This window comes from Gopherus flavomarginatus, chromosome 1 (assembly GCF_025201925.1).
Source record: "Gopherus flavomarginatus isolate rGopFla2 chromosome 1, rGopFla2.mat.asm, whole genome shotgun sequence".
Taxonomy (NCBI): Eukaryota; Metazoa; Chordata; order Testudines; family Testudinidae; genus Gopherus; species Gopherus flavomarginatus.
In genome coordinates, this window is record NC_066617.1 from 30,008,146 (window position 1) to 30,999,399 (window position 991,254).

A 991,254-nucleotide genomic window follows, 5' to 3' on the forward strand; every position below is an offset into this window, starting at 1 on the left:
TGACACAGGGCCTCTGGGAGTTCCCTGGCCACCATTGCAGAGCAGGGGGACCCCCCTCTGCTCCCTGCCACGGGGCAGGCAAACCCTGGCAGCTCCCTGCCTGCCGTCACCACAGGGTGGGGGGACCCCAGCAGCTTCCCTCCTATTGCCACCAGGGGGACCCCAGCATCTCCTCGTCACCACTGCAAGACAGGGGGATCCCAGCAGCTTCCTGCATGCTGCTGTGGGATGAGGGGACCCCAGCATCTCTCCGCTGCAGGGCTGGGGGACCCCTGCAGCTTCCCACCCAGCAGGGCAACCCCAGTCACTCCCTGCCTCCGCCCCAGGGCAGGGGGACCCCTGCAGCTCCCCACTTCAGTAGCAGCAGGAGGCTTCCCACAGCTCCCTGCCACTGGGGAGGGGGCAGGAGGACCCTGGAGCTCTGAGTCCCCATGGGTGGTGGGGGTCCCAGAGCTCCCTGCCACTCCCACAGCTGCCCAGTCCCTTCCCATGTTGTCATGGATATTTTTAGTAAAAGTCAGGAACAGGTCACAGGCTTCGGTGAATTTTTCTTTATTGCCCATGACCTGTCCATGATTTTTACTAAAAATATCCATGATAAAATCTTAGCCCTAACCATAATTATTATTTACTTATATAGACCCATAGTTGAAAATACATTGTGGATGTACTTAGAAGAAGAAAAAGCAGGAGTTTTCACCTGGTCAAAAGCCATATTTTAGTAGAATTTCATCTGAAATATAAGAAATAGGAGAGGAGGTTGAGGCGCTGTGCTGATAAGACTATAAAGAGAAATAAATCACTAATTTAGGGTATTTTTCATGAGGTATATTGCAACTTGCATCGATTGGCTCACCGAGCTGTTAGGGGGCGGTGGGGAGCTACTGTCCCACTGGCCAGCCTGCGTCATGCCGTCTGTCACTAGGGAGCTAGTTGAGGGAGGGACACTGGCAAGGGTCCACAGCACACCCCTCAGGCAAGGGAGCGGCGGCGGCGAGAGTCCACAGCACGCCCCTCAGGCAAGGGAGCGGCGGTGGCAAGAGTCTACAGCACGCCCCTCAGGCAAGGGAGCGGCGGCGGCAAGAGTCTACAGCACGCCCCTCAGGCAAGGGAGCGGCGGCGGCGAGAGTCTACAGCACTATCAGGATTCTGCTACCCAAGGCGGGTTGGCCAGGGTAGAGGAACACAGGCCCAGCCAACTCCACTGCATTCCAGCCCTGACAGTGGCAGGACAAGGGTCCTGCCACTGGGTCAGCGGGTCTCTCCGCAACACTCTGACCAAATAGACTCACCACACTGTGCAGTTCTGTCCCTGGGCTACTTCCTACCCGGTCCCTTGAGCAAGTCCCTCCGGTCCTTCCAGCTCGTTCGGGTATTCAGCTGCTGGCAGCTCCAGCTCCACCTCCACCTCCTCCAGTTCCTCCAGGTACTTGGTGGCGGGCAGTCCTGGTATCCCCAGTCCTTCCTCCAGGGCAGGTTTCTCCTGGTCCAGGGTCTCCCTTGGACCACCAGCAGGGTCTGAAGGGAGTGGTCTGCATCTACCTCCCTCCCTGGTGCTGCCCTGACTGGGCTAAGGGCCCCACCTTTTGTACTTCCTGTTCCACCCCTCCCCTTCTAGGAGTTGGAGTAAGCTTGGTCTGGCTTGGGGCGGCTCCAGGCACCAGCACGCCAAGCACGTGCCTGGGGCGGCAAGCCACGGGGGGCGATCTGCCAGTCGCCACGAGGGCGGCAGGCAGGATGTCTTTGGCAGCATGCCTGCGGAGGGTCCACTGGTCCCGCAGCTTTGGCAGACCTCCCGCAGGCCTGTCGCCGAATCCACGAGACCAGGGACCTCCCACCGGCAAGCCGCCAAGGGCAGCCTGCCTGCCGTGCTTGGAGAGGCAAAATACCTAGAGCCGCCCCTGGGTCTGGCCCTGCCTCCTCAGTCTGAGAGAGTGGCTCTTTACCCTCAGGTTCGGAGAGAAGCCACCCTGGCTCCCTACATGTGTACTAAATTTACTGTCCAGTGGATGTATCTTGCAAATCCATACAAGTCCCTTTGACTTTAGATTGTGAATTCTTGGTAAACTGGTTCTTTCGCTGGGGCTTCTTGGTGCTATCACAATGTGAATACTAACAGTAATAATCAGGAGAGGTAAAGCTGCTTTCATGCTTAGGATATTTGCTGGAAGAGGTTCTTAGCACCAGCTGCTACAGAATTGGACAAAGAGAGCCAGCTAATATGTTAAAAACTTTGCTGCAGGTGTATGGAAACAAGGCTTGTGCTACAGATAAGAAGGTGTTTTTTCTAGGCTGACAGTGGCAGGAAAAATGTTGCCCAGAGATGAGAACAAACTGAAAATATGAACACAGTTGCTATTACCATCACATGTGCCTGAAGTGTGCATGCTGAGCTGTTAGAGGAAAGGGGTGTTAACTGACACTAAAAATAAATAAATAAACAAATAGTAATATATGTTTTTTTCTTGTTTTATAGCAAGAAATACCTTAAAGCCACCTCAGGAGCACTATCTATTTTATCCAGCTTAGTGCCTTGGAAAGAGAGAGGTGCTGATGGTGAGGAATTACACATTTGATAGGGAAAATTAGTTCTTTGTGTAAAGCCATCCTAACCCCAGGAAGGAGACCTTATCATTTCAAATAGTGTTATTTGAAGTGTCAGAGCCCTCCACAGGACTGTGAAGGGCAAGCGCAATACATCTATTTAATCCAGAGAAATTTAGAGAAAGCTGTAGCAGCTCTAGAGCAATCTCCTGGGGATACAAAAGACAAGGTTGCCACTCTGGACACAGCATGAGAACTGCCGGTCAATTTTAAGTAACAAAAGAGATTTGAGTGTGGCACAATGTGCTATCTAGTAAATACAATTGCACCCCAAACTCTGCTTTGAATTAAAGTTACAAAAAGGCCACAGATGCTTTTTAGCCTCTATGGTAACATCATAATTTACAAGTGCTGGTGGTGCTCCTAGAGCTGCCGTGTAAAAAGTATTGGCGAACTTCTTGACAACTTTATTTCACAAGTGTGTGAAGGGGCACACTGGAAACATGCCCATCTGCAGATACTTATCTGCATGTTTCCACAAAGTTTTGTTGTCAGCAGCTTAAGAGAAAACTAAACCTAATATTACTAGGTATGACCTGGGTAGATGAAGAGGACCCTTGAAGGGAGAGGGAAATGATTAAAGTCCAAATTTCAAAATAGGGTGATGTACTAATGTAGCTCCCAACAACTTGAACGTTATTCTTCAAATTTTGCACATTCTCCTTTGTCTTCTTTAGAGTGAATCTGGCTTTTTTCAGGTTGAACTAATTTTCAAGTACAAAGTTGTAAGGGGGGCTAAAAATAAGGTTTCAAAACAGAAACTGGTCACAACTTTGACTACGGACAAGTTACCATCTCTCCATAATGCAAAGAAATTATTGTTACTTTCTGTATAAATAGCTTGAAAATTCACTGCCACAAAATTATAGTGAGGCAAAGAGATTAATAATAGCATTCAAAACATGATCAGAAATTTGTTACTAATAAAAATATATGCAAGTACCTTAGCTATGATAAAAAAGATAAGGGAATATACAACTTCATGCTTCAGGATCTAGGCTAAGTACTAAGTGTCTGGGTATGACATTTCCAGGGTGTAACCCGAACCAGTGAGGGGCTGTCACTACCTGCCCTGCAACATTGCCTCACAATACTTTGCTGCTGTAGCTCCCACCTGGGCTGCTCATACACAGCATGCAGGTAACACCCTGTCTGTGTATAGCTGCAGCCTGCATAGCCACACATCAGTCACGCTCTGGCTTCCACCAGCCTTGGTAACTACTTGCAGGGTGACCCTAACACACTCCTGGTCCCGGATTTTCCCCAAATAATGTGTGTTCTGCAATGTCCAGCCCTCTCCTGTTTTTTAACCTATAAAGAGAGATGTCTTAAGTGAGTACAAGTATAAGGCATGAAAGGCAGAAATGGTTACAAGAGAAAGAAAGGGAAAACACTTTCTACATTTAATAAACTAGACTTGGTTCTAGGTAAAGTTCTTACCACATGCTTCCAGCAACAGGGCTGACCAACTTTCAGGTCAGGATCTGCTCCTAAAGTCCATAGGCTGTTTCTTTTGTCTTCTTAGGTGGAAAAGAGAGATGAGTAGAGAAAGAGCACTTGGGGTGTTTTTGCCTCTCACTTTTAAAGTTCAGTCACCCTTCAAAATGCATTTTCCTCAAGGTCACCCCTAGTTAAAGTTTATTCAAACAGTAAAGGAGGTGACATGGAGTCTGGTGGTAAAAGGGGCTGCATGCTGTTTCCTCTCACCTTTGTTTGGTGAAATACAGATTTTCCTTGTCTCCTGTTTTCTCCCTTTCTCTGTCTGAAGACCCAGTTTATAACTTAGATGTAAACAAACACTCCTTTGTTTAAGACCTGCTTGACTAGTTCTGCCTAATTGGTGCTATGTGGATTTGAACATGTGCCACCATCATCATTCAAGGGCATTCATAACTTTATATATAATGGTGCTACATACATTTTATCATGATATTATTGACAAGTGAATTATTAGTTTTCAAATGATACCTCACAAGGCATATTTTTACAGATTATTACAATGGTGTGTAGGGGGTATATATGGGGGTACATTCAGTCACACTGGGATTGGCAAGAAATTCTCCACATGGGCATGTTATTGTATTAATTCCCATTGTGGGGGGTATGTGTCTTCCTCTGAAATGTTTATGCTGGCCACTATGAGAGACAGGATACTGGACTAGATGGACCACTGGTCTAATGCAACATAACAATTTTTATGTTTGTCATAGCCCTCATCTGTGTCCCTGCAAGTCTCAATAAGATAACCAGGCCTCTTCAGGAAATACTTTTTCTCTACCCAAAGTTAGCCCTCATTCTGATGAATCTCATGACGGTTCGTCAGTTGTACAAACATCACTATTTCCTGCTGTATATGATATACCTCTCAGCATATCTTTTCATGTAGTTAATAAAATGTACATTCCAGCTCCCTGGGAGGAAAACACCCAGAAATCATAATAACATTAAAATATTTGCATTTGCTCAGAGTTGAAATATTCTAGACAGGGCCCCTTGTACTCTGTGGCACAATGGTCCCAGAATCTGTGGCAGGTCTCATTCAGTTTCAAGTCCGGGAACCCTCAATTCCTTGACTGTGTTAATTACATTAACTTGCTGATTTTGTATAGTACATTGCTGAGTCTTCTCTAGCAGTGCAATAACATCTTTATTGGAGACCGTGGGTAAGGGGGCAAAGTTACTACCAGTAAGGTTGGACGTTTGGGGTCCATGCAGGTAAAACACCTATCTACTCAGAGTAGTATGTGGCAAGTGGGTGAAGCTTCCCAGGCTGGTAGGCAAGGCTGATTGGGCCTGAAGAAAGAGGATTGTGACAGCCAAGGGCCAAGCAGATGGGCTGCAGATGCCAGGCTGAACGCCATCCTTCCTGAGCCTTGAAGTGTGTCAGGGGTTCTGGGAGAGGTAAGTAAGACAACTGAGTGGTACACATGTATCCATGGCCAGATTAAAACAAAAAGAACAGGAGTACTTGTGGCACCTTAGAGACTAACAAATTTATTTCAGCATGAGCTTTCATGAGCTACAGCCCACTTCTTCGGATGCATAGATTGGAACACACAGACAGGAGATATTTATACATACAGAGAACGTGAAAAGGTGGAAGTATGCATACCAAGAGGAAGAGTCTAATCAACTGCGGTGAGCTTTCATCAGCAGGAGAAAAAAAAACTTTTGAAGTGATAATTAAGATGACCCATAGAAGGTGTGAGGAGAACTTAACATAGGGAAATAGATACAATTAGTGTAATGACCCAACCATTCCCAGTCTCTGTTTAGGTCTGAGTTAATTGTATCTAATTTGCATATTAATTCAAGTTCAGCAGTCTCTCTTTGGAGTCTATTTTTGAAGTTTTTTTGTTGCAAAATTGCCACCTTCAAGTCTGTCACTGAGTGGTTAGAGAGGTTGAAGTGTTCTCCCACTGGTTTTTGAATGTTATGATTCCTGATGTCAGATTTATGTCCATTTATTATTTTGCGTAGAGACTGTCCAGTTTGGCCAATGTACATGGCAGAGGGGCATTGCTGGCACATGATGACATATATCACGTTGGTAGATGTGCAGGTGAACGAGCCCCTGATGGCGTGGCTGATGTGATTAGGTCCTATGATGGTATCACTTGAATAGATATGTGGACAGAGCTGGCATCGGGCTTTGTTGCAAGGATAGGTTCCTGGGTTAGTGTTTATGTTGTATGATGTGCGGTTGCTGGTGAGTATTTGCTTCAGGTTGGGAGGCTGTCTATAAGCAAGGACTGGCCTGTCTCCCAAGATCTGTGAGAGTGAGGGATCATCTTTAAGGATAGGTTGTAGATCTTTGATGATGCGCCGGAGAGGTTTTAGTTGGGGGCTGTAGGTGATGGCTAGTGGCATTCTGTTATTTTCTTTGTTGGGCATGTCCTGTAGTAGGTGGCTTCTGGGTACTCTTCTGGCTCTGTCAATCTGTTTTTTCACTTCATAAGTTGGGTATTGTAGTTTTAAGAATGCTTGATAGAGATCTTGTAGGTGTTTATCTCTGTCTGAGGGATTGGAGCAAATACGGTTGTATCTTAGAACTTGGCTGTAGACAATGGATTGTGTGATCTGTCCTGGATGGAAGCTGGAGGCATGTAGGTAAATATAGCAGTCAGTGGGTTTCTGGTATAGGGTGGTGTTTATGTGACCATCTCTTATTAGCACAGTAGTGTCTAGGAAATGGACCGCTTGTGTGGACTGGTCTAGGCTGAGGTTGATGGTGGGATGGAAATTGTTAAAATAACAGTGGAATTCCTCGAGGGCTTCTTTTCCATGAGTCCAGATGATGAATATGTCATCAATGTAGCACAAGTAGAGTAGGGGCGTTAGGGAACGAGAGCTGAGGAAGTGTTGTTCTAAGTCAGCCATAAAGATGTTGGCGTACTGTGGGGCCATCTGGGTACCCGTAGCAGTGCCACTGACTTGAAGGTATACGTTGTCCCCTAATGTGAAATAGTTGTGGGTGAGGACAAAGTCACAAAGTTCAGCCACCAGGTTAGCCGTGATATTATCAGGGATACTATTCCTAATGGCTTGTAGTCCATTTTTGTGTGGAACGTTGGTGTAGAGAGCTTCCACATCCATAGTGGCCAGGATGGTGTTTTCTGAAAGATCATCGATGGATTGTAGTTTCCTCAGGAAGTCAGTGGTGTCTCGAAGATAGCTGGGAGTGCTGGTAGCATAGGGTCTGAGGAGAGAGTTCACATAGCAACAAAGCCCGATGCCAGCTCTGTCCACATATCAATTCAAGTGATACCATCATAGGATCTAATCACATCAGCCACGCTATCGGGGCTCGTTCACCTGCACATCTACCAACGTGATATATGCCATCATGTGCCAGCAATGCCCCTCTGCCATGTACATTGGCCAAACTGGACAATCTCTACGCAAAATAATAAATGGACACAAATCTGACATCAGGAATCATAACATTCAAAAACCAGTGGGAGAACACTTCAACCTCTCTAACCACTCAGTGACAGACTTGAAGGTGGCAATTTTGCAACAAAAAAACTTCAAAAACAGATTCCAAAGAGAGACTGCTGAACTTGAATTAATATGCAAATTAGATACAATTAACTCAGACCTAAACAGAGACTGGGAATGGTTGGGTCATTACACTAATTGAATCTATTTCCCTATGTTAAGTTCTCCTCACACCTTCTATGGATCATCTTAATTATCACTTCAAAAGCTTTTTTTTTTTCTCCTGCTGATGAAAGCTCACCGCAGTTGATTAGACTCTTCCTATTGGTATGCATACTTCCACCTTTTCACGTTCTCTGTATGTATAAATATCTCCTGTCTGTGTGTTCCATTCTATGCATCTGAAGAAGTGAGCTGTAGCTCACAAAAGCTCATGCTGAAATAAATTTGTTAGTCTCTAAGGTGCCACAAGTACTCCTGTTCTTTTTGCAGATACAGACTAACACGGCTGCTACTCTGAAACCAGATTAAAACAGAAATACAGTATGTCTGTGCCCAGGACCCTGGAGCTATGTGATTACATCACACCATCGGCTTCCATTAAAAAGAAAAATAAGTTCCTAGCCCTCCTGGTTGTGGAGATTTTGAAAACATGACTAACCAATGCAGATCTTAGATTGAAGTAATTGCTCATGAGAGCTGTGATGCGGTCTACAGACCCCATCCTGAACCAAGGAAGGGAGTAGAGAAATACTGGGCTAGGGAGGCCCTGCCCCTCAACAAGTGGCAGGCATGTTCCCAGTGGTAAAATAGTTTAAAAGGGCACTGGTAGTGAGGAGACGGGGGAATGAGCTGAATGTAGCATTGGGAAGCGAGGCTGATGCTGAGAAGCGTGCCAGGAGTGGCAACAGCTTTGTGAAGGCTACTCTATTACCAGGGTCTTGGGATTCCCCTCTTCTTTAGGAGCTGAAAGTCCTAAAATAGAGTTACCAACTGAACAGAACACTAAGATACTGAGAAGAATCTGCTAAGCTAGTGACTACCCCACAAACTGAGGACCTCCAGTCTGGTAGGAAGTGACCTTGGGGAAAAATAATTTGGGGATAGCCCAGTAACGGGGCTGAACACTTTGAAAAACTCCTAGCATCCTGGCTTGGGGCCTGGTGAGTGGGTAGGCAGTCCTGGGTCCCCCTGCCTTGCTCCTTTGTAGTGACTGAACTCTGGGGGTTGATTGAGGCTGCAGCTGGGGGCCCCATTGGAACAGACTGGCAGAAACTGTAAGACTGTGAGTTGACCACTAAGCCATCTGGTCATCAGACATTCCTGCTCCAGAGGTGTAAATTGCTCTATTCATCTCAACGGGGTGTTAACTCTAAGACCCTCTGCTCTGGTGGGTATTACCAGTAGAGGATTGTGTATGCAGCAAAGGGGGAAGAGGGCAGCAGGCCAGGCCCACCCACCCACACAGGCAATACAATTATGATGCTGAAGTAATTATTGAGATACCTCTGCCCTTTAGTTGCTGCTGTACTTGTGGCTTCTGAGTAGAGAGTGTCCCCTGCTGCCACTCCTGTGCGGAAGGACAAAAGAAGGTCCTATGCTGCTGCTATTCCAAGTAGGGTTGCCAAACCTCTAGGATTGTCCTGGAGTCTCCAGGAATTAAAGATTAATCTTTAATTAAAGATTATGTCATAGAATCATAGACTATCAGGGTTAGAGGGGACCTCAGGAGATCATTTAGTCCAATCTCCTGCTCAAAGCAGGACCAATCCCCAGACAGATTTTTGCCTCAGATGGCCCCCTCAAGGACTGAACTCATAACCCTGGGTTTAGTCATGTGATGAAACCTCCAGGAATGTGCCTAGCCAAAATTGGCAACCCTAAGGGTATAGCTACACTTGCAACTTCAAAGTGCTGCCGCAGGAGCGCTCCCATGGCAGCGCTTTGAAGTATGAATGTGGTCATGGTGCCAGCACTGAGAGAGAGCTCTCCCAGCATTGCAGGTACTCCACCTCCCCGTGGGGATTAGCTTACAGTGCTGGGCACCGTGCTCCCATTGCTGGGGCACTGTTTACACTGGCGCTTTACAGCACTGTAACTTGATGCGCTCAGGGGTGTGTTTTTTCACACCCCTGAGCGAGAAAGTTGCAGCGCGGTAAAGCGCCAGTGTAGCCAAGGCCTAATTCCAAGTGATGCTACGTGGAGGTGGGGGCTGGGTAATGGTGTGTTTAAGGCCCCAGGCTGCCTTAAACCAGTCCAATTGAACTGAACTCTGCCTAGTGCTCATGACTCATTGCCTTGGCCCCTGGTTGCTATGTTCTCCTGTCAGGGGACACACCTTTAGAAATAGACAAGGAAGATCCTGATGAGTCAGGAGCATTGTTCTGCTTTCTAGGGCCCTGTTGGGGCAGCTGCTTGAGTCGCACACTCCTCTTTGCAGTGAAAGCAGCGCAGAAAGAGAAAGTTGTAGCCAAGTTCCACTGGAGCTGACAGAACAAAGTGTCAGACATCTGGCTGCTGCAAAATGAGAGATTCTGTGACCAGAATATAGAATCCTATAGAAATTTGGCAACATGACAAATTCTGTGAGGAAAAATGGCTTGAATAGGAATCAGAAAGTCTATGGGGCCGTGGTCATAAGAAGCATTTAATATTGAGCTCTTGTAGGTCTGTAATAAGTAAAGAACATACATGGGAGCAGGATATGCTGTGCCCAGAGGGAAACAACAAGATGCAAAGTCAGAATCTGAGAAAATCCACCTCAAGACTTCCTCAGGTCCTGGAAACCACCCTGGATAAATTTCCAGCCTCATCATTGTGGCCATTTTCCCAGCTTGTTGGCTATACAGATTGTCTTCTCAGTACTAAAAATAGTCCTTATTGGCATGCTAGCAGGATCTTGTCAAATGAGAAGGAAAGCAATGTGTCATTTCTAGGAGGTCGATGCAATGTTTAGGCATATGGCACCAAGCCAGAAACAATCCACCACATTATGACAAGCGTCCCACTATCTGCATCAATCCGATATTTAACTACACTGACATATCACAGTTGTAAGCTGGAGGATATCTAGGAAACTTATAATAATTCCTGTAGAAAAATAAAAAATGCTACCATGTGATATAATGTTGGGTATATATTGAAAGTTCACTTGGGACTTGCTGCGGTTACTTTTAGACCAGAGAGAAATAAGCTCAGCTAAACTGAGGAACCAATGTTGTCCAAAAGCATGGTATAAATATGGCAAGGATAGAACTCTTCCTGATCTCTTTAGGGAAAATGTTCTATAGCCCTCGACCTGTTGTTAAGAAAACTGTACATCCAGCTACTCTTAGAGTATATATGAGCTATTCTAGACATAGCATACCAGACAATCATAGCTGTAATGGTGAGTTAGTGTGAGCCTATCCCACAAACACTTTGTAAATCAATACCAGAAATTTGAGGAGATCTATGGTGAGCAAGACTAGGTTATAGAGCTCCAACAAGATATGCTTTGTATAGATCATCTTTCTTAGGAGATGGGCTTCCTCACTGTGAACAAATTAGATGTATCATGAATTTCTTGTCTTGGTGTAAGTACTTGTAAACTGAGTTACAATTGTCTGACCTAGAGGTAAGTTGGTCATTTACCAAGAAGAATGACCAGAGGATCTGGCCAAAGTCTTTAAAGTTCACTCAAGCACACACATTCTTTCTTTTCAGAGTCCTCCGATCTTCCCCCAAACCTAATTGGCTGCTGACTTATGCCAGAAACAGCTAGTTTAAACAAAAACATTTACTTTTAGAAATAATACCCTGATCCAGCAGGCAAATGCATGGACCTAACTGAAGGATCATGGCCTAGGACAGTAGAGAAAACAAATTAAATCAGGGGAGAGACTTTGCAGTGTAATCATAGAGATACAACAAATGTATGCACAGATATCCCCCCAAAAAGGCAGAATACCCTATTGATAAAAAGGGCTATGCATGCTTCCAGGAAGCTTGCACGTAAATTCTCATGAGGAAAGTGTTGTGGTTGCATTTGGAAAATGCTTTGTTCTTGTTCCAAAATAGGGAATTCAGCTGTATTCAAATAATTAGGACTCGGTTTTTGTATTGTTTGTTTGTAACCTTCTCTATGAAGAAGGTATCAAGATCCTTTTAAGATAAGCAACTGTATCTGGATTATGTTTCTTTTTCCAACATGCAGCTAGGAAGCATCTTGCTACAAATGAGATAAGAAATAAGTTTTTCAGTGGGCCAACCCCTTTCAAAGGAAGACCTAGAAATATCACTAAGGATCCAAGGGAAGTTTGCATCTAGTGATTTCAAAGATACCCATCAGGATTTTGAAAACCACTTTTTTATTGACAACCATCCTGTTTTGATGGATGCAGAATTATGGCTGTAGCAGTCTGCTAATGTAACACTGACAGACCCCCGTCATCACTGGGTGGGATCAAACCAGGGATCTCTAAAGCTTAGTGTATGAGCCTCTACTGTAGCAGACTCATCAAACTCTAGACCAGGTCTGTACAACAGGTCTGTGTGGCCCTTGGGCAAGTGGCGGGGTGGGGCTACTGGGTTTGCCCGCTGCCTGGGGGAGGGCCCCACCTCACAGCCCCACGCGCTCTGTGCTCCAACCACCTTGACTGCCAGAACCGCATGTGTCTCCATCTCCCACTCCCTCCGCCTGGCATACAGAGGGTGTGTCACTTCCGGGGCCTGCTGAGGCGGGAAGTGCTGGGCACGAGGCAGAGTCAATAGCGCCTGGCCTGGGTTCAAGTCGCAGCTCAGTGAGGGTGGGGGGGGACTGGCCTGAGACCCCCCCAAGCCCTCCCTTTTGGTTGGGGGCAGGGCAGGGTGGCTACTGTGCTGGTTGGTCCCAAGACGGCTTCCATAGTGATCGGGGGCGGGGGGGTTGAACTGTCTGTGGGCAGCCAGGAAATCCACGGGGGAGATGTGTGTGTGTCTCTGTGTGTGTGTGGGGGGGGTGTCTGCCCCGCCCCGACTGCTGCCCCCTTCCCTGGTCCAGGGACTTTCCCCCTCCCCAGCCCCTATCACACTACCCTCTCCCTGCGGCTCCTGTGTTTGTGTGTTGGACAGTCACATCCAATCCCTTCACACTGCCCCCCTTTCCCCTCCCCTTAGTTCATAGCCCCAGAAAATCCCTTCAAACTGTCCCCCTTTTCTCCTCCCCTTATTTCATGGGGCGATGATGAGCCGAGCGGGCGAGCAGGCCGTAGCAGCAAGGCTTTAGTCTGGGGGGGGGGTGAGGAGGGGAGCGGCAAGTCAGTGGCTGGAGGGAGTGTCAAGGTTTCTTTCCCCACTCTGAACTTTAGGGTACAGATGTGGGGACCTGCATGGCAATTCTAAGCCTAATTACTAGCTTAGCTCTGGAATACTGCCACCACTCAGAATTCCGGTGTCTGGGACCCTCTCTGGTCCCCCAAAACTTCATCCCCTCCCTGGGTTGCCTTGAGGGACTTCACCAATTCACTGGTGAACACAGATCCAAACCCCTTGGATCTTAAAACAAGGAGAAATTTACCATCCCCCTGCTTTCCCCCCACCAAGCCCTGGTGAGTCCAGATCCAATCCCCTTGGATCTTAAAACAAGGAAAAATCAATCAGGTTCTTAAAAAGAAAGCTTTTAATTAAAGAAAGAAAAGGTAAAAATTATCTCTGTAAAATCAGGATGGAAAATGCTTTACAGGGTAATCAGATTCCTATAGACCAGAGGGCCCCCCCCCAGCCTTAGGTTCAAAGTTACGGCAAACAGAGGTAAAATCCTTCCAGCAAAAAGAAACATTTACAAGCTGAGGAAACAAAAATAAGACTAATACGCCTTGCCTGGCTAATTACTTATAAGTTTGAAACATGAGAGACTGATTCAGAAAGATTTGGAGAGCCTGGATGGATGTCTGGTCCCTCTTAGTCCCAAGAGCGAACAACAACACCACAAAGAGCACAAACAAAAGACTTCCCTCCACCAAGATTTGAAAGTATCTTGTCCCCCTATTGGTCCTCTGGTCGGGTGTCAGCCAGGTTTACTGAGCTTCTTAACCCTTTACAGGTAAAAGAGACATTAACCCTTAACTATCTGTTTATGACAGGGGGGCATCCATTTTCAATATTTTAATTTTTGGTACTGCTGTGTACGGTAATATAGTGACCCCTAGGGGGTTGAAGAGGGGTGTGATGGTGGGGCCGAGTGAGGAGGGAGCGGATCCTATTTTACTGCTGTGATCTGGTCACCCTATGTGCGCTGTTTCTTTCCCCCTCTACAGGCTTCCACACACCATCAGTGCCTTCCTAGTGTGCCTTGCGCCATGAAACATCTCTTCTCTTTGTGTGTGACTGAGAGTGTTTCCTTTGTGTGTGAATTTATTCAACAAAATCTTGAGCTTCATAATGGTTACCATGAGCGAAAAGAAAAATAGAATCAGAGCACAGAGTTTTCAACACTGAATGGAAGAATAAATATTTATGTACTGTTTCCAAAGACAAAATACTGTTCCTCACGTGTCATGAAACGTTAGTGGTTCTGAAAGAATACAACCTTCAACAGCACTTTGAAACTAAACATCCCAATCTCACCAAATTGAACCCAGATGAAAAAATAATTAAAGCAGCCGGTTAAGCAAAAAACCTTAGTGGAGAACAGCAAATTTTCAAGAAAGTGAGCACTGAGAATGATATGGTTACTAAAGTAAGCTTTCAAATTTCTAAGGAAATTGCTGCTGCTGGGAAATGCTTCACAGAAAGTAAGTTTTTTTTAAAGTGTATGTTGATTGCTGTATCTGAGTTATGTCCAGAAAAGAGGGGAATATTTGAGAATGTCAGTCTATCATGCATGACTGTACAGAGAAGAATAGCTGACATTTCTGCCAATCTAAGTGATCAGTTAAAGCAAAGAGTCAGTGAATTCTGCTTTTACTCTCTAGCTATGGATGAAAGCACTGATTTAAAAGACACCGCCCAACTTCTTATTTTTATTAGAGGTATTGATAAAAACTTTGAAATTACTGAAGAAAACTTGTTGGCATGTGCCCCATGACAGGTCACACAACCGGAAAAGAAGTCTCCAGTGGAGTGATAAAGTGCATGAATGATAAGTCAGGATTAGATTTCACAAACTTGGTGGCCATTTGTACTGATGGTACTCCAGCTATGTGCGGAAAAAATGTTGGAGCAGTTACTCTTCTTGAAGAATTTATCAGGAGACAAATAACCAAACATCACTGCATTATACATCAGCAGGTTTTGTGTAGCAAAGTCTTAAAATTTGAGCATGTAATGTCAGTGGTAGTTTCCATTGTAAACTACATTTATTCTAGAGGACTAAAACATAGGACATTTCGAGCCTTTCTTGAAAGGGTAGAGGCCAAATGCAGCGACTCAATCTACCATATGGAAGTGAAGTGGTTGAGTCGAGGAAGAGTGCTCCAGCGTTTCGTTGCTTTGAAAAAGGAAGTAGCAAAATTCCTAGAAAATGGGCCAATAAAATTCCCAGAGCTTGAAAATGAGTCCTGGAATCAAAATCTCTTTTTCTTTTGTGCTGTTACAGCACACTTGAATGATCTCAACATTCAACTTCAGGGAAAAAATCAACTTATATTTCAAATGTGGGCAGCAGTGAAAGCTTTCAAAATGAAATTGAAACTTTTCAGAAGTCAGTTGTCAAAAGGTGAAATGTGTCACTTTCTCACTTGTGCACAGCATATCCCTCAGCACAAACATGCCAAGTTAGGAGAAAAATATGCAAAGCACATCAATCTTTTGACTGAAGAATTTGACAGAAGATTTACTTTGTCTAAAGAAGAAGATGTCCAGTTGAAGCTGATTGAAGATCCCTTTTCTGTGGATCCAGAGGAAGTGCCACTAGACTTCAAGTTGGAGGTTATTGAACTTCAATGTTCGACAGTTTACTGAAATAAGCACAGAGAAAGCAGCCTGCGGGACTTCTGCAAAAGTCTGGATGATGAAAAATACAAGAATCTTATCGAAGTTGCACTGAAAACGTTCAGCATTTTTGGAAGCACTTACATATATGAACAAACATTTTCCATCATGAACATGAATAAAAACAAGCAACGTTCTTCTCTGACTGATTACCATTTGGAAGACATTATGAAAATATCCACTTCAAATATGACCCCCGAATACGACAAGCTTGTTGCCAAAAAGAGATGTAATATCTCTCATTAAATTTGCAAGGTAATTATGAAAAGTACAAATATTTTCTTTCAAGGAACAGATGTTTTTCATTTTTCCATGATTAATAAAAAATTAAAATAATTTAAAAAATTGTTTGCTTTAATTGAAAAATTCTTAATAAAGTATCACCCACCCCCACCCCAAAACCTTACTTTTCAGCCCACGGCTGTTTCGGCAGGGCGGCACTGGGGAATGAGGGGCAGGCTACGCTGGGGGGGGTTGTTCCATGGGGCCGGGCAGTGCTGGGGCAGGGAATGTGTTTCGGAGGGGCTGGGTGGTGCTGGGGAGAGTGTTTCACCAAGGCCAGGGGGTTTTGGCTGTCAGCTGTTTTCTTTGGAGTAATATGGCCCTTAACGCTTTACGAGTTGTACAGCCCTGTGCTAGACGGTCTAGGTGCCTGTAGAGGGGGACAGAGTGCCACACCAAGCAGGCATGGGTTACAGTAGTTATCTTCTGCCTCTGTTATGAAGCTCAAATGTGGAAAAATAAGAACACCTTGGCATCCTTCAATTTTCTTTTTAGTATCTGAAAGGACTGTAGGCTGGCTCATCCCCTGTGCTGAGGCCACTTTGCCACAAAGTGACTCTAAAGCTGGTGTATCTGGCCACTGGCGAATTCCCAGGTGAGGTGGGAGGCTTAGGTGGAGATTGATCCCTGCTTCTGGAGTGCCCCTACATTCTAGAATAGCCCTTTGGAGCTGCATTTTATAGGAACCTCAAGCTGCAGATTGGCCCAGGATCAGAGAACGCAAAGGGATTAAAATCATGGAAGGCCCAGAGAGTAGGAAAATGCAACTCCTTCTCAGCTGGGGATGCTAAAAGAATAGGTAGAATTGCCCCTTCAGTTTCAGTAGTCTGCAGACACTATGAGAGATGTGGGTAATGTTTAACCTTAAAGCCTCCTTGGTACACCTCTTTGGCACACCAACTTGTGAGCTGAGCTAAGAGGAGCTCTCCTTGGGCTGCCATGCAGGAACTGGGCCCTTAGCCTTATCTCAAGAGCAAGACAATCAGGACTATGGCTTCTTAATGTATTAGTTGCAATTAGGCTTCATATAAGCAATCTGGAACATTTTGATGTAGAAATGGACTTTGTAAACCAGGTGTGTGATTGATTATGCATGTGTATGTGATTCCTACCATGCTACAGATTTTCTGCAAGGATAAATCATCTCTCCATGCCAGAGAGACTCTTTATTAAGGCAATGGAATAAAATAAACCCTTCAGCCCCACTGACTTTTATCTACACAACTTTTTAGCCTATCTACATTAGTCCATGATATTGTTAATTCTAACAGACATGGATTCAAACCTTGCTTCAAAACCACCATGTGTTTCTTGCAGTTTGTCTATTTCTATATGCAAGAACTCTAGTAACTCCAGTGTTAATTGAATACTACAGCCTAATCTCCCTGCAGGGGTGTTACATGCATTGAAAAACTCAGATTTCCACCAGGTTTCAGTTTTGGTCACTGTGACAAAGTGGGGATTTTCCCTTGTTATGTTGTATGTGAGTCTTACTGTTGAGCCTATGTGAGTTTTACTGTTTTGCCTGAATACTGTGTGTGCCTCAGTTTCCCTGTGTGCTGAACCAATACCTCAGTGGTGGGAATAGGCATGTGTGACTGTGGCTGAGACCTCTGGGGCAGGTGAGGCTGCTCCAGCTGCCTGCACATATGCTATGACTGGTGCCCTTCATAACCTGAAACCCAGAGGGGGATGCAATCAGGTGACAACCAGGTGACTCCTTGCCCAGGAAGCAAGACACAGAGAAGGATGAGGAGCAACGGGGGTGTCCAGGGTTTCTGGCTGAAAGTCACTGATTTCTGTGCTAACAAGTTCTGTTCTATGCTGTGTTCCTGTCGAACAATAAACCTTCTGTTTTACTGGCTGGCTAAGAGTCACTGCTGACTGCGGAGTTGGGGTGCAGGACCCTCTGGCTTCCCCAGGAGCCCCACCTGGGCGGACTTGCTGCAGGAAGTGCATGGTGTGGAAGGGGATGCTGAATGATCCAAGGTCAGACCCAGGAAAATCAAAACTGTGTAAGCTCCTTGCGCTGGAGACCGTTTGCTCAGAGAGAGGAGGCATGCTCCCCCAGAGTCCTGCCTGGCTTCGTATGGAGTAGTTCCAGATCATTGGCCTAGTGACTCCATGACAGTCATATATTTAAAAATACTGATTTTTAGATTCCTGCTGCCCTTTTTTCATCAGAAAGCAGATCATCTTGTTAGTGATATTGTCACTTTAGCAGAGAATTTGGGCTGATACTGTAATTCCTGTTTGCATTCTCATTTGATAGTCCCACTGATTTCAATGGGATTACTCATTTGAATAAGGATTGTTCATGAGTAAGGGCTTGTATATTTAGAGCCTGTCAGCCTTAACAATGCTCCTTTTAGTACAGTACCCGGGGGAGGGATAACTCAGTGGTTTGAGCATCAGCCTGCTAAACCCAGTGTTGTGAGTTTAATCCTTGAGGGGGACTTTTAGGGATCTGGGGCAAAAATCCATCTGGGGATTAGTCCTGCTTTGAGCAGTGGGTTGGACTAGATAATCTCCTGAGGGCCATTCCAACCATGATATTCTATGATATTATCAGGTATTGACATTAAGATTTGATTTGGTATATGCAGGTGATTGAAACACACAAAGTAAATTAAATATTCTAGATTGGATTAGGTCAGTTCCCATGCAAAAATCTGAGGAGGTATCCTCTTCATAACATGACAGAGAACTGTGGCATGGTTTATACAATGGGACATTATTTAAATGCTGTTTCATTAATTAGTATATTTGCACAGAAACAGTTTAATTTACATTAGTATTTATTAGTTTAAACTCATCAGCATTATATCATGTAAACTGATAAATAGGAACACTGCATGTGCCAGTGTAAAACACCACCCAAGCTTGAAGGTCTTTTCCTAAAATTTCCATGCACGTCATGAACAGAGATATTAAAATTCTTCCAGCCCCATTTTTATATTGGCCTGTGTCATAACTTAAACTTTGACCAGCTTCCTGAGATAATTGTATAGAAATTAATTTATACTCCTGTATAAATAGTTTACTTTTCTTTATCTACATTTTCCTATATTTCAAAGCCTCTGAAACATTGCCTTCTTTTTGTATTAAATTACCTTTTTATATGAGGAATCAACATGAATCCTGTAGAGCCTCACTCAACATCCACTGAAATGGATATCAAGAGTCCCAGTTACAACAGTGGGCAATGTATCAGACCTGTAAATTTCATTTATATGATGTATTGACAATTGTGTGATTTATTGATTTATTGCTATTTCTAAAATGCAGCAATAATCAAAGACCCCAACTCTCTAAGTACAAACCAGCAATATTAGATCAAATACTCATTCACACAGGGTCTGATTCTCATTTATACTAAAACCCCTGTACACCACTCTGGCATGGAAAGGGTCATTGGACCTGGTCTGCAAACAGATTTGTATTAATATAATTTTTTTTTAAATGCAGTGGGCTTTTTTAACAGAAATTGTTATTGTGGTGTAAGCCACAGTTATATTCATAAAAAGTGCCTAATACTGGTATGGTTTATTTCCAATCCCATAGGGAAATAGCTGTATCAGGATTGTCTTCATGGGGGAATAGCAGTTGCAGAATAATTCCCCCTGTGGACACTTATCCTCACTAAGAGTGCTTTTGTGCCATTTAGGTAAATTCACTTTGGAAGTTCATTAAGCAAAACCACACAAAGGCACAAGGGGAGTTAATGCAGAATATTGTGCTCTAAATTCACATCCTAGTTTAATTTGCAATTGCTTTCCCAAGTAGACAATCCCTCAAGCATCTTTATACTGATATAACTGTATCCACATGAGGGGGGTTCTACTGTTTTTAGTTGAAATGATTCATCAATTTTGTGTGTAGACAAGCCCTTAGTGTAAATGAAAATCATGTCCAAAGAGGGAAAGTCATCTCAGTGCCAAGGATGAATTTCACCCAACGGGCAATGATATTACAGATGAAATATTTAAGTGATTTTATCAGTTAAAGTCCCAATCCTTAATTATGCATGTTGTCCTATTGGGGCAGATGATCTTCTCCCTTGTTCACCAGATGCAGAGCCAGCTCATATGCATCCCTCCATCAACCACTTGACTTCCATTCAGGGGACATGTTGAGGGCAGGTCTGGAGCAGCCTGATGTGCTCTGACCAGCCCCAACTAATGGATGGTTCCTAGGGAATTGTACTCAGCTGGTGCAAGTCTGAGGAGTCACCAAACTACTCTAACCTGCACTCAGGGCAGTGACAGAAAATCATCCATGATCCCCCTCCCCAGCAACTCCCATAACTTGCTACGCTCAGCAGAATCTGGACACAGCAGAGATTCTACCCCACTGATGTCAATGGAACTACTTGTATCATAGTGTACAGGTGCTGTGTGTATGAGTGATGTTACTCTCTCATGACTAGTCCAGAGAAAGAAAAAGGGGCTTACCAGAGGTGACTCACATGCCCCCCGCCAGATTTCTGCCTCCCATTTAGCACAGAGGTTTTCAAAGTGGGGAATGTGCCCCCCCACCCCCAGGGGAGGCACACCCCACAGTTTGAAAACCATAGCCTTCTGCCAGGAGTCAATGGATTGGAAGCCAGTGGGAGCCACTCAGGCTCCTGGCCCTCCGCATTGTGGGAGCTGTGGCACTGGCTGGCTGCCCAGCAGCCCTCCCTGCCCTGCTCCTGAGCCAGGCCACCCCTGCACAGGCAGGCATTCCCCAGGGCAGGCAGCACAGCATGTGCTCTTGCTTCTCTCCTGAAGGAGCCCGGTGCCGGCCCACACCCCCTGGAGCCAGTCTCTACCTGCAGAGCCCAGCTGCTATGAGATGCTCCTTGAGGCACTCACTTGACACTGCCCTGGTGCTCCTGGCTCTGCTGTTGCTTCTCAGTCCAGATGTGATGCATGGTGTGGTCACATGTCCCCCTGCCCACCTTTAAATTGTGCCTCCCCACCATCAAGAATTATGCATCGTCTCTGGGGCCTACTGTTACTATCAGTAATGGGAGATTTTCTTCAGCTCAGGAAGTGGATGGGGGACTAGGCTGTAGCCCCAGCTCTGTATATGTGGCTGTTGTCCTCAAAATATGGATTAATTATGGCATGAATAAGGATTACTTACTGGATTAGGCACTAAAGTGTTCTTGCAAAGTACTCTGAAACTGGAAAAAACACTCTGTTGGAAATAAGCAGTGGGCACTGGGAAATAAATTTTGGGCAATTAAACAAAATATGTGTGTGTTTCCTATAGAACGGAATAAAAATAGATCTTAGAACATACAAATGGCCATACTGGATCAGACCAATGGTCCAGCTAGCCCAATATCCTGTCTTCCAACAGTGGCAGATGCTTCAGAAGGAATGAAAATTACAGGGTAATTTATTGAGTGATCCATCCCCTATCATCCAGTCCCAGCTTCTAGCATTCAGTGGCTTAGGGACACCCACAGCATGGGGTTGAGTCCCTGTCCATCTTGCTTAGTAGCTGTTGATGGAGCTGACCTCCATGAAGGTATCTAATTCTTTTTTTGAACCCTGTTATAGTTTTGGCCTTTGCAGCATCCGCTGGCAATGAGTTCCACAGATTGACTGTGCATTGTATAAAGTACTTCCTTATGTTTGTTTTAAACCTGCTACCTACTTATTTAATTGGGTGACCCCTGGTTCTTGTGTTTTGTGAAGATAGCTTTTCCTCATTCACTTTCTTTAAACACCTGAAAACAATAACAAAAAACTCCTGGGGCTGACATATAAAGCATGGCTGGCACTGATTATATTCTATTACAGTGGCTAAACTTAGAATTGAAAAGAATGCTAACATTACAGATGACATGAAAGAAAATGCTTTATAAAAAATTAAAATCTTCTGTTTCTTATCAAAGTGGTAAAGTAGACTTCTTTTCCATATGCATTATTTATATTAAGCAGGGAGACTTGACTTATTTCAAGATTTGAGGTATTTTATTACCAATATTTTCTAGATGTGTTTCTACAATATCAAGTACAACAGGGTTTCCAGATGCTGCCATTATAAAAATAAATAATAATTTCATATTTACCATATAATAATTGCTATATAGAGAGAAGAGTTTTTCTGTTCCAGAATCTGAAAAGGGTCACTAACTTTAGATGGCTTTTTTAAAATCAAATCCAGATTTACAAATAATCCACAATTCTGCATACTTGGCATTATAGTGTGTATCTCTGAACCATTTGTGTTTGGTCCCTTACAGTCTGCTGTGCTGAGTTGTATTGCACCATTTTATCAGGCTTAGCCTTTTGAAGCTCCAGGGACACAGCTTCCCTCATAGACAAAGGCCTAATATTAGATAGACATAGCAACAAAATTAGCAACATAGGTAGTCAACCTAACCCGCCCTGTGTGCTCAGCAAGATAGACAGAAGGATGCTTCCATTGACCTCACTACTGCTTCTTCGATAGATTGATTACCTACTGTGGTGGTTCTCTGGGTACTCAGGACTGTGAATCACCTTGCTACCTGCTGCCTCCAGCAAGAAAGAGACTTGCTGGTGCTTAACTGGTTGTCAGCTCCCTGACACTATCAATGTGTCAGTCACCCAACAATCTCCGTGTGCTATGCCAGCCCATGTAGTGTTCATTCCCTTATCCACTGAACAATCACAGTAATACCAGGTCTGCTATCTCCAAAGGAGCAGTACACCCACTAGCTTGTTTGATTCAACTGAGGATCAGCTCGCAACTTAACATCATTGCACTGAGATATAAACTTATGATAGTTTTCACTATAAATATATCAAAGGCTAAGACTTAAGAGATAGTAAGGATAATAGGAACCAGTTATACATAAAACAAAAGTATTACTCTCTTTCTGCAGACTAAACTTAAACAGGCTAGCCATCAGTCTAAAAGCAGTCTTATCTCACCTAAATGTCCTTTACAGTGCTTCCAGCCAGGGCAGGTTGAGATCACATGTTCAGTAATATAATTGCACTGCTCCATTACTTCCTCAGGTGCAGGATAAAGGGGTGTCCCTTTGCCTTCTCCTTATCTCTCAAAGTTCAGTGTTTTTTCCTCATTGTCAGGTTTATCCTGTGGTGTGCTGATACCATGATCATCTCATGTCTTCATGTTGTCTTTTGTATGTAAATGACATGTTGACTTACAGTGCTTAACTTACATGTGAGCTGAGGTAGACAGGGGAACATACATCCTTTGTTGGCAGAAACGTATTTATCAACATGGTCTTAATTCAGACTTTTAGAAACATATTTTTAATATTTAACTTTTACATAGTGTCTGTACATACATTTCACGGGATATTAATGGTCAGTGTGATCTTGGCTTTCATTTAAGACCTCACATGATATTCTTTATGGATAAATACTATGAAAGCAGTGTAGTGCTCGGTGTAGTGAGTTTGTCAGGCCTTCCAGGAATTGCTGCTACAAACTGTACACTTTGCCAGTTGGTACTGAGGGGTTCTTAGGGTCACATTTACATCAATGGAAAAACCGCTTCCACTGATGTAGGAAGTGTCTGTGCTACAGCAGCAGCACTGTAGCTATGCCACCATATTCGCTGTAGTGCAGACGTAACCAAAGATAAACATCTTAATTTCTGTTGTTTGGCATCCACATGTCTTTTCTTCTAAGTTGTATACTTAATGCACAAAAGCTGTGATATAGCTCAGCGTGTTAGTCTCAGAACAATCTAGCACAACATTTGTGTTAAACCAGTAGGGTGGATGCAAGTATGGAAGAAATGCATGCTTAATAACCTATAGACTTAGAACAGTGAAATGGTTCATTCCATTAATAAGGTTGACAATTTTCACAGCACAGAATTCTGCAGGTTTATGAGTGTCACACTTCATCACTGCCCGAGTTTGGGAAGCCACTTCAGAATGGGACTAAGGGTTCTGTTGAATTTAGACAGACACTTGAGTCATTTACTGAATCAGGGTCTAAGAAACCAAGTACAAGTATTAAGTTAAATTTCCACAGAAAAAATCTGTCTTCCCTAGGGGAGCATATCACTTAGAACAGCAAACACTTCAGCTCCCACTGGCAAGTTAGCTCCCAAGAAATCAAGAGCAATACCAGTAGTGCAATGGTTGTATGAAGGGAATGCTGGCAGCCAATGAGCAATTCAGAACATGCATTTCATGTTTCTCTCCAACAGCTGTTTCCTCTCCTTTGCTCCCCATATTTGCCACACAGCAGATGACAGCACGGGGTCCTTTAAAAATCTCAAAGCTAAACCTTGGGCTTTATGTAATACTAACAGACCAGAAGCTCAGTGGATCAGAGCACTAGATTTTCAGAGAGAGATTTAATTTTCCATTACTCATGAGATTGCATTCCTCTTCCCATGCAAAACAAAAACTTATTCAAGCAAAACTATTCTTATTTAATGTAGAGAGTTAACTTGGGTTTAAATAGTTCCTTAGGTATTTGAAAACAAGTCTGCTGGTGGTGCTGGTTTTGTTTTTTAAGCACCTTTTTACCAGCACTTTCCTCAAAATATTCCTTGATATTTCACAAACTTATAGACATATAACAAGGGGATTTTGCTGTCTTTCTGAAGCATCAGACTAGCTGGACCTGTAGTCTACGGCAAACTGTTATTGCAGCACACATACTATTGGAAAATCATGGACTTTTAAAAAACAATACTTGAGATTTTCAGCATAACTAGCAAAGTTAGCTGCCCAACTTAAAACACAAAAATGGTGTGATTTTTTTGTGAGAGAAGGTACCCAGCACTTTCTGAAAATCAAGAACTAGATTAATAGATTTTTAAGGCTTTCATTCAATCATCTAACTGTCTGACCTCCTTTATATCACAGACCACCGCTTTAGTGAGGGCAATAACTTGAGCTGTTGAAACCTTATCTTCCAGAAACGCATCTAATCTTAACTTGAAGACAGCAAGAGATGGAGAAATCACCATTTCCCTTGGAAATGTGTTCCAGTGGTTAATCACTCTCACTGTTAAAAATGTGTGCCTTATATCTAATTTGAATTTGTCTGGCTATTAGTTCCTATTATGCCCTTCTCTGATAAAAAGCCCTTTAATAGTGGTGTTTCCTGCTTCCAAAAGTACTTTGAGACTACAAACAAAATACCTCTGTCTTCTTTGGATAAGCTAAACAGATTGAGCTCTGAGTCTCTCACTGTAAGGCATTTTCTCCAGTCCTTGAATACTTTTTGTGACTCTTCTGCACACTCTCCAACTTTTCGGTGTCCTTTTTTTTTTAAATGTGGACATCAGAACAGTATGCAGTATTCCAGTATCAGTCTAATCAATGCTGTATTCTGGGGTAAAACCACTTCCCTCCTCCCATTCACCACTGCCCTGTTTATACACTCAAGATTTATATTAGCCCTTTTTGCCACACAGCAGCAATCTGGGAGTGCATGTTGCATTGTTTGTCCATTATGACCCCTAAATCCTTTCCAGACTCATTGCTTTCCAGGATACATTGCCCCATTCTGTAGGTACGGCTTGCATTCCTTGTTCCTAGATATATGACCTTGTATGTGACTATATTAAAATGCATTTGTTTGATTTGGGCCAGCTTACTAGGCAACCTGCATTGCTCTTTATGACTGCCCTGCTTCATTGTTATTTCCCACTCTACTAATCTTTATGTCATCCACAGATTTTTATCAGCAGTGATTTCATATTGACCTCTAGACTACTGATGAAAATTTTGAATAGTGGCAGGTCTGCTCCCTATCCCTGCAAAGCCCCACTAGAAACACCCCTATTCAATGATGATTCCGCAATGACAACTACATTCTGAGATCTATCAGTTAGCCAGTTTTTAATCCATTTAACCTGAGCTTTATTAATACTGTATGCTGCTAAATTTTTAATCAGAATGTCATGCAGTACTGAGTCAAATGCCTTACAAAAGTCTAAGGATATAACATCTACACAGTTACTTTATCTCATTTAAAATATAAAAGACTTTTTAATGGTAAATCCTATATATAACCCATCCTGCACTTTCTTGGCCACAGTGTGGTTCCTTGGTATAGGAAGGGGCAGGATTTGGGGAATTTGTGCATACCGATAGGTTATTAAGGAACCATACAGCCCAAAAGTGAAGTTTTGGATGTGGATGACGGGTGTGAACTGGGAGACAAGTGGGCTTGGTGATCAGTAAATCTACTACTATACAACTCTACTGATCATTTTCCCCCGGCAACCCAAAGCTGCTGGAGTGGCAGGGACTATTACATTCACAAGGCTTCACTGCTTCTGTTTTCTGAGGTGAATTCCTTCCATCCCAAACCTTGTGTCAAACCTGGTTATTCAGTCCTTGTTGCACAGGTGTATGGACTGGCTGTGATGCTTCCCAGGGTATCCAGGGTTGTGATGCACCTTGTCTTTAGCATGACAAATTCTTATCTGTGCCTGCTGTGGATTAACTCCCTGAAACCACCAACCTCTGGCAACACAAGAACTGCCTTCCAGGCCTCCACAGGTCTCACTGTCTCTGCACAGGTAAGTAGTAGGGACACACACCAATTCCCAAGTCCTCCGAGCATCCTTCTGGAATGCTTGACCCCTTTCCACTAAACGCTCACAAAACTCTTAGGTCCGCTATTCCCAAAGGAATAGTACATACCAATTTATAAAATTCAACTCAGATTACGGTGACCAGACGTCCCGATAAAATCGGGACTGTCCCGATATTTAGGCTTTTGACCCGTGTCCTGACCGATGTTTTATCGAGACGCAATTTGTCCCGATATTTCGCACTGGGGTTTTTTTTGTTTGTCTGGTGCTCCGCCAGTGACTCCCTTTCCCCCCTATGTGTCCCGATATGTTCTTCCTCTCTTCTGGTCACCCTAACTCAGATTATCACTCCATTTAACACCCAGCAATTTTATATTCTGTGAAAATAAGAATAAGTTTATTATCAAAGAACACAGATTTGAGTGAGAATATTGTTTCTAATATATAAAACCAAAATCCTAACCTGGTTTCTACAGCCTCCTAAACTTAACTACCAAAGCATTCTTTTATGTCCTACAAGAGGAGTTGGATCATGCTGGCATTGTAAAAGACATTGTCACGAGTGCAAGGAGACAAAGAGAATGGTAAGGCAAGAGAAGTGGGTAGAGCAAAGGGCACAAGATGGGAAATAGGAAGAATTAAGAGCAGAGACGTAAATAGAGACATAGCAATGTAGAACCTTGAAGCTGAGGACAAACAGTTTAAATGTGATCAATGAACTATATCTACAAGTTTTCGAGATTGTTGATAGAAGTGCAAACCAATGATAGATAAATTTGGGCTCTATAGGGCTTTTAATTGGCTTTAGTAAAATGAAAATATCTTATCACAAACTTTAGCAGACTAGGTGAATGACAGGATACCTGACTCTGTACAGTTGCTGATTTTGTTGTTTGCTCGAGAAGTATGTGGCTTGATGACTATCACTAGATCTGTGGATGAGTTTATTAGCTGACTCATTTGGAAGCCAGTGAGAGTTGCTTTGTACATCAAGAGAAAAAAAAACAAATGTGGTATTTTAAAGATGCTTCAGGAGGTCAAAAGTTACTAAGTGATTAAAAAATATCAGTCTATAAGGTGCCACAGGACTCTTTGCTGCTTTTAAGTGATTATTGTGCTCACTCCAGATTTGAGGTGCTTACAAACAATTGTTACATCATTAATAGATTGCAAATTTAAAATCTGCCATATCGGCGAAGAGATTTTGCAGTGCATGTAAAACATTCAGGAATGTCAAAGTTGGCCAGCAGTGCCTTGTACCCTTTCAGAATGTGAAATGCACCTATACTTAAACCTTTGACAACCAGGACATACAGAGTTAAGGTAAAAGGAATGTAAACCCCTCTGAAATATAGGAACTACAGCATTAAGGTAACATCCCCCAACCCCACGCCCAACCGCCTTGACTCTCCTCCCCATAGAGTTGGCAATAGGCATGGAGACCAAACAAATCCTGACCTGTGCCTAGCAAAATCTGCCAATTTCTGTGTGATGTCCAACATAATGGTATATTATCACTTCTCTTCAGACACTCTTATTGTGTTCGATGTCGACCTGGTGAGCCAGGGATTAGTTGCAGTAAATTGCCAGAACTCTCATTGACATATGAGGAAGTGGAGCTTCAGCTAGAGGGAACAGGGATTCCTTTTGTTATTCAAAGCTGGATGTGAAGTGGGTGATCACAATGGCCCCTCTGCTCTTAAATTCTCATACTTTGTAGAATTGCAAGGTTGCTAGTATGGCTGTCACCTAGTAGAAAGCCAGCATGTGCAGGTAGTACTATGTCAGGAAGAAAGGGGAATGAATAGAAATGTTTCACCAAGTTCTAACACTGACTTGGTCAGACACACTCAGTGCCCACCAGCAACCCACATCTGCACCGGTATGCACACAGTACCCTGCACCTTCTGTGCCCTGTGTGCTACACTATTGCTCTGGGGAGTTCTAGCCATCTGGTGGTTCACATCACAGTGTACCCACAGCTCAGTCAATGGTAACTGAAGGTGATGTCCCAGAGGGACTCTTCAGGACAAGGATAAAAGAGCATTAACATTTGGCAAATCCTTGGGAGAGCTGTTTGCCCAAAGCCAAGTTGTCAAGTGTAGGTCAGGCTTAGCTAGCTCATGTTTACTAAACTGTATGTCTTTCCTAGGATAGGTATACAGTTTAGTAAACAAGACCTAAAAGTTTCCCCCCACTCTTCATGCACTGTCTCCATGGTCCTCTACATGATCAAAAGAATACAATCCTCTGATCTCTGACAGGTACGGGTTGGAGCATTGTTCAAGGGGAGCAAAATTAAGACTGTGTGGCGTGAGAGATGTTTCCTTAATTTTCAGAGGGGTAGCCGTGTTAGTCTGGATCTGTAAAAAGCAACAGAGAACCCACGAAAGCTTATGCTTCAATACATCTGTTAGTCTTAAAGGTGCCACAGGACTCTCTGTTGCTTTTTTACCTTAATTTTGTATTTTCTCAGTTTTAGATGTTTAAGTATGGGTACATTTCATATTCTGAAACATTTCATACTGCTGGTCATCTTTAACTCCACATTAATGAAATTGTTGGACAGTGAATTTTACTTGTTTTCTGAGGAAGTAGTGTAATGATGGGGGCATTATTTGAAGGCAGAAAACAAAGGGTCTTCCTGGGAAATAACTCACTGCCACTCAGCCGCCCACTCTAGCCTCCTTGTGGTACCAGAAGGACTGGAGGGACTGTGTGGAGGAGGGAAGGTGGTAACTGATGGCCTGTGAGGAAAACATCTACCAAATGGAGGCAATAAGGGGAAGGGGAGACCTATATTCCCTACTCCACTCCAATGGCTAATGTATGGGAAAGGGCCCAAGCCCTCAAAGGTATATAGATGCCTAACTCCCATTTGATTTCTATGGGACTTGAATTCCTAAATACCATTAAGGATCAGGTACAAGGTGCTCTGATGAATAGACTTATCATAGAGGTTTGAAGTGGCCCATTCATTTCAATGGGATGTTCCCAGATAAATCAGAAAATGCCACAGAAATGAATGCAGCCTGCCAAAATAGCGTTGAGAAGTGTGAACTGACTCATTCATACATTGGCCAAACTGGACAGTCCCTATGTAAAAGGATAAATGGACACAAGTCAGATATTAGGAATGGTAATATACAAAAACCTGTAGGAGAACATTTAAACCTTCTTGGCCACACAATAGCAGATTTTAAGGTAGCCATCCTACAGCAAAAAAACTTTAGGGCCAGACTTCAAAGAGAAACTGCCGAGCTTCAGTTCATTTGCAAATTTGACACCATCAGCTCAGGATTAAACAAAGACTGTGAATGGCTAGCCAACTACAAAAGCAGTTTCTCCTCCCTGGGTGTTCACACCTCAACTGCTAGAAGAGGGCCTCATCCTGATTGAACTAACTTCGTTATCTCCAGACTGATTCTGACCTGTATATTTATACTTGCCTCTGGAAATTTCCATTACATGTGTCTGACAAAGTGGGTATTTATCCACGAAAGCTTATGCTCCAATACATCTGTTAGTCTATAAGGTGCCACAGGATCTTAACTGCACAGAAGCAGAATTTCAGACCTCTGGTATCCTAATGTTTGGACCTCATTGACAGTAAAAGCACCTCTGTTTAGAAATGCAACAATTCTGTTCAAGAGAATTGATTACTTTTAAACCAAATATCCCAAATAATAAGACTTGATCTACACTACAAAGTTACATCTATGCAAGGCAACTCACATCAACCTATTTGCGCACTCAAATTTGTTTCTGGCAATGCAGAAAAACCACATCCCCAAATGGCATTGGGCCATGATCTACCTACTGAGGTCAACGTGTAGACACTGAATGACCTGTGGAGATCCTAACAGGCAGCCAGCGGCTGTCCCACAATGCCTCATTCACTGTAACAGTGACAGGTCTAGTCACAATTGTAAATTCCACTGCCTGGGATCACAGAGCCCACAAAGCATTCTGCCCCTCCTTCACCCTGTTTAACCCCCCATGCCTGTTTTTGAAATGCCTTTTCCTGATTGCCCACCTTGGCAAGAACACCTAGCAACTCTCCCTTGTGTGCATCTGATCACATCAGCTCCATGCACTAGATATGCTTCTGCTTGGAGTAGACGGGAAGTATTATATCTCCTGGGTCTGGAGGGAAAAGAGTTATGATCCAGCCATAGAAACATGGACATCTATGGGCAGACTGCACAGGGAACGTAGTCAAAGGGGTATGCCAGGGATCCACAGCAGTGCCACATGAAAGTGAAGTAACTTTGTCGGGCATACTATAAAGCCAGGGAGGCTAGCAATAGTGTGCTTCCCTGCAGACCTGCTGCTTTTACAATGAGCTGCATGCCATAGAGGTAGAGGCCCCACCAACACCCACAGACCATTGTGAATACCTTGGAAAAGCCCAAGACAGCAACCCCCATCATGAATATGCAGGAGGCAGAGAGATAGGAAATGCAATGGGAAACTCCAGCCATGCTCCAGATCAGGACCTGTTTGAGATCCTGTTACAGTCTACCCAGTCCCTCTAGGCAAGCGTGGATGAGCCTGGTAAAGGGAAGGACCTCAGGTAAATGTGTGCATGCAATTTTCCTTACAACGTTTAACTTTGACAATGATACCCATCCCATCCCCAAGTTAACAAGAGAAAGGTATCAACTTTTCATTGTTTTACCGATAGGAAAAGAAATGCAACAACCAAGGGTAGTGCTGGGATCTGTTTTTTGTTTCCCTACTGGGTTAGGTGGAGGTGGCCATGCAGAGCACTTTTATGTATGAATAGGGGACTTCCTTTAAATCCTCCTGAGATCTTGATGAAACTTTCATGGAGACACTCTACAAGCCTCTCTCAAATGTTTCTGGGGAAGGCTGCCTTATTTCTTCCTCCATGGTAGGACAACTTCCCATGCCACTCTGCAATGAGTTCAGCTGGCACCAGTGCAGTAAACGTGGCATATGAGCCTGGACAGCTTTGTAATGCCTGTAGCAGCTGTGTTCTCTGCCATTGTAACTCTCAGAAGTGATAGAGCAGCTAAAATCTCCACTGCTGGTGGAAAGCAGTGTCACAATGAAGTGCCATTGTTCTATTATTGGTTTCTATGGAAGATGGACTGAAAAGCCTTCTCCTCCGTGGTCTGTACTCACTGTGGCTGGGACTGGACAGGTGTCTTGTGCAGAGGCGCTCCAAAGCTGTAGTGTCAATAAATATATCTTAGTAAAAGTGTTTATAGGACTAAGGAGGAGGAAGTTTTGAAACGTAACTTTCCCTTTCTGTTGTGATTGTAAATCCAGTGGCACATCTGTCTGTTCTTATCAACAGCTTCTGGTGTGATAGCCTTGAGGGATGCCACTTCCATACTTGCAGAATGTCTGACCCTGATGAGGTGGAAAAGTAGGGAACGAGGGAGGATATGTTCAGCAAGTCATTGCTGCATTAGACCATGAACAAAGAGCTCAAGGATACCAATAGCATGGAAAATGAAAAAGAGGACAGGGACTAAGTCCCAGCAGTACAAGGAGCAGGAAATGCACCAGGACATAATGGGTTTTCTCAGGCAGCAAACCCAAATGCTGCAGACTATCTGGTTGACCTATAGGTCCAAAAATCCTAGACGTCTCCCTTTGCAGTCCTCCATGGTCATTGCTCCCTGCACCTCCTAATGTACAACGTGGCATCACAGAGCACAACAGTACCTCTACCACAGCAAGGTACAGCAAGGAGAACCCAGCTTTACATATCCTGAGCTGTGAGAACAACTGGTGTATGGTTAGCCATAACAGACTACATTTGTTTACTCAAATGGACATAAAATGTTTACTTCTTAATTTTAATTTTTCACCCTATTACATTAAGGGATTGTCTACACTTACATTTTATAGTGCTCTATCTTGCTGGCTCAGGGGGGTGAAAATTCACTCCCCTCCCGAGCGCAGCAAGTCTGAGCGCTTTAAAGCGCTAGTGTAGACAGGCTCAGCCACACTCCCAGCGCTTGGAGCTAATCCCCTCGTGAGGTGGATTACCAGGAGTGCTGAGAGAGCTCTCTCCCAGCGCTCGCGCGCAACCACACTCGCACTTCAAAGCGCTGCTGCAGGAGCATTCCTGCAGCAGCGCTTTGAAGTTTCCAGTGTAGACATACTCTTAAAATGTGTAGGGATTTTTTTGCATAGTGATTTTCTGTATCGTTATTTTCCACTCAATGTTACATTTTTGAAAAATCAAATCATTTTATCAGTTTGCAACAATAAACCCTCTAATTACAGTACACCAAGCACCCTCTAATTAATATCTTCAGGAAACCCCCCAGCCATCTTAATAAATGTACAGCAATCACTACACAATCCTTAGCAGTGCCCCAACCTCCAGGCTCAGAGAACACTCCATTACAGAACTCTACTGTGGCTGACTGTTAAAAATGTTCTGTCAAAGCCTCCCCCCAGTGTATAAACTTTCATGGGGCTCTTGTAATAGTCTTTGGTGTCTGGCTATTCAAAGTCAACAGACAGCTGCTCACCCTCTATCCTCCATCCCACCAGCAGCTTTTGCCTTACAGATATTATGCAGGATACAGTAGGCACCTCTGCCCATGAGGATGTTTTTCTTACTACGATCCACTCCAGAAAGTAAACACTGCCAGTGTCCCCTCAATGTGCTGAAAGCACATTCAACAAGCTGCTGAGCTCACAGTTGGATCTCTCATTGGTGCTATCATGGTGGTCTGTGTATGACTTCATGAGCCAGGGGAAGGCTGTGTTCTCTAGAATTACTATTAGCATTTCAATATCACCAATAGTAGTCTACTGCTCAGGAAATGTTCCTGACTGCAGCTTTCATAACAGTCCTGTGTTCTTAGAGATGTGAGTGTCATGCACCTTCTCTGACCTGCCCATTGTGATACTTATGAAGCATCCTCTGTGATCCCCCAAAGCTTGCATAACCATGGAGAAGTAACCCTTTCTATTACTGTACTCTGTGGCAAGGTGAACTCATGCCAAAATAGGGCTATGCATGGCCTTGCCACAGTTTGGGAACCTTAGTGTGGCAAATCCATCTGCTAGGTCTTGCATAGCAGGAGACAATTAATGGCCCTACACACTTGCATGATAATGGCCCCTATTGTTTTTTTTCCACCCTTAAAATGATTTCCTGCTGACTGGTAGCAATCCTGTTTCAAGCTTCAAGAGTGTGATGGTAACTTGCTCCTCCACTGTCAATGCAGCTCTCTGGTGTCCCAATACTCGAGCACTCGGATAAGCTGGGCACACAGATCCAGGACTGTGGCCTTTCACAGCCACTGCTCATTTTCCCATACCTGCATTATGGTATGATGTCACCAGGCAGTGCTCATTTCTCAGGCCCAAAGGTGGTACTCCACAGTGTGTGTGTGTGGTCTGTGAATGCCACCAATAAACTTCAATTGTTCTTCACTATATCTCTCAGCAAGCTGTCCTTAAAGAAATCCTCATGTTCCCTGTTGTTTCAGTACTTCCCCATGGTCTGCAAATGGAGGCAGATCATGTGTGTTGGATTTGCACCATTCACATGAATAGTGTAGAGGTCTGCTGGCTTCATGCCTCTCTCAGAGCTGGCAGAAACCAAAAAGTGCTGCACTGGTTTGTGAAATTTTTAACAAATAGCATAAAAATTTGGGATGCAAATGGCATTATGAGATGGAAAAAGGAGTCAAGCTCTCAGCATGAAATTATCTTCCAGAGATCCCCGGGCAAGTCATTACTATCCACAAAACATTGCAAAAATTTCCCAAAATGCACTATGCTGGATGGTGGCACATAGCATGCTGGGATACCTACCCATGATGCACCACAATTTAAATTGAAACTATTAAAACAAGCACCCCAGTGAGTACTTGCTGCACCCCCACAAGCAGCCCAGTGTGCCTGGGCCATATACAAACTTCAGTGGCTACATGCTGACCTAACTTGCATGGACCAAAGCCTGGAGCCAGGGCTGTCCTTAGCCATAGGCAGAACAGGCAGCCGCCTAGGGCATCTCTCTGCCTGGGGGCACCACTCGCCCAGGAGCCTGGACAGATGGGAAGCAGTGGAGCATGTAAGAGCAGGGCTGCTGGGTCCTAGAGAGAGCTGAATGCAGCACAGTCTGAGGGAGGGGATTGTCTGCTGGGATCTCTGGGAAGGAACTCACCTGTGAGTGTGACTCTTTCCCCCGGTGTGAGGTGAGGCTGGCTCGGCGGCTCTGGCAGTATCCTTTGTTGTCCTCCATAACATCCATTCTTCTCCCCCCTGCCCCACAGAGTACCCCCCTTTCTCCCTCCCCCCCATGGAGCACCCCTCTCTCCCCCCCTCCCCTCTGTCAGAGCTGGGTTGGGTGAGGTGCTCTGAGGGGAGGGAAGGCTGGCTGCCTGCTGAGGAATGACAGTGAAAATAACTCATTTCCTCACAGCCAGCCAGGACTGGAAGGGTCGCACAAGACTGGGCTGTGGATAACCAGATAGCATGGGTGAAAAATCAGGACAGGGAGTTGGGGTAGGGTGAGCAGATGTCCCACTTTTATAGGGACAGTACCAATTTTTGGGTCTGTTTCTTATATAGGCTCCTATTCCTCCTCACCTCCCGTTCTGATTTTTCACACTTGCTGTCTGGCCACCCTAGGTGGGGGTAATTGGTGCCTATATAAGACAAAGCCCCAAATATCAGGACTGGCCCTATAAAATCAGGACATCTGGATCTGGTCACCCTAGCTGGAGAGCGCATCTCTCCCCCAGGCTGGCAGTGATCCATCTCATCCGGGGAGAGCTGCACAAGGCAGGATGAGCTGCTGTGGCTCCATGGGTGCCCTATCCCTGAAATCAGATGCTGTGCTAATTTCAGCATGATCCATTGGGCTGGCAGTGGTGCCAACTGGTGTGTGATAGAACCTGAGGGTTTGCTGCTACTGTTGTCACTCTGCTCCCCGAGAGGTGGATTTTGGGGTCCTGCAGTTTTCCACCTATCTCCTCCTCTACTGCAGCTGTTGGACCAGCAGGCTGGGGGGTGAGCCAAGCATGAAAGCAGTACTGTGTTGCCATTTAGATTGTCATTTAACAAATTTGTTCACCAAAAATGCTTGCTAACAATCCTGAATTCAATTTCAATTTTTTTTAAATCAATATCTTAGCCAAATACAGAAAATTAAGTTGTTGACAATTATTTGTGAAAAGTTTGGTATGGGGAAGGGAGTGGGTCAGTTTTCATCAGAGAAACAAAAAATGTTGACTGACTTTCCTATAACCCTGTTACTGCTAAATAGAGCCCTCCAACAACTGTAATATGCTCATCTCCTTATTCGTGTATAGAGCAGGGGTCAGCAAACTACGGCACACGTACCAAAGGTGGCAAGTGAGTTGATTTTTGATGGCACGCAGCGGCGGGCTGAGCGGCTCAGCCCGCTGCTGCTTTGGGGTTCCGGTTGCTGCCCCATTGCCACCCGGGGTCCTGGCGGCCGGCCCCACTCAGCCAGGGGCGGCTCTAGACATTTTGCCGCCCCAAGCACAGAGGGTCCACTGGTCCCGCGGCACCCTGCTGGAGGTCCATCGAAGCCACGGGACCAGCGGACACTCCGCAGGCATGGTGCCAAAGGCACCCTGCCTGCCACTGTCATGGCGCCGGCAAAGCGCCCCCCACAGCTTGCCGCCCCAGGCACCCGCTTGAAGCGCAGGTGCCTGGAGCCACCCCTGCACTTAGCACCCACTCTGGTCTGGGGACCCCCAAGGAACCCCAGGCCGGCAGCGGGCTGAGCAGGCCGGGGGCTGATACCCTGACTGAGCCACTCAACCCACTGTCGGCCTGGGGTTCCATTCACTCAGCTGGTAGCGGGCTGAGCAGGACTAAATTCAACGAAATAGGAAAAAAAGAGCAACTAATGACACAGTGCAAGAACCTAGAGCAGTGGTCCCCCAGGTGCCAGATGAAGGACCGTGGTGGCGGACGAGCATCTGCTGATATGCTGCTGAAATTCAGCGACGACACCTCTGGATGACGCTGCTTGTTGGCGGCAAGCAGCGTCTGTCACAGTATCTTTCCCCAATCTGAACCTTAGAGTCCAAAAGTTGGGGTACCGGCATGAATTCCCCTAAGCTTAATTACCAGCTTAGATCTGATACACTGCCACCACCCAAAAATATATAGTTTTGGGGCACTCTGGTCCCCCAAAAACCTTCCCTGGGGACCCCAAGACCCAAATTCCTTGAGTCTTACTACACAGAGGAATAAACCATTTCCCTTCCCTTCTCTTCCCCTCCAGGTGTTTCCTCCCTGGGCTCCTGGAGAGAGAGACAGATTCAAGCTCCGTGAATCTAAAACAAAGGGATTCCACCCTTCTCCCCTCCCTGTTAAGTACAGACTCAATTCCTTTGAGCCTCAAGAAGGGGAAAAAATCAAACAGGTCTTAAAAAGCAAAACTTTTAATAAAAAGAAAGAAAAAAAGTAAAAGTTATCTCTGCAATTTAGATGGTAAAAGTTACAGGGTCTTACAGCTTATAGACACTAGAAAGAAGCCTCCCTCCCAGCAAAAAATACAATTTAAAATACTTCCAGAAAACTACACATTTGCAAATACAGAAAACAATCAAAAGACTATAACTGCCTTCTCTACTAAATACTCACTATTCTGAATATGTAAGAGACTGTAGCAGGGAGATTGGCAAGAAACCTGGTTGCACGTCTAGTCCCTTCCAGGACCCAGAGAGAACAAAGCAAAAACCCAAAAAACACAAACAAAGGCTTCCTTTCACCGAGATTTGAAAGTATCTTGTTTCCTGATTGGTCCTCTGGTCAGGTGTCCGGTTCACTGTTTGTTAACCCTTTACAGGTAAAAGAGACATTAACCCTTAAACTATCTGTTTATGACAGTATCATCCAGAGGCGTTGCCGCCAAAATGCAGCTGAATTTCTGCGGCATTTTGGTGGATGCTCGTCAGCCGGTCAGTACGCAGGCGTACTGAGAGGCCCCTGCAGGCGCCATGGCATCCACTGGCACCGCGTTGGGGACCCCTGACCTACAGAGCCTCCTGACGCACGGCGATCATTTTGACTTAAATGGACTTGAACTGTATGAAGAATAGAGTATGCTGTCATCAATGTTGCCACATGCAAAATCGATGATGGACTTTGTACAGTTTAGTCATACCAGCAAACTTGTTGACATATATCCTAATGTGTACATTGCCACTCGTATTCTACTGACAATTCCTGTAACAGTAGCATCAGGAGAACGGAGTTTCTCAAAACTAAGGCTCATTAAAAACTATCTCCGCTCTACAAGGAGTCAGGAACACTTGACTGGTCTTGCTATTATTGCAATCAAACAAGATGTCACTTTGTCTTTGTCATACGATGACATTATTACTGATTTTGCAGCCAAAAAAGCCAGAAAGATTGCTTTTAATTAAAAACAAATCCTTGTTTCAATACCTCTTCATAGAAATTTCCAATAAAATGTTGACAAATTAAAAACATTATATTATTTGCATCATTCTGTCAAATCAGAATTTTTTCTATAGTGCTACTTCTTTAGCGCTAGTCCACCAGCATTACAGTGTGCTTCATTAAGTTAAAGTGGTTTTAATAACATGCATGCGGCAAATTTTCCAATAGTGTAAGCGTATGTTTGTGTTTCTAAGAGCAAGACAGGCACAGAGGCACCAGTTTAATAATCCCGCCTATGGCACCATAAATCCTAAGGACGGCTCTGCCTGGAGCATAGCCTTAGCTTTACTGTAAGAGGGCAGCTGGAAAGGCCACCTGCCCCCCTAGCTACAACCCCTCCCTTTCCGTGGTGCTTTGAGTTGAAGGTCAGACCCACCCCCCAAAGCGCCAAAGAGGAGGGCTCCCCCGTGGCTGTAAGACCCCTGCATCACTGTGTGCCATGCCCAGCCCCGGGGGAGAGCGCAGGTTGAGGCCCTACGTCCCAATCTGGGGGACTAGGTACCTTTCCAGCCTTGGCAAACCCTCACCTCCCGCCTCTGACCATCCCCGGCTGAGCCCCCTGCCCTGCCAGCGGCGAGGCACATCCCCGAGCCGCACCGTCCCGCAGCCCGATCGCTTCCCCTCTCTTGCACGCCGCTCCCGGGGGAAGCCCGAGCCCCGCCCCGCCCGGCGCAGCGCTCCACCGTCCCTGGCTGGAGGTTGTCATGGTTTCCCGGGTCACATGCGTGCGAGCCCCCCCCAGCGCTGGGGGAGGAGGCGGGGGCGGGGATGCTACAGTCACCGCCGGGGCTACCGCCGCCGCCGCGCCGAGAGGGAACCGAGAGCAGCCGGCGCCTCCCGGGCTCCCAGAGAGCCGCTCCCGGCACCCCCAGCGGCCAGGGCGGGCTCGGACCCCCGCGGCTCCCAGCTGCACCCGCTGCGGTTCCCCGCGCGCCCCGGCCCCCGTTCCCGCCGCCTTGCCCAGGCCGGCCCCGGCATGAGCATCTCCATCCCGGCGGGGCTGACGGAGCTGCTGCAGGGCTTCACCGTGGAGGTGCTGCGGAGCCAGCCCGGGGACCTGCTGGAGTTCGCCCTCCAGTACTTCGGGCGCCTCAAGGCGGAGGCGGCGGAGAGCGGCGCCGGTGGGGGCTCCCCCGCGCCGGGCCGTGAGAGGGGCAGCCTGGCGCCCCGCAGGGCCCCCACCAGGGGGGTCAGCTTCGCCGAGGAGCCCCTGCAGACCGACTCGGAGAGCGGGGACGAGGAGGAGGAGGAATTCGCCGGTAAGGGCGGGGTCCCTGGGAGCTCCGCGGTCGGGGGAGGGCCGGGCGCCCCCCCGAGACTAGGTGAGACGGGGAAGGGCTCAGTCCTCTCGATACCCCGGAGGGGAGGGGAGGGGAGGGGCTGCAGGGGGAAGCGCCGCTGGCGGCGGTAGTGTTTGAGGAGTGACCCGGAGACCCCTCACACCCCCGCTGTCCGGCCTGGGGGTGCCAGTAGTTCTGGCTTCACAGGACAGTGTATTGCTCAGCCTGCCTGACTTCCAGATTCATGTCCCCTTCTGAAGCGGGAGGGAGGGCGGGATGAAGCCCAGCATCCTTGCGCGCTTCTCCCTTGCTTGTTGTGAGGATGAGTGATGGGCAGAGCGAGGGGAAGGGCTCAGGACACAACTGTTACTGTGCTTTGAGCCTTGTGTGCTACCAGTAATGATGTGTGAGTGGAGAGAGAGCGAGAAGCTGCAGTAAGTGAATCCCAGCTCACTGGTGCAGCAGGACTGCATTTGAAATCATAGTTTGTGAACCCTGACATGATGTACGTTTTTCTTTTCTTTGTCAAAGCACATAAAGTTGTTGTGGCAGATGCCCTATCTGTCCCTTCTCGCTTCAGGCTGGTTGTATCTCTGGCACTTTCTGGGGCTGCAACCTGGTCACAATTGTATTTATTGCTGTTGAGTAGTACCATGTTAAAGACTGCAAAAAAATCCATTTTCTTAAAAGATTGGCTCAAAAAGGAAACTGGGCAAGCGAGTTGTAGGGAGTATGCTGGCCAGAAGGCTGGAGAATGAATGGGAAGAAGCATCCTGTCAAGTTACTGCTATTGGCAAGTTCCACTCCTTCTGTATTTAAACAAAATGACAGATGACTGAAGGTTAGCTTCCATTCTGTTTGTCAAACTGAACTTTAATAACATGGGTGTCTCCCAGCCACCAGATATGCTGCATGGTGTATGTAAGTGTAGCACTGCACCAGATTTTTATATTTGTGTTGTTTATTGTGTATAGGCCTGCATTATGCCTAAGAGATGACATGTAATTTAAAGAGGGACTAATGATCCCTTCTTTGTAGTAGGGATATTGGAAGGCAAAATCTGTATTTTTGTCGTTAATCAAATAGTATATTGCTATTTCTGTTTTATGAATAGGCAGCAAGATATAGAGTCATAGAATAGAAAGTCAATCTTTTGGTGCTTTCTGTGCTTTAATGCTCAAGGACATGTTGCTGTACAAATGCACTCAAATTAATTAAGCATTTTACTTAGATGTGCTCCTGGGTGTTCCATAAGGTAGACAACCAGAGGTTAAAATTTTTATTTCCTTTTAATAGTTATGTTCAAACTACCTGCACAGTAGGAAGGCCCAAGGAGTAAGCATAGCTGAGAGGACAGCAAAGAATGATTCAGTACTTCACTTCACTACAGGCTGATTCCTATCTGCCCACAGTTAAAAATTCTCTTTGTGTAACTGACAGGGTTTATTAGGAGACAAAGCATCTATCAAGGGGACAAACTGCAGCTGTCTCTGAAAAGGTGCAGAGCATTCAGACTACATACTGTGAACTAGCTAACTAAAGGGTAAATTGATAGTGGTGATTTGAGGAGGGGTGGAGGGGGACAGGGAAACAACATAAACATGTCTTTGATATCATTGACAGTTTTGTGAGAACAGTTTGAAAATGAAGAACCAGATTAGCTCATTGAAATATTGGTTCTTCCAGGTCAAGTTCAAGGTATATTTGCATAACCGTATCCAAAAGCTTGCTATTTGCCAGCTGAGCTGTGCTAGCTTTGTAAATGAATGAAATGTTTTTATATGCATTTTATCACTGAAAGTCAGATATTTAAGGAGGTGGAAAAAATAAATTAGCTATTTAAGGAGGGGGGTAAATAAATTAGCTTAAATAATATTTACATCTAAATTGGAAAGTTATGCTGCATATTAAGATATTCAACATCCTTGTAATCTTTGCCCCAACATAAATAGGGTTTGTAATTTATAAGAATTTGTAGCAATTAATTGGGTACTGTAGATTTATGTAATAGTTTTGAACTCTGCTGAAACCACGTCATCTATGAGGTGAGCAAAAATCCTAAGATCATTAGTGTATCTGCAAGCTTGAAACAGAATGATAATGGAGAAAAATTTAAATGTCTTCATTTCTTCATATTGAACATGACTGTCAAACCTGGCTCTTACTATGTTAAAAAGTCTGTTAGTTTAATCCATGGTATGTTGACTGCTTGTATGTTATATTTATGGTATAAATACAGCATTGTAGCTTGAATTTATTATGTGTTACACATGTAAATGTTTATAGGATATTTTAAGAAGCTTTCTAAGAATTGTAGTGAATATCCATAATCAACGATAAAACATTTTATTTATGTTCAATGTTTTGTGGTCTTAGGGGAAGAATGTAATTGTAAATAGTTTTGCTTAAAAAAGAGACTAACCAGGAATTATTTAACTAACTAATTATGTGTAAAAATAATTTTGTAAAACAAAGCATATATGATATTTTGGAGTCTTTTTAAAGCCTACTTTGTACTAAGGTTTATAATCTGTATCAGTATTCCAAGCCTGGAGCAATGAATGGTTCAGGATCACAGGATGTAAATATTTTGGGAACCACTAGGCAGGGATTAATGAATCAGTTCTAATAAATGGTTAGTGGCTGGTTATATGTAACTTTTTTTTCAAAAATTTTACTTTTAGCATAGATGTGTGTACCTTCAAAATAGCACACATGTATCTACACTTCTCATATTGATAACTGGATAGAGGGATTTGTAGTTTAATAACTGTTTTATGGTCTTAAACATAAACTTAAAATCAATTATTTTTAAATATTTTACACTTCTGTAAGTAGCACTTCTGATTATTAACACTGGAAGTGATTAGAATATGTTGTTTCAGTTTGTTTCCTTTGCCTTTTGCATCACTATTTGTATAGTTAGTTAGTTTCCCCTATTTGTGTGAGGCTTTTATACAGGAAGGAGGGAAGAAACATATTTAAACAACTGAGAACATTTGATTGCAAAATGACAAAAATTGCAGGGGACTCAAGAGTAGGTGTAACACCTGAAAGTTCTGCTTTAAAAAAAAAATCAAATAAATGTTAAGTTGACATGTGCCTTTTTTTCATTTGGGAATTCGAACTGAACATTGTTTCATTGTTGAGAACACGTAATTGCCATTGTCCCCCAATTCTTGTTTTGAATAAATGTTTCTATCTATCTAGATACTTGCGTGACTCTCATTCACTGTAGTATTTGAACACCTCACAGGCAATTAATTTTTCCCTCTTGGCACCTCTTGTGATGTCGGAAAGCACTGTCCCATGTTATAAATGGTGAACTGAGCAGTAGGATAGATTTGCCCACTGTCAGATACAAGTCTCTGGCTGATCCAGGAACTGAATCCAGGTCTCCTGAGTCCAAGTCCATTACCCTGTCCATTAGATCAGCCTTCTTAGTTACCGAAATTAAAAGAAATTTAAGGTCCTTACCTTTCAAGCTGTGGATCAGCTTGTGCCATAGGTATCTTTATTTTGAATGAATATCTGAGGTGTATGTGATTTCTTTAAAAAATAAATAATAAAAACATTAAACTGCATTCTCGTAACTTTAGTATACTTGAAGAATTGCTTGCTAAGCACACTGGCTGCTGTGCAAATTATTTTTAGATTTTATAGTAAATATCCATATAAATATAATTCCCATCAATGCATATGAGTAAGTCCCAGTAACAGTAGAAAGAATGATGTCCACATTTAAGAGAGAATTGAGCCTTTATTTTAATATGTTGCCCAGATTATTTAGAGACTGAAATTCATAGTAAATCATGTGTTATGATGTACCTATTGAAAAGTTAAAATTCTTCAGTAAATGTTGTTGGCTTTTAAATGTTACCAATTTTGTTTTCTTTAAATTGTTCTGAAGTGCCAATGCTATTATGAACCTTATTTTGGTGGAAAATGAGTTGCATCATTTATAGCAGCTGCTGTTAAATATTTACTTACAGCTATAGCGAAAGTTCATATTCAACCTAACCTTAATGTGATTTTCTACAGATATTTCTAGAGCTGCTGTTGTTGCTTTCTTAGTAACACAATTGACATGAGTTATATGTATGCCACTCAATATTATGTAGCCCTTTGGGATATTTACTGAGGTATTTTAACAGGAAAAATGCTTCGGTTTGGATATTTTTCTTTCGAGGCTGACTTTGCATCTGCATATCTCTTATTTACATATGTTGCTATGAATACTGTTCCTGAAAATGTGAACTATAAAATACATTTATATGTTTTAGTTATGTCCACCCTCTACATCCACACAATAACAAAATAAAACATTGCAAGTTAAACATTTCTACTGTATCTTGCAACGTCATATGAAAGACACTCCTTTTTGTTCTGGTCACTTTATCCATTGTAAATTCTTTTAAAAAATGCATTGTGTTCACAGAGATGCTATAGCACTGTTTTATCTGTAGAATTCTGAGTTTCAGACAGAACTTGGTATAAATCTTGAACATGTCCAAATATTAATATTGCCAAGTCATCTTGTATGACACAGTGTGATAAACTAGTTCTAAATCAGTAAAATTAATATCTGTTTCAGGTTTTCTCTTTTGACTATTTCTGAATATTTACACACGTGAAAAGTCTGAGAACTATAATAATAAATCCATTTTATTAGTTTTCAGGTCAGTGTTGAAAATGGGATGCCTGAAAATCAAATGTGATATTTTGTTTCCTCACACTATTACTGTTTGTAAAACTGACATCATAACACACTTAATTATGTCACCTTTTTGTTTAGCTTCTAGAAATGGTTCAGGAGGTATTTTCATGTTTACTAAAACTTCAAAACAGAGCAATTTGGTTGCAAAAATTACTTCAGGTCTGTTATGCAGATATAAACTAGTTGTTATATTAGTAGGCATGAGTCAGTATAATCAAGTGGGTAGTGTAAATAAAACAACAATCTTTATATAGATAATCATAATGATACTTAATTATTAAATTGAAGACCACATAGAAAGATTTCTGAATTTTGTTAGAGTAAACCATAAATCTAGGAAAATGCTAATACATACAAATGGTGAAATATGTATTTCTGTATATAGTTTAATTGAATTTAGTGCTTGTTAAAGCTTATTTCCTGAAGGCCATTGAACAAACTTCAGAAAGTAATGTCTTTCAGTCGTTGTCAATGAACAAAGTTTGAACTGGTGACCTAGAGGTGAAAAGCTCAGTAGCCTATTACCAATTTACTGAGCCACCTAGTCTGTTGAAATGGATTCTTTTTAAATAAACAGTTTCAGTTCCCAAAGTAGTTCCAGAATACTGGCGTAAACTTATATTTTTAACTTAAATAATTAAGTAATATCTACAGTCTCCATTCAGGCCAGGGTAGGACTCCACTTGTCTAAGCTCTGCCTGTACAAACCTTAAGGCACCTGCCTGGATGTTGTCATGGGCACAGGTGCTGACTTTTATTTTTCCAGGTCAGTGCTCAACTCCTGCTCCACCCTGCGGCCATGCCCCCACTCCACCCCTTCCCCCGAAGCTCCGCTGTTGCTCAACCACTTCCCACCCCCACTCTGGCCCATCTTCCGAGGCTCCGCCATTGCTCTGTCTCTTCCCGTCCCTGCTCCGCCTCCTCCCCCGAGGCCCTTGCCTGTCTGCCCCTCGCTGCTCTCTGCCCTCCCCTGAGTGCCTCCTCCAGCCTATGAACAGCTCATCGGTGGCCCTGCCAAACAGCTTTAGCTGGTGTGTGCTGAGTACCCCCTATTTTTTTTCCCATGTGTGCTTGAGCCTCCAAGTACCCATGGAATTGGTGTCAATGGACCTAGGGGATACTGAGAGAACAGGAAAGAAAAGATTCCTACTCTCTGTTCTGGTGCCTGGACATGCCATGGCTTGGAGCAGCTGGGAACTGCAATTGCATAAGACATCTTGCTCATTCCTAGGCTGGATCATGCTCAACATTGGAGGAATCTTTGGGGAATTAAACTCTGAATCTCTAGCAAGTCTCTGAGCAGGTGTGAATTGTGATTCCGTCTCTCCCCAAAGGCTTATAACTTGGTCAAATTTGGGTGGATTTTCATAGTGATAGCAAAAGGCACACCCCTGACATAACGGCTACCACCTTGCCAAATTTCAAGTCCCTGTTGCAAAGCATGAGGGTGGTGGAGCTTTTCAAATAAATGGTTATCAGAGTTTTTTAATATGGTCAAAACATATTATTCCTTAGCCTAGCTCTTAGAAAAAAATGATTTGTCATCACTGAAATTTTCCAGAAGAAATTCAGCCTGAGGCAGATACCTAGCATGGAAAATTTTAGCCCCAAAGGTTGAAGGTTAGCAAAGTTATAAGTAACTGAAAACAGGGTTTTACAATGGGAAGCGTCAGGTAACCTTACTAATAGGCAGTGCTATCAGGGCCATCTGTTGTGTGTGTATATATATGTATATGTGTGTGTGTGTGTGTGTGTGTGTATATGTGTGTATTTGTATATACTTACACTTATGGAATAAATGGTAATGTAGTAGATATTGGTGGCATAAGCATGGGGTGACTGTGCTATTCATGCCTGGCAATGAACAAGCAAGTGCCAGTACTAACATTTTATGTTACACCACACCACTAAGTATCTTGTACATAACAAATATATTACAGAGAAAATATATTTCTTTGTTAGGAAAGTTTTAGCAAGTCTTTTTTTTTTTTTTTTTTTAATTACTGGCTCTTGTACCACCCTTCTAAAGAAATTCTGCACTTGCTGGTTCCTGTGTTTTCACTCCACTGTGCATTTATATGAATGAACAACACAGTATCAGTTTTAATAACTAAACAAGATAACAATTTGTCCTGGAAAGCTAGGCAAGTCCCTATTTTCAGGACTTGTCCATGTTGTTTTTGCAGAAAGCAGTGTGTTGTCCTAGTTTTTGTAAGCCCCAGTAGACTGGATGCCTGAAGAAGCTGTCAGCCAGCAGTGCTCAGCCTCAGAGGCAAACCTCGTGTCTGTCATACAAAACCATTGCCATGCTCTATCCTATGAAGCCTCTCAGTGAGCATCCTCCTTAAGCCAGCTCCCTGCACACAGTCAAATCCTTGTGAAGCCTGAGATCTTAGGCACTGCTGCAAGTAGTGAGCCTAAAAGCATACAGCTGTACTGCACATACCTATTAACACAGATAGGGGCTTGTGTCTATGCTGCTTCTCATTTCCCCACGATCTCAGATTAGCACCGTATTGTAACAGCATTGTCTTGCTCTGTGGCTCCATCAATTATGTCTCATTAGTCAGGCATCCAAAACATCTATTCATTCAGTAATTCAAATGATGCTACATTGTGCAGGAAAGCATGAAATCTAAGATGAAATAGGATGTAGACTGAAATTACAAAGATGTCTGGAGACTGCAGGGATAAAATACAGGGCTCACTGCATAACACCTTCTTCTGCCAAGTGAATTGTACAGGAGCCATGATGATTTTGGGAATCTGTCTATGTACAACTTGTGAATTCTGGTTGATGTTATGACATTGCTGTATTTTTTCAACAGCAGAGTATGTGGGAATCCACCATTTGCTGTCAGAGGCTATATTATGTATCAGACCAGGTACTGTGGTTGGCCTTTAGACCTCAAGTGGTTACCTGTTCAGTTGGAAACATTTTGGGACAGTAGGTTGGCTTAAGCTAGGAGAAGCTAGGCCCTTCAGCTTCTCTATGGGGAGTGGAGATAAAAACTTCCTAGCAGCAGAACAAGGAAACCCTCTGTTGGAAGTGGAACATGCAAACTTGATGGACTCTTGGAGCAAGAGAGAGATTGCTTTGGGCATAAGAGAGGGGCATGCTTTCATAGCAGGGGGGCCCTGTTTAACTGCGGGACTGGCCAACCTGAAAGGGAAGCAAGCTAAATTGGAGCAGAGGGGGAGAGAGATGGCATGATTCTAAAGAGAAGTCATTTACAGAAAGGGAAACCTGAACTTTTCAGAGGACTCTTCCCTAAACTCAAAGAATGATCTATAGTAGTGAGGAAGCTGAGGCAGGTACTTGCATATAGGTGTTTATTATTTTGTCTATACCCGTGTATTTCATGTACTGCTAAGTAAAGAGTAACTTGATTTATAATCCTGTGCAATCTATTGGTGTGTTTGCTTTTGCTATCTTGTGTCTGAAGAGTGAACCCAGAGTACCCACAAGGTGGAACGCTTGGAAAAGTTGTGCATAAGCTACTGCGGAATCTGAGAGAGCCCGCACAAGTCACAGAGCCTAGGTAGTGGGACCACAGGGTATCCGCTCTCAGGAGAGGAGTAAGGGGGAGGCTGGTAGATAGAGGATCTGAACTCCGAGAGTGCCCCAGTGGCTAGTGCTGTGACTGTTCAGAGACAGAAGGCTTAAAAAGCACACATGACCCAGCGAGGTACGCTCCAAGTGCAACAGCCTGGTGAGTGCCAAGCCAGGGGGAGCTCTACCTGGACTGTGTGTATGTGACAGTAGACTCGCCTCCAGTCGGGGGGAAATAAATGTAACTCACCCCATTATCACTGCACCACAGAGGAATCTAGAGATTCCAGGTAGAAGGAGAAAATGATCAAGAATGAAAAATCAGAGAAATTCTGACTCTCTTTACTTGTTTTACTGTATTTTGGAAAACAGTAGGGCAAAAAGCCTATTGATTATTGGAGTGAAGTGTTCATAAACATGCATTAATAACATTAAGTACTTTTCACTTGTGTGTTTGCATCTTAGATTGCTGTACTTAATGATATTAATATTTACATAGTGGTCGAGACTAGAATTGGAGATGGAGTGCTTTTTGAAATAAATGTTAGTGATGAGTCTAGAGTTCTTACACTTATTTTGGCTAGCAATGCTGGCTTAAAAGGGCAATAGCATGTAAGTTACTGTAATCATAAAGACTTCATTAATTGAATGGACTAGAAAATTAGTGCATAAAATAGATTTTTTTCCTTTGGTTTTCAGAAAATAGCATGCTCCTTAATGGTTTATTTTTCTGTTTACAATTGTCCAAAATTTTTTGCTGATGCCTTATCCCTTCCTTTTGAGGTACAGCATTACTAACAGCATCAAACCATGCTACATCCCTACAACTCAGATGTAGATAAATACCTTTTTATTAATATTTATAGACTCTCTATAGTGTAACTTTTAATACGCACCAGACAGAAAGAAAACGTAACACGTTCCCTGCTCAAGAAACCAAACATTCCTGACCAAGTCTCAACATGGACTGTAAATAAAAGGTGCACAGAATACTCACTGTCAGCGTGGATACAGGCTGGAACCCAATATAGTCATCCAAAATTGTGAGCTTGAGTACACAGCCTGAGAGAAGGATAGGTGCTTGTATGGCTCTGTTCTAACTTGGGCTTTTGATATATTTTTTTTTTAAGGTAAAGCATTCAGATCCGATATTTGTATTTTGAATTACACTGATAGGATTAATCCAGGGTAAGTGCAGTAGTGTGAGCTTCCTCAAGAAGCCACTGGAATAGTACACATTCTGATTGCAGTGATCTTGCCCATTATATTTTACCCCGACTATCTTGACCCACCTTTGCCACTGCATGGGTGCCTTTGAGTTCTACCCGCTGCTAGTGGCATGGCTTTTCATTAGCACCCCCTGGTCCACAGGGACCTCTATCATATTTATGCTGGCATAAGGCTTTGGTGAAACTGCCCACTAACTTTTAAGTTTTGTGAACCTGATTAAATTTCACGTAGTTGATATTCAGTAACCTGATAGAAACTTTGGTGAAGAAATTGTTACATTTGGTAACAGTCATGCTTTTTAAAGTTTTGCCAAGGCTAGAGAAACTTGAGTGAGTACAAACGCTTTCAGGACTAGTAAGCTTTTTTTAAGCACCAGTGTTGGATTAATGATCATTCAAAATATTTTTGATTCCCTGTAAGCCAGAATTCAAAGGGACCAGAGCCAATGCTTTTTTTCAAATTATACACCACCATGTCTAAAATTAATGCAGGAAGAATTAATGCTCCTGTTGAACTTTTGCATGGACAAATGTGGCTTCAGTCTGCAGTATTTTATCCTAGTTTTTCTGTACTTGGAGTGGGGTATTTAGTTAATGTTGAAGTCAGGTAGTTTTTGTTGTAAACAAGAGATGCAAGTGAAAACATATATGTAGGAAGTTAAGAAAGTGAGTAACTTAATTTGTTTCACTTTGGTTTGCTAATCACCAGTTTTCTCTGTCTGTGCCAGTGGGCTGGTGGGTTTTTCTAAAACAGAGTTTGTATCGATAATGTCTCATGATTTCTTATGAGCAAGATTGAGTCCAAATATTGCTGATTCTGGGAGGTATTGGAGCTGTGCAAATGGAAAGTGCTAGCTGCTTCTTTCAATCAGCAGAGAGGGCAGAATCCATAAGTAGGCACCCAGGGTGGATAAAAACCAATGATTTAAAAAAAAATAGGATTTTTTAAATTTAAAATCTGATTTTTTTATTTAAATCGGATTTCTTTTTAATAAAATGCTTTCTGAGGAAAAAATCTATCTAAAGATAGTGTAATAAACTGAGGACAGACAGCTATAAGGGAGGCATAGAAACCAGTCTCAGAGGGTTAAAAAGCCCTCCCTATCAACTAGGGGGTAATTATGGGTCAATCAGGTTCAGCTGAGAAGGGGTTGCCAAGATATCAGTTAGAATCAGCTGAGAGGGAGCTACCTGAAGTTAATTAGGATCAGCTGGTTCCAACCAAGGGCTGCCTGAGACCTCTCCAAACTCTCCCCTGGGAAGGAGGAGGGGAGAGAGAGAAGGAGCCCTGCTGCTAGGAGGTGAGGAGTAGCAAGACAGCAAGCCTTGCCAGGAGGAGAGGCACTTTTCTCTCCCACAAGGGAGAAATATACTATAAAAAGGACTGGTGGAGGAAGGGAACAGACTTCCCCTGGGTTCCAAGGGGGACCAGATTACCCAAGCCTGTCTCACCAGGGCTAAAAGCAGTGGAGGCTGGGGAGACCGAGAAGGTGCCTTGCCACAATAGTTTTAATTAAGATACTTTATAGCACAAAGAGATCCCATCATGGAATAGTAATTATAAATTCTAATTCTATAGTATGAGACAATTTATTCATGTAATGTTTAAGAAAAGTATGTAAAATGAGTTCCAATATTCATGGATTAGGGACCCAATCTAATGGGGGTCCAGGAGCTTCTGTATAGATTACTTAGGTTAATCTTTCTATCTACCCAATGGAACTCAGTGCTCAGTCTAGAAGATACCATCAGAGATGCTTAGTTTTGCAGTTCTCAAACTGTGGATTTGTGTCTCCAGAGATAACATAGACTCATAGACTCTAGGACTGGAAGGGACCTCGAGAGGTCATCGAGTCCAGTCCCCTGCCATCATGGCAGGACCAAATACTGTCTAGACCATCCCTGATAGACATTTATCTAACCTACTCGTAAATATCTCCAGAGATGGAGATTCCACAACTTCCCTAGGCAATCTATTCCAGTGTTTAACTACCCTGACAGTTAGGAACTTTTTCCTAATGTCCAACCTAAATCTCCCTTGCTGCAGTTTAAGCCCATTGCTTCTTGTTCTATCATTGGAGGCTAAGGTGAACAAGTTTTCTCCCTCCTCCTGATGACACCCTTTTAGATACCTGAAAACTGCTATCATGTCCCCTCTCAGTCTTCTCTTTTCCAAACTAAACAAACCCAATTCCTTCAGCCTTCCTTCATAGGTCATGTTCTCAAGACCTTTAATCATTCTTGTTGCTCTTCTCTGGACCCTCTCCAATTTCTCCACATCTTTCTTGAAATGCGGTGCCCAGAACTGGACACAATACTCCAGTTGAGGCCTAACCAGCGCAGAGTAAAGCGGAAGAATGACTTCTCGTGTCTTGTTTACAACACACCTGTTAATGCATCCCAGAATCACGTTTGCTTTTTTTGCAACAGTATCACACTGTTGACTCATATTAAGCTTGTGGTCCACTACGACCCCTAGATCTCTTTCTGCCATACTCCTTCCTAGACAGTCTCTTCCCATTCTGTATGTGTGAAACTGATTGTTCCTTCCTAAGTGGAGCACTTTGCATTTATCTTTATTGAACTTCATCCTGTTTACCTCAGACCATTTCTCCAACTTGTCCAGATCATTTTGAATTTTGACCCTGTCCTCCAAAGCAGTTGCAATCCCTCCCAGTTTGGTATCGTCCGCAAACTTAATAAGCGTACTTTCTATGCCAACATCTAAATCGTTGATGAAGATATTGAACAGAACCGGTCCCAAAACAGAACCCTGCGGAACGCCACTTGTTATACCTTTCCAGCAGGATTGGGAGCCATTAACAACTACTCTCTGAGTACGGTTATCCAGCCAGTTATGCACCCACCTTATAGTAGCCCCATCTAAATTGTACTTTCCTAGCTTATCTGTAAGAATATCATGTGAGACTGTATCAAATGCCTTACTGAAGTCTAGATATATCACATCCACCGCTTCTCCCTTATCCACAAGGCTCGTTATCCTATCAAAGAATGTTATCAGATTAGTTTGACACGATTTGTTCTTTACAAATCCATGCTGGCTATTCCCTATCACCTTACCACCTTCCAAGTGTTTGCAGATGATTTCTTTGATTACCTGCTCCATTATCTTCCCTGGCACAGAAGTTAAACTAACTGGTCTGTAGTTTCCTGGGTTGTTTTTATTTCCCTTTTTATAGATGGGCACTATATTTGCCCCCTTCCAGTCTTCTGGAATCTCCCCCGTCTCCCATGATTTCCCAAAGATAATAGCTAGAGGCTCAGATACCTCTTCTATTAACTCCTTGAGTATTCTAGGATGCATTTCATCAGGCCCTGGTGACTTGCAGGCATCTAACTTTTCTAAGTGATATTTAACTTGCTCTTTCCTTATTTTCTCTTCTAAATCTACCCTCTTCCCGTAAGCATTAACTATACTAGACATTCCTTCAGACTTCTCAGTGAAGACCGAAACAAAGAAGTCATTAAGCATCTCTGCCATTTCCAAATCTCCCGTTACTGTTACCCCCTCCTCATTGAGCAGTGGGCCTACCCTGTCCTTCGTCTTCCTCTTGCTTCTAATGTATTGATATAAAGTCTTCTTGTTTCCCTTTATTCCCATAGCTAGTTTGAGTTCATTTTGTGCCTTTGCTTTTCGAATCTTGCCTCTGCATTCCTGTGTTATTTGCCTATATTCATCCTTCGTGATCTGACCTAGTTTCCATTTTTTATATGACGCCTTTTTATTTTGTAGGTCACGCAAGATCTCAAGGGTAAGCCAAGGTGGTCTTTTGCCACATTTTCTATCTTTCCTAACCATCGGAATAACTTGCTTTTGGGCCCTTAATAGCGTCCCTTTGAAAAACTGCCAACTTTCCTCAGTTGTTTTTCCGCTCAGTCTTAATTCCCATGGGACCTTGCCTATCAGCTCTCTGAGCTTACCAAAATCCGCCTTCCTGAAATCCATTGTCTCTATTCTGCTGTACTCCCTTCTACCCTTCCTTAGAATTGCAAATTCTATGATTTCATGATCACTTTCACCCAAGCTTCCTTCTACTTTCAAATTCTCAACAAGTTCCTCCCTATTTGTTAAAATCAAGTCTAGAACAGCTTCCCCCCTAGTAGCTTTTTCAACTTTCTGAAACAAAAAGTTGTCTGCAATGCAGTCCAGGAAGTTATTGGATAGTCTGTGCCCCGCGGTGTTATTGTCCCAACATATATCTGGATAGTTGAAGTCCCCCATCACCACCAAATCTTGGGCTTTGGATGATTTTGTTAGTTGTTTGAAAAAAGCCTCATCCACCTCTTCTGCCTGATTAGGTGGCCTGTAGTAGACTCCCAGCACGACATCACCTGTGTTTTTTACCCCTTTTAGCCTAACCCAGAGACTCTCCACCCTTCCGTCTCCTATGTCCATCTCCACCTCAGTCCAAGTGTGTACATTTTTAATATATAAGGCAACACCTCCTCCCTTTTTCCCCTGTCTATCCTTCCTGAGCAAACTATACCCATCCACACCAACATTCCAGTCGTGTGTATTATCCCACCAAGTTTCAGTAATGCCAATAATGTCATAGTTGTATTTATTTATTAGCACTTCCAGTTCTTCCTGCTTATTACCCATACTTCTTGCATTTGTCTAAAGGCATCTAAGATACTGGTTTGATTTTGCCTCCCAGCTTTGCCCTGACCCTTCTTCCTCTCTGCCATTATAGCCCATGCTCCCTCCTGTTTCCATCCCATCTCCCAGGTCTTGTTCCCCACTTACCTGTGGGCTTTGCTCACCTGTCCCCGTCGAACCTAGTTTAAAGCCCTCCTTACCAGGTTAGCCAGTCTGTGCGCAAATAATAATGTGCCCCATGCTTGTTATCAGCAAAAATGTTTTAAAATAAATAAATAATATATGGTGGTGAGAAATAACAGACCTCAACCCTATTGTCCCTCTGCAAATTTACCTCTCTCTAAAAGTGCAAAGTTTAAAAAAGTTCAATGAATAGAAAATTGTTGGGGGCAGAATAGATTTGGACAAGGAGGAGAAATCTGGAGATAAATGTGAGAAGGGAAGGACAGGCAGTAGAAACAAAAATGAAACTGTCTGAGCAGCATATTCCAGAAGTCTTGAGGTCTTTCTGAGTGTAGCCTTCATTGATTTGAGATCTACCATACCATTCTCTCACTAGAAGGGAAAACCTATAATGGCAGCAGGCCATAAAAGAGACCCAGTTTGGAAATAAGAACCATTCAAGAAATATATGTTTGCTGCTGATGTTTTAAAGAAAGTCACACCAGTGAAGTGGTGGAAGTCACTTAAGCACTTTGCCCTGGTCTACACTACGAGTTTAGGTCAAATTTAGCAGCATTAGATCGATTTAACCCTGCACCTGTCCACACGACGAAGCCATTTTTGTCAACTTAAAGGGCTCTTAAAATCTATTTCTGTACTCCTCCCCGATGAGGGGATTAGCGCTGAAATCGACCCTTCTTGGTCGAATTTGGGGTAGTGTGGACGCAATTCAACGGCATTGGCCTCTGGGAGCTATCCCAGAGTGCTCCATTGTGACCGCTCGGGACAGTACTCTCAACTCAGATGCAGTGGCCAGGTAGACAGGAAAAGCCCTGCAAACTTTTGAATTTCATTTCCAGTTTGGCTAGCGTAGCGAGCTGATCGGCACAGGTGACCCTGCAGAGTTCATCAACACAGGTGAGCATGAAGTCCCAGAATCTCAAAAGAGCTCCAGCATGGATCGAACGGGAGGTACTGCATCTGATTGCTGTATGGGGAGACGAATCCATGCTATCCAAACTCTGTTCCAAAAGATGAAATGCTGGAATATTTGAAAAAAATCTCCAAGGGCATGAAAGACAGAGGTTATAACAGGGACCCGCAGCAGTGCCATGTAAAGCCTACCAAAGAACCAGAGAAGCAAACGGCCACTCTGGGTCAGAGCCCCAGACATGCCGCTTCTGTGATGAGCTGCATGCCATTCTAGGGGGTGCCCCTACAACTACCCCATCCCTGTGCTTCCCTCCTTCCACACCCCTCCCGGGCCATGTTGGCAGATACCCCCCATTTGTGTGACGAATTAGTAAAGAATGCATGAATTTGAAACAACAATAACTCTATTGCCTCTGCAAGCAGAGATCAGAAGGGGGAAGGGAGGATGGTTAGCTTACAAGGAAGTAGAGTGAATCAAGGGGGCTGGTTTTCATCAAGGAGAAACAAACAGAACTTTCACACCATAGCCTGGTCAGTCATGAAACTGGTTTTCAAAGCTTCTCTGATGCACAGCGCGCCCTGCTGTGATCTTCTTACTGCCCTGGTGTTTGGCTGCACCTAATCAGCGGCTAGGCGATTTGCCTCAACCTCCCACCCCGCCATAAACATCTCCCCCTTACTCTCACAGATGTTGTGGAGCACACGGCAAGTAGTAATAACAATGGGAATATTAGTTTTGCTGAGGTCTAACTGAGTCAGTAAACTGTGCCAGAGAGCTTTTAAACGTCCAAAGGCACATTGTACCACCGTTATGCACTTGCATAGCCTATAGTTGAACTGTTCCTTACTACTGTCCAGGCTTCATGAGCCATGGGAGCAAGGGCTAGGCTGGAGTAGGTGCAACCATGTGGTGCTGCCGACTGGGAGAGGAGTCTGAGGCAGAAGCCTCCAGCTGGCATGATATTCCAGGAAGGACTGAATCTCTATTAGACGAAACTTAAAGAAGAGAATGACCTGGAGTCATTCCCATTTTTGTCCAGGCGCCCCCGACCGACCTTACCGAGGCCGGCCAGGAGCACCCAGAGGATGACGATGACAGCTAGCAGTCGTATTGCACTGTCTGCCATCCGCAAGGCAAGGCAAGGGAATGCTGCTGTGTAGGACTGTAGTACCACGTCTGCCAGCAGCACCCAGGAGACATATGGTGATAGTGAGCTTAGCGGGCTCCATGCTTGCCATGGTAGACATCTGCACGGGTAACCCAGGAAAAAAGGTGAGAAACTATTTTTTGCCATTGCTTTCACGGAGGGAGGGAGGGGGGCCTGACGACATGTACCCAGAACCACCCGCAACAATGTTTTTGCCCCATCAGGCATTGGGAGCTCAATCCAGAATTCCAATGGGCAGTGGAGACTGCGGGAACTGTGGGATAGCTACCATAGTGCAACGCTCCAAAAGTCAATACTAGCCTCAGTACTGTGAATGCACACTGCCAGCTTAATGTGCTTAGTGGGGACACACACAATCAACCGTATCAAATCGATTTCTAAAAAATTGACTTTTATTAAATCGACCTACTTTTATAGTTTAGACATACCCTTTGATTCAAAGACTGTTGAAGTGATAATCTCACTTTTAACAGCAGTAACTTCTTCTGCCAGTGTAGAAAGAATATTTTCTTTCTTTGGACTAGTTCATTCCAAATTGAGAAATTGTTTGGGACCTGAAAAAGCAGGAAAGCTTGTCTTTATTTTCCCAGTTATGAACAAACAGGAAAATGAAGGTGAAGATGACCGATTTAGCTGTAGAAACCAATATTTTAAGTTTCTCATGTTGACCTGGCTGACATAGTCGATTTAATTTTGGTTTTTAAAAAAATATATTCTATTTAACTATTTTGTTAAAAACAATTTTAACAAAAACAAACCTGATTTTAAAAAACTTGACTGTTTAACTAAATTAAAAAAATCATATGCTTGTTTTGTTTAAATATTATGTATTTGCTGTTGAAGAAAAAAATCCGGAATACACAATGTCATTGTTTTAGTTAAATAAAACAATGTAAATGTCTGTCTGGTGATGTTCTCCTCCGAAACTGCATGGCAAGGAAATCCTCCAAATATTAATGATTAACCTGTTGACTTGGAGATAGTTCACCTCCCAATGACTTCATAAATATCTGCTTCAGTTACCTTTGGTAAATGAAATAACCAATCAATCATTTATTTTCTGATATAGTTGTAAAACTAATCTGAAGAGTTTTCAAAATAAATCACTTAAAAATATAGTGTGTACCTTCTAAAAATGAAACCTACATCTATCTCTGAGTTGTGAAGAATATGTATTGAGGTTATAACAACCAATAAGAATGTACTTTTATGTAGAAATCGGCCTGTGCCCTCTCCCAGTGTTTATGTAGAGTGGCTCTGGCCAGACACGGATCAGGGGAAGGGCAGGCAACCTCCCTGTGTGCCTGCCCCTGCGCTGGCTGGAAGGTGAGGAAGGGAGGGGCATAGGGTTTGTGTATTGCTGTGGCTTCAGACACCGCCCCCAGCATCTCCCATTGGCCGCAGTTCCCCTTTCCCGGCCAATGGGAGCTGCTGGGGGTGGTGCCTGAAGCCACAGCAATACACAAACCCTGTGCCCCTCCCTTCCCCATGTTCACTTCTTGGAGCAGCGCGGAGGCAGGGCAGGGTGGGCGGGCAGGCAGGGAGTCTGCCCTGCCAGAGCTCGCCCCCCAAGGCCCTCGTGCACCCTGACCCTCTGCCCTGAACCCCCTGCCACACCCTGCACCTGTCCTGCACCCCAACCCCCTTCCCTGAATCACTTGCCACACTCTGTACCCCCGCCCCCTGCCCTGAACCCCCTGCCACACTCCTCTTGCACCCTGATCCCCTGCCCTGAGCCCCCTGTTGCACCCCCAACCCTCCTGCACCCCAACCCACTTCCCAGAGCCTCCTGCCGCACCCCACACACCAACCTCCTGCCCTGAAACCCCTGCCGCACCCTGCACCCCTCCTGCACCTCAACCCACTGCCCTGAGACCCCTGCCGCACCCCTCCTGCACCTTGAACCCCTACCATACCCCGCACCCCTCCTGCACCCTGACCCGAGCCCCCGCTGCACCCCCAACCCTCCTGCACCCCGACTCCCTGCCCTGAGCTCTTGTCACATCCCACACCCTTCCTGCACCCCCCTAGGGGCAGGGAGGGGGCGGAGTTTGGGTGGGGATTTTGGAGAAGGGGTTGGAATGGGGGCAGGGAAGGGGTGGGAAGAGGCAGGGCAGGGGCGGGGCCTCATGGAAGGGGTGGAGTGGGGACGGGGTCGAGGGCGGTGGGAGGAGGTGTCAATAATGCAGCCCTCGGGCCAATGTACTAGTCCTCATGTGGCCTTCCTGGTCATTTGAGTTTGAGATCCCTGCTCTGAGTATTGATTTTATTCCTTAAAACATGCTTTACTGGTTAAGAAAACATTATCATCGCTGGTTAGGGAAGAAATTAGTTATCTAGCTATTAATCATTCACCCAAAATGCCTTTTGGATTTAGGCTGAAATATCTTCATATTTTATGATCTCTGGACATTACGAAAATGTGTGTGTGCAGCTAACATGACTAAAACTTAAGAATACACAGCTACTGCATAGCACGTACAAATTGACACATATTGATATTCTTTTTAAAAACATTACAAGTTAAAAATCACACTGGCTCAGTGGAATGCTGTGATAACATCAATACAAACTGTGTACTGTGGCATAAATCAATAGATGCAGTGCTATAAACGGCAAATGCTACCAGTGCAAATAGCAGTAATATCCAGAAAAACACGGCTGCTTCAAGCAGCATTAATTTGTGACGTGCAAATATAGGAAAAAGGAGGTAGAAGAGGTTATGAGTACAGTAGAGAACCTCAGAGTTACGAACACCTTGGGAATGGAGGTTGTTCATAACTCTGAACAAAACATTACGGTTCTTTCAAAAGTTTACAACTGAGCATTCACTTAATACAGCTTTGAAACTTTATTATGCAGAAGAAAAATGCTGCTCTCCCTTTATTTTTTTAAATAGTTTACATTTAACACAATACTGAACTGTATTTGCATTTTTTTTCTTTTGTCTCTGCTGCTGCCTGATTGTGTACTTCTGGTTCCAAATGAGATGAGTGGTTGACTGGTCAGTTCATAACTCTGGTGTTGGTAAATTTGAGGTTCTACTGTATCAGAATCTTGGATCATCTGTTCCTGCTATGCAGGTGCAAGATGTATGGAATTCTATAACAACCATTTGATAGCTAACTGTAGAAGGACCTTTCTGTTCCAGAATCTGAGAGGGATCCTTAAAGGGAGACTGTCAATTTAAAATCACACTTCTGTCTGAAAATGTTTCTTTCATTATTACAGTAACACCTAAGAAGACTGTAGCTGAAACAAAATAGATAAGGCAGACAAACAGTTTTCTTGAAACCTGGTAGTTCATATTGACATTTTGTTAGATAACTACAAAACACTCTGTAGCTATTGGGAATTGCTCTGTTTTAGGAGTTTGTATAGCTTAAGTAATGTGAAATGAACTCACACTGTTTCCGTCTGACGAAGTGGGTATTCACCCACGAAAGTTTATTCTCCAATACTTCTGTTAGTCTGTACGGTGCCACAGGACTCTGTCGCTTTTTACAGATCCAGACTAACACGGCTACCCCACTGATACTTGACCGTTTCCGTTGCGTAACTATTTTGTTGTAAGAGTTTAAATTAAAATAGTCAGGTCAAAGTTTACGTGAAAACATGGCTCTTCTAAAAGTCAGGAGTATAAACATAATTGCTATAACATTTACAAAATGTTAACATTTACAAAATGCATTTCCATGTGTAACTAATATATTTGAGGACTCAAATCAGTCTGGTTGCTGCTGTATAAAAATATTTCTGTCTGATTTTTGGAAGATGCAATAGGTCACAATAGAAACACATGTTTCATTTCAAAAATTTAAAAGCAAAGCCAAGGACATATACGCACTTGTTCCGGAAACTGTACTTTTATATTTACTTTTTGCTGGGAAGTGACATGGTTTTACTTGTGTTAGATGTTCCAAGACAAAATAGTTTATAGACCTATTGAATGTCCTTTTTTTTTTTTTGGTGTGGTGTGGGAGGAGGAAGCTTGTTTTAAAAGTATTGGACTTATCAGTAGTGCATAGTAAAAGGTGACCTGAAGTTTTTCAGTTCACTTTAACTTCAATCTCATGCTCTTTCATGTACAATTAACACATTATTGACTTTACCACTACAAATTTGTCTTTAGGCAGTGTATCTTAACGTAGCTTAGGTTGGAGTTAAGGTTGTGTGTGTGAGCAATTGGATGAGTGTAATTGTAGATGACTACATGTTGGAGTTAAAAGGCTGTTTAAGTTGTCTGCAGTACATTACACACCACTGGTGGCAGCATGCAGTGCTTGTGGAGCTACACACTGCAGTGAGAAGCATATCACATCCACTCTGCAGTAGTCAGTGAAAGGCTCCAGCAGAGGGAAGGCAGCAGGGAAAGGCTTCAGGAGCTCCACACTGCTGGAGCCTTTGAATGCAGCAAGGAAAGGCTCTGGTGTGGGAGGGCGCAGTAAAGGGCTGAGCCTTTCCCTGTTGCCTCCCCGCCAGAGCCTTTCTTGCTGCTAGAGCCTCTCCCTGCTGAGGGGGAGGGCTCCAGCAGCAAGGAGCTGGGTGAGCCTTTCTCCACTGCTGAAGTATTCACTGCGGCAGGGAAGGGCTCAAACAGTGCAGAGCTGATGGAGCCTTTTCCCACTACCTCCCCCCTGCGAGAGGTTTCTCTGCTGCTGGAGTCTGTTCCTGTGGCAAGAAAGGGCTCCAGCAGTAGGGACGCAGTGGGACATGAAACTGCTAAAAATAGCGGTGTAGACAGGGAGGCACTGCTTGGGTGACTAGGGAGCTGTGTGAGTTTGTATTTGAGTACATACCCACACTTTTCAGGTGTGTCTTTACTCACCTAAGTCATGCCTCATGGTCTACACTGCTATGTATACACAAGCTAGGGGAGCTATAGGACTATGTATACCACATGCTGCCGAAAGAAGCATTCAGTGTAGATGTACCCTTAATGTGTTCAATTGATAACACATGAATTCTGGTTGGCCTCGATGTTAGTATTGTCTTTATTGTGTAACTTTCTTTCTAAGTTGATAAAGTTTTTTGTGTAGTGAGTAATAGCTTATATTTTAAAGTAAAATTTAGTGTGTCGTTATGCCATAATATGTTCTTGTAGGAAGGAGAGGGGTAGTTTTTAAATTGTGGTATATGAAGTAATTTTATTTTAAAAATTACTAACGATGTTTAAAGAAACAAGAAATGGTAGCCCAGCTGTTACTGAGGCTATGGCTACACTAGAGAGCTTACAGTAGTCTGTGCCGCTGTAAGCTCTGTAGTGTAACTGTCTAAGTTGACGGGAGAGAGCTCTCCCGTCACCTTAATTACTCCAGCCCCCGTGAGTGGCGATAGTTATGTCAGCAGGAGAAGCTCTCCCGCCAACATAGCACTGTCCACATCAGCACGTATGTCGGCATAAGTTATGTTGCGCAGGAGGGTGGCTAATTCACACCCCTGAGCAACATAACTTACATTGGCTTAAGCAGTAGTGTAGCCATAGCCAGTGTTTTTCTTAGTGCCAGCTCAAGGGTGTAGCTCCAACTATTTGGTGATGGGTTCTTTTACATACCTGAGGGACACCATGATCAAGACCAAGTAAAATAATCACAGTTATTAAACATGGCTATTTTATTGTTAAAGAAAGGAAAAGAGAACATTAATCAAAACAATACAAATGTCTGAACACAAACAATAAACTGGTTGCTTCTGTTACAATCTCTTCTGTATGTCTCCATGGAGAGCTTTTAACAGATTGCAATCCTGAGAGTGAATACTTCTGGGGGTGCTTTCATCTTGACAAGGAAAGACCAAAGTATGCTATTTTCCAAAATTGTTGTGAATTCAGTTTTAATATCTTATTAGATACTTAAAATTGTTTATATATATGGGAAAAATAATTTGTTTAAGGGCAGATGAAGACTATGTAGTTGTTAATAATAACCTAAACAGTTTATAGTTGGGCTAAGTAATCAATCTTAGTTACATTTTATGAAATCAAAGAAGGTATTTAAGTAAGTTACTTAAAGAAGACATTTAGGGAGCTGTCTTAATACATGCCAGTTATGAGTATTAGGAATCTTAAATTTAGTTACATCCCACTGTTTCTCTCCTTACCAGTGTTTAGCCCTCGTCTCCTCTCTAGGAATTCATGGTCTACATGGTGATCAACAGGAGAAACTATTAGTCTTAAATTACAAGAACATTTCAGTATTCCAGCAAAATCATTACAAGAGTTTTAAATCTAATCCTTTGGTAGTATCTCAGTTAACTTCCTCTCACTAATCCATATTGAAGTCTTAGGGAAGTTCTTGGATTGATTTCTTCTTGAGTTGTCTCTGTTTTTTTATCTGCTTGTGAAGTGCTGTTTTTGAGCAGGGTAGCAGAAGTTGTGTGTGAGGGGTGCTCACTTCTGAGTTTTTGTTCCCTTCTCTTTCCTATTTTAATGAAATTATAGGAAAACACACCTCTTTCAGGCTTGTTTAGATCCCAAGTTAGTTGCTGTCACCCTTTCATTGGCTTCATGCCTTTGGGGTTGGCTTATGTGATGTATTAAGCTCCTGAATAGCAGTCTGTTTGATAATATGCAACATTTCTTTATCTGCTTTATTCCTCTTGTGGCAGAAAAGATCCAGATAACTGATAAAGTTAAGTTTAAGTTTCTTTTTATTTAGTCCAGTTTCTGCAATATTCTCTCAATTTTTAATATTAGAGTCAAACAGGAAATGAAATTTTATTTTCAAAAAGTCTCAGTCCTCCTGTTCTTTGTACAAAAGTTTTTAGTTCTCAGAGTAGTCTTTTTAATTAAAGAACTCTTACAAAGTCTTTAGCTTAAATAATTAAAAATTATTGACTTTGGAGGAATTATTCTTGTCTTCTGGAGTTGGTTGAGGGTTTGCTTGTTAATTAATTCCCTATTAGTATACATAGTCTGTACTTAAATGGCTTCTCACACTAGTTTAGCAAAGTCATTAGATTCCATGTTGATCCATAAAGCATTTTATCATTTACATAACGATGTGAGGACCAATATTGGGAGCATTGCATTTAACTAACATATTTCCAAATACACCTCTACCCCGATGTAATGCAGTCATGAGGAGCCAAAAATCCCTACCACGTTATAGGTGAAATGCCGTTATATTGGAGTAGCAGTGGCAGGGCTCCGGCGGTGATTAAGGAGTTCCAGGCTCCAGCCGCTGCAGGGAGCCCCGGGCCCTTTAAACCGTTGGTGAGCCCTGCTGCTGCAGCTCTGGGGTAGCAGCAGCAGGGCTCCAGCGGTGATTTAAAGGGCCCGGGGCTCCCCACAGCAGACAGAGCCCCAGATCCTTTAAAGCGCTGCTCAAGCCCTGCTGCTGCAGCCCTGGGGTAGCACGCTATATCTGGAGCCCTGCTGCTAACACACTATGTGCGAACCTGTGTTATATTGGGTCATGTTATAGCGAGGTAGAGGTGTATGCATTTCACAAAGAGGTTTGCTATTTCAATATAACAAAATAAACAAAAGTTTAAAACATCTCTGTGACCCCATATCTTCATAGTTGTACGATTATGATATAATAATGATGCATTTTGTACAAGATGTGTCTTGTCAGGTGTCTATGGAAAAGTTATGATTTGCTGAATATGATTATCCTATTTGTGGGCATGTATCATTTTTGTATCTAAAGTTATGAATATTGACTATGTATCTATTTTAAATGTGGCTACACCTAGGTAACACCCACCAGGCAAAAGGCTTCCCAATCTAGACAGCTGGGTGTGAAGGGCCTATTCACTATAATGGGCCATTAGGGAACAGGGTTTTGGAGTGGAGCCTGGAGCTGGATCATGGAGCAGCTCTGGAACAGTGGAGCTGCAGGTTTTTGCCTGGAGCTGGAGCGGAGCTGGAGTACAGCTCCAAAGCCCTGTTAGGGAAAACAGTAGGCCTGAGGAGAAACTTATCCCCCACCTGGTGAGTCTTTCTGAGAAGTTCCAGAGAGCCTGTAAGTAATGGCTGCTATGACTCAGCAAAGGCGTGTGACCAGATCATATTACACTGATATCCATTTTGATACCTGTATTTTTCCACAAACTTGTCTGGGAACTGAGTTTGGAACAAAAGATTCCTGCTGTATGTTAAAGCTATACAAGATGGGGTGTGACATCATCTAGGTATTCACTCCCCACACCAAGACACTCCTGGAAACACCTGAGGAACAAAGACTAAACTGGAGGAAGTGCTGGTCCTGGGCTAAAAGGGTTTCTAGCCTGTGTATGGAAACCTGGCGAACTGTTTGTATCATCAGCCAGGGTGAGAAATTGCTAATTCATATCCAGTCTAGCTAGTATTTTAGGTTTAGTTTGTCGTTTTATTTATTTGCTAGTTAATCGGCTTTGATCTGTTTACCCTCACTTTTAATCACTTAAAATCTATCTCCTGTGTAGTTAATAAACTTGTTTTTTGCGTTATCTATACCACTGTGCCTTTAAGTGAAGTGTCTGGGGAAAAATCTCAGCTTAGTTAACACAGGTTTGTTGCACATTCCTCACCACATTGAGGGAGGGGTGAACCAAGTAATAAATTCATACTGATCAGGGTTTTGACCAGGGTAGGATGGTATAGCTCTGGGGTCTTAGGCTGGGGAGCTGGGGTTTATCTTGGCTGTAGCCTCTTTATTGTTGGTTCACGCAGTGGCTGATCGAAGCCTGTGTGAATGCTGGTTGGAGTGTAGGACCGAGGGGCTGTCTACAGTTTGTCACAGCAGCACAGTGGGAGAGGGAGCCCAGGCTGATGAGTCAGAGGACTTCATGGTACCCCAGTTCCAGGTGGCACCCCAGAAGGAACCCATCACAATATCTAGCTACTTCTCTTTCTTTAAAGTTTTAAAACACAAGCAGGTTTTCTTCCAAGAGGATGGCAGTTGGTAGAGAACCACTTTCCCTTGATTTATTGCTTTGATAACACACTCTACATTCCTTTTTACAATTAGGCCTCTACTTAAAATGTGAATATTTGTGGGGTTTGCCTACTTGAGGTTTGCTTGTCCTTGCAAGATAGAAGCAGAAAACATCTGAAATTTCTTTGATTAGCTTTAATATTTTTAAACATAACTAGCTGAACATATGTGCTGTTATTTCCAAACATCCTGGCTATAATGTTCTTCTAACTATATCTTAATATTCAGCAAAAGGGCAAACAAGTTATAGTGACTTATGTTATGATAATTTTATTAATATCATTTTGCATCAATTTGGAGGTCTCTCCTCCGCACTCGAGTGGTCAAATCCTGCTTGCCTTGCATGAGTAATTCCACTGTCTTCTAATGGACTACTTATTTAAATAAAATAAACAGGATCTGGCCTGAATGTCTTGTGGTATTTTAAAAAGAAAATTGAAAAGGCGGACACATTAATTCCAAATCACCCACACATCTGCAAAATTAGCTATAGTACATCTAAAATACTTTTTAAAATTAAATTTTAAGTTAATCTTATATGACCATCCACAAGTTCTCTGAAAATTATATGCATTTAAAAATATGAATATATTTTTACATGCCAGACTAATAAAGCTGTCATGGACTGTCAAATCAATGATGCATACATTTAAAAATGTGTTTTCATGATGCAGCATAATGACTTAGAGCAACTTTTTCCACGTTCATGTGATCATAAGAGATTTCAAAATGTGCAACAAAATTGTGATATGTGGGTCTGAATTAAATCCACAAAAGCAGTGAAGCACATAGTTAAGGTGCAGGTTTGGGCTGTAATGGAATGCAGGCCATATGGGGGCCGTGGTGCTGGAACAATTTTTATAGTGGGGAGTGCTGAAGGCGGAAATCATGTTTTTGAGTTGTTATTACTATTTCAAGTCTTGGGGTGTGGCAGCACCCCCAGCACCTCTAGTTCCAGCACCTGTGTATGGGAGATTCTTTCCTAGAAAGCAGTGACTCTCAATAAGATTTATGGGTCATGGTAGATAGTAGATGAACATGAGTTCCCAGTGTGATGCTTGACCAAAAGAGCTAATGCAATCCTGGGATGCATAAAGAGTGAATCTCAAGTAGGAGTAGAGGTTATTTTACATCTATATTTGGCACTGGTGTGACCACTGCTGAAATACTGTGTACAATTCTGGTGCTTACAATTCAAGAAGGATATTGATAAATTGGAGAGGGTTCAGAGAAGAGCTACGAGAATGATTTAAAAGATTGGAAAACATGCCTTATAGTGACTGACTCAAACAGCTCAATCTATTTAGCTTAGTAAAGAGAAGACTAAGGGAGGACTTGATTATACTATATAATATCACACTGATAAAATATTAAATAATGGGCTCTTAAGTCTAGCCAAGAATGGTATAACATGATCCAGTCTCTGGAAATTGAAGCTAGACAAATTAGACTGGAAATAAGATGTAAATTCTTAATGATGAGTAATTAACCATTGGAACAATTTACCAAGGGTCATGGTAGATTCTCTATCACTGACCATTTTAAAATCAAGATTGGATGTTTTTCTAAAAGATATCCTCTAGGAATTATTTTTGGGGAAGTTCTGTGTCCTGTGATATGCAGGAGGTCAGACTAGATGATCACCATGGTCCTTTCTGGCCTTGGAATCTATGAATCTGTTTTCTCCTTGATAGCCACCCTTAGAGAGAAGGATTCTCCAGCAGTTAGGGTGCTAGTCTGGGACTGCAGAGACTTGTTTTCAGTGCCCTGCTCTGCCACAGATTTCCTGTGAGAGTGTGGGCAAATTGCTTAATCTCTCTGGGCTAGATTCACAAAGGTAGTTAGGCAACTCACTGTCTTTTTAGGTGCCTGAGTCCAAAACTTAGGCACAACTGACATTCACAAAACTGCTGCCAGCTAACCCCACAAGTTCCCATGGGGATTTAGGCACCAGAATTTTTGCTGGTGGGTATGGTCAAAACTGCCTAAATCCTGACATTGCTCCACAGCTAATGAGCTGCTCAGAGCCCTTCATCATGCTTAAACCATGGCAGGATTCTCAAAGTAGGAATTCCCCCCCTCCTATTCTGCCTGTAGGGCCTGATCCAGTAGGCATGCTCCAAGCATGCATCGCCTGCACAAAAGACAGCTGGGGCAAATAGGTCAGAAGTGTATATGTGTCCCAGAACCCCAGTGGTGAAGACGCTTACCTGGGATGTAGGAGACCTGGTTTCAAGTCCCTGCTCTAAATCAGGCAGAGCAGGGATTTGAAAACAGATATCCCCCATGCAAAGTGAGTCTCTCTTTCTGTTTTTTCAGAAGGAAGGGCTGATCTGATTTAGGCGCTGAACTCCAGGAGAGGGTTTGTGGCTGATAATCCCAAGTGGAAATGGGCATCTCCCTCTGGCCCATCAGTCAGATGCCTAGGGCCCAGATCATTGTGAGTTGTGCACCTTAGGGCTGTGTATTTCACTGGACTGCAGGATAATTAGGAGTTGGGTGTTGCAACACTCAGCATTGCAACACCTAAATCCTCTTTGTAAATCTAACTATCTGTACTTCAGATCATCCTCTCTAAAAAGGGAAGTACTGTTATTCCTGATCTCAAAGGGGTGTATGAAGATAAATACATTAAAGATTGTATGCAGTATATGTATAGCCATGTTGGTCTCAGGATATTAAAGAGACAAGATGGGTGAGGTAATATCTTTTATTGGACCAGCTTCGACTGGTGAGAGAGACGAGCTTTGTGCAGCTCGAAAGCTTAACTTCAGTTCTGAGACTGAAAAAGATCTCTGTGAAGCTCGAAAGTTTCTCTCTCTTACCAACAAAAGTGGTCCAATAAAAAATATTACCTCACCCACCTTGTCTCTCTACATTAAAGATTGTGAGGTGCTCAGATATTACAGTAATCGGACCATATAAGTATCTTATCTAGATAGATGCTGCAGTGTGTTTGTAATATCATACTTGCCATGAGATCTCTGTAATAATTAACGTAGTCAAGCTCCTGTTGATACTTGACTTTTCTGAGAAATTTCTACCTATTGTACCCATCCTCCTGGCCAAGTGTAGATGGAAGATATGCTGTTAAGCACTACTTCTATATAGACATCCAGAAGTCTGAATATTCAGTGAGAATTATGAAACTTGTGAAAAATTTGTGAACCTGCATTGCAAAAAGTGGGCAAACTTCCTCAGTTGGTAGAGCTGATGTTAGCTTCATTTCTTTCAGTTATCTTTTCCCCAAATTTACTTAGGTCAATGTTTTAAAAAATTACTCACTAGTGGTTTTAGAGGGTCTGACTTAAGACATTCTAAAGCGTCTCAGTTTTCAAAAAGTGTCAAGCACCCAACCTCTGAAAATCATGTTCCTTTCAGGGATCTCAAATTAGGCAAAATCTTGGCCATCAGCCTTACTTGGATTAAATCTGAGCCAGCTCACCCTTATCCAGTTTTTGATCCTTGGAGAGCCCTAGCAAGATGGTTGGCAACCACATCATTAGTTTCTGATTGAACAGATATAGAATTGTCTTATCTGCACACTGGAGATTCTGCATGCTATATTTGCCATTTTATTTTCTGGTTATATTACTTCTCTTTGAATAGAAAAGACAATACATGGTTATTAATGAAAACTGATTTTTGTCCATGTTGCCATAATAGGAGACTTTACTGAACAGTATGCTCTATTGGTGGCACTTTATAATAAGGCCCCACTTGAAAATAATGTATACATAGAAAAGGGTTAATAAATTACTGTTCTATTGTCCAGAGTGCCTAGCACAATGGAGTCCTGATCCATGATTGAGGCCACACTATATGCTGCTACAATACAAATAATAGATGTGTATTAAATGGTTAATCAGCTGTTAGAGTTCAACAGATCAATAGCTTGTTTATAACACCCATAATACATACAAGTCATGTCTGTCACATTCTTGTAATATCTGTTTATGTAACCCTTTATAAATGTGCCCTTAATATAAAGGCTGATCTCTCTACCGTGGAGGGATTTTTGTATTGCTTACAGCAACAAATAGGCTTTCCATTGATGTTTAATTCTATTCAAGAGATAAAAATCCTTGTCTAGCTCAAGTATGGAATAAACTGTTTGTTTCTACCACCCTCCAATCTGCTATTCATGTACATAAACTATCAATGAAAGATGTTTTCAAATGGATTCCCCTAATTAAGCATGCTCAGAGAGTCAGCTCAATAGTGGGTCTTTAAATCTGCTTGATAGAAATCCCACTACTGGTGAGCCACACAGTTTTTTTTTCTTTTCTTAAGTATAACTTATTATTTAAAATGAAAATTAGCTATAAAAGACATCTGGCAGTTGACAGAGCAAAATGAACTTGACTGTCTGGTTAGGACACTGGCTAATTCATGGTTTCAACAGGAAGTTCTCTTTCTAAATACTCCTGTTGTGTGGTGGGCCAGGTTTTGGTCTTTGTAAATGAGGTGTAAAAGGAAGAAGGCTGAAGAGAATTCTTAACAAGAAATTTTTACCTTTGATGCTCTCAGTAGGCTGCTTGGCAGAATATGATCAATGTTGTTCTACTAGATGATCAGGGGAATGGAGAGCCTATCTTACAAGAAGAGACTACAAGAGTTTGGTTTGTTTGGCCTAGTAAAACATAGGCTGAGGAAGTATAGGACTGCTCTCTATACGTACACCAAGAGACGTAAACACCAAGGAGGTACAAGAGCTATTTCAGGGGTCGGCAACCTTTCAGAAGCAGTGTGCCGAGTCTTCATTTATTCACTCTGATTTAAGGTTTCGTGTGCCAGTAATACATTTTAATGTTTTTAGAAGATCTTTGTATAAGTTTATAATATATAACTAAACTATTGTTGTATGTAAAGCAAATACGTTTTTTAAAATGTTTAAGAAACTTCATTTAAAATTAAATTAAAATGCAGCACCTCCCCGGATTGGTGGCCAGGACCCAGGGCAGTGCGAATGCCAATGAAAATCAGCACGCGTGCCATAGATAGCCTAGACCAGGGTTAGGCAATGTTCAGGAAATGTGTTGCTTGTCAGTTAATTATGGTCACATAATATAGTGAATGCTTAAATGAGAAGATGGACCTAGAAAAGCTACTTGCTCCTCTTCTGTTTGTGTCTTTTTTTCTGTTAGGAATGGTTACTTGAATTGCAGTCAAATAAAACCTATTTTTCATAGTTGAGCTACAGTGTTTGGCAAAACAGTGCTGCAATAGCTTTAGCTGATTCTTAATACTGTATATTCTGCAAACACAAGAGGCAGCCACCTGCATTTTATCAACAGCATAGTCATAACTTAGACCAGTGGTGGGCAATCTGTGGCCTGGTAACATGACTGATCCTTTGGGATCAGAAAAACATTTTGCATATGTGAGCAGAGTTTTTTTAAATAACTTCTCACTCCACTGGAACTAAGTGCTGACTGGGAGCCAGAGAACTGGAATTCAATAAAGGAGGTTTCTTTATTTGCTTCTTGATAACCGGTGTGGGGAATCAGAAGTGCAGTTTGTGACTGGTTGAGGAGAATAACTTCAGTGTTACCCACAGTCTTGGGAGTGTCTGCTCTCCCTTTTTCAGCCTGCCCTGACCTTGGCATTTTCATTGAGGGCTGCCCTAGGCACCCCAGGTCACACAGCTTACCAAATGAAGGAAGGAAAAGCTCCAGGAAGAGACAGAATGACAACCAAAATGATGAGAGCAGGAGGCCAAGACCTCTGGAAAACCCTTGCTCAGAGGTTTATCTGTTAATTGGAAACGCAGAAGACAGCATCCAGCTGGAAGGAATCCATCTCCATTTTGCTGTACAAGAAGGACAATTATGAAGATCTAAAGAACTGTCGTCCAATATGCCTGCTCTCACATGTCTACAAGCTATTCACCAAAATAATAACAAACCAACTCTCAGAGTCTGGACTAGCACTATAAACTAGCTATTGAAGCACTCAAGGGAATACAAATTCCCTTTATGCATTGCCTTCGTTGACTATGAAAAAGCATTTGACAGCGTAGAGATCAATGCAGTGTTGAAAGCTCTTGCAGAGCCGGGCATCAGCACGAACTACCTCAAACTTCTAAAGGATGCTCTCTTGTCATACCATTAAAGGACGTAAATTCTGACTGCACTACGGATATAACTCTTTGACACTCCCCTTTGCATCCAAGTCAAAAAAGGTGTGACACAAGGAGACACGGTTCCACCAACACTCTTCACAGCCTGCCTCAAAATGGTAATGAGGCGGATGAACTGGAAGGGTGGAATCAGTGTCAACCAAGAGCAGTTAAGCTGCCTCAGATTTGTGAATGGTATGTTCATTGCTGAAAACACTATTAAACAGAAGGGGGAGGAAGGATAGCTCAATGGTTTGAGCATTGGCCTGCTAAACCCAGGGTTGTGAGTTCAGTTGTTGAGGGGGCTGCTTAGGGATCTGGGGCAAAAATCAGTACTTGGTCCTGCTAGTGAAGGCACGGGGCTGGACTCAATGACCTTTTAAGGTCCCTTCCAGTTCTAGGAGATAGGTATATCTCCAAATTTTTTTTTTTTTTATTACAGAAAATGCTGCAAGAACTTGACACAAAAAACAGCCACGTTGGACTGAAATGAACTGCTCTAAAATAAAATTTATTTGGTTTAATGTCTTCCCAAAAGCCCAAATAATAGTCAAAGGTGAACAAATAGAAGAAGTTGAACAGTACATATATTTGGGCCAAGAAATGAATATGCACCGCGATAAGGAAGGTGAAATTTCACAAAGAAAAAAAATCTGGTTGGCACGCATACAATTCTATCAAGGATGTCCTCCAAGGAAAAATCAACAAGGCAACATGCACCAACCTCTTCAACTCAACAGTACCGCCAGCAGTGTTGTACGGCAGCAACGAAAACGAGTGCTGATGAAGCTAGCGGAGCAACAACTGTCTGTAATGGAGAAGGTGATGGAAAGAAGAATTCTGGGGATTTCAATACATGACTGAGTCCCCATTGAAGTGATCAGACAGCAGAATGGAGTGCAGGATGTCCTTGTTGAAAGCAGGTACAGTAAAATGCAATGGGCCAGGCATATAGCTCGGCTCACTGACAATTGGCAGTATTTCAAACGGACACTATTAAGGGCCCAAAATCAAGCTAGTCCGCTGGGTAGGAAACATAGAAAATGTGGCAAAAGACTAGCTTGGCTTAACCATGAGATCTTGCATGATCTAAAGAATAAAAAGAAGTCATATAAAAAATGGAAACGAGGACAAATTACAAAGGAAGAATATAGGCAAACAACACAGTAATGCAGGGGCAAGATTGAGGCAAAGGCACAAAATGAGCTCAAACTAGCTACAGGAATAAAGGGAAATAAGAAGAATTTTTATCAATACATTAGAAGGAAGAGGAAGACCAAGGACAGGGTAGGCCCATTGCTCAGTGAGGAGGAAGAAACAGTAACAGGAAACTTGGAAATGGCAGAGATGCTCAATGACTTCTTTGTTTCGTTCTTCACCGAAACTCTGAAGGAATGCCTAACATAGTGAATGCTAAAGGGAAGGGGGTAGGTTTGGAAGATAAAATAAAAAAAAAAAAGTTAAAAATCACTTAGAAAAGTTAGATGCTTGAAAGTCACCAGGGTCTGATGAAATGCACCATAGAATACTCAAAGAGCTAATAGAGGAGGTAGCTGAGCCTCTAGCTATTATCTTTGGAAAATCATGGGAGACAGGAGAGCTTCCAGAAGACTGGAAAAGGGCAAATATAGTGCCCATCTACAAAAAGGGAAATAAAAACAACCTAGGGAACTACAGACCAGTTAGTTTAACTTCTGTGCCAGGCAAGATAATGGAGCAAGTAATTAAGGAAATTATCTGCAAACACTTGAAAGGTGGTAAAGTGATAGGGAATAGTCATCATAGATTTGTAAAGAACAAATCATGTCAAATCAATCTGATAGCTTTCTTTGATAGGATAACGAGTTTTGTGGATAAGGGAGAAGCGGTGGATGTGGTATACCTAGACTTTAGTAAGGCATTTGATAGAGTCTTACATGATATTCTTATAAATAAACTAGGCAAATACAACTTAGATGGGGCTACTATAAGGTGGGTGCATAACTGGCTGGATAACCGTACTTAGAGAGTAGTTATTAATGGTTCCCATTCCTGCTGGAAAGGTATAACAATTGGGGTTCTGCAGGGGTCTGTTTTGGGACTGGCTGTGTTCAATATCTTCGTCAACGACTTAGATATTGGCATAGAAAGTATGCTTATTAAGTTTGCAGATGATACCAAACTGGGAGGGATTGCAACTGCTTTGGAGGATAGGGTCATAATTCAAAATGATCTGGACAAATTGGAGAAATGGGCTGAGGTAAACAGGATGAAGTTTAATAAAGTGCTCCACTGAGGAAGGAACAATCAGTTTCACACATACAGAATGGGAAGAGACTGTCTAGGAAGGAGTACGGCAGAAAGGGATCTAGGGGTTATAGTGGACCACAAGCTAAATATGAGTCAACAGTGTGATGCTGTTGCAAAAAAAGCAAACATGATTCTCGGATGTATTAACAGGTGTGTTGTGAGCAAGACATGAGAAGTCATTCTTCCGCTCTACTCTGCGCTGGTTAGGCCTCAACTGGAATATTGTGTCCCGTTTTGGGCACTGCATTTCAAGAAGGATGTGGAGAAATTGGAGAGGGTCCAGAGAAGAGCAACAAGAATGATTAAAGGTCTTGAGAACATGACCTATGAAGGAAGGCTGAAAGAATTGGGTTTGTTTAGTTTGGAAAAGAGAAGACTGAGAGGGGACATGATAGCAGTTTTCAGGTATCTAAAATGGTGTCATAAGGAGGAAGGAGAAAACTTGTTCATCTTGGCCTCTAAGGATAGAACAAGAAGCAGTGGGCTTAAACTGCATCAAGGGAGGTTTAGGCTGGACATTAGGAAAAAGTTCTTAACTGTCAGGGTGGTTAAATGCTGGAATAAACTGCCTAGGGAGGTTGTGGAATCTCCATCTCTGGAGATATTTAAGAGTAGTTTAGATAAATGTCTATCCAGGATGGTCTAGATAGTATTTGTCCTGCCATGAGGGCAGGGGACTGGACTTGATGACCTCTCGAGGTCCCTTCCAGCCCTACAATCTGTGAATCGATGGACTACAGCTGTCGTTGAGTGGTTCCCATGGGAACTGAAACAACCACTCGGCCAACATCTAAAGAGATGGGAAAATTGTATCATGAAAAGGCATAGCTGCACATAGAGAAGGAAGACCAAGATAAGAGAAGAATGGAAGACATGTTGTGATCTGCACAGTCTACATGTGAGCTGAAGGACTAGGCATGTTGTTCCAGTGCTTAACTACTCTGACAGTTAGAAAGTTTTTCCCAATGTCCAGCCTAAACCTCCTTTGCTACAATTTAAGCCCATTGCTTCTTGTCTTGTCCTCAGAGGTTAAGGAGAACAATTTTTCACCCTCCTTCTTATAACAAGCTTTTATGTACTTGAAAGCTGTTACCGTCTTTCCGTTCAGTCTTCTCTTCTCCAGACTAAGCAAACACAGTTTTTTCAATCTTTTTGTCATAAGTCATGTTTTCTAAATCTTTAATAATTTTTGTTGGTCTTCTCTGGACTTCCTCCAATATGTCCACATCTTTTCTGAAATGTGGTGCCCAGAACTGGATACAATACTCCAGTTGAGGCCTTATCAGTGTGGAGTAAAGCAGAATATCTTCCATACACCACTCCTGCTAATGCATCACAGAATGATGTTTGCTTTTTGTTTGTTTGTTTGTTTGTTTTTTTGCAACAGTGTTACACTGTTGACTCATATTTATCTTGGGGTCTACTATGATTCCTTTCTGCAGTACTCCTTCTGAGGCAGACATTTCCCAGTTTGTATGTGTGCAAGTACTTTGCATTTGTCCATATTGAATTTCATCCTGTTTACTTCAGACTATTTCTCCAGATCATTTTGAATTTTAATCCTATGCTCCAGAGCACTTGCAACCCCTCCCAGCTTGGCATCATCCACAGACTTTTTAAGTGTACTCTCTATGTCATTATCTAACTCATGTGTCAATCATAAGTGACAGGACTTTGCCAGTTTCGAACCAATGTAATTATTGTTATGGAGGACATTAAGTGTTATGGGTTGGCCTTTGCTGCAGTTGAAGGTTGAAGCAATGCCATTTCCCTTCCCTTACTCCCCAACCCAGACATGTGTGATCCAAAATAGATTCCAAACAGGAATGGAGACTGTGTGTTTTAAACATGCAAGTACTGATTTATTCTAGTGACCACTGTTGCATGAGTGCAAAGCTGTGAAATTTAGTACAAGCTGAGCAATGTCTGTAGGTATAGGGATGCATGCAGCACGTGCATATCCATCGCAGTGGAGGAATCCTGTGATGTCAGAGACACAGGGCAGGTAGCGCTGTATGTCTGGTTTTTTTTAATGGAGAGAAATGTGTGTAGGGTTTGTTGTCGCTTATACTGCATAACAATCACACAACAGGTGAGGATTTGTTTAATTCTGTTCAAACTGTTTTGTCTAATGAAGGTTTTGATATGACTCAGATTGTGTCAATTACAACCGATGGCACTGCTGCCATGATCCATACTCACCAAGGGCTTTTGAAACATCTGCACGATCTGAAACCCATTTTCATTTCCTATCACTCTATAAACTGCCAAACCACACTTTGTGCAAAACTGAACGATGAGTATGCTAATGTAATGTTAACGGTGATTAACCTTGTCAGCTTCTTTCGGTCCAAGTCATCATTGCAACACAGACAGTTCAAAACCTTTCTTTCAGTAGTATCTGCAGATTATAATGACTTGTTGGTTCATAATGACATCCAGTAACTGAGCAGAGGGCAAGGCTAAGAAGGCTGTGGGAAATTTGAGTTCATGTACAAGAATATCTACATAACATGCCTGGGAAAAAGGCAGAAGAGCTACACACATTTTTGAGGGATGCCGCAATGCAAGTGTTATGCTTGGATTGCTCTACAGCTCACCAGCCTTAATTGGCTTTTAGCTCATGCGGTAGAGGCTCAGGCACTAAGCTCCAGAGATCCCAGGTTCAGTCCCACCTGCCGATGGCCGGGGTCTGTTGGTGTTACACGAGCATGAGCATCCTGAACTTCTTCGTTGATTTGACAGGCCACTGACATGATTTCAGCGTAAAGCTACAGGGGCGAAATCGCGCAGCAGTGTCGCTTCATTCCAAAACAAATGGAGTCTCTTCAAAAGTGATTTGGAAATTGGGGAGATGCTGCATTTTCCAACTTTGCTAAGCTGCCGGGATACTGCAGATGTAAATCAGATGGCATCATCTCTGGACAGCCTTCTTCAAAACTTCCAGCAGAGATTCCAAGAATTAGAAAGTGTTAAAGACATCTTCCTGTTTGTAATGAACCCATTTTTGGCACTTAGTGTAATCAAGTAAAAGCATCCTTTCCAGATGTTGAAAAAGCAAAACTACAGCTGGAAGTTACTGATTTACAAGCGGATGAAGTGCTTAAGGTGAGGCATACTGACACTACGTATGAAACTTTCTGGACAACTCTGGTGTTGCACTCCACACATGCACACTTGAGGACGTTGGCATTTAATATGTTGACTAGATTTGGCTAGACATATGTCTGTGAGACAGCATGCTCAAAAATGAACAATACTGAGCTGCATAATTTCTCCATTCCGACTGATAATCATATGTGCAATTGCCTCCATTTTGTCCTGACTGAACTCACTTCAAACTTTAAGGCCCTTTTCCAACAGAGGACCTATCACTTTTCCCACTGATCGCAAGTAGTATAATTATACATTATTCATGCATATTTTATTTTACATTTATATTGCCATATAAAATTACATTTTCAATAGTGATACTACAGTTTTAACAGGTATTTCAACAGTAAATATTCGTGAATCTTTTGCTTAATACATGTGTAAGTGGGTGTGTATTTGTTATTGGAAAGACTTGAATCATAAAAGATAAAGCATTCATATGTACTAAGTGTTATTTTCTTTCAAATTCTGATACTTATATTAAATAAACCACAAAAGGCTTTAAAGTTTTGAATGTTTATCTATCTATATACATATTGTCTACAATAATGTTATTTGATAAAACACATTCAAAACCTAAACCAGTTGTCTGAAAGTGTTTTAATGCTAATATTTGCATCTATTTGATATTTTATCTATGTACTTTCTCAAGGTTATTTTTAGATTTTACAGTGATTTGATTTTTCATTTAATGCACTAAAAATGTAAGCAATAGGCCCTGGGTGTATTATATAGCCTTGCATGTGTTCATTGAATAGGAGCACTTGCCATGTGAAAATTGTTTCTCTGGAATTCAGACGTTGACTATACCTTGACCAAGAAATTTGGTTCTTTACAAAAAATAATTTATTACCCATAGGTTAGATGTAACCCCATGAGTTGAGGTGCCTTTCTAATATGCAGCTCTGTCATAGTAATATATTGTTTCTCTGGCTCCATTTTGTTCTTTTTAAATATAAACTTGCCGTCAGATCCTCAGCTGGTGTAAATGAGTGAGGCTCTGTTGACTTCAGATTCTCAGTCTTAAACAGACTTATTTATACTAGCTGAGGAGCTGGTTCTGTATTTGTGTTGGCTGCAGGATCATTCAGAGATAAAAACTGGCAGGAAACTGAAGAGTGCTGCTGGCATCCTTTCTACTACAGTACATTCAACTCTTCTGAATTGGATAATGTAAACCCAATGTAAACCATCAGTTTTCTTAGTGATAGTTCAGACCTTTTTATTTCCAGGTCAACTAGTAGGGAAATGAAAGGACTGATTGTTCACTTCTACCTCCATGAATAATCATAATTATATTTTTAAGAAGTTTAACCACCATCTCCTCTTCTTTTCAGGTTATATACATTTGGGAGTGTTGTGGAAGATGGTACAGAATAAGCATAAAGATGCTAACTTAGAATTTATATTCTTTTGTGCCTGTCTAGGGAATATGTGGATGGAAGGGACTATAAAGGGGAAAAAGAAGGAGGTGGAGGGAGATAGAGGTAAGAGAGATTGACATTTGTAGAACAGAAATGCATTGTAGATTAAGTAAATTTAAGTTTAAATATTTGTAACTGTCATTGGTGATCTGTTTCAGGTTGTTTCATTTTGCACATGCTGGTCAATCCCATATTCATTCTGAGCTCTTATTTAGACTAAGTCAAATCAGAATGTAGCTGCTGTTATAAAAGGCATCAGATGGCATGTTAATGAAGCTAATTATGCAGCTGAGCACAAGGTGTTCATTCCATATGTAAGCATTCTAAATCCGGATAGAATTCTGTAGCAGGAAAACTGTTTACTGTAATTGGCTGAGATCATTTCAAGCCAAAGAAAGAATAGGGAGGACCAGTTACATCATGGCTGAGGAAGGTGTTGCTATTTTATTCTGCAGGAATTTTTCTGTGTAGCAAACATACATATACACACAGTGTCAACCATTATATCTTAACCTTTATACCCTGACAGTAATGAATCATTATTGATCTAATATTAGAGTGTATCCTTAGTTTACCTACTGATATAATTTTTGGGAAAGAACGTAAGTTTCCAGTATTCCACAAAATTTCTCCGCCTCCAAAATATACTTTTCTTTTCTTCCATGCCTTGTTTAAGGTCATCCTACTGTGACTAGTAACATACTTTACTCCAATTCAGGGATTTTACTCTCACTTCTCACTATAAGCCCATATTTATTGTGGTCTCATCTAGTTGTGAGTCACTTTTTAACTGAGTAAAGATGAATATGATAGATCACATAACGATGGTCATTTTTCTGCACCTTAGATAAGTGTATTTTGTAATATTTTTCATTGCGTACTTGTTAATTCTGTACTTATGATTCAGTATCTTTATTAACTTACACTTTTATATGCTTTTTCTTTAATTTATGTATTTTAATCCTATTATCAGCACTCAAGTACTGTACCTTTTTTCTTTTGACCTAGCAACATAGTCTTTCTTAGGTTCAGTCTAAGTTTAAGGAAAGTTCTAAGCCAATTTAGCTGTGCCTTCATGCTGGGTATAGGCTGTCGTAGGTGTCTTTTGCAGAATAAAGCAATGAAATGAGATGCTAATTTATGGAAGGAGCAATAACAATGCCTATAGCTAAGCATTTACAGTAACTCCTCATTTAACGTTGTCCCACTTAACGTTGTTTCAGGGTTACGTCCCTGCTCAATTAGGGAACATGCTTGTTTAAAGTTGTGCAATGCTTCCTTATAATGTCGTTTGGCTGCCTGCTTGTAAGATTCTGTGGAAGAGCAGTGATTTTACAAGGGAGCATTGCACAAATTCCATTTCTTCGCCTCCTCCCCCTCTCTCCCAGTGCTTCCCCCACCACCAAACAGCTGTTTGGCAGTGCTTAGGACTCTCTGGGAGGGAGGGGGAGGAGCAGGAAAGCCGTGTCTCTGATCCTCCCCCTCCCTCCCAGAAAGTCCTAAGTGCCACCAAACAGCTGTTTAGCGGCACTTAGGGATTTTCTGGGAGGGAGGGGCAGGAGTGAGGAAGCCCTGCGTCTCCTCTCCTCCCCTTCCCTCTTTCCCTCCTTCCCTCCCAGAAAGTCCTGAGCGCCGCCAAACAGCTGTTTGGCGGCTTAGAACCTTGGGGCGAGGGAGAGGGATATGGCATGCTCCGGAGAGGAGGTGGAGTGGGAGTAGGAGAGATGGGCCTGGAATGGAGCGGGGACAGGAAGAGGAAGGCCTGGAGCATTCCTGGCAAAATCTGAGCCTGTTATCCGGGAAAGCTGTCACTGCTGCTGCTGAAAGGTGCTTCCTAGCGTCCTTGCCTGCAGCGAGCTCTGCTTGTGTGGGGTAAGCCAGGGTCACTTCCTAACCACAGTGTACAGTATAATGCCTTTTGTCTGCTCCCCCAAAATTTCCTTGGAACCTAACCCCCCACATTTACATTCAATCTTTTGGGATAATTGGATTCGTTCAGCATTGTTTCACTTAAAGTTGCATTTTTCAGGAACAAAACTACGACATTAAGTGAGGAGTTACTGTACAAGTGTTAACATTCTAAGGGGTCTTTTTCAGTTTCTTGTAACTTTGTCACCCTTTTGGATGGAGATTTTTTTGGGGGCTGGCTCACTGGTGAATTTGATGGGAAGTTTGAGCAAAATCAGTTCAGCTGTTTTGAGAATGAATTAAGAGAACAGAAAAATACTTTTCTTACCACTTTAAAAAAAAAATCACAATTTTTTTTAACAGTTCTAGTGTCTCAGCAGTTGGTAACAATCCCTAAGTTGTAGATCTCCTTTCAGGGTATGGCTACACTGCAATTAAACACCTGTGGCTGGTCTGCATCAGCTAACTCAGGCTTGGGCTGTAGGGCTATAAAATTTCAGCGTAGACATTTGGGCTTGGGCTGGAGCCTGAGCTCTGGGACCCCAGTGTAGACATTACCTCACAAGGTTAGAGGGGCCCAGAGCTTGTGTTCCAGCCTAAGACCAAATGTCTACGCTGCAATTTTATAGCCCTGCAGCCTAAGCCTCATGAGCCCGAGTCAGCTGATACTGGCCAGGTGCAGGTGTTTAATTGCAGTGTAGACATACTCAGGGGTCTGGTGAAAGCTAATTGAAAATCATGGTAATTTTTAAAAAAAGTTACTTGCAAATGGATACTAGATTTTGTAAATCTTAAGTCTGTGAGAATTTTCTTGGCTCTGTATGTGTGCGCTGCTTGGGGAACTTCACAGGTAGTGTGTTACATTTTTATAAGCTCAGAAGAGTGATGACTACCAAGCAGCTAGCAAAAGGGAACCTCCCTTCCCATTTCCCTGCTATTGCTGTTAATCGTTCCCAATCAAAATGACCTGTAGCCTAGGGCAGTTGTTTCCCAAACTTACAACACTTGAGTACCCCTTTTGAGACATTTGTCTTACTGGCATACCTTTTTTCCGATGAAGATAATTTGGGTGAGGGACGATGGTAGCCACATTTTTGTAACTAACTCCTAATTCGTTTAATTCTGGATTAAACGTTTATTAGAAATAAATACAAAATTATATTACGTACAGTTGAAACAAAACTTTTAATAGAAATAATAGTTACATATAGAAATAGTACTAGAAATAGTTAAAATAACACTGCTCTACAGCCAAAATGCTTCTGAAATAAATGTAGTCCAACTTTACTAATTCTGGATCACTAAGAACGAAAATGATGCTTAAAATTGTTGATTGGCTCTAGTTTTCAAGATATGCTATTGGGTCAGTATATACGACCCTTGACTTGGGAATGGCAGAGGATAAGTGAGTTATAAAGGGAAGGGATCTCAATTTAAACCAGAAATGACTAAAATACATCTTTGACTGGATCTATGAATAAATCTATGACTGGGTTTGGACAGTACTTGCTTTTGAGGCAAAACAATGAATGATGCAATCTGAAGCTGGTATTGCGTCATACATGATATGAATTGCATCATGTTATTCCTAGAAGTCATGGATGATGCAATCATAACGAAGCTTACATCACTCTGCTGAACAAATTTGCCCAATATCAGCTCTAGAAATCATACAGTGTGTGCTCTCTTATTTGTCAGTGTTTGATTTTGCAAAGGAACACATTTCTGTTTAGCCAAAGTGAGCAGAGATGCCTCGTACTTGTGTGAACAGTGCAGATAACTTCTGCTATGTTTGTGGTGAAGTGACTTTTGCATGACAAAAGCACAGTATAACCACTATGGTTAAGAAAGCCTATCACCTTTATTTTGGCTGCCAACTTGGAGATCAGGACAAGAGGTGGGCCCCACACATATGTTGCAACACTTGTGCAACAAATCTTGGCCAGTGGTTGAACAGGAAAAGAAAATCTATGCCTTTTGCAGTGCCAATGATTTGGAGAGAGCCAACAGATCATACCAGCAATTGTTACTTCTGCATGGTGCCTCCAGTTGGGAAAGGTCAAAGAAGAAAAAGTGGACTGTGCATTATCCAAACATTCCATCAGCTATACGCCCAGTACCCCACGGAGAAGGACTGCCGGTTCCTGATGCACCAGAATCATTCTCACTTGAGTCAGAAGAGGAAGAGGATGAAACTTCTGATCCTGAGCCATCAATGTCACAGGACCCACAGTTTCTCCCATCCTCCTCCTCTGAACCACACCTCATAACACAAGGTGAACTGAATGACCTTGTCAGGGATTTGGAACTACCCAAGAGTAAGGCAGAGCTGTTGGGCTCCAGACTACAGCAGTGGAATCTTCTGGCAGGCTATCAGGGCGAATGGAGCCCGTCAATGCTTGCAGACTATTGCTGGACAGTGACAAGAGATGCTCCATTTAATGAATACAAGAGACAAGCCATGAAGCGCCGAGTAGACACTGAATAGGACTAAACTATGTACATAATAGTTTTTTGCCTTTTTGTTTCATAATAAATTTTATTTATATAACCCTTTTGCTGATTTTTAAAGTGTTACATAAACAGGACAGGTGAAATATTATCATGTAAACCAACCATAAACACATGAAAAGACCTAGGTTTACAATTTATGATTAAAACTCTACTCTCTACACAATATACATAGACATAAAACGTAAAAACTTAAATATCTTAGAAACAGTAGCCAATCAGTTGTTTTAATTGTCATATTTGAATTCAGCACATCAAAATACATAATAAATATCACATTTTATTTCTGAAGCAGACGACGTCTCAAAAATTGTAGACCAGTGTGTGTGTGTGTGTGTATGTGTACGTATATATATATATATGGTGAATTTGTATCATTCTGAAATTAAAATATGCTGGTTTGGTTAGGTTACTGAAGAAAGCACTAGTTTTAATATTTGCTATTTCGGTATTGAAAATTTTTTAGTACAAACAAAACTATTCAGTGCGAGGGATGGAGCTGCTTTTGACCAGACACTATCGCGGGGATATCTGGCTCAATGTTTGTGATCTTAAGATAAGAGGGGGGCTCCATGTCAGTAAGATTATTTCGTTTTTTTGTTTTGATGCCAACCAGCACAGACAATCTGATCTTGCACAAATACAAGGTGGGAAAAGGCAGAAGATACTTGAAGATACAGCTTTGTCTGATAGAGCTGTATATTCAGAGCTAACCCCCAACCAAAATTACATCAGTGTATTTTGCTCCTATTTTGTTTTCAGGAAGCTATCTGAAGCGAGCTCCAAGAGCTGTTCTTCTTCTAAAGCAGAGAGGTTATTTGGCAATGTTTGAACATTGATGATAAAAGAGTTCCTTATCCATTCAAAGGTGCCGTCCGGTTCAGGGAAATACTTACGAAGATCTTTCTGCAAGCTTTCCAAATGCTGCTTCATGGTTTGCAACACATCACTATCAAGTTCATTAGTCGAGTTTATTACTAAGTCATGAAGAGATGGAAAGGAATCCAGTTCACAACGACTAAGACGTTTATGGCACAGTTTCAATTTTGCGATCATGGTGCTCACTTTGTCTTGAACATGGAATATGGATATGAGTTTCCCTTGCAAGGATTGATTGAGGTTGTTTAAATGAGCAAAGATATCTGCAATATATGCTAGTTTGTGTAGCCATTTCCAGTCGTGTATATTGTCTCACAGGTTAAAAGTTTCATCTAAAAAAAACTTGCGGTTCTTCTCGCAGCTCAAACAGGCAATTCAGAACTTTTCCATGTGAAAACCAACACATTTCAGTGTGAAATAGGAGTTGTGTGTAATCACTGCCCATCTCATCACAAAGCTGAGAAAACAGCTGGGCGTTCAGAGGGCAGCCTTTCACAAAATTGATTATTTTCACAGCTTCATCCAGTACTTGCTTTAGATCTGCCCACATGTTCTGAGTGGCAAGTGCTTCCCTGTGAATGCAACAATGAGGGCTTGGCTACACTGGAGAGTTGCAGTGCTGGTAGTGGCTTTACAGTGCTGCAACTCACCGTCCACACTTGCAAGGCACATACAGCGCTGTATCTCCCTGGCTACAGCGCTGATTGTACTCCACCTTGGCCTGGGGAATAACGACTATAGCGCTGCTGATGCAGCGCTGCTCTGCCAGTATGGCCACCAAAAGTGCTGTTGTTGGCCTCCAGAGGTATTCAGAGGTATCCCAGAATGCCTGTTCAGCCACTCTGCTCATCAGTTCAAACTCTACTGCCCTGGCCTCAGGTGACCCGCCCTTTAAATGCCCCAGGAATTTTAAAAATCCCCTTCCTGTTTGCTCAGCCAGGTGTGGAGTGCAATCAGTGAATCTTTCCAGGTGACCATGGGTCCACGTGGCAGACGAGCCCCAGCATGGAGCAATGGCAAGTTGCTGGACCTCATCAGTGTTTGGGAGCAGGAAGCTGTGCAGTTCCAGCTGTGCTCCAGCCGTTGGAATTACGATACCTATGGGCAGATATCAAGGGCCATGTGGAAAGGGGCCATGACCGGGACGTGCTGCAGTGCAGAGTTAAAGTGAAGGAGCTGCGGAGTGCCTATTGCAAAGCCCATGAGGGAAACTGCCACCCCATCGCAGCCCCCACGATCTGCTGTTTTTACAAAGAGCTGGATGCAATACTTGGGGGTGACCCCACCACCAATCCGAGGACCACGATGGACACTTCAGAGTAGGGGGAGGAGGAGGAGGAGGAAAGCGAGAGTGAGGATACTGGGATGGGGGGAGACACTCCGGAGTCCCTGGAGGCATGCAGCCAGGAGCTCTTCTCAAGCCAGGAGGAAGATAGCCAGTCGCAGCAGCCGTTACTTGGTGGAGGACAAACAGAGGAGCGAGTTCCCGGTAAGCGGCTTTAATTTTCATGATGGAAATTTTTCGGGAGAGGAGGGAGGTTTAGGGCTGCATGCGTGCATGCCTAGATGCAGAATAGCGCATTGATGTGGTCTGTCGCATCGCGGTAATCTGCCTCGGTAATCTCTTCAAAAGTTTCAGCCACAGCATGGGCAATGCGCTTGCGCAAGTTTATTGGGAGAGCCACTGTGGTCCTTGTCCCAGTCAGGCTAACGCGTCCGTGCCACTGTGTCGCGAGGGGTGGGGGCACCATTGCTGCACGCAGGCAAGCTGCAAAGGGGCCAGGGCAGAATCCGCATTGCTGTAGAAGACCCTCTCGCGCTTCCCAGGTGACCCGCAGTAGCGAGATATCTTCCAGGATCAACTCCTGTGGAAAATGTTGGGATAATGTTCAGTGTAGGTGCCCCTTGCAGCTGTTTGCTTTCCCCAACGCACAGAAACCCCTAGGACAGTAGAGCCCTGAAGCAATCAGTCCCCCTTACTCACCATTCTGGGGCTCCCGTGGGTTATGTGCACTCTCTTTGGGATGGGAAAATCATGCTATTGTGAAGACTGTTACACTCTTTAACTGTGTGGGAATAAATGTCTGGTAAGTGTTGCATTTTTTGCCTTTACAGAAGCAACCTTGAGATCTCGGCTGCCTGTGTTATCAATGTCTCAAAGACTACAAAACGTCTGGAAGAAGCCGTGAAAAAGCAAAGAAGACATGCTGCAAGCAGTTATGAAGCACTCTGTCACAGAGAATCAAAAAGTGCAGGACTGGAGGGAAAGGGAAAGCAGGATCCGCCAGAAAAACACAGCGGACAGGAAGAAAAGCACAAAGCAGCTGATAAGCATCCTGGCATGGCAAGCGGACTCTATTCAGGCGCTCGTAGCTATGCAAGCAGAGCACTACCGTGCCCGCCCCCCCTGCCCCAAAACTCTTTCCCTTGTGTCCCAATGTCAGCTCAAAACCCCCTTCCCCAGCATCCAGGTTCTTACAACCATCAACTGCCTCCAACACCTGTACGTTCACCAACCAGCCCTGAGAACTATGACCCTTACTCTCTGCACTCAACCCCTATTGCCATGCAGTATAGCCATCCTGAAGTGCAGCAGTCATTGCACAGCACTCCAGACAGGACATATTCAAACCTGTGACTGTACAGTTCCCCACCCAACCCCCCTGCCCTTTTAGGTTCACAAAAAGTTGTGTGTCTGTCAATAAAGTAATTTTCTTTTCAATAAATGAATTCTTGGCTTTGAAAACAGTCTTTATTATTGCAGAAAGTCAAAGATACTTTAGCCCAGGAAAGAAACAGGCACTGCAAATCAGCTTAGGAAGCACAGATTCCTACTAACATTGTAACCACTGCAGTTCACTCCCGTGCAAGGCACCAAAAATTACTGTTGGTTTTCAGCCTCAAATTCCTCCCTCAAGGCATCCCTAATCCTTGCAACCCTGTGCTGGGCCTCTCTAGTAGCCCTGCTCTCTGGCTGTGCAAATTCAGCCTCCAGGCGTTGAACCTCGGAGGTCCATGCCTGACTGAATCTGTCACCCTTCCCTTCACAAATATTATGGAGGGCACAGCACATGGATATAACCACAGGGATGCTGCTTTCCCCCAAGTCTAGCTTCCCATACAGAGATCGCCAGCGCCCCTTTAAACGGCTAAAAGCACACTCCACAGTCATTCGGCACCGGCTCAGCCTGTAGTTGAACCGGTCCTTGCTCCTGTCAAGGTTCCTTGTATATGGTTTCATGAGCCACGGCATTAACAGGTAAGCGGGGTCTCCAAGGAACACAGTGGGCATTTCGACGTCCCCTACTATGATCTTCCGGTCTGGGAAAAAAGTCCCTGCCTGCAGCTTCCTGAAGAGGCCAGTGTTCTGAAAGATGCGTGCATCATGCACCTTTCCAGGCCAGCCTGTGTTAATGTCAATGAAACGCCCACGGTGATCCACAAGCGCCTGGAGAACCATAGAGAAATACCCCTTCCAATTAATGTACTTGGATGCTAGGTGGGGTGGTGCCAGAATAGAAATATGTGTCCCATCTATCACCCCCCTTAGGGAAACCCATTTGTGCAAACCCATCCAGAATGTCCTGCACGTTCCCCAGAGTCGCGGATCTTCTTAGCAGGATGCGATTAATGGCCCTGCAAACTTGCATCAACACAATTCCAATGGTTGACTTTCCCACTCCAAACTGGTTCCCAACCGATCAGTAGCTGTCTGGAGTCGCTAGCTTCCAGATTGCAATAGTCACCCGCTTCTCCATCGGCAGGGCAGCTCTCAATCTCGTGTCCTTGCGCCGCAGGGTGGGGGCGAGCTCAGCACACAGTCCCATGAAAGTGGCTTTTCTCATCTGAAAGTTCTGCAGCCACTGCTCGTCATCCCAGACTTCCATGACGATGTGATCCCACCACTCAGTGCTTGTTTCCCGAGCCCAAAAGTGGTGTTCCATGGTGCTGAGCATTTCCATGAATGCCACAAGCAATTTCATGTCGTACGCGTCACGCGACTCACTATCATCGTTGGACTCCTCATCACTTTGGATCTTAAGGAATAGCTCAACTGCCAAACATGATGTGCTTGTGAGACTCGTCAGCATATTCCTCAGCAGTTCGGGCTCCATTTCCCATAGAAATCGCGCTGCACAGAAACCGTTGAGAGAGTCAAGATGGCACCAAACGTGTACGGAAAAACAGTGGTTTCTGGGATGTGAAGCGAAGCTTCACGGAGCGTTGGGACAGGAAGCAGAATGACCTGCACCCTCCGCCCCCTTCCCACAACCCACGGCGCCAGAATGGGAAGAGGTGCTCTGTGGGATAGCTGCCCATAATGCACCACTCCCAACACCGCTGCAAATATGGCCACACTGCAGCGCTGGTAGCAGTCAGTGTGGCCACAGTGCAGTGCTTTCACTACATAGCTATATGAAGACAGCTTTAACTCTCAGCGCTGCACACCTGCAAGCGTAGCCAAACCCTGAGTCAATTTTACTTCTGGCGCAACAGCTTGAATACGTGCAACACCCCCTTTCTTCGAACCAATCATGACTTTGGCACCATCTGTGATTATTCCAACACAGCGACTCCAATCCAAGTCACTGTTTTTTATAAAGTCATCAATAACTTTAAAAATAGCTTCCTCAGTTGTATGTGTTGGCAGAGGTTGGCAGAACAAAATATCATTGTGGACTTCATTATTCAGCTCATAAATCTGACAAACAACAAAAGTTTAGCTAAATTCACAACATCAGTGGGTTCATCTGCATAGTAGCGACTCTTTTGTACTCTTGACAATAATTGCTGCTTTACGTTTTCGGCCATATCTGTGATTCTATGAAGAATAATGTTATTTGAGAGTGGAACACGATCTATAGCTTTGCTAACCCTGTCTCCAATCATCACTTGCACCATTAGTTTGGCTGCAGGTTTTACTAATGTCTCGCCAATCACTTCAGAAGCTCCGGACTTTGCAATTAAGTGTGCCACACTATATGAAGTTTCCAAAGCTTTCATATTTTCACCTCCCGTTACATTATGAATTGCTTTCTGGGACTTTTGGAGATCTTTGTGCCTATTTTCGAAGAATTCTACAGGTTTTCCCTCGTATTCTTTATGTTTGCTATCGAAATGGCGTTTTAGATTGGATGGTTTCATACTTTCATTTGTGAGAGTCTCGTAACAAATCACACATAGTGGAACAGGCTCCACCTCATCGCCAGTCCATGAAAATCCCAGTTTAAGATATTCTTCAAAATATTTGCGGGCTTTTTTCGTTTTCTTTGCAGCTGATACGCTCAGTAAACTTACAGATGGTTCACACGGTTCATTAATTTTGTCATCACAATTGTCTGATGTAGCTATATCACTGCATTTTTCAGCTTAATTATCACTAACATTTGTATTTCCTTCATAATTTTCTTTTGTACATTTCAAACTTCCCATTTTTAGCCAGCGATCTAAATGGATTTAACAAAAACAAAGAGAAATTTTGTATATTAATACACACAAAGTACGTAGTTGCCAGGAGTAGTTATTCACTTTTATCTTTTATCCGTCAGTACGACTGCACATGCCACAAAGGCACGTGTTTTGCCTGAGCCACGGTAACGCTGCACACGTGGTTTGCGTCGGCACACCAGCCAATTTTTACTGGTACACAGCTGCCAGCCAGGGTCCCGGCCACCGGCCCAGCTCAGCCCGCTGCTGGGCTGGGTGAACAGGACCATCCTCCAGCAGCGCGCTGAGTGGGACCGGCAGCCGGGACCCCGGCTGGCAGGAGCTGATGGACGGAACCTGGGCCAGCAGCAGGATGAGCCACTCAGCACACCATGGGTCTGGGGTTCTGTCCACCGGCTCCACTCAGCCTGCTGCTGGCCCCTTGCCACCTGGGGTCCTGGTTGCCGGCCTGGCTCAGCCCGCTGCCGGCCTGGCTGAACAGGACCCCCGGCCAGCAGCGGGCTGAGTGGGTCCAGCGGACGGAACCCTGGGCCGTCAGCAGGCTGAGCCGCTCAGCCCACCGTGGGTCTGGGGTCCGAGCCACCAGCCTTGCTCAGCCCACTGCTGGCCTGGGTGAACGGGACCCCTCACCAGCAGCAGCCTGAGCAGGGCCGGCGGCCGGGACCTGGCTGGCAGGAGCCGGCGGACAGAACTCCAGACTGGCAGCGGGCTGAGCCACTCAGCCCGCCGTGGGTCTGGGGTTCTGTCCACCAGCCTGCTCAGGCCACTGTTGGCCCCTTGCTAGCCGGTGTCCTGGCCACCGGTCCGGCTCAGCTTGCTGCCGGCCTGGGTGAACGGGATCCCGGGCTGGCAGTGGGCTGAGTGGGACTGGCGGACGGAACCCCAGGACGGCAGCAGGCTAAGCCGCTCAGCCCGCCACGGGTCTGGGGTTCTGTCTGTTGGCCTGGCTCAGCTCACTGCCGACCTGTGTGAACAGAACCCCTGGCTGGCAGCAGCCTGAGCAGGACCCAGATGGCTGGAGCTGGTGGACAGCACCCCAGACCGGCAGCGGGCTGAGCCACTCAGCCCGCTGCAGGTCTAGTTTTCTGTCCGCCGGCCTTGCTCAGCACACTGCCAGCCCCTTGCCACCCAGAGTCCCGGCCGCTGGCCTGGCTCAGCCTGCTGCTGGCCCCTTGCCAGCCGGGGTGAATGGGCAGCGACCCCTAGAAACCCTTTCATGTACCACCAGGGGTACATGTACCACACTTTGAAAAACACTGGCCTAGGGGAAGGACCACTTAGCTGTCTTTTGGGAGACTATGCATTCTAGTCCAGTATTTTCCACTGGCTGGCTTTAATGTTCTATGTTTCATAACCCGTACTTAACTTCAGTGTCCAGTCACTTCAACAAAACCATGGAAATTAGACAGTCCCCAGATTATATCTATTGGGAAAGTGGCCAGTTTCCTAGCATTGATTATTTGTTTTCAGTGAATATCAGAGCACCTATCCTAAGGATCTAGGGGCTTCATATAGTATTAGTAAATACAGCTCATATGAATTCTTAAATAGAAGTATGGACTTCTGGTTAAGGAACTGGAGTGGGACTCAGAAGAACCTGGCTCAGTTCCTGGTTTTCACACACACTCTAAGAGTATGTCTGTGATGTGCTAAAAAGCCTGTGTCACAGAATCTCAGCTGACTCAGGTTCACGGGGCTTGGGCTGCGGAGCTATAAAATTGCATTGTAGATGCTTGGGCTTGGACTGGAGTCCAGGGTCTGAGACCCTTTCCCCTTGACATACCCTAAGTCACCCTGGGGAAGTCAGTCTCTCTGTCTCAGTTTCCAATCTGTAAAATGGAGAAAATATTTTCCTGCCTCACAGAATGTTGTGAGGATAAATTCATTTTGTGGGCAAGGTGCTTGTATACTGTAAGTTTAGGGCCCATACAAGAGCCTAGATAGCCTCAAACAACCCCATCTTCCAGTTAAACAAAACAACCTTCAAACAATTATGTATGTTTGTTTGTTTAAAAAGACTCCATCCTCTCTAATGATCCCAGCCAACCCAGAATTCTCAGGCTTCCTCAGACACCTGAGAAAATTGATGGACCTTGTACATGTGCTGAACGTTTGGAAATGTGACTATATCAGATCTATTGAGAGTAAATATTAGGCGTACAAGAGGTACTCTTTGCTATGCAGATCCCAGGCCATTTAGCACTTTAAACCATAGGCCAAGACCAAAATCTTAAGTTCCACCCAAAAACTAATAGGTAGCTAATTCAAATTAAAAATCACCTGTGCATATACGTACTCTTTCTGATCTAATTTAGGTATTCGTATGTTATATATTTTTGCCAAGATACTCCTAACAACTGAAGAGCAGCTTTCTATATTTAGCTTCTGTTTTTGAAAGATTTTAAGGTGATAGCTATGTAGAATGCATTGTAGCATTCTGATGACAGGGTGACAAAGACATGAATAACAAAAGGGAAGCCTGCATTTGAAAGAAAGGGTTGCAGCCTTCTGACTAAACATAGATTGCAGGTGAGGGAGGAGCAGTTCTGGTCACTGCTCCTGTCTTGGGGCTAGTCTACACTTAGGGCATGGCTACACTTGCAGATGTAGAGCGCTTTGAGTTAAACCAGCCTTTGTAGAGCGCAGTAGGGAAAGTGCTGCGGTCTGTCCACACTGACATATTAAGTGCACTGATGTGCCACATTTGTGGCACTTGCAGCGGCAGCTATCCCAGCATGCAAGTGACTGCAATGTGCTTTTAAAATGGGAGGGGTGGGGTGAAGTGTGACAGGGAGTGTGTGGGGGGAGAAAGAGGATTTTTGGGAGTCTGACAGCATGTCAGCATGCTGTCTTCTAAGTTCAACAGCAGCAGACCTCCCCCTCCCCACCACCTCTCTCTCTCTCTCTCTCGCACACAGCATTCCTCAGTAATGGCTTGCATGCCGGCTGTCAGAAATGGAGCTTTGAAAGGGCATTTCCGCATTCCTACAGGAGTTCAGAACGATGACAAGAGTGGCCACTTGACCTAAGGGGATTATGGGACATTTCTGGAGGCCGATCAGAGCACAGTAATGCAACACCTCGTTTGCACTGATGCCCGGGCGTTGTAGCCAAGGTTCAACAAACATTATTCCTCTCACCAAGGTGGAGTACCAGCAGCACTGTAGCCGTGGAGTCAGAGCGCTCTACGTGCCTTGCCAGTGTGGACAGAGAGTGAGCTAGTGCGCCCGGGGCTCCTTTATTGCACTGTAACTGGCAAGTGTAGCCAAGCCCTTACAGTGCTGCAGCAGCATAGCTGCACTGCTGTAGTGCTTAGTGAAGACTCTACCTACACCCAAGTGAGAGTTTCCTCTGTAGTATAGGTACTCCAACTCCCTGAGAGGCGGTAGCTATGTTGATGGGAGAAGCCCTCTGTCAACACAGTGCTATTGACACTGGTAGTTATATCAACACAAGCCTTACAGAAGGGATAATAGAATATCAGGGTTGAAAGGGACCTCAGAAGGTCATCTAATCTAAACACCTGCTCAGAGCAGAGCCAATCTCCAATTTTTGCCCTGTATGGCCCCCTCAAGGATTGAACTCACACTTCTGAGTTTAGCAGGCTAATGATCAAACCACTGAGCTATGAGATGCTAATAAAATCGCCCGGCACTGGATGTGTGTAACAGCAGGTGCTGATGTAATAAACAAGGGACTCACATTTGGACCATCTCTTCCATTTACATGTCCCAACTAGGTCTCATTTGTATTCTCTTTAATGAATTGAACTTTGTGGCTACTACAGAGATTATCAACTGTGGCCTAAAGTATTTTTTAAAAATAGGCACCTAAAATTAGACTGTATACTCTTAAATGCTGAGCTCTCAGTAGCTTCCACTGAAATGAATGAGAGCGGCTGGGTGGTCAACATGTCTGTAAGTTAGGTCATTTTTTAGGCACCCATTTTCTAAAAATCTTGGCCTAAATATCTAGCTGTTAGGTTTGTGAAGGACCTTCCAAGTGTGGGTTTAAGCAATGTTGTTTCCTGGAGTCTGCAGATAGACAAACAATAGCTATAAGGCAGGGACCCCCTCAACCCTAGCCCTGCAGGGCGGCGGGAGACCCCTCTCAGCCGCTGGGAAATGGGGTCCCTGCAGCTCCCAGCCACTGCAGGGGAGATGAGGCAGGGTGCTGGATCCTCCTCCCTGCCTATTTTGTCAAGACTGTTTTTAGTAAAAATCAGGAACAGGTCATGGTTTCTGTGACTTTTTGTTTATTGCCCATGACCTGTCCCTGACTTTTACTAAAAATATCCATGGCAAAATCATAGCCTTAGTGCTAATACATGGTGAATTCTCATATACTTATTGAGCATGCTTGACAGCTCACACATGGCAACCTCAGGAATGGCTGGTGGATGTAGGGAGCACTAAGTTCACCAGACTAGGGTTTCCTTACAATTCAGGTTTCACAGCCTGTCTGTGAACAGTCATTGCACAGGTTAACCTGTTGCAGCCTCCGATATAATTTAAAATTGGAAGCAGAGATTTGAATAAAGTTTTTCCCCTTAGCTAAATGACTTTGAGCGGTTCTTATGAGACAAGGACTGAGTACATTGGTATAAGCAGTAATACCAGGATGAACTTATAAAGCAAAAATGTCTGACAGTGCTGTGCATCATAATGCATGCTTCAGATGACAAGAACAATTAAATATAACAGCAAGCATTTTATTTAACCTTCTTTTATATTCTGACACAGAAAATTAATCCATCAAACAAAATTTAAGTTTCTTGTTTTTAAAAAAGGAAAAAATTGTAAGAGCTGCTTATGTGGAAACAAATATGTTCCCCAAGAGCAGCATTCCCTTCCTATTGTTCTGTTGCTTCTACAGCCACTTTCCGCATGTTGGGTTATCAGTCTAATACAAATTGAAAGCTCCTTCAGGCAGAGCTCGTTTCTTTATTTGCATGTAAAGCATTATGCACAGCAACAGTTTTGAATAATAGCGGAAACTGTTTTTCACAGATAAGGGATGCAAGGTGTATGTGCCGTTTTTTTTCATTATAGTCAAGGTTAAATAACTAGCCAATTTGCAGCATAATGATTAGCTGCAAATATATGTCAAAAGAACACTACAATGGAGCTGCTTTGTAATAGTATTTTAAAAATACAAGAATTTTAAAGTCAATATAGAATTGACTTTAATGTAAAAATTTTAAAGCTGGAATAATACGTTGGAATCTTTGTATGGCTTAATGCAGGAGTGAGCAAACTTTTTGGGCCAAGGGCCACATCTGGGTGGGGAAATTGTATGCAGGGCTGGGACAGGGGGTTGGGGTATGGGAGGGAGTGCAGGGTGTGGGAGGGGGTGCAGTGTGCAGGAAGGGACTCAGGGCAAGGGATTGGGGAAGAGGGGTGTGTGGGCTGTATGAGGGGGCTAAGGGAAGGGCGTTGGGGTGCAGAGTGCAGGAGGGGGCTCAGGGCAGGGTTGCAGGAGGGGTGCGGATTTCGAGAGGGGGCTCAGGGCAGCGGATTGGGGTACGGGAGGGGTGCGAGGTGCAGGCAGGGGGCTTAGGGCAGGGAGTTTGGGGGTGGGGTGCAGGAGGGGTTCGGGCTCTGGCCCAGTGCTGCTGTTTACCTAAACCACCTATGGGGTGTCAGTGGCACGCACCAGGGCCAGGGCAGGGGGAGCGGAGAGCTACATGTGCGCTGCCCTTGCCGCTCCTCCAGGTACCTCCCGTGAAGCTCTCATTGGCCATGGTTCCCTATTCCCGGCTAATGGGAGCTGTGGGGGGCGGTGCCTGGAGCCAGAGCAACGCATGTGTCATGGTATAATTCCCCACTCTGAATCTTAGCGTCCAAAAGATGGGGTACTAGCATGAATTCCTCTAAGCTCAATTACCAGCTTAGTACTTGTAGCGCTGCCGCCAACCAGGAATTCAAGTGCCTGGTACACTCTGGTCCCCGCAAAACCTTGCCTGGGGACCTCCAAGACCCAGACCCTCTGGATCTTAACACAAGGAAAGTAAACCCTTTCCCTCACCGTTGCCCCTCCCTGGGTTACCCTGGAAGATCACTGTGATTCAAACTCCTTGAATCTTAAAACAGAGAGGAAAATTCACCTTTCCCCCTCCTTCTCTCTCCCCCTCCCAGACTATACCTGAGAGAGAAAGTAATCCTAACACAAGAGAGAAAATTAACCTTTCTCTCCCCCTTCCCTCCTTTCTCCCCATCGATTCCCTGGTGGATCCAGACCCATTTCCCTGGGGTCTCACCAGAATAAAAAAAAAAATCAGGTTCTTAAACAAGAAAAGCTTTTAATTAAAGAAAGAAAAAACAGTAAAAATTATCTTTGTAAATTTAAGATGGAATATGTTACAGGGTCTTTCAGCTATAGACACTGGGAATACCCTCCCAGCCTAAGTATACAAGTACAAATTAAAATCCTTTCAGCAAAATACAAATTTGAACTCCTCCCAGTCAAATACACATTTGCAAAAAAAGAAAACAAACATAAGCCTAACTCGCCTTATCACCTAGTACTTACTATTTTGAATCTATAAGAACCTGTATTAGGGAGATTGGAGAGAAACCTGGTTGCACGTCTGGTCACTCTCAGAACCCAGAGAGAACAACAACCAAAAACTAACAGCACACACAAAAACTTCCCTCCCTCAAGATTTGAAAGTATTCTGTCCCCTGATTGGTCCTCTGGTCAGGTGACAGCCAGGCTCACTGATCTTGTTAACCCTTTACAGGCAAAAGAGACATGAAGTACTTCTGTTCTATTAACTCTTAACTATCCGTTTATGACAGCATGGAGCCCTCTGCCCCCCCACCCGGGGGCTGCAGGAAAGTGGTGCCTGCTGCTTCTGAGATTGGTGTGGGGCCCCCGGCGCCACAGGGAGCGATTCCGCAGGCCAGATCCAAAGCCCTGAGGGGCCAGATCCGGCCCACGGGCCATAGTTTGCCCACCCCTGGCTTAATGTTTGCTGGGATGTCATGCTAGCATTTCTGTCCCCCTGATACCATAATAATGGGGTTAAACAAATAGACACAATAGGAGCTGGGACTTAAAAACCCAAGAAATAGACTGTTTATCAACAGCTCTGTTCTTCTTGCTGTTGTGTGATGATATTATATTAATAAATGATCACATTCTGAAATTATTTTTCAAGAAATTCTTATTGAGAAAATTTCAATACTTTTACTCCTGGAGGAATTCTGTTCCAAAAAATTAAAAATTCCATGCACAATATTTTAAAATTCTGCATATTTTGTCAAAATAACACAACATAATCACTCCAGTTTCAATTTTTTGGGTAATTTATTTCAAAATACCTGTCAGCAAGTATGTCAACAATACAGACAACAGCAAAAAAGGTTCCCTCAGGAATAGAGAGTTAAAGAAACCCCTACAACAACCCAGTTCTAGTTGGGGGAAGGGCTGTGGGGGGGGGACGACCCCAGAGCCCAGACATCTGCACTCCCATCCCTCCCATAGCCCAGCCCTGGGGAACCCCCTGGCCTAGACACCAGCACCCTCCTCCCTCCAGAGCCCATCCGCACGGCATCCCCTGGCCCAGACACTAGCACTCCCAGAGCCTTTACTCCTCCCAACTTCTTTACTGTCCTGCAGGGGGACATGGTGCGGTGTGGCCCTGCCCTTCCTCACCCTTTGCCAGAGCTGGCTGGGTCTCCTGGGCCCACTCCCCTCTCAGGAGAATGAGGATCAAAGAGCATGCAGCCTCCAGCTCCATCAGGCTGAGTGCTCTGCTCACTGCAAACTGTGCTCTTCAGAGTCCAGCAGCCAATAGTGGTGGCCAGCAATTCTGCAGGGGAAACAGGAAATTCTGCAAAATTCTGCATTTGCAGTAGTGCAGAATTCCCCTAGGATTATACTTTTGACAAAAGTCACTAGGTGTCATTGTCGCAGTCTTAAAAATTCTTTATCGTAGTCTGAAAGCAAGCTTTTAGTTTTTGAAGAAATAATTTCCGACTAGTTTTTTTATTCTGTGTTATGCAGTAGTTCTTTGAGAGAAGCTGTGACAGATAGCAGAGATAGCTGTCTTCTTTGTTCTCTATATTAAGAATGCCATTCTTGGAATAAAATAGCTTCCTGGGAAATGGGTGTTGGTGTGTGGACTGAGATTTCTGTAAGAGGGGATTGCGTGCATGCCTTTTCTGACTGCCTCTGTTTCAGGTCTGGTGTGTATATATATGTAAATAAAATAAGGTGCACACAGAACCCAGACTTGACATCATTGATTTTCTCTTTGACTGGAAAGCTACCCTGTAAGGTTGCAGAATTCTGCTACCACTCAGTAAATGGGAGATGCTGGTGTTAGAAAAATGGTTGACTGCTGTAGCAGTCATTTCAAGTAATCAGAGAAATTAGAGCTTGAGCTTTTAAGTAATTGTGGTTATGAGGCTTCTCTTGGAAGCCTATTCTGCAGTCTAATGGATTTCATTGTTAGGATTTTAAATGCCAAAAAGAAATGTAGTCTATACTACAAATTAATGGCTTATAAATTCATCTTAAACATATTGAGCTATAGGAGCACAAAAATTAACAACTCTTGGTTTTGCATGTTTACCTTATTTTTTGCTTATATTTGTGAAAATGCAGGGAGTTTGTTGATTTAGGACATTCAGGTGAATGAGGACAGACACAGATAGATTTAAGCAGCAGGCTGCAACTTTATTAACATAATACTGAGGAGGTATGATATCTGCCCTGTCTCTCCCGACTCTCACATACCAGGCCTTTAAATGTGTCCAGTATGGGAGTTTTATGGTAGGAGTCCTATAATCCATAACTCAGGGTAGACTCTCCTCAGCCTACCCCTATGTTTCAGCTCAATCATTTTGATCCTCTCACCCTGCTCCCTGCAAGGATACCAAAGAAGGTACCGAAGAGACTGTGAAGACTTCCTATCTCTCCTTCTCCCACAGTCACAAAGATCCATCAGTGAAATGGCAGGTCTCTAACTTCTGGGAGCTGGCTTTTTTGGCCTTTTCTCTGCACTGGACTGCAAATTGCAATGAACTAAACATTTATACAAATTACTAATATTTCATAGTCCTACTCCTATTTAACCTAACTGTGCCTCCATGCACCGGTGTGAGGAAAGTGAAAGAACCCACCAAGCCTCTGTCAGTTTGTCCCAAATGGGAAAAAAATTCTTCCTGACCCATACCTACAGCATCCTAAAAACACAGCTTCTATACCACAGCCACAGGAAGGGAGGGTGGGAAAGCTGAAATGGAGTGAGAGAGTCCAGAATACCCAGAAAAATGTTTAAATTAATGAGGGGAGGGAGTGAGGTGCCGATCTGCTCCTGTTTTCCTCTGTCCGGCTAATGAGAGGCAGAGAGTCTGTGGAGAAGAAGGGTCCACCATTGCATTTTCCCAGCATGTGCTCCCCCTTGCTTCCTTCTGTTCACTACAGCACTGGTCCTATCAAGTTACCCTCTTGTTGAGCAAGGTATCAGGTGTCTGTGCACCTTTGTTACTCTGCTTCTTGAAGGAGCAGCTGATGTGTTGGTATGATGTCTTTAGCAATGTGAATGTTAATAAACATGTGGTGGTGGTGGTAAGTGTTTTAAAGTTGTAGGTTGATACTGTTTTTTAAAATTTGTTATTACCCCAGAACATTCCACTTAGCAGAGTTTTCCCCAAGCAGCAACTGTTTCTCTTGCCACATCCTAATCAATTCCGTCTTGATTTAGTTTTCCTCCCTCACACCATGGCTCACAAAACCAGAGCTCCAGCATAGTCCTTACCTAAGGGGTGGCTCCCCAACCTTTTCCTGCTGAACTTTCTGAAATATTTTTTACAGCATCTCATACAGTACCACATCCATGCATGTGAATGCACATGCACATACTCTTCTTTGTCCCCAGCAGAATTAACTCTGTTGCTGCTCAATACCTCTTTAGCAATTAAGTCTTCTTGGGGAGCCTGCCCCAGCAGTGCTTCCTGTTGTTGTTGTGCCTTTCTTTGTAGGGAGCCATCTGGTGGCACTTTCTCATGGGTAGATCATATCATTTGGGGGAGATGTAGCCCCTTTCCACTCTAGCGGAGAAGTTCAAGGATTGTTTCCTTATCATAGAACCTGACAGGAGGACTGTTATCCAAACTTTTGTATTCAGTAGCAGAGTATTACATATCTGTGCACATCAGCAGGACTGTGTTTTGCCATTCAGGGTAAAGATTGCTCAGGGCCCAAGCAATTGTTTTGTTTGTTTTTTGGTTTTGTTGTTTTTAATAAAAAATGTAAGTTTAAAGAACAAGAATAGAATCATCATCATCATCATGGTAAATCCCATCCCAAAGGGATGGATCCTCTTGGCAGATCAAGTGCCACCTGGATCAATCTCTGGGTAAGTCCTTAAGATGATCTGACTGAATATTTAGTTTCTGTCCATCACTGGCAATCTTATCATGCCACCAAACCTTTTGCCACCCATATGATCACTGGCTGTGTAGCAGCATTCCTTGGTGTACATATTTTAAAATTTATTGGTATTCCATTTTAATAATATGTCCATACCAAGAAAGCCACCAGAACTGAACCAGTGCTAATGGAGAAATTTAGTGGGTTCAACTTAGAATATCTTCATTTTTGATCTTGTCCTGCCACTTAATGTGGAACAGCTGACAAAGATGACAAGAATTGATAATATCGATCCAGTGTTCTTCACCGTCCTCGGTGCCCCTGCTTCACTTTTATACAATAAAGTTAATATAACTGTGGTTCTGTAGTTCAGCAGCTTTGTGGCAAGCTTGAAATCATAGTGTCCACACTGAGGCTGCTGAAGGGCCTGAAACATGACCACAGCTTCTGATATCTGAATGTCCACATCTTTTGAGCATCCTCCAGCGCCGTCTTTGAAACTGCCCTGATATTTGAGAGTCACTCCCTGTTCAGTGTCCTGCCATTTGGTTGTAATCTGGAGTTGGAGGTTGTTTGATGATTTTAATAAAAAATGTAATCTTAAAGAACAGGATCAGAATGATAGAGAGGTAAAGTTGGTGAGGTGTACGTATGAAATTTAAGGGATATATTTTATATATGTAATATTACTGCTATAGGTTCCAAGTATCAGAGGGGTAGCCAATTCAGTCAGGGTGGATGTGGTCCACTCCCAATAATTGATGAGGTGATGTCAATACCCAGAGAGGGAAAATTGATTTTGTAGTGAGCCTGCCACTCCCAGTCCCTATTCAAGCCTAAATTAATGGTGTGAAGTTTGCAAATGAATTGTAGCTCTGCAGTTTCTCTTTGAAGTCTGTTTTTGAAGGTTTTTTGTTGAAGGATGGCTACTTTTAAATCTGTTATTGAATGTCCAGGGAGATTGAAGTGTCCTCCTACTGGCTTTTGTATGTTACCATTCCTGATATCTGATTTGTGTCCAATTATTCTTTTATGTAGAGACTGTCCGGTTTGGCCAATCTACATGGCAGAGGGACATTGCTAGCACATGATGGCGCATATCACATTGGTAGATGTGCAGGTGAATGAGCCCTTGATGATGTGACTGATGTGGTTGAGTCCTATGATGGTGTCGCTACAGTAGATATGGGGACAGAGTAGGCAAGGGGGTTTGTTACAGGGATTGGTTCCTGGGTTAGTGTTTCTGTGGTGCGGTGTGTATTTGCTGGTGAGTATTGGCTTCAGGTTGGGGGACTGTCTGTAAGCGAGGACTGGCCTGCTTCCCAAGGTCTGTAAGAGTGAGGGATCATTTTCCAGGATAGGTTGTAGATCACTGATGATGTGTTGGAGAGGTTTTAGCTGGGGGCTGTATGTGATGGCCAGTGGTGTTCTGTTGTTTTCCTTGTTGGGCCTGTCCTGTAGCAGGTGACTTCTGGGCACCCATCTGGTTCTGTCAATCTGTTTCCTCACTTCCCCAGGTGGGTATTGTAGTTATAAGAATTCTTGATAAAGATCTTGTAGGTGTTTGTCTCTGTCCGAGGGATTGGAGCAAATGTGGTTGTATCTTAGAGCTTGGCTGTAGACAATGGATCGTGTGATGTGTCCTGGATGGAAGCTGAGGCATGTAGGTAAGTATAGTGGTCAGTAGGTTTCCAGTATAGGGTGGTGTTTATGTGACCATCACTTATTTGCACTGTAGTGTCCAGGAAGTGGATCTCTTGTGTGGACTGGTCCAGGCTAATGTTGATGGTGGAGTGGAAATTGTTGAAATCCAAGTGGAATTCTTCAAGGACCTCCTCTCTATGGGTCCACATGATGAAGATGTCATCAATGTAGCGCAAATAGAGGAGGGGCGCTAGGGGATGAGAACTGAGGAAGCATTGTTCTAAGTCAGCCATAAAATTGTTGGCATACTGTAGGGCCATGCGAGTACCCAAAGCAGTGCTGCTGACTTGAAGGTATAAGTTGTCCCCAAATCTGAAATGGTTATGGGTGAGGACAAATTCACAAAGCTCAGCCACCAGGTGTGCTGTGGCCTCATCGGGAATACTGTTCCGACAGCTTGTAGTTCATCTTTGTGTAGAATATTGGTGTAAAGAGCTTCCACATCCACTTTGGCCAGGATGGTGTTTTCAGGAAGATCATCATTGAATTGTAGTTTCCTGAGGAAGTCGGTGGTGTCTCAAAGATGGCTAGGAGTGTTGGTAGTGTAGGGTCTGAGGAGAAAGTCCAAATAGCCAGATAATCCTGCTGTAAAAGTACCAATGCCTGAGATGATGAGGCTTCCATGATTTACAGGTTTATGGATCTTGGATAGCAGATAGAATACACCTGTTCGGGGCTTTAGGGGTGTGTCTGTGTAGATTTGTTCCCATGCTGTAGCAGGGAGTTTCTTGAGCAGATAGTGTAGTTTCTTTTGGTACTCCTCAGTGGGATTGGAGGATGGTGGCCTGTAGAATGTGGTGTTGCAGACTTGCCTGGCAGTCTCCTGTTCATAATCCGACCTGTTCATGATGACTACAGCACCTCCTTGTCAGCCCGTTTAATTATAATGCTAGAGTTGTTTCTGAGGCTATGGATGGTGTTGCGTTCTGTACGGCTGAGATTATGAGGCAAATGATGCTGCAAGTGGGGTTTTTTACCCATGAAAGCTTATACCCAAATAAATCTGGTAGTCTTTAAGGTGCCACCAGACTTCTCTTTTTTGTGTATCACTTGCCCCATCACTTAACCCATAACCTCACTTCAATCTCCCTGGACACTCAATAGCAGATTTAAAAGTAGCCATCCTTCAACAAAAAAAGCTTCAAAAACAGACTTCAAAGAGAAACTGCACAGCTACAATTCATTTGCAAACTTCACACCATTAATTTAGGCTTGAATAGGGACTGGGAGTGGCTGGCTCACTACAAAAGCAGTTTTCCCTCTCTTGGCATTGACACCTTCTCATCAGTTATTGGGAGTGGACCACATCCACCCTGACTGATTTGGCCTTGTCAATACTGGTTCTCCGCTTGTAAGGTAACTCCCTTCTCTTCATGTGCCAGTATATTTATGCCTGTATCTGAAATTTTAACTCCATGCTTCTGAAGAAGTGGGTTTTTTTTACCCACAAAAGCTTATGCCCAAATAAATCTGTTAGTCTTTAAGGTGCCACCAGACTGCTCATGGCTATAGTTTGTTTCCTGGACTTGTTAAGTGTATACATTTAGAAAGCCATGCCATAACTAAAAAGGAAGACATTTGGTTTTGTTTTGAAAGTTGGTTTTTTTATTCACTTGATTTCCCTTCCTGTCTCCATGTTCTGCTGTTTGTTGTCAGAGCCATCATAGTTCCTCACGGGGAAGACAGAAAGCAGCTCCCTCTAGACCTAACTATTCCCACGTTTGTCACGGAGTTGTTCTTTTTATACAGACTGTCATTGAATGCAACAGCCAGAATCTGATAACTAAAAGGAGGAAAAGCCCTTTACAGTGAAGTGACTTCTTAAAATTTTATTTCATATGAAGATCCGTATTGGAGTCTTGTAGCTTTTTTGTGTTAAACAGCTTTTTTACCATAGCAGCTAGATTCTATAATTGTCCTAGATGTGTGAGTTTCTTGTGATGGTTTAGTAGATTCTAAGGCCAGGAGGGATAATCTAATCTCACTTCCTGTATAACACAGGCCATATTTCACCCAGTTACCTCCATATTCAGCCAAAGAACTTCTGTTTACTTAACACACATTTTCCAGAGAAGCATCCAATTCTGATTTTGATTTGTTCTGATTAGTTTAGCTCATCCTAATTGTTAATCTATTTTTATGAGAATTAGAAGACAAGCTGGTGTTAAAGCGTATAATGTAAGAATTGTGATCAATGTAACTCAGTAGCTTTTCTGAAGGTTTGTGGAGCTCTGAGAAGTGAGCTGGGCTTAGAAACATAAAAGGTGCAGCCTTAAGCACAACTAAGCGTCACCTAAAAGTCTGGCTTCATTCTTGTTAATATGGAGTGAATTATCATGATGTAATGAAAAAACTTGAGTAACTATTTTTAAGTCAGTGGATTTAAACCAGTGTAAAATCATATAATGAGATCAGAAGCAGGTTCCTAAACTCTGGATAAAATTCTGGCCCTATTAAATGCACCAACCCCATTGAAATTGATGGGAATTTTGCCATTACTTCACTGCTTGAGTATTACACTAAAATATGTGAATTTGAACTGATGTTGTTGTATACATAAATAGTGCCTTCCATCCATAGATCTCACACCAATTTATAAATATTAAGCCCCTCAACACCCATGAAAGGGAGGTAAACAGTATTCCCATTTTACAAACAGAGACAGATTTGAGGGATCTAGAAATGTAAATGCTAATCTTTTAGTTTTCATTTAAAACAAAAAACCACCCTCATGAGGTTTTTTATTTAAAGTGTTCTAGCGCAGGGGTCGGCAACCTATGGCACGCGAACCCAGGCCAGCAGCGAGATGAGCGGGGCCGGCGGTTGGGACCTCGGCAGGCAGTAGTGTGCTATTAAAAATCCGGCCCGGCTCGGCCCGGCCCGCTCTTCTCGACCCTCTCGCCGGCATTTGCACATGCTTTCCTGACCTTTGTCACTTCCAGCAGGAGGTTGTGTTTCTGGGTTAGCGGGTCCATACCGCTACCTGCTGTCTGCGGAGTCTAAGTGGCCCCTCCGGCAGGGGCAGGAAGAGGGACCCGGCCCCACAGGAGTTGCAGCATTTGTGAGGCCTGTAAGTGGGGAAGGGTCCTGGGTCCCAGCTGTGCCATGTGCCCACCCACCCACTGCGAGCATGGCCGGCCCTGCTCCCTGGACTCAGGCAGGCTGCCCAGGGGCTGGAGTCCCGGTGCTGGGATGATCTTAGCTCTGTACTGGGGCAGGCTGCGTCCCACAGCCTGAACCCAAGCCCAGGGGCTGCGGCTCGCTGCCTGCTGGATCCTGGCAACAGCTGGGTCACGCCTCTTTCCCCACCCCAGGTCACTGGATCCTGCTCCCCTCCGGCATTGAGGGCAGAACCTAGAGGTCCAGAGCCCTAGTCTCTGTCTGCCCCCCACCCCTCAAATGACTAGAGCCCAGCTGGAAACCTAGGAATCCAGAGTCCTTGCTCCCAGCACTCCTCCCCCAAGCATCAGACACCAGCCCCTTCCTGGAGCCCAGGAGTCCCAACTCCCACCCCGTTCCCCGCCCTACCCCCCTACACACACCAAGTCCCTGCCCTGACCCCTGCACCCCTCACACACCCAGGCCTCTGCCCTGACCCCTGCACTCCCCACATCCCCCAGCCCTCTGCCCTGACCCCTGCACCCCCTCACACAGCCCCAGCCCCCTGCCCTGACCCTTGCACCCCCCATGGCCCTAGCCCTGACTCCAGCACCCCCATACATACCCAAACGGAAGCTCCTGCACCCACCCCTCACATTCCCACCTTCACCCCTTGCACCAAATGGGAGCTGCCCAGGTAAGCACTCCACACCCAAACCTTCTGCCCCAACCCTGAGCCCCCTCCTTCATTCTAGCTACTGGCCAGACCCTACACCCCAACCCCAGGGTGCTCCTTCACCCCCAGCCCTGTGCTCAGTGCACTCGCACCCTCAGCTCAGTGCAGAGAGAGAGGAAGAGAACCAGGGAGAAGGTAGGTACCCATTCTATGTGGGCAAGGCCGGGACCCCAGACCCTCAGCTGACTGAGCGGCAGTGGTCTGAGCTGCTCAGCCCACTGCCAGTCTGGGGTCCCGGCTGCTGGCCCCACTCAGCCCACTGCTGGCCCCAGGTTCTGGCTGCTGGCCCCTTGCCAGCTGGGGTCCCGGCCGTCGGTCCCACTCAGCCTGGTGCCAGCCTAGGCGAATGGAACTCCAGGCCGGCAGCGAACTGAGCGGGCCAGCAGCATAAGATGAGCATTTTAATTTAATTTTAAATGAAGCTTCTTAAACATTGTGAAACCCTTGTTTACTTTACATATGACAATAGTTTAGTTATATAATATAGACAGAGAGAGATCTTCTAAAAAACGTTAAAATGTATTACTGGCATGTGAAACCTTATATTAGAGTGAATAAATGAAGACTCAGCACACCACTTCTGAAATGTTGCTGGCCCCTCTTCTAGCGCTTTTTTTTTTGGAAGATATTCTTGGAACTGATTAGCTGAGGTTGGAAGTTTTGCCTCTTGACTGTTCCAAAACATCTTGGGTTATTCACTGTTCTCACCCAGGGCAGTCACCAAGAGAGGCATTTTGAGTTCATTAGATTAATAGTTCATTAACTTTTTTTGAGGACTCCAGACCAGTTCATATGTTTGTGTGGTTATTAACTGGCTACCTCAGCTGCCACTAATGACAGTAGCATCACTCTCAGCCAGTTGTCTGCCGCAAACTTGTCCCTTTTGATCAATTAAATTGAGGGGACCACAATGAGGGGCAGCTCAATAGTATAAGAACTAGTGAACTATATATAGGACTGGGAGCAAGGGATTCCTTCATCCTCTTATGATCTCTGACACTGACTTTCTGTAAAAAATCATTTAATTTTTTCCCCTTGGTTTCCCCTTCTGTACAATGATTATCTCACAGGAGTGTTGTGATAACCAGTCAATGTTCATAAAGCCGTGTGTAAGTGTTAAAATATAAGGAAGGGTACGGTATTGATAATCCCGCTTGGTTCATTGGGTGGTGGAAATGTTTTTACTTATTTTATATAATTTGCAGTTGTTTTTACAGTACATGATCCCACAGTTATGGACGGATAGATACATATTTAAGTTTAGCCTCATTTTCATCATTCCTATGGTATCAAATGTATCTGTGTATTTATTTTCATTTTTATCACCAAAATACATTTTAAAAAATTCTGTAGCTGTGCACAGTTGTCTGAACTGGGTTTTTCCAAGTGTGAACTTTGTATACAGGCAGATTTATTTCCACGGTTTGAAACATACAACCATTATGTAGTTTAACAAGAAAATGGTGTCCTTCAAAGCACAGTGCACTGTAAGCCAGACTGTCACATATCCCACACAGGAATTGATTTATTTCATAATTTAAAGTGAGAGACTTCAATAAAAACATGGTGTTGATAGCAAAATCTGCTTCTTTCCTGTCCTTTGCAGATAGTGTTCCTTTGTGAAAACTTACAACATATTTTCGTTGGAGTAAAGCAGAATCTGAAAAGTCACATTAGTATTTAAATGACATCATGCACTTAAATGAGATCCTCCTCTAATTGAAATATAATGTGCAGTTGTGGTAAGGAATTCAATCTGTTAATCAACAGGAAACATCAAGTGGCACTAAAAGCAAACTGGATGTATTTGCCTCCCAGGTTGCTCCTTTTGGAGAAAACTCATTAATCAGATTTTACAAACCTATCTTTGTCCCCTTTTTATAATTATGCAGAACTCAATATACTATTTTGCTACTGCAAATCAATAAATATGCAGCCTTTTCAAGCCAGTTTTTGGTGTACAGTCAATCTGAGCATATCTTAGGGCAATATCATTAGAACTGTTTGCTAGAACCAAGGGTGTGTCCTTACTGAGTTTGGTTTCAGATCAGGTATTATATTGGTAGTACAAGTGTCTCCCCAAAGTTCCTCTCCCTGACCTAGTGAAACTCTTTTAGTAATGTCAAGGGACACTGTTTTATGTCTTCTTAGCAGAAGGATGTCAGTTAGATTTCAAGTGTTTTTGTGATATAAAATTGATTTCACATACTGCAGCTACCCAAACAGTCATTAGATGATGGTTACTTTGGTGACTGAAATGGATTTGAACTGATAACTCTAGAGGCAAAAGGAAACAGATTCCATTTACAGATACTTTTTATAGATACTGTATTTTTAACCAGTAATGATCTGAAGTATATCACTTATAATTGCATTAGCATTTGGGTACATAAGAACATAAGAATGGCCATATTGGGTCAGACCAATGGTCCATCCAGCTCAGTATCCTGTCTACCGACAGTGGCCAATGCCAGGTGCCCCAAAGGGAGTGAACCTAACAGGTAATAATCATGTGATCTCTCTCCTGCCATCCATCTCCACCCTCAGACAAACAGAGGCTAGGGACATCATTCCTTACCCATCCTGGCTAATTCCTATTAATGGACTTAACCTCCATGAATTTATCTAGTTCTCTTTTAAACGCTGTTATAGTCCTAGACTTCACAATCTCCTCAGGCAAGGAGTTCCACAGGTTGGCCGTGTGCTGTGTGAAGAATTTCCTTTTATTTGTTTTAAACCTGCTGCCAACTGATTTGATTTGGTGGCCCCTAGTTCTTATATTATGGGAACAAGTAAATAACTTTTCCTTATTCACTTTCTCCACACTGCTCATGATTTTATATACCTCTATAAGATTCCCCATTAGTCTCCTCTTTTCCAGGCTGAAAAGACCTAGCCTCTTTAATCTCTCCTCATATGGGACCCATTCCAAACCCCTAATCATTTTAGTTGCCCTTCTCTGAACCTTTTCCAATGCCAGTATATCTTTTTTGAGATGAGGAGACCATATCTGTACGCAGTATTCAAGATATGGGCATACTATGGATTTATATAAGAGCAATAAGATATTCTCCGTCTTATTCTCTATCCCTTTTTGAACAATTCGTAAAATCCTGTTTGCCTTTTTGACTGCCACTGCACACTGTGTGGACGTCTTCAGAGAACTATCCACGATGACTCCAAGATCTCTTTCCTGATTAGTTATTGCTAAATTAGCCCCCATCATATTGTATGTATAGTTGGGGTTATTTTTTCCAATGTGCATTACTTTACATTTATCCACATTAAATTTCATTTGCATTTTGTTGTCCAATCACTTAGTTCTGTGAGATCTTTTTGAAGTTCTTCACAGTCTGCGTTGGTCTTAACTATCTTGAGCAGTTTAGTATCCTCTGCAAACTTTGCCACCTCACTGTTTACCCCTTTCTCCAGATCATTTATGAATAAGTTGAATAGGATTGGTCCTAGGACTGACCCTTGGGGAACCCCACTACTTACCCCTCTCCATTCTGAAAATTTACCATTTATTCCTACCCTTTGTTTTAACTAGGTCTCAGTCCATGAAAGGATCTTCCCTTTATCCCATGACAGCTTAATTTATGTAAGAGCCTTTGGTGAGGGACCTTGTCAAAAGCTTTCTGGAAATCTAAGTACACTATGTCCACTGGATCCCCCTTGTCCACATGTTTGTTGACCCCTTCAAAGAACTCTAATAGATTAGTAAGACATGATTTTCCCCTGAAGAAACGAAAGAGACACAGCACAAGCTGCTGGACCTCCTGCATACCTCAGCATCAGCTCATATTGTACTCCCCGTCAACGAGGCCTTGTTCGACCCAGCAAAACCCATATAACAGACACCAGCCACAATACCTTTCACATGTAAGAGAGCAGATAAAAAATATGTTCCCTCTAAAGATATGGATTTTTTATTTTCATACCAATCTTCAAATTCTCTTGATGTTGACACTGCAAATGAACATGGCAGACAGCACCACACTAAATCGACACCCTATGACCAAGGACTGGAAACAACTGAATTTATTTGAAGGAAAGTAATATTTGTCAGTGACCCTACAATTTAGGATCACTAATTATCAAGCCATTATGGCAAAATACAATCATATCAATTACCTTAAGTTAAACGCCTTCATTGAACATCTCTTAACTGATCAAATAATAGTTTCAATCGATCATTCCTGAGGGTCAGCTCCTTGTGAGAACATTGTTGCAGGCCTCTCTGGATGCTGCTGATAACAGCTGCTCGCTCCATCTCAACAGCAATTGTCATGCAAAGAACCTCATGGCTTCTCCTTTCTGGCTTTCAAAAGGATGTATGATCCACTGTGGAAGACCTTCCATTTGAAAGATCGAAGTTGTTTTTTAAAAAATGGACAAATCTCTCCACACATTAAAAGATTCTAGAGCCATGTTGCATTCCCTGGGAATTTACACATCTACTCAAAAAAGAAGATTTGATACGTCACAGGTGGCACAGAGATCTCAGCCTGTTCTGTTCCCTCCTCCCCAGAGCCATTATGAATCCCAACAGAAAGGACAACTACTACAGAAGTGAAGACCAGCTGCCCCACAATCTTCAAAATCAGAGCCATTTACATTTAAACATCAATTTTGATGTATTGGTCAAGGCCTCGCATTACCATCCTCAGCTTTATTTGCAGCAATGACCCAAACATCTCCACCCCTTCAGCGACCACTCTACAACTTTTTGTCAAAACTGGGTGTGTATAACCACAGACAAGTGGGTATTGGAAATCATTTCCACGGAATATTTGATCCACTTTACCTCCCTCCCTCCTACCTACCTTCCCTCCCTAACCTCCTTCAGGGATCCTTCTCACGAGCACCTTTTACATCAGAAAACAAACTATCTTCTGAACCTAGGTGCTATAGAATCAATTCCCACTTAACACAGAGGGAAGGGCTTTTATTCCAAATAATTTCTGATACCGAAAAAGAATGGTGGTTGAAGATCCATTCTGGATCTAAGGTCACTCAATAGATTTGGAAAGATACGCTTCAGGATGGGCAGCAATAATCCCATCTCTGAACCAGGGAGACTGGTTAAGAAGCTCAAATAACCTTGTTGGCACCTGACCAGAAGGACCAATGAGGGGAGAAGATACTTTCAAATCTGTGTGGGAAAGTTTTTGTTTTGTCTCTTTGTTGTTCTCTTCGGGTCAGCGAGGAACAGGGCAGGGAAAGTACATCTCCTAAAGCCATATCTGAACTAAGCATCTAAGATTACAAATTATAAAGTAATAGGAAGGAAATGCATTAGATTATCTTTTGTTTTAGCTTGTGAATTTTCCCTATGCTAAGAGGAAGGTTTATTCCAGTTTTTTTTGTAACTTAAAGTTTTGCCTAGAGGGGACTCCTCTGTGTTTTGAATCTTATTATCCTATAAAATTACCTTCCGTCCTGATTTTACAGAGGTGTTTCTTTTATTGTTTTCCTTTATAAGGAAGTTATGTTTTTAAGAATCTGATTGGGGTTTTAGTGTGCTAAAAACGCAAGGATCTGGTCTGTGCTCACCTTGGTTACCTATTTGGTTGGTATATTATTCTCAAGCCTCTCCAGGAAAGGGCATGAAGGGGCTAGGGAGGATATTTTGGGGAAACAGGAACTCCAAGTGGTCCTTTTCCTTATTCTTTGTCTAACTCACTTGGTGGTGGCAGCATACTGTCCAAGGGTAAGGAAGAATTTGTGCCTTGGGGAAGTTTTTAACTTAAGATGGTAGAATTAAGCTTAGGGCATCTTTCATACGGGTCCCCACATCTGTACCCTAGAGTTTAGAGTGGGAACGGAACCCAGACATATGCTTTTCCACCAATTCCTCTAATATCCAAGGTTCAGTTCAAAATAAGAAAAGAAAGGGCCAGGTTATTCTTATAGTTCCACTATGGCAAGACAGACATGATTTCCATATCTTATTCAATTGGTGATTTGTGTGAGGGACCTTGTCAAAGGCTTTCTTGAAATCTAAGTACACTATGTCCACTGGATCCTCCTTGTCCACATGTTTGTTGACCCCTTCAGAGAACTCTAATAGATTAGTAAGACATGACTTCCCTTTACAGAAACTATGTTGACTTTTGCCAAACAATTTATGTTCTATGTGTCTGACAATTTTATTCTTTATTATTCTTTCAACTAATTTGCCCAGTACTGATGTTAGACTTACCGGCCTGTAATTGCCGGGATGACCTCTAGAGTCCTTTTTAAATATTGGCGTTACATTAGCTATCTTCCAGTCATTGGGTACAGAAGCTGATTTAAAGGACAGGTTACAAACCATAGTTAATATTTCTGCAATTTCACATTGGAGTTCTTTCAGAACTCTAGGGTGAATGCAGTCTGGCCCCAGTGACTTGTTACTGTTAAGTTTATCAATCAGTTCCAAAACTTCCTCTAGTGACACTTCAGTCTGTGACAATTCCTCAGATTTGTCACCTACAAAGGACGGCTTGGTTTTGGGAATCTCCTCAACATCCTCAGCCGTGAAGACTGAAGCAAAGAATTCATTTAGTTTCTTTAGGGTAATGCTTCTGCCAGGTGGAGTTGGCAGCAACAAAGGCTGGATCCAATATCTAAGGGTTCCGTTTTAACAAAACAACACTGAACTGGCTCGAGCCCCTACCCATTAACCTGGGGAAATTACACACCACCCCGGGTGCCTGTAAGGGTAGGTCTACACTGCAAAATTAGGTTGATTTAATAGAAGTCTATTTTTTAGAAATCGATTTGATACAGTCGATTGTGTGTGTCCCCACTAAGCGCATTAAATTGGCAGTGTGCATCCACAGTAGCGTCGACTTTTGGAGAGTTGCACTGTGGTAGCTATCCCACAGTTCCCGCAGTGTCCGCTGCCCATTGGAATTCTTGGTTTAGCTCCCAATACCTGATGGGGCAAAAACATTGTCATGGGTGGTTCTGGGTACATGTTGTCAGGCCTCTCTCCCTCCCTCCCTCTGTGAAAATAACAGCAAAAAATCATTTCAAGCTTTTTTCCTGGGTTACCGGTGCAAACGACATACCACCGCAAGCATGGACCCCGCTCAGCTCACTATCACCGTATGCAGGGCCGGCTCCAGGGGTTTTGCTGCCCCAAGCAGCCAAAAAAAAAAAAAAGCTGCGATCGTGATCTACGGCAATTCAGCGGGAGGTCCTTTGCTCCGAGAGCAGTGAGGGACCCTCCGCCGAATTGCTGCCGAATACGTGAAAGTGCTGCCCCGCTTCAGAGTTGCCGCCCCAAGCACCTGCTTGATAAGCTGGTGCCTGGAGCTGGCCCTGACTGTATGTCTCCTGGGTGCTGCTGGCAGACTTGGTACTGCAGTGCTACAGTGCAACATCCCCTTGCCTTGCCTTGAAGATGGCAGACAGTGCAGTACAACTGTTAACCGTTGTCGTGGTCCCATGGGTGCTCCTGGCCGACCTTGATTAGGTTGGTCGAGGGCGCCTAGGCAGACGTGGTTGCTCCTGGACGGCCTCGGTGAGGTCGGTCAGGGGCGCCTGGACAAAAATGGGAATGACTCCAGGTCATTCTCTTTTTTAAGTTTAGTCTAATGGAGATTCAGTCCTGCCTGGAATATCATGCCAGCTGGAGGCTTCTGGCTCAGACTGCTCTCCCAGTCTGCAGCATTGCCTGGTCTCACCTACCCCAGCCTACCCCTTGCTCCCATGGCTCATGAAACCTGGACAGTATTAAGGAGCAGTTCAACTATAGGCTGAGCAAGTGCATAATGGTGGTAGAATGTGCCTTTGGAAGTTTAAAAGCTCTCTGGCACAGTTTACTGACTCAGTTAGACGTCAGCAAAACTAATATTCCCATCATTATTACTGCTTGCTGTGTGCTCCACAGTATCGGTGAGAGTAAGGGGGAGAAGTTTATGGCGGGGTGGGAGGTTGAGGCAAATCGCCAGACTGCTGATTATGTACAGCCAAACACCAGAGCGGTAAGAAGAGCACAGCAGGGCGCGCTGTGCATCAGAGAAGCTTTGAAAACCAGTTTCATGACTGGCCAGGCTACGGTGTGAAAGTTCTGTTTGTTTCTCCTTGATGAAAACCCACCCCCTTGATTCACTCTACTTCCTTGTAAGCCAACCATCCTCCCCTCCCCTCTTTGATCTCCGCTTGCAGAGGCAATAAAGTTATTGTCGTTTCAAATTCATGCATTCTTTACTAATTCATCACACAACTGGGGGGTAACTGCCAACGTAACCCAGGAGGGGTGTGGAAGGAGGGAAGCACAGGGGTGGGGTAGCTGTAGGGGCACCCCCTAGAATGGCATGCAGCTCATCATAGAAGCGGCATGTCTGGGGCTCTGACCCGGAGTGGCTGTTTGCCTCTCTGGTTCTTTGTTTAGTCTTGCCTGAGCTCCTTAAGTTTCACATGGTACTGCTGCAGGTCCCTGTTATAACCTCCGTCCCTGGAGATTTTTTCAAATATTCCGGTATTTCATCTTTTGGAACAGAGTTCGGATAGCACGGATTTGTCTCCCCACACAGCGATCAGATGCAGAACCTCCCATTCGGTCCATGCTGGAGCTCATTCAAAAGTTTGCAGGACTTTTCCTGTCTACCTGGCCAGGCATCTGAGTTGAGAGTGCTGTCCAGAGCGGTCACAATGGAGCACTCTGGGATAGCTCCCGGAGGGCAATACTGTCAAATTGCATCCACACTACCCCAAATTTGACCCAGCAGAGTCGATTTCAGCGCTAATCCCCTCATCGGGGAGGAGTACAGAAATAGATTTTAAGAGCCCTTTAAGTTGACAAAAATGGCTTCGTTCTGTGGACGGGTGCAGGATTAAGTTGATCTAATGCTGCTAAATTCGACCTAAACTCATGGTGTAGACCAGGGATAAGAGGCATTACTTCTCTTCTCAGAAGCATTGAGTCTATGTAGAAAAGAAACTTTTAATAAAAAGGGGAAAGTAACCGAGCATTAATTTGGGAAATGCTGCAAGCATGATTTAGAAGCATATGACCATGAGCAAAACACCCACTCCTGAGTACGTTGGGCAATGTCTTTTGCCACAGGTTCTCACCTCGTGGTGAGAGAGTCCAACAAACAAAAGTTCCTTTAGTGTGCTTTTAGGTTAAGTATAAAATTAAAAGATTAAAGTTAGCTTATTGGTTAAGGAAACGTATATGTGTTGTAAAGAAAGACCCTGACTAGCAAGTAGAAGAAAGGCCTTGAAAATAATGAGTTGTAGGGCCAAAAGAAATAATGTAGGGAGGATATCTGGTCCAAAGAATAACTAATGAAATACAGTAGAACCTCAAAGATACGAACACCAGAGTTACAGACTGACTGGTGAACTGGACACCATGTAAAACTGGAAGTAGCCAATCAGGCAGCAGCAGAGATTAAAAAGAAGCAGCAAGTACTATACTGTGCCTGTATTGCATCTTAAAGGTAGGCTCATCTGGGCTGCCTGCGCCCATCCCACCCCCATCTTGCGAGTGGGGTTGCCAGCTGTCTAATTGGACAAACCCAAACATCCTTGCCTCGCCTCTTCCACAAGGCCCTGCCCTGCCCATTCTCAGAGGCCACACTCCCCCGCTCACTCCAGCCTCCCTCCCTCCATTGCATGCTCTCTCCCACCCTCACTCACTTTCACCAGGCTGGGACAGGGGGTTGGGTGTGGGAGGGTGTTTGGGGTGCAAGAGGAAACTCAGGGCGGGGCAGAGGGTTGGTGTTTGGGAGGGGGCTTGGGGTGCGGGCTCTGGGAGGGAGTTTGTGTGCGGGAGGGGGTTCCAACCTGGGGCAGGGGGCTTGGGGTGAGGGCTCTGGCAGGGAGTTTGGGTGCAGGAGGAAATTCAGGGCTGGGATTGGGGTTGGGATGTGGGAGAGGGTTCAGGGTGCAGGCTCTCGCCCGGCGGCATTTACCTTAGGTGGCTCCCACAAGCCACCTAAGGCAAGCGGTGGCATGTCCAGCAGCAGCTCCTAGGCTCACAAGCGGCCAGGTAGCTCTGTGCGCTGCCCTTGCCTGCAAGCACCACCCCTGAAGCTCCCATTGGGCCGCTGTTCCCTGTTCTCGGCCAATGGGAGCTGCGGAGTCAGCGCTCGGGGTAGTGGCAGTGCGCAGAGACCCCTTGGCTGCACTTCCACCTAGGAGCCACTGCTGGACACGTCACAGCTTCCAGGAATGGCGTGGAGCCAGGGCAGGTAGAGACCTGCCTTAACTCTGCTATGCCGCCGGACTTTTAGCAGCCTAAAATCTCCTGAATTGGCTTCAGTAGCCTCCAGGAGATTGAGCCTGATTTCCTGGCCAAACCAGGAGGATTGGCAACCCTACTTATGGGGCAGCCACTTACAGGAAGACCCTGGGGCTGCCTGCTCAAGGCAGCTGGAGCCAGCAGAGCCGGAGCAGAGCTGGGGTCTTAGCAGCTTTCACCCTCCCCCACCCATTCCACTGGGAGAGGGGTGTGCTGTTTTTAGCCCCCCTCCCCTGGCTGGGAGGGGCACATGCTGGTCTCTCTCCCTCTTTCTTTCTCTCTCTCTTACACACACACACACACACACACACACACACACACACACACACACACACACACACGAGCAACCTCATGCCGGGGCTGACTAGGTTGCTCAGCTGTTGCTGAATTGTGGCCTGGAGTGTCATCTGCTGGATCTGGAGCCCCAACTGCACTTTGTTCAAAGTTACGAACATTTCAGAGTTACAGACAACCTCCATTCCCAAGGTGTCCATAGCTGTGAGGTTCTACTGTAAAGGGCAGTTTCTAAAAAATAGGCCTCTGACCGATAGGGGTAACTGCAGATGGTTTTAAATTAAACAAAGAGTATCTGTCTTAAAATGAGCCAATACAGCCCTTGCCCACCCACAGCTAGTGTTTATCTCCTGTGTGAACTCAGGTTCAATGAAAAAGTTGTTGGTCCTCAGAAAGGAGGGGAAGAGATACAGAGGAAAGGTCTTGAAAAGAAAGACGGTTGTAAATCTTATCTGGGTTAAGACTGGAAATAAGGATGAATTCTCTCATTGTTTTTAGCTGAAGTCAGTAATTGGAAATTACATCAGTTGTTTATTAAAGGGTATAAGAAGTCAGCTCTTAACAGGTTCATTGGTAATACCTGTCTGACCGAACTGGAGCCAACCAATATGGGTCGAAGCAGCCCTGGTTTAGTCTGTTTGCTAGAATCTTGATAAAATGCTTATAAACATTTTGTTACTGTTTGGGTGTAGTAAATTGCTTATTAGGTAAGCTTTTGAGGCAACTGCATGAAGTGCCATTTGGCCTTTGGATTTGATAAATTCCTTTATGGTTAAATTGGTGTTGGGTGATTTTCCATATTAATATTACTAATTTTATTAAGCCCCTACTTGAATCGCGAGATGATTGTCAAAAAAATAGCAGCTGAGTTGTGGACAAGCCATGGAAAAGTAATAATGGATGTTATTATTTGTGGTAATTTGGAAAAGGGTTAACAGCAACAGCCTGGGGCTGAGACCCAGGGAGGCTCCCGCTGTCGTCTGCCTGGGGCTGAGAGCTGGAGTGTTTCCGCCATCAAAATTGTGGTGGAAGCCTAATATTTCAGGAACTGCAGTTTCCTCAATGTCACAAATTAAGTAGGGCCTTAAATATTATTAATAATTCCAACAGTGCCCCTCCCCTCTCCCACTACTGCACCCCACTCACATTCGTTGTCCTTGGTTAACGAAGACTGAGTTCAGAGATGCATTCGTGTGACATCACTTCCTGCCCAGAGGATCCTGTCTTGGAGAAATGTACTGCTCTGGAAAGCGTGTGTCACCTTTCTGGAGGAGGACTTGTTATTATTTCACCTAGATGCCCCAGTCAGGATAAGAACCCCATTGTGCCAGCTGCTGTACAAACATGTAGTGATAGTTTGTCATGAGGAGCTGACAATCTAAATCAAGAAAAGGTATAACAAGTTAGTGTGACTAACAAAAGGAGGGAAGAAGGAAGGGAAGATAAGAGCAAGAAAAACACAAGCATGTGGTTTCATAGGTTAGCTATGACATAACTTGGAACCATTATGCCACTTCAACTTTATTTTTGCATTATTTTTTAAAACAGAGCCACAAAATTTTCTTTACATTGCGCAGGTGGAAGTCTGAACCTGGCCCAGTGATGCCTGCCAAATCCATTACACCCAAGATGAGATTCACCTCTGCAAAAAGCTGTCATTATTTCATCCTCTGCCCCCCACAAAGGTTTCTGCTGTTGTGGGGCTAGATTTACTGTTTGCCAGTGGGAATGACTGAGAGAAGGCTCTGAGACTATGGATATTGTATACACTCCCACCTGTGTTGGTTGGTTCCTGACAGGCTGTTTTTCCTTGTAATGGAATTGTGGTCCCTTTGCATCACTGCAGTCTAGTCTCCTGGTATGCTTCTGGCTATTAGGATCTTCCACTACCATCTGTGAATTTGAATCAGAATGTGTAACTCTGCTCTTGTTCCCTCTCATAACAGAGTTTGAGAGGCTGTTAGCAGCTTCATGGGATTCAGACTTTCCTATTTCTTAAGCAGTTCTTAGTTCTATGTGCATATGTCTACGTTCAAGAAATGCTATATAAGCCCAAGTGAAAATAAGTGAAGAAAAAAATTCAATATTTTCTTCATTTAATGTTCATACAGAATGATTGAGAGGGTTTTATACAGTTATAAATATTCCTTCTTATATTATTATTGTTATAAAAGTAGGTGACTCCCACACTTTAAAATACATCATTCTGATTATCATCTTCGTCTCTCTTTCAGTTCTATTAAGATTTTAACAATTGATCTCTTAACCTGCTAGGGTTAGAGATAATTTATTATCATTTGAAATCAGATTCTAGTATGCATTTTGATGGTATAATATATAGATCATTGGTTTCTAGCTCTAGCAGTACTTGAGTATGCTGGTAACACTAGGCAGGAATTGAAGTGGAGGGTACCCCCCTCCGCAAGAAAGTAGTCAAAATTGTATATATCTTGCAGTCCGTCAGGATTAGAAACAAGCTGGGAATCTCTGTTTTCTCAGTGTGTATAGGGCACATTTATAGGTAGTTTGTGAGTCACTGATGCCTTGGAGCTACACATGGAGGTTTTTTTGGCGTTGTTCTTGTCTTACGTGAACAGTTACTGACCTGTATAACTTTTGATTCCTCAAGTGGCATTTCAGGTTGGTCCTTTTTTATGCAAGAGTATCTTTAAGTTAACTGATATCTAGATCTATACATTTTGTAAAATTAAAATAAAATTCACTCTATTAAATGTTTGCATCCAAGTTTGCATCGTTTGTAGACGTTGGCTTCTTGCAGTCCTAATTATTTAAGTAACTGATGCAGATATAAACTATTTCATCATGAGACCTGGCAGTAAGTACATGCATATAGTAATACTTAAAAAGAGAGTGAAAATGATATTTTAAATCTTAATTTCTTTAAATGTAAGTGATAACTGACCATAACACCTTTTGCGACTTTGTGTTCAAATATTTAGATTTAGAGGACAACTAGCATGTTTCTCTGAAAATCTACAGAGAATTGTTAAACAAAATAATACTATTTTTATACAGTGTTATTTTTTAAAGTTCTGTCTTTAAACCATTAATAAAATCTAATTATGTCTTTCTATTTTTCTTTTAGCTCCAGTGATAAACCGGTTCACTAGACGGGCATCAGGTAGATTTAATAAAGTTGCATGTTTTCATTGGCCTATATAACTATTGAAACATAATGATGATTATGGCTATTATATTAAGTATGTTGTAACAATTATATGTGTTCACAGATAACTAACTTAAGTTTCTCTAAGTTAGTTATCTGGCTTGCTGAAAAAAAATACTGTATGTACAATGACTGTTGTTAAGACTTAAGGCATCCTGCAATTCCAGGGTCACAGAATTTGCCATAGAATTCTCCCATTGTTACAGAATTGGTCAAGAATCTAAGCTTACTTTAAAAAAAAAAAAAAGAAGGAAAAAAACGGAATGTTTCTGGTGGTGAAGGGTGCAAAGAAAATATCAAAGGATTGTAAACTAATGTCGTTTCTCTGAGTTGGCCTGCAAGCTTTGAGATGCAATATTGTCAAGCCCGAGCATTTAGAAATCATGAGTTGGCCTTCCCAAAATGATGACATTAAAAAAATTAACTTTGGGGTTATTTTTATTTGTTGTCTGGGTTCATAGTCTTTGGGTTTCCTGTTTTCAAACGTTTCTCCACAGCCATGAAGTTGAGAAACTTAGCTTTCATTAAAAAAAAAAAAAAAAAGTGAATTGACAAGCTGATGCTTTAAGAAAATCTCCAGTTATCATGAGACCTATAAAATTGTGAGCTGGCAACACTGGAGAGCTGAACTAGCTCCATTATCTCAGTGAGTTAAATTTGAAACCTAAAGAAAACAATACTGACACTTTCTGCTATGAACTATTTTACGATTGATCATTTTAACCGAAACAGATAATTTGGGAGTGTGGGATAAGCACACTGACACACATGTTGCCTATCCTGCTTCGAAAACCTCTAGGTTCTTCCCTGGCAACTTCAGCTATGCTATGGTCAGCACAAAAGTCTTTGCCATATTGGAAACTGAAATGTGGGAACGGCATAAAATAAATGCAAAGTCACATGCATGTATATTTGCAGGACTGGTGCCTGTGGTAAGTGACACACACATTAAAGAAGGATAATGCATCACAATACCTAGTTTATTTTATGTTTGCATTTGTAGTTTTAAATACGTGATAATATTTCATGTATTTCAATATTGTATATTTTATCAAGCTAATGAACTGTTAGCAAACAGGAGCATTCACTAAAAGTGAGGAAAGATATTTTTGGTGCTACCTGTAGTGTGTGATGGTTGGCAAGGGTATACTGTAACTTTTTTTATCAATAGTTGACTTTTTAATTAATGAAAGCTGACTAGCAAAGGAGTGACAGCTTTGTATTTTAATAGATGAGTTCAATTCAATAGAAAAGAGTGAGTTAATATTGTAGAGGGAAAAAATCAGCAATTACTTTTATATTATAACATTGGAAGGAAAACAATGGTTCAGGACACTTTTTTTTTCTACATGCCTATATCTGAAAAACAACATTTTAAAAAACCATACCAACTCTTGTGGGCCGTTAATGCATAGTGTGCTTTTGTCCATTATAAAGAGAAAATGGAGTTATATCATTTAGAAAAGTGATAACTGACAAAAACAGCTTTTTCTCTTTCTTAAACAAATGTGACATTTAGTGCACTTGCATAGAAGCCTGTGGACGGATTAGACTGTAAGGACTTCACAGGGCCCAGAATGGTTTATTGTGTTAATAATGTGTGCATTAACTGTCTCTAATATAATCCTGGGAGTTTTGACTAGGTAAGGAGTTGAGAAAAGAACTGGAAGGCTTCAAGAAAATTAGGCCCATTAAAAAAAATAAAAGAAGCACTAGTAAGGATTCCTGTTACAACCCATGTGGTTATTTTACAGTAACATGCAGTATATACCTAGAATTTGCAGGACCAGCCTTATTATAATAATCATGGAGTAGTTATTTTTGAAACAAAAAAAGTCATGAAGGGTGATATTTCTTATTTTTATTCTTAAATGCTCACTGGTGATAGAATTGGTATAGCATATTTTTAAACAGTGTATTTGTAAAATATAAGGAGACATTGTATGAGGGCTGTTGCTGACATCCATACACTTTACAAAGACATTTTAAAATAAGTGGAGTAATCTTGAAATGCAATTTTTTTTTGTTGAGGCATCTTTTGGTACATTGTGATATTCAAAATGCTCTTGCAGATGGAAAAGCGATATGAATATTCCACCTACTGCAACTTCATAGAATTCAATAATTTTAAGTTGATTAATACTTTTAGGAAATGCTAGCCCGCCCCAGTGGGAAAAAAATCATTATTTTTTAAAATATGGATTCCAATCACCTTGAGACATACTTTGCCAGGACTAACTAATCTTAAGGGTCTGAACTCTGCAGATTTAGTGACTTTTAAGAAAGTGCCACAGAAAGAAATCTACATCAGGCTTCTACTACTTCTTTTCAAAGCCTGGTACTCACCACTACAATGGACAAGTTGTTTGTGATGTTTCTCTCATAATTAAGAGATATTCCATACTATTTTAGTAGACTGCATATGTTTTAGTTCCTTTGCTTAGCAGAGCTAGAAATTAAACAGCCAGAGATTAATTGTTGAAGCACCTGCTGATAACAATATAAGGCATTTATTATTTAATAGCTGTTCTGTTAACATAATGTGAATATACTAATATGCTATCAGTGTTCCATTTGTTCATGGAGGGCAGTTATATAGGGGAAACAGGAAGATGTAATTATTCCTGAATTTTAATACTTAAAATTCAGTGAGATAAATAATGTATCTTTGTGCATACGCACATGCACACAGTATGTGTATAAATGTGATATAGTGGAATGCTAGTATGACTTAGCTTAGTTATGTTGCACAATGATTTACATTCTAAAGCCTGTTTTAGGTTGTTCATAACTTTCTGAAATTTTCGCTTCTTGGGCTGGAATTTTCTATTCTTGGTCTCTGCCAGAAAGTGAATTATTTTAAGGTTCAAGAGGAAAGTGATTTAGCTGCTTTTTTGAACAGGCGGAGAGTGAAAAATACATGTTTCATAGAATTGGAAGGGACCTCAGGAGGTCATCTAGTCCAACCTGCTGCTCAAAGCAGGACTAATCCCCAGATTTTTACTCCCTCAAGGATTGAACTCACAACCCTGGGTTTAGCAGGCCAATGCTCAAACCACTGAGCGCTTCCCATTCCCTCAAATTCTTGACTTTTTACAAAATGGGCCTACAACTGGAACATTTGGTTGGTATTTTTTATTACAATAGTGTCTAGTTACTGACCAAGAATGGACCCTCTTGTGCTGTGCACTGGGTAAACAGAGTAACAGACAGTCCTGGCCTTGAAGAGCTAACAGTCTAAAAATAGACAAGACAGACACGGTGGGGGAAAAGGATGGAACATACAAGTAGAGGGAGCAGTTTGATAGCAGTAAACATCATGACACTTCCACAATTTAAAAAAACATAATGGACTCGGGTTTTGTTAGGAGGGAATTAGAAGACAAAGATGAGGGAGTGGGGAATACTGAAAAGGGTAGAAGGACAAAGCAGGATTGAAGAGGGAGAAGGGGAGAAGGCAAGGAAGGTGAAATGAGGCTGTAAGGATGGGAGCTAGAGGAAGTTGGAGTAGTCAGTCAATCAGCAAGGGGAGAGACTATCCAGAGCAAAAACTGTAGAAAGCTATTTGATAGTGTCATCAGTGTCAGTCTGTCCCTACTGCAAAAGCTCTGAGGCTACTTGCATGTTTGCTCCTGCCACCTTCAATTTCATTGGTGCCTGGAGTTGGGTCTTACTTAGAATTTTTCTTTGCCAAACCCAAGTGACTTGTGAGGTGAAACGAGCAGTATGAGTCCAATGACCCTGAGGGGAGTCATCTCTGCACAGTTATGGTCTAGGCTGCTGGGAAGCGGGGTAGTCCTGTCTGGTCCATTTCTTGCCCTGTATCCCCTCAATGCTTCTGTGCCTGCTGAGGTTAATTCTGTGTCTGCTCTTGGAAGCTTCAATGTCTTTGGACCCTGGGATTGTTTTCTCTTAGGAGATTTGAAATGTGAAATTTAGCATGGAAATTGCCCTCACTGAGGAGCAATAGCTTTCCTTGTTATGGAGGTTTTGATTCATCTGGGTAGGAAACCTGGGACTGGAAAGGCTTCTGCAGGCCTTGTAAGATCTTGTGCATACCTCAGCAGATGCCTCAGGCTCTTGTGCTTCAGCAACTTGTAAAGCTAGATAAATAGGTCATCTATCGCTCTTATGTAACACATTTTTAATTCAGAAGTTGTAAAATTGGAAAATACTCTGTTTAGAATGAACCTGAACTATAGAGCTGTCAAGGTTAGGTGACTTGCAGTGCTAGCAGAAAGTTTGTTCTTTAAGATGACATATACTTGTAAGAGTACCGCACTCTGGCAGTCTCTGAGGCTCTATAAAGAAGAAAATAGGACAGCTGGACATGATATAAATATATGTGGCACCTCAGTGTGTCACTTGGACTGTGACTAACTGCAGTTGAAATACTAGAAAGGGAAAACCATGCTTTCACAGTGCTTTATTGAAAAGAAGCAGCTCTTTTGGAAAGTGCCTGTTTTATTCATCTGCTAATTACTTACCTGGCCTGTATCCTGCTTAGTCATTTACATATGATGGTGAAATAAATTTTAAAGTGTTTTTGTTTGTTTGTTTGTTTTTGCTAGCAAGGTAAAAAAAATGAAACCATTTTAGTTTAAAATTTGCAAAAATGAGTTGATAGTGATTATTTTCTCATTTTACTGAATTGAAAATCAGTTATAAAAAAACTAAACACATCAAGGTAGTTCAATTTTTATTAACATAATAGAATTAATGTTATATTGTTACGGTAGTTCTCAGCATTTTAATGATGTGATAATGTTTACATGTATTGCTGCTACCTTTCCTTCAATTATTTCCATGATAAGTATGCTAGATATCCTAAGAAGCAAAGAAGAATTCTTACTGAATTTAGTCTACTTAGAAAAATTTGATATTAATCGAGGAAGATTTAATATAATTCATTCCTTCATGGAACTGGACAGATGATTTAAGTTTGGAATAATACAAGTGGTATTAAACGTAGTTGCAGTGTTAAACCCAAGTGAATAATGGCAAAAACTGATACTGGAAACCAACAATGGAATATGTTATTGGGGAAGAGAAGAAACCTTTGAACTCACAAAAAGTTCAAATGTTCTCTGTGATGACAGCCTGTTGGAATTAGTTGTCCTCTACTTTTGCAGGCAGGCACTCACTTCTTATGATAGTTTCAAAATAGAGAAAGAAAAGAGGATAATTTAAATAAAATGGTCATGTATTTTCATTAAAGGCAGAAGATGAAAATATATTGGAACAAATGATGAATTAACATTGACATACTAAAGTATCTGTACACGCCATGCCTAGAGCGCAAATAGAAGGAAGAACGGTTGTATATTAAGCAAATCAAATTCTGATGTCTGGGGATGGAAAGTGAGGAGCTTATTAATGGGCCTGTGATGCCAATCTACTTCTTTCAGGGGGAATCATCGGATTCTTAAAGATTTGAATTTTTTGTACGGTAGTATTTTAACATGAGAACTCAAAGATGTCTGGATTCATCCATGCTTCTTATATGCCTTTAGACACTATCTGGCTTAAATGCCCAATTCTTCACAATTTTATTTTGAGAGAGAGAGAGAGAGAGAGAGAGAGAACCACTTCCCGCAGCCCCCATTGGCCTGGAGCACCGAACTGCAGCACGTGGGAGCTGCGATTGGCCAAACCTGTGGACGCAGCAGGTAAACAAACTTGCCCAGCCCATCAGGGTGCTTACCGTGGTGCGCCACGTGCCAGAGGTTGCCGATCCCTGCTGTAGAAGATTTTAATGAATGCTAAATTGTAGTGGATAGAACACATGACGTTATTTTTCTCTGATATATTCTCAGTTCTCTCAGTCTAACTATGCAATTTTCCATATTAGCAACCAATCAGTTTGGTCCCATTACATTTAACATCCAGGCCATCTCTTTGTGACAGAGACTCATTGGTGCCAACAGGCAAAGGTTTCAGTTTTCTTAACAAGCAACTTATGTCTCAACCTGGGCAAACTCACTACACCAAATACATTATTTTCATGGTACTTATCCATGAAGCGTAGCATGTGAGGTCTCTACTGAAAGCTTGTAACTTAATGATACTCATAAGCATTGTGAGATGTGTACGGGTACTAGTTAAGGAATAATGTAACTGTGTTGAAAATTATACCCTTACGGTCACCGTGAAAGACCAACTGTAAACATCAAAATTAATTGGAAGGGAAAAGGAATGATCTGACATCAAGGGGATCACCCTGTCTATGAATAAAGATAAAAGACTGATTCAGTATATCGCAGGGTCGAGAAAGACATTCTGGGTCTATTCATTGAAGAGACTCTTGTTGAGAGGGGTTGTTTCATGAAAGATTGGATCCTGGTTCCTGGGAAGCCACCCAGCTCTGCAACAGACTGAACTTTGTGGAGGTGGAAAACCTACTTCATTAGTAAGGAAAGATAGCTATTAATAAGTGTAGGCACTAGTTCGTGTTTTATATTTTAACCATTTTTTTCCATCACACTCTCGTTGCTAGTGAAATCTCTATTCTTTCTTAGAGAAACCTTCTTTTGTTTTATTATAAGTGCTCAAATGTGATTTAAGGTAAAACTGGTTGTCATGGTATAATTCCCCACTCTGAACCTTAGCGTCCAAAAGATGGGGTACCAGCATGAATTCCTCTAAGCTTAATTACCATCTTAGAACCTGTAGCGCTGCCACTAACCAGGAATTCCAGTGCCTGGTACACTCTGGTCCCCCCAAAACCTTGCCCGGGGACCCCCAAGACCCAGACCCTCTGGATCTTAACACAAGGAAAGTAAACTCTTCCTCTTACTGTTGCTTCTTCCAGGCTTCCCCTCCCTGGGTACCCTGGAAGATCACTGTGATTCAAACTCCTTGAATCTTAAAAAAGAGAGGAAAATTCACCTTCTCCCTTCCTTCTCTCTTCCCCTCCCAGATTCTCCCTGAGAGAGAAAGTAATCCTAATACAGAGAGAAATCAGCCTCTCTCTCCCTCTTCCCTCCTTTCTCCTCACCAATTCCCTGGTGAATCCAGACCCCGTCCCCTGGGGTCTCACACCAGAATAAAAAAACAATCAGGTTCTTAAACAAGAAACTTTTAATTAAAGAGAGAAAAACAGTAAAAATTCTTTGTAAATTTAAAATGGAATAGGTACAGGGTCTTTCAGCTATAGACACTGGGAATACCCTCCCAGCCTAAGTATTCAAGTACAAAGTAAAATCCTTTCAGCAAAATATAAATTTGAACTCCTTCCAGCCAAATACACATTTGCAAATAAAGAAAAGAAGCATAATCCTAACTCGCTTTATCTACCTAGTGCTTACTATTTTGAATCTATAAGAACCTGTATCAGGGAGATTGGAGAGAAACCTGGTTGCACGTCTGGTCCCTCTGAGCCCCTAGAGTGAACAACAACCAAATTCTAACAGCACACACAAAAACTTCCCTCCCTCAAGATTTGAAAGTATCCTGTCCTCTGATTGGTCCTCTGGTCAGGTGACAGCCAGGCTCACTGTTTTTGTTAACCCTTTCCAGGCAAAAGAGATATGACTTCTGTTCTATTAACTCTTAACTATCCGTTTATGACACTGGTAAACTGGGGTACACTGCTCCTTTGGCAGCAGAGGGTCTGGGATTTCTGTGAGTAGCCAGTGTCAAGAGCTGGAAACCATGGGGGGAAAGCTTCAAGGGGACTTGGACTGGGGTGTACCTTTTTACCCTGCAAGGCAAAGACTGGTCTGGCATAGCCCAGACGAGAGTGTTTTGTGTGGCTGAGGCTGGTGGTGTTAGGGAGCTAACCTTCAGCTCTTGCCTACCAGAGAAAAGACTCCCTCTTACTAGAAGCAAGAAGTAACAAGGTGACTCACAGTGCTTGAGTCACACTCTTGTACACCTAGCAATCATTGGCATATACTACTTTCCTCCCCAGATCCACCTTATGAATGTCACTTTTACCATTAACTGGCAATATACCAGAGAACACAATAGCATTGCAGCACAGAATAGAGAAGTGCTCAAAGAAGCTACAGTTTTAGGAAATAACCTTTAAATCCATTTATGCAAGTGCTTGTATTTTACCATTTGAGGCTAATGAAACAAAACAGTTAATATGGATTAAATAAAGTTTGTCTGTATAGCATTTTCATATGTGGACGGTTTTTAGAAAAACATTTTGGAGCAGATGGCTATTATCAGTTCTTGTTAAATATTTCTGATTTGCTTTCTTTAATTTATGTCAGCATCTGTAACTACTATGGTCTTAATCTCAATTTTTCTACTAACTTATTCTTTCACAAATATAGTTAACACTTGCTCCTTGATAACTAATTAGGGAGAACTATTATCTCTATTATAGTTACAGAATAAATGAACCACATCTTTTAAGCCTGTTTGTAACATCAATTTTGCCAAAGCGGATCCATTTTGTCTGCAATGTCACTTGGTGTGATTTTTATGCTTCGGGGAAATTCCATAAATGAGGCATTTCACTTTTTGAGTACTTTCTCTTTATTGTTGAACAATATAACTCAAATGGGTTGGCCCTTAAACCAAATCTGAATTTAAATTTGAAGTTTAAGCATCTGGACTTGGCAAATACTGATGTTTTGAGTAGTTCTGGGTAGGGGATGGGACATTAAGTTATTTAATATCATTCCTGCATATATTTTGAACACCGTATTTTAGGAAATGTACAGTGGCTTGATGTTTGCTTCCTAAACATAGTCAGTTCCATATGCCTTATGGGAAGCATGAAGCCTTGAGCTACATATTTCTTACAAATTGCACAGTGGTTTTATTAAATAACTGACGTCTCTGTGACAGGGAGCAACTCACCATGCTAGCGCCTCCTGCTGGCTGTCCCGAGGACTAGCTCTGCTAATCCGTGCGCCACCTTCTAGTGATGTCTCGCTGCCATCATTTCTGCTCCTGGACCCATGTCGTTCCAAAGACCACAGCATCCGCTCCCCACTTTCCAGGGGAAAGTACCGCAGTCCAACAGTTCAGCCACTTTCTCAGTGGCAAGTGGGGGATCCAGGCTGGCCCACTACTCCGAAGTTAGGCAAGAATCACCTGTAGTATCTGACCAACCCTCAGAATTGCATAACTTGTTATTTGGTTGTGGGTATTGGGTAGCTGACCAAAGCTTCTCCTTTTGTCCTGGTTACGTGGTCTTGCTATTCCCGAATCTGCATTTAGCTGGGTTGGCAGTCAAGCTGGCTTTGATGATCAATTTTAGTACCTCATGTGGCTGTCCCAATCTGGGCCATATAGTATATCATTTAGATAAGCTGTGGCATAGAGTCTGTGTGGAAGTAGCACTTGATCCACTGGCCTCTGAAAGGTTGCAGTCACCCCACGAAGTCTCAATGTCATGGTCAGAAAGTGGTAGAGTCCAAAGGACATGGCAAAGGCCGTCTTTTCCCTGGACTCTGGAGTCAGCTGGATCTGTTAGGTCATATGTGCACAGGTACCTGGCTACCCTGAGTCGTTTCAGTTGCTTGTGCACCTGTGGCATGGGGTATGGATCAAACTTGGAGATTATGGTGACCTTCTGGAAATCAATAGAAAACCTCATTGTGCCATTAGGCTTCAGGACAAGAACTATGGGGCTCTGCCATTCATTGTGGGATTCCTCTACTACGCCCAAAACTAGCATTGCATGGAGTTCAGTCTTGATGATGTCCCATATCATCTTGGGAGGGGGCCGATGGTCCTCCCTAACCATCTCTCCATGATTGGTCTCAATGCATTGATATGTCAGGTGGGTAAACCCAGGAAGGGCGGAGAATACCGGAGGGAATACTTGTACCAGCTGATCCATCTGGGCTTTTTGTTCAGCTCCAAGCACTTCCCCCAATTTGATAGCATTATCAGCCTCTCTTGTCAGAATCTTGGGTGCTAGTTCAGGGTCAGTGGTGACGGGAGTGATAAGGAAGGCTTCCCTGTCACACCAGGCCTTTAGTAGTTCAACATGGTAGACTGGGTGTCTTTTTTTTCTTTTTCCTGAATTTCGTATCTCATAGTTGACTGGGCCTACACATTGCAACTCCTCAAAAGGCTCCTGCTATTTGGCTAGTAGCTTGGACTCTGTGCTTGGCAACAGCAGAAGAACTCAGTCCCCTGGCTTGAACTCTTGTAACTAGGTTCCATAGTTGTGCATCACTGCCTAGCTTTGCCTGTAGGTTCATGGGCAAAGGCCCCCAATCTTTTAAACCATTTGTACAACTGAAGGCCATATGGGATTAGGTTTTCTGCTCATGGTCCCTAGCTTTTCCAGGACTCTTGTAATAAGTCGAGGCTGCCCCGGGAGTGTTGGCCATATAACAGCTTGAAGGGTGAGAAACCTGTGGATGTTTGGGGAACCTCCTGATTAGCAAATGGTAGTGGAGGCAACAATTGATCTCAGTGTTTGGGATTAGTGGAGGAAAACTTCTTCAACATCCCCTTAAGGGTCTTATTAAAATGTTCCAGCAAGCAGTCTGCGTATGGTAGGCCAATGGTTTTTAACTTGTCTATCTTAAGGAGACTACATGAGTCCTGCATCAGATTGGATGTAAAGTTGGGTCCCTGGTTGGTCAAGATTTCCTGTGGCAGGCCTACCCTGGCAAAGAGTTTCATTAACTTACTTGCTAGCACACTTGCGTTGATAGAGCACAGGGGACTGTCTTCTGGGTGACATGTCACATAATCCACTGTTACCAATATGTATTGATGGCCTGATGATCTGTTTTCTAAGGGGCCAACTAGATCCCACCCTGTCCTCCTCTCAAAACTGGTGCCTCAGGTGAGGGTATTTGTATGGTCATTATAGGTCTTAGCTTGGGCTGCAAACTTGGTTGGGATGAGGTTGGGTCCTTTGGTTTTATGGTCCCTGTCCAGGATTGTCGAGTTCGCTCACCTCCACCATGTAGGTTCTATGGTGGAGTGACTCTGGTCCTGCAGTTATGTGTTTGCTTGTTTCACCAGAACCTCACTGAAGCACTCCCAGTCTCTGCCCCGTATAACTGGTCAGGCCAGTATGGACGCTGTGTCCACCCATACAGTCACTGAATGTCCCCTCACTTGTACTTGTTGCGAGGGGTAGTGCCTTATGTACCCACGGACACACTGGTAGAGGATCCATTCCTCTAGTGTCCTTCTCTGGGTCTACAAGTTGCTGGCAGATCAGGGTCTGGTTACATCCTGAGCACGCCAACCTTACTACTTTCTTACCCAAACCAGGACTACTTGCAGTTCTTCTTACGGTCTCTAGAGTCTGCGGGCCACACTCACCCATAGTCACATTCCATATAGGGGCAATCTCTAAAGAAGTGGCCCATCTGTCCACAGGAGAAGCACTTCTCAACGGACGGTGCAGATGTCAGGTGGTGGCATAGCCTGCCATTACCCGGCCTATCTAGTTTCTCTGGGGTTGTGCAAGAGGTACTATTGTGGGAGACTGGGGGGTCCTTTATGTGTGGTAGAGGGTTCTGCCAACCTGTCCTCGTTTCTTTTTGTTCCGGCTTGGGGGACTTAGCTTCTTCTTGGCAATTAGGGGTCCTTTTGAGACCCTGTCAGGCCTCATATGCTGCATTACTGGTTCTCAGCGAATCTCTGTCTCTGAGTCCGACCTCCAGATGTCTTGAGGGGATTGTAGGCAGCTTGGTAGTTTTCCATAAAGCCTACAGCATCCTTCATGGTCTCAGGTCAATGTCTTAACACTCAGGCCCATCCTCCTGCCTGTAAGATTTGCTCTATGAGTATGAGCTCTGCCACCTGTACCCCTGTCTATAAGTCTCACTTCAACCACTTCCAGAAGGGATCTCTTAACTTCTGGGCTACTGTTTGTGGGTGTGCCCCTGGAGGGTGTGCCTCTTCCTGGAACTGCTGCCAGTGAATCTCCTTAGTGATATCCAGGTAGTCAAGGATCGCCTTGTTTACCTTTGCATAGTCCCGGGACAATGCTGAGTCGATGCTGAGGCGAGTTCTCAGTATGTGGTTTGGGCTGGTCCCGACAGGTGGGGTGCCACAACACAGCCCAGTGTTCTGGAGGCATTGCGTTAGGGGGGCCCTGAATGGTGTTTGCCTCTACCTCCGGTCATCTCTTGAGGTTGGAGTGCAGACACCATTTGTTGCGCTGAATTCTGTTGTTGCTCCTGCTGGTGTATGGCTAATGCCCCTAATTTCCTGTTGTTGCTGCAGCTGCTGTTGCTATTGCTGTAGGGTGGCCTGCTGCTGATCCATTTCTAGATCCATTTTTCAGGATAGACTTTACAACCCTCGGCTGCCTCCTGTTTTTGTCCCCCTTCACTGCTCAGCAGGGCTGATTGAATATTACAAGTGATGGAGAATGTAGGCAGAGTCCTTAGTGGTTCTTCCCTCAGGGAGTGGGGGAATCTGACCATGCCCAGTTAGCTACAGTGGCTGGTCACAACCCAGACCCCACTTCCCCACTACTTGCAGGGGTGTGGTTCTGCCCTTGTGGGCCTCCGTAGGTCTCTCCAACTGATGGATCAAAATGAAAGTCACAAACCCCCACACATTCAAGGATACTCCCTCCCTGCAATCCCAGCAAAGGGGGTGAGGGTGGTGAATCGATAGTGCTGCCAACGATCCAGCCCCATCGTAGTGGGTTTGGAGACATCACTCTGGCTGGGTCACTGAGACAGGCTCAGCCTATCTGTTTTACCCTGGGAGTGTGCTGTACCCTTAGGATTGGGGTGAAAGTTTCCTGCCTAGTAGTTCCCTCCACAGCTTCAGGAGTCACTCCTGCAGTCTGCTGCTTAGGGCAATCCTGCTCCTTCTTCCCCTGCTGACTTCAGCTTCCTCCTTTTTAAAGCCTGCCTCCCTAACATGCATGATTGGCAGGGCTGGATGGGAGGTGGGGCTAGCCCTGCTACAGGGCATCTCTGGCCCCTTCCTTGTCCGTGTGGGGCATATATACCCTATCACAGATGGAATAACAGAGCAATTATTGAGTGATCTATCCCCTGTCCAGTTCCAGCTTCTGGCAATCAGAGCATGGGATTGCGTCCCTGACTATCATGGCTAATAGACATTGATAGAACCTATCCTCCACAAACTTATTTAATTCCTTTTTTGAACCCAGTTACACTGTTGATCTTCATAACATTCCCCTGGCAAAGAGTTCCACAGGTTAACTCAACACAAGTGCGTTGTGTAAAGAAGTACTTCCTTTTGTTTGTTTTAAACCTGCTGCCTATTAATTTCATCAAGTGACTCCTGATTTTTGTGTTACATGAAGGGGTAAATAAAACTACTTTATTCACTTTCTCTACACCATGATTTTGTAAACCTCTGTTATATCCCCCCTTAGTCGTCTCTTTTCTATGCTGAACAATCCCAGTCTTTTTAATCGCTCCTCATATGGATGCTGTTCCATACCTGTCATCAATTCTCTGTACTTTTTCCAATTCTAATGCATCTTTTTTGAGATGGGGCAACCAGAACTGCAAGCATTATTCTAGGTGTGGGCGTACCATGAATTTATATAATGGTGTTATGATATTTTCTGTCTTACATATCTCTTTCCTAACATTCTGTTAGCTTTTTTGACTGCTGCTGCCTAGTGAGGAGGAGGAAGGGCGTAGGAAATGCAGTGGGGAGCTCCAGCCATGCTCTGAGTCAGGACTTGTTCAAGACCCTGCACAGTCTTGCCTGTCCCATCAGGCAAGCACAGATGATCTGATGGAGGGGAAGGAAACTTGTGTAAGTATGTGCATACATTTTCCCTACAATATTTAAAATTAAAGATGGCTCCTGGCTCATCCCCATGGTAACAGGACAAAGTATCGACTTTTTCATTGTTTTATTCATATGAGAAGAGGTCAAGGTGCAACAGCAAGAGGTAGAGTTGGCATCTGCTTTTCATTCCCTGTTGGGTTAGGTAGGGAATGGCCATGCAGAGCACTTTATGTGAATAGAAATGTTCCGTTTATCTTCCTGAGAAATCTCAATGAAACTGTCATGGAGATACTCTGCAAACCTCTCTTGTAGGTTTCTAGGGGTGGTTGCCCTATTTTTTTGTCTGTGTTAAGACAATTTCCCATGCCGCTCTGCAATGATTTCAGCTGGCACCATTGCTGGAAACAGGCTAGTGGCATATGGGACCAGGCAGTTTGAGGATCCCAGCTGACAGGCTCACGGGGTTTGGGTTGCAGGGCTGTTTAAATGCAATGTAGACTTCTGGACTCAGGCTGGAGCCCAGCCTCTAGAAGTCTGCAAGTTGGGAGGGTCCCAGAGCTCAGCCTGCAGCCCAAGCCAGAATGTCTACACTGCAATTAAATGGCCCTACAGCCCAAGCCCCATGAGCCCAAGGCAGTCTTCTAATTGCAGTGTAGACATACTCTGTGATCATCAGGAATGAAATATCAGCTAAAATCACCACTGCCTGTGGAAAACAGTGTCAAGATACAGTTCCATTACCTGTAGCTGTGCCTATGGAAATAGAAACTGACATGTTATAGCTTTATGCAACAGAACAGCCTTCCTCACCCCAGTGGGCCATAATCTCCATCGCTGGGGCTGGAGGAGCAGTGCTATGCTGAAGCATTCCAAAACTGAAGTGTCTATAAGCATTTCTTATTATGGGAATAAGGTGGAAGGAGTTTTGGAAACTTATCTTTCCCTCTTCATGTAATATATTTATATGTATGTAAAACATACATATGTGCGTGCAATCACAGAGTAAACAGTATCTTCATTAAAATAAAATCAAAAAGTCCTAAAAAATCCCAGACTCTCCACCCTTTGCAGTCCTTGGTGAACTCCATGGTTGCTATTCCCTACAGCCCCCATCATAGACTTAGTGACTCAACATACCATGTGACATCACATACTCCTTACTCCTACTAGGTCATGCTGGGGGACAAGGAAAAGTATTGCTTCATGTACACTGAGCAGTGAAAACCATGGATGTGTAGACACAGAGGATTACATATGTGTACATTGGACTCCCTTTCCAATTTTGAAGTTTCACCCTGTGGATTTGTTAAAAATGTGTATAATGTTGCCTGTGGTTTTTCTGCACATTGATTTTCTGCACTGTTTCCCACCCATAAAATTTCCGTTTTTGGAGAATCAAATTATCTTTATTAGTTCATAATAAATATTGCAGAAAGCATAGTGGTTGTCAAAGCAAACGGTACCTGTAAATGTACAGAAAGTGCCACAGAGTTCATTGCTTCAGGAAAATACCCAGTCATATTTATAAATGTACAGAAAATACTACACAATTCTTTGCAACACTTGGCAAGAGAAAACTCCATCTGAGACCACTACTGTGGCAGATTGTTAAAAGTGCTCTTTCCAAGCCTCCCTCAATTGCATAGCTCTACATTAGGCTCTTGTAGTAGCCCTTGTGTCTGGCTGTTCAAAGTCAGCAGACAGCCACTCCCTCCTCCCTGATGGCAGCTTCCCCCCCTTTGTATTACATATATTATGCAGGACACTACAGGCAGCTGTAACCACTGGGATCTTTTTTTCACTGAGATCCAGTCTTGTGAGTAACTATCACCGGCATCCTTTCAATATTCCGAAAACACATTCAACAGTCATTCTGCACCTGCTGAGCTGGTAGTTGAATTTTTCCTTGGTGCTGTCCAGGTGGTCAGTGAACAGCTTCATGAGGCAGGAGAACAAGGGTTAGCCTGAGTCTCCCAGAATCACTATTAGCATTTCAGCATTGCTAGTGAGAATCCACCTTTCTGGAAAGAATGTCCCTGCTTGCTGTTTTCTGGATAGACCTGTATTCTTAAGGTGTGAGATTTATGCACCTTCCCTGACCAACCCGCCTTGATATTGGTGAGCTATTCCCTGTGATCCACTAGCGCTTGCATAACCATGGAAGAAGTAGCCTTTTCTGTTGATGTACTCTGCGGCAAGGTGGGCTGGTGCCAAAATGGAGATTTGTGTGCCATTGCCCCTCTGCAGTTTAGGAACCTTATTGCTGCAGATCCATCTACTATGACCTGCACAAAGCTGAGTCATAGTGCTGCATAGCAGGAGACGATTAATGGCCCTACACACTTGTATGAGAACGGCCCCCACTGTGGATTTTCCAACTCCGAAATGATTTCTCACTGAGCTGTAGCAATCCTGTGTTGCGAGCTTTCAGAGTGATACTTGTTTCTCCACTGTCAAAACAGCTCTTATTCTGGTGTCTATGCATTGGAGGTGAGCTGGGGAGAGCTTGGCATACAGATCCAAGAGTGTGGTCTGACATATTCGGAAGTTCCACAGTCCCTGCTCATCCTGCATTATGATACAATCCCATCAGTTAGTGCTTCTCTTTTGGGCCCAGAAGCAGCCCTCCATCATCTGCAGCTGTTCCGTGAATGTCACCGACAACCTTGAATTGTTTTTCTTTATGTCACCCAGCAAACTGTCCTCAAAGAAATCCTTCTGTCCGCCATTATTGCAGTATTTCCTGCAGGCCTGCAACTACAGGAGAATTACATGTACTGTATTTGCAATCTTCATGCAAATAGAGCAGAACTGTGTGGTCTCTGTGCTTCTGTCAGAGATGGTGCACATTGAAATGTGCCACTTGGGTTTGTGGGACCTTTTTTAAAAGGTGCAAAAACTATGGGATATGGACAGCAGTATGGGAAGGAGAAAGTTACATGCTGGGAACTTAACTTCTAGTTCCCAAAGATCCCTGAGCAAGGCATTTGTATCCCACAACACACTGCAAACATTTCTCCAAAGGTATTGCTTCAGATGGCAGCATGTGGTGCATCGCCCTTTGCATCAACAAAAGTACGCCTGCTGCGATGTGCAATACCAATGCAATCAGCACAAGTGTGCATGCTCCTGAGCGATATAGAGGTGAATGCTAATGTAACTTGAGTTGACCAAGGTTTGTAGTGTAGATATAGTCAAATTTAAGGATTGAGAGGAAATGCGGTTTAATGAGTGGAGCCAGTATTTCTGAAATTTTTATATTGTTCTTCTGATGAATCATGCGATCGCCCAAAAAGCCATTCATACTCCTGCAGGCAATAGTTCTGTTACACCAGTCTGACATAGTAGAGTTGTGAGGTTTTTTTGACCTCTCTATGTAGCTTTTGTATGATAGAACATCTGGCACCGGTTAAAAGAATTAAAAACCAACTACTTTGAGTCCATAATAAAGAGCCCTTTTTAAGCTTCAGATATTTCTGCTGCTTGTTGATAATGGTGGCAAAAGTGCTTTTCTCTCTCTTGTAAAGACCGTTGGGGAGGTAATTTTAAATTCAGAAATGTGTGGTGTATGTTTGTTCTGCTTTTAAAATTAAATTATTCAAAACTGTGTTAGAAAAAGCACTTACCATTTGTACAGGACCAAATATACTAGAAAATCTGGGACAGGTGCTTGACAATTGCAGGTGCTAAAACTTTTTTTTTTTTTTTTTTGTATTAGACCAGATCATTTTACTATCACATGCAAAAACTAATGGTAATAAATATATTATTTGTGTAAAATGCTTCTTCATAAAGCAGCAAATCACAAAAGACTGTTCTAGTAGCAGTACAGCCGTGTGTTAGGGGCGGTGTGAGATTGCATTGTTCCAGGGAGCACTGAAAGGCGTGATGATAGAACGGTCAGAGCGATAACTCTGCATACTCCCAGCCCCCTTTCTTTTGAGTTGTTTAGTTGGCATAAATATGTAGCTCTTGAGCCTCTCATCTTGTAGCTCTTTTAGTAGCTCTTGAGCTTCAGAGGCTGTAATTCTGGCCCAGTCTTGTAGGTTTACGTGTACAGCCATAGGCATAGTTTGACTTCTATATTTGTATATGTGTGTGTGTGTGGGGGGGGGAGTTGGATGGGGTGTGAGGCAGTTCCAGTCAGGACAATAGGGCATGTGTAGGGTGGGGGACAGGGGGCAAATTCTATGCCTGCGCAAGGCTTGCAGTTTGAGGGCAGAGATGACCCATATCTGCTGATAGTGAGGGGGAAAAAGGGGCAATTTAAAGATGGGGGGGGTCATGTGACTGTCCCACCCCATGTGTTGCCTCTGGGTGCAGGAATCTTCCAGCTCCATCTCCCTGGGCCAGGGCAGCCAATCCTGGCTCCTGCGGGGCTGGGGCCACAGAAGCAGGGAGCACATGACTTTGAGCCAGGGCTAACACTGGTGAGGGAGACGGACGACTCACAGAAAAAAAGTTTCTCTCTGGAGCTCCCTTGCGGACACCCCAGGGGTGTGGGCAATGCTCCTACTTGGCCTGAGCAGAGGGAAACTTGCTCATGATGCTTTCCCCAGCGACTCCCTGCCCTGTGCCTGGCCCAGGGCCTCCATGTTCTCCCTGCTCTGCCAGAGTTACCTGCTGCATGAGCTGCCGCTGCCGCCTCCCCAGCCAGGCTCTTGCAGGCAGCTGCCGCACTACACAGATGCAGCGACCTGGAACGGTCACCCTCACCCAGCAGAAGAAGTGGATCTGTCCCGCCCCTTCCACTCCCTGTCTGGGCCTGGCCTGGGGCTGCTGCACGCTCCCCACTTCACCCCACCGCACCAGGGTTACCTGCACTGCAGTTGCCACAACCATTTCCCCAGCCAGACTCTCCCAGGCAGATGCTGTGCTGCAGAGGCAGCAAGCCTCATACGGCAGGAGAAACGGCTCCATCCTACCCCCTCCGCTCCTTGCCTGGGACTGGCTGCTGGGGAGAGGGATTCAGCGAGCTGGAAACGTGCCAGGCTGGAGGTGCAGCATGAGGAGAACAGAGCCCCCTTCTACGCCCACGGCAGGCCGAGCAGAGAACGCCCTGCAAGGGCAGTTCGGCGCTCGCAGAAATCACGGGGAGGCAGTGGCACATGACAGCATGATCCGAGCACGCGTTGCCTCTGCTTGCGCTGTGTAGAGTGCAGACACTGCATGCCCAGCTAGCACAGGTAGCAGTGAAGATGTTGAGGCACTGCTTAGGCAAGTAGAGCGTCCTACACACCTGAACTGTAGGGTATGCACCCTGCACAGTACTCTACAATCCCAAGCAGTGCCTCACACATCTACACTGCTCTTTTTAGCATTGTGGTGTTGCTTCCCTGCCATGGTGAAAGACTCCGGCAGTGGGGAAAGGCTCTGGCAGAGGTAGGCAGCTGGGAAAGGCTCCCCTGGCAGAGCCTTTCTCTGTTGTTGCAGCTTCACATTTCAGTGAGGGTGGACACTGCCTGCCTTTCACTGTGATATGTAGCTACACATACCCTACATGCCTACCAAAGGGTCCTGCCTTCTGCTTATGTGTTCATGTACAGAGTGGGGAATAATCTATCCCAGAATACCTAACAGATTTACTGTGTGTGTGTAAAGCAGTACATATATAGCTTTTGGTATGAAATCTGGAAACATTGTATGAACTCCTGCTACCACAGTCCTCTAATTGCAGTATAGTGAGATGTCAGCTAAAATCACCACTGCCTGTGGAAAACAGTGTCAAAATATGGTTCCATTACCTGTAGCTGTGCCTAAGGAAATAGAAACTGACATATTATAGCTTTAAATCTTGAAGAGTCTTTGTATGCAGATTTTCCACAATGCACTGACATAACTTGATGTGATTTTTTTTTTACAGTATTCATAGACTTAATGGTTCATCACTCATTATCTATCTGAATGATGATTTATCTGCTAAAATACATTGTACTACAGTTTACAAGCAACAGCTAATACAGTTCATGACCTATATGAAAACTAGTTTTAAAGGTTTTCATATTTTTTTTGATCACTGTCTTTCCCTCTTCATGTAATATATTTATATGTATGTAAAACAAACATATGTGCACGGACACAGAGTAAACAGCATCTTCATTAAAACAAAAACAAAAAGGCCTAAAGGGGAAACTAAAACTAAATAATGCCTTACTCATATTGTACCAGTAGACTCTGTAGATTTTTACTGTGGCTTGATGTGTATCATTAACAAACAAGTGGTAACTTCCTATTCTGCATCTGTGAAATCACTGTTTTGTGCAAAATAAGAAATATTACATATGCTTCTGACATCTTGTATTGTTGTCCAGATTTACTATGAGCATGCCAAAATGAATAATTGCCACATGGCACAGTATATATTCAGTGAATAGTACACATTTTTATCATGAGGAAAAACATGCTTATTTGATACAGATCTAAGCAGAGCTATCGGATTTTGATCAAGACGCAGCAGATGGATTTTAGAGCAGAAGGCTGCAACTTTATTAATGTTAAGCTTTTAAATGGGAGAGGGTGGAGGTGTTAAATCCCTCTTCCCTCCCAGCACTAGGTGCTTACTTGGGCCTGCATACCAAATAACCAATATTCAGGGTTGACCTCCTTCAACCAATCTCTGATGCTGTCCCTTTTGAGCCTCTCATCTGCACTAGACACAAGCCACGTGCTGAAATTACAAACTTACAACTATTAATTTCCTGTCCTTTCTCTTTATTAACCTAAAAGCACACTTCCAAGATGCTGTGAGGATCACAAAAAACAAAATAAAACTCTTGACATCTTGCCAATTTTGCCTAGGGGAAACCCTTCCTGATCCCAAATATTAGCGGTTTGTTCAGATGCCCATATTATCTTGGAAATGCAGTTAAAACTATACCTCCATTGCAGAGTAGAGCAACACTGCAGCAAAGCCCAAGCTCCAGTCCAAGCTACAACTTCAAAGCACTGTCTACACAGCTATTTTTAGAGTGCCAGTGTGAGCCCTGCAAACCTCTAAGCAGACTCCTTAGCCTGTACATTGTTTGATCCAGGGCAGAGTCGTTAGCTGTAATGACTCTTCATTGCCCCAGGTCTGGTAGGTATGTTCTGAGCCTGCAGCCCATGTCAGCCCGGGGTGAAAACTACATGGAGGCATTCCCTGATTCAGTTGTTTTATAATATTTTCATAGCATCAACCAGAATTAATAAGTTGTATCTACAGATTCTTCACGTCATCACAAGGACGTCGTCTGGTAAAGGAGTGCGTACAGAAGGGATAGTTTGGGGAGAACATGTTCGTTGTGCTCTGTGGTGCATGGTAGTTGTGGTAGTGGTGAGGTGTGTGTCTGTGGGTAGTGTAGTAGAGGGTATGTTTTATAAGGTGGCTTAGCTTTTCACTATTTTGTTTTTGTCAGATATGTGTTTATCAATGTTAACTTGCACAATAAATGTGTGTGCTCGTGTGTACACATATACATTAACAGTGTAGGACCCTTATGTTTTACATTTCCTGATTTTTTTGTTAACGATAAGAATCTAGTTCTATATTAACATAGTCTGTTGCCTTTGGTCTAGAAAGATACTGTATATTGAGCATTAAATATATTGCTTTCATGCTTTAGTAAACAAACAAACCAAAAATTCAAAATACATTAAAAAAAATACCTGGTGGGAGTGCCCCTCTAGGTGCTTGATCCAGTGGGCAGTGGCCTGTGCAGATCCAATGGTCTTTTTGGAATCCAGGGGTTTTTCCCCTGGTACTAGGACTGCCTTCAAGCTGTTTATAGTCAATGTCATTCGAGAGAAGGGCCCTTTTGCTGCACTGTCCAATACTCAAGATTTGTGGCTATGTGAGGTGGTTGGTGCAGAAGAAGAGGAAGGCCTCCTGATGATGCAGGCTTGCTCCTCCCTAAATGAAGATTGGGTCAGGACTGAGTGGCTCAGCACCTCAGAACAACTTTAGAGCTCACCAGGAGTTGTTGAAAAAGGTAGCTTCTAACCTAGGGCTGGAAGTGGAGGTGCTTAAAGAATCCTCCCACAGCCTGATGGACAACTAGGCTGAGGCAGCCCCATCAAAGATGGCCCTACCCTTCAAGTAGGCTGTTATGCGTCCAGTCAGATCCCTATGGCAGAACCCACCCTCTCTGCCCCCCACTTCAAAAAGATCAGAGAAAAAGTATGTTATTCCTGCCAAAGGGTAGGAATACATATATTCCCCTCCCCCTCCTGGGTTGCTTGTAGTTGCAGAAGCCAACAAAAGAGACAGGCAAGAGTGTGCCCCAGCAGGGTGTGACCCACAAGGCAAAGGACTCAAAGAAGCTAGACCTGTTTGATAGAAAGATTTATTCTACTGGTTTACAGCCCTGAATCTCCAACCTCCAGGCCTTGCTGTGGAGGTACAATTATAACATCTGGGACTCCATGTCTAAATTTAAGGACTCACTGCCCCAGGAGTCTGGTGGAGGAAGGAAAGATTATAGCCAGGGCCTCCCTCCAGGCTTCCCTGGATGCAGCTGACGTGGCTGCCAGAATGCCAGCATTGTGCTCATGGTTCCAATCCTTGAGCCTACCACCAGAGGTTCAGCAGTCCATTTGGAACCTTCTGTTTGAGGGAACTTCCCTCTTCTTAGAACAGATGGAGGCAAAACTCCATGGCCTTAAGGATTCTAGGGCCACTTTGAAATCCCTGGGCCTTTATACCTTGGCACCTTTGAGGAAGCACTTCAGACCTCAACAATACCATGCCGCCACCTGTTTAAGAAACAAAGCTAATCAAAGGCCAGTCTGAGACCCGGCTGAGAGCCAGCATCGATCTAGTCCAAGCTACCTTGTGAGCCCTGGGCCTACTGATAAACGAGCAGAAGTCAACTCTCATCCCCATTCAGAGGATAGAGTGTATCGGTGTGATACTCAATTCCACTTGGGCCAAGGACTTCCTCCTAGAGGTTTGCTTCCAGACAATGTTGCCACTGGTCAAGGCCCACCCCGTCATAACAGCTCATTTATGCCTCAAAGTTTTAGGTCACCTGGCCACATGCATTTACATAATACAGTATGCGAGACTGCTGTAAGCTTCAGACCCCTTCAAGGTTGGCTGGCCTCAGTGTACTGACCGAGCTGTCACTATTTGGACTTAGTGCTTACAGTTCTTGCCCAGTCCTTGCCTCCCTCAACTGGTGGAGGGATCCCTGACCGTGGGCTTGGCCATTCCCTTTGTTACTCCCCAGCCATCAGTATTCTTAATCTCGGATGCATCCAATCTAGGTTGGGGGGTTCACCTGGAGTTCCTCAAGATTCAAGGCCTATGATCCTTAGAGGAGCTCTCCTTGCATATAAATGTCAGAGAGCTCAGAGCAGTCCACCTAGCATGCTAGGTGTTTCTACCCCAGATTGCAGACAAGGTTGTGCGAGTACTTATGGATAACAAGGCAGCTCTATTTTACATCAACAGGCAAGGAGCATGCTTGTCCATCCTGTGTCAAGAGGCTATTTGTTTATGGAATTTCTATGCGGAGCACTCCATCCACCTCAAAGCTTCTAACTTTCTGCGAGCCCAAAACACGCTGGCAGATCACCTCAGCAGAACTTCCTTTTCTCACCACGAGTGGTCCTTTCACTCCGACATAACCAAGTCCATCTTCCAGAGGCGGGGGTTTCCCCCTGGTAGACCTGTTTGCAACCAGACAGAACAGGAAATGTCAACAGTTTTGCTTGCTGCACGGTTGCAGCCCAGGCTTGCTCACAGATGCCTTTCTACTCCCATGGATAAAATACCTGTACTGCACATTTCCCCCCATTCCCATTGTGCACAAGGTCCTGTTGAAAGTAAGGCAGGACAAAAATAAAGGCTTATTCTTATAGCCCATGCATGGCTGCGTCAGCACTGGTTCAGCATGTTATTGGACATGTAGAGAGCGACCCTATTGCCGCTCCCTTCCCTCCCCTCTCCTCCCAGACATGATCTTGCAAGGTCATGACTGATTGCTCCATCCAGACCCCAGGACTTCCATCTGACCGCATGGAAGTGCCATGGTTTAATCTGGCAGAGCTGGCTTGTTCAGAACAAATCCAACAGGTCTTGCTAGGTAGTAGGAAGCCTTCTACTAGAGCTACTTATCTCTCCAAGTGGAAGCGTTTCTTGGCATGGTCATCCCAGTGAGGCCTCTTACCTGCTTGGTCACCTCTCCAATCCATGCTGGAGTACCTGCTCAGTCTGAAACAAGGTGTAACTTCGCTCCCACCCCATGTTCCTCCCAAAGGTGGTTTCGCAGTTTCACAGTATTTAGGCTATTTTCCTGCCAGTGTTCTTTCCAATACAACACAAGAATACAGAGGAGTGGCATCTCCACACGTTAGATGTTAGACATGCCCTGGCCTTCTCCATAGAAAGGACCAAGCTATTCCATAAATCTGTGCAGCTCTTGGTGGCAGTAGCAGACAGAATGAAAGGCTTATTGGTTTTGGCCTAGAGAATTTCATCCTGGATCACTTTCTGCATTCATATGTGCTATGAGCAGATGGGCGTCCCACTACCTGCCATCTTGACCACTCATTCAACAAGAGTTCAGGCTTCATGTGTGGTGTTTCCAGCCCAGGTCCTGATCCAGGACATTTGCAGAGCAATGACCAGTTGTCGGTACATATCTTCTCCTCCCACTACACCATCATCCAGCAGACTAGAGAAGATGCCATATTTGGTAGAGCAGTGTTGCAATCCGCATGTCCATGAACTCAGAGCCCACCTCCTCAGGTAATTTTTGGGAGTCTCCCAACATGGAATGGTCGTGAGCAAGCACTCAAAGAAGAAAAAACAGTTACTAGCATTTCTGTAACTGTTCTTCGAGATGTGTTGCTCATGGCCATTCCATGACCCACCCTTCTGCCCCTCTGTTAGAGTTAGCCAGCTAGAAGGAACTGATATAGTGTGGGGCCGTCTGGGCCCCTTATACCAGCGCATGAGCATGCGGCACTAGAGGGCAGTAGAGCTGGCCCAACGTATACCACTGAGGGAAAACTCTCCAGTGACTGTGCATGTACCGCATGCACACCTAACGTGGAATGGACAAGAGCAACACATCTCAAAGAACAAGTTATGGAAAGGTTAGTAACTGCTTTTTTTTCTTGTTCATTTTCTTTGTGTATTCCCCATTTCTGTGTCCACAAAGACATTACTTCACCTCGTCTCCTATGGGAGGTTTACAAATATGTAAATTCTTTTCTCTTGATTTTATTTTTCTACTTGTTTATATTTTTGCCAATGTTCAGTTTGGTTTGATTTGAAATGCAGCAAACAAATCAATTAGAATTTTTTTTAAGACCCCCCTAATGTTAGCTAGCTACTGTTTGGTTTTATTTGGGTTATTATCAATAATAGAACAGATGAGTATTTTGATGATTTTATTGTATTTAGTGGTCCAATACAAAAAAATGCTAGGAATTACAATTAGTGCATTGATTTTATTTCTTGAAAAGCATGATGTCAGCTGAACGCTTTATAAATAGGAGCCCATTGGGTTTCATAATCTATTCATTTTATTGTAGCATTTGTTGGGTCATAGCTAAGACAGCAAAAGAGTGCCAATGATAATCCCCAGTTTTGACATGCTCATAACTTCGTGGGAAATAACTTTTGGGATGAAATTTTCTCTACTTCATCTCTGTCCAGAATGGAGTTATTTTTGAAAGTTGGAGTAAAATTCCTTCAACCAGTTTGAGTTCTGCCAAGAGCTGAAGCAAAATCAGTGTTTCCATTTTTTTTAAAATTGCTATGCTTCTCAGACCATTATTAAATCAAAATGGCTGAATTTTGAAACTTGGCATATGAAGAATCCCGTCATTAAGGAATATGGCCATAACTAAATAGAAGAAAATTGGTTGGGCATTGTTATAATTGAAAATCAGTTACCATGAATTCCTAGTTTAAAATGTATATAAGTCTCACTTAAGGCCTAATCCTGAAAAGTGTTGAGCATCTCCCATTGACTTCAGTGAGAATTGAGGTTGCCCCGTATCTTTCAAGGTGAGGGCTCAAAAACATGCATTGTGCAAGAGAGCAGTTTTAGATGTACCCAAAAGTCACCTCCTACAAGACAGGCCCAACAAAGAAAATAACAGAACACCACTAGCTGTCACCTTCAGCCCCCAACTAAAACCTCTCCAGCGCATCATCAAAGATCTACAACCTATCCTGAAAGATGATCCCTCACTCTCACAGATCTTGGGAGACAGACCTGTCCTCGCTTACAGACAACCCCCCAACCAGAAGCAAATCCTCACCAGCAACCACGCATCACTGAACAAAAATACTAACCCAGGAACCTATCCTTGCAACAAAACCCGATGCCAACTCTGTCCACATATCTATTCAAGTGACATCATCATAGGACCTAATCACATCAGCCATACCATCAGGGGCTCATTCACTTGCACATCTACCAATGTAATATATGCCATCATGTGCCAGCAATGCCCCTCTGCCATGTACATTGGCCAAACCAGACAGTCTCTACACAAAAGATTTAATGGACACAAGTCTGACATCAGGAATCATAACGCTCAAAAAACAGTAGGAGAACACTTTAACCTGTCTGGTCATTCAATGACAGACCTGCAGGTGGCAATTTTGCAACAGAAAAGCTTCAAAAACAGACTCCAACGAGAAACTGCTGAGCTAGAATTGATATGCAAACTAGATACGATCAACGTAGGCTTAAATAGGGACTGGGAATGGCTGAGACATTACAAACATTGAATCTATCTCCCCTTGTAAGTATTCTCACACTTCTTATCAAACTGTCTGTACTGGGCTATCTTGATTATCACTTCAGAAGTTTTTTTCTCTTACTTAGTTGGCCTCTCAGAGCTGGTAAGACAACTCCCACCTTTTCATGCTCTCTGTATGAGTATATATATCTCCTCAATATATGTTCCATTCTATGCATCCGAAGAAGTGGGCTATAGCCCACGCAAGCTTATGCTCAAATAAATTTTAGTCTCTAAGGTGCCACAAGTACTCCTGTCCTTTTTGCAGTTTTAGATGTTCATCCGTTCAGTGCACATTTTTCATGTCATTGAGCACCAGGCAGTATGAAGGATTTAATGTGGGTTAGGTTCTTCATGAATGTTGACTTATCAATGTATGTTATTACTGGCTTAAGCACTTATGTTACCTTATGGACTAACTGTGACTTAAGAAACATATTTACTTGCATGGTACTAGTTAGGATTTCCCTTCTATTTTCATCAACTGTTACAATGTTAGATCAACAGGAACTGGTGACTTCACCTGTGTCCTGTATCTATTAATGGGCAAATCATGACGTTCTAAATTTACTAGACTCTCTTTTAATTAAGCAGTATGCACCGTTGGCTTACTCATGGATCGTCATAAAAACATTAGTGTGTGTGTGTCACTGAGTGGAATTACTTGTTTTTATGGCCTGGTTACCACCACTTCAGACTGATGGGTCCCTCTTTGCATCTGTGAGATAGGTAGTAAACGATAGGAACTATGCATTTCTAGCCAATCTTGCTATTTCCTTTCCTTCCATTTTTGAGTGAATATGCTCTGTAAAACATCTCCCTTTTGCTCCTTGGTGTTAGTGTGGTGAGTGCAAAGTGTAATCTACTACATTCATGGACACTAAAGAGCAAACACATAGCACTTTCAGTGATTAGTGCTATTCATTAATTGCAAGTTGCTGCTAGCTCGCTGAACAAAACAAAGAAAGGTTACTCAGCAGGAAGGAACACCACAAATCTGGGACCTCCAGGCTAACTGAAGATCTGCATTCTCAGTAGACTTGTATAAAGAACTGTGTTTTTGGTTTCATTTTGGGTTGAACAAAATACTTCATTTTGACCAGAAACAAAATGTTTTCTTTAGATTTTAAGTGTTTTTATTTTTTAAAAAGATTAAAGATTTTCTAAACATTTGATTTTTTTTTTCAGAAACCACTTAAACATTTTGTTTTTAAAATGTTGAAATGAAACATTTAAACTCTTTTGGGTTTATTTTTTGCTTTTTTCCCCTGACAAGAACAGTTAGGTAAATTGCTAAGTGTCTCCAAATCTGCATTTTTAACCTTAAAAAAAGTTTTGGCTGAAAAATTTTGCCCGTTTTATTTTGCGTTTTGTAATGTACTTGGAATAAAATAGATTGGGTACAGCACAAATAGCTGCTTCTTTATATATTGCCTTGCCATTTTGCCTCAGCCCTAACTTGGAGGGATCACATCCAAGGAATACTGAAAGTTCAGTTTTCAGGTTGATTAAGTCCTTGATTTCTTAGTTGTTATAGCCTCTCCCACAGAAAACAGTGAGGAAATTATCACTGTCCAATCTCCATTCCCTCTGATATAGGCATTGGGAAAATCATTAGGGAGAGTGGCTGAGTTAGTTCATTTTAAATTGCTGTGATGTCTTTTAGAGTCTTTGGAAGGTTTAAATAAGTGAGCGTGTGCATGTATGTGAGCATGCATGTGCACCCACATGCCCAGAATTATTAAAAAGAAAACTTCATTTTATCTTTTTTTGATAGTCTGTCCATTTGTTTCTTTAAGCAATCCTATTTTATTCATGTGTACGTTAATCTACTGTATGCTTATCACAATATCTAAATGTGGAAATGAACACTAAAATAGACTGACCCACAAGCCAAACAATATGGCTACACAGCAAAATATTCTCCACTCACCACTGGTCCTCTGTCATTTAAAGACCTACATTAAAGAGAAGCATTTTGCACCACGTGGCATTAAACTCTAGAAATTTGTTCTGTATTATGGTGGATTGAAGACCCAGAGTGGTTGGGTAGTGCCTTGGTGACAGAGCAGAGATCCTGAACCATGTGCACCCTCTTCTCTTGGATCTTTAAGCACCATGTTATGCATTTTCTTTTTATTATATTCTTACAGATATAAGGAATGGCTGGGGACTGCGGGGGACAGATGCACCACTATGAAGGAGCAGAGGCTCTATATATGGTGTATCCGCCATTCTCTGGATCCCACAGGCTATCCATACTGTATGTACAGTGCTTTCATGTAGTGTGTATAATTTTATTCTTATATGATCCTGTAGCTAACATACTTGGGTTCATCTTTATGGGGTGTATAATATTAACTATTTGAATTAATTTCATGAGGCTGCAGAATAATTTTGAGGGCTTGTTGCAGTGCCTGTTTTAAGTCAATGGGACTCTTTATACTATTTTTACCAAATTTTTAGCCTCAAGCAAGTAAAGAAGTTCTGTAGTTTTTTTAGGGTATTTTGTATAATCTTACTGAAATCCTTTGTAATTCATTTAAGGAACTCAGTGCAATACCTCATTGCATTTATGCATGTATAGTATGTACGTATTGTAGTGCTGAAAGAAATTAAAATATTATATTGGACTAGATTATACCAATTAAAACTATTGCAAATATTGTGAGGGGGGGAATGATGGGCTCAGTGTAAAGATCCATTAACTGGTAAGTCTATTCACTAGGTTGGCAGGTACTTTTTTAAAATTATGAAAGCCAGAAGAATAACTTAAAAATAAAATGACTTTTAAATTTGGTGAGCCCTGCGATCTCTGTTCTGATAAAGGAGCTAAGATTTCAATTGCAATCACAGACAGCAATTGGCAGAACATTTGCTATAGCTTTGGTTGACATAATAGGTAGCATTAATTTTCTTAAACTGGAGAGAGAAGGTTTAGTAGTCCAAATGCTGGACTGAAGTAGCAGATTCTTCTTTGAGTAGTATCCCTATGGATGCTCCACTGTAGGTGTATTTGCATCCCCACACATCAGATTGGAGATTTTTCAGTAGTGGTGTCTGTTCGGCTCCCACGAATGCTCTCCTCATCTTGTGCTCTGCCTCAGTGATATTTAGTGTTGTGCAGGCAAATCACCCTCAGTTCCTTCTCAACCACTTTGGGCCTGAGATGGGGCCTTAACACAGTCCGATTTCAGAGTTCCTTATCTATATCTTACTTTTGTTCTCAATTAATAGTGTAGTTCATAGAGTTACTGTTAATTAGTGTTAATACTCCCCTCCTTTACTTTCAATTTTTTTTCTTTATTTCATTATTAGAATAGCCCACTTCCTGTCTTTAGTTAGTTCTTCTTTGTCTCTTCGCGCTCAGGAACTGAACCCTGGAAAAAGTATGCCCGGCTTTCCTGGATTTAAACAGGGTCTCTCATGCCAAGAAGTCATTCCAGGTCAGCAACAGACATTCCTGTTGCATTCGCTGTCTCAGAGAGTCAGAAGTGCCTCAGAAGTGCACTTTTTGCCTGACACAAAAATCAAGGGCTAGGAAGAATTCTGAACTAAAATTAAGACTCCTTATGATGGAAAGTTCACTCAGACAGCCTCTGACCCCCGCTCCAGGACTCCTCCTCCAATTCCATCAGCATCCTTGGCTCAATACTCTCTTGTAACTTCAAAGAGGAAATCTTGGGATTTCTCTCAAAAAGTTTCAAAAAAGTGGGCTACAAGTTCACTGAGTAGGGTATCCACAAGGCTGCAAGCTCCTTAGGTACCAGTTGTCATGCTGTCTGGAGGGACTCACAGCTATGAATACCTAATTCAGAGCTGACTGTCAGAAAACAGGGCAGATACCTGAAACTGGTGGCATATTCTATAATTAGATTTCACCAAGCCAGTAACAAATATGAACTCCTGGATCACTCGCATTTCAAGAAAGATGTGGAAAAATTGGATAGGGTCCGGAGAAGAGCAACAAGAATGATTAAAGGTCTTGAGAATATGACCTATGAAGGAAGGCTGAAGAATTGGGTTTGTTTAGTTTGGAAAAGAGAAGACTGAGAGGGGACATGATAGCAGTTTTCAGGTATCTAAAAGGGTATCATAAGGAGGAGGGAGAAAACTTGCTCACCTTAGCCAATAAGGATAGAACAAAAAGCAATGGGCTTAAACTGCAGCAAGGGAGGTTTAGGTTGGACATTAGGAAAAAGTTCCTAACTGTCAGGGTGGTTAAACACTGGAATAAATTGCCTAGGAAGGTTGTGGAATCTCCATCTCTGGAGATATTTAAGAGTATGTTAGATAAATGTCTATCAGGGATGGTCTAGACAGTATTTGGGCTTGCCATGAGGGCAGGGGACTGGACTCGTTGACCTCTCGAGGTCCCTTCCAGGCCTAGAATCTATGAATCTATACCAGTCTTAGCATGGAGTCACAGACAGCATCCTTGGGGTAAGTGACTGACTGTAGTGTGTGTTTATGTTTGGGGGTTACTTGTTGTGTGCTGAGCTTGTGTTTGTCAGTCTGTTTGTTTGGTTGTTTGAAGGACCTTGTGCTGTGGCTGGCAGTTGGAGGCTGTGAGCTTCAAAGGAAGGTTTGAAAGCTAGAAGCCTCTGGTAATTGTCTGAGCCTTAATCAGTGGCGGGGCATTCACACAGGCCAGGGCTTTATAAAGCCGTGCACAAGCGTCCAGGGAGCTTTGCGAACAGGGGCTGCTAACAGGGAGTTTCGCAAGGGAGTGGGAAGGGAGCAGGGGTCCCTTGTTGGTTCTATCTGTTCCCCCTTTATTCCCCTTAAAACTTATAAACCAAACTATATTCAAAACTTCTTGCTTTAAACAACTCTTTCGTTAACTAGGAGACAATGCAGGCAGAAGCCCAACTGCAGAGTGGGGGCTATCCAGTTTATTGCACTGAATGTAGCATGTATGATTACCTGCCCAGTAGGCGGATGGTGTATGTGTGCAGTCGGTGCAAGGAGCTCTTGGCCCTCAGAGACCACGTACGGACTTTGGAGGCCAGGACGGCAGAACTGGAGGAACTAAGAGAGGCAGAGAGGTATGTTGATGAGGCTTTCCAGGATACTTTAGAATTGTCCCACCTCCGGTCAGACAGCCCCTGCGCTTTTGAGGAGGATGAAAGGCCCAGGGAAGCAGAGCAGTCAATGGGAGCAGAGGGAAACCTTCCCATAGTTGGGACCCTCTTTCCAGATGGTGCTGGGGTTGCCTCTCGCACTGAGGTTACCTCTCCAGGGGAGGAGCTCCAGTTGCTAGGAAAAGGCAGGTGTTAGTAAAGGGAGATTTGATCATTAGAAACGTAGATAGCTGGGTTTGTGATGACCGAGAGAACCATATGGTGACTTGCCTGCCTGATGCGAAGGTTGCGGATCTCTTGAGGCATCTAGACAGACTTTTATGTAGTGCTGGGGAGGAGCCGTGGTTGTGGTACATGTAGGTACCAATGACATAGGGAAGGGTCGGAGAGATGTCCTGGAAGCCAAATTTAGGCTGCTAGGGAGGAGACTGAAATCCAGGACCTCTATGGTGGCATTCTCAGAAATGCTCCCAGTTCCACGCGCAGGGCCAGGTAGACAGGCAGAGCTTCAGAGTCTCAATGCGTGGATGAGACGATGGTTTAGAGAGGAGGGGTTTACATTCATTAGGAACTGGGGAAACTTTTGGGATGGGGAGAGCCTATACAGGAGAGATGGGCTCCACCTAAACCAGAGTGGAGCCAGATTGCTGGCACTAAACATTAAAAAGGTTGTAGAGCAGTTTTTAAACTAGGAGATGAGGGAAAGCCGACCGCTGCAGAGGAGCATGTGAATCGGACACAGACTTCTCTTAGGAGAGAGTCTAATGATAGAGAATCTCCAGGTTATAGTCAGGAGCAGAGGATGGAAGAGGATAATGTAAGGGCCAGATCAGATGATAAACAGTCACATAAAAAAGAATCTGACACATCAGAAAAGGGCAGACAAATAAACAGGGACAAGTTTTTAAAGTGCTTGTACACAAATGCTAGAAGTCTAAATAATAAGATGGGTGAACTAGAGTGCCTGGTGATAAAGGAGGATATTGATATAATAGGTATCACAGAAACCTGGTGGAGTGAGGACAATCAATCGGACATAATCATCCCGGGTACAAAATATATTCGGAAGGACAGAACAGGTCGTGCAGGCGGGGAGTGGCACTATATGTGAAAGAAAATGTAGATTCAAATGAAGTAAAAATCTTAAGTGAATCCACATGTTCCGTAGAATCTCTATGGATAGAAATTTCATGCTCTAATAAGAATATAACATTAGGGATCTAATATTGACCACCTGACCAGGACAGTAATAGTAATGATGAAATGCTAAGGGAAATTAGAGAGGCTATCAAAATTAAGAACCCAATAATAGTGGGGGATTTCAATTATACCCATATTGACTGGGAAAATTTCACTTCAGGACGAAATGCAGAGATAAAATTTCTCGATACTTTAAAAGATGGCTTCATGGAGCAGCTGGTATGGGAACCCGCAAGGGGAGAGGCAAATCTAGATTTAATCCTGAGTGGAGCACAGGATCTGGTCCAAGAGATAACTATAGCAGGACCGCTTGGAAATAGTGACCATAATGCAATAGCATTCAACATCCCTGTGGTGGGAAGAACATCTCAACAGCCCAACACTGTGGCATTTAATTTCAAAAGGGGGAACTATGTAAAAATGAGGGGGTTAGTTAAACAGAAGTTAAAAGATACAGTGACTAAAGTGAAATCCCTGCAAGCTGCATGGCGCTTTTTAAAGACACCATAATAGAGGCCCAACTTCAATGTATACCCAAAATTAAGAAACACAGTAAAAGAACTAAAAAAGAGCCACTGTGGCTTAACAACTATGTAAAAGAAGCAGTGAGAGATAAAAAGACTTCCTTTAAAAAGTAGAAGTCAAATCCTAGTGAGGCAAATAGAAAGGAGTATAAACACTGCCAAATTAAGTGCAAGAGTGTAATAAGAAAAGCCAAAGAGGAGTTTGAAGAACGGCTAGCCAAAAACTCCAAAGGTAATAACAAAATGTTTTTTAAGTACATCAGAAGCAGGAAGCCTGCTAAACAACCAGTGGGGCCCCTTGATGATCGAGATACAAAAGGAGCGCTTAAAGACGATAAAGTAATTGCGGAGAAACTAAATGGATTCTTCGCTTCAGTCTTCACGGCTGAGGATGTTAGTGAGATTCCCAAACCTGAGCTTTTGTAGGTGACAAATCTGAGGAACTGTCACAGATTGAAGTGTCACTAGAGGAAGTTTTGGAATTAATTGATAAACTCAACATTAACAAGTCACCGGGACCAGATGGCATTCACCCAAGAGTTCTGAAAGAACTCAAATGTGAAGTTGCGAAACTATTAACTAAGGTTTGTAACTTGTCCTTTAAATCGGCTTCGGTACCCAATGACTGGAAGTTAGCTAATGTAACACCAATATTTAAAAAGGGCTCTAGAGGTGATCCTGGCAATTACAGACCGGTAAGTCTAACGTCAGTACCGGGCAAATTAGTTGAAAGAATAGTAAAGAATAAAATTGTCAGACACATAGAAAAACAAACTGTTGAGCGATAGTCAACATGGTTTCTGTAAAGGGAAATCATGTCTTACTAATCTATTAGAGTTCTTTGAAGAGGTCAACAAACATGTGGACAAGGGGGATCTAGTGGACATAGTATACTTAAATTTCCAGAAAGCCTTTGACAAAGTCCCTCACCAAAGGCTGTTACGTAAATTAAGCTGTCATGGGATAAAAAGAAAGGTCCTTTCATGGATTGAGAACTGGTTAAAAGACAGGGAACAAAGGGTAGGAATTAATGGTAAATTCTCTGAATGGAGAGGTCCCCAAGGGTCAATCTTATGACCAGTCCTATTCAATTGACCTAAACGATGCTTACTTTCATATCACCATCTACCCATTGTACAGACAGTTTCTCAGATTCACTCTGAGTCAAGAACATTTTCAATACAAAGTGTTCATATTTGGTCTATTGCAGGGACGGCAACCTTTGGCACGCAGCCCATCAGGGAAATCTGCGGGTGGGCTGGGACGGTTTGTTTACCTGCAGTGTTTGCAGTTTCAGTCAATTGCAGTTCCCACTGGCACCGGTTCGCTGTTTCAGGCCAATGGGGGCTGCAGGAAGTGGCGGCCAGCACATCCCTCAGCCCACACCGCTTCCCACGGCCCCCATTGGCCTGGAACGGCAAACCGTGGCCAGTGGGAGCTGCCATCAGCGAAACTTGCAGATGCTGCTGGTAAACAAACTGTCCCGGCCTGCCAGTGGATTCAGGGCTGGCTTTAGGTCGATTTCCTCCAATTCCCATGAATCGGGCCCTGCGCCTAAGAGGGCCCTGCAGTGTCCTGAAGAGGGGCCCCACAAGATAAAGCCCCGGAAGACAACTGCTGCGGAGGAAGGACTCTCTGCTGAAGTGCTGCTGGAAACACTGATTGAGCTGCCGCCAAATTGCTGCCCAAATTGCTGCCGCTGTCTTCGATGGCAGCTCAATCGCTGCTGCTGTCTTCGGTGGCATTTTAGCAGCAGCTCTTTTGAATCGGGCCTGAGCGGATTTCCCTGTTGGGCCATGTGCCAAAGGTTGCTGATCATCTGCACCGAGCGTGTTCTTGAAAGTCCCTGCTATGGTAGTACCACACCTTTGCAAACTAGGAATTATGATACCCCCGTATCTAGATGATTGCCTGCTCAAAGCACTTTCTTTCAATGATGCTGTGAGTTCCATACAAAAGACTATGGATATATTCCTACAGCTGGGGCTACAACTAAATGTCCAAAAGTCCACTTTAACCCCAGTACAACATCTGGAATTCATAGTGGCCTCCCTTGATGCAGTAGAAACCAAAGCCTTTCCTCCCATCGCACAGTTTCAATATCTTAACCAACTTAATCTTGACAGTTGAGGCCAGCCCTTAGACGTTGAACAGAAATGGTCTTCAACTATTGGGCACATTGTGGCAGGTACCTTTGTAATAACTCATGTGAAACTCCACATACATTGCCTTCAAGGATGGCTCAGAACGGTATATGTTCCAAGCAGACACAGTTTAAATAAACTTCTGTTGATGCCCTCGATGGTCAAAAACTCACTTGGCTGATGGAATGATCCTCACAATATCTGCACCGGGGCTCTCTTCACTCAGCCACTCCCATCATTAATACGGATGACAGGTGCATACCTATTGGGATCGGGAGCTCACCTGGACACCCACACCATTCGAGGCAAATGGTCCCCTTTTGAATCCACACTGCATATTAACTTACTGGAGCTCGAAGAACTCAGGAATGCCTGCTTACCTTTCCTACCACTGATCAGAGGCAAGCATATAAAGATTGTGACAGACAATTTCTCTTGTATATTTTACATAAATTGCCAGGAAGGAGCAAGATCACTTTCCCTTTGTTCTGAGGCAGAGGAACTCTTCAATTGGTGCATTCGTCACCACATGAACATCTCAGCAGCCTACCTCCTAGGCATACAGAACGTTACAGTGGATATTCTTAGCAGAAATTTTTCCCTTGATCACAAATGGGAAATAGGCCCTTCCATTGTTTACAACCTATTTATACACTGGGGAGTCCAAAATATAGACTTATTTGCCACAGCTAGAAACTGGAAATGCTACTAGTTCTGCTCCAGGTCTGGTCTGGGTCATCACTTTCTTGGAGGTGTCTTTCTCCTCCAATGGAACAGAAGTCTCTTGTATGCATTTCCACCAGTTCGTCTAATATCCGAGGTTCAGCTCAAGATAAGAAAAGAAAGGGCCAGGTTATTCTTATAGTTCCACTATGGCAAGACAGACATGGTTTCCAGATCTTATTCAATTGGTGATTTGTGTGCCAATCACTCTCTTTCCCATGCCTCACCTCCTCTCTCAGGAATCCACACAGACCCACCACCCCAATCTGCAGGGTCTCTGCCTCAAGGCATGGCTCCTCGATGGTTCCAAAGCTAAATGAACTGCTTTGAGGATGTATAGGCGGTGCTGTTACTCCTCACTGATACTACTCCTCACACGTACATTCAGAAGTGGAAGAGATTCCAACTCTGGTGTGATTCAAAACATGTTACCTCTACACCATCTCCATTACCACTAGTGCTAGATTACATCCTAGAGCTAAAAAAGTCAGGATTATCTCTAAGTTCTGTAAAGGTGCATCTTGCAGCTATCACTGCCTTCCCTCATAAAAGATAGATGGTTATTCTATGTTTGTTCATGCTACAACAAAGAGGTTTTTCTAGGGTATGGGTAAGCTCTTTCCACAGATCAGATGTCCTATGTTAGCATGGGTCCTCAGCTGCCTTACAAGGCCTCCCTTTGAATTTATGGCCGCTTGCTCTCTTCTGTACCTCTCTTAAAAAAAAAAAAAAAAAAAAAAAAAAAAAAGGAATTCCTAGTGCCCATCGCATCTGCTTGGAGACTGAGAGAGAGAAATGGGCTCTAATGGCATATACCCCCCCTTTACAATCCTTTTCAAAAACAAGGTTACATTATGACCACAGCCAAAATTCCTACCAAAAATACCTTCGGACTTCTTTATGAATCAGCTTATCCACCTCCCAGCTTTTGTACCCAAACCACACTGGGACAAAGGGAAGCAACAGTGCACACACCTGAGGTCAGGAGAACATTAGCCTTCTATTTGGATGGGACTACACCTTTCAGAAAATCTCCCAGACTATTTCTCTCCATTGCAGACAAATCTAAGGGATCCCCATTCTCTAAGCAAGGATGGATATCGGACTGCATTACCTATTGCTGTTGCACTCATGACCTTCAACTTCGTTCTAGAGTATGAACTCACACCCTCAGATCCCTCTCCACTCCCATAGCCTTCCTCAAGATCAGAGAAAATGCAGAGCAGGGACTTGGACATCTTCTCATACATTTGCTGAACATTATGCAGTCACTCACTGTAGTAGGAAGAGAGCCTGAGATATAAGACCTTGTATCAGAGGCCTGGCCTGAGGCCTTAGCTAAAGTAGTGGTCAAAAGTTTGCTAATATAAAGCAAAGTCAGCAAGAGACTGACTGTAAGCAGGAGCCAGGCTCTGTCTGCGTACACGCTCAGAGAGCCTGTCAAGAACAGGGCTGGTATTGCACAAAAACACACATTCCTAAGAGAGGCTAGGCACAGGACACTCATGCAAACACATTCCAGAAGGATGGTACCAGAATACCCCAGTACCAAGTATGGTACAACCCCCCACTCCCAAATATAACAGGAACACATTGGCTTCTCTTAAAGATAAGGTCAGGATGACATTATAATGGATAGAGATGTTTTGATTGAACCAATATGTGCCATGTAAACGGGTGGTAACAACCCATGTCAAGGGACAGTAACTAACTATGTCAGAGGGGCAATATGTAGCTTGTTTGTATTGGTGTATCAAGAGGTATTTCAGAGGGACTATCTTTGGTCAGCCTAGGGGGGGAATCGAAAGTCCTGCCACTCTCTGAGTTGCATCCATTGTCACAGGCATACATGAGTTAGTGTAACTGTAGACATTGATCCAGGGCGCTGGGACCATGGTTCATCGACAATAAACCTGGCTTGTTCCTTCATACCTTAACGGATCTTGTGATCATTGGGTGGTTCGCTTGGAGCTGGCTGTGCCAGGTGTCTGTGCAGAGCTGGGACCAGGGCCGGCTTTAGGAAGTGCAGGGCCCAAATCGAACAGTTTTGATGGGGCCCCAGCAGGGATAACTTAACAAAAAAAAACCTCACATGTAAAAAAACATGTGGGGCTTGTACTCACCAGGCGGTGCTCCAAGTCTTCAGCAGCACTTCGGCGGCAGGTCCTTCACTCGCTCCAGGTCTTCGGCTGCACTGAAGGACCCGCCACCGAAGTGCCGCCGAAGACCCTGAGCGCCAGCAGATGAGTAAAAATTAAAAAGGCACCTCTAGCCAGGGAAGGGATTCTTACTGGGCGCAGGGCCCAATTCGGGGGAATTGGTGGAATAGGCCTAAAGCTGGCCCTGGCTGGGATAGCACACAGGGAGAACACACACACAACCAAACATCTGACAACACTCACAACTCAGCATCTGATGCCATATTTAGCTCCACTGTATTATCTTCAATATTGAATTTGATTCCAAAGCCCCACTCCTCCACTAGGGGGCACTGCTGTAGCGTCAACTAGAGTGAAGCACCCATAGGGACACCACTCGAAGAAGAAGGGGTTACTCACCTAGTGTAGTAACTGTGGTTCTTGAAGATGTGTGTCCCTGTGGGTTCTCTTCTACCTGCCCTGCTCTCATCTGCTTCGGAATTCTTTTCAATGAGTTCTGTGGAAGAGAAGAAACTGAGGACAATTCACCTGTGCAGTGCAATATAGCACCAAGGCAGAGCATGAGACAGGGAGCATGCATGTGCGGGACAAATGCGGGATCTAAAAATCTCCGATCTGAGGTGCAGGGACATGAATACACTTAGAGGAGAGCATCCATAAGGACACACATCTCGCAGAACTACAGTTATTGCACAAGGTGAGCAAACCTTTCTTAATCTTAACCACAGGTTTAGGCAGGATTGAGTGAATCTTTCCTCTTCTCAGGTAGATAACATTTGTTATATCTAACTATCCATTTTCCTGAACATACTACCTTATTTGTGTGGACAATTGCCAATACATATTTACACATGGACTCGAGCCTCTGCTTCTTTAAAACTTGGCCCTCTAGTGGGCAGAAGTAATAGGAGGCCTGAATCATTTGACCTAAGCCAGGGAAAGTGGATATTAAAAGAAAGAAGAAGAAGGAGATAATATGAAAGGGAAGAAAAAAACAGAAAGAGGACAGTCAGTTTTTTTTGCCATTTAAATGCTTCCAGATTGTACTTTCACTTTTGGTTTGAAAACTTTTGGAGGAGCTTCAGGCACTTAGAACAAATAAGAGCTATAAAACTTCCAAATAAGTTTATCTGCTTTCATAGCCTCTCTGCATGGTAAAAAGCTGCTTTATTCTTTTCTTGCATTGTGCTTGGATAACTTTAAATGTGTTCAATAGATGTATAGAAATAGTTTGCTTTGCTTCAGTAATATATATGGTTTATTGTTGAACACATAATTAGCTGAAACTTTTGGATGCAATTGGCTATATGATCTGGAAGCTTGCAAAACTTCCTTTTTTGGCAGTTTTGCTGCATTACATTTCTTATGTAACATAGAGAATCACTGTTAAGACATTAATCCTTTTGCATGGCAAAGGTATAATAGTGAATCTTTTATCCTGAACTTTTCCTGAAAGAAAGTGCAGAATATATGAAAGGGTCTTTTTATTCTCACATATAGTTATCTTTTTATTTTAGGCAGTTTTATTATAATTGAAATATAGTTTCCTTTATAGTTTGGCAAGTTGCCTGAAGAAGAGTACACTTCTGAGAGAGTGAAAAAAAAAACATTTATTTTACAAGTAATTGTACTGTGTACAGCATTTGTATTCAGATTAATTTCTGTTCACAATATTCCAGTCCTGTTACTGTGTTCAACACCAGCAATGTTTTTTTTCTCTCCACATTCTTTAGGATTAGCACAATTTTTAGGTGTAAATCTAGCACCAAGTACATCAATCATTGAGTACAGTCTGGCTCATTCAGCTGGAACATTTTTGTTACTGTGGAGCACTGTGTTGCAGTATTGGTAACTTTTTTACATTGAATGATTATATAGTTGTTAAACCTGAAATTTCCAGAACTGTATTTGGAACTGAAAGCAAATTAAAAGCAAGCTGTTCTTCAGCACTAATATTTGAATTGCAAGATATACATAGAGGGAGAAGTTTCCCTTAGGGTTCATCCAAGCAGCTCCTGGAGCCTGGAATATTCTTCTTATTTTCTCTTTGTTCCTGTCCTTGAGACCCTCCAACTCTGGTTGAGAAGGCTGGACGTGACTCCATCAAGGGCTCAGTTGTGTTTCTTTAGTTGTTGCGGAAGAACACGTGAGGGCACTCCCTCCCTCAGGACAAAAGGGCCAAACTCTAGGTCTGGATTCTAATACCCTACAAAGAAGGATGTTAGAGTTCTAGGTCAGTTTTCCTGGAGAATGACCAGCTGGGAGGCATGGTTTCAGTCAGTCAATCTCTAAGAAATAGAAGCTACATTAAGCAATTTGTCTGTGTATATTTAAATATTTAAAAGGACCTTAGGGTTTTTTCTGTTATATATGTGATATCACATGAATATCATCTATCTGATCTCTCTCTTTATTGGAACCCCTTCACCATAATGTCTGAGTTTCTCTGTTGTATTAATTTAAATGGAGCATATGGACCAAAGGTGTTAACATAACCCAGTCACTGTCCAACATTAAACAGTGTTAATTCAGGTTTGGAGTTTGGTATACAGAGACCTCAGCCTGCTTAATACCATAGCAAACACCATTACAATCCTTTTAACCTTTTATTAAAGACATAGAAAAGTAAAAAAGAAGTTAAAGCATTTGAAATGTAAAGTATTAAGGAAGGCTTTCATTTGTAGCCAATTAGTTTACTACAAAATCACTAGATTCAGTTTAAATTAAAAAAGGCTACATAATTTAATAACATCTCATGTTCCTTTTCTCTTTATCTGGAGAGAGGTTTTAGAAGAAAAAAACCCCACATTGATTCTCTTAGTCTCTTAGATCAGTGTCTCTCAAAGCCGGTCCGCCACTTGTTCAGGGAAAACCCCTTGTGGTCTGGGCCAGTTTTACCTGCTGCGTCCACAGGTTTGGCTGATCACGGCTCCCACTGGTTGTGGTCCAGGCCAATGGGGGCTGCAGGAAGGGCGGCCAGCACCTCCCTCGGTCTGCGCCACTTCCCACAGCCCTCATTGGCCCGGAGCAGTGAACCGTGGCCAGTGGGAGCCACGAACGGCCGAACCTGCAGACGCAAGAGGTAAACAAACCGGCCTGGACCCCCAGGGGCTCTCTCTGAACAAGCGGTGGACTGGCTTACAAAGGCACTGTCTTAGATGGTATCAAAGACTGTAATAACTGTCCTTTTGGGTAAAAGAAGAAACTAGTTGAGATGAGCTGGAGTTGTTACTGCTGCTGTTAAAGTCTGGTCTTATTTTATCTCAGATGGTGGTTGAGATTCAACCAGAGCTGATAACAGTGATGATGTAATCTAGGTACCTCTCTCTTGCCCAGTCTGGTCAGGACATTTCTCAGGATCAGGATGATGAAGGCCCAGGAGACAGTGGAGATGGCAGCCATGATAATGAAGCTTGCTCCAATAGCCTCTGTATTCTCCCCCCTCCGTCCCCCCCCAAAAACCTTTCTTTAATGACCATAAAGGGGATGATGGGTGGAATAGCTCATTCCCTCATTATTTTGTCCACCAGTTTGGTTCATTAATTTCTGGTTCTGCATCTTGTGTTTTTACCAAGCATGATTTCAATATAGTCCTGGAATCATAGCAACTTGGCCTTTTTTGTTTTTGTTTGTTTGGAGCTATTTAGTCTGGCTGGCTCTTTGGCACCTATTTATAAATTCACTAGGGAAAGCAATTTGACCTATTTTCCATCAACATTTGTTATTTTAGGTTATTTTAACATCTTACAAATGTTAATATATTTTTTTACAATTGGAGTAAAGTTTTAGGAGCAGTAATTACAATGCCTCCCAAATACAGTATTCTAAAATAGAAATAACTATATCTCTTTCTTCCTTTCCAGTGAGTAGGATAAATGATTGGATTCATTTATATGTGGTATTATTTTTAAATAAATGCATGTGTGTGAGACCATATGTATGTAAAGAATTCACTGAGGGATAGCTGAGGAGAATAAGTGAGTTTTGTGTTCTGAAAGTGGTGAGTCTGTTTATTCATATCTTTTGTGTGAGTGAGTTCCATGGCCCAGGTCCAGCTCCTGTGAAAGTTCTGCCTCTCACATTCATTTGCCTCCCTCTATTGGCTGATAGTTTCATTGTTCTGGTAGAATGTAGCCATCCTGGAAGGTCATGTTTATGGGAGGGAGAGGCAGTCCCTCAAGTAGCAATGGGCAGTCCTCTGGAGGCCTTGAATATCAGATGGAGACCATGAATTGGACTTTGTACTCAGTGAGGATCTGGTGCAGAGAGTGGAGCACTGAAGTGATGTAGTTGTGGTGACTTGTGTTGCTAAACAGAAAGGTTTCTATGTTTTGTACCTGTTTGATCTTTTCCAGGGTGCATGGCTTCATTACTAGTTGGGAGCTGCAATAATTAAGCCTAGAGACACGTGCATGGATCACAGTGACCAGGTCTTTACTCAACAGGCAGGGGTGCACTCTCTTTGGTTAGTTTCAAATGGAAGTGGGTACTATTTTCACCTCACCTGTTAGGCACCCAGTAGTACTGGGAAGTCCAAAAGGTCTGCAAGGCTGCAGACTGTCTTGACAACTTGAGGCTATATGCCCTGTGGAACTGGAGAAAGGGATAAAGGGAATTTGAACATAGATATCTTAGTATCTAGTAATAGAGCAGAGTCAGACTAACAAAGTCAGGCTGACACTGACTCTAATAACGCAAGACTTGAAGGCCTAGGCGAGTGGGAACAAACTGTAAGAGATACTGTTTTGACCTTGTGTTAGATAAGAATGGAATGTAGACTGTGGCAGAAATTAATGAGAAAACGTGAGATATCAGGAAGGAATATGTATAAACAAAATGCAGCTGTTGATCATTACTGTATGTGACAAAAGGTATAAATGCTTGCCTTAATTGTTTATCTAACGGAGACCTGCCTTGGGAGGGGAACCCCTGCCCATGAGTACTCTCCTGTGCATTTGCAATTGCTCAAAATAAAGCTGCCTCTGGCTTGTTGCTTCAGATTCAGAGTAAGGACTCATTTTTCTCCTACTGCCCTCAGTAGTAGAAGACATTTTTCGAAGTGCTCTCCTTTTCCTACTGACATCATTTCACTCTTTCCTGAGTTAATCTTTAGCCAGCTTCCCTTCAATCACATGGTGATTTTGAGTAGACACAGAGAGCTGAGAGATGGTGCTGTTGATGACCGGTGAAAAAGAGCCTTAGAACTGTCTGTCACTTGCATATTGCTGGCACTTCACCAGCCTCCTCCTTACAACTTCATGTAGAGGCTGGAAAATATGGGAGAGGGGAATTGAGCATTGTGAGATTCCATAAGATTTGGCAGTGGAGGAACAGTTTCCTTAGTATCCCTCAAGCTCTGTTCTGAGAGGAAGAGCTAATGCCAGTTCAGGCCATTTCTCCTGTAGCCTCTTGGAGGCAGGACAGGGGTACTTAATGATCAACTGCATCAAATGCAGTGGAGAGATCTAGCAGGTTGAGTATGGCTGTACTTTCTTTGTTTATGGATAGAAGGAGGTAATTCATCAGCGCAACAAGTACTCTATCTGTACTGTGCCCTGGGCTGAAGACTTACTGAGAGGAATTTATTCAGGGCACTGGTAGCTTAACAGGTGGTGTTTGAATCTTCATTTTCCTCATTTTTTGATTAGCTTGCTTTAAAAAGGGTGGTTGGACACTGGGTGGTGGCTTGCGAGGTCTCTAATATTGAGTAACGGTTTCTTGCATATTTTAAGGTGGCTGGCCCTCAAAACAAAAGTGGATAATTTTTATTATAGGGATCCAAGGATTTCTCTCCTTTCTTGCACTCTGAGAAGAACCAGTGTCAAATGTGTATGTGGATGCCCTGAATGTTGTGTCTCCATGACTATTTAGCAAATAGACCATACTCTTGGAAGGATTGCAATTTGCTTCTGGTCCAGCTCTTGGCTTGTTGGTGACTTAAAAGGCCATTCCAGATATGGGTGAGCAGGTCATATGTTTGGCTGTATTGGGTACTTCTAGAGAATTAGTGCCTGGTGTGGTAGATTAGCCAATTGTTTTATCAAAATTCCATTTAGTTTATAATAAGAGTTACTTACATTGTTTTACCTTCATACGTGTTACCAACATTATCTCATAATGTTAATTTATATTTTGATTATGGCTGAGTAAAATAACACGTATTAGTTAACTGAGAAAAAACACAATTGTTATCAAATTCTTTTAGTTAAAAATAAAGCAAATTTTGTCAGCAAAAAGTCTAAATGGGTTTTCTGGAAATGTGGAGGAAGCAGATGTTGAATATCAACTTGTCTAAATGTCTGGTGGAAATGGTTTTTCTCAGAATGAATTTTGACTACATGTCCTAATTGCTGCTTTAGTTGGCACCTATTTACAGAATGTCCTAATTGCTGCTTTAGTTGGCACTTATTTATAGAATGTGTGGTCGGCAGATCTTTGACATGAAAGACTGTTTGGAGGTGTTCTAGCATGTCTGTCCAGTGTAGGTGCCCAAAATCAATATTCTAAAATTTTAGTGATATTGTCAACAAATGTGTAAACGGAGAAAAATTCTTATTCCCTTTCCATGCCCCTATTTTAGTGAGGGCTGATTCTCTATATCTCTGTGGCATCCTATGGAGCCACATTATTCCATTTTTTGCCACTGCACTTATACTAGGTGTGTGGCAATTCTCAAAAAAGGGCAATATTTTTGGAGTTAAATGTACTCTGCACATACCCAAATAATATATCACTTATGTCATGTGTGTTTAGATGAGGTGGAGCTGTCAAGTGATGCCGTAAGCCTATAGGCAAAGTGAAACAGTGGTACCCCAAATGAGAGAGTCATTTTTTGCACAGTTCCAGAAACACTGCAACATGACTATGACTATAGTTTTTACTGTTTAAGTTAATTTCTACACCTTAATGTTAAAGGTACCAGATGGTTAAAGCTATCAAATGATAATATATTAAGAGATTTTTGTTGGTTTTACATGGGCAAGTACACCTCTACCTCAATATAACGCTGTCCTCAGGAGCCAAAAAATCTTCCCATGTTATGGGTGAAACTGCGTTATATCAAACTTGATTTGATCTGCCGGAGCGCACAGCCCCACCCCCCCAGAGCACTGCTTTACCGTGTTATATCTGAATTCGTGTTATATTGGGTGGCATTATAACTGGGTAGAGGTGTATTTTTTTCAAAAATAATGAAGTCCTTAGCATATGGTGAAAATGGTAAATATCAACGTTTTGCAAAATACTATCATGAAATGTTTTCACATTTCATATTCTTAATTGTCAAAGCATTTCAAGTGATGATAGTTTTTTCTATATTTTCAACTGAAATTTGCTGACCTGATCAGTCTCACACTGAAGGCTGTGCATCAATAGTGGTAGATTTTAATTCAGTGACACTTTTGCACAGGTCAGTGTTAGTGTTAGGGATGGCAGTACACAGCTTCTTATTACAAATATGCAAAAGCTATGCGAGAAAGAGATGGGCTAACAAGAAGTAGTGAAGACAAAGTCCACAAACAAGTGCTTGCCTCTGCACCGAAGAGGATGAAGAGTATGTTACAGTTCTTACTAGCCAGATCATCAACAATATGAAAAAACCCATCTGACTCTGAACCACATGCAGAGGTACTTATTAACATATCCACTAGACTGCATGTAACATGAGTTGCACAAGAGAGTCTACTGAAAATAGCAGATGTTGGTGAACAAATGGAGAGATATGAGAGGAGCACTTGATTCTAATGGGACACAGCTTCTTCAGCCAGTAAAGAAATCTGGCATCAAAATGATTGCTGACATAACCAATAAGACCAAATTTAAGTTTGGCAAGGGAGGGACAAATCACAGCAACTACAGTAACTCCTTGCTTAACGTTGTAGTTATGTTCCTAAAAACTGAGACTTTAAGCGAAACAATGTTAAGCTAATTCAGTTTCCCCATAAGAATTAGTGTAAATGTGGGGGGGGGGTTAGATTCCAGGGAAATTTCTTTCACCAGAGAAAAGACATGATGATGATGATTGTGAAGCTTGGTTGAGGTGGTGAAGTCTGAGGGTGGAAGAGGGTGGGATATTTCCCAGGGAATGCCTTACTACTAAATGATGAACTCGCTTTTGGCTGAGCCATCAAGGGTTAAACCATTGTTGTGAATGTAGCCTCACACTACAAGGCAGCAGGAATGGAGGGAGGGGAGACAGCATGGCAGACAGAGACAGAGACACACCCTGTGTGTGAGAGAGAGATATGCATTGCCCCTTTAATTAGGCTGACCCCACTCTAAGTACATTGCCTTGTTAAGTAGATCAGCAACTTGAGAGAGCAGCTGCTCCCAGGAAGCTCCCTCCGTCCTGAGCCCTGTCGTGTCATCCCCCCACCCATGGAGATGTGGGGAACAGTTGGGGAGACCCTGACATGAGCCCCTCCTCTGCAAGCAGGAGGCTCCTGGGAGCAGCTCCAAGGCAGAGGGCAGGAGCAGCACATGGCAGTGGTGGGAGGGACAGCTGAACTGCTGGCAATTGATAGCCTGCTTTGCGGCTGCCACATAGGGAATTTAGGGGAGTGGGAAGCTGATAGGTTCCAGGCCTCCAGCAACTAGCTCCAAAAACGAGCTGCTTTTCCTGCAAGCAGTGGACAAAGCAGGCAGCCAAAGACATTATAAGGGAGCATTGCATTGCGCAACTTTAAACAAGCATGTTCTCTAATTGATCAGCAATGTAACAATGAAACAATGTTAACCGGGAAGACTTTAAGTGGGGAGTTAATACTGTATCAGTCCAGAAATTGTTTTCTGCAGAGCCCTGTCCTTAGCAAGATGAAATGATCTTTCAATGGCAGCAGTTCTTAGTCAATCAATAGGACCAATCAGAAGAACAGACAAATTTGAACTAGGGCATCAGCTGGAATCTCAGTCTGAAAGAATCCATGAAGCACACCACAGTGTACATCAGAGATGCCATGACTGTCATATAAATGATGGCTGAAGACAAATTCCATAGCTTCGATGATTTGGCTGCTGAATACTGAGGCAGGTCCTTAGAGGATTTAACAAAGCTAATGCTATTATAAAAATATTTGATAGATATGACAACAGTAGCTCTGTGAAAACTGTAATAAGACAGCGCTGGACAGGATTTAAGATTGGATGCAAGAAATACTAGGTGATTGGTGGATGCCCTGTTGCCTCAGTGCAAAAAGTTTCTGAACATGGCATCCAACAAGTCACTTGTAAAATTCTTCTGTGAATATATGGATGCACTTCAGAGTATAAGAATTCACCCAACACAAACACTCCTTGCTGGAGGCTTTTCCAGTGGTACATGAACAGTAAAGGTGTTGAAGAAGCCCAAGACTTCTACCGTACTCAGGAGGAAGCAGACACAAGGAAACTCCAGTATGGCTTTTGGTGTCAAAGGAACCATAGTAAATTAGGACACCTGATATAGATGTTTTGGTCCTTGCTGTTCACTATGTCCCCAAAATGGAACACATTAGATAACCGCTTCAGAGATCTTGCCAAATTGGGAAAGCATGAAGGACAAGCCTCAATTTCTGCAGCAAGAAAGTTGGTAGCAGTGCTGTATGACCAGGGCAAGAAAGAAAAGGAGACCCACAGGGATCTGATTTGCTTGTATCTCAATCTAGCCATTAAAAAGCACATGTCACTGGCTGAACTCCCACCATGTGAGGACAGTTTGAAGAGCATGTCGGAAGAGCATCTTGGCAAACAAAGATTTGGATATCTTCACACATAGATAAACCGGATATTCGATCACCATTGCAATATGAATGAAAAATGAGAATGGTAAACTAATTCCTGTATTCTTCAAGACCTTATTTGTGCATGTAACAGTAGGGGTCACTGCACAATCAACTGTGTCTATAATCAGAATAATCTTCCCTGCACAGAACTGTGTACATGCTAAGGCAGTGAAGACTATGGTAACCCATGCACTTGTGACAGAGATCATAATAATGAACAAAATGATGATAATGGTGTTGACTAGAAATGTCACGAGCACTATTACATTTCAGTGATACTAGTACAAATTTCTTAGATTTTTTTTTTTTTTTTACCCTATGGGATGGTTTAAGAAATCCACAAAGAATTCCAATTTTATATCTTGAAATAATACATAGTCATTAAGCGACTAGAAACAAACGCAAATATTTCAAAGTGGTCATTTTAATGTGTTGATGGTGTCATTGTTTATCACTTTTTCTGGGGTAATGGTACCATTTGATAGCTCTACATCATACTTCATTGTTAAAATAGACATAATAAGCTTTAAAATGATGTATGAGGTGCATGTGTGTAGAGAGCATGTCTGCCAAATCAGTGGTGTCTACCACTAAGTTACACTCCTCTATCCTTGCTGCTGTATTTCAAGATTGCTGAACGTCAGCGTTGTGATGCTCTTTTAGGGATGGTGACCACCCTTTCCTTTTGCATGTTGCTTAGTCCTAGCTATATAGGAATGGTGTTGATATAAAACAGGCTCAGAACCCCTGCTCTGAATAATGGTTCCCATCCTGCCACGTGAGAAAAACAAGGATGACACTCTCTCTGGAATCTGTCAGTGGTGTTGCTCAATTGGGCAGAGAAGTGCTTGTGGAGCAGTATGAGACATAGAAGGGCCAAAAATACCAGTGCAGAGCTAATTGTAAACAATTTAAGATACAAAACAAACAAATTGCTGTCTGAAACAATGCCCACAATTTAATCAAGTTTAAAGTAAATTAAAGCAAATTAATATTATAATGAAAAGTATTACGCAAATTTAACTAGAGGCCTTGCTACCAGAGCCACCTATAATAAAATATAAACAATCATCCATTGCAAGATTTCTTATAAATGTATTCTTTTTCACCCTACTTCCTCCCCAGATAAGAGGTTCCATTCTGTTCCAAAGAAGTGCACACATATTATTCCTTTTCTTGTTAATGGGTTTGTCATGGTTACATGGCTAGTTGCACTTTGCCTCCTTTTTGTTTTTTGTGAGTGCAGGCCCATAGATGTTAGCTCCTTACTTGACACAATGTGGAATCACACAAGATTTCCCCTCTTAGACAAGGACCTGGCTACTGTACCTTGTATATACTGTGGCAAGGCACCTCTTTTCTCTCGCCAGCCTTAGCGCTTCCCCCTCAGGCAGTGGTGGGCCTGGGGTAATTAGCCCCACTCAGGCAGGGTTTACCTACTCCCATCTGTGCTCTCTTGATTTATTTTCAGGGTAGGTCTGAGGGTCGGCCTAAGGGTGATCCCCCTCCAAAAAAAAAAAAAAAAAAAAGGGAAACAGTCTTAAACAAAAACCCAGGCAGGTACCTTTCCCTGCCCCCGTCATTGGGGCCAGGTGTCATCTTGTTGGTTGCCTTGAGATGTCAGTCATTCTCCTAGCAGGCACTCAGTTTTGGCTATCTCCCCTATGAGAAGGGGCACAGCCTCCCACCCTGGAGTAGTTTATTTCTCTGTTGCCACTAGCCTGGCAGCAGCTTGTCTTTCTCTCTCAGGCCTTGGCTACACTCACACTTTACAGCGCTGCAACTGGGGTGTGAAAAAACACCCCCCTGGGCGCTGCAAGATACAGCGCTGTAAAGCGTCAGTGTAATCAGGGCAGCAGCGCTGGGAGCGCGGCTCCCAGCGCTGCATGCTACACCCGTAAGGGATGTGGTTTACATGCAGCGCTGGGAGAGCTCTCTCCCAGCGCTGCTGCTCTGACTACACTCACACTTCAAAGCGCTGCCGCGGCAGCGCTCCCGCAGCGCTGCCGGGGCAGCGCTTTGAAATTCCAGATGTAGCCATACCCTCTCTCTCCTTTCCTCTCCCCAGAGAAAGGTTTTTTAAAGGCCTCAGGCAGCCCTTAATTGGATTTAACTGTCCATAATTGACCAGAGGTAACCCCTTCTCTGCTTGTAGGAAAAAGGGCCTTTAACATTCTAGGGCTAATATATCGGCCTTCCAGGACTCTCTTGCAGCCATCCAGCCTGACTTTGTCACAATACCAATTGCTTGCCTTCCTCAGAGTCTGACTGGATTTTGAAGCACCTGCATTTCTTCCTTTCAGGAACCTATAACCAGGGATATAGTGACCAACAGCCTTCTTATATCAGAGTATTTTATTTAGTAGTCTGAACAAAGCATTAAAGAACAAATTATTTTAAAACAACAAACCCCCTGAACATGTCTGTCTTACATAATGTTCTCCCTTCCCATAATGGCAACCTAGGGAGGCCTGTCTTCTTCAGACACTCCCCATGGATACCTGTGTCTGACGGGCTTTTTCAGTCTGCTTCTCCCTTTACCTCCAAGAGAGTGTGCTTGTAAATCCATCTTCTTTGTTCTGAATGAGGCTTATTCAAGTGTTGGTGGACTTTTGTCTTTACCAGGTCAAAATATTTAAGCAGACTAGTAAGAGCCAGAGTTGTTATAGTCAATAGTTTTGGGGTTGCCCAAACAACTCTGAAGTGGCAACTGATAGGTAATCATCTTGACCTATCTTCTCCTTCCTGTCTGATAGACCTTTGATGAGAAATGCTTAAAACAAAATACTCATGCAGAAATCACCATCCCAATAACCAAGCCAACATACATTATACATAAGTATTATAGAGCAGCTGCATATTCATTGCAGGCTTTCTTGCTCAGACCACCTTCAGTTATCTCTCAACTTCTTACGCAGCCCCTGCCTCCTTAACCCTCTCTTACCACAAAAACAAAACTTGACAATAGTTGGAAGGTTCTCTCATCATCTCCTTCCTTCCCATTTTCTAACTTGCTCATTCTTTACATTGGTCTCTGACTCTGAGGGCCTCCTTTTATCATCTGCATCTGATCTCTGTTCCCTTGAACCCATCACTTTTCAACTCCTGTCATCCTTGGCATCTACCATCATCCATACCTTTAGCCACTTTCTGTCCTCTGACTATTTCCCTTAGCTTTCAAGCATGCGCTTGTGTCAGATTTAAAAAAAAACCAAAAACTCAATTTCTTTCAGTCCCTCTAGGCTCCCTAACTACTGCTTCCCTTTTGTCTCAAAAATCCTTCTCAATAAGTTAAAATGGCACTTGTTTATCCTAATTGTTGACCTGTTTGCTGATTTAGTTCTAGTGTTAGCTATTGTCTTTCTTTTCTTGGCTTCTGTGACTCCTGTGCTTTCCAGGTTCTTCTCCTATCTTGCTGACTGCTCCTTTATTTAGCATCTTTAGTGCATCATCTGCCTGTTCTCTCCCCCTGCTTGTCAGAACTCTGTAAGGTTCTGTCTTGATCTCTTCTTCTACCTCCAAAAGTTCTTGGTGACTTCATCTGCTCTTTTAGTTCTAGCTGTCTCTTTTATGCAAATAATTTCCAAATTTACTTTAGTTCGAGGTAACCTGTCTTGCATCTTACTGCCTCTGACATCTCTTGATTGTCTTACCATGATCTCACACATATTCTCTCCAAAACCAGTTTTTTTTGTCTTCAACTACTTGTGCTCCACCTCTTTTTCTTTCACTTAAATTCACTGTCCTTACTGTCAGGTTTGTAAACTCAGTGTCATCTTTTAATCTTCTGTCACAAGGGTGGCCAAACTTACTGACCGTCTGAGCTGCATATAATAATCTTCAAATGTTCAAGAGCTGCAAGACATGCACAACCTGCCCTGCAGGACGGTGCCCGCTGGGGCACGGGGTTTTTGCCCTGCAGGGTGGAGCCTACCGGGGTGCATGGCTTCTGCCTCAACACCCCCCACCCATGGGGCTAAAGCCCTTAGTCCCACCACCCTGCCACAGGTCAGATGCCCGAAGCTCCTCCCCCCAGCAGTCTGGTAGGTGGAAAAGGAGGAGTGTGGGGGGCTCTGCGGACTGCACTTTAGCTGTAAAAAAGAGTTGCATGTGATTCACAAACTGTGGTTTGGCCACGCCTGTTCTATCACATCCCCTATATCCATTCTCTCATTAAATCCTATTGTTTTATGTGGATGCAGCATGTGTATATACACACACACACAAAGTACATCTGGTTGAACGACAAAAAACAATGTGCTACGCTCCATATATTTTACAATCTAGGTTAAGACATGACATGAGTAGACTTGATAGGAAGCACTTGTGGGATTAAGGGGAAGTAAGGATAGATTCAACAGAAAACCACATAGTTGCTTTGGTTATTAATGTGAATGTCAGTTTCTACTTCCTTATTAATGTAACAATATTTACCATTTTCTCACTCTCTCCGCTGCTGACATCCTTGTCAGTTGTGGATATTTCCATTGCTAACTACCTCTTGAGTCAATTGTGGGTGCTTAGCATCTCAGAAAATCAGATCACTCTTACTTAGGTTTGAAAATTTTGGCTGTAGTAGTTTTGTAGTAAGTGGTTAGATTAGTTTTCTGTTCTATTTATTATAATATATTTGGTCATTAAATATAGTGGAAATTATCTTAATAGTTTATGAACATTGTTCATTAAATCATCATCGCAAAGACATAGAATGTCAGGGTTGGAAGGGACCTCAGGAGGTCATCTAGTCCAACCCCCTGCTCCAAGCAGGACCAATCCCCAGACAGATTTTTGCCCCAGATCCCTAAATGGCACCCTCAAGGATTGAACTCACAACCCTGAATTTAGCAGACCAATGCGCAAACCACTGAGCTATCTGCAAATCAAGCACTACTTTGCTCCATCTTAAGGTGGCCTGGTTGTAGATACAGTTTATGTCCATCACTGACAATCTTATTGTACCACCAAAGCTTTTGACACCCATCTGATAGATAGTTCAGTAAAAATCAACTGTCAATATTTTAATACTTTTTTGCTTTCAATTATTTCAACCATTTTGTGGTATATTAGTATTACTCCTAGGGGAATTCTGCGCCAAAAATTTAAAAATTCTGAACACAATATTTTAAAATTCTGGATATTTTATATGTTAAAATAACACAATATAATCAGGCCAGTTTCAATTATTTTAGTAATTTATTTCAAAATACCTGTCAGCAACTATGTCTGTAACAATACAGACGACAAAAAAGATTCAGGACATGTTTTTTGACAAAGAGACTCTTTACTGGGCATATTAATACAGATTTTTGAGTAATAATACATTTAAACTACAATGCAGAAACTTATTTACCACACCCTCCAGAAGTAGTGCAGACTTGGGGGAGTCAGAGGTAATGGAGGAGCTGAGGGAGAGGGAAGTCATTGCTGGGAAGGAGCCTGGGGGTGAACTTGGAGGGCTGTTGGATGTGGGTGGGAGAAGTATGGAACAGGGGTTTTTTTGAGCAGGGAGAGATTGTTAGGGAGCCTCCCCAATGCAGACCCTAGCTGATCCCTGGCCTCTTGCATTCAGTCAGACACATCTGCCCCATCCCCATGTGTCCCTGCACCCCCACTCAGCCACCTCTTTTCCCCCACATAGCTCTGCACCCTCCACCCCATACCCATATGTTCCTGCACCCCCACTCCTATTCAGCCCCTGCCCCAGTCTGTTCCCCCACTAGTCTTTCTGTATAGCCCCATGTTTCCCACATCGTCCATCTCCCCCCCCCATCCCATTCCTCCTGACCTGGCCCCACAGGCAGGGCACTGTGAGGAAGGCAGCCTCTTTCTCTTACCTAGCCGCAGCTGGTCTGCTCCAGCCTGGGAGCAGCTGCTCTGTTGTGACATCACAGTGGCCCCTGGTGAGTGAAAAACATAATTGCAGCATGTTTCTGGCAGAATGTATTTTCTGCTGGAAAAAAAAATTCTGTGTGGCACATGAATTCTGCCCATGTGCAGTGGTGCAGAATTTCCCCAGGAATAATAGTATAGTCAGTGATTCTCAACTTATTACACATTATGGGTTATAGATGAAAAAATCACCCCTTCCGAGTGATGTAACTTACATTGACTTTAAGCGGTATCTACACTATGCTTTGTTGATGGGAGGCGCTGTCCTGTCAACTTAGCGTCTGCCTCTAGGAGAGGTGGAGTACTGAATTCGACAGGAAAGTGCTCTGCCATCGACTTATTGTGTCTTCACCAGACCTGCTAAATCGATGTTGCTGTTCTTTCTGACCATAACTGCATTCCAAGGCCTGGTCTACACTACGCGTTTAAACCTATTTTAGCAGCGTTAAACCGATTTAATGGCGCACCCGTCCACACTACGAGGCCCTTTATATCGATATAAAGGGCTCTTTAATTTGGTTTCTGTACTCCTCCCCAACAAGAGGAGTAGCGCTAAAATCGGTATTACCATATCGGATTCGGGTTAGTGTGGCCGCAAATCGACGGTATTGGCCTCCGGGCGGTATCCCACAGTGCACCACTGTGATCGCTCTGGACAGCAATCTGAACTCGGATGCAGTGGCCAGGTAAACGGGAAAAGCCCTGCGAACTTTTGAATTACATTTCCTGTGTTCCCAGCGTGGAGCTCTGATCAGCACGAGTGGCGATGCAGTCCCAAATCCAAAAAGAGCTCCAGCATGGACCGTACGGGAGATACTGGATCTGACACTGGGGAGACAAATCTGTTCTATCAGAGCTCCGTTAGAGAAGATGAAATGCCGAAGCGTTTGAAAAAAATCTCCAGGCTACACAGTGCTGCGTGACAAGCGTAACGGAAAGCCAAAGAATCAGATGGACGCTCATGGAGGAAGGGAGAGGGTACTGAGGACTCCAGCTATCCTACAGTCTGCAGCAGTCTCCGAAAACTATTTGCATTCTTGGCTGAGCTCCCAGTGACTGTAGGTTCAAACACATTGTCCGACCTGGTTCAGGATATAGCTCGTCAATTTACTCCCTCCCCCCACCACGTGAAAGAAAAGGGAAAGAAATCGTTTCTTGACTTTTTTCAATGTCACCCTATGTCTACTGAGTGCTGGTGGTAGACACGATGCTGCAGCAGTGAAGAGCAGTATCCGCTTTTCTCCCCTCCCCAGTGGCAGACGGTACAATATGACTGCTGTCCGTCGTCACCATCAGCCCATGAGTGCTCCTGGCTGGCCTCAGGTGAGGCTGGCCGGGGGCGCCTGCGTAAAAATAGGAATGATTCCTGGTCATTCCCAGTAGATGGTACAGAACGGCTGGTAACGGTCCTCATCATAACAACTGGAGGCTGAGCTCCATCAGCCCCCTCCCTGTCATGTGTAAAGAAAAGATTCTGTACTGCCTGGACTATCATAGCAGCGGGATGCTGGGCTTCTCTCCCCCGCACCGCTTAATGTTCTACCTGTACTGTCATAGGAGCGGGAGGCTGCCTCCCCCTCATTTTATCTCACTAACAAGTCACTGTTTCTTATTCCTGCATTCTTTATAATTTCATGACACAAATGTGGGGGGGGGACACTGCCACGGTAGCCCAGGAAGGTTGGGGAGGAGGGAAGCAACGGGTAGGGTTGTTGCAGGGGCAACTCCCGTGAATGGCATGCAGCTCATCATTTCTGCGGGATCTAACATGGAGCAGCTGTGCTCTCTGATACACTGGTTCTCTAGTACACTTGCCCCCTATTCTAGGCAGGACTGACTCTATTTTTAGATACCATAAAGGAGGGATTGACTCGGGGAGTCATTCCCATTTTTGCCTTTGCGCCCCCGGCCGACCTCAGCCAGGAGCACCCATGATAGCAGCAGACAGTACAGAACGACAGATAACCATCATCTTATTGCCAATTTACAATGGCAGCAGATGGTACACAACGACTGATAACCGTCTCTGCTATCATGCAAAAGCAAACGAATGCTGCTGTGTAGCTCTGCAGTAACGCCTCTGTCGGCGGCATCCAGTACACATACGGTGACAGTAAAAAAAAATGCTGAACGGGCTCCATGGTTGCCGTGCTATGGCATCTGCCAGGGCAATCCAGGGAAAAAGGGCATGAAGTGATTGTCTGCCGTTGTTTTCCCGGAGGAAGGAATGAGTGATGACATTTACCCAGAACCACCCGCGACAATGATTTTTGCCCCATCAGCCACTGGGATCTCAACCCAGAATTCCAAGGGGCGAGGGAGACTGCGGGAACTATGGTATAGCTACGGAATAGCTACCCACAGTGCAATGCTCCAGAAATCGATGCTAGCCTCAGACCATGGACGCACACCGCCGAATTAATGTGCTTAGTGTGGCCGCGTGCACTCAACTTAATACAATCTGTTTTACAAAACCGGTTTATGTAAAATCGGACTAATCCCATAGTGTAGACATACCCCAAGGCCACTGCCCATGGTGTCTATATACACACTATCTTGTGTGAGGAGTCTTGGATCACTAAGTGCTGTTATACACCAATAATCAGTTGGAACTTTTTATATGATAATGTTGCTGCCTTAAATACATGTTACATAGCACTACTCAACCTTTATTTTATAGAGTTATTTCTTGATAGTCACTTGATACAAGAAACTGAGTGATTCCTTTAGTAAGTGATAGCTCTTCCATTACACCAATGAGCTTCTGGAACTGTGAAATATGCTTTAATGGTTACTGTTACAATTTATTCCATAATGAGGATATGATTTTAAGAGACTTTCCTGTGCAATTAATTTTATTGTAACTAATTCTTGTGCCAAAATGTCTAGAATCAGTAAATAAATTATGTTTGTAGTACTATGAGCTGCAACTAACCACATAAGTAAAGAGAATGGTGTGGGTGTGTGTGTAAATTAAAAAAAATCCAATCTTGACAAAGTGGAAGTCAGAAACTGATAATAAATATTGCAAGGATTAAATGTAAACTATAAAAGGAAGTATATTCCCTACTCACAGTGTGGAGTAGAAAAGTTATTTAACACTATCAGCGCGATATACCATGATCTCTTTCTAATAATGTTTTCTTGTGTATGCAAAGTATGCATAAATTTAGAGCTTACCAGTGGTGAAAGCATGTTGACTTTTCTCTGCCCATATGTTTAGTGTAATGAATTACGTATAGTATCACTAATTATTTAGTTATTGAGTGAAAAAGTAGCTCAAATAAGCAATTGATGGAAAAGAAATTGCACATTTAGTGCTATTCAACTACAGAGCAATGCTTCTGAAATGTTGAAAACCACTGGCTGAACAGTTATAAAATAAACATATACATACTCAATTACAAGATATAAGACCTAACCAGAGGAAGACAGATCACTCTGTCGTCCTGGCAGAAAGACTGACAGATCAAAATTATAACAAAAGAACAAGGCCTTTATCAATTAATAAACCATAGATTCTGTATTGTCCAGAACAAACTACAGTGATTAAAGAAATGTCACATCATCAGTAGTCAGTTATGATGGAAAATGGAAACCATTTTTTGAAGGAAGCTGCTAATGACCTAAGAATGAGACAGAATGAGAATGAACATATATCAAGGAAGAGTGAAGGGAGAACAGATACACTAAAAGAACAAAAATACCTTAATGGATTGATCCAGCTTCCGGTTGTGTGAAGAGATTAAAAAGATTATTTAAGACATAGATAAACCTAAATTCAGTTTTCTTCTCAATAGATCTAGAAGGCTGTTAAAATGTCTGAAAAGACTGACTGAGACCTGTTGATACAGTGATGATAACATAAAAGATATCAAGTTAAATAAATGTTTTAGAATCTGTTAGTGTAGAGAATTGGAGGTGGGGGGGGAATGAGAAGTGCGCTGTGCTGTCGCAGGGAGTCTGTTGTGTTTATACATGCTGCAAGACACTATGCAGTACTGCACTATGCTTCCTCTTGACACACTAACTCTCACAGACAGACAGAAACCAGTTGCAGAGTGTGAGACAGAGCATACAGCCATGCTAGATTTACAACAGATCACTACTGTTTACTTTGAGTTATTTTTAAGTAAATCGGTTACCCTAAAACCTGACTCAATCATCACTGAAATACTACAGCTACCATAATACTGTTTATAAGAATATTCTGTTTATTTAGAGATACAATACTGTAGTTGTTCAACAGATTTAAAATGTCCTTTTTATGGGCATATTTCCATTTACTCTGGACCTAATCCAACTGTAGTAAAATCAGCAGGAGGCTTTCCATTGATTCCACAGAGAGTTGTATCAGGCTCGTTAAATTATTGAAACTGTAAAGTTTTATGAAATGGACATTGTAGGCAGTTTGTAGGGTGCCTAGCATAGTGGAGCTCCACACCTGGTTTGGATCTCTGGACACTAGTGTAATATAAATATTTAACAACAATAATATGCTTCATGAAACAGTAGCCCTTAACAGGAAAAGAACAGAGCGAAATTATCAGTTACTACAATTCAGTATTGCACGTGATGTGTTTTCTGTTATTATTTCTGTAAATGCTTATAGAATATGTTGCCTTTTGAGAATCAGCTTAAACTCTTCATTTTTGTTTTGTTTTAGTATGTGCAGAAGCTTACAATCCTGATGAAGAAGAGGATGACACAGAGTCAAGGGTATGTAACTCATTGGGTGAAATGCTTACCTCTCAGTTTTCAGACATTAGAAATAAAAACAATGAGGTCACTGATGATAGTAGTTATGGAACCAATGTAACTATTCTTTTTCAGTATTCTTTGACAGTGTATGAGACTTTGTTCCAAAGGACTGTCATCCCTTTAATTCCTATACTAGGTCCCTGTGTAGGGCCCAATTTTTTAAATATTTAAAAATGTTTTGAGTGATCTCTCTTGTGATACCTAGACTTTTGATGAGACCTTTCTTGTTCAATGATATATTTGCCCAAAGGGCCCTGTGCTCTTAAAGTAGTCACTTGATAGCCTTATAATTTTGCAGCAGTACTAGTGTCTTTCCAGGGGGAAAACCATAAAATTGCGCAGGTATTTTCTAATTTAGAAATGCAATAGTTATTTGTTTGGATTAACAAAACTAATATTTTTAATAACTCAGTAAGTCACTCCTTCAAAGGTATTACATTAACTTTGAGGATAAAGTAGTGCAAGTATGATTTTGAGGCAATTTTTGAAGCTGTGCCTCAACTCAGTTGATTGCAATATTTTAAAAGTAGTTTAAAAGTGATACCTTACATATGGTGTTACAGCTATGATGCTTCATTACACCTTCTTCTTCGAGTGATTGCTCATATGCATTCCAGTTAGGTGTGCGCGCGCCGCGTGCACGTTCGTCAGAGAAACTTTTACCCTAGCAACCCAGTCGGGTCGGCTGGGCGCCCCCTGGAGTGGCGCCGCCATGGCGCCCAATATATATCCCAGCCGACTCGGCCACCCTTCAGTTCCTTCTTACCGCCCGTGTCGGTCGTTGGAACTGTGGAGCGCGGCTTCGCTGACCTCCACACTCCCTAGCAGCTCATTTAGCTTTCGTTGTACATAGTTAGTTATTGTATATAGATCGTTTCTAGTTATCAATAGTCAGTAATTTAGTGTTGTTAGTATAGTTTTTAGTGGTAGCGAGGGGATCGGGGTACCCCCCCCCTCCCCCACACGGGGAGCCGGAGCCCATGCCCGGCTCATCCGGCTTCAAGCCCTGTTCGGCTTGTCACAAACCTATGCCTGTGGGAGACCCTCATGACTCCTGCTTAAAATGCCTAGGGGAGTCGCACTTAACTGCTAAGTGCTCAATCTGCAAGTCCTTTAAACCAAGGACCAAAAAGGAGCGGGACATCAGATTAAGACAGCTCCTAATGGAAGCGGCCTTGACACCTTCGCCCTCGGCTCAGAGCGCAAGCAAGCCGGTGAGCAAGGGCACCGCGGCACCGAGTACCTCCTCCAAGAAGGCGGCACCGAAACCGGGCCAGAGCCGCTCCACCTCCCCGAGACCGAAGGCGGCGAAGGCACAAATCGTCTCGCCATCAGCTGCCCCGCAGCCAGACCCTGCGCAGAAGGCGGATTGCCCGGCACCGATACCAGCCGCGGCACCGCCCAAACCGGTACCGTCGACTCCGGCCCCGCGAGGTCCGTCGAGTCCGGCACCTGGTAGCTCCCCGGTGCACACAGTGGTAGAGCTCTCCACACCTACTACCCCGGAGACATTTGCCGCGGCGAGAGAGCTGATCGCCATTACGGAGGCACCCATGCCCTTACCCCCGGCACCGCCGGTGCGGGTTCTGTGTTCTATGGGCAAGCCGACCCTGACCAGACCAGCTTCGGTCAGTGTAACAGACCGGCACCGCTCCAGGTCGCGGTCCGGCAGACGCTCAGCTTCAAGACGCCGTTCAGGCTCACGGCATCGGTCCCGATCCCGATCCCGGTACCGATCGGGCTCCCGGCACCGATCACCTCGACGGCGATCGCCTAGGCACCGGTCGAGCTCTCGGCACCGATCACCCCGGCACCGGTCAGGCTCCCGGCACCGGTCAGGCTCCCGGCACCGGTCGACGTCACGTGCGTCAACTTCGTACTCCCGGCACCGCTCCAGCTCACGGCACCGCAGGGAGCACCGTGCCTACAGAAGCAGATCCAGACAACGGCACTCGCGATCCCGGTCGACCTCCCGGCACCGAGCCGGTCGCAGGTCCCGGTCTCGCTCTCCCCACCGATACCAGCACCGGTCGCCAGTATCCAGAGGTGTGAGGTCGGTCGGCACCTCGGCACTGACCTTTGCAGCACCACTGTGGCCATCAAGAGGCACGTCGGCATCCTCCCATGCTGGTAGCTATTACGAACCCGAAGTACCGCTGGGCGAGTTTCAAGACCCACACACACAGGACACGAGTGCCCAACAGTGGGGTTTCTGGACACCATGGGTTTTCCAACAGACCCAGGGTGCCCCCCTACCTCAGCCACGTCCCACTACTGCAGAGCATCGGGTGCCAGAGGCCACTGTTTCCCGACCTCCCGTGATTGAGTCGGACAAACAGCCGCGTCCAGACTCACCGGGCTGTCACGAGCAGGAACCAGAGGAACAACGAGACGCCGCACAGGATGACCTCATCCCCGGAGTCTCCTCCTCCTCCTCGCCGGACGAGGCAGTGGCCAGGACTTCAACATCGGGTCCTCCACCAATAGATCTCAGGGCCCACCAGGACCTTCTCCGTAGGGTGGCCCTTAATATCAACCTCCCCGTGGAGGAAGTCTCAGAGGTTCAGGACCCGGTGGTGAGCATCCTATCGGCAGATGCCCCTACCCGAGTAGCTCTGCCGTTTATACGGACTATTCAGTCTACCACCGAAAACCTGTGGCAGTCACCAGCCTCCATCCCGCCGACAGCTAAAGGGGTGGAGAGGAAGTACATGGTACCCTCTCGGGGGTACGAGTACCTGTATGTACACCCTCCCCCCTCCTCCCTCGTGGCCCAGTCGGTCAACGACAGGGAACGACATGGACAACAGGCACCGGCCCCCAAGTCCAAAGAGGCTAAGCGCATGGACCTCATGGGTCGCAAGGTCTACTCAGCGGGGGCCTTGCAACTCCGTGTGGCCAACCAGCAGGCCCTTCTAGGACGTTATAACCACAACATATGGGTGGAGGTGGGTAAGTTCGCAGAACTGCTACCCCAGGACTCACGCCCAGAATTCAACGCATTCCTGGAGGAAGGTAAGAAGGTGGCCAGGACTGCCCTCCAGGCCTCCCTCGATGCAGCTGATTCGGCAGCCAGAACCATTGCGTCCGGAATAACCATGCGGCGCATCTCATGGCTTCAAGCCTCCACACTACCTCCAGAACTGCAATACACTATCCAAGACCTACCCTTTGACGGGAAAGGGTTGTTCTCGGACAAGACGGACTCAAAATTGCAAAATCTAAAAGACAATCGGGTCATTATTCGCTCACTGGGGATGCATACCCCGTCCACCCAGCGTAGACCCTTCAGGCCCCAAGCACGGCGCCCATACTTCCCACCCCGTCAGAGGCAAGACCTCAATAGACGGCGTGGGCGCGGGGGACGCAGACGCCAACCCAGCTCACAGGGAGGCCAGAACCAAGGGCCTTCCAAGTCACAACCGGGCCCCAAGTCCGGTTTTTGAAGGTGCGCCCGGGGACGGCTTATCAGTCTCAGTTCAGGATCCCTTCCCTACCTTCTACAACCGCCTCTCCCACTTCCTCCCGGCGTGGTCTCAATTAACGTCAGACCGTTGGGTACTACGCACAGTGAAGCATGGATACCATCTCCAATTTGCTTCTTCACCCCCTTCCCAGTCCCTCTTCAGGGACCCCTCTCACGAGCAAACCCTCCTACAGGAAGTTCGTTCCCTCCTGGAGGCGGGGGCCATAGAGGAAGTGCCTCTAGCCGAGAGAGGCAAGGGATTCTACTCCCGATATTTCCTGATTCCCAAATCCAAGGGAGGTCTCAGACCCATCCTAGACCTTCGGGGCCTCAACAAGTGGATGCTCAAGTTGAAGTTCTGTATGATCTCCCTGGGAACCATTATCCCATCCCTGGATCCTGGAGACTGGTACGCCGCCCTCGACATGAAAGACGCGTACTTCCATATTGCCATCTTCCCACCGCACAGGAAGTACCTCCGCTTCACGGTCACACATCAGCACTTTCAATTCACAGTTCTACCCTTCGGTCTCTCGACAGCCCCGAGGGTGTTCACCAAGTGCATGGCCGTCGTAGCTGCCTACCTCCGTCGGCGGAAAATCCACGTCTTTCCGTACCTAGACGACTGGCTCCTGAAAGGTTCCTCCCAGTCGCAGGTACGACGACATGTAGAGGCCGCCACGGACCTCTTTTCCCGACTGGGACTGCTTGTCAATACCGAGAAGTCCAGCCTGGTTCCAACACAGAGGTTGGACTTCATAGGTGCGACCCTGGACTCGATTCAGGCCAGGGCCTTCTTACCTCATCCCCGCTTCCAGGCAATCGGTGCGATCATCCGGAGCTTGCAAGCATCCCCTCTCACCTCGGCTCGAGTATGCCTCACACTCCTCGGTCATATGGCCGCTTGCACTTACGTGACAAAGCATGCCAGACTCAGAATGAGGCCCCTCCAAACGTGGCTTCATTCAGTATACCGACCGAGCAGAGACCACCCGGATGTGTTAGTGACGGTGCCCCCCGACCCTCTCCGCTCCCTCGACTGGTGGATGACCCCATCATTGGTATGCGCGGGGATGCCATTCCATCCGCAACAGCCATCGGTAACTCTAACAACCGATGCGTCATCCCTGGGGTGGGGAGCTCACTTAGAAAACCTTCGCACCCAGGGCCTATGGTCGTCCCACGAGCTGTCACTCCACATAAATGTCCGGGAGCTAAGAGCAGTCCGCCTTGCCTGCCAGGCATTTCACAGTCACCTGCAAGGCCGTTGTGTTTCCGTACTCACGGACAACACAATGGCCATGTATTATATCAATAAACAGGGGGGAACCCGGTCGTCTCCCCTTTGCCAAGAGGCCATTCGACTCTGGGACTTCTGTATAGCCCACTCGATAGACTTGGTGGCATCCTTTCTCCCAGGGGTCGAGAACACGCTGGCGGACAACCTCAGCCGATCCTTCCTCTGCCACGAATGGTCGATCAGACCGGACGTCATCCATTCCATCTTCCAGAGGTGGGGATTTCCCCGCATAGACCTCTTCGCAACCAGGTCCAACAGGAAGTGCCAGGAGTTTTGCTCCTTTCAAGGTCTCTCCCCGGGGTCGATCACGGATGCTTTTCTCCTGCCGTGGACCCGCCATCTCCTGTATGCCTTCCCTCCGTTCCCCCTGGTACACAAGGTCCTGTTGAAGCTACGCAGAGACAAGGCGCACCTGATCCTGATCGCACCTGCGTGGCCCAGACAGCACTGGTTCACCGCCTTGCTGGACCTATCTCTGGCCCCCCCAATTCACCTTCCTCTCCATCCAGACCTGATTACCCAGGATCATGGCACGCTTCACCACCCGGACCTGCGAGCCCTGCATCTCACGGCGTGGCTCCTGCATGGCTGAACTCGGCGGAGCTCAGCTGCTCTGCACCGGTCCAGCATATACTTCTTAACAGCAGGAAGCCCTCCACTCGCTCTACGTACAGGGCCAAGTGGAAGCGTTTCTCTTGCTGGTGCGCTTCTCAAGGGGTGAACCCTACACAGTCCCCAGTTTCCATAATCCTCGACTACCTCTGGTACCTTAAGCAGCAAGACCTGGCAACTTCCTCCTTAAAGGTACACTTGGCGGCCATTTCAGCCTTCCGGCCAGGTGAAGGTGGCCGCTCCATATTCTCTCATCCCTTAGTCACCAGATTTCTTAAAGGACTGGAGCGACTATACCCCCCTGTACGCCGCCCTGCCCCTACTTGGGACCTCAACTTAGTCCTGAACAGGCTCATGCTCCCACCATTCGAGCCACTGGCGACGTGCTCGCTCACACACCTATCATGGAAGACGGCTTTCCTGGTGGCCATAACATCGGCCAGACGGGTCTCAGAGCTGAAAGCTCTCACAGTGGACCCACCCTACACCGTCTTCCATAAAGACAAAGTACATCTACGACCCCACCCGACGTTCCTCCCTAAGGTGGTGTCCGCCTTCCATACAAACCAGGACATCTTCCTCCCCGTCTTCTTTCCGAAACCACACTCTTCTCGGCGGGAGCAACAACTACACTCCTTGGATGTACGTAGAGCGCTTGCTTTCTACATCGAGAGGACCAAGGGGTTTCGGAAGTCCCCTCAGCTGTTCGTGGCGATCGCAGAACGCATGAGAGGGCAACCTATATCCTCTCAGAGGATCTCCTCCTGGGTAACTGCTTGCATCCGCGCATGCTACGACTTAGCTCGTGTCCCCTCTGGCCACCTCACAGCACACTCCACAAGAGCCCAGGCGACATCGGCGGCCTTCCTGGCGCACGTGCCTATACAGGAGATATGTCGTGCGGCCACCTGGTCATCGGTACACACTTTCACCGATCACTATGCGTTAGTCAGACAATCTAGAGATGATGCGGCCTTTGGCGTAGCAGTTTTAAATACCGCCACATCTCGCTCCGACCCCACCGCCTAGGTAAGGCTTGGGAATCACCTAACTGGAATGGATATGAGCAATCACTCGAAGAAGAAAAGACGGTTACTTACCTTTGTAACTGTTGTTCTTCGAGATGTGTTGCTCATATCCATTCCAAACCCACCCTCCTTCCCCACTGTCGGAGTAGCCGGCAAGAAGGAACTGAAGGGTGGCCGGGTCGGCTGGGATATATATTGGGCGCCATGGCGGCGCCACTCCAGGGGGCGCCCAGCCGACCCGACTGGGTTGCTAGGGTAAAAGTTTCTCCGACGAACGTGCACGCGGCGCGCGCACACCTAACTGGAATGGATATGAGCAACACATCTCGAAGAACAACAGTTACAAAGGTAAGTAACCGTCTTTTCTTAAGACTGTGAATGAAACAAACAGTTTGGTTGCCAATCACGTTACTAAACTGGGATGGGTTAGTCTTCTTTTCTAATTTAGTACATCTGTACCCCACTTGGATGCTATGCAGTTTATTTACTGTGTGAAAATTCTGATGTAAATTAACCCAGATCTGATGTACAAAAGTGTTGGAAAATGATATGGGAAATAATCATGGCAAATAAAAAACATTTCCAAGGGGACACATGACTTTGGTGTTACATATCACCCCACTATGTTTGAAACATAAACTGAGAACAATAGTAAGTTGTTTTAAATAACAAAATTTGAACTCTCAAGGTATCCCACGAGGATTTGCAAAAATGAATTGGATGTTAGTGGTGTAGTGGCTGGCTAAGCACTAACAGATTAATGCTGCTCTCCCTAATACTGTGGTGCAGTGCTTAATTTGTGCCAGGGTTTGCCAGGGCTGAGCCCTGGCACCCATAGGCTTGGCCATTCATAGTTCTGGCATCTCTGGGCTTGGTGCATCAGTTATGAATGTAAAAAATTGCTTGAGCCTTGGCACCTCTTTCCTTACAAATTAAGCGCTGCTGTGGTGTAATGTCTTCATTGAATATGTACCCAAGTCCTTATGGTTTTGAGACAAGAATGCTGCCAAGGGTGTCATACTGTTATATAAACTTTGTTAGCAGGGTTAGTTCAGAGTTCAACTATGTGCTCTTTTCATTTTTAAGGTTCTGCACTGAGAGAAGAAAATTAAACCAGAAATTTCTATTATATCTTTCAGATTATTTACCCCAAAACAGATGATCAACGAAACAGATTGCAAGAGGCTTGCAAGGACATTCTTCTTTTTAAGAACCTAGATCCGGTAAGAGATTCTTTACAGTGAGCAATATTTAGTAGTGTCAATAAGATTGAATTCAGTTAGAGTTTGGTATAGACATTCTTTAAACAAACTTACATTTTGTAAGGTACTAAGAGATTTGCTGCTGCCCGTCTTGAGCTTTTTGTAAGCTGTATAGATGCACATTTCACAAAAAGAAAAGTATTATGAAAATTTGCGAGGTGTATACAGCACAGTTCTTTCCTTTAGTACCAAGTAACATAACCCTGATATTGGTGGAAGTGAAATACATTAACATGATTGTAAAATGTTTTGCCTTTTCAGAGGCTTATTTAAAAACTGTTTTAAGAGATTAAAAAGTGTTGATACATATAAATGCACATCAATTAATTACAAAATGTTAAGAAAGTTGCTTCTGATGTTGTTTGTTTTATAGCCTCCAAAAGTGTGCTAAATGCCTCTCAGAAACCTCATAAGGCAAGGTCCCTGCCCCAAACAGTATACAATCTAAGGCCTGGTCTATGCTACAAAGTTAGGTTTGCATGAGTTTCCTTGCAATGACCTAATTATGCACATGTCCATGCTCAAATTTGTCTCCTGCCAATGTAAGCGCCCTGTTACAGCAGCAGTGATGCCACCTCCCTGAATGGCATTGAGCCGTGGTTGATGCAGTGTGACGTAGATTATACAGGGTCTACATTCAACTCTAACAGTCCTCCAGCAGCTCTTCTGCAATGCCTGACACTGACCACTCTGATCACAATTGTGAACTCCACTGGACAGGGGTCATGGAGAGTGGAAGCATCTCCTACCGTTTTAAAACACCCATGTATTTTTGAAATGCCTTTTCCTGATTGCCCAGTTTGACAAGCACACCTAGCACCGCTCTCCCTTGTTGTGTGCAGCTCACCAGGCCATCTGCACACTCTAGATCCGCTCCTGCCTAAAGTAGACAGGAGGTGTTGGATCTCCTGGGCCTGTGGGGAGAAGAAAATGTGCAGGAACAGCTACAGACCAGTCATAGAAATGTGAATATCTATGAAAAAGATTGCACAGGGAATATAAGCAAAGGGATATGATGGGAATCAGCAGCAGTGCTGCATGAAAGCAAAGGAACTGCAGCAGGCATATCATAAGCCCAGGGAGGCCAACAGTCGACCTGGTGCCAAGCCACAGACTTGCTGCTTTTACAGTGAGCTCTGTGCCATGTTTGGCAGAGACCAGTGTTCCCTCTAATTTTTTCCATCCATGTGTGGAATAAATTTTGTAATGTGCACCAAGATAATGTGTGGATGTGCACCACCAGTAGAGACAAAAAAAACCTAGATATAATATATATTTTTAAAAAGTGACCATAGGGATAATTACTCCAGCCAAGACATGTTAGGCATTTTGGAACTCACTATTCAAAGAATTAAATATAAGTGTAAGAGAAATAAAAATTATGAAATGCATAGACCAGTCAAAACACTATAATAACATACTTTGAAAGAATAACATTACAGAGAATATGTGTTTATTGCAGGAAGTACCAAGAAGTAACAACAATAATACAAGTATGTGTTGGGAGGTGAGTGAGAAAGAGACAGAGCGGGTGTGTGTGACAGAGAGCGTGCACGCTCGCTGCTGCGGAAGTTTCTGAGAGATGCCATGTGCTGTCTCTTTACGGCACTCATTGAAAGCTGTCCTGAGCACTGTCTCTCCTCGCCTGCTCTGCAGAAATGAGGTACATGGGCAGTGGGGAGGAGGAGAGAGACAGACAAACAAAGACTGTGTGAGCTGGCTGCTAGGGAAATCTCAGAAAGCTTGCACTGTCTCTTTAAGAAAAGCACTCACCGTTCAGACCTCAGCAACTCCATGTTCTCCTGAGCCAGGCTGTCCCCTTTCCCCTGCTCTGCGGAGATAGGATACAGGGGCAGAGGGAGGGTTGTCAAGACTCTTCCACAGTCTACTCAGTCCCGCCAACTGAGCATGGACGAGCCTGATCCAGGGGAAGGAATTTCAGGTAAGTGTGTGCATGCATTTTTTGTATAGTGCTAAACGTGTTAGTAGGACTTAGATATCTACTTTTCATTGTTTTACTTCTACGAGAAGTGGTAGAGGTACAACAACAAATTTAGAGTTATCTGCTTTTCATTCCCCTGTAGGGTTAGGTGGGGATGGGACTGCAGAGCAGTTTGTTCATGTGCATAGTAATGTCCCTTGTATCCTCCTGAGAGATCTCAATGAAAATTTTAGGGAGGGATGTTAGCCTTATTTCTTCCTCTGTGGTAGCACAATTTTCCATGCCAGTCTGTAATGACTTCGGCAGGCATCTTTGCAGTAAACAGGCTAGTGGTATATGGGCCTGGATGGCTTCAGGACACCACCAGCATATGTGTTCTCTGTGCCTTTACCTATCTCATAGAACTGGAAGGGACACTGAAGGGTCATCGAGTCCAGCCCCTGCCTTCACTAGCAGGACCAAGTACCAGTTTTGCCTTTGTTACCCTTGGGATTGAGATATCAGCTAACATCACCACTGCCTGTGGAAAATAGTGCCAATATTTAGAGCCATTGCCATGTACTCGTACTCATGGAAATAGGGGCATAAGTTCATTGTTTTATACAACTGAACGATTCCCTCCTTGTCCCTCCCACACTCTGGCAGGCCATACACACCATGGCTGTGGTTCGAGAGTGTTGCTGTGCAGACATAGACTCATAGACTTAAGGTCAGACAGGACCATTATGGTTCCATGTCTTGCTTAAAACTCTTATGGGAATAAGGGAAGGGAATTCTGAAACTTAACTTTTTCTTTTCATTGGGATTGTGAATACAATGATACATCTGTCTGTTTTATCTGTAATCACTGCTGTTGTGGCCTTGAGCAGTGCCCTTACCACACCTGTGGAACTGCCTAACCCTGATGAAAGGAAAGAAGTGGGGTGGGCTGCACTCTTGTTGACATACAGGCCCAACAGTTGTGGGCTCGACTCCCTTTGTAGTCAGTGGAGAACTCCATTTCAGTAGCTCTCTATATCCCTCAACATTCCACATGGCATCATGGACCACATCCTTACCTCTACCACTCCACACTGGGGGATAGTAAGGAAAACCATAGCTTCACATACACTGACTTGTGAGAGCCCTGGCTGGTGTATGTTTGGCAGAAATGAATTTAAATGGATAGTACCATTCTACTTTTCAAGTTCTGTTCTGTTAATTGATTTTATAAGTTTGCACTGTACCGGTTTTTAATTGCACATTATTGTTTTGTACTGTTTTTGGTGTGCAATAAATTTTTATATTTTGGAAAAAAAAATATTTATTACTTCATGAGGTATACTACAGAATGCCTAATACTACTCAAAGCACACCTTACTTGTAATACAACACCGCGACAGAACTCATTAGTTTAGTTAAAAACACAGTGTAGTAATTATGAATGTATAGGAAGCACTGCATAATTCATAGGTTCATTGAAAGATGGTGTGATATTCATAAATATACACCAAGCACTACACAATTCCAAACAACTGCCAAAATTTCAGGGCCAGACAGATCACTGTCCAGCACAGCACATTACTGTGGCTGACCTTTAAAGTACTGTTTTAAGGCCTCTCTCAGCCGCATAGCTCTGCAATGAACGCTAATGGCCCTTGTGTCTGGCTGTTCAAACTCAGCAGACAGTTGCTCCACCTCCACCCTGGTGGCAACTTTTCTGCTTTTGCCTCACAGATATTATACGGGACACAGTAGGCAGCTATAACCATTGGGATATTTTTTCTCACTGAGCTCTAATCTAGTGAGTAAACACCACCAGCATCCCTTTAATTTGCAAAAGCACATTCAACTGTCATTCTCATCTGCTGAGTCAGTTGTTGAATATTTCCTTGGCTCTGTCAAAGTGGCCAGGGTACAGCTTCGTGAGCAAGGTGTAGGCTGAGTCCCCCAAGATCGCTATTGTCACTTCAACATCACCAGTGGTAATCCGCAAATTAGGAAGAAATGTTCTCTGCTTGCAGCTTCCTGAACACTCCTATGTCCTTAAAGATGTGAGCATCATGCTCCTTTCCTGACCAGCCCACATTGGTATCAATGAAGTGTCCCTGGTGATCAACCACTGCTTGTATAACCATAGAAAAGTATCAGAGGGGTAGCTGTGTTAGTCTGGATCTGTAAAAGCAGCAAAGAGTCCTGACGAAGTGGGTATTCACCCACGAAAGCTCATGCTCCAAAACGTCTGTTAGTCTATAAGGTGCCACAGGACTCTTTGCTGCTTTCATAGAAAAGTAGCCCCTTCTGCTGAGGTATTCTGTAGCAAGGTGAGATGGGGCCAAAATAGGAATGTGCATGCAGTCTATCACTCCACCACAGTTTGGGAACCCCATAGCTACAGATCAGTCCACAATATCTGCCATGTCCTTAACAATCACGCTCCTATGTAGCAGGATTAATGACCCTACATGCTTGCATGACAATGACCTCACTGGATTTTCCAACTCCAAAATGATTTGCAACTAAGCTTCAACACTGCAACTGCCACTGGCTTTTGAACCATCAGTGCAGCTCTCATTTATTCTGGTGTCCATATGCTGGAGGGCTGAGGTGAGCTCAGCACACAAATCCAGAAATGTGCCTTTCCTGTCTGAAATTTCTGCAGCCACTGCTCATCATCCCAAACCTGTGTTACAGTGCAATCCCACCAGTCAGTGCGTGTTTCTTGGGCCCAGAAGGATCACTCCACCATCTGCAGCTACTCCATGAATGCCAACAACGACCTTGAATTGTTTATCACTTTGTCCCTTAGTAATCTATCCTAAAAAACCCAGAAAATACAAAGTTAAGGTATACCCCCTTCCTCACATGACAACCTTAATTCTGCCTTCTGAACAATGCCTTGGCTGACTCCAAATGCACATGCTAGCATTCTGCCCTTCCAGATACTATAGAACGCTTTAGGAACAGACCACGTGAACCCTGTAGGGCAAAGTGTAAAACTTTCTCTTTGCTAAGGCAAAACTGAGGTTTAGGTCTGGCATAGCTGACTACACCTGGTTTATTCTCAAATACCGAGCCTATTCCACACAAACCACCCAAGACTGCTAAATGTTACCACTTCTTCACCTTTGCCCTGAGGATTTCCTTTGAGACATTGCCTTCACTCACCCTCACTAAGCCTTGGAGGCCACTGTGTCACAAGACTGCTGACAATTCTCATGGCAAGAGGACACCCTTGTGCACATACTGCAAATACAGCTTACTAAAATGAGGCATAGTTGATCTTTCAAAGTATGCATGTATCTCTTGTCATATCACAGTGAGAACTGCTCCAACTGATCCCCTCACCATTCAATACAGCTACACCTAACAGTAAAGGCAGCTGTAGTACACACAGATTAATGCTGAAATTCAAATCTGTGGATCACAATACAAATAGTAGTACATTCTTTTAGAACTTCCTCATGTCTACTTATTATGGCAGCCCCCTTACTGAACCATTCCCAGTGGCTACTGCCAGCTCCAGAGGGCAGAGCTTAAGCTGCATTGTGGAGATGGCCTGTACCTTAACACTTTATTTCCTGTTTTTCTGAAGTTTAAATTTGCATTACTTTAACTCTTCCTTTCCTGGTGTTCAGAGGTTTACATTTAGCCAATCTGCACATTCTGGAAGGACACTAGTCACCAGTGGGCAACCTTCCTTCTGTGTTAACCAAGATTTTGGGCATTTAATTTTACATGCGTACAGATATAGTGCTTTGATATCTGCAGCTAGTTTGTATAGACTGGGTGAATGTCTGAAGGGCAAGTATCCTGTTACACAGTTAGCTTTATTTGCATGTATGACTTATTTTATATTAAATTTATTAGGCTGTTTGGTGTCAAAATATACCAGATATGCCTCTTTGACTTGACATTCAGTGCTGTGCTGTGCTGTAGGGGGCTGTCTGGGTCTTCCAGGAGCATCTTGTTAAAATTATTTTGCCACCAAAATGCAAGGAAGGTCACGATGATTTCCATGCTGCTGATGTAGTCTATCCCTCCCTGGATATAATTATATTATCTCTGTCAGGGATGTCTAAGATCATTATATGTGCACATTTTACTTTAGGAGTGGATTGGATTATATTAAATTGCAAATATTCAAAAAACAAAAAATTCTGACACCCTCACTAGATTGTCATGCTGTCTGGACACCCAAAACGGGTGGTATGTTCTGTAACTATATTTCAGCAACTCAGTAGCAAATGTGAATTCCTGGAGTACTATAACAGTCTGACCTTGGAGTCACAGACAGTCACCCATGGGCACACAAGTCACTTGGGCAAGCTGGATTTAGTGATAAATGGTCACTTACAATAAAGATCACAAAATATTAAAAATATTGCTCCCAGTCCCAAGAGACCAGTCACTTACCTCAGGTCAATGTGTACCTTAAATTTCACACCAAAGACAACACTTGTAGCCAATCCTATAGTAAACTAACTAAGGATTTATTAACTAGGAAAAATAAATGAATTATTTACAGGTTAGAGCAGGCAACATGTGTATACAAATAAGTTACAGCCTATTGTTCCAAAAGGTGTCAGAGAGATGATAGTCTGTCAGCTCTAAATGTCTTTTAGGGCTAACTCAACTAGACCCTGGGGATCTGCTTTTTTTTCCTGGCTTCAGCCCTGCCAGAGTCCAAACAGCAAAGAGATGAAAAATATTCATGTCAGCTATCTTTATTTCCCTCTTGACATGCACTTCTGCATATAGCTTGTGTAGGGACAATTACCAAAGTCTTTGTATTGTGATGCCTCACAATGGCCCGCCTAGTTCTGATAGTCCTCCTTGATGGGTGAGGCAATCACTCCTCCTGCCTGAGTTCACAGGTTAGAGCAGGCCTTTTGAAAGTTATAAAGTAAAACGTACATTATTTCTTATATCATGGGATACAGACATAAGTAAGATTAATGCATATAGCAACTTACAAGCATTTTGTAAAATCTAAAAACTAAACATGTCTTTACAAATTCAGCAGCTATCTTGAACAATATTAACATACAGGTGAGCTAGTCTGGATTCCAGCTATGCATTTGTCAGTGCTCAGATGATGCCTACAGCCTTGGCAATAGCTGGCAGCTGATCTGCCAGCATCACACTCACTCCACCCCTAACTTTAAATTACACAGAGTGATCACTGTATTATGCCAACATTTTTCAGAAACGAAATATAACTGCCAGCAGAGTGTAGTTTAATATGTTTCTTTGCCAACTTCTGGTGTCTCTTCCTTGTATAACGTTCTGGAAGAGCATTTCTGATGAAATGAGAAAGCAAATGAATAGTTACATTAGCTCATTCTGTCTGCAAGTACTGTTGGTATGCAACTATAGCGACAACTTTGGTGAAGACCCTTGTTAAAATATATATTTGTAGCACATCACTGCTGCTGTTCTTTATCTAAGTAACACTTTACCATTGTTCTGAGGGGAAACAGATATTAGTTTACGCAGTCAGTGCTGGAAAGTGCTGGGAGGAGCCAGCCAGTTCGGCTTGCTTACACATGTTGACTTCAAAGATGTTTGAAGTATCATTAAGCCTGCTTGATGGAGATGTGTGGTTATTTGCAAGGCAAAGTTGCAGCTATCTGGGAACAAAGGTAAATTATGTGCTTAAGAAGGTTATTTAAGGAGAATATTAATTAATATTCAAGCATATTTGGGCATATGAGTCAGCTGCAATTGGTCTTGAAAAACGAATGTCTTTTGTTTTGCTTATAAGCAGATGTCACAGGAGGGAGCTAACAATCTTGGACTGTATTAAAGTGCTCTGTCATGGGTAATAAGAAACAAATGGGTAATAGAGGCCTTTGACATGTGAACCTTAAAGTCCCAAGTGGGCTATAAGGGCATAGGGTTTACGCTTAATTGTTTTGTGTGTATAAAATGGGGGCAGGGAGCTGTGGGGGCCCCCCGTTGCCCATGGTGGCTGACTAGCCCAATTCAAGAGCAACACAGATTTCACAGATCCATGTGTTATGTTAGAGTCCATGATTACAGCACACTGCTTTCATCTTTCTTGCTTTGCATCTATCCTCTGGATCAAAGCTGTTTCATGTTCAGCTGTACCCAGTGCCAGATATTCTCTCCAAATTGGATGGGATTCTGCGTGCTCCTCCCAGCTTTCTCCATTGATGTTGAATAACTTCATATCATATATTATATAAAATAGGTCAGACAAAGAACTTTGTGCTATGTGAAATTTTTAGGTATCTTAAATTCTACTTTGTGACTGTTCTGTGCCACCCTTGTGATGCTTTCTATGTTATTCAACTAGACTTTTTTACCAATTTTTATTGTTTTTTTCTGTTTCTGCAAAGCTGCCAGTGAAATGTTACTTCATTTAACAATACCTGAATTGAATTTTTTCCTGTACTATATGTTATTCGATGGCAAGATGTATGAATGTTTTATTGTGAACAACGTGGTGAATGAAGGATGATCTGGCTATGAGATGGTAACCCTGAGAGTTGTATGACAGTATGCAAGGAGAGATTTGTGATTATAGATGAGGTATTGTGGATGAGAAAAAAGGAGTTTTTGGTGGCTAATAATGTTTTTATTTAATTAATATCTATTCAGCTCTTAATCTATTTTAAATACATTTTTGTTTTGTGAATTTCCTTTGTTTTTAGGAAATATTTAAAAGCAATGATTCAGATTCTAAGGCCAGAAGGGAGAAGTATAATAATCTATCTGATTTCCAGTATAATACAGGCCACAAAACTTCCCCCAAAATAATTGCTAGATCATATCTTTCAGAAAAACATCCAATCTTGATATAAAAATTGTCATTGATGGAGAATCCACCATGAACCTTGTAAATTGTTCCAATGGTTAATTATTCTCACTGTTAAAAATGTATTCCTTATTTCCAGTCTGAATTTGTTTAGCTTCAACTTTCCTGTTATACCTTTCTCTGCTAGATTGAAGAGCCCATTATTAAATATTTGTTCCCCTTATAAGTGCATATAGACTGTAATAATGATCACCCCGTAACCATCTCTTGTTAAGCTAAATGGCTAGTCTCAAGGAGCTCAATCAGTACAAGACATGTTAATCACTGTTAATCTGTTAATCATTCTCATGTCTTTTCTCTGAATCCTCACCAGTTTATCAGCATCTTTTTTGAATTGTGGACACCAGATCTGGATGCAGTATTCCAGCTGTAGTCACACCAGTGCCAAATACGGAGGTAAAATAATCTCTGCTCCTGCTTGAGATTTCCCTCTTTATGCATCCCAGGATCACATTAGCTCTTTTGGCCAACCGTCACACAGGAAGTTCATGTTCAGCTGATTATCCATCATGACCCCAAAATCTTTTTCAGATTCACTGCTTCCCAAGATAGAGTGCCCCATCCTGTGTATATGGTCTACATTCTTTGTTCCTAGATATTTACATTTAGCCATATTAAAATGCGTACAATTGCCTACAATTTACTAAGCAATCCATATCACTCTGAATCAGTGACCTGTCCCCTTCATTGTTTTACCACTCCTCCAATTTTTGTGTCATCTGCAAACGTTGAGTGATGATTTTACGTTTTCTTCCAGATCATGGGTAAAAATGTTAAAACATAGAGCCAAGAACTAATGATAGATATAAGGCTGATTACCCAGCTCATAGTGTTTACCCTTTTTAAAAATTGACACAACATTAGCTTTCTTCCAGTCTCCTAGAACTTCTCCAGTGCTTCTAGACTTATTGAACAAACAATATCAATAGTCCATTGAACTCCTCAGCCAGCTCTTTTAAAACTTTTGGATGAAACTCTTTTGGACCTGTTGATTTAAAAATGTCTGATGTTAGTAGCTTCTGTTTAACATCCTCCAGAGATATTAGTGGAATGGAATGAGTATTATGATCACCGTGTGATGAGACTGTATCATCTGGGTGTTTTGGCTGTCTTCATTTCTCCTCTATACCAGGTTCCTTATTTTAACCAGCACAGATTTCTTCCTCAGCTGTGGAATTGTGGCTTTTGGGATATCGTAAATGATTTCCAATTATCATTCACATTCTTCTGATTAAATTCTTCCTCCCCTGATTAGGCTCATAATTATTTTCGCTTTGTAAAATTGGCCATGTTAAAACTGCAAGTATGTATATTACTGGTCTGAACGTGATTCTGCTTGCACATTATAAATGTGATCAAACCATAATCACTTGTACCTAAGCTACTGTATATAACACTATAATGTTTAGAAATTCCAAGAATGTTTAGTTCAGGCACCATGAGAGTTCCAGCACATGTCATTTACACGCAGCTTTTTACCCCTATACATTGTAGATAAGGGCATAAGGAAGCAGTCTGTCAGCCACCTAGGATGAGGGTGGTCTAGCCTCTGATACTCTCCTGTTAGCTTCCTCTGTTTGTGGCTCTCAAGTTCATTAAAATGGCCATACTGGGTCAAACCATTGGTCCATCTAATTCGGGGTCCTGTCTTCTGGTATTGACCAGTGCCAGACGCTTCAGAGGGAATGAAAAGAACAGGACAGTTAATTGAGTGATCATTCCTTGTCCAGTCTTAGCTTCTGACGGTCTGAGTTTAGGGACACCCAGAGCATGGCATTGCATCCCTGACCATCTTGGACCTATCCTCCAAGAATTGATCTAATTCTTTTTTGGATCCAGTTACACTTTTGGCCTTCATAACATCCCAAAACAATGAGTTCCACAGGTTGACTGTGTGTTATGTGAAGAAGTACTTCTTTATGTTTGTGAAAACTGATTATTCCTATCTTTTGATTCCTATCTTTTAACCAGTTGCTGATGTCTGAGGAGGACTGACTCTTATTCCATGACAGCTTTACTTTGGTTAAGCCTTTGGGGTGGGATCTTGTCAAAGGACTTTCTGAAAGTCCAAGTACAATATACACTATATCCACTATCAGAGGGGTAGCCGTGTTAGTCTGGATCTGTAAAAGCAGCAAAGAGTCCTGTGGCACCGTATAGACTAACAGACGTATTGGAGCATGAGCTTTCATGGGTGAATACCCACTTCATCGGATGCATGCTCATGCTCCAATACGTCTGTTAGTCTATAAGGTGCCACAGGACTCTTTGCTGCTTTTACTATATCCACTGGATCACCTGTGTCCACTTGCTTGTTGACGCCCTCAAAGAATTCTTATAGATTGATGAGGCATGATTTCCCTTATAAAAACTGTGCTGATTTGGTTTTTAACCACTGCCTCATTCACTAACCACTATCTATCTTTTAATGTGAATGAGGCAGGACTCCTGTGGAAAAGTTAGTGTAGGATTATTGAATTAGGACTGTATCTCTGTGTATGTGAACAAGTTGCTGTATTAACGCTGCGTGGGAAACTTAAATTCTGGCATCTCCCGCATTTGAGAGCTTGACTTTGTAACCTTAGAAACACTACATTTACATAGTTTGCGTTTTTTTACTTGATATGTAAACATATATAAAATATGTCTGTGCTCAAAGTGTCCCTGCACAATAAAACAGATACAAAATGAAACAGCAGCAACTCTCACCACAATGAACCACCACTAACTTAGAGGAGTCAGAACTTGAACAAGAAAGAAAAAAAAAACAAAAAATGCAGAGGTCTAAATTTAAAATAATACTATATACAAGTAGGAAGTAATAATACCTCTCCCTACTTCAAAAAGAGGTATTGTGAAGAGGAATTCATTCACGTATGCAAAGTACTGATGTACTACTGTGATGAGGACAACAGAAAATCCATGAGGAAATTTAAAAAAAGCAACATTCAGTCCAGCACCTGGATGAGGTGTAGTACACTAGGCACGAGTTACATACTGAATACTGGGGATAAAAAAGTCGTGAAGTGCCTCATTCACTGAGCACTATCCATTCTGTGCACTAAAAGAGGCCTGGGCCCTGTACGAAAATGTTTTTTCCCAAAATTGCAGGTCAACTTTTGTGATGCAACTTATACAGAAGTCAAACTAGCAATACAATGCTGTAAAGCTGTGCGATTCTCGCTTAGTAGAGCTTCTAAGCTCTTTATGCTTCCCAGAGATCAGTTATATCCAGGAGTTTGGCTTTCATGGCAAGACAGGTTGCTACCCCCAGCTCACAATTACCATTCATATGTGTATGCTTATGTTCACACCTAACTGGTGTATCTGAACGTCAATGATTCTTTTAAAATGACTTTTACAACAAAATTGTATGTGTGTATACGCTCAGTAACACTGTTATAGATAGTACAAACAAGAAATATACACAGCTAAACCCTATAGCATAGTAATTTTTCTATTGTTAGTGACATCGCCCTAGAACAGTATATGATGCTTTTTTCAAGGTCAAGTAAAAAATTACCAGTTTTTGCTCCTGGCCCTTCTAACTAGCTAATATTAGTATCATGTTTTAAGTACCATCCTGTATGCACACACTGCATGAATAAAATAATGTTTTAGTCTCAAGTTACTTTCATGTCAGGAAAATAAATATGGTATCTATCAAGGGGACTGTGAAGAAATTTCTAATAGATAATAAACAGCCATTGAACATAACCAAACGTGTACTGTATTTACTATATATTCTATATGGATTAAAAACCTAGTCAACAGGAGTCCTTGGATAGGGGCTCCTGCTTCAGATAGGAGAGTGCTTATGGAATGTGATTTGCCCTTTGGAAATGCTATTTAGTTCCTTTTTTTTAAAACACTAGAGAGCCCACTAATTTGCCACCATTTGGAAACCTGTGTATCTTATTAATGTCACTTCATAGATTTGGTAACGTGAGCCCTTCTGAAAGGGGAAAGAGAGAACAATGCTCTCCCCACTGCACATCTATTCATCAAAACAGCTGGGCCCAAAGAAGCATCAGCATTTAAATTTGTTGATACAAACTCCCAATGCCTGACCCAGCGATGGTGGCACTTTCTCAACCCAAACAGAAAGAATGGAAAGTCATGACCAGTACAAAGACAGAAAATAACTTCCATGAGTCCAAATTTACTTCCCTACTACTCATGTAAAACAAGATATCCTGGATTTAAATGCACTGTCATATACGTACAGTTGCAATGGTGTTTGCACCAGCCAATCTGGAACAAGGAGCTGGGCTCCAACTTGACTATTAAGGTAGATGCCACAGGCACCAGAAGTCTTGGATGAGATGCTCGGGTTGTGAAAAAGACCATGATAAAAACCACAATAGGAAAGATGATCCAGTGATTAGGGTTCTTGCTTTGGACTCAGGAGATCTCAGTTCAATTCTGTTCCATCCCAAACTTCCTGTATGACCTTGAGCAAATCACACAGTCTCCCTGTGCCCCAGCTCCCCAACAAGAAAATGGGGATAACAGTAGTTCCCTACCTCACAGGGATGCTGTGAAGATAAATACATTAAAGACTGTGAGTTCCTCAGATACTATGGTGAGGGAGCCATATAAATACCAGACACTGATAATCAATAATTCCTTTACTCCAAAAAGACTCAGTTCACACAGTTCTTTGATTCTGTTCTGTTCTTCCTTTCAACAACAATTTTACACAATCTGCTCACAAGTTAAAATGACATCCTGTCATTTACCTTTCATTCACTTTGGTCGATTTAATATTTCACCATCAAGTAGGATTAAGCATAACAGTGGGAAGGAAAAGAGGCACACAGAGCCAGGGTAGGGAGCAAAATGAGGAAGAGAAAATCATGGAGAGAGGTGAACAGAATGGCAGTAAGGTCTGGGGACAAAGGACAGTTTTTCTTCAGCAACTCACTAGACCATTAATGACTGCTTCTTGGAACAGCTAGTCCTGGAACCCAAAAAGTGAGAGGCAATTCTTGATTTAGTCCTAAGTGATGCACAGGATCTGGGCCAAGAGGTGAATATAGCTGAGCAGCTTGGTAATAGTGACCATAATGTAATGAAATTAACATCCTTGTAGGGAGAGAAATACCAAAGAAATGCACTATACTAGCATGCAGGAAGTATGGGTAATAAGCAGGAAGAACTGGAAGTGCTACTAAATAAATACAACTATGACATTGTTGGCATCACTGAAACTTGGTGGGATAATACACATGACTGGAATATTGATATGGATGGGTACAGCTTGCTCAGGAAGGACAGACGGGAAAAGGGAGGAGGTGTTGCCTTATATATTAAAAATGTACACACTTGGACTGAGGTGGAGATGGACACAGGAGATGGAAGTGTTGAGAGTCTCTGGGTTAGGCTAAAAGGGGTAAAAAACAAGGGTGAAGTCATGCTAGGAGTCTACTACGGGCCAGCTAACCACGTGGAAGAGGTGGATGAGGCTTTTTTTAAACAACTAACAACATCATCCAAAGCCCAAGATTTGGTAGTGACGGGGGACTTCAAACTATCCAGATATATGTTGGAAAAATAACACAGTGGGGCACAGACCATCCAATAAGTTCTTAGACTGCATTGCAGACAACTTTTTATTTCGGAAGGTTGAAAAAGCTACTGGGGGGAAGCTTTCTAGATCTGATTTTAACAAAGAGGGAGGAACTCATTGAGAATTTGAAAGTGGAAGGCAGCTTGGGTGAAAGTGATCATGAAATCATAGTGTTCACAATTCTAAGGAAGGGTAGAAGGGAGTACAGCAAAATAGACACAATGGATTTCAGGAAGGTGGATTTTGGTAAGCTCAGAGAGCTGATAGGTAAGGTCCCATGGGAAACAAAACTGAGGGGAAAAACAACTGAGGAGAGTTGGCAGTTTTTCAAAGGGACACTAGTAAGGGCCCAAAAGCAAGCTATTTCACTGGTAGGAAAGATAGAAAATGTGGCAAAAGACCACCTTGGCTTAACCACGATATCTTGCATGATCCAAAAAATAAAAAGGAGTCATAAGAATGGAAACTAGGACAGATTGCAAAGGATGAATATAGGCAAACAACACAGTAATGCAGGGGCAAGATTAGAAAGGCAAAGGCACAAAATGAGCTCAAACTAGCTACAGGAATAAAGGGAAACAAGAAGAATTTTTATCAATACATTAGAAGCAAGAGGAAGACCAAGGACAGGGTAGGCCCACTGCTCAGTGAGGAGGGAGAAACAGTAACAGGAAACTTGGAAATGGCAGAGATGCTTAATGACTTCTTTGTTTTGGTCTTCACCGAGAACTCTGATGGAATGCCTAACATAGTGAATGCTAATGGGAAGGGGGTAGGTTTAGAAGATAAAATAAAAAAAGAACAAGTTAAAAATCACTTAGAAAAGTTAGATGCCTGAAAGTTACCAGGGCCTCATGAAATGCATCCTAGAATACTCAAAGGAGCTAACAGAGGAGGTAGCTGAGCCTCTAGCTATTATCTCTGGAAAATCATGGAAGACAGGAGAGAGTCCAGAAGACTGGAAAAGGGCAAATATAGTGCCCATCTACAAAAAGGGAAATAAAAACAACCCAGGAAACTACAGACCAGTTAGTTTAACTTCTGTGCCAGGGAAGATAATGGAGCAAGTAATTAAGAAAATCATCTGCAAACATTTGGAAGGTGGTAAGGTGACAGGGAATAGCCAGCATGGATTTATAAAGAACAAATCATGTCAAACCAATCTGATAGCTTTCTTTGATAGGATAATGAGTCTTGTGGATAAGGGAGAAGCGGTGGATGTGGTATACCTAGGCTTTAGTAAGGCATTTGATATGGTCTCGCATGATATTCTTATAAATAAACTAGGCAAATACAACTTAGATGGGGCTACTATAAGGTGGGGTGCATAACTGGCTGGATAACCATACTCAGAGAGTAGTTATTCATGGTTCTCAATCCTGCTGGAAAGGTACAACAAGTGGGGTTCCGCACAGGGGTCTGTTTTGGGACCGGCTCTGTTCAATATCTTCATCAACGACTTAGATATTGGCATAGAAAGAACACTTATTATATTTGCAGATGATACCAAACTGGGAGGGATTGCAACTGCTTTGGAGGATAGGGTCATAATTCAAAATGATCTGGACAAATTGGATAAATGGTCTGAGGTAAACAGGATGAAGTTTAACAAAGACAAATGCAAAGTGCTCCACTTAGGAAGGAACAATCAGTTTCACACATACAAAATGGGAAGAGACTGTCTAGGAAGGAGTACAGCAGAAAGGGATCTAGGGGTTATAGTGGACCACAAGCTAAATATGAGTCAACAGTGTGATGCTGTTGCAAAAAAAGCAAACATGAATCTTGGATGCATTAACAGGTGTGTTGTGAGCAAGACATGAGAAGTCATTCTTCTGCTCTACTCTGCGCTGGTTAGGCCTCAACTGGAGTACTGTGCCCCATTCTGGGCACTGCATTTCAAGAAAGATGTGGAGAAATTGGAGAGGGTCCAGAGAAGAGCAACAAGAATGATTAAAGGTCTTGAGAACATGACCTATGAAGGAAGGCTGAAGGAATTGGGTTTGTTTAGTTTGGAAAAGAAAAGACTGAGAGGGGCCATGATAGCAGTTTTTAGGTATCTAAAAGGGTGTCAGAGGAGGGAGAAAACTTGTTCACTGTAGCCTCTAAGGATAGAACAAGAAGCAATGGGCTTAAACTGCAGCAAGGGAGGTTTAGGTTGGACATTAGGAAAAAGTTCCTAACTGTCAGGGTGGCTAAACACTGGAATAAATTGCCTAGAGAGGTTGTGGAATCTCCATCTCTGGAGATATTTAAGAGTAGTTTAGATAAATGTCTGTTTAGGATGGTCTAAACAGTATTTGGTCCTGCCATGAGGGCAGGGGACTGGACTCGATGACCTCTCGAGGTCCCTTCCAGTCTTAGAATCTATGAATCTATTAATTTAACTTCAAAAAGGGGAACTACATAAAAATGAGGAAGCTACTTGAAGGTAACATAAAAGGAACACTCACAAGAGTGAAATGCCTAAAAGCTTCATGGAAACTTTAAAAACACCATAACAGAGGCTCAAACTAAATGTATACCCCAAATAATTTTTAAGAGGATCAAAAACAAAAAACAAAAAACCCACCATTGGCTAAACAACAGAGTAAAAGAAACAATTAGAAGCAAAAAAACATCACTTAAAAATTGTAACTCAAATACTACTGAGGAAAATAGAAAGGAGCATAAACTCTGGCAAGTCAAGTGTAAAAGTAGAGGTAGGCAGGCCAAAAAATAAATTGAAGGGCAACAAGCAAAACACACAAAAACTAACAGCAAATTGTTTTTACATACATCAGTAGCAGGAAGCTTGCCAATCAATCAGTGGGGCCACGCACTCAAAGAAGACAAGGTCATTGCGGAGATGCTAAATGAATTCTTTGTATCGGTCTTCACCGCAGAGGATGTGAGGGAGATCCCCATGCCTAAGCCATTCTTTTTAGGTTGAATATCTGAAGAATTGTCTCAGATTGAGGTATCAAATTGATAAATTAAACAGTAGTATGTCACCAGGAACAGATGGTATTCATCCAAAAGTTCTGAGGGAATTAAAATATGAAATTGCAGAACTAATAAGCGTGGTATATAACCTATCACTTAAATCAGCTTCTGTGTTTTTAGTATGTATGTTTACATATAAAGTAAAAAAACACAAACTATGTAAATGTAGTGTTTCTAAGATTGCAAAGTCAAGCACTCAAAAGCGGGAGATGCCAGAATTTAAGTTAAAAGATAGATAGTGGTTAGTGAATGAGGCAGTGGTTAAAAACCAAATACCGAACAACATTTAGTATATGTGTGGCTGATCCCTTATTTACTTCATGCCATCCAAACACTGCACTAAATTTGGCAGTCATCACAATAATGTAGACTAATCTTAAGTGTACTTATAATTGTATATTGTTGTCGTAATACAATTTCTAAAATGTGGCTATATGGGACTCTATCAAGTGATTCTTTTATTCTCTTTTCCTAAAGGCACTAAAAAGTAGAAATGACAACACATGGTCCCCAATGTATCATGGATATTTATATTTAGAAGTTGCATAAAGTATGCGCCCTCTGGGCATACTTGCCAAATTTACTAATTAACAAATTAAGAGGAACGCCTAACAACCATTGGAAAAGTTGTGTCTCAAAGTCTGTATTTACTGCAGCATCAAGACTTCTGTGATCACTCCTTATTTGGACAACTGTGCAAATTCTTTCTCCCAGCATAATTTTTGCCAAGTTTTAGACTATTCCTTTTGTACAGTAGAGCATAACATTTTGAAACAACTGTTTAAAGATATTGTTCTCATGAATATTTCAGTGCCAAACGCAACAGGTAACTTCTCTTCTTGCAGTGTGAGATCAAATATGATTTAATTTGTATCAAACAAATAATTTTGCCCCAGTGTATAAAATCAATTTGTGTTAGAATGGTTATTTTTCCAGTGAGTCAGAGCCATTTTACTTCAGCATGCAGCCAATTTGCATATTGTGTGAATAGAGAATTAAAAATAAACCCTATGTTTTTTCAGTAGTTGTCAGTCATAATGACAACCACCTGCATATTGAATGTTTCCTTAGTTCTGTGCTATGAGGTTATAATTACAGGGAATGATAGATTTTGATTGATTAGAAAGACAGATCTTATATGTCATGAGATTAGGAAGAGTGCTCAAAGGCATTGTTAGACTGTGTCTACACTAGACATTTTTGTTCTTAAAGTTTGCCACAGTTGGTACCTCTGTACAGCTCCAGGAGTGATAGCACTAGAACGGACTGTCCACCAGCACTTTAACCACTATATTGTCTAACCCTGCTCAGAATAGGTGTAGATTATACAAATACATGTGGCCACCAGCAGCTGGTGTACACTTGTGATCCCACTCTTGGTACCACTGATAGAAGCAATGGTGTGAAATTTTGAGAGAAAAAAAATCTAGTGTAGACACAGCATCACTGCGCTACTCTCTTTGCTGCCATCTGAAGTCTGTGACCCTGATTTGATTTACACCAGGGTGAGATCAGAGTCTACTCACTGAAGTTGTAGTGGAGTAAAACCAGTGTAACTGAGACAATAATCAGGCTTTTTTTTTTCCCCATTATGTATCCAGGCTAATTATGGATGCTCATATACATTTTGTTTTGGAATAGGTAGTAAAGTTACTTTGTGAATTCACTGCAATTAAACCGGTCTTTTTGCCTTCCCCTGCAAAGCCAGCTGTAACAAAGATTTTGGGGTGAAGTACATTAGCCACAACATTTCAAACAAAGAAAATATCTTGGACAAGAACTGTAATATTCAAGTCCTTTGTGTCGGCCAGGAGTCTTTGTGCATGAATCCACTGTCAACTGTGGGTTTGTTGCTAGGAAAACCGCATTTCTTCCTCATCCCTTAGTGTGAGAGAATGGCAATGATTCTCTCTCGTATCAAAAAAAGGTATTTTAATTATTCTAAAGTGTGCTGTCATGACTGAAACCCATGTTTTCGGTCACTTTCTCAAAAATGTTCCTTTTCTGACTGACATTAATACACTTATTCTCAGTCCAAAGTGTAATTATTTTTTGAATGGCCTAAGAAATTCCACTGAGCTGTATTAATTATCCAAGTATGAAAACAAATACTATATAAATATACTAAATAATTCTAAATTATTTCAAATGCAGTTTTTCCTACTCAACCCACTTTTTAATAGAGCTTCAAATTTGGCATGTACATAGTTCTCAGTGAGGAATCTGTGCTTTGTTGTGTTTTTTTTTTTAAATAACAAATAATGAAGTGACTAAAAAGGTTGTTAAAATGGCATAATGTGCATGTTTAGTACAACATTTTCCTTAAGGAAATGTGTCTAATTTAAATCAAACGAATCATATTTGTAATGCTGCTGGTATTGTAGTATAGATTATTAGGATGCCCCAACTACAGCATTCCATATAGCACATGTGCACACATTGCAATAGAAAGCTGCATCTGATTGTGTTTTATATGTATGTAAACACAAACTACTTTAGAAAAAAACTAGTAGCAGAGCACTTAAAAGTAGGAGCCATCAGAATTAAGGGTTGCCTGTATATATGCATTATGACAGTCCTAATTACACAATCACATACAATTGTTCCTACAAGGCCCATGCTGCTTTTAGTGCAAAGTAAGCTGTCCTGGGATAAGAGGGAAGGTCTTCTCATGGGTCAGTAACTGGTTAAAAGATAGGACACACAGGGTCAATTTTCAGAATGGAGAGTGGTAAATAGTGGTGTCACCCAGGGGTCTGTGCTGTGATCAGTACTGTTTAACATTCATAAATGATCTGGAAAAAAGGATAAACAGTAAGATGGAACAATTTGCAAATTATACAAAACTAGTCAAGATAGTTAAATCCAAAGCGGACTGCAAAGAGTTATACAAAGGAATCTCTCAAAACTAGGTGACTGGGCAGCAAAATGGCAGATGACATTCAGTGTTGATAAATGCAAAGTAATGCACACTGGAAAACATAATCCCAACTATATATATAAAATGCGGGGGTCTAAGTGTACCGCAACTGCTCAAGAAAGAGCTTGGAATCATCGTGAATAGTTCTCTGAAAACATCTGCTCAATGTGCAGCAGCAGTTGAAAAAGCTAACCATGTTGGGAATCATTAGAAAAGGCATAGATAATAAGACAGAAAATAACATAGTATGCTCACATCTTGAATACTGCATGCAGATCTGGTCTCCCCATCCCAAAGAAAAGATATATTGGAATTGGAAAAGATACAGAAAAGGGCAACAAAAATGATTTGGGATATGGAACAGCTTCCATATGAGGAGAGATTAATAAGACTTGGACTTTGCATTTGGAAAAGAGACAACTAAGGGGGGAGATGATATAGGTCTATAAAATCATGACTGGTGTGGAGAAAGGAAATAAGGAAGTGTTATTTAATCCTTGACCACAAGAACTAGGGGTCACCAAATCAAATTAATAGGCAGCAAGTTTAAAACAAACAAAAAGTATTTCTTCACACAACGCACAGTCAGCCAGAGGATGTTGAAGGCCAAGACTTTAACAGGGTTAAAAAAGAAACTAGATGAGTTCATGGAGGATAGGTCCATCCCTGGCTATTAGCGAGGATGGTCGGATGCAAATCCTTGCTCTGAAGTATCTCTAGCCTCTGATTGCCAGAAGCTGGAATGGGTGATGGGATGGATCACTTGATGATTATCTGTTCTGTTCATTCCCTCGGAAGCATCTGGCAGTGGTCACTGTCAAAGGTTGGATACTGGGCTAGATGGACCATTGATCTGTTCCAATATGGCTGTTCTTTTGTTCATATCCAGTGCTGCACTGAATATGGATGTTTTAATGAGCTTTTCTGTTGTGCTTATCACAGTAGTCCTGAGTGCTCACAAGCATGAATTAATTAATCTTTACAACACCTCGTTTGAAGGAGGGAGAAATATTATTACCTCCACTTCACAAATGGTTGGTGTCAGAATCAGCACTGGAATTAAGTTCTCATTTGCATCCTGTGCCTAGTTGTATAGAATATGGTGCCTCCAGGCAATTCATTTAATCTTTGTTTCCATGTTCCTATTTTTAATATGGGAATTATCATACATAATTACCTACCTCGCAGCTGGTACCAATACCCTTGCTTTATGCAAAACCAGTGCCCAGAGTGTTGACACTCTTTCATTTGTTGAATTGGGGTGGCATATGTGAAAGTCAATTAAAAACAAATGTGTGGATCAGTTGTCAGAGCAATGATACTATGTGTGTGAGCTCATTCTCTGGGTCAGCTATTGAGGAGGAAACTTGGACAGGGAGAAGAAACATCAGTACTGCATCAGCAACTAGCTGGATGCCACACTGAATGTGCATGTGCAGTTTGCAGAAATCTCTTTGTGTGATCTGTTGCATGAACTGAAGAATATGATAAAGTTGCTGAATTTAAAATATCTTCTGAATCTTGGAGAGAATAAACAGGTTAAGTTCCAAAGCATCTATCTAAAGGAAATTGTCTACATAGACATTCTTGGCAAGATATTTAGAAATTAGAGGTCTTCAGTGTATTTAAACTGTGAAACCCAAGTTTCATCTGTACATTTCTATATTTCTACTTGAGAGTTGATTTAATTGAATGTACCTTTGATACTTCTGACTCCATATGTCAGTGGTAAAGTAAAATATTTGTTGTTGTAGTGTCCAAAGCATAATTCAGACTGTCACTTTATTAGTCTGCTACATTTCTTTATAAACCTACTTATTCCATTAAAGCAGTGTTGTATCCAGTGTGTGAAATCCTACTAATCCTACTCGCTGACTGCACTAGTTAAGTCCAGGGTTTATCTATTCAAATGAAGCATTGCACACATTTAGGTTTGCTTCTGTCCTCACATTATCTAGGCATCATATGATTTATCTTTTCATAATGGTTCACAGTGGTTTGGAAAGCCAGGAGATAGAAAAATCACTTTCAGAGCCAAGAGGGCACAGACACAAGACAAAGAACAAAGAACTCACACCCAAAACTTCCCTCCACCCAGATTTGAAAAAGTCTTGTTTCCTGATTGGTCTTCTGGTCAGGTGTTTCAGGTTACTCCTTTCCAGGTGAAAGAGACATTAACCCTTAGCTATCTGTTTATGACACATGTATTCCCATAAGTTGGCTCCAAACACTAAAACAGCTAAGGAATATTTTGTTGGTGGTATAGACCTCGTTTTCTAACTTGTATATTGTATGTTATCACTATGGGCAAAACTATATCCTCAGATATTCATGTACAACTCAGGTTGATGTGCATAGAAGCTATATGCAAGTCTCTGAGGTTAGAATGTGACCCTTACAGCTGAGAGGCCACAGGTGTAGAAAAAGGGAGACAAGACAGTTGCGCAGGAATTCAGAGAAATTAAGGAAAAAAATCAGGGTATCTGTTAGGTCCGAACAGACAGAAGCAGTGATGTAAGCCTGGACAGGTTGAGGAGAAGGTAATTTTAAACAGGAATATTCTCTCATTCCCATGAGGCAAGATTTTAAAAATCACCACCACCGAAGCCATGAGAGTGGATCAGCTTTTGTCTTAGGAATGGGGTGGGGGAAGGAAGGGCCAAAAATAGAACCTTTGGGGCTATCAATAGAGGGGAGAAGACCACATTGGACAGTATTTCTGTAGATGTCTATAGAAAGGGAAGGTTGCACATAGAGCCTTCCTGTAGATCAGCAGTTCCCAAACTTTATTAATTCACAATTTAAGAAGGGGACACACAATGTGATGAAGTGAATTGATGGAACATCAGGGTCATGCACCACCAGTGGCACACATACCATAATTTGGGAACCCCTTATAGATGCGTACAGGAAGAAGGGCAATTATAGAGGATATAAATCAGGGGTCAGCAACCTTTCAGACATGGTGTGCCGAGTCTTTATTTATTCACTCAAATTTAGGATTTTGCATGCCAGTAATACATTTTTAGATGGTCTCTTTCTGTAAGTCTATAATATATAACTAAACTATTGTTGTTTGTAAAGTAAAAAAGGTGTTTAAAATGTTTAAGAAGCTTCATTTAAAATTAATTTAAAATACAGAGCCCCCTGGACAGGTGGCTGTCCAAAACCAATGCAGGTTCAAGTAAGTTTTTGATCGAGTGAGGAAAATCAAACTGTGACAGATTGAAAGTTCAAAACCAAGTGGCAGTTTATTGATGGGGGATAAGTTGCAACTTGGGCTGGGGAGGAGCGCTTTTACCAACTAACAATACTATTAGAACGAGAATCTACACACAACTTGAAACAATCTATTTACATCCAACAAGAATCGAAACAATCTATAATTAACTGCTTACTAAAATCCAGAATAGATACACAAAAACTAAATAAACTGTGCGCACATTAACCAAATACTGTAAAATACAACAATTAACCACAATAGCAATTAATACAACAATTTAACTCTCATATACTATATACATAACTTTACACCAAACAACAATTTATACAGTTCTGTACCAAATAAGGGAGGGAAAAAGAGAAGAGGCTAAGCAAACGGATTATTCACAGAAATTAGAATACAAATACCACACTCCAGGCACAGCTGACCAGCAGTACAGACACCAAGGGCATGACGAATTGACGGGAAACACGGCACAACACGAGCCGGCAAAATACGCAGGAGACCCTTCTAGCTGGAAGGAGGATCCAAGTCTTTCAGCTAACATGTGGATACTCCTCCAGATCTTGGCGCGAGACATGGTTTTATTCGAAAACCCTCTTACTCGTGTCAGCATCTGATTGGTCCCTAGCTCCTTCGCCTTCCAGGTTCCGAGCTGGAGCCCTCCACATAAACAGGATCTGCACACGGCACACTACCCTTATGCACACAACACACTGGTATTTTTGCACAAGGCACTAGCCTGACCCCTAGGTGACCAGGCAAAAAGGGCGGGAAAATGCACACGGCACTGTAATGCTGCATACCGCACTACGGTGTTACACATGGTACCAGTGTGACCTTTTGACCAACAATTGACCATACAGACGCCATGTTTGAGCATAGGCTTAGGGCTGCGACAGTGGCCAGGACCCAGGCAGCATGAGTGCCACTGAAAATGAGCTCTCGTGCCACCTTCAGCATGCATGCCATAGGTTGCCTACCCCAATATAAGTTAATAAAAGGAAAGGAAAACTCAATTTAGCTGTGGCTTCTGTGTATGTTGGATGTAGAATCATAGAAGTACAAGACTGAGAGGTGTCATAACCTATTCCCAGATTTGGACCTTAGCGTCCAAAATATGGGGGTTAGCATGAAAACCTCCAAGCTTAGTTACCAGCTTGGACCTGGTAAAGCTGCCACCACCCAAAAAATTAGAGTGTTTTGGGGCACTCTGGTCCCCCCAAAAACCTTCCCTGGGGACCCCAAGACCCAAATTCCTTGAGTCTCACAACAAAGGGGAATAAACCATTTCCCTTCCCTGCTCCCTTCCAGGTGTTCTCTCCCTGGGTTCCTGGAGAGATACACAGAAGCAAGCTCCGTGAATCTAAACAGAGGGATTCCACCCTCTCTATTTCCAGTCCTGGAAAACATAAGTACTTCCCTCTTCACCCAGAGGGTATGCAAAGTCAGGCTAGTAAATCTAACAGAGATTTTCTTTTCCCCCTGACTTCTTCCTCCCACCAATTCCCTGGTGAGCTACAGACTCAATTCCCTGGAGTCCCCCACTAAAGAAAAACTCCAACAGGTCTTAAAAAAGAAAGCTTTATATAAAAAGAAAGAAAAAATACATAAAAATGGTCTCTCTGTATTAAGGTGACAAATACAGGGTCAATTGCTTAAAAGAATATTGAATAAACAGCCTTATTCAAAAAGAATACAATTCAAAGGACTCCAGCAACTACACACATGTAAATACAAAAAAAAATCCTATCTTTGTACTTACAACTTGGAAACAGAAGATTAGAAAAGCAGGAGACAGAAATCCTCTCATAGCCGAGAGAGAGTACAGGCAGAACACTAGAACAAAGAACTCAGACACAAACTTCCCTCCACCCAGATTTGAAAAAGTCTTCTTTCCTGATTGGTCCTCTGGTCAGGTGTTTCAGGTTACTCCTTTCCAGGTAAAAGAACATTAACCCTTAGCTATCTGTTTATGACAGGAGGGGCCTCTTGAGGTCATCTAGTCCAGTCTTCTGCATTCAAGGCAGGACTAATTATCTAGACCATCCCGGACAGGTGTTTGTCTTGATATGTGCAATACTTTAAAAAAAGTTAAATATTCATATTTTCTGAAGTTACAGTATATGTAGTTAACATGGTGGGGCCCACTTGCCTCTCTTGAATGTCCTCGATTGAATATGTGCATACACCTGCTTTTTCTTCAGCTTTGCACTGCTCACAGTGCCTCCGGTTGGCTACTCCCCTCGTCAGGTGGCTCTTCAGTGATTCAGCCGAATCACAATTTATATACTAATAAAACAAACCCCTTCCAGGGTACAAGTCCAACAGGGCCTATCCCAGTACCCTGGTTATAGTCCCTCATGGGCTTGCTTCCCAAATGGTCTCAGTTCCTGCTGGGCTCTCTCTCATCTTGTCCCTTTTCTGGTATGGAGCAGTGCCCCGAGGGCTTCCTCCCTGGGGGGCGCTTCACCAGTTATCCCAGCTCTTCAGCTGAGTCCCTCTTTACAATTCAGTTCACTCTCTTTCCAGGGGATATCAAAAATTCCCACAAATGCTGACCTTCTTCTGGGTCTTTAGCTCCTTCTCTGGGTTACATACCTTCTCAGTGCTTAAGCCACTTCCCTAGTGGGGGCAGGGGGCAGGCCCATCGACTACTCCGGGTCCCAACTAAGGGATCCTATAAGTAGCAGCTGACTGCTGCCTCCCTTTACTGAGGCCGCTTCCCCACAGCCCCAGTACTTTCATCTTCACCCTTATCTCAGGGCTGAAGTCTTTCTTGAGTCCCTTCAGGCAGCCAAGAGCACCTTCCTTGCTCCCAGGGTCCCCTGGTCAGAGCAATTGCTCTGTCAATTCCTGCAGCCAGCCAGGAACACCTTCCTGCTTCCCTGGCTCTAGCCAGCAACTGAATGTGGGCTGTCCAGTAGCTTCTCTTTATATATGAGCCTGCTGGACTCTGATTGGCTGCTTCCCTGTAGCTGTTCTAGGCAGCCTGGAGGACGCACTTCTACTGCTTTTTCCTGGGGCGGGGTGTGGTAGGACCAGGAGGCCTCTCACAAGGGACCTCTGTGCCTAGTATTCCCCTTTGTAAGTTATGATCTATCATCAGTGTGCTTCATAGATACTAATTATATGTAACTAATATTATGTAACTTTATGTGTTAGCTTCACATACTAATACACAAGATATGGCTATTGTATAAATAAATGGGGAATTTCAATATTGAAACATACTAGTTCAGGTGCTACGTATAGAAGTCAAATAAATACTATATTGCGACAAATATATCTACCATTGTGTGACAGAATGGGGGGAGGTCCCCATCCAGTGCAACGTGAGTGCACACCAGCGTTTAAGCTGTCTTCTGTCTCAAGACTGTGAGGCCTAGTGTATAAAGTCAATAGGCTCGCCCTGGTCGGCAGGGCAGGGAGGCCTAGTGGGGGTTGGGCTGCCTCCCAGTGGTGGGTGGCAGCCTGGGTAGGGGGACCTGAGCCCTCCCTGCTCTACCAGGTCCCAGCCCAGGACCCTGGTAGTGGCAAGTGGACTCGCCACTTAGTCAGTGGGGATCCGCCCAAAACATACTGACTGCTGTAAGGACAATGGCTAGTCCCTCCCTGGGCTACTTCCTACCATGACTCCTGCAGTTCCTTACTGTAGACGTCTTGGGGGTCTCTGGTTTCCTTGGGTTGTGCTGCTCCTGGGGGCTCTGACCTCCAAATGGCATCCCACTTGGTGTCTGCCTGGGTATCAGCACCTCTGGCTCCCACAGTGTGGGACTTCGGCAGCTCCCAGGCTGGAGTGTGCAGCATGTGTCCTTCCTCTCCAGTGGTCAGCCCAGACTGAGCTGGGGGGCTACTCCCCTTTATACTAGTGCTACACCTTGAGCATGCCCAGTAAAAAGTAGGGGCATGGCTTCCTCAGCTCAGTTTGGAGTTAACACTTCCCCATCCAGTGCAGGGTGAGTGTATGCCATCACACATTGGTTAGCAAAGCAACAATTAATGTATTTTATGCAGCTGAAGGGGATGACAAGTAATATATGGGTATCACACCAGATATCAAGTAATCTTGCATTATTAAGTGAAGGGACCGTTTTGGAAAGGAATGTTACAGGGCACTGCATTAGGAAAGTGAACAACAGCAGAATTAAAACTGCAGGTGTGTCTTTGTGCTCTGAACACAATAAAAGGAAAGAGCTGGAACTAAATGTTGAAATACTGACTAAAAATCTCACTATTTTTCTGATAAATTGACAGATTAGTGTAACATGAAAATTTTATGTATTTCAGGTGTGCTATCATCATCTGAGCGGTGTCCAGTGCAATATATAAGGGCTTGGCAACACGGGAGAGTTGCAGCGCTGGTGGTGGGTTTACAGCGCTGCAACTTAGTAACTGTCCACACCTGCACGGCACATCCAGCGCTGCAACTCCCTGGCTGCAGCGCTGGCTGTACACCTGGTCTGCTTGGGGTATAACGATTGCAGCGCTGGTGATGCAGCGCTGCTCGTCAAGTGTGGCCACGAAAAGCGCTGTAATTGGCCTCCAAGGTATTAGGACGTATCCCAGAATACCTGTTCAGCCACTCTGCTCATCAGTTCGCACTCTACTGCCCTGGCCTCACGTGACCCGCCCTTTAAATGCCCCGGGAATTTTAAAAATCCCCTTCCTGTTTGCTCAGCCAGGTGTGGACTGCAATCAATCAGTGACCATGCCTCCACGCTCCAAACGAGCCCTAGCATGGAGCAATGGTGAGTTGCTGGACCTCATCAGTGTTTGGGGGAGGAAGCTGTGCAGTCACAGCTGCGCTGCAACCCTAGGAATTACGATACGTATGGGCAGTTATAAAAGGCCATGATGGAAAGGGGCCATGACCGGGACGCGGTGCAGTGCAGGGTTAAAGTGAAGGAGCTGCGGAGTGCCTATTGCAAAGCCTGCAAGGGAAACCGCAGCTCAGGTGCTGCCCCCACGACCTGCCGTTTGTACAAGGAGCTGGATGTGATACTTGGGGGTGACCCCACTGCCAATCTGAGGACCACGATGGACAGTTCAGAGCAGGGAGAGGAGAGGGAGGTGGAGGGGGGGAGGAAACCGAGAGTGAGGTTACTGGGGTAGGGGTAGACACCCCAGAGTCCCAGGAGGAATATAGCCAGGAGCTCTTCTCAAGCCAGGAGGAAGCTAGCCAGTTGCAGCAGCTGGAACTTGTTGGTGAAGAAGAAGCAGAGGAGCGGGTTTCCGGTAAGCAGCTTTTATTTTCAGGATGGAAATATTTAGGGAGAGGAGTGGGGGTTATGGCTGTATGCATGCATGCCTAGATGTGGAATAGCCCATTGATGTGGTCTATCACATCGCGGTAATCGGCCTCGGTAATCTCTTCAAAAGTTTCTGCCAGAGTGTGGGCAATGTGCTTGCGCAAGTTTATAGGGAGAACCACTGTGGTCCTTGTCCCAGTCAGGCTAACGCGTCCGCGCCACTTTGCTGCGAGAGGTGGGGGGACCATTGCTGCACACAGGCAAGCTGCATAGGGGCCAGGGCGGAATCCGCATTGCTGTAGAAGACCCTCCCTTGCTTCCTAGGTAACCCGCAGCAGTGAGATATCTTCCAGGATTAACTCCTGTTGAAAATGTAGGGATAGTGTTCAGTGCAGGTCCCCCCGCAGCGCTCTGCTTTCCCCAACGCACAGAAACCCCAGTGCAGCCCTGAACCAATCAGTTCCCCTTCCCAGATGAGCCGCAGCAGCGAGATGGCTTCCAGGATTAATTAACTCCTGCACTCATTACCCCTTACTCACCATGTCTTCACTGCTGTGGGCTCTCTGTGCTGTGTTTGGTATGTGGAAATTATGCTAAAGTGAGACTGTGAACTCCTTCACTGTGATTATACACAATGCTGCCTTTCTGTTAAATGTTTCAATTTTTGTCTTTTTTCTAATAACAGTGTCCTTGACTACTGCTAGAAATGGACTGGCCTTATCACAGATTGCTGAAAAGCTACAAAACCTGAGGAAAAAGCCACGAAAAAGCAAAGAAGATATGGCGAAAGCAGTTATGAATCAGTCTGCCAGAGAGAGTAAGAAGCTGCAGGACTGGAGAGAGAAAATGCAGCACTGGAGGGAAAGAGAAAGCAGGAGAAAGGAATTGGCTAAGAAGAAAAGCACAAAGCAGCTGATAAGCCTCCTGGTGCACCAAACGAACTGTATCCAGTCACTCATAGCCATGCAGGCAGAGCACTACCGTGCTGCCCCCCCCCAATCACAAAGCTGTCTCCCTTGTGCCCCAATGTCAGCTCAAAACCCACTTCTCCAGCATCCAGGTTCTTACCACCACCAGTTGCCCCCAACACCTGTACGTTCACCCACCAGCCTTGAGAACTACGGCCCTTACCCTATGCACTCAACCCCCATCACCATGCAGCATTTTCATCCTAAAGTGCAGCAGTCATTGCACAGCACTCCAGGCAGGACATATTCAAACCTCTGACTGTACAGTTCACCACCCTACCCCCCTGCCTTTTTACTTACTTTCTTTTCAATAAATGATTTCTTGGCTTTTAAAACAGTTTTTATTATTGCAGAAAGTGAAAGATACCGTACCCCGAGGAAAAAACGGGCACTGCAAATCATTGTAACCATTGCAATTCACTCCCGTGCAAGGCACCAAACATTACTGTTGGCTTTCAGCCTCAAATTCCTCCCTCAAGGCATCCCTAATCCTTGTAGCCCTGTGCTGGGCCTCTCCAGTAGCCCTGCTCTCTGGCTGTGCAAATTCAGCCTCCAGGCGTTGAACCTCGGAGGTCCATTCCTGACTGAATGTTTCACCCTTCCCTTCACAAATATTATGGCGGGTACAGCACGTGGATATAACCGCAGGGATGCTGCTTTCCCCCAAGTCTAGCTTCCCATACAGAGATCGCCAGCGCCCCTTTAAACGGCCAGAAGCGCACTCCACAGTCATTCGGCACCGGCTCAGCCTGTAGTTGAACCGGTCCTTGCTCCTGTCAAGCTTCCCTGTATACGGTTTCATGAGCCAAGGCATTAATGGGTAAGCGGGGTCTCCAAGGATCACAATGGGCATTTCAACGTCCCCTACTGTGATCTTCCGGTCTGGGAAAAAAGTCCCTGCCTGCAGCTTCCTGAAAAGGCCACTGTTCCGAAAGATGCGTGCATCATGCACCTTTCCAGGGCAGCCTGTGTAAATGTCAATGAAACGCCCACGGTGATCCACAAGTGCCTGGAGAACCATAGAGAAATACCCCTTCTGATTAATGTACTCGGATGCTAGGTAGGGTGGTGCCAGAATAGGAATATGCGTTCCATCTATCGCCCCTCCACAGTTAGGGAAACCCATTTGTGCAAACCTATCCAGAATGTCCTGCATGTTCCCCAGAGTCACGGTTCTTCTTAGCAGGATGTGATTAATGGCCCTGCAAACTTGCATCAACACAATTCCAACGGTCGACTTTCCCACTCCAAACTGGTTCCCGACTGATTGGTAGCTGTCTGGAGTTGCCAGCTTCCAGATTGCAATAGCCACCCGCTTCTCCAATGGCAGGGCAGCTCTCAATCTCATGTCCTTGCGCCGCAGGGTCGGGGCGAGCTCCTCACACAGTCCCATGAAAGTGGCTTTTCTCCTCTGAAAGTTCTGCAGCCACTGCTCGTCATCCTAGACTTCCATGACGATGTGATCCCACCACTCAGTGTTTGTTTCCTGAGCCCAAAAGCGGCGTTCCACGGTGTTGAGCATGTCCGTTACTGCCACAACAATTTAGTGTCACACGCGTCAGGCGACTCGATATCATCGTCGGACTCCTCACTGTCACTTTGGAACTGAAGGAATAGCTCAACTGCCAAACGTGATGTGCTGGCGACACTCATCAGCAAAGTCCTCAGCAGCTCAGGCTCCATTTCCCACAGAAATCGCGCTGCACACAAACCGTTGGGAGACTCACGATGGCGCCAAACGTGGATGGAAAAACAGTGACTGATGGGATGTGAAGCGTTGCACCACGGGGCATTGGGACAGGAAGCGGAATGACCCGCACCCCTTCCGTCCCCTTCTCACAACCCACGGCGCCAAAATGGGATGAGGTGCTCTGTGGGATAGCTACCCACAATGCACCACTCCCAACAGCGCTGCAAATGTGGCCACACTGCAGTGCTGCTAGCTGTCAGTGTGGCCACATTGCAGTGCTGTCCCTACACAGCTGTACGAAGACAGCTGTAACTCCCAGCGCTGCACAACTCCAAGTGTAGCCAAGCCCTAAGACTAAATAGAACATTTAAATAATTAATTTGTATTTTTGAGCGTGATACCATAAAATTAGAGCGTAATTTTCATCTTATGGGGTTTTTTGTTATTGTTTTTTTAAATAGGAACAGATGTCTCAGGTATTAGATGCTATGTTTGAAAAGCTGGTTGAAGGAGGGGAGCATGTCATTGATCAAGGTGATGATGGTGATAACTTCTATGTAATTGATAGGTGAGTGATTATATATTATTGTAACACAAGGGATTATGCACAGTTGTATCAATGAAAATATATTTTTGCATATACTTTCAGTTGAATCAGACAGGTGTGTGCATGTATAAAAGAAAATGCAAAGATATTTTATCAGAGTTAAAGAGTAGTTGAACAATAGAGAGCAGTAAGTGAAAAAATCTAGCCTTTTCTCCCCTGTAATAAAATGTTTGCAAAGGAACATGTCACTGGTCCTTTAATGTAATGTTCTGTGACAAAGACCAACTGATTTAATGTCACAAGTAAGTGGAAAAGATTTAGCATTCAATATTTGATTGAAATCTTATTACATTCTCAATGCTGTTGGTAAAGGTTCTTGTTCATGAGAAGAAAACTTAAATTTTCAAAGACTTGCACAAATTTTAACTACACTTCCCATATGGGTCTAATTCTTCATAGTCAGATTAATAGGTAAAATGATAGATATAATTGCTGAAACAGTGATTTGGGAGCACCCTTTGTGTTGCTGCTGCTGCTGTTGACCTTTGGTTAAATTCTTACGAAGTCATCAATATAGGTCAATGCACTAAACTAATGGTTCTCAAACTTTTTTTTTCGTGGACCACTTGAAAATTTCTGTGGGTCTCGGTGAACCATTTAATGATCTTTCCAAATGTTATTTGTACCATTAGCTAACTATGGTAAAGTGCTTTGGATAAAAGTGCTATATAAAAAAAACCTAATAAGAATTACATTATTTTGTTCTACAAATAAAAGCACACAAATCATATTTTAATATCAGTAGTCTTACCTTTCTAATGCGATGGATGTACCCTCTCTCCCCCGTCGCAGCAGCACCCGAGATGGGTCTGGGAAGGAGGGAGATCTCTCCCTCTCTCCCCCACTGCAGCAGACCTGAACTGGGTCTGGGAAGGAGGGGGGTCTCTCCCTCTCTCCCCTGCCGCAGCAGCCCCCGAGCCAGGGCTAGGAAGGAGGGGGGTCTTTCCCCTACTACAGCAGCCACAGAGCTGAGGCTGGGAAGGAGGGGCATCTCTCCCAGGCAGCCACAGCTCTGGCACTGGGGAAAATCAGCTCTTTCTCTGGCCGCCGCAGCCCTGCACATCCCAAATTCGCCCCACCCTCTCTTCTCACTCCACTGCCCTCTCCCACCTACTCCTATTCCCCTCCAAGGCCACCACCTCACCTTACATGTGCGACTTCTCCAGGGTCCAGGCACCTAATTAGTAGGGCCATGCCTGTGCAGCTCCACTAATTAGGTGGGTGGCCCTTCATTCTGTTATGTGCGGCCGCCCAGGCATGCAGCTTAGAAGGAATGATCTGCGGACCACCTGAATGGAGCTCGTGGACCACTGATGGTCCACGGACCACAGTTTGAGAACTTCTGCACTAAACTTTTTCTACCTTCTGTCTTCAATTTCAGGTAGGATACAATGATATAGCCAGGGCTATTAATACTGGCTTCTATAGAGAATCCGCAATGTACTCTGTATATCTCTGAGGAGACTGTGACACAGAGTTTGGATTCTTCATTGGAAGATCCAAGTTTCTCCCATTTTTCTGGGATTATGGTTTAGCCACTTCCTCTTCAGAAGGCTGCAGGGACTCCATTCAGTTCTTCCAGATACATAGCTGTCACATCTAGGTGACTCTGGGTACGTCTACACTACAGGATAAATTTGAATTAGCTTAAACCGATTTTATAAAACAGATATTATAAAGTCGATTGTGCGCGTCCATACTAGGCACATTAGTTTGGTGGTGTGTGTCCGTGGTCTGAGGCTAGCGTCGATTTCTGGAGCGGTGCACTGTGGGTAGCTACTGTAAAATAATGAGGCCAATAACGTCGATTTGCGTCCACACTAACCCTAAATCGATATAGTAATATCGATTTTAGCGTTACTCCTCTCGTTTTGTAGGAGTACAGAAATTGATTTAAAGAGCCCTTTAAATCGATATAAAGAGCAGTGTAGTGTGGATGGGTGCAGCGTTAAATCGATTTAATGCTGTTAAAATCGGTTTAACAGTGTAGTATGGACCAGGCCTCTGACCATCTGTCTTCAGAGTCCTTGACCATGAAGGGAAAGGAATTGTAGAGAGAGATGCATTCCATTCCAGCTACTTCCAGAAGGGAAGGCTATAAATATTTGGCACTAAACAAGCTAATGACACAGCATCAGAGTTAGTGGCTGTCATATTTTACTTCTTTCTCAGAGCAACAACTATCGAGAAATACTTTTGTGGGTTTGCTTTGATGTTTAAAGTTAAAACTTTATATTAGATGAGTATACAATATTTTTATTTTGTATTTATTACTCTTTATATAAGGACTCACGGTATGTTTTGCCACCATTCTCACTAATGCAACTGTACATTGCAATATACCAATTACTGTTTTAAAAAAGCATTTTACATGCGAAAGAACTTTTACATTTTAAATTAATTTAATAACAGAAGCATAGTTTTCAGAAACCATTTCTTTGTGACAACTTTGTACATTACACAGTTTCATGGTTAAAGAGAAATTGTTAAATAATTTAGGCTCTAAATTTGTTCATTTTTTTTAATAATTGCCATTTTGATTTTATTTATATTTTATTCATAATTGTAATTCTGATTTTTTTTAAATTTTTCAAGTGCAAACTTACCATGTTCTCACAAAGAAGTAGCAACTGTCCCCCTTAAAATAGCCCCCGTTTCTAGGGCACACATAAATAAGTGAGATGACCCTGCAAGCTACTCAGTATCATTTAACTGAACAAAATTTATATTTCCAGAGCAGTACCATCAGTGTAATGCGTGGTGCATAATCAGCTTGGTAAACTAAACAAACAAGGTAGTAAACTAAACTAGCTAACTGCTCAGTAAGGAACATAGGGGAGTGGAAACGGTGGATGTTTACTCACTGTTTTTGTGTATTTTGTTAACAGAGGAACATATGACATTTATGTAAAATGTGACGGTGTTGGGAGATGTGTTGGTACCTATGATAACCGTGGAAGTTTTGGTGAGTTGGCCTTAATGTACAATACACCCAGAGCAGCTACCATAATTGCTACATCTCCTGGTGCTGTATGGGGTTTGGTAAGTGAAATGTATGTTTGAATGTATTTTTCATTAAAACATATTTGTCTTTATATAAAATAATTTTAAATTGTATAGCTGTATCTACAGCTATTTGAAATTGGAAGAATGTCTTATAATTGGAAGTGTATCATTAGGATAGAAGCCTTTTAAAACTTGCAGAAAAATCCTGGACAAATACTGTCTTTTCTCAGACCCTGAACATACGCTTCAAGTAAACTTGAATATTAGAATGGGAATTTGATATAAGTACCACAACAAAAGTAATTTTGGAAAATACTTCAATAACTTTAAGAGCTTAGTTATCATGTTTCCAACTGTAAGAGACATGGCAATTATTTTGCCAAATAGTAAATATTTTCTTAGATCTCAAAAAACATGAATGCATTTGGCAACAGTATAAAAAATCCACATGGTGCTATTTGTTAAGCTTACTATATCTGGAATCTGCGCAATGGGTACTTTGAGAAAGCGGTTTGACTTCAAGGCTTATATGTTGGTCTGGTAACTGATTCCAACGTGCCAATTCAGAGCAGTGCTTGGTGTAGGGGAGCATAGGTGGCTTTCTGCCACCTTGATCCCTTAGACTGCTGAGCTTTCTACATAACTTGGAGCAGCCTGAATGATGCTCTAAATTGCAATGGATTGTAATGGCCACCCAGAGCCTTTGTACTAGTGGGATTACAGTGCATTCCAGCCACATCCCCTTGAGCTGGGTGGTGTGAGAACAAGAGAGAATGACACACAGTTGGGTACCCCATGTTTCTGCTTAAAGGATTGTCCCACGCCAGGGAATTCCCTTTGCCCACATAGGGCAGTTTTATGGCCCTTGTGCTGCTGAAGTGGTGCCAAGGATCTGCTCCCATGTGTTTGGTTTAGCTAACATGAAGCTCATTACTTGGAATAAATGTGCTGAGAACTGTGGGAAGAAATGATTTAACTGCAACATTTCTTATAATTTTTTAATCATCTGAAATTATATATTTTGTTTTCCTGGAGTCATTTGCTCCAAACTTGTCATTCAAAGCTAATATATGTTGGTAATAAACAGTCTGCAACTGAGCCTGAAAGATGAGGCAGCATGGGTGGGATCCATGAAGGGACTTGGGCGTTGCAGTGTGGAACATCATGGTGCCTTATTTTTGGGTGCCTAGACAATTACAGGAACCACACTGTGATCCACAAGCGAACTTCAGTGCAAGGCTCCCTGTACAATGAAAGGGGAGGGATAGTCCCCTTAGAATGTGATCCATAAAAGCAAGCACGTTATGTGAGAAACAGCCTAAGCTAGCCAGAGGGAGATGCCGATGAGAGGGGTGTGGACTAAGCCCCACCCCTCTCTCAGAGGTAGGCACCTAAGTCCAGACTTTAGGGGTATGCCTATCTTTGGTTAGTGATCCAGGACCGGGAATCCCTCTCTTGGAGTCAGGCAGCTTAGGTGCCTCCTGCAGGAATGAGTTAGGTGCCTGCCTTGCTCCACACAAAATGGGGATGGTGCCTAACTTGTAGCCCAGTGGTTAGCACACTCACTAGGGCTGAGATGTGGGGAGACCCAGGTTCAATTCTCCCCTCTCTGCCAGAGGGGAGAAAAAATTTGAGCAGAGGTTTCTCACCTCTTAGGAGAGTGCTCTAACCACTGAGCTGTGGGATATTCTGATGTGGCTCTCTCTTGTTGAAGCTGTTCCATTGTGGATAAATAATGAAAGAGTTTTTGGAGTAGAGGGACTGAACCCTGGGTCTCCCACCTCCCAGGTGAGTGCTTGAACCACTGAATTAAAAGTTATAAGGTGGGCACCATCATCTCCACATCCTCCTCCTCTGGTAGCTGGATTTTGAATGGGATCTGATCCAGTTGGTGAGCATGGCTACTGGATCAGGACCCACGTGCAACTTAGGATGAACACCTATCTTCTCCTGGTTTGGGGGGCGGGGTTAGGTGGGGTTAGGCATCTGGATATACATTCCCAGAGGCAGAAACAGAGGCACCAAGGGAACTTTTACTCTGAAAAATAGACACCGAGTTTAGGCACCTAGAGAATTTCGTGGATTGCAGCGGATCCAGAACTGGGACTTCAGCACCTCAGTCTGGAGCTTAGGTACTTAAGTATCTTTGTGAGTTTGGGTCTATGTGTCTGGTTCCTAAACCTGTATTAGGTGGAATGTTGGTTCAAAAAAGGAAGGTAAACAGCCAATCTGCCTCAAAAATAGAAAATCATAGAAATCTGAATAGGAGTCAAAAATTGAACCTTTTTATGGTCTGAAAGACTAACTAATTCTCTGTAATTAGTTAAGAAGGCTGGCTTGGGATGCCCTAACATTTAGTTGGATTACACAGACATTATTCATCCTTCTGAATTTTAACTAAAACAAGATATTAAAGGGACACTTAAAATCATCTTAAAAGTCACATTTCTATCTGAAAGTGTTGTAATTGCTATTGTTACAAGTAACAATATAAGATTACTAGAGCTGAAACTGATTGTGGGGTGGGGAGGAGAAATCACTTTTCAGTTTCTCATTTGTTGATTCATCAGCAGTTCGTGTAGAGTCAGTTTCAGTTTTGTTGATGTCCAGTTGTATTTCCTATCTCATGCATCTTGTCTGGGGGCAGTTTGTGTATGCTCTCCCTGGGCCAGTAACTGCTGCTGCACAGCTGAATCTGAAACTCAATAGGCAGCAGCTGTGCACAGAAGTAGGCAGGTAAGGAGGAGTGGGCACCACGATGTTTGTTGTTGCTCTTGGGCCTGCGCAAAAAACCCTTGCAAACATCACCAAGGAAAATGAATTTTTAAAAGAGGTATACAAAGATGGGCAAGAGATTTGACTTCAAAGATCTCTTATCAGAAAAATCAGTTATTTGAAATGATATAATTTAAAATATCAAATTTATTATGCCGCTTTTAATAGAAGGCCTCACTGAAGTACTTAAAAACACATAAAATTGCTCTCTAGTGGCTGATTATAATCATTATAAATTTTACCTATGTCTTTTATGCATTTTCCGTTCTGTGCTAACATTTTCCTTTAATATACTTTTTTTCTTCTCTTTGTGTTTGCAGGACAGAGTAACATTCCGGAGAATCATTGTAAAAAACAATGCCAAAAAGAGAAGAATGTATGAAAATTTTATTCAGTCATTGCCATTCCTTACATCTTTAGAAGTAAGCTTTCAATTGCATTATTTTAGTAGCTGTGGCATGGGGATTTATCTTGGAATAAAAATTTCCTCTAGATTAAAAATTTGCACATCTTTATTTTTGGAGAAGGGACTTCTGAGGAAAAGTGTTGAAATTTCCAATTTGATTCCCCCCCATTGACTATTTTAGTTTCTTCATAAAGCTTGATCCTATAATTTGATCCACACAGCAGTCCCCTAATCAGGATCTGCCTGGAACAGGAGTCTGCTTGTGCAAACCACCTTGTAGGATAGAGACCATAATACTGCAAAAGATTAGAATATTTTTGTGCTTTCCAGCCTTTCATTTCTTAAACTGAATTCTTGCTGGATATTAATAATGTGAATTAGTGCTTTGGGCATGTTGAAAAAAGTGAATACTTTAATTTAAAAGATATATTTTTCTGCACACACATGCACTTTCTCCAGTAAGTATTTTGGAAAACTTAGAGCATGTAGATTTACAATACAAAAATAGAAAATTAACACGTACACCTCTACCTCGATATAACATGAATTCGGCTATAACGTAGTAAAGCAGTGCTCCGGGGGGGCGGGGGCAGGGTGGCGCACTCTGGCGGATCAAAGCAAGTTCGATATAATGCGGTTTAACCTATAAAGCAGTAAGATTTTTTGGCTCCCGAGGACAGCGTTATATCAGGTAGAGGTATATGTTGGTAAACCATTCCCTGGAAAATTGTTAAACAGAGGTCTCTTATCCCTTTATTGTCAATACAGATGGCTAGGGACATATTATACTGTATATAGCTCCATAAAAATAGGTATTAAGGATTAGCAAAACATATGGTTAATATTTTTAGCAAAACATTTTAAATATTCTCATTCTTTTTATAAAGCTATCTGAACGCTTGAAAGTGGTGGATGTAATAGGCACCAAAATATACAAAGATGGAGAACAAATCATTACTCAGGTATGGTAGTGTCTAGTTGATTTAGTTTTTGCGTCTATAAGTGAAACTACTGTATTATCTATGATGAATCCATTCTTTTAAACTAAGTGAGTCTCAGTATAGTGCACATAAAGGGAATAAACTGATCTGAAAAAAATGGTGTACTTCAAAGAAATATGTTGTTATGATGATATAAATTCCAAATAACAATTTAAAGCAAAAAAAAAAAAAAAGTTTAGTACAAATACTTGGCAGGCTATTTCAATTAATTTTCCAGTGGCTTTTTTACCCTTTTATATTTCCATATTGCGCATATCTGCGGTTAGTAGCGTGTCTCTATGATGACAAAATGTAATTAATTATTTCTGGGATTTGGAATGTTTTGTTAGCTTTTACAAAGCTGTAAATGGTAAATGCCTGTTGTGGAATATTTAGCCAGCGTCTGATTGGGGGTTTTCTTTCCACTTTAACAGCTACTTTATTTCATCTGCTGTATTTTAAGAAACATGTTTTGTTGGTCTGAACAGAACAAAGTAAACTATGCAAATACTATAGAAGAAGAAGGCTTGTACTAGGAGGTGCTGAAAATGGATCTTATCATTGAGTGTCTGTTTCTGTTCCGAAAAAAGAACAATGTGAAGATAATTCCATCAGGGTTTGCAGGCAACTCGGACTCTATATTGCCTTTGGACTTCCTTTAGATTTTGGCTTTAACCTCTCTTATGCTTATTGATGCCTGATCATCCATGATCGGGAATAATTTTTGGGATTTTATGAGTTCAAAATCCTATAGAACAGAAGAAGGTGGCAACTGGATTTCAGGCTGATTATTTCTGTCCACCAACCCAATTCTGCTCTTGCCTACTGATACATAGGGGAGCAGCTTGTTTGTTTTGGGGAATAGGGATAAGTATCCTCCAAGTTATCCAATATCTTCTTTTGCCTCTCTTGGTGCTTCATATTGTGTTTTGTCCATGGCTTAGAACTGAGGTCTACATGGAGCCAACGGTGTCATTTTCTTTCAGGAGAGCTAGTTGCTCATCTAATCTGTGTATGGACATTTTAATCCTTCTGTGCCATGAATGTGGATTTCTAAGTAGAATGTATTAAAGCATTTTGCATTAGGTACCAAAGGATTAGCTGTTAGCCTCTGGCTACATATATTTTAATGTATTACTGTTACTACAGAACTAAAAAGCAATATTCATGTTTTCATTACTTGCTTTTTTATTTTTAATAGGGAGACATGGCTGATTGTTTTTTCATTGTAGAATCTGGAGAAGTGAGAATTACTATGAAAAGGAAGGTAAAAACTCTAACATGAATTTAATTTTTCAAAATCTTGAAGTCATTAATATATTCTAAATGTTAAACAGCAGATGTTTCTAGTTATCTCACTGCAGTTTTCTTTATTCTTTAGACATGTTTAAATTCCATTTGGAGTAAAACTGTACATTCAGCAAGTGTCTCTTATTCTTATCTTATCTGACTTTTCAGAATAAACAGGATGTAGAAGAGAATGGAGCGGTTGAAATAGCCCGGTACTCTAGAGGACAATATTTTGGAGAACTTGCTCTTGTAACTAACAAACCTCGAGCAGCTTCAGCATTTGCTCTTGGCACTGTCAAGTGTTTAGGTACTGATTGAGTGATATTTTTGCTTGCTGTGATTAATAAAAAAGAATCTTTTTACTTATCAAAGACTGCATTTATAATGTACTACTGTATGTTCCTTCATACCATAAAATCAGATTTCAGTCACCCAGTAGCATTGCTTTAAAACCATTGGACTGTTAGACTGTACTGTACCTGTTATAGTATATTCCTACGTACACTAGAAAAATTACTTGTAATTGACAATTGTGTCAACCATGGACCTCCAATGTCTTCCCTCTTTAGATGGAATTGAAAATAGTTTCTAACTAGCGCAGACCTGGTCATAGTACTTTTAATCTACATAACACTTAACAGACAAATAAAAAATTGTCCTTGCCCAGTGGTCAACCAACACCTAAGAAACAACTGCTTAATATAACCAACCTTCCATGCTACCTTATTTAATCTAACTTCCCATTTCTGAGTAAGTTAGCAAGTAGTTAGCAAAGTCTCTGGCTTTACCAGCCCATGTCACTCTGTCAGGTTTCAGGCTGAGGCACAGAGCAGAGATAATAGTGATTGTGTTAATAGAGAATGTCATCTTGTTGTGGACATGATGTAGAAATACGTATGTTTTCTTCTGGATCTTTGTGGCATTTAAAACAAATACTACTCCTTCTCCTTTGAGAGACCGCAGTGGTGAACTGGAAAGATGGCTTCAATCCTTCACCTGGGACTAGCTGCACAAGTTCATGATGGACAGCTGTTCCTCCACCTCCAGAGCCATCATCTGTACAATTCCTCAAGGGTTAGTCTTCCCTTCTCTTACACAGGAGTGGACCAAGACTGTGTAACTCAGTACTAGAAGTGATAAATGACTACGAATGTCACTGCATTCAGAACTAAATGCAAAACTTATTACTTTAACTTAACTTCCTTCAATAATTTTGTAATTTAAAAAAACCCCTGAACCTACATTCAAAACAAAACAATTAACTCATCCCAACTGAGTTGACATGGTTTATGGTTTATTTAGATGTTACTTAATGCACTCCTTAATGCTGAAATATAGGATTCTTTTGTATGGTTTAAGGTTTAACTTCTCAGTCACATCATTATATAACCCTTCCATTTTATTAATCTAACTATTAGGAAAATTGTAAGATACAAAAGCAAATTTTGTATTCTTAAATGACAGACATCAGACTAGCAAACAAAATGTTCTCTGTTTATTCACAAAGCTACTGGGTTTTTAAAAATAAGTCTCCCCAGCCAAACAAAGATAAACAAGCAGAAAAAAGAAGACCAAAGAAGAGGAAGATGAGGTGGTGATAAGAAAAAAGATCTGTTATGGTCCAGTGTGGGCAAGTTGTTGGGTCACTGGCACCTTTGAGAAAGCAGCGACCTTGTTCCACTGGAGGCTGGTTCAGGAAGGAAATTTTCTTCTTTCTTTTGATGACAAGAACCAGTTAAGATGACATCAGATGAGTAAGCACAGACCAAATTCATTGCTGGCTAGAGCTCACAGATAAAACTAAGAAACCACTATGATTACTGTTCAATGCTATTAGACTCATAACTTTGAGCAGACGTTAAGAAAAACAAAGGAAAAGAATAAATTAGACATCAAGATACCATCCCCAAGTTCAACGGAAGCCATTATAGAATCATAGTGGTAGAAGGAACCACAAGGCTCATCTAGTCTAACCCCGAGGTTCCTTTTAGAACCTCTTATAACTATAGTCTGTTAGAAAAGTACAGTGTGCTGTAGCCCTTCCCAGAGTTACCCAGTAGGTTTTGTATTCCACAGAATCTTAACCTGGAAAATGTTTTCAAAACAAAGTTCCCAACAACCACTGAATTCTTCTTGACAAACCTTATTTAAGCAATCTTAGATATTTCACAAAGTTGTAGGTTATCATACTATGGTGATAGGCACAGTATAAATACCTAGATAAATCGATACCCTGAAGAGTTACTACCTAATCTTGAGGATAGTTTTCAAACCTTTTATTTGCATTATATCCTACCCAGACTGCGGACAAACCTCTGCTAGCGGAACCATTAAAAAATATTTTAAAAATGGATAGCATACTCTTCTTGTGTAGTGTTGGATGGGTTTGGGTGTGACATCCATACACTGTTAGGCCTTGTCTACACACAGTTTGTGCACCGATTAACTGATTTAGACACCAAATTAGCTTAATCAATGCAACACCGCTAGCACAGACATTCTTAAATTGGTGTAAGACTATCTTAAATCAGCTTAATTTAATTCAAAACTGATATGAGTGTCCACACACAATTGCATTGGTTTAACTAAGTATGTTTAAAATCACACTTCTAGTTAAACTGGTGCATCTTTGTGTATAGGCCAGGTGTTAGAATCATTCAAATGAAATGTGCAGAGTGTGTTGCCTAAGTAACAGCCATGTTTATTTTAGTGCCACAAAGTGAATTTTACTATTTAAAATATTGAGTCATGATTATGCAGTAGATACAGTTTAGACTGTAAATTCATATGGGCATGGACATTTTATTTTATCTGTCTGTAAGGCTCTATGCACATTTATGGTGCTTTATGAATAACAAAGATAACAATTAAAAAATTAACACTTAAAATCTGTGCATGATATCAAGCTGTAAATGGTGAGATTCTCAGTTTTAGCAGAGTTATATCTGAAGTAAAAACATTCAGGTATGTGTTAGCAGGAGCATGGCTCCAGCAACTTTTTGAATAGAGAAAGGAAGTAAAGAGAATGAGACAACAGGAAAGCAGTTTTGGTGGAAAGTATGTATAGATTACTGGCAATTCCAGGATAGGAAAAAAGTGTGTGTGTGTGTGTGTGTGTGTGTGTGTGTGTGTGTGTGTGTGTGTGTGTGTGTGTGTGTGTGTGTGTGTGTGTGTGTGTGTGCAACAGAATTGTTCATTTTGATATTTTCATCTAAATGTGTATTTTCCCATAAGAACTGCCACTTTTTCCTACAAGTTTATATAGTACAAATTATGGCATGAACATGCATGTATTTTCGACTTATGTCTTAATTTGTACTATATAAACTTGTAGGAAAAATTGTGTGTGTGACTGAAAAAAAATCAGTTTTCCTGCATATGAACTTTTTATTGACTTACTAAATTTTTCAGTGCTAACGTAATAGATACAAAGTTAGTTCTAGACTTTTTAAAATGTAAAGTTTCCTGAAGTAAAAAACATAAATTATTGACTACAGTATTCTTAGTTCTCCTGATTAACACTCCCAGTGAACCAATATGGATAACTATACTTTTAAATTGTCATCCAAAGCATGGGGGGGAGGGGTATCTCAGTGGTTTGAGCATTGGCCTGCTAAACCCAGGATTGTGAGTTCAGTCCTTGAGGGGGCCACTTAGGGATCCAGGGCAAAAATCAGTATTTGGTCCTGCTAGCAAAGGCCAGGGGGCTGGACTCAATGACCTCTCAAGGGCCCTTCCAGTTCTAAGAAATAGATATATCTCCAATTATTATTAAAGCCCAGATCCTGCAAAGACTTATGCATTGATATCAGTAGGACTATTCCTATTAATAAAGTTAAGCACAGGCATAAATGCTTGCAGGATTGGGGTCAAGGTATTTATTTAGGTCTGAATCATATGGGAAAAGTTATCTCCAGCTCTACTGACATAGCCTGGTCCTCACTGATGCCTTTCCCATTATAATTTAAAATTCTACACAATGAATGTCATAAACTCTGAAATTCATTTCTGCAGCTGATGGCCACATTACATTCTCTCTCTCTCTCTCTTCCCCCACCCCTTTTTATCTTAGTTATGGATGTACAGGCATTTGAAAGGCTTTTGGGACCTTGTATGGAAATTATGAAAAGAAACATTGCAAACTATGAGGAGCAGCTAGTTGCTCTGTTTGGAACAAACATGGACATTGCTGATCCCAGTGCATGAAATAAAGTTTGGAACAACAAGATCTGTTACGAGAAAATAGCACAGTAGTGGTTAGTCCACTGAGAACGTCTATCTTCCTGTAGATGCCAAGCATTTTCTGTGATTTTAGGGTTTGGGGTTTTTTTGTTTGTTGAGGTTTTTTTGTTTTTGCTTTTTTACATATTACAATGGATGTATCAGTAAACTAAATAGGGATTTAATAGACTTTGGTCCTGATTTTCAGAAGAGCTTAGCACCAGCAGTTCCAGTTAAAGTCAAGGGTAGCTGTACATGCATAGCACCTTTTGAAAATCAGTTCTTTGTATACAGCATTTCATAAAGAATAGATTTCAAGAAAACACTATGCTGATGAATTTGTTCAACCAGCTTCTATTCTATAAAATGGTTAAGATTTTCTGGAAAGACTGTTAGCTTGAATGTGATATGTTTAAAGTATTAATGCACAGACTGTTCATTAGTATTGATAATACAGAAGGTATGCTGTAGGTATCCATTTCTGCCTATTACAATTGTCATAATTTTATGTTGCAATTATTATAGCTGTATAAAAAAGAAATAACTCAAAAATTCCTGATAACAATAAGGCACAACAATACATTTTGTGTAAAGTTCATTACCCAAGTCTTATTTTAACATTTGTGATTTGGTATTAAAGTCCTCTTTGCTTAATATGTCACATTTCAGCAAGCCCATGTGGAAAATATTGTAATATCTTATGCAATTTAGGGGATTTTTATATTTTTGCAATAAACTGCATTTTTATTTGTTACATATAAGTGGTATATTCCTCTGTTGAGAAAGCTGGCAAATTAATCTTGATGCAAGCATGTTTTTTAAAAAATGGCAAAAGTATTTTATGTAGACAATTGTCACATTCTATCTAATCATGCATAACCTACATCATTTTCCTTCTAATTTCTTTCTTGTTTAAAAATTTATGCATTTTGTCTTTCCCATATTTATTTGATATCTACACTAGGGTTAAATTTTTGTTCTTAGAAATCACTTATTTTTCTCTGTACGTTTCAAGTCAAATGTTCTCTGTATCTCTTTCTCTTAGTAGAGTCTGACTTTAGTAGTTGAATCTGGTCTGTAATATATGAAGTGTTGAAAGCCATACTAAAATTTTTGGTCCCCGAAATCCTTACCAGCAAGTCTGAGAAAGAATATGAATCTAAAAGATCAATAATATGAAAGGCTGTTTTATACATGTTTGGAGAGCATGTTATTAAAGCTGACAGATTCTGCTTTGGTCTTCAGAGACCAAAGGCCCCTAAGATATCATAAAAGACTGTCATTACATCAGTCGAAGGATGGGGTAAAGTTTTGCTCTGTGACGAAGGAGAAAGTATTATCTTACTTAAAATAAGAAAAAAGGGTTTATTTCTCACTAGTAAAAGTCTATAACTGGAAGTATCAGACACAGTCCAATTCTCACATTATATACTGACATGTTTATTGCTCCAGGTGGAAAGATAGTTCACATAAGGACAAGTTGCAGTAGTTCTATCAAGACAGAACCAGAAGAGTTTCAACAAGGTTGCTTGATCCCTGTTTTAAAAAATGAAAAGTTACACCTTACTTTTCTTCTTAGACAATGACTTTTCTAATGCAATGTATTTGTGTTTGTCACTTGGTATAATTATATATCCTGTAGTTATAGTGATCTGTTCTGACAATTTATACAATCATACTTGAATATGAAACTATGATTATACAATTCTATTACTAACATGTAATTTATATCGTATAATATGATATAAATTATAAATGAACATTGTTAACAAAAACAGTCTCAGCAGAATTTACAAGTGTCAACAATTTTTTTACACGGCCTCCTGATATGAATAGTTGCACATATGATTGCTTTTGTACTTTTGATTTATTGAAAAAAGTGAAGTTTGTTATACTAGAAGGAAACATCAGGTAACCAAAATCTTTATGTGATTCTATATGCTTAATCTATAAAAGTTACTTATTTTTTGCACTAGCTTAATGTTATTCAGAAAAATGCTAATGATTACTTTTCTGATGATGAATTCCAATCAAGGCCATAAATGCTAGTAACAATATTTTCAATATTATTTGTTATATTTAAAGTTTCCTTACAATAAACAACCCTTTTATATGTATATATATATATATATATATATACAGTGTTCATTTTTATAAATAGTTATGTGAATTATTTATAGCCACTTATTAACACATTCATAATTTTTAACATTTTGTAGTGCTTTAAACGTCCGAAGAACTTTACAAACATTGAGCCTCTTGCTCAGTTCTTCATGTATTGGGAACAAATAAAAGAGAAAATAACTTGTACACAAACAGGATGTGTATACAGCAACTCTGGACTCTTCACTCAGTACAGATCAAATGCCAGGACATGGTCTGGTGATGGCTACTTTTAACCATTTTACTGCAAACCCATGGTCCTTTCCCTTCCCCCCCCACCCCGCAAAACCCTCCTTACCCAGTTATAAACTGCAGCTAAATGTCAAATGCAAGAGGTGTGATAATTATAAGATAAACACAAAATTTTAGGTTTAATGAGGCCCAAGGTCAGGGTCTGTGTTGCAGCAGGTTGTTGTAATGCTTCTGTAAATGGGAAAAAATCTCTGGGATTTTATTTGTTGGCTCATGAATTTTTCAATTTAAAATAATGGGGTTTTAGCTCAGTTGGGTGCGTCTCACTAAACATTAATAACATTTGATGTAGTTTTAATATAAATCATTATGCACAGTTAACCTTAATTCTGGCATTTCCTAACTATTGAGTGCTTACCTTTGTAACCTAAGCAATGTTATTTCAAGTTTCATTAATGTAATCTTTTATATAGTTTGTTTGTGAACCACTGCCCTCTACTGGATGGAACATCTGGCCTTTTACTCATTCTCTCTTCTACTAAAGATTTACAATATACAAAAGAAAATAAATAAGTTTGAATATAGAAAGCTCATATATGAGTTTATTGCTCAGGTTGTCAAATCAGTTCAAATATTCATTTTAATAAGATTTAAATCTGAGGATTAGACTCATGGAATATGCACATATTCTCTCTGTCAATCTGTTATACATTTTGTGGAGTGTGATATGCAAGGCCCAAGTCTTGCGGTCATATTCACTAGTTTTGACCTGTGCAGGAGTGTTCCAATGGATCATATTGCTGTATAAATTTAGAATTTAATCAGCACTTTTAAACTTAACGTCTGTAAAGAACTTTGAATCTTCACGGAATCCCTGTAAGATTTTGGGGAAAGCACTTTTATCGTTGGATAGAAAGTGCAATAAAAGGGGATAGGGATGAGCTCCATGGAAAAGATGATTAAGCATTAGGATGTATTGTCTTTTCTGAAGTGTCTCCACAGGGATAGAGGGAGGAACATGTGTCCCGCAACCGCCTCCTTGCCACTCGTCACCCCCTACCTTAGTGCTGACCTTACAGAGCCCTCTGCAGCATCTGGAGGAGTGGAGGAGAGGGTGCACACGCAGAATGGAGAAATCTGCATCTAAAGGGCTTCTGCCAACATGGATCTGGAGATAGATGGCAATCAAGACCACTATTATTATTTGTACTATGCCCAAAGTAACCTGGGAGCTACAGACCCATAAGAAACAGGTCCCTTCCCAAAGAGCTTACAACCTAATTAGACAAGTAATGGAGTGGGAGAGCAGAGAAGAAAAGCATGAATTTGTTCTGTTTGGTGGGGTTGTTAAATTCATCTACTTGTGGGAATGAAAATTTAGTGAAAACTCCATGATATTTTTTCCATATCCTTTCTGTCCCTCACACAGAAATTCTTTCCTGGTGGCCTTTCCCTTTAGAGCATGCACCTATACAGAGCATGAACAAAAGTCAGAGAGAAGGTAGAGATTTAACATCCCCTTGCTAGCGGACCATAATTTCACCACTTAGCTATGGGGGGGAAATGAAACAGAATATGACCCTTTCCCTAAATGGTGTACCAGACAATTGTTCAGGAATGTGCGTGGACAAGTTAGACTACAAAGGAGGAATCTGAAACTGTGGCAAGGAAAGCCCTGATGAGCCTGGCTGTGTGAACACGAAGCAGCATTAGACTTCAGAAACTTTGTCCTTGACCTCTCAAAAGTAAGACTGCAGTTAAATAGATATCTATTAGTTAAATTATATTTTATATCTAATAGGGCAAGAGCCTGTGCTGTACCTCCTCTAGGCATAGTGAACTTCAGTCTTCCAGGTGGTCACTCTAGTGCGTTTAGACACTGAATTCTCTGTTGAAAAATGCTTTTTTGGGCTAGGAAATTAGGAGGAAATGACTACTGCAGTGTAAGGCTGCAGTCAGTAAATGAATACCTACAAAGGAAAAAAGCCTGAAGCATCAGTATTGTAGAGAGTTTATGACTGAGAAATAAGTTGCATTTAAGTTATTCTAAATTTTAAAAAACTGGCTGAGTGTCTAGACTCTAATAATAAAGGGAATATTAGAATTGATACAAAACTGTGTAGGGCAAATTCCAGGAGAGGGGGAACAGTTTTCTCTTTGGAATACTATAGAAGTCTTTGAAAGGGCAGCAGATCTAAACTTTTTTCAACAGATGGTCTTCCCTCATACATGATGATTTTGTCTAATACTTTCCGGTCCAAAAAAAAAAGGACCTGATGGAATTGACAAATGAAGGACCAGTTTCTTAAAGAAAATGCTCTTGTTTGTTCTAGCAACATGAATTACCAGCTACTTCCAAAAGGGCACAATGCAAAATTATATATTGAGACAAGCCAGGATTTGTGAAAACCATCATCATTTCACTCCTTAGCCAGCTGACATAAAATATCTTAAAGTGGTCCATTGACCAAGTATTAAGCAGCTTGCACTTAGTTGCTCAGCTCTTCATAAAATTTTGGTTGACATTACAAGCAAGAGAGGTACGCATTAGAAATATTTGCTGATGAGCATGTCAATTGCGATGTGGGATTTTGAATGGATTTTCTCCCTTTGCTCCAATTGAAAATAGAAATGTAATAATGTGTGCTGGTAATAAGAATCTTAATCTGAAAGGCATCTTTAACGTCTCTGTTTTTTTAAATGGTTCCTTTAGAACAGTCCAAAACACACAATTAATGTGTACTGATAGTGTCTACTCTTTCAGCACTTACAGGAATTCAAAAATTCATGTAAGAATATTTAATTTATCAACAAAGTGGAAATATTTTCTAAAGTAATGCTTCTATAAAATCTTTCCTATGCAAAAGTGTATAAATATTTAAGAAAAAATTTAAACTCTTAATATTCAGAATATTGAGGAAAAAAGATCTCTGAGCTTGCCTATTGTAATATTAGACATTTAATATTATATTTCATTGTTCAGTATCTTTGGAGTTGAGTCTCAACATTTACTTTGATTATACATGTATTCTTTTTAATAATGTCAGCTTTTCAAACTGAGGAAATGCCTGCAAAAGGTTAATTATTTTGGTATATAGTTAAGCACAAGTATTTTTAATTGAATTCTTAGACAGGGATTGGCAATCTTAGGTCCGCGGCCCGCCAGAATAAGCCCCCTGGAGGGCTGGGCTGGCTTGTTTACCTGCCGTGTCCGCAGGTTCGGCCGACCGTGGCTCCCACTGGTTGCGGTTCGCTGCTCCAGGCCAATGGGGGCTGCAGGAAGCGGCGCGGGCAGAGGGATGTGCTGGTTACCACTTCCCGCAGCCCCATTGGCTTGGAGTGGCGAACCGTGGCCAGTGGGAGCCGCATTTGGCCGAACCTGCAGATGCAGCAGGTAAACAAATTGTCCCGGCCCGCCAGGGGGCTTACCCTGGCAGGCCACATGCCAAAGGTTGCCGATCCCTGTTGTAAGACATCAGCTTTTGTACTCCATTGGTTTTGTCATATTAGTCTGATGAACTCCTATAAAGACTTTTATAATTACCGATTCTCACCCCCAGAAGATATTGCATGTTCCTGAAAGTGAAATACTTTCAAATAAATACATCTGGATTGAAATAATCCACTTTATCTTACTAATGGACAAGCTATCACTTCCCAGAAATGACAAATATCAAGATTTCGTTGCTTAACAATTACAATAAAATCAGGCATCTGTTTCCTGCAGTCCTGTGTCTTGATGCTCAGTAAGTAAAACTGGGATAATGTGTACCTTGATGCTTAGTAAATTATATTGTAGTCCCTGTGAAAGTTTGTTCATATGAATTGCACTACATTATGTATTCATTTATTAACAGCCAGAAAATACTACTCTTTTCTAGTGGCCATTACTAAGAAGTGGAACCATTTTTCTTGTAACGGCAATAAACTTAATAAATAAATAAAAAGAACTAGTTCTTGCTCATTTTCTCACACAGCACTTTGTTCGCACATGTTAAGATAACGCATCATAGGCTATGCCTGAGAGATTCCTGTCTTAGAGTGAATATAGGTTTTTTTTTCTTTATATTTATTTGTGTGCATTCCCTTATTAGTTTCGTTCAGATAGTAGGTTACCAAATTGTAACAAACTGTAAGGCGAATCGCTGTATCTGATTGGTTAGCTGAGATGAGAGTGGGTTGGGAATGGAAAAGAAGGAATTTTTTTTTCTGATTTCAATCCACCCCCCCACAATCTCTGAGCTATTTGTTACTGAAGTTTTCATATCTTTATTAAGTACTGATGGTTATTTTTAAATTGTCAAAACATTTCTGTTAGTATTAAAATTTTTAAGGTGATCTGGTAGATAGGAAACATCACTTGACCTCAGGAAATCTGGGTTCTGTTCCCACTTGTGCCACAGATTTCCTGGGTGACCATAGGCAACTCACTTAATCTCTATGCCTCAATTCTCTGCCAGTAAATAGGGAAGCTTCCTAGTCAAACAGGAGTGTATAGTGAGGATAAGCTCAGTAATATATGTGAGGCCCTCTGATATAGATGGGCACTGCATAGGAACCTAGAAAGGGATTTTTTGTGTTTTCCCCCAGACTACATTTTGAGCCTCAATTACCACTGCCACTTTAAATGCAACCAGATTGTCGTCTGATAATTAAAACACTGGACTGGGAGTCAGGAGCGTTGTGGTCTAGTGTTAGTGCTGCCACTGACTCACTGTTTGACCTTTGGCAATTCACTTAACCTCTTTATGCCTCAGTTTCCACAGCTGTGAAATGGGGATAATATGTTCTTTACAGGAGTTTTTTGAACATTAATTAAAGCTGGTAAATCATTTTGAGATTTTAAGTTGAAAGGTGGTAGGAAAGTACAAAGTATTATTAAAGTCAGAAACCGAGCAAGAGCAAAATCATCACTTCCAGTCGTATGCTATGACTCAGTGCACACCAGCTTGGTAGTGAAAGAGCTCCTGTTGCGAAAGAAGGGGAAGAGCAGCTGTTCACTCCAAGACAGGACAAAGCCCAATCCCCAGTGCAGGCTATTACAAAATGTGCAAAAGAAGCTGAACCTTACCAGAGAATTAGTTTTGTGAACAGAAGATGGTGACAGCAAACATGATTTGAAGTAACTAAATCCACAGAAGCAAAGGGTAAGCTTTTTAAAATTCAGTAAGATTAAGGAAGTGTGCATAGGTGCTGCTGATCACCTTGAGTTCTGAAATGATACAGATTATGGAGAAGATAGTTAAATACTAGCATTCAGTGGCTCTGTGCTGTCCTGAACTGAGACTCCTGCAATGTGCTCATTGGGATTCATCTAAAGCCCTGCCACTAGGCCTATCACTTTTTATGGCTGATTTCCTGGGCTTATAGATAGGGTGCCCACTAGTACATTTCCAGGATACCGAACATTCCGGAAATAGCGTGGGCCTGCCCCTACTGGGGCATGATCTTGCACACACAATGCATCTGAGGTCAAAATGAGGGTGCCATTTTGAACAGCACTCTGCCCAGTCCCTGCTGGCATGACCTCACATGCACAGTATGCACAAGATCATGGCTACAGGAGTAGAGTGGTGCACTCTCCATTATGGCATCCCTCTTCTGACACCAGACAAAACCACACCCTGTTTTGTCTCAGTACTGGCTAGGGACAAACATTACAAAGGCAGGTCTGATTAAAAATGCATGAGTGGCCTGCCTACTTATAGGCCCAAAGCCAAAAAAGTATTTAAGCACCTTAACCCCAGATTTAGGAGTCTGAGTCTCAAGGTTTGTTGGCACTGCAGTAGGACAAAACTCCCACTCAACCATGTAGGTGCCTAAACTCACTTGGCACCTAAGTTTTCAGGGTACAAGTTCCCTAGGCACCTACATTTCTGCTTTGTGGGCACATAGCGTTGCATTCCTGTAACCAACTGGATGCCTACCTCCCACCCAAGGGCTTCTCTTCATGTACAATGCAACAGCGGAGCAGCTGTGCCATTTTACTGCTTGAGTGAAGATTTTTCTGTTGGCATAGTTAGCTACTGCCTCTTGGGGAGGTGGATTATGTCAACAGAAGAAGCTCTCCCATTGACATAGTGCTGTCTACACGGGACGGGGGGGTAGGGTGTGTGTGTTATGTCGACATAACTATGTTGCTCAAGGGTGTGGATGCAGCAAAGAATCCTGTGGCACGTTATAAACTAACAGACATTTTGGAGCATGAGCTTTCGTGGGTGAATACCCACTTCGTCAGAGGCATGTGACGAAGTGGGTATTCACCCACAAAAGCTCATGCTCCAAAACGTCTGTTAGTCTATAAGGTGCCACAGGATTCTTTGCTGCTTTTACAGATCCAGATTAACATGGCTACTCCTCTGAAACTTGAAGGGTGTCGATTTTTCACATTTTTCATAACATGTAGTTATACCAATATAGGTCTGTACTGTAGATCTGGCCTAAGCCTGAGAGTGATCCACTAACTAATGAAAGATAAGTGGATCAATATCTAAGTTGCATGCAGGGCCTAACCTGGTAGGCAGCTTCTGAAAATGTGGATAAATACTTAATAAGTGGGTGAGAGAATGATTCTGCAGTGCAGTGCTTAGGGCAGCCATCTGGGCCGTGGGAGACCCATGCACCAATCACTCTTTCATTAGTTATCCAAAGTGGAACAGCTTTAAGAGGAGAGATTGAGAGAGACCCACATAAGAATATCCCATAGCTCAGTGGCTAGATCACTCTCAAAAAGGTGGGAAGACCTCTGTTCAAATTCTCTCTCTCCCTCTGCCTGAGGGGGAAAATTGAACCACATCCTACGCAAATACTCTCTAGTCGGAGGCATCCAGGGCTGTCCTTAACCATACACAAAGTATGCAGCTGCACAGGGCACCAGGAACTTTGGGGCACCAAATTCTCTGGTACACTATACAGCTGCATGTTGCTCCAGCCCCCACTCCACCCCAGCCCCTCTTCCCACCCCTGCTCCGCCCCCCACTCCCCTGAAGACTGCAGCAGGGCTGGGCCTGCACTCACCCGTGGCAGAAAGTGCAGGGGCCTGGCCCCAACCCCAGCTGCACCTCCGTTGAGTGCTGGGGGGCAGTTTCCCCCTTCCTCCCAAGCTGTCCCCCCACAGGGGGCACTGTGTAGGGCCCCAGAATAGCTAGGGATGGCCCTGGGAGCAGCCACCATCTCCTTTTCCATTTTGTGTATAGCCAAGGCAGCCACCTAGATCACTTTTGCAAGAAACACCTTAGATGCCTAACCTACCTGAGTTCAGGCACTGGGTTCCCATTTGTGGCTCATTAAGCAGATCTAGGTGCCTCCTGTAGCCTGGACATAGGCACCTGTCCTTATGAGAGGACTAGGACTTAGAACACAATGCTCTCATGTGCATCTCCCAGTGGCTAGCTTAAAATGGCTCTTAGATGCTGGGCATCTATTTTTCCTCCTATATTGCACAAGGAACCTAGATGCCTAATTCAGGCTTTGGGGATTGCAGTGGTGTTCCTGTGACTTTTGTGTTTTACACATCTAAGTTACACAACATGTTGCAATGCCACAGTCCCTTTGTGGATTCCGACTCCAGTGGCAGTTAGTTCTCTCCTCTCTTTGATATCCGAGAGAGGGTTTAGAGCCTCAGTGTTCAACTTTTTCACCAAGGGCTGTCCCATCCCATTTGGCACCATAAGAAAAGACAGCATATGCCTGCCTCCCAGGAACCTGCTCTCCCCGCAGCCTGGGAGGCAGTGAGGCCACGTCCACACTACAGAGTAAAATCGAAATTAATAAAATCAATTTTATAAAACAGGTTTTATAAAATCGATTTTACGTGTCCACACTAGGGCACATTACTTCGGTGGTGTGCGTCCATGGTCCCAGGCTACCATCGATTTCCGGAGCAGTGCACTCTGGGTAGCTCAGTAAAAGAATGGGACCAATAACTTCGATTTCCGTCCACACTAACCCTAAATCAATATAGTAATATCGATTTTAGGGTTACTCCTCTCGTTGAGCAGTACAGAAATCGATTTTAAGACCCCTTAAAATCGATTTTAAGTGCCTTGTAGTGTGGACGGGTACAGCGTTAAATCGATTTAACGCTGTTTAAATCGATTTAACGCTGTAGTGTGGACCAGGCCTGAGTAGCACTCTGGCCGGCTGCACTAGACCTAAGTGCCCACTGGACTGAATAAACTTCGCTTAGCCTTTCTCTGCCTAGGCTTGAGCCAGCCGCTAAGTCGCCTGGGTAAAGTTAACCAGAGGGGAAGATAATACACGTGTCCCTATGACTCTTGTTTACTATCAGTTGAGCGCTTCGCGGCGCATTTTGGGGCTTGTTGTCCATCTGCTCCCCGTTTAGCAGCCCACGATGGAAAAAGAAACTACATTTCCCAGAATGCAGGGACATCGCCACTGACCAATCGGAAACTGCTCTTTAGTGTGATTGACGTTCCGCTCTGTGCAATCGTCCGAGCAGGAAAGTCAAAACACGCCCGCCCTATAGGGTGTAATCCTGACGGGCAGGTCAGAAGGCCAATAGCAAGGGGCCGTGCCTTGAATCGTGTCTGCTCTAGCCACTGAGGACGAGTCCCATCGGGGGGGGGGCGGAGTTTCATGGAAGCGGGGAGCCACCGGAGGGGGAATCTGCGGGGAATCTCGAAATGGCGACGGGTTTGGTAAGTGCTGAAAAGTTTTCGGCTGAGGCAAGAAGGAGCCGGGACGGGCGAGGGCGGCTGGGCTGGGGCAGGAGAGCAGGGGCCGCTGGTGGGGGAGGCGCTTGGCTCGGCTCCCGGCCTCGGGCTCCTTTCCTCACCCAGCCGCGGGGTCCCGATTCGCGAGCTCCTACCCAGGGCCGGGACTCGCCTCAGCGCGACCCAAATTCCGAATCGATGTGTCTGTCACGGGGGCCGGCGGGACCCTGAGCGCCCCCCCGCCCGCCGGCGCTGCCGTGCAGGGGCCTCCGAGCGCAGTGGCCACCCCATGGGGAGCGGAGCTGGGCGCCGCCGAAGTCCTGCGCAAGTTCGGCGTCCGGCTGTCTGCGCCAGCCCCCGCCGGAGCCGCGGAGCAGCGCCGGTGCTGCGCTGTGTGGCCCCTGCACCGGGGGGGGGGGGGGGCGCTGCCTGAACCGAACGCGATCAAATCCGCCAGACGGGCAGAGGGCCCCCGGGGAGCCCTAGTGCGGATCAGCAGCCGCCGGAGGGGGGGCGCCGGGCGACCCCACTCTCCCCATCCCCCACCAGGCTTGTTACGCAGTGTGAATGAATGGGCCTTGCGCGCATGCGCCGTGCTGGGGAAAGTTTATAAACAAGGGCAGCTTCCAGGCGCTGATCACATGACGGGAGGGGGGTGGGGGCCTGGCAGCTGCGGAGCCGTTTCCTCCCTGCCGCCTATGGCTAACAAGCCGGGCCTTGGTCAGTCACTGCGGGGACAGCCTTACCGGCGTCGGCTTCTCTCAGCCTGGCCACTGGGCTTGTGGTTCGCAGCCTACGTCCAGGCTTCCTTGTCTTGTGACTCAGGGGCAGATCTGTCTGCTGCTTGTGTTTGGACAGTGGCGGCTGCAAGGGCTGCTGCAGTATAAATAAAAATAACCCAAATCCTCCTCTGGAAGTTGATGGTTGCCTAGTGACCATGATCTAATTACATGTATTAGCGGCAAAGAGAGGAAAGTCCCAACCAGTAGTTTCCATAGAGCAGACCCTCCCGCCTCTTTATCTAATCTAATTGAAACGGGGGCTAGGTCAGCTCATCAAAAATTCAGAGATAATCTGGAGAATGGGAACGTGTGAGGCCGCGGTGCCATCTAGCGGCCCTGGGAGAGATGGCCTGCTTCTGGGCCTGTGTGGGCTGAGGTGAGTTATGAGCAAAATTTAGACAGAAGAATGTGAATGGAAATTGGGGGGTCTTAAAAATTTATTAGCTGGCTGAAAAGCCATAAATGCACAGGACAACTTTGGGTGGATGATACTCAATGATTTCTTGGGGGAAAAACAATTTTTGATTTTTTAAATTTGAATTAAATACAGGTATAGAGTGTTAAACTAGCTTTTGACAGTAGTCTCTTCTGACAGTGCAGAGAGATTATTTTTGTTTTAGTTTATTCAAGTAGTTTAGGTCAGTGTCTCTCAATCTTTCCAGACTACCCTTTTCAGTAATCAGATTTGTCTTGCATACCCCTAAGTTTCACTGCACTTTAAAACTATTTGCATACAAAATCAGGCATAAACATACAAAAGTATCACAGCAAACTACAGAAAAAATGCGTATTTCTCACTTTTACTGTATAATTATAAAATTTATTAGAATATAAATAGTGTACTTAGATTTGAGTGTATAGTATATAGAGAAGTATAAACAAGTCGTATGAAATTTTAGTTTGTACTGACTTCAACAGGCTACATAAATTGCACTAGTGTAAAACTAGTCAAATATCTAGATGAGTTGAGGTATCCCTGGAAGACCTCTGCATACCCCCAGAGGTAGTTTACCTCTGGTTGAGAACCACTGGTCAATGACTAGTTAATTCAAAGTTCAGAAGCCAATTCAAAGCTTGTTTTCCTCTTCCATCTGTGAATAAAAACAAGGTCTGAGAGAATGAGCTACCAGTTCTAAAATCTTGAAGAACATGGTGACCAGAAACAATCGGTTCAATTCACTAACTACAGATATTTCTGTTGTTTAATAAATGAGTTAGTTTTATATGTAAAACATGTTTTCATAATTTTTAAATAAACTTTTATGTATCAGTAGAGCAAATGTACTTTTATTTAACTTAAACGTTTCTGTGCATCTAATTGTTTTAATTCCCATGCAGATAGAGCGTGACACAAATCACAAAAAATTAATCAGCTAGGATACATCATTCACTGTTTTCTAACTTAAAAAATTAAGAATCTGAATAAAAGTAAATTAAGTAAATTGCTCAAATTAATCTCTAATTTAGATATAGTTTTTATTCTCCTGGTTAGCAAAAAAAAGCATGAAATTTAGTGTGTATTTAGGTGCAAATCAACATGTTTTAATGGTTACCAACCAAGAAAAATTAACCTTTCTTTAGGAAAATAACTAAAAAGTACAATTGCAGAACAAGATTAAAATCAACTATTTAACTCAAGGTTTTCTGCTTGGTGATTTAAATTATGATTAAATTCAGTGATTTAAATCATTTTGATTTTAAATCAATCCATCTGGACACTAGACGTTATTGAACATCCTCCTCAGTTAAAATATGCTGAAAAGTACTTCATCTTCCTTATGTGATATGGATCACTACCATCCTTCTTTCCAAATATAGAACAGAAATATTTATTGTACACTTCTGCCTTTTTTTGCATCATTATGAACACTTCTACCATCTCAGTTTAGTAATGAGCTCATACCATTGCTGCGGTTTCCTTTGTTCCTGGTATACTTAAACTCTTTCTTGTACTTAGTCCTGCCGGCCATGGAATTCTGTCTTTAGCTTTCCTTATCAACATTACACACTCCATAACTTCTAAAATATGCAATTTGCTATCTGTGTCTCCCTCTCTACATTTGCTATCTATTGCTTTTTTATTTCTAACTGTTCCCTTCATATGTCCACTGAACCAGGCCATGATGGGCTATTATCCAGGGTGGATTGATTCCAAAAGTAAAAGTTTTATAACTATTATAACATGAGTTATCAATATCAGATGTCAACATATGCAAAGTAAATATTCTTAAATAAAACTTTAGGTTCTCAGGCAGCATTTTTCTTACTTTGCCTGCGTGTAAATTTTGATTATTATAGTTGGAAATATTTTCTAGTCAGTTTGTGTATGGTCAAATCAACATTTACTGATAAAAATTGAATACTTTCAAGTCTAAAAATATGCTTAATCAAACACAAGTCATTGAGCTCAATGCAGGGATAGCAGGATGAAATTTAGTGCCTGTGATATACAAGAGGTCAGACAAGATGAATTAATGGTCCCTTCTGGCCTTAAAATTTATGCAACTAATTCACACCTAGTCACTTATCTAATATATCTTCTAAAGTGTGGTAGTTCACCATGCAAAAGTCAAAATGAAAACAATGTCCCAGTCCCAGAAGCTTGTAGTATTTTTAATTTCTTGCAGTAGGTAGACATGCTCCCCTTTCCTGTCCAACTTCCTAAAGATTTCCAATGCCCCTTAAAATCTGGCCTATGAACTGCATGATCCAGGAGTAATTTGGGGTTAAATAAAATGTCTAAGCATGTACATGCAACTTTCATTTGGAGATAATTATGCTGTAATCCAATTCAAACAGGTAAGAGGATCCTATGTGTGGCATTTAAATGGTTTGAGTAGACTAGCACTTTGACCCTCCTCAGAGGATAAAAGACAGCTTGTAGAATTGGATAAAGCCATTGGAGTTCAGTATGTCTAATTCTAAAATACTCTGTATACGGCATAATATATTGTCTTACTGGACTTTCTGAGACTTTGGCAGTTGATTGAGGAAAAATAATGCCAAAAGGAAAACCACAGGATATAGTTTCACCCAAACATCCCAGCTCAGTGTGGCTTTGGTAGATGTTGCTCACCCTTTGCAAGAAGTCTCACTGAACCCCATTTTTTTGCATAGAGATACTTATCTATTTTAATAGAAGGTATATAACCCAATAAATAAACTCATTATTAATTATTGTCAATTTCTTAAACATGAACAACTCAACTAATTTTTAAAAGTTGTGTTTATACAGTCATTCACATTTGTCTTTGTTGACCAAAGGAAATAAAATGTTATTAAAATGTTGTGCTACAATTTTGTACTTCTAGCAAATATGTTTATCACAAATGTTTTTGAGCATGAAACTGAATTAAAAAGAAAACCATTTGTACTCTCAGGCTAATTACTGTTTATTCCATGACAGTAACATCCTAGGGGAGAGAAAAAAGCATATGATGCCCAAATCGGACTTTAATCTACCAGGATAAAATATTGCAAAATGAACTTGGACCCTTTTTTTTTCTTTCTTATTTGTCGAAGGCATTTCTAGACTTTTGCATACAGAGAGATTTTTGTCTGGGTAAAATTATTGAGAGCTGGAAACATTAACTCATTTGCTGACTGGAAAATGTATTCCTCATGCACCTTGTACGGGTTGTATTCATCATAGACTTTGACTTTTATTAGGTAAATTTTATTATGAACTTAGCATTTGTTTTAAAGAAATATCTTCCCTATGGAGCAAATAACTCAGCCATTTTGGCAGGGACAGAAAAATCAAGGAGAAAAAAACAAATCCATGGAAGAAGAGAAGGAGGAAGCAGAGAGAACACAAGGGACAGCAAAACTAGGTGGAAGGGAGGAAAAGAAGGTCATAAACAGAAAAGAAGAGAGAACAGCTGGAAGAACAGAGAGTGCTCTGATTTGTCGTGATCCCTTGTCGTGATCCCTTCCTCACCTCCCCGTGAAGGGCCAGACCCAAATGGAGGATGGGGGGAGAAAAGCCAGAAAGAATATAGAATGAAGGAAGGAAATAGGGATGGTAAAATAAAAATGACATGATGCATGTAGCACTTAGATAATGATGTTTATGCACATAAGTCACTTTCTCCATTTCACTGTGTAGTCCCCTGGAGAACACTCAAAGCTCTGTTAGAACAAATTCTACTTTCAGCTACACAAGTCTGAGTTGAGTAATTAGATTATAACTGACTTGAAAAATCTGAATGCATAGCTGAACAAATTTGGAGTGGGGAGCAAGATGATGGCAAAATATTGATTAGGTGACTTCAGTCAAATTATTGCTTAATACTAGACATAACTAGATTGATGCTGTTGACCACAAAGTATTGCTGACAAGGATGTGATTTCTAGTAAGGGTGGATAGTGTTGTTCATGTGGCTGTGCAACTTTTTAATAGTATTGTACAACTCTGATTGAAATAAACGACAAGACTCCCACTGACTCCAATGATAGCTGGATCAGGCCTTAATGAAAGCCTCCTGTGGGTAGTTATTGGCAATTGTTTTTCTGCTTCTGAAATCCCTCTTATGCAGAATACCACGGGGCATTATTTTGCCATCCTTCTTGTTGAATGTATATGTGAGGCAATTAGAAGTCCTGTTTAGCTCACCTCAGCTTGAAAGGACACAGATTCTACAGTAATATAAATAATAATAAATGGTAAAGGATACTCATGGCCCCCAAAGTGCCTCTGCCATCGTGTTTCCTCACTAAAGAAAACATTAATGACTTAGTAGACATGCCAAAACTGGCAATAAATGAAAATAAGACAAGTGTGCAATAGTGTCAAATAATTTAATTGTGGTAGCAGAAGTCTATTTGTAGTGTGGTTGTGGTTGATTTTCAAAGGCACAAATGGGAGAGTTAGGCTTAACTGTCCTGTATGCCTTTGAAAATCTTCCCTATTATTATTGTCAGGTTTTATTATTTATATTGTGGTAGCATGTAGCGACCTCTGCCAGGTCAGGGCCCCATTGTGCTAGTCACTGTACATAGTAAATAACAGTCAGCCCAAAGAGTATACAATCTAAAAGATAGGGTGTGAGGTGGATGAAACAAGTTCATAGGGAGGTACAGTAACAAAAATAGGCTATTTTAGCACAGACTTGCTGCGTGCACAGTTTATAGCCAGTGAGTTGTGGTAATCTCAACCACAACCTGCCTAACCATTTTCAGATGGCAGTTTTCTATATACATAGAGCAGAGGGAAGATAGTCTCACTTCTTAATAGATTATTCTTCAAATAATTATAGTGCATATGGGGTGCACATTTAGTTGTCTTGTGTCTTGGAATTTTGTCAGCTATCCATCTCTTTGTATTCTGCCCTGTTATAAAACACCCATGATTACCTTTTCAGTGATACTTTTTGAAAGTAGTCACGAATCATGTTACAGTGGCTTTAGTCCATCTTTACCTTTAGACCAGCAAATAAACCAAATTATTAGAACTAAAAAAGAAAGGTTTCTAATCTTTAGGAAACAGCAGTTGTGCAGAATAACCACCTGCTCCTCTCACAGTTGGTACTAACATTTAGTAGTATTCCTTTTATGTTAAATGTTACAGCACCAAGGTTTTAGGAAATGAAGAAAGCAAGCTGTCAATGTAATTAAAATGTGTAATGAAACTTACTAAAATTGTCTTTTTGTTCTCCAGTACAACTTAGCGTTTTGATAATACAAGAAGTTAGATAAAAGAAGTAGATAAGATTTTGGATAAGGGAGGGCTTGGTGATAAGGCTACAATTTGTATATGGAGCCACATAACATACCTAATATTTCATAATTTTTGTGTGTGTGTAATTTTGTGTCTTTTCAAAGTCAGAAAATTTGAAGCATCCTAACATGGTGTGGGAAGTGAAGACTAATCAAATGCCTAATGCCGTACAGAAACTCCTGTTTGTAGTGGACAAGAGAACTTCAGGAATGACTGAGTCATTGGAGTTACTGAAATGTAATGAGAACCTGCCATCTTCTCCTGGATATGCATCCTGTGATGAGCACATGGAGCTTGGTAAAGAATTTAATAGCTTTCTAAAAGTTACATAAAGGGCTCAATTCTGTAGTTGCTCCATGTGTGAAATTCCTGTTGAAGTCCATGCAAGTTACACACATGGAGTAACTGCAGAATCAGACAGAATTTTCCTCTTTCTAGATTTACTTTTGTTTTTTATTATTGCAGGAAATATGCATGGTACGATAGTTGATGTATCATGCCATCTTACAGTCCTAAGGCACAATGGTTTCCCTGTTTAGCCTATCCCCAGCTCCTGCCCCATTCACATACAAGCAGATGTTGACAGAAACTTGCTTTCTTAACTCAGGGCTGTAAGTTTCTGCTCACAACTTCCAGTGAAGTTCTTTTTGTTGGGGTAGAAGTACACAGACAAAGCTTCACATCTTGTCTCTTAGGTCCAAGTCCAAATGCAGATTCTGGTCTAGAGGAACATCCAGCTTCATTGCTATCATGTTCAAGAAAAGCAGTATATAAATAATTGAATAATGTGTAATTAATAAAATATTCACGTTATATAAAGTTACACAGTAGTTCAGTGCATGAAGTACAATAGTGTTATTAAATGACAGGAGTAGAGTGTATATTGACGGCAGTAAGAACTTAAATAACAAATGGGGGAGTCTGATTTTGCAAGAATGTTTAAAATGTAAAATGTGAAGGCTGCTGTTCATATGTATAAATAATTGCTGCATTCATGGCTTCTGAGATATCTCTCTCCAGATTAGCTGTGAAACTTTGTCAGAAATAGCCCTGGATGTTTATAGTTTTGTAGAAGCTTTCCTGTTAAAGCAGTTAGATTGTAGTGCTTGATATTCATTGAACATTTTAAGTGGTGTAGTGTAAAGACAGAGTAGCTTAATTTACTGATTCATCAGGCTGAAACTGATGCTATTTCCCCCTCACACACACGTTGTTCTAATTAAATCTAAAAAATACTGCATCTGCTATCAGAACCCCTTTTGTATGTATTTATTTGTGTTCATGAAACTTGATCTTTGAAAGGATATGTTCAGTTTATTTTTTTATTAAAATTGTTACCTAAAAGTAAAAATAGGAGTTTAGAAACCCATTCTATAGTGTCACATCTGCAGCCCTATATAAGTAATATAGATGAGAAAAGGATTTGAGAAGCACAGATAATTGCTATTTAGAAGTTTTTTTTAAGTTACTGTGTCCCTTCTCCTTTTGTTCACCACAGATTCTTTTATCCACAATTGTTAAGTAAAATTCAGCCATGGGAAAAAACATGATTTCTTTTGTACTTGTTTGTAGATGATCTTCCTGAACTACAGGCTGTTCAGACTGATTCTACCCCAACTGCGCTCTTTCAGCTTGGTACAGATATTTCACATCAAGAATATTCAGGGCCTTCATGGAACCAGCATACCTCGAATAACAATTCAGAAAATGCTTATTCTTGTGAAAATGGGGTGAACTGGTTGACAGAACTGGCAAACATAGCCACTAGTCCACAGAGTCCTCTCATGCAGTGTTCTTTTTATAACAGGTACAGGCATTAATTTTGGTTCTTTTAGTTCCAAAATATGCAATATTGTTTATGTTGTTAAAACATTTCCTTTGTTCCTCAGAGGGCTCTATGTCCCAACTGAAGCTCTGAGCATTCCCTATTTTAACCCTATTTTTGATCTTCCCATTCCTGCATGATAGCCACATTCCTTTCCCAGAATACAGCATGGGAATCCTTTTAGTGCCTGTTGCAGCAGCTTCATAATTGCCTTTGTGGGATGAAGTAGAACAGTGCTAGGCAGTCTCTCACCACAAAGAGATCAGAATATACTCATCCTGCTGTGGTGCTGTATGAGAGACTATAGGTATTTCTGCATTGCAATCGGGAGGTGTGATTGCAGCATGTGTAGACATACCCAAACTAGCATTGATCTAGCTAGATCAAAGCATGCTTGAGTATGTCTACAGGTGCTGCAATCGTACCTCCCAGTTGCACTGTAGACATACCTTGTGTCACAAGCAGTGGAAGCATAGCATGAGAGCCAACCAGACTTGTGGCAAAGGGTGCTTAGATTGAAAGCTGCTCTGCAGGTTTAGTTGGAATCTGGGGTGTTGGCTTGTTTCATGTGGCTCTCCGGTCTATGCAGTGCCAGTCCTTCCACATATGAGTGTGGGAATGAAGCAGCAGCAGCAGCAGAAGTATGACAATATATTGTATTTTTAGATCAACTTCTCATTTGGGTAAGGAATGATCTTGTCATTTTTAAAAAACTTCCTGCATTGTTATTTCCATGCATACCTGGTTGTATTAGAAATTGGCTGAGATGCTAAGGAAAGGTATGGACCAAAGTCATAATTACAGGAGAAAAACTGAAAATAATTGTGTGATGAAAGCGTGAAGACTTCCATGGGGTATGGTAAATGAAGTGACTTATGGAGTAGAGGTTGCCTAGTGACTACATATATAGAAACTTAAGAACCCAAGTTAAATCACTAAACATGGGTATTAAATTGCTCCTACACAATGTGCTAAATGTCTGCCTATTTTGGATGTTATGATTTAATGATAAATTCAACTGTGTGTAAGGGAAAGCTGTGTGTGTATGTGGCTGTCTGTGTGTAAAATATGAACACAGGCAAGATGTTTATGCCCAAAGTTTGGTTGTAGACAAAGAGTATTGTCTTTTGGATTGAAATGTATATATGAAAAAGAATTGTAAAAAAAATCTATATAGAGTAATATTAGCATAATCTTATGATGCCAAAATATCAAGTTTTATTGTAATAAAAAATAATTTTTCATTGTAGATCATCTCCTGTTCATATAATAGCAACAAGCAAAAGTTTACATTCCTATGCACGTCCTCCACCAGGATCCTCAAAGAGTGATCCCAGCTTCTCTAAGCATCACTTAGATGAAACACCAGTCAGACATGAAAGGGTGAGTTGTCCCGAAATGCTTGTTAAAGTATGTGAAGAATCAGGACAGGCAGGCAAAAGTTTTTAGAAACAGAAGAAAGTACTAGAATAAAAATGTATACATGCCTAAAATCCTTCCTATTGTAAGCAGGGCTTTGGAGCGGAGCCCAGAGCTGGAGCACAGAGCAGCTCCGGAGCAGTGGAGCTGCAGGTTTTTGCCTGGAGCGGAGCCGGAGCACGGCTCCAAAGCCCTGATTGTAAGCTAGATTCCCCATTATCATTTTTTTAGCACTAACATTGTGGCTGTACACGACACAAAGATAAGTCTGTTACCCAAAGAGATTACAATCTAAAACACAGAGTAGGAAATGCAGAGGAGGAAATAACAAGTTCTTGTCATTTAATTATTGTATTTTGAACCTGCACGTGTTGATATTGTGAAAGGGGCGATGCCTCAGACCTTTAAAGATATGAACAAAGGACCAGCCTCAAGATTATGCTCTACATTGCCATTAACGTTCCCTCTAATTTTTTACGTCCATGTGCAGAAAGAATTTTATGTGCACCAGTATGGTCATAGGTGGGTTTGGAGTGTGGGAAGGGGCTCCAGGCTGGGGCAGAGGGTTGGGGTGCGGGGGGGGGTGAGGGCTCTTGTTGGTGGTACAGCTCTGGGGTGGCATGAGGGGATTGGGGTGTAGGAGGGGGCTCAGGGCTAGGGCAGAGGGTTGAGGTGTGGGGGGTGCGGGCTCTGGGATGGGGCCGGGAATGAGGAGTTTGGGGTGCAGGCTGCCCCGGGGCTGCCGTGGGGAGAGACGATTTCCTCTCACCTCCTCCCACCATCCCCCTCCCCGCCTTCTGTCACCACAGCAGCTTGGGGCCGGGTGAGAGGCGCCTCTCCCCGACTGCGGCAGTTCTGGTAGAACTGGGCTGGGGGAGGGGCTCATCTCCCCAGTAGCTCCGGCAGGCCTGGGCTGGTGGCAGGGCTCCTCTCCCCAGCTGCTCTGGCAGGGCCAAGGGAGAGGTGCCTCTCTCCGCCTGCCTGCACGGCCTTGAGAGGTTGCTGCACGACTCTACAGAGAACATAGATTGCCATGTGTGTTTTTTAGCTTTAACTCCTGTCTGTTGGTCTTTGGGTCTGATCCTGTTCCCACTAAACTCAGTGTCAAAACTCTCATTGGCTTTAGTGGAAAGAGTATGACGCCCTGGAGACTGACAACATTTAGCTACATTGTGGGGTGATGCGATGCATTGGGTTTTGCAGAAGTGTTCCCTGTAGCTGACTGAGGAATGGAGTTGAAGGGTTCTGAAAAAAATGGTGTCTAGACTTTGGCCAGAAAGATGATGGTTCTGTTCCTCAAATAGTCAAGCATGAAACTGAGCACCAGTTCAGATTTCCTCCCCTTTCCTTGAGCCTTTGTATCCCTATTTCCAAGGAATCCTCGTTTTACAATCCTCAGCTTGAAGTCAATGTGTAAAAGTTAAGCACATGCATAAATATATTCAGAATTAGCCCTAAAGATATGTGTTAAATCATTTTATATATTTTTGTTTTCTGAATAGGCAAGTAGTGAATCAGAGTCTGGTATTTTCTGCATGTCATCGCTTTCAGACGACGACGATCTAGGATGGTGCCATTCTTGGCCCTCAACTGTTTGGCACTGTTTTTTAAAAGGTAAAATAGCATTCATTGTAGGATCCTTTTTTAAATAACAGCTGCTTCTTTTGACAGAAACTTATTGACCTTTTCTTTTCAAATGTCAGGCACACGTTTATGCTTTCACAAAGGACACAACAAAGAATGGCAGACGGTTGAACATTTTGTTAGAGCTGAAGGTTGTGAAAATGAAGACGATTTAATGGGAACTTACAAGGTAGTTCTTTAATGTACTGAATCCTTTACAGTAACCATAGCACAGTGCTTATATTGTGTGCAACATTATCCACGTCTTGTTGCATCAAGAGGGTTCTTTTTTGGTAGATGCAGCTGTGTATCCTGCTTAGGTGTCTGTGTGCCCAGTGCACTGGAGCTGGGTAATTTTGCCTAGCAGTACCCATAGAAGACAGGTGCTCGTGAACCCTCTCATGGCTATATAAGTCAGTGCTGCCATGACCCCCCTCAGTTCCTTCTTGTCATCTGTGGCTGGAGTCAAATTTCTGTGTGGTTCACAACCTCTCTATTTCTTAGTGATTTTTTCTAGTTTGTATATAGTTAATTAGTATCCTTAGTATAGTGTTAGTTTCATTTCTTGTTAGTTAGCATTAGTTGAAGTATTTCCCTGGGGATGCCCTTACCAGGTTTTAAACATTATCTGTCATATGAGGAAGCAGTTCCCGTCAACAGTCCCCACACGCAGTGCTTGCTGTGCTTAGGCGAAGTCCATGTCAAGGAGTGTTTGTTTGCAAATTGTTAACAATACTGATTCAGGTGGTGAGGGATCTTAGTCTAAAGCTGCACCGGCTTGAACAGGCCATGTGACTTGCTTCAGCTCTGAGGCCTGCATTGGATCGGAGGTTGCCTTTGGGTTCTGAGAGTGCTGTCTGGAGCAGATGGGAGAGTTGTTCCCCCTAAGGTGCACCAACGAAAAGATCAAATAAAACCAGTCAAGGCCATTCAAGATCATCCGCCTCCTCCAGAAGGAGCACAGACTAGCACAGTGTGAATGCCAATGTGCAGATTGGAGCAGGTTCCGTCAACCACTCCCGGGTACAGTGCAGGGAGGTCAGAGAACCCCTTACCATTGACTACGCTCTGGCCACAGGGCATCCGTTGAGTTTGGTACCGACAAGGGCAATGCTGGCACTGACTGTTTCTGCGCTGGTGGCCTATCAAGTTGCTCCTCTGGTTTTCTGTCCTGAGTTTGCCCTTGTTCCAGGCCTTTGTCAGGGCTTGCATTGTTTATAGCCCCTGGCTAAGCAGACAGCTGAACCTTTGGATCCATCAGCACTGCACCCCAGTGTTTCCCTTCTACAATCGGTGGAAGTGGGGCTGGTGCCAGACTCGGCATCAGGAAACTGCTTCAGCTCCCATCCTGTTGGTGCTGCACTCACCACCCTCCACTTTGGGACCATCAGTCACCTTGGTACATCTGCCAACTTTGTGGTCAGCCAGTGCTTCCAGCTCAGAACACAGTGGAGGCATATTTGATGCTGGTTGTAACATTTCCACCATCAGCATCAGTTCTCTCTTCATTCTGGGCTATAAATGAGTCAGACTTGTTGCTTGCCCCCTCTGGGCTGGCTCCACCTTTAATCTCCGGAAGCCCGGCATTCCTGGGTGTCCAGGTCGGTTTCTTCCTTCTTTCCATTACCTTAGTAGCATTGGGGGTGGAGTGCTGTGGTTACCAGGATTGGTATGCGGTTTGTGGTCAGGATGGGGCCCCAGGCCTGGCACCTACTGACCACCAGTGGCCATACCAGTGGCCTCCCTGGAATCTGTGGGACGCTTCTTGGTTGCAGAGGTCCACCTCCTCATCTAACTCTAAAGTGAGATCACCGTTGATCTGCCACAGGAGCAGGCATCAGTGAGCCTTCCCTTCCAGAGTCTCCAGAGTTGTCCCATCCAGATCTGACTGTCCTGGATCAGGATCCAACTCTGGCAGTTAATGGCTTCATCTTTATCCCTAGACAATTCCATGGTTCCCGGCTCTTCCTCTCCTTCAGTACCAGAGGATTTCAAGGCATACCAGGACCTTTTGCGGCATGTGGCTGCTTCCTCGCATATTGAAGCAAGAGTTCCTTCAGGAGAATACCCATAAGTTGTTGAATATTCTGCTGCTATCTGCTCCTTGGAGAGTTGCCCTCCCTATTAATGATGTACTCCTAGAGCCTGCTAGGGTTCTGTGGAGCAGTGGTTCTCAAACTTATTGGATTGTGCTGCCCTTCTTTGTGTCTGTAGTAGTTTATGCCCCCTCACCACCACCAGTACGTATATCAATATATATGGTGGCCCGGGTGCTTCACTTGAACCAGTTTTTGCTTTGTTTTTCACTTGAGTTTCTTTTTCTTTCTGTTGCACGAATGAGCCAATGATCCATTGTAATAAGGAGCAAAAGCAAAACCGCAATTGTGTTCCATGCTTACAATTAAATGTGAACGCTGTGTCGTAGCAAATTAGTTAATGTACAGATAACAGTGACTTTGTATAATTCTATGCAAGCTTAACAGAAATCCATCAAAATGCACAGCGCCATCTAGAGTCAAATGCACAGCACCATCTGAGGACCTGATATGTCTGGAGGAATTAGCTTTGCTAGTTATTCATTGCTGTGGGTAAAATGTGCGCAGTAAGGTGTTCTTTGTTTTTTTGTTTGATTTTTTTTTCCCCTAAAGCTTTCTCCCACACCCCAGAATACATTCTGTGCACCCCACGGGGCTCCACCGCCCACTTTGAGAACTTCTGCTCTGGAGCATGCTGGTTTCAGTACCTTCTATGAAGCACATGGAGAAACGCTGCTTTGTTCCAGTGCAGGGATTTCGGGTTTGTACTTGCATAGGGTGCTAAATTCCCTGGTTGTAACCATGTGAACAATAGAGCCCAGGAGGGCAGATTTAAGTCCACTTCCAAGGATGAGGACATTAAATGGATGGACCTGATGGGTAGGAAGATTTAACCTCCTTTTCTTTGCAGATGCATATTGCTGTCTGAGTAAGATTTGTGAACTGGATGTCTGTGTCTTAAGTTTACAGACCAAGTGCCCAAAGCCTCAAGGGAAGAATTTTGGGTTTTTATTACCTAAGGCTGCTTGATGGCTAAGACTTCATTGGAGTCTGTGCTGGACATTATGGATACTTTGGCCAAAGTGATGGCCTCAGCAGTGACCATGAGAAGGACATCCTGGCTGCAAAATTCGGGCATTGCTCCCGATGTGCAGCAGACCATAGAGGATTTGCCCTTTGACAGCCAATATTCTGCACTCATTCAAGGACTCTAGAACTATTCTACCGTCCATGGGGGTGTATATCCCGGCAGTGCAGAGGCACCACTACGATGGGTGGCAGCAGCAGCAAAAGTATCATCCGTAGTACGCATTTGGGGAGCCTTTCCTTTCCCTAGAAAGGAGCATAGGTCCCAGAGAAAGAAGGCATTCATGTCTGGGGTTTGGCCAGTTGACATGCCTTACCCTGCCCCCCCTCCCACCCGCCCCCAAGTGCCAACTTTCACTCTTTTTAGTCTGGAGCAGTTTCCAGTTGTCGCTCCCTTCTCCCCGTCTCCTCCCTTTGGGGACAAGCTAGCTTGCTTTCAAAATGCTTGGGGCTCAATCACCACTGACAGGTAGGTCTTAAGCACCATCAAATCAGGCTGCACCATGCAGTGCCTTTCCATCCCCCGTCATAGAGGGACCCCTCTCATGAGATACTGCTCCTCAAGCAGATTCACTCTCTTCTGGCTTTGGGAACGATGGAGGAGCTTCCTCCAGAATGCCACGGTCAGGGTTTCTATTCCCAGTACTTTCTGGTACCCAAATCCAAGGGAGAGGTAAGACCCTGTCTCAACCTTTGCAACCTCAACAAATATGTCTGATACATAGAGTGACCATTTGGAACTTCATCGATTATTCTCCCTGTGCTGTCTCAAAACGACTGGTTTGCTGCTCTGGACCTTCGTGGTTACGATTTTGCCAGGCCACAAAAAATTCTTTTGATTTGTTGCAACAAAGCACCATTTCCCTTTGGCCTCTCCTCTGCTCCTCAGGTTTTGACTAAATGGTGACTCTCCCTCCAGAGGAAAGGAATCCACATCTTCCCGTATCTGAATGACTGGTTAATGAGAGACAGATCCAAAGAGGAAGACCTTTCTCATGTCAGCGCTACACTGCACTCGCTCAACCATCTGCGTCTCATCTTAAACACCTTGAGAGTATTTTTGCTGTATGACTTCATTCAGGTGATTCACTATCTTTGCTTTAGTCTGCAGTCTCAGCCTTCCATGAGAGTTTGGATGTGCCTGAGGCTCTTGGGCCACACATTTTCGTAGATGCAGGTGGCCCAGGTTGCAAAGTTGCATCTTTACCCCCTTCAGATGTGGCTCAGGACAGTTGACTATCCAATTCTTAACTCCTGGACTCCTTGCAGTGGTGGGCACTTCTGGAGCACATTTGTTGGGGCATTCCCTTTGTCTGGCCCTTACCAACCAGGTCTGTTGTCACCGATGCCTCCCTGATGGATTGGTTCAAGATCTGTGGTTGGAGCAGGAGTCCTCACCATATATCAGCATTCTGGAACTTCGGCCCATCTACAGTGCATGTCACGCTTTTCTGGACTGTATCAGGGGCTCATGGATCACATACTTATCGACAATACCATGATGTATTCTATGAACAGGCAAGAAGGTGCATATTCCAGGATGCTCTGCCAAGAGGAAGTCAGGTTGTGACAGCTCTGCATTGATGAGAGTGTCGCTCTGATAGCCAACCACTTGCCCAGTGTCCAGAATCATCTTGCAGACCATCTCAGCAGGAATTTTTACTTGAGTCACAAGTAGTCCCTGAAGACAAGTATCCTCCACGTCATCTTTGCAGTGTGGGGCATTCTGACAATCGACATGTTTGCTGTGAGGGACAACAGGAAATGTCACCTGTTCTGCTCTCCAGGAGGCCTCAGTCCAGGCTCTCTGTCCAGCACTTTCCAGCTCAGCTGACAGTTGGCTCCTGTACACTTTTCCTCCAATCCCAGTCATCCTCAGGATGAAAGAGGACTAGGGCAAGCTAATTCTCATTGCCCCAGTGTGGCCAAGGCAGTATTGGTTTTCTGATCTTCTTATGTTGTCAGTTCAACCCCCCATACTCCTTCCTCTCCAAACCAACCTAGTCGCACCTTACGTCCCCCACTGAGCTCCCTGCATCTCATGGCGTAGCTACTTTCTGGCTGAGTGAGGAGGAAGTGCAGTGTTCGGTAGCTGTTCCAGATTATATGAAAGGTCAAGTGGTCCCTTCACAGATTATCTCTAAATGGGTAACATCTTGTATCAAGACTGCATATGAAATAACTTTAGCTATGTCTCCTCAGTGAGTGTGAGCTCATTCTGCGAGAGTGCAAGCAATGTCAGTAGCATTCCTTTGTGACATCTCAATATTGGACTTTCCCAGGACTGCTCCATGGTCATCCCTATGCACATTTATGAACCGTGATGCCATTATCACATCTTCCAGAGTAGATGCAAGTTTTGGTAGGGCAGTCCTGCAATTCTTGTTTAGTAGACTCCGAACCCCACCTTCTGGAATGGATACTGCTTTGACTCACCCAAGTGGAATACACAGCTATATGCATCTACTCAAAGAAGAAGAAACTGTTATTTACTGTATCTATGGTTCTCCCAGTTGTAATGCAGATGTGTATTCCACAACCCACCCTTTGTCCCCTCTGCACTGGAGTACAGTCTTGGTGTTCAGTGTGAAGGAACTGAAGGGGGTCGAGGTGGCGCCATCTCATACAGCCAGGGGAGGAGCTATGAGCATGAGGTGTAAGTGGGCCCCCACCCCCAATATGGTGTGACAGATTTTTCATTACCAGTCTGCCTGAGGCCACAGTTGATCAGGCTGGGGCCAAAGGATCTTTTTTGGGGAGGAGATGATGAGGCACACCAAATGTCTAAATTTTAAAGCTTTATTGATAAAATAGTAAAATAACAGCAAAGAGTGCTGAGAATGCTGTCATGTCACTCAGGGGAAGATAGAAAGCGTTAATGCCCCAAGCCTTAACCCACTCTCATACTCACACATGCACGACCCAGAGTGGCCAAGTCTGGGTGTAACATCAGAAGAAGAGGGGGTTGGGAAGGTAGACGGGAGTGCTGTCCTAGGCCCAGGTCATCCAAGGATCCGTTGTGCTCTCCGAGTGTCTTCAGCTCTCAGGAGGGTTTTAAGTCCTGGGCTCCTTGGGGTGAGGGTTCATTTGGGGAACTCTGCTCCTGGTGCTCTTTGTGCCAGTCCAAACCGGCTTTCTGTGGTCTCTTCAACTTTTCCCAAAACACACCGGTTTCAGGGCCATGAGACAGTTCTGTTTGTTCCTGGCTGGTCTTCACAGTCTCGCTCCTTTTCCTGGCCCCGCATTTTGTTCAACAACTTTCCTTTCTCACGGCTGGGGAAGGTGGCGGATGGGGTTTGGACTTCCCCCTCACGTCTGTCTTGGCAGGTAGCAGCTGACCTTGGGCTGGAGTCAGCTTCTTCTCTTGACTGAGATTGCTAGCTGCAGTGTTGAGTTAACCTGTTCTCTGCATTCTTCTTTCTTCTCCCCCTCTCTTGGCCTCTTGTACTCCTGCAAAGGAATCTTCCACTCTCCACTCACACCCTTTAACTCTCCCCAAAATGCTTTGTGATGCTTGCAACAGCATTAGCAACATACAATGTTGATCTACCTTCCTAGGGGATTCCCTAAGGGGAGGGGGCCATTGGGTTGTGACAATGGGTACTGCTAGGCAAAATTCTCTGGCTCTGGTGCGCTGTGCGCGCACACACCTGAGTGGAATACATGGCTTCATCACATCTCGAAGTACCACAGTAGGTAACCATTTCTTCTAAAAGATGCATATTGAATCTGTCCACTATAGTGTCTGAGCACCCGAACATAAAACAACTGAAAAGAGTACCTATAGCTGTGTTCTGAATGTTGCATAATCTCTTATTAATTTGTGGGGTTCTTCTAACCCTTTGAATGCTGGTATTTTTCAGTGTGCCAGAAAACTGATATATTTGCAGTATCCACAGTATTAAATTTTTCTGAAAAATATGAGGTATATGTGTGTTTCTAGGACTATGGTTCTGATGGTTTGAAGTTGATATCTCACGAAGAAAGTATTTCATTTGGTGAGTCAGTATTGAAGTTGACATTTGATCCTGGTACAGTGGAAGATGGCTTGCTCACCGTAGAGTGCAGATTGGATCACCCATTTTATGTTAAAAATAAAGGTAGGAAAATATTGTATGTGTACAGCAAAACTCTCAGGAGTTATGTAATAAATTCTTCTAAGACAATATCTGTAAATCTCATAACCATCTCCTGCAGTAGTTGAAAGCAGAAGTATTCCCCATTCATGTTTCTCTAAATCTGCTTGAAAGAAACCCCGGAATTTGAACAATAAAGTTGGTAGAAATGTTGTATGTGTTGTCTCTTTTTGAAAGGTTTAGCAAATACGATAGAGAGCACAGAAAAGGCAAAAAAGAGAGAGAGCGAATAATGGAGGCTACTTACGCTTCCTATATCTAAATGTGACACTTAGGGCTTGGCTACACTTGCAAGTTAGAGCGCATTAAAGCAGCCCCAGATGCAGTAACTCACGACCCGTCCACACTGACAAGGCACTTAGAGCACCTGGACTCTGCAGCTGGAGTGCTGCTGGTAATTCACCTCCACAAGAAGCATAATGCTTGCTGCGACTCTGCAGCTGGAGTGCTCCTGGTAATTCACCTCCACAAGAAGCATAATGCTTGCTGCGACTCTGCAGCTGGAGTGCTGCTGGTTATTCACCTCCACAAGAAGCATAATGCTTGCTGCGACTCTGCAGCTGGAGTGCTCCTGGTAATTCACCTCCACAAGAAGCATAATGCTTGCTGCGACTCTGCAGCTGGAGTGCTGCTGGTAATTCACCTCCACAAGAAGCATAATGCTTGCTGCGCTTCAGCTGAAACGCCCCAGCGTTAGTGTGAACGAGGTGTTGCCTTATTGCGCTATGATTGGCCTTGGGAAACGTCCCATAATCCCCTTAAGTCCTGTGGCCACTCTTGTCATTGTTTTGGAATTGGCTGCAGGAATGTGGATATGCCCTTTCAAAGCTCCTTTTCTGACAGCCAGCATGCTTATCTGATCCGGGACAAAGCAACCATTAGTGTGGAATGCTGCTTGCTGTCAGTGAGAGAGAGAGAGAGAGGCAGGGGAGGGAGGGGTTGCTGCTGTCTGAACTTACAAGACAGCATGCTGACGTGCTCTCAGCCCCTCAGTAACTCACTCTCTCCCCCCACATACACACACAACACACCTTCTGTCACACTCCACCCTACCCCCCTATTTGAAAAGCATGTTGCAGCCAATTGCATGCTGGGATAGCTACCACAATGCATTGCTCTCTATGGCATTGCTTGAGCTGGTAATGTGGCCATGCCAGTGTGCTTGAATCTGACAGTGTGGACACACTGCAGCGCATTCCCTACTGCGCTGTCCGTGGGCTGGTTTAACTCACAGCACTCTGTATCTGCAAGTGTAGCCATGCCCTTAAAGTTGGTAAAATGGTTATGTGGTTTGGTTTTCTGTTCTTTTTTTGCTTGGATAAAAAGCTTGTAAACGAGGTAAAAATGAGCACGAAAGCTCATGCTCCAGTACATCTGTTAATCAATAAAATGCCACAGGATCTTTGCTGCTTTTACATATCCAGACTAACACAGCTACCCCTCTGATACTACATCAGTAATTACACAAGCAGAAGTTTCTAATTTTGCTTTTGGGGAAACAGGTAAATAAAAACTTTATCTGGACTAATATTTGAAATGCATTTTTGGGAAACCCATATTTTCTTTTGTGCTCTCTGCCAGGTGGGATTGGCAGTGATTGATCTCTGCCAAGACATCAGAGCTAGCCCTCACTAGGTTATTTGTCTAATTTAATTCTTTACCCCTGCAGGTTGGTCTTCTTTCTATCCAAGCTTGACTGTGGTTCAGCATGGCATTCCATGCTGTGAAATGCATATTGGAGATATGTGTCTACCTCCAGGACACCCCGATGCCATTAACTTTGATGATTCAGGTGTTTTTGATACATTTAAAAGGTAACTTCTGGATAAAATGGCGTCATTGCTTTTCTGTGACATTTTTATGCAGAAGAAAAGTTGCATTAACTTTGTGGGCATGTAAATCTACCAGTATGTGAAAGATGTGCTCCCAGGAGGGAGAGGAATTATTTATGATGGTACAAGAGGGTATAAATAGAATAAGACTTCAGGCAAAATGTCAGAAAACCTTTCCGATGGTGAAATCTGTTAGTCTATGGAATAGTCTCACAAAGAAAGTGGTGGTAGACCCATTGCTTAGGACATTTCAAACTAGACCAGATAAAGCACTAGAAAATATACTGTATGGAATAGTCATACATTGGGTGGGGGAGTAGCGTGGGCTGGATAACCTATTTGCCATTACAAGGTGAATTAGTTGGCTATTGGCATATGCTTCATATACATCCCACTGTCTTTAGCCATCCGAGCAGTTCACCAGTAACCAGAGAACCAACCAATATGACACGGCTTTATCGTTCCTGGAATATGGTTCCTTTATTTTAAATGTTGTCTAATCAGTTTTTTGAGGATTCTGCAGAGAAGGAAGAGGGAAAAAATAGTTTTGATCAAACTGATTTTCCCATACTTCTTTCTTCCTAGATTCTCTAGCTGATTTGAACCCCATCTTTATCCCCATTACCCCAGCAGCTTCCCTTTCAGCAGCAGATTATGGTCCAGTGATCACTTTGAACTTTCAGTTTCTTTATTGGTACTACTAAAGTTTCCTGTTCCATTTTTTGGACTAAAACCGCTACTGAAAGAGCATCAAGGTTGCTGGGGATGAAGGAAAAATAAAAAAAATGCCTGTTCCCTGTCTGGACACTTATCAGGCCCTATCTAGTTCTTTGGGCAAAAGGAGTAAAGCAGTGAAGAGATCATGAGGCAACAGCTGCGGGCAGCAGAGCAGAGAAAGTTAAAAACAAAACACTCCAGGCTCAAGCTGTCCTGGGAGCGGGAAGGTGGGGAAAGGAGCAGGATCACTGGGAGACAAAAAGCTCCTTTCCACATTTCTCTGTCTCTCTTTGAGCTGACAAGCTAGGCTGTCAGCAGCTTACCCCACCGTCTCCCCCTTTTGCAGTTCTTTACTCTTCCAAGCAGATTTTGGACAATGACTATTCTCCATCCCAGAGCACTGAAGGGAGAGAAGAAATCCCCTCTGTAGACAAGCGAGCCACAGGGTATTTGTCTGATGCTACTTTGATCTTCTGTTCAGAACAGCACTTCCAGCCTGTATCTCAACCAGGAAGTACAGGCAGGTGATGGAAATGCCCAATTCAATTTTAAAAATAAAACTATTGGGGTTTATGGATTATGCACATTTTAAATTCAGTTTTGTGGTACAAGCTGGTATTTTAGAGTGATAATTGAATGGTACCTCTTTTTTTAAGAGCATAGGAACACTGTATTTTAGTCATTCATATTTTCCCCAGCTATGATCAGCTAAAGGCCTTAGCACTTGAATGTCACATAAGCAGTTAAGAGCATCATGAAACATGATGGAATTATGCAGGGGTGATGTAGCCATGTTTGTCCCTGGATATTAGAGTGAAAGGTGGTTGAGGTAATACCTTTTACTGGGCCAACTTCTATTAGTGAGAGTCAAGCTTACTCAGATCTCTTCTTCAGGCCTGGGAAAGGAACTCAGAGTGTCACTGCTAAATACAAGGTGGAACAGATTGTTTAGCATAAGTAGTTAACACCCTAAATGCTCCAATAGTAACTATGTGAGTGAAAGCAGACAGTCACTACACTCTTGAATTAACTCACACAGGAAAAGGATAAAAGACAAAAACACCTCATCACTTGTGGGTGAACACTTTTCACAAAATGATCACTTTATAGCTGGCCTCTTGTTCCTCATCCTCAAAGGAAACCTGCCCAACACTTTCAAAAGACAGGCCTGGGAGCTTAAAGCCATAACTTCACTCGACACCTAGAAATCATGGACTGAACAGAGACACTGGATTTATGGCTTATTACAACAACCTGTAACCCACTAACAACCTTCCCCAGCTGCTTCTCTTCCACCCCTTCCTTTCTTCCCTGTGACTGAGGGGTGCTAACGGGCCACTTCACCTTGAATGGTCCTTGAAATGTGTTAACTACTTATGCTAAACAATTTTTTTGGTCCAATAAAAGGTATTACCTCACCCACCTCATCTCTAATGGTGGAATTCTCACGCTTCTGCCACTAGAGGGTGGAAGATTATCATCTGTGAATTAAATCATGTACTGTATCAATTGAATTAAATCATGTATCTGTGTTAATTTTTCAGTGAAAGTTGCTATATAAGTACAAAAGTGTGCCTAAAGCAGTTGTTTTTGAATACATTGTTTATAATGTTAGTCTCTGTGAGTAGTGTGTTTTTTATATTTGCTGTTAATATAAAAAATTACAAATGAACTACAGGTTTTTTCTGGAAGGTTTATGGAGATGCTCTGTTTTTCATAATATGAAATACACTGAAGCATATTGTGTATAATAAAAATGTAAATGAGTAACATGCTTATATAGACTTTAGTCCTTCTTTAAGTTCAATTTTCAACACAACCTTAACGATGAAGTCACTACTGACTCTTTCATAATATATATTATACAAAAGTATGTATGTATCTTAAATACTATACTAAAACTTCACATAAATACTGATGGGGCTTAGTTAGGGCTCAAATTGAAGGAAAAAAGTGCTCTTCCAGATTTTGTCCACAAACCGAACTCTGCCCACTTGCAACTTGAGAAACCAGAATCAGATGCCACTCACCGTAAATTGTATAGAATAGATGTGCAAAATACGTTTAGCTATCTCTGCTGGGTTCCACTGGCAGCCTCAACTTAATTCTTCTTCATTGGGGTTTGAGTAAGGCATGTAGGAATTTAAGCTGATTTAGTGATGTAGGAATCTAAGCTGTCATTTAAAAACCATTGTTTCTAGATGTCATGGTTGTCACTTGAAAAGGTGAACTGATGCAGTGATCTTTGCCTGAGTCTGCTGACAGCCTCTGGCAGAAGGAAACACTAAAGTCAGGGAGGAAGCTACCAGGCCCTACATACGCTGCCAGAGCAGACCTGGCCCTTATTACCGTGTGGTGAGCTTTGGTGCCCTATTGGTTTCTGCAGGATTGGCTCCCACTGGTAAGGCTCAGATGCCCCCTGGACTCCACTTTTCCTCTCTGGCCTTTGGGCTCTGAGTCACTTTGTGGGTGAAGTAGTGGTTGTACTCTCCCATGTGCTATTCACTCAAGGTCCGCAAATGAGTTGTCACTGCCAGCAACCATCGCACACCAGGCCTTGAGTTCAATCACCTGCCTTGAGCGTTAACAGAGACAAAAACAGAAGGTGGACTAAGGTCCAAAGCAGAAATGAAAGGAAGCTCCAAAAGGAGGTGAAATGAGACCAGAACTACAACTGGCGTACAAGTGGGGAGCCAGTAGTAAACAACAACAGATCTTGCACAGTTGCATCCCACCACTACATTGTGGTGCATCTACCAAAGTTGTTGACTAATCTCTGTGCCAAGTACATCACAGTTGGATGATGTACGTTTTGGGTGAAGCACAAGAACTCTAAAAATGAACAGTGGAACAATTAATTAGGGATTGTTCAGGCACCAACATAGGTTTTAAAAGTAGGACCTGTAAATTTCATTCTAATTGATTCACTTCCTAATCAAGTGATGTATCTTTTCATTCTAGTTATGATTTTACACCAATGGATTCTTCTGCAGTTTACGTATTAAGCAGCATGGCTCGTCAGCGGCGCGCTTCTTTATCTTGTGGAGGATCGGGTAGTCAAGACTTTGAGCGATCAGAATGCAGTAAAAACTGTGTGGCTGATGGATCATCGCAGCTTTCCTCCAGTTCTTTGTGTAGTAAAGCTGGCAAAAGCCACAGCTCAGGGACTGCAAGTACTATGAGTGCCACTTCTCCTAACAAATGCAAAAGACCAATGAATGCCTTCATGCTTTTTGCCAAAAAGTACAGAGTTGAATATACTCAGATGTATCCAGGGAAAGATAACAGGTAACGGTACTCAACTTCTTAGTTTTGACCATATAATTGATCTAGCAAAGTTTGCAAGTCCCATTTTTAAACTTATAGCAAATCAAGTTTCACAAGTGAAATAAAATGTGTATGTATTGTTCCAAGAAACAGACTGAAAGCTGCTCACATAAGGCCAAACTTAAGAGGAGGCTTCAGACCTCAATGAACTTGACAACCAGTGTCAGGGCAGAAACTGGTTTAATAGCTACTTTTATTGTAGCTTTATGTATACTTTATCCTGCCCTCAGAAGCATTTGAGCAATGTTTGTGTGTGTGTGCAGTGCACACAGACTTTGTACATTTTGGTAAGATTCGTTCAGGGGAAAAAATACTGTGCTGTCCTTTCTGTGTTACGGCAGGGAAAGGGGGTTTTTATATCTTGCCTCCCAGTCTCTTATTGTGTCTTTACATAAGATTGTAAGCTCTTTGGGGTAAGGAGTGTTTGTCTTTTTGCCTCTGTCTATAAATCACCTAGAACAGTGTGACTCTGATCCTTGATTAGGGTTTCTAAGTATTGTTCCAAGCAATAATGTTTTAACTGTTCCTATGCCATTCTGTTTACGTTACAAAGCTTGAAAAATCTAGTGGTGAGTAATATGTAGCTATCCCTGGCAAGAAGGGTTAAATGGGTCTATATTTTGATATATGTGTACATTTTATTTATTTATACACACACACACACACACACACACACACACACACACACACACACACACACACACACACACAGAGTTTATATATAATAAATGTCTAGACAAAGATATCTATTATATATAAATGTTTGTACATATCAGATATGAATAATATGTAAGTTTTAAGTTTTTATATCTATATACATACATAGGTATGTTTGTGCATATTATTTATAAAATGTTTGTGGTTTTATGTACAAGTTCTGAAAAGAATTTTTTTGCCTTTATATGAGAATAGAATCATTTCTTATAAATTACAGTACTAAACCTAGCAAAAACCCAGAGTTAAGAAATTAAACCTCATAGCACAAATAACCCAAACCTTAAATCCCTCTGCTCTGCCATATCATAGAGTTCCATAATGGGATAGAGTCACTTCAATGATGCATCTTTGCAAATGTGTCTGTCTTCAGATTCACTATAACTATCACTGAGAAATCAAAATAGCCAATTAAAACATAATATAGTTTCATTTAAAATACTGATTTCAAATGGAGCAAGCTGGAGCTGCAGTTGGGTGAATTCCAAGGAAGTTTTAACATTTCCATATGTAAATTTAGGCTGAGAAAAATAACTGAAGATTAACAAGTAACTGACATTCTGGAATGAAACACTTAGGGCCTCGGTGGGAAATGCAGTGCATGGGAATACGTATATGCTTTGTCTTTTAAAAAAACATAGTGCCGCATCGGTCACTAGCTTTGGGTTTATCAATTCTACAAACTTGTGACCAGCAAAACAGCCTTTTAGATATGTCTAAAAGGCTGTTTTGCTGGTCACAAGTTTGTAGAATTGATAAACCCAAAGCTAGTGACCGATGCGGCACAATGTTTAATTACAGCATAATCATTAATTTGTAAACTCAGGTTCTGACCTTCCATTGCAATAACAGCTATGCCATTTTTGTTTGTTTGTTTTGCTTACACATATTAAATAGCATATGTGAACTGGCATTCCAGACTGGGGACTTGGCTACACTCGAAACTTCAAAGCGCTGCTGTGGGAGCGCTGCCGCGGCACCGCTTTGAAGTATCAAGTGTGGTCACAGCGCCAGCACTGGGAGAGAGCTCACCCAGCGCTGCATGTACTCCACCTTCTCATGGGAATTAACTTGCAGCTCTGGGAGCCGTGCTGCAGCACTGTTTACACTGGCGCTTTACAGCGCTGTATCTTGCAGTGCTCAGGAGGGTGTTTTTTTCACATCCCTGAGCGAGAAAGTTGCAGCGCTGTAACGCGCCAGTGTAGCCAAGGCCTGGGTTACCTTTTTGGGGGTGGGGAAGGGAACACAATGTATCCAACCCATCAAAGGTTAGATTCATCAAGGAGCTTAGGCACTGGGATGCTCAGTGTCTCAACACCTAATTTTTAGGCACTTAGAAAATCAATGAGATTCACAAAGCTTGAGTTAGGTGCTGAGGTTTCCTATAGAATGAATGGCGGAAGCTAGCTGCCTTAAATAGGATTCACAAAAGCCAGTGCACTAATTGGCCCCCTGCCCAATGTAGCCAATAGAAGAGGAGTGTTTCTGCCTGACTTCAAGCTGGAGGGAGGTGCCTCCTTCTGCTTGGGATTCTTAGGGCTTGGCTGCACTGGAGAGTTACAGCGCCGGTGGTGGCTTTACAGCGCTGTAACTTACTCCTCATCCACACTGGCAAGGCCCATACAGCGCTGTATCTCCCTGGCTACAGCGCTGGCTGTACTCCACCTCAACCTGGGGAATAACGACTATAGCACTGCTCTTGCAGCCCTGGGGTGCCAGTGTAAACAGTGATTAATCTTACTGTGCTGTAACTGACCTCCGGAACATTCCTATAATGCTTTTTAAGTAATGATAACACTCTTTGTTTAGTTGTCAACTCAGGGCTCCCGGAGCTGCTTATCTAAAAAACAAACACAGCTACTGTTTGCTCCAGCAGAGGCAGGCAGGGGGATTCCTTTGGAATGTCCACAGCTAGCGTTTGCTTGAGGAGAGAAGCAGCCCGGAGCGGGGGAGAGGGGGATCTGTTTTGGAGCAGCTGCTTATCTGGTCTGAAGGCTATTTGCATTTAGTGAATGAGAGAGAGGTGGGGGAAGGGGTCGAAACTTTTAAAATGATTGAAGGTTGATGCTGTGTATCTTCCAGTCCTTAGAACTTGCAAGGCAGGGAGCTGATACAGTGTCAGCTCCAAAAATCCACTCTCTCTGTCTCCCCCACGCTTCCTGTCACACTCTACCCCACCCCCGTTTTGAAAAGCACATTGCAGCCACTTGAACGCTGGGATAGCTGCCCATAATGCACCACTCCCAACACCACTGCAAATGCTGCAAATGTGGCCACACTGCAGCGCTGGTAGCTGTCAGTGTGGCCACACTGCAGTGCTTTCCCTACACAACTGTACAAAGACAGCTTTAACTACCAGCACTGTACAGCTGCAAGTGTAGCCAAACCCTTAGTTGCAAAGCTTTTATTGGAGTTAGGCACCTATGCTCTTTTTGCAAGCTGCCCCAGGGGAAGCAGGGAGGAGCTCTCTCATAACTTGTAGGCCAGGGCTCAGGGTAATTAAAGAGTCATAGGATCAAAAGGACTAAAAGCTGAGTCTCCCACATCTTAGGTGGTTGCTCTAACCAACAGGCTGGAGTCATTCTTATGTGTTCGTGCACGCGCTCTGGCACAATGACACTTTAATTAGTTAATCTAACAATGGAACACCTTCAACAGGAGAAATCGAGGGAAGCCACCATCCAAATATCCCATAGTCCAGGGGTTAGGTCGGTCACCTGACAAGTGGCAGATACCTGTTCAAATCTCTTCTCCCTCAGGAGGTGTGGATTTGAACCACAGTTTCCCAGCTCAGTACCCTAATCACTGGGCTAAAAGTTATGAGGGAGCTCCTCTGCCTCCTGCTTCACAGTTGCATTAGGCCAAGGAACATATACCAGTCCCTGGTTCATGGATCACACTGGGTGTAGGTGTCTGGCTGCCTAGAGCAAGGCAGCAGTGCACACGCTCAGAGGCAGAAACAGCCAGCTTTTACTGCAAAACCTTATGTGCCAAGTATGATTAGTGCATACAAGGTTTGGCAGAAGCTGAGCAGGGTGGTTTGTGAATACCTATGGGGCCTGATCCTAGAATGTAGGCACCTAAAGGGGCACTTAGACACCTAAGCCCCTTTGTGCCTCTAGCCCCAGGCTAATGAAATAGTGATCTGTGAAAACCCCAGTATATAGGGCAACATCCATTTCAGTCTAAGGCTTGAGCAGAATGCTCCCAATCCAAACCTGATTTAAGGTGATGCTTTAGGTGTTTCAGACCTCAGTAAGCTTGACAACCACCATGGGTTCATTGCCATGTATCCATAAGTAGACTTTATCCTGTATGCAAACATATTTAAATAATTTTTGAATGACATGTAAGTTTTTAAAGTGGAACATATCTGAAATACAGCCCCATGTCTTTAGTATAATTGATACCAAGAGATACCTAGGCTCAGATCACTTTAAATGTGTAGCAGAAGCAAATTTAATGGCTTGTTTAGTGCAGACTTTACAAGGGCTAGAACCTGTAATAATTCCTTCCTCTGCTTAAAAAGCAGCAAAGAGTCCTGTGGCACCTTATAGACTAAGAGATGTTTTGGAGCGTGAGCTTTCGTGGGTGAATACCCACTTTGTCAGACCCACGAAAGCTTATGCTCCAAAACGTCTGTTTGTCTATAAGGTGCTACAGGACTCTTGGTCACTTTTTACAGATCCAGACTAACACGGCTACCCCTCTGATACTTCCTCTTCTTAATTCATCATAAGTAACCATAGCTGTTTGATTACGTAATCAGATGCCTTACTAGCACTTGAAAAGGACAGCAGATGCTTTTTGAGGTACCCTAAAAACATGAGTGAGGGAACACAGGTTGGGGGGAGGGGCAGTCTAGTGAGGGATGTAATTGGACAGGTTTTTGCCTGAATTACTGCTGTCCATAAAGGAAATTTAGAAGAGGCTTACAAGGCCATAGACTTTACTAGCCAGGCTTTTCATCAATCTCAGTAGTACTGGTTGGTGAGCAGCCAGGCTCCATTGCCTCTTCCACGTGAAGCTTGCTCTTTTCCACCAGACTGCTGAAGCTCCAAAACCATATAGGTTCAATACCTGTGTGCGCAGCTTTGTCTCTTGGAGATATCAAGTGTCTTGGGCATGAGAGTGTTTTACCAGCCTGTCCCCTACACATTTAGGAAGGTTTAACAAGTTTATAACTCCTTGCTGTGTAACTACCAGAGACAAACCAATAGTCATTATACCAGTAACCTTTGGTTTAGAGCAGGGGGTCAGCAACCTTTCAGAAGTGGTTTGTAAAATTCACTGTAATTTAAGGTTTCCCGTGCCTTAACATTTGTAGAAGGTCTCTCTCTCTCTCTCTCTCTATATATATATTATATAAATAAACCATTGTTGTGTTTAAAGTCAGTAAGGTTTTAAAAATATTTAACAAGCTTCATTTAAAATACAATTAAAATGCAGATCTTATCAATTTAGTGTGATCCTTCCCTGGTATCATTGTCCGGGGTTCCAGCCACCAACCCCGCTCAGCCCACTGCCGGTCTGGGGTCCAGCTGCTGGTCCTGCTCAGCCCGCTGCCGCTCTGGGGTTCCATTTACTCAACTGCCAGTGGGCTGAGTGGGCCGGTGGCAGGCTGAGCAGGGCTGGCGGGGGGACTGAGTGGCTCAGTCTGCTGCCAGTCTGGGGTGCCAGTAGCACTCAGCCTGCTGCCAATCTGGGGTTCCAGCTGCCAGCCCCTTGCCAGTTGGGGTCTCAGCCGCTGGCCCTGCTCAGCCTCCTGCTGGCCTCGGTGAGCAGAACCCCAGGCTGGCAGTGGGCTGAGGGGGGCTGGTGGCCAGGACCCCGGCTGGCAACAGGGCAGCAGCCCTCTGAACCCCAGAGCAGCGCATGCCATCAAAAATCGGCTTGTGTGCCACCTTTGGCATGTGTGCCATAGGTTGCTGACCCCTGGTTTAGAGAAATGTGGTAAAGTACTAAAATGAGAAACGTAGAGGTGGCAGGTCCCCTCAGAAGTCAGCTAAACTGTCCCCTGTCCCCCCATGCTAAGGCTGGACCAAGTATACCTAGACCAAAGCTATAAGCAAGTAATAATCATATAATGTTATTGAATATTAATATTCAGTAGTCATGCCTGGGTTGTTAAATATGTGTAAGCAGCAGTTTCATCCAGTTTAATAAAATGACCAGAAACAGCATGGGTAGGGTCAGACTGCTCACACATGCACATTTTCATGCCTTTGCACGGTAAATGGAAGGTCTGACCCTTTTCCCATCGGCTAATAGCTAGACCTATATTTAATGACAAGGTTACTATTTGTAAATCAGTTTTCCAGCCTCAGCAGCAGGAGAGGGCAGTATTTGAAACAAGAAATAACATTTTTTTTTAAACTGCGGTTTAGTTCCTTGAACTCTGTCTGGCTGAGGTATATATAATAACTGGTTCAGCGATCTCCATTTGCCCTAATTAAAGTGAGCTTCTGTAGCATGCTTCCCATACACTGGGGCATATTTAGATCTTCAGTATCTATAGTTGGAAGCCCAGTGGCTTGAGGTGACACCCTTTAACAAATTCTTCATTTAGCTGAGTCACCGTGTTCTCACTCCACAGCACTTGATGATGTACCAGTACTAAATAGTGCCTGTCTGAGAGGGGCAGCTTTTGGGGCCATTGGACCATATCTTGAAACAGATATTTATGAAACCTTCCAGCTAAACTAGTGCATGTACTAGTAGAACTAGCCATGATAACTTAACTCAGAAACATGAACCCTATCATTGAAAGACACAAATTGACCTACCCTGTGTGGATTTACCAAAGACAGTTTAACGTATGAGCCTTTGGTCTCAGGCGTCTTCAAAGCATCTCACAATACAGGCTTAGAGATTAAATTGCACTTCCATTTTGGTCCCTGGGTGCTGCGTAACCCATAGGATTCTGGCTGTGGTAGAACCTTTCAGAATTAGTTTGTCTCCTAGTTGGTGTGGAGCAGAACGAACTACCTCTGAACAGACATATGTAAAACTACCCAGAAGTGCTTGATGTTGCTGTGCTTTACCCGATTTGATTAGGGAGCCGGTAAATTGCACAGTTTACTGTGAGCCTTTTTACTGACAATGTGTGTATCATTGGTAATTTGAGGGGGAATATCCCCTATCCCTTGTTTTCATGAATCACTAATAAAACTTTCTCTGTAATTTAAAGAGGATTTATTAAAATGGTGGGGCTGTGGATTGTATTTTGTATGAACAGCTAATCACCATCAAACAGTTAAGCAGTATAGCACAATGAGGGGAGATGTCCAATGGGCATAGGGCCTATTAGGTGTAAGGTAGAGAAGTTTTTTTTTCCACGTTAAGCTTTAGGAAATAATCAAGGGGCGAGTCATAACAAATGGTCCCATACTGCTGTCCAGCCTAGAACTTGTTCAAGAGCCCAACAGTCTGAGCTTCTCCTCCCCACACAGGCTAATAGTGGGGAACTCTGAATGCATCTACGCAGTAGGTCAACCCATCAACCACAGGGAAGCCCATTCTAGTGCGTTTTCATTAAACAAAATCTTTTGTTCGGTTGCAGTCATAGCAAAATCACTACCCTAATTATGCGGCAGCATCTTTTCAGCAAGCCCTGCCATATCATCATCCCATAAAATGAGGTGAAAGAGAACAATTTTGTAAATATTGTGTGGTTGTACATAACGGGTGATAGCCTGCATGGTGACCAACCAGACTCTTAACTTTCCCACTTTGTTAGATTATAGTATGTGATGTTCAAACTTATTTCTAAATGTCAAAATATGCCCTTGTAGCCTTACTCTGTTTAACAATAGCTGGAGGGCTTCCCTGTGACTATTCAGAGAGGCATAGGACAGTCAGAAATATGCTCACACACTGCAAAGAGGAAATTGTTCTTGTTTGCTTTCATGTCTAACATTTTCTTTCTGATGAAAGTCTTTTACAAGAGACAAGAATATTGTGGGATTTATAAGAAATTCCTGCCTTGACCATTCTGTAAACATTTATTTTGCAGAGCCATAAGTGTGATACTTGGTGACAGGTGGAAGAAAATGAAAAATGAAGAAAGACGGATGTACACGCTGGAAGCCAAGGCTTTGGCTGAAGAACAAAAACGTTTAAATCCTGACTGTTGGAAACGGAAACGAACAAATTCAGTATGTTTTGTCAAGCAGTGCTCGACTGCATTACATAGTTTACAAATAAGTTCATACAGTGCCATGTTTTTCTTTTTCTGCAGTATATAGTAATATAGTATAGTAGACCTCCTGCTCTCCTTTGTTGCACTAGCCCCCACTTTCCTTTTGTTACTCTATAGCCTTTAACCTGCTATTGCAGAGTTGCTGTCACAGGCTGTTCTGACTGACGACAGGGCAATTGGCCTGTTTCAAAACCGATGCCAACGTGACTATGTATTGGGTGGAAGCCACTCACTCTCATGTTACTCCTTAAAAAAAAAACCACATGAATTCCACTGGTCTGAAACGTGAGAAGTTTTTTTCAGAGTATGGAGTCTGTAAGGACTTCGACTTTAAGAGTGTGAATGAGACAGCTTTCTAAGGAGCATATGCAGGTGTTGCTTTAGGGCTTAGACAGAAATGCTGCAAGAGCATGGTTGCTTCTCCACTTACTACTGTACATAGAGCCTTCAGTCTCTGGGCTGCACAAAGCACCATCAAATCCCTGATGGTATCACCCGGCTGGCTGCTTGTATCTTTCTGTTCAATTTATCATTCTAGCAGCTACAATGGCAGAATTAAAATTAGAAATTGTGTAACAAAACTTCATGTAATTCTATTAAAGCTTGAAGTAATCCATTATGGTTTAACTAAAGACTTCTATTTAGTAACTATTTTTCCCAGTAATGTGGTCTTGGGAATCACAATGGAAGACTGCCTGTGCCATTCTAGCCCTGGGCTGGTAAGAGAGAGTTTAGTGTTGTACATATGCTAGTCATGAGGACCAGATTAAACTCAGCTTCACCTGTGCATTTGAATTGAAACAAATGGATTGTGCATGGAACTGAGAGCAACGTTTCAGTCAGTCTTGGGTTGGCCTCAGCAAGGGGGAGAACTTGAACACACCTCTATGTATTGAGATTTTTCCTGCTAATGCTTTTTGCATGTGTAGATGCAATGATGATGGACATCATAGCAATACCTAGGATGAACTGCCCCTGTGACAAAGCAGCTGTAGCTAGTGATTTGTGCAATTGTTACACCTTGCTTGAGGTTCAGAGAGCGAACAAGCTGATTCAAGAAACTCTCCAAATAACTATTTGGCTTCACTTGTTAGTCTAGTGACAGAGTTAGAGTTAGCTCATTTTGCAGCTACCCACATCAGCATGTTATTTTTTGAATGCACCTTGATCAGCAAATGCAAATACTTCTGTACATTCTGTAAATAAATCCTTTTCACATCTCATATTACCTCTGCATCTGTATTTCTCTTTGATTTGTAATTGCTAACATAGTTTCTCTTTTGTTACTGTTTTTACAGGGCTCACAACAACATTAAATCAGAATTTTACTGTTCTTAAGTATATTTACAAAACGGCTGACACTTGATGGAGAGATTTATGAAGATCAAGGTCTTACCATTTGTTGTGAATTTGTGAGACCACAAAATACTGGCATTATCAAGTCAGAAAATGATTTCACATGAGTGAGGATTTGCTTTTTACAATAGAGCATTCAGTAAGCTAAAACTATCAACATTTTAAACCAAATTGCCTTATTTTTCTTCCAGACTTCATATATGTCTATCAGGTAATATAGGCTTGAAATGGATATCCTGTGGTGCTAAGTAAATTAGGAAAAAGAAGAGGAGATGTGTATAAATGTTTTATTTTTTAAAAATGTACAAAATGGGGAATTTTAAAATATGTAACAGCTGTTTATACATTGATTTCTATGCTGATTAATATGTATTGCACAAGCCATGTAATTAATGATGATTCTGGGAGCTGGGATTTCCTGAAATGGCAAAAAGCATTAGTACCAACCTATGAACTCCCAGTCTGCCCCATGCCAACAAGCTACCAGATTGTGTGGTAAGTGGACAGCGTAGTGTACCGTAGCAAGAGAGTTGCCTAGTGGGGTGCCACATATAAAATTTATATCCACGCTGTGATGTTTTTGCACCAGCTGACAATACTGTGAGCTGTTATTTCCAATGGAAATAATGGCCTGGGCCAGGATGAAATGAATTAATAGCATTGTATTATCTCAAGAAAATATTGCAAATTATAATTGTCACCATTGTACTTTTAACTTTGTGTTTTGTCTCCTCTGCCACATATTCTATGATTATATTTTATTTTGCCATAAGATATCTTTATGGTGGGGGCAAACTTTGCACTTACGTAGGTGCAACACTTGCACTTTACTTTTTTCCTCCAACTGTCTAAAATTAGGCCAGATACATTAAAATTACAGCTGCTTTTGCTGTAAACTTTTATAATCATGGCTTTTCATGTTACTAAACAAGCAGTATGTTTCTTTTTTAAGAATCACAACTGTAAATTAATTGTTCATGACACATGTCTACAGGATGTTGCCCCTAAGATTTTTGCACACTATATTCTTGTATATTATTTCAAATAAATTTGTAAAACTTCTTGGTGGTGTTTTTTTTATAAACTAAAGACTAGTCATTAAGTCAGGCCTGCAGAAATACACATTTTAAGTATTGCAAATCTGTGTAAAGGCTTGTGTTGTTTCATAAAGAACCAAAAATGTAGAATAGTTTTACTGCACACATCTTGTAAGTATGTTTGTTGCTTTTTAATTAGGAAGCCGCTTATTGAATTTTAAATACTGAATTCGAGATCAAAAGATAGTAGATGCTCTTTATTACACTTGTAGCAAAAAGATAGAAAATCAAAATTACTTCAGTGCGCTAACGATGCTGCAAAGAATCAATGCTACTTTATTTTGTAAATTAAATTTTTTGTGTGTGATAAATAGTGCTCTTTACCTGGAATGTTAGACAAACTGATGTAACTCTACTGAAGTTTAGACTCTTTCATTCTAACATTGTAAAAAAAGCTACCTAACATTAATATTTCATCAAGCTCTTTTTTGTGCCATATTTACAGGAAAATAGCTAAATGTGCAGGTATTATTTATTAGAATTCATTTACTGAAGCATACAGAACATTTGAGAAAGTCCTAAGTTTTTTTTTTACCTTCTAAATTCAGAAAGGATATTAGAAAATATTAGGCAAATATTGTTTGAGAATAATTTTGTGTGAAATTATATTATTCTATTACAATAAAACATTTCCTACTGTTTAGACAAAGTTGAGGAATACAGAGTACAAAAAGAAGATGTTAGAACCTTTATTAGGGCTTCTTCTAATAGCACTTTTGAAAAGGATGGCATATTTGAAAAGAATTATTTATATTAACCCTATAAGCATTCATCGGTCAGTGCCCAATTAACAATATAGAATTTGAGTAGCATTGGGGTCGGATGCTGCTACTGAAGCGTAGACATTGCTTTCTTCAGCAGTTGAACCATTATGGGATAGACTGGTGCAAACTCCTTTCCTTCTCTTGTTCTTACCGACTGAACATAAGCTTCCAGTGCGCCTCTGAGTTAAAAAATAAAAAAAAATTAAATCAGAGGATCATTTTAATTGTAAAGAAGTTAGATCAATTAATTAGTTAAGTCTATTAGAAAACAGTTATTTGTGCAGCTAGATATTGGGACCCAGAGTAGATCGGCAAGCTACAACCAGGAATACCAAAAAAGGTTCCTGACTGTATAAACCCTGAACAATCAGCCCTGCTCTCTCGCTAAACCAGTGTCTTCCCAAACTGTTGGAAGTTCAGCCGCTCACCTCTCAAAAACCAGGAAAATAAAATTAGTCACAACCAACCCTCCAATCCTGTGTGGTGGTAGACAGACATTTTCATTTCTGTATCTTCACAATCCCAGCGTCCCACACCTGTTTTATGAAGATCAACTTAGTCTCCTTTCAGCAGTGAAATAATTAGTGGCCATTTCTGCCTCCCAGTGATTGCTTCAGGCTCTCTATAAACTCAGGCAGGCATGAAGTGAATGTGTTCTTCTCAACCAGAACTGCTAACTTTTAATGACTGACTGGAAAAAAATCAAAAGGGCTGTAGGTGGCTCCTCTCAGCTCCACCTTTTGGGAAATACTGCTTTTACTGATAACACATTTTCACATGTATGTGTGCATTTCTACTGGATTTTTCTTATGCAACTGTCATGCATGTTGCCAGGCTAAGTATGTAGATTCAGGCCAGAAGAGACCATTATGATTATGTAGGCTGACGTATGTAACACAAGCCAAAGCTTTCACCCAATACCGGGGTTGAACTAGAGCATATCTGAAGACAGAACTGGGTCCTGTGGGCTTGATTTGTCAAAGGTGATTTATTAATTTTAAATGGTAACCCCTAGTTTTTTAAATAAAATAAACTGATTTTGATTTTTACTGTTAGACAAAAAAATTAACACTACTTAGTTAAATATTTACCAGTAATTCAATTTACTGTCAGACTCCTCTTTTTCTGTCCCACTTGAGAGACAGATGGAACAATAGTGCCAACTATCCGGTAGCAAAGTTGAGAGTGAGACTTTTCCTCTAAGCTCCAGTCTGAGCCTCCCTTTCCGTTAGACTTTACCATAGCAAATAGTTAGAAAAGCTTAGAAAAATAATCCTCAGAGGGTGGATTAGGGAAGAGGAGATGACAAACAGTTACTAGTAAATAATTTTCCCTCGTTATAATTTCTTTTCTCCTGTTTAGTAAGAATCAACTCAAGGCCAGCTGGTTACAGCATGAACACTTTACCTGATAGTGCTATTTGCTCAACCTGCCTTTGGGCAGAATTTTGCTGTCAGCAGGTAGTGCTATTTGCTCAACCTGCCTTTGGGCAGAATTTTGCTGTCAGCAGGTAAAGCTTTATGAGTGAGTGCATGGCTGCCTTATTTCAGAAGCAAATGGCTTTGCCCTCGCTGCCCAAGAAATACAACTGCCTCGGGATGAGGAAGGCTGCCTTGTTTGTAAACTAGGCAACAACCTCCTTTATCCATCTGTTGAGGACAGGCTTAGCAGCTCTATTTTCTTTATAGCATCCCTCAAAACAAACAATTAGAATAACAAAAAAATTTTAGAACACATTTATTACCCACGGAATGCAGATTTCTATTCTGAAACATAGCTGGGACAGGGCAAGAGATTGAGAGAAAAATAGGATCACTGATATGGAATTCCTTGTTCACTTGTAATAAAGTCTAGACCCGGGATCAGCAACCTTTGGCACGCGGCCCGTCAGGGAAATCCAGTGGCAGGCTGGGATGGTTTGTTTACCTGCAGCGTCCGCAGGTTCGGCCGATCACAGCTGCCACTGGCCGTGGTTCGCCATTCCAGGCTGCAGGAAGCGGCATGGGCCAAGGGATGTGCTGGCCACCACTTCTCCCAGCCCCCATTGGCCTGGAACGGAGAACCGCGGCCAATGGGAGCTGCGATCGGCTGAACCTGAGAACGCTGCAGGTAAACAAACTGTCCCGGCCCGCCAACGGATTTCCCTGATGGGCTGCATGCCAAAGGTTGCTGATCCCTGGGCTAGAAGATGGAACAACTATTTGTCAGGGAGGAGGGAGAGAAGGTCTGAGGAGGATGGGGAAACTTTATTCTTCAACTCTCATAGCGGAAGTCACTACACTCCGCATCTTTTAGGGTGATCCATTTGAGAGGGAACTTGCCTAAAGGCTCAAAGGGAGAGGAATCCCATTGAACAAGAGGGAAATCCTGCTGAGGAGTAAAATGGGCTATAATGGTTTCACAGCCCACTTTTAGTGTAGTTGAGCGTGATGCCAAGGAGGTAGAAGGCTTCACGTCTTATAAGTACTGTCCTGGGCTGTCGATTAATCACAGATAACTCACGCAATTAACTCAAAAAAATTAATTGCGATTAATTGCACTGTTAAACAATAGAATACCAATTTACATATATCTATTTCAATTACAACACAAAGTATACAGTGCTCACTTTATATTATTTTTTATTACAAATATTTGCACTGTAAAAATGATAAAGGAAACGTATGAGGTGAATTGAAAAATACTAAGTAATGTAGTGCAATCTCTTTATCATGAAAGTGCAACTCATAAATGTAAGTTTTTTTGGTTACATAACAGCACTCAAAACCAAAACAATGTAAAACTCTTGTAGCTGGGGTCGCAAGATATTTATGTGCCAGATGTGCTACAGATTCATATGCCTCTTCATGCTTCGGCCATCATTCCAGAGGACATGCTTTAATTAAATTTGTGACAACTCCTAGGGGGGGAGAACTGTATGTCTCCTGCTCTGTTTTACCCGCATTCTGCCATATATTTCATGTTACAGCAGTCTCAGATGATGACCCAGCACATGTTCATTTTAAGAACACTTTCACTGCAAATTTGACAAAATGCAAAGAAGATATCAATGTGAAATTTCTAAAGATAGCTACAGCACTCAACCCAAGATTTTAAGTGTCTGAAGTGGCTTCCAAAATCTGCAAGGGACAAAATGTGGAGCATGCTTTCAGAAGTCTTAAAAGAGCAAAACTCTGATGCGGAAACTACAGAACCCAAACCACCAAAAAAGAAAATCAACCTTCTGCTGGTGGCATCTGATTCAGATGACAAAATGAACATGTGTCGGGCCTCATTTCTTTGGATCATTATCGAACAGAACCCGTCATCAGCATGGACGCATGTCCTCTGGAATGGTGATTGAAGCATCAAGGGCCATATGACTTGTTAGCGCATCTGGCATGTAAATATCTTGCCACGCCAGCTACAACAGTATCATGCAAACACCTGTTCTCACTTTCAGGTGACATTATAAACAAGAAGCAGGCAGCATTATCTCCTGCAAATGTAAACAAACTTGTCTGTCTGAGTGATTGGCTGAACAAGAAGTAGGACTGAATGAAGTTGTAGGCTCTACAGTATTACATTGTTTTATTTTTGAATGCGGGGGGGGGAGGGGGTTGTACATAATTCTACATTTGTAAGTTCAATTTTCATGATAAAGAGATTGCACTACAGTAGGTGAATTAGGTGAATTGAAAAATACTATTTCTTTTGTTTTTCACAGTGCGAATATTTGTAATCAAAACATAAAGTGAGCACTGTACACTTTGTATTCTATGTTGTAACTGAAATCAATATATTTGAAAATGTAGAAAACAGCCAAAAACATTTAAATAAATGGTAGTCTATTATTGTTTAACTGCGAGATTAATCATGCAATAAATCACAATTCATTATTTTAATCACATGATTAATTCTTTTAATCGCTTGACAGCCCTAGTACTGACATTTCTGAAAGTAGAGGGCTCTTTAACTGAGCAAAGGCATAATGAGATCCAATAGTTGGAAGCCAAAGTGACAAATTCAGGGCAGAAATAAAACGATGAAAGCAATTAACAATTGGAACAGATTACCCAGGGCTGTTGTAGATTCTCCATCATTTGAAGTCTTTCAATCAAAAGAGGATGTCTTTCTAAAAGAGATGCTCTAGATTAACCAGAAGTCAAGGACTGGATGCAAGAATTGCTTGGTGAAATTCTACAACCTGGTCATGCAGGAGGTCAGACTAGATAATCATATTAAAGTCCTTCTGGCTTTAAATTCTATTGGTATGGAGAAAGTAAATTAGGAATTGTTATTTACTCCTCACAATACAAGGATTAGTGGTCACCAAATGAAATTAATAGGCAGCAGGTTTAAAACAAACAAAAGAAAGTATTTCTTCACAGAACACAGACACCCTGTGGAACTCCTTGCCAGAGGATGTTGTGAAGGCCAAGACTATAACAGGGTTTAAAAAAGAACTAGTTAAGTTCATGGAGGATAGGTCCATCAATGACTATTAGCCAGGATGGGCTGGGATGGTGTCCCTAGCCTCTGTTTACCAGAAGCTGTGAATGGGTGACTGGGGATGGATCACTTGATGACTACCTGTTCTGTTCATTCCTTCTGGGGCACCTGGCATTGACCACGGTCGGAAGACCGGATACTTGGCTGGATGGACCGTTGGTGTGACCCAGTATGGGCATTCTTATGTAATCTAACCAGGTAGATGACTAACTCTGCAGAGATACTCTCCACTAAGAGCTGAACATGTGACTTGAGTCAGAATTTTGCATGTATGTGGAATGTGAAAATCCATGTATCTATGAAAAGCATTGTTATGTGAATGAATCACTATGAGTTATATGTATAACACATAGTGACTTGCAATACCAGGGTGCCTGAACTGACATGAGTGGTGAGCACATAAGCAAATACAATAATACGGTGTAACTGAAATTGTCTTGTGTGGTGTGATGTGATGGAAAATACACTAATGCGCTCACTGCTATTTACACAGTATGAACTTGAGGCAAGGTTGAAAGTGAAACACCAGTTCTTGAGAAAGGAGTTTGGGAATTTCAGGACCAAGACAGAGTCATGACCATGTTCATAAGAGCTGAGACCCAAGGATGCTAAGGCCACCAGGGGAGCCAATAACATCACCATTGTCCTCTCCTGACTGATTTTCCTTGGAAGAAATGTTTGTAACTGGGTGCTGAAAAATTAGGGAGTTTAATCCTCTTAGCATAACAAGACAACTAGGGGGACAGAGACTGAAGGAGCTATTTTCAAAATCAACAGATACCGATTTTTTTTAATCCCTGGTGTTCTGGGGTGGGATCGCTCCTGCTAAAGCTGTTCCATTTTGTATAACTAACAGGGCTTGAACCTGACTCTCCCACACCTAGCTGGGTGCGCTAACCACTTGGCTACAGTGTCAATTTGTTTTCTCTGGCCCAATGTTCTTTAATTATTAGGCATTAGGTATTGCAACACTTTGGTCCCTTTTGTGGCTCTAGTCCTTAGTGCTTTTGCCTCTCCCTCTGTCAAATAGGGACAAAACTGTTTCCATATTTGTAGTGGTGACAAGAGGCCAAACTCATCAATGTTTGAACACTTCTTTGGAAACTTATACGGTGCTATATATGTTATATATGGATTTCCTCTGAGCTAGCAGAAAGGATGGATCCCCAAAACAGCTGTGTAATGTTCAACACTTCCCTGGGAAAACGTGGATTCTGTTCTGTAGAACTCTGGCCTGAATGGAAAAGAAGGCTAAGTACAGCTACGACTTGTGTAACAAATGCAGTGAGAGCAGCAATTCTAATGGCCACCCCGGAGTCTCAAAAAGAAATTCAAAGAAATATTCCTTTCATAATAATTGCACCACTAACAGCTGATATAGAAGAAGGAAACCACTGTTTTCAATACCTCATATTGATAAGCTGAGAATATAGGGGAGATTTAAGAAATAACAAAGATGTCTGGAAAGTGCGAGATGAGATGCAGTATCCTGGAGAGCGAAGGCAACATTTCCTGAGGTCAAATGTGCTCTCAAAATTATACACCTCATATGCTCCCTGAAGGAGATCAACAACTGAGAGCTGAAGCCAACATTTTCAAATAATAGAGGCCCTTAAAGTCAATGGGAGTTGCTGGACACTTTGCATTTTTATAGATTAGGTCACTTATGTGGGTGTCTAAACGTGAGTTTAGGAGCTCCACTTCAGCACTTACTGTTGAAAATCTTTGCCTAGGGAATTCAGAAAGTCTAAATAGGAAACGAGCTCAGATGTGAGTTTCCTGCCAGGGAAATTATCCCCATCCCTGCAATGCAGTAGCCACCTCCACAGTCAGATGCTCCCCCAACAAGTTGGAAGCTGGGTCTCGGTGCACAGCAGGAGAAGGGGGCTTATACAGTGGATTGATCCTAGCATCTGGGAAGGCAGGAATATGCAGTTTCACAGGAGATATGTCCATGCAGGAAGGAGCAAGGATGAGAGCCTGTTATCTCTCAGAGGCAGGCAGTAGACAACAGGCACAGAGATTAGGAGAAGAGGTTCTGAATCATCTCCATGGTGCTGCAGTAATGGAGACCCACTGGCCCAGGCTAAGAGAGGAACACCGTGGCAGGCAAGCCAGCGGAAGTATAACAAACCAATGCTGAGAGAGTGCTGCAGAGAAAGGCACAAAACCAAATCCAAGGGAAATCAGCACCAAGGAGCAGGGTATTAACTCACCTAGGGTATGTCTACACAGCTGGAGGTGTGATTCCCAGCATAGATATATATACATGCAACGAGCTCTGCTTGAGCTTGCACCTAAAAATAATCATGTGGCCATGGCAGCATGACATGCCCCTGGATAGATACTCGAGTAACCAGCCTGAGCCAGCGCCCATGCCACAGCACCAGCACTGCTATTTTCAGGTTCCAGCTCTGCTTGTGCTAGCTTGACACATGTATTTCTACCCACGCTGGGAATCACACCTCCCAGCTGTGGTGCAGATATCACCTTAGTTGCCTGAGAGAAACACAGAAGCTAAACAATGAACCTAAGGTCACTCAACAAAGGTCAAAAATTGGGCATGGGGTGAGCCCTACTGACAGCAATAAGCAGAAAGTTGACCACGATTGAGAGAAGACTGATCTGAAGCCTAGGGTCCTGCACTTACAGCTTGCTAGAGGGAAGGAAGAGAATCTGAGCACAGCACTGTAGCCCCTGAAGAGCTTGAGATTCAAGCCCTGCCAGGTGATCGCTGGGCTGCAGAGAGAGTCCAGCACTTCATTTTATTTACATATCAAAGACCAGAGCAGGGTAATGTATTCTCAGTTACTGAGCCTTTTACAGAAGGAGCTAGGTTTCCAAGAGGGGACTTGCTAGCAAGCTAGGTTTGTGTATGGTCAAAGTGCCTCACAGATCAGTTCTTGCTGCATTTTCCAACTCCTTGCAGGCCAGAGGTCTACCAACAGTACCAGCGTCTTTCCTGTTGAAGCTATGAAATACACTCAGGCTGTTGAACATCACATACGCAACCTTGACATTGTGGAAATCACCTAGAGTGGTATACATAATGCTGTATCATGCACCATCACTGAAACAATCTACTTCGGATGGGCACTGAAGAAACCATGGCTTTCTGAAGAGGACTCTGATACATTAGAAAAAAAAAGGAAGAAGCACATAAGCAGGGAGATGTCCATGAAAGTAAATGGTTGAAATGCTTTTTCTGGGTCCTGGTACAATGTGACTGAGATCTACATCAACTCCCTGGTCGATGAAGTAGAGGACAGCCTACAGCACAACATTCTTTGTCTTGCTTACAAAGGTATCATGCACCTGGCTGGCAGCCATAAGCAACCTTCTAATATTCCTTTCACGAAACCAGGTACATCTCTCTGCCCCTCAGCAGATGAAGTCCTGGACCATGCATTCTCATCCCTGCACTATTCTGTCAAGCTATTGACTGAATGTTAGGACTTGCCACTCCACATACTGGAATAAAGATTGTTCAAGAAGTGGTCACCAACAAAACCATGGTGCCTTGCTTGTGGAGAAGCTACGGAATTTCAGTTCTGCCCTTCAAGGTTTCTACGACTCTGCTTGCACTGTGGGCTTGAATATCTCATGGCAGAAGACCAAGATCCAGAACTCAGGGCTGGCACACCAGCACCCCCAGTGCAGGGCAGGTCAAGCACCATGGGAAGGATTGACAAGTTTATCTGCTTTCACTGCAGAGTGCTAACAGTTGCAGCAAACCAAATGTCCTCTGACGAATAGTTCTTGCTGCCTCCTGCATGAAGTCTGTGTCTCACTTATGGACACAAAAACGTTTCTGTGCTGAGACAACATTCAGGATCTACCGAAACTGCATACTGCCTGTACTGCTATACCAGTCAGGAACCTGGACTCTCTTACAGGCACCTTGGAGAGGCTAGCGGGATTCTATATGCACTGTCAGCATCAAATCCTGAACATACAGCGGTTTGACTTTGTGAGAAATGCCATTATCTCTGAGAGACCTGGCCCTCCTCTAGTCGCTCATTAAAAAGCAGCATTGCATACTCTTTGGCCAGGATGTACTAAAACACCCCAATACACCATCCTCTGAAACTTTCCATCGGTGTACAAAACTCTCCATCTTGACCCAGCCTGGCACTGTTTGTGGGGCTGCCCCAGAGATTTGTGGATTAGCAGGACAGACTCAGTTCTGGGAACTTCACCTCTACAATGCCTGATATGATTCTATCAATAGAAGCTACTGTGGCTGGTGCCATGGTCCTCAGTAGATTACACATTTTTGAGAGAGGAGATAGAGGAGAAGAAAGCACCGCACAGTAAAAGGACAGCCTGAGTGGAACATAGAGGGAGAGCAAATGAGGCACTGAACTGAGTAACCATGGAGCCTGGGGTAGTCAGTCACGACAGCTACCTGGCGTAGCTCCTCTACAGAACACAGATAAGAAGGAAATGGTGGCTGGAGTACCAGGCAGTGCCTCTATCCCACTGCAGGGCTGGCACAAGACGCCCTAACTGGAACCAATGGACTGAGTTTGGGAAAGTTCCTTCCCTGATCATGCACAGGAGCACATCACCCAAGACTGAGGCTATGTTAAAAGTGTGTTAAGAGTGTATCTGAGACTCGTATAACTTGGTTGTATTAAGAGCTTTCAAATGACCAGAGAACTGCAGGTGAATGAGCGCAGAAGAACTCCTTGAGGTGCTCATATGCTTTTATAGGACATGCTGCGTGTTCCATTTCCGTAACCATATACTAATGAGTCACCACATGCCAACCCCTTTTGAACAGCCACTCAGACTCTCCTCCTAGAATGTCTATACTCTCATATGCTACTACAGGAAGAGCGAGCCCTCTTCCCAATCAGAAAGCAGGCTGCAGGCATGTTAGCCAGTCATCAAATTATTCCACCCATTGATCCAAACTAACAATGAGTGCTGGGATTTGTTCAACTTCCTGAACATTCTAAGAAACCTCAGCCCTCATTCCCACTCTCCTCACTGGTGCTCCACAGAATTACCAGCCACCCACTGCCTGCAACAAGTGCACAAGAAGGATCACACAGGACTTCTGCTTCCACACATGGCTGGCATTCGGTTTGAGAACAGTGAAGAAGCAGCTAGAAAGCTGCTGCTGGCTGCATCTCTGAGCAGCACTTCCAATGTAGCCTGTTGACCCCCTCTACACACACAAGTTTCAATAGCTGCAGCGCTGATTGGGAAGAGTCCAGTGTTGTCCCCATTCAGATTTTAAATGCCATGGGGAGAAGGGGTAGAGGTAGAGCGCAGGGAAATGGGAGAGAGGAGGAGGAAAGAGTTGTTAATATAACTAAGCATTTGTTAAAAATGACTTCTGATGGGAGTGAGGGGAGCCCAAATAAATCTGTTAGTCTTTAAGGTGCCTCCAGACTCCTCGTTGTTTTTGTGGACACAGACTAACACGGCTACCCCTCTGATGCCTGAGGAGCTGTGTGTTCAGGGCAGTACATGTACATGCTATATGAGAAACAGGGATGTAAAAAGGCCCAGAGGTGATGAGGGAAAAAAACACTTCAGAAGAACAAGACACAAAATATTCATGTAAAATAGGGGTGAATCTGTTCTCCCCGGCAGCCAGGACCTTTTCATCATCCTGGACCCAATACACTCCCAAGGTGGGATCCTGGACCCTGAAGCCGGAGAAGGCATCTCTGGTGAGTGCACATTTGTAACTACAGTACAGGGTTTAAAAGCAATTGTGTTTAATGTTTGATTTGTCCTGAAGAATTGGGATGCATTCGCGGTCAGTACAGCTCCTGGAAAAGTCTGTTAACGTGTTTGGGGATGGAGCGGGAATCCTCCAAGGACATCACCATGAAGCTCTCCTGGAGGTACTCTGAAAGCTTTTGCAGAAGGTTTCTGGGGAGGGCTGCCTTATTTCATCCTCCATGGTAGGACACTTTACCACGTCAAGCCAGTAGCAAGTAGCCTGGAATCATTGCAGCACAAAGCATGGCAGCGAATGATCTGAGGTTTTGGTCACATTCAAGCAACATCCAGTCTATATCTTTCTGTGTTAGCCTCAGGAGAGTGATATCATTCATGGTCACCTGGTTAAAATAGGGGAATTTTTGTAAGGGAACAGTAACAGGACCCCACTCATGTTGGGCTGTTTGCGCTTTGCTAAAAGGGATCATCCCTGAGAATAACCACGCAGTGGGGGGAGGAGTAAGGGATAATTCCCAGAGAATAGCCATGCGGAGGAGTAGGGGGAGGTGTGTGCTGCCCATCCACCTGAAAACCGCAGCCCCTCCTTTTAAATGGCAAACCCAACCAGCATTGTTTGCTATGGGAAAGGAGGGCGCTGCAGTTTGAAACCATTCCCAAATGTTATGAAGGTGGAAGAAGCCAAGCCCACCATGGCTTACCATGGCTGCCTGGAAACCGAATTCTGTTGCCCAGCTGTATGTGATGTGTCTCCATACCAGCAGGCACTCAAGATAAAAGGCAAAATGCGACCTTGCACCTAAAGCACATGTGCTGTCTGCTGTGAATTGCTTGATTCACTGTGAAAGAGTCGCCCTTTAGTTCTCAGAAATGTATCATCTTAAATTTTACTCTCTCTTTTTATCTCCCCGCAGGTGCAAATGTTTCTACGCTCCCCCTATCATCTCTGTCCTTGAGGTTATCGCAGATTAGAAGGCAAAAAAAAAAAAAAGCACTCACGATGACATGTTTTCCAAGCTCATGCAGTCCTCCTGCACTGATAGGCCACAGTTTAATGCATGGAGGCTTCAGTGGCAGAGGCCAGGAAAGCATTAAGTGAGTGCTATGAGAAAATGCAGAAGGCGATCCTGAGGCTAATAGAGGTGCAAACGGACATGATGAGGCATCTGATGGAGCTGCAGGAAAGCCAACAAGAGCACAGACTGCTGCTGCATCTACTGTATAACCGCCTGCCCTCCTCCCCAAGTTCCATATCCTCCTTACCCAGATGCCCAAGAAAGCAGGATGGAGAGGCTCTGGGCACCCAGCCACTGCACTGCAAAGGACAGCCTAAGCAACAGAAGGCTGTCATTCAAATAGTTTTGATTTGTAGTGTGGCTACAATAAGCATTGTGCCCTTGTCCTTTCCTACCCAACCCGGGCTACCTTGTCAGTTATCTCACTTTTTTTTTTTAATTAATAAAGAAAGAATGCATGGTTTCAAAACAATAGTGACTTTATTTTCTTTGCCAGCTGTGATCGAAGTGGGAGGGTGATGGGCTTACAGGGAATTAAAATCAACAAAGGGGGCAGGTCTGCATCAAGGACAAACACACACAACTGTCACACTATAGCCTGGCCAGTCATGAACCTGGTTTTCAAAGCCTCTCTGATGCGCAGCGTGCCTAGCTGTGCTCTTCTAATCGCCCTGGTGTCTGGCTGCTCAAAATTGGCTGCCAGGCGATTTGCCTCAACCTTCCACCCTGCCATAAATGTCTCCCACTTACTCTCACAGATATTATGGAGCACACAGCAAGCAGCAATAACAATGGGAATATTGGTTGCGCTGAGGTCTAACCTAGTCAGCAAACAGCGGCAGCGAGCTTTTAAATGTCCAAAGGCACATTCTACCACTGTTCTGCACTTGCTCAGCCTATAGTTGAACTGCTCCTTACTACTGTCCGGGCTGTCTGTGTAAGGCTTCATGAGCCATGGGAGCAAGGGGTAGGCTGGGTCCCCAAGGATAACTATTGTCATTTCAACATTCCCAATGGTAATTTTCTGGTCTGGGAAGTAAGTCCCTTCTTGCAGATGCTCGAACAGTCCGGAGTGCCTAAAGATGCGAGCATCGTGCACTTTTCCCAGCCATCCTACGTTGATGTCAGTGAAACGTCCCTTGTGATCTACCAGTGTTTGCAGCACCATTAAGAAGTACCCTTTGTGGTTTATGTACTGGTTGGCAAGGTGGTCCGGTGCCAAGATAGGGATATGCGTTCCATCTATCGCCCCACCACAGTTAGGGGACCCCATTGCAGCAAAGCCATCCACTATGACCTGCACATTTCCCAGAGTCACTACCCTTGCTAGCAGAAGGTCAGTGATTACATTGGCTACTTGGATCACAGCAGCCCCCACAGTAGATTTGCCCACTCCAAATTGATTCCCGATCACCGGTAGCAGTCAGGCGTTGCAAACTTCCACAGGGCTATCGCCACTTGCTTCTCAACTGTCAAGGCAGCTCTCATCTTGGTATTCCTGTGCTTCAAGGCTGGGGAATGCAACTGACAAAGTTCCAGGAAATTGGCCTTATGCATGCAAAAGTTTCGCAGCCACTGGGAATCATCCCATACCTGCAAAACTATGCGGTCCCACCAGTCTGTGCTTGTTTGCCGGGCGCAGAATCGCGTTCCACTGTATCAACCTGCCCCACTGCTGCCATGATGTCCCAATTGCCACATCCTGTGCTTTTAGAAATGTCTTTGTCCATGTCCTCCTCACAATTGTACTCGTGCTGCCGTCTCTTAGCCAGGTTCTGCACATACAGCAGGATAATGCGCGAGGTGTTTACAATGCTCACAACACCAGCAGTGAGCTGAGCGGGCTCCATGCTTGCCGTGCTATGGCGTCTGCATGGGTAACCCAGGAAAAAAGGTGTGAAATGATTGTCTGATGTTGCTTTCACGGAGGGAGGGAGTGGGGAAGGGAGGGGAGACTGACAACATGTACCCAAAACCACCCGGGACAATGTTTTTGCCCCATCTGGCATTGGGAGCTTAACCTAGCATTCCAATGGGCAGCAGAGACTGCTGGAACTGTGGGATAGCTACCCACAGTGCACTGCTCCGTGAGTCGATGCTAGCCACGGTATTGAGGACGCACTCCGCTGATTTAAGGCGCTTAGTGGGGACATACACAATCGACTGTATAAAATTGCTTTCTAAAGATCGACTTCTATAAAATCAACCTAACCTCAAAGGTTCATCCAGCCCCAGTATCCTGTCTACCGACAGTGGCCAATGTCAGGTGCCCCAGAGGGAGTGAACGTAACAGGTAATGATCAAGTGATCTCTCTCCTGCCGTCCATCACCACCCTCTGACAGAGGCTAGGGACACCATTCCTTACCCATCCTGGCTAATACCCATTAATGGAATTAGCCTCCATGAATTTATCTAGTTCTCTTTTAAACCCTGTTATAGTCCCAGCCTTCACAACCTCCTCAGGCAAGGAGTTCCACATGTTGACTGTGCGCCCTGTGAAGAACTTCCTTTTACTTGTTTTAAACCTGTTGCCCATTAATTTCATTTGGTGGCCCCTAGTTCTTATATTATGGGAACAAGTAAATAACTTTTCCTTATTCACTTTCTCCACATCACTCATGATTTGATATACCTCTATCATATCCCCCCTTAGTCTCCTTTTTTCCAAGCTGAAAAGTCTTAGCCTCTTTAATCTCTCCTCATATAGGACCTGTTTCAACTCCCTAATCATTTTAGTTGTCCTTCTCTGAACCTTTTCGAATGCCAGTATATCTTTTTTGAGATGAGGAAAACACATCTGTATGCAGTATTCCAGATGTGGGCGTACCATGGATTTATATAAGGGCAGTAAGATAGTCTCCGTCTTAGTCTCTATCCCCTTTTTAATGATTCCTAACATCCTGTTTGCTTTGTTGACTGCCACTGCACACTGCATGGATGTCTTCAGAGAGCTATCCATGATGACTCCAAGATTTTTTTCCTGATTAGCTGTAGCTAAATTAGCCCCCATCATATTGTAGGTTAGCTGAAGATGCATACAGTTAAAAAAACAGGACTTTATCATTTGGGATGCAGCAGTTTTTAACTTAGGAACTAAACTTGGGGTGGCAGCTTCGTTCCTCCTTGAAGGAAATTATGTAATTAGAACTGTAGCATCTTGGCACAATGACATACAGGGTTGGGTCCCTCAGCAATGTGAATAATGATGGTAAGGTGCACGGAACATAGTGAACTCAGTCATTGAAGAACGCTGTTAGATTTCATTCTTAGCTTGCTAAGAGCACAAAATTGTGTAACTTCTTACAAAATGTTAACTTATGCTGCCGAAAGAGAGGTTCCTTCCTGTCTAAATCTCTAGTTTTATTTACAGTATTATGAGACAGGTTACATCATCACATTATATAACTTACACCAGTCCTAACTTACAAAAACTAGTTTAGACAATCTGGCATAAAAAAGTTAAATAGTGATGCATCATTTTACCATGACAATTCTGTACCAGGAATAGTAGATTAATTTATTCCTACAGAGTACATTGTAAAGATACTTGTAAAACAGGAGCAGTCAAAGAATGAGATGCTTTATGGGCTTAATCAATATCATGTAGCAAGCAGCACTGAAACAGAAACAGGACCATATTCATATAGAAATATGTAATTTATGTGTATATTCCAAATGTTTTAAGAAAAAAGGAAGAAACCTTGTTTATATAATCTACAGAATATGGTCTCTAAAGGACTAGACCCAATATTGCCCTATACTCAGCATCTTCAAATCTAATAAAGGACATAAAATCTGTTCAGTAATTCTTTTTCCATTTCAAAAGATCAGACATGATACACATTACAGATCTGATTTTAAGAGAAGGCTACAGAAAGAGGATTGGCGGGATGCTCTGTATATATTAATGTTTCATGAAAAATGCTATCAGATGTAAGAAAAAAAGTCTAAGTTTAAGATGCCCTCCCACATAAAGAAGAAGAGAAGAGGATTTTAAAGCACTTATTAAATTACTTCACTTGCTTGCTCAAAAACATCAGCTTTCTTGGGATTCAGGACAAGCTGATTATATAAGACTAGATAGGTTTTTATAAAACATTCTTTCAAAACATGAAGATTTATATCTAAATTAAAATAATTAACAAAACTATGATCTGGATACTGTCCCTTAAAGGAATCTCAGTATATATCAATAAAATGGATTGTTAATTAATTTGTTAATGTTTATATACTTTGAATACTAAGGCCTCAATCCTGCCATCTGATTCACTCAGACAAACCCTTACTCAGACTGTAAGCTCCCTGGTGCAGAGACTGTTTGTTCTGTGTTTGTGCAGTGCCTAGCACAATGGACTCATGGTCAATGACTGAGGTTCCTAAATACTCTAGTAATACAAATAATACTAATAATAATGTACATGGCCCCATAAAGGCGCACAGATCAGCATGAAAGATCAGATTACAGGATCAGGATCAGATTACAGGAATTGCTTTACAAATAAATATTATTGTCATTATTTTGTTAAGAGAAAGTGCTATGTAAAATATAAGGCAAAGAGGAGATACCTATGGAAAATGGACTATTATGCCATAAAAATACAACAGTATGGCTCTAACTATTTAATCAAAATATTACAAAAGCTATTATATGTAAACACAAAATAGTAGGAAGAGGATCTATTTTATTAAAGATTGCAAAATAATTAGCTGAAATAGTTGTGCTATAGTTCTGCCAATCAAAAACTAACTTATATCAAAGCATTTTTATGAACAAGCTTGTGCTGGTTGGGTGCTTTGCTTTTGTTTTTTATACCATATGCTTATCGGCAAATCAGGGCCAGTCAGTCAGCAATCTGATTGGCTGGTGCTAGGTTTGTCTGACTTAGCTGGAAATTTAAACAACACGTGCCTGAAGAGGAAAACCAGTGCCTGTAACACAATACGACCTTGTGGACTGGTCATACTTTTGCGCTTAATACCAGGGTGGACCAAATTAAGCTTGTAACTCAGTTTCATGAATAATCTAATACTGAGGTTCATAAACTGATCTTTGCCAGTAGTAAGGGGAAGGGGGTCATCCTTGAGACAATTTCTCTATTAAGATACAGTCCACACTATGAAAATGTTTCAGAACTCTTGGTTTAATATACTGGGCCAGCTTTTGATCTCTATTACAGCAGTGTAATTACATCTGGTCTGACTACATTGGCTTCTGTGGAGTTAATAGGTTTACACAGAGTAAGAGGAATCAGAATTTGACCCATGACTGCAGCAGTTCAGAGTCTACAACAGGCTCAATTTAACTTCCATTAAAGTCAATGGAAGGTCTACAGGAGCTGGTTCTGACTTGATACTACATTAAGTAACAGGAACCCTTGCTGAAAAGGGAGGGGTTTGATTTTTAAACTGTAACAAAAGTATGTGGATCAACTAGTTTACAAAATACAATTTTAATTCCAATAACTCAGTCCCCAGGTATTACCCCAGGCCCTAGGAAGACAAACCAGAAGGAATACAAAAATAGTTCATTAATAGCTACCAGCTGGCCATATGCACACTGTGCAAGGTTTAAAGTATTTAGTCACTCCATAGTGAACAGAAGGAACTAAGGATTTGATAACAAGCCGTGAGGAACCTGATAACCCTACTACAGTAATATTTAAAAAGCAGCTCTTTAGAGCAGCTGCAGTCATTACAAATTGAAATGGCAGCAAATGTACCATTTGTAAAGATGCACCAGAATTAAGTTCCCACAAGTAATATTATACAATACATTCTACATTACAAAGCAAAAGGACTACAAATTCTTCTAAAAACAATTACCCAGTGATAATCTGCAACAGTAATACATGCCTTTGGGATTACAAAAATTCAACTGTTTTAATTCTTCTTAGGCCTAGTCTACGATATGAAATTTAACCATGGCTTAACATGGTTTCAACAATCCTGTTAGCTGAACCAGGCCTGACGGTGGTTTAGCTGTAAATGCAGACAAGGAAAAACAACTATCAGCACAAAGTCAGCGAACACAATTACTGAAATACTGTTCAGATACGGTTACATGTCATCACATAGTTCAGATCTTAGCAGGGCTTCTACAATACTTGTAGCTGAAACAAAATGCAATAGCAAGCCTGGCCACAGGCTTCCGTAGCCAGGGTCAGCTGCCTTGTGTTCTTTCTGTTGGTTGCAGAGAAAGGGGAAGACTAATCTTAAGCAGGTTCTGTTGACTTTGAAAGCCCTTAATGGAGAGGCACCTTCTCCAAAAGCCTTATCCTGGCTGGTGACAGTATAGTAATGCCATCTTACCTATAGGGCCCCACCATCACTCTATGGATCAGCAGGGAATCATGCTTTTGGTTGGTACTTTTGGTATGTAGCTTGCTCATCCTGGGCACCTATCTTACCCATTTAAAAAAACACCAGCTTTTTCTCAGAGTAGTTTTTGTCTTGATTGCTCTTCCCCCAATGCTTTTATGATGATACACTGAGTTGTTTATATTTTGCTCTGTTTTTATAGTGTTTAGTTGCATTGTTGTTTAAGGGTGGGATTTTCAAAGTTGCCTAAAGGGACTTATGAGCACCAAGTCCTGTTGATTTTCAATGGCATTTGTGCTCCTAATTTCCTAGATCAGCGGTTCTCAAACTTTAGTAACCCGAGGGACCCCATTTTGATTTAAAAATGTTTGTAGACCTGAAGCACCACCCCCTGCCCCGCTCAGCCCCAGGCCCTACCCCCACTCCACTCTTTCCCAGGCCCCTGCCCCACCTCTTCCCACTCCTCCTCTTCCCCACCTTTTTCTGCCTCCCCCGAGCACACCCCATCCCCACTCCTCCCCTGCCCTCCCAGTGCCTGCTGCACACCGCAGAACAGCTGTTCCCTGGCATGCAGGAGCACTGTGAGAGAGGGGGAGGAGTGAAGGGAGAGAAGGGGAGGAGTTAATCAGTGGTGGCTGGTGGACCCCCTGGAGCACCCTCATAGACCCCCAGGGGTCCACAGATCCCAATTTGAGAAACACTGCCCTAGACACTTTTGAAAATACCATCTATACATAAAATCCCAGCCCCAATTAGGTCAATAAGAATTTTGTCATTGATGTAAATGGGTCCAAGATTTCAACCTAAGTGATCATCACCCCATAATGCTTCAGCACTGGCAGGAGTGCTGTAGAACTAAAACTTACCCTCAAGATTTCATGATTTTAGATATAAGAAAACCTAATTTTTTTTAGCCAAACTGCATTATTACATTCATATCAGCCAATATGTGACCTTCAAAAGACTCCTATATTTAAGACGTGAAAAGACATATTTTGCATATTTATTTTAGGTGTTGAACACAAACATATAAGAAGGCCATACTGGGTTAAACAAATGGTCCATCTAGGACAGTATCCTGTCTTCTGATAATGCCAATGCCAGGTGCCCCAGAAGGAATGAACAGAACAGACAACCATCAAGTGATCCATTCCCTGTGATCCACGCCCAGCTTCTGGCAATCAGAGGCTGCTAGGGACACCCAGAGCATGGGGTTGCTTCCCTGACCTTCTTGGCCAATAGCTATTGTCGGACCTACCCTCCAGCAACTTACTAGTTCTTTTTTGAACCCTGTTATAGTTCCCTGGCAACAAGTTCCACAGGCTGACGATACATTGTGTGAAGCAGAACTTCCATTTGCTTGCTTTAAACCTGCTGCATATTAATTTCATTTGGTGACCCCTGGTGCTTGTGTTATATGAAGGAGTAAATAACATTTCCTTTTTCACTTTCTCCACACCATTCATGACTTTATAGACTTCTATCATATCCCTCCCTTAGTTGTCTCTTTTCCAAGTCCCAATCTTTTTAATCTCTCTTCATATAGAAGCTGTTCCATGCCCTTAATCACATTTGTTGTCCTTGTCTGTACCCTTTCCAATTCTAACAAGTCTTTTCTGAGACAGGGCGACCAGAACTGTATGCAGTATTCAAGGTTTGGGTGTACCAAGGATTTATATAGTGGCATTATGACATTTTCAGTCTTAATATCTATCCCTTTCCTAATGGTTCCTAATATTCTGTTAGCGTTTCTGACTGCCGCTGCACACTGAGAGTAACGATGCAGATAGAGTCACTTAGCAATTACATATTCTAAATGCAACAGGTTCAAATACAATAAGGTGTAACATAGAAGAAAAGGAGAACAGTTTAATAGTTGTACATGAGCTTCCAAATTCTAATTCCAATTGTATGCGAGCCACCACATGACAATAACTCACAGATGCTTATGAAATAAATCTGTACTAAAATACATCAACCAGCCATTCTCTTAAGTACCCTGTATCTGTTCTGTATGCTATCATTAGCTTAATGAAGTATCAATATTTACAGAGGACTTCTATTGACTATATATTTTAATTTCTGTTTAAAAGGATAGGTAGATAAGTATTTCTTTTCAACACAAATATTGCTGGCTGAAATTTAAATGTCAGCCATTATAATTTCAGCAGATGATTGGAAGGTACACAGTCACAGTGTTGCTTCTTAATCACATTGGGCTACATTGTGAGCAGCCCTGGAAGAGGATCTCCTGCAGGGGCTAGGCACCCTACTGCGGGGATGGGAGCATTGTCCTGGCTAACACCAGTAGCAGTAACAGACTCCCAAAAGGGGGCAGGGAAAGGCAGGGCCACAGCCCCGCTATCCCGTCACATGAATCAGTGGAGGTGGTGTAGTACAAAGAGCCAGCTCAACAGACATGCCACTCCATCATGCATCCCTTGAAGCCCCAGGAAGGATTCTAGCTGCATTTGAAGTCCTGCAGGGCCTTGAAATGCAGCATTTCCCCTCCCATCCTCCAGAGCACAGGCTGCAGTGCCACTGTCAGGCCTTTGTAAGCATGTCATATGCAACGTAAACAAATCAAATGTTAACCTTTGCCCCTGAGTAGCATTTTATGATGAATCCAGTATTCCAAAAGGACCCAAGGCTCAGATACTATGAAGTCACATGGTCAATTGTCCATGGCCTTGTCAAGAAAGAGTTATTTCCCAGTACTATTAGAGCTCTGAAAACACCTGCTACAAGGGACTCATCACTTGAAAGGTCCCATTTTGTCTGAAAGTGTTTCAACTACCATTGCTGCATATAACTTTTAAGATTATTGGAACTGAAAAAGATCGGAGACTGAAAAATACTCTTTGTTTTTCCAGTTTATTTTCTTTGTGCACTTTTTGGACAGCATTTTCTACAGAATCAGTTTCACTGCTTCCCCATATAATCTAGAATAATAGGTGAAAATAAGTCAGGGAGAGGACACAGGACTTATGACTTGTAGATTTTGTTAGCATGTGGGATGATTGATCAAATGATGATCAATAAGTAGAAGCAAGTTTAAATAATAATCATAAATATGTAGCTCCTTAGCTATGCACCATTGTTGAATTTCTCTTAATACATTTCTTAAAGGTCAACTGCAGGTTTTGAAAAAAAAACTGCAAAACTTTTTTCTAAGATTCTAAATCAGGAAAAAGTCCATAACTGTTATGGGAAGATGTCATTAGTGCACTATATTAACAAAATCTGAGACAGTTACTACCTCCTATAGATCCTGAGCTGATGACTTCCTGATTTCTCTGGCAGAATGAATGATGCCACAACCATTATAAACAAAAGTTTTCCATTTTGAACACCTGTTTTATTTCCCTTTGTTTATGGCTGTGATGTCACTCGTTTCTAGCATTGGAAGCAGGAAGGTTGGAACCTAGATTTCTCGAGATATTAAGGAGGTAATTTTGTGAAAATATAGCGATTATTACATTCCTAAACCACTTTGTGCGCATTTTCCCCTCTTTTAAAATATAACTAAGGAGTGTTTTGGGGTGGTGTTTTTGGGGGAAACCTTTTGCAGCTCACCTCTAAAGATGGGCAGAACGTGACACTCTTTGGAACAAATCCTCTACAGCTCACATCTCACATCACAAGAGCAATCCTGTTTTTTTGGCTAAAATACTGCTTCAAGGTAATACATTCAAACAGGAGAATAATTGTTTTTACCTTATGAGAATGAGTCTGTCCTTTTCAGATGGATGGTCATCAAGCCATTGGGAATAACGGGCAATGGACCATTCTGCTCTCTGATACACAGAAATATTGACAAACCCATTAAACACTGGTATATAAAAGATATTTGCTATAATGTCAAAGAAATACGCACAATTGTCAGACACAAAGGTAAACTAAATTTAAGTCAAGAGAAGCTGGTTCATCACTATCACAACTGTTAATCAGCAATAAAAATAAACAGTCTCTCATCTAAGAAATCTTAGATGATACAAAGACGTAGATTCACTTAGCATTCTTACAGGGAGTTTTTCCTCCATCTCCACTAACGGTAGACTTGAAGAATTTAACAACATAAAAGAAAACAGCAAGAACCCTTTTCATGGACATATTTTAAGTTATGAATTGTTAGCTCTAAAATGAACACCAAGAAAATGCCTACAGTTATCTGGGAGAATAAAAAAAAATTGTGAGCCCACTTCAGTATAGCGTATCTGCAGGATGATTCGTTTTTTGTTTTTGACTTCTACAAACTAACCAAAATATAAAACCAGTGACCTGAGCACCCTCGCCACAAACTAGTAACAACAGAAACAATAAACTGTATCCTGAATGTGGGTTCCACCAAACGCTAATTAGAGCAGATGCACTGATGTACAACAGACTTAATGTATTAATGGAATATTTAAAACAGGAAGCTGGCTTGACCTGGTTACCTGGAATGGTGATTTTAATTCAGGTGGTGATCTTGTAAATAAGAACTGAAGAATAATGCTGAATGGAATAATATCTCCCACAGCTGGACTATTGGCAATGTGCTCACTAGTCTGGAACAGCAGTGGTCTGGGAAAAGCACAAGTTACACAATATAATCATGAAAGAAAGGAAAAAGACACATCTCAGAATATTATTTATAGCGTGCCAATACTGTGCTAGGTCTTTTAGAGATAGAATTATTTCTGCCTGTGCATCTCATTTGTTTTTTGCTGCTTTGCATCATTGCTTTGTAATGCACAATTTGGCAGGTGATCATTTGTACAAGAAGCGTATTATTTTAATTAAACAATCTCCCAACATTGCAATGCAAATTCTATATTTCTATGCAAACCCTTGGTCTGACTACACAGTTCATTATCACAAGAACTAACATTAAATACAATGCAAGAAGGTACAATTTAGCTGACATTAGCATGACAAAATTCACCAAACTGTAGTTACAGTATGAATAAAAATTAAAAGGAAAAACACTAATTTGTTGCTAATTTGCATGTGAAGTTGCCATAAGGTTTTTAATTAGAATCATAAGCAACAGTAAGTAGGAAATTAATTTAATAATATTATTTGGCCACATTACCAATTGCTAGAGAGACTCTGATTGTAACTTACCTGAATGACCTCAACAGCCTATAAGACTTTCCTAGATCAGATACTCGCCTGCAGAGCGGGGCCACTGCTAACTCCATCTGTAGAATAAAAAGACTTTTACTTAAATCAAAATGTCCCCAAATGCAAAGCTCTGCATCTAACTGGTTTGTCTATAAACAATAAGTAGAGGTTGTGGGATGGGTCATCAGCGTATCAATAATTTCCATGTTTGGCATCAGGAAGAAATTTTCTCCACACAGCAGATTGACTGGGCCAGGGCTTTTTTGCTCTCTTCTTTGAAACATCACAATCATCATACAGCAGGCAGCAGTTATGTTGGCTACAGACTTTCTGGTTCACAGAGCAATTATGTGAGCGATACATTGAACTTTCCCAATGAGTTTGGTGCTTTGTTTATCTCAATATGTTTCATCTTTACTGGTGGAGTAAAGTTCTCCCCACAACCTGGGCTAAGATTGGAAAGAAAGGGGATACTTGACAGACATTGGTGAACCTACTGATGAGGCCTTATTATTGGAAACAGGTCCAGGGCTCCCTGACAAAAGTGGCTGATTCTCCCTCTGATGAAAAGGCTTGTTAAGGGATTTATGACTGAAAACACACATCCCCACAAAAGACTTGAGCACAAGCCTACATGAATTAGAAGATGACTGCTGGGACCTATTGTCACTAACACTCATTAAAGTGTGGTCATAGTCAAAAGAATGTCTCTGTAAAAGTGATAACTTCTTAACAATCTTATCTGAGTGATCTCTGCTGCCTTCAGTAACAAAAATAAGTAATTTATTTAAACACTTAGCACTGTGAAACTCTTACTGCCTTTGGAGAGTGAGCTAGTCTCTGTTCTGGTGTGTACATTGTTCACAGAGTACAGAGAACTGAGTTTCAGCTGCAGAATCTTGATTAATGGTGAGGATGTATAAGCCAAAAAGAACAAATGAACTTTCAGATTTTAGAGTTTAATAAAACAGAAGTTGAAAACACAATGTTTCTACACCTCTACCCCAATATAACACTGTCCTAGGGAGCCAAAAAATCTTACCGCATTATAGGTGAAACCGCGTTATATCGAACTTGCTTTGATCCACCCCACCAGAGCTTTACCGCGTTATATCCGAATTCATGTTATATCGGGTCGCGTTATATCGGGGTAGAGGTGTATTAGTAAACTGAGAAAACATTATATGGAGTCACGGAAATACAAACATGGAACCCCACAATACCAATAAGTTGCAGACAGAGTGCTTTTATCCAAACATGATGAATTTTCACTTTTGCCATTCGAGATGGTGGGAGCCGCACTGGGTCCATGGAGGAGCCCGGTGGGGCTGTAAGTGATCCCCCCAAAAATAGTGGGATGGCAACTTAATTCTAAGTAAATTTTTAAATCACTAACTTAAACGACTATTCAGATATCACACACTTGTATTTGACTTTCATTGGCTGATTCTATTTCCACGTAACAAACAATTAAATTAAGGTTCAAAGGGGCAAAGCTAAAACTGAGTAGCCAGAGCAGGATAGTGCAAACAACCAGACGCTATTTAAAGAACATTACTGAACTAGCTTCACTGGTGGGAAGACATTTATAACAAGGCCTTTATTTCTTATTATTTCCAATCATGTAATGATATCTGAAACAGAACTATCAGATCACATGCTGACAAACAGATTTCACAAAGAACATTTAATTGTACTTGAGGGATTCTTGGTTACTGGGAGCATGAGAGAACAAAGCAGTAAACTGTGCTCATACTTTCCGACAGGTTAATTTCTCCATAATGAAAATGATAAAAGGAAGCATGGCAGTTTTGATAGAATAAAGTAGTAATAATAGGGGAATTTTCAAAATCCAAATGACTGTTAGACATCTAACTCTCACTGAAAGTTAATAAGGTTAAGGGTGAGACTTCCCCAGCATGTCTTTCCAGCTCCTGGGACTGGCTGGTGGTAGTAGGAAGCCTCTGCCTTTCAATGAGAGCATCCTTAGGTGCTTTAGACAATTCTACCCTAGGCACCTAACTGCTGTTTGGACCTTTGAAAAACAAGATATATGGAGCAAACTGCTCCTTATGACAAGGAAGGGAAACAAACAAAGGTGACATCATATTCTGCCTTTTCCTAACACATTTCCCCTCCCAAAGTGGATATAATATGGGAAGATTTTAGTTGCACTTTTGTTTCCTACAGCAAAAGCCAAACACTTAAATTCATTAAAACAAATTTCAATTCTCTATATTACATAAGCTTTAGGTATGTCCCTAAATTCATATTTTTTGGTCTTTAAGTATTTGAAAGAACATACTTTACTTAAGAATACTCTGTCCCTTAAATGTCAACCTTTATTCATTCTACTATTCATAATAATTCATTCTAATTATTACTATTGCCAGAACTAGACAAACTTAAAAGGCAGCAGATGGCTGCATCGTGAAGCACTAGTTGCCAAAGAAATATTTCTTTGTAAGCTTGGAAGTCTACAGTAGACTGTAGAATTGAGTCATGCAAGTGGGAATAGAGTGGAACTAATTTGGTAAAAATACACATAAACAACAAACTCAGATTCTCTAGATCTCCAGCGCGACAGGGTCTGTACTGTACCTTGATGCATTCAGTTAAATTCAGAGGAGTAAAAGACTGTTCTTTTTAATCTGATTTTTGTATTTGTTAGACTGCATTAGATTCTTCATTGAGGGGTGTGTGAGCATATTTCTGCAATGAGGGGTGGTGTCCTCATTCTTGTATTCACAGTATGTCCAGTTTTTATATTTTAAATAAAGATTGCTGTCGGCCATGACAACTGGTGCTGAAGCAGGGCCTATGAATAGTCTGGATGGCAGCAACACTCATTTCAGCCATCGAAGAAGGGCTCTTGTCAGAAGAGCTGCCCTTGGTCAATCCCAATACTTTTTTCAGGTGCTGGGATTGCCTGGTAGGAGGAAACATCTTTCTGTTTGTACTACCAACAGCAGTTGCGTCAGCCTTCCTTCCTATAGCTGCTTATAGATACACCTTGTTTAGCTATAACAGATATATTATGATTTAAAGTTATTGTTTCCAATGTGCTGAGATGCACAGTTATGCTGTATGATGCACATGCAGGGTTTCATGTATTTTGGGAGGGTCTGATCTCTTACGTAGCAATGTGCTATGAACTTTAAAAACATAAGGATGGGGCACATTTTTGGTTCCTTCTTTTATTTTTTTTCCCTAGATCACAATTTTGGGAGGTCAGATGCCCAGGTTAAATTAGCTTCACAGCTCGGGTTAAAATCAATGAATGTAAGCTGGTCTTCGAACCTCATGACAGCTGAGAGGTGGAGAAGATAGGCTTTCCCATGCATTAAGCACCAAACAAACATCCCAACCCATGGGGTGCACTCTCATAGATCTGCCAGCACAAGCTCTAGGAATTTCCTGGAGCAGAAGCTGGTACAGCTTGCAAGTCTGTTTAGGCCTTGAACAGTCAGGACACTCAAATGTGCGTGTTGAGAGGGATGTGGGATGCCAGTCATGGTACAAGACCTACCATTGTCTCCAACCCTTTTAACACTGGCCAAAACCCAGTGCTTTTAAAGTTTTATTTTGTTTTATGTAATTCAATAAAATTACAGATTCCTAGTCAATTTCTATATAAATTTATGTCTGATCTCAGAGACTCCTGCATGCTGTGAACATCTAACCCTTAAAAGTCTGTTTTATATTTCCCTTCTCTGTGACCCTGTTGCAGCCCATGGCTACAATTGGTCTATTATTTGTTGCACTAGTCACTTGCTAGCTATATTGTAAAAAACTGTGTCACAGGATTGTCTTGTCTGAGTGGATTATGTTCAGCACCTAAAGGTGAAGTTAATACAACGCCCACATATAGCATACATCTACTGATGAATGTTTTTAAACAATCTTCCATGGTGAAGTTATTGTTTAGTGACTACTGTGGAGTTTTCGAAACCTCTCATTACTAAAAGTTTATTTTTTCAGCTGGAAAATATTAACATGAAAATATTTCAGCAACTACTTTTCCTCCTGCCTTAAAGAATTCCAAGTTTTAAAACATTACCTAAAAATGCTTTTCTCTAGCACTTGAGCAGCAGAGAATGTTGAAACAAATATTAGTGGCAGAGCAGAGGAAGAGGTGGTTATTTACCTATAATGGAGGTTCTTTGAGATGCGTGGTCCCTATTTGTATTCCAGATATGGTGCGCATGCCCACCATGCATCAGAGCCAGAAGTTTTTCAGCGGCAGTGTCCGTTGACCCACATGGTTGCCTTACATCACCACATGCTCCATGCAAGGTTATAAGAGGCCACGTGGAGCGATATGCCCTCAGTCTCCCTCTTACCACTGCATAAAGAGTCCGCAGCACAATGGAAGGTGTGTGGATATTGGAATCCAAATAGGGACCACACCTGTCGAAGAACCTCCAGTTACAGGCAAGTAACTTTCTCTTCTTCCTCAAGTGATGGCCTTTATATGTATTCCAAATGCAGGTGAGTATGGTGCAGTGATCAGCTCTGAGATAGGTGCGAGGACGCAACGGATAAGTCCTGCTGCAGGATGGCACATACTACGGTCGTGTCTGTGGCTGCTTAGTGATCAATGGTGTAGCGCACTGTGAAGGTGTGGACAGAGCACCATGTTGACATATGGCAGATCTTGAGCCAGGGATGTCTGTCAGGGAAGCAGAGATGGTTACGTGTGCCCATGTGGAGTGTTCCGTGATTCTGCTGGGCAGTGTCGCATTGGAGCAAGCATAGCATTCTGTAATGCACTTAGAGATGCAACTGCATATGTGCTGCAAGGAGAGGGCCTGTTCTCTGACTGTTCTGCAATGGTTACGAAGAGGCATGAGGAGGCACAAATCCTGTCCAAGTAGAAGGGTGCCCTCTGGACATCCAGGGAGTGCAGCGTCCTGTCTGCAAGAGTGGCGTGTGCTTTAGGATGCAAGGCTGGGGGATGGGTGAACTGGTTAAAATGAAACTCGGAAATGACCTTTGGGAGGAACTTAGGTGAAGACGCAGGGAGACCTTGTCTTCATGGAAAACTGTATACAGGGGGTCAGCCATCATAGCCGCTAATTCACTGACCCACCAGGCAGAGGTGATAGCCACCAGAAAGAGGACTTCATGGATAGGTGGGCATATGGCTCAGTAGATATAATAGAGGCTGGGTGAGGGAAGACGGCACAAGGTTGAGGTCTGGGGGTTGGGAGTAGGGGTAAGGACTGGCTGGAAGCAGTTTGTCAGGCTCCTCAGAAACTGGGTTGTGGTAGGGTGGGTGAACACTGACTGGTCGTCCATGGGAGGGAGAAAGGTGCTGAGCACCGGAAGGCAGATAAAGCTGAGTGTCAGGCCCAAGTTCTTGAGCTCCAGGAGGTGATCTAGGATGATGGGCATGGAGACAGCATGGAGGGGGAGGTGGCAGAGTTGAGCCCAGGTGAACTGCTTCCATTTCATGCCATAGCATGCTCCTGTGGACTCCTGCCTACTGTGTGTAAGGATACAGCAGATGGGCGAGAGGTAGGCATTGTCTATGCACAAGCCCCATCCAAAAAACCAGGCCATCAGTTGGAGCAGGCCCGGGTTGGGGTGGCGAACTCTGCTGCTGTCCTAGGTGAGACAGTCCAGCTGGGTGGGGAGGCTGATTAGCTGGCAACTGACAGTCTGAGTAGATCGGGCAACCAGAACTGTTGGGGCCAGTGCAGAGCTATCAGGATGACCATGGATCGGTCTTAGTAGATCTTGTGGAGGACCGGGAGAAGGAGGGGAACTGGGGGAAAAGCATACCAAAGGCTGTCCCGCCATACAAGAAGGAGGGCATTGCCCTCAGAGTGCTGACCCCTGGAGCAGTAGAGGGGGAACTTACAGTTTGCATGGGCAGCAAAGAGGTCCCAGAGCAGGGGTGCCCCGGGCCCGGCAGATGGAGCAGAGGATAGGGTCGTGGAGTTCTCAATTGTGATTGAGGTACCAGGTACCTGCTGAGTGAGTCTGCCATGGAGTTCTGCACCCTCGGGAGGTACACCACATAGGGCACGATGTTGTGGCAGACACACCAGTTCCGGGATCTGGTGCCATCCTGTCTGTTTATGTACACCATGGTGGTGGTGTTGCACAAGAGGATATGGACGTGTTGGCCGCGCAGCAGAGGAAGGAATGCACGGGAGGCCCAGTGGACCACGTGCAGCTCCAGTGTGTTGATGTGCATAAGCGCCTGCCTGGGAGTCCACTTGCCCTGTGCAGTGAAGCTGACCAAGTGTGTGTCCCACCCCACCAGAGAGGCGTCTGTGGTGAGGGTAGCTCTGGAGATGGGGGTAGCAAATGGGATGCTTCGGAGCAGGTTGGTAGGATTGGTCCACCAGGTAAGTGAGGCATGGAGCCAGCTGGGAATGATTAAGGATGAGCCCAGGTGTGCAATGTGGGGCTCGCAGACCCAAGAGGAGCCACAGTTGCAGGCAATGCATATGGAGGTGCGCATGTGATGTTACATAGGTGCAGGCCACCATGTGGCCAAGAAGACAGAGACATCCTGCACGTGTGGGTTGTGGCGCAGGGTCTTCATGAGGGTCGTGAGGGTGGCAAAGAAATCTGCTGGGAAGAAGGCTCTCGCTTTGACCAAGTCCAGGCATGCTTTGATTAAGTGGATTGTCTGTGTCAGGAGGAGCCTAGATTCCTCCTCATTGACACAGATGGCCAGTGAGGCAAGAAGTGAGCAGAGGGCTATGACTGCTAATGCCGCCTCGGTGAGGGACGGAGCCATCAGCAGACAAAGTGCCCTTCCCCGGCAGAATTGGGCTGCTACGACTGCAAAGACCTTGGGGAAGATCGTGGGGGACCCTGAATTGATAGTGGTTGTCACCCATGCAGAAGTGGAGGAATTTGTGGCGGGCCAGGTGGCTGTCGATATGGAAGTATGCATCTTTCATGTTGAGGTCTGTGAACCACTGCAACCACACCCGCTGGGGGAGGGATGGAATGATGGATGCTAGTATCATCATATGGATCTTGATCTTTCTGATGAAAGTATTGAGTAAGCAGAGACGAGGATAGGCTGGAGGCCTCTGTCCTTCTTCAGGATGAGAAAGTATGGGGAGTAGAAGGCCCTGCTGACGAAGAGGCAGGCATGGGTTCAATAGCACCCTTCCTGAGGAGAGTGTCAGCCTTGTGTTGAAGGAGGGTGTCACGAGCGGGGGTCCCCGAAGAGAATTTTGGGGGGAGACCCGGTGAGATGGGAAGGTGATTCTATTCAGTAGCTGTGTCATATGAGCTCCCATACATATCGATCTGTGGTGATCTTGCCCCAATGGTAGCTGAATAGGGCAAGACGGCCCCTGAAGGTGGCACACGGGGCTGCAGTCAGCGAGGTGGGGGGTTCACAGCTCTCAACCATCACATCAAAATTGGATCTTCTGTTGGTGGCAAGGTATGGCAAAAGAGGTGGTGGTGACCAATGGTCATGGGTGCTGGGATTGTGGGCACTAGCAGGCCATCTCTTGGTACCTGGTATAGGTGGGTTGGTATGGCAGATAGGAGCACGGCCAGAACTGCGTCTTAGGTTTCCAGTGTCAGGGGCGAGGATGTAGATCCCAAGGGGCCAGAGGGTTGCCCATGCGTCTTTCAGGGAGTGTAGGGCTTCGGCCATTTTCATAGAGAAGAGCTTATCCTCACTGAAGGGGAAGCCTTGGAAGGTAGACTGGACCTCCCTAAGAAAACCAAACAACTGGAGCCACACTTCTCATTCTATCACCACCCCCCTGGCCAGGGTGAGGAAGAATGTGACCGTTGTATCTACCACAGCCTGGAGGCTGACCTTGGCCATCAGGTGGCCCTCATCCAGCAGGGCCTAGAACCACTGCCACTTGCCTGCGGGATGTTCTCCAAGTACTCTGCCATCCTGGCATAACTCTGCCACCTTATTGAGGGATGGGGTGAGGAGTGGACGTGAGGAGTGCTGGTGTGCCCATTCCATGGCTGTGTGCATGATCAGTGAGGCCGGGGTGTATGCATGGGAGAACAGAAAGTCAGCCCCCTCAGCCAGCATGAAGTACCTGCATTCTGCCTTCTTAGATGTAGGGGTGCAGGATGCCAGCGTGTGCCATACTGCACGTGTGGGTTACAGAATGGCATTGTGAATGGGCAGAGCTATCTGCTTTGGCCCCCAAGGCTGGAGAACATCCAGCAGCTGGTCAGGGTTAGTCCTGGTAGAGGGCCACCCTCCGTAGCAGCTCCTGGTACTGCTGATGGTTGTCAGATGGTGAGATGGTTGGTGGGACTGGGGCCTTGTCCAGGGAGGAGGAGGCTGCCATCAAGTCCAGTGGTACAGACGGTGCCGGGTCAAGCTTCAGATCCTCTTCTGGGTTCAAGGTGATCGGTGCTGGTGGAGGGGCTGGGGCGGGCTGGCATTAGGTCACTGACTGGCCAGTGGAGGGGCTGGGGTATGGCTGGCAATAAGGGTCCCATGCAGGCCAGTGGTGCCACAAGGCTGGGTTCTGATAGTACTAGGGCCCCTAGGATGAGGGTACCACCCAGACAGGCCTGGAGCGTAGGGAATCATAAAAGGTGGGCATGCCCAGGAGTCCGCACTATGCCAGGAGACTGGAGAGAAGGATCCTCTTTTGCTGAGAAGAATTTCCAAGTCTGAAGAAGACACTGGAAGTGGCAGAGTCATCAGTGCAAGTGGTAGTGCAACCAGTGGTGGCGGGTCGTGACTGAGGAGGAGCAGCTCATCCTCCAGTGTAGGTGGCTGTGGGGCCAAGAGAAGCGGTGAGGGCAGGTACAGCAGCTCAAGGTGGGATGTGGGGACCAGCAGATCCGTCTGGCCTAGTGTCCAGGGCATATCTGGTTGTCGGCCAAACCAAGGAGAGATACATGGAATGGAGCACAGAGAATCCTGCCATGGCTGAGGAGCATGCACTGGCGGGCTCTGGTGACCCTCAGTCATCGTGGGAGCCGGTGATGCCGGGATGTCTTGCTTCTGCTTCACCTTGCCCTCTGCCTTAGGGGGTGGCCCTGTGAGGTTGTCATGTGACATCTCACCTGCCCAAGCCCGGCTTGGGGAGCAAACGCAGTGCATCACAGCAGTCTGCAATGGGGACCTGCTGCGGTGTTCATGAGATTCCTTGCAGCCACAGGCACCAACTTCTCCTGGCGCCGGAGGATGCTCGTACCCCCTCACTCCCGGCCCAACTCCAGCCCTGCCCCACCCCCATTCCAACCTCTTCCACTAAGTCCCTGTCCCAACTTCACCCCCTCCCTGAACCTATTGGACTCCTTCCCCAAATCCCCACCCTGGCCCCGCCTCCTCCAGCTCCAGCGCATGGCATGGATGCGCACCCACGTTTGAAATACAGATAGGGACCATCGCTCGAACAAGAACTCTAAATCATATGAAAAAAGCTGACCATGAAGGAATGTAGAACTGAATTTCCCCACCACATAACAATTCTAAAACAATAAGTATTTAAAGTACATTTTTCAGCTGTGAAACACCTCCAAGATATTGCACACTAAAAATAATTTCCTTCTTCTAGCAAGAGAGAGCATCAAACATTAAGTATACTTTAGTCCAACTATTTTTTGCCTTTCTGCCCAGCAACCCTGATTAAAGCTTAATGGTTCCTTAGCTTCCATCATAAGAGACTAGCAAGGAAGGATTTCTTGCATAAATAAAGGATTTCTTTTCACTCATCTGGCCCCTTTTGATCTGAAAATCTTAAATCTCTTTAAAAATGTTAATTAAGCCTCAATAGGCATGTGATATAACTAAATATACTAATAAATAACCATTTTACAGCTAAAGTCGGGCACAGAAAGGTTAAGTGTCTTTCAGTGTACCCATTTCCCACCCTACACAGGCTAACCAGTAAAAAAAAAAAAAAAAAAAAAGTATCTCGGTTGTACTAGTATTTACTAGCACTGACCTTGCAATAATCATTTCTTTTATGCAACTGACACCATCTTTTTATCTGATTATTTTACTAAAGAGAGGGACTATATTGTCCTCCTATTATTCAATTCTCCTTTAGAATAATTGGCTATGAAGATCACAGTGCATCCCATCATATCTAGTGTCTGTGATAGGTGCTTGGAGGGCCAGGTGGCCTAGTGATTAGTGCACCTGTCCTCCAACCCCTTGTTTCTGTCAAAGGGGATGGTAGTGGTGCCTGGTTCCTGTCCCAGGCCAGGAGCATTTGGGCTTCCCCACTGCATCTAGGCCTTTGCCCTTTAGTAGGGCATGGTAGGGGGACCTGGTCCCTCTCTCTCCATTGGGTCCCAGGTCAACACACTGTAGGAAGTAAACCCAACAGGTTCCTCCCCATAGACAACCTAAATCTGCCACCCTGCTACTCCCCATTTATGTGCTCCTTCATTTTGGGTCTTGGCTCCTATAGTCCAAACAGTGAATAGTTTCGCAAAGTCCAAATGAGCACGGCCTGAAAGACCTGCTGGTTTTCAAAGTAGAAGGAGGCCAGAGAAGGCACTGCCTAGGGGCCTTACCCACTATGCAGTCCTCTCTCAGGGTCCACTTTCTGTCTGACTTCATGAAGAAGGATTCTTCTCTCCTGCAGCCTGTCCACCATCCCTTTCCTGGGCTTCTGAGCTCCTTTTAACCCACTCCTCCAGCTGGAGCATGCTCATCCGGCCTGTAGAAGCAAGCCTACCTGGACTCAATACTGCCTTTTAAGCCCTTTGGGCACAGCATGTGGTTACTATATATCCCACCACAGTGCCAAATTAGGATTTACTGGATGCAAGAATGAACTTTACTAAACAAGATGCAACCCCCACAAACTAATAGTCCCCTTGGACTTTCACCTACATGCAATTCCTGCAACTCTGGTTTAAATTACCAAATAACCGGTCACAATTTAAAATTGGTCTTTAATCTTATTAACAGAGTCTCCTTCCACACTGATGTAATCCTTAAAATAATCTCTTAAAGATTGCGAATCTAATCAAATCCTCTTTATGGGCTGCATAGCGATCTTAAAAATAAATACTGCTCCTTGTCTCCTACCTATAATGAGTATAATTCCATAATATCAATAAACTCCAGCTTCATTTGAGCTACTAAATGTGCAGACTTTCACAAAATTGTAAAGAAATCTTAGCAAGATGGAGTAATATCACTAGATGCTTCAGAAGGTTTTAAACTAGCATTGGTTGAAATTTTTCCATTAGAACATTTTCCATCAGAAAATATTGGTTCAACCAAATCAAAATGTTCCATGGGACAAGATACAGAATATAGAGAATGTCAGCAGAGTTCACGATGCCCTGTAGCAACCCTTGGAGCACTGGACAATTAGAAATACAATGAAACAAACAAAAACTGTACAATAAATAGAAGATTTATAGAACTATAACTACAATGAATCATAAAGGGACCAAGAAAAATTGGTTGTGACAATAATGGTGGAAAACAATTGTAACCACTATGTTTGGGATGGCTGTCTAACAAGTGTGGTCTCTTGTAAATGCTTCACCATGTATACATACATAGCACATAACTGTTTTTATATTATACCCTAAAGAGAAGGAAAATTTTGTCTGATTCCATCTGGTGATCAGTTTATGCTGTGTAGAATGAGGACTGATGGCCCTTGCAATTTTTAGCCTAGTTTGTGTCTGTGCAATTGTTATTTTTATTCTCATTAATGTCTACATTATTCCTTATGAGTTTAGGACTTTATCTCAGCAGACTATCAATTTCTATGCCAAAATATTGAGGAATGCTTGTTTCTTCGAAATAAATTCCAGAATGTGTAGTGTTCAAATTTTGTTCTCTGCTGTACTGTCTCTATCAATCATTTACGGTTGCATGCCATATAAAGGGCAATGTATGATTCTAAAGCATATTTTTGAATCTCAGAGTGTCTAAGATCCATGGAGGTCACTGTAACCCAAGTGGCCTTGGTTTTGTTACAAAGTAACAGAACTCTTAGTAATGAACAGGTTAAAAGGTTCTCCAGTACCTAGCTGATACCTCATTGGAAATATAAATGTCAAGAAAATGTCATTTAAGAGGGCTCGACTGACCCCAGAAAAACCACTTCCAATTTAACTAGTTCTAAAAGTGAAAGGAAAGCTTAGCAGCGCATCCATGGTAGTGAATAATTTTTATTTTTTCAAAAACTCCACCTTAACCAAATATGTTGGTCCAGAAATGAACAGTACTTAAGTTAACAGTAGTCCCATTTTTGGATCTTGTGCAGATGGCTTCTATAAAAGTTCTAAGTCAGCATGAATTGCAGGCAAATTCAACCCCCTGAATGCTGTCACACTTTTAAATCACAGGAATTCCAATAAGTGGTACAATATAGGACAGTAACCCTGCAGCACTGCAAATATTTTTAAGCATTAAGATGCATCCTGAGTGTTCTGTTAAATGATGTTCAGAAGCACACAAGTTTACAGAACATTTCATGTTGAAAGTGCTCATGAGTATATCTGACAGCATGTCACACAATTAGCCAAAGTGCCAGAGAGCATCTATAATACACAATTTTATAATGCAACAATTTTATGTGGCATTGTGGGGATTGTATAGAGGTTCTCAGTTCACTGGTGATATATATACTGGAGGACTTGAACTGACTGCTGATAGGTGGTAGGGCTGATCTTCCCCCCTGCTTGCAATGCTAACAGAAGGGAGAGATCCATACTAGAGTATCATTGCACCAAGCATTTTATTTTTACACAAAGTTTTCTATGGCCCAGTATATCAGATTTCCCCTGCCAGGCCTCCTCGCTAGCTGGGTTGGAAGTGCTGCCATCAGAAAAGCTGAACAGCAGCTAAGAGCAGCAGCAGGGGAGGCCCAGCCTATGACCAGCATCCAGCTATTTCTGGTTATATGTACAACTTAAACAGGGAGAGGAGGTAAGGGGGAGAAAAGAGGAGAGGAAGGGAACACAAGGCAGCTAGACAGGGAAAGAGGAAGGACTCAGAACCAAGCAATTGTAGGTCTAGTTTAAAATCTTCTCCTGCAGCACAAAAGCATAGAGATCAGAGAACTCATTCCATTGCACATTCAGTAAGTACAGATAACACAGTGAGAGACAGTGTGTAAACTCCCTCACACTGAGGTAACAACATACCACTGCCTTTTAGATAACAGGCAACACTTACTGTAACCTGCTTGATAAAAAAAGATGCATTTAGAAAGATAAAGGAAGGGGGTATTTTCATAATTATATTTTCATAATTAAAAGGCACTCTACTGTAACATCAGATATAAATACTTACTGAATTTAAGAAGTACATTAATATTTATGCAGGAGAAGGAATCAATTGTCCTCATCACCCCACATTTTAGGTCATTCTGGTCCCTTTCCTACTCCCATTGAAGTCAATGGAAAATCTCACATTAACTTTCTTGCTGAAGGATTGTGATGCTACAAACTAATCGGTGAATCCAGGTGGTTTATTCAGTGGCATGTGGCTGGGGCCATTACACAGTTTAGCTTGATGAAGCAATGAGCCTTGAAGGCCACAAGATCTGGGTCCCACCTGTTCCCTAGTAGTAGCCAATTCCACAACTAAGGGCTCTATATGAAACGCTCTGTCACCAGCCTTCTTGGATTTGACCCTCAGCTATGCCAGCCAAGGCCCCTGTTGAATGCAGCTGGAGGCAGAGCCTGTCTCTGAAATGTTTGGATCATAAGCTGCTCCTTAGAGCTTTGAAAATAAGGACGAATACCCTGAAACTGACCTAGAATCAAAGTGCTGAATATTTGTGTTACGTTCCCTAACAGGTTCACTCTGCACTGTATTACTATTAAGATTCTTTCATCTGAAAATAGGAAGTAGCTCATTGGAAACTGGAATTATCTACTTGATTGTGCGTAGTTCACCAGTCCAATATAAGTTAAGGCAAAAAATATGAAACAGAGAAACGAACTGTGTCACCAGCAGAACCTCAGACAATACTAATTCTTTCAGTATTCACAGCAAGGTGCAGGCCTTTCACACTCTATTTATGTTAATTTGTATGCTACACTGCAAAGTAGGTCAGTTCATGATCATAATCAGTGCTGGCACTGTGGGACATAAAGCAATTAAGAAAGGAAAACTATCTTACAGGGAGGTGGTGTGGGGGGAATGGTAGCAAATGATGGATCTAGCACTGAAGATTACTGTTCTGTATTAAAAGGTTTCAAAATGCTGATGATTTTTAATGCACCAATAATTTGACAGGAAGGTATAGGGCTTTACTGAATTTGCCTTATGATGAGAACGGCCCTCATTAATTATTTAGAGGATAAATTTCTCAAGATTCAGTTTCTCACAGGATGAAATCTTGCAGACCCAACTAAGTTGTATAGACAACAGGCAGCTGCAAAGGAAAAAAAAAAAAAGTGCATATTTACCAAGTACATGTTTCCATTAAAAGAGGGCAACAAACAAAATGGAAGCCAGCCTTGGTTAAGTCTACCTGTGCAAAGTCAGCAGCAAGTCGCATTTTCCCACCTTCACCAAGGGGTCTCAGTAGACTGGCATTGCGAATAAAAAGTTCAATTGCTCTCTGAGCAATGGCTTCTGTGTTGTCAAAGACAAAGTCGAAACACTCGAAGTGTCTGAAATAGTCGCTCATGACTCTTGCTATGAAGCCCTGTAGTTCCTTCATGTATAGAGAACAAGGGACATCTGGTTTTCCTGAGCTGGATAATGATCTGCCAAAAATGAAAAAAGATGCTAAATCCATTTTTATAATACAACTAAAAATTATTCGTTTCTTTTTAATTTTCTTCTTATCCCATGTAGTAATTTTCCTTTGGTGGCATGAATTTCAGCATCCTATTTCTGCTCGGAACAAAGGCGTGTGTAAATCCCTCTGGGACTGCAGTCCAAAAGATCTCTTGATCTACCATTGCTACCATCACAAGATAGAGGAAACCACCCCCTCTTATCCAGCTTGCAGGCCCTCCATCAGCCTGGAGTTTACAGCTCTAAATCCAGCTCCCAAATTTAAGTGTCCCAGCTGTTTGTATAATATTCTAATAGATTACATAATATCAAGCTACATCTCACAACGTTACTAGTGAAGTCTGTCCCAAGCCTAATCTCTGCAAAGAATTAGTCTCTTAGATTGTTCAAGTCCCACACCCAGGATTATAGGCACTCTCTTCTAATCAGTGAAGAAACAGAGCCCTGAAAGATATAGGACATGGTAATCAGTAATCACTCTCTTTCTCTTTGAATCATAGCCAGGCTGTAGAGCCCTCCCAGGCGTCAATAGGAGTTGAGGGCACATAACATCTTGCAAGATTTAGTCCACAGTCTGAATCAAAAGATCAAACCAGAGAGTGTGTGCTAATGCCAGCAGCAGGAAAGGTTGCAGCAGGTAAAAAATATTGTAAAAGCCAAGGGGAAAAGCAAAAGGGAAAAACATCTTTGAAAAGATACTGTTTTCAACAGATTTATTTTATTTATTTTTTAAAGAAAGGAGAATGGATGAACTGTAGCAAGATGTGCAGGGGAAGCAAATAATACCCACTATGGTTCACCATTACTGGTGTCTGTGGATAAAGATAAAGGGTATTAGAGTGCACGTACCCACCAGGACCAGGCTCTCATAGCAGGCCTCAAATATAGCTACGTCCTTCCTGGTTTGGAAAGCCCTTCACGAAGAGAGTCTGTTCAAAATCAACCTCCTCCTAAGAATGGTCATACTGGGTCAGACCAATAGCCCATTTAGCCCAGTGCCGACATTGGCCAGTGCCAGATGGTTCAAAGGGAATGAACAGAACAGGGCAACCTGTCACCCAATTCCAGCATCTGACAATCAAAGGCTTAAGGCTACCCAGAGCATGGGGTTGCAACTCTGACCATCTTGGCAAACGACCATCGATGGACCTATCCTCCAGGAATTTATCTAATTCTTTTTTGAATCCAGTTATAATTTTGGCCTTCACAACATCCCCTGGCAGTGAGTTCCACAGGCTAACTGCGTAGTGTGTGAAGAAGTACTTCCTTTTGTTTGTTTTAAACCTGATGCCTATTTATTTCATTAGGTGACTTGTGGTATGTGAATGGAGTAAAGGAGTAAATAACGCTTTGTATTCATTTCTCCACACCATTCATCGTTTTACAGACATCTATCATATCTCCCCTCTGTCATCTCTTTTCCAAGCTGAAAAGTCTCAGTCTTTTTCTCTCTTCTCATACAGAAGCTGTTCCAAACCCCTGATCATTTTTGTTGCCCTTCTCTGTACTTTTCCATTTCTAATACAACTTTTTTGAGATAGGACGATCAGAACTGCACGCAGTATTCAAGGTGTGAGTGTACCATGGATTTATGATATTTACTGCCTTATTATCTATTCCATTCTTATTGGTTCCAAACTTTGTTTGTTTTTTTGACTGACACTGAATATTGAGCAGATGTTTTCAGAGAACTATCCACAATGACTACAAGATCTTTCTTGAGTGGTAACAGCTAATTTAGACCCCATCATTTTGTATGTATAGTTGGGATTATGTTTTCCTATAAGCTTTACTTTGCATTTATCAGCACTGAATTTCATCTTCATTTGTTGCCCAATCTCCCAATTTTGTGAGATCCCTTTGTAACTCTTCACAGTCTGCTTTGATCTTAACCATCTTGAATAATTTTGCATCATCTGCATACTTTGTCACCTGGGTGTTTACTATGTTTTCCAGATCATTTATAACTATGTTGAACAGCACTGGTCCCAGTTCAGACGACTAGGGGACACCGCAATTTACCTCTCTCCATTGTAAAAACTGACCATTTAGTCCTACCCTTTGCTTCCTGCCTTTTAACCAGTTACGATCCATTAGAGGACCTTCACTCTTATTCCATGACTGCTTACTTTGCTTATATATCTTGTAATACAAGTGGTCAAAAAATGAAAATGCAAAATTTTTTTTAATTTTGCAGCTGTTTTCATTTTATAAGGCTCAAAACTGATCCCCATTATTGTTTTTTCAAAAAATTTCACTTAATTTTTTAATGGGAATTTTAATCTAAAACCTTACAGAAAATGTTATTGAAAACAGTTATCAGAATATTTTATTTGCCAAAATCCATTTTTCACTAAACACATTTTGATAACCATTTCAGAGTTTATAATGTAGATTAAAATGTCTACGAAAATTTTAGATAAAAAAGCCACAAAGTTTTTTCTGAAAAACAAAACTGTTCACAAAAACATTGGTTTTGAATAAAGCTCTTCTTACTTAAAAAAACTGAATTTTTTTGACAAATTTTACTTTAAGACAACCAAAATAAAAGGACAAAAGCAAGTGTGATATGATTTTGGCCACTCAGTTCAATGGCCAGCCACATTGCTGCCTTCAGTGCAAAAAGACAATCAAGTATCATGAGCTTCCAGACAAGTGATCCTGTTGCAAAGGTCACTGTGGTATTAACAGTACATTATGCATATACATTATATTTTACCAAGACAATGCCATATTATGAAGATAGTGGCTGATTACCCAGAAAAATCTTCCTGATGCATAGTGATGATAATGGCCTCCACTGAGTCTCCTACCGAGTTCAGTAGGGGTTGCACAGCACTACCCATGAGATCATAGATAGTCTAAAAAAAAGTGAGAGGACGAAATCAGTAATGAACAAAAAGTACATACACTGACACCACCAAAATTTAAGATAATTTTAGTACAGACATTTGCCTCCTTTATGTTACCAGTGCCCTTTTATTCCATACTGGAAACATTTAAAGGAAAGGAAAATGGAAGTCTTACAACATTTAATCTGTTCAACCATTTCAGTAAGGTAGAGAAATAAAGGCCACTTTACTATTACTACTTTATTTCACAGTAGCGATGCACATTGACATCCCCTATATATAAAGATACATATTTTAATGCACACATGTATGCCTATTATAATCTCCTGGTGTAGGCATGCCTCCTGTCCTCTACTTGTCATCATCACTCAAGACAGGGAATATAGAGGGATGGGTCCAGACAGTCATCACCATAGAAACCCAGATGCACAAGGTTACTAATCACCCTGAGAGACAAAAGCACCAAACTGGTGAGGAAAGAGGGAGTGGAGGATCCAGTGCTTGTTGTGTAAAGATCGTAGGGATTTACATTTATTGTTAAAGCAGATGTATGGGTTCCAAGCATCATCAAACTATCAGAACTCTCAAATACAAATAATTCTTAAATCAAAATAGTCTACTCATCCACAAATAGTTAGAGGAAGTACAAATTACAGAGAATTTGAAATTAATGCATATTTTGGCCAGAAAGTAAGGTCCATATTGACAAAAAATGCCAGAACAAGACAAAACTCACAAGTTAAGTTACAGTGTCCATTGGAAGTATGGCAAATACAACAAACGTTCAATCTAATTTTATAGCATGTTGACATTAAATTACCTTTAAGGCTGTAGCTATAGTTTGTTCAGCAGCTGCCGGGAATGAACTCTGGCTGGAAACTACCTAAAATATGTAAACAACTATTAAAATAGTCAAAGCTTAGTGAATGATTAATGACCCCAGAATTTTGTTTGGACTGAAAAACACTTTTAGCTATTACTGAAACAGAAGTTGGCCATATTTATAAATAACGAACAAATGTGTTATAGAGGGACAAGATTTTAAAAGTTAGAAAATTCCACAATATGAAACCACTTTGTCAAAAAATACTTTTGCCCTTCTTACAGTATTTAACAGCATTTTGCTGCCCCAAAAGTTCAGCTGGTAAATCATAGTGACAAAATAATATTTTAATAAAAACATTCTGATTCTAGGGAGGGGTTTTTGAAATGCAGCATCTACTTTTCTAGGGCAATCTGAAGATGCAAATGCCAGCTTGTCGCTGCATAGTAATCCAGTCACAACATTTTTAAACTATGAAAAGTCTATCGTATTAAAAACAAAAACAATACCCAATTTGGTCCAAAATGAAGCATCTATATTTCCCAATGCTCCAGAATAATTATGATTGACATGATATGGAGAACACTGACATTTGAATACACCTGAATTAATTATCTGTCATTTTGCTTTCTTGATATGCAATGAAGCCGCACTCAGTTCCTACTGAAGTCAAAAGTCCAATTCCCATCAGTTCAACAACATCTGGATAGGCCTTTAATTTTCTCTTATGCCAAATATTCATTATGAAATCTCTAATTTCCAAGATTTGCAGTTTGAAGCAAGAGACACACAACATGATAAAAGGTAAATGGTCTGTTCTCCTACTGATGTGTGTGGGGTTTATGGAGAGCCGTGCAGCTGTAAATAATAGCAGGAATTCCTTGTAAGATAAAATCTACTCTTGAAATAATTGCTCAAATCCCAGCTACAGTAGCATTTGGACTAGATGTCAAAGATCAAATCTGGAAACATCCCACCAATTTCCTTACAGTTATCAACATGTTATATTTATCTCAGTTAAAATAGTGTATTGACCATTAAATTCATAGTTAAGAATGGCTGAGCCATTACAAACATTGAATCTATCTCCCCTTGTAAGTATTCTCACACTTCTTATCAACTGTCTGTACTGAGCTATCTTGATTATCACTTCAGAAGTTTTTTTCTCATACTTAATTGGCCTCTCAGAGTTGGTAAGACAACTCCCTTCTTTTCATGCTCTCTGTATGTGTACATATATCTCCTCAATATATGTTCCATTCTATGCATCTGAAGAAGTGGGCTGTAGCCCACGAAAGCTTATGCTCAAATAAATTTGTTAGTCTCTAAGGTGCCACAAGTACTCCTGTTCTTTTTGCGGATACAGCGCACGTCCAGACTAACCCGTGTCATCGGCGGGTTAAAATCGATTGCTCGGGGATCGATATATCGCGTCTAGTCTGGACGCGATGTATCGATCCCCGAGCGCGCTTACATCGATTCTGGAACTCCATCAACCCGAACGGAGTTCCGGAATCGACACGGAGAGCCGCGGACATCGATGCCGCGCCGTCCAGACGGGTGAGTACCTCGATTTTAGAAATTCGACTTCAGCTACGTTATTCCCGTAGCTGAAGTTGCGTATCTAAAATCGATTTTAATACCTAGTCTGGACGTGGCCACAGACTAACACGGCTGCTACTCTGAAACAATTAAGAATGAATCACATCAGCTCTCTCTCCAATACCAAAGCACACAAGATTCATTACATCAGAATTACCATCTGTTTTCAAAACCCATACAGGTTTTATATGCTATTTGAACCTTTTTATTTTTATTTTTTTTCAAGTCAGCGTCTGCATTCATGATCATGTGTTTATTCAGACCAAGATTTTATCATGTTGAGTAGCCACAGTTTGCTCTGGCTTATGCTGACTGTGTAACCATAGTCAGCACTGGGTCAGTAAACTTTATTGGGTATGTCTATACCGCAATTAGACACCTGCGGGGTAGGGCTAAGAGACTGTTCAACTGGGGTATTCAGGTTTGGTCTTCAGCCCAAACTCTGGGTCTCTCCCATCTCGCAGGTCTTAGCCCCTTAGCCTTCTTGCGTTGGAGGGTTTGGGAATATTGGTTCCATTCTAAACATTGTTCTATCTCACTGAAAACCAAACTGTTTTTTTATTAATTATTACAGCAAACTCAGTTGATAGTTCAGTCACCTAAGTTCAAGAGAAAATCTATATTCTATCCAGTTCTTTGACAGTTTCTTAATTTACCACACCACAGGTAAAATGATACATAAGTACACACACAAGCCAAAAATGTATGATGAAAAGCAGATATATGCTAATCCATCAAACAGTATTCACTAGTTATAACACAAGCAGGTAACAGAAGCAGGGCCGGCTCTAGGCACCAGCAAACCAAGCACATGCTTGGGGTGACACATTTTCATGGGTGGCATTCTGGCCCTTTTTTTTTTTTTTTTTTTTGCTTTGGGTGGCAAAAGCCTAGAGCCAGCCCTGGCGGCGGCAGCAGCGCGTTGTGCCCAGGGGGCACCCTGGGGCTGCTGTGGTTCATGCCGCGGGGGAACAGCGCCTGCACCTTGTGGCTGGTCTGAGCAGGCTCTGAATGGGGGACCCTCGGGCTGGGGGCACCCCGGGGGGCACACATAGCCGCCTGCACGTGCCGCAGGGCGGCTGCCCCCCAGCACTGCAGCCTGGGCTGAGTGAAGCGGCCCGAGCTTCCCAGAGACCGCTGCAGAGCAGCCAGAAGCAGCAGCAGCAGCAGGGCCATACAGAGTGAGGCACTGCTGTGCGGGGCCTGCATCCCACTCTCCGAGGCTCTGCTCCCTCTAGGGCTATCCTGCCCGGGCTCCTCAGCTCCCTGCCTGGCCAGTCCTGGAGGCAGGAGCCCTGGCTGGTGGGACCCTGGGCTGAGGTGTGGCCCAGAAGCCTCGCTGCTTATCTCGACCCTTGCAGTGCCGGACCAGCTGGAAGCAAGGGAGGAGTGGGCAGAGTCAGCACTGGTGGGGGGAGTCCAGGGCTGGGGCGGGATGAGGGGAGAGCCCAGCGCTGGGGCGGCAAGGGGTGCGGGTGGGGGAGCGCATTGGTGGGGGGGTGATAGCTCAGGGTCAGGGAAGGGGGCAGCCAAAAATTTTTTTGCTTGGGGCAGCAAAATACCTAGAGCTGGCCCTGAACACAAGCCTCATTTATGCACAAATCACAAACTTTGTTCTATGCTGCTGTTCAAATAATCTTTAAAAAGTATTTGTATAAGTTCTCATCAATGCAAGGCTGACTAAGCCTAAGAAAAAGCAAAGAATGTAATCAAAATTAATGGCAAGAAGTTAAATATCGCTGAAAGCTTACCTTCAGCACTGACTGGTGAAGCCTGTACAGTGAATTCACTACTGCCACATTCCTTCTCTGTCCTTCTGTAAGGGGTCCAATCACTTGGCTGGCATCGCCTTGGGTGGACAGCTGCATTAAGTAAATAAATAAGCAAGTGATTTTAAAAATAGTACTATCAGAATGTCAACTCCTTTCTCTTGAAATAAAGTGAGATCTAAAAAAGTAAAATTAGTTAAGCTGAGTGTTGTCTGTACTATTCAGAGCAGAATAAGTAGTATGTCATTTGTAAAAGACAATATCTTCCATTTAACCCATGACATATACATGCATACATATTACACACACACTCACTCAGCCCTGGGTCTCAGAAGACTCATACAAGCAGGGAGCAAGGGCTATCTCCTTCCTCTGTTCCTCTAACAGGTGCTGCCAAACCAATCCACTTGGAGATACAGGGTCTCAGCAGTCTGCCCACCTCTGTAAGTGGCAAAACAGCAAATAGAATGCTGGTATCCCGTCTCCCAGTTCCCTACTCTAACCATTAGCCAAGCTTCTCCCTTCAAAAGCAGATTTTTGTTGTAAAATATGTGTTTAGAATGACATACACATTAGTAGTTCAAATAAAGAAATATAAATGTGATGAATTACAAAAAACAAACAAAACAAAACAAAAATAGGAGAGTGTGACAGGGTGCTGATTAGAATGACTGCAGAATCAGCCGCCTGCCACGCCAGCCCCATTTAAGTGAATAAAATGGAGCTGGCTGGAAAGAACCTGCCCTAATTGGGGAATGAGAGCCAGCTGCCAGCCCAATTAACTCAGGCCTACATAAGAGGCTGGGAAGAAGAAAGCCAGGGTGGTGGGATGGAGGACAGCAAGGGAGTGCAGGCAGGGAGAAAGCCCTTCCCTCCTGGATTCAGACGCAGAACTGTGTATGCTGTATTGTGTGAAGGTGGTGGGAGCACAAACTGGTAAATAAAAGCACCAGTGGTTCCTGAACCCAAGGGTCTCTGAGTGACTATATTTGAGCATAATCGAGACAGGAGCCAGGAGGGCCAGCTGCACTCTGCTACAGAGAGGTTGTCATGTGCTATTCCTAACATTAAAGGGAGTCCTTGCATAAATCACCACAGAGCAAAATCAAAACTTACTCCAAAATAGAGAACACTGTCCCTTCACATTTAAAGTACATGGTCATACAAATGATGCTGAAATCATACAGTACAAGGATCAGACATATGACTATTTAACTATGGTCCCATAAGGATATCACAAGGAATGTTTACTATATAAAATAAAGTCAAATTTGGAAACATAACTAGAAATTTTCTTATACATCCAGTAAGGTGCAGAAACACAACATTCTGTTAAAAGAACTACACTGGTTTAAGTTGATTGAGTGAATCTTAAAAAAAAAAAAAAAAAAAAAAAAAAAAAAAAAAAAGATTGTCAAGCAATTACAGCAGGAATACTATTAATACACAACGTCACTGAGCTATGATTCTGTTATCATCTACATATATTCCAAGACATACGTTTATACTCAATTAAAGTCCCAGAGAAATAAGCCCAACTGTTAAGATCCTCCAGCAAGAAGGCATTAAAACCTCAGAACAAACAGTAAGTGATCTTACTGAAATCTATTCAAATAACCTATTCTTAGCTGTTCAGAAAATAGACAGTCAAAATATACACGAGTAAAAATTAAAAGTACGTTCTGAAAACATGCAGCACAAGCATAACAAGAGAACACTTCTTAAAACGATATAACACAATAAATCTTCATTAAACAAAGAATATTGCTTTAACTCATAGTTCTTCTAAGGATTTGAGCACTCAACATAAACGTCAAAATAGCAAATGCATGGTATAACAGGTTGACTTACTTCTTTAAGGCCTGGAGCCAGCCAAGCCTAGTTAGGAAATAGCCACACTTGAACACGGTTCACCTGTTTCCCCCTACAAAAGGCAGCAGGATGCTGCAGAGAGAGAGGGATGCTCAGAGAGAAAAATACAGTTACTTTTTTTGTAATTGGTGTTCTTTGAGATGTGTTGCTCATGTCCATTCCATTGTAGGTGAGTGTGCTCCCCAATGCACCAGTGCCGGAGGTTTTTCCCTCAATGGTATCCACAGGGGACCGGCTTTGGTGCACTCTGGAGTGGCGCACATATGTCACGGTATGAGGGGTGCTGCCAGCTCCCCCCATCCTCACTTCCTTCTTGCCAGACACTCCGACAATGGGGAAGGAGGGCAGGTCATGGAATGCATGAGCTACACATCTTGAAGAACACCAGTTACAAAAAAGATAATTGTCTTTTCTTCTTCTTGCTCATGTCCATTTCATTGTAGGTGACTCCCAAAGCAGTACCACTGGAGGTGGGCAGGAGTTCATGGACATGTCGATTGCAAAACAGCTCTGCCAAAACCAACATAATCTCTGGTCTGCTGAGTGATAGCATAATGATTCGTGAACGTGTGCACTGAGGACCACGTCACAGCTCTGCATATGTCCTGCACAGGGACCTGTGCCAGGAAAGCTGTCAAAGATGCTTGCGCCTTTGTCAAATGAGCCCTCACTATTGGAGAGGGCACAGCCTGCGCTAACTTGTAGCAAGTGCGGATGCAGGTGATCCAAGCTGAAATTCTCTGAGAGGACACTGGAAGACAACCTTTCATCTTGTCAGCTACTGCAACAAAGAGCTGAGTCGACCTGCAGAAGGACTTGGTATACTCTAAGTAGAAAGCCAATGCCTGCCTGACATCCAGAGTATGCAGGCACCTCTCCTCATTATTAGTGTGAGGATTCAGATGTAACACAGTAAGGCTGACGTGGAAGTGCGACACCACCTTCAGCGGGAAAGCTTGTAGAACATTGTGTATGGGGGCTCTGAAGTAAGAGCTCTAATCTCAGAGACTCATATTGCTGAGGTAATGGCTACAAGGAATGCAACCTTTATGAGAAGTGGGAAAGGGAACACAAAGCCATAGGCTCAAACAGAGGGCCCGTGAGCCTGGAAAGGACCAGGTTGAGGTCCCATTGAGGAACCGGGTCCCGGACTGGTACTGGAAGGTGTGCAGTTTGCAAGCCCGCAGCCTATAGTCTCACTAGTATCGCTTCCACTCTTTCAAGGCCTTTCAGGAACCTAGCCGTCATGTCCCATGAAAAAGCCAACCTACCCTGGACTTGAGGGCGGAAGGCCAATGTGGCTGCCAGGTGAACCTTGACTGACGAAAGGGCGAGGCCCTGATTCTTTAGGTGAAGCAGGTAATCTAGAATGCACTGCAGCGATGACTGGATCAGGGAGATATTCCGCACAACCACCCAGGAGGAGAACTGCTTCCACTTTGCCAGGTAAGTGGCTCTTGTTGACGGCTTTCTGCTCTCCAGGAGAACCTGTTGCACCTGACAAGAGCAGGCCAACTCCTCTGGGTTCAGCCATGCAGCATCCAAGTCTTGAGGTGGAGTGACACAAGGTTCAGGTGCAGTAGCTGACCGTGGTCCTGCAACAGTAGGTCTGGGCGGATGGGAAGTGTCTGTGGGGGCACTACGGCCAGGTCCATGAGCATGCCGAACCAATGCTGGTGTGGCCAAGCTGGGGCAATCATGATGACCCAGGCCTTGTTCCTCATATTCTTCAAGAGGACCATGTTGATTAGCGGATTGGTAGGAAGGCATAAAGCAGGTTCCCTGACCAAGATAGGAGAAAGACATTGGAAAGTAAGCCTCTGCCAAGGCCTTGCAGGGAGCAGAACACGTGACACTTCCTGTTCTGTCTGGTGGTGAACAGGTCCACTCGGGGAGTCTCCCCTCAGGAACAGTGTCCTGACAACCTCCAAGTGAAGAGACCACTCGCGGTGAGAGAAGAAGGACCTGCTGAGGTTATCTGCCAGCGTGTTCCTCATACTGGGAGGGTGCAAGGCTTCCAGGTGGATCACATGCTGGATGCAAGATCCCACAGACAGAGAGCCTCCTGGCACAGGACCAATGACTTGGCTCCTTCCTATCTGTTGACATAGAAAATGGAAGCGATGTTGTTCATCAGCACCTGAACCACCCGACCGGAGAGGTGGGGAAGGAACACCATGCAAGCCAGCCAACTGGCCTCAGCTCCCTGATGTTTGTATGAAGCGCAAGCTCTTCCCTGGACCATAGGCCCTGCGTGCACAGTGTGCCCAGATGTGCCCCCCCCCCCCCGAGGTCAGACACATCCGATACTAGTGAGACTATGGGCTGCGGGCTTGCAAACTGCACACCTTCCAGTACCATCGCCGGGTCAGACCACCATTGCAGGGCAGTAAGTATCCATGGCGGAATCATAAGGATCTTATTCAGGTGATGTCTGGCTGGGGAGTAAATCATGACTGAAGAGGGCAAAGCCTGAGCCCTGCATGTTGAATGACATATGTGCAGGCAGCCATGTGCCCTAGAAGTCTGAAGCAAACCCAGACAGTAGTGAGTGGGTGGGCAGCGACACTTGCAATGAGCTCCGACATTGCCTTGAACCTGGCCACCGGCAGAAAGGTTCTGCTGGGTCAAATCTAGGACTGCTATGATAAATTCTAGCCTTTGAACTGGAACCCATGTTGATTGCTGTTCGTTTATCAACAGGCCCAGTGCTTGGCAGGTGGCTTGTAACATCTCAATGCTGTGCTGAACCTGTCCTTCCAATCAGCCCTTTATGAGCCAATCGTCGAGGTACGGGAAGATCTGAATACCTTGACATCTGAGATAGGCTGCTACTACTGACATGCACTTTGTGAACACCCTTGGCGCCAAGGTTAAGCCAAAGGGAAGCACTGCACTGACCCGACCAGGAAGCGCAGGAACCTTCTGTGGCCGGGGAAAATTGAAATGTGGAAGTATGTGGCATACCAGTCTCCAGGATCCGGGGACAGAATGATGGAGGCCAGAGAGACCATCTGGAACTTCAACTTCTTGAGACATTTGTTGAGGTTCTGCAGGTCTAGAATGGGGGGCATGCCCCCTTTGGCCTTTGGGATAAAAAAAGTAGTGGAAGTAAAACCCTTTTCCCCTTTGGTGCTCAGGGACTTTCTCCACCACTCCCACTCATAGGAGGCTTTGCACCTCCTGAATGTGGCAGATGCTTATGAGAAGGGTCTCTGAAGAGGGTTGAGGAAGAGGGGTGGAAGGGGAGTATAGAAATGAAATGGAGGGTATAACTCCTTGCCACTGTGCTGAAGACAGGGCTCTGAACAGGGCTGGCTCCCAAATCTATGGGGCTGTTGTGGCTTAAACTGTTTCCTCACCGGGCCTGGCATGTAGAGGCCGAGGGAGCACAAGGTGACCCTCAAATCTTTCAGGCCATGTAATTTAGCATCTGTTCGTTCTGAAAACAGAGCTAGGCCATCAAATGGGAGATCCTGGATGGATTGTTGGTCCTTCATTGAGACCCCCGACGACTGGAGCCAGGATGCACGCCTCATCGAAATGGCCGAAGCTATGGTCCAGGCCGCAGAGTCCACAGCAGCCAAGGTTGCCCGGAGGGCTGCTCTGGCCACCGCCATGCCATTGTCGAGGATAGCCAGGAATTTTTTCCTGGGCTCCTCCGGCAGCGAGGCCGCAAACTTAGCCATCAACTGCCATATATTGAAGTCATAGCAGCCGAGCAGGTCTTGATGGTTGGCCACCCTCAGTTGGAGGCTTGAAATAGAATAAATTTTTCGACCAAATAGATTGTTCTTCTTCACCTCCTTATTTTTCAGCATCAAACCCGGTTGATCCTGCCTATCGTGATCACTGGCTACGGATACCACTAGCAAACTTGGGGCAGGGTGGGTATACAAATCCTCATATCCTTTAGCAGGAACAAAGTATTTTCTTTCTGTCCATTTGGTGAATAGGGGCAGAGAGGAGGGTGTCTGCCACAGGGCCTTAGTAATTTTTGCCACTCCCTCATGCACTTGCGGTGATGGCTCTTGGTGCTGTGGGTCCGGTGATCTGCGGTGGCACTCAGCAGATCTTCGATGGTATCCCGGTGATCTACACTTTACGCTTAGAGAGCGTTGCCACTCCATAGACCTGGAGCGGGAGCGAGAGGATCAAAGTCTTGGAGACCACTGACGCATGCATGGTGATCTGTATCAGCGCTCTGACAGCCAGTGACGGGGCCCCGGGGACCGACGTTTGGAACCTCCAGAATGATGCCTTGAACTGGGAGACCAGCTTGGACGCTCCCAGTACCAAGGCTCTGGGGACCGGCGCACCTCCACAGGTCTGTGCCCAACCACCGGCATTCAATGCTATGATCTCGAAGAGCGCTGCCTGGAGTCAGGGGGACCGACGCTGGGAATTCTGGCAGTTAAGTGAACCCACATCTGGGGGTTAGTGGCACTGCTCGGGAGTGCTGTTGGGGCACTCCCCGGAGCAGGGAGTGGTGCCACATTGATGGAGACCGTTGGAAGGAGCCCATGGCAGGCTTGCCGCTCAAACAGGGCACCTCCGAGGCTGGGCTGGGCGGCTCCAGAAGGGACAATATGTCCTTAGCGGCCTGAAAGGCATCTAGTGTAGACAGCACCGCCAGGTGCTAAGTGTCTCTGCCACTACCCAGGGTGGCGGGCAGGTCTCGAGCCAAGCTCGACAGCTCATCTACCACTGGATCCTGGCCACAAACTGGAGGCAACGAGCTGCCCCTTGCTGGTCTTTATTCTCCTCCGGCTCTCTCCTTCACTTTACGGGTTCCAGGACAACATCCCCTACTGGCTCTTTCTCTGCTTCTTAGCCAGTACTGGGGATGAGCGTTAGCATTGGTTGGATGTCGGTGCTGGCGGCACACTCCGCACCGAGGCCATGGTGCTTGGTGCAGAGTCCAATTGCCTCAGCTCTGAGGCCGGTGCAAGGGCTGACTCCATAAGGAGTGCTTGGAAATGAATATCCCGCTCCTTCTTGGTACGTGGCCCGAAGTTTTTACAAATGTGACACTTATTGCTCTTGTGGGCTTCAAACAGCATTTCAAACAGCTTCTACGGGGGTCGTTGACTGGCATAGACTTTTTGCAGCAGTCATAAGGTTTGAAGCCTGTGGACTAGGGCATGCCCCATCCCAAGGCTAAGTCCCATATGGGACTATCTAACTAACTATTTTCTACTAACACTAAGGGAACTATTACCCAGACTACTTAACACAACTATATACAATCAAACCACTACTGTGGTGCAGTAGGAGAAGTAGCATGCCGAAGTAAGAAGACATTCCAGCACCATCACTGGCGGTAAGAAGGAACTGAGGGCAGGGGGAAGCCAGTAGTGTCTTTTATACCGTGGCATACACGCACCACTCCAGAGGGTGCCAGAGCCAGTCCCCTAAGGATACCACTGAGGGAAAAACTTCTGGCATCTACAATAGAATGGACATGAGCAAGCACTCATAGAAGAACAAGCAGAGTCAATGGCTGATGGGAGTAAGTAGCCTCTAGAAGGGAACTTTGAGTTTTCAGGGAAACAGCTCTAACCAGAGAAGGTCTGAAAGACCCCCAGCAGGAAGTCTAGGGGTATGGACTAAATGGGGATTTGAGAACTTTAATTTTGAATATTTTGTGATACTAAAAAATCTAGCCCAAGGGTTCAAAGTTGCTAAATATGCAAAGAGTTTGGGTGGAGTTTAAGTCTTCTCAAGGAGAGACTGAGGCAGGGCACAAGGGGGCGTGAGGGAGGTGACCTACACGATGACACATGGTATGACTAAATTAGCCAGTATTTAACTAACATCCTGCAAATATTAATTTTAGGCAACTTTTCATTCACATGCAACTATGTAGTGATATAGTATTACAACTAGTCTGTCTTGAGTTCCTATTCACCACCACATTTCTTGCAACAAAATCAGTTCAATCCAAATTCTCCAGAATTAAGACTCCATCTCGACTGAGGTTTCTCACATCTTTTCAAAGAGAAAAAATGTACCTTCTCCTAATGCCTCAGAAATAGTCTGGCCTCAAAAAACTATCCTCAGACTAGCAGAAGTAAACTTGGTGCCTCATATTTTGGCAGTTCTTTTCTTTCCTGTAATCTGGGTTCTCTTCCATCTCACTCCCTCACATTTCAGCTTCAAGAGACCGGACTGGTTTTAAGAATTTTGCTCTGACACCAATATTTTCACAGATTAATAACAAAACAGACTTGTGTTGAGTTAAAGGTGGTAAATCAGTGTGCTGAGGTTATGGTTTAGACTTTTACCAGCCATTTAGTGCTCAATCATCATCAACAAGGCAGGAAATGCAGCTAAACTGGGAAGAATAACAAACTTTCCGATAAATGCGTTTTTTTAGTCATTTGTTATTAGACTTGCCCCATCAAGCTGTGCTTGCTGGAGGATGAGCTGAGTCTTCTGAAGTAACTTTAAAATTGGACCCACACAGATAGAAAAAATTCTCCTTACCTGATGCAGTTTGGCTTTTAGACATTTTGAAACCACATGGCAATGGCTCCTCAGCTCTTGATGAAATAACCTAACTTCAGGGAACTGATATAGGAAAAATAACCTTTCTGTAGGAACATGCAACTCATGCACTCAGCAACTGTTGTGCACAACTAGACAGATATCAACAAAAAATGCTTTAAAACACTATTTTTCTAAAATTATTTTTTTTTTTAGTTTTTTCAAATAAGCAACTTATTTCAATAGAAGGATTTGCTGAGCCCTTGTAGATTATAAACTACTATCAGTTGTTTGAAGCACTGAGCCGGTAAATCTTTACCACAGTGAATGACATTTGAAACCCAGCTGTACTGGGTTCACTGAGGCTGCCTTTAGGGGGACATGCTACAAGACAACTAAGATCCACGGGACATAAGCCCCAACATTTGTAGCTTGGTATGAACTGTCAGCTGCTGTCTCTTGTCTATCCTTGCTGACGCACTGGGAATTTCTAGGATCCTATCCTGAGGCAGGAAGGCTTCAAGGGTTGATCTCTGTCTAGTGGGGCTTCTACATACTCCATTTGTTGCCAGGTAAATTGGGACTCTGATTCATTTATCATGACTCCAACATGCTTGTGATCACACAGACTGATTTTCTGAAACTCTCTGGGATGATATCCTTAATCAGCCACTTTATTTATCTAGAGAAAAACATGCACTACCGTGCTATGCAGGTAGGCTATTATTATTACCACTAAGCATGTCATGAAAATACGTGGAGCAGATGACAGACCAAAGACCTGTGCAAGAAAAGACAGAATAACTGATAAATAAAAGACGGTTACTCACCTTTGTAACTGTTGTTCTTCGAGATGTGTTGCTCATATCCATTCCAGTTAGGTGTGCACGTGCTGCGTGCACGTTCGTCAGAAGATTTTTACCCTAGCAACACTCGGTGGGTAGGCTGGGCACCCCCTGGAGTGGCGCCGGATATATACCCCTGCCGACCCAACTGCCCCTCAGTTCCTTCTTGCCCGCTACTCCAACAGTGGGGAAGGAAGGTAGGTTTGGAATGGATATGAGTAACTATCATAGCATTCCTTCTCAGATCTGAACCTTAGAGTTCAGAAAATGAGATACTAGCACCTGAATCCTCTAAGCTTAATTACCAGCTTAGATCTGATAGCACTGCCACCACCCAAAAATATAGTGTTTTGGGGCACTCTGACCTCCCCAACCTTCCCTGGGGACCCCAAGAACCCAGATCCCTTGGGTTCTTAAAACAAGGAGAAATAAAACATTCCCCCCACCTTTTCCCCTCTCAGAATTTCCCTCCCTGGGCTATCCTGAGAGATACTGATCTAATCTCTAAATCACCACACAGAGAAGCATCTCCCTTCCCTTCCACAAAGAGGCAAACAGATTTAAGGAAAACAAAGAGAGATTCTATCTCTCCCCCTGCCGTCTCCCCCCGACCCGTCCTGGTGAGTTATCCCAATCCCCTGGAATAACACAAGGGAAACAAGGGAAAAAAAATCAACCAGGTTCTCTAACAAAAAGAAATCTTTTAATAAAAAGAAGGAAAAAGTAAAGAATTATCTCTGTAACTTCAAGATGTAAATCTTACAGGGTCCTATAGCTTACAGACACCAGAAAGAGACTTTCCCCCCGAGTATCAATACAAATCAGGATATTCCCAGCAACTACACATATAAAAGTTCACCAGCCAGATCCACAATTGCTAATAGAGTAAAAACAATCAAAAAAGCCTAAACCGCCTGTTTTTACTTACTATATGAAAAGAAACTTAGAGACCCTGTAGTAATGTCTGGTCTCTCTCAGACCCTCCGAGAAGAACACACAACACACAAAGAACACACACAAAAGTTTCCCTCCGCCCAAATTCAAAAGTATCTTGTCTTCTGATTGGTCTTTTGGTCAGGTGTCCAGCTCCCTGCTTGTAACCCTTTACAGGTACAAGAGACATTAACCCTTAACAATCTGCTTATGACAGCAAGACATCTCGAAGAACAACAGTTACAAAGGTGAGTAACTGTCTTTTCTTCTTCGAGTGCTTGCTCATATCCATTCCAGTTAGGTGATTCCCAAGCCTTACCTAGGCGGTGGGGTCGGAGTGAGATGTGACAGAATGCAAAACTGCTAAGCCAAAGGCTGCATCATTTCTTGACTGTTGAACCAGAGCACAAAGAGAAGCAAAGGTGTGGACCGAGGACCAGGTAGCTGCACGACATATTTCCTGGATTGGTATATGAGCCAGGAAGGCAGCAGATGAAGCCTGAGCCCTGGTAGAATGTGCGGTGAGATGGCTCGAGGGAACATGAGCCAAGTCATAACAAGTGCGGATGCATGCCGTCACCCACGAAGAGATCCTCTGGGAGGAGACAGGTAAGCTCTTCATTCGGTCTGCCACTGCGACGAAGAGTTGTGGCAATTTACGAAAGGGCTTCGTCCGTTCGATAAAAAATGTGAGCGCCCTATGGACATCTAGGGAGTGCAATTGTTGCTCCCGTTGCGATGTGTGAAGCTTCGGGAAGAAGACCGGAAGGAAGATGTCCTGATTGATATGGAAGGCCGATATCACTTTAGGGAGGAACGCTGGGTGTGGTCGCAACTGCACCTTGTCCTTGTAAAACACAGTATATGGTGGGTCCACCGTGAGCGCCCAAAGCTCGGAGACTAGTCTGGCCGATGTAATGGCTACAAGGAAAACTGTCTTCCAGGACAGGTATAGCAGCAAGCAAGTTGCTAATGGCTCGAATGGTGGAGACATAAGTCTGGTTAAGACCAGGTTGAGGTCCCAGGTAGGGGCAGGGCAGCATACTTGGGGGTATAGGCACTCCAAGCCCTTGAGGAACCTGGAAACCATAGACTGTGAAAACACGGAATGGCCACTCTCCCTTGGGTGGAAGATAGAAATGGCCGCCAAGTGCATCCTCAATGATGATACCGCTAGGCCCCGCTGTTTGAGAGACCATAGGTAGTCCAGGATGGTGGGAATCGAGACCTCAGTGGGAGTAACATTTTGCGTTTCGCACCGGCAGGAGAAACGCTTCCACTTGGCCACATACGTAGACCGGGTGGAAAGTTTTCTGCTATCCAGGAGTATTTGTTGTACTGAGGCAGAGCAGCGTAACTGACTGGCTCAACCACGCAGGAGCCATGCCATGAGGTGAAGGGACCGCAGGTCTGGGTGGTGAAGTCTGCCTTGGTCCTGAGTTATGAGGTCTGGGTGAAGAGGCAGGGTAATTGGGCTGGCTATCGACAGGTCGAGCAACATAGTGTACCAGTGCTGCCTGGGCCACGCTGGGGCGATCATGATCAAGCGAGCTCCGTCTCTGTGGACCTTTAGCAGGACCCTGTGAACCAGCGGGAACAGTGGAAAGGCGTAAAGCAGTTGGCTTGTCCACGGTATCAGGAAAGCGTCCGAGATCGAGTCCGGAGAGAGACCTTGGAAGGAGCAGAACATCTGGCATTTCCTGTTCTCGTGGGAAGCGAAGAGGTCTATGCAGGGAAATCCCCACTTCCGGAAAACAAAATGAATAATGTCCGGAAGGCTTGACCACTCATGAGAGCGGATGGATCTGCTGAGTCGATCCGCTATAGTGTTCCAAACCCCTGGGAGAAAGGACGCTACCAGGTCTATCCAGTGGGCTATACAAAAGTCCCAGAGTTGAATGGCTTCCTGACAAAGGGGGGGGACCGTGTCACCCCCGTTTGTTTACGTAATACATGGCCGTTGTGTTGTCGTGAACACTGAGACACAACGGCCTTGCAGATGCTGTTGAAACACCTGGCATGCAAGGCAGACTGCTCTCAACTATCGGACATTGATGTGCAAGGCCAGCTCCTGAGATGACCAAAGGCCTTGAGTGCGAAGATGTCTGAGGTGAGCACCCCAGCTGAGAGATGACGCATCCGTCGTCAGGGCCATAGAAGGCTGGAGCGGATGGAACGGCATCCCTGCACACACCAGGGAGGGTGTCAACCACCAGTCGAGGGAGCCTAGGAGTCTCGGGGGAACCATGAGGATCCTGTCTATATTGCGTCTCCTCGGGTGGTATACTGAGGAGAGCCAAGTTTGAAGTGGACGTAGGCGTAGCCTGGCATGCTTGGTCACGAACGTGCAGGCAGCCATGTGACCCAGGAGGCCGAGACAAGTTCGAGCCGAAGAGGTTGGGAATTTCTGTAGGCCTTGTATAATAGATATCATTGCATGAAACTGCGGCTGTGGTAAGCAGGCCCTGGTAAGATTGGAGTCCAGAATGGCCCCAATGAACTCTATTCTTTGTGCGGGAACCAGAGTAGATTTCTCTAGGCTGATCATCAGGCCTAGTTGGATGAATAGGTCCTTGACAATGCCCACGTGCAGCGTTACTTGGGTCTCGGAGGCCCCGTGAATGAGCCAATCGTCGAGGTACACGAAGACATGTATGCGTCGACGACGGAGGGAGGAGGCGACTACGGCCATACACTTTGTGAACACACTTGGGGCTGTGGAGAGGCCAAACAGAAGGACTGTAAATTGGAAATGTTGACGGTTGACCACAAACCTGAGGTACCGTCTGTGCGGAGGATAAATGGTAATGTGAAAATACGCGTCCTTCATATTGAGGGCGGCAAAGCAGTCTCCAGGATCCAAGGATGGGATGATGGTCCCCAGCGATACCATGCGGAACTTCAACTTTATCAAGAACTTGTTGAGTCCTCGCAGGTCTAGAATTGGTCTGAGACCCCCCTTAGGCTTGGGGATTAGGAAATAGCGGGAGTAGAACCCCTTGCCCCTCAAGTCCTCCAGTACCTCCTCTATAGCTCCCATGGCAAGGAGGGACCATACCTCCTGCAAGAGGATTTGCTTGTGAGAGGGGTCCCTAAAGAGGGACGAGGATGGGAGGTGGGGGGGGGGGCGGCAAAATAAACTGAAGGCGGTATCCAAATTCTACCGTGCGTAAGACTCAAAGATCTGAAGTTAGTTGGGTCCACACAGGGAGGAAAAAGGAGAGGTGGTTGCAAAAGGGAGGGAAAGGATCCTGTTGAACAACTGGTACGTCACCCTCGGGTGCGCCTTCAAAAGTTTGGTTTAGGTACCGCGAGTGGTTTGGCGGGGCTTTGATGCTGACCCCCTTGGGGTCTGGACTGCCGTCTACGATTGCCTCAGCCATGCCTCCTGCCAAAGCCCTGCCGCTGTCTAGGCAGGGGGTAAGGGCACTGAGGCTGGGGCCGGAAGGGTCTGCGCTGAGTCTACGGTGTGTACATCCCGAGCGAGCGCATGATCACTCTATTGTCCTTCAGACTCTGCAGCCTAGGGTCAGTCTTCTCCGAAAATAGGCCCTGACCTTCGAAGGGCAAGTCCTGTATCATATGCTGCAATTCAAGTGGAAGGCCTGACACCTGAAGCCATGATATTCGCCTCACGGCAATTCCTGAAGCCAGAGTTCTGGCTGTGGAGTCAGCTGCGTCTAACGAGGCCTGGAGAAAAGTTCTCGCCACCTTCTTTCCTTCCTCCAAAAGGGCCGCAAACTCTTGACGCGAGTCTTGGAGGACTAACTCTGTGAATTTCTCAACCGCTGCCCAGATGTTATAGTTATAGCGGCTAAGCAGGGCTTGTTGGTTTGCCACACTGAGTTGGAGGCCGCCCGCAGAGTAGATTTTACATCCCAATAAATCCATGCACTTAGCCTCCTTTGCTTTTGGGGCAGGGGCTTGCTGGCCATGGCGCTCCCTTTCATTAACCGATTGGACGACGAGGGAGCAGGGAGGAGCGTGTACGTACAGGTACTCGGACCCCTTAGAGGGCACCATGTACTTCCTCTCAACTCCTCTAGCCGTGGGCAGAATAGATGCTGGAGACTGCCAGATGGTATCAGCCTTCGCTTGGATCATCCGAATAAATGGTAAGGTCACCGTTGTGGGAGTGTCAGCCGACAAAATATCTACCACTGGGTCCTCTATCTCTGGAACCTCCTCCACTTGGCCACCCGTATCAGGACGTCTTGATGTGACCTTAGGTCAACTGGAGGAGGGCCCGGGAAGGATGTCCCTGCCACCGCTTCATCTGGAGAAGAGGAAGAGGAAAGGACAGGGACAATCAGGTCCTCTGTTGTCTCGTGGACTTGGGCGACATCCGGCTCTGGTGGGACCTGAGGGTCTGGTGCCTGAATAGGAGCGTCCTCCGTACCTGCAGGAGGGGGGCGGCTAACAGTAGCCTCCAGCACCCGGTGCTTCGACGGTACGGAGTGTGATGGCACTGGAGGTCCACCTTGGGCTTGGTGATATGCCCAAGGCATCCAGAAGGACCACTGATGAGGTCCTTGGTCTTGAGCCTGGGTCTCTTGGAAGACACGGCTGGGGACATCTAAGTCACGGTCCTGTGCACAGGAAGCACTGTCCGCATGGGATGACATAGATGCATGGCGAGACGGCCAAGGAGGAGCTGAAAACCCCTGAAAATGGTCTCCATCCCTGGGTAGTCTGAGACCGGTACCGGGCGCTATACTGGTACCAGGAATGAGACCAGGACCTGCGACTGGAACGGCGCCGGGAGGTCAACTGGGACCTCGAAGCTCGAAGCCAGGAGCAGTTGCGAGAGGTGCGATGCCATGAGCGGTGCCGGGAGCTTGATTGGTACCAAGAGTACCGGGCCAGCAAACGGGGTCCTCAACGGTGCAGCGAGTGTGACCGGTACCAAGATGGAGAACGGTACTGGGACTGCGAGCGGCGTCGGGACCAGGATCGGCGATGGGACCGAGAACGCCGGCAGGACCATGATCGTGATCAGTGCCTCTCAGCGGTGTCGATGGAGGATGGTCTCAGTAGGGCAGGCTTGCCTATGGACTGTATAACCCGCACCGGTGGTGCCGGGGGTTAAGGCAGAGCAGACTCCGTCAGTGCAATCAGTTCCCCTGCCGTAGAGAATGTCTCCGGCGTGGAGGGAATAGTAAGCTCAACCACGGCGTGTGCCAGGGAGCTGTCAGGCACCGGACTCGATGGCTCTTGCGGGACCGGAATCAATGGTGCTGAAGTTGTCGGTGCCAAGGCAGTTGTCAGTGCTGGACGGTCCGACTTAGGTGGGTGCTCCGACTGCAGAGTGGACACGGAAGAAGCAGGAGTCTTATTTTTTTTTACACGCGGAGAGAGGGAGCGGTGCCGAGCAGACATCTGGGCCGGTGACGGTTGGTGCCGAGGGGTCTTACCGGTACCGGTGCGCTCCGATGCCGAAGATGCACTTCTCCCCGGTGTGGACTGTCCGGCGCTCAGTGCCGAAGGTGGAGGAGTAAAAGCTGCCTCCATCAGGAGCTTTCTGAGACGAAAGTCCCGCTCCTTTTTGGTCCGTGGCTTGAAGGCCTTGCAAATGCGGCACTTATCTGCTAGGTGGGATTCCCCGAGGCACTTAAGGCAGGAGTCGTGAGGATCTCCTGTAGGCATCGGCTTGTGACAGGCCGAGCACGGTTTGAAACCCGGTGAACCAGGCATGGGCCTCGGCACCGGGTGAGGGGAAGGGACTAATCCCCGAACCCCTCTTAACTATATACACTACCTATGTTAAAGAAAATAATAAACTAACTGCAAGTACAGAAATTTGAACTATATACACAATAACAACGAGAAAACTACAAGTAGCTAGGGAGGTGGAGATCAACTAAGCCGTGCTCCACTGTTCCAACGACCGACACGGGTAGTAAGAAGGAACTGAGGGGCAGTTGGGTTGTCAGGGGTATATATCCGGTGCCATGGCGGCGCCACTCCAGGGGGCGCCCAGCTGACTCACTGAGTATTGCTAGGGTAAAAATCTTCCGACGAACGTGCACGCAGCGCGCGCACACCTAACTGGAATGGATATGAGCAAGCGCTCGAAGAACTTTTTACATTTTAATGGTGTACTTGAATAATGCAGTAAGAAACTTTTGCCTAATTTGAGCCTTGGTTTCTGTAACTGACAACGAATGAAATATTGCAAATTGAATGAAATGTGAATCTGCATTTTGGTAGGTTCTGTAGTGCAATGCAGGAACTTACAGAATTGCATTATGTTGTGATATGTCCTATGGGATTTTTTAAAATTAATTTCCTGCTTTGAACAGGTAGTAATGAAAAAAGAATTTAGTTTACTACATGGGTGGAGTTTTGTGTTCTCTGTCTGGCACTATACTAAATGCTAACTAATTTGGACTTTTTCTGTAGGAAAAGTCAGCCTTCTGATAAAACTTCTCAAGAGTTTAGGACTTTGTTTAACTTGAATTTCAAGTGAATAATAGTCCCTACCATGTTTGACAGTGAGTTGGGGCTAGCTTGCATTCTGTCTTGCTACCACTGACCTCAAGGGTCAAAAAACCTGAGCAAGGAGGTACAGTCAGTCTCATATTAAAGAGCTAAGACCTTGAAGCGAGTATCTTCCACAGATGGTATTTTTACAGAACTCCATTTACTTTCTTTCTCCATCATAAACTACCTCTGCAAATCCCCTCTTTAAAGGACTAACCAGTGGCATCATAATCTAGGAGGAGTGCTGAAGAGAGCTTAATCAAACTAAGACTGAAGTAGTGCATCTGATCTAGCTCTAGGATCAAGAGCATAATATTTTGTGAAAGTATGACTTGAACTCAAATTGTTCTTCTGATATTTTTCAAGAATAGACACATTCCTGATGGTCATGTTCTGATAGAATGAACTTAATCCATCTGGTACTTGGACTTCTGCTTGATCATAACAAGTTATTATAAAACATATAATCCATTTAGAAAGCTTGTGATTCATTAGGGCTAGGTCCTTCAATTTCTCCCCATAAACTATAAATAATTGGGAAGATTTACAATTAGGTTTAGTGATTTTAAAAGATGCCCTTTTATCATCCGATCTGTGAAATTTCACCGTTTAATTTCTCTAGCAAAAATAAAGAGTTTATTGGCATCAATTTACCTATTTATAAGAAAATCTGCTGCCACTGAAAGCAAAAATTTTATGTGTGGTTTTAAAACCATATTAACTTTGTTGAATACAGTATAAATAGAACTGGCCATAAGCATCTGCAACTCATTCTGTCTCCCAGCTGATGTTCTGGCCACAAAAAGACCCATTAGCAAAAAGAGTAGGTAATCTCCCAGAGTTTTAAAAGGTAAAAGTTAAATTCAAGTGCCAAGGGTTTATGAGGTTCCAGACAGGTGAGAATAAGTTTTAGAGATCTAAACTTTTTTTTAAAAGAGCTCATAACAAAAGAGTGAGAAGGGATCCAACAACCTCAAATCCATAAATAACAATAGCTACTATACGAATATATTCATGACAAAGATAATCCTGAATCTTTCAGAAACCACGGATATTGTAAGATATGGAGAACAGAACAAATATCAGGTTTCTCCTAACAATATAAAACTACAGTATAAGAAGAAAAGGAGTACTTGTGGCACCTTAGAGACTAACAAATTTATTTCAGCATAAGCTTTCGTGAGCAAATTTGTTAGTCTCTAAAGTGCCACAAGTACTCCCATTCTTTTTGCTGATACAGACTAACATGGCTGCTACTCTGAAATCTACAGTATAAGAAGTTTCTACTTCACCACAAAGGATTCTCTTGTAGAAGGTCTGGATTTCAGAAGAAGTGTTTTTACCCTTTCAGAAAAAATGAAAACATTTATTTTCTACTGATTCAGGGGTTGGCTATACTTGCAAGTTAGAGAGCACTAAAGCCGACCAGTGCGCTCTAACTCACTCCCCATCCACACAAGGCGTAGAGTGCCTTGACTCCATGGCTAGAGCGCTCTTGGTACTCCACCTCAGCAAGAGGAATAACGTCTGATGCGTCTTGGCTGAGATGCCCCAGCATCAGTGTGAATGAGGTGTTGCATTACTGTGCTCTGATTGACCTCTGGAAATGTCCCATAATCCCCTTAAATAAAGTGGCCACTCTTGTAATTGTTTTGAAGTTGGCTGTAGGAATGCGGATATGTCCTTTCAAAGCTCTGTTTCTGACAGCCGGCATGCTTATCTGCTCCGAGACAAAACAAACGTAACTTAGAAATGTTGCTTGCTGTCAGTGTGAGAGAGAGGGAGGCGGGGGGGGGGGGAAGAGGGGTCTGAACTTACAAAACAGCATGCTGACACACCCCCAGCACCCGAAAAACCTACTCTCTCTCCCCCTCATACACACAAAACACTTCCTGTCACACTCCACCCCACCCCCTGCATTTGAAAAGCATGTTGCAGCCACTTGAATGCTGGGATAGCTGCCCATAATGCACTGCTCCCAATGCCACTGCTAGTGCCACAAATGTAGCCACGCCAGTGCACTTGCAGCTGTCGGTGTGGACAGACTGCAGTATAGACAGACTGCAGTGCTTTCCCTACTGCGCTCTCCGAATGGTTTAACTCAAAGTGCTCTACAGTTGCAAGTGTAGCCAAGCACTCAGAAACCTCAAGATACTGAAAGGGTATCCAGCCCTCCTTTTGAGATGAGAGATCTGAAATTAATGGAAGAAAATTGATTTCTTGTACATGACTAATGGATTTGAATACCGCACTGGCAAGAGTCACACTGGATCACTTAAAATAACCTGAGCTTTTTCTCAATTTATCTTTAACATCTGTACGACTGGAGGAAATGAAAGGAAGGCAGATAACAGCCTTCCTCTAATGGAAAAATAAAACATTCCTCTCCACTCCCTGGAACAAAACTTCTTGGACAAGATATTCAGTAGTATCTAGTGGTTTTGGGTGCCCAAATGATGAGACACATTGAAGAGACCCTGATTTTCATAAGATGTTGGGCACCCACTCTCTGAAAGTCAGCACCTTTAAGATATCTTGAAAAAAACAGGCACCCAAAAATTGAGGCACTCAAATTCACTAGTCACAATTGAAAATCTTGGCCCTTGCATTTGGTGTTTTGCCAGTTTCAGGTTTGCCCCATTGAACAAAAACAGAGAAAGCTATGGAAGACTTCAGAGACAATTTGTGTTGATCCTGATACTTTTGACTAAAGCCATCTAATGAATTCTTCATACCTGCCAAATTAATCACTGAAGGATGAATCCTGTTGCGATACACTATTCCCACAGGTGAACTGCCTCCAGCCTGCCTCTACTGGTTTCCTACACACTGGACTATTTAGAACCAAACTCCACAAGGCAGAGGAAGTGCAGAGACCCTCTACATAGCTGCTCAATCCATCCCACTGAGGGCTACAAGACACAGAAAGCCTTTAAGCAGGACCACCAGGATGGGATGAATTCCAGCAACACATAAAAAGCATAAGCAATTTTTTAATTACCATCCGTCTTTTTAAACGACTAGTGATTCAGTCCATGCATTAATTCAATTTATAGTACTTCAATTACCATTTTTAAACTGAATTAGCAAATAAGCTTTACACTGTTAAACTCTAACTTGATATCTGGTGAGAGCTATTCCAAAATAATGAAAACTCCAAAGCCTCTGAAATAAAGTGATACACATTTAATCAAATGTACTTATTTAAATTCAGTGTGAATCATAGAGTTTAACTTGATATGAAACCAATCAAGCCACCTAACATGAAAAGCTACAAGCACTGTGTAATCATGCAGTTTTTCTACCTGTTAGCAAAACTACATGCAAGATTTAAAGTACAATTTTCAGTCCACTCTACCAGCAAGATAAAATACAGTACATAGTACTCCAAGATGTTTAATGCCTAGTTAAACATTTTCTGTATTTTAGCCAAGAGCCTCAAAAACTATTCCACATTTGTTATGTGAATCACGATCCAGGTAGCAAAGGAAAACATGAAGGAAATATATGAATATTTATCTCCTAATCTCTCTTTCTAAATCATTGCAAATTCAAATGAAAACATACAAGATGTGAGTAAAGTTTTCAAAAGCACCAAAGTTGCTTAGGAACACAAAACCTTGGGCTCTGAAATCACTTATCACATAGGCACTTTTGAAATCACATAGATGCATGTTTTTCAATCACAGCCATGTCTTCCAATTACTTATAATAGACAGTATGGACGCTAAAAAAATTATATCTCAGACAAAAGTCGGGCGTGAGGGGAGAACAGTGCCTCATGGTACCATTGGTTTGTGGCACAATCATTGACCAGTTGAAGCCTCCCCACAAATGTCACTTTTATTATTGTTTTTGACTGTTTGCAAGCTCATTAAAGTTAATTCTACATTCCAACAGTTCACAATATTTGACAGTGAGACAAGAGGACTTGATACATTTGCCTGGAACTGTCAGACAAATCTCATTGTTGGAAGATGTCCTGAATAATGATTCATCCTTAAACTGAAAAAGCACGATTCCATTCAATTCAATACCACACAATACAAGGCATGGTTTAAACTTTCATAAGACCACATAATAAAAGTGACAACCAGAAATTTATCTTATGTCATTATGTTAAGGGTCTAGCAATATTTCCATTACAAATAAAATCTTTGATGGGCTCATAAATTTGCTCCAGCTAAAGGGCCATTCTAAAACCAATAATTTTTCTGATACCATGGATCTTCACTTTTTGTACAGAAAGATATTACCGTATATTATTATTGCATTGCTTAAATGTTCCTTTGCTTAAACTTATGAATAAGTACTGATAGCTTAAACTGGTTATCAGCAAAAACATGGATTCTATAAATGCTCCACAACTCAACTGAAGTATGAAGAAGTAATGAATGTGCCTTGCAAGTATCATCACATTCTGATGACACCTAGGAAACAACAGCATTTTTCATACAGGATCAAACTTATCTGCTCCCACCTGAATCAACAGAAAAACATTCCGGATCAAAAAAAAAAAAGGCCAGTGTCTATTAATAGAACAACCTATGCACATACACTGAAATCTTACAGACTACCCTATGGGTACTTAATGTTAATTATTATAGGCCTATTTCAAGCCACATCTGCATTCTAGGAAGTCAGGAAATCAGCACAGTACAGATAAATGCATAAAAGATAAAAACATCATAAAACAATAAGTGAACTGAAATACATCCAATAGTTCAAAATTTTAAAGGGACCTCCACCTACAGTTTCACAACTGGAAATGGGCACAAAAGGAACGATTGGATAGTTATGTGTCCATTACATCATTAGCACTCTCACATTTGTGCCCACAAATGTTTGTTAATGTAAAATTCCAGGTGCAAAATCAAAGACCATTTTTAAAAACACAGATGCAATGTTTATGCAAAGTTGATGTTCTAGTAACCTCTGTAACTGCATCAAGATGTGAATAACCCAGGGTAGAGAGGGCCTTACCAAACCCTTTGCTTTTCTTTAGACTTGTGGTTGAATGACACTGGTGGGGACTGATCATCTGGCACAAGGAGGCCTCTGAACCTTCTGCCACCTATGAAAGGATGCTCTAGGCTGGCCTCCAACCAGCCCCAATGCATATAAGAGGTTTGGTAATAGGCCAAGGATGTGTTCTGAGATCCACAGCTGCAGTGTCTCTAAAACCCCAATGAAGAGGCTGTGAAGCTGATGGGCTGAATGAGCAAGAACTCTTTTGCCAATCCAAGCTATATCTCCACTAGAGGTATTTGCTGGCATAACTATACTGCTAACCCCTTGCTAGTGTGGACAAGGCCTTAGACTTTTTTTCATTTCCCAAAGGAGAAAACGGAATTGTGGTCCCCCTACAACAACATTTTTCAGTTTCACTAGTCTTGTTAGTTTTTTTTTCCCCCTCAAACTGTTTGACAGAAAAGAGGTAAGTAACAGGGAATATCTATTAAGCTATCAGAGGGGTAGCTGTGTTAGTCTGGATCTGTAACAGGAGCAAAGAATCCTGTGGCACCTTATGGACTAACAGACGTATTGGAGCATGAGCTTTCGTGGGTAAATACTCATTTCGTCGGATGCATGTGACATGCATCCGACGAAGTGGGTATTCACCCACGAAAGCTCATGCTCCATATGTCTGTTTGTCCATAAGGTGCCATAGGACTCTTTGCTGCTTCTATTAAGCTAGACACTTTCTGTCCTATATCTTCCTAAGCAGCAAAATCCTGACTGAATTCAGAGTTAAGGGTTCAAAAAAGCTCTTATTTCCAAATACCCTGTTTTCTAAGAAGCTACATAACTGAATAGTCGGAAAGTCAATCACTTGCACCAGGGTGTTTTTTATTCTCAACATTTTCTTTTTAAAAATCACACTTTCCTTTTACATTTTTGCTCTCCTTAATAATCTTAGTGGCTGAGCCACAATCTTCCATTACAAACTCTTGGTCAGTCACGATTCTTTCATCATTGTACATTCTGTATGAATACTTCTTGCATTCTGGGCTGTGAACAAAATAATCCACTGCACACATTTACCTCTTCATTCCCTTGATTCAACATGTCACACACTTTTTGCTTTATAAATGACACTGTGAAATTCCATTTAAAGATGGTGTAGCTTTCTCAGTTCAGAGTTTAAGCTGAAGTAATTGTTATTTTTGCATTCCACATTGGCTTTTTAGCATTTTCTTCCCTCAATCTCTTCTATGAAATGATACTTACATAATAAGTAAAAGCAGTGATAATTCTAGATTGCATTTAAAAAATTAAAACAAAGAGGAATAACAGAAGCCATTTTATTGGCTCTCACCCTCCCTGGAAGATCAATGAAGCCATAATTACCAAAGAATGAGAACTTTCTAAACTACATTAACCACAGGCATATGCCACACCTTGTGACTACCAACTATTTGACTCAAGGTAAACTGAAAAAATACTCAAGACTGAGATGAAGAATAAGATGCTATTTATCACAAGTTTCTGACAATGGATGGATGGATATGCGGGAAGGTGGCTTTTATACTGATGCTCAGTAATTACTTTCTGGTTTTTTGACCATACTTTGAGACAAGATCAGCTTTTTTGCAGTAAATTTAAAACACGGGAAGATATTTTCTGGAGATGTATAAAAATGTCCATAGCCTCCTCAAGCTTAAAGGAAGAAAATAATTTGTTACGACTGGTTCTGAATGCTGGCCAGTAGATCAAAGACATTTAAGAACCAAGTGTTAATGCTGCATACCTGTAAAAAATGGGAAATTGAAAACAAATAGTTGTTACTAGCAGCAAGGGCTTAATAAGTGGCAACAATATTAAAGACCACATTTGTAGTTCGGGGCATTACCTAAGGGAAATACAGAGCTTTTCACCTGCCCATCAAGTTCAAATATAGCCCAAGTCTGTAGCCTCCGTTAGATAAAACGATTCTCTCAGTTTTGTTCCTAATAGACAGAAATCCACTTAGTAAAACCACTACAGTGTGTTTCTCAAACTGGCAATCTTATTGGCAGCCTCAGTAAGGAGACCAGTGACAGAATGACTTTGAGACAAGATACACTCACTCCAAGAGCTGGTCTCTCTGGAGCAATATTGAAAATATACTGAGCCATACCTGTTCTGCAGGTAAATGAAGACTTCATTCAAGAATGGTAATTGTGAAATTGACTTTGAATTATACATTCTTGTTAATTTTAAAGAATGTATTTGGTATTGAGATACTACAGTGATTGGTACTCTATAAATACCTTAAATGATAGGCAGATAGCTGAGGATTATCTATACATCTGCATATTAAACTCACTAAAAATAGGACATTAAATTAAAGGAGGCATTAGGGTGCACTAGCATCCAATGCTATGTCAACCATATTGGCATAAAAATGTATTGGATTAAGGAAACCAATGGAACAGACTTACTATTCAAGGTACCCATGCTATCAATCCAACAAGATTTTGCGTTTCCAAGTACTCACCTACACCCCCGAGCGTATAACCTGTGCTCTTTCTTAGGTCTCAACTATGCAATGGTGTTAGATAAGTTGGCTGAAAACTGTCACTTATGACTGACATGGGCTACAGAAGGAAAGTTACATGTAGGGAACATACCTCTAAAATATCCCTCATTTTGAGTAATGTTGCTTTTAGTTCCAATACTATATATGTTCCACAGAAACTTGGTATGTCCCTCACATTTACCATTTACACCAGAAATAAAGAACTACTGAACTGAGGTTACAGAAAGAATTTTATACTGAAGAATAGAATCCTGCAGCATTTCAGGTTTCCCACATGAATAATTTGTTTGTGCTCCGCATTCTGCGCCTTTCTTTGACACATATTGTGTCCCACATTTGGGCATTGGCTACGATAGCAAGTGAAGTCCTGAAGCAAGTGAAACAGTCACAAGGTTTTACTGCTTCACAGATTCTTAACTAACAGAGTTAAAAGACATGCACTAACATCAGAGCAACAGTGCAGAACAGTTTTATTGCACAGCCTTGCCATAGACAAGACAGACACATTTTGCCAATCCAAGATGTGTATGAGAAATTAGATCCTGCAGAAGTTGATAGCATAATTCTCTCCACCTGCCAAGAAAATCAAGTGGGTGAGTTGATTTTTACAACTCTGCCTCTGCATATTATTCTATTTGTTTGTTCATTGGTCAAAAGACAGCAGGCCAATTTGTACCTGACAGTTAAGTCTTGTGCGGGGGGGAAGGCAGCAAGCCAGAGCCTCCATAGCATTGACAACAAGATACAAGGGGTAGCAGTGGGATTCTGATTTAAATTAATACCAGTGTCTGACAGGTTGATTGTGACTGGGGGCAGGGGAGAGGGGGATTGAAAGAGGTCCCTGGGTTCAAAAAGCATGAGAACCACATCTTCTCTAGGCAACTAAATTTTTATGCTCACAGTACAACACATTTTATCTATGTGCAATGGGTGGGTGTGTTAGTGTATTTTAATCCACCCACATGCACAGCTGAGCAGAAATAGCACCAAAGTAAAAGAACATACAGTACTTACATTACCACTCAAACACTGTGAGCTAACTGAAATCATCACTCAAAATGAAGAAAGAATGAAAAAAAAAATCTATAAATATTCTAGGCAACAATCCTGCACTGGGAAGGGGATAGACAAGATAACCCAACAGGTCTTTTCAATCTAATTTCTATAAAAATCTTTGGATCTTGAAATTTACTTTTCTGCATTATCTAACACGTATACTGACAATGGTATGAATTTAGACCAGGGTTTCCCAAATGTACAAAGCTTTTGTCCTTTTCAGGGACAAATGTTTCACGACTCTCTCTGCCCAAGACCTGCAGTTGAAACCATGAACCCAAGAAACATGTCTAACTGCAATCAGACCAAAACACATAATTATGTTACCAAAAAGGAACTTTAATTATAAAGGAATTGCAACATTTTAAATACATTCAAAATTCAGTGCAGTAGATAAGCCAACTTGTTGGTGAAAATTGTGCCCTGGGAGGTTGAACCGGGGAAATACTTTTGCTTCACTTTCAATCAACAGGTGATTGTGACACTTTTATTTTTTCACAACCAGCAAAGAGAAACCTGACTTTCAGATAGGGTGACCAGATGTCCCGATTTTATAGGGACATTCCTGATTTTGGGGTCTTTTTCTTATATAGACTCCTATTATCCTCCATCCTCTGTCCAGATTTTTCACATTTGCTGTCTGGTCACCCTACCTGCAGAGATTTAAGGACAAAGTCAGATGAGAACTTTCAAGGTGTCTGCTCCTAAAGCTGGGTTTTCCTCTTCCTTCAGAGAGAGCCAAAAGTTAAGTTCCTGGCTAGGGAATGTCATGGTAGGGACATGTTGCTGAAGAGGCCTGTCACTGTGTCTTAGAAAAGTGCAGTTATTGCTGCCAACTCTATGGCATCTTATGAAGAGGTTGGTGAGTCACCTCTTTCCTCTCTGCAGGTCTGCAAGAAGTAATTCCATAGGTGTTTCTGAAATTCGCTGTGATACAGATTTATGAGTCCCTGATGGTTGCTAACCAGCTCTTCAGTTCCTTGAAGTCTAAAACAACAGGAAATGACTAAAAGTTTCCTCTCTGTGCTCAGGAAATATAACTACCGCTTTTCTGATTAACTTTCCTACTCTACTGTGCACAGACAGGAAATTCCTATTTCCAGCTCTAGAGAGAAGAGTTCAGATCATTTTAGTACCCAATAATGTCTGCCAGGCTGACTAAGTGTACCGCCCAACATGAATTATCAAAGGTATTAGCAAGTGAAGATGGATGATCACTCTGGGAATCTGTACTTCTGCTCTTAATTCAGAGTCAATTAATTAATCTGTACTTCTGCTCTTAATTCATGTGAGACATCTCACAAAGAATTGTTCATGAAGGAAACCCACGTCAACAAAGAACAATGCAAAGAGTAAAGAATTTAGTGAAGTTCACTCCTTTAATTGCTTCACGAAGGACCCAGTAGAGCACTGGTGCCCCCACCTTATTACACAGGAGGGCCACATAAATCTAAGCACAACATTGTGTGGGTCAAACAGATTCTACATATTTTAATAAGATTTAAAGTCACCTGAATCTATTTATATTTTAAGTTCAGCTTGTTCGTATGCATTTAGCTAAGTTGCTTTTATGTACAATATTGTCTGTTTACATACGTGTGTAAACTAAAATGATATAAACATGACAACAAAATGCTAATGAACTGGCCGTTAGTATAAGGTCACAGGCCTTATGAAATGCTCTGGTGGGCGGTGTACAGCCCGCAGGCCTTAGGTTGGACACTACCATGACAGAGAGTAAGAGAAGCCAGCATGGCCTCTATAAAGAAAAAATCATGCCTCTCTAATCTAATAGCATGCCACTGTAATAGTTAATAAAGGCAAACCAGTTGACAATTTATTTAGTCTTTCAACAAGTCTTTTGCAAAGTCCTTCACAAGAGGCTATAAAAGAAATTAAACAGCCATCTGATGTCATGGATTAGAAATTGGCTATGAAACAGAAAACTAAGAATAAGACTAAAAGGGTCAATTTTCAACATGGCAAAAAGGTAACACTGGGAGCTCAAAGGTTCTATACTAGATTCATGCTAGGTACTGTTTCATATATTTATTAATGATCTGGAAAAGAGTGATAGCAGACAAAATTTTTTAGGTTAATCAAAATTAGATGCTGCTACTATTACTAATAAAAACAGTTAGGAACTTCAGAGAGACAGTGAATGGGCAACACAATGGCAGATGAAATGCAGTATTAACAAATGCATCAAAATCTGAATTAGCTACATGCATTGCTGGTTTCTAAACTAAATGTACAAACTCAAAGCATCAATGAGAGACAGGGTGACCAGATGTCCCAGTTTTATAAAGAGAGTCCGGATATTCAGGGTCTTGTCTTATATAAGTGCCTATTACCCACCCCCCACCATCCCGATTTTTCACATTTGCTAGTGAGAAAGCAGCTTAATTAAAAAAAACTCTGCTCAGTGAGCAGCAGTTGTGTTAAAAAAGCAAACAAAACATCAGAATGTATAGAGAATGGACAGAAAAACATTACATCTTCACCATGAATATGATATTCAGTTCTGGCCACCTACTTTCTCTCATACCTATAACACCACAAAATCAAGTCAAAATTGAAACAAAATGTTATGATCAATCCAAAACATTTTTTTCCCCTGAATTTTCTTTTGAAGAATTTTGACATTTTGGAGGTTTGTTTCAATTTGGAATGAAACCATATTTCAAAATCTCAAAATCCTTTATAAAACAATTTCCACCCTCCACACAGCTCTAGTTCTAATGCACCTTTGCAAAAGAACAAATTCTCAATAGAACCATCAGAAACACACTTCACACACACTAGAAGCTGTGCAGCACCTCATATAACTCATCAAGTTGAAATGTTAAGTAGTCACTTTTCTTGGGTGACTACTTAGCATCTGTTGCTTTCAGACATTCTCAGCCATAACTTTAGCATGAAGTGAATCAGTGTTATTTGACAGAGGCACTATTTGCCATTTGGTAGCTGCTTCAGATCCTAGAAGTTTTGATAATATGAATATTGAGTAGGTAAAAGTAAAATTTTTCTGTAGTTGTATAGCATACAATTTACAGTGTTGCATGTTTTGTAGAAATACTAGAAAATAGGCCCGACAGACACAAGTATTCTCTCTCACTGCCAGTTTGACTAATTCAGATCTCTTGATTTTTCAGAGTTTGTTCCCTCAAAACTCCTCCGACTGATCTTCTCATGATGAATGCTCAGTTGCAAAATATAGCAACAAAGTTGAAGGCTTCAGGCTCTCTTACCTAGCACTTCAGAACACAGTCTGGTTTCAAACCAATTGATGCAAAGTCATACACTAGCACACTTTTGCATTTTCTTTTTTTCCTTTCTGAGTTGTCTTTGGAACAACACGCTGCTTTACTAGGCACAAAATGATCCATTTTCTGAATAACTCAGCTAGAAATGAGCTCCAACGAAGACTGGGTGGTGTGAAATATTGTCAGGGGAGGCACAGTGCCCATTTGCAGCTGACATGTCTGGGTGTGCAGATCAGTGACGTGGGCATAGGTATTTTGTGTTGTACATAGAATCATAGAATATTAGGATTGGAAGAGAACTCAGGAGGTCATCTAGTCCAATCCCCTGCTCAAAGCAGGACCAACATCAACTATATCAGTAAGTGATATTGTTAATATGGCTTGTGCTGTATTGTAACAGGTAAATCCAGGCACACATACAAAGGTATAAGTTTGCTGTTTTATTCGCAGAGGCTATAGCAACGTACTTCTTGCACTAATATGCACTGACAGTCTAGCTGGAGTTATAAAATCAGAACATAGTGGCTTTAAAGGGAGGCCCCATTATAGGGCTTTATGTTGTGTATCAATTTAAAAAATCATTTAAGTGTATTAATTATTTTCAAAATGTTAGATTTTCTGTATGACCTGTCATGGACCTCTCCCCTACCATACCTCTTCACTCTCCTTGAGGTTGCCCAGCCCACATTCTGGGAAACCCTGGTGTAAAGCAATGAGTAGAAATGGTCACTTCGCAACCAAAATATTTACCAATGCTTTTCAACTTTTTACAGCCCATTCAAGTACAGGACATGCCTGAAAGGTAAACAGAACCCCAATGGCAGAGCTATTTTATAGTAAATTGCTGTGTAACAGTATCAGCAGGCATCCACCACCGAGTTTCTATCACTGAATGAACATTATAGTGCAGTACTTGAATTTCAATGAAATCTGATCCTGCCTTCAGAACTACAGCTGTTTAAAAAAATACCTTACTAACACATGTAAGTAACCAAAACAGCCACTTACATTGTGTATAAAAGGTTTTCCTATTGCAGGAAGAAGGTTTTTTTTTCAATTTAAACTGATGTTTGCAACAAAAGTATGAAAACACTGAAATCAGAACTCATGGGAAAATTGTACATATATTTAAAAAAGCAAAATGGTTCCTATTGCAATTCCAATCACTGTACTTCCAGATGTTGGTTTCTTGCTGCTCTACGGTTCTGTTCAATTTCACACTAGGTAGAAGTGCATGGTAAATGGTCAGGAATGTGTGACATGACAGCAAACAAGCCCAAAACTGAGCACCATTTAAATGCACATTTGTGAAAAATATGCCTGAATTTTGATCCAAATAAGGGTCCCAAACTGAAAACTTTATTTGCATGTACTAGGATTTTAATACAACAAATAGAAGTATTATATAACAGACAGACCATCAAGTGTTAGTAGCGATTACACTAAATTTTAATTATTTTAATTCCATTGCAAAACAACTAAACTCCTGATATCTCAGTTTATGGTCAACAGGGCAAGTTCTGCTTTGACTTACACACATACAACTCCCACAGCAGTCAACGGGTCTGCGTGGGTGTAACCAAGAGCAGAAATTAACTCAAAATGCATTCAATACAATGGAAAGTGTAGACAAAAAGAAAACATTCTATCTTTTAAAACATCATTATTTAGAAATTGAAAAATGACTCACAAGCTGCTCCGACTTTACACCATATAATTGTATGGTCTTTGCCACGTTTTTTGAAACAGCTAAACTGAGGTTTGGGTCCACAGCAGCCACATTTAGCTCGCTAGAAACAAAGATGATAGATATTAATTTAAACGAAATAGTCCAAATTGTAACAAATTAACTATTAATAACTAGTAACATGGCATGTCAACTTGGAGGAGAATAGTATATACAACCAAAATTCTATGAGGCACAATGGTCCAATTTACAATTTAAACAAGTCCATTCAGGAATTTTATGAGGTGAGTGTTCTAAGAAAGACCTCACAGTGAATAAACTTGGTACTGCAGCGTGTATGCTAAAATCATACTATTCCCCTTGGGTTCAAAGTATTGACTTCAATGCATTACTTGGCAAGCAGAATTTGGTAGAGGCAAGCACAGAGCCATTCACCGATGAGGCTAGGGAATAAACTATGCAGAGATTCCAAGGTGGGGTCTTTGTTTGTCACAACTAATAGGCTTTATTGTAAGCACAATATGCAGTACAAGGGACCCCAAAATAGATGGAAGGCAACAAACTGAAGAAAACAAGAAGAAATTATGGTCCAAATCACTCCCTGGGGAATCCCTGGCAGGAGGATGAGCGCTGACTCCTTAGCACTATTTCCCTCACGCTCCCAGAACCCCACAGACATCCATCTGCTAGGGCTCCATCTACAAGGAGCTCTGCAGAAATTTTTGGGGAAGGATAGAGATAGCTATCCAAGCAGCATTATCCCCCTATGGGTCATGCTGCCAGAGGTAATCCTCCAAGCATTGAGGAAGATGTGAGGATTCACAGAATTGGGAAGTCTCACTCTTAGAGAACTTCACAGGGCCCTTTACTTCACTAGCTAGACAACTCAGTTTTCCTGCCCTCTGTGAAGTTCCCCTACTTCCTCTGTAAGATGGGGCATTAGGGCCCATAAATATGTGCCATACAGTCCAAACCAGTGATACTGAGTCAGAGGCTCTTTGCAGCACATTATATTAAAACACTGTGGTTTACTGTGGCTCTTTTGGGTAATGTTGATTGCTAATTTGGCTCCTGAACTACTGAAGTCTGAGTATGACTGTTCCAAACCCTAAAATGAGATGAGCACTTGTAATTCCCACTGAAGTCAATAAGAGCTTTAAGAGTTCAACATTTTTCACAATATTAACACTCTAGTAAATTACATAGAATGCTACGTATTCATGCTAGTGTTTGGACCAGTCCTTGCTAAACAGACTAAAACACTGAAATCAGGGATTAATTAAAATGTTCCATTTGCGATTTAAACACTTCAGTTTACTTTTTCTAACTGGGATACTCCTCTTCATCTACTATTCTTCTTATTTCATTCTTTATGCAACAGACTGTTTTAATCAGAGATTTAGTTTATAGCCAAGCAAATATTATCTTCCCTTTGATACATTCAGAATAATTTAGTGGTAACACATTTACACTAGATTTAAAAAGTCTCTTTTTTATTGTATTTTAAGCACAATCATATGAGTAAAATTATTTATGTGCACGCTTGCAGAGAGCAGACCCCATATGAAAATTTCAGAATTACTCCTGCATGACAAAATTCAGCAGATGAACCCTGATTTAATTTTAGTGCTAATAACTTCTATAATTAAAAGGGAATCAAATATTTACTGTTAATGAAGTTTCATTTCCAAAATTTTAATACAGAAAATAAAGACATGGTGCAGATTACATGTTGCAATATATTATGACCACTTACCTTGCTATAGTTTTAATGATGCTGTCAAGTTCATCAGTGGAAGGAGGATTCCGACCCCCAGGGGGAAATACAAGGTTGATGGGGTCAAAGAGTCGAGATAATGACTTTGACAAATAAGCAGCTTCATAAGGTTGCAATGAGTCTTTCAAGGCTTTTTCTGAACTGTGGGCATAAAAACAACATCATCATTTTCTGAAGTTGAATTATATAGTAGCAAGTTGAGCCTGGGACTCCTCTGGAACTTATAAACTCTCCAAGAGCCAGAGCTATATGTAATGCCCAGGAGATATTTTTTTCCATTGAAGTAAATAACTGTTCAGTTAGCCTCCCTACATATTTCAACACAGCTCTGTGCACTAGCTCCCCCTGAGGCCTGTTGTATGAAACAGCTTTGGTGTACCTAAACTAAGTTATTCTTGAGATATACAACATTAGGAAAGTGTTCCAAAAGTGGGATCAGACCCTTTTTTGACATCACATATCTCATAATAGATGTCCAGAGCCCCACCCAGAATATGCTAAAAAATTCTCCTCTGACATGGACCTACCTGTATAAAACACCAGGGAGAAAGGACCATTTTTGTGCTGGCTTCAATATTTAATTTTAAACTATGTTTAATATACTTCCATCATTACAATTCCTGTTCATGAAAATGATTCAATAGTAGCTACTATGTCAACTCAACCAGTGGAATTATGATTTTTATATTTAGGAACGATAGGATAAATGTGTAGGGTGGGATTTTCAAAAGGGCTTAGCATTGACCTTACTTGCTTTCACTAAAGTCAATGGTAAAACTCCTATTGAAATCAATTGGAGTACAGTTATGCCCATGCACAGCACTTTTAAAAATCTCGTCCTACATATTTATCCTATTGCTTATAAGTCATAATAGATTTATTCACTGTCAAACCTAATCTTCTCCATATTTAACATGTAAATCATATACATTCTAGGATGTAAAACAGATATGGTAAGAATAATCAGGAACTGAGTATCTACCACTCTGTAGTGATTGTGGTACCACAAAATACAGGGAGACACTACAGCAGAGGTCAGCAACCTTTCAGAAGTGGTGTGCCGAGTCTTCATTTATTCACTCTAATTTAAGGTTTCACGTGCCGGTAATACATTTTAACGTTTTTATAAGGTCTCTTTCTATAAGTCTATATTATATAACTAAACTACTGTATGTAAAGTAAACGAGGTTTTCCAAATGTTTAAAAAGCGTCATTTAAAATTAAATTAAAATGCTGATCTTACACTGCCAGCCTGCTCAACTCGCTGCCAGCCTGGGGTTCTGTTCACCTAGGCCAGAAGCAGGCTGAGCAGGGCTTGCAGCTGGGACCCCAGACCGGGATGGGGAGGTTTCAGGGTTCAGGGCAGAGGGCTGGGGTGGGGTGGGGGTGTAGAGCAGAAGGCTGAGTGTGTGGGGGGGGTTCAAGGGTCAGGGCAAAGGGCTCGGTGTATGTGAGGGTGCACGGCAGAAGGTAGGGGGGTTCAGGGCAAAGGGATGGGGCTGTGGGGATGCAGGGCAGAAGGCTGGGTGTGGGGGGGGTCAGGGCAGAGGGCTGGGGATGTGGGGGTTGTAGGACAGAAGACTGAGTGTGTGTGGGGGGTCAGGGCAGAGGGCTGGGGTGCTCGGCTCATAGGGGTGCTCTCATCCCCCTGCGCTGAGGGCTGGAAGGAATATGCCCTGTTCCACCCCCTTCCCCAAGGCTCCGTCCCTACCTCTCTCTGGCTCCTCTAGGGAACTGCCTGCACACTGTTGCTCTTCCCCCCCGTCCCCTCGCTAGGGCCATCAGCTGATTGGTGCAGGGAAGGAGAGGGGGCGGGGCAGGAAAGCACCACGCTGGGGGAAGAAGCAGGGGAGAGGGAAGCTTGGTTGCCGCAGAACCAAGCTTCTGCCTCCTGCCCCTGCAGGGGAGAGCAGTGGGCAGGGGGATGAGTAGGGCTGGGGGCCAGGACTGCTGCAGGCGGCTGCGTGCCGCTCAAAATCGGCTCGCATGCCATGTTTGGCACACGTGCCGCAGGTTGCCAACGCCTGCACTACAGTAATTGCATTTGCACCAGATAGACAAATGGTGACTTTTAATAATTCCTATTTAATCTGTCTATAGCTATACACAGATGTAAAGACAAAACTAGCTACAAAGCACTGACACAGATCAAAAACATGAATCTTAATGTGGCTTCATTTTATTTAAAACACACATACACCCCAGCCGATAGAAAGACTGCTGAAAAAGCCCTTAAAATTCTAGCTCTCCTGCAAGGGATTTCCTGCTTTGTGAAGCTGAAAAACCTCTGAGTTCTTGTCTAAAAAAACTCCCCTGTTGCAGAATGGGTGCCAGCAAAGTGCATTAGAGGAGTGTGGTTGGTAAAATACTGTAACGTGTTGCACTCTAACTGCCCCAAATCGACTCTGCTGGCGCACTCTAAAAGGTGCCTAGTTTATGTGCACAAACCAGGCACGTTTTAGAGCATGCCAGCATAGGACAGTTAGAGCACAATACATTAGAACACTTTACAAATCACACACCTCCAGTGTGTTTTGCTGCACCATGCAGAAAGGCCTATGGCTCTAGGCTTGTATAGTTATCTTGTCGGATACAGCAGTTTGTGCTAAACATACTCATAATCCTGTTTCTTTTGCATGAAAATGTCATGTGTATCTTCTTCCATCTGTTGCAGTTCAGCAAAGAGATCTGTATTTCCACTTGCATTAAAATTTCTTTGAATATTTTGACTATATTGTTGTAGGCGCTTCCACAAGTCATTATAAAGTCTCAGTAATTTAGGGTATTCTCCTTCAAAAGCTTGCTTCAAAAACACAGAAGCTGTAAAACAAAACAATAAACAGCATTCATTATGATCTTTCAAACTAGCCTCTTCGATAAAAATAAATAACATGGATCTTAGCACTTAAATCAGTACATTCCTATACAATAAAACTGAAGTACTACTATATCTACAACTAATATCACTGTTGTAAAAACTATCACAGTATATGCAGGTGACAAATATAAGTGTCTAAAACACTGTAATGCATCCCTCCACAATCTGAACCTTGAACATAAAAATCTTGCCTTGTACAATAACCATCCCCGCTAGGTTATACAGCATTTCAGGACCAAATTATTATTTTATTACTGTTACTATTTATCAAGCACAACAGTGTGCTTGGTTTCATATATCTAAAGCATTTTTCAACGATAGTTTTGCAATGGAAAAATCTATACTTTTGTTTCATTTTCAAGGCACATAGTTAAGGGACACAGATAACTCGAAGTAGGCCCAAATCTTTAAAAAACCTTAAAGTTATTGTTACAATCTGGTGGGAGAAGCCCTTCTGATATAAATATCTGAAGTGTTCTGCTTTTACACATGCTACCTTTTTTTTTTTTTTTTTTAAAGAAGACTAAAAAACAACTGCATGTTTGTCAAATGAAGAATTATAACACGAACTGAGAAAGCAGTGTTATTTTCAGCCCTGGAAATCATGCCACAAAAAGTGGAAAGTGAAACAAATTTAGAATGGTTTAAAAAAGGTTGACAATATGTGTGCTCTGACACCACCTGACTTTAGGGATTCCACCATCATGTTTTAGGTGAGTAGAAAATTGGCCCTTTAATATGGTGGCCTTCAGGGTCTGAACATATGCTTCAGTTCATCCATTTGCACCTTTACACTTCACCATCTGAACCATTCTTTTTACTCATATGAATTTTTCATTTTGACCATTGTAAGGTCCATATTTTTTATTTCCATAGTAATTACATATTTCATTGTGGCAAGCTGATGTCTGTAATCGTATTTCCCCACAGCACAAAAACAGATGTGGACTGTTATTCTTTTATTGTTTATACTTTGTCACACATTTATTTTCTTCTCTACACCTAATGGCCCAGTCTTGCTACCACTGATGCAAACATGAATTTTATGATTTATGTCAGTGGGAACAAGATCTAGCCCCTACTCTACACATACAAGTTACTAAACGTCTCCTATCCCTGGGGGCAGAAGTCAAGAAATTTCTTTGGCCTTGGTTTCCCCTAAAAATGAATGGGTTTTTTGCTCTCTCATTTTATTTCACATGCTGCTTTAAAAGCCATTCTTCCTTTTAAAAACACTTTGGTGAAAAGTGCTTCTGCCTTTAGTTTAAAAAAAATATTCCAGACGTTTAGAGTTCTTTGCACTTTTCAATGTTAAATATGCAGTTTTCTGTAAACAAAAATATTTAAAAAAACCAAAATTGACTACATACTGCATGCATTATTGCCTGAAAACTCACATATACTGAAAAAAACAAAATAGCATTTGCAGCATAAACATCCTGCTTTCACCAAGCTTTTATTTAAAAATAATTCTAACGAGTATAAGTAGCAAAACAGTGGTGTTTTGATTAATAACTCTGTTCTAAATTGCTGACAGGACAGAAAAGTTACCTCAATGTTGAAATAAAAATTGTGCCTCGTTGTCACCATTTTACAGTCTTAGGCCATACCTTGCAAACACTTATGCACATGCTTAAGTTTAAGCACATGAGACTCCTACATTTGCTGGATCATGTGAACCTAGGTGCCTGTGTTATAGGTAACATATAAGACAATCTATAAAACAAAACAGTTTTTAATATAGTTGAATAAATTTCCTTCTGGAATCACCTAGTTACTTAGCAACTCCTGAACAGAAACCAAGCAGCTACTTCCTCAAATTAATAACACTGCTGTAGAATACCATAGGCCCATATTTTTAAAAGGACATCATAACGACTGAGCCCACGGAGATAAGCATATGCATGTTGCACCTCATTCGTATGTACAGTACCAAGATTGGGGATTTTCAAACTTCACATGAGTGTAAAGGGTATTTTTGTGACTGCAACCCCAGTACTTAACTTTGACAATTCAGCCAGTTGCATGCTGCACTGTTATTTACTGGCAACAGTGCTGTCTAAAGTTTATGACTCTTCCTTGATTTAGCATGACATTTGTACAGCATATTTTGCATGTGTATTCAGAATCCGTCACCAAGATTTACAAAAAAAAGCTCAGCTTTGCTTTAGGTGCATAATGCAAGTGGCCAGATTTTCAAGATTGCTCAGCATCCAAGAGCACAATAATAAAATAATTGCTCTTTTAATTAGGTTAATGTTTATGGTTTTGACTGACCTATTCACTTTTGGCCTCTGTAAGTATAATCCATTATTCCACTAATTCCCCCCCCCCCCCCCCAAAAAAAAAGGATATTTTTATATCGGATGATGAATGTTAAATAAAGGAAAGTACATATCTTCCTAAATGCACAATGAAAGTCAGGGGGAAAATGTGATAATCATAAATACATCTATCCTCAGTTAAGAAAATATATGTATGAAGAGTAACAGAAGAAACCACAGCTACAGATCTGATAGCTGGAAATAACAAGCAAAAGTTTATTGAATTGACATATTTTCAGACTAACTCTAGATCACAAATCACACATGTTAAATACAACACTTACAGTCTGTTGCTATCTGAAACTGAGAGGAAAGAGTCTGAGTTACTGCAGTCCAAAATGTGTACAAAATATCTGACTGGCCTTCCTGGGCAGGGGGAAAAAAGAGAAGAAAAGTTCAAAATATGTCATAGGCATAAAAAACTGCATATATTACATCATAGTACATTTGCCAGAAAAAGATTCCCTGACCATCCCAAGTGTTTTAATAAACTTCTTCTTTGTATTTATATTTTAGTACACAATATACAAAAAGCTGCAAAATAGAAATATTATGGTCATCAGTAGGGAGGGGCTAACTAGTGTGAGCAAACAAAAATAAATGCAGCCTTTTCTCTGGGTTTTAGAGGTCTCCTCTCAATGCACTTCTTCCTGGTAATGGGTCTTCCAGGGACAGGGGTGAGGGAGAGGGCAAACAGTCCAGAACCTCCAAAACATTATGGAAATGAGAGAGCTATTCCCCCTCTCTCCTTGTGAAGCAGAGATCTGTCCATACTAAAGCTTCTGAAGTATGATCAGGCTGGTATAATTTCCAAGGGTTCCCATACGACAATTCAAACTAAGAGACTGCAGTGAAACCCACAGATCCCTCACCACCAGGATTTTTTGCCAGGAGGGGACATTGGTGTACCCAGCTACTGCCAGCAAGGCAGACAAGGAGGGGAAGGAGGCATCTGTTCTGAAGGGGTCAATACCTGGAGCTTTGGTGCCAAAGTGTCAGTACCAGGTGATACATGAAGCTCTGAATGAGCTGGTACTGGGACATGGTACCTGGTGTCTGAGTGGGTGCCAGAGTGGGCCACCCTTGTCTATTTTAGAATGAGAGGATTTCTAGATTTTAGAGCTAGAATCTGGCAAAGATGACCTGGAACTGAGGGGAGCAGCACTCCTTTCATCCACTGATCCCAGGCGTTTTATCAGTCACAGAGGAGGATTTCTGAGAGGCGTGACCCTCCGAATTACAAGTGGAAGAACAGACAGGAGCACTTTGTGAGGAAAACAATTCAGGATTTTCAGTCCCAGCCATTCCAGGATCTCTCTAGCAAAGACAACTTCAGATGAGCCTCTTTCACCTTGAGTGTTCTCTTGCAAATGGTGTATCTCTCAGGAACATGCCTTTTACCAAATACCTGGTGTGCCCCATATAAAGGGGCAATAAAGCCTCAAAGGAAGATAGCGTTTAAAACCTGGGGTCCTTTATTCTCCCATAAAGGCTTGACCCAGTATCAGAAAAGTCTCAGAGGAAAAAAAAATATTTAAGGAAAAAAGGAAACACTACGAAAGAAGTGATGAGTGAAGACTAAGGTTATGGCTACATTATATCTTATTTTGGCATAACTTATGTCACGTGGGGGGGGGGGAGATACATAAATCACACCCTGGAGTGATGGAAGTTACACCGACATAAGCATTGTTGTGGACAGCACTAGGTCTGTGGGAGAGCTTCCCCTGCCAACAGAGCTTCTGCCACTCGCGGGGGCTGGAGTAGGCAAGTTGACTGGAGAGCGCTCTCCTGTTGGCTTAGAGTGGCTACATTAGAGAGCTCACAGTGGCAAAGTTGCATTGGTGTAGCTGTGTCACTGTAAACTCTAGTGTAGATGTGCCCTAAATAAGTAACTATCTATAGGTATTCACAACTATTTACATAAAAAAGGGGAATCATACAGTGAGTGAGAAGCTTGGACAGTCCGTAAGGGCTTGTTTGCACTTGACAGTTAATTTGGAGAGGGTCTGAATTTAAAACCAGCTATTCCTGAATAGCTCCATGTAGAGAGAAGCCCTGAGTTCCACTTTGTAGGCACAAGCAGTAAAAAGGAACTGAAGGGTGGATGGGTGACTCCATCCTTTTATGATTGTGGTGGGAGGCATGAGGACACTATAGGTATGTCTACACAGCCAAGAAAAACCCAGGGCTGGCCTATGTCAGTCAACTCAGGCTTGTGTGGCTCAGGATGCGGAACTGTTTCACTGCTGTATAGACTACTGAGCTTGGGCTGGAGTTTGAGATCTGCGACCCTCCTACCTTGCGGGATCATAAAGTCCAGGCTTCAGCCCAAGCCCAGAAGTCTATACAGCAATGAAATAGCTCTGCAGGTCAACCCCCATGAGCCCAAGTTGGCAGGCACGGGCCAGCCATGGGTGTCTAGTTGCTGTGTAGGCATACCCTCAGGGCACATGCATGGCTCCAACAGATACTGCAGGCCTAAAGAATCTGAACTCCACCAAGATTGGAATGTATATAGACAAGCATCTGAAGAAGCAGCTTACAGTTGGGAACACAATTATGTGACTTTTTTTGAAAAAGTAACAACTATGCAACTGCATAATCCCATCATGCAAACACAAGGGGTGCTGATTTATTTATTGTATATAAACTGTTGCAACAATAAATAATACAACAATAGATAAAGATATCACATGCTCTACCTTGCACACCATCTACAGTAACTTTATAATGGACACAATTCTAAAAATCATAAAAAAGTCCCATTTACGTGTTTTTATAATAGAATTAGACAGCATAGTGGAGTTACCATGAGCCTTGAATAAGAGGCTATGCACAGCTGCACTTCTCCAGAATCAGACTCACACATTCAAAATTCAGTTCCTGTTTCCTTTGCGCTCCAGGGAGCAGCGAGATGCTCTTGTCACATACATGACACAGCTTACCTGCTCCTCCATGCCAGCTCACCTGTGTTAGTCCTGCGTAAGTGGGGTGGATTCCAGGGTCTACCCACTCCCAATCCACCTACTTGGGAGAGGGAGTAGCAGCTCTATAATGGTTGCTTCCTCCCCTCTGCACAGACTGGTGATGCAGGTAGCCCACAGAGAGGAATAAGGATGTGCCTTATTTACCCATGTTGCCCAGTGTGGGTCTGTAGTCAGCTCACAATGTAGCATTAAGAAAATAAATTCTTGAACAGACATTCCAATTCTTAGATATGGATATGACTACATTTGGGAGACTTCATTTGTTTTGTCTGTTTTGCTCACCAAGAAGGACTTTATGTATATAAATTAAGCAACTTGCTTGATACTTATGTTTGCATTTTTGTAAAACATTTAGTCCACTTTTCTCTAGCAAGCAAAGGTGACCATTAATATTAAGTAATAATTCAAAGACTGTAACGTATAAAAATGTCTTTGGTGTGTTATAATTTGGTACAAAAGTACAAATGTCAAACTATTTACTTCCTCGTTTCACAGTTTTATATTTACCATATGAAAACTGCTTTAAAATAAATGGTCTTTCACCACCACTTATACAGTAAATGAATTTTAAAATTCTCAATTCTAAATTGGAAAAAGATTGACAATGACGGTTGTTAATTCAATTCTTTGTCTAAGTGAGTAAAAAAATACTTTTAAATGGCTTCTTTTTACCACAGTGACCACCACATAGACTTATAAACTTTAAAGTCAGAAGGGACCATCATCATCTAGTCTGACCTTATGTGTACTACAGTCCACAGACCCTCACCCACCCACTCCTCAATAGACAATCTCTGGGTGAGTTACTGAAGTCCGCAAATCATGATTTAAAGACTAAGTTACAGAGAATCCATCATTTACACTAGTTTAAACCTGCAAGCATGCCCCATGCTGTAGAGGAAGGCTAAACCCCCCAAGTATCCCCGCCAATCTGACGCAGGGAAAAATTCCTTCCTGACCCCAAATATGGCAATTAGTGAGCAAGACCCACCAGCCAGACACTTGGGAAATAATTGTCTGTAGTAACTCAGTGTCTTCCACATCTAGTGTCCCATCACTAGTCATTGGAGATATTTTCTGCTAGTAGTCACAGATCAGTTAGATGCTGTTGTAGGCAATCTCATCATGCCATCTCCTCCATGTACTTATCAAGGTCAGTATCTTTTGTTGGCTTTCTCAGCTGAGGGGCCACAGATTAGAATAACAGAATATCAGGGTTGGAAGGGACCTCAGAAGGTCATCTAGGCCAACACCCCTTGCTCAAAGTAGGACCAATCCCCAGACAGATTTTTACTCCAGATCCCTAAATGGCCCCCTCAAGGACTGAACTCACAAGCCTGGGTTTAGCAGGCCAATGCTCATACCACTGAGCTATCCCTTCCCCTTGTGTAAGACTGGAAAAAGACAAGCCAGTGCAATGTTAGAGGTAGTTCCACAGGATCCAATTGTTGGATTCAGCTTGGTAAATCCTAGGCTGAAATAATGTTTGTTTGTTTGTTTTTTTGGTGCAGTCATTTGCACAACAGTCAATAGTATACCAATCAGGCATGCAGCCACCAGCTTCCATTTCTTCCTGTTGTGTCCCCCTGCTTTACACAGGGGATGTATGGTGCTCATGGAATGAATCATGGCTATGTAGCAAACGAGGTTTTTGCCTAAGATACCAAAATTCAATGGTATCCTATTAAAAATATAGGAAGAGAAACTGAGGAAAAATCTACATAGAGAATCCAAAGGGCATAATACTGTGTCCAAAATTTTACACTGATTTCACACCTACATTTAGAAAAAAACTAGAAATTTATGCCCACTTCAGGACCATTTTAGAACACAAACTTAGCTATAGAGTCACTACCAGGCTTCCATAATCCAGTAGAACCTCAGAGTTACGAACTAACTGGTCAACAACACACCTTCTTTGGAACCGGAAGTATGCAATCTAGCAGCAGAGACCCCCCCACCCCCCCAAAAAAAAGGCAAATACTGTACAGTACAGTGCCGTGTTAAATGTAAAAAACTAAAAAAACTAAAAAAATAAAGGGAAAGTTTAAAAAAAAAGTGTGAGACAAGGTAAGGAAACTGTTTTGTGCTTGTTTCATTTACATTAAGATGGCTAAAAGCAGCATTTTTCTTCTGCATAATAAAGTTCCAAAGCCGTTTTAACTTTTTTTGGGGAAAAAAACAAAGTTTTGTTCAGAGTTACAAATAACCTCCATTCCCGAGATGTTCATAACTCTGAGGTTCTACCATACAAGATATAGCATATCACTACATCCAACACTGAAATGAAATGAAATGAAATACAGCAACTGATTAACAGTACATAGAGAACCATACAACAGTTTATGGCACAAACTAGAGAACAGTGTATCCTACTCAAACTGCAGGGGGTATTGAAGTGGGCAGACAGTAGTTACCAAAACTGGTATCTGGATAAGACATCACAAATACTCTGACTTGTGAAAGAAGTGCCACAAGATCTTCAATGACACAAGCACTCAGAAACCATTTAATTTATTTTTTTTAACCAAAAATCTACCATTTCTTTTCTTACAATATTGTTTTCTTACCTACTTGTTTGTGTCTTACTGCTTTTCTTTTTTAAATGAGTGAAATCAAAGGAAACAAATTAAATTATTAATTCAGTATCTTGGAAAAAGACTATATAATGCAATTATTCAGGTAAGGAGTTAATGGACATGCAACTATTTTTCTAAAAAATAAGTTTCAGAAACAATTTGTCTTAATGCATTTCATTCAGAATGCTGTATTTTTAATCAAAAGTTATTTTCTTTAAAAGAATAAGACACAGTTACGGATCACGGAGACAATTCATATGTATCTTTTAAATAATTATCATTTTTTTAATCTTTTAGAAAGTAACCAACTCCACAAATTGGGCATGACTCAGAAGTGGGAAGGCTTTTTCTAGGCCAGCAACCCTGGGCCCCTTTAAGGATTGCCTCTCCCCACCTTTTTTCATCCCCCTACTTGTGGGCAGTCAATTTCCTCATACGCTGGGTTTGATGAGAGGGGCTCCTTGGCAAAACAAAAGTGTACAATTGGCTCCCACACACCCTGCTGTTGGGAAGAACACCCCCACCCCCACTGCCCCTTGGTAACTGGCATTAAGAGTAGGATTGGGGTTTGGGGCCTTGCTGTGGTCATCATGCTAGTAGCCTTTTTGGACTGGGAAAGACTTTTTCCCTCACTGCTAGATTTGGCTTGGGTGTTGTATGGTTTTCTTCCTTCCTCTCAGCAGCCCAGGCCCCCAGAGGACAGGCTGTAAAATTTGTGTTGTTGCAAATTGGCAGGTGCCCAGAGTAGGTGCTTATTCAATAGAGGGTCTGGTTCCCTGACAAACTAGAATTTTGTCCCTGGCAAACAGGAGAAGAGGTTCCACTCCCAGAGCAGGCACTAGGTTAAATCTGGAGTTTTACTGAAAGTAGTATCCAAACAACCAAACACACACAACTTGAACAAGCCTCACTGCGTCTGAGTCTCTCTGTAACACATGCCAAACTCTCCTGCTGCTGTAACCACACTTGCTCCCCAGTGCTGTCCCTTTTTACCTCATCAACAGATCTTCAATCCTTAAAGGGATAGAGCACTAATAACTATAACCTTGGCATTCCCTTCTCAGTGCTGCAAAGGCATTTCCTAAAAAGGTGAGGAACTGGCTTGTGGCTTCTGACAGGGACAGGAGATAATCCCTTTTCCTCAAACACTCAACCCTTGTACAAGGGGCGGAAGGCAGTGGGGTCCCACCAATGGGATCAGGTTAAAGATGCGGAGAAGTGGGACTAAGGACAGCCCTCCCTCCAGGTGGAATGGATTACAAAGCAGGGATGCCCTGCATGGGATAAATTATTGCCAGAGAGTTTCCCAGATGTGTTACTTAATAAAGTTGTGGCCTAGTTAAACTACACTCCTGGCAACATGTCTTTCTTCCTAGAACATGTGTCAACTTGAACATTGCCAGGCCTGAATTTTACGTACCACTAAGCACACAGTTAAGGTTCTTTTTATACGAGGAAAATAATAGTGCGTGGGAGCAGGGTGGTTCTGATCACATTGTCTATGGAAGACAGAGCTGTGGAGGGAGAAGATATGCAAATAGTTTTGGCTTGGATTGTCCCTCCAAGGTCTATCAAAAACTATTACTCAAGACACATACAGAATCAGCCTCATTAGATTACAAAGCACAACTTCTACAATGAAATGAACTGTCTACAATGTATCATTATAGGTTTTCTAATATAAAATCCATTCCAGAAAACAGATGTTAATATTTTTAATTAATTTATACACTAAAATTTAGAAACCAGCATTCCATTTCTTTCTGTGTTGAAAATGATACATGAGTGGAGAAAGTTAAACTACATACACCAGAAAAAAACCTCTAATGCTTGCTTTGAAATCTAGTCACAGACAGATTAACATCTTGTGATACAATCCCCTGTAGTAGAAGCAGCTGACAAGATGAGTAATGGCCTGCATCCGATTATCTTCAGCTCCGTGGCAATCATTTTCCATCAGTTTCCTGTCTCTTAACCAGCAACCCTGGAAGAAGGTCACCATTCTGTCAACTTCTTTTCTTTGCCCAATGAGTTGGTTTTAAAAATGCAGGGAACATATAAATCTCTGTAAATTAAGAGGTCTGATTACATTACGATTGGCTGGTGTACAACTGGCTTACATGAACACGGCATGATTTGTCAAATTCCTTAAGTAATATAGTCTCCAAGAAGTAAATCATTGCATTTCTGCATATAATACAGTGCAGCTCCCCTTTTCATGCAATCTATTCTTTTCTTCTTACAAAAAGAACTTTTAACTGTACCTTAATGGCATCTAAAATTCAGGATTATAATATTCAGATCAACATATTCATATATTTCTCATTATGGGACATATCTGAATCAAACTTTCAAAGCCTTATTCCTAACACCTGAATAGCTATACATTGTCAAAAAGAGAACTGTATATGCATTCATTAAACAAGTAATTCCTGCATAAGCAATACTGTGGAAGGTTTACCAGGAACTATACGGTATACACTCTGCCTGATACTAATATAACACCAGAATGAATGAGAAAAATACTACCGAAATAAACCTTTAGGAGATCAGGATTGGCCCCACAGTGTTTATTACTTTTGTTTATAGACTCTATTCTGAAAAGAATGTGTTATTAATTCCATAAATGTTTTGGAGTATGCCAAACCAATTCTATATATTGAAAAGATACTGTATTATGAATATAAAAACATTGACTGTAACCTTCATCTATACAGTGGCTACTTTACACACCACCACTGGTGCCAAGAAACTCTAGTGCAGGCATAGCTGGCCAGGGGAGGGTCATCCCAGCATAGGAGGATCCTCCAGTGGTACAGGATCAGTTTAGTGGCTCCCATGTAACTCCAGTAGTCAGTGTAAAAAGCATAACCAATGCTTCTCTGCATCCTGACAATCACTAATTGCGGGATAACTGGAGCTACTGGCAAGCAACATAAATTAGAGGAGCATTTCAACTACTTTTGTTTAGCCCAGTACACAGCCAGTCAGGACTGATGAATTATAAAGGTGCCTTTAAATAACACTAAGCCCACGTCCACACTACAGGGTAAAATCGATTTTATTAAAATCGATTTTATAAAGCAGGCTTTATAAAATCGATTTTGCGCGTCCACACTAGGGCTACTTACATCGATGTTGAGCGTCCATGTTCCCTGGCGTCCATCTTTTCCCTGAGCGTTGCACTCTGGGTACCTATCCCACAGTTCCTGCACGGGTCCCTGCCCTTTGGAATTATGGGTTACTAGCCCAGTGCATGATGGGATCAAAGTCCCCGTCCTGGGTGGTTCTGGGTACAGCCCCCCCCCCTTCCTGTAAACGGCACACAGTCAGTTCGCGCTGTTTTTACTGGCTGCAGTGAGGGAAACGCCATTTTGCAGCAAGCATGGATCCAGGTCTGCTCTTGTCCTTGATCGCGAATGCTGTAAATAATTCACGCATTCTCGTTCTATCACTGCTGACCCATGATGCAGAAATGCAAGAGAGAATGCTTGAATGTAGGGACGACAGCGATGACGAACTGGAGAACGAGTTTTCTGACTCCCCGGGCCCCTGCACGTTGGAGCTCCTGACGGTTATGGGTGAGGTTCTACCCGTTCCGCGCCGCTTTTGGGCACGGGAAACAAGCACTGACTGGTGGGACCGCATAGTCCTGCAGGTGTGGGACGATTCGCAGTGGCTGCGGAACTTTCGCATGCGTAAGAGCACTTTCTTTGAACTTTGTGACTCGCTTTCTCCTGTCCTGAAGCGGCATAATACCAGGATGAGACCAGCCCTCACAGTGGAAAAGCGAGTGGCAATAGCCATATGGAAGCTTGCAACGCCAGACAGCTACCGGTCAGTCGGGAATCAATTTGGAGTGGGCAAATCTACTGTGGGGGCTGCTGTGCTGGAAGTATCCAAAGCAATCATTAAGCTGCTGCTTCGAAAGGTTGTGACTCTGGGAAACGTGCAGGCCATTGTGGATGGCTTTGCTGCAATGGGATTCCCTAACTGTGGGGGGGCCATAGATGGAACCCACATCCCTATTTTGGCACCGGAACACCAGGGTGCCCAGTACATTAACCGCAAGGGGTACTTTTCGATGGTTCTGCAAGCCCTGGTGGATCACAAGGGACGTTTCACCAACATCCACGTGGGATGGCCAGGAAGGGTTCACGACGCACGTGTCTTCAGGAGCACTACACTGTTTAAACGGCTGCAGCAAGGGACCTACTTCCCTGATCAGAGAATAACAGTTGGAGATGTCCAAATGCCTATAGTTATCCTTGGGGACCCAGCCTACCCCTTGATGCCCTGGCTAATGAAGCCATACACAGGCAGCCTTGACAGTGCTCAGGAGTTGTTTAATTACAGGCTGAGCAAGTGCAGAATGGTGGTAGAATGTGCATTTGGCAGGCTTAAGGCGAGATGGCGAACGCTTCTTACTCGCTCAGATCTTAGCCAAACCAATATCCCCTTTGTCATTGCTGCTTGCTGTGTGCTCCACAATCTCTGTGAGAGCAAGGGGGAGGCCTTTATAGCGGGGTGGGAGACTGAGGTAAACCACCTGGCCGCTGATTATGCGCAGCCGGACACCAGGGCAATTAGAAGATCTCACCAGGATGCTGTGCGCATCAGAGAAGCACTGAAAAGTAGCTTCCTCATGGGCCAGGGTACAGTTTGAATGCTGATTTTCCTTTCAATTGATTGCTGCCCTCCCCGTCTATGCAGTGTTGCTGCTGCAAGATACTTTGCCTGCAGCATTCCTCAATTGCTTGCTTAGGTTACTTGCGAGAGCTGTCCATTGGAAAACATATAATTCTGTATTTCCCAATTATTACCTACCTCCACCATTAGCTGCTTCCGTCTGCTGCTAGGCACAGTACCTGCAACCTTCCTTAACTGCTTTTTTATTGAAAATAAAGTTACTACTATTTGTTACAAGAATTGTGTTCTTTATTTAAAATCAGACCCTTTCATCAATCAAGCATCATGCTTGTTGTTACAATACTGTGCATGAAATTTCATAACTCAGCGTTCTATGGGGGACGGAGCGAGGGAGGTTTGGAGGAAGGGGGAGGGAGGTTTGAAAGAAGAAAGTGCATCAGAGAAGACAGAAAAAGAATTCTCATGGACCAGGTTACGGTATGGCTGCTTTCTTTGTTTTCCCTTTATTACCCATATCCCCAATTGTCAAATCCTGATGCTGATAACTAGCTTCCGTGCAGCTTTCCAAAGCTGCTTGCTTTAGTTCATTACCAAACTACAGTCACACTGCCTTAATAGCATGACCTGAGAGTAAGAATAGGCAAAGGTGCCATGGGAGAAGTTTGGATCATTAGAGGAGGGAAAAAACAGGACACAAAGGGCTTTTCAATCTAATGAAAGCCTTCTGGTTGGAGTGTCCGCAGCAGTGGAGGGGGCTGGTGCAGAGAGCCTTCCCCCACGCGTTCTTACACGCCTGGTTCTGGAAGGTGTGGGACAGGGTGAGTACTGAGGGAGGTTATACACGGGCTGTAGGGGCATTCTGAAACCACGGAGCTCTTGCAGCATATCGCGGAGGATGTCAGTCTGATCACGAAGAAGATCCAGAGTTGCTGCTCGCCAGCGCTGATCTTCCTGCCACCTGACATCATTTTTGGCGTCCCTCCTGTCTTCGCGTTGGTCCCTCCTGTCTTCGCGTTGGTCCCTCCTGTCTTCGCGTTCACTGGCAGCCTCCCTGTACTTTGCGACCAATTGCTTCCATTCTCCCTGCTGAGCTCTCTCTGTACGGGTTACTGCCATAATTTCGGTGAACATGTCCTCACGCGTCCTCCTTTTCCTCAGTCTTCTTATGATACCCCCCCCACGTAGATGAGAAGCGAGAGGGAGGCTGGAGAAATGTGCAGCTGTGTGTGGGGGGGTGGGGTTTGGAAAGAGTGATAAAAGAATCATAAGAGACACATTTCACACAACCATGCATACAGTCTCTCCCCTCACTGACCTGTGCCTGTTACCGAACCTTGAACATTTTACTTTACCAAAAGGTCACCTTATGATTCCTTTAATACTTATTGCTTGTGGCTGAGGACAGAGAGTTCTGCTCAGACGCAGGTCAGGGGAGCACACAGACCATGTCCGGAGAAAATGGTAAGTTAATAATGGCTAGTAATCCCTGTAGTAGATTGTACTGGTAATCAAGCTACTCTCCTTCCCTGGTTTGCTCTCGCGTTCCCCAAACCACCCAGCAAACCGCAGGCAAGGAGCCCTGCTTGTTCGGGGAACGCGAGAGCAAAGCAGGGAAGAAGAGTAGCTTCCCGCGGTTTGCTCTCGCGTTCCCCGAACCACCCAGCAAACCGCAGGCAAGGAGCCCTGCTTGTTCGGGGAACGCGAGAGCAAAGCAGGGAAGAAGAGTAGCTTCCCGCGGTTTGCTCTCGCGTTCCCCGAACCACCCAGCAAACCGCAGGCAAGGAGCCCTGCTTGTTCGGGGAACGCGAGAGCAAAGCAGGGAAGAAGAGTAGCTTCCCGCGGTTTGCTCTCGCGGTCCCCGAACAAGCAGGATGAATCCGCCCTGTAACAATGGAGACTTTTCTAAAAACCACCTCATGGGTCACTGTTTTAGGAAAGGTTTTTAATCTACTTGGTCAGTGACTCTAAGTACAGGTAGTGATTTGAAGCACCCAGTAAAAAAGGCTTACATTAAACTGAAGCTTTTAGTAAAAAAAATTACACTCACCAGAGGATGGTCCCTCAGCTTCATTTTCTGGAGTACTGCCTTGAGATGGCTGGCAGGGAACCTCAGTAAGGGTGAGGAAAAGATCCTGGCTGTTTGGGGGGATAAAATGCTCTGTGCTCTCTGCTGGAGCCTCCTCCTCTTGGTCCTCATCATACTGATCATCGCCATCAAATAAATCTTCCGTAGTTGCAGGAATCACAACGCCCACCTCTGAATCAACAGACAAGGGGGGGTTCGTCGTTGCGCTGTTCCCCAATATTGCGTTAAGCTCGTCGTAGAACCGGCATGTTTTGGGGGCAGAGCCTGACCTGCCCTTTGCTGCTTTGGTCTTCTGATACGCCTGTCTGAGCTCTTTCACTTTCACTCGGCACTGTAACGAGTCCCTGGTATGTCCCCTCTCCCGCATGGCATTAGAAATTTTTTCAAAGGTTTTCTCATTTCGTCTGCTCGAGCGCAGTTCTGAAAGCACTGACTCTTCTCCCCATACAGCTATCAGATCGAGTAACTCCTGTGTGCTCCATGCTGGAGCTCTTTTCCTATTTTCAGGAGACTGCATTCTTCTCTCTGCTGCTGAGAGCTCCACGCTGTGCAAGCAGGAAATGGAATTTCAAACTTCCCGGGGCTTTTCCTGTTTACCTGGCCAGCAGAAGAGTACCTTTACCTGTGTAGAGCGGCCACTAGAGCACTGTGGGATACGTCCCGGAGGCCATTAACTTCGATGGCCGTCCACACTATCATAAAATCGATTTTAAAAAATCGATTTTGGGGTTACTCCTCTCGTTTTGATGGAGTTCCAAAATCGATTTTAGGGACCCTTAAAATCGATTTTATGCACTCTGTAGTGTGGACGGTTACAGCTTTAAATCGATTTAGAGCTCTTAAAATCGATTTAAAGCTCTAGTCTGGACCTGGCCTTAGGCTACCACTACACTAGAGAACTTACAGAGAGCTGCAGTTGCCACCACTGTAAGCTCTCTAAAGCCGCTTTAAACCAACGGGACAGAGCTCTCTCGTCAGCTAAACTATTCCAGCTCTCCTGCCAACTTAGTGCTGTCCACACCGGCGCTTATGTCAGTGTAACTTATGTTGCTCACAGGTATGGTTTATTCACGTCCTTGAGCAACATAAGTTATGCCAACATAAGCTGTAGTGTAGACATAGCCCCAAACTACTAAATTACTTCTGAAAATAGGACATAGGCATTTTTGTAAATGTTATTCTTAGAGGTCTACATTCTATTTCATCATGTAAAGTCCAAGGAAAATGATCAGAAATTAGATTCCAGTTTGACCTCATTCCCTACCACTGCATTTTTCCCCCTCTTACACAATTTATCAATTAGACTCAGTCTCACAAACCTTCCTCGAATGAGTATTCCTTACTCATGTGAATACTTGCACTGGAGCCAATGGGCCTCTGCATGAGTAGGGGTTGCAGGATTGGGTCTTCTCTCAATAACACAGTTTACATTAGCACATACGTTACACAGAAAAAGCTGGGGCATGGTGGAAACAACATTGGTTATGCTTAGGCCAAGAAACATAATATATAGTAAGAGACAAATTCTGATCTCAAATACTTTGGAGCAACTAGTATGGGACTCGCATCTACACATCTGATGGCAGAAGATGACCGTCAAAGGAAGTCTCTGTCCCCTCAAGTATACTGTAACTTTCTGGTATGGATCATGAGTCAGCAAAGCACTATTATCTCATTGTTCACCTGTACTCCCCCATCTGTCTGTATCAAACTGTTGTTTTTCGTCTTATACTTAAGAGTGTAACCTCTTCAGGGTGGGGACTGTCTTTTTGTTCTGTGTTTGTATAGCACCTAGCACAGTAAGTTCCTGGTCTATGATTGGGATACAAACAATCACACACCACAAAAGCACATCCTTAACTTTAAGCATGTGCATTGTCCCATGGACTTCAACAGTATTTCTCATACACTTTAGATTAAGCGTGTGCTTACTTGTGTCACCAAATCAGGGTTATAATTAGCTATTAGCATAAAGGCTTTTTCCACCTCTTATACTTTGATTTCACATGTTGCCTTGAAGATTACTGCCTTGTGCATCTTCCTCCACATTACCTCTTTCTTCCCAGCTGAACAAATAATTCTACATCAGTGAAGAATAATGCCTCCTGGCACTGTCCCTCAGACAGTGGTAATTCATCTTACTCCCCAGCATGGCTGAGCCTCATAGGAGCCATAATTTGGACATTTACTAGGATATACTTAGGCTATATCTACACTTGAGATGTTACAGCAGCACAACTATAGCAATGCAGCTGCACTGCTATAAGATCTCTCATGTAGCCACTCTATGCTGATCAAAGAGAGCTCTCCCGTCAACATAATGAAACCACCCCCAACAAGCAGCAGTAGCTATGTCTCCCGCCGACATAGCGTTGTGCACACTACCACTTATGCTCGCGAAATTTATGTCACTCGAGGTGTTTGTTTTTTCCACACCTGTAACAAGTCTTCTCTTGGGGAGCGTGGCCTAGTGGTCACGGCTGCAACTCAGGACTGCCAAGGGGGTTGTGGGGAGGGGAGCCCGGGCCCTCCCATTCCACCGGGCTCTGACCCAGAGCCCTTTGGGCTACGAGTAGTTTGGCAACCAAGGCTGTTTAAGACTGTCCTCCTTGAGCCTCTTCTTCTCGTCCATCCACCCCCCTTGCCCCCCAGGGTCAGCTTAGTCCAAGGCTTTCCCCTGGTGTGGAAACCGAAACCACAATAAGTACGTCCACATTCCACAAGATACTTCCCTCTCTGGTTGTCTCTGGGTTGGGTCCTCCCTTCCCTCAGGGAGGGTCCCTTTGAGCAGCTGTGTCAGAATCTTAAGCTTCCTTCTGCTCTGCTGGAGCTGTGGGCTGCAAGTCTGCTCACCTCCATCTCTGCCACCCAAATGAGCTAATTTCCTGCCTTTTAATTCCTCCATCAGATGGAGCATTTGCTTCAGGTGTGGCAGGGCACAGCTGGCTGAGCCAAAATAATCCCTTAACACCTTGTTGTCCAGTGTGTGGTTTGTACACTCCATTACAACTCCCTTGAGCTACATAAATATTGCTGAAATAAGTAGTAGTGCAGACGTGGTCTTAGAGCAAGCAGTACAGTAAATTAAGGTTATCTGAAGTAAATCTCTTTATTGTAAACCAAGATGATGGAGTCCTTCCCTGGAGACTGTACCTTGATGCAGTGGGAAAGTGTGTCTAGTCCAATGACCCTGAGAGCTAAGACAGTGGTAATTTAACTCCGCACAGTGTCATTCACGCCAGACGTGTCAAAAATGAGTGACCAGAGGAAAAGCAGTGCATATGTCCTGCAACAACCTAGCCTTGTACACATCTTGTGCTACAGCAGGGGTTAGCAACCTTTCAGCAGTGCTGTGCCGGGTCTTCATTTATTCACTCTAATTTAAGGTTTTGTGTGCCACTAATACATTTTAACGTTTTTAGAAGGTCTCTTTTTATAAGTCTACAATATATAACTAAACTATTGTTGTATGTAAAGTAAATAAGGTTTTTAAAATGTTTAAGAAGCTTCATTTAAAATTAAATTAAAATGCAGAGCCCCCCAGACCGGTGGCCAGAACCCGGGCAGCGTGAGTGCCACTGAAAATCAGCTTGTGTGCCACCTTCGGCACATGTGCCATAGGTTGCCTACCCCTGTGCTACAGAAATACAAGATAGCCATTCTGGCAAACAGCATGATAGTGAGGGATGGCAGGGCATTCTTCAGATCCTAAGTCAATGGTTCTCAACCAGGGGTACACATACAGCATCTTTCAGGGGTACATCGACATCTAGATATTTGCCTAGTTTTACAACAGGCTACATAAAAAGCACTAGCAAAGTCACTACAAATTCAAATTTCATACAGACAATGATTTGTTTATACTGCTATGTATACTATAAACTGAAATGTAAGTACAATATTTATATTCCAATTGATTTATTTGATAATTATATGGTAAAACTGAGAAAGTAAGCAATTTTGCAGTAATAGTGTGCTGTGACATTTATGCATTTTTATGGCTGATTTTATAAATTTTTAAGTGAGATGAAACTTGGGGGTACACAAGACAAATCAGACTCTTGAAAGGGATACAGTAGTCTGGAAAGATTGAGAACCACTGTCCTAAGTGACATGACAGCATGGGAAGGATTCAGATTCAGAAAATGGAGTATTAGTTTATATTTTAGTATGACAACAGAAACAATAAGAACATTTTAAAGATACAATATCTGGGCATTATATAAAATTCTCCTTTTGACAGTCTTCATTATTACAATACAACGTATTGTAGATAGACTGAAATAAGTCTGTCCCTTTGATAGTTGGGAGTCATATTAGTATTGTAGTTGCTCAAATCAACTGCAGACTCCACATTTAGCTTAATGCTGCCTACTCAGAGGATTACAAGATTATTTTAGATGGTATGTACTGCAGGCTGGTAAAATCCAAGTGATAAAACTGCAGTCCCACGTGCTCTTATGAAACTGGCTTGATTCCATAGCTCAAAAAGTATAACCCATTTTTCAGTAGATGTTTGAAGTTGTGCAGCCCCCACCACCATACAATAATATTAAGGTTGCAGTATGACAAACTGGTCTAAAGTTAGCTTTGAACACAAAATCAGAACAGCTTCCCTAATTTAAAAAAAAACCATATATAAACTACAAATTAACTTTGATAATTACTGAAATGCAATCTCTAGAGCTCTGTTCTTAATATATCAAGTTAGTATTTTATATCAAATCCAGATTAAAGAAATGAGAACAAAAGAGTACCACTATATTCAGTATTAGATATAAATGCAAGAGGGTACCAAAAATATAAGATTTATTTTTTACGAGTTTGTCTTCATTACATCCTGAATAGCAGAGCCACTCATGACGCAAGTTCTGAACTTAATGAGTACAATAACCTCTCATCTGTGAATTATCAGATTTGTGTGTATTTAACATTGCCATTCTAACATTAAAATACCATACCCACTCTGATATGCTACTCCCAAGCAAGTTCTCACTTCACAACCATCCCCCTACAACTTATTTTTCCTGTGAAAACTTAGATATTTTGACTAGGATATGAAAAACATTTTTATTGTCAAGTCTCTCTGAAATGTAAAACAATACAGAGAATATATGCTATTTTCTGCAGGCTTGTGGAATAAGGCTTTGCATACTGATGCACACGTTTTCCATTTGTAGTCAAAAGCCTGGCATATAGAAACTCAGATTTGAGACCATCACTCGGAAAACTGAAGATATTTAAAGGACAAGCTAAGTATTTTTTCCACCAATAAAGAGAGTGCAAGTGATTTAATAATTCTGTACAGCAAGACCTCATGGGACTGAACTAAGGAAAATCCATTTGCACTATTTCTATAGCAACATAATTGCCAAATGTTAGACTATGAACAAAAGCTATCATTTTCAGTAGTACAATTCATCAGTACAGAAACAGACTAATGCAAAACGTGTTCTGAATAAACCCTTGATATCTTCTAGAGATAGTCAGGATTAAACTAAAAAAAAAAAAAGATTAATGCATTTAAATTTCTGATGTTGTCTACATTATATATTGCAGGTAAATTTATTCAATAACCACCACCATGATTTTTTAAAGAAAACTTTCTTTTACTGCAGGGCATGGAATTTCATTACACTGAGTCTGATCACTTTAAGCCGAAGGTATAATGGTTTCCAGATTTCCAGCAGCACTGCAAAATTAAAAAGGGTGTTTTTATGTAACTGAGAAAGTAATTAAAACTGTTTTTAAAATATAACTTCCTGAACTAGAAAATAAAAGTTAAGAGCATATAGTTTTGAAACTCACCATTAGAACACTTAGGTGATTCCTAAGAAAATCTACTTCCAAGCAGTAAAAATATTAAGTTGTTAAATAATGTCCTGTGTCTTTTAAGTGCTTCAAAAACATTAATCCTCTCATACCTATGAAAGATAAGTATAAACTGTAAAAATAAATCTAATGCTTCAGAAAGTCCGAGGCCACCCAAGAGACTAACATTTTCTTGTCCCCAGAAAACAAGTCCAACATGGGCGCAGTGTAAGGTTTCCCACACGCTTCTAAAATGCTTTCACCTTGATCTTGAGAAAAAAAACTTACCTACCTTTCATAACTGTTGTTCTTTGAGATGTTTTGCTCATGTCCATTCCATTCTAGGTGTGTGCATGCCCACATGCACAGCTGTCAAAGATTTTTGCCTTAGCGGTATCCATAGGGTTGGCAGTGGCACCCTCTGGAGTGCTGCATTCATGTGTCAGTATATTAGGTGCCGCCAGCCCTACGCCCTCTCAGTTCCTTCTTGCCAGCAACTCTGACAAGAGGGGTACGAGTGCGGGTAATGGAATGGATATGAGCAACATATCTCGAAGAACAACAGTTACAAAAGGTAGGTAACCATTTTTTTCTTCAAGTGGTTTTTTTTGCTTCGATTCCATTCTCGGTGACTCACAAGCAATATCCATGGAGGTGGGGTCAGAGTTCACAGCCGTGCGGCTTGCAACACTACTCTACCGAAGCCAGCGTCATCTCAAGCTTACTGGGTAAGGGCATAATGAGATGTGAATATGTGAATGGATGACCAGGTAGTGGTCCTGCAGATATCTTGAATTGGCAGTTGAGCTAGGAAGGCTGCTGCCAAGGCTTGCACCTTAGTCGAGTGGGTGGCTACAATGGCCAGTGGAGGTACTTTTGCCTGCTTATAACAAAAGATGCAGGTGGTAATCCATGATGAAATTCTCTGGGCACACACCAAAAGATCTTTTATACTGTCTAACACCACGATAAAAAACTGTGTCAACCTCTGGAATGACTTAGTACTTTCAATGTAAAAGGCCAGTGCTCTCCTGATGTCCAGAGAGTGTAATCTACGCTCCTCCTCTGACTCATGAGGCTTTGGGAAGAAGATGGGCAAGAATATGTCCTGGTTCATATGAAACTGTGAAACAACCGTGCCGCAGAAAAGCTGGGTGCGGACTCAGCTGGACCTTGTCTTTGAAAAATGCTGTATATGTAGGCTCCGAGGTTAGTGCCCTAATTTCAGAGACCCTGAGGGCAGATGTTATCACCACTAAGAATGAGACCTTCCAGGAGAGTAGAAGAAGGGAACAGGAAGCCAAGGGCTCGAAGTGGGGGCCCATGAGCAGCACCAGCATGAGATTCAGGTCCCAGGAGTGATTGGATTCCAGATATGGGGATAAAGTCATTCCAGACCTTTCAAAAACCAGACTGTCATGTTATGAGCAAAGATCAACCTGTCCTAGAATGGAGGGTGCAAGGCTGAAATAGCGGCCAAGCTGACATCAACTGATGAAAGAGAAAAGCCCTGGAGCTTGAGATGCAGAAGGCAGTCCAGGATCAACTTCAGCGAGGCCTGCTCAAGCCAAATATCCTGGTCCAAGGCGCAGTACGTGAATCATTTCCACTTGGCCAGGTAGGTAACCCTGGTGAAGGGCTTCCTTCTGCACAACAGGACCTGCTGGACATGGACAGGGCACTCCTGCTCTTGTACATTCAACCATGCAGCAGCCAAGCTGTCAGGTACAGCACTCACTGCCAAGCTTGGGTGCAGAAGACTGCCATGGTCTGAGACAGCAGAGCCAGCCAGAGCGTCAGCTGCAGTGTGGTCACCACCGAGAGGTCCAACAGAACGCCGAACTAGTGTTGGCAAGGCCAAGTCAGTGCTATCAGGATTACCTCTGCCTTGTCTTGTTTGATCTTCATTAGAACCCTGTGGATTAATGGCACCAACGGGAATATGTACATCAGAGCCCCCGACTGTAGGTGTAAAAAGACGTCTGACAGGGAGCCTCTCTTGATCCCTCGAATTGAGCAGAACACATGGCATTTCCTGTTCTGACAAGACGCGAACAAGTCCACTCGGAGAGTTCCCCACTTGTAGAAGATCACACTGACCACACCCAGATGGAATGGTCATTCTTGGTGATATGAGAAGGATCTGCTGAGATGATTTGCTAACGTGTTCCTGGTCTGGGGAGGTGCACAGCCATGAGATAAATGGCACGCCGCACACAGAAGTCCCAGGGCCAGAGAGCTTCCTGGCAAAGGGCTGATGACCTGGCTCCGCCTTGCCTGTTGAAATAAAAATCGAGATGGTATCAGCCGTCAGGCCCTGTACCATCTTGCGCTCCAGGTGGGACCAGAAAGCCTGGCAGGCCAACTGAACTGCTCTGAGCTCCCTGACATTTATGTGGAGGGAGTGATCATTCCGCGCTGAGCCCGCCCAGGTAGGCTCCCCAGCCCAGGTTCGAGGCATTGGAAACCAGGGTCAGCAATGGGGATGGAGCCAGGAAGGGAACTCCCTCCAGCACCGATCTGGGGTCCACCCACCATTTCAGGGACAACCGGATATGGTGCGGCACCCTGAATACCAGGTCTAGATCGTTCCTTTTGGGTGTGGACTGATGCCAGCCACACTTGCAGTGGCCAGAGATGGAGCAGGCATGACGGCCCATGTGAGTACAAGCTGCCATGTGGCCTAACAACCTCAGGCAGGTGTGGGCGGTGGTGAGCGGCTGGTCCCTTATATGCGAGATCAAGCCCAACATGGCTTGGAAACGGGCCTCCGGAAGGAAAGCTCTGGCCCACATGGTATCGAAGACCGCCCCTATGAACTCTATCCATTGCACTGGCATGAGGGTTTATTTCTTTTCATTAACAGGCCCAGGTCGTAACAGAACACAACAGACTGAGGCTCCTCTGCACCTGATCCCAAGATCTGCCCTTGATGAGCAGTGGTCAAGATATGGATAGACCTGGACACCTCAGATAAGCGGCTACTGGCACTTTGTGAACACCCATGAGGCCAAGAAGACATCAAAGGACAGCACCGTGAATTGGAAATGATACTGGCCCACCAAAAAACTGACGAACCCTCTGTGTCCTTGAAAGATGGAAATATGAAAATAAGCGTCTTCCAAGTCAAGAGCAGCGTACCAGTCTACCGGATCCAGGGCGGGAATGAAAGAAGCCAGGGAGACCATGTGGAACTTCAACTTCTTGAGATATTTGTTGAGGCACTGCAGTTCCAGACTGGGTCTTAGGACCCCTTTTGCTTTTGGGATTAGGAAATAGCAGGAGTAGAATTCTTTCCCCCTCATTTCCTGAGGGACCTCCTCCACTGCCCTCAGCTTCAGAAGGCTGTCAACTTCCTGAACAAGGAGTTGCTCATGAGAAGGGTCCTTGAAGAGGGACGGGGAAGGAGGGGTGGAAGGGAGGGACAGCTGAGAATTGCAGGGTGTAGCCCAGAGATAATGCTGATAACGCGTAGGCCTGTTACAGGCAGAACAGGGCGTAAAACCTGGGAAGGGGGGCATGTCCTGTTCCGGGATAAGTCCCCTGCCAGGACTCTAACTTTACTAACTAACTAACACTTAACACCTACTCACTCACTAACTACTGTAAACAAGTATATACAAAGAACAATAGTGAAGAGGTGAGAGGAAAAAATGCTATCCACTTGCAAAGCAAGGGGAAAGGAGAACCCAACCGTCAAGGGCGGTAAGAAGGAACTGAGAGGGCGTAGGGCCAGCGGCGCCTAATATACCAATGCATGAGTGCAGCACTCCAGAGGGTGTCACTGCTGATCCTATGGATACTGCTAAGGCAAAAATCTCCAACAAGTGTTCACATGGGCACGCACACCCCTAGAAAGAAATCGACACTAGCAAGCACTCAAAGAAGAACCACATCTCAGGTTGAGGGATTAGTTCTAACTGCAAGTCTACCTAGTTGTTAGCTTCTCTAGTGAGACTGGCAAGAACAATAATTAATGCAAACAATGGTGTAGGTTTTGTTAAGTGTATTCTTGTTCTCTAGGAACATTCATTTCACATTAGCTTTCACTCATCATCAAACCCAGCAAGTCACAAGTGAAGAGCACTACATGCCACTATCAGTCTCCTGAGTCAGCCAAGCCCAACCCTCCCCCTCACTCCATTCCCCAAGAAAAAACAAACAAAAAAACCCATCTATTCTTAATGATGGTGCATTTTTAGACATTGTCCCAGGTAAAAATAAAAATTAAATTTAAGGGAAAAGGAAAAAGTTACATTCAACACAATGTAGTTAAAATTTATTTCATATAAACCCCTGAATCTGCAGTATAAAGTTGTATTAAATTTACCTTCAGTGGGTCTCCATGCAGGTACAAGAGTTTATTCAATTCCAGTATTGGGGCTTAGAATGCAAACACATTGTATCTAAAGGCTGGGACTGTAGCTCCTATCCTGAAAACATTCATGTACATGCTTACCTTTCAGCACATGAGTATCTTCAATGAAGTCAATGTGTGTACTTGTGTTTAAAATTGAGTATTAAGTGTAAGACCAGGACTGATGCCTTTACTCATGTCTTAACTGCGCCAGATACCATATCTGTACTTAACCAATTAGTAATAAATAATAATATTTAAGTAGTTTCTGTGCTCACTTGTGCTTCTATAAAAAATGTTGGGAAAAAATATAGCAAAAAAATCATACCTATAGTAATTAAGGAAAATCTAAATAAAATTATATTTTCTCCAAACTCACAGAAGGCAGTAATTCTACTGTCTTTTCTGTTTTTCCACTTAGGACCATTTGCAATTCTGTCAATAATGGAATGTGAAAACATTCACATCTGAAATGAAACAAGCTACATTTTTTTTTGTCAACTTTGAAAAAAAAAATTTCAACAGCATTTTTGTGAAATGCAGAGTTATTGTTTGTTTGTTTGTAAATGTATTTTTAATGTCCCGCCCCCCCCCCCCGTCCTAGGCACTTTTGTGTAATTGAAATTTCACAATTCCAAAATTGACAATTAAATAAAATAGACTGCTTATACCACTCCAAAAATACCCACCAGGAGGTATGAGAAAAAAAGCCTTCCACAACATGCAAAAGAATAGCTCTTTAATCAGTTTATCTTGAAGTGGTTAATGAAGGTGGTCAGTATCATTATCTGCACATTACAAATGGGGAAACTATGGTATAGAGAGGGGAAGTGGTCTGCCAAAGGTCACTCAGCATGCCAGTGAGAGCTGGGAATAGAACCCAAGTCTCCTGAATCCCAGTCCAGTGCTCCAATCAATAAAATAAAATAAAAGAATAATAAACTCCTTCAGCCCTCAGCCTACTCTCTTCCCCAAAAAGTCTGGGGGAATGATGGCTTTTGCAGTCTAATTGGATTATTAACAAATCTGGGCACTAGCAGACCAAAGGAAGGAAAGAAGAGCTGCTCATGGAGTGTTCTGTCATTGGCCCCCTCCTGTCTGAATGGAGGGAGCCCCATCTCACATGTCTCTGCCAATCACAATTGCCAAAAACACAAAATGTTTTGTCATGCTGTTAAAACTTCTTTTCACTTTGTAATGCCACTAACTGAAATGTGTGTGGGAGTGGAGGATCTATTGCATGTGAAGATCAGAGTTCAGTTTCAACTCTATATCATAAGGAACTCAATCAGAGTCTTACCTATACGATTAGGGAATGGGCTCTCATAAAAAGATAGGCCAGATACTGAAATCAGTGTTAGCTTAGCTATTGGCTTCCATAGCAGCAGGATTAGTCACTAGCTATTGAAAGGGGAAAGAAATAGGGTAGAACAGTTGAAGTCACCTACGAGTTCTTTAAAGGTGAATCAAATCTATTTTTTAAATAAATACAAAATCATTATAAAGAACAGAATCATTAAGAGAACAAGCACAACAAATTACATTATTTCAAAATGTATTTGTAATTTTAATGTTTAAACTCATCAGTTTTAAAATAAAAATTACTAATACATATCAAAACAATAACATGTAAAATAAGTTTTTCATTCTTTTGCCTGAAAAGCCTGAGATTAACCCATCAAGTTTCTGAATTTCTCTTGATACTGTTCATCAACACACATCTAAATCACTGAAAGAATATCTTGGCAGGTAAACAAACTCAATTCACCTTTAGTTTCAATATTATTATTTGTCATTTTTAAGTCCACATATGTAGATGGAGGAGGGTAATGAACCAAAAAGCAACCAGTTTACTTATTATTAAAGTGCGTGTGTTTATCAAGGCCAGGGTCACTTCTTTCATGTTTCTTCAGCTGGCACCTATATTGCCATGGTTAGAACAAGAAAGCAGGTGGACAGGCAAAGCGGTAGTGCAGCTGCCACAGAAGATGACTAATAACGATGTTGACATCACTAATTGTAATTAGTACACAGAATGCAGAGTGGAATGTCATCTTCATATCATCTGGTGTGGGCATGCTGCCTTAGAAAATGGGTATAATGCTATTACATTTAGCTTGTTTAATTGTTTAGCTCAGTTTACTAATGAAACTGAACACAAAGAACATCCAACCTTCTCTCTCCTCTCTACAGCCTTTTTCAGAGGACTTGAAGATGGTGAACTGGTGGTGGCTTGGATTAGCATGAGATATACAGTTTTCATGAGTCAGTGCTGCGATTATTTCTTACTGGCAATGCACATTGTAGTTCTTGCTCCCCCAGACAGCTGTCTGTACAGCTCAAACTGAGTGGATTTACATGGCTTCCCAAATTTTAGCTGTGACTAGTACTTGACTGCTTTTGGCTGAACACCATCAACACTGATTTGTGTGGCTTTGTTGCCTACGCTCACCACATGATGCTGCACAGTACTTTTTCCCGCAGACCTCACACTGGGTGTTACCATGATAATGGCTAAGAAAAGCACTGTACTGTATGGTATCAACCTGAGAAAGGAAGAAGTAAAGCAGCACTATACTATGCAGGATGAAGAATTGCAAGAAGACCTGATACTGCATTAGCTAACTCATTCCCAGAATAAGAACTGTCCAGCTTTGTTTTATACTCCTCTGTGCTGATCTCATAATTTACTGAAGAGGTCACTAATTGAGAAGGAGATAACCATGGAGAAACAAATACATATTATTTATAAAATTCATTCTAGCACCATAGGCTCAATCCCACATTATGAAATTAATGGGAGGGGAGGGTGTTCAGTACCTCAGAACAGAGGCTCAGCACTTTATGGATTAGAACACAGTATTTCATTTACTAGCCAGTCTTTCCCTAATTTAAGCCTACAAAATTCCCTTCACTTGGGTATTCTTTAGTTTAACAGTGAGATAAAGAAGACTTCCCAGTCTCTCTCTCTCATTCCCTGCCCAATCCCCTTTCCCTAAGTCTCCTCAAATGATTGGGAAAGTCCTCTCCCGATCCAACAGCCACTCCTCAAAAGTAATGAGGGACACTGGGGATGGATCCAGGAAAGGGAGCTGCTACATATGGAAGATGGAAAGTTCATTTACATGAGTTCTCCTCACATCCAAACTGCTCCACAACTTCCCAGTGTGCAGGATTGCTCCATTTGTTTGAAGGGTCATTTTCCTCTTTTAAGAGGTTGGCCTATTGCAGAGAGAGTTTGTGAAGCCCAAGGAGCAATGGATAATTTTTGCAAGAGCAAGTTTTTGGTATGCAGAGACATTTACCAAAAGTTTATCCACTTCTTTGGGTTTAAGAAAAAAGAAAATGAAAGAAAACTCCAGTCATTTCCTCTCAAGGAGATATTTCAAAGTGTCTGGCCATGGGACAATGCTATACTCCATGTATTTCAGAGTGGGCTTAAGTAATAGACAAGTAAGTTCACTGTGTTCAACCTTTATTATTTGATTTTACTGCTGAGAAAAATTTATATATGAATAGTTTCCCAAAACCATTTCAAAAATTAAATCTGTGTGAATTAATAATCCAGCCATATGCATAGAAAAGGAGATGTCTGCATAAAAACAGATCGTAAAACTCTTGTTTTTGTTGTTTCCTATTTATTAACTCAGACAAAATGGCTTCAATACTGCTGTTCCTAGCCCTGAAGGAGACCATTAATCAAATTATTCCAAATAAGAATAGAAAACAATACAAATGAATGGACAAGAATAGGTATTCATATCTGGGCCTCTGAAAGGAAAAAAACAGCCATGATTATTTTTTCAGAGACGAAATTGCCAAAAAGTAGAGAAACAGATGGCTGAGAACACTAGATACCACATGAAGACCTATTTTCCTATGAAGACTAATGCATAACATTAATTACCCAAACTACACAGTATATTATGGAATGACAATAATGATCACTAATAAAAACTGACAATGGTGTCTTATTGGTTCTGTGGCAAATTGCTGGCACTATTATGATGGGTCTCGCGCTCTCTCTTCTTTGGGGAGGGGGGTGTTCAGGGCACCATTTTTTGCCCCTGAATTGGAATATTAATTGCCTCACTAGTGTCCTTAAGGAGGGGAGTGGAGAGGGAGAGACCTGGGCCCGCCCTCTACGCCAGGTCCCAGCCCAGGGGCCCTGAGGATAGTGGTGAACCACTTCAACTGGCGGTTCCTTTCCCTGGGCTACTTCTCTCTTCTGCCCTTCAGCTTGTGGAGGGACTTTCTGCCCTCCCTCTGCACAAGCCAGGTGCCCCTTACCTAGGGTCTTGGACTTCTTAGCCCACTGCAGCACTCCTCCAAACTTTCCTCTGCTTCCCTTCAAACTATTCTCTGCTCCAACACCAATCTTCTCTGCTCCAACTCCTTCAAACTGTTCTCTGCTCCAATACCAATTCCTCTCTGCTCCAACGGCTCCAAACTGTTCTCTGCTCCAACACCAATCCTTTCCGCTCCAACTCCCACGTTGTCTGATTGAAGCAGGGGGTTTTTATCATGTGACTGACTGCAGGTGCTCTAATTGGCTTCAGGTGCTCTAGTTAATCTATAGCAAACTTTCTTCCCCTTACAGGGAATAAGGCTCCCTTCTAACCCTCTCCTGCTGCCCTCTGGCCATGCTGTATCACAGTTCTTTTAAAGAAAACAAATGCAATTATTACAAGAAGATGTCTATGCCCTACAAATATACCCCACAGATCACAAACAGTCCATAAATACACTTTTCTATGCTAGTCTGACTTTCACCACTGTCTCATTACTGAACTCTAAAACTGTAACTGAAAGGCTCCTCTCATCACATTTTCCTTAACAGAACCACTCGCTGTCTTTGTAAGAACTTATTCAGCTAAATGAAAACTTTACCTTAACTATTTCCTCAATGAAACAGACATGTGAAACAGGGTCTCTCTTCTTTGTCAGTACTTTTTGCAAGTGCTGCACCTGTAAAAGAATTTGTTTCAAAGATAATTTAGGTTTTCTAATGTGGTATATGCAAAAATTGCACTAACTAGAAGAGGAAATATAGGGACTGAATACCTGTGCACAGGCTGCACAGATCTGATCCATAAGTTTCTCCATGTTTGTCCAGAGGGCTGCTCGGAAGGCTGCAGCGTTTCCTGGTGTTGGCATAACAGCTCGGCCAGGGCCACCTAAACATATTTTGAAGGAAACATATCAATCCATTTCAGAATTTAAAAATCTAGACCAACATTGTCAGCTGTGAGCGCCTAAATGAGGTTAAAACATAAAAATCCATTTATAGGCACCTAAAGAAGTGGCCTGATTTTCAGAAGTGTTGAGCAGTCACAGACAGCTTGAAACAACAGCTTTGAGAGGCATGAACAGCCTCAATCATCTCAATCAAGTATTAACTCTGAAGCCTAGTGAGGATACTTTAAATGTCAGCATTATTAATACTTCACTGCTTCCCATCTCAGCAAAAACACAAAGCCAATGTACTTCTCCACTGTTGTAAGATGTACTGGTAGGGTGATGTGGGACAACTGGTTGCTGTCAAGGATACAGGCACTCACCTGAACGCTTTTGCCTAAGGGTATTAGAATTACAAAAATAAGACTTTTTTTTTAACTGAAGGAAATACCATTAAGCAGCCTTCATCTTCCTTGAGAATCCATATGCCATTATTATGGTTCCAACACAAATTCTAACCCCAAACTGTATTGTAGAGGCTTCAAATAAAAATCTGACATCTAAATGTGTTTTGCATTTGTGTTCTTCTACGCTCCATAGTACCATAGCTTAAAAAATAAGGGGAACTAAGTTTAAAGATGCAGTGATCCCGCAAGTTGGAAACACTACTTTGAGATATTCCCATTTGACAAAAGTGTTCGAATACAGTGGTCTGATTTGTTGCACTGTTAACAAGCAATATACCAGTCTCTCTGTGGTTCTCTCACGAACGCAAGTAAAGTAGAATCAGACTTCAAGAAACCTTAACGGTTTTCATGATGAATTCCTAAGAATTCTAAGCATTTTTCTCCCACATGACTGAGCACAATGAAATTCTGCCAAATGACCAGAGACTGTTATGCTGTAAATTAAATAGTATGCCAATACTGTACCTCTTGTAACTGTCTGGGATGGCTGAGTTAAAACTTTGATATCCAAAGCATTGTTGATGTTCTCCTCTAGAGACACACAGTATCCATCCACTACATTAGAAATGGTATCCTTCAAAGTTCCAAGGTTGTGGAAAACCTGAAGAGCTGTTCCTACTTGAGTAGGATTCTAGGGAGATAAGGGGAAAATGGTGATCTCTAACTGTAAAATGGTTTTATTTATCCATGATGAGATGTTATTTCAATATTAAAGTTAACGTTCTAGAGTTTGCTGGCTCATTTCATTTCTCATCAGGTGATTGGTCTCCTTACAGGGGAACAGAAAAGAGGAGGAAAAGGGGAAAGGGTTGATTTACTTTGATGTTACTATCTCACTACTCAACGAGTTATAGATAGGGCAGAATCAGAGGGAGAAGAGGCGAAAGGAAAGAAGATGAAAACAGTGATGATTATGGCAGGCTACCAGTTACAGATCCAATAGTTCTTGCATATGAAAATTACTGTACAATATTGAGTATCGCTGTATCTCTGCTATCTCCAGTTATGAGACAGTTAGTAATATTGTAGTTTTCATGTACAGTACCTGTTACACTTCTGTCTTTTAACTGTCAAACTGTTGATTAAACATTATCAGGGATTGAAAAATCTACTCCTCCATTCACCTAGGGCAAGTAGGGAGCTTTCACAGGTGAATACCATCAATGTATTCAAAAAGATAAGCTTTCATTTTTAAAAATGAAGTTTCTGGCTCTTATGATTTTGATAATAAGTTTACAAATATGAACTGAGTGTGAACTAATGCCATGCTATCTTTCTAAGTCTGCAGACAGACAGCTCCAGTGCCTCTGCTGATGTTCAGAGCTTTCCCTAAATACAACAGTGTGAAAACCAGCCATAGTATTTTCAGTGTCACTGCTGTGCTTCAGAATTCTTTCGTTAGGAATAAAACTGATAAAACCCCCTGCAGCCAAGGCAGGTACTGGAGATATTCAGCTCAGGACGGAGAACGAAAAAGTGGAGTCTTTGGGAAGGGTCGAGTACTGGAGACAGTACTGGAGACAGCCTCCCACACACACACAAACACAATGCTGCTTCTCCCTTCCTCCATTCACAGGAGATTGGTGGGTGGGGTTGCATATTTCAGATACCCACTAGTGGGAAGCGGATCCAAAAACAGTTCCCTTCCACTCTATATATTCCCAGTGCCCAGGGCTGGACTGAGGACATCCAAGGCTCAGGACACATCCCTATGTGGTCCCATGCAACTTGGCCCTACCCCTGTCCCTTCTTGGAATGGCAGTGGTAAGGCCACGTAAGAGCAGTGATCTAGGAGACCACGACCACTCCTCTTTGGGCAGACTGGATCTCCCCTTCCCAAGATCACTGTCATCTTCTGTCCTGGTGGAGGAGGGAGACTCAGCCATCACCCAACTGAACAAAAGATGATGGGGTGGTAGCAATGAGGAGCTCCCTGCACAGACACATCCAGAGGAATGAGTTTCAAAATTCAGACTACAATGAAATGAATGATGCAGTTCATCCCTCTCAGAGCTATTGTTGACATATGACCCAGGCAGACATCACTAAAGAAGATAATCTTGAAAATGTGGCTGACTATTTCTTCACAACCAGGAGGGCTGGAATAATAATTTTGAAAAATAAAAGCTGAGATTTTAATGTCAAATTACTCCTGGAGCTGAGGCCCCAGCAGTGGGGGAGAGGGAAGGAAAGAGAGGAGGGAAGAGAAGCATTGACCATGAACAGGGGATCCCCATATCTTCATGGGTTTGTAGCTAGTAGGATTAGTCCTCTGACAATTAGATGTGTGGTAAAATTTCCAAGCCTTATATGTGTGTGGGTTTGAGGGGGTAGGTGACCGAGCAGGAGAAAATGAAAGATTGGTGGAAAAATAAGAAAACTGAAGCATGGCAAATACATATAGACAGATATTGGAGGCAGGGGGAGAACAAAGAGAAAATATAACAGAGGGTAGAGAATACAATAAATGGAAAGGGAGAGAGTGAGAATGAGAATGAAACAGACACTGAAGGTTACTAAGGAAAAGTCACTGATCTATAATAGGACTAAATGGACTAAAGATAGAAAGGAAAAAAAGGGAGTGATAGTAAGTAAGACTGAATGGTATTTGGTGAATAGGTTATTTGATTAATTTTACTAGTGATTGTTGACTAATTTATTCAACAATTCTTGTAGTATTAAACTTGTTCTATAGCTGATTTAAATACTATTTTAATATATTATTCAAGGATTAAGATAATTATCTCTATTTGGGAAGGCTCTAGCAGGAAACTGCAAAGATTTGTAATAATTTTTAGCTGCTGGGTATGGTATATATTAGTTATTGGGAGGCAGGGGACAGAACTACTGAAGTAGTCTGGTTTTTTAAATACATCAAAGACCACCTAGAGCAAAGAGCTTCTTTATATGGAATGAACGTATAAATAAGTGTTTAACCAGCCATTTGCACTATGTTATGGTATAAAATAAAAACTTGAATGACAATATTACAATTAAGTAAAAAGTCCAACAAACAGTACACAGCTGTCTTATTCCGTTAAACTGCAGGGAGTGTGGTCTTGGGGAGTCATGGCCACATAGGTATTTCACACAGGTGTTTTATCCTGGGTAGCAGGAGACAGGTAAAACATTCAAGGCCTGAAAATAATATACTAAAATCATTTTTTTCATTCATTTGCTTCACACAGCACTTTTTTCCCTCCTCAAAAAGTACTCCATATTTTATTTTTCCCACAAGGGTTCAGAACACACAGCTGGTGCATCATTAATCCTAAGAGAATTTTACTTTTTATGCATAGCTAGTTTCTAGGTTTAAGCATGAAAAGTACAAAAACTAGAGTCTCTCTTGGGGCCAATTGTATTGTGGAGAGAGAGAGAAATGTTGGAGGGCAAGGAAAATAAACAACAATTACACTAGCAGATTGGCATATACATCTCAGAATTACAGTGTTTAGCATAGATACATTATTCAGTGGAAGCTGGAAAACAGTCTTGCAGACTTCCCACTGCCAACAAGTTTTGCTTTGGGGAAAAACAGGAGGGCAAAATTCTTCCATCTAAAAAACCATTAGACATAGCTTCCAAGTGTTTGTGGATCTCTTTAAGCAAAAAAAAAAAAAAAGCAGCTCTACTTTTGCCAATGTCTTTACTATCACAAAGGTATATCCCCAAAGTACAAACTTGGCTACAGAAGTGGTTTGCTCATCTACACTAAACACATGGTCATGCACAACCATATAGCTGGAGTTACAGGGTGGCTATGTTCTTTCAAATGCCTTGTTCTGACCTCCAAACACAGAATGAACTCTTTGTATTATCTGAACATACGTGACTAGACAGATAATTCTATTTGTCTACTATTAATCTATGTTTCTGCTGAGACATCTATGTCCTAACAGATAACAATAACCTATTCTGCAAGATATTATCCTACAAATATTTACAAATATGTTATAACTTTAAAATAAATCATGGCTGCTGTAGCCAAGAAGTTAGGTAACAAATGAAAGTAGTGCAGGCTACAGCATTTTGTAGTACATCAGTAGCAAGGTAAAGCCTAATGTGCATGCCACAGCAGTAAATCAGGTGTTTACAAGTCTCATTTCATTGACTTACATAAACGCAAAGCTCTAACCCCTCTAACATCTACAGAGATGCAAAACTCCCACTTGAAACACTCTTAAATAATGTTAGACGGCAGAAATTAAAGCCCTGACTTGACCGAAGAACGCACCTTTCTATCCAAACTACTCCTCCCTTTTTGGTGCTTCAGCATATCAAATATGGTAGACATGCTGATCTAAAGTTAAGTTGAGTTATGAATACAGAAAAATCCCAGAAGCCATCAGTTAAAGCTGTGAACGAACTCCACACCTTAAAGAATGGTTTTATGGTGACAGATTTTAAAAAGTGACTGGGGATTTTGGGTGCTCAACTTGAGACACCTTGAAGTAGCCTGATTTTCAGAGGATGGGTACTCAGAAGTTTTTGAAAACAAGTCTCCTGCAAGGTGTCTCAAGTTGGGCACCCAAAAATTGAAGCATCCAAAATCAGTGGGTGACTATGTACAAATAGCAGCTATCTACCTACCAAGCAAATCTGCTCCCTGTGTGTACCAGTCGCAGCTGTTCACTTTAGTAACTAAAATTAATTTTTACTGTTTTTCACTCCTGTGGCACAGCAGAGTCAACAGTTAAGAGAGAGGCAGACACAGAATCTCCAGGAGAAAATAAATATGAAACCCCATGATAATGTGTTTATGGTCATTTTTCAGAGTAGAACCACATTTTGTCACTCCTTTCCCTGTACAGATAAGCCTGTGCAGGTCTGATGGTGAAATTTTGTTTGCAGTGTCAATTGCAAGGTCCCTAAACAAAATGCTAGAGTTTACAACAGAAACTCTACTGTACCTGTTACCTCTCTCACACCTTAGTGTGGAATACAGTTTATTTTCTTTTGTTAACTGCCAACACAGCAGCTGACTACATTATGACTGCCAAACTGTAATGTTTATTAAAAACTCACCTAAACAGTCACCTCTCTGGCTTACTAACTGAAGTATAATGGATTTTGCCATAGTTAAGAAACATAGTTTAAGTTTACACAGTCACCTTTGACTAGGGGGGTTCATGAACTTCTTCACACAGTATGGAATACATCTTAACAGAGATTGTGTCATGGGCCTCCACCTATCCTCTAAGCCAAGATGGTGCTGGCCACCTTTACTATACATTCATGATCAAATAACATCCATCTGCCAACTACAGCAATTGCTTACATAAGAAAGCAACATTAGGAAAGTAGTGAATTCTTAACTGTCTTTTAAACCATATTCAGCAAATGGAAAGAGCAGAGCCAGCACCCTGTGACTAGGCAGCTCTCTGAGGAAGTGCTCCATGGATCACACTCTGGGAACTTCTAACCCAAGGGAAGGAAGACTTAGCTCGACTAATTTACACACATCATAAGGTTTTCTGATTTGCTTAGTTAAGTTCCACAAGTGACTTTGATTGAAATCTTTATTATTCTGAAGAAGACAGATGACCCTGTTCAGACAGGACTGTGTCAGGAATGCAGAGAAAGAGGGCTTTCATTGTAATCAGTTGTAAAACAGCTGACACATTGTATATAAAATTTTATGCTTTCAAACTCTTACTAGCTAAGTGGCAAAATATTCACCCCTTCTCCAAAAGGAATAAAGATAATACAATACACATAAACAAAACTGGAAAACATGGCTTATTAAGTAAGTTCAACTAAAACAAGATCCATTATTAATAACAAATCATTATTCCACAATGCATCTATAACAAAATACTTGCCATTGTAGTGAACAAGAATAGCTACACATATTTCACACAAAGCAAAATTCCACAGCATTTAAGGCAACCAATATTAGAAAATAGTAACTGAGCCCTAGAATAGAAGACAAAAACTGGGAGAGCTAAATTAATTTAGAAAGCTAAGATGTCTTCTTGTGATTGAAACTAAATACATTTTCGATACAACCTTTCAGAATATGGTAAATGCTTTTGAAGGACAGTTTCCAGAATGACACCTTACAATACTTTGGACATATACTTTGAATTAAATGGCGTTATTTGATATTAAAACTTGCAATGATGAGAAGTATTTCAATTGCTTTTTTGCATCTGGTTATAAAGGCAATTTTGCTTGCATGAAATACTTTATGTAATTTCCATCACAACACGGCTTTACAGAATCAGCTTAACAATTAATACAAGCCTCCTTTACACTTTTTACTATGATTCTAAATATGAGAACCACTTGGAAAGGAATTTTTAATATATTTTTAGTAACAGTGGGACAGCCCAGCCTTCATTTTGCAGCTGAGAATCTCCACTCAGCCCTCTAGTTACAATATTTAGTAATTTTCAACCTCCGTCTCAGCTTCTGTCACCATCCAGGGCACTACCTTCTCAGACAACACTGCCGCCTCAGAACAATTCTATTCTGACAGGAGTATTTTTGTGTCCTTTCCATCAAAGTCCAAGAATACTGCTCCTACAAGTCCACCAGTTTAGTGACTGGGGGGGTCCAGAGGTAGCTCCCAAAGCTATTCCAGTTAGCAATATGTTATTTTGGTTTCAAAACTAGTATATAACTATAATAGCATCCAAATTCATGCCTAATGTTACTGTCCTTAGTAAGGATTAACAGTAGGACATAATTCTAATGTTAAGTTTGAAGGGGACAGGTTATAACTAACTAAATTTTCTTTAGCCTGGTCTACACTACTAGTTTAGGTCGAATTTAGCAGCACTAAATCGAATTAACCCTGCACCCGTCCACACAACGAAGCCATTTACTTCGACATAAAGGGCTCCTAAAATTAATTTCCGTACTCCTTCCCAACGAGGGAGTAGCACTGAAAAGGACATCGCCGGTTCGTGTTAGGGTTAATGTGGATGCAATTCGACTGTATTAGCCTCCAGGAGCTATCCCACAGTGCACCATTGTGAGCACTCTGGACAGCAAACTGAACTCAGATGCACTGGCCAGGTAGACAGGAAAAGCTCCGGGAACTTTTGAATTTCATTTCCTGTTTGCCCAGCCTGGAGAGCTGATCAGCACAGGTGACCATGCAGAGCTCATCAGCACAGGTAACCATGCAGTCAAGAATCGAAAGAGAGCTCCAGCATGGACCATATGGGAGGTACTGGATCTGATCGCTGTATGGGGAGACGATTCCATGCAAGCAGAACTATGTTCCAAAAAACGGAATGCCAAAACATTTGAAAAAGTCTCCAAGGGCATGAGGGACAGAGGACACAATAGGGACTCACTACAGTGCCACGTGAAAGTTAAGGAGCTCAGACAAGCGTACCACAAAACCAAAGAAGCAAACAGACGGTCAGGTGCAGAGCCGCAGACATGCCGCTTCTATGCTGAGCTGCATGCAATTCTAGGGAGTGCCGCCACCACTACCCCACCCCTGACCATGGATTTCGAGGAGGGGTAATCTCAGCCATGCCTGAGGATTTTGCGGACAGGGAAGATGAGGAGGAGGAGGAGGAGGAGGAGGAGAAGCTTGCGGAGAGCACACAGCACATCATTCTCTCTACCCGCCAGGATCTTTTTCTCAGCCTTACTGAAGTAGCCTCTCAACCCTCCCAAGGCAGTATCCCGTACCATGAAGCCATAGAAGGGACCTCTGGTTAGTGTAACTTTGTAAATATAAAACATGGTTTAAAAGCAAACATTTTTTAATGATTAATTTGCCCTGAGCACTTGAGATGCATTCGCGGCCAGTACAGCTACTGGAAAAGTCTGTTAACATGTCTGGGGATGGAGCAGAAATCCTCCAGGGACATGTCCATGAAGCTCTCCTGGAGGTACTCCAAAAGCCTTTGCAGAAGGTTTCTGGGCAGGGCAGCCATATTCCGTCCTTCATGGTAGGACACTTTACCATGCCATCCAAGTAGCAAGTAATCTGGTATCACTGCATGACAAAGCATGGCAGCGTATGGTCCCGGTGTTTGCTAGCATTCAAGCAACAGCCGTTCTTTATCTCGCTGTGTTATCCTCAGGAGACTGATATCGTTCACGGTAACCTGGTTGAAATACGGGATTTAATTAAGGGGACAGAGGTGGCCGTTTCTACAGGGCTGTTTGCCTGTGGCTGAAAAGAAATCCTTCCCTGCAGTTAGCCAAGTGAAGGAGGGGATTGGCACTGAGCTGTTCACATTTGGCTAGCAGGGATCTTCCCTGATACAAGCCACGAGGTGGGGGAGGGGTAAAGCGATCATCCCAGAGACTTGGATTGGGGGGGGTGTAGTTTGGTTTCTGCTGCTGCACGTTAACACGAAAACCGCAGCACTCAACAGGTTTTGCTTGGTATGGGAAAGGAGGGCCCTGCTTTTATGAAGGTTGCAGAAGCCGAAAGACAATGACTTACCATGGCCGCATGCAAGCCGAATTCTGTTGACCGGACATGCATCTGTGATCTCTAACACCAAAGCCCAGGCACTCAATATTATGATGCAAAATGCGACCTTGTACCGAAATCACATGTGCTATGTAATGTGAATAGTGTTGTTCACCGTGAAAGAGTATACTCATTGTTCTGTAAAATGTATCTTTTTAAATACTTCTCTCTCTTTTTTCCCCTCCCACAGCTGCAAATTTTTCAAGCCTCCCTCCTCCGTCCCAAAGGTTATCTCAGATAAAGAGGCGAAAAAATGCACACGCGATGAAATATTCTTTGAGATCATGCAGTTGACCTGCAGTGAAAGAGCTCATTTGAATGAGTGGAAGGACACAGTATCACAGTACAGGAAAGCGGCCAACGAACATGAGGACAGGAGGGATGAACATGAGGACAGGAGGGACAAATGTGAGGACAGGAGGGACCCTCGAGATGAGAGGTGGCAGCAGGAAGATTAGAGGAGGCAGGATGCAACGCTGCAGCTACTGCGAGATCAAACGGACATGCTCCAGCATCTGGTGGAGCTTCAGGAACGGCAGCAGGATCAGAGTGTCACTGCAGCCCCTGTATAACCACCCTCCCCATGTTCCATAGCCTCCTCACCCAGACGCCCAAGAACATGGGGTGGGAGGATGCTCCGTGCACCCTGCCACTCCACCCCAGCGGACAGCCCAAGCAAAAGGCTGTCATTCGACAACTTTTGAAGTAGTCTTTTCCTTCCTTCCTTCCCCCTACACTCCACCCAGGCTACTTTGTCAGTTCTCTCCCTATTTTTATAATCAATTAATAAAGAATACATGGTTTTTAAACAATAGTGACTTTATTTCCTTAGAAAGAAAGCTGTGATCAAAGGGGTGAGGGTGGGTGACTTCCAGGGAATGAGTCAATCAAGGGGGCAGGTTTTCATCAAGGAGAAACAAACAGAACTCTCACACCGCAGCCTGGCCAATCATGAAACTGGTTTTCAAAGCTTCTCTCATGTGTAGTGCTTCCTGGTGTGCTCTTCTAATCACTCTGGTGTCTGGCTGCATGCAATCAGCAGCCAGGCGATTTGCCTCAACCTCCCACCCCACCAAAAATGTCTCCCCCTTACTCTCACAGAGACTGTGGAGCACACAGCAAGCAGCAATAACAATGGGAATGTTGGTTTGGCTGAGGTCCGAGCGAGTCAGTAAAGTGCGCCAGCATCACTTTAAACGTCCAAATGCACATTCTACCACCATTCTGAACTTGCTCAGCCTGCAGTTGAACAGCTCCTGACTACTGTCCAGGCTGCCTGTGTATGGTTTCATAAGCCCATGGCATTAAGGGGTAGGCTGGGTCTCCAAGGATAACGATAGGCATTTCAACATCCCCAATGGTTATTTTCTGGTCTGGCGAGTAAATCCCTTGCTGCAGCTGTTTAAACACATTAGTGTTCCTGAAGACGTGAGCGTCATGAACCCTTCCCAGCCATCCCATGTTAAATGTTAGTAAAACGTCCTTTGTGATCCACCAGTGCTTGCAGCACCATTGAAAAAGTACCCCTTGTGGTTTATGTACTGGCTGCCCTGGTGCTCCGGTGCCAAGATAGGGATATGGGTTTCATCTATCGCCCCACCACAGTTAGGTAATCCCATTGCAGCAAAGCCATCCAATATGACCTGCAAATGTCCCAGAGTCACTACCTTTGGCGGCAGCAGCTCAGTGATTGCTTTTGCTACTTGCATCACAGCAGCCCCCACAGTAGATCTGCCCACTCCAAATTGATTCCCAACTGACTAGTAACTGTCGGGCACTGCAAGCTTCCAAAGGGCTATCGCCACTCGCTTCTCATCTGTGAGGGCTGCTCTCATCTTGGTATTCTGGCACTTCAGGGCAGGGGAAAGCAAGTCACAAAGTTCCATGAAAGTGGCCCTATACATATGAAAGTTTCACAGCTACTGGGAATCGTCCCACACCTTGCAACACTGTGCAGCTCCACCAGTCTGTGCTTGTTTCCCGGGTCCAGAATCGGCGTTCCACGGCATGAACCTGCCTCATTAACACCATGATCTCCAAAGCGCCAGGGCCTGCGGTTTGAGAGAATTCTGTGTCCATGTCCTCATCACTCTCGTCGCTGTGCTGCCGCCTCCTCCTCGCCTGGTTTTGCAAGTTCTGGTTCAGCATAAACTGCACGATAATGTTTGAGGTGTTTACAATGTTCATGACTGCTGCGTTGAGCTGAGCGGGCTCCATGCTTGCCATGGTACGGAGTCTCCACAGCCAACCCAGGAAAAAAGGTGCAAAACGGTTGTCTGCCATTGTTTTCACAAAGGGGGGGAGGGACTGATGACATGTACCCAGAACCACCCGCGACAATGTTTTTTGCCCCATCAGGCATCGGGATCTCAACCCAGAATTCCAATGGGTGGGGGAGACTGCAGGAACTATGGGATAGCTACCCCCAGTGCAACGCTCTGGAAGTCGACGCTAGCCTTGATACTATGGACGCACACTGCCAAATTAATGTGCTTAGTATGGCCACATGCACTTGACTTTATACAATCTGTTTCCAAAAATCGAATTCTGTAAAATCGGAGTAATCCTGTAGAGTAGACATACCCTTTAAAGGAGATCCCTTTTTTCTTTTTTGCTAAAGCCACAGCTATAACAAAAGACAAAGAATACTAACAAAAAGTGTGTGGAGAGGGATTCCAAAAGTGCTTGCAGCACTTGTCAGAGGTGAAAAGCAAAATCCACTCTATTCTCAGTAGGTACAATGCCTTGTGGATCTAAATTACCAATTCAGTAATTCAGATACTATGGAGATAAGTTCTACAGAGAACTGTAAGAGCCTTCACTACCCATCGTTTACTCCTCATTTTCATAGTCCTCACCATGGCAAGTGGCTTTTGCAGTTAAAAATGACAGCAGTAGTCTCCTTTGGAGCCCACCAATCCACTTCCTTTAATCAGCCTGCAGGGGAGCATGAATACTTCAGTTAGCCAACCAGAGACTGGATTTCCTAGCCCTTGTCACTGTGAAGAGCAAGAGACCAACAATTGTGAGAAATATAGTTATAAAGTAACTCAAATAACTTCCAGAGTGGTGAAACATTCAAAATTGACCTTTTGATCTGTAGATTAAAAGTAGCATTGTTAACTATTAAGATACATAGCAGAGGAGCATTATCCTGACAGATGGCAAAAAGTCCTCTCTTTAATGTGTGTCATATTCAGACATAGAATATTTCTTTTGAATGACTGGCAAGATTTGTGGTTTTCTATGAACTTTCATTTCCTTCAGTAGTTTTTATCTATATTTTTTTCCATTCATGCTGGGATAGCTGAAATGACATAGCCATTAAAAATAATGTGACAACATTAAAGAAAAAAGTCACACAAAAAAACAAAAAACAAAACAAAACAAAAATCACAGAGGCAAGGCCCCTGCTGGAGCTGGAATACAGGAGTTCAGGCAAGTGGGTTTGTAACTTTCATCCTGTATATGGCATGGTTCTTAAAGTTTCTTTTTATTTATTTTAAACTAATTTATAAAATCATGATATATAGCATGGGGAGATACAATTTACCTCTGCTCTTTCAAACCAGCTCTATGGATTTCTTAAACAGCTGATGCATTCTGGACCATCACAGCAAAGCTAGGAATAGTAATTTGTAACTTTAGGGAATAGTTTAAATAATGGTAGCAAGGCATGTGATCAGAGGAGGATTAAGGTTTCCTGGGGCACTGGCCCAGAGCAAGTAGTAGGCCCCTCTGTACCCCTTCTGCCTGCGGCCCCACTCCTTTCTGCCCCGTCCCTGGGATCCGCCCCCATTCCACCCAAGGTGTTCTTCATTCCACCCCACCCCCCCACTGCAGCCCCGCAACCCCTTTTGCTCCTTTCTCCACCCCCCACTGCAGTCCCAAGACCAGAGAAGCGCTGTCCCACGCCACTGCCCCAAGGCTGCAGCAGAGAGAGAGCTCTTCCAGTTCCAGAGCCGCTGTGGGGATTTGAGGGCTGGGGCTTCCCCTGCCACCCCCCGCACTTCTGGGGGGAAACAGGGTCAGGGCAGGAGAGTGGTCTGAGCATAGGGGCTTGTCCTGCCACACCATGGCTTCTGCTGGGGACGGTTAGGAGGCACTGGAGGGGGCTTGCCCTGCTATGCCACGGCTTCTGACAGGGACAGGGTTGGGGGTGGCTTCCCCCATTCCTCTGCTTCTGACAGTGATGGGGGCTACTGGGGCGGGCTTCTCTCGTCCTGTGATTTCTGCCGGGGACGGGGTCGCTGGGGATGGAGGGCTTCCCCTCTCCTGCAGCTGTTGCCAGGGATGGGGGCCGCTGTGTGTGTGTGTGTGGGGGGGGGCTCCTCATCTCATGGCTGCTGCCGGGGACAAGGTCGGGGGCTGCTGGAGGGGCTTCCCCCACCCAGTGCTGCTACTGTGGAGCAGGGTTGGGGTGTGTGGGTTTCCCCCGTCCCTCCCACCCACTTGGTGACTGGGGCTCTGGGCTTCCACCAGCAGTGGTATATTTTTTCCAGGGGCGCACCAGATGGCCGGGGACCCCCTGGGCACAGGCCCCGTGGGACCAGTGGCTCATCCACCACTGCATATGATTAGTCTTTAATTATTTAAATACTGGACATCTGTCTAAGCATGATTAGTAAGGATATACAGTATACATCGGTGAAATATTTCAACACACAAATCCTAAAGCAATAGGCACCTTGTATCTAAAGCCGTGCGAATAACTGATTTTTTGGTTCACTAACTGATTCCCCCCCAAAAAAGTTATAAAATTGAAGTGAATTTCTAAATGAAGTAATTTTGAATTAAAAAAATGTAAAATTTAATTTCAAAAACATCAAAATGAAATGGTTTACATTTTTTCAGAAGTTTGGTGGGTTTTTCAACCTAAACAATTCAACAAATTCAATATAAATTCACAACATGTTTTCATCAACCTGAATCTGCATTTTTCAGCAAAAAAAGTTTCATCTTAAAAATTTTGCCCATCTCCGCTTGCAACTGTCTTGTGACAGAGAATTAAGTAAATGATATTTAAAGGTGACCTTCAAACAAAAAGAAATTTGATAAAAGTGGAGCTATTGGAAAGTGAGGTTTCTTTCTGTTACCAGCGTTAAAAATCTGTGGGAAGGACAGTCTCAGCAGGATGAAAGAGGTACTAGCAACATGCATGCATGCACGTTTCTCAAACTACAGCAGCCTTTCTCAAATGCAGCCACCATGGCTGAAAGTGGCTACCAGGGGCTCTTCATGCAGCCATAGCCTCCTGGGCAGTGACAGGAGGGCAAAGCAGTGGACTCTCCCCCAGAGTCGGCAGCAAGGATTGGGACCTGCCCGCCTCTGGAGCCACAAATGCCAGAGGAGTAGGCTTTAGCCCTGGGGTGGGAGGGAGCAGATCCAGCCATGCGGCTGTGGGCTCCGTCCCCTGGTCATGGGGCTTTGGGCTCCAGCCCCAGCCATGAGGCGACAGGTGCCATGACAGGTGCCATGACAGGCTCAACCCCGCATTGGTCCTGGCCACCATCGCATGGCTGCAGGACTCTGGTCCTTCAGCTCACCCCCCACCATCACCCCTGGCCCCTGCTGCCTTCCTACCTACCTTCTTATCTAGGGCTTAATTTGTCCTCCAGCATGCCAGGGCTGAGTAAGTCTGTTGTGAAAAGTTATATTTTATGTTAATATCACTTTTCACTGTCTCTCAGCTAGCTAGCTAGCAAGTCTGCTGCTGTGAAAAGTGATAAACATTCAAATTTCACTTTTAACAGAAACAGACTTACTAGCTACCAAAAAATTTGTTGAGAGAACCCCTCGACTACAGTATGAGACATCTACAGACCAGCTTTAGGAGCAGAGTTTGAACGTAGAAGAGTGTAAAAAATAGCAAGTAAACGATTACAGTAAATTAGCCTCTGATTAAGACATGTTTATGTAGATAACAGACCTTACAAATACTAGTCAATTTCCATTAGGGTGTGCTGACAAAAATGCATCATTTTTTAGTTGAAAGGAAAGAAACTTACTTCTGAGGTTTATAATCAGATCAGTTTTGCAAGAAAGATTACTGTAAAAATGATGATGTTAGAACCATTCCCTCTGGAAATAAAGCAAGTGCTTTTGCTACATAAAAAGGCTTCATTTTCTGAAAACCCAAGTATCATGCACACTTCCCAGTCCACTTCACAGTAATGAATCAAGTGAGTTACAAACTTTATATATATATATATTGTGACAGATCCAAACCAGTGGGATACAGGAGTGTGGTAGAGGACAAATATACTGGTCCTATTGGCATCCAGCGGGGGTGGGTGGGCAAAGCCCACCCACTTCTAAAGGGCCTCCCACCAGCCTAAGGGGAGGACCCACAGGTCTGGGACACCAAGTAATTACGGGGGACAACTAATGAAAAAAACAGGATCGGGAGTGAGGTCAGAGGGCTAAATGAAGGGAACCTGATGGGGACACCGAGCAGAGAACCCCGGACAATGCCCACTGCTCCTCGAAGGCGTCAAGGGAGCCAGTGGTCGCCGCCCAGAGGAACTCTGCCCGGATGCGTGAGCAGACGGAGGAACGGAAATAGGCCCTACAGTCGCAGGAAATCCCGTCGGCCAACCTCCTCTCCCTGGTGTTGTAGATGGCCAGTTTGACCAGGGCCAAGAGGAGGTTGAGAAGGAGATCCCGCGACTTCGTGGGGCCACGGATGGGGAGCGTGTAGATAAAAAGGTGAGGGGAAAAGTGCAACCAAAAACGCAGGAAAATATTCAGGAGGAGCCGGAACAGGGGCTGCAACCTGGCGCCCTCCAAATAAACGTGCGCCAAGGTCTCCTCACCACAGAAAGGGCAGGTGAGAGGGACAGACGTGAACCGCGCCAAGTACACGCCCGTGCTCACGGCTCCGTGAAGGAGCCGCCAACTGATATCCCCGGCGAGCCTCGGGACCAGGGCAGAGTACAAGCTGGCCCACCGGGGCTCCTCACCCTCGAGAGGCAGCAGGAGGTCCTGCCATTTGGTATCGGGGCGGGACGCGAGGGTGAGGTAGTGAAGGGTATGGAGCACGAGCGAATACAGATGTTTCCGTGGCACGGTCTCGAACAAAACCGGCTGCAGATCATGCAGCCGGCTGGCAGTGAAAGGGTGAGGGGGCCGATTGGGTCCACGGGGCAGGGGCCCGATAAAAATGTCCATGGGGCCTGGGGTGGAGGGTGGGCGGGGCGTGCCCTCTCGCAGGACCCGGTCGAGGTAAGCCCGAGCAACAGGCAGTAAAGCGGCCTTCACCTCCTGAAGTACGCGCTGGGGAGTACGAGGTCTGGAGAGCCCCATGCGCTGAGCGAGCATCAGGGGATCCAGCCAGTCTCCCCGGTCGTAGTCCAGGAGGTCTCCGACCCTGGTGACTCCCGCCGAGACCAGCCTCTGGCACACCGTGGGGGACTCCGCCACCTGCACACAAAGCTGGGGATTGTGTAGCAGGGGCTCCGCGAGGAGGTCAACCCCCACGGTGGCCGCCACGGACCTGGTCGTTGAAAAGAGCTTCCAGGTCCGGAGGAGGTCTTGGTAGAAGACCGGCAGCCCGGAGAGGTCTCGCGGAAGACCTCTCGGATGGAGGTAAAAGAGCTGCCGGTCGTATCGGAGCCCTCGGAAGCGGCAGAGGAAGGCGTGTGCCAATACGCTCCACGCCGGACTACCCGCACCAAACAGGAGCCTCTGCAGGGCCTGGAGGCGGAAGACATGGACCTGAGCGCGTAAGCACTTCAGGCCCTGCCCCCCCTCCTCCAGGGGCAGGTGGAGGACCCCTGCAGAGACCCAGTGCATCCCTGGCCAAAAGAACTCCAGAATCGCCGTCCGGAGGTTGGCCAGGAAAGACGGGGCCGGGACCAGGGCGTTGAGCCGGTACCAGAGCACGGACAGGACCAGTTGATTAAGCACCAGTGCCCTCCCCCGAAGGGAGAGGCACCGGAGTAGTCCTGTCCATTTCCGGAGCCGCTCCGTCACCCTGCCCTGCAAATCTTGACAGTTCTCCGGCGGAGAAGGATGTGTGGCAGAAAGGTAAACGCCGAGATAGAGCAGCGGACCCGCGCTCCACCGGATGGCCTGAAGCGCGGGTGGGAGGGAGCTCGCCTGCCACCCGTCCCCGACCACCAGGCCAGAGCTCTTGACCCAGTTGACCCGGGCGGAGGAGGCCGCCGAGTACACAGCCTGGCAAGCCTCCACCCGCGCCAAGTCGCCCGGTCCTGGACCACGAGGAGCACATCGTCGGCGTACGCCGACAGGAGCAGCCACAGCCCCAGCTCCCGAAGCACCAACCCCGTCAACCTCTTGCGGAGGAGACAGAGGAAGGGCTCGATCGCCAGAGCGTACAGCTGGCCCGAGAGGGGGCACCCCTGCCGCACTCCCTGCCCGAAGCTGACCGGCTCGGTCAGGGTCCAGTTGAGTCTGACCAGACACTCCGCAGAAGCATACAGCACCTGGAGAAAACCCACAAATAGGGGTCCGAAGCCGAACGCTCGCAGAGTGCCCAGGAGATACCCGTGATCCATCTGGTCGAACGCCTTCTCCTGATCCAGGGACAAGAGGGCAAACGACAGACCATCCCTACACCCCAATTCCAGAAGGTCCCGGACCAGATACAAGTTATCAAAGATGGTGCGGCCCGGGACAGTGTAGGTCTGGTCTGGATGGACCACGTCCGCCAGCACGGACCCTAGCTGCATCGAGATGGCCTTCGCAACAATTTTGTAGTCCGTGCTGAGGAGCGAGATGGGACGCCAATTCCGTAAGTCGCGGAGGTCCCCCCTCTTTGGCAATAAGGCCAGCACGGCTCGCCTGCACGAGAGAGGGAGGACCCCGCTCTGCAAAGCCTCGGCCCAGACGGTGACCAGGTCTGGGCCGAGGACATCCCAGAACACGCGATAGAACTCCACGGTCAGCCCGTCCAAGCCCGGAGATTTATTGGTGGGCATGCGACGGAGGGCCTCCAAGAACTCGGCCAGAGTGAGAGGCAGCTCTAGCCGGTCCCGGTCGCCCGTGCTGACCGTCAGGAGCCCGTCCCAGAGCACTCTGCAAGCGTTAGGATCGGTCGGATCCGAGGAGAAAAGAGTGGCGTAGAAGGCCCTGGCCCTCTGGCACATCTCCGCCGGATCCGTGAGGGGGGTGCCGTCCTCCGCCAGGAGGCAGGTGACGTGCTTCTTGCCCCCCTCCTTTTCTCCAGGGCGTAGAAGAAGCGGGAGCCGCGATCCATCTCCCAAAGGAGGTGGATGCGGGATCGAACAAAAGCACCACGGGCCCGATGGTCTTCGAGGGCCTGGAGCTCCTCCCGCTTCTCCCGCACGCTCCGCAGAGGGATGGATCCTCGGGGCTGGCGGCCAGACGCCTCTCCAGCTCCAAGACCTCCCGCTCCAACTGCCCTATCACCGCATCCCTCCGTCGGCTGGTACCCCGAGTGTAGTCACGGCAGAAGAGCCGGGTGCGCACCTTCCCCAGATCCCACCACCGCCGCGCCGAGGAAAAGGCGCGCCTCTGCCCTCGCCAGGCCAGCCAGAACTCCCGGAAGGATGCCACGAAGCCCGCATCCTCCAGCAAACTATTATTAAAGTGCCAATAGGCCGGCCCCGGCCTCACCGCGCAGAGAGAGGCCGTCATGGTGGCAAGGTGGTGATCCGAAAAGGGGGCCGGTTGAACGCTGGAGGAGTGGGCCCGTGAAAGGTGGAAACGTGACAGGTAAATACAGTCCAGCCGGGAGTGGCGCGACCGATGGGCCTCCACCCGGACGAAGGTGAATGTCGAGACATCGTCAGGGTGGTGGTCGCGCCAGACGTTCACCAGGGAGTGGCAGTCGACAATCTCCCGGAGGACGTCCGCAGCTGCCGGGCACTGCTCGGTCCCCGAGCGGTCCCGTTCCTCGAGGGTGGTGTTAAAATCCCCTCCCAGGACCAGGCACTCACGAGGATCCAGGGAGCCGAGGAAGGAGGACGCCCGCTGATAAAAACGTAGCCTCTCCGGGCCTGATGTCGGGGCGTAAACATTGACGAGATTAACCATAAGCCCCTCCATGCGGACCCGGAGGTGCAGCAGGCGACCCGGCACAGCCTCGGCGATCCCCAGCACCTCGGGCCGTAGGTCGGGGGAGAACAGGGTCGCCACTCCAGCCGCGCAGACCGAGAAGTGGCTAAAGTAGGCCCCGTCCCCCCACTCCAGCCGCCAGCTAGCTTCAGCGGCTGGATCCATATGGGTCTCCTGCAGGAAAACCACAGAGTACCCCCTCTCCCGGAGGAAGGAGAGCACCTGGCTCCTGCAGAGACCCATCTGACAGCCCCGGGTGTTTAAGGTGGCAAGGACGATCGGCGCCATGAGGAGGGCTGGGGGGGATCCTCGCCGGCAGATACGCCCACGGCCTCCGGCAGGCCGTGCAGCAATTCGTGACCAACCCCGAAGGTGAGTAAGGAGTCACGGAAGACACGGACCCGCCGGTAGGCCGCAGTGGCCTGCTTCCTGGTCCTCTTACCCTCCCCCATGAGGGCCCTCGCGGCCCGGAGGACCTGATGGAAATCCCCCCACCGCTGGAGCGCAAGATGGACTTTGTTCCGGGAGCCACGGACGTCCTCAAGGAACTCCCGCAGCACCTCCCTCAGCGCATGGGGGGGTGGGGTCACTGATCGATGACCGTCTCCCAGTGGGGCCCCCGTCACGGCCCCATGGCCCACCGAGGTGGGTAGGCAGGGGGCAGACTCCCAACGTGGCAGCAGATGGGCCGATGCCACATGACCCGCCCCGCTCCCAGATTCAAGAAGGGGCGGTGGAAGGAGAACAGCAGCCCCTGGGGGGTCAGGACAGGAAGAAACTAATGAAGCCGCTCCCTGGGAGATAGTCCCAGGGGCGGCACTGGCATCACAGGAGATGGGGGGGGACAAGGACAGGGCTAACGGGAGTAGGGGAGGGGTCAGGAAGAGAAGTCGGGAAGGAGGTAGAGGCAGGATCCGGAGCCTCCATTGGTGAGACGTCGGAAGGTGGCTCCTCCTGGCCAGGCTCAAGGACCTGGGAAGTGGGCAGGGGACCCCTAACTACGCCGGGCTCAGCCACTGTGGCACGTGCGGCAGCCTCGGCATCCAGAGAGAGATGGTGGTCAATGGGGTGCCCGCTGAGGAAGGAGGGCGGGTCCTCCACACCCAAGAGGGACACCCCCTGGGAAGCGAGTCTCGGCAGCGGGGCACTGGCCGTCGCCCCAAGGGGCTCGGCGGCCGTCAACAGAGTGCCACCCGCAGCCAGGTCGATAGAACATTCCAGGGGACCCTCAGAGGTGGGAGCAGAAACAGCGGGTAGGGGAAGGGAACTCAGGGACAGGGGGGCCGTGGGGAGATCGCCCAGATCGAGGCCCGCCGGCAGAGGGTCGTCCTCCCCCTGCGTGACGGGGTCAAACCCAGGGCCTTGATCTCCGCGTAGATGGGAGGGAGATCACCGTCTACCACCCCAGGGCCCTCCCCTCCAGCACCCGAGGCGATACCCACCGCGGCGCTCTCAGAGGCGTCAAGTGGGAAGGGGGCGAGAGAGGCTCCCTCGGGGCTTCCACGGGAAGGGACCCTGGAGGAGGGGCGGTGTCACCTTCCGGTGCTGCCACGGCATCCCCGGCCGGCACCACAAACTGGGAGTCGTCAGGGGGCAAGGCGGAAGATTCGACATCGGCGCCCCCCTTCCTGCTCTTCCGAGGGGCCTCCGAATCTGAAGGATGTAAGGAAACTCGAGCCTTCCGCTTGCCCCGCTTTTCCTGCACTAAGGACCAGCCCTCCATGGCATCATCCAGGGGCTAGCTAACAGGGGTCGGCTCGGGGGGCAAGGGCAATGGCTCAGGGACTCGGGGAGGCAGTGGTGGGATAGCAGAAACCGGGGAGGACTCCCCCTGGGACGAGCCCTCTCCCACGTCCGGCGGTAGCCCCGCCACACCCCCCTCCACAGAGGTGGACCGAGAAGGAGGAGGAGGGGCAGCTTCAGGTGCCAGGCAGCCAGGGGGACCGGTGATGACAGGGCCGGCACCTTGCCGGGGATCGGGGGTCCCGGACGCTCCTCCGTGCTGGGCCAAGGGACAGTCCCTCCGGACGTGCCCCATCGCCCGGCAGAGGTAGCACCGGGCCTCCCCCGTTGAGTAATGCACCTGGTAGTGAGCTCCCTGGTAAGGGCCCAGAAAGGACCCCTCGAGCGCCTCTCCGCCACGCGCCGCCGGCGGCAGTTGAAGCTGCACTTGCCGGCGGAACGAGAGAACATGACGGAGGGCGTGGTCCTTGCAGCCCAAGGGGAGAGGGCTGATGACGGAGATGGGGCGTCCCAGGGCAGAAAGGGCGGGCAGCAGGGCGGCATTGGGCAGGAAGGGAGGGACGGAGGTCAAGATTAAGCGGACCCCTAGGTCTTCCAACGGCTCCAGGGGGACGAACACGCCCCCCACCGCCAGGCCCGTCTCTACCGCCTCCTGGGCGGCGGCCTCCGATGCCAGGAAGAAGACCACCTTCCCGTACATTTTGGAGGCCGCCACGATGGCCGTGGGCCCCACCACCCTCGCCAACGCCTGCATGTAGGTCTCCACGTGGGGCGAGACGGGCACCAGGAGGCAACGGACGCCGTGCTTCCTGGTCAAAGTGGGAAAGGGGCCCCGGCCGCTGTAGATATTGGCGGAAGCGGCGGTCGGAGGAGCAGAACAGGCGGGGGGGCCGCCGCCACCTGGGCGTATGCCCTGGGGGCCGGGGGAGGGACACCTGCAGAGCTAGTGGAGGGAACAGCAGGGAGGGATGCTGCAGCCGGTAGCGGGGCTGCGGCAGCGGGGGCAGTCTCCGCCATGGAGGGCCTGGCCTTTCTAGCGGGGCCCTTACCCTTCTTCCCACCCCGACCCTTCCCACCGGCTGGGGGGGCTCCCTCCGAATCAGAAGGGGCGAGATACGTGGCAGCAACGGAGGTCTCCCCAGTACTCGCCGCCGCCGGTGCCCCAGCAGGGGCGGTGGTAGGTGGATCGGCAGCGGCGGTCGAGGTAGAGGCTTGGGCAGTGGACACGGGGGCAGGTGGAGGAGGGGCAGTGGGAGCATCGCGAGGGGTCTCCCCCGCCGCGTCCCCCGCCATAACGAGAGCGGGGAGGGGGACAAACAGCGAGGGGAGGGGAAGGAGAGGAGGCGGCCACTCCTCCCCGCTAGGCTGCAGGCAGGGGAGGAGGGCGCCAGAAGGGGAAGGCTAAAGGGGCGTGGGGAGCAACCCAGGACCTAAGGGTGGGAGGGTTCCAGGGCACCAATGCAGAGGGGGGTCCGGCTCCTCCAGTTGCACTAGGAGATCAGAGGGGACAACGGCAAAGGGGGGAGTGCAGTGAACAAGGGGAAACCAAATGGGGAAGGGCACAAGCGCCTGGGAGGGGGCGTGGGCGCACGGAGAGGGGGGACCGATCAGGGCTGGGGGAGCACAGGGTGGAGGGAAAGGGCGAGCTGGGATTGGGGTAGAGGGACCACAGGGACAGCTGCAGGGCTGTGGCAGAACTATCAGGAGGCAGAGGGAAATAGGTGGGGTGGACAAATGTGGCAAAGGGCAGGGGATCAGTCCAGGAGGAGGGGGGAGGTGGTGCACCCACAGGCACTTGTGCCAAAAAGTCAATGGTTGGCTGCTGCTGCTGCAGGCCCAAATGGTGGAAGTGGGCGTGGTGAGCCAGGCGAGCAGCTCAGACCCAGAGGCAGGAGTCCAAAGCAGACGGAAAACAGCCAGCGGGGGTGGTGGAGGGGGCAACGATGGTGGTGGGGGCAAAGGGGACACGGATGGACCGGGGGCAGGCTCCACGCCACACCCCCAGTGCCCCAGCAGACACAGTCCAAACCCCCACCACAAGAGCACAGTTCGAAAAAGACTCAGTCCAGAAAAGCCCCCTCCACAGTGGTCTCCACGTGGTCTCCCAGCAGCAGGCGGTCCTCTACTCCTTCCTCTCCTCCTCCGGGCACCAACAGCTCCCCAGCAACAGCCACAGCAGCTCCAGGTGGTGGTGGTCTGGTGTCCAGGCAGGAGGGACCCCGCTCAGAGGGTGGTGTCCTCAGCAACAAGAGCTGGGGTCCCTCATTCCCCTCCTCTCTGGGAAGCAGGCCAGCAGCCCCTCCCCCAAGGGGCTGTAGGTGGAATAATAGCAGTAACTGAGGTGGGGGGGAACCACCAGCCAGCCAGCAAACGGACAGCAGAGAGAGGGGCTGGTGGTGGTGTCTAGCCCAGCCAGGGGAGCAGCAGGAGCAGGAACAGCAGCAGCAACAGCAACAGCAGCAGCGAGGGCCCAGTCCCCAACAGGAACAGCAGCAGCAGCAGCAGCAGCAGCAGCAGCCCTCTCCCTTCTTCCTCTACAGCAGAGCAGTAGAAAGGAGAGCCAGTACTGGCTCCAGGAGAAGCAGGCTTCTGTACCCTGAGTGACCAGAGCAGGGGCTGCACTAAAGTAATCAGGAACGTGCTAGAACCAATTAAGGCAGACAGGCTGATTAGAACACCTGCAGCCAATCAAGGCAGGCTAATCAGGGCACCTGGGTTTAAAAAGGAGCTCACTCCAGTCAGGTGAGGGGGAGTCAGAGGAGAGGAAGCGCATGTGAGGAGCTAGGAGCAAGAGGCGCAAGGAGCTGAGAGTGAGAGGGTGTGCTGCTGGAGAACTAAGGAGTACAAGCATTATCAGACACCAGGAGGAAGGTCCTGTGGTGAGGATAAAGAAGGGGTTTGGAGGAGGCCATGGGGAAGTAGCCCAGGGAGTTGTAGCTGTCATGCAGCTGTTACAGGAGGCACTATACACAGCTGCAATCCACAGGGCCCTGGGCTGGAACCCAGAGTAGAGGGTGGGCCCGGGTTTCCCCCAAACCTCCCAACTCCTGATCAGACACAGGAAAGTTGACCCAGACTGTGGGGAAGATCACTGAGGTGAGCAAATCTGCCAAATAAGCGCAGGACCCACCAAGGTAGAGGAGGAACTTTGTCACAATACACACACACAAGCACAAATATATACAAATTAGACAACTATCAATGAATATGATCAGGCTAGTTAAAAATCCTAATCAGGGACTAAAGACAGATAAAAAGAAAGATAATAAGGAACACAAATACTAACCTCTTTGGGATAGAAGTTGGGATGTTCTAGATGCAGACTGCATTACTCAATAAAAGATTGTTATAACTGATGATGCAAAAGGGTTAAAGACTACACAAAGAAGGAGCATTTTTTCTAAATTAAATTCTAATACACAGAGGTAACAGATGAAGAATTCAAGGGTTTAGAGAACCAAACCTGTTGTTAAAACGTTAAAATCTCTTTATAGTGTTTGGGCACAAGATGTAAAGACAAAGCTAATGCAAGCATACAGAAAGACTCATAGAATCGTAGGACTGGAAGAGATATCAAGAGGTGCCAGCCCCGGTGCCATATAGTCTAGTCCCCTGCACTCATGGCAGGACTAAATATTATCTAGATCATCCTTGACAGGTGTTTGCTCTTAAAAATCTCCAATGATGGAGATTCCACAACCTCCATAGGCAATTTATTCCAGTGTTTAACTTCCCTGACAGGAAGTCTTTCCTAATGTCCAACCTAAACCACCCTTGCTGCAATTTAAGCTCATTGCTTCTTATCCTGTCCTCAGAGATGAAGGAGAATAATTTTTCTCCCTCCTCTTCCTTGGAGCAACCTTTTATGTACTTTAAATCTATCATCACATTCCCTCTCAGTCTTCTCTTCTCCAGACTAAACAAACCAACTTTTTTCAACCTTCCCTCACAGATCACGTTTTCTAGACTTTTAATCTTTTCTGCTGCTGTTCTTTGGATTTTCTCCAATTTGTTCATCTCTCTCCAGATGTAGCGCCCAGAAATGGACACAATACTCCAGTTGAGGCCATATCACCGTGGAGTAGAGTAGAAGAATTACTTCTTGCGTCTTGCTTACAAACACTCCTACTATTCCATCCCTGAATTGTTTGCTTCTTTTGCAACAGTGATTACACTCTTGACTCATATTTAGCTTGTGATGCACTATGACCCCCAGACCCTTTCATGCAGTACTCCTTCCTAGGCAGTCATTTTCCATTTTGCATGTGTGCAACTGACTGTTCCTTACTAAGTGGAGTACTTTGCATTTGTTCTTATTGAATTTCATCCTATTTACATCAGACCATTTCTCCAGTCTGTTCAGATCATTTTGAATTTTAATCCTATCCTCCAAAGCACTTTCAACCTCTCCCAGCTTGTTATCGTCCGCAAACTTTAGAAGTTTATCTCTATGCCATTATCTAAATCACTGATGAAGATACTGCACAGAACCAGACCCAGAACTTATCCCTACAGGACCCCACTCGATATGCCGTTCCAGCTTGACTGTGAATCACTGACAACTACTCTCTGGGAACGGTTTTGCTACCAGTTATGCACACACCTTATAGTAGTGCCATCTAGGTTGTATTTGCCTAGATTTTTTTATGAGGAAGTTATGCGAGAGAGTATCAAAAGCCTTACTAAAGTCAAGATATACCACATCTATTGCTTCCTCCCCATCCACAAGGCTTGTTCCCCCGTCAAAGAAAACTATTAGGTTGGTTTGACACGACTGGTTCTTGACAAATCCATGCTGACTGTTACTTATCACCTTATTATCTTCTAGGTGTTTGCAAATTGATTGCTTAACTATTTGCTCCATATCTTTCCAGGTACTGAAGTTAAACTGAATAGTCTGTAATTCCCCAGGTTGTTCTTATCCCCTATTTTTAGATTGGCACTATATTTGCCCTTTTTTCAGTCCTCTGCAATCTCTCCCGTCTTCCATGACTTTTCATAGATAATTGCAGATGGCTCAGACACCTCCTCAGTCAGCTCTTTTGAGTATTCTAGGATGCATTTCATCAGGCCCTGGTGACTTGAAGACCTCTAACTGGTCCAAATAATTTTTAACTTGTTCTTTCCCTGTTTTGGCTTCTGCATCTTACCTCATTTTTACTGGCATTCACTATGTGAGATGTCCAATCGCTACAAAGCTTTTTGATAAAAACAAACAATAATGTTATTTAGCACTTCTGTCATTTCCACATTTTTTGTTATTGTTTTCCCCCCTAACTGAGTAACTGGCCTACCCTGTCCTTGGTCTTCCTCTTGCTTCTAATGTATTTGTAGAAATGAGGTTAGAAATTAAAGACGCTTTTAGCAAATCCCTCTAGACTTGAAATTGGTCAGCCCAGTATCATTACACTTGGGACACACTAGTAAATTACAGAGCACTACCACTATGAATAGTGATTCTAGACAAAATCATAAAAGTTATTTTAAGAGTTCAAACAAGTGCATAGTTAAACAAAGTCAGCCACCTCAATTAGTGACAGTCAAAATGATTTCGGAGAACAGAATTCATTATTTATTAAATTGCTGAAATTTTAGGGTACTGGGTCAGAGTACATTGTCAGCTTATTATTTATTTGCCGATAGAACAGAAGTTGAAGATGAAATTGCATTTCAATAAAGTTCAGCTACATCCCAAAGCGAATATTACACTCTTTTCAGAAAGATTTCACATCTTTATAAAAAAAACCCGAAGTGTCAGAATGTCTGGAAATGAACAGCTAATGGGGCCCACCTTATTTGCCACTAAAGTATAATCCTTCATCACTCACTAACACTCTACCCACTCAACCTTAATTTTGCCCCCTAAAATTTGAAAAAATATATGACAAAAGGTCAAATTGACAGTTTAAAAGGAGACGATAAAAATCCCATTTCCTATTCAAGGGATCTTTTTCCAATTATCAATTTTTTATTTTGATCTTTGCATATGTTTTTTCAAATGTTGGGGGGCAAAGTTAAGTTGTCAAACTCTTGTACAGAGTGTTTGAGGTATTAGCTAGAGTGCATGGAAGCACACTTTCAATCTCAATGTGTTTTTAACCAGTTGTTTTGTTTCTGAATTTCCCAAGTTTTTGAATGAATACTAGAAGTTTAAACACAGTTGGTATATAAGATCTTACAGTAGGGGAATCCTTTAAGTTTTAGTGGGATGCATTTGAAATTTGCACCATTTTTGGTTTAGGTAATTTCTTTTTTATTTCCAACTTTAAAAACATCAAGAAAATAGCAATAAGCCCCATCACCATCTCAGCTTCTGGTCAGTATTTCCAATCCTCTGCCCCTTAGTATAACAGGAGTATTGCAATAGAAGCTCTCTCCAAAGATTATATTTGAGAAAATTATATAGTAACAACAAATCACTAGAAAGCAAAGAGAGAAGACTTTTCAGCACAACTAAAATATTTGCCAGAACACTTACTCCCTGTAACAGTGTCATCAGCATAACAGATGGTGAAGAGCTAATGGAACAGAAAGGCAACAGGAACTGTTGTAAAGAATTATTACATGAAACATCAAGCAATATTCCAGAGTTTACCAAGTCTAAGGCTATAAACATGACAACCATTTAAAAAAAAAAGAATCTTCTACCTTTAAAGATAGAGGCCAGCTAGTGCTCAAGAATTACAAAAGTATTTTAACAATTGAACTCAGAGAGTATGAATGTACAGGAGAGACCAGTTTGATAAATATTAACATGAAATAGGGAAATGATGGAATCTGACACAAATCAAACTTACTCAAGTGCTGCTTTCACCTCCCACACAACTTTACCAATTTTTAAAGCCGGTATGAAAAAAAGTTCCAATTTAGCTTTTCATTTTGACATTAAGTTTCTCTTTTAAAGATGTAGCTCTCATTTTCTGATGGAAGATAGAAGCAAGGCAGCAGTCTTAAGGTGACACCATTGCCCTTCTGTTGTCCTGTCCCTGCAGTTGTAGATTGAGGTCCCATTACTGAAACACAGAGGTGGGAGAACAGAGGACAGGGCTGAGAACATGGTGGCTGTCTGGCGCTGATGCCTGCTTGCTTTCTGCCCATGTGTCATCAGTTAGGTACTCACTGTAATCCCATAGTCAGTCAATTAGTGAGGGCTGGGCCATTTGAAGGCGAGAGAAGTTTTAAAATTAATGGCTAAAGAGGAATTAAAAACGAAAGTTTGGGGCTTAGCTACTTAACACTTTAAAGGGGCACTGTCAACTTGAGTTTTTTCTAACTCATAACAATTTCCAGTTTCTGACAGGACATCCTTTAAATAGTATGTCCTGAATATTATTTTTAAGTTTCTATTAAAATGATGAGGGTTTTTCCCTTCCCTTGTAGATGTTTATAAATATCTTTTCAGCAAGGGAGAAAGTGACTAACTGGCTGCACCGGTTACTGTATGCAAAGGAACTGATTTCTGGAAGGGGAGGTTACTTACCTGTAACTGAAAGTTCTTCAAGATGAGTGGTCCCTATCTGTATTCCACAGAGGGTTATGCACGTGTGCCATGCTCCCAGAGCCGCAGCTTTTCAAAGTAGTATTGTCCGTCGGCTCGCGCATGTGCCCTTGTGTTGCCTCGTGGTTTCGCCTGAGGCAATAAAGGATGAGATGGACCAACCACATCATCAGTTCCTTCTCCACCGCACATCTACCAGATCCGCAGCAGGGGAGAAGGAGAGTGGGACTGGAATATAGATAGGGAGCACACATCTCAAAGAACCTCCAGTTACAGGTAAGTAATCTCCCCTTCTTCTTCGAGTGAGGGTCCCTATTGTATTCCACTGAGGGCGATTAACAAGTAGTACCCAAGTAGTGCGTGAGGAAAATGATGGAACTATGGAATGGAGAACTGCTGTGCCAAACAAGGCGTCTGTTGCAGAATCATGCACTGGAGCATAATGAGAAGAAAAGGTGTGTATTGAACTCCATGTGACTGCCTTACATATGTCAGCAAGGGGCACGTCATGGAGCACAGTACTACTTGATGCCTGCACTATCATGGAATGGGCCCATATCCCATCTGGTGTGGACTGTCCTGATAGTTGATAGCAGAGCATAATGCACCCTGAGACCCACTTTGAGATTCTCAGGGTGGAGATGGCATGCCTTTTAATTCTCTCGGCTATGGCAACGAATAGTCTAGGAGACTTCCAGAAGGGTTTCGTCCACGTAGGTAAAAGCAAAGGGAGTGAAGCCGCTGTTCCTCATTTGAGGTGTGTGGTTTGGAAAAGAAGGTTGGCAAATGTGTGGGTTGGCTGAGGTGGAAGCGGGAAACCACTTTTGGTAGAAATGTGGGATGCAAGCATAGCAAAACTTTCTGTTTACCATCACAGCTCCCAGTTCGCCAGTATCTCCTTGCAGAGCTGATAGCCACCAGGAAAGCAACCTTTACGGAAAGAAGAGAAAAGGAGCAGAAGGCCAGGGGTTCAAAGGGAGAGTTCATTAATGATGTAAGGAATATGGTCAGATCCTATTGAGAAGCAATAGGCTGAACGGGTGGGTATTGACATAAAAGGCCCTTACAGAATCAAGCAGTCAATGGGTGAATAAAAACCAAATGTTCCTCCACCTGAGGGTGGAAAGTACTAATAGCCGCTGTGTGAGTTGAGAGCAAGTCCCAAGGCCTTCAGATAGAAGAAATAGTTCAAGGGCATCAGGATGTCAACATCCTCGAGGCAAGACCATTCTGTTGAGTGCAGGAGGTGAAACACACCCATTTAACTTGATAGGATCATCTCATGGAGTCTTTCCTGTTACTGGAGAGGACATCTCATACTGCCAATGAACATTCTCATGCTAGCAGAGGTGTCCATCCAAAAACCAGACTCTCAGGTGAACAGGCAAACAGAGGGAGTCTGTCTGAGAACCATTAGAGAGGGGCTACAGAGAGTGCTGCATTGAGGGGCTATGTTGTGAGCTGGTGGGGTCAGTCTCTGAGTGTCTGTCTGCTGTGACCATTTGTTTGACTGGAGCTAGTTGCAGGGGCTGTTTGACCATGTTTGTTTGACAAGTGTGAATTGGGAGTGCTTTGTTCCAGGTGGGCCTTAAGTGGTTGATTGGAGGGAAGGCTTTGAGTCGGGCCAACTGCTTCAAGCCAGCAGCCTTATAAAAAAAAAAAGCAGCCAGTTGCGAACCAAGGGAGTTCACCTGGGAGGAGTTCCCACAGAGGGTTTTTTGGGGGGCGGGTAGCGGGGGGGGGTTGGTTTTTGGCCTTTCAGGCTTCTGTGAGCAGTAAATACAACATCTGAAGAGCCTCTTGGAAGGAAAACATTATGGATAGTGAGCGATCAGCTCTTATGGCACATGCTGTGCAGGTCACATTTGTTTTTCTCTCAGAGGATAGAAGAGACTTCATCTGTACAAAGTGCAAGCTGGTCTCCATATTGGAGGAGAAGGTATCAACCTTGTGTTGCATCAGAGAAAATGAAGATTTTCTGGAAAGAAGTCAGAGCTGGGTACTGCAGGCACAGCATGCTGAAGAATCTGACAAGGCAGCGCAGAATGAGGAAGAAAATTGGCAGCATGTGACCTCCAGAAGATGAAAGAGGAAAATGATTTGGAAGAATCACCTGAGGGAAAGGATCAGAAGGAAATCCCATCGACCAGAAGGCAAGAGGTGCATTGTCCTAGGGATGGGGGTTCCATGACCACCAGCCAAGAGGAGGAGATAAGTGGTTGTGGTTGGGGCCTCCTTCCCCAAGGAGGACGGAGTCATTCATCTGTCATTCAAACCGGGAAACTCAGAAGTGTGCTGCTTGCCTGGAGCTAGAATTCAGGATGTGACAGAGTGTCTGCCAAGACTGATCAAGCCCTCAGACCACTACTCCTTCCTACTTCTCCACAAGGGCACCAATGATACTGCCAAGAAAGACCTTGAGCGGGTCATTGTAGACTACGTGGCTCTGGGAAGACGGATAAAGGAGTTGAGGCGCAAGTCGTATTCTTGTCCGTCCTCCCTGTTGAAGGAAAAGGCCCAGGTAGGGACCATTGAATTGTGGAGGTAAATGTGTGGTTACACAGATAGCGTCAGAGAGAGAGCTTTGGATTCTTCAACCATGGGATGTTGTTCCAGGAAGAAGGATTGCTAGGAGGAGATGGAATCCAACTAAGAAGAGAGAAGAACATCTTCACAGGCAGGCTTGCTAACCTAGAGAAGAGGGCTTTAAATAGGTTCACCAGGGGATGGTGACCAAGTCTGGAGATAAGCGGAGAAGTGGGATACCAGGAGGAAATACAAGGAGGAAGGTGCAACAGGGAGGCCTCCTGATTTATACTGAGAAAGTAGGGCAATCGGTTAGACATCTCAGGTGCCCGTACATGAACACAAGAAGCCTGGGAAACAGGCAGGAAGAACTGGAAGACCTGGCAGTCAAGGAACTATGATGTGATTGGAATAACAGAGACTTGGTGGTGTAGCTCACATGACTGCAGCACAGTCATGGATGGGTATAAACTGTTCAGGAAGGACAGGTGGGGGAGAAAAGGTGGAGAAGTCGTGCTGTATGTAAGAGAGCGGTATATGATTGCTCAAGATTCCAATATGAAACTGAAGAAAAGCCTGTTGAGAATCTTTGGGTTAAGTTTAGAGGTGAAAGCAATAAGGATGATGTCGTGGTGGGCATCTGCTATAGACCACTAGGCCAGGAGGATGAGGTAGATGAGGCTTTCTTCGGACAGCTAACAGAAGTTTCCAGATCACAGGCCTTGGTTCTCATGGGAGACTTCAATCACCCTGATATCTGCTGGGAGGGCAATACAGCAGTGCATACAAAATCCAGGAAGTTTTTGGAGAGTGTTGGGGACAACTTCCTGGTGCAAGTGCTGGAGGAACCAACTAGGGGCTGTGCTCCTCTTGACCTGCTGCTCACAAACAGGGAAGAATTGGTAGGGGAAGTAGAAGTGAATGGAAACCTGGGCAGCAGTGACCATGAGATGGTCCAGTTCATGATCCTGACAAAAGGAAGGAAGGAGAGTAGCAGAATACAGACCCTGGACTTTGACTCTCTTGGGGAACCGGTGGGCAGGATCCCCTGGAAGGCTAATATGAGGGGGAAAGGAGTCCAGGAGAGCTGGCTGTATTTTAAAGACTTATTGAGGGTGCAGGAACAAGCCATCTCGATGTGCATCCCGATGTGCAGAAAGAATAGCAAATATGGCAGGCGACCAGCTTGGCTTAATAGAGAAATCTCCAGTGAGTTTAAACACAAAAAGAAAACTTAAAAAAAGTGGAAACTTGGACAGATGACTAGGGAGGAGTATAAGAATATTGCTCGAGCATGCAAGGGTGTAATCAGGATGGCCAAAGCACAACTGAAGTTGCAGCTAGCAAGGAATGGGTTTCTACAAGTATATTAGCAACAAGAAGGGGGTCAGAGAAAGTGCGGGACCCTTACTGAATGGGGGAGGCAACCTAGTGAGAGATGATGTGGAAAAAGCTGAAGTGCTCAATGCTTTTTTTGCCTCAGTCTTCACAGACAAGGTCAGTTCCTGGCTGCTGCACTGGGCAGCAGAGTATGGGGAGGAGGTGTGCAGCCCTCAGTGGGAAAGAACAGGTTAAGGACTACTTAGAAAAGCTGGACGTGCACAAGTCCATGGGGCCAGATCTAATGTATGCAAGGGTGCTGAGGAAGTTGGCTGATGTGACTGCAGAGCCACTGGCCATTATCTTTGAAAACTCATGGTGATTGCGGGAGGTCCAGGACAACTCGAAAAAGGCAAATATAGTGTTCATCTTTAAAAAAGGGAAGAAGGAGAATCCAGGGAACTACAGACCAATCAGCTTCACCTCAGTCCCTGGAAAAATCATGGAGCGGGTCCTCAAGGAATCCATTTTGAAGCACTTGGAGGAAAGGAAGGTGATCAGGAATAGTCAACATGGATTCACCAAGGGTAAGTCATGCCTGACCAACCTGACTGCCTTCTATGATAAGATAATTGGCTCTGTGGATATGGGGAAAGCAGTGGACCTGATATATCTTGTTTTTAGCAAAGCTTTTGATACGTATTCTTGCCTGCAAGTTAAAAATGTATGGATTGGATTAATAGACCATACAATGGATAGAAAGCTGGCTAGATTGTTGGGCTCAACAGGTAGTGATCAACGGCTCGATGTCTGGATGGCACCCGGTATCAAGTGGAGTGCCCCAGGAGTCTGTCCTGGGGCAGGTTTTGTTCAACATCTTCATTAATGATCTGGATGATGGGATGGATTGCACCCTCAGCAAGTTCGCAGATGACACTAAGCTGGTGGGGAGAGGTAGATACACTGGAGGGTAGGGATAGGGACCAGAGTCATCTAGACAAATTGCAGAATTGGCTAAAAGAAATCTGATGAGGTTCAACAAGGACAAGTGCAGAGTCTTGCACTTAAGATGCAAGAATCCCATACACTGCTACAGGCTGGGGACCAACTGGTTCTGCAGAAAAGGACCTGGGGATTACAGTGGATGAGAAGATGGATATGAGTCAGCACTGTTCCCTTGTTGCCAAGAAGGCTAATGGCAAATTGGGCTGCATTAGTAGGAGCAGTGCCAGCAGATCAAGGGAAGTGATTATTCCCCTCTATTCAGCACTGGTGAGGCCACATCTGGAGTACTACGTCCAGTTCTGGGCCCCCCACTACAGGAAGGTTGTGGACAAACTGGAGAGAGTCCAGTGAAGGGCAATGAAAATGATTAGGGGGCTGGGACACATGACTTATGAGGAGAGGCTGAGGGAACTGAGCTTATTTAGTCTGCAAAAAGAAGAGTGAGGAGGGATTTGATAACAGCCTTCAACTATCTGAAGGGGGGTTCCAAAGAGGATGGAGCTAGGCTGTTCTCAGTGGTGACAGATGACAAAACAAGGAGCAATGGTCTCAAGTTGCATTGGGGGAGGTCTAAGTTGGATATTAGGAAAAACTATTTCACCAGGAGGGTGGTGAAGCACTGGAATGGGTTACCTAGGGCAGTGGTGGAATCTTCATCCTTAGAGGTTTTTAAGGCCCAGCTTGACAAAGCCCAGCTTTGGATGGTTTAGGTGGGGTTGGTCCTGCTTTGAGCAGGGGATCGGACTAGATGACCTCCAGAGGTCTCTTCCAACCCTAATCTTCTATGAGTCTAGGATCTGAGGATTGGGGTGTCTAAGACTGCTATTGTGATGTGTGAGCAGTTCCAGAAATGTTGGGAGCGGGAGTGGAGGATGTTTCAACATGCAAAGAATCAGAAGAAGCCAGAACTGGTGAGGCCAGAATGGAGCAATCAAGATGACCATCACCCTCTTCCATCAGAGTTTGTGAAGGATGCATGGCAAAAGTGGCAGAGGATGGAATGCATAGTTGATCCAATCGAACCAGTCAACAATCAAGGCATCACTCTGTGAGTCCTTCCCTTGAGCAGTACTGAATGCACTTGGTGTCGGTGTGAGATGCAAAGAGGTCCCTGACCAGAGTTCCCCATTGACCAAAAATGTCTGCAATTACCGTGTCATGCAGTTCCCATTCGTGACTGGTTGCAAAGTTCCTTCTGAGAGCACCAACAATCTCGTTTTTGGTCCCTGCTAAGTAGGCTGCCACCAAGAAGATACAGTGTGCAAAGCACCATGTCCAGAGGCACACTGCTTCCATGCACAGTGCTGGGGATCCTGTGCCTCCTTGTTTATTTATGTAGTAAACTATAGTGGTGTTGTCCAACATGATGAGAACATGACGAGAATGGATGGATGGTAAAAATGCGTGGCATGCCTTGACTTTTGTCAAGACTGGTGAAGTAACAGTAAATCCAAACAGGAGGACACTGTATTGGAAGTGTTGCGGACCCACCATGAACCTCAGGAACTGTCTGTGGGTCGAGTGGATGTAGACATGGAAGCAAGCATCTTGCATATCGAGAGCTGTAAACCATATGCCTTTTTATAGCGAGGGAGACCTGTGGAACTTTGGTTTGCGAATGGAACGGTTGAGGTGTTGGAGATCCAAGATTGGTCTTGGGCAGCAGGAAATATTTGGAATAGAACCCTGTGCCCTGAAAGGCTGCAGGGACTGGTTCCACGGCTCCTCTCTGCAGGAGGGAGTTTCACCTCTAGGATAAGAATATTGTTGTGAGCATGATCCCTGAAACAGGCTTGGAGTGGGTGACGTAGAGGAGGTAGCATCATAAACTTGATTGTATAGCCATGTCAAATGACATCCAGGACCCACTTGTCCGTTTGTTATTGTGCTCCATTCTGGGAGAAAGAGTTTGAGACAGCCCTCTCCCTGACCTGTGGATGCTTCTGTGGAAGTTCGTATGCTTGCTGGTGACAGGAACTGGGGAGTTCTATAGCACTGTGTAGGCAACAGGCAGTAAAATTTTCATTTCAGCACTGGTTTATATATGCCTAGGGATTGCAAGGTGGCTCTACTCTTTCAGTGAGTGTAAGGAATCATCTGTCTTCTGAAAAGATGTGATTCATAAAAAGGGAGGTCCTCGATTATGCTTTGTATCTCTTTAGAGAAGGCTGAGGAATGTAGACAGGATTCCCTCCTCATGACAATTTCAGTCACCGTTGTACAGAAGGACATGTCCAAGAATCAACCACAGCCTGAAGTATGGTCCTGGAGACCAACTTGCTTCTTCAAAATAGCTTGGAAAGCAGGCATGATCTTGTTGAGGTAATTTATCTTCAAAATCCGTCATCTGCCCATAGTTCAAAATGGCATATTTGGCCATCAGCGGTAGGTAGTTTGAGAAATGGAACTGGTGGCTGGTCAAGGAAAAGATCTTTCTACCCATAAGATCTAACCTCCTGCCCTCTTTGTCTGAGGAGATGGAGCATGGATGCTGTTGCCTGGCCTGCCCCGTAGCAGCCTGGATCAGGCAGAGGATGGAGAACAGACATTCAGCCCCCTTGGGCAGCAGTCATACTACCTCTTTTCCACCCCCTTTGGGGTTAGGGTGCACATGGCCGGGGTATGCCGCACAGTGTGTGCCAGCTGGAGAATAGTGTTGTTGATTGGTAGGGCCACTCTGGCCGGTACTGATACATGCAAGATGTCCGGTAGTTGGTGCTGACTGTCCTACACTTCCCCCAACAGGATCTGAAGAGCATTAGATATTCTTCTGGGCAGCTCCTGAAACTGACGGTAGTCACCTTGGGGAGAGGAGGGTGCCAACGACACAGCCACATCCAGGAATGACAAGAGGAACTTCTCTAGATCCGTGAGTACCTATAGGCACCGACTCCGTGGATGCTCCGGGGATGAAGCACCCATGGGGAAAAATTAATGGGTGCTCTGCACCCACTGGCAGCCAAGCTCCCTGCCCCGCCCCTCCGCCTCCTCCCCTGAGCTCGCTGCATCCCCGCTTCTCCCTCCCAGCGCTTACCGCTGCTAAACTGCTGTAGCAAGCTCTGGGAGGGAGGAGGGGGAATGTGGTGCACTCAGGGGAGGAGGTGGGGAAGAGGCGGGGCTGGGGCAGGGATTTGGGGAAGGAGTCAAATAGGGGCGGGGAGGGGGCAGAGTCGGGGCGGGACTTTGGGGAATGGGGGTGGGGCAGGGGTGGAGTCGGGCTGGGGCCAAGGGCAGAGAAGGGTCAAGCACCCACCGGTACCCTTAGAAGTCGGCGCCTATGTCAGTACCATCAGACCCAGGTTGACCAGCACATCATCCAACCCCAGTTCTGAACGAGTACTCCACGAAGGACAGGGTGGTGAGGCAGGGGATTCCTCCCGGGGTTGAGCAATACAGTTCTGAAGGCGAATATTGGGGCCACAAGCTCCAATATGGCCAATCTGGTTGATCCTGCTTTTGCTGTGGTGGTGCTCATGGATCCAGATGCCAGTGGCTACTGAGCTGAGGCAAGGGAGGGTACTGCCATGGTGCCGTCAGAACTCTCTGGTAATTATGGCTTCCGAATGGAAGCAGCAGACCATGCGTAGTGACCAAATGCTTGGACTCAGAGGAATGAGTGGACTGTTAAAATTAAAGGGAAAACACTGAAACAATTTGAAACTGAAAAGAAAACCCCAGTCTTGGAAAACTAAGACAGGAGGGAGTTTTTCCCACTTTGAATATCTAGAGTTACTGAAGAAGAAAAAAATCCTGAAAAATATTTTAAAAGGGAAGGGTCTTGAAGTTAAATATTCCAGAAACTGAGGGATAATCACTTGGTGGGTGCTGTCCATGAAATGCAGGATCCCCTCTAAGAGAGCGGGTATACTGGGAAACTGTTAAGAGGCAATAGGTAACTTGTATTAGAAAAGGGATTTTATCTAATTTGAAAGTGTAAAGCCTAAGGTTGTGTCTTTCTTTTCTGTGTAACTTGTATGTGTTTGCTCTCTCTAACTATTTCACTTTTGAATCTATGGTTTTTCATTTAAATAAAGCTTTTATTTATTTTTACCCAAGCAGGCCTCTGTTGTGCAATCTGCATAGAGTGTGGGTGTCAAAGTGAGCTGATAACTGGGGTGCTTTTCTCACACCTTTGAGGGTGACAACCAAAAAGGGAAAAGTCAAGTGTGTCTGTACTTAAGAACTTGGAGTAGAAAGATTTGCGGAGGCTCAGGATTAGAAGGGCTCTTGGGATCACCCAGCCAGGAGTACTAAGCTGGTGGAAGCCGGAGTGAAATATTGATGCTTGTGGGCTGGCTGTTGGTGTCAGGGCTCTGAGCCACAGCAGCACAGCACTAAAGCACCCAAGGTTACAAGGCAGGCGGTGACGGAACCCCTTGCTAGTCTGGATGCTATGCCACTGATGTTTTGGGGATAGCCCAATATCCACAATGAAGAGAGTCTCTGACATAGCCTAAGAAAGAGGGAACATTATCTTAAGTCTTGTCTGCGGCTAACTAACAGCTGCAAGGTGGCGACGTGAGGTCTGTCCCTTTCTGATGCAATACCTTGTATAACATTGTATGCCACGTTAGGGTAACCCAAAGCATTAAAGCCCTGTTTTCTCACAAGAACACCTCTGTCTAAACATGTGAGTAACCCTACAGTGTGTCATTGTACAACATATCAAAACGAAGCACTTATTATTCAGGAGGGGAATAAGGAGGAATGAAAGATAGGAAATCAGATTTTCAACCTGAGAAAAAAGCAAGAGGAATTACATTAGCTTCTCTGCATAAGATACATGCTTTGTCAGATTTTTGACTCTGCCATATGCAGATGTGGCCTAACAATGCCTGATATGTATTTCTCGGTTCACCTAATTACATTATTTCAGAACCTGTTAACAATCAACAGTCAACAGTACAAAACACAAATGGAATTAAGAGCCTGGAAAGGGCATTTAACAGCAACATATTATGTTATCAGGAGGGAGTCAACGTCACTCTAGTCTTAATTTTGAAGAGAGGCAGAGATACAAGAGTGCCAATTAAAATGATTGAGATAGATTACACAAAGATACAGATGAAGACAAAGGGTCAAATTCTGCTTAGCTTCACCTGTGTTACACCAGAGAATTAAGTGCAACTGAGAGAAGAATTTGACACCCATAGTTCATCTATTCATAGTTTGAGCACAGATTTATCTAAATCTGCTTAGAAACTCACAATTACATTGATGCAAAGCTCACTGGTAAGTGGAGAACATGGAGACCTGGGAGATGGGTCGGAAATAGGAGGGAGCATGGGCTATAATGGCAAGAGAAAGGAGGATCAGGCAAAACTGGGAGGCAAGGTCAAATCAGCATCTTAGATGCCTATATACAAAAGTATGGGTAATAAGCAGGAAGAATTCAAAGTGCTAATAAATAAATACAACTATGACATTGTTGGCATCACTGAAACTTGGTGGGACAATACACATGATTGGAAGAATGTTGGTGTGGATGGGTACAGCTTGCTCAGGAAGGACAGACAGGGGAAAAACAGAGGAGGTGTTGCCTTATATATTAATAATGTACACACTTCGACTGAGGCGGAGATGGACATTGGAGACAGAAGTGTTGAGAGTCTCTGGGTTAGGCTAAAAGGGGTAAAAAACAAGGGTGATGTCATGCTAGGAGTCTACTACAGGCCACCTAACCAGGTGGAAGAGGTAGATGAGGCTTTTTTTAAACAACTAACAAAATCATCCAAAGCCCAAGATTTGGTGGTGATGGGGGACTTCAACTATCCAGATATATGTTGGGAAAATAACACAATGAGGCACAGACTATCCAATAAGTTCTTGGACTGCATTGCAGACAACTTTTTATTTCAGAAGGTTGAAAAAGCTACTAGGGGGGAAGCTGTTCTAGATTTGATTTTAACAAAGAGGGAGGACTTTGTTGAGAATTTGAAAGTGAAAGGCAGCTTGGGTGAAAGTGATCATGAAATCATAGAGTTTACAATTCTAAGGAAGGGTAGAAGGGAGTACAGCAAAATAGACACAATGGATTTCAGGAAGGTGGATTTTGGTAAGCTCAGAGAGCTGATAGGTAAGGTCCCCTGGGAATCAAGACTGAGGGGGAAAACAACTGAGGAGAGTTGGCAGTATTTCAAAGGGACACTATTAAGGGCCCAAAAGCAAGCTATTCCGCTGGGTAGGAAAGATAGAAAATTTGGCAAAAGACCACCTTGGCTTAACCACAAGATCTTGCATGATCCAAAAAATAAAAAGGAGTCATATAAAAAATGAAAACTAGGACAGATTACAAAGGATGAATATAGGCAAACAACACAGGAATGCAGTGCAAGATTAGAAAGGCAAAGGCACAAAATGAGCTCAAACTAGCTACAGGAATAAAGGGAAACAAGAAGACTTTTTATCAATACTTTAGAAGCAAGAGGAAGACCAAGGACAGGATAGGCCCACTGCTTAGTGAGGAGGGAGAAACAGTAACAGGAAACTTGGAAATGGCAGAGATGCTTAATGACTTCTTTGTTTCGGTCTTCACTGAGAACTCTAAAGGAATGCCTAACACAGTGAATGCTAATGGGAAGGGGGTAGGTTTGGAAGATAAAATAAAAAAAGAACAAGTTAAAAATCACTTAGAAAAGTTAGATGCCTGAAAGTCACCAGGGCTTGATGAAATGCATCCAAGAATACTCAAGGAGCTAACAGAGGAGGTAGCTGAGCCTCTAGCTATTATCTCTGGAAAATCATGGAAGATGAGAGAGTCCAGAAGACTGGAAAAGGGCAAATATAGTGCCCATCTACAAAAAGGGAAATAAAAACAACCCAGGAAACTACAGACCAGTTAGTTTAACTTCTGTGCCAGGGAAGATAATGGAAAAAGTAATTAAGGAAATCATCTACAAACACTTGGAAGGTGGTAAGGTGATAACAAATAGCCAGCATGGATTTGTAAAGAACAAATCGTGTCAAACCAATCTGATAGCTTTCTTTGATAGGATAACAAGTCTTGTGGATAAGGGAGAAGTGGTGGACGTGGTATATCTAGACTTTAGTAAGGCATTTGATACAGTCTCACATGATATTCTTATCAATAAACTAGGCAAATACAACTTAGATGGGGCTACAATAAGGTGGGTGCATAACTGGCTGGATAACCATACTCAGAGAGTAGTTATTAATGGTTCCCAATCCTGCTGGAAAGATATAACAAATGGGGTTCTGCAGGAGTCTGTTTTGGGACCGGTTGTGTTCGATATCTTTATCAATGACTTAGATATTGGCATAGAAAGTACGCTTATTAAGTTTGCAGATGATATCAAACTGGGAGGGATTGCAACTGCTTTGGAGGACAGGGTCATAATTCAAAATGATCTGGATAAATTGGAGAAATGGTCTGAGGTAAACAGGATTAAGTTTAACAAAGACAAATGCAAAGTGCTGCACTTGGGAAGGAACAATCAATTTCACACATACAGAATGGGAAGAGACTGTCTAGGAGGGAGTACGGCAGAAAGGGATCTAGGGGTTATAGTGGACCACAAGCTAAATATGAGTCAACAGTGTGATGCTGTTGCAAAAAAAGCAATCATGATTCTGGGATGCATTAACAGGTGTGTTGTGAGCAAGACATGGGAAGTCATTCTTCCGCTCTACTCTGTGCTGGTTAGGCCTCAACTGGAGTATTGTGTCCAGTTCTGGGCTCCACATTTCAAGAAAGATGTGGAGAAACTAGAGAGGGTCCAGAGAAGAGCAGCAAGAATGATTAAAGGTTTTGAGAACATGACCTATGAAGGAAGGCTGAAAGAACTGGGTTTAGCTTGGAAAAGAAAAGACTGAGAGGGGCCATGATAGCAGTTTTCAGGTATCTAAAAGGGTGCCATAAGAAGGAGGGAGAAAACTTGTTCATCTTAGCCTGTAAGGATAGAACAAGAAGCAATGGGCTTAAACTGCAGCAAGGGAGGTTTAGGTTGGACATCAGGAAAAAGTTCCTAACTGTCAGGGTGGTTAAACACTGGAATAAACTGCCTAGGGAGGTTGCGGAATCTCCATCTCTGGAGATATTTAAGAGTAGGTTAGATAAATGTCTACCAGGAATGGTCCAGACAGTATTTGGTCTTGCCATGAGGGCAGGGGACTGGACTCGATGACCTCTGGAGATCCCTTCCAGCCCTACAATCTACTTGTGTGGATACTCATTTTAGATGAAGACTGCTCTATTTCTATTTAGCTCAGAAGTTCTCAAACCGTGGGTTGGAACCCCAAAATGGATCGCAACCCCCTTTGAATGGGGTCGCTGGGGCTGGCTTAGACTAGCTGGGACCCAAGGCTGAAGCCAAAGGCTGAGGGCTTCAGCCCTGGGAGGCAGGACTGAGGTTGCAGGCCCCCTGCCTAGGAGTGAAGCCCTTGAACTGCAGCTTTGACCCCCCCCCGCCTGGAGCTGTAAGGCTCGGGCTTTAGCCCCCCACCCCTGGACAGTGGGGCTTGGGCAGACTCAGGCTTTGGTCCCCCCTCCTGTGGTCGTGAAGTATTTTTTGTTGGTAGACGGGGGTTGCTGCGCAATGAAGTTTGAGAACCCCCTGATTTAGCTTAAATGGGTTGTTTATTGAGGTTATTCCAGCTTAATCCCCTAGTAGACACTGCCTATGGTGAGAGAAGGAGTTTTTCTGCTACTGCAGGAACACCCCCCCCCCTGCATTTTAGCTATTGCTGACAGAAACACTCTTCTGCCAACATAGCTGTATCTACACTGGGGTGTTGGCATAGCTGTGTCTGTAGGGAGTGTGGTTTTAAATGTAGATCAAACCTTACTAAACTGATTTAGTTAAAGTAATGCAACTTTTTTATTTTGGACAAGTCCTCAGTGTCCATTCCAATCTTGGCACCATTATATCTAATATTACTATAATCTTATCTGACTTCTCTTCCTTACTATTTTCCTTTCTTAATTTGCAATAAATTCAAGCTCCATTTCCTTACTTCACAACTCCACCATGCCAACATATCATTTCATCCTTCACCCATTTTCAACCCCTGTAACCTTTTCTAATTGCACCTCTGTCTATCCCTCTTCCTCTCTCTCAACTTCACAGCTACTTTCAGTCCCTGCATTTAGAATAATCTCCAGTTCCCACAATGCCATGCATCACCTTTGTCCTTTTTCAAATCTGAATTTACAGCACATTTTGTTATAAAGCCTCTCTCAATTCAACTCTTGACCAGTAGCACCCTATGCCTTTCTGTATTTGCCTGGTGACTTAATTAATATATTTGTCTGAATTATCCTTAAGCTTTACAGGCAGGTACCTTGTTCTTTTACATGTTAGCACATATTTCTGGACCTCAGTCAGTTTCTAAGCATGCTCTGTGTTGCCCAATGCAGAGAGGAAGACATGTTCCTTGTCATAAGGATTTTATAGCTTAAACAGATGGACAACACAGAACACAGCAGCAGACTAAAACAGCAGCCTCTAATTTAAAACCTCCTCTTTCTGTGAAAAACTAAGATCAGTGTTACTAAACATTCCTATGGTTTTCATGACTGATGTTCTGTGAGGAATATATCTAGCGTGACAATGTATGACATTTAATAATTGCTAAGGAGCCAAACTAACTCATATTTCAAAATGCCTTTCGTCAGTGTTACAGGTAATGTCTTACATTTCACTAAGCATCTATTACACGTTGTTAATAAGAGAGTGTAAGAATATGCTTCTGCAGATTCAATTGGTATTTTGCTCACATTGGGTCTGATTGTGGAAAATCTAACTCATAAGCAGTGTGTGAGAAGTAATGTCTATAGAGGGACTCGTGTGAGTGTCTTGCAGGCTTGGGCCTTTTATTTTTAACTTTCAGATCCAAAAGAGTTCAGTTTTAATTCTCTCTATAGCAATATCTAGCTTTAAGCCAATCTTAAAACCAATCTCTCTAAAGGAAGCTCTAGTTTTAATATATTTTGGGCAACGTGCCAGATCAATGAAGATTAACTCTTCAGAAAGGTAAGCCTCGGACAAGTAATTAATACATTTAAATATCATTCAAAGGGTTCCTAGATAAAACCACCACTAAACAGATTACAAAGATTTTGGCAATTGACTGAAGTGATTATTCATACAAAAGGAAAGTAATATAAAAATTATGACCTTCCATTTATCACCTACTACTTTACCACAAAAAAAATTATATAAAAATCCTGTAGAGATTATACCATATTTTCAAGAAGATCCATTTGTAGAAGCTACTTATAAACCACTTTCTTACACGATCATAAAAACAGGAACAGAAATTATGGGATTTCCTGGGCCTCAGTATAATAAATCCTTACAAATAAACACCAGAAAATGCAGGGCTATTTGTTGTATAGCATGGTAAAGTACAGTAAAGTACTTGCAAACACCCCATTATCCTGTCTGAGATTTTGGGCCTAATTCTGCATTTATGAGTCACAAACACCTACTGGAAATATATTTAAAAAAAATCAGTCACATAAACCATGTCTATCAATCCATTTTTATTAATCATGTACACAAGCTGGTAGCTGTGAAGAGTCTCACCTGTACAGAAACCACAGTACTGCAGATGGACACATTAGCCTGCCTATTGTACCACTATGTAGGACATACGCATTATGGAAGGCGAGAGGGTGGGGATGATAAACCATTCTACAGCACAGCTGAAGCCAGACATGAGAGTCTACATGATCCTATAATCTGGTTTTAATTCAACATGCACATTTCAATAAATGAAAACTGTCCCACCAGAGACTGTATGATCAGGATCCTTTCTACAATACAGTGAGTCTATCAACATTTCTATTATTTTCAGGGATTAATAACTGAGCAGTATAAAACTGAGTTTAAGCTGAAATGTGAAAAATCTCAGCTCCAGAACAGTTTAATTTAAAAAGAAAGTATCTGTTCTGCCATTGATTAACTTAAACAGTGAAAAGAATGAATTTATTGATTTAAAATGATTTCTGCACCCTGAGAAGTCCTTTTACAATTTTTAGACATGTTGATTTCCTCAGTGAGGAAAGGTTTAAAAATTAGATTAATTCCTCTGCTGATATTTTTGTTTCCCAGTTAACACAATTAATTGTTTCCCTGCATTTCTAACAGAAACCTGCTTGGCTGCTTGATATCATTAAGACTTAATAAGTCACCAGGACTGGATACCATTCACCCAAGAAGTCTGAAGGAATTCAAATATGCAGAACTACTATCTGTGGTATGTAACCTATTGTTTAAATCAGCTTCTGTACCAGATGACTGGAGGCTAGCTAATATGACATCATTTTTTAAAAAGGGCTCCAGAGACGATCCTCACAATTATAGACCTAACTTCTGTACCAGGCAAACTGGCTGAAACTATAATAAAGAACAGAATGATCAGACATTTAGATTACCACAATTTGATACGGGAACCATCACCACAGTTTTTGTAAAGGGAAATCATGCCTCACTAATCTATTAACTTTCTTTGGGGGGGGGGCAACAAACGTGGACAAGGGGGATCCAGTGGACTTTCACAAAACCTTTGACAAGGTCCCTCATCAGAGGCTTTTAAGCAAAGTAAACAGTCATGGGATAAGAGAGAAGGTCCTCTCAAGAATCAGTAACTGGTTAAAAGATAGGAAAGGAAGGGTAGGAATAAATGGTCAGTTTTCAGAATGGAGAGAGAAAATAGTGGTGTCCCCAGGGGTCTGTACTGGGACCAATTCTATTCAACATATTCATAAATGATGTGGAAAAACGGGGAAACAGTGAAGCGGCAAAATTAGCAGATGATACAAAATAACTCAAGATAGTTCAGTCCAAAGCAGATGAGGAAGAGTTACAAAGGGATCTCACAAAACGGGGTGACTGGGCAACAATATGGCAGATAAAATTCAATGCTGATAAGTGCAAAGTAATGTATAGTTGGGAAAACACAATCCCAACTATACACACATAACGATGTGATCTAAATTAGCTGCTACCACTCAAGAAAGAGATCTTAGAATCATGGTGGATAGTATTCTGAAAACATCCGCTCAATGTGCAACATCAGTCAAAAAATCTAACAGAATGTAAGGAACCATTACGGAAAGGATAGATAATAAGACAGAAAATATCATAATGTTACTATATAAATCCATGGTACAACCACACTTTGAATACTGCATGCAAAAAAGGAAACGGTACAGAGAAGGACAACAAAAATGATTACGAGTATGGAATAGCTTCTGTATGAGGAGAGATTAAAAAGACAGACTTTTTAGATTGGAAAAGGACAACCAACAGAGGATATGATAGAGGTCTATAAAATCATGACTGGTGTGGAGAAAGTGAATAAGGAAGTATTATTTACTCTTTCACATAACACAAGAACTAGAGGTCACCAATTAAATTAATAGGCAGCAGGCTTAAAACAAACAGAAGGAAGTACTTCTTCACACAACACACAATCACCTTGTTGAACTTGTTGCCGGGGATGTTGTGAAGGCTTCAAAAAAAAGGGATTAAAAAAGGAATTAGATAAGTTCATGGAGGATAGTTCCATCAGTGGCTATCAGCCAAGAAGGTCAGGTATGCAACCCCATGCTCAGTGTGTCACTAGCCTCTGCTTGCCAGAAGCTAGGAGTGGACAATAGGGAATGGATCACTTGATTGCTTGTTCTGTTTATTCTTTTGCAAGCACCTGGCATTGGCCATTGTCAGAAGACAGGATACTGGGCTCGATGGAACATTGTTCTGATCCAGTATGGCCAACCTTATGTTCCTATCTACGAGCTTGTCTACACTTGAAACACTACAGTGGTACACCTGCAGCTGCACTGTTGTAGTGCTGCTGTGTGATACTACCTACACCAATAGGAGGGGTTCTCCCATCAGCAGAGACAATCCACACCTCCCTGAGAAGTGGTAGCTAGATCAAAAGAAGAATTCTACACTAGGAGTTAGATCAGCGTAGCTATGTTGCTCAGGACTGGGTTTTTCACACCCATAAGCGACATAGCTGGGTTGACTTACATTTTTAGTGTAGTCCAGGCCTACGCTGGAAAAGTAAATGCCCAGGCACCTCAAAAAAAGCAGAATTTCAATTCAATGTGTGTTTTCAGTATACCCACAGATACCATCACTTGTGTTTGTTTGAATTGTTAATCACTGAAATAAACCCAAGCATTTATTTCATGCATTTATCTATCTATCCATGCTGACTCCTGGGGGAATTCTGCACCACTGCACAATGCAGAATGTCGCAGAATTCCCTGTTCCCCTGTAGAATTGGCACTGCAGAGTTGCTGGCCCCCACTAGGGGTCGCTAGACTCTGCAGAGCCCAGCTCAGTGAGAGGAGTGCCCCGCCTGGCTGGACTGGAGGCTGCATGATCTGCTTCATCCTCATTCTCCCAGGGATGGGAGAGGGTCCCAGGAGACTAGGCATCCAGTTTTCAACCGGAACACCCAGTCGAACAGGGATCCTGGCAGCTGCGGTCAGCAGTGCAGTGGGGCTAAAGCAGGCTCCCTGCCTGCCCTAGCTCTGCACGGATCTGGGAAGCGGCTGCCAGGTCTTTGCGGCTCCTAGGTGCATGAGCGGCCAGGGAAGCTCTGCACGCTGCCCCTGCCCTGAGGGCCGGCTTCGCAGCTCCCATTGGCTGGAAACTGCAAAGCTCTCACTGGCTGGGAACTGCAGCAACTGAGAGCTGCAGGGGCAGCACACAGAGCCTCCCTGGCCGCCCATGCACCTAGGGGCTGCAGGGACCTGGTGGCCGCTTCCTAGGAGCCACAGTAAGTGCCACTGGGACCCCACACTCCAAAATTCCTCCTGCACCCCAACTCCTTGCCTTAGCCCAGAGTCCCCTCCCGCATGCAAACTCCCTCCAGGAGCCCGCACCCCTCACCCCCAGTCCTGAGCTCTCTCCTGCACCCCAAGCCCCTCATCCCCAGCCCCACCCCAGAGCCCGCACCCCCAGCCTGAGCCCTCACCCCCATCTTGCACCCCAACCTCCTGCTCCAGCCCGGTCAAAGTGAGCGAGAGTGAGCGACAGAGGAGGGGGATAGAGTGGATGGGGCGGAGCCTCAGGAAAGGGGTGGGGCCCTGGGAAAGGGCAGGGCAGGAGTGTTCGATTTTGCGCCATTAGAAAGTTGGCAACCCTATGGGAGACCCAATTCTGGCAAAGAGTGAGGAAGGGCAGAGCCACACCATACCCACATCCCTTGGCAGGACAGTAAAGAAACTGCGGGGAGTAAAGGCCCTGGGGGTGCTGCTGTGTGGGCTGGGAGTGTGGCCTGTGGCTGGGCTCTAGAGGGAAGGAGGTGTTGGTGTCTGGGCCAGGGGTGCCCAGTGGATGGGCTCTGGGGGGAGGGAGGTGCTGGTGTCTGGGCTGGGGGTGCCCTGCAGCTGGACGCTGGGGTGATGGGAGTGCAGGTGTGTTGGCTCCGGGGGCCCCACACAGCCCCCTCCAACATCCCCCAACTGAAACTGGGTTGTCATAGGGGTTTCTTTAACTCTACTCCTGGGGGAATCTTTTATGCTGTTATCTGTATTGTTGACATACTTGTTGACAGGTATTTTGAAATAAATTACCAAAATAATAGGAAACTGGAGTGATTATATTGTGTTATTTTGATAAAGAAAATATGCAGAATTTTTAAAAATATGCGCAGAATTTTTTGGCGCAGAATTCCCCCAGGAGTAGCTCTTGCACAGGGGCGTATTACTATATCTAAGCATATTGCCAAACAGTTATGGAAAGACACAAAGTAGGCATTGCAAATGAATGTAATTGAAGGCTATGTAGTAGTAATACCTAACCCCATTTCTATGGCCCTTTGCATGTTCTAAGTCAGGGATGGGCAAACTGTGGTCCACCAGCCAATTTAATCCGGACCTCGAGCTCCCACTGGGGTCTGGGGCTTGCTCTGCTCCCGCACTCCAGACAGGGAGCGGGGTAGAGGATCACTCCTCGAGCATGTGCTGTGGCTCCGCGCAGCTCCCGAAAGCAATGGCATGTCCCCCTCCCCCGGCTACAATGCGTAGGGACATCTGGGGCTCCACACACTGTCCTCACCCCCAAGAGCTGCCCCCGGGAACTGTGGTCAATGGGAGCTGGGGGAGTGGCGCCTGCGGATGAGACAGCGCACAAAGCCGCCAGGCTGCGCCTCCCCGTAGGAGCTGGAGAGGGTGACATGCCTCTGCTTCTGGGAGCTGCTTGAGGTAAGCGCTGCCCGGAGCCTGCACCCCTGACCTTCTCCCACTCCCCAACCCCCTGTCCCAACCTAGAGTGCCCTCCCACACTCCGAACCCTTTGGTCCTAGCCTGGAGCATCCTCCTGCAACCCAAGCCTCTCATCCCCAGCTCCAACCTAGAGCCTGCACCCCCAGCTGCAGTTCTCTCTCTCTCTCTCACTCACTCACACACACACACACACACACACGCACAGTGCCCCAACCCCCTGCCCTAGCCAGGAGCCCCCTCACACACCCTGAACTTCTCATTTCTGGCCCCAACACAGAGCCCACACCCTGAGCCACAGCCCTCAACCCCTCCTGCACCCCAACCCCAATTTCATGAGCATTCATGGCCTGCCATACAATTTCCATACTCAGATGTGGGCCTTGGGCCAAAAGTTTGCTCACCTCTGTTCTAAGTGCTTTAGAAATAATAACTAATTAGATTTGAAAGATTTTTCATTAATATATGAGGCAGTATGGGGCACTTAATAGAGCACACAACTAGACATCAAAAGACCTGAGTCCAAATACAGATTCTAACAATGACTTCCTGTGTGACCTTGTGCCACTATGCCTCAGTTTCTCCATCTCTGAAGGGGCTAATGGTCCCCACCTATGTAAAGCACATTGAAATCTATACATAACGAGAATAATATAATTGTAAATAACGTCACCTATTATTTTGTTTTCAATTTCCAAATAGTTCATCACTTCTGAGCAAAGGTGAGAAATTTTATGGAAACTGGCATTTTTAACAGTTAAAAACACCCCAAAATCGGACTTAATAATGGATGTACCCAATCAATCACAAGTATCGTGTCACTAGTGCAACATTATAATACATTAGGCAGGCAGTTTTGAGTTTCAAGGAAATAAATATATTGAGGGATATAAAGCATAAAAGCAGAAACAATTTCCCCCCTCTCTATTGAAAATGAAACTTAGGAATAATAAATATATCCCCTTCCTAGCATCTCCCTATTCCTTTCTCCTTCTCTGACCGTACAGCAATAGTTGACGCTGGAATCTGGCACGTAGTTTTACTTTTTAAATAGGTGATTATTCTCTTTGATTTGAAACACTCTTGTCGTGACAGGTTTCCATAGTGCTTACCTGCAGCAGCCACTCCATTCGCCTTCTCTATTTCTATTCTAAAAATGTAACTTTGCAGAAATAAAGGCCTAATTAAGTTGTGCAGTAGACTGCACCAGCAGCACAGTCAGAGCAGCCAGGGAAAGGAGGAAACACATTTCAAATATGTTGGGATTTATTTTTTTCCCTAGTGCAAGTTGTAATTCACTAGGATAATGACAAGGTTATTCATTATACCAGTCAGAGCAGGGTAATTCTTGGGCAAGAAATTACAGCTATACAGTAAACAAAAAGTTTAGGAAATGGCAGCTTTTTCAACATTTTCAAGTCTATTTATACATTATGGAAAGGATGGGTGTTCCAGCTGCTAGAGCCTGGGACTCAGGGACCAGGTTCAATTCCCAGCTCTGACACAGATTTCCTGTGTGACCTTGGGCAAGTCACTTACTCTTGCTGTGCCACAGTTCCCCATCTGTAAAATGGAGATCACAGTATTTCCCTACCTCACAGAAGTGCTGTAATGATAAACGCAATAAAAATAGTGAGGGACTGAGATATTATGGTAATGTGGACTACTTAAAGTACCCAAGATACACAGACAGACCAAACTCAGCTAAATCTTTATTGAATCCATTGCTCTCTCTCACCTCCGATGAGACTTAGAATGCCACAGAACAAATTGCACTTTTCCCAAATACTCCTGGCAAGAACATGCAGAAAACATAAAACTTGTATAGGGGACTTCTGGTAGATATGGGAAAGTTTAAGAGATTTTGGTCTCTGGTTTCCTTACATCTGCATAAAATTTTAGTAATACAATATTTAAGTGATCTAGAAGTTGGTTACTGATTTATCAAAAATACAGCAACAAGTCATCATATAAAATTTTTCAGAGTGGCACTCTTGTTGTTTATAATATCCATCCATTAAACTCATTTGTAATGGAACTGGTGTATGGAATTAATTCATGTATGACACCTGAAAAGTTTACTTGCAAAATTGGAGGATAACCTGCAGCTTTAAAAATAAAAAAAAGAAGAAAACATCAGTGCTTATAAATACATCTGAGCTTTTCTCCTAGTTCTACCCAATAATGGAGGTCATGGGGATTGTGGGAGGAAGAAGGAATTAAAATATATGCTGTGTGTAGGTTTATCTATCGTCTTTGGACCAGGGTGGACAAACTACAGCCCATGGGCCATATCCAGCCCACCAGCCGATTTAATCCAGCCCTTGAGCTCCCGCTGAGGAGTGGGCTCTGGGGCTTGCCCCGTTCCCGCGCTCCAGCCGGGAAGAGGGGCTGGGGGTTGCTCCACGCATGTGCCGGGAACTACGGCCAATGGGAGCTGAGGGGGCAGCACCTGCGGACGGGGCAGTGCACAGAGCACCTGGACATGTCTCTGCGTAGGAGCCAGAGAAGGGGTCATGCTGCTGCTTCCGGGATAAGTGCTGCCCGGAGTTTGCAAACCTCTTCCCCAGCCCTGATCCCCGCCCACCCTCTGAACCTTTTGATCCGAGCCCGAAGCACCCTCCTGTGTCCCAAACCCCTCATCCCCAACCCCAGGGCCTGCACCCCCAGTTGGAACCCTCACAAACACCCGCACTCCAACCCCCTGTCCCAGCCCGGAGCCCCCTCCTGCACGCCAAACCCCTCGGTACCAACCTGGAGCACCCTATTACACCCCAAACCCCTCATCCTCAACCTCACTTCAGAGCCTGCACCTCCAGCTGGAGCCCTCACACCCCCCCTGCACCTCAAACTCCTGCCCCAGCCCTGAGCCACCTTCTGTACCCTGAACTCCTCATTTTTGGCCCCAACCCAGAGTCTGCACCCCCAGCCAGAGCCCTCACTCCCTCCTGTACCCAAGCCCAATTTTGTGAGCATTCATTGCCCGCCATACAATTTCCGTATCCAGATGTGGTCCACAGGCCAAAAAGCTTGCCCACCCGTTTTAGACCCTACCGGCCTAATAGAATATTGGATAACATTTTTCTGATGAAATGAAACAAATATATCCTCCAAGTATCTGTAAACAATACGTTAATAATTTAGTAGCTCTGACTGCATAATGAAGTAATTCTAATATCCTCGCTGGAAACGCCTCTTGGCTACAAACTAAAATGACATTTAAACCATGGAAAGTTGCCAGAAGTAACTGATATTCAAGACTTCTCAAATTGCACAGTGGATCTGTTTACAGAAATCTTGAGTATTTCCCAGAAATAAAACTACAGCATATATCACTTTTTTTTTTTTTTTACATCCCTGGTGTGTTATCCAGGTTTTTAACAATTATATGCTAAACAAATAAATATCTACTCCCAAAACAACCAATATTCTGCAGCACCAGTTCCAATACACTGTCACCATCAGACACAAAAAGAAGGTACAACATGTGCTAACCTGAAAATTGGAGGAAGGCAGCAGATCTGCAGGACATTCGAAGGAAAAATTACTACTTTTTCTTTGTGCTTCATAGAAATGCCTCATGCAACAGAAATCAGGAGAAATTAGATGAGTTACTTATATCTATACGCAGTATTAAAGCCATTGTGTTGTTATAAAATGTGAAGTAATTATTGCAAGTACAAATCAAAGTTTAAATTTGAGAAGTGAGACACTGTTGTGTGATATTTAAGATTTTATGAAGTTTATTTTTATAAAACGTCTTATGTTGGTAAGTTGAAAGTATAATTGCCTAGACAGAAAGACTTGACTGTTTCCCTTTGAAGATTTCTGCGAGTGCCATCTGAGAGCTTTTAAAAGGACACTTCACTCCACAGATGGGGACAGTCATTTCTTTTTGGTGCTAAGTCCTCAATCTTGCAATAGCAATCTGTGCAAGGCAGCTCCTTACACTCACACAAAGTCCCTGTGAGTCAACGGTACTTCCCAGAGGGTACACAGCTCTTCCAGTGCGGATTGCTTTGCAGAGTCATGCCTTAAGTTAATAGCCTTTGTAAATACCAGCTAGTAGAATTTATGTATATTAGGAAAGGTTGATATTACTGTTAAATGCGCACTAATTGTTTTACTTGGAGAGTTGAATAATTCCAGTAAGGAATCTATACTGAAAAGAGAGTCTTTTCTTGGAGATCATTCTCTATCACAAAGAATATAAAAATCTTCCCTACTCTGATTAATAAAACAAAGTATTTTTCTAGCTGTCTGAACAGCAATTTCTTGGATGACACCCCTGTTTTAAGATTTCTCACTTCAAAAATGGATACTGAATGTTTATGGGGGTGGGGTAGGGTGGAGGGGGGTTAAAATTTTTTGCTTTTGTTTTTCTGAGATATATACAGAAATTTTCTCTACAAGGCCTCTCCCTACCCCTTACACATGCCATCTGGCTTCCTTCAGTGGCTTGTCCTCCACAGCAAATCCATACCAGATTGACAAGACCTTGTGGGTAATCAGGATCCAGGGAAACAAGCAGCTAGAAGAGCCAGAATTTAAATTTGAAACTATATGACAGACCACATTGAATCCCTTCTGTTCCACCCTTAGAGAGCATATTGTAAAGCCCATCTACATGTGAGTAGGGAATCAGCCTGCCTTTAGAGAACTGCCTTCTGCCCACATTAGTCTGCGTGAGCCATGTTGTGATGGTTATTGATATTGTTGTGAACTATTCCCAATACTTACCAACCTGGGGGATAAAAAAATGAACCGCAGAATCAGATGATTGACTTTGTTTATTATAGCAATGATACTCAGACCGAGGCTCCACAAGCTGCAAGTGGCTCTTTAATGTGTCTCTTGCTGCTTTTTGCAGCACATGATATTAAAACCCCTTCTCCCTCTGCTCCATGGGAACGTCTTCTACGGCCTCCACCCACAGGAGAGCTTGCATCTCCTGGATGGGAAACTGCTCATGAGAAGGGTCCCTGAAGAGAGATAGGGAAGTGGGGGGGCGGCAGAAGAGAGATGACGGAAACTGGAGGGTATACCCCACTGCTACCATACTGAGGACCCTTTGGTCCGTTGTTATGGCAGTCCAAGCAGGGAGGAAGGGCAGTAAAGGGTCCAAAAATAAAAAGTGGGCTGGATCCTGGTTGCAGACTGGGAGGTTGCCCTCGAGTGTCCCCTCAAAATGCCTGCCTGTTTCTGGGTGTGGCATGGCTAGAGCCGGACTGAGCCCCCTCTGCCAGCAGTTAACCCTGGTGTTGCCTGTAGCCCTGCCTCTTTCTGTGGTAGGGTAGGGCACGCACTGCTCTGGCCTGGCCCATGAACCTCTGTGTCCGCTGAGGTTTAAACCTTTTCCTTGCATGGGCCGGGGTATAAAGGCCCAGAGAATGAAGGGCGGCCCTAAAGTATTTCAGGCCATGTAACTTGCTGTCCGTTTTCTCCACAAACAGGGCTGATCCATCGAACAAGAGGTCCTGGATGGACTGTTGAACCTTTGCGGAGAGGCTGGACGATTGCAGCCACGACACCCGCTTCATTGGCACCGCTGATGCTATCACCCTGGCTGCGGAGTCGGCCACGTCTGATGCTGCCTGGAGGGAGGCTTTTGCAAACGCCTTACCCTCATCCAGTATGGTCTTAAATTCCTGCTTAGCCTTCTGTGGGAGAGTCAGCGAACTTGGCTGTTGACTGCCATACATGAAAATGATACTTCCCGAGCAAAGCCTGGTGATTTGCTATGCATAACTGTAGGTTGGCCATGGAATAAATTTTTCTGACATACAGGTTGAGCTGCTTTGCATCCTTGTTTTTGGGGGTCGAGCTGGTTTGTCCCTGCCTGTCTCGCCCATTGGCAGCCAAGACAGCTAAAGAGCCGGGAAAGGGATGCGTATATAAATATTCAAAACCCTTTGCAGGGGTGTAGTATTTGTGCTTTGCCCGCTTAGAAATAGGAGGCAGGGAGGATGGGGTCTGACATAAAGCTTTTACAAGCATCACCACCTCATAGTGAACCGGCAGAGTGACCTTTGCTGGAGCTGCCGCAGCCAAAACATCAAATATGGAGTCTGCAGGCTCCGACATTTCTTCTGTCTCCAAGCCCAGGTTAGCAGCCTCCAGTTTAAGCAACTCCTGGTGTGCCTTCACATCGTCCTGCGGCACAGTGTGTGAAGGTCCTGCTACTGCCTCATCATGAGGAGGCGGCGGTAAGCGGGAGGGCAGGCTCCGTGTTCCCTGCCTGGGGTTCCATGTCAGGTAGAGGTTTCTGTGCCCTTGGACAGACCCCTCACCCAAGTCAGGGGGTGGGCGGGATGCCATCACTGACCACCTCGCCGATGTCCCTGAGACTGAGCGCTGCACCTGGTTCCCTATAGTCTGGGGAAATGCCCACAGATTGCAGAATTGCCAGGGAACAGCCCACTGGCCTTGTGGCCACACATTTGCCACTGGGCCCTGGGGAAACCCCACTGGCTGTACAGGGAATGTCTGGCTTCTGGGCATCTTCTTGCTCTCAGAGCCCAAGGAGGAAGAGTCTTCCCTTGGTGACCAGGTCGGAGCCACCATAGGATGTGCTTCCCCATTACATCAGGTAGTCCCATGCCTGCCATCTGAGCAGTGTACCTTGACCTTGTCAAGCTCTGTCACATGCCTGGCAACACTGCCCATAGGGCTGGGGATGCTCTGGGGAGCGATGCGTCCAGCTTTGGGATTGGTGTCCAGGCTCTGGTGACCGGGAGCGCAGGCTGGGTGTGGGCAAACGGTGCCGAGGTTCTGGGGACTCAGAGTGCACCTCTGGGGCCCAGTGATGAGGATAGGGGAACCAATGCCAGGTGTTCTGTGCTGGAACTCAGCGAACGGCCACGGGTCTCTGGTGACGGCAAATGCATCTCCAAAGGTTGCTGGCAAGGAGCTGGTGATCGGAACGGAACTGGAGTGTGGTGCCACAGGGATGGGGATCTCCACAGGAACCCCATAGCAAGTTTTCCCCTAGACACAACTGTGAGTGGAGGGTCCCAGGGCCTATCTTCCCTGGGTGTAGGCAGCACCAGCAGGGAGAAGATGTCCTTCAACACTTGGAAAGCCTACGGCATGGTCAGACTGTGAGGTACTGGGTGCTTCTACCACTCCCCAGAGAGGGAGGCAGGTCACGAGGTGGGCTTGATGTGTCAGGTGAGGCTGATGCCTGGCTGCGTTCCGGTGAAGATGAGGTAGACAGCATGGATCTTGGCTCATCTCTGCCTTTCTCCTTATTCTTATGAGATACTGGAGAGCACCCACTCCCGGTATGCTTCCTGTGCCTCTTGGGTGAGCACCAGTGACGGGGATCAGTGCCAGGAGGTAGTTGGTGCTGGACATGCACTTCTGACCGACGCTGAAGTGCTCAGCACTGAGTCTGAGTGGGCTGGCTCAAGGACTGACTCCATGAGGAGTGCTCAAAGTCATATGTTCGGTTCTTTCTTGGTCCAGGGCTTGAATCCCTTGTAGATGCAGCACTTTTCATGAATATGGGACTCTCCCAGACACTTTAAACAGCTCTGATGTGGATCGCTGACTGACACAGGCTTCTTACACTGCTCACAAACACATGCATACCCCACTGCTGTGTGTGCTCAAATCAAATCAACAATGCTGGCAGCATCATTAGCTCTCCTAGTATCCCTGAGCGTCCTGGCAGCGTGCACCAGATAACCCAAACTCACAGTTTACTTTGTATGTCCTTGACTCTGCTGAGATGCCCCAAGGGCTGGTTCCAGGTTTTTTCCCGCCCCAAGCAAAAAAAAGCCAGAGTGCTGCTGCTGAAGCAAACAAAAAAAAAAAGCCAAAGTGCCGCCCCTTCAGAAGTGCTGCCCCAAGCACAAGCTTGGGACACTGGTGCCTAAAGCTGGCCTTGGATGCCCCTATGTCTGGAGTTTTGATTCACAATCAGGTGCCCCTTCTACAGGGCCTCTACCCACTGGCCAAGCCAGGAAACCAACTACTTCCATTGAATATGCCTGGGACAATGGCAGCACTAAGGACTCCAGTACATGTGATAACATACCATCAGTTAACATGAATGTTGTCTGCCTGCTCCGAGATGAAAGCAGACATGGCAGGATTTCATGGTAGGTCTCATACTGGGACTCTAGTCTAGAGTAAACAATGTCACAGAATTTAAAACTGGCTGCAGCTCTGTCACATGACGTCCAACATGGTTTTAAGTTCATGTGATTCTTTACCCATCCCTGAGGGTGATACTGATTAAAGCTGCATCACCTTTTGTATCTTAATGGGAGTCCTCTAATTATATTAACTTGTGCTTGTTCCAGTCCTCTTCCTTTAATTCCATCATGGTCATGGTCAGTACTTATGGGCAAGGGAACCGACTGGCAAAATGCAATATTAAGTCAATGTTATTCCTCCTTCCTGCTCATACGTGTAATTTTTTATTTTTGAGGGACATTTTCTTTCACTTTTATTTTGAAGAGACTAAGTTGATGATCTATTCTGTATTGTGTTCAAATAATTTTATCTTTCTAGAATGAGTGGTACTGAAGATCCACAGTATTTATGATTTCTTATTTGTTGGCAAGTTGGAGTCAAGTGAACCCCAGCTTCTTCTGGAATCATTCCAAAATATGACAAGCAGATCTGTGGTTCAATTTGTCAGGAGAAGACAAAAGAGCCTTCTGCTTGCCTTGTCTACTTATCCTACTACCATTTCTCTAGGCAGTGATGAATCTCTGCTGACTAATCTTGTTTGCTGTCAGAGCATATAACATAACACTGCAGTAGTTATAATACCCTATTGATCATCTGAACTTTGCCTGCTGAATCATTGCTCCACTAAGACCTTAAGGATAATGTCTACAGTGCAGCTGGGACTATGCCTCCCAGCATGGCTAGAGACATGCTAGCTCTGCTTAAGCTAGTGAGCTAAAAATTGCAGTCTGTGTGTCATAAACAGATAGCTAAGGGTTAATGTCTCTTTCACCTGAAGCACCTGACCAGAGGACCAATCAGGAAACCGGATTTTTTTCAACTTTGGGTGGAGGGAATTGAGTGTCTAAGGTCTTTGTTTTCTGGCTGCCTGCTTTCTCTGAGCTTTGGAGAAGTAGTTCTACTTTCTAGTCTTCTGTTTCTAAGTGTAAGGACAAAGAGATCAGATAGTAAGTTCTATGGTTTCTTTTCTTTGGTATTTGCATGAATATAAGTGCTGGAGTGCTTTGATTTGTATTCTTTTTGAATAAGGCTGTTTATTCAATATTCTTTTAAGCAATTGACCCTGTGTTGTATCATCTAATACAGAGAGAACATTTGTACTTATTTTTCTTTCTTTTTATATAAAGCTTTCTTTTAAGACCTGTTGGAGTTTTTCTTTACTTCAGGGAAATTGAGTCTGTACTCACCAGGGAATTGGTGGGAGGAAGAAATCAAGGGGAGATTTGTGTGTTGGATCGCTAGCCTGATTTTGCATTCCCTCTGGGGGAATAGGAAAGTACTTTTTGTTTTCAGGATTGGGAACAGAGAGGGGGAGTCTCTCTGTGTAGTTTCACAGAGCTTGTGTCTGTGTATCTCTCCAGGAGCATCTGGAGGGGGGAAGGGAAAAAGGATTATTTCCCTTTGTTGTGAGACTCAAGGGATTTGGGTCTTGGGGTCCCCAGGGAAGGTTTTTCAGAGGGACCAGAGTGCCCCAAAACACTCTAATTTTTTGGGTGGTGGCAGCAGGTATCAGGTCCAAGCTGGTAACTAAGCTTGGAGGTTTTCATGCTAACCCCCAGATTTTGGACGCTAAGGTCCAAATCTGGGACTAAGGTTATTACATGAGTGGCAGCTGGTGGGAGATAGACAGAACCCAGAAGCCAGTAGAAATATTATATTTTTCTTTTCTCTGCTAAGGGCTTTTTAGCAGAGAGAAGCAGTTGGTTTTAAAAGGGAACCAGAGAGAATTTTTTTTTCTGCTCTCTCTCGCAGTTTGTGGCTTGCATGTTAAGGGTCTTTTGTCATGCAATAGCCCTCCCATTAGGAGGCAAGTACCGGCACTTATATGCATGCGAATAAAGTGGTTTTTCTGGTTTCCCTTCATTGAACATTAGCTAGAGAGAGAAAGGGAAAAAAGCACTGTTGCTAGGCAGACTTCAGGAGGCAACAGAGAACCTGCAGTTCAGAAGATAAACACCGGAGGGCACCCCAACACAAGAAAACAGGAACCATGACTTCTAAGGCAAAAATTGACGCCGAAGAACAAATCAAAGAAGCTGAACACAGGCGACAGATGGAGATGAAAGAAAAGGAAGAAAGCATCAAACTGGCAGCCTTCCAAAGAGAACAGGCGGCCCAAGAGGCAGCACACAAAAGAAAACTAGAAGAAGAAGAGGTGGCCCACCGCCGAGAAATGGAAAAGCACCAAAAAGAAATGGAAAAACAACAAAAAGAAATGGAAAAACAACAAAAAGAGAATGAAGAGAAGGAAAAACAGAGAAAACATGAACTGGAATTGGCAAAAGCTGGGCTGCATGTGCCAGCCAACCCTAACAACCCGGTGCCAAATATTGCTCCACAGCACAGGAAATTTCCCACCTACAAGGCAGGTGATGACACCGAGGCCTTCTTGGAAAATTTTGAAAGAGCCTGTCTTGGGTACAAGATCCCCGAAGACCAGTACATGGTAGAATTGAGGTCACAGCTCAGTGGACCTTTAGCAGAGGTGGCAGCTGAAATGCCTAAGCACCAAATGAATGACTATAAACTTTTTCTAACCAAGGCCAGATACAGGATGGGGATAACCCCAGATCATGCCCGTCGGCGCTTCAGAACCCAAAAGTGGAAACCAGAGGTGTCATTTCCCAAACACGCCTACTACATTGCAAAAAACTATGAGGCCTGGCTAACAGGAAACAACATTCAAACCTTGGAAGAACTGAACCTCCTCATACAAATGGAGCAGTTCTTGGATGGTGTTCCTGAAGACATCACACGGTACATACAAGATGGAAACCCCAAGAATATCGCTGAGGCGGGGGAGATTGGAGCCAAATGGATGGAACTGGCAGAAAGCAAGAAAGCTACTGTCAAGGGGAACGATTACCCCAGGGGGCACACAGACCATAAACCCTACAACCGAGGACAGCCAAAGACCCCACATACCACCCAAGTAAAGCCACAGATACCCTACCCTTCAACCTCACCAGTCTCCAGTAACTCACCTCGGCCCAGTGACCCATCAGATGGAAGATGCTTTAAGTGTAATGAACTGGGACATATCAAGGCCAAGTGTCCCAAGAACACCATGCGAGTGCAATTCATTACACCACCATCACACCCAAGATCCCCAGGCCCGGATGCCTCTCAAATACCCTTGGAGCGAAGGGAAAATTTGAGAGTGGGCGGAAAGAAGGTTACTGCGTGGAGAGACACGGGGGCACAAGTGTCAGCTATCCACCAATCCTTCGTTGACCCCAAATTCATCAACCCAAAGGCCAAAGTTACAATTTACCCCTTCATGTCACAAGCTGTAGACTTGCCTACAGCTCAACTGCCTGTCCAGTACAAAGGCTGGTCAGGAATGTGGACTTTTGCAGTCTATGACAATTATCCTATCCCCATGCTACTGGGGGAAGACTTGGCCAACCAGGTGAGGCGAACCAAGAGAGTGGGAATTGTTACACGTAGCCAAACCAGGCAAGCTTCCAGACCCATTCCTGTTCCTGAACCGTCCACAGAGGCCCCGTCTGTGTTACCAGAGACCCAGACAGAGGTAGAGGACCCGGATTCCATGCCTACCACTGAAACAGCCACAGCATCTCCAGTCCCAGGCCCGGAACTGGAACAGCAACCAGCACCAGCAAGTGCAACCCCATCTTCAAACTCAACGCCAGAGGGCGCCAGCGAGCCAGAACTGGCAGAAGCAAAAGACAACCATACCCAAAAGGCTCAGCCAGAGCCTAAAATACCCTCAGGTGCACCAGCGGAGAGCGGTTCACCAGCAACGGAAACAACCCCATCACCTACATCGCTTCCAGAGGGACCAAGCCCAAGTCCACAGTCTGAGGAAGAACTGGTGACCCCAGCCTCAAGGGAACAGTTCCAGGCTGAGCAGGAAGCGGATGACAGCCTTCAGAAAGCTTGGGCGGCGGCACGGAGCACCCCACCGCCTCTCAGCTCTCCTAATCGATCCCGGTTTGTTATAGACCAAGGACTTTTGTACAAGGAAATTCTTTCTGGTGGACACCGGGAAGAATGGCAGCCGCAAAAACAGTTGGTGGTTCCAACTAAGTACCGGGGGAAGCTCTTAAGCTTAGCCCATGATCATCCCAGTAGCCATGCTGGGGTGAACAGAACCAAGGACCGGTTGGGGAAGTCCTTCCACTGGGAGGGGATGGGCAAGGATGTTGCCAAGTATGTCCGGTCTTGTGAGGTATGCCAAAGAGTGGGAAAGCCTCAAGACCAGGTCAAGGCCCCTCTCCAGCCACTCCCCATAATTGAGGTCCCATTTCAGCGAGTAGCTGTGGATATTCTGGGCCCTTTCCCAAAAAAGACGCCCAGAGGAAAGCAGTACGTACTGACTTTAGTGGACTTTGCTACCCGATGGCCGGAAGCAGTAGCTCTAGGCAACACCAGGGCTAACACTGTGTGCCTGGCCCTAACAGACATCTTTGCCAGGGTAGGTTGGCCCTCCGACATCCTTACAGATTCAGGGTCTAATTTCCTGGCAGGGACCATGGAAAAACTGTGGGAAACTCATGGGGTGAATCACTTGGTTGCCACCCCATACCACCATCAAACCAATGGCCTGGTGGAAAGGTTCAATGGAACTTTGGGGGCCATGATACGAAAATTCATCAACGAATTCTCCAATAATTGGGACCTAGTGTTGCAGCAGTTGCTGTTTGCCTACAGGGCTGTACCACATCCCAGTTTAGGGTTTTCACCATTTGAACTTGTGTATGGTCACGAGGTTAAGGGGCCATTACAGTTGGTAAAGCAGCAATGGGAGGGGTTTACGCCTTCTCCAGGAACTAACATTCTGGACTTTGTAAGCAACCTACAAAGCACCCTCCGACACTCTTTAGCCCTTGCTAGAGAGAATCTAAAGGATGCTCAGGAAGAGCAAAAGGCCTGGTATGACAGACATGCCAGAGATCGGTCCTTCAAGGTAGGAGACCAGGTTATGGTCTTGAAGGCGCAACAGGCCCATAAGATGGAAGCCTCATGGGAAGGGCCATTCACGGTCCAAGAGCGCCTGGGAGCTGTAAACTACCTCATAGCATTTCCCAATTCCTCACTAAAGCCTAAAGTGTACCATGTTAATTCTCTCAAGCCTTTCTATTCCAGAGACTTACAGGTTTGTCAGTTTACAGTCCAGGGAGAGGATGCTGAGTGGCCTGACGGTGTCTACTACGACGGGAAAAAAGACGGTGGCGTGGAAGAGGTGAACCTCTCAACCACCCTGGAACGTCTGCAGCGGCAACAAATCAAGGAGCTGTGCACTAGCTTCGCCCCATTGTTCTCAGCCACCCCAGGACGGACTGAACGGGCATACCACTCCATTGATACAGGTAATGCTCACCCAGTCAGAACCCCACCTTACCGAGTGTCTCCTCATGCCCAAGCTGCTATAGAACGGGAGATCCAGAACATGCTACAGATGGGTATAATCCGCCCATCTACCAGTGCATGGGCATCTCCAGTGGTTCTGGTACCCAAACCAGATGGGGAAATACGCTTTTGCGTGGACTACCGTAAGCTAAATGCGGTAACTCGTCCGGACAACTATCCAATGCCACGCACCGATGAGCTATTGGAGAAGTTGGGACGGGCCCAGTTCATCTCTACAATAGACTTAACCAAGGGGTACTGGCAAGTACCGCTAGATGAACCTGACAAGGAGAGGTCAGCATTCGTCACCCATGCGGGGGTGTATGAATTCAATGTCCTTCCTTTTGGCCTTCGTAATGCACCCGCCACCTTCTAAAGGCTGGTAGATGGTCTACTAGCTGGACTGGGAGAATTTGCAGTTGCCTACCTCGATGATGTGTACGCCCTGGAAAAGCTACGCCCATATGTTTGGGGACGGCAGTTCCAACTACAAACTGACCATGCTGCACTAAAGTGGCTTCATACTGCCAAGGGGAACAACAAGAAACTTCTTCGTTGGAGTTTAGCTCTCCAAGATTTTGATTTTGAAATTCAACACATCACAGGAGCTTCTAATAAAGTTGCTGATGCACTCTCCCGTGAGAGTTTCCCAGAATTCAGTAGTTAAAAAGTGTTCTTAAAATGTAGAAGTCTGTTAGTTATATACTTAGGAGTATATGTAAAGGTGTATGTGTTGTATTAATCTGTTTATTTTCAAGTTCTAGAAGGAAATCGCCGCCAGTGAGCTTCCCCACTGTCTGCAATTTGGGGGGCGTGTCATAAACAGATAGCTAAGGGTTAATGTCTCTTTCACCTGAAGCACCTGACCAGAGGACCAATCAGGAAACCGGATTTTTTTCAACTTTGGGTGGAGGGAATTGAGTGTCTAAGAAAACCTCCAAGCTTAGTTACCAGCTTGGACCTGGTACCTGCTGCCACCACCCAAAAAATTAGAGTGTTTTGGGGCACTCTGGTCCCTCTGAAAAACCTTCCCTGGGGACCCCAAGACCCAAATCCCTTGAGTCTCACAACAAAGGGAAATAATCCTTTTTCCCTTCCCCCCTCCAGATGCTCCTGGAGAGATACACAGACACAAGCTCTGTGAAACTACACAGAGAGACTCCCCCTCTCTGTTCCCAATCCTGAAAACAAAAAGTACTTTCCTATTCCCCCAGAGGGAATGCAAAATCAGGCTAGCGATCCAACACACAAATCTCCCCTTGATTTCTTCCTCCCACCAATTCCCTGGTGAGTACAGACTCAATTTCCCTGAAGTAAAGAAAAACTCCAACAGGTCTTAAAAGAAAGCTTTATATAAAAAGAAAGAAAAATAAGTACAAATGTTCTCTCTGTATTAGATGATACAACACAGGGTCAATTGCTTAAAAGAATATTGAATAAACAGCCTTATTCAAAAAGAATACAAATCAAAGCACTCCAGCACTTATATTCATGCAAATACCAAAGAAAAGAAACCATAGAACTTACTATCTGATCTCTTTGTCCTTACACTTAGAAACAGAAGACTAGAAAGTAGAACTACTTCTCCAAAGCTCAGAGAAAGCAGGCAGCCAGAAAACAAAGACCTTAGACACTCAATTCCCTCCACCCAAAGTTGAAAAAAATCCGGTTTCCTGATTGGTCCTCTGGTCAGGTGCTTCAGGTGAAAGAGACATTAACCCTTAGCTATCTGTTTATGACACTGTGACATGGGCTAGCTGCCTGAGTACAACTCTGCCCAATCTCTTGGGTACATACTCAAGTAGCAAGCCCATACCGCAACATTCATTCTGCTATTTTTTGCACACCAGATCAAGCAAACATAGCTCCTGTTTGCCTATCGAGGCCAGGAGGCACACTCCCAGGTCCAGTGTAGCTATACTCTTTGTGCCTGCCTAGATGCAGCAACCTCAGGAACCAGAAAGCTATACTTTGGTGATGACTTGATGGTATAGGAGCAACTCTTAGAATTTACTGGCTCTATTGATCAACTGAACAGGTCCTGGTCCTACAGGTCCACCTGAAAGCAACAATGGTTCAAAAATTTGGCATATTCTGAAATTCAGCTGTTACAGATATTGAAACTGCTTGCAATATCTTTGGGGACCATACGGTGTTCAGTTTATGTATCACTGTTTGCCAGGGATGGTAGGCAACTCCAGTGGGGAAGGTTACCACCCTCCTCCAGGAACTAAAAACAGTGGGGGATGACTATGGCAAATCACTCAGGTTGTAAACACCTCCAGAGAGAGATACCACTCCCTCCAGGAAGGAGTCCATATACTGGTTCAACTTGTGTTTTACAGAGACCAACAGACAAAGAAAGGACTTTTGGCATGAAAAAGCTGAGTTTAAATTGACACAGGACCTTCTTTTGATTTAGCAAGCAGACAGGACCTTCTGTCTTGGAAAGATTTTGGCTTACTAAGATCCGTTAAGACTGATGGGTAACCTCTTCTAAGCTTCTAGCATGTGTATAAGAACATTTCTTGTTTTTTATATATTTTCTCCATAAAGCTTTTACTCTAAGAATAAATTTATTTTGCTTTGTGAAGGCTGGTTGGTAACTGGTATACACTGTTGTAGCCCCTAGAGAAAGGATAATAACAGGGTGCTGGACCCCAGTCAGATCTGCTGGGGAAATCACAGTGAGGCGCAGTGGGACTGCAAACCTAAACACCTGTCTGGAGGGAGAGAGACGCAGACCTCTGCCTGAGAGAGGTGATGGCTGGCAGCCTGAAAACTTAAGTGGTGCCCTTGAGAAAGGGGGAGAGAGAGAGAGAGAGAGAGAGAGAGAGTGTGTGTGTGTGTGTGTGTGTGTGAAGTGCAGTTAATCCTGAAACTGTGATAATGGTAAAATAAACTGAGCACTGTTCCTGAACTTTGGTCTCTGGGGGGATTATTTCAGGCTATTATCTTCCTCTTTGTAGTCGTGATATGGATTGAAAATGTCTGGAATAAAATGATCCTGTTCTAGCTCAAACACCAGTAAAGAGGTGTACTTCACCAATAGGCAGTAGGGTCAATCTCCCAGGAAAAAAAATCTGATACAAGATTCATGTTTACGCACCTAATAACTAATATATATTTTACATTAAGGCACAATGGCAACAGTATTTTCAATGCTTTGTCTTGTTTCAAGTCTTAGGCCTGGTCTACACTATGCGTTTAAACCGATTTTAGCAGCGTTAAACCAATTTAACGCTGTACCCGTCCCTACGAGGCCCTTTATATCAATATAAAGAGCTCTTTAAATCGGTTTCTGTACTCCTCCCCAACAAGAGGAGTAGCGCTAAAATCGGTATTACCATATCGGATTAGGGTTAGTGTGGCAGCAAATCGACGGTATTGGCATCCGGGCAGTATCCCACAGTGCACCAGTGTGACTGCTCTGGACAGCAATCTGAACTCGAATGCAGTGGCCAAGTAAACAGGAAAAGCCCCGCAAACTTTTGAATTGCATTTCCTGTTTGCCCAGCGTGGAGCTCTGATCAGCACGGGTGGCGATGCAGTCCCAAATCCAAAAAGAGCTCCAGCATGGACCGTACGGGAGATACTGGATCTGATCACTGTATGGGGAGACAAATCTGTTCTATCAGAGCTCCGTTACAGAAGACGAAATGCCAACGCGTTTGAAAAAAATCTCCAAGCTACACAGTGCTGCATGACAAGCGTAACGGAAAGCCAAAGAATCAAATGGACGCTCATGGAGGGAGGGAGGGGGTACTGAGGACTCCAGCTATCCCACAGTCCACAGCAGTCTCTGAAAAATATTTACATTCTTGGCTGAGCTCCCAATGCCTGTAGGTTCAAACACATTGTCCGGCGTGGTTCAGGGTATAGCTCGACAATTTACTCCCTCCTCCCCCAAATGAAAAAAAAGGGAAAGAAATCGTTTCTTGACTTCTTTCAATGTCACCCTATGTCTACTGAATGCTGCTGGTAGACAAGATGCTGCGGCAGTGAACAGCAGTATCTGCTCCTCTCCCCTCCCTGGTGGCAGATGGTGCAGTAGCACTGCTAGCCGTTCTTGTCATCAGTCCATGAGTGCTCCTGGCTGGCCTCAGGTGACGCTGGCCGGGGGCGCCTGGGTAAAAATAGGAATGATTCCCGGTCATTCCCAGTAGATGGTACAGAACGGCTGGTAACTGTCCTCATCATAGCAACTGGGGGCTGAGATCCATCAGCCCCCTCCTTTTCCTGTGTAAAGAAAAGATTCTGTACTGCCTGGACTATCATAGCAGTGGAATGCTGGGCTCCTCTCCCCCGCACCGCTTAATGTCCTGCCTGGACTGTGATAGCAGCTGGAGGCTGCTTCCCCTTCATTTTATCTCACTAATAAGTCACTGTTTCTTATTCCTGCATTCTTTATAACTTCATGACATAAATGGGGGGGACACTGCCACGGTAGCCCAGGAAGGTTGGGGGAGGAGGGAAGCAACAGGTGGGGTTGTTTCAGGGGCACCCCCCGTGAATGGCATGTAGCTCATTATTTCTGCGGGATCTGACATGGTGCAGCTGTGCTCTCTGATACACTGGTTCTCTAGTACACTTGCCCCATATTCTAGGCAGGACTGACTCTATTTTTAGAAACCATAAAGGAGGGATTGACTCGGGGAGTCATTCCCAGTTTTGCCTTTGTGTCCCCGGCCGACCTCAGCCAGGGGCACCCATGATAGCAGCAGACAGTACAGAACGACAGATAACTGTCATCTTACTGCCAATTTACAATGGCAGCAGACGGTACAGAACGACTGATAACCGTCTCTGCTATCATGCAAAAGCAAACAAATGCTGCTGCGTAGCACTGCAGTAACGCCTCTGTTAGTGGCATCCAGTACACATACGGTGACAGTAAAAAAAAAAAAGCTGAACGGGCTCCATGGTTGCCGTGCTATGGCGTCTGCCAGGGCAATCCAGGGAAGAAGGGCGCGAAATGATTGTCTGCCGTTGCTTTCCCGGAGGAAGGAATGACTGACGATATATACCCAGAACCACCCTCGACAATGATTTTTGCCCCATCAGGCACTGGGATCTCAACCCAGAATTCCAACGGGCGGGGGAGACTGTGGGAACTATGGGATAGCTACAGAATAGCTACCCACAGTGCAACGCTCCGGAAATTGACGCTAGCCTCGGACTATGGACACATATCGCCGAATTAATGTGCTTAGTGTGGCCGCGTACACTTGACTTTATACAATCTGTTTTACAAAACCGGTTTATGTAAAATCGGAATAATCCCGTAGTGTAGACATACCCTTAGACTTGAAAGCCAGAAATGATCCAGCAGCAACCACATTCCTGTGTTTGGTAGGACTTATGTTCTTATGACTCAGATGTGCACAATGATCAGTAACCCACAGGACCCTAACTCTACACAACAAAATTTTCCAATCTGTTTTTGTTTAGAGTTCAGTCGAGTCTTCCCCTTAAATGATTGGCACTGAAGGAAAACATTATCCAGATTTTCTTAGACCTCGGCTGGTCCTGTCCACCATATCTAGGAAGCTTGCTAGTTTAATTTCACACTCAGACAAAGGATTTCCCAACCTTTGCAAGGATTTCCTCGTATAGAGTTCTAGAGAGCTGGGTTCTATCTGGAGTTCTGAGACAAGACCCACATTGGACTATAATGCAGATTCACCCAACTGTGCTCACAGCTCTGGAACATTTGAACTTGCTGTTCTGAGGTTCTGACATTTAAAGCCTTTTTTATGCTAGCCTCTTTTAGAGAACTTGTAGTAGAACATTCTTGGGACTACTCCAGACACATTCTTGTCTGGGACACCTGGTGGGCAGAAGGCACAGTTTAGTTTAGGTTGTATTTCTCTCAGAAAGATTAAATAAGTAACATGTTGAGAGTGTGTGACAAGACGAATGTCTGTCCTGTCATGGTCCTATCTCTGTTGACATCTAGGAGTTTCAGGCACCAGGTTCCTACACAAAGAAGACACTACACTAGCCACATTCCAATTGGATTCTATGTTAAAAGAGGGACATTTGTCCTAATGACCCGTATTTCTTGTGACAAGAGTCCTCTGCACAAACAATGCAGGTTGGTGCCACAACTTATACCATACTCAAGCTCAGCACTGGGGATGACCGAGCCATGGGACACAGTCAGCAGTAGACAGGGGACTTCATAGTCAAGTAGAGGCTAAAGCAGTGATTCTCAACCAGAGGTCCACGGACCGTTGGGGGGTCACAAGTAGGTTTCAGGGGGTCCCTCAAGTAGAACCAGTGTTAGACTTGCTGGGGTCGATAGCAGGAAGCCTAAGCCCTGGTACCTGAGCCTGCCATCTGGGGTTGAAGCGGAAGACACTGCTTCAGCTTCGTAGCGAGGCCTGTGGCATGGGGCCCTGGGCAACTGCTCTGCTTGCTACCCCTTAATGCCAGTCCTGGCTTTTATATGTAGAAAACAGTTGTTGTGGAACAGGTGGGCCATGGAGTTTTTATATCATGAGGTGGGGGAGGCTCAGAAAGAAAAGGGTTGAGAACCCCAGGGCTAACACATCTCTTTTGTGGCCCTTTCTTCATAAGAGTGGAGTCATTTGGGGGTTTCAGTTTGAGGCCTTAGATTTCCCTGAGCCTGTTAGGGCCATTGTTTAAGAAGACGAATATAGAGAAGTGGCTACATGCTGAGTACTAGTATGGAATTTCCAAGCCCAAATAATGTAATCAAGTTGCAACTATTCACTTAAACCATAACTAAAAGTCTTTATTCACTGGCAGTCTCATAGTGTGCCAATTAAATTTTGACATTATGGGGAAATTAAAGCATGGTCAGAAGTATAGTTTAAATCTTTAAATAAAACCTAATGTCAAAAATATTTCTGCCTAGGATAACAACCCATACTAATTCTTTACTACAAGACACAAGAATTTTGTAGAGCTAAATTAATGTGGCCTAAAATGAAGGCCTATTGGTTATTTCCAATGTGTTCAGTCTTTTATGGATATAGGATTTTACTCTGCAGTAAAGGTCAGTCCTACTTGTGGCATGAAAAATTATAAATTGTTATGCTTTTGAAAACCTTGGTTTAAAAAATTACAGTTTTCATTGTTAAAAATTGTTAAGCTACCTTCTTAGCAAACTAACAGTATTTGAACATTTTCACAAGATGGAAAAAACTGTTTTGGCATTTCTTTGTTTCTAATTAACCAGATGCATAATGTAAGCTCTCTCAGTGCCATCAACCTTTTGTTTGTGATCAAATCAATTATCTGCAATTAACTTTCATTCAGTTCTAAGTTTTTTAAATATTAGGGCTGTCGATTAATCACACTTAACTCACACAATTAAAAAAATTAATCATGATGAAAAAAAAATCATGATTAATCGCCATTTTAATTGCACTGTTAAACAACAGAATACCATACCAACTGAAATTTATTTCGGTCTGCACTTTGCTTTGGATAGTTATCAAGCAGAATCCATCATCAGCATGGAAGCATGTCCTCTGGAATAGTGGCTGAAGATGAAGGGACATATGAATCTTTAGCACATCTGGCATTAAATATCTTGCAACGCCAGCTACAACAGTGCCATGCGAACATCTGTTCTCACTTTCAGGTGACATTGTAAACAAGAAGTGGGCAGCATTATCTCCTGCAAATGTAAACAAGCTTGTTTGTCTGAGTGACTGGCTGAACAAGAAGTAGGACTGAATGGACATGTAGGCAGTCTAAAGTTTTACATTGTTTTATTTTTGAAAGCAGTTTTTTTGTACATAATTCTACATTTGTAAGTTTAACATTCATGATAAACCGATTGTACTACAGTACTTGTATGAGGTGAACTGAAAAATACTGTTTCATTTGTTTTTTACAGCACAAACATTTGTAATAAAAAATAAATATAAAGTGATCACTGTACACTGTGTTCTGTGTTGTAACTGAAATCAATATATTTTAAAATGTAGAATACATCCAAACATATTTTAAAAAGGTATTCTATTATTAACAGTGTGATTTATAGCAATTAATTTTAATCGCCCAATTAATCGTGATTAATTTATTTAATCGCTCAACAGCCATAATAAATATTAGTAATTCTATCTTTGATATTCTTTTATCTATTTTTACAGAATTTATCTACTTATAACTATACAGATGGTGACTGACTAAGTCAGCAAAATATAACCACTGGTTGCACTTAATTATTTTTACAATTTGCTTTAAAAATAAATAGCTTCACTCACAATGATACAAAAGAAATGTTTAGCAATTCAGCATGTACATCAAATACCCAGGATAGGTGGGACACAAGCTCTCCTACAGTTGGACTGAATTCATGTTAAAAACTTAACGGAATATAAAGTTCTATTAAGATTTCTTTAAATGACATTCCGATAGTGACTTCAGTGGGAGGCAGGATTCTTCAAGATAATTAGAGATTTCTCATGATTTCTATAACACTACTGTATATAAATGACTACAGTATGAGTTCCTACAATTTATACTTTATAATTCACCCTTTCAGATGGTGTGCTGCAACAAGAGCCCTCAGTTAGTTGTTAACATCAGAACCTATCACTTACTTAATTGTTCAAAATCAGACCTCAGTAAAAAGCTTGTCAGGTGGAAAGTGATATCAGTATTGAAAACTTTCCGTCCCAGTTCTATTGTCTGAACTAGCTGGACCAATATTTCTTTATCAAACCAGTCCAATATACTAAAATAAAATACTTCCTATAGTCCTTTCCTAAGACCTCTGAAAGAAAAATATTAAGCCACAAAAAGTTATTAACGTCATTGCTTAAAAGTTAAAAAAATCAGAAATAAACCAAAATATCCAGTATTAATCCAGCTCTTTGTACATGCCATTCATGGTATTCAAAGATGTTACTTGGTTTAATTAACCAAGCAAGCAAGGAAACCAGGATACCTTTTGAGGGTTTTTTTTTAAAAGAAGGAATTTTAAAAGCTGAGAGAGAAAATGGTATTGTAATGCCGTGTAAGCCAAGATGACAAGACCTACTCTAATTCAGACAAGATATGTGAATTTTCTAAAAAGGAATTTACAGCTAATAAATGAAAGTATGCTGTTCCTGTATTCCTCCTCACACCTGTTTTTCTTTATCCTTGACCACTCAGTATGATACACTGATAACTATTTTCATGTTATAGATAATAAAATACTTTATTTTTAAAAATATGCCCAGTCAATGTCTTTGAGCACATAAGAATTGCGATTCTGGATCACACCCAAGGTCCATCGTCACTATCCGATCTTTGACAATGGACTCACAGAAGGTGTAAGCACTACAGCTGATCAGAAATTTTCCAATTGAACATTTTTTGGTCAGAAAATACTGATCTGTGGAAAGGGAAATGTTTCATGAAAACATGTCACCTTTGACGAAAATTTGTTTCAACACAAAAATTGAAAAAAAGCATTTTGATAATGGAATGTTGTGATTTTTCTTCCTCAAAAGGACATTTTGTTTAAATTGTTTTTATTTCTTATTATGTAATATAAAATGAAGTTAAAACTAGAATGAAATAAACCAGTTTGATTACCCCAAATCAAAATGTTTTTAATATAATTTCAGTTTGCAAAAAATTACTAATTATTTGGGTTTTGTTCTGTTCAAGAATGGAAGAAAATTTTGAAATTACAAAACTCCTGGAAAAATGTGGTTCCCATACAGCTCTAGTAAAAACCTGGAGGAACTTGGGAGTAATCTGCCACCTAAAGTAGATCTCAACCTAATTTTTAATAGTTAGAGATTGATAAACTCTGAAGCATAGGTTCAACATCCCTGCCAAAAAATTTGGTATCATTATGACAACTCTGGATATTCTTGTTACGCAAATAAGTGCCTCATCCCTTTTGGAAACTAGCTTAATTATTAGCATCAATGACTTCCTAGGGCAAAGAGTTTAAAGTTTAATTATATTTGTGTGAAAAAGTATTTCCTTTTATTAGTTTTTGAATTTTCCATCTTTCAGCTTCATTGACTGACCCTTTGTAATTGTGTTAAAGTGACAGGGAGAGAAGAAGCCCACATTCTATATTCTCTATCCTATTATTTTATATGCAGGGGAGGGATAGCTCAGTGGTTTGCGCATTGGCCTGCTAAACCCAGGGTTGTGAGTTCAATCCTTAAGGGGACCACTTAGGCATCTGGGGCAAAAATCAGTACTTGGTCCTGCTAGTGAACACGAGGGGCTTTCAAGGTCCCTTCCAGTTCTAGGAGACAGGTATATCTCCAACTTTTTTTTAATTGTGTCCCCTGCTTATTCATATTTTTAAGGTATATCATTTCCATTCCAATCTTTTCAGTCTCTCTTCATATAAGAGTATCAGAGGGGTAGCCATGTTAGTCTGGATCTGTAAAAGCAGCGAAGAGTCCTGTGGCACCTTATAGACTAACAGACATTTTGGAGCATGAGCTTTCGGGGGTGAATACCCACTTCGTCAGATGCATGTAGTGGAAATGTCCAGGGGCAAGTATATATATGCAGGCAAGCTAGAGATAATGAGGTAGCTCAATCAGGGAGGATGAGGCCCTGTTCTAGCAGTTGAGGTGTGAAAATCAAGGGAGGAGAAACTGGTTCTGTAATTGGCAAGCCATTCACAGTCTTTGTTTAATCCTGAGCTGATGGTGTCAAATTTGCAGATGAACTGAAGCTCAGCAGTTTCTCTTTGAAGTCTGGTCCTGAAGTTTTGTTGCTGCAGGATGGTCACCTTAAGGTCTGCTATAGTGTGGCCAGGGAGGTTGAAGTGTTCTCCTACAGGTTTTTTTATATTGCCATTCCTAATATCTGATTTGTGTCCGTTTATCCTTTTCCGTAGCGACTGTCCAGTTTGGCCGATGTACATAGCAGAGGGGCATTGCTGGCATATGATGGCGTATATTACATTGGTGGACGTGCAGGTGAATGAACTGGTGATGGTGTGGCTGATCTGGTTAGGTCCTGTGATGGTGTCACTGGTGTAGATATGTGGGCAGAGTTGGCATCGAGGTTTGTTGCATGGATTGGTTCCTGAGCTAGAGTTACTATGGTGCAGTGTGCAGTTACTGGTGAGAATATGTTTCAGGTTGGCAGGTTGCCTGTGGGCGAGGACTGGCCTGCCACCAAAGGCCTGTGAAAGTGTGGGATCATTGTCCAGGATGGGTTGTAGGTCCCTGATGATGCGTTGGAGAGGTTTTAGCTGGGGACTGTATGTGATGGCCAGTGGAGTCCTGTTGGTTTCTTTCTTGTGTTTGTCTTGCAGTAGGCGGCTTCTGGGTACACCTCTGGCTCTGTTGATCTGTTTCCTTATTTCCTCATGCTGCCATCCTGCAGCAAAAAAAGCTTCAGGACCAGACTTCAAAGAGAAACTGCTGAGCTTCAGTTCATCTGCAAATTTGACACCATCAGCTCAGGATTAAACAAAGACTGTGAATGGCTTGCCAGTTACAGAACCAGTTTCTCCTCCCTTGATTTTCACATCTCAATTGCTAGAACAGGGCCTCATCCTCCCTGATTGAACTACCTCATTATCTCTAGCTTGCCTGCATATATATACCTGCCCCTGGAAATTTCCACTACATGCATCTGACGAAGTGGGTATTCATCCATGAAGCTCATGCTCCAAAATGTCTGTTAGTCTATAAGGTGCCACAGGACTCTTTGCTGCTTCATATAAGAGTTTTTCTATGCTCCTAATCTTTTCTGCCTCCTTTTCTGGACACCTGCCATATATTTTTTGAGATAAGTGACCACACCGTACTCTAGACAAGGCTACATCTTTATTTATATAGTGACATAATATTTTCCGTGTTATTCTCCATTCTATTCCTTTTGTATCCTAACATCTTGTCTGCTTTTTTGACAGCTGTACACTGTAGATATCTCATTGAAGACCTCAGTTCAATGACATCCTGGTCTCTTTTCTGAGTTAACACATTTTAATTTAGAACTCTGTAAGGTATACGTGCAGTTTATATTTGCCCCTGCCATTTATCAACACTGAATTTCATTTACTATTTTGCTGCTCATTCATGTAGCTTGTCTAGATGTCTCTGAAGTTCTTTGCAATTCTCTCTGGTCATGACTAAGGCTCCATGTTTGGATTCCATGACTTTCCGTGACCTCCATGACTTCTGCAGTGGCCCAGGCGGCTGGCCTGAGAGCCACCTGACCAGCTTGGGCAGCCCCTGTCCAGTCGAACTGGCTGCTGCTGGGGCAGTCTCAGGCCTTCCTGACCCCCAGCAGCAGGAGTTTGAGTGCGAGGGTGTCATAAACATATAGCTAAGGGTTAATGTCTCTTTCACCTATAAAAGGGTTAACAAACAGTGACCTGAAACACCTGACCAGAGGATCAATCAGGAAACAAGACTTTTTCAAATCTGGGGGGAGGGAAGTTTTGGGTGTGAGTTCTTTGTTCTTTGTCTTGGTTCGGTGACGCTCTCGGCTCTGAGAGTGTTCTCTATCTCCAGGCTTTCTAATCTTCTGTTTCCAAGTTGTAAGTACAAGGATAGTAAGACAATAGGTTTATATTGTTTTTTTGTATTTACATGTGTGTAGCTGCTGGAATGTTTTAAATTGTATTCTTTTTGGATAAGGCTGTTTATTCAATTTTTCCTTTAAGCAATTGAACCTGTATATTGTCACCTTGATACAGAGACCAATTTTATGTCTTTTTCTTTCTTTTTATAAAAAGCTTTCTTTTTAAGACCTGTTGGATTTTTTTTTAGTGGGGGCTCAAGGGGATTGAGTCTGCAGCTCACCAGTGAATTGGTAGGAGGAAGAAGATAGGGGAGAAGAGAGAATCTCTTTGGGTTAGATTCACTAAGCCTGAATTTGCATAACCTTTGGGTGAGGGGACAGAAATATTTGATTTCTCGGTGTGGTGTTTCAAAGACTTGAAGCAGGGAATATCCTAGAGTACCCAGGGTGGGGAAATCTGGGACGAGGTAAAGAGGGGGAAGGGAAGTGGGTTATTTTCCTTTGTGGTGAGACTCAGGGCATCTGAGTCTTGGGGTTCCCCAGGGAAGGTTTTGGGGAAACCAGAATGAGCCAGACACTGGAATTCTGGCTGGTGGCAGCGATATCAGATCCAAGCTGGTAATTAAGTTTGGAGGTTTCATGCTAGCTTATCATGTTCTGAACTCTAAGGTTCAGATCTGAGTAGGAGAGTTATGACAGAGGGAGCTCAGGGCTGGGGTGCGGGGCAGTGTTTACCTGGGGGAGGGCTCCCTTGAAGAGTGACAGGAACTCTTCTCCCTCAGCTCCTAGCTCCACGAGCTGCCTCCGCCAGCAGGCACTGCCCCTGGTTCCCAGCCAATGGGAGCTGCGGAACTGGGGCTTGGGGCAGAGCAGAGACAGCATGCAAAGCTAGGAGGTGGAGGTCGCTGCTTCCCAGGAGCTGGGTATGGAACCTGTGCCAAGCCTCCCACCCCCCAGCACCCATGGCACACCTCCAGGCCATGACCCCCACCCAGCACCTGTGGCAGCCCCCCACCCCTGGGCCACACCACCCCTGCACCTGCAGTGCTCCCAGGGCTGCCCATCACCTCCACCCCCCAAGTTTTAGTCAGGGTATATAGTAAAAGTCATGGACAGGTCATGGGCCGTGAATTTTTGGTTACTACCCATGACCTGTCCATGACTTTTACTAAAAATACCCGTGACTAAAACGTAGCCTTAATCATGACTACTCTAAGCAATGTTGCAAATTGTGCAGTACGGTACACCGTATGAGAAAGATATTTATAGCTGGTACTCCGTACCAGAAAGACATAGGAGGAGCAGAACGTGGGGCTGCCTACTCCTTCAAAACTCTTAGATGTATACTACCAGGACCTGGTGACTCATTGCTTTTTCAATTATCAGTTTGTTCCAGGATCTCTTCTTCTGACATCTCAATCTCTGAGAGTACCTCATATTTATTACCAGAAAAAAGCGGGTCCAGGGTAAGTATCTCTCTAACATTCTCCGCAGTGAAGATTGGTGTAAAAATAATTTAGTTTTACAACAGTGTCCTTATCTTCTTTAACTGATCCTTTTAATCCCTGGTGATCTAACAGACTCATCAGTTCTTTTGCACGCTTCTTGTTAGTGATATACTTGAAGAATTTGTTTGTTTTTACACCCTGATCTATTTCTCTCATATACTGACTGCTGTAATGAATACAAATGAAATTCATGTAGATAAATTTTAAAAAAATACAAAATTAGTTAACAGATTTCCCACTAATTTTAAAATAGCTCAACTTCAAAATAGAGATAAACATTACTATCATTACTCAAGAAAAAGTCTGAGTAATCAAATGGGCTTCACACCAAGGCTTGAAGGCAAACAGAGGCAGAGTCCACTGAACCAACAAGGGAAGTGAATTCCAGAACTGAGGCTATGGCTTTGTCTACACTACAGAGTTTTGTTGACAAAAAGTAGCTTTTGTCATAAAACAGTGAATGCATACACACTGTGATGCGACTTCTGGTGGGAAAATACCCTGTTTCGGCAACAAAATAAAACCACTCCAACGAGAGAGACAAGACTTTTTGCACAATTTTTTGCTGACAAAGTGCCAGTATAGACACCACGCTTGACTTTATCGCTTTAACTGGCCTCCATGAATTCTCCCTCAATGCCCATCCTGACCACTCTGGTCAGCAGTTTGAATTCCACTGCCCTGCAGCCAGGTAAACAACCATCCGCCCCTTCCGCTTAGAAGCCCTAGGAATTTTTGAAATTCCACTTTCTGTTAGCTCGGGGTGAAGAGGTCTCATTGCATCTTCCTAGGTGACCATGGCAGCTTATCACAGCAAACGCTCTCCCGCTTGGACCACTGCAGAGTTGCTGGAGCTGCTCAGTACATGGGAAGAGGAGACTGTGCAGTCCCAGCTGTGCCTGAGCCGTAGGAATTTTGATACCTACGGACAGATTTCTCAAGCTTGTGTGAAAAGGGCTGTGATTGAGACACGCTGCAGTGCAGAGTGAAGTTAAAGAAGCTGAGACGAAGGAGACAAACCGTTGATTCAGTGCTGCACCTAAGACCTGCCAGTTCTAAAAGGAGCTGAACACTATCCTTGGTGGCAACCCCACCTCCACTGCCAAGAGCCCCCTGGATACTTCTGCAGGCCTGGAGACAGTGGAAAGAGGACCTAACCCAGAGGATGAAGTCATTGATGAAGACGTGGAGTTAGACAACGATGTGACATACTTGGTTGAGTTGCCTGGTGGAGCAGGCAGCCAGGAACCGTTCACCACTCCAGAGGTGTTTAGCCAGTCTTAGCAGTTGCTCTTCAGCGAGCAAGACGCAGGAGAGGATACAACTGGTACTTGGCTGAGATTTGTGTAGTGCGGACATGGGTTCAGGCTGCCTGTATTTCTGTGTGCTGGACATTCCCGTGCAGCTAATCACTACAGTGGAACAGCGTGCTGATGCATGCCGAGATCTCATGGGAATCCTCCAGAGCAGCAGTTTTCGGCCCACGAGTCGCATGCAGACCATTTAACACACAGCTGCAGAGCAGCTGCAGACCAGCTGTGTGCTAAAGCAAATTCAGAATTTGCCACTCTGATCTGAAGCACAGTGGGGCTGGCTGAGAGGGAGACAGTGTCTGGCAGCCTGCTGGAGCACTCCTGCCATAAGGGGGCTGGGGAGTGCCGCTGGAGGGCAAGGTGTGGGAGAATGGATCTCTGGGCAGGTTTGCGGGGAGGAGGGGTGCTCTGGGTCGTGAGGGGGTGGGGGCACTGGGAACTAGAGGTTTGTGGGGGTGCTGCAGAACCCCCAGGTTTTAGGTTGCCCAGCCCTGCATGGAGGGGTCCCAGTTGCCCGGCCCCACACCCAGGGCTCCACTCCTGGCCCTAGTCAGCTGCACTGCAACGAGTGCTCTTTTCCCCATGTAGAGCACCCCACCCTCACTCAACACTCACCATGCTTTGGGTGTTCACTGAGATGTGTACTTGCGAGAAAGTGTCAGCGAGAAAGTGATTGTTATGTTGCAAAAGGTGCATTTAACTGAAATGTTTCAATGCTGTGCATGAACTTAACAATCATGCTTCTGTGCATTGTTCCTTGTGCTTTGGCAGATGTGTCCTTGAGAAACACCTCACACATACGAGCCGAGCATCTCTGCCAGATAAGAAAGCACCCAAGATAGAGCAAAGAAGACATGTTCCGGAAGGTACTGAAGTTCTCCATTGCAGAGAAAAGGGAATACAAGGAGTGGAGGGAAGCCGAAAGGCAGGACAGAAAAAAAAATTATGAGTTTGTTAAGGATGCTAATGAGCAGGTGATTAAAGTCATGGAGGAGCAAACGCAGATGCTGAAGTCCTTAATAGTGCTACAGACTGAGCAGATGCATGCCCATACTCTCCTACAGCACATTCAGAACTGTTTTCTGTGCCCCACCCCCCAACTCCCACCTGCACAGTCATTTCCGCATTCCGGGACTTCTCTGTTTCTCCTTCACTCCAGCCCCTCCGACAACTTTCAAAATGATAGCTGGACCTACACACAGCTCTGAAAGTCTGCCCTTCCCTGGTACCTCCTTTCCCACCAAGTGTCATATTGTGTGTGTGTGTGTCTGGGTGGGTGGATGGGTGGGTGAGTTTCTTGTGCAATAAAAGCAAAGTTTTTAAACAGTAACATCTTTATTTGTTTCCTACAAACTGAGATAGCAGGCACTACCAATACATACATAGGCTGTTTAATCATTTGTTTATTGGAATGTAAGGCCCAAAATTTCACTATTGCTTTCTAGGAAAACTACATGTAATGTAACATTGCAGCACCAATCACAAATATACATTACTCATTCTCATTTTCAAAGAGTTGCCTCAAAGTCTCCGTGATTGGAATTGCCTTGCTCTGGGCCCCTCTGATAGCCCTGGTATCTGGCTGCTCAAAATCAGCAGCCAAGTGGACTGCCTCAACACTCCACCCCTGAGCAAATATTTCACCCTGAGCTTCCCAAAAATTATGCAACGTACAACGCGCAGCTATGACCATTGGTATATTACCCTCATTGAGGTCTGACCTGTCACAAAGCCATCGCCAGCGTGCTTTAATGTGCCAAAGGCACATTCCACAGTCATCTGGCACCTACTCAGCCTGTTGTTGAACCGCTCCTTACGGCTGTCCACATTTCCTGTGTAAGGTTTCATGATCCATGGCCCTAAGGGGTATGCTGGGTCTCCCAGGATCACTATAAGTATTTCAACATCTCCCACTGTAATTTTCTGGTCAGGAAAGAAAGTCCCCGCTTGTAGCTTGCTATACAGGCCAGTGTTCCTGAAGATGTGTGCGACATGCACCTTGCCAAAACACCCCACATTGATGTCAGTGAAACACCAACAGTGATCTACAAGCACCATGGAGAAGTACCCCACCCTATTGATATACTCTGTCGCAAGGTCATTCTGGTGCCAAAATTGGAATGTGTGTGTCATCTATTGTCCCGCCACAGTTACGGAAACCCATTTCTGCAAAGCCGTCCACTATTGCACACACATTTCCCAGAGTCAGGGTCCTTCGTAACAGGATGCAATTAATTGCTCTGCACGCTTGCTTTAACGGAGCCCCAGTGGTCAACTTCCTGACTCCCAATTGATTTGTGACCAACCAGTAGCAGTCTGGAGTTGCCAGCAAATTGCCACATGCTTCTCTACCAATAGACTGCTCTTATTCTGGTGTCCTTGTGTCGTAGTGCTGGGGAAAGCTCCACAAAGCTCCAGGAAGGTGGCTTTCTACATCCAAAAGTTCTGTAGCCACTGCTCATCATCCCAGACCTGCATGACGATACAATCTCACCATTCAGTGCTTGTTTCCCCAGCCCAAAAACAACGGTCCACCACCTGCAGCTGTTCTGTGAATGCCAAAAGCAATCTAAAGTTGCTACTATCCATATCACACAGCATGTCAGGCAACTGGGAGACTACTTCTGTTAGGAACTTTATGATTAACTGCACTGACATCCACAATGTCTTCATGACAGCTATCAGAGTATAGGAGAGCAGTGAAGGATCCATCCCTTCTCACAAAAATGCCGGGGTGCACAGCAAACAAGGGCTTTGGGAAAATGCCACGAAAGAAAGATGGAAGCCTATGGAATGCTGAGACAGAAAGCAATGCCTCATGGGACATTGGTTCTGGTACTAAGAAGAGCCGCAATTCGCTCTGCCTTCCCACAAGACCTAGCAACAGAAGGTGTCGAGGTGGACTGTGGGATAGGTACCCACAGTGCATTGCTCACACTGTCGATGATAGTGCCCCAAGTATGGACATGCTCAGCCAACAGAGGGACCGAGTATGAACATGCAATACTGATTTTTATTATAGCACTTTTTGAGTGTCGACATAACTTTTGTCAACAAAACCCTTTAGCACAGACAAGGTCTATGTCTACATACGGGCCTTACAGAGGCAAGATCTCTTGTGCAGCACTCTATGCTCGCAGGAGAGAGCTCTCCTGCCAGAATAATTAAACCACCCCCAACAAGCAGTGTTAGCTATGTCCCTCTTCTGCGAACAGCACTGTCCACACCAGCACTTCTGTCAGTGAAAGTTATGTCGGTCGGGGGGAGAGGGTTCACACCCCTGACTGACACACTTTGCTGACAAAAGTGCTAGTGTAAACAAAGCATGAGACTCCAGCAATAAAAACACTCTGCTACCAGCCCCTATATTCAACTCCATTGTTGTTATTTCTTTTCTCTTATAAATAAACCTTGAGATATTAGATACTAAAGGATTGGCAACAGCGCGATTACTGGGTAAAATCTGAGTTATATATTGACCTGGCTATGTGGCTGATCTCTTGGGATTAGAGGACCCTATATGTGATTAAATTGGCTTTCAATAGCCACTCATCACAGAGTCTAGTGTCTGAGTGGTGAAGCAAGGGCTGGAATGTCTAAGGAGAAGGCATTTTTGACTTCTTGTTAACCAGTGTGCTGAAACAGAAACCTAGTTTTGTTACTGGCTTAGTACATTTTATGATAGAATAACCACCAGTTGGGGGTGAGTCTACCCTATTTCTCAGCAGTTTGTCCTGAATCTGATATTCTCAGCTATGACTCACTGAGGCCTGGTTACACACATGACTAACTTCACTCATCTATTTATATCAACTTTGGGGCCTTAACTGTAAGCTCTCTGGGGGAGGGGACCATGTTTTGGTGGGTTTTAACAATCCCTAATACAATAGGGAACCAATCCTGAAGAGAGCTTTTTGGAGGCAGTTTTTAAAATTTTAAAATGATAATAATGAAAGAATATGACCCCAACTGAGTCATGCGTATAAGCACATATTTAGGGAAATTGAAAGAGTCTAGTACTGACCCAACAGTCCTTTCATACTCTAGCTATGTTTTACTGGATATAATATCCATGTTAGGGAGCTTCCTGAACATGAATACAGCAATAGCAGTTCTTAAACACAGTTACTATAATAGTCTGTCAAGTTCATGGGAATTTGCATACTGAAACAGGGTTATGCTATATCATATACACAGCATTGCAATGGACCTGAAAGTTCACACAATGCTTTATGGCAATTTTGTTTAGAAAGCAGTTACTGAGATTATGTTAATCTTTCCACAAAAGCACCAGTTATCTACAACTCTACCCCGATTTAACGTGACCCAATATAACACAAATTTGGATATAGCCCAGTAAAGCACCGCTCCAGGGAGGAGGGTGGGGCTGCACGCTCTGGCAGATCAAAGCAAGTTCAATATAACACGGTTTCACCTATAATACAGTAAGATTTTTTGGCTCCCAAGGGCAGCGTTATATCAGAGTAGAGGTGTATATTGTGAGGGAACATAACCACCCTCGTCTCGTTAGATAAGGATGGCCATTCTTTATAGTTAGAGCTTTGCAATTGTTTTTTTTTTTTTTTTTTTTACAGACCCCTGTGTGCAGGCCTTGGGCTTTAACTAAACAGATGCTAAATTAGAACTTTTTTGGGTTGGTTTCCGAGGCCTGCATAGAGGGTTATCAGCATACTGAGCACTGAGTCACTGGCTGGATACTGTACCAGGGCCATGACTGAAATAGTAATCTATCTGTCCCTGCTGCAGGGCCCTGCCATTGATATAAGCATCTGTAGTTTTAACCACAGTTATATGGTTGCTGTCATTGGTCGGGTACTGTACCAGGACCCTGATTGAAATAGTAATCCATCAGTCCCTGCTGCAGAGCTCTACCATTGTCTATAAGCATCTGTGATTTTAACATATAATATTGTAACAATCATATACTTTTAGCTTTATTAGTTTATAGGCCATGCAAGCTAAATAAATGCAAAATAAAGGCATAGTTTTAGTGCTCAAAGAAACTTGTATTACTGTGGCACTGAGTGTGCACTGGGTGTGGAGAAACTAGATATGAGGAAAGCGGGGTACGGAACACTGATAAAAGAGGAACTGGAAGGAGGACAAGGGGTCACTCAAGTGCCAGTTCAGTTTTAAGCAAAATATAGCATAATAATTATTGCCTGCTTACGGTAATTGCAAGGTGGAATTACAGAATGACCAGCTCACCCACTGCCAACACGCATGATAAGTGTGGAAATGGCTTGCTCAATTATAAAATGACCAGCTCGATCACTGCCAAAATGCATGATATATGTTAAAATAGCTTGCTGATTTGCAATATTAATTTACGAAAAAAGGACAAATAACTTGTGTAATCAATATGATGTTTTGCAGTTTTAACCTTTATAAGCTTGGTGAAAACTGTAAAGGGCAGAGCAGCCTACCTCTTGCATGAGGTTACGCTGTCTCTCCCTGTATGCATGCTTGTAATCTTGTTTTATCAATAAAGGTGCCTCCAGCTGTCTGATCCAAATCAACTGGGTGGTGGTCTTTTCCACAATATGGAGGAATAGTTTGCAAAATTTTTGTTTAAAAACCAAACCAGTCTTACTTTTCAAGAATGTAAACATGAATCAGTTTTGTACATGTGCTCTTCTAATTTTAAAATGTCAATTATTGACAAAAGTTTTTTTGGGGGGGAGGGGACAGGGGTATTTTTTGTTTGTTTGTTTTTAAAGCAGCACAGTATGCTCCTATGTTGAGATGTTATCCAGGGCCATCATTTAATATATGTTGAGTCTCCATTAAAAAATATGCAGAGATTTTTTTTTTAGGGTTCTTACAGAATTACATAACCACATGCTTACTGGAATAATCTGCAGAGCTGAAGTATGATTTCTAGCATTTCAAGGGGCAAATTCTTTACTGGACTTATGTTCCATGTGAAACTATTTTGTCTTCAAGTATGGAGGTAAAGTGAGAAGTCATTGAGCTGTAGGATACCAAAGAATTTAGCCCTGAAAAAGTTAGCCACTTTTCAACTAACAGAGCTGTACATTGTGTTAAATCTGCGTTCACTGCTAATGTAAAAACTCCCATAAATAGGAATTTTCAATAGAAATACTCAGAGACCCTTAACTAAATTGGCATTAACAAAATTTACTACAATTACAGGTGTTTGCCTCCACACATTAGTAAAAATACAGCTGTGACCACCAAGAATTTCCCCCACCAGAATGAAGTATCAACTATAAACTTAACTTCTATGAAATGTAAGTAAGGCCACATTGTATGTATGTAATATAGTGATGTAAATATCCGTTTCAGAAATTGAACTGCATGGTAATGTTATGCAAGAAAAACATTTAAATATTTTAGACCAGGAAAAAACAGAATGTGTAGCTGGGACATGTAGTATTTACTTCTATGTATCTTAAGAAAAAAGGGAAGGCAACTTTTCTGCATAAAAATATTCTATTTACAACAAGACGGAGGAGAAGAGCAGGAGCTTAGGTTTCAACAAGAAATTATATTTATGACACAATTATTTATAAGTGAAGGTGCTAAGTTACCTCTTCTTCAGCTACTGCTAGCGATTTAGCATATGAGGAACTAAAGTATGACAAGAAAGGAGCTTTAATTTGATATGAAATGCATCATATAGGAACCAATTATTATTTAAAACTAGCTAGATGCCTTCTTTTTAAAAAAAGAAAAAAATCCTGCTATTACCTGGTCCAGAATAAATGATTTTTAGACATGAAATAAAGCCTGTTCTAAGGCCTTTCTTCTCTGAAAGAAAAACAACAAAGATTTGGAGACTTGCATGCTGGCAAAAGATTAGAAAGACCTCAAATAATTAATAGAATATGTGTAGACCTGATTATAAACATATTTAAATTTGAAAGTATGTTTCTCATACATTTATCTGTCTGATCTTGAGTTCAGAATTCCATTTTACTTCTACAATAACTAATGATCTCACAAACACTCAGACCCATAGACCCAGCTTTGCTTTAGATTATTGTGATATGATCTGTTGCAAAAAAATCAAAGACCTTTAAACTCAGGATTTGAGAGGCAGGTAAAGGATACACCCAACAAATATTTTATTGTAAAATGTAATCATCTTAAACATTACTTATTCAATGAATACAAGTTTGTAGCTCGACTTTTAATGGTGAAATTCGGTGGCCTACATTATGCAGATCAGACTAGAGGATCATAAGGGCTTCCTGTTTGGCCTGAAAAATCTCTTAACCTTATATGACATCATCATCTACAGTTTGCATCAAACCTGGTACAAACTGGAGTTAAAGATCTCATGAGCTAGTGACGCTTTCCCACATGACTATGAATAGAAAGAATATTACTGAGTCTTCATGAAGAACCCTACTTTGGAACTATTCGTTTTGACTTATACTGTTTTGCTGCTGACTGAAAAAAATAGCTTCATTTAAATTAAAAGGAACATGCTTTCACGGTGCATTGAAGATGGTCCTTGACAGAGTACAGTAGCTGCAAACAACAGCAAAGAAAGACTGCATCTACTTGATGAGATGTCAAGAAATACATTCCTTGTTAACATTTCTGCCATTAGATACAAGCAAGACTCTAAATTAGCGTGTAAAAGACACCACAGTAACTTCTGATCATGTAAATAATGTTGAAGCAAAAAAATAACTCATTTAAAATAAAAAATGTAACAAACTAAAATCTCCAATCAGGTGACATATATATGTTTTATAAAAAAATGTTTTAAAAGACAGTATTAAGCAAAAAGATAAATACTGATTTAGGCCCCAATTTAGGAAAGCACTTAAGCATGTACTTAAATCCCACTGACTTCAAAGAAAATTAAATATGTGCTTAGAGATGTCCTGAATAGGGATACTTTTCTGAAGCAGGGCCTTAATGAACTTTCATATCTCTTCATTCTAGGCATTGTACCACATATGAGATAAATTACATATCTTGAGGATTATGGGAATGAAAGGAGGGGAGATCTGATAAGATCTGTATGTTTGGATTTTTGTTCTGAACTCTCTTTAAAGAGAGTTGTCATAACTATTGTATACAAAAAGTGTATTGTATTTTGTAGTACTACAACATATAGTCCTAAATCTAGGTCCTGTCTCTGAATTCTTCAAGTTATTGCTCTGTGAGAAATTGGTATGTAGGAATCATAGTTTTATAGTTTGAACTATTTTAAAGACTTACTTTTTAAAAGCCAGACACACACAGGTTTTCTGCTTCAAAATCAAAACCTATCCAAGGAAAACTTAAATGACCTCAGTCCTTTATCCTGAGTGTTACAGAAATGTATCAGGTACAAAAGGAAAAACATTAAATGTCACCTGGGCCACCAATCACCACAAATGTATCAACTGCTACTGAAATCAGAAGACTGAACAGCCTTTCTTTTTATAACAAAACTTGGTTTTATGCTATTCACCTCAGTTTTCATTTCTTACAATTACGAAGACTAACCACTGTAAATCAGTATCTTAATAAAAGAAAAGCAGATAAGAAAAATAACAATCTGATTATGTGATGTATTCTCAGGGAAAAACATCAGAAGAGTTCACCACACAATAATATTTATAGAACCTCAAATAGGTCTTTAATTAAGAAAAGTTTTTGCTGAATCTTGTTAAGAACTGAGATCTAACGGATAGCAAGGATTAAGCTGTTCTCAAGGTATGTCTACACTACGGGATTATTCCGATTGTACAGAAACCGGTATTTGGAAACATTGTATAAAGTCGAGTGCACGCAACCACACTAAGCACATTAATTCGGCGATGTGCGTCCATGTACCGAGGCTAGCGTCAATTTCCGGAGCGTTGCACTATGGATAGCTATCCCATAGTTCCCGCAGTCTCCCTCGCCCATTGGAATTCTGGGTTGAGATCACAATGCATGATGGGGTAAAAACAGTGTAATGGGTGATTCTGGGTAAATGTCGTCAGTCAATCCTCCCTCCATGAAAGCAACGGCAGACAATCATTTCACACCCTTTTCCCTGGATTGCCCTGGCAGACGCCATAGCATGGCAGCCATGGAGCCCGTTCAGCCTTTTTTCATTGTCACCATATGTCTATTGGATGCTGCTGACAGATGCAGTACTGCAGTGCTACACAGCAGTATCCTCTTGCCTTTGCAAGTTAGCAAAGACGGTTACCAGTCCTACTGTACCACCTGCTTCTTTGCAAGTTGGCGGTTATCAGTCATATTGTACAGTCTGCTGCTGTCATGGGTGCTCCTGGCTGGCCTCACTGAGGTCGGTCGGGGGCTCACGGACAAAAATGGGAATGACTCCCCAGGTCATTCTCTCTTTACGCTTTGTCTAAAGGTAGAATCAGTCCTGCCTAGAATATCAGGTAAGTCTACTGACGAACCAGAGAGGCAAACAGCCGCTGCATGTCACAGCCCCAGACATCCCGCAGAAATGATGAGCTGCATGCCATTCTAGGGGGTGCCCCTGCAACAACCCCATCTGTTGCTTCCCTCCTCCCATACCTTTCCTGGGCTACCGTGGCAGTTATCCTCCCATTCGTGTGATGAAGTAATAAAGAATTAAAGAATGCATGAATAAGAAACAACACTGACTTTATTGAGATAAAAAGTGGGGGAGGCAGCCTCCAGCTGCTATGATATTCCAGGCAGGACTGAATCTCCAGGAGACAAAGCTTAAAGAAGGGAATGACCAGGAGTCATTCCCATTTTTGCCCAGGCGCCCCCGGCCGACCTCATCAAGGCCAGCCAGGAGCACTCACGGGATGACAATGATGGATACCAGTCCTACTGTACCATCTGCCATCCGCAAGGCAAGGCAAGGGAATGCTGCTGTTTAGCACTGCTGCACAGCGTCTACCAGGAGCATCCAGTAGACATACGGTGACACTGAAAAAAGGCGAGAAATGATTTTTTTCCCTTTTCTTTCACGGGGGTTCGGGGGCGTTGACGACATATACCCTGAACCAGCCGCGACAATGTTTTTGACCCTTCAGGCACTGGAAGCTCAGCCAAGAATGCAAATGGTTTTCAGAGACTGTGGGAACTGTGGGATAGCTAGAGTCCTCAGTCCTCCCTCCTTCTGTGAGTATCCATTTGATTCTTTGGCTTTCCATTATGCTTGTCACGCAGCACTGTGTTGAGTCCCTGCTGTGGCCTCTGTCTATCATAGCCTTGGAGATTTTCTCAAATGCTTTGACATTTCATCTTTTGGAACGGAGTTCTGATAAAACAGATTCATCTCCCCATACAGAGATCAGCTTCAGTATCTCCCATACGGTCCACGATGGAGCTCTTTTTGATTTTGGGACAGCATGGTCACCTGTGCTGATCAACGCTCCATGCTAGGCAAACAGGAAATGAAATTCAGAAGTTCCCGAAACTTTTCCTGTCTACCTGGCCAGTGAATCCAAGTTTAGATTGCTGTCCAGAGCACTCACAATAGTGCACTGTGGGATAGCTCCCGGAGACCAATACAGTTGAATTGTGTCCACATTAACCCTAACTCGAACCGGCGATGTCGATTTCAGCGCTACTCCCCTCGTCGGGAAGGAGTACAGAAATTGATTTTAAGAGCCCTTTATGTCGAAGTAAACGGCTTCGTTGTGTGGACGGGTGCAGGGTTAATTCGATTTAGGGCTAAATTCGACCTAAACTCGTAGTGCAGGCCAGACCTCAATTAGATAGATATACTGTACTATAAGTCTAGTGAGCACATTCTGCAACAATACCATAGTCCAAATAAGTACAGTGAATTTTGGTGTCTCCATACCCTTAGTTGTTAAAGACATTTTAAGAACACATTAAAAAACAATGGCTACTGTGTATTAGAATTTCAACAGAAAACACTAGTAAATGTTTGCATTGCTGCGTGCATCCTTCAATACTAAAGTAATTAGTGAAGACTTGTAAAAGACATGTGCTGTTATTTATCCAAGAAGCTTTGTCTTCAGCTCCTAATCTCCTGCTAACTGCCATCTCCAATATTTGTTCTAAGGAACACATGACTATCATTCATCCCAACTAATGACCAAAATTACTACTGGAAATCAACAAGCAGCAGCATATGATTTGCGGAGACACCTAGTATTGTATCATATGGACAACAACAAACAAGTTGTGTCACGAATCTCAACTGAGGTCACAAATCTGTCAGTCTTCTTCCCCAGAGAAAAATTTGAAGAAAGAAAAGATGGCAAAAACTTTCAATCATTTGTTGAGATAGACTGAATTAAACCTATTCTTGAACAGGGGTTTAAACATCCACAAAACCCAAACTGCAGTCACTGAATTATCATGACAAAATATCTCAGTTACAAACTCTGGTTAAAAAACCCTGTGTTTTTAACTTGTGTGTGCCATATACTTGGTGATGTCAAGAACCACTCCTTTACTTCCAAAGTGTCGTTTAGAACAACTGTTTCATAAGAACCCTGGGTCTGGGAGAAGTCACTGTAAGTTTACACATATGCATGAAGCAATAATTAAAAACTGCCATCTACCCTTAAAGCTCATCCTAACTACATAGCTCATTCAAAACCAGTCAACCAATAATAAAGCACAGTTTGAAATATAAGCCTGCTCCATCACTGTTTAAAAAGAATCCAGTTACAGTGGCAGAGAAATAAGCAGGCTGAAACACAGAAGTCTCCAAGATGAATTCTAAGATAAGTTATTTTTACACCACTAAATCCTTCCAAAATCAACTATCAGGAAAAGACAATTTATGTTGGGATGTATACCTAGTGGTTAGAGCAGAGAAAATTGAATCAATAATCCTAGGTTAAATAAAATAAATATATATATATAGAGAGAGAGAGAGATACCTATCTCACAGAACTGGAAGGGATCCCGAAAGGTCATCGAGTCCAGCCCTCTGCCTCCACTAGCAGGACCAAGTACTGATTTTGTCTCAAATCCCTAAGTGACCCCGTCAAGGATTGAGCCTACAACCCTAGGTTTAGCAGGCCAATGCTCAAACCACTGAGCTATCCCTCCTGCAGGTTTTGTTACTGGCTCTTCTATTGACTTACTGCATAACTATAGCCAGCTCACAACTTCTGTTTGCCACTATGCTTTTGCGAAATAGAGACTATAAATACTTACTTAACCCAATTGTTGAGCAAGTTAATGTTTGTGAACCACTTTCTGAAAGATGTTATAAAAATGGAAAACATTATTATCGTGGTTGTTAATTTAAGATGCCTGTTCAGAATATAATGTGTGACATAATTGCCCCTATCGTATTGGCAGCAGCAGTGGAAAACTAACTATTCTCAATTAGACTAGGGAAAGCTGGGTAAAAACTGTATATCAAGTATGTAATACTTTCAGAATACTTCGCTATTAATCCTTCCCTATAAGTTAGAAGAGATATGGTCTCCCTGAATTCCTCACACACACGAATGGTAGCTATATGCCCCACCTATACTCTTTTTGTATACAGAAAAGTCTTACATTAGATTATTAATTTAATTGCAGTAGCCTTGGAGCCCTAGCCATAAACCAGGACCCTACTTTGTCAGGCACTACACAAACACAGAAGATATCACAAAGGTTAACTTCCTGCTACTTCTTAAGATTTTTTTTAAATGAGTATTACCTTGACTTCCCCAGATGGAATATTATAATGATCTGCGTAAACATTTAATTATGGTTGCCAAAAAGCAGATTGCATGCACTGCTCCCATTCCCTCCCTTCCATAAATGAACTGTCCGACACATCTGAAATGCCATCAATATAATATAGAAGAGTACACATACCATAATGCCTTAGCTCTTATATAGACAAAGTATCAGAGGGGAATCCGTGTTATTCTGGATCTGTAAAAGCAGCAAAGAGCTTTCAAGGGTGAATGCATCCGACAAAGTGGGTATTCACCCACGAAAGCTCATGCTCCAATACATCTGTTAGTCTATAAGGTGCCACAAGACTCTTTGCTGCTTATAAAGACAAAGATACAGAGGATATTGCCATTTTAACTCCCTTCAATTAATTAATAGATTTTATATCATGCGCACATTGACGTCAAATGGATAAGTCACAAAACCTCTACCCTTTTTCCCATGGCTGTACATTTATCTCTCTCTCTCACATCCCACCCACTCCTCTCACTACACTTAGTTTTAAATGTATTGAATTATCCCCATAGCCTGTGGGATTTACTAATATAAACTGTTGTTTTATGAGCTGTTTGACTCATAGACTTTAGGGTCAGAAGGGACCAATATGATCATCTAGTCTGACCTCCTGCACAAAGCAGGCCACAGAATCCTACCCATCCACTTCTATAACAAACCCCTAACCTACGTCTGAGTTACTGAAGTCTTCAAACTGTGGTTTGAAGATCTCAAGCTGCAGAGAATCCACCAGCAAGTGACCCATGCCCCATGCTGCAGAGGAAGGCGAAAAACCTACAAGGCCTCGGACAATCTGCCCCGGAGGAAAATTCCCTCCCGACCCCAAATATGGCGATCAGCTAAATCCTGAGCATGTGGGCAAGACTCATCAGCCAGCACTCAGGAAAGAATTATCTGCAGTAACTCAAATCCCATCCCATCTAACATCCCATCACAGACCACTGGGCATACTTACCTGTTGATAATCAAAGATCAATTGCCAAAATTAAGCTATCCCATCACACTATCCCTTCCATAAACTTATCAAGCTTAGTCTTAAAGCCAGATATGTCTTTTGCCCCCACTACTCCCCTTGGAAGGCTGTTCCAGAACTTCACTCCTCTAATGGTTAGAAATCTCCATCTAATTTCAAGTCTAAACTTCCTAGTGTCCAGTTTATATCCATTTGTTCTTGCGTCTACATTGGTACTAAGCTTAAATAATTCCTCTCCCTCCCTAATATTAATCCCTCTGATATATTTATAAAGAGCAAGCATATCGCCCCTCAACCTTCTTTTGGTTAGGCTAAACAAGCCAAGCTCTTTGAGTCTCCTTTCATAAGACAGGTTTTTCATTCCTCGGATCATCCTAGTAGCCCGTCTCTGAACCTGTTCCAGTTTGAATTCATCCTTCTTAAACATGGGAGACCAGAACTGCACACAGTATTCCAGATGAGGTCTCACCAGTGCCTTATATAACAGTACTAATACCTCCTTATCTTTGCTGGAAATACCTCGCCTGATGCATCCTAAAACTGCATTAGCTTTTTTAACGGCCATATCACATTGGTGGCTCATAGTCATCCTGTGATCAACCAATACTCCAAGGTCCTTCTCCTCCTCTGTTGCTTCCAACTGATGTGTCCCCAATTTATAACTAAAATTCTTATTATTAATCCCTAAATGCATGACCTTGCACTTTTCACTATTAAATTTCATCCTATTACTATTACTCCAGTTTACAAGGTCATCTAGATCCTCCTGTATGATATCCTGGTCCTTCTCTGTGTTAGCAATACCTCCCAGCTTTGTGTCACCCGCAAACTTTATTAGCACATTCCTGCTTTTTGTGCCAAGGTCAGTAATAAAAAGGTTAAATAAGCTTGGTCCCAAAACTGATCCTTGAGGAACTCCACTAGTAACCTCCTTCCAGCCTGACAGTTCACCCTTCAGTATGACGCATTGTAGTCTCCCCTTTAACCAGTTCCTTATCCACCTTTCAATTTTCATATGGATCCCCATCTTTTCCAATTTAACTAATAATTCCCCATGTGGAACCGTGTCAAATGCCTTACTGAAATCAAGGTAAATTAGATCTACTGCATTTCCTTTGTCTAAATAATCTGTCACCTTCTCAACGAAGGAGATCAGGTTGTAATTTGTCCCAATTACCATTGACCTCAATGTCCTTAACTACTTTCTCCTTCAAATTTTTTCCAAGACTTTACATACTACGGATGTCAAACTAACAGGCCTATAGTTACTCGGATCACTTTTTTTCCCTTTCTTAAAGATAGGAACTATGTTAGCAATTCTCCAGTCATACGGTACAACCCCCAAGTTTACCGATTCATTACAAATTCTTGCTAATAGGCTTGCAATTTCATGTGCCAGTTCCTTTAATATTCTTGGATGAAGATCATCTGGGCACTCCGATTTTGTCCCATTAAGCTGTTCAAGTTTGGCTTCTACCTCAGATGTGGTAATATCTACCTCCATATCCTCATTCCCATTTGTCATCCTTCCATTAAACCTAAGCTCCTCATTAGCCTTATTAAAGACTGAGGCAAAGTATTTATTTAGATATTGAGCCATGCCTAGGTTATCCTTAACCTCCATTCCATCCTCAGCGTTAAGCGGTCCCACTTCTTCTTTCTTTGTTTTCTTCTTATTTATATGGCTATAGAACCTTTTACTATTGGTTTTAATTCCCTTTGCAAGGTTCAACTCTACAAGGCTTTTAGCCTTTCTCACTTTATCCCTACATGTTCTGACTTCAATAAGGTAGCTTTCCTTGCTAATCTCACCCATCTTCCACTCCTTGTAGGCTTTCTGCTTTTTCTTAATCACCTCTCTGAGATGCTTGCTCATCCAGCTTGGTCTTCAACTCCTGCCTATGGTTTTTTTCCCCTTTCTTGGGATGCAGGCTTCTGATAGCTTCTGCAGCTTCGACTTAAAGTAATTCCAGGCCTCCTCCGCATTTAGATCCACAAGTTCTTCAGTCCAATCCACATCCCTAACTAATTTCCTTAATTTTTTAAAGTTAGCCCTTTTGAAGTCAAAAACCCTAGTCCCAGATCTATTTTTGTTTATTCTTCCATCTAGTTTGAACTGAATTAGCTCATGATCACCCGAACCAAGGTTGTCCCCTACAACCATTTCTTCTATGAGGTCCTCACTACTCACCAAAACCAAATCTAAAATGGCATCCCCTCATGTTGGTTCTTCAACTACTTGGTGAAGAAATCCATTAGCTATCACATCCAGAAAAATCTGAGCCATATTATTCTTACTAGCACTTGTCCTCTAGTCTATATCTGGGAAGTTAAAGTCTCCCATGATCACACAATTCCCATTTGTGTTTACTTCATTAAAAACATTAAAGAGGTCTCTATCCATATCCAAATCAGATCCCGGCATTTGTCTACTAGGTAAAAATATATTTAGCATTGTTTCTCATTGTCTTGCTTCTTTATTATCTTTTGTCATAAACACTGTATGGTACATATTTCTATAAAGTCTTTTTTGTTACATTAACTATTTGAAATACAACATGATCTGAATTAGAAAGTCAATGATTTCTCTAGTGTTGTACAATTTGTTCTAATGAGAAAACACTGATCTACACAGAGAAAGGGAGTGAGATGTAGCAGTGTCTAGGAAGCTTCTAACTAGTATACAATATATTTGCTAATAAATATTTAAAAGAGTATTTCCATATAGCAATAATTTCTAGTTTCTGTGGTGTTTTGCTTTTGCTTTTGCTTTTTCTCTGGATCTGGGAAAACCTTTGTGTGTTACTGTAAAAATACAGCGCTGATACCACAGGAAATATGCATAGTGACCTCTAGCAGGGCGGTTCTTACTAAAACAAAATATGTAATCTGAAAAGATAGTCTACCTCACTTGTGGTTTCCACATTTACACTCCTTAAGTAGCGGGGTTACATAGAGTAATACAGAAGTTAAAGAACAGAACACTAGAAATTTATTCCAGCTATTCCAAGGCTCAAACACTCTATCATCAGTTCCTATGGAAACTAAAAGGATATTCTAGGTTATATCAGTATCAGCTGATCATAGTGCAGAGAAATCTGTGGTTTATTTTAATCCATAGCTCAGAAGGTATAAATGCATTCTTAATGTTTCTTGCTGATTCTGAATTGCCCAAGCCTGATAAGCAATTCAGTTCCATTAGATCATGCTTCAAGATAAACTGAACACTTTTAAAGACCACAACAATAATGGATAAATCTCGTAAGGTTGGTCAAGCACAGTTAAGTTCACCATTCAAATGCTGAATATAACTGTAATATATATTTAAAAGATTGTCTTTGGGTGCGGGATGAGTAATAATGTGTTTAAATTATTTATTTTACATGGTAGCTAACACGTTCTGAAGTTAAAGAAACATAACCTTAGATTTACAGAAACCTCTTTTTGTAGCTCCTTGTATCAGATGTTGAAGGAGGTTGATTCTTGCAGTTCGAAAGGTGTGCAACCCAAAACTATAATACTGAAGATGAACAGTAAATTGAATAATGCAATATAAATGAGTACTGTTCTGCTAAAAAGAAAATAGTGCATGAGGATAAGGTGGTAAAGATGTACAGCCAGCTGACTCTGGGTTTGTCTACATAAACTGTGACTGTAGAACAACTACAGATGCTAAATTGATTTAAGACACTTAGTTCACCTATTTTAATGTCAGCAGGGACCACTGCAATCACCTAGCTTACGTTCTGCATAACACAGGCCATTGGACTTGCATGACTTAATTCCTGATTCAGGTCCAAAAATACACAGTGATGACAAACTCACCACAACCCTTAGAAAGTTGTTCCAATGATTAATTACCCTCACTGTTAATATTAGTGCCTTATTTCGAGCGTGAATTTGTCTAGCCTCAAATTCCAGCCTTTCAATCTTGTTATACCTTCACCTGCTAAACTGAAAAGCCCTCTATTATCAAATACCTGTTTCCCATTTAGGTATTTATAGTCCAATCAAATCACTCTTTAGCCCTCTCTTTGATAAGCTAAGTAGATCGAGTTCCTTGAGTCTTTCACGATTGGGCATGTTTCCCAACCCTTTAATCGTTCTGTGGCTCTTCACTGAACTCCCTTTAATTTTTCAACATCCTGCTGACACCAGAACTGGACACTCTATTTCAAAAGAGCTTGCACCAGTGTCAAATACACAGGTAAAATGTTTCTCTGACTCTAAATAGTCTCTCTAATCCTATTCAATATTCCCCTCACATTATCTAACTGGGATGGCCCCACACACATTTTGCACTGAAACAACAAAAGGTGTGATTTAAAACAAATTGAATTAATTTGTGACAAGTACAGACAAGGCATAAGGGACCCTATCCAGTTCCTAAGGAAGTCAATGGGAGTCTTTCCATTGACATTAATAAGTTGCATCAAGCCTTTAATTGGGTTAAGGACCCAGTGCTTGAAGACAGTTAAGTTAAAATAATGGTTTCCTTTGAATTTAGTGGATCACAAACTTGTTTTTAAGACGAGGTGTTCTTTACACTGAAATTGAAGTGAACATCATTTTGTGTTGCAAATAGACAAGGGTGGCAAACATGTCAGAGAAATTATGATGAACACTTGGATCATTTGACAGGGTGTGGACCAAAACTCTAACACCACAAAATGATTTAATATATTTGAGGAAGAAAGAACACGTATTCTGAACAGGATAAAAGATGTTTTTTTGTGGAATGTCATAGCTAGCACCTAGATTTCAACTTGACTAGCTAACACATACTGAAATACAACTTGTTTTTCTCTAGTGTGGCTAAGTCAGCTTCCACAGAGCCCCTGTAGCCCACTGTGTCACTTTCATCCTGCCTCAGTGCTCTATCCACCTGAGGAAAAGTCTCCCAGGCAGTAGCTTCTCTTGGCACCACCAACAAGGCTCTGGTAACAAACGTACACAGTAGTCCCCCATGCAATATTCTTCTTCCCCTCCTGGGCTCAGATCTAATTTATTTCCTATTCTTCTCCAAAAGTACTGATTCTCAGGGCTTTTCCCTCCTCTGAGAGTCTCCCATCTTCTAGGGCAGTCACAGGAGCCAGACTCCCTTTTCAGTTCTCCTCTAGGCTGTCTGCCCAGGAGTTACCCTTCTGCAGGGCGTACTATAGGAGCCAGCTGCCCTCCTCCAACTGAGTTTTCACGGCCTTTTGTGGTTTGTAGGCATCCCTTTCCAAGCTGGGTCTAGTAACTGAACATGGCCACCTGATCCCTAGCCAGTCAAGATCAGCTGATCCTACACATCAGTCTAGACCCAACTCCCCTTAAAGTGCCAGACAGCTGATGACATGTATATTACAAAACAGAACTTGTTCATTAAAATAGGATGGATAATGTACTATCTTTTTATCCTACACTTTTCCTTGACTAGGAAAAAGTTTGAGTTAAGGTGAGGCTTAACTATTCCTGGTTAGCTAATCCCAACCTATACTCAACAACTTTTTCTAGAAAAACAAATCAACTGAGTCAAAGGAGTTAGAAAACAGTTTTCAGCTGATAACACCTAGCACATTGCTTTCTATAGTTCTGACTCCCAACCTGTATAAACCAGGAAAATTAGGTGCATTTAGCAAACATGTTAATTAGCCTGTTTTTAAACCCCAGGTAACATTTAGAGCAGACAGATGTTTCGCATTTAAAAATGTGTGAATTGATTTTGGCCAACCCTAGGGTTGACTGTGTCACACACTTTTTAAGCACCAGTGTCTTTGACTACACTAGGTGCTAAGTAGTGTTTAAAAATGTATTAATTAATATGCTGTAACTAACACACCTCACCAGCTACTCTAGACAGGGCCCTAGCATGAGCATTCCAGAGCTGTAGCTGCGCCACATCTGGAAAAGGCAAAGGATGCCCCACATATAACTAGTTCCGCTCTTGCCCTGCTGTCCCTTTTTTAGTTAATGACCAAGGGGCATTAACAGGTTGGTCATTAATGGGAGCTGAGACTGCACTTCACAGTAGGACTCTGGCTAGTCCCAAGACTGGAGCGCAAAGGAACAGGTGGATCAGAGCACTTTACACCTCCTCACCGTTTCCACATATGCACAGGGACACTGTAAGCACATATACTTCTCACTCTTCTTCAAACAGCATACATCACGCGTGCACATACATGCACAAAATACCCTACTCCAGAGTAGCACCTAGTAACAAAGTAACAAACCTCAAACCTAAGCTTTCTCTCTGAGCTTGGCTGTCCCTAGGACGTTTCCTGCAGGACCACTCCTTACTGGGTTCTAATTTTCCTCTGCCCAGATTTATACTTCAATACTCCTAATATCTTTGCTGGAATTAACAAGAACCACTTGCTGATATGACTGCACATTCATGCAAGGTTCAAGCACCTGACATTAGAATGACTTAAAAGACTTGACCTACATTCCTATGAAGTGTCATTGTGTACCACTTTATTACAAACCCAAAAATTGAGATAGCTACTTTGTCAAGATCTCCTCCAGGGGACCAATTTAGCCAAATAACAGTGAAACATAATGACTGCTGCTTAATGAGTACTATATTAGAAAAAGTTCTGATAGTTTTAAGGGATTAAATAATATTTAAATGAGGGTTAAACAGATGTAAAATTCTGAACTCCACTCTTTTAAATAGTTATGGTCTTTTAAATAGTTATAGTCCAATAAAGAAATATGTAATGTGAATGCCATTTTTAGTCTTGAATTTATATTCCACACAGCATTTTATTATAATTCAAATCTTTTCAGATTCTTCATAAGGACAATAGGTTGTCTTAATTTTGGGTTCTAATTAAGGAGATTCTATTGTATTCTTATACAAAATAAAGTGGAAATTTTATAAGAGTTGCAATGTTAACTGGGGCAGAAAAATGCATCATTGCAACAAGATCGAGTGACATTCTGCTATACATCACTCCTTACAATAATGGATTGGGAGTAAGTAACAGAAAAATGATATAATATGGTATCAATTATATAAGTATATAGTGATGTGAAGGCAAGAACAGCATGCAACTCATGGTTCATCCTCTGTCTAGGACTGAACATCAGTATGTGGAATATGGAACGCACTGCACTGCATGAGACTAGAGATGAAAAATGAGAGTGCACAGAAATTACAAAGGAAGTGGGTCCTGCTGCTGGTTGGATCCCTGCTCACAAGCTCCCTACCCACTAGCGGTGGGTAGTGGGGGTCCAGTGGCCTACGATGGAGGCGAGTGTGCAAGGCTGGTGGCAGGGCAAAGTTGCAGCGTGCGGGACCGGCCTGCTGGTCCAGCATCACAGCCCCCACTGCATGCCAGCTCTCAGCCAGTGGGGCTATGCCCCCACATCACCTTTCCAGCCGGCACTGGCTGGTGAGTGCAGGCAGGCCCCAGGCAGCGGACAGTTACACGTCACCTCTGCTGCCCCTCCATCGGCCTCTTACATGCTCCCACTTTCACTGTCCTCTCCTTGCATCGCCCCCTTAACCCCACACCCAGCTCCACTGCTCTTCCATATCCCCCCCCCCCCCCCAGTGGGAAGCATCTTGCTCCCAGCGCCATATGAAGAACCAGCCCCTGGTTGGAGTGCTCCGCTCACCTGTCCGGCAGGCTTTTTTTCCCCACTGCCTCTGGCTGGGCTAGCACCCCAGAAAAGTCCAAGCCCCTCCAATCCAGGATGCCGGCCAAGAGGAGCCGAGCCTGCATGTGCCAAAGCCCTCACTGGCATAGGGAAGCCTCTCCGCCCCTCAGATAAGCTCTGGAGTGGCAGGAGGGAAGCAATGTCCAGCCTGTTCGTGCCCCAACCTGGCATGCTCACAGCAGCCCTTAGCACCCTTGTCACACACACCCCGCCTTGGGTCCTTCCCCCAGGGAGCATAGAGCTGCTCAGTCTCCTACTGAGCTACCTCTCTGTCCAGGTTGGCTGAAGCCCCAGCAGTCAGGCTCCTTGGTGCACAATGCATCCTTAGGGATTAACTCCTTCCTGCCCGCACTGTAGCCGGGGGACTGGAGGCAGCTAGGTTATGTCAGCGGCCAGCAGGAGCCTGGAGGTGTTAGCTGCCTTTCAACACTGTGTGGGCAGGAAGGGACAAGCTGCTTCTAGCCACAGGGGAGCAGGGGTGAGAAGGGAGAAGAGATGAGTTCTGCAAAGACACGGGCCAGGTCATTCTTCCCTCCCCCCACCTCCTCTGCAGCTGGAAGCAGCTCCTGTCCCTTTCCTCCTGCACAGCACCAAAAGACTGGCCATGTTCTTGCATGCCCCCCAATGTGTTGCCTCGGGAAGAAATGGTGCCAGGTACCAGGAGAGACAGGTCCATCCTGGGGCCACAGCCAGGCATAGAGGGTGGAGAGCACCAGGCAGAGAGGACTGGGTCAGTCACTCCACTGTGTGACAGAGGTGTACAGGAGTTAGGGTGACCAGATGTCCCAATTTTATAGGGACAGTCCCGATTTTTGGGTCTTTCTTACATAGCTCCTATTACCCCCCAGCCCCATCCCAATTTCTCACATTTGCTATCTGGTCACCCTAAAGGGGCAGTGTGCGTGTGTGTCACCTCTCCCTGTGTATATGGGGGATAGGGCTGTGTGTGTCACCTTTCCCCATGTGAACTCTAAAGATTTAAAGATAAGAAGGTAAATAACAGGCTCCAACGACGCAGTATTTCTTTTTAACAGGGGCTCAGTCAACTTGATGTTAAATTTGAACATTTGTACTGCACAGTTCTGATTGATTGCCACTGAACTTGCTTGAATACAAGTAATTTTACCAGGTGTCCCATATTCAGCTTAGGGACACATGGTCACCCTAAATATTCGTATATTTGCAGTTAGTCTGTTAGATTATGGAAATAATTTAAGAGAATGTGCCTAAAAGCATGTTAATCAAATCTGAAAGTGATACTAAACAGAGAAGAATGTTTTACTTTAAGGAAAAGATTAAAATACAATATATAAACAAACTAGAGAAAATTAGCTGCAATAAAACCAAATAAAACGGTTAATGTAGGTAGGACTCAAATACACAAATACAGGGCAGAAGAATATTGGCTAGGCAGTAGTACTGTAAAGAAAGGTCTCGTCAGTAATGAATCAAATGGAATAAGTCAACAACGCAACATTATCTTGGGTTTTGCATGCAATATTAAGTTACGCTAATAGGACCAAAAGATATAAGTATTCTATTGAGCCTAACACTGGCTAGTTTAAATATCAGGTTATTTATTAAAATGAACAAGCTGTCAAACGAAGCTGCAGAATACCTTTTAGTAGAGATCAATGAGGCTAGATTAGACACTGATCTGTTAGGGATGGTATCAGAATAATTTGATCAGCTTTTCCATAGGACAGCAAGATAAACGACACAACCATATAGGTCAGCGGTTCTTAAACTGGTCCATAGAATGCTAGTGGTTTAGAGAGCTCTTGCTGGTGACCTACAGAGAGCTAGCCAGTTGCATGCTGCATTTTTTCCCTTCACCTTCCTGTTTCCAGCTGATGAACTGCATTAAGGCAAGAATGTATTTACATGTGTTTTAGTTAATACTTCTTTTCCAAGTAAGAACATGCTGCAGTTGTTACAAGGATGATGTGCGATTAGGAGAGGTGGTCCATATGTTCAGGAATGAAGGGGTGTGGTCTACAAACAAAAAACAAAAAAAACCTCTGCCTTCCAAGCTGTGGTTCACAGTATGAAACATTTAAGCAGCCCTTCTCTAGCCCTTACATCCAGGCTGGCGAAGCACAATCTATGGATTCAACCAGAGTATACATTCACCATGTGATTAATGCATATAGGTGATCAGGTCTATATTTCTTATGGAGCAAGAGTATATGACATTTTTGTACTATAAATTATCTACTCAGGTATTTATACTGTGTTCATCACCATGGTATCAGGGCATCTTACAAAAGATGGTCCGCATATTTCTGTGCCCCTCACGCAGAAAAATGCACAAGAAATCTGCAGAGGGGTGGGGGAGGGGGAAGGAAGGAGAGACATGCTTCTCTCCCATCAGCCCAGGCAGCGCGTCTGTTCCAGCATGCAGAGAGCACGCTCAGACAGGCAAATCACTGAGGTGCAAGGGGCATGCGTGCCTGCGCGGGAAATGCTGATTACTGTCGGGGGTGGGGCTGGCCAACAAGCAAGAAAGACTCTGTCCCTCTCGCTTGCTACTGTGGCTCGCCGGGCATGGAGAGGACTAGGTTGTTTTTTTTATTATGCATGAGAAAGGTTCTGTCTCGGAGGACAAAATATAGCAGCCTGCCTTCTAGTTAATTGATCTCATTCTCTGACACAGAAATGTAGCAGCCTGCCTGCCTAGTAACATGTCTGTAACTTCTTGAGAATCGAAAAAACACTTAATTAAATATTAGTATCATGTTCCTGAAAATGGTTTGTTTTTAAATGAAAGAAAACAGCTTTTGTGTTAAGAAAAAAACAACAAACTACCAAGTTTTGTCACCAAAAACTGCTTTTTGTCGACCAAAAAGTACATTCATACGCACTGCAATGCAATTTTTGTCGGGAAAAATGCCTGGTTTTGGCGACTAAATACATCCACCCCGACGAGAGACTTACTTTTTTTTCTCTACATTTTTCTCGACAAAGTGCCAGCACAGATACCACACTTGATTTCATTGCTTTAATTGCCCTCCAGGAGGTGTCCCACAATGCCCATCCTGACTGCTCTGGTCAGTAGTTTGAAGTCCATTGCCCTGCAGCCACGTAAACAACCATCCATCCATCCCCCTTAGATGCCTTGGGAATTTCTAAAATTCCATTCCCTGCTGGCTCGGTGTGGAGAGGTCTCATCACAACTTCCTAGGTGACTATGGTGGCTTATCACAGCAAACTATCTCCCGCTTGGACCACTGCAGAGCTGTTGGATCTGCTCAGTATATGCGGAGAGGAGGCTGTGCACTCCCAGCTGCACCAGAGCCATAGGAATTTTTATACCTATAGGCACATTTCTCAAGACTTGTGTAAAAAGGGCTATGAACAGGACACGCTGCTGTGCAGAGCGAACATAAAGGAGCTGAAGCAGGCGTACCATCAGGTGAGGGAGGCAAACCGTCACTCCAGTGCTTCACCTAAGACCTGCCAGTTCTATAAGGAACTGGATGCTATCCTCAGTGGCAGCCCCACCTCCACTGCCAAGAGCTCTGTGGATACTTCGGAGGACACGGAGGCAATGAAAAGAGGGTCTAACTGGGAGGACAAAGTTATTGATGAAGAGGTGGAGTTACACGAGGATGTGCAGCTCCCACCAGGGAGGCAGGCAGGCAGCCAGGAACTGTTCTCCACTCTAGAGGTGTCTAGCCAGTCTCAGCAATCACTCTTCGGGGAGCTAGAAGCAAGAGATGAGATGCCTGTTAAGGGGCTGTGGCTTGTGTAGTGCAGAGGAGGGTTCAGGATATAGAAATGTGGGAGGCTTGCTGTGTTTCTGTGAGGTGGACCTTTCCCTGTGTAGCTAATCAGTACAGCAGAATAGAGTGTTGATGCACGCCGAGATCTCACAGGAATCCTCCAGAGAGATCTCCAGGAAAGTTTCCTGGAGGTACTTGGTAATCCTCTGCCAAAGGTTCCATAGCAAAGCAGCTTTGTTCCTTCCCCCATTGCAGGAAACTTTCCCACACCCTTCAGCCATCATTTGTGCAGGAACCAAAGTGGCATATAGTCGAGCAGCATAGGGAGCGGGGCGGAAACCACAAACATGGAGTAGATGTACTCTCATTTCCCTGCTTACCATTAGCAGTGTGATGTCTGCTAGAATGTTCCCCGCCTCTGGAAAAGTGTGGAAGAATTTTAGAATTTTTCCCCTAGAATGCTGCACCACGAACCTTGCAGAGAGCGTGTACTCTTTTCCTCATGTGGAGCAGTCCCTCTATCCCACCAACACTCACCATGCTTTGTTTGTGGAGATGTGTGCCTGGCTAGCGTCAGTGAGAAAGTGATTTCAATGTTGCAAAAGGTGTATTTAACTGAAATGTTACAAAGCTGGTGCGTGAATTTAACAATCCTGCTTCTATGAATTGCCCCCTGTGCTTCACCAGATGTGGCCTTCAGAAACCCCACGCACCCTTGCCCAGCATCTCTGCCAGATAAGAAAGCGCCGAAGACGCAGCAAAGATGACATGTTCCAGGACGTACTGTAGTGCTGCTTCAGAGCCTCTATGATTCAAATTGCCCCCCTCTGGGATCCTCTGACAGCCCTGGTATCTGGCTGCTCAAAATCAGTGATCAAGCAGTCTGCCTCAGCACTCCACCCCTGAGCAAACCTTTCACCCTTAGCATCACAGAGATTGTGCAATTTACAGCATGCAGCTATGATCATGGGAACATTATCTTCATTAAAGGTCTAGCCTGACATAAAGGCAACACCAGAATGTCTTTAATGTGCCAAAGGCACATTCCACAGTCATCCAGCACCTACTCAGCCTGTTGTTGAACCACTCATTACAGCTGTCCACATTTCCCTTGTAAGGTTTCATGAGCAACAGCTGTCAGGATTATGCCCAGGATCACTACAGGCATTTCAACATCTCCCACTGTAATCATGATGTACCGCGATCTGCTCCGCCTTCCCACAACACCTACCAATGGAAGGCGTGGAGCTAGGCTGTGGGATAGGTACCCACATTGCAATACTCACGCTGTCAATGACGGTGCCCCCACTGTGGACGCAATCTACCGATAGAGGGAGTAAGTGTGAACATGAGATTCCGATTTTTATTATACAAACTTGTGTGTCACCATCACTTTTGTAGATAAAAACTGTTAGTGTAGATATAGCCTTTGTTAATGTTGCTATTGATGGTTAATTGATCTCATTCCCTGAGGCAGAAATGTAGCAGACTGCCTGTGTATAACATTGTTAATATTCCTATTGTTAGTCAGCTGTTCCCATTCTCAGTCAATTCCCCCAGAAGCATAAAACCTGTAAAAGTTTTAAGGCCCCTACATTGCCAAAGTGATGTAAAGCCTTATAAATGACAGCATGGGAATCAGCTAGGAAGATCTTATGTTCTCTCTCACTTTTTTCCTGTGCCAAAGTGGCACAATGGGGTTAGATTACAGTGTAGGATTTATTTTACTTAGCCAATAAAATACTTTGAGAGCAAATAAAACATTTACCAGTCAATAAAATGTCAGGACGATCAGAACCAAGCACTTCCCAAAGTACCCAGCCACGACCATAACAATGATTAGCAAAATTGTATGACTTTCATGTGTGAAAGTCTGAGCAATTTAAAATGACATTCTTTGGTTTTTTGTTGATTTTTTTTCAGGGAGGGGGCTGTTTGGTGTTCTTTAATGTAGTCAAATGAAAATCCAGGATTATAACTGGAATGCAGGGATTAGTTACCAAGCATTTGTAACTTAATTTTCACGTGTTTTAGGAAATGCTGAATAGCTATTGTGTTTTTTCTATACTGTAGTTTAAATAACTTACCAAAACAATTGAAACTTGTGTGATTATATCACATTTTCTGCAAATTTTATTTGCAAAATTTTGAAAAAAAATTTGGTGCAGAATTTTGCATTTTTTGGCACCATATCGCCCCAGAAGTAAAAAGAGGAACAGAGTAAAGAATTCCTCTTTTTTGTGGGTTTTCTTCCCTTTCTTCCTTAATTTGTTTGAGTGTAGTTGGCAGAGGGTGTTTTTTTTGTTTTGTTTTTTTAGAAAAAACATCTCAACCATTATTATGAAAAGCTACAGCAGTGTAATTTACATTCATTTAGATCAGAAAGTAATTATTTATTTGACATTTATTTATTGGATTCTCTAACATGATCACCAGTATCTGAATGCCTCACAAATATCAATGGATTTATTTTCACAGCACCCATGTGAGGTAGGAAAATACTATTATCTCTCTCTTATAGAGCAGGGACTGAAGCATAGACACTTTACATAATATCCTCAAGGTCTCACATGATGTCTGTTTCAGAGCAAGAACAGAACCAAGAGCCCAAGAATAGTTTGTCTGCATCTCAGTCTAGGGTCTTAACTACAAAATAATTTTTCCTTAAGATGTACTGTGTCATTTTTCACTCCTATAAAAAGAAATTGCAGAGTCCCAAGACCTCTGCTAATGAAAGTTTGCCTCCCACTCTTAAGAGTTTTACTAATATTGTTGACAGTCCCAAAGAACCTAATGAGTGCAGGGTCCTGAAGCATCTCTTCTGTCTACAGTAAGTCTAAACTAATAAACTGACCAAAAAGGAAAAATTGCTAGAACTTCTGCACTTGCAAAAAGTTTTTTCTGGAAGCACACACGGACATACCTGAATGGGATCATAAAACAAAACAGGAAGTCATAGTCAAGGACAAAACCATATTTACATTACCCAACACAAGACAGGAAAGATAACTTTATGGCTAAGGTACAGGAGTAAGAGTCAGAAATCCTGAGTTCCCTTCACAGCTCTACCTCATGCTTTGTTTGACTTGGGCAAGTCACCTGACTTCTTGGTACCACTGTTTTCTAATGGCAAAAACAAACAAACAATATAGAGATAATACTACTTCTACTAATACTAATTCTCTGACCTCATATGATTATTCACTGCTTTTAAAGCATCTGGAGTTCCTCAAATCAAAGGCACTATGAAAGAGCTAAATGTCATTATCATCAGATGGCCCTGGGATGGTTTATTTTGCAAACTGAAGTTGTGAAGGACGCAGAGGACCACCCAGGTAGAAAGTTGCTCAGTCAAGCCCTAGTGCCATTTTACGGCCCAATCCTGCAACCCTAATATGAATAATTTCAATGTCTACATAATTGATTATTCTTCTGAATCAATTTAGAATTTCAGCCATGACAATCATGAAACTATATCAGGTTGGTAGGGGACACACAGAACTGAGCCCACTCTGGATCTGAAATTTGTTTCAGGACTCAAAGTTCAGCAGGTGGAAGTTATACTTTTGTCATAGACTAACCACTGACTCCTTCAATTCAAAACTCAAGTGTATTTGGTGTATGGTTTCTGGTGGGCTGCCCTTGTATGTCAATGGAATCAATGTGCTTGCAGGCAGTCATGAGAAAGAATATTGTTTAACCAAGAAACCACTCTATCAATGGCTTGGTAGCCATTTATAATGATCTTTTGTCTATCTTTTTGTCTATGACACCGCCCTCTCCATTGGCAACATTCTCGCAGGTCAACATAGTTGACTTCAGATGAACTGAGAGCAGAAAGAGCAAGAGTGACAGTGGTGAAAGTCTCATGCTGAGCCTGACGAATGGTAGCATTAAAACTTTTGAAATCTTATTCTATGTCTCTACAGGAAACAAAAGGCTTTACTCACTAACGTTCAGTGTGTCTCACTGGCCTTAGATGTGCTGGGGATGCGTCAGGCCACAACCTGAAAGTTGGACCAATATCCATCATTGATACAGATTGCTGATGTTTCCCTTCAGGAATGACAGGGTATCAGAACACCAGAAAGCTGTTGGGAGATCACTGCTGAAGAAGCCAATTCTTGATGCTTGCAATTTTGCTAATTTTCAACCTGTTTCCAAACATCCGTTTCTGGGAAAAGGCCATTGAAAAGGCGTTGATAGGGCAGCAAGGGAGGTTCTTGAATCCTCACATTCCTTTGATATAGGTCAGTAAGGCCTGAGTATGGGATAGAAACTGCACTGATAAAATTTAACTGTGATCTCCCTCTGTCAGAGGATGACAAAGTGTGCCGGACAATTTCTTAAGATCTGATAGTAGTCTTTGATGTCACTGTTTGTGAGGTTTGCTTGCCTTTGTGACTCTTAGCAAGGATTAAGTAGCTCCATTTTTACCCTTCAGAGAGGACTCAAAGGACAACTGTGGGCAATTACTTCGCTATGCCAAGGGACCCCTCATGCAGGGTACTGCCAAGGTCTATTTTTTCTCCTGGAAAAAATATCTCCCCAAGGAGATCAGGCTGTGGAATGAGCTCTCAGAGGGAATTCGGACTGAAGTCTTGGAGCAACCCCATGGTAGAAGCCTAGCTCCTCTGCGACCTTCACCTGCTGGGAAGGAAGATGGTGCTTGCCATGGACCCAGTTTTGGAGTTTCAATTTTAAAATAAGCCTCCTTCTTCAGAGATTTCAGATAAACTGAAAACTCTATCTTCCCTCCCATAACTACAGAAAAGAATGAGCTTTTCTTTTTTTCCCTTCAGAACCTCCTGGCTGCTGTGAGGGGGGGATGCTCAGTTATCTACTTTTCTCCATGAGCTTTCTGGATGCTTATCTTTGCTACTCCCCTTAGTCCCCTGGCTACTGCAACAAAAGGAAAGGAGAAGGTTTGAAGTTTTCCACTACCCAATCCTTCTTAGCATCCACTATTTTGGGGCCCTTTGGCTCATCACTTTCCCAAGAAATAGTATCAATAGCAGGAATTTGACATTATTCTTGATAAGTTCACTACTGCTCAGGTTTCTATAGAACAGCTGCAGTGAAATTGATCAGTCTGGTAAATTTCAGTCTGCTGTTGATTGGAAGATCTACAAGAAGTGCCAGAGGCAGGTATCTGTCTGCAGACTCAAGAAGACTAACAGTACATTACTCTATATTCAATTCACATCTCTAAGGTCATCTTCATGGTCACGGAGAAATAGCTTAAATTCTGAAGAAGTTGATAGCTTGTGCTCCCACATTAGCCACAGAAGAGAGAGGTATCATTGCTGTTAATCCTACTCTTGGGAGGTGCTCAGATACAATGGTGATGTGGGCATCAAAATAAGATTAGGTTAGAAAGAGAGAAGATTGGGAAAACATCCCGCTCGACCCTAGCAAGAAGTGAATGAATTTGTCAAGCCCTGCTGCCAGCTGAGATCTCTATATCTTGTCACGGGTAGTAGAGATTATCTAAATGACTAAAGATAATAGCAGCAATTTCTTCACTGGACAGATAGTTGCTGAAATGTTAGAAGGAGAAGTTTCACCTTGTTAGCACTGTGTCTCATGTCATGGTTGACAGCCATCATAAGTCAGGGTAGCTTTACATGGAGAATAGTACAATTCTAGGAGATAGGTGGTGATTTTTTGGTACTGTTAAAATTCTTTTGCTTAAAAAGGTGACACTTATGTGTTTCTCGTAGCTATAATTTTTTTTACTCCTCCTTGCCCCATTTTCAGATGCATACTGATGAACTACTGTAAGACGGCTCATCAGAAGACCGATGTTGATAAACTCGAGAGGGTTCAGAGAAGAGCTGCAAGAACGATTAAAGGATTAGAAAAAATGGTTTATAGGACAGACTCAATCTACTTAGTTTAACAAAGAGAAGGTTAAGGAGTGACTTGATTACAGTCTATAAGTACCTATATGGGGAACAAATACTTAATAATTGGCTCTTCAATCATGATCCAATGGCTGGAACATAAAGCTACACAAATTCAGATTGGAAATAAGGCATGCATTTTTAACAGTGAGAGTAACTAACCAGACGAACAATTTACCAAGGGTTGTAGAGAATTCTCAATCATTGACAATTTTGATATCAAGATTGGATCTTTTTCCTAAATGATATGTTCTAGGAATTATTTTGGGGAAGTTCTATGGTCTATGTTACACAGGAGGTAAAACTAGATGATCACTGTCATCCCTTTTGGCCTTGGAATCTATAAAACCTGGATTGTTTATATTTAAAAAAAAAAAGCATTGAGTATTTGGCTTATAAAGGAGATGCATGGACTTTGCAAGCATAAACATAAAAACATACACAGTCAAATTCTGGTCTTACCAACCACAACTGCGTTCCTTTCAAAGGGAGGTGAAAAAAATCTAGAGATTTCTATTTCAAACAGCACTCAGAATTATCCTCAGAATAATCTCAAGATACTATAAGTCTGTATTAAGATCCTGAGAAATGATAGATTATCAACCTGTATCAAAACATCTGATCAAATCCTGTGTGTATTTTTTATAAATCTTCCTTTTTTATCACTTCCTTAAAATAAATTCAATATTTTTTGTTTTGTAAATTTCAAACTGTCTTCTGATTTGACTTCAAAATGGAAATTGCATAATGAACTGAGAATACAAGATTCAGTTCTAATTCCCATGGATCTTTAGTTGTTAGTTGGACACATGGAATAGGAGATGTTTACAATGAAGATTGCATTCAATAGAATGCCTTATCACCACGTTATTGATGGATGATTTAACAAGCAATTTTTAATCATTTCCATGTGCAGTATATTGTGAGAAACAGAAAAATAATTTTGTCTCACACAATCATTAATTATAATTCTGTCCACAGTATCAACCCAGATCAACAGAAGCACAAACATTTTTTCAAAATAGCATGTAGAATACAAATTAGAAATATAAAATGTTCTTTGCATATTAATTTGTATAATCTCAAACCTTTCAGATGTACAATAGTATTACTTTTGAATAATAAACACATATCTGCATGTCTACTTAATAATTTTGCCTTCTTTGCCTCAGTAAATGTGAATAAGCTTTAGCATATGTAAAATACAGTAACAGACATGTAATTAAGTCTCCTTGTATTCATCTTGTGATTTATGTTCTTTAAGTTTCCAGCCCAACATTACATACAGTTGTAACAAAGCAGATCTCATTATAGACATTATCTAGCTAGCTTTTTAAAACTTTATAGTTAAATTCCCTTCTCCCTCAAGGTGGCTGGAAGAATACTCCGAAATAAACTGTTCAGGAAATACCACTTGTAAATAACTTTTGCAAAGGTTTTCATAATATGACTAGATACTTTCGCATAGTATGCTAAAGATACATTCAATACTTGCCATCTGGTCTTGAGAACAGAAAAACATTCAAAATCAACTAACTGAAAATACAAAGGGCTATAAACTCAACTCACACAGACATGAATCATGATGGTTGCTAAGACAAAAAACATCTGTTTAATGTAGTAGGAACATAATCTAGAGTGTTTACTATTTAAAGAGAAATTCAGGACATAAAACCACAAACTACAACTACAGAATGTACATATACACATCCAAATTATCGCATCAGAAACTACAAATGCACTATCTTCAGCTGCACAGATGCATGCCTGCTCAGAAAGGATTAACTAGGAAGTTGAGCTATTTCATGGCTTCTCTTATACAAAACACAAACGAAAGAAGTAGGGAGAATCCCAACTCTCTTATGGTTAACATCCAGCCTTGAAATGTATGAAAAGTAAGTATATCTGTCATATAAGTACCTACAACTAGAACGATAAAAAGTTCTAAACAAAGACATAGTATCTGCTGTTCATCTCTGTAATTCTATATTTCTCAGGACAATGGAAGGAAGCACAGTCTCTAAGGCACATTATTATCTTAATCAAGAAATCAGTGAAGCAAACCAAGCAACATTTCATCATGACAGTTTCATCTTTCTTTTTCTTCTGATACAATTAAGCACTAATAAAGTTCTTCCAAACAATCCCCAGTTTGATTGGAAACCAGTCATTCGCTAAAGCACAACAGGCATCTAATCTACTCTAATAATCTCTTGATTATTCTGATACAGTCTGAAATGTCTAATAAAACTATCAATTCTTCAAATGAAGTGAGATTAATTTTCCTGGGGTTTGTCAGCCCTGTGTTAGTATTTAATATGAATAAAAAATTATCAGACAAGGTCAAATCTGACAATGTGAAAAGAATCCAAACTGAAAGGTGTGAACACTAATCATAAAGATCTTTTTGCTATATTTACAATTAAGGCTGTCAATTAATCACAGATAACTCACACAATAAATTCAAAAAAATTAATTGCAATTAATCACACTTTAATGGCACTCTTAAATAACAGAATATCAATTGAAATGTATTAAATATTTTTGGATGTTTTTCTACATTTCCAAATATATTTATTTCAGTTGCAATATGGAATAAAAACTGTACAGTGCTCATTTTATATTATTTATTATAAATATTTGCACTGTAAAAATGATAAACAAAAGAAATAGTATTTTACCACTCACCTCATACAAGTACTGTAGTGCAACTTACAAATGTAGATTTTTTTTTGTAATATAACTGCACTTGAAAACAAAACAACGTAAAACTTTAGAGCTTACAAGTCCACTCAGTCCTACTTCTTGTTCAGCCAATCACGCAGGTAAACAAGTTTGTTTACATTTACAGGAGATAATGCTGCCTGCTTCTTGTTTACAATGTCACCTGAAAGTGAGAACAAGCATTGGCATGGCACTGTTGTAGCCAGAGTTGCAAGATATATTTATATGCTAGATGAGCTAAAGGTTCATATGTCCCTTCATGCATCAATCACCATTCCAGAGAACAATGTGTACAAGCTAATGATGGGTTCTGCTCGATAATGATCCAATGCCATAAGGACCAACGCATGTTCATTTTCATCCTCTGAGTCAGATAACACCAGCAGAAGGCTGATTTTCTTTTTTGGTGGTTTGGGTTCTGTAGTTTCCGCATTGGATTGTTGCTCTTTGAAGATTTCAGAAAGCATGCTCCACACCCCGTTCCAATCAGATTTTGGAAGGCACTTCATATTCTTAAATCTTGGGTCGAGTGCTGTAGCTATTTTTAGAAATCTCACACTGGTATGAACAACATGCTGGGTCATCAGCTGAGACTGCTATAACATGAAATATATGGCAGAATGCAGGTAAAACAATGCAGGAGACATACTATTCTCCCCAAAGGAGTTCAGTCACAAATTTAATTAATGCATTATTTTTTTAATGAGTGTCATCAGCATGGAAGCACGTCCTCTGGAATGGTGGCTGAAGCACAAAGGGGCATATGAATGTTTAGCATATCTGGCACATAAATACCTTGCAATGCCGGCTACAAAAGTGCCATACAAACACCTGTTCTCACTTTCAGGTGACATTGTAAACAAGAAGTAGGCAGCATTGTTGCAAATGTCAACAAACTTGTTTGTCTCAGTGATTGGCTGAACAAGAAATAGGACTGAGTGGACTTGTAGGTTTTAAAGTTTTACTGGTTTTATTTTTGAATGCAGTTATTTTTTGTACATAATTCTATATTTGTAAGTGTTCAACTTTCATGACAAAAAGATTGCACTTCAGTACTTGTATTAGGTAAATTAAAAAATGCTATTTATTTTGTCTTTTTTACAGTGCAAATACTTGTAATAAAAAATAAATATAAATTGAGCACTATACACTTTGTATTCTGTGTTGTAATTGAAATGAATACATTTGAAAATGTAGAAAACATCAAAAAATATTTAAATAAATGGCATCCTATTATTGTTTAATTGTGCAATTTTTTAAATTTGCTTGATAGCCCTATTTACAATAAAAAGTTACTGCCTACTTCCTCTTAGGTATTGTTTTCAATAGGTTTTTTGCATTGGTGTTATACACACTAGGAAAGCCATACTGATGAAAGTCACAGTTCTGCTAAGACTCAGAAAGAACTGAGTACTGCAGGATAAGCTTAGGAGAGCCACTCTGCATTATGGGTTATATGGTAACGAGCCCTGTAACCCTGGCACTGGTTAACAGGTTATATGGTAAGAAGCCCTACAACCCCAACACTGGAAACAATTAAATGCCTGGCATAGGAGAGCAGAGGCAATGGGCAAATAGAACTCTTCCCCTGTTTTAAAGTTTAAAAAAAGATGCAGACTCTTTAAAAAAGATTCCATGCTCTCATTTTGCTGCTGTGCCGACTTCAAAACCTACCATAGACTGGCCTTAAACAGGCAAGAAATCTCAGTGTAAGTATAAGTATGAGACAGGCTGGTCTTTTTTAGCACTCCATTATCTAGTACAAACAAATATGGTAAGCGAGTATTGCATATAACTGATGGTCTCATTTGTTTTTTTTACCTTTTCCTATTAACTTTCAATAGAATTCCTCCACTTTATATCTTCAAAGCGATTAAGCTTAAACCAAGTCTTTAACCCTTAAATGTCACTGAAAATGTAGGGAACATTCATGCTATTTTAATGTTTTTACTTATAATCGCATTCCTAATTTTTTAACATGACTAGAAAATTTTGTGAAAAAGAGCATACAAATGTCTTTTTCTAATATTCTGACTTTGTTTCCCATAGAATCCCAACTGACTACAGAACTATATTAGACCAACATTCCCCTTACGATAATTAAGGGGCTTTAAATTAAAATAAAGGGTTATTTTAATTATAAAAATGTAAATTTATTTTAAAAATACTAAGACAGGAAAATAGAAAAATGCAGAAAAAAGCATAGATGGTATTGTAAATAGTTATATAATAATATATTTATTCAGGTCCTTTAACTTGCAGATAATCAGATTTAGTATATGAATATAATTATGCACATTCATTCTGATACTCCTTAAAGTAGATTTTTATCTCAAAGTCTAAGATGTCTTTTAAAATTTTAATAGGAAAACTTCTGAATCAGTTCATTACATCAAAGCACACCTAAATGGCAGCAGATTCTTTGCAATTCTCAGAAAATACATTTTTCAAATTCATTTGTAATGCTCAGCAACCTTAAATATAAAGCACAGAGCATTATGTTAATACAAAATATTTTCAATTAACAAACAATCCCCTTACCACAAAAAGAAGTTGTTATTTTATGGTCTATAAAATATACATTTAATTTTTCTCAAGTTTTCAGGTCCTTATTCTGCAAAATCTTATTTTTGTGAGTAAATGTATTATTGCATTTAGCCTCATTAACTTCTGTGAGAGTCCTTATGTGAGTAACAATTGCTCAGATGAGTAAGATTTTTCAGGTTTGGTCCCTCAGTTTGACAATCTCATAGTAAACTGAATAACCAGTTTCAAAGTTCCATATTTATCTTTGCTTTTGAAAATTAAAAAAAAAAAATGTATTTTACCTGAGTCTCTACCCCTTGCTCAAGTAAGCGTTTAGCCTGATTTTCAACCTCAAGTCGAGCTCTTGCAATAAAAAGCAGGTCATTTTCAATTACTTCTATTCCAGAGAGGTCTATCCCTTGCGAAAGATAATCTATAAAAGCAACAGAATTTAGGTAAAATTAAAAATTCATGAAACTTTTACAACATACAGGTATTTATGACATTTTCATACAGTACTTGATGTAGCATGTATTCAAATAAATTAAACAAACTGAAAATCAAAGGAAAATTATTCAAGAAGTGAGCATTACTACAGTAAATTCACTGCACTCATTTCATAGTTTTCCTGTAAACCCAGATATTTCCAAATACATGGGTGTTATAATTAAAGTGCAGAAATCATGATTTAGTTTGCAGCCTATATGTCAAAGATGACAGAAAAATCTATTTTTAAATCAAAGAGGAAGGATGGTAAAATCTCTTTTCAATATTATAAGAGTGTTTATCTGTTGAAAAATAAAATTATGAGTTTTACTAAAGTCATCTCTATATCCACAGTTTCCTTCTTTCTAATCCCTTTGAAAAAATGTCTCACTCAAATAAGGTATTTCCATATTTCTATTCTCTTATAGCTAACTTATCCAGAGGCCTGACCTTGATCCTCTCAGCAAATACAGAACATTTTTATTTGTCTGTTCTAGTTCCCTTTGAGTACTTTCAAAAAAGAATCCCAGGAAAACAACAAAAGCAAACATTGTATCATCAAGTCCTAATTTTACACTTTCCTTCCAGATAAGGCGATTATGAGTTTTCCATTTGGTGTCTGAAAATTGTTTCTTCCTGTTCACCAGTACTTCAGCAGATGATAACTGATCACTGTCAGTTGCTCTGTGGTATGGGTGCGTCCTACAGATGATACGGCAAAGCATCTTTAACAATTTTACATCTAAATTAGATGGAAAAAAATCTAATTTACACACGTCCCCAGAATAATGCCCGAACTGATCATTTCTAATACATATGGTACATATCATAGATACCAGACAGATTATTTTTAAAAGTGTCTGAAGTATTCTCCTTTCTTTGTACACTCCGACAAAACTCATACTGTGTGACTTTCCAATACTCAAACTGATTCACTGCCATCTCCCTCCCAAATTCATGCTGTCTTCCCTCCAAAATATTATGATATGCCTCCCTCAACTTATTTGTAGCCTTCTTTTCAAGCTAAGGGGAATGAAGAAAAAGAGTAGGCTATCAGTATCTTCTCCCCTCCCACGCTGTACTCAGTGTTGGAACAGAGAAGGAAGCCATGCTATGCTAAGGGCTGTCCTGGGCTCAGGAAGTAGTAGTCAGTGGAGCACCTATCCTGCTTTTCCTTCCATCAGGTTCTCACATGGTACCAAAGCCCAGCAAGAAAGCATAGTTCAGCAGCCAGAGCTGCTCTCTCTTCCCTCCCTCCTATCTCCAAGAAGGGATAGCCTACCACAGGTGGGGCTGCTAAGCACCTGCAGCCAAGTTGACAGAACAGTTGCTCAAACTGCTCCTAGCTCACAGAGGGTGCTGCTGCAAAGATTACTGGCCAGTCCAGAGGAGATGGTGAATAAGAATTAGGGAGCAGAGCCCTCCTGCCTGCAGATTTTAAAAGGCAGCACTCCATTGGGTTTCATCTGTAAATATTCAATTTCCCACTCCTCCACGGAAACATATATTCTGAAGATGTTGATGGCAGTGATTCTGGCAAACGCCTAAGAAAACTTCCTACTTGCCACAGACAATTAGAAGAGTACATTTTTCAAGTCCTAAATAAACAATACTGCCATTTTTTCATAAATCAGTCTTCAAATTAGGTTTCCTCATGCCAGCACAGTACATAGCATTTACAATACATCAGCAAATAAAAAAAAAATTGGTAGGTCAGGGATGTGGCTATTGTGCTGAATTGGATACAATTACAAAAGAAGTCTTACAAATCCACATGCAGAAAGAGTAAGGAGAGTACAAATTGAATATGTTTATACAGTAAGATTTCTAAACTTAATATAGCTGAACTCTAGAGAAACATAAAAAGATATGAAAGTTGATCACTTTTTTCAATGTGAATTCTGTGGCAATAGTCTGGTTCTCATGTCTGCTTTTCCTGAACATGATGCAATTATAAGTATGTTCACTGGAAATACCAAGCACACAGTGTAGAAATCTGATATAAGGGCTAGGGATCACATTTATACTTCTACTATCTAAGCAATGAAGAAATAATACAATGAAACTAAAGTCATTTTATCCTACAATAACTGAATATGTTGGCATATTGTCTAATGGTCAGAAAGCAGCCTAGTATTTGGTAGCTTATGTGCGTACACAAAGTCAAATGATAACGTTCTGAGCAAAAGCAAAGAAAATAGTTAAGGTGGGTTTTCTTTAAAATAAATAATCAAGGAATAATTGTGGAATAATACACCATAACCTACCAATCTGAAAATAATTGTTTTTCATTATAACTGACACTTAAAAACTTTCTAATTTATTAAAACTGTTATCAGAGAGACATGGTGGGTGAAGTAATATCTTTTATTGGACCTGTGACACACTGCACCCCATATTCACCATAGTGATATAATTATGACATGATTATGATATAATTATGATGCATCTTTTACAAAATGTGTCATGTAAAGTGTCAATGGAAAAGTTATGGTTTGCTGAATATGATTATCCTATTTGTATGAATGTATCATTTTTGTATCTGGAGTTATGATTATTGACTATGTATTTGTATTTCAAATGTGTATGTGCCTGGTTAATACCCATAAAAGCTTTACATACAGTCTGCCAGCACACTATAATTGGCCTATTCAAGTTGAATGGCACATCAACAAAGACAATGGGCCATGGAGAAAGCTTATCTTCACCTGATGAACTGTTAGTCAGCCTAAGGATAATGGCTACCATGACTCATCAGAGCATGCAAGGGCTTGTGACCAGTTCACATGATACCAAACTCTATTTTGGTACCTGTATTCTTCCATAAACTGGATTGGGAACTTGGCTTGGAACAAAGGGGTTCCCGCCATATGGAATAAGCTATAAAAGGGGGAAGTGACACCACCAAGGGGCCTTACTCCCCACCTGGAAATACCTGAGGAACAAACAGTGAACTGCGCGAAGTGCTGGTTCCAGGCAGAAAAGAAGGAAACCTGCCTGTGTATGAAACCTTGGTGGACTGTTTATACTATCTAATAGGTCGAGACACTGCTTAATTCAAATTCTATCTAGTATATTAAGATTAGATTGCATTTTTGTTTATTTGCTAGGTAATCTACTTTGGTCTGTTTACTATCACTTAAAATCTATCTTTTTGTAGTTAACAAATCTATTTTATATTTTTACCTAAAACAGTGTGGTTTGAGTGAAGTGCTTGGGGGAAAATCTCAGCTCGAGACCAAGAGTTGAGGCATGTCAACTTTCCTTTGTAGAAGTGGCAGACTGGGTAACAACTCATATATGGCCAGGCTTTTGACCAAGATAGGATGATACAGCTCCGGAGTCAGAGGCTGGGGAGTATTTTGGCTGGAGCCTCTCTCTTGTTGCTTCATGCAGTGGCTAGCAGAGGATTCATGAACACAGCTGGTGTGGACCCTCCCTGTGGATGTTTGTGTGAGGGCAATCTTGGAGGGCTTTGCGGCTTGTCACAATGTCACAGTGTGAGAGGGAACCCCGATTGGTAAGACAGAGGGCACAGTGGTACCCCAGTTACAGGATGCACCCTGGGGGCGAAGGGGTGGCCCGTTACAGGACCAGCTTCTGTTGGTGAGAGACAAGCAGAGACAACAGAAGTTGGTCCAGTAAAATATCCTGGGACCGATATGGCTACAACACTACTTAATAAATTAAAATAACAATAACAATTTAAGTTATTATTTAAAATTCTTAAATTATTTCTTATGCATGGCATATATTATGGGATAATTTCATATAAAAGGACAAAACCTTCTTACTTCCATACATATTATGCAAACATTCGTTTTAAAAAGTTGGGTTGTATTTTGACAGTAACTAAACTTCATGAGTGAAAACCTAGTCCTGTTAATGTCAATGAGAGTTTTGCTATTCATTTCAATGGAGACAGGATTTACCACATAAATTTTTATTAGGGCTGTTGATTAATCACAGTTAACTCAAGTGATTAACTCAAAAAAATTGATCACAATTTAAAAATTAATCGTGATTAATCGCCATTTTAATTGCACTGTTAAACAACAGAATACTCATTGAAATTTATTTTGGTCTGCAGTGCTTTGAATCTTTATCAAGTAGGACCCGTCATCAGCATGGACGCATGTCCTCTGGAATGGTGGCTGAAGATGAAGGGACATATGAATTTTTAGCGCATCAGACACATAAATATCTTGCCACACCGGCTACAACAGTGCCATGTGAACGTCTGTTCTCACTTTCAGGTGACATTGTAAACAAGAAGTGGGCAGCATTATCTCCTGCAAAAGTAAACAAACTTATTGTCTGAGTGACTGGCTGAACAAGAAGTAGCACTGAGTGAACTTGTAGGCCTTAAAGTTTTTACATTGTTTTATATTCTTATATTCTTTATATTGTTCTGCATTTGTAAATTTAACTTTCATGATAAAGAGTATTTCCAATAGGGGAATTGAAAAATACTATTTGTTTTTTACAGCACAAATATTTGTAATCAAATAATTATAAACTGATCACCGTACACTTAGTGTTCTGTGTTGTAATTGAAATCTATATACTCTAAAATGTAGAAAACAGCCAAAAATATTTAAATAAATGGTATTCTATTATTGTTTAACAGTGAGATTAAGCATGATTAATTTTTTCAATTGCCTCACAGCCCTAATTTTTATATGTTTTATACACTTTGGTCACTGGAACCCATGATCTGTTGTATGTCTAACACTTTCTTTAATACTTATAAACTGCATCTTAACTAATTTAGTTATGTTATTAAATGTATATTAAAAATCAACCACACAAAGCAGAACTACAATATGATACTGAATCCAGATTAAAGTGTGTAAGTACATTTTATTTTACAGGCATCTTAACTTGGCTTTAAAATGAGGTCAGAACTCAATGGCAAGTTAATGATTTATTATTTATTTTTAAAATCAAATGCTTTTTAGCCCTAGATATTTCTCATCTACTCACAGAACTGGAAAGCATTTTTTATCAGTAAAAGCAGTTAATGTTTTTAGAGAAGCGGCATGGTTTAGTGGATTGGGATTGGGGGCAGAAAATCCATTTTAATTCCCACTCTCCCACTGATTCACTGTCTGATCTAGGGCAAATCTTTTAACCTTCTGGTTTCCCAATTTCCTCTTCTGAAAAATGGGGATAATCTTTACTTACCTTACAGAAATGTTGGGAGAGTTTGCTTGTTAGTGCACTCCTTCTCAAACCTTTCATTTTGTGGAATATCTCTATAAATTAGAGACAGAAAAGATCTAGGAGGGGTGATCTATACCCTCTTCCTACCAATACAGGATTGTTCTGAACTGTACATTTATAGACGTTTTCTGTACAAAACAGTGCTTACATCACTTCCCCTGGAAGAATATGCAACAGTCTAACAGATACCATGGTCAGGACATTGCCCCCACACTCTGCCCCATTCCAATAGATATCTCTAGCTTTTAAAAAAAAATATGACTCCACTGCTCTTCGTTACAATCACTGTACTATGCTAATTAATTTGCCTCCTTGATGTTCTTGCCCTAGAATAATTAGATTTATAGCCTCACTTAGCAAAACTCTCTTAATCTTCCCTAATAAACCAGCCGCTCCAGCCCCCCTACATTTTGTTACTTTTATCAACTCGTTTAACTCTAAGAATTTGTCTGACAATAACGTGCGCAAAACTGAACACAAAACATATCAGAAGTCACATCACAACCGTACAGATGGGGAGTAGTATTTCCCTGCACTGTGACACAATACAGCTGTATATGCAACCCAGCATAACAAACTTAAAACAAGACTCATGTAGCACCACACGATAAAGTTTGATAAGGCAGAGGGAAAACCTATCCGATCAACACTGAATGTCTAATAGGTTTCAATTTCACAAGGACCGGCTGACAAATACTTTGTATGTTTTAGGAACTGAACAGAGAGAGGGACGGAGGACAGCAGAAAGGAACTCCTCCTGTAAAAGCTGCTAATGAAGTACTGTACACAACAGAGGTTTACAACACTGATTTTGCTGGGTGCAGCATGTCACTTTCCCCCAGATTACTGCCTACCAATTTTTTCTGTGAATATGCTGGCAAACCATAGGGTAGCTTTGCTCCTGCATCCATTGAAGTCAGTGGGCGTTTTGCTATTGATTTCAATAAGGCGAATGATACTCTTAAGGGTAAGGAAACTAAAGAGGTTCAGAATCTGTTCTCTGAAGCTGACACACCAAATTAATGCATAACTTCAGGTAAAATGGGATAAAGGAGGCATGGGTATAGCTAGGGCCCCTTATGCCCCACCATCACAGAATTTGCTGAGGGTTCCTTTCATTGTACCACAGAACAGTGCTCCAGAAGCCAGGCTTTTCTTAAACAAAATATGGCTCCAATCCTTGCTTCTCACAGGAAAGTCTGCAGAAGGGGCCAAAGGAGAGAAAGCTTCCCCTATTGTCTACTGTCCTTCCCAGAGAACCAAACTGCCTGGATCTGCTGGTTTTAACATATGATTGAAAGATGTAAGCAGGAAGTCCGGGCCTCCTGTGAGAGAAAGTGTCCCTCTGCAGAAGCTCTGGCCCCAGTTGTTGACACCACACTACACCAGGGCTGCACTTCCCGGACCCTTCCCTGGAGAGACAGTTGATAAGTAATAAAGATATTGCTTTCCCTCAGAGTTCCACTGGGCTGCTGGGTGGATGTGCATCCCAATTCCTGGTCATCCCACTCTGACTCTGGCCCACAGCCCAGCCTCCACTCTTCATGTGGCCAAGGTGTGCTCTGTCCAGTCTGCATACTAAAGGTCACTGTCCCATGCAGACCTCTAACTTGTGTTTCTAGCCCTCAAACTTTGAAAATTCAAACTGAGCATAAACAGATGCACTAATGTCTTCCTGAGTCCACAGCCAGCCCAAACAGCAGCTCTGAGAAGTGTACCCTGTCCCAGTCATCTCAGTCAAGTCTGAATTCTGAAACCTAAAGATGGCAATGTAGAATGTCAGCTTGGGTACCTATTTCAGAGGTGCTCATTTAGAAAAAATCCAGACAGCATACTTACCCCACAATTTCAAAATGCTCCCATGTCTCCCCAGGTGCCAGAAGTGAAAGCCAGCCCCTGCCCAAATGCCAACATCTCCAACTTCCTCCCTCAAAACTTCTACAATGGAACTATGTATCTTTGTCAATATAAAGTTATGTGCAACATCAAAAACAGAAAGCATGGGGACAATGCATTTCAATGGGACTCCAAAGCAGAAAGGTCAAAATGTGTGCAGGATTCGGGGCTAGATTAGCTGCTGGAGCTGTTTTTAAATTAGTGCTGGGACTCTTACTGGTTGAGAAAGTCACATGACCTTGAGAGTTTAAAAAGAAAAAAAAACCTCAAGGGACAATGTCCCCACACTAGAAACATTTATATGTGTTTTTCTGCCAGTGCTAAAAACAATGGAAACTGTAACGTAGGCAGGAAATGTGCCTTTTTACTCCTTTGACATCTAAACAGACAAAATAGCTATGGACATGCCTATCCCTTCTCTACAATAAAGCCTCTTCCACTGGTAGCACGAGCGGAGCTGAACTGGTGAAGAAAAACACTTAACTTTCTTAGCATAGGCAAAGCCAGATAGTAACCACAAACATAGCACATTTAGAACAAATTTTTTTCTAAAAGGTAACAATGGTATATATATTTCCCAGCCTGGCAATTTTAGCTGATAGGAAAAAAAAAATTGTCCTGAAGAGTCTGAAAAGCTACCTTCAGTTACTTAAACCAGAGATTAACAAACCTTGAATCCGTGCTTCAGGCACTGTATCCTACAGTCAGTCATGTCTGCTCCCCATTTACAATCAATATCCATAGACTCACGGTCACAGAAGTTTGAGAAGATGAGAACTATTAGTGGTTCAGTTTATTGCCCAAACAATATACAGAAAGAAAGGCTGGTCTTCTAGTGAAAGTACTGGACTCAAGTGATCGGGGTTCAGTTCCCAGCTCTGTCACAGACCTCCTCTGTGACCTAGCCCAAGTCATTTACTCTCTCTATACCTCAGTTCTCTATCTGTAAAATTAGGTTAATAATACTTCCTTTCTTTCATCCTTTAACTGTCTTGTCCGTTTAGACTGTAAACTCATGTATACAAATACAGACGCAAACTCATTTTGGGCCTCTACGGACTATTGTAATACCAATAAAAAATAACAACAGCACAGATTGGATGAGTGAACTCTTTGTTATTGATGCTACTATTGGGCCTACTGTAATGTTTTAACACTGAGCATATACAAACATATTTTTGTCAGAGAGGTATTTGTAACAGTTTATGGAAAGTTAAAATTCTGTCTTAAAATTATAAGTTTGATGAACAATATAAATAATGGTTTATAAAACACAAATAAAAACCTTATGTGTCCCATAATATGTTGACATTGCTCACCCAGCAAGTATCACACCTTATTAAGTTTGGAATGCACTGCTGGAAATATTTTGGGGACTTAAAATACAGACTGCCTGATGGATCCCTTCACGAAAAAAAATATTATATGCTAAAGAAAAATACACTGAGCACTAGGGATTAGTGACATTTATAATCTATATCAACCTGAGAAAAAGTTGGAACTTTAGGTCTCTTAAAGGAAGAGAGATTTTGGTCATTAGAATTCCAAATTTTCTTGGTTTACTAAATCTGAACAGCTTTCTAATCTACCAGAAGGATGCTGCTTAATTATGTGCTTTCTTTAAACCAATATTTCCCAGATAGTTATATAACAGGAGTTTAGCTGAGTGAGATAAACCTGATATCAGTATAGCATGTTATGTAGTAAAACAATATCCTGAGCCAAATAGCTGTTTTTGTAACTATTTAGATGACTCCAAAACTTGGAATCTTTCTATATTTGTGATTTCAGTTTCTGACCTCTAATGCTACTCTGACAACTTCATATGATGAAGATATGGTGGGGAAAATGCAAGATTAAAACAAAACACTCACTGAGAGTTGTAAATAATGATAAATAAAAAATCTATGAGTATAATGACAGAATCCGTATGCGCTTCATACAAAGCACATAAATGATGTTGTTCTTTATATTACAACTGTATTGATCTTGACCAGTCACTAGAAGGTAGCAAAAAGAAATGTACTAATAGCAATGGTGCAATAACAAAAGGAGAACCAGGAAAGCAAGAAGTAAACCAATATGATTAGATGACAAGGCTTGAGAGCTTATTCAGGTCAAATTGAAATCCTTCAAAATTTGGATATGCAGCACCAGTAAAGCCAATAAGCAGGAGCATAAAATTACAACACACAATATGGAAGAGGGAAATTAAAAGGGCTAAAATTGATTTTGAAGAGCAAATAACTAAAAATGTAAAAACAACAGATTCTTTAGGTATGCCACTGGTGAGAAGTCTGTGAAATAATTGATGGGTCTGCTGGATCAACAAGGGTTAAAAGTAAAGACAGTGCTGAAAATCAATGTATTATTTTACACACACACACACACACACACACACACTCTCTCTCTCCAATCCTCCCCATTGGCATGTACTGGACCTGCTCTTTTCTGGTAATAAAGATGAAGTTCTAGGAGAGATTGAGATATCAGAAGAGGAAGTGTTGGAGCAAAAATGATGATTTAAAAAGCAGTAAGTCACCTCATAGGCCCAGACAATATCCCCCAAGAGTTCTGACAGGGCTTAAGAATGAAGTGGCTAAGAAGCTAACAAAAATGTGCGAGTGCTTATTAAAACAGCTACTGAACCGGAAGATTGGAGGATAGCAAACGCTGTACCTATGTGACCCAGAGAATTAATCCTTACAGCTGGAGCTGGCAAGTTGTTTGAAATAACTAAAACCAGAATATTATATCCTGCTATTTGAGATGTTTTAAGACTAACCAGCAGAATTTCCACAAAGGAAAAATTGATTAGATTTTTTTGAATTTATTTAGAGCTCTAGAAGGCCTTTGACTAGGACCCTTGCAAGAAGCTACTAAAAAAGCTAAGTAGTCGTGAGTGTATTATAATAGATCAAAAACTGCATAGGAGATAGAAAACAAAGGACAGGATTGTTTGGTCAATTTTGATCATAGCAAAAGGTTAACAGCAGGGTGCCTCAAGACTCTATACAAGGCCTAGTGTTTAACATATTTATTGACAATCTGGAAAGGGAGGTGAGTAGCAGGGTAGCAAAATCTGCAGATGGTACAAAGTTATTTAGGTTAGCCATGATCGGCGAGGACTATGAGGAACTTCAGAGAGACCCAAACAAGCTATGCAACTGGGTAGCACAATGGTAAATATTAAATGTTGATAAATGCAAAGTAATGCATTTTGGAGAGAAAAAATTGAACTACTCATATACCTTATGAGGTTCTTAGTTAACTGTATTAACTCAGGAAAGGAATCTCGGTATTATTGTTGACAGTTGAATGAAGAGTTCTGCTCAATGTGCAGACATAGTCAAAAAAACCTAACCATCTTAGAATGCATATGGAAATGGATGAAAAATAATATGTAGCATATTAAAATGCCATTATATAAATCAATATTGTGGCATCATCTAGAATACTGTGTACAGTACTGGTCATCCCATCTCAAAAAAAGAATTACAGCATTCAGAAAAGGACAACAAATATACGAGGGAAAACTCTCATATGAAGAGATTGAAAAGACTGGGATTGTTTACCTTAGAAAGGAGACAAGTAAGAGAGAACATGCTAAAAATATGTAAAATAAATCAATAGTATAGAAAGGGCAGATCAGGAGCTTCTGTTCTCCCTGTCACATAACACAAAAACAAGGAGGTACTCAGTGAAATTAAATGGTTGCAAATTCAAAACTGATGAAAGGAAATACTTTTCCACAAAATGCATAATGAAGCTGCGGACCTCAATGTCACATGAAGCCACTGAGGCAAGAGTTTAGCAAAATTCCAAGAAGAACTGAACATTTATATGAAAAAGACTATTCAGAGTTATATTAGTCAATGCCTACAGATTTAGGAAGAGGTAATAAACCTCAGGCCTCAAACCAATCTTTAACTACAAGGATTAGGAGGAGATCAAATGTGGGGAGCAGATTACCCTTCATCTACCCTATCCTACCCTACATCTGCCTATGGTCAGGTTTCTCGCACCTTCCACTGAAGCAACTGGTGCTGGCCACTGCTGGAGATGAGCTATTGGACCAGATGGACCATGGGTCTGTTCCAGTAGGGCAATTCTTTATGTTCCTAATAATAATGCTCAGTAGAGGACTGGGTGCTGAAAGAGGAAGCTATTGTATGGTTAGGATTACAAACAATACTTGATTTACGGTTCTGTCATATAGTTGAAGCTCTTCAGGGCAAACAATATGTCAATCTCTGGAAAGTACCATGTAAATTTATGGTGCTATGTAAGTTATTCCAAATAAGACAGATACCACAGTACGTTGGCATAATTTACCTTACTACACAATTTCAATAAATTTAAATCCTGGGAACCGCATTGGACAATGATAGTAACTGCTGTGAATAATGGACTTGTATAGTGGCCAGTAGTTTAATCAAGAATTGCAATAACATCAGTGCATTTTTACAGACTGATTTATTAGGACAGAATTATATTATTTTGAGCAGTTAAACAGAAGAATATATTTTTTAGATATTTCAGCCTTAGAACACAATACCAACGAGAAACAGCATTTCACCAGTGTACTGTAGAGACTTCACTAATGGCATATTTGTTCATCAGCAGTACTGCATATCTGTGAATTATGGGGAACCAGGATACAGAGTAGAAAATGAACAAAGGACGACATAAAACATGAAAGCTTTTGGAACAACAGAGAGAACCACACATTAAAAAGCAACAATATGACTTAAAGTACTGTATTAAAACTAGAGTCTAGTTGTCCTGTAGTCAGCCAGTTAAAATTGTTGAAACTTTCATTATTCAGGTTAACATTTTCCAGGCTTAGTATCTTTCCAAAAGGTAAGTTTTCATTTGGAGCTGTGAGCAAAGACAGTGCAGTCATTTTTAAGTATGGAAAAAAAAAATTTAAAGAAGGACTTTCCTCATAAAATTCTTACAGATCCTCTCCGCTTAAAACAGTTCTGCTGCTAAAACATCTGTGCACAAATACTTGAAATATGGTATCAAAATACCCTCCTGCAACTAAAATGTGTAAGTGTTCTAATGAAAATGTTTTTTTGTTTGACCAAATTATCCTTTGAAAATTGCACTTCATGCATACATAGTACAATTGAGTTTTTAGTATTTTAGCAACATTTACCATGGCAGTAGGGCTGGACTACTAGGGTTACACACTGCATGGGGTTGGCTGCTCCCCCTAGCGCTATGTGCTCTAGTCACAGAGCCTCAGTAGAGGGTATGACAGCTGAGGCAGCCTCAGGACAGTTTCTCACAGATATTTCTAGAGATGAGTGAGAGAGAGAGAGTATGTCAATTGCTTATGTCTCTGCCACCTGGAGCAGGATTTAAAGAAGATCTGGGGCATTTGTGACAAAACCAAACAGTTGGAAAATATACAATTCAATCTCAAATAAACTGTAATTTGTACCAATAATTAACCACATACACTTTATTCCACACTGTTAAACAGGTCCCTGCCATACACATTCTTTTATCTTACCTGGCTGCTTCACTGTAGGGGAAAGACCTAAACTTGTCCTCATTGATATTAAAGAGCATCTAGATAAGGAGGAAATGGTTTTCTCCAGCATAGTGAAACAAATGGCTTTAGAAAACTCATATGTGTGGGGTAGGGGTTGTCATGCCTACCATACACTTGGGTTTGTTTTTTTCTGTTTCCAAAAAATGACTATCATTGGACTGAACAGAGAATTTATTTTATGTTATAAATACTTCCTACCTAGTACTGTTATCATCATCTATGACCAATCCCTCCCACAGTGGAAAGTTGTGCGTTTCTCACAGGAGGGTGCGTTTCTCAGTTTATGCGTGCATTAAAAGAACAAGAACAATATTGGGGGATGAGTGAGGAAAAATGATTATTTTTAAGAGCATATGAAAATAGAGTTTTATGCATCGTGATGGAAGAGTTAATTCTTTTTGTTCTCTCAGTCTGGAAATCAGATGCCAGGCAGGAACTGGAACTGATGGAAATGAATTTACTTCTATTTTTATCATCATCACTGACTTGACAACCGAGCACCATATTTTGGAGGCATTCCTGTGAAAATGCCATGATTCAGAAAATAGCTTAAAAGCATCAAGACAAACATTACTTAGGTCTAATTGCAAGTTATGCCTCAGAACTCCCACATTCACTTAAGCTAAAACAGTGGGATTTTAACTTCTTTAGCTCCGCCCCCTTCCAATTTTTTCTAATACATGTAGATTTGTGACCTCATTGAACATTTATTACTTTCATTCACTGTACCAACCAGCTTCATATTCTTTTGCTAAGTCAACTTTCGGGGTTTTATCCCCAACAGAGGCAGATCAGCTAGGAAACATCTCTTTTTTCCCCAGCCTTCCCTATCAGAATACTGCATAACACACAGGATGGGAAATAAAACCCTTTAATATTATCCTCACCAGTGACTTAAAACGCAAAACCAAATCATTTGCCATTTGGTACAATTGTATACATTCTGAAAGCAAAAAACTTAAATCGCTTCTATGAGGTAACCCTGCTGGCACTGACTTATCCCAGCATCTTAAAAGGTGCTTCTGAAAAACAACAGGATATACATATATATAGCTTTATGAATGCACTAGCAAAACACATACACACAGTCATACAGAGTGTTTGTGTGCTAAGAGGGGGGCGGGGATGTTTGCATATTAGCACAAATTTATTTTATTGTAAAAATTTGGCATTAAAATTATTTAATGTGTGAAACACATTAATTTGTTACTCCTTATGGCTGGAGTACGAGATATGGAATTACTGCTGGGAAAAAGAATTCCAGCCCACTAAGGAGATCCCCAGTACATATCCCAGTTGCTCAGTCATTGACAGCTTACTATTTCATATATTTGAGGAACTGATAGGTGTGGATACGAGGCCCTCACTGTATGCTATGCAGTCTGGTACAGGTACTCTAATGGAAACAACCCTGTAAGGCCCTGAATTTTGGCTATCCACGAGGGCCAAAAGGACAACAATACCTCCACACTGCAATAACTTTATTATGGTTAACAGCTGTAACTGAATGAGAAAAATGTGAAAAAGCAACTGTAGGAATTCTTAAATCTTTTCATAGTTTGAGCCACATCTTGCAAACGACAAGGGCAGAGAAAGTAGATGTGGCCATGTGGCAGCAACTTTACTAAAACTTAAAAGGCAAATCAAAGTAACACCTATAGACAACCCCATCTCTCACCCCAGAAATAAAAGAGGCAGTGAAAGAGTGACTGGTGCAGTTATACCACTGCATTGTTTCAGTCTGCCTGTATCCATTCATTGTGTCTTGTCTTAGATTGTAAACCTTTTGGGGCAGGGATCATCTTTTTGTTCTGTATTTGTACAGTATTTAACATAATGGGGTCCTGGCCCTAGACACAACTGGTAATATAAACAACAACAGAGGAAACAGTTGCCCCCAGTGTGCTTACCCTGCCTTTGATGCTCAAAGTTCAGATCACCCTTACTGTTCTGGGCCTTGCAAACCAGCTTCTACCTAGTCTTGAGGGGCTCATACAATGCATTGGCTTAATCAAGGCCTGCAACCCTGCCAGTTTCCTTGCAAATCCAACCTCCTTTGGCACAAACAGTGGTCTGATGCCTAATTTACCCCTTAGCCTCCGGGGAGTTGGAGACTCAGCCACCAATCCCAGTAACTCTAGCTCACCAATATTAAACCGACCCCGGTTATCAAGAAAAGTCACCCGTAATTTCAATCCTTTTGAAACACACCATACCATTAATTTAACTGAAGCACCTGAATATCCTAATGGAGAAGTTCATGCCCATGAAACACAATCCACACAATAATTTCAAAGCTCAAAAGGCATGCGTAACCCAAACAAACCTCAGATCCCTGTGATTATCTGATACACAGCACATAACCTTATAAATATTTGTTGAATTTGACACAGCCAATATATCCATTAGCATCTAAGGGAAGGAATTTAGATATTTGTGGTAGCAGAGCAGGAAGAGGCTGCCTCCTGATGTTCCCAACAAAGGGAGTTTAGTTGCCCTCCTAATCCTGCAGTCCAGCATTAGCTGAGATGGTCAGCACTTTTTCATGAAGATACTATATGGGGGGTATCCACCTCCCCTCTCATTCAGGATTGCATGTGTCACCTACTCACTCATTTATAGTCTTGCAATATCATTGGGGCATCGACATCAATTTCTGAGATGGAAAAATAAAGTATTGATGTATTTTTGACTTTCTTGTGTTAAGCATTTTGTCCTTTTTGAAAATGGATGTCTGTAGAAAAACGCTGTGAGCAAACAGGAGTCAACAGTGTGTGATCTGACATTTGCAGAGCAGAGTTTGGGAACCTTTGAGACAGAATATCACAATAGTAGAAATTTAATGTTACGTGTAACAAAGTGTTCACCTCTCTTTTGCTACCCCACTGCCTTTGAAAGAAAACATCAGGTTTAAGACCTAGAAAACAAACTAACTCCAGCTTCTTGCAAGAAAGAAAGTCTTTAAGAATAGTGATTATCCAGGTATGCTCAACAGCTCCAAAACCATTTTGGTCTAGCTAAGACAACATTTTTTTGAGTTCTCCATGATGACAAATTACTGAGGGAAGATCTCCAACGCTGATGTCATCTAGTGACTGAATTCAATCTTTTTTTAAATTAAGTACATTTTCGGTGTACATCATGTAAACTCATAAGAACTAAAGAAAAAGTTTACAACACCAAAAGGCAAAAAATCAGATATGCAATACATCTCTAACATTTACATCTATAGCATAAGGCAAAATGAGATATTGTTATATGCATGAATATATTTCTGTATCATCTGAAACATTGTACCCACCTTTGCAGCTTATACATGATTATATATTATTTCAAATACAATCAAAGATATCAGTTAATCCTTGTGCCAGCTTTCCACTACATTTTATTCTTCTAATTAAAGATTATTATTATTCATTAAAGAGTCAAGATTTAAAAAACACTCCCTCCATAATAAATCCACTGTGGCTTCATTTATAGTATAAGGGACAGCCACAATCTCAGGAGATAGCCAGATTTTCAAACTCACATCGGAGTTATTTTAGAGATACTAGTGCTCTCCTGGAAGCTAAATCAATGAACCCAAAATTAGAGCCTTCCAAATATCCCTGCAGGAATTCTTTGCGGGTATATACTTCACTGATCCCCAGGCAAACCGAGTTGTCCCAACTGCCCTAAAACACACATATGTAAACAGACTTAACAGAAGCATGGATGCAAAGTCACGTACAGCATATGTGTGAGAAATAAGGAGGTAGAAAAGAGGGAGGATAAAAGAAAGAATGAGCAAAGAGAAAAAAGAGAGATAAGAGGCACCAAGGAAAATATACGAGAGGAGGAGGAAGAGACAGGAATGGCAGAAGAATAAATAAAAATAAGGAAGAGAAATTGGGGACAGAGAAAAGAAAGAGTGGGAAATGCAAAATGATGCTGATGGGATTTTGTATGTACAGGTCGGACTTGTTACCTAGCAGGAATCATATAGTACATATCAATAATTTTCCACTTCAGCAGTTCCCTCCCCTAACCAATTCAGTAGTGTGTTACTTACTAACCTATTCCGACTGCATTCCCACTCAAACTTCAGGAGAACATCCAAGACTGGGAAACAAAGAAACTGCCAAGCTTTTTATATAAATCTTCAAATTGCAAATACACATCACTCAGAATGTAACAAAAGTTCCTTGCAGAATATTTCTAAAATTCTAGTAGATGTACAAAACACAACCCCTCCATGAAACTATGCTTCATATCAGTATGAAAGTAGCACAAAATGGTGGGGGGGAAGCACTCACTCCTGCAGGAAATAACTGTATTAATGACATATTACAGTCACACCATAAACTCATAATCATAGCAATTATGATTTCCACCTAACTGGACTGCTCCATTGCCTGAAGAATGATTTCTTGTTTCAGGAAAGAGATGAGGGCTCATCTAATCAAAGGTATTTGCCACAGTGTTTTTGATTTACCAAAGCTCCTAGTATGACTAACTACTAAAAATAAGGAAATATTGCACGGTGTAATATATACTTACATGGTGGCCTGTCAGGTGTCACTGGTCTTGAACCTAGGCATGGGGTTGCCAAGCAAGAGCCTTACCCTCTGTGCCACTGCACCGCAAGGTCAGAAGAGGGAACTGCAGCTAACACTCAGGGGTGCTGGAACAATTTGTATAGTGGGAGTGATTAAAGCCATTGAACCAAAAATTGTAAACTCTGTATGTGATGGAAACCACTTCAAGCCAGGGGTGCAGTAGCACCCTCAGCATCCCTTGTTCCTGCACCTATGCTAACACCCCACTGCCAGAGGCTACGTCTATTGACTCAACTGGGTCAGGTGACTAGCAGCAGAGAGCTCATTGGACATGACCAGGCATAAAGCTTCTTGTTCCTGTCCCATCCCTTGTCTGAACAACTAGTTGCCAGACCTGCTGCTGACCAGAGACCCTAAGACCAAGTTCCTGCCTCTTTGGCCTAGTCCTGCTCCTTGCTCCTGTTTCCAATCCTTGTTCCTTGCCCTAATTCCAGTGACTGATTCCTGCTTGATCCTTGGACTGACCTCTGACTCCAGTTCCAGCAGAATCCTTGGCATGGCTACTGACATTGACCTCTGGTGCAGCTCCTCACTCTGATTCTGGATTGATCCTTGTGAATGCCAGCTGTGACCCAGCTCCCACCACAGCTCTAACCAGGTCAGACCGCCCCATTACAGGCCCTGACATTGGCCTAACAGTACCATTATTTGCATGGCTTTAAACATTTTAAATCTATCATTTCAGTCAAATGGCATTTTTGAGCAAACATTGTATATGGGGCAAATATTAATATAAAATTTCCATAAATTCTATACTGTGCTGAAACTAATGTAAACAATTATAAGAAAATGAAGGAAAATCTTATGATCTATACCAAGATCTTCCAGAAATGTTAATAAATTCCCTTAATCTGTCCACTCTTTGAGACAGCAAGGAGATCAATGCAATTATTCTTGGTTCTAAATGTCATCAGATTTAATTACTAAGCAAAAATAAAACAAACAGGTACTTAGTCAGTGCCTAATGAACTGCTGCATTGCTACAGAAACACATGTTGCCTAGGGGGTTAGGAACAAGATAGGGAATCAAGTTTTCTAGTCATAGTCATACTAACTATCTGCTGACTTGTGCAAGCCAGTTAACAAACACTCTGCCTTAGTTTCTCATCTGTAAAATAGGGATAATGCTTACTAAACTACTTCACTGAAAGGATAAGACTATATTTGTATAGCACTTTGAACATGAAAACCGATCTGAGTCAACTGAAGTCAATGACAAAAATTTCCACTAACTTCAGTAGGACCAGGATTTGGCCCTATATAAATTGGAGTGCAATGGAACAGGGGTGTGTATTTGTCAATTCCACAGAAGTATGTGGTTCTCTAATAATGAACACACACATGCTTATATGCCTCGCTGAACCAGGGACATATTCAGATAAATTTGGGTGTGAAATGAATGTACATGGCCCATGGCAAACTAGGAGAGATGCTCATCTAAAATATTTTAATTTACAATGTCAATGACTAAGACCCCGTTCCTGCAAAGGCTTGGGAAATGTCTATACTACAAAGCCCATTCCTTAAAGGGTAGACACAGCATATGCTGTGGAGGAGGATTTCTCCTGGCACAGTAATACCACTTACCTGAACAATGATAGCTATGCTGACCGAAGCACTCTTTTGTCAGCATAGTTATATTTATAGTGGGGGTTTCGCCAGGACAGCTGTAATGGCTAAAGGGGGGGATTTTTTTCACACTCCTAGTTGACATAGCTGTGCCAGCATAACTTTGAGGGTAGAGTAAGTCTAATACCCATCAATAAAATTAAGCATGATAATAAGTGTTTGAAGATTCTTGGGTCCCAGTTCTGCAATAACCTTAAAGTAGTGGCTGCTCACCTCTAGTTGTATTTCAACGATTTCTTTTAGAAAAAAATCTTTACATGATTCTTGTAAATCTCTTTTTCGTGTAAGGATATACACACAAATGAATATTTTGCAAGATATAGAGAGCCTGGTACACCTCTAATTTACCCGAGTGTCAATGTTACATTAGTGTAAAACCATGTTACGTAAATTCATAATCATGTCTCTATTGTAGATTTCTTAGTTTCAGAGGTTTCTGCTTACCAATTGCTAAAATACCCTGGTAATTGGTATAGTATAAGTCTAGATTAGATAACATCAGCTAAGGATTTCATGGGGTATAACTTTCTGATAGAATTAAATAAAAAGAATGAATCATACCATTATGTTGTCCTTGTATCAAAACAGTCATCATTTTCTGCTCTATACATCTAGTTATGACTTACATTCTACTTCTACCATTCTCTTCTCCTCATGGCTCTCTCTCTCTTCTTTGTATACTTCCTTTTAACCTATACTCACTCTCATGCCTTCATCAAAATATTTAAAGCAGAAATTTATGTTCTGTAAATCAAGTTGTTAGGCTCCTCAAGGTTTTTTTTTTAAATGTATGTCTTCAATAAAAAGCACACTTCATCTGTTCCCACATCTTGTGTGGCACATCACCAATAGCTTCCTGTAATTAGCTGCAGAATTACTCGATTTCACCAACTTTTTAGTTAACAGATGGTGCATACACTTTAGTCAGTCAGATTTACAGTACTTCAGCTACTTTTCGGCAGATTAAACTAACTGGCATTATCGAATGTTTCTGTTAGAGATATTTAAAACATTTTGAAAATTTTAATTTTAAAAACAAATATGTGAAACTTTATCTTCTAAAGTAAAGGCATGAAAGTCTTTTACCCTCTGAGACCAACCTGTGGCTGAAGTTCTCTTGGTTTCTTCTGGTCATAACTGAATACAACATTAATATTGGGACTGATTTTTAAGAAACCTATGATGAACAACAGCTGATGTAACAGTAGTGTTCAAAATCTGATTATTCACATTTGAAGTAAGTGCTGCAAGTGCTTCTCCTTTCAAATCCCAAGGTGGATATAAAGTTGATCAAGATTCTAAATCATAATAACCACCAGACACTTGTCAAGGGCAGTCATTCCCAAGAGTCACATTATTAATGCTTCAAATATTCATTTCCAGTTTAGGTGGTTAATGCTGAAAAAACAAGGTAGCACATCTCATTCTCTCCCTCACCTCACCCCAATATTTTTTTTGCAGTGGCTAAAAAGCAATAATATAGGTACAAATTTGTAAAACAAAAATCTTGTCCCTAGCGTTGAGAATAAATTACTGGGCTCTGGCTGGGAAGATCTGCAGGGACTAAGGAAGCAGGAGAGGAAATTCTCTTCCTTCCCACCCTCCCCCACAAAAAGTGCCAACTCGCTTTTAACAGCTCACAGACTTAAATTACTATCTGTGTGTGTGTGCATGCAAGAAATGGAGCCAGTAGATCTGCAGAGCTTTTCCTCGTCCCCAAAAATCTCTCTCTGTGACTCTGATCAGGGAACTGCAGAATGGTATAGGGACCCACAAACCACTTATGCAGGCTCTCCAAGATCTGTTCCACCCACCACTGTGCCGCAGAAGCACACCAATTCCATTGTTTCAGGGCCTTTCATGCTCATGGATGTGGGAAACATGATTTTCTCCTAAGGAAAAACCACGTTCACACCCATCTATATTCCATACCACTCACAATGTACGTTTCCCAACTTATGAGTGACCACAGATTAACATTTCACCCAAACATACAGTTATCTTAATCATTGTGCTATATAATAATTATAGTTTAAGAAACACAATTTCTTCTTTCATTAGGTTCAGCATGGTTCAGTATCAACACCAAATACTTTATAGGATAAGAATCATCAATCACTCACTTACATTTTAATTTTATTATTGGGTAGTGCAATAAGATCTCACTATTAAAAAAAATGTATTCTGTAGCTGAGAGTACATATTTATTATTTCCATTACCAAAATGTCTAGGAGCCCCAGTCATGGACTAGAATCCATGGAGCTAGGTGCTGTACAAACACAGAATAGAAAGATGGTCTCTGCCTCAAAGAGTTTATAAAATTATACTTAGATTATCACTAGTGATAAAGAGCCTTACTGAAAGAATATATTCATAATCAAGAAAACCACAAATGTAAGGAAGCTCTTCAATTATTAAAGGCATAAATTGTTGATAAACGGGCTGAAATTAATCAAATGATTATTTGAAACATAACTGTATGTATACAGTTATATGTATTTTAGCAGCCAATTATGTCAAATAAAATTGATACAAAAAGGTTGAATGGACCAAAAAATGTCCTGCTTCGAAACTGAAATACATATATTGTGTATACTGAAGTATGATGGTTATATAATTAAACATATATGGGTTGATAATTTGGGTTTCAAAGTGGTTCACATTATTTCTTCTAACTACTTGATGAAACTCAAACTGTTAAAAAATGACAGTTTTTATTAGTTTGTTTTTTTTGGGGGGGTTGATTTTTAAACACGCTGCTTAACTAACCTGTGGATTCTAGAAAGAATTAAATGGTAACGAGAATGGCCCTTTAGGTTTAAAAAAAAAAAAAGTATATTTTTACAGCATCAGTCCACCACTTGTTTATGGGGATTAGAAAGAAATCTTCTTGTAGAGGTAAATTATTCCACTATGATGTTTATTGAACTTCTCTCTTAAACATCTGATATTAGCCACTGTAAGAGACAGAATACTGAACTAAGCAGATCATTGTGCTGATCCAATATTGCAGTTCATATTTACCTAAGTGACAAAGCATGGCTTTTGCTACAAGAAAGCAAGAAAAAATTGTCCAAAGCAGAAAATTCATCAGAGTAAAATATCGGTCTTCAAGTTCATTCATGCTGCCATACACCGGGGATTACTACTACTGAAAATTGGAATCAATAGGTAACAGCAGAAATGAGAATCTTATTTTATATTAAGTATTTAGGACTCAATAACATTTTCAACTCTTATACATCATCTGTTTTTGCTATCAAATAGGGAAATCCCTGTTCAGAAGATAGACATATAACCCACACAATCTAGTAAAGCTTTCTGAAGCCATTATTTCTATTGAAATGATAAAGAAGTACTCTATGGCTTACATGCACAATCAGCAAACAGGCATGACTTTGTGCAATATAAAAGCCTGACCTAAGCAGAAGCCACAACGCTTTGTCATGTTGCTAAAAATACACCTCTACCCCAATACAATGCTGTCCTCAGAAGCAAAAAAATCTTATCGCATTACAGGTGAAACTGTGTTATATCGAACTTGCTTTGATCCGCCGGAGTGCGCAGCCCCCCTCGCCCCCCGGAGTGCTGCTTTACCGTGTTATATCGAAATTCATGTTATATTAGGTCACGTTATATTGGGGTAGAGGTGTAGCTCAATTGGCTTGTAGAAGTAATGAAATATTAATTTCTAAAGCCAAAAAAATGCATCAAAAAGTATGAATATTTTTGCAACTAAAACTCACTGATTCATTTCACTAATGTTCTGACCACCTTTACCTGCTTCTTTTCCAACTGTGAACATTTGATGAGGGAGGTTTATTTGTGGGTGGAAAATAAAAGCGCTGTATTGTGTGTACATGACTATTCACAAGTGTATTTGTGTGCGAGATGCCTCTGCAGCCAATCTAAAAGCTGTTTGTGGGCTGGAACTTGAAGGGGAAGAAAGCAGAAGAGAAGAAAGAATAAAACTCCCAAACACACAATTGTTTTAAAAAATTAATTAAAAAATTAAAAGCATTGATGAGGAGATGGTAGGTGCATGGCTGGAACCACCACCAGGAGAGATGACAGAAGAATCTTTAATTTAGTAGTACATCAGACAGAGAAGCATGCCAAGTCATCCAACTGTATGTCTGAAGTGTCACCAGGAAGTAAAGAGAAGTAATAACCTCTCTTCTAGAATCGTGGCCCTTTTGAACCACCTTTCCAGGATGCCTCCAGAGGTTTTCAGTTGTGCTGCATTCTCATGAGCTGCCACCACTGCCCAGCTCACAGAGCAAAGGGCTGCTTGAGTTCCCAGGCAATGGAGTTATTCTGAGGAATAGGCCAAGCAACAACATTACCTTCATCATAACCATTGCAGGAGAGAGCGGGAGTGAGGCACATCCTGATGATATGAAGGACCTGCATGACCATGCTCACCCAGAACTGGGCTGATGCTGTGATTATGAGTGAGGGGGATCTTGAGCACCAAGACAAAAGTTAATGAGGCCATGTGTTCCTGGAAGAACATGAACAGTCAATTTTGGAGAGCATACATCTACTGGAAATGCTCAAGAAGGCAGTGGAGGTGGTCCAACATCTGTTGAGGCATCAGTGAGACAACATATAGAGCGGTACACGAGCTGCCTGGTGGACTGATGCAGTACTGCACTGAGGCACTGACCCAGCCTTAGACACATGAAACCCCAGCTCAGTTCTGGGCTCTTGAAGCACCAGGGTGATGTCTCTCTCTGAAGGTGATGCAAAGCTACTGCACTTTTTAGGTTTGGAACATTCTGAGCACAGTTAAAAAGAACTGTCAGTTGGCTGCAGTTGCAAGAACAATGGGTGGAGAATGAATTTAGGAATAAAGTGGGTTGACTGCAGCTTATAACAAGAACCCTCTCACTGGTCTAACATGATTATTTTGCTATTACTTTACTGTTCTTGTTGATATTCTAATCCAATTAAAGACATTGTAGGTAATTAAAAAGCCATGATTGGCTGATTGGATTTTGGGAGACATAACACAGATAGTATCGGTAAATAAAATGAGTTATTAGAACTGGCTGAGGCACGGGGAGCCTGACAAGAGATTGGTATAGCAGTGCCTTCAGAGAGCTTGAATTAAAGCCACGAGGCCAGTGTGCAGCTCCATCAGGGAGCTCCATCACTAACTACAGCCTGAAAGGAACTGACTGAAAGCCTCTAAACGGACCTGAGACCCTGGCAACTAGCAGTCGCACTAGAGAGGGAACTAATCTCAGTTACCAGTACCTCAAAGTACCAATATCTTAGAGTTGTAGGAGTTCCCAGACTTTCTGTCACTAGAAGATTCACATCAAAATCAGAATCCCATACTGAAGGTTTGAATAATAAATAAATAACTAATCAGTAGTGTGTTGTATTTTTTTTAAAATGCTGCATGTCTATGCTGTAGGGAAAACTGGGAGAAATATTTGATTTTACAAACAGCTACTGTAAATTCTCTGAGACAAGGAGCAGAGTGGATAAAAAAATCTTTTCTTAACGTAAGTTTTAAAAATGGATTTCTTTTTTGTTATTTAAATTAAATATAGGTTGTCAATTTAAAAAAACACTTAAAATGAAATGTGAAATTGATAACATATAAGATCTAACCTTATAATATGCTATTCAAATCATTTCAATTAAGTACCAAAAATATTAAGCAGTACATGTTTGCTGCCAAGCTTTAACACCACTGAACTGCTAGAAGTCACTGGATAAGCACCTGGAAGTGGTAAGCCAGATTTTGACAGCAGGAGCCTCTTATGTAGGTGCAGAGAGAATATTTCCTTCATTTCAGTTTATTCAATTTAGTTCAGTTCAATGATTAAAGTTAAGAAACAAATTAGGAGTTGAAAAAACAGGAAAGCTTGTTTCCCTCTTCTAATCTAGGAATAAAAACTTGGTGCGAGAAGGTAAAATCTACTAGTTCTAAAATCCTGAAGGACATGGTGACCAGAAAATCAATTCAATTCACTAACTACAGATAATACTTTCCTTGTTTAATAAATCAGTTAGTTTTAAATGCAAAACATGTTTTGATCAGCTTTTCTTCTTATGTATCAAGCACCTTATAAGCTAGTCTTGTTTTAAAAAAATATATTTTTAACTGAATTTTCCATCCAAATAGAGCTTCACAAATCACTGGTAAAAAATGAATCATCTCAGTAAATGAGTCATTCACCCTCCTCTAACATAATACAAAAGTAAAAACTAAATCTGAATAAATATAAGTTAAGCTATATGGTTGTTTAAATAAATATGTACAGATAGAGAGTATCCTCTTGGTTAGCAAAACAAACACAATTTAGTGTTAAGGCTATACTTAGTTGTAAATCAACACGTTTTAATGGCTATCAACTACTAAGAGTCAACCTTTAAGAAAAATAACTGAACAGTACCAATGCAAAACAACAATTTAAATCAAGGATTCCTGTGTGCTGATTTAAATCAAAGCAACTTAATCAATCCACTTTGACAAGGAGCGTGTGTCCCTACATGTTGGTAACAGTGCCTTGTACAACAGAGACCTGATTCTGACTGGAGACTCTAAGCACTGCCATATAAATAAATAATAAACAACAATGGGACTGTGTAATAGGAATTGTGAGAAAAGTGATTTGTGAATGCTTCTGAGTAATGAAGATTAATTTTACTCTGCAGAGACTGATTAAGAATACTTCACTATCGTTATTCTGCCGATCTGGTGAGTGACTGTTGGGAATGAGTCAAGTATTGAACCGAAGCTAGGGAAAAACAGGGATGTGCTGAAGGTCATTCAAGGCCACATAAACTCTCCAGGAGCAGTAGACATATACATAAAACTCTGTATCCACTAGCAGGAGATAAGCCATAAAGTAACGAACAAAATTATGTAATTCCACTTCCTCACTTTCCACTGCGGAATCACTGTAAAGACGGGTACATAAAAATAGGCAGAACCCTTATAAATACAACATCCAAGTGTTTGTATACCGCTAGGAACAGGGAAAGGGCTTTGCTGGAATGCCTGGCACTGGGAGAAGATATGAACATAACTAGTGTTTCAGAAATAGAGTAGGAGAAAAATCAGATTGAGTATCACAACCCCTGCAACAGGCTATACAGGAAATTCAGATTAGTTACAAGGCTGCGGGGGCGTGGGGGGGAAATCACACTACGTATAATGGAATACACACACTACTGAAAGAACATATCTGAGTGGAGACAGTCTTGAGTCAGAATCTGTAAGGACACAAAATCTGCATTGTGTAAGGACACAAAATACAAGAGTGCAGCTGAAACAGAAGTAGAGCTCAACTGATTTACAACTGGCCTTGACATTATGGAGAGAGATGTGGTACACACTGTACTAATTGACCTGGCAAAATCCATTACTGAAGCATAATGGCTTGTGACTGGAGGCCTGGAGAACCTGCCACACCCCCTTTCTACCTTACTTGGCTATTATGTCTGCAGCCAGCCCAGTGGAAACAGAACAGAGCCCTGTTAAAACTGCTTGTCAGCAGGAACAGCAGATTGTGTAAGAAAGAGGTACAGAAAAACCACACACACACACACACACACACACATTCTGTGTGCAGCGTTTTGTTATCCCGACCTCCCTCACTTAACACTATGCAAGGGAAGGAGAAGCAATTTCACCTTTAAAGAAGAAAAAAAAAATTACTGTTCCTTCACTAATGAATTGAAAAAAAAGCCACTATTTAACGAACGTTTTGTGCTCATATGATTGTGCAGTTGGCTCTGCAGCAGGTAACTAAAACCTGAAAAACTTCCTGCTAGCATCACTGATCATGCTGGTATACAAAGTAGTAGAGAAAAATGAAGCATGTGGGTTTATGCTGCATAGGAGAAAATGGAAGTGCAGGGGTGTGTTCAAAAGAAAGAGGGAGAAGGAATCAGTATCTGCTAATCTTGAATGGAAAAATTAAACAAGATGGCAAAACATATTATCACCAAATCTTTTTACCATTAAATAGTATTGGCTACTTTGAGGGAAGGTGATGGGAGTTAGTAGTATGATTCTCTTTTACATGTTTAGAATATACACCTCCACCCTGATATAATGCGGTCCTATATAACGTGAATTCAGATATATCGCGGTAAAGCAGCGCTTCTGGGGACGGGGCTGCTTTACCTTGTTATATCCGAATTTGTGTTACCGCAAGCGGTTCCACTGCACTGCTGCCCTCCTCAGGGCCCCCTGCCCCAGCTCACCTCTGTTTCGCCTCCTCCCATGAGAGCGCAGCAGGTCCGCTTCTCCTCGCTCCCTCCCAGGCTTGATGATCCAATCAGCTGTTTGGCACCGCAAGCCTGGGAGGGAGGGAGAAGCGGAGCTGCCACGCACTTGTGGGAGGAGGAGGCAGAGCGGAGGTGAGCTGGGGCAGGGGGGCCGCAGCAAGTGGGGGGGAGCACAGAGGAACCGCTCCCCGTCCCAGCTCACCTCCGCTCCACCTCCTCCTCCTGCTCCTCCTCCTGCTCCCATGAGCACACTGCTCAGCTCCGTTTCTCCTCCCTCCTAGGCTTGCCGCACCAAACAGCTGATTGGCACAGCAAGCCTAGGAGGGAGTGGGGAGAAGCGGAGCTGCGGCACGCTCGTGGGAGGAGGTGGAACGGAGGTGAGCTGGGGCAGGGGGGCCCGAGGAGGGCCGCAGCAAGTAATTGGGGCACAGAGGAACCGCTCTCCACTCCAGCTCATCTCCGCCTCCTCCCCTGAGCGCACTGCCGCCGCTCCGCTCCTCCCCTCCCCTCATCCCCAGGCTTGCCAGGCCAAACAGCTGATTGGCATGACAAGCCTGGAAGAGAGGAAGAAGCAGAGTGGCAGCAGTGTGCTCAGGGAGGAAGCAGAGAGGAGGTGAGCTGGGGCGGGAACCTCCCTACTCTGATGTAACACGGTCAAACCTATAACATGGCAAGATTTTTCGGCTCCCGAGGACCGCATTATATCGGTGTATGAGTCATTTAGAAGTAAGGTCAAATATTGTACCTAAATTGAGTGGGCCATTATAACAGCTAACAGCACTTTTATCTTCAACATAAATCTGTAAAGATTTCAGTTTTAGTCCCCAAGAAAGCACTATAGTCACTTTTAAGAGTCATTTAGCAAAATTAATAAAAAATAGCCAGAAATCATGGCACTGGGGCAGAATATTTGAGTAATTCTACTACTACTTTATCTGCTAGGAGACATCTGTGTATTGAGCAACCATCCCATGATATTGCTATCCCAGGACTGTTTGCAGATATCCTTCTCCTTATTCTCTATAGCAGAGAGAGGCAAACTACAGCCCGTGGGCCACATCCAGCCTGCAGGACCCTTTCCTGTGGCCCCCGAGTTCCTGACAGGCAGCAGAGTCAGGACAGGCTTGGAGAGGAGCCAGCCCAACTCTCCAGCAGCACGGTTAGAGGGGCGGAGGCTAGCTCCTGACCTCTACCCTTCTGCTCCCCTCCCTCCGTGTCACAGTTCCCTCTGCTCCTGGGCAGCGTGGCTGCAGCTTCAGCCGGGCAGCATAGCTATAGCACCACCAGACCTGGAGCTCCAGGGCGGCACGGTCCGGGCGCAGGGAGAGTTCAGGGTGGGGGAGGCAAGGAGCAGAGGGGATTGCAGGAGCAGGGGCAGAGCAAGCCAGGACCCCCCTCCACCCCCAGCATGCATGGCCCCCGTTCCCAGCAGCCAAGCCCAGACAGGGAGCGAGCCCTGCCCGACTGCCAGACAGAGCAGCCAAACAAGCAGTGGAAATGCACAGGGAAAAGGACTGAGCCCTCATTTCCCCCACCCCACAGATAATGTGAGGCAGGGAAAGCAGGGAGGGTTGGAGGGGGTTGAGGGGATTCCAGGGGGGTGGTCAGGGGGTGGAGAGCAGGGGGAATTGGAGATGGGACAGGCGTCTCGGGGAGGATGGTCAGGGGGCAGAGAGGAAGGGTGTTTGGATAGGACGCTGGAGTCCCAGGGGGCAGTCGGGGTGGGGAGCAAGGGGGGTTGGATGGGCGTGGCAGGTTCCGGGCGGGGGGGGGGGCTGTATAGGAGGCAGGGGCCAAGCCACACCTCGCGGTTTGGGGAGGTATAGCCTCCCCCAGCCTTCCCTACCCAGCCCTCCATACAATGTCTGTACCAATATGGCCCTAGGGCCAAAAAGTTTGCCCACTCCTGCTCTACAGTCCTCTCCTCTGCAGATAATGAGGTAATGGCTCAAGCTGCTCTGATACCCCTACAGGAAAAGTTGGCAGGTCTGGCCCAGCAGTGGAGTTGCAAGCTGTTTACTTAGGATTGAGACGGAGTTAGAGAACAGAGAAGGTTGAGCTAACCACTATCTTTTGCTGGATGAGGAGCGAGCAGGCATCTATCAGTATTGTTAACCCCTGGCATTCAAATATCATGAATCAGGCTCCAAAAATCATGACATTGGCTTAAAAATCTTGCGATTTTAAAAAATAATAAATGATGCACTCTTTTTATTTGCCTTCTGGTTTCTGAACCTTTCAGGTGCACTCACTTTATGTTTTCAAGCTTTCCTCTGCAACAAAGTACATGTAAAGTCAAATGTACATTCTTTTTAAGGAAAGCTGAGATTCTCATGCAACCTCTTGATTCCAACTGCTGAGGCATTAGGAAAAACTGCAAACACCATAAGATTTCCCATAAAAATCATGAGAGTTGGGAAACACTGAACCATGGTGCAACTACAGCACTGCTCCTCCCTCCTTTCCAGTAAAACAGCTACCAGTTCCCCAGCTGGGTCAGAGCTGCAAGCTGATTTACAGGAAGGGATGGGGCATACATTGTGAGGGACCTGTGCCCCAGAATGCAAATGGAGACTCTAGTACCTGTGAGTACAAGTTGGGGATGGGGTGCACTACAGCAGCACGTAAGTAGTTCTGAGAACAATAGCACCTCACCTGCCAATTGCCTCCTCTTCAGCAGTCATCTCACAGCTCCACCCGCTGAAGCCAGGTCTTGATGAGGATGAGAGGAAGCCTGACTGGGAAGCCCGCAATCACGCAGGCAAAGAGAGGAAGAAAGAATTCTACAAAGACGGATCGATATTTTTATAAGGGACAACATTTTTCAAACACAGCAAGGGCTTTAGGACCAGTGGAGGGTTGCATTCTCATGAATTATAGGATTTTCCTGTTCTTTTCCTCGCACCCTCCTAAGAAGAAAATATCCCAAAATTCGTAAGTATGTACACATCAGCTTCCATGACCTGGGGACCTAGTACCCACCAGGTCCAAGTTTGTTAGACTAATTCTCACTGGCAAATGTTTTCATAGGTTGACAACTATGCTTCCCTTTCACAGCACTGTGGAGATGCCTCATCCTATACCATGAGTAGCCTGCTACTATCTCTAGCTAGTGTCATTTTTACTTCAAAACAGGCGGTATGACTACAGAGCACAGCAAAAATCTGCCAAAGATTTTGGCAAATTCTGCTGTGTACTTGCTCATGGTCTGTAAAATTATGCAGATCATTAACCTTACATAAATTCTAAAAGGCTGGGTCTTTCCAAACACATGCAGAATGATCACTCCATAATACCATTGCCAAGGAAGGCAGCAAAGAAGGAACCACTAAACCTTCCTCCTGGCTACAGGTAAAGCATAACTTATTTGCAATTACTATAGAGGATATGAGGTTAGAAAAATAAAAAGATTACCAAGGATGAAGGGGAAGCAAAACCCTCAATAAATTTCCAGTATGGCAGTAACTGCCTGCTGGAGGAATAGTTCTGTCTAGGTACTCATATGGCCTTCTACTCCAAAGTATTTGAGCACTTACAATTAGGCAAGAGGAGAACCCACTTTGGATAAAACGAGTATGAAGGCAATGCTCATTAATTTTCAGTATGGATCTACATGCTAGATATGGCTAGAAAATCTTAATAGCAGTATGAAATTCCTGATAAGTTTTAACAATCCATTTGCTTACCAGTCTAATAAAAAGCAACCAAAATATTTTATGTGCAGAAGTGTGTGTAGTGGTTTTGTTTTTGTTTGCATTTTACATTTTTAATACAAGCTGTCATAAACAGATAAGTCAGAGTTAATAGAACAAAAGTGCTTCATATCTCTTTTGCCTGGAAAGGGTTAACAAGAACAGTGAGCCTGGCTGTCACCTGACCAGAGGACCAATCAGAGGACAGGATACTTTCAAATCTTGAGGGAGGGAAGTTTGTGTGTGTGCTGTTAGATTTTGGCTGTTGTTCACTCTGGGGGCTCAGAGGGACCAGACGTGCAACCAGGTTTCTCTCCAATTTCTCCGACACAGGCTCTCATAAGTTTAGAATAGTGAGTACAAGGTAGATAAAGCGAGTTAGGCTTATGGTTGTTTTCTTTATTTGCAAATGTGTATTTGGTTGGAAGGAATTCAAATATGTATTTGGCTGAAAGGATTTTAATTTGTATTTGTATACTTAGGCTGGGAGGGTATTCCCACTGTCTATAGCTGAAAGACCCTGTACCTATTCCATTTTTTAAATTTACAAAGATAATTTTTACTGTTTTTTTCTTTCTTTAATTAAAAGCTTTTCTTGTTTAAGAACCTGATTGTTTCTTTATTCTGGTGTGAGACCCCAGGGGACTGGGTCTGGATCCACCAGGGAATTGGTGGGGAGAAAGGAGGGAAGGGGGAAAGAAAGGTTAATTTCTCTCTGTTTGTTAGGATTACTTTCTCTCTCAGGGAGAGTCTGGGAGGGAGAGAGAGAAGGAGGAGGGCAGGTAAATTTTCGTCTCTGGTTAAAGATTCAAGGAGTTTGAACCACAGTGATCTTCCAGGGTAACCCAGGGAGGGGAAGCCTGGGAGAGGCAACGGTGAGGGAAAGGGTTTACTTTCCTTGTGTTAAGATCCAGAGGAACTGGGTCTTGGGGGTCCCCGGGCAAGATTTTGGAGAGACCAGAGTGTACCAGGCACTGGAATTCCTGGTTGGTGGCAGCACTACAGGTTCTAAGCTGGTAATTGAGCTTAGAGGAATTCATGCTGGTACCCCATCTTTTGAATGCTAAGGTTCAGAGTGGGGAATTAGACCATGACACAAGCAAAAGCTCTTGTGTATATTAGAAAAAAAAAGTGCTTTTCCTGGTGTACTATATTTTGTTCAAGGAACCAGTATAAGCTATACCAGCAAAAGCACGTTTTTTACTATTATAAACTGAGTCTAGAAAACAACATCAAGCAGAGTATGCAATCACAGTGCTCCACAATAAATATCTATTTATTTAAACTTCCAACCAAACACTTGGATCATGCATTGCTAAGCAAACAGAAGCTTAAGAATAAAGTACTATGCTGTTCTGCAACATATTTTTGAAGATGGGCTACTGTCCTCTTAGTAGACTCAGACTTAACGTCAGAAGGGACTATCATCATCATCTAGTCTGACTTCCTGCACATTGCAGGCCACAAAACCCCACCCACCGACCCTTTTAATAGATCCCAAATCTCTGGTTGAGTTATTGAAGTCCTCAAAACATGATTTAAAGACTTCATGTTACAGAGACTCCACCATTTACACTAGTTTAAATTTGCAAGTGACCCATGCCCCCATGCAACGGAAGGTGAAAAACCCACAGGGTGTCTGCCAATCTGACTCAGGGGAAAATTCCTTTCCAACCCCAAATATGGCAATCAGTTAGACCCTGAGCATGTGGGCAGCCATATACCTGGGGAAAAGTTCTCTGTAGTAACTCGGAGCCCTCCCCATCTAGTGTTCCATCACCAGCCACTGGAGATATTTGCTGCTAGCAGTTACAGGTTGCCTACAATGGCATGTAGCCTGTCTCATCACACCATACCCTCCATAAACTTATCATGCTCAGTCTTGAAACCAGTTAAGTTTTTTTCCTCCACTACTCCCCTTGGAAGGCTGTTCCAGAACTTCACGTCTCTTATGGTTAGAAACCTTCATCTAATTTCAAGTCTAAACTTGTTGATGGCCAGTTTATATCCAGTTGTTCTCGTGTCCACATTGACACTTAACTTAAATAACTCTTCTCCCTCTCTGGTATTTATCTCTCTGATATGTTTACAAAGAGCAGTCATATCTCCCCTCAGCCTTCTTTTGGTTTGCAGCTCTTTGCTGTCTGCTGGGACTTAACTATCTTGAGTAGTTTTGTATCATCTGCACATTCTGCACCTCACTGTTTACCCCTTTTTCCAGATCATTTATGAATATGTTGAATAGGACTGAGCCCAGTACAGACTTCTGGGGGACACCACTATTTACTTCTCTCCATTCTGAAAACTGACCATTTATTCCTATACTTGGTTTCCTATCTTTTAACCAGTTACTGATTTATGAGAGGATCTTCCCTCTTATCCCATGACAGCTTTCTTTGCTTAAGAGCCTTTGGTGAGGGACCTTGTCAAAGGCTTTCTGAAAATCTAAGTATACTATATAGCCACTGAATTACCCTTGTCCACATGCTTGTTGACACCCTCAAAGAATTTTAACAGATTGGTGAGGCAGGTTTTGCCTTTACAAAAACCATTTGACTCTTCCCCAACAAAACGTGTTCATCTATGCGTCTGATAATTCTGTTCTTTACTATAGTTTCAACCATTGTTCCCAGTACTTCAGTTAGGCTTACTGGCCTATAAGTGCCAGGATCGCCTCTCAATCCTTTTTTAAAAATACATGTCACGTTAGCTATCCTCCAGTCATTTGGTACAGAAGCTGATTTAAATGATAGGTTACATACCACAGTTGTTAGTTCTGAAATTTTACATTTGAGTTCCTTCAGAACTCTTGGGTGAAGACCATCTGGTCCTGGTGACTTATTACTTTTTAGTTTATCAATTTGCTCCAAAACCTCCTCTAATGACACCTCAATCTGAGATAGTTCCTCAGATTTGTCACCTAAAAGGAATGGCTCAGGTTTGGGAATTCCCCTCACATCCTTGGCCGTGAAGACCAGTGCAAATAATTCACTTAGTTTCTCCACAATGGCCTTATCGTCCTTGAGTGCTTCTTTAGCCTCTCAATCATCCAGTGGCCTGACTGGTTATTTAGCAGACTTACTGCTTCTATGTACTTAAAAAAACGTTTTGTTTTTACTTTTTGAGTCTTTGGCTAGCTGTTCTTCAAATTCTTTTTCGGCCTTCCTAATTATATTTTTACACTTCACTTGCCAGTATTTATGCTTCTTTCTATTTTCCTTAACAGGATTTAACTTCCACTCTTTAAAGGACGCTTTTTTGCCTCTCACTGCTCCTTTTGCTTTGTTGGTTAGATACAGTGGCACTTTTCTGGCCCCCTTACCATGTTTTTTATTTTGGGGTATATGTTTAAGTTGAGCCTCTATTATGGTGTCTTTAAAAAGTTTCCATACAGCTTACTGGGATTTCACTTTTGGCACTGTACCTTTTAATTTCTGTTTAACAAACTTCCTTATTTTTGTGTAGTTCCCCTTTCTGAAATTAAATGCTACCATGGAGGGCTGCTGTGGTGTTTTCCCCCCAAAGGGATGTTACATTTAATGATGTTATGGTTACTATTACCAAACAGTTCAGCTATATTCACCTCTTGGACCATATCTTGTGCTCCACTTAGGACTAAATCAAGAATTGAGTCTCTTCTTATAGGTTCCAGGATTAGCTGCTCCAAGAAGCAGTCATTTCAGGTGTCAAGAAACTTTATCTCTGCATCCTGTCCTGAGGTGACATGTACCCAGTCAACATAGGGACAGGTGAAATCCCCTTTGAATTGTTTATTTTTATAGCTTTGCCAATCTCCCTGACCATTTCCTAAGGACTGCTCAAACATTGTAGATTCTCTCTCTCCAGATAGCTCCAACCAGAAATGTGATTTTCAGTTTGGCCCACTCCCTTTCACAATGTTTTATTCATGTATCCCTTTGCCTTCTGCATTGAACAGTCCATAGGACTTCCATAAATTAATTCTTGTTTGAACTCGAGCAAATGTTGTTAAAAAAAAAGAAAAATGTTCAATCTTAATTTAACAATTACAGTGACAGAGAATCCATCACCACGTTTGGCCAGTTGTTCCAACTATTAATTACCATAACTATTCAAAATGTGGACCTTGTTACAAACCTGAATTTGTCTAGTTTCAACTTTCAGCCATTGGATCTTGTTAGAACTTCATCAGCTAAAGTGACGAGCCCCCTATTATAAAATTTTTATTCGACTGGTAGGTATGTTTAGACTGATCAAGTCATCCTTAGCCTTCTCTTTATTAAACTAAGTAGATTGCGCTACTGGAGTGTCTTGCTGTAAGGCATGTTTTTCTATCCTTTAATCACTCTCATGGCTCTTCTCTGAATCTGCCCCAATGTATCAACATCCTTCATGAATTCGGGACACCAGAACTGAATACAATAGTGGTTGCATCACAGCCAAATACAGGGGTAACACAACCTCCCTGGTTCTAACCAAGATTCCCTTGTTTATATATCCAAGGATTGCATTAGCTCTTTTGGCCACAGTGTCTCACTGAGAGCTCAAGTACAGCTGATAAGGCACATGACCCCCAAGTCTTTTTCAGAGTCACTGCTTCCCAAGATAGAGTGTCCTGCCCTGTCCTGTATGGTCTACATTCTTTGGTCCTAAATATAAAACTTTATATTTAACCATATTCAATCACATACTGTTTGCTTTTGTCCAGCTTATGCAATCCGGATTGTTCTATAGCAGCAACCTGTCTTTTTCATTATTTACCACTCCTGCAATTTTTGAGTCATCTGCAAACTTTATCAATAACAATTTTAAGGTTTTTTTTCAGGTCATTAATTAAAAATGTTAACTAGAATAGAGGCAAAAATCAATCCTTGCAGGACTGCATTAAAAAAACACGCACTCCATGATGATATCCAGTTTACAGTAACATTTTGAGATAGGTCAGTTAGCCATTCAGTGTATGCTATGTTGAATTGTATCATTCTAGTTTCTTAATAAAAATGCTGTGTGATACCAAGCCAAATCCCTTAAAGAGCTCAAAGTATTTTACATCAATAACTTTGTCAAACAAAACTTGTAATCTCATAAAAAAGAACAAGTTAGCTTGACAGGATCTATAAACACATGATGACTGGCATTAGATTACTTCGCCTTAATTCTTTATTGATTAGTTGCCTCTAAGGTGCGCGCTTGCGCGGCCACACACAAGGCCATCAAGGACCGCGCACCAGTCGTGCAGGCATGCACATAAGTAAGCATGGAGAATGTGGAGGGTGTGGGCAGTGGGTTGAGGTGACAGGGATTTGGGGAGCTTGGAGCATGCAGGGCTAGGGAACGGGAGAGATGCACCTCTCCTCCAGCCGGGGCTGCGGCAGGGATGAGAGACACGCCTCTCTCCCCCAGCCCCAGCTCCGGGGCTGCGGCAGCCAGGAAGAGACACATGTGTGTCTGTCTGTCTGTCTGTCTCTCTCTCTCTCCCTCACACACACACACACACACACACAGTCACACACTGTGTCTCACACACACACAGTCTCTTTCTCTCTCACACACACACAGTTTGTCACACACATACACACACAGTCATTCACACTCACCTCCCAACACATACTTGTATTATTATTATTATTATTATTATTATTGTTACTTCATGAAATGCACATATATTCTCTGTAATTTTATTCTTTCAAAATGCTATTGTATTTTTTTTTACTAGTCTTTGTATTTCATAATTTTTATTTCTCTCTTATGCTTAAATTTAATTCTTTGAGTAGTGAGTTCTCAAATGACTAACCTGTCCTGGCTGGAGTAATTATCCCTATGGTAACTTTTTAAAAATATATATATATATCATATCTAGCTTTTTTGTTTCTGCTCGTGGCACACATCCGCACAAGTGCCTCAATATTGGTGCACATAACAAAATTTGTTCCATACGTGGGTGGAAAATATTAGAGGGAATATTGATTGCCTTACTTTATTTTTGCTTAGGATCAGTGTCTCACTGACAGGCTTATAATCACCCAGGTCATCCTGTTTACCTTTTTAAATATTGGCATATTAGCTTTTTTCCTCTGTCTTTTGGAACTTCCCCAGTGTTCAAAGACTTATTGAAAATCAACATGAATGATCCAGGGAGCTCCGTGTATATAAGCTTACCTTTATGTTTTTTGAAGTGGAAAAAAATTAATATATTTAACTGTTTACAAAATATACCAAAGAATACAAAAAAGAGAGATAAGAGGAATCATGTATATACAAGCATCTCATTATTAAATACTGCATCACTTCACACTGAAACTAAAAACATCTAAAGATCATGTTGTAACTCATGTTGGCAACAAGTTCTCACCTTTTTGTACAGCAATGGCACCTGTATCTATTCTGTGTTCCACCGACTCAAAAATGTATCAATCTGTAAATGTTACATTTAAAATAAGGTAGGCTGGTGCTTAAGTACACTCTGGCAAAAATACACAGAAATTGAAAAGCTTGATATGGACAGTGCAACATTCAGAAAAGTAATGAAGTTAGAAGAGCATCAAATGAAAGATTATCCTTCTTTGGAAGGAATCCATTCCAGCAAGGATTTGAACTAGGGAACATTGAATTCAAAATGCAGTGGAGCTATTTAGGAGCTATTAAGCCAACATAAATTCTGATCATTCAGTTAATAACATATAGTGTCATTCTTTTTCAAACATCCAGCCATTGATTCACAATTTATTCACCCTAGGTTATAATTCTAAATCAGTTCTTTTCTTGAGATGTAGCTTTAAAATTATATAAGCTACTGCAGAGGTGAAAAGATGGAAGTTTAGGGGAGTTATTATGTAGCATAGGGGTAGTCAATAGATGGACCATGGACCAAATCCAGACCACCATGGACCATGATTTTTTTAATTTACTACTACTAATAATTATTATTGTATTATTTTCTCTGGAGTCTGGTCTTTGACTATTCCTTTACAAAGAAATTTGGACCGTGACAAAAAATAATTGATCACTCAGATGAAGTGCTTACACCAATTAACATACTCGCTACAGAATGAAGAAATTTTAAGTTCTTATACGATTCTGAGGGCCACTCCTGCAAACATGTACACATAATTTTACTCACTGATGTAGCCTCGTTGACTCTAGTAGGGATACCACAAGAAATAAAGTTACTCACATGCATAGGTCTTTGCAGGGTTGGGCCTTTCATCAAGTCTTGCTTTCAACAATACCAAGCACATATTTGAATATATTCAAATAAATGTAAATGTCAAAAAACTGAAGCAACACATCTTAGTATGCTGCTTGGAAGCAAAAACTCCAACATGTTGTGCTATTTTCTTATCTTTCCAACTTTATTTTGAACCCCCATTTCCTCAAGCAAGACCAAGGTCTGTAGTGCTTAATAAGGACTATGTACATGACATTTTGAGATGTCTTATCACAAAAACATCTGAAATTTCTGTAAACAATGGGCATTTACTATGCAATCCAAATGGTATTTTCTCCAGAAAGTAATAAGGGATTGAAAAAAGGCAATTAAAATGAAAATGACCTCTCAACTTTAATTCTAGCAACAACCAAATGATATTCCAATAAAAGGAAAAGAATGACGAGGAAGAGAAAAGGGATCCTATGGAGCATCGATCAGGAATACTGAGCCTGCTAACCTCTCTCTTTATAGCCTTATCTCTTGTTAAGTCCAAGGCAGTCCTCGGATGTAGCATAAGGATGGGAGGGGGAAGCAGGGGTGCTATATTTACATAAAATTGTAATTTTTAATAATTATTACATTAAATTGTAATTATTGTAATTAACTCCAGAATACAGAACACAAACCTCAAAATTACAATAACTCCAAGGGTAGTATTTTAGACCAATTTAACCAGGGAAAAACTAAATGAAATCTCTCCAAAGGAAAACAGACTATACAGATGGAACTCTAGTACTGTGGGTTTTACTTCTGGGAGTTACAGCCTGCACAAGATTCTATTATTTCATTACAAATCTGTTGTGTGGGGTGGGGGAGGAGGAGTAACTGTGTTACAGAGATAAAAGAATAGCACAACTGTTGTAAGAACATCCAGTTTTCTCTATGTATTTCTATCCATCACCTTCAATTTTCCACTTATGTTCCTCATTTATTGATTCTGATACTTTATCAAAGAAAAATTCTTTGCCATTGTAGAGGACTGTAAGAATGACCCTTAACAGGACACTGTTAATTTATTAACTGCAAGTGAATCGTTAAATAGCCCTCAGTTTGAGAGGATGCAGACAAACAAAGAAAGATGATCAACCTCCATCAGGAGAGAGAGGAGGACTGGCAGAAATAGCAGCTGTGCCATAGCTCAGATTGGATTTGTGTTGGCAGAAATGTGAAGTGAAGCCTGAAACATATTGTGCCTTGATCTATCCTGCCTCCTCAATAAAAGAGATTAAGGAATTTAGCACTCATATTTTCCCTTTCATTGAATATTTTATTTACCACGATTTATATACAATCAAATTTACAGTGCCTAAAGTGCATCATTAAGTACATACTGTCCCTCAGAACACTGACATTTTCTAACACTTCACACTGATCTAGCATCTTTCATCTTGGTGTATCTCAAAGTGCTTTATAAACACTAATCTAACAGATGTCGTGAATTTGATAACCCCATTACTGTCTGAAAATTGTGCCTTGCGCCTACAGTAGTTACAGTACCACCTTTGATAACTGGAAAGTCAGTGAAGAAAAATATATTTTCAATTTGTTTAAACTGTACATTTGACAGCACTTTGTGCATAATAAATTTCAGTAATCCTCCACTCTCAATCTATTAGCCAGTTTCTCACTTCCTGAAAAGGTCCTTAGAAACATCAACAAGGGAGGAAGAAGTCCCTATTTTTTCACAGGGACACTAGATCGATCGATCGATCATTAAGCTACTAAAAGAGTACTCAGAAACTGAGATTTTAATAAAATATTTTTTTTTAAATTAGGTAAAATGTTTTTTTTAAGTCTCACAGTCCTGTGCGTCAACTACAGTATTTTCCATAGTAACATAATGAATGCTTATGATCACATAATGCATAAATATTCATCTCTCTCTCACATCAGTCATCGGAAAAAAATGAGGTAAACAGATGTGTTCAGTTGAAATCCCTTAAAAATAGGAGAAAAGAGTGGAGACAAAAAGGAAAAGGAGAGAAACTGCAAAAAGAAAAATGCAGAGAAAAAGAAGATAACAAAAATGGGGTGAGGGCACTGAGGCATACAGAAAGAATACATCAGGAAGTGATACCAAGAGTAAAAATATTTGATACCCTCACTTAAACGTGCCGAAGTGCTACCAAATGTTTAGTTCAATAGTCCACTACATAACCATATCATAAAACAATGTCTTCATCCCTGCTTCCAGATTTTTTAATTTTATTTTATTTTGAAATGTTGGGGTCAAGAGCAGAATAGGTAATAATTTGCCTGTAATTGTTGTTCTCTGGATGTACACTGTCCAATCTTAATTGCCACTCTTGGGTCCATGAATCTGCAAATAGGCTTGGCAAGAAACTTCCACAACTCAAAGCTTCAAAACTGAATGGAAAGCTAAGATGTTAAGGCTGCCACTAGTTCTTCAGTGGTCAATTCCTTTGTGACCGAGGTCACTGCTGCTTTGATGCTCTCAATCCTCTCATGGTTTGTCTACACAGGAAAATTGACCAGAATAGCTATAACTGAATAAATAAATCTGCAACAGTTATGCCGGTCAATTTCCCCATGTACACAAGCCCTTGGACACAACTCTCTGCATCACCTCGAAAGTTTATGCTCCAATACATCTGTTAGTCTTTAAGGTGGTACAGGACTCTTTGTTCCTTTTTACAGATCCAGACAAAGGCCTTGGCTACACTGGCGCTTTACAGCGCTGCAACTTTCTCGCTCAGGGGTGTGAAAAAAACACCCCCTGAGCACTGCAAGATACAGTGCTGTAAAGCGCCAGTATAAACAGTGCCGCAGCGCTGGAAGCGCGGCTCCCAGCGCTGCAAGCTAAACCCATCAGGATGTGGAGTACGTGCAGCACTGGGAGAGCTCTCTCCCAGCACTGGCGCTGCGACCACATTCGCACTTCAAAGCGCTGCCACGGCAGCACTTTGAAGTTTCAAGTGTAGCCATACTCTAACACGGCTACCTCTCTGATACTTGACATCTCCTAACTGTGATCTTTGTGTTGTGCTTCTCTTGTCTCCATTTCTTCAAAAATTTAAAAATTTCTGTTTTGAATAGGTAGAAACAGAAAGCGTGTCAGCAATTCTTGGGCGAAGAGGGCTATAGAAGTTCCGTTCCTTCACACCCTGCAGAGCTCTACACAAGCTACCAGATTACTTAACCCATCCATCACATGAGGGAAGAGGATTTGCACAAGCAGTAGCTGTACTGTAAGAAGTATTCTTTAAATGAATAAAAATAAACTTCTCCATATTGGAGGAGAAAGGCCCTGGTTAGTTCAAAGTGTAGCCTGGTAGGCTCAGCTTGTGAACAGAATATAAACTACAAAGTGAAATTGTAGAGTAAATACTGATCTAGTCTACTCAAGGAATGATACAGTGGCTATAAAATAAAGTAATTAAAAACACCAAAATGTAAAATGATGTTAAAAGTTTCATCATCCAGGTGACTCATTCATAAATGTTACTCTTATCAATATGTTAGCCTAGACATACAAATAGAACAGCTGACGTTCTGCTAGAAAAAGCAGTATGTTAGCCTCCACACACACACACACTAAATATAAGGGCTTTTTGTTTATTTACTTTTGGAAATTATAATAAGTAAAAGTTCTTCCATGCATGACATAAAGAAGCAAGTTTGTTAATGGTATCAGCTTAAAGTGAAATAGACTAATTTAGATACTAATAATTAAGGGTTCTTTTCTGTAATAATTCACTGCCTTGCATCAATGGTTGCACAAAGATTGTAAACAGGGAGGCTAGCATCACATACATGCCATTTCCCCCCCACACACACATCTTCCCCTCCCCTCCTTTTTAAAAAAATAAGGGTCCATGCTGTGGATCTGCAAGGGAAACAAATTGGGGGGGGGGGGGGGAAATCTTTTCAGGTGATTTAAAATGTGACCTGCAGCTGCACAGAATATTTCAAGTCAAGAAGTTTCTCTATTCAAAAGCTGAAGAGACACTCCTTTGCAACCACAGATGAAGGACAGAACCCACAATCCAGATTTCTTGTTTCCAAAAATAAAATTAGATGTCCATAGCCTATGGTCAAAGAGAAATTTCCCGCTCTTTGTTAAAAGAGTTTTCTCTGCTTGTGTTTTTTTTAACTGTTTTTTCTTTAAAAACTGCCTTACCTGGCAGTAAAACCTCTTTCTGGCTATCAGAAAGATAGCAGGGGCAGCCTGGAACTTTTAATATATTCTTATTATAGAATGAATGCCTAAGATTACCTAAAGAAACATTCCACTTAAAAACATGGTATTAAAAATGTAAATATATGAGTCTACACAAATTCTGCTTTGCAACATACATTTTTTCCCAGCTCTTTGAATACATAAATATTTACAGAATTTGATCATCTACATCATTTTTAAACTGGTACGGCAAGAAAAGCAAGTCACTCAAATGATATTGCCGGGATATTTTTTCCATAATTTTAAAGCAGCGCTCTGATGGATGAAGGGAAAGGAAAATCTTTTTCCCTATCAATTTTTCTTCATTGTACAAAATGCTGTGTTTTGTAAAATTGCTCAGAAATAGTAGGCACTGGCATTTCTAAATAATCAATAATACTCAGCACTTACATAGCAATGTTCATCTTTAGATCTCAAAGCACTTTATTAAGAGGAGCGGTACCTCTCTCACCATTTTTACAAGTGGGGAAATTGAGCATTAACTGACTGACTTTCTCAGAGATCCAAGTCTGTGGTTAAACCAAGATGAGGTTCCAGATCTCTCAATCCTATGCTCTTATCTACAGTATCATGCTGAGCCTCTCTGAAACAGTTGTTCTGCACACTAAACACACACACCATTACAATTAATTAACTTTGCAGCGTCAATAAAAAAAATTACAAGTTACATCAGATAAAAAATGGCTTTTAACATTAACTGTAATCTTTTAAAATATCTGTGTTAATAAAATATTACAAAAGGAGAGAAAAGAGATTGTTCTTTTCTTTTCACTTAATTTCATTACTGTAATGATATGCAAGGCTAGTAATCCTCACCGGCCAGACTAGATGCTCATAATAGTCCATTCCGGCCCTAAAAATCTATGATTCACTGAAGGGACTTCATGCACTTGCCTGAGATGGGAGGCAGAAGTGGTCCAAGAAATTCACTGAGTTTGAAGAACATTCTCTAAAAACAGGGAAGGGATGGATAGATAGCCATTCAGATCATTTGAGAAAATAAATTAACAGGTGAAAAGAAAATTTTTCTCTGTCTGATGAATACATGGCTGGCAATCTACACAATTGCAAAGTAAGGAGCAATGCACAAAACTCAAAAAAGGTAAAAACAAAATAATACAAGCATAAGGGGCCTATCAACAAATTTATCCATGAGTAAATAAACATGCTGCAGTATATACACTAAGAAAAAATTGCATTTACCATCCAGTTTGTAGGGCTTTCTTCTGAAAAGGAACATCTGAGGATGCTAGTTTCTCAACCTGATGTTTTTAATATGTTCTTCCAAGTGGTTGCTTAACATAATTTCTCTGCAGATGTCCTTATTTCTTCTAACCAGGATTTTGTGGCTGATTTGACCTAACAGAACAAGAACTCTTTTTACCCGTATAGGTTTGTACTATACGATCTTTGATCCATGAGGCTATAGTAAACTTTTGTAGTTGGTTTGGTTCCATGAAGACAAATTCTGATCGCCCACTTTATAGCAAATGAATGCCAAGATTTTCTTCCAGATGAGCAGAGTTTGGAGAAAAGGAGGAAGGAACATTGCCCTGTTTTGTGAAAAAAACAAATTGAATTGGATATGAACCCTGGAGTTGTACACAGAACTAATTTACCTTGACATAAGATGCTATACTCTTCCCCCTATGGAAAGAAGTTCTACTTCAGAGATCTTTTGAACAAACTTACGTGCCACAAGGAAAACAACTTTAATTGGCCAAAAAATGATGGAAACTCCTTGAGGAGTCTCAAGTGATTCATTTATAAAGCCAGATTCAAAGTTCATGTAAAAGATGTCACATCTAGGGTGAATACAAGAAACTACATTTACTAAATCAGCTGGGAGACATGTGAAGCCAAAGGTTGACGAGTGTTCCCAGGTAATAAAGAGGCACCTGTGGAATAGCATTTTGAACCCAGCATCTATATGATCTAATAAGAACTACAACATTTCTGATAGCTTACACTTTGAAAGTTCCAGCTGCCTATCCCTATACCAAAAAATGCCTCCACACAATAGCATAGTTAGAAGAAGGATTTTCTGAAGACAAAAGTAGCAGTAACATTTTCCATGGTTGGTTAACTTTTTGAAGGCCTGCCTTTCAAAAGCCAAGAGGACAATTTCAGTGACGCTGGATTTTGGAGAAGGATGAAGCCCAGTGCCTTTTTTCTAGATGCTGACGGAGGTCTCTGGATTAGTTTTACTATTGTGCTCTACCCAAGGATGATGAGGCTAATTTGGAGTTAACAGGATCAGAAGCGACCTGTCTTTTTGGATTTTCTTGGGAATTGTCAGTTCGGAGTGTCACAAGTAATGCATAAAGCGGGTTATCTTTCCAGCAATGGGATGGGGCAGCTATAGCCAAAAGTTCTGGATCTGGATCTTTCAAGTCATACAGATGAATGTTAATTTTTCTGATGTTACAAGGAGAGCAAACTGGGAAGAGTCATTCTGGAAAAACTGTTCAGAACCCACTCCCTTAGATTTAGTGGTTCTTGAATTGAACCACTCATGTTTGAGATTCCATTTATGTGGATCATGAAAGAGTTAATCTCAGTCTCTTCACAACTGAACAGCAATATTGCTTGCTAATGAAGCAAATCATTATAGCTCTCCCCTTCAGTAGCTAAGGAAGACAACCTTAGAACTATTTTGAAAGCTTAACAAAAGGCAAGAGTATACCAAGTTAGATTGAACCAGAGCTGTATACATTTTTCTTACTGTGCAGACCAAACTCTTTGTACCACCATCTTCCTCCAACATGCCCCCCATTTGAGCAGACCGGCATCAGTCATCAGAATCTCAGTGTGTCTGACAAAAATAAATGCCTTGCAGCAAAGGTCACCAACATAAAGAAGACTTAGCTTTTGTGGGCATACATCATCAATCCCAGTCATAGACTTTGGGAATATCATAGATATGAAGCAGGAAAAAACAAAGAGAGAGCATACATAGTTTTGCCCAATGAGCTATGCCCAAATAAAACACCCCAGTTCCCAACAACTGTTGAAGCAACAAAATGACTTCTGAGTAATTTGGAAGCATTATGGACATTCAGTTGCTGGTTCTCAAAAACCTGTTCTCCTATAGACTGGTTTGTCCTTATCTTGCTTACATTTGAATATACAGATAGCTCACATTTTAAATAAAAATAGACAACTTTTTTCTAAGATTCTTAGGAATCCATGCACCCTTAATGTGAATATCGCAACTGAGATGGTAAAAATAATTACCTCTGTGAATGGACATCTCTACCAGAATGTCAGCCAAATATGGGAAAAAGTGAATTCCTTTCTCCCTGAAATTTGTAATGATCAGACACCATTTTTGTGAAGACACTAAAGGCTGTGTATAAAACAAAAGGATCCTGATACTGGTAATGCCAGTTCTTATGAAAAAAAATCTTTAAAACGTTATGTCAGATGGGCATTTAGAGAAAAGTATCAATGAAAATGATTCAAGTCAGATAATCTGCCATGGAAATATCAGACAAAATTAATATGTGTTTCCACCCTGAGTGATATCTTTCTAATATATTTGCTGAGATGCTTCAAGATGAGGAGATGAAGGAGAGAGAAGACCTCAAATGGGACATTTTAATGAGAGTTCTGAAAGGGGCATGGAGTGATACCAGCTGAGGAACAGTACTCTCCATTCCTATTGCCAACAAGATTCATTTTCAATACTTCAGAGGAGTTGCTGCTAATTCTGTGGCTGCAGCATAACACAAATCTTTTGCCACTCCAGACAGACCTGGAGTTCACGTGTTTACCAGGGGAGCAATATTTGGCAGTGGCAGTGATAATGGAATGGTTTCAGTTGAGTCCAAAAGCCACAGATTTCATCAAAGATGAGTCAACATGCTCTACTGATGGTGAACTGGAGCCCTGGCTCTCCTGCAGAGTCTGGAACATGGTTTGCTACAGGGCGCTTTAAACATTCCCCTGCCTTGTCAGCAAGCTTGCAGTGACAGCAGGGAGCTTTGTTCTTCATCCTAACCTGTTTGGTTACCATTTTGTCCTCCCTATTGTGAAAGGAGACTTAACAAGCAACAGACAGCATCACAACCAAGCAAAACTGAAGTTGCCCAAAGAGACTACATTCTGGCAGGATGAAAGGCTGCATTGCTAGTCACAAATCCAGTTAAAAAGGAGGGGGAAAGCTTTTGTTACAAATTATTTTTTCTGCACAGAGTGAGAAATTGTAGCTGTCTGCTCCCGCTGTAGAGACAGAATACCTGGCCACACGATGGGTGGGTGAACATTAGGAACTGAATCTGTGACCTGCGATCAGCTTCAGACTGGTTCTGATCTCTGATGTGTGCAATGAGGCCTGTTAACCATACATTTACGTGAGAATATTCAATATTTGGTTTATATTTTGACAATGTCCTTCATTATTCTGCTGGCAGTAAAACTCAAAAACAGACCAAACCATAACTAATAAATTCACACTTCTTTCAAATTACAATTAACAACTAAATTCACATTTGTTTCAAACCGCTTTAATCATTTCACTAAGTCAATAACCAATAAAACTACTCTAAAGAAAAAACTGCTGCCAACTTTACAAGCAAGCAATAAAAACAGCATGTCCACTGGAATTAAAACTGCATTTCTTTCTATTTAGTTAGTCATTCAACTGGTGCATTAGCCAAGACACTGTAGCAGAGATTAACATTAATTTACATCAGCTGGACACGTTTCTAAAAGGCAACTTTTAGAGTTTTAAACATTCTAGTGGTGATGATTAATTCTGTTTCTTCAGTGTCTCACATCACTATTGAGCTCTGACTGTTCTCAGCAATTTCTTTGTATATTGTCAAAAAGAAATTGTAAAAGTCACAAATAAACACAGAGAAGAGAAAAATCAACCAAAATCTCCACAACAATATCACGGAATATGGAATTGGCAACTAAAAACAAAGCTACACAACAACAGATGAGCAATTTTCTATGGACCCTATGCGACCCACATTTGTCTCTGAAGCTGTTGGCCCACTGAAGCTTTAGGACCAATTCCTCTCCCACTGATATCACTGGCAGACACCCCAGGGTACAGCAACACTGCATCTGGAAACGAGCCTCCCAGCCTAGGTCCACAGATTTGTGATAGCTGGGCTCTAAAAATAGCTGTACAGAGGTTATGGCTCGCACTCTCAAGCCTTTTCCCTGACTACAGATCCTTAGCTCCAGTCCAAACCACAATATCTACAACAGCTATTTCTAAAGTGCTAGAATGTGCCCCATTAACGAGAATCTAAAGACCCAGACTTGCTCCTAGATGCAGTGTATATATGTCTATTTTGACTTCAGCAGGAGCAGGTCTGGGCCTCAAAGTGATTTTTGTAAAGGTCACTAGCCACAGAGTTTGATCAAGATTCTGAGGGCTCTTCTCTTTGTGCAGTGGCCATGTGCAACCACTCCTGGCATTACATGGCTACTCAAAGGAGACTCATTCCTAGCTTCTCCTTCAAAAATTTTTCCAAGACCTTGCATACTACAGATGTCCAACTGACAGGCCTTTAGTTACCCGGATCATTTTTTTTCCTCTCTTAAAAATAGGAACTATGTTAGCAATTCTCCAGTCATACGGTGCAACCCCCGAGTTTACCGATTCATTAAAAATTGTAATGGGCTTACAATTTCATGTGCCAGTTCCTTTAATATTCTTGGATGAAGATTATCTGGGCCCCCGATTTAGTCCCATTAAGATGTTCGAGTTCAGCTTCTACCTCGGATGTAGTAATATCTACCTCCATATCCTCATTCCCATTTGTCATCCTGCCATTAACCCTAAGCTCCTCATTAAAAACTGAGGCAAACTATTTGTTTAGATATTGGGCCATGCCTAGATTATCCTTAACCTCCACTCCATCCTCACTGTTTAGCAGTCCCACTTCTTCTTTCTTTGTTTTCTTCTTATTTATATGGCTATAGAACCTTTTACTAATGGTTTTAATTCCCTTTGCAAGGTCCAACTCCACATGGCTTTTGGCCTTTCTCACTTTATCCCTACATATTCCGACCTCAATAAGGAGGCTTTCCTTGCTGATCCCTCCCATCTTCCACTCCTTGTAGGCTTTCTGCTTTTTCTTAATCATCTCTCTGAGATGCTCATCCAGCTTGATCTACAACACCTGCTTATGAATTTTTTTCCCCTTTCTTGGGATGCAGGCTTCTGACAGTTTCTGCAACTTCAACTTGAAGTAATTCCAGGCCTCCTCCACAAGTTCTTCAGTCCAATCCACTTCCCTAACTAATTTCCTTCAGTTTTTTAAGTTATCCCTTTTGAAATCAAAAACCCTAGTCACGGATCCATTTTTGTTTATCCTTCCATTTAGTTTGAACTGAATTAGCTCATGATCACTCAAACCAAGGTTGTCCCCTACAACTATTTCTTCTATGAGGTCTTCAGTACTCACCAAAACCAAATCTAAAGTGACATCCCCTCTTGTTGGTTCAGCAACTACTTGGTGAAGGAATCCACCAGCTATTGCATCCAGGTAAATCTGAGCCCTATTATTATTACTAGCACTTGTCCTCCTGTCTACATCTGGAAAGTTGAAGTCTCCCATGATCACACAATTCCCATTAGTATTTACTTCATTAAAAACATTAAAGAGGTCTCTATCCATGTCCAAATCAGATCCCAGGGGTTTATAGCACACCCCAAGCACTATCCCAGGGAAGGCTCTAGTAGCTTTCTTCCCCATGTGATTTTTGCCCAGACAGACTCTGTCTTATCCATTCCATCACTTCTTATTTCTTTACATTCTACCTCATCATTGATATACAATGTTACTCCACCACCTTTGCCTTTATTTCTGTCTTTCCTAAACAGCACATACCCTTCAATACCTGTACTCCAGTCATGACTACTATTTCACCATGTTTCTGTTATCTCTATAATATCTGGTTTCACTTCCTGCTCCAGTAACTCTAGTTCCTCCATTTTGTTACCAAGGCTCTTCACACTGATGTACAAACATCTTAACTTTTGCTGTTTGTCTTTGCTCACATTCTTTACCCGATTAGGCACAGGCATTAGTGGGGCCATGAAGCTCAAAGTTCACCACTCTCATACTATGAACAGCAGAATATTAATTCTGGGGGAAGGATTTGAAAGAGGCAGGAAAATGTCCCTCTTACCATTTAAGAATGTTTCCACTTTGAAGCTATAGACACAATTACACCATCCCTAGGGAATCATGGCATAGGTGGGGAAAATGTGCTACGTCTACATGGTGCAGAACAAATACAGTAAAAATGTAAAGGAGCGGATTTCCCTTCTTTCTCAAAGCAGGTTCACTGTAGGGTGTTGGAGGGTTGCTATGCCATAACCAAACCACATTAACCGTGAACAGGTCCTCCTGCTATAGAGCCAACATTCACAGAATTCAGATAACTGTCTAGGTATGTTCTGAACATTGGACCCTAGTTTCAGCTCTGTTTTTCTCAGATGATGGAATATATCTTTATAATCTTCTTTACACCAAGTTATTGGCAAACAAGGATGTTCTCAGAAGACAATGTTCAGATACAAGAGCAGTATCTAACAATATAAATGCTGAATTTCTTCTTTGACAATAGCCTTATTTAGAAGAAATAACTGGGAAGTCTGTATCTATAGATTTCCTCCTCCCATGCAACTCAATATAAAGTGATACAAATGAGATCACTAATAAGATGAGTCAGAAGAAAAGGGAAATGGACCTATGCACAGGAGCCTTTGAATACAGTAGTTAATAAACCATGGGCTTGACATACAGAAGATACGTTTCTTAGAGAAAGTAATTACCACCCAGTCAGCACACCAAACAATAGATTATAATATGCTGAGTCATAAGAGTTTTTCAGTAAGGTACAACCACAACGTACTGAACCTAAATTTCTATATTCAGTTTATGCCATTCAGAATGTTGGATTTAGACATATGAAGCCCTGTAAGGCTTAGTTACTGGGTATTTTAGGAAGTACCTCTTCCCTTACTTTATCCTGCCAGTTGATGTCAACTGGGCTGTTGGAGCCAATGGCCTTTATATATGTACATCTGGAAGAAGAGCAGAGGCCAGGAAATTCAGTTCCCTCTTTGGGCCAAGAAAGCCTGTGTTTGATAAATTTCTAGGCTATTTACTCAGAGATGGGCAGGTTCTATCTTTTGACACACCAGAAAATGCTTCAGAGCTTTACTATCATTTTTGAAATTTGGATAATTAAATTCACACATTTTTAAATTATGCACAGTATTGCTGAGGGTCTACAGTAATTTAAACAGGCACCGTATGTGAGCTGGAAATAAAATACACAAACACACAAACACACACACACACACTTGTCATGTTGCCTATACACCACTGAGTTTGTCAGAAGGAAAAATGAAGTGGAAAGGTGTGACCTTACTTTTCCACTCAGGCTGAATTATTTATTAACACTAAAGCACTGAACTTGGCAGATGTCCTTTATTAATGTCAGGTTGAAGAAAGAGAAATTTAAGCACAAACGTAGTGAGCTCAAAAAAAAAATAAAAGATGACAAAATAAATCCATTTCCTGTATTTTCAAAAGGAAATATGAGTGTTATTGTAAGACATGGGGCAGACCCAGGAGACCTCAATTAAATTCCTAGATCAGGCCTCGACTTCTTGTACAACCTTAGTCAAGCACTCCCTAACCTAATAGGGTACCGGCCTGTGAAGATAAATTTGTGAGTCTTTGTCCTGGTCTACAGTACGCGGTTATTTCAGAATTAGCTGGGTTATTTCAGAATAAAACTGATTCTGTCCACATGACCAAATCGTTTTTTTCTATTAAAAAGGGCTCTTTAATCCAATTTCTGTACTCCATCTCGGCAAGTGGAATAGCGCTAAAATCGAGATCGCAGTTCCAGGTTACAGTTATTGTGGATGCAATACGACGTTATTGGCATCTGGGAGCTATCCCAGAATGCTCCCTTGTGACCTCTCTGGACAACATTCTCAATTCTGATGCACTAGCCAGGTAGGCAGTAAAAGCCCCAGGAACTTTTGAATTTCATTTCCTGTTTGGTCACCACCAGCACAGTCCACCATCGCAGACAACCATGCAGAGTCCACCATTACAAGAAACCACACAGTCCCGGATTCGCAGACAAGCTCCAGCATGGTCCAAATGGGAGGTACTGGATCTCATTGCATGTTGGGGAGATGAATCTGTTATGGAAGAACTACATTCCAAAAAAAGAAATGCAAATATGTACACTAAAGTCTCCAGGGCCATGACGGAAAGAGGATACTCCAGGGACACAGAGCAGTGTCATACAAAAATCAAGGCGCTCAGGCAAGTATACCAAAAAGCCAGGAAGGCAAACGGACACTCTGGGTCACAGCCCATACATTCCGCTTCTACCGTGAGCTGCATGCAATTATGGGGGGTGACGCCACCACTACTCCACCACTGTCCCTGGACACCTGCAAGAGGAGAGTATCAGAGGGGTAGCCGTGTTAGTCTGGATCTGTAAAAGCAGCAAAGAATCCTGTGGCACCTTATAGACTAACAGACATTTTGGAGCATGAGCTTTCATGGGTGAATACCCACTTCATCAGATGTATGTAATGGAAATTTTCAGGGGCAGGTATATATATATATATATAAAGGCAAGCTAGAGATAATGAGGTAGTTCAATCAGGGAGGATGAGGCCCTGTTCTAGTAGTTGAGGTGTGAAAACCAAGGGAGGAGAAACTGGTTTTGTAGTTGGCAAGCCATTCACAGTCTTTGTTTAATCCTGAGCTGATGGTGTCAAATTTGTAGATGAACTAAAGCTCAGCAGTTTCTCTTTGAAGTCTGGTCCTGAAGTTTTTTTGCTGCAGGATGGCCACCTTAAGGTCTGCTATAGTGTAGCCAGGGAGGTTGAAGTGTTCTCCTACAGGTTTTTGTATATTGCCATTCCTAATATCTGATTTGTGTCCGTTTATCCTTTTCCATAGTGACTGTCCAGTTTGGCCGATGTACATAGCAGAGGGGCATTGCTGGCATATGATGGCATATATTACGTTGGTGGACGTGCAGGTGAATGAACCGGTGATGGTATGGCTGATCTGGTTAGGTCCTGTGATGGTGCCGCTGGTGTAGATATGTGAGCAGAGTTGGCATCAAGGTTTGTTGCATGGATTGGTTCCTGAGTTAGAGTTACTATGGTCCAGTGTGCAGTTACTGGTGAGAATATGTTTCAGGTTGGCAGGTTGCCTGTGGGCGAGGACTGGCCTGCCACCCAAGGCCTGGGAAAGTGTGGGATCATTGTCCAGGATGGGTTGTAGATCCCTGATGATGCATTGGAGGGGTTTTAGCTGGGGGACTGTATGTGATGGCCAGTGGAATCCTGTTGGTCTCTTTCTTGGGTTTGTCTTGCAGTTGGAGGCTTCTGGGTACACGTCTGGCTCTGTTGATCTGTTTCCTTATTTCCTCGTGCGGGTATTGTAGTTTTGAGAATGCTTGGTGGAGATTTTGTAGGTGTTGGTCTCTGTCTGAGGGGTTAGAGCAGATGCGATTGTACCTCAGTGCTTGGCTGTAGACAATGGATCGTGCGATGTGCCCGGGATGAAAGCTGGAGGCACGAAGGTAGGCATAGCGGTCGGTAGGTTTTCAGTATAGGGTGGTGTTAATGTGACCATCACTTATTTGCACCGTGGTGTCTAGGAAGTGGACCTCCCGTGTAGATTGGTCCAGGCTCAGGTTGGTGGTGGGGTGGAAGCTGTTGAAATCGTGGTGGAATTTTTCCAGAGTCTCCTTCTCATGGGTCCAGATGATGAAGATGTCATCAATGTAGCGTAGGCAGAGAAGGGACGTGAGTGGACAAGAGCCGAGGAAGCGTTGTTCCAGGTTGGCCATAAAAATATTGGCATATTGTGGGGCCATGCGGGTGCCCATAGTGGTGCCACTGATCTGGAGATATATATTGTCATCAAATTTGAAATAGTTGTGTGTGAGGATAATGGCACAGAGCTCAGCAGCCAGTTGTGCTGTGGCATCATCAGGCACACTGTTCCTGACAGCTTGTATTCCATCTGTGTGTGGGATGTTCGTGTAGAGAGCCTCTGCGTCCATGGTGGCTAGGATGGTGTTTTCTGGAAGGTCACCAACGCATTGTAGTTTCCTCAGGAAATCCGTGGTGTCACTGAGATAGCTGGGAGTGCTGATGGCATAGGGTCTGAGTAGAGAGTCCACATATCCAGACAGTCCTTCAGTGAGAGTGCCAATGCCCGAGATGATGGGGCGTCCAGGATTTCCGGCTTTGTGGATCTTGGGTAGTAGATAGAATAACCCTGGTCGGAGCTCTAAGGGTATGTTGATTTGTTCCAGTGTTAGTGTAGGGAGTGTCCTGAGTAGATGTTGAAGTTTCTTAGTGTATTCCTCAGTGGGATCTGAGGGAAGTGGCCTGTAGAATTTGGTATTGGAGAGTTGTCTGGCGGCCTCCTTTTGGTAGTCAGACCTGTTCATGATGACAACAGCACCTTCTTTATCAGCCTCTTTGATGATAATGTCTGGGTGGTTTCTGAGGCTGTGGATGGCATTGCATTCTGCACGACTTAGGTTATGAGGCAAGCGATGTTGTTTTTCCACAATTTCTGCCTGTGCACGTCGGCGGAAGCATTCAATGTATATAGGTCCAGACTATCATTTCGACCCTCAGGAGGAGTCCATGTGGAGTTCTTCTTCTTGTGCTGTTGGTGGGAGGGCACCTGTGTATCAGTGCGTTGTTCAGTGTTGTCCTGAAAGTATTCTTTGAGTCGGAGATGGCGAAAGTAGGCTTCCAGATCGCCGCAGAACTGTATCACGTTGATGGGGGTGGCAGGGCAGAAAGAGAGTCCTCGAGAGAGGACAGACTTTTCTTCTGGGCTGAGTGTGTGGTTAGATAGATTGACGATATTGCTGGGTGGGTTGGGGGTACCACGGTTGTGGCCTCATGAGGCAGGTAGAAGTTTAGACAGCTTACAATCCTTTTTCTTTGCAGAGAGGTGAAGTGAGTAATGTAGATCTCCTGTCTTATTTTAGTGAAGTCCATTTGTATGGAAGTTTGGTTATTAATGAGAGTCTTCACGTTGGAGAGCTCTTTTTTGATGTTTTCCTGTTTGCTGTATAGGATGCTGATCAGGTGGTTCAGTAACTGCACACTGCACCATAGTAACTCTAACTCAGGAACCAATCCATGCAACAAACCTCGATGCCAACTCTGCTCACATATCTACACCAACGGCACCATCACCGACTCAAACCAGACCTAACCAGATCAGCCATATCATCACCGGTTCATTCACCTGCACGTCCACCAACGTAATATATGCCATCATATGCCAGCAATGCCCCTCTGCTATGTACATCGGCCAAACTGGACAGTCACTATGGAAAAGGATAAACGGACACAAATCAGATATTAGGAATGGCAATATACAAAAACCTGTAGGAGAACACTTCAACCTCCCTGGCCACACTATAGCAGACCTTAAGGTGGTCATCCTGCAGCAAAAAAACTTCAGGACCAGACTTCAAAGAGAAACTGCTGAGCTTCAGTTCATCTGCTCAGACACCATCAGCTCAGGATTAAACAAAGACTGTGAATGGCTTGCCAACTACAAAACCAGTTTCTCCTCCCTTGGTTTTCACACCTCAACTACTAGAACAGGGCCTCATCCTCCCTGATTGAACTAACCTCATTATCTCTAGCTTGCTTGCATATATATACCTGCCCCTGGAAATTTCCACTACATGCATCTGACGAAGTGGGTATTCACCCACGAAAGCTCATGCTCCAAAATGTCTGTTAGTCTATAAGGTGCCACAGGATTCTTTGCTGCTTTTGCAAGGGAAGAGTTGCATGAAGCAAAGAAGAGGAGTTATTGGAGGACAAAGAGGAGGAGGAGAAGGACAGTGCACAGGTGGCAAGTTTTCCCCCTTCGCCAGGAACTATTCTTAATGATGGAAACAATAGCCTCCCCTCACTCCCAAGGCAGGCTCCTGGACCATGACCCTGGAGAAAGCACTTCTGGTGAGTGAGAGCCTGATTGGAGCCACACAATGGGGAGTGGAGGGAAACCCAGCCGCGCTGGGCTGTTCATGTTTAGTTTAAAGGGCTCATTCCTGCTCAGAGCCTCATCGGAGCCACGCAGTGGGTGCAGGAGGAGGGGGGAAAATGGGATGTGAAGTGATCATCCCAGAAAACCCGCAAGCCCCCCTTTTATATGGTAAACCCACTAGTTTATATGGCAAACCCAACCAGCTGCTCCTTACTACTGTCCAGAGTGCCTGCCTATGGCTTCATGAGCCACAGCATTAAGGGGTAGGCTGGGTCCCCAAAGATAACTATAGACATTTCAACATCCCCAACAGTAATTTTCTGGTCTGGGAAGTAAGTCCCTTTCTGCAGCTGTTCAAACAGACCAGAGTTCCTGAAGATGCAAGCATCACACACCTTTCCCGGCCATCCCACGTTGATGTCGGTTGATGTGAGCCACCAGTGCTTGCAGCACCATTGAAAAGTACACCTTGCAGTTTACGTACTGGCCACCTCGGTGTTCCTGGGCCAAGATAGGAATATGCGTTCTATCTATTGCCCCGCTGCAGTTAGGGAACCCCAGCGCATTAAAGCCATCCACAATGGTCTGCACATTTCCCAAAGTCACTACCCTTGATAGCAGCTAGTCAATGATTGCGTTGGCAACTTGCAGCACAGCAGCCCCCACAGCAGATTTGCCCACTCCAAACTGATTCCCGACTGACTGGTAGCTGTTGGGCGTTGCAAGCTTCCAGAGTGCTATGGCCACTCGCTTCTCAACTGTGAGGGCTACTCTCATTTTGGTGTCTTTGCACTTCAGGGCAGGGGACAGCAAGTCACAATGTTCCATGAAAGTGGCCCTACCCATACAAAAGTTTCGCAGCCACTGGGAATCATCCCAGACCTGCAACACTATGCAGTCCCACCAGTCTGTGCTTGTTTCCTGGGCCCACAATCGGCGTTCCACAGCATGAATCAGGCCCAGTGCCACCATGATCTCCCAGTCACCACATGCCGTGCTTCTAGGAAGGTCTGTGTTCATGTCCTCATCAGTATAGTAATCGCGCTGTCGTCACTGCCTTACCTGGTTTTGCAGGTACTGCACATACTGCTAGGTAATGCGCGAGATATTTACAATGGTCAAAACTGCAGCGGAGATCTGAGCAGGCTTGCCACACAAAGGCGCCTGCACAGGTAATCCTGGAAAAGGAGTGCAAAAGTAGGAGAGCAGAGTGGCAGCGACATAGGTGCTGTTTGGTTTACAATAGCTGAAAAAAAGGTGGGAAATGGTTGTCTTCTGTAGCTTTCACGGAGGCAGGAGCCCAGGACAGACAACATGGAGAAGCTTGGTAGCGCAGCAAGAGCGGGAAAGCAGAGTTGGCGGTGGAAGCTGTGCTGCTCGGTTCACGATGGCCAAGCAGAGTTGGCAGTGGTCAATGAGGAAGAGAAAGAGTAGATACTCATAGAGATTACATAGAAAAGACGAGAGGAAATGAGAGGTGGATTCACAGTACCAGGAGAGAAGCGGTGCACTGTACTGCACTGTGTGCTGAAAGAAGTATGGCGTCTGCACGCCAAAAAGGCGCGAAACGATTGTCTGCCATAGCTTTCATGGAGGGAGGAGCGACAGATGACACACACCCAGAAACACCTGCAAGAATGTTTTTGCTCCATCTTGCACTGGGAGCTTAACCCAGAATTCCAACGGGCAGCAGGGACTGCAGGAACTGTGGGATAGCTACCCACAGTGCCCGCTCCAACATTCGATGCCAGACTCGGTACTGTGGACGCACTCCACCGAATTCACGCGCTTTAGTGGGGACACACAAGACAATGTATAAAATAGCTTCTGAAAATAAGAATAGAATAATTTTGAAATAATTTCAGACTGTAGACAAGACGGTTACTCACCTTTGTAACTGTTGTTCTTCGAGATGTGTTGCTCATATCCATTCCAATTAGGTGTGCACGCGCCGCGTGCACATTCGTCGGAAGATTTTTACCCTAGCAACACCTGGCGGGTCGGCAGGGCGCCCCCTGGCGTGGCGCCGCTGTGGCACCGGATATATACCCCTGCCGACCCGTCCGCTCCTCAGTTCCTTCTTGCCAGCTACTCCGACAGTGGGGAAGGAGGGTGGGTTTTGGAATGGATATGAGCAACACATCTCGAAGAACAACAGTTACAAAGGTGAGTAACCGTCTTTTTTTCCTCGAGTGCTTGCTCATATCCATTCCAATTAGGTGACTCCCAAGCTTTACTGAGGCAGTGAGGTCGGAGTGAGAAACTGCAGAATGCAAGACTGCTAAGCCGAAGGCTGCATCATCTCTGGATTGTTGGACCAGGGCATAATGGGAGGTAAAGGTGTGTACCGAAGACCATGTAGCTGCTCGGCATATCTCCTGAATAGATACTCGAGCTAAGAGGGTGGCCAATGAGGCCTGAGCCCTGGTCGAATGTGCGGTAATATGACCCGGAGAGGCGTGAGCTAGATCGTAGCACACCCGAATGCACGCCGTTATCCAGGATGAAATCCTCTGGGTAGAGACGGCCTGGCCTTTCATCCGGTCCGCCACTGCAACAAAAAGTTGGAGTGCTTTGCGGAAGGGCCTCGTACGGTCAATATAGAAGGCGAGCACCCTACGGACATCAAGGAATGTAACTTCTGCTCCGTACGTGATGCATGCCATTTGGGGAAGAAGACAGGGAGGAATATGTCCTGGTTAAGATGAAAGGCCGAGACTACTTTAGGGAGGAAAACTGGATGTGGGCGTAGCTACACCTTGTCCTTGTGGAACACCGTGTATGGTAGGTCCACCATCAGAGCCAGAAGTTCAGAGACTCTCCTAGCCAATGTAATGGCTACCAGGAAGGCAGTCTTCCATGACAAATATAAGACCGAGCAGGTTGCCAATGGCTCGAACGGGGGGGACGTAAGTTTCGTTAGAACTAAATTGAGGTCCCAGGAAGAGGCGGGGCGTCGCACAAGAGGAAATAGACGCTCCAGGCCTTTGAGGACCCTCGAAACCATAGGGTGGGAGAAGACGGAGTAAACGCCTTCACCAGGGTGGAAAGTAGAGATAGCTGCTAAGTGTACTCGCAAGGATGAGATCGCGAGGCCCTGTTGTTTGAGATGCCAGAGGTAATCCAAAATAGTGGGGATGGAAACTTCCGTAGGTGCAACATCCTGCGTGTGATACCAGCAAGAGAATCGTTTCCACTTGGCTAAGTAAGTAGACCGGGTAGAGGGTTTCCTGCTACCCAGGAGTATCTCTAGTACTGGGGAAGAGCAGCGTAATTCCGATCGGGTTAACCATGCAGGAGCCACACCGTCAAGTGGAGGGACTGCAGGTCTGGGTGGAGAAGCCTGTCGTGGTCCTGCGTTATCAGGTCCTGATGGAGGGGCAGGGGGATCAGGTGGGCTATCGAGTGGTCCAGTAACATGGTGTACCAGTGTTGCAGGGGCCACGCAGGGGCTATCAAAATCAGTCGAGCCCTGTCCCTGCGAAGCTTTACGAGAACCCTGTGCACCATCGGGAAGGGTGGAAAGGCGTAAAGCAGGTGGTTCACCCAAGAGATTAGGAAGGCGTCCGATATTGAGCCAGGGGCGAGACCCTGGAAGGAGCAGAACCTCTGACACTTCCTGTTGTTGCAGGAAGTGAACCGGTCTATGTGGGGAAAGCCCCACTTCTGGAAGATGGAGTGAACAATGTCCGGGCGAAGCGACCACACATGGGCGAGAAAGGATCTGCTGAGATGGTCTGCCAGAGTATATTCCGGACTCCTGGGAAGAAGGACACTACAAGGTCTACAGAGTGGGCTATACAAAATTCCCACAGTTGGATCGCCTCCTGACAAAGGGGGGAGGATCGAGTCCCGCCTTGCTTGTTGATGTAGTGCATTGCTGTTGTGTTGTCCATAAGCACTAGAACACAACGGCCCTGTAGATGTTGTTGGAACGTCTGGCAGGCGAGGTGGACTGCTCTCAGCTCTTGAGCTGACCAGAGGCCTTGGGTGCGGCGATGGCCTAGGTGTGCCCCCCAGCCAAGAGACAAGGCGTCCGTTGTTAGGGACACTGAGGGTTGTCTCGGTTGGAATGGCATCCCTGCGCACACCAGGGAAGGCATTAGCCACCAGCTGAGGAAGCCTAAGATGGCTTGATGAACAGTGACGACCATGTCTATGGGGTCCCTGCCTGGGCGGTAAATTGAGGCAAGCTAGGCTTGGAGGGGATGCAGGCGTAGTTTGGCGTGCTTGGTTACAAAAGTGCACGCAGTCATGTGACCGAGAAAGCTGAGGCAGGTACGGGCCAAGGTCGTCGGGAAAGTTTGAAGGCTTTCTATGGCCGAGTCTAGCGTCCGAAACCGGGGTAATGGAAGGCAGGCTGTTGAGAGCTTGGAGTCTAGAATGGCCCCAGTGAATTCTATTCTTTGAGTGGGCACCAGAGTAGACTTCTCTAGATTGATCATGAGGCCTAACCGCTCGAATAGGCTCGGGATGGCGGCCATATCCCCGGTGACTTGGGCCTTGGATGTCCCCCGAACCAGCCAGTCGTCTAGGTAAGGAAAGACGCTTATGCGCCGACGACGGAGAAAGGCGGCCACTACTGCCATGCACTTTGCAAACACACGCGGGGCGGTGGAGAGGCCAAAAGGAAGGACTGCAAATTGAAAATGCTGGTGGTGCACCATGAACCGTAGGTACCGTCTGTGCACAGGGTAAATTGAGATGTGAAAGTATGCATCCTTCATGTCGAGAGCAGCGTACCAGTCTCTGGGATCCAAGGATGGGATGATGGTCCCCAATGACACCATGCGGAATTTCAACTTCTTCAGAAAGACGTTGAGACCGCGCAGGTCTAGGATGGGACGGAGACCTCTTTTTGCCTTGGGAATTAGGAAATTTCAGGGGCAAGGGATTTTACTCCCGATCTCCTCCGGCACCTCCTCTATAGCTCCGATTGAGAAGAGCGTGCGAACCTCCTGCCAGAGGAATTGCTCGTGAGAGGGGTCCCTGAAGAGGGACGGGGAGGGCGGGTGGGGGGGGAGGGAGCGAAACAAATTGAAGGCAGTATCCAACGGTCTGAGGTTAATTGGGCCCACGCAGGGAGGAAGGAGGAAAGGCAGTTGGAGAACTGAAGAGGATCCAGGGAAAGGACTGGTGCTCTGCTCTCAGGCGCACCTTCAAAAGTTCGATTTTGGTTGTGCTGATGGTTTGGCGGGAGCGTTATTCTGGCCCCCTTGGGAACCCGATTGTCTCCTGCGGTTCCCGCAACCACGCCTCCTGCTAAAGTCTTAACGTGGCCTGGGCGTGGGATAAGGGCGCTGAGGCTGGGCACAGAAAGACCGTCTTTGGGTTTGTGGAGTATGTATCCCGAGGGAACGCATTATGACTCAATTGTCTTTGAGACTCTGGAGTCTAGGGTCCGTTTTCTGAGAGAAAAGGCCCTGTCCCTCAAACGGAAGGTCCTGAATAGTGTGTTGCAGTTCGGGAGGTAGACCCGAGACCCGCAACCACGATATTCTCCTCATTGTAATGCCCGAGGCCACGGTTCTGGCCACTGAATCAGCAGCGTCAAGCGAGGCCTGCAGGGAAGTCCGTGCCACTTTCTTCCCCTTCTCCAGAAGGGCTTGGAATTCTGGGTGGGAGTCCTGTGGGACTAGTTCAATGAATTTACCCACCGACTGCCAGGTGTTATAATTGTATCTGCTGAGTAGAGCCTGTTGGTTGGCCACTCGCAGTTGGAGGCCTCCGGCGGAGTAGACTTTACACCCCAATAGATCCATCCTTCTAGCCTCCCGCGATTTTGGGGCAGGAGCTTGCTGGCCATGGCGCTCTCTCTCATTCATAGATTGAACGACCAGAGAGCATGGCAGAGGATGGGTATATAAATATTCGTACCCTTTAGAAGGTACCATGTATTTCCTTTCCACACCTCTGGTGGTAGGAGGGATAGACACCGGAGATTGCCAAATGGTGTCTGCTTTCGCTTGGATAGACCGGATGAATGGCAAAGCCACGCGAATTGGCACATCTGCCGACAATATGTCTATGACCGGGTCTTCCACCTCCAGGACCTCCTCCACCTGGAGGTTGATATTTAAGGCAACTCGCCTTAGAAGGTTGTGGTGGGCTCGGCGGTCAATCGGGGGCGGGCCCGATGAGGTGGTACCAGCCACTGCCTCGTCTGGTGATGAGGAGGATGACAGAGCCGGCACGACTGGGTCATGCAGTGATCCTGTTCTTGAGGAACATCAGGGTCCAGGAACACCTGAGGGTCCGGGGCCAGAGCTGAGTCGTCTGTACCCGCTGGAGGAGGGTGGCTAATAGTGGCCTCTGGTGCTCGGTGTTCCGACGAGGTGGAATGAGATGGTACTGTAGGCTTGCCTTGGGCCTGATGATATGCCCAAGGCATCCAGAAGCACCACTGAGGCGCTTGTTCCGTGCCCTGAGCCTCCTGAAGGAGACGGCTCTGCAGGTCTGAGTCCCCATACACGGCGCTGTCAGCGTGTGAAGACTCAGATGGGTGCCGTGATGGCCATGGCGGAGCAGAGTGCATGTGAGGAGGGGCCCCATGCGCAGGGCACTGTACGTTGTGCCGTGCCAGAGAGCAGTACCGAGAGTCGTACTGGTGCCAAGAGGTTGACCGGGACCTGTGAACAGCGCGGTGCCGGGAGGTCGACTGGGATCGTGAAGCTCGGTGGCGAGAGCGGCGTGCGGGGAGCTGGACCACCGTCTGGAGTACCGGTAAGGAGAGCAGGATCTTGAGTGGTGCCACGAGTACGACCGGTACCGGGAAGGGGACCGGTACCGGGACTGCGAGCGGCACCTGGACTGGGACCGGCAGCGAGATCGGGAACGCTGGCGAGACCTCGACCTCGAGTGGTGCCTGCCTGCGGCATCGATGGAAGGTGGCCTGACCAGGGCCGGCTTCCCCGCTGACGCAACAACCCGCACCGGCGGTGCCGGGAGTTGAGGGAGGGTGGGCTCCGTTAGAGCAATGAGTTCCCTCACCGTTGAAAAGGTCTCTGGCATGGTGGGAACGAGAACCTCTACCGAGGCATGTGCCAGGGAGCTGTCACGCACCGGACTCAATGGCTCTTGCATGGCCGGAATCAACGGTGCCACGATCGCCGGTGCCGCGGCAGTTGTTAGTGCCGGGCGACTCGGTCTTGGCTGATGCTCTGACTGCGGCGCAGGTATTGGAGCCACAGGAGCCTTGGCCTTCTTGGCACGCGGGGAGAGGGAGCGGTGCCGGGCTGTCTTCTGTGCCAGTGACGGCTGGTGCCGGGGCGTCTTGGCGGTGCCGGCGCTCTCCGGTGCCGACAAGGCACTTCTCCCCGGCACGGACTGTGCGGCACTCAGTGCCGAGGCTGGAGGAGTGAGGGCTGCCTCCATTAGGAGCTGTTTAAGGTGAAAGTCTTGCTCCTTTTTTGTCTGCGGCTTAAATGATTTGCAAATCCTGCACTTATCTGTGAGATGGGATTCCCCCAGGCACTTTGGGCAGGAGTCGTGGTGGTCTCCCGTTGCCATCGGCCGGGGGCAGGCCGAGCACAGTTTGAAGCCCAGTGAACCAGGCATGGGCCTGGGCACCGGGAGAGCGGAAGGAGCTAATCCCCAACCCTCTAAGTATATACACTAACTACATTAATAAAGGTTAATAAAGTATAAACTACAACTATAACTATACAACTATATATACAATAAGTACTAGAACGGTGAATAGCTAGGGAAGTGGAGATCAGCTAAGCCGCGCTCCACTGTTCCAACGATCGACACGGGCGGTAAGAAGGAACTGAGGAGCGGATGGGTCTGCAAGGGTATATATCCGGTGCCATAGCAGCGCCACACCAGAGGGCGCCCTGCCGACCCGCCGGTTGTTGCTAGGGTAAAAATCTTCCGACGAACGTGCACGCAGCGCACGCACACCTAATTTGAATGGATATGAGCAAGCACTCGAAGAAGTAGTACCTTTTGTGGGTGCTCGGATATTATGGTGGAGACCAAATAAGTAGACAGATTACTTAATTCAGAGAGTAAATCCATAGCATCTCTTAATGTTCCAGACAGGCAAGGACAAAATTTCTGAATCTAGAGTATAGAATTTCCAATATGAAGGAAAGAAAGGAAGAATAGTAATGGGTCAGAGAACTATACCTTTCTTTTAAAAAGGGGGAAAAAAGAGGGCTTGGGAAATTATAGACCAATGAGCCTAATGCCAATACCTGGAAAGATACTGGAACAAATTATTTAACAATCAATTTGTAAGCTCCGAGAGGATGGAAGGGGAGAGTGGTAGATATGATATATCCTGATTTTAGTAAGGCTTTTGACAGTCCCACATGCCATTCTTATGAGCAAACTAAGGAAAGGTGGTTTAGATGAAGTTACTATAAAGTGGATACGGTAGCTGTAGAACTGGTTGAAAGACCGCATTCAAACAATTATCAATGGTTCACTGTCAAACTGAGAGGGCGTATCTGGTGGGGGCCCGCAGTGGTTGGTACTGGGTCTGATATTATTCAATATTTTCATTCGTGACTTGGGTAAAGGAGTTGAGAGTATGCTTATAAAATTTGCATCTGACACTAAGCTGGGAGGGGTTGCAAGAACTTTGGAGGACAGGATTAGTGTTCAAAATGACCTTGGCAAATTGGAGAATTTGTCTGAAATCAAAAAGATGTAATTCAGTAATGACAAGCACCAACTACTAAACTTAAGGAAAACAAAGATACAAATACATTAAACTCCTCACTTAACGTTGTAGTTATGTTCCTGAAAAATGCGACTTTAAGAGAAACGATGTTAAGCAAATCCAATTTCCCCATAAGAATTAATGTAAATGGGGGGGTTAGGTTCCAGGGCAGCTTCCCCTGCTCTGCAAGCATCAGGCAGGGGCTCAACTAGAGTGACCAGATGTCCTAAATTTATAGGGACAGTCCCGATTTTTGGGTCTTTTTCTTATATAGGTTCCTACTATCCCTCACCCCCGTCCCGATTTTTCATACTTGCTGTCTGGTCACCCTAGGCTCAACCCTCAGCCTGTTCACTCCACCCCTTCCCCTAAGTCCCCAGCCTTGACCTGCCTCTTCCTTCCCCCCACCTCCTCCCCCTTTACATTGCATGCTGCGTCCTGGCTCCTCCCCCTCCCTTCTAACCGCTGCAAGCCAGCTGATTGCAAGGTTCAGGAGGCAGGGGAGGGAGGGGGGAGGCACACCAAGTCCTCACTCCTCCCTCCTGCCTGGGGTAATCAGTTGGCTTGCCACATTCTGGAGGCAGGGGAGAGAGGGGGAGACTGCGCGCTGAGTCTTCGCTCCTCCCCCCTCCCTCCAAAATGCCGCAAGCCAGCTGATTGCTGCTGGCAGGAGGTGAGGGGGAAGGCATGCTGAGTCCCCGCTCCCTCCCCCCCCACCCGGGGCAATCAGCTGGCTTGCGGCATTCAGGAGGCAGGAGAGGGAAGGGGACCCTGCGCACCAAGTCCTTGCTCCTCCCCCCTCCCGCCTGCCTCCAAAATGCTGAAAGCCAGCTGATTGCCGAGAGCAGGAGGCGTAGGGAGGAGGGGGAAGGCGCTGATCCACAGGGTCTGACAGTGGGCAGGAGGCGCTGGGGGTGCAGGCATAGGGAGGCTGCCAGCTGTGGAGAAAGCAGGCAGCCAAACAACGTAAGAGTGAAGCATTGCACAACTTTAAATGAGCATGTTCCCTAATTGATCAGCAACGTAACAATGAAACAACATTAAGCGGGACGACTTTAAGTGAGGAGTTACTGTAGAGACTAACTGGGTAGGCAGTAGTATTGCTGAAAAGAATCTGGGGGTATGAGTATGAGTCAACAGTGTGATGCAGCTGCAAAAAAGGCTAATATTCTGGGGTGTAATAACAGGAGTGTCATTTGTAAGACATTGTCCCATTCTACTTGGCACTGGAGGCCTCACAGCTTGAGCACTCTGGCCAGTTTTGGGAGCCACACTTTAGGGAAAGATGTGGGCTAATCAGAGAGAGTCCAGAGGACAACAATAATGGAAAAATTTTTAGAAAACCTGACCTCTGTGGAAAGGTTAAAAAACTAGGCATGTTTAGTCTTGAGAAAAGACGACTGAGGGGGGACCTGATATTAATCTTCAAATATGTTAAGGGCTGTTATAAAGAGAATGGGGATCAATTGTGCTCCATGTTGACTGAAGGTAGGACAAGTAATAATGGGCTTAATCTTCACCAAAGGAGATTTACATTAGAAATTAGAAAATAACTATCCTTACAGTTAGAAAATAAGTACTGGAATAGCTTGTCAAGGGAGAGTGTAGAATGTCTATCATCAGAGGTTTTTAAGAACTGGTTAGACAAATACCTGTCAGGAATGGTCTAGGTATTCTTGGTCCTGCATCAGTGCTGGGGCTGGACTAGGTGACCTCTCAAAGTCCCTCCCAGATCTATATTTCTCTGAGTAAATTATTCTATATTCCACACAAATGAAAAATGTGATTATTCTGGACCTGAAATATAACATTTATCTGACTTCTATAACACCACCAACTTTTATTCCTCCCACCAAATATACTGTAACAGGTGCTTTACTTTAAATTTTCAAGATCATTAAAACTGGACTCTAGATTGTATTAACTATACTAAGGAGCTTACATCAGCCTAGTCTTATTGTCATCACATTCCTTACGTATATAAATTTTATTCTGAAAAAAATTGCTAGTCCCTAAACCCATTGAGTTATTAGATATAGATACACTTAAAGACCACCAGGAAATACCCTGTTACAGTATCCTATAGTAGTCAAGATATATTTCTAATTATAGTAATACTTTGATTATGGAAGAAAAGGGATTATGTTCAGGGAGTCTACAACCATTTTAATACAGTTAGGCTGCTGGCATTTTTTTCACATTGCCAACCAAACCAGTTTCCAACAATAAACGTATTATACATTACGTGTCTACAGCAAACAAAAGGGTTAACATTTTTACAAGATAGCTTGAACACTATTTCACATAAAATGTGTCTTTAATGGAGACTATTTCCAGTCCATCCACATCAAGTTCTAAAATAGTAACCATAAGGGCAAAAACTCCTTTCTTCCCATTCCTTCCACATATAGATCAAATATATTAGCTTTAGTAAAGGAGAATTTAATTCCTTTTACATACATTTGCCTCTCAGTATGAGCCATTTCAAAGAAGCTAACTATTTGTTAGTCTCTAAGGTTCCACAAGGACTCCTCATTGTTTTTGTTGATACAGACAAACATGGCTACTACTCTGAAACCTATCATCCAGCAGTACAGCTAAACTGGAAAGGTTACAGAATACTGTCTTCCTCATACAGTATTAGAAGGGAGCAATCCCCACACACACGCACACACCTGGAAGCTGAGGTTGAGCAACAGCAGCTGTATTTTTATCTAGATTTATAACAGTTACATGCAACCATCCAGAGCTCCAAATGCTTTCACAATAATTAGAATTCACAGTAATTAAAGTAGAGTTGTCAAGTCAGTACTGTAGAGTCCTTGATGAGAGAATGGAAAGCTCTCAATACCAGCCAAAGTGCTCAAAGTTAAAAAACAACAATGGAAAAAATAAAATACCACATTTCATGGCCATTTTGTGTTTTTAAAAGAAACAGTTTGTGAGCACACATGCCCATGTCACAGCACCCACTACTATTCTCAGGCATTTCTGCAGCTCCTGCCCCAGTTTCCCATCTCCCCAGAGCTCCTCAATATACAACCAAGGCCTGAGTCATACCATAGCACCCCTTCTTTGGGACTAGCTTATTAACATACAACAACTTAAAGACAATCTTTCTCTACCCTGCCTCTTGCTGGATGCACATATCCTGGGTCTGGCTGCTTTCCAGTTTCAAAACACAGTCTCTCTCTCCAGTCTCCCATCAGGCACAGCTTCTCTTTTCTGAGTAGGGTAACCAGATGGCTCGATTTTATAAGGACAGTCCCGATTTTTGGGTCTCTCTCTTATATAGGCTCCTATTACCCCCAACCCCCATTCCGATTTTTCAAACTTGCTGTCTGGTCACCCTATTTCTGAGGCCTGTCTTCAACTGTCCCCAGTTAAACACCAAATCTCACACTCTCTTGCTGCTTCACCCATCCCCTTTTAGAGTCACATGGCTACCCTGGCTCCCTATTCTGCATCTGTAATCTCTAAAATTTCAGGCTGCTCCTTTTTGAAGGCATACCAGACTTCGTCTCTCACAAGCTCAGTCCCAGCTCAGCCAGCTGGTCATGGGCTGGCTCCACAAGCACTCCCCCACTGCTCCTGACCCTGGCCATTTTTCCTCTCTTAGGAGGCTCTCAAGACCCTTATGAAACCAGGTGCCTTTCTTTTAATCACTCAGGTGATCAGTACCAGAGTCTAGCCCCAGCTCCCTCTTAAAGGGCCAGACACCCTGTGACACAGTCAATTTAACATTTTCTATTAAATCTGTAAAAATCATAAAAATACATCCCAATAATCACTTGCATTTATATAGCAAAAACCATCATTTGTGTGTATAGGGATTTACCCATTTCTGAACGGTAGTCTCTTCCAGAGTGGAATATGGAAGTCCTGAGTAGTAAAAAACCTCAGTTTTACACAATGAAAGTGATTAGAGGCACGTAAGTACTTTCATAAAATGGAGAAGTTTCTGAAGGTGTCTATTTGACAGACAGGAGACAGTCCAAAAATAATTGGTTAATTATGAGGCAATGGAAACTCACTTTGAAAGGGGGGAGGGGGGCAGGGGCTACCGTTTGTGACCTGGGCTATGCAGCAAGGAGCCCAGGGTGCAGAGGAAGCTCAGGCAGTGCCCAGGGCTCTGGGTAGGGTGTTCCCTTAACCTTGGAGACATATAGTAGGCTGAGAAAGTGGAATGGCCAGGACAGAAACAGCTCGAGTTGCTGCTTTTACACAACTGGCAGCAGCTCCTGCCCTTGAGAGGAAACAACCTCCTTCTGCCTCCAGGGCCCAAAATGACATAGCTCTGCTCAGTCACTGCTTCCCCAGCTCTGAGGGGGCAGGGCTAGAGAAGGAAGACTGCCTTATCTCACACCCTCCCCAAGTACAGAGGATATATTGTTGAGATGAAAATAGATCAGCTCCCATAATATATACATTGTGGTGGCACTAGCCCCCCATGCCCGCTCCCTGATTCCACTGCCCCAGATCAATTGGCCAGTCAAATACTGTCAAAATCAACAAAAATGGTTAGATACTTTAAAGCACTAATTTATCAGAACAGTAACAACAGTAACAAAAAAGAGTAAGACTTTATTGTTTTCAACAGGATTAGCCTTAGACAGATACTTACGCTTAATTACAAAAGCCAAGTTACTTAATTGAGTTATTTTAACTTAGAAAAAAGTAAAATGATGTTCTAAAAAAAACTGAAAGAATGGCACCATGATCCAATCAAAGAGGTGAGCTGTCGCCTACATCAGGGCATTCTTCTTGCACTATCTGACAATATTTTGCCGTGGTCATATAGGCAGACAATTGACAAGCTTATCAATCCTAGGATTATGAATGCTTGATTTTACAACACTAATGCTCTTTGAATGCATTTTTTTAAATGTACTTTTCTAATTTAAAAAAAAAGAGAGAGAAACCCAGACCCAGAAATTCTCTCTTGTGGAACCAGCTTGGGTCATCAGCAGAGTCTGGACCACTAGATCCACAGCTCAGACACACTACCACTTGAGATAATGGAGTAACTGGTAGAAGCAGTAGACTGTCATCCTCTCTATGAACCAACAAACTAAGAGGGATGGAGGCATACATTTTGCCGCTGGTTTTCACAGTTATTTATTTACAGAAGACGAATGTAGAGACTCAAGACTCTGGGGTTCAATTCCAGGTTTTGCTCCTTTGCCCCCTGTTTCTCTCTCCTCATACTTCTAATTCCTCTCCACTCCATCCTAACTCCTGGCCTTCCTTCCACTTTGCACATTGCACCCCACATACCTGACTCCTGCCCCTTCTCCTAGCTCTTCTCCTATATACCATCCAACCTCTTCCCTCCCCACTGACTTATGTCTCCCCTTACCCCATCCTCACCCCTTAACTCCTCCCGAGCCTCTGCAATACCACCCTCCTCCTCCTCACTTCTCCCTCCCTTCATATACAAGTCAGGTTAAATCCAGCTCCTCCTCCATACTACCTGGGCCCCAGGACAAGAGGGAGCGAGGACTGTAACAGAGCACAGGAGAAACAGTCTTTGGGTTCTCAATTCTAGTGCCAGCATCACAGCAGTCTCCAGCAGCCAGGAGGAGCAACTGCAGGAAAAAAGTCTCTGCACCCCACGATGGAGCATGATCAGCGCAAATGGCATCTTCAGAGAATTTAGCTATCGACACTGACAATCATTTACTGACCACATGTAAAGATTTTTTTTCTCATAACTTTGCCCAATTTAGATGAATTTTCATGCACAGAACAAAAATAGCACCCGGACACCAGCACAGCCAATCTCTCCTCCTCACACAGTGCCAAATGTCAAGCCCTTTTTCCCCAGCAGGGAGGTATTAGAACTTCATGAAACAATTTAAAGATTTTTTTTTAAGATGACAAATCAATTTATTTTTCTCTAATCTCATTCCTACAAATGGCTGAGCACTTTTAGCTGAAAAATTTTCCAAAAATAATTATGCCTATGGTAGACATCCAGAATAGGAAATTTAGCCCAACTTACCTTCTGGCAAAGCTATAAGCAACTGAAAACAGGTTCTTATAATGGAAAACATTAGGCAACCTTATCTATATCCAGCATTGACAACTCCATCTATAACAGGGGTAGGTATCCTACGGCACGCGAGCTGATTTTCAGTGGCACTCACACTGCCAGGGTCCTGGCCACTGGTCGGGGGGCTCTGCATTTTAATTTAATTTTAAATGCAGCTTCTTAAACATTTTAAAAACCTTATTTACTTTACATATAACAATAGTTTAGTTATATATTATAGACTTATAGAAAGAGACCTTCTAAAAACATTTAAATGTATTACTGGCATGCAGAACCTTAAATTAGAGTGAATAAATGAAGACTGGGCACACCACTTATGAAAGGCTGCCGACCCCGATCTATAATAATGACTTGTAGAGAAAGTAAATTGGGATGCTCTTATTCCCCACAGGGAGTTTTTTTCTTTGGCCCCCTCCTTTTTCTGCTCTACACTTTTTCGGGGGTGGTATCATTCACTCGCACTATTTCAACTACAATTTCTAAATTAATAGCGTGCAAATCTCTCCATCCACGCACACCAGCCTGACCTCTCTCCATACGATACCACTTCTCCTCTGAGATCTCTCTACAGAAAATTTAAGTTAGAGCTGTCAAATGATTAAAAAAATGAATCGTGATTAATTGCACTGTTAAATAATAGAATACTATTTAAATAGTTTTTGATGTTTTCTACATTTTAAAATATATTGATCTTAGTTACAACACAGAATACAAAGTGTATAGCTCTTACTTTATATTTATTTCTGATTACAAATATTTGCACTGTAAAAAACAAAAGAAATAGTATTTTTTCAAGTACTGTAGTGCAATCTCTTTATCGTGAAAGTTGAACTTACAAATGTAGAATTATGTACAAAAAATAACTGCATTCAAAAATAAAACAATGTAAAACTTTAGAGCCTACAAGTCCACTCAGTCCTATTTCTTATTCAGCCAATCGCTCAGACAAACAAGTTTGTTTACATTTGAAGGAGATAACGCTGCCTGTGTCTTGTTCAAAATGTCACCTGAAAGTGAGAACAGGTGTTTTCATGGCACTGTTGTTGCTGGCATCACAAGATATTTAGATGCCAGATGTGCTAAAGATTCATATGTCCCTTCATGCTTCAACCATCATTCCAGAAGACATGTGTCCATGCTGATAACAGGTTCTGCTTGGTAACAATCCAAAGCATTGAGAACCAATGCATGTTCATTTTCATCCTTTGAGTCAGATGCCACCAGCAGAATGTTGATTTTCCTTTTTGCTGGTTTGGGTACTATAGTTTCCGCATCGGAGTGTTGCTCTTTTAAGGCTTCTGAAAGCATGCTCCATACCTCGTCCCTCTCAAATTTTGGAAGACTCTTCAGATTCTTAAACGTTGACTCAAGTGCTGTAGCTATTTTTAGAAATCTAATATTAGTACCTTCTTTGCATTTTGTCAAATCCGCAGTGAAAGTGTTCTTAAAACAAATAATGTGCTGAGTCATCATCAGAGAATACTATAACACGAGATATATGGCAGAATACGGGTAAAACAGAGCAGGAGACATACAATTCTCCACCAGGGAGTTCAGTCAGAAATTTAATTAACACATTTTTTTAATGAGCACCATCAGCATGGAAGCATGCCTTCTGGAACGGTGGTCAAAGCATGAAAGGGCATATGAAAGTTTAGAATATCTGGCATGTAAATATCTTGCAATGCCTGCTACAAAAGTCCCATGTGAACGCCTGTTCTCACTTTCAGATGACATTTTAAATAAGAAGTGGCCAGCATTATCTCCCATAAATGTAAACAAACTTGTCTGTCTTAGTGATTGGCTGAACAAGAAGGACCGAGTATACTTGTAGATTCTAAAGTTTTGCATTGTTTTGTTTTTGAGTGAAGTTATATAACAAAAAATAGACATTTGTAAGTTGCACTTTCATGATAAAGAGTTTGAACTACAGTATTAGTATGAAGTGAATTGAAAAATACTATTTCTTTTGTTTATCATTTTTACAGTGCAAATATTTGTAATAAAAATAATATAAAGTGAGCAGTGTTCACTTTGTATTGTGTTGTATTTGAAATCAATATATTTGAAAATGCAGAAAAAAATCCAAAAATATTTAATAAATTTCAATTGGTATTTATTGTTTAACAGTGCAAATAACACTGCGATTAATCAAGATTAATTTTTTAAATAATTAATAATTTTTTGAGTTAATTGTGTGAGTTAACTGTGATTAATCAATCAACAGTCCTAATTTAAACTTAATGTGATCAAAGCTGAACTCCTTATCTTCCCTCCCAACCTCTCTCCACTATGCCAATGTTTTGTCACCCCACCACCACCCTCTGTCACTCAGGCCCATAACCTAAGGATCGTGTTTGACTCCTCCTCCTCCCTTGCCTCACACATCCAAAAATCCCGATATTTCAGTCTCCATAACAACTAAAATCCATCTTTTTTCTTCCTCTATTCCTACAGCTAAAACTCCTCCATCCCCTCAACATCTTACATCTTTATCCAGCCTCTCTTGGAAGAGAGTTGAAATTGGAATATCTATGGGAATTCATCTATTGAACTCAACAACAGGTCCCCAGCACACCCTGAACTCTTCTGTAAATGGAGCAAATACATCTCTTGCATGTATTTTGTATGTAATTCACTTGCTCCAAGAATCTGTTCTGTCATACACAACTGTTCAAGAACAATTCTGCCGGAACTTGTGATCAGATTCTCATGGTCAACAAAGCCCAGGGAAGTCAGAAGGTGCTGGGGCAAAGTCACAGAAAATGCTGTGCAGAATCTCTGGGTCGCACTGTAATCTTTGTCTACCTTAGTATTTTCTGAATGATCTTGTCCAGAGGAAAAAGTGGAAGAGTTCAAGTTACCTAAAGTGCCACAGATGTGACCAATTGCAAATTAGAAAATTGCATCATCAGCCTACATTATATCAAAATAAATAAATACCACTGATGCTAATCTGAACAAAATTAAAGGCAAACATCTGAATTACATAATTGTATTTTTATATATGTACACAACAATGGTACGGCAATTTTACAAAAATAAATACAATTAAAATTGCTAAACAGATAAAGCTGATATGCAATAGCTGTATTTTAACATTTTATAATTTTGCAACTTTTTCAAGAAATACATCTACAGACATTCAGAATAATTCAGAAACATTTTGATGTGGAACATTAATAGCAATACATCATTTTAGAGTAAAAAAAGCCTAAATTATTTCTGTTATCACAAGACAATATCCACTGATTATTATTTTGGGTTGCATAGCTTTAATTCACATTCTAAATTAATTTTAGCATTAGTCCTAATTTATGAAGACAAGAAACTAGGTTATTCTCATCCTCATTGTATGGATATTAGCAACATTGTCTATACTAACAGAATAGAACAGCAAAATAAATTATAAATCTAAATATTTAAAAAGTGAAGACTACATAAAACAAAATCCCAGAAGGTCAAGGGCTCAGGAACAGATATAGAAAGAGTATGGAATGCAAGAAACAAAATATACACTGACAAAACATATGGTACATTTAGAAAAAATTTGTCAAACATTTTTAAACAGGTTACTATTTCCTTAAATTTAATTTATGTTGTCAAACTGCATAACTGTGCATGTACTGAACATAGTAATGGGATCTGGAAAAATCACTCTTTAGATTATGAACTAAATTAGATTTTTACCCCTTCATAATAAACAATATGAACATTCTATGAGCATTGTAATTCAGATCATCATTATATTTATATGGTGTCTACTTATCCTGAATACAATTTATTCAGATATTAAGATCTAAATGCTGACCTGCATATAAACATACTGGTTGAGTACAGTTTACAAAAAAGATGCAGCAGTTCTGTATCAAGGTAGTCTTAGAACAAAGAACCTCAGAGACAGGATATATGACAGGACATACTCCAACATAAATTGCTAGAGGCTTTTAAAGTAGTATACATTTCATCTAATTTTCCACCAGTGTTTTGTCACGTGGTACACATCATACAATCAACAAAAGTAAAGAGAAATGGTAAAAATAAAACATATATGCCTAATATATTCCAGAATTATGCACAATTCATTTGTAAATTTAGCCTTTTTACCAAAGAATCCTTATATAAAACAGGGGAAAAAAAGTCAGTCCCATATATATGAAGCACAGTTTAAGCCAAACATCACTGACCAATCAAAATTAGTGAATGCACTGCATCTCTCTGCAGTGAAGAGAAGCGACAAGGTAGGCTGTCATTCTGCAAAAGCTGTCCATAGTAAGCTTTCCTCAGAGAAGTATTGCTGTTCTTTTTTAGAAAGGCTGAATCTAAATGTTGTCTCTGGAGACAGAAGCCTTCAGTATGTTAAATTACTTTCATTATGTATTTTCAGATGCTTATTGATTCTACAATAGGACGAGTGGGAGACTGCAGCAGCCTCTAAAGCAGCACTACACGTTGAATACATTAGCAGTATGCTGAAACAATGGCACAAATCAGGCACAAATTTTCATTAAGGTCATTTTTTGAAGAGATGCTTATGACCCTCTTTCCCCTGTACTCTGCTAACAAGTGAACAAAATGAATCCCTCAAAACTGGAACTGCTTCATCTGCATCGAGAACTGATCAAATGCCTAGTGGAGGTAAGATATGTTCCTTATTATGATATTCAGCAAAAGCAGTGTTTAACAAACATATCTGAAGGAAAAAAAGATGTCAGATTCAACTTAAATTGAGAGCTTTTATCTTGTATTTCTTGCTTGACAATACTAACATTTTTCATTAAAAAAGTACAATTGTTGAAAAATGTTATTTTCTAAGGATACATTGTGGAATATTTAGAACTGTTTTGTTCATACAACGTAAAAACAGTGCAGCTTAAGCTATAACAGTACTGCTAAAAATCCTTAATGCAGTCAGAAGATTCTTCTCAACACCATTTCCAAATATTGAGTTACATATGTTGTGAATGTATTCAAGTACTCCTTGAAGGATCATAGATAGTCTGCATTTTCTGGTATACATACTGCTTTTTCAAGGTTGAGTTATGTGACTAATCGCTGACTTATTCATGGGGAAAAAATGTTGTTTTTAGGGTAACACAAAAGGTAGTTGCAAAAACTATTTAAATAGTCTACATACTTCACCCAATAGAAATGTACTTATAAAAATTTATTTGCATAATATTTTACATTCAAAGCAAGGAAATTTAAGGCCATGTGCAAATTAAACAAATGTATTCCCCATGAAGGAAGGCAAGAGGACACATAGTACGTGTAAGCTAGTTGCTCATTACACCTGTAAAAATCACATTTTCTAGCTGCATTTGTAGATACTGTCTTTTTGCCCAGTAATTTTTACTTCAACTCTTGGCTTTTAACTCCACATTTAATATTTGCCAAATATGTAATCCATCCAATACATTTAATTTTAATACGATGAAAAAGAGGGAAAGATTTTATTAGGAAATAAGTGAAAATATTGTCACTGATTGTATATATCCTCTATAGGAATCAATTGTAGAGATCCATTTTGATTTACACATATTGCATAATTTTAATCAAACGATACCATATAAATATATTCCCGAATAACTTAACTGAAAAATTATTAGAAGCAGCCCTATTTTTAACCTTTTTTTTCTCCCCCCTTTTTCTCACAAGGGCATGCAGCATCTAATTCAGTTTTACTACTGACAATATGAAGAATGCAATTGACTGGGCATCTTTCTAGCTGTCTGATCTACAAGCTGCAGGATGTATTTACATAGTCTTAAGAAATAAAGGAATTAGAATAAAACCATGGAACAGGTTCTATTTCTACGTAAGTGTTTAAACACTTCAACAATATACATAGAAGATTAGCACATCTGCTCATATTTTCATGAAAAGAAGATTAATATAATGGTTTATTCCTAAAACAAAATGGTGAGCATTTCTTAAAGAGGGATTTATAATTTAAAGCCAGATTTATGGAAACTACTAATTCAAGAAGAAACAATGAAACATGAATTCCCAAAAGGAGAATGTGCATACTTCATCAGCAAGCTAAACAAGGCTTTAATCAAGCTTTTTCTACACCACATATTAAGCCACTTATTTGTCAGAATGACCAATGGATTTTTTTCTCTGAATTTTATGACCTATGTATTCTCCTTTAATAAAAATAAACCAAATTAAGCAGTCCACGGTTTCCATCAAAGCACATGAACTGGATTTTACAGTGTAAAACAACTTATGTGACAAAGCCATCACTCTAAAGTAATGAGACATACTATAAAACTAAATGTGCAATTGTAACTAAAGGATGCCTAAATATATTTTTGAAGCCAGAAATCGGATGTCTCTGTTTTTATTTTCATTTATCCTGGAAAATAAAAATATGTTGCCCTGAGATGCAAAGGGGAAAAGAATTTAATGTCACTGAAAAGAAGTTTTGTTTTTATTGGTGGCTTTAGAAAGCAGAACAAACAATATGCACTGGTCTCTAGAAATATTTCAGGAAATTAAGTCCTTTTGTCCAATCACAAAATCGTCCTCCTGAAGTGTTGGAATCAAAAGAAAAAGAAAGAAAGAAAGAAAGAAGAAAGAAAGAAAGAAAGAAAGAAAGAAAGAAAGAAAGAAAGAAAGAAAGAAAGAAAGAAAGAAAGAAAGAAAGAAAGAAAGAAGGAAAAAAAAGGAAGCCAGAATGTTTCATCAAGGGATGAAATAGAGCACAGCTACAACTCAGCTGCCAGGTGAAATGCACGTCAAAATTCTGTCAGTGACACCATGTATCAATTTATGACAAGCTGCTACAGTGAGCTGAAAGGCCCTTGAGGCAACAGAAAACAGGTAGGTCAGAAGCTGCATGCACCCAACCTCTGTTTGACATTTACAAGGGAACAGAGCACTGTTCTTGAGATGTATTTTGTTAATTATCTTCCTATCTTGACATTTCTGCTTTTATTTAACTGCAAATCTATCTGATGTGACAAAGACCTGATGCTTAATCTGTTTGTTAGTAAAATCTGGCACATTTAAAATTTTCCATTTTCACAAGATTTCAGTTAGCGTATTCTTACAGTTAAGACCATTGCCTGTTTTAGCAAAAATGACTCTAATCTTCTTCTGGCTTTTACCAGTTCAAGAGAATTCAATTTATCAAGTAACGCATTTGGAATTGTTTCCGTAATATGTCCATAGCTAAATAAGACCACATACACAGAGGAAATAGTACTGTCCTGAAGCTATTTATAAACTTTCCTGAGGTTGCCTAAAGTAAAAGTTGAACAAAGCTTTTGAAATATTTCTTGTTTCATTGCACACTTGAGGCTCATTCAAATTTTTTTGTTTTTAAAAAGGCATGTAAAGTAGCTCTTGATGCATACAAAGAATCTTCATTATAAAAAGTTTGCAATTAACAGTACTGCACTATTGTGGCTTCACAGAATTGTAGATAAATGTATTTGCATTTTACATATAGAGTATGCATAATTCATACTTGTATTAAAAAAGCAACTCATTTTTATTCTCCTTAATGCCTTCCATTTACTGTATTTAGGAAGAACAACAGTCTCCATTTAAATTAATCCTTATACCGAATATATTTTCATTTTAATTTTAAAAGTGCTCAAAATTCCAAGTACCACCACACCAAGAGAAGAAAATAAAAATCTTTCCCTCCTTGTTTTATGTTATTTATTTATTTTGTTATAAAGCTATGGCTAGTTTTATACACTGGTTAAGAACATAAATGGTACAATGGCAGGCCTCTTAAGCAGACACTAAATTTCAATTTATTAGCATTTGTAAGCCACAGAATGCGTGGCCATAAGATAAAAAAAATCACACAGCAGTGATTAATGCTACATCACGAAGCCATATTGCCTCAAAGCAGAGATAAACTTTCATTTCATGATGTAAAAAACAAACATAATACAAACAATCCTGTTGTGTCTGTCTCCTTAATTCCATCATCTAATTAGATTACAAATATAAATATGTTACTAAATACTCCTGATACACACAAGTCCATAAATCAAAGGGAGAGTATTTCACCAATGCGGCTAGTAGTAAAAGTATTTATATTTCCTGAAGTAAATATTTAAATCAGCATATGGAAATGTGATGCTTTGAAAATCTACTTCATTACAAATGAATCGTTTAAATGTAATTTTACAGTTGAAGTTATATATTCAGTGACTCATAATATGAAAATATACATGTACATATAAATATACATATGTATGCAAGCACACATGTATATGTACACAGAAAATTATGAAAGAAAATTTAATGTATAAACATTTTAAAGTTTTATAAAATTTCAATGAACTCTGGAATTGCAAATCTTCTATCAATCGCATTTTTACAAAAGTAGTTTTCAAAAGAAGGAGGTAAACAAACCTATGGAAGAGAAGATCTATTAAGTGATATTTCAATGGTTTACAAGCAACTCCCCTTCATTTTTCTGACCTTGTTTTTCCTAAAAATGTTTTTTAACATTACTTTATGTATTAAGTTTAAAAAAAAAATGGACATTCTTTTAAAATGGCCCTAGACATGATAAAATCCAGTCTACTAGTATAGCTTGTTCTACCACACGTGTCCTTTGTGAGAGCCACATTATAAACAAGGCCTTGTCTCTGTAAACAAAGGCTTTTAACAAGTTTTTTGGAGCTTTTTTACAATCATGTTTTGTTTTAAAAGTTGATGTTGTTCTAGATCCTCAGATTTCTGAGCCCAAATCATGCACAGATCTAAGTACATAAATGATTAGATTTTGATAGAAAGAAATACCTGTTTTTTCTGTATTTATCTAAAATTATTTTACAAGTGTCAGAATCAAATGTAAAACTATTTTCTCTCACCTTTTAGGACAAAAACACTGCAACAAAAGAATGTGCTTCTCTCCCATTCTGGAAGTCAACATGCAGTCTGAATCTAACATTACAGTTCGAGATGCCATTGATGACATCAACACCAATATGTACCGAGCACTGTCATATCCATTAAGCTTTCAAGTTTCTCTCACTGGATTTCTGATGTTAGAAATTGTGTTGGGACTTGGCAGCAACCTCACCGTGTTGGTACTTTACTGCATGAAATCCAACTTAATCAATTCTGTCAGTAACATTATTACAATGAACCTTCATGTACTTGATGTAATAATTTGTGTGGGATGTATTCCTCTAACTATAGTTATCCTTCTGCTTTCACTGGAGAGTAACAGTGCTCTAATTTGCTGCTTCCATGAGGCTTGTGTTTCTTTTGCAAGTGTTGCAACCGCAATCAACGTTTTTGCTATCACTTTGGACCGATATGATATCTCTGTAAAACCTGCAAATCGAATTCTGACATTGGGAAGGGCTGTGATGTTAATGACATCAATATGGATTGTCTCTCTTTTCTCCTTCCTGATTCCCTTCATTGAAGTCAATTTTTTCAGTCTTCAAAGTGCAAGTACTTGGGAAAATAAAACTCTTTTGTGTGTCAGTGTAAATGAATACCACACCGAACTGGGAATGTACTACCATCTCCTAGTACAAATTCCAATATTTTTCTTCACTGTTATAGTAATGCTAATTACATACACCAAAATACTCCAGGCTCTTAATATTCGAATAGGCACAAGATTTACAACAGGGCAAAAGAAAAAAGCCAGAAAGAAAAAGACTATTTCTTTGACCACACAACACGAGACTACTGATGTGTCACAAAGCAGTGGCGGGAGAAATGTAGTCTTTGGCGTAAGGACTTCAGTGTCAGTAATAATTGCCCTACGGCGAGCTGTAAAACGGCATCGTGAACGACGGGAAAGACAAAAGAGAGTCTTCAGAATGTCCCTGTTGATTATTTCAACATTTCTTCTCTGTTGGACGCCCATTTCTGTTTTAAACACTACAATTTTATGTCTGGGCCCAAGTGACCTTTTGGTAAAGCTGAGATTATGTTTTCTAGTTATGGCATACGGAACAACTATATTTCACCCTCTACTTTATGCATTCACTAGGCAAAAATTTCAGAAGGTCCTGAAAAGTAAAATGAAAAAACGAGTAGTTTCAATAGTGGAAGCAGATCCCATGCCGAATAATGCTGTAATACATAACTCATGGATAGAACCTAAAAGGAACAAACAGATTACTTTCGAAGACAATGAAGTAAGGCAGAAATGTTTAGTACCTCAGGTTGTCACTGACTAGTTTTCAGTAAAGTATTCACCAAATCATCCAACAGGAAATATATGAACAAACTGTAGAAAATACTGCCAAATAAGGGAAACTTTTTAAATATTGGCTAGACTGTAAATTTTCTCTCTATATATATCTATATCTATATCTATAGGTATATATAGATATAGATATATGTTATATAGATTAGGCTTGTATATTCAATTTCTTCATTACTTAATATACATGTTGCATGGCAGTTTGTTAGAGTAATATCGTGTACATTTGTCAAAAAGATATTAATGTAAGTCATATTTTCTAAAAAAATAAATAGCCTTAAAGCAGTATACACTTTTAAAAACAAACATTTGTATGCCTGATTCTCTGTAAATATAAAAATATTTTTAAATAAGTCTCCCACTCCAGAAATACTTCATTTTCCAACAACATGTGAGTTTAACAACTTGCACTTGGAGAGAAGTGGAAGTAAAATGCAGAGAAATGGGGAAAACTCTGTGTTCCAAGGTTGCCCGATAAATAAATAAATCAAAAACAGTTTATACAGAATTTGTTGGTCTGTTAACACTCAAGATTGATGTGATTTATTAGCTGGCCCTCCAAAATGTGAAGATCTCCAGGGAAGTCGCTACATATACAGTCAAATGTCTCAATTAAGCAGGAAAGCATACTTTTCTCCTCCCTAACTTTTCTAGTATCCTATCTCTAGCATCCAGCACTGTCCAGTCCTGATCACACAGTCACCTTGCCACACGTCTATCTAAGACAGTTGCCCTACAACTGTCGTAATATTCCTGGATCTACTTTTACTGTCATTATGCACTTGTACAGTTCCATTTTTCCTCCCTCCCTTTTCTCTGTCATCTTCAATCATCTCTTCAACTAACATCCACATTTAAGAACCAAGAAACTGATAGATTTCATCATATCTGGCACCAAATGCAAAAGTTAAGTATCGTGCTAACCAGATTGATATAGTTGAAGGCTATTTGCTATCCCAAGCTCTGAAGCCAGGAATTTGCAAAGAATAGCACCCACATGCATCCCCTTTATTTGATAATGTTTCAGCAGTTAACTTCAAATGTATTAAGGAAAAGAAAAATCTATTTTACTTTTATTGTAGTATAATCATCTCTACATGTGTATGAATTGCTCCCATTAACATAAGAATAACTCCTAATAATTAGTGTTAACGCAAGTTCCATGCATAAAAGGCAGAATATTTTCTCTCTTGCAATATTGTGTATTTTCTTTTACCTAAAACTATCATGCACCTGGATGTATTCAAATGTATAGAGTAATATAAAAATCACTACAAATCTCGCTTTAAAGAAATCCAAGGCTATTTTCTCTCTAATTTGTATCCTATCATACCTGCATTGAGAGAGCAAAGTCCTGATGCACTCAGCCCAAGAACCAGCATGGAGACAGTTAGAAATCCATCCTCTTACTCCTTAGAGATCAACCACTTACAATAGATAGAATTTTCTCTAGGGAGGTTCTTTACATAAACTTTTCACATTTGATTGAATAATATTCGAGCAGCTTTGGTATAAAAGAAAGCACACTACCACTCACTGTACTGGGCTGCACCCACTTAAAGGCCAAGATTCATCCAAAGTCATTACTTACCTGTCACCTAGAATGCTAAGTAAAATTCTACTTCTTATCCAAAATACAATAGCTCAGATTTTATGTATACCTATAGAGCCACAGAAAGTTGTACGAATATTTTTAAATGCCTCTTTTTAATCTTCTGGAAGAAAACTATCATTTTAAAGTCACAATGTTCCTTCTTTTTGCAGAATATTACATCTTTCCACTCCTGCTACATCTAGTTATCTTGTACGCTCAAATATATGAAAGGGAGGGAAGGGGACACTATTAAAATGTTAATATCACAACATGGTTTCTTACATTCAAATAAGATATTTTTAAATAAAGACATAATGTGTATTTTTAAAACTTGCAATCATCTGAATATATAAATAAGACTGTAATACCCCACGGACATATGGTGGAATTAAAACAGTTATAAGAAAAGTTTTCACTTTCAAATGTACAAAGGGTTATTGACACTTTCAGAGTGCACTCTCTTTTTTTAAAGCTCAAATACCTTAGAGCTCATTCATCAAAAAGTCAGTGTCAATGAACCAGAATGTGTCTTACCGATAATTTCCCTTTTTCCAGCAGCATCTCCCACAGTTCTTGATGTCTGGGCTGCTCTGGGCATTCTTGCAACTCATGGAGGTAGATAAGCATTTTGGTGCCACCTGCTGGCCATGCCCCCTCTGTTTCCACTTGTGGCCAGATGAGTTATTTCAAAATTGTAAAAATTTGTATAACAATATTAGTAACAAATACTTAAGAGGTAACTAACCAACTAAGTTTAATGGACCACAACAAAGTCACAAGGTTAAAAAAAAAAAAGTCACAAGGTAATAATCCCTCTCAGCATCTGACCTTTTGGCTCTTGAGCGAGTTAGCGTGGGTAGAATTGTGCAAGATGCATAAAAGAAATTATCAGTAAAAAAAAATTTCATTCTACAGCCCAGCATCTTCCACAGTTCTTGAAGTTCTGGGAAGTAGAGAACAATGAACAGGTGGAGGGAAGGTTATAGAGAAGGTGGGAAGAAAAGGAAAACAGTATCCCTTCTCATTTATAACATTTGTTCAAAGGGCAAAAACCATTTCCCAAATCACAGCCTAAAATAACTGCCTGCAATAAGATGCCTCTGCAGAGGATAGGAAATCTATCTTGTAGTGCTTGACCAGGTGGTTGCCTTACATATTTCCACTATGGATGCACTAGTTCTTTCTGCTCATGAAGTCACCAGGGATCACACTGAGCATGCCCTGATCCCTTAAGGAACCAGAATCCCCAATGTCTCGTATGCTCCTTCAATACATAGTCTAATTCACCTAGTAATAGATGACTTGGAAGCTCTGGGTCCTTGGCATTTTCAAAGGAAGGATAACAGGGCACCTGATCTCCAAGTAGACTCTGTACATTTGAATTAAAATTTTCAGGCCCTTCTAACGTGTAAAGCATGCTACTTCTCCTCAGTGGCCTGGGACAGAAAAAAGGGAGACCCACCTCTGGGGAAACATGGAGGAAAGAGTTCATCTCTGGGATATACAATTCTGGAGTTCTGAGCACCACCTTGTCCTAATGAAACACACAGAAAAGCTCCTGCAAAGGAAGCACTGACAGCTCCAAAACTCACCTGGCAGATGTGACGGCCATCAGAAAGCAAGACACTGATGTGAATGGTTCAAAGAGGTGGTTCATCAGGGCTCTCGGCACAAATGGCAGTTCCACTTGGGAAAGAGAGGCCTGATTGCTGGTTTGACTAATCAGACTGCCCTAAGGAATCAGGCTATGTAGGGGGAAGGGAGAGGGGTATTCTGCCAGAGAACCCATGGATCCTGTGACCATCATTCTATGAAGGGTGGACACCTGACGGTCAATGGTACTAGGCTGGGGACCTCTGTCCAAGCCTTCTTGGAGAAATTTCAAGATCACAGAAATCAATGAATTCTGGCTATTTGCTTCATGTTCCTGGCACCAGCCCAGAACTTGGTCCAGATAGAGGACCAAGGTCAATACTCTTCTAGAATGCATTCTGATGACTTTGGAGGCAGACCCAACAACACTAGCACTAGCACTAGCACTAACCAGGCTGTTAAATGCAGAAGGTTCTGATCCAGATGAAGAAGAGGACCATGTAAAAAGATGTCCTGTCTCTTTGGGAGCAGTACTGGAGGTCGTATTTCAGTTCAAATAGGTCCAAAACCCAGGCTCTCCTTGGCCAATGTGGGGTTACCAATATTATCATCACCTGTTTGTTTTATTTTCTGGACTACCTTTCCTAATGATAGGAAGATTGTAAACACACAGAGGAGGCCCTGAGGACATCAGTGTGATAGTGCATCTATCCCCTTGGATTCGGGGAACACCTCCCTGCTGAAGTACTGTGGTCTCTCCACGTTCAAGTGGTTCATTAATAGATTGGTTGAGGGCAAGCCAAATGACTAGATGATTAACTTAAAAGCCTTCCTGATGCAGGCAACACTCAGTTGTTCATCTTGATCAATCGGAGCAAGATCAGTAGGAGCTTCCCTGAGGGATACATGAGAATGTACTATCCATTGCATGAATTCCATCACTTAGTTGTATAGCGCTGGGCTACTTTTTCCTCTTGGTTGTTCACATATGCAACCATGGTCATATTGTCTGACTGAATCAGAACGTGATTCCCCTCTAGCCTGGGCTGGAACCTTTGTAGCAACAGCTTGGCTGCTCTTAGTTCTAGGTGATTTATGCTGTCAGTCCTTTCCGCCAGCTATCAGATGCCTGTTTTGGCCCCAGTGTGCTTTCCAGTCCTCCAGGCTGGTAACAGTTATGACAATCTGGAAGGCATAGAGGCTGACCACCATTTTAAAGGTGCTGACCACCAGTACTGGAACTCTCACTTGATTCATGAATTTTAGACAGTGGCCCCATATCTTTAAGATGAAGCCTTGAAGGAGCCTGATGTGAGACTGTACCCATGGAGTGATCCCTATGTATGATACTAGGTGGGGTTGAGTGACTGAAAGCTTAGTGGTTTTAGTTTCAGTGTGCAGTTCCAAAACAATCTGAGGAAGTCTTGAATCTTCTGGAACTTCTCTAAAAATGGATATATCCTTGCTATCAAGGTATCTGTGTCCACTCCTAAGTGAGTTATTTTGGTGGATGGAATTAAGGAGCTTTCCTTGATATTGACAATAAAACCATGCACCTGCAGGAAATTCAACATCAGGGATGTACCTCTGTGTGCTGTTGCTGGGGATGGAGTTCTGATTAAAAGAGGTCATCCAGGAGGGGTAAAGGTGGATTCCCTGTAACCTAAGTCTGGCTAGGATTACCACCACCACCACCACCACCACCACCACCACCTTTGTAAAGACCCACTGGGCTGAGGACAAGTCAAACTGGAGTGCCCAGTACTGACAATGCTTCGTGCCACTAGCAAACCTCAGGAATCTGTAATGGGAGGGTCTGATTACTACGTGGAGATATGTATCCACTAGATCCACTGAAGTTATAAAGACTTCATTTTCTTAATCCACTTGCTGAGCCTCCTGAGATCTAGAATGGTTGGATTCCCGTCATTCAGAAGCGTACAACAAAAACGGACTAGAACACTGATAATTTTTCTTCTGAGGGGACACTCTCTATTACTGCCATATCCAGGAGATGAGATATCTCATTCTGGAACAGATTGCACTTTATGAGGTAATTCAAGATAGGAGACCAGATGAAGAATGGATGAGGTGGAGTCCGTAACTCGAGGGATCATCCCTGACTAACTATCTCCCTGGCTCATGGGTCCATGGTCAATGCAACCCATTTCTCCATGAAATGGGAAATTGTGACCCCTAGCTTCAGCTGCAGGCAGGGTTCAATGAAGTCTTTATCAAACAGAGGCTTTGGGAGCGGTAGGGTCTGCTTGGGGCTTTCCTCCAGAGCTATGGTTCCACAGCTTTTCTCTGGAGAACCTGTTGTCCTTTTGATAGTATTTCTCTGAGGATGAAGGCCAAAAGAAGGATCTTTGTCTGAAGACTGGTCTGTACTCTCTCTCAAAGGCATGATGTGGCAGTGGGAGGGACCATTTAGATTTTGCAGTATTGTCCACCACTATGTTGTCTTGCTTCTCTCTGAAAAGCAGGGCTCCTGTAAATTTGGCAGAGCACAGCACTTGCTTGGTGTGGCTATCCACTTTTCACGGACAGATCCATAGGTCCTGCCTGGTCACTAAGCTGGAGGCCATGGCTTTGGCTGAGAATCTCATTATATCCAGTGAGATATTAGCAACAATATGCTGTTGCCAGGGAAATTTTCTTTAACAGAGCTGAAGTCAGGGCAATCTCTACCCACAAGGGTTCTGCAATCTTCCAGCTAGGAGAGAGCTATGCCCTCGAAAAGCAAGTAGCTGCTAGGAACACCTGGAGGGAGGCTGAGGAGTCCACAAAGTCTTTTTTGAGAGAAGCTTCCATTTTTGTATTCTCTGGGGTCCTTAGGATAGAACTCCCCTTCTGAGGGGATAATCATATCTTCTGCCAGGGACACTATGGTAGTGTAAACCTTCAGTATCTCAGTAATCAGATCCTTTGGTTCCTAGAATTTATAGAACCTAAGATCATTTTTGTTAACGTGCTTGTCTTTCTCTGGCTTATCCCTTCAACTTGGATAATTTCCTCGGAGGAGGAGCACAGGGGAATCACAGTATTGGGGGAGGATTTTCAGGGGGAAATTTGCTCTGAGGCTTACTCTCGGGCATCTGTTCAGACTGAATCTGATTAGTAGATATAGTCTTGTTGCAAATCGCCTTGAAATTCTCAAAGGGAAAAAAAAACCTTTGTAGCTTCTTTCCCGAGTCCTGAACAGAGTCAGAGCCCAACAATTCACCACCTTCTGTGGAGGAAAAGGAGAAGAGTCAGAGGACTCAGATCTCTTAGATCTTTTATGATTTTTTTTCACTTTTTAGCTTTTTTATATTTTTAGCTATTTTTCTAACTTAGAGAACATATGAGCACCAGTTAAGGCCTTTTGCGGCTAGCCTTCCCAAGAGCCTGAAGTCCTCTCATAAAATCTTTTGAGTCCTTGCTTGCTGAGTCCTATTCCCCTAAGGAAGATGGAGGGAAAATATTTCCAGAGTCCTCTCAAATAAATTGGAAAGGTGGGGTTCTTATGAGCCCTGCTTCTTTTCCCAGGGCACTGAGGACCAAGTTTAAGACTTACGAGGAGGGGAATTTGTGACCACGCAAGTCTCCTCTCTGTTTTCCAAGGGTCCTTGGAACTTGCCCACGGAACCATCTGATGGTGGTCCTCCTTGTTTTTGGGGCTCTCCCAGCTTTGCCCAGAGACTCCTAGTCCATTTTTCTCGTGTTGGAGTCACAGCTGTTCTGGTGAGTCAAAGATCCCACAGTCCTGTCTGACTCAGCCCCAGGATCCAACAGAGTTAGCAACAGAAGGCAGAGTGCAGACTGGGCAGAACACACCCCTTAGCAGATGAAAGGCGGGAGCACAGAAACTGTTGTCCACACACTGCTGCGGAGGCAAAGCATCTGGCCACAAGCAGGAGTAGATGGACGTGCCAGCATGGTGGAGACAAAACACTAATCTTTCTCTGTGTGCTGCAAGAGTAAACAGTGTAGCCCAGACATCAAGAATTGTGGGAGATGCTGGGCTGCAGTATAATACTTTATGGTATAAAGAAAAGGAGCATGGTCCAGTAGTTAGATCAAGGGAGGGACAAAGCAGGTCTACACTTAAGTGCAGCTAAGCCACTGTAGCACTTAAGCAAAGCTGCACCTACACTGACAGAAGAGCATCTCTCATCAGTGTAGTTAATCTCCCTCCACAAGATGCGGTAGCTATGTCGATGGGATAAGCTCTCCCATCAACATAGTGCTGTCTGCACAGAGGGTTAGGTTGGTATAACTCCCCCATTCAGGAGAGTGGACTTTTCACACCCCCACACAACATACTTATAACGATATAAGTCTGTAATGTAGACCTGGCCTTAGCATCAGAGCCATGTGTGTTCTGCTCCCATCTTTATTGTCAAATTTGTTGTGTGATTTCAAGCAAGTCATTTAAACTTCCTGTGTTTACGTTTCCTCATCTGAAAAATGTGAATAATGATATACAATGATGCCCCTTGATATCCTCACAAGAAAGGCACTATACAAAACCGCAAAGTATTATTAAGCATATTACATCCCTGTAAGTGTACATGCTTCTTTATAAAACATACCATAACATGTGCGCTCCACAGAAAGCTTAAAATCTCATAAAGACAAGACAAACCATAGGACAATAGTTCAAATAAGGAAGGGTTGTTCACAGATCATTGGGACTCTAGGATGGGGAAGAAGTCCATTTTAAGGAGGAATATGAAGGAAAAAAGAGAGGGCACTGGGAGGACAAGAAGTTGGATGCTACTGCAACTGTTGGTGGCAGCATGAAAAAATAAAGCTAAAAGCCAGGAGACAAATGGAATATGAAATAAATATTACTGTACAGCATGAAATTGGCTAATACATTTTACATTCCCTTCATAAAAAGTCATTAGTTCAATTAAAATTCACACATCTTATCCTAAGGCAAGTAGGGTTAAAAGAGAAATAGAGAAAAAGTCTGAATAGTGATAGGAAATATTGGAGTCTCTGGGAGAACTAGCTTAGCCTTTAAGAACCAGCCCTTATTAAGACATTGACAGAGAAAATTACCATATTATAAATTTGATTTCAAGATGACTAAAATACTGTCTAATGAAAGGTCACTACATGGTTGAACTCCTTAACTTTATTTACCAAGGTGTCTTCCCTCCCTGAATATTTAGGTAAACACACACACACACACACACACACACACTTATTATAAACACACAGAGGTGTACACACTCTAAAACAAGAGTTCAACATTAATTTAGCAAGAAATGTAAATGATCTAATTTCTTTTAGATTACTTAAAAACAACATACATGGAATCCTGCAGGAAGGCATTTTGCATGTGAACACATCATTTTTAAAGTTACTTTTAGCATGTAGAGAGCATATCTGCCATCTGAATAGACAGAATCACTGTGCTCTGTCAGACATTACTACAAAAACATTTCTTATTCAAGATTCAGAATATACAAGATACATATTTACCTGGACAGATGGAATACCTTTTTTTGCTGAAGTAATGTGTGTATTACGACATGATGAAACATTTTAAGACAACGATGTAGTTGTCAGATAGCAGAACAGTTGCATGGCTGAGTGTTCTCAGGTAAATATTTGTTTTCTGTGAACAGTTCTGGTTTCCAACTCCCATTCTCTCTATTCTTTTTTCTTTTAAAGACATTATGGTTCATCTTTTTAAAATCTATGACATGTATGATAACACGCATACATAGTACGTACATGAGACTATTTCAGTTTGAGTCTTGTCCCAGGGGAAAGATGCACTACGGCACTTCTCAAAAGAACAGAGGCAATAACAGCAAGCAAGGACTTTCAGGCCTTCATCCTTCCTACCTTCTATACCAGGGCTACTGTCCTTTATATTGTCTTCTGTTCATCTTATCAAACTTAAGGCATTCATTATCCACCTGATGATAAACATTCAGCTCCTCAGAGGGGTTGAATTCTTAAGTGATATTCTCTCTGGCAAAGCGAACATGTCTTGCGAATAAAAACAAAAATTCCATATATAGCATCTTAACAATAAAATGTTAAGAGGTATAAACTGTATTAAGTTTCAGATTAAGAACCTTTTTATCCCCCAAATTAACACTGAGTTAAAATGCAAAGAGTTCACTATCTATCCTAACAGTGACATTGGCAGGCACCATGTCCTTGTTTCTCTTATCAACTAGATTTAGGAAATACTCATTTGCTGTTCCATTATCTCACTATAATCTTTAACTTCCTACACTGCCTTGTAATGGTTTAACTTGACACTGCATCTGATAAGCACCTCAATGTTACTGCTGGAACAACATCATTGCAATAAAACTTGTCTTTTTGGCTGTGTCAGACTGTTATTCCCACAGCCATATTAGGCCAGTTTTGCTTTTAATTGTGCCAGGCTCTCCCACAGCCTGCCGTACATTATGCACCATAAACTAAGCACTGGTAGTGGGGGGAAAAATGCTTAATATCTGATGACAAATCTATTGTTTCACGTAATGCTTAATGTATTGCTTCTTCATTACACCGTTATATTATTGCGCTGTTATACCATTCTTCTTCTTTCAACCCTGGTTTCAAGGTTTTCTAAACATCCAAGAGAGATATACAATGGAAAAGAAAAGGGAAGCTTTACCTTTTGGGAAATTATCGCCATCATCAGTGCATATGAATACACTATCATCTAGAAACCAACTGAAGTAAAGACATCAGAAGCAAGAAATTCAGTAGAATACTAGTCACATAATATGCATGCCCTTATCATAGAATCATAGAATATCAGGATTGGAAGGGACCTCAGGAGGTCATCTAGTCCAACCCCCTGCTCAAAGCAGGACCAATTCCCAACTAAATCATCCCAGCCACAGCTTTGTCAAGCCTGACCTTAAAAACCTCTAAGGAAGGATATTCCACCACCTCCCTAGGTAACCCATTCCAGTGCTTCACCACTCTCTGAGTGAAAAAGTATTTCCTAACATCCAACTTAAAACTTCCCCCATTACAACTTGAGACCATTACTCCTTGTTCTGTCACTTGCTACCACTGAGAACAGTCTAGACCCATCCTCTTTGGAACCCCCTTTCAGGTAGTTAAAAACAGCTATCAAATCCCCCCTCATTCTTCTCTTTCACAGACTAAACAATCCCAGTTCCCTCAGCCTCTCCTCATAAGTCATGTGCTCCAACCCCCTAATTATTTTTGTTGCCCTCCGCTGGACTCTTTCCAAGTTTTCCACATCCTTCTTGTAGTGTGGGGCCTAAAACTGGACACTGTACTCCAGATGAGGCCTTACCAATGTCGAATAGAGGGGAATGATCACATCCCTCGATCTGCTTGCAATGCCCCTACTTATACAGCCCAAAATGCCGTTAGCCTTCTTGGCAACAAGGGCACACTGTTGACTAATATCCAGCTTCTCGTCCACTGTAACCCCTAGGTCCTTTTCTGCAGAACGGCTGCCTAGCCACTCGGTCCCTAGTCTGTAACAGTGAATGGGATTCTTCCATCCTAAGTGCAGGACTCCGCACTTGTTCTTGTTGAACCTCATAAGGTTTCTTTTGGCCCAGTCCTCTAATTTGTCTACTTCTCTCTGTATCCTATCCCTACCCTACAGTGTATCTACCACTCCTCCCAGGTTAGTGTCATCTGCAAACTTGCTGAGAGTGCAGTTCACGCCATCCTCCAGATCATTAATGAAGATATTGAACAAAACCAGCCCCAGGACCGACCCTTGGGGCACTCCGCTTGAAACCGGTTTCCAACTAGACATGGAGCCATTGATCACTACCCGCTGAGCCCGACAATCTAGCCAGCTTTCTATCCATCTTATAGTCCAATCATCTAGCCCATACTTGTTTAACTTGCTGGCAAGAATACTGTGGGAGACTGTATCAAAAGCTTTGCTAAAGTCAAGGAATAACACATCCACTGCTTTCCTCTCATCCACAGACCCAATAATCTCCTCATAGAAGGCAATTAGGTTAGTCAGGCATGACTTGCCCTTGGTGAATCCATGCTGACTGTTCCTGATCACTTTCCTCTCCTCTAAATGCTTCAGAATAGATTCCTTGAGGACCTGCCCCATGATTTTTCCAGGGACTGAGCTGAGGCTAACTGGCCTGTAGTTCCCCAGAGCCTCCACCTTCCCTTTTGTAAAGATGGGCACTACAGTAGCCTTTTTCCAGTCATCCGGGAGCTCCCCCGTTCGCCATGAGTTTTCAAAAATAATGGCCAACGGCTCTGCAATCACATCCGCCAACTCCTTTAGCACCCTTGGATGCAGCGCATCTGGCTCCATGGACTTGTGCTCGTCCAGTTTTTCTAAATAGTCCCGACCCACTTCTTTCTCCACAGAGGGCTGGTCACTTTCTCCCTATACTGTGCTGCCCAGTGCAGCAGTCTGGGAGCTGACCTTGTTTGTGAAGACAGAGGCAAAAAAATCATTGAGTACATTAGCTTTTTCTACATCCTCTGTCACTAGGTTGCCTTCCTCATTCAGTAAGGGGCCCACACTTTCCTTGACTTTCTTCATGTTGCTAACGTACCTGAAGAAACCCTTCTTGTTACTCTTAACATCTCTTGCTAGCTGCAACTCCAAGTGTGATTTGGCCTTCCTGATTTCACTCCTGCATGCCTGAGCAATATTTTTATACTCCTCCCTGGTCATTTGTCCAATCTTCCACTTCTTGTAAGCTTCTTTTTTGCATTTAAGATCAGCAAGGATTTCACTGTTAAGCCAACCTGGTCGCCTGCCATATTTACTATTTTTTCTACACATCGGGATGGTTTGTTCCTGCAAACTCAATGAGGATTCTTTAAAATACAGTCAGCTCTCCTGGACTCCTTTCCCCCTCATGTTATTTTCCCTGGGGATCCTGCCCATCAGCTCCCTGAGGGAGTCAAAGTCTGCTTTTCTGAAGTCCAGGGTCCATATTCTGCTGCTTTCCTTTTTTCCCCTGTGTCAGGATCCTGAACTCGACCATCTGATGGTCACTGCCTCCCAGGTTCCCATCCACTTTTGCTTCCCCTACTAACTCTTCTCTATTTGTGAGCAGCAGGTCAAGAAAAGCTCTGCCCCTACTTGGTTCCTCCTGCACTTAGACCAGGAAATTGTCCCCCTACACTTTCCAAAAACTTCCTGGATTGTCTGTGCACCGCTGTATTGCTCTCCCAGCGGACATCAGGGTGATTACAATCTCCCATGAGAACCAGGGCCTGTGATCTAGTAACTTCTGCTAGTTGCCGGAAGAAAGCCTCATCCACCTCATTCCCCTGGTCTGGTGGTCTACAGTAGACTCCCACCATGACATCACCCTTGTTGCTCACACTTCTAAACTTAATCCAGAGACTCTCAGGTTTTTCTGCAGTTTCATACCGGAACTGTGAGCAGTTATGTTGCTCTCTTACATACAATGCAACTCCCCCACCTTTTCTGCCCTGCCTGTGCTTCCTGAACAGTTCATATCCATCCATGACAGTACTCCAGTCATGTAAGTTATCCCACCAAGTCTCTGTTACTCCAGTCACATCATAGTTCCTTGACTGTGCCAGGACTTCCAGTTCTCCCTGCTTGTTTCCCATGCTTCTTGCATTTGTGTATAGGCACTTAAGAAAACTTGCTGATCTTCCCACTTTCTTGGTCCGAGACAGGAGTCCTCCCGTCTTGCACTCTCCTGCTCGTGCTTACTCCCGGTATCCCATTTCCCCACTTGGAGCAAGAACTGAAAACAAATATAATAGCAAGAGCTTCAACCCTGAACAGGAAAGGAGGCATCACTTCTGCCAACAGCTGCTCATCCGAATCTACTGAATGAAAATATCAACAACTAGAAAAGGAAAAATGTAAAAAGACCTGATGAATTTTTTTCTTAAAGTGCTTTCTTATGCTCTGTGGTCTAGCAGAAACAGTCTCAATACACTAGATACCAGCCCCAAAGAAACTATCTGGTAGAGAAGAACTCATGAAAAATTAAGTGTATGGAAAACTTAATGTAACTATAATAACAATAGACACACCCAGAAGTGTCATTATGTTTGTCTGTTGCTGCTTCAGTCTTTAAACAAAACGCTATTCACAAGATGTTACCATTTGCACTACAAGCAAGTGAACTCATTATAGAAAGGTATATTGTACCTCAACAAATACAAACAGTGTCATCTAAATTATAAATGCATCTCTTCACAATCTGAAATTTTCATGGATAATTGTATTAAAAAGATGTGATCAAAAGGAGTACCATTCAGTGTTCCACCGTTTGCACCCATCATGTTCGAATGAACATTTAGATTTAATGTTACCAACTGTACAATTTAGTGCAAAATTAATACAAATTTTGATCCTTTGATGTTACACTACTATACATTATTTTTCAAACAGAAGTATGCACCTTATCTGTAGTCTTACAAAAGCATGAAGACGAGCACACAGAGATATAAGTCAGACTTCTTTAGAAAGATTCATGCAGACTTAGCGGCTTTTGCCAACTCTTGTTTAAAGTAAAGCTTGAAATACGGAATTCAGACAAGGAGTTCAAACAAAAGGGAAACAAAAGTTGGATCATTTGGGGGTTATTGATTTTCTGACATCTTTGTTATGTTGCAATTTTGGGTTATATGTTTCAAAACACTGACTAAAGGCCAATAGCTTTCTATGGTATGAATTAGAAAAAACAAAGGTTTTTAAAGCCTTTGTCTGGTACTGTAGACAACCTGCTATATACAAGCCGTTCCATTTATGTTCCCAAAACATTTGGAAGCTCCTTGTTTTAATAAGGTTAGTTGCTGTTCCGAAGCCAGAGAGTCTGCCTTTGACATATAAAGCATTTAACCAGATCGTGTGCCTCTGGGCAGTGGAACACGGGAATTTGGCTGGTAGATGGACAAAACCTATTTTTAATTGTAAAGGTTTTGCTTGTATGTTTGTTTTTGTCTTTAAGAAACCTAATACGTTGATTTACTTTTGGAAGCTATAAGCCTGATGCCGCTGAACCAGACATGAAGAATTATAACCCCTCTTCTGAAGACAACCTGTTTATTTTTTTAAAAACTAATTCAGACATGAGAAACTACAAAAATTTCCTTCCACGTGCTCTTTAACTCATACCTCATATGGAATCACATTTACCCATCCTTTAGTTCAGGCACAGAGGACCTTCAAGGGACAACCAGGTCCCTTTCAATCTCTAACCAAGAAAGTATCTGGTTAGGTTTATTATATTTAGGATTAGTCATTCGTCCTTTTTTCTCCCAGCTCTTTAGCTAGATCCTTTGAACCTGAGTCTGCTCCCAGTGACGTCAATTGGAATTTTGCCACTGAATCTGAGGCGAGGAGGATTGAGTTCTGATAACTGTTGACCCTATTACAAGAGTCGGACCAAACAATTTTTCACATCTGAAAAAGTATGACAGAATTTTACACACACACACACACACCTATTTGATACAGCAACATGGGTGTAATGAAGTACTTTAAAAAAAGAGAGAGAGAGACACACACACACACACACACACACAGTATTTCAAAAGATTACAGCCTAAAAGCTAGACTGTGATTTAAGATACTGCCATGTGCAAGGAGCAAAAAGTAGCTGTGCTCCCCAGAAGGCAGCAAGAAAAGGGACCTGCTCCCCTTTGTTTCCAGGGGCAAGAAGTCTTTTACTGTTCCTGACTAGTAAGAGATTACTTCCCACCCTACTTTTCACATGCCCATCCAGCATGCTAGCCAGTGCACTGGGAGCTGAGCAAAAATGCCCCTCAGAACTCTCTCTTTACCAGCATGGGAGGAGGGGGCGGAGTATCATGCACTCAAGAGTTTAACCACAGCTAGCTGACAGGATGCTGAACACATCTTGTCCTTAGCTGGACTGACCACAGAGTCATAGTAAGCATCATACCTGTCAGTTTGAGTATTCCCAATCACATTTAAACACAAAACAGTTTTCTAGTGTAACAGTTATTCACACATTCTTTGGCTAAAGTGTTAGGATTCACCAAAATACTTTTTTTCTTCCTATGTTGAAGGCATGTTTTCAACCAGATAAAACTGGAGAAATAGCACCATGGGTCTGTTTGAAAGAGACCATCACTAGGATGGCTTGGCAATTTTCCATTTATGTCCATAATTGATCAGGTTCCTTATGGGTTCTCATAGATTCATACTTTAAGGTCTGAAGGGACCATCTGATCTAGTCTGTCCTCTTGTATATCACAGGATATTAAATTTTACCCAGTTACCCCTGTATTGAACCCAGTAAACTGTGTTTGACTAAAGCATAATTTGTGTTTGTGTAAAGCATGTCTTCCAGAAAGGCATCTGTTCTTGATTTGAAGAAATCAGGAGACAGAGACTCCATCACTCCTCTTGTTTCCAATGGTTAATCATCCTTAACAATTAAAATAAATCACAGATTTTTAACAGAATTTGTCTGGCTTTGGCTTCCAGCCCAATGGTTCTTGTTATTACGTCTTCCTCCACTATATTAGAGAGCCTTTTTACCACTGATATTTTCTCCCTGTGAAGGTACTTATGAACTGTAATCAAGTTACCTCTCAATCTTCTTTCTGATAAAGAGCTCAACCAGTTAGCTTAAGTCTCTCACTGTAAGGCATTTTCTCCAGGACTCAACTAATATTTGTGGCTATTTTATGCACATACTTTAATTTTTCAGCTTCCTTTCTAAAACGTTGACACCAGAACCAGCATCTGCATTACCAGTGCCATATACAGACGTAAAAATCACCTTTCTTACTCTGACTCACTATTCCCATTGATATATCCAAAGGTCATGTTCGCCCATTTTTCCACACCATTAAACTAAACTAATGTTTATGTTCAATTGCTTGTTCACTTAGACCCTCAGTTCCTTTTCAGAGTCTCTGATTTCCAGGATTCAGTCACATTTTCTGTAGGTATGGCCTGCATTTTTTGTTCATACATGTATAACATTGCATTTTATTTGAATGGGCCCAGCTTACCAAGAGCTCCTGATCACTCTATATGACTGCTTGTCCTCATCATTATTTACCACTCATCAATCTTTGTTTCATTCACAAAATTTTAAATCAGCATCAATTTTATACTTTACCTCCAGATCATTGATGAAATTGTTGAATGTCAGGCCTTCTACCAATCCCTATAAAACTCCACTAGAAACACCCCCAGTCAATGATTATTCTCCACTAACAACTAGTTTTTGAGATCTGTCAGCCAGCCAGTTCTTAATGCAATTACGAGCTGCTTTATTGATATTTTATAGTGCTATTTTTAATCAGAATATTATGCAATACTAACTCAAATGCCTTACAAATTCTAAGTGCATTATATAATTATGCAATTACCTTTACCAGGCAAATTTGTAATCTCAAAAGAATGAAATCAGGTTTGTTTGACAAGACCTATTTTCCATAAAGCCATGTTGACTGGCAATTATATTCCTATCTTTTCGCTATTTATCAATTGAATCCTGTATCAGCTTTTCTATTATTTTGCCTGAGATTGATGTCAGGCTAATTGGCCTATAGTTCTCTATATCATTCCACTTGTCCTTTTTTAATATTGGCACAACATTAGCACTCTTCCAGTTTCTGGAATTTCCCTAGTATTTCAAGATTTATTAAAAAACTAATATTAGTGGGCCAAAGATCTCCTTGCCAACTCTTTTACGACTCTTGGATGCAAAATGTCCAGCAATGCCATTTTGAAAATGTTTATTCTCAGCAGATGTTAAACATCTTCCTTTGTTACGAATGGACTGGAAAACACTTCATCATCCTCATGTAACACAAATACATCACCCTCCTTCTTTCCAAACATAGAACAGAAATAATTAATGAATATTTCTGCCTGCTCTGCATCACCATCAATTTTACCATCTCTATCTAGTAATGGACCTATATCATTGCTTGGATTTCTTTTGTTCTAGTATTACTTTTAAAAACTCCTTATTGTCATTAGCACTGCCAGCTATGTATTTTCCCTGATGTCTTTAACTTCCCTTATCAATTTTCTACAGTTCATAACTTCTCATTTAGATCAATTGCGATTTCCTCTTGTTTTTGTTCCCGTCACTTAACCACTAAACCAGGATGGGATTATAGCCAAAGTTGTCCTCTTTCTTGATTGTGGAATTGTGACTTTTTGTCCAGCTAATAAACTCTTCTTATAAAAATCCCAATTTTCATTCACATTTTTCTGTCTAATTTTTACCTCCGTAATGGGCTGGCACCCACCTCTTGCGTGCATCTCCTGGTCAAGTGCATTTGCCTTTAGTCTCTCAGTTTGTGGTGACGCTTGTCAGTGGTTTCTCAGGCAGGTTTTCAATGACCGGCCAAGTATCACACGCTGTCTGTATGTGAAACAGAACAAACCCCTTCTGGGTATGCAGTCTAACTTGTCCTGGCCCTTTGATGGGGTCATATCCACCAGGGTTTCCTCCGTGTCTCCACTGTCTTTCTGCAGCCTTCCCTGTGCTCATTCCTTAGTCAGTCCCAGCTAGGGTGACCAGATGTCCTGATTTTATCGGGACTGTCCCGATATTTGCTTGTTTGTCCTGCATCCCAATCAATGTTAGGTCGGGACACTGGACAAACAAGCAAAGGCTCCGGAGCCCGGAAGGGCTCGAGCCCTCCCCCTGCCCCGACTCCGGCCCCTCCTTCCCCCATTGGATCCTTCCCCAAATCCCCTCCCCCTCACTGCCCCATTGGCTCCCTCCCCAAATCCCTGCCTCTTGCCAAGCACGCCATGCCCACGAGATGCAGGGGAGCGCGGGGCCGGGGTGAATGTGAGTCTGGCCTGGCCCTGAGCAGGCAGGACTCGGGCGCGGTACCTGAAGGGAGAACAGGGGGTGGCCTGCGGGGCCAGGCGGTGGCTGCTCTCCCCACCTGGGCAGCGGGACTCGGGAGCAGCCGCTGCTGCAGCTCCCACTGCTGCAGGGGGAGGAAGTGGCCAAGGACGTGGCGCTCGGCGGCTGTGGTTTTGGCGCCCAGGCCTGGACACCCCGAGCTCGGGCCTGCTGCGGGGACCCAGCAGCGCGCATGCTGCGCCCAACCCCTGGCCAGTCGCATCTGGGCTGGCTGCCCAGCTGGTGCAATCCCGCGGCGGAGGCATCGGCAGCCCAGCCCCGTTCGTTCCCCTGCAAGACCCGAGCGGGATGCGGGGCTTGGGGCCTGCTGCCCCCACTCCGGGGCCACCTGAAGGATTGCACCAGCTGGGCAGTCAGCCCAGACGCGACTGGCTAGGGGCTGGGCGCAGCGTGCACACTGCTGGGTCCCCGCAGCAGGACCGGGCTCAGGGGGTTCGTGGGCACCAGAGCCACAGCTGCCAAGCTTGGCCAGCAGCCGCTCACCCCTCCCATCCCCCCCCCCCCCCCCCCCGCAGCAGCAGGAGCTGGAGCAGCTTCCCAAGTCCCGCTGCCCAGGTGGGGAAGAACAGCCACCGCCTGGCCCCACAGGCCACTCTCTAGTCTCCCTCCAGATACTACGCCCGAGTCCTGCCTGCTCAAGGCCAGGCCGGACTCACACTCACCCCGGCCCCGCGCTTCCCTGATTCTCCTGGGCCTCTGTCCAGCACTTGCGGAGGAAGGAGGAATCGGTGGTGGGGGATTTTTTTTTTTTTTTTTTTTGCTCTGCCACCATTTTTTCCCCTCTGCCCCCGCCCCGCTACCCCCGCGCCCCCCCCCCCGCGTCCTGCTATTTGACCTGGGTGATCTGGTCACCCTAGTCCCAGCAGCCATCCAAGAGCTTTCTCTTGCTTGCCCAGGCCCTGCCAGAACTGAGCTGTCCATGGTCCTGCTGCTCTTTCAGCCAGCCAGGAACACAGTTCTCTCTCTTCCAGCTCCAGGCAACAACTGACTGACTCTGGCCCTGAAGCTCCTTTTATGTGAGCATGTTGAGCTCTGATTGGCTGCTCCCTGTAGCTTCCCTCTTTGGTTGCTTCCCTAGTAGGAGGACTTTTCTTCTGCTCCTCTCTTGGACTGGCTATCATAGGACCCTGAGGCCTCCAGGCCTAGTTCATCCCTTCACATCTCCCAATTTTTTTCCATAATTTTCCTCAGCTTTGATAATTTAGCCCTTTTTAAACACCAAGTATATATATTGTTGATTGGGACTGTACTTTGTTTGCCCATACTGATCACTGGACCTTAGGCAAACACCAACGTCCAATTCAGTGATCTTTCTCATGAGGTCCAAAATATGAGTTTCCTCATGTTGGATGAAATACCTTTTGTGTTAGAAAATCAAATTTCAGTAATGTCAGTAATATCACATTTCTTCTCATCAATTAGAATCTCCAGTTCCTCAAAGCTGTAAGCCAGACACCTAGCATTGGTACATTAGCAAATGAAAAATTTCTTCTCTCCATATTTTTTGTCACATCAGTTCAATTTGTTCACCATGTACTAAGTTTGTTTATATTGCATTTGCCTCCTTTGTGCTCTCCTGACTGTTCCAGCCAATCTCCAATTAAGAATAGTCCCCTGCTTGTGAGATGCAAGCTGTCCCATTTGCACAGTCCCCTCTCTCGCTAGAATTTGACCCAATGTTCCATGGAACCAAAACCTTCAGCTTCATAGCAATCATGCAGCCAACAGTTCACCTCTAGTACTTTCTGCCTTCTCTCACTTGTGTATTGGAAGATATTGTGGATCTCAAAGAACATCATTTGAATTTTCCTCCTCTTCAGCTCCCTTCCAAGTTCCACAAAGTCTTCTATAATCCACATAATTCCATGTAATGCGGTGTCATGGCTCTGATGTGCAACATCATAAGTGGAGACTTGCCAAATGAATGAATAATCTTGTCCAATTTACAGTTACAGGTTATGTTTTTGCTCTAGGAAGAGAGCTCACTGTTGCACTGCCTTCAGAGCTGGGTTCCCAGCCAGCAGCCATGGAGCCTCCTGCAGCCAGGGGACGTTTCTGGAGATGGGTCTGACTCGGCCCAGGAGGGGCAACTGCAGGGGAAAAGGAAGTCTTATCCCGCCCCAGAGCAGCCAGGACTAGCAGCTGGAGTCCAGCACACGTTAGGCTTCCCTTATAATAGCCACATTTCACAGGGAAGATCAGATTTCACCATCCGTGACTTGTTTTTCACTGACGGAAATTTGGTAGGGCCCTAATTATAAAACGCAACATTGTCCAGGCCAGTGTCCACATTTTCATCTATTATTCCAAGTACAATCATCTAACTGCCTGTCCTCCCCAACACACACAGTCACCCACTCCTGTCTTTCAGTAGATAAAGGTTTCTGTTTAGTTATTTGAAAATTAAGAGTTCTGAGGAATTGTTTTAGACTTTTCCCTACTGATTTTGTTTGTTACAGTTTATTGGTAACTTACAAAATTAAAAAAAGATTCTTTAAAAATGATTTGTAAAGGTTTACTATTAACCTCCATTTACAATCTGGGCATAATTCCTTTCCTTTTCTTCCTTTTCCTGTCTCCTCTCTCCCTGCACAGAGCTATAGCCTTAAATCCTTCTCTCTCCTTTGTCACATGTAGGTCTGTTTTACCAGAACTGACTTAGAAAGCACTGGATTTAAAATTGACACTTTAGAGCTTGTACAGTGCATTCAGCTCTTCACAAAAGATAAATTTTCCATTCTTGGACTAAAATTGAGACCCAACTCTTCATCTTATATCCATAATGATAAAGATTTATAAAATCACTGTGGCTATCTAGCTGCAAAATATTTTGCCAATGGACTCAAAAATCATTCACAGAGATCCCTAGTTAGATCCCAGAACCACCACTCTGGCTCAAAGCCACTTTGAAGAGTCTAGTAATTGAAGTACTATTTGTCTTCTATCTGGTTAATCATGGGCATCTGCACCTTGGGGATATTTATATTAATGGTTCTTTCAAATCCTTTGACACTCTCTCCAGCGTGAATATGATTGTCTGGCTGCCAAGCATAGAAACACAAACTCAAACATTGTTTTAGAAAAATCACTGGATGAAATTATAATAAGAGCCAATCTCATACGTCATCTGAGATACAATAATCCTCCACATAGAGACTAGGCATTCATTAGCAGAAACAAGAGTTTTATATCATTTTTGTCTGTCAGATAAGGATTCTTTAAAAAAAAAAAAAAACCAGCGAGAGGGGAATTTGATAATTATAAGGACAGAAGTTTTACTTCTGAATTTCTTTAGCTATATATTCAATTACAATCACTATGTGCGATCAGTAGCCAAAAGAAACTCATAAAAAATGTTCCCCTGAAATTAAGCTATTTGCATAATATTGCTTTCTCATTTAATATTGTGAATTTCTTTTCCATGTCCCTTATTTCCACCACTTTCTCTGCTCCTCATTTCTACTGCATCATTCACAACTCCTCTGTTTCAGTTGCCTACAATGCTCCAGTTTTCTCCTTCATTTTGAAGGCCACACATCACTGGAACCACTGCTGAAGTACATCTAAGCTATTACTACAGTCACTAAAGGGTGCTGTCAGGAAGCAAGTGGATATGTGATCATACTTTCCCACAGGGATGGAAGGTCCTGAAGATACAAGCACTACTAGAGTCTGATATCACAGATAGCACAAAACAAAGTTTAAATGCAACCCAGCATAAGCTGTGACTGCAGTAGCAATGAAGCTCTCCACTACTGGTCTCACCCATCTCACCACAGCTTGAAGACATCTCTTTACATACCATTTCCTCCCTCTTCTCTTCTAGTATTTGTTTGCTCATTTCTGCTACCATTTCCTTCCTGAAATCTTCATTATCGTCACACATGAATCAGTGTTGTGATTTCTGAAGCTCCAGATTTTGTTCGATTTGTACAGCATCTAGTACAATGAGGTCTAAGTCCATGACTAGGGCTGCTAGTTACTATATGGTAATACAAATAAATTAAAATGAAGTAGCAGCATCTGGGGCCAGAGAAGGAGGCAGCACAGAGGATGCAGAGCCAGAGTTTTTCAATAAGGCAGGGAACAATTGTGTGCCCTTGGGCAGTGGGACACTGGAATTTGGCTAGTGGACAGACAAAACCTACTTTGAATTGTAAAGGTTTTGCTTGTATGTTTGTTTTTGTCTTAGCCTTTAAGAAACCTAATATGTTGATTAACTTTTGGAAGCTATAAGCCTGATGCCACTGAACCAGACAAAGAATTACAACCCCTGCTCTGAAGACAACCTGTTTATTTTTTAAAAAACTATTTCAGATGGGAGGCAGCATAGAGAATACAGAGCCAGAGTTTTTCAGTAAGGCAGGGAACAATAGGAGAAGAGAGAGGGCAGGAGGGAACTAAGAATCCCTTCTCCCCACAAAAACTGGGAAAATACACAATAGTAGTCTTCATTGGATTTACAAACATAGGGCAACTACTAAATATACTGTGCATGATACATTGAATGCTCTTTTAAATCCACTGTAATAAAATATTAACTTCTGACATGTTCTGCAAATTGGACATTAAGGCATTCCAACAATATAACCATTAAGATTCAATCCTTTTAGAGTAAAAAAACCAGACTATTAAATCATGTCTTAAAATTTGACATAATATAGCTCTCTGATGAAGTCTTCATATTTGGGAATAAAAAACTCTATTGAATACACTGGATTTTAGCAAACAATCAAAGCATCTCAGAGCATCTATGAGAACCAAAAGCTTAATCCTGGGAAAAACAGATATCGTAATCTTTTAGGGATGGAGTTGTGGACAGTCTTACCTAGTGGCCGGAGCAAGCATCCAAAGCAGGGAAATGGAAGCAAGAGTCAGAAGCTGGAGGCCAGAGCCAGAAGTGGGAGCTAAGTATACCAACTGAAGGCTTGTTTACACTTAAAATACTACTGCAGCTGTGCCACTGTAGTGCTTCAGTGAAGACACTACCTACGTCGACAGGAGGGGTTCTCCCAGAGGCATACATAATCCACCTCCCCAAAAGGCAGAAGCTTGGGTCAATGGGTGAATTCTCCCATCAACCTAATGTGGTCTACACCATGGGTCAGGTCAGTTTAACTGTGTCATTCAGGGGTATGGATTTTTCACAACCCTGAGCGATGTACTTATATCGACCTAATGTCTTCGTGTAGACTAGACCTAAGTACGAAAGCTCAATGATAAATTAAGTTGCTATATATACCTAATACAACAATTTAGGTCTTCATTATTCATGTGTTACTTGAATACTGATGAGCAGTACTTTGTGTATGGACAAACGAAACATTATTCATCACCTTCCCCAAAAAGATTTAGATTTTGCGAAGTAATTTGGTATTCTTTCAAATACTAGTGGAGTCAGCTGCCTGAGAACTGGGGAAAAAAAAAAAACACAAAAAAAACAACTTACCTGCAAGCAGGTCAAAGCAATTTAGAAATATGGCATTTGATTTCAGCTGTCCAATGTTACCCTTCCCTCAAATTAATGTTGCTTAGCCTAATTACTTTTGACATAGTTTGTGGACATTAAATTTTTGCAAAATGGAAGCAACATGGCGACCTGTTCTGGAGTTAATTTGAATGTTAATCACATAATGAGAGCTTGAAACAAAAAGTACTTGGGTCAGAGAGGTGAACTAAAGCAGAAGGTCTTTCAGGAGTTTCTTTATCTATGATTTTATCTGCAAGAGCGATAAGGAAAGGCCTGTGCCTTTTCAATTTAATTTTCTAATCACAATAGTCAAAGACTCCAGCATGTCATTAGCCATGGCTCCCAGAGACCCAACTTTCCTGCAGTAAATTTAACATCAAGCAGTTTAATTTAAAAACTAAAACAACCTATACATCACTGAGCTTTTCTGTTCATGCACAGGAAGGTTTTCTTATCCAATGATAATATTATTGCTTTGGTAAATTCTTTTTATTTTTTAATTTTTATTCCCTCAGTAACAAGAAGTATTTTGTGCTCTACTGACTCTGCATATCTTCAAAAATTTCTAATTTCAAAGTTGTCTGTTTAGTCCCAGTAAAGCAATTGATCCTCTTAGAGAATTTATTTAGCGTACATGTCTTTTTATTTTCTTCTGCATTGAATCACAGCTAGTAGTCGTCACAGGGCCTGGTTTTGTAGGAGTAGCTGTCCACACTGCTTATACAACTACAGTTGGGAACTTCATTCACTAGGACAGGGGTCGGCAACCTTTCAGAAGTGGTGCGCCGAGTCTTCATTTATTCGCTCTAATTTAAGGTTTCACATGCCAGTAATACATTTTGACATTTTTAGAAGGTCTCTTTCTATATGTCTATAATATATAACTAAACTATTGTGGTATGTAAAGTAAATAAGGTTTTTTAAATGTTTAAGAAGCTTCATTTAAAATTAAATTAAAAAGCAGAGCACCCCGGACTGGTGCCAGGACCCAGCCAGTGTGAGTGCCACTGAAAATCAGCTTATATGCCACCATCGGCATGCGTGTCATAGGTTGCCTACCCCTGCACTAGGACATTGATATTTTTCCCATGCACTTCCCTAGTCCATGATAGTAAATCCTGTCCAGCTAGAAGCAGGGAGGCTTTCCTTTTCAAAGCTTTGTAATAAGACTTGTTCAAATACCGTGATGATAAATTGTTAAGACTGAACAAAGCCATGCTGACCCAGAGATATAAAATAAGCATGGAATAGAAGATCAGGACTCCACATCCTGTACAGAAATTATTCTTAAATATGAACTGATTAAAAACACTTCATTTTCCTTTTATCCTCCTCCATTATCTCTTTTGCATTGGGTTCCTGTTCTAAACAGGAAAACATCGCTGAATCAAACAACATCTGTAATAGCCTCTTGGTTTTTGGTCCATGGTGTACCCTTAGTTCAGGACTTAAGTATCAGTACTAAGACATCTCGTGTTGTGCTGTGGGAAGGAAAATCCTAGAAAAAGCCACAGAGGGGCTATATGGAAAGAATGAATGCTTTCTTCTGCAAAACATTCACATATCTGATCAGCTGCACAGAGAGCAAACCCTTGCTCTGAGACAGGGGTTGGCACCTCAGTCAAGAGAGAATTCAAAGGTTTTGTAGCTCTAAAAGAGCTGAAGAGTTTGTAAATTAGTTTATGTTCTACTTCCTGTGTTTTTGCGAAGATAGGGAACATATGGACCACAAAAAAAGGTTACCTGAGAATTATGATTAATATTCTACAAGCACAAAAGTGGAAAAACAGTTAATTTTCTTATAGAACTAACTCTGAACTTTGTCAGCCATCACACCGACCATTCACCTAGCTTGGTTAGATCTCTGAAGTTTCTCACAGTCCTCTCTGGTCCTGACTAATTTAAGTAACTATAATCTAAATTATTACCCCACTACTCGCTGCCCCCTCCGCCTTCCAGACCTAGCTGAGAATGTAGAGGTATCCAGTTGTTAACCTTTCACTATTTTGGAAATTAACCATTTAATCCTATCAGTAGCCTTCTGTCTCTTACCCAGTTTTTGATTGATGACAATCCTTTACCTTTCACCCAATGACCATTTCGCAACCTCTTGTGCAAGCGCTTGTCAAAGCCCTTTCAGAACAGAAGACTAAATAATAAAACCAACCAACCAGAGCAGGTCAAGTGTGGGTGAGAGCAACTCCTGCTATATATCTTTTTAGAGGGTTCAGCATGTGCTCCCCACTTGCTCATCCAGACCAACTAGCAAATGTGTATAAAGTGAGGTCACCCTCTCCCCCCTCTTGGGGAGAATAAGTATTACATACATATGGGATCAAACAGACAAATTCAGTATTTATATAAGAAAGACAAATATTATAAAATAAACAGAGCCCAAAAGTTCAGTAGAGTCAAAAAAGGATTAGATATTAATATGGATAATGAGAACATCAGTAACATATATTTTTAAAATAATGAGAGAGATTAATCCTTATGCATTAGGGAATAAAATAATTGATGGGATTAAAAATAAACACCACATTCATTGGCAGGTTATTCAATAGCTGTCCACTCTGGCCTTTTTTTTTTTTTTTTTTTTTTTTTTTTTTTTTTAAACACCTCCCTTATCTGCTGTGGGCCACTTGCCTGACCCAATATGGCAATTTCTACATGTAAATATATATTACAAGGGAATTTAGTATTTTTTAGATATCTAGAGACTCAGTCTGTGCACACAAACTGGTAAAGAAAATGACACACTATATATATCGTCCTATAAAGGGTTTATTGTGCCAAATTTTGAGACTAAATCTAGTCATTCAAGTGTGAAAGATTTTAGACCTGTTAAGTGAAAATCTCATTACAACTTTAAATATGCAGTTGCTACTGACATCTCCATAGTTAAACTATACATCTCCTGCCTTGAAGTGCTGTGGAATACCACCACCTTAATAAAACCCTTAAAAGAGTAGAAAAAAAATGTCTAGTTTTCCTCTGATAAAGTAGGAATTTTTTTAAATCATCTCCACCTAACATTTAGGACTTGCTTTTATTATTATCAGGGGCGGCTCTAGGCCCCAGCACGCCAAGCGCGTACTTGGGGCGGCAAGCCGTGGAGGTGGCAGGCAGGGTGCCTTCGGCAGCTTGCCTGCGGGAGGTCTGCTGGTCCCGCGGCTTCGGCGGACCTCCCACACGTGTGCCTGCGGAGGGTCCGCTGGTTCCGCAGCTTCTGGACCTCCCACAGACACAGCTGTGGGAGGTCCGCCGAAGCCGCGGGACTAGCGGACCTCCCGCAGGCAAGCCACCGACTGCAGCCTGCCTGTTATGCTCAGGGCAGCGAAATGCCTAGAGCCGCCCCTGATTATGATGTTATTTTTTCTTCCCACTGAGTAATGATCTTTAAATCAAGACCAGCTGAAAACCTTCATAAAAGGAAACATCCGGTCACAAATTCAGTGGTACAGTTCTTAGTTTGAATTCAGTAAAAAAACAAACAAAAAAACATTAAAATCAATGTTCTGTAAATGCTAAAACGTAGAAATGGTCAGAAAAGCCTATGGGTATATTTAGTATCTAAGGACTCAGATCTGCAAATGCTATAGTGCACAGAAACTATAGTGCCCTGTAGCAAGCACATGGAGTGAAATCCTGGATCTGCTGAAGTCAAGGGGAGTTTTGTCATTGACTTCAATGGTGCCAGGATTCCACCCTCCGTCTGGTAGCAAGTGAGACTCATTACTTAACCAGGGCACATAATTCAAGTACCACACTTAGAGAAAACTTATTAATAGACTTTCATAAGCATTAGGGAAAGATTGTAGTTTTCAACATGAAATATGAGAACAGTGACACCTACGTGAATGTATTTATTAGATTTCTGAAAGTCCTTTGACAAGGTTCTTGCGCATCACTTCAAGTAGTGTAGAAAGACAGTGAGTGATACAGAGAGCCTTAAAAAAAAGTATAGCGCTAATACTCAGATGGTATAAACCACTGTAAATTTAAAAAAAAAACTTTTGAAAGCCAAATTAAATACATTCATTTTAACTAATTATTTCATTCACATTAATCCCACTCACTACTTGCTTAAGACCTGGTTGAAACAAAAGATTCATTGGCAAGATAATGGGTTTGTACTCTTCACTATTCTAACTTAGAACATTATAGCTGATACTTAAACATTTTCATCCAATTGTTCTAACAAACAAATAAATAAATATAGACTTTCATTTGCATCACAGCATATGTTAATTATAAAAAGACAATTATTATCTAATAATTTTTGATTACAGAGTATGAAAAGATCAGCAATGACAAATATGCACAACAAACCTTAGGATAATTCTGAATGTTTAATTGTTCAGTCTTCCCACATCCTATTTTTAGAAGATGGAATTTGAATACCATTAAATCAAAGAAGAAATAACAACAGCTGCTAAGATTTTGTATACACCAGCTATTACTGAGATTTGAGAGATTAAAATGACTTTCAGAAAAAGGCTGCAGGTTTGGCTAATTTTTTTAAAGAAACAAAATACATTTAATTCAAAATACTCTAAACCCAATGGAATAATGGCTCTCAAAAGCCAACATTATTGCTAAATAACCTTCCCTCTCTGCAGGTATTCCATGTAGTCACAGGTTGATATGAAATTAGCTACTCTAAGTAAGTCTGTGCCCAACATGTAACTCATTATCAGAGGATTTCTCTTATAATTAGTCAACTGTATCAAGGTAAACCTCATGAAAAATGTATGTCTACATTACAAGATAAGCCCAGGGTTCAAACTCAGGCTCAAGCTTAACACTCCTCCTGTCGACACACAAATCATGCTCCAGGGCTCGGACCCAGGTCCTAGAACCTTATGGGAGTGAAAGGTTCAAGCCTGTTTGAAGCTGGGACCTAGGGTTCAAGCTCTATTGCTTTGCACTGTAGACACAGCCCCACTGGACTTGTGCTCTGGGAAATTGTCAAAAGTATCCCACGTGCCAACTTTCTTTGTCCTTTGGACAGTCAAATTTTCCCACACTGCACCATCAACAAAGAGCTAGAGCTGCCACATGCTGGGAGGGTGTTAGGAAGTCTGTGACATGTACATTTGGACGTGGGCCTGCATAATGCAGTGTAGACGTAGGCACCAAGATTGTGACCCAGGGTTCAACAATTCCTAACCTAGAGCTGCAAGTGAGTGTAGATGCTCAATCCCTAAGTTAATAAACACAGAGTTTGCTAACTCGAGTTCTACTAACCTAGTGCTTACACTGCAGTGTAAACTTGGTCTCTAATTCAGATCAGGAAATAGACAATTCTTTAATTTCATCTTTTAAAAAACAAACAAACAAAAAAACACACTATCAAAAATTAAAACTGCAGTTCTCATGAGCAGAAACTTAAATGCCACTAAAATAACTAAGAGGACTCACCAAGTTCATTGAGACTCTGGGCAGCTTTTGTTATCTCTCTGCTTCCTCCTTGCAGTTGTCCTTGAAGTCTCTTACTTAGATACAAGATGCGTATTATTCTCCGCAGCAAGTCACAGGCTGCCTGTGTGGAAATTATGGCTTTAAGTGAATATTCAATGTTAGCCATGTATAGTTTCAGGTCCCACTCCTGGAAACTCTTGAGTATATGCTTGTAGTTAAATACAAAACACACAAGCAAGCATTTGCAGAATCAGAGACCTAGTGGTTAGTTAGATGGACACGGATAAATGATGACAATTTGTTCATAAGTACTCTATGACTTTATACAACAGTGCTCACTATTTTAACTATTAATGCTACAGCACATGATGTTGTTCAAAAGCCTCTGATTTTATTTGCTATGCAAAAATGAAATATTAACACTTGAAAAGTTACATCACATCTTATACATAAAGACAATTTAGCTTTATTTTGTATAATGTCTTTCACAGAAAAGTTTACCCATGTCAGTAAAAAGGGATTTTTGTTCAGCTGATCAAAGTTTGACCAGAAGCAAAACAAAAAAACAAATATTGATTTTATTTTGTTCTATCTCAGGAGATGATAAATCTTAAGGCTGACCAAACAGTCAATATATGTATTATCATGTACTCTCCGAATATCTACAACACTCTATTTTGGGAAAGAATTTTAGAACGGTTACTCTCAAACTCAGACCGGAAATAGGGCATAAAGTTGTAATGGGGAGAGTAATTAACAACTGAAACCATTTACCAAAGATCATGGCGGATTCTCCAGCACTGACAATTTTAAAATCAAGTTTGGATGTTTTCTAAAAGATATGCTCTAGGAATTATTTTGGGGAAATTCTATGACTTGTGTTATAAAGCACGTCAGATTAGATGATTATAATTGTCCCTTCTGGCCTTAGAATCTATGAAAACCTTTGTTCAGTCAATTAAGTCAACTTAATTCATAATCTTGTAAAGTGTTTTGAGATTGGCTGGAAGGCACAAAGTAAGATCCAAGTATATCTTATTCAGAAAACACAATTGCATATGTTTTTGCTTTGCCTTTGTTAACTTTGATCTAGGACACAATACTGTTGACTTCTGAGGCACTTATAATAGGTTTCTGGCTTTTTAATTGACTGTTCTCAGATAAATCTTGAGCCAGGTTTTCCTCTTCTAGGTATAAAAAGCAGAAGGAGAAAGACATTAAGAGGTACATCCAAGCCACAAGAGATCTATTTTCAGACAAGTTTTTAAATGAAATGGAGAGAGCCAGGAAGGTTCTTCCAGATGGCATGAGACGCAGAGGGGAAGGTTTTCGCACCAGCAGTGGCGAGATTGCATGAAACAACAGATCGGAGGTAGTACTAAAAATAAAAGTAAAAAGGAACATGGAAGGTTTTTTTTTTAAAAAAAAGGAGAGCAATTATAAACTAGATCTTGAGGATCCAGGTCAGTTCACATAGGATTAGGTTGGTGTGGTCACGGCACATCGTACACGCAACATTCTGGGCCTGCTGAAATCTTAAGAAATAGGACTTAGAGATTCAATGCAAGAAAAGACAAAGAAATGGTGTAGATTTCATCAGAAATGGAATCCATGCAATGAAAAACTACAAGGTTGTGGCAGTGGAAACTGTCAGATTTGCAGACATCAGAAACAAGTATGATGACAAAATTGTGAATAATGGAGATACATAAGAGGTTTGTGAAGATGACAGAAGGTGGAGTGGTTCTGGAATATATATCTCTTGCCCAAGAGAGGATCTTTTGAGTCATTTAATTTAAGGAAGTCAAGATTAAATTAAGTTAAAAGTATTAATTACTTAACTTATTAAATATTTATCTGACAACATTGCAGAGTACATAATGTTTTGTAAACTGAAGTTTATTTAATTTCTTTGGAAATCAAACATGCAAGTACGTATACATAGATACACACACCCACACAAATGAATGCATCATGTAAGAGAAAATCCAAAGTATTGCTTGTTAGTCACTTCCCCTCTGGATGCTAGCACAAAGTGACAAAAGAAAAGGTATTTTCAGTTTAGTATCCTTCAACACGTAGACACAACAAGAAAAAATCAAAGGGATGCTCCACTGAATCCAGACGACTGAAAACACAGTAAACCTCATTTCTTTTGGCAATACACTTCTTGAAGAGTAATTTTTTTTCAGTGTTGCCAGAGGACTTCCCCACATGACTCTCATTAATGATAATGGAAGTCATGTGGGGATCATACTACTGTAACTTACTAAACGTTTGTAATTCAATTAATTTGCTTCTTGAATTAGAAAAATATTAATCCACATATATTTCTATCTTTTACAGTCTATGAACTAAATTTCAGCAACAGAAATGAAACAGCAGCTTTGTAGACTATAATGTGCTTCAAAAGTACAGTATAGCGCCAATATCTTGCTTTTTGACTTAACTAAAATGGAATATTCACAGAAAAATTCAGCCAGATGTGAACTCTAAGAACAGGAAACAACAATCTTTAGAAGATTGCTTATATTGTGTACTAAAAGCCTATTTCATTTTTATTAACTTATTAAGGCTACGTTTTAGTGATGGGTATTTTTAGTAGAAGTCATGGACAGGTCATGGGCAGTAAACAAAAATTCACAGACCCGTGACTTGTCCATGACTTTTACTAAAAATACCCAACAAGACTAAAACTTGGGTGGGGGGCTGAGGGTGCTCGATGGGGGAGGGGGGAAGGTCCAGGGGTGCTGCAGGTGCTTGGGGAAGTGGCCCGGGACCCCACTGGTGCTGGGGGAGAGGGGGTTTGGCATGGCTGGCAGGGGCTTCCTACCTGGCTCCGCATCCCTGAAGCTCCTAGGCAGCAGAGGGGTCAGGGAAGGGGCCCTGCTGCTCCTGCCACAAGCACTGGCTGCCACAGTTCCCACTGGCCGGGAACCACAGCCAATGGGAGCTACGGTGGCAGGTCCTGTGGTCACGGGCAGCACAAAGACACCCCCACCCCACTGGCCCCTCCACCGCCTAGGAGCTGCAGGGCCATGCCAGTGGGGGCCAGGGAGCCCCCCAGCCCAGGTAAGCACCTCCATACATCTCCAATCCCGTCTGTAGCCCTGTGCCTCCTTGCACACACCCAAACTGCTGCTTCTGGCCAGGGGCTGCATGGCTTGGGCAGTCCCTGAGCCAGGATCAGCTACTGCAGAGGTCACGGGAAGTCACAGAATCCGTGACAGACTCACAGCCTTACTTATTATTGATTATTTCTCTCTCTCTCTCTCTCTCTCACACACACACAGGTATAGCAATTGATCCCCACAATGAGTTATCAGACTGAAAAAATAAGTAATGGAAAAAATTATATTTAGATATAAGAGCAAAAAAAAAAAAAAAAAGTAAAAAAAAGTGTTAGTTTTGGAGTAGGCTGAAAATAAACCACCTACAATAATGGTTCTCCTAATTTTGATAAAATATTATCCCTATTATGATAATTTATGCCAAATTTTAGGTCAGAGAAAAAAATTCTTAAGAATGACAAATATGTAGACATTGCAGCTACAATGTACAATTTTACAAAAGCAATTTTACACTGATTTATCCTATACCTTTCCTTTGACAGTGTTTTGTTTTACCCAAGTTAATAACGGTTAATATTTAAAAAGGTATTTATTCCTTTTACATTGACTAATTTGGGAGTTCCACTAGATTATATATTTGGGTATTTCTGTGAAGAAAAATCTTATTTAACAGCTATGTAGTTCATTGGTTTGAGTACAAATAAATGAATTGCTATATTCTATTTTTCTATGGATTATATTATATTTATATGCTGAAATTTAAAAGCAGAACAAGTACTTCACATGTAAAGAACATCTGATAGACCATGTTCAAATAATATATAAGACAGGGGTCGGCAACCTTTCAGAAGAGGTGTGCCAAGTCTTCATTTATTCACTCTAATTTAAAGTTTTGCGTGCCAGTAATACATTTTAACACTTTAGAAGGTCTCTTTCTATAAGTCTATAATACATAACTAAACTATTGTTGTATGTAAAGTAAATAAGGTTTTTATAATGTTTAAGAAGCTTCATTAAAATTAAATTAAAATGCAGAGCCCCTCAGACTGGTGGCCACGACCCGGGCAGCATGAGTGCCACTGAAAATCAGCTCGTGTGCCACCTTCGGCACCCGTGCCATAGGTTGCCTACCCCGATATAAGATATTGAGGTCTCTAAATATTTGGACTGACTAGTTCAACTGAAAGCAAAAAAAGGTTCTGTCTTCCTGGAACTGCTCCTGTATCAACATACTAATAGAGAGGCATTAGCTGCTGTGGTTAAGGATTAAAAAAAAAAAAAAATCCAAGAACCTCTTATTTTCTAACCTCTCAAGTTAGTACTTAAATACTAAATACTTTCATATTTTTTAACTAAGACCTTCCTCAGTAACCAGAGATTTGCCTGTAGCTGTTCCAGTGCAAGATACAGCCCTATGAGCAATCAGAATATCTGATTTTTTTTAAGTGTTCTGCCATGTTCTCAGTTTTAGTGTGTCCACCACCTTCTTGTCTTTAGAACAAATATATTTAGTTTGTGTGTTCTTTACTGGGGGGGGGGGAGGCGCGGTGGGATATCTATTTGTGAATATTTTGTATTACTCACATCTAAGTACAGAAATGGTTCTATTTTTTGTCTTGTTTTCTATATAAAACGTAAAATTCATACTACATGCAGTTTATAAACGTGTGCTTGTTCAAAGGAGTTGTGGAAATGTTTGGTTAGGTAGGTTATTTTCTTCGCAGTTTTCTTTCTAAGCTACATGTACCTCACCTGCATATTTTAACTGTTAATCCCTCTTTAGCTTGTGATCTGCAAAGGTAAGACTAAGACCATGCTCAGAAGAGGATTTTATGATGTAAAGGAGGAAGCATGCTTTGTGATTCTGCTAAAGCCCCTGATATTGTGGGGGCAGAGCAAGGCAAAGTATAAACAGCAATAAACCAGAGAGGTTAGAAGTTTGACAATGATGTCATGAAGGGAGTGTTTATAAAGAGGTCTTTATACTTTAAAACAGGGGTTCTCAAACTGGTGGTCGGGACCCCTCAGGGGGTCGCAAGGTTATTACATAGGAGGTCGTGAGCTGTCAGCCTACACCCCAAACCCCGCTTTTCCTCTGGCATTTATAATGGTGTTAAATAAATAAACAAACAAGTGTTTTTAATTTATAAGGGGGGGGAGGTCGCACTCAGAGGCTTGCTATGTGAAAGGGGTCACCAGTACAATAGTTGAAGAACCACTGCTTTAAAACACTTAAGGATAGCAGAATCCAAACCTATGCATGCTGAGTAATATCTCACTTTGCGAGTAGTCTCATAGAAATCAATGGGGTTACTTGCAAAATAAAGTGCTACTTAATACGAGTAACAGTAGTAGAAACAAGCCCTTAAACATTCTGTGATTTAGCAAAGTTGTTCAGCTGCAATTCCAAAAGGATTGAAACCTGAAGTGCAGTGCTGATTGCATAGCTAAAAAATCAGACACTTATCAATTTGAAACTCGAAAGTGCAGTTCATAATAATATTAGAGATGACAAAAAGCTATAAATGGACAGCAAGAAAAAGCAAAGGGGATAACAGCATCCATAACACAAGTAAATCTCTAGCTTTACAGATACATTCCTAGTTCACGCACTGAAACTACTGTAAATGTGCATGAATAGAAACCCAAATATTTAACAATAGTTCATTTACCTTTCAAGGTTCTGTGTTTTTAAACTATAAGCTGCATTTGCATGGCAGCACCTCTCTCCAAGTTCTACTGAACAGTATTTCACTATTATAAAAACCCATTGTTAAGGTATTTAACGCCTACTAAAAAGAGTTTCCTTCCAGTCCCTCTCTCTTCACCAATATCTATATTCTCTGCAGGTTTCACTTATGTATTAAAGACGAAAATAATGGTGTGGGCCACATTTAGTACAATTGGCTGCACTTTGGCCATCCCTATATTAAAGAAATTATTCCCCAAACTCTTCATTAAATTGTGCTTGCATTAAGTGAGAAATAACCTCAAGAGAACAATACCAAGACATAAAGTTTGATCTCAAACATATGGAAATAGAGGTACAGGAGACCAAACAACCTATACTCTGCCCTTGTACCCGCACCCACCCTCAGCCCAAATTAATATGAACCATCCATCTAAAAAGATACACCTTCAGCATTAAAATGAGCCACCTACCCTATTATGCTGTCCTTCAACATATATTAACTAGGGCTGTCAATTAATGACAGTTAACTCACACGATTAACTCAAAAAAATTAATTGCAATTTTACTCGCATTGTTAAATGATAGAATACTAAGTGAAATTTATTAAATATTTTTGGATGTTTTTCTACATTTTCAAATATATTTTGTTTTCAATTACAACACAGAATACAAAGTGTACACTGCTCAGTTCATATTTTTATTACAAATATTTGTACTGTAAAAATGATAAACATAAAAAATAGTATTTTTCAATTCATTTCATACAAGTACTGTAGTGCAATCTCTATCATGAAAGTGCAACTTACAAATGTAAATTTTTTTTGTTACATAACTGCACTCAAAAACAAAACAATGCAAAACTTTAAAGCCTACTAGTTCACTCAGTCCTAATTCTCATTCAGCCAATTGCTAAGACAAAAAGGTTTGTTGACATTTATGGGAGACAATGCTGCCCACTTCTTATTTACAGTGTCACCAGAAAGTGAGAACAGGCATTTGCATGACACTTTTGTAGCTGGCATTGCAAGATATTTATGTGCCAGATATGCAAAACGTTCATATGCCCCTTCATGCTTCGGCCACCATTCTAAAGGACATGCTTCCATGCTGATGAAGCTCGTTTAAAAGATAATGTGTTAATTACATTTGTGACTGAACTCCTTGGAGGAGAACTGTATGTCTCCGACTCTATTTTACTGCCATATATTTCATGAGATAGCGGTCTCAGATGATGACTCAGCACATGGTGTTCATTTTAAGAACACTTTCGCTGCTTCGACAAAACGCAAAAAAGGTAGCAATGTGAGATTTCTAAAGATAGCTACAGCACTCAACCCAAGGTTTAAGAATCTGAAGTGCCTTCCAAAATCTGAGAGGGACGAGGTGTGGAACATGTTATCAGAAGTCTTAAAAGAGCAACACTCCAATGTGAAAACTACAGAACCAAAACCACCACAAAAAAGAAAATCAATCTTCTGCTGGTGGCATCTGACTCAGATGACGAAAATGAACATGTGCTTTGGACTGTTTTCCCTGTCATCAGCATGAACGCTTATCCTCTGGAATGGTGGTTGAAGCATGAAGGGATATATGAATCTTTTAGCACATCTCGCACGTAAATATCTTGCAACGCCAGCTATAACAGCGTCATGTCTGTTCTCACTTTCAGGTGACATTTTGAACTAGACATGGGCAGCATTATCTCCTGAAAATATAAACAAACTTGTTTGTCTGATCGATTGGCTGAACAAGAAGTAGGACTGAGTGGACTTGTAGGCTCTGAAGTTTTATATTGTTTTATTTTTGAATGCAGTTTTTTTTTTGTATGTAATTCTACATTTGTAAGTTCAACCTTCACAATAAAGAGATTGTGTTATGGCACTTGTATTGTGTGAATTGAAAAATACTCTTTTGTTTTTTACAGTGCAAATATTTGTAATCAGAAATAAATATAAAGTGAGTACTGTACAATTTGTATTCTGTATTGTAAATGAAATCAACACATTTGAAAATGTAGAAAACATCCACAAATATTTAAATAAATGGTTTCTATTATTGTTTAATTGTGATTAATTTTTTTTAATCGCTTGATGGCCCTAATATTAACTATAACATATCTCCATAACAAATCTGATTGCTTATTTTCACTGTCTTTACAACTCCTTGAGCACTGAGCCTCAGAATTAGAAAGTGGCAGCAACTGCAAGATGAGAATGGGAGAGGTTATAATTTCTATATTACTCCTGAAAAACAGGGATGAGGCTAAAGGAAACAATTTTTTGAATCAATTAAATGAATAACATGGGGTTTAAGAGAACATGGAAGGAAGAGGTACTGGCTCTGTGAGGGGAAATATTGTTTCTAAAAAAGCATAGTTGGTTTCATTTGCAGGTCAGCAGACTCTAGAAGAGTTCACTCTCCCTCATCCGTCCCCCGTCCTCCGCACTACATTAATCTAATTACTACCAACTTTGCTCTCCTACTTTTCACAGTAAGGAAACTGAATTTTGCCTTGCAAAATGAAGCACTGCCCTTTTAACCCATAAATAGTTGCACCAATGCATTACAAGGATTTAAGTTCATTGAGGAATTGAAGTCTCTACCAAGATGTTTTTCTTCATATGGTAAGTGATTTAACTTTTTTCTCCCTTCCCCCGCCCCCCCAAAAAACAGTTTAAAAGATCTGGAAGCAAAATAATTATTTTGAAAAATAATGTTAAAATAAGGTAAATTTATAATGTTATTTACCTGAAGCTTTGCTAGCTGTGCTGTGCGAGACACTATTTTGTTGTATGGATCAATGATTTTCGCTCTTATTCTATTAAGAAAGAAAATACTTTTTAGAAATGTAATATAGTGGAAAAGTTCAGAATTGATACTTTTCATCGCATAATGAATGACATACCTGTCAACAGTACTTTGTAGAGCACTAATTCTAGTCTGCATCATTTGAAGAACACCTGTAAAAAGAAAGGCATTTTACATAGTCAATCAGAGCACAACTCATCTGATATAAAGTTGTAATTTTCCCACTTCCAATACATCTTTTTATATAAAGTGAAACATTGTATGTATAGAAATACACTGTACAGATTATAAGTCAATGAGTAGGTTATTTAAATGTATCAATCTACTATATACAATTTAGGACCAGATCCTGAAGCTTTTCAGTCACAAGTAAGTCCTAAGAAAATCAGTGGGACTACTCAGGAGTATAATGTAGTCTCCTTTAGCTGAAGGTACACATTACTCCTGGGAATCCTGTGGCACCTTATAGACTAACAGACGTTTTGGAGCATGAGCTTTCGTGGGTGAATACCCACTTCGTCAGATGCATCTGACAAAGTGGGTATTCACCCACAAAAGCTCATGCTCCAAAACGTCTGTTAGTCTATAAGGTGCCACAGGATTCTTTGCTGCTTTTACAGATCCAGACTAACACGGCTACCCCTCTGATACATTACTCCTGGGGTAATTCTGCACATCTGCAGAGGCGCATAATTCATCTGTCTAGCATAATTTTGTATTTTCCTGCATAAAAAATATTTTACCTAAGAAGTGCTGCAGTTCAGCCTTTTACCTACCAGAGGTTGCTGTGGCACCAGTTGTGTTCATGCCGGCTGCTCTAGTACCACAGCAACCTCAGGTGGGCGAAAGGCTGAACTCCAGCAAAGAGTCCTGTGGCACCTTATAGACTTAACAGACGTATTGGAGCATGAGCTTTCGTGGGTGAATACCCACTTCGTCGGATGCATGTATTCATCCACGAAAGCTCATGCTCCAATATGTCTGTTAGTCTATAAGGTGCCACAAGACTCTTCACTGATTTTACAGACCCAGAGTAACACGGCTACACCTCTGATACTTAAACAAAATGTTTTTTATGAGGGAAAATACAAAATTCTATGGCCAGTGGTGCAGAATTCCCGAAGGAGGAGAAGTTAATCACAGCACCTGCCTGCAGAGCCAGTTTAGGACAAAGTGCGGCACACAGGGTTGCTCGGGGGGGGGGGGGGTGTCGCAGACTGGGGTTCAGAATGGCTAGTAGGGAGACAGACTGGAGCATGGGCTCAGGAGCTAGTGGAGTGACAGCGATGAGCCTGGGGTTGAGGGAAGGAGGCTACAGAGACCCAGGGGGATGAGGAGTGCCGGAACAGAAGCAAAAGTGCCTGACTAAACGGGAGAGGCTTGGGGTCAGCCAGGGTCTGAAAGGGGGAGGCTTCCCAACACCCTAACAATCTCACAGACCCCCCAAGAAAAACCTCCTACCCACACCCAACACCCTCCAGGTTCTTTCCTAGGCTCCTTCCCTCTCCCTCACCTTTTCCGTTACCCCTGAATCCCCCAAGCCTGTGCACTGCTTCTGACAGGTGCAGGAAATATAGTTCTGTATTGTAATTTAAATAAATTACATCAAGTTCTGTATTAATATGCCTCATAAGGAATCTATTTGTCAAAAAAACAAAATTACCAGAACCTTTTACCAGGAGTAACACAGCCACAATTAGTCATTTCGGTCTGTGTTTCAAGAACACCCTTGGATTCTAGCTAATACTAAGCTCTCAATAGCTACATCAGCAAGTAAGGCTCTTTCACCTTCGGTTGGCTAGAGGAGACTCCATCCCATCCCAACAAGTGATGGTCTGGCCTGTTATTTGCACATTCCACAATTCTTGGCTAGGTTACAGCAATGTCATATATATATATCGACATGAAGTTATCAGCACTCAGAAAACTCCAACTACTACAGAATACTGCAGGGCATCTCCTCAGCAACAGAGGCTACCACAAACACATCAGACCTGTCCTGTACTCTCTACATTGGCTTCCCATAGAAAATAGTCACATTCAAGGGCTCCATCCTTATCTCCAAGGCACTCCCTGGGTTGGCCCATGGTATCTAAAAGACCCCTTAAATCTCTGGGATGAAGACTGTCATCAACAACTAAACTCCTCTAGAACAACTGAACTCTACAATAAGGGCAAAGTTTGTCTGTGTAGGAGATAGAACTTTCTCTGAGGCTGGTCCGAGACCGTGGAATGAACTCTTTTAGGAACTAAAGAGGATCACAAACCTCATCACCTATTGCTCTACGTGCAAGGTGCATTTCTTTGACCTTGCCTTCTCTAATACATAGCAAGCTTTTAAAAACACCTTCCAGAACAAGACAGTCCACCACACATGTTTCTTCCCCCTAGGGAGAGGATGAGAGCACAAATAACATGTGACAGAAGTGTAGTCATATTGCTTAATACACTGCTGGAAGGTGCTCTGATACTACGGTGATAAGTGCGGTACAAGAATCTATATAGAATACGGTGCTATTCGATGTGAGTAAGGCTATTTCCATCTGAATCTTGCTTATTTTCAAATTATAAATCCTTCTAGACATGAAACCATAAAGGGGCAAAAAAATTTATTGATGCTTTAAAGTAACACCTTCAAACAACAAAGAAAGAAATTATATCCACGGCACCATGACTCAACATATTTCCAGTTCTGAACAAAATCAGCATTTATAGTCTGCTGCACTCCAGGAACACAGTTTGATGCCCAGCACGGCTATTCAGACAACACAGTTAGAACACAATTGTGGGAGTCTGGGTTTTTGAACTTGTCATGCTTAGCATACAAATTTCCCATGTAACACAGTTGCTCAGACATGCATATTGAAGACACAAGACACGTACAAAGGCAGAACTCACTTGGCATTGGCAAGACTACAGACAATCTGCAAAAATCATTAGTTCAGAGAAGCCAATGCATAAGAGGAACTGAAAATCCAATCAAACAAGAACAACTGAACTGAAACATAAATGTCCATGTTCAGGCTGCTCTAGTTAAGAGTAAGTCAACAATACCACTATGAGCTCCTTGTAAGTTGGCTATGGAAATTACCAGAAAAAGTCCACACAGGATGTGTTTTTCCTGACATGTTAGATAGCCATTTTACCTGTTTCTTTTAAGAGGGGAAGAAAAAAAAATTCTTGTTTGCTGATGCGTATTTTATATCCTCTTCAAAACAAGAAAAAATTATAGAATCATTTAGCAGCAGGACAAAATTAATCCTCAGGTTTTGGTTTTGGTTTTTTGTTTGTTTGTTTTGTTTTTTGTTTGGTTGGTTTTTTTACTATTTTTAGTGTCAGGGCGGATATAAAGCAGGGGTGGGTAAATTTTTCGGGCTGATGGCCACATATGGGAATAGAAATTGTATGGCGGGCCATGAATGCTCACAAAATTGGGGTTGGGTTGCAGCAGGGGGTGAGGGCTCCAGTTGGGGGTACGGACTCCGGGGTGGGGCCAGAAATGAGTTCAAGGTGTGTTAGAGGGCTCCGGGCTGGGGTGGGGACTCCAGTTAGCGATGTGGACTCTGGGTTGGGGCCGGGGATGAGAGGTTTGGGGTGCAGAACCAGGGCCGCCCGGGGTGGGCAAGTGGGGCAATTTGCCCCATGCCCCGGGCTCTGCAGGGGCCCCCACGAGAGTTTATCGGGGCCTCTGGAGGGGGTCCTTCACTCGCTGTGGGGGCACCAGAAAACTTTCGTGGGGCCCAGGCCCCTGGAGCTTTTTCCGCTCCAGGTCTTCGACAGTGCGGGGGTCCTTCCATCCCAGGGTGGAAGGACCCCCCCGCTGCCAAACTACAGCTGAAGACCCGGCATTTCAGCAGCGGATCCCGCTTTGGAGGTAATTCGGCAGCAGGGGGCCCCCACTGCGGGTCTTTGGGGCACTTCGGCAGCAGGTCCCGGAGTGAAAGGACCCCCCGCCACCAAATTACTGCAGAAGCGGGGGCCCCCCGCCGCTGAGGACCACAGGCCCCCTGAATCCTCTGGGCAGCCCTATGCAGGACGGTGCTCCAGGCTGGAATCAAGGGGTTTTGAGGGTGGGAGGGGGATCAGGGCTGCGGCAGGGGGTGGGGCGCAGGGGGAGACTCAGAGGTGCAGGTTCTGGGTAACACTTACAAGCAGCTCCTGGAAGCAGCGGCATGTCCCTTCTTCAGTTCCTACATAGAGGCGTAACCAGGCAGCTCTGCGTACTGTCTCCTCTGCAGGCAGTGCCCCGTCGCAGGCACCACCCCTGCAGCTCCCATTGGCCACAGTTCCTGGCCAATGGGAGCTGCCAGGGCGGCGCTTGGGGCAGGGGAAATGTGCAGAGCAGAGTCCCCTAGCTGTCCCTATGCGTAGGAGACAGAGGGAGCCATGCCACTACTTCCAGGAGCTGCATGGAGTGGCCCCCGACCCTGTTCTCCAGCTGGAGTGCCAGAGCGAGGCAAACCCCAGACTCTGTTTCCTAGCAGGAGCTCGAGGGCTGGATTAAAATGGCTGGCAGGCCAGATTCAGCCTGCAGGCCGTACTTTGCCCACCCCAATCTAGATCGTAGTAGTAGTATAAACTTCCACCATAGACCAGTGTAAACTGGCAGAAGCCAAGCATTCTTCAGCACTTGTATAATTCAGTGTATTGCAAGGAAGAGGAGAAACCAGGACCAAAATTCTGCAGAATCGACAAAGAAAGATGATGCTAGTCCCTCGCAGTTCCTCCAACATGGTGGCAGAGATAGGGATGTTCATGAATTCCTAGTTCTCCTACTGAGCTCACAAGCTCCACAAAAACCACAGCTCTGTAGCACCTTATTAGCCCAATAGTTTTTTTTTAATTATTTTAAAGACAAAGCAAAATGAAGAACTTTAGACAGAAATTGTCAACTTAAGGTTTTTACTTAACATTTATCTTTATATTGCAGTACCAAAAAAAAAAAAAAAAACCTATCAGAGTGAACTGAAAAGGATGTAGAGAAATATTCAAGTACTCTCAATTCAAACTACTTAACTGTATAAACATTAAATACAATTACACATTTCAATAAACAACCTTAAATCTGCCAGCCACCCTCCATCTCACAGGGATACTTTTACTGTTCACAAATACTAAAATCTTCACACTTTTTTAGTCTTTGTTTACAAACGAATCCTCATACATTGTATAAACATGTCAATTCTTTTCTCCTTCATAAATTGAGAAGTTCTAAACTGACTTGATGACTGGGATGGTAAAAGACCTGTAACATTTATTACAGTAGAGCAACAGTTCTGCTAGAGTTAAGATCAGCTTTCTGTTTCAAGATCGACTGTTCTAAATGGTCTAAAATCCATATGGTTAATCGGATTGCCTTGAAATGTGGTGTGCCTTAAGGAGGCACAGGATACAGTCAGTAATTCAAATTTGGGACCCCCAAGATGTAGACCCCATCAAAAACAGCTTTTCTGAAATGTTGCATATTCTGACTTTTTTGCTCACAGATAGAGATCAAACCAGGACTCGGATCATCGTACGAGGGTCTGAAATGCTCAATGGTTACCCCAATAGAGTGCATGGCACTCACCAACCCTGTGGAGGAAATCAAATTAAATAGTATTGAAAAAGAGTTTCTTCTTTAGCTCTTCATCATCATCACTTGTCGCTCCAAAGCCACAGCCAAGACCTGATGTTGTCACTTAAATTGATTAGCTGCTCAGGAGTACGTGATGTTAATGGAGGCGGGGCACTTTGTCAGGCTGTGTTCAAGTGTTTGCCTAGATTCCCTACAGTCACATTTGGGGTCATTCCTCCAGCTTCCTCTTGGTCATATCACCAGTCTTTGCTATCTCAGCTCTTGCTCAATTTAGAGTACACCAGTGTTTTCCTTCAAGGTCAGTAGGGTGACCAGACAGCAAGTGTGAAAAATCAGGACGAGGTGGGGCACAATAGAAGCCTATATAAGAAAAAGACCCCAAAATTGGGACTGTCCCTATAAAATCGGAACATCTGGTCACCCTAAAGTAACCAGGTTCTCCAAGATCATTGGCATTTCCCACCATTTTGTTACTCAATAGCCTTCCATGCTGATATTCTCAGTTAGGCACACTAAGGTTTAGACACCCAACAGATTACACTGAGCATGTGCAGAGAGGCTAACTATTTGGAAAACTACCTCTATATCATAGAAGATGGGAGGTTCTGAGGGTACATGACAGTCATCGAGTTCAAGCACTGAAAGTTCAAATCCAAATCCAAGATAGAAGTTAAACAAAAGGCATAATGCTCCAATCTTCCTCTAACAAAGGGAGATTTTTATTTTGGGGAAACTTAATCTGAGTATAGCAGAATACTGTATTCAGAAGGCACTGAAACAATTGGTTGTTGTAGTTTTAGAAAATAAATGACAAAAGCAAATGCTTGCTGGGAAGAAGGGTAGTAAGGGCTGGAAGAGTAGATGGGAATAGGAAGAGAGGTTGCAGGGAGAGGGGAAGAATCACATGGAGAACAGGGCAAGGACATGTGTCTGTCCAACATTCCCCTCCCATGTGTGTCCGTGCATAACTATTTGGTGGGCCCCAGTCCATCTACAGGGTTGTGACCCCACATATCCATGTTCCCCTTATGTGAGCCAGGTTCTAGAGGGGGCTTCTCTACCTGGGGGAGTCTGACCCTTCTCCCTACGCCCTCCGTGTGAGCTGAGGTTCCCTGCCACCTACACAGGTCTGAGCCCTGCTTCCTGACCAAGGATGCCAAATTCTGGGAGACCAACTGTTCATCTACAGGAGTATGATCCTTCATCCCTGCCACCTCATGTGAGCCAAGGTCTGGGAAAGCCCTGCCCCACTAGGTGGGGAACTTGGAACAGGCATACTAAGAGCATACACCAACAACACACTGCTGAGACTGAGGTGACGAGAAGGGAAAAGGTTTGCTTGACACTCTCCAGCACTGGGGAGGGAGATGGCAACATCCACTGACAGGAATGGATCAGTTGACATGACCTCAAACAATCGCTTTGAGACATGGAATCAGAATGGACAATCAGACTCCTGAAAAAAGTTTTTTATGCAAGCTGACACTCAGAAAATGCAGGTGTGGTCAACAAAAGCACTTCAAAAACACCCATAAGCAGAATCTTATCTCATGAAACATAAATATTGATAACTTTAAAGACACAGCCACAGACAGATCTGAACAGAGAGCAACTGCCAATAAAGGTTGCAAACACTTTGAGGAAGGCAGAGGTGAAAAAATGATCAAAAAAGGAACAAGCATCATGCCAGCTCCTTACTGGGAGCATGCACATTCCCATGTTGACATCTGTTCACAATTTTGCTCCTCGTGGATAGGACTATACAGCCACATAGAAAACATACCTAATGCCATGACATCATCAGATTGGATAGCCATACATTTTCCTAGTATCAGAGGGTAGCCACGTAAGTCTGTATCCACAAAAACAAGGAGGAGTCCAGTGGCACCTTAAAGACTAAGAATTATTCGGGCAAAAGCTTTCGTGGGTAAAACACCCACTTCTTCAGATGCATGTAGTGAAAATTACAGATACAGGCATAAATATATATTGGCACATGTAGAAAAGGCAGTTTCCTTACAAGTGGCAAACCAATGCTGAAGGACGATTTAGTCAGGATGGATATAGTCCACTCCCAGGAATTGATGAGGTGTCAATACCAAGAGAGGTGTCGATACCAGCCACTCCCAGTCCCTATTCAAGCCCAAACTGATGGTGTCACGTTTGCATCTCAGGCTATATAACCAAGGTAACATGTGACCTTCCACTAAGCTGCTGTCTGCAATGTGTTTGTATATAGGAGAATAGGGCAGGAGACAGCAAGGAGCAGCTTCTTACATGTTAATGGCTTCTACAGTGCCATCTAATGGCTTAACAGGATGGGAAGGAGAGAGGGGCCGGGGAATGGTGGCGGTGGGGGTACATGTTGCAAAGAATAGTCGGGAAGGAGGTGGAGAAAGAAGACTGGTGTATGTGTCTCTCTCATATGGTTAGAGTTACTTTAACAACCATGTAATAAAACTGTCAAGATTTTAGGACAAACCATGGATGAGATTTGTCTCACTGGCCACGTTAGCAACTACCGAATGAAAACATTTCAAAGGACAACAATTACCCCATTCTACTGTAACAAAATGTAGAAAGGTGGAAGGAAGGGAACGGAGCATGTAAGGAATCACACTGCTCAATGGTTTGAGCATTGGCCTGCTAAACCCATGGTTGTGAGTTCAATCCTTCAGGGGGCCATTTAGTGATCTGGGGCAAAAAAAACCTGTCAAGGACGGTACTAGGTCCAGCTAATGAAGGCAGGGGACTGGACCTGATAACCTTTCAAGGTCCCTTCTAGCTCTGAGATAGGTATATCTCCATATATTTTTTATTTTTTAACTCTGTCTCCTAGCAGAAAGACCACAGACAAGGACTATTCCTAGCTCTGCTACCAGTCTGGTGGGTGACCCTGGGCAAGTCATGTCACCCTCTGTGCCCTAGTTTTCCCGACTGTAAAATTGGGATAATGATGTAAAGCTCTTGAAATCTATTGATGAAAAGCACTATATAAAAGTTATGTCTTCTGATTATTACCTAGCCTTAGTAGCACATTAGCTATAAATCTAGGTGAGAACAATAACCGCCTAAAGGACCAACAAGCATTTCTCTTCTGCTTAAAAAAAATAAAAAGGGAGGAAATTAAATTGCAAAAGATTTGTTAATGCAGAGTTAAGCAGTGAGAGCCTCTGTCCCTTCAGAGTTCAACAAAACTCATGCTTTTGAACCAGAAAATACACAATTAAGTTAAATGTTCATGTAATCTTAACTCTGCCCTCTTAGAGTGATACCTCAATATGCTCATAACACACCTTCCAACTCTATCTTTTCACTGTGATGACAAGTGCTGCCTACACCTGCCTTATGCTCAGACACTGAAAACCACATTTGGAAAAAAAATGTACAATCCCATCAAGGTTGCACAGAGGGTGTCACCTAAATCTTTACTTTCCCTAGCTCTCATATCCCACCTCACCACTTCCAGCACCAACGGCCAAAAGACCCCAGAGCTCTGCCACTGATACAGCCTACAGAATTCTGTGCTGAAATGATGCAGACCAGAACCTCAAGGTACACATGCACCTGTCCTTTGATACACATGCAGGGACTCAGATCTCCTCTGATCACAATCACAGCTCCACACAAACTGCTCCAACTGATTCCTCCACCATTTACTACACCTACACCGATCACAGTGAATGCAGCTGAAGTGCATGCAGATCATTCCCAGTGGCCAATGCCCATTCTGGGAAAAGAGATTTAAAGTTGTACGGGCATTTACTCTGAATTTCCTGGTTTCCAGAGTTCAGCAAAATTCAAACTTCTGAAAGGGCACAAGCGATCACTGGACAATCTTAATTCTGCATTAACAAAGGTTTTTTCCCCATTTAATATATAGACTAGAGGAAATATGGTTCCCAACTCACATGAGGAACATGACTATGGAATGTATAATGGAAAGTTGGTTAAAAAGGCTAGGCCTTCTGGCTTCTGCAGGAAGAATGGTAGCAGGGCAATGCAATAGCGATTAAAACGATCCCACAATACCACTACTAATATTAAGTGGTCTCCAGTAGTAGAAAATTGGGATGGAAGAGGTGGGAAAAAAAAAATCTTTTTCATGCATGGAGTATAATACAAGAGATGTCAAGACCTCTGATCACATTGGGCTAAGGAATCAATGGATGTTTTCTGGGCCAGATTAGTTTGTGGCCCATACCAGACATGCACAGGATGTAGAAAGGGTAAACGGTTTTTAAGAGACTTCTGTTCTACAGGAGAGAGAAAAGGGGGTTAGTTAAGGTTGACTTTTTGAATGAGTAAAGAGATATTTCACTCTTATGCATTTAAGAGAGTCTGCAGGCTGTGAGGATATTTGAATATTGCCATAATCTCAGACTGTCAGATTCCCCCATACATACACACATGCTGATTTTCTCTGATATCCATCCATTTTTCATGTTAAGTAGCAACTTAAATTAAGTATTTTTTACTCTGTGAATATTGTCATGTGGAAGATAAATGGTGTGCAGACCATGTCATCGTTTTGGATGAAGGATAGAGTTAAGGCTGTTTTGTGGAACTGTAACTTTATATTTCTAAACTTTCTAGCATTTGATAAAGTTATTTGTTTTTAGTGTAACTTTACCTTTGAATTCCTGGCTCTCTCATCTTTTAAACATTAGTCTATTACAGTTTTCTTCTTAAAAAAAGGTATTTGCAACCCTAACTCCACCTTACATGTTTTTTTCAGGAATTTACTGTTTTGTGGCAATAGGAGAAAAAAGACCTCAGTGTTATGTCACTGTATTTGCTTGGAAGCTGTGAGGTGGCCACATTAAGCCTTTCAGTTTTTGCATGGCTAAAATTTCTCTCCCCCCACTAGCTCAATCCAGTCCACCCCATCGAACCATACCACTTGCCAAGCTGCACATTGTTTCCTAGGTTTTATCATCCTTGTGCTCCGGAAAGTAGCAGAGCTAGGATACAAAGAAAAGTGTAGGGAAAAACAAACAAAAATTAAAAACAGAGACATGGAGAGGTTCACAGTCTTGCCAAAATGAATTTCCATGGGATGTAATGTTATCCAGACTAGAGTATAGGGAACGACAGTCAAGATTCTGCTCTGATATAGACTTGCTGTAACGCCTTGGACAAGTCATTCAACTTTTGTGGACAATGAGTTACTTCCCTACCTTACAGGGAGACCATTAGTCATAACTAATTTTTGCACAGCTCTGCGAGATCAGTGGACAAAAACCACAAGGCTTAATTATTAAGGTTATACAGAGTAGAAGAGCTGAGAATAGAATTTAGAAGCTTCTGGCTTTTAGCCCTATACTGAGTCCACTGTTCTATACTGCCTCTATGCAGTGCCTTTCACCTATACCAGAGCTTATTAGGATATCCCCAGGGTATCTTTCAGGCTAGGCTTTCTTCATGTGATCCAAAGCAGCTACTGCAATTCATGGAGAGAAATTATATTGTTAAAGATTTTAATTCTATAATGAAATTTAGATTGAATAATTAAGAATAACCACAAACATCAGTTCTCATTAAGGCCAATTAAAATTAAACAAATTTGAAGTCCCCAGGCCAAGCCACTTTCCAGACTGACAAAGGTTTTTTTTAACTGTTTAAAATTGAAGTATTTTACTAGCATCCCTCAAATATGCTGTATAATCCCAACCCCAACAAAGACCAAAAAGCCCCATCTTTTTTTTAAAAAGGTCTCTATGTAGATGGAGGAGCAAACTTAAATTTCAGGTGGATTGACTGATAAAAGATTTATTTCATTGGGAGGGAAGAGGAGGTGAAATGTTTAAAGAAAAAAGTAAAACTTTAACGTTGGGAATTTAAGGTTTGTACCTTTAAAAAACGTTAAATCAGAATTTGCTCTCCACTCCCATTACTCAAGTATCTCACCCCATTTTGGTGTCTTAATATCTACATCCTATGAATCTATACCTAAGGCACCTTGCCACACAGGACCACTCAGGTTAGACACCAAAGTGGGTACCAATTCAGTGCCCAGGGAGCAGGAGGATGTGCAGCTTTGGGAATACTGAAACGCAAGAACTAATGCACAGTTTCTCACTGAATGAGCTGCTGGGGTGGGGTGGGGTAAATAAATTAAAACCATCTTTATTAACACAATTCCAGTGAAACAGTTAAAGAGAGCAGCATATAGTACTATAAAGAAGGATGCAATTGCAATTATTGTTTATAGTTTGTAAGATAGGCATTGAATTCAAAAGAAGGCAGCATGAACCAGGGGTTAGAGCACAGGACTGGAGTTGGGCAACCCAAACTCTGATGCCAGTTTTGAAACAGACACACTGTATGACTCAAACAATCCATTTAACCTCTTCGTACTTTATTTTCATGAGTTTCTGAATGTGGGTAACTTACCACGTATACTGAATAGGGGTGAATTAATGTTTAAGGAACTTTGCCATCGTAGAGCGAAGTCTCCAAGCAAGTTCTATTGTTAAGTCTTCCCAATAAAAGTAGAGTGCCTTCAAAACCAAGCATGGTTTTAGGACATTTAAGTTCAACTGGGCACAAATTGCTACTGGGTGAGGAATGTGACTGGGGGATATTTATCAGTTCATTAATCAGACTATCAGCACTTGCCCACTTCAATCATTTGAATGTGGAGTACAAACCATCTTCCTAAGCATTCATTTGCCTGGCAGTTTAGAAAACAGTAGCATTTTAAGGGTTGACCCTGCTGAGCTGAGGAGAAGTGTTTAGCAATTTTGATACATAAGTGTGACAACTCATTTTTCTTCCTTTTTGGCAGAGACATTTCTCTGCTTGGCTGGCTGGCTGTAACACAGTAACTTTTGAACACATCAGTTTAAATCCAAAATTTCAAGGAATGTTCTCAGCATCAGAGGCCAGAGCCCTTTTGATTTTGCTGAAAATTTGAAAACCAGAAGAAGAAAAGGGGAGACAAATCCCCTGGCATCTGGTTAGCACATTCATCAACTTTAACCAAGTCTATAATAGTCGAACTGGTTGAAAGTCTGTACTGAGAAAGTAGCTATCAATGGTTTGCTGTCAAACTGGGAGGTCATATCTATGTGGGGTCCTGCAGAGATCAGTCCAGGGTCTTGTACCTTTCAATATTTGCATTACATGTCTTGGATAAGGGAGTGGAGAGTACACTCATAAAATCTGCAGGTGCCACTGAGCAAGACTGTTAGGAAGAAATTAGCAAGACTGTAAGGGCTAATGCAGTAGTTCTCCAACTTTTGTGTTGCTGACCCCTTTTATATAGGAAACCTCTGAATGTGACCCCCGACCCCTTCTAAGCTAAATACACCTTTATATATATTTAACACCATTATAAATAATGGAGGCAAAGCAGAGTTTGGGGTGGAGGCTGACTTGTCCATGTAATATCCTGACCCCAGTTTGGGCTAATGGGACCCAAAATGTAATCTTAAAGTAAGTGAGATTCTGAAACCTTTTATCCATTTTGAAAAACCACATAATGACCAGTTTTTCATGCAGACATAATAGTTCCCAAATTAGGACTTTTTGATCAGCAACTGGTATTATAGCAGACCCCAATCAGTGGAATCCAAAATCTGTATTTAATTTTGCAGCCTCTTACTACAAAAAGGAAGTCATGCAACTAAGACCACAAAATAACTACTTTGTTCTTTATTTGTAGATTAAATGACATTAGAAACATGTTTCACCATTCACAAAGCTGGTATTCCTGGCAACATGTCACTGTATGGTGTGTTAGTTGATAGACTGGAGGCTACTGTATGAAATTTTTAAAACAGTGTGAGTTTTCAAGACACTTACAGAAATTTGATTGCATTATTTAAGTTGCTTAGAACATTCCTTCCATTAACAAATCTTTCTATAGTGTAATTACGTTAAAAAAAGTATTAACAAAATACTCTCCTTACAGCTCCATCTGCTGACAGTAAAGAAAACTGCCATAAGTTAATAAAGTAAGACCTCTGTCCAGTAACTTTACTACTCAATAATCTGATGTCACCCTAACTATGAAGCTATTAACAGTATCTCCATTATGCTAAAAACTAACGAGCATAAAATGAATTTATACCTTCCAGAGATCCAATCCCAGTTGCTTGTGCCAATAAGTCTTCATGTCTTGCAACTACCTGAAAAATTAGACCACCAATCATTATTTGCAAGGCTAATTCCAAAAATATAAACTCAGATTTTCTTTAAGCATATATCCATGAGTGGGCTTAGAAGAGAAAAGTGATTCTCAGGGTAGGAAGAATCCCTGAGTGATAAGGGACCTCTCTATTTTTCCCCACTGGCTTTACAGTCAAACCCCTCTACCTTGAAAATTCATTTGTGTCCATAATAAATTTTAAATCAGATGAGACTCTTCACAGTCAGCACCAAACTGATATAGTTTATGCTTTAAGGACACAAACATTTTATTTTAGTAATACAAACTTTTTATTTATTCAATTATTTTTTTCTGAATTGATGTTCAGCAACTGGTCTAGCCAGGCAGATTACAGCCGATGATGTTTAAATTTACCCACCATCCAGTGATTAACCTTAGTCCTTGCCTTCTTCACATATTTAACTAAATCCTGGATTTTTCTAAATCCAGAATGCCAGTTGTGTCAAAATATGAGATGTGGAAAAACATTTACAAGGGATAAATTGAGAAAAATTCAAGTTTCTTATATAGTCGGGACATGAACAAAACGTTTACACAAGTCTCTAGAAGAGAGAAGCTTCTAACTAGCCCACGGTGTCACCACACCCTGTAAAGTATTTCCAGTTAATTCTATATTTAGGACAATCATCCTCTTAGATATGCACAGTAGATCTGAAACTCTGCTCTCCTTACATGAATGTTCTTCTATTGGTGTCAAAGGATGTTCCACAAAAGGAGGGAGATCTTTCATGAAGCTCTGAGAAAAGTATATTGCTGTTCTATCACTTCTGCTAACAAACACTAATAGTATGAAAATGCGATTCCTATGAGGAAAATCCCAGATTTACAGGTATATTCTATACCTGACAGATATCAATAGGGCCCTACCAAATTCATGGCCGTGAAAAATACATCACAAACTGTGTAACCTGATCTCTCCTCCCCCTAGATATCTGGGAGAGGGGGCAGGACTGGCGACATCCAGCCAAGGGTTCTACCCAGCTCTGAAGGCAGCGCCCCCACCAGCAACAGCGCAGAAGTAAGAGTGGCAAATCCTGCAACCCCCCACATCCTCTTTTTGGGTAGGGACCCCAACGGTTACAACACTGTAAAATTTCAGATGTAAACATCTGAAACCATGAAATTGACTATTTTAAAAATCCTCTGACTGCAAAACTGACCAAAACAGACCATGAATTTAGTAGGGCCCTAGATATAGATGCACAAGTGCTAGGAATGGCACTGGTTATGCAGACAAAGAACTACACCCCTTATGTTTATAATTTTAGCTTTCTATTTATTACATTGTTTGCTAACTGCAATAATTACTGAATATTTCATAAAAGCAGCAAAGAATCCTGTGGCACCTTATAGACTAACAGAGGTTTTGGAGCATGAGCTTTCGTGGGTGAATACCCACTTCCTCAGATGCATGTCATGCATCTGAGGAAGTGGGTATTCACCCACGAAAGCTCATGCTCCAAAACCTCTGTTAGTCTATAAGGTGCCACAGGATTCTTTGCTGCTTTTACAGATCCAGACTAACACGGCTACCCTCTGATACTTGAATATTTCATATCATCCGTTAATACACAGTCCTCTGTGGAGTTATTTTACACATGATCCCCACTTCAAAAAGCTCAGACTCTATCTCAAAGTACCAAATAATCACTGTATCAGTTACTTGATCACTAAATAACGTAAATTTAGATTTGTCTTATGTTCGTAACAGGTAACTTTTTAAAAACTGGTTCCCAGTGAAAATGTCAGAAAGCAGAAGAGAGGAGGAAGTGCATTGAACAAGCACTGCAGTTAACATTCTTGAAAGACACACACTAGGTATGATTAGGTAGCCCGTGGAAATGAGCCTCCCAGCCCAGGTTCACAGACTCAGGCTCATGCTAGCGCTCTAAAAACAGCTGTAGACAATGCTTTGAAATCGCAGTTCAGACTCTGAAGACCAGGGAGGCAACTTGAAATGCTGCATATACAGTTATCTGTAGAGCGCTAGTGCAAGCCCAAGTCTGTGGACCTGGGCTGGGAGGCTCGCTGCTGTAGGCTGTGTAGGCATACCCTTAGTCACTAGTTACTGAGAATGTGGGGAAACTTTAGGAGCATGCAAGACTGAAATACTGAACTTTTAAACTATGTTTGTACATGATTGCCTGAAACAAATGACATACCTGGTACTTACTTGTAAGTGAAGCTCTTTATCCAGTTGACTGATTCCTTGAGCAAGTTTTGCTAACTGTTCAGCTATCACAGCTTGATGAATAGATTGAGAGGTATAAGTCTTTACATCAAAGTCTTCTCTTAAAAAATCAGCGTAACATTCTGAAAAAATATATTTTAAGCTGTTTATTTTTCATACCACAAAAGTTACATATATATTTAAGGATGTAAAGAACTGCAGGTACACTAGACCTACACCCCATGTTATTAACAGGTGTGATCTGGTTTCCAGAATATAACTGGACATTGATTTAAGGAGCAACCATTAGCAAAAAGAGCAAATTTAAAGGAGACATGCTCGACCACATCATTTTTATTGCCCATGTCTTGCTGCCTAAATCCAAAACTGGATAAAGCCACCTTTTCAGGAATGCATTACATTAAAACTATACTTCCCATTTCCTCTTCAGCATTTTGTAAGCTAAATAAGATGAAGTTTTACGCAGAGTAAAACTACTGAGAATCGCAAACAGAAAACTGACAATTGCAACTGCCACCATGAAATCATATTGCAATCTTGTAAACAGATTAATTTCTATGCAATTAAATTAAAACCACCAAAAGAATTTCATTTGTGATCCACATTAGAACTAAACCAGAGACTCTAAACATTAACAATGATTACAATGATTTATTACATCTCCTAGTTCTAGTCTAGTCATTACGATAGAAATTGAAGAGGAGGCAGACAACCCTTATAAGGGGATTTTGCTTTTTAAAGAGGAGACTGTAATTCCAACATGCAATCGATCCACATAACAAGATGACACGAACATCAGCACAATTTAAATACAGAGTTCTCCCTTCGTAGAGAGACGAAGATGTAATCAGAGGACAGACTAGGAACCTGGAATTCCTGAGCTAGCAAGCCTTGCACACAGGGACTAACAGGACATTCACTAAGAAGAAGCCACCTTCTGCCCCCCACAGTATATACAGCAGGATCTCGTGTGTGTAAGGGCCACTAACAACACCACAATTCCTACTAACTTCATTTGATGCCACGATAAACCTGAAGCACGGGGACTAGAACAACTCCCAGCAAGGGCAGTTACCCCCTTTCCAGCCAGCAGGCCACCCAGTGGGGACCTGCAGGAGCAGCAAGACAGCCACGCAAGCAGACAGGTGTGACAAGGTTCTCCTGCTACCAGAGCAAACTCCTCCGCAGCCTCCAGCTCTTCCGCCTCCGGTCCCTAGTCCGGCTGGCAAACCCAACGCAGCCCGCACCACTAGCCTGGTGCCAGTCCCCTGCAGGGCCCCTCTGCTGCCCAACGCCCTGTGCGCCCCCAGCAGAGCCCGACTGCCCGGTGCCCTCGCTTCACCTCAGACCCTCTGCTGCCCAGGTGCCCCAGCTCCAGCATCCCCCACTCGTGTCCCCGCCGCCCGCTCCCCCACGGACCCCGCGCCAGCCCCTCCTCACCGTCCCCCAGCAGCTCCCCGAGAGCCAGTCCCAGGGCAGGGCTACCACCGCCGCTTCCCGCCGCGGCCTCCTCCATGCTGGCAGCTCGCGGAGACCCGCACGTCATCCAAGAGCGACCGGCTCGCGACAGCGCCAGAATTCCGCGCCCCCGCGGTGTCTGTTGGCAGGGGCGGTGCGGGGGGAGGGGTGAAGGTCAGAGGGGAAAGGTCGCGCTGGCCTGGCATGTTCCGCCTGCCTCCCGGCGCGGGTGAAGTGGAGATTGAGGCTACGAGGGGCGGGAGCGGGAGCGGGCGCAAGGAGGGAGGGGGGCTGGGCCTGGGGAGGGATGGGGGCAGGAGAGTGGGGAGCAGCACTGGGTGCTGCGGAGAGCAGGCCTGGTATAGCTGGCTCAGCATCGTTCCCTGCGCCATTCAACCCCGTCCTCTTATTGCTCTACCTTTTCCCGCCCCTCTGTCTTCTTCCCGCTTGTCTGTCTCCCCTATTCCCTGTCTTTTCCTTCCCTCTCTGAGGATGTTCTACAATCGGGCACTCATACAGCTGGCTCATGACATCTTGTCTGCTGGGCACTTTGGACAAGGTTTTCTCCCAGTCTCTGTATTGACTCATTCCTGCTGGCCCAGTGACCACCGTCAGCTTAGAGAATACTGAGCCTCTTGTCCATAGTACCCATTAACTACCCCAAAGAGCATCCCAAAGGCCCCTGTGATCTCATTCCTCTTGATCAAAACTCCTTTAAGGGAAATCAAGACTGATATTGTAGACCTCCTAGAGAAAAGTGTGGTGGGATATGAACACTTGCTTGTGATCCTGGCCGTCCCCCCACTACACTACACAAAGGCAACAGCAGTTGCCATGGAACTTTGAGCAAGGATTTCCCCCTGCCCCCGCCCAGCCAAAAAAAAAAAACCTGACCAATCAAGGGACCAGCTTTACATCCCAGTTAATGCTGGAGTTATGCTCCCTATTGAAGATCAAGTCTCCAAAGACTTATGTCTACCATCCACAAACAGATGGATTAGTTGAGAGAGTCAACAAAACCCTTAAAGTGATGCTAAAAAACAATGTCTATCCTCTGATCCCAAGCATTGGGACCAATTACTTCCTCCCCTCTTGTTTGTCATAACGAAGGTACCACCAGGTTCCACTGCATTCTCTCCCATTGATCTGTTTATACAGGTGACAGCCTCAAGGAATATTAGACCTTCTATATGAGGGCTGGGATGGCCAGATGATATCCAGTATGGCCCAGTATGTTCTCCATGTCAGGGAGTGCCTCCAGTCTGGGAGTGTTTGCTTGTGAAAACCTGTCGCGGAGGGGAGAAGGGAGCTTGCAAGAACAAACATAACCAGGCTGCATGCCTACTGACCTTCCAGTCTGGATAATGAGTACTTTTGCTACTCCCTAGCATGGAATCCATAGTGCTAGCCAGATGGCAAATGCCTTTTGAAGTGGTTTTTCAGTTGGCCTTGTGGACTACAAAGTCTGCCTGCCTGGCAGGAGGGAAAAAAAGTATTTCCCATGTGAACCTTGTGGAAGCCTTGGAAAACCGGGGAAGAGATGTTTAATGCTTCTCACGTACCAGAACTCAAACTGGGGTTTCAAGCACCCATTCACCAAGAGCCTGCACAAGTACAGATGAGTGCCAGTCTCCTAAACAAAGAGCCTAGGTTTTACATCTTGGTGAGGCCTTCTGCAATGAATTCCTTCTGGGTGCAGTGGAGAATAGACTAATACACCACCATCTCAAGACAATATACCCTATGCCACAATTGGATGAGCTTTTGCAACATTTTGGAGCCCCCAAATACCTCACTACAGTAGCTTTTACAAAAGGCAGATCCTCTTCGCTGCTGAATCACAAGAAAAAACAGCCTTCTTGATACCTTTCAGGGTCTTCCACTTCCTGACAGTGCTTTTTGGCTTGCATGGAGCAGCCACAACATTTAATGGACAAGGTTCTCAGACTTCATCAGCAGTATGCCATTGCATTTGGACAATACATATAGCAACAACTGAGACGATCATGTGCAGCAAATATGAGCTATTTTTCAGTTGCTGGCTGACGGGGAGAGATCACGGCCAATCTGGCCAATCAAGAAGTTAGTTACTTGGGTTATAATGAGGGAGGAAGCCAATCTGAGCCACTGATTATCATAGTGCAGGTATTGTCAGCATGTCCCATTCTCTAAACAAAGAAAGAGGTAAGATGCTTTCTTGAACTAGCTGGGTGATTTGTCCCTGGCTTTTACCACTATCGGGAGCACCTCTGATGGACCTAATAAAAAGTGGTAGTCCAAAGAAAGTCAGGACAACTGTTAAAAGACTTTTAACACCCTGAAAAAACAGTTGTTCCAAGAGCCAGTCTTCTTCACTCCCTATTTTTCAAAGGAGTTCATTTTACAGTTGACTCCTCAGGTTTAGGCCTGTTACAGGAGAAAGCAGCTAAAATACTTGTTGCCTGGACCCTCTGGAGGGATGGAGAAGACACCTTTGCTTTTATTTTATTTTTAAAGCGCAGGAGGATCAGCCTGGGCCCCTCAGGCATTCAGGAGATTAGGAACCCAGCCCCCTTCGCAGAGACTTTTTGCCTTTTGAAAAAACAGTCAGGTGAGCCCAGACTGTCTTGTGACTTGCAGGATTATTTTGTTTACCTCTTTCATTTTGTACTGCTATTATGCCCAGAAGCAGGGGGAAGGAGGACTTCCTCCTTAAGACTTACAACCAGAGAGTTGTACCACACGCTCCAAACTGGTATTACAGCAATGTCTACAGGCAGTGAAGGATGTCTAGGATGGGAGAGAGGCCCATCCTTATCCCAAAGAGATGTCCTAACAACCTATGGCATATGCATTAAAATGGTGGCCTGGATGTACCCCCAACCCTGGACTTCTTCTTTCCTCCCACCCCTGCCCGAGTCTAATAGGTCTGAGACATAGCAGCCTATGGAGGATTTCAGCCCAAATAAATTGAAGAAAGCTATGCATAACTGCAAAAGATAGTCTGAAAGTTAAACTAAACTATAGTGATAATCTGTAGAAAGAAAGCTGCTCTATGGGTGTCATTACAGGTTGAATAAGAATATCTGGTTTTATGATGTATGCAGATATTCTCTGTGAATTACAATGAAAACATTAAACCCAGTTTGATTTATGCTGTAACTAGGATTTCAATTGTCTTCCCAGTTGAGGAGTAATTCATTAACCCACAATACTACTAGGTCCCAGTATTCATTCAAATGTTAAACATGGTGCTTGATGATATACTCTGGCTCATTTGTGCCATAATAATGGGATCTATTGGGCTTTTCTAGCGTCCAATTTATTTTGTGCTAACTCTGAGTTTGATTTACAGCATTCAGGTCTCTTAAAACGTTATTTTGAAAGAACTAAATCCTTTTTTGATTTAAATTATGTTTAATTATCTTGTTAACAAAACTGTCACGGTAATCTTGCAAAAAGAATAGGAGTACTTATGGCACCTTAGAGACTAACAAATTTATTGTAGCATAAGCTTAAATTTGTTAGTCTCTAAGGTGCCACAAGGACTCCTGTTCTTTTTGCAGATACAAACTAACACAGCTACAACTCTGAAACAGTAATCTTGCTGGATCAAAGACTACATTTAGCACTTGTGACAATACCTTAAGGCAGTGGCTTTCAAGTTGTGCTCTGTGAAGCACTTCTAGATGGTCTTGTGAGCTAAGTCTGTCACAGCAAGAAGCAGTCCTATTGTTCTTGAAAGTTTCATAGATGTTGTATTTTCATAGAATATCAGGGTTGGGAGGAATCTCAGGAGGTCATCTAGTCCAACGCTTTGCTCAAAGCAGGACCTATCCCCAGACAGATTTTTGCCCCAGATGCCTAAATGGCCTGTTTAAGGATTGAGCTCACAACCCTGGGTTTTGCAAGCCAATGCTCAAACCACTGAGGTATCAGGCCTTGTCTACACCGATACTTTACAGCGCTGCAACTTTTTTGCTCAGAGCTGAGTGCTGCAAGTTTCAACACTGTAAAGTGCCAGTGTAGACAGTGCATTAGTGCTGAGAGCCGCACTCCCAGTGCTGGGAGCTGCTTCCCTTGTGGAAGTGTTTTTTGTTTTGTTTTTTACAGCACTGGGAGAGCTCAGTGCTTTAACATTGCTAGTGAAGACATGCCCTCACTTTTCTGTTCAAGCAGCGCTCCTGTGTGCCTGTGCTTATTTGGGTTAATGGACAGATATTAAAATTCTGATAATAAAAAAAACTTCCTGTCTGGTGAGTATATTAAAAATACCAAAATACAAATATCTAGACGTATGGAACCAGGCTGCCAAGTGACCCATAACAGAGGAACTGCTATATTGGATCAGATCAGTGGTCCATCTTGTCCAGTTCCTGTCCCACAAGTGGTCAATACCAGCTGCTTTTGAGGAATCAAATGCCTGGAATGCCCTGTGCACAGAAGAAGTTTCTTCCTAATAAATCATAGAATCAGAGAATATCACGGTTGGAAGGTACCTCAGGAGATCATCTAGTCCAACTCCCTGGTCAAATCAGGGCAGAAGGCTGGTGGCCTGGGGGAGTTCAGGGGTCAGTGCACAGGGCTGGAGGGTGTGGGGAGTGCAGGGCAGAAGGCTGGGTGTGTGAGGGGGTTCAAGGGTCAGGGCAGAGGGCTGGGGGTGTGCGTGGGGTTCAGGGGTCAGGGCAGAGGGCAGTGGGGGTGCAGGGCAGAAGGCTTGTATAGGGGTGGGGTTCAGAGTTCAGGGCAGAGGGCTGGGGTGCTCAGCTCATGGGGGTGCTCCCAGCCCCCTGCCCTGAGCGGCTCATGGCAGGGGGCTGGAAAGGATATGCCCCATCCCATCCCCTTCCCCAAGGCCCCGTCTCTACCTCTTCCCTGTCTCCTCTACGGAGAAGCGAGCACACTGCCACTCTTCCCCGCCCTCTCCCTTGCAAGGACCATCAGCTGACTGGCACAGGGAAGGAGAGGGGGAGGGGCAGGAAAGCACCACGCTGGGGGAAGAAGCAGGGGAGAGGGGAAGCTTGGCTGCTGCAGGACCAAGCTTCTGCCTCGCCCCGTCAGGGGAGAGCGGTGGGTGTGGGGGCTGAGTACGGCTCAGGGATGGGACTGTGGCAGGCAGCGGGATGGGACTGTGGCAGGCAGCAGCATGCCACTCAAAATTGGCTTGCATGCCATATTTGGCATGCATCCAATAGGTTGCCAACCCCTGGACTAAATAAAACAAAGCAATGACATTCATCATCCAGGACCACTGTTGTTGTTTTGTGGGGGGGGTTCAATTTTCCAGGGAATGGCTTCTATAGTGTGTATATTAGGAGTAGGCAACCTATGGCATGCATGCCAAAGGCAGCACACAAGCTGATTTTCAGTGGCACTCACACTGCCTGAGTCCTTGCCACCAGTCTGGGGGGCTCTGCATTTTAATTTAATTTTAAATGAAGCTTCTTAAACATTTAAAAACCTTATTTACTTGACATACAACAATAGTTTAGTTATATATTATAGACCAGGGTTTCTCAAACAGGGGTCACTGCTTCTGTAGGGAAAGCCCCTGGTAGGCCAGGCCGGTGTGTTTATCTGCCCTGTCCACAGGTCCGGCCGATTGCGGCTCCCACAGGCCGCGGATTGCTGCTCCGTGCCAATGGGAGCTGCTGGAAGCAGTGGCCAGTACGTCCCTCAGCCCATGCCACTTCCAGCAGCTCCCATTGGCACGGAGCAGCAATCCGCGGCCTGTGGGAGCCGCAATCGGCTGGACCTGCGGATGGGGCAGGTAAACACACCGGCCTGGCCCACCAGGGGCTTTCCCTACAGAAGCAGCAACCCCTGTTTGAGAAACCCTGTTATAGAGTTATAAAAAGAGACCTTCTAAAAACGTTAAAATGTATTACTGGCACGCGAAACCTTAAATCAGAGTGAATAAATGAAGACTTGGCACACCACTGCTGAAAGGTTGCAGACCCCTGGTCTATATCTTTACCCTTGACCAGAGATGTTAACTCCCTCCCTTAAAATGTAAACCCAAGAGTAGAATACATCTCCATTTTTAAGGAAGAACACGGTGCTCAGTGTAATAGGAAATTGCTCAATCAGGTGGGGAGCTTTTTTTTTTCATTGTTAAAAGATATGCCCTCTGGAAAGAAATCACTCTGACATAGTGAGTTACAGCTACTATTTTTTTGTCAGTTTACTTCATTTTAATATGAAGATCTTATGATTTACAGATTGCTTTTTCCTAACTCACCTGAAAAGACTATTTGCAGGTAGCTAAAAATTTAATGGCACACTATGGATTATGCATTTTCCCCTGAAGTTCTCTATTCTATAATGGATGTAGAGCATACAAGTGGTAAAGCTAAGTTTATAGGCAAAAGAATGTACACAGCTGGAAAATAGCTAGTATTGTGATGGATTTTTTTTCAATATGAATGAACACAGTTTGTAACATTTTCTGTTTTGGTTTAAGAGAAGTTAAACTGGGGTGTAGGCAAAACTGTAGTTAGCTTAACACTATCAAATTACATTGCAGTTTGGTTATTATGAATTAAAAGTATTGACAAACTCTTGTGTAAGGTGGTTATCTTCTAATGTTCAATTTTTGGGGGATTAACACAGTGTTATTTTACGGATGGCAGAAGATCTTTATGATTCCGGTATGGAATAAAATAGCAAAATATTGGAATAAGCCATTCCTAACAATAATCATTCTACTGATCATTTTGTTTCTTGGTAAGTAGTAAATCTTTCTTCTTGTATGTTGAAAATTGTTTAAAGGGTCCACAGCGTCCAGGGGCAATAGATAAACAGGAAGAGTACAAACTTAACGTGACTAGAAACATTTTTATATTCTTTAGATTTCAGTTCAAACACTTTTTTGGATGGGGGACATTTAAACTTTTGTGTGCAGACTTAGTAACATATACACAATAATACAGTATTATGATGATGCAAGAGAACAAATGGAACTTCAGCCAGACCACTTCTTGGTGCCATCCCATCAGAAATTACAAGCCAAGTATGATTAAGGTAAGTAAGTAACTGGATGGTAGATTTCCAAGGGACGCTTAAGTGCTGATAGGAAGATGCTTCAGTAGGTGGCACTCTTTCTGTGGACTGACATTGAAATAATGTCCCAGAACCATGGGGAAAAGGCAGTGTTCTATTGGAGGTGTTTTTTCTCAGATGAGGCATAAAACAGGTGCTGGCCACAGCTGGTTTTGAGGGGGAAGAGAACACTGGAACCTTAGAATAGCATCAAAGTCTAGTGAAATTTGAGCTTGGGTAACATCTGCCTGGCTAAATTCATTTTACTTCTGTCACAAATTACTGTGCCTGGTTTCTGTGTGCTGATGAACATACTATGTACTGTCTTTGGTGATGGAAGTGATTCTTTTGCATGAGAAGGAGAGGCGATAATTTAGTAAAATGCTTTGAGATGAAAAATGTAATGTAATTCCAAATGACTTTAAACAAAGTGAAATTGACTAGATTTACTGTCTATGGAGAATGAAAGAAATGCAAGAAGTAAACTTCATAAATATCAAAAAGCAAACTAGACTGGAAAATGTTCTTTTTAATAAACTAACTTGTAGTAATGCAAGTACAGACATCTAAACTATAAATAATATTTAAGTGCCTGTTCTAGAAGACCTCCAGAAACCTTAGCTAGATATAATGAAGAATGTCACTACAATAGAAAAAATAGAAAATAAAATAGAAAAGTGGTGGATATTTATTTTCCTTCCTGAGCTCCAACTGGAAAGATTGTAAGTGAATTTTGGTCAAACTTTTTTGTTAATGAAAGGCAGATTTGAGCTGAAATTAAATATGGAGTATCCTTGTGAAACCATAATAGAGCTGTCTTAAGGCAAGGCCTGAACATACCCATAGCATAAAAGGATGGAAATTTGTTTGATCTTTTCAATTTGAATACATTCAGTATGAAGTTTAACTCCAGAACTTCGTAGAAGTTATGTGCATGTTGAAAAAGAAGGTTATTATAATGGAAGCTTGTATGTAGTGACATGCAGTTTCTTTTCTCTAAGGTGGAATGCAGCAGCAGATTAATAACACAGTATTGATACTTCAGAGTTTAGGACAGGAAGTGAAAGTACCTTTACCTTGAAGTTATATTTTAGGTAACCAGACTTTTATGCTTGGAATCTATCTAGGAAACTAGGATTAATACCTTACTCTTTCAAAAAGAGGGTTATATGATGACCCCAAGTTTTGTCTCCAAAAGATGACAAATCCAGTAGCAAATCATCACATAACATGATGATGGGGAACTGGTTCAATAATGGATTGGAGAGAAGAATGTGACTTGCCGAATTGCCAACATCATCCCCTTTAATATCTGTGCTCCCGGGACGTCCCCCATTCCAATATTAATTTAGCTCAACCTGGCTTAATGCTTATGTACACTTGAAATGCCACATCGGCACAGCTGCAATGATTTACTGTAGACACTACCTCTGATGATGGGAGGGGTTCTCCCATCGGTATCAGTAATCCACCTCCCCTAGAGTCAGTAGGTAGGTCAATGGAAGAAGTCCTCCTCAACCTAACATTGGCTACAAGGGGATTTAGGTCAGCTTAACTAAATCACTCGGTGTGTATTTTTCGCACCCCTGAGTGATGGAGCTGTGTTGATCTAATTTTCTAGTATAGACCAGCTCTTAGTTTCAGATGCTGCTGATTGCAGCCAAGGCTGTTGGCCACTTAGGAAAACGTTTTATAGGGAAAGATGGCAAAATAACGTACTTCTCCCATACTGTATTTGCAATAGTACAACTCATCTGAAAGGATTTTTTTTATACATTGGTGAATGTGAATAAACTTCATTATGTTTGATTGGATTCCAGTAAATCCTTTTTTCATAGTTACAGTGTAAAGGAAATATAAGCTTTGCTTCTGTCTGATCAAATCTTAATTTGAACCATATATGCAACACCTGCTTAGTAAGAGAAATCCTTAGGGACTGGGAGGGAGATCTATTTTTGGTCTTCTCACTGCTACTTAAGCAACTGGAATCTGGTCCGAGTTGGAGGTGTCAAAAGTCATTACCATCTGATGGGTCTCTGATAGTGTTTGTGGAATGATATTTTGTTCCTAATGGGTAGGTACATATGTCAAAAGACACCATCATAGCTGGCACTATTGCTTCCAGACAGAGGACAGTGATATAGCATGGTGACTGAACTACCTAATCACTCCAGAGTGATTCCTTCAGGTGGGTCAGCCACATTCCAAAGGCCGTTGAAGTTGGTACTGCCACTACAGGGATTTGCCTGTTCTGTGGACTGAGGAGACTGCATATATTTCTAGAGTTCTCAGTCTTATACAGTAGCCTAATACACTATGACACACACACTTATTAAAAAACAAGACAAAACAATTTTTGTTTTTGTTTTCAGATGCTATTAGAGAAATGAAGAAATACTCAACTGCACATGGGACTGAAAAGGCTGCAAATATCAACCCCAATGCTTATGATCATATTCAGATGAAACTTTTTAGGTCACAAAAAAACCTTTACATCTCAGGATTCTCCCTGTTTCTCTGGCTGTAAGTGTAAAATTTGCTATTCCAATTCATGGACAGTGTCTCTCATACAATAAATACTGTACAAAGCAGTAACAAGAAGATCAGAAAACTGGATGGACAGATTTATAAGAAAAGGTTGAAAGAGCTACATATGGATAGCTTGGCTAAGATAGTATAAATGCTAAAGGTGAAAAGAAATTGCTGAATGTAATATTCACAGATAACTAGAAAAGGAAAATTTGGTGTGACTGTTAGGAGAAACATCTCAATCAGGAAGTTATTTGGCAGTAGGTGTTTCCATGGGGAAGTTGTAGGAGCCCAATCTTGAGACTTTAAATCTATACTAGATAGGATAATAGAAAATGTATTTTAAGGAACAAACTTGGACTTGCAGTGAGATGGGACTAGATAATCTAGTTTTTTCATCTCTGACTTCTATAACTGTTGATTTCCTTCTTGGAATTTGTCAGTTATGAGTATTTTTTTAACTGCAGATTTGCAGAAAATAAGTTACAGCACCATTAAAATAATCCTAGTAGCCAGCATGTTGGTATCAGGAACCTAGGTTCTCAAGTCTAACTGGACTGTTTCACTGAAGCTCAGCAAGAGTGTGGATCCTTAAGAGCAATATTCCCAGCCTCTGAGGCATATGCTTGGCTATTGAGCACTTTTTGAGAGATGGCTAACCACTACATCCTTTTCAGCAGGTTTAAGTGGTTATGCAACTAATAACACAGATCAGTGTAAATTTTTAAGTGAATATCTATGTTAACAATAGTAGCTAGCCCATTTATGTTAAGGAAAGATGGGCAGAGCTACCTAGATTTAAAGACCCACCCACTCAATCAAGGGAAGGGGCCATAGGATGAAGGATCAACTAATTCTATGGGACAAATAATGAAAAGAACAAGAGTGCATGTCCTTGGTTTAAAACAAAGGCAACAGATGGGGACATTGAGTAGTGAACCCTAGTCAGTGCCCACTACTCAATAAAGCAATCAAAGGAGTTGGCATGTGCCACTGAGAGGAACTCTGGCCAAATACTTGAGACAAATAGGTACCAAAAGTTGGCATCACAGTTACAGAGAACCTCTTTGTCAAGCTGCTTCTTCCTGGACTGATGTATGTCTCTTGGCCAGTGCCAGCAGGAGGTTGACTAAAAGATCCTGTTACATCATGGGGTCATAGACTGGGAGTTGTTAAAGGAAAAGATGTGGAGAAAGGTGCAGCTGGAATCTCAGCCGGAGGTTGTGGAGGAGCCAGAAAAGAGGCTGCAACCTGGTGCTGCGGAAGTAGACATTCTCTAGGGTCTCTCTGGGAACAAATATTGGGTTCCATGAACTATGCCAGCAGAGTGCCTGTGCTCACTGCTCCATGGAGAAGCTCCCAGGTTATGTCCTCAGTGGACCATGGAACCAAGGTGGAATAAAAGTTGCTGCACTGGGAACCTCACCCTCTGCAGGAGGTAAAAGGTCTGACCACTTTGTATCGGGGTGAAACATGATAGAGAGGAAGTGGATAGTGTGGAGCATAAGCTGTTCTCGAGGCACTGTTCAGAGGTGGATTGCGTGTATAGCTTTCAACCTACTCAAGTGGGGCATGGAGGTAAGAGAGAGGCCCAATTTTTGAGGTCTGAACAGTCCTGGGTTAGCAATGGCCACGGAGAACCTTTTCACAGCACCCATTTGAGATAATCAAGAGAGGCAGGAAGCAAAGCCACCTTCACCTCCTGAAGCATCTGGGGGACACAAGAGGTGGACAGCCCCATGCATTGGGCAAGCGCCATTGGATCCACCAGTCCCACAGTCCAGGAAGTCTCAGATTCTGATAAACATTATTCAAGTCGGTCCCCCAGCGCACCAGGGGAGCCATATTCACCTATGCATGAAGATGAGAGTTGTGCAGCAGGGGCTTGAGGAAGAGCTTGCCTCCCCACATCTCCACAGCGGCCACAATGCATTTCTTTGCAGAGCTTCCAGGTCCTGAGACGGTCCTGGTAAAAAAACCAGTACCTCAGAGAGAACTTCAGTGAGAGACCCTCCCCCAGGGTGGTTATGAAAGCTTCCACAATTGTTGCTAGATTGATAGCCCTATAGACTGAAATATTTTCTTTTAATTGAAAACTTTTATTTTAACCTGTAGAACACAAGTCACAATAGCACAATCTCATTACCCCATCTTGCTTCTACCCTGCCCTAGAGGGACCACACCTAAGGATGAAAGGATGGTTAATTGTCCTTGATTCAGTCCTTGGCCTCTGTACTAAGACTATCAAGAAGGGGCTAAACTTCATATTTTTGGGCCCAACTTTGTCTTTTACATTCATTTATTTCAGCTCATAAAGCTCTATAGGTGCCTGTTTCATGATCTGGGGGCCCATTGTCTCATTTTTATATACACAATAGTAAACATGATAGAATACAATCTTATCTCTGCAACCTGAGTGTGAATATGATATATAGTAAAAAAGTGAGCCTGTGATACAACAGACTCGTTCAGCTAAACCTGTCCATCTCAAAGAGTGTGAGGGAGTGGGAAAAGATGAACTCTGCTGCATGCCTAAGTGCATGTCTATGCTACCAATTTTAAGTTGACATCCAGCTGCCACAGTCATTAAGTCGGAAGTGCATACCCACACCATACTAGGTGGAGCGTGTCCTCACTAGCAGCGCTTGCATTGATGCTGATATCTGTATACCATGGGTAGCTATCCCACAGTGCAACTCGCCATGGGGTTTGGGGAAGGGCTTTCAGTGCGACATGGGACCAAAACATTTTCATGGGGGGACTGGGACCCTGGCTTCAACGACCCATGGTATATCCCCCTCTCCCACATCTCAACTGCAACCGATAATATTTCATGCCTTTTTTCAAAATACTGGCATAGCTGCATGTGCGCCATCTCCCGAGAAGGATGGATCCCATTCAGCTGTGACTGTTGGGAGTATTACAAACACCACACGCCTTATCCTGCAGTATTTCCAGAGCTGAGAGAGAAGCCGCCGATGGAACATGGCAATGTCCTTCAAGCAGCCATGCTGGAAGCCATAGAACAAAACAATTCTTGATTGCTGCTGGCAGTCGTACAGCAGCTGAACACAATGGAGCATCATTTCTGACCGAGAAACAAGCACTGACTTCCCTGAGGTGGAAGCCAATCTCCCCATCAGGTGTTCCATGTTCAGAGTCACTGGGAAAACAGCCCAGAACCTGGAGAGAGAGGTCAAGGACATGCTGGCTTTAGATGTGATCCAGCCGTTCAACAGCCCATGGGCCTCACCCGTGGTGCTGGTCTCCAAGGAAGACGGAATGATCTAGTTCTGTGGGGAATATCGGAAGCTTAAAGCCCTCACCATGTCCGATGCCTTCCTCATGCTTAGGCCTGGGGAGATTCTAGACAAGCTGAGGGGGATGGAGAATGTGGCCCTGGCGTACATCGATGACATATGTGTCTTTAGCCAGACCTAGGAGGAACATGTGTCCCAGGTGAAGAGGGTGCTGGGCTGCTTCAAGGAGGCAGGACTGATGGAAAAGCCAAAAAGTGTAAGGTGGAGATGATCAGAGATTGGCCCATTCCCCAGACCAAGAAACAAGTCCACACCTTTAACAGGATGGTGGGGTGCTACCGGAGGCTTGTACCCCACGTTACCCCCTGAGCTGCCCCCATCCCTGAACTATGTGAGAAGGGTAATCCAGACAAGGTAGTCTGGACTGAGCAGTGCCAGAGGGCTCTCTGTATACTTAAGGAGGCTCTAATCCAGGGCCCAGTAAATCTGGTAAACCCAGACTTTGCCAAGCCTTTTGCAATGTTCACCAACACCTCAGACGCAGGGCTGGGTGCGGTGCTGATGCAAGCCGATGCTAAGGGCGGGAGACACCCCATCGGGTACCTGAGCAAGGAACTGCTGCCCCGGGAGCAGAACTATGCGGCCTCAGAGAAGAAATGCCTGGCCATGGTGCAGGCCATTAGAAAGCTGCAGTTGTATCTATTTGGGCGGCGCTTTGCTGTGTATACTGACCACTCTCCTCCGACATGGTGGCATCATATGAAAGAGGCTGATGCCGAGCTGCGGGTGACAGAGACACCTGTTCAGAGGGTGGCCAAGGTCAAGATGGGGGCTCTTAACCAAGAGAGCCCGAATTGCAGCCCTCCAAACTGGAGCAGGGGGAAAAGACCCAATTCCAGTTTAAACCCCCGGGGTATTGGGGTGGCAAAAGGGCACGGGCCACATAAACCTTCCAACGTACAGCCTGCAAGTGCCATCAAGCACAACAGACTTACGGGAGGGCGTAAAACTGGAAGGGCCTGTCTCCCACCAAGGAATGGGAGAAATGATGGGTCATCCATGGGAACGTTGGTGGGTTCAAACTTCCCCAGGTCACCGGCTAAAGTGACCTCACTCAGTTCAGTCTCGAATGGGGGGACAGATGTGACGAAGTGGGACTGTTCTTACAGTTTCCTGTGAATACTGTAGGGGTGCCTTAGTTTCCCCTATCCATTTCTTAAGTCTCTAGGTGATGGGATAAGGAGGTGAGATTGTTGCAGAGCAAAGGACCAGTGTGCATAAATGGCAGACACTCTGTCTCCTGGCAACTAATGGCCTGGGCCCTTCCCCACTGCAAGGTGATAGCTAAAGGTGTTGGAGAACAAAGGAATCAGGTGACCTTCTGGCCCAGGAAAGGGACAAAGCAGAGGAGGAGGGGCTGGTGGTGAGTCAGTATGGGGCTGGCTGGGAACGTGAAGTGAGGAGCAGACTTGGTTGTCTGGCTCACTGCACCCCAAAATGGACCCGCCTTAGGAGTCCTGTTCTCTGTACCTACAAGATCTGTTTTAGACCATGTTCCTGTCATCTAATAAACGTCTGTTTTACTGGCTGGCTGAGAGTCACATCTGACTGCAAAGTGGGGGAGCAGGACCCTCTGGCTTCCCCAGGACCCCGCCAGGTGGACTTGCTGTGGGAAGCACACGGAAGGGCAGAGGAATGCGCCAAAGGTCAGACCCAGGAAGGTGGAAGCCATGTGAGATTCTTACCCTGAAGACAGTCTGCTCACAGAGAGGAGACTTCACCAAAGTCCTGACTGGCTTTGTAGAGGGCAGTTCCAGAGCATCGTCTGGGGACTCCATGACACCTTGGCAATATGCAGGACGTACTGGATAGTTTTGCCTCAGTGGGGCAATCTATCTTGGTACCAGACCACCTTGCCAAAGAGTACATAAACAGAAAGGGGTACTTTTCTCCCCACTCCTGCTGAAGCCCTGAGCCCCAGCAGGCATGCCCCTCGGGGCTGAAGCCCTGAGCGTCATCAGATACCTACTGTGGGGATGAAAGCCTGAGACACCCTTCCCTATTCTGCAGAAACCAGAGGCAACGTGTGGAGAGGGACACATGGAGTCACATGCCCCCCAGATTTTTGCCAGAGCTTGCTGGACCCACTTGGTCACCTGGTGCCACCAGGCTCCCTCTCTGCATTGCAGCTGCTGGAGCTGGCAAATGGGGAGCTGCATCCATCGGGAGAAGCATCAGCAAACAGCAGGGAACTGCAGGGAAAGCCATTGCATTTGCTGCTCTCTCCTCCCACAGTGCTAAAGCAGCGACCCCTCCCCGCAGCTCCCAGAAAAAAGCATAATGGGGGAATCACGTGCTCTATTATTCGCAGTCTGAGCAATTGAAATGAAAACTGCCACCATCTCCCTATGTGACCTTAGCTGATATCACCCTCCTGAAGGTAGTAAAGGCATCAAGGGAACAGATGCTGCAATGATGCCAGGAGATTTAATACTGGAGTGGTGTGGGAAACTGTCCTACTGTGGTGGAAGAAATAAGGCAGCCCCCCCCCAAACCTTTTGCAACAGATTGCAGAATATCTCCATAAAACTTTCCTAGAGATCTTTATTAAGGTGACCAGATGTCCTGATTTTATATGGACAGTCAAGATTTTTGAGTCTTTTTCTTATATAGGCTCCTATTACCCCCCACTCCCTGTCCCAATTTTTCACATTTGCTGTTTGGTCACCCTATCTCTGTGGAGGATTCCCAGACCATCCCTCTGCACATAAACAGCTTTTTCCATGGGGCTCCCTCTGCCTCGCTGGTGCAGCCACTGGGAAGCAGATAGCCACTGTACCTCATCATTTAAAACAAAAAAAAATTATACATAGAGTATAAGACCATGTGACCCCAAAATATTAGTTGGAGTTGCATACTCACCAGAGATGCCTTCCCGGGCATCAAACTTGTCCACAATACTGTTCTGTGACTGGCTGGATTGTTCTTGGGTTTCAAACAGCTCCTGGCTCTCCGGGAGAATGGATTCCCTGCTCACTTGTCTCCCATTCTCCTTTTCCTTATCCTAGTCCAAGACCTCCTCAGTGTAGCCTGTAGTGGCCCAGGAGTCCGACTCCTCAGGGGTATCCATGCTGCTCTTTGGGGTTGTGGGGTTGTCGATGGGAATCGCATGTAGCTTGTTGTAAAAGCGGCATGTCTGCGCTGCAAAACCAGAATGACTGTTTGCCTCTCTTTTCTTCTGGTACACCTGCTGAAGGCCCTAGTGTAGCCCTTTTCCCTTGTACCACATGCAATCTTTTTGTAGTTGTCTGGATCAGAGTTGTGCCTGTACAGACTGTTCTTCACACAGACCAATAAGATCCACCACCTCCTGTGTACTCCAGGCTGGAGCGTGTTTGGGACGTTGAATCACCATGATCCACTTGGCTGATGAGCTCTCCACACTGAACAGACAGGAAATGGAAATTCAAAAGTTCTTGGTGCTTTAACTGGAGATGTGCTGTTTCCTGCGTACCTGGCTGTTGAGCAACAAAGTTGAAAACGTTCACCAGAGCAGTCACAGCGGAGTATTGTGGGATACCTCCTGGAGGCCAATAAAGTGGATGTAAGCAAGGCACTGTCTACACTGCCTCTTCATAGATCTAACAACATTGATTTAAGCACTATGCCTCCTGCAGAGATGGAGTAGTTAAGTCAATGTAGCAAGCAAGTTACATCAGCAAAATGGACGTGGTTGTGTAGACACAAACTTCATTAGGTCGACGTAAGCTGCTTTCAGTCGACCTAACTGTGTAGTGTAGACCAGGCCTAAAAGGTTAACAGGTCTGTTAATGCTTCTTCTCAGAACAAGGATGAAGCAGCTACTTGGATTTGTGAATCCAGGCAGCCATCTTACAAAAATAATTTTCGCTCACTGCTGCATTTAACTGAACCTGTAACGTATTGCCGAAAGGCTCTGGTAATGTAAGGAGAGAAAGATGCATCAAAATGAAGTGGAAGTTTGTGTTCAGAATAAAGAGGATTTCTGAGAACCTGAATTATACTACTTGGACTCAAGTGTTCTCTTGAAACATTAGTAGGGAGGTGAAATTGATGTGTGTTCCTGGTCAGAATTATGGGGAGCTGTCATATTTGGATATCTTGGGAGTAGTAATCACTATAAAATGAAAAACTCTCAAACTTTGTCACACTTCTGTGTATGTGTGTGTTTGTATTTTATTATTAGTATTAGTAAAAAATAAATGTTTTAGATCCAAAATCATCAACAGAATGCATAGGAAGTAATATGCAAAAATTACAAATACATTTTAAAATGAAATTGAAAACTGCTTTTACCCTTGCCTCCTACAAAGGTTTTTATACCATGTTTATTACCATAATATCTTAGCACCTGAATCTTGAGTTCATGGTTCTGTGTTTCTCCTATGACATTAAATAACAGCACAAGCACCTTCAATCCTGTAAGCAATGAAGGTCCCTCCCCCACTTTTTAAATATGTGTAATGTCATCCTTTGGAACAGGTGACACTCAGAACTGGAATTCAGGTCCCGAAAGGTTTTTCACTTTTCAATTTCTAATTTTAACTATTTGTCAATCATTAAGCTTATGCATGTGTCCTATTAATTTAAGATCCTAAATAGTCTCTTAAATTTACTTATAGAAGTATTTTGTTCACCTTTACATCTAAAATAAATCTTAACAGAAAGCTAAGAATCCTATTAGAAAAAGTAATAATGCTTAAATTCTCACTGTTTCTTCCTCAATGTACTGAGATGTACTACTCACCCTTATTACTCAGTTGGCAAAAGAGATGGGAATTCAGGTAGCTATGGAAATTTAAGTAGCAAATACTAACGAAGCTGCAAGAAAATACATGGAGGAGAATGAAAAGTTGCAACAGGTATCTTAATTGCCTTTTTAATTATCTTGTTAAAAGGAAATAATTACAGCAAAAACTGTATGAGCTGTAAGACCCAGTGGGTATGTCTACACTGCAATTAGGCACCCATGGCTGGCCCATGCCAACTGACTCATGCTCGAGGGGCTCAGCCCAAGGGGTTACAGTTAAAGCCCAGACTCCAGCCCGAGCCCTAAAGTTTACACTGCAGTTAAATGGCCTGTTAGGGCTACTCGCAGTTGTGGAGTGATGTGTTCCGTGGGTAAGTGCTCTCTCCTTAGTCTCCACAGGCTTGTGTAGTGGTTCAGAGCATGTTTGCCCCTTCCTTGGCTGTTAGTTAAATGTCTGGGAAGGGAAAGTGCTCCAGACTCCCTTGCAGTACCAGCTCTTCCAACCTTGATACCAGCAGGAGAGGGTGAGCTGCATAGGTTTCAAGATTTCTACTCAGTTTATGGCAGCTGTTTGACCCTACCACCATGATTACCTCCTCATGCTTCTAGAACAGTGGTCCCCAAATTGTGGGGCATGCCCCTCAAGAAAGACACAGATGAATGTTTGTGGGGGGGAGGCACATGGTGGGGCCCAGGCCAGCACACGCACGTGCCAAGGAGGAATCACCATGCTTTAAGCCTCACTCTGCCTTCAGGCGCAGTTCTGTCCCTAGACCATCTCTGCCCTCATTCCCTCTCCGTCCCCAGGCCAGCCTCATCTCAAGCCCCAGCTCCTACCTCATCTCCAGTTCTGCCCCCAACTACTCAGCCCAAGTTCTGCTGCTGAGGAAGCCTTAGCTGTGCTGTCATGGAAGGGGGCATGGATGGATTCCCTCACTGGTGGGGGAGTAGAGCTGTAAGAGTTTGCGTACCGCTGTTCTAGAACAACGTGCAAGGGGGGATATGCAGGAACTATGAGTTTCATCCCCTATGATTTTAATTTAAAAAAAATCTAATTACTGTGATACTATAGGATCCAGACTAACACGGCTACCCTTCTGATATAGGATATCATAGGTTCAACAGAATTGGAATGCATGGAAGACCTCCAAGGAACAATGAAAGGCTATAGGAAATGGTGTAGGAGATTCAGTAGATGGCATCATTTCCTGTCAGTATTGAGCTAGTGATAGAGGGACTATTATAGAATCATAAAATATCAGGGTTAGAAGGGACCTCAGGAGGTCATCTAGTCCAACCCTCTGCTCAAAGCAGGACCAATTCCCAACTAAATCATCCCAGCCAGGGCTTTGTCAAGCCTGACCTTAAAAACCACTAAGTTGTTGATGGAAGTGCCATGCTTCACAAAAATAGAGAACTGAGGTCCTAACCACTTGTGATCATGAAAAGAGTATTTGGACCTTTACTGGTAGCAGAACCTCTACTCTTAATCTGGCCAAATTCCAGTTTAGACAATTATATTCTCTCTACTTAAATTTCTTCTGCAGTTGAATTTGACTAAATTTGGGGTTTTTACTGATATTTGTTTTTAAGCTACTATGCATTGTGGTGTTACACCAAATGTATATATCACCCCAGAGGTGGTTGTGTTTTAGTAGTGGCTGATGTGATTGATCTCTCTAGTTTGCATGTCTTTCTGCACAGGATTTTTGAAACACATATTTATATAGCTGCATATTGAGTGGATGTGTTTAGAAAACCATCCACAATGACTCCAAGATCTCTCTTTTGAGTGGTAACAACTAATTTAGACCCCATCAATTTATATGTACAGTTGGGATTAGGTTTTCCAATGTGCATTACTTTGCATTTATCAACATTGAATTTCATTTGCCCATTTGTTGCCCAGTTACCCAGTATTGTGAGATCCTTTTGTCACTCTTCGCAGTCTGCTTTGGACTTAACTATCTTGAGTAGTTTTGTATATTGTCTCCAAATTTTATCACCTCACTGTTTACCCCTTTTTCCAGATCATTTATGAATATGTTGAATAGGACTGGTTCCAGTACAGACCCCTGGGTGACTCCACTGCTTACTGCTCTCCATTCTGAAAACTGACCATGTATTCCTACCCTTTGTTTCCTGTCTTTTAACCAGTTACTAATCCATGAGAGGACCTTCCCTCTTATCCTATGACAGCTTACTTTGCTTAAGAGCCTTTGGTGAGGGACCTTGTCAAAGCCTTGTCAAAGACTTTCTGAAAATCTAAATACACTATATCCACTGGATCCTCCTTGTCCACATGCTTGTTGACCCCCTCAAAGAATTCTAGTAGATTGGTGAGGCATGAGTCCCTTTACAAAAACCATGTGGACTTTTCCCCAACAAATTCTGTTCATCTATGTGTCTGACAATTTTGTGCTTTACTATAGTTTCAACCAGTTTGCCCGGTACTGAAGTCAGGCTTACTGGCCTGTAATTGCCAGGATCGCATCTGGAGTGATTAGGTTACATCCACAGTTAGTAGTTCTGCAATTTCACATTTGAGTTCCTTCAAAACTCTTGAGTAAATACCATCCAGTCCTGATGAATTATTACTGTTTAGTTTATCAGTTTGTTCCAAAACATCCTCTAATGACACCTCAATCTGGGGCAGTTCCTCAGATTTGTCATCTGAAAAGAATGGCTCATGTTTTGGAATCTCCCTCACCTCCTCAGCTGTGAAGACCAATGCAAAGGATTAATTTAGTTTCTCCACAGTGGCCTTATTGACTTCCAAGGTTGCCCAACACTTTGCCTGAACGAGGCTCGTGTATTAGCATGAATTGATTTAAATCAAAGGATTTAAATCACAGATCTTAATAATGATTTAAATAATCAATTTTAATCATGCTTTGCTCATTTTAATCATACTAACAAAAAGTTGATTCTCATTGGTTGGTAACCATTAAAACATGTTGATGTGCAACTAAAGATAGCCTTTACACTAAATTTGATGTTTCTGTTTGCTAACAATACACATTTATTTAAGCAAATTTAATTGTAACTATGTGTATTTTTTAAAAAGAGACCTGTTTTCAATTTAAATAAAAATCCAATTTAAACTAAAACTGATTTTTCTTTTTTCTTGAATTTTTTAATCCACCATGTCATGTAATCACTTACACAAACATCTAGTATTATGTAAGCTATTGGCATGCTAGCTACTTTCATTATGGCTGTTACCTGGGGATTAGCTAATTTGTTTATATACTTACAATTTAAACTTTTCAAAAAATATATTGTTTTAGGAAAAGTAGAAACAAAAGGTTTAAAATTTGTCATTTGAAGTAATCCTTTGGCTGGTTCAATACACGGTATTGTTAAGGAAGGAAAATTAATGTATTTCATCAGTGTTGTATAATATAAGGAATTTTGCCTGGCACTAACTAGTTGGATCTCTGTAGGAAAAAGTTAAGCAAGAAGTCAAAAATACAAATTTTGGCAGTTTTGTTTCACAACTGAGATTCTGGTCAATAAAACCCATTATCAAAATAGAGTTATCTAGAGATGTGTTCAAGCATACCGTCAGTGAACGTAGGCGGTAACAGCTTGTGGAGCCAGGAACCATAACTGGTTTTGGTAACTCTTAGATATGTGAACAAACTTTAAGATCAATATGTACTAGAAAAGATACACAAATTTTATTGGTAATTTGGGTAGGTGTCTTGTAAGGAAATAAGATCAGTAGAGTGGACTATAGGCAAGTCTTTGTGTAGTCCATGGTTCTGTGTTCATGAAATTTGGCATTTTGCCAAACTACCATAGAATCCTGTTTTGGCTGGGAAATCTGCCATTTTGCTCTAGCCAGATGCCCAACACCTTGCATTTTTTGTCCTGCTATGTTGTGGCTGCAGCTTCCTCTTCCTGTGCTGCTTTCGCTACAAAAGGGACTGTGTTACATAAGCAGCACATTCTCCCCTCTTGCAAATAACAGAGTCAGAAAGCAGAGTAACTCTCCTGGCTCATCAGGACCTTCCTTGCATAGCTCTGGAGGTGTGTCCCCGAGGGGAGAACTGTGGCAGCCCAGGGCCATGCTGGTGGGTTGCAGGTGTTAGGCAGAGCTCCATCCCGCTTGGGATGCAAAGTGTAGTGGACTGGTTTAAGGTCTGGATTCCCGGGCACACAGTGACAGGAGGTTCCCAATGGCTCTGCCCCTGCACTAAAACCCCACCCCACACTTGAAGTAGTGGTGGAATACGGTCCACTTCTCTCACAGAGCATCATGGAGTCCCTTTCTTAGCCTGGCAGGAATGGCATCAGGGCCCCTGCTCTTCTGGAGAATACCAGTTGCAGCATTTGGGATCACTCTCTTGCCCCAGAAAAGAAAGGGTGGCCCAAGAACTTACACCTTGGCTGCTAATGTATCTGCTTCAGTGGACCAGGCCCGCTGCTGTCTTCCCTTCCTGTCACACACACAATCCTCTGCTGAGGTAGCTTGCAGGGATTGGCAGGGGTGTGGCGTTTGAATTAACACTCTGTTGAGGAAAAAATGGACAATTCTACACTCAGAGCTAGTGTTTGTCTACAGATTTGGGTTATCTCTACAACCATGAGGGCTAAAAAAAACCCTTTTTTACTAAAAGTTCAGATTCTGATCTAGCCAAATGCTTTCAGGAGCTGGGTCTATAAGTATGGGCCTATAGTTGCCTACTATTTTGTCCAGCCCTGGAAGCATGTGTATGTATTGGTCAGACTCTGCATATGGACATACTTCACAGCTGAGGAGAAACAGAGTTATGCCAGTGCCCCAGTACAGCTTCTCTGGGACACAGTGCTCTCTCTACAGCCCAGCTCTGACCTCCCAGGGTCCCACTGTCAACCAGAGAAGGATGGAGCTTTATTCACTCCACTGGGTACTCAGTATTTATCTATCTCAGCTGGGTACTGTCCCTACAGAAACCTTAAACACCCAACCATATTGGGAGTAGCCTTCCCCTTTACCCCAGGTTTCCATAAATTACGCCTTCAGAGAGGACTCAGCAATAAATGATGAAAAAATAAATTAACCTAATGAACACTGCCATAGAACTGAAGGACACTTGATCTGAAATTGTGTGTTGGAGTATAAGGGGCCCAGGTTAGAGGTGATAAATCCATAATCAAACACACCACCTCTTACATTACTGACTACTCCTTCAACATTTTATTTGATAGCTCCTCTTTCACCCATCTTGGATGATGTCCCAAGATTTTTATCAAGGGCCTTTGCTTCTTCTCTTGAATACTCTGAGCAATCTCATTTGATCTCATGAGTTCAGCTCTTTTTTCTATGTAGCTGACTCTTGTATCTACCTCTTTACCTTTGAATGATTTGTATGTCCAGTATCCTATCTCCTCCACCCTCTGTCGTTCTGTACAAGAAAATGTGTTGCTCCTTTTCTTCACCTAAAAGCTTGCCTCTTCCCTTGCTCTCCTTAAATGGGACAGTTCACGTTCATGTGCTTGATGTGGGAGGTCAGATGAGCAGAGGATTGAATTTCTTTGAAGGGAGAATACTGGGGAGGGAGGTGTAGGCGCATGGGAAAGGAAGTTGTAGGAGAAATGAGGAAAAAGAGTCACAAGAAACAGTGACTAATCCTGGATATTTTATCATTTTATAATTAAGACACAACTGTTATAAAATTGCTTGAAATATAAAGATTCATAATAGCAAGTACAGTAGGTACATAACTTTTATTTAGTGCCTACTACAGCTTTTGTGGGAACTTCCAGGGCTTAGCATTTCTGGAAATAAGATAAAGTTGTATTTAAGTACCTAAACATCTTATTAATATAAAAGGTTAAGAGATGACTTGATCACAAACTACAAGTTTTACAAGGAGAAGCGATTTCTGATAATAGATTATTATTTTATCTGTCAGAAAAAGGAATAATGAGATCCAATGTTTGGAAGCTACCTCTGGACAAATTCAGAGTAGAAATAAGACACAATTTAACGGTGAAGGTAGCTAACCATTGGAGCAGCTTACCAAGAGATGTGGTAGATTATCACTTGCAGTCTTTAAATCAAGACTCGATCTTTTATTTTCAAAGAGATGCTATAGTTTAGACACATTGTGGGTTTGATGCTGAAATTATTGGGTGAAGTTCTTTGGCCTATGTTATGAAGGAGGTTATAATCGACAATCCTAATGGTTCCTTTCAACTTTAAATGTTATGACTATTTATGGATGCATTGTTTGGTTGGTTGGTTGTTTTTTCCAGAAGTGCTAATCTTTTATAGCTTCTTTTTGACATCAATGGGAATTGAAGACATCCAGCACATTGTAGGATCAGGGCCAATGTTGTTTGGTCATTTGTATTAATGTCTATCAGTAAGTTAAACTAATACTAACTATTACTCACAATTTTTTTTTTTTGGCTAGACGTTGAATGAAAAAGGGAAGTGTGAAAATGAACAGGCCCTAGAAGAAGACAATAAAAAACTGAGGAAAGAAACTGAAAAACTGAAAGCGGAATTAAAGAAAATTTCGATTGGTAACTTTTTTATAATTGCTTTATTTTTAATGAGAATGACTTGGCTTTCTATGCCTTAATACTTGGTCCTTAAATTCAATAGTTTAAGAAATGTCCTAACAAAAATATCAGATTCATCATATTTATATATTCAAGTAATTTTGATTTTGTTTCCTTTAACAAAAAAAAGAGAGAAAAATTCAAGATCACTTGATCAAATAATCCCTGATGTAGGTCAGGTGAACTCCACTTACTTAAATAGAATTTGTGATCTTTGTAAGTAGGTGCTTTTGGCCCAGTATTTCAGGTACAGTCAGTGTCACTTTGTCTTACAGTAAACATGTTATGCAAAGTTGTATGTTGTAAACAATTATAATGTAACTAAGGCATTAGAATTGTAGCCTTGAGCTGTTTTAATTCAGCGGGGTAGGTCTTGATATCAAAGTGTTATACTGTATAAGAAAGCAATTTACAGGTACCAAGATAACCTTTCATGTCTTGTAATATATAAATAGGTTTGGCAGAATTGCAATCTTTACTTTTTAAAAATTTTGGTGAATAATATTGATACTTTTAAAGCATTTTTCTGTAATGGATTTAAATTTTCACTTGCAGGAAATTATGGAGGGGTTAGACACTAATAACAGAAGTTGAGAGGTTAGCTAGGGCTCGTTTCTCTCAGGAGCAGTGGGGAACCACACCACCTCAGTAAATTTGGGAAGATTTCTTGTGGGGAATTAGTTTGGCCGTGGGAGTCTTCCTCTGCAGCCTTTGTGAGTGTAGAACTAAACACAGTCAGCCCGGGCCCTGGGTCAGGGCGGAGCAGTCGTGAGTCAGGTGCTCAGGCCCTCGGGTAGGGGCTGAGCAACCACAGTATATAACAGTCAGCCCAGGCCCTATGTCAAGGCGGGGCAGTGGTGAGTCAGGCCCTCAGGCAGGGGCTGAGCAACCAACGTATATAACAGTCAGCCCAGGCCCTAGATCAGGGCAGGGCATAGATGAGTCAGGCCCTCGGGCAGGGGCTGAGCAACAACAGTATATAACAGTCAGCCTAGGCCCTAAGTCAGGGCGGGGCAATGGGGAGTCAGGCGCTCAGGCCCTCAGGCAGGGGCTGAGCAACAACAGTATATAACAGTAAGCCCAGGCCCTTGGCTCCAAATTGGGTTTACTGCAGGCCACTGGGGTTTCCCAGTCGTGAGCTAGGCCTGAAGCGTCTAGTCTAGTGATGTTATTTTTCATTCTGGGTAACCACTGGAGTGGGGCATGGTCCGTGACTAGTGTAAATGGGCCCCCGCAGAGGTAGTACTGCAGGGCGTCACAGGACCGTTTCACTGTGAGTGCTTCTTTCGCTATTAGCGCCTAGTTCTTCTCATGGGGGAATAATTTCCGGTTAAGATATAAGACCAGGTGGTCTTCTCCGTCAATTTCTTGGTGTCTGTGGGGTAGGTCTGACTCTGGAACCACTGCCGAAAGGTTTCCGGTCTGACGTCCAAGGCATCCAGGATCGCTGCCTTCACCTGGCTATAGTCCCTTGCATCCTCTGTAGACAGCCCTCTGTATGCTGTTTGGGCTGTCCCGGTTAAGTACGGGGTCAAGAGAGTGGCCCGTTGGTCAGGGGCCCACCCTGCAATCGGCACCACTCTTTCAAAAGTTAGCAGAGGCTCAGGGTTGTCATTGGGTCCCATCTTGGTCAGCTGCACCAGCGCAGTGGTGTGGGGTGACCTGGCCATGTCTCCTGGCTGGGGCTCCGCGGGGTGTGGCAGTGCCGTCGCCAGCTGCTGCAGGCATTGCCACCACTGTTCCTGGTTCTGAACCCCCAGGTCCTGAATCAGCTGCTGTTGCTGTGCTCCCAGCTGCTGGATGAGCTGCTGCTGGAGCTGGGCTGCCTGCTGCTGCTGCTGGAGCTGGGCCACGTGCTGCTGCTGCAGGAGCCAGGCTGCCTGCTGCTGGAGCTGGAGCTGGGCCGCCTGCTGTCACTCCTAGCTCTCGGTCAGGAGCTTGATATGTTTGTCCAAATCCATGGCTCTTTCTGGGGTACGTTCCCCCCTCCCCCCCCAGACTGCTTCTCACAGGAGTCGAGGGATCATGCCCACGTTCTCCACCACGTGTAGAGTGGTTAGCCAGGACTCGTCTCTCTCCAGGGCACTGGGGAATCACATTGCCTCACTAAACTCGGGAAGATGTCTTGTGAGGAATTAGATTGGCAGCGGGAGTCTTCCTCTGCGGCCTTTGTGGGGGCAGAACTAAACACAGTAAGCCAAGGCCCTGGGTCAGGGAGGGGCGATGGTGAGTCAAGCACTTAGGCCCTCATGCCCAACAGTATATAACATTAAGTCGAGGGGGAGGGAGAGAGGGAGACTGCCATCTGCAAGTTGGGTGGCAGGGGGGACGCAGGCCCTCCTACTCCACTGCATCCCATCCCGGAGCCCTAGCAGTGGCAGAAGACCTGCTGCTGAGTCAGTAGGGATCCTGGCCACAACACCCTGACACAGGTTCTGGCAGTACAGGTTCTGGCAGTGCTGCAGCTAGACTAGGGTTGGCTGCCCTCAGACTACTTCCAGACTCCCCCTCTTGAGGTACCTGGGTCAGGGTGGTGTCCTCAGGGGGGTCCAGCACCATGGGTTCCTCGGGATAGCTGGTGGGGGCCAGGCCTGGCAACTCCTCTGGGTAGTTGGCGCGGGGCAGATCGGGCCAGTCCTTGGATTTACCGCAGGCCGCTGGGGTTTCCCAATCACAACCTAGGCCGGAGGTGCCTGGCTTCCCCGGTGGCTGCCCTCTCAGTGAGCTCTGGGGTCGGGCCTTTATACTTCCAGTGCTGCACCTGACCCTCTGGGAAGGTGGGCTCAGAGCTCCCTGGTTCCATCCACTCTGGTGTTGGAAGGGACTTGTCTCTCTCCGCGGCGGCAGGAACCACACCGCCTCACTACAAGATTCGAAAAGTTAAAGTTTTATAACTTTAAAACACAAATTGTCAACATCAGATGTCAAAATATACAAAGAAAATATCCTTAACTTCTTAAGCAGCATTTTTCTTACTTTGCCTATCTATACGTTTTGATTAGCATCAATGGAAACATTTTTCATTAGTTTGTGTGTGTCCACTGAAATTGACATTAACATATAATTACTGATACAAATCTAATCCTTCCAAACCTATGTATAATCTTCCTCTTCATACCAAAAAAGGGATGGTATGTGAAAAGTTTATTCATTACAGTGTACTTTTTAAACCACAGATACAAGGTAAGCCCTTACCGGCATTCTGACTATGTGTGTATTTTTCTTTTCTTTTCTTTTTTTTTAACTGTAGAGACATTTGCATTTCTTTTCCTTTTTTTTTTTTAAGGGGGGAATGATGTGCTTTGTAGCATGACACCATATGTTATCAGCTACCGTGTTTAAAGTTTAGGCTGTCAGAACTGCTTTCTTGGTTAATTGACATTGAGATAAAAGCAGATTTTACCTGTTTGAAGATGTCCTATTTGGATCTTTCAAGGTGTGTGACATTTATGAACACCCACCCATCTGAAATTAATGTTTTAGATAACATCACTTGTGACCTTGTAAAGATCAAATAGACACAATAGTCTAAAAATATTTTTTCTTGACGATATACAGAATGCTGTCACCATAAAGTAGCAGTACTCATGAGATCACAGAGTGGTCAGTGCCCTGGCTAGAGTAGTGTGCCTTTGCTACTAAACTGCAAGAATAGCAACTCTAAATGCTTAATGAATCACAGTTGTCAGTTCTAAACCTGAAGACAAATTAAAACTGCAGAACAACTGTTTTTTAGTTGGGCTTGATGCATTAATACAGCAAGAATCCATTATTTTGAAAGGAGGGGGGGGTCTCCTTTACCCTGCCAGGCAGGTTTGATTGTGAGTTCTCCATCCCCTGCTGTTTCCTTACAGAAAGGGAAGAAAGGCTTCCTTTGAAGTGACAAGCTCACTGAAAGGAGAATGTAAATGCATATGTGTATTTATACTAGCAGGGGATAGCCTTAATTTATACAATAAGCTTTTTAACCAGGAATGTAATAGAAAGCTGGGGTGAAAGTAGGTTTATCACATGCCATCTCAGCTGCAGTCCCTGCGGGGGTTTTGAGAGATGTCCTTTAGCTAAAGTGCACCAAAAATAAGTCTCTACAAATTCAATTTAAGAAGTTGTATTGTGAGGAATCAGTTTCTGACACTGTCATATGCACAAGGTTAAAATTTGGTTAATAACCATGAGGAGACTCCTAGGCACTATGATAATATAAATAATAAAAGTCACCCTGCCAGGCTATGTATCTACACTAGATTCTTTTTCTTAACCTTGAATTGGTTAATTGCTACTTAACTTGAGGTGCTTAACATGAATGTAAAAGCTAGTGTGGGCACACCCCACACGTTTGATCCAGGCTATATTTTTTACAATTTTTATATCAAGTTATTGAGGTATGTCTTATGAAATTTCAGAATATAACTTCCTTAAAACTGAGCCATGGAATGTGAAACTTCATAGTTTTTAAAAGTAAGACCAGTGCGTTAAAACAAGTTTTTCAATGTGTTATTTTTAATAATCTCAGTTTTGATCTTGCTTATCTGTGTTGCGCTTCGGTGAGCTCATAGACTGAAAAATCTTTGAAAAGCCTTCCATTTCTTCCTTTGTATTTGCATAGTTGCAAAGTAATGTCTCTTTGAAATTTCCTTTTACCTAATCATGACAGGCCTAAACCACAAACAAAATTAATGGAAAAACCCTTTATGGTTTTTCCTAGCCTTATTTTGGTAAAATCCGATATGATTTGGCTGGAATATTCAACTGCTTTAGAAGACTATGTTTTTGCTCTTTGAATGGCAAATAAACTGTGTACACAGCATATTACACCGGACATCTCTTGCTGTAATAAGAAGCTGTTCATGAAACACTTTGTACATAATGTTGGAATGCTGTGAGTGGTTCATTTGCATTAAACAGTGGCAGTACATTAAGGCACCCTAGTGCTGCCGTACGTAAAGTTTCAGTCAGAGTTACATTTAGAACTAAAATCCTTCAGTTTGACATTTTAGTAATAGAATTTTGTATCCCGATCAACACATTAACTTTATGGGAAAGGTGAACTTTTATGGTTTGAGTTCAATGTGAGATATTTTTGAATTTTCTACTGGGATCCAAATACTGAAGGGGTGTTTTTTGGAGGCCCTCTGAGGAGCAGTCTCTTAATCATATGAAAACTACAAACTGGTGTGTGAGTTTAGTACATGCCATTTTTCCTGGAGAAGACAAGGCCCGAATTCTAGATAAAGGGGTTACCTAAATCTGAGAAAAAGTGGGAGAGGAGATGACAAAGATTTCAGACAGGTTTTTTTTTGTTATGTTTTGTTCTGGTTTTCCCATCCCCATTTAGGCCTCTTTTTTAGCAATGGTATGGAAATGAAGGAAAGGGGGCTTTTATTTTTCTTTATTGCAGACCCACATACTGAGGGCTTTACGGGCACCCAGCAGTGGGTTAGCTAGCACTTTCAGAGTGTAAGTCCATTTTTAGCATAGCTGGACATGTAATTACATGTCCTTAGAGAGAAATTCTGAGATGGCAGTTTATAGATGCACATACATATTATGAAGACTGTTTCACTACTATCTGCAAAAAACTGAGTGCTGGCAGGATTTAGTAGTGGTGATGTAGACCTGATGATCATGAGTGACTGAGTGTCTTCTGGTATGATTTTCTGTATAAAGCCCAAAAAATGAATATTTCTCCTTTTGCACACAGGTACATTTCAAAACTATAATTGCTTATAATAGGAAAAATTTTATCTAAATTCTCAAGGGCCCTCAACCTATCTGCTAGCACTGTACTTACTACATTTTGCATGTAGACAACTTTACGTATGGAAAACTTGTACATACAAATTTGCAGGGGAACTTCTCGAGGCTATTTCTGAAAATGTGACGTTTCTTTGGTGTGTTTTAGTTTCCTAAATTTCAATCAATAGTAAACATAATAGTCCTACATACTGAAACAGCAGAATACACTATTTTGCTAGTGCCATAAATTGTCTAAAAACCCACAATGAAATAAACTGGTCTGAGTTTAATTTGCAGGACTTTCCTTTTCTCAGCTATCCTTTTCATGGATGGATTAGAAAAGTCTTGCCTAGTTGAATACATTTAAATGACTATATATTAATCTCATCCACCTTGTCTATATATTAACCAGGCATTTGTCTTATCTATCCTTTCTCACTTATGGATCCTGTACTTTAGGGAACTATTGAAATATGAAGTATTTGTTGTTCATGACCATGGACCTTTTCTGAGGGAAGTACAGCAGAATTGACCTGCTCCTTTTCCTCCTCAACTCACCTTGTCTTCTGCAGGCACTGCACTAACATCTAGTAAAAGCTACAGCTTTATTTACACATAACAACAAGATTGACAAGTATTAATCAAGCATTGCAGCAGAACAGATCTCTACCAAATTCCTCAGTAGTATGTGGACATCTCATGATAATGCTCCACTCCACATGATTTGCACCAAATGTTCTGCCTGTATTTGAGAGCATGACAACTCTTCTGCTCTTCCATTCCTATATATTTTAATTAAATATGACCCTTCTTCCATACCAGACTCCATCCATATCAAAGCTTTTCCACTACACAGGATAAGAAATCCAAAATAAGAGGACACAGAACCTCACTGACATGTCTCCTTTTTTAACGGCCAACCTTCCAGCCACAATAAGCAAAAGGGGTAATGTCTGTCTTTTTCATTGTTTAATGTGGCATTTATGTTTTGCAAAATGTTTAAGGTTGGGGGGGTAATTTTGAACTTGATGATAGATAAAATTTTCATAAGTGCATTTGGTGCTTCGAAGCTTAAGTTTAAGTCATTTTTGAAAATGAGATTTAGGCCTGGTCTATAAGAGAATCACGTAGCTGAAGTCGACGTATCTTAGATCGAATTAAAATTACTTACTTCATGTCCTCACGATGCTGCATCGACGGCCGTGGCTCCCCCGTCGACTTTGCTTCCACCTCTCGCACTGCTGGAGTTCAGCAGTCGACAGGAGAGCGATCGGGAATTGATTTATCGCATCTAAACTACACACGATAAATCGATAAGTGATAGATTGATCACTACCCGCTGATCCAGCGGGTAGTGTAGACATATCCTCATGGTATGTCTCCACTGCAGCTGGGACTCGGGCTAACTCAGTTCAAGCTAGTGTGCTAAAAGTAGCAGTGGGGATGTTGCAGCACTGGCTGAGACTTGGGCTGGCAGCCTGAGTCCAAGCCAGCCTGACCCTCTGGGTCCAAGCTCAGACAGCTAGCCCAAGCTGCCTCCTGTATTGCAATCTCCACACAGACATTTTTAACACACTAGCTCAAGGTGAGCTAGCGCAAGTCTGTCTGCCCACACTGTGAATATCACCTCTCGGCTGCAGTGTAGACATATCCTCAGGTGCTTTTGAACACATTATATTTACACACACACACATAGACACACACACGCAGAACTAAAAAGTATTCAAAATAGTTCTTAGAGGCTGATAATGGGATGGGGGTGGGAAGGAAAAAGATGCTGGTGAAACAGGATCCTGGATTCTTTAAACAGATTTGGTTTGTGTACAAAATAAGTGTAACAAGAACATTGTGTTGCTAGTTCTCTAGGTTTTATGGGGGGAGATAAGGGATGGTTTTTGCCAATCTAGTTTTAAAATACACACACCATTTCAAGACCTATAATATTACAATCATTCATTCATTTTTTAATTTAAAATAAATTGATGCAAGATTGTTCAAGATTTGAAAGGTCTGAACAAAAAACAGGGACATGTGAAAGCATTTGATAAATGTTATCACTACCAGTGAGAGTTCAGTTTGGGCATTATGTAGGTTTTTGTTTTAAAGAGGCGAGGGCAGAGACGATGCGGAGGGGGCATGTAGGGTCCCCCTCAGATGTGCTGTTCGGCTTGTACTAAGCACGCTCAGTAATACTGCTTAGCTGGCTGCCCTCATTCTGTGCCTCCCCACCCTCGCTGTCAGCAGGCACTGGTCATCTCTGGGTGTGGGAGAACCAGGCTGAAGGGATGTGTGAAAATGCCCTTTACATTAAAACCTTCACAGGATCTCAGAACATTTTACAAAGGTGAGTAAACATCATTTTCCATCTACAAATGGGGAAATTGAGATACAGGAAGTTTAAGTGACCAGGTCAGGTCACACGTTGAGTTATTGGCAGAGCTAGATATACAGGACAAGCCTACCATGCTCCCATCCTTTTGCTTTAACCTCTAGACCAGGGGCGAGCAAACTTTTTGGCCCGAGGGCCACATTGGGGTTGCAAAACTATATGGAGGGCCGGGTAGGGAAGGCTGTGCCTCCCTAAACAGTCTGGCCCCCGCCCCCTATCTGACTCCTCCCACTTCCCACCCCCTGACTGCCCCCCTCAGAACTCCCAAACCATCCAATCCCCCCTGCTCCTTCTCCCTTGACCACCCCCTCCTGGGACCCCCTGTGCCATATCCAAACCCTCCCCCCAACTCCCTGACTGCCCCACCCCCTATCCACACAGCCCGCCCCCCTGACAGGCCCTCTGGGACTCCCACGCTTATCCAACCCCTCCCCGCATCCCCTGACCACCACCACCCCCAGAACCTCCGCCCCATCCAACCACTCCCTGTCCCCTGACTGTCCCCCAGAATCCCTTGCTCCTTATCCAATCCCCCTACTCCCCGCCCCCTTACCGTCTCAGAGCAGCATGTCTGGCAACTGCGCCACCTGGCCGGAGCCAGACACAGTATTGTGCTGCCCGTGCTGTGATTTGGCTGCAGGGGAGTGGGCACAGCAGGGGAGGGGCCAGGGGCTAATCTCCCCAACCAGGAGTTCAAGGGCTGAGCAGGACAGTCCCATGGCCTGCAAGCCGTAATTTGCCTACCTCTGCTCTAGACTAACTTTATTAAAAGGCATCCTATGTAATGCAGTACATGTCATAGCTGAGTATTTCTGGTTATATTTTTTCAAAGGGATATCATTAACCCTGGTGAGGAGGGCTTTTGCAGGGCCTGCAAATCTACTTAAGCATCATGTTAAGATGTTATGCAAGGGACAAACTTAATTTGAATTTGATAATCATTTTATCCAATTGCTTGGAATTGCTCACTCAACATAAAAACAGTGAAAATGCGGGGAGGAGGGGAGCCTAGTGAATTAGTTTTTAATGAGGAATTAACATTTCTGAAGTATGTGTTTCTGATTAGAGCACAGTACTGAGAGTCAGGAGATCTGAGTATTACTCCCAGCTTTACAACTGGCTTGCTGTTATCTTGGACAAATCACTTGGCCTGTTTGTGCCTTATTTTCCCTGCCTGGAAAATGTTTTGCAAATACACTTTGAGATTCTCTAAAGAAAGTGGCCCTTCACATTATCTTTCAAACTACATAAGAGCAAAGTATTAGCCATTTAAAAAAGAAATTACCTTGCAACCAATACTGATAAGTTTTTAATTACTGCATGAATTATCTGGTAGCAAAACCAGTTTGAGCAGGGGAAAGGCCTAAGAATTGCTGTGATGATCTGGTCCACCACTTCTGCAGAGAGGAGTATGTGGTAGGAACATTGCAGCTTTTCCAGTTATTAAGGTGGAGAAGCCCCCTTAGAACAATTCCACTCCTCTTCTGTGGCCCAGGCAAGAGCATCCTACTCTTGCCCAGTTTGAGTTTTTAAGGCTGGGAGTTGGGTACAAAGACTTCACTGACAGTGGAAGGTGCTGAACATGTTCTTAAATCTACCCTTTTCAAAGCATGTGGTTGGTCACCGGTCAAACATAAGTATTTTCATAAGTTCATAAGGACAATAAGGAATTTTTAAAATATATTAGGAACAAAAACAATCCTGACAATGGTATTGGTCCATTACTAAATGACAATGGTAGAATTATCAGAAATAATGTAGAAAATGTAGAGGTCTTCAGTAAATATTTATGTCTTTATTTGGGGTAAAACAGATGATACAGTCTCATCATATGACACACTTTCCATTTCACTAATATCTCTGGAGGATGTTAAACAGAAGCTGCTAAAGTCAGATACTTTAAAATCAGCAGGTCCAGGTGACTTGCATTCAAGAGTTTTAAAGAACTGGCTGAGGAGCTCTCTGGACTGTTAATGTTGATTTTCAGTAAGTCTTGGAGCACTGGGAAAGTTCCAGAAGACTGGAAGACAGCTAGTTTGCCCCTTTTTTGAAAAGGTGAACAGGATGACCTAGGTGATTATAGACCTGTCAGCCTGACATCAGTCCTGGTCAAGATAATGGAGCAGCTGGTACAGGACTCAATTAATAAAGAACTAAGGAAGGTAATGTAATTAATGCAAATCAGCATGGTTTATGGAAAATAGATCTTGTCAAACTAACAATATCTGTTTTTGATGAGGTTACAAGTTTGGTTGATAAAGGTAATAGTGTTGACGTAATATACTTGTGCTTCTGTAAGGCATTTGACTTGGTACTGCATAATATTTTGATTAAAAACTAGAATAATATAATATTAGCACACATTAAATAGATTGAAAACTGGATGATAGTTACATTTTGAGACCAGTAAACAGGGAATCATCATCAAGCAGGTTTGCTTCCATAAAGGTTAGTTCTTTCTTCTATTTAACATTTTAATCAATGTCCTGGAAGAAAACATAAAATCATCACTGACAGAGTTTGCAGACGATACAAAAATCAGGGGAGTTTTAGATAATGGAGAGGACAAGTCACTGATACAAAGCAATCTGGATCACTTGGTAAACTGGGCACAAGCAAACTGTTTTAATGCAGCTTAAATGTATGCATCTGTTAACAAAGAATGAAGACCATACTTGCAGGATGGGGAAATCTATCCTAGGAATCAGTGAGTCTGAGAGAGGTTGTAGTGGATAATCAGGTGAACATGAACTCCCAGTGTGATGCTGTGGCCAAAAGAGCTAATGTGATGTTGGGATGCATAAACAGGAGAATCTTGAGTAGGAATAGAGAGGTTATTTTACCTCTGAATTTGGCACTGGTGTGACCTTGCTGGAATACTGTGTCCAGTTCTCCTGCCCACAATTCAAGAAATATGTTGATAAATTGGAGTAGATTCAGAGAATAGCCACGGGAACGATAAAGGATTAGAAAACCTGCCTTATAGTGATAGTGTGAAGGAGCTCCATCTATTTAGCTTGACAAAGAGAAGGTTAAGGGGTAACTTGATTACACTCTACAAATACAAACATGGAGAACAAATATTTAATCATGGGTTCTTCAGTCAAACACAGAAAGATATAATATAATCCAGGGGCTGGAAGTTGCACCTGGACAGATTCAGACAGGAAATAAGGCTTATATTTTTAATGGTAAGAGTAATTAACTATTGGAAGAATTTACTAAGGGTTGTGTGGCATATCCTGGTCATTTTTAAATCAAGATTGGATGTTTTTCTAAAAGATATGCTCTAGGATTTATTTTGGGGAATTTGTGTTTAGACAGGAAGTCAGACTAGATGATCATTATGGTCCCTTCTGGCCTTATAGATGCATAGATTCTAAGTGCCTTTATCCTTTATGTTGCTATAAGGATTTTTCTTTGGGCTTTTTCCCTTTTAAAAAAAAATAATTGGAAATTAAATACAAAACTTGTATTAAGGTAACACAATCCTAACATGCAAAATCACAGTGTAATCTTAGCTACATTGTGCACATTTTCTGTTTTATTCTGGTTAAATGTATTTATTCAATGATATTGTCATAAAATTCATATTGTAGAACATAAAGATGTCCAGTGCAGCTAAGTTAATGATTCAGACATTATTACTGTAGGTGGGGATTTACATAGGGTTGATTGGACTGTAACGTGTGGGTCACAGGGAGGTGTTCAGAAAAGGTGGTCGGGAAATAACTTTGCAAAGGCAGCACAGTTCTTCTCATTCTGTAGTCCCCAGCAGGGATCAACGGGGTTGCCCTCATTTCCCCACAGAGGTGGAAGGGACAACCTGGCCTTTGGTTTCTTTCAGCTAGGATTGAGTGGGGTATTCCTGTCATGAGTCTATTGTGGTCAAAACACTGAGACAGTGCAGTGAGTTGTTTGCTTTGTTGATCTACAGATATCTTTAGACATTTTGTTCATGTTTAGAGATATGGGTGTTTTTAGTTACAACCAAAGCAGTGTTCAGCTTCTTGTAAAACAACCCACTAGCTATTATTAGATCAAGTTACCAAAATATTGTATGAAAAATAGTGCAATGGCATTAGATTGTGAAATCCCTAAGTATGAAGAAAAACTGTTAAATCCTGAAGTATGTTTCCTTTTTAGTTTTCTATACAGCATAGAGAGGAATTTGAAAGTGAAAAGGGGAAAGAGAACATTTGTTTACTTTTATCTGCAATGTAAATAGTAAAAACTGATTTTATAAAGAGTAACACTTAATGATTTGATTCCCACATGTGAGTGTCAGATATATCAGTAGCAGAAGAGAAAATTAAGTAATATAAGAAAGGAAGAAAAGTTCAGCTAAGATTGTAAATATAATGGAGAGTCCACTTGTCAGATGTGCAGAATGGCTGGCGGTTCCAAATGGTGGGAGCTGTGGAGGAGAAGGTTCTTACATTAATGCTGGCAAGATGGTATTAAAGGATGAGAGTAGGCCAGTGCAAGACTAGCAGAGAGGGGGAGTGGCTCCATTGAAGTCAGTTGGAGTTTTGCCATTGGCTTCCATGCAGTCAGCATTTCATCCCAGGTCTATGAGGTAAGGCTACAAACATTTAAAAAAAAGAGAGACCATGGAAAATTTAAAAAATAAGGTTGATTTTGAACTAAATTGTCAAATGAACCCCCCGTGGAAGTGTTGCCTCTGTTTCAGACTAGTTCCCTTGTTCCTTCTCTTCATTAAGCACCTATGCTTTGTTCCATGTCTGCTGAGAACAGCATCTTAGCAAATTGCAGATGCAATCATAAACTAGGCATGTTCTGGGGACTAAAGAAGGAATGATCACTATCTTGAGGAGTTCATAGTCTAAGGACACTGATGGGGGTTGAGGGAAGGCAAGCAGCAAAGGTAATTTAAAAATAAAGTCACCTTTTACATTTCTGTTACTTGCTTTTAAAAATAGCTTTGTGGGTTAACCTCTTAGACTTATGGTTAATAGCCCGTATTGCAATGTGGGTGACCTAATTTGGAGTCTCTCTCTTGCTACCTATACTAGGATGTGCTATATAGGCAGCACATTAAGACAATGTCTACACTACAGTGACTATAGTGGGACAGCTATGGCACTGCAGCTGTAATGTAGATGCTTCCTACGTTGATGGAAGTGTTTTTTTTCTTTTGAGATAGGTGATCCACCTCTTGGAGAGGCGATAGCTAGGTCAATGGAAGAATTCTTCTGCTCACCTACTTGCATGTGAAAGTTAGGCGAACCTAACTATGTCACACAGGGAACAAAATTTTTCATAGCCCTGAGCAATGTAGCTAAGCCAATCTAATTTGTAGGTGTAGAACAGTGAAAAAGGAGTGCTCTTTATCACCCAACAATGGCACTTTTGGCCCTGTTGATGAGCTTTAAAAAGTCCTGTTCAGGACTTCTTAGCCATAAGGCTGATGCCTGTACTGAAGGGCCTCAACTGTTGTGTGATATACAGCAGGACTAAAAAGGAGCTTGGAGCTCCCATAGAGAAAGAGAAGGAGTGGGGGGAAATTGTTTCATTCCTAATTAAAATGTTTTTGAATTCCATGGACAAAACTGCTTTGCCCTTCTGAAATCCGATTTCATTCCTTAGTTATGTTCTTATGTCAAAAGGAGCCTGGTTTTGGAGTGATCTGCCACAGCACAAAGGACTTCCACATCACTTTAGTTACTTGATTACATTTTTGCTTAGGAAAGGTCTAACACATTACTAAAATGAAAATGAATATGTTGCTAGGGAATATAGCACCTGGTCCTGCAAGACTTATTTGCTAAGTAGTCCAATTAAGGTCAATAGGGTAGACTATTTGCAAAAGTAAGGCTTGCAAATACTTGCATTTAAGATGCTTGGTGTAACATGTAGGTAGACGAGTGGTGGTGTATATTATCAAGCTACTTACTTTCACGAGCATAAATCCAGTATGTATTTAAAATAATTCAAACTCTCAACACCTTAAACATGTCACATTTGTCTAAACTTCGGCTATCATATAGTAACCAAATTTTGCTGCACAGTTAAACCTCCATTAGATCTGCAGTCCCTAATTCTGGGAATAGAAATATAAATCAAATTGATCTACATTTAAAAAAAATCAGTTTGAGACACTTCAGAATGCCATTTTTTACAAATGAAAAATGATTGGTGAAATCTGACTATATGTAAAATACATATTTTCCTATCAAAGTTAAGTGACTTATATGACAAATTAGATTTCATTCCAAAAAGCAAATGGACAGAAAAGATACTGCAACACATAGAACATCTTCTCAAGTACCAAATATTTAAATTATTTGAACAACTTGACTTCTGGGTACCACTAAATAAGACATTTCTGCACATGGAAAACTGGATAGGCATGCAAAACACGCTGCCTCCAATAGAAATTACATTCAGACAGATCTTAAACCCTCCCATAGCACTATTTGGCACTACAGTGACAGTTCTCCAGAATGAAACAGGTGAATTAAAGAGCAAATAGGTGACTGGGAAATTGTCTTGGGCAGTAATAGCAGCCCTAATAGGCAAAGGCAATTGCAACAATTATTCTGCTCCTAAAATGAGGAGACAAAAGAAATCGCTATACTTTGTTGGAAAACTGTGGTCTAACAACAGGAAGTCACCTCTTCATATTCTTGAGACTGCTTGGTACAAATAGGCTTCTGGTTGTAGAAGACATGAGGGAGAGTGAATATAGCTCCCTAGCCCTTTCCTACTTTCTGACACATCTTGGTTGAATGTAACAACAAATCTCCAAAATAGCTGCCCCAAATTATTAAATCTTTGGCTCAAATCATTTCACACTGTCCAGGTTTGGACACAAAAACTAAATGTAATGTAAGACACAAAGCTGATCACATCAAAAATTAGACAATCATGTAGTTCAGTAGATGGTGCAATTCTTTAAAAGGTCATCAGCTGTTTATAAGTGTATTTCTTTTCTGACTAAATCTATAAAGGAAAGGGAATGGAAACTCATACAATATATTAAACAATATGAACTTCTAATGAAACTTTCCAGTGTAATACTTTTGAATTTCATTTTCTACAAATAATAATTCTCACAAACTACTTAAGTACCAAATATCTACTTACCTGTGATTGTTTAAAGTACAATGGCAATACTTCATATTTACACCAATGTGAGAATCAGACCCTTAAAGTTTTTTAAGTCAATAGACATAGACCAATGCGAGATCAGAATTGGGACGTATATTTCTGGTGCACATGCTGTTAAAGATAGAATTGAATATTTACTCTTGGACACCTATAGCATTATTGCATAGAGGTTTCTTCATATCAAAATGCAGTGACTAAAGTGTTTTGATAAATTCACTTCTATATCTTCTAGCCCTTTCCAAGGCAACAAATGAAGTGACTGCAGTTAAAAAGCAATCTGAAGGCCTTAAAAGAGAATATGATCGCCTTATGAAAGAACATGAACGGCTGCAGGTAGGTGGTTGTGGTTCACTGCATGAGCAGAATGTTCTGAAATTGTGCTGACAAAATTACATGTTGGATGTTTATTTTCCAAGAGCAAGAGAATTTATCAAACCCTTCAATATATGTTACAATGGAAATTACTCCCTGAAGGACTTTTCAGCTTGGAAAAGAGGAGACTAACGGGAGATCTGATAGAGGTATATAAAATCATGAGTGGTGTGGAGAAAGTGAATAAGGAAAGGTTATTTACTTGTTCCTATAATATAAGAACTAGGAGTCACCAAATGAAATTAATGGGCAGCAGATTTAAAACAAATAAAAGGAAGTTCTTCACACAGCACACAGTCAACCTGTGAAACTCCTTGCCAGAGGAGGTTGTTAAGGCTAGGACTATAACAGGTTAAGGGTAAGGAATGGTGTCCCTAGTCTCCGTTTGTCAGAGGGTGGAGATGGATGGCAGGAGAGCGATCACTTGATCATTACCTGTTAGGTTCACTCTCTCTGGGGCACCTGGCATTGGCCACTGTCGGCAGACAGGATACTGGGCTGGATGGACCTTTCTTATGTTCTTATTATGGTAATAAAAATACCTAGTAGAATTCTGCCTTCTTGCAGGAATCTTATGGCAAAGCTGGGTAGTATTTTTCTGAGGTAAGAAAAGGAAAGGTGGCATCATCAGATTTCTAGGCTGATGTGGCTATAGCTTTGGGGTTGAGTTCAGGATTCATGTGAAGTCCTTCACTCAAGGACTGAGGCTGAGAGCTTCAAGAAGGTAATGGAAATTACAATGAAAGGGAGAGTTTGGGGTTGGTTTTTGTTTTATGGTTTTAAACATTCCTCTGATGTTTGCAGTCCAAATGCTGCAGCATTGTTAATGCTCAAGAACCAGGAAGCAAGAGACTACAAACAGGTCAGTGTAAACACAGTGTTCAAACTGAGTGACATGCAAGATGTTAACAGGCAGCCTAACTGGCAAAAGCTGAATAACACTTTTAAAAATCATTTCATGGATTTTTATTGGGCTTAGGGGTTCAGAGCCATTGAAACACTATAAAAATGTAGTTGAGGTTGGTAGCACTGCCTTTTAAGATTGCCAGACCCTTCCCATGTAATACCCTGTTTTCAATTGATTAAAAGTTGTCAAACTTTAATTGTATGGGATGAAATTTTCTATTCCAGGTGTCTGCCTCAGAATAAATTTTTTTTTGGAAGTTTTTCAGGCAAAATGGTTCAGCTGTTTCCAAGAACAAAGTTGTGGAAAATACATTGTTTTACAGTATTAACAAAATTCTCATGAGCTTTTCTTTGAGAGGCTCTAGTGCCCCTGTGCTTTGGAGCAGTAACTGGAAATTTGGCAGCCGATGGCTTTTGTGTCAGGAATGTACCTGTGCTGTTGAGAAAAATTGGTGCAAATTTGACTAAATTGCAAACCTTTAAAAAATATTCACATGTGACAGCAAAAACATCTGAAGATTCTGTCTTCCCTGAGCATGCTGCAGCCCCTCAGAGCACCTGTACTGACGAGATTATGCATATGCAACCCCCCCAGAGTGACTGAACATATTCCAGCCCAGAGCTTTAGGGTGGAAGCTGGATTTTCTCTGTAATTGCAGCTCCCTGCTGCCTCAGGCTGGGCACGAGAATTGAATACGAGTAGCTAGCTTCTCCTGTGCCACCACACTGACCCAGAAACACAGTTTTGCTGCTGCACAGGGAGCATGAAGAGGAAGCCACCTGACTTAAATACAGAGAGGACAAGAGCAGTAAATTGGAGTGGGGGAGGAAGGGAAAAGAGCAGAGTGGTGCAAGGTGTCTGACTGTACTGAGGGTGGGGAGAGAGAAAATGACTGGGAGCTGGGGAGACTGGTTGGGCAATAAGACCAGGGGCAGCTCTAGGTATTTTGCCGCCCCAGACACGGCAGGCAGGCTGCCTTCGGCGGCTTGCCTGCGGGAGGTCCCCGGTCCCGCGGATTCAGTGGCCCACCTGCAGGAGGTCCGCCGAAGTTGCGGGACCAGCGGACCCTCCGCAGGCATGCTGCCGAAGGCAACCTACCTGCCGCCCTCGCGGTGACTGGCAGAGCACCCCCCCATGGCTTGCCACCCCAGGCACACGCTTGGTGTGCTGGTGCCTGGAGCCGCCCCTGAATAAGACTGTGAGTGAAGAGAGGAGACTGGGGGCTTGTCTCCACTTACCAGGGGATCGATACACAGTGATCGAGCCACCAGGGATCAATTTAGCAGGTCTAGTGAAGACCCGCTAAATTGCTCACCGATCGCTCTCCCAGCGACTCCAGTACTCCACTGGAACAAGAAGCATAAAGCAAGTCGACGGGAAAGTTTATCCTGTCAACACCGCACTGTGTAGACACTGCAATAAGTCGACCTAAGGTACATCGACTCTGGCTACATTATTCACATACTTAGAGTTGCATAACTTGGGTCAATTTAGCCCTGTAGTGTAGACCTGCCCTAGGATTTAGATGGGGAGATAACAGGGGGGAGGCTGAACAAGGAGACTGGGATGAGAAGCCTGAGAAGTGGAGAGTTGGACTGGGACAAGGAGCCCAGGGGTGGTGAAGAGACAGGATTGTGACACGTTGAAGAGGATGAGGCTGAAGGAGTCATGTTTGGGGAGGGGAGCAGGAGAGAACAGGCAGAAAGGTCTTAATGCTCCTTACAGTATAGTCTCTTCCAAAATCAAGAATGGAAACCAAGATTCCTGAGTCTCACCATTCCTCTGCCATCAGCAATAACTGTGAACCCCCCTGGCTAAGTGTGTGTCTCATTCCCCCACACCCACGCCAATCCACACTGAGGATGACAGCCTACTACTTCTATGAGTTACTCCATTAGCTCAAGTGACAGAGATGTGTGTGAGATAGATCAAAAGGTTCATCAGCAGGGTTGGAACCACATGGGTGTCAGTATGATGCCACATGATGGAATTTGGGTTTGGTGGTCTTTTTAAAAAAAAGAAATTGCACACACAAATGCAACTGTTAAAAGAACATATTGAATGAGAATAAAAGCAAAATACTGAATAGGTGCTCATTGACTGTCCATCCTGAGCACTGGCTGAGGCGCAGGGGCTCTTTGGAACAAATAATATTTGTGATCATGTAGGTAAACACCTTGTCATAATGTGTGTGCACACAAAGGAGCCAAATTAAGGTTGCACAGGAATTCTGAATTCCTAACTTCTTGAGTGCTTGACTTTGCAACCTTATTGTTACTTTAACATAGTTTTTTGTGAACAAGATTGCTTTTCCCCTCTCCCCTCACTTCTCCTTCAACCAAGCATTGAGCATATTTGCCTCTTTTCTTCCTCCCGGCTCAGGACAAGTCATACCTTATTATTTCTACATTAACACATACTCAATGAGAGAAAGATATGGTCATATACAATTTCATAGACGTTGCTAACACAAGTGAACCCCTGCCAACACTCAGCCTTGACCTAAAAAAATCAAACTCTTAAGTTCTGAGAAGCTGAGAGAATTCTGCCACTATCCCAAAGTGCAGCTTCATTTTCAAGTTAGAGAAGTAACTTTGTAAAATGTCACCACCCACATTAGTGCCCTGTTGGTCCATCATGTATATTTACTTGGGAAAACGTCATTTTGTTTCTGTTAATTGTATTGGTTCTACAGTGTCTGTGTGTCTTAAGCAACTTGTATGTGCCACTGGAACTAGGCTCCGGCAGTGCTATGGGGGAGAGCACAATTCTATTGACTCCTACATCAACAAAATTGCCTGCCACGTTCTAACTGTAGAATCTTCATTTTGAGTGGTGATGTAGCCTCCGGAAAGAATACCGATGGTGTTCAGGAGGAGATTGCGGTCTGTTGTGGGATTTTGTTTTGCCTTTGTTAAATGTTGTTATAAACCTTAGATTTGCAAAATGAACAAACTTTATTTCTCAAAATGAAGAGAGTATGGAACTCCATGTGCACTTTGGGTGTTTTTTGTCACTTTTGACAATTGGTGCACTTAAGCTAAAATCTCTATGGGCTTGTCTTCACTACCAGGGTAAGTCGACCTAAGTTGCACTACTCCATGTACACAAATAATGTAGTTGGAGTTGACGTAGATTAGGTTGACTTACCCTGGTGTCTTCACTGCGCCGAATTGACGGGAGACGCTCTCCAGTTGACTTACATTACTCTTCTCGGAGAGGTTGACCAGAGAGCGCTCAGCCATCGATTTAGCAGGGCTTCACTAGACCCGCTAAATTGACACCTGCTGCATCGATTGCAGCAGCATCAATATCCCCAATAGTGAAGACAAGCCCTTTCTTATATATAGGAAATCAACATGAGTGTTGAGGAAGACAGACTTTTTCCCTCAACCCAGAAGCCAGACCCCAGCCACCTACATAGCTGCATCCATACTGCAGCTTATGAGCTATAGCAGGGGTGGCCATACTGCAGCTACAGGTAAAGTGCAGCTTGCAGAGTCCTCCGTCCTCCGCCTACCAGATTGGGGGTAGGGACAGCTCAGGACTTCTGCCCTGCAGCAGGGTAGTGGGGCTTGGGGGTGCTTCTGCACGTCAGGGAGGGGTTCTCGTGGTTTCAGCCTCATGATATGCGCCTGCCAGGGCTCATGACTTTGGCAGGAGCAGGGTTGAATCCCTAAGCCCCATCAGGCACACCCCAGCTCTCAAACTTCTGAAGATTTGTCATATCTGGCTCGGAGGGGCAGTAAGTTTGGCCACCCCAGAGCTATAGTAAGAGCTGCAGCCTACTGGCCCTTTGAGGATGTGTGCTTGTAGCTAGTAGGTCTGCACAATGTACTGGCTATATCTCCCAGCCAGCTCGCCCACCCGCAACCCCTCCCGAAGTCCCTGTGCAGAGAACTCCATGGATCTTAGCTCTAGGATGTGAAGTCCAATTGTGCCATTTTTCATCTTCTTGGTTCTCCTCATGCAGTGGAACTGTAGTGTTTCTGGTGCATTTTGAATTTGTGTGGCCACAGAGAGAGCCCAGCATCTCTTGCCCTTTCAGGATTTAACATTAGGATATTCATCCTGAGACATCAATTTCTAATCTTGCCAAATGCAAAGTTTGTTTGTTGGCTTCTTTCTGATTTGTCTGTCTCTTTGTTTGCAAGACCTCCTAGATGAAAAGGAGGACAAGCAAGACCAGTAGAAACAATTCAGGAAAGACTACTTTGATATAACTGCATCAGTGTGAAGTCTCTTGTTCTTCTCTTTAGCCTCCTGAAGTAGATGGAAGCATATAAATGGAAATTTTCCATCTACACTAACAACTCAGATGATCTCTATCCTTTTCCTCTCAAAAATGGTAAAAGATCATGCACAATAACACCAATTGCTTTGTAACATTTGAGTGGTTTTGTAAATCATACCAAACCATGAAAACATGGTGACTTTAACCCCTTTTTGCCAGTGACTGAAGTCGAATATTTTTCATTCTACTTGTGTAGAAGGATTTGATTGACAATAAGTAAAAATATAAAAGACAGATTTCTAAATCCACCTTACACTAGTTTGTTTTGTCTCATTGTGCCACACAGATGGGTGTGTTTCACAATTATCTATTTTGCATGCCTTTGGGTTATTCTTTTGGAGTACATCAGAATTTTTTGTCATAAATAGTATTGGTGGGGTTTTATTATTCCCTGATTCACTTGTACAAGGATTTAAATCTATTGTTTACTTTGTGTGTGTGCCACTGAGCTTTCTTGCTTTGCAAAGTGTAAAATTCTTTGAAGAATTTATGTATAATTTACTTATACTGATGAAAAGCAATTCATGGTTTAAGGAGTAATTATACAATACCTCAAAATAATAAAACATACATTGTTTTTGCATTATTTGTTTTTTGCATCTGACAGCTAAATTCTGAGTAATTTTTGCATTAGTGATTCAAATTTTGTACTTAGAAGTTGGATATGATTGTTATATTAAAGGGATTGTTTAAGCTTATGAGTTTGTGTGTTTGTGGAAAATGTCCATTTTATCTGATAAACTGTCTCCCTTAAAATCAGTTTATAATTACCCATCTGAAGAACAAAACATTTTCATAACATTACTATTTCACTTGCCTTGTCCAATAAATATGTATATTTGATGCTGATAAGTGTTTTTAAATTAATACAGACCAGAGGGTTCGAAAATTAATGCAAAAGTTCAGAACAGACCATCTGAAGACAACATGCCATATAAGGAAGTATGCGCTCAGCAAAGTTATCCAGCCTAGCAGGGAGGTTAGTGGCATATGCGAGGAGGAGGAATTTTTTTCTATATAGAAATTTAAAACACTTTTTGAAATTCAGGCAAAAAATGAAGAGCTGGTAATACATCTTTGTTTGGTATATTTTTGTTTCTTGAGTGTTTTCTGATAAAACTTTAGGAAGTAAGGCCCCAATCTTGCAAGATGATCTGGAAGGAATTAGCGCTCTGTGCAGCCACAAAGGTCAATCCATGCAGCTCAACTTTTAGGATTAGAGCCTAAAACTTTTATGGCTCCAACTAAATGCTTTTATGTTATCAGCTTGTCTATACAGTAAATATGCCCTGGATACAACCTTAATATTAACATACAGAAACCTACATTTCAAAGAACCTTAAAAGTATAAACTCAAGTACCCAACCGATTGAAAATGCTAGAATTTACCATTGCCCATGTACAGTCCCTATTTTTCCTTACTCTCATTTTCAGAAACAACTGAACAAAAATAGCTGAAATTACAAACCAACCTAAAGCAGGGACCCAGATTGAAAATCTTTAAAAATTTTGGCAAAAATATAAGGAACTGAAAACAGGTGCTTATGAAAGTGTTCGGGAACTTTAACTACTTATGTTTCTATCTGGTCCACCTAAAATAGTACCTAGGATTGTGAAGGATCCCAAAGTGCTTACATGTGATAGAAAGGAATAAAGCACTCTTGCTGTGAAATGAACTGTAGGTTAGATTAACAGTACAGAGCCACTCTGCACTACCAGTTAGGTTAGAATTCTTAGAATATCACGTTTAATTAAGATGAAGAGGAGAGTGGGATCATCGTATATCCTGTTTTATATACCGACACATATTGGGTGTAAATCATTCTCTTTAAAAGTTTTATAGTTACATAAACTTGCCCCTCAGCCTAACAATTAAACACTGGCTGACATTGGAGTAGTTGTAGAAGCCAGTCTTGAAAAGATCTGGAGGAGGACAGGACAGTAGCCATGCTTATCAGTACAGGGAACGTGTTTTTGTAAATGCACATTTTAAGCAACCCCTAATTTTCACACTCTCTATTTTGCCTCCACCTCTTGTTTCTGTCTTAGAGATATTGCATTAATGGTACTTTATCAAAGTGCATGACAGTCAGATCTGTTAGATTCCAGCCTTCATGTTAAGTCATTTTGACAACTGGGTTCAAAAAGGAATTAGGTCAATTCATGGAGAATAGGGCCATCAATGGCTTTTGGCCAAAATGCTCAGGGGTGTACCCCATGATCCAGATATCCTTGCACCTCCAACTGCCAGAGGCTGGGACGGGAGAGGGGATGGATCACTTGAAATTACCCAGTTCTGTTCATTCCTGTTGAAGTGTCTGGCATTGTTACAGACTCCATCCATACTGGGCTAGCTGGACAATTGGTCTCACCCCGTCTAGCTGTTCTTCGTTCATTAAGCATTGCTCACAAATATTTGACTTCATATTACATCGGATGCTTATTAACCTTTGAACTCTAGAGTTCTACACTTTCCATATTATTTGTCTACCTAAAGTTAAAATAATTTTCCATGCTTTCAAAATATAATCACACTTATTTGGAAAGAGGGTTAAAAGCACGTGACAAATATTACAACAGGTTTAGAGAACACTGGCATTTCTAAATTTTATTTTTAAAAACATTTTACAATATAGTGCATGCAGGTGCTTCACATTGGGGTTTTTTGCACTTTGGAAAAAAGTACTCTGTTGTCCGGTTATCTCACAATACCCGTAGCCCGCAGGACTGTGGCCATCAATAGAAATAGTAGTAGTGATATTATTCAAAAAAGTCCCAATTTAGCAATGTAGACAAAGAATGGAAGAACCCAAATTGACAAATATTTGGCTCTTACAAGGTCTTGATCATGTGAGAAAAACTCAGATGCTCCTCACAGATTATCTCTGGTACTTTATAGTTAAACTAGTCCATGCCAATATGGATTGAGTCAAAATTTCTTCCAGATTTAGTGATCAGTTTAACCCTGTGCATGTTAACAGAAATCACTTTGGGGAAATTTGAGTCCAAAGTGGGCAAGATAGACTCCACTCTAATAATACTTAGCACTCTGTGTTACACCATCAAAGCATTTTGAACATAGGCCCCAAACATTTACTGATAGCTGCATGGGTGGGTGATGGGAAAAGAAAAAACCTTCCCCTGCTTTTGTGTCCCTCATGCCGGAGCCCTGCACAATGGCAGGTGATAGGGACTTACTGCCCCCTCCTAGCACCCATGGGTGCCCATCACCCCAAAAGGGAGAGAAAAGATGCAGGGTCATGTTGCTCCCTCCTGCGGGCACTGGTTAGCAGAACTGAATGGACACAAAGGGGGGAACATTGCGCTCCCCAAAGGCTGGTGTCCCCACATGTCTGGGAGTTCCAGGAATATACACCCCCAAGCCCACCGGCTTGCTCCCCTCCACTCCCCTAATGCTCCTGGTGTGTTAGTAGCACCAAGCGCTTATACACTTACTAGATTCTCAAAGTGTTAAACATTAGGCTTGGCAGGAACTCCACAGCTGGAGAAATCAGGTAGTAAGTTATGCGGCAGGGAGAGAGAACTCCAGGAATTCCCTGGCATGCAGGGGTCCCAGCCTTTAGGAGAGCTCCACGTGTTTCCCCCCCTTCAGCTCTGCTAAACAGTGCAGGAGGGAAACATGACCCTGAGTCTTTCCCATCCCGTTAGGGGTGACGTGCACCCATGGGTGCTAGGAGGGGCCGGTAAGTCCCTATCGCCTGCCATTGTGCATGGCTCCTGCATGAGGATCACTAAAACAGGGGAGTCTTTTTTCTTTTTCTTTTCTTTTCTACCATGGACCCAAGCAGCAGCCAGGAAATGTGTGGCCCTATGTTCAAAATACTGTGAAGGCGTATCACAAAGTGCAAAGTATTCTTAGAGTGGAATGGGGGGTGGGGAGCTATCTTTCTCTAACAATCCCTTCCTAAACTTCCCTGGGGTAGTGTCATAAACAGATAGCTAAAGGTTAATGTCTCTTACACCTGGAAAGAAGTAACCTGAAACACCTGACCAGAGGACCAATCAGAAAACAAGACTTTTTCAAATCTGGGTGGAGGGAAGTTTGTGTGTAAGTCCTTTGTTCTTGGTCTTCTGCCTATCTCTCTCTCGGCTATGAGAGGATCTCTGTTTCCTGCCTTTCTAATCTTCTGTTTCCCAGTTGTAAGTACAAAAGATCAGATAGTGATTTATATGGTTTTTTTTTTGTATTTACATGTGTATAGTTGCTGGAATGTTTTGAATTGTATTCTTGTTGAATAAGGCTGTTTATTCATATTTCTTTTAAGCAAATGACCCTGTATTTGTCACCTTAATACAGAGAGACCATTTTTATGTATTTTTCTTTCTTTTTACATAAAGCTTTCTTTTAAGACCTGTTGGAGCTTTTCTTTAGTGGGGAACTCCAGGGAATTGAGTCTGTGCTCACCAGGGAATTGGTGGGAGGAAGAAGTCAGGGGGAAATCTGTGTGTGTTAGATTTACTAGCCTGACTTTGCATTCCCTCTGGGTGAAGAGGGAAGCACTTCTGTTTCCAAGACTGGAAATAGGGAGGGAACACCTGGAGGGGGGAAGGGAAATGGTTTATTCCCCTTTGTTGTGAGACTCAAGGGATTTGGGTTTTGGGGTCCCCAGGGAAGGTTTTTGGGGGGACCAGAGTGTCCCAAAACACTCTAATTTTTTGGGTGGTGGCAGCTTTACCAGGTCCAAGCTGGTAACTAAGCTTGGAGGTTTTCATGCTAACCCCCATATTTTGTACACTAAGGTCCAAATCTGGGACTAGGTTATGACAGGTAGTGCCACTCTGTGCCACTCCCAGTGCCAAGCTGCATCTAATAGACAGGACTAAGCTCTGAATGATTAGAAATACGTATGAAAGGAATCCCTTTCCAGTGCACCACTTGTATCCCTTTTGTTTCATACCCATAACTTAGTCACTAGGCATTAAGAAACCGAACAAGAACCTAACAAACTTCTAACTACTTCCACAAAGGAATCATAATGGAAAGTTAAACAAAAGAAATAAAAAAGAGGGTTTGAAAGAGAAGTGATGTAGGTTTCAAGTGACAAACGAAAACCTCCTCCCAGTCGCCAGCGTTTGGTGCCACACTTGATAATAGGTGCTCTGTGAAGCAGAGTAAGGAATGAAGGTTCTCTCTTGTGCCAGGTTTCATCATTCACCTCCTCCACATTCACCTACCTCAGTCTTGGTGGGGGGGGAATCATTTTGAATTAGGGCAGGGCTGCCCAGAGGGTGGGCAAGTGAGACAATTTGCCCTGGGCCCTGCAGGGGCCCCCACAAGAATATAGTATTCTATAGTATTGCAACTTTTTTTTATGGAAGGGGCCTCTGAAATTGCTTTGACCCAGGCCCCCTGAATCCTCTGGGCAGTCCTGAATTAGAGTGACATTTTTTGTTTTGTGTTTTTCATTCCTCAACTCATTTTTTCTCAAATACTTTTATTTGCAACACAGATGGGGTTTTATTTTTCACATCTACTGTCCTCAATCTCACTATCCCTTCAATGTGCGATCCTGCAAAGTTCAGAGCGTCTCCTCAAGATGTTTGAACACCATGGACAATCAGGGCTAAATTAATTCCTAGTTTATACCTCATGCACACTTCCGTGAAATTCCTGGGGTTGCTTAGGCTGTGAACCAGGGCAGAATTAGTTTCCCTCTGATTTTGGCCCTAATTAATGTTAGCTGAGGCGAGTCATGCAGATTCTTCTCCAAACTTCTTCCAGTGTTACAGGACATCCTTAACTAAATCCATGGCTTTGTTACTATCCTCTGCTGAAATCCCAGTTACGCAGATATCAAAAGAGCTCTCAGTTTTGTGGGTATTTGGATGAGATCGTATACAACATACATTGCCAAACATTTAGTTTATGAGGATGGTATAAACTAAGGAAATCTGTGTTGTTCCTATTACTATTACCAGAGGGGTAGCTGTGGTAGTCTGTATCCACAAAAACAAGGAGTCTGGTGGCACCTTAATGAGGAACAGATTTATTTGGGCATAAGCTTTCCTGGGTAAAAAAGGTGCCACCGGACTCCGCGTTATTACTATAACCACCATTTAATACAGTACTTCATCTGGGGTCCAATACACTTTTTGTGATCACTTTAACTACATTGCCCTCATTCTAGCACCTAAAACATTTGACCACAGTAGCTTATTGAAGTGAACCTTTAAATCTATTTCCGTTCTACTTCATTTTTTATCCTGAGTGGATTCTAAGTCTACTTAGAAAGTCTTTGACCACATGTGGTGTGTCTATGTCCTTTTAGTAAATAATGTTAAGCTGCAATTCTGTATTTCATGGTCCACTATTCCATTCTGGAGGCTGTATCAAATTCATCAGACCATATCCCCTTAAAAAGTTAAGTACTTCTACTGCATGTGTCCAGGGAAAGGACTCCTTAGTTATTTCGCATTGACTGTTACCCAGATTGTTGTGTGCGGTTATTGTCCGTAGTGATATGTGATACACCCTTTGGAAGCTGACTGCCTTACTCACATGCTTAAAATCTTTGCTGAATCGGGGCCTCAGACTGCAGATGAGGGAGCTGCTGGTATGGCTGGCAATTCTCAGCACCACGGAGAAGGCGTGCAGGGATAGGAGTGCGGATGGGAGCATGGGAGGAGCACAAGCCCCACCTTTTCCAAGGTGTTCTATGGACTGCAAATGAACTCATCATTACCTCCCTCCCCGCCACAGGACTAGGCTATGGGGTGGTGTTGGTGGCCTGTGACATACAGCAGGTCAGATCAGATGATCTGGAGGTCCCTTCTGGCCTTAAATTCTATGACTATACAGGCTCAGCCTCGGCTGACATAAGCCCTCTGATGTAGGCTATACAGCCACCGTTCATGTCCTGCACCTCCTCCCCCAGCACAGGGCTCTGTCTCCACAAGCGCTCTGAGCTGGGCACTGGTACTATACTCATAGTCACTGCTCCTTCCTGCGGATGTGGCTTCCGTGGCAGGTCGCGCGTGCCGCTGACACCAGTGGATGTGCTAACACGCTCGGGGGCGATACACCCGCCGCTTGCTGACCCTGACGGTGCTGGTGTGTGGGCAGCACCGAGCGCTTATGCAGTGGTTAGATTCTCAACGCCTTGAACATTGGGCTTGGCGGGAGCTCCACAGCTGGGGACATAGACTAGGGGCTGTTTTTTAAGATGAGCGACAAGGAGCCAATCGAGCCGTTCAGGCCTTTGGCAGCCACGGGGCAGTTCAGCCCACTGTGTATCTGCAGCATGTGCGACTCTCTAACGAGCAGGTCGGGAGCCCCTACGCTGCCCACCGAGGGCTGGTGAGTGTAGGCGAGGGGCGAACAAGGACACACTGGGGACGTGCCCAAGCGGCGGAGGGAATTGCTTCCTGGAGGCAGGCCCTGGAGTAGCTGCCACCCGCTGGCTGCGCGGATGGGGAGACAGAGGGGGCAGTAGCCAGCCAGCCAGCCAGCTCCCTCCATCTAGGTCTAGGTTTCCGGAATGAGACTAACCCCATTTCCCAGCTAATTCCTTAGCACTAATAACCCGACGCCCTCAGCCTCCCCCTGCGCTACCTGCGGGGTGTCCCGGGCGGGCTGCTGGCAGCGCAGGCCGGGAGAGCAGGGGCAGGGAGCTCCCCACCGTGAGCAGCTTGTCCTTGAGGCCCCCTCCATCCCCAGAGCCCTGGAGTGGGAGGGCGCCAGCGGAGGCAGCAGGGGCCGGGGCAGGGCTTGCGAAGGGAGGAGCGGGAGGGCAGGCGGCTCCTCGCTCCGGCTGGAGCCGGGTGTCTCTGTTTCCCCATAAATAAAGAGTCCGGCGGCGGCTGGCCCTATAAATGCTGCGGCTGGGCCGGCTGCCCTGCCCTGTGCGGGGGCTTAGGAGCCAGCGTAGGTACTGCCCGCAGCGGCTGCCCTCCGCCCAGGGACACCGGGCTCAGTGAGCTGGGAGCCCGAGCTCCAGCGGGAAGACGGGGGGTCCTGGCCCGGTTCCTGCGGCCGGTGATTTCAGGACCCGGACAGCGCTGGGCTGGGCAGGGGCTCTACGGGCGGTGGGGCTTGTGGGGTGCGGGGTGACTTGCTGGCTGGGCTCACGGGGCGCTCCTGGGGGCGGCCTGGGAGCTCGGTGCTGGGCTCCTGGGTCACAGGCCGGGTTCGCAGGGAGGGCTCCCTAGCGATGCAGGGGGCTCGTCACTGGGCGCAGGCCGAGCTCTTCGCAGTGCCCGCTCGCTGGGCGCCGAGCGTTTGCTGGGCTGCGCTCGCTGGGCTCGCTGGGCGGGTTGGGCGCAGGCTGGGCTCGGGCGGGCGCTGTGCTCGCTGGGCGGGTTGGGCGCAGGCTGGGCTCGGGCGGGCGCTGTGCTCGCTGGGCGGGTTGGGCGCAGGCTGGGCTCGGGCGGGCGCTGGGCTCGCTGGGCGGGTTGGGCGCAGGCTGGGCTCGGGCGGGCGCTGGGCTCGCTAGGCGCGTTGGGCGCAGGCTGGGCTCGGGCGGGTGCTGGGCTCGCTAGGCGCGTTGGGCGCAGGCTGGGCTCGGGCGGGCGCTGGGCTCGCTGGGCGCGTTGGGCGCAGGCTGGGCTCGGGCGGGCGCTGGGCTCGCTAGGCGCGTTGGGCGCAGGCTGGGCTCGCGCGGGCGCTGGGCTCGCTGGGCGCAGGCTGGGCTCGGGCGGGCGCTGGGCTCGCTGGGCGCAGGCTGGGCTCGGGCGGGCGCTCTGGCGCAGGGCTGGGTGGGTGACAGGCTGCGCCAAGCCCAGCAGGTGGGTGGGTCCCCGGGGTGGCTGCGGGCGGCGCTGATGGTGCCCCGCTCTCTCTCCCCCGCTCAGGCAGGGCCATGGCAGCAGGCGGCCGGCAGGCCGGGCCCAGGCCGGACCTCGGCCGCTATGTGGTGTCCCGGCCCATATACAGCGAAGCGGCCTTTCAGGAGGAGAACGAGAAGAGAGCGCGTCTGCAGCCGACCCTGCGCGAGCGAGTGCAGGGAGCCTGCAGGTGAGAGCGGGGCCGCCGGCCGGGGGAGCCAGGGAGCGGGGAGGGGACACAGCCCGGGCGGGGAGTCCCGCCGAGACTTTGGGGAGCCCGGGGCCGCGAGCGCGGCGCCACCTGCCTGGGGGCCCGCCCGGTGTCTGGGCAGCGCTAAGGGCCGCGGCGGCCCGCGGAGCCGAGGGACTGTCCGGGCGCGGAGGAGCAGAGGGAAAGGAGGCGAAAGGCTCGGCTGCTCCTGGGTAGCCCCAGCCCCCGGCCGGAGCGAGCGGCGGCGGGACTGACAGCGCTAGCGGCTTCCCGGAGAAGCTCTGAGCTCCCGGCGTGTGGGCACAACAGACTCCAGCCTGTCCCTGCTGCGCACTTCGCTCGGCATGCGCCAGTCGCCGGGCTGGGAGCTAAGTTCTGCCCAGAACAACAGGAGAGTTTTCACAGGTGCTTGGCTGTCTCCCCATCACTGCTCTATTGATTCCTTCTTCTCCCCTTGTTTTTGTGACCGGTTGAAATCCTGATTTTATTTGACATAAACCACGCAAGTAACATTTAGGTGTTTTCCGTCTCGTTAAACCGCCAGATTCCGCTCTGTGTAAATCCAGAGAGACTCTGTCGAAGTCAGCGGAGGCGCTCAGATACCACGGGGATGGGCGCAGAGTCTACATTGAACGGAGTCGAATTTGACCCAGCACTGTCCTTATTAGAAGATACATTTAGCACGTGCAGAGTCTAGCCCCTGGAGTTCCTTTGAGTGTATAGAGTTGCTCAACCATTATTCTTTGTTCCTGGAAGTAATCTTAGCGGTACATATAAAATATTGCAATTGCAATTTGATTTCATTTTATAGTCCGAGGCAGATAGAATCCTTTTTCTTTCGAGACTAGTTGTTTATACACACAAACAATCATATCACGGGACCAGAATAAACTGGACCCAACTGAAGAATCAACTTTCGATCCTATAGAAAAACTTTTTATCAAAACCAAAATTACTGCCAAAAACACATATTGCTCTGCCTGTACCTAACTATGTAATAAGAAAATAGTCTAAAATAATGTGAACATTGATAATCCTTCGTTCTTTTAACATTCAGGGGACTATAGGGTACCTTTACTCCTGGTGAGTAGTATTTTACTCCTCAGATAATACTTCAATACCAGTGGGACTACACACAGAGTAAGATGCTAGCCAGTGTGAATAAGAGTGACAGACGCCGACCCACTGAGAATAATCCAATATTTTGTTTGGAAAAGTGAACAATTCAAAATTATTTTCGAAGTAGATAATTTTTTATTTTTAGAAACATAAACAAAAAATTAAATGCTATGGTAACTCACCGATTGATACAAAATCTCTGTTGAGAAAGTCCACTCGTTACTGTGCATCACCAAATACCAACGATTGGTTTTGCAAATTAAATATTTAAAAAATTATGATGGGTGAAACTTGCTGATGGCTGTCACCATTTTCAGTAGTAAATTCTAAGCATTATGGACCAAACCTGGGGTAACTCTTAATTTAAGAGCAGAATTTGGCACTATAAAATCAGTAAATAGTAAAAAACATTCAGAAAATTTCTACACAATATTACCAATGTTCTTTTGGCTAAATATCACCTACTGAGATCTCTTAGAAGGATTTTTTCCACTTTCCAATTCTGATTTCACAGGGATAGGTTGACAATTTAATTATCTGGAGTTTGTTGGTTTTTTTTGGCAGCTGTTCAAGAAAAAAGGCCTTTCAGATAACCAAGTCCTTTCTCCCTATCCTGGAATGGCTACCTAAGTACAGAGTAAAGGAATGGCTAGTTAGTGATATCATCTCCGGTGTCAGTACGGGGCTTGTAGCTACTTTACAAGGTAAGGACCAGGCAGATTTTATCTGTTATTAAGGAGAAACTGGATGTACTATATTGACATTGCCCTAACTATGTCTTACCCTTTCTAATCAGTGCTTCAGTGTTAACCCATGATTAAAATCCATGGGGACTAATGCTATTTTATATTGTATATGAATTAATATTTCACAATAAATTATGTATTTCCTTAATTTAGCCTCCTTTTCCTGTTTATGCAATAGTGACTAGCAGATTGCAATTTCCTTGAAGTTGTTATTCAGATATATTTGCCCAGTATCTTTTTTATTTTTTTTAACTCTATGGATGTAAGATGAACATTTAAAAATTGAATAGTGTTACCCAGTTATTCGTGATTGGTCAGATAAGTCACTTAGTATTATTTCTGTTCCTCAATTGACTGAGCACCCCAAACACTTGTCTATCCAAATATAAACTCATGAATACAACTTTCTGTTAACATTAGTGCTAGTAAAGCTTGATTGCTCAAATATTTGTAGTAAACAAAACGGACATGAACCTGGCTAAATTAAAAAAATTGGAATGGATATTCACAGAACATAGTTTGCAATGTTCAGCTAGCTTTGTTTAATACATTTATTAATGATAGAAAAAGTAGATAAACAGAGAGGTGGTGACCTGTACATACAGATGACTAAGCATTAGTTAGCTTAATCATGACTAGGCAGTTGTGAAGAACCCCAGAAGGAGATAAGTAAGAATCCCATTCTTGTCCCTGGACCTTCTGATACTGGCCACTTTCAAAGACAGGACTAGACTGGCTACTGGTCTGTTCCAGTATAGTAATTCTTTTGGGCAAGATTGTCCCTTCATCTAGACCTGCAGGCAAATCTTCCCGGTCCTGTGCAGACGATAAAGTCAGCTGCCTCCACAGCTCTGTTGCCCCCTTCTGCCCCTCAGTGGGTCGAGTATCTGTGTTTACAGCTGCATCTAATGACCCCACAAGATTAGGGTCTGATAGTGGCAGACATTATAGAAAGATAATCAGAAACACTCTGCCCCCAAAAGTTTGTCATTTAAATAGGCTATCAGTCTGGACAAAGGTTGGAAGAAAAGAAGTAGAATCAACTCGAACTGAGATACAGATAATATGAGATGACTTAACTTGCCTAAGGTCACACAGGAAGCATATGGCAGAGCTGGGAAAATCTTCTGATAACCAGGCCAAGCAGTGGCAGTGCTTTAACCACAAGAACATTCTCTCTCTCTCTCTCTCTCTCTCTCTCTCTCTCTCTCTCACACACACACACACACACACTTCTTAAAGTTAGAATCCAGCAATACAATTTATTTTAAAATATACTGTTTAAATACATTTTTGGACTCACATGCTTCCTTCTGGCACAAATGTGCATAGAGATAAATTAATACAAAATTTCTGTGGCTTGTTTAGAACTACATACCCTGCATATAATCCCCAGCCCAAGATGGTTGGGTTCATAGTAGCCAGGATGTGGAACAAAAAAAAACTGAGCCAAAAAATTAAGCAGATGCCAGGGAGCCTCAAGTGCCTTGGTCCCCAAACCAGATAGATCCCATGACTCTTCGTGTGTGCTGCTCTTCAGACTTCCCACCGGTTTATTATTTATCCTGAAGTCCTGGTAGCCCTTTGCGATACCTCTGAGAGGGGACTCACAGACTCCATAGTGGCAGTTAGTGCTGCCTGAAACAGCATTAAATTTTTGCACAATTTACTGGGGATGCTCCACAGTTTTAGGGGTGGGAAGGGATATAACACTTCTCCAGATCCCCTTATCTCTCCTGACACTTTATCAATGTAGCTGACAGGCCAAACAGATATGCCGAGGAAGGCAACATGGCTATACAGGGAAAAACATCTTGCAAAGCTGCTTTTCTGTTCTGCAGGGCCCCATCATAGCCTTTGTTACTAATTGGTTATTTTATTGGTAAGGAGCAAAATTTTCAAATTTGGGTGCCATATTTAGATACCTAAATAAAAATGGCCTGATTTTCAGAGGTGATGAATAAATGGGCATCCATGTTTGAAAATTCCAGCCATAACTGAGACTTTTTTGGCACAAACTTACCCATGGAAAGGTAGATCAGCTGCTTTCACAGCAAAGTTCGCCTGCCTGAACCTTGCAGAGCCCTTAAAATTTGTGCCTGTGTTTTGTGAAAACACAAATGGCTGGTGTAACACTTAATACTTACACCTGTAACTACCTGGTTGGTACTCTCAAATATGTTGAGGCACAAAAACTCAGATTTGTGCCCACAAGTGAATTACAGATGCAAAATGTATTTTCAAATTGTGCCTAGCTGAAAGGAAGCTGCCTTCCAGAAAATTTGGCCTTTTACTTGACCAGAGATTAGTCTGTGAGATTTGTAGCTAAAATTATGATTATATATGATTACAGGTTTGGCATTTGCTTTACTGGTTGCAGTTCCTCTTGGATATGGTCTCTACTCTGCATTTTTTCCTCTCCTGACATATTTCTTCTTGGGAACATCAAGGCACCTCTCAGTTGGTAATTGCATACGTTTAATTTCAGTTTCAGTCAATTATCTTTTTTTCACAATCTTTATGTTTGGCAGGAGTATTAATATTCAGTGTCAGACAGTCATTTTGTTAACCATATTCACTGTATTGAGCTTTAATGATGGCAAGTGGGTGGGGCTTAAAACATATTTTGGCTCAGTACAGAGGGCTATGCATAATGCTTAACTTTACTTGTTCCCATGCACAGCTTTACTGCTTATATTTGTGCTGAAGTTCATCAGTCCTGTGTTCTGCTGGACATCATGCAGAATGAAAACCATGGAGGCACAGAGAAGTTCATTCTAGCTTATTTAATGAACAGGCATTTTGTCATCATAAAAACATTTTAACTAGTTTTCTAATGTAGAACTGCTTATTTTATCTTGCAAACACTTTGATTTTGTGATGTATGTAAAGTCGTGCTTTATACTGTTCATCTTTACAGGACCTTTCCCTGTGGTCAGTTTGATGGTGGGATCTGTTGTGCTGAGCATGGCACCTGATGACAAGTTCTACATAATGAGCAGTAATGCTACAGGGCTTAACAAAACACTGATAGACACTGTATCCAGAGATGCACAGAGAGTAGTGATTGCCAGTACCCTCACATTTCTGGTTGGAATTATACAGGTAATAGAACTGCCTCAAAGATTCAGGCTGATGTTGCTTTTACTTTATTAAATAATTGGCAAAAATGGAGCTTGAAATAGCTTACTAGGGCTCCCTTCCCATGGTGAAACACACAGGAGGAGGGAAAGTCACCCTGAAATTTACACAGCTTTCAAATGACAGCGAACTCAATACATTTCCCCCTTCATGGCAGGAGTGCTGGAACAATTTTTATAGTGAGGGTTCTGAGAGCCATTGAACCAAATTGTAAACCCTGTATATGATGGAAACCACTTCAAGCCAGGATGGGTGGCAGTACCCCTAGGACCTCTAGTCCCAGCTCCTATGCTTCATGGGAAAAGGATTGTGACAGAACGGCTGGGAGTGGAGGAGACAGAAGCGTAGCTGAGTGACTGCCAAAAGCCTGAGACAGCTGTAGGGAAACCAAGTTCCAACAGCATAGATCTTGGATCATCAGGAAGGTGGGTCTACCCCTCTACACAGCTGTGCAGTTCTTCCTTTGTCTCCCTAGAAGGTATGCTGGTTGGTGTGAGGGAAGATGGTCCAATGAGTCCTGGTCAATACAAAAAGAACAAGGCATGTCTAACATAGAAAATGCAGAAGTAGACACCAGATAACATAAAAGTGGGTGAGAATTTGAGCTACATAGGACACAGATGGACACTGTGGATAGGGTAGAAATCCACAACAACTGTCATGCAAAGGAAAGAGTCCAAGGCACCATATCAATCCTGCTGTCCCATGACAGGTAGTGATATACCAAAGTTGTTCTTTTGTCCACTTTTCTATTGAACTCAGGAGCAGATTCTACAGCTGCTCTGTACACAGTACTCCCAATGAAATCAGCAGCACTCACAGTGGCTACACTATGAAGCCCTTCAAGTTTTCCCTAATAAAGTAGTTTCAGACTTTTCAGATTCACACAGGGCCAAGTTACATGTGATACCACTACTCACGCTGAGTAGTACTTTACTCCACAGATAACCTGATTTACTTCAGTGGAGCTATTTATGGTATAAGGTGCTATTCAGTGTGAGTAAGGATATCACAATCTGGCCCAATCTGTTGCCATTTGACCTGTTCTCAGCCAGCATACTGTATGGGACTGAATCCTGAGCATTTTGTAACATCGTTTTAACTGTTTAGCAAACTTATTCCCTTGTGATTTTTCCAGCTTGTGTTTGGAGCCCTTCAGATCGGTTTCATTGTGAGGTACCTTGCAGATCCCCTGGTTGGAGGATTCACAACTGCAGCTGCTTTTCAAGTTTTTGTTTCACAACTGAAAATAGTCTTAAATGTTTCAACCAAAAATTATAATGGGATCCTTTCCATAATATATGTAAGTATGCCCTGCTGATTTGCTTTTGTTTTATGCCACAATTTGTCCATAGTGGCCTCTCTTCCATCTTCTGCCTTTGTTTCCTGCAGGGGTGATATACATAATAGATTGAGGGAATACAGGGTTTTCTTCAAGGACTTGATCCTGCTCCCATTGAGGTCAATAGATCGATAGGTGTTTGGGTTTAATTGACATGAATGGACCCCAATTCTGCATTTGTGGAAGGCTCCTTTTCCTTTCCTCTGTTCATAGGATGTCACAAGACTGTTATGAGGTCAGTTTAATTCACTTTCAATGTCCTGGGAGAAGGAACAGGTCAGTGAGATGATAACATTTGGATACAATAGTGGAGCCAGATTAATACAATAGAGGCTGACAAAATATAGGATGATCGATGTGACGCTTTTTTAATTTAAGTGGAAGAGACCTGTCTTTCTGGAGGAAAAGGTCCTGCGTTCTGTCCTTGTTAATGACTATGATGTCTGTGTGGCCATGTGCTATAAAGGGTACAGTCCTATGTTAGGGAATTACTACAACACATTTGAGATATTGTACACAATTCTTGTATTATTTTTACAAGGATATCACCCAGTTATGGAGGATGCAGGAGAAAAAATAAAATAATTTATTAAGGGACTTCAACGTGTAGCTGTACAGAAATGCTAGAGAAATTACAAATTAAATCTTTCTATCAGATCTGGGGGTAGATCTTGGAGAAAATGGTCAAATGAAGAATTATCTAGACTGCATTGTAGTAATATTGATTTCCTGAATTGTCCCATATTATAGAACCTACAGCTTTTCCCACTGAAGCTAATGAGTATTTTCATTGACTTCATCAGCAGCAGGGCTGAGCTCAAAGGGCTTTAGACTGGCTATATGCTAACAAGTCTCCAAAGGGGGACAGGCTTTGGCCAAAAAGAATCAGACCTTATTTAAAATACTACTCTCGTAACATTGGTAGAAATGAGGGCCAGTTCAGGCAGAAGTGTATTCAGTTCTTTGCAATGTTTATGGAATGTCCAGTCTATTAATGTATGGAGTGGAATAAATTGGCATATGGATTAGGAGTAATAGTGAAATTGAGAAAAAGAGAAAATCAGGCAGAATATTTGGAAAATCTTCCTGACAGTGAGATGTGTTAGGCTGTGGAATAATCTTCCTAGGAACTAATGGAAGCTCTAGCATCTTGGAACATTGAAAATAAGATCGGACAAAGCACTAAGTAATGTGCTATTGCAGGGGTGGCCACACTGTGGCTCGTGATCTGCATGCATATCTTTTACAGTTAAAGTGTGGCTCGCAGATCTCTCCCATCTCTCCATTTTGCATCTATGGGTATGTCTACATTACGGGATTATTCCGATTGTACAGAAACCGGTATTTGGAAACAGATTGTGTAAAGTCGAGTGCACGCGACCACACTAAGGACATTAATTCGGCGGTGTGCGTCCATGTACCGAGGCTAGGGTCAATTTCTGGAGCATTGCACTGTGGGTAGCTATTCCATAGCTATCCCATAGTTCCTGCAGTCTCCCCCGCCCATTGGAATTCTGGGTTGAGATTACAATGCATGATGGGGCAAAAACAGTGTCACGGGTGATTCTGGGTAAATGTCATCAGTCAATCCTCCCTCCTTGAAAGCAACAGCAGACAATCATTTTGTGTCCTTTCCCCTGGATTGCCCTGGCAGACGCCATAGCACAAACAACCATGGAGTCCGTTTAGCCTTTTTTCACTGTCACCGTATGTCTACTGGATGCTGCTGACAGACGCCGTACTGCAGTGCTACACAGCAGTATTCACTTGCCTTTGCAAGTTAGCAGAGATGGTTACCAGTCCTATTGTACCGTCTGCTGCTTTGGAAATTGGCGATGATGGTTACCAGTCCTATTGTACCGTCTGCTGCTGTCATGAGTGCTCCTGGCTGGCCTCGGTGAGGTAGGCTGGTGGTGCATGGACAATGGGAATGACTCCCCAGGTCATTCCCTTCTTTACGTTTTGTCTAAAGGTAGAGTCAGTCCTGCCTAGAATATCAGACAAGCCTACTAAAGAACCAGAGAGGCAAACAGCCACTCTGGGTCACAGCCTCAGACATCCTGCAGAAATGATGAGCTCCATGCCATTCTAGGGGGTGCCCTGCAACAACCCCGCTTATTGCTTCCCTCCTCCCACACCCTTCCTGGGCTACCGTGGCAGTTATCCCCCCATTTGTGTGATGAAGTAATAAAGAATGCATGAATAAGAAACACTGACTTTATTGAGATAAAACGGGGGAAGCAGCCTCCAGCTGCTATGTTATTCCAGGCAGCACTGAATCTCCATTAGACATTAAATGCAGGGGGGAGAGGAGCGCAGTCTCCAGCTGCTATGATATTCCAGGCAGGACTGAATCTCCAGGAGACAAAGCTTAAAGAAGGAGTCATTCCCATTTTTGCCCAGGCGCCCCCGGCCGACCTCACCAAGGCCAGCCAGGAGCACTCACAGGATGATGACGACGGCTAACAGGCCTATTGCGCCGTCTGCCATCAGGGAGGGGATGCTGCTGTTCAGTGCTGCAGCACTGCGTCTACCAGCAGCATCCAGTAGACATATGATGACATTGAAAAAAGACGAGAGATTATTTTTCCCCCTTTTCTTTCATGGGGGGTAGGGGAGGAAATTGACGACATATACCCTGAACGACCCACGACAATGTTTTTGACCCTTCAGGCATTGGGAGCTCAGCCAAGAATGCAAATGGTTTTCGGAGACTGCGAAAGTCCTCAGTCCCCCCTCCCTCCCTCCATGAGCATCCATTTGATTCTTTGGCTTTCCATTATGCTTGTCATGGAGCACTGTGTTCAGTTCCTGCTGTGGCCTCTGTCTATCATAGCCTTGGAGATTTTTTCAAAAGCTTTGGCATTTCGTCTTTTGGAACTGAGTTCTGATAGAACAGATTCATCTCCCCATACAGAGATCAGATTCACTATCTCCCGTACGGTCCATGCTCTTTTTTGATTCTGGGACTGCATGGTCACCCGTGTTGATCAGCACTCCATGCTGGGCAAACAGGAAATGAAATTCAAAAGTTCGCAGGGCTTTTCCCTGTCTACCTGGCCAGTGCATCCGAGTTCAGATTGCTGTCCAGAGCAGTCACAATGGTGCACTGTGGGATAGCGCCCGGAGGCCAATACCGTCGAATTGTGGCCACACTAACCCAATTTCAGTGCTACTCCCCTTGTCAGGGAGGATTACAGATACCGGTATTAAGAGCCCTTTATATCGATATAAAGGGCTTTGTTGTGTGGACGGGTGCAGGGTTAAATCGGTTTAACGCTGCTAAATTCGATATAAACTCGTAGTGTAGACCAGGCCTACCAGACTGCTGGGAGGGAAGCTTGGGGCTTCTGCCCTGAGATGGGGTGGTGGGGCTAAGTGCTTCTGCCAAAGGCAACTGGTGCTTTGTAGGGGGAGGGAGGGCCACAATTTAAAGGTTCATCCTCCCCCTGCAACAGCTTGAGTCATGCCCCCCAAGGCATGCCTTCCCCAGCCCTCCGTGGCCTCTCCCTGCAACTCCCAGCTGTTAGCTCTGTGGGGAGAGGCAGCAGCAAAAGTAATGGCTCTCCCTGCACCTCCCAGCTGTTTGCTTCTGCCTCGTCCCATGGCTGCAGTTCCCAGCCTGCTGGCTCCAGTAGCTGCTGTGCAGGGAGGGGGCCTGGCGTCACCATGTGATTGAGTGGGGCCAGCAAACCCTGTCAAAAATCTGGGGGTAACGTGACCCCATGTGCCCCTCCTCCCACATCACCTCTGCTTCTGCCCAACAGGGAGGAGGGGTCTCGGGGCTCCAGCACCACAGGATATTCCTGCTGTGGCTCAGGGCTTCAGCAGGAGCAGGGATGAAGCCCTGAGGCCAGACAGGCATCTGCCATGGGGCTGAAGCCCCAAGCTCCTCCTCCGTGCAGAGCCGAAGCCCCGAGCCTTGGCAGGAGCGCCCAGCTCTTGAACTTCTGAAGATTGTTGTATGCGGCTTGGAGGGTGAGTATTTTTGGCTGCGCTTGCACTACAGGAAGCAATGCTGTACTGTCATGGAGATGTACCGGATGATCTCTCAGGTTGTTCCATCTGTATCTTTTATGATAGCCAAAGGGAAGTGCAATTAGGAAAGATATAGTTTGAAAAGGAATTAGATGGTGCTCCCAACTCTGGTGAGCCTAAAAATGAAGAGCTGCTGCTCTTGGTTAAAACTTAATGTCCTTGTAGTCAAGTATCAGAGGGGTAGCCGTGTTAGTCTGGATCTGTAAGAGCAGCAAAGAGTCCTGTGGCACCTTATAGACTAACAGACATATTGGAGCATGAGATTTTGTAGGTGAATACATGCATCTGACAAAGTGGGTATTCACCCACGAAAGCTCATGCTCCAATACGTCTGTTAGTCTATAAGGTGCCACAGGACTCTTTGCCGTCCTTGTAGTGTAACAAGTTGGTCAAGCAGAGCCACTGTGTACAGAGCACGTGGATGAATGAGTTCTAATCCCACCTCTGATAGTGACTTGTGTGGTCTTGAGCAAGTATTTTAGCATCGGTGTGTCAGTGTTTCCCCACATGTAAAGTAGGAATAGTAATAATATGTGCTCACCTCCTTCACATAGGTGTTGGGATAGAATTAGTAAAAAGGGTGAGAATAATTAGTAGTCCTCTCTCTGGATCAGACTCCATACACTTAGTATTGAATGCATATTATGTTTACCATTTTGTCAGTAGTTTAAATTTTTTTTTAAATCAGTTGCACAAATTGCTGTGTGCAGTAAAACAGTAAGGTCACATCCTCCTTTGCCTAGTGCTGCATGGATGGATAGAGATCCTGCCCATTACACACTTGCTGTAGGACTCCTCCTGGCCAGGGCTGACTTCTAATGGAGAGTTTGGGCACCATGAAGTGAGGTGACCTTGGTTTTCCCCAGAGCAGGATCCATGATGGCAGAATCATGCTCTCTGGCTATGGACAATGGAGATAGGGAGGCTGAGCAAATATTTAATCCACACGCTAGATACCATGCTCCTTGGGCATATGGTGAGTGAGCCAGTGTTTTAGCCATGCATCTGCTAGCTCCTTCTTGAGCACCATGGAAGGATCTTGCCTCCTATACGGGCAAGGAGGAAGAGGCTCCATATGTCCTCTTTCTTGCCCTGTGCTTCAACAAAACACAGGCAGGATTTAACCCTTGTTATGCAGTTTTAATTATACAGAAGTTAAAAAGCATCTGATAAATAAGAGATCAGTCATTCTCATAGTTGTGCTTCTTCAGTTAAATTCACCATGAGATCAACCCACTGATTCAATGAGAGCTTGATAGTGCACAAAAGAAACTCACATTCATAATCAAATTCCTTAGACCAGGAAAAATGAGCATATGGGACAAGTAGTCCCTGACCACCTCTGAGATTTTGTGTCTGCTTCTCTATATGGGCTATTTTATCATTCTATTTAAGAGACTTCAAAGTATTTTGAATTTTCTTTTATTTTTTTTTCAGACCCTCATTGAAATATTTCAAAGAATTGGTACCACCAACATTGCAGATCTCATTGCTGGGCTACTCACCATTTTTATTTGTATGGTAGTTAAAGAAATAAATGATCGATTCAAACACAAGATCCCTATTCCTATTCCTATAGAAGTAATTGTGGTAAGCAAAGTACCCTAATAAGAAACACAGCAGACTGGGCTGATTGCAGGAAAATCAAAGCAATGTTTCAGTATTAAAACCATTGTTTTATATGATTCCAGACAATAGTAGCCACAGGGATCTCATATGCTGCTGACCTGGAAAAAAAGTACAATGCAGGCATTGTTAAAACCATTCCTAGAGGGTGAGTGCACTTATCTTCTGAGACACAGCTAATATTTTAAATGGCTATTAATGAGACTAGTAAAAGAATATTTGTGAGAATCAGAGAGAGACACAGTCTGGTTCACAGCCAAACATTTCCTGAATTCTAGTCCTGGCTCTGTCACTAATTGTCTCCATGGCCTTTGGTAAGCATCCCCCTAGCTGTACAATGGGAATAATAATATCTCTTTTATAAAGCATTTTGAGACCTATGGATGAAAATGCTATATAAGAGCTAGGTCCCCCCCACATACCCCAGCTAGCCCAAGGCCCCTTTAAACCCAGTGATGGGGTTGGAGCTGGGGAGAAGCAGGGGTGGGGATGCTCCAGTTGGGGCCTCTTACTGTGTGCCGGATTCCAGTTGCTAGTCCCAGCCAGGCTGTGGAGGGATGAGACTTCCTGCACCTCTGCCCCCTGCTTCCTGCCCCCATAGGTCCCCAGTCACGGGGGAGAGGTCACTGTATGGGGAGCTGCCCCGCCATCTGACCAACCCCCATGCGTAAGGGAAAATGGCGCCAAAATACAAGTTCATCCAGCGTGCCATTTCCCCTAAGGCCGGCCCTGTCAATAGGACCAGGATTTGGGCCATATTGAACAAGGTAATCTTGTTGTATGGTCTGCAAGTGTTCCCATCTTTTTGTTAATTTGAAATATTATTGTTCACGTTATCAGTAGTATGTGTGTCCTGCTGCCTTGAAGCTTCTTGACAAATCTAGTAAACACAGAATTTGATCAAAATTGATAATGTAAATATATTTTCTTAAATATTAGGTTTTTGCCTCCTGAGCCTCCAGCTGTCAGTATGTTTTCAGAAATGATAGCACCCGCATTTTCCACTGCTGTGGTTGCTTATGCTATCGCTGTGTCTGTGGCAAAAGTCTATGCAACGAAACATGACTATCCTATTGATGGAAATCAGGTATATGAAACCCAAGTAATTTAAGAACAAATTAAATGTAATTTGGGCATGAAGGATGCTCATATGTCCAAACTGGAAAAGAAATTATACAGATTTATCAGACACAAGTGAAACTCTCATATGTGAACTTAATTAAACTATTTGAAAAAGCAGATAAGATATGGTCCTGTGATACAGTCAGTGATACATAGAGGTGAGACTGGTGTGAGCTACCCAGGATACTGAACCAGAGCCTCAGTCCTGGTTAATCTCCTGTGTTGTTCCAGTGACATCAAGGCACTGAAAGATGCTCTTAAGAGGAAGTGGGGATAACCATTATGTAGGGGAATTCTGTGGTGATGTAAATGTAAGGGGACCGTTGCCCCCTTACTAACATTCAGTGAGGGTGTTTTGGTTGGCCAGATCCCAGCACTAAAAGGGGAAGGGTCAATGGGAAATCAGGAGCCTGAGACTGACAGTCCCCCGGAACAATGGGGAGAGGCCAATGCTCCAGATCAGCCTGATTGACAGGGTGGACAGGCTAATCAGGAAGTCAGGAGGTCGGGGGGTCCCATCCTCCCTGTGAGCTGGAATTGCCTGAGTCAGACAGAGTGGGGCCGAGCTAAGGAGAGGAGGGGCCCAAGCTAAGCTGCCGGAAGCAGAGCTGTAGCAGTCAGTCAGAGGGGCCAGACAAGCAGCCCGCGAAGCTGAAGGCAGAGCAGCAGCAGCAGCCGTACTGAGGCAGTGTGGAGCTGGAGCTGGAGCTGGAGCTGGAGCTGGAGCTGGAGGAGTCCGGAGCCAGGAGTGGTGACCAGCTGGGAAGAGCGAGGGGGACCCTGGGCAGTGGGCCAAGCACAGGGAGACACCTCAGCCAAGAGGCTCTGCAGGCCAGACTTGAAGGGAGCTCATAACCCTGACAGGGCAGGGGTGATGCTGGGAAGAAGGGTTCTGCCACCTAGAGCCTGAGAGTGTGTGGCCACGGCCAGAGCAAGGGTCCAACCTGCAGCATCCCTGCAGCACAGCCAGAGCCTGAGAAGGAGGCCTGGGACCTACAAGGAACAGACTGTGAAGTGCCTTGATGTCCAGAGACACTCTTTGTAACGTTCCCTGCCATAAAGCAGGGTGATGTGTTTTCCTTTAATCTTTCCCATTTTTCCTTACCCTTTTTTGAAATTAATTGTTAAACAAACAACTTGTATTTGGTTTAAATTGTATGAAATGATCAGTGGGTCAGGAAGGTGCCCAATGCAGAGAGAGCACCCCAGAGTGGGGACACCCTAGCCCCTGTCCTGGGTGACCACAACAGGGTTGGGGGTTGAGCCCCCCAGGAATCCTGAGCCCAGCCTTGTTGGGGTTACGAGGACTCTGCCAGACAGGAGAGTGGAAGGGGAGCCCTCAAGGGCAGGGAGGCCTCTGGATAAAGGAAGTGGGAGCGAGGACTCAGATGCTTTTGCTAGCCCACTTCACTGGGGTAGTGCAGAAGCCAGGAAAGTTCCTCACAATAGCGGGACCATTCCCCCGCTTACATAATCCTGGAATAACTGACTTTATGTGGCCTGCTTCCACTTCTCTGCATAGGGAGTGTTCTGAGGTGGCTGGTGGTAGAGAGAGGCAATGCTGGGCTGGTGAACCAGTACCTGGAAGACCACTCCAGTCAGCATAAGTTAGGCCTGATCTATAGTTAGTTTTTGTACCAATTTAACTCCTTCAATTGGGAGTATGATTTTATGCCTATATTATTAAATTTGCACATCCCCTTAGTGTAGACACACTTATATACTGCTATTAATGTGTATATGTCTGTACAGCTTACTCCTGTAAATGTGTGGGTGTAACCTGTGCCAGGGTCGGAACCTTTATACCACTGTCACTGCATCCATACTAAGGCGTTGGGGTTGTATTGCTTCAACTATAGCCATTTCTAATCCAAGTTAGTTATAGTGTAATAAAAACTGTAGACAAATCCTGTGGTTGCTCAAACTGTCTCTATCCCTAGGATCAAGGAAGATGAAGAAATGGCTTAGAGCTACCTTTGTCTCCTCTATCCATGCTGAACATATATTGCATCCTTTGAATATGTGGGAAAATTGTATTTGCTACAAAAAATGAGCCAAGCATGTTGTTTAACTGGTCTTTCTGTCCTTTACAACTAATGAATAATGCCCTAATTACAATATATCTGATTTTAGAAATATTTGTATTTATTAGGTAACCAAATTGGCCTCTAAGCATGTGAATTATGAGTGGAGACTCCTCTATGTTGGCCATTGTGTATCGTCAAACTATAATACACAATGTTCACATTGGGAAACACTTTAAATTAAGGTTGCCTAACATGTCTTCACTTGCAGTTTAATAAGGCTAAGTGGGTAGTACAGGTGCATGTACTGTTTTCAACATTCTACCTACACTGCCCTGTTCCAGAAGTCATTACGTAGTGATTACAGTAGCTGAATGATTGATAATCAAAAATATTATGTTCCTTCTAGTACTAATACTATGCCTGGCAAACATTCAACAACAGAAAGTCCTAGAAAGAAAGCTTGATTACTAGTCTGCTTAAACTAGATGAGTGAAAAATAATAGCATAAAAACAGGCAATGAAAGAAGGTTTGAGGGAGGATCAGTTACCTTCTTTTGTCAGTGATAATTAGGGCCCTACCAAATCCACGGCCATGAAAAACAGATCATGGACTGTGAAATCTGGTCTCCCCTGTTAAATTTGGTCTTTTGTGTGCTTTTACCCATACTACACAGATTTCATGGGGGAGACGAGTGTTTCTCAAATTGGGGGGTCCTGACCCAAAAGGGAGTTGGGGGTGGGTCACAAAGTTATTTTACAGGGGTTGCAGTATTGCCAACCTTACTTCTGTGGTGCCTTCAGAGCTGGGTGGCTGGAGAGTGGCAGCTGTTAGCTAAATGCCCAGTTCTGAAGGCAGTATCCCACCAGCAGCAGTGCAGAAGTAAGGGTGACAATACCATACTATACCACCCTTTACTTCTGTGCTGCTGCCTTCAGAGCTGGGCGTCTCATCTTATTTTGGTACATTTATGCAATTAAGCTATACCAACATAGGCATCTTTATACTGGTACAACTGTGTCCACACTAGGGGATTACACCAGTTTAACTATATTGGTTTCTAAGATGATGTAGTTAAATCAGTAAAAAAACTGTGTGCAGATCAGCTCTAAAATACTTTACAGCAGCTGTTGTAACGAATCCAGTATTTTGTGTAAGCCTACTGTACTTCTCACTTTACAAGCTCCTATAAGGAAATGTTACCTTTGCTGTGCAAACAGGGGGCTGGAACAATTTGTATAGTGGGGGTGCTGAGAGCCATTGAACCAAACTCTAAAACCTGTATATGATGGAAACCACTTCAAACCAGGGGGTGCTGCTGACCCAGCACCCCTAGTTTCAGCACCTATTTGTGTAAATGACATCTTAAAAAAATCTACATTTACATCATCATCTAATCTTCTAGGAATTTATTGCCTATGGGATCAGCAATGTGTTTGCAGGAGCTTTCTCTTGTTTTGTTGCTACCACCGCTCTATCACGTACTGCTGTCCAGGAAAGCACTGGTGGGAAAACCCAGGTAATGGGTTTATTTTACTATTAATTTTAAAGATATTTCAGTTTAATATTGCATAAGGCAAAGACTTCACAGAGGGTTAACTCCAATATGTTTGTCTGTATGACGCTGGTTGGGCTGACAGTGGGATTTGAACCCAGGTTATGTAGTGCTAAATGCATGAAACACCACTGCTAAAGCTAAAGCCCAGAATACTGCAAATGGAGCCTGTAACACTCACAAACGTCTTATGTGGACCTGCCACTAGAGGGACACAAAGACTTTCCTAGTGTGGGTTATACTTTACATAATAACAACTGTACACTATTTAATAGTAGGGCCATTCAAAGGGTAAGTAGCAGGTAGAATATGGAGCTGGTGTGGATCTCTTCTCTTCTCTTACACAAAGTCACCCTTTCCCAAGGTACTAATTTGTGGTGATTTACATGGACTGATGAGACTTAATCACCTTGTACAGTTGAATTGTTTCTGAATTTGGCTGTGTATACTTAAACATAATAAATATTTTAACAGGTCTCCTTGTTTACAAAGAAATATAAAATATACCAACATATGCATTATTCATAGTCAGTTTGAAAACATAGCAGAGAGTCTAAAAATACTTGTTTCATATCAACACTACTATTGTCTTTGCAGGTTGCCAGCCTAATCTCAGCAGGGATTGTACTGATTGCCATTGTGGCTCTGGGGAAACTGCTAGAGCCCTTACAGAAGGTACGAAGCTTCTCCTCTCTAGCACTCTTACCCCTGCACCATTTAGGCCATATGCTCAGCTGATGTAAATTGGAGTAGCAGCTCCATTTGGAACTGTGCTGATTTATACCAGAAGACTATCTGGCTCATAATGTAATTAATAATCAGAAAACTGGCCCAAAAACATACAGTGTGTTCTCCCTTCTGAATAACCCAGTTTTCACAATCTCTCTTTGCAGTCTGTATTGGCAGCTGTTGTCATTGCCAACTTGAAAGGGATGTTCATGCAGGTGTTTGATGTTCCTCGTTTGTGGAGGCAGAGTAAGGCGGATGCTGTAAGTCATTTACTTTTTTCTTAAATGTTTTGGTTCTAGTTCTCTTTTTGTGTTTTAACCCCACCCAGTTTACTCATAACTTCCACACTTCGTTAACAGAAACAGAATTTTGTATTGTTAACACCAAAAGACTTTAAGACAGATTATCTGGTCCATTAACGCAGTTTTGTGTTACTCTGCCAACATAAAACTCCCCTAAGGCCAGCAGATCCAGCCAGTGAAAATCTCATCCTGTGTAGGAGGCACTTGTGACAGCTTCTATATCACATTCATTCCTAGTCTCCCATCGGAAGGGGTGTGTCTAGAGGAAAGGGGGCTTGATCAGGGGCTATCCCTTGCTGTTAACAACCAGCAAAGTTTAGAGTTGCCTTCTAGTTCAATCAGTTGAGCTGCAGATTGATGTAAAGACAGCCTGAAGTCACTTTTACCATCCCACTCTGGTCTTTTGCTGAGCACAGTCTGGCTGAATAAGAGAATCTGGCCCCTTATATTCATATTCTGAACCAATGCATAACCAGTCCCCAAATGTTGCCATATAGCCTGCAACAACAACATTAGTGTGGACCATGCCTGGACCAATATCATCACAGTCCTCACCAAATAAATGTTTTTTTTCTGACTTGGAGCAGTAATAATCTGTGCTGGAATGTGTGCATAGGGGCCCTTGCTGTGTCAAGATGTATGCACAATTACATTTAGACTGTGCCGTCATACCCCTATAATCTCATCCCAAGGCCCCCTCATATCTCTTATTGGAGTTTCTGTGTAGCGTGCTTGTGGGAATCAAGTATTGCATGGAAAGTATCATCTCCACATAATCCCTGATATGCAAATATTTTCTCATGAATGGCTATGCTTCTCCCAAGTTCCTTATTTTTCTTTGGTGCTTTACGGATTGAAGGCCCTCAGGCTTCCCACCCAAATCCCAAAGTCCTTACTCAATTTTTACTCAGTCCTTTTCTTGGGTAAAAGTCTCATTGACTTCAATGGGAACAGATGGTGCTCAGCACCTCACAGGGTTGGGCCCAATGGGAGTTTCTGAGCTGTAACTGAGTAAGGAGTTCAGGAATTAGCCCAAGTAGGCAGCACAGACTTCAAAATGTGTGTCCCCCCACCTTCCCCACCCGGTTTATGTGAAATACTACCCATTTGTGGTACAGATCCTTCTCCCAGAAATAAGTGGAAGCCTTCCTTTGCCACCACCACATATCTGAGGGCAGACTATCATCCTACAATAAATAAGGTTCTTGGGGAAATACATTGCTTCAAACTCCTGGAGTGAAAATAACAAAAGTAGCTGCTGCTTGAGAGAAGTAAAGACAATGAAAAATTGTATCTTCTTTAACTGTACAAGGGATAACTGAGTCCCTGCTAGACTTCGTTATCTTAGAATAGCTTGATAATTTATTGCCTAAAAACAAAATACGAATAACAAACAAAACAAAGATGGGCAAAAGTGGCTTGGAAATAAAGGAAGAGTTTAATATAGAAGTCAGTACATAGTTGGGTATTTTGACCATGTTGAAGCTTAAATTCTTTTGTTGCGTGTAGTGATCTTCTGTTGTGATCAGAAGTTATTTTCTTGTTTAATTCAGAGACACTATGTTTGTTCTTTCCTCTCTAGATGATCTGGATTTTCACATGTGTGGCATCTATCATTCTGGGTCTTGATTTGGGATTACTTGCTGGCCTTGTGTTCGGATTACTGACAGTTGTGGTGAGAGTTCAGTTGTAAGTAACACAGAAACAGAAAAACCAGTCAGTGCTATAAGTAAGGGAATTTAGAGAAAAGAAGAAAATGTATGTCTGAAAATCAGTCATATTTGACCATGAATTTGAAGTGAAAGAAAATCTACCCTTCTGTTTCTGAAATTCTGTTCATAGATTCTAAAGCCAGAAGGTACTGTGTTGTAGTTACATTGATGTAAAGGACGCATGCATTATTTTTGTGCTTGATCTACTCTATATTTTACCTGGCCATCTGTCATTTAGATACCCATGAGAGATCTTAAAAGGGATGGAAGCATTCAAAATAAAGTATAGGAAGATATGAGTAGCCATATTTTATCAATTACTATTCACTCAGCATAGAACAGTACCATTGGGAGGAGGGGGGAAAACATGTTGAGACAGATAACATTTTGGCATGTAACATTCTCTGCAGCTACTTATTCTGGGTGTCTTTATAAGATACCTGTAGAGTAGAAGACATGTGCAGTCATATGTGTGCTGTGTGACCAATCCTCCCTCTTCCCCGACCCTTATTGCTGCTTTAAGATTCCATTCCAAGGTTCACGTTTTAGCTGTTGACTATGGTTCTGGTGTTCCCTGCACTGCCTAGCATGGATGAGAGCAAACATGTGGAAGAGTAAGTGAACTGAATGGAGGTGATGGGTGACTTCACAGGATGTTGCTCCACTGCTCAGCCACCTCATAACTCTCTATTGCTGAATATAAGATAACACCTTTCCTTCCGCCTGGAATCCAGGAAGCAAAGCTGACATCAAAGCCAGTCCATAGCTTTGCTGTCAGGAAGTGCTTAAAAGTGGTGCAGTCAGTACGCTTGAGTCACCATAGATCAAAGTGCATCACATCCAAGCAGGGGCCTGCTATATCCAAGGGAATCCCCTGCACAACCTCCTGCTGGGGCTATTCCGTTTGCTGATTCTCACCATTCTGTAAAAGGTTATATGTAACAAGTCATCCCATGTTATACGTTCCTCAACTGAATGTTAATTTTACACCATATTTTCTTTTTGTTTCTGTTAGTCCTTCATGGGGTGGCCTTGGGAACGTTCCTGGCACAGACCTCTACAAGAACGTCAAGAACTACAAAACTGTGAGTGTTTCTGACTGGTTATTTTCCTAATGGCAGCCTGCAAGCTAAAGTGAGGTATGGAGTTCTACCTTGCAGATCTATAAAGCATATCTCCTGAAGATAATGGATCTCAGTGTAAAAACATCCATCTGGAGCTAAGTGGTCAGAACACATTGCATGCTGGGAGCAATAGTTTCTGGGAGCTAAACCTTTATATTAAAAGTGAAGGTAGCTAGCAATCAGCTCCTTTTTATATGAATTAGGTGACTACTTGGATTCTTGGCAAGTAATCAAACTGATGGTCTATTAGGCTAAGTTTGGGTGGTGCTGCTAGTTAGGTAAATGTAATATCCATGCTTGACCTTGAAATTATTTTGACAACAGGCTGTTGAACCAGAAGGAGTGAAGATTCTCAGATTTTCCAGTCCTATTTTTTATGCTAATATAGATGGATTGAAAAGCAGCCTGAAATCCACCGTAAGTAGTCTGTGATGATTTTGAAGGTTTGCTATTTATTTGGCTTTGGAATTTCTACAGCTGTTTGCCTAGATAAAACAAAAATCATTTTGATAACTTGGTCCTGTAGGTGGGGTTTGATGCAATTCGTGTGCATAACAAGAGGCTCAAAGCACTGAGGATGATACAGAAACTGATCAAGAAGGGAAAATTAAAAGCAACTAAGGTAAAGTTTAATTTTTTTTCTTCTCTTTGTTAAAAGGTTACTGTCATGGCTAATAGCTCTATATCAGGCAAGCTGGCTTTGTTTTGGTTCACATTGATGTGATGTAAGCTTCCATGTATTTTATTTTTAAAATAAAGAGGAGAGAGTTTTGACAGATCACTGTTATAGGAAGTATGGACCCTACATGAGACTTGGGAAGCTAGGGGTGAAATCCATGCATCAGGCCACTGGAGGCAACTACGCTTAGTGGTAATCTGTGTGGTGTAGCAAAGAGCATGTTTAGCTGTGTTCCCAGAAGGTGGCAACATTCACCCAAAAGACAGCAGACTGGGCTGTGTTAGATGTTCAAGAAGGCTAGATGGGTATATTTCTTAATGGACTCCCTGTAGTGTAAAAATATAATTAGTAAGGTCAAAAAAGACTCAAAGTAACAGCATTTTTTTTTAAGTACATCAGAAGCAAAAAGCCTGCTAAACAACCAGTGAGGCCACTGGATGATTGAGATGCAAAAGGAGCACTCAAGGAAGAGAAGGCTATTCTGGAGAAACTAAATTAATTCTTTGCATCAGTCTTCATGCTGAGGATGTGAGGGAGATTCCCAAACCTGAGCCATTCTTTTTAGGTGACAAATCTGAGGAACTGTCCCAGATTGAGGTGTCATTAGAGGAGGTTTTGGAACAAATTGATAAAGTAAACAGTAATAAGTCACCAGGACCAGATGATATTCACCCAGAAGTGCTGAAGGAACTCAAATGTGAAATTGCAAAATTACTAACTGTAGTTTGTAACCTATCATTTAAATCAGCTTTGGTACCAAATGACTGGAGGATAGCTAGTGTGACATGAATTTTTAAAAAGGGCTTCAGAGGTGATTGTGGCAATTACAGACCGGTTAGCCTGACTTCAGTATCAGGTAAACTGGTTGAAAATATAGTAAAGAACAAAATTGTCAGATTCATAGATGAACAGAATTTGTTGGGGAAGAGTCAACAGGGTTTTTGTAAAGGGAAATCATGCCTCGTCAATCTACTAGAATTCTTTGAGGAGGTCAACAATCATGTGGACAAGGGGTATCCAGTGGATATAGTGTACTTAGATTTTCAGAAAACCTTTGAAAAGATCCTTTATGAAAGGCTCGTAAGCAAGATAAGCTGTCGTGGGATAAGAGGGTAGATTCTCTCATGAATCCATAACTGGTTAAAAGATAGGAAACAAAGGGTAGGAATAAATGGTCAGTTTTCAGAATGGAGAGAGGTAAATAGTGATGTCCCCAAGGGGTCTATATTGGTATGAGTCTTCTTCAACAAATTCATAAATGATCTGGAAAAAGGGGTAAACAGTGAGGTGATAGAATTTGCAGATGATACGAAACTACTCAAGACAGTTAAGTCCAAAGTGGACTGCGAAGAGTTACAAAGGGATTGTACAAAACTGGATGACTTGGCAACAAAATGGCAGATGAAATTCAATGTTGATAAATGCAAAGTAATGCACATTGTAAAACATAATCCCAACTATACATATTGAATGATGGGGGCTAAATTAGTTGTTACCACTCAAAAAACAGATCTTGGAGTCATTGTGGATAGTTTTCTGAAAACATTCACTCAATATGCAGTGACATGGATAACAAACATGGGCTTTCAATCTTCCCCAATTTACCCTTGTGTCAGATTTAGAAAGTGAACGCCCACATTCTCCACCATGTCATAGGTTGTACTTCTAAGATGGGCTCTTGGGGTAAGGGTGGGCACCTCTCTTGTCCCAGACATCCTTCTCTGGCTGTAGGCATTGCTGTATTGCTGATTCAGAGCATGGGGTGCAGCTCTCTGGCTCTGAGTCATAGGGAGGCAGCTCCCTGTCCCTTCTGGCCATAACCTCAAAAAGAGACAACTAAGGCAGGATATGATAGAGGATAGAAATCATGACTGGTATGGAGAAAGTAGATAAGGAAGTGTTATTTACTCCTTCTTATAACACGAGAACTAGCAGTCAGCAAATAAAATTAATAGGCAGCAGGTCTAAAACAAAGAAAAAGAAATACTTCTTCACACAACGCACAGTCAACCCATGGAACTCTTTTCCAGAGGATGTTTGTGAAGGCCAAGACTTATAGCAGGGTTAAAAAAAGAACTAGATAAGTTCATGGAGGATAGGTCCATCAATGGCTATTAGCCCAGATAGGCAGGGATGTAAAACTTTGCTCTGAAGTGTCCCTAGCCTCTGTTTGTCAGAAGCTGGGTGTGGACGAGAGGGGATGGATCACTTGATGATTGCCTGCTCTGTTCATTCCCTCTGAAGCACCTGGCATTGGCCACTGTTGGAAGACAGGATACTGGGCTGGATGGACCATTGGTCTGATCCAGTATGGCTGTTCTTATGTTATTATAATGCAAGTGGCAGGAAGCTCGACTCTTTGTTTTGATGTAATTGTTTATTTTGTGATACATACTGAAATGGAGAGTGGAGATTCTTTTTCCAGCCGATGTTGCCCAGACACTTCCACATTCAGAAAAACTATCTGAGGTGTGTACCAGGCACCACATGCCACAGAGTTGGAAATCTCTATGTTTGGGTGAAATATAAGTGGATGTAGGAAAGGACCTGTGACTATTGTGACAAAGTTCCTCCTCTACCTTAGTGGGTCCTGCGCTTATTGGCAGATTTGTTCACCTCAGTGATCTTCCCCTCTTGTGGAACCCACAGTCTGGGTCAGCTCCTCCTGTGTCTGATCAGGAGTTGGGAGGTTTGGGGGGAACCCAGGCCCACCCTCTACTCCGGGTTCCAGCCCAGGGCCCTGTGGATCGCAGCTGTCTATAGTGCCTCTTGTACCAGCTGCATGATAGCTACAGCTCCCTGGGCTACTTCCCTATGGCCTCCTCCAAACACCTTCTTTATCCTCACCACAGGACCTTCCTCCTGGTGTCTGATAATGCTTGTCCTCCTCAGTCCTCAAGCAGTACACTCTCTCACTCTCAGCTTCTTGCTCCCAGCTTCTCACACACGCTCCTTCTCCTCTGGCTCCTCCCTGCCTGACTGGAGTGAGCTCCTTTTTAAACCCAGGTGCCCTGATTAGCCTGCCTTGATTGGCTGCAGGTGTTCTAATTAAAGTAGGTATCTCTACTGCCTTCTAGAAAGATCTTAATTGGCCCCAGGTGCCTTGATTAACCGGGAGCAACTGCCATTTGGTTACCAGGGTCCTATTGGCATCCAGTCGGGGTGGGCGGGCAAAGCCCGCCCACTTCTAAAGGGCCTCCCCCCAGCCTAAGGGGAGGACCCACAGGTCTGGGACACCAAATAATTACGGGGGACAACTAATGAAAAAAACAGGATCGGGAGTGAGGTCATAGGGCTAAACGAAGGGAACCCGATGGGGACACTGAGCAGAGAACCCCGGACAACGCCCACTGCTCCTCGAAGGCGTCAAGGGAGCCAGTGGACGCCGCCCAGAGGAACTCTGCCCGGATGCGTGAGCAGACGGAGGAACGGAAATAGGCCCTACAGTCGCAGGAAATCCCGTCGGCCAACCTCCTCTCCCTGGTGTTGTAGATGGTCAGTTTGGCCAGGGCCAAGAGGAGGTTGAGAAGGAGATCCCGCAACTTCGTGGGGCCACGGATGGGGAGCGTGTAGATAAAAAGGTGAGGGGAAAAGTGCAACCAAAAACGCAGGAAAATATTCAGGAGGAGCCGGAACAGGGGCTGCAACCTGGCGCACTCCAAATAAACGTGCGCCAAGGTCTCCTTCTCACCACAGAAAGGGCAGGTGCTAGGGACAGATGTGAACCGCGCCAAGTACACGCCCGTGCTCACGGCTCCGTGAAGGAGCCGCCAACTGATATCCCCGGCGGGCCTCGGGATTGGTTACCAGGGTCCTAGGGATTTGTTTAGCCTGGGGCTAACATACCTGTTTCTCAGTACTTTACTGTAGCCATCTGGCCTTGCCCCATCACACTATGTATCCATTCACCAGCCTCAGATGATCACTGAGAAGCCCAAGATGCACAGTTCTGTAGCATAGTGCACTGTGATATGACTGTATTGATCACTCACCTCTCTTTTTGGTGATATGCTGGGAAGGGGAAGTCCCTGGCACTGGGATGTGACTGTGTGAGACACCCAGGATTACACAGAAAGGGCAATGTACACATAGTGTCAAGTCTGGTAAGTGGACATACACCTACTCTCACTAGGGAGAGGAAGTCCTCTTGGCCCACCGAGAGCTGTAACCATCCAGTGCTGCATCTAAATGCTTTGAGGTGTATAAAGGTGCAATAAAGATCAATGCTCCGTCATAAACCACTGCAACATGGAAACTTTATAGAACATTGTGGCTGCTTCAGAATAAAAATGCATCTGGTCAGTACTCGTTATGGAGGGGAGCCATTAACTGCTGATAATGTGTAACTAACTGGACGATTCTCCTGATAAAAGGCAATATGTTCAAACTTGGGCACCTGAAGAGGATAATCAAATCGCAAATATGAGGTGTCAGTTTGAATCTTATCTTCAGAACTTGACCTATCTAGTGAACTCTACCCTAGAGTTATTTTCAGGGCCTGGGTAAAAGAAATCCTTTCCCTCCAGCATGCAGGCAGCAGTAGAACTCCTCCGTGGCTGCTACTATAGCCTTGGGGTTGAGGTTGGAGTGAACATAGGCAGCTGTGCCCACAGTGTGTTGGGGAGGGGAGGGAAAGGCCAGTGGATCTGGACACAGTGGATTACCTGGTCCTTCCTTTACTCCTCCTCATCCCTACATCTGTTTTACGAAGTTATAGACTGGCAGTCCCTTCAGAGCTGCATTCTGGTGCACAGAGAGTGCAAATCCCTTACAGAGGCTCCGTATATCTTGCCTCCTATATGCAGAAGAATTGCATAGGCTTTCCTGCCAACAGGGTATTCCACAGCTGCTTAAATGGGGCAACATTTATTGTGCTAGTTATAAAATGGCCATTTATACTAAGTGATTATATCAGTGTCCAAATGTGGAATGTAGATGTCCAATTGAAGTCCCCACAGTTGAAGTTGGGAATAAGTGTCATTTTTTGCCAGATATTATACTGCAGGATGCTAGATTTTTGTTTTCTTTCAAGTTTATATGATGAAATGTCCAGTTAAGTGACAACAACTCTTGACCCTTGGACTGTTATTGCAACAAATGTTATATATATAATTCAAAAATAAAAACATCAACCCTGAAGATTCTATAGGGTGAGGTTCTTAAGTGGAAGCTTGCTAGTTGTTTTCTGGACAGTGGTTTTCCCACATGGCTCTCCTCCCTTAATGAACAAAAACACAGGAAAGAAAATACACCGTATGCAGGGAGAAATCCTAATTATTGGCTCAGAATTGTTTCCATTGAAGTCATTTAGTGCAGGATCAGTCATATGTGAAGAAATGAGGAAAAAAATGCTTCAGCCATTATTCCTTAAATAAGCTAATATGGAAAAATTCCAAAATCTTTGTCCTTGATTAAGTGATATATTTCTTATATTATCTGTTCTGATTAGAATGGCATCATCAGTGATTCTGGGGCTACCAATGAAGCTTTTGAGTCTGATGAAGATCTCGATGATCCTGAAGATCTTAAAATTCCAACCAAAGAAGTAGAGATCCAAGTGGACTGGAATTCAGAACTCCCAGTCAAAGTGAATGTCCCCAGAGTGCCTATCCACAGTTTAATTTTTGACTTTGGAGGTGTATCATTCTTGGATGTTGTAGCCGTGAGGACAATGAGAATGGTAAGTCTTTTTTTTTTCTGTGCAGTATTAGTCATTGGTATGTTAGTTAGGGACAGTTTGGCTGAAATTAATTTTGAGTTTCTCAGTGTATGTTGGTTTGTGACATATCTTTCATATTTCTGTAACAACAGGTAGATTTTGGTCTATTTAAAAATTAGATTAAAAAAACTATAATAAAAATATTTTTAAGCTTGTAAAGACAAGCACTTAAGCATTAGAAAATGCCAGACTTAGGATGCCTGTGCAACCTTAATTTGGCCTCCTTGTGCCTATGCATTGCTACTATCTTTAATTTACATGATCGCATATTTTTTCCATGGGAACCTTGCTTCAGTCAGTGCACAGGATGGCCAGCGCTAACTTAAAGAGAAGCTATTCAATATTTTGTTTTATTCTCATTGTTCAATGTCTGGTCCCATGCCTTATTTACCACACACGAGTCAGACCTTGCCATGAAGAGAAAACTATTAACTTCCTCATGGACTTTTCTTTAGCACTCAGCACTGTAGTATCTGACTACATTAATATTAATCAATGTATGTTCACAACACCCCTGCAAGGTGAGGGGTATTATCCCCATTTTATAGATGGGGAACTGAGGCACAGAGAGATTAAAATGAAAAGTATCCACTAATTGTGGGTACCCAGTAGGTGACACATAGGATCTGATTTTTCAGAGAACTTAGCATTATATAGCACTTGGTATGTTCACAGCATTGACTTCAACTGCAGTTCTTGAGTGGTCAGCACTTCTGCAATTCAGATCCCAGGTTATTAAGTTGGACATCCAGAAAATGAGGAACAATTAGTAACTACCTGCAAAAAAATATTTTCTGTTCCTGTAATCCTCAGCCTTATTCACTATGCATCTTCCAACTACTGCAACAAATGAGGCAGGGGTCCCACAGACCATAGGTTCTCCACCTTTTTCTTTCTGAGGCCCCCCTTAATATGCTATAAAAACTCCATGTGTGCCACAACTGTTTTTTCTGCATATAAAAGCCAGGGCTGGCATTAGGGGGTAGCAAACAGGGCAATTGTTTGTGGGGGCCACACCAAAGGGGGCCCCCACAAAGCTACATTGCTCAGGTTTCGACTTCAACCATAGATGACAGGACTCAGGGCTCCAGGCTTCAGACCCATGCAGTGGGGCTTCTGCTTTCCACTCTGGGCTCCAGCGAGTCTAATGCTGGCCCTGCCTGGCGGACTCCCTGAAGCCTGCTCACGGCCCCCCAGGGGGCCCCGGACCTCTGCTTGAGAACCATTTCCACAGACAACCTTCTGTACTGCACAACCCCAGTTCATTCCCAGAACATGTCCATAGTGCCATGCAACCATAATCATAGATGGCACTGTCAGCTTTGCCTTTAATAATCAAAGTCTGGCCACTGACAGAAACAGCATACTGGAGTAGATGGACTTTGGGTCTGGCAATTCCTATATTCCTATGAATCAAAGAACACATGATTCGGGATTGTGATGCAAATGCTCAAAGGAAAATGAAAAATGTAACTAAACTTTGTGAATACAAATACTGTTTCTTAAATGTGTGTGTATAAGAAAATGTGTATTGCAAACTACCCCTTTTTTCCAGATAGTTAAAGAGTTCGAGAGAATTGATGTGACTGTATACATCGCATCACATCAAGGTAAACATATATGTACTATCTCTAATGCACAGCATGAAGGATAAAATAAAAGTAATAAAGGATCTGTGGATTGTATCTGTAGAAGTACTTTTTTAGTAAATAGAGTTAAAAGTGAACTGAACGGCTCTTTTAAACAAATAAATAGTTAATGTGTCTGGCTGTGTCTGCAGGGTACAAAGAAGTCTTGGGGAGAATTGAATTTAACATAGAGAGAACCTACTGTGATAGAATTATAGTTCTATAAATTTTATTGTTGATAATTGTTAATCTCTATTTTGACACTTATTTCTTCAATTATTTTCAAATTTATCAGTCTTGTAAAACTTCGTTTTTTGTTCAGACAACATTATAAGAAAGCTGGAACAATGTGGCTTCTTTGACGATAACATCAGAAAAGACATGTTCTTCCTGACTGTCCATGATGCTGTGCTTTACATACAGCATGAAATGATGCACAGAGACATCCAGGATCCTATTTTTGAAAAGGTGAGGGCCATATACCATTTATTTTTCTGTATCATACACTAACTGTAAATAGTTTTCACAGTTTGTGGTAAAGGGAAAAAGCTTTAGGAACTACATGAAGAGTTGTTTAAAAAAAGCAAAAGTTTTTCATACAAGGTGCTTATAAACCGGACAGCTTGTGTTGTATGTTTGATGGCCCGCAGATCTTTTCTAACTGTTTAGAGGATTATTAATTACTATAAAAAGAACGGTTGCTACTCTGAAATCACTAATTACTATGTATCATTTATATTGCAGTAGTGCAGGCTGAGGTCCCATTGTGCTAGGCACGGCCAGAGATACCCATGCCTACCGATGGGTGTGTGTGTGCGCGCGTGCGCGCAGAGAGAGGGCAACTGGCTTCAGCAGCTTTACTGAGCATGCTCAGTCCAACTAAGCAACAAATCTAGGGGAGGAGTATCTGACCCCACATGCCCATGCCCCACCCCCCACATCGCCTCTGCAACAACACAAAGATGTAGTGAACCAGTGCTTCCTGCAATTCCTGAGAAACTTTAGAACACTGAACAGATTGATTCCAATCCTCCATACATTACAAAGAGGCCCTAAAGTTCTAACTCTGCCTCTATCCAGTGCCAGTGCTAGCCCATTGGGGGCCCTAAGCAGGAATATTTTTGGGCCTCCTTACAACACACAATTAATTAATGGGGTGGGGCCTTGAACTGCTCAGGGCCTCAAGCAATTGCTTTGTCTGCTTATGCCGGGCACTGGCTCTGCCTACACTCATCTTAAATATTCAGCCTTGATTAAGGCCATACACTCCACCAGGGGCCTTCAAATTTTGTGACTGTCCTCACAAATACAACAGTATGGGGCCCTGAATTTTTGGTCATTTTTGCTTATCATATCAGACTCTGGAGGAGTTATTCTGCAGTATTTATGTATTTAGAAAAGATTGCATACCATTTTAACTAACCTATGGCTGCATATATGCAGACACTGAGTCATCACGAGGATTATAACCATGGCCTTCAGCATCAAAAGCACAAGTCTCTACCCTAACAGCTAAAAGAATAATTTTGTTAATTGTGAGTAAGCAGCAGGTTTTTATAAGCGGAGGCAGTAACACCAAGGCTTTTCATGGCAACATAACTTATATATATAACTTTATTGCAACATTCATTTTGTTCACAATACTTGTTAACCTTTTCTGTTAAGATTTCACTGATGCAGGAATCTAAGGAACCAATAGATTTCTCAGAAACAGGCAAGCTTGATGATGAACTTGATGTTCAGGAGGAGGTATGGAGCTATCCTTTTAATTAAATAAAGCATGTGTCCATGATGTATTCATATTTATCTTAACTATAGCAGCATGAGTGGTGCTGACATATGGGGCCAACCAAGAAAAAATAAAATAAATCAAAACAAAACAAAACACCATAGCCTTGTGGGCTTTACAGACTGTGGCAGCCGACTGGCTGATCCAGGGAAAATATTGACTGTGACGCCCAAAGAATGGGTTGTGGGATGCCCAAAGTCTGCCCTCCCTCTTCACCTACCAGTCCATGCTAGTTAGGGAATTCAGTGAATCTTTTTTGAAAGTGTAGCAGGTGCCACATGTATTCACACTTCTCCAGCACCCACAAGGTTTTATGCCGGCTTCTACCCTACAAAGGCTTAATGCTTTCACCTGAAACTGCTCTCCTCATCCACCAAGCACCAGCCAGTTCTAAAAGCCATAATTTACCCCTAACATTTTCAAGTTACCTCAGGGACTGAAGAAGAAACAGCCTAACTCCAGATTGACTGTTTTGTGTTCAACCTGCTACTTGACAACCAGTATTTACTGGGTGTAGGTCATCTCCCTGGTTGACTACTGAGATGAAGCTGCCAACCAGAGAGATGGCTTCAGGTTACAGCCTCTTTTAAAATTATTTCCTGGCAGACTCAGTCAGGGCCGGCTCCAGCTTTTTTGCCACCCCAAGCAGTGGTGGGGGAGAGGAGGGAAGCTGATCGGCAGCACTTCGGTGGCAACTGAATCGGCCTGCTTCAGTCTTCTGCAGCGGATCTTTCACTCTCTCTCTTCCTCTTCGGCGGTACTTCGGCGGCAGCTCAAAGAGGCGGAGAGGGACTGAAGGACCCACTGCCAAAGACCCGGACGTGCCGCCCCTTTCTATTGGCCGCTCCAAGCATCTGCTTCCTTAGCTGGTGCCTGGAGCCGGCCCTGGACTCAGCCAGCCAGCACTGAACTCCTTGGTTGTATAGTAATATATGTGCAAAAGTTGTTTGTTTGTTTTAAATATGGTGTGTACACAGAACTAATCACCCATTTCCCTCTCACCATCCCCCATCTTTTAAAACTTATTTCATTAGGCAATGCGCAGACTTGCTTCGTGAAGGAAAACTATTACTGATATCTTGGACTCCATGGCAATATTCAGGCACCAATACTATATAAGCGTCTTCTGCACTGGGACTTGTCTTTGCACTTGAAGAAAACACTAATTTCTTTGTCTGAACTCTGCAGATCTCTATACATCTCCAAATTTTGTCTATTGACATGTAATCCTTGTAACAGTCAAGTCTGATCAGAAAAATTTGTTCACAGAATCAGCGTTGGCAAGATATGGGAGGCAGATCATCAGAACCACTACAGAAATTGCAACTAGTTTTAGGGTTTGTTGGTCTGTGTATATAACCCACAGGTATATCAATGCATATAGGAAAAAATAGCTTCTTCATGGTAACTCAGCCCCAGAGGTTGAGGAGATTGTAAGCTCTTCTTGGAACTGCCTCTTATGTATTTGTATTGTGCCTAGCACAATGGAGCTCCAACCCTGATGGGAAGCCTCAAGGTGCTACTGTAATACAAATAATAAATTCCTCACAAAAGAGAAGCAATAGGCAGTAGCAGCCCTAGGCCGTGACCTAAAAAGGATCTGCAATCCCATGTAATTAGTTTTGCAGGACGTTAACACCGCTGCATTCAACAACACACGTCTTTAAAATTTATCTATTAGTCATTCAAAATAATTCCTGGGTTTGTTGCAGTATTACAGTCTCAATATAAAAAATCCCTTATATAACAGAAATGGAGGTAAAATTTATTTACTCAAAACTGTTTACTATATTGCTATAAAATGTTAACCATATATATGGATAAGGCTCAATAAGAGGGACTATTGCCTAAGAGTCTTGGTTCATTAGTGCTATTTTTAGTAACTCATGGACTCCTGGTTAATAATCATTACTGAAATTAAACATATCTAGATTGAACAGTACCTTAGTCTACAAATAGTCCCATTGAAGTTAATGGAATTTGTGGAACAGGCTGCTGTAAACCTGGAGCAAAGATCTGACTTAATATCTAGGTTGGTTTTTGAAATGGGATATAACAGTATCAATGGTTTAATGAAGAATTATCTGCATAAACTGTTTCATTCTTGTAATGCTCTACAAACTGCTTCTATTCTTCTAAAAAATGTGGACTTTTAAAAGTTATGCTACAACCCCTAGTGCAATAATTTACACAAAATTTAGGATTACAAGAAAACACTTAACTTCTGTTTTTAAGGCTTTATATTGGCTATGTAAGAAATGATTGTTCCCATGTAATGATTATATGTTTAGATGAAAAATTACACAAATTGTTACATTAAAAATTAAATTAAATTGTAAATAAATTAGTTTTTAAAACTGAAATTCCTTGTGGCAACTACCAATATACAATGTTGAAAAAACATGCCATAAAAACCATACGTAGTCCTTACAATACATAGGTTTCTAGATTACATCACATTTATGGTCTAAACTTTGTGATCATTTTGATATCTCCACATATTGAAAATTACAGCGAAATAAAATTTGTAATTAAAGTATCACACAAAATTTCCAATGGGACCAGCCACACACACATTGCACACAGAAAATTACCACCATCACAACTGGCATTAACTGGCAGTCTCAGCTGGGAAGCCAAGCACTAAATAGCATAGATTATATCTCTGAGAACCTTGCTGAACCTCCATTAAAGCCAGTTGATAGACCCCCAGTGACCTCACTGACAGCTGGATTGGGCCTTCACCCAGAGATGGTCCTTTTTCTTGCAGAGCTGAAACACTGGCATAACAGTGTGATGCTGTACTTAGCCTATGGATAAACAAAGGGTTTCAAGGACAGTCTAATAGGCTACTACTTTCAAAAGCACAAAGGGCTCAGTCCTGCAAGGTGTTGAGCGTTCTCATCCAATCCAGCAAAACAAAAGCACATACTGAAATTTAAGCAATGGGACTATTCAAGTGCTTAGTGCTTCATTGGGTCAGGCTAGAGTGCTCTGCACCTTGCAGGACTGATCTCCACATTCACAAACTTGCTCAGAGCTTGCCACTGCTATTCTTATGTATGTTGATCTGAAAATGGTTGCAGAATTGAGTTTCAAATAAACTGCCACTGATGTCAATGGAAGTGCTGTGTCTGCAACAATGAAGGATCAGGCCAATTTCCCTCAGAAACTTTACTTCTCATCAACTGTTGTCCATTTTATATACCTTTATATAAAAGAAACTGTAAACACTTACATAATACTGAATATTTTGATTAACTTGAAAATTGTTAGAAGCTATTTGGGCTTTTATTTTTCTGAGGAACATGTAGTAAGGAATATCACAAAATAATAGAGTGGCACTGGTAGAACATTTTTGTCCTGCTAGAGATGGGCTGTCACTCTGAAGTTTGAATCCTGATCCAAACTTTCCTCAAATGTAAATGGCTTTAGATCCAGTATTTTGGTTTGGCTCTGTCTTGCACTTTTGCTGCCTGAGCATTTAAGAAGAATAATAATAAAATACAAGGATATTTCAAAATACATTTTCCTTTTAAAATATGATTTTTATTCAGGACGAATTAATGCAGAATGGGATTATAGGACAATTATTCACAGTCCTGGGCTGCATGTACACTTATTATCTGAGTCATGTTTGTATGTATTTTGAGTTTACTGGTACAGTATATTTACAGTTGTCCAGATAAGAATGTTCTCATGGGTTTCCATTACATTCTTAATTTAATACACCCATCCAAGCTCTAAGAAGAACAACAATAGACATCATGAAGAAATTTTCGAATACCTCTGTTCAATGGGGGTGGGGTGGGATGCAAGGGGAGACATACTAATTTTTATATGAAGGATACCAAAGTAAAGTATTTTCCAATATAGCTAAAACCCTGCAGAACTTTGCACTCATGCATAAACCCCTCAGAAGCACCGCTGGATATACTTGTTTTTCAAGCATAATACAGGAATGGCATTTTTCTAAGCATTTTGTGACTATTAATACTGTTAGATCTCTGTACGTTCAAGATTTACCTTGAAAGAGAGAGATTTTATTAATCTTTTTACCATCTAGAAAAGGTGCTGTATTTTACAGGAATGTTGTCAGTGACCTACGGAATAAACATTGTGCATACTGAAAAATACTCCTTAGTGTTGCATTTATTTTTCTCTGTCTTGCTCTTTTGTTACTTCTTGTCATATGTTGTCTGGAAGACATAAATGCACAATGTGGAAATAGGGTTCTTATTTCCCCCCATATTTTATCTTTTTAGTGTTCTCAGAAATGTTATCACTTTCATTCCGGCTTCCCTCACTGCAGGGTCTTCAGTGGAGATCGGATTGGGCAATAGTCACTGGAAAGACACCAACTGAATTGAATTTAGTGGGAATTGTTACTATTTTGACCTTAGTTGAATTTACAACACACTGCCATGGGGCGGCTCTAGGCAGCAGCAAAGCAAGCACCTGCTTGGGGCAGCTCATTTGCAAGGGCAGCAGGGATCCAACATGGGAGCTAAGAACCAACAGGGGCCCCTGGGAGCTGTGGTTCCTTGGTTAGCTCCCTGCCTATAGAGCCAGCCCTGGAGCAAGGAAAGAACTACATTTCCTAGCATTCCCTTGGCCACTACCAACAGGAAAGGAAGGGAGAGGGAGTGAGATAGTTGAGACCTCATGCTGCAGCTTGCTGTGAATGGAGAGCTGCACTGTGAAGAGTAGGGATACCATATTTTAACATTCAAAAAATAGGACACTCCACGGGGACGGAGGGTAGCCCCACCCTGCCACCATCCACTCCCTCAAACTGCCCCCCACAGAAACCCCAACCCATCCAACCCCCCCTGCTCCTTGTCCCCTGATCACCCCCTCCCGGGACCCTGCCCCTAACTGCCCCCCAGGACCCCACCCCCTATCTAAGCCTCCCTTCTCCTTATCCCCAACTGCCCTCTCCTAACTCCCCCCCAGGACCCCACCCCCTACCTGTCCCCTGACAAACCCCTGGGACTCCCATGCCTATCCAACCACTGCTTGTCCCCTGGTGGCCCCCCAAACCCCTGACCCATCTAACTCCCCTTCTCCCTGCCCACCCCCCCAAACCTCTACCCCATCCAACCCCCTCCCCCCCACTGGATCCACGCAGCGCCAGACATGCTGCTGCATACATGCTGTCGTGCTCCCTCGCAGAGCCACAGCAGCCCCCTCCCCCCCCCCCCCCAGCACCTGCCTTCCAGATTTGAACATCTCAAAATTCAGGAGTGCTCAAGCTCAATTTGGACAGCTGTTACTTCATTTCTCCCAAATCAAATATACTGATCCACTGTAACTTGCTGTAGAAAAAGTAGGATAAAATTGAGCAAGAAATGCTTCCCAGTGGTTATTAGACCTGGAATTGCTATTTTCAACACCACTGCCTTTTTGTTTGTTTGTTTGTTTAAAAGGAAGACAGTGATATTGCATTGGCAAATTCCCCATAGAAAGAAAGACTGGAACAAAAGAATAATAAAGGCACCTCAACTTTTCCTCATTTATGGAGGACAGCCTTATAGGCATCCAGATATCCTCCAATCACACAAGCTGAAAATTGTTCCACTTTACTGCAGTTCTCTAACCATATGGGAGCCAATCCTGTCTGTGTTCTGTGAATGACCTGCCCTGGGAGCAAGTTACCAGTGACCCAGGGCTGCGGTGGAAAAAGGGTGCAGGTGGGGGGGGAGGGGAAGAGCCCAGGGCTGGTGCAGCAGATGGATGCGGCGAGGAGCCCAGGACTGGGACAGGGGGCAGCCAAAAATTTTTTTGCTTGGGGTGGCAAAAAACCTAGAGCCGGCCCTGACACTGACAAGAGAAGCTAACAGGCTCCCCTACTGTTAGTTGCCCCCTAGATAGATCAAAACACAGGCCGCTCGTGAGCAGATGACTGGAAACAGCATCAGCCATGAGCCCCCTAAAAGCTGCAGAAGAGCTGCTGTGGATTCGTGACTCGGCAGTTGTGGCCACTCTCTTTAGCACCATCCGTAGACCCTAAGGTGACTTCTCAACGATCTTGTGCAGGAAATGTCTCCACACACTGAAACTCCTCCAAGGCCTGCCTGCAGGCAAGATTCCCGTCATGGGAAGTGGGTATCAAAGGCCAGGGGAGGCTGAGCCGCCCCAAAGAGCATGGCCCCATCCACTTCCAGACCTCCTCCGCTTGCTGCCAGGCCCTGTGGCTCGGGCTAGTCGGGGGCTGGCCATCAGCGAGGGACTCCAGGCAGGTGAAGCCGGTGCTTGCACCACCTGTCCACCAGTGCTGGGTGCTGTGCCACCCACCTGGAGCTGGGAGTGCTTGGGCAGCTGTGTGTGTGTGGGGTCCTCGGGGCAAGGGGGGGGGCATGGTCTCAGGCAGAAGGACCAGGCCAGGGGCTAGCCTCCCTGAGCCCACAGTTCACCTGCCGCCCATGATTCCCATGGCTCTTGAGAGAGAAATAGGTGCTCCCTTCTTTGTCCTCCCCTGCACTTGCAAGAACTCATTGCTCCTGTTATGTCTGCAGAGGCCTTTTGAAAGCTCCACATCCTGCCTACTACCCATAAGCGCAAAGCCTGGACAAATGACTGTATCCTACTGAATTTCTATACAAAGTTAGACACTGCAAATATAAGTTAGGCTCAGAGAAAAATTACAAGAGGTCCCAGAGCAGGGATCAGCAACCTTTGGCACGCGGCCCGTCAGGGAAATCCGCTGGCAGGCTGGGACAGTTTGTTTACCTGCAGCATCTGCAGGTGTGGCCAATCTGTGCCGCTTCCCACAGGACCCATTGGCCTGGAACAGCAAACCACAGCCACTGGGAGCTGCGATTGGCCGAACCTGCAGACGCTGCAGGTAAACAAACTGTCCCATCCCGCCAGCGGATTTCCCTGACAGGCCGCCTGCCAAAGGTACCTCTGGGCCAGGGATCGGCAACAAGAAATGTGGGAAGAAAAATAACAAAATGAGAAATTTGGAAAAAAAGCCAGGCCAATGCAATACAAGGAAAAATATTCCAACACAGATATACTGATTGGGCAGGATCAGAATGGGAAGTCTAAATGCTGAAAGACACCAAATTGTGAGGAACAGACATCAGTGCAACGTGCAGGGCTGGCTTTGGCTTTTTTGCCGCCTCAAGGGCTGGTCGGACCAGCAGAGCAAAAAAAAAAAAACCGTGCAGGATGGCCAGAGCGTGAGTGCAGGGGGAATCCCGGCTGGTGCCTGGGAGCCAACCCTGGCAACGTGGCAGGACAAAAAAAGCCATTAATTCTAGGTAGGGCTGTCTAACAATTAAAAAAAAATTTTCATTAATCACGAGGTTAACAATATAGTTGCAATTAAATCACAGTTTTAATCGCACTGTTAAACAATAATAGAATACCAATTTACATTTATTATAAATGGATGTTTTTCTATATTTTCATATATATTGATTTCAGTTACAATGCAGAATACAAAATGTAGCATGCTCACTTTATATTTTTTAATTACAAATATTTGCACCGTAAAAAAGAAACAAAAGGTAGTGCAATCTACAAGTCAAAGCATGAATGGACATACAAATGCTTACCATATCTGGCACATATATACCTTGGAACCTTGGCTACAACAGTGCATGCGACCACCTGTTCTCACCTTCAGGCGATGTAAATAAGTGGGCAGTATTATATCTTGTATATGTAAACAAACCTGGATGAACAAGAAGGAGGACCGAGTGGACTTGTATAGTTTTACAGTTTTATTTTTTAGTAGTTATGTGGAAAAAATAATTCTACATTTGTAAGTTGCACTTTCATGATAAACAGACTGCACTACCGTACTTGTAGGAGGTAAACTGAAAAATATTATTTCTTTTGTTCATCTTTTTTACAGTGAAAATATTTGTAATCAAAAATATAAAGTGAGCACTGTACACTTCGTATTCTATGTTGTAACTGAAAACATTTGAAAAGATAGAAAACATACAAAATATTATAAATTTTAATTGGTATACTCTTACCGTTTAATAATACAATTATTTTTAACTGAGTTAATTTATTTTGCTTAAATCGCCAGAGTTAACTGTGATTAAATGACAGCCCAAATTCTAGGCTGCAGATGCACAACACACCTAAGGTAGCTGGTGACATTCCCTTAGGTGACTCCTGCAAAGGAAATACCTTTGTGTGTGCACCAGAAAGATCCCGACAAACCCCAGCGAGGTCAGAGAAGAGCTACAGGATCCCGCAGGCCGGGCTTGGTTCAGACAGCAGAGCTGGAGCCTGGGGAAGCGCTGCCTGTGAGCCTCGGGGGCATGTTGCTCACTCACTGCCAGGCCTGCAACCTTTGGTGTTTTCCATAATGCACCAGCTGCCGGAGCCGCGCGATACGGGGAGACTCTCCTCACTGAGTCAGAGCCCAGAGTCCGCGTCTAGATCACGCAGCTGCGCACAAAAGCCCGAAAGAGCCACTGGAGGGACCCCGAAGGGCTCGCACCCGGCCGGGCGGGGCCCTTGTGGGACGCGCCGCCGGATCCCACACCAGCCCGCCCCGCCCCGCGCGCGGCCCACCAGAGCGCCTCCGGCCCCGCTGCCGCAGCGGAGAACAATTCACGGTGGGACTCCAACTCCCAGCATGCCACGGGCCAAGACAGGCCTTCAACGAAGAGTAAACGTCCCAACATGGGCCGTGGCGCCCGCAAAGCATGCTGGGAACTACAGTCCCCGGGCCGGCCGCAGTGCACACTGGGAGCCGTAGTTTACACGGGACCTATTCGTTCTGCCCGGGCACGCGCGGCTCAGGTCGGTTCTCCTTTGACCAGACCAGACCCCCTCCCATCCTCGACAGCACAGCTTCCGCTCCCACAGTGCCCCGCGCCGCATCATGGACCACAATGGTGAGGAGGGGAGAGGGAGGGAGCCGCATTTATACCCGGGCGGGCCCGCCCCGGGGCACTGCGCGGTCCGGCCGGCCACGGGCAGACCCCCATGGGGTGAGGGCCCGGGGAGCGGCCTGGCGCACGGGGCCTAGCGCGGGCTGGACCCCAGCGCCGCCGGCCCAGGGTGTGGGGTGGAGGGGACTCGGCCGGGCCTCGCAGCCCTCGCGCCCCCCAACCCCCACCCCGACAGCGGCCTCGAGTCTCACCGGGCCCCGCCGCGGAGCAGGCGCCGATCCCAAGGCCGCTGTGACTGTCCGCCCGGGGGAGCAGTGACGTGGGCGCAGCCCCAGGCTGTGAGACTAGGTGCCGTGTGGTTTGTGCGGCGCCCTCCGCCGCCCGCGTAGCCATGCGCTGGGGTAGGGACGGGGGTCCCGCAGCAGAACTCGCCCAGACGTCACTGCCAGAGCAATGGCCGAGGTCCTTCATTTCGGGCTGAAGGATCGGTCCACCTTGTACTAACTTAGCAAGGGACTCTGGCTGTTGGTGTGTAGTTAGCAGAGAATGGGCAACACCTGGCTATATCTGCTATGCTATGAGTATGGACTGTTTGTATAACGTGCTGCGTTTTTTGTAACTGGTTCTCATCCGTTGGTCTAAGAAGCAGGCAAGTCAGTAGGGATTGCAGACTAATATAAAGATTGCAGGTTCAAATATGCAGTGTACTGTGCTGCTCCTTTGGCAGCATATTCCATGCATTTTACTGGATGTGTGGGCCTGAGAGGAGCATTTAAAAATCAAGGTTTTGAGTAGTAAAATATCAAGATTTTTCTAAAATTTATCATAATGGCATTGGTTAAAACTTTATTTTCTTATTCTGCTTGCAGCATGCTATGTTGATGTCCTCAAAGTTTCTGGCACAGAAATACCTGAATTGAACACTGTTCTTTACCTGGTTGCTGCAAATCCTCCTTGGATGCACACCTTTTTGTAAGTGCTGTGTATATATAGCTTGGGTTTGGGGATTACTTTGAATGTAGCCTAGAGTTCATCACTAAGGCTAAGATTTAATCACGGGTATTTTTAGTAGAAGTCATGGACAGGTCACAGGCAATAACCAAAAAGTCATGGCAAGTGACTTGTCAGTAACTTTTACTAAAAATACCACTAACTGACTCTAACCTGCTGGAGTGGAGGGGCAGTGCATCTGGGGGTGGGTGGCAGCCCAGAGCCCTGCTGATGCTCGGAGGGAGGGTAGGTGACCTGTGGCCCTGCTGCAGCTCCTGAGTAAAAGGGGGGGGGGGGGGAGGCCGGGCTGCAGCATTAGAGACGGGTGTGGATTAGCCACTACAGCTGTGGAAATTGTGGAGGTCCTGGAAAGTCACGGAATCTGTGAAAGATTCGCAGCCTTATTCATCTTGTACAGAAACAAGTGACTAAATAAGCTACGATTCTGTTTGCTAACTGATGATTAATGAATGTGTTGGAACACAACTGAAAAGTGAAATTTATAAAAACTCTTTCATGAATTTGAGTGGGCTGTGGTAGCTTTTATTTGGGTCAGAACTGTGACAAGAGACTCAGGCACGCATAGAGATGTGTTAATTTGTGGTGTGACTCCATTGACTTCTGAAGTCAGTGGAATTACACCAGACGAATATGGCCCATAGAGCTTGAGATAAAAAATTAGACTGACAAATTAGACCAACCAATCCTTCTATTTCAGGGGAAGGCAACCTATGGCATGTGTGCCAAAGGTGGTATGTGAGCTGATTTTCAGTGGCACTCACACTGTCCAGGTCTTGGCTACCAGTCCGGGGGGCTCTGCATTTTAAATTTAATTTTAAATGGAGACTCTTAAACATTTTAAAAATCTTACCTACTTTACATACAATAGTTTAGTTATATATTATAGACATATAGAAAGAGACCTAAAAACGTTAAAATGTGTTACTGGCAGATGAAACCTTAAATTAAAGTGAATAAATGAAGACTCAGCACACCAGAGCACAAGTCCAGTGGGGCTGGAGGAGCGGGTAAATGGTGCTGACTCTGGGAGGGGGTCAGGGCTGGGGTTCAGGGTGCAGGAAGGAGTTCAGGGTGGTGGCTCAGGGCTGGGAGTTGAGGTGCAGCCTCTCACTAGGCAGCAATCTAGCTGTGTCATCATGTGTGTTTGTTGCTGTTTCAGTCTTTAAACAAATGCTATTCACAAGATGTTACCATTTTCATTACAGACAAGTGAACTCATTATAGAAAGAGGTATATTGTACCCCAACAAATACAAACAGTAGCATCTAAACTATAAATGCATCTCTTCATAATCAGAAATTTGCATGGATAATTGTGTTAAGACGACATGATCAAAAGGAGTACCATTCAGTGTTCCACCATTTGCACCCATCATGTAGGAATGAACATTTAGATTTAATGTTACCAACTGTACAATTTAGTGCAAAATGAATACGAATTGATCCTATGATGTTATACTACTATAATTTTTTCAAACAGAAGTATACACCTTATCTGTAATCTTACAAAAGCATGAAGACAAGCACACAGAGAAGTCCAACTTCTTTAGAAAGATTCATGCAGACTTAGCAGCTTTTGCCAACTCTTGTTTACAGTAAAGCTTGCAATACTGAATTCAGACAAGGAGCTTAAACAAAAGGGAAACAAAAGTTGGATAATTTGAGGTTTGATTTCTTTGAGACTTTGTTATGTTGCAATTTTGGCTTATATGTTTAAAAACACTGACTAAAGGCCAATAGCTTTCTGTGGTATGAATTAGATCAAATAAAGGTTTTTAAAGCCTTTGTCTGGTATTGTAGACAACCTGCTATATACAAGTCATTCCATTTATGTTCCCAAAACATTTGGAAGCTTTTTTAAAATAAGGTTAGGTGCTGTTCTGAAGCCGGAGCGTCTGCCTTTGACATATAAAGCATGTAACCAGATTGTGTGCCCTTGGGCAGTGGAACACTGGAATTTGGCTAGTGGACAGACAAAACCTACTTTGAATTGTAAAGGTTTTGCTTGTATGTTTGTTTTTGTCTTAGCCTTTAAGAAACCTAATATGTTGATTAACTTTTGGAAGCTATAAGCCTGATGCCACTGAATCAGACATGAAGAATTACAACTCCTGCTCTGAAGACAACCTGTTTATTTTTTAAAAAACTATTTCAGATGGGAGGCAGCATAGAGGATACAGAGCCAGAGTTTTTCAGTAAGGCAGGGAACAATAGGAGAAGAGAGGGGGCAGGAGGGAACTAAGAATCCCTTCTCCCCACAAAAACTGGGAAAATACACAATAGTAGTCTTCATTGGATTTACAACCATAGGGCAACAACTAAAAATACTGTGCATGATACATTGAATGCTCTTTTAAATCCACTGTAATAAAATATTAACTTCTGACATGTTCTGCAAATTGGACATTAAGGCATTCCAACAATATAACCATTAAGATTCAATCCTTTTAGAGTAAAAAAACCAGACTATTAAATCATGTCTTAAAATTTGACATAATACAGCTCTCTGATGAAGTCTTTATATTTGGGAATAAAAAACTCTATTGAATACACTGGATTTTAGCAAACAAACAAAGCATCTTAGAGCATCTATGAGAACCAAAAGCTTAATCCTGTGAAAAGCAGATATCACAATCCTTTAGGGATGGAGTTGTGGGCAGTCTTACCTAGTGGCCGGAGCAAGCATCCAAAGCAGGGCAATGGAAGCAAGCGTCAGAGGCTGGAGGCCAGAGCCAGAAGTGGGAGCTAAGTATACCAACTGAAGGCTTGTTTACACTTAAAATACTACTGCAGCTGTGCCACTATAGTGCTTCAGTGAAGACACTACCTACGCTGACAGGAGGGGTTCTCCCAGAGGCATACATAATCCACCTCCCCAAAAGGCAGAAGCTTGGGTCAATGGGTGAATTCTCCCATCAACCTAATGTGGTCTACACCAGGGGTCAGGTCAGTTTAACTGCGTCATTCAGGGGTATGGATTTTTCATAACCCTGAGTGATGCAGTTATACTGACCTAATGTCTTAGTGTAGACCAGACCTAAGTATGAAAGCTCAATGATAGATAAAGTTGCTATATATACCTAATACAACAATTTAGGTCTTAATTATTCATGTGTTACTTGAATACTGCTAAGTATGGACAAAAAAATCATTCATCACCATCCCCAAAAAGATTTAGATTTTGCAAAGTAATTTGGTATTCTTTCAAATACCAGTGGAGTCAGCTGCCTGAGAACTGGAAAAAACTAACCTGCAAGCAGGTCAGAGGAATTTAGAAATATAACATTTGATTTCAGCTGTCCAGTGCCACCGTCCCCTATAATTAATGTTGCTTAGCCTAATTACTTTTGACAGTTTGTGGGCATTAAATTTTTGCAAAACGGAAGCAACATGGCGACCTGTTCTGGAGTTAATTTGAATGTTAATCACATAATGAGGGCTTGAGACAAAAAGTACTTGGGTCAGAGAGGTGAACTAAAGCAGAAGGTCTTTCAGGAGTTTCTTTATCTATGATTTTATCTGGAAGAGCAATAAGGAAAGGCCTGTGCCTTTTCAATTTAATTTTCTAATCACAATAGTCAAAGACTCCAGCATGTCATTAGCCATGGCTTCCAGCGACCCAACTTCCCTGCAGTAAATTTAACATCAAGCAGTTTAATTTAAAACCCAAACAACCTATACATCACTGAGCTTTCCTGTTCATGCACAGGAAGGTTTTCTTACCTGATGATAATACTGTTGCTTTGGTACATTTTTTATTTTATATTTTTATTCCCTCAGTAACAAGTATTTTATGCTCTACTGACTCTGCATATCTTCAAAAATTTCTAATTACAAAGTTGTCTGTTTAGTCCCAATAAAGCAATTGATCCTCTTATAGAATTTATTTAGTGTACATGTCTTTTTATTTTCTTCTGCATTGAATCACAGCTAGAAGTTGTCACAGGGCCTGGTTTTGTAGGAGTAGCTGTCCACACTGCTTATACAACTACAGTTGGGAACTTCATTCACTAGGACAGGGGTCGGCAACCTTTCAGCAGTGGTGTGCCAAGTCTTCATTTATTCGCTCTAATTTAAGGTTTCGTAGGCCAGTAATACATTTTGACGTTTTTAGAAGGTCTCTTTCTATATGTCTATAATATATAACTAAACTATTGTTGTATGTAAAGTAAATAAGGTTTTTAAAAATTTAAGAAGCTTCATTTAAAATTAAACTAAAATGCAGATTCCCCCAGACTGGTGGCCAAGACCCGGGCAGTGTTAGTGCTACTGAAAATCAGCTTGTATGCCACCTTTGGCATGTGTGCCATAGGTTGCCTACCCCTGCACTAGGACATTGATATTTTTCCCATGCACTTCCCTAGTCCATGGTAGTAAATCCTGTCCAGCTAGAAGCAGGGAGGCTTTCCTTTTCAAAGCTTTGTAATAAGACTTGTTCAAATAGCATGATGATAAATTGTTAAGACTGAACAAAGCCATGCTGACCCAGAGATATAAAATAAGCATGGAATAGAAGATCAGGACTCCACATCTTGTACAGAAATTATTCTTAAATATGAACCGATTAAAAACACTTCATTTTCCTTTTATCCTCCATTATCTCTTTTGCATTGGGTTCCTGTTCTAAACAGGAAAACATTGCTGAATCAAATGATAACGTCTGTAATAGCCTCTTGGTTTTTGGTCCATGGTGTACCCTTAGCTCAGGGACTTCTTAAGTACCAGTACTAAGACACCTCGTGTTGTGCCGTGGGAAGGAAAATCCTAGAAAAAGCCACAGAGGGGCTGTATGGAAAGAATGAATGTTCTCTTCTGCAAAACATTCACATATCTGACCAGCTGCATAGAAAGCAGACCCCTGCTCTGGGACAGGGGTTGGCACCTCAGTCAAGAGAGAATTCAAAGGTTTTGTAGCTCTAAAAGAGCTGAAGAGTTTGTAAATTAGTTTATGTTCTACTTCCTTTGTTTTTGTGAAGATGGGGAACATATGGACCACAAAAAAAGGTTACCTGAGAATTATGATTAATATTCTACAAGCACAAAAGTGAAAAAAACAGTTATGATTGTGGCTGTAAGGCTACAGTTCCATGGCCAGTGCAATGGTGCTCCACATCAGAAGAAGCTCTTCAAGGCACTGTGCCAGGCAGCAGCACTGGAGAAGCACCTAGGAACATGATTTTTTTTCCCTCCAATGTGCATTACTTTGCATTTATCATCAACAGTGAACTTTGTCAGACATCACACCGACCATTCACCTAGCTTGGTTAGATCTCTGAAGTTTCTCACAGTCCTCTCTGGTCCTGACTAATTTTAGTAACTATAATCTAAATTATTACCCCACTATTTGCCGCCCCGACCCCTTCCAGACCTAGCTGAGAACGTAGGGGATCCTGTTGTTAACCTTTCATTATTTTGAAAATTAACCATTTAATCCTATCAGTAGCCTTCTGTCTCTTACCCAGTTTTTGATTGATGACAATCCTTTGCCTCTCATCCAATGACCATTTTGCAACCTCGTGCAAGTGCTTGTCAAAGCCCTTTCAGAACAGATCTCTAAATAATAAAATCAACCAACCAGAGCAGGTCAAGTGTGGGTGAGAGCAACTCCTGCTATATCTTTTAAAAGGGTTCAGCATGTGCTCCCCACTTGCTCATCCAGACCAACTAGCAAATGTGTATAAAGTGAGGTCACTCTCTTTAGTGATTCTCTTGAGGAGAGTAAGTATTACATACATATGGGATCAAACAGACAAATTCAGTATTTATATGAGAGAGATAAATATTATAAAATAAGAGCCCAAGAGTTTAGTGGAGTCAAAAAGGGATTAGACATTAATATGGATAATGAGAACATCAGTTACGTATATTTTTAAAACAACGAGAGAGATAAATCCCTATGCATTAGGGAATAAAATAATTGATGGGATTGGCAGGTTATTCAATAGCTGTCCATTCTGGCCTTTTTTTAAGAAAAAAAACCTCTCTTATCTGCTATGGGCCACTAGTATGATCCAATATGGCAATTTCTACATGCAGATACTGTACATATTACAGGGAATTTAGTATTTAGATACTATTTTGTAGATATCTAGAGACTCGGTCTGTGCACACAAACTGGTGAAAAAATGACACACTCTATATATTGTCCTATAAAGTGTTTATTGTGCCAAATTTTGAGACTAAATCTAGTCATTCAAGTGCAAAAGTTTTTAGACCTGTTTTAAGTGAAAATCTCATTACAACTTTAAATATGCAGTTGCTACTGACATCTCCATAGTAAAACTATACATCTCATGCCTTGAAGTGCTGTGGAATACCACCACCTTAATAAAACCCTTCAAAGAAAAAAAAAAAAACCAAACGATTTCTGGTTTTCCTCTGATAAAGTAGGAATTTTTTTTAAACCATATCCACCTAATATTTAGGACTTGCTTTTATTATTATGTTATTTTTTCTTCCCACTGAGTAATGATCTTTAAATCAAGACCAGCTGAAAACCTTCATGAATGGAGACATCTGGTCACAAATTCAGTGGTACAGTTGTTAGTTTGAATTCAGTAAAAAAAACCCAAAAACAAAAACAAAAAAACATTGAATCAATATTCTGTAAATGCTAAAACGTAGAAATGGTCAGAAAAGCCTATGGGTATATTTAGTATCTAAGGACTCAGATCTGCAAATGCTATAGTGCACAGAAACTACTCACTGTAGCAAGCACATGGAGTGAAATCCTGGATCTGCTGAAGTCAAGGGGAGTTTTGTCATTGACTTCAATGGTGCCAAGATTCCACCCTCTGTCTGGTAGCAAGTGAGACTTATTACTTAACCAGGGCACATAATTCAAGTACCACACTTAGAGAAAACTTATTAATAGACTTTCATAAGCATTACGGAAAGATTGTAGTTTTCAACATGAAATATGAGAACAGTGACACCTACATGAATGTATTTATTAGATTTCTGAAAGTCCTTTGACAAGGTTCTTGCGCATCACTTCAAGTAGTGTAGAAAGATAGTGAGTGATACAGAGAGCCTTAAAAAAAAGTATAGCGCTAATACTCAGAAGGTATAAACCACTGTAAATTTAAAAAAAAACCTTTTGAAAGCCAAATAAATACATTCATTTTAATAATAATTTCATTCAAATTAATCCTGCTAACTACTTGCCTAAGACCTGGTTAAAACAAAAGATGCATTGGCAAGATAATGGGTTTGAACTCTTCACTGTTCTAACTTAGAACATTATGGCTAATACTTAAGCATTTTCATCTAATTGTTCTAATAAAACAAACAAATATAGACTTCATTTGCATAACAGCATATGTTAATTATAAAAAGACAATTATCTAATAATCTTTGATTACAGCGTATGAAAAAATCAGCAATGACAAATATGCACAACAAACCTTAGGGTAATTCTGAATGTTTAATTGTTCAGTTTGCCAACATTCTATTTTTAGAAGATGGAATTTGAATACCATTAAATCAAAGAAGAAATAACAGCTGCTAAGATTTTGTATACAACATCTATTACTGAGATTTGAGATATTAAAATGACTTTCAGAAAGGCCACAGGTTTGGCTAATTTTTTTTAAAGAAACAAAATACATTTATTTCAAAATACGATCTACTCTAAACCCAATGGAATAATGGCTTTCAAAAGCCAACATTATTGCTAAATAAGCTTCCCTCTCTGCAGGTATTCCATGTAGTCACAGGTTAATATGAAATTAGCTACTCTAAGTAAGTCTGTGCCCAACATGTAACTCATTATCAGAGGATTTCTCTTATAATTAGTCAACTGTATCGAGGGAAGCCTCATGAAAAATGTATGTCTACATTACAAGATAAGCCCAGGGTTCAAACTCAGGCTCAAGCCTAACACTCCTCCTGTCGACACACAAATCATGCTCCAGGGCTCGGACCCAAGTCCTAGAACCTTATGGGAGTGAAAGGTTCAAACCTGTTTGAAGCTGGGACCTAGGGTTCAAGCTCTATTGCTTTGCAGTGTAGACACAGCCCCACTGGACTTGTGCTCTGGGAAATTGTCAAAAGTATCCCACGTGCCAACTTTCTTTGTCCTTTGGATAGTCAAATTTTCCCACACTGAACCATCAAAAAAGGGCTAGAGCTGCCACGTGCTGGGAGGGTATTAGGAAGTCTGTGACATGCATTTGGACGCAGGCCTGCATAATGCAGTGTAGACATGGGAGCCAAGATTGTGACCCAGGGTTCAACAATTCCTAACCTAGGGTTGCAAGTGAGTGTAGATGCTCAATCCCTAAGTTAATAAACCAAGAGTTTACTAACTTGAGTTCTACTAACCTAGGACTTACATTGCAGTGTAAACTCGGTCTCTAATTCAGATCAGGAAATAGTTTTTCTTTTTAAAGATGAAATTAAAGAATTGTCTATCAAAAACGAAAACTGCAGTTCTCATGAGCAGAAACTTAAATGCCACTAAAATAACTAAGAGGACTCACCAAGTTCATTGAGACTGGGCAGCTTTTGTTATCTCTCTGCTTCCTCCTTGCAGTTGTCCTTGAAGTCTCTTACTTAGATACAAGATGCGTATTATTCTCTGCAGCAAGTCACAGGCTGCCTGTGTGGAAATTATGGCTTTCAGTGAATATTCAGTGTTAGCCATGTATAGTTTTAGGCCCCAATCCTGGAAACTCTTGAGTATATGCTTGTAGTTAAATATAAAACACACAAGCAAGCATTTGCAGAATCTGAAACCTAGTGGTTAGTTAGATGGCATGGATAAATAATGACATTTTTTTCATAAGTACTCTGACTTTATATAACAATGCTCACTATTTTAACTATTAATGCTACTGTGCATGATGCTGTTTAGTCACAAGCAAGTCCTAAGAAAATCAATGGGACTACTCATGGAGTATAATGTAGTCTCCCTTAGTTGAAGGTACACATTACTCCTGGGGGAATTCTGCGCATTTGCAGATGTGCATAATTCATCTATCTCGCATAATTTTGTATTTTCCTGCATAAAAAACATTTTGCCTAAGAAGTGCTGCAGTTCAGCCTTTTGCCCGCCAGAGGTTGCTGTGGCACCAGAACAGCTGGCATGAACACAGTTGGCTGTTCCAATGCCACAGCAGCCTCCGGTGGGAAAAAGGCAGAACTGCAGCACTTCTTAGGCAAAATGTTTTTTATGAGGGAAAATACAAAGTTCTGTGCCTAGTGGTGCAGAATTCCCACAGCAGGAGAAGTTCATCACAGCACCTGCTCACGGAGCCAGGTTAGGACAGAGGGGAGCACACAGGGCTGCTCGGGGTGGGGGGGGTATCACGGACGGGGGTTCAGAATGGCTAGTAGGGAGACAGACTGGAGCATGGGCTCAGGAGCTTGGAGTGACAGCGATGAGCCTGGGGTTGAGGGACGGAGGCTGCAGAGACCCAGGGGGATGAGGGGTGCCAGAACAGAGGCAGAAGTACATGACTAAATGGGAGAGGCTTGGGGTCAACCAGGGTCTGAAAGGGGGAGGCTTCCTAACAATCTCACCCACCCAATAAAAACCTCCCTGTAGAAGGGTTTGGCTGGGGCTCGTCCCCCTCCGGGGCAGCTGGGAACCAGGCTGCCTCACTACTTAGTCCAGTGAATTAGCCTGGCTGGGCAGCAAATAGTCAGCCCCTCAGGCAGGGGCTGAGCCTACAGTTTAATATTAGCAAGCCCCGGCCCTGGATCAGGATGGGGCAACAACAGTCAGCAGCTCAGGCCCTCAGGCAGGGTGGAACAAACAGTTCAGTAACAGGCCCAGGCCCTGGGTCAGGGTGGGGCAGCAACCAGTCAGGAGCTCAGACAGGGGCTGAGCATATACAGAAGTTCAAGAGGCCCCGGTCCTAGGCCCAAAGGGCCTGGGAGAGGGGGAGACTGCCACCCACACATTGGAGCAGGCCCACACACTCTGCTGTGTCCCAGCCCGGGGCCCTAGCAGCGGCAGAAGACCCACTGCTGTGTCAGTCGGTATCCTGACCACAACACACTGACATTGGGTTCTGGGTGTGCTGCAACCAGACTAGGGTTGGCTGCCCCTGGGCTACTTCCTACCTCCCCCTCTAGAGGTACCTGCGTTTGAACGGTGTCCTCCACGGCATCAAACACCATGGGCTCCTCAGGGTTCCCGGCGAGCGGTAGGCTTGGCAGCTCCTCCGGACAGCTTGCCACAGGCAGGCTTAACAGCTTCTCCGGGGTCTGGTCAGCATCAGGCCTTGGCTGGTCTGGCCAGTCCTCGGGTTGATCGCAGACTGCAGGAGTCTCCCCACTGGGAGCTAGGCCACAGGCGTCTGGCAGCCGGGGCTCTAGTGAGCTGTGGGATTGGGCTTTTGTACTTCCTGTCCTGTGCCCTGACCTCTGGAGGGCAGGCGCAAGCTCCACTGGCTCCGCCCACTTTGGCGTCAGAAGGGGCTCGTAACTTTCTGGGGCAGCTGGGAACCAGGCTGCCTCACTATACTCCCACCCACAACCAACACCCTCCAGGTTCTCTCCTAGGCTCCTTCCCTCTCCCTCACCTTTTCTGTACCTCTGACTCCCCCAAGTCTGTACACTGCTTCTGAGAGGTGCAGGAAATACAGTTCTGTATTGTAATTTAAATAAATTACACAAAGTTCTGTATTAATATGCCTCATAAGGAATCTATTTGTCAAAAAAAACAAATTACCAGAATTTTTTGTCTGTATTGTTAGAGACATATTTGCTGACATATTTTGAAATAAATTATCAAAATAATTGTAACTGGCATGATTATATTGTTATTTTGACAAAATATGCAGGATGTTCAAACACTGCATGCAGAATTTTTATTTTTTTTGGCGCAGAATTCCCCCAGGAGTAACACATCCACAATTAGTCAATTCGGTCCGTGGTTCAAGAATACCTTTGGATTCTTGTTAATACTAAGCTCTCTATAGCTATATCAAGTAGTAAGGCTCTTTCACCTTTGGTTCGCTAGAGGAGACTCCATCCCATCCTGGCAGACAATGGCCTGGCCTCAGTTATTTGCACATTCCACAATTCTTGGCTTGGTTACAGCAATGCCAATGAAGTCATCAGCACTCAGAAAACTCCAATTACTACAGAATACTGCAGGGCATCTCCTCAGCAACAGAGGCTACCACAAACACATCAGACCTGTCCTGTATTCTCTACACTGGCTTCCCATAGAAAATAGTCACATTCAAGGTCTCCATCCTTGTCTTCAAGGCGCTCCCTGGCTTGGGCCAGGGTATCTAAAAGACCCCTTAAATCTCTGGGATGAAGACTGTCATCAACAACTACAGGTCTGTCATATCTTATGCTGGGGTTACGTTCTGCAGTCAGCGGGTAAAGCGAAAATCACGTATAGTCAAAATTACATTGAGTGTAATGGCGGGCGGAATCGCCCGCACTACAGGTACAGTATTAAAATTTTTTCTTTTTACCGACCGTGTAAAGCTGAAATTGCGCATGTTAAATGCGCGTAAGATGCGACAGACCTGTACACTTCTCTAGAACAACTAAACTCTACAATAAGGGCAAAGTTTGTCTGTGTAAGAGATAGAACTTTCTCGGGGGCTGGTCCGAGACCATGGAATGAACTCTTCTAGGAACTAAAGAGGATCACAAACTTCACTCCTACTGCTCTAAGTGCAAGGTGCATTTCTTTGACCTTGCCTTCTCTAATACATAGCAACCTTTTAAAAACACCTTCCAGAACAAGACAGTCCACTGCATATGTTTCTTCCCCCTAGGGAGAGGATGAGAGCACAAATAACACGTGACAGAAGTGTAGTCATATTGCTTAATACACTGCTGGAAGGTGCTCTGATACTATGGTGATAAGTGCGGTACAAGATCTATATAGAATATGGTGCTATTCAATGTGAATAAGGATATCTCCAACTGAACCTTGCTGAAAATCAAATTATAAATCCTTTAGACATGAAACTATAAAGGGGAAAATAAGTTTATTGATGCTTTAAAGTAATAACAGCTTCAAATGACAAAGAAAGAAGTCATATCCATGGCACCGTGACTCAACATATTTTCAGTTCTGAACAAAATCAGCATTTATAGTCTGTTGCACTCCAAGAACACAGTTTGATGCCCAGTACAGCTATTCAGATAACACAACTGTGGGAGTCTGGGTTTTTGAACTTGTCATGCTTAGCATACAGATTTCCCATGTAATCAATATGCATGTTTGAGCAATTGTAAGAGATAAGACACGTACAAAGGCAGAACTCACTTGGCATTGGCAAGACTACAGACAACTTGCAAAAATCATTAATTCAGAGAAGCTAATCAAACAAGAACAAAAGAAACTGAAACATAAATGCCCACGTTCAGGCTGCTTTAGTTAAGAATACGTCAACAATACCACTATAAGCTCCTTTTAAGTTGGCTACAGAAATTATCAGAAAAAGTCCACATGGGGATACATTTTTCTTAACATGTTAGATAGCCATTTTACCTGTTTCTTTTAGGAGGGCAAATAAAAAAATCCTGTTTGCTGATGTGTAGTTTATACCCTCTTCAGAACAAAAGAGTATAGAATCATTTAGCAGCAGGACAACATGAATCCTCAGGTTTTTTTTAAAAACTATTTTTAGTGTCAGGATATAAAGCAGAGGTGGGTAAACTTTTTGGTCTGAGGGCCACATCTGGGAATAGAAATTGTATGGCGGGCCATGAATGCTCATAACATTGGGGTTGGGGTGCAGGAGGGGGTGAGGGTTCCAGTTGGGGCTGCAGGCTCCAGGGTGGGGCCAGAAATGAGTTCAAGGTGCAGTAGAGGGCTCTGGGGTGGGGCTGGGGATGAGAGGTTTGGGATGCAGGACGGTACTCCGGGCTGGAATCGAGGGGTTTGGAGGATGGGAGGGGGATCAGGGCTGCAGCAGGGGTTGGGGCACAGGGAGAGATTCAGGGGTACAGGCTCTGGGCAACACTTACCTCAAGCAGCTCCTGGAAGCAGTGGCGTGTCCCTTCTTCAGTTACTACATGGAGGCGTAGCTAGGCGGCTCCGCGCACTGCCTTGTCCACAGGCACCCCCCCTGCAGCTCCCACTGGCTGCAGTTCCCGGCCAATTGGAGCTGCCAGGGCAGCGCTTGAGGCGGGGGAAGTGTGCAGAGCAGAGTCCCCTACCTGTCCCTATGTGTAGGAGCCAGAAGGGGGCCATGCCGCTGCTTCCAGGAGCTGCATGGAGTGGCCCCCGACCTTGCTCTCCAACTGGAGTGTTGCAGCATGGCAAACCCAAGAATCTGTTCCCCAGGAGCTCAAGGGCTGGATTAAAATGGCTGGCAGGCCAGATCCAGCCTGCGGGCCGTACTTTGCCCACCCCAAGCTAGATCGTACAGTATAAAAACTTCCACCATAGACCAGTGTAAACTGGCAGAAGCCAAGCATTCTTCAGCACTTGTATAATTCAGTGTATTGCAAGGTAAAGAGAAACCAGGACCAAAACTCTGCAGAATCGATAAAGAAAGATGATGCTGGTCCCTCGCAGTTCCTCCAATATGGTGGCAGAGATAGGGATGTTCATGAATTCCTAGTTCTCCTACTGAGCTCACAAGTTCCACAAAAACCACAGCTCTGTAGCACCTTATTAGCCCAATAGTTTTTATTATTAATTATTATTATTTTAAAACCAAAGCAAAATGAAGAAGTTCAGACAGAAACTGTCAACTTAAGGTTTTTACTTAACATTTATCTTTACATTGCAGTACAAAAAAACCCCCACAACACTATCAGAGTGAACTGACAAGGATGTAGAGAAATATTCAAGTACTCCCAATTCAAACTGTTTAACTCTATAAACGCTAAATACAATTATACATTTCAACAAACAACCTTAAATCTGCCAGCCACCCTCCATCTCACAGGGATACTCTTACTGTTCACAAATACTAAAATCTTCACACTTTTTTAGTCTTTGTTTACAAATGAATCCTCGTACATTGTATAAACATGTCAACTCTTCTCTCCTTCATAAATTGAGAAGTTCTAAACTGACTTGATGACTGGGATGGTAAAAGACCTGTAACATTTATTACAGTAGAGCAACAGTTCTGCTAGAGTTAAGATCAGCTTTCTGTTTCAAGCTCAACTGTTCTAAGTGGTCTAAAATCCATATAGTTAATCGGATTGCCTTGAAATGTGTGCCTTGAGGGGGCAAAGGATACTGTCAGTAATTCAAATTTGGGACCCTCAAGATGCAGACCCTACCAAAAACAGCTTTTCTGAAATATTGCACATTCTGACTTTTTTTGCTCACAGACAGAGATCAAACCAGGGCTCGGATCATCGTACGAGGGTCTGAAATGCTCAGTGGTTACCCCAATAGAGCGCATGGCACTCACCAACCCTTTGGAGGAAATCAAACTAAATAGTATTGAAAAAAGAGTTTCTTCTTTAGTTCTTCATCATCATCACTTGTCGCTCCAAAGCCACAGCCAAGACCTGTTGTTGTCACTTATCTTTACTAGCTGCTCAGGAGTACATGATGTTAACGGGGGGACAGAAGGGGGGGCGCACTTCATCAGGCTGTGTTCAAGTGTTTGCCTAGATTCTCTACAGTCGCATTTAGGGTCATTCCTCCAGCTTCCTCTTGGTCATATCACCAGTTTTTGCTATCTCAGCTCTTGCTCAATTTAGAGTACACCAGTGTTTTCCTTGAAGGTCAGAAGGATGACCAGACAGCAAATGTGAAAAATCAGGACGAAGTAGGGCGCAATAAGAGCCTATATAAGAAAAAGACCCAAAAATTGGGACTGTCCCTATAAAATCGGAACATCTGGTCACCCTAAAGTAACCAGGTTCTCCAAGATCATTGGCATTTCCCACTATTTTGTTCCTCAGTAGCCATCCATGCTGATATTCTCAGTTAGGCAAACTAAGGTTTCGATGCCTAACAGATTACACTGAGCATGTGCAGAGAGGCTAACTATTTGGAAAACTACCTCTATATCATAGAAGATGGGAGGTTCTGAGGGTACATGACAGTCATCAAGTTCAAGCACTGAAAGTTCAAATCCAAATCCAGGGTAGAAGTTAAATAACAGGCATAATGCTTCAATCTGCCTCTAACAAAGGGGGATTTTTATTTTGGGGAAACTTAATCTGAGCATGACAGAATACTGTATCCAGAAAGCACTGAAACAATTGGTTGTTGTAATTTTAGAAAATAAACGACAAAAGCAAATGCTTGCTGGGAAGGAGGGTAGTAGGGGCTGGAAGAGTAGATGGGAATAAGAGGAGAGGTTGCAGGGAGAGGGGAAGGATCACATGGAGAACAGGGCAAGGACATGTGTCTGTCCAACATTCCCCTCCCGTGTGTGTCTGTACATCACTATTTGGGGGGGCCCCAGTGCATTAACAGGGATGTGACCCCACATTTCCATGTCCCCCTTTATGTAAGCCAGGTTCTGGAGGGGGCTTCTCTACCTGGGGGGAGTCTGACCCTTCTCCCTACCCCCTCCATATGAGCTGAGGTTCCCTGCCACCTAGACATGTCTGAGCCCTGCTCCCTGACCAAGGATGCCAAATTCTGGGAGACCCACTGTTCATCTAAAGGAGTGTGATCCTTCACCCCATGTGAGCCAAGGTCTGGGGAAGCCCAGTCCCATTAGGTGGGGAACTTGGAACAGGCATGCTCAGAGCATACACCAATAACACACTGCTGAGACTGAGGTGATGAGCAGGAATGGAGCAGTTGACATGACCTCAAACAATCACTTTGAGACATGGAATCAGAATGGACAATCAGACTCCTTAAACAAGTTTTTTATGCAAGCTGACACTCAAAAAAATGCAGGTGTGGTCAACAAAAACACTTCAAAAACACTTCAAAAACACCCATAAGCAGAATCTCACCTCATGCAACATAAATATTGATAACTTTAAAGATACAGCCACAGACAGGTCTGAACAGAGAGCAACTGTCAATAAAGGTTGTAAACACTTTGAAGAAGGCAGAGGTGAAAAAATGATCAAAAAAGGAACAAGCAGCATGCCAGCTCCTTACTGGGAGCCTGCAAATTCTCATGTTGACATCTGTTCACAATTTTGCTCCTATACAGCCAATTTGAGAACATACCTAATGCCATGACATCATCAGATCGGATAGCCATACATTCTCTTAGTATCAGAGGGGTAGCTGTGTTAGTCTGTATCCACAAAAACAAGGAGGAGTCCGGTGTCACCTTAAAGACTAACAGATTTTTTTGGGCAAAAGCTTTTGTGGGTAAAAAACCCACTTCTTCTGATGCATGGAGTGAAAATTACAGCTACAAGCATAAATATATATTGGCACATGCAGAGAAGGGAGTTTCCTTACAAGTGGCAAACCAATGTTGAAAGCCAATTTAGTCAGGGTGGATGTAGTCCACTCCCAGGAATTGATGAGGAGGTGTCAATACCAAGAGAGGGAAAATTGCTTTGTAGTGAGCCAGCCACTCCCAGTCCCCTGTTCAAGCACAAACTGATGGTGTTAAGTTTGCATCTCAGGCAACATAACCAAGGTAACATGTGACCTTCCACTAACCTGCTGTCTGTGATGTGTGTATATAGGAGAATAGGGCAGGAGACAGCAAGGAGCAGCTTCTTACATGTTAATGGCTTCTACAGTGCCATCTAATGGCTTAACAGGATGGGAAGGAGAGAGGGGCCGGGGAATGGTGGCGGTGGGGGTACATGCTGCAAAGAATAGTGGTGAAGGAGGTGGAGAAAAAAGACTGGTATATGTGTCTCTCTCATATGGTTAGAGTTACTTTAACAACCATGTAATAAAACTGTCAAGATTTTAGGACAAACCATGGATGAGATTTGTCTCACTGGCCACGTTAGCAACTACCCAATGAAAACATTTCAAAAGGACAACAATTACCCCATTCTACTGTAACAAAATGTAGAAAGGTGGAAGGAAGGGGACAGAGCACTTAAGAAATCACACTGCTCAGTGGTTTGAGCATTGGCCTGCTAAACCCAAGGTTGAGAGTTCAATCCTTGAGGGGGCCATTTAGGGATCTGGGGCAAAAAACAAACAAACAAACACTGTCAGAGACAGTACTAGGTCCTGCTAATGAAGGCAGGGGACTGGACTTGATAACCTTTCAAGGACCCTTCCAGCTCTATGAAATAGGTATATCTCCATATTTTTTTAACTCTGTCTCCTAGTGGAAATACCACAGACTAGGACTATTCCTAGTTCTGCTACCAGTCTGGTGGGTGACCCTGGGCAAGTCATGTCACCCTCTGTGCCTCAGTTTTCCCAACTGTAAAATTGGGATAATTATGTAGAGTTCTTGAAATCTATTGATGAAAAGCACTATATAAAAGCTAGGTCTTCTGATTATTACCTAGTTTCAGTAGCACATGAGCTATAAATCTAGGTGAGAACAATAACTGCCTAAAGGACCATTAATTGCTACCAACAATCATTTCTCTTTCTGCTTAAAAAAAATAAAAAGGGAGGAAATTAAATTGCAAAAGATTTGTTAACGCAGAGTTAAGCAGTGAGAGCCTGTGCCCCTTCAGAATTCAGCAAAACTCATGCTTTTGAACCAGAAAATACACAATTAAGGTATATGTTCATGTAATCTTAACTCTCTCCTCTTACAGTGATACTCCAATATGCCCATAACACACTTTCCAGCTCTACCTTATGCTCAGACACTGAAAACCACACTTGGAAAAAAAAATTTACAACCCCATCATGGTTGCACATAGGGTGCCACCTAAATCTTTACTTTCCCTATCCATCATTAAAGTCAAGACTGCTCTCATATCCCACCTCACCACTTCCAATACCCATGGCCAGAAGACCCCAGTGCTCTGTCACTGACACAGCCTACAGAATTCTGTACTGAAATGATGCAGACCAGAACCTCAAGGTACACATGCACCTGTCCTTTGATACACATGCAAGGACTCAGATCTCCTCTTATCACAATCACAGCTCCCCACAAACTCTCCAACTTATTCCTCCACCATTTACTACACCTACACCGATCACAGTGAATGCAGCTGAAGTGCATGCAGATCATTCCCAGTGGCCAATGCCCGTTCTGGGAAAACAGATTTCAAGTTGTGTGGGCATTTACTCTGAATTTCCTGGTTTCCAGAGTTCAGCAAAATTCAAACTTCTGAAAGGGCACAAGCGATCACTGGACAATCTTAATTCTGCATTAACAAAGGTTTTTTCCCCATTTAATATATAGAATAGAGGACATGTGATTCCCAACTCACATGAGGATGATGACTATGGAATGTATAGTGGAAAGTTGGTTAAAAAGGCTAGGCCTTCTGGCTTCTGCAGGAAGAATGGTAGCAGGACAGTGCAATAGCAATTAAAATGATCCCACATTACCATTACTAATATTAAGTGGTCTCCTTACAATAGTAGGAAATTGGGATGGAAGACGTGGGAAAAAATATATTATTCCATGCATGGAGTATAATACAAGAGATGTCAAGACCTCTGGTCAGATTGGGCTAAGGAATTGGTGGATGCTCTCTGGGCCAGATTAGTTTGTGGCCCATACCAGAAATGCACAGGATGTAGAAAGGGTAAATGGTTTTTAAGAGACTTCTGTTCTACAGGAGAGAGAAAAGGGGGATAGTTAAGGTTGGCTTTTTGAATGAGTAAGGAGATATTTCACTCTTATGCATTTAAAAGAGCCTGCAGGCTGTGAGGATATTTGAATATTGCCATAATCTCAGACTGTCAGATTCCCCCATACACACATGCTGATTTTCTTTGATAGCCATCCATGTTTCATGTTAAGTAGCAACTTAAATTAAATGTTTTTTACTCTGTGAATACTGTAAATGTGGAAGATAAATGGTGTGCAGAGCATGTCATCATTTTTGATGAAGGGCAGAGTTAAGGCTGTTTTGTGGAACTGTAACTTTATATTTCTAAACTTTCTAGTATTTGATAGAGTTATTTGTTTTTAGTGTAACTTTACCTTTGAATTCCTGGCTCTCTCACCTTTTAAACAACATTAGTCTATTAAAGTTTTCTTCTTAAAAAAGGTATTTGCAACCCTAACTCCACCTTTCCTGTTTTTATTCAGGAATTTACAGTTTTGTGGCAATAGGAAAAAAAAGACCTGTGTTATGTTAGTGTATTTGCTTGGAAGCTGTGAGGTGGCCACATTAAGCCTTTCAGTTTTTGCATGGCTAAAATTTCTCTCCCCCCACTAGCTCAATCCAGGCCACCCCATCGAACCATACCACTTGCCAAGCTGCACATTGTTTCCTAGGTTTTATCATCCTTGTGCTCCGGAAAGTAGCAGAGCTAGGATACAAAGAAAAGTGTAGGGAAAAACAAACAAAAATTAAAAACAGAGACATGGAGAGGTTCACAGTCTTGCCAAAATGAATTTCCATGCATGTGATCCAGACTAGAGTATAGGGAATGACAGTCAAGATTCTACTCTGATACAGACTTGCTGTAATGCCTTGGACAAATCATTCAACTTTTGTGAACAATGAGTTACTTCCCTACCTTATAGGGAGACCATTAGGCATAACTAATTTTTGCACAGTCTGCAAGATCAGTGGACAAAAACCACAAGGCTTAATTTTTAAGGTTATACAGAGTAGAAGAGCTGAGAATAGAATTTAAAAGCTTCTGGCTTTTAGCCCTCTGCTGAGTCCACTAGTCTATAGTGCAGGCCTGCACAACTCGTAAAGCGGCGAGGGCCACATTACTCCAAAGAAAACAGCTGAGGGCCGAAACCCCCTGGCCCCGCGGAAACACCCCCCACCCAGCCCAGCGGAAACACTCCGCCCCAGCACCGCCCAGCCCTGCAGAAACAAACCCTCCTTTCCCAGTGCTGCCCCACCAAAACAGCTGTGGGCCAAAAAGGAAGGTTGGGGGTGGGGAGGTGATACTTGATTTTAAATCAACCAGGGGCTCCCAGCTGAAGAGCTGGCTGGGAGCCCTCAGGGTCAAATTAAAGGGCCCGGGGCTCCGGTGGCTGCTGGAACACAGAGCTCTGTGGGGCTGGGGCAGGGATTTAAAGGGCCCAGAGTTCCTGGTGCTGAGGGGAACCCGAGCCCTTTAAATCTCAGCCCCAGCGCATCCGCTGGAGCGGCCGCCGGGATTCAAAGGGCTCTGGGCTGCCCGTGGGGGCGTGGAGCCCTGATCCCTTTAAATCTCAGCCGCGGCTGGGAATCTCTCCAGGGAGCCCTGAGCCCTTTGAATCCCAGCCACGGCTGAGATTTAAAGGGCTCTGGGCTCCCCACGGCTGTGGGGAGCCCAGAGCCTTTGAATCCCGTCCGCAGCTGGCAGGGCCGGCTTTAGGAAGTGCGGGGCCCAATTCGAACATTTTTGGCGGGGCCCCGGCAGGGATGACTTAAAGAAAAAAAACGTAAAAAAAAAAGCCTTTCATTTCTTAGCAACCGGTTCCCTATAAAAAGTTCTGCCACAGTATGTATTTTTTGTACCAATAGGGTTACCATACGTCCATATTTTCCTCCTGGATGGCGATTTAAGATCCAAAAAGCCTGACATGTCCGGGAAAGTACAGATGTATGTTAACCCTACCTAAAGTTCTTTTTTAAAAAGATGTGTCTGAACTAGAAATGAGATCCGCCACTCCCTGAGTGTGTGCTAGGGTGCACGTGTGGGTCCCAGCTGCTCCCTGCCCACCTCATTGAAGCAGGTGTGCAGGGTTACTTTCCTGGGAACTACAGGGCACCGGTGGACATGGGGCTGGCTGGAGGTGGAGGGGAGGTGGCTGGAGGTAGGGTCTGGCTGCAGGCTGGGCAAGGGGTGTGAGGCAGGCTGGAGACGGCGTGTGAGATGGGCTGGCTGGCTTCAGGCAGGGCCACAGGGGGGGTGCGGCATGGGTTGGCAGGGCTGGAGACAAAGGAGTGCAGGACTGGCTGGATTCAGGCAGCGGGGTGCGGCAGGGGTTGGCTGGAGACAGGGAAGGGGGTGCATGGTTGGCTGGAGACGGGTTGGTGCAGGGCTGAAGGCAAGGCAGGGGGTGAGGGGCTGGCTGGAGACAGGCTGGCTGTGGGCAGCGGGTGCAGGGCTGGCTGCAGACAGGAACTGGTGCAGGCAGGGCAGGAGGTGCGGCAGGGGTTGGCTGCGGGCAACTGGTGAAGGTACAGGGGGTACAGCGCATCCTGTATGGTGAGTGCCCCCTCCTCCTGCCTCCCCCACCAGGGTAGCAGTAGCAGCCTGTGGCTCAGGAGCTATTTAAAGGGCCTGGGGCTCCCCTGCTTCCACTGTCCCAGTCCTGTTAATAGCTGCAGGAGCCCTGGGGAAGTGGTGGGGCTCCAGGGGCTATTTAAAGGACTAGGGCAGCAAAGGCATCTGGAGACCCCCCCCCCGCTACCCCAGGCCTCTGGGGGCTATTTAAAGAGCCTGCGGCTCCCCTGCTTCTACCGCCCCAGCCCTGTAAATAGCCGAGGGAGCCCTGGGGAAGCGGTGTGGCTTCAGCGACTATTTAAGGACCGGGGCGGCAGAGGCAGCTGGATCCCAAGCCCTTTAAATAGCCCCCAGAGCCCCCCGCTACCCCGGGGCTCTGGGGGTATTTAAAGGGCCCGGGGCTCCCCTTCTTCTACCACTCCAGCCCTTTAAATAGCCACAGGAACCCTGGGGAAGTGGTGGGGCTCCGGTGGCTATTTGAAGGGCCAGGGCAGTAGAAGCGACGGGAACCCTGGACTTTTTAAATAGCCCCCAGAGCCCGACAGCCCTACCCCAGGGCTCCAGCAGTGGTGCTCTGGTGGCAATTTAAAGGGCCTGGGAGCCACACGCCTTTTAAATTGCCCCCTGGGGAAGCTGGGCCACCCCGCTACAGCGCACTGGCTTTTGCCGGTACACCATACTGGGGCTTGGGCATGTGGCCCTCTTAGAGGCGGGCTGATTCAGGGGAATTGGTTGAATTGGCCTAAAGCCGGCCCTGGCAGCTGAGATTTAAAGGGCTCTGGGCTCTCTGCGGCTGCGGGCAGCCCAGAGCCCTTTGAATCCCGCTGAGATTTAAAAAGCTCAAAGCCTTTTGAATCGCGGCCGCAGCTGGGATTTAAAGGGCTCTGGACTCCCCGTGGCTCTTTTGAACCCCTGCCGCGTCTGAGATTTAAAGAGCTCTGAGCTCCCCCTCACTCTGGGCAGCTCAGAGCCTTTTGAATCCGGGCCGTGGCTGAGATTTAAAGAGCTCTGGGCTCCCCGCGGCTGTGGGCAGCCCAGAGCCCTTTGAATCCCGGCAGCGGCTGGGATTTAAAGGACTCTGGGCTCCCTGCGGCTGTGGGCAGCGCAGAGCCTTTTGAATCCTGGCCGCGGCTGAGATTTAAAGGGCTCTGGGCTCCCAGCCGCTGCGGGCAGCCCAGAGCCCTATGAATCCCAGCCGCAGCTGAGATTTAAATGGCTCTGGGCACCCCGCCGCTGCGGGCAGCCTAGAGCCCTATGAATCCCAGCCGCGGATGAGAATTAAATGGCTCTGGGCTCCCCACCGCTGCGGGCAGCCCAGAGCCTTTTGAATCCCAGCCACGGCTGAGATTTGAAGAGTTCTGGGCTCCCTGCCACTGCGAGCAGCCCAGAGCCCTTTGAATCCCTCCCACGGCTGGGATTTAAAGGACTCTGGGCTCCCTGCCGCTGTGGGCAGCGCAGAGCCTTTTGAATTCTGGCCGCGGCTGAGATTTAAATGGCTCTGGGCTCCCCACCGCTGCGAGCAGCCTAGAGCCCTATGAATCCCAGCCGCGGCTGAGATTTAAAGAGGTCTGAGCTCCTCGCCGCTGCGGGCAGCCCACAGCCTTTTGAATCCTTGCCGCGGCTGAGATTTAAAGAGCTCTGAGCTCCTCGCCGCTGCGGGCAGCCCAGAGCCTTTTGAATCCCGCTGCGGGCCGCACAGTGAGCCTCTGTGGGCTGCATGTTGTGCAGGCCTGCTATAGTGCCTTTCACCTATACCAGAGCTTATTAGGATATCCCCAGGGTATCTTTCAGGCTAGGCTTTCTTCATGTGATCTAAAGCAGCTATGCAATTCATGGAGAGAAATTATATTGTTAAAAGATTTTAATTCTATAATAAAATCTAGATTGAATAATTAAGAATAACCACAAGCATCAGTTCTCATTAAGGCCAATTAAAATTAAACAAATCTGAAGTCCCTAGGCCAAGCCACTTTCCAGACTGACAAAGATTTTTTTTAACTGTTTAAAATTGAAGTACTTTACTAGCATCCCTCAAATATGCTGTATAATCCCAACTCCGACAAAGACCAAAAAGCCCCATCTTTTTTTTTAAAAAAGATCTCTATGTAGATGGAGGAGCAAACTTAAATTTCAAGTGGATTGACTGATAAAAGTTTTATTTCATTGGGGGGGGAAGAGATGACGTGTTAAAAAAAAAAAGTAAAACCTTAACTTTGGGAATTTAAGGTTTGTGCCTTTAAAAAATGTTAAATCAGAATTTGCTCTCCACTCCCATTACCCAAGTATCTCGCCCCATTTTGGTGTCTTAATATCTACATCCTATGAATCTATACCTAAGGCACCCCTCCACACATGACCACTCAGGTTAGACACGGAAGTGGGTACCAATTCAGTGCCCAGGGAGCAGAAGGATGTACAGCTTTGGGAATACTGACATGCAAGAACTAATGCACAGTTTCTCACTGAATGAGCTGCTGGGGTGGGGTGAGGGAAATAAATTAAAACCATCTTTATTAACACAATTCCAGTGAAACAGTTAAAGAGAGCAGCATATAGTACTATAAAGAAGAAAGCAATTGCAATTATTGTTTATAGTTTGTAAGATAGGCATTGAATCCAAAAGAAGGCAGCATGAACCAGGGGTTAGAGCACAGGACTGGAGTTGGGCAACCCAAACTCTGATGCCAGTTTTGACACAGAAACACTGTATGACTCAAACAAGTCATTTAACCTCTTCGTACTTTATCTTCATGAGTTTCAAAATGTGGGTAACTTACCATATATACTGAATAGGGGTGGTTCAAGGCTGAATTAATGTATAAAGAACTTTGCCATCATAGAGCGAAGTCTCTAAGCAAGTTCTATTGTTAAGACTTCCCAATAAGAGTAGAGTGCCTTCAAAACCAAGTGTGATTTTAGGGCACTTAAGTTCAACTGGGCACAAATTGCTACTGAGTGAGGAATGTGACTGGGAGATGTTTATCAGTCCATTAATCAGACTATCAGAACTTGCCCACTTCAGTCATTTGAATGTGGAGTACAAACCATCTTGCTAAGCATTCATTCATTTGCCTGGCAATTTAGAAAACAGTAGCATTTTAAGGGTTGACACTGCTGAGCTGAGGAGAAGTGTTTAGCAATTTTGATACATAAGTGTGACAACTCATTTTTCTTCTTTTTTGGCAGAGACATTTCTCTGCTTGGCTGGTTGGCTGTAACACAGTAACTTTGAACACCACATCAGTTTAAATCCAAAATTTCAAGGAATGTTCTCGGCATCAGAGGCCAGAGCCCTTTTGATTTTGCTGAAAATTAGAAAACCAGAAGAGGAAAAGGGGGGACACACATCCCTTGGCATTTGGTTAGCACATTCATCAACTTTAACCAAGTCTATAATAGTTGAACTGGTTGAAAGGCTGTACTGAGAAAGTAGCTATCAATGGTTTGCTGTCAAACTGGGAGGTCATATCTATGTGGGGTCCTGCAGGGATCAGTCCAGGGTCTTGTACCTTTCAATATTTGCATTACATGTCTTGGATAAAGGAGTGGAGAGTACACTCATAAAATCTGCAGATGCCACCAAGCAAGACTGTTAGGAAGAAATTAGCAAGACTGTAAGGGCTAATGCAGTGGTTCTCCAATTTTCGTGTTGCTGACCCCTTTTATATAGGAAACCTCTGAATGTGGCCCCCCTTCTAAACTAAATACACCTTTTTATATATTTAACACCATTATAAATACTGGAGGCAAAGCAGGGTTTGGGGTGGAGGCTGACAGATTGTGACCCCCATGTAATATCCTGACCCCAGTTTGAGAACACTTGGGCTAATGGGACCTAAAATGTAATCTTAAAGTAAGTGAGATTCTGAAACCTTATATCTGTTTTGAAAAACCACATAATGACCGGTTTTTCATGCAGACATGACAGTGCCCAAATTAGGACTTTTTGATCGGCCACTGGTATTATACCAGACCCCAATCAGTGGAATCAAAAATCTGTATTTAATTTTGCAGCCTCTTACTACAAAAAGGAAGTGATGCAACTAAGACCACAAAATAACTACTTTGTTCTTTATTTGTAGATTAAATGATATTAGAAGCATGTTTCACCATTCACAAAGCTGGTATTCCTGGCAACATGTCACTGTATGGTGTGTTAGTTGATAGACTGGAGGCTACTGTATGAAATTTTTAAAACAGTGTGAGTCTTCAAGATACTTACAGAAACTTGATTGCATTATTTAAATTGCTTAGAACATTCCTTTCATTAACAAATCTTTCTTTAGTGTAATTACGTTAAAAAAAAGTATTAACAAAATACTCTCCTTACAGCTCCATCTGCTGACATTAAAGAAAACTGCCATAAGTTAATAAAGTAAGGCCTCTGTCCAGTAATGTTACTACTCAACAGTCTGATGTCACCTTAACTAAGAAGCTATTAACAGTGTCTCCATCATGCTAAAAACTAACCAGCATAAAATGAATTTATACCTTCCAGAGATCCAGTCCCAGTTGCTTGTGCCAATAAGTCTTCATGTCTTGCAACTACCTGAAAAATTAGACCACCAATCATTATTTGCAAGGCTAATTCCAAAAATATAAACTCAGATTTTCTTTAAGCATATATCCATGAGTGGGCTTAGAAGAGAAAAGTGATTCTCAGGGTAGGAAGAATCCCTGAGTGATAAGGGATTCTCAGGGTAGGAGGAATCCCTGAGTGATAAGGGACCTCTCTATTTTTCCCCACTGGCTTTACAGTCAAACCCCTCTACCTTGAAAATTCATTTGTGTCCATAATAAATTTTAAATCAGATGAGACTCTTCACAGTCAGCACCAAACTGATATAGTTTATGCTTTAAGGACACAAACATTTTATTTTAGTAATACAAACTTGTTATTTATTCAATTATTTTTTTCTGAATTGATGTTCAGCAACTGGTCTAGCCAGGCAGATTACAGCCGATGATGTTTAAATTTACCCACCATCCAGTGATTAACCTTAGTCCTTGCCTTCTTCACATATTTAACTAAATCCTGGATTTTTCTAAATCCAGAATGCCAGTTGTGTCAAAATATGAGATGTGGAAAAACATTTACAAGGGATAAATTGAGAAAAATTCAAGTTTCTTATATAGTCAGGACATGAACAAAACGTTTACACAAGTCTCTAGAAGAGAGAAGCTTCTAACTAGCCCACGGTGTCACCACACCCTGTAAAGTATTTCCAGTTAATTCTATATTTAGGACAATCATCCTCTTAGATATGCACAGTAGATCTGAAACTCTGCTCTCCTTACATGAATGTTCTTCTATTGGTGTCAAAGGATGTTCCACAAAAGGAGGGAGATCTTTCATGAAGCTCTGAGAAAAGTATATTGCTGTTCTATCACTTCTGCTAACAAACACTAATAGTATGAAAATGCGATTCCTATGAGGAAAATCCCAGATTTACAGGTGTATTCTACACCTGACAGATATCAATAGGGCCCTACCAAATTCATGGCCGTGAAAAATACATCACAAACTGTGTAACCTGATCTCTCGGAGGGTGGGCAGGACTGGCGACATCCAGCCAAGGGTTCTACCCAGTTCTGAAGGCAGCGCCCCCACCAGCAACAGCGCAGAAGTAAGAGTGGCAAATCCTGCAACCCCCCACAACCTCTTTTTGGGTAGGGACCCCAACGGTTACAACACTGTAAAATTTCAGATGTAAACATCTGAAACCATGAAATTGACTATTTTAAAAATCCTCTGACTGCAAAACTGACCAAAACAGACCATGAATTTAGTAGGGCCCTAGCTATAGATGCACTAGTGTTGGGAATGGCACTGGTTATGCAAACAAAGAACTACACCCCTTACGTTTATAATTTTAGCTTTCTATTTATTACATTGTTTGCTAACTGCAATAATTACTGAATATTTCATATCATCCATTAGTACACAGTCCTCTGTGTAGTTATTTTACACATGATCCCCACTTCAAGAAGCTCAGCTCTATCTCAAAGTACCAAATAATCACTGTATCAGTTACTTGATCACTTAATAATGTAAATTTAGATTTGTCTTATGTTTGTAACAGGTAACTTTTTAAAAACTGGTTCCCAGTGAAAATGTCAGAAAGCAGAAGAGAGGAGGAAGTGCATCGAACAAGCACTGTGGTTAACATTCTTGAAAGACACACACTAGGTATGACTAGGTAGCCCGTGGAAATGAGCCTCCCAGCCCAGGTTCACAGACTCAGGCTCATGCTAGCGCTCTAAAAACAGCTGTAGACAATGCTTTGAAATCGCAGTTCAGACTCCGAAGACTAGGGAGGCAACTTGAAATGCTGCATATACAGTTATCTGTAGAGCGCTAGTGCAAGCCCAAGTCTGTGGACCTGGGCTGGGAGGCTCGCTGCTGTAGGCTGTGTAGGCATACCCTTAGTCACTAGTTACTGAGAATGTGGGGAAACTTTAGGAGCATGCAAGACTGAAATACTGAACTTTTAAACTATGTTTGTACATGATTGCCTGAAACAAATGACATACCTGGTACTTACTTGTAAGTGAAGCTCTTTATCCAGTTGACTGATTCCTTGAGCAAGTTTCGCTAACTGTTCAGCTATCACAGCTTGATGAATAGATTGAGAAGTATAAGTCTTTACATCAAAGTCTTCTCTTAAAAAATCAGCGTAACATTCTGAAAAAATATATTTTAAGCTGTTTATTTTTCATACCACAAAAGTTACATATGAATTTAAGGATGTAAAGAACTGCAGGTACACTAGACCTACACCCCGTGTTATTAACAGGTGTGGTCTGGTTTCCAGAATATAACCGGACATTGATTTAAGGAGCAACCATTAGCAAAAAGAGCAAATTTAAAGGAGACATGCTCGACCACATCATTTTTATTGCCCATGTCTTGCTGCCTAAATCCAAAACTGGATAAAGCTACCTTTTCAGGAATGCATTACACTAAAACTATACTTCCCATTTCCTCTTCAGCATTTTGTAAGCTAAATAAGATGAAGTTTTACGCAGAGTAAAACTACTGAGAATCGCAAACAGAAAACTGACAATTGCAACTGACACCATGAAATCATATTGCAATCTTGTAAACTGATTAATTTCTATGGAATTAAATTAAAACCACCAAAAGAATTTCATTTGTGATCCACATTAGAACTAAACCAGAGACTCTAAACATTAACAATGATTACAATGATTTATTACATCTCCTAGTTCTAGTCTAGTCATTATGATAAAAATTGAAGAGGAGGCAGACAACCCTTATAATGGGATTTTGCTTTTTGAAGAGGAGACACTAATTCCAACATGCAATCGATCCACATAACAAGATGACACGAACATCAGCACAATTTAAATACAGAGTTCTCCCTTCTTAGAGAGACGAAGATGTAATCAGAGGACAGACTAGGAACCTGGAATTCCTGAGCTAGCAAGCCTTGCACACAGGGACTAACAGGACATTCACTAAGAAGAAGCCACCTTCTGCCCCCCACAGTATATACAGCAGGATCTCGTGTGTGTAAGGGCCACTAACAACACCACAATTCCTACTAACTTCATTTGATGCCACGATAAACCTGAAGCACAGGGACTAGAACAACCCCCACAAGGGCAGTTACCCCCTTTCCAGCCAGCAGGCCACACAGTGGGGACCTGCAGGAGCAGCAAGACAGCCACGCAAGCAGACAGGTGTGACAAGGTTCTCCTGCTACCAGAGCAAACTCCTCCGCAGCCTCCAGCTCTTCCGCCTCCGGTCCCTAGTCCGGCTGGCAAACCCAACGCAGCCCGCACCACTAGCCTGGTGCCAGTCCCCTGCAGGGCCCCTCTGCTGCCCAACGCCCTGTGCGCCCCCAGCAGAGCCCGACTGCCCGGTGCCCTCGCTTCACCTCAGACCCTCTGCTGCCCAGGTGCCCCAGCTCCAGCATCCCCCACTCGTGTCCCCGCCGCCCGCTCCCCCACGGACCCCGCGCCAGCCCCTCCTCACCGTCCCCCAGCAGCTCCCCGAGAGCCAGTCCCAGGGCAGGGCTACCACCGCCGCTTCCCGCCGCGGCCTCCTCCATGCTGGCAGCTCGCGGAGACCCGCACGTCATCCAAGAGCGACCGGCTCGCGACAGCGCCAGAATTCCGCGCCCCCGCGGTGTCTGTTGGTCGCGCTGGCCTGGCATGTTCCGCCTGCCTCCCGGCGCGGGTGAAGTGGAGATTGAGGCTAGGAGGGGCGGGAGTGGGCGCAAGGAGGGAGGGGGGCTGGGCCTGGGGAGGGATGGGGGCAGGAGAGTGGGGAGCAGCACTGGGTGCTGGGGAGAGCAGGCCTGGTATAGCTGGCTCAGCATCGTTCCCTTTTCCTTCCCTCTCTGAGGATGTCTTGTGTACTTCTTCTGTCGTATTCATGGGCTTTGGATTTTTCACGACAGTAATTAGAGCTAAAATTGGTAAATCCTCTGTATAGTACAGGGGTTCTCAAACAGGAGATCAGGACCCCTCAGGGGGCACGACGAGGTTATTACACGGAGAGTCACAAGCTGCAGCCACCACCCCAAACCCTGCTTTTTCTCTGGCATTTATAATGATGTTAAATATATAAAAATGTGTTTTTAATTTGTAAGGGGGTCGCACTCAGAGGTTTGCTATGTGAAAGGAGTCACCAGTATGAAAGTTTGAGAACCACTGGTATAGTATATCTCTCACTTTCTCAATCTCCATAGCATAAACGAATTTTTCGACGTATCTGAGCATATTCTGTATTGTATTTCTAGGAGATTCAGTTAGCTGAGAGTCAAGTACCCATTTCTGTGTTAGTCATGCATTGCGGAAATGTAACAAAAAGATATTTGTAGGTGTATTGCTTTCTGTTGCAGAATGTTAAGTATAAGACACATACGAAGGATATGTTTAAATTAGACGTAATTTAATCCATAAACTGCTTCCCACAAACTGAGGACAGCAGGACACTAACTTCTCACCAGGACATAGCCCCAGACCTTGGCGGTGGAATCACCCTCCCCCCTTTCCCCATCCTCCTTGTGAAGTTAGTGTAAATTCTATTAACTTTTTTGTTAATTAACTTTGAACAGTTATCCATTGCTGTATGCTATGAGAATTGGGAATAAGTAGTAAGAGTTCTGTTTAAAAATTTGTTTTCTTTTTCCAGATTTTAAATAGTATTGAAACTCGTAAATGATTAGTGACGCCATAGAAACCACACAATGTCAACAAAAAGATCCAGTAGATTTGTTTCATTCCGGGCACTTTGTAAAAATATGTGCCCCTATGGTCCGATATTCAAAGTAAGTAACACATCATGTTTAACTATACACTTTCAATGGTTTCTCCATGTAAATATACATTATGTATAAAAATAAGTCTGGTTACTTTTTTTAACAGTTTCGAAAACATGCTTCAAAACGTGCATGTTTATTTGTTTAAACTTTATACTGTGGTAACACCTAGACACCCCACTATATTAGGTCTGCATGACTAAAAGCACTTACATAATTTAATTTTAAAATAGTTTATTTCGAAAAACAATGTATGTTTTGGGTTGGTTTATTTCAATTCAAATGTCCATCTACTCACAGGTTGGCTTTCAGAACTTTGGTCAGGAAATACAGCTGTGATTTGTGTTATACACCAATGATAATTGCTGCAGATTTTGTCAAATCTGTGAAAGCTAGAGACAGTGAATTCACAACAAGCAAAGGTATTTATTTTATATATTCTTGCTTTTTCAGAGAATTTTATGCAATAATTGATCTTAGATAGTAGATTCTCTGTAACTTGAAGTCTTGAAATCATGATTTGAGGGGTGAGGTGCTATGGCCTGCAATATGCAGGATACCAGACTAAATGATCATGACAGTCCCTTCTGGCCTTAAATTCTTTTAATCCCTTCTGTTTTCCGGTTGTTAACTGAAGGTTGATTATATCCCCACAGGGTTCACAGGACTTGTCGATACTTGAAACGCTACAGCTTCACAGATGCAGCACTGCAACTGCGCCGCTGTAGTACATCAGTGTAGACACTACCTATGCTGATAGGAGGGGTTCTTCCATCAGCGTAGGTAATCCCCCGCCTAGAGATAGTAGCTAGATAGAAGAATTCTTCTGTAGACCTGGCACTGTCAACAGATCAGAATAGCTACATCTCTCTGGGTATGGATTTTTGAGACCCCTAGAGAAGTAGCTATGCTGATGTAAGTGCCCAGTGTAGACCAGCCTTTAGCACCACTGCTGCTGAGGTGCTAATTCTTGCAGACATAAAGAGCATCAGACCTGAGACTATGGGTATGTCTACCGTATGGGATTATTCCGATTTTACAGAAATCAGTTTTTGGAAACAGATTGTATAAAGTCGAGTGCACGTGGCCACACTAAGCACATTAATTCGGCGGTGTGTGTCCATGTACCAAGGCTAGCGTCGACTTCTGGAGTGTTGCACTGCGGGTAGCTATCCCCCACCCATTGGAATTCTGGGTTGAGATCCCAATGCCTGATGAGGCCAAAAATTTGTTGCGGGTGGTTATGGGTAAATGTTGTCAGTCAATCCTCCCTCCGTGAAAACAACGGCAGACAATCATTTTGCACCCTTTTCCCTGGATTGCCTGGGCAGATGCCATAGCACAGCAACCATGGAGCCCGTTCAGCCTTTTTTCCATGTCACCGTATGTCTCCTGGATGCTGCTGACAGACACGGTACTGCAGTGCTACACAGCAGCATCCCCTTGCCTTATGCAAGTTAGCAAAGACGGTTACTAGACCTACTGTACCATCTGCAGCTTTGCAAGTTGGCAGTGACGGTTACCAGTCATACTGTAGCATCTGCTGCTGTCATGGGTACTCCTGGCCGGCCTCGGTGAGGTCTGTCGGGGGCTCCTGGACAAAAATGGGAATGACTCCCCAGGTCACATCTCTTCTTTGTTTTGTCTAATGGAGAGTCAGTCCTGCCTAGAATATCAGACAAGCCTACTAAACCAGAGAGGCAAACAGCCACTCTGGGTCAGAGCCCCAGACATCCCGCAGAAATGATGAGCTGCATGCCATTCTAGGAGGTGCCCCTGCAACAACCTCCCCGTTGCTTCCCTCCTCCCCCGCTCCTCCTGGGCTACTGTGGCAGTTATCCCCCCCATTTGTGTGATGAGGTAATAAAGAATGCATGAATAAGAAACAACACTGACTTTACTGCAAGCAGAGATCAAAGGGGGGAGGGGAGGGAGGTTGGCTTACAGTGAAGTAGAGTGAACCACCATTCTGCACTTGCTCAGCCTATAGCTGAAAATGGGAATCTGTGACAACCACTAGGATAGAAGCACAGGCAGGACTGAATCTCCATTTGTGCGGGGGCCTTTGGCTGACACTGGTAAAATACAAAATTTCCCAGGATATGTATGTTGGGGGACAGTTCTAAACGGCAGCTACATTTTTTTATTTGCAGCAAAATGTAGAGGTCTAAGTATCTGATTGTGAGTCCTGGTAGCAAGGGGTAGGCTGGGATAGGCACGACCGCACGGTGCTACTGACTGGGAGAGCAGCCTGAGGCAGAAGCCTCCAGCTGCCATGATATTCCAGGCAGGACTGAATCTCCATCAGACAAAACTTAAAGAAAAGAATGACCTGGAGTCATTCCCTTTTTTGCCCAGGCGCCCCAGCCAACCTCACTGAGGCCAGCCAGGAGCACTCACAGGATGAGGATGACGGATATCAGTCATACTGTACTGTCTGCCATCTGCAAGGCAAGGCAAGAGGATGCTGCTGTGTAGTGCTGCAGAACCGCATCTGCCAGCAGCATCCAGTAGACATATGGTGACATTGAAAAAAGGCGAGAAACTATTTTTTTCCTTTTGCTTTCGTGGGGGGGCTGATGACAAACCACCTGCGACAATGTTTTTGACCCTTCAGGCTTTGGGAGCTCAGCCCAGGATTCAAATGGTTTTCAGAGAGTGCGGGAACTGTGGGATAGCTACAGTCGTCAATCACCCCTGCCTCCGTGAGCGTCCATTTGATTCTTTGGCTTTCTGGTACGCTTGTCTCAGCTCCTTAAGTTTCACGCAGCACTGTGTTGAGCACCTGTTGTGGCCTCTGTCCATCATGGCCTTCGAGATTTTTTTCAAATGTTTTGGCATTTCGTCTTTTGGAACGGAGTTCTGATAGAACAGATTCATCTCTCCATACAGAGATCAGATTCACTATCTCCCGTACAGTCTATGCTGGAGCTCTTTTTTGATTCTGGGACTGCATGGGCACCTGTGCTGATCAGCGCTCCACGCTGGGCAAACAGGAAATGAAATTCAAAAGTTCACGGGGCTTTTCCTGTCTACCTGGCCAGTGCATCCGAGTTCAGATTGCTGTCCAGAGCAGTCACAATGATGCACTGTGGCATAGCTCCCGGAGGCCAATACCGTCGAATTGCGGCCACACTAACCCTAATTTGAAATGGCAATACCAATTTCAGCACTACTCCCCTCGTCGGGGAGGAGTACAGATATCGATATTAAGAGCCCTTTATATCGACGTAAAGGGCTTCGTTGTGTGGACCGGTGCAGAGTTAATTCGGTTTAATGCTGCTAAATTCGCGATAAACTTGTATTGTAGACCAGGCCCACTATGTCTACACTACCACGGTAAGTCGACCTATGCTACGCAATGTAGCTGGAGTTGACATACCTTAGGTCGAGTTACCACGGGATTTACACCGCAGGGGGTCAATGGGAGAAAATCTCCCATCAGCTTACTTTACTCTTCTCATCGGGGGTAGAGTAGAGGGATCGACTGGAAAGCAATCTGCAGGCAATTTGGCGGGTCTTTACTAAACCTGCTAAATCAACTGCCAGTGGATCAATCTCAGAGCGTCGATCCCTGCAGTAGTGTAGACCTGCCCTTAGTGTTTCTGGGCTTATAAGTACAATGGCACAGATTTTTGTAGTTCTACTCCTGCAGAACTTAGAAGTTCCACTTATATTCAGGACTTCATTTTTTTGTGGTTTTAAAAATTCTTTGGGACCTTCAGCACTTAGCTTTACATGACTGAGTCTTCTGGTTATCTGAACCTGCCAACTCTTTTGGAGGTTTCAGATGTCCTCAGATGCCTTTGTAAAATTAAGAGCAGAACTCAGCAGGTGTAAATTATTACAGTTCCATTGAAGTCCATGACAATTTACACAAGCTGAAGATTTGCCCCAAAGATTGCTTCATCGTACTCCTGGGGGAATTGTGCGCCAAAAAAATTACAAATTCTGTGCACAATATTTTAAAATTCTGCATATTTTATTTGTCACAATAACACAATATAATCACACTGGTTTCAATTATTTTTGGTCGTTTATTTCAAAATAACTGTCAGCAAGTATGTCTGTAACAATACAGACAACAAAAAAGATTCAGAAAATGTTTTTGACAAATAGATCCCTTATTAGGTATATTAATAGAGAACTCTGAGTAATAATTCATTTAAACTAAAATACAGAACCATATTTCTCGCATCCCTCAGAAACAGTGCAAAGGCTTGGAGGAGTCAGGGATAACGGAGAAGCTGAGGGAGAAGGAAGGATTGCTGGAAAGGAGCCTGGGTGTGAACTTGGAGGGTTGTTGTGTATGGGTGGGAAAAGTATGGAACAGGTTTTTTTGGGAGGTGGGGAGGGATTGTGAGGCAGCTTCCCCCATGAAGACCTGGGCTGACCCCTAGCTTCTCCCATTCAGTCAGGCACATCTGCCCCTGTCCCCATGTGTCCTTGCAGCCCCTGTCCACGTGTCTGTCCAGCCCCACTCAGACACCCACTCTCCTATCCCTATGTGTCCCTGTATCCTCTCCCCCTGTCCCCATGTGTCTCTGTGCCCACACCCAGCCACTCACCTGTCCCTGTGTGTCCCTGTACCCCTCCTCCTGTCCACATGTCTCTGTGCCCCCACCCAGCCATTCCCCTGTCCCTATGTAGCTCTGCATCCCCTCCCCAATCACCGTGTGGCCCTGTGCCTCCCTTCCATTCAGCACCTGCCCCAGTCTCTTCTCCTCCACTAGCCCTTATGAGCCCCTGTGTGACGCCCGCCTCCCCTGCAACCCATGCTGTCTGTCACCCATAGTCCCTGTCTCCTGACCTGGCTGGCTGCAAAGAAATCTGTAGGCTCTTTCTCTTCCCTGGCTGGCTGGGAGCTGCTGCTGTGTTATTTTGCCACGTCGCCATCTGGTGGACAAAAGGCAGAACTGCAGAAGTTATTTGCTGCTAGGAGCTGCTGCTGTTCTTGCATCACAGAGTCCTTCGTGGGCAAAAGGTGGAACTGCAGCAACATTTCGGCAGGAGCTCTTTTCTGTGCAAAAAAATTAAAACTACTCATGACTCATTAATTATGCGCATGCAGTAGTGCATAATTCCTCCAGGAGTACCCATCTGTGAGATTTGGTCTGTGGCTTGTACCATGAAGGCAGTGGAGAGTTTGGTCTCCATCCATTAATTAGAGCAGTGTTTCCCAAACTTGGGCTGCTGCTTGTGTAGGGAAACCCCCTGGTGGGCCGGGCTGGTTTGTTTACCTGCCCCATCCGCAGGTTCCGCTGATTGCGACTCCCACTGGCTGCGGTTCGCCACTTCAGGCCAATGAGGGCTGCTTGAAGCAGCGGCCAGTACATGCCTTTGCCCATCCCGCTTCCAGCAGCTCCCATTGGCCTGGAGCAGCAAACCGCAGCCAGTGGGAGCCACGATCAGTGGAACCTGCAGACAGGGCAGGCTAACAAACCGGCACGGCCTACCAGGGGCTTTCCCTACGTGAGTGGCGGCGTCCCAAGTTTGAGAAAGACTGAATTAGAGGATTAGGTTTGAAGTTTATAATCCCATATTTAGAGTTTTCTTTGGTCTTGTGATGCTCTTGTGGCATGTCTTTAAAAAAATCAGATATGGATAAAGGAGTGTAATTAAGGTTGGTGCTAGAACCTTTATTATTTCTAGACTTGATGAAATTTTAGGTTTTATGACTTTAAATTTTCTTACTTTAAAAATATATTTAAAACTTAACTCTGAATTTCTTTACTTCTTAATTGGTTATTAAAATGTCACCATTATAAGAACCCTATTCTGTACAGTTTCTAATGTTTCCTTATATTTTGTGTGTCAGAACATCCAAGTATAAGGCAATATAAGAAATGAAATCTGCATAGATCTTTTAAAAAAAAACAAAAAAAAAGTGTCTCCCTTTCTGTCATTGGAGACTATTTTTATTCTGTAAAAAGAGTGGGATTCTAATTTAGAGATAAATGTTTCTGCTAAAAATTATTTTCTTGTGGCAACACACATTGAAAATACTATTGCTATTAGAAATTTATTTTCAGTTATGCAGGAAAGGAAGATATACCAGGGATGGACTTTATCCAGGTATAACAAAACATTCATAAGTTTAGAATTCTTGTTTACCATTTTTTAAAAATCTTCTGTGGTTATACTGATTATGTTAAAGACCTGATTATGTTGACTTATTTGAAGAATTAGTAAGGGTAAGTTTCATATGTAATATGCATTGTTCTTGTTATGGTATATTCTAAAGAGCTCTCTCTTTGACAAGGTGATCGCCCACTGATTGTTCAGTTTGCTGCTAATGAAGCACAGGTTTTATCTGATGCTGCCCGTATCGTCTGTCCTTTTGCAGATGGAATAGATCTAAATTGCGGCTGTCCTCAGAGGTAAAACTTTAAGAAGTTGTAAGAATGTTCCTAATTGTTTCAATCGGTATGAAAATGAAAAAATCACTTCCTAGTTTTCCAAATCCAAAGGAAATAATGATAGATTAATGGTGGTCCTTAAATGTAGAAATTCTGATTTGTTTTTTTGAGAAGATAGATTCCTCTCAGGTTTCATCTGTTTATTGGCCCAAATCACATTGTATCTGAGGGCCTCAAACATGTTAATTTATTTTTCCTTCTGATTCCCTCTTGGGGGCAAGGGGATGGGTAAAAATGTTATAATTTAGCTGAGTGGGAACGAAATTGGAGAGAGACTAAGTAACTTTGTCCAAAGTCACATAGAAAATCCTGTGGCAGAACCAGGAATTGAAGCTACATCTCTCAAGACCTGAGCCTGGACCATAAGACTATCTTTCACCCATAGCCAGTACTATCTCTGCCTTCCTCCCTGTCCACAAAATAATTCACCAAATATGTTGAGAAGAAAACTGAAATAGAGCATTATGTTGAAACTGATCTTTTATTGTAAATATACAATACAAACGTTATTCTCTTTAACTTAAAGATGGGCAATGGCAGAAGGTTATGGTGCTTGTTTAATAAATAAACCAGAGCTGGTTCAAGATATGGTGAGACACGTAAGAAATCAAGTAGAGAACCCCAGATTTTCAGTATCTATTAAGATAAGGTAAGTTTAGACCACTACTATGTCTCAAGACAATGAAGCATGTTTATTATCTAATCAAGCAAAACAGGAAATGTTGGGTTAATATTACCTTTATAGAAAAAGTGCCGTACGCATGGTCTGTGGAGACTTGCACTCAGCTTTTTGGTAGGTCAACCCTGGGATCTGTAACAACCCCAGCTGATCAAGATCTGTTTTCTTTCTCATCCAAAACACATTTGGGGACATGTAATCCTACAAAATTGCAATCGGTGTTTCTCTGCGATACTACACGTGCTACACGTCATCAAGTGTTCTTTGGTTTACAAGAACATACTGATATTCAAAACAACTTAAAAGGCATGCATTTTTTAAAAAACTCAGAATTCAGGAAAGGTAAAATGATCCCAAGCTAGTTGAATAGTTTTGTATTGTTTATACAACCATATCACCTAGTGCTTTGAACCAAGCTAAGCAAACTTGGGTCAAGGTACCACTTGGATGGGAGCTCTCAAAGGAACATAGAGGGAACAGGAAATTATGTTGGTAAGTTAGTGATATTCTTCCTCCTATCAGTTTAGAACTATATCTAGTATGGTATTAATGGCATTGTCCAGCTGGAGAAACTGTCTTTTAGATGAGCCATTAAAAATAGATCCTGACAAATCATGATTGCTTAAAGATTTGTTTACATTCCTTATCAAATTCCTTGTCATTCTGCCTACCTAAATTCCCACTCCAGTTTCAGTTGGAAAAAGATATCCTTCACTTCATTGACTTCTAAAATATTGTGATGTGTTGCCATGTTGCATTTCAGTGCTGGAGGCAGTGATTCCTGTGTAGGTTTTGTATATCAGCAAAATTTCTGTTAATAAAGATCTAAAGTTGATTGAGATTTTTCAGAAAGAAAGGTGCTATATAAATGTGACTTATTTCATGATTGGTACAAAATTATATATTTTTAAGAGCCTCATGGGTTTCTGACAATTGTTATAAAGTTTGGACACCCTTTCAATTTTAGTGACATGATTAAACAGGATAATACTAAATCAAGGGATATTAATTTATTAAAATAATGTGTTATATGATAAAAGATCTGTTTATCTTCCAACAATAATGTTCTTTCTTTATTTGTACAATTCTTGTTTATTCTGCCTTATGATGGGATTTCATGCAGTTCAGATAACTGTTTGATGGTGAGGATAATTATTACATTCCTTGGAATTTTAGAATCCATGATGACCTAAAGAGAACTGTAGATCTCTGCCGAAAAGCTGAAGCAACTGGAGTTTCCTGGATTACAGTTCATGGGAGAAATGTAGAAGAACGACATCAGCCAGTACACTATGATGCAATTAAAATAATTAAACAAAATATGTCTATACCTATTGTAGCTAATGGAGATGTTAAAACTTTAAAAGATGCCGAGAATATTCATCATATGACAGGGACAGATGGTAAGAACTCAGCATACTTTGGGTATTATTTCAGTAAACTTGCTGGGAAACGTACTTTTTAAAAAAAATACACATTTGTCTGTAAGTTGAACTTATATTTGAGTGTTTTGCACTCTTCAGGGAGAGAACTGAGATATGAAGTTGGTTCGTTCTGACAGCTTAAAGATTTATGAGCAGACACTTAAAAGCTGTTACCAGCACAAAATTATCTGTTACTCTCACACATTAGGGGCACCCACCTTTACCCTTCTGTGGGCTCAAGACGTAACCCTCTTAATTTAGGCACCCACCCTTACTCTGTTCCTAGGGCTCAGGTGTAACCTTACACTCTCGGGCACCCACCCTTACCCTGTTCCTAAGGCACAGGTGTAACCCAGTTAATTTAGCCCCCACCTCCACCCTTTCCCAGTTTCTAGGGCTCTAGGCAAATGGCACCTAACTTTACCCGCTGTGGGCTCCGGGCTCTACGTCTCTGGGCTCCGTGCTTTACTCCTCTGGGCTCCACGTAAACACCCATTCCCTGTGGACTCAGGGCTTAATCTTTTGTGGGTTTACAGCGTCTTTTAAGAGAAAAAGAGCATTACACAGTAATAGCCTACTTAACCTCTATTTATTAACAATCACATGCTACACATACAGTGCTCACCACTCCCAGTAAAAGAGATGAACTTTTCTTGATGGCCAGTCAAGATCAGGTCATCTGGGGGACTCCAGTTTCTGCACAGTGTCACTGGCAGATGTTGAGGTCTGTCAGCTGTGATCTTGGGGCTGTGTCCTGGAGTTGGTTCCCAAAGAGCTTCCTTTTGGAGCACAGTTTATATAGTAAAACTTGAGTCCTGCTTAGCTGTACCTTAACTAATCATTTTACTAAAATATTCCTAACCAGTCTTAACATTGTAAAACAATTATTTAACCAATCATACTCCACTACCTTAATGAATTTACACCTAGAAAATTAATTATGCAACAGACAAAGAATCAAAGAACCAGACAGAGATCATATAGATAAACAGTAGAGAAGTGGGGACCATAAAGACAAAACAATAAAGAAATGAGGATTTCACAACCACAACTATTGATAAGTGGTTTCTTGCCAGACAGAATGCTGTCAAACTAAGTTTTCTTTTAACCATCTTAAGAGCTGTTTCTTTATGTGGTGATAAGGAGTGCTGTTAGTACAGGATCTCTTTAACTCGATATTACATCGTTTTAATATAATTTAGATGGAATGTGAGGATGTTACTTCCTGCTTCTTCGCTAATGGCTGCTGCTTTCCTAATATGGCTGCAGTCAAAGGCTTTACAATATGGCTACAGGAAAAGGCGTTATCCTTACAAAACTTTAGAGTACTACTATGCATAACTATGAATAAGTACCTCCAAGGCAAATTGCAAAAACCCTTTATTTAAATACTGTATCCCACCCCTACATGCAGAGAACCCTCAGACACTCATCATCTTAATATGAATGATTAATGACATTATTCGAGAGTTCCTTTTGTTCCTACAAGGCAGTGGTGGGCAACCTGCAGCCTGTCAGGTTAATCCGCTAGTAGGCTGCAAGACAGTTTGTTCACATTGACTATCTGCAGGCACAGCCGCCCGCAACTCCCAGTGGCCGTGGTTTGCCATTCCCAGCCAATGGGAGCTGTGCGAAGTGGCAGCCAGCCCGCATTGCTTCTTGCAGCTCCCATTGGCCAGGAACGGCGAACTGTGGCCACTGGGAGCTGCAGGTAGCCAGTCAATGTAAACAAACGGTCTCATGGCCCGCCAGAAGGTTACCCTGATAGGCCACATGCAGGCTGCAGGTTGACCACCACTGCTACAAGGGGTGCCTCAGTGGCAGCCATTTTGGCTCTTGCAGGTGGGAGGTGGATCTGTGACTCTGGCAAGTAAAGGGAGGAAGGAGGAGTACTGTCCAGCCAGATACTTGCCAAAATTCAGGACAGTCAGTTTCAGCTTTATTGTTTCCTTGTACTCCCCAGTCAGTCTGTCTGTGTCATAAAAATGCAGGGCTAGAAGGGACCTCAAGAAGTCATCAAGTCCAGCCGCTAGCCAGGACCAAGTAAACATAGACCAGGGGTCGGCAACCTTTCAGCAGTGGTGTGCTGAGTCTTCATTTATTCACTCTAATTTAAGGTTTCACGTGCCAGTAATACATTTTAACATTTTAGAAGGTCTCTATAAGTCTATAATATATAACTAAACTATTGTATGTAAAGTAAATAAGGTTTTTAAAATGTTTAAGAAGCTTCATTTAAATTTAAATGCAGAGCCCCCCGGACTGGTGGCCCGGGCAGCGTGAGTGCCACTGAAAATCAGCTTGTGTGCTGCCTTCGGCACCCGTGCCATAGGTTGCCTACCCCTGACATTGACCATCCCTGATTGGTGTTTGTCCACCTGTTCTTATAAACCTCCGATGATGGGGATTCTTAAACCTCCCTTTGAAGCTTATTCCTGTGCTTAACTGCCCTTATAGTTAGAAAGTTTTACCTAAATCTCCATTACTGCAGATTAAGCCCATTACTACTACTTCTGTGGATACAAAAAGAATTGATCCCTGTCCTCTTTATAACAGTCCTTAACAAATTTGCAGTCTTAACAGGTTCCCCCATCAGTCTGCTTTTCTCAAGACTAAATGTCCACAGCTTTCCTAAAGTGTAGTGCCCAGAACTGGATGCACTATTTCAGCCGAGGCTTTACCAGCCAGTGCAAGTGTTCTTTAAGTCATTTGAGTTACCACAAGGGATGAATTTGTTTCCTCGCTATGGGTCAATCAGTAGTAAATTTTGCTCAAAAAAACAGGATCATCCTATGTTTAGCTAATAAAAACAAAATATTACTGAAGGAACTGGGAAGAAAAGTTCCCATTCTGTGTATGCTGTGTTTTCTTTCAAATCCTCTATCATGAAGTGCCATTAAGGTGGGTAGGCTGGACCTCTAAATACCACAAGTAATCTTGGATTTGGACTGTTAAACAGAGTTTCCCAGGGTGCAGTTGCCATATCGACTTTCTAGCTTCTACTGCTCTCTAGTTACCTATTCACAAGTATTAGATACTGTGGTGATGGGTGCTGTACAAAACACTCAGGTAAACATAAAAAAGTTAAAAGTTAAAATATATATTAACACTTCTCAAATTTTCCATTTGAAGGTGTAATGGTTGCTAGGGGGCTCTTAGCCAATCCAGCCATGTTTGCAGGATATGAAGAGACACCTTTGAAGTGCATCCAGGACTGGGTTGACATTGCTCTTGAACATGGGACTCCTTTTACGTGCTTTCATCATCATTTAATGTACATGATGGAACGGATAACTTCAAAACAGGAAAAAAGGGTTTTTAATGTTTTATCAAGCACCTCAGCGGTTCTGGACTACCTTAATGACCACTATGGGGTGTAATAGCTTTTAAAGTATTTTAATCATGTGAATATTGCATTTTATATTTTAGAGTTGCGGGTACTTTGTTATAGTGGTAGGTTTCCCCACACTTATATTTATTAGTCAAAATCACAGTGCACTGAAAGATCTCATGCAGTGTAACATTACTGGACATTTCTGAACTGATCATATTATATTTTTATATTAACATTATTTTCAACTCAGAAAATATTCATGACTTGAAAATAGCTTTTATATATGTATGGTAATGCATTGCCATACACAGGAATGTGATGCTTTAAGCAAAGTGTCTTATGAGAAAATAAATTATATATGCAGTACCAAAGTGCTTTCAAAGATCATTCCCAATGCTGCTACCCTTACTCATGTGAGTAGAAGGGCCGCAGGAACAGGCCCAAAGGGTATTAAACAGAATTATATTGAATTGTTCCCTTAACTGAGAAAAGCTCAACTGAGAAGCCCTGCTAGTGTTTATCTAAAGTGAAAATTCAGTATTTAAGTTTTGGTTTTAATTATGTGGGCCCCTAAATCACAGAAGAGAAGGGCTTCACGCCACTGCCCCTCTTTAGGTTCAGGTGTCCCATTTGCTGCTCTGAAGGCCTGAAATCCCTTAAACTGATGTTGAACTTAGAGTTCCAGATTTTCCTAGCCAAGTGGAAGAAAATTAATATATTAAATTATAGTTTTCCACTCCATTAATTTTCAAGTGGAAGCTCTGTCTGCTTAATGTTAAGTGTTACTATAAGTCCAGAATGAAATTGTTTTGGTAACTAAAGTCTCAAATCAGACCTTGAATCAGTGCTTGAAATTAAGCATGTGCTTGTTTTGTCCCCTTCACTTCAAAATAGGACTTCACTTCTGTGCTTGAAGTTATACACGTGTTTAGGTACCTTGCAGACTTGGGGCACAAAACTTAAAAAGATTTGTTCAACATGCATTATGTACAGGATATGTTCCTAAGATCAAGTGGGTGAGGTGATATCTTTTATTGAACCAACTTCTGTTGGTGAGAGGTAAGATGCTGAGCTTACACAGAGCTCTTCAAGACTGGGAAAGGCACTCAGGCCAGGTCTACTCTACAGACCTATCTCAATAGAACTACATTGCTCTTGTGTGAAAAATCCACATTCCTGAGCAACGTAGTTCTATCAACCTAACCTACTGTGTAGACTGCGCTATGTCAGCAGGAGAGCTTCTCCCATTGACATAGCTACCACCTCTCAAAGAGATGGATTAACTACAAAACCCTTCCATTGGCTTAGGAGTGTCTTCACCAACACCAGCTCCTCAGAATGTTACAGCTAAATACAAGGTGGAACAGCTAAGGAGTTAACTCATCTTGCAAGAGACCCTGAAGGTGAATTGGGTAGGTATCACCTCTACAACCATAGGATAAAAGAGGTGTTAGTAGGTTCCAGACTTTTGTAATGAGCCATGGATTCAGTGTCTTCCTTAAGTATAGTAACTCTTCACTTAGTCATCCCGGTTAACGTTGTTTCATTGTTACGTTGCTTATCAATTAGAGAACATTCTAGTTTAAAGTTACACAATGCTCCCCTAATAACTTTGTTTGGCAGCTGCCTGCTTTATCCACTGCTTGCAGAAAGAGCAGCCCTTTGGAGCTAGCTGGTGGGGGCTTGGAACCAGGGTGGACCAGCAGCCCTCCCTATCAGCTCCTCGCTCCTCTAAGTTCCTGTGTGGCAGCTGCCCAGCAGGCTATTAATTGCCAGCAGTTCAGCTGTCCCTCCCGCCACTGCCATGTGCTGCTCCTGTCCTCTGCCTTGGAGATGCTCCTGGAGCCTCCTGCAGGGTGTGTCCCTCTGGCTCTGTCTGCCATGCTGTCTCCCCTCCCTCCATTTGTGCTGCCTTGTAGAGTGTGAGGCTACATTAACAAAAATGTGTTAACCCTTGAGGACTCAGCTGAATACTAGTTCATCATTTAGCAGTAAGGCATTCCCTGGGAAGTATCCCACCCTCTGACTTCACCACCTCAATCAAGCTTCACAATCATCATTGCTGTGTACAGTATTAAATTGTTTAAAATTTATACTGTATATGTGTGTGTGTATATATATATATTTTTTTTTCCCACCAGACAAAAGACTATATATGGGTATATATATATATGTAGTCTTTTGTCTGGTGAAAAAAAATTCCCTGGATCCTAACCTCCCCCCCATCCCCCCATTTATATTAATTCTTATAGGTAAATTGGATTCGCTTAACGTTTCACTTAGTCACATTTTTCAGGAACATAACTACAACATTAAGCGAGGAGTTACTGTACATCATTTTTGGTGTCTAGCAGTTATGAATTTAAGTTCCCAAGCTTGTCTTTTGAAAGTGTTGTGCAGGTTTCCTTTGAGGATGAGGACAGAGAAGTCCGTTATGGAGTGATTATTTTGTGAAAAGCGTTCACCCACCCCAAACACATCACCAAACTCAACCATTTAATCCTCACCCATAACAATTTTACATTCAACAACAAATAATTTATCCAAACCATGGAAACAGCCATGAGTACTGGGATGGTTCCCCAATACATCAGCCTTTTCATGACTACCTTAAGGAAGAATTTCTGGACAAATGCACTACAAAATCAATGATATACCTGAGATATATTGATAATATTTTCATTTGCTGGACAGATGACCAGAAGAGCTCTGTGTAAGCTCAAAAGCTTGTCTCTTTTACCCACAGAAGTTGAGCCAATATATTATTTTTTCATCCACCTTGTTTCTCTAATATCCTGGGACCAACAAGGCTACAACAACACCCTAACAATATATGTTACTGTACAGTGTATAATAATGACATGACAGAATGTAACTGGGCATAGCAGGGCCCCCTTTGCTCCTGTCTCTGTTCTGCTTCAAAAACCATTCAGAGACCTTGTGGTTTAGCAATCACTGGTGCAGTTTATTTACAGCGTGCAATCGCACCACACACAGATTGGGGTTTTCAGCCTTAAGGACTCAGTTTCTACAGCCAAGCCACTCTTACTCTCCTTCCGCTCTCTGACTTCCCCCTTTCCATCTGTTCCCATCGCTTCTTTCCTCTGAGCAGTTTATGCAGCCCCAGGCTAGCAGTTATTTCGCCTTTGCCAATTAGGCATAGGTTTCTATAGCCAGCTCCAATCTACCTCTCATAATTGGAGCTGGCGTGACAGAGGATTAGCTCAGCAGTTCATGCCCAGCACCCTGTCACATAGAAATAGGATAAAATCAGTGCAGGTAAGAAACAGTCTTTCTTCTGAATTACATCCAAAAAAAAAAGTTAGAAAACATTTAAACCTGGTTCTCTCAGCCAGATTTTAACAATCTTGTCCTTTGTTCACCCAAACCATGATTGTCACTACGCACTGTGTATTTCATAAGCAAAAGGTAGTGAAAATTAGAGCAAGGTAGTAACATTCTACACTTGCTACAAATTTGAGTCCAATATAATAAAGATTTTGAACAAAAATCATGTTTCATATGGTGTATGTTTATACAGAAATTCATGCCAGTAAGTGGTAAATTATAATGAATTGGGAGTTTGTTGACTCTCATACCTCTGGATATAATTACCGGTAAATAGAAAATATTTTCTAATTGTCTGAATCATATATGTAATAATTTTGTAAGTGATTGGACTTGATTAACTTTTTTATTAAATACTTCATAAACTGTTCTGGGGTGGTGTTCTTGCTCCCCCAACCGTGAGTTTTATTTTGGAATAAATGTTTGCTACGTGAGACTTTTTAAATATGGCAGCAGAAAAGAGAGTCATTCTTTAGTTTTAATAAAGTATGTGCCACAGCTGAGACATTACAATACAATTATCTAGGTTTATTTATTGAAATAAAGACAATTTACAATTTTGAGTTTTTCTGTCAATAGCATTCAACATTTATATTGTCAACAAAAGAGACAAGTCTGAGGATGATTTAACAAGAAGTCAATTGTTGAAGTCCACTTGATTCTGAAGTCCTGCAATACTTGAGAGAATGAGATCTGTTCTATTTAAGAGGTGCTCCCATGTGCTCCAGAATGGCTGTGTTGGGTTTTTGTTTATTTGTTTTGCTCACTCACAAAGATGCACAAATAATGAAGAGCAAAATCTCAGAATTTAGATTAACTGAAAAAAAACTTTTGGATGGTGTGGCAAGTCCCCTCGGGATGCAACCTGGAACTGGGGTACCACTGAGCCCTCTGACTCACCAGTCTGGGTTCCCTCTCACACTGTGCTGCTGTGACAAGCTGTACACAGCTCCTGGTCCTACACTCCCACCAGCATTCACATGGGCAGGGACACACCCAGCTGCAGTTACATGCAGGCTCTGGCTAACCAGTGCATGAACCAACAATAGAGAGGCTACAGCCAAAGTACCCCCAGCTCTCCACCCTAGGATCCCAGAGCTGTACCATCCTGCCCTGATCAAAAACCTGACCAGTATGAATTTATTACACAGTTTGCCCCTCCCTCGACATGAGAGGAAAATACACACCAGCCCTTCTTAACTGAGCTGAGCTTTTCCCAAGCCTTCACTCAAAAACACACTGATTAAGATAAAACAAGTTTATTAACTATAGTTAGATTTTTAAGTGATAGCAAACAGATCATAGCAGATTATTTAGCAAATAAACAAAACGCAAACTAAGCCTAATATGCTAGATAGGATTTGAATTAGCTGTATCTCTTGGGATTAGCTTGGGACCAGCACTTCCCCCAGTTCAGTCTTTGTTCCTCAGGGTTTCCAGGTGTTCTCTTGTGTGGGGAGTGAAGCCAAATCATTATGTCACTCCCCACCTTATATATTTTTTCCCATATGGTGGGAACCTTTTATTCTAAGCTAAGTTCCCAGCCATCTGTGGAAAAATACAGGTTCCAAAATGGAGTTCAGTGTCATGTGGTCTGGTCGCATGCCTTGCTGAATCATAGCAGCCAATTACTCATAGGTTGGTGAAACGTTCCTGGGTGAGCACAACCTTTTCCATGGTCCATTGCCTTTGCTGATAGGCCATTAGCACTGTCTAACTTCTTCACTGTTGTACCTGAAAGGCTCATTGTAGGTGTTTCCAACTTAACAACATATTTCGGTAACACATTGTGACAATCTGTACCTCGGGGGAACACCCAGCACCCCCATGTATATCCTTGTAAAATGATTGTGTGGTATCCCATGCAAAGTTTGTCATGTCGGGTGTCTTCGGAAGACTCATGATGCATTGATCGTAATTATTATAGTGTTGTTATAGGTTATAATTTCATGTATGCAGTTATGAGGCTGAAAATGTATCCTCATGGCTTAAAATAACCCCAGGCAAAAACTCTCCAAGAGCAGAGAGGCAGTTCACTCCTCATCAGGGCAGGTATTGGACAAACCCAGCCCAGCCTCACAGGAACAAAGGACACTGGTCTAGGCAGCAACAAAAGAATGTTAGACTCTCAGGGGAGTCACCCCTCTTCCTTTGGTCAGTATGGAACTGCAATGAAGTAAAGCTCACCTGACTTGAATGGGGGGTGGGGCAAAGCCAAGAGGGAAGAAAGGACATGATAAACGGGAGAGACATTTGCCATGCTCTTCCTCTCTCTTTCACCTACATCTACAGACACCACACCAAGCGACTGAAGTGCTGATCAAAGGGGAGAGCCTGGCTAAAGAGCAACCAGCCTGTGGTGAGAAGCGTCTAAGTTTGTAAGGGCACTGAAAGTGTTAAGATTAGCTCAGAATGTGTTTTGTTTTTATTTCATTTGACCAAATCTGACTTGTTATGTTTTGACTTATAATCACTTAAAATCTATCTTTATAGTTAACAAATCTGTTTGTTTATTCTACCTGAAGCAGTGCATTTGGTTTGAAACATGTCAGAGACTCCTCTTGGGATAACAAGCCTGGTACATATCAATTTATTTATTAAATTGACGAACTCATATAAGCTTGCAGCGTCCAGCGGGCATAATTGGCCACTGCAAGACAGAGATTCCTAGGGTTTTGTCTGGGACCGGAAAGCTCAGGAGTGAACAGCCCAGGAATGGGGGTTCTCACAGCAAAGCAGGGTAAGGCTGGCTCCCAGAGTCAAGAATTGGAGTGACCTAGCAGATCACCAGTCCAGATAACACCAAAGGGGAACGTCACACATACATAGCAAAACTTCATAACTTCACTTACGACGATAGCACATACAAACCAATGAGATATTAATGTTTAGTAGCCTAAGACATTTAGAATGATTCCTCACAAGGCATGCTTTGTACAAAACATATAATTATAAGACAATGCTGAATATAGGGTACGAGGGTGTCACAGATGGCTCTTGTTTTCCATTGAAATAAATGGTAAAACGACTGAGTTCAATAGAATCAGGATTCTTCATAGTGTTACTGTTTATACCCTTCTTGGAAGTTTAATTAATCAAATTTTGTGCTCAACTGCCCACTACTTATCTTTAATTGCTGAGTTCTATAACTCTTTGTTTTATGTACTCATCATGAGCAGGCCTGCTGAGTTCAGAGAGGCAAGAAGGGAGGATTATTAGCTGTGATTACTTAACATAATTAATTAGGCTTCTGTTAACATTAGGAGCCTGTTTATTTAATTCATGGTAGACCATAAATCAAGGGTGGGTAAACTATGGCCTGCGGACTGTGTCCGGCCTGTGAGACCTTTTAATCCAGCCCTCAAGCTCCCACTGAGGAGGTGGTTGGGGACTTTTCCTGCTCTGCACGGCTCCTGGAAGCAGCAGCTTGTCCTGCCTCTGTCTCCTACATGTAGGGGCAGCTGGGGGCTCCACGCGCTGCCCTCACCCCAAGCACTGTCTCTGCAGCTCCCATTGGCCAGGAACCGTGGCCAGTGGGAGCTGCAGGGACAGTGGCTGCTGATGGGGCAGCATGCAGAGCCACCTGGCTGGCAACTCGCCTCTGCATAGGAGCCATAGGGGGGACATTCTGCTGCTTCTGGGAGCTGTGGGGGTGGCGCCTGTGGACAGGGCACCGCACAGAGCCACTTGGCCGTGCCAAAGCACCTGGCCTCACCTCTGTGTAGGAGCCAGAGGAGAGACATACTGCTGCTTCCGGGAGCTGCTTGACATAAGCACGACCCAGAGCCTACACCCCTGACCTCCTCCTCCGCCCCAACCCCATGCCCCAGCCCTGATCTCCCTCCCACCCTCCAAATGCCTCAGGCCCAGCCTGGAACACCCTCCTATACCCCAAATCCCTCATTCCGAGCCCCACCTCAGAGCCCACACCCCCAGCCGGAGCTCTCACCCACCCACACCCCAACCCCTGCCCAAGCACAGAGCCCCCTCCCACACTCTGAACCCCTCAGCCCCAGCCCAGAGCCCTCTCCCCTGCATCCCAACCCTTTGTCCAAGCCCTGATCCCCCTACCACCCTCTGAGCCCCTCAGGTCCAGCCTGGAGCACCCTTCTGAACCCCAAATCCCTCATCTCCAGCCCCACCCCAGAGCCTGCACCTCAGGGGTGAAAGTAAGGTAAAGGACTTACTGGTATGCCTGAGCCCTGGGGAGACCTTCTGCCTGAGCCCCAAGTAGCGGCGGCAGGGCTCCAGTGGTGATTTAAAGGGCCAAGGCTCCCCACAGTGGCTGAAGCCCCGGACCCTTTAAATCACCACCAGAGCCCTGCTGCTGCTATCCTGGGGCTCGGGAGGCGATTGAAAGGGCCCTGGGCTCTAGCCACTGCAGGGAGCCCCGGGACCTTTAAATTGCCAGCCTGGGGAAGCCAGTTGGGTCCAACACGGCATACATACCGGCCCGAACCGGCTTACTTTCACCTCTGCCGCACCCCCAGCCGGAACCCTCACCCCCTTGCCCCCACAATCGGCAATTTCTTGAGCATTCATGGCCTGCCATACAATTTCCATACCCAGATGTGGCCCTCAGGCCAAAAAGTTTGCCCACCCCTGCCATAGCTGCTTGAACTACAGGTGCTGGACTTGCTGTCCCACCCCCTGGCTTGACGTGGTTTCCATTATATATGGGGTTTACAGTTTGGTTCAATGGCTCTCAGCACCCCCATTATAAAAATTGTTCCAGTTCCCCTCTGGTAGACATGGAATGCTTGCCCCATATTGTGATTATTTTAATATTCATTACCTGCATATGCAGTTGGGTGTTACTAACTTAGGGCCTGAACCTAAAATGGTAAACATCTTCTGTATGGGGCTTTGAGTTTTCCAATCCTAGACATCTGTGCCCACGCAGAGCCTAATTTAAATCAGTTGGGCTCTGTGTAGGCGCAAGGTTTACCTACAAAAAGTAGCATATGCAATTGGGGTATTAGCTGATACCAATTTCTTGACTGGGCCCAGTTCTCTACTACTACAGTTGTAACCCTTCTGCCTCTCTGAGCTGGCAGCAACAAGGGCCGGGTTCAGTATCCAGGGGTTCCGTTTCAGTAACACAATGCATAACCAGCTCGAGCCCCCACCCAGTGACCTGCGACACTCACATACCACACCCCCCTGGGCACCTCTAGGAGGCAATACTTCCCCTCTCGCAAGCACGGACTCTGAGTGTAGCAAAATCTTTTTAATAAAGGAAGGAATCAATGCGGCATCCCATTGGAGAAACACCACAAACAGGGTTATAACACAAACCATAAACAAAAACCCACCTCCAAGTACGTTTGGCACTGTCCTTTTTCCCCTTAGGGTTTTAAGTCCAATCACCCCAAAGTCCAACAACCCAAAAGTCTCTGGTCAATGCCACCCCAGAGTTCGAGAGTTTATCTGTAGAGGTCCCTCCCCCCAGCCTGGGTAGAAAGGGGCACCTTATGTGGTCCGGGGCCAACTGCCCTGCTTCTCCGTGGGTTCTGCTTCTGCCTTCTCCACGAACTGCTCCGCTTTACCAGCTGCTCCACTCTGCTCCTCCAGCCGTCCTCAGAAACTGCTCCGCTCCAGCAGCTGCTCTGCTCCATGAGCTGCTCTGCAAACTGCTCGGCTCCGCTCGCTCTGTGGGCCGCTCCACCCGTCCCACAGCTACTCCGCTCTGCCAGCCGCTCTGCTGCCACCAGCTGTCCCGTGGTCCACTCCAGCCATCCCCGCAACTGCTCCACTCCACCAGCTGCTCTGTTCCACGGTATAACTTCAGGCTCCCCCACTAGTTAGCACAGTACTCAGTGCTCTCAGCTCAGTTATTTCAGCTCTTTAGTGATTTCAACTCTTAGTGGTCTCAGCTCTTAGTGGGGTAGCCCCAGTGCTAGTGCACCATTAGCCCAAAGTGATTTCAGCTCAGTAACCTGTATTTAGATTCTTGAGGGAATAAAAAAAAAAATCAACTCTGACATTCCACAGTGGAGAGAGGAGGGGGTGGAACTGGTGCTTCTGGCTCCACAAGGAGACTGCACCACCAGGCACAGATACCTGTTCCCAGCCTCTCTCAATTCACTGGGTTTTGGAACCCATGTCCCTTGTCTAGCAAGTACCACCCAACTGAGGGTGAATCATTTGTTACCAAGCAGTCCCACAGCTCGGCAGTCTGGGATAGGGTAGGCGTGCCTATGCAAATACACTCTCTGAAATTCTTTCCACCAGATGTCAGGGTAGAGCTTATCCTGACTCTGCTTACACAGTCAATGGAAGTTTTGCCATTAACTTAGCGTTGCCAACTTTCTGATTGCAGAAAACTGAACACTCTTGCCCTGCCCCTACCCCTGCCCCAAGGCCCTGCCCTTTCTCCAAGGCCCCGCCCCTGCTCATTCCATCCCCCCTACCTCCGTCGCTCACTCTCCCTCACCCTCGCTCATTTTCAGTGGGCTAGATCAGAGGGTTGGGGTGTGGAAGGGCGTGAGGGCTCCATCTAGGGGTGTGGGGCCAGGGAAGAGTGCTTTGGGGTGCAAGAGGGGGCTCCGGGCTGGTGCCAAAGGGTTTGGAGTGCAGGAGGAGGTGCGGGCTCGGGGAAGGAGTTTGGGTGTGGGAGGGGGCTCCGGGCTGGGGGCTGCAGTGAGGGAGGGAGTGAGGGCCCCATCTGGGGGTGCAGGGCTCTGGGGTGGGGCCAAGGAAGAGGGATTTGGGGCTCTGGGCTGGGGTCGAGGGGTTCAGAGTGCAAGGGGGCAGGGGCGGGCTGCATGCTCTGGGATGGAGTTTGGTTGTGTGATGGGGCACAGGGCTGGAGCAGGGGGTTAGGGTGTGGGAGGGGGTGAGGGCTCCAGCTGTGGGATGCAGGCTCTGGGGTGGGGCTGGGGATAAGAGCTTTGGGGTGTACAAGGGGATGAGGGCAGGGAGGTGGGGTGCAGGAGTGGCTGAGGGTTGCATGCTCCAGGCGGCACTTCCCTCAGGTGGCTCCCAAAGGTGCCTGACATGTTCCTGTGGCCCCTAGGTGCAGGGGCGGCCAGGCAGCTCTTTGTGCTTCTCCTGTCCGCAGGCGCTTCCCCTGCTGCTCCCATTCACCGTTGTTTCAGGCCAATGGGAGCAGCAAAGCTGGCACTCAGGGAAGGGGCAGCGTGCAGTTACCCCAAAATCTCTATTACAGAATAATAAGGAGGTGACATATAAATAACAGGTTTGACTCCTACCAACATCTATCAACTGGGAGAGTTAGTTAGTGCCTCCCGCCTATGTTGCATTGAAATAAAGGACAGAGCGAATATAACTGTGACGTTATAGACATGAACTGTGACGGTATAGATCATTGTTGCAACCAGGGTCCTATGTTTGCACCAGGTCTTGTACAGAGGATGTCAAGTGGGGTGTCTACAGAAAGGTTGTAGTTTGCTGGTTATGATTATGCTGTCTGTATGTCTGTATCATTTTTGTATCTGAAATTACAAATATTGGCTATGTACTTGTATCTCAATGTGTTTGATTCTCAGTAGCCTCAGTGAAGCATTTGGTCAACTTCTTGAGAAAGTACTATTCTCAGTAAGTGCCCTATCAAGAAACATTTAACTGACAATGGACTTTGGGAGACACCAATCCACATCTGAGCTTTCCTGGGAACATTCAAACTAACATGTAAACAATGGCATCGGCCTGCAAAAAATTGAATCATTAATTGACATGTGACTTGTCCAGGTGGCTACAAACTCCATCTTGTTGCGGTGACTCTGCACAGAAGAACAAAGGGGTTTCCGCTCACAAGAGAGAGAATATAAAAGGCCCTGGATGCCTCTCCATTTTGTCTTCAGCTAGCTTAAGAGATAGCCTCTCCATCTCCAAAGAGATGCCTGAAAGAAACTGGAACAAAGGACAGTAACTATGGGGGTGTGAGTGATTGCTGGACCCAAACTAGGAAGGAGTCCAGTCTGTGAAAGAAGCTTATTGGAAAATCTCTGGGGGTGAGATTTCATCTGTAATCAGTTTCTTAATGTATAAGGCTTAGACACGTTTGGTTTTATTTTACCTGGTAACTTTGTTCTGTCTGTTATTACTTGGAACCACTTAAATCCTACTTTTTAAACTTAATAAAATCACTTTTGTTTATTATTGAACCCAGAGTAAGTGATTAATACCTGGGGGAGCAAACAGCTGTGCATATTTCTCTATCAGTGTTAAAGAAGGTGGACAATTTATGAGTTTACCCTGTACAAGCTTTACACAGAGTAAAACGGATTTATTTGGGGTTTGGATCCCATTGGAAGCTGGGTGACTAGGTGCTAGAGACAGGAGCACTTGCTAAGCTCTTTTCAGTTAAGTCTGCAGCTTTAGGGGTATAGGTTAGACCCTGGGTCTGTGTTGCAACAGATTAGCATATCTGGCTTAACAAGACAGGGTTCTGAAGTCTGAAGCTGGCAGAGGAAATGGGCTCAGAGGTAGTCTCAGCAGATCATGTGACAGTCCCAAGGGGGTTTCTGTGACCAAACCCGTCAAAATAACCTTAAACAGAAAGAAGATTTATTAAGGGGAAGTTACAACAGGGGGAAGATTCACTAAGGGGATCACTACAAATACCTAAGAATAGATTCCAGCAAGGGGCATAAAGCCCAGACCCTTAAACCGTCCCTTCGTTAAACTCTTAAGTGCCCAAAAAACAATTACTGTCTCTCTTCTACTGCAGATGGAGGTCACCAGCAACTGATGGGCCATCTCAGAATCTCAGGAACATCGAAGGATCTGGCTCTCTGCCGCCGAAGCAGGAGATCAACAGATCTGGGCTAATGGCAAAGCCTTCATTGGATCCTTTGGTAGAATATAAGGATCAGGTAAGGTAAGCATCAAAGTCCTTGGCAGGTGTTAGTAGCCGAAGTCTTGATCCGACGGTCTTATTCCGATGCCGCGCAAAGAAACTGGATGTAGTTGCCTCAATGGTGGACAGCACCGCGTCATCGCTAACAATGCCTTATTGAGTCCGCTCCGGGTCTTCAGCAGCATTTTGGTGGCAGGGGATCCTTCAGTGCCGCGGAAGACCGGGAGCAGAACCCCCGCCGCCAAAGTGCTGTTGAAGCCTGGACCGTGGCACAGAGTGGCAGAGAGTGTATTCGAATCGGGCCCCACAGTTCATAAAGCCGGCCCAGCCTGAGGCACATTCTGGCAGACACTGCCCGCAACCAGTTCCAGCCAGCTCTCAGTCACTCAAGTTCTGGCAGGAAACAGAATTTTGGCAGGAAAATGCCATGAAGAAAGGGTACCAAGATGGAGCTGAAACTCTTCCTACTACAGCACCATCTTGAATTCTTAGACTCCATTTTGAATTGCAGCAACATTAATTATAATACATAACAAAGGCATAACCATACACCAAAGCCCTGGCTGGGATGATTTAATTGGGAATTGGTCCTGCTTTGAGCAGAAGGTTGGACTAGATGACCTCCTGAGGTCCCTTCCAATCCTGATATTCTATGATTCTATGAACACCTTACAGCACAGACCCTCCCTTGCCACCCCTGCGCCGAAGAGCTGGACATGCCGGCCACTTCTTGAGAACCATACGGAGCCAGGGAAGGCAGGGAGCCTGCCTTAGCCCCACTGCGCTGCTGACTGGACTTCTAGCTGCCCAGTCAGCTGTGCTGACAAGAGCCGCCAGGGTCTCTTTTCAACCAGACATTCTGGTCCAAAACTGGACGCCTGACAACCCTACATTAACTTCAGTGGTTGAAGGTTTAGTTACATGGTACTCTGTTCTTGCCAGATAGTATGTGTGAGTTGACTTCTGCCCTATACAGAATGTATTGCATGATGAATCCTGCTCACGTGCCACCTAAGGCATGTTGCACATTCATGTAGTATTGCTACACAGTGTTCATGGCAGGTTATATGTATATCCCTACTCTTAAGTGCCTGCCATCTAAGGTTCTGAGATGGCAGGCACATGAATAACAAATAAATTAAAAAATAAAAAGTTTTATGCTGGGTCATATTATTCCAAATAAATCAATTGATCAGAGTAAAAAAGAAAACCAAACCAAATTCCAATATCAATGCTATATTATACTTTTTCCTTATTTGGTCCTGCCATGAGGGCAGGGGACTGGACTCGATGACCTCTCGAGGTCCCTTCCAGTCCTAGAGTCTATATGAGTCTATGAATATTGTGTATTTATATAGCATCACCAGTGGGCAAGGTATCACAGAGAGAGCAAATAAAAGAAGACCGCCATACTGAATATCTTAGAATCAAATTCAATGTAGTTTTTAGGCTGACTTCATTTTATCTGAGATCTAAAGACCAGTAGGTGCCAGTGACAGATACCATGTTGCTACCCTCAGTGCACGAAGCTCCTTGTGTTGCCAGGCAGTGAGTAAATATCTCCAGTACCCTTTAAGCTACTGTCCTGCTATTTAGAGAAGACTGGGTGGGAGGCAAAAATTCCTAGTTCTAATCTTGGCTGTGGCCGGGGCCAGCTCTAGGTATTTTGCCGCCTCAAGCAAAAAAAATTTTGGCTGCCCCCCACCCCAGTCCTGGGCTCTCACCCCCTCCCACCAGTGCCCTCTCCCATCCGCACCCCCTGCTGCCCCAGCGCTGGGCTCTCCCCCCCGCACCCCAACTCACCCACATCCCCTACTGCCCCAGCCCTGGGCTCCCCCCACACCAGTGCTGACTCTGCCCACTCCCCCCTCGCTTCCAGCTGGTCCAGCACTAGGAGGATCGGGGTAAGCAGCGGGGCTCTCGGGCTGCACCTCAGCCCAGGGTCCCACCAGCCAGGTCTCTCGCCTCCAGGACTGGCTGGGCAGGGAGCTGAGGAGCCGGTGCAGGGTAGCCCCAGAGGGAGCGGAGCCCCTGATACTGGGATGTGGCCCCACATGGCAGTGCCCCACCCTCTATGGCCCTGCTGCTGCTGCTGCTTCTGGCTGCCCTGCCACAGTCCCTGGGCAGCTCGGGCTGCTTCATTCAGCCCTGGCTGTGGTGCTGGGGGGCGGCCGCCCTGTGGCACCTGCAGGTGGCTGTGTGTGCCCCGCAGGGCGGCCCCAGCCCGAGTGTCCCCTGCTCGGAGCCTGCCCGGCCCAGCACAAGGTGCGGGCGCTGCTCCCCCATGGTGCAAACCGCTGTGGCCCCAGGGTTCCCCCCAGCCACGATGCGCTGCTGCTGCCAGGGCTGGCTCTAGGCTTTTGCTGCCCAAAGCAAAAAAAAAAAAAAAAAAAAATATGGCCAGAATGCTGCCCATGAAAATGTGCCACCCCAAGCACGTGCTTGGTTTGCTGGTGCCTAGAGCCGGCCCTGTCTGTGACTCAGTGTCAAAGCACTTTTCTGTCTCTGTTTCTTTGTATGTAAAATGGTGAGAATATTTATAAGGCTTAATTACACACAAAAAACTACATTAAAAGGACATTATTATGAGTGGAAAGCCAAACACTCAAAAGTTAGGGAATGCCAGAATTAAGGTTATCTGTGCAACCTTAATTGAGCCCTCCTGTGCATATGTATTCTGGTAGTCTTTAATTACATGATCCCAGGCTGTATACTCCACAGGACTCCTGCCAAAGGCCCAGTCCTCACACAAAGGCCGCCCCTTTCCTCCGCCAAACTTCAAGTCCCTGCTGGGGCATCAGAGCATTTCAGATAAAATGTCTCAAGAATTTAACAAGAGCAAAACAATGTACATTACCTAGTCTCATTTCTAGGAATGGTTGAATGATTTTGGGTGACATTAAAAAAAAATGAGCCTGAGACAGACACCCAGCATGAAAACAACAAGGAGTCCGGTGGCACCTTAAACACTAAGATTTATTTGGGCATAAGCTTTCATGGGTAAAAAAAATCACTTCTTCAGTTGCATGGAGTGAAAGTTACAGATGCAGGCATTATATAATGACACATGAAGAGAAGGAAGTACCTCACAAGTGGAGAACCAGTGTTGACAGGGCCAATTCGATCAGGATGGATGTAGTCCACTCCCAATAATAGATGAGGAGATGTCAATTCCAGGAGGCAAAGCTGCTTTTGTAATGAACCTGCCACTCCCAGTCCCTATTCAAGCCCAAATTAATGGTGTTAAATTTGCAAATGAATTTTAGTTCTGCTGTTTCTCTTTGAAGTCTGTTTCTGAATTTTTTTGTTCAAGAATAGCTACTTTTAAATCTGTTATAGAATGTCCAGGGAGGTTGAAGTGTTCACCTACTGGCTTTTGTATGTTACCATTCCTGATGTCTGACTTGTGTCCATTTATTCTTTTACGTAGGGACTGTCCGGTTTGGCCAATGTACATGGCAGAGGGGCATTGCTGGCACATGATGGCATATATAACATTACTAGACATGCAGGTGAATGAGCGCTTGATGGTGTGGCTCATGTGGTTGGGTCCTCTGATGGTGTTGCTAGAGTAGATATGGGGACAGACTAGGCAATGAAGTTTGCTACAGGGATTGGTTCCTGGGTTGGTGTTTCTGTGGTGTGGTGTATAGTTGCTGGTATTTGTTTCAGGTTGGGGGGCTGTCTGTAAGTGAGGACTGGCCTGCTTCCCAAGGTCTGTGAGAGTGAGGGATTGTTTTGCAGATCATTGATAATGCGCTGGAGAGGTTTTAACTGGGGGCTGTATGTGGTGGCCAGTGGTGGTATATCTTAGGGCTTGGCTGTGGACAATGGATCGTGTGATGTGTCCAGAATGGAAGATGGAGGCATGTAGGTAAGTATAGTGGTCAGTAGGTTTCTGATATAGGGTGGTGTTTATGTGACCATCACTTACTTGCACTGTAGTGTCCAGGAAGTGGATCTCCTGTGTGGACTGGTCCAGGCTGAGGTTGATGGTGGGGTGGAAATTGTTGAAATCCAGGTGGAATTCCTCAAGGGCCTCCTTTCTGTGGGTCCAAATGATGAAGATGTCATCAACTTAGCGTAAGTAGAGGAGGGGCGCTAGGGGACAAGAGCTGAGGAAGCATTGTTCTAAATCAGCCATAAAAATGTTGGCATACTGTGGGGTCATATGGGTACCCTAGCAGTGCCACTGACTTGAAGGTTTAAGTTGTCCCCAAATCTGAAATGGTTGTGGGTGAGGACCCAGCATGAGAAATTTCAGCCCAAATGGTTAAAGATTAGTACAGTTATCAGCAACTGTAAACAGGGTCATGTAAGGGGAAACATTGGGCAACCCTAACAATAGGCAGTGCCCCCAGCTGCGCCTATGTCTACAGTGCTGTGAACATGCTTTAAACATGCTCAGCGTTATTGTTCTGCTCCCATCCCATCCCCTGGAGTTCCTATGGGTGGGGTCCTTCTGGAGGAGCCAGTTTCGGAAGAGCCAGAGTTAAACAGGGTTGCCAACTCTGACTGAAGCTATTCCCGAAGATCCCTTCCCCCCATGATATAATGCCATTTTCTTAAAATAGCCTATTCAAATCTTCTGGATTGCTTTAAATAGTCACCAGGAGATTGAGATGGATTCTGGAAGACTCCAGGCCAGTCCTGGAGGCTTGGCAACACTAGAGGTGAAGGTAGGACGGGATTCTGTCTTGGGATATGGCTACATTTGCAGCCATACAGCGCTGCCCCGGGAGCGCTTTGAAGTGCGAGTGCGGTCAAGGCCCAGCTGGGAGAGAACTCTCCCAGCGCGCCACGTACTCCGCCTCCCTGTGGGGATTAGCTCGCTCCCAGCGCTGGGACAGTGTTGACACTGGCGCTTTGCAGCGCTGTAACTTGCTGCACTCAGGGGGGTGTTTTTTCACATCCCTGAGCAGGAAAGTTGCAGCGCTGTAACGCGCCAGTGTAGCCAAGACCTTGGGCATGTAGCAGTAGCCGTGGCCCCTTTTGCCAGACCCAGCGACTGCTGCTGTCAGTGGCCAGTGACAACAGGGGTCTGGAGAGGGGAGAAAAGGCAGAAGCTGCCGGAGGGCAGAGCCCCCAGGGGCTTGGGAGGGTAAAGAGGGCAAGTCTCGGCGGCCGGAAGGGGGCAGCGATGAACGGGGGGGGGGGGGGGTAGCAGAACACTATTGTGCTCCCGGCCCCTCCCAAAGGTCGTTCATTGGGGAGAAGGAGGCGCCTCCCCTTACGCAGCCCTGCCCCAGACTCCCTCAGCCCTGGGGGCCGCCCGCCGCACTCCCGCCCCAACCTCACATTGGGCGGGGAAGCTGTGCCCGAGCTCGGCTGCCTGCCTCAGGCGTCAGTCAGCGGGCGCGGAGGACAGGGCGTCGCTCGTCAGCCCGCCTCCTTTTCCCCGCCGCAGCCAGGCCCGGCTGGCCGGCCTCGCGCTCGGGGGTGGAGGCAAGTTTCCGCGGCCGCCCCGAGGCGGGAGGGAGGATTCTGTTCCGTGTGGGTCAGTGCCAGCCTGACGTCTCCTCGCTCCGTGCCGCCCCCCGCCCTGCCTGGGCCGCACATCCCAGCAGCCTGGGCAGGCCCCGCTTCCCGCGGCTGAGCCGAGCTCCATGCTCTGGTGCTTGCCCAGGCCGCTTAGCGGCGGCGTTTCCTGCCGCTTGGCAGAGGCTTCGGCCTCCGCGCCGGGGAAAGGGCGGGTGGGGGATCCCCGTGCAGTAGCGTTGTCTTGGTAACGGGGAGAGGGAAGAGTCTCATCCGACGCCAGCGGGGCCCGGGCGTTATTTCCGCCTCGTAGCGCGGCGCTGGGCGGCTCCCGGCAATACAGTGCCCGGGCCCAGGGGGAGGGGAGGCTGTTAGTGCAGCCGCGAGGCCGCTCGAGCTCTTCATTCGGGGAGGGGGAGGGAGGCTTGCGCGCACCCTCGACTAAGTTACTTAAAACCCCCGCCCTTTACCCAGTTACCCAACTTGAGGCCCCTCCCAGGGAAGAGGGAGCGTTTGGGCCTTAAATATCCGATGTAATTTGAAGTGGAGAAACTTGGCTCAGCCTGAGCTCCGCTCACTGCGGGATTTATCCTGCGTGCCTCACGGCCAATTTGCAGTGACTGCGCTGTCCTCCCCTCAGGCCGTCCAGGGAGAAGATGACTTTTCAGTGGACAGCAGTTGCAAGCTTTCTGTATGCTGAAATAGGAGTGATTTTACTGCTCTGTGTACCGTTTATTTCTCCACTAAGGTAGGGATCCACTGCAGGCTATATGGCCTTGTCTTAAGACATCTTTTACATATTGCTGTTGTAACACACTAATGTGAATCAGGTTTATTTTGGCTACCACATTTGGGGCTGGTTGAGAACTGAATTAAATAGGAGCTACTTGGTGCTTAACTAGGGTTATGAGATGTCCCTATTTTATAGGGACAGTCCTGATATTTGGTTCATTTTCTTTTATAGACACCTATTACCCCCCACCGCCGTCCTGATTTTTCACACTTGCTGTTTGGTCACCCTATGCTTAACACTCTTGAACATCAGGCCATTTATTTAGGTGCCTAAACTCACACCAAGGAGCTTAACTTTAGGCACCTATTTTTGAAAATCATGGCCAGAATCATTTTTCCTGCACCAGTTGCTAATAATTATTTATTTCTAGTCATAATTCCAGCATGCCCTCCTCTCTCACTCTGTTTCAATATGAGGAGTTAGTCCATTTAATTTTATTTTCTGAATGGTCAGTTTAGCGGAGAATGTGTGGCTTCTTTTCATAATAAGTTATTAGTGGATAAATAAGCAGCAGCCTCTTTTCTGAGGAATCTGAATTATCAGAGGTGAATCAGTAGCTATTTTCCTTAGTGCTACCTTGCACTAGGCATTGGGAATGGAAAGAAATATAAAGCACTCCCACTTTTCAGTGTTGACTAGGTGCAATTTGTGAAGATTCTTCCAAAAGTAAAGAATTCTCCTGCTTGATGTATGGAATTTAACAGAGCAGTAAGAGAGGCACCTATAAGCTTATATGAAAACCAAAGAAATCGGTGTTAGTCCCAGAAACATGCCAATATACAAGTGTTTTAAAACTAATTTCCCCAAGCTTTAGTAAGGGAGAGAAGCTGAAAGGAAAGTAAACCAGCTACTGTCTCTTTATGCAAAATACTGCCTTCCTTACCTAATTTTCTTGAAACAACTTTCTCTCATACCACTGCTTACCTTTGATCATGTAAATTTATTTTTTCCCCTGTGTGGGAGAGTCCTATTAGCTCCAAAAATGTTACTAGAGGATTAAACCTTAACATTTTGTAGAAAATTTACTCTTGCCTCAGATTATAAAATAATCTTCTATGAAATGTGTTTTCTTTTCTGCGGCCTTAGACACCAGCTCACATCATCAGAATGAAGAAGGTAACTTTTCCCACTGATTAATCTATGGCCTTCTTATAGTAACCTGAGCAGGACCATAACTTTTCCTGTCCTAGTCTTAAAATGAATTCCACACACTGCGTAGAGTCAAAACTCAACCACTTTCTGGGGTTTGCACTTATAGACTCTAGGACTGGAAGGGACCTCAAGAGGTCATTGAGTCCAGTCCCCTGCCCTCATGGCAGGACCAAATACTGTCTAGACAATTCCTGATAGACATTTATCTAACCTACCCTTAAATATCTCCAGAGATGGAGATTCCACAACCTCCCTAGGCAATTTATTGCAGTGTTCAACTACCCTGACAGTTAGGAACTTTTTCCTAATGTTCAACCTAAGCCTCCCTTGCTGCAATTTAAGCCCATTGCTTCTTGTTCTATCCTTAGAGACCAAGATGAACAAGTTTTCTCCCTCCTCCTGATGACACCCTTTTAGATACCTGAAAACTGCTATCATGTCCCCTCTCTGTCTTCTCTTTGCCAAACTAAACAAACCTAATTCTTTAAGCCTTCCTTCATAGGTCATGTTCTCTAGATCTTTAATCATTCTTGTTGCTCTTCTCTGGATCCTCTCCAATTTCTCCACATCTTTCTTGAAATGTGGTGCCCAGAACTGGACACAATATTCCAGTTGAGGTCTAACCAGCGTAGAGTAGAGTGGAAGAATGACTTCTCGTGTCTTGCTCACACATCTGTTAATGCATCCCAGAATCATGTTTTCTTTTTTTGCAACAGCATCACACTGTTGACTCATCTTTAGCTTGTGGTCCACTATAATCCCTAGAACCCTTTCTGCCGTACTCTTTCCTAGACAGTCTCTTCCCATTCTGTATGTGTGAAACTGATTGTTCCTTCCTAAGTGGATCACTTTGCACTTGTCATTATTAAACTGCATCCTATTTACCTCAGACCATTTCTCCAATTTGTCCAGATCATTTTGAATTATGACCCTATCCTCCAAAGCAGTTGCAGTCTCTCCTAGTTTGATATAATCTGCAAATTTAATAAGCGTACTTTCTATGCCAATATCTGTGGGCTTTGCTCACCTGTCCCTGTCGAACCTAGTTTAAAGCCGTCCTCACTTGGTTAGCCAGTTTGTGTCCAAATAAGGTCTTTCCCCTCCTCGAAAGGTGAACGCCATCTCTGCCTAGCAGTCCTTCCTGTAATAGCATCCCGTGGTTGAAGAAGCCAAAGCCCTCCTGGCAACACCATCTTCGCAGCCAGGCATCCACCTCCATGATGCACCTGTCTCTGCCTAGGCCTCTACCTTTGACAGGAAGGATGGAAGAGAATACCCCCTGTGCTCCAAACTCCTTCACCCCTACTCCCAGAGCCCTGTAGTCACTCTTGATCCACTCAGTGTCACACCTCGTAGTATCATTTTTGCCCACATGGATGAGTAGCATGGGGTAGTAGTCAGAGGGCTGGATAATCCTTGACAATGCCTCCGTAAGGTCTCGGATATGGGCCCCCGGCAGGCATCATACCTCTCGAGAATTGTTTCCTGTTCATAGTGGTGGCAGCAGACCTCCCAGCCTAGGGGTATGATGCTTCTCCTTTGCTCTAGGGGGTCATTCCTTCTCTCCTTTATCAAGAAGAGCATAATGGTTTCCTATTACCATGGCGGGAGGGTTTGAAGCAGGAGTGGAGCACTGCCTGCTGCCAGAAGTAACCAGCTGCCAGTGTCCACCCTGAGCCATTTCCTCCTCCACCAGTAGTGTGTCAGCAGTCCTGTGTACTGGGACAGCTACCTGAGTTATCTCCACATGGACACTGAGGAATTTCTCGTGGATTTGGATGCATCTCAACCTAGCCACCTCCTCTTGTAGCTCTCCCACCTGCTGCCTGAGAGATTCCACCAGTAGGCACCTTTCACATTGAATGGTCCCCCTAGCCTGGGTATCAGTAAGTGGGGATTGCAAGTCATAGTCCCTGCAAACCACACCAGGATCTGGATAGAAGCATCCATGCTCAGGTGCTCTGTCTGGCTACAGGCGTGGGTGGAGGAGACAGAAGCAGTGCTGGCACAGGTGTTGCATGTCTTCTTAACCATCGTAGGCCTTCCTCTGTCTGCAGCCCCCTGTCCGCTTTGCTCCCCTGGTCACTGCTTCTGGCTTTTAAAGCGTGCTTGCCTAGGTCAGTCCTACCCCCTCGTGAGTCTCACGGGGGAAGGCAGTGTTGACCTTGGTCAAGAGAATGAGCTCATACCACAGCACGCTAACTTGTTTCTTGTGTGAGCAGCTAGGAACCCAAGAGAATGCCCCCTTACAGAGTAAGAGTATGCTGAGATATGGACAGCAGAGAATAGCATAGAAGTAAGGACTCTCAAAAAATAATGGATCAGGAGGACAAAAGTGCAAGGTCTGTTGGACTCAGGATGTGGCCAGACCTTGGTACAGATTCCGTTAGTCTCACCTAGGGTCTGTTTTACCCCAACCATTTTCATCCAGTGCATAAATGGTGATGTGACTGCCTACTCCAGAAGACTATGGGTTGACATACGAATATCCTCCTGGTGGCTATATCCTCAACGCTGGTCTGCCCTGTCACCACTGGCTGGGATTGGCGGTACTTTCAGGAAATTATCTACAAGCTAGGAAAACCAGAGACTGCAGCCACTGACCCAGTCTCTACTCCTGGGGTTGGTCCTGGACTGTTAGGACTAGCTGAGTTAAGAGAACCAGAGGATCTCTATGAAAGGAGTTTAAAGCCTATTGCACACCCATCCAGGATGCAGACAGGCAGTAGCCAGTGGATGACTGTTGCCAGAATTGCAAGTCCTGACTCATGATGCAGATTTATTCTGTAAACAGGGGTGGGGAGGGGAATCCTACACTGAGTCGGGCTTACGATCAAATTCCTGCAGTGAACAATCAATTTTTGATGTCTGAGGCAGTGGTCCCATTTCATAATCTATGAAGTATGCCTCTGGCAAGTTGAATGTGATAGATTGAGGAGGTAAAGACCCAGTTATTGATATCTCCGTTATACAGCCGGGCACTCCTACAGCTGGCTCATGACATCCTATTTGCTGGGCACTTTGAACAAGGTTTTCTCCCAGTCTCTGTATTGACTCATTCCTGCTCGCCCAGTGACCACCATCAGCTTAGAGAATACTGAGCCTCTTGTCTATAGTACCAGTTAACTACCCCAAAGAGCATCCCAAAGGCCCCTGTGATCTCATTCCTCTTGATCAAAACTCCCTTAAGGCAAATCAAGACTGATATTGTAGACCTCCTAGAGAAAAGTGTGGTGGTATATGAACACTTGCTTGTGATCCTGGCCATCCCCTACTACACTACACAGAGGCAACAGCAGTTGCCATGGAACTTTGAGCCAGGATCTCTCCTCCCTCCTCCCGCCCCACCACCACAAAACAAACAGACAAAAAAAACCCAAAAAACCTGACCAATCAAGGGACCAGCTTTACATCCCAGTTCAATAGGGAGAATAACTCCTGCATTAAGATCAAGTCTCCAAAGACTTATGTCTACCATCCACAAACAGATGGATTAGTTGAGAGATTCAACAAAACCGTTAAAGTGATGCTAAAAAACAATTTCTATCCTCTAATCGCAAGCATTGCGACCAATTACTTCCTCCCTTCTTGTTTGCCAGAAGGGAGGTACCGCAAGGTTCCACTGCATTCTCTCCCTTTGATCTGTTTATACGGTGACAGCCTCAAGGAATATTAAACCTTCTATATGAGGGCTGGGATCACCATGGCCAGATGATATCCATATGGCCCAGTATGTTCTCCATGTCAGGGAGTGCCTTGAGTCTGGGAGTTTTTGCTTATGAAAACCTGTGGAGGGGGAAGGAGAGGGGAGCTTGCAAGAACAAACATAACCAGGTTGCATGCCTACTGACCTTCCAATCTGAGTAATGAGCACTTTTGCTATTCCCTGGCATGGAATCCATAGTGCTAGCCAGATGGCAAGTGCCTTTTGAAGTGTTTTTTTTCAGTTGGCCTTGTGGACTACAAGGTCTGCCTGCCTGGCAGGAGGGAAAAAACTGAATTTCCCATGTGAACCTGCGGAAGCCTTGGAAAACCAGAGAAGGGATGTTTAATGTTTCTCACCTACCAGAACCCAAAGTGAGGTTTTAAGCACCCATTCATCAAGAGCCTGCACAAGTAGAGATGAGTGCGAGTCTCCTAAACAAAGCGCCTAGGTTTTACATCTTGATTAGACCTTCTGCAGTGTATTCTCCACTGCACCCAGATGGAATTGACTAATACAGCACAATATCAAGACAATATACCCTATGCCACAAGTGAATGAGCTGTTGCAACATTTTGGAGCTCCCAAATACCTTGCTACAGTAGCTTTTACAAAAGGCAGATCCTCCTCGCTGCTGAATCACAAGAAAAAACCGCCTTCTTGGTACCCTTCAGTCTTCCACCTCCTGACAGTGCTTTTTGGCTTGCATGGAGCAGCTACAACATTTAACGGACAAGGTTCTCAGACCTCATCAGCAGTATGCAATTGCATATTTGGACAATACATATAGCAACAACTGAGACGATCATGTGCAGCAAGTACGAGCTATTTTTCAGTTGCTGGCTGTGGGGGGCGGGCTCATGGCAATCAAGAAGTTTAGTTACCTGAGTTATAATGAGAGAGGAAGCCAACCTGAGCCACTGATTATCATAGTGCAGGTATTGTCAGCATGTCCCATTCTCTAAACAAAGAAAGAGATAAGATGCTTTCTTGAGCTAGCTGGGTGATTTGTCCCTGGCTTTTACCACTATTGGGGGCCCCTCTGATGGACCTAATAAAAGGTGGTAGCCCAAAGAAAGTCCACCAGAAAGACAACTGTTAAAAGACTTTAACACCCTGAAAAAACTGTTGTTCCAAGAGCCAGTCCTCTTCACTCCTTATTTTTCAAAGGAGTTCATTTTACAGTTGACTCCTCAGGTTAGGCCTGTTACAGGAGAGAGCAGCTAAAATACTTGTTGCCTGTAGCCTCTGGAGGGATGGAGAGGCCACCTTTTCTTTTTATTTTATTTTTAAAGTGCAGGAGGCTCAGCCTGGGCCCCTCAGGCACTGAGGAGATTAGGAACCCAGCCCCCTTTGCAGAGATTTTTTGCCTTTTGAAAAAACAGTCAGGTGAGCCCAGACTGTTTTGTGACTTGCAGGATTATTTTGTTTACCTCTTTCATTTTGTACTGCTATTATGCCCAGAAGAGGGGGAGGGAGAGCTTCCTCCTTAAGACTTACAGAGGGTTGCACCGCACACTCCAAACTGGTATTACAACAGTGTCTACCGGCAGTGAAGGATGTCTGGGATGGGAGAGAGGCCCAAAGGGATGTCCTAACAACCTATGGCATATGCATTAAAATGGTGGCCTGAATGTACCCCCAACCCTGGACTTCCTTCCTCCCCCCGCCCGAGAGTCTAATAGGTCTGAGACATAGCAGCCTATGGAGAATTTCAGCCCAAATAAATTGAAGAAAGCTATGCATAACTGCAACAGATACTCCGAAAGTTAAGAAAGCTGCTGTATGGGTGTCAGTACAGGTTGAATAAGAATATCTGGTTTTATGATGTATGCATGCAGATATTCTCTGTGAATTACAATGAAAACATTAAACCCAGTTTGATTTATGCTGTAACTAGGATTTCAATTGTCTTCGCAGTTGATGAGTAATTCATTAACCCACAATACTACTAGGTCCCAGTATTCATTCAAATGTTAAACATGGTGCTTGATATTCTCTGGCTCATTTATGCCATAATAATGATGGGATCTATTGGGCTCTTCTGTCCAATTTATTTTGTGCTAGCTCTGAGTTTGATTTACAGCATTCAGGTCTCTTAAAACGTTATTTTGAAAGAACAAAATCCTTTTTTGATTTAAATTACATGTTTAGTTATCTTGTTAAGAAAACTGTCACGGTAATCTTGCTGGATCAAAGACTACATTTAGCACTTGTGACAGTACCTTAAGACAGTGGCTTTCAAGTTGTGCTCTGCAAAGCACTTCTAGATGGTCTTGTAAGCTGATTCTGTCACAGCAGTTAAAGCAGGTACAGTTGAAGCAAGAAGTGGTCCTATTGTTCTTGGAAGTTTCAGTTACTAAGGTCTTGGCTACACTGTCGCTTTACAGCGCTGCAATTTTCTTGCTCAGTGGTGTGAAAAAACACACCCCTGAGCTCAGCAAATTACAGTGCTGCAAAGTGCCAGTGTAAACACTGCCCCAGCACTGGGAGCGCGGCTCCCAGCGCTGTAAGCTAATCCCCTCGAGGAGGTGGAGTACCTGCAGCTCTGGGAGAGCTCTCTCCCAGCGCTGGCGCTGCGACCACACTTGCACTTCAAAGCGCTGCCGCAGTAGCGCTCCTGCAGCAGTGCTGTATGGCTGCAAATGTAGCCATACCCTCAGGTCTTCGTCTACGCTGGCACTTTACAGCGCTGCAACTTTTTTGCTCAGAGCTGAGCACTGTAAAATGCCAGTGTAGACAGTGCACCAGTGCTGATAGCTACTCCCCTCGTGGAGGTGTTTTTTGTTTTTTTTACAGCACTGGGAAAGCTCAGTGTTTTAACATTGCTAGTGAAGACATGCCCTCACTTATCTGTTCAAGCAGTGCTCCTGTGTGCCTGTGCTTATTTGGGTTAATGGACAGATATTAAAATTCTGATAATAAGCAAAACTTCCTGTCTGAGTATATTAAAAATACCCAAATATGAATATCTGGACGGATGGAACCACACTGTCAAGTGACCCATAACAGAGAAATTGCCATGTTGGATCAGATCTGTGATACATCTCGTCAAATTCCTGTCCCACCAGTGGTTAGTACCAGCTGCTTTTGAGGAATCAAATGCCCGGAACGACCTGTGCACAGAAGAAGTTTCTGCCTAATAAATCAAAGAATCCTAGAATATCACGGTTGGAAAGGACCTCAGGAGGTCATCTAGTCCAACCCCCTGCTCAAATCATGTGATCCTATGATCTTCCTTTAGGAGCCACAAATCTGCCTTAAATCAATTTTTTAAAATTAGCACAACTTCTGAGCATCTTCTGCATATGATGGAAATTTGTTATGTTTATATGATACACCTCTATCCCGATATAACGCTGTCCTCGGGAGCCAAAAAATCATACCGTATCATATGTGAAACCACTTTATATCAAACTGCTTTGATCTGCTGGAGTGTGCCGGCCCCCCCCCCCCCCCCCATGATAAACCACTAGTAGATTTGGGCAAAATAATCTAGTTATGTAAATTGGCATCGCTCCCTTGAAATCAGAGCTATACCAGTTTACACCAGCAGAAAATAGGGTCTTCTGTCTTCCAGTTTCTCTCTTACTTGTTTGCAGTTCATTTAAACATTCCAGACTTCTGTTCTACTTCTTGTTTTGCAAATCTGAAGTTTTTGGAGAACTATCCATTAATGCTGAATGACTAAATAAAACAAAGCAATGACATTCATCATCCAAGACCACTGTTTTTGTGTTTTTTTGTTTTTTTTTTTCATTTTTAAGGACGAATGTGGTGCTCAGTGTAGTAGGGAATTGCTCAATGAGGTGGGGAGCTTTTTTGTTTCATTGTTAAAAGATGTGCACTCTGGAAATGAATCACTCTGGCATAGTGAGTTACAGCCACTATTTTTTGTCAGTTTACCTCATTTTAATGTGAAGATCTTATGATTTATAGATTGCTTTTTCCTAACTCACCTGAAACAACTATTTGCAGGTAGCTAAAAATTAAATGGCACACCATGGATTATGCATTTTCCCTTCAAGTTCTCTATTCTGTAATGGGTGTAGAGCATACAAGTAGTAAAGCTAAGTTTATAGGCAAAAGAATGTATAGTTGGAAAATAGTTAGTATTGGATTTTTTTTCAGTATGAATAAACACAGTTTGTAACATTTTTTTAATTTGGTTTAAGAGAAGTTAAACTGAGTTATAGGCAAAACTGTAGTTAGCTTAACACTATCAAATTAAATTGCAGTTGACAGAGTTGTTACTAGCTCTTGATGATTGGTTATTGTGAATTAAAAGTATTGACAAACTCTCTTGTGTAAGGTGGTTATCTTCTAATGTTCAATTTTTGGGGGATTAACACAGTATTATTTTACAGATGGCAGAAGATCTTTATGATTCCACTATGGAATAAAATAGCAAATTATTGGAATAAGGCATTCCTAACAATAATCGTTCTACTGATTGTTTTGTTTCTTGGTAAGTAGTAAATCTTTCTTCTTGTGTGTTGAAAATTGTTTAAAGGGTATACGGGGCGTCCATGGGCAATAGATAAACAGGAAGAGTACAAACTTAACGTGACCAGAAACATTTTTGATATTCTTTAAATTTCAGTTCAAACACTTTTTTGGATGGGGGACATTTAAACTTTTGTGTGCAGACTTAGTAACACATACACAATAATCAGTATTGTGATGATGCAAGAGAACAAATGAAACTTCAGCCAGACCACTTCTTGGTGCCATCCCACCAGAAATTACAAGCCAAGTATGATTAAGGTAAGTAAGTAACTGGATGGTAGATTTCCAAGGGACGCGTAAGTGCTGGTAGGAAGATGCTTCAGTAGGTAGCACTCTTTCTGTTGGTTGACACTGAAATAATGTCCCAGAGCGATGGGAAAAGGCAGTGTTCTGTTAGAGGTGTTTTTTCTTAGATGAGGCATAAAACTCAGGTGCTGGCCACAGCTGGTTTTGGGGGGGAAAAGAACACTGGAACCTTAGAATAGCATCAGAGTCTAGTGAAATTTGAGCTTGAGTAACATCTGCCTGGCTAAATTCATTTTACTTCTGTCACAAATTACTGTGCGTGGTTTCTGTGTGCTGATGAACATACTATGTACTGTCTTTGGTGATGGAAGTGATTCTTTTGCATGAGAAGGAGAGGCGATAATTTAGTAAAATCCTTTGAGATGAAAAATTTAATGTACTTCTGAATGACTTTAAACAAAGTTAAATTGACTAGATTTACTATTTATGGAGATTGAAAGAAATGCAAGAAGTCAACTTCATATATATTTGGTTCATAAATATCAAAAAGCAAACTAGACTGGAAAATGTTCTTTTTAATAAACATTATTTATATTTTAGATGTCTGTACTTGCATTACTACAAGTTAGTTTAAGTGCCCGTTCTAGAAGACTTCCAGAAACCTTAGCTAGATATTATGGAGAATGTCACTACAATAGAAAATAAAATAGAAAAGTGGTGGATTTTTATTTTCCTCCCCGAGCTCCAACTGGAAAGATTGACCAAAATTCACTCTCAAACTTTTTTGTTAAGGAAAGGCAGATTTGAGCTGTAATTAAATATGGGGTATCCTTGTGAAACCATAATACAGCTGTCTTAAGGCAAGGCCTGAACATTCCCATGGCATAAAAGGATGGAAATTTGTTTGATCTTTTCAGTTTAAATACATTCAGTATGAAGTTTAACTCCAGAACTTCATACAAGTTTTGTGCATGTAGAAAAAGAAGCTGGTTATATGCAGTTGCTTTGCTTTGCTCTAAGGTGGAATGCAGCAGCAGATTAATAACACAGTATTGATACTTCAGAGTTTAGGACAGGAAGTGAAAGGTACCTTTACCTTGAAGTGATATTTTAGGTAACCAGAATTTGATGCTTGGAATCCATCTAGGAAACTAGGATTAATACCTTATTCTTTCAAAAAGAGGGTTTTATGATGACCCCAAGTTTTGTCTCCAAAAGACAGCAAATCCAGCAGCAAATCATCACATAACATGATGATGGGGAACTGGTTCAATAATGGATTGGAGGGAAGAATGTGACTTGCCGAATTGCCAGCATCATCCCCTACAATGTCTATGTGCTCCTGGGAGGTCTCCTATTCCAATATTTAATGTAGCCCAACCTGGCTTAATGCTTATGTATACTTGAAATGCCACATCAGCACAGCTGCAATAATTTACTGTAGACACTACCTCTGATGATGGGAGGGGTTCTCCTATCGGTATCAGTAATCTACCTCCCCTAGAGGCAGTAGCTAGATCAATGGAAGAAGTCCTTCTCAACCTAGCCCTGGCTACAAGGGGACTTAAATCAGCTTAACTAAATCACTCCGTGGTGTGTATTTTTCACACCCCTGAGTGACGGAGCTGGGTTGATCTAATTGTCTAGTATAGAGCAGCTCTTAGTTTCAGATGCTGCTGATTTCAGCCAAGGCTGTTGGCCACTTAGGAAAAAAAATTTTTGTAGGGAAAGATGGCAAAATGTATTTCTCCCATTCTTTATTTAGACTACCATTTACAATAGCACAACTTATCTGAAAGGATTTTTTTATACATTAGTGAATGTGAATAAACTTCATTATGTTTGATTGGGGTTCCAGTAAATACTTTTGTCATAGTTACAGTGTAAAGGAAATATAAACATTGCTTCTGTCTGATCAGATCTTACTTTGAACCATATATGCAACACCTAGTTAGCCAGAGAAATCCTTAGGGAATGGGAGGGAGATCTATTTTTGGTCTTCTCACTGCTAGCTATGCAACTGGAATCTGGTCTGAGTTGAAGGTGTCAAAGTCATTACCATCTGATGGGTCTCTGATAGTGTTTGTAGAATGATTTTTTGCCTTGATCCAGTTCCTAATCAGTAGGTACGTATGTCAAAAGACACCATCGTAGCTGGCACTATTGTATCTAGATGGAGGACAGTGATATAGCATGGTGACTGAACTGCCTAATCACTCCAGAATGATTCCTTCAGATGGGTCAGGTACATTTCAAGCACCGTTGAAGTTGATACAGCCACTACAGGGATTTGCCTGTTTTGTTGACTGAGGAGACTGCATATATTTCTAGTGTTCTCAATCTTATATAGTAGCCTAATACACTATACCACACGCACATTAAAAAACAAGGCAAAAAAATTGTTTTTGTTTTTCAGATGCTATTAGAGAAGTGAAGAAATACTCAACTGCACACGGGACTGAAAAGGCTGCAAATATCAACCCCAATGCCTATGATCATATTCAGATGAAACTGTTTAGGTCACAAAGAAACCTTTACATCTCAGGATTCTCCCTGTTCCTCTGGCTGTAAGTGTAAAATTTGCTATTCCAATTCGTGGACAGTGTCTCTAATACAGGCAGTAACAAGAAGATCGGAAAGCTGGATGGACAGATTTATAAGAAAGGGTTGAAAGAGCTAAATATGGATAGCTTGGCTAAGATAGTATCAATGCTAAAGGTGGAAACGAATTGCTGAATGTAATATACACAGATATAACTAGAAAAGGAAAATTTGGTGTGACTGTTAGGAGAAACATCTCAGTCAGGAGGTTATTTGGCAGCAGATGTTTCCATGGGGAAGCTGTAGGAGCCCAATCTTGAGACTTTAAATCTATACTAGATAAGATAATAGAAAATGTATTTTAGGGAGCAAACTTGGACTTTCAGTGAGATGAGACTAGATAATCTAGGTTTTTCATCTCTGACTTCTATAACTGTTGATTTCCTTCTTGGAATTTGTCAGTTATGAATATTTTTTAACTGCAGATTTGCAGTAAATAAGTTACAGCACCATTAAAATAACCCTAGTAGCCAGCATGTTGGTATTAAGAACCTAGGTTCTCAAGTCTAACTGGACTGTTTCACTGAAGCTCAGCAGGAGTGTGGATCCTTAAGAGCAATATTCCCAGCCTCTGAGGCATATGCTTGGCTATTGAGCACTTTTTGAAAGATGGCTAACCACTATATCCTTTTCAGCAGGTTTAAGTGGTTATGCAGCTATTAACACAGATCAGTGTAAATTTCTAAGTGAATGTTTATGTTAACAATAGTAGTCAGTCCATTTTATGTTAAGGAAGGATGGCCAGAGCCTACCTAGAATTAAAGACTCACCCACTCAATCAAGGGAAGGGGCCATAGGATGAAGGATCAACTAGTTCCATGGGACAAATAATGAAAAGAACAGGAGTGCGTGTCCTTGGTTTAAAACAAAGGCAACAGATGGGGACATTGAGTAGTGAACCCTAGTCAGTGCCCACTACTCAATAAAGCAGTCAAAGGAGTTGGCATATGCCACCAAGAGGAACTCTGGCCAAATACCTGAGACAAGTAGGCATCACTGTGACAGAGAACCTCCTTTGTCAAGCTACTTCTTCCTGGACTGATGTATGTCTCTTGGCCAGTGCCAGTAGGAGGTTGACTAAAAGATCCTGTTATATCAGGGGTCATAGAGTGGGAGTTGTTAAAGGAAAATATGTGGAGAAAGGTGCAGCCAGAATCTCAGCAGGAGGTTGTGGAGGAGCCAGAAAAGAGGCTGCAACCTGGTGCTGCAGAAGTAGACCTGCTCTAGGGTCTCGTTGGGGACAAATATTGGGTTCCATGAACTGTGCCAGCAGAGTGCCTGTGCTCACTGCTCCGTGGAGGAGCCCCAGATTATGTCCTCAGTGGACCATGGAACCAAGGTGGAATAAAAGCTGCTGCCCTGGGGGGTAAAAGGTCTGACCACTTTGTATCGAGGTGAAACATGATAGAGAGGAAGTGGATAGTGTGGAGCATAAGCTGTTCTCGAGGCATTCTTCAGAGGTAGATTGCCTGTATATGTTTCAACCTACTCAAGTGGTTCATGGAGGTAAGAGAGAGGCCCATTTTTTAAGGTCTGAACAGTCCTGGGTTAACGATGGGCACGAAGAACCTTCTCACAGCACCCATTTGAGAGACGTAAGAGAGGCAGGGAGCAAAGCAGCCTTCACCTCCTGAAGCATCTGGGTGACACAAGGGGTGGACAGCCCCATGCATTGGGCAAACACCGTTGGATCCACCAGTCTCAGATTCTTATGACATTAGTCAAGCCAGTCCTCCAGCGCACCAGGGGAAGCCCTATTCACCTATGCATGAAGATGAGAGTTGTGCAGCAGGGGCTTGAGAAAGAGCTTGCCTCCCTCCCATCTCCACAGCAGCCACAATGCATTTCTTTGCAGAGCTTCCAGGTCCTGAAAAGGTCCTGGTAAAAAAGACCAGTACCTCAGAGAGAACCTCCCGCAAGGTGGTTATGAAAGCTTCCACAATTGTTCTTAGATTGATAGCCCTATAGACTGATATATTTTCTTTTAATTGAAAACACTTTATTCTAACCTGTAGAACAGATATAACCACAAGTCCCAATAGCACAATCTCATTACCCCGTCTTGCTTCTACCCTGGCCTAGAGGGACCACACCTAGGGATGAAAGGATGGTTAATTGTCCATGATTCAGTCCTTGGCCTCTATACTAAGACTATCAAGAAGGGGCTAAACTTCATCTTTTTGGGCCCAACTTTGTCTTTTACATACATTTATTTCAGCTCATAAAGCTCTGTAGTTGCCTGTTTCATGGTCTGGGGGCCTATTAGCTCGTTTTTATATACACAATAGTAAACATGATAGAATACAATCTTATCTCTGCCACATGAGTATGAATATGAGATATAGTAAAAAAGTGAGCCTGTGATACAACAGACTCATTCAACTAAATCTGTCCATCTCAAAGAGTGTGAGGGAGTGGGAAAAGATGAACTCTACTGCATGGTAAGTGCATGTCTACGCTACCAACTTTAAGTTGACTTTCGACTGCCACTTAAGTCAGAAGTGCATATCCACACCATACTAGGTGGAGCGTGTCCTCACTAGCAGTGCTTGCATTGATGCTGATTGCAGTATACAGTATCTCCTCACTTAAAGTTGTCCCAGTTAATGTTGTTACATTGCTGATCAATTAGGGAACGTGCTCGTTTAAAGTTGTGTAATGCTCCCTTCTAATGTCATTTGGCAGCCGCCTGCTTTATCTACTGCTTTCAGGAAGAGCAACCTGTTGCAGCTAGCTAGTGGGGGCTTGGAACCAGGGTGGACAGCAGCCCCCTATTCAGCTCCCCACTCCCTGAAGTTCCCTGTGCAGCAGCTGCCCAGTGGGCTAGCAATTGCAGCTGTCTTTCCCCTCATTGCCATGTGCTGCTTCTTCCCTCTGCCTTGGAGCTGCTCCCTAAGACTCCTGCTTGCCGTTTAGGGGGGAGGGAAGAAGAGGGGGGCTAATGTCAGGATGTCCTCCCCCCTGTTCCTGCACTCCACTTACTCCATCTTCCATAGAGCAGGGGGGACGCACCAGGGCTCAGGACAGAGGGAGCTTGCAGCAGCTGCGGTCTCAGCAAGCTGATCTAATTAACAAGGCAGTGTACTTAAAAGGGAAATGCACATATCTCCCTCCGTTCCTGCTGCCTTGTAGAGTGAGAGAGTTAACCCCTGAGGGCTCAGCCAATTGCTAGTCCATCATTTAGCCGTAAGGGAAATATCCCACCCTCTGACTCCTCCACCTCAACCAAGCTTCACAATCATCATCACTGTGTACCAGTATTAAATTGTTTGTTTAAAACGTGTGTGTGTATATATATATATATATATATATATGTATGTGTGTATATAAAATATAATATAAAAATATGTAAATGAGGGGGTTAGGTTTTTCACCAGACAGGAGTGTGCGTGCGCGCACACACACAGTCTTTTGTCCGGTGAAAAAAATTTCCCTGGAACCTAACCCCCTCATTTACATTAATTCTTATGGAGAAATTGGGTTGGCTTAATTTTGCTTAGTGGCATTTTTCAGTAACAACTACATTAAGTGAGGAGTTACTGTACCATGGGTAGCTATCCCACAGTGCAACTCACCAGGGGTTTTTGGGAAGGGCTTTCAGTGCCTCATGGGACCAAAACATTTTCATGGGGGGACTGGGACGCTGGCTTCAAGGTCACATGGTGCATCCCCATTCCCCACATCTCAACTGAAACTGATATTTCATGCCTTTTTTTAAAATACTGGCGCAGCTGCATGTGCGCCATCTCCTCAGAAGCATGGATCCCATTAAGCTTTGACTGTTGTGAGCATTACAAACACCATGTGCCTTATCCTCCAGTATTTCCAGAGCTAAGAGAGGAACTGCCGCATGGAACATGGCAATGTCCTTCAAGCAGCCATGCTGGAAGCCATAGAATGAAACAATTCCCGATTGCTGCTGGCAGTCGTACAGCAGCTGAACACAACAGAGCATCATTTCTGACCAAGAAACAAGCACTGACTGGTGGGATCGCTTTGTTATGGGATGACGATCTGTGGCTGCAGAACTTTGGAAAGCAGCCCTGGGCGTACAGCAGCTGTGTGCAGAGCTCTCCATAGCCCTGCAGCACAACAACACTAAAATGAGATGTGCTCTGACAGTGAAAAAACAAGTGGCGATCGCTGCATGGAAGCTTACAATGCCAGACTTCTGCTGGTCAGTGGGGAATCAATTTTGAATTGGTAAATCCATGGTGGGAACTGTTGTGATCCAAATATGCAGGGCCATTAATTGCATTTTTTGCTAAGAGTAGAGTCCCTTGGCAGTATGCAGGACATATTGGAAAGTTTTGCTTCAGTGGTGCAGTAGGGATATGCATGCCATCTATCTTGGTACCAGACCACCTTGCCAAAGAGTACATAAACAGAAAGGGGTACTTTTTCTCCCCACTCCTGCTGAAGCCCTGAGTCCCGGCAGACATGCCCCTCGGGGCTGAAGCCCTGAGCCCCAGCAGACACCTGCTGTGGGGATGAAAGCCCGAGACATCTTTCCTATTCGGCAGAAGCCAGAGGCAATGCATGGAGAGGGGCACATGGAGTCAGGCTCCACCCTCTCCTTTCCCCTCCAGATTTTTTGCCAGGGCTTGCTGGACACGCTTGGTCATGTGATACCACCAGGCCCCCTCTCTGCACTGCAGCTGCCGGAGCTGGCAAATGGGGTGCTGCATCCGTAGGCAGAATCAGCAGCAAAGAGCGGGGAACAGCAGGGAGAGCTCTCTCCTCCCACAGAGCTAAAGCAGCGACCCCTCTCAGCACCTCCCAGAAAAAGGCATAATGGGGGAATCACGTGCTCTATTATTTGCAGTCTGAGCAATTGAAATGAAAACTGCCACTGTCTTCCTAGGTGACCTTAGCTGCTGATACCCTACTGAAAGTAGTAGAGGTGGCAAGGGAACAGATGCTACAATGATGCCAGGAGATTTAATATTGGAGTGGTGTGGGAAACTGTCCTACTGTGGTGGAAAAAATAAGGCAGCCCTCCCCAGAAACCTTCTGCAACAGATTGCAGAGTACCTCCATGAAACTTTCCTGGAGATCTCTGTGGAGGATTCCCAGGCCATCCCTCTGCACATAAACAGCTTTTTCCATGGTGCTCCCTCTGCCTAGCTGGTGCAGCCACTGGGAAGCAGATAGCCACTGTACCTCATCATTTAAAACAAAAAAAAAATTATACATAGAGTATAAGAACATGTGACCCTGAAATGTTAGTTGAAGTTGCATACTCACCAGAGATGCCTTCCCGGGCATAAAACTTGGCCACGATGCTGTTCTGTGACTGGCTGGATTGTTCTTGGGTTTCAAACAGCTCCTGGCTCTCCACGAGAATGGGTCCCCTGCTCACTTGTCTCCCATTCTCCTTTTCCTTATCCTAGTCCAAGACCTTCTCAGTGTAGCCTGTGGTGGCCCGGGAGCCTGACTTCTCAGGGGTATCCACACTGCTCTTTGGGGTTGTCGCTGGGAATCGCATGTAGCTTGTTGTAGAAGCGGCATGTCTGCACTGCAAAACCAGAATGACTGTTTGCCTCTCTTTTCTTCTGGTACACCTGCTGAAGCTCTTTAATTTTCATGCAGCACTGCTGCATGGCCCTAGTGTAGCCCTTGTCCGCTATGCCACTTGCAATCTTTTCATAGGTGTCTACATTTCTACGGCTGGATCAGAGCTGTGCCTGTACAAATTCCTCTTCACACAGACCAATAAGATTCATCACCTCCTGTACACTCCAGGTTGGAGCACATTTGGGACATTGAATTGCCATGATCCACTTGGCTGATGAGCTCTCCAGGCTGAACAGACAGGAAATGGGAATTCAAAAGATCTTGGTGCTTTAATAGGAGAGGCGCTGTTTCCTGCGTACCTGGCTGTTGAGCAACAAAGTTGAAAACGTTCACCAGAGCAGTCACAGCAGAGTATTGTGGGATACCTCCTGGAGGCCAATAAAGTGAACATAAGCAGGGCACTGTCTACGCTGCCTCTTAGTCGATCTAACAACATTGATTTAAGCACTACGCCTCCTGCGGAGATGGAGTAGTTAAGTCCAATGTAGCAGGCGAGTTACATCAGCAGAATGGACATGGTAGTGTAGACACAAACTTCATTAGATCGACATAAGCTGCCTTCAGTCGACCTAACTGTGTAGTGTAGACCAGGCCTAAAAGGTTAACCGGTCTGTTAATGCTTCTTCCCAGAACAGGGATGAAGCAATTACTTGGATTTGTGAATCCAGGCAGCCATCTTACAAAAATAATTTTCACTCACTGCTGCCTTGGGCTTTAACTGAACCAGTAATGTATTGCTGAAAGGCTCTGGTAATGTAAGAAGGGAAAGATGCATCAAAATGAAGTGGAAGTTTGTGTGTCTTCAGAATCAAGAAGATCTCCGAGAACCTGAATTACATCACTTGGACTCAAGTGTTCTCTTGAAACATTAGTAGGGAGGTGAAATTGATGTGTGTTCCTGGTCAGAATTATGGGGAGCTGTCATATTTGGATATCTTGGGAGTAGTAATCACTATAAAATGGAAAAACTCTCAGACTGTGTCACACTTTTGTGTGTGTGTGTGTTGTATTTTATTATTAGTGTTAATACAAAACAAATGTTTTAGATCCAAAATCATCAACAGAATGCATAGGAAGTAATATGCAAAAATTACAAATACATTTTAAAATGAAATTGAAAAGTGCTTTTATTCTTGCCTCCTACAAAGGTTTTTATACCATGTTTATTACCATAATATCTTAGCACCTGAATCTTGAGTTCATGGTTCTGTGTTTCTCCTATGACATTAAATAATAGCACAAGCACCTTCAACTCTGTAAGAAATGGAGGTCCCTCCCCCACTTTTTAAATATTAATGTTATCCTTTGGAACAGGTGACACTCGGAACTGGAATTCAGGTCCTGAAAGGTTTTTCACTTTTCAAGTTCTAATTTTAACTGTTTGTCAGTATTAAGCTTATGCATGTGTCCTATTACTTTAAAATCCTAAAGTCTCTCAAATTTATTTATAGAAGTATTTTGTTCACCTTTACATGTAAAATAAATCTTAACAGAAAGCTAAGAATCCTATTAGAAAAAGTAATAATGCTTAAATTCTCACTGTTTCTTCCTCAGTGTACTGAGACGTACTGTCACTCTTATTACTCAGTTGGCAAAAGAGATGGGAATTCAGGTAGCTATGGAAATTCAAGTAGCAAATACTAACAAAGCTGCCAGAAAATACATGGAGGAGAATGAAAAGTTGCAACAGGTATCTTAATTGCCTTTTTAATTATCTTTTTAAAAGGAAATAATTACAGCAAAAACTGTATGAGCTGTAAGACCCAGTGGGTATGTCTACACTGCATTTAGGCACCCATGGCTGGCCCATGCCAACTGACTCATGCTCGAGGGGCTCAGCCCAAGGGGTTACAGTCCTAAAGCCTGGACTCCAGCCTGAGCCCTAAAGTTTACACTGCAGTTAAATAGCCTCTTAGGGCTCCTCTCAGTTGTGGAGCTGCTTTTTGGGTGGGTTGACCTAATATGAAAACCATTCTTCTGCATAGTTCAGCCCACTATCTACCCATCATTTGTGTGGCTCGGTGATATGATGTCAAAATGTTAACAAGGGTTCTTTGTCTCAGAAACTTTCCATCTCGGTCAGTGATGTGTTGTCTGGGTAAGTGCTCTCTCCTTAGTCTCCACAGGCTTATGTAGTGGTTCAGAGCATGTTTGCCCCTCCCCTGGCTATTAGTTAAATGTCTGGGAAGGGAAAGCGCTCCCTTGCAGTACCAGCTCTTCCAACCTTGATACCAGCAGGAGAGGGTGAGCTGCACAGGTTTCAAGATTTCCACTCAGTTTACAGCAGCTGTTTGACCCTACCACCATGATTACCTCCTGATTCTTCTAGAACAGTGGTCCCCAAATTGTAGGACATGCCAAGAAGGACACAGATGAATGTTTGGGGTGGGGATGGAGGTACACAGTGGGGCCTGGGCCAGCCCCCACACATACCAGGGAGGAATCACCATGCTTTAATCCCCACTCTGCCTTCAAGCGCAGTTCCGCCCCTAGACCCTCTCTGCCCTCATTCCCTCTCCATCCCCAGGACAGCTCCATCTCAAGCCCCAGCTCCTATCCCATCTCCAGTTCTGCCTCTAACTCTGCCTTCAGCCCAAGTTCTGCTGCTGAGGAAGCCTTAGCTGTGCTGTAATGGAAGGGGGCATGGACAGATTCCCTTACAGTTGTACCCCCCCTTACCAGTAAGAGTTTGCGCACCACTGTTCTAGAACAACATGCAAGGGGGGATATGCAGGAACTACGAGTTTCATCCTCTATGATTTTAATTTTTAAAAAATCTAATTACTGTGATACTATAGGATATCGTAGGTTCAACAGAATTGGAATGCATGGAAGGCCTCCAAAGAACAATGAAAGGCTATAGGAAGTGGTGTAGGTGATTCAGTAGATGGCATTATTTCCTGTTAGTATTGAGCTAGTGTTAGAGGGACCATTATGTTGATGGAAGTGCCACGCATCACAAAAATAGGGAACTGAGGTCCTGACCACTTGTGATCATGAAAAGAGTATTTGGACCTTTACTGGTAGCAGAACCTCTACTCTTAATCTGGCCAAATTCCAGTGTAGACAATTACATTCTCTCTACTTAAATTTCTTCTGCAGTTGAATTTGACTAAATTTGTATAGGTTTTTTATTGATTTTTTTTTTAAACTACTATGCATTGTGGTGTTACACCAAATGTATATATCACCCCAGGGGTGGTTGTATTTTAATAGTGGCTGATGTGATTGATGTCTCTAGTTCGCATGTCTTTCTGCACAGGATTTTTGAAACACACATTTATATAGCACTCTTCTTGAAAGCTGTTGTTCACTGATAAGAACAGCTATACTGGGTCAGACCAAAGATCCGTCTAGCACAGTATCCTGTCTTTCAGCAGTGGCAGTGCCGGGTGCCCCAGATGGAATGAACAGAACAGGGAATCATCAAATGATCCATACTCTGTTGCACATTTCCATATTCTGGCAAACAGAGGCTAGGGACACGATCCCTGCCCATCGTGGCTGATAGCCGTTGATGGACTATCCTCCATGAACTTATCTAGTACTTTTTAAAACCCTGTTCTAGTCTTGACCTTCACAACATCCTCTGGCAAGGAATTCCATAGGTTGACTGCGTCATGTGAAAAAGTATTTCCTTTTGTTTGTTTTAAGTCTGCTGCCTATTAATTTCATTTGGTGACCCCTAGTTCTTGTGTTATGAGAAGGAGTAAATAGCACTTCCTTATTTACTTTCTCCACACTAGTCATGATTTTATAGACCTCTGTCATATCCCCCCTTAGTCATCTCTTTCCGAGCTGAAAAGTCCGAGTCTTCTTAATCTCTACTTATATGGTAGCCATTCCATACTCCCAATAATTTTTGATGCCTTTTTCTGAACCTTTTCCAATTCCAATATATCTTTTTTTTTTTTTTGAGATGGGGTGACCACATCTCCATGCCGTATTGAAGATGTGGGCGTATCATGGATTTATATAGAGGCAATACGATATTTTCTATTTTATTATCTATTCATTTCTTAATGATCCCCAACATTGTGTTAACTTTTTTGACTGCTGCTGCATATTGAGTGGACGTTTTTAGAAAACTATCCACGATGACTCCAAGATCTCTCGAGTGGTAACAGCTAATTTAGACCCCATCATTTTTTATGTATACTTGGGATTACGTTTTCCAACGCGCATTACTTAGCATTTATCAACACTGAATTTCATTTGCCAATTTGTTGCCTTGTTACCCAGTATTGTGAGATTCTTTTGTCACTCTTCGCAGTCTGCTTTGGATTTAACTATCTTGAGTAGTTTTGTATCGTCTCCAAATTTTATCACTTCACTGTTTTACCCCTTTTTCCAGATCATTTATGAATATGTTGAATAGGACTGGTTCCAGTACAAACCCCTGGGTGACTCCACTGCTTACTGCTCTCCATTCTGAAAACTCACCATTTATTCCTACCCTTTGTTTCCCATCTTTTAACCAGTTACCAATCCATGAGGGGACCTTCCCTCTTTCTTATCCCATGACAGCTTACTTTGCTTAAGAGCCTTTGGTGAGGGACCTTGTCAAAGGCTTTCTGAAAATCTAAATACACTATATTCACTGGATCCCCCTTATCCACACGCTTGTTGACCCCCTCAAAGAATTCTAGTAGATTGGTGAGGCATGGTTCCCTTTACAAAAACCATGTGGACTTTTCCCCAACAAATTCTGTTCATCTGTGTGTCTGACAATTTTGTTCTTTACTATAGTTTCAACCAGTTTGCCTGGTACTGAAGTCAGGCTTACCGGCCTGTAATTGCCGGGATCGCATCTGGAGTAGTTAGGTTACATCCACAGTTAGTAGTTCTGCAATTTCACATTTGAGTTCCTTCAAAACTCTTGGGTAAATACCATCCAGTCCTGGTGACTTATTACTGTTTAGTTTATCAGTTTGTTCCAAAATGTCCTCTAATGGCACCTCAATCTGGGGCAGTTCCTCAGGCTTGTCACCTAAAAAGAATGGCTCATGTTTTGGAATCTCCTTCAGCTGTGAAGACCAATGCAAAGGATTAATTTAGTTTCTCCACAGTGGCCTTAATGACGTCCAGGGTTGCCCAACACTTAGCTTGAATGAGGCTCATGTAATAGCATGAATTGATTTTAAATCAAAGGATTTAAATCACAGATCTTAATAATGATTTAAATAATCAATTTTAATCATGCTTTGCTCATTTTAATCATACTTTTTAGTTATTGTCCTAACAAAAAGTTGATTCTCATTGGTTGGTAACCATTAAAACACGTTGCTATACAAATAAAGATAGCCTTTACACTAAATTTGATGTTTCTTTTTTTTAACAATACATAAACAATTATATAGCTTAACTTATATTCAGATTCTTGATTTATGCATTTATTTTTTACTAGATGAATTTTTATTTGTAATTTGTGTTGAGCTCTCTTTGGATGGAAGTTCAAAATTGATTAAAATGCACAAAAACAGCCTTTAATTATTTTATTAAATCTACCTTAAATATACTGGATGCACTATTTTTTATGCATCATAACATGGTTTGCCTTTCAAACTAATATCTGTAGTTAGTAAATTGAACTGATTAATTCTGTTCACCATGTCCTTCAGAGTTTTAGAACTTGCAAATCTCATTCTGTCATGCTTAGTTTTCATTCATAGATTGGAAGAGGAAAAGAAGTTTCATGCTTTTTCAGCTCCTAGTTGGTTTCACAACTCTGAATGAACTAGTCATTGAACTGAACTAGTTGAATAAACTGAAATGAGGAAAATAGTCTATCTGCACTTGCAGAAGAGGCCACTGCTACCAAAAGTTGATTTAGCGCATCAGCAAATTGTGGTTCTAAGTTGCTTAGCCAGTGACTTTCACGAGTTCAGTGGTTTAACTTTCTTTAAAGCTTGGCAGCACATACAATTTGCTTAATTTTATTTTTTTAGTATTCTAAATTATTTTAATTCATTATAAGAAGTTTAGGCCTTCACATAGATCATTAATTTCAATTTAATTGTAACTATGTTTATTTTTTAAAAAGAGACCTGTTTTTCAATTTAAATAAAAATCCAATTTAAACTAAAACTGATTTTTCTTTTTTCTTAAATTTTTTTAATCCACCATGTCATATAATCGCTTACACAAACATCTAGTATTATGTAAGCTATTGGCTTACTAGCTACTTTCATTATGGCTGTTACCTGGGGATTAGCTAATTTGTTTAGGCACTTACAATTTAAACTTTTCAAAGAATATATTGTTTTAGGAAAAGTAGAAACAAAAGGTTTAAAATTTGCCATTTGAAGTAATCCTTTGGCTGGTTCAATACACGGTATTGTTAAGGAAGGAAAATTAATGTATTTCATCAGTGTTGTGTAATACAAGGAATTTTGCCTGGCACTAACTAGTTGGATCTCTGTAGGAAAAAGTTAAGCAAGAAATCAAAAATACAAATTTTAGCAGTTTTGTTTCACAACTGAGCTTCTGGTCAATAAAACCCATTATCAAAACAGAGTTATCTAGAGATGTGTTCAAGCATACCATCAGTGAACGTAGGCGGTAACAGCTTGTGGAGCCAGGAACCATAACCGGTTTTGGTAACTCTTAGATATGTGAACAAACTTTAAGATCAATATGTACTAGAAAAGATACACAATGTATTGGTAATTTGGGCAGGTGTCTTGTAAGGAAATAAGATCAGTAGAGTGGTCTGTAGGCAAGTCTTTGTGTAGTCCATGATTCTGTGTTCATGGATTTTTGGCATTTTGCCAAACTGCCATAGAATCCCGTGTTTTGGCTGAGAACTCTGCCATTTTACTCTAGCTAGATGCCTGACATCTTGCATTTTCTGTCCTGCTGTGTTTGGCTGCAGCTTCCTCTTCCTCTTTCTGTGCTGCTTTCCCTACAAAGGGGACTGTGTTACATAAGCAGCACATTCTTCCCTCTTGCAAATAAGAGTCAGAAAGCAGAGTAGCTCTCCTGGCTCATCAGGACCTTCCTTGCCTGTCTCTGGAGGTGTGTCCCCTGAGGGGAGAACTGTGGCAGCCAAGGGCCATGCTAGTGAGTTGCAGGTGTCAGGCAGAGCTCCATCCCGCTTGAGATGCAAAGTGTAGTAGACTGTTTAAGATAGTCTGGGTCCCTGGGCACACAGTGACAGGAGGTTCCCAATGGCTCTGCCCCTGCACTAAAGCCCCACCCCCTACTTGAAGTGATGCTGGAATAAAGTCCACTTCTCTCACAGAGCATCATGGAGTCCCTTTCTTAGCCTGGCAGGAATGGCATTAGAGCCCCCGCTCTTCTGGAGAATAGCAGCTGCAGCATTTCAGATCACTCTCTTGCTCCAGAAAAGAGAGAGTGGCCCAAGTACTTACATTAGCAGCCAGGGTGTATCTGCTTCAGTGGGCCAGACTTGCTGCAGTCTTCCCCGCCTGTTAAACACAGAATCCTCTGCTGAGATTGGCGGGGTAGTGGTGGTGGGGAGTTGAATTAACACTCTATTGAGGAAAAAATGGACAATTCTACACTCAGAGCTAGTGTTTGTCTACAGATTTGGGTTACCTCTACAACCATGAGGACTAAAAAAACCTCTTTTTTTACTAAAAGTTCAGATTCTGGTCTAGCCAAATGCTTTCAGGAGCTGGTTCTATAGGTATGGGCCTATAGTTGCCTACTATTTTGTCCAGCCCTGGAAGCACATGTATGTATTGGTCAGACTCTCTGCATACAGACACACTTCACAGCCGAGGAGAAACAGAGTTATGCCAGTGTCCCAGCTCACTAGTACAGCTTCTCTGGGACACAGTGTTCCCTCTACAGCCCAGCTCTGACCTCCCAGGGTCCCACTGTCAACCAGAGAAGGATGGAGCTTTATTCACTTAGCTGGGTACTCAGTATTTATCTCAGCTGGGTACTGTCCCTACAGAAACCTTAAACACCCAACCATATTGGGAGTAGCCTTCCCCTTTACCTCAGGTTTCCATAAATTACGCCTTCAGAGAGGACTCAGCAATAAATGATGAAAAAATAAATTAACCTAATGAACACTGCCATAGAACTGAAGGACACTTGATCTGAAATTTTGTGTTGGAGTATAAGGGGCCCAGGTTAGAAGTGATATATCCATAATCAAACACACCATCTCTTATATTACTGACTACTCCTTCAGCATTTTATTTGGTAGTTCCTCTTTCACCCGTCTTGGATGATGCCTTGATAAAAATCCGGTGACCTTTTGCTCTTTCTCCTGAACGCTCTGAGCAATCTCATTTGATCTCATGGGTTCAGCTCTTTTTCCTGTGTAGCTGACTCTTGTATCTACCTCTTTACCTTTGAATGATTTGTATGTCCAGTATCCTATCTCCTCCACCCTCTGTCGCTCTGTACAAGAAAATGTGTTGCTCCTTTTCTTCACCTAAAAGCTTGCCTCTTCCCTTGCTCTCCTTAAATGGGACAGTTCACGTTCATGTGCTTGATGAGGGAGGTCAGATGAACAGAGGATTGAATTTCTTTGAAGGGAGAATACTGGGGAGGGAGGTGTAGGCGCATGGGAGAGGAAGTTGTAGGAGAAATGAGGAAAAAGAGTCACAAGAAACAGTGACTAATGGATATTTTATCATTTTATAATTAAGGCACAACTGTTATAAAATTGCTTGAAATATAAAGATTCATAATAGCAAGTACAGTAGGTACATAACTTTTATTTAGTGCCTACTACAGCTTTTGTGGGGACTTCCACGGCTTAGCATTTCTGGAAATAAAATCAAGTTGTATTTAAGTACCTAAACATCTTGTTAATATAAAAGGTTAAGAGATAACTTAATCACAAACTACAAGTATTACAAGGAGAAAAGATAATAATAATCTATTATCAGAAATCCTATCTCTCAGAAAAAGGAATAATGAGATCCAATGTTTGGAAGCTACCTCTGGGCAAATTCAGAGTAGAAATAAGGCACAATTTAACAGTGAAGGTAGCTAACCATTGGAGCAGAGAATCTACCACATCTCTTGGTAAGCTATCACTTGCAGTCTTTAAATCAAGACTGGATCTTTTATTTTCAAAGAGGTGCTATAGTTTAGACACGTGGATTTGATGCTGAAATTATTGGGTGAATTTCTTTGGCCTATGTTATGCAGGAGGTTATAACAGACAATCCTAATGGTCCCTTTCAACCTTAAATGTTATGACTATATTTATGGATGCATCTGTTTTGTTTTGTGTTTTTGTTTTTTTTCCCAGAGGTGCTAATCTTTTATAGCTTCATTTTGACATCAGTGGGAATTGAAGACATCCAGCACATTGCAGAATGAGGGCCAATGTTGTTTGGTCACTTCTATTTATGTCTAGCAGTAATTTAAACTAATACTAACTCTACTCACGATTTTTTTATCATTATTTTTGGCTAGGCGTTGAATGAAAAAGGGAAATGTGAAAATGAACAGGCCCTAGAAGAAGACAATAAAAAACTGAGGAAAGAAACTGAAAAACTGAAAGCGGAATTGAAGCAAACTTTGAATGGTAACTTTTTTTTTTTAATTGTTCTCTTTTTAATGAGAATGACTTGGCTTTCTATGCCTCAAAGCTTGGTTCAAAAATTCAGTAGTCTAAGAAATCTCCTAACAAAAATGTAATTCATCATATTTAAATATTTAAGTAATTTTGATTTTATTTCCTTAAAATAAAAATAAAAGATTTTAGCTCACTTGATCAAATAATCCCTGGTATAGGTCAGGTGAACTCCACTTACTTAAATGGAATTTGAGACTTTTATAAGCAGGTGCTTTTGGCCCAGTGTTTCAGGTACAATCAATGTCACTTTGTCTTACAGTAAACGTGTTATGCAAAGTTGTATGTTGTAAACAATTATAATGTAACTAAGGCACTAGAATTATAACCTTTAGCTGTTTTAATTCAGTGGGATAGGCATTGATATCAAAGTGTTATACTGTATAAGAATGCAATTTACAGGTACCACTATAACCTTTCACGTCTTGTAATATATAACTAGGCTTGGCAGAATTGCGATTTTTACTTTTTAAAAAATTTTGGTGGATAATATTGATAACTTTAAAGCATTTTTCTGTTATGGATTTAAATTTTCACTTGTAGGAAATTATGGAGGGGTTACACAGTAATGACAGAAGTTGAGATTTTTAGAGAGGTTAGCTGGGCTTCGTCTCTCTCTGGGGCGGTGGGGAATCACACCACCTCACTAAATTTGGGAAGATTTCTTGTAGGGAATTAGTTTGGCTGCAGGAGTCTTCCTCTGCAGCCTTTGTGACGGCAGAACTAAACACAACAAGCCCAGGCCCTTGGTCAAGGCGGGGCAATAGTGAGTGACGCGCTCAGGCAGGGGCTGAGGAACAACAGTATATAAGTCAGCCCAGGCCCTTGGCTCCAAAGGGCCTGGGAGAGGAGGAGACTGCCACACAAGAGTTGGATGGCAGGGGAGATGCAAGCCCTCCCACTCCACTGTGTCCCAGCCTGGGGCCCTAGGAGCCAGCAGTAGACCCGCTGCTGAGTCAGTAGGGATCCTGGCTGCAACACACTGATATGGGCTCTGGCAGTGCTGCAGCCAGACTAGAGTTGGCTGCCCCTGGGCTACTTCCAGACTTCCCCTCTTGAGGTACCTGGGTCAGGGTGGTGTCCTCAGAGGGGTCCAGCACCATGGGTTCCTCGAGATAGCTGGCGAGGGGCAGGCTCGGCACCTCCTCCGGATAGCTGGCAGGGGGCAGGTCGGGACAGTCCTTGGGTTTACTGCAGGCCACTGGGATTTCCCAGTCGCAAGCTAGGCCAGAGGCATCTGGCCTTCCCAGTGGCTGCTGTCTCAGTGAGCTCTGGGGTTGGGCTTTTATGCTTCTCATGCCACGCCTGAGCCTTGGGAGGGGGGCAGGCTCAAATCACCCTGGCTCTGCCTACTCTTGTGTCCGGGACTCATCTCTCTCCAGGGTGGCAGAGAACCACACCACCTCACTACACACACACTCCCTCAAGTCTGGCTCCTGCTTGTCTAGGCCAGGGTCTTCCATCCCTTCTAGGCGGGACAGGAAGTTGGTATTCACATGGTCTTTGCCGACCCTAGTCCAGATGGTGAAAATATACGGCTGTAGCGCCAGGTGCCAGCTCATTAGTCTAGTGTTGTTGTTTTTTCATTCTGGTTAACCACTGAAGTGGGGCATGGTCTGTGACTAGTGTCAATGGGCCCCATGGAGGTAGTACCAAAGATGTCACAGGCCCATTTCACCGCGAGTACTGCTTTCTCTATTAGCGTGTTCTTCTCACGGGTGAATAATTTCTGGCTAAGATATAAGACCAAGTGGTCTTCTCCTTCAATTTCTTGGGATAGGATGGCCCCAAGCCCTACCTCCAAGGCGTCTGTGTGAAGGATGAAGTCACGGTCGAAGTCCGGGTTATATAGGACTCGCTCCTGGCAGAGGCACTCCTTGAGTGTCCAGAAGGCATCTTTGCATTCTTGGGTCCACGGCACATGCCGGGGGCTGTCCTTACTCAAAAGTCTCATCCAGGGGCTGCGATGGAAGCGAACTGGAGACTGGATCGCCAATAGTAGCCGGCGAGCCCCAGAAATTGTCACACTTGACGATTTGTGGTGGGTGGCGAGCAGACCACCAGTGCTTGAACCTTCCCCATGAGGGGTTTCACCTGTCCTCTCCCTTTGTTGAATCCGTGGTACATTGCCTCTTGCCATCCAATCCAACACTTTTTTGGATTGGCCGTTAGTCCCAACTTTCACAGGGATCTCAGGACCGCGACTTTCTGTTCCAGGTGTTCCTCCCACTGGCAGCTGTAGATGACAACGTGGTCCAAATACGCCGCTGTGTAGTCTTGATGGGGCTGTAGGAGGCAGTCCATTAGTCGTTGGAACGTCACCGGGGACCCAGGGAGGCCGAAGCGCATCTGGATCAATTGATAAAGTCCTGTGGGGGTGGCGAACGCCATCTTCTCCTTAGAGATGGGGTCGAGCGGGGTCTGCCAGTACCCCTTACTGAGGTCGAGGGTGGTGATGAAACAAGCCTAAGTGACCAAGCAATTGATCCACATGCGGCATAGGATATGTATCGAACCTCAAGGTGGTGTTAACCTGCCAGAAGTCTATACAGAAGCGCTGTGTTCCATTGGGCTTGGGTACCAAGAACACCAGACTGTGCCACTCACTCTGCAGTGTCTCGATGACTTCTAGGTCTAGCGTGGCCTGTACTTCCTCCTTGACCTCCTGCTGCATTCGGTGCGGCAGGGGCCTGGTTGTCTCCTAGATTACCTTCCCCAGTTTGGTCTGGACGGCATGATGGATCAGGGTCGTGTAACCGGGTAGGACCCTAAAGGTTTTCCTGAAAGCCTTTAGGAGACTTTGGGCTTGTTTTTGCCGCTCTTCCATGAGTGTGTCATCAAGCTAGGGGCCTGCAGGGTCCTCTGTAAGGGGTGCATGGGGACCCAACTCTGGTTCTGGTGGGTAAGGGTTAATAGGCCCTCCCACTCTCGCCATGGTTTCAGTAGTCACATGATTTCGCTGGGTCATCTTGTGCTGGTCAGGCTGGCGGACCTCAGAGGTGATTGGCCCGACCTTCTGGACCATCTCACAAGGTCCCTGCCAATTGACCTGCAGCTTTGATTCGCTTGGCAGTAGGAGGAGCAGGACCTGATCATTGGGTTCAAAGGCACAGATCAACACTTCCTGGTTATAGGTTCGTGCCTGGGCTTCCTGCGTGACCTAAGTTTTCTCGTGCTAGGGCTCTGGCCTGAGCGAGGTGCTCCTGGAGCTGGAGAACGAACTTCAGGAGTCCCTGGGTTGGCGACGGAGACTGCTCTGATGTCTCCCGCATGAAGTGTTATATGGGTGACAGCCATATAGCAGCTCAAACAGGGAAAATTTTGTTGATTACTGGGGTACCTCATGGATTGCCAGCAGTAAGGGCAGGAGTAGCTGGTTCTACCAGCGTAGCTCCTCTGGGGGGAACTTGCACAGCATTTCCTGCAGGATCTGATTGAATTGTTCCACCAGCCCATCAGTCTGTGGGTGGTAGACTGAAGTGCGTAACTGTTTAACTCCCAGGAGCTCACATACCTGCTGCAACAGCCAGAAGGTGAAGTTGGTGCCCTGGTCTGTTAGGATTTCCCAGGGTAGGCCCACTCAAGCAAAGACCATCGCCAGCGAACGAGCGAAGGTTCAGGCGGTGGTGCTCCGCAATGGCATGGCCTCGGGAAAACGGGTGGCATAATCAACTATGATCAACACATACCAGAATCCCGTGGCACTTCTTGAGAGCGAGCCCACCAGGTCCATGGCCACCTGCTCAAATGGCATCTCCGTGATGGATGTGGGAACCAAATGGGCCTTAGGTATCTGTGGGAGAGCCGCTAATTGGCACTCTGGGCAGGAGCTACAGTAGTTTCTCACCTCCTGGTGAACGCTGGGCCAGCAGAATCACGTCAAAATCCGGGTGAGGGTCTTTTCATGGCCCAAGTGTCTTGTGGCAGGGATGTCATGTGTGAGCTTCGTTACTACTTGGCGGTGGCACTGAGGCACCAGCAGCTGGGTCTGTGGTTCTTCCATGCGGGGATCCTGTTCCACCCGTAAAGACGGTCATAGCGTAGCTCGAAACAGAGCCACTGATTTGCATGATGTGGGTCAATCTGTAGGCCCGACTAAAGGCGGGGTCTGCTCTTTGATCATGCTGACTAACATCCATCGCGTGACCCCAGCCACCGTTGGCGGGATCCGGGCACTGGGGTAGGACTGCATGTCGCTGTGGATACATTGCAGCCGGATCATCCCCAGGTGGGGGTTGGCCCGGGGCCCCAAGGTTTGATGGATTAGCATCTGGCCACAGCCCAAATTGATCAGAGCCAGGATTGGGTGTTCCCCGACAACTACTGCAACCATGATCTTGGTGATCTGTGGCAGCCAGGCCCAGGTCTCTCCCACCCAGATGTGGCTGAAGCTGCATTCCATCTCAGTGCAGTCACGCTGCAAGTGTCCATATTTCCCATGTAAAAAACGGTACCGAAGTTCTGGGCGACCACCCCAGGTGGGGGCTCCCAACAGGCCCATGGCGGGACTCCGATTGGCCCTCGGGAAATGGGGGCATGGATCCTTGTCAAGGTGGGAGTTCGGGGCGTCTGGTCCGAAGCCTCGAGCAAGCGTCTTGCCTGTGGGGGAGACTCCACACTTCCGTCTGAGCGCCTTCTTTCTTTTCGGGGTTAGGATGCTCTCGGGAGTGGGGTCTGGTAGCTGGCCCCACTGACGTTTCAGCCGTGAGGATGTCTTCCATGAATGCTACTGCGGCAGTTAGCATTGCTGGCCGAAGGTGAAGCACCCAGGCCCTTGCTCGCTCCAAGAGGATGTGTACGAACTGTTCTAAAATAATTTGTTCTGTGACCTCGTCCATGGTCCTCCTCTCTGGCTGTAGCCACCGCTTGCACGCTTCCTTCAGCTCTTGTCTGGTGCCTGTGGGGTAGGTCTGCCTCCGGAATTGTTGCCAAAAGATTTCTGGGCTGATGTCCAGGGTGTCCAGGATCTCTGACCTGAGTGTAGTCCCTTGCATTCTCTGTAGACAGCCCTCTGTATGCTGTTTGGGCTGTCCCGGTTAAGTACGGGGTCAAGAGAGAGTGGCCCATTGGTCAGGGGCCCACCCTGCAACCAGTACCACTCTTTCAAAAGTTACCAGAAAGGCTCAGGGTCGTCATTGGGTCTAATTTGGTCAGCTGCACCAGCGCAGTGGTGCGGGGTGACCCAGCCGTGTCTCCTGGCTGGGGCTCCGTGGGGCGCGGTAGTGCCGTTGCCAGCTGCTGCAGGCATTGCCACCACTGTTCCTGGTTCTGAACCCCCAGATCCTGAATCAGCTGCTTTTGCTGTGCTCCCAGCTGTTGGATAAGCTGCAGCTGCTGCTGCTGCTGCTGGAGCTGGGCTGCCTGCTGCTGCTGGAGCTGGAGCTGGGCCGCCTGCTGTGACTTCTAGCTCTCGGTCAGGAGCTTGATAAGTTTGTTCATATCCATGGCTCTTTCTAGGGTACATTTCCCACCCCCAGACTGCTTCTCACAGGGGTCGAGGGATCGTGCCTACGTTCTCTACCACATGTAGAGTGGTTAGCCAGGGCTCATCTCTTTCCAGGGTGGTAGAGAATCACACTGCCTCACTAAACTCGGGAAGATGTCTTGTGAGGAATTAGTTCGGCCATGGGAGTCTTCCTCTGCGGCCTTTGTGAGGGCAGAATTAAACACAGTAAGCTGAGGCCCTGGGTCAGGGCGGGGCAGTGGTGAGTCAGGCCCTTAGGCCCAACAGTATATAACAGTCAGCCCAGGCCCTTGCCTCCAAAGGGCCTGGGAGAGGGGGAGACTGCTACCCGCTAGTTGGGTGGCAGGGGTAATGCAGGCCCTCCACTCCACTGCATCCCAGCCCAGGGCCCTAGCAGCAGCAGAAGACCTGCTGCTGAGTCAGTAGGGATCCTGGCCCCAACACACTGACATGGGTTCTGGCAGTGCTGCAGCTAGACCAGGGTTGGCTGCCTCTAGGCTACTTCCAGACTCCCCCTCTTGAGGTACCTGGGTCAGGGTGGTGTCCTCAGGGGGGTGCAGCACCATGGCTTCCTCGGGATAGCTGGCAGGGCACAGGCCCGCAACTCCTCTGGGTAGCTGGCACGAGGCAGGTTGGGCCAGTCCTTGGGTTTATCGCAGGCCACTGGGGTTTCCCAATCGCAAGCTAGGCTGGAGACGTCTGGCCCCCCCAGCGGCTGCCATCTCAGTGAGCTCTGGGGTCAAGCCTTTATACTTCCCTGGCTCTGCCCATGCTGGTGTTGGGCAGGACTCGTCTCTCACCGGGGCGGCAGGAACCACCACACTGCCTCACTACAGGATTCGAAAAGTTAAGTTTTATAACTTTAAAACACAAATTGTCAACATCAGATGTCAAAATGTACAAAGAAAATATCCTTAATTTCTTAAGCAGCATTTTTCTTTGCCTATCTATACATTTTGATTAGCATTGATGGAAACATTTTTCATTAGTTTGTGCATGTCCGCTGAAATTGACATTAACTTTATATTTACTGATACAAATCTAATCCGTCCAAGCCTATGTATAATCTTCCTCTTCATATCAAAAAAGGGATGATATATGAAAAGTTTATTCGGTAAAGTGTACTTTTTAAACCACAGATACAAGGTAAGCCCTTACCGGAATTCTAACTGTGTGTGTTTTTCTTTTCTTTTCCTTTTTTTTTAAACTGTAGAGACATTTGCATTTCTTTCTTTCTTTCTTTTTTTTTTTTAAAGGGGGGGATAATGTGCTTTGTAGCATGACACTATATGTTATCAGCTACCATTTTTAAGGTTTAGGCTGTCAGAACTGCTTTCTTGGTTAATTGACACTGAGATAAAAGCAGATTTTACCCGTTTGAAGTTGTCCTCTTTTGATCTTTCAAGGTGTGTGACATTTTATGAACACACTCACCCATCTGAAATTAATGTTTTAGATAACATCACTTGTGACCTTGTAAAGATCAAATAGACCCCATCTAGTCTAAAAATATATTTTTCCTTGACAATAAACAGCATGCTGTCACCATAAAGTAGCAGTACTCATGAGATCACAGAGTGGTCAGTGCCCTGGCTAGAGTAGTGTGCCTTTGCTACTAAACTGCAAAGAATAACAACTCCAAACATTTAATGAATCGTAGTTGTCAGTTCTAAAGCTGAAGATAAATTAAAACTGCAGAACAGCTGTTTTTAATTGTGCTTGATGCATTAATACAGCAAGAATCCATTATTTTGAAAGGAGGGGGTCTCCTTTACCCTTTTCCCTGCCAGAGGCCCTCTGAGAAGCAGTCTCTTAATCATATGAAAACTACAAACTGGTGTGTGAGTTTAGAACACACCATTTTTCCTGGAGAAGACAAGGCCAGAATTCTAGATAAGGGGGTTACCTAAATCTGAGAACAAATGGGAGAAGAGGTGACAAAGATTTCAGACACTTTTTTTTTTTTTGTTGTGTTTTGTTCTCATTTTCCCTTTCCCTTTCAGGCCTCTTTTTTAGCAATGCTATGGAAGTGAAGGAAAGGGGGCTTTTATTTTTCTCTATTGCAGACCCACATACTGAGGGTTTTACAGGCACCCAGCAGTGGGTTAGCTAGTACTTTCAGAGTGTAAATCCATTTTTAGCATACCTGGACATGTAATTACATGTCCTTAGAGAGAGTCTGTTCTGAGATGGCAGTTTATAGATGCACATACATATTATGAAGACTGTTTCACTACTATCTGCAGATGACTGAGTGCTGGCAGGATTTAGTAGTGGTGATGTAGACCTGATGGTCATGAGTGACTGTCTTCTGGTGTGATTTTCTGTTATAAAGCCAAAAAATGAATCCAGAAATAAGAAAATTTCTCCTTTTGCACACAGGTACTTTTCAAAACTATAATTGCTTTTAACAGGAAAACTTTATCGAAATTCTCAAAGGCTCTCAACCTGTCTGCTAGCACTGTACCTATTATATTTTGCACGTAGACAAGTTTACTTATGGAAAACTTGTACATAGAAATTTGCAGGGGAACTTCTTGAGGCTATTTCTGAAAATGTGAAGTTTCTTTGGTGTGTTTTAGTTTCCTAAATTTCAATCAATAGTAAACATAGTAGCCCTACGTACTGAAACAGCAGAATACACTATTTTGCTAGTGCCATAAATTGTCTAAAAACCCACAATTAAATAAACTGGTCTGAGTTTAATTTTCAGGACTTTCCTTTTCTCAGCTATCCTTTTCATGGATGGATTAGAAAAGTCTTGCCTAGTTGAATACATTTAAATGACTTTATATTAACCTCATCCACCTTGTCTATATATTAACCAGACATTTTGTCTTATCTATCCTTTCTCACTTATGGATCCTGTACTTTAGGGAAGTATTTGTTGTTCATGACCAGGGGACCTTTTCTGTGGGACATACAGCAGAATTGACCTGCTCCTTTCCCTCCTCAACTCACCTTGTGTTTTGCAGGCACTGCACTAACATCTAGTAAAAGCTACAGCTTTATTTACACATAACAAAAAGTTATACAGATTGACAAGTATTAATTAAGCATTGAGGCAGAACAGATCCGTGCCAAATTCCTCAGTAGCATGTGGACATCTCATGATAATGCTCCACTCCATGTGATTTGCACCAAATGTTCTGCCTGTATCTGAGAGCATGACAACCCTTTTGCTCTTCCATTCCTATATATTTTCATTAAATATGACCCTTCTTCCATATCAGACTCCATCTATATCAAAGCTGTTCCACTACACAGAATAAGAAATCTAAAATAAGAGGACACAGAACCCCACTGACATGTCTCCCTTTTTTTTTTCCTGCCAACCTTCCAGCCACAATAAGCAAAAGGGTAACATATTTGTCTTTTTTGTTTAATGTGGCATTCATGTTTTGCAAAATGTTTAAAGTGTGTGTTTGTGAGGTGGTAATTTTGAACTTCATGATGAGTAATATTTTCAAAAGTGCATTTGGTGCTTTGAAGCTTAAGTCGCTTTTGAAAATGAGATTTAGGGTATGTCTCCACTGCAGCTGGGACTTATGCTAACTCAGTTCAAGCTAGTGTGCTAAAAGTAGCAGTGGGGATGTTGCAGCACTGGCTGAGACTTGGGCTGCAGCCTGAGTCCAAGCCAGCCTGACCCCCTAGGTCCAAGCTCAGACAGCTAGCCCAAGCTGCCTCCAGTTTTGCAATCTTCACACAGACGTTTTTAACACACTAGCTCAAGGTGAGCTAGCACAAGTCTGTCTGCCCACACTGGGAATATCAGCTCTTGGCTTCAGTGTAGTGTCAAAGTTAGATTCAGGACTCACAATTTGTCGGACCACTCTGTTTTATTAGCAAAGCGTTCTGCTAATACACCCAGATAATGTGCGAGTGCCATGCAAGGCTTAAGCTACTTTAGTTATACGGATAGAAAGGGTGCGAACTTAACAAGATAACAAAGGGAATAGAACTGATAAATCTACCTGGGGCTAGACACGCGTATCCTATTTCCTTATTAACTCTTACCGATCTCCTGCTAATGTCCCACATTAGCTTAAGTGGACCCATTGTTCCATACTTTAATGTTTCTCTTCCTGACAACTTTATTTCAACGTTCCTCATTCCTGCTTAAAGGAAGATACAGCATTTCTTTAATTCATTCTACTTTTACAATCTAATTAATTCTACTTTCACAGTAGACATACCCTCAGGTGCTTTTGAACATATTATATTGTGCGCGCCCGCACACAAGCAAAACTAAAAAGTATTCAAAATAGTTCTCAGTCTGATAATGAGGTGGGAAGGGGGAGGTAAAAGATGCTGCTGAAACAAGATCCTTGATCCTTTAAACAGATTTGGTTTATGTACAAAATAAGTGTAACAAGAACATTGTGTTGCTAGTTCTCTAGGTTTTTGGGAAGAAGTAAGGGATGGTTTTGGCCAATCTAGTTTTAAAATACACACACCATTTCAAGACCTATAATATTACAATCATTCATTCCTTTTTTTAATTTAAAATAAATTGATGCAAGATTGTTCAAGATTTGAAAGGTCTGAACAAAAAATGGGGACACATGAAAGCATTTGATAAATGTTATCACTACCAGTGAGAGTTCAGTTTGGGCATTATGTAGGTTTTTGTTTTAAAGAGGCAAGGGCGGAGATGATGGGGTGGGGGAGCATGCGGGGTCCCCCCCAGATGTGCTGTTTGGCTTGTACTAAGCGTGCTCAGTAATACTGCCGAAGCTGTCTGCCCTCTGTACCTTCCCACCCACTCTGTCAGCAGGCACGGGTCATCTGTGGGTGTGGGAGAACCAGGCTAAAGGGATGTGTGAAAATGCCCTTTACATGAAAACCTTCACAGGGTCTCAAAACATTTTACAAAAGTGAGTAAATATCGGTTTCCATCTACAGATGGGGAAATTGAGATACAGGAAGGTTAAGTGACCAGGTCAGGTCATACATTGAGTTATTGGCAGAGCTAGATATACAGGACAAGCCTACCATGCTCCCATCCTTTTGCTTTAACCTCTAGACCAGGGTCGGGCAAACTTTTTGGCCCGAGGGCCACATTGGGGTTGCAAAACTATATGGAGGGCCTGGTAGGGAAGGCTGTGCCTCCCTAAACAGTCTGGTCCCCGCCCCTTATCTGATCCCTCCCACTTCCCACCCCCGGACCACCCCCTTCTGGGATGCCCCCCCCCCCCCCCCGCTCCATATCCAACCTCGCCCATCCAACCTCCACCCCTTTTGCCTGACTGTCCTGCGCCCTATCCACATCCACACTCCCACCCCCTGACGGGCCCTCCAGGACTCCCACGCTTTTCCAGCCCCCACCCCGTCCCCTGACTGCCCCCTCCCCAGAACCTCCGCCCCATCCAATCACCCCTGCTCCCTGTCCCCTGACTATCCCCCAGGACCTCTTGCTCCTTATCTACCCTCTTCCCCTCCCGCTCCCTGCCCCCTTACCATGCTTCTCAGAGCAGCATGTCTGGCAGCCGCGCCACCTGGCCAGAGCCAAACACGCTACCACACTGCCCTGTAGGAGCACGCAGCCCCGCTGCCTAGAGTGCTGCCCACGTGGCAGCGTCACTGCAGGGAAGGGGGGGACAGCAGGGGAGGGGCTGGGGGCCAACCTCCCTGGCCAGGAGCTCAAGGGCTGGTCCCGCGGGCCATAGTTTGCCCACCTCTGCTCTAGATTAATTTTATTAAGAGGCATCCCATGCAATGCAGTACATATCATAGCTGAATATTTCTGGTTATATTTTTTTCAAAGGGATATCATTAACCCTGGTTAGGAGGGCCTGCCAATCTACTTAAGCAGTATGTTAAGATGTTATGAAGTCCCTCTGCAAGGGACAAACTTAATTTGAATTTGATAAACATTTTATCCAATTGCTTGGAATTGCTCACTCAATGTAAAAACAGTGAAAATGCTGTGAGGAGAGGAGCCAAGTGAATTAGTTTTTAATGAATAATTAACATTTCTGAAGGATGTGTTTCTGATTAGAGCACAGTACTGAGAGTCAGGAGATCTGAGAGTTACTCCCAGCTTTACAACTGGCTTGCTGTTATCTTGGACAAATCACTTGGCCTGTTTGTGCCTTATTTTCTTTGCCTGGAAAATGTTTTGCAAATACACTTTGAGATTCTCTAAAGAAAGTGGCCCTTCACATAATCTTTCAAACTACGCAAGAGCAAAATATTAGCCATTTAAAAAAGAAATTACCTTGCAACCAACACTGATAAGTTTTAATTACTGCATGAATTATTGGTAGCCAAACCATTTCCCCAGTAGAGGATTAATAGTTTGAGCAGGGGAAAGGCCTAAGAATTGCTGTGATGATCTGGTCCACCACTTCTGCAGAGAGGAGTATGTGGTAGGAACATTGCAGCTTTTCCAGTTATTAGGGTGGAGAAGCCCCCTTAGAACAATTCCACTCCTCTTCTGTGGCCCAGGCAAGAGCATCCTACTCTTGCCTAGTTTGAGGTTTTTAAGGCTGGGAGTTGGGTACAAAGACTTCAGTGAGAGTGGAAGGTGCTGAACATGTTCTTAAATCTACCCTTTTCAAAGCATGTGGTTGGTCACCAGTCAAACCTAAGTATTTTCATAAGGACAATAAGGAATTTTTAAAATATATTAGGAACAAAAACAATCCTGACAGTGGTATTGGTCCATTACTAAATGGCAATAGTAGATTTATCAGAAATAATGCAGAAAATGTAGAGGTCTTCAGTAAATATTTCTGTTGTTTATTTGGGGTAAAACACATGATACAGTCTCATTATATGGTGATAACACACTTTCCATTTCACTAGGATCTCTGGAGGATGTTAAACAGAAGCTGCTAAAGTCAGATACTTTAAAATCAGCAGGTCCGGGTGACTTGCGTTCAAGAGTTTTAAAGAACTGGCTGAGGAGCTCTCTGGACTGTTAATGTTGATTTTCAGTAAGTCTTAGAGCACTGGGGAAGTTCCAGAAGACTGGAAGACAGCTAGTTTGCCAGTTTTTTAAAAAGGTGAACAGGATGACCTAGGTAATTATAGACCTGTCAGCCTGACATCAGTCCCGGTCAAGATAATGAAGCAGCTGGTACAGGACTCAGTTAATAAAGAACTAAAGGAAGATAATGTAATTAGTGCAAATCAACATGGTTTATGGAAAATAGATCTTGTCAAACTAACTTGTAACCACATCAAAAACAGATATTAAGTTTGGTTGATAAAGGTAATAGTGTTGATGTAATATACTTACCCTTCTGTAAGGGATTTGACTTGGTACTGCATAACATTTTGATTAAAAAACTCAAATGATATAAAATTAGCACACATTAAATAGATTGAAAACTGGCTGATAGTTACATTTTGAGACCAGTAAACAGGAAATCATCATTGAGCAGATTTGCTTCTATAAAGGTCAGTTCTTTCTTCTGTTTAACATTTTTATCAATGACCTGGAAGAAAACATAAAATCATCACTGGTAGAGTTTGCAGATTATACCAAAGTCAAGCGAGTTTTAAATAATGGAGAGGACAGGTCACTGATACAAAGCAATCTGGATCACTTGGTAAACTGGGCACAAGCAAACTGTTTTAATACAGCTTAAATGTATGCATCTGTTAATAAAGAATGAAGACCATACTTTCAGGATGGGGAAATCTATCCTAGGAATCAGTGAGTCTGAGAGAGGTTGTAGTGGATAATCAGGTGAACATGAAGTCCCAGTGTGGTGCTGTGGCCAAAAGAGCTAATATGATGTTGGGATGCATAAACAGGAGAATCTTGAGTAGGAATAGAGAGGTTATTTTACTTCTGAATTAGGCACTGGTGTGATCTTGCTGGAATACTGTGTCTAGTTCTCCTGCCCACAATTCAAGAAATATATTGATTATTTGGAGTAGGTTCAGAGAAGAGCCACAAGAATGATAATGGATTAGACAGAAAACCTGCCTTGTCTGAAGGAGCTTCGTCTGTTTAGCTTGACAAAGAGAAGGTTAAGATGTAACTTGATTAACTCTACAAATACATATGTGGAGAACAAATATTTAATCATGGTTTCTTCAGTCAAGCAGAGAAAGATATAAAATAATCCAGTGGCTGGAAGTTGCATCTGGACAGATTCAGACAGGAAATAAGGCTTATATTTTTAATGGTAAGAGTAATTAACTACTGGAAGAATTTACCAAGGGTCGTGTGGCATATGCAGGCCATTTTTAAACCAAGATTGGATGTTTTTCTAAAAAAATATGCTCTAGGAATTATTTTGGAGAAGTTCTATGGCCTGTGTTTAGACAGGAAGTCAGACTAGATGATCATTATGGTCCCTTCTGGTCTTATAGATGCATAGATTCTAAGTGCCTTTATCCTTTATGGCAGGTTTCAGAGTAGCAAATTAATTCCAATTCAGCAGTCTCTCGTTGAAGTCTGTTTTTGAAGTTTTTTTTGTTGTAATATTGCGACTTTTAGGTCTGTAATCAAGTGACCAGGGAGATTGAAGTGTTCTCCGACTGGTTTTTGAATGTTATAATTCTTGACATCTGATTTGTGTCCATTTATTTTTACATAGAGACTGTCCGGTTTGGCCAATGTACATGGCAGAGGGACATTGCTGCCACATGATGGCGTATATCACATTGATTCACCTGCACATTGAAACGTATATTTCTAGTGCATGTACTGTTAAAGATAGAATTGAAAATTTACTCTTTGGACAACTGTAGCATTATTGCATAGATGTTTCTTCATATCAAAATGCAGTAACTAAAATGTTTTGATAAATTCACTTCTGTATCTTATAGCCCTTTCCAAAGCAACAAATGAAGTGACTGCAATTAAAAAGCAATCTGAAGGCCTTAAAAGAGAATATGATCGCCTTATGAAAGAACATGAACGGCTGCAGGTAGGTGGTTGTGGTTCACTGTATGAGCAGAATGTTCTGAAATTGTACTAACAAAATTACACGTTGGATGTTTTTTTTCCAAGAGCAAGAAAATTTATCAACCCCTTTAGCATATGTTACAATGGAAATTACTCCCTGAAGGACTTTTCAGTTTGGAAAAGAAGAGACTAAGGGGGGATATGATGTATATAAAATCCATGAGTGGTGTGGAGAAAGTGAATAAGGAAAAGTTATTTACTTGTTCCCATAATATAAGAACTAGGGGCCACCAAATAAAATTAGTGGGCAGCAGGCTTAAAAACAAATAAAAGGAAGATCTTCTTCACACAGTGCACAGTCAACCTGTGGAACTCCTTGCCTGAGGAGGTTTTGAAGGCTAGGACTATAACAGAGTTTAAAAGAGAACTAGATAAATTCATGGAGTTAAGTCCATTAATGTCTATTAGCCAGGATGGGTAAGGAATGGTGTCCCTAGCCTCTGTTTGTCAGGGGGTGGAGATGGCAGGAGAGAGATCACTTGATCATTACATCCCTACCCCGACATAACACAGTCCTCGGGAGCCAAAAATCTCACCACCTTATAAGTGAGACCGCGTTATATCGGGTTTGGTCCGGACTGGACCGGCTTCCTCAGCGGCAAAGCCGGTGCAACCATTTAGGCAACCTAGGCGGTCACCTGGGGTGCCGTTTTCTTTGGCAGCGACCGTGGCGGCTGGATCTTCGGCTGCCCTGGTTGCCACCGGCATTTAGGCAGAGGGAGCTGGGGCAGGGGAGCGTGGGGAGGGCTGCATGCAGCAAGTGAGTGGGGGGAGGCGGCATGCAGGGGAACTCCCTGCCCCAGCTCACCCCTGCCCCGCCTCCTCCCCGAGGATGCCGTGGCTGCTTCACTTCTCCTGACTCCCAGGCTTGCGGCGCCGCAAGCCTGGGAGGTGGGAGAAGTAAAGTGACCATGGTGTGCTTAGGGAGGAGGTGGAGCAGGTGAAGCAGCTGCTTCACTTCTCCCGCCTCCCAGGCTTGCGGCACCAATCAGCTTAGGGAGCTACTGCAAGAGGAGTGCCTCAAGGCGGGGGCTCAGGTGAGGGGAAGGGCGCAAGGTGAAAGTTTTGCCTAGGGCACAAAACATCCTTGCACCGGCCCTGCCCAGCGGTGATTTATAGGGCCCGGTGCTCCAGCTACTTTTGGGAGCCCCGGTCCCTTTAAGTCACCGCTGGAGCTCTGGCAGCAGGGCTTGGGTGGGGATTTAAAGAGCCTGGGGCTCCACATGAATTTGGATATAATGCGGTAAAGCAGCAGGGCTCAGGTGGCGCTTTAAAGGGCCCGGGGCTCCCCACTCCTTTACCGTGTTGTATCCAAATTTGTGTTATATCGGATCACGTTCTATCGGCATAGACATGTACCTGTTAGATTCACTCCCTCTGGGGCACCTGGCATTGGCCACTGTCGGTAGACAGGATGTTGGGTTGGATGGATCTTTGGTCTGACCTGGGTTCTTACGTTCTTAAGGTAATAAAAATACCAAGTAGAATTCTGCCTTCTTGCAGCAATCTTATGGAAAAGCTGGGTAGTATTTTTCTGAGGTAAGAAAAGGAAAGGTGGCATCATCAGATTTCTAAGCTGAAGTACTGTAGCTTGGGGTTGAGTTCAGGATTCATGTTAAGTCCTTCACTCAAGGACTGAGCCTGAGAGCTTCAAGAAGGTAAAGGAAATTACAATGAGACGGAGGGTTTGGGGTTGCTTTTTGTTTTATAGTTTTAAACATTCCTCTATGATGTTTGCAGTCGAAATGCTGCAGCATTGTTAATGCTCAAGAACCAGGAAGCAAGAGACTACAAACAGGTCAGTGTAAACACAATGTTCAAACTGAGTGACTTGCAAGATGTTAACAGGCAGCCTAACTGGCAAAAGCTGAATAACTCTTTTAAAAATCATTTCATGGATTTTTATTGGGCTTAGAGGTTCAGAGGCATTGAAATGTTATAAAAACATAGTGGGGCTGGTAGCACTGCCTGTTAAGATTGCCAGACCCTTCCCATGTAATACCCTGTTTTCAGCTGATTAAAAGTTGTCAAACTTTAATTGTATGGGATGAAATTTTCTATTCCAGGTGTCTGCCTCAGAATAAACTTTTTCTGGAAGTTTTTCAGCCAAAATGGTTCAGCTGTTTCCAAGAACAAAGTTGTGGAAAATACATTGTTTTACAGTATTAAAATTCTGGTGAGCTTTTCTTTGAGAGGCTCTAGTGCCCCTGTGCTTTGGAGCAGTAACTGGAAATTTGGCAGCTGATAGCCTTTGTGTCAGGAATGTACCTGTGCTGTTGAGAAGAATTGGTGCAAATTTGACTAAATTACAAACCTTTAAAAAATATTCATGTGACAGCTAAAACATCAGAAGATTCTGTCTTCCCTGAGCATGCTGAAGTCCCTTAGAGCACCTGTACTGACTAGACTATGCATATGTAACCCCCCCCCCCCCACAAGTGACTGAACATATTCCAGCCCAGAGCTTTAGAGCGGAAGCTGGATTTCCTCGTAATTGCAACTCCCTGCTGCCTCAGGCTGGGCACTAGAACTGAATACAGGGAGCTAACTTCTCCTGTGCCGTCAATGGCACGCAGACTCAGAAACACAGTTTTGCTGCTGCACAGGGAGCATGAAGAGGAAGCCACCTGACTTAAATATAGAGAGGACAAGAGCAGCAAAAAGGAGTAGGGGATGGAGGGAAAAGAGTATAGTGCAAGGTGTCTGACAGTACTGAGGGTGGGGAGAGAGAAAATGACTGGGAGCTGGGGATACTAGTTGGGCAATAAGACTGTGAGTGAGGAGAGGAACCTGGGGGCTTGTGTCCACTTACCAGGGGATCGATGCACAGCGATCGATCCACCAGGGGTCAATTCACAGATCTAGTGAAGACCCTCTAAATTACCCACCGATCGCTCTCCCAGCGACTCCAGTACTCCACTGGAGCAAGAAGCATAAAGCAAGTCGACGGGAAAAGTTTCTCCTGTCAACCCTGCACGGTGTAAACACTGCAATAAGTCGACCTAAGGTACATCGACTCTGGCTATGTTATTCACGTAGCTGGAGTTGCATAACTTGGGTCAATTTAGCCCTGTAAAGTGTAGACCTGCCCTAAGATTTGGATGGGGAGATAACGGGGGGAGGCTGAACAAGGAGACTGGGATGAGAAGCCTGAGAAGTGGAGAGTTGGACTGGGACAAGGAGCCCAGGGGTGAGGAAGAGACAGGATTGTGACATGTTGAAGAGGATGAGGCTGAAGGAGTCAAGTTTGGGTAGGGGGGCCAGGAGAGAACAGGCAGGAAGTTCTTAATGCTCCTTATATAGTCTCTTCCAAAACAAAGAATGAAACCAAGATTCCTGAGTCTCACCATTCCTCTGCCATCAGCAATATCTGTGAACCCCCCTGGCTAAGTGTGTGTGTCATTCCCCCACACCCACGCCGATCCACATTGAGGATGACAGCCTATTATTTCTATGAGTTACTCGATTAGCTCAAGTGACAGAGATGTGTGTGTGTGTGTGTGTGTGTGTGATGGATCAAAAGGTTCTTCAGCAGGGTTGGAACCATGTGGGTGTCAATATGATGCCACATGATGGAATTTGGGTTTGGTTGTCTTTTCTTAAAAAAGAAATTGCACACACGAACACAACTGTTAAAAGAACATATTGAATGAGAATAAAAGCAAATACTGAATAGGTGCTCATTGACTGTCCATCCTGAGCACTGGCTTGAGGTGCAGGGGCTCTTTGGAAGAAATAGTATATGTAATCATGTAAGTAAACATCTTGTCATAATGTGTGTGCACACAAAGGAGCCAAATTAAGGTTGCAGAGGAATTCTGAATTCCTAACTTCTTGAGTGCTTGACTTTGCAACCTTATTGTTACTTTAACATAGTTTTTTGTTAACAAGATTGCTTTTCCCCTCTCCCCTCACTTCTCCTTCAACCAAGCATTGAGCATATTTGCCTCTTTTCTTCCTCCTGGCTCAGGACAAGTCATACCTTATTATTTCTACATTAACACATACTCAATGAGAGAAAGATATGGTCATATACAATTTCATGGACATTGCTAACACACATGAACCCCTGCCAACACTCAGCCTTGACCTAAAAAAATCAAACTCTTAAGTTCTGAGAAGCTGAGAGAATTCTGCCACTATCCTAAAGTGCAGCTTCAGTTAGAGAAGTAACTCTGTAAAATGTCACCACCCACATTAGCGCCCTGTTGGTCCATCATGTATGTTTACTTGGGAAAACGTCATTTTGTTTCTGTTAATTGTATTGGTTCTACAGTGTGTGTGCGTCTTAAGCAATTTGTATGTGCCACTGGAACTAGGCTCCAGCAGTGCTATGGAGGAGAGCGGAATTCTGTTGACTCCTACATCAACAAAATTGCCTGCCACGTTCTAACTGTAGAATGTTCGTTATAGGTGGTGATGTAGCCTCCAGAAAGAATACCGATGGCATTCAGGAGGAGATTGCAGTCTGTTGTGGGGTTTTGTTTTGCCTTTGTTAAATGTTATAAACTTTTGATTTGCAAAATGAACAAACTTCATTTCTCAAAATGAAGAGAATATGAAACTCCATGTGCAGTTTGGGTGTTTTTTGTCACTTTTGACAGTTGGTGCACTTAAGCTAAAATCTCTATGGGCTTGTCTTCACTACCAGGGTAAGTCGACCTAAGTTGCACTAGTCCATGTACACAAATAATGTAGTTGGAGTTGACATAGCTTAGGTTGACTTACCCCGGTGTCTTCACTGCGCCGAATTGATGGGAGACGCTCTCCAGTCGACTTACATTAGTCTTCTCGGAGGGGTCAACCAGAGAGCACTCAGCCATCGATTTAGCAGGGCTTCACTAGATGTGCTAAACTGACACCCAGTGCATTGATTGCAGCAGCATCAATATCCCCGGTAGTGAAGGCAAGCCCTTTCTTATATATAGGAAATTGACCTGAGTGTTGAGGAAGCCAGACCTCAACCACCTACATAGCTGCATCCATACTGCAGCTTATGAGCTATAGAGGGGTGGTCAAACTGCAGCTTGTGTGCCACATGCAGCTCTTTTTTACAGTTAAAATGCAGCTCGAAGAGCCCCCCATCCTCTGTCTACCAGACTGGGGGTAGGGGGAGCTCAGGGCTTCTGCCCTGCAGCAGGGTAGTGGAGCTCGGGGCTGCTTCGGGGAGGGGTTCTCGGGGTTTCGGCCTCATGGGGTTCGCCTGCCAGGGCTCAGGGTTTTGGCAAGAGCAGGGTTGAATCCCTAAGCCCCATCAAGCACACCCCGGTTCTCAAACTTCTGAAGATTTGTCATATCTGGCTCGGAGGGGCAGTAAGTTTGGCCACTCCTGAACTATAGTAATAGCTGCAGCCTACTGGCCTTTTGGCGGCATGTGGTTGTAGCTAGTAGGTCTGCATAGTGTACTGACTATAATGTCTCCCAGCCAGCTTGCCCACCCACAACCCTTCCTGAAGTCCCTGTGGAGAGAACTCCATGGATCTTCACTCTGGGATGTGAAGTCCAATTGCCATTTTTCATCATCTTGGTTCTCATGCAGTGGAACCATAGTGTTTCTGATGCATTCTGAACTTGTGTGGTCACAGAGAGAGCCCAGTATCTCTTGCCCTTTCAGGATTTAACATTAGGATATTCATTCTGAGACATCAGTTTCTAATCTTGCCAAATGCAATGTTTGTTCATTTGCTTCTTTCTGACTTGTCTGTTTCTTTGTTTGCAGGACCTCCTAGATGAAGAGGAGGACAAGAAAGACCAATAGAAGCAATTCAGGAAAGGCCACTTAGATATAACTGCATCAGTGTGAAGTCTCTTGTTCTTCTCTTTAGCCTCCTGAAGTAGATGGCACAAGGTTTGATTTTTCTTTAGAAAATCAAATGAACTGCAGTTCACTACTCCAATTCTACTTATAGCTCTTGGTTGCCAAATATATTCTGTGTTGCAATGAGACTACAACATGATATATGGGATATGCCTTGAAGTTTATATTTCAGTTCTTGTGAGGAAAAATGTAAGCATATAAATGGAAATTTTCCATCTGCACTAACAACTCAGATGATCTCTATCCTTTTACTCTCAAAAATGGTAAAAGATCATGCACAATAACACCAATTGTTTGTAAGATTTGAGTGGTTTTGTAAATCACACCAAACCATGAAAACATGGTGACTTTAACCCCTTTTTTCCAGTGACTATCAAGAGTCCTATGAAATTTGATTACTTACGGGTTAAATAAGACTAAATATTTTTCATTTTCCATTCTACTTGTGTAGAAGGATTTGATTGACAATCAGTAAAAATACAGAAGGTAGATTTCTAAATCCACCTTACACTAGTTTATTTTCCCTCATTGTGCCACACAGATGGGTGTGTTTCACAATTATCCATTTTGCATGCCTTTGGGTTATTCTTTTGGAGTACTTCAGAATTTTTTGTCATAAAAAATAGTATTGGTCGGGGTTTTATTATTCCCTGATTCACTTGTACAAGGATTTAAATCTATTGTTTACTTTGTGTGTGTGTGCCACTGAGCTTTCTTGCTTTGCAAAGTGTAAAATTCGTTGAATGTTCATGTGTAATTTACTTATACTGATGAAAAGCAATTCATGGTTTATTACCTCAAAATAAATATACATTGTTTTTACATTATCTGTTTTTTTGCATCTGACAGCTAAATTCTGAGTAATTTTTGCATTAGTGATTCAAATTTTGTACTTAGAAGTTGGATATGATTGTTATATTAAAGGGATTGTTTAAGCTTATGAGTTTGTGTGTTTGTGGAAAATGTCCATTTTATCTGATCAACTGTCTCCCTTAAAATCAGTTTATAATTACCCATATGAAGAACAAAACATTTTCATAACATTACTATTTCACTTGCCTTGTCCAATAAATATGTATATTTGATGCTAAGTGTTTTTAAATTAATACAGACTAGAGGGTTCCAAAAATTAATGCAAAAGTTCAGAACAGACCATCTGAACACAACATGCTGTAGAAGGAAGTGTGTGCCCAGCAAAGTTATCCAGCCTAGCAGGGAGGTTAGTGGCATATGCTGAGGAGGGACGGGATTTTTTTCTATTTAGAAATTTAAAACATCTTTTGAAATTCAGGCAAAAAATGAAGAGCTGGTAATACATATTTGTTTGGTATATCTTTGTTTGAGTGTTTTTTGATAAAACTTTAGGAAGTAAGGCCCCAGTCTTGCAGGATGATCTGGAAGGAATTAGGGCTCTGTGCAGCCACAAAGGTCAATCCATGCAGCTTAACTTTTAGGATTAGAGTCTAAAACTTTTATGGCTCCAACTAAATGCTTTTATGTTATCAGCTTGTCTATACAGTAAATATGCCCTGGACACAACCTTAATATTAACATACAGAAACCTACATTTCAAAGAACCTTAAAAGTATAAAATCAAGTACCCAACAGTTTGAAAATGCCAGAATTTACCATTGCCCGTGTACAGTCCCTATTTTTCCCTACTCTCATTTTCAGGAACAAAAACAGCTGAAATTAAAAAACAGCCTAAGGCAGAGACCCAAATTTAAAATCTTGAAAAATTTTGGCAAAAATATAAGGAACTGAAAACAACTGCTTATGAAAGTGTTAGGGAACTTTACTTATGTTTCTATCTGCTCCACCTGAAATAGTACCTAGCATTGTGAAGGATCCCAAAGTGCTTACATACTATAGAAAGGAATAAAGGACTCTTGCTGTGAAATGCAACTGTTTAGATTAGCAGTACAGAGCATCTCTGCACTACCATTTAGGTTAGAACTCTTAGAATATGACGTTTAAGGTGAAGAGGAGAGTGGGATCGTCATATATCCGGTTTTATGTACAGATACATACTGGGTGTAAATCATTCTCTTTAAAAGTTTTATAATTACATAAACTTTCCCATCAGCCTAACAATTAAACACTGACTGATATTGGAGTAGTTGTAGAAGCCAGTCTTGAAAAGATCTGGAGGAGGACAGGACAGTAGCCATGCTTGTCAGTATAGGGAACGTGTTTTTGTAAATGCAGATTTTAAGCAACCCCTAATTTTCACACTCTCTTTTGCCTCCACCTCTTGTTTCTGTCTTAGAGATATTGCATTAATGGTACTTTATCAAAGTGCATGACAGTCAGATCTGTTAGATTCCAGCCTTCGTGTTAAGTCATTCTGACAACTGGGTTCAAAAAGGAATTAGATCAATTTATGGAGAATAGGGCCATCAGTGGCTTTTGGCCAAGATGCTCGGGGTGTACTCCATGATCCAGGTATCCCTGAACCTCCAACTGCCAGAGGCTGGGACTGGAGAGGGGATGGATCATTTGAAGTTACCCAGTTCTGTTCATTCCTGTTGAAGCATCTGGCATTGACTGCTGTTAGACCCCATCCATACTGGGCTAGCTGGACCATTGGTCTAGCTGTTCTTCGTTCATTAAGCATTGCTCACAAATATTTGATTTCATATTACATCTGATGCTTATTAACCTTTGAACTCAGGAGTTCCGCACTTTCCATATTTGTCTATATAAAGTTAAAACAAATTTCCATGCTTTGAAAATATAACCACACTTATTTGGAAAGAGGGTTAAAAGCACATTAAAATATTACAGCAGGTTTAGTGAACACTGGCATTTCTAAATCTTATTTTAAAAAACATTTTACAATATACTGCCTGCAGCTGGTTCACATTGGGATTTATCTCACAATACCTATAGCCCGCAGGACTGTGGCTATCAATAGAAATAGTAGTAGTGATATTATTCAAAAAAGTCCCAATTTAGCAATGTAGACAAAGAATGGAAGAACCCAAATTGACAAATATTTGGCTCTTGCAAGGTCTTGATCATGTGCGAGAAGCTCAGATGCTCCTCACAGATTATCTCTGTTTGGTACTTTATAGTTAAACTAGTCCATGCCAATATGGATTGAGTCAAAATTTCTTCCAGATTTAGTGATCAGTTTAACCCTGTGCATGTTAACAGAAATCACTTTGGGGAAATTTGAGTCCAAAGTGGTCAAGATAGACTCTGCTCTAATAATACTTAGCACTCTGTGTTACACCATCAAAGCGTTTTGAACATAGGCCCAAACATTTACTGATGGCTGCATGGGTGGGTGGTGGGAAAAGAAAAGAGAGGAGGGGAAAAAAAAAAAAAAAAAAAAGCTTCCCCTGCTTTTGTGTCCCTTGTGCTGGAGCCCTGCACAATGGCAGGTGATAGGGACTTACTGCCCCCTCCTAGCACCCACGAGTGCCGGTCACCCCAAAAAGGAGAGAGAAGACGCAAGGTCATGTTGCTCCCTCCTGTGGGCACTGGTTAGCAGAACTGAATGGACACAAAGGGGGGAACATTGCGCTCCCCCAAAGGCTGGTGTCCCTGCATGCCTGGGAGTTCCAGGAGTATACACCCCCAAGCCCACCAGCTTGCTCACCTCCACTCCCCTAATGCTCCTGGTGTGTTAGTAGCACCAAGCGCTTACTAGATTCTCAAAGTCAAATGTTAGGCTTGGCAGGAACTCCACAGCTGGAGAAACCAGGTAATAAGTTGAGAGACAGGGAGAGCTAACTCCAGGAATTCCCTGGTATGCAGTGGTCCCAGCCTTTAGGGGAACTCCATGAGTTTCCCCCCCTTTGTCTCCTTTCAGCTCCGCTAACCAGTGCCGGGGGGAAACATGACCCTGAGTCTTTCCCATCCCGTTAGGGGTGACGTGCACCTGTGGGTGCTAGGAGGGGCCGGTAAGTCCCTATCGCCTGCCATTGTGCATGGCTCCTGCATGAGGATCACTAAAACAGAGGAGTCTTTTTTTCTTTTTCTTTTCTTTTCCTCCCACCGACCAAGCAGCAGCCAGGAAATGTGTGGCCCTATTTTCAAAATACTGTGAAGGTGTATCACAAATTGCAAAGTATTCTTGGAGCACGGGGGGGGGGTGGGGCGCATCTTGCTCTAACAATCCCTTCCTAAACTTCCCTGGGGTAGTGCCACTCTGTGCCACTCCCAGTGCAGAGCTGCATCTAATAGACAGGACTAAGCTCTGAATGATTAGAAATGCGTATGAAAGGAATCCCTTTCCAGTGCGCACATATCACTTTTACCACTTGTATCCCTTTTGTTTCATACCCATAACTTAGTCACTAGGTGTTAAGAAACCGAACAAGAACCTAACAATCTTCTAACTACTTCCACAAAGGAATCGTAATGGAAAGTTAAACAAAAGAAATAAAAAAGAGAGTTTGAAAGAGAAGTGATGTAGGTTTCCAGTGACAAACGAAAGCCCCCTCCCAGTCGCCAGCGTTCGGTGCCACGCTTGATAAAAGGTGCTCTGTGAAGCAGAGTAAGGAATGAAGGTTCTCTCTTGTGCCAGGTTTCATCATTCGTCTCTTCCACATTCATCTACCTCCATCTGGGGGTGGGAGGTGCATTTTGAATTAGAGTGTTTTTTGTTTTTTATTCCTTAACTCATTTTTTTTCAAATACTTTTATTTGCAACACAGGTGGGGTTTTATTTTTCACATCTACTGTCCTCAATCTCACTATCCCTTCAATGTGTGATACTGCAAAGTTCAGAGCATCTCCTCACGATATTTGAAAACTGTGGACAATCAGGGCTAAATTAATTCCTAGTTTATACCTCATGCACACTTCCGTGAAATCCCTGGGGTTGCTTGGGCTGTGAACCATGGCTGGATTAGTCTCCCTCTGATTTTGGCCCTAATTAATGTTAGCTGAGGTCAGTCATGCCGATTCTTCTCCAAACTTCTTCCAATGTTACAGGACATCCTTAACTAAATCCATGGCTTTATTACTATCCTTTGCTGAGATCCCAGTTATGCAGATATCAAAGGACGCTCTCAGTTTTGTGGGTATTTGGATGAGATCGTATACAACATACAGTGTCAAAAATTGAGTTTATGTAGGATGATATAAATTAAGGAAATTTGTGTTGTTTTTAATGATTTTTCCAGTTCCTATTAGTATAACCAGAGGGATAGCTGTGTTAGTCTATATCCACAAAAACAACAAGGAGTCTGGTGGCACCTTAATGACTAACAGATTTATTTGGGCATAAGCTTTTGTGGGTAAAAAGGTGCCACTGGACTCTGTGTTATTACTGTAACCACCATTTAATACAGTACTTCATCTGGGGTCCAATACACTTTATGTGATCACTTAATTTGCATTGCCCTCATTCTAGCACCTAAAAAGATTAATAATTGTGTTTGACCACAGTAGCTTATTGAAGTGAACCTTTAAATCTGTTTTCATTCTACTTCATTTTTTATCCTGAGTGGATTCTAAGTCTACTTAGAAAGTCTTTGACCACACGTGGTGTCCCTATATCCTTTCGGTAAATAATGTTAAGCTGCAATTATGCATTTCACGATCCATTATTCCATTCTGGAGGCTGTATCAAATTCATCAGATCACATCCCCTTAAAAAGTTAAGTACTTCTACTGCATGTGTCCAGGGAAAGGACTCCTTAGTTATTTCGCATTGACTGTTACCAGATTGTTGTGTGTGGTTATTGTCCGTAGTGATATGTGATACACGCTTTGGAAGCTGACTGCCTTACTCACATGCTTAAAATCTTTGCTGAATCGGGGCCTCAGACTGCAGATGAGGGAGCTGCTGGTATGGCTGGCAATTCTCAGCACCACGGAGAAGGCGTGCAGGGATAGGAGTGCGCATGGGTGCATGGGAGGAGCACAAGCCCCACCTTTTCCAACGTGTTGTATGGACTGCAAATGAACTCATCATTACCTCCCTCCCCGCCACAGGACTAGGCTATGGGGTGGTGTTGGTGGCCTGTGACATACAGCAGGTCAGATCAGATGATCTGGAGGTCCCTTCTGGCCTTAAATTCTATGACTATACAGGCTCAGCCTCGGCTGGCATAAGCCCTCTAGTGTAGGCTATACAGCTACCGTTCTTGTCCTGCACCTCCTCCCCCGCAGCAGGGCTCTGTCTCCACAAGCGCTCTGAGCTGGGCACTGGTACTATACTCATAGTCACTGCTCCTTCCTGTGGATGTGGCTTCCGTGGCAGGTCGCGCGTGCCACTGACACCAGTGGATGTGCTAACACGCTCGGGGGCGATACACCCGCCGCTTGCTGACCTCGAGTTCCCTGACGGTGCTGGTATGTGGGCAGCACCGAGCGCTTATGCAGTGGTTAGATTCTCAACGCCTTGAACATTGGACTTGGCGGGAGCTCCACAGCTGGGGACATAGACTAGGGGCTGTTTTTTAAGATGAGTGACACGGAGCCAATCATCCCAAAGTCCAACAACCCAAAAGTCTCTGGTCAGTGCCACCCCAGAGTTCAAAAGTTTATCTGCAGAGTTTTACCCCCCCTCAGCCTGGATGGAAATGGAGGGGGGCCCACACAGGGTGGTGGGGCCCACACAGAGTGGTAAGGGGCACCTTATGTGGGCCAAGGCCAACTTCCTCCTCTCCTTAGAGTTCTGCTGCAGCCTTCACCACGACCAGCTCCACTTCACCAGCTGTGCCGCTCCTCCAGCCAACCTGTGAGCCACTCCAGCCGTCCCCGTAAACTACTCCACTCCGCTCACTGTTCCATGGGCTGCTCCAACATGCTGCAAACTGCTCCGTTTGCCAGCTGCTTAGCGATAGATCTTCAGGCTCCCCCACTAGTTAGCACAGCACTTAGTGCTCTCAGCTCAGTAATTTCAGCTCTTTAGTGATTTCAACTCTTAGCGATTTCCGCTCATAGTAGGGGAGCCCTGGTGCTGGTGCACCATTGGTCCAACCCGAATTCAGCTCAGCAGCCTTTAGATGGACTTCTAATGGAATCAAAATTAGCTCTACTCTTTAACAGGGGAGAGAGGAGGATGTGCCATTGGTGTTCCAGGCCCTCAAAAGGGGCCCATACCATCAAGTACACACACCAGTCCTCAACCTCTCTCCCTTTCACTGGGTTTTGGAACCCATGTTCCTTGTCTAGCAAGTGTCACTTAATTTATATTGAGACATCTCTGTCATAAAGCAGTCTCGTAGTTTCTCATTCACATAATTAGGTGGCAACACTTTATTTATCCTGCCCCAATAACAAAGAAATTGGGGATCCCAGAGCTGTCAAAATAACCATCCCAGGCTGCCTTAGGCTCTGCTGGGTGTGCCCATGCAAATACCAGATTCCACACTTTCTGAAATTCTTTCCACACTTCCCATAATTCACCACCAGATGTCAGGGTAGAGCTCATCCTGACTCTGCTTACACTTAATAAAGTAGTTTCAGACTTTTCAGATTCACACAGGGCCAAGTTACATGTGATACCACTACTCACGCTGAGTAGTACTTTACTCCACAGATAACCTGATTTACTTCAGTGGAACTATTTATGGTATAAGGTGCTAGTCAATGTGAGTAAGGATATCACAATCTGGCCCATCTGTTGCCATTTGACCTGTTCTCAGCCAGCATACTGTATGGGACTGAATCCTGAGCATTTTGTAACATCGTTGTTGCACCTTTTAACTGTTTAACAAGCTGTTATTCCCTGGTGATTTTTCCAGCTTGTGTTTGGAGCCCTTCAGATTGGTTTCATTGTGAGGTACCTTTCAGATCCCCTGGTTGGAGGATTCATAACTGCAGCAGCTTTTCAAGTTTTTGTTTCACAATTGAAAATAGTCTTAAATGTTTCAACCAAAAATTATAATGGGATCCTTTCCATAATATATGTAAGTATGCCCTGCTGATTTGCTTTTGTTTTATGTCACAATTTGTCCATAGTGGTCTCTCTTCCATCTTCTGCCTTCATTTCCTGCAGGGGTGATATACATACTAGATTGAGGGAATACAGGGTTTTCTTCAAGGACTTGATCCTGCTCCCATTGAGGTCAATAGATCGATAGGTGTCTGGGTTTAATTGACATGAATGGACCCCAATTCTGCATTTGTGGAAGGCTCCTTTTCCTTTCCTCTGTTCATAGGATGTCACAAGACTGTTATGAGGTCAGTTTAATTCACTTTCAATGTCCTGGGAGAAGGAACAGGTCAGTGAGATGATAACATTTGGATACAATAGTGGAGCCAGATTAATACAATAGAGGCTGACAAAATATAGGATGATCGATGTGACGCTTTTTTAATTTAAGTGGAAGAGACCTGTCTTTCTGGAGGAAAAGGTCCTGCGTTCTGTCCTTGTTAATGACTATGATGTCTGTGTGGCCATGTGCTATAAAGGGTACAGTCCTATGTTAGGGAATTACTACAACACATTTGAGATATTGTACACAATTCTTGTATTATTTTTACAAGGATATCACCCAGTTATGGAGGATGCAGGAGAAAAAATAAAATAATTTATTAAGGGACTTCAACGTGTAGCTGTACAGAAATGCTAGAGAAATTACAAATTAAATCTTCCTATCAGATCTGGGGGTAGATCTTGGAGAAAATGGTCAAATGAAGAATTATCTAGACTGCATTGTAGTAATATTGATTTCCTGAATTGTCCCATATTATGAAACCTACAGCTTTTCCCACTGAAGCTAATGAGTATTTTCATTGACTTTATCAGCAGCAGGGCTGAGCTCAAAGGGCTTTAGACTGGCTATATGCTAACAAGTCTCCAAAGGAGGACAGGCTTTGGCCAAAAAAGAATCAGACTTTATTTAAAATACTACTCTCGTAACATTGGTAGAAATGAGGGCCAGTTCAGGCAGAAGTGTATTCAGTTCTTTGCAATGTTTATGGAATGTCCAGTCTATTAATGCATGGAGTGGAATAAACTGGCATATGGTTTAGGAGTAATAGTGAAATTGAGAAAAAGAGAAAATCAGGCAGAATATTTGGAAAATCTTCCTGACAGTGAGATGTGTTAGTCTGTGGAATAATCTTCCTAGGAACTAATGGAAGCTCTAGCATCTTGGGACATTGAAAATAAGATCGAACAAAGCACTAAGTAATGTGCTATTGCAGGGGTGGCCAAACTGGCTCGTTATCTGCATGCATCTCTTTTACAGTTAAAGTGTGGCTCGCAGATCCACCCCCGCATCCCTCCATTTTGCATCTACCAGACTGCGGGGAGGGAAGCTTGGGGCTTCTGCCCTGTGGTGGGGTGGTGGGGCTAGATGCTTCTGCCAGAGGCAACTGGTGCCTTCTGGGGGAAGGGGGAGCCACAATTTAAAGGTTCACACCCCCCTCAACAGCTTGAGTCATGCCCCCCCCAGACATGCCCTCAGTGGCCTCTCCCTGCAACTCCCAGCTGTTAGCTCTGTGGGGAGGGGCAGCAGCAAAAGCAATGGCTCTCCCTGCAGCTCCCAGCTGTTTGCTTCTGCCTCGTCCCATGGCTGCAGTTCCCAGCCTGCTGGCTTCAGTAGCTGCTGTGCAGGGAGGGGGCCTGGCATCACCATGTGATTGAGTGGGGCCAGCAAACCCTGTCAAAAATCTGGGGGCCCCATGACCCCATGTGTCCCCCTCCCACATCACCTCTGCTTCTGCCCAATGGGAAGGAGGGGTCTCGGGGCTCCAACACCACAGGACATGCCTGCTGTGGCTTGGGGCTTCAGCAGGAGCAGGGATGAAGCCCTGAGCTCAGGCAGGCATCTGCCATGGGGCTGAAGCCCCAAGCTCCTCCTCCGTGCAGAGCTGAAGCCCCAAGCCTTGGCAGGAGCGCCCAGCTCTTGAACTTCTGAAGATTGTTGTATGCGGCTTGGAGGGTGAGTAAGTTTGGCTGCCCGTGCGCTATAGGGAGCAATGCTGTACTGTCATGGAGATGTACCAGATCTCTCAAGTTTTTCCATTTGTGTCTTTTATGATAGCCAAAGGGAAGTGCAACTAGGAAAGATATATTTTTGAAAAGGAATTATATGGTACTCCCAACTCTGATCCTAAAAATGAAGAGCTGCTGCTCTTGGTTAAAACTCAGTGTCCTTGTAGTGTAACAAATGGGTCATGCAGAGCCACTGTGTGCAGAGCACAGGGATGAATGAGTTCTAATCCCACCTCTGATAGTGATTTGTGTGATCTTGAGCAAGTGTTTTAACATCGGTGTGTCAGCGTTTCCCCACGTGTAAAGTAGGAATAGTAATAATATGTGCTCACCTCCTTCACATGGGTGTTGGGATGAAATTAGTAAAAAGGGTGAGAATAATTAGTAGTCCTCTCTCTGGATCAACTTCCATACACTTAGTATTGAACACATATTATTTTTACCATTTTGTCAGCAGTTTAAATTTTTTAAAAATCAGCTGCGCAAATTGCTGTGTGCAGTAAAACAATAAGGTCACATCCTCCTTTGCCTAGTGCTGCATGGATGGATAGAGATCCTGCCCATTACACACTTGCTGTAGGAATCTTCCTGGCCAGGGCTGACTTCCAATGGAGAGTTTGGGCACCATGAAGTGAGGTGACTTTGGTTTTCCCCAGAGCAGGATCCATGATGGCAGAATCATACTCTCTGGCTATGGACAATGGAGATAGGGAGGCTGAGCAAATATTTAATCGACACACTAGATACCATGCTCCTTGGGCATATGGTGAGTGAGCCAGTGTTTTAGCCATGCATCTGCTAGCTCCTTCTTGAGCATCACGGAAAGATCTTGCCTCCTATATGGGCAAGGAGGAAGAGGCACCATATGTCCTCTTTCTTGCCCTGTGCTTCAACAAAACACAGGCAGGATTTAACTCTTGTTATGTAATATTAATTATACAGAAGTTAAAAAGCATCTGATAAATAAGAGATCAGTCATTCTCCTAGTTGTGCTTCTTCAGTTAAATTCACCATGAGATCAACCCACTGATTCAGTGAGAGCTTGATAGTGCACAAAAGAAACTCACATTCATAATCAAATTCCTTAGACCAGTAAAAATGAGCATATGGGACAGGTAGTCCCTGACCTTCTCTGAGATTGTGTCTGCTTCTCTATGCAGGCTATTTTATCATTCTATTTAAGTGGCTTCAAAGTATTTTGAATTTTCTTTTATTTTTTCAGACCCTCATTGAAATATTTCAAAGAATTGGTACCACCAACATTGCAGATCTCATTGCTGGGCTACTCACCATTTTTATTTGTATGATAGTTAAAGAAATAAATGATCGATTCAAACACAAGATCTCTGTTCCTATTCCTATAGAAGTAATTGTGGTAAGCAAAGTACCCTAATAAGAAACACAGCAGACTGGGCTGATTGCAGGAAAATCAGAGCAATGTTTCAGTATTAAAACCATTGTTTTATATGATTCCAGACAATAGTAGCCACAGGGATCTCATACGCTGCTGACCTGGAAAAAAAGTACAATGCAGCCATTGTTAAAACCATTTCTAGAGGGTGAGTGCACTTATCTTCTGAGATACAGCTAATATTTTAAATGGCTATTAATGAGACTAGTAAAAGAATAATCATGAGAATCAGGGAGAGACACAGTCTGATTCATGGTCAAACATTTCCTGAATTCTAGTCTCAGCTCTGTCACTAATTCCCTTCATGGCCTTTGGTAAGCATCCCCCTAGCTGTACAATGGGAATAATAGTATCCTCATTTGTAAAGCATTTTGAGATCTATGGATGAAAATGCTATATAAGAGCTAGGTATTAATAATAATAATAATAATTATAATAATTAATAATCAGTTAATGTTTGTAAAGTGAGTATGGAAAATGCTATATAAATGCTAAGTGTTTTTAATAATATTTGACATGTACATAGGACTCAATCTTGAAAACCTAGACTTATGTGAGTAGTTCCATTGTAGTTCTTATTAATACAAATAGCCAGGGCCTCCCAAAGGATTCAGGGGGCCTGGGGCAAAGCAATTTCAGGGGCCCCTTCCATAAAAAATTGCAATACTATAGAATACTATATTCTTGTGGGGTGGGCCCTGTGAGGCTCGAGGCAAATTGCCCCGCTTGCCCCCCACCCCCAGGCAGCCCTGGGAAAAATAAACATTTTAAAACCTTCTGCATCTCGGCACAAACACAGTTTTGAGAACTTTTTGCATCAGCTAGTGCTAAAAGGCACTAAAGCACATTAAATGATTGGACACATATTGTCCATCAAAGCTTTTATTGAATCGAAAACTAAGGGTTTTTGAAAAGCAGAAAAAAATCATGGACAATGTCTGCTTTCCTTCAAAGTTTGTTTTTTTTTTTAATTCAAAGGCTGAAATTAGTCTGCCAAAACCTGAACTTGGTTTGGGGTTTCAGAAGTGTGTGGCCAAATATTTGCTGCTTGCTGTGTTTGTTTAAACAATGAAGTTCTGCTTAAAAAAAATCCAAAACTTTTGAACCACCTCAGCTTGTGACCAAATGCCTGAGCTCATCCAGTCAGAGATTTTTCCAGCTTTCTGATACTCTGCTGGCGTCCTTAACTCATATCTGTCTCCATAAAAGTCGGTTACTCACCTTTGTAACTGTTGTTCTTCGAGATGTGTTGCTCACATCCATTCCAGTTAGGTGTGCGCGCCGCGCGTGCACGTTCGTCGGAAACTTTTTACCCTAGCAACTCCAGTGGGCCGGCAGGTCGCCCCCTGGAGTGGCGCCGCCATGGCGCCCAATATATATCCCTGCCGGCCCACCCGCTCCTCAGTTCCTTCTTGCCGGCTACTCCGACAGTGGGGAAGGAGGGTGGGTGTGGAATGGATGTGAGCAACACATCTCGAAGAACAACAGTTACAAAGGTGAGTAACCGACTTTTCTTCTTCGAGTGATTGCTCACATCCATTCCAGTTAGGTGAATCCCAAGCCATACCTAGGCGGTGGGGTCGGAGTGAGAAGTAGCGGCATGGAGCACTGCAGATCCGAAGGCCGCATCCTCTCTTGACTGCTGGACCAGGGCGTAGTGGGAAGCAAAGGTGTGGACCGATGACCAGGTCGCTGCCCGACAGATTTCCTGGATGGGCACACGGGCGAGGAAAGCCAGCGACGACGCCTGCGCCCTGGTAGAATGCGCAGTCACATGGCCCGTAGGGACATGGGCCAAGTCATAGCAGGTCCTGATGCAGGACGTTACCCAAGAGGATAACCTCTGGGAGGAGATAGGAAGCCCTTTCATGCGGTCCGCTACCGCCACGAAAAGCTGGGGGGATTTGCGGAAGGGCTTAGTCCTCTCCACGTAGACCGCGAGAGCCCTACGGACATCAAGCGAGTGGAGCTGCTGCTCCCTGCCTGAGGAGTGAGGTTTCGGGAAAAAAACCGGGAGGAAAATCTCTTGGTTGACGTGGAAGGCTGAGACTACCTTGGGGAGAAAGGCCGGGTGTGGTCTCAGCTGCACCTTATCTTTGTGGAAGACCGTATATGGGGGGTCTACCACAAGAGCCCGGAGTTCCGACACCCGTCTAGCTGAGGTGATAGCTACTAGAAAGGCAGTCTTCCAAGAGAGGTAAAGCAGGGAGCAAGTGGCTAACGGTTCAAAGGGGGGTCCCATGAGTCGGGACAACACCAGGTTAAGATCCCAGGTTGGAGCAGGGGGACGGACGTTAGGGTATAAACGTTCCAGCCCCTTAAGGAATCTAGACACCGTTGGGTGAGAAAAAACAGAGCGACCATCCGCACCCGGGTGAAAGGTGGAGATAGCTGCTAGGTGAACTCGCAACGACGATATGGCCAGACCTTGCAGTTTGAGGGACCAAACGTAGTCTAAGATGTCGGCTACCGAAACTTCCATAGGGCGGAGATTTCTTTCCGCGCACCAACAGGAGAAACGCTTCCACTTGGCCGAATATGTCGCTCTCGTGGAAGGCTTCCTGCTGCCCAAAAGCACCTCCCTCACCGGCGTGGAGCAGCGCAGCTCGGAACCAGTCAGCCACGCAGGAGCCACGCCGCCAGGTGCAGCGACTGCAGGTCCGGGTGACAGAGGGTCCCGGGCTCCTGGGTAATCAGGTCCGGGTGAAGGGGCAGGGGAACTGGGTCGGCTATGGTCAGGTCCAGCAGCATGGGGTACCAGTGCTGTCTGGGCCATGCCGGGGCTACCATGATCACGTGAGCCCTGTCCCTGCGCACCTTCAGAAGGACCCTGTGGACCAGAGGGAATGGGGGAAACGCATAGTATAGGTGGGTCGACCACTGAATAAGGAAGGCATCCGCTATCGACCCGGGCTCCCTGCCCTGAAAGGAGCAGAACGCTTGGCACTTCCTGTTCCCCCTGGACGCGAAGAGGTCCACCCGGGGATAACCCCACCTCCAGAAGATGGAGAGGGCGACGTCCGGGCGAAGGGACCACTCGTGCGACAGGAAGGATCTGCTCAATCGATCCGCCAGCGTGTTTCGTACTCCGGGGAGGAAGGAAGCCGTGAGGTGAATGGAGTGGGCTATACAAAAGTCCCAGAGTCGCATCGCCTCGTGGCACAGGGGGGAGGATCTGGTGCCGCCTTGCTTGTTGATATAATACATGGTCGTTGTGTTGTCGGTGAACACCGCAACACAGCGACCCTGAAGCTGATGACAGAACGTTTGACAAGCAAGGCGGACCGCTCTCAACTCCCGCATGTTGATGTGTAACCCGACCTCCTCCTGGGACCACAGGCCCTGCGTTCTCAGGGTCCCTAGGTGGGCCCCCCAGCCTAGATCTGAGGCATCCGTTGTCAGGGACACCGAGGGCTGAGGTGGGTGGAAAGGGAGACCCGCACATAGCACGGACTGGTCTAGCCACCAGCCGAGAGAATCAAACACCCTCTGGGGGATTGTGACTAGCATGTCTAGCGGCTGTCTTGTCGGCCTGTAATGATCGATGAGCCACAACTGGAGGGGCCTCATGCGGAGCCGAGCGTAACCGGTCACAAAGGTGCAAGCCGCCATGTGGCCTAACAGGGTTAGACATGTCCGCACTGATGTCAAGGGGGCTGTCCGCAGTCGTTGAACAATCGCTGACAAGGCCTGGAACCTCTGCAATGGCAGTAAGGCCCTGGCCACAGTGGCGTCCAGGACGGCCCCGATGAATTCCACCCTCTGTGTGGGAATCAGGGTGGACTTGTCCGTGTTTATCAGGAGGCCCAAAGTGGCGAACATGCCGGTGATCACGCGGACATGGCTGCAGACTTGTTGTTCCGACGTGCCCCGAATCAACCAATCGTCCAGATAAGGAAACACGTGGATACGATTGCGCCGAAGATGCGCCACAACAACTGCCATGCATTTTGTAAACACCCTCGGGGCCGTGGACAGGCCAAATGGGAGGACTGCAAATTGGTAATGAAGGGGGCCCACCACGAAGCGAAGGAAACGTCTGTGGTGTGGCCAAATGGCAATGTGAAAATACGCGTCCTGCATGTCGAGGGCGGCGTACCAGTCTCCCGGATCCAGGGATGGGATAATGGTCCCCAGGGATACCATGCGGAACTTCAACTTCACCAGGTATTTGTTGAGCTCTCGCAGGTCGAGGATAGGCCTGAGGCCTCCCTTGGCCTTGGGGATCAGAAAGTAGCGGGAATAAAACCCCTTGCCTTTCTCGTTTTCCGGAACCGCCTCTATAGCTCCTTTGCTGAGGAGCGTCTGCACCTCCTATCGAAGGAATTGCTCGTGAGAGGGGTCCCTGAAGAGGGACGAGGAAGGGGGGCGGGAAGGAGGAAATGATACAAACTGCAGGCGGTATCCCGTCTGCACCGTGCGTAAGACCCAGCGGTCCGATGTTATTTGGGACCACGCCGGGAGGAAAAACGAAAGGCGGTTGGAAAACGGGGGGGAAGGATCCATGGGGGAAACTGTTACTGCGCCCTCGGGCGCACCTTCAAAATGAAGGCTTAGGTCCAGGCGGGGGCTTAGAGGGGCCTTGGTTCTGCCCCCCTTGGTTCCCCGAATGCCTGCGCCTTCCGTTCCTGCCACGGCGCCTGTTAAGGTCCTGCCGCTGGCGGAACTGGGAATACGGCCTGCGCTGTTGTTGTTGCTGTGGCCGGAAGGGTCTGCGTTGCGTTCCCGGTGTGTGCATCCCTAGGGACCGCATAATGACCCGATTATCTTTCAGACTCTTGAGTCTGGGGTCTGTCTTTTCAGAGAACAGGCCCTGGCCTTCGAAAGGGAGGTCCTGTATGGTATGCTGGAGCTCCGGCGGAAGGCCAGAAACCTGCAGCCAGGAGATGCGACGCATCGTTACTCCCGATGCGAGGGTACGGGCAGCCGAGTCTGCAGCGTCCAAAGAGGCTTGCAAGGACGTGCGAGCAACCTTCTTGCCTTCATCCAAGATGGCTGTAAATTCTTGGCGAGCGTCTTGTGGCAGCAGCTCCTTGAATTTGTCTGCTGCCACCCAGGAGTTGAAGGCGTATCTGCTCAGCAGGGCTTGCTGGTTGGAAACCCTGAGCTGCAGCGCCCCAGCCGAGTATACCTTACGGCCGAGGAGGTCCATTCGCCTGGCCTCTCTGGATTTAGGGGCTGGAGCCTCCTGCCCATGACGCTCTTTGTCGTTCACCGATTGAACCACCAGGGAACACGGTGTCGGGTGCACATGGAGGTACTCATAGCCTTTAGAAGGGGCCATGTACTTCCTCTCGACGCCCTTCGCAGTAGGGGGGATGGAGGCCGGAGACTGCCAGATGGTGTTGGCGTTTGCCTGGATGGTTCTTATGAAGGGCAGGGCGACCCTGGTGGGAGCATCTGCTGAGAGGATGGTGACAATCGGGTCCTCTATTTCGGAGACCTCCTCGGCTTGCAGACTCAGATTTTGAGCTACTCGCCTGAGGAGGTCTTGGTGCGCCCTGAGATCCAGCGGGGGGTGCTGTTGGAGGAGGTACCAGCCACCGCTTCATCAGGGGAGGAGGATGAGGAGACCCCCGGCAAGAGAGTGTCTAATGGAGGGTCTCCCTCGGCCCTCGCCTCTGCCTCAGGAGCCAGAGCGGAATCTTGTTGCTTGGACCCTTCCTCCCCATCCGGGGAGGGAGGGGGGTGAGACAATGAGGCTTCCGGCGCCCTGCGCTCCGCCGTCGCAGGCCTAGCAGGGAGCTGTTGGGGCCCCTGGGCTTGATGGTATGCCCAGGGTGTCCAGAACCCCCATTGCTGCGGGCCTTGGTCTTGTTGAGGCGGATCGCCAAATAGCGCCGCTTGCCGGTCGGTGCCCAGCGCATACCCGCTGTCCGTTTGGGAAGAGACCGACGGCTGTCTAGAAGGCCACGGCGGGGCTGACCCTGGTTGGTAAGGGTCCGCGCGGGTCGGCACGGGCGAACGTCTTGGTGCCGGGGACCGGTGCCGGGAGTAACGGTGCCGGGACCGGGACCGGGACCGGGTTCTGTCACGGTGCTGGGATCTGGACCGGTACCGGCCGTCGCTTCGGTGCCGGGATCGAGACCGGGACCTGCCACCGACGCGGTGCCGGGAGGTCGACCGGGACCGGGACCTGCCACCAGCTCGGTGCCGGGAGGTCGACCGGTGCGGCGAGTAACGTCGGGACTGGCTCCTGGAGTCGCGGTGCCGGTATCGGCGGCTGGAGTCCGACCGCGACCGTCTTGAGGCCGACCGGTGCCGCGAGTGCGACCGGTACCGCCGAGGGGAGCGGTGCCGGGACTGCGAGCGGCGGCGGGATCTGGAGCGACCGTGGCGTCGGGACCTCGATCGTGAGCGTGAGTCCCGAGACGGTGCCGACATCATGGGCTTGCCTCTGGACACGACCCGCACCGGAGGTACCGGGGGTGGCAGCTGAGTGGGCTCAGTCAGGGCTATGAGGTCCCGAGCCGAGGCGAAGGTCTCCGGCGTGGACGGGACCAATATCTCAACCCCAGATCTCATGGGGGAGCTTGGCGGCACCGGACTCGACGGACCCGCCGGGCCCGGAGTCAACGGTGCCGGTGGTGCCGCGGCCGATGTTGAGGCCGGGCGCTCCAGTCGGGTCTGCCTGGCCAGAGGAGTAGTCTTCGACGGCCTCGGTTCTGTCCCCGGTGCCGGAGAAGGTCGGTGCCGGGGAGTCTTTTCGGTGCCGGTGCGCTCCGGTGCCGGCGCCGAGATCACGGCCTGCGAAGCCGCCGGGTCAAGTGCCGCCTCCATAAGGAGAGTTCGGAGTCTTTGATCCCTCTCCTTCTTTGTTCTTGGCTTAAAAGCCTTGCAGATGCGGCACTTGTCCGATCTGTGCGCTTCCCCCAGGCACTTCAGGCACGCGTCGTGGGGGTCGCTGGTGGGCATAGGCTTCTTGCAGGCCGCACACTGCTTGAAGCCCGGCGAACCAGGCATGAGCCCGGTGCCGGGTGCCGGGAAGGGCTAAGCCCCCGGCGAAGAACTATTTACAACTTATTTAACTTAACTACTATCTAACTACACTTAACAATCTAATTAACACTATAACAGTACGAGAGGTAATTGAGAGATAACAAGGAGAGCTAGGGACGTGGAGGACAGCTATGCCGCGCTCCACTGTTCCAACGACCGACACGGCGGTAAGAAGGAACTGAGGAGCGGGTGGGCCGGCAGGGATATATATTGGGCGCCATGGCGGCGCCACTCCAGGGGGCGACCTGCCGGCCCACTGGAGTTGCTAGGGTAAAAAGTTTCCGACGAATGTGCACGCGCGGCGCGCACACCTAACTGGAATGGATGTGAGCAATCACTCGAAGAAGAACTTTGGGTTCATTTAGCTTAGAACATAAGAATGGCCATACTGGGTCAGACCAAAGATCCATCCAGCCCAGTATCCTGTCTACCGACAGTGGCCAATGTCAGGTGCCCCAGAGGGAGTGAACCTAACAGGTAATGATCAAGTGATCTCTCTCCTGCCGTCCATCTCCACCCTCTGATAAACAGAGGCTAGGGACACCATTCCTTACCCATTCTGGCTAATAGCCATTAATGGACTTAACCTCCATGAATGTATCTGTTTCCTAGAGACTGGCTCCACCGGGTCCCTCACAAACTGGAGATGGTTACTGTGGGTTTGTCTTTAGTATAGCTTATGTACATACTCCACGAACTGAGCATTTGAGCTTGTTCCAGAATCTGGGATGAGCCTCTGTTGTGAAAACTGAAATGCTCAAAATAGCACATGCATGTGAATGGACACAGGGTGCTAACATTAAATTAACCCAGGGGTTCTCAAACTGGGGGTCAGGACCCCTCAGGGGGTCATGATGTTATTACTGGGGGGTTGCAAGCTGTCAGCCTCCACCTCAAACATCACTTTGCCTCTAGCATTTATAATAATGTTAAATATATAAAAAAGTGTTTTTAATTTATAAGGGGAGGGGACACTCAGAGGTTTGCTATGTGAAAGGGGTCATCAGTAGAAAAGTTTGAGAACCACTGAACTAACTCCTCTGGCGCTCGGGGAATGCAGGGCAGGGGAGAAAGGGTCTCCTTTGGTAGGGTTGGGAAGGAGATAGGTGGTGTAAGATATTGCTCTTCTCATGTGATTCCCTCCCCCATGGAAAAGATAACAGCTTGGCTCTTTGTGTTAAATAGCTGTCTGCAAGCCTCAAACTGCTGAATGAGCTTTAGGGTAGGGAAGGCTGTGCCTCCCCAAACAGCCTGGCCCTGCCCCCTATCTGACCCCTATTCACTTCCTGCCCCCTGACTAACCCCCTCAGAATCCCTGACCCATCCTGCTCCTTGTCCCCTCACCGCCCCCCCCAACACCCCCAAAACAACAGCCTGGAACCTCCCCATCAAGCCCCCATTCCCTGACTGCCCCGATGCCTATCCACCACCCCCCTGCCGAGTCCTGACAGACCCCTGGAATGCCCATGATCCAAGCCTCGGTTCTCCGTCCCCTAACCGCCTCCCCAGAACCTCTGCCTCCTCCTTGTCCCCTGACTGTCCCTGGGACTCCCTGCCCCTTATCCAACCCCCTCTAGCCTCGGCCCCCTGCCATGCTGCTTACCCCTGCCTCCCCCCTCTCCCAGAGCCTCAACGCCCCGTGTCCACGAGCGACCCTGGACAGTGCTGCAGTGGTCTGACTCCAGCAGGGCCTGAGCTCCTGCTGCTCAGCCCGGAGCTCACAACTCCACCCTCTTACCTTGCGGCTCTGAGCGGGGAGGAGCTCAGGCCCCACTGGAGCCACGCTGCTTTAGCTGTGTCTAGGGCCACTCCTGGATGCGGCACGCTGAGGTTCCAGGGTATGGGGGAAGGTGGAGATGGGGCCGGGGCTGGAGCATTCTTGTAGGGGCCCCACTTGCCCCCCCCCCGGGCTGCCCTGCAAATAGCCCAGTCAAAAGTACCCCTGGCATACTCAAAAAGTAAGGGTTTCACTGACAGTGACTTTCATATGGCAGATCTAAGCATTTTACAATGATAACATTCACATTCTGTTTGGTGTGCAAGCCTTAATAAATTGATATTTGTAAAGGTATTTCAGACTCTTCAGATAAAGTGTTCAGTATAGCAGTGTGAAATATGGTTAATGTAATAGTGTTATTAATCATATAAGTCCAACATATCCAAAAAATACACTTCTTCGCTTTGTTACCACAAGGCCAAAGTTTAGTCCCCCAGATTTTGAAACCAATGGGAGTTTTGTCACTGACCTCAATGGCCAGGGCTGGCCTTATGGGTGGACACTGTGGGCGACTGTCCAGGACGCCGTGGTCAGGGGGCACCATGGTCAGTCTGCCCCACATACCCTAGCTAGCCCAATACCCAGAGTGATGGGACCAGAGCTGGGGAGGGGCAGGGCTGGGGGTGCTCCAGCTGGGGCATCTTACTGTGTGCAGGACTCCAGTTTCTAGTCCCGGCCAGGCTGTGGAGGGATGAGACTTCCTCTTCCTCTGCACAGGCCTCTCTCTGAGCCAGGTCAGACCCATCTCTGGGAATCTCCGCCAGCTGCAGGCAGCTCTGCACCTCTGCCCCCTGCTTTCTGCCCCATAGCTCCCCAGTCACCGGGGAGAGGTCACTGTGTGGGGAGCTGCCCCGCCATCTGACCAACCCTCATGCCTAAGGGAAAATTATGTCAAAATACAAGTTCGTCCAGCGTGCCATTTTCCCTAAGGCCAGCCCTGTCAATAGGACCAGGATTTGGGCCATATTGAACAAGGTAATCTTGTTGTATGGTCTGCAAGTGTTCCCATCTTTTTGTTAATTTGAAATATTATTGTTCACGTTATCAGTAGTATGTGTGTCCTGCTGCCTTGAAGCTTTTTGACAAATCTAGTAAAGACAAAATTTGATTAAAATTGATAATGTAAATATATTTTCTTAAATATTAGGTTTTTGCCTCCTAAGCCTCCAGCTGTCAGTATGTTTTCAGAAATGATAGCAGCCGCATTTTCCATTGCTGTGATTGCTTATGCTATCGCTGTGTCTGTGGCAAAAGTTTATGCAACGAAACATGACTATCCTATTGATGGAAATCAGGTATATGAAACCCAATTAATTTAAGAACAAATTAAATGTAATTTGGGCATGAAGGATGCTCATATGTCCAAACTGGAAAAGAAATTATACAGATTTATCAGACACAAGTGAAACTCTCATATGTGAACTTAATTAAACTATTTGAAAAAGCAGATAAGATATGGTCCTGTGATACAGTCAGTGATACATAGAGATGAGACTGGTGTGAGCTACCCAGGATACTGAACCAGAGCCTCAGTCCTAGTTAATCTCCTCTGTGTTGTTCCAGTGACATCAAGGCACTGAAAAATGCTCTCAAGAGGCAATGGGGATAACCATTACGTAGGGGAATTCTGTGGTGATGTAAACCTGGAATAACTGACTTTATGTGGCCTGCTTCCACTTCTCTGCATAGAGAGTGTTCTGAGGTGGCTGCTGATAGAGAGGGGCAATGCTGGGCTGGTGAACCAGTACCTGGAAGACCACTCCAGTCAGCATAAGTTAGGCCTGACCTACAGTTAGTTTTTGTACCAATTTAACTGTTTCAATTGGGAGTATGATTTTATGCCTATATTATTAAATTGGCACATCCCCTTAGTGTAGACACAGTTATACTGCTATTAATGTGTATATGTCTGTACAGCTTACTCCTGTAAATGTGTGGGTGTAAGCTGTGCCTTTATACCACTGTCACTGCATCCATACTAAGGCGTTGGGGTTGTATTGCTTTAACTATAGCCATTTCTAAACCAAGTTAGTTATAATGTTATAAAAACTGTAGACAAACCCTGTGGTTGCTCAAACTGTCTCTATCCCTAGGATCAAGGGAGATGAAGAAATGGCTTAGAGCAGGGGTAGGCAACCTATGGCACGGGCGCCGAAGGCGGCACGCGAGCTGATTTTCAGTGGCACTCACACTGCCCAGTCCTGGCCACCGGTCCGGGGGGCTCTGCATTTTAATTTAATTTTAAATTAAGCTTCTTAAACATTTTAAAAATCTTATTTACTTTACATACAACAATAGTTTAGTTATATATTATAGACTTTACAAAGAGACCTTCTAAAAATGTTAAAATGTATTACTGGCATGTGAAACCTTAAGTTAGAGCAAATAAATGTAGACTCGGCACACCACTTCTGAAAGGTAGCCGACCCCTGGCTTAGAGCTACCTTTGTCTCCTCTATCCATGCTGAACATATATTGCATCCTTTGAGTATGTGGGAAAATTGTATTTGCTAGAAAAAATGAGCCAAGCATGTTGTTTAACTGGTCTTTCTGTCCTTTACAATTAATGAATAATGCCCTAATTACAATATATCTGGTTTTAGAAATATTTTTATTTACTATGTAACCAAATTGGCCCTCTAAGCATGTGAATTATGAGTGGAGACGCCTCTATGTTGGCCATTGTGTATCATTAAACTATAATTCCCAGTGTTCACATTGGGAAACACTTTAAATTAAGGTTGCCTAACATGTCTTCCCTTCCAGTTTAATAAGGCTAAGTGGGTAGTACAGCTGCATGTACTGTTTTCAGCATTCTACCTACACTGCCCTGTTCCAGAAGATATTATGTAGCGATTACAGTAGCTGAATGGTAATCAAACAAAATTATGTTCCTTCTAGTACTAATAGTCTGCCTGGCAAACATTCAACAACAGAAAGTCCTAGAAAGAAAGCTCGATTACTAGTATACTTAAACTAGATGAGTGAAAAATAATAACAGCATAAAAACAGGCAATGAAAGAAGGTTTGAGGGAGGATCAGTTGCCTTCTTTCATCAGTGATAATTAGGGCCCTACCAAATTCACGGCCATGAAAAACACCTCATGGACCGTGAAATCTGGTCTCCCCCTGTGAAATTTGGTCTTTTGTGTGCTTTTATCCATACTATACAGATTTCATGGGGAGACGAGTGTTTCTCAAATTGGGGGTCCTAACCCAAAAGGGAGTTGTGGAGGGGTCACAAAGTTATTTTATGAGGGTTGCAGTATTGCCAACCTTACTCCTGTGGTGCCTTCAGAGCTGGGTGGCTGGAGAGTGGCGGCTGTTGGCCAGGTGCCTAGTTCTGAAGGCAACGCCCTAGCAGCAGCAGCAGTGCAGAAGTAAGGGTGACAATACCATACTACACCACCCTTTACTTCTGTGCTGCTGCCTTCAGAGCTGGGCGGCTGGAGAGTGGCAGCTGCTGACAGGGCCCAGTTCTGCAGTCAGCAGCACAGAAGTAAGGGTGGCAACAGCATACCATGCTGTTGGTGTCACTAGGCATAAATCTAGGCCTCAGTGAACCAAAGCTCCTCCATGTTGAACTCTACTTGATCTAGAAAGCTAGCAGCTGTGAAATTAAATGTGTAACAGTAAGTTATCAGTTGCAGCACAGCTAAAACCGGTCTAAAGCAGTGGTGATAAGGCCTGTGCACCTTTAGCAGAAGGACAAGATAACTTGCAGAAGGAAAACTTACTAACGAGCTGCTGTGGCCAAGATTACTTAATGCACTTGCGCTTGTGTAACTGCTACAGGAGGAGGAAGGGAGCGGGGGGAAGAAAGAGAAAAAAAACCTTATAAAAAGGGAAAAGCCGCTTGTGTAGGTGTGCATGATTTGAGACGTTCGTCTCCTTGCACCGCTTTGAGATCTCAAATAAACTTTGTTTGCTTCTCCACCCTGGTGTGTTTATTGGCGCTACGCACTCTGGGCAACGAACCACTGTTGCTTGCCTCGGGCACTCTCTGTGCCTGTAACAATGCCATCCTTACTTCTGTGCCGGTTCTGGCGGCAGCTCTGCCTTCAGAGTTGGGCTCCTGGCCAGCTGCCACTGCTCTCCAGCTGCCCAGCTCTAAAGGCAGTGCCACAGAAGTAAGGGTAGCAGTATCGCAACCCCCCCTACAATAACCTTGTGACCCCCTCGACAACTCCTTTTTGGGTCAGGACCTCTACAATTACAACTCTGTGCAATTTCATATTTAAATAGCTGAACTCATGAAATTTATGATTTTTAAAATCATATGGCCGTGAAATTGACCAAAATGGACTGTGAATTTGGTAGGGCTAGTGATAATTCGTTTTAATAGACTCATAGATTTTCAAACTTAACAATAATAACAGTCACTGATCTATTTCTAGCATCTTCTTCCAGAGCAAAGTTGTGTGAAAATCTGTGTGGATCGTCTAGGTCTGTTCTATTTAAGGATCTGGCTTCAAGATCCTACCCTGGTAGTAAAATCTTTTACATAAACTAAGGGCTCGTCTAAACAGTTTTTGTACCAATGTAACTATATTGGTTTAGAAACTGATATATTGAAATCTGTACAACCCCCAATGTATGGATGCTGTTATACTGGTATAAAAATGTTTATATTGAGATAACTTATTTTGATAAATTTATGGAATTAAGCTATACCAACATAGGCATCTTTATACTGGTACAACTGTGTCCACACTAGGGGATTGCACCAATTTAACTATATTGGTTTCTAAGATGATGTAGTTAAATCAGTAAAAAAAAACTGTGTGCAGATCAGCTCTGAAATACTTAACAGCAACTGTTGTAACAAATCCAGTATTTTGTGTAAGCCTACTGTACTTCTCACTTTACAGGCTCCTATAAGGAAATATTTTCTTTGCTGTGCAAACAGGGGTGCTGAAACAATTTTTATAGTAGGGGTGCTGAAAGCCATTGAAACAAACTCTAAACAATGTACAGTTACTCCTCACTTAAAGTCCTCCCGGTTAACATTTTTTCCTTGTTACCTTGCTGATCAATTAGGGAATATGCTCGTTTAAAGTTGTATAATGCTCCCTTCTAAGTCGTTTTGCAGCCACCTGCTTTGTCCACTGCTTGCAGGAAGAGCAACCCATTGGAGCTAGCTGGTGGGGGCTTGTAATCAGGGTGGACTGGCAGCCCCCCTATCAACTCCCCCTATCAGCTTCCCGCTCCCCTAAGGTCCCTGTGCTGCAGCTGCCCAGCAGGCTAGCAATTGCTGGCATTGAGCTGTCCCTCCCCCCCCCCCCCCCCCCCGCCTTGGAGCTGCTCCCAGAGACTCCTGCTTGCTGTACTGGGGGAGGAGGAAAGTGGGCAGGGGTGGCTCCAGGCACCAGCACAGCAAACACGTGCCTGGGGTGGCAAGCCACGGAGGGTGGCCTTCTAGTCACTGTGAGGGCAGCAGTCAGGCAGTCTTCGGCGGCGTTTCTGCGGGAGGTCCTTCGTCCTGCAACTTCGGCGGTAATTTGGCGGCGGGTACGACGAAGGTGCGGACTGGCAGATTACCCGGCAGAAACGCTGCCGAATTTGCGTGACTGGCAGAGCTCCCGCAGAAACACCACTGAAGGCTGCCTGACTGCTGTGCTTGGGGCAGCCAAAAACATAGAGCCGCCCTTGGAAGTGGGGGGGGGCTATTGTCAGGGTGTCCCCCTCCCACCTGCTCCTGCACCTCGCTTACCCCATTTCCATAGAGCAGGGGGTGCACACGACAGGGTTCAGGATGGAAGGAGCTTCCAGGCAGCAGCTGCGTCTCAGCAAACTGATCTAATTAACAAGGCAGTGTACTTAAGAGTGGGGTCAGCTACTTAAAGGGGAAATGTGCATCACTCGCTCTGTCTCTGTCTGCTATGCTCTCTCCCCTCTCTCCATGCCTGCTGCCTTGTAGAGTGTGAGACTACATTAACAACCAATTAACCCTTAAGGGCTCCGCCAAATGCTAGTTCATCATTTAGCAGGAAGGCATTCACTGCGAAATATTCACCCTCTGACTTCACCACCTCAGCCCAGCTTCACAATCATCATCGCTGTGTACCAGTATTAAAATGTTTGTTTAAAACTTATACTGTGTGTGTGTGTGTGAGTATATATATATGTGTGTGTGTGTGAATATATATGTCTTTTGTCTGGTGAAAAAAAATTCCCTGGAACTTAATCCTCATTTACATTAACACTTACGGGAAATTGGAATCGCTTAGCATTGTTTCGCTTAAAGTCGCATTTTTCAGGAACGTAACTGTAACGTTAAGTGAGGAGTTACTGTATATGATGGAAACCACTTCAAACCAGGGGGTGCTGCTGCCCCAGCACCCCTAGTTCCAGCACCTATTTGTGTAAATGACATCTTAAAAAAATCTACATTTACATCATCATCTAATCTTCTTCTAGGAATTTATTGCCTATGGGATCAGCAATGTGTTTGCAGGAGCTTTCTCTTGTTTTGTTGCTACCACCGCTCTACCACGTACTGCTGTCCAGGAAAGCACTGGTGGGAAAACCCAGGTAATGGGTTTATTTTACTATTAATTTTAAAGATATTTCAGTTTAATATTGCATAGGGCAAAGACTTCACAGAGGGTTAACTCCAATATGCTTGTGTGGGCTGACAGTGGGATTTGAACCCAGGACACATAGTGCTAAACGCATGAAACACCACTAAAGCTAAAGCCCAGAATACAGCAAATGGAGCCTGTGACACTCACAAACTTCTTATGTGGACCAGCCACTAGAGGGACACAAAGACTTTCCTAGTATGGGTTACACTTTACATAATAACAATGACACCTCTACCCCTTATAACATGAATTCGGCTATAATGCGGTGTGAAAGTAGAATGAATTATATTATAAAAATAAGAATGGATTAAAGAAATGTTCTATGTACCTTTAAGCAGAAATAAGAAATGTTGAAATACAGGTGCCAGGAAAAGGAACATTAGGCATAAACAAGGGTGCTAATGGCGAACTATATCGGTAATAGTTAGTAAGGAAATAAGATATGCATGCCTAGCCCAGGTAAACTTATCAGATTCTGCTTCCTTTGTTATCTTGTTAAGTGCTCGCTTTTTTATCTGTATAAGATAGTTTGTGTCTTGCATGGTGCTCACATTATCTGGGTGTTATTAGCAGAGCGCTGTGCTAATAAAACAGAGTGGTTTGAGAAACTGTGAGTCCTGAGGCTAACTTTGACAGCGCTAAAGCAGTGCTTCAGGGGGGCGGGGCTGTGCACTCTGGTGGATCAAAGCAAGTTCGATATAACACAGTTTCACCTATAATGCGGTAAGATTTTTTGGCTCCCAAGGACAGTGTTATATCGGGGTAGAAGTGTATACACTATTTATTTAACAGTAGGGTCATTCAGAAGGCACGTAGCAGGTACAATATGGAGTCGGTGTGGATTTCTCCTCTTCCCTTACACAAAGTCACCCTTTCCCAAGGTACTAATTTGTGATGATTTACATGGACTGATGAGACTAAATCACCTTATATAGTTGAATTGTTTCTGGATTTGGCTGTGTATACTTAAACATAATAAATATTTTAACAGGTCTCCTTGTTTACAAAGAAATATAAAATATACCAACATATGCATTATTCGTAGTGAGTTTGAAAACCTAGCAGAGAGTCTAAAAATACTTATTTCATATCAACACTACTATTGTCTTTGCAAGTTGCCAGCATAATCTCAGCAGGGATTGTACTGATTGCCATTGTGGCTCTGAGGAACCTGCTAGAGCCCTTATAGAAGGTACGATGCTTCTCCTCTCTAGCACTCTTACCCCTGCACCGTTTAGGCCATATGGTCAGCTGAAGTAAATTGGAGTAGCAGCTCCATTTGGAACTGTGCTGATTTATACCAGAAGACTATCTGGCTCATAGTGTACAATTTTAATTTACTTAACCAGAAAACTGGCCCAAAAACATACAGTGTGTTCTCTCTTCTGAATAACCCAGTTTTCACAATCTCTCTTTGCAGTTTGTATTGGCAGCTGTTGTCATTGCCAACTTGAAAGGGATGTTCATGCAGGTGTTTGATGTTCCTCGTTTGTGGAGGTAGAATAAGGCGGATGCTGTAAATCGTTTACTTTTTTCCTAAATGTTTTGGTTCTAGTTCTCTTTTTGTGTTTTAACCCCACCCAATTTACTCATAACTTCCACACTTTGTTAACAGAAACCGAATTTTGTATTGTTAACACTGAAAGACTTTAAGACAGATTATCTGGTCCATTAACGCAGTTTTGTGTTAGTCTGCCAACACAAAACTCCCCTAAAGCCAGCAGATCCAGCCAGTGAAAATCTCATCCTGTGTAGGAGGCACTTGTGGCAGCTTCTATATTACATTCATTCCTAGTCTCCCATCGGAAGGGTGTGTCTAGAGGAAAGGGGGCTTGATCAGATATACCTGTGTATTGGCCATCCCTTGCTGTTAACAACCAGCAAAGTTTAGCGTTGCCTTCTAGTTCAATCAGCAGATTAACGTAAAGACAGCCTGAAGTCACTTTTACCACCCCACTCTGGTCTTTTGCTGAGCACAGTTTGGCTGAATAAGAGAATCTGGCTCCTTATATTCAGATTTTGAACCAATGCATAACCAGTCCCCAAATGTTCCCATATAGCCTGCAACAACATTTAGTGTGGACCGTGCCTGGACCAATATCATCACAGTCTTCACCAAATACATGTTTTTTCTTACTTGGAGCAGTAATAATCTGTGCTGGAATGTGTGCATAGGGGCTCTTGCTGTGTCAAGGGATGTATGCACAATTATATCTAGACTGTGCCCTCAGACCACTATAATCTCATCCTAAGGCACCCTCATATCTCTTATTGGAGTTTCTGTGGAGCAGGCCCATAGCATGCTTGGGGGAATCAAGTATTGCATGGAAAGTATCATCTCCACATAATCCCTGATATGCAAATATTTTCTCATGAATGCCTATGAACAGTGCCCTGCCTGTAGCCAAATCCCAAATTCCTTACTCAATTTTTACTCAGTCCTCTTCTTGGGTAAAAGTCTCATTGACTTCAATGGGAGCAGATGGTGCTCAGCACCTCACAGGGCTGGGTCCAATGGGAGTTTCTGAGCTATGACTGAGTAAGGAGTCCAGGAATTAGCCCAAGTAGGCAGCACAGACTTCAAAATCAGAGGGGTAGCTGTGTTAGTCTGGATCTGTAAAAGCAGCAAAGAATCCTGTGGCACCTTATAGACTAACAGACGTTTTGGAGCATGAGCTTTCGTGGGTGAATACCCACTTCGTCACATGCATCTGACGAAGTGGGTATTCACCCACGAAAGTTCATGCTCCAAAATGTCTGTTAGTCTATAAGGTGCCACAGGATTCTTTGCTGCTTTTACAGACTTCAAAATGTGTGTCCCCTCACCTTCCCCACCCGGTTTATGTGAAATACTACCCATTTGTGGTACAGATCCTTCTTCCAGAAATAAGTGGAAGCCCTCCTTTGCCACTACATATCTGAGGGCAGACTATCATCCTACAATAAATAAGGTTCTTGGGGAAATACATTGCTTCAAATTCCTGGAGTGAAAATAACAAAAGTAGCTGCTGCTTGAGAGAAGTAAAGACAATAAAAAATTTTATCCTCTCTAACTGTACAAGGGATAACTGAGTCCCTGCTAGACTTCGTTACCTTAGAATAGCTTGATAATTTATTGCCTAAAAAACAAATATGAAAAATAAACAAAACAAAGATGGGCAAAACTGGCTTGGAAATAAAGGAAGATTTTAATATAGAAGTTGGCATATAATTTGGGTATTTTGACCTGTTGAATCTTAAATTCTTTTGTTGCTATTATTATTTGGTGTAGTGATCTTCTGCTGTGATCAGAAGATATTTTCTTGTTTAATTCAGAGACACTATGTTTGTTCTTTCCTCTCTAGATGATCTGGATTTTCACGTGTGTGGCATCCATCATTCTGGGTCTTGATTTGGGATTACTTGCTGGCCTTGTGTTCGGATTACTGACAGTTGTGGTGAGAGTTCAGTTGTAAGTAAGACAGAAACAGCAAGACCAATCAGTGCTATACCATGAAAAGTAAGGGAATTTAGGGAAAAGGAGAGAATTTATGTCTGAAAAATCAGTCATATTGACCATGATTTTGAAGTGAAGGAAAATCTACCCTTCTATTTCTGAAAGGGTGTTCATAGATTCCAAAGCCAGAAGGTACTGTGTTGTAGTTACATTGATGTAAAGGATGCATGCATTATTTTTGTGCTTGATTTACTCTATTTTTTACCTGGCCACCTGTCATTTAGGTACCCATGAGAGATCTTAAAAGGGATGGAAGCATTCAAAATAAAGTACAAGAAGATATACGAGCAGCCATACTTTATCAATTGCTATTCACTCAGCATAGAACAGTACCACTGGGGAGAGGGGGGAAGACATATTTTGAGACAGATAACATTTTGGCAAGTAACATTCTCAGCAGCTACTTATTCTGGTTATCATTATAAGGTACCTGTAGAGTAGAAGATATGTGCAGACATATGTGTGCTGTGTGACCATTCCTTCCCCTTCCCACCACCCACACTTTATTGCTGCTTTAAGATTCCATTCCAAGATTCATATTTTAGCTGTTGACTATGGTTCTGGTGTTCCCCGCACTGCCTAGCATGGATGAGAGCAAACATGTGGAAGAATAAGTGAACTGAATGGAGGTGATGGGTGACTTCACAGGATGTTGCTCCACTGCTCAGCCACCTCATAACTCTCTATTGCTGAATATAAGATAACACCTTTCCTTCTGCCTGGAATCCAGGAAGCAAAGCTGACATCAAAGCCAGTCCATAGCTTTGCTGTCATGAAGTGCTTAAAAGTGGTGCAGTCAGTACGCTTGAGTCACCATAGATCAAAGTGCATCACATCCAAGCAAGGGCCTGCTATATCCAAGGGAATCCCCTGCACAACCTCCTGCTGGGGCTATTCCGTTTGCTGATTCTCGCCATTCTGTAAAAGGTTATATGTAACAAGTCATCCCATGTTATACGTTCCTCAACTGAATGTTAATTTTACACCATATTTTCTTTTTGTTTCTGTTAGTCCCTCATGGGGTGGCCGTGGGAACTTTCCTGGCACAAACCTCTACAAGAACGTCAAGAACTAGAAAACTGTAAGTGTTTCTGACTGGTTATTTTCCTAATGGCAGCCTGCAAGCCCAAGAGAGGTACGGAGTTCTACCTTGCAGATCTATGGAAGCACAGCTCCTGAAGATAATGGATTTCAGTGTAAAAATGTCCATCTGGAGCCAAGTGGTCAGACCACATTGCATGCTGGGAGCAATAGTTTCTGGGAGCTAAACCTTTATATTAAAAGTGAAGGTAGCTAGCAATCAGCTCCTTTTTATATAAATTAGGTGCCTACTTGGATTCTTCGCAAGTAATCAAACTGATGGTCTATTAGGCTAAAGTTTGGTTGGTGCTGCTAATTAGGTATATGTAATATCCATGCTTGACCTTGAAATTATTTTGACAACAGGTTGTTGAACCAGAAGGAGTGAAGATTCTCAGATTTTCCAGTCCTATTTTTTATGCTAATATAGATGGATTGAAAAGCAGCCTGAAATCCACCATAAGTAGTCTGTGATGATTTTGAAGGTTTGCCATTTAATTGGCTTTGGAATTTCTACAGCTGTTTGCCTAGATAAAACAAAAATCATATTGATAACTTGGTCCAGGTTTCTTTAGGTGGGGTTTGATGCAATTCATGTGCATAACAAGAGGCTCAAAGCACTGAGGATGATACAGAAACTGATCAAGAAGGGAAAATTAAAAGCAACTAAGGTAAAGTTTAATTTTTTTTCTTCTCTTTGTTAAAAAGTTACTGTCACGGCTAATAGGTCTGTATGAGGCAAGCTGGCTTTGTTTTGGTTCACATTGATGTGATGTAAGCTTCCATGTATTTTATTTTTAAAATAAAGAAGAGATAGTTTTGACAGATCACTGTTATAGGAAGTATGGACCCTACATGGGACTTGGGAAGCTAGGGGTGAAAACCATGCATCAGGCCACTGGAGGCAACTACGCTTAATGGTAATCTGTGTGGTGTAGCAAAGAGCATGTTTAGCTGTGTTCCCAGAAGGTGGCAACATTCACCCAAAAGACAGCAGACTGGGCTGTGTTAGATGTTCAAGAAGGCTAGATGGGTATATTTCTTAATGGACTCCCTGTAACGTAAAAATATAATTACGAAGGTCAAAAAAGAATTTGAAGAACAGATAGCCAAAGACTCAAAAAGTAACAGCAATTTTTTTTTAAGTACATCAGAAGCAAGAAGCCAGTGGGTCCACTGGATGATCGAGATGCAAAAAGAGCTCTGAAGGAAGATAAGTCCATTGTGGAGAAACTAAATGAATTCTTTGCATCAGTCTTCATGCTGAGGATGTGAGGGAGATTCCCAAACCTGAGCCATTCTTTTTAGGTGACAAATCTGAGGACCTGTCCCAGATTGAGGTGTCATTAGAGGAGGTTTGGGAAGAAACTGATAAACTAAACAGTAATAAGTCGCCAGGACTAAATGGTATTCACCCAAAAGTGCTGAAGGAACTCAAACGTGAAATTGCAGTACTACTAACTGTAGTCTGTAACCTATCATTTAAATCAGCTTCTGTACCAAATGACTGGAGGACAGCTAATGTGACACAAATTTTTAAAAAGGACTTCAGAGGTGATCCTGGCAATTACAGGTTGGTTACCCTGACTTCAGTACCAGGTAAACTGGTTGAAACTATCAGGTATCAGAGGGTAGCCGTGTTAGTCTGGATCTGTAAAAGCAGCAAAGAATCCTGTGGCACCTTATAGATTAACAGACGTTTTGGAGCATGAGCTTTCGTGGGTGAATACATGCATCTGAGGAAGTGGGTATTCACCCACGAAAGCTCATGCTCCAAAACGTCTGTTAGTCTATAAGGTGCCACAGGATTCTTTGCTGCTTTTTTGGTTGAAACTATAGTGAAGAACAAAATTGTCAGATACACAGATGAACAGAATTTGTTGGGGAAGAGTCAACATGGTTTTTGTAAAGGGAAATCATGCCTCGTCAATCTACTAGAATTCTTTGAGGAGGTCTACAATCATGTGGACAAGGGGTATCCAGTGGATATAGTGTACTTAGATTTTCAGAAAACCTTTGAAAAGGTCCCTTATGAAAGGCTCTTAAGCAAGGTAAGCTGTCATGGGATAAGAGGGAAGATCCTCTCATGGATCAATTGTTTATTTTGTGATACATACTGAAATGGAGAGTGGAGATTCTTTTTCCAGTCGATGTTGCCCAGACACTTCCACATTCAGAAAAACTATCTGAGGTGTGTACCAGGCACCACATGCCACAGAGTTGGAAATCTCTGTGTAGGTGAAATATAGGTGGATGTAGGAAAGGACCTGTGACTCTGTATCCATTCACCAACCTCAGATGATCACTGAGAAGCCTAAGGAGCACAGTTGTGTAGCACAGTGCACTCTCATATCATTCACAGTGATATGACTATTGATCACTCATCTCTCTTTTGGTGATATGCTGGGAAGGGGAAGTCCCTGGCACTGGGATGTGACTGTGTGAGACACCCAGGATTACACAGAAAGGGCAATGTACACATAGTGTCAAGTCTGGTAAGTGGACATACACCTACGCTCACTAGGGAGAGGAAGTCCTCTTGGCCCACCGAGAGCTGTAACCATCCAGTGCTGCATCTAAATGCTTTGAGGTGTATCAAGGTGCAATAAAGATCAATGCTGCATCATAAACCACTGCAACATGAAAGCTTTATAGACCATTGTGGCTGCTTCAGAGTCAAAATGCATCTGGTCAGTACTCGTTATGGAGGGGAGCCATTAACTGCTGATAATGTGTAACTAACTGGACAATTCTCCTGATAAAGGGCAATATGTTCAAACTTGGGCACCTGAAGAGGATAATCAAATCTCAAATATGAGGTGTCAGTTTGAATCTCATCTTCAGAACTTGACCTATCTAGTGAACTCTACCCTAGAGTATTTTCAGGGCCTGGGTAAAAGAAATCCTTTCCCTCCAGCATGCAGGCAGCAGTAGAACTCCTCTGTGGCTGCTACTATAGCCTTGGGGTTGAGCAGTGATGAGCTGCCAAAATATTAACAACAGGTTCCCTCCTCCTCACCTCACTAGGGGGTCATGCCCCCCTGCAGGGGTCGTACCCCATCCAACCTCCCATGTTCCTTGACACCCCTCCCAGGGACCCCTAACCCATCCCTCCCTTCCCTGTCCCCTGACTGCCCCATGCTGCCTCATTCAACCCCTCCTCTCATTCTTGATGGCCCCCCGGGACCCATGCCCTATCCAACCACCCCTTCTCTCTGTCCCTGACTGCCCCCCCCACCTCATCCAACCCCTGCTCCATCCTGATTGCCCCCCGGGCCCCTTGCCCCCATTCAATCCCCATTCCCTGGCCTCTGACTGCCCCGACCCCTATCCACCCTCCCACAACCTACTGAACACCCCCTCCCTGCTCCCTGCCCCCTTACCACACTGCCTGGGGCTCGGACCAGGTCGGCTCGGCTGGGACCGCGACCGGCGCCCCGGGGCCCGACTCCCTGAGCCAGGCTGGGCCGAAGCCGCTCGGCCGGCACCGGGACAGGCACCGTGGGGCCCGACTCCCCGGGCCGGTGCCGCTCGGCAAGGACTGGCGCCACAGGGCCCGACTTCCCGGTCCAGGTCGGGCTGGCGCCGCTCGGCCGGGACCAGCCTGAGCTGGGGGCACTCGGCCGGGGCCAGGGGGAGCTGGACTGGGCCGTGCACGCCATACCTCCCTGGAGCCCCCCGCCCGGTTTACCTGCCTGCTCCTTGTTTCAGGCTTCCCACGAACATTTGATTCGTGGGAAGCAGGGGAGGGGGAGGAGAAGGAGGGCGGAGCGTTCAGGGGAGAGGGGGAGGTGAGCTGGGGCTGGGGCCGGGTGGACAGTTGCCTGAGCCTTTGTTAAATTTAAAAGCTTCTTTAGAACCGGTTGTCTTGGAACAACTGGTTCTAAAAAGGCTTCTAAATTTAACAACCGGTTCCTGCCAACTAGTGCGAACCAGCTGGAGCTCACCACTGGGGCTGAGGTTGGAGTGACCATTGGCAGCTGTGCCCACAGTATGTTGGGGAGGGGAGAGAAAGGCCAGTGGATCTGGACACAGTGGATTACCTGGTCCTTCCTTTACTCCTCCTCATCCCTACCTCTGTTTTACGAAGTTATAGACTAGGAGTCCCTTCAGAGCTGCATTCTGGTGCACAGAAAGTGCAAATCCCTTACACAGGCTCCTTATATCTTGCCTTCCATATGCAGAAGAATTGCATTGGTTTTCCTGCCAACAGGGCATTCCACAGCTGCTTAAATGGGGCAACATTTATTGCGCTAGGTGTAAAATGGCCATTTTTACCATTAAGTGCTTATATGAGTGTCCAAATGTGGAATGTAGATATCCTATTGAAGTCCTCACAGTTGAAGTTGGGAATAAGTGTCAATTTTTGCCAGATATTATACTGCAGGATGCTAGATTTTTGTTTTCTTTCAAGTTTATATGATGAAATTTTCAGGTAAGTAACAACAATTCTTAACCCTTGGATGGTTATTGCAACAAATGTAATATATATAATTCAAAAATAAAAACATCAACTGTAAAGATTCTATAGGGTGAGGTTCTCAAGTGGAAGATTGTTAGTTGTTTTCTGGACAGTGGTTTTCCCATATGGCTCTCCTCCCTTAATGCACAAAAAAAACAGAAAAGAAAATACACTGTATGCAGGGGGAAGTGCTAATTATTGGCTCAATCTAGTTTCCATTTAAGTCATTTAGTGCAGGATCAGTCATATGTGAAGAAATGAGGAAAAAATGCTTCTGCCATTATTGCTTAAATAAGCTAATATGGAAAAATTCCAAAATCTTTGTCCCTGATTAAGTGATATATTTCTTATATTATCTGTTCTGATTAGAATGGCATCATCAGTGATTCTGGGGCTACCAATGAAGCTTTTGAGTCTGATGAAGATCTCGATGATCCTGAAGATCTTAAAATTCCAACCAAAGAAGTAGAGATCCAAGTGGACTGGAATTCAGAACTCCCAGTCAAAGTGAATGTCCCCAGAGTGCCTATCCACAGTTTAATTTTTGACTTTGGAGGTATATAATTCTTGGATGTTGTAGCTGTGAGGACAATGAGAATGGTAAGTCTTTTTTTTTCCCCTTTGCAGTATTAGTCATTGGTATGTTAATTAGGGGCAGTTTGGCTGAAATTAATTTTGCATTTCTCAGTTTATTTTGGTTTGTGACACATCTTTCATATTTCTGTAACAACAGGTAGATTTTGGTCTATTTATAAATTAGATACAAAAAAACTATAATAAAAACATTATTAAGGTTGTAAAGACAAGCACTTAAGCATTAGAAAATGCCAGACTTAAGATGCTTGTGCAACCTTAATTTGGCCTCCTTGTGCCTATGCATTGCTACTATCTTTAATTTTCATGATCGCATATTTTTTCCATGGGATCACTGCTTCAGTCAGTGCACAGGATGGCCAGCACTCACTTAAAGAGAAGCTATTCAATATTTTGTTTTATTCTCATTGTTCAATGTCTGGTCCCATGCCTTATTTACCACATACTAGTCAGACATTGCCACGAAGAGAAAACTATTAATTTCCTCATGGACTTTTCTTTAGCACTCAGCACTATAGTATCTGACTACATTAATATTAATCAATATATGTTCACAATATCCCCATTTTACAGATGGGGAGCTGAGGCACAGAGAGATTAAAATGAAAAGTATCCACTAATTGTGGGTGCCCAGTAGGTGACACATAGGATCTGATTTTTCAGAGAACTTAGCATTATATAGCACTTGGTATGTTCACAGCATTGACTTCAACTGCAGTTCCTGAGTGGTCAGCACTTCTGCAATTCAGATCCCAGGTTATTAAGTTGGACATCCAGAAAATGAGGAACAATTAGTAACTACCTGCAAAAAAATATTTTCTGTTCCTGTAATCCTCACCCTTATTCACCATGCATCTTCCAACTACTGCAACAAATGAGGCAGGGGTCCCACAGACCATAAGTTCTCCACCTTTTTCTTTCTGAGGCCCCGCTTAATATGCTATAAAAACTCGATGTGTGCCACAACTGTTTTTTCTGCATATAAAAGCCAGGGCTGGCACTAGGGGGTAGCAAACAGGGCAATTGCTTGGGGCCCACACCAAAGGGGCCCCCCACAAAGCTGCATTGCTCAGGTTTCGACTTCAACCCTAGATGACAGGACTTCAGACCCATGAGTGGGGCTTCTGCTTTCCACTCTGGGCTCCAGCGAGTCTAATGCTGGCCCTGCTTGGCGGACTCCCTGAAGCCTGCTCACGGCCCCCCAGGGGGCCCCGGATCTCTGGTTGAGAACCACTTCCACAGACAACCTTCTGTACTGCACAACCCCAGTTCATTCCCAGAGTATGTCCATAGTGCCATGCAACCATAATCATAGATGGCACTGTCAGCTTTGCCTTCAGTAATCAAAGTCTGGCCACTGACAGAAACAGCATACTGGAGTAGATGGACTTTGGGTCTGGCAATTCCTTTATTCCTATGAATCAAAGAACACATGATTCGGGATTGTGGTGCAAATGCTCAAAGGAAATGAAAAATGTAATTAAACTTTGTGAATACAAATACTGTTTCTTAAATGTATGTGTATAAGAAAATGTTTATTGCAAACTACCCCTTTTTTTTCCAGATAGTTAAACAGTTCGAGAGAATTGATGTGACTGTATACATGGCATCACATCAAGGTAAACATATATGTACTATCTCTAATGCACAGCGTGAAGGATAGAATAAAAGTAATAAAGGATCAGTGGATTGTATCTGTAGAAGTACTGTTTTAGTAAATATAGTTAAAAGTGAACTGAACGGCTCTTTTAAACAAATAAATAGTTAAACTGTTTCTGGCTGTGTCTGCAGGGTACAAAAAGTCTTGGGGAGAATTGAATTTAACTTAGAGAGAACCTACTATGATAGAATTATAGTTCTATACATTTTATTATTTATAATTGTTAATCTCTATTTTGACACTTATTTCTTCAATTATTTTCAAATTTATCAGTCTTTTATAACTTTGTTTTTTGTTCAGACAACATTATAAGAAAGCTGGAACCATGTGGCTTCTTTGACGATAACATCAGAAAAGACACGTTCTTCCTGACTGTGCATGATGTTGTGCTTTACATACAGCATGAAATTATGCACAGAGACATCCAGGATTCTATTTTTGAAAAGGTGAGGACCATATACCATTTATTTTTCTGTATCATACACTTGCTGTAAATAGTTTTCACAATTTGTGGTAAAGGGAAAAAGCTTTAGGAACTACATGAAGAGTTGTTTAAAAAAAGCAAAAGATTTTCATACAAGGTGCTTATAAACCGGACAGCTTGTGTTGTGTGTTTGATGGCCTGCAGATCTTTTCTAACTGTTTAGAGAATTATTAATTACTATAAAATGAACAGTTGCTACTCTAAAACCACTAATTACTATGTATCATTTTATATTGCAGTAGTAAAGGTTGAGGTCCTATTGTGCTAGGCACAGCCAGAGATACCCATGCCTACCGATGGGGGTGTGTGTGTGTGTGTGTGTGTGTGTGTGCGCGTGCGTGCGCAGAGTGAGGGCAACTGGCTTCAGCAGCATTACTGAGCATGCTCAGTCCACGTGAACCTGCTCAGTCCAACCAAGCAACAAATCTGAGGGAGGAAGGGTATCTGACCCCACATGCCCATGCCCCACCCCCCACATCGCCTCTGCAACAACACAAACTTTTAGTGAACCAGTGCTCCCTGCAATTCCTGAGAAACTTTAGAACACTGAACAGATAAATTCAAATCCTCCATACATTACAAAGAGGCCCTAAAGTTCTAACTCTGCCTCCATCTAGTGCCAGTGCTAGCCCATTGGGGGCCCTAAGCATAAATATTTTTGGGCCCTCTACAACACACTAATAATAGGGGGGCCCAAAAAGCTTGAGCTGCTCAGGGCCCTAAGCAATTGCTTAGTCTGCTTATGCCGAGCACTGGCTCTGCCTACACCCATCTTGAATATGCAGTCTTGATTAAGGCCATACACTCACTCCACTAGGGGCCTTCAATTTTTGTGACTGTCCTCACAAATACAGCAGTATGGGGCCCTGAATTTTTGGTCATTTTTGCTTGTCATATCAGACTCTGGAGGAGTTACTCTGCAATATTTATGTATTTAAAAAAGGTTGCATACCATTTTAACTAACCTATGGCTGCATATACACAGACGATAAGTCATCACCAGGATTATAACCACGGCCTTCAGCATCAAAAGCACAAGTCTCTACCCCAACAGCTAAAAGAATAATTTTGTTAATTATGAGTAAGCAGCAGGTTTTTATAAGCGGAGGCAGTAACACCAAGGCTTTTCATGGCAACATAACTTTATTGCAACATTCATTTTGTTCACTGTCATAAACAGATATTTAAGGGTTAATGTCTCTTTTACCTGTAAAGGGTTAAGAAGCTCAGTGAACCTGGCTGACACCTGACCAGAGGATCAATCGGGGGACAAGATACTTTCAAATCTTGGTGGAGGGAAGTCTTTGTTTGTGCTGTTTGTTTTGTTCGTTGTTCGTTCTTGGGGCTAGGAGGGACCAGACGTGCACCCCAGGTTTCTCCAATCTTTCTGAATCAGTGTCTCATGTTTCAAAATAGTAAGTACTAGCTAGAAAAGGCGGATTAGTCTTATGTTTGTTTTCTTAACTTGCAAATGTGTATTTTGCTGGAAGGAGTTTTACCTCTGTTTGCTTTAACTTTGAATCTCAGGCTAGGGGGGAGGGAGTCCCTCTAGGCTATATAAATCTGACTACCCTGTAAACATTTTCCATCCTAATTTTACAGAGATAATTTTTACTTTTTCTTTCTTTAATTAAAAGCTTTCTTTTTTAAGAACCTGATTGATTTCCCCCCCCTTGTTTAAGACCCAAGGGGATTGGGTCTGAACTCACCAGGGATTGGTGGGGGGAAAGGAGAGGGGGAAGGTTAATTCCTCTTTGTTTTAAGATCCAAGGAGTTTGGATCAGTGTAGCCTCTCAGGGTAACCCAGGGAGGGGAAAGTCTGGGAGGGGGAAAAGAGGGGGGATGATTTATTTCTCCTGGTTATAAGACTCAAGGGATTTGGGTTTTGGGTTCCCCAGGGAAGGTTTTGGGGGAACAGAAAGTGTGCCAAATACTATATTTTGGCTGGTGGCAGTGTTATCAGATCTAAGCTAGGAATTAAGCTTAGAAGTGTCCATGCAGGTCCCCACTTTTGGACGCTAAAGTTCAAACTGGGGGAAAAATACCTTGACATTCACAATACCTGTTAACCTTTTCTGTTAAGATTTCACTGATGCAGGAATCTAAGGAACCAATAGATTTCTCAGAAACAGGCAAGCTTGATGATGAACTTGATGTTCAGGAGGAGGTATGGAGCTATCCTTTTAATTAAATAAAGCATGTGTCCATGATGTATGCATATTTATCTTAACTATAGCAGCATGAGCGGTGCTGATATATGGAGTCAATCAAGAAAAAATAAAATAAAAACAAAACAAAACACATAGTCCTTGTGGGCTCTACAGACTCTGGCAGCTGACTGGCTGATCCAGGGAAAATATTGACTGTGACACACCCAAAGAATGGGTTGTGGGATGGCCAAAGTCTGCCCTCCCTCTTCACCTAGCAGTCCATGCTAGTGAGGGAACTCACAGTGAATCTTTTTTGAAGGTGTAGCAGGTGCCACATGTATTCACACTTCTCCACCTCCAGCACCCACAAGGTTTTATGCCAGCTTCTACTCTACAAAGGCTCAATGCTTTCACCTGAAACTGCTCTCCCCATCCACCAGCCAGTTCTAAAAGCCATAATTTACCCCTAACATTTTCAAGTTACCTCAGGGACTGAAGAAGAAACAGCCTGACTCCAGATTGATTGTTTTGTGAGGGTTCAACCTGCTACTTGACAACCAGTGTTTACTGGGTATAGGTCATCTCCCTGGTTGACTACTGAGATGAAGCTGCCAACCAGAGAGATGGCTTCAGGTTACAGCCTCTTTTAAAATTATTTCCTGGCAGACTCAGTCAGGGCCGGCTCCAGCTTTTTTGCCGCCCCAAGTGGTGGAAGTGGTGGTGGTTGCGGTGGGGGAAGCAAGCCTATCGGCAGCACTTCGGCAGCAGCTGAATCGGCCCACTTCAGTCTTCTGCGGTGGGTCCTTCACTTCCTCTCTTCCTCTTCGGCGGTACTTCGGCGGCAGCTCAAAGAGGAGAGGGACCAAGGGACCCACCGCCAAAGACCTGGATACCTGGATGTGCCGCCCTAATCAGAAACAGAGTGCCGCCCTTTTCTATTGGCCACCCCAAGCACCTGCTTCCTTAGCTGGTGCCTGGATCCGGCCCTGAACCCCTTGGTTGTATAGTAATACATATGCAAAAGTTTTTTTTGTTTAAAATATGGTGTGTACACAGAACTAATCACCCATTTCCCTCTCACCATCCCCCATCTTTTAAAACTTATTTCATTAGGCCATGCGCAGACTTGCTTCATGAAGGGAAACTATTACTGATATCTTGGACTCCATGGCAATATTCAGGCACCAATACTATATAAGCGTCTTCTGCACGGGGACTTGTCTTTGCACTTAAAGAAAACACTAATTTCTTTGTCTGAACTCTGCAGATCTCTATACATCTCCAAATTTTGTCTATTGACATGTAATCCTTGAAACAGTCAAGTCTGATCAGAAAAAATTGTTCACAGAATCAGTGTTGGCAAGATATGGGAGGCAGATCATCATAACCATTACAGAAATTGCAACTAGTTTTAGGGTTTGTTGGTCTGTGTATATAACCCACAGGTATATCAATGCATATAGGAAAAAATAGCTTCTTCATGGTAACTCAGCCCCAGAGGTTGAGGAGATTGTAAGCTTTTCTTGGAACTGTCTCTTATGTATTTGTATTGTGCCTAGCACAATGGAGCTCCAACCCTGATGGGAAGCCTCAAGGTGCTACTGTAATATAAATAATAAATTCCTCACAAAAGAGAAGCAATAGGCAGTAGCAGCCCTAGGCCCTGACCTAAAAAGGATCTGCAATCCCATGTAATTAGTTTTGCAGGACGTTAACACCACTGCATTCAACAACACACGTCTTTAAAATTTATCTATTAGTCATTCAAAATAATTCCTGGGTTTGTTGCAGTATTACAGTCTCAATATAAAAAAATCCCTTATATAACAGAAATGGAGGTAAAAATTTTTACTCAAAACTGTTTACTATATTGCTATAAAATGTTAACCATATATATGGATAAGGCTCAATAAGAGGGACTATTACTTAAGAGTCTTGGTTCATTAGTGCTATTTTTAGTAACTCATGGACTCCTGGTTAATAATCATTACTGAAATTAAACATATCTAGATTGAACAGTATCTTAGTCTACAAATAGTCCCATTGAAGTTAATGGAATTTGTGGAACAGGCTGCTATAAACCTGGAGCAAAGATCTGACTTAATATCTAGGTTGGTTTTTGAAATGGGATATAACAGTATCAATGGTTTAATGAAGAATTATCTGCATAAACTGTTTCATTCTTGTAATGCTCTACAAACTGCTTCTATTCTTCTAAAAAATGTGGACTTCTAAAAGTTATGCTACAACCCCTAGTGCAATAATTTACACAAAATTTAGGATTACAAGAAAACATTTTTAACTTCTGTTTTTAAGGCTTTATATTGGCTATGTAAGAAATGATTGTTCCCATGTAATGATTATATGTTTAGATGAAAAATTACACAAATTGTTACATTAAAAATTAAATTAAATTGTAAATAAATTAGTTTTTAAAACTGAAATTCCTTGTGGCAACTACCAATATACAATGTTGAAAAAACATGCCATAAAAACCATACGTAGTCCTTACAATACATAGGTTTCTAGATTACATCACATTTATGGTCTAAACTTTGTGATCATTTTGATATCTTCACATATTAAAATTACAGCGAAATAAAATTTGTAATTAAAGTATCACACAAAATTTCCAATGGGACCAGCCACACACACATTGCACACAGAAAATTACCACCATCACAACTGGCATTAACTGGCAGTCTCAGCTGGGAAGCCAAGCACTAAATAGCACAGATTACATCTCTGAGAACCTTGCTGAACCTCCATTAAAGTCAGTTGATAGACCCCCAGCGACTTCACCGAGAGCTGGATTGGGCCTTTACCCAGAGATGGTCCTTTTTCTGGCAGAGCTGAAACACTGGCATAACAGTGTGATGCTGTACTTAGCCTATGGATAAACAAAGGGTTTTCAGGACAGTCAAATAGGCTACTACTTTTAAAAGCACAAAGGGCTCAGTCCTGCAAGGTGTTGAGAGTTCTCATCCAATCCAGCAAAACACAAGCATGAGTAGAATCAATGGGACTGTCAGGGTTCCTTCCCCACTCTGAACTCTAGAGTATAGATGTGGGGACCTGCATGAAAGCCCCCTAAACTTATTTTTATCAGCTTAGATTAAAACGTGGTATGCTGCCAACACCAAGTGATTTAACAAGAAACAGGGAAAGGAGCACTTGGAGTTCCTCTTCCTCCAAAATATCCCCCCAAGCCCTTACACCCCCTTTCCTGAGGAGGCTTGAGAATAATATCCTAACCAATTGGTTACAAAGCGATCAAAGACCTAAACCCCTGGGTCTTTGGACAATGGAAAAATCAGTCTGGTTCTTAAAAGAAGGATTTTATTAAAAAGAAAATGTAAAAATCATCTCTGTAAAATCAGGATGGAAAATAACTTTACAGGGTAATCAGATTCAAAGAGCCCAGAGGAACCCCCACTAGCCTTAGTTTCAAAGTTACAACAAAACAGGGATACCTCCCTCTAGCAAAGGTAAAATTCACAAGTTGAGAAAACAAAGATAAACTAATATGCCTTGCCTGGCTGTTACTTACAAGTTTGAATTATGAGAGACCTGTTCAGAAAGATTTGGAGAACATGGATTGATGTCTGGTCCCTCTTAGTCCTGTGGCAAGGCGGTGGGATCCCCCACTGCCCCACGGAGGGATGAGCCTCCCCTAGCTCTAATGTAGGTGAAGCCAGCATGTCCTGCACCCGCCCCCCCAGAGGGCAGGCGCAGGACAGGAAGTAGAAAAGAGCAACTGCAGAGCTCACTTGAAAGCCAGCTGCAGTAGAGGCCAAATGCCTGTGGCCTAGCTCCAGGTTCAGACATGCCGGCAGGCTGTGGCCAACACGAGGACTGGCCAGGCCAGCCCAGCCTACCCTTTGCCACCTAGCCTGAGGAGCAGCCAAACCTACTCCTTGCCACCTATGCTGAGGAGCAGCCGAGCCTATCCCTCACCCGCTACCCGGAAGAACTGATGGTGGTGGAAACCTCCGAGAACACTGCCCTAACCCAGGTACCCTATGAGGAGGAGTCCGGAAGTAGCCCTGGGGCATCTGACCCTGGTCTGGCCACAGCCCAGCTGGAACCCATGTCAGTGTGTTGCGGTCAGGATCCCCACTGACACAGCAGCGAGTCTCCTGCATCCCCCTCACAGGTGGCAATCTCTTTCTCGCACCAGATGCTCAGAAGCCTGAGCTCCTGACTGTGTGTTTGCTGCCCCGCCTTGACTCAGGGCCTGGGCTCATCCTGAACTATTGGCTCAGCCCCTGCCTAAGGGCCCGAGCTGCTGACTGTTTATTGGCCATCCCTGACCCAGGGCTGGGGCCCATAGCGAACTATTGTGAGGCGGTGGAATCCCCCACCGCCCTGCAGAGGGACGAGCCTCGGCCGAGCCCTTCTACAAGTCCCAAGAGTGAACACCACCAAAACAAAGAGCACAAACAAAAGCCTTCCACCCCACTCCCCCTCCAAAATATGAAAGTATCTTGTCCCCTTATTGGTCCTTTGGGGCAGGTGTCAGCCAGGTTATGAGCTTCTTAACCCTTTCCAGGTAAAAGGATTTTGGTGCCTCTAGCCAGGAGGGATTTTATAGTATTGTATACAGGAGAGTTGTTACCCTTCCCTTTGTGGTTATAACAGGGTCTATTCAAGTGCTTAGTGCTTCATTGGGTCAGGCTTGAGTGCTCTGCACCTTGCAGGACTGATCTCCACATTCACAAACTTGCTCAGAGCTTGCCACTGCTATTCTTATGTATGTTGATCTGAAAATGGTGGCAGAATTGAGTTTCAAATAAACTGCCACTGATGTCAATGGAAGTGCTGTGTCTGCAACAATGAAGGATCAGGCCAATTTCCCTCAGAAACTTTACTTCTCATCAACTGTTGTCCATTTTATATACCTTTATATAAAAGAAACTGTAAACACTTACAAAATACTGAATATTTTGATTAACTTAAAACTGTTAGAAACCATTTGGGCTTTTATTTTTCTGAGGAACATGTAGTAAGGAATATCACAAAATAATAGAGTGGCACTGGCAGAACATTTTTCTCTTGCTAGAGATGGGCTGTCACTCTGAAGTTTGAATCCTGATTAAATCTTTCCTCAAATGTAAATGGCTTTGTATCCAGTATTTTGGTTTGGCTCTGTCTCTCACTTTTGCTGCCTGAGCATTTAAAAAAAGTAATAATAAAATACAAGGATATTTAAAAATACATTTTCCTTTTAAAATATGATTTTTTTTAATCCAAGATGAATTAATGCAGAATGGGAGTATAGGACAATTATTCACAGTCATGGGCTGCATGTACATTTATTATCTGAGTCATGTTTGTATGTGTTTTGAGTTTACTGGCACAGTATATTTACAGTTGTCCAGATAAGAATGTTCTCATGGGTTTCTATTACATTTTTAACTGAATACACCCATCCAAGCTCTTAAGAAGAACAACAATAGACATCATGAAGGGTCTCAGGCAGGACCGGGCCAGAGGCTAGCCTCCCTGAGCCCGCAGTTCACCTGCCGCCCATGGTTCCCATGGCTCTTGAGAGAGAAATAAGTGCTCCCTTCTTTGTCCTCCCCTGCACTTGCAAGAACTCATTGCTCCTGTTATGTCTGCAGAGGCCTTTTGAAAGCTCCACATCCTGCCTACTAACCATAAGGGTAAAGCCTGGACAAATGACTGTATTCTACTGAATTTCTATACAAAGTTAGATATTGCAAATATAAGTTAGGGTCAGAGAAAAATTACAAGAGGTCCCCGAGCAGGGATCAGCAACCTTTGGCAGTGGCCTGTCATGAAAATCCGCTGGCAGGCTGGGACAGTTTGTTTACCTGCAGCATCTGCAGGTTCGGCAGATCTGTGCCGCTTCCCACAGACCCCATTGGCCTGGAACGGCGAACCGCAGCCAGTGGGAGTTGCGATTGGCCGAACCTGCAGACACTGCAGGTAAACAAACCGTCCATGTAAAGTTGTCCTTCTTTCCTCTGCTGAAGATAGCTCATCTCAATTGATTAGCCTCTTACAGTTGGCATGGCTATTTCCACCTTTTCATGTTCTCTCTATGTATAAATATCTTCTGTCTGTGTGTTCCACTCCATGCATCCGAAGAAGTGAGCTGTAACCCGTGAAAGCTTATGCTGAAATAGATGTTAGCCTCTAAGGTGCCACAAGTACTGCTGTTCTTTTTGTACATATCTAAGGTAGCTGGTGACATTCCCTTAGGTGACTCCTGCAAAGGAAATACCTTTGTGTGTGCACCAGAAAGATCCCGACAAACCCCAGCGAGGTCAGAGAAGAGCTACAGGATCCCGCAGGCCGGGCTTGGTTCAGACAGCAGAGTTGGAGCCCGGGGAAGCGCTGCCTGTGAGCCTCGGGGGCATGTTGCTCACTCACTGCCAGGCCTGCAACCTTTGGTGTTTTCCATAATGCACCAGCTGCCGGAGCCGCGCGATACGGGGAGACTCTCTTCACTGAGTCAGAGCCCAGAGTCCGCGTCTAGATCACGCAGCTGCGGACAAAAGCCCGAAAGAGCCACTGGAGGGAGCCCGAAGGGCTCGCACCCGGCCGGGCGCGGACCTTGTGGGACGCGCCGCGGGCTCCCACACCAACCCGCCCCGCCCCGCCCCGCGCGCGGCCCACCAGAGCGCCTCCGGCCCCGCTGCCGGAGCGGAGAACAATTCACGGTGGGACTCCAACTCCCGGCATGCCACGGGCCAAGACAGGCCTTCAACGAAGAGTAAACGTCCCAACATGGGCCGTGGCGCCCGCAAAGCATGCTGGGAACTACAGTCCCCGGTCCGGCCGCAGTGCACACTGGGAGCCGTAGTTTACACGGGACCTATTCGTTCTGCCCGGGCACGCGCGGCTCAGGTCGGTTCTCCTTTGAGCAAACCCCCGCCCCGACAGGACAGCTTCCGCTTCCGTTGTCCAGGTGCTTCCGGCCCCGCCCTTCCGGCACAGTGGTTTCCGCTCCCACAGTGCCCCGCGCCGCATCATGGACCACAATGGTGAGGAGGGGAGAGGGAGGGAGCCGCATTTATACCCGGGCGGGCCCGCCCCGGGGCACTACGCGGTCCGGCCGGCCACGGGCAGACCCCCAAGGGGCGAGGGCCCGGGGAGCGGCCTGGCGCCCGGGGCCTAGCGCGGGCTGGACCCCAGCGCTGCCGGCCCAGGGTGTGGGGTGGAGGGGACTCGGCCGGGCCTCGCAGCCCTCGCGCCCCCCAACCCCCACCCCGACAGCGGCCTCGAGTCTCACCGGGCCCCGCCGCGGAGCAGGCGCCGATCCCAAGGCCGCTGTGACTGTCCGCCCGGGGGAGCAGTGACGTGGGCGCAGCCCCAGGCTGTGAGACTAGGTGCCGTGTGGTTTGTGCGGCCCCCTCCGCCGCCCGCGTAGCCATGCGCTGGGGTAGGGACGGGGGGTCCCGCAGCAGAACTCGCCCAGACGTCACTGCCAGAGCAGTGGCCGAGGTCCTTCATTTCGGGCTGAAGGATCGGTCCACCTTGTACTAACTTAGCAAGGGACTCTGGCTCTTGGTGTGTAGTTAGCAGAGAATGGGCAACACCTGGCTATATCTGCTATGCTATGAGTATGGACTGTTTGTATAACGTGCTGCGTTTTTTGTAACTGGTTCTCATCCGTTGGTCTAAGAAGCAGGCAAGTTAGTAGGGATTGCAGACTAATATAAAGGTTGCAGGTTCAAATATGCAGTGTACTATGCTGCTCCTTTGGCAGCATATTCCATGCATTTTACTGGATGTGTGGGCCTGAGAGGAGCATTTAAAAATCAAGGTTTTGAGTAGTAAAATATCAAGATTTTTCTAAAATTTATCATGGCATTGGTTAAAACTTTATTTTCTTATTCTGCTTGCAGCATGCTATGTTGATGTCCTCAAAGTTTCTGGCGTAGAAATACCTGAATTGAACACTGTTCTGTACCTGGTTGCTGCAAATCCTCCTTGGATGCACACCTTTTGTAACTGCTGTGTATATATAGCTTGGGTTTGGGGATTACTTTGAATGTAGGCTAGAGTTCATCACTAAGGCTAAGATTTAATCAGGGGTATTTTTAGTAAAAGTTATGGACAGGTCACAGGCAATAACCAAAAAGTCATGGCAAGTGACCTGTCCGTAACTTTTACTAAAAATACTGTTAATTGACTCTAACTGGCTGGAGTGGAGGGGCAATGCATCTGGGGGTGGGTGGCAGCCCAGAGCACTGCTGATGCTGCTACTCCTGGGAAGAGCGGGTGACATGTGGCCCAGCTGCTGCTCCTGAGTAAAAGTGGGGGGTTGGGCGGCCCGCTGCCATGGGACGGCCTATGGCCCTGCCCCTACAGGCCACAGGATAGCCTGAGGCTCCACCTCCACCCCTCTGGGACTTCTGCTTTGGCGCAGCACCTGGGATCAGTTGCCTGGGGCCGCTGCAGTAAAGGCTGTGCGGGTCAGCCGCTGCAGTAGAGGCTGGTGTGGGTCAGCCGCTGCTGCTGTGGAAGTCGTGGAGGTCCTGGAAAGTCACAGAATCTGTGATCTCTGTGAAAGATTCGCAGCCTTATTCATCATGTACAGAAACAAGTGACTAAATAAGAAGCTACAGTTGTTTGCTAACTGACAGTTAATTAAAATGTGTTGGAACACAACTGAAAATTGAAATTTATAAAAACTCATAAGCGTAAGATTCCTCTTACATGAATTTGAGTGGGCTCTGGTAGTTTTTATTTGAATCAGAACTGTGACAAGAGACTCGGAGATTCATAGAGATGTGTTAATTTGTGGTGTGACTCCACTGACTTCAGAAGTCATTGGAATTACACCAGACAAATGTGGCCCATAGAATTTAACAGCTAGAAAAGACACATTGGATCTGTCAGTGTACTTCAGGGGTAAGCAACCTATGGCATGCGTGCCAAACATGGCACGTGAGCTGATTTTTCAATGGCATTCACACTGCCCGGGTCCTGGCCACCAGTCCGAGGGGCTCTGCATTTTAATTTAATTTTAAATGAAGCTGCTTAAACATTTTAAAAACCTTATTTACTTTACATATAACAATAGTTTAGTTATATATTATAGACATATAGAAAGAGACCTAAAAATGTTAAAATGCATTATTGGCACAGAAAACCTTAAATTAGAGTGAATAAATGAAGACTTGGCACGCCACTGCTGAAAGGTTGCCGACCTTTAGTCTACTTCCTGGAAGTCACTATAGGTTTTTTCTTTTCTGTAACTTTTTCAGTGTTTTATCTGGACTAGTTTTAAATCCTCCAAGTGTTTGGGAAATGGTTACAGCCCCAGTAATCTCCCTGTTAGGAAGTTTTTCTAATATTTGATCTATAGTTCTTTTTTCTTTGCAATGTTATCTGTGTAGTTAGCACAGTTAGTGCACATGGGGTAAATTGCCCAATAAATAATCAGAAGAGTTATTTTGCCCAGAAGAGTTTCCCGTGTAAAAGCACGTGCAAGTACAGAAAGGAGGTACATATGCTTTTTTTATCTGGAATACTGTATTTCATACACTAGCTAGGTTTTCAGATAGAGGGGACTTAACTTGCGGTATCATCCCATTACTCTTGATTATAAATACATTCTCTACCATTCTAAACAGTTCTTACTTTTTCTCCTGTTTAGCCATACTGATACATGCTTGATTTTTATTCTTCTCTTGAAAAATAATACCTCTTTCAATTACTCAATGCCAAATTAAGCCCCGTAATCATGTTTGTTACTTTTCTCAGAAGGTTTTGATCTTGAAGTACCAGAATGTAACTTTTTCTTGTATGTATCTACACTAGCAATGAGATGGACTGGATGGCCTAAAATGTATATCTAATCTCTCTATTCCATGTGTGCAGACACATCAGTTTTCTGCAGACAGGGACTATCAGCTTTTTTGCAGTGCCTCAGCATGCAACTCAAAATTGCTCCCCCTGTTGACCTCTGCACTGAAATTGCAGTGTTCCTTTAAGTTGGCTGCCCAGGAATGCATATGAGCAGCATCATACGCTTTATTATAAAAGTATTCACGATTTCCTAATATGAGGAACATACACAAGCTTGATTATATTGCCTATGTGATGCACTAGTCCAAACTGCATCTGTGTCTCTCATTACTACTTTGTACTCCTCCATATTTTTCTCTTGTCTTATACTTAAGTATTATACTTAGATTGTAAACTGCTGGGGGCAGGGACTGTCTTTCTGTGTTTGTACAGCACCTAGCACAATGGGGTTCAGATCCATCACTAGGGTTTGTAGGTGCTACAGCAAAATACAGATGCATAATATTTTCATGTAATGAGGACCCTATTTATTGCCTAGACATTGTCCTTGCCCATTGTTTTGGGAATTGGCATGTGTCAAGGTGTCTCTCGCGTCCCTTGCACCAGAGATTTAAGGTTTAAAACAGCTCTTAAGAGCTGTGTGTGTGTGGAGGCCAAGACTATAACAGGGTTCAAAAAAGAACTAGATAAGTTCATGGAGAATAGGTCCATCAGTGGCTATTAGCCAGGTTGGGTAGGGATGGTGTCCCTAGTCTCTGTTTGCCAGAAGATGAGAATGGGCAACAGGGGATGGAAAACTAGATGATTACGTGTTCTGTTCATTCCCTCTGGGGAACCTGGCGTTGGCCACTGTTGGAAGACAAGATACTGGGCTAGATGGGCCTTTGGTCTGACCCAGTATGGCCGTTCCTATGTGTGTAGGAGGATTAGCTTTTAATTGTACATATATATGTTATCAGATGTGCTGGTAAAGCCTTGGTAGTTCTCTGTTTGCTATATTTGGTCACTGATGTTCCAGTGATGTATTAAATAAGATGTTATAGAGTCCAAGGCCAAAAAGGATCACTCTGGTCCTCAAGTCTGAGCTCCTTTATAGCACAGGCCATATAACTTCCTCAAAATAATTCTCAGATCATATCTTTCAGTAAAACATCCCATCTTCATCTGGAAATTGTCAGTGATGGAGAATACACCGACTGTAGTGAATTATTCCCATGGTTAATTACCCTCACTCAAATAATGTATGCCTTATTTCCAGTCTGGATTTGTCTAGCTTGGTGGTCTCCAACCTTTTTATGCCCAAGATCACTTTTTGAATTTAAGGGCAACCTAGGATCTGCCTGGCCCCTTCCCCCAAGGTCCTGCCCCACTCACTCCACCCCCCTCGCTTGTCACTCACTCTCCCCCACCCTCACTCACTGTCACCAGGCTGGGGTAGGGGTTTTAGAGGGGATGCAGGGTCTAAGCTGGGGCTGAGGAGTTCGCAATGTGGCTAGGGACTCTGGGCTGAGCCTGGGGTTGGGATGTAGGAGGGGATGCGGCGTGTGGGCTCTGGGAGTGAGTTTGGGTGCAGGAAGGGGTTCCAGGCTGGGGAAGAGTGTTGGGGTGGAGGAGGGAGTAAAGGGCGCTGGCTCTGGGACGGGGCTCAGGGCTTGGGTTTGGGGTGCAGGAAGGAGTTCAGGGTGGTGGCTCAGGGCTGGGGGTTGAGGTGCAGCCTCTCACCAGGTAGCAAGCCATGCTGAGACGGGCTCCTTGTCTGCCTCGGCCCCACGCTGCTCCCAGAAGGGACTAACATGCCCCTGCAGCCCCTGGGAAAGGGGGACGGCACATGGCTCAGTGCGCTGCCTTCTCTGCAAACATTGCCCCTGCAGCTCTGTTATCTGCAGGTCCCTGTTCCTGGCTAATGGGAGCTGCAGGAGCAATGCTTGCAGGCAGGAGCAGCATGTGGAGGGTGACCCTTCCCCCCAGAACCACAGGACGCACTGGCCACTTCTGGGAGTGGCGTGGGGCCGGGGCAGGTACGGAGCCTGGCTTAGCAGCAGCCCTGCTGCACCACCAGAGATCTTCTAGGATCGACCAGTCGATTGCAATCGACTGTTCGGTGACCACTGGTCTAGCTTCATCTTCTACCTATTGGATCGTATTATACCATTCCTGCTAGAATGAAGAGCCCCTTATTAAATATTCTTTCTATGTAGATATTGTAATTGTCAGCCCGTAACCTTCTTTTTGTTATACTAAATAGATGAGCTCTTTGTGTCTGTCACTATAAGGCATTTTTTCTAATCCTGTAATGGGTCTCATGCCTCTTCTCTGAACCCTCTCCAATTTATCAACATCCTTCTTGAATTGTGGGCACCAGAAATGGACACAGTATTCCAGGAGCAGTTTAACCAGCACCAAATACAGTGAGGTAAAACAGCCTCCTACTCAAGATTCCCCTGTTTATGCATCCCAGGATCACATTAGTTCTTTTGGCCACAGCATCACATTGGGAGTTCACATTCAGCTGATTATCCACTATAACCTCCAAATCTTTTTCAGTCACTACTTCCCAGGATAGAGTTCCCTATTCTGTAAGTATGACCTACATTTTTTTGTTCCTAGGTGTATACATTTACCTTTAGCCATATTAAAACACATATTGTTTGCTTGTGCCCACCTTACCAAGCGATCCACATTGCTCTGAATCAGTGATCCACCCTCTTTATTATTTACCATTCCCCCAATTTTTGTGTCATCTGCAAACTTTATCAGTGATGATTTTATTTTCTTTCAGGTCATTGATAAAAATGTTAAATATCATAGGGCCAAGAGCTAGTCTCTGTGGGACTGTACTAGAAACACACATGCTCAATGGCGATTTCCCCATTTACAGTTACATTTTGAGGCCTATCCGTTTTAATCCATTTAATATGTACCATGTTAATTTTATATTGGTCTAGATTTTAATCAGAATGTCATGCGATACCAAGTGAAATGCTTTACAGAAGTCTTAAGTATATTACATCAACACTATTACCTTTATTAATCAAATTTGTAATCTCATAAATAAAAGATACCAAGTTAGTTTGATAAGGTCTGTTTTCTGTAAATGGTGGTTGATTTGCATTAATAATAGTACCCTTCTTTAATTCTTTATTAATCGAGCCCCATCTCAGCTGTTCTATTATCTTGCCCAAGATCATAAACAGAATATGTTTGTCTTTTGGTTTCCCTTGCAAACAGCATATACCAAACCATTCCTGAGGGAAGATCCTTGTTGTTCATTAGTTGTACAGTGGTTATTCCAAGGAGCCCTAATCATGAATTAGGGTACCACTGTGCAAGATACTGTACAAACACACAATAAAAAGACAGTCTCTGCCACAAAGAAGTTACAGTTTGAGAGAGACTGATTCAGTCCTAAACTGACTTCATTATAAATGTCATATTACTGCATAATTGCATTTGACCAATACCGTTGGCATGACCTGACAGTTTGAAGGCACCATGTGAGCAGTAGATTAAGATTTTTTTTTTCAAACAAGTAAATTCTGGTAGAGTAAATGAAATCTGAAACTAGCTTTAATAAAATCAGTGGTTTCCTTAAAATGTCTCTGCTAATATTTTATACATTAGTTTCTGAAAGGTTAGATAAGTGGAAAATGACAGTAAACACATATTTTTCTCTTGTACAGACAACGATTTGCAAGGCACTAATAGTTCTGGATCATTGGGTGGTCTTGATGTTCGCAGACGAATCCCTATAAAGCTCATCTCCAAACAGCCCAACAAAACCAAACCTGCACCACGTGCTCCAAGAATTATGAACAGGATGCCTTCAAAGGCACAGGCTGGTGATGAAGGTAAACTAATTTAAATAGTTTAATGCCATAGAAAGAAAGGGTATTAATGTATTATTATTGATATTGCAGTGTTACTCAGGGGGGCCCTATTCAGTATTGTAGAACTAGCATGTTAGATGCTGTCCAAACTTAGAAGAATACCTGATAGAGGCCTCTAGGTGCTGCTGCAGTATAAAAAAATAAATGGTCTCTGTCTTCAGAGCGGAGCACTATTTCTGTTACTTTTCCTTGCAGAATGGATTTAAGCCAGGCTGCAGACATTGGAAATGCTGTAGCATTTCTTGATGATTGTAATGTAGAATTACATGTGTTTTTAATAGCAACTTGGGTCAATTAGAAAAATTATGGTATGTACTAGAAGTGGTTTTTATTTCTTATTTCTTTCTCCCCTCCCATTTTCCCCCAGAAGAATTTGATTATAATGAAGAGGAGCGGTATGAGTGCAAAGGAGCTGACATGTTTGGGAATCAGAGAAGATTCCCTGGACACATATTTTGGGACTTTAAGGTACACCCATGAATAGTTCTGATACTGTACATTACGTTTGAAATCATAGGGTGTCAGCTAATTCTTACTATTCTTAGAGTGCAGAGCATCCTACTTATCTTTAGAGAAATCCAATAAAAAATAAGCACTACCACTGCTTTTTGACTTCTTGAAAATATATTCTGTGCTGTGTTTCTCAGATTGTATGTAGTTCTCTATTCCTTATTAAATATTCGCGAACTTTCAAGCATATTGCTAATAACCTAATGAAATAGAGAGTCCTAATGAATGCTATTTTGACAGATAAACTTGCTCGGAGAAAAGGATGATACTCCAGTCCATTTCTGTGACAAGTGTGGATTGCCTATCAAATTGTATGGGCGCATGGTGAGTAGAGCTGTAGTGATGGAAAAGCTACCCTACTGTGAACTAACATGAAGTCTATACCTGTTTTTGGAAAAGTTCTAAGAGCTGCCATTTGCATATGGGTAGTTAGCTGGTGAAAGTGTAACATCATGCATGACAGCTACGTAACTTTTTTTTTTTTTTTTAAAATAGGAGTGTCAGCTTCCCACAAAGTAGAATTATTATAAAGTTAGGCCCGATCTTGCATTGAGATGCACACAGATGTATATCTGTCCCATGCAGAGCTCACTGACTTCAAGGGGGCTCTGCATGAGCAAAAGGGTATATCCCAATGCATCTCAGTATAAAACCAAGGCCTCAGTTTGTACAAGAACTCCCAACTGTTCTTGTTGCAGATATCTTCTGCTGCTTAATTAAGGGATAGAATAGCTTTGGAAAAATGGCTGACATGGTTCTTGATTCTGCTGCCATTGTAGTCAATTTAAAAATACCTGTTGACTTCAGTGGAAGCAGAATAGGCCCATTTAGCTTTAAAGCAACTTCTTTTTTTAAGCTAAGCATTGTATCTTACTTGAAGACTTTTAACTGAGTTAGTAAATACTAGACAATAATTTCTGTGCCCCTTTAAAACAGTGAAATAACAGAATGCAAAGTATAAAATTTAAAATATTGACTACAGGTTAATAGATGCTGAGGGATCTGACTTAGTGGCTTAATTTTTTTAAAATTAGCATTGCATTTTGAGTCACTAACCTTTATCGTTCTAATACAGGACAACCAACCTTTATTATTAAGATGCTCATGGGTGCATTTTTTTAATTTTATATTTTAAATTTTATAGACAGTGAATCATTTGTGTTGCGTTAAGTTGTAATCTTTCCTCTTACTCACCTGCTTCTTGTAGCATCTGTGGTGTGCTGAAAAGCATTTCAGGAATGTAGTTTTGATTCATTAGGTCTTGCCTATACTATGGTTATGACCAAGTCAAGAGGAATTGTTACACCACTTTTGCCTTTGACTATTTAAAAGTTGTGCAGACTAGCCCTATGTCTCTAATGTAATTGGATTGTCTAGATTTTAATTTGACTGTGGTAACAATTAAAAACACACCTACGCTACATCTTTGAACCATGTTTTTACTAGCTTGGGAAGAACAATGTGGTAACTTGATTCCTTAAGTCATTTATAGTTGTAGTACAGATGGAAGTCTCAGTTTAAATGCCAAGGCTCAGATCTGCCAGTTAGGAACTTTACAGGCTGCCTTGTGAATCAAACTCTGCTGTGTAGTCTCTTCTTTATTTTAAAACATGGGTGAATACCAGTCTATTTGGAGAACTGTACCAGTTAGCGAGACATGGACCTTGGGCACTAGCTGTTAAAGCCACTGTATCCTGTTCAGTTGTGCCTTCGCTGACCTGTCACAGAACTTGAACTATTCCAACTGCCAGGATGGAAACTTTCAACTTGATTTGGAGAAGTGCAAGCTCCATCCAAGTTAATGTGTGCACAGTTACATGGGAGATTGGCAGAAGCAGTGCACTGAGTCCTGCTAAAAGGACTGATTAGCGAGGGGAAGCCTAGAATGCCAGCTGCTAAAGCGTGAAGTACTGGTGTTACTAAGTCCCAGTAGCAGGGACAGCTGAAATATACGCCGGTAGTTTCTATAAAGGGCTTGCCTCGCTGCTATAGGAAGAGCTTGTGGTGCATGTGCATTCTTTTATTTAAAGTTTTGCCTATATGTTTTGCATTTTTCTTTTTAATAGAATTTACCTTTTTCAAGCTATTTTTGAAAGTGTTCCATCAAAGGTACTGCATATTTTGTTACATGTAGCTGTATCTTGTCCATTTCTCAGCATGCATTTCAGACAGCTTAAATGTCAGAATTTTATTTTCAGGAAGATACAGAATGAGAGCATGTTCATGAGGGAGGAATGTATCAAAACTTATTTAAAAATACATTCTATAAATGACATACTGGTTTACACATAATGGTTTAATGAAGTGATTGATTGTATGTCTCTAGATACCTTGCAAGCATGTTTTCTGTTATGACTGTGCTATATTACATGAGAAGAAGGGTGACAAGATGTGCCCAGGGTAAGTTCACTAGTGATTGTTTGTTAAAAAGGGAGAATATACTAGAATAATTTAAACTGCTTATTCTCACATAAGTCTTAGTTAATGTACATAATTTTTGTTTGGTGGAAAAACAGCTCAATAGGAAGAAGCAAAGAATGCCTTTGCTGCACTAGAGGGGTTGTAGTTTGACAATACATTGTCATCCAGATACTGAGAGATTCAATTTAACTGTTGATGTTTAAATTAGGGCTGTCAAGCAGTTAAAACAAAAAAAAAAAAAAAATCACGATTAATCTCACAATTAAAAAAAATAGAATACCATTTATTTAAATATTTGAAAAAGTAGAAAACACAAAAATACTGATTTCAGTTACAACACAGAATACAAAGTATACAGTGCTCATTTTACATTATTTTTTATTACAAATATTAGCACTGTAGAAAATTGAATTTTTCATTCACCTAATACAGGTACAGTAGTGCAGTCTCTTTATCATGAAAGTTGAACTTACAATTGTAGAATTAAATACAAAAAAACCTGCATTTAAAAAAAATGTAAAAGTACAAGTCCACTCAGTCCTACTTCTTGTAGGCTCTGAAGTTTTATATTGTTTTGGTTTTGAGTGCAGTTATAAAACAAAAAAAAAGAAAAAAATTTGTAAGTTGCACTTACACAATAAAGAGATTGCACTACAGTACTTGTATGAGGTGAATTGAAAAATACCATTTCTTTTGTTTACAAATATTAACACTGTAAAAATGGCAATAAAAATAATATAAAGTGAGCACTGTCAATTTTGTATACTGTTGTAATTGAAATCAATATATTTGAAAATGTAGAAAAATATTTGATAACTTTCAGTTGGTATTCTATTGTTTAACAGTGCAATTAAAACTGCAATTAATTGCAATTTTTTTGAGTTAATCGTGTAAATTAACTGTGATTGACAGCTCTAATTTAAATGGTAAATAGAAGATATTTAAAATAAGTAGTTGACATATGTGTTCAGTCTTCCCCTTATTACCTGCAATAAAGCAAATAACAGTTCACTAGTAATTAAGACTTCACTTACTAATTGTGTACCCTAATTGTGTCCCTAATCTCAAAAACCCCTTTTCTTTTGTGCTGTTTGACACATCTTGGATTATGATACAGATTATGGGATGTAATTTTTAAACTCCTCGTCAGGAAATGTTGATGTACTTTGTAACTGTGCTTCTATAGGAGAATGTCTGTCTAATTTTGAAATATTGTTATTTAATTTGAATTAAGAAAATACAAGCCTTTCATGTTGTGTTGGCACTAAGAAATGCCATTTTTAATATGTAGAATTGTGGAATGATCGTTTAGTGTAAATATTTCTAGATTCAGAGCTGTTGGTGATGATAATAAACCAATCTTTTTTTCTAATTTAGCTGTAATGATCCTGTGCAGCGAATTGAGCAATGCGTGCGAGGGTCTCTCTTCATGTGTAGCATTGTTCAAGGGTGCAAGAGAACATATTTGTCTCAGAGAGACTTACAGGCTCACATCAACCATCGTCATATGAGAGCTGGAAAACCTGTTACCCGTCCTCCACTTGAACCTGTTCATCCTCCTATTGCCCCGCCTCCTGCTGAAATTCCTGAGCGTTTCATAATGCCACCTGATAAGCATCATATGAGCCATATTCCACCAAAGCAGCACCTCATGATGCCACCACCTCCTTTGCAGCATGTGCAACACGAGCATTACAACCAACCGCACGAGGACATTCGTGCACCCCCAGCAGAGATGTCAATGGCTCCACCACCACCACGCTCGGTCAGTCAGGATACGTTTCGTATTTCCACAAGAAAACACAGCAATTTAATAACTGTCCCTATTCAGGATGATTCAAATTCAGGTGCTCGAGAACCACCTCCGCCAGCCCCAGCACCTGCTCATCATCATCCTGAATATCAGGGTCAACCAGTGGTATCCCATCCTCATCATATTATGCCTCCACAGCAACATTATGCACCACCCCCGCCACCACCACCACCAATAAGCCATCCAATGCAACATCCTCCCCAGGGAGCAGGTACTCCTCATATGGTTTATAGCCAAGCTCCACCACCACCGATGACCTCTGCTCCACCACCAATAACCCCTCCCCCTGGACACATAATTGCCCAAATGCCACCATATATGAATCACCCTCCTCCAGGACCTCCCCCTCCTCAACATGGTGGCCCACCAGTAAATGTAAATGCACCCCCTCCCCATCACTATAATCCTAACTCTTTGCCGCAGTTCAGTGAAGATCAAGGAACTCTCAGCCCTCCTTTTACACAGCCTGGGGGAATGAGTCCAGGGATGTGGCCAGCTCCAAGAGGGCCTCCTCCACCCCCAAGAATGCAAGGCCCACCTTCTCAAGCCCCACTTCCTGGACCACATCACCCAGATCAAACCAGATATAGACCATACTACCAATGATATTAACGTAATTTGAACTGAGTATGCTATGGGAAGGATAAACTATATACAGCAGCCTTTTAATGAATCTGTTTTGGGGGGTCTTTTTTCCCCTCTTTATCCTCCTCTTCCCCCCCCCAAATACAATGGTTGTGACTAACACACTGTGGGGACTTGACCCTTGGTGGTTGTGTTTTTTTTTGTTTTGTTTTAATACCTTGACCTTAGGACTCCAACTTCAGATATACTGTAGTGTTAAGATAAGTGGCTCAGTAGATAACAGCTACATTTTTAACAGATTTTGTGTCCCTAGTGAGGTTAAACTCTCTGAGAGATGGTCATTTGTAATATTATTTCCTGAAAAATTGAACACCCATTGTACCACTCTGTTGTTTTTGTTAAGTCCAATGTTTAGTTTTACTTGTGATACTTTTTTGTTAACCTGTGACCAATAATTAAATTTAAACATGGTTGTAAAAATGCTGGGTTTTTATGTGAATTTGAGCACAGACACAATTACTGAAAAAACATTTCATGTTTTGACACTAATACTTTCCCATCTGGCATCATAATAAAATGTGCAGTGTAAGAGACATTCAAGTTTACCTTTTGCAGTAACATTGTTTGTAGTAAAGTCTGATCCAAGTTTAAGGAGCTGTAAATCTGAAGTGCAGAATCTTGCATTTCATACAGATTTTTAAATTTTGAGGCAACTTTGGGAGCACAGAGTGAATGGTACATGAAAGGCACAGTTTTGGTGATGACATAAAGCCGTGTTGTCTTAACATTTTAAAATCTTAGCTCCCTTCTTGTTTGGAAAATTCTGGTTAACTTGAGATCTCATACACTCCCTACTGGTGCTGAATTCATGTCTTGTGCATTTACTCAATGGATGGTTTCACATAAAAGGTGCCATTTACTGACTCACCACACGATATGAAGGAATATGAATTTTTGGGACTTGGTTTTTTCTTTTTCTGTATGAAGGGTAATTAATGTAGAGTAGGAAAGTATTCCACTTTGATAATCCGGAGTTAGGGATCTGACATCTCTTATGCAGATTAAAAATACATATGTATAAATCATGTCAAATTTTATTGCCAGATTTGATGAGATGGCTAATGGTTTACAGGATTTAATAATATGTTTTAGCCATGGCCTTAAATAGATATGACACACTGTCAGGTCCCTTTAGGCCCAAAATCTAGCTTTTTGTAAAACATTTTTTTTTTTAAATCAGTTGGAAACAGGTGTAAGAAATAAATATCCTATTTAACACTAGTTGTGTTAGTGCAGGAGAGCCAGAGAATGAAACTGTTTACACTGCTCTCATTGTCCAAGCAGAGTGCTTGCTTTTTACATTGCAGCCACATTAGTGTTGAAAAATAAACATTTTTTAAAAAAACTTTTAAAAATTAAGGGAGTTTAGAGGTAACTATCTGTTTTTGACCTAGGTATCTAGTCTCACGTTGTGCCTCTAAAACAATGTAGGAAACCATCTGTTTACTGGAATTTTCTCAAAGGCTTAATTAATTTACTTCTGTAAGTTCTGTTTTTGCCTCTCACCTAATATGAGTTGTTAGCACTGCGCCTGTCAGAGCACCTGATGGCAGAACATTCCAAACTTTATAATTTTGCATATAAAATGAGTGTCTGGCATTCAGGGCAAGGACTCTGTTAGGTTTGTGTTCTGTTCCTGAATCTTCCATTGATTTGCTGGGTGATGTTGGTCAAATAACTAAGGACCTGAGTTTTGAGTTTAGGTGCATGCAAACTCCATATATGGGTGTGAAAATCAAATACTTATTTTGCACAAATAGCTATTATGTGTCTAATTGTCCAGTTGCCTATGCAGTTGTAATGTGACTAACTTCAAAAAAAAAATCAGGCTTCTTTGCCTCAGTTTCCCTATCTGCAAAATAGGAACAATACCCACCATTGTTAAATGCTTTGACATCCTAGGAAGAAAGATGCAAGTTAGTATATTATAGAGTTAGTTGAAACTTTACCATTTGAGTGTGAGGGGAGGGAGGAAAGAATGACTGACTCAATAAGGGGATGTTTTGTGGTTAATAAATATGTAGGGTAATTTAAAGGTACCCCCTCGTGTTACAGAATATTTTGTTCATTATCAAATCACTCACAAGCTAATATCTTAAAGCAGATTTTACTGTATACACAGAGGAACCTATCCAATAGGGTAATTCCCCTGTCTTAGGGAAGCACTCGTCTTTTGAAGGTTTCTTAAGGAATTTTATTTGGCCTCTTATTAAAGACTAGCCTATACTAGACAATTATTTAATATTTATATTGGCTTAGGTGGTTTTAAGTGCAGGCTTCATTATATATAGACTGACATTTACAATTCTAGATGCATAAGGGTAACAAATTTAATGAGTACGTTACTATTAAAAGTTTGTATTCAGTAGAGAGCCCAGTTTTACTCAGCACTTGCTTCTCTTTGACAGACTAACCATAGGTAATGTGCTGTCTATTGAAATCGTGGCAAACTCGTAATTTAGTGGGCTTCACAAATGTTCAGCAGCCATGTGCATTCTTTAGGTGATATGAAAAATTTGTGCTATTTCCATTATGGGCCTAGTTTTAGGAATGATCTGTATTGCATTTATTTTGGGGCCCTATTCAATGCTCATTGAAGTTGATAGAAGATTTGGGTCACAGACGCTTTAGCCTTAAGACCATGGATTTGTACCATACTGACTTGTTTTCCTTTAAATCACTGGTAAAATGCTCTTGTTGATTGCTATTACAGTGGTCAGGCTGTTTTATTGAATATTTAAGGGCAGCTCACAAGCACATCACCTTGAATAAAATATGAAATGTACTTCCTTTTAAAAGTCAAGAAAACTGGCATTTCAGAGCTTAGGGTTACATCAGTGAGTCTTTCCTTTGAATAATGGCAGTGGAATCTAGGTCTTTATGCTGGAGGCGGCATTTTTCAGTAAATGGCCCTCACGTAAGCAGAAATCATTCTTACACAACACCCCTTGTGTGTTCCTCAAGTGAGTGCTTGGCCAAAATCTGCTCATGTATTTACACCCCTGTAAATCATGAGTACACCAATGTAACGGAGAAGAACTGAGACCAGCATTTTTACATCTTTCCAGAAGAAACAGATTTGCAGTTTAATTGCAGTGGTGGGAGCCCAGGGTTACTCAGAGGAACCTTCCAGAAAAACTGTTGCTTCCAATACTAAACTCAGAAGTGCCAGTTGTCAATAAAAACTTGTGTACATGGTACACTTCACAGTCAAAGTCATAGTGACGAGTGCTTCTTACCCTGTGAATTCTTGAGATTCTTGGCTCGAATGAAATAGGTACTGTTTCCTTGTGAAGATACCATTATCGAGGTGATTAATGGTTTAGTTTGATTCTGAATAACAAATGGCCCATAAGATCGTATGTGCTCCATTCATTCACAATATGTTGCTGCCATTCAAAAATAGCTCATGTTTTCAATAAAACTTTTGACTATATTATACATTTATTAGCCATTCTAAAACTCTAATTACATATAGGAAAATAGAAGTGCTAGTGTGCCAGTCATTTAGACTGAGGAGAATGAGACTTCCAAACTGTTAAATGGCTCAGATAAATCCTTTTAATTGGTAAAAGGCTTGGGGTGATGTTTTGAACTGTCTGAGTGATTGGACCCACTTCCTGTAGTCAGCTTTGAAAATCTTAACCCCTTATAATCGTGTGTTCTATTTGCCTGAAGGATTTGTGGCAATAGCACAGAATCAGGCTGAATGTATGAGTGAGTTCTTCACTCTTAGTTAGGGTGTATGCTCTAAAGCTCACTCTGTGCATGTATGTTATAAAGTTGTTTTCTTTTTTAAAAAAAAAGTGATTGCCACTGTTATAACTGACTCAGGAATTTTTTTAACTATGGCAGAGACCAATCCGATACACAGTATTTCTGCATCTTTCATTTTATATTGCTTTTAGGGGTGATAAGTTCATTCTGACAAATGTGGAAGAGGAAGTACTAGTGATTTGTTTTGCATTACTTGATTATTTACAAATGTAGCAACACGGGAAACTGTGTTTCTGTTCTCTGGTGCATACTTCCAGTCCTTCCAAAGCGCAAATTCAGCAATATTTGTTTTGTATCTAGTTAACTTTCTATATTTACTTATATCCGTGAGTAAATTCTAAATTCGTGGATTGTGTCTGGTTTTGTGCTAATTCTCAAGTAAGTTGTTTAGCTGTCTCTTTCTTTCACTTTGAACACATCTTGATGGCAGAATAGGTACAGTGTCCCATCAAAGGAAGAGCAATGGAGTATAATCTCAAATGAGTATCTAATGCATGGGAAATATGATCTGAACTTCCAAGTTTCTAAATGTATTACATTGTACACTGCATTTTTCCTGACAATGTACTGTGCAAGACTTGTGTTCATTTTTATTTGATCTCTGTGTCAGATTAGGAAATTAAAGGGTTATATGAATTGCATTTCTATTTTGGCAGTTTTAGTTATTCTAGGGGTTAAAACAATTCTTGCTCGGTTGGTATTAATCATCAGTCTAATGTTACACTGAACTGATTTTGCAGGTAAATTATGTACATTTTGTGCTTTTAGGCTATTTTGTTTATAGCAAAATTGGGGGTTGAAATAATGCATTAGCTTTGATTATTTGGGAACAATAAATGAAAATTGTGGGGCTTAGTGCTCCAATTTTGTTCTTAAAATAATAAGTTAGTCACCAAAAACACAGCTTTGGAAATTGTGAATTGTATCTTACTACCTCCCCAAAACTCATGGGTATTAATTCCATTCTGAATGTAGTTTTATTTGTTTGGTTTTATGCTAATAGCATCAACATGGATTGGAGCCCAGTTTTGCTAAGCACTTTCATACTCTCAGTATCGGCAAAAATGACGAGGAGTCAGGTGGCACCATAAAGACTAACTAATTTATTTGGGCATAAGCTTTTGAGGGTAAAAAACCACTTCAGATGCATGGAGTACAAATTACAGATGCAGGCATTATACTGACACATGAAGAGAAGGGAGCTACCTTACAAGTGGAGAACCAGTGTTGACAGGGCCGATTCAATCAGGTTGAATGTAGTCCACTCCCAATAATTGATGGGGAGGTGTCAATACCAAGAGAAGGAAAGTTGCTTTTGTAGTGAGCCAGCCACTCCCAGTCCCTATTCAAGCCCAAATTAATGGTGTTAAATTTGCAAATGAATTTGAGTTCTGCAGTTTCTCTTTTCAGATACAGACTTTAGGTGTTTTTGTTGAAGAGTGACTACTTTTAAGTTTGTTATAGACTATCCAGGGAGATTGAAGTGTTCTCCTTTTGGCTTTTGTATGTTACCATTCCTGATGTCTGACTTGTGTCCATTTATTCTTTTGCAGAGAGACTGTCCGGTTTGGCCAATGAACATGGCAGAGGGGCATTGCTGGTACATGATGGCATATATCATATTAGTAAATGTGCAGGTGAATGAGACCCTGATGGTGTGGCTCATGTGGTTAGGTCATCTGATGGTGTTGCTAGAGTAGATATAGAGATGGAGTAGGCAATGAGGTTTGTTATAGGGATTGGTTGTAGATCGTTGATGATGTGCTGGAGAGGTTTTAACTGGAGGGTGTATGTGATGGCCAGTGGTGTTCTGTTATTTTCCTTGTTGGGCCTGTCCTGTAGCAGGTGACTTCTGGGTACCTGTCTCACTCTGTCAATCTCAGTATCAGGCAGTCCTTGACCAGAAGACTACAATCTAAAAATATTCTTTTGGCATGTCACTTTCACACCACATTACTACATGTCACTCTTTGGGATGTAAGATCAGTCAAGATGGATGTAAGGGTTGAGTGGTCTTGTGATTAATGTCTGGAGTGAGACTCTAAAGATCTGGACTCAATTCCTCGCTCTGCCACTAACTTGTTGTGTGACCTTTAGTTATGCTATTGATTACAAAGCCAGAAGGGACCATTGTGATCTTCTAGAGTGACCCTGGGCAAGTCACTTAATCTCTCCATGACTCAGCTCTCTATCTGTTAAATGGGGATAATAATTCCTTGGTCTGTTTAGGCTGAAATTCAGAAAAGCACTTAAGCATATTCTTAAAGTTATGTGTGCTTAAATGTTTTCCTGAATAGGGATGCTTTTCTGAATCGGAGCCTTAGATTGCAAACTCTTTGGGCAAGGATTATCTGTTACTATGTGTGTGTGTGTACAGTGGCAACTGCAAAGCAAGCCTGATCTTGGTGGAGGCCTTTAGGCACTAATGTAATAAACTCAAAATAATCATCATCAGCAACATGTTTGCATAATTTAATTTTTCAATTTAAAGTGCAGTTCTGTTCTGAAAAGTGTAAAAATTCTCTTTAGGTTCCTAATTTCCATCACTATTGTAGCTCTCGTGTAGTTGAAAGTTGTTTCTCACACACTCCCAAGTCCAATCTGCTCAGTTTACAAATAGGAAGATATTTTCTCCCTTTCTGCTTGCCTTGCAAATTTAGCCTGGAACTTGAAAGTCAAGCTGGGTCTCTTCAGGCATAAACATCAACATTTTCAGCTGTGGGGGCTTAGTAAACACTTTTGTTTGATATGAGCTGTAATGGAATGCAGTTGACTCTCTCCTACCTATGTTAACCGGGCAGTGCTAGGGGGAATGATTGGTAACACATTTTATTTTGACTGGGACAGCAGCAATGACTGAATACACAAAGGCAGTGAGGCAGTAGGAGGGTTTGAGTAAAAAGTTTATATTTTTACGTAGTCACTCTACAGAATAGAACCACAACTCCATAACTTAGGTGGGGGAAGTGTGATTTAGTAGTTTATTTAAATGTTTCTAAATGTGTTTTAGAGCTTCTTGATGGGGCTGTTTCTACCTATCTGTTTATATCTGCACTCTATCATAGAATTAACGATTCAAAAATATTTTGAAACTAGTCTTCATCTTAGAGCTGGGTGAGTCCCAAAGCAATGCACTCACCAAACTAATAATAAAATCACTTTAATCAATTCTAGTGACTCCATACATGCATACACTTACCCATTTCTTGCTCACGCTGCCTTTAAATGCTGTTATCAGAGAGCCCATTTTGGAGGGCACAAGAGTAGAGAGGGGAGCGATAAGACTTGTGGCGAAGTGTGCTCTGTGTGGGAAAGGAAAACTATCTAGATTTAAGATGAGGCTAGAGAGCAAGCTATATATTCATAGATTCTAAAGCCAGAAGGAATCATTGAGACCATCTGGTCTGACCACCTGCATAACACAGGCCATAGAACTTCCCTGAATGATTTCCTATTTGAACTAGAACAGGTCTCTTAGAAAAACATCCAGTCTTGATTTAAAAATTGCCAATGATGGAGAATTCATCTCAACTCTTGGCAAATTGTTCCAATGGGTAATAACCTCACTGTTAAAAATTTGTGCCTTATTTCCAGTATGAATTTTTCTAGCTTCAACTTCTAGCCATTGGATCTTGTTAGACTTCTGTCTGAGAGACTACTGGGCTTTCTAGTATTAAAATTTTTGTTCCTCATTGGTAGGTAAAGCTAGACTATGATCGAGTCCCCTCTTAACTTTCTCTTTAAGCTAGATAGGTGTTTGTTCTTGGAGTCTGTCACTATAAGGCATGCTTTCTAGTCCTTTAGTCATTCTTGTGGTTCTAATCTGAACCACTTCAAATTTATCAACATCCTTCTTCAGATGATGACACCACATTGGACACTGACTTCAGTAGTGGTCACACCAGTGCAAGACACAAAGGTAATATAACATCCCTAATTCCTGCTCAAGATTCCCTGGTCTATACATTCAAGGAATGCATTAGCTCTTTTGTCCACAGCACTGTAAGCTTACCAAGTGATCCATATTGCTCTGTATCAGTGACCTATCCTCTTCATTCTTTACCACTCCTGCAACCTTTGAGTCATTAGCAAACTTTATCAGTGTTGATTTAATGTGTTTTTTTCCAGATCACTGGTAAACATGTTACATAGGGTAGGGCTAAGAACCAATCTCTGAGGACCTCCACTAAAACACACCTGCTTGATGATGATTCCCCACTCACAATTACATTTTGAGACCTGTCAGTAAAATGGTTTTTGTGTACCATGTTAATTTGGTGATATTCTATTTTTAATCAAAATGTCTTACCATGTCAGTTGCCTTACATAGAAGTGTAAGTATATTACATCAACACTATTACTCTTATCAAATACATTTGTAATCTCATTAAAACAAGATATCAAGTTAGTTTGACAGGATTTATTTTCCATTAACCTATATTGATTAGTATTAATTATGTTTCACTCCTTTTATTCTTTATTAATGGAGTCCTATATCAGGTGCTCCATTATTTTGTCTGGGATCAATGTCATGCTGACAGGTATATAATTGACAGTGTTGTCCTGTTCACCCTTTTAAAATATTAGTACAACATTAGCTTCCTTCCAGTCTTCTGGAACTTCCAACACTGTGATCCAGGTCCTATTTTTAATAAACAAGGCTTAAATAAAAAAATTTAATTCAGAGAATTATGTTGTCCTAGGCCTTGTCTACATGGGAAAATTAGTGTGCAGTAAGTAACCATGTGAATTCACAGTGCACTAGCTACTCCACACAAGCTCCCTGTGTGGACACTTTCTGAGCATTAGAAGTATATTTCACTATCTCTACACTACAAATAAATACCTGCAGCTGTCCCATACCAGTTGACTGGGCTTGTGGCACTTGGGCTAAGGGGCCGTTGAAGTGTGGTATAGACTTGGCTGCAGTCTGAGCTCTGGGACCCTCCCACCTTGCAGGCAGGACTGTCCGGGGGGAAGAGGGACCAAATGGGGCAACTTGTCCTGGGCCCTGCAGGGGCCTCCGGCCCCACCTCCACCTTCCCCCATCCCCCGGCACCTCAGCTTGCTGCATCAGGAGCAGCCCTGGACAGCACTGCAGCAGCAGGGCCTGAGCTTCTCCCACTGAGTCAGAGCTGCATGGTAAGGGGACAGGGCTGCGAGCTCTGGTCCCACCAGAACCATGTCACTGCAGCGCTGGCCAGGGACCAGGGCAGCCCCTGGACGCGGCGCGTTGAGGCCCTGAGAGGGGGAAGAGGCAGCGGTAACCCAGGAGCGATCCTGGACAACGCTGCTGGGGGCGGTCAGGGGACAGGGAATGGGGGGGCTGGATCGTGGGCATTTCAGGGGTCTGTCAGGACTCAGCAGGGGGGTGGCTAGGGGTCTGGACAGTCGGGGTGGGGCCTAGGGTGGTGGTTGGAGGGGGGCGGTGAGATGACAAGGAGCAGGATGGGTTGGGGATTCTGAGGGGAGCAGGAAGTGGATGGGGGTTGGCTGGGGGGCAGGGCCAGGCTGTTTGGAGTGGCACAGCCTTCCCTATCCTAAAGCACATTCAGCAGTTTGAGGCTTGCAGACAGCTATTTAACACAAAGAGCCAAGCTGTTATCTTTTCCCTTAGGGCTACCATCCCTTTTACTTTTCAAATGTCAACTATTTTATAGTCTTCATTTAATTTCAGTGCCATAGGAAGATTCATGTCAGGGGAGGGTCCTTCATTTAAAATTAGCCACTTTAGATTAACAGTGATAGAGCCATGGGGGAGGGATCACATGAGAAGAGCAATATCATACACCACTTGCCTCCTTCCCAACCCTACCAAGGGAGAACCTCGTCCGGTGCATTCTCTGAGGCTCCAGAGGGGTTAATTCAGTGGTTCTCAAACTTTTGTACTGGTGACCCCTTTCACATAGCAAACCTCTGAGTGCGACCCCCCTCCCCTATAAAATAAAAACACTTTTTTATATATTTAACACTATTATAAATGCTGGAGGCAAAGCGGGGTTTGAGGTGGAGGCTGACAGCTCGTGACCCCCAGTAATAACCTTGTGACCACCTGAGGGGTCCTAACCCCCCAGTTTTAGAACCCCTGGGTTAATTTAATTTTAGCACCCTGTGTCCATTCACATGCATGTGCTATTTTGAGCATTTCAGTTTTCACAACAGAGGCTCATCCCAGATTCTGGAACAAGCTCAAATGCTCAGTTTGTGAAGTATGTACATAAGCTATACTAAAGACAAACCCACAGTAACCGTCTCCAGTTTGTGAGGAACCTCATGGAGCCACTCTCTACGAAAGAGAGAAATGCATGGAGGTTAAGTCCATTAATGGCTATAAGCCAGGAGAGTAAGGAATGGTGTCCCTAGCCTCTGTTTGTCAGAGCGTGGAGATGAACGGCAGGAGAGAGATCACTTGATCATTACCTGTTAGGTTCGCTCCCTCTGGGGCACTTGTCATAGGCCACTGTCAGTGGACAAGATACTGGGCTGGATGGACCTTTGGTCTGACCTAGTACGGCCATTCTTATATTCTGTTCTAAATGAAACCAAAGTTATGGAGACAAATATGAGTCAAGGAAGCCAGCAGAGTATCAGAAACCTGGAAAAATCTGGATAGGCTCAGGCATTTGGTCACAAGCTGAGGTGGTTCAAAAGGTTTGGATTTTTTTTTTTAAGCAGAATTTTTTTTTTATTGTTTATTTAAACAATCAAACACAGCAAGCAGCAAATATTTGGCCACACACTTCTGAAACCCCAACCCATGTTCAGATTTTGGCAGACTAATTTCAGCATTTCAATTAAAAAAACCACAACAAATTTTGAAGGGAAGCAGACATTGTCTGATTTTTTTTCTGCTTTTAAAACCCCCCTAGTTTTCGATCCACAAAGTTTTGACAGGAAATATTTGTCCAACCCTTTTAATGAGCTTTAGTGCCTTTTAACACTAGTTGATGCTGAAAACTAGTGATATTTTGTAAAGGTGACTTGAAAAGAAGTTTTCTCAAAAGTGGGTTTGTGCTGAGATATGGAAGGTTTTTAAATTTTTATTTTTCCCAGGGCCGCCTGGAGGAGGGGTGCGAGCAAGCAGGGCATGGGAATATAGTATTCTATAGTACTGCAACTTTTTTTATGGAAGGGGACCCCAAAATTGCTTCACCCCAGGCCCCCTGAATCCTCTGGGTGGCCCTGCTTGCAGGGTCCTAAAGCCCAGGCTCCAGCCTGCGCCTGAATGTCTACATGGCAGTCAAACAGCCCCTTAGCCCAAGCCAGCTGGCATGGGCTAGCTGTGGGTTTTTAATTGCAGTGTTGACATATCCTTTTTGTGTGTGTTAGGTTAATGCCCTCTAATACTCCCAAGGGCACTTCTGGTGCTCAGTAAGTGTGTCCACACAGGAAGTTTGTGTGGAGTAGCTAGTATGCTGTGAATTCACACTGTTGCTTGCTGAGCACTAGCTTTCCTATGTAGACAAGTCCTTGCAGACACAAATATAACCCGTATGTATTTTTAGTGGTCTCATGACTTGAGATGTCTGTCACAGTATTTGATACACATAGATAATCTGCCTGACTCCTCCTCTCTATCCCCCACCCCAGACCAGAAAAGTGTAGCAATTTATGGCTTGAAAATGAAAAACTGCTTTTGCTCTTTCACTGCTGTACATTGCATTGGTCTTTATGTGAGTGTCTTCTGTTAAAGGATACAATCAATTAAGGTTGAAAGTGGAGTTGTAAATGAACCAGAGGGCTGCCTACCAGACATGAGTGATGCACAGACATTTAGACACTTTGAGAAGGCATTTCCTTTATAAAGATCTGACAGCTCTCCAAGAAGGTAAAAAGCCACTAGATTTGCTTTGTAGCTTATCATTAAACGAAGAAAAAAAGAGCAGAACATTATGTTGTGTCCAAGCAATGCTGACTTCTGAGGCAGCTCAATATTTTAGTTTCCAGGAGGCCTCTCTTTTAAGAAATAAGCCACAACTCTGCTTCCTCAAGTGAACCATGTAAATGGCAATAAAACATGTTGTGTGTGGTCACAGCCAAGAAGTGGGAGACCAACCAAAGGAAACAATAGAATGAAATGGATAATCAAAAGATGAGTGGAAAAATAGCAAGAAGCCTGGAACTGGGAAGTCATATAAAAGGTAAAGGTACATGATGTTTCTATTGTCAATGCCAAAACTGGGAGTAAAGTCATAAGGAGTCAGAATGGAGAAGTAGGGAAACATGACACTGAAGTACAAAGCTGTGTGATTTAAATGGACTTGTGCCAAGTTGGATAATGGTAAACAGTTTTAGGATGGAGCTTTATGCTCTGTTTATTTCCAGTGAACATGTTCTACTTGGATGGAAAGGAAAAGGGTTGACATAACACTGCTTGGTTCCTTGGGTGGGTGGAGGCAGGAGGGTCATCATGTGAAACTCTGCTGCTTCTAATTGTGTTTCATTCATGGCATGTTGTCACGGAGTGTGGGGGAGTCTGGTCCTGCACCCCTCTTCCTGGGACTCACAGTGACTCTCAGCCAGGCAGTAAAACTGAAGCTTTATTGGACAACAGGAATGCAGGTTACAGTAGAGCTTGGAGGCATGACCAGGGCCCCTCAATCGAGTCCTTCTAGGGGTTCAGGGTGCTTGGATCCTAGCCTAGGATTCCCTGAATTCCAATCACCCAGCCCAAAACCGAAACTGAGCTGCGCTTCCTCCAGCCGGCTGATTCCTTTGTCCAGTTTCCCGGGCAAAGGTACTGACAGCCTCCCCCCCTACCTGGCTCAGGTTGCAGGCTTAAAAATCCTGTCTGTCACCTAAAGTCCTCCCTGGCTCTCCCATCCCCCACACAGACAGACCCTACTGCATCACACATGTTATAGCTATTAGTTATAGTGAGATGAGCACTAAAGCTGATTCTGTCTGGGCTGAAGCTCTGAAAAAGACTCATTTTTCTTTACATGACCAAAACCAGCCAATGTTAGGTGTTCAGACCTTTTTGAAAGGAAAGAATTAGGGCCTGCTTCTCTTGTCAGCTACACTAGTGTAACTCTAAGTACTTCATTAGTGTTACGCCTGACTAAGTCCAAAGTGCCTGTTTCTTCAGTATCTGACGCCTTGTCAGCCACATCTGTTCAGTGCTTGGATAATGCTACCACCTTGACTTGTCAGTATTTTATCCCCACTGTGTAAATGCTTACACAAGGGGCAAGGCAGAGCAGGGCTCAGGCCAGAAGTGAGAGCTTTAGGGTGCGATCTCTAAAGGTACTTAGGCATCTAAAAACAGGACTTAGATACCACTGCAACCCACAAAACTCCTGCTTGGCTGCCACTTAACCCTGTGGGTTCCTAAATTCACTCAGTGCCTAAGTTTTTGCCTTGGCGCATGCCCCATGCTGCCTCACTGCAGGTGCCCAGGCAACTATCTCCCACCTAAGCACTGCATGTGACTTCAGGTGACTCAATGCCTCTTTCCTGGTTTGTGAAGCATGAGCAGAGATAGGAACTTCCCTGCAGCCCAGACTTAAAGGCCTATCTTTGTGAGAGGGGTGGGGCTTTTGCAATCATGACTCTTATCGACATACCCCATTAGCTAGCTTAGGTGACTCCCCACTTAGCATGCTCACTTAGTGGTTTGCTGTCTACGGCACCTCTCTCTCCCTATTCATTGTATAGGAACCTACTTGCCTAACTCAGGCTTTGTGGATTGTAGTGCTGTTCCTTTGATTGTCTAGGCCAGGGGTAGGCAACCCATGGCACGCATGCCGAAGGTGGCACATGAGCTGATTTTCAGTGGCACTCACACTACCCAGGTCCTGGCCACCGATCTGGGGAGCTCCGCATTTTAATTTAATTTTAAATGAATCTGCTTAAACATTTTAAAAACCTTATTTACTTTACATATAACAATAGTTTAGTTATATATTATAGACTATACAAAGAGACCTTCTAAAAATGTTAAAATGTATGACCGGCATGCGAAACCTTAAATTAGAGTGAATAAATGAAGACTCGGCACACCACTTCTGAAAGGTTGCCGACTCCTGGGCTAGGCACCTAAAAGTTAGGCACCTTGGTGCTTAGTGTTGCAACACCTAGGTCCCTTTGTGCATCCCACCCCTAGCTCATAGTTCCCTGAGTTGACTCCAACAGCAAGAAATCTGGAGTGAATTTTAAAAATGCCATACTTAAGACAATTAAAGCAAGAGAAGAGAGTTTTAGCAGTGAATTCTGGGCAGCTGCAATGAACTCTCTGCTACAGGATTTGCAAGAAATACATTAATGTAACTGTGTGTGTGTGTGATGTCCAGTTACATATATAGTTTAACTGCTACTTGCTCGTGTGTTGTAGTACCTTCAATAGTACAAATAAAGATCATAAAGAGAACAACCTAGGTAGGTGTCAAATGCCTCCCTTGGATTTCATTTAGGCTGGCCCTCTCAAGATAGTAGGTGTGGCTAGAACAAAACCCAGGATGAGTCCTGAAATAGGTGTTAATATGCAGACATAACCCCATTTCAACAGTATGCTGTAAAATATTGGAACTATGTATACTAGCCCTATTCAGTTCACTAAACACAGCTGGCTGATACTAATTTTGTTTACACTGTTAAGGCTAAATACAAAAACTAACTTTTTTTTTTTTTAGATTTAAGATCTATGAAAGAAAGAGGAGGGCTGTGAAAGTGTAACCACAGTTTTACAAATAATTGCAGTGCTGCTGTGAGTGGTTCCTTGTCAGAGGTGAAAGTAAGCCGGTATGGGCCGATATGGAGGACCGGTAAGAAAAGGAGACTGCCTAAGGGAAGGAGAAGCCTGCCCCCTGCATAAGAATAGTTTAAACTCAGCTGTTCCCTGAGTGGTTCAGCCCACCGGGGTTAGGAGCGGTTTCTGGCATCCTTGTTAATTTCACAGTAGCTTGGGGGGAAGGTGTGTTTGACCATGGCAGGGGCAGTCCTTTTCTGCCCCCAGGATGAGGGGATCTTGTCTCCAGTACTAATATACAACAAATACACGCATTTGGCAGCACAGCTTAAATACAGAGCTAATAAAAGCAGGTGGAAGGGGAAAACTCACTGTCCCTCCTCCTCCTCCTCCAGCTAGGCTGCAGACAAGGCTCTGCATTCCTCCCTCCCCACCAGCAGGGTTCTCCTCTAAGCTCTAGCTTGCAGTAGGGAGACTGGCTGAGATGCCTGCTGCTGCTGCTGTGCTGCTGCCTGCATAAGAACAGTTTAAACTCAGCTGTTCCCTGCTCAGTTCAGCCCCCAGGGTTAGGAGCCATTTCTGGCATCCTTGTTAATTTCACTCCCAATTGTTGTTGGGGTGGGGAGGGTGTGTTTGACCATGGCAGGGGCAGTCCTTTTCTGTCCCCCGGGTTGAGGGGATCTCCTATACACAAAAAACATAATCAAAATTGGGAACCATTTCCAAGTTCAAATCTATTCCATTCCCTCCCCAGCAGAGGATCATGGATGTGATGTCGAAACTGCTTGCAGATCCTCTTTGAAATGTTACTGAACCACACAGGGAACAGCTGATTTTTAAACTGTTCTTATGCAGGAGGCAGGCTTCTCCCTCCCTCAGACAGTCTCTCTGCTCCTGCTGCAAGCTAGACGGAAGCCCCTGCAGCTGCTGACTGCCAGGCAGGGAGAAAGCATGGAGCCTAGTGTCTGCAGCCTGTCTGGAGGAGGAGGGAAGACATGGAGAAAAATGTGACAGTGAGTTTTCACTTTTTCAGGCTTATTCCAATAGTAAAGTTTTATTACAGACAGTACTGGTGGTAGTAGTAATAGTAGCTTTATTTTCTCTCTCTATGTCATGCAATGGGAGGGATCCATGAAGTACATAGGAGAGGTGGGTTGCTTGTGATTGGACCATATTGGTAAGAAATGTAAATTACTTTCACCCCTGCTCCAAATCCCAGGGCTCCCATCCGCCTCTGCAGCTGGTAGCTCTGGGGGTGATTTAAAGGGCCAGCTCCTAGCTTCAGCCAAATCCCTGAGCCCTTTATATTTTGATTTAAAGGCCCCACCTCTTCCGATAAAGGCCACGTCTCTTCCAGTTGAGGCCCCTCCCCCTCCGCAGGACTCTGGAGTACCGGTAAGTCCTTTAATTAACTTTCACCCCTGTTCCTTGTCTAAACTTGTGCTAAGTCTGTTTACACATGGGTCATTCCATATTCTTCCAGATAATTCAGATGCCTGGTGGCGGTCTGTGTCAGGGGGATGCAGAAGAAAGCTGGGGTCAGTTGGTCAGGATTTGCAATGTCTGCTTCCCCACACCTCCCTCGTGCCTGTTTAAAAAGTTTTACCATGCAATGAATCACTTGTGCTTGATATCCAAGAGTGAATTTGCCTTCCAATGGTGGAGTTGGAGCAGCACAATACAAATCTGCATCTCCACAAGGTCTTGGCTCCTTGCGGGGGATGGGTGCATAATTTCTTTCTTCTATTCCACTCTCTGACTCTTTTTGGCTCTTGCTTCTGTCACAAGCACAAGAACCTGTGTCTTTCCTGCTTTTCTCTCCTCATCACTTAGATAGATGAGGGTTTATTTGGTGAGTGTGTGCATTGAGGTTGGGGGGTGAGACTGGTTTTACCAAACTAGACAAACTGGTGACTTGATCACTGTCTATAAGTACTGTACCTACCTGGTGAACAGAGTTCTGATAATAGAGGGTTTTTCCACTGGCTGGAAGTTAAAACTAGACAAATTCAGACTAGAAATAAGTGCCCATTTTTAATAGTGAAAGTAATTGCTATTGGAACAATTGACCAAAGATGATGGTGGATTTTCCATCACTGGAAGTCTTTAAATTAAGATTCTGTGGTTTTCTAAAAGACCTGCTGCTGTTCAGTCACAGCTATTGGACCAGAAGCAAGAATTAATTCAAGGAAGTTCTATGGTCTGTGTGGGTTAGAGGAGGTCTGACTAGAGGCTCCCAATTGCCTCTTCTGGCCTTAAAAATCTATGACTATGTAAGTCCACATGGCATGGGAAATGCAGTTTGGCTTTCTAGAAGCTCTGTAGCAGCAGATCTTTCAGCTGGGTCCTTCAGCCAATATGTCTTTTTGCAGGAGAGTGATACATCCAGTGGCATACATCCAATTAGAATTGGAAAATGTATAAAGGAGAAGGAAAAAAATGATTGAGTATGGAGCAGCTTCCGTATGAGGAGAGAGATTAAAAAGACTGAGATTTTTCAGCTTGGAAAAGAGACGACTAAAGAGGGGAGGATATGATAGAGAGCTATACAATCCTGAATGGTGTGGAGAAAGTGAATAAGGAAGTGTTGGTTACCACTTCACATAACACAAGAACCAGAGATCACCCAATGAAATGAATAGGTAGCAGGTTTAAAACAAACAAAAGGAAGTATCGGGGTAGCTGTGTTAGTCTGTGTCCACAAAACCAACAAGGAGTCCGGTAGCACCTTAAAGACTAACAGATTTATTTGGGCGTAAGCTTTCATGAATAAAAAAACCCTCACTTCTTCAGAGGCATGTGTTTTATTTTGTTTTTTACCCACGAAAACTCATGCCCAAAAGGAAGTACTTCTTCACATGATGCGTAATCAACCTCTGGAACTCATTGCCTGGGGATGTTGTGAAGGCCAAAACTATAATGGGTCTCAAACAAAATTAATAAGTTAATGGAGGAAAGGTCCATCAATGTTAGCCAAGATGACCAGGGATGCAACCCCATACTCTGGGAGTCTCTAGCCTCTGACTGCCAGAAGCTGGGTGTGGACAAGAGGGGATGGATCGCTTGATCATTTCCTGTTCTGTTCATTCCCTCTGAAGCACCTGGAATTGGCCACATCAGAAGACGGGATACTGGGCTAGATGGACAATTGATCTGACCCAGTCTGGCTGTTCTTATGTTCTTATGGCTACAGTGCAGAACAAGGCAAAATTTGAGAACAATGTCAGGTTAGCAGGGAAGTGAAAAGCTATCATCAAGAAACCAACTAGCGCTCCCTGTTGGCCTGTATTTGGGCTCTAGCTTTTGTATTTATCAGTAGATATGTGTGCCTCAGTCTTTGCTTCGCTGTCAGCTAATATAATGCAATGGAACTGTAGTGCTGTTATATAAGTAGGCTGGGAAGGATTAGATTTTTGTTGGTAAATGTAGATTTCACCATACAGACACAAACCACAGAAAAAATATTTCCATTGATAACTGAAATGTACAGATAGGCAAAGTAAGAAAAATGCTGCTTAAGAACTTTTTTTAGAGTTGATGTAACAAGATTTACTGTGTATATTTTGACATGAGATGTTGACAATGTGTGTTTCAAACAGTTTTATAAAGGTTTAACTTTTTGAATGCTAAAGTCTGCTGTCATTAAATAATTATCTGTCTCCCCATAATTTCCCTCAACCCTGAAAAATTTAAATAGGTAAAAAAGACTGAACCCCATAACTTTGTGCAACTGGGAAAATTTTATTTTGATAAAAATCTAAAAAGATGCTTAAAATAAACATCAGTATTCTCTGTCGAAATTATTAAAAAAATGTAGAAATCTAATTCTGCTAAGCCTATATATAGGTGAGATGACTATCTAGCACCTGGCTGGGTGGAGCTATTTTTGGCATCTGGTGGAGCCAAATAAAGTCGAATTTTCACAATCCTAGGATGTAGCTCTAGCAAAGTACAGCAGCAATTTACTATTTTCAATCCTCTGTAAACTTTAGGATAACAACAATAAACCAGTGTGCCACCTTGTTTGTGTCTACACAGATACATGTACACACTGAGCTATTAAAATAATTATTTAACCATTCACTATAAATGTTCTCTTATCCTGTGTTTTATTTTGTGCATTTTATATCAGTTTGAGCCAAATTACAGATATCTTCTCTGTGTTTGTAAATTGCTGTGTACGTTTGCTGCACTATATAAATATTTCAGAATAACCATGTGAATCATTTTACACACATTTGTGGAATAAAATATTGGGTTGGTCAGTTTAAAGATAATGCAGTCTAGAGGGATATCTCATAGGATCCAAAAAGAACTTTAAATAAATTATGTACAGGTTGAAGATACAATGTGGCAGTCAACTATTATGCTATACTATATACATTACAAGATTTCAAACAGTTATAACAACAGAATATATACTCTTGTTACTATACTGGTTGTCTATAAACTGTTTGAATAATATACACATATATATATATACACACATGTACAAATGGTCTTAACATTGCTTAAACCACTGTTTCTCCTTTAGAAGAAGATAAATCAAAGTATAAAATCAGAAAAACTACATAATTTTAGCCTATATATAAAAATATATGTAGTGTATAACAAGCTTGTTCCAAAACTTGAAACATAGTCACATGTAATAAAGTCCCCTATACAATGTATCAACATATCTACAACTGTCTTTGTATGCTGTACTTCTGCATTCATCTTCTGTAGCTGAAAATCTGGTTGTTGGATGATGTAACTTGGAGAGAATTAGAATTTTGTTTCTGTTGGAATCTGTGGAAAGAAACAAAGAAATAAATATCACTTCTGGATAAAGACATTTTTATGTGTCTACCTTTCCCTAAGCTATACAGGAGGACTTTCCAATCTAAAAGCACGCATGGGAAGATGGGGGTTTAACATTTCCAATCTCAATCATGTTACCCTTAGTGGCAATTCTGCAGCCCACTATTTTGGGAATATTTCCCTCTCACTCCTTTACCAACTATCTTCCCTGATGCCATCTCTCCAACCACGATTACAGTCAGACCCCTGGCAATCAAATCCAGCAGCTGTATCTGGCATTTGGGTAAGTGAGAATAATACTGTGCAGAAGAGGAGGAGCTCACTAAGCACAGCTCCTGACATCCTTGTTTGGGGCTCAGTTACTGAAAATGTTTAAGGGCAGGTGCAGCCTGAAATCACCTGTCCTTAGCTGAGCCTGAGTGTGGAGCTATCAGCCAAGGTGGAGCAGCAGGTTTGAGCTCCATCTGCTTCCTATACAGGCTCCAAGAGTGGAACTGCTCCAGCCCCAAGGTTGTAGGAATATTCAAGGGCTGTGAACCCTTGGGAGGAGGACAGATTCAGCATTGATAAGCAGTGCTTATCACATCAGCTGACCTCTCCCTGTCTCCCAATGTGGAAGTGCGTCCACCTGTTGCCAGCCCAGATGGCCATGGATAATTTGTCCTGGCTGGGCCATAACCTCCCACTATGGCTGTGGTTAGCCTTAAAGTGCCAGATACCAATCAGTGGAAAAAGTTAAACAAACTCGATAGCTCATGGGGATAGAGCCTTTTATGCTGAGGGGTCACTTTTTGAGTCTGACCCAGGTAGTCGCTGATTGGATATTATTGTTCTCTGTTCATGACTCATGGGAAGCAAATTGACCATCTCAGTCCCTATGGCAGTGCCGAAACCATAGCACATAGCCAGAACTGGCACCTTTGAGCTCAGTGAGCCTGAAGAGTGAGTGGGCTTGGAGTCTGAGCAACACTCAGACCCCTAGAAGCGGATACAGGACACAATGTGTATCACTGCGAGGCCAGTGCCTGTGCTTTCGCTTCTCTCTGTTGAGTCCTGGGAGCTGGTGAGGCCGCATCTTTCACAAGTGCTTGACTTCAGCCTATATGTGTTTAGAAAGTGCTGGTGATCTTCTGTTGCTGCCGACATGCAGGGGGGAAGGGAGAGGGGTGGCCTTACCGTGTATGCCCGGTTGCGTAATTCACCGTTTGTATTGATGATATAATGATCACTGCTTCCCATCTCCTGTAGTGAACAGAGGGACTCAGGGTTAGAAAATACCCTCTATTTCCCTCTTTTTAGCTAATTTCAAAGGTAATATTGCTGTAAAGACTCATAAAATGTAACTCTTGAGAATCTTGACCATAGTGTTCCCCCCATCTGTGCCACTGGAGGGGACAGAGTCCCGGTGGAGGAGGGGTTGGTATGATGGAAGTGCATTCTCTGCGACGCTCTTCCTGCCCCTTCTTCCAGCCTACTCTGCTGGAGCTTGCTGTGCTCCACCGCCCTGTGAGAGTAGGATTGGGATGCGGGGGTGGCACTGCTCTCTATGGCCTCATCCCTTACTTGCCCTGCAGCATCCTATGCGGAAATCTAAGTGGAAATGAGGTCTTGCCTAAACACACACAAGTTGCACCAATTTAACTGACTCAATTTAGAAGCTATTTAAATTGGTACCATTGGTGTGAACACCCTTCAGTTGGTTTGAGTGCCTCATATGGATTTAATTTGAGCTGATTGAATGAACCTTTACTGAATGAAGCTAAATTTATATCAGCTACTTTTAAACTGATGTAAAAGAGGCCTCACATGGGGTTTGCACCAATTTAATTACATCAGTTTCTAAACCAATTTAATCAATGCAACTTTTGAGTGTAGACAAGGCCTGAGAATCCAAATCCAACCATCATCTCCTCCCGAGTCCCTCCCGCAATTGCTGGGGTAGGGCAACCATGGAGTAGGGGTCTCTGGAGGAGCCAAATTGCCAGCAGGGAGGGGAGATAAGTCCTTGGAAAACCAGCCTGGGAATTCCCTTTACTGTGGCTCCATCAGAGTGAAAGGCCACACCCCTGCCTTTATTACAGGCCTCTGAGCCCTGTCCCCTCAAGGTGACAGTTTCAGGGGAACTCCACTGCATGCAATTTCCTGGGCTTCCTGCATCCTCCCTTGGGTGTCCTGGTAGGAGGAGATGATCCAGCCCCTTGAGACTATGTAAACAACTGGACTGCGAGCAATTTAAGGTGTTACTCCAGAGAAGAATGAACACATAGTACAGTGGTTACCTTCATGGGTTTGAACTTTGGTGAGCAGTCTCCATTCTTTTTTACCAAAATGTGTAAAACAGCATCATGAATGCTGATGAAAAATATGGAGGGCTTAATCTCCTCATCAAAAAATGCACATCTTTCCAGCTTGTCCAGGAAGCCGTCTGCAGAGAAACAGAATCAAACCACAAATCAGTGACTGACAGGCCTGCAGTCATTAAGACAAAAATGAATCATCAGCATATCCTTTGAACGAGCGCACAGAATTTTCTATCTAAGTGGGTTAGTTTGGCTGCCACCAGCAGGGGCTCCAGGCACCAGCGCTCCAAGCGTCTGCCTGGGGCGGCAAGCCGTAGGGGGTGCCCTGCCGGTCACCGTGAGGGCGGCAGTCAGGCAGCCTTCAGTGGCGTGCCTGCGGGAGGTCCACTGGTCCTGCAGGCGGTGGGTACGCCAAAGCTGTGGGACCGACGGACCTCTCACAGGTGTGCCACCGAATCCGTGGGACCGGGGACCTCCTGCAGGTAAGCTGCTGAAGGCAGCCTGCCTGCTGTGCTTGGGACAGCAAAAAAGCTAGAGGTGTGTCTGCTGTTGCAAGGCCTGATTCTCCACTGCCTTGCCTCTTAGGCATTCACTGTGCTAAGTGGACACCAGACAGTACATTCTCAGCTGGTAGCATTTCACATCCATCTTTTGTGCACTTTGCACAGAAGTGATGATACAAGGTGCACAGGAGAGGAGAACTGGCCCTTGTTGTTTTATCACCTCATTTAGGCCCCATCCTGTGGTGCCTTATACTAACTTGTAGGGGCCAAAAAGTTTACAAGCTCTGTGTGTGTGTGTGTGTGTGTGTGTGTGTGTGTGTGTGTGTAGGGGGGTGGGGTTGGAGAAACCCACCTATGGGCTCTATATATCCTCTGCCTCATGCATGAGACCTTCATGACAGGTCTCCACAGCACACTGCAGATGGGGCATGGACAGCATGTCCATGTACAGTCTGGCTCCATATGGCTGTAATTCTGCATAGCCAGTGTCCCCTACGGCCTGCAATATTGGGACATGGTTGGTCTGTGTGGGTTCCTCAAGCTTCACTCTTAGTTTGAGTTCCCCAGCTATCTGTACAGCATGTGTTTATGCAGGCTCCCTTTGCTGTCCCAGGACTGGGCGCTCACTAGCTTTCAGGGGGAAAGGCAGAGAGAGCATAAACAGAGGTGATTTTTTTTTTTATCCCTCTAAGTCTGAATATTCACAAGTGGACTGAATCTCACTCTGGTGGGATGAGGGAAATGGAAGGATGGGGAGATCTAAGATGGAGGAAACCATGACAGTATCAAACCCTGAGAGGGGAAAAATGGACCCACATGTATTTAGGGTGGGTGCAGATATTTTTACATATCTGGGTCCCATTTCCTCTTATCCACCCTTGGTCACAGCTGCATGAAAGGCTGACTTTAGCCAGTAAAAGCTTTATCTTCTTTCAAGTCTGTTTAGTTTGGCTTGTTGGTTTTAATCAATTAAAATCAGTACTGCTGATTTCTGCAAGACTCTCCTAATTTGAGTCTGACTAGATGCTTTTAAAGTTTCTTTTAGTATAAAAATTTGGTTTGCCCCTTCTAATTGTGTGGGGAAAGCAGTGTGTTGATAGAAGAAGCATAACTATACACATCAACAAGCAATTGGTTGCTTAAAACCAAGATTAACAGAAATGGAAGAACTTACCTTGTGCTCCCACAATATACACATCCACATCAACCCGGATGAAGTCTTTTAAAGTCTGTTAAACAGAAAGCAGGCATTGCTTAGAGACTAACTCTTTTGCATTAACTCAACAGCAATGACAGTGATTGTCTACAGCAGGTGTGCAGTACAGTTGTAAGATAGCATTTGTATTTTGAACACAAATAAATGGATTTATGCTGCCATTGGAGTTAGTGACAAAATTTTCATTAACTTTAATGAGTGCAGAATAGGTTCTTTAGATTGATGCTGGGCTTTGAAGCCAACCTTCTTTTGTAAGATAAATTAAAGTTTATAATGTATTTTAAGAAAAGGATCAGTATTAAATAATATTAAGAACTGAAAATGAAATTCTTTGATGGAAAGACAATGCCGCAGTGTGATAAAGCATCATTGCTTCTATTTTATAGATGAAGAAACTGAGATTTCAAGAATTAAAGGACAGAATTTTCAAACAGAACTGCAATTCCTACTCAAGTTCATGGAAGCTGTGGGTGCTCAGTTCACATGAAAATAAGGCTGGTGCCAAAGTGACTTGTCCAAGGCAACTGTGGAAGTTGATGGCAGAAAAAGGAACAGAACCTAGGTGTTCTGATTCCTCACCCTATGTTTAAAACCTGAGACCATGATTCATATCTTATTGCTGTAAAACTTTCAGAACTGTTATCCGTTCAAGAAAGGAGTGTATAGCCATTGATATAAGTGATTGGAAAATTTAGATGAAAATGGGAAAAAAAATAGTTTTCATCAAAGTTTTCCATGGAAAATTTAAATTTTTTGTCAAAAAAATGAACATTGATGAGTTTTTGATGAAAACTCAACATTTTCCATGGAAACCAGACACTTTTTGTGAAAAACTTCAGATAGTTGCAAACCCAGTTTTCAGTGGAAAAATTGTTTTGATGGAAAATTTCCAACTAGCTCCAACCATTGAGTCTTTATGCAATATATTCCTGATCTCCTATGCAAATATGGGTGTACCTTTAAGAAACCTAGTACATTTACATTTTTTCTACTTGTAAGCCCTGGAGAGTTGTTTCGTGAAAGGTAATTTACCGCTTTGAGGACTCTCAAGGCAGAAACATCAAAAAATGATACTGCTGTGAAATCAAGAATGAGGCTGTGGATGTCAATTCTGGGCACGGTGATGTTGGGAGGAAGTTCTGCGTTCCAGTCAATTTGAAATGGTAAGTCTGCCATGTTAGTGGGCTGATCCAGCTCCTCTATTTGATTGTTGTCCAATTCTTCATCAGAATCATTCAGACCATTAACAGTGCAAATAAAGGATTTCTGTATTAAAGAGAAGAAAAGGCCACAGTAAACATTACAGCCTCAGGTGTTATCCAGTGATAAGAGTACACATTGATGTGTACACTTGATAGTATACTGAGGCACTGGAGAGCTGAAGCACTGATTGAATGCATCATCATTCACTATTTGTGCTTCACACTGGAAGTAATTCTACCTCCTTGTAGCCATTTTGACATTTCTGTTTTGTTCCAATTAATCAAGGATTTAGCACATGCTCCATAGCCCACCGAATGGTAAGACTCCTCTGACCAGTGGGCTTTGGGTCAGGCCTATAGAAAGTGTGAAGGATTTTTCCTCAGAGAAAACCAAGTACCAGCTGTGAGCCAACATTAACTATAGGCCAAAAATTTTTCTCTTTGGGATCTGGTTCTACAGTCTGAGGGCAAACAAAACTCGTTCTGAAGACAAGAGAACTTTGCCTAACATTAAGGCTGCAGAGGGGGGGTCCAGGGTGTTTATATTAACAAGCTTATTTTTTAAGCTTGTATTTAGTTTAACAAATGGTAATATGTGGGAATACTTATCCAGTCTTACATTATATTGACATGGAAGAGAGTTTCAAAGGCACAAGGGGAAATTAGGTACCCAACCCCAGATCCTCAAAGCTATTTAGGTGCCTAATTCCGTCCTTTGAGGATTTGGGCCTCAGCTCCCACTGAAAGTCCATGAAAATAAGATGCCTAAGTCTCCCATGTGTCTTTGAAAATCTTTCCCCTAATTTATACCTTTCATCTCTGCTAGATAATAAGCTCCATAATATAACACTTACAGATGTCATTTGCAGCTCTCCTTTCTTCAGCATCTTTCTGATTTTCCTCAGAGCTTTATTGCGTTTGCGCAACACCCTCAATGGATTAAAACCAACCTGCAAAATAACATCTTGATTAACATTCCAGATTTCTTTTTATACAAACAAAAAAAATCCCAGTATCCTTGGATCTGAGAGAGAACTTGATCATCTAAAAAGTGATTAGTACTAGTAAATTCTTGGAAAGTGACCAAGTTTAAAAAAAAACAACTCTGAACAAAGCTTAGATGAATTCACTATGGTAAATTAAAATCAAGCACAGAACAGTCTTGAGAAAGATAGTTTGTTGCGTTTAAGCAAATGATCTGAATCTCCGAACCAGATTCTCATCTCACTTACACTGAGGTAAATCTGAAATTATTCTTCTGGACACAGTGGTTCCATTTTTTAAAATGGATTAACATGGTGCAACTGAGATTAGTGTTGGGAATTGGCCTTGTCAGCACTAGCCCCCCACTTGGTAAGGCAACTCCATCTTTTCATGTGCTGTAGATTTATACCTCCCGACTCTATTTTTCACTCCATGCATCTGACAAAGCGGGTTCTAGCCCATGAAAGCTTATGCCCAAGTAAGTCTGTTAGTCTCTAAGGTGCTACAAGGACTCCTCATTGTTTTTGTATTCAGTCGGTTTGCTGGTATGAATAAGGGGCCTGATGCAAAGCCCACTGAAACCAGCAGCAAGGTTTGGGCTTGTGTTTACTGGGTACTGCCTCAGCACAGGTGGCTGGATGTGACCTCCTGAGGTCCCTGTTGCCTCTACCTTTCTATGATTCCATGTTCAGGGGGAGCAGGCCTTGGGCTTTAGTATCTCCAGTATTCTCATGGACTGAGATTATGGTGTCACTGACCCTGAGGTTGTTCAAGGAATATTCTCTCTGTAAGGCTAAATTGTCCACTCAGTTTGTCGACTATTTATTTTAGTAATAATTGGAGATATACCGATCTCCTAGAACTGGAAGGGACCTTGAAAGGTCATTATGTCCAGCCCCCTGCCTTCACTAGCAGGATCAAGTACTGATTTTTGCTCCAAATCCCTAAAGTGGCCCCCTCAAGGATTGAGCTCACAACCCTGGGTTTAGTAGGCCAATGCTCAAACCACTGAGCTATCCCTCCCCCTTCAGTTTTTAGGACTGAACTACTCATTAATAATAACAAATAAATTATCCTGTCCTCATGTAGTACTTCTATCAATGTAGAGGGAAGAGGCTGACTGTTGGGAGTGCCGAGTGAGAGATATAAGGAGACTGGGTTGCTGTGGAGGGCTGAACAGTAATGCTGAATGATGAAAGGGGGATGTCTATTGTTTTCAATCGCACCAGCCACCAAACATGCAATCAGTAAGATGTGGCCTATCATCCCTTCTCACTTAGCTCGTGTGCTGTCACTTGCCCCCTTCTTCTGCCTGTCTTTTTAGACTGTAAGATCTTTGGGGGGAAAACTGTGTCTTACTCTGTATCTGGGGAGAGCCTAGTGGTTCTACTGCAATTTGAATAGTAATAATAATAGTATCCTCTTTTTTGTGTTTCTGGTCTTTTTTTCCAGAGGGACTTTTAAGAAAATATATAGTTACAGTAGAAATTCAGCACAACTGTAAGATAGGCTGTCATTTTCTTACACACACACACACACACAGAGTCAGTACTGAAGTGAACGCTGAAGACCAGAATGCCAACCAGAGTTTAGGATGGAAACTAGCCTAAACGTTTCTGTCTATAGAAGTAATTAATGATGATAATGGTAATTGTAGTTGTGTGTTTCTACTCTTTTTGGACTCAGTTCTAGGCTAATTAAATCACATGCTGAACATGCAAGTTAATTATTATTAATTATTATTAAGTTTTATTTATCTTTAATTTGTTATGTAATTCATTCATTTGAACACAAGTAATTAATTTAAAGTGATTACCAAGAAAAAACTTACAGAGGTGATAAGTTTGTCGTGAAAGAAGTCAATATTAGCAAAGAAGATCGGGGCCGGGCAGCTGAAAATCTTCACTCCCTCTGGCTCATATATCTACTCAACAAAGTGAGGGCGTTACTTACAAGTGTTTATTTCACAGAAATGCATACAACAGATGATGTAAATAATATACAGGCTCTTACATCTACGTAATCCTTTCTGTTTTTGTAGATGTTGCTTCTTCCAACATTAGCCAAAAGAGTGCACTTTGGACTGCAAACAAATACAAATCAAGTTATTTATACACCATGCTGGAACATAATGGAATGAACAATTGTCTTAAAAGTCTTATCTTGCTGTTGGAAAGCTGTACTGCCTTAATGGCTGATAAAATAAGATGATCTCAGCATCATGATAATTGTACTGGTCATGGAATTCATCTAAGAGCCTTTCGCTCTAAGAAAGACAATTAACTATGAAAAGTAAATTCAAATAGGAGAAGAGTATCTATATTGACAGAGTGCTGTAGCTTATTATGGGCCAGACTGCGAACCCCATACTCTTACTGTCTAACGTTACGCACATGAGTAATAATTAGAATAATACTTAGCTATATAAGAGCTAGGTATAATAATTATTATTGTCTAGATTATATAGTCCCATTAAAGTGTGATTCACATGCCTTTTCTTATTAACAGGGAGCAGAACACAACATTCTTATTGCTTCCCCTTGATTTATAATATTTAGTATCCAGAATTATCTCCTAGAATTGATTTTGAGTGCAAAGTTGCAGGCCACATTGAGGCCTGGAAAATTTGGTCCTCTATGTCTTTAAATGAGTTTATTTTCAACATGCAGTCTTGACAGGGTTTACGTTATATTCAGCATTTACTTACAACTGTGTGCGGAACACTATGGTCAGGAGTTCAAATCCTATTGAGACTCCTAGTCCAATAGCAAGCCCCAGTATTACAGTACATAGGAATGTCACAACCCATATCATCTGTAAAAAATTATACACAATTTTAGATGTTAAATTACACTAGGAAGCAAGAGTATAAATCCAAATAGGGAACCAGAAACTCCAGGTCTGATCTGGACTGTGCCTATGCTCTTGGGTAAAAATCTTTCTTAGTTAACAGACCTGAGAGAGTGAGATTTACCAATCTCATGGGTGTGCTGAAAGGATAATTTAGTTAGTTAATGCTGGAAAGTCTTTTTGAAGCTGAATTCTGTATAATAGATGTGAAGTGCTGATATATTAAAAAAGCATGACTTTGTATACAAAAGTATACTCAAAAATATCTGGCAAAAGGACAAGGTAGAATGTAAATCATGATATCGAGAAAGATAATATTTGTGAATATAATCTCGTGTCGAGACAGGAAAGTTTAGCTACTGTGAATGTATTTAATTGAAGACTGGAAGTATTTAAATAATAATTATAATAACACTTTGCATTTTTTTATCACAGACCTCAAAGTATTTCATCATGGGAGGTAAAGATCCACATCCTCATTTTCAAACTGGAAAACACTGAGGCCCACAGTAGCTAAGTAACACAAAAAGTGAGTGGCACTGTTGGGCACCAAACCCCGATCTTCTGATTGTTAGAGGTGTGCCTTGTCTACTGGCAATGCTGCCTTTCAGTCATTTCTATGGCTTTATCATTAGCAGTAATTGCCAAGCTACACTGTAAGCAATGATTCATTTACATAGCTCTCATTGGCAGTAATAGGAGTTACATACATGTATTGAAGTGAAAATAGGTCCGTATATGTGTAGCCAATGGGCCAAATATTTATCAATTTTTCTGTCACTTCTTTATATAATTGATTTTGAATGGTGGGATTTTTTTTAATGAAGAAGACTGATGAAATGGGTGAATGTGAAGGGTGAATGTGAAGATTATAGAGAGAGAACTGAGCTAAAAGAGATGATACTGAGTGAAAAAACATTTTTAAAAAGTCTTGTATAAAAATACAGGTCAGAAATATGTTCAGTGCGATAAAGCAAGACAAGCTATTAAAATAAACTGAATCTTTAAGATAATTTGCAAAATAAATTGGATTTTATTCTTAAGTGTAAATTGGCTGCTACTTACACAGTCATATTTGTCCTTTTTCCATAAAACACCTATTTCTTTGAACTGCATAAGCATCCCCTTTAAATTGCCAAGAGCCAAAGCTGCAAGGACTGACTGTTAAAAACACAAAACAGAGCAAATGCCAAATGTTATAATTACAAGATTCTAGTAACAGACACCCAGAGTATGGGCCAGAGGATAACGAGTCCTTCCTGCTACACTGACGCTATGGGCCAGGATGTGCCATTAAGCTAGAGCACTGTATTAGGTGTGATGCAGATGCCTTCTGCACCTCCCTTTAGGATAGTGGACCATGTGCTTCTATTTGTGGCTGGCCTGCTGCACTGGCCAGTGCAGAAGAGGGTGAGGCCACACCAGTGGTGGTGCTGGTCTTTGCGAGCAGGGCAGTGGTGGGTCATTGGTGGCACTGACCACACACAGCAGCACTCTCCATTCTGGCCTGGTGCAGAGGGGAGGCCCTGGGGGTGGGCTGGAAGATAGAGAGTGAGCCCACCTTGCATTCACCCAGCAGTGGTGACTCCTGTCCGCAGGACTGGACCTGGGTCCCCACTGTGGGTATTGTGACCTGGCACACAAGGTTACAGAGCCATTCAGGTTTGGCCCAGCCATTCCTCTGTCATGATGGAGAGCTGGCTGGGCCAAGTTGGACTGAATGGTGCTATGACATTGCATACAGGGTCACGGCTCCATGTTGACCCTGTGTGCTATGTCACAACATACGGAACAGGGAGCATGGTCCAGCCCTGTGGGACAGGAATTACTACTGCCAAGGGAGTGTGGGGTAGTCCCGTGTGAAAATTTGTGTTGTAACCTTCTTTTTGTCAGTTGCACAAATAAATTTCTATATCATGGATATAATTCCCTATGTAATTATCAGAGGGCTCAAAACACCTCTAGAAGTGTTACAATTTCTATTAAACTCTATTGACTGTAGATCACTTCCTCCCCATACATGCGGGATTCAGGAAAGGAGCAGCTGACCCTTCCATTCATGCAGACAGGGACAAAGTCACACTTGGAAAGTCCCCTCTATGCATTGAGCTGGGGAAAACAATCAGGCCCTGACACAATCCTGTCCTGCTCCCCCTGAAGTCAATAGCAAAACTCCTACTGACTCTAGCTGGAGCAGTGTCAGGTCCTTGATGAGTAGGGATACATCCTATGCAAAAGTAGGGAATACCTTCTGTAATGGTTCCAGAAGAAATCCAATGGCCAGGATGACAATCATGACAATGACAGCAGAGAGAAGACCAGCAACCTGTTGAAGAAAAGGATTTCACCATGTCTGCAGCCTAGAGCACTTTGTGCAGCCAGTGCCATGTGGCATTCAGCTCTGTCAACATCTTGTATTTGCAATACCTGTGTTTTGCCACCTGTGCTTTCCTGCACACCTGATCTTGACAGCGATGTACTTGCGGCAAATCCGCTGAATGCTCCACCAAATATGTTACTCAGGCCAAAGGCAATTAATTCCTAATAGAATAATGAACATGAGGTTTTTTTTAAGAAATAGTTCTGAAAAAATAGTTCATAAGCCAAAGCATTTCTAAAGCTATGTTCATTTGCAATGTATTATGGTCATATCAATTTAAATGTTTCTTGTTTACCTGATTGCCATTTATGGGATAATCATACTTGATGGAATATACTTTAGCGACCGAAAAGGCTACTGCAAATCCAACAATCGCTATGGAAAAAGCCTCACCCACACAACTTTGGAAAACCCTCATATCAAGTTGAATAGGAGGCTTAAATCTGTAAGAGAACCCAAAAGAGAGAACTGTGCCTTAATGGGGTGCTTAAGCAAACAGTATGACAACCAAAGCATTCAGTGAGCTTGGTGACAGTCCATCTCTTGCGCTATTTTAACTGTACACTTTTCTGTAGAGGTGGGACCAAAACATAATCTTGGATCTAAACACCAAAGAACTTCAGGGATGTTTGGATCAGGATTGGGATTTTTCAAATTGAGTCCGTTCCCTACTACTCTGCAATCAGCTCAGTTTGCAATTCAGTTATCAGACTCTCTTTACTGGAAGTCAAATCCTGTAAGGTGTCAAGCACCTGCGATGAGCATTATTATTTGTAAGATACACACAAGGCCCTTCCTAAGTCAAGGGCTGACTTGTTGCTGAGACCTTGCACAGGTCCTCTGCATTGGAGTGGATTTTGCTCTATAGGAAAAAACTGCTGTGATTTGCTCTGGTTCTTTAGACAGTTAAATAAATATTTGCTAAGGAAGGTCAATCACCAAGTTTAGATCTTTTCCTTATTTCCTGCTCCCTGGCTTTTTGGGCTGGAGCTTTTGCAGTCCAAGGGCAATAAAAAGACATTCTTCAATGAGCTGGTTTTTCAGTGCCCTTAAATTGATCAGTCGGAAATCTGAGGGTCGGAGCCTGTTGAGCACTAGTAGCTGTTCCTCTGCTGGCTTCATCCACTGAAGCACCAGTGACTGTGAGCACTTCCCTGTCGGGCCAGTCAGAAACATTTCTGTTGCAGCCGTGTATTATCATGCTATGTTTCTTTCTTGTTATATACTACTGTGCTTATATTCTAAATGTAGGTATTTATGCCCTACTCATCATGGGGGATTTAGAGATGTTATAGTAATCTAAGCAAACTGAGTCGTAATAATGTAATGAATGCTGTATGTGACCTGGTCAGTCAGGTGAAGTTATTATATATTGAGTTATAAGACTTTTTTACATGAATGTTTTGTTCCAGTTTAATAAGAGGCTGTGGGAAAAGCAAGCAGGAGGGCAACAGAACAATTACAGATAGGCAACCTCTCAAGAAACACATTAGACACCTACAGGACAATGGACTATTCCTAGGCTGTTTTGCCAGGCTGAAAACTAATAAATCAAATGGTTATAAATAGGTAACAAGCTTTCTCTGAGGGCAAGAGGGAGCTCAATTGTCAGGAACTATTGAGGGGGACAGGCTTGCTTTAAGTAGACTATTTGATTGCTGGAAGGAACAGAATCACAGGCACTGAAGACAGGTCAGACCCATTGAGATAATCACGGTTGATCATAGGGGACTGCAGTTCAAGGACTGGTCTGAGTACCAGAATTTCACGATTCCACTCTAAGATAGCTGACGGCCTGAGACTTGAGTCGGGGTGTGCTCAAAGACCAGGATGGGACAGAAAAGCAGTTAGGCCGGTAACTCTGGCACCCCTTCTCCTAGTATTCAACTGGTCATTTCACATAACAAGAAATGAATGAATTAATTTTTCTTGGAAGAAAAAATGCTTTTCATTACTGAATAGCTTTTATCTACTGAAAATTAGTCTGTTGAAAGCTGTGATATTGCAGAATGCAAAAAGTTTACTTAACTGCTCGGTAAGTAAGTTTTATTAATGCAGAGTATTTAATTAGAAGGCAGAGATGGGTGAATTCTGTGTTAAGAACTTGTTTAGACAGCATATTGTGCTACACTGGAAACTTTCAGAATTATACTCTTACCCTTTTTCTAGTTGTCCAATGACATCAACTTGAAACCTCTCTTTAAAATTACAGGCATAGGATATACCTGCAGCTACGACTGTCTGTAAGGTAGCAAAATTACCTACATTAGGAATTTGCAAATAAGACCACAAAAAAGTCACTCTTTCAAACCATCCTTTTGCTTCTTCCTAGCAAACATTGCCTCTTTGATGTGCTTTCTAATGTCCTTACTAGTGGTAGATTAGGCTTCCAAAACTAGACATTTTCCTGCTATTCAGAGCCGAGGCGTAGCCAGCATGGGACATTTGGGTGGGCCTAAACTTTGGGTGAGTGGGCAATGACAGAGGGCAGGGTAGGGGGTAGGAAGGTTTAGGGAAGAAGGAGGGATTGGGGGGGCCTGCCTCCCCTCTATCTCTCCAGCCGGCCTTGCGGGGGCGATAGACACTCCGGCCAGGGGTTCCTTGGGGCCCCCTGCATGCACCCAACTCTGGAATGAGATGCTGCTCTCCAGCGCGCACAGCTCCCGGCACCCATCCCTGTTCCACTGCCCCACGATGCCCATCCTCCTCATCTGGTGCTCCGCTGCTGTCCCTCCCCTTCTGTTTGGGCTGGGGGCACCCAATGTGCAGCATCCTCAAGGTCTGGGCCGGGGTAACGCTGGGTCCAGACCAGAGTCGGGGTCGGGGGTGGGCCTGGATGCTAAGTGAGTGGGCCATGGCCCGCCCAGACCCAGGCGTGGCTATGCCCCTGATTCAGAGGTAAGTTTTAGGTGTTACAGGTGTGTCTGTGTTCGTAATCCACCTCAAGAGTCCAGAAAATATTCCCATTAGTGGTGGAATACATCCATACAAAATGGACATTTTCTGCTCTCCTTAAGTAGAAAAAAGTACTACAGTAGTCTACAGTACCACAACAGTGTTTCTCAACCCTTTCCAATTGGGGACCCCTTATTCAGCGTTTTGTTACCCCATTACATTTACTATGAAAGCAAGAGTAAACACTGGAGCCATGCTATGGGCTATATACTTTATTTGTGTGTGTGTTTTAAGAAGCTGATGGAGAATAATGGATGTTGACGAATATAGGACGGGTGGAGTGAGACAGTGGGAGAAGGTCAACTGCATGGACATGAAAGGGGCAGAGGTACTGCATGTAATAGATCAAAGGGTTATAAATAGTTTGATCTCAAAAACACTGAAAGTTTTGGCCAACCCAAAGTTATTCTGGAAATCTGATTTATTCATTTTGCTTTAGATTGTAATAACATTTTCAAGCCTTGTGACCCCCCTGCCAGTCATGACCCACCAGTTGAGAAATACTGTTCTGCGGTAGAGTTCCAGTAGAATGCTGTAGTGCTTGGTTTTAAGGGGAGTGTCTGATTTTACAGATAAATCAGACATACAACATTTCACAAATAATGCTTTTCTCTCTAAAGATATGTTAAATTATAAAACAGTGAAAGAAATGTAAAGCACATAATGCTCTGTCAGGATGTATAAAACCCACAATGGTTTTTGTCAAAGACAGAGAAAAGACGGCAGTTGAGAAAAAGACTATAGTACATAGAAACAGGTTTAAAACTCTGCTTTGGGTGACACTATTGTCAATATACACTTGAAATAAGGAAGTGGAATAATCCTTACCACAAAGAGTTCAATTGGGATGGGCACTGGTAGTTTGGTTTTGTATCGCTCATTAATTTCTTTCACCACAAACACAATGACCAAGATAATGAGTCCTGTGACAAGATCTGCAATGTTTGTCTTCGTGATCTGCCCACCAATCTTTCCCAGAGTCTACAGAATTAAAAAGAAAGAGAGTGCCTTGAAATAGGCTGCCTTGGCTTGATGGAGTGGGCATCACCTTTAAAAAAAAAAAGAAAACATTTATTTTTCTGTAATTATTATTTTAGTCAGGATTTAGTTCTGGTGGAATGGTTTGGACTGAGACTCCTGGCGAGTAAAGAATGATATTTATCCACAGCTAGACAACAGCAATGCTAAATTCTCCACAATGACCCTCAAACCTGACGTCCTGGTCTCATGTCTAGGGGTGAGATGGTACAATATCTAAATATCATTATTTTGTGACAATAACGCATCTTTTTGCAAATTGCTTCTTTTCTTTTTTACTCTGAAGATTCGGTTGGTATAACTACTTGGTGAGATAGAGTCTGATGTACTCTACTTGTCTATGTAACTCACACACCTCTTGGATGTGGGGCTCTGTCCTAGCTAGTGGCACTGAGACCACTTAGAGAGAGATTAATGACATTGTTTTACAGCTCTAGCTAAAGGCCAACTGGCTTTTAGCTCATGTAGTAGAGTCTCATGCATTTAGCTCCAGAGGTCCTAGGTTCAATCTTGACTGGGGTCTGTTAGTGTTACATCATGTGGTTAAGTATCAGAGGGGTAGCAGTGTTAGTCCAGATCTGTAAAAACAGCAAATAATCCTGTGGCACCTTATAGACTAACAGACGTTTTGGAGACATGCAGACATGTCATGCATCTGACAAAGTGGGTATTCACCCACGAAAGCTCATGCTCTAAAATGTCTGTTAGTCTATAAGGTGCCACAGGATTCTTTGCTGCTTTTATCATATTGTTAGTAACTGGGGAATACTTACACAGAAAATTGCAAATGGTTCCTTACATCCAATAACTGGTAGCTGGAGTATGAATTTCAGCTGAGACACCACAACATGGATAGCTGCAGCAGTAGTGAAACCACTGATTAATGACTGAGAAAGATAAATAATCACGAATCCAACCTGTAATGCTCCCAAAAGCAACTGTAACACAAAACAACCAATCATTTGTTAGATGTAGTTAGAAGAGAAGCACAATATTGCTGACCGCAAACATTCAAAAATCATGATTGGGATTGGTTTATGAATGATGAGATTTTTTTTAAAATTTTTTAAATTTTGCATTCTGGATTCTGAGCTTTTAGGGTTCACTTGCTTCATGTTTTCAAGCTTTTCTCTGCAACCAAGAGGATCAGGAACTTACTTATTAAAAAAATGAAAGCTGAGATTGTCACCTAATCTCATAACTCCAAGAGCTGGGGCTTTAAGAAACACCCAAATATTGTGAGACTTGCATGACAGTGAGCAACACTGGAAGCATAAGTAACAACAGTCATTGCTACAGAATTCCTAAACCGCTGAGTTATACTTTTGATCCAAAGTAAGAGTATAGATACACAGCAAAGAAAAACCTGTGGCTGGCCTGAGACAGCTGATTTGGGCTTGCGGGGCTGTTTCATCGCTTTGTAGAATTCTGGGCTCAGGCTGCAGCCCCAGCTCTGGGAACCTCCCACCTCACACCAAGTCAGTGGGCATGGGTCAGCCATGTGGGTTTTCTTTGTTCTGTACACATATTTTAAATGTCCTGGCTGTTAAGATTTTCAGTGTATCTATATTTTTTACGCATTATAAATCTTTCATATTATGGAAACATATATCTGCATTCAATACACAGGAATGTGTTCTACAGTATTATTTCCAGAACAAAATGGAACTAAATATATTTGTCTTCCTCTCTGACTTCATCCATATACTGTATTACTGTAATATGGAGCTTCCTTCAGTATGACTGTTTACCTCACCAATATCATCATTCCATTCTGTTCTCAGACCTATAGATATGTATCATCGCCCCTCTAGGAAAAATCTGGTTAATGATTTTGCAATAAGTGGAGGATTCTGTGCTTGGATAGCCTGTGGGATCGGGCCCATGCACAATAATTTTATTAAACAGAAATGTAGCAGCATATGAAAGGTAGGGCCATCTTTAATGCCCTTGTCAATAACCTGCACATCAATAGCCATAGAAGCTTCCATATAGCTCACCCAGATGGCTCCTGGTCAATGGGACAGATTCACCCAGTCGGGAGGATGATGGTGGTTATGGTTTAATTTATAGCCCCTTGGGGCTGGCAGCACGGAGGAAGGTTAGATAGATAGGTAGACAGATATCATTATGAGGTACCAACCTGAAAAATTCCAGCAAGGAGTGATACAGTTGCTGCCACCTGTATCCTCTCTTCATCTAGTGCCGTAGAAGTTGTTAAAGTGCTGTTTCCAACACTCTCCTCATCGACTAACTTCAGAACTACTTCTCCCACCATTATGCTCAGAACAGGGAATGGACCTAATTGACACAAAATAATGCAGTAAAGCTGGATGGGCAAAATATAAGTTTCCATCAACTACAATTTTATTTCACATTTGAAAAAAGTTATAAAGCTTTCTGAAATGGAACAGTGTGTAATAAGTTACGTCTGAGGATTTTAATTTCTTTATTTATTTTCCGCATGGAGTTAATAAAACATAAGCTATGAAAGAGAGCAGAGTAAATAATGTGTAATATGACTTATCTTACCAACAGAGATATGTCTGGAAGTGCCGAAGAGAAAATAGCCAATGACTGGGAAAAAGGCTGCATAGAGTCCGTATCCTGGGCGAACATACACTAGTAAAGCAAATGCTAGACCTGTAATGATAGAAAACATAGGGAATGTTAAGCACGTATTAGAGGTGGAAGTCTACAGGATCTCTCAACATTGACTTACATGCTTTTTTATCTTAAAAAAAACAAAAGACAAAGCAAAAGCATTTCCTAAAGATTACCTTGCAGGACAGCCACCAGCCCTGTGCTGATCCCAGAGACAAAGTCACTCAGGAGCCATTCTTTGATGCGATATGCCGGCAACCAGGAAGTTATAGGTAACAAACCAGTGGCAATATTCTTGGCCTTTTGTGGGGAACATCTGAAAATATGTGACAAGCCACAGTTCAGTCAGCTAACATTTTTTAGTCAGTCAATAGTGAAACCTAATCTTGATATCTGAAACTAAAGGATAAGAATTTAGATTTCAGTCTGTCAGATGTATCCAGCATGGAACAACCTGCCTGTGTCATAGCCCCACTGTTTCAGGAATATTTTTAGGCAAACGGGTGACACATTTCTCCGTGGTGGGACTCCATTGACAAGAGTTTCACTAGGGGTCATCTGAGTTGAATGGATGGAGTTATCTCAGTGATGAACTGAACTGAATTGAATGAAGTTAAGGGATGAATTTGTCCCTCAGTGTTGAGAGTTAATGCTTGTTTTCTTCAGAATGGGAGAGGTGGATGTTGAAGAAACCAACAGCAAAAGCTAGGTGAAAGTCTTTATGAGACTATCTGGAAGGAAGATTGTAAGGATGTAGTTCAGAATATTTGAGAGTTAGGAGGTAGCTCAGGGGATCTATTTCTAATGTCAATATTTAGAAAAAAAGTTTCTTACCTAAAACATACCCTCAGATGATCCAGAAAGGTTTTATGGTATCTGTGCACTTTCTTATGTTCTTCGCCAAATGAGTTCTCCGAGTATACCGGTCTGGCCACAACATACTGGTTGCCTACAGGTTCAACCATTTTTCCTGAAGTGCTGGGTTAGGATGGAAGATTCTTATGTATATCTCTTTGACACTAGTCACTTGAAAGCCTGAAAATAAATAACAGAATGTGCTTGTTAAACAACTCAGAAGGAGCATTATGAAGTGCACAGATGAGTGGATTCCAAACTGAGCATTACTACCTTTGAAGATCAAAAGAAACAGGATTAAGAAAAAGAAATTTTGTTTTGTCAGAGTGACCTCCTTCCCTCCCCCTCACATTGCTAGGGAGCATTTCACGAGGGCAAGAAAACTATTTTTCCAAAAGAAACAGTCAGAATGTTGAGATTGGGTCAGGGTTAGCGTATCTCCTAGTCATGTGTTTACCAATAAAATCTACCTCAATCAAGGGAAACTGATTGTTTTTAATACAATTTCCTGTTGTGACACTGAGCATGAGGAACACTGTGGGCTGCCAGGAGGTTTGGGAGCTCACTGACTCTGATCTAGAAACCTAAGGAGTAAAGATGTGTCCAAGCCCTTGGACTTTGTGAAAGCTTGGAACTGGAGTCAAGCTTTTTGGCTTGGATCCATAAGGACTAATGAATGGCCGTACCCAATAATAAGGATAATTTCCTAGATTATTTACTTTTAAGCAGATGTTTCCTTTACAGCTTCTTGCATGCTTCTGCCCCATGCACCTGCACAAGTCTTCATCACAGTCATCCCCTCAGTGTTATTTTCTATCCTGCTCCTCACGCATACTAACATTTTATTTGTCTGCATTGAGCAGAAGTTTTTACTGAGCTGTCTACTATAATCCCTGGTCTTTCTCCTCAGTGGCTACAGAGAATTTAGAATGCAGCATTGTGAATGAGTAGATTATTATCATTCTTCCTAGAGGGCATTATCTCAATCTTTTCAACAATTAATTTAATCTGCCATTGGGCTGCCCATTCACCAAGCTTGGGTAGGCTCTTCTGAAATTCTTCAAAGTCTTCCTAGTTCTGATTAGCCTAAATAATTTTGTGTTGTCTGAAAAACGTTTCCACCTCACTGTTCATCCCCTGTTCCAATCATTAGTAAATCTATTAGACAGCATCAGTCCTAAAACAGAAGCCTGGAGCACCAGTTGTATAATCTTTCACAATCTTAAAAACAGACTGTTTATTCTTACAACTTTGTTTTCTGTCTCTGAGCACAGAATTTTCCAAACTGTGTTGTGTGGATCATGGTGGTCAGAGGAGAGGTGGCTGGCCACTTAGTGCTAGTTCCCTCTTGTTTCCAACTGCTAAACTGCATTACAGTACATTAAACAAATATCTAACATTTTGCTTCCATGTATGCAATTGTTGAAGTTGTCAGAGGTATGTTATATATTTGCAAATGGGAAGAAGTGGTCTGCATGATTGTGACTGCGAGGACAGGTGCTTAGTCATGAAACAATCTCTGCATCAAAATCTGATTCCCACCAAAAAAAAGTTTGAAAAATTTGTTTAGCCCCTTTCTCATCCATGACAGAACTCTACATGTTACCCCATGACTATTTAGTTTCTTAATAGCCTCTTGAGGGAGACTTTGTCAATGGCTATATAATGTCTAAATAAATTATGTCAACTGATTCTCCTAAAACCACTCTTTTGTTGATATGCTGTTTTTCGCCTTTGGCAATGGCTTGACAAAATATTTCCATAGATGATATAACAGTTGAAAAAACTTCTTACTACAAAAAAAATCAGACCTAAAAGGTTCTCCAAAATTTGAAACGAAGCCATTGCGCGCTCCACCAGACAAAAATAGTTAAAACCTAGGTCCAGCCATAGCTGGTTTATTCTTCCAGATCCTGTCACAAATTCCTCTGAAGTCAACAGGAATCTTTCCATTGACTTCAGAGCCTATCTATCTTTAGTTTTATACTTCTGCCCATCACTGTAGTATCTGAGCAGTTGGATCAGACCCCAGACCTGACGCAGATGGTGTTTAAATAGATGCGGTGTTTTATTTTATTCTTCCTTCATTGAGCCTTAATCTGCATGTCCTAAACATATTTCCAGATCAGAATTTTCCTCATTGAAGATTTTAGCGTTGTTATATTTGTAAACAGAGTCAGGATGAGCTCTACCCTGACATCTGGTGGTGAATTATGGGGAGTGTGGAAAGAATTTCAGGGAGTGTGGAAAGGAATTTCAGGTGTTTGCACTGGCACACCCACTCCACCTAGCATAGCCCATGGCAGCCTGGGATGGTTATTTTGACAGCTCTGGCTGGGATCCCCAATTTCTTTGTTATTGGGGCAGGAGGAATAAAGTGTTTGTCACCCTGATTATGTGAATGAGGAACTATGAGACTGCTTTATGACAGAGATGACTCAACCTCAATTAAGTAGTACTTACTAGACAAGGGACATGGGTTCCAAAACCCAGTGAATTGAGAGAGGTTGGGGGCTGGTGTGTGTACTTGATAGTATGGGCCCCTTTTGAGGGCCTGGAACACCAATTGCACATCCTTCCTCTCTCCACTGTTAAAGAGTAGAGCTAATTTTGATTCCATTAGGAGTCCATCTAGAGGCGGCTGAGCTGAATTCACGTTGGGGCAATGGTGCACCAGCACCGGGGTTCCCCTACTACGAGCTGAAATCACTAAAAGAGCTGAGCTGAGATCACTGAGTGCTGTGTTAACTAGTGGGGGAGCCTGAAGACCTATTGCTAAGCAGCTGGCAGAGCAGAGCAGTTTGCAGCACGTTGGAGCAGCCCATGGAACAGCGAGCGGAGTGGAGCAGTTTGCGGGGACAGCTGGCATGGCTCACAGGTTGGCTGGAGGGGTGGCACAGCTGGTGTAGCGGAGCTGGTTGTGGTGAAGGCTGCAGCAGAACTCCACAGAGAGGCGAAGCAGTTGACCCTGGCCCACGTAAGGTGCCCCTTAACACTCTGTGTGGGCCCCCTCCCCGACATTTCCACCCAGGCTGAGGGGGGGTAAAACTCTGCAGATAAACTTTTGAACTCTGGGTGGCACTGACCAGAGATTTTCGGTTTGTTGGACTTTGGGGTGATTGGACTTAAGACTCTCAGGGGGAAAGGACATTGCCAAACATACTTGGAGGTGGGTTTTTGCTTATGGTTTGTGTTTTAATCCTGTTTGTGCTGTTTCTCCAATGTGATGCTGCATTGTTTCCCTCCTTTATTAAAAGGATTTTGCTACACTCAGACTCCGTGCTTGCAAGAGGGGAAGTATTGCTTCCTAGAGGCACCCGGGGGGGGGGGGTGATATGTGTCCCAGGTCACTGGGTGGGGGCTCAAGCCAGTTATGCATTGTGTTATTGAAACAGAACCCCTGGATACTGAACTCAGCCCTTGTTGTTGCCAACTCAGAGGGGCAGAAGGGTTACATATTTCCTAATACATGAAAATCTGCATATGAACCTTTTAAGCTTCATGTTGCAAGGTCTAATGCTGTTGGAATTCCTTCTTCAATAGTTCTGCGCTTTGTATGTCACACCTGACGCACCGTATTAATTCGTTGAAACGTTCACAGAAAATAAATATTAAAACATTGGCTGTACTTATACATCTCTCAAACATTTTCCCCTGATGCTGCAGCATTTATGAATTCCTTAGTCAGCATGTTGGTTTTATTGCCCTTCTTTTATCTTCCAGAGTGCTAAATTAATTTACTGAGCTCAGAGTACATTGAGTATGTTTCTTCAGGACTCTCCTGTGCTCAGTTCCACTTCACTATTCCAGTTGACTCTTTACAATAGCACAGTTTGTTTTCTTAAAGTTTGTCTTGTTCACGATAAGAGGCTCTCCCTCATAGAAATCCAAATACGTTAAGCCTCATTCTTATTAGATTTTGAACAGTGTCCCTTAGGTTTTCAGCTACAGTTCCGGTGCCTTAAAATTCTTCCATCCTGAAGGGGATTTCTTACTCTTCAAGGTGAATGTCACTGAATAATATTGAGTTCTACATTACTCCATCTCTGCTTCCTTCTCCTATATGTTGTATCAGGAATCCATCCCGTACCCCACACAGTTCTGTCCTTCTACTGCTTCCTCTGATTTTATCACTTGCATTTTGCTTAGTAATTAATTATTTTAAGCTTCATTTTCCAACCCTCTTTATCATTAATTACTTTAAATATTTGAAAGAAAATGTAATGCTGGATAGTCCTGGAGACTGATGTCCTCTGCATAGCCACAGAAAAGATGCAGCATCAAGAATTAGCCTAATATCAGTTTCCTAAACCACCTTGCCAAAGTGTTTCTGCCTTTTAATCTTCCCACTGAGACTGCCATCTGGTTCCAATTCTCTTAGTGGCTTTTGTAACTTGGAAGCCTGTCCACTAGACTGAGATTTACACCAGTCACAGAACAGCCATCAAATGATAACAACTTTAGCTCAATATTAGTTAAGGTTGGATTTGAACTGACAACCTAGAGATAGTAGTCTATTCTACATAGGTTCTTGTATTGCTCACATCACTCTGGTGTCTGAACACTTTCTAATAGTCCATAAAGCAATATGGCTAACATCTGTCACCTATACAAGACTCTATCCCAGTACTAATCTCCTAAAATGTCTGAGAAGTCTTTGATAAAGCACATCTTATTGTCTGCATGCTGTTATTTGAAACTGTTAAATACATAGCTGTTTGATTTTTTTCCCTCACGGTATTACAGATATAATGCAAATGTATATAGTACAAAAACCACAAACAAATAAATTCTGTAAAGAAAGCTTTTATCTTTCTCAAGAAATTATATAACATAAAACGTTTTGTTTATGTGTCATGCTCTTAGAACTAAATTATGTATCATGCACACACATTGGTAGTTCTGAATCCTACCTGATGTGTTTTCTATGAAGCCCTTTGGGAGAAGGTATCCAAGAAATTCAAGGCAGAAAGGAACCCCAAAGTTTCTCTGAGTCAGTGCGAGCAGCTACTGCTGTTCTTCATTTCAAAATTTCCCTATATACTGGTGGAAGATGTAGTCATATGGGGAGCTTTAATAACTAATCTCCATTAACTTTTACAAGAATATGAAGATTTCACTGTAGCCTTGACCATTGAGCCTATACTCAATCAGGATGATAAGAGTGGTTTCCTTATGTTCTCTGTGAGATTGCTTAATGCTATTTGGGGAATTGTTTTTAGTGGTTTGCAGAGCTTAATATAGACACATACACATGAATACAAACCCAGAGAAATTGCTTGTTGCAATCTTGTGCTCTTGTCCTACCACATCTGCTAAACAGAGACAAGCCAGGTCAGTACTTGGATGGGAGATTTCAAGGAAACTTCTGAGGCCTGGTCTACTCCTGAAACATATGTTTTAGGTAGCTCTGGGTTTGTGAAAAATTCACACCCCCTGAGAAACATAGTTAAGTTGACCTAAGTCCTGGTGTAGACACTGCTAGGACAACAGAATTCTTGAATTCTTGTCCCCTGGCTACCGCCTCTTGAGGAGTGGGTTAACCATAGTGATTAAAAAACCCCTGCCACTGCTGCAGCAAATGTCTACACTATGGTGCTGTGGTGGCCCAGCTGCAGTGCCATAGCTCTGCTAGTGTAGCATGTGTAGCGTAGTCAAGCCCTGAGTGTTGTAGGATGCAGTGGTGCCAGCTTTTGGAAACTGAGTAGAACAAACGTTTTGCACAGTGCATTCCTTCATGGGAACTCAGCCTGATTTTGGTAAATCTCTGGTGCGAGGCCAGCAAAACTGTGGACTTTAGTAATGACCACAAATTCCAGCAAATGGCAAAGAAGCTGGCAGCTGTGCAAATTTATCAGCTTGGTGACCTGTGCAAGAAGTGGATTAAGTGGCTCAAGAGCGAGTACCAGAAAATTGGGAATCAGAACCGCACCTTGGGCAACTCACTAGCCCATTATATGAGGAGTTTGACTGGGCACTGGGCACTGCACCCAGCACAGAGCCAACTGTGGTGCATGATGACCTCATCAGGTAGGATAGTGCCTTGTTGGCCCCAAAGTCCAGTATTGGGACTGATGGGAGCCAGCAGTCAGTAACGAGTGAGGACTATGAGGTCACTGTGTTGCAGAAACTGATCCCAGAGCAGGCTTTGGAACAGGATCATCAGCAGCAGCAAATTCTGGGTCCATGCTCAGAGGAGCTGTTTGATGCACCCCCTGAGGAACAGCCCCTTGCAGAACCTGTAGCAGACACAGAAGCTGCCCTGAGTTTCTGTCACCATATTCATGTTTATTAATACAGTAATGAGAGGAATTTCTGTTCTGTGAACTAATGCAAAAGTTATGAGAGGCCCCGGTTAGCAGCATGTATCTGCTAATTGCCGATTGTTTGCCAGTGGCTTGGTGTTCCACCCTCCCGCTCCCTCCCATCTTGTGGAGTTCAAAATGGTAACTGGGAAAAGCAAATAGTAAACCCTTAAGGTGAGGTTTTAGTGGAAAGGCACAGATCTTTGCTAGGGCCATTCCTATTTCTTAAACATAATAACTTTATGTTGTCACGCTGCTCTGTAACCTTTCAATGGTCTATGAAGCCACCTGGAGACAGTGAACTATGTAGGGGTGAGGGATGTGGAAATATGTTCCATTTACAAATCTAGTCCATTTCAGTCCAAGGTAGTCCAGGCAGCCCATAGGCGACAAAATCGTTTGTACCATATTCGACAGGAGTTTGAAATTTTATCCAGAAATATGCCAGTGGATAGAATAGGGAGGAGAAAGGCTGTGGAGTTCTGCTCGTTTGCATGCAGCCATAACAGGGTAAGACATCTGGAAGCTAACACAGAATCCTATTGATTTCCTCATGAATTCTGACCCAACCATGGGTGCTGATAGCTGCAAACTTTTCCAGAAGCAAGAATACCAGATAGGTAGTCACATCTCAGGGAAGGGCATATTTTCCAGGACCACCTCAGAAGCTCACCAGCCCACTCCACTCTTTGATTTGCTGTTCAGTCACTGTATGTTTGAATACTCTGGTTGAATACACTACATGTTTCCCATCAGCAGCTTAGAATAACATCTCCCTTTGCCAGTTGGGCACCATAAGAACTGTTATGTCCTCCAAAACGTGGAAGCCTGAAATGATAGAAAAAGTTTTTGTAGCACAGCCACAAATGGCAGCCTGCTCTCCCACACTCCTGCAACCCAAGTAGCTTTGCAATTTTCTAAAATCAAAAAAGCAGCTTTGCATTTGTACCTCAGCACTGTGCCTGCAATTCTTTCACTACGATTTATCAGGCTGTGTCCAGGGAGCTTCTGTGGTCTGAAGCATCCCTCTCACTACCTACTGAAGTTCAGCTTGTAAATGTAACATTTTATGTCCTTGAAATTCCACAAGGATTTCCTGCACTGAGCTACTGATACAGTAACCCTGTTTCTTGTCCAGTTCCGGGCCCCTCAACCTTGGTGGGCTGCTGTACTTCTACAGCCATCCCACATTGCAGCAGAACCTGCGTTGCTGCATCTTCACAGATCATTCCAAGAGGAAGTGTTTCCCGATGAACTTTTGGATGAACTTCTGAACAGAGCCAACAAGCAGGCCCAGAACCAAATACAGAGTGACTTACAGCTAGAGGAAAGGATCAGGCTGCCTGCACACAGCCTGAAGACAGGGTTTCAGCATGTGAGCAGGCATCGGCATCGGCTTCGCAGCTCCTACTGCATCACCCACACCAGGGCCCAAGTTCCCAGTGCGGTAACATGTGATATAGTCCAGAAACAGCTTGAAAAACTCTATGGCTGGGTGGCCCCATGCATTCAGACCCCACGAGTGTCTTTACAGAGCAACTTTACCCCATGCAGCCCTCCATATTGACCCTCTGCCCCCAGCGCTGAGTGCATGGCAAATGGGGAAAGAAGGGAAAGGAGAACAGGTGGCCAGGGGACATGTAACAGCAGGGGAGTTCTGTCTTCTAGGTGATTTCAGTTTGTACTTGTTCATGCACTTGTTAGGTTTTTTTTCCTGTAAGGGTCTTTTGTTACTGGTGTTTTGGTGTGGTAATGGCAGCTAGCCTGCCTGATAATGGGTGGATGTTGTACTTCTCTAATATGTGTGTGTGTGTGTCTGTGTATATATATATAAAGTTTGTTATTTAATCAAGAAAGTTTATTTCTATCACTGCTTCGCATCGCACAATGCACATTCAAAATAATAATGGTAAACACATGATCCAGGGCAATTAGGAATTAATAGGCAAACACTATCCCTCAATACATTTATCTATAGCAATTCATACTACAATCACTTCCTTACATCAATCCATAATGTGAATTACCCACCTCCTACCATTTCATAAGTGGTCTTGTCATTCATAAGTACATTGCAGACACTAAAATTCCATACCCCTCCCCAAGCACCCCACCCTTCCTCACAATCAGTGAGCCCCAATACCACCCCCCACAAAAAGCACATTCGTAAAGGTACTAGTCCTCGCCTTCCATTGGGCCATTCAAGTCCATAATGTGGGAGCTTGGCTGCTGGTGGGTGCAGAGCACCCACTAATTTTTCCCTGTGGGTGCTCCAGCCCCAAAGCACTCACGGAGTTGGTGCCTATGAGTGTAGACACGCCCAGAAAAAGCCAGCAATCTAGGTAGGGAACTGCCAAAACTAGCAAATGGAAGATGCTGATGAGAGGCATGATAGGTGCCTAAGTCCAGGCTGGAGGGAGGTGCCTCTCTCTACTTGCAATCCATACCTTGGAACCTCTCTCCTGGAGTTAGGTGGCTTAGGTGCTTTAGCTGTTTCTTGTGAGAATTAGTTAGACAGCTGCTGGAGAAGAAGATAGTGCCCATCTTATAACTTTTAGCCCAATGGTTAGAGCACTCACCTGGGATGTGGGACCCCCAGGTTCAATTCCCCCCTCTGGCTGGCAGGGAGAAAGAATTTGAACAGGGGTCTCACACTTTGCAGAAGAGCCAAGTAACAACTGAGCTGTGGGACTTTCTGATGGCAGGCTCCCTCCATTTCTCCTGTTGATACTGTTCCACTGTGTAATTACTTAAAAAGTCATTGGGCCAAAGAGAGAGAAAGTGACTCTATAGTCAGGCAACCCACCTGGGAGGTGGAAGAGCCATGGCCCAGCCCCCTGCTCCAATACAATAAACTCCGAATTTGGACCAGTGTCTTAAGCAAGGTGGCGTACATGCACAATTGGGTGATGGGTGAAGGAAGGGCTCTTGCTGCCACCTAAAGAAAGCATGACAAGTAGAATCTATGCCCCGTGCAGTTTTGTTGGCTCACAATAAGGAGGAAGTGGAAATTTCCAGTAACTAACTAGTACACAGAGCCATCCCAGGCTAGGTAAGTTTTAATTCAGATTTCTTTATTGTACCTTGGCATTTCAAGTCATTTTTATGACGTGCTGAGGGTTGTAAAATTTAGAAAGGCAGCAATTTTGGGCTGATGATTAAAATTTACATGTTTACATTATACCACTAGTCCCACCAAAGCAACGTGCAGCACTTTGTCTTTCATAATGCAGAGTTTTTCAATCCTTCACTGCCAGTGTTACAAATGATGCCTGGTTATTCTGAGTACAAACAGCAGAATTTTTAATAAAATATTTCAATTAATTTATTTTTTAAGAATTGACCACATTTTTCTTAAAATGTGAAGTTTCTTCATTTTCTTTTGAAGCTTGCTTCTTGCCAACTTCACAGTGTGAAAGCAGCAAAGAATCCTGTGGCACCTTATAGACTAACAGATGTTTTGGAGCATGAGCTTTCGTGGGTGAATACCCACTTCGTCAGATGCATGTGACAAAGTGGGTATTCACCCACGAAAGCTCATGCTCCAAAACGTCTGTTAGTCTATAAGGTGCTACAGGATTCTTTGCTGCTTTTATAGATCCAGACTAACCCAGCTACCCCTCTGATACTTCACAATGTGAGTTTCTCAGCAATAAAAGGTCTGTAACAATGTTAAAAAAATTTACTAGAATTGTTGAGTCGTGGCAACATTTTAACCATATTTGTACTGAGTCTAGCTACAGCAACATGCACAATCTGCACTACAACAGGGGCTAGTGGCATGTGAGATCACAATTAATTGAGAATCATAGCAGTGAGTGGAAGCCAAGTTATAATGTACCCTAGGTCTGGTTTTGATGGTCCATGGGGAATCAGGGAGGGCAAAACATTGGAGCTTGGCTTGCTCTGTGCTTTGGTATGGAACTGGTCACTCTAATGCTGTATACAAACTCATAAGACTCTGAGGCTGAAGGGCCCATCACAATCATCTAGTTTGACCTCTGCACATTGTGGGCCAGAGAATCTCATCCACTCACTCCTACAATAGGCCAATAACCTCTGTCTGAGTTACTGAAGTTCTCAAATCTTGATGTAAAGACTTCAAGTTACAGAGACTCCACTATTTACTCTACTTCAAACCAGCAAGTGACTTGTGCCTCGCATTGCAGAGGAAGGAGGAAACCCCCAAAGTCTCTGCTAGTCTGAGCTGGGGGAAAATTCCTCCCCAACCCTAGATATGGTGATCAGTTAGACCCTGAGCATGTGGACTAGACTCACCAGACAGGTACCTGGGAAAGAATTCTCTGTAGTAGCTCAGAGCCCTCCCCATCTAGCGTCTCATTTCCGGCTGCCAGAGATATTTGCTAAAAGCAGTTGCTGATGGGCCGTATGCCATTGTAGGCAACCTCATCATTCCCTTCCCTCTATGAACTTACCAAGCTCAGTCTTGAATTAAATTTGTTTTTTGCCCCCACTGCTCCCCTTGGAAGGCTGTTCCAGAACATCACTCCTTTGCTGGTTAGAAACCTTCATCTAATTTCAAGCCTAAACTTGTTGATGGCCAGTTTATATCCATTTATTCTTGTACCAACATTGGCCCCTAACTTAAATAACTCCTTTCCCTCCCTTGGTGTTTATCCCACTGATGTATTCATAGACAGCAGTGAGATCTCCCCTCAGCCTTAGTTTTGTTAGGCTACATGAGCTAAGCTCCTTAAGTCTCCTCTCATAAAGCAGGTTCTCCACTCCACTGATCATCCCGATAACCCCTCTCTGAACATGTTCCAGTTTGAATTCATCTTTCTTAAACCTGGGAGACTAGAACTGCACAGACTACTCCAGATGTGCTATCCCCAGTGCCTTGTACAATGGTAATAACATTTCCTCTCCATGTCATTTTAATACAGGCGAAGTCCTGGGAGGAATAAATAGCTCCAATACAGAAAAAATAGGCCTGGATTTGCCTCACCCCTAGAAATGGTTGGAAGGGAGGGCTCTGGGGTGTAAACCTTCACAGCATTCCCCGGGCAGAGCTTTCCTTGGATTGGTTCAGCTAAGGGGCAGGGTTTGCTCCTTAGCCAGTGGCTTTGGTCCCAACAACCACAGATAGCCCAGAATCTAGTCAGACTCTGTGGGATCTGCAAGAGAATAGGGCTATCCACCTTTGGGCCCTGTATCCCAGCGCCTGCTGCAGCATCCCTCTAGCTCCTTGGCAGCACTGCTCCTTACAAGTCACACTGTCAGGGAAACTCCTCCAACAGCTTCTCCAAGGATAACCCTTTAATGAGGGATTTGTCTAGCATGGAGTGGGGGTGTGGGAGAGATAATGCACTCCTAGATATAAGCAGGGCTGGTGGGAGATGCTGCACAACCTCCAGCAAAGGCTCTGACCTATCATATCACAGGATACAGCAGCTTTCTCATATTGTGTAGAAAATATGAATGTCTTCAATTTTTAGCAGGAATATTTCCATTGCGTTCCTGGAGTTGGCTGCTTTCAGTCAATAATTTTTGTTGCCGTAGTGTTTTTGTTGATAATTCTATTCACTTTTCTCCATGAATGTGGACCCAGCCCCATGGCTTCTGATCACTGTCCTGGAAGAACAAAGAAACCCATCATCTCTCGCACATCTCACATGTATAATAAAGCCAAAGCAAAAAAAACCAGAAGACTTCAGCCACATGAGGATGTGCTGGCTTCAGCAGGCGTAGTTACCAGCTGTGGGCCTGCAGATAGATAGGGTGAGAGATGGTGGGCAGAGAAACTTGCTGCAATCACCCTCTTTGCCGGAGGGATCGAGAGAGGTTATCACAGCCCCTGAAGGCCGTGTGGCCAAGGTGACTTCGGAATGCACATGTAGCGCTGACAGATACCAGTCACGGGTGGGTGGGATTGAACCTGGGACCTCTGGAGCTTAGTGCATAAGCCTCTATCGCATGAGCCAAAAGCCAACTGACTGTTAGCTAAGGCTGTAGAGCAGACTCATTCTTCTCTCTCTCTAAGGGTATGTCTACACTACGGGATTATTCTGATTTTACAGAAACCAGTATTTGGAAACAGATTATAGAAAGTCAAGTGCACGTGGCCACACTAAGCACATTAATTCTGCAGCATGCGTTCATGTACCGAGGCTAGCATCGATTTCCCGAGAGTTGCACTGTGGGTAGCTATCCCATAGCTATCCCATAGTTCCTGCAGTCTCTCCCCCCCCATTGGAATTCTGAATTGAGATCACAATGCATGATGGGGCAAAAACAGTGTCGTGTGTGATTCTGGGTAAATGTCGTCACTCAATCCTTTCTCCGTGAAAGCAATGGCAGACAATCATTTTGTGCTCTTTTCCCCTGGATTGCCCTGGCAGACACCAGAGCATGGCAACCATGGAGACTGTTTAGCCTTTTTTCACTCTCACCGTATGTATACTGGATGCTGCTGACAGATGCTGTACTGCAGTGCTACACAGCAGCATTCATTTGCCTTTGCAAGGTAGCAGAGATGGTAACCAGCCCTATTGCACCATCTGCTGCTTTGGAAATTGGCGATGATGGTTACCAGTCCTACTGTACCATCTGCTGCTGTCATGGTGCACCTGGCTGGCCTCGCTGAGGTTGGCTGGGGGTGCATGGACAAAAATGGGAATGACTCCCCAGGTCATTCCCTTGTTTACGTTTTGTCTAAAAGTAGAGTCAGTCCTGCCTAGAATATGGGACAAGCCTACTAAAGAACCAGTGAGGACAGCTGCTCCGGGTCAGAGCCCCAGACATCCTGCAGAAATGATGAGCTGCATGCCATTCTAGGGGGTGCCCCTGCAACAACCCCACCCATTGCTTCCCTCCTCCCCCACCCCTCCTGGGCTACCGTGGCAGTTATCCCTCCATTTGTGTGATGAAGTAATAAAGAATGCAGGAATAAGAAACACTGAGTTTTTAGTGAGATAAAATGAGGGGGAGGCAGCCTCCAGCTACTATGATAGTCCAGGCAGGACAGAATTTCCATGTGTCATTAAAGGGTGAGGGGGAGAGGAGTGCAGCCTCCAGCTGCTATGATATTCCAGCCAGGACTGAATCTCCAGGAGACAAAGCCTAAAGAAGGGAATGACCAGGAGTCATTCCCATTTTTGCCCAGGCGCCCCCTGCCGACCTCACCAAGGCCAGCCAGGAGCACTCACAGGATGATGAGGACGGTTACCAAGCCTATTGCACCGTCTGCCATCGGGGAGGGGAAGGGAGGGGATACTGCTGTTCAGCACTGCAGCACCGCGTCTACCAGCAGCATCCAGTAGACATATGGTGACACTGAAAAAAGCAAGAAATGATTTTTTTCCCTTTTCTTTCACGGGTGGGATTGATGACATATACCCTGAACCACCCGCAACAATGTTTTTGACCCTTCAGGCACTGGGAGTTCAGCCAAGAATGCAAATGCTTTTCAGAGACTGCGGGAACTGTGGGATAGCTCAGGTCCTCAGTCCCCCCCCCCCCCCATGAGCGTCCATTTGATTCTTTAGCTTTCCGTTATGCTTGTCCGCAGCACTGTGCTGAGTCCCTGCTGTGGCCTCTTTCTATCATAGCTGTGGAGATTTTTTCAAATGCTTTGGCATTTCCTGTTTTGGAACAGAGCTCTGATAGAACAGATTTGTCTCCCCATACAGAGATCAGATCCAGTATCTCCCGTACGGTCCATGCTGGGGCTCTTTTTTATTCTGGGACTGCATGGTCACCTGTGCTGATTGGCACTCCATGCTGGGCAAACAGAAAATGAAATTCAAAAGTTTGTGGGGCTTTTCCTGTCTACTTGGCCAGTGCATCCGAGTTCAGATTGCTGTTCAGAGCGGTCACAATGGTGCACTGTGGGATACTGCCCGGAGGCCAATACTGTCGCTTTGCGGCCACACTAACCCTAATCCGACACGGCAATAGCGATTTCAGTGCTACTCCCCTCGTCAGGGAGGATTACAGATACCGGTATTAAGAGCCCTTTATATCGATATAAAGGGCTTCGTTGTGTGGACGGGTACGGGGTTAATTCGGTTTAATGCTGCTAAATTTGGTATAAACATGTAGTGTAGACCAGGCCTAAGTGTTCTCAGTGCCACTAGATGGCACAGAACACCACCCCTAGGAAGTGTGTGGGTTACACACAGATTTGCATTTTCTCCTTAGCAGTTTCTTTCATTGGCAGGGCTTCTGTATTATTCCAAAATCCTGCTCCCACCTGACTGAAACTTCCAGAGACAGTGATAGTGGTGCCACTGCAGGTCCTCCCTTAGTGCGAATCACCCTTCTGGCAAGGATGGCAGAAAAAGGCGTAATTTACTCTCTTTTGAGCCTGACCTTTGGTATCTATACTAGCATCCTTGTTAGCTATTTGTAACAGGCACCTGGAACTTGAACCTATCACACTCCTGTTATTTGGCTCTCCTCCATCCACTTTGGGCCATGCCAGATTCCTTACAGCCAGGGCCGGCGCTACCATCGCCTAGGACGCCAGAATAATTGGTAGGCGCCGTTTTGCCGGAGGGGGCGGCAGGTGGCTCCGGTGGAGCTGCCACAGCGGTGCCTGCGGAGGGTCCGCTGGTCCACGGCTCCAGTGGAGCTGCTGCAGTCGTGGCTGCGGACGGTCGGCTGCTCGCGCGGCTCCAGGGGACAGCCCACAGGCATGACTGCAGCAGCTCCACCAGAGCCGCGGAGCACAGGACCCTTCGCAGGCACCACTGCGGCAGTTCCACCGGAGCCGCGGGACCAGCGCGCGGGGAGGAGAAATTGCCGTGCGCCTAGGGCGCTCAAACCCCTAGCGCTGGTCCTGCTTGCAGCACCACTGAGGAAGAGAATCACAAGCCCTTTTCACCTTGACTGAATTCTCACACCATTACCTAATCCCTGTTTGCACCTCTCTTATGGCTAGCCAGCTTCCTTTCTCTCTGAGACTTCCAACAATTTAAGTCACTATGTGCCAGATTTGTAAAGGTATCTAGGCATTTAAAAATACAGATAGGTGCCAAATGGGATTTTCAAAAGTCGTTAGGTGCCTAATTCCCACTGAAATAAATGGGAGTTGGGTTTCCTGGATGTTTTTTGAAAATCACACTGGGCGTCAATCTGTAGCTTTAGGTGCCTGAATACCTTTAAAAATCTGGCCCTCGGTCTAATTTCAAGTAGGTTAAATAAAAGCAACATTTATCTGGCATAGTCTAGAAAATAAAGAGGATGCCACAAAATAAGCAATAGTTGTAAATAGTCAGCAATAGACAGATGAAATGCATCTGGTTGTCGAGCTGCAGAAGGGAGTGTGAGAAGCAACTTCTTCAAAGCAATGCAAGTTCTCTTTATTTGCTTACATGCTCTTAGCAGCTCCTTATCGATCCTGTCTTTAAAGGCACACTGATGCAATCAGGTACAATGATGTTTGCTTATTCATATATCTTTAAAGTCACTACAAAAGTACCAGACAGTAAATATATAACAGACTCACGTGTACCTTGTCTGAGTACAGACTTGCCATCATGCTCCTAATAATCACACTTTCATGTGCCCATGGCCTACCTATGGTACACTATCCACAAACAGTGGGGCTGTATAATACTGCATATGTACAGCTACTTTAGCCCATGTTCCTTAAGCCAAGTGAATTATATCAAAGATGGCCCTTAACTAACTTTTATATTCTATGAACATATTTCCTAATATTTCACTAGGACTCTTCTCAGCTCTTTGCTTTCTATCAGTTTTTGCTCATTTTGCAGAATGTGCAAAATGAAAACAGCTGTTTTTTTTACTTCACAAAACAATTTTACTGTCTGTCTGGTAGAATTGGTTCACCCAGCTAAGCTCTCAAAGAAACCAGATTGGAAACTCTTCTCTAGCATGCCCAGTGATCTTTCAGCCCTTGTTTAGGTTACACATACTGAAGCTACTGCCCTTCAGAACAGTCTCAGGTGTAAGCCACTGACTCTCAAACTGTGTAATTTATGGGCAAAAGACTCATACTAGACAAGGCATATAGCTTTAAGTACAATTTTATTTTGAAAAGTGACTATGTAAAAATGGCACTTCCTTACTCAGCCGATCAGTTTTCAGTCTGGTAACTATCCACTTTGGTGACTAAAGTAAGGCCTGGTCTACCCTACAGAGGTAGGTCTATGTAAGTTGCTTGGTGTCTACCTATGTGTGCATATTTCTACACTCAAATGTGTCTCTGGTGAGGTCAGTGCCCCGTAACAACAATGCAATAAAACCACCTCCCCAAACAGTGTAGAGTCTTGGTCGACCTATTGAGGTTGTCGCAATGCCAGGGTAGCCACTGCATGATCTATGTCAACACTAATAGTCCTCCAGCAGCTGTCTCACAATGGCTCATTCCCTGCAATAGTGACCCTGATCCCATTTTTAGCTACATTGCTCAGGGGTCATGGAGACCAGAAGCCACTCCTACTCTTTAACCACCAGGGCCGCCCAGAGGATTCAGGGGGCCCGGGGTCTTTGGCGGCGGGGGTTCTCCGCTCCGGGTCTTCGGGGCACTTTGGCAATGGGTCCCGAAGCGAGTGAAGGACCCACTGCTAAACTGCCGCCAAAGACCCGGAGTGGAAGGAGCCCTCTCTGCTGAACTGCCACCAAAGACCTGGAGCAGAAGGACCCCCTTCTGCCGAACTGTCGTCAAAGACCCGGAGCGGAAGGAGCCCTCGCCGCTGAATTGCTGCCAAAGACCCGGAGCGGAAGAAGCTCTGTGTCTTCAGCAGCGGGTCCTTCACTCAATCCGGGTTTGATGGCACTGAAGGACCTCGTGGGGGCCCCTGCCAGGCCCGGGGCAAATTGCCCCACTTGCCCCCCACCCCCCGGGCGGCCCCGTTAAGCACCCCCCCACATGTGTTTTTGAAATGCCTTTTCCTGATTGCCCAGCTAGGCGAGCACACCTGGAAGCTCACTCTTGGGGGCAGCTGTCCAACCGACCATACAGGCTCCACTCACTAGACAACCTCCTGCCTGGAGTAGACAGGAGCTATTGGATCAGGGAACCTGTGGGGGAAGGAGCAAGGACAGCTATGGACCAGCCATAGACACTAAATATCTACAAACAGATTGCACAGGAGATTTAGGCAAAGGGGTACAACAGGGGATCAGCATGAGTGCTGTGTGAAAATGAAGGAACTTCCCAGGGATACCGCAAGGCCAGGGAGGCCAACAACAGATCTGGGCTGAGCTGCAGACCTGCCGCTTTTACAAAGAGCTGCATGAAGCCCCCCAATCCCTCCATCCCACAGATTCTTTGGAGTAGGCCAAGGCACAGATCCCTGCCATAAACAGCGAGGAGGCAAGGGATAGGCTGGATCCTCCAGAATCACTACTAGCATTTCAACATCGCCAATGGTAATCCACTGTTCAAGAATGAATGTCCCTGCTTGCAGCTTTCTGAACAATACTGTTCTTAAAGATGCAAGCATCATACACCTTCCCTGAGCTGCCCACATTGATAATAGTGAAGCAACTCTGGTGTGGGATGATGCCAGAATAGGTATATGTGTGCTGCCTATTGCCTCACACAGTTTGAGAACCCCATTGTGCAAATCCATCCACTATGTCCTGCACATTGCTGAGCATCATAGTCCTGCATAGCAAGAGATGATTAATGGATAACTGCCCCCAATATGGATTTTCCAACTCTGAAATGATTTCTCACTGACCGGTAGTAATCCAGTTGTGCGATCACCACTTGCCACTTCTCCTCTGCCAATGCAGCTCTCATTCTGGTGTTCCTGTGCTGGAGTTCTAGGGTGGGCTTGGTACACAGACCCAGGAATGTGGCCTTTCACATCCAAAAGTTCTGCAACCGTGGCTCATTGTCCCAAACCTGTATTACTACACGATCCCACCAACCAGTGCTTATATCTTAGGCACAAAAGCAGTGCTCCACCATTTGCAGCTGCTACATGAAAGCCACCAACAAGCTTGAATTGTTTTTTGCTACATACCTTAACAAAGGGTCCTCCAAGAAATCCTTATGTTCCCTCACTGTTGTGGTTCTTCCTGCATCTCTGCATATACTGGAGAGTTGTGCATCCTGCATTTGCATCATTCATGAGAATAGTGAAGAGCTGAGTGGGCTTTATGCTTCTTTCAGAGAGGGCAGACACCAAAAAGTCCTGTGCAGGTTTGTGGGATTTTTAAAAAAATGGCATAAAAATTATGGGATAGGGATGAAATTATGGGATGGAGAAAGCTGCATGCTGGGAACTTGACCTATAACTCCCATAGACCTTTGGGTGAGTCATTTCTATCCCCCAACATGTTGTGGGAAATTTCCCAAAAGGCATTGCACCAGATGGTGGCACGTGGTCCATTGGGATACTTGCCTGCAGTGCACCACACAGTTTGCATCAGTATAAACACTCCTGGTAAGTACATGCAGCACCAACGCAAGCAGCCTAGTATGTATGTGCCTGAGCAATACAAATTTCAGAGGCTGTATTTTGATGTAACCTTCATGGAGCAAAGTTTATAGTGTAGACATGGCCAAACTATTACTGTATTACCTTTACCCCTTAGCACTGCAGAGCCAACATATCTAAGAAGGAGGTGGATTCTATGCTTTCTTGTGTATCATCAGCAGATTATTTACTAAGTGCTGATGAAAGGGCAAATCGATTGCAAATGTCCCTTATCTTTATAATGAACCAAACCAAACTCTGGATCTAAACATGTTCCATCCCCAAACTTTGGAGTGTTTGAAATCAGCTATGGATTTGGATATTTGACCTGGATTCATCTCTACTAATAGCCAGCTCTTCTCCTGAGATTTGAGCACCCCACACTGTAACGGGATATGGAGTATTTCATCTTTTGATCTCTGCTTCCAAGAATATTTATATTGTTTGCTAGCAGCTAAACCTTCCCATCTTAAACATTTTTGCAGCTGTGGTGAAATGAGCTCCCAGTCCCCACTGGGCAGAAATCCACTTCACAGAAACCACCAATATATTTTTTCAGTGGATTATCAGGATTTCTCCGTGACTGATAATCTCACTTCTCACAAGCTCCGTTTTCACTTAAAAACATATTTGTTTATAAAACTATAAAGAAAGATCATCATGTTGCTTTGATTTTTTTATCAAGATACTAAGGTAACAGTAAATTTGTACTCAGAGGTGTACATTTCAATGTATATTATATTTGGCACTGTTCAAAGCCAGAAACACTAACTAGGGTTTCTCTACATTTCAGTAACTACTGGAAGAAATTCCTTGAATGTTTATATTGATTCATCTATTTTTATTTGTTATCTCACTTAAAGGTGAAATAGAAATAATACAGAATATTCTGCCTGTGACATGAACCATTTCAGTGGTTAATATTTCTGCATAATCCTGAATTTCATTGTAACAGTCAGATATCAATGTAAGACCAGTTTCTCAAGATACTACCAGAAAAAAACAGGTGAGAACCTGTATTGTATTGTTTTATCTTTCAGATAAAATGTCTTTCACCATAAATGTGAATAGAGGAAGATAAGGGAAAAATCCAAAGGTTGAGTTGGTGATTAATGGAAGTTAATATGCTTGTCTTGGTCATTAGAAATGCACAGAATTAGAGACATCTCATGATGCTGAAAAAATCTGCTGTATATTGATGTAGTCACTCAGCCATCCATTTTGTCTGATTGTTTTCAGAATATTATAGAAAATTTGATAATACCATTATATAAATCAATAATACAACTTCACTAGGGTTGTAATCAGTTCTGATCACTCCCAACTAATAAAGACAGCAGAAATAAAAAAGCTTCAGTTCAGAGCTATGAAAATGACTAGAAATGTGGAAATGCTTCCATTGGAGGACAGATAGAAATGATTAGAATTGGTTTAGATCAATAAGGGAATATGAGAGAGAGAGACATAATGAATAGTACAAGGCAGTTCATTTCATTGGCCCTGTGTACCCTTTCCAGTAATAAAAGAGCTAAGTGACATCCAAGAAATTAAAAAGTGACAAATTTAAATTTGATGAAAAGAAATAGGTTTTTTTTTAAACATAAAATTCAGTTCCACAAGGTATACAGGCAAAGAACTCAGGAGGATACTAAAATAGATTAGACAATTATATTTTTGGATCTTTGGTTTACATGGCTAGCCAGAATGTGGGGCTAGGATTGTTTCTGTTACAACAACAAATTAATGACATAAGTCATATATAGTCTTAGCATACATTTGTTTACTTGCAAAGAAAGTTCCCAATGTCCTGTCTCTCTGAACACAGTAGAAGCAAACAGCAGCAGGCAGCTTTGTTGCTCAGAAATCCCCAAGTCTGGTACTCCAGCAAGCTCTGTGCCCAAGAAGCTCTGTCTCTCTGCTTCCCCTTTGGGTCACATTCACAACTCCTCTTGTCTTTCTGCCTCCAAATCATACAGCATGCTACTGATATTCCTGTCATTGCAACGAGGACACCTCTTACTCCACACAGCTTAGCTTTACTCTGCCCTGTAGGCTAGTGCTTTGGATGCTCACCCCACATCCTCTAGTTGGTTTTCACTATATGACCGAGCTTGATTGCTCCTTCTTTTGAGCTTGAAAGAGGGCGGCTGGCATGGTCATTGGCTTTAATGGGTCTGTGATTGTCTTTGGATTCAAGAGTGACAGATTAGCAGCCAATAGTGCCCGTCGGTACAACAACATGAATGATAAAAATGTCTGCAATTATACTAGTGAAAATAAAAATGTATAAGGAGATAAACCCTCATGTTGCAGGACATAAGACAGTTGATAACCACTTGAGGTTAGGGAAAAACTTCTCTGATGCTATTGCAAAATTGTCCAATCTGGGGATTTGTTGCACCCTCTCTAAAGTACTGGCCACTGCCAGGGATTGTATACTGCACCAGATGTACCACTGATCAGATCTGACATTTCAATTCCCATGTTCCGGGCCAAACCATCTTAGATTGTAATTGTGTCTGATATCACTAGCAAAACAAGATAAGATCTAATCAGTTCTGGGATGAAAGACACCCAAGGAAAATCAGCTGCTATGGAAAATGTTGTTATTCCTCAATAGCTGACATACTTCCTACTGAATCAACAATGGGACTTAGAGCAGGGGTGCGCAAACTATGGCCTGGGGGCTGCATCCGGCCCTCCAGATGTTTAATCCGTCCCTCAAGCTTCCACTGAATGGGGTTGGGGGCTTGCCCTGCTCTGTTTGGCTCCCAGAAGCAGAGACATGTCCCCCTTCCGGCTCCTACGCATGGGGGCAGCCGTGGGGTTCTGCATGCTGCCCCTGCCCCAAGCGCTGCCCTCAAAGTTCCCATTGAGCAGGAACCATGACCAATGGGAGCTGCGGGGGCAGAGTCTGTGGACAGGGCAGCACACAGAGCCGCCTGGCTGTGCCTCCTTGTAGGAGCCAGAGGGAGGACATGCCGCTGCTTCTGGGAGCCACTTGAGGTAGGTACCACCTGGAGCCTGCACTCCTGATCCCCTCCTGCACCTCAACTCCCTGCTGCTACCCTGATCCTCATCTCACCCTCCAAACCCCTCAGTCCCAGCCCAGAGCACCCTGCTGCATCCCCAACCCCTCATACCCAGCTCCACCCCAGAGCTCTCCCCCTTAGCCGGAGCCCTCTCCCCTGAACCCTACCCTCTTGCCCCAGCCCAGAGCCCCCACCTGCTGAGAGTTATAAAGAAAAGCACTTAGCTCAGTCAGGGGCAGCCTAGAGTAAGGAGAGGCCTGCAAGGTAGGCTTTCCCATGTTAGAACCAGCATGATGGTGGGCTGAGGAAATCTACCTGGAGTCAAGCACTGTGGCAGCAGGGAGGGCTGTGTATACCTGGCTTGAAAGGCAAGAGCAGTTTAAGCCCAGAGACCAAGGCTAGGAAAAGACTTGGGGGGAGGTGTCTCCAAAGAGGTCTGGGGACTGGAGAGGCAAAATAAGTGGAGTACAGCTAAGCTTCCTGCTCATGTAACCAATGATACTTGTATACACACTCTTTATGTGTTATCCCCAGATATTGTGAGGGAACATCAGGGCAGAGGAGGCTGTGGGACTAGGGATCAGTTGGTGTATACACCATGATCCCCTGAGAAAGGCAGTTAAACTCCAGTGCTGCCATTCCAACCTCCAAATGAAGAGAATAAGAGTGTGTAGCTGTGGTCAAGAGCTAAGGACGGCACAGTTCAGATTCTGATTGTGCTGCTGGAGGCCAGGTACTGGAAAGTATTCAGAAGAATCTCATATCCTTGTGTCCAGTGTCCAGAGAGCCACTATGTGATCATGTGAAATTTATAGATTCTGTAGGACCAGAAGGCTTGTATCATGAGAAGCTCTTTCTGTTCCTGTGGAACATCTAAACTCCACCGGTAACTTAGACCTGGTGGGTTGATCTGCTCCTTTAGAATAGCTAAGGCCTGAGTCAGTCCCACCAGGGAGCCTGTGGAATTTAAATGCTCTGCAAGTGACCCTGTGGGCTCCTCAAATATCTGTACATAATATCTCCAAATTGAATTATCTAGCTTTTAAAATACACTCCAAAGGCTCTAGGCCTCACTGTGGAAAAACTAATTCAATTAATGTGAAGTCTACGGATGGAGGCATTTTTATAATATGATGTTCCAAATAAAGGTTAGAAAATAAAATAAACATTCATTTTCTGTTAGGAGACCACACAAGAAAAATGTAGCTGCAGAAAGTGTTTGCTTGGAGGAAGTTAGAAGAACACATGCCCAAAATCAAGCTTGGTATGGAAAGCCAATGTCTACGGTATGTAACTATAAAATTGTACACTTTTGATGTTTAAGGATACAGCATGAAATTCTGAAACAATATTATAAAGTGAGAGAGTCTGGATGGCATGCTACATGTGAGACAGAGATATAAATGGATTTCCTGTCCTTCGTATGACGTCAGTGAAATCTCCTATAGAAGTGTTAGTCAATTACAGTTGTGCATTGTTAAGAGTCCTTGTTTCCACATGCTCTTTTTTATTCATGATTATAAAAGCATTTGTAGCTTTCTAAGCTACAGTGGCTTCGTCAGATAGTTCATGCCTTCCAATTATGTGTTCTTTTTATTAACTGCTTTTGTGGCCAAAAGGTAATTAACTTTGAACTATTGACTAAACATTGGTGCTAAGTAACATGTTTCAAGAGTCCTTGAAAGGGCGTTGTTGTTTATTTCCAGGGATGGACCCAAAGCAAAATCACAGCTTCAAGCACCCTTGTAAAACATTAGCTGGATACAGTCACGTGTCATTGTCAGTAGAAATCCTGAGTGACCTGTGATATGCCTGGAGGAGCAGCACATCTGTGGTCCTTTATCCTGTTAAATCATTCCACTTTTCTAGCAAATTCAGCCTTTTATTTACTAGGGACTGATCCAGGGCCCACTAAGGACAAGAAGAGTCTTTCTGTTGACTTCAATGGGCATTGGATGAGGTGTTTAGCATGCTTTCTCTGCCATGGAGGCATAGACACAGTGGATCATCTGAGGACCTGATCCTGAGGGATCTGAGTCCCTGGAGCTCCCATTGACTGCAGCACATCTAGGGAGCAGGTTCCTAATGAACAGGCATAATAAATAAATAATAGATGTGCTTTTAAATGTGTTCGACCTAATATTACAGAAAGCACCCCTTGAAACTGATTACTCTTCCAGATGGTCTGGGTCCTGCCATTTTGCGGATTGACCTGCTCAAAGGATCACTTTCAACAGGTTCTCCCCTGATTAAGGTGGTTTCTTTAAAGTAACTCCAAGGTTTCTGGAACAATTTCCTGTCATTTTTTTGTTAAAGGTGAAATTCTCTCAGGCAACTGATTTTTGCTTGTTCTTTGGATGGTTGCTTAAGAGATGTCCCACTGTACCAAGAGATACTTGATACCAAGAATGGATGGAGATTGTTGGGATGATGCAAAGAAGAATGCCAGGACATATTTAAAAGGAAAGCAAAGGTAAAACTGGTTCACTAACATGAAGAAGCAGCTATGCTGAGAGACACAAAAGAATGGGTGACACAAACAGAAAGCAGTTAGAGGTATTGGGGGATTAAGGGGAAGGAACTTGTAGAAAGCTTTTGAGAATGATGTGAGATGAGACAATAAATATAAACATATAAGGCTACATTGCAGCTTGGGCTCTGTGCTTAGCAACTTAGCAACCCTGTGCAGGCTACCTGTAGCTTGGGTCTGGGCATGCAAGGGAAGTGGACACTGGGGGCCCAGTACTCGCTTGCTGTTGGAGGGGATGGATGTGGAGGGATAGGGATAGGGTGGAGTTCCTCCTCCACAACCAATGGAGGCCAGAATACAGAGTATCGTAATTTCCCCACTTAGCTAGAAGGGTTCTAACTGTTGGTGTTTATAGGGGTGGGAGCCATGGAAAGCCAGGGCAATCTAAGCGGCTGCCCTGTACCCACACTTTGGCTCTGTCCTCTGACATTCCTCCAACCACCTTAGCTTCCTGCCTGCAGAGAGCCATTGAATTCAAAATGCCAAGCAGCTCTTCTGCCCTTCCTGTCTCATGGGTGCTGGAAGGGGTGTGTGTGTGTGTGAAGCAACCAAAACTGGCAACATTTGAGGGGCATTGTGAACCCAAGCTTCAGGTGCCAGCAGGAGGGGGATCTACCCTCATGCCACCCAACTCTGCTCATGACCAAAGACGGGAGAAGCTTGAGGCTCTTGTTTCCCCCTGCCCTTGTTGCATCCCTGCCAAGTTCAGGTTCTGAAAAGTGGAGGCCATGGCCTCCTCATTTAAAAAATGGTGGTGGGGAAATGGCCCTTCAGTCACCCCTATCTCTGGCACCCATTCTCAATCTCCCTAAGGGATCAGATGCAAAGCTATTACAGACCCACAGGGCTGGAAGAGGGATGATATATATCCCCTTTGGTCCTGCCTCCAGATCATCTGTTTCACCCCCAGCCCATGCAAACTCTCTCTTCTCCCCCATCTTTGAGCAGACCCCTGGCCACTGAGGAGGGCTCCTTAAAGACTAGGAATGGACAAAGAAGCACCTGAGTGTTCCCTCTGTACACAGGAGAGGAGATCCAAATGCGGAAATAGGATGTGTATGATACAGTCCACTAATAACAACACTTCAAGAATGCAAAACCACACAAACAAATGTACATTCCTTAGTGGGGACAACTGAAGTTAGATTTTCTGCTTGCCAATTCCTAAATAACATGTTTCTATCCAAAACTATACTTTGTTCACAAATAGAAAATAAAACTTTATAATGGTTGCATGAGAAAGCTGACATTTTAAGATGGCCCTAAAGTGCTGCAGGCTATTTGAAGTTAGAGAGCACTTTGCTTTGCAGTGACTGTGCATTACTGATGAAAATTGCCATGTTAATATTTAAACCTGAACTTTTGACTCCTGTGGTACGTAACAGTATAACTGTTTGTTTTACCTGTGTTATGTGATATAATGCTTGCCTGGTTTGAATTCATGGTGAATTCATAGCTCAGATATGCCACCTATAAACATATTGTACCAAGGAGATGCAGCTGGACTGAGAGTTGAGATCTTTGACATGAAAAACACAGGTCTTTCTCTGGAAAGTTAGAGGAACTCTAGTTCAGATAAAATTTTTATACATGGACAAACCACTCTGTCATATTCAGGATGAGGGGACAGAACATATTCTCTGTGACACAGAAACACAGACCTTCACGTATACACCCGCCTCCACCCCTCGTTTCATCTCTAACCTCATTGAACATACTGTTTGGAGTACCTCTCCTCCAGTTCCATCCTAAACCAGCTTCAATCCAGCTTCTTGTCCTTGCACTCCACTGAACTGCTTGCACCAAAGTCTCTAATGACCTCAGCCAAAGCTAAGAACTAGTATTCTATGCTCATCCTCCTTCAGCTCTTCTTGAAATCTTGTCCTCCATTGACTTTTAGGACTCTGTCCTCTCCTAATTCTTCTCTAATTGCTCCCTCTGCATGTCCTTCAGAGGTTCCTGCTCATTCCCCCTCCAACTTTCTGTGTGGGTTCCTGAGGTGTCTAGCCTTGGTCCTCTTCAATTTTGCTTCTACACTTTATCTCTAAGTAATCTCATCAGCAAACAAAAATTCAACTACCATCCCTGTGCTGACAACTCACAGATTTACCTCTTGACTCCAGATCTATCTCCTTCTGTCCAAACTAAAATAACAGATTGGGTCTCTGATATCTCCTTGTGGATGTCTAACCATCAGGTCAAGCTCAACGTGGCTAAAACAGAGCTCTTAATCTTTTCCCCTAGTTCTTCCCAGTCCTCCTTTCTCAATCACTGTGGACAGTACCACCATCCTGCCTGTCACTCAGCCTGTAATTTGGGCAATATTTTTGACTCAGAGCTCTCTCTAGGTCCTCACATCCAGGCTATGTCTAAGCCTTGCAGAGTCTTTCTGCATAGCATCTCTAAGATAAGGCCTTTACTGTCCATCCACACAGCTACAACTTTGTCCGGGTTCTCATTTCTCTCATTTTGATTGTTGCTATATTCTTCTCTCCCTGGCCTTGCTGAAAGGAAACTTGCCCTGCTCATATCCATTCAGAGTGCTGCTGCAAAGATCCTTTTCCTTCTCCATCGTGCTGACCATCCCAGCCCTCTTTTTGTATCTCTGCTCTACTCCCTCTTCTCTATCATATCAAACATAAGTTACTTGTCCTTACCTTCAAGACCTTTCCCAGGCTATGTTAAATTTTCAAGTGGGCACTTTCATGCTTTCTCCCATGCTGCCCTTCACAACTGGTAGTAGCTCCCTGTAAACATCTGCAAAACTATCTTATTATCCTCCTTCAAATCCCTCCTTAAAACTAAGGTGACCTGATGTCCCAATTTTATAGGGACAGTCCTGATTTTGGGGTCTTTTTCTTATATAGGCTCTCATTACCCCGCACCCTCCATCCCAATTTTTCACACTTGCTGTCTGGTCTGCCTACAAAAAACTTGACAATGGCTAGGCTGATGGTGCACTGAGACCACAGACTATCATGCTGACCAATATTGTCTTGTTGTTTTGTTGTACTTCCCCATTGGCCTGAGTGTATTAATCTATTGTCTCTTGACTTGTACTTAGACTGTACTCTCTTTGGAGAAGGAACGGTCTTTGTTCTGCGGTTGTACAGCAGCTAGCACAATGGGCTCCTAGTCACTACAGTAATGAAGATGATGATGATTGATGATGTTACTACCATTTCTAATGCTAACATGAGAAGCACTGCAACTGTGTAATCTTCCAGGGAACAAAAGATCGCTGTTACTAACTTTAGACAATCAACTATATTTTCTATACGTGTCCCATCCACAACTAGGATCTTTCTAAACCATTTCCCTCTCCTCCTCCAGTCTGTGAGGCCCTTAGATCTTTTCTGCATGTGTTCTGGCAAAGAAGTGCACAGACACAGGGGCACAATGATTGTCCCTTAATAATCTGTTTTATAGCTTCTGCCAAATGCATAACAGTGGTCCATGGGAAATCAATAAAATCATTGATTTATAGGTGTGTTTTGCCCAGGGACCATTTTGGGGTGGAGCAAGTGGGGACAAGGTTTAAAACCAGGAATGTAACAACAAAGAAAGAGGGTATATTGGTGAGGATGGTAGGAATCCATTGCAACTTACCAGCCTTGGATTCTGGTTCCTGTTGTGGTCCTTCTCAAGGGGGTGTCCTCAACATATTCCTCCGAGCAGAGGTGCAGAATGACATGCCCTTCACCCTCTGGGTCTTCTGGGGCATCCTTTATGGCTCCTGCTGCCTCCTTGCCCTGGCCCTCATAAGCATCCCATTGGACAAAAAAGTCAGTGGGGTTGTGAGGAGGGGGTTGTGAGTCACTTCAGGCTCTGTACTGGGAGCCCTTGACAGCACCCAGACTAGCTTGTCACAGAAGGGGCATGTATGATGAGTTCTCCCAGAATGACTGTTAACTGTTTTGCCCTCCTGTACAGGAACCTCAGGTGCTTGATGCATTCCCAGCACTGGGTTGGAGTCCGCTCAATACCCACCAGCTCCAGTCTTCCTGGTACAGGGGACTATTCCTGCTGCTTCAGGCACAGCTTTGGAGGACAGTGTACTCCAACCACACACTGATCAGCACCCAGGTGTGGTCAGCGTGCCAGGTGGCTGCTCTCAGAGCACAAGCCGTGTTCACCTGTACTGATCAAAAGAGTGCAGCAGAAAACTGTTCTGAAGTGCTTAATGTCGCTTGCTACTAGTGATGAGAATGGGGGAACAGGCACCTTTATAGATGGGTACGGCTCAGGCAGAAAAGGGTTTATTGCACTTTGGGAATGGGGATGGAGGACTATTGAAACTTGAGCCCATCCACACTGCTCCCATCCACACTGCACATCGCCATAGGTAGGGGGCCATGCCTGAGACAGGTACTTACTCACACATCCTAGGTGTGCTAGTTTAATCACCCTGTACTTGCCTTCAGACACGTAATTCTGAGGGTTAGATGTGGACAACAGAGGGATTATGGCACAATAATGTGCTTGGGCATGGGTACAATCAACTTTAAGGGCTTGTTGACACATAAAATGCTACAGAGGCACAGCTGCGCCACTGTAGCACTTCCGTGTAGAGACTGCCTATGCTAACAGAATAGGTTCTCCCGTCAGTGTAGGTAGTTCACCTCCCTGAGAGATGGTAGCTAGGTCAGCGGAGGAATTCTTCTGTCAGCTCAGCGCTGTCTAGACAGGGACTGGTTGGCTTAAATACCCTGCTCAGAGGTGTGGATTTTTTACACCCTAAGTGATGTAGCTATGCCAACCTCATTTTTTAATGTAGACCAGGCCTCAATCTAATGTCCAATTTATCAATGTGATATACCTTTCTGTAACTATCTCTACTTATATTGTCTTTTCTAATTATAGTTTATAGACCCACCGTAGCTTATTAAGTGATAGTAGTTTGATTAGAGGATCAATGTCCCTCTAGTTATACTTGGAGTATGCTGGAGTGTCAGTATTCCTGCTATTGCTTCATTCCATAGTTAAAAATTACCAGAGGTATCTCTGTGATAATATATTAAAAATACAATAACACTTTGTACTTCTATAGCACCTTCCATTCAAGGATCTCAAAGGACTTTCCAATCATTAATTAATGTAGTCTTACAACATTCCTTTGTAGTAGGTAAACATAATTACCCCTAAGTACTGAAACTGAGCCACAGATTCATAAAATGATGTAGTCTGTGTTACATCAGAAGTCTGTCCTTGATTAAGTCTTATTACTAAACAAAATAGTTTTGAAACCTTTCCTGCAAGGACCTTTTCCCTTATTGTGCCAAGACAGTCAAGAACAATTCCTGCTGGAGGCAGAGTCTGGCTGTTAGTAATCAATATTTTCCATTGTTCTATAATTAAAATATCCTTGACATACAAGAGCTTTGTGAAAACCAGATATGAATGTTTAATGATTTATTTTCTTTCTGGCAATGCTCTGGACGTGGGGCCCAATCTTGCTTACCTGGAAGTCAGTGCAAGCTTTGCTTGAGTAAGGATTGCCAGAGTAGGCCCAGTATTTTTTTTTCTCCTAGTATATTATTGAGGATTGCCACTGGAAGCCGCTCTTGGACTTCTGGGTCTCATACTCCAGGGGTTAAGAAACACCACTCTAGAAAACTGCTCCCTACTTCAAGATCTGCTTTTTAAAAGAATGTGAGATGATCGTGAAAGACAGAACGGAGTTTTTTGGGGAAAAGGTAACTATTTCTCTTGTGTCACAACCATAGCTGAGGTCTGTCTCTGACACTGTTTTCATCTCACTTGCAACTGGATGATGATGGCCTGCAGAATTGTCAGTACGTTCTCTTGTAGTCTGCACTAATCTGCTCAATGACTGACTAGTTAGACAGGTCAGCAGATATTTATAGTTTTGGTCAGGACATTCTGCATCCGCTGTATGAACTGAATGACCTGATGATTGATTGTGTGTGCTGTCATCCAAGAGGATGTCTCTCCACTTTTCCCCAGAGGTGTCTTTTTGCGTCCATTCTCTCTTCTTGTAAAATTGGGCCACCAGCAAGGGTTCTAGATGTGCACTTACCTTAACCCCCTGGCAGAGTTATCTGTGATGGTTGTAGTGGGCATACATAATAAAATACATAATGAACATACATAATGAATGCAGATAAATTAATGATATGTGTTTGTTGAAGATATCCTGAGTGTGGTTTCTGCCCATCTCATAATACAACAGCAAGGGGATATGCAACGAAATTGAAAGGTGGCATGTTCAAAGCTGATACGAGGAGATACTTTTTCTCCCAATGCACAATGAAACTGTGGGACTTATTGCCACAGGCTATTGCTGAGGTCAAGAACTAGTAAGGTTCAAAGGATATGGATAAGAATATCCAGAGTAGCCGGGCTTAAAATCTCACAGATGATTTCTCAGAGCCCCAGAGCTCGGGGCTCCAGCCCCACAGGTGGTGCCAGGGCTTGGGGTTTCTGCACCATGGGAGGTGCCGGGGTTCGGGGCTTCAGCCCCACAGGAGGTCACTGTAGATCAGGGCTTCAGCCCTGGAGGCACTAGATCTCAAGGCTTCTGCCTTGCAGGAGGCACTGGAGCTCAAAGCTTCTGACTTGCAGGAGGTGCAGGGCTCTGGGCTTCAGCTCTGCCAGCTTGAAAATATTTACCACAGCTCTGCTCCAGATGGCTCTGGCTGAATTTCAGTCCTGCAGAATTGTAATAGGCAGCGTTTCCTGTTATGAAGATTGCCCAGCACTTCCCATTGTAAGACCCTGCTTTTAGTTGTCCATAACTTTGCCAAACTTAACTGTTTGTGCTGAAATTTTCCATGCCAGGTATCTGCCTAAGACTGACATATGTTTATTTTAAAGTTTCAGCTAAAACAGTTCAGACATTTCTGAAAACAAGGCTAGGGAAAAATATGTCTTCTGTGGTAACAAATCACAGATTTACCTTTTGACTCCAGACCTGTCTCCTTTCGTCCAAACTAAAATATGAGATTGTCTCTATGATCATAGGCGCCAACTCCGTGGGTGCTCTGGGGCTCGAGTACCCAGGAGAAAAATGAGCGGGTGCTCCGTACCCATCAGCAGCCAAGCTCCCCGCTACTCGCCTCCTTCTCCCTCGAGTGCGCCACGTCCTCACTCCTCCCCATCCCTTCCTGCACTTCCCGCCCCCTCCACTGCTTAACAGCTGTTTGGCAGTGTTTAGGACTTTCCGGGAGAAACGGAGACGTGGTGTGCTCAGGGGAGGAGGTGGAAAAGAGGTGGGGCAGGGGCGGGGACTTTGGGGAAGGGGTGGAATGGGGGTGGGGCAAGGGTGGTGCAGTGGCGGGAAAAGGCAGGGAAGGGGTGGGGCCAGTGGTGTGAGAGGTCGAGCAGCCACTGGGCAGAGGGGAAGTCAGCACCTATGTCTCTGATATCCCCTTGTGGATGTCTGGCCATCAGGTCAAGCTCAACATGGCTAAAGCAGAGCTCTTAATCTTCTCCCAAAGATTTCCGCTTATAGATTCATAGACTCTAGGACTGGAAGAGACCTCGAGAAGTCATCGAGTCCAGTCCCCTGCCCTCATGGCAGGGCCAAATACTGGCTAGACCATCCCTGATAGACATTTATCTAACCTACTCTTAAATATCTCCAGAGATGGAGATTCCTCAACCTCTCTAGGCAATTTATTCCAATGTTTAATTACCCTGACAGTTAGAAACTTTTTCATAATGTCCAACCTAAACCTCCCTTGCTGCAGTTTATGCCCATTGCTTCTTGTTCTATCCTTAGAGGCTAAGATGAACAAGTTTCCTCCCACCTTCTTATGACACCCTTTTAGATACCTGAAAACTGCTATCATGTCCCCTCTCAGTCTTCTCTTTTCCAAACTAAACAAACCCAATCATTTCAGCCTTCCTTCATAGGCCTCTAGGCCTTTAATCATTCTTCTTGCTCTCCTCTGGACCCTCTCCAATTTCTCCACATCTTTCTTGAAATGCGGTGCCCAGAACTGGACACAATACTCCAGCTGAGGCCTGACTAGTGCAGAGTAGAGAGGAAGAATGACTTCTCGTGTCTTGCTCACAACACACCTGTTAATGCATCCCAGAATCACGTTTGCTTTTTTTGCAACAGCATCACACTGTTGACTCATCTTTAGCTTGTGGTCCACTATAACCCATAGATCCCTTTCTGCCATACTCCTTCCTAGATAGTCTCTTCCCATTCTGTACGTGTGAAACTGATTGTTCCTTCCTACATGGAGCACTTTGCATTTGTCTTTATTAAGCTTCATCCTGTTTACCTCAGACCATTTCTCCAATTTGTCCAGATCATTTTTAATTATGACACTATCCTCCAAAGCAGTTGCAATCTCTCTCAGTTTGGCATCATCTGCAAACTTAATAAGCGTACTTTCTAGGCCAATATCTAAGTCGTTAATCAAGATATTGAACAGAGCCAGTCCCAAAACAGACCCCTGCAGGACCTCACTTGTTATACCTTTCCAGTGGAATTGGGAACCATTAATAACTACTCTCTGAGTATGGTTATCCAGCCAGTTATGCACCCACCTTATAGTAGCCCCATCTAAGTTGTATTTGTCTAGTTTATTGATAAGAATATCATGCGAGACCATATCAAATGCCTTACTAAAGTCTAGGTATACCACATCCACCACTTCTCCCTTATCCACAAGACTCGTTATCCTTTCAAAGAAAGCTATCAGATTAATTTGACATGATTTGTTCTTTACAAATCTATGCTGGCTATTCCCTATCACCTTACCACCTTCCAAGTGTTTGCAGATGATTTCCTTAATTACTTGCTCCATTATTATGATAGAACAAGAAGCAATGGGCTTAAACTGCAGCAAGGGAGATTTAGGTTGGACATTAGGAAAAAGTTCCTAACTGTCAGGGTAGTTAAACACTGGAATAAATTGCCTAGGGAGGTTGTGGAATCTCCATCTCTGGAGATATTTAAGAGTAGGTTAGATAAATGTCTATCAGGGATGGTCTAGACAGTGTTTGGTCCTGCCATGAGGGCAGGGGACTGGACTCCATGACCTCTCGAGGTCCCTTTCAGTCCTAGAGTCTATGAATCTATGAATTATCTTCCATGGCACGGAAGTTAAACTAAGTGATCTGTAGTTTCCTGGGTTGTTTTTATTTCCTTTTTTGTAGATGGGCACTATATTTGCCCTTTTCCAGTCTTCTGGAATCACTCTCGTCTCCCATGATTTTCCAAAGATAATAACTAGAGGCTCAGATACCTCCTCTGTTTGCTCCTTGAGCATTCTAGGATGCATTTCATCAGGCCCTGGTGACTTGCAGGCATCTACCTTTTCTAAGAGATTTTTAACTTATTCTTTTTTTATTTTCTCCTCTAAACTTACCCCCTTCCCACTAGTATTCACTATGTTAGGCATTCCTTCAGAAGTACCTCCTTTCTCAGTCACTGTGGACAATGCCACCATCTGGCTCAAATGCAGGGCAGGGGGCGGGGAGCAGGGCAAGAGCCAAGAGAAGGAAGGGGAAGAAGAAATAGACTGAGACAAGGAGCATGGGGAGGAGGGAAGGGGGAGAGAGCAATTATGGCTGGGAGCCAGGATGGAGGGACTGACCTGGCAAGGGAACTGGGACAAGGAACCAGTGAGGGTGAAGATTGGGACAAGGAGCCTGGGAGGAGGTGATAGATGGAGACTGAGATTAGATGAGAAGCCTAGAGAGGAAGACTGAGACTGGGAGTCAGTAGGAAGACCAGAATTGGAGGAAGAGGGTAATGACTGGAGGCTGATAGGGTGAGGAGACAGATCAGGAGTCAGGAGTGGGAGACGAGGACTGGCTGGGTGAGCAGATTAGGAGTGGGATGAAAAGCCTGAGGAGTGGAGACTGGGACTGGCTCGGTGAATGGGATTGGGCGAAGAGATAAGACTAGGTTGGGGATATGTTGGAGCACATGTGGCAGAAGGGATCAAGTTTGGTGATGAACAGGCAGAAGAGTCTATGCACGGTAGAGCACATTCCCCTCAAGAGCCTGGAATGGAACCCAAGATTCTTGAATCTCCCCATTCCTCTGCTGTCAGCACAAATCTGTGAAACCCACTGGCAAAGTGACCCACCCCTCTCATGCTGGTCCACATAGAGGATGACAACTGACTACTGCTATCAGTTACTCTGTTAGCTCAGAGGTCTATGAGGTAGATCTAAAGGTTCCAGCTGATGCAAAGGTTGCAAAATCAAACCCTCAAAAATTAGGAGATGTCAGAAATTCAGGTTACTTTAGAAATGGCCTCCCTTGTGTGTTTGCATTATGACACAGCCTTTAATTACACTTCTGTCCTGTTCATTGAACGAGGCAACGGTCCTGTGGAAAATATCATATGTGGTCAAATAATTCAAGACCATATCACAATGCTATATTCATGAAGAGGTTGAATTAAAGTTCAACAGCTATTTCTTAGCATTTAAGTGCTTGACTTTGTAACCTTAGTGGTGTTCTTTTGATGAAGTGTTTTGGTATGTAATAATAGTTAATGCTACAGAAAGAGTTTTGAAAGGGATATAAAACCTCATGCTTCAGGGCTTAAGCCAATCTCTTACTATTAGGGGTTAGGATAAGATCTCCAAAGGGGCAGAATATCCCATATCTGCCCACTATGCACCTTTCTCCAAAGCATCTGGCTACTATTGGAGATTGGCTGCTGGAATAGATGGATGCCAGGTCTGATCCTGTATGGCTATTCCTATGTTTACTTTTTGAGGTGATAACCTCCCAAGCTGATACTCTGAAAATATCAATTGTACTTTGTTCAGTAATATGAACTGTAGAGATTTAATGACTGCAGTGCTGTAATCTGACATTAAAGCCACTGTGGGTATATAGTTTAATGGAGTATTAATTAGGGAGCAAGTAGAAAGGAGTCTCTAGTAGTAAGGAGACTTGTGGAAAGATGAATGAAATCCTGGTAATCAAAGAAAAAGTCAAGAGAACTTTATCTATCTGGACTGTAATATTAGTTCCAATGTGTATTAATACATGAATATCCAAGCACACTTGCCAGATTTCCCTTGTGTATTGTGAATTCCCAGCTCAGCAGCAGAAATTAGGTTCAAAGCAAAAGTGATTATCAAGAGCTTTGAAATAAGCCTTCTTAACTTCTCTTTCAGGACAGCAAAGTGAATGAGATTTCTGGTTGTAGCAGAGTGCCCAGTGCATGGCCGCAATCCTGCTAGGGGCTGGGCCTCTTCTGGAGGTGCAGAGCTCCCTCCTCTCCCCTCAGTAGGAGTGAGAAAAATATTTTAAAATTGTATAGGCATAAACATGCTCTGATCATAGAAAATGGGTGCAGAATTACAGCATGGTCATTTACAAATATATAGCAAAACGCACCCAGAGCTAAATCATAAGAACATAAGAACAGCTATATTGGGTCAGACCAAAGGTCCATCTAGCCCAGCATCCTGTCTTCCAACAGTGCCCAATGCCAGGTTCCCCAGAGGGAATGAACATAACAGGTAATTGTCAAGTGATCCATTCCTTGTCGCCCATTCCCAGCTTCTGGCTTCTGACACCATCCCTGCCCATCCTGGGTAATAGCCATTGATAGACCTATCCTCCATGAATTTATCCAGTTCTTTTTTGAACCCTGTTATAGTGTTAGCCTTCACAACATCCTCTGGAAAGGAGTTCCACAGGTTGACTGTGTGTTGTGTGAAAAACTGCTTCCTTTTGTTTGTTTTAAACCTGCTGCCTATTAATTTCATTTGGTGACCCCTAGTTCTTGTGTTCTGAGAAGTAAACAACACTTTCTTATTTACTTTCTCTACCCCAGTCATGATTTTAATAGACCTCTATCATATCCTCCACTTAGTCATCTCTTTTCCAAGCTTGGGTTTTAAAAATTGGCATCATATTAGTGTCACATTAGCTATCCTCCAGTTATTTGATACAGAAGCTGATTTAAATGATAGGTTACAAACTACAGTTAGTAGTTTTGCAATTTCACATTTGAGTTCCCTCAGAACTATCTGGTCCTGTTGACTTATTACTGTTTAGTTTATCAATTTGTTCCCAAACCTCCTCTAATGACACCTCAGTCTGGGACCGTTCCTTAGATTTGTCATCTTAAAGGAATGGCTTAGGTTTGGGAATCTCCCTCACACCCTCAGCCGTGAAGACTGATGCAAAGAATTCATTTAGTTTCTCCACAATGGCCGTATCGTACTTGAGTGCTCTTTTAGCATCTCAACTGTCCAGTGATCCCACTGGTTGTTTAGCAGACTTTCTGCTTCTGATGTACATAAAAACATTTTTGCTATTACTTTTTGAGACTTTGGCTAGCTGTTCTTCAAATTCTTTTTTGGCCTTCCTAATTATATTTTTTCACTTCATTTGCCAGAGTTTATGCTCCTTTCTGTTTTCCTTGCTAGGATTTAACTTCCACTTTTTAAAGGATTCTTTTTTGTGTCTCACTGCTTCTCTTATTTTGTTGTTTAGCCAAGATGGCACTTCTCTGGTTCTCTTACTATGATTTTTAATTTGGGGTATACATTTAAATTGAGCCTCTATTATGGTGTCTTTAAAACATTTCCATGAAGCTTGCAGGAATTTTACTTTTGGTGCTATACCTTTTAATTTCCGATTAACTAACCTCCTCATTTTTGTGTAATTCTCCTTTCTGAAATTAAATGCTACAGTGTTGGGCCACTGTGATGTTTTTTCTGCCATGGGGATGTTAAAGTTAATTATATTATGGTCACTATTACCAAGCAGTCCAACTATATTCACCTCTTGGACATCTCTGATGGCTGCCATTATGAAACAAGAGAGTCAAATGAGCAGATAACTCACCTGGTAATCCTCAAAAATATCCATTTAAGGCAAAGTGGCAAAAAAGAATGTTGTGCATTTGATAAAATCATCCTTTATTTCTAGAGTTGTGAGCCCTGCAAGGGGGCAGTCTGATTTGCTCAGCTGATTTGGCTGCACTGGAAACTGATCCTAAAGAACTGAAGTGAAACCTGAAGCTATTATTATTAGTCATATTCAGTGTAGTCAATGGGACTGAGGTATGTGCTTACATGCTTTGCTAGATAGAGATGGACTTAAGTCCATGTTTAAGTTCCTTGCTGAATCAGGTCTGAATATGAGCAAAGTGCAATAACATAGATGACTATTGCCAAAAAATCAGCTAAAATTATCATCAGATTATTGTATAAACAGAATGTTCCATTACACCATGAGTGCAGTATCCTAATTTACTTACAGATACATTGATTCTATTCACTTATTTAGGGCCTCATTCTGCCTCACTTCCTCACACTGAATAGTATTTTATTCTGTAAATTGTCCCTGAACCCATGGAATTAATTGCAGAGTAAGGTAATATTCACTCTGAGTAAAGATGGCAGAACTTGGCCCTTAGACTTACAGTGCAAAGCAATGGGTTTCTCAAAAGGACTGAAACTGGAAAATAAAAAGTTTGGGTTTCCTTAGCATTTTGGAGTGAGCAGATCCAGAGCCTTTGCAGGCATCAACTATGTATTTTATGTTAATAGAATCATAGAATATCAGGGTTGGAAGGGACCTCAGGAGGCCATCTAGTCCAACCCCCTGCTCAGAGCAGGACCAATCCCCAACTAAATCATCCCAGCCAGGGCTTTGTCAAGCCTGACCATAAAAACCTCTAAGGAAGGCGATTCCACCACCTCACTAGGTAACCCATTCCAGTGCTTTACCACCCTCCTAGTGAAGAAGTTTTGCCTAATATCCAACCTAAACCTCCCCCACTGCAACTTGAGACCATTACTCCTTGTTCTGTCATCTGCCACCACTGAGAACAGTTTAGATCCATCCTCTTTGGAAACCCCTTTCAGGTAGTTGAAAGCAGCTATCAAATCCCCTCTCATTCTTCCTTAGACTAAATAATCCCAGTTCCCTGACCCTCTTGTCATAAATCATGTTCTCTAGCCCTCTAATCATTTTTGTTGCCCTCCGCTGGACTCTCAATTTTTCCACATCCTTCTTGTAGTGTGGGGCCCAAAAGTGGACACAGTACTCCAGATGAGGCCTCAGCAATGTCGAATAGAGGGGAACGATCACGTCCCTCGATCTGCTGGCAATGCTCCTACTTATACAGCCCAAAATGGCAACAAAGGCACACTGTTGACACATATCCAGCTTCTCGTCCACTGTAACCCCTAGGTCCTTTTCTGCAGAACTGCTGCCTACCCACTTGGTCCCTAATCTGTAGCAATGCATTGGATTCTTCCGTCCTAAGGCAGGACTCTGCTCTTGTCCTTGTTGAACCTCATCAGTTTTCTTTTGGCCCAATCCTCTAATTTGTCTAGGTCCCTCTGTATCCTATCCCTACCCTACAGTGTATCTACCACTCTTCCCAGTTTAGTGTCATCTGCAAACTTGCTGAAGGTGCAATCCACACCATCCTCCAAATCATTAATGAAGATATAGAACAAAACTGGCCCCAGGACCGACCCTTGGGGCACTCCGCTTGAAACCGGCTGCCAACTAGACATGGAGCCGTTGATCCCCGCCTGTAGAGCCAGATGATCTAGCCAGCTTTCTATCCACCTTATAGTCCAATCATCCAGCCCATACTTCTTTAACTTGCCAACAAGAATACTGTGGGAGACAGTATCAAAAGCTTTGCTAAAGTCAAGGAATAACATGTCCACTGCTTTCCCCTCATCAACAGAGCCAGTTATCTCATCATAGAATGCAGTTAGATTAGTCAGGCATGACTTGCCCTTGGTGAATCCATGCTGACTGTTCCTGATCACTTTCCTCTCCTCTAAGTGCTTCAAAATTGATTCCTTGAGGACCTGCTCCATGATTTTTCCAGGGACTGAAGTGAGGCTGACTGATCTGTAGTTTCCTGGATCCTCATTCTTCCCTTTTTTAAAGATGGGCATTAGCCTTTTCCCAGTCATCTGGGACCTTCCCTGATCACCATGAGTTTTCATAGATGTTGATGCCTTGTGTTTGGAAAATCCTGACCATTTCCACCAAAGGATTAATGTGTTCAGAGGTAGGCTGGAGAATTTGCACAGCAGGACTGCCCCATCACTCAGCATCACATTTGTCTTTATGGCTCTTTTTAATTCTTGTAGAAGCTGGTCCAAGGGATCCAGGACCATCCTCTTTCCAACAAATCCTCTCCTTGCTGTGCTAGGTCCACTTGCTATCATTTCCCTAAGGCAATGACAAGAAGAGAAGGGACCACCAGTCAAATGGGGAGCCCAGAGTGGATTTCTTACATTTACATTCATTGCAATGTTTGTCAAAAATGAGAAGCCTGCCTCTTCCCTTCACTAATCTAACACTGGTCTTCTCTCTATCCTTTCCTTTCTGCTCTGTAGGTTCTGATACCTGGAACAGCCTTCATGTACTTTTCCACCTCATCGGCTCTCTGGCTCAGACCCTTCCCCACTTCAGGGCAGCTTTGTCCCACTCCAGCAGGGCAAACCTGTTCTAAAGGTGGCAGATCTGGGAACTTCTCTATTGAAAGGGAAAACCGGGATGGCATAAAGCTGCCATACTGGCCCCTACATAGCCCCCATCCCAGCTGCCAGTGCAAGACTCATGTATTTCCCATGCCAAAAGGGCAGGGCTGGGCTGTTCCATTTGGCAGAACTCCAGTTCATTTCTATGATCAGAAGTGGCATGAAGGTGGCTTAATGCCTTCCTATCTTATATCCTCCTGTAGAGTGTTATGGAACACAGTTAGTATGAAAGACACAATGCACCATAACATTATATTGTGTTCGAGGGGGACAAACCCAGCAGCTGGATCTGAACATTCCAGCACTTTGGAGGAATTCTGCATCCAAACCTGAATTCTAGGTGTAAGCAGAGTCAGGATGAGCTCTACCCTGATATCTGGTGGTGAATTATGGGGAGTGTGGAAAGAATTTCAGGGAGTATGGAAAGGAATTTCAGGTATTTGCATTGGCACACCCACCCCACCTAGCATAGCCCACAGCAGCCTGGGATGGTTATCTTTGACAGCTCTGGGATCCCCAATTTCTTTGTTATTGGGGCAAGAGGAATAAAGTGTTTGTCACCCTGATTATGTGAATGAGGAACTATGAGACTGCTTTATGACAGAGATGACTCAACCTCAATTAAGTAGTACTTACTAGACAAGAGACACAGGTTCCAAAACCCAGTGAACTGAGAGAGGTTGGGGACTGGTGTGTGTGTATCTGATGGTATGGGCCCCTTTTGAGGGCCTGGAACACCAATTGCATATCCTTCCTCTCTCCACTGTTAAAGAGTAGAGCTAATTTTGATTCCATTAGGAGTCCATCTAGAGGCGGCTGAGCTGAATTCACATTGGGCCAATGATGCTATGAGCTGAAATCACTGAGTGCTGCGTTAACTAGTGGGGGAGCCTGAAGACCTATTGCTAAGCGGCTGACAGAATGGAGCAGTTTGCAGCACGTTGGAGCAGCCCATGGAACAGTGAGCGGAGTGGAGCGGTTTGCGGGGACGGCTGGCGTGGTTCATGGGTCAGCTGGAGTAGCGGCACAGCTGGTGTAGCGGAGCTAGTCGTGGTGAAGGCTGCAGCAGAACTCCACAGAGAGGTGGAGCAGTTGCCCTGGCCCACATAAGGTGCCCCTTAACACCTTGTCTGGGCCCCCCCCATTTCCACCCAGGCTAGGGAGGTAAAACTCTGCAGATAAACTTTTGAACTCTGGGGTGGCACTGACCAGAGACTTTTGGGTTGTTGTACTTTGGGGAGATTGGACTTAAGACCCTAAGGGGGAAAGGACATTGCCAAATGTACTTGGAGGTGGGTTTTTGCTTATGGTTTGTGTTATAATCCTGTTTGTGGTGTTTCTCCAATGTGATGCTGCATTGTTTCCCTCCTTTATTAAAAGGATTTTGCTACACTCAGACTCTGTGCTTGCAAGAGGGGAAGTATTGCCTCCTAGAGGCACCCGGGGGGGTGGTATGTAAGTGTCCCAGGTCACTGGGTGGGGGCTCGAGCCGGTTTTGCATTGTGTTATTGAAACAGAACCCCTGGATACTGAACCCGGCCCTTGTTGCTGCCAACTCAGAGAGGCAGAAAGGTTACATTGGTTTGAGCCCTTTCTTTATGCTAGGGGTTGGGCCCACCTCTGAGGTACAGAATACTCCTACTACTTCAGCTTTGCCTTGTTTATGAACTGATGGGCCCAGCTCTGCCGGTAGATATGCATGCATGTATCCCATTGACTTCAAAAGAAGCTGCATGGGTATATCTAAGGGAGACTGTGTATCTCTGTGATCACTCAATACTGTATTACAAAGTAGTGGACTATGTGGCTTCCAGCTGGATTCTGATTTTCCTCTCACTTGCACTGATGTAAATCCAAAGTTCATCCACTGAAGTCAGTCTAAAATTGATATGAGAGGAGAATTAGACCATCAGTGTATTATCTTGGTATCCTTCCAGCCCAGGGATATAGCTGAGGTGGCTTTACGTTCTCTACAGCCTCATCAATTCCCAGGGGCTAGACAACCCCTCCTAGTAACTCCCACACTCTGACTCACTAATGCGGCTCACTCACTAAGATCAAGAGTGACTGAAAATCAGAGGAAAACTTTCCAAGCAGCCGCTACTGCATCTCCATGTTAATATGTTAACTATAATTAGCTTTTGCATGGGTTTATGTAGGCGTGTAATACAATGAAGGTGAAGTTCACATTTTAGAGTTTTAAGTTTATTGATCCTGCTTGAGGAGAGATAATAATTAACGTTAGTTCTCTAGTAAACCCAAGGAAGTATCACTGTAGCCCAGCTTAGAAGAGTTGCAATAGTCATTACTTTTGCGGCCCTTCCTGTTTATTGCCAGTAGGAATAGAATGTCTGGTATCGATGTTGGGATCATCTTGAAGTTCTGGAGAAAGAAAAACAACCGAAAAGTACATTGGATGGGAATGGCATGTGGGGTGACATCCATTGGCTACATTATGTCTGTATTTTAAAACTAGGAATAAGCTTAGCTCACAACCTTAGATTTCTTTCTGACTCCTCCCTTCCCTCTCTTCACTGCTCACACACAAATTTTTCCATTTCTTTCTCTATGACATTTCTAAACCCAGACCCTGCTTCATTCTATGGATTTCTCTTGCTTGATCTACTGTGACCTCCTCTTGCCTGGGCAACCTGACTCCTCTTTCTTCAGCTTATTCAACATATAGCACCTAAAACAAGCTTCCCCTGTTTCTCCTTGGACACATCATTCTGCTGTCCTCAACTCTCTGTTCCACACAAATTTCAAACTCTCTTTCCTTACTTTTAAGGCTCCTCACAGCTCTGCTCCTGCCCACATCTCCTCTCTCATCACCTGGTCCCTGCACTTTGACTGCTGTGTTGCCCCCTTTGTCTCCTCTTTTTGCTTTCACTTCCATGACTCTTTCATTCTCCTCTTTACACCTGGAAGTGCATCTCTTTTCCTGGGTGCTAAGCCTCCTCACTCCCACTTCCATCCCTGCTCAGACCCTTCTTTCTCTCATAGACTTACCTTCCGTTGCTTCCTACCTTTCCCTCTTATCCTACCTAAGACTGTCTTGAAGTATCAGAACTTAACATATTTGTTCACTATGTAGGGTGACCATATTTCCCTAAGCTGAATACAGGATGCTTGGTAAAACTACTCAAATTCAAGCAAGTTCAACTGCAATCAATCAGAACTATGCGCTACAAACATTCAAATTCACATCAAGTTGACTAAGCCTCTGTTAAAAAGAAGTACTGCATAGTTGGATTATTTTTATTTACCTTCTTATCCTTAAGGCTTTAAAGATTCACATTGGAGAGGTGACACACATACTCCCCTACACCTCTCTTACAGAGGTGGGGTGACCGACCCACCCGACCTCCCTGCCTGGCTGTCTCCTCCCTCCATGCAGGGGCAGATTAGGGTTTTGTGGGGCAGAGTGGGCTGCTGTGGACAGGACCAGCGCTTCCATTTAGGTGACCTAGGCGGTCGCCTAGGGCACCAGGATTTGGGAGGGCGTCATTTTGCCGCCCGTGGTGGCAATTCGGCGGCGGGGGTCCTTCCGCGCTCTGGGTCGGCGGCAGCAATTCTGCAGCGGGTCCTTCATTCACTCTGGGACCCGCTGCCGAAGTGCCCCGAAGACCGGGAGCTCCGAAGGACCCCTGCCTAGGGCGCCAAAAACCCTGGCGCCGCTCCTGGCTGTGGAGCCTACAGGGTCAGGGCCTGAACAGGCTGCAAATCGCTTCCTCCCCGCCACTCCAGAGCTTAGCTGAGGGGTGGAGAGGCTTCCCCATGCCAGCAGGGGCTTTGGCACGTGCAGGCTTGGCTCCTCCTGGCCAGCACCCTGAGCTGGAGGGTCTTGGGCTTTCCTGGGGTGCCAGCCCAGTCAGAGGCAGTGGGGGAAGGAAGGAGCCTGCTGGCCAGGCTGTTGGTGAACTGAGCACTCCAACTGGGGCTGGTTTTCCACACAGCGCTGGGAGCAGGATGCGCCCTGCCAGGTGGGATATAGAAGAGCAGTGGGGCTGGGTGTGTGTGTGAAGGGGCAAAGCAGGGAGAGGACAGCAAGATAAGGAGCATGTAAAGGGCCGATGGGAGGGCTGCAGAGGTGACACATAACCAGCCACCACCTGGCACCTGCTTGGACTCACCAGTTACTGCAGCTCACAGCAGCGTGCAGCCAGCACCATCCAGAAACGGGATGGGAGGGGGCAGAGCCCTGCTGGCCAAGAGCCAGCACACAGCAGAGGCTGTGCTTATGAACCAGCAGAGGGATAGCCGGTACTGAGTGCTGCAGCTCTGCCCCTCCACCAGCCTTGCACATCCACCCCTATCATCAGGCACTGGACCCCCACCATTGAAATGCCAATAGTCATCCTAGGGGATCCGTACTACCGCTTTCTTCCCTAGCTCAGGTAGCCATACACTGGTATCATCAAGGAAAGATTCAACTACTAGCTCAGAATGTGCAGAATGATTGCTGAATGTGCTTTTGGTAGATTTAAGGGACACTAGTGGTGTTTACTCACTAGATTGGATCTCCTCAAGAAAAATACTCTGAGGGTTATAGCTGCTTGTGTACTGCCACTGGGTTCACATGTTCTATAAATTTGAAAGGGCCCAGGTACTGGTAGTTTAGTTTGGCAGATTTAGGGCTCAGTTTAAGGTGTAAGCAGAATCAGAATGAGCTCTTCCCTGACATCTGGTGGTGAGCTGTGGATAAGGACTTCAGGGGCTGATCTCATTTGCAAGGGCACACCCACGCTGCCTAGCATGATGGACTGCTTGCCCAAATAGTCACTTTGGCTGCTGTGGGATCCCCAGTCTCTTAGTTATCGGGGCAGGAGTAATAAAGCATTGTTATCCTGGTTACGTGAATCAAGGACAGTAGAACTGTACTTGGTATTTTATGATGCCCATTACTTCAGTGGCTATGGAGAATAATTGATCATCATCCTCTTTATAACATCACTTAACATATTTGAAGACTAATATCATGTCTACCCTTCTTTTCTCAAGACTAAACATGGCCAGTTTTTTAAACTTTTCCTTATAGGTCAGGTTTCCTAAACCTTTTATCATTTTGTTCTCTCCTCTGGACTCTCTCCAATTTGTTCACATCTCTTTTAAATTGTGGTGTCCAGCTGAGGCCTCACCAATGCAGAGTACGATGAGACAATTACCTCATGTGTCTTAAATACAACACCTGCTAATATATCCTAGGAAGATATTAGCTTATTGTATCACACTATTGAATCATTTTCAGTTTGTGATCCACTAGAACCCCCAATCCTTTTCAGCAGTACTACCACCAAGAAATGTATTTCCCATTTTGTAGTTGTGCATTTGATTTTTCTTTCCTAAGTGAAGTACTTTTCACTTATCTATATTGAATTTCATCTTGTTGAATTCAGACCAGTTTTCCAATTTGTCAATGTCATTTTTAATTTGAATCCTATCCTCTACAGTGTTAGCAATCCCTCCAAGCTTAGTGTCATCTTCAGATTTTATATGCATATTCTTCACTCCATTTTCCAACTCATTAATGAAAATATTGACTAGTCCCAAACACAGGAGTGACTCCTGAGGGCTCCCACTAGATATGCCCTCACAGTTTGAAGTGAAACATTGATAACTACTCTTTGAGTATTTTCTGTCTACCAGTTGTGCACCCACCTTATAGTCATTTGATCTAGGCTGGATTTCCTTTGTTTGCTTATGAGAATATCATGTGGAACTGTGTCAAAAGCCTTATTAAAATCAAGATATATCACATTTACTGCTTCCTCCCTATCCATGAGGCCAGTAACCCTGTCAAAGAAGAAAATTAGGTTGGTTTGGCATGATTTGTTCTTTTCAAATCCATTCTGCATATTCCTTATAACCTTATTATCCTCCAGATGCTTAACTGATTGTTTACTTTGTTCCACTATCTTTCCAAGTATCAAAGTTAAGCTGATTGGTCTATAATTCACTGGGTCCTCTTTGTTCTTCTTTCTAAAGACAGATACTATGTTTGCCATTCTCCAGTTCTCTAGTTCCTCACCAGTCCTCCGTGAGTTATTGGAGATAATTGCTAACAGTTCTGAGATTGCTTAATTTAATTCCTTAAGTGCCCTAGAGTGAATTTCATCAGGCCCTAGTGACTTGAATATAGCTAGCTTTTCTAAATATTCTTTAACCTGTTATTTCCGAATTTTGGCTTGTGTTCCTTCCCACTCGTTGTTAATATTGATTGTGTTGAGTATCTTGTCACCATTAACCGTTTTAGTGAAGACAAAAGGAAAATGGGCATTTTAAGTGAGGTGAAACTTGGGGGTACACAGGACAAATCAGGCTCCTGAGAAGGGTACAGTAGGTCTGGAAAGATTGAAAGCTGCTGCTCTAAAGTGCCTGTAATTCAGGTTTGGAGATAGAATAAATGCACCCAATGGGAACCTTGTGGGACAGCTGCTGTAGGACGGTTAGGGTCAACACACATAATACAGTGTCTACACTTGCACTGCATCAACCTTAGTATGGTGACCATGGCTCTTGATCGCTCAGGGGGCTGGTGTATTGTGTTGCTATAATGGGTCACTTACATCCGCAGGAGACAAACTTTGATGTAGACAAATGCACAATTTGGTTAAACTAACTTTTAATGTAGACCAGGCCTTAGTTTTTGAGAGGAAACCTCACCTTAATTGCCTTGTTTTCCACAGTACCATAATAATTGCTCCTGGGGAAATTCCATTTTATGGATGCAGAATTCACCACCACTGCATGCATGCAAAATTCATCACCTCACAGATTTCTTTGCTTTCCTGCAGAAAATGACCAAGAAGCAAAGGGAAGCTGCAAGAGCAGTCATGCACTCCTCTCCAGCAGCATGGGCATGTTATTTCAGGCACCCGGAACAGCTAGTGGAGAGGTAAATTGTCTGGTGGGGGAAGGGGGGGGTGAGCTGGAGATGCCCTGGCCAGTGGCTTCTACCCTGCACTAGGCTCAGCTGGGGAGGACGAGACTTGCTCTTTCCCTGCAAGGAGCAGCCAGGGCTGAGTCGGACACCCCCCCAGAAACCACCTCTGCTCTGCACACACACACCCTGCTGCTTTCTGCACCCATCGCTCCTCAACCATGGAGGGAAGGGTCACTATATGAGAAGCTGCTCCCCTCTGTGCCCAACCCCAATGCACCCAGACCACCCCAGACCCAGACCCCCTAACCAGGATTCATCCCCCCCTGCACCTTGAACCCCCTCCCACTGAGTCCCTGCACCTGAACCTCACCCCATCAAGTCTCACCCCCTGCATCCAGAACCCCCCCTGCACCCAAGACTGACCCTGCTGAGCCCCATCTCCCTAACTGCCCCTGCTAAGCCCCAACCACCTTCACCTGGACCCCTCTGCAGAGTACCATTCCCCCCACACCTGGAAGCTCCCAAGCCTCTGTGCATCTAGATCTCCCATGCACCTGCCCCCCCACCCCCCGCTGAGCTGCCCACACCCAGATTGCCCCACAGAGAACCCTCTCACTCCACACCTGGATCCCCCACACTAAGCGTGTCCACACTTGGATCCTGCTGGGCTGAGCCTGCTTGCCCCACACCTGGATTGGGGGCCAGGAGTGGACATGTGTGTGAGACTCTGTCCCTTTTGCTTACTGTATTGGTGCACCTGGCATTGGTGTACCCCATGGTGTTTCTGGGGCCGACCCAATCCTTGTGCTGTGTCAGGTTTAGGTGCATCCTCTTCACCAAGTCCATGTCCCCGGACGGGAGGGCAGGGTGTTCTCCCAGCTCTATGCAGCCAGTGACCTGTGCTCCCAACTGCCATGCTGGAGCCTCCACATTGTTAATATTACAGTATTAAAACGTGACCTAAGACAAAGACAACATACTTTATTTATTATAACCATTACCATTGAGAAAACTCAAAGCTGGATGATAATATTATCTGCTAGTGAGAACTTTGAACATCATAAAAAATGGATGGTCTAACACTGGGAGTTGCTACTTCAAAGCATGTCTATCTCAGCACTTAAAATGAGTTGGATTCTGGATCTCAAAGTTCTTTCTCTCTTCTCTTTTCATCACAGAATTTCTAGCTAAGGTTGTGGAAAGACGATTATCACAGCATATGACCTGAAGATCAGTGTTACCTTTCCGTGAGCAGAGAGGATGCCACCTTCTCTGAACTGACAACCAGGCTTTGGAAGCACAGATCAAGTAATGCATAGGGGAGAGCTTGCTGACATTTTTTGGACCAAAAATTGACTTTTTTGACCAAAGTGAAAATTTGTGTAGAAAATTTTCATTTTGGTGAAGATTTTCCAGAATTTTTGACAAAAAATAAAAGCAAAAACCACCACAACAACCTAAAAATAAAAACTTCTGAATACATTTTTTAGATTTTCAACACAAATTTTGTACTAAAACCAAAGCTTTTTCTATGTGTTTTTTGAAAACCAAAAATATTTCAATTTTGGTTTAGGTATAAAATTGAGAAACAAAACATTAATGAGAAATTTAAAACACATTTTTTTTTCAAAATTTACTGTGAAAAATACTTCGCATTTTTTGGACCAGCCTCTAGTATATCATATATGCACATTACACATTTTTAAGTGGACTATGAGAAACATGAGTAAATAAAATAAAATTTCAGTTGTATTTAATCCAACCCTCTGTGAATGTAATATAATTATTCAAATTATAACAACTACAAAAAATGTGTTCCATGTTAGGTCAACTTTCTTCTCTTCTGATTCAGGTAGAGAGGAGACGAGGTGAGGGTGCACAGCATTGCTTAAATCAAGCTTCCCCATTTTCCAGCCAATGTGATCTTCAATTTCCTTGTCACAACCCTGACTGTGTGGTCACCAGTCCTCTGTGAATGGACCCAGTTGTTGGGTCCCATGTGCTTCTAAGCCCGCTAGGTCTGGGTACAGTTTAATCACTCTTTGTAGCTTTGAGTCACTAGGGCAGGGATGGACAAACTTTTTGGCCTGAGGGCCACATCTGGGTATGGAAATTGTATAGCGGCCATGAGTGCTCACGAAATTGAGGGGTGGGGTGCAGGAGGCCGTGAGGGCTCCGGTTGGGGGTGCGGGCTCTGGCGGTGGCTGGAGATGAGTTGGGAGTGCAGGAGGGTACTCTGGGCTGGGACCGAGGGGCTCAGAGGGTAGTAGGGGATTATGGCTGGGGCAGGGAGTTGGGGTGCAGTGTAGGGACTTATCATCCCTATACTGATCTAGGTAGAAAAGGTGCAGCGCTGGACCGGGGTCGTGTCCGGGCTCTCAGGGAGGGTTGGCGTGGGGCGGTCTCGGAAAAGCGCCGGCAATATGGAAGCCCGACTATAAAAATAAAGCAAACAAGGCTATAAATCATTCTTTATATAATCAGGGATTGCGTTGTTGCAATTGGCCGATCAGGGGTGATTAGAGGCATGATAAGTGCGTGATATTTGCCCGCTGTCCAATAGGGAAAGATTGTAACAAGGTTTGGTACTGCGTGTTAAGTGTTATGTTACGTAACAAATGGCTATATAATAAAGCCGTGAATAAACGGGACTGATTCAGCCTGCAACCACATTGGTCGTGTGCTTTGTCCGGTCCGCATGAGACACCACAGTGCAGGAGGGGATGAGGGGGGCAGGCTCCAGGCAGCGCTTACCTCAAGCAGCTCCCAGAAACAGTGTCATGTCCCCCCTCTGGCTTCTACATGGAGGCGTGGCCAGGCGGCTCTGCGCACTGCCCTATGCGCAAGCGCCGCTCCTGCTGCTCCCACTGGCTGCAGTTCCTGGCCAATGGGAACTGCAGGGGCGACACTTGGGGTGGGGGCAGCATGCAGAGCCCCCTGGCTGCGGGGCATCTGCTGCTGCTTCTGGGAGCCGTGTGGAGTGGGGCAAGACCCTGACCCAGACCCTGCTTCCCAGCCGGAGCTTGAGGGCCAGATAAAAATGTCTGGAGGGCTGGATGTGACCCCCGGGCCATAGTTTGCCCACCTCTGCCCTGGGGCATAGTCTCAGGCACTGACTTTTTTTCTGATGCCCTTCCTGGTGTCAGAAACAGTGATGGGGATGGTCAGGCCTAGTGGTTGAAGCCATGGCCATTGGGCCTAGTGGTCGGAGCCAGGGATCAGAGCTGTAATCAGGTGTCCAGAGTGGGGTTTGGGCGAGGCTGGAGTGAAAGCAAGGCTGGAGCAGGACCAGGAACAGGGTGGAAGCAAGAGCAGGACTGAAGTAGAACTAGGAACAGGGCTAGAGCTGGAGTTAGAGCAAGACAAGAGCAGGGCTGGAGCAAGGCTTAGGGAGTCTGTTGCCACTGTCAGGCATGAGAGAGTTCCAAGTTCTTGAGTGACATTTAGCAGATTGAGCTTCTGTTCCTCCTGTGGGGTTTCTATACCTGCCCTAAGAGTCGCCAGACCAGCTCCTGGCTTGTGGGTTGGCTGGAGCCTAGCACAGGAGTGACTCATCACCTTATACCTTCGGATGTGGAGTACTGCTGCCCAGCTGCTCCCCAAATCAATGTCTGAGACCTTTAAGCCACTCCACTTATTTACATGTGGTTCCTCAGAGCCCCACCTAGCCTGTGGGCCCTCTGGGCTTCTAGTTTAATCCTTTCAGGGACAACATGGCAGAAAAGCAAGGAACACAAGCTTTCAGAGTGGTAGCCATGTTAGTCTGTATCAGCAAAAACAATTAGGAGTACTTGTGGCACCTTAGAGACTAACAAATTTATTCATCAGAATCTGATGAAGCGGGTTTTAGCCCATGAAAGCTTATGCCCAAATAAATTTGTTAGGCTTAGCAAAGGAATTTCTTAATCAGACTTTACTCTTAAGCATTTAAGTTACAGATCTTTGAAAACAACAGAAGTCCTGAGATGCATCCTCCCCTATTCTGATCTCACCCCTTCTGTGAGTCCAAAGCTTGTCAATGTTTCAGGATGAGCAGAGTCCATCCTGCCCCCTGTCCTGCAAGGCCTTCATGTGTGTGGTGATGGTTGGCTCCCCATTCAGAGCAGCACCCCACTCTTAAGTAAAGTCTCTGTCTCTTTTGCAATGTGCTCCTCAGAGATTCTCCAGCTCCCTCCCACTTTGTCACGCTTGCCTCACCTGTAAGCCCCTGTGTAGAAAAAACATTGTTCCAGGATAGGCCAACAATTGAGAGACAGTCAATGGTCCTAGATTGCAGTCAGGATGACTTCTCCATGACAATCCTTCGACAAGGTGTCAAGCAACTTTCCCAGATAGGGGAACTGTCTGGAATTCAGTACAATAACCTGCACTAAGGCAAGATTAGACAACATGTGTTCGATACATAATACAAAATGGGGTTCAGTAAAAGATATTACCTCTCATATCCTGGAACCAACATGGCTACAACATTGCAAACAATTATTATTTTAATTAATGATACACTATATACAGTAAATGATATTCTGGCATGCAGAGCCAGTCACTATTATTATTACAAACTGATTGGTAGTGGTGAATATTCCTAGGTGGGAAGGACTGAGTCATTGGAGGTAGAGTGCCTTCCACCTCACAGATTCAAGATGATAAATTAAACCTGTGCTTCAGAAGAGAAGCATCCCCTGCTCCCCTTTTATGACACAGAATAACTGATGCCTCCCTCTAAAGTTTCAGATACTTGGCGCTGCCAGAAGCAGAATGCCGGACTCCATCATAGGTACTCAACCTGGGAGCTAAGAACATGTCCAAGGGAGTTGTGACCACTCTCACTTTCTTCATGGCTACCTGGAAGAAGGGCCTGGAACCTTTTTTCTTTTTTAACATGGCATTACAATATGGAAAAAGTTGATGGCCACTGGACTAGACAAAGCAATGGTCTGATGCAGTGTGGCAAATTCTATATCTCTCTTTGTCCAAATCAATATCTTACAATACTTTGATGGCTTATGCAGTGTTAAGAATGTGATTCAAATCAGCAAAAGTGAAGAGAATTAGAATTGCTGATTCTATGTCACATATATACTTCACTACCTGAGCACAATGGGGTGGCAGAAGGATGGAGTTTCAGCCTTTGCACTGATGCTTCCTAATGGTGTGATTATCAGACACATCTGCACAGTTTTTGTAGTGTGGCAGACTCTGTAACCAATAGCATTCCTTCAGCATAGTTGGATGTGTGTTTGTGTTCCTCAAGAACATCCTTGTCAGATGTGCTATGGACTATTGTGTGTAATCATGTTGCCCTCTGTTGGCTAAAATGTATAGCTGCATTATCATTCTTCCCCAAGCTCCAAATCTAAATCACATTGGTAGGGTAGCATGGGAAGTCCACACCGCTGCTGCCCTGCTTGCCCTGTCCTGTCATTATCCACATGGTTTCATTCTCGAGAACCATTAGTCTGACACCTTGCACAAGCACTAAAAATTACATTTTAAAAAAAGCATCTGCAAGTGCTATAAGAGTGAAATTATACCAGCCAGCTCCGGCTCTAATTTTATTGGTGAAAGGAGGGACAGCAGCCGGAAAAAGCTGAATAAAGATGAGCTCTTAAAGTCAGATTTAAAAGCAACAGAATTGAAAGTACTCAGATTAAAATGGATAATTATTGCACAAGCGTCATGACATAATTGTGTTGGGAATGGGATCTTTATGGTCTGGTGACAATGACTCACAGCTATAAACTCTTTGGAAAACATTTTTACCAGACCCAAACACTGGTAAACCCTATCAGTAGGTTCAGATTGTGTGATACAAACAAGAGAGAACCAGATAACTAACTGTGTTTTGAAATCATGTGCAGTTGCGAAGTCAATGGTTGTGGAAATATTGCTTAATTTCTGCTGGGAAAATGTAAAGGGTAGGATAAGGATGACAGTTCTTAAATTCATGGGAAAACTTGACCAAGAGAACCAGGAAGGTGTATATAACTTTCTGAGGAAATGCACTTGCATCACAAGTGAAGCTATGTTGGGGTAACATTTAAATAAAGAATAAGAATGGGGCATTAACTTTCTTTGGGCTCTCAGATCTTTTGGCCCTAATATCACAGTTGATGGACATATAAAGATTTAGCTTGTTTGTTTTTGTCTTTGTGTAACAGTATTTTGTGTCTAATACATTCACTGCATCCTTTCATCATTGCACTCTTTGCAGAGACAGTACCAGTTATAATGGGTGGGACTACTCTTCTCATGTGGAAAAACCTACATGGAAGGCTCTGGGGGAGGAAATCTCATGAAAATTCCCCTACATCATTCCGTCAGCATGGTGAGGTTTGCCTTCCCACAGAAGATGCAGAAGGGCCTTTCCACAGTCTGGCATATCCCCAGGTTCCCTAGGGGATCTACAGATGTCTGTGGCCATCTGTGCACCCCTGGAGCTACTGCGGCCTCTAGGGCACCCCCTTCTTTGCAGGGCAGACACTAGCCATGGAACTTCCCTGCCAAGGATTTTTCTTGGCTGTGGTTGCTCACAGAATTTGGAATGAGAGGGTTTTGTGGAAAAAATAGTACAGTTATGACAACCAGCATCCCAAGGGGAGAACAGGGGGTTTGAACCTCAAAGAATAAGCAATTGAATCAGCTGATTGTATACGGTGGTATTGTGCTTTAAAACATATGTTGAGTAAGGTCTTTTATGAAAGCTTGTAATGTTACTAAACATTATGAGGTATGTAAACAGGCTCTTGTTATACATTTATGTGTCTGTGTATATAGTGAAATGTGATCATAAACTTCAGCTCCACCTCACAGCAGTGACCAGAAAGAGAGGGACACCTCCCAAGCCAAGTATTTATATAGATCAGACTCATGTAACAATCCATTGTACAACCCAGATAGTGGCAGATTAACACACAGGCCCATGTGGCCCATGCTTAGAGGTCCTGGCCAATTTGGGGGCCCTACAGGAGTGCTGGAACCTGTGTAGAAGTGGGCATGCCACTGGTGCTGGAACTATGACCCCGCCCCTGCTCCTCCTCTTCCCCCAGGGGCCACGCCCCCTGGCCAGGCTGGAAGCCAGAGCCAGGTCGTGGTAAGAGCACTGCCACCTTACAGAAGCCTTTGTGCTATGCAGGAAATAAGAACTGGCAAAGAATGAATGATTGACAGAAGTCCTAAGTGCTCCTTAAAAATTAAACAACTATTTTAATTAAAGTTCTTCACAGAAAATATTCTCACTTTTTGGCATACACAGGGCAAGTGACATATTAGGCAACTGCATATTCCTTGTACAGAGTTACATTTAAATGTCCATGACATAATGTGAACATAATAATTTAGTTCACACATTTTAGTAGAGGTGAGATAGAATCTGGAAACAACCTAATCTTGCTTCTACCACTCTTCCTCCATGGGCAATGGGGTGATTTACATTTTGAAACGATGTGGCCACATGATTCAATATCAAAGCACTAAATAATATGTCAGGGGAGGGCAAACTTCAGCCCACTGGCTGGTCCAGCCCATCAGGGCTTTCAATCAGGCCCATGAGATTCCCAGCTCCATGGCGCAGAGGGCCTAAAGCAGGTTTCCTGCCTGCCCTGGCCCCATGCTGCTCCCAGGAGTGGCCAGCACCACGTCCTTGTGGCCCCTGGGGCAGGGGGGGAAGAGGGCTCTGTGCGCTGTCCTTGCCTACAGGCACCGCTCCCCACAGCTCCCACTGGCCAGGAATGGGGAACCGTGGACAATGGGAGCTTTGGAGGTAGTACTCACAGGCAAGGGCAGTGCATGGCAGAGCTGCCTGCCTCACCCCACCCCTAGGAGCCACTTCCGGACATGCTAGCCACTTCTGGGAGTGGTGTGGGGCCAAGGCAGGCAGAGAGCCTGCCTTAGCCCTTCTGCATGCCTCTGCCACCCCGGAACCACTCAAGGTAAGCAGTGCTGGGCCAGAGCCTGCACCCCAAACTCCTCCTGCACGCTGCACCCCAACCCCCTGCCCTGATCCCCCTGCTGTACCCCTCCTGCATCCCAACCTAGTGCCCTGAGCACCATCCCACACTCCACATCCCCTCCTGACCACGACCTCCTGCCCTTAGCCTCTTGCTGCACCCCACACCCTGTCCCACACCCCGCACTCCCTCCCACACCCCAACCCCTTGCCCCAGCCCTACATTCATGGCCCGCATACAATTTCCCCACCCAGATGTGGCCCTCGGGCCAAAAAGCTTGCTCACTCCTGTAATATATCCTTGTTGCCAGAGAAAATGTGTTTGGTAACGTACTAAAATGAGCTGGAACTTTTCCAATATTCAGATCTTCTCTTAAAATGAACTGAAATTCATACCCATCTTTTCTCCAAAAGTTAGTTCTAACAGGGCAGGATGAAATCATTGTCCTGCAGACCTTCCTAAATAAGAACGGCCACACTGGGTCAGACCAGAGACCAATGGTCCATCTAACCCAGTATCCCATCTTCCAATGGTGGCCAATGCAGGTGCCCCAGAGGGAATGAACACAACGAGTAATCATCAAGCGATCGATCCTCTGTCGCCCATTTCCAGCGTCTGGTAAACAGAGGCTAGGGACACTGTCCCTGCCCATCCTGGCTAATAGCCATTGATGCACATATCCTCCATGAATACAGAATTCTGTTTTTTTGTTTTGTTTTGTTTTTTGAGGGAGGTATTTCATTTTTATGGGTTTATTTTAGCAATTCTTTAGTTTTACCTAGATTTCCAAAAATCAGAGGTTTTCAGGGCTTTCTCTCTGTATATGCTGTAATGAGTATTGTATATTATAGAGATTGCTCATGCAGTAGTATACACTATAATGAGTAATCTCTTTGTAACATTGCCTAGTGTGCTTTAACATAGTACCGTTTCAAACAGTGGTATATTAAAGTGCACCAGGAAACCTTTCGTGTGTGCCAGTGTGTCTACGTGGGCCAATTCATGCACAACGTTAGTATGCTTCAGAAATCATACCCCCATAGTTTGCATTACTGCTCCATGTACATAAATCCATAGATACAAGTAAACATTTCTAGTATTTCTATAAACATATACACCACTACCTTGATATAATGCCACCCGATATAACACGAATTTGGATATAACGCAGTAAAGCAGTGCTCTGGGGGGGCGGGGCTTCGCACTCTGGTGGATCAAAGCAAGTTCAATATAACACGGTTTCAGCTATAACGTGGTAAGATTTTTTGGCTCCCAAAGACAGTGTTATATTGAGGTAGAGGTGTACATTTCATTTTTTTTAAAGCAGGGGTGTTTTATCAGTGTTCTTCAGTTAAAACCCCAAATCAGGAGCCCTAAATATACCTCTCCCAACATTTAACTGGAGGGGAGGGATAGCTTAGTGGTTTGCACATTGCCCCCCCCCCAACCTAGGGTTGTGCGTTCAGTCCTCAAGGGGGGCCCTTAGGGATCTAGGACAAAATCAGTACTTGGCTCTGCTAGTGAAGGCAGGGGACTGGACTCACTGACCTTTTAGAGTCCCTTCCAGTTCTAAGAGATAGGTATATCTCCATATATTATATGAGGTGCCACCTAAAGAGGGTTCGCAACTGGGTCTTTTTAAAATTGGACAGTGTAGTATTCTGCAAGACATATTTGCAATATGTAACCATCCCTTCTCTGATACTTCAACTTGTTGCTTTTCCATCCATTTTTTATTCTGTATGACTGTTTGAATTTGTAAGATTTTAGTATACTTTTCCTTTAACGCTTTGAGGCAATGTTAACTACTCTGGTTCTGTTTGTTCTCATGTGGTTTGGCAAGCCTAGAGAAAGAAAGTTTCTAATTTTCAAATAGAAGAGTGAAGGAAAGTCAGCAAGTTTTACATTTTGTCTTTACCATAGACTACTTCCATGGAATAAAGGCAAGAGCCAGAAAATGTCATTTTTCTATATTTGGGCTAGTTATCAATCATAACATCTTTATGGGTCAAGATTTCAGCACTGGACACTCTATTCTGACAAATACCACTCTGGTCTTGCTTATTTCTTGCTGAGGCACATGGCAGTTCTGTGCTAGAATATCCCAGCGATTTCCAAGGACTCATTGTGCACCTGTATGTAACTGGAAGGAATCAGTACAATTAAATATCAGACAAACCATGTTTGATGTCCTCACACTACATGGGTAAAAAACTCAACGTTTCCAAAACATCACCCCATTGCGATGTTGCTTCGGAACCTACATATCCCCTTCCGGACATTGTCAGCAGGGCTGGCTCCAGGCCCCAGCACGCCAAGTGCGTGCTTGGGGCAGCATGCCACCGGAGGCGCTCTGCCGGTTGCCGGGAGGGCGGCAGGCGGCTCCGGTGGACCTCCCGCAGGTATGCCTGTGGAGGGTCCGCTGGTCCCACGCCTCCGGTGGAGCATCTGCAGGCACGCCTGCGGGAGGTCCACCGGAGCCGCTGGACCAGCGGACCCTCTGCAGCCACGTCTGCAGGAGATCCACCAGAGCTGCGGGACTGGCGAGCGGCAGAGCGCCCCACACAGCGTGCCACCATGCTTGGGGCGGTGAAATGGCTAGAGCTGGCGCTGATTGTCAGGATGATGTCCTGCTACAATATTGCATGAAATACATCTGTAATACAGCAAAGAGTCCTGTGGCACCTTATAGACAAACAGATGTTTTGAAGCATGAGTTTTCGTGGGTGAATACCCACTTCGTCGGATGCATGTAATACAGGCATGCTGGCAAGAGATGAGGAGTTGCCC

General features: G+C 43.2%; 9 protein-coding genes and 2 long non-coding RNA genes across 36 annotated transcripts; 7 read left to right on the plus strand and 4 right to left on the minus strand.

Moving 5' to 3' along the window:
• The first annotated feature begins 38,660 nt into the window (after positions 1-38,660).
• Positions 38,661-229,947, plus strand: PRKAR2B (protein kinase cAMP-dependent type II regulatory subunit beta). 3 transcript variants are annotated; one of them, XM_050926035.1, is made up of 11 exons: positions 38,661-39,068; positions 117,630-117,665; positions 176,267-176,319; positions 183,907-183,990; positions 215,866-215,972; positions 218,900-219,053; positions 222,113-222,214; positions 223,086-223,160; positions 224,380-224,445; positions 224,637-224,775; positions 228,541-229,947. In XM_050926035.1, the coding sequence occupies exons 1-11, from the start codon at positions 38,723-38,725 to the stop codon at positions 228,672-228,674; spliced, it is 1,296 nt and encodes a 431-aa protein (XP_050781992.1). In that variant the 5' UTR covers positions 38,661-38,722; the 3' UTR covers positions 228,675-229,947. The 3 variants fall into 3 exon arrangements, with proteins under 3 accessions (XP_050781992.1, XP_050781993.1, XP_050781994.1); XM_050926036.1 differs by having other exon boundaries at positions 38,678-39,005; XM_050926037.1 differs by lacking the exon at positions 38,661-39,068 and adding an exon at positions 39,874-39,947.
• A 158-nt stretch (positions 229,948-230,105) lies between these two features.
• On the minus strand, positions 230,106-240,067 carry LOC127035936 (uncharacterized). Its single transcript, XR_007769965.1, has 4 exons — positions 239,875-240,067; positions 236,116-236,256; positions 232,105-232,212; positions 230,106-230,225 (listed from the first exon to the last, which is right to left on the minus strand). It is a non-coding gene; the product is annotated as an uncharacterized LOC127035936 (long non-coding RNA).
• Positions 239,608-274,554, plus strand: HBP1 (HMG-box transcription factor 1). Of its 2 annotated transcripts, none has more exons than XM_050925759.1 (11): positions 239,608-239,704; positions 246,325-246,517; positions 247,793-248,027; positions 249,296-249,428; positions 250,967-251,078; positions 251,168-251,277; positions 258,153-258,309; positions 260,015-260,159; positions 263,856-264,182; positions 271,951-272,092; positions 273,435-274,554. In XM_050925759.1, the coding sequence occupies exons 1-11, from the start codon at positions 239,690-239,692 to the stop codon at positions 273,450-273,452; spliced, it is 1,587 nt and encodes a 528-aa protein (XP_050781716.1). In that variant the 5' UTR covers positions 239,608-239,689; the 3' UTR covers positions 273,453-274,554. The 2 variants fall into 2 exon arrangements, with proteins under 2 accessions (XP_050781716.1, XP_050781726.1); XM_050925769.1 differs by lacking the exon at positions 239,608-239,704 and adding an exon at positions 240,766-240,877.
• Positions 274,555-274,705: 151 nt separating this feature from the next.
• COG5 (component of oligomeric golgi complex 5) lies at positions 274,706-757,035 on the minus strand. Of its 7 annotated transcripts, none has more exons than XM_050925473.1 (22): positions 756,887-757,035; positions 755,430-755,569; positions 629,718-629,775; positions 616,160-616,214; positions 616,003-616,072; positions 607,492-607,612; positions 498,130-498,260; positions 385,454-385,619; positions 384,408-384,520; positions 384,234-384,311; positions 357,155-357,236; positions 354,284-354,488; positions 351,648-351,809; positions 349,895-349,994; positions 319,721-319,831; positions 316,365-316,427; positions 315,450-315,553; positions 312,421-312,658; positions 297,989-298,065; positions 297,319-297,445; positions 296,597-296,676; positions 274,706-275,532 (listed from the first exon to the last, which is right to left on the minus strand). In XM_050925473.1, the coding sequence occupies exons 1-22, from the start codon at positions 756,990-756,992 to the stop codon at positions 275,418-275,420; spliced, it is 2,502 nt and encodes an 833-aa protein (XP_050781430.1). In that variant the 5' UTR covers positions 756,993-757,035; the 3' UTR covers positions 274,706-275,417. The 7 variants fall into 7 exon arrangements, with proteins under 7 accessions (XP_050781430.1, XP_050781422.1, XP_050781412.1 ...); XM_050925465.1 differs by lacking the exon at positions 755,430-755,569 and adding an exon at positions 631,990-632,129 and having other exon boundaries at positions 756,887-757,033; XM_050925455.1 differs by lacking the exons at positions 755,430-755,569; positions 756,887-757,035 and adding exons at positions 631,990-632,129; positions 633,448-633,602.
• GPR22 (G protein-coupled receptor 22) lies at positions 574,084-579,290 on the plus strand. The gene is made up of 2 exons (XM_050926029.1): positions 574,084-575,173; positions 577,199-579,290. Exon 2 carries the CDS (start codon positions 577,222-577,224, stop codon positions 578,521-578,523), a length of 1,302 nt encoding a protein of 433 aa, XP_050781986.1. The 5' UTR covers positions 574,084-575,173; positions 577,199-577,221; the 3' UTR covers positions 578,524-579,290.
• On the plus strand, positions 633,647-773,751 carry DUS4L (dihydrouridine synthase 4 like). Of its 7 annotated transcripts, XM_050926054.1 has the most exons (8): positions 757,069-757,090; positions 757,506-757,569; positions 758,051-758,186; positions 758,478-758,599; positions 764,440-764,557; positions 765,123-765,245; positions 766,452-766,678; positions 769,832-773,751. In XM_050926054.1, exons 3-8 carry the CDS (start codon positions 758,077-758,079, stop codon positions 770,077-770,079), a joined length of 948 nt encoding a protein of 315 aa, XP_050782011.1. In that variant the 5' UTR covers positions 757,069-757,090; positions 757,506-757,569; positions 758,051-758,076; the 3' UTR covers positions 770,080-773,751. The 7 variants fall into 7 exon arrangements, with proteins under 7 accessions (XP_050782012.1, XP_050782010.1, XP_050782009.1 ...); XM_050926055.1 differs by lacking the exons at positions 757,069-757,090; positions 757,506-757,569 and adding an exon at positions 633,647-633,694; XM_050926053.1 differs by lacking the exon at positions 757,069-757,090 and adding an exon at positions 633,651-633,694 and having other exon boundaries at positions 757,506-758,186.
• SLC26A4 (solute carrier family 26 member 4) lies at positions 686,282-719,678 on the plus strand. The gene is made up of 21 exons (XM_050925552.1): positions 686,282-686,342; positions 687,265-687,427; positions 689,132-689,271; positions 691,667-691,777; positions 692,234-692,418; positions 693,593-693,757; positions 699,272-699,424; positions 699,526-699,608; positions 700,400-700,547; positions 704,013-704,126; positions 704,760-704,837; positions 705,056-705,151; positions 706,776-706,882; positions 707,921-707,990; positions 708,354-708,446; positions 708,556-708,651; positions 714,158-714,388; positions 715,983-716,037; positions 716,378-716,523; positions 717,721-717,804; positions 718,879-719,678. Exons 2-21 carry the CDS (start codon positions 687,273-687,275, stop codon positions 718,900-718,902), a joined length of 2,334 nt encoding a protein of 777 aa, XP_050781509.1. The 5' UTR covers positions 686,282-686,342; positions 687,265-687,272; the 3' UTR covers positions 718,903-719,678.
• CBLL1 (Cbl proto-oncogene like 1) lies at positions 726,676-896,135 on the plus strand. 10 transcript variants are annotated; one of them, XM_050925861.1, is made up of 8 exons: positions 727,679-727,796; positions 884,746-888,852; positions 888,984-889,015; positions 890,120-890,287; positions 890,694-890,794; positions 891,077-891,160; positions 893,163-893,236; positions 894,635-896,135. In XM_050925861.1, exons 4-8 carry the CDS (start codon positions 890,248-890,250, stop codon positions 895,674-895,676), a joined length of 1,341 nt encoding a protein of 446 aa, XP_050781818.1. In that variant the 5' UTR covers positions 727,679-727,796; positions 884,746-888,852; positions 888,984-889,015; positions 890,120-890,247; the 3' UTR covers positions 895,677-896,135. The 10 variants fall into 10 exon arrangements, with proteins under 10 accessions (XP_050781769.1, XP_050781818.1, XP_050781809.1 ...); XM_050925852.1 differs by having other exon boundaries at positions 727,679-728,063; positions 885,161-889,015; XM_050925842.1 differs by having other exon boundaries at positions 884,746-889,015.
• Positions 785,163-787,593, minus strand: LOC127035941 (uncharacterized). Its single transcript, XR_007769972.1, has 3 exons — positions 787,504-787,593; positions 786,140-786,251; positions 785,163-785,424 (listed from the first exon to the last, which is right to left on the minus strand). It is a non-coding gene; the product is annotated as an uncharacterized LOC127035941 (long non-coding RNA).
• BCAP29 (B cell receptor associated protein 29) lies at positions 787,540-836,983 on the plus strand. Of its 2 annotated transcripts, none has more exons than XM_050926063.1 (8): positions 787,540-787,650; positions 788,324-788,431; positions 797,699-797,799; positions 800,503-800,653; positions 807,819-807,954; positions 815,673-815,784; positions 830,087-830,187; positions 835,945-836,983. In XM_050926063.1, the coding sequence occupies exons 2-8, from the start codon at positions 788,340-788,342 to the stop codon at positions 835,981-835,983; spliced, it is 732 nt and encodes a 243-aa protein (XP_050782020.1). In that variant the 5' UTR covers positions 787,540-787,650; positions 788,324-788,339; the 3' UTR covers positions 835,984-836,983. The 2 variants fall into 2 exon arrangements, with proteins under 2 accessions (XP_050782020.1, XP_050782028.1); XM_050926071.1 differs by having other exon boundaries at positions 787,541-787,702.
• Positions 896,136-914,943: 18,808 nt separating the features above from the next.
• Positions 914,944-933,976, minus strand: SLC26A3 (solute carrier family 26 member 3). The gene is made up of 20 exons (XM_050935970.1): positions 933,846-933,976; positions 933,188-933,327; positions 932,940-933,050; positions 932,551-932,708; positions 931,181-931,345; positions 930,198-930,350; positions 928,573-928,655; positions 926,710-926,857; positions 926,462-926,575; positions 926,283-926,360; positions 925,100-925,195; positions 923,892-923,998; positions 923,198-923,267; positions 923,016-923,108; positions 921,055-921,150; positions 920,031-920,264; positions 918,957-919,011; positions 917,259-917,404; positions 916,156-916,218; positions 914,944-914,967 (listed from the first exon to the last, which is right to left on the minus strand). The coding sequence occupies exons 1-20, from the start codon at positions 933,974-933,976 to the stop codon at positions 914,944-914,946; spliced, it is 2,265 nt and encodes a 754-aa protein (XP_050791927.1).
• Between the last annotated feature and the right edge of the window lie 57,278 nt (positions 933,977-991,254).

What these genes read in the sequence shown, in the direction of transcription:
- HBP1 (XM_050925759.1), top strand. An exon ending in CACCAGTCAGACATGAAAGG is followed by an intron (nt 249,429 to 250,966) that starts GTGAGTTGTCCC and finishes TTTTCTGAATAG; the next exon opens with GCAAGTAGTGAATCAGAGTC. An exon ending in ATTTAATGGGAACTTACAAG is followed by an intron (nt 251,278 to 258,152) that starts GTAGTTCTTTAA and finishes GTGTGTTTCTAG; the next exon opens with GACTATGGTTCTGATGGTTT.
- SLC26A4 (XM_050925552.1), top strand. Translation starts at nt 687,273, where the DNA reads ATGGCAGCAGGCGGCCGGCAGGCCGGGCCCAGGCCGGACCTCGGCCGC. An exon ending in CGAGTGCAGGGAGCCTGCAG is followed by an intron (nt 687,428 to 689,131) that starts GTGAGAGCGGGG and finishes TTTTTTTGGCAG; the next exon opens with CTGTTCAAGAAAAAAGGCCT. An exon ending in CCGTGAGGACAATGAGAATG is followed by an intron (nt 714,389 to 715,982) that starts GTAAGTCTTTTT and finishes CCTTTTTTCCAG; the next exon opens with ATAGTTAAAGAGTTCGAGAG.
- SLC26A3 (XM_050935970.1), bottom strand. Translation starts at nt 933,976, where the DNA reads ATGGTTGAACCTGTAGGCAACCAGTATGTTGTGGCCAGACCGGTATAC. An exon ending in ATAGTGTTCCGCACACAGTT is followed by an intron (nt 923,268 to 923,891) that starts GTAAGTAAATGC and finishes ATTTGTTTGCAG; the next exon opens with TCCAAAGTGCACTCTTTTGG. An exon ending in GTATATTGTGGGAGCACAAG is followed by an intron (nt 917,405 to 918,956) that starts GTAAGTTCTTCC and finishes GTTTCTCTGCAG; the next exon opens with ACGGCTTCCTGGACAAGCTG.
- GPR22 (XM_050926029.1), top strand. Translation starts at nt 577,222, where the DNA reads ATGTGCTTCTCTCCCATTCTGGAAGTCAACATGCAGTCTGAATCTAAC.
- CBLL1 (XM_050925783.1), top strand. An exon ending in TCCTTGGATGCACACCTTTT is followed by an intron (nt 884,633 to 890,119) that starts GTAACTGCTGTG and finishes TCTCTTGTACAG; the next exon opens with ACAACGATTTGCAAGGCACT. An exon ending in GGTGACAAGATGTGCCCAGG is followed by an intron (nt 893,237 to 894,634) that starts GTAAGTTCACTA and finishes TTTCTAATTTAG; the next exon opens with CTGTAATGATCCTGTGCAGC.
- BCAP29 (XM_050926063.1), top strand. Translation starts at nt 788,340, where the DNA reads ATGACTTTTCAGTGGACAGCAGTTGCAAGCTTTCTGTATGCTGAAATA. An exon ending in TTCTCCCTGTTCCTCTGGCT is followed by an intron (nt 800,654 to 807,818) that starts GTAAGTGTAAAA and finishes TTTCTTCCTCAG; the next exon opens with TGTACTGAGACGTACTGTCA. An exon ending in AAGAACATGAACGGCTGCAG is followed by an intron (nt 830,188 to 835,944) that starts GTAGGTGGTTGT and finishes CTTTGTTTGCAG; the next exon opens with GACCTCCTAGATGAAGAGGA.
- PRKAR2B (XM_050926035.1), top strand. Translation starts at nt 38,723, where the DNA reads ATGAGCATCTCCATCCCGGCGGGGCTGACGGAGCTGCTGCAGGGCTTC. An exon ending in GAGAACAAATCATTACTCAG is followed by an intron (nt 223,161 to 224,379) that starts GTATGGTAGTGT and finishes TATTTTTAATAG; the next exon opens with GGAGACATGGCTGATTGTTT. An exon ending in TGGCACTGTCAAGTGTTTAG is followed by an intron (nt 224,776 to 228,540) that starts GTACTGATTGAG and finishes TTTTTATCTTAG; the next exon opens with TTATGGATGTACAGGCATTT.
- DUS4L (XM_050926055.1), top strand. Translation starts at nt 758,077, where the DNA reads ATGATTAGTGACGCCATAGAAACCACACAATGTCAACAAAAAGATCCA. An exon ending in AATTGCGGCTGTCCTCAGAG is followed by an intron (nt 764,558 to 765,122) that starts GTAAAACTTTAA and finishes TTTAACTTAAAG; the next exon opens with ATGGGCAATGGCAGAAGGTT. An exon ending in TCATATGACAGGGACAGATG is followed by an intron (nt 766,679 to 769,831) that starts GTAAGAACTCAG and finishes TTCCATTTGAAG; the next exon opens with GTGTAATGGTTGCTAGGGGG.
- COG5 (XM_050925473.1), bottom strand. Translation starts at nt 756,992, where the DNA reads ATGACGTGCGGGTCTCCGCGAGCTGCCAGCATGGAGGAGGCCGCGGCG. An exon ending in TCATTGAGGAAATAGTTAAG is followed by an intron (nt 357,237 to 384,233) that starts GTAAAGTTTTCA and finishes CCCCCTGCCCAG; the next exon opens with GAAGGCCAGTCAGATATTTT. An exon ending in AATTAAAATCACCATTCCAG is followed by an intron (nt 296,677 to 297,318) that starts GTAACCAGGTCA and finishes TCTGTGTATCAG; the next exon opens with AGAGCAGAATGGTCCATTGC.